This window comes from Mustelus asterias, chromosome 10 (genome assembly GCF_964213995.1).
Source record: "Mustelus asterias chromosome 10, sMusAst1.hap1.1, whole genome shotgun sequence".
Classification (NCBI taxonomy): Eukaryota; Metazoa; Chordata; class Chondrichthyes; order Carcharhiniformes; family Triakidae; genus Mustelus; species Mustelus asterias.
Window position 1 is genome coordinate 79,363,058 of NC_135810.1, and position 1,061,513 is coordinate 80,424,570.

The window sequence follows — 1,061,513 nt, forward strand, 5'->3', positions numbered from 1 at the left end:
AGTTCACTAGTTAAGCAAATATTAAATTGCACCAGTACACTATTTTTTTCAGTGCAGACAATTGCTTAAAGATCTCTTACAAGATGAAGTTACTTTTTTTAGGTCACAAGATTTCAGTTTTGTTGAAAAGTCATTGCCCTGAAACATTAGACCAGAACTTCCATAGGGTGGCGCTTGCAGTCGGATTATCTCTTCACTCTTTTTTACTAACACAGTTTAGGAGCAGCACATTTCTCACCCAACCTTCTGGCTTGGATCTGGTAAGAAATGTGCAGCACACCAACTCCTGGCACTCCTGGTGCAGGGTAGCAGCATTGAGGGAAGTGAAGTTGCACTCATTTTATGGCACTGGCTGCCATAAGCCAGGTAAGTGTAAAGGTCCCAACAACTTTGAGAAGGTGAGTGTGTCAGGTAAAAATGGAATGGGTCAGGGGAAGGTTTGGGAGTCGAAGGGGTAGTCAGGAGGTCAGAAGGGTTGTTGGGGTGGGGATAATCTGGGGCTTGGGAGGGTAAAAACCACTTCTAACTTTTCCTGGGGAAATATTCCGTTAAGAGAATTGGAACCTCCTTACAACTTAACAACTTCTGGGGTACTGTTAGAGTATGACCCCTTGGAGTTCATAAGTTCTGACAACTCTTGTTTCTCCACAGATGCCCGTTGAGTATTTCTACCATCATCATCCCTGGGTATGTCCTATCCCACCAATACAGCAGACCCACCAGAGGTGGTGGCACTGTGGTTTACAATCTGGGAAGGAGTTGCCCTGCTAATGCATCTGTCCACGACAGTATTGGTAGGAGTGATCACTACACAGTCCTTGTGGAGACAAAGTCCCATATTCTCACTGAGGATACCCTCTACCGTGTTGTGTGGGGCAACACCACTGTGCTAACTGGTATAGAATTCAAACAGTGCTAGCAACTCAAAACTGGACATTCATGAGGCACAGTGGGCCATCAGCAGCAGTAGAATTGTATACAACCACAATCTGTAACCTCATGGCAAGACATATCCCCCACTCTTGCCATTACCATCAAGCAGAGGGATCAGTCCAGGCATATCTAAGAATGACATGTTAACCTGGTGAAACTGCAACACAGGACTACTTGTATGCCAAATAGCGGAACATGCAATAGACAGAGCTAAGCAATTGTTCAAACCAATGGATTAGATGTAAACTTTGTCTCATCTAATCATGAATGATATTGGACAATTAAACAACCGATATCTCTGTCCTTAATGATGGGGAAGCTCAGTACATCAGCGCAAAAGACAAGGCTGAAGCATTTGCAACAATCGTCAACCAGAAAAGCCAAGTGGATATTCCATCTCGCCTCCAACTGAGGTCTCCAGCATCACAGTTGCCAGTCTTCAGCCAATTCAATCTATGTATGTGACATCAAGAAACAGCAAACACACTGGATACTGCAAAAGCTATGGGCCCTTGCAATATTTTGGCAATAGTACTGAAGACTTGTGCTCCAGAATTAGCCATGCCCCGAGCCAAGCTGTTAAAGTACAACAACACTCAAATCTATCTGGCAATGCGGAAAATTGCCCAGTTATGTCCTGCCCACCAAAATCAGGACAAATCCAATCTGGCCAATTATTGTCCAATCAGTCTACTCCTCGATTATCAACAGTGTCATGGAAAGTGCTGTCAACAGTGCTATCTTGCTCAGTAATAATCTTCTCACTGACATTCAGTTTGAGTTCTGCCAGGGCACTCAACTGCTAACTTGCTTACAGCTTTAGCTCAAGCATGGACAAAAGAGCTGAACTCAAGAAGTGGAGTGAGTGACTGCCCTTAACATCCATGCAGCACTTAACCAAGTGTGGCAGCAAAGAACCCTTGCAAAACTTACAGTCAATAATAATCAGGGGTAATACTGGTTGGAGTCATAGCACAAAGGAAAGTGATTGAGATTGTTGGAGGTCAATCATCTCAGTTCTGGATGATCACTGCAGGAGTTCCACAGCGTAGCGTCCTCAGTCCAACCATCTTCAGCTGCTTCACCAATTGCCTTCCCTCCTTCAGAAGTGAGGATATTGGTGATAATATCAGAATTTCAGCATCATTTGTGACTCCTCAGATACTGAATCAGTCTGTCACCATATGCAGCAAGACCTGGACAATAGTCAAGCCTGGGCTAATAATTGGCAAGTAACATTCACACCATGAAAGTGCCAGTCAATTACCATTTCTAGCAAGAGACAATATTACCATCTCCCCTTGACATCCATCGCTGAATGCACCACTATCAACATCCTGACAGATTCCATTGACCAGAAGCTGAACTGGACGAGACATAGAAATACTGTGGATACAAGAGCAGGTCAGAGACAGGAAATTCTACAGTGAATAACTCACCTAACTCCCCAAAGGCTGTCCACCATCTCAAAGGCACAAGTCTGGAGTGTGATGGAATACTCTTCACTGTTCCAGGTCAAAACTCTGGAACACCCTTCCTAACAGCGCTGTGGATGTACCTACACCACATGGACTGTAGGTTCAAGAAGCCAGCTCACACCTTCTCAAGGGCAATTAGAGATGGCCATTACACGCTGGCCTAGCCAGTGACATTCACATCCCATGAATGAATAAAAAAAATTTACTTACCTGATTTGCAGGGAGCAGGTTGGTCAGAAGGTTTTGGGGAAAACTACCATTTGGGATTTTGTGTTTTTAATGACCTGCTCTCCCTGGTTGACAGGCTGTGGCCATTTAGTATACTGTGTTCATAAAAGTTTAAAGGATGTGCAAATTTAAGATGATTATGGAGTTGGAAGGAAATAGAAGCAATTTCCCCGGTAGGGAAATTCAGAACCAAGGGTTATTTTGAGAAGTGATTGGACACAATAGGAATCGATAAATCTCTCCATCAAAAAGCGATTGAGGCGATATCAATTCGTCGATTTTTGACTGGCAAAGGCGGGTAGATAGAAAGTACAGACCAGCCAGGATCTAATTGAACGTTGGGATAGGTTCAATGGTCTGAACGGTCTACTTCTCTTTAGGATTGTCAATCGTCCGGTTTATACCGGACAGTCTGGTGGTTCAACGGTTCTGTCTCCTGTCCTTTTGTCCAATATTTTTATTCTGAAACATCCAGTTTCTAAACAAAACAACTGAATGTTATTCCGAAGGGCAAAATTAAACGGGGGGGGGGGGGGGTAATAGAAATCCAACCTGATCAATGGGGTGCATTTGCAGTTCGTGCGAGAGAGACACCGAGAAAGAAAAGATTCATTCAAATACCACTCGCTCCCTTCACATTGAATTCATCTGCTCGCTGTTTTGACCTGTCTTCCTTGAAAGGGGGAAATGTACCGTACTGAATTGGAAAGTATTAAGGAGGGGGTATAATTAAAACTCTTGATGGAGGGGCGGGGGAGGGGCTGAGCAAATCCTCTTTCTGTCCAGAAATGCAAAACAGGGCGAGATGAATTCTAATGAACCAGCGATGCCTTCCAGATTCCTTCTAATGAACGCAGTTTGGAACATGTGAGAAGAGGAGGTAGATGGATGGCGGGGGGAATGCAAGCTGGCAACGTGAAATATGTAACACGCTATAGATCAATGATAATACCCGTCATTTCTGCATGACAGATAGATCCAGCTCACTGTATGCTGCATGTGCGGGAGTGTTTGGCAATGGGATGTTCTTGAGCTCCGTCAGCGACCAGTGTCACCCTCCGTCTGAAAATACAGGCAGCCATAGGAGAGTTCTGTCCAGGCCTGGGCTCATTCAACATCTCAAAATCGGTGAAGTTTTGAATTGTTTGCAAAGTAAGGCAAAAGTAGGGTTTAACAAACATTTGATGTACTATTCTCCTATTTTTAAACCCAACTCGAATCAATTTGAATTACAAAGGGAACACTGGCTTGCAAACCAAAAAGGATGAACACGAAATTGAACGATAGAGTTTTCATTATCTAGCAATGGATATAGATAATACAATACTGATTGTTGACATTCACTGTCAACCAGCGTGTATTATGGCTGACACAAAAGAATTAAATGGGTCACGAAAGTAGTGCCCCCCCCAGCTATCTGAATTTATTCAAACAGAAAATAATAAATTTCTATTCATGTTGCACCCCCCCCCCCCTTCCCCCACTACCACCAAGAGCAGCTGCAAAACTATGACCTATATTTAAATATAAATGTAGGACACAGAATTTTCAATAAAGAACAAATAAAGTCTACAGTCTGAATCATGACACCACTTTTGAGTTTTCATGATGCATTGAATTAAGATATAATGTTTGAGAATGATTATTCAAATTAATATAATGTTCACATGAATATACAAATTAAATAGGTTTCCTGCAGTCTAATCTTTTATGGATGAGGTGATACTATTAATTTTCATTTTTTCCCCAGTGAAAGGCCAATTGACTACAAATTATTCCCATTTTTATTTCCTTTAGTTCAATAATTGAGTTGTAATTTGAGTCTATAATGTCACATACATGAGAAAAGCAAAGTATAAATTGTCACCTTTTATTACAATTATATACAAGACCTATTTATCCAGTCCTCCAGGCAACTTCTAATATTTGCCACAAGGACAATTTGTCTGCACATAAACTGCTGCCATCGGAATCATTGCTACCCAGGGAGTCATCATGTTGACTTAGTACAAAGAGTTCCAGCAGACAATATAAGCAGCAAAGAAAGTAATTTAAAGACTCTCTATCATGTTACCTTGGCAGCTAATATAATTTTTGAATTTTGTGTACCAATGCAGAAAATTATCTCTACTATAATATATAGTTTGTACCTGTTCCTGAACAACATTGCTAATTATTGTTCCATTTCACAAATGCACAATACGGGACACAATCTTCAAAGCTGGGAAATTTCAGTTGATACCACTGAAATATTGAGTAACCTTTCTGCCTTTGGTGATGAGCTTGAAGGTTAAATTATATTAAACAAAATGATTTTGTTTTCAAAAGTGGCTTTTTAAAGATTACAATCTGCCATTGTCTTCTTAACTTTTCAATGAGGAACCTTTTAATTTGTTCAAATGGTAGTGGTTTAAAACCATTCATTAAAAAAAAAGATTGAGCAACTAATATTTTATTAAACCATAATGTTTTCAATCCTAAATTGTACTTTTTTGGTCTAATTTATGTTGCTACTTTACTTTCAGTTGGAACCGCTCGTTTAGAGGACAATACTGTTTGCATTGCTGATAGTGGGCGGGGGCGGGGAGGGGGGGGGGGACGGGATTAAGCAGCCCCATTTGCTGCTGGCAGGAATCCTGATGTCCTGCTGTATGGGACATCACGGCTAAAATGGGATTCCTGACTGGCAGCGAGGCAAACTCGTCGCCATTCACCCGGCCAGCGCTGAGCAGGTTCCTGCCTAGAACAAGTGGGGACCTAATAATCATGCAAACCTGGTGATTTGCATTGCATTAGTGAGCTTGTCAGCTGATTCAGTGGGCACCTCTGATGCATCCACCTCCCCAGCAGGAAATGCACCAGGCAGGCTTTGGCAATTATCCAGACACTCGTGGACCAGGTGGCACATTTCCTCATCACTCGGACTCTGAAATGTGCATGGTATAGTGGTTAGCACTGCTGCCTCACAGCACCAGGGATCTCCATTCAATTCCAGCCTTGGGTCACTGCACGGAACTTTCACGGTCTCTACATGTCTGTATGGGTTTTCCCCCCCCGGTTTTCCTCCAGTTTCTTCCTACAGTCCAAAGATGTGTATGGTAGGTGGATTGGCCATGATAAACACACAGGGTTATGGGCATAGGGCAAATTGCTGCACACTCAATGGGCCAAATGGCCTCTGTTTGCACTGTCGGGATTCTGTGGTTCTATGGTGAGAAGTTATGGATAGCTTAGGAGTAAAAATTCAAAGCAACTGCATACCATCCAGAATGATGTGGAGATGCCGGCGTCGGACTGGGGTAAACACAGTAAGAAGTCTAACACCACCAGGTTAACGTCCAACAGATTTATTTGGTAGCAAAAGCCACTAGCTTTCGGAACCTGCCTGGATGTGCAAAATCTCACTAGCTGTCCTGTCTGGAGACAATACACATCTCTTTAACCTGTGCTTAATGCTCCCTCCACTCACATTGTTTGTACCTTTAAGACTTGATTAGCTGTAAAGACTCACATTCCAATCATTATTCATGTAAATTGAGTTTGTGTCTTTGTGCCCTGTTTGTGATCAGAACTCCCACCCACCTGACGAAGGGACAGCCTGTTCCGAAAGCTAGTGGCTTTTGCTACCAAATAAACCTGTTGGACTTTAACCTGGTGTTGTTAGACTTCTTACTGTGTGTACCATCCAGAATCACAGGGTGCATTAGAACAATGGCAATAAACTTCAAAAATCATGTTGAGGGCATATAGTCAAGATTATCCAAAGGATTGGGATAAAGAAATTCCATTTGTACTTTGTGCAATTAGGGACGCACATAATGAATCAACTAAATTCAGTCCATTTGAATTGATTTTTGGTCATGGGGTAAGAGGGCAACTTAAATTGATCAAAGAGAAATTAGTAAGTCAGCATGCAGAGACTACATTAATTGGACGACGTTTCAAACATTAGTGAGAGATTAACTAGAGCTGGTAAGTTGGCTAGACAGCATTTAAAAGTGGCACAGCATGTGAAGAAATAAGAAACGGATAAGAAATCAAAACTTTGTAGTTTTGCCAGTGGGGATAAAGTGTTTGTATTACTACCAGTGGTAGATGAACCTTTAAAAGCAAGGTTTAGTGGGCTTTATGAAAACAAAAGGAAATTAAGTGAAATGAATTATTTGATAGATAGAAGGAAAACTGTGTGTCATGTGAATGTGCTCAAACAGTATTTTGATAGGGAAGGGAAACAGAAAGGTGTGTTTGTTGTTACAACTCAGAATGAAAACATAAATCCAGATTATTTTGAATTTGACATTCCGCTCAGATTCAGAAGATGATGATATATGCTCAGTTTGAGATGCAGCAGCTGAAAGTTTTGATTAAACAAATAAAACTGGTCAAGGCAGAGAAGGAGAATTAGTTATTGGACAATGAAGTGAATAAGGAAAGTCAGCAGGTGGAGAGACAGATGCAAGAAAAGTTGACTGATTTGGACCCTGTACCTGAGTTGTTGAAATTACCTTAACATAAATTGCAGGATTGTCAAAAACAGCTCATCTATCCAAAGGAAAATATAGATGAACCAACAATCATGTGTGATCTCAAAATGGAAATTGAGAAACAGATGTACTTTACCACTGCAGACAAAAGAAAAAGGACAACAAAGTGAAGTGAGACTGTTTATTGAAACTGTACCATAATTTCAAATGAACTGCTGGAATAATGAATCTATACAGCCTGCACCCACATAGATATCATGATGTGGAAATGCCAGCATTGGACTGGGATAAACACAGTAAGAAGTCTCACAACACCAGGTTAAACCTGGTGTTGAGACTTCCCACATGGATACCCAGAGAAACAGTGCTGCTCATAGCTGGCGTTTGAGTAAATTATGATGGTTTTCGCAGCAGTATAACTAGATCTCTGGAACTATGGTTGCAACGTGTTCGGACACCAAAGGAAGTCAAGCTGCTGTGTGTCTTTGCCAAAGAGTGTGTAGTAATGGTGAAGATCCAGAGCAAACAAAGGAGTTGGACTGCCTGACGGAGGAACTAAGGCTGTTAAGAAGAAAGGGGACAGAGATAAGGTGACCTTTTTAAAATGGGCCTGACCACACACGTGAAGTTAAGAAAGTATACAAAGGGAGAGGCTCTCTTTGACTGAGTATGTGAGCAGTTCAATCTTCTGGGGGGGGGGGGGGGGGGGGGAAACTTTGTTTTGACATTTTGGGACTTTGCAATCAATGTAAAGTTTTATCCTTCTGATCTTACCGAGCTTGCTGAGGACATAACCAGAACTAAGTTATATTTGTAACAATGGAATTGAGCTTGGACCTGGGATCAAAGCAGGATCAAAAACTGAAGGAGTTTTTGAACAGGAAAGAAAAAGCAGCTGAACAAAAGCAGTGTGTTGAGAAAAGAAGGAAGAGAGAACGTGATTGCCAATGCTTTTTCATGACGTTGATGAAAAGGAGGAATGTCCAATGGTGAAAGAAAAGGACTGAAATGGACTATCCTACTGTTATGTTTGCATGCTTAAATTTAATAAAGTGTGTGTATATATATATATATATATATAGTAGAGTTCTAATAGTGTGAAACTAGAGGTTTTGAAAATGACACCAACTTTGCATTTTAATGGTTCATTTTTATAGGGGGAGGTAAGGTGTCACAATACTGTGCCTTTAAGAAATGTAGTGTATTGTGAAGGATTTTGTTTAGAAGGCAGTTCTACTACCCAGTGATGCTTTGTGTACACCTGCTGAGCATGCAGAAGCAAAATTGATCCTACTTGGAGTGTTTGTTTTAATCTGGGCTAATGCAGTTTTATTTTACTGTTTTCCCTGGGGTATTCAGGGTGGATTTGATTAGGTTAACAAGAAAATCACGTGACTGGGTGGAGCTAGGCTTACAGAGAGAAACAAGCAGCTAACTGCCATTTTGGATCTTTGCAGTGCAGTGGTCCTGTCTCTCTCCCTCGCTGGAGATTGACATGTGGGGCTTGCCAGGGAAAAAAGGTCTCTTTCTCTGAAGTTCTGCTGTTAAAGATAGATCTTTCTCTAGAAGCTGCTGTCTGGAAGTCAGAAGACAGGTGTACTTCTGAATCTCTGTCCAGAGGTTTTAAAAGGCTGGAAGACTAGCACCCCACACAAACCCATTCTGAAGAGTGGTTTATGTCTGGGGAGATCCAGTGGGTTACTAGTCAGATTACGGAAGTCGCAACCCCGACTCCCTCACCTCAATTCTTGCTACTGTCACAGTCTGGCTAATGACCTGGAACACAAAATGACCTGGACACATCACTCAAAGAAACAGGCTCTCTTGTGCTGCTTGGCATAAAAGAGACGACAACAAAAAGAACCCAAAATCTCACCTGCTACTTATCCACCAAGTCTGCTATGAATGCAAAAGATCTGACTATAGCAAGTTTTAAAATATCACAATGTGAAACATTTTGGAAAATGAGGTCAAAGTTGTTGAAGTACAAGCTTTCTCTTCAATGCAAAACTCCCAACACAGATTCCTGTGGCATAACACTCACCTTCTGTGGCCGAGAAGCTTCTTTTTAAACTGTGTTTTCTGCCCTCCCAATCATCTCGCAATCTATGTCATCAACTTCTAGCTAGCTTTACTTGTGATCTTTACCATCTGTCTTATATGACATCTTCTCAAATAAACAAGTAGCACTAAAATTGAGGCTGTAACTGATGCAGTTTTAAAAAGGAGTATGTGAAGCTTGCGTATGTGAAACATCATTTAACGATAGAGGGTTGGTAGGAGGAGAGGTACTCAATACAATTAATGTTACCAGGGAGGCAGTGCTTGGTAGACTAACGGGACTGAAGGTGGACAAGTCCCCGGGCCCGGATGGAATGCATCCCAGGGTACTGAAAGAAATGTCAGAGGTAAGAGCGGATGCGTTAGTGGTTATTTATCAAAATTCGTTGGATTCTGGGGTAGTGCCAGCGGATTGGAAAACGGCTAATGTTACGCCGCTGTTTAAAAAAGGAAATAGACAAAAGGCGGGTAACTACAGGCCGGTTAGCTTAACGTCTGTAGTTGGGAAAATGCTGGAATCCATCATTAAAGAAGAAATAACAGGCCCTCTGGATAAGAATGGTTCGATTAAGCAGACGCAGCATGGATTCATGAGGGGAAAGTCGTGCTTGACGAACTTGTTGGATTTTTATGAAGATGTGACTAGTGCGGTTGACGGAGGGGAATCGGTGGATGCGGTGTTTTTGGATTTCCAAAAGGCGTTTGATAAGGTGCCTCACAAAAGGTTGCTGAAGAAGATTGGGTCACACGGAGTTGGGGGTAGGGTGTTAGCGTGGATTGGGGATTGGCTATCCGATTGGGGATTGGCTATCCGACAGGAAGCAGAGAGTCAGAATAAATGGGTGCTTTTCTGGTTGGCGGATGGTCACTAGTGGCGTGCCGCAGGGATCAGTACTGGGGCCTCAACTATTTACCATTTATATAGACGATCTGGAGGAAGGGACTGAGTGTAGGGTAACAAAGTTTGCAGACGACACAAAGATAAGTGGAAAAGTGAATAGTGTGGAGGGCGTAGAAGGTCTGCAGAGAGATTTGGACAGGCTGAGTGAGTGGGCGAGGATCTGGCAGATGGAGTATAACGTTAACAACTGCGAGGTTATTCACTTTGGAAGAAATAATAGCAAATTGGATTATCTAAATGGAAAGAAATTACAACATGCTGCTGTGCAGAGGGACCTGGAGGTCCTTGTGCATGAGACGCAAAAACCCAGTCTGCAGGTGCAACAGGTGATCAAGAAGGCAAATGGGATGTTGGCCTATATCGCAAGGGGGATAGAATATAAAAGCAGAGTTGACTTGCTGCATCTGTACAGGGCATTGGTGAGGCTGCAGCTGGAATACTGTGTGCAGTATTGGTCCCCTTATTTGCGGAAGGATATATTGGCCTTGGAGGGAGTGCAGAGAAGGTTCACCAGGTTGATACCAGAGATGAGGGGTGTTGATTATGAGGAGAGACTGAGCAGATTGGGTTTGTACTCATTGGAATTTAGAAGGCTGAGGGGGGATCTTATAGAGACCTATAAGATAATGAAGGGGCTGGATAGGGTAGAGGTGGAGAGATTCTTTCCACTTAGAAAGGAAACTAGAACTAGAGGGCACAGCCTCAAAATAAAGGGGGGTCAGTTTAGGACAGAGTTGAGGAGGAACTTCTTCTCTCAGAGGGTGGTGAATCTCTGGAATTCTCTGCCCACTGAAGTGGTGGAGGCTACCTCGTTGAATATGTTTAAATCACGGATAGATGGATTCCTGATCGGTAAGGGAATTAGAGGTTATAGGGATCAGGCGGGTAAATGGAACTGATCCACTTCAGATCAGCCATGATCTTATTGAATGGTGGGGCAGGCTCGAGGGGCTAGATGGCCTGCTCCATGTTCTTATGTTCTTATGTACAAATTTACCAGTGGGAAATTTGCACAATTCATAAAAACTCACTAGCAGTCAGCTGGCAAAATTAATACCATGTTATTTTCCATAAAAATGATTAAAATAAAAGCATCACCTTTTAACAAGGAAAATACCATTCACCATACACCCCATGAAATATGCCACCATCACCCTGCCACATCAGCCCCCTCCCCAAAGATGGCTTTGATACTACAGCATCCTCTAATGCAAAAACTTTGCATAACCTCAAGGAAATAAAAAAAAAGTCCATTATATCACTAAACATTATAAAATTGGAATTAAAAAAACCCATCTGGCTGCATCTCCGCACCAACCTAAAATGTTAATCGTTTCTCTCTCCACAAAGACTGGAAGTGTGAACTCATTCCTTCCCTACAGACAGTGCCGGCTTTAGGCATAAGCTAAACAAGCTACAGCTTAGGGCTTCACAAAATTTCAGGTGGTTTACAATGAAGAGAACATTTAAGAACAGATACCAGAAAAGAAAAAGCACCAGCTTGAAGAGCAACTCAAAAAATTACCAAAAAGTTGACAGTTACTTTACTCCAGAAACAGATAAGGATCCACAAACCCAAGGTGATCAGCAAAGTCCAAAACAACCACAGCCTAGTGCCTCTGCTACTGAGACAACAGAGTCTGGAATCTCAGCTGAGGAAAACACTGGAAGTGATGCAAATGTGAGCGTTGCAGAGCCGACATCCACAGTTGAAACAACAAAATTCATGAAACTCAATGATGTAGGTCAATGGGGTGTCTTAACCGAGGATGAACTCTCATACTGGATCCTTAAGGGTCCTTCAGAGTGTCAACACTGGAATGGCCCATTTGAAAACTCAAAGCGGTCATTCAAAAATCAAGATGGATATTGTTCAAAAGGTTCTTTTCAGTCCCGAAAAATTAATGGTGAAATATACGATCGGGAATGGCTAGTTTACTCTCCAACAACTGCTTTGTCTGCAAGCTCTTTTCAACATCAACTGCAGCACTAGCTTCTGGTGGGTTTTCTGACTGGCGAAATCCCATTGCAATGTGAGAGAGATCAAGCCAGCCAAATGATAAATAAGTAATCAGTAAATGCATTTATTTGAAAATAATTTGTATTTTACACTTTAAATACCTTGCTATTAAATAATTAAAAGGCATAATTATGTTTTCAATTTTTTTGTGGCAACCCAAGGTCCTGTTTTGGTACGCAACTTTGAGAGACCTTTTGGTGTAACTTTTTAACAAGGGGCCTCCAAACTTTATATAGCTTAGGGCCTCACCAAGTCTAAATCCGGCACTGCCTACAGATGCTATCAAACGAGCTGCACATTTCTGTTTTTACTTCAGGTTTCCAGCATTCTCAGTATTTTGCTTTTTTAATCATATAATTGGAGCTGTTTATGTTCACAATTTGCACAGTACCGTGGGTAGCTTTCAACTCTTTATTATGCAACTTGATATTTTTAAAAATCCCTACTCTGATAAGCCATCTCAGAGGAAACTTACAACTATTAGACTACCATACCGGTTAACATTATTATAGTACAACGAAGGTTGCAAACAGATATCATGGGTAAACATCTGGACAACCATGAAATTCTTGTTCACAATATTTGCTTGACTGCCAATATTAACAAAATTGCCTAGTGAATGGTAAAGATGATCTGGTATGTTGATTTCTTCCTTCACAGGACATTTGTGCCACTGGCAAGGCCAGCATTTATTGCCCATCGCTATTTGGCTTGAGAATATTGTGGTGAACCACTCTTGAACCACTGCAGTCCATGTGGTGATGCTACTCCCAGTGTTGTTGAGGGGACTTCTCAGATTTTTGATCCAGCATTGAAGGAACAATAGCACACCTACTTCAGTACATTATTTGGGGTCTGACTGATCTTGCTATGACTGGACAGATAATAAAATAATCCGAGTGCAGTCCCATTCATCAAGAGGATTGTGGAAAAGCATTGGATGCGGATTATGTGGTCAACTGTTGTCAAAGACCACAAATTGAAGACCGAGTGAAATTTACCATCATCACAGCCTCAAAGGATGTCATTCTGACTTTGATAAAAAGGCATTTTGATACTATGCCAATGGCAGAAATCTGATGAAAGAATTCAAAAGGATTCTGGGAGAGGTGACCATGAAAATGAGATTTTCAAATATTTCTAATGATCTTGACACATATCATTTCATGTATTTTTTGAATAGATTCAGTATGTTCTGCCTCCACTTGTAAATCAAATTTGTTATCATGTCCCCTCACCAATGTTAGCCTCAGTTATGAAGAGCTACGTTTTGGTAGACTTTCTTTTTCCTGAATTCATTTTGCAGCATATATAATTATGCCATGATAATTAAGCAGAACATTGCAGAGTTAACTTGGTTGGTGGTTTATGTCTAGTCAGAGTTCATGACCTTGAACACCAATTAATCTGCGAATCTGCTGCTTCAGAGACTAATCATTTTGTTTGCATGTTCCACCATGATGCAAGTATGAGAATTTAGAAATGAATAAAATATATATTTTTTTAAATCAAAATACTGGAGGTCACTTATGAACCCTGCTGATATTCAATGTGAGGGCATCCCAAATCCCAAAAGGGAAATTTGGAACACCATTTTCTTAACTTTATTTTTGCAATTTTGAAATATGAGAAGAGATGAATCCAAGTGAGGAAAGGAGCAGTCTTGTTATAAATTGTTCAGGTAACAAAATGTTTAATAAACTTTAAAGCATACAAGGAAGGCAACAGTAAAGAACATTTACAATTAACTACAATAATGATTACTCAGATCGTAGTCCACTTTCCTAAACTCAAGAGAACACAACTTCCCCAAAACAACATCCCATAGGTTTTAACATTATGAGCCAAATCCAGCAAATAACCACCACAGGACTTTTTTTTTTGCGGGAATCCTTCTTCTAGTTTAGAGTAGCATTTATGGGGTCTAACAGACAGCTTCTTCCAGTTTCAGCATAACAGCTTGACCCAGGAGAAAGAAAAACGGTTTGCAAACTAAGTGTGGCCATAATCTAGGCCTTGAGACTGTTAGACGTCACTTTGCTGAACTCTCCTACTAGCCTAATCTGCATCACATAAGCCCTCAGTGCAACTACTTGCCTATCTTTAAAATTCTTGACTTTTCATTTAATTCCAACTTACATAGTATTTTAGAATTTTATTTTCTACGCAGCAATTAGCCCAAACTCCATTTAATGCAGAATTTTCTCATTTGCAAATTAACAGTTGCACCACTTGTTTTTATTTCCTTTGACCCCCTTCCTTTGCCCATGTTAACTTTAATAGGATAGGTGGTGGAAGAAGAATGGATACTAGTATGGATTTACAGGATTTGGGCCAGTGTACCTGTGGAAGATCAGCACCAAATGGATTCGCTGGGCTGAATGGTCTATCTCTACACTGATTTTTAAGTTTACCTCAAGTACATGGCTGTAAAAGCACTGCATTGACTTGAAATCACTCCTCCAATTTTTCCTACTCTTCCCAAAAAAAGTAACCAATGTTGGGTTCTTAACCAGTGGCTCACAAGTATCAGTGATTAGTAATCAGGAACAGGAAATCTGTTATTATTTCTCCCAGTCAATGCACCAACACGATTTCATCAAATATTCGGGGTATAGATGAGTTCTTCAGCATTTGTATTTTTCCTACAATGTACATTTTAGGAACTCTGCACAAGGTTGGACCTCTCCCTCCAGATCTGTTATAGTCGTTACATTTTAGATGCCTCAGCATCAGGTGCTTCTGATGATATTCCTATTCTACAAACACCACCACCACTAGTTCCTAATTAGTAACTGCACTCTTTGGTCACAGTGATATAAATAACACCGCTTGAATGGCGAACCCAGCATAAACAATGGTTGGACACTGGGGTATTTTGAATAGAACCATAGAAAACTAATGGCACAGAATCCATCCAGCCCACTGGATGGAATTTTATGAGTTTTTTTTTAAAAAAGTGTCCAGCTAGCATGAAAACGGGAGAGTTCCTGATCTCTTTTTTTGGGCGAGTTTTCACTCCCAATTTTATGGACTTAGACATTGAAACTATGAGCTAGACCATTTCTAGTTGCTGTAGACAGTGGGCTGGACTTAATTTGCCAGCCAGTCTGCAGAGGGAGCTATTGCGTGTGTAACATGTGTAATTCCAACAACAGAGTTCGGACAGAGAAAGAGAACTGTTCAGGCTCCTGCTGCTGCGGGCAGCCTCAATAAATAACTCCCATCTCCTTCCCACAGACATAATCACTGGGGCTGGCACCCGATCGCAACCCCCACACTGCCCACAACAATCACGATCCAAAGGGGCAGCGGGCCCTGCTCCCCTTACCAATTGCATCTGCAGAGCAGCAGCATCCCCCCTCCTCTCCTGATTAGGCCACCCTTCAGACCCTGCCCTCACGCACTGCCCAGTGGGGAATGCCAAGTTGCCCAGTGGGCATTACAGAGGTGACAGGCTGGCACAGCCGAAGTGGACATCCTTCTTTCCCTCACCTCCCCAGGGGGCCTCAATGGCTTCCGGTTCTACCAGCGAGGCCAACACAACTGTTCCCCATTCATGGAGAATTTTCCCTAGCCAGAGAGAACATCTCCCGGAGAGGCCATAACAAGCCAGCCTGCACAATTCAGCACCGGGCTTGCTAATGTCATTTAAATCAGCATTGTAATAAATTACCATAATTTATTCAGCCTCTCACCTAGTTCCGGCGAGAGACTGACCACGCTGGATATCCCACGTGATCCTGATTTTTGGGCTCTCAAATTTTTCCAGCTCACTTCTGCCCATTGATGGCGGGGTGAGCCGGTAAAATCCCGGCCTGTGTGTCAGCACCAGCCAAAAAGAGAGAAAAAAATTTAAGTACTCATTTTAATCCCACTTTTCAGCACTTGGTCCATAGCCTTGCAGGCTACAGCACTTCAGATGCAAAGCCAAGTACCTTTTAAATCAGTTGGGTGTTTCAGCCTCAACCACCAATTCAGGCAGTGAATTCCAGGTGTACATCACCGTCTGTGCAAGAACATTTTTCCTCATATCCCCTGTAATCCTTCTACCAATCATCCTAAATGTATGCCCCCAGTAATTGACCTGTCAGCTTGGGGAGATGGGTATTTCCTGTCTACCCTATCTAGGTCCCTGAATTTTGTATACCTCATTAGGTCACCTATTAGGCTCCCAAGCTGCTAGGAAAACAATTCTAGCCTGTCCAGTCTTTCCTCATAGCTGCAATTTTCAAGCCTTGGCAGGATTCTTGCAAATCTCTTTACTCTCTCTCTATAGCAATAATGTCTTTCCTGTAATCTGGTGACTAGAACTGTCCACAAAACTCCAGCATTACATCCCCGCTTTTGCTCTCAATATCTCACCTAATAAAGGAAAGCATTCCATGTGCATTTTTGCCACCTTTTCCACCCTTCCTGTTACTTTCAGGAACTTTGGGCATGCACTTCCAATATCTCTCATTTCCTCCAACCCTCTCAATATCTTCCCATTTATTGAGCATTCCCTTACTTTGTTTAATCTCCTCAAATGCATTAAATCGCATTTTTCCAGATTGATCATGCTTGCGTCTTTCTACAAAACGCACTAGCTTCATTTCAGGGAAGGAGTGGTGTTTTCATCCCTGGACAGAAACCACCTAACGGCATCTAATGTAAAGTTCATATGGATTGCTACAAAAGCATACATGGAAAACTTAATTGATTAACTAGTGAACACTTAATAAAAGGAGGAGTGACTCAAATTTCAGCGATTTATTACATAGCACTCTAAAGCAATTTGTCTTCTGGTCCACAAATAGTTTAGTTCAACATGTAATGTTCTTCAATTTAGGAACGTCTTTTCAAGCAAAAACAGTGACAAACATAATTAGTGTAGAAGAAATCCTTCACTTCTGGACAAAATATATTCTCAAAGGTACACAGAATCTCTACAGTGCAGAAAGAGGCCATTTGGCCCTTTGAGTCTGCACCAACTCTCCGAAAGAACATCCTACCTTGGCCCTCCCTCTGCCTCATCCCCATAACCCCACGCATTTACCATGGCTAACCCACACATCTTTGGACAGCAAGGGGCAATGTGGCATAGCCAATCCATCTAACATCTTTGGATGGAGGGGAAAATACAGAAACAGATCCAAAAGAATGTTTTAGATGTTAACCTCAGCTCAGAGACAGCACTCTTGGATCCGAGTTAATAGTAATGGGTACAAGCCTCACTTCAGAACCTTGAGAATACAAATCCAGAGAAATGCTGAATAGAGATCCCTTTTACCTTCTCAGGTGGCAGAAAATAAATGTTTCCATTACATTAATTGAAGAGAAGCACAATAGTTCTCCCAGTATCCTGGCCAATATTGATCCCTCAAACAAATTAACTAAAAAAAAGTGACCTGGTCATTTACTGTCCGCAAATTTGCTGCCATTTCCCTACAAGTGGTGAGGATTCAGAATACTAATTGCTGTTAAGCATTCTGAGCTATGCTGAAGTTATGAAAGCAGATGTGTAAAAAAGCAAATTCTTTCAACTAAAGGTTGGTAGCGGGTACTGGACGCGATCAAAAGATGATGCCTTCAAATCTTAATATGGGAAGTTGTGAAATTGAATACAATAAATCTGATAATTATTTTTGATGCCAGCCACAAATTAACAAACTGGGTCATGAGTAGCCTTCAGGGAAAGGAGGTCATACTTATCCAGGCTGGCCTCCAGTAAACCTATAAAATGGGCCATACTTTATTGTAGCAGGGCATCTGTTTGCCATTTAAGATTTGCTTTTGCATGGCTTTTTAATGTTTTGTCTGCTGCAATTGTGCACTGGTATCATCGCAGCAAAAGAATCAAAGTATCTCGGATAGGAATGTACAGGGCAAACAACTGGATCTCCTCAACTGATTAAGGGTTGTGAATTTAACATGGAAGAACTGGGAAGGAAGTGTAAATTAGTCTGGGTGAATTGAAAGTCAAACCAGGTACAGGAAGAGAAATAAAGGGGAAGAAAGATTTAATTGAGAGAAGAAAGGCAAAGGGAAAAGTAAAACTTTTAATTATGTTTTTAAAATCTACAATTAAAACCTGAAGGAATGAGATACCACACTTAGTTAATTTTCAGTAACAAGAGAACTTGATTGGCATAAATTAATATTTGATGCTGTTAAAAAGGTTACGTCCTGTAGAACTAATTTGTAACGCATTTCAATTGTGAACCAGACTGCAAGATGCATTGCTGCAAAGCCACTGGCAGTGTCATGCAATTCTTCTGGATTTTTGAGTTTAATCACATATCTATCCCACACTTAAAGTTACTATACTATTTACACAAATAACAATGAGCGCCATTAGTTTGACCAGAAAATCTGGGTGAATGCGGCTGAATCTTAATATGCACAGTAATGATTATTTATTCGTAAAAATATTTCATCTCAGGATAATAAAAGTTTGCCAACAACATTGAGACCAAGGTTAAAAAAATCTTTGTACTGTAAAAAAAAGTTGAGAATTTTGAAAAGCTGGATTTCCCTCAAACTTCAAAACACGAGTTATTATTTACAGATGCCACATTTACTTGGTCTTTAAAGACATAAATTGTCATTTTGCAGTTCAATACAGTATAATAAAGTCACATTAATCAAAACAAATAGAAAGATCAACACATTTGCAGAATTGACCCTTTGAAAAGTGAATCACATAAGCTTCATTCAAATTTGCCAGAAACAAAATATATACCATTTGATTTCCAGATATTACAATTATGCACGTTTGAAACTTTATTTCAGAAGTGCATAATTTTCACATACGAAAAAGGTTCTCACCTCTTCTACTGTTGGGTGCTTCCAGCATCTCCAGATACTTGCTGGGGTACAGTTGCCATCTGATTTTTACACATGACCCTAGACAGCCAGTGTCAAGTGTCACTCCTCCCGCAGCAACAAAACTGACCTAACCAGTCAGAAACAACATTTTTCAATGCCAATCATGCTGCGTTATCTCTCCTAATCGAGTAATTGACATAGTTGGTGACAATATTATTTCCTCCAACACTGCTCGTCGAACCAGTTCCCCTCTTAGCAACCTAACTGCAACCTGTGCATTTTCAGTGAAAACTTTTCTTTCTGTCTCCACGGTATTATTTCTAGAGTCCTGAAAGACCACGTGTTTCTCATTTATTTACTGCCACTCGGCAAATTGTTTTAGACATGCAACCAAAATCTTTAGGCTGAATATTACACTGCGCGGGCGGGGGGGGGGGGGGTATATTGTACCCCTTGTATCAGGAGCAAGCCACCCCACCTGCCTCCCCCATGCAGTCAGCTCACTCTTAATTAGCTTGAGGGGGAACTTGTCTCCATCAGGAAGCCGCACTTCCAAGCAGCCCATCAGCTCACCAGCTGCTCTCTGGCCCCAGTCATGTCACCATAAGCAGTGACCACTGCTGGGAGAGTCTCAGAGGGAAGAGTCTTGCAATGGAATCAGACTTGTGAAGTCTTGTCAGGGCTATGCTGGCAACACCTGGTGGGGGTGTTGGTTGGCAGGCAGTGGGGAATAAAACAAGAGGGTATCGTATGATTTGGCATCTCCAATGTGTATTGTGTCTGGAGACAATACACATCTTTTTAGCTTGTCTTGATGCTCTCTCCATTCACATTGTTTTGTTTCTTAAAGACTTGATTAGTTGTAAGTATTCGCATTCCAACCATTATTCATGTAAATTGAGTCTGTGTCTTTATAAGCTGTGTTTGTGAACAGAATTCCCACTCACCTGAAGAAGGGGCTTAGAGCTCCGAAAGCTTGTGTGGCTTTTGCTACCAAATAAACCTGTTGGACTTTAACCTGGTGTTGTTAAACTTCTTACTGTGATCTCCAATGTGCACAGGGGACCAAAAAGGAGGTTCTCCACGCACCCTCCTCCCCTTGCTTGCTCAGTGTGCTAGGTTTTACCTGACAGGCTGGACATTTGGAGCTGGCCTCATCTGCAGTCAGTAAAATTCCAGTGGTGACGGGAGGGGACCTTTAGATGGCCCACAGGCAAGCAGACAGCCTGATAATTACTCTGTCACTGGTAAAATTGCAGTAGTGGTAGGCTGGTGAAGGTAGACAGTGGAGATGGTATCACAGCAGTGGCATCGAGTTTTCGGCCCTCCCCTCATCCTGCCTCCCATCCCGCCTTCAAGGGATGGGGTGCTGTAAAATTTCAGCCCACAAATAACACCAAGCTCTTCTTTTGCACAACATCTCTTGATAACTACCCCACCCTAAGATTCATTTAAAGATTTGACATTAACACAAATAAAAACAAGCGTCCAGATATCTTTTCAATGACAAGTTTAATTGTTAAAGCATTTTATTATTGAGGAAACACAGGCTGAAACCAAAGAGTGTTTTGTGCAAGACTCTCTAAAGTCAGTGAAGCATAACCAACAGCAATACAATAGAATATAGCTCCATCAAGATAGGTGTTGGGGAAAGGAGGCAATGGCAGATCAAAATGCCACCTGGGCCCAAAAACCAATGTGTTTTGTAATAGCAATGCTAAATGCCACATGGTGTGTCAATTTTTGGGAGCTGTGCATATGTTAAGTTGGATAGTTAGAGGTAACAGCTACTAATAATGGAGTGTTATTTGGAAAAAAGTGCCTGTATTCAACAATCAATAATGCATCAATATCTTGTCACAACAACTACAGGTTGTAGCCTGCTATTACTGCAAGCTCTGAATCAGAAATGCAAAGACCTCTACAATACAAGAAAGGTTATATCGTTGCAATGTATATGTATTTCTTATATATCTACCAAAAGTTAAGAAGTCTTAAGTTTTAAACATTATTGCTCAAAATTTCATCTCAACTATCAAGGATAACTAGATATTGTGATATTAATACAAACCTATGTTAAAATTGAGTCTAATTCAAATTGGGTTATCATAATATTATTTAAACTTGTGACATATGCACTAGCGCTGAGCACATGTACTCTTTCCTATTCATTGATTTTGCCAATGGGCATCTTCTGGCTGTATTTGAAAATATAAATTCACTTCACACAAATAGCTTCCATAGTTGACTCCATGAATAGTAGCACATTAAGTTCCACCACTGGCAAAATAACTGTGCTGCTGGTAAGATCAGTTTGAGAATTTTTGAGAAGTACATGCGGCAATTTAATCTTATGAGATAACCACACTCTAGTATTTGGTAGATCGTTGTCTTTTTACACCATCACCTGGTAACAATAAATTGGTCCTGCAGAAACCTAGTAAAATTGAAAGCTTTCTCAAACCTACTGAAGTGAAACATGTGCACACATATACTTTGGCGTAGAAAGAACATTACCCGATTGTGCATGCTCAAGTACATTTAAATGTCAAAATGTCCCTTCCTTCTTGGGGATAAGAAACATGGCATAGTACCAGCTTAATTCAATAACAAGATTTAGAGAAAATCTCCAAATAAAAAATGCAGAATATAAAAAGTTTTAATGTATGCATTAATAAAAAAAACTTGGTATTTCATAATTTTCAGGCACATTAACAAAAACTGATGTGATTTATAACTGAAATCAAGTGATAAATACAAACATTTCCCTGAAAGAGACACTTAATAATTATGCAAAGTCTTGTGTAACCAGGATTAGCACCCTTGTTTAAATATATGGCTTATTATACAGCTATAGAGGCAGTGCATTCGGCACCAACTGGATGATTCATATAGTTTAATACACAGGTTTCATCCATCCAAGCAACCCAGAGGGAAAATGGCAGCAAGTAGTAGGATAGCAGTGATCTAGTTGATAATCAGAATACCACTGATATGTGATGTTCTTGAAAAAAGTTCGAAAACATGAAGGTTGAACTGAAATTGAAGAACAGTTAGTTTCTCAGAACAAGTATATAACAGTATCATCACAATTTAACTATTCAGCTCACTGTAAAAATTTATATTTGGAGTGTGTGGCGATGAACACCATTTAGACAATAAAAATGTCCAACATCAGCAAAGAACAACTGCTACATTACTTTCATAACATAAAACAAATAAAGGCAGATGTTAAATGTAAGTTGGTAGAAATATTAATATGACTGATGGATTCTACAACAACTGGTAATAAAATCTGAGTTTCAATAACAGGATCAATAGTCCTTAATAATCTGCCAGATTGTTCGGGATACTGTGCAAGCAAATGTCCATTTTGTTTAGCAACATACATTTGCATCTTTCTAATTCTGCTATTTGAGTTCAGGTAACTTTCTGTTGCGCTTTACAAGAGCATACTTTGCATAAAGTGGTCTTGAGAGTTCATATCAACTTAACACAACAGGAAGAGAAGGAATTTTAAAGAATAGTTTGAGAAAGTAAACTCTTACACAGAACACATCTCTCAATACGTTACATTTATAGGATTGTAAACATTGCATAGTAAGTTTGCAAAAATGCGATGGTGTTCATGGGAAGCTTGAAAAATAATGCAAGGAAACAATTTAAACATTTGCAACTAACGGCTTATTACCCTATAAAGTAGATGCTTACTTCCTGAAAAGCTGTAAGAAGATTGTTGTGAGTGGTTAGAGGAAATTGAAAGAGAAGGGGGACCACACACATCAAAAAAAGGTCATGTAAAAAAAAAGTTGAGCTTCTTTCCTCCCTAAGGGAAGATTGAAATTGCAATGAGGGGTATCAGGGCAGGTTGAGAAAAAAAATCTTTAGATAAACTGCATTAGATTGGGAAAACAATTTGCTACGATTTTACATGCTACAAGAAAGGATAATTCCTTTGGTACTTAAGAAAATCATTCCTCTCATTTTTTAAATTCAGTTTGTCAACTGGAATTAATCAAATCACACATCAAAAGATGATTGATTTCACTATCACAGTATTGTGAAATCTTGCAGTATGCATTGCTGCTGCCATATTTGTCTATATAATAGTTATAATAATGTGATTAATTCAATGAGGCTTTCCTTATCTGCAAAACCTTTCCTATTCAGCGACTTTTCAATAATCAATTGTGATCAGCAATAAATTAGGAGCAGCTTTTCTTGTGGTACAGTTAATTGAAACATTAAGTGTGGCTGATCTTTCAACACCATAGCTATGGAATTTTAGTATGTATTTAGACATTAGCATGAGATATTAACTTACTATTGGATTGTGTATTACTTGGAGCTATGGAAGCAAGATGGATTTCATTTACAGATTTTAAAACTTAAAGATGTTAGCCAGTCTATGTAGAATGCTGAAAGGGAGGTTATGAGACAAGAGAAAACATACCACCACCATTCTACATAAATTAAAAAAGTATCTTTATTTCTCAAAAAAATAAATATTTAGCTCATCATTTAAATATGTATCTGCCATACAACATATTCTTGGTTTATTCTTTGATGGGATGTGGGAGTCACTGGCAAGGCCAGCATTCGTTGCCCATCTCTGTTTGTCCTTGAACTAAGTGACTTGCTTGGCCCTTTCAGAGGCAATTAAGAGTCAAGCACGCCATTGTGGGGCTGGAGTCACATGTAGGCCAGACCAAATAAGGATGATATGTGCCCCTCCTTAAAAAGACATTAATGAACCAGATAAGTTTCTGCGAATATCAATACTAGCTTCATGGTCACGGAGATTAGCTTTAAATTATGATTTTATGAATAGAGTTTAAATTCCACCAGTTGCTATGGTGCGATTTGAAACCATGTCCCCAAGAGGATTAGTCTGGGTTTCAGGATTACTAGTCCAGTGATGTTACCACATGATCTTCCCAACAATAGCATTAGCCAATTGAACTTGCAAAATTTAGAAGAAATAGAATTAAATAACTGGTGTCTTTGTAGCCACCAAAGCAGCTATTCTAACATGCTTACCTTATAAAGTGAGATGCAGCAAATTAATAGCTGGAAGACAAAGCAAAGAAACAAAAATAATTAGCAATGTGTATTTTGGCAAATTGATTTGCAATGCCTTGTTAAAATAAATTTACAGTTTTATAGATGCTATGCTTTTTGATTCCAGGTTTCCAAAATAATGCAATAAAAAAATAAACAGCTCACCTGAAGTTTACAAGACTAAATTTTTTTTAGACTGTAGTACACAAAGTTTTAAACGTAGCTGCTCTCACCAATCATTAACTTCAACAGTAAGTTCCTCAGTCACAAAGACCTACAGGAACCTAGGTTCAAACTCTAGTTTGTTCTGTCTTTGCCCTCAGCCAGGGTGGGCAAAGCAAGCTAAGCTCCTGTGCTGTATTTCAATCCAGTAGCTTTGGTGAAGCAATTGTTTGCAGAAGCAGAATGAGGTCTTCATCCAATAGTACAAATCATAATTCGCAAGTTTTGAAGATTTAGTTATACATTGAGCTCCAGAGTTAACTGACTGTATATAGCCTCTCCCCCCACCCCTGCCTGATAATTTGGTTCTAACCTGTATAATCAGAAATATTTTCACTTAATGCTGTCTTAAAAGAAGAAACATTTCATTCTTAGTTGGCCTGCAGTGCGGAATTGGAACCGATGGGTAACATTTTTCCATCATTGAACAGAAATGCTCCTCCCGTTCCATTTAAATAAATTGATAATTTATGCATGCATTTGAATGTGGTGAAATATCAGGGAGATATTGTCCTGTGTAAACTCATGCGTCATTGTATTTCGGATGAGAAAATTTAAATTACATATTAAAAAGTTGATCATAATTCTCATCTGGTGATGAGCTAAAACAAAAACATCAATCTTAAACCAATACAAAATAAATCTATACACGTTAAACACAGTGGAATAGCAACGGTCATGGTGCATTTTACCATACAAAACATAACTCACATTTAACAAAGACAGAACAGGTAAAATTCCAAAAACAAAATTCCCAGAAACTTTTATGATTACAGAATAGGAGGACAATCATTCAACTCATCATAAACAGCACTAGAAATAGCTAGACTAATCTGGTTTTCCTGCTCTGAAGTTTTATATTCAATTGTTTAAATCAAATTCCTTCTTAAATTACATGATTAGTGCTGCTTCAGTAGTTACTTGTGGCATTTCATTTTTTTTTTAAACTTTATACACAAAGAAAACTTGTAAACTAACTTTATTTTGCTTCTCATACTAATCACAAACTTGCGCTCTTTGCCACTGATTCACAAACTAATTGAAATAGTTTTTCCAATTAACACTCAAAACCATAAATTTAAATTATTTCATCTTCATAGCTCTAGTGAATATAATACTAGTTTTCTTCCATATCTCACATTATTCAAGTCACCATCATCCAACTGAATCAACATTTAATTAGGACTCCAACATCCCATGGTGGCCAAAGTAAAAATAACCAAATTAACCTCTGCCTTGCATAAATTTGAGATTCACCTTCATGTCTTTGCATTCATTATATCCAAAATGTAATTTGCCATTTATTTTAAAATGGTTTTTCGCACCAGCAATTTTGATTCGTTGACTTTATTTTTTAGGATATACTTCCATTCTTTGTTCTCCTCCCTTAAAATATACTGCTTCATATTAATGTTATTTTGCATTATTCTGTGACTGCTGCAAACAATGGCACTCACTTTCTTTTATATACATTGCATCAACAGGAAATCAATTAGTAAATGTCCTCAGATAGAAAGCAAATTTTGCAGACATTGCAGAATATGTGGAAACTCATCTTGCTTATAAACAATTAGCTTTCCTTCCCCTAACATTTTGTCAAGCGCACCTTCATTTTTTTCATCCCTCAATTACCAAAAATTAAAAATTCAAGTTTCTTCTTTATTTTCATTCACTTCCTTTAAATCCCAAACAGTATGCCCCATCAGCTGCCAAAAAGACCCAGTAGCAAACTTTGTTCCTAGGTATTAGACCATTTTGCTTGCTAATCTAGATCTCAATTTTCCTTTGCTGTTGGCAATATCCCTCATTAAAATGGCTAAGTGTGATTGCACTTAAGGGAATCTTTTACTATTTTTGCTATAAATATTATAGGGAAAATTACAACTTTTCTTAAAAAGCACAGTTTACATCAAGATTGTGCCTACTTTTTGCGATCCTTATCTTTCTTGAGATTCATTTGTGGCGCAGTCTGGAATGCCTGGCCTTGAAGCAATTCAGTTGCAGCCTTCTTCTTATTGAATATACTCATCTCTTCATCCAAGACACTTTTTTTTTCATCCAACTTCTTTCTTTCTTCCTGGTGCATTTTCTTTAAATGTTCAAATTTGTCTTGCAACTGTCGAAAGGTTTTTTAAAAAAATGGTCAATAAACTCAGGTTCCACAAGATGGCAGTAAATCCCAAACATTTTCTCAGTACAGGGCCTGCTTATAAAATAAAGTAAGAAGTTTCACAACACCAGGTTAAACCATGCATAATTCATGTATGCAATCTTAGCCTTATGTAGATCCTTTCCTTCTCTCTTTCTCTCCACTCCTAATCTTCATTTTTGTTTTCATTCCTCAATTATGTGAAATTAAAAATTTAAATTATTAACCTCCTATAAACCCCAAGTAGTATGCACCTTCTCTTGCAAAAAAAAAAGAGTTGGTAGAAAAGTTGCTCCCAGGTGTTAAAGTCATAGGGGTCCACAACACAGCAAAAGCCTGTTGGCCCATTACATCTGCGCCAGTCAAAAACAATCTAATTCGACTACATTGCTTGCTACTCTAGATCTTAATTTTCCTTCTCTATTGCGAACAAACAATTTTGTTTAAATTAAGTCAAACATTAAAGATGAATTTTCAAAGGTAAACACATTTTAGAATGGCCAAAATTCAGGCCATTTAAGTTGACAATAAAGGATCAATTGCAATGATTCAACTGACAAAGCTTCATGAACGAGAAATGTCACTTTCTATTGCCAAATCAAAAAGCTGAACAGAATCATACTACAACTGACAGTGAAAGTTATAAGATCTTTACAGAAATTAGATAATCACTGGACAGATCAGCCTAGTTCGTCAATTTAACACCACACCTGAGAAAAAGGTTAATAGCAATTTTATAACCCTGCGTTTTAATAGGATAGAATCCCTACAGTGCAGGGAGAAGCCTGCACCGACAACAATCCCACCCAAGACCCATCCCCGTGTCCCCCTGACACTAAGGGGCCAATCAACTTGACACACACATCTTTACTTTTTTTTGAAAAGATGCTAACACTCGATTTAATCCTTGCAAGTACAATCATCCAACTATTTATTTACTATACCCAGTATTCTTACTTCACAAATGCAAGCACTTTACTAAGTATGAATATGCCAAACTTGTCCCAAGTGCAATCCACCCAGCAAGTTACAGCAGCTAATATATTCAATGAGACATCACACAATGTCCTAATTGCTTAGGACATCACACAATTTCATACTGTTCCCTTTTCTCATGCTGTAATGCTGCTGGACTATTTCACTTAGTACTATTTTGATAATTTGTTGAACAATTGGTCCACCGTTTATCATGTGGAATTATACTCGCTCACTGCACCAAATGAATCTGCAGAAGGAGGCCATTCAGCTCATCAACTCTGCATCAACCCCCTAAAAGAGCATTCTACCTCGTCCCACAATCTTGCACAGTCCCTCTTTTCAAGGAACAATCCAATCCCCTTTTGAATACCCTGACTGAACCTGCCTCCACTACCCTCTGAGATTAAGACTACATGGGTGCAAATGTTCCAGCTTTACACACAATCAAAGATGCAATTTTAATCACTGATTTATTTTTTAAAAATCAAAAGTTTTCGGATAAAATGTTTTATGAGACAGTTTTCATTTTGTGAAGTTTGATTGCATTGAATTTCTACAGCTCTGAACTGAAAACTACATTAGCAAATTGACAATACATTATAGTTAGGAAATAAAAGTATCTTGTTATACATCTTTCATGGTACTTATTTTCTTTTAACTGAACAGCTGTGGCAATAAGCTGAAATTTCTCCAGTTATTTTGGTGAGAACTCGATTGGGGTGTTCTCCCAATTGGCTGCTAACTTACAGTCATAGAGATTTACAGCATGGAAACAGGCCCTAGTTTTAGAGTCCCCTATCTTTGGGAAAAGATATTGACTATCTAGCTGATCAATGCCTCTCATTATTTTATAGAGCTCTATAAATTCACCCCTCAGCCTCCTATGCTCCAGAGAAAAAAGTCCCAGTCTATCCAGCCTCTCATAACTCAATCCATCAAGTCCTGGTAGCATCCTAGTAAATCTTTTCTGCACACTTTCTAGTTTAATAATATCCTTTCTATAATAGGGTGACCAGAATGGCACACAGTATTCCAAGTGTGGCCGTACCAATGTCTTGTACAACTTCAACAAGACGTCCCAACTCCTGTATTCAATGTTCTGACCGATGAAACCAAGCATGCCGAATGCAGAACTTCAGCAGAACATTGGTGGAAATTCCTTTACAGGTGAATCCAGAGTTCTGACTGAAGATCTGCCGAAATCATAGCAACTTAAAGAGTGAACACCCAAGGAAGTTCCATTAAATTTGTCTTGTAATTAATTAATTAATTAGGGGAGTGATGCACAATGAAATAAGCCTCCGAGCAGTCCATTCCACAAAATGGATAATGACAGAAGGAAGATTTTTCAGAAATTGAACCAATTGTAAAACTGCACACAATGTCTGTCAAGACCTTTTCAACTGTTTTGCTAACCCGTCACTGCAAGTAACTTGCTCTACTAACTTTGGTACTTGGGTATTGTACTACATTTGTGTATAACATAGGATTAGAGTTTGTGCAAGTTCACATATTATGGAAAGCAAATCTTTCAGTACCTCCCTCTCTGCCTCTTTTAACTGAGACTCTTTTTCTTTGACTCGCATCACAAACATTTGTCTCATTTCTTCTTCCTTTCTCTGAAGTTCACCAAGAAATTCATTCCTCTTTGCTTCATATGTTTCTTGAAGGCTGGAAGAAAGTATTAACTAATTATTTAAAAAGATTCTGGGCAATGATGTCAAAGTTACAAATGTGCTGATTTGAAAATTTCAGAACTCAAGGTGATTCCACGAATTGAAGACTTTTCATGAATCACATCCATTCAATTGTTGCAAAATTAACTATTAGGATTGGCAAAATTATTTCTACAGTTAGTATACCAAGAAAAAACATTTTCTGCAATAAAAATTGATTTTCATTTGGTAATTGACTGACTTTAAAGTTAGGATCATCAGTGAATCAATAATTTTGAGAGTCTGCCACACACAAACCAGTTTTAAAAATCTGAAAGATGGCAATAACAGAATCAGAAACAAATAATAGTATGAACTCTAGTTACAAGCAAAATCATAGTTTAAAAACATGCACACATCCTAAACTAGCTAAACCATCAGCTAGTAAAATATATTATATTCTACATGACAGCATTATCATCTATTACCATTTCATGCAGGAGTATGTCATTTAAACATGGAAGTCAATCATTATACAGAAATACAGTTTGCTAAATATTAAATTTAACTGGATTAAAAAAATGTTCAGTAGTCAAAAGTTTGTGAAAATTGACTACTGTAGCTTGAAATTGCATAGGTTGAAACTTGCAATTTTCATTAAGTGAGTTAGATGAACAATGAATGAATTTAAATTTGATGATTAGGAAAACTTTCCAACGTATGACATGCTCCAAAATATTCATCTCTTATGGAGTTGTTATATGCTGAGGCAAGCAAGAAAAAAAAAAATTGGTCACATGATATTAGCACCGTCATGCGGAATATAATAAACTTGACCAGCTGATGGTTAAGGTGTGTGCATGTTTTAAGTCATAATTTTGCTTGTAACTAGTTTACATTATTAGTTGTCTCAAATTTTGTTAACTGCCATCCTTATGACGATGATTTTTAAACTTGTATATGCAGCAGACTCTCAAGATTGACTGACTGTTGACCCTAACTTCTTATGGTCTGTAATTTAATAAATGATAATCAATCCCATTGTAGAAAATGCTTTTTCTTAGAATGCTAATTACAGAAATAATGTTGCCAAAGGGGGTACAGACAGAAACACAACATTTTTCATTCATTTGGTGACGATAAAGGATCCTTGGGATAACTAGATTCAATGTAGTCAACTTGATGCTTGTAATTGAGAGAGGTTGTAACTGAAGGAAAATGAGCAAGCTAGATGAAATTATTTGCGTGCCTTGATGCCAACATTGACATTACCAGATTTCTCTTACATACAGCACAGAAGTTTATAGCATGGAAACAGGCCCTTCGGCCCGACTTGTCCATGTCGCCCTTTTTTTTAAACCCCTAAGCTAATCCCAATTGCCCACATTTGGCCCATATCCCTCTATACCCATCATACCCATGTAACTATTTAAGTGCTTTTTAAAAGACAAAATTGTACCCGCCTCTACTACTACCTCTGGCAGCTTGTTCCAGACACTCACCACCCTGTGTGTGAAAAAATTGCTCCTCTGGACACTTTTGTATCTCTCACCTCAAACCTTTGCCCTCTAGTTTTAGACTCCCCTACCTTTGGGAAAAGATATTGACTATCTAGCTGATCTGTGCCCCTCGTTATTTTATAGACCTCTATAAGATCACCCCTCCTATGCTCCAGAGAAAAAAGTCCCAGTCTATCCAGCCTCTCCTTATAACTCAATCCATCAGGTCCTGGTAAAGCAGAGGAACATAAAATTCATACTGAAGCCGCTATTCCCCACGAGAGACCAAATAACCCACGATACATTCTTCAAGTAAAAGAAATGGTTATTAAACCAATATTGTCCAATAAAAATTGCCAACCAGCTACAAATGCCACCATAGGTCCTTTTTGCTACATGCACTAATTTCAGTAGCAGACACCTTGCATACATTCACTCGTTGATAAAATGTACTACTTGTGTGTATTTATTTAAAACTTCTATTACCCATCACTTATCAAGACAGAACGAACTAGAAAAAAAAAAGCTTGTGCATACTGTTCTTTGTCATACTATTTGAGCAACAAATATGCAAAGATATTAAAGCACTCATGCATACACCATGTCAATCACAATATGACCTATCACTTCCTATGATATCAAGTTGCACAGGTCTCGCCTCAATCACAGCTCGTGGGTTCAAGCCCTATTCCATGACTTGAGTAAATAATCTTGGTTGATGATGCAGCAGTACTGTACCTGCAGTGTCAGAAGTGCCATCTTTCAGGTGAGAAAAAAATTAACAGATCATTTATCTCAGCCTCTGTTGCAGTTTGCTGTACATTAATCGGCTGCCATGTTCCCTTACATTGCAATAACAAATACGCTTTAAAATTACTTAATTGCATATAAAGCACTTAGGGATGCCCTGAGGTCATGAAAGCCCAAAAGTCTTTTCCTTCAAGAATAGAAGTTTTTGCCCCTTAATGTCCTGGCCAGTATTTATTGCATAGTCAGCATAAATGACAAATTAAGCACTTTTAATTATCATATTGCTGTTTGTGAGATATTACTGTGCGCACTTTGACTTCCAAATTTCCCTGCATCATAATAGCAATTTTCAAAAGTAACTAATTTGCTGACAAGTACTTTGTGGTCTCCTTCAGCACTATAAAAACATAAACTCTCCCTTCACTTACACCAGATCAAAGAAAAGTAAAAAGAATTAATGGAAGTTTTAGCAGTTAGACGAGTGTGGAGAGAATAAATAGAGCTAGACTTCCATCTTGACCCCTTTTTATTTTTTGTCGTCTTGGTTTATCCCAGTGCAAACAATCCTCCCTCCCCTACAGGGCCATCTGTCTTGTGTTTGCTTTCACTGTGTACTGTTTTGTTCTCCCATTAACATATTCTGCTCTTACCTTTATGCCACTATCAGCACTTCTTTAATCTTCATCTCGTGTCCATGACAGCTTTGTTGGTCTCACCCTAGCTCCAACCTATCACTGTCCTTCTATAATGCCCCACCTCCTCCAATCAAATAATCCATTACATTTCTACCCTCTTTAGTTCTGATGAAGAGTTATATGGACTCAAAATGTTAACTCTGCTTCTCTTTCCACAGATGCTGCTGGACCTGCTGAGTTTATCCAGCATTTTATGTTTTTATTTAAGACTTCCATCTGGCTCAGCAGTGATGAGGGATCATCAACACAAAATTGACAAAGGAGGAGGCTGGAGAGATATCTTTACACAGCAAATAAGGCGGCAGGGACCAGAGCATCTTTTCAAGCAAAAGCTGCATTTTCAAAGCAGAGGAAAATACAAGGTTATTTTGTACCTGACTGGCTTGTTATTTGGATCTGTGTCTTTGAATCCCATTTCTTCTAACTTGCAGCGACGATACAGCTCATAATGCCGTGTGTGGGTCTGTTCTCTCAAGTCTTCCATATTCACACAAACAAGCATCTCTCGCAGCTTCACAAAGTCACTGTGGTTTTCATTTTCAACTGAGATAAATTTGAACAAGTCATTTTATTTATACATCTTGAAAATAAGCTGTACACTAGTGGGCATAAAATTTAAAACTTACATATCCCTTAAATTTCAAAAAACTTCACTACCATGCCAAAGATTAGACTTTAGTGCACAAAGGCGGCGGGTGGTAGCATTATTGAACCTGCCAGGCATTAGAAGCTTTCTGAAGAGCCATTAATGACTCTTTAATGACAGGCCACGCTGATCAATTAATAGGTGATTATTCCTAACCCAAGCAAATTTAGCTCAAATGCACTTGTATTCAACATTATTTTTTGAGGCAAGGAGGCACTCTTACTGTACCAAAATACCTGGACTCGCATCATCCAACATAGATTCCTTTTGATCACCTTGGATCTGCAACATCTCAGGAACCAGACCTTAAATCCTTCCATGTCAAGGATAGAGTTGACAAGTTTGGTACCATGTGTACAATCAAGGTTAAATTACTTCCAAGGAAAATCACACCACTTGCTGACTTGTCTAAGGGTTTGAACTCAATCTTGCCAATGCTAACATCACAGGTAAAGAAAGGAGGTTTATCGTACAGAACATGTCATGCGCAATCTCTTAACTCTGCAAAAGTGACAGAGGAAGAAAATTCTTCCTTAAAGTTCAGAGATTTGGGGAAAAGAATCAGACTTAATCACCCATGTTTTTGACAAGTTGTTGAGAAAGAGCACAGTTCACAAATAACTGAGAAAATGACGACAGATTACACATAACATTCAAGAAACATCATCACTCATTATTAACCAGTCGGAAGGATTAGCTTGAAGTGTCTGGCAGTCTGATGCAGCTGCCTCAACTTGCCTTCTAATTCTTGTTGGACAGTCCAAAGCAATTTCAGAAAACAGAGGAATGTTTCATATTGCAAGGAAGCAACAGTTCAACAGCAACTCATTGATGCTATTGACAATTCCACACCCCCAGTTACACACAATTCCCTAATCCCCCCCAGGCAGGAAATCATTAACTATGCATTGGTACATGTGCAGAAAATGCTTCCCCCTAATATTGTGGTGTCGACAGTTGCAGTCTAAATTACAAGATAACATCAGTCCAGATGCTAACTTTAGTACAATGAAGGGTTTAAAATGGTATCCTCACAATTGCCAAAATTGTGAATCAAGATAGATTTACAAAGCATAAAGACTGTCTCAGAATTCTGGCTCAAGCAATTCACACATGTAGGCCAAAGCAAAACTGAGAGATCCTTGTTCACAAAGCCCACTTTGAAATCCTTTTTGTAAGAAGAGTTCACAAATGTAAGTCTTTTCAACAAACACAATCTATTCAAGATTATTTCAATTTAGAACTATTGGCTAGGCATAGACAAATGGGAGTCGTGTCGTAAATACTGATTATTTCTGCCATCAGTATCCAAGGGTAGGTAGTCCTTACATCTAACATTTAAGCAATCAAGGTTAAATTACTTCCAAGGAAAATCACACCACTTGCTGACTTGTCTAAGGGTTTGAACTCAATCTTGCCAATGCTAACATCACAGGTAAAGAAAGGAGGTTTATCGTACAGAACATGTCATGCGCAATCTCTTAACTCTGCAATTTTTTTTCGTAATTAAAAAAAATACTGTACATCTTGGGTTTCTGAAATATAAACAGAAAATGCTGGAAATAATCAGCAGGCCAAGAAACGTCTGTGGAGACAGGTAGAACATAATTTTATAAAAGCAAACTGCTGATGCTAGAATCTGAAACCAAGAGAAAATGCTGGAAAATCTCAAGAGATTGGCAGCATCTGTAAGGAGAAAAAAAAAAGTTGACGTCGAGTCCAGATGACCCTTTGTCAAAGCTAAAAGGCATAGAAAGTGGGAGATAGTTATACTGTAAGGTGAGGGAATGAAAGATGAGCCATAGCCGCATAAACAAGGGGAAAGACTGCTAATGGCAGTCCATAGAGAGAATAGAAGATGTGAATGGCCAAACGGCAGAGAAGCTGAAATCAGTGGGTAAGCTGTGACAGATGAAGATGTGGGGGGAGGTGGGAGATGGGTGGGAGAGAGGTAAAATTGAGAAAAAGGGAGAAAGGGGAAGCAAAAGGGGAGAAAAGGTAAGGAAAGGGGGGATAAAATAGACTGGGTGATTGCTTTGTTGAGCACATTCACTCACTCCAAGACTGATGCACAGTGGTAGCAGTGTGTACCATCTACAAGATACATTGCAGGAACTCACCAAGGTTCCTTAGATAATACCTTCCAAATCTATGACCACTACTATCTAGAAAGACAAGGGCAGCAGGTGCATGTGAACACCACCACTTGGAATTTCCCTTCCAGGTAACACTCCTAACTTGGAAATATATTACTATTATTTCACCGTTGCTGGATCAAAATCCCTAATAGCACCTGTGAAAAGTGTGCCTACACCATCTGAACTCAACAACTCCAAAAGACAGCTCAGCACCATGTTTTCCTGGCAATTAGTGATGGCAATAAATGCTGGCCGAGCTAGCGATACCCACATCCCCCTTGAAAGGACAAAAAAATACAAACAGGCAACCAATCACTCCACAAATACATTCAAGAGGCAATTTCATCCTGCTGCAATAGCCAAATAAAAACTACACAAAAATTGCTCCGAAACCAAATAGATCTTTCTGCCATCATAGCCATATCGTCAGCACCTTCCAAGGAAACTGGAATCCAACTGATTGCAGAGAACTTAGAAAACAAAACTTTTAAAAGGGGCAAAATTCAGTTCATTTTGACACAACTTTCCATCTTCTTACAACTCTTAAAGATTTGATGAATGGGTGATTTGATTCAATATTGTCAGATTCCATATTACAGCCTGTACCCAGATGACAGATGTGTTAATGGGATAAATGGTTAAACCATTACAGACTGATGTCTTTTTCCCTTTTGGGCTAAGTAAAAAGGTGGTTAGAAATAGGAGTGATGCTAATAAGGGGCCAAAAAGAGGTTTACAGATGGAGGTAAAGGGGCTTGGCAGAATTACCAAATAACTACTTTGCATCTGTCTTTACCAAGGAAGAAGATACTGCCCAAGTAATAGGGAAAGTTGAAGTAGTTGAGACAATGGATGGTTAAAATTAACAGAAAATGAGTTATTAGAAAAGTTGGCTGTACTTGAAGTTGATAAAGTTTCGAGAACTGGGTCAGATGCATCTAACGATATGGACAGAAGTAAGTGTGGAAACTATGGAAGTACTGGCATAATCTTCCAACCTTTGTCAGGTACAGGGTGGTGCCAGAGGACTGGAGAATTGCAAATGTTACAGCTGTGTTCAAAAAAAATGCAAGAGAAAGCCCAACAACTGCAGGCCAGTCAGTTTAACTTAGTGGGAAAAGTTTTAGAAACAATAATCCGGGACAAAACTAACAGTTGCTTGAACATGTGCAGATTAATTAAGGAAAGTCAGCATGGATTTACAAGGAAATCGTGCTTAACAAAATAATGGACTGTTTTGATAAGTCAACAGAACTAATGAGGGTAATGTGACTGATGTGATTAAATAGATTTCCAAACGTGCCATGGTAGATTTGTCAGCAAAATTGAAGCCTATGGGATATGACTCTGCTGCACATTTTGAACAGTTCCTTTAAATATTTTCCATTATTTACCACCATTGCTTTTAGTCCATTTATTCCCTTAATCATCTCTCCCCTAATAATTATGTAATTGGTTTTGTTTTTAAGTTTAAGATGCCAATTTGGGACTGGTGCATCTGCTCACTTCACTTAACAAGGAATGCAATTGTATTATGATCACTTATTTTCCCTGTGGAGGATATTTTCACTTGAGATAACTAATTAAACCCATCTCATCACATGATACTAGATATAAAAAAGCCTATCCCTAGTTAGTTCCACAACACACATTTGCAAGAAACTAGAAGGAAATAATTCTACAAACTCATTGGTCAAACTATCTATGCCAATTTGATTTGTTCAGTCTACAAGATTATTAAAAATGCATGATTATTACATTGGAACTTATAACAAAGGCAATTATTTCCCGTTTAACTCTGTCCAATGATTAGTCAAGGTGGCGCTGCAGCGTGGCGACCTTTTGCGCGCTGTGCCCATCATGTCCTCTAATTCTATCTTTCACTCTCATTCTATGCTTTTAAACTGTACTCTAACTCTTATGAATTTTCTAATACTCTAATTCAATCTCTTACAGATTTGGCGATCTTCAGGACTGTGAAGCTTCCCTGCTGCAATCAGACTTTTGAATGGAGCTACTTTAAATTAAGTTGATCTTTCTCTACATCCTAGCTAAGACTGCAACACTACATTCTGCACCATCGCCTTTCCTTTCCTACAAATGGTATGCTTTCTCTGTATAGTGCACAAGAAACAACACTTTTCATTACGTGACAATATAAATCAAAACAAATAACTACTGTTAGCAGGCTTACAAACTACTCCCACCAAAGTTTTGTCTCTTATTTTTCTAATATCAACACATATGGATTCTACTTCATGATTTTTTGTGCCAACATTTTTTCTTACTGATATCCTTATGTCATTATTTACTATCAAGGCAACTTCTTTTTTATTCTGCCAGTCTTCTCAAAACATTTACCCTGGATGTTTATTTCTCAACCCTGGTCACCTTGTAACTATGGGGGCGGTTCTCCCAAAAGTGCTGAATTGGCAGGAAAACTGTTCTAGATCATGACTGGTTTTTCAGTGCAGCTTCAGACCTGAATCCCTCCCATTCTGTGCATTGTGGAGGTCACAATCGTGAATCTCATTAAAAACCCAGGGGGTGGAGCCTATTCGCGCCAGAGTCTGACAGCTCTGGAATTCGGCGCATGCGCAGTGGCCCCCCGATCTGGCAGTCTTCCCATTTGCTAGCCAGCTCAATTGCTGGCCAGCCTGGGACCACCACAGTACTGCCCCTCCAGCACGCCTCACGGCCCGATCACAGCCCCCACAACAATTCCCGGGCCAGCCCTAATTCCCCCGTCCAGCACCCACCCCCCCCACCCCCAACACTTCCTGGGGTCAGATCGCTCCCCTCCCCGCTCCCCCCAACCGATCGCTGGCGTCCCTCCAGCCCAGACCGATCCCAATGCAGAGTGGCAGCGGGACCCCCCACACCCACCAATCACCCCTAGGTCCTGCCCACAATAGGACCCACGCCTTGGCACAGCTCGATGCCTGGTGGGCAGTGCCAAGGTGCCTCTGGGCATGTGTACTTTGCCACTTGGGCAGTGCCAGGGGGCACAGGCTAGCATTGCCAGGGTGCCCATGCCCAGGGGGCATCCCCCCCACTGCCCAAGCCCCTGGGGGGCCCCGATTGCTCCCCTCACTCCAGCAGGTCTCCCGCTACTTCCCCGAACGTGAGGAGCTACTCTAAACCCCGCCGGAATGAAGTATTCCTGGTGGAGTGGGAGATGCTATTGGGCCCAGCAAGTTCCGTGCCAGGCCCAATAATTGCATTTAAAATACATTCAAATTATATTTAAAACATATTCAAATGACTTACCTCACATCCCGCTGGTTTTCTGCGCTTTCCCGATGGTGCCATTTTCTTCTGGTGAGATGCACGCATGTCGCAAAAGCTCATAGGGGACCCACGAAATGGCCGACACGCGCATCTCCTGACCCGACAGAAAAGTTGCGGGTCGCAATGGGAGAATCGGGCCCTATATCTCGTCTCATTTATGGCAATTAGATGCAATCATGTCATTAGCTCAGGTATCTCATTACATATACTCTGCTCTCTAATTTGCATTCACTTGCTCTTCTACTCCCATCCAAAATAAAAAAACAGAAATCATAAAGTAGTTCAATGAAGTTAAATAGCTGGTGAAGCAATTAGCTTCTCCTTCCAACATTTTTTTTATTATTGTAATTTTTTTCTGTTCTAGAAACATAGAATTGAAACATAGACGATAGGAGGAGGAGGAGGCCATTTGGTCCCTGCTCCGCCATTCATCACGATCATGGCTGATGATGATCATGATTATCCAACTCAATAGCCTAAGCCTGCTTTCTCACCTTGTACAACTCCCCATGGATACTGCCGAGCTTTAACCATTTTGTTCCCAACTTTCACTTCCTCTGTACTTCCAATTACAGCGAATGGCAGATGACCCTAAATTTCAAGGCACAAAACAATAAAATCCATTCTAGTTAGCTGCATAGAAAAATCTGATATTCTGTGTAGATTCAGTATGATAGACACTTAAAACCATTTAATTTTAAAAGGAATTAACTTGTTCCAACATTCATTATTGCAGAACAATGCAACATATTGCTAAAGTTTAATAGAAATATTAAAATATAAATTACTTTCAACTATTTAAACGATAATTTGACAAATGCTGCTCTTCAAGCAGTCAAGTTAATCAATCCCAGAAGTGGCTAGATGTACCTGTGCCATCTAGTCAAATTATTAAGACTTCTCTCACAACTTCAGTTCAAATACTCAAAATGATTAGGGGTTTTATTCAATGATTGATTCACTTTAATTCAATGCGGCTTTATACACTAATACAATTTGCATCAACATACTTACATTCATGGTTGAATTAATTTTTGCAACTGTTTCATCATCTATCGGAAACTGATAGATCTGTACCCCATTGCTAACCAGTTCACTCATTATTTTGATTTTAAATTTATGAAGTTCATTTTTGGCGATAGTGTCTGCCTTTGCAATAACTGGAATGATGTTCACCTGTGCAAAAAAAAATGAAGAATACAGAATTCATCTCCTTAAGATACTATCTGAAGTTAGAATTCATAAAATTCTATAGTGCAGAAGGAAGCCATTAAGCCCATCGAGTTTGCAACAACCCTGCAATAGAGCATCTTACCTAGACCCTCCCCTCTAATTTATCCCCGTAACCTCATGCATTTATCCTGCTAATCCCTACACATCTTGGGACGTTAAGGGGCAATTTTGAAATGGCCAATCCACCTAACCTACACATCTTTGGACAATTCAGCAAGCTTATTGGCAAATTAAACAACATAACAAAAGGCATCTCTCAGCTGTGCAAAATCTCAAGTAGATACTGTTGCTTATATATTAGTCTCATGTTTTACTTGACTTCATAGCATTCAAAGCTCCACTCCCATGAAATCTTACTAACCAATGCTAGTGTTAATGTGAAAAAATACAATACGGAACCTAGCTATGGTTTTAAAATGTGTTGTTTCTATTTTCATTTTAGGTTTATACCCATTAGTTTTATTGGAAGTAGATCAATAGCAAATGCATCACTAACTAGACATGTAACACTAAATTTTCTTCAGTATCAACTACAACTAACAGCTTGTAAGTGCATGATTTATATTATTTTTTTAAAAATCCAATTGGAAAGTTAGACCATCTGCTTCTCAGCTCAGTGTTCTTTGAATAAATCTTGCAACTAATATTTTCATTTAAAATTTATTTTAATGTAGGAATGCAACTCCAGTTTATGGATAGTTAGTGTAACAGATGTTTCTTGATCACTGAGCGGCTAGATATACCCAAGGGTCCACAATGGTAGTCTATCACAGGGCTTCTTAACCAGAGTGCCTGTGAAAGGGTTTTAAGAATTCTGCTATAAATAACCTACAGAATTCAAAAGCGTCAGATTTTTGAAAGTGGGGGAAAAAAACACTATTGTGTAAAGCTGAACAAATTGGTAGCTTCAGCCTCGAGTCAGACTGTGTTAAATGAAGAAGGGGCAAAGAAATAGGCATCAGTGGAGGTTGCAAGGAGTTGTTGGAATCAAAGGGTTGTGGAGGAAGATAACGGAATGTGAACGTTATTAACTTTTAGGGTTAACACTTACCACTGTAAAATTCAAACGGTTTACAAACTAATTTAAATATTTTGTGCTGTCTAATTCCACTCCCACCCCTATTCTCTCAGGCTGCCTTCAATGTTGAGTTACATTGCAGTAGTTCCAAGGGTGTTGGTTGTCCATTGATCCCTGCCCTCATTAAGTCTTCACTTGTAAGCCTATACCTTAAATGTTAGTAGTCTTGCTCTACAAAGGAGGACATCATAAGCAAACCTTATTGTTCACACCCAATGTGATATTTATAAATTAACTGTTTGAGAAGGCAAAGAAGTTGCTCAAAATATTGGACTCCCAACATTTATCCTGATACAAGAATCAGTGTTCTGTACTTCCCAACATGTCAGCACTCAAAATGTTTAAAAAAAAGTAAAGATTTTGGATAAAATAATATTAAGCAAATTAAAAACCATCTGTGGATTGAAAAAAGCCAATATCTTTCCTTCATTATTAACTCTGAATAAATCAGTGCCAATGGAAAAATCAGAATATTGTTATTACCTGCTTTATTGCACTATGGACTGTTTTGGTGGTATAATTAATTTTCTAATAATTCCTTTGTCATTTTCACCCCCCACCCCCACCGAAGACTAATTATTTTTGCCATGATCACCAGAACAATTCAGGCAGGCAGCATTCTTCCAGGACTTGCCTACAGTACTCTTCAATTCACTGATTGGAGGTGGAAATGGACACTTTCATTTGTCCTTTTTTGGGAGACAACAAGGCTCTGTTCGTTACTACTTCAATGCAGAAACTGCCACATTTATTGAATACAGTAACTCATTAGCAAAATCCTACATATTTCAGCCATGGTACAACTTGGAATTTGAACATGCAATTCTAGCTCAAGTAGGCTATGAGGTCAGGTCAAGCTACAATTAAAAAGGGAATTTATATGGGTGGTGATTTTGAAGTATTATAAAATTATACATTCAATATTGTTGCAAGAATTCCATGGGTCCATTTAAGACTTTTTTTGAGAAGCATATTTTATGCAGAAAGTGTTGTTTCAAAAATAGTGGGCACATTGTTAAAAGTAATTTTGCACATCTTGAATCAAAGCTTTCAATTAAAATCAATTTGTACCAGCAACTCAACATACATACACACACATGCGAAAAGTAAAAACTGATCCAATAATTTTGATACTCAAATTTGTTCTGAAGTCAATGGATCACAGCATTCTCAGATTTACAAAGAGGCAAAATGGAAACTCACTACTTGGTTCAACTGGTCTATGCTGGTGTTTAGGTCCACACAAGCCTCCTGCCACTCTAATTATCTTTTCCTACCCTGCTCTCACATCCCTTTATTTTGTAGTCATATACATACTTCGAACCACACCTTAACTGCATCAACCCCCTCTGCTTCAACTACTCTAGGTGACAGCACGTTCTATATTATCACACTATCTAAAGCAATCTCTTCAGTTCTTTATTTGATCTGCTAGTGACCAGCTTATATTTATACTCTCTTCACCCTCAAGTGTAAATGGTTGCTCCACCTCTACCCTTTGTAATTCTAAAGGCTTATATTAAGTCTTAGTCTTTTTTTTCCCCAGAAAAATAGTCCTAGATTTCTCAACCTTCCCTGATAGTTGCAATCTCTCAATTATGTACATCTTTTTTGCACTTTCTCCACTTTGCTTCTATGTAAATCTGAGAATGCTGTGATCCATTGACTTCAGAACAAGTTTGAATATCTGAATTATTGGATCAGTTTCTACTTGCTGCACGTGTGTGTGTGTGCATATGCTGAGGAGTTGAGAGTATAAATTTCTCCAATGCTTTGATATCCTTTTTGGAGTAATGTCTGCTCTCCATTAAGTTGCAGTCTAATAAAGTTAATTAAACACATCCTTATTTTTGTATTCAACCATTGAGAAACTTAATTTGCACAACTTTCAGCTGTTTTATCATGTACTGCTACATTTAGTAATTTCTGTACTTTAATTACTTTACAAGGGCCTCCTTAACCTTCCCACCAAAGTCATCATCCCACACTTTACTATATTTAGAACATAATACACTTATTTGCCCACTCAGCCAGCTTGTTTGTCTTGTATAGTGAGCAAATAAATAGTAAACGTAATGTGATTGGTTAGTCAGAAATTACCTATTGAATCTACTTGAAATTTTTCAGGAAATTACTGGCATGGTGGATTGTGGGGAATCTACAAAGTCGTTCATTCGGACTTCCACAAAGCATTTGACAACATTCCGTACAAGAGATAATTAGCAAAAGCTGAAATGCACAGAATTGGAGGCAATTTTGTGAAAAAGGCAACAAATGGTTGGGAGGTTGGAGACAATAGGGATACCCCAAATATTCTTTGATTGACAGGTTGTAGCAAGTGGCATTCCCCAGGGTCTGTACTGAGGCCTCAGTTTTTCATATATAAAAATGATTTGGATGAAGGAACATAGAATTGTGTGCCCACATTTGTGAATAACAGCACATTAGAAGGCTCAGCAAGTTGCGTAAATGGAAGTATTTACTTACAAAAGAGACATAGGATCAGAAAAATATTTGAGGTTTTATGGAAATGATTTAGGTGTCCATGAATCACTGAAAACTAAGGGCAGGATTTTTCAGATAGGGTGTTTCCTGACCAGGCCACCCAAAGAGTTGGCCTTGCTGATAACAGCAGCCCCACCAGCCTTTAGCACCCCAGTAGTGTTAAATGGCTGGAATCAAAGCTTTTATCCTCACTTGGATACAGAGACACTGCCTCAAAGCTGCCAGCCAGTTAGACTGACAAATAACTCTGTAGTTCCAGCAGCCCCAATGGTAGCAGTGGCCAGTACTGGGACTACAAGCAGTGTCCAGATTATGTGGCCTTCACCACACACGACAGCGCAGAGTCGCTGAGCAGAAACTGATAGCCAAGTTCCGCACACATGAGGACGGCCTAAACCGGGATGTTGGATTTATGTCACATTATCAGTAACCCCCACAGCTTGCCCCCTGGACTTGCAGAATCTCACTAGCTGTTCTGTCTGGAGACAATACACATCTCTTTAACCTGTGTTTAATGCTCCCTCCACCCACATTGTCTGTACCTTTAAGACCTGGCTGGCTGTAGGGATTCGCATTCTAATTAGTATTCGGTAACTTGATTTCTGTGCCTCTGTGCACTGTTTGAGAGCACATTTCCACTCCATCTGACGAAGGAGCAGTGCTCCGAAAGCTTATGGTATTTGCTACCAAATAAACCTGTTGGACTTTAACCTGGTGTTGTGAGACTTCTTACTATGTTCACCCCAGTCCAACGCCGGCATCTCCACATCAGATTATAAATCCCAGAGTCCAAGACCAGCTAAGTGTATGGGGGCAGGAAATGGAGCTGAAGCCTTGTGGGTGTAGGATTAGGGATACTCAATGTAGAAAATGGAACCTTGAAGGAGATGCCCCCCTTTCTGTCCAAGGTCCAAGTAGGGTGACCTGCCAGGCTTTTCTTCTGCCCTGAACTCCTCCTGCCAGTCTCAAAAGTGAGACAGGGCAGGAAGCAGCTCTTAATGGCCACAAGAGCAAGGCCCTTGGCCTTTCCTACCCCACAAAAAAATTGCAGACAGGTCAGGAGTGGCCAGAAGGGTAGCGGAAGACCAACTCGGGAATTTTACTGACTTCCTTGCCTGCAAACCTGCTGGTAGGAACGCATAAAATTTTGCCCTAATATACTGGTATTAAAAAATTTAAAAGGCTAATAAAACTTTGGCCCTACTCATTCTCGAATGTTAACCCCTTGAGACGAAGTGGTGCTTAAATTTGTTTAGAACCTTAGTTGGACCCTACTTGAAGTACTCCTTTCAGTTTTGGGCAACAAATGAAATACTGATCATGGAAGGAGTATAGTGAAGGTTCACCAGAATACCAGCATTTAAAAGCTTAGACAAATTGCATGAATTGTTTATCATCTGAATTTAGCTGTTTGAGAGGTATCTAACTCAGGTATTTAACCTGAAAAAAAGAGATTCAATAGAATTAACTACAGAGAAACTATTTCCTTTGGTGAGGATATCCAGAACAAGAGGACATAATCCTAAAATTGGAGCCAGGCCATTTAGAAATTAAATCAGGATGTACTTTTTCAACATGGTGTAACAGAAATATGTAACTCTACCGAAATGATCGCAGGCTAACTAAAAATGTTAACTTTACCAGGTTTTTACTGTCTTAAACTAATTTGTTGCCATTGCAGTAATTTACTATTTCATTTTAGCCAAAAATGATCACTCTTTTACAAAAAGTTAGATTTGATAGAAATTTTAGTGACCTTTACTAAGTTTAAAGTACTGGATTTCTCCCCGCTACCCTTGAGCAAATTTCAAAACTCCACAAAAATTATACAAAATAAACTTATTTAAATACCAATTACAATTCTTAGCAGTAATTTACATTCAGTTTTCTTCTAACACAATTCTGAAATCTAAGATGAAGCTTAAAACAAATTAAGTGAAATGCACATATGAAATCTGAATCCTAGTGACAGCTAGAATAAAAGTATTCCATTACAGCTCCTGTCCTCATCACACATCAGGCAACATTAGCCTTTTATTAATGTATCTGGGTGGCACTATCACATTTAGGAAACTTTCAAATCTGAAATATAGGTAGCTGAGCCACGAATTAGCTTTGAGGTTATTAAATCTAGCTTTGAGGTTATTAAATCTAACTAAATGTTAAACTTGCTTTGATAATTAAACAGTTCAAACCCAGTAGGGAATGGGGTTAGAAAACTCTAATGGGAGCTGGGTCTCCGCCCATTCCATTTTCTCCCTTCCAACCTTCCATTTTCTTCCCCCCTCTCCCCAAGGCACTTGAAAGTCTGGTGGGAAAAGCCAGCAAGGCAGCTGGCAGGTTGCTCTTCACTTGTCCCGCACAAGACAACACTGACAAAAACAGAAATCATAAAATTCTACTCAATATCTTGGGAGGTCCAACAGAACTTCACTTTCTAGCTGCCTTAAGCAAGAGAGGCAAGGCAGACAGGAGTTTTGCCAATATAATTCTGCAAAGCAGCAAGGCCCAGCAATACATTACATTAAACATAATATGCAGGAAAAGGTAGAAAGTCATTTGTTAATATTAAACATGACAACCCATGGTTAGTGGGAAATGTATCAATTTCATTATTTTTACATTACACCAAGGCAATTATCAATGTAATTAAATTTACTGATCACAACTGTTGCTCTGTATATCCATACACTGTGAAATGAACCATTGAGCTGCCTTTGAAGATTGTAGTGCGTTCACAAATGATACGTATATCCAGAGAAGAGCACAAGGAAACTAATTTTAAACACATCATACAAATAGAAATGGATCTAGTATGCAGGCACATCAAGTAATCAGGAAAGCTGCCATTGTTTATTGAGGGGGAAATTGATTACTAAAGTAGGATTCAGTTGCATGGGGTACTGGTGAAACTTCATCTGGAATACTGTGTACAATATTGGTCTCATTTAAGGAAAGGTGTAAATGTATTTGAAGCAGCTCAGAGAAGGTTTAATAGACCAATATCTGGAATGAGTAGGTTGTCTTATGAGGAAAGGTCGAACAGGTTAGTCTTGCATTCACGTGAGTTTAGAAGGGTAAGAAGCAACTTGATTGAAACCTTTAAGATCCAAAGGGTTCTTGTCAGGCTAGATGCGGAGAGAATGTTTCCTCTTGGAGAATAATCTAGAATTAATGGTTACTCATTTAAGGCAAGAGATGAAGAGAATTTTTTCTCAGGAGGGCCATGAGTTTTAGGAACTCGCTCCTCAAAAGGCAGTGGAAATGGAGTATTTGAATATTTTTAAGGCAGCGCTTGACAAGATACATGATTAACAAGGGAGTGAAAGGTTATGGGGGGTACGCAGGAATGTGGAGTTGGGGTTGCAATTTAGATCAGCCGTGATCTTATTGAATGGTGGAGTAGGCTTGAGGTCGAGTAGCCTACTTCTGCTCCTAATTTGTATTTTTGTATGATCAATTTGAGTCTCAGACACCTAGAACACTTGTGGTTGATTGATACCAATGAACCATACCCAGATTTGTAATAGGTACGATAAAACCAAAATGGTACACTACAGTTTTATCATTAAGTCAAAACATGAGTTTTTAACAGTTCTTTAGATTGTTTTAATTTTCGATCATCCTTTATTAAAATGTAGTAATCCCAGCACACAAAATAAATATACACTTTCCTTACTTAACAAGGATCCTACCTAACAACAAAATACCAATGTTTTAGGCCTTACATCATTACTTAAAGACACAATGATAAAATGGCCATTCCAAATGAAGCCAGTTTCCATGATTGTAAAATTGATTTGTCGGTCACTTTATCAGATGGAAGTATTTCAATTATAGAGCAAGCAACTATTAATGGATACATTCTTAAACCCTAAATGGCTTCAAGGACCCAGTTCAATGTATCATACAAAAGACAGCACCTCCAACAGGGCAGTACTCCCCGAGCTGGAGTGACAGCTTTCATTTTTATGCTCAAGTGGGACATGAACCAACAACCAGAGGCAAGTGTGCTACCAGCTGGATTCTGTAATCAATTTTCCAATTCTTTGTACTGTAAAGGAAATACGCTCACAAGAATGAAGAAGTGTGAAAAATAAATGAGTAACAAGAGCTTTAATTTCAAATGGTGATCAACAAGAATTTCATCCTAACAGAACCTTATTCTTGAAAGCTAAATTTGACCTACCTTGCTATCCAGCTTTTTCATGGTCACTAAATCTAGTGACTTAAGAGAATGGCCAGTGGGAGAAATGAAGTACAGACAGACATGGATACGGGAATCATGATAATTGTGCAATGAACGTTTAATCTTCAACTCTTCTTGCAGATAGGCCTCAAACTGTGCATCAATGTAGTCAATGATAGGCTTATAGCTATGAAAACCCAAAAGTAAACAAGTGAAATACAGGACACTGAATACCAATGAAAATCTGAATATATAGATTATAAATTGTTCATCACTATAGCTTGCCACTTGGGCATTTTTGGATTAGATGGCACAACTGATAAAATATTGTCATTTGATCACTGGGACTTTAACTTAGTACATAATAAATCAGTGGTATAGCCAACTGCTCACACTGACAGTGGGTGCCAACGGTGTCTCATTTTCTAGTAGTCACACTTCTAATTTCTGATTAGTACAAATTTTTTTTTTTAAATGGATTACAGATTGAGTTAAGTGTCAAATTATCCTTGGTTGTGACCAACAGTTAATATATCTAAAAGTCTCATTTTCATGTATGGTTAAAACTTTGATTTAAATCAAGGATTTCAGTGAAAACAAAAGATGCATAATTACAAATCTCTTGTGCTTAATTAAATAGGGTATCTAACATAAATGTATTACATACTGATTTACCAGGCCAGGAGGTGGAGAAGAATGAGGAGAGATGGTTGACCAACAAAGGAAGAAGGAAAACGAGTATGGTGCTGGAAAAAAAAGGTTATTTTGACTTGGAAGAATACTGACTGCAGGGTTGGGATTGGAATGAAAAAGACCATTTTTCAACATTTAATTTCTTTAATCACTTATTTTAAATGCACATCTGGGGTGGAGTTCGGATACATATCATTCAACAAAGCAGATATAGTCTAAGGAGTAGGAAGGGAACACTTCCTATACAAATGTAAAATGTACATGTTTAGTGATCCTTGAGATGCAATGACAGATACTGGCTAGGATACAAATAGGTAAAAAAGGAAGTGCTAAATAGATGTTAGCAAGTCCAGATAGGATGTATCCTGTGTTGCTGAGGGAAGCTAGAATGGGTGCAAGAGAAGTTCAGACTATAATCTTTCACTACTCCTTTGATGTGGAATTGGTGCCCGAAGACTAGAAGATTGCAAATGTTACAACCCTGTTCAAAACATGGGAGAAGCATAAACATAGTAACTATAGTTCAAGCAGTCAAATATCAACGGTAGGAAAACTACTAGAGACCCATTGTCGTGGCTAAAACTAATTCTCACTTTGAGCAGCATGGAATAAAAAATTTACAACCTTTTACCACCTGGAATGACAAGGGTAGCAGACGCATGGTCACACCACCACCTACAAGCCACAGCATCCTGACCTGAAACTATTTCGCCATAAACCCACCTGGTTTACTAATGTCTTTGAGGGAAGGAAATCTGTCATCCTTAGACGGTCTGGCCTACATGTGACTCCAGAGCCACAGCAATGTGGTTGACTCATAAATGTCCTGAAATGGAGGGCAGTTAGGGATGGGCAACAAATGCTGGCCTAGCCAGCGATGCTCACATCTCAAATGAATTTTTAAAATTTAAATTCCTTTAGTGCCACAAGGAATACAAACACTGTAGGCACCCTTCACTAGGTGGACTGCAACAGTTCAAGAAGGCAGCTCACCTCCACCTTCAAGAGTATTTAGAGATGAGCAATAATGCTGGCCTTCCCCATGCAAAAGTGAAAAACGAGCAGCCAGTATGAATTTGTTAAAGACAAAGCTTGTCTGATTCGGCTGGTTGAGTTTTTTGAAGGAACAGAGGGTATTGATGAAGGTTGTGCAGTGGATGTCATATATAAAGCCCTTCAAACAACTTAGACCTATTCAGAAAAAATAGAAGCATTAGAGGGATAGTGATGTTTTGCTTACACAATTAGCCAAGAATTGAGGGGGTGTGGGGTTCCCCCAAGGGCCAAGTATTGCATTTTCTATACATATATGACTTGGACTTGGGTATAGAACTATTTAAAAGTTTACAGATGATACAAATAAGACAACATAGTGAATTGCTCTGAAAATATCTAATTTCATAATTCAGAGAATCATAGAATCCCTACAGTGCAGGAGACCATTCCGCCTATTGAGCCTGCACCGAGGTTATGTTGCAGCTGTGAGGTGCTGGTGAGGCCACACCTAGAGTACTGTGTACAATTTTGGTTTCCTTACTTGAGAAAGGATATACTGGCACTGGAGGGGGTGCAGAGGAGATTCAATAGGTTGATTCCGGAGTTGAGGGGGTTGGCTTATGAGGAGAGACCGAGTAGACTGGGGCTATACTCATTGGAATTCAGAAGAATGAGGGGAGATCTTATAGAAACACACAAGATTATGAAGGGAATAGATAAAATAGCAGGGAAGTTGTTTTCACTGGCAGGTGAAACTAGAACTAAGGGGCATAGCCTCAAAATAAGGGGAAGCAGATTTAGGACTGAGTTGAGGAGGAACTTCTTCACACAAAGGGTTGTGAATCTGTGGAATTCCCTGCCCAGTGAAGCAGTTGAGGCTACCTCATTGAATGTTTTTAAGGCAAGGATAAATAAACTTTTGAACAGTAAAGGAATTAAGGGTTATGGTGAGCGGGCGGGTAAGTGGAGCTGAGTCCACAAAAACATCAGCCATGAGCTTATTGAATGGCGGAGCAGGCTCGAGGGGCCAGATGGCCTACTCCTGCTCCTAGTTCTTATGACAACAATCCTACACAGGCCCTTTCCCCGTAACCTCACATATTTAGCCTGCTAGTCCCGACACTAAAGGAGCAATTTAACATGGCTAATCAACCTAGTCTGGAGTTTTGGGAATATATTTTTCATGATTAAATTTTTTACATATAAAATAATGGAAGCATCTGGTTTTAGAAGCTAAACAAACCCAAAGTAATTGCAAGAGTGGTCTATGTTGGAGTCAGAATTGAAAGGGGAAAACAATGGTCCTCTCAATATTAACAGAATCAGTGAGTCTGATGAGATAAAAATTAATCATGTAATTTCCCCAGATCAAAGAAAGGTTAGAAAGCAACTGGGAAACAAGGGAAGGACTTAAAATATATACACATACTTTTCAGATCAGGACAGCTTTTGGAATGGGAGATAATTAGTTAAAGATCTGGGACAATGCATTGTGCCATGGGGATAGATTGTAGGGAAGATATTTTTTGAAGAATGGGAAGTAGCGTGTTGAGTTTTTTGGTTTTAAAATATAAGTGTTTACAAAATATATGCTGTTAAGTTAGTAGTACTTGCTTTGTTTAAACCTTGAATTGTAAAATGTTTTGTTTAAACTTGAAATCTTGTAGTGTAATTCACCGAGTGTTTGAATTTAGTTTTAAAATGTTACTGGTCTCCCTTGAGATCATGACTGAATACGAGGATAGTAGTAGACTTCAAGATAAGACTAGTGAAATCCAGGCAATTTAACATGGGCAAGTACAAAATGATGCCCTTTGGGGGTTAAAACACAGATGCAGCGTAATCAAATAGTACAATTTTGAGGTGGGGGATACAAGACCAGAGTGACCTAGGATGCGTATTTACAAATCTATGCAAGTGGGAGGGCAATAGGTAGTTAAGAAAGCATATTAGGTGCTTGGTATTGTAGATAGCCTGCTCAATTTGGGGTGCACCAAGACCACAGAACTTCTGGCCTCATTGCAGCCTTGGCATAAACATGGACAAAGCTGAACTCAAACAGCGAGGTGAGAATGACTGCCCTTAACATCAAAGCAGCATTTGAACAAGTGTGGCATCAAGGAGCCCCAGCAAAATTGTACTCAATGAGAATCAGGAACAAAACTCTCCATGACTGGAGTCATACCTAGCACAAAAGAAGACGGCTATAGTTGTTGGAGATCTATCGTCTCAGTCCCAAGATATTGGTGCATTAGTTGCTCAGGGAAGTTGCTTAAACCCAACTGTCTTCAGTTGCTTCATCAATAACTTTCCCTCCATCACAAGGTCAGAAATGGGGATGTTTGCTAATTACACAATGCTCAGCAGCATTAGAGACTCATCAGTTACTGATGCAATCTGTGTCCGTATGCAGCATGACCTAGATAAAATTCAGGTTTGGGCTGATAAGTGGCAAGTAACATTCGTGCCACACAAGTGCCAGGCAATGACAAGAGAGAATCTAAACATCTCCCCTTGACATTCAATGGTATTACCGTTGCTGAATCCCTTACCATCAAAATCCTGGCAGTTAACATTAACCAGAAACTGAATTGGACCAACCATATAAATAATATGGCTACAAGAGCAGGTCAAAGACTGGGAATTGTGTGAAGATAACTCATTTTATGACTTCCCAAAGCCTATTCACCATCTACAAGGCACAAGTAAGTATGATGGATTACTCTATACATGCTTGGATGAGTGCAGCCCCAACACCACCATCCAGACAAAGCAGTCTGCTTGATTGGTAGCTCATCCACAATCTTAAACATTTACACCCTCCACCACTAACACACAAAGGCAGCTGTGCGCACCACCCACAAGATGCAGTGCAGCAAGTCACCAAGGCTCCTTTCACATCATCTTCTAAACCTGTGATCTCTGCTATCCAGAAGGACAGGGTTAGCAGATATGTGGGAACATCACCACCTGCAAGTTCCCCTCCAAGTCACAAACAATTCTGGCATGGAACTATATCGCTGGTCTTTCACTGTTGCCAGACAAAATCCTGGAACTCCCAGCATTGTGGGCATACCGACATCATATGGACTGCAGTGTTTCAAGAAGACGGCTCACCACCATCTTCTCACAGTCAATTAGGGATGGGAAATAAATGCTGGCCTAGCCAGCAACGACCACATTCTGTGAAAGGACAAAAACATTCTGCACACCATTCTGGATATGGGGCAGAGATACAAAAACTTTAGCAGGTTCATACTAGAGATGAGGGATTTTGGTTTGATGGGGGAAAAAAAATAAAAGACAATGGCATTGCTTTCCTTGGGGCTGTTTTAAAATTCAAAAATTTAGCCACTTTGATGGTTCCTCCCTACCATTTTCTCTGGCAAATGGCTCAGTAACCAGAGGTCATATATTTAAAATAATCTAGACAGAAAATATGTTTAAAATGAGAAAAATTACATAGACTTACATTAAATTGTTTAAAATGAGTTTTCAGTTGATAAGCAGAGATTAATAATCTTGTGGCAGACATTGGCAGTGCAATAATTACATTTGCCGAGGACACCAAATTATGCGGCAGGTTGAATTAAATTCAATTGATTTATTGTTACATATGTTGGGATAGAGTGAAGAGTATTGTTTCTTGTGAGCTACACAGACAAACGTACCATTCATAGAATACATTGGGGAAGAGGAAAGAATAGCGTGCAGAATGTAGTACCGCAGTTACCAATAGGGTGAAGAGAAAGATCAGCTTAATGCGATAGAACCAAAAGTCTGATGGCAGCCGGGAAGAAACCGTTCTTGAGTCATGTTCTGAGGTTCGTAAACTGCAGGATTAATCTACTTAACAGGATTTTGGGTCTCGGGGATACATTTGAAGAACTGCATCCAGATTTTGGGATCCCCTACTTCACAAATACATTTTGATTCTGAAGAAGATGCAGCCAAGAGAAACAGAAATAATTCACAACCCAAGATCACTATGCTATTAAAATAGGCTAGATGTCTTGGGTTTGCACTCTCAGGAGAGAAGATCTGATCCAGGAGTTTTTAAAGGCAAGATCATCATATTATGGAAGGGGAGGTGATGGCATAGTGTTGTCACTGGACTAATAATCCAGAGACCCATGGGAGTGCATTGTGGATCTGGGTTTGAATCCCACCATGGCAATTGTGGAATTTGAATTGTCAATAAAAATCTGGAATTAGAAGTCTAATTATGACCTTGAAACCATTGTTAATTGTCCTAAAAATCCAGCTGGTTCACTAATGTCCTTTAGTGAAGGAAATCTGCTGTCCTATATGTGACCCCAAAACCACAGCTACGTGGTTTACTCTGAAATGGCTCAGTTGTACCAAAACCACTAGTGAGTCACTAAGGAATGAAATCAGATGGGCCAACCAGTATCAACCCAGGCACCGGAAACAACAACGCGAAACTCAGCCTTGTCAGCCCTGCAAAGTCTCCCTTACTAACATCGGAGCGCTTGTGCCAAAATTGGTAGAGCTCTCAGATTTGTCAAGCAACAGCCTAACATAGTCATTATGCTGATAGAATCATGCTTTACAGATAATGTCCCAGACACCACCATCAACACTCCCACATATGTCTTGCCCACCAGCAAAACAGGCCCAAAGTGGCAGCACAGTGATACACAGTCAGGAGGGTGCTGCCCTGGCCCCCCCCGAAGAATCAGTACTCCTCCATGTCAACACCACTTGGAAGAAGCACTGAGGGTGGCATGCGGCAGAGAATGTACTCTGCGGTGAGACGTTCAATGTCACATCACCAATGGCTCGGTAGCACTACAGACCAAAGTGGCTGAGTCCTAAAGGACATAACTGCCAGACTGGGTTTATGGCAGGTGGTAAGGGAACCAAGAGGAAGAAAAAAAAATCTCTGAACTCATCCTCACCAACTACAGATGCATCTCCATAACAGCATCGGTAGGATGACCACAGCACAGTAATTGTGGAGACAAAGACTGGTCTTCACATTGATGATACACTCCATTGTGTTGGGTGACACTACTACCATGTTAAATGGGATAGATTTCAAACTGATCGAGCAACTATAGGCCCCCAAATAGTCAGCAGGAAATTGAGGAACAAATATGCAAGGAGATTACAGATGACTCAAGAAAAATAGGATGGCAATAGCAGGGGAATTCAACTTTCCCAATATTGACTGGGACAACCAGAGCATTAGGGGCTTGGCTGGAGAGAAATTTGCTGAGTGTGTTCAGGAAGAATTTCTCATTCAGTATGTGGATGGCCTGACTAGAGAGAGGGCAAAATGTGACCTCTTCTTGGGAAATAAGGAAGGGCAGGTGACAGAAGTGTTAGTGAGGGATCACTTTGGGACCAGTGACCATAATTCCATTAGTTTTAAGATAGCTTTGGGGATAGCTGGTCTAAAAGTAAAAATTCTAAATTGGGGGAAGGCCAATTTTGATGGTATCAGACTGGAACTTTCAAAAGTTGATTGGGGGTAGTCTGTTGGCAGGCAAAGGGACATCTGGTAAGTGGGAGGCTTTCAGAATTGTGTTAACCAGGGTTCAGAGTAAGCAAATTCCTTTTAGAGTGAAGGGCAAGGCTGGGAGAAGCAGGGAACCCTGGATGACTCGGGATAGAGGCCCTGGTCGAAATGGAAGAGGCATATGACATGCATAGGCAGCTAGGATCAAGTGGATCCTTTGAAGAGTATAGAGTGTGCCAGAGTAGAGTTGAGAGAGAAATCAGGAGGGCAAAGAGGGGACACAATAAGGCAAAAGAATCCAAAGAGCTTCTACAAATATATAAAGGGCAAAAGAGTAACTAGGGAAAGAATAGGGCCGCTTATGGATCAACAAGGTCATCTGTGAGTGGATCCACAAGAGATGAGCGAGATCCTAAATGAATATTTCTCATCAGAATTTACTGTTGAGAAAGGCATGGATGTTAGGGAACTTGGGGAAATATAGTGATGTCTTGAGGAGTATACATATTACAGAGAAGCTGGAAGTCTTAAAACGCATCAGTGTTGATAAATCCCCAGGATCTGATGAAGTGTATCCCAGGATGTTGTGGGACACTAGGGAGGAAATTGCAGGTCCCCTAGCAGAAGTATTTGAATCACTGACAGCCACAGTTGAGGTGCATGAAGATTGGAGCATGGCAAATGTTGTGCCTTTGTTTAAGAAGAACTACAGGGAAAAGCCTGGGAACTACAGGCCGTTGAGCCTCACATCTGTAGTGGGTAAGTTGTTAGAAGGTATTCTGAGAGACAGGATCTACAGGCATTTAGAGAGACAGACTGATTAGGGACAATCAGCCTGATTTTGAGAGTGGAAGATCATGTCTCACGATTTGGATTAAGTTTTTTGAATGGGTAACCAAGAAGATAGAGTGCAGTCAACATTGTCTACATGGACTTGAGCAAGGCCTTTGACAAGGTACCACATGGTAGGTTGTTGCCCAAAGTTAAATCTCATGGGATCCATGGTGAGGTAGCCAATTGTATACAAAACTGGCTTGATGACAGAGGGTGGTTGTAGAGGGCTGTTTTTCAAACTGGAGGCCTGTGACCAGCGGTGTGCCTCAGGGATCGGTGCTGGGTCCACTGTTATTTGTCATTTATATTAATTTGGATGGGAATTTGGAAGACATTGTTAGCAAGTCTGGTGGCATAGTGGACAGTGAAGAAGGTTATCTAGGATTGCAACGGGATCAATTAGGCCAGTGAGCTGATGAATGACAGATGGAGTTTAATTTAGATAAATGTGAGGTCATGCATTTTGATAGATCGAACCTACTCAGTCAACGGCAGGGCGTTGGGGAGAGTTATAGAACAAAGAAATTTAGAGGTACAGGTTCACTGCTCTTTAAAACTGGAGTCACAGGTGGACAGGGTGGTGAAGAAGGCATTCGGAATGCTTGGTTTCATTGGTCAGAACATTGAACACAGGAGTTGGGACATCTTGTTGAAGTTGTACGGTAAGGCCGTACATTGGTAAGGCCACACTTGGAATACTGTGTACAGTTCTTGTCACCCTGTAATAGTTGGGATATTATTGAAAGAGTGCAAAAAAGATTTAGGAGGATGCTACCAGGACTTGATGGTTTGAGTTATAAGGAGAGGCTGGATAGACTGGGACTTTTTTCCCTGGAGCTCGAGAGACTTAGGCATGATGGTGTCTATAAAATAACGAGGGGCATAGATAAGGTAAATAGTCAACATCTTTTCCCAACTGTAAGGAAGGGGGGGGGGGGTCTAAAACTAGAAGGCATAGGTTTAAGGTGAGAGGGGAAATATACAAGAGGGTCCAGAGGGGCATTTTTTTCACACAGAGGGTTGTGTGTGTCTGGAACAAGCTGCCAGGGACAGTAGTAGAGGCAGATACAATTTTGTCTTTTAAAAAGCATTTAGACAATTACATGGGTAAAATTGGTACAGAGGGATATGGGCCAAATGCGGCAATTGGGACTAGCCCAATGGTAAAAACTGGACAACACGGACAAGTTAAGCCGAAGGGCCTGTTTCTATGCTGTAAACCTCTGATTCTATGAAGTGTTGCAGGCCACCAGGAGCAACAGAACTGAACTCAACCATGATCTTCAACCTCATGGCCTGGCATATTCCCCCCACCTTGCTATTTTACATTAATCAGCAGTTTACACCAATCAGGGATCAACCCCAGTTCAATGAAGACTACAGGAGGACATGCAGGAGCAACACCAGGTATACCCAAAAATTAGATGTCAACTTAGTGAAGCTACAAGACAATACTACATGCGTGCCAACAGCACAAGCAGCGATAGACAAAACAAAGTGACTCCACAACCAACTGAACAGATCTAAGCAGTCCTGCCACATTGAGTCATGAATGTTGGTGGATAATTAAACAATTCACTGGAGATAGTGGCTCCACAAATATCCTCATCCTCAATGATGAGGGATGCCAGCACATCAGTGCAAAAGATAAAGCTGAAGTATTTGCAACAATCTTCAGCCAGAAAGTGGATGATCCATCTCAGCCTCCTCCAGAAGTGCCAGTATCACACATGCCAGTCTACTCTCAATCCTCAGTTAAGTGATGGAAGGGGACATCAACCGTGCTATCAAGCCGTATTTGCTCAGCAATAACCTTTTCACCGACACTCAGCTCAGATTGCGGCAAGGTCATTCAGTTCCTGCCCTAATTACAGCTTTTTTTCAAACATGAACTCCAGAGATGAGGTGCGAGCAATTGCCTTGACATCATGGCAACAAGTGACAGAGTGTGGCATCAAGGAGCCCTAGCAAAACTGAAGTCAATGGGAATCAGAGGGAAAAAGACTCTGCTGCTTGGAATCATATTTAGCACAAAGGAAGATGGTTGTGGTTGTTGGAGGTCAATCATCTCGGTTCTAGGCATCAATGCAGGAGCTCGTCAGGATAGTGTCCTAGGCCCAACAATCATCAACTGCTTCATCAATGACCTTCCTTCCACCGCAAGGTCAGAAGTGGATGTTCATTGATGGCTGCACAATGTTCAGCAGCATTTGCAATTCCTCAGATACTGAAGCAGTCAATGTTCAAATGCATCAAGACCTAGGCAATAACTAGGCCTGGGCTGACAAGCATCAACTAACATGCCATGCAAGTGGCAGGGAATGATGTCTTGAAGAAAACAGAACCTAATCATCATCCCTTGACATTACCATTGCTGAATCCCCCACTATCAACATCTGGAGGTTTCCATTGACCAGGAACCGTACTGGGTAAGCCATATAAATACTGTGGCTGCGACAGCAGGTCAGAGGCTAGGAATCCTGTGGTGAGTAACTCACATCCTGACTCCCCAAAGCACGAGTCAGGAGTTTGATGAAATACCTTCCACTTGCCTGATGAGTGCAGCTCCAACAACATTCAAGAGCTTGAAACCATCCAAGACAAAGTAGCCCACTTGATTGGCACCCCCTCCACCACCGACACACAGTGGCAATAGCGTACAGCATCTACAAGATGCACTGCAGGCAATCACCAAGCTCCCTAGACTGCAGCTTCCAAACTTATAACTGCTACTATCTAGAAGGACAAGGGCAGCAGACACATGGGAACACTCCCACTTGTAAGTTCCACTCCACGCCACACACCATCCTGATCTGGAACTAGATCACCATTCCTTCACTGTCACTGGGTCAATTTCCTGCAGCTCCCTCTCTAATAACACTATGGGTATACCTACGTACACCACATGGAGTGCAGTAGTTCAAGAAGGCAACTCACTACCACCTCCCCAAGGACAATTAGGATAGGCAGTAAATGCTGGCCTAGTCAGCAAAGCCCACATCCCTGGATGAATTTTGAAAATGGATTGTACATGATCATCCTTAGAAACTGGATATGTAACTGCTCTCCTGACCCAAGCAGGAAAAGATCATTAGGAATTTTTAAAGCTGAACTAATTGATATTTCACTCTCTTTTTATGTTCATCCTGAGAGACTGGAGGAAGGGGCAGCTAGCACAAGTGCCTTGAATCAGACAACAGATGGCAGTGAGCTGGATAGCCTTGGTGCGATTTTCCTCAATCTGGATATAGCAAAACAAAATTAAGAAATAGATGGCAAACAGTGTTGGAAAATTTAGGAAAGATGACTGAGTACATGCTGAAAAAATATGTTTTGAATAAGTTTTAAACATGGAGAAATAAAAAGAAGCTGAGGGCTTCACGGAGAGTATAAGTGTACAGCCAGGGCCATTGAAGAATCTACCAATTTGTGTGCTTCAATTGTTAAGTAATGGAATGACACAATGAGCTGAAGGCCAGAATCAGCAGACCAATGGGTATGAGTGAGAATACAAAGCCAGAGTTGACAAAAATACGTTGGAATCATTTGAGGTTAAGAATTTTAAAATTTAATATGATGAGTAAACAGGACAGAGTATAGGTGGCAGCTATTTGGACGAGTTGGCAGTTTATAGAGAAGATGGGAAAGCAGCAAACAGGACAGTAGAAAAACTGAACCTATAGCAATACAAGATTATGGATAAGGTATTCCTCAGTGCTGGAACGGACACCAGCAAGTTATAGAGCATGAAGCAAACAGGTTAGATGGACAGGATGTGTGGTTTTAATCTCCTTTCTGGGTTGAGCCAGGTGCCAAACATTTATTTTTCAGCCCTAGTGTATGGTTTGAAAGGGGATGGAATCAGTGAAAGGAGAATAAAGTTTACGCTAAAAAGCAGAAAATTACCTCCTTGATTTACTATGATAATCCTAATTCTGTATTCATGTGTCTCTTGCCCCAAGACTTGTACAGTTTTCCTGTAGCACAGTTGAAAGAAATGGTGTTCTTGTCCACAATGATGCAACACAGACAAATTACTTAGTGATTGAAGTTGAAGAAGGGGAGTGCTGGGCGTGAGTATGCAAAAGTTAATCCTGTGTTATCAAATGATTACTAAGAGGCACTAAATGAAGAAATGGAGAAAACCAAAAAATTTACCGTTGGATCTCCAAAGCTCACAGAGAACAAGAAAAGCCATTGTTGAGAACTACTGGGTGCCTTTGGACAGGTCTAAATGGAACATGGAGCCGAACAATGATGGATAAAGGTGATAAAGATGGGATGGTTTAAATTACCATGTTCCCAAAAGTATGGGATTCTGCAATATTTCATATTTCTAGCAGTACCACCTCCGAAAAATCCTAACTCAGGAAAATTATTGTAGTCAAATACTATCCCAAAGTTTCCAACAATTTTTTAAAATGCAAATCACTTACCTGTCTTCTTTATTTATCTGGTCTCCAAAGCCTACTGAATTTACAACGGTTAACTTTAAGCGAGTAGTACTCTCTTGTAGTTCATATGTCTGAGCCTTCAATTTTACTCGGCTTTCATAATGTGTTGATTGGCTATTCTCAAAACTGGTGTTAAACAAGGTATCCATAAGGGTAGACTTTCCAATGCCAGTTTCTCCTGCAATTGCAGAACAGAAGAAAAATATAGTATTAACAGCAATAATATAAACAGATACTTTAGAATACATGTGCAGCATGTGACATATAGTTCATTAAATTCTGAAAAAAAATTAAAATTTGTACAACCATTGGCCAAAAGCAGACTTAAAAAAATGGAAACTGCTTTCACTTCCGAATAAAAGCTTTAAAATACCTTTATGCAACTTGAAATACCATTCAAACCTCAATTGAAATCTGTGTGCTAAATATAATTCATAAGGCAAGGAGCTTCAGGCAAATTAATTCAAATACCAAGACTGACCACTACTTCAGACACAGAAAATGCAAAGAGTCATTAAATTCAATCCCCAAAACACCACAAGAAAAATTATAGTCTCATGTGGAATGATCCTTGTGAAGTCAACAAACCAAAAGAACAAAATTTACTGAACTACTTCAATGAGAAAACCAATGGACAAAATTTCACTTTTTATAACTTTTATCAAGTCAAAATCAACATAAATTGAACATGAATTAACAAGCAAATCAATATATGAGTGATAAATTACAAATCAAGTAGCAGACTCAGCAAAGATGGATCTCATGGATTTACAAACCAGTTCACACTTTCCGGCACCAATTTCAGGTATAAGGACTCTCAAAGTTCAATTCATCAAGTAGAATTCCTGCTCCTTGACTTCAAAAGATTTAAAAAACGGTTCTCATAATGACAACAGTCTTAACTACCTCAATTTCCATGGGCATGGCTTTCATCAAAATGGCACATTTCAACAGTACCTCCTTAGCTCCACTCAGTCTTGATGGCACGTATACGCCAGTTCTTCAAATATAACTGGATTATTTTTCCCTCGTCTTCACTTCCAGATCCAGCTTGTGTGTTCTTTTTAGACTGGGTCACAACTTCTCTCAAACCTTGTCAGGTGAGTCAGATTTCAGGCCATCCACAGGTTATGTGGGCCCATTTTCAGGCTGCACCCAAAGTCACAAATTGCTTCTGGCTCAGTGTCCCACCATCAGACTCTCATTGCCCAATCCTCCAAACACAATGCCCCTGACAGGAAATCAATGCATACTGCTGCTTAGCAAGTGTCTTCGAGACCAGACTGACTCTGCCACCACTGTTGACTCTGGCTGATCACCTCACAGTGGCACATGCGTCTCCACATGCCGCCTCCAGCCAATTGGCTTGCACCAACTCCACCAATGTCACTCAACACCATGATGTGGAGATGTCGGCATTGGACTGGGGTAAACACAGTAAGAAGTCTTACAACACCAGGTTAAAGTCCAACAGGTTTATTTGGTAGCAAAAGCCACTAGCTTTCGGAGCGCTTGCTGCTCCTTCATCAGGTGAGTGGGAGTTCTATTCACAAACAGGGCATGTAAAGACACAAACTCAATTTACAAAATAATGGTTTGAATGCGAGTCTTTACAGGTAATCAAGTCTCAAAAAGGTACAGACAATGTGAGTGGAGAGAGCGTTAAGCACAGGTTAAAGAGATGTGTATTGCCTCCAGCCAGGACAGTTAGTGAGATTTTGCAAGCCCAGGCAAGTCATGGGGGTTACAGATAGTGTGACATGTCACACTATCTGTAACCCCCATGACATAGTGTGACGAAGGAGCAGCAAGCGCTCCAAAGGCTAGTGGCTTTTGCTACCAAATAAACCTGTTGGACTTTAACCTGGTGTTGTGAGACTTCTTACTCAACACCATCACAGTGGTAGAACAAAGTTGGACTCGTGCAATCCCCATAAAATAACTCTTCTAATTGTAAACTGATGAAAGTTGTAGAATTCGATCCCTCAACCGCCGAGTAAAAACCCCAAAATCCCATGGAATTAAACTTAGTCACATATACTAAGCATTTTCAAACCTATGCAGATCTTTGAAAATGCTTAAACGTTTATGAAACCATCAGAGAATAATGACCTACCCCGGCCTTCCCACTTTAACTTCTAAAAGTGTCAGAATACAGTAACATTTGATGCTGCAAACACTTTCTACTCATATTCATGTCATCCTCCTCCAACTTGCCACCTTTCCTTGGTCTCTCATTAATGGGACCATTGCCAATCATCTTGTATCCTTCACCATTGTTAGGTTTGATTATGGGGCACAGATTGCACAATAAGGTCACAAGCAGTTTTATTGGGGAGCAACAATTGAAATACAACACTATCAGGATTGACACAGTAGACATTCGAACCACAACTGGTGAGAACAGTTTACTAGCCCCAAACCAGACAGACATGGCAGAACAGTTTGATCTATGTAGCCTACTGTGATCATGTCCTTCAGTTAACTTCTAAACCAGTTGAGAGACAAGCTATTTGGCAAGCTTTTCTGTGTCTGTCTTCCTCCCCTTCTTCACAGTCTGTTTATAGGTCTTATTTTAAAGATAGGTTGATATCATAGGTCAAATCATTCATTTAATTATTTACCCATTCAATTGTCCAATAATGGGGAGAGTAGACACTCAAGATAGACCCCTCCGAACCAAGGTTCCGGTCCCTTGTGGCCATTCTTCATTTATCTCGTATAGGCATATCGATACATTCTCCCAGACAATTTGTTTAAATACTCAGATCATGAGACAACCTCCGCAATCTCTTAACAGGCCTAGTTATGCCTACAGAAAGATCTGTTATGTTATGTGCTTGGTCATCCAACAAACGCTAATGAAAAACCTAATGTAACGTAATTCATATTTTTCTGTATTAGCTTAGGCAAACTGCCCTAAACTAGAGAAATTTATCTCATATAAATTTTGTAATATTGTTATTTCCTATCCATACCTCCCGACCCTCTTTCAACACCACTCCTTCTGCATTCTTCTGAGAAAATAACCCACTCCATGCCACTTCCACACTACCTACCTTTTAGCCTCCTATTTACCATGGTACTGCAAGTGCTGATTTGTTCAACAACTTTCGCACTTCCACTTTAGGTATCCCTGCCATCAGCAAGACTTTTACTCTCTTCCATTCTGGTTGATCACCCAAAATTGTCCCCATCTTTGCTCCCTCAAAGCAAAGTCCTCAAGTCCAAGAAGCACAGACTTAAACTTATCTGCCATGTAGGTGATTCCACCATCAAGGGATGAAGTGGGAGATCATACAAAACGAAGACAGCCTTGGAAAGACATTGTCCATGTTATTACATTTGTATGGCAAATAATGTGAGCACTTACAATTGAGGCGTACCTTAATAGTGTTGACTATTTTTACTTTTTATCATATAATACATCTTTCACCTGTTAATGTTTCAATTATGTTGATTTTAATTGGTTTGTCACAGTAAAAGTTTTAAACAGTGAAACGTTGTCCATTGGTTTTCTTTCCATTGGCTTTATGGGGTTTTTTTCCCTGATAAGGAAATTCATGTAGTTACTGTATGTACTTTGATTACTAGAAAATACTAACAGAATTCTAGAATACTGTTAATAGCCGAAAGAACTTGGTTTCAAACTACAGTTTGCCTGGTCAACTGACCCATTAAACCTCTGTATTTAAAGACTTATGTTTTTGAAATTATAGCCGTTTTTCTTTCAGTAATCAGAGTCTACTGGAAGTTATGTATATCAATATTTAAGGTGCGCATGCGAGTTAAGCCAACAGCTGTCCATCTCAACCCAACCCAGTAAATTGAGCTTTATTTTGGTGTATTGTCCTTTGTCTTGGGAGATTTTTACAAAACTTCAACAAATGTAGGATGCTTACATCAAGATTGACATGTCTCGATCAATTTTTCATGGTACAGCTACACAAGTTACAAAATAAACCAACACTAAACTAGTATTTATTATTCACCACTATTACATATTTCAACAAATAAATCAATACCAATCTATTTTGGGCAAGGCAGTATTTATTGCCCATTTTGATAAAATCCTGAGGATGAGGAGAGTCACACCAAATCATTTGGAACTGGAATCATATGTAGGTCAGACTTGCCAAAAGTGGTAGGTTTCCTTCCCTGAAGACCTGAAGAACGAGAATAAACCAGATTGCTGGCACCATCTAAGTTATTTTCTGGTTCCAACCCACAAAATGAACACATCCATTGAATTGAATTCCACAATTTTCCATGGTCAATTAATCTGCATTGCTAACCCTGTATCATAACTACCAATCTCGTATCATAATTACTAAGTTACAAAGGGCAAATACATGCATATTAGACACTCTGGATCAACATATAACAATTAGAATTTTTCCTTTAAAATGTGTCTCCAACTCAAAAACAGTTTTTTGTTTTTTTAACTGGTCGGTGCAACATCGTGGGCCGAAGGGCCTGTTCTGCGCTGTAATGTTCTATGTTCTATGTTCTATGTTCTAGATTCCAGATTTTACACTGCAAAGTGTTGCACACCAGAAAAAGCTCCAGCATCAGCCACAAATACAACTAAAGATTCACTGCTGTCATCATTTCTATGTTCATTGTCAAATGTGCCTATGTTTGCAAAGGCTTTGGGCGAAGGCACCATATTCACAATTTGATCAAGTGTCATTGACTTGAAAAAAAAAAGAGGTAATAGCATAGCACAAATAACACCAGTTGCCCAAATGTACATATTACACTGTTATGGAGTCTGCTATTGGATAATGCAAAAATCAGCCAGAATAACCTTTCTTTCAATCTATATAGTGAGAAAAGTCTATTTTAAACTCAACTTAGGTGGGCAACTTTTTCCTTTGCATACCAGATTTAGCTTCTATTGTTGATCAAGGCACAGCACCTTGGTGAAATTGCAATGAGCCAAACTTGGATGACACAAAATCCCAGTTATGTCAAGTCCCACAGAACAATATCAGTGATGAGCCAAAATTCCTTACAACTCTGGATTGGATGAATATCTTTATGCTTGCCATATGACTGCACTGACCAGAGCAGATTTAGACTACTCAAGAGCATAAAATCATGGCACGCTGGGCAAGCCATCATTTGACACAGAGATCTCCTTGTGAAAGGTCGTGCAAAGGCTTCAAGTATGATTAAACCTGTGACATAGTTAAAAGAAAAGGTGACATTGATACTATCATGTTTTTCCACTTGCTGTAAGTGGAAAGCAGATATCGCAAATCTGTCAATCAGTGATTCTACCATTATGAAACACAAGGCAAACATCTTGGAACAGTTTGACAAGCAGGAATTCTCCCCAGCAAGGATGAGGATGAAAACAGCTGCCTATCCAAATGTTGAAGCACCTCTGCTAACGTGGCTCAAGGCAGCCCAAGCAGAAAACGTTTCCAATTTCAGTCCAATTCTTTTACAAGGTCAGGCCATTGTACGGTGTGAAAAAAATGTATAAAGACTTTTACACACATTTATTGCTTTATTCGGTTTTCATTCGGCATTTAAATCTATTGTCTTTGACACAGACTGCATTTGTAGGCATAATGAAGACATACAGGATTACAGAGATATATTCATGTGGGAATGGAGCCTCCTTAGCTATCTCATGGCTTCATTAAACAAAAGTTTGTAGGTGGACCCCCCCTAGGATTCAATTTATCAGGATGACACCATAAACAATCCCAAAGTCCAGAGGCTGGACATAAAATGTAATATTGGGTTGAGAGAGCCGGTGGATACAAGTGCGCTGTTCACAGAAATAATTATTGCCCAAAAACAATTGTCACATTTGAGTTAAAAAGCTCAGACTTTTTGCTGACAAGTCATGAGACATTTTGTTTGGGACAAAAGATTTTCACAAACAATGGAGGAGTGAGCATATTTCCAAATTACCAAAGGTTTAACTTCCTCCATCACATTTTAACTGGCACATGACTTAACTAACCACTTTGTCATTGTATTTTTCTTTTTTCAAATTGCTAATGTGACACTAAATTTACAATTTAGAATCACAGTTCAGATTTTGTTGATGCCATTGACATCTGCAAGAAAGTGCAAAATTTCTGAGCACTGAGGTAAACATTTCTGGAAGTGTGGATATTACCAGAGTGGGTTGTGGGTGAAGGGGTAGTGGACACTGAGATCTTGACTGATCTGTACATTAACTTAATTTATCCACTCTTCATTATACCCTTACCATTCGATCAGTCTTGAAAATTTCACTGACTCGGCAACAATAGCCTTTCAGCAAAAAAAAAAGAGTTCCATGGTACCATTACCCTTGTGAGCAAAACGTTCTCCAGGCTTATGCTCAATCTTAAAATTTCAACAAAACAATTTATACCCTTGATCTGGATTCCGCTACCAAAGTAAATACCATCTTTGTATCTGCCTAATTTAATCACTATCATTTATGCACTTTATTCAATCACCATTCAACCAGAGTGAGAATAAAATAATCAAGTACTTACCAACACAAAGAATATTAAAGCAAAATCCCTGGGAGGTAGATTTGTTAACGAGTTGATCTGGTAAACTGTCAAATCCAACATGGCCTGACAAGGAAAGTGGGCGGACACTTTCACCCTGCAAGAGAAAACAATAGTATGTTCAATAGCTAATGGACAATTAAAATATTCTTATAACTTGCAACTGTTATCCGAACTAACATAATGGAATCACATTAAAATATCTACCATCATAACTAATCCTGTCACAGATTAAGCTTCCCTGAATATTGCCTATGATATTATAAAGAACACTATAGCGAGACATAAAGCAAAAAAAGTCATGCAACCAAACAACGCATGCCCTTGTAAGAGTTTCTTTCATGGAGTTTCCCCACCAAGTTCTTAATATCCAATACCTTCAACCTTTCTTCACCAAAGAATTCAATAACTTCAATTAAAGGACCAATTAATTCCAAATCATATTCATTTATTCATCAATATGGTGTGTGCGCACGAGCAAGTGAGGGGTGGGGGGGGCGGGACTTTGTCAGTTTCAAACTTTGCAACCTCAGAATGTGTTTTGTCCTATAGCCATTGCAGAAAGTGTATTCTAAAGTCAACACCACAGAAGGAAGCCATTCAAGCCATCACATCTGCAAATTTTTCACTACCATTTTGCATGCACCAAATCCTCCAGAATATATGCAGCCATCAGCTGAGAAGATGACACCAACACAACTGGAAGTGTGTTTTAAGATGTGGAGATGCCAGTGTTGGACTGGAGTAAACGCAGTAAGAAGTCTCACAACACCAGGTTAAAGTGCAACAGGTTTATTTGGTAGCAAAAGCCACTAGCTTTCGGAGCTAGTGGTTTATATGTGTCTTTATATGCCCTGTTTGTGAACAGAACTCCCACTAACCTGACGAAGGAGCAGTGCTCCGAAAGCTAGTGGCTTTTGCTACCAAATAAACCTGTTGGACTTTAATCTGGTGTTGTGAAACTTCTTACTGTGTTTTTAAGCCAGTCTCCAAGATTCAATCTGCAATTAAGGGCCTCCACAGCAGCTTCTGCAATGGCGTGTCTGCCTCCTGCCTTCAGCCGGTTGAGCTAACCTGCATGTTATATTGGTACTTGCACTGTTTTTGATTATAACATCTACGTTTGCGATTATGATACAATGTTTCACCTTTCAAATGCTTATTGCCATATATAACGTAGAGCAATAATACAGTAACATGAGCATACAGAAATGTGCAATTAGGAAAATAATCAGGAAACTATGATCAACTGCAAATCGGATTCTAAGTTCACTTGAATGATTTTAAAAGGAAATTGGATGGGGGTTACAGTGAAATAAACTCACAGGGCTTTGGGGCAGAGCAGAGGAAACTGGATTTTTCTACACGGAGCTGACATGGCCTTGATGGGCCAAATGGTCCCCTTTTGTGCCATAATGACTGATTTGCAAAGAAAAATAAAGTTAACTAATACTCTCTTGGGCACCAAAGTACCGATTGGTCAATTCGGAACATAAGTGTACAGTTTTCTTGATAGCTCCGTTGGTATACAGCGAATAGCTAATCCACAGAGTACATCAGCTTAGTTCAATGGGCAATATTCTTGCCCGAGTTTGTGAGCTGAACCTGAGTATGTAATCTAGCCTGGCGCAACAACGCAGTGCTAGGGGAGTTTTGCTTTGTTGCACCTTTTGGATGACATTTTGAACCAAAGTCTTTGACTGTCTGCCTGAATATAAAGGATTCTATGACACCATCAGTCCCTGCAACAGAAATCATTCAACACAGTGGATTGATTTGGATGCAAGTTATATTATATGCAATTCAGCCAAAACAATTAGCAGTGCTCTGAAAGCTTGTGATTCCAAATAAACCTGTTGGACTTTAACCTGGTGTAGCGAGACATCTTACAGAATCAGAGTGATGGATTGGTTGAGATTAGGCTTTTTAAAAGAACCAGGGTATGTACAGTTATGATAAGAGGAAAGGTAAAAGGTAATTAGTGCCTGATGAGAGTCTCAGAAAACTGGGCCAAGAGTATAGGTGAGTGGCCAAGAAGTTGAAACAGCTGTCAGGAACACTGAACTTTACAAGACAGTACTGTTTTGAACGTCCCCTTTAAATGACGGTGAAATAGAATGTTCTTAAAAGGAAGATGGTGAAGTCATAAGAAACATCTGTTATTTTAGTTTGTTATAATCAAAAGAGTTAAAGTAAAATCTTAATCTCCAGTTTATCTCCATTGCATTTACAAAATTCTTAAAACGTTATTATTCTCTACAGGGATCATAATTCAGGGAGGAAGTAGAGCAAATGGGTTACGGGTCTCAGAAAGAACATAGCCTTTGAGGGAGAGAGCAACCTATAGTTATCTGGGACTATGGGAATTTATCTTTATACTCATTGGCTAAGACTCCACAACCCTGTGGCGCCGAGAATTTATGATTCACAACTAAGTGAATAAACTTTTCATTCAGTACTCAATGCTCAACCCTTTATCAGGAGACAATGGCCACTGGTTCTAGACTCTCCACTTGGGGAAACAAATATCTCACTACAACTACCCGGTGAAGCCAATAATTTTATATTCCAATGACATCAGTTCTCATTCAACTAAACTCCAAAAAAAAGTCCATTCCACTCAATATCTCTTCAGAAGAATAGCCTTTTCATTCCTGTAATCAATCTAGCAAACCTTTGTAACACTCCCAGGCAAATCAAGGAAGCCAAAACTGTATAAAGTATAAGTGCAATCTCACCAAGTCCCTATATATTTGCAGCAAAAGTTGATTACACTTGTATTCAATCCTTTGAACTAAAGGCCAACATACTATTTGCCTTCCTAACTGGTTGTTGGGCCTGCATGTTAACTTTGTTCACATACAAGGGTAACTAAATCTCTGAGAACCAACATTTACTAGTCAACATCCTTTAAAAAGCACTTGCTTTATAATTCTTTCTACCCAAGTGGATAATTTCACACTTTAATAATAGAATGGTTATAGCGGGCTCTCAGCAAGAACAACATAGCTAGCAGTTTTCCCCCATAGCACTGCAAATTCTCTCTTCAGGTGCATACCCAAGTCCCTTTTGAAGCCATGGTTAAATCTGCCTCTACCACATTCTCAGGCAGTGCATTCCAGACCCTAACCACTCATCGTGTAAAAAATGTTTTCCTTACGTCACCAATGTTCTTTTGCCAAACATCTTAAATTGGTGCCCTCTGGTTTCCAACCCTTCCACCTTGAAAATTTGCTCCTCCACATCTTTCCTACTAGTTGTGTAATAGTACCTCTATGCTTCTTGGTGCTAACCAAACTGACTCTGTCCTCGGCCCTTCAAAGACATTCCATCTTTCTCTCCAACATTAACACTCTCCAAAATCATTACCTCTACCATCATTCCATCCCAACCACCTTCTGTCTGGAAGTATTCTGTACCCAGTCCTCCTTTCACCACCGTACACTTCCATCCATCTTCCACCTACTTGCCTAATCAGTTAAATCCCTTTTCAGCCTCTTTGTGCCCTCCTCACAGCTCAATTTCCAAAGAGAACTTGGTGACACCAGAGGTGGGTATCGGTGGAAATCTTAAGAGTGTTAAGGTCAAAGCAGAAATGTTAGAGGGGCTGGAGGCTGCCGAGTGTACACTACATTCTATCATACTACTTCCTGAAGGAAAAGGTTTCTGTGGGTACAGAGAAAATAGTCATTTCTGTCTGCACTCTTTAATATATCACACCATCTTTTCATTACTCAAACTTAGCAATTAATTTCATCTTTTAATTGCTTAAACTTGGCAATTAATTTACCTTACTTTTTCTGGCATCCTCCTGGGGTTTGTGAGATTATCAGCGTAACAATATTGAATGAGGGTTATGGGCTTCAGGAGTCGTGGCATAGAATCCCAAGCTTAAAGCAATGTGCAGGGTGGAAGAGGGATTCTGGATACTTGATGCTTGTGATGCTGCAGTATCAATTTCAGATCTGGAAACACCACTGTAACAATTCTGAAATGTGTCAATGCCACAGAGTTTTTCGAATCAGATATGGTAGCCGAAAGTGAAGATTTTGCTTTCCCTTTGTCCCCAGAATGAAACATTTATAGGAATTTTAAATGAAATAGAACTATATATCAATCAAACTGCAGTGTTGTATGTTCAAACAGGGCTTTCCAAGGTGGGAAAAAAGCTTTATAGGCTGTGCCTATCCCTCACAAGCAAACACCAATACTCCTATGATTCGGAACCCAATTCTTTTTTTGTTTTGAGTGCAGACGTAAGGGCCATGTCCGAGCTGGGGTGGGTTAAAGGATCGGGATAATTAGAAGAGGATGGTAAGCCCCTATTAGGAAATCCAGAGTAAGAAATGCCAAATTTGGTTTTAAGCAGGAAGAGTCTTTAAGATAGAAAGAAAGCTTGCAGGGAACTATGCAAAGAACATGGGAGTTATTCAGTGTACTGACCAGCATTCTTCCCCCAGATGCCACACATTACCTGGTCATTCAGTTGCTGTTGGTGAGACTTGCTTTATACAAATTGGCCAATACAGTTGTCTACAAACATCATGACCTGCAAGTTCCCCTCCAAGCCACACACCATCCTGACTTCAAACTACATCACTGTCACTAGATCAAGATCCTGGAACTCTCTTCCTAACAGCATTGTGAACATACCTACACCATATGGTCTGCAGTGGTTCCAGAAGGTGGCTCACCACCACAGACCATATGGTCCACAGTGGTCCCAGAAGGTGGCCCACCACCACAGACCCATATGGTCCACAGTGGTCCCAGAAGGTGGCCCACCACCACAGACCCATATGGTCCACAGTGGTCCCAGAAGGTGGCTCACCGCCACCTTCTCAGAGGCACAGTAAGAAGTCTCACAACACGGGTTAAAATCCAACAGGTTTATTTGGAATCACGCGCTTTCGGGGCGCTGCTCCTTCATCAGGTGAGTGCTTTTCAGAGGCAATTAGGGTTTGATACACGTTAGTCTTGCTAATGACCCTCATATCTATGAATGAATTAAAAAGTCAACATCAATAGCATTTTATATAAAAGCACGCTGGAAATTAAAAATGTCTTCCATGTGTTCCTTTGAGGCGAAGATGACCACGTTCATCATCTGCAGTGCTTGGTAGGATTCAAACGGGTATGTTGGTGACTTCTAATACCAGTTGCACCTGGTAGGTTCCGTTGCAAATAGGACAATTGAATTTGGATGAGTTGCTGGCTCAGGATTTCCTCTGCTTGAGTTTCCCGGTTGTTACTGATATGCCCTTGCATTCAAATGAAACCACACCAATTTTTATTTGGTTGCGGCAGATCCTGGAATCAAAATCGATACAAACTTCCAAAAGCTGCCGAGATAAGTGAACTTATCCACTGTTGATGGGTTCTGGTCGTGGACTGAAACCTCGAGCTCAAGATGGGGTTTTCCTGGAGTAGGCTGGTACTCAAGTTTCCTTCATGGCGATCGCAGGGCCAAAGATTGTAGAACAAGCTCACGCTACATTGCATCTCCAGCTCCGAACAGACAGCTAATACACAACTTGCGAATTAAAAATATGCTGAAATAAAAATTAAAACTTTGCCCTGCGCACGGGCAACTCTTCCTACAATCTTTCTTCCCGAGTAATGGCCGATACACAAGACCAGAGCGCGATGTCAAAACGGTGGATAACTACAGCTGATGGAATAAGCCACATTGACTGAAAAGAAAGGCATCTGCAAAATTGCTTTACTTTCACAGGATGTGTTGCGTGTCAGAAAGGGTGGGGTGGGGAAGAGGTGCTTAAAGGTAAACGTCAACATTTTGCTAAAAGACCCATCAAGAACTGAGACGGAATGTCTGACTTTACAACCGTATCTCGACCGAAAGCCCGATCCCGTTCCCCCAGAGCCACATTCCACAGGAATATCAGCACCGCCTCAACCAGGAATTGTCGGAGACATTCCGATCATTTGTCAGGAAGCGTGTCTACTGCTTGTTAATGGCCTACTCATATCTGCCCCCACCCCCAAGAAAAAAAACTTTTCTTAATACTCGCATGGAATCATGTCTCAAATTGCCTACCAAATGTGAGCAAGAGCGGAAATTCAAAGCTTCAAAAACGTGTTTCCCCACCCCACGCCCCATTAGTCGTAGCTTTGCATCGAATTGCTCTCCCTCCCTCCTTCACTCTGGAATGCGCTGTTAGGGCGCCGTTCACTAAAACTCTTGCACAACTCGGCCTATGGTTTCTCAAACAGGCGCCCAAACAGAGAGCCGCGCCGCCAACAGCAATTCTCAATCGTTATCACCGCCGGGGGGGGGGGGGGGGGAGAGAAAGTTCACCAAATCCAATCCCACCACTATTTGACCCCACCCGGGATAGTGACAACACCCAGTCAGTGACCCGGGTAAATCTAAATGGTTTCGTTGACTCCGCACGAAAATTAACGAATGAAGAGTTAAGAGCATGGGAGAAAAGATGCTCACCATCTGGCGGACGATGTCTGCTGAAGCCATTGGCGGCGCCGGTTGGAGCGGTATGAATGGGGTCGGTGGGATCCGAGCCGGGAGCTCGAGCTGGGGGTTGGTGGCGGTTGGAGTCTGGAGCTCGAGCTGGAGGTTGGTGGCGGTTGGAGCCGGAGCTCGAGCTGGGACTAGTGGCAGTTGGAGCCGGAGCTGGAGCTGCTGGCGGTTGGAATTGGAACGCGGATGCTCCGCTTCAATCAAGGCACAATGCGGGGCTCGACCAAACACTGAATGCGGGGATGGAGAAGTATGAGTTCAATAAATTAGTGGTACAATAAATCAGAAACACGCACAACTACACTCAACCTTGCCTATGCTACGTGTAGCCAATAAGAGAAAAATGCACCAGCGACTGCCAACACATCTAATATTTTGCCGTTGTACTTGTTCTCTGCCTTGTGGCCCCTATTGTTCTGTGGCCCGATGGTTGCTGCTTGATTGACAGGTGGCCGGGGTCGGACCGGAAGTGATTGGTTGCCTAGGAGGGAGCGGGGAGAGTGGTTTCAGCCACTGGCCACGGGATAAACTCGGTAGCAGCTTGGAAAGGGCTAGTTAGTGAGACAGAGATATAAAAAAAGAGAGGAGGGTACAGTGATGTCTCAGAGAGGTCGTTACCGTCAAGCCCGTCTGTTGAAAAAAAGCCGCTAAAAAAAATAATAAAAGCGCAATGGCAACGGAGTTTAGCTTGAACGCCGTGTGGCAGTTTCTTTCGGAGAGAGGAGGGAAAGTGCCGAGTGCGGAGCTGCTGGAACATTTCGCAGCTTTTCTGAACAACCCCAAGACGAGGACAAACGTTCGAGGATTGTTCAAGGAGTTCGTAAATAAAGTGGGGCTGGTGGTCCAAGAAGACGGCGTGAAGTACATCTGTCTGAAGAAGAAATACCGGGGTCAGGTGAACTGGTCCGAAGCGCCTGCTGATGGCAGGGGGCATGGCAGCAAAGACAGTGATGGTGCTGCCGGCGAGGTGGAAAATGGTGAGAGGCAATGTGGAGCAAACAGCATCGGGCCATCTGCAGGAGCGCGAAAACAAAGCGCAGGTGAAGGAGCTTTGACAGATGCGCGCAAATCGGCACTTTCACTGCCAGCTGTCGACAATGGATGTTTGGACAACTCGTGTCGTGAAGAATGCGATGAAAGTAGTCAGGCTGTAGCCGTGGACCAGCACAACGCGCAAGAAGATGGGCGAATTGAGAGGCACTCCCATACAAATGGCACGAATGGACACGTTACTTCATCAAATAAGAATCCGACCGTGTCAAACATAAACATAGAAAGGGGGAATCCAGTCCAAATCAAGCATGACCAGGCGACCGAAACCTTTCAACTAATCACTGATTTGGGCGAAATATTGCCAAAGCACGACTCCAGTCAGGGTGTTCAGAATGCGAAAGATGGTGGAGATCTGCTTGCCACTTTCTCGAATTCTGGCGATGACAGAAGTAATATTGTAACCTGGAATCTGTCTGAAAGCACTGCAGAGCAGACAGCAGAATCCAAGAAAATAGAAAATGGGGGCTCCACAGAACACGATATTAAGTCAAAGAATGAAAGTAAAACGTTATTTGCATCTCAATGCAACTTTGCACCTACTCAAGCCAAGACAAGCCCAGATATTAATGTCAGAAGATCATCTCGAAAGCGTTTGCAGCGCAGCCTGGCGGTTAATCGGTCAAGCAGTCTTTGTGATGATGGAAACACAATTGAGAACTCGACCGATGCATCGATTCCAGCTAGTGAAAGCTTATTATGTACACCCAGATCAAGTAGGAAAAACTTTAGAGAACTGATGATTAGCAGTTCACCCCAGCTAAGACACAGTGTTGTTTACAGTAACCCTGTCGGCTTCCTAAATGTTAAGCAGGGAGATTCGGGATCTAGTAGAAACGATAGCGATTCCTCCTCTCTAACTTCTTCAAAACTGGACTATGAAGATACTGGATCAGTAGCACTCGATCCTTTGGAACATGAGTGGATGATACATGCTTCGGAAGGAAGGTGGGATGGCCTCAAAGCATTACTGACAACTGATCCCAGCCTGATTACTTGGAAAGATTTTGTCACTGGATTTACATGCCTTCATTGGGCAGCAAAACATGGTAAACCAGAATTATTAGCAATGCTAGTCAATTATGCAGCAAAACATGACATTCCAATCAATATTAATATTCGATCTACTGGAGGTTACACCCCTCTACATTTGGCTGCAATGCATGGGCACACGGAAGTAGTGAAACTGTTGTCTGGTGCCTATGACGCTGATGTTGATATTAGGGACTACAGTGGTAAAAAGGCGTGGCAATACCTAGGCCAAGAGACTTCAGAAGAATTGAGGAACCTTATTGGTGAATGTAGAAACCCTGAGTCTGAAAACGCATTACAGAATGGAAGTGGCCGTTGGAGACTATCGAAAGTTCTTCCCACCAACCTGACACACAAATTGTCCAATGCTCCTGAAGCAGAAGCTTGTTCTGATAGCCCGCCTGTAAAAGCACTCAGCCGGAAAACCTCGACTAACAAAATGAAACTAAATCGAATGAGATTTAAAACACAGATTATTCACACTGCACCCTCGCTTCGAGGAACAGCTGATCCGAGAGATGCAAAAAGCGCATTGAAACTCAGACCAAAGTCAACTATTTTTGGATAAGAGATTACAGGAATCTAGAGATGGAGTTAAATATGGCAACATTAAACTGGACTATTTTCCTTTAACTGCACTATAGTTAAATAATTTGGTTATTAATCAATGGTGCCAACTTGAATATTTTCACCCTGGGCAAAGAAAATATTTGGTGTATGTTTGTTAGGTGCCTTTCAATGAATGATGCTGACCATCTGATCATAAATATCTTCTCCTGTGAGTATCATCTTAGTACTAAATTACACTTTTTCAGTGGAGTTGAGACTTGCATTGACATAGGCTGTTTTCTACTTTAAATCATTGCTATAGTTTTTGAAAATACAATAAATTCACCATATAAGAACTGGAGAAAATTAAGGAAGAACAGAAACATGGATTTTTTTCTAGAACATTGCAGAACGAATTTCTGGAGCACGTGTAGTAGTGATGGAGTACTGTGAGTTATATATCTATGTTGTAAATATTGTGACACTTGATGCATTCAGTTTCAGGCCCATGGTGACATTACAGTGCTTCCAAGGTATTAATCTGATAGTTTAATTGAAAGTAATTTAGAATCACATTCAAAATAATTGGAATGACTTTAAAAATAATGTCGAAGAGTTTAATTTTTGAAATGCTGCCTTGATTTAGTCAAAAGGTACTTTCTTGGTTGCTGCAATCTAAAAATTCAGCTGCTGCTAACGCAAGTTATGACCGGACATGCTGCTTTGAATGTGGTAATGGTGATTAGTTATGGTTGATAAGATAGCTGGTGATATAACTCTAATACCTAGAGGGGTTTTTTCTATAAGTAATATGAGACATAAATGTTGCAACATAGAATATATAAATTAAAGACTATTTGACTGAGTAGTTTATGTAACAGGAAATTTCAGCCACTGTTTCAGATGGGAATGTGCAGTAACCAAGTTTTTTGCAGGAGGACAGTATAAGTGTAGGTTTTATATCATTATAGTTACAGTAATGAATTGGAATCTTTTGAGGGGACAAATAGGAAATTTGTATTTCGGGGAATACCGAGAAACTGTAATCAGGCTGGTCCTTTTAAATTGATGCTGCTGGATTCCAGAGAAGTCCTTTTGTTTAGTTTTACTTACAATGTATGCTGCCAATAAATGGCTGAACTCTTAGTTACCCTTAGTGCAGCTGCTAGAAAATCATGAGATAAAGCTCTTCATGTTGTTGAATCTAATGTTGACTCAGTTAGTCATGTTTATATTGCCCTGAAAATTCGAGCAATTTATTTTCAAGCTGAAATGCGATTTAAGGTGGGCATTACTTTAAATAATTAAATAAAAGTTACATGTTCAGGTTGTATTACTAAATGAATTAACTGTGAATATTTTCAAATATAATTAAATTTGATTTGTGAACCACTTACGATGGAAACATATAAACTGCCTATCTCTAATTGTTAATGTGTAATTTAGTTTCCTCAAGCCTGTGACAAGTCCTAACTTGTTGTTCAGATTAAGTAAATTGACTTGTTTTAAGATCCACTCTGCATTAAAAATTGGTACCCCACTTCTTTTCCAATAGAAACTGTGGCTTAGAACATTGAATGTTGTGGTTTATGAATGTTTCCACAGGTTCAGACCGTGTCAGATAGGAAGTGTTGCATTTGAATTATTGTTTTATTAGGTTCCTAAAAGATGTAACAGTTTTAATGTTAGTATCAAATTGTTAATACTATTTAAAATGGTGTGAATTTATAGTCTCGAATAGCACAAATAACTAAATTGAATGACACAAAACACTTCAACTGGATTGCTAGTAACACTGAGCAAAGCTATTTTTTTAATGTAAAATAATTATTTTGTATTTTTAAATGTCTTGTAACTTAGGTATGTGTTTTCTAGTTTAAGTCATTCAGCTTTAGTGGCCCTGTTAAATGTTTTTCAGATCACATTCTTTTCAGAAAATGTTTCATTTTTTGCATAATCCAGACTTGTGTCCTAAAACATGGTCTGGAATACTTTGTTACATTTAACCTATATTACACATTTTGATTACATTAAAAAAATCCCACAATAAGGGGTGATGAGTCTGAGAATATCTCACCTGAATTACTATCAGGTATGTTCATGGTACAGATCTAAATACAGTTTGGCATAGATTGGCAGTATTATTTAGGGAAGAATGACTGATGTGAAAGACTTGCAAATTCACACTTTTGTTCTATGAGATGGCTTGTAATGTTGGAGATATGTTTTGGGAAGAGGAGATTATGTTCTACATCTGGAATTTACTATAACTAATGCAAGTTTTCAGTGCTGCCAAGTGGTAAACATGGAAAAAGATGTCCAATTTCTATCCCTGATTTCCCTGAATATAATGAGTACAAATTGCTTGTGGGTTGGAAAGGTGAAACTGTTGTAGTAAATAAGTGTGGAGTGACAGCCAGACTATGAGCAGTCAGCAAAAGATACTTGGTGTAGCAGGAGAGGAAAGGGAGAAGGCTGACAACGGACTCAGGCTGTGACTAAGCAGAAGGAGGCTGGTTTCCAGAATAAGCAAGTTGGCATAAGATCAGCTTTGTTTTTTTGGTTGTCAGCCTGATTGGCACCATGTCACTAGCATGGATCAAATTACAAGTTACAAGGACCAGATTAGAGTACTACATCACACAAAGCAGCATTCACAAAACTATTAATAACATACATTTCTGAAAACTGGATATTTTTGAATATAGGGGTATATTGATTTTTCAGTCATTTATGCCTCATAATTAGTGATAAAGAAAACCTTGGTGGGGTGAGACTGCATGATAAAAGAACTGAAAGCATATTTTTTATTTTCGCTTCAGTGGATGCTGTGTAAATTTTGTTTGGAAAGGGACAAAGGGTTTCAATGCCTTTTGTATGTTTTTGCATTGAAAACACATAGCACTTTATACTTGTAAATATGACTGCACAAAAAATGATTAATCTCTTTGTTGACGTGAAATATGCTTTGTTAACTAACATGTTACCATTTATGTGATTAAACACTTAAAAAAAAACAAGTTCTGTAAATCATGATTGATATGAAATAATCTTCATTTTGATTATTGCTGATTTAAAAAGAGACATTTTGTTGAAGTTATTCATTTTGCACTCATCAGGACAATTCACAAGAATACCACGCAAAGGGAAATATTGCATTGTAACCCAGTCTACCTTGCGTTACCCTGGAAGGGTGAGGTATCTCAAAACATTGAGAAACAGCAACAGTGTGAAACAGCTAGTTTCACCCATGCAATGGTACTCCCTACTAACAGGATTGCTACCTTGAAGCTAAAAAATGTTCTTCCTATGAGTAATGTGGAATATGAATTTCAGTGCCAGTGTGATGCTAGATATGTAGACCGTACATCTCAATGACAGTTGGATCATTTCAAGCAGCATGTCACTTCTGCTGTTTGCAATGGACAAGGTACAGACTGTACCCAATCAGCCCATGCTTGTAAAACTCAAAACTATTATTAGATGTGATTCTGTGATTGCACAGTGTTTGCCAAATATTCCTCATTGTGCTAAGAATTACGCTGACAACCAATTTAAGATTGTTGGTCCGGCTCGCTATGTGGCACCATTTATGTACTGGAAGCTACATATATTAATACACAGGGTCCTGTTCTTTGCAGACAGAAAACGAGCATGTACACAAAGAACAAAGAACAATACAGCACAGGAACAGGCCCTTCGGCCCTCCAAGCCCGCGCCGCTCCCCGGTCCAGGATTGAATCCTGAATCCAGGATCCCCACCCAATTTTCCAGCCTATCTACATACCAATATCCTATCCACCGAGCTGTCCCTCACAGCTACGATGCTTTGTTCATTACAACCTATTAACTTACCCCCACCCCCCCATTCCAGACCATGTGATCTCCAGGGAGAGGCGAAAACCCAGAGTGAAAAACCCCAGGGCCAATATGGGGAAAAAAAAATCTGGGAAATTCCTCTCCGACCCCCTGAGGCGATCGAAACGAGTCCAGGAGATCACAATGGCCCCGATCGGAAAATGCTTCCCAACCCTAGTCATTTCCACTTCCACGAACACCATATGAATCCCCTGCCCCCGAGACAGGTTCCCAACTATCCGCAGTCTCACTCTGTACTGGCACCAGCAAGATGATCGTAGAATGAAGCCTTGAAACGAGAAACCAGGAACAATTAGCCCGCGCCGCTCCCTGGTCCAAACTAGATCACTCTTTTGTATCCCTCCATTCCCACTCCGTTCATATAGCTGTCTAGATAAGTCTTAAACGTTCCCAGTGTGTCCGCCTCCACCACCTTGCCCGGCAACACATTCCAGGCCCCCACGACCCTCTGTGTGAAATATGTCCTTCTGATATCTGTGTTAAACCTCCCCCCCTTCACCTTGAACCTATGACCCCTCGTGAACGTCACCACCGACCCGGGGAAAAGCTTCCCACCGTTCACCCTATCTATGCCTTTCATAATTTTATACACCTCTATTAAGTCTCCCCTCATCCTCCGTCTTTCCAAGGAGAACAACCCCAGTTTCCCCAATCTCTCCTCATAACCAAGCCCCTCCATACCAGGCAACATCCTGGTAAACCTCCTCTGTACTCTCTCCAAAGCCTCCACGTCCTTCTGGTAGTGTGGCGACCAGAACTGGACGCAGTATTCCAAATGCGGCCGAACCAACGTTCTATACATCTGCAACATCAGACCCCAACTTTTATACTCTATGCCCCGTCCTATAAAGGCAAGCATGCCATATGCCTTCTTCACCACCTTCTCCACCTGTGACGTCACCTTCAAAGATCTGTGGACTTGCACACCCAGGTCCCTCTGCGTCTCTACACCCTTTATGGTTCTTCCATTTATCGTGTAGCTCCTCCCTACATTATTCCCACCAAAATGCATCACTTCGCATTTATCAGGATTGAACTCCATCTGCCATTTCCTTGCCCAAATTTCCAGCCTATCTATATCCTTCTGTAGCCTCTGACAATGTTCCTCACTATCTGCAAGTCCTGCCAGTTTTGTGTCGTCCGCAAACTTACTGATCACCCCAGTTACTCCTTCTTCCAGATCATTTATATAAATCACAAACAGCAGAGGTCCCAATACAGAGCCCTGCGGTACACCACTAGTCACAGGCCTCCAGCCGGAAAAAGACCCTTCCACTACCACCCTCTGTCTTCTGTGACCAAGCCAGTTCTCCACCCATCTAGCCACCTCCCCCTTTATCCCATGGGATCCAACCTTTTTCACTAGCCTACCATGAGGGACTTTGTCAAACGCTTTACTAAAGTCCATATAGACAACATCCACGGCCCTTCCTTCGTCAACCATTTTGGTCACTTCTTCAAAAAACACCACCAGGTTCGTGAGGCATGACCTCCCTCTCACAAAACCATGTTGACTATCGTTAATGAGTTTATTCCTTTGCTTAGCTGAAACACATTGCGCGTGTTTCAGCTAAACAAAATAAGTGGCAGCCATTCATTGACTCACTCCTCAGGGAAATGCTTCGAGCAATCAGAGTCAAGCTGCTTGGTTAAATTTCAGACAATGCTTGGCAGTTAACTGTTGTTCACCATCAACTACTGATGCATTCTCCATGACAGTGCCTCTGTCGATCAGAGTCCACTTGCCAACCAATCAGCATTCTCTTTTCATTCAATATAAATTTGTTGATTTCCCTTGCATTGGCATTCTTGCGAATTGTCCTGATGTCCTTTTCATCTGGTAAAGCTTTGACAAAATGTCTCATTTTTCAGGAAAACTCAAGTTCTGTACTGCCAAACAAATCTTCATTTTGAGAGATCAGATATTGCACTCGATAGGTACAGAAATCAGCCTTATTTAAAGGGTCAAAAGTTTCCTTTCTTTGTCTTTTGTATGGAAATGTGAAATGAGAGTAGCCTCATCAAATTTCCACTGGGACAACAAAACAAAGTGACATTACTAATTTGATGCTCTCATTCGAAAAAGACATATGGGCAGCTGGTGTGAGAAATGGAAACCTGCACATTACTCCAGTAAGTGATAATATGATGCTCAAATTTACAACACTGGAGGAAACCACTAAGATTATTGTACATGTACCAATTGCTCCTCTGAAATCATGATTGAAAGGTAAGTAAGTCTGGTGAATCTACTTTTGCTCAAAATAAGCATTGTTTAATGCAAGAAAGTAACATTCTTTACATTTACTTTGTCTTAGTTTCCTTGCTGACATGGAGCCCTTCAAGTCAGCTCATCTTTCTTGCTATCCTGTTCTAGTTCTTGGGGAGTTTTCCTGGAAATTGATCACAGCAAGTGGCATGACTTAGAATTGTCTTCACTACTGTCCCAGAGCCATATAACCATGAAAACCATGTTTTAGGCTGAACATTGCTCAGCTTGTGTTCCAGAATCTGATGAACCACTGATTAGTTTGAAGTTATGTTCTTTTTAACAGCACAGCTGGATGTGCAGGCATGTTATCTCTAATACCAGTGAAGCAACTAGCATGGGAGGAGATCCATCTTCACATTTTCAATATTAGTATTGCTATTGACTTTTCCAGGAGAAAATAACATAGAAATTTAGGGAAGGTGTTTGTTGTAGCTACAGTATTTACATGGCTGGTCCAGTTCCATTTCTGATTAATGCTAATCGCCAGGATGTTGATAGTGAGAAATTCAGCAATTGTAATGCAATTGAATATAAAGGAGAGATGGTTGGATTCTCTCTTCTTTGAGTTGGTCATTATGTGACCCGAATGTCACTTGTCACTTATCAACCCAAACTAGAATGTTATGTTAGGAAAACAAAGGTAATTTTAAGGGATTTATATTTACATTGGTAAACACTAGAAATAAGTATAGTTTTAAGTGTGCTTAATTTAATGTTTCTGCACCTGGAAGAGTAAAACCTATAGTTAGATTCATGCTGGACAAAGGGGGTTTGTATGTGCCAAGGTTGGTTTCAATTCCATCTGTGATTCTATTGTGCTTAGGGAGGGTTACGGCGTGAAGAATAAATAGTAACAGCAGTGGTTGCTTAGCAATTGGAGGCCCTTGCAAGATAGGAAAGCTTTTAAGTTTAGTTTTAACTGGATATATTGCAGCTGGGGACAGAACATCGGGGTATGAATCTTTCCCAACTCTGCCAGGAGAAGCTGGACAGGACAAGGGAGTTGCAAAGATGCAGGCTTCCTAAGGAACAAGTTATAATCCAGCTAACCAGGGAGTTGAGACAGAAAGAATGTCTTAAGACAACTGGAGTTAAGAGAAGAGACCAAGGTATTTTTTAGAGGAAATCGAGGAAGAGTAAATAAAGGGTTCTGAGTTAAAAGAGACAATTCCGGTAACCAGATTTAAAGTGCAAAAGCAGACTTCAGAGGTAAATCAAAAGTTTGATGCCATTTCAATAGAGTCTGGGAATCGATAGTTAAAGCAATTGTGAACAGTTCGTCCAACAGCCAAGACAAATTAATCCAGAAGGGGGAATTGAAAATCCTGAACTGGATTTGTTGTTGAAAGTGGAGCCGAAGCTTTGTTTAAAAGCATCATTTGGAATACCTGGACTGGATTTTGGAGTGCAAACCACTAAGGGAGTGCATTACTGTGAGAGAAGATTTTAAAAGTTAAAGTTTATTTATTAGTCACAAGTAAGGCTTACATTAACACTGCAATGAAGTTACTGTTTTAAAGTCTGCTTTTGGGAGTGGAGTTTGGAAACTCTCGTGACAATTCTCTGGGTGGATTCTGAGGAGAAATCTACAAACATTAACTTGGATTCAGAGCTGAGTGTGTGTATTTGTCCACAGGCATCTTGTTTGCTTAAAAGGGACTTTGTATGTTAATTAGACCATTGTAGCTTAAGATGTACTTTGTGTTCTCTGTTCATCTTAAAACTTGTGTGTAATTGTTAAATTAAGGGGGAGTAAAGGAATATTCTATCATCCAATTTTTTCATGTTTAATAAATGTTTTCTTTCTTAAAACTAATTAGCAGTCCTGACTTTGTTCCTCCTACGTTTGCTTTTTTAAAAAAAAGTTAGTCTTTTGAATTAGGGTTCAATTCTGGAATCTTCCCGTCCAGATGTAACATCAATTGGGATCCTAACAGTTGTCCAGGTCTTGCTGCATGTGGACAGGGACTGCTTCAGTATTTGGTGAGCTGCAAATGGTACTGAATATTGTGCAAACGTCCATTCTTCTGAACTTTTAGCAGAGGAAAGGTCATTGAAGCAGCTGAAGATGGTTGGGCCCAAGACACTATTCTGAGGAACTCCTGTAGTAATGTCCTGGAATAAGATGATTGATCTCCAACAGCTACAAACATCTTCCTTGGTGCTAGGTATGATTTCAACCAGTAGAGAGTTTCCTCCCTGATTCCCATTGACTTTAGTTTTGCTACGGCTCCTTAATGTTGAACCCAGTAAAATGCTGCATTGATGTCAAGGGCAGCCACTCTCAACTCGCCTCTTGAGTCTGAGATTATGATCTGCCATTTGGAATTGTGCTTTCAAAGAGGCAGACTTCAAAGCCGTGTGTTGGTTCCCCTCTTCCACAAAATAAAATAGATTTATTTGTTTCCATTTCCCCTGTTTACATAAAATTATGGGTTAACAATATTTGTTATTCCTGCAATAGGTGTTCTCATTTTGATCGTTCACAAGTAATCTATTTTATTTGTGTGCATTGGAGAGCAAGAAAATCCCATATTTGAGCTTTGTTGAGTTGATCTCAACCTGGTGCTGCTCAGTAAGGAGACTGGACAGTGGCCAAGCTTCTCATTCCTTATTGTTATCAATAGCCTCTGCTATTTGTGGACAGTGGGAGCAGATAGGGTGGTCTTGTCTGCAATTGCATAGCCTACCAGCACTTATTGCCATTATGTGTGTGAATAAAGGCTATTTGATTCGAATACAGTGGGTGATTGGTGCTTCTATATGTAGAACAATGTTTCAGATAAAGAATCAATGTTTTCAGCAGAGGAGGTAAAGATAATAAGACAAAAATAGAAAATTGTAGTTGGTGAAGTTAACAGTTGACTAAAGATGCAATAAGATTTATTACTGATGTTCTTCAAGGGGCGGCAGGGTGACGCAATGGTTAGCAATGCTGCCTCACAGCGACAAATCAATCTCCCACGTGGGATTTCAGTTGCTTTTAAAGTAACTTTTCTGGGTTCGATTCTGGCCTTGGGTGACTGTGAAGTTTTCACATTCTCCCTGTGTCTGTGAGGGTTTCCTCCCACAGTCCAAAGATGTGCAGTTTTGGTGGATTGGCCATGCTAAATTGCCCCTTAGTGTCCAAAGCTGTGTAGGTTAGATGGATTAGCCATGGTAAATGCTTCGGGTTATGGGGTTAGGACAAGGGTTAGTGGTTAATTGAGCCTGAGTAAGATGATCTTTCCGAAAGTCGGTGCAGATCCTACTGTAGGGATTATATGGTAGTTTTTTGATGTTTCCAAATCAATCTCCCACATGGAATTTCAGTTGCTTTTAAAGTAACTTTTCTGTTAGGTTGGGATGTTGACATGCAACTATTGCACATTTACATTACTTGTTATGAATATGTAGGGATGTAAATTAAACTTTAAAGAAAATCATTCATAGGATGGAGGCATCACAGGCACGGCCAGCAATTAGTGCCTTTCCTAATTTCTCTTGAAATGGTGATGACAACCTTGAACCTCTACACAGAAATGTTGGGGAGTCCCTGAATTTTGACACAGTGACAATGAAGGAATGACAATATAGTTCAATGTTAAGATGGTGTGTGACTTGGAGGGGCACTCATCGGTAGTAATGTTTCTTTGCGCCTGCTGCCCTTGTTCTTGGAGGCAAAAACATTTGTATCAGTATGACACCCACAATTTATTTGCTGGATATCAGCAGTAGATATTATAATAATCAGATTCTAAAAGAATTGTTGCATAAAGAGACAGCACGGTGGCACAGGGGTTGGCACGGGTTAGCGCTGCTGCCCCACAGCACCAGGGACCCGGGTTCAATTCCTGGCTTGAGTCACTGTCTGTGTGGAGTTTGCACATTCTCCCCGTGTCTATGTGGGTTTCCTCCGAGTGCTCCGATTTCCCCTCTCAGTCCACAGATGTGCAGGTTAGGTGCTAAATTCTCCCTCAGTGTACTCGAACAGGCGCCGGAGTGTGGCGACTAAGGGATTTTCACGGTAACTTCATTGCAGTGTGAATGTAAGCCTACTTGTGACTAATAAATAAACTTTACTTTTGTTCTTCTAGGTGGTAGAGATGGGTTTGGAAAGGAGCCTTGGCAAGGTGCTGCAGTACATCTTATTGATGATGTGCACTGCTGCCCGTGGTGTGCTGATGGTGAAGGGAGTGAATGTGATGGATAGGATGCTGATTAAACAGGCTACTTTGATCTGGATGATGTCCAGCATCTTGACTTTTGTTGGAGCTGCACTCATTATTCTGGGGGTGGGTTTTATATTTCAGTTTCATCTGCTCGTATGGAACTTGTAAAAAAAAAGCAGTTTCAACTGTTAGAAAAACAAAGACACAGGCTTAAAATGGCTGCCACAGGCCACCTGACAGATCTGCAACTGCGAGTTGATCAAGTTTCTAATGTGGATTACCATTAGGCAAAACTCACATGGATAAGGATTATTTTGAAGATAAACTGAAACCTAAAATGCTGTTACCATTTGCATCACTATCAAAGCCACATTCCATTCCATCAGGCAGAGAATGAAAGTCTACAGAGACTGGTTATGTTGAAGGTGTTGATATGTTCTTCTTAGGTTATCACATGGATGAATGGGCCATTTTGAAGTGATGGCTTGGACATTAAAAAAATAATCACCTAGGCCATAACATGATCCACATGAACTAATCAATTACCTTTTGTGGAATACTTATCATTGTGGAGAGAGAGTCCATTTGATCAAGATCACCATTTTTGAAAGTCTTTTATTATAACACCCTGCTTGCTTTTTGAGCAGCTTGAAAAATGAACATCTGAAAGCTGCAAGATGGCTACCTTTCTCTTTCAACCAAAGTGAAATGTGCCTGCTTGTATCATATTATGGAAGATAAATACTAAAGAAAACTTCAAATTCCAAAGCAGCTTTTTCAGGGAAAACACTTGGATTGCTGCTTAAAGAGCTGCCTCAGCCATGAACAACAGGGAAGAACTCAAACTGTGAAACTGAATGTATTTGCCTTTTATTGTTGGAACCTTGATTCGGCCAAAAGTTAACCTCCTCTGCTTTGTAACTTGTAATTTTGCTTTTGTGTAGGGTGTGTGCAAATGTCTGTGTGTATGCGGGCGCGTGTTCATCCTGTTAGAATCAGCCGAGGAGTGGGGGAAAGTGCGTGTCCTATTTGGTCTAATACTCATACAGGCAACTGGGAAGTATTTCATTAAACCCCTTAATAGTACCTGGTAAATAGTGGGCACAGAATTTAGGGACGCAGGAGGTGAGATAGTTGTTGCAGAATTTCCAGCCTGCATTTATAACCACGGTATTTATGTGGCTGGTCTCGTTATGTCTCTGATCAGTGGTAACCCTAGGATGTTGATGGTGTGGGATTCTGCGACAATAATGCCATTGAACATCATTAAACAAATCAAAAGATTGTCAACAAGGATACATGCAAATTATACAGATAGTTAAGATATCTTGGAAACAATTACAAAGTTTATATTTTTAAAAATTGAATATATTAACATAAACATGGTCTCATTTTAATTATGGATTTTATGGTGATGCAAAATTAAGCTTGCATTGATTATGGATAAGCTGATTGAAGAGAGAAAATATTTTGATGTGAAAGGTGACCTTTTATGACATTAACTCATCTATTAGCTTTAACAGTTCTGCTCAGAATTTCTCTAGTTTCTGAGATATGGGATAAACTGGCATAGCCAAATTTGTTACCTACCCAATTTGTCCAGAAAAAGTTCTCGCAAGGGCAAATTTCAGACTGACCCTAAAAAATGTCAACAGAATGATTCAAACTTTGTATTTATTAAAGTAAATACTTCTCTCACCACTGTTCTGCCGTATTTTTATCCAGAGATGTCACTTTATTTAATAAAATTTGCAGAACATGTCTGTGGTTTTATTTATTATTATTCTGCTGTTGTTAAGATTCTAAACAAGCTTGACAGAATACATTTGCTATCTTTAACTTTCTGACCAGCTGTTTCACAACACAATCTGTGACATTAGATTAAAATTTCCATAGTTATTCCATTTGCTGCCAAACTAACCAGAAAGACAAGACTAACCTGCTCCCTTAAAAGGTTTGTGTTGTAGTAGTCAGATACCATCCTCAGTTGATTTTAAGAAGGCCTTTAAATAAGAAACTTAGAAATCCTATAATTCTCAAAAACTTAAAAATCATAGTTTATTTGATCCACATCAAAATAGTATAATTTCCTTAGTTTATAAAGGAGACATATGTCAATGCCATAAGGGTTGTTTCTAAATCTATCCCTTTCTTTTCTGAAGGCGACAAGCTGTTAAGATTCATGCTAAGAAATGGAAATAGATGCCAAGACAAATGAATTAATTTTAATAGAATCACAAGGAACATGTGACCAGCTTGAAGTTAAAACTTTATTTATTAGTGTTGCAAGTAAGCTTACTTTAACACTTTTTGGCGCCAGCTTGGGTACACAGAGAGAATTTAGCATAGCCAATACACCTAACCAGCACATCTTTGGACTGTGGGAGGAAACCGGAGGAAACCCACGCAGACACGGGGAGAATTTGTAAACTCCACACAGACAGTGACCCAAGCAGGGAATCGAATCCGGGTCCCTGGCGCTGTGAGGCAGCAGTGCTAACCACTGCGCCACCATGCCACAATGTGGACTACATTTGGAAGGCATAACATTTTTGCAAAGTAGATGCAAAATCTTTCATGTTAAAATATAATCTCTGTACAAGCATGGTGTCAAACTCTTTCCTGTTAGTATAAACACAATAATGAAAACTGATGTGATTCCGCCCTCAGTTCATTGGCAGTGCTGTTGGGACTCAGAAGGTGAGATAGTTGTTGCAGAATTTCCAGCCTGCATTTATAACCACGGTATTTATGTGGCTGGTCTAGTTATGTCTCTGATCAGTGGTAACCCTAGGATGTTGATGGTGCAGGATTCCACGACAATAATGCCATTGAACATCATTAAACAAATCAAAAGATTGTCAACAAGGATACATGCAAATTATACAGATAGTTAAGATATCTTGGAAACAATTACAATGTTTATATTCATTTTTAAAAATTGAATATATTAACATAAACATGGTCTCATTTTAATTATGGATTTTATGGTGATGCAAAATTAAGCTTGCATTGATTATGGATAAGCTGATTGAAGAGAGAAAATATTTTGATGTGAAAGGTGACCTTTTATGACATTTGCTCAGTGAGTTGGAAGATGAGTTAAACAATAGGAGTGATTCACAGAGAACGCAGCAATCCTGAACATCGGGAATATCTGTTCCAATTCCGTCCTGAACATCGGGAATATCTGCTCCAATTGAGTCCTGAACATCGGGAATATCTGCTCCAATTCAGTGCTGACAGATCTGAGGGAAGGATCAGTCCTTAGCTGAGTGTCGAGAAATGATTGTAAATTGGTCAGAAATGTCCTGAATCAGTTCCTAATGAGCTTTATTAAGTGGGAAGAGATTTTTATTCAGGAAGGGAATTGAGGGTTATGAGGATTCACTAAATGCATGTCTGGGTGTGTGAAGCTCTGCAACTGGAGAATTAAGGATAAAAATGTTTCCAATGGGCACCAACAGACTTCAGGGGCATCAACAAGTGGCCACTTCTTCTGTGCCTCTAGAGTGAGGGTATTTTCCCCTGTGAAGCCAAACCAAGTCCTGTATTCTTCCATTGATTCTGGAGCAAGATGTCTGGTTGATTTTCTTCTCTCTACCCTCGGGATGCTGAGGGCATTTTTCTGCCAACACTGTCCGGGTGAGATTGAGTAACTCATGACAATGCAGGGGTGCAAAATTGGGATGTTCCTGGTATGTGTGACTCAATGCCATTTGTGCATTTAGTAAAAAAAAAAGTTTTCAGGAGAATATTGAAATGTTGTTGTTGAATATTCATTAAAATATATTTTCCCCATTCTGTTTTGAAATACTATGCTACTTCAATTAAAATACTAATTGGATAGTGAAACACCCACAGCAAGCCAGAAGTAAACAGATTGTTTGCAGACAACAAAAAATGCTCAGGTGGCAACAGACAGTTGCCTACTGTACTAACGTATGAAAGTTAAAATTGAATTTTGAATGATTGGGCATTTTGAAAATATAAGAAGTATGACGATAGGTGGGATAGTTCATTTGGAAGAGATCTAGGATTAAGTTGAAATATTTATGAGTTTGAATACTGCTGAGGTCCACTCTCCCTTGCATTCTTGAGGTCAGTAAATGAATGTGGGAGACAAGCTTTTGCAGAGCACTGTCCATATTGCTGTCAGATTTGCTAAATAACAATCCTGGCTCAGCACAGAAATTGAGCTCGCATGACAGCAGGTCAAGTCATTAGGAAACAGATACTGAACCCTAAAGAGGCACTTTGTTATGATACAATACCTTAAGTCACCACCCACCAGATACATGGTACATATTCATGCGACTCGGCCAATGTTGTCTACCTCATATGCTGCAGGAAAGGACGTCCTGAGGCGAGGTACATCGGCGAGACAATGCAGACGCTATGACAACAGATGAACAGGCACCGCACAACAATCACCAGGCAGGAATGTTTCCTTCCAGTCGGGGAGCACTTCAGTCAAGGGCATTCAGCCTCCGATCTTTGGGTAAGCCTTCAAGAGACATGACAACGCAGAATCGCTGAGCAGAAACTGATAGCGAAGACGGCCTCAATCAGGATCTTAGGTTCATGTCACATTACTTGTAACCCCCACCATACTGCCTGGGTTTGCAGGATCTACTAACTGACCTGACCTGAGACAATTCACACCTCTCACCTGTGATTATTTCCACTCTCCACGTGCACTGTTTGTACCTGAAAAGACTTGATTACCTGTAAAGACTCACATTCCAATCTGTAATTAGCTTGCAATTGTGTCTTTGCCTATATATGCTGCGTTTGTGAACCTACCTCCACTCACCTGAAGAAGGAGCTGTGCTCCAAAAGCTTGTGATTTCCAAATAAACCTGTTGGACTTTAACTTGGTGTTGTGAGACTTCTTACTGTGCCCACCCCAGTCCAACACCAGCATCTCCACCTTAAGTCATTTGAATCACTTTGTTTAAAAAGTAGACAATTGTTTTAAAAATATGAAACATTTAATTTACTGAAACTTTCCAAAACAAATCTTAGCTGTACTGTTTTGTCAAAACTGAATGAATTTATTGGTTTTGTGACCCTTGTCTAAAGCCAAGTGAAATCATTGGTCAAAAACAATTTTCAAAAATTTACCCGTGAGCTATCAAAGTGTATAGAGAGCAGCAAGGTGCCAGTTGGTAGATCTGGCATGGAAGAGCTGCGTCAGGACAATAGGAGAATCCCAGTCAGCCCAGATGTTGCAATTTTCAAACCAAGTTAATCACAAAATTACAGTCTTAGTTACCTTTAATTAGATTGAATCTATCACCTCGTTCTACTCATGCTATTTAAATTGAGGTAATATTCTGGATTTACCTTTTGCATTCCCTTAATTATGATATACATCTCTATGATCACCTCTCAGTTACCTCCTTTCCGAGTTTTCTAGTTCTCCCATTTCCCTCAACTCAGAAGTTTAATATTGGTATCACCCTCTTCAGTTTTGTCTGCACTTCCACCAGCAGTTAAGTGTAATAACTTCAATTAGGCCATTGAGGTTGACCTATTGGAATGTGAACATCCTGATTAAGGAATCCAATTAATGGGCCAATCAGGGAGTTTTTGCCTTGTACTTAACCAGGACTGTCAGTTCCTCTGATACCCCCAGAGGTAGACTGCTACCTGAAGGCACTCTGTTTTTTTATTCATTTGTAGGACATGAGAATCGCTGGCTGGCCAGTATTTATTGCCCATCCCTAGTTGTCCTTGAACTGAGTGGCTTGCTAGGCCATTTCAGAGGGCAGTTGAAAGACAACCACATCGCTGAGGCTCTGGAGTCACATGTAGGCCAGACCAGGTAAGAACAACAGATTTCCTTTCCTAAAGGACATTAGTGAACCAGATGGGTTTTTCTAACAATCAACAATGGTTTCATAGTCATCAGTAGATTCTTAATTCCAGATATTTTTTATTGAATTCAAATTCCACCATCAGCCGTGGCGGGATTCAAACCCAGGCTCCTAGAAGATTAGCTGAGTTTCTGGATTAATAGTCTAGTGATAATACCACTAGGCCATCACCTCCCCTGTGTACTGCTGTTAGAGTTTGTAAATAAAGGGATGTTGGTGAAGGGACTTCTGCCTCCGAAGACTTATTATGCCTTGCATTTCTGCAACCAAAACCAGATGCAGTGCATAAGTGAGGTCTGACTCGGACACTGCAGTTTCACAACTTTGACTTTTATTCTACTGATTTGGCCAAGTAACTTAGCATTCTATTTGTTGCATAAATATTAATGTACTTTGGTTAAACATGTTGAACATTGACTCACTAAGACTCCAGTTTCTTTTAGCATTGTCTTAGCTAGTTCAAGACTGTTCATGCTATCTATATCTTTGTTTTTTTCTTCCTGTGTGTAGTATTTTACAGTTATCTGTATCATCCATTTATTATGACCCTTTGTATTGAGCCTTACTCAATCACCATAGAGCCACATTGTTAATCAGTTTTTTAATGCACTAAAGTTGTATCAACTTGTCTTTCTTAAAGCTCAATTCTTTTCTTTTCCTTCAGTGTTGCCAAGATAAAGAATCTGGTGGGAATGACAGTTGACAATTGCACAGCATGTTGCAACAAGAACTCCATTTGCCTTTAACGTCACCATAGATACTAGCAGCCCATAGATAGTTTGAAGAAGGAACACTGAGTGAAACAACAGAGGAAGAGTAAAAACAGAGGTAGTGTGTGAATTCACAGTGTTTACAGCTACAGTGGACAAATATTCAGCTCTGTTGAAAGATCACCCTGATTTGAAACATTGGTTCTATTCTGTCTCCACGGATGCTGTCAGATCTGCTGATAATTTCCAGCATTTTCTGTTTTTGTTGAATATTCCATTGGACCTGCCTTCAATGTTAATGCCCCATTCTTTCTGCCATCTTTCCTTGTCTACATCTACCTTTGTAACCATCTAACCCAGTGGTTCCCACAGGGTGCGGCGCACCACACTGGTGCGGCGAGAGAGGATGGCAAGTGTGGCGGGAAGATTCAAGGACAATCAAATAAACATTCAAACATGGTTTAAACAAGCATTGTTTTATACTTTCTGGATGTTCCATGATTATATTATAAAGTAGTTGTGTTCTATGTTATGAATCAAGCACTGCTAGGAGTTGTTTGCTTTTGTTTTTGAATGTATTTCTTATCAATAAAAAATTCGGTGTGGCGTGAGCAAATTTTTATTCCGAAAGTGCGGCCCAGTGAAAAAAGTTTGGGAACCACTGATCCAACCTTTTCTCTCTCATATGCTCTCAAATGCATCTATATTATTTGCTTCACTTGGGTACTGAGTTCCACATTTTCGCCACTCTGGGTAATGATGTTGCTTTCGAATTCTGAGGCAATATAATCCAGAGACTCAGGCCAATGGCAGCTGGTGGAACTTAACTTCAAATAATAAATCTGGAATTAAAAGTTAGTCTTGGTAATGGTAACCATGAAACAATTGTTGATTATCTTAAAAACCCATTTGGTTCACTAATGTCTTTTAGAGAAAAAAAATTGCCATCCTTCCCTGGAGCATGCCAAGAGCAGCACCTGATGAAGCTACAACACAGGACTACTTGCTAGCCAAACAGCAGAAGTGACATTAGAACATAAGAATTAGGAGCAGGAGTAGACAACATGGCCAATCAAGCTTACTCCACCATTCAACATAATCATGGCTGATCTTTGGCTTCAATTCCACTTTACCACTCACTCCCCATATCCCTTAATTGCCTGGGAGATCAAAATCTGTCCATCCCAGCCTTAAATGTATTCAACAATGGAGCATCCACAACACTCTGTAGCAGAGAATTCCAAAAATGTACAACTCTTTGAATAAAGTAATTTTCTGCAATAGACAGAGCCAAGCAATCCCACAACCATTGGATGGGATCAAAGCTCAACTGACTGACTAAGGAACAATTGCTGAGAAATAGGTTTGTCTGTACAATAACAAGTTTATTGGATGAACATAACTGCATACAGATATACAAGACTAGAAATCATAGAAACCCTACAGTACAGAAAGAGGCCATTTGGCCCATCGAGTCTGCACCGACCACAATCCCACCCAGGCCCTACCCCCATATCCCTACATATTTTACCCGCTAATCCACGCATCCCAGGACACTAAGGGGCAATTTTAGCATGGCCAATCAACCTAACCCGCACATCTTTGGACTGTGGGAGGAAACCGGAGCACCCGGAGGAAACCCACACAGACACGAGGAGAATGTGCAAACTCCACACAGACAGTGACCCAAGCTGGGAATCGAACCCAGGTCCCTGGAGCTGTGAAGCAGCAGTGCTAACCACTGTGCTACCATGCCGCCCTAGGTGTTACTTAGTCTAAGCCATGAACATTCTTCTTTCAACTCATGGTCATGGGCGGGATTACAGCCTCTCTCAAGCAAGATCAGAAAATCCCACCTGAGGACAACAGACATTTCCATTGTCCGCCCCTCGCCCACTCCAATTCCGTGGCTGGTGGGGTGATAGAATTCTGGCACGTGTCTCTTGTATCATCACATGGTTGGTACTGTTTCTCCACTCGCACACATTAACCCTTAACACTCTAATACTACATCTCCCAACCCCCCCCCCCCCGCCGGACAAGATTTTGTCCAAATATATTTTAGATTTATATTATCATCATGCCCCATCTCCCCCAAAGTCTCTCATTTCATAGATTCAATTATCTGGAGGTTTCAAGACTCTCCCTGATCGTGTTGTTGTCAGATTTGGAAGATCGCTAGTCTCCCTTTGGACTTCTTTACTTTGACTTGGTTGGTCTTTGCTTAGAGTTGTAGTATCTGGTGCATTCTCAATTTGAGCATCCACATCTGGCTCTTCCAAATGTATAATGGATGTTTCTCTTAGCTGGATCTGAACTTGATTCTCTTTTCCTCTCCTTGTTAGTATATCTTTATGAATCCAATGCTTCTCTGTCATGGTTGGAGTTTGTGGGTTTATCCCGTTCTTTGCATTTCCTATATTTCCATTTCCTATCCTTGTCTGATGAGTTGACCCTGATTCGGGTAATCCTGGACTACAGCCTCTGGAAATAATCTGTTAGGTAATGTCAGTAGTTGTGAGAAAGGTACTTGGTCAACATTTAATTTCTCTCAAATTCCAGTAACCCTGGTGTAACTGTAAGGTCAGTGGCTTCAAACGTGGAAGAGATGTTCATTGCCTGGTTCAGTTCTGTCTCTAGTTCTGGACTTGTTTGACTGCTTGCATTCTTGTTTAACTCTTCTGGTGGATGGATAGATATTGATGCACTTGCAAATGGGTTACCACTGTCAGATCACTTGAATTTCATTATCCACCTTCTTAGGTGACACAGAGTGTGTAGGATCATGATGGCATTCAGGTACTTGTTGATCCAATTGGTTCATCAGTCCTTCAGTGTGAACAACTTTACTCTCTCCTCCTGGATATCTTTTGGCCACTGTTTGCTTGTTAATTCAGATGTACCTCATATTATCCTGGACTGTTGAGATAAATATTGAAAATTGCTTTTTCTTTCTAACCCTGTAAAGTTTATTTTTGTTTGTTCAAAACCTGTGGAATTTTGTGATCTTATCCACTGAGCAAGTGTCTTGAATCTCAAACTTTGTCCACTTTAAACAAAATGTTATTGACTCCTAACTGAATCTTACCAAAAACTTGAGGGTCTGGTTCTGAATCATGACAATGTATTTAATGCGTGCTGCTTTCCTGACCCTCAGTTGGAATCCCACGAATGTTTAGCTTGTCTTTTAGCAGAATATATTTTTATTATTTTATTTTATATTGATATTTGCCATGGAGGCTATTTGGGGAATGAAGCTTCTCAGGGATTTAACACAAACCTCTTGAAAATATTAAAATATAACTTTTAAAATTAAAGGAACATACTTTCCCCCTGGAATTGTTACAGAAACAATTTATCATGCCATTTCAGCAAATTTATTGAGTTAATTCCTTGATATAGAAACCATAGGTCGCATTCAAGCTGGTCTATTAAATTGTGTGTGCATTTCCCACGCCCTTTGCTCCAACCAGACATTAAAGTAAACTTGCTGAACATTCCAGATAATTTTCTGCTTCACATCAAGTTTGCCTTTGTCAGAAAGACCCATACTCAAAATGCTTATCTGAACATATTTCCTTCTTACGTTTCAGCTAGAGACTGTGGCTTTTAAACATTTTTTAAAACAAAAGTCCATCTTCTAACACATAACTCTTTATTTCTTACCCTGCTGGTGTTCTACATGTTTATGGAGTACTGAAGGGGGAGGAAATGCCTGAATTTCAATTTCAACTCTCACTTAGCAATTGACTGTGAATGTATTAAACCAGTTGTATAATCAACTGAAGTAAGCCTGATTCTGATGTCGGTGCAAACATTACTGCAGTATTGCTGACTCCACGCAAGACACAAAATGAGGTCACCATTGAGACAGTGCAAATAACAAAACGCTCTTTGTACCGCATGAGTACAGCTTTCTGGTTGTGCACATAACAACCCTGTTTAATGGTGTGTTTACTATATAAACTTTGGTTATCATGCAGTTTAGTAAAACTGTAAACGATGGTGGACAGCTGGTCTCAGTTATGATTAATATCCAAATACTTGGAGGAGTTTTAAATGTATTTATTCAGTGTAATAATGATTTCATTTGTTAACCATTTCAAAATATAGCTTGTAACTATAATCTGAAAAGGCTGCAGATGTTCCTACATCCCTTTTGTTTCTATTTGCTTATAATCAATCACAGATGTTGCAGTTTAGCAGGATACTTTTCTCACTTTCTGCTGAGATATTTTATAGTCATTCATGTTATTAAAAAATACACAATTGTTTGGAGGTTTATGGAATTTCTCTTCCCTTAGGATGCTTAATTTAAACACGGGGTCTTAAGTAATGTGGATAGGGATTTTAATGTGCCAGTTTCCAATGTAGAAATCATTCCACCCGCATGAATCACTTACGTAGATGTGGGTGGGTGGCCTCCCTTTTGCCAAGGGCTTATCCCTAGATGTTCAATTGAAATGCTTTAAGAATCACTGTGCGCTTCTAGAGAAAGCCAAACCCATCATGACTCAATAAATTAAATATGTTGCTGTTGGTCTGTTCAAGACTTGCCAACAAAATAGGTACTTTTTCAAAGAACCAGCACAGACATGCAGGGTCAAATGTTCTCTCTCTATGATTTTACATACATAGTGTTCATATTAATGAAGAAAATTGTATTCAAGAAGGATTAATGCTGCTGGGTATGTATAATAAATTATTAATGTGACACCCAGCTGCTTTTGCTGACGATGGTTCTCAATATACTCTGGCTCCCATGAACATACGTCAGTTTACTGTTATTAGGTATTATGTTTACAAACTTTAGTTTTTATTTGTTTTCCCCTTGTGTTTCTCTCTATGAAATGTTTTAGGATATAAGGTGCTAAATAAATATTCATAGCAGTTGACACTTAGGTTATTTATTTTATAAATGTTTTACTTTACGACAGGAGGTTAAATCTATTTCCATTTCTTTCTCATTGGTTTGCAATTCACTCATTATTTTAATCAATTGTAGTAACTTTAAGTTGAACAACATTCAAAGTCAGTAAAAATGGCACGATTCCTTTTTTGGTAATATGTGATTTTTTTCTTTTAACCCGGCAACAAAAATGTTGGTGTTTTTAATCTAAATATATTTCTCCATGATGGAAAAAACATTTCCTTGAGACATTACCATGACAAGTTCCAAATACTGAAATGAGAAACAGATTGTGGGAGTGAAAAGAACTATCTGCTTGACAAGACTAATTAAGTTAAACAATAAATGACCTTGAGGTTTCAAAAATTCAACACACACTACATTGCCCCAATTTCTAATCTGGCACCGAAAAACTCTTTACATATCAGCCAGTAAATGATAACAGATGTCAGTTATTCGCTTTGTCCATACAAGCCACTATATTTTAACTTGTATCAAGTTTTTTTTTAATACTTTTCCAATTCAATCAAATCAAATCCAATTCAGAGTCTCAACTAGTTGAGACATTTCAGATCCAGGCTGACAAGACAGGACGGGAGACCAAAACCACCCTGTCCTGGGCCTGATCTACATGAGTCAAGCTGATTGGAGAAGGGGGAGGATCCTCCTCCAAGACTTGAGCTCATTTGCATCTTAGCCAAAAGGCCGAGATGCCGCTTTTAAAAATTGCTTCATATGAAACACATGAAGCCTCAGTGTAACCTAATGACCTCAACCAAGAGCAGGCGATCCATACTACACTTGATCTTAGCCAAAAGGTTTTAACTTGTATCAAGTGAATCTTGTTCTCGGCATGTCGCAGAGTGAGCATTTTTGTGCTCTCTTCTAGCACTGCAGTTTACAGAAATTACAACCCCCTTATGGTGAACTGACCCCTGAGAACTCCAACCCACTTATTGGTAATCATCACACCAGGATTACTGCATATGTTACTAATCACTTTGAGAACATTCCAACCACTGATTGCATTGATGCAAAGTGGTTTAGAGTATCACTATTGGCATTGATACAAAAGTGCACCATAGCTCTGAATCAGGTTCTTATCTGATCCCATAATGCACAAACATCAACTTATTTAAAACTTCACAGGAATGACATCTTGTGCTTTTTGGATTCGGCACAAATGCAAGAATCTCCAAGTGAACAAGTTTCAGAAGTACTCAGGCAATTGATTGGATCCTCTGAATACTTTAAAAGTTTGCTACAGAGTTAATTTAAACTTGTGAAAAAGTGGTTCACCTGAACCTCTCACTTATGCGTTGATTAACCGATGCCAGAAAGACTGCTATCTGCTTCTTCTAAACAAATATCATGGATAAAATTCTGAAAGTGGTTCTAGATGTGATCAATGCTATAAACATGTACATTAACCTTTAAAACCTTGTAAAATCTCTCCATAAATGGGAGCCCACTCACAGAATCACACAATTGTTACAGCACAAAAGGAGGCCATTTGGCCCATTGTGTCCACATCGGCTCTCCAAACAAGCCTCATGACTTAGTGCCATTCCCCCTGCATATTGTTTCTATTCAGGTAATCACCCAATGTCCTCTTGAATGCCTCAATTGAACCAGTCTCGACCAAAGTTCCAGACCCAAACCACTCATGTGAAAAAGTTTTTTCTCACATCACATTTCTTCTTTTGCAAATCACTTTAAATCTGTGCCCTCTTATTCATGGTTCTTTTATGAGCAAGAACAGTTTCTCCCTATCTACTCTGTCCAGCCTCCTCATAGTTTTGAACATTTCTATCAAATCTCCTCTAAGCCTTCGTGTCTCCAAGGAGAATCATCACAGCCTCTCTGATTTATCCTCATAACTGAAGTTTCTCATCCCTGGAACAATTCTTGTAAATCTTTTCTCCAATGTGTTCCCATCCTTCCTATAGTGTGGCGTCCAGTATTGAACAAAATATTCCAGCTGAGGTCGAACTAGTATCTTGTATAAGTTCAGCATAACCTCCTTGTTCTTGTACTCTATGCCCCTATTAATGAAGCCCAGAATACTATATGCTTTATTAACTGCTGTCTCCAATTGTCTGGCCATTTCAATAATCTATGCACATATATACCCAGGTTCCTCTGCTCCTGAAACCCTTTACGAACTTTACTCCTTATTTTATATCGTCTCTCCATATTCTTCCTACCAAAGTGCATCACTCCGCACTTCTCTGCATTGAACTTCATCTGCCACCTATCTGGTCACTCCACCAATTTGTCTATGTCCTTTTGAAGGTCTGCACTGTCCTCTTCACAGTTTATAATACTTGCAGATTTTGTGTCATCCACAGATTTTGAAATCTGCATTACCTCACATTTGTCCGGATTAAACTCCATTTGCCATCCCTCCACCCAAATCTCCAAGTACCTCCCCTGAGGCTAGGGAAGATTATGGTCAGTGCCTCTGCAATTTCCATTCTCACTTCTTTCAATATTCTTTGTTGCAGAGGCACTTTCAGTACTGACAATCTATTCAACACTTCCTCCTTATCCATTTTGAACCTTTCTGGGGTCAGAGTTTCCTTGTCTGTCACCACGTCCTGGATAGCTTCTACCTCCTTGGGAAAGATGGATGCAAAGTATTTATTTAATATCTCAGCCATGCCCGAGCCTCCGTGTGTAAGTTCCCTAATCACCCCCATTCCTCTTTTTACTGCCCTTTTACTATTGATATAGAACATAGAACATAGAACAGTACAGCACAGAACAGGCCCTACAGCCCACGGTGTTGTGCTGAGCTTTATCTGAAACTAAGATCAAGCTATCCCACTCCCTATCATCCTGGTGTGCTCCATGTGCCTATCCCATAACCGCTTAAATGTTCCTAAAGTGTCTGACTCCACTATCACTACAGGCAGTCCATTCCACACCCCAACCACTCTCTGCGTAAAGAACCTACCTCTGATATCCTTCCTGTATCTCCCACCACGAACCCTATAGTTATGCCACCTTGTAATAGCTCCATCCACCCGAGGAAATAGTCTTTGAACATTCACTCTATCTATCCCCTTCATCATTTTATAAACCTCTATTAAGTCTCCCATCAGCCTCCTCTGCTCCAGAGAGAACAGCCCTAGCTCCCTCAACCTTTCCTCATAAGACCTACCCTCCAAACCAGGCAGCATCCTGGTAAATCTCCTCTGCACTCTTTCCAGCGCTTCCACATCCTTCTTATAGTGAGGTGACCAGAACTGCACACAATATTCCAAATGTGGTCTCACCAAGGTCCTGTACAGTTGCAGCATAACCCCACGGCTCTTAAACTCCAACCCCCTGTTAATAAAAGCTAACACACTATAGGCCTTCTTCACAGCTCTATCCACTTGAGTGGCAACCTTTAGAGATCTGTGGATATGGACCCCAAGATCTCTCTGTTCCTCCACAGTCTTCAGAACCCTACCTTTGACCCTGTAATCCACATTTAAATTTGTCCTACCAAAATGAATCACCTCACATTTATCAGGGTTAAACTCCATTTGCCATTTTTCAGCCCAGCTTTGCATCCTACCTATGTCTCTTTGCAGCCTACAACAGCCTGCCACCTCATCCACTACTCCACCAATCTTGGTGTCATCAGCAAATTTACTGATCCACCCTTCAGCCCCCTCTAAGTCATTAATAAAAATCACAAAGAGCAGAGGACCAAGCACTGATCCCTGTGGCACTCCGCTCGCAACCTGCCTCCAATCTGAAAATTTTCCATCCACCACCACCCTCTGTCTTCGATCAGACAGCCAGTTACCTATCCAATCGGCCAACTTTACCTCTATCCCACACCTCCTCATGTTCATCATAAGCCGACCATGGGGGACCTTATCAAACACCTTACTAAAATCTATGTATATGACATCAACTGCCCTACCTTCATCAACACACTTAGTTACCTCCTCAAAAAATTCTATCAAATTATGCCTGTAGAAGACTTTGGGATTCCCTTTTATGTTAACTGCCAGTCTTTTCTCATAATCCATCTTCATTTCTCTGTGCTTTTTCACCTTCCCTTTGAACTTTCTGTATTCCTCTTGGTTCTCAACTGTATTTTTTACCTGACTCTTGATAAAAGCACACCTTTTCTTTCTTATTTAATTGCTATCTCCTTTTTCATTTAGGGAACTCTGGATTTGTTTGCCCTACCTTTCCCTTTTAAGGACCATTTCAGTTTTGAAGGTAGCCCGTTGTTCAGCTACAGTTTTTCCTGCCAACCTCTCATTCCAGGCTAACCAGCCCAGCTCTGTTCTTGCCCCATTGAAGTTGGCTCTACCCAGTGAATTATTTTAACTCAGGATTACCAATTATTTTCTATCATCATCCTAAACCTTACATTACAATGATCACTGTTTCCTAAATGTTCCCCCACTGACACTTGATCTACTTGGCCCACCTCATTTTCAAGAACCAGGTCCAACAGTGCATCCTTTCTTGTTGGACTGGACACAAACTGATGTAGAAAATTGTCCTGAACACAATCTAGGAATTTTTGCCCCTCTCCACCCTTTGCCACTGTCCCAGTCTACATTGGGTTATTAAAATTCCCATTATAACTACTCTATAATTTCTCTGTAATTTCCCTGCAGATTTGTTCTTCTATGTCCTCCCACTAATTTATGGTTTATAGACCACACCGAGCTATGCAATTGCGCCCTTCTTTTTCCTTAGCTCTAGCCAAATTGATTCTGTCCTTGAACCCTCTGGGACATCCTCTTGCTCCAGCATTGCAATCCTCTCCTTAACCAATACTGTCACTCATTCCCCTTTCCTTTCTTTTCTATCTTTTCTGAACACCTTGCACCCAGGAATATTTAATACCCAGTCTTGCCCTTCCTTGATCCAAGTCTCTGTTATCTCCGCAACATTATATTTCCACGATGCAGTGTGCACTTGTAACTCCCCAATCTTATTTACTATTTTGATTTTGACGTCATTACTTTTTCCCTTACTCCGACTTCACGTACTAACTTACTATTCTCTACAGTTGTTTTCTGTCCCTCCCAGTATTTTGTGCATCCTGGTATTCCTCTCTAATATTTCCTCATGGTTCGCAAACCCCTGCCAAGTTAGTTTAAAGCCCTCCTGTCAGGTCTGGCAATAGGAACTCAGTTCCAGCTCCATTCCATGCCATCTCCCCCAGAGTCAGTCCCAGTGTCACAGGAAACTAAAGCCTTCCCTCTTGTCCAGTCTTTCCAGCCACGCATTCATCTGTCTTCACCTCCTATTTCTGTACTCACTTGCACATGGCAGTTGGAATATTCCAGAGATTACTACATCTGAGGTGCTGCTTGCTAATTTTCATTCTGCCATCCAGTGCGATCATGGCTGATCTGTAACCTAATTCCATAGACCATAGACCTTTGCACCATATTCCTTAATACCTTTGGCCAACAAAACATCTATCAATCTCAGTATTAAACGTATAAACTGTTCTAGTATTAATTGTTAATTGCAGAGGAGAGTTCCAAATTTCTACCCTTTGTATGAAGAAGTTTTCTAATTTCACTCCTGAAAGGATTAGATCTAATTTTTACACTCTGTCCCGTAGTCCTCACCTCCCTAACTTATGGAAATAGTTTCTCCCAAAATACCTGTCTCTTAATATCTCAAAAACATAAATCAAATCACCCCTTAACCTTTCAAATTTCAGGGAATTAGTTTGCAGAAACTGATAATCAAGTTCCGCACGCATGAGGAAGGCCTCAACCGGGATCTTGGGTTTATGTCACACGACTTGTAACCCCCACCATACTGCTTGGGTTTGCAAAATCCTACGAACTGTCCTGGCTTGAGACAATTCACACCTCTTTAACCTGTGATTATCCCTCTCTCCACTCACACTGCTCGTACCTGTAAAGACTCAATTACCTGTAAAGACTTGCATTGCAACCACTCTTCACATTCCAATCTGTAATTATCTTGCAATTGTGTCTTTGTCTATATATGCTATGTTTGTGAACCTATCTCCACTCGCCTGATGAAGAAGCAGTGCTCCGAAAGCTCATGATTCCAAATAAACCTTTTGGACTTTAACCTGGTGTTGTGAGACTTCTTACTGTGCCCACCCCAGTCCAACGTCGGCATCTCCACCTCATGTATTCCAACAATAGTACTAAAGACTTGTGCACATAGCCAAGCATTTCCAGTACAACTACAACACTGGCATCTACCTGACAATGTGAAAAGTTGTCCTGGTATGTCCTGTACACAAAAAGCAAGGCAAATCCACCTGGCCAATTACTGTCCTATCACTCTCAATCATCTGTAAAGTGATGGAAGGTGTGACCAACAGTGCAATCAAACAGCACTTGCTTAGCAATAACCTACTCATTGAAACTCAGTTTGGATTCCATCAGGGCCACTCAGCTCCTGACCTCATTACAGCCTTTGTTCAAACATTAACAAAAGAGTTGAACTCCAGAGGTGAGAGTGACTGCCCTTGATTTCAAGGCCACAATTTATCAAGTGCGGCTTCAAAGAGTTCTATCAAAACTGGAGTCAATGGGAATCAGAGGTAACACTCTCCATTATTCATACCTAGCTCAAAAGGAAGATGATTGTGGTTGTTGGAAGTCAGTCATCTCTGCTGACATCGCAGAGAAGTGTCCAGGCCCAACCATCTTCAGCTGCTTTATCAATTACCTTCCTTCCATCATAAGATCAAAAGTGGGGATATTCACTGATGATTGCACATTCACGACTCCTCAGATTCTAAAGCTGTCCATATCCAAATGCAATAAAACCTGCACAATAACTAGCTTGGGTTGACAAGGGGCAAATAACATTCATGCCACACAAGTGCCAAGCAATGACTATCTCCAATAAGAGAGAAACCAACCATTGCCCTTGACATTCAATGGCATTATCATCACTGAATCCCCCACTAGCAACATCCTGGGGGTTATATTGACCAAAAACTCAACTGGACTAGCCATATGTATACTGTAGCTACAAGAGCTGAGGCTAGGAATCCTGCACTGAGTAACTTGCCTCCTGACTCCCCAAAGCATGCCAAGCATCTACAAGTCACACGTCAGGAGTATGAGGGATTGCTCTCCACTTGCCTGGTTGAGTGCAGCTCCAACAACATTCAAGAAGCTTGACACCACCCAGGACAAATCAGCCCACTTGATTGGCATTCCTTCCACCAACATTCACTCCCCTCACCATCAAGCACAATAGCAGCAGTGTGTGCCACCTACAAGATGAAGGAGGTAAATGCGTGGCTCAAAGAATGGGTGTGGGAGGAATGGATTTGAATTCATGGGACATTGGCACCAGCATTGGGGGAGAGGGGACCTGTTCCGATGGGATGGTATTCATCTGAATTGTGCTGGGACCAGAGTCCTGGCAAATCGTATAACTAGGGCGGTAGATAGGGCTTTAAACTAAATAGTGGGGGGGAGGGTTCAGTTGTATGGAGAATTACAAAATCAAAGGTAAAGGAGAGGGTAGGAATGCAGGTTAATGATGGGGATTTTCAACTAGTTAAAGGAGCCAAGGGCTCAGGAGAGGTTACTAAAGTTTCCAGACCACGTAATAGAACAGAGAGTATAGAAGGTGGCAGGAACCATTAGGTGATTCATTTTGGTAGGACAAATTTAAATGTGGATTACAGGGTCAAAGGTAGGGTTCTGAAGAATGTGGAGGAACAGAGAGATCTTGGGGTTCATATCCATAGATCTCTGAAGGTTGCCACTCAAGTGGATAGAGCTGTGAAGAAGGCCTATAGTGTGTTGGCATTCATTAATAGGGGGTTTGAGTTTAAGAGCCGTGGGGTTATGCTGCAACTGTACAGGACCTTGGTGAGACCACATTTGGAATATTGTGTGCAGTTCTGGTCACCTCACTACAAGAAGGATGTGGAGACACTGGAAAGAGTGCAAAGGAGATTTACCAGGATGCTGCCTGGTTTGGAGGGTAGGTCTTATGAGGAGAGGTTGAGGGAACTTGGGCTTTTCTCTTTGGAGCGGAGGAGGTTGAGAGGAGACTTGTTAGAGGTTTATAAGATGATGAGGGGGATAGATAGAGTGAACGTTCAAAGACTATTTCCTCGGGTGAATGGAGCGGTAACTAGGGGGCATAACTATAGGGTTCATGGTGGGAGATATAGGAAGGATGTCCGAGGTAGGTTCTTTACGCAGAGAGTGGTTGGGGTGTGGAATGGACTGCCTGCAGCGATAGTGGAGTCAGAAACTTTAGGAACATTTAAGAAGCTATTGGATAGGCACATGGAGTACTTCGGGATGATAGGGAGGAAATAGCTTGATCTGGGTTTCAGACAAAGCTCGGCACAACATCGTGGGCCAAAGGGCCTGTTCTGTGCTGTACTGTTCTATGTTCTATGAATCTAACCTCAGGCAGAGTAAAAAAGGTGATAAGCATGAGAAGGGAGGTGGTCAACACAGTGCAAGGAGATGGTCTGGGGAAGAATAACCAGTCTGTGACAAGAAGGGACAGAGCATGCAAACAAAGGAATGCACTAACAAATCGGGTCCAGGTAAGAAAGACTAACATAAAGACACTTTACCTGAATGCACGTAGCATTCGAAACAAAGTGATTGAGTTGACGGCACAAATCAGTACAAATGGGTATGATCTAGTGGCCATTACAGAAAGGTGGTTGCAGGGTGACCAGGACTGGGAACTAAATATCCAGGGGTATCAGACAATTCGGAAGGATAGACAGGAAGGAAAAGGAGGTGGGGTAGCTCTGTTAATTAAGGATAACATCAGGGCGGTAGTGAGAGACGATATAGGCTCTAAGGAGCAAAATGTGGAATCAATGTGGGTGGAGATAAGGAATAGTAAGGGGAAAAAGTCACTGGTGGGCGTAGTCTATAGGCCCCCAAATAATAACTTCAAGGTGGGGCGGGCCATAAACAAACAAATAACAGATGCATGTAAAAATGGAACAGTAATAATCATGGGGGATTTTAACCTCCATATTGATTGGTCAACTCAAGTCGGACGCGGTGGACTTGAGGAAGAGTTCTTAGAATGCTGTCGCGATAGTTTCCTCGAACAGTATGTTACAGAACCTACGAGGGAGCAAGCAATCTTGAATCTGGTCCTGTGTAATGAGACAGGTAAAATTAATGATCTCCTTGTTAGGGATCCTCTTGGAATGAGTGATCACAATATGGTTGAATTTCTAATACAGATAAGAGGGTGAGAAAGTAGGGTCCCAAACCAGTGTCCTCTGCTTGAACAAGGGGGATTACAATAGGATGAGGGCGGAGTTGGCTAATGTAGACTGGGGTCACAGACTAATTGGTGGGACAGTTGAGGAACAGTGGAGGATTTTTAAGTAGATTTTTCTCAGTACTCAGCAAAAATATATTCCAGTGAAAAAGAAGGAATGTAAGAAAAGGGATAAACAGCCATGGATAACTAAGGAAATAAAGGAGAGTATCAAATTAAAAACCAATGCATACAGAGTGGCCAAAATTAGTGGGGAACTAGAAGATTGGGAAGGCTTTAAAAAACAACAAAGAACTACTAAGAAAGCAATAAAGAAAGGAAAGATAGATTATGAAAGTAAACTAGCACAAAATATAAAAACTGATAGTAAAAGTTTTAACAAATATACAAAACGGAAAAGAGTGGCTAAAGTACATACAACATAGAACATAGAACAGTACAGCACAGAACAGGCCCTTCGGCCCACGATGTTGTGCCGAGCTTTATCTGAAACCAAGATCAAGCTATCCCACTCCCTATCACCCTGGTGTGCTCCATGTGCCTATCCCATAACCGCTTAAATGTTCCTAAAGTGTCTGACTCCACTATCACTGCAGGCAGTCCATTCCACACCCCAACCACTCTCTGCGTAAAGAACCTACCTCTGATATCCTTCCTGTATCTGCCACCACGAACCCTATAGTTATGCCCCCTTGTAATAGCTCCATCCTCCTGAGGAAATAGTCTTTGAACGTTCACTCTATCTATCCCCTTCATCATTTTATAAACCTCTATTAAGTCTCCCCTCAGCCTCCTCCGCTCCAGAGAGAACAGCCCTAGCTCCCTCAACCTTTCCTCATAAGACCTACCCTCCAAACCAGGCAGCATCCTGGTAAATCTCCTCTGCACTCTTTCCAGCGCTTCCACATCCTTCTTATAGTGAGATGACCAGAACTGCACACAATATTCCAAATGTGGTCTCACCAAGGTCCTGTACAGTTGCAGCATAACCCCACGGCTCTTAAACTCCAACCCCCTGTTAATAAAAGCTAACACACTATAGGCCTTCTTCACAGCTCTATCCACTTGAGTGGCAACCTTCAGAGATCTGTGGATATGAACCCCAAGATCTCTCTGTTCCTCCACAGTCTTCAGAACCCTACCTTTGACCCTGTAATCCACATTTAAATTTGTCCTACCAAAATGAATCACCTCACATTTATCAGGGTTAAACTCCATTTGCCATTTTTCAGCCCAGCTTTGCATCCTATCTATGTCTCTTTGCAGTCTACAACAGCCCTCCACCTCATCCACTACTCCACCAATCTTGGTGTCATCAGCAAATTTACTGATCCACCCTTCAGCCCCCTCCTCTAAGTCATTAATAAAAATCACAAAGAGCAGAGGACCAACCACTGATCCCTGCGGCACTCCGCTAGCAACCTGCCTCCAATCTGAAAATTTTCCATCCACCACCACCCTCTGTCTTCGATCAGACAGTCAGTTACCTATCCAATCGGCCAACTTTCCCTCTATCCCACACCTCCTCACTTTCATCATAAGCCGACCATGGGGGACCTTATCAAACGCCTTACTAAAATCCATGTATATGACATCAACTGCCCTACCTTCATCAACACACTTAGTTACCTCCTCAAAAAATTCTATCAAATTTGTGAGGCACGACTTGCCCTTCACGAATCCGTGCTGACTATCTCGGATGAATCCGCATCTTTCTAAATGGTCGTAAATCCCATCTCTAAGGACCTTTTCCATCAATTTACCAACCACCGAAGTAAGACTAACCGGTCTATAATTACCAGGGTCATTTCTATTCCCTTTCTTAAACAGAGGAACAACATTCGCCATTCTCCAGTCTTCTGGCACCATCCCTGTGGACAGCGAGGACCCAAAGATCAAAGCCAAAGGCTCTGCAATCTCATCCCTTGCCTCCCAAAGAATCGTAGGATACATTTCATCAGGCCCAGGGGACTTATCGACCTTCAGTTTATTCAAAACTGCCAGGACATCCTCCCTCCGAACATCTATTTCCTCCAGCCTATTAGCCTGTAACACCTTCTCTTCCTCAAAAACATGGCCCCTCTCCTTGGTGAACACTGAAGAAAAGTATTCATTCATCACCTCGCCTATCTCTACTGACTCCATACACAAGTTCCCACTACTGTCCTTGACCGGCCCTAACCTCACCCTGGTCATTCTTTTATTCCTCACATAAGAGTAAAAAGCCTTGGGGTTTTCCTTGATCCGACCCGCCAAGGACTTCTCGTGTCCCCTCCTAGCTCTCCTAAGCCCCTTTTTCAGCTCATTCCTTGCTAACTTGTAACCCTCAATCGAGCCATCTGAACCTTGTTTCCTCATCCCTACATAAGCTTCCCTCTTCCTTTTCACAAGACATTCCACCTCTTTTGTGAACCATGGTTCCCTCACTCGGCCATTTCCTCCCTGCCTGACAGGGACATACCTATCAAGGACATCCAGTATTTGTTCCTTGAAAAAGTTCCACTTTTCATTAGTTCCTTTCTCTGACAGTTTCTGTTCCCAACTTATGCCCCCTCATTCTTGCCTAATCGCATCATAATTACCTTTCCCCCAATTGTAAACATTGCCCTGCTGTACGGCCCTATCCCTCTCCATTGCAATAACAAAAGACACCGAATTGTGGTCACTATCTCCAAAGTGCTCTCCCACAACCAAATCTAACACTTGGCCCAGTTCATTTACCAGTACCAAATCCAATGTGGCCTCACCTCTTGTCGGCCTATCCACATATTGTGTCAGGAAACCCTCCTGCACACACTGCACAAAAACTGCCCCATCTGAACTATTTGACCTACAAAGGCTCCAATCAATATTTGGAAAGTTAAAGTCCCCCATGACAACTCCCCTGTGACCCCCACACATATCCATAATCTGCTTAGCAATTTCTTCCTCCACATCTCTATTACTATTTGGGGGCCTATAGTAAACTCCTAACAACGTGACCGCTCCTTTCCTATTTCTAACCTCAGCCCATGTTGGTCCCTTAGAAGATGAGAAGGGGGATTTAATAATAGGAAACAAGGAAAAGGCCGAGGCCTTAAACAAGTTTTTTGTGTCAGTCTTCACAGTGGAGGACACAAATAGCATACCAATAATTGACGGTCATGGGACTGTAGGGGGTGAGGACCTTAAAACGATCACTATTACTAAAGAGGTAGTGCTGGGTAGGCTAATGGGACTAAAGGTAGACAAGTCCCCTGGTCCGGATGGAATGCTTCCCAGGGTACTGAAAGAAACGGCAGAAGTAATAGCAAATGCATTAGTTGTAATTTATCAAAATTCACTGGACTCTGGGGAGGTGCCAGCTGATTGGAAAACAGCTAATGTAACGCCACTGTTTAAAAAAGGAGGTAGACAAAAGGCAGGTAACTACAGGCCGGTTAGCTTAACATCCGTAGTTGGGAAAATGCTGGAATCTATCATTAAGGAAGAAATAGCAGGACACCTGGAAAAGAATGGTTCAATCAAGCAGATGCAGCATGGATTCATGAAGGGAAAGTCACGTTTGACTAATTTACTGGAATTTTTTGAGGATATAATGAGTGCGGTTGACAGAGGGGAACCGGTGGATGTGGTGTATTTAGATTTCCAGAAGGCATTCGATAAGGTGCCTCACAAAAGGTTGCTGCATAAGATAAAGGTACATGGAGTTGGGGATAAAGTGTTAGCGTGGATTGAGGATTGGCTATCTAACAGAAAGCAGAGAGTCGGAATAAATGGGTGCTTTTCCGGTTGGCAATCAGTGACTAGTGGCGTGCCGCAAGGATCGGTGCTGGGGCCTCAACTATTTACCACACACATAGACGATCTGGAGGAGGGGACCAAGTGTAGGGTAACAAAGTTTGCGGATGACACAAAGATGAGTGGGAAAGCAAATTGCGTGGAGGACACAAAGAGTCTACAGAGAGATTTGGATAGGCTAAGTGAGTGGGCAAGGATCTGGCAGATGGAGTATAACGTTGGTAAGTGTGAGGTTATCCACTTTGGAAGGAATAATAGTAAAATGGACTATTATTTAAACCGTGAAAAATTACAACATGCTACTGTGCAGAGGGACCTGGGGGTCCTTGTGCATGAATCACAAAAACTCAGTTTGCAGGTGCAGCAGGTAATCAAGAAGGCAAATGGAATGTTGGCCTTTATCGCGAGAGGGTTGGAGTATAAAAGCAGGGAGGTCATGCTGCAACTGTACAGGGTACTGGTGAGGCCGCACCTAGAGTACTGTGTACAATTTTGGTCCCCTTATTTAAGAAAGGATATATTAGCTTTGGAGGGGGTACAGAGAAGGTTGATTCCGGAGATGAGGGGGTTAGCTTATGAGGAGAGATTGAGTAGACTGGGCCTGTACTCATTGGAGTTTAGAAGGTTGAGGGGCGATCTTATAGAGACATATAAGATAATGAAGGGGCTAGACAGGGGAGAAGCAGCGAGGTTATTTCCACTTACAATGGAAACAAGAACTAGGGGGCATAGCCTCAAAATACGGGGGAGTCAATTTAGAACAGAGTTGAGGGGGAACTTCTTCTCCCAGAGGGTAGTGAATCTTTGGAATTCTCTGCCCAATGAAGCAGTAGAGGCTACCTCGTTAAATGTGTTTAAGTCACAGATAGATTTTTAACCACTACGGGAATTAAGGGTTATGGGGAGCGGGCGGGTAAGTGGAACTGAACCCACTATCAGATCAGCCATGATCTTATTGAATGGCGGAGCAGGCTTGAGGGGGTAGATGGCCTACTCCTGCTCCTATTTCTTATGTTCTTATATGTTCTTATGTTCCTTAGACAGCACCTTCCAAACCCACAACCACTTCCCCTACTGGAAATTCCCCTTCATTCCACACACTATTGAAAATATATCGCTTCATTGTCGCTGGATCAAAATCTTGGAACCCCCCCCCCAACAACACTGTAGGTGTACCTACACCACATGGACTGCAACAGTTCAAGAATGCAGCTCAGCACCATCTTCTCACCTTCTCTCGGGAAAGTAAGGATGGGCAATGAATGGTGACCTAGCCAATGACATCCCATTCCGTGAATGCATTAAAAAATTGCATCCAATGGCAGCTCAGCTGGGCTCTTTTTCATCCTAGAATGTGGAATTGCTTTATACATGGATATATATGACAGCACTGCCTTCTTTCAACCTTTGCCCTTAGCCTAAGCAATCCTCATCTTTTCTCTAAGGATTGATTTTATTGTTCCACTTCCCAATTTTCCCATGGCCACATAGGGGTCACTCTGTGATGGTGAATGCCTGTGACTTGTAAGTAATCTGTAATCTGTGAAATGATTGGAGCCCATTATCTGAATACAGAATGACTGGTAGACCATGCTTTTCAAATATTCCAGTGATTGCAGACATCATTTCTCTGCTATTGTAGACTCTGTCACAACATATTCATAGTAGCGATTGTAATAGTCAGTCACCAGTAGTATGAACTCTTCCAATGAAAATGGGCCTAAACGTCAACTACTACACCCTCCCATGGTCTAGCTGCGTGCTGGTTCAGGTGGATTGGTTCTGCTGACAATTGACATCCATGACATGTTTTTGCAAACTGCTCCACATCTTTCTCTGTTCCTGACTATCATACTTAGGTGTGTATGTTTTGCTTAGTACCAACCAGCTCCAATTGACACTCATGAGTTAATGTACCATCTGAACCTTGGCTTTTATGACACTGCAAGTCTGCTGTCTCTGAGAACATATTTCCTCATTGTGCACAGTTTATCTCCTGTAGCAATGTACACCTTGAATGGGCAAGTCTCCCAGTTTCCAGCTTGGGTTCTCTGTGTTATGTCATCCAATTCTGGATTTTTGTCTGACTTTCTTTCAATCTGTCTAGTTGTCATTGCTCTGGGTGTAGCATGAACTGCCACAAACTGCACAAATGATTCAACTTCCTCCTTTAGTGAGGATCTGTATGTATGATCCTCCCTTGGTAGTTGTGACAGCGAGTTAGCGATGTTCTTCTTTCCAGCAATGTGAATCACCTTGAATTTATATTACTGGAGTCTCAAAACTCAACTTTCAATTCTAGAGCATGGTTTGTATCTGGGAAAATAAATCATCTCTAATAACTTGTGATCCAGCACTAATTCAAATACAATGCTGAACAAGTATATATAGAATCTTTCACATGTCCACAACAATTCTCCGGCCTCTTTCGTCATCTGAGAAAATCTCCTCTCTAAACTTGTCAGACATCTGCTCACATTGGCAATGATTCTTGAGCCTTCAGCCTGCATTTGCACCAGCACTGCACCTAATCCTACTGCTTGGTGGTATGGTGGTTAGTACTGCTGCCTCACAGCGCCAGAGATCCGGCTTCAATTCCACCCTTGGGTAACTGTCTATGTGGAGTTTGCACATTCTCCCCGTGTCTGCGTGGGTTTCCTCCAGGTGCTCCAGTTTCCTCCCATAGTCCAAAGATGTGCAAGTTAGGTTGATTGGCCATGGTAAATTCCCCATTAGTGCTGAGGTATTAGCAGCTTAAATACATGAGATTACGGGGATAGGGCTTGGGTGGGATTATTGTTGGTGCAGCCTCGATCGGCTGAATGGCCCCCTTCTGCACTGTCGGCATTCTATGATTCTATGATTTATTCTATGACTAGCATCTGCTTTGACTTTCATTGGTGAATTTGGATCATAGTATTCCAGGGTTCAAGTACTTGTCAAGCTGTCTTTCTTTCTGGTTAACTTCCTCAGTGGATCAGCCAGGGTAGTGAAGTTTGGGATATGCCTTGCACAATAGTTCACAAGTCACTGAAAAACTCTCACTTTGCTGGCATTTTGTAGTTCATGTGCCTCTGTTACTGCTTCTATCTTGTCTTTAGCTGGATTGATACCACCACTCATGAATTTATGCACCGTTAACATTAGCGCTGTCAAATCCAGCAAGCTCTTGTCTACATTTATCACAAATCCTGCTGACTGCAATCTAACCAATCTCAGCCTCTCAGTATATTCTTCTCTACTGGCTCCATGAATAATGATGTAATTTGAGATATTGTGAGATCTCTTGTATCACCTTATGGGTTTTGCGTTCATAAATCTCTGTTGCCACATTCAAGCCAAAAAGCAATCTCCTATATCAGTAAAGACCACAACGAATGACGAAAATTGTCACCTTCCTTGAATCGGGATGCAGCACCAGTTGGTTGTATCTCCACTTTAAGCCTAATTTGGAAAGTACCTTGCTTGTTGAAAATCTTGAAAGACTTTGTCTGCAGTGGGAGTTGGATGACGTTCCGTCACTACCACTTCATTCACCTGTCGCATATCAACATAGTCACCATTTGCTTTAGGTTTGACCACAACAGGACTCACTCACAGTGATAGTCCTTCAGATGGCTCTATGATGTCTTAGTTGATCAGTTCCTTGATATTTGCCTCAACTTTTCCTCTCAGACCAGAAGGCTTTTCTGTATATAGGCTGAGCTCTAGGCTTCTTGTCAATTGTTAATCTCACTCAGTCGTTGTGTAATTCCCCAGTTCCTTGAAACTCTAGTCCAAACACCTCTCGTAGCTTTGCAAAGGATTTTACAAAATTCACTTTCAATCCAATCTAGCAATAATTTATTTGGCAGCTTTATCAAAGAGTAATTTGGTTTTCTGTTGTTTCACTTTGATCTTGTCACTCACTGCTGCTACCAATTCTGGCTTCAGTAGTTTTTTAGCTATTGGAAGCATAGTCTGCAGTGTTAGTCGCTGGACTGGACTATTTTTCATGCCTTCAATAGGTATGTTTCTCCACTCTAAGATTTTCTTGTATACATCCATGTTGAATCTAGTTGATTTTTTGAGGATCCATTTGCCAATTTTGACCATTGCCTCAGCCTTTCCGTTTGACTGGGAATACCAGGGAGATGATGTGTAGTGTTAAATTTCCCAATCATTCATAAAGTATCTGAATTCTTCACATGTGAAATGAGGACCATTGTCACTCATCGTAATGTCAGGAATTCCACAATGACTGAAATCTACTTTCATGTCTACTTTACTCTGTTCAGAATCTAGACTTACATTATCATTGAATGTGGTGCAGTGGTAGCACCCTGTAAGGGGAATTTAGCCTTCTTGTGTTTACTTCCCTCAAGAGACCAGACAAAACTTTCAGAGTTTAAAATTGGCCTGTATTCAAGCTATAGCAGGGGAAACCAGTTTCCACACACATGGCATATAGACTCTCAGAACAAAGGAACACAATGGCAGTTATACCTTAGTTTCAGTTACAAGTGATTTACATACACCAATTGAAATTGTACACTTACAAAGAGAACAAAGAAAATTACAGCACAGGAACAGGCCCTTCGGCCCTCCAAGCCTGTACCGACCATGCTGCCCGACTGAACTAAAACCACTTACCCTTCCAGGGACCATATCCCTCCATTCCCATCCTATTCATGTATTTGCCCAGACGCCCCTTAAAAGTCACTATCGTATCTAAAGAACTTATTCAAAGGTAATTAATATCTGGACCCAATTAATGTTTCTGATCACTTTATTTGTTTCCCGTAGTATTGTTTAACCAATTACAACAACTCTACGCTTGCCTGATTACAGTATCCAACCATCAACAATGCATGTACACATAGTTATGCTATCAGAAAAACATACCTCTGTGGTCCTTGAATGTCAGGATATTTGGCCCCCTTGTGGTATCAGAGTTCTTCTCTGTTCATTGTTTTCACAACTGTAACTTGCAGTCCAAACAGCTTCCGAAGAACTTTGCTGCACTCAATGATTTCAACCCCTTCATACCCCTACCGCTGGACCAGAAGCTCTGGGTTCGAGTCGAATGCCAGGACGTGTTGACTATGGAAGGAGCGTTCAATGTGGTTCAACAGGCTGATAATCAGCTCAGAGGTCCTTTCACCACTTTCCACCTCTATTCCCCAAAGGATTAATAAACAGTGTGGGTGTGAAGATATGATAACAACATCAAGTGGTGACCTGGAACTACAATTCCCAGCATGCCTCAAGAGTTTCTGCACACACACACGGACAGGGAGCAGACAGTGCATGTGCAGAGTGGTGTTTTGGAGCTCTCTGGCCTGAGAACAATGGCTCAATGTGCCTGCATAAAAAAGAAAGTGGTGCAAAATCCCTAATCATGGGACCAAGGAGGGGGGCAACATAATCAGAGAAGATTCCCAGGTAGGGGACAGGGAGAGAGAACTAGGAGAGAGAACTAGGAGAGATCACAGTTACAAAGAAAAAGAGAGGAGCAGAGAAAGAGGCTCCAAGCAAAAACAAACTGCAGTTTATAGAATTTAAGTAGTGAGGGTTTGGGAGAAGCCCTGGGGATTGAAGAAGGCACAGTAAGAAGTCTCACAACACCAGGTTAAAGTCCAACAGGTTTATTTGGCAGCACTAGCTTTCGGAGTCTCAATTAGTGCTGCCAAATAAACCTGTTGGACTTTAACCTGGTGTTGTGAGACTTCTTACTGTGCCCACCCCAGTCCAACACCGGCATCTCCACATCATTGAAGAAGGCTGCAGAAGAATGGTGATTCCATGCTGTGGGCCACTGGGGCGAAGATAACCATTTGGAGCAATAATGTTTTACTCAGCATGACCAAAGAGCTGGAGTTATGATTTTATTGGTGCTGACACGCAGGCTTGGGAATTGAGTGGAATGGAGTCTCAGGAGATGAGATTGAGGCCCTGTGAGGCAAGCAGTCATTGAGGCAATCCAAATCAAAGGAAAGTTTGGAGAGAATTCCAGAGCAAGATCTTTAAGGGTAAAGACTGAAATCCCTTGTGAAAAAGAAAGAACTTCAACGAGGTTGGTTTGTTTGCTGATGTCCGGATGCTGAGAACTCAGTGGGATCTATATTAGTCGCATTAACATGTAGTGTGGGTGTTAGACCACAGTTTGTCTGTTAATTCACATTTATCTCATTTTAACCCTGAATGTTAGAGTGTAAGATAGATATTGTAAATTGTTTTATCTTTTTGACCTTGTATGATAAAACTTATTTTGTTTGTTCAAAAATTGTGGAATCTTGTGGCTTTAATCTCTTAACAGGTGTCTTGGATTTCAAACTTTGTCTGCTTTAAACAAAAAGTCCCTAATCTGATTGCATAAAAAACCTGGAGGTCAAGTCCAGGATCATAACAGATCTCACTGGTGGTCATTGGTATCAGCTGGTATAACTTCCAGTATTCTGAATAGTTGTTGACTGTGACAAGATAACCAATTCCAGTGAGAGTGAAGAGGTCTACTCCATTCAAGCTTCATCCATGGTCTATCTGGGATGTCATGAGTCTAGGGTGACTCCTTAGCTTGTTTAGCTTAATGTTCATTACAAGCACTGCACTGGCTGATGGGGTCCCTAATCTCATTGCTCATTTCTCTTGCCTTCCACAGACTAACCTCAATGGCTTGTGTTGATGCATTTGGCATCTCTTTTCTCATCTCTTTAGGGATAATGATCCTCATCCCTTTGTACAAGATGTCATTTTGTGCCATCCATGAGATCAAGCCCACATTCAGCCTCTCATTCATATCTTGTCTTGTGGAGAGAAGTGGGTCCAGAGGACAGCATGAAATCATACAATCTTGAAATAAAACCTGCATGAGTTTGAGGCAGTGACCAAATCTCTTCCAATAATGTGTTTAGAGGTAATTGAGGAAAGGATGAGCAAATAAAGTGAACAAAGCTACAGGCTTGAAAAAAAAACAGTAAAAGACTAGATTGAGGCAAGTTAAATTTGGTTGCAAGCTCGCTGAAACAGGCAAAAGTCCCATCAACAAACCATTTGAACCCCCTTTCCCTCCACAAGGCAAATGCAGAGTCAAGCTTGGAAGGCAAGAATAAGTGGTTATTACAAGTAGGGCCGAGTAGTGAAGGAGAGGTAAATTTAAAATGTTTTAAAAGTAGAAATCACAATGGGGCCTGATGTGTATTTAGAAGAGACTAAGGATAGTGGGGCAGATTAAGGCAGAAAGAAAGGATGAGCAGCAGGAATGTGCTTCCATAAAACAACATTTAATACTTGGATTGTGACACCATATTAAAACCGTTTGAATATTGACTGCCCAATAATAGTATGTTAGGTAGTGCTAGTCCACCATCCTGCTTCCCGCTCTGAAGTATCGACCTAGGGTTCCAGGAGTCCTATCTGCCCAAACAAATGTTAATATCAGCTTAATACCATAACTAAAAGTGATTTTGGTAAACAGATAGGGAGACATTGAAAAATAAACAATCTGTTTTAGGATGTAGAGTGAATCTTCAGAATCATCATCCAACTTCTCACCAGCAACCATCTTTCTAGATTTACTTTTCTGTGGCACAGTGGTTAGCACTGCTGCCTCACAGCACCAGGGACCCATGTTCAATTCCAGCCTTGGGTGACTGTCTGTATGGAGTTTGCACAATCTCCCTGTATGGGTTTCCTTTGGGTGCTCCGGTTTCCTCCCACAGTCCAAAGATGTGCGGGTTAGGTTGATTGGCTCTGCTAAATTGCCCCTTACCGTCAGGGAGATTAGCAGGGTAAATGCGTGGGGTTACAGGGATAGAGTCTGGGTGGGATTGTTGTTGGTGCAGGCTCGATGGGCTGAATGGCTTTCTTCTGCACTGTGGGGATTCTCTGATATGATTCTTTCCAGCCAAACACTTGCTGCAATATAATTCAACTTTATGAAGTTAGATCACTGCTTTCCCCATGTTGGACATGCTTCCCTTTCCTTCTTGTGTCATCCCCCACAGTATGTATATCCAGTACTCTGGCCTTGATCTTTCTACCACCCCTTCTGTAAATTGTCCTTCCTTTTCTTCATTGACATGTGCCTGGAGGGCTTGGACTACCTCTCAAAATAGTACAAAATCTCATCAGTTCCCCCATCAATACTCTTCAGCTGATGATTAGCCACCTCAGAGCTGCTGCACATATCAGTAGCTTTCTTGAGTGTATGTCTCTCTCCTCTCATGCTTTCCTGGTGGGATCTGTTGTCTCTGAGACAATCCTATCTCTGATGAGATCATCCTTTAGTTGCCCAAACTCAAAGGATGCATCAAAACAGTCACAAACTGACCAATATTTTCCTCTCTTCCCGAACTCTAAAACACAGCAATCACAACTGACATTAAGGGAACATTCAACATTCATCTTCAAAACATCCAAAATTTCACACATCTTATTCACACATCTTGACAGTGAGGTCTAAGGTAATGCTTGTAGCATTCTCCCCCCACACCAATAAGAGTTACTACTCTTATTTGTTTAGGTTTTTTTGTTTAACTCTTTTGCAATCTCATAACTCCACCATTGAAATTAGAAAGATTGGCAATTCCCTCTCAAATCTCTTTTGAGCCCCATTGGAGCAGGTACTGAAACATTCAAAGCCATAATGACTCACCCAGCTGTCAATGCCCTATACAAAGTTGCAGACCAACATTTTAATTATTCTCTGCTATTGTTTACATTTGCTCTTACAACAACTGGAATCCATACAATCCTAGCTGCACACTTCTGACATCATGTTTCATGTGGTGGGTCAAATGGCTACTGCCCTAAAACCTTTATTATATCTTGACAGCAGAGGTCATATGAGACAGGCAAGTCATATACAAAGATATACGTGATATACAAAGATGTTTATCCAAACAGTCTGTTGCATATCTGTCTCCAGCCTGTATCATGGACTATCTTCAGTCTATATCATGGACTGTCACCTGTCTGTCTTTAGTTTTTCTCCAGTCTGCCTCTTGGATTGTCACAGGTCTGTCCCATGGGCTGTGGCCTCCTTTCAGTTTGAATACCTGATCTTATACCATGCTCTCTGGCGAAAATAATCTTCTGATACATTATCCTCTCTCACCTTGCCATGGTTCAATGCAAACTGATACTACAGCATCTAATGTTTGTTACAGCTTTTCACAGACTTTCAACACTTCTCAGCTGCCTTACCTTTAACCTTGCCTCTTATCTGTGAAAACACATCGGCCCTGTTAGCATTCTAAGTAGGATAATTATACATTTCAGACTTGTTCAATCTTCCTACAGCATGCCTTCCAAATAGTTAGATTGACAATCATTGTTTTATCCTTTTTTGTTAAACTTTTAACCAAATACTTATCTTTAAACAATCCAGTGTTTCTTCTTTCTTCTAAACTGGTGCTGAAATCTGTCACCTTTAAAATGGTGGTTTCTGGAGCATAAGGAGTAATGAATGACGTGTTAAGTTTATAAACTTCAGTTGGAGGTTATTGCAATCTATAAAGCATGATTCAGACAGGAGAAATCCAGCCCCAATATTTCTCTAGTTTAGCCAATGTCTTGTATAGATTCATAATGACCAACTTGTTTTTATTATTCAAATCTAATATGTCATTTACATGTTTTCCATCTGCAATACCATTTTAATGACTTGTCTAAATTTGTCTGTCCCTCTATTAAAATTGTCTTTCACCTGTTTTCTCCTGTGGCCTCCGAAGTTGCTCAGTTCTCTGGTCCGACATTATTGGCAACTTACATATTATTCCCCCAGGGCCATCTCCAGATCACTCAGGCAAGGAAGTTCTAACATTAATCCTTGGCCTTATCACCGTGTCTTAATAATCAAAAAAAAATCTCTATAGTCCCTCTGCCTGCTTTTTATCTTTTAGCCACAACCTCTCTCTTTCATCAGTTCGACTTCATGTTTGCGTGGAACATTATTAACCTGCTGGAAGACTGTATACATCAAATAATAAGGAATTCACAGTCAGTTTGGTATTTCTCCAAAAATGTCAGAGGTTTATCCAGCAGGATCTATGGATAAAAATTGCTATTAATTTTTTTGTTTGGTGTTTGTTAGATCATTGTCATGCATGTAATCTTCAAGATTGCTTCTGCTAACCAACTTCATTGTTTTACCTACAATTTGAGTAAAACAATTGGATATGGAGCTGCCCAAGTCTTTTTTGTCACATTTTGGAATATTGACATTTTAAGCTATTCCATATTATTCCAGGGGATGTCCAGCATTCATCAACTATATTATGATTGTTAGTACCGTACAAATCTCAGCTCCCTCTACCCTGTTATATTTCGAGCTATTGCACTGTATTTTATGGGGCACTGCCATCACCAGGCCCACCAGGTTACAAAGTCAATGGCGGGGAGCACATCCATGATCCCAATGGCTGCCCCCTCCCCAGCATTTAGCATTTTGATGCTGGGAGCAGCTTTAATTGCTTGAAGGTGAGACTTGTGTCCATTTATTGCGAGTATGTTCTGCCTCAGAGAGCTGGCGGACAATTGGATGCCCAAAAGTCCTGTAGCCCCAGCAGCGCCAGCCAAGAGCAGTGGCTAATGCGGAGACCACACACAATCCCATAACGGTGAGGTATACAAGTAACTCTGGGGGTTGGGAGTTTGGGATTCAGCCATGGGAAGTGGGGGCCAGGTTCAAGAGGCTGGAAGCGTTGGAATGGGAGATATGATCTCTGGGGGAAGATGCCTCTGCTGAGCCCAGGGGGTCCACAAAGGAAGTTTGCCATTTTTCCACAGACCAATCCATGCAGCTAAAGCTGTTCAGTTTCGTGCATGGCGTGCGTCTCCCCCATCAGAGATAAAATGCTGACAGTGGTGCAATGTGGCCCTTATAGCCACTCATTAGCCACTCAAGATCCTCAAGAGGCCCAGGAGCAGGCAGGGTACCCGACACCTCCCCCATAAAATTTGAAATAGCTTGGGACAGGCAGCTAGATTGTTGGAAGACCACCAACTGGGTTTTATATGCCACCCTCTCTCTCATTGTGTGCCCAGCAGTCGCTCTTTCCAGAATTGCCAATCTGCGTCCGGGCTTCCAAGTTAGGGAAGGCAGCAGGAATGACCTGCTGAATTCTGTCAAAGAGGAAAGATTTCTAATTAAAGTGTGGGCTACAATAGTTGACTAACACCAGAATCTTTGAGGCTGCTGGCAACTACAGGGATGGAGAGGAGACCTGGGAAGGCTGCTCCTCAAATTTCTCCCTCTTACTTGAGATCCCACTGTGGGACCCGAGGGACTTCAGTAAGGTAAACACTCCCAAAGAGAGGAGGAGGAGAACAATCTCTCCATTCCAGCAAGCGTGGATGGAAGTAGCTGAAGAAACCAGCAGTGTAAGTATGGTCCCTCCAACCCTGGCTGTTACATTTTATGTCTTAACATAGAAACTAGAAGTAGGAGCAGTCCATTCGGCCCTTCGAGCCTGCTCTGCCATTCATCTTGATCATTGAATTCAATCTCCTAATCCCCCCTTCCTCCCATATCTCTTGATCTTTTTAGCCCCAAGAGTTATATCTAATTTCTTCTTGAAATCCGACAACGTTTTAGTCTCAACTACATTCTGTGGTAGTGAATTCCACACATTCACCACCCTCTGGCTGAAGAAATTTCTCCTCACCTCAGTTCTAAAAGGCTTACCCCTTATCCTCAAACTATGACTCTTAGTTCTGGATTCCCCCACCTTTGGGAACATTCTTTCTGAATCTACCCTGTCTAACCCTGTTAGAATTTTATAAGTTTCGGTAAGATCTCCTCTCACTCTTCTAAACTCCAGTGAATATAATCCTAACAGACTTATTCTCTCCTCATATGACTGACCTGCCATACCAGGAATCAGCCCGGTAAACCTTCACTGTACTCCCTCTATAGCAAGGACAACCTTCCTCAGATAAGGACACCAATACTCCAGGTGTGACCTCACCAACACCCTATACAATTGCAGCAAAACATCCCTACCCCTATACTCAATTCCTCTTGTTATGAAGGTCAACATACCATTTGCCTTCTTTACTGCCTGCTGTACCTGTGCGCTTACTTTCAGCAACTGATGCACAAGCCCTCCAAGGTCTCGTTGAGTATTGACCTCTCTCAATTTACACCCATTCAAGTAATAATCTGCCTTCCTATTATTGCTACCAAAGTGGATAACCTCACACTTATCCACATTATACTGCATCTGCCATGCAGATGCCCACACACACAGCCTGTCCAAATCATGCTGAAACATCACTAGCATCCTCCTCACAGCTCACTCTCCCACCCAACTTTATATCATCTGCAAATTTGGACATAATACACTCAGTTCCCTCCTCCAAATCATTAATATATAATGTGAACAGTTGGGGGTCCTAGTACAGATCTCTGCGGAATCCCCTAGTCACTGACTGCCAACCAGAAAAAGATCCATTTATGCCAACATTTTGCTTCGTATCTGTTAACCAGCTTTCCATCCATATCAAGACATTACCTGCAATCCCATATGCTTGAACTTTACAAAAAGGTCTTGTCAAAAGCCTTCTGAAAGTCTATATAAACCACATCCACTGGTTCTCCTTGGTCAACTCTACTATTTCCTCAAAAAATTCCAATAGATTCATCAAGCATGATTTTCCTTCTGTAAATCCATGCTGACTTTGATTATACCACTATCTTCCAAATGCCGAGTTATGAAATCCTTGATAATTGACACTAGCAACTTCCTCAGTACCGACATTAGACTCACTGGTCTATATATAGTTCCCTGTTTTCTCTCTACCTCCCTTTTTGAATAGCGGGCTTACATTAGCTACCCTCCAATCCGTAAGAACTATTCCAGAGTCCAAAGAAATTTGGAAAATAACCACCAATGGATCTACTATTTCCAGGACCACTTCCTTAAGTACTCTGGGATGAAGGTTATCAGGACCTGGGGATTTATCCACCTTCAATCCCATCAATTTCCCCAAAACCATTTCTCTACTAATGCTGATTTCCGTCAGCTCCTCACTAAAACATGTTTCTCTCCGCACTTCTGGTACTTTGCTTCAGTCTTCACAAAGGAAGACATGAATAAAGTACAAATTTAATTCCTCAGCCATTTCTTTATTCCCCGTTAAGAATGCTCCCATTTTTGACTCTAAGTGGCCTACATTTGTTTTTGTCAATCTTTTACTCTTTACATATCTATGGAAACTTTTACAGTCAGTTTTAAGTTCCCCACTAGCTTACTTTCATACTCTATTTTTCCCTTCTTAATCAATCCCTTGGTCCTCCTTTGCTGAATTTTAAACTGCTCCCAATCCTCAGGCCTATTGGTTTTTTTTGCCAATTTGTATGCTTCTTCCTTGATATTGTTGTGCCTGCCACACAGTCTATTTTAACCCTTAATACGATGGACAAATAACTGCGAGTAGACTTCTTGTTAGTACAACCAATATTTATTTAAAACACACAATCAATAATCACCCACCCAACCAAAAATAAGTTATCTTACAGAAAATACTAGAGTTCAAGTCCAATACAAGACCTTGACTTAACTTTGCGTGACTGGCACGTACCCAAGCAGATATTGGCCTTTATCTGTGCGCTGGTCTCGGTCGTCCTCTGCGTAGTCTGGTCCTTTGGTCTGGTCTGGCACTCTGACTCTGGTCTTCCTTCCTTCTCGGGTATGGTGGCTCTCCTCGTGCTGGTCGTCGCTGGCGATGGTCACCGTTGTTGTAGTTCGTTCGTGGGGTCAGAGAGAGACAGAGAGAGAGAGAGCGAGCTTCTGTTGTGCTGCACCTTTTATCCCTCCTTGGTTTCGTATCCTTTTTGGGCAGTCTCCTGATTTTTGTCAATCAATCGATCCAGGCTTGATCACCCTGATCGATTAGAGTCTAATCAGATGCTGCCAGACCGATCTCTGGGTGTGTACCCAACGGCCATGCCTGTAGGTGCTGAAGGCACATAGGTCACAGACTTCCCTCCCAAATAAGGGGTTAAAGCGCCCCTTTGTCTGGTAAACAAGTCTGTTTGACCAGTGTCCATTGACTTTGGGATGGCCTATTTCCTGAGCGCAGCCTGTTTATCTCTGTCTTTTAAGCTGCAGTCTGCTGTTTCAGTGCTTGTCCAATTATCCCAGCGTGCTCTGTAAATCACCATTTTAGGTGGCCCGTTTGGCCACAATACTATCTCTAATTTCCCTTGTAAGCCATGGTTTGGCCACAATTCCCTTACCATTCTTGCGCCAAACAGGAATAAACAATTTCTAGAGTTCACCTATTTGTTCTTTAAATACCTGCCATTGCCTGTCCACTCTCTTTCCTTTCAGCAATGTTTCCCAGTCCATCATGGCCAACTCATACTTCATACCATCATAGTTACCTACATTGAGTTTCAGGATCTTGGTCTCAGAATCAACTACATCATTATCTACCTTCACAAAAGAATTCTACCATATTATGATCACTCGTCCGCAAGTGTTCTGTCACAACTAGATTGCCAACTAATCTTTTCTCATTGCACAACACCCAGTCCAAGATGGCCTGCTCCCTTGTCGGTTCCTCAACGTATTGTTCCAGAAAACCATCCCATATACACTCCAGAAATTCCTCCTCTATTGTACTGTGACTAATTTGACTCTCCCAATCTATGAGCAGATTAAAGTCACCCATTATCACAGATGTTCCTTTAATACATGCAACTCAGATTTCCTGTCGATGCTTTTCCCAACATTACCACTACAATTTGGTGGTCTGTATATGTAATAACTCCATGGAGGCGAAGGTCCATCACCAAAGTTTCTTTATTTACAAGAGAATACTATACAACAGAGCTCGCTCTCTCGGTTGTTTCCTGCTTCAGCAGGCAGAGAGACTGACACACCTGCTTTAAATAGGGAACATGAGGCTCCCTGATTGGACCATCAATTAGGACTCAGCAGGGACATCTTTTAGTGTTCAAATTTCACCATCTGCCGTGGTGGGATTTGAACCCACATTCGCTGAATTTCTGGATTAATAGTTCAGCGATAATACCACTAGGCCATCACCTCCCCAGGACTCAGCAGGCCAACCTCATTAGCCTGACTGGAGCCATCACACTCCTCCACCCCCCCCCCCCCCAAAGTCCGAGGAATCCCCTTGGTTTGTTTTTCTCAGGGGTCTTTTCCTCTGCTTGAGCACCAGGTCTGGATCCTCCAACTCAGCCTCTGATGTCGGTGAGGTGTAACAATCAGATGTCCGTCTCATCCACAGCGAACGCCAGAGGACTAGTTCCTCTTCCACTTCTGGCAGTAGGGGAACCGCTGCAATTTCGTCCATCTCGGACTCTGAGGTGCCCACAGGAGTATTGGAGAGATGGTACTGGCCCGTCGAGGGGGACTCTGCTCAGGAACAGGTAGAGAGTTTGAGGCACAGACCTGTCCAGGTGTTTCCTTACAACTGCCTCGCCCACGTGTACGCAGTAGGATACTGGTCCCATCCTGGACTCGACTGTTCCTGTTATCCATGCGGGTCCATTCACGTAATTTCTTACCCAGACTTTCTCATCGACATCAAAGGCTCTCTCTCGGCGAGTGTTGTTATGGCCCCTGCATTGGGCTTCTTGGGGTCTTTCCACCTTCCCTCTCAGGTTTGGAAATAACAGGCCGAGTCTGGTGCGGGGTCGTCTGCCCATCAGTAATTCTGCTGGAGCAATTCCCGTGGTGGCGAGTGGAGTTGTCCTATTGTCGATTAGCCAGCATGAGAGTTTAGTTTCTAATGATGCCACTGGCTGTTTTTTCAACCTGGCCTTTAAGGTTTGGACTGCTCTCTCCACGAGCCCATTTGACGCGGAGTGGTATGGTGCCGTCTTGATGTGCCGAGTCCCATTTGAATTCATGAACTTTGTGAACCCTAGGCTGGTGAAAACTGATCCATTGTCAGAAACTAACACCTCTGGGATCCCGCGCATTGCAAACGAGATGCGCAGTTTCTCAAGAGTTGCCGTTGTGTTTGCTGAGTTCAGTTCAGTCCAACCATTTGGAATGGGCATCATCTATTATTACCGAAAACATGGACCCCATAAACGGGCCTGCAAAATTGACATGGAGTCACAACCATGGTCAACCTGGCCATTCCCACGGGTGCAGTGGGACTGCCGGTGGTGCCTTCTGCCCTTGTTGGCACTTCTGGCACTGTCCTACCAATTCCACTATGTCTGCATCCAGACCTGGCCACCAGACATAGCTCTTGGCCAGCATCTTCATTTTTGACACTCCGGGGTGCCCATGGTGTAATTCGGCCAGTATGGTCCGATAGCCTTGTCTTGGGACTATGACCCGTGCTCCCATAGCAGTATCCCGTCTTCCACAGTGATCTGCTCTCTTCTGCTCCAATATGGGTGGAACTGTGGTTGGACCGGTCTTTCCAACTCCCCTGTTAGCACCAGGTGCTTTACCTTCGTTGATACAGGGTCTTTTTGCGTCCACTGGCGTATATTGTGTGCGTCTACCAGAACGTATCCAAGAAGTTTAGTGCCATCACAGTCTCCTCTATTCTGGGTACCAATGGTGGGTGTCCGGTAATGGTAGCTGACTTAGGGCATCGGCGTTTGCCACTCAAGTCCTCGGCCGATGCTCCAACCGATACTGATATGCTGCCAGTAATAATGCCCAGTGCTGGATCTGGGCTGAAGCTATTGGTGGCACTGCTTTGTCCTTCTTCAGTAGGCTCAGCAAGGGTTTGTGATCTGTGACGATCGTGAATTTCCGCCCATATAAGTACTGGCGAAATTTTTTAACTACAAAGATTACAGCCAGACCTTCCTCGTCAATTTGGGCATATCTTCATTCTGCTATTGCTAGGGTCCTGAAAGTACACGCTATTGGCCGTTCCCGTCTGTTCTGCCATCTGTGTGCCAGGACTGCGCCAACCCCATATGGGGATGCGTCACAGGTGAGCACCAATTCCTTCTCGAGGTCATAATGTGCCAATACATTTTTGGATGACAGGTTGCTGTTTAATTTTCTTGGTGGGCCGACCATTCCCAGGCTTGCCCTTTTTTAGCAACTGGTGGAGGGGATCCAGAACGGAGGCCCTGTTCTGTATGTATTTCCCATAGTATGTTATCATTCCTAAAATGACGGTAACTCCTGGATGGTGGTGGGGGCCGAGGCGTCTTTTCGTGCTCGCACCTGATCCTCCAGAGGGTATAGGCCCAACTTATCTACTTTGTACCCGAGGTAGGTCACTTGCGGTGCTAAAAAGACGCATTTCTCTTTTTTCAAACGCACCTCGCTGCTGCAAATCTCCTAAGGACTTCTTTCAGGTTCTACAGATGTTCTGCCCTTGTTTTTCCCATAATGAGGACATCGTCCAGGTAAATGGCAACCTGTGGTAATCCCTGTAGGATGTTCATGGTTCTCTGGAATATGGCACAAGCTAACGATACCCCGAAAGGTAATCTTTTATACTGGAAGAGGCCTTTCAGCGTATTTATTGGAGCAGATGTTTGCGAATCTCCGTCCATAGTTGCAGGTATGTGTGGCTCATGTCCAGTTTTGTGAAAAGACGTCCTCCTGCCAGCTTTGTATAAAGATCCTCGATCCAGGAGATTGGGTATTTGTCCAGCTGAGAGTAACAATTTATTGTCTGTTTGAAATCACCACAAAGGCGGACCGAGGCGTCCGGCTTTAAGGTAGGTACCACGGGTACCGCCCATTCCGAAAAATGGACTGGTTTTATTATTTCTTCGTACTGCAATCTTTTAATTTCCGTATCGACCTTTTCCCTTAATGCAAATGGTACCGGCCGGGCTCTGCAAAACTTTGGGACGATGTGTAATTTCACTTCAACTCCTTTGATTGTTCCAAGGCCTGCCCGAAAAACCTCCGGGTATTTGCTCAGAACTTCACCTAGGCGACCATTTTCCAGCTGAAAAATATTTACCCAATCGAGCCGGATCTCTTTCAACCAATTTCACCCTGATAGGCTCGATCCCGAACCTTCCACTACCATCAATGGGAGCCTAACTAATTGTTTCCTGTAAGCAACTGGCACATGGGTTATACCCATCACTTTCAGTGGTTCCAACATACAGGTCCTCAGCCTTGCTGAAGTCTTGGTCAGGGCTAAGGGTTGGAGTCCAGTGCGTGTCTTGTTAAACCCTGTCTCCCCTGTGACCAATATGGCTGCGCCTGTGTCGACCTCCATTAAAATTGGACGTCCGTTCAGTCTCGCTGACAATTTGATGGGTTCTGATTTTGTCATTGCTATGCAAAGTAGCTGTTCCTCGTCAGAAGTAGGTGGAGCTTCCAGGTTGTGCATTCTCCTGTCCCTCAGCCTAAGTGTTCTTTTCGGAAATGTTGGTTTTGGAACCTTGCTTTTCTTCTGCGCCTCCGGACACTGGCAACCGTTGCAACGTCATGTCAGGTGGCGCTCTGCAGGCACTGCTGTCACTCCAGACTTAATCCAGCCTTGTCCAGGGGCGATTCTGTGGGCGGACCTGGGCTTCCTCGTATCTGAATCCTTCTGAAGGGCCACTACGTAGTAGCCTGCTCCGTAGTGGTAGTCCCCTAACCCAGTTGCACTGGTGTTGGCTTCTACCTCCATCGGGATACCCTAAAGCTCACACTCTCCGCTTGCCACTTTTTCTAAAGACAAAGTCAGCTGTTATACCTGTTCACAGTCTAGCTGGGCCTCTGCCAACAGGCATTTTTGTATTGCCATATCGTTGATTCCACACACCAATCGATCTCGGATCATTTCATTTAATGGCACCCCGAATTCGCAAGCCTCTGCCAAACGTCTTTGCCTCGTCAAGAAACTGGTGATTAACTCCCCCGCTTTTCGAAATGTGGAGTAAAACCGGTACCTTCACAGGATCAGAGGTGGCTTAATGTCGTACTATTCTTGTACTAAGTCTGACAACCCCTGGAAGAACTTTGCGTCCGGTGCCTCCAGGAAAGTTAAACTGCGCATAATAGCAAAAACTGCTGGTCCACAAGCAGTCAGCAGGATAACCCTTTGCTTCTCATCTGAGGCTATGTCATTCACCCTGAAGAAGTGCTTCATCCTTTCCACATATTGGGCCCAGTCCTCCACTGCGGGATCAAAAGAGTCCAACTACTTTCCCCCATCGCCACTGTAATACCTCCACAGAGGCAAACGTCCCGTCGCCAAGATTTCCTTATTTGCAAGAGATACTATACAACAGAGCTCGCTCACTCGCTCTATCTCTCTCTCGGTTGCTTCCTGCTTCAGCAGGCAGAGAGACTGACACACCTGCTTTAAATAGGGAACATGAGGCTCCGATTGGACCATGAACTAGGACTCATCAGGGAGTTCATACTCTAGCAGGCCAACCTCATTAGCCTGACTGAAGTCATCACAGTATACCACCCCCAACAATGTTTCTTGCCCCTGGGTGTTTCTTAACTCAACCCATACAGATTCCACATCATCTATGCTAATATCTTTCCTCAAAATCAAATCAATATCATCTTTAATCAACAATGCAACTCCATCACCTTTTCTTTTCCGTCCGTCCTTCCTAAACACTGAATAACCCTCAACGTTTAGTTCTTATCCTTGCTCACCTTGGAGCCACGTCTCTGTAATGCCAACTATATCATACCCCTTTACATCTATCCGTGCAACTAATTTATCCATTTTGTTCAAATGCTCCAAGCATTCAGGTACAAAACCTTAAGGTGGGCACGTTTAACGTTTCTTTTCCCCTTCGTACTTTTTTTTTTTACTCGTCCTCATCTGACTCTGGCCCTTGATTTCTCTGCCTATCACTTTCCTTATTCTCCTTATTGTCTTTTCCTCTTGTTCTTAATTCCCCCTGCTCTGAATCTTTGCAAAGATTCCCATTCCCCAGCCATGTTACTTTAAATCCTCCCCAACCACTCCAGTCTTCCACTATGTCTATATATTTGTGTTGCACTTTAGAAGTAAGAAACATACAAGATTAAGTTTAATTTTTATGCACTCTACTATTGTACCGTACTTTATTCATAGTACAATTTTAATGAACAAAATTATATATAAAATATTTGACTCATACCTTTAAGATGTCTTAATTTTGCTTGTCACAAACTCTTGTTTCTAATTTGTGAAATGATGGTTATAGATATTAGCTGTTCACATAAAATACCGAAAGGTTAGTACAGGAGATAAATGGCACACTTCCCCGTGTAAGAGATAAGCACAAAATGATAAGTAATGTAATTCTGCCCTCTGCTGGACAGTTGTTGTATGAACAATCAGGTTGCTTGCAACTTCTGTAGTTCTTTCTACTGGATGCTTAAATATTATATGTATATCAAAGTTTATCACATGACTACATTGCTCATATTCTGATTCTGTGCCAAAATGGTCATATCTTTCATTAAAAACACAAGGAGAAAAAGTATTGACTTGACATTGGCAAAATGATGGCATTTCTATTTATTGTATAACAGAATTATCTTTAAAGTGAAATGATCCAGAAAGGAAAATATAATAAAATAGAAATGATGATTGTTTTTCTCTGGGTTGCTTGTAGCAGTGTTTTGGAGATCAATACATTAACATCCTTTCAGTTATTATAGTATATTAGCAAGCAAAATAGCTTATTAGTGACAATAAAGCTGACATAGCGTTGATAACATTGCAGATTTTAGTTGCTAGTAAATTAAAATCAATTGTAAAATAGCCTTAACCCGACCATAGTAACCCTTTCTCTGCACACAAGTAAACCTCACTTACATCTTACTTCCCTGAATTATTTTCTACACTTATTGGTTAAAAGAATGTTACAGAATATCTTTCCAAATTTCTTTCAAGTGTACATTAATTGCAAATTTGAGTTTGTCAATATGCTTCTTTTTCAACGATGTAAGTAACTTTGCAAGAAAACCTCCGTCTATGTTGTCAGTAGTTGCATCTCCAGTTATTCTGCTCCACCCGAGTCACCTTCCTCAAAATGGTGCCTGTATGATATGACATTAACTTAAGATGCTTTTTCTTAGTCTCAAGTAGTGAATTAGTTGTGACACGTTTGAAAGAGAGTTAGAGCTATCATATTTTCAACAACAAGCTGAAGTATTAAATTGGATCATTTTTTTCTAATTACAATTGTTGGTTACTTGTGATTATTTAAAATCAATTTCCCAAGGCACCTTCTGATAGCATAGTGGTTACTGGAATTCCTGCAATTGGCATCTTAAAACAATTTACTATTTTATAAATTTGGTGCGACTTCCCTTAACAACCTCCATATCTCTATATAATTTATAAGTTGACTTTCACATTTTAACTTCTAATGACAAACAATATTCTGCATCAGTTCTCTTTTAATTATTGCCAAATCTGTAGATCCGTTAACAGCAAATCTCAATTAAAAGTGGTCTTTCAATCCAGTAAATAAGAACTGATGCCTATTTTTTTTAAAACACTCCTGCCTCTATTTTTTTAACTCTGGACAGAAGTACATGCTGGGTTTTGTGGACTCCAAGCAATCTGCATTACCTCATTGAGAAGACAATTCTATATCTTCACCTGGATATCAACTATTTCCAAGTTATTTGGTGGAGAGCATCACTGCTATCTGTACATTCATGAGCCAATCATCAAGTAGTAGTTACCTTACTCAACTGTCAAAATCTCATTTTTTAAACTGAATGCAATCAGAAAAAAGGCAAATAACCTTTACTGCGATAGATCATGACTATTTAATGCAAATGTTGATTGGCAGCATCAAAATATCTCTTCCTTTCAAAACTAGGAATATTGGATACTACCCCCTTCAAACCCAGCCCTACTGCACCACTCCTTTTGCAGTGACTCTCACAACTGCACTAGCCCACAATTTTCTGGCACTGAAGCATTAGGTGTGTGTCATAATGCTTCTTTCCTTATAAAACATTGTGTGAGAGCAATGCCTGCGAAGAATCACTTGCAAATTAAATAACTGGCAATATGTATGCTAAATTATTTTAACACAAATAGTTGGTTAGTGCAAACAAGCTGCCCCTTGTGGAGTGTCTAACTGAATACGTTTTCAGAACACAGTTCAGTGTTTCATGTTAGCATTGTGTGATTTATCACTATTTTGTGTGTGGAAATGTGATTGCCCAAGCTCAATTGGATACAGGGAAGACTACAGCATTTGCCATCTCTATCCTTTCATTTTCCTTGTAGACTTGCAGATCTAATAAACTTCAGAAACCTTAAACATTTGGTGAATGGGGAGTTGAGATATTTAATGAATGTTGGTCAGTAAAAGTGTTGATTCAGGAGTTGAAGTCAATTGTAGGCAAGAGTGGGGGGGGGGGGGGGGTGTTTTAATCTGTATTTGGGGAAACTGTACCTTTATACTTATCTGATTACCACAATTTGAGATGATTTTATCTCCAGCACCAATCTTACGGAGTATAAATATTCACTTTAAAAAGTTCAGCACACAGTATTGAAAGTTTAGTATGTTCAGTTATAAGCCTGAGGCAGATTAGCCCCTCTGTTAACAATTTGGAAGGAACTGTTGCTAAGTTTGCAGATGATACAAAGATATGTAGAGGGACAGGTAGTATTGAGGAAGCAGGGGGGGTTGCAGAAGGACTTGGACAAGTTAGGAGAGTGGGCAAAGAAGTGGCAGATGGAATATAATGTGGTACGGTTATACACTTTGGAAGGAGGAATGGAGGCATAGACTATTTTCTAAATGAGGAAATGCTTAGGAAATCAGAAGCACAAAGGGAATTGGGAGTCCTTGTTCAAGATTCTCTTAAGGTTAACGTGCAGATTCAGTCGGCAGTTAGGAAGGCAAATGCAATGTTAGCATTCATGTCGAGGGGGCTAAAATACAAGAGTAGGGATGTACTTCTGAGGCTGTACAAGGCTCTAGTCAGATATCATTTGAAGTATTGAGAGCAGTTTTGGGCCCTGTATCTAAGATGAGCTGGCCTTGGAAAGGGTCCAGAGGAGGTTCACAAGAATGATCCCTGGAATGAAGAGCTTGTCGTATAAGGAACGATTGAGGACTCTGGGTCTGTACTCATTTGGAGTTTAGAAGGATGAGGGGGGATCTTATTGAAACTTACAGGATACTGCAAGGCCTGGATAGTGTGGACGTGGAGAGGATGTTTCCACTAGTAGGAAAAACTAGCACCAGAGGGCACAACCTCAGGCTAAAGGGACGATCCTTTAAAACAGAGTTGAGGAGGAATTTCTTCAGCCGGAGAGTGGTGAATCTATGGAACTCTTTGCCACAGAAGGCTGTGGAGGCCAGGTCATTGAGTGTCTTAAAGACAGAGATAGATAGGTTTTTGATTAATAAAGGGGATCAGGGGTTATGGGGAAAAGGCAGGAGAATGGGGATGAGAAAAATATCAGCCATGATTGAAAGGCAGAGCACACTCCTTGGGCCAAGTGGGCTAATTCTGCTCCTGTGTCTTATAGTCTTATGTTAGAAAAGTTAAGAAGTTTTTTACCATTAGGTATTGAGATGGAGTTTTATCTAGCAGGGTCAAGATCTGTATATGGGTTTCCAATTAAAGGGGTGTTTATGCTGCTTAAATTGATACTTAAATCAACAGTTCAAATGATTGGAGGAAAAGGCAAGAAAGTGATCTTTTATGAAGATTAAGATAATAGACACAAGAGACAAAGAAGAACAAGTGAAGAAAAAACATGACAATGTGGCAAATGGAATTGAAAGAGAGGAAATCTTGGAGAAAGGGCTGAATCCAGAAATCAAAAAATGAAATATTGCATTGGTCTCAACTCTGGGCCCTGTCTTGGAAAATACCAGAGAATCCATTGCTGCACAATATCAACATTTTATTCTTTCCCTTTCTTCTTTATACAACCATGTATCTATCCTCTTATATAAAATGTGACAGTCTAGTACAAAATCGTGGTTAAAGTCTAGTTTGGACAGAAAAGAAGTTGCTTATCCTTGAATGTGTTGTCACTTTCTAAATCTGTTCTTATCCTTCCTGAAACTCCATGGCCTGAATTTCATGCCTGGGTGAGCCCAGATAACATTTGTTAGCGACACAATTTCATGCTGGTCAATTAAGACCCACCTGCCTTGGGGCTGTGGGACTTTGGCCCAGTTAAAATTTTTAAAAAGGCCAGACACATTCCCCATGTCCCATTCATGCCACCTCTGCCAAGCTTTCGCACTCCATCCCCTCAAGGCTTCTAAGCCAAGCTATGGTACTGCTGTGCCCATTGACGTTTACACTTTATCGAACCAATGAACCCGATAGCAATACTAGGGTAAAAAAGCATTTCAAAAGTCATTCATTCTTAACTTTTTTTTTTAAACATTGTGGAATTTAATTTCAGTGTAGGGCAATCATGGAAACATCAATAACAGAACAGCAAGCCCATGAAACCTCCTAATCGCGTGTAAATTAACATTGTGAAATTGACAGCAGATAGCAGAGAGCCAGAACTGCCAATCAAGCTGTTCAAGGAAACTAAGATAACCTGGTACTAAATCAGGATAGACTAATTTAGAAATGAATATAGTACAGAAAAGTATAAAGTATCTGGGATTATAAAAGTAGTTGCATAGAAACACATATAACCACTGTTAGAGATTTTAAATATGTATTTTTGAAAAATATTCTGTACACCTTGGCCAAATACAGACTGCCCCAAGGCATAATGGAATGAAAGCTAAGTGAGATGAACCACATTCTTTAAGATCAATACAGCCACAGAGCAGTTTTTATCAGCATAGCTTACAAGTTCCCAGACACTAAATGGGACAATTCAATTCCATTGATAAGAAATGCTCATGAATGCTCTATGACCTACATAATTGAGAGGCAGTAGGAAAGGTACCTTTGAACTCTATTACCTACATAATTGAAGTTGCTAAGAGATAAGTTGGTGGGAGCTTCTAGATTCTACGGACCAATGAATCCTCATGCTGTCAGAGTAGGATGTAATTGGCCAAAGTAAATAATCCATATTAACACGATTGGTCCATCCTATTAAAATGGACAGATTAGGCAGGCAGGTGATTTCTGAAGTATAATTATAGAACATCTTGATAATTTAAGAGTAATTCGAACTGTCTCAGAATGCTCTCCATCCATGGTATAAACCAAGCCTGGGCAATAAAGTATGTCTTCACACCAGAATTACTGACTCCATGAATTCTTTGTATTTGCTGAGCTGGATTAATAAAGAGAAATCTCCTGCATGAAGTCAGCAAAATACATAGGTCTCTGAAAAACTCCTACACAAGCCATGTTTTCTCTTGGCCTCAGGTTTTCAACAAGAGTAATTGATTCCTGGACTTAGCTGGGGGGCGGGTTCGAGGGTTATTTCTTGGCATAAGGGAAGGTAGGGACCTTAAGTGGATGACCTTTTAAACTTACCCTCTGAAAAGTTCCCTCATGCAGACTAGGGTTCATGACACATTTGAAGGGCTATGAACCACAACTCTTAAAAAACCCAGCCCGACTCCATGAAAATTACTGAGTAGCACACGCCCATTTCTGCAAAAGGAGCCAGACAGGTCAGGAGTGGCAGGAGCAAGGTACCCGAATCAGCCTGCACCCTTTAAAGGCATTGCAGAAAATCAGACAGTCTAGCAATGGGGTTGGGAATCCAAGGATTGGAACCTACCCACCATTTTTAAAGAGCTCCCAAATATTTCTGACTCAATGAAAATCCACCCCATAGCCATTGTTATAACATAGAAAATGTGGTAGCCAATTTGCAAAGAGGAAGGTTCCACAAATTGCAATAAGGTAGTGGTGACCAGATCATCTGTTTAATGCTTTCGGCTGAGGAGGCTTCAAATCACTTCTTTCTCTAGTTTTTCTCCCATCTCCACTGATACTGTCTCCAAGTTTATCAACTAAGAGACACACCTTATGATTCTTTAGCCCTATTCCCAAACAGCTGACCAGTCAACTTCCCTTCCTAGATGTTAAGGATTTCCTCTCTTCTCAACTACTGTTGTCCTCTCTTTCAAATCTGCTGTCATCAATCCCTCTCAAAAGACACCGACCCGTGACACACTTTGCACTGGCAACACTGAGATGTATCTTGCCACCTCTCTCGACCCTATGCCTACTACCAATTTGTCACACAGCTCGTCTGGCAAATACAGTATTGGGGATGCCATGTTCATTGTCTTCAGTCCCTGTCAAAGACTATTCCCTAGCCACTGACTCTGAAGCAACTGAGTCTTTCATAACTGTGACATATTTTACCCAGTGCTGAACTTCCAACCCTGTAGTTGCTCCAACATCAAAACCAACTAATTTCACTTCAACTTCACCCAATTCAGATCATTAGCTGCTGAAATCCTCTTCCATCCCTTTAGACTCCACTTTCCTGCATAGCAATTAATCTTTGATCAGATATAAACTTCAATTCATTCAAAACTCTGCTGCCCATCTCATAACTCACACCAAGCCCCATATCACCCATCTCACCTGTGTTCTGGCTCCCAGTCAAATGATCTCTCAATTTTAAAATTCTCATCCTGGTTTTCAAATACCCCCATTGCTTAGTTCCACCCCTTCTTGGTAATCTCCTTCAGCCCTTCAATATTCCTAGGTCTCTGAACTCTGCCATTTCTGACCACTTGAATATCCCGGATTTCAATCACCCCATCATTAATAACTGTGCCTTCAGCTTCCCAAGTTCCAAAATTCCCCATCTCTCCTTCCACCTTCAAAAAGGTGCTGCCCAAAACTTACCTCTTGAACCAAGCTTTTGCTCAGCGGGCTGAATATCCTTGTATGACTCCTGTAAAGTGCCTTGGAATATTTTATTACATAAAAAGTCCTACTTAAACACAAGTTGTCGTGTCACTATTAAATGTCCCTTTTCTCTGCCCAAATATTAGATCCTTTTGCTCTCTTAAAAAACCTAAATTTATTTGGTTAAAAAATTTAGACTCTGAACCAAACAAATTTGGATTGTAATGTTCATTTAACTGCTAAATGCCAGTAAATCTTGCAACAGATGGTTATGCTCTAGATGGCAAGCTCCTAATAAGTGTTCATAATATTGGAAGATTGCCATGAATATTACCACCAGGTTAGCACTGCAAACGATGTTAAAAACACCCTGTAATGAACAACTAAGTTCTTGTCACATGGGCACCAGTTTTTCTCTGCAATTCTATTCAGATTCATTGCTTAGGAAAACGTCTATTTCTTGCTACTTTGAGATGATCCATGGTGAATGAATTAGGGATATGATTTTATTTCTTCCCTCGTTTAACAGAGTACTGCAAATTAAAATCCACAATTTGCAATATGCAACTTATTTTGTATGAAGATTTAAAGCATCAAAAACTGGTGTGATCCTGTCCACATTATCCACCCAAGACTGTGGGCAAGTCATCAGCTTCTACTCTGGTCAATATGTAACCACTAGGAAGATGCATCCATTTCATCCTTTCCAGTAGGTACTTTGTGCCTTTCCCTGACATCCAACAATATCAGAAATTTGCCATCTGGGGAAAAAAGCATTATGCTGGGGTAGCCAGGGAACAAATCTCATCCTTATTACAAATTAAACACTATAAATTAAAGAAAAATAATGGCACAATATAATGTTTTATTTGTTTTATTTAGTTAACAAAACATTATCTATGTTTTTGCTTTTAAAGATCACCTATAGTTACGTAGAGAAATGTATTGCAAAACGTATTTATAGTTGGAAAGACAAATCACAGCTAAAAAAGAACAGATATTGAAATTATCTCTGCAAGATGCAGCACCAAATCTTAATATGTGGCTAATACTGTTAGTGCACACAAAAAATAAACTAATTGTTTCAAAAGTAAACCTGCAACCTTCAATAAAAAGACACTAAACTAGCAGAGGACTACAACACAAAATTAACAGCCTGTACAAGAAGCAAACACCTGTACTGTTACTGGAAACATAAAATCCCTTGGCAACCTCAGATAGAAGTCCCAGAGGTTTACGAATAACTTGTTAAACCCATTGTGAATTGTTAAGCGTTTTGCTGAATTTCACACACACACACACACATACATATACAAGATATATATATATATATAGTAATACCTAGAATTTGTTTTCACACAGATTGTGTAACAAGTTAGGCAATTCAGCATATTCCATGGTAACTTTTCTTAATATGAAAACAGAGAATTAAAAGTGTTTGCTAAATACAGCTGTTTCTATATAAAAAAAACTTAGATTGGAAGATCAAATATCTAACACAATAAAGCAGGGTATGCTAATCAACTAGGTACAAAACATTAAAGTACAGGAAATTCACTAATTTGCCACTTAGCATAATCAGGCACCGAAATGATGTTGCCAATTAACTGAAAACTCATCCATTTATAACTGCTCATGAGTTGAAAGAAAACAAAAGTAGACAATCAAGATATTTAGGATGCACTGGGCCAAACGCCTCATCAGTTCAGCATGCAGAACTTTATGAACAACCATGGAGTGCATGTTCCTCCAGTTGCTAATATGCATGAAAGTCACTGCTGCTCAGAGTTGGAGAATGCTATTTCATACTTATAGCAAATCACTTGCTCAAATTAGCAACCAAGGAAAATAGCTCCCCATGTTTTCAACTATTTCAGGTGCTGCAAAAGAAACACAAGTTTCCTCGTGTACAAAGTGAACAAAGGGCATATTTTTAAACGTTTCCAAAGTTTATTTGCATCGTGATTCTGTAAGACTTCAGAGAAGAATGGCATTCCAGATTTGGACACTGCTCTCTACACCATTTGTACCTTGCCCAGATTGCAATTTTAAGCAGAAGAATTTTAGTAGAGACTGTTTATGCATTTGAAGATGAGGAATTGAATGCTGGGAACTGGAACACTTTCCATTTTAAAATTGTTATTCTACTCATCACCTTGATTGGATAGGACTTTGCCACCTTGAGTCTGCTGACATGTATGTTTTTTTAACTCAGCTGGGAGCTGAAATCCATCTCCACAAAATGAGCAATGAATAGGAAAGTTTTTTGTGTGAGCTATTCTAACATGTCCAATGTAATTTACAAACAGGTACGTGCTGTAAGGGCAGTAAATACATTTGTAAAGCATTTTGTTATCAGTCATATTAGACTGATTAGTCTTTGAAATATTTTGTTTGTGAGCTTTGAGGTGATCACGCAGATCAATTTGTTTCTCAAACTTGTTGCTGCAGATCTCACAGTTAAAAGTTTTGCCTTCAACATTTGGTTTATGAATATTCAGATGATGCTGTAAATCGTCTTTGCTCTGATACTTTGCATTGCAGCTATCACAGTCGAAGGTTTTTTGCTCTGCATGATTTTTTTCCATGTCAGCATTCAGGGCTGCTACATCATCAAGGGGAGGCTCACAGGTTAGTGGCTTTTCGACAGAATGGAGAAGTTTGTGCTTCTGGTACAGGTCTTGCTCTTCAAATGTCTTTCCACATTCATGACAAGATAAAATGTTATCCTTTGAAGATGCAGAATCTTGTTGATGAGCCACCACATGCTCTGCTGGTTCCAGAAGCTGAAACTTTGAAGCCTGAACCGTACCAACATTTAGCTCCAAATATTTTTTTCCTGCTTCTGATGATTCCATTTTTGGAAAAGAATTCTCATGCACCTGTACTTCATCGTTACGTGAACTCTGGGGCTGGACTGAAGGCAATTCCGAACTAATTAACTTTTTCTGTTGATCAGCGTTCTGCTGCTTATCAGCATCGATACTGATTTTCTGAATTTCAGAACAATTATCTTCTCTCTGTTGAGAAGAACACTGCTTTTCATGATTCTTATAAGCTCTGGCATAATCAGATTCAAAGTCACATCTGGAACATTTGTAATAAGCTTCTCCAGTATGAACTGACATGTGCCTTTTAAGCTCCTTGTCCATAACAAAACATCTTCCACATTCACCACACTGATAAGGATAAGGTTTGTCATGTACCCTTACAATGTGATATAAAGCACTACTTTTACTTTTACAATGGAATCTACAGAAAATACAGTAAAAGGTTCCTCTGACATATTTAACATTTTCTTGTAAACGTTTTGCATAATCCTTTTCTTCAGAAGATTCTGCAGGATCATTTGAATTGGTCACTTTTTTGGGATTGCTTGAATCCATCAATTCTGTGGGATTATTTGAAACTGTCTGTTCTGTAGAATTATTTGGAGTTGTCAGTTTTTCAAGACTATTTGAAACTGCTGCGTCTTTGGGGTTATTTGAAACAGTTGATTTACAAGTGGATTCATGTTGAACTGAGTAATGGCTACTATAATTACTATGCTCAAAAGGTGCAGCCTTGGCACCCTTCTTCTTTTTCTTCTGACATTTATGGATATTTAGCTCATCGACAGTATTGAATCGAGTACCACATTTTTCACAGTTAAAATCAACACTTTGACTTTTGGGTTCTTCTACTTTACGCTTTGGTCTTCCAGGTCGTCTTTTAACAGGCTGTACTTCAACTGTGCTTGAATTTGTTTCTGCAGGTTTTATAGGCTGTATTTCAATTGTGCTTGCAGCTATTTCTGAACGTTTTTTACGCCCCCTTCGCTTTTTAATAGGTTTTTCTTCTTTAATCACTTTGGGTTCTTTTAACTTTCTCTTGGTAGCTCGCAGTGGTTTACTAGTTTCACTGGTGACTACTTCAAGGTGTTCTTTTGTTTGGAAAGTTTCCTCACTCCTGTCCAACTTTGGATGCTGCATTTTAACATGATTGTAAACATTACTGTATACCTTGTTTGTGAAGAAACACAATTGACAGTGAAATAATTTGGCACTTTTCTGATAAATCACAATATTTGTTAAATCAGAGAATTCGGGATGAACGGAATCAAGATGTGTTTCCAAGGTTTCATGATCAGTATACTTGAAATCACAATGAACACAAATTAAACATCCAGAAGTGTTATTTAGCTGACTTTTCATATCCGATTTTTCCTTGGTATTAAATCCAGTAGCACATTCTTCATTCTGTCCTGTAAATTCCTTTTTATGTATTACTGTTATTTGCAGAGCCATGGTATTTCAATTTCTGAAATGGTTTATCACACTGATAGCACCTGGAATTCTTCAAGACCACTTTTGTGTACTCTTCCTGTTCCTTAAATTTTGCAAATTCTTTCCTACATAGTTCCTAGGTCTAGGTCCTCTTCTGGAATGGTTCTGAGCTTCAGCAAATTCTCTCAACTCCCAAACCACGAGCTACACACGGCAAGCAATATTATGGAGGAGGATGTCCCTATTCCAATTTTCAGTGGAGCTTTGCTCACCTACAAGGAAGGAGCAAAAAACAATTACAGCAAGACATTTAATGCAACCATTGTCATCATTCTATGGCCAATGGCTGTGCATTTTTTTAAAAAACGCACCCAAAAATCGTGGGGAAAATTCAGAAAATTTATCAACTATTAAGGGGGGGGGGGGTGTGGCCGGAGAGAGGGAGAGCGGAGAGGGTGGGGGCCGGAGAGGTGGAGGGGGGAGAGAGGGGGAGTGGGGGGGGGGGGGAAAGGAGAGAGAGGGGGAGGGAGAGAGAGGGGGAGGGGGGGGAGGGAGAGAGAGGGGGAGGGGTGGTAAGAGAGAGGGGGAGGGGGGGAGGGAGAGGGAGAGAGAGGGGGTGGGGTGGTGAGAGAGAGGGGGAGGGAGAGAGGGAGAGAGAGGGGGAGGGAGAGGGAGAGGGGGAGGGAGGGGGGAGAGGGGGAGGGAGTGGGGGGGGAGGGAGTGGGGGGGGGGGAGGGAGGGAGTGGGGGGGGGAGGGAGTGGGGGGGGGGAGGGAGTGGGGGGGGGAGGGAGTGGGGGGGGAGGGAGTGGGGGGGAGGGAGTGGGGGGGGGAGGGAGTGGGAGTGGGGGGGGGGAGGGAGTGGGGGGGGGAGGGAGTGGGGGGGGGAGGGAGTGGGGGGGGGGGAGGGAGTGGGGGGGGAGGGAGTGGGGGGGGGGAGGGAGTGGGGGGGGGGGGGAGTGGGGGGGGGAGGGAGTGGGGGGGGGAGGGAGTGGGGGGGGGAGGGAGTGGGGGGGGGAGGGAGTGGGGGGGGAGGGAGTGGGGGGGGAGGGAGTGGGGGGGGAGGGAGTGGGGGGGGAGGGAGTGGGGGGGGAGGGAGTGGGGGGGGAGGGGGTGGGGGGGGGAGGGAGTGGGGGGGGGAGGGAGTGGGGGGGGGAGGGAGTGGGGGGGGGAGGGAGTGGGGGGGGGAGGGAGTGGGGGGGGAGGGAGTGGGGGGGGGGAGGGAGTGGGGGGGGGGAGGGAGTGGGGGGGGAGGGAGTGGGGGGGGAGGGAGTGGGGGGGGGAGGGAGTGGGGGGGGAGGGAGTGGGGGGGGAGGGAGTGGGGGGGGGAGGGAGTGGGGGGGGGAGGGAGTGGGGGGGGGGAGGGAGTGGGGGGGGGAGGGAGTGGGGGGGAGTGGGGGGGGAGGGAGTGGGGGGGGAGGGAGTGGGGGGGGGAGGGAGTGGGGGGGGGAGGGAGTGGGGGGGGGAGGGAGTGGGGGGGGGGGAGGGAGTGGGGGGCCGGAGGGAGTGGGGGGGGGAGGGAGTGGGGGGGGGAGGGAGTGGGGGGGGGAGGGAGTGGGGGGGGGGAGGGAGTGGGGGGGGGAGGGAGTGGGGGGGGAGGGAGTGGGGGGGGGAGGGAGTGGGGGGGGGAGGGAGTGGGGGGGGGAGGGAGTGGGGGGGGGAGGGAGTGGGGGCGGGGGGGAGGGAGTGGGGGGGGGAGGGAGTGGGGGGGGAGGGAGTGGGGGGGGGAGGGAGTGGGGGGGGAGGGAGTGTGGGGGGAGGGAGTGGGGGGGGAGGGAGTGGGGGGGGAGGGAGTGGGGGGGGAGGGAGTGGGGGGGGGGGGAGTGGGGGGGGGAGGGAGTGGGGGGGGGGGAGTGGGGGGGGGGAGTGGGGGGGGGAGGGAGTGGGGGGGGGAGGGAGTGGGGGGGGAGGGAGTGGGGGGGAGGGAGTGGGGGGGGAGGGAGTGGGGGGGGGAGGGAGTGGGGGGGGGAGGGAGTGGGGGGGGAGGGAGTGGGGGGGGAGGGAGTGGGGGGGGGGGGGAGGGAGTGGGGGGGGGAGGGAGTGGGGGGGGAGGGAGTGGGGGGGGAGAGGGGGGGGGAGAGGGGGGGGAGAGGGGAGGGGGAGAGGGGGGAAGAGGGGGGGGAGGGGGGGGGGAGAGGGGGGGGAGAGAGAGGTGGGGGAGAGGGGGGGGAGAGGGGGGTGGGAGAGGGGGGGGGAGGGGGGGGGAGGGGGGGGGAGGGGGGGGGGGAGAGGGGGCGAGAGGGGGGGGGAGAGGGGGGGGGGGGGAGAGGGGGTGGGGAGAGGGGGTGGGGAGAGGGGGGGGGAGAGGGGGGGAGAGGGGGGGGAGAGGGGGGGGGAGAGGGGGGGGGAGAGGGGGGGGAGAGGGGGGGGGGAGAGGGGGGGAGAGGGGGGGGAGAGGGTGGAAGAGAGGGAGGGGGGAGAGGGGGGGGGAGAGGGGGGGAGGAGAGGGGGGGGAGAGGGGGGGGAGAGGGGGGGGAGAGGGGGGGGGAGGAGAGGGGGGGGAGAGGGGGGGGAGGGGGGGGGAGAGGGTGGAAGAGAGGGAGGGGGGAGGGAGGGAGGGGCTTCTCGACCTTTTGGCTAAGATCAAGTGTAGTATCGACATGCTGTGCTTGGTTGAAGTTATTAGGTTACATTTTAGCTTCATTTGAAGCCTACTCCAATCAGCTTGGATCATGTAGATCAAGCCCAAGACAGGCGGTGAGAGCCCTGTCTTGTCAGCTTGGATCGGGAATGTCTCAACTTGTTGAGACTCTGAATTGGACCTGATTTGATTGAATTGGAAAACAAATACAAAAAAAAACTACTGTAAAATAAAAAATGTTCATTTATAAAATCATGCCATATCATCTACTACTTTTTAACTGTTAGCTATATAAAATTGCTATCAAAAGGATGTTTTAAATAACAGAAGTTGCCAGATGGGGAAAAGACATTGACACATTAATTACCAGATCAAGTTTAATCGTTTTGCTGCAAAAAGAACTGAAGTCAAGAAAATACATTGAAGTGAGTATATGTGAAGTCAATCTTCCTTTCTTAAATTTTAATGGATCTTTCCCAGCATTTCTTAATAACAATTTTGTAATTCAGAGCAGTAGCAAACTTCAAGGCCTAGGCTATTTTTGAAATCATAATTCCAACCACTTCCCCAAGTCTTCTGGGACTTTGAGGATTCTCAGTATCAGTACTGTCATCAGAGCCACTCAGTCGGAAAGAACACAGAGGCTGTCCATGTCAGGAAAACAAATACATTTCTAATACTGCCCTCTGTACAAGGACTACTTTAACAGTGTAACTTTAGATTTTAAGTCCCTATAAATAACCTAAACATTGTAAGACATGTTATTTTATATGCATACAAACTTTCATCAGTAGAAATTCATTGCTTTAATTTGGCAAAACTGAAAAATAAAGTAACCAATATTTTAATCTGAGAGCAGTGATGAAAATTCTGGCAAGAAACAATAAGATCAAAGAAACGAGTACTTGCAGCAATTTTATGTATTCAAAAATCTGCAATTTTTGGCATATGTATCTCCAGTATGCAAGGCACCATCAGAACATTTCATTGATTAGTCCAACCCACACCCCATCAACTTTGTGCTACTCGTGGCAAATGTCAGGATGACTAGGTTTCCTATTAGTTCAGTTGTGGTTTGTTGTTATATCGGAATCAATATTTATGGTTGTTTCAGACATGATTAGCAACTAAATGCAAGCTGAATTTTGTTTATTAGCAAATCTGCTGTGACATTGCTTACAAACAGGAACATTGTAACATGCTGTTTTAAATACTTGCACTGGGATGGCGTTGCAGGCAGAATTGCATTTATTGCCATTCCAGTTACCAAGAAGGTGGTTGTGGGCCTTCAGTTTGAACTGCTGCAGTCCTTGTAGTAATGAGAAAAACAGATTGCTTAGATTTGAAACAAACTAACTTCTGTAATCTGCCAAGTCCAAAATGGTCTGTTCTCTCTTGCTCTGCCTCTCACACATATTTCATTATTCTGTAAATTCAGTTTGTGTCTCTGTATGCCCCGTTTGTGAGCAGATCTCCACTCCATCTGACGAAGGAGCAGCACTCCGAAAGCTAGTGGCATTTGCTACCAAATAAACCTGTTGGACTTTAACCTGGTGTTGTTAAACTTCTTACTGTGTCTCACACATATGTACAGATAGTCACTTCAAAAAACACAAACATTAAAACAATTCTTCTTCAAATAAAAATTTGTCCTCCAGCTTTCTGAAGAACAATCAAGTAAAACAATTGTGTGTTGAAGATAAATAGTTAACAGTTGTCATCAGTTACTTAGGCATCTGGAGAAATTTTAAGCACTACACATGCTCAGACTGCAGGATCTACTTTCAGTTCATCAGAATCAAGGCTTTGGAGAAAGAAACATCAGGAACAGTTTTTTTGCGATGCCCAACATTTGCCCATTTCCCCAGCAAAGTAGAAGCAAAGGGTTGCCATGATGCACTGGGTCACCACCCATTTTGCACTTCAATATACTTCCAGAGTATTTTCAGGACCGATGTCTGAAAGCAAATGAACTGATGCTGGAGTAACAGTATACGTACCGCTGTAACCTCTTTTTCTGATTCACTTATGACTGTTTTGGTGCCATTTCTTGCTTTCAACCAGAACTGGGAAGTTTAATCAACTTGTTTCCAATTTCTAACCTTCCCCTCACCGATCATCTATCTCTAATTCTTCCCTTCCTTGACTTCACTTCTAGGTCATTGATCAATATCTACAAGCCCACTGGTTCCCATAGGTTCTTTGACTATACTTCCTCCCACCCAGTTTCCTGAAAGGATTGTATTCTATTCTCTCAGTTCCTCCATCTCATCTGTTCTGACAATGTCACCTTCCATACCAGTACTTCCATTACATCCTCCTTTTCATCAACCAATGATTTCCCTCCACGGTGGTTGCTAGGGTCCTTAACTTTATCCATTCCATTTCTCACACCTCTGCTCTCACCTCCTTCCCCCAACAGAATCAAGACAGGATTTTCATCGTCCTCACCATCTACCCAATCAACCTTCACATTCAACAGATCCACTATTTCCTTCAACTCCAGATGTCATGCCACCCAGAAGCTTCTCCCCCATTTTTCTCAGTATGCCAAATAAAACGCCCTTTCCACTCCTCAATCACTCCCTTCCCATAGCATCGCCCAATGCAAGCACAGGAGATGCAACACCTGCCCTTTTACCTCCTCCCTTCCCACCATCCAATGCCCAAAAGATTCACTTCAGGTGAAATAGTAATTTGCACATACTTCTTTCAATTTAGTATACTGTAATCACTATTTCCAATGTAGTCTATTTATATTGGCGAGACCACAGGCAGATAGGGTGACTGTTTTGCAAAACATCTTTATTCTGTTATTATTAATTTCCCAGTCTCATCCTCCAGGAACCAACATTTACTTTAGTAACTCTCTTCCTTTTTAAATTCTTGAAGAAGCTGTGTGTTTTTATATTTCTTGCTAGTTTACTTTCATATTCTAATTTCTTCCTTTTTTAAAAAAAAAGTCATCTCCACTGCTTCCTGAAACATTCCCACTCTTCTGGCCTGGTACTATTTTTCTCAGCACTTTATGTCTTTTCTACCATGCAACTTCCTTAGTTAGCCAGATACTACATACTCCTTGTAGAGTCTTTCTTTCTCAATGGTATAGTCCTTTGTTGAGAGTTATAAAGTATTTCCTTAACATTTGCCACTGCTAATCTACCACCTGACTTTTTAACCTATTTTCCCAGTCCACTGTAGCCCACTCTGTCTTCATACTCTTGTAATTGCGTTTATTTAAGTCATCAATTTTGGGCCCAAGTTTCTCAACCTCAAACGGAACATGAAATTCTATTGTGTTATGATCACTCTTGTCTCGAGGGTCCTGCACGACAAGATCACTAATTTATGCTATCTCATTTTGTAAGTCTAAAATAGCCCGGTTGGCTCCAGAACATTATTGTTCTAAGAAACTGACCTGCAAACACTGCAAGCTCACTCTTTGCCAACTTGATTCAGCCAATCTACATGAGGATTAAAATTGCCCAAAATTATTATGGAGCCAGGAGTAGGAAGAATGGTGTATAATGCCATATTGGACTGGAGGTAGTTATTGTTAGGGTGGGGGAAGCTAGGAACGTTGGGTAAATGGAGCTCATGACTTTAAATTTACTGTGCTGTGGGATGAGGGATTAGTAGATTATCAGCTCAAGGCTGTGTGGAGTGGGGAATTACTCTGGGGCAAGCTGCAGACAATTTTTCTTCAAGCTGCAGTATGAAAGATGAAATTTGAAGATGAGTGAGAGAATATGTATCTGGAGGTGACAATGTGTGATAAGGTTTCCAACATTGGGAGATTCAAGGCAGACTAGGTGACTTGCAAAATTTGAAATTAGCGAACAAAGTCTTATTCAACGAGAAACACTAACTCTGTTTCTCTCTCCACCGTGGCTGCCAGACTTGCTGAATTTTTCCAAAACAATTTTCGCATGAAATTGGTGATCTTGATTGTGCGAATTGAAGTTCAGCTCAGGATGGATAATATTAAGCTCAACCTGAAAGCACAGCCTGGGAAGAGGTGAAATCAGGTTGTAGATTCCTGAAGCAAGTTGAACCGGAAGAATTCAGTCCTAATAATCTTAATCATAGGTAAGATAGATTTATCACCTGAGAAAATTGTAGTCACGGTGTCACAGCAGTGATGAATAATTAAGGGTGTCATTAGCAGATGTGAAAACTGACCCATGTTTATACAATTCAATATTGGCATGTATTCTCCACACAAGCAAATGAATTAAATAAATTACCCACCCATTCCCATATACATTTTCTTTCCATCTATTACAAACTCCGAGACCATTTTCATTTAAAGAGAAATTGGAACACCGTGATTAACCGAAAAAACTACATCACAAGATTTCACTTTTAAACAAAAACAGGCTTGACTGTATATATGAAAATATTTAAACAAAGCAAGCACTATTGACTTAACACTATAGCTTGTCAAAACTTAACATATAAATCCAGTCCCCTTTGACTTGCTAATCCCATGCAAATGTTCCCTTATACATTACTTGAGAGTTCACTTATTTCTCCTTCTGGACTTAAACCAAGTATGCCACAGCCCCCCCAGAATTCACTTTAATTTCTCCTCAGTGTTCCAGCTATTCTGCAAGGGCATCAGATTTCACCATTAGATCCGACCATTAGCTTTTGGCTAAGCAACTCTCCAATCTTTCTTTAAAACCTCACAACTGCAAACTTCTCAGCTCAAGCTTAGGTTTCATTGTATCAGTGCTTGGCGATTTTAAAAGGCAGAATTACCCATCGTTCCTAATGACCTCTAAATTCCTTGACTTAGTTTTGGACAATCACAGACTGCGTTCTCCCATTCTGCCCCCACAGCTGATTCCCAGCTCCTACAAAATGTCTCTCTTTCTACCTATTCCCAAACTGAACTGCTGGTTTTCTTTGAGGAAACACAGAAAAGGTACCTTCCCTGAATAGTCTATTTCCATTGCAACGTAGCATACTTGGAATACTCCCAAACAGAAATGTAAAAATTATCTTTTACCTTCAAAACAAACCTTTGATTCTATGATCAACATGAATAATTTATATCTCCAATGCAGTTAATGGCCTTCTCTCCACACTTGCTGGTTCTACCAAGAAATTCCCTTGTTTACAAGTGTGTAACTAGCTTCTTTGATCTGGGAACCATATGAACAATCAAAATCCTTTACTGAGATAATTGAAGACTTTCTATCCCTACTAAAAACTCCAAAATGCAATATCAATTGATTTATTGTCACATGTATTAGCATACAGTGAAAAGTATTGTTTCTTGTGCGCTATACAGACAGAACATTAGAGAAGGAAACGAGAGAGTGCAGAAAGTAATGTTACAGTCATAGCTAGGGTGTAGAGAAAGATCAAGTTAATGCAAGGGAAGTCCATTCAAACATCTGACGGCAGCAGGGAAGAAGCTGTTCTTGGGTGGGTTGGTACATGATCTCAGACTTTTGTATCTTTTTCCCGACGGAAGGTGGTGGAAGAGAGAATGTCCGGGGTGCGTGGGGTCCTTAATTATGCTGGCTGCTTTGCCAAGACAGCGGGAAGTGTAGGCAGAGCCAATGGATGGGAGGCTGGTTTGCGTGATGGATTGGGCTGCATTCACAACATTTTGTAGTTTCTTGTGGTCTTGGGCAGAGCAGGAGCCATACCAAACTGTGATACAACCAGAAAGAATGCTTTCTATGATGCACCTATAAAAGTTGGTGAGAGTTGCAGCTAACATGCCAAATCTCCATAGTCTTCTGAGAAAGTAGAGGCATTGGTGAGCTTTCTTAAATATAGTCTTGGCATGGGGGGACCAGGATAGGTTGTTGGTGAGCTGGACACCTAAAAACTTGAAGTTCTCGACTCTTTCTACTTCGTCCCTGTTGATGTAGACAGGAGCACGTTCTCCACTACGTTTCCAGAATTCAGTAACAATCTCCTTCATTTTGTTGACATTGAGGGAGAGATTTTTGTCGCCGCACTAGCTTCCCAGATTCTCTACCTCATTCCTGTACTCTGTCTCGTCATTGTTTGAGATCTGACCCACTACGGTGGTGTTGTCAGCAAAATCGAATTGGAGGGGAATTTGACCACATAGTCATAGGTGTACAAGGAGTATAGCAGGGGGCTGAGAACATAGCCTTGTGGGGTGCCGGTGTTGAAGATGATCGTGGAGGAAGTGTTGTTGCCTATCCTTACTGATTGTGGTCTGTAGGTTAGGAAGTTCAGGATCCAGTCACAGGAGGAGCCGAGGCCTAGGCCAGAGTGTGGAGATGAGTTTCATTTATTGTTTATGTTTTCTCACTTCTCTCACTTTATGGAATAAACTCAAACTACCCTTTGAACTGCGTTTACCTCATGTCTTTTTTTTACCAGTTTCTCAATAAGTGTTTAAATTCATCTTCATTTAAATTCAACTCCCAAACTAAAACTTATTTTGCAAAACATACAAATTATGACATCAGATAGATATTAGGAACACTATCCAATCTAATACATCTCAAACACACTGTGGCGAAATATGTAACAAATTTCTGGTTGTCACATTTATTAGATTCTGTTGCACTGATCTCACCCCTGCAATGTGGAGTTCATCTTTGATATTCAATATCTAATCATAGCGGGCTGCAACAAAAAAAAACTTTGTACCTTAAATTGTACATTATTGTCTTACATATTTGTGCCACGTAGGCTTCTCCGATTCTCTGGATGCCAGACTATAAACCATTTACGAAAATAAATGAACCATTTACAGTGAATAAAGCACTGGAACAGGATTAAGCCATTTAGGCAATCAAGTCTGTTCTGCAAATGCTAATACTCCTCTCACATTTTTGTAATGCTGCATAGAAACCTTGTCCGCAAATTGGCTACCATAGTACAGTAATTACACTTCAAAATACTTGACTGGCTTGGATGCAATTTATTGAATCATAAATAGTTACAGCACAGGAGTCCATTCAGTTCATCCTATTGGTGCCAGCTCTCTGCAGCAAGAGCAACTCAGCTAGACCCACTTACCTGCCTTCCCCTTGAAGCCCTGCAAATCTTTTCTATTCAGATAATTTTCAAATTATTTTTTGAAAGTCATAATTGAATCTGCCTCCACCGCACTTCTGATCTTAACTACTTGCTGCTTTAAAAAAAATCATGCCTTTTTTGTTTGCCGTTTGCCTCAAGTGTCCTCTGGTTCTCAGGTTTACGATTTTAAAAAAATTAGTGTCCTCTGGTTCTCGGCCATTTTGCCAATGGGAACAGTGTCTTTCCCTTTCTGTTCTGTCCAGAACCATCTATCAAATCTCCTCTCAATTTTTTCTTCTCCAAAGAGAACCACCCCAGCTTCTTCAATCTTTCGAACTAAAATCCTTCATCCATATACCATTTTCCTAAATCTTTAAAACTTAAGCATCTTCAGTTTATGAATAACACTATAGCAGGGCAAGTTCTTTCTTTCTCACAATATCCGACTTCCTTACCAAATCTCTGCAGACTGTGTCCTGTTTTAGCAGGGCAGAAAGCCAAAGGTTTGAAGTTTTTGACCTCTCCAGCTCTCTCTATCTAGGGATTGGCCAGTTAACTGCCAAATTAGAGTTCCGAGCAGCCAACCTCACCAAGTTTACACAAACAAAATATTTCCAAAGTATGATTATGAAAGTTCACCAGAATGTCTATGTGAACCCCCCACTACCTAAAGCTGATGTTATATGTGGGAAGCAACATTCTGGGTAGACATTTTCTCCGAATTTGCATTTTCAGAAACAGTATGCTATATATTTAGATTTTTGAGTTAAAATCAGCTTAATAGCAGCCCTTTTTATAGAAGTTTTCCCCCTAGCTTATTTATACAAAAAATCATATGGGGATGAGAGCTGACACACTTTAGGGGCAGATGCACATGATACTCTGAAAAAATGTATTCTAATAGATTCAGTATTCCCCCCACTTCCATTTCTTTACCACATAAGAATGGGTTACCTCTTCATCAATAAATGCCAGTACTAGTCTGGATTTATTCTCATGTTCATCCCAGGTTGTAAATACACTGTTCCACCAACTCAAATGCTAAATATTGATTTTTTTAAAAACTGCATCATCTCCTACACCAACTCACTTTTTTCCTGGGCCTCAAATATGAGAGAATTAAATTCCTAGAGTCCTCCATCTTACAATTTACAGTTTTTTGAAATTCCTGTTTATGACTTCTGCCCGCTGCAGTCAAAGTAATTAATGACACGGACGGCCTCAAACACGTGTCCAGACGTTATATTAGCACAAATCTTTAAACAAGATTATTTCTGCGGGTAAAGAAAAATCAAAGAATCAAACGCTTTCAGGTGAATCTGCTCCTTGCCTCCAGAATTGGGACGACCATTTTGTTGGGGCTACAGGTAGAGCTGGGCTGATGATATTTACAGCTCAACTCGGCACAATTCCGTCTGGATCCCCCTCCTACACTCTTCTGCTGTACGGGGGGGGGGGGGGCTTTTCTATTTTAAATAAATAAAATGGAGCCGACCACAACATTTAAAAATGAACCCGAGTGCCGACCGTTAGAAAAGCCGCGCGCCTCGCCTTTTAAATTGCCTCAGGAGCAAACGGTCCGGACACCAGGCCGGGGGGGGGGGGAAGAGAGATGGCAGACCGCCATGTTGCTGCCGGGAGGGAGTCAGCGGCCTCTGCCCACACCGAGCCAACACTCTCCGGCCTTCCGACCACACTCACCTCAAACCTCTCACTCACTCACTCGCGTGGCCGGCTGCCGGCCCCGGATCCCGGGCGGCTGGCACTGGAGAAACCGAAGGGAAGGCCGATAGGCGCAGGCCGGCCTCGGAGCCCCGCACGCTGGTGGTAGCAGCAGCAGCGGCGAAGCCTGGCGGGGCCGGGCACCGTGATGGGGACGCTCCCAATTTCCCCGCCCTCCTCACCTCACCTCGATCTGTCTGTCCGCCCTTTTCCCCCCTCGCCGAGATCACCGAATGAACCCGAAAACAACAAAGCGGTACAACCTTCACTGACAATGTAGAAACGCTTTCCGCAAGCGACAAAAACAACCAGCAGGGCTGGCCAAACATTAACATCTGATTAACAATGTAAATCCAACCACCCAATGAAGTGCCCTCCACCGGCTGGCTGGCGGGCTGCTGGAAGAAAGGATTTAGACTCCAAATAGCAGTCAGTTGGCAGAGGGCATCCCATTGCAAGGTTTGGATATATGTCCAGGCGAAAGTGGATAAGAAAGGAACCCAGCGAGTATCGTAGTTTGGGGCAAATTGATTTATTATTGTCACGTACTAAGATACAGTGAAAAGTATTTCTTGCACACTATACATCCAAAACGTACTGTTAATAAAGTATGAAGTCTCACAACACCAGGTTAAAGCCCAACAGGTTTATTTGGAATCATGAGCTTTTGGAGTGCTGCTCCTTCATCACTTCTTATTGTGCCCACCCCAGTCCAACACCGGCATCTCCAAGTCATGTTCATAAAGTATGTAGGGTAGAAGGTGCAGAATATAGTGTTGCTGTTACAGATAAAGTGTAGAGAAAGATCAGCTTAATATACGGTAGTTCCATTCAAAAGTCTGAGGGGTCACACGACGCGGACTGGAAGTCTGATGACAGCAGGGAAGAAGTTGTTCTTGAGTCTGTTGGTACATGTTTTCAGACATCTGTATCTTTTTCCCGGTGGAAGAGAGTATATTCAGGATGCATGGCGTCCTTGATTATGCTGGCTGCTTTTCCGAGGCAGCGGGAAGTGTAGATGGAGTCAATGGATGGGAGGCTGGTTTGTGTGATGGACTGGGCTACGTTCACAACCCTTTGTAGTTTCTTGTGGTCTTGGTCAGAACAGGAGCTATACCAAGCTGTGATACATCTGGATAGGATGCTTTCTGTGGTGCATCTGCAAAAATTGGTCAGAGTTGTAGCGGGCATGCCTAATTTCCTGCCCACTTCTGGATTCTGGAGTATCTGATTAAAGTTACGGGTTTTTGATGGCACCACTTTGGCAGAAATGTGCAAAGGGATACCTCAGGTTAATTATATGCCACCTGCACAAAGCCTTTCCTGTGCCCCTTGCACAAAAGATTGACAGATCTGGCTACGTATGCACAACTATACCACTATGTGAATGGTTCTCTTGGAGAGACAATTTGAACTATCAAATTTCTATTTGTCAACCTGTGAGCAGGGTCAGGGAGAGAAATCATGGCCCTTTATTCCAACCCTCTGCCTGGCCGCTGCCCTTTAACCCTCCCCTTCGATCATGCATGATGTTTCCCCCCTTTCCAAATTCACCAATCAATGCACCAAACAATCACAGTGTGATAACCCCCACAGCTTTTTTCTGATGCTGGCGTCCGAGTAAAAAGGGAAAAATGTATGTCCTAGGTCAACAACCTCAGGTACAGGGTTAACAAGGATGGATTACACCCTGTCAAAGAGAAGGTGAAGGACATAAAAGGGGCTCCGACTCCAGGGAACACAATGGGGTTGAAGTCTTTCCCATGTCTCATAACTTACTATGGAAAATTCATACCGAACTTGGAGACTTTACGTGAACCCCGTTAGAAAAGCCATGTGCCTGACCCCCACACTCCAGCCTACCTAGAGGCACGCCAGGACATAGCAGCTTGCCCTCCAACCAAAGAGAGAGAGTGAAATAGCCCATGAAGAGAGAGAAAAAAAAAGACCAAAGAATTTGATGAACCGGAGAAAGTTATGAATATCTGGGAAGTATTTAAGTTTCTAAAATAATTGGCTAGTTAGAAATAGAGTTGTTAAAGTTAAAATTGTGAGTTTAATTCTTACTTTTGTTATCTTCAAATAAAGTTACAACTGTTTCACTGACTTCTGGCTCGTGTGTGTACTCCTTTTTGCCTGGTACACGCAGAAGTACTTAGATAAAATCATTTCACATGTGTCAGTCAGGTGAGTCCATAGGGTCCTAGAGATACCCTGAATCGGACAACATGATCCACATGAGGAAATTAGGCGACGGCTCTCCATGAATTCTGGGAGATAGTCTCAAGAAAACAGGACTGGGGTGGTATAAGGTAAAAACCTGGGAGAAGACTTTAAAGTAGCATCTAGATCGCCTCTGTCACAGGGAATCTTCCGCAGTGGCAACTGTTTCTACAGACATACCACCGCCACCGTTGCCATCCTTCACAACAGCCTGTGAACGGAAAACTCAGCTCTCAAAACTCGAGAGCCAGTCATTTGGACGATGAAGATTTTAGCTCAGACATAGAAACGGAGGTGGCAGACACCCAGTCTTTCATAAGGCAGATCCAGGACTGGGCTGCTAAACTGTAGTCCCAGACAGGACTAGTTTTTTTAGTTTATTTATTACTGTCACAAGTGGGCTTACATTAACACGGCAATTAAGATACTGTGGAAATCTCCTATTTATACCGTTGTGTACACCACGGTAGTGGCTTTACTTTGGATTTTGTAATAAACACATTCTTTTCCAGTCAGGCTTCCTGAGTCATTACACATAGAAAGATCCCAGTAAAATTATACCACATCGTCTGATATATATGCAGCATGGGTCATTAATATCAAGAGCAGCAAAATACAATGCATTATTTGTGTGCACCCTATAGGTGATCTCACCAGGATTGTTAAACAAGCAGAGAGCACAAATTTTATTCTAACAGCTTTGTGCAATTTTAATTTGACAGGAAAATATCCCAGTTGGGTTATATCTAACATTCTGCCAATGATAACATTGATTTTAGTGATTGCCTCAGCCCTCATTAACAAGTTCTGCACATTGCATCATATGGATATTGCTTCATTAGTCTTAGATGGAACAGAGGGAAAATCTCCCATGTCTCTGATAATATCACTACGTAATCATATGACACCATACACGGAGATGCATTGGTTTACAATACATAAGATCCTTCTCCCATTACTCCATAGTACAACAACTAACATTAACTTTAACTCTTACAATGAACAATAATTATTTTACCAAGTATCATTACATAGAATTTTCTATATATATGAGAATCTTTTGGGTAGATGCTGGTTCCACTTAGACAAAATCAGTTGTTCAGGAGTCTTTGCTTTCGTATTCTTGGTGATCTGTTCACCACTTGGCTCAGGCACACCATCTGATAAAGTTGGTTCTTCTTCAGTTTCTGCAGATGCAGAAAACCAGGGAGAAGACTTTAAAGTAGCACCTAGATCGCCTCTGTCACAGGGAATCTTCCACAGTGGCAACTGTTTCTACAGACATGCCACCGCCATCGTTGCCATCCTTCACAACAGCCATTTATTTGCCATTTATACAAAGAACAAAGAAAAAAGAACAAAGAAAATTACACCAATTACAGCCCTTTGGCCCTCCAATCCTGCATCGACCATGCTGCCCAACTGAATTAAAACCCCCTACCCTTCCAGGGCCATATCCTGCTATTCCCATCCTATTCATGTATTTGGTAAGACGCCCCTTAAAAGTCACTATCGTATCTGTTTCCACTACCTCCCCCGGCAGCGAGTTCCAGGCACCCACCACCCTCTGTGTAAAAAACTTGCCTCATACATCTGCTTTAAACCTTGCCCCTTGCACCTTAAACCTATGCCCTCAAGTAATTGACTCTTCCACCCTAGGAAAAAGCTTCTGACTATCCATTTTATCAATGCCCCTCATAATCTTGTAGACTTCTATCAGGTCGCCCCTCAACCTCCGTTATTCCAGTGAGAACAAACCAAGTTTCTCCAATCTCTCCTCATAGCTAATACCCTCCATACCAGGCAACATCCTGATGAATCTTTTCTGTACCCTCTCCAAAGCCTCCACATCCTTCTGGTAGTGTAGTGACCAGAATTGAACACTATATTCCAGGCGCAGCCTAACTAAAGTTCTATAAATCTGCAACATGACTTGCCAATTTTTAAACCCAATGCGCCGTCCGATGAAGGCAAGCATGCCGTATGCCTTCTTGAACACCTTCTCCACCTGTGTTGCCACTTTCAGCGACCTATGTACCTGTACACCCAAATCCCTCTGCCTATCAATATTCTTAAGGGTTCTGCCATTTACTGTACATTTCCCATCTGTAATAGACCTTCCAAAATGCTTTATCTCACATTTGTCTGGATTAAATTCCATCTGCCATCTCTCGCCCAAGTCTCCAACCGATCTATATCCTGCTGTATCCTCTGACGGTCCTCATCGCTATCCGCAATTCCACCAACCTTTGTGTCGACCGCAAATTTACTAAACAAACCAGTTACATTTTCCTCCAAATCATTTATATATATTACAAACAGCAAAGGTCCCAGCACTTATCTCTGAGGAACGCCACTTGTCACAGCCCTCCATTCAGAAACGCACCCTTCCACTGCTACCCTCTGTCTTCTATGACCGAGCCAGTTCTGTATCCATTTTGCCAGCTCACCTCTGATCCCGTGCGACTTCACTTTCTGTACCAGTCTGCCATGAGAGACCTTGTCAAAGGCCTTACTGAAGTCCATGTAGACAACATCCACTGCCCTACTCTCATCAATCCTCTTTGTCACTTCCTCGAAAAGCTTGATCAAGTCAGTGAGACACGACCTCCCCTTCACAAAACCATGTTGCCTCTCGCTAATACATGCACTTATTTCCAAGTGGGAATAAATCCTGTCTCAAAGAATCCTCTCCAATAATTTCCTTACCACTGATGTAAGGCTCACTAACCTGTAATTACCTGGATTGTCGTTGCTACCCTTCTTAAACAAAGGAACAACATTGGCTAATCTCCAACCCTCTGGACCTCCCCTGTAGCTAGTGAGGATACAAAGATTTCTCTCAAGGCCCCAGCAACTTCCTCCCTTGCCTCTCTCAGTATTCTGGAGTATATCCCATCAGGCCCTGGGGACTTGTCTACCTTAATGTTTCTCAAGAACCCCAATACCTCTCTCTTTTTGATCTCAGCATGACCCAAACTATCTACACTCCCTTCCCCACACTCATCCACCAAGTCCTTCTCTTTGGTGAATACTGACGCAAAATACTCATTTAATACCTCGCCCATTTCCTCTGGCTCCACGCATAGATCCCCTCCCCTGTCCTTGAGTGGGCAACCCTCTCCCTGGCTACTGTCTTGCTCTTTATAGATGTATAACAAGCCTTGGGATTTTCCTTAATCCTGCTGGCCAATGACTTTTTGTGACCCCTTTTCGCCCTCCTTACTCCTTGCTTAAGTTTCTTTCTATTTTCTTTGTATTCCACACTTGCTGCGTGTGTTCCCAGCATCCTAGCCTTGACAAATGCTTCTTTTTTCTCTTTGACTAGGCTCACAATATCTCTTGTTATCCAAGATGCCCGAAACTTGCCATGCTTATCCTTTATCCTTACAGGAATGTGCCGGATCTGAATTCCTATCAACTTACACTTGAAAGCTTTCCACATACCTTACAATTGTTTACAATTTGCTGTTAATTCATGTTTAACTTATGATAATTCTGGATTTTAGATTATAGGTGGATATCTAAGGTCGTATTTAGTGTTTGCTTTGTTTGACTGTTGTATATTAAGAATTCTTTTGTTTAAACCATAGAATATTGTGGCTTTATTCTTTCAGGGAATAACTAGAATACTGGATTTCTTTCTATTTTTGAAAAAGGTTACTGGTCTTTACTGAGATCATAACTTTAGTTCCCATCCTTAGATGATCTAAATAACATGAAATTGGTCATTTTTAGCAAAGCTTCACATGTTAATCTTCCTGATGGATATTCAAGTGCAACTGTTTCATAATATTTTTGATGGATAAAAATGGAAAATGTCCCTTAGCTTGATAAGCTAACAAAATAAAATGGTTGTGAAAAGTACTTTAGCTGCTGAACTACTGGTGGTTGTAGAGACAGCGGATATGGGATTATATTTTTAAATATGCACATACGGAAGATAGTACACCCAATGTACACAATAATTCCTTGTGATAAAATTACACTCTATGAGAAGTGTGAGGGAGAAATGGTTACAGATTAACCTTGCTGGCTGGAAATAAATGCTGACAAGACAATTTCAAAGGCTCTTTTGCAAGTCATCACTTCTGAATGTTTTATAAAATCAAATTGTTCGGGATCCTGAAGAGATATCTCACAGTGCTCTGTACAGAATATGGAGGCTTTGATTTAATTCATTTTTCAAATTAGCTTGTGCATCACCTAAGTATTACAACTTGCCTCTTTTATGGGTGTCTGTATGGGGGATGTGGGGGACAGGATTGTAGAATCCTGCAGTGCAGAAGGAGGCCATTCGGCCCATTGAGTCTGCAGCAACCACAATCACACCCAGGTCCTATCCCCATAATCCCATAAATTTAACCTAGCTAGTTCCCCTGACACGAAGGGGCAATTTAGCATAGCCAATCCACCTAACCCACACATCTTTGGACTGTGGGAGGAAACCCACACATTTTCTATCCTTTCCCTCCTCTCCTCATCCATCTCTAGAACACATTTTGTTTTCAAATTTCCTCTCATTTTCTTCTTTCATCGTTTTCTTTTAACTGCTTCTTTCCTATCTTGGCCTTTATGGCTAAAGGGATAGATATAGAAGGTTCAAAGAATCCCTACAGTGCAGAAGAAGACCATTCAGCCCGAGGAGGTTATATTATTGTGATACCCTTCCATCGTATTAGTGAACCCATGGTCCCAACTTCATAAAACTTTACAAAGTGGTCTATTTTAAATATGCTGATTTCTTGTTGAACTATTAATTGTATAAAGTAAATTGGCCATTTCATTTTTTACTGCTTCCATTCCCAAGTCATTGGCAATTCTATGTACCAGATACACCCCTTGTACCCAGAGTTGCTTGTGAAGTAAATTGTAATTACAGTTCATAGAAGGCCATTCAGCCTGTCGTGTCTGTGAGCAACCAATCACCCAGTACCATTTCCCCAACCCCTCCCCATAACCCTGCACATTCTTCCTTTTCAGATATTAATCCAGTTCTCCTTGAATGCCTAAATTGAACCTGCCTCCACTACATTCTCAGGCAGCACATTCCAAATCTTAACCACTCACTGCATGACAAAGTTTCCCATGTCTCCATTGCTTCTTTTGCAAGTTCCCTTAAATCTGTGCCCTCTTGTTCTTGATCCTCCCAACTGTGGGAATCTTTTCCCTATCTACTCCCTATCCAGACCCCTCATGATTTTAAATATTTCATCAAATCTCCTCTCAACCTTTTATTCTCCAAGGAAAAGAGTCCCAGCATCTCCAATCTATCCATGTAACTGAAGTTGCTCATCTCTGGAACCATTCCCACAAATCTATTCTACACTCATTCTAATGCCTTCACATGTTTCCTAATCAATTAACCAATTTTTCATTTAAGGAGAGAGGGAAGTGAATCTATTAATTGTGTGTAATTATTTGTAAATGGCGGCCCTTAACTGGGGATTGAGTTTCTAAAATTGACATAGACTAAAATTATGGTTGTGAAGAGGTGTCTGCTTGTAATGTGTAAATCTGTAAATAAATATAAAATGCATAAACACCACTTCTTTCCTTCACCAACTGGTTTTCTACAATTGGGTTGTCAGAAGTCCTCTTGGCCGAGTGGTAGCCCATGGAGTTTGCAAGTCTGATTAGCTTGGTATTTGCAGAAAGAGAGGTTGTATTAATTTCTGTAATTTAGTGCAATTCTCTTTAACAATTGCATCAACAAAATAGTATTAATTAATGCATATTGAACCTGTTATTTAAAACCACTCACGCCTGAATGACAGACGTGACTGTTGCAGAACTATCAACCCTTGTGACGAGAACCACAGGAAATCCACCAACACATCATAAAAAAATTTAAATAATTGCTTGGAAAATAGTTTATTTATAGATATAGTTTTCTAGGCTTACATTCTCCTCTGTTGTTGTTCATTTTAAAAATGGATCTTCGCAGGATTTCTGCTCAACAAATACGAACCATCATATTTTGCTTCTTTGGAAAAATTATCATATTTGTGTGGTAGATTCTTGTTTGTACTTGTTACTGGGAGCTGACTTCTAAAGAATCTCATCTGAACTAATATCTGTTGGGTATATGATATTTTTCTGAAATACGGACAGAAATATTATGAGAACCAAATTACAGAAATACATCAGACTGGGCACAAGGGTGTATCTGATACATTGTATTGCCAATGACTGGGGAATGGAGGTGGTAAAAACTGGCAAATTTACTTAATAGTTTTGCCATAAAATTAGCATGCTTAAAATAGGTCACTTTACATAGTTTTATGAAGCTTGGACCTTTGGTTCACCAATGCTATGGCAAGATATCAAAATACTATCACCTCCCCAACCATGTCCTCCCCAATGCCCCATACAAACATCCACATAAGCGGCAAGTGACCAGCAGTGCCATAAATGCTCTTGTCTTCCCAATATCTTTTAATTGCCATTAAACCAAGAAGTGGGTCAAGAACAAGGCTGGGAAAGGCAATGGCAGAGTGGAAGATTTGCCCAGGCAAAGATATACAATTATTGAGGCAGACAGGAATTTCAGCTCTTTTGGGTTCTGCTGTTAGCTTCAATAAGTAAAAACAACAACTGCTCATGTTCTACATTTCTCTACTTTGTTGATTTTACTGGGCAAAATGGGAGTTTTCAGCACATTATTTCTACTCTTAATTTATGCATAGTCCATACATATTGATGGAAGAAGGGTTGTATTTCATTAAATGTTATTTGTTATTAAAATAGCTTCTAGGTAAGACACATTGGTGTAGAATTTTCACTTATGGTACAACTGGAAATTCCAATGCAAATTGCGCTCATTTGTAAAGCTGTTTTCTACCCCTATACACCCTTACCTACCCTGGGTTTTCGCTTAGCAAGAGTTTTAACAACACCAGGTTAAAGCCCAACAGGTTTATTTGGTAGCAAATACCATTAGCTTTCGGAGTGCTGCTCCTTTGTCAGATGGACGCTTCTCCATCTGACGAAGGAGCAGCACTCCGAAAGCTAATGGTATTTGCTACCAAATAAACCTGTTGGACTTTAACCTGGTGTTGTTAAAACTCTTACTGTGTTTACCCCAGTCCAACACCGGCATCTCCATATCATTTTTGCTTAGCCTCATCTTCCTGTCGCAGAATTCAAAATCAGCCATGAATCAGTACAGTCAATGCTAAATTTTCCATCATATATTTAGGAGTGATAACTTTTGGGTTTCGCTGTTGGGTTTATCACAAAGGACATTATTTAATAGCGAAGATCTGGGGGTCTTGCCCACTGGTTCGAGAGTGGGCAGGAGCCCTGCGGTGATTCTCTTCAGGAATGTCTGTCGCAGAATCAAGGTCACTCACCAAAAGCTGCCAATCAATCAGTGGCCGGCAGTTCTTCATTGCTGGGCAGCACCACCAAGGAGGCAGTGGCTGCTGCTGGTACAACATTCACCAGAGGCCCAGGTTTGCCAATAGACCAAGCAACAAGTCAGCGATAGCGTGAGATGTTCATGGGGGAAGGAGTGGGTTGGCAGCCAGGGCAGGGAAATGGCTTTCAGCAAGCTATCCCTTCCCGATGCACTGAGTGCTTTTGAATGAGGGACCCTGGTCTCCCAGCCCACAAGTAACCTCGACAGACTTTATTTTTCTGGCTTCTTACATAGCCAGTCCTTTGCTGGTCACTGGGTGTATAAATGATTTGGAGGAGAATGTAGGTGGTCTGATTTGTAAGTTTGCAGATGACAAAGATTGGAGGAGCTGTGGATAGTGAAGAGAATTATCAGAGGACACAGCAGAATGTAAATAGGCTGGAGACTTGGGTGAAGAAATGGAACGTGGAATCTGGACAAATATGAGGTATGCATCGTGGAAGGTGTAATGCAGGAGGGAAGTATACAGCAAATAGCAGAACCCTTCGAAGCATTAACATTCGGAAGGATCTAGGTGTACAGGTCCACAGTTCCCTGTAAGTGGCAACACAAGTGGATAAGGTGGTCAAGAAGGCATATGGCACGCTTGCCTTTATCAGTTGGGGCACAGAGTATAAAAATTGGCAAGTCAGGTTGCAACTGTATAGAACTTTGGTTAGGCCACATTTGGAATATTGCGTACATTTCTGGTCGTCACACTACCAGAATGATGTGGAAGCTTTGTAGAGGGTACAGAAAATGTTTACCAGGATATTGTCTGGTTTGGAGGGTATTAGCTATGAAGAGAAATTGGACAAACTTGTGTTTGTTTTCACTTGAATGTCGGAAGCTGAGAGACAACCTGATATAGGTTTACAAAATTATGAAAAGCATGGATAGAATGGATAGTCAGAGTATTTTTCTCAGGATAGAAATTTCAATTACTTGGAGACGTTGGTTTAGGGTAAAAGGGGGAAAATTTAAAGGAGATGTGCAGCGCAAGCTTTTTACACAGAAGGTGGTAAGTGCATGGAAACGTTGCTAGAGGAGGTGGGAGAAGCAGATACAATAGCAATGTTTAAGAGGCATCGTGACAGATACATGAATAGGCAGGAAATAAGGGTGGATCGCGTATAGGCAAAAGCTCTTTAGTTTAGGAAGGCATCATGTGTCAACGCAAGCTTGGTGGGCTGAAGGGCCTGTTCCTGTGCTGTACTGTTCTTTATACACTGGCACCAACAGAATAAGGCCCTTAAGTGGGCCTCAATTGGTAGTGGGGAAGGAAATCAGTCCAGAGGCTTTCCTGCCATGGACATGACCAGGGAAGAAGCTGTTCTTGGCAGGCAGGATTAAGGAGAATCCTAAGGCATTTTATTCATACGTTAGGAACAAAAGAGTTGTCAGGGAGAAAATCGGACCTCTCAGGGACAAAGGAGGGGAATTATGCTTAGAACCCAAGGGAATAGGGGAGATCCTAAATGAATACTTTGCATCGGTATTCACGAAGGAGAGGGGCGTGTTAACCGGGAGTGTCTCGGAGGGAGGTGTTGACCCGTTAGAGAAAATCTCCATTACAAGAGAGGAAGTGTTAGGTTTTTTAGGGAACATTAAAACTGACAAAGCCCCAAGGCCTGATGGCATCTATCCTCGACTGCTCAGGGAGACGAGAGATGAAATTGCTGGGCCTCTGACGGAAATCTTTGTCACTTCTTTGGACACGGGTGAGATCCCTGAGGATTGGAGGATAGCGAATGTGGTCCCGTTGTTTAAGAAGGGTAGCAGGGATAACCCAGGAAATTATAGGCCGGTGAGCTTGACGTCCGTGGTAGAGAAGTTGTTGGAGAGGATTCTTAGAGACAGGATGTATGTGCATTTAGAACGGAACAATCTCATTAGTGACAGACAGCATGGTTTTGTAAGAGGGAGGTCGTGCCTTACAAATTTGGTGGAGTTTTTTGAGGAAGTGACAAAAACGGTTGATGAAGGAAGGGCCGTGGATGTCGTCTATATGGATTTCAGTAAGGCATCTGACAAAGTCCCACATAGCAGGTTGGTTAAGAAGGTTAAGGCTCATGGGATACAAGGAGAAGTGGCTAGATGGGTGGAGAACTGGCTTGGCCATAGGAGACAGAGGGTAGTGGTTGAAGGGTCTTTTTCCGGCTGGAGGTCTGTGACCAGTGGTGTTCCGCAGGGCTCTGTACTGGGACCTCTGCTATTTGTGATATATATAAATGATTTGGAAGAAGGTGTAACTGGTGTAATCAGCAAGTTTGCGGATGACACGAAGATGGCTGGAATTGCGGAGAGCGAAGAGCATTGTCGGGCAATACAGCAGGATATAGATAGGCTGGAAAATTGGGCGGAGAGGTGGCAGATGGAGTTTAATCCGGATAAATGCGAAGTGATGCATTTTGGAAGAAATAATGTAGGGAGGAGTTATACAATAAATGGCGGAGTCATCAGGAGTATAGAAACACAGAGGGACCTAGGTGTGCAAGTCCACAAATCCTTGAAGGTGGCAACACAGGTGGAGAAGGTGGTGAAGAAGGCATATGGTATGCTTGTCTTTATAGGACGGGGTATAGAGTATAAAAGCTGGAGTCTGATGATGCAGCTGTATAGAACGCTGGTTAGGCCACATTTGGAGTACTGCGTCCAGTTCTGGTCGCCGCACTACCAGAAGGACGTGGAGGCATTAGAGAGAGTGCAGAGAAGGTTTACCAGGATGTTGCCTGGTATGGAGGGTCTTAGCTATGAGGAGAGATTGGGTAGACTGGGGTTGTTCTCCTTGGAAAGACGGAGAATGAGGGGAGATCTAATAGAGGTGTACAAGATTATGAAGGGTATAGATAGGGTGAACAGTGGGAAGCTTTTTCCCAGGTCGGAGGTGACGATCACGAGGGGTCACGGGCTCAAGCTGAGAGGGGCGAAGTATAACTCAGACATCAGAGGGACGTTTTTTACACAGAGGGTGGTGGGGGCCTGGAATGCGCTGCCAAGTAGGGTGGTGGAGGCAGGCACGCTGACATCGTTTAAGACTTACCTGGATAGTCACATGAGCAGCCTGGGAATGGAGGGATACAAACGATTGGTCTAGTTGGACCAAGGAGCGGCACAGGCTTGGAGGGCCGAAGGGCCTGTTTCCTGTGCTGTACTGTTCTTTGTAGGATCCGCACCCTTCGGCCCAAGTAAATGCGCCCCCACATTCAAACTTGCCATGGGGAATGGAAGTAAATTCTGCCCAAAGAATAAACATTTTTTAATCAAAGTGCCAATTAAACAACTTTGACTAGCCCTATACTAAGTTACTGAAATTCACTTTGAAAAAATAAAGGAAACTATTTTCTAGTTATAATATTGGGGTATCTTAGTGAAGTGAGAAAACTGAAATAATTTCATATGAAGACATGCATTAATGTCTTTAGATTAGACAAATTAACAACCTTAGAACAGGTGTAGTGAGAGCCTTTTTTAAGCATGATGGGAAATTCGGTCGACATTTTAGACATGATGGGTAGGTAGTCAATACTATGGGAACCTAGTGTGGAAACCTAGCTAAGTTACAAGTCATAAAACTTGATGGCCTTCACCAGAAGGGTAAACAAATTTAAGGGTGATAAGGGTATGTTATATACAAGAGCATAAGACATCTAACAGCCTCCCAGTGAGATAACAGGAAATGTGATCTATGTATTAACAATAACAAAAGGTTGTAACCAAAAAGCTATAAATATGCAAAGCAGTCTGTATATCAAGGAGAGAGATCCTGTAGAATCAAATTGTCTCTCCCAGCTTTAGCTGTAATAAAGTCCTTACTTGCTTGAATCTCACAGATGAAGTAGTGGTCATTTTTATCGCATTTGCTTTAGTAAATTCTAATAAAACCACGTTTAAAAAGCTTTTAACTCACCTTTCGGTTTTCTTGTATGCAAAGGAAGCAGCTCCATTTTGAAAGCCTCTCCAAAGGCCTGCAAACAATGTAAGAAACGGCAAACGCAATTAATTCAGTCTGAGGCCATGGCCAATTGTGCCTGCTTCTGTACAATGTGTTAAAACTATTACAAAAGATGGTGGAAACTTGAGTTGTACTGAATGCAAGCAGTGCTTAAAATTTTACAAACTCTTACACTGGCTATGAAGATTTTGACCAAATTACACAAGAAAAACTAATGCAATCTGAGGAAAGTCCAGTCTAGGCAAATACTTCATTGTACGTGGTTGCAATAGTACTGACTAACCAACTACATATTTCCTTCAGCAGGTAACATCTTCTAACATTCTGCAAAAAAGAAAAGGAGTAAAATATTTAATAGATTATTTTAAAGTGGTACATCTCACTAATAAACCTACATATTATATAAACTTTTGTGTGCCCTAGATACAAAATATTAGTAATGCATTAACAGTGGTACTGAGAAGGACAACATTGCAGATTCATTGGTATTCTTTGTCCTGATGAGGGCAAGGTGAAAAGTTTTGGCATCATGTCTTTCCTTTCAGCTATGTTAATGAGCTAACTACTAAATCACGCTTAGCTCATTAACATAACTCCACCTTTGTGTAAAGGATGAGTGAACACACATTTCCTGTATTTATGCTGATTTGGAAAAGGATTACATTTGAATATTGCTGTAAACAATTGCTGGGAACAAAAGGCACATGTTCAAACTTTGTGCCTTTTTTGAATTACCCAGAAGCACAGGGTAATGACAGGGCATGTCCTTTTGCTCTCCAATTGTTTCTCATAATAAATAGCATAGTAAATTTATGTCTAGAATCCCGGAGGAGGAGGACGCATAATCATTATTTCTGGTGTTTTAGTTGCTTCGCCTCACTGAGACCAACTTTGTATTTTCTGTACATCTTCTAACAATACGTCTCAAAATGTCATAATTAAAACCACAAAGTTTCAATAATTACATTGTCTTTATCCAAACGTTATTATTTAAAATACCTGTAATATACAGAGGGACTTAAAGATGAAAGGTGGCCTCAATCGTTTACCTGGATTTTAGTTCATTTTACACATTTTTGCTATCTAGTGTACCCTAATAAGAACATCATGAAATTTCAATCAGGTTGACTTTGGCAAGATTGATGTAGAGACCAGTATAAATTGGATCAAGGGAATTTCAGATCATCATGTTGTCCAAAGTATTTGCACAAACTAGAGTATTGGCATAACAACCATTGTACATCAAGGCTATACATTGATCAACTAATTTCTAGTAAAATGAAGTATTATTTAAAGTATGTTATGTTTCTTCTGTTGGATCTTGATACTACTGAGTTTTCCAGTTTAGTTACATAGTAATGGTCAAAGTGAAGATACTGTGTATGATGAAAAAAATCCTTGCCATTGGCAATCTTTGGGTCTGTTTTTGTATTATTCTTCTGGTTCTTGGTCACAATCCAAATGGGAAACAATTGGGCTCCCTATGCTTCTAAGTCATTCAAAAAAAGTGCAAGGTTTGAACATGTTCCTTTTGTTCCCCAAAATTGTTTTTAGCAATATTCAAATTTAAACCTTTTCCAAATCAGCATAAATGCAGGAAATGTGAGTTCTCCCAGCCTTTAAACAAAGGCCGAGCAATGTTCATAAGCTAAGTCAGCTCATAAATATAGCTCTGCATTTGTGCTGAAAGTAGGGTTTGGTTGTTTGGTCGTCCTGAATCATAGAATCCTACAGTCTCGAAAAGGCCATTCAGCTCAACGATTCTACACTGACTTTCTGAAAGAGCATTCCATCCAGGCCCTCCCCTCCACCTATCCCAATAGCCCCACACATTTACCATGGCTAATCCACCTAATCTGCACATCTTTGGACACTAAGGGCAATTTAGTATGGCAATTTTTATGACTTTTTGAGGCCGTATTGTTTAAGATATATAGAAAATACAGAGTCTGCCTCAGCGAGGAGAAATAAAGAGAACATCTGAAGTAATGGGTCTCTGTGCCACCGCCTGCAGAACGTTGAATATCACTGAAAAAAGGACATTTTGCACCCATCATAAAATTCACAAGAATAGCAAATGTAAAGGAAACAACTGTTTATACTTTGCGAGAAGAGAATGCTGACCGGTTGGCATGCGGACTCTGAATGATAGAGGCATTGCCATGGAGAATGCACCAGTTAACTAATGACTGACAGTTAACCACCAAGCTTTGTTTAAATTTAAACCAGATAGGTTGACTTTGATTGGTCAAGGCACTGTCCTGAGGAATGAACCAAAGTATAGCTGTTACCTATTTTGTTATTTGAAATGTGTGTAGTTTTTCTGTCTGAAAAGAACAGGGTTCTGTGAATCAATACATGTAACCTCTAGCATGTGTACGTGTGCCACTGTGAGCTCAACTGCTAATCTGGTTGCCAGCGTAATTCTTTGAAAACTCAGGATTGTTTAGCAAATGTTGCTCTGTTGCTGAATCACACCTAAAGTTGTACATTGGGGGCCCGATTTTCCCATCAAGTTGCGCCCGTTTTCATGTGCGAAAACTTGGTAAAGCCAGGCATGAGGCGAGTAGTGCATTCTGTGCCTGCCTCCGTGCCAGTTCCCCCTTTACCAAGGCCCGAAAATGGCCGTGATCAGGACTGTGCCCGAAACGGGCGCAACAGCCATTCAAATGTATTTGCAAACATTTAAATTGTTTTAATGGGCTGCAGTCCCAACCTTACTGGCACTTCCCCCTTTACGACCGCGTTCGCCAATCCAGAATTGACACAAAACAGACATGCTCCACAAAAGTCCGATTCGGATGCTCCACTTAGTGAGGAGGAAAATGCCGAGCGTCCGACTGCTCTCTGCTTGTGATCAGTGAGGGGGAAGGGATGTCTGCTGCCACTCTGCCTGTGATCGGTGAGGGGGAAGAGGGGCCTGCTGCCACTCTGCCTGAGATCAGTGGGGGGAAGGGGTCCGCGATCGGTCTGGGTAGTGGGGAATAAGGGGGTCAGGAATGTTGAGAGGGGGTGGGGCAATGTCTGTGGGGGCCTTAAGAGGCATTATCCAGCCCGGGAATGATGTGGTAGGGGAGCCACATTTTATCACTTTTTTTTCTGTACACGCCGATCGGAGCTGCAGGGTTTTGGGTGCATTTAGCCCCTCCCACAGGCTGGTGCAACACAAAACGGAATTGCTGATTTTTTTTTTAGGCAGAGTGGCAGCGGACCCCTCCTTTCGGGGGCGCCTGAGAATGGGTCTTAAAGTCGGATCTGAAACACTCCCAGTTTCAAGTCCGCCCAGCACTTAGAATCAAAATGGTAAAATAGAGCCCTGCGTGTTGAGTTTTGCAAGTATGGGCTGGTTGTGTACAATCAGTAGCTTGCCTATTGCAAACAGCTGAAGGAACATGCTGTTTGATATGACCTGCCTGTCTTTGAAAAATACAGCCCACAGACCTAACATCACACAACACTGAAATTCATAAATCAATTACTCATTTGTGTGATTGGCAGAATGTCTTTCTGGCTTGATGGCAGCATCCTGTGCTACTACTAACAGTAGCTTCACCTGTTACTCAAATTTTTCTGATTGCTTATCCTTCCAGAGTCAAACGAAGGTAGACTGAGCACTTTACAAGACCAAAAGTGGCAGCCTTAAGCCCATTCAGGAGTTTGCACAATATACAGTGAGCAATTGTAAGATGAGAAGCTTTGTTATGTCTCTTTTTTTCAGCAATACTTCAGTGGGATTTGGCGATTGTAATTCTGCAGCAGAGCAAATTAGAGGAAATTCATTTTGATCTTATTGTCTAAAACTGGTGTAAGTTGTAACTGGTGCATTATTGTTCTTGGATAAAAACATTACAAATCCATTCTTACACCATAGTTACATCAGGATGTTCTGGGAAATTCTGGATCATCAATTCTTGTGCTGCTGGATCCAGTGAGCTGTGAAATACAATCAGTAAAGTGATTACTCATTTCATCTGTAATATCAGAGTGGATCCTGGGGGCTACCTTTGGAAATATGGATAAACTGATGGAATTTCACCTTTTTAGATGTTTTGCTTGTGGCCAGTTACTTCCTCAGAAGATTAAATAAGTGTAAAGAATCCAATATGGAGCAAATTCGCCACGTTGGACTCTGCACTTGTGGAAGGAACAAACTTGATGCAATCAATGGACTATTCTCATTTTGTACTTTAACTAATAGTTTCAGAATGGTGAAACAGAATCCTTATTCTTGGAGACATTAAAGGCTTAGAAGTAGGAATTTGAAATCACGTCAAAGTACTCTAATCAGGTTATTTAAATAATTTATATTTAGTTCCGATTTGTAGCATGCATTTTCCTAGTTTGATTTCAAAAATATATTTGCAGTTTTATTGTTTTTTAAATATCATTTCATTCAACTAGCTCCTAGTGGACTTGAACCCATAATCATAAAATTCCTTACAGACAATAATGGAAATATTTATACTGTTAGTGTAGGTGCTTATTTGCGATATTGAATTGAAGTAAATTAAATAGGCATGTGCTTCAAAAATTATCTGCAGTTTTTGTTAATCACAAATAATTCAGAATTTTGTATCTATACATCTTTTAATTTTTTTCTCCATGTGACATTCACTAAGGCTGCTGATCTATGATTTTCATGGAAAGTAAATGGAATCTCAGGATCACAAAACACAAGTATAATCATAATTCCAAGTAATTAAAATAGGATTGTGTCCATTTACAATTTAAGCTTACAATTTCATAATGATTGAATTAATGCAGTTAGGAAAACATCAGCATAAATTTCAGAATCCTACGCAGTAGAAATTCGGCACAGAATTCGGCAGTCACTGTCCATGAATCACTGTCCTGTCCATTACCCATCTTTCAGTAGGAAACACTTGAGGATTAAATGGAATTTGCTGGCAGCAGAACTCCCCTTTCTCAATTGTATTTTTTCAAAATTAGTTACTTAAAAAAAACTTAACAAGAACAGGTATATAAGGGAGAGACATTACCACAAAAATATAGCAAAGCCAGAAGAGTGGCAGGTGTAGTTCTAATGTTTAAAATTAGGTGCAAAGTTAAAAATAATTTCCACTAAAAACTTCCCCAGCTTTACAAAATATATATTTTTAATACATTTTTCAGAGCATAATATACCCACAAGTACTCTAAACTGGAAATGAATGTACAGTAGCAATTGACATTCCTAAAATTATGCCTAAAAGTGAGATTTTTCACAACAGTTTTTATTTAATTTATTTCTCCATAAACAAATATTTCATGGAAGCAGATTCATCATCATATCATTTAATTCTTTCACAGATACACCTATTCTCATTTGTCGAACAATTATAAATTAAGTGTCCATTATGGATCAAATATTTTCATATCACATATTTACACATTAAAACAGCTATACAATTTAGCTGTTTAATTACAAATTTACTGATAAACAATACCATGTATAGACTGTATTGCCAACAAGAGTAGGAGATGGTTGATATTAAAAAAAGAACACTAACAAACTTTCAAACAGAATACCTTACTATTTCTAATTTGATAATATAAACTCCATACTGCCAAATGAAATCTAAGCATTACATAGCATAAAAGCAGCAACCAAGATGCACTATGATGGTACAAAAATTTCTGTAATACTAAAGGTAATTGTGGAGCAATACAGTACAAGATTATCCAACTGAAGTTCAAAAATGACCTTTTTTGATGTTTCACAGTCACATTGAATAAGATATTTTAAAATATTAACATGCTTTTACTAAAAATGGAGTTTGTGCTTTTTACGTCTTTTTCCAAATTTGCACAAGGGAATCATGAAAATGGAACTAATGGAACTATCAGCCAGCTCAAATGCTATTCCTTCTCCCCTAATCTTTTTCCAAAGACTTAAAGTTGATTGTGAATCTCAAGCTTAAGTTATATTGCAGCTATTGGGCTCAGGCTGACAGTTGTGAAGTGAATGTGCAGGCAGTAGGGTACTTATATTGCCAAATGCTCATCCCTGTGGTCAATGATAAGGTCAGTCACAAAGAAGCCCCAGGTATTTGTGCATTTGGAATGTCCATGTATTTTTAAGATGCTACTTTACACTAGGTTGAAGTTGTAATGCAGAAAATGTGATTAAACCAGTACAAATTGGCAGTGCTTCAGTATGTTTCGAAGCCAGTTCAGGATCTGACTCCAGAGTTGTACTATCACATCTGCATCAATGAATTTTCATATCAACACAAAAGCAACACCTTTTGTGTTCTCATATGTCTGTGACATATATCACAGGCCTGTTCAAGTGGACTCACCATTCCACACTAAATTGGAAACAAGGGGCACTCCAATCACATGCATTCAACTTGAGTCAAATCCCACTGTTACCAGTATATTCTAAAAATTACTAATACTCTTTTAGTATCCAAATCTTACCATACATCCTCTACCCGGCCTAATGAAGCTTTCTAAAATAATTGGTGCTACTATTAGCCACTTCTACTATCAGCAAATCAGTTTGCTACTTCAACTAAGTGGTGCAAAAATAAATTTAATTTACTTTACGGTATTTCACTTTAAATAAAGCTGACTTTTTATCTACTTTACTAAACTGGGTGAACTATAATTGACAAATTGTTAACATTAAATTATAGTGCTTTTATTAATAATATCAGATAACTCAGAAAATTAGCCTTTGTACATCATGTTGCTTTGTGCATATATCTATCTTCATGCTCTTCCACGTGATCACTATGATTGGTGCACTTTCATTCTTCACAACTCTTCTCAGATCCAGCTCCAACCGAGCTATCATCTTCATACTTTCTCTCTATGCTGTCTTCAGAAGATTTACTGCAACAATCATATGCTTTTCCACCAGATCCTAGACGAGTTCGGCAGCGTGCTCCAGGTTGGTACAACTGCATAGCTGGACGGTCCTGTACAACCAAAACCAGAAAAAGTGGTACAGTGCAAAACCCATGTGGCTGTATTAAGATGCATGTTTATAAGCACTGCATATTACAATTCTTTACAGTGTAATAATGTAATCTCAAGGATAGGCACATGAGAAACTCCATAAGATGTTTTTTTTCATGCACATTATTATTTTGTAAATAAACTGAACTACTATCAGGGCCATCAAGACCATATTTTGTTGAAGTTACCTGTTGATCTGAAGACTAAATTACCAGTTACTCAATGAAAAGAACAGGAAACAGTTTTTTTTAAGATTTAATTTTTTAAAATTTCATTTACGAGATGTGGGTGTCATGGTGGGCCAGTATTTATTGCTCATCCCTAACTGCCCTACACTTCAGAGGGCATTTCAGAGTCAACCACAGTGCTGTGGATCTGGAGTAACATGTAGACCAGACCATGTAAGGCAGATTTCTTTTCCTAAAGAACATTAGTAAACCAGATGTGTTTTAATGACGATTGACAATGGTTTCATGGTCATCATTAGCCTTTTAATTACAATTTTTTTATTGAATTCAAATTTCACCATCTGCCATGGTGGGATTTGAACATTTCTGCAGCTGTGAAACCCTATATGCACTACCTTTCCATTCCATGGGTTTCAAGTGTACTGTATGGGATCACTAATTATGGTAACACTTCACTTTATAGCAAAATCAGGCAAATGAAGAAATAATTGCCTAATTATGTGTTCATTAACATTGCCAACAGCAGTACACTTGGAATTTTTACTAGCCAAAAATTCCTAATCTCACTCACTCACTCATCTTAAGTTTAGTTGTACAGAGAAGTCTCTTTTTACAGGACATAATTTTATAAGCTGTGAATTAATTTTAGACAAATATTGAAGATGCCGTTCAAAGTTCAAAACATGCAAGTAGCATGACTTCAAAGCATCACAATCTGTAAAGCAAACTATTTTTAATATGCTGTCAATGACAATGACATTGTTGAAATCTTTGAATTGACCAGATTTGTAAGGAAAAAGCATTATTAAATTAATACATAGATTTAATTTTATTTGACTTTGATGCCAAATGATAAAACTTGTACAAGCAATTCTAATGTTTGGTGACCTATATGTTTTTAAATCAGACTAGTAGTAAAGATTTGAAGGGGTCGGGAAGTTTCCTTAAAAGAAAGACTGTCACTAGAAATGGGTTGGGGTAGGAGTTCATCTGCTGATCTGACATCAGGGTGATCCTGGAGTGCGAGCTGAACCTATTTTCCTGGATCATGTTCAACTATATATTAAACAATAGACCATCAGTAGTATTGCTACTCTTTGGTGCAAGTTATGGGAAGGAAAATGACACTATGCAATAGTGAAAAAAATCACTGCAGTACCTAAAAATGGATTTAAAAAGGGAAACTGTCCCTGATGATACTGAATGTGCCCAATACCCAGAAGGAGGGTTTCAGAGAGACACATTTGCAAAGCTCTTCTTTCTAACAGTCAAAGAAAATTATTCTTTCAGTTTCCTGCCTCCACAGCTCTCCTAAAGAGGAGACATATTTATATAACACCTTTCATGACCACAGACTGTCTCAAAGTGCTTTACACTCAATAAAGTACTTTTTGAAGTGCAGTCACTGTTACCATGTCGGAAATGTGGCAGCCAATTTATACACAGCAGGGTCCCATAGACAGCTATATGATAACAGCCTGATAATCTCATTTTTTGTGATGTTAAGGGATAGATATTGGCTGAGACACTGGGACAACACTTCTGTTCTTCAAAATAGTGCCATGGGACCTTTAATGTCTATCTGAACAGGGCAGTCTAATGTCAAGTCTAATGTCTCATCCGAAAGATGGTTTCCTTCTTGCTTGTATTCTATATTGGTGGTACCAAAGTATGAACAGAGGAAATTGGCTTGTGTCAGAACAGGCAATAGGTAGACAAGCAGCCAGCAGCTGTAGCAATGCAGGAAGGAAGATCTTTGTGGTTAATCTTATGCATCTGAATTCAGCGGGAAGCCTCCTTGTTATAATTTCTTTAACTCTCCTTGCCAGGACAACTTACTTTCATATGTTTAATTCAGAGAAAATCTTCCAACAAATCTAATGTCACTGCTCCAAGCTGCATCCCTAATTCGGGAATATTTTGCATAATGACTTAAAATATTGTGAATACATGCATCGAATCACTGCTTTCTGACTGCCTTAACAATATCCTATGATAAACTCGAAAAGTGCTTTTTGGAAGACTCTTTTCCCCACATCGAGAATTTTTCAATCAGTTCTTGGCATCAATGCAAAATGCCTCAATCATCGTGGCAATCACTGCACCTTGTGCAAACTACTGCCCATTATGTCACTGGAGTTTGGTTGCACCAGAGCCATGGCGTTTGGAGTGGAGAATTTCCTATAGGTACAGGGCGGATGGAACGCTCTGCAACTCGAGGGTCTGCCTGCCTTTCCCTACCATCTTCTCGGGCCACGGGACCAGTCTCAACTTTTTACAGATTTTCCATACTTCTCTCCTCCACTTGCTAATTTGGTGTAACTACTGACTCTTCCACTTTAACAACCTTTTGTTTCTTGTCTCATTACGTTCCTCTTTTGCTTTGTGCCATCCACCCATCTGTAATTTTATCACTTCTGCTCTCCACACTATCAAATACTTTTGCTGCACCTCCCTTCTTTTTCTCTAGCTTTGCACTTAGTTTAAACTATTCATCTCCAGTATTGATGGAAAGGCATTGACCTAAAAAGTTAACTGTTTTTCTCTCCAAATGCTGCTTGACCTGCTGGGTGTTTTGTATTTTTATCTTTGACCTTGCCTTCAGTACTCAATCTAATTTTCTCCCTCCTAGATCAATGTTCATCTTAACTTCTCCTGAAGTGCCTTGTGACATTTTTATATATTAAAAGTGTTATCTGTTGAAAAGGGAGGAGGAAAGTAACTAAAGTGGGTGGCATCTTGACACAATGGTTAGCACTGCTGCCTCACAGTGCCAGGGACCCAGGCTCAATTCCAGCCTCGACTGTCTGTGTGAAGTTTGCACGTTTTCCCCGTCTGCATGGGTTTCCTCCAGGTGTTCCAGTTTCCTCCCACAGTCCAAAGATGTGCAGGTTTGGTGGATTGGCCATGTTAATTGTCCCTTGGTGTCAGGGAGACTAGGAGGGTAAATAGGTGAGGTTACGGTGATAGGGCCTGGGTGGGATTGTTGTTGGCGCAGGTTCAATGGGCCAAATGGCCTCTTTCTACACTGTAGGATTTCTATGATTCTATGAAAATGATTAATAGATTTATTCTTGACCTCTGCTGTTTATACTGCTCATAGAAGATGTGAGGGGGAATTTCTGATCAAATTATAACACTTTTTGATCTTGGGTGACTGTTCGTGTGGAGTTAGCATGTTCTCCATGTCTGTATGGATTTCCTCCGGGTGCTCCGGTTTCCTCCCACAGACCAAAGATGTGCAGGTTAGGTAGATTGGCCTCGCTAAATTGCCCCTTAGTGTCACAAGGTCTGTAGGTTAGGGGGATTAGTGGAATAAATGTGTGGGATTACAGGGATAGGACCGGGGGTGGGCCTGGGTAAGTTGCTCTGTCCAATAGTCGGTGCAGATTCAATGGGTCGAATGGCCTCCCTCTGCACTTTAGGGATTCAATGATTCTATGGACATTGTCCAATTAATTGTTGAGAGATGAAATAAACGAAGTCAAATGGACTTGAACATGGATAAATGTAAGATAATGCACAATGGGAGTCAGTTTAGCTCAATTGTTTGGACAGCTGGTTAGTGATGCAGAGTGATTGCTGACAGCATGAGTTCAATTCCTGTACCATTCATGAAAGCCTGCCTGAGGTGTGGTGACCCTTAGGTTAAATCGCCACCAGTCGGGTGGGCTATGGTGATCAGGGACTATGGCGACTTTACCTTTTAATGTACAATGAGACAGGAAACACTGGTGCGCAATGAATAGATGACCCTGAACAAAAGAAAGTTATTTGGGTGTGATTATTAACCACTTACAGAAAATAACGAATTATTATGAAACTGTTATTAGCATTTTAATCCTTTATTAGAATGTATTTTTGATACTGCTAATGCTATTTTAAATATTTCAGTAATATCTCTTTTTAGTCACCTTTTTGCAAAGCTGACTAGCCCATGCTTTACTGTTTCTCATCAGAATTCATTCCTCTGACATCAGGGGTATTAGCCTTGTGGGTCTTCTCTGCACTGCCCCAGGGCTCAAACATCAACTATGATCAAATCTGATCACAGTACTCAAAGTTCAACTTTACCAGAACATTGTACAATTTTAGCATGCACCCTCTGAATCCCTTTGTAATTACTGATCCAGTTATTCAACAAATTAAGAGACAAGTCTATTATTTCTTGGTGCTATTAACTTCACCATTCGTTAATACTAAATAATATATCGATTGCCCACGTGTACTATTTTTCACACTTAAATCCATATTGAATTTCATCTGTTAATGATTTTGCATTTTAAAATATTTTATTTTGTTTTTTAGGTCTTTTGTTGCTTCCTCAAGGTGATGTAAACACCACAATGGATTGACAGGGAAGTACTAATCAGCATTCATCAGACGGACATAAGTGAACTGGAATAATTGGTACACCATTATAGTTCTTGCCTTGCAACACTAACAGCAGCTGAGTGCCTATTTAAGAAGAGGGAAAGCCAGTCGAAAAAAAAAATTGGCAGCCACGATACCTATCCATTTGTTGGAGCGCACAAAATCAGGAGAGGGAAGTACCCACAAGGGGAAAAAAATGAAAAGGAGAAGCATTAAAGACTTGAAAAGACAGAAAGAAAACACAATAAAAGTATATGGAGAAAAAACAAACTTGAATACAATCTGTGGGAACAAGAAATGAGTGAAAGAAAGCGAGAGGCTGAGTGGCAGAACTGGGGTAGGGATACAATAAGAAAGACCCGAGTTTGCAAGGAAAGAATGAGGCAGGTACTCATGAATGCCAGAGATACTGAGTTGAGTTTGGCCAAATCATATTGACGTCTGCAGAAGAAAGTAATTACTTATAGAAAGTGAGCAGCAGTGTTGAGAGAGAAGGGTATTCTTCAGTGAGACCAAAGAAGCCAGCAGCTGAAAGCACTTCAGTCCCAGAAATTTAGCACAGAAGCAAAATGACATATGAATGCTGAGAAAAATGGTAAGCAAAATATAAAAGGAAAACAAGATGAAATTGCAGGCGGCAGGAAACAACTATGATAACCATGCAATCAATTTGGGATGATTGCCTCACCAGTAGTTGGGGGGCTGGAGAGGGGGAGAGCAGGAGGGACAAGTGTTTACTGGTGGTGGCTTGCAGCAGCGCTGTGGAATTGCACTCTGCATAAGAGCGTGAAAAATAAATTAATTTTGTTGGGGCAGCCAGCCGTCCTTTTAAGGATAGGAATTGATCATCTTGAACAGAACAGGCCCTTCCATTGTTCGGCTCCAGGTAGATAAATTACTAGTAGGGAACCTCAATTTAGGCCCCTGATTTGCATTTGAATGAGTTTAGCATCTGTTTTAGGCAGATGGTAGAGATAACAACAAAGCTGCCTTAAACAATATGGTGACACTCTTAAATCAGGCATACACTGTGTGCAGGCTGGTGCATCTTGAAAATGGTCACCCATTTTCGACTAAAGAAACAGGTACAAAGATTATTTTTCCACCTATGGGTCTCAATTACAATATGTTGGGGCACTCCACTCAGCAAATCCTTTACTCCAACATAAATCCCCTTTTAAGTACCTCCTTTTTCTACACTTTGCACAATTAATTTACCCTTAGACATTACCTCAAATTCCCATTACATTAAGCTTACACAGCAGCAAAATTTAGATAGGCCATGTTGTTAAGGCTTTAAACAGTCTACTTCCGATATCACTTCCTCAAAAATATCACGGGTTTGTCAGGCAGTATTCCCATCCTTCATAGACCATTCTGGCTGTTAATTAAAATCTCATGAACATAATCTTTAAGTCTCCCAAAATAATCAATTCCACCATTTTGTCCGGTATTGATGCAAAGCTTAATGTGCTTGGCTCCATATTGATGCCTCTTTTTCATAAAGTGATCTCACAACAGCTTGTTTCAAACCTAGCAGAACCTCATCAGTAATCAATTTCCTTATAGTAGCTATCATGCATCTCTTACGATCTTAACCCTTGCCTGTCTTTGTCAACTAGGATGAATATAAATCAATAGTAAGGATTTGTTTGTTTTGAACCCATTTTGTCTAGGACTTCTGATTGCTGTTGAGATAGTTAATAATCGGTAGGCATGTTATTGGAGACTTTGCCACTGAATAACAGGAAGTAACTTTTGAGTATATTTTATCAAACACAGGAATTTTATATGTGAGCACCTTTGTAACTGCTCATTGAGTTTTGAGACAATCTTACAAATGGATCTTCCTAAATGGCTGGTGTCCATCAGTGCTAGAACCACAACTCTTCCACCCACTTCCATAGCCTTTATAATGTCTCCTGTATGCATGGTACTCTAGCTCTGGGTAAACAACTCATCATATTATACACATCGCTATTTATTTTCTTGAATAACAAAATTCTTTTGGCTGCAATCTGTGTTGCCTATATCTTTGCTGCGACTATTTTTTTTCTTCCATGTCCTTATTTGTTATTGCAATATGGCCACAGTATGTTTTCATTAATTTAACTTCCTGATTAAGTTTAGTGGCCTCCTTTCCTCAATAATAAGTATCCCATTATCCTCAGTTGCCTTCAGCATTTACCTGCTTAAATTGGTGATTCTTTATCTGCTTGTATTGATCCTCACCCCTCAATTCCGATGAATTATCAAGGTCTGGTACTAGCACATCCACTTCATTGACCTGTGGTGACTCGCAAAAAAAGCCACAGATTACCTACTAGCCTTGCATAATCCCTTCCAAAAACTGCAATCCTTTTATCATCAGTCTCCATAACTTTTTCCCATCTATAATATCTGGTATTCTTATATGCAAACAATAAACTTACATCTCACAGCCATCTGTTTCCCACAGAATTTGTCCCACTATTAATTTAAAGGCTCTGAATTGTAAAAGAAAAGTGATTTCCATTCTGATTTCACCAAGAAATCCAATAAGGAACTCAGAAGAAACTTCTTCACCTATAGGGTGGTAAGAATGTGGAACTCATTACCACAGGAAGTTGTTGAAGCAAGTAGCATAGAGACATTTAAGGAGAAACCAGACAAACATGTGAAGGAGAAGAGAACCGATAGTTGATAGTAGATTAAGTGAGAAAAGATGGGAGGAGGCTCAAGTGGAACATAAACACTACCATGGACTGGTGAGACTGGATGGCCTGTTTCTGTCCATATATCCTAGTAATTGTAAATATTTATCCAAGAGGGAATGGTTTCTCTCGTATCTTTTGGGCTGCAGGGCATTGGAGGGAGTCAATTTCACTGTCATCTTGACAAAGCTTTATTAGGCCTGCCTTGGAGCCATAACTTATTGAGATGCCTTCAGCATTAACCATAATGCCCAAGGGGGACAGCATTCAACCATTTTGAGAAGGGAAGAGGTAAATGGAAGAACAAAAATATTAAATAAATATTAGATACACATAGAACATCTAACCACTCTCCTATCTCACACCTTTGCATTACACCAGAAATGCTTAGGGTTCCAGTGGAACCAGGGTCAGCCCAAAATTCCTCCCACTCCGAGATAATGCAATGCTAGTAAAAGAGAGGAATTACTAGCCAAATCATTTGATTTGTACTTAAGTATCATTTGTTGTTTTAATGTGCTGTTGATTTCATGGATTTAATCATCTTCAGGTGAAAATTCTGCCTTCACTAATATTTGGAAAATAACTTTAGGTAGAAAATGGCAATTACTTTATATTCCAATCTACATTTTTTGCTAACATGAGGACAGAAATTTCAGTTGCTCATTCTTTTCCTGATCAGCAATGCACCATTGATCAAGTTAATAGAGGTGATCTTCCCAAAAAGATTTTAAGTGCTGAATGCGCATGAAAATGGGAATCGCGCCCATTTTTTGGGCAGGCTCCCAGATGCAATTATACGCCACTTAGAAAAAAAGAGGCAAAATGTGATTCTTGCCAGTAGGGGGAGTGGATGGAGCCTATTCGTGCCAGGAAGCAAGCTGCTGAGCTTTTAGGGGCCCCACTGCACAGGCACCCCGGTCTCCAAGTGTACTGTGTACAATATGTACACCGTGCATGGGGAGATCTGTCATGCCCCCCACATCCTCCCAGACATTGGCTCGAGTCCGATTTTTCACTTCTTGACCAATCAACTGGCATAGCGAGCTGGTAAGATTGTCCCCAAATGACTATGCCCTTTCTAATTCATTGCTACCTTACTAATTATTCTATTCGTATCCAAATATTACATGGGAAAATTCCGCCCAAGGCATCAAGAGCAGTTGGTATCCCTGCTGACGCACTAAAATATGGCAAAGAAGCACTGCTGACATGAATGTATTATCTAATTTCCCTTACCTGGAAGGAGGAGAGCATGCCAGGATATCTCAGAGGTACTGTAATTGTGACCTTCTTCAAGAAAGGTGATAAATCAAACTGCAATAACAGCAGAGAAAATTCCGTGCTGTCGGTCACAGGGAAGGTAATTGCAAGGTCCTCCTCATTCAGCTTTTCCCTTTGGCTGAAGGGCTGTTCCCAAAATCTCTATACAGGATCTGCACACTAAGGAGCACAGCAGCCATGATCTTCATCAAGTAGCAAATACAAGAGAAATGTAGAGAACAGCACCAACCCTTGTACATGGTCTTCGCTGACCTCACAAAGATCTTCAATGATGCAAAGGATTATAGAGCATCCTCCATTTCAGCTCCCCTCAAAAGTTTGCCACCATCCTCTGCCTGCTCAACGATGTCATGAAAGCTGTAATCCTGACCAACGGATTTACCACTGACCCAATACCAGCCTCCCATCTATTGACACTTCTCGCTGCCTCGGAAAAGCAGCCAGCATAATCAAGGACCCCATGCACTCTGGACATACTCGCTTCCACCTTCTTCCATCAGGAAAAAGATACAAAAGTCTGAGATCACGTAACAACCAACTCAAAACAGCTTCTTCCCTGCTGCCATCAGACTTTTGAATGGACCTAGCTCGCATAAAGTTCATCATTCTCTGCACCCTAGCTATGACTGTAACACTCCATTCTCCACTCTCCCCTTTCCTTCTCTATGTATGATATGCTTTGTCTGTATAGTGCGCAAGAAACAATACTTTTGACTGTATACTAATACATGTGACAATAATAAATAAATCAAATCAAATCAATTCACATTTGTACTGGGGTCAAACAAAGCTGTGTCATCACACCAATGCCCTTCTCGATCTTTCTTGCTGCAATGCTCCATCTCACTCTCAGGAAATTCCCCGCTTGTATAGAGTTAAACAAACAGGAATCTGTTCAACCTCCGCCACATCAGGCCAGAGCCAAGGTCATCCCATCCTCTGTCATTGAACTACAGTATGCAGACGATGCTTGTGCCTGTGCAAACTTGGAGGCTGAGCTCCAAGCCATTGTCAACACTTTTGCCATGGCGTACGATAGCATGGGCCCTAAGGTCCTCTAACAACCTGCCCCCACCATACAGCACTGCCCTGGCTATCAAAATCCACGACGATGCCTTGGACAACAGGCCACTTTCCATACCTTGGCAGCCTACTGTCAAGAAGGGTAGACATCAATAATGAGGTTCAACTCTGCCCCCAGTGTGTCAGCGCAGCCTTTGGTCAACTAAGAAAGAGAGTGATTGAAGACCAGGACCTCAGACGGACCAGACTCATGGTCTACAGAGCAGTAGTGATATCCACCCTGCAAATGGCTCATAGGCACATCAGCATCAGTGTTTTCGCTCATCCCCAGCATTGAGGCATTGACCATGCTTGATCAGATCTGCTAGGTGGACCAGATCATCCTCATGCCTGACACAAGACTCCTGAAACAAGCACTCTATGCAGAGCTTCGACAGAGCAAACAAACCCCAGGAGAGCAGAGGAAACATTTCAAGGACACCTTCAAAGCCTTCTTGAAAAAGTGCAACATCCCCACCGACACCTGGGAATCCCTGGCACAAGATCACCCGAAGTGAAAGAAAAGTATCCAGGAAGGAGCTGAACACCTCGAGTTCCATCTCCGAGAGCAAGCTAACGCCAATCGTCGGCAGTGAAAGAGCGTGTGACAACCTGGGCATCCCACCCACCCGCTCATCCAACTACCGTCTGCCCCAACTGTGACAGACTGTAGATCGTGCATTGGTCTCTCAGTCATCTGAGAACTCATTTTTAGTGTGGAAGCAAGTCATCCTTGATCCTAAGGAACTGCCTAAGAACAAGAATGGCATCAAATCACCATGACGTCAGAATCTACCTACTCTGCATAGTTCCAGTGGACATTCCCTGCTCACAGCTATACCCTCCACAAAATGACATTTGGTGTGGTCAGCGATACAGATATACATTCATGCTTCAGATGCCATTTCGGAGGCAAAACAACATTAGTAGTACAATAGATCCAGGTACTATGGAGCTGTATTTTGCAGCCACGATGGATTTTTCAGAAATGGGAAAACAGTACTAAATGTTACCCATTTCTCTTCAAAGTCACTGCAATTACCTGGAAGCGAACAGGGTGCCTTGTGCTGTTGAGCCCAATGAAAGTAAGTAATATGAAAACGCAGAAATGTAACACCACTGAATTGTACTTTTACCAGCATGCAAAAAAATGTCAAAACATTCTACGTTGTCAGTTTTTAGCTTTTTATGCTAGATATTTCTTCTGTTTAGACATCAATGTTCATTTTTTTAAGTGCACTTTGTGTCTTTACAATCAAGACATATTGTTTTCTGTCTAGAATCTAGTTAAATTGTACCATGATCACAACAGAAAACCCTTATTCTTTACTCTGATTATCAGAAGGTATCACATTCTTCTTTTGAATTCTCCTGTATGGTTGATGAACTGGATTAATACTTTTACCAATTTGAAACACTAGGCTTTATGCCAATAAATAATAGTGAGCTATATTGTTCAACATACTCCTTGATATATAAGACCATAAAAACAGAACTTGCTTCCTCTCTAAATGAGGGTCCTTAAGTTAATTGCTTAACTTTGTCTGGTTAAAGACACAGGCAGGCGAAAAGAAAACACAGACAGTTCATGGCTACAAAGTTCACAGACATTCTGACTAAGTACTCCTAAATAAGAATTGCTACCATAAACTCACATTCCTATCCACCAAACTATCAATCACAGAGGGTTTCAGTTGATCAAGAGGCCTACCTTCTTTTCAAACGATTCAGAAATGGCTGTCAAAATCAGTTACCAATCCCAGAATAAGAGGCTATCCTTTGATGCATTTAACTGGGAAACTTCCCGTGTTTTGCCTATTTGCAATTCTTATTGTGAGGATTGACTAGAATGACAACGTTATTGCTAAATTATTGCAAAGAGAGTCACTTCTGGCAATCGCATTAAATATCTGAGATTTGGTGAAACTCAAAGGAAAAATCTACAAGTTGTGAAACTGGCCTTGTTATGCAGAAACTTTGGTAATATCAAAAAGAGAGCAACAATGACTGGATACTAATAAGATGCAGCTGCTGAGATGGATGTATGGGCTGCCATTTTACGACCTCGCTCACGTGAGGCTCGTAAAATCTCGTCCGAGGCCAACGGAGAATTCCATTCTGCGAGCCTCGCCTGCCCCCGAGGCAGTAAAATTCCAGCCATGGAGTGACAAGCTTAGGAAACCAGTACATTAGGGGCATCAGTGAAAATTATGGAAGCACCAAAGAAAGTAGCCAAGAAGAGTTTGAAATGGTATGGTCACATGTTGTGGAGAGAGAAAAAGGGAAATGTGGTGAAGCGAGTGACGAACATAGGATTGCCAGGAAGAAGAAGAGGAAGGTCTAAGACCAGATGGAAAGATCTGTTGGCAAGAGACTTAAATGCTGCAGAATTGGAAGGGGAATGGAGTAGATGGAGAAGGGTAATCAACCAGCTCCACGCAAAAAAAGCCGAAAAAAAAATAACAGATGAAAGTGCTGTTTACTGCACCCCCTCCCCAATAATTCTCATTTGTTTGGTTTTGAAATGCTTAAATGTGGGTTTCGACAGCATCAGACATGTCTGACCAAAAATAATAGTTACCCTGTGTTTCCTACATCTAAACCAATATTTTATCCTGGAACATCATTTGCCTTTTGTTCCACGATTCTACCACAGCCACTATTCAAAATGTTCATGCATATACAAATATGTGATGCGTGCAGTGTTTTTGTTTAATGCGATATGTTAGGAGCATCTTCAAATGAAATGTTTCTTTCATGAATCCATGAACTGTGCTAAACAAGTTTTGGGCTTTCAAACATTTTCAGTCAATTAATTTATAACTTTTACACATTATGGCACACTAATCAAGTACAAGAGAGATTTCCACAAAGTTACAGAAGGGTCTGGTGCCTCTTTTGACCACTTTCCTCCCGTAAATGTTTTTTTTTCTGATTACGATGGACCAGGTTTTATGATGATAACAATGCCCCACTCTGGAATTACAGTAGTGATTGGTGTATGGCAGCCAATTTCTCTATGCTGAAAATCACACTTTCTAAGTTTCTAGCAGAAAAAAGCAAAATTGAATTTAAATTATGACAAATTTAGTTGAAAAATGAAATCATGTGTAAATTAAGGCCCTCAGAAAACCTAAAGCAATTAATTGTTATTTTACAAAGTATAAACCTATTCATATTTAGACTTAAGTGTTAATATGAACATGGTTAGCTCTATAAAAGCAAAATGCCTTGAAGAGTACAAATGAATGCATGCTATAGTCCCACACACACTTCCTTACTGCTGTATTAACTAGTTTTTTTCTGAGACTGTTCATTTTAATTAGTTTCTGATTGATTTTTTGTTTTAACTTCTTGTAATATACCAGCTTCCTCATTTTCTTCAAATACTAATTTAGTTTGGTTTATAGTTCTTTTGAGTTTTAGAAATATATGCTAAATAGCACAGTTTATTAAAAGCTTTGTATGTATTTCTTCTAGATTAATTCTTCAAAAAGCACCTCTTAAAAGTGTAAGATAAAAATAGCTTGGGATGCCATGGATATAAATATGGGACTGTCTTTCCAAACCACCTGTGATTTCAAATACATGGTTGAGAGATGATTGAAGAGACCTTTATGCAATTACAAAAACCTTTAGTATGACACCTCCTTAATCAGTTCTCTAAATCCATGTACCAAAAACAATCTGAAGCATTCTTAGTTAAACCTAGTTAAACTGCAATTGTTTCGTTTTTTAAAAAGATGTTATATTTTGAACACCTGCTACTGTCCATCATTTTTCAGAGGCTGATTATTTTAATAAATATTGAACTGAAAGTGCTAACACCACAAAGCTTGATATAGAAACTTGACATCGGGACAATAGGTCTCCACTCTGCTCCTTTTTGTCTATTTCCCTAAATCTTTCAAGTGGCATGAACCTTCACAAACTACTACTTGTAAAATTATTTCAGTTTTTTTATTAACTTTTGAAATGCCAACTCCATTTCTGGAAGACTATCAATTTTTAGGTCAATGTTTTAAAATAAATTGAACAGAGTAAAATAAAAATAAATATTTGAATAACTTTTTTTTAAACCCTCTCTTAAATAATAGTTTTAATGTAGTACTTTATAAAGATACAGTGTATTGAAAAAACACAACACAATACCTCTTAATGCTAGATTTTGTCCATACTTCAAAAAAACATTTGACATCTAATTTTATATGCATAGTTAATTTTCTGTATTTTAAAACATGGGGCTTGAATATCCACTCCAATTAATGTTGCCAACACCATAGTAGCTTGAAAAAATGGTGACAGGTACCTTATTTCTTATCCGCTCCCTTTTAGATCCCATGTCATCATTTTTGTCTTCTTTACCCAGTTTGTCTATTTTCTCAGTACTGAACATGTAGCTCAGGCTGTCTCCCTTCTTCTCTCTTTCCTGTCCATGTTCTTTCCCTCTTTTTGTTTCTTCTTCTTTTGTTCTCATAGCCCTCTCTACTTCATAACGCTCTTTTTGCTTTCTGCGCTCATCCTCACGTCGCCTCTGCCGCTCTCGTTCTCGTTCTTTTTCCCTTAATCTTCTTTCCCGTTCCCTTTCCTTACGTTCTCTATCACTATCGTTTGGTTGTCTATGTGAAAAAAATTACAAAGTTACTTTGGTTTCTTTTTCAATGGCTGCGTACAATGGCATGTATTTTTAATAAATCTATTAAGATAGTTAGTAACTCTATATGGAGCTCAATCTATACAAAGTAGCTATAAAATCATATTAAAATCCTGAAGATTATTTTATGCAGTACTTATTTCTAAAACTATGTGAAGCTTTAGCATTGTGAGCAATTTACAGCTGAGAGTAAATTAAAGGATGCTTCTATAAATTTTAATGCAACAGTATATTGTAACCATAACAATAATAGACTGAATGACTGATTAATTAATTGACTTCAATGGAAAGAAAAACTTAGGTGGATTGTTTAATGGTTGGCCACTCCCATTTTACACCAGCTGTTAAAATCAAAATATCCCCTTGAACTCAATAAAAAGTACTTCAAAGAGCTATATATTTTTTATACTTCATTTCAGGTCAATAACTTTCAATTTTAATTTGAAAGAAGATAGATTATGATTAATGTTGATGACTAATTGTTAACTCTTTCTGAAACCGTCCTAATGCGCTAATTTTATTGTCTACAGATCACTCTGTTGACATTAACAGAGAGAGAAAGTCATTTCCAGATTAGTTGTAAGTAAAAAGAAAGTTTCAGTTATTTTGTAAGCGTAGCAATTTTTTGATATTTAGAAAACATCTATCATCTGTTCGTCTCCTTTAGAGAGCTAAATTGCATCTGTGTTTTTCATTAGTGAAAATGCCTACTGCTTTGTTCGAATCAAATCATGGCTTTGAGAGTAAAATGTTTTAATCTATGTAAATAAACATGTGTAACATTTATATTGCTACACTGCAAAACAAACATTGAAAAATAATATGCTATTGAGAAGGTGGTAGAGAAAATACAATAATCGAAATAAATTCTGACCAAATAAAAGTGTGGCTGTTGGTATTAAAGAAAACTTCTCATCAGCAATTTTTAAAAATGCCATTTTCTAGCTTGCTTTAAAAGTGAAATAACCATTGAAATCATAGTCACATATGTAATCATGCCTGTACTAATAAAATGATTATAACAACAGTACAACTGTAAAAGAGTTACTCCCAAAAATAACTGAAGCTATTTTCAGGTTATTTTTCTAGATGAAATGTTAAAAATACATTTGGCATAAATGTTCAATTGTTATGACAAGATAAACATCGTTGTGTTCACTTTCGCTAGGGAAGTATTAGATCAGCAGGCAATGAAAACTTTAACAAGTACATAATAAAAACTGCTGTTGTAACTCACTTATCTTTGACATCCTTCTGCGTAATCTCTGGCCGTTTTCCTTGCATGTTTCCTGGACAACATAATTTTTCCCACTTTCCCTTTTCATTGTCACCATCCTCTGCTTTCTCCTTCCATTTGTCTGAATCCTTTTCCTCCTCTTTATCAGCCTTTTTCAACAACTAAAGATTACAATACAACTCAATGATATAAAAGGTAGATCATAAAACTGTTACATTTTGGGGCCATTTCAAACCTTCTTATCCGCAATTAATTTTGTAGGGAGTGTCAACTCCCCAAACCTTCAATGAAGTGTCTATCTTTACCTTGTGCTCTAGATAACATTTTAGTGATGATATACCTGAGAAACAAACGTCAAACGTTGTCTGGCAACTGCTCTTAGCTACTGGACAATTTTATACTTCCATAACATTTGATTTCAACAGAACATGGCAATAGGTCTCATATTTAAAGTTTGAAATCTAAATTTAGACAAAAAAATGAACAAGTGGGTAATCTCTTCACTACTCTCCATTTTTCACCCGTTTTTCTGATAAAATCCTTTGCTCCAATTTTTTTTTAATTAAAGGGGAAGTACATTCTACCAATTTCTATCAGAAGTTATCTTCCAGGAAGTGGCTCTAAGTGCCTAAAATAGCTTAATCTTCATTTCAGGTCAATTACTTTCTTTTTTTTTAGTTGAAAGAAGCAGGCTAAACTGTGCAGCACTAATAACTTTACAATTAATCGTTTTAGTTATTTAAATGGTGCCATATGAGGAAACCAACCGCTGTTTGTAACACTATAAATGGAGAACACTATGGAAATCCATGGGAGATGTGAAGGGCTTCATTGTCGAGGCAGAGATCAAAACCATTCTTATTCTAAAAGGAAATATCAAACAGGCTTGATAGCAGCTTTCAATGTGATCACTTCAATCACCTCACCCAACTCATCATCCATCTAGTGAATCAATAATTTCTACTGCCAAATTTTTTCCAACATCATGGCCAGAATTTTACCGCCCTGCCCGCCACAGGAATCAGAGTTTGCAAGTGGCAGAACAAGGTAAGGTCCGTTGACCTTAGGCGGGATTTTATGGTTTCGGGACGAGTGAGGCTGTAAAATCCCACCCCACCTGACAGAAGATCTAAAAAAAGGGATAAATATTTGTACACTTATCACTGACTCTTGGTTACATTCAGTTTTCTGCTTCAAAACTGCAGGTTAGATGTAGCTTTAAAGGAGACAAATGATATGGAACCCCTGTGTCAGTGTGAAGGTCCATTCATTGGTATAAATGGTAAATCTATTCAAACTCTACTGTCCTCAGTGCCCAGTCCAAAGTTTTTCTAACTTTCAGTTCGAACGCATAAAAAGAACTGAAAAGACACCAATAAGTGTACAGGTATCACTCTTCGGCACCAATTGAGCAGAATATACTTTTGTTTTGAATCACAGACTTTGAGAAGCCTCTTTTCATCTCTAGAATTTGAGCTTGATTGCAAAAAAGGATGAGATCAGACTACTCCAGAAAGGAGTGATAGGAAAAGCCTCCTTCCCTGATGACAAGGAAAGTAACTGAAATGAGCTTGCAGTTCTTGGCAAGTATGAAGCAACAAAGCAAAAATGCTAATTCAAAAGCAGATCCTGAGTTTTGCAACAAGAATGCTTGATAAAACGTCACATTAGGGTTGTTTATCTGTTTTCCCAATTCAGCTTTTTCTATTAATCTCGCATTTAACATTTTAATCTCCAACCTAAAAGTTAGAATCCTAAAACTAAAAAAAATTCTAAAACATCTGAATTATGAATGAGATTTTTACAATGGACTAAAGTTAAAAAATTAGTAATCACTCCTAGTGTTTTTTTTTCCATTAATTAAATTTCAGCATTAAAACACTGTTACCTGTTACTGTGTTGCCTCTGTTACATATATTAAGGTGCTGTAACAATATATTATTTTGAACCATGAGATTTTAGATATTTTGTAAGGCGTATAAAATTAACCTGTAAGTTAGATGCAGATAATGTTTCCTCCACTAGAGTATTACAACAAAGTGTCTTCGCCCTAACCTGAAACCTAACTGGAGAAAATTTCCTTACATTTATTCCAGTTTGTACAGCTGTTGTGGGAAATATGTAACACAGAGGAATTTCCTACTCTGCTACAGGCATTTTTATTTCCCTTATTAAACAAGCAGTTCAGTTTGGGGAACAGACAGAGGCAGTTGGTGCTTTCTTTGATGTGGACTGTATCTACTGGATTGAGAGTGCCAACAGAAGATAATAGTCAGTTAAACCTGCCCATCAATCAGAAAAAACATTAACTCCATTATTCACTATGTGGAATGTGGTGGGGCCAATCTCAGTTTGAATTTTGTGAGGGAAAAGCAGTTGGAAGATTTGCCCTAGCTTGCAGCTAATGGAAGAAATCTACAGTGGTCCTCACGGAGCCTTGTTGCACAAAGTAGTCATCAGAGTTAACGTGGAAAGCTGTTGAAATGCAGTTGGGTACCTGTCAGTAAACCAAACAAGGTCCTGAGACATCCACAGTCATGAGGGCTGTAAAGAAAAGGAGGAGGGTCACGTGGCCAAAAGGCTAATGGAAAAACCCCCTCAGAGACTTACCTCGAAGGATACCTGGAGTACTGAGAGAAGGGAATTGAAGTGAATTTCATAAGGCTGCGATACACCTTTGGGATTTTGTAAGATAAGAGAAATCTGAGGTGGGGGAGGGGTATTGAAGGTGCAGGGAGAATAAAAAGTAAAACTGAGTTTATACCATAAGTCTTTATAAGCTATAGTGTTAAGTCATCTATGTGCGGATCCACAAGAGATGGGTGAGATCCTCAATGAATGTTTCTCATCAGTATTTACTGTTGAGAAAAGCATGGATGTTAGGGAACTTGGGGAAATAAATAGTGATGACTTGAGGAGTGTACATATTACAGAGAAGGAGGTGCTGGAAGTCTTAAAGCGCATCAAGGTAGATAAATCCCCGGGACCTGATGAAGTGTATCCCAGGACATTGTGGGAGGCTAGGGAGGAAATTGCGGGTCCCCTCGCTGAGATATTTGAATCATCGATTGTCACGGGTGAGGTGTCAGAAGATTGGAGAGTGGCAAATGTTGTGCCTTTGTTTAAAAAGGGCTGCAGGGAAAAGCCTGGGAACTACAGGCCATTGAGCCTCACATCTGTGGTGGGTAAATCGTTAGAAGGTATTTTGAGAGACAGGATCTGCAGGCATTTAGAGACACAAGTACTGATTAGGGACAGTCAGCATGGCTTTGTGAGTGGAAAATCATGTCTCACAAATTTGATTGAGTTTTTTGAAGGGGTAACCAAGAAGGTAGATGAGGGCAGTGCAGTTGATGTTGTCTACATGGACTTTAGCAAGGCCTTTGACAAGTTACCGCATAGTAGGTTGTTGCATAAAGTTAAATCTCCCGGGATCCAGGGTGAGGTATCTAAATGGATACAAAATTGGCTTCTGTCGGGGTGGTTATGGAGAATTGTTTTTCAAACTGGAAGCCTGTGCTAGTGTGCCTCAGGGATCAGTGCTGGGTCCACTGTTATTTGTCATTTATATTAATGATTTGGATGAGAATATAGGAGGATCTTGATCAATTGGGCCAGTGGGCTGACGAATGGCAGATGGAGTTTAATTTAGACAAATGCGAGGTGATGCATTTTGGTAGATTGAACCAGGGCAGGACTTACTCAGTTAATGGTAGGGCGTTGGGGAGAGTTACAGAACAAAGAGATCTCGGGGTACATGTTCATAGCTCCTTGAAAGTGGAGTCACAGGTGGACAGAGTGGTGAAGAAGGCATTCGATATGCTTGGTTTCATTGGTCAGAACATTGAATACAGGAGTTGGAATGTCTTGTTGAAGTTGAACAAGACATTGGTACGGCCACACTTGGAATACTGTGTGCAATTCTGGTCACCCTATTATAGAAAGGATATTATTAAACTAGAAAGAGTGCAGAAAAGATTTACTAGGATGCTACCGGGACTTGATGGATTGAGTTATAAGGAGAGGCTGAATAGACTGGGACTTTTCTCTCTGGAGTGTAGGAGGCTGAGGGGTGACTTTATAGAGGTCTATAAAATAATGAGGGGCATAGACAAGGTAGATAGTCAATATCTTTTCCCAAAGGTAAGGGAGTCTAAAACTAGAGGGCATAGATTTAAGGTGAGAGGGGAGAGATACAAAAGTGTCCAGAGGGACAATTTTTTCACACAGAGGGTGGTGAGTGTCTGGAACAAGCTGCCAGAGGTAGTAGTAGAGGCGGGTACAATTTTGTCTTTTAAAAAGCATTTAGATATTTACATGGGTACGATGGATATAGAGGGATATGGGCTAAATGCGGGCAATTGGGATTAGCTTAGGGGTTTTTAAAAAAAGGGTGGCATGGACAAGTTGGGCCGAAGGGCCTGTTTCCATGCTGTAAACCTCTATGACTCTAAGTTAGTGATGTTTGAATTGTTTAAATTCTCTTTATATACAATAAAGTTGGGTGTTGTTTAAAAAATTCTTGTAGTATAGTTCTTCCAATTAATTGCTAGGTGTTTAGATTTCTTTTTTAAAACTTTAACGGTCCTAACACTATTTGATTTTATGCCATTATATTCTTCACCGTCATTTTTCCCTTTTGAGTGATAACCTTGCTCATTTAGTCATCCTCTGACCCGTATCTCAAGTACAATGAAACAAGCTGCTCCCATATGTGCCAAATTTTTACATGAAACAAGGTACTGCACAAAATACAATTAAAATCTTTGAAGAATTTATTTTTAAAGGAATAATCCCCAAAATAATCTTGATCACTGCAGGATTTTTAAAACATGAATGCTCTATTTTTAATATGGCTTCTGCTTTTTCAGGTTAAATCCTGAAACAGTAAAATGAGAAGTGAAAGATGAAATTCAATATATTTAATTTTCTTGAAATGCTCAGTGATGAACGAGCAAATGAAGGCAAGAAGGGCCAAGGATTAAGCTCTGCCTGTGCTTATTTAGTTAATCATAGCCATGGTGACAATAGGAACATAACAACTGATCTCAGTGGCTACGTGTTCCTGAGTTGAAATCAGAGTTTATCAATAACTAATAGCCTGAAATGCCTATATACACCTATCAGTTAGGGTTAGGCTTAGCTGTAGTGTCCTGGGAGTCAAATAGCTTTCTGCCACTCTCATGAAAGCCTTAAACCGGCATAGCTACATGAGTGAAGAATCAGAGGAGGGCACCTAGTGAACTCTACATGAAAGGAGAAGTTCTGCTTTCATATGGAAAGTTATCAAACTAAAAAGAAAACAAGAACTTTGTAACAGTGCAATGATCTGTTTCAGTTCAACATTTAACCTTAAGATTAAAACACATTGTTGTCTCTTTGTACAAGTTTGTGTTGTATTAAAATGATTTTTTCAAATAATTACATAATTGTCAGACCAATGTAGCCTTGCAATATAAAAGCGAGGGGGTAGTGAGAAGCAGTTCGTTTAACCACTTCAATAGATGATTTCCCTTGCTACTGGGGCATTTGCAGCATAAATGACTGACCACAAAACATGACATATTTTGGTCAATCCGTAATCGTTCACGTCAAAACAGGAAAAATAATATTTTTGAAAGATGTTGGTGCATTGAATAATCTATTATTGCAAAGATATGAACCTTAATTTTTATTTCTTCTTTTCTTTCCTTCTCTGCTAATTTTTTCTGTTTTTCTGCTTCTTTCCTTTTACGCCTTTCTTCCTCTCTACGTTTTCTTTTTTCTTCTTCTCTCAAACGTTTTTTTTCCAGCTCCCTCCTCCTCCTTTCTTCTCTTTTCTCTTCTCTGATTCGCTGCAATGTAATAAGGTTAACGGAATAAAATACCAATTTTAGGACCAAATGCTAAAATTAATAATAAAAACAGGTTAAAAAGTAAAGGTCCACCTGTTTTTCAAGCTTCTTGTTTTTAATATACTCCAGAAGTGGTGTGGTTCTCCTGGCTAGGGATAAGACAGGAATCAAATTTAGTTTTCCAAACCAATCAATGTTACATCACTCCTCTAAAATGAAATATGTTGGCACAGCTTAAAAGTATTCCAAGCTATTCATGCAAAACTGTACTGTTATTACATGTCTTAAAGGAATCTCAGCATTAGCACTTCTTTCAAAAAACATCAATTCTCATTAACTTCAACATCAGTAGGTTTTGTTAATTTCTGTTCATGTTTTAAAGAGTAAGTACATCATTAAGGAAGCCGTTCTGTTAATTATTGACTGCTGATGCTTTGAATTCACCCAGTTAACATTGTGGAACAGATCTCAAACTGACAATACTGAAGCAAGTGCGATTATGCAGTGGTTCAGTAGTCACAATCGTGACTTTAAAGCAACTGCGCACCTGTGTTCTTGTAGACACGCAGCTGCTTCCAAGTTCTGCTTACACCTTTAAGTTCCTGGCTATAGACATTCTCCAGTGTTAGGAATTGGTCTGTACCCACTAGCAATGCAAAAAACAAAATTTCAGGCTGTACATATAAACCAAGATGTGGAATAGTTACTGAGCCCAATACTGCAAGGAATCACAGAATTCACAGAATGGAAGGATGCCATCCAGCACACTGCCTGTGCCAAGTCTACCTCCTTAACTAGAACTATCCACTGTCATTCCATTTCTCTGCCCTTTTTTCTGTATAATTAAAAATAAGAATCATAAATTAACACAGATAATTCAAATAATCCGACTGTTAAATTGTTGAGAGTGGCATGCGAGCACAGTGGTTAGCACTGCTGCCTCACAGCAGCTGGGACCTGGGTTAAATTCTGGCTTCGGGTCACTGTCTGTGTGCAGTTTGCACATTCTCCCTGTGTTTGCCTGGGTTTCCTCCGGGTGCTCCGGTTTCCCCCCTCATTCCAAAGATGTGCAGGTTAGGTTGATTGGCCATGCAAAATTGCCCCTTAGTTTCAGGGGGACTAGCAGAGTAAATACTTGGGGATATAAGGATAGGGCCTGAGTGGAATTGTTGTTGGTGCAGGCTTGATGGGCCGAATGGCTCCCTTCTGCACTGTAGGGGTTCTATTTTAAAGAAACTAGCGAATCACGGTGAACAAAATTGTGTTCACAGGTTAAATTGTAACATTTTTAATGATTAGTTTATAACAGACAAATTTATGCTTTCAATTAGCAGAATGATCCTGCCAAAGGTCACAGTCGATATCCAAACTGCCAAACTATTCACAAAAGACAGCTATTCTTTTCAGCATACACAGAGTTGGTTGTCTGGTTTAATGATGATGATTACATCTTAATCAGGTCATAGTGGGACATTTGGGTCACAGCTTAATTCATGAGTTCTGGGCCTGGTTCATTAGTCCAATATGTGAGGCAGATACAACTACATTTAGGAAGAACTTGCATTTATATAGCACTTTTCATGACCTTCAGGCAGTGTGTAGTTCCTGTTGTAAAACAAGGAAAGGCAACAGTCATTTTGTGCACAGCAATCTCCCACAAAAAGACCAGAAAGCCTGGCTAAGTGATGTAGGTTGAGAGTGATGATACTGGTAACTTTCTCTTATTCAAATAGTACCATAGGATCTTATACATTGACCCAAGAGCAGACGGAGCCTTATTTTAATATCTCATCTGAATGACAGCACCTCTGATGGTGGGGCACTCTTTCAGTAATCCACTTAAGTGTCAGCCAAAATTAATTGCTCCAGCCTCTGGAGTGGAACTTGAACTCATGATTTTCCAGCTCAGAGGTGAGTGCTCTGCAGAGCTGATCCCAATAATATTAAGTTATTTTTAATTCCAATCTGATTGCCAGTTTATTTTACTCTTTTTTCCACCCTTCCATCCTCTTCAAAATAAAATACATTGCATCTCAAAGCAGTATCTAGTTTGGTGAATTGCAATCAGCCACCTATTTTTTACAAGCTGCTCCCCAGATTCAACATTGATCTTAAAATGTTTTACATTTTCTTTCAGTATGGCCTTATGCTGCTTGAACTCTCTCCCTAAGGAACATTTGAACTCTTTCTGATATTCAGGTAATGCTAGGCAGCCTGTTGTTAATGATATTCTCCAGATGAGTGCAAAGCATCTCAACTGACTTTTGATTTGCATGGTTTCAATCTTGAAAAGGCAGAATATGCAAAGATCTCAATGTTTGAAAACTTGTCTTGCCATTAGATGTTGCCAGTGGTGTAAATGCTGAGGATTAGGAATCATCAAGGTGTATGATATTGTCTCTTAAACTCAGTTGTAAACTGCCTGACAAACTAAGCCTGTCTCTGACTTTTCAGTTCACGTTCATCCTGTATGGGCTTTCCCAGAAAAGGAATATTTGAATAGATCTTGCTCTGTCTTTCCTAGGTAGGTTAATTGTTGGACTGAACTCAACCGTATTTCCTTAATCAACTCAGATCCAAGTACTGTGAAAGTAATACTTGCTGGAAAATACCTTAAAATCGATGCCTATAGATCATAACTCTAGATGAACAATTCTTGATAAGGATCTTGTTTAAAAGGTGAGCTAACAGCAACAACACTCATTTTTTCTGATTTTAACAAATTGAACAGCTTTCTATCATTAACAGCATGTGACCTATGTCAGAGGTCTGATCTAGTGGCTGATGGAGAAAACACCAAATTCTGTCCCATGAGCTATTACTTATTTGTCCACTCCATCCTTTAACTATAAACTGACATTGGTAAATGCCAGGATTGGCAAATTTAGTCAGGAGCTTCCACAGTACATGGCAACTTACAGATAATAAAGAGCAACTGTGTTTTGTTTGGCTTGAAATCCACTCAGGAGGAATATTGTCTGTGACAGTCTTGTTCATAGTGTTCAGGAGCATCCCAGAAAGGATCTTTCCAACAACAGGTAGGATTGAGGTATTTCCACAGTCAGAACAATAAACTTTAAGTTTCTACAATCGTGAATGTCATAGTCAAACCTAAGATAACCAGACAGATTTTCTATAACTGAGTCACAATCTGAGACAGGTGCTTTGCCAACCTTAGTTTGACTGATTATTTTCTTGTTTTGCCGAAAAACTATATAACTGCATATAACATTATATTTAGAGTAGTTATGGAAAGGAACAAGAAATAAAGGTGAAATATTCAAAAGGAAGAGGGAAATTTCAGTCATTTGAAAGGGGATCCGGACCAAGTGGGTTGGAAACAAAGATTGTCAGCTAAAATAATTTATGAGTATTGAAAAGCATTCAAGGAGGAAATTGCTTGGGTGTAGAATAAACACATTCATAGGATGGGGTTAGGAAGGGTATCCAATGTTAGACTGCTTGGATGACGACATATTTGAGATTAAAATGAAACAGAAAAAGTAGCCACATAATAAACGCAAGCTGAAGACAAGTACAGAGTCGAAGTGAGAAAGGAAATAACAGGAACAAAGTCAATGAGAAAAGATGAACGTTTACCATAAAAGGGAATACCAAAGTCTTTTATAAACATATAAAGAGTAAAAGGATAGTCAAATAAAATATGGAGATGATGAGAGATCAAAAAGATAATTAATTTTGAAGGCAGAGGGCATGGCTAAGTTGTGAAATGTGTACTTTGCATCTATCTTTGCAAAAAAAAATCATCCTATGTCACAGTGAAAGAGGATGGGGTAAGAGAAACTGGGTAGAATTCAAACACATAAGAGGAGGTAATTGGAGATTGACAGGGCTCCAAGTTGACAAAATCTTCACACATGATGGGATGCATCCTAGGGTGTTGAGAGAAGTAAGAATGGAAATAAGGGAGACTGTCCTGTATCCTCCTTGGATATGGGAGTCCTGCCATAGGACTGAAATGTTGTAAATGTTACACACCTGTTCAAAAAAAGACTACATCAGTCAGCCTAATATCGATTGTGGGGTAACTTTGAAACCATAATCTGGGACAAAATTCATTGTTACTTGGAAATACATCACTTAACGAATAACAGCTAGCATCGATTTGCTAAATCCAATCACATCTGACAAACTCGACTGACTTCTTTGATGAAAGGAAAGGGTTGGGGTATTGGTAAAAGGTATTGTGGCTGCCTTAGACTCTGAAGGGGAGGGGGAGCTAGGAGGTATGTGCTGTGCCAATGTGCCCCTCTGCCACCACTGAGGCACCTCTGGGTTGGGTGGAAGTGATTGACCTCGGGACTCCCCTCGCCACCCCCAAGAGAGACTCGGAGTCGGGATCCCCTCAGGCCTCCATTTCTGGCCCCGCCCCTTGGCAGTGCCAAGCTTACACTGCCACGGCACCCTGGCAGTGACACCCTGACCTTGCATCTTGGACTCCAAGGTGGGGCAGGGAGGTGAGTGCTGTGCCCATGTGCACCTCTGCTGCTGCCAAGGGGCCTGGGGGTTGGGTGGGTTCGATCTGAGAGACCTCAGGACTCTCCTGTGGGATGGTAGTCTAGTGGCTGCACTTGTCCTTATTTCCCTGGAAAAAGTAGTGTTCACTCTCAGGTTGGTGATTTCCGACACCATTCTGATAAAGATATTCATTACTGTCTCTGTCTTTTAAAAGTTGGTCACTTTAATATCCATGCCCCATGGAAATAGGAGCCTTCAAAATCACCACAGCTTCATTCCACAGTAGGGATTGGCCCTGGTTAATGTCATAATGTCATAACCAAATAAACCTGTTGGACTTTAACCTGGTGTTGTTAAACTTCTTATAATGTCATAAGCTCCAGGCTTTAAAGTGCTCTTATAGAAATGACCTTCAGTTTTATCAGGGAGATTGTCTTGCTTTCTCATAAGGCCCAGCTGCTCTGAAACTCATTTGAAGTGCTCTGATGGACAACAAAGATTGAGTTTCACCAGGGACTTCCCCGTTTACCATTGAAAAAGTAGCACCTGATGTCTGGCTCCATGCTTTGATTGACAGGACATAAGAACTAGGAGCAGGAGTAGGCCATCTGGCCCCTCGAGCCTGCTCCGCCATTCAATAAGCTCATGGCTGATCTTTTCATGGACTCAGCTCCACTTATCCACCCACTCACCATAGCCCTTAATTCCATTACTGTTCAAAAATCTATCTATCTTTGCCTTCAATACATACAACAATTGAGTCTCAATTGCTTCACTGGGCAGGGAATTCCACAGATTCACAACTCTTTGGGTGAAGAAGTTCCTCCTCAACTCAGCCCTAAATCTGCTCTCCCTTATTTTAAAGCTATACCTCCTAGTTTTAATTTCACCCACCAGTGAAAACAACCTCCCTGCTTCTATCTTATCTATTCCCTTCATAATTTTATGTATTTCCATAAGATCCCCCCTCATTCTTCTAAATTCCAAAGAGTATAGTCCTAGTCTACTTAGTCTCCCCTCATAAACCAATTCTCTCAACTCTGGAATCAACCTAGTGAATCTCCTCTGCACCTCCTCCAATGCAAATACATCCTTTCTCAAGTAAGGAGACCAAAACTGTACACAGTACTCGCGGTGTGGCCTCACCAACACCTTATACAGCTGCAATATAACCTTGCTGTTTTTAAACTCCATCCATCTGACAATGAAGGACAATATTCCATTTGCCTTCTTAATTACCTGCTGCACCTGCAAACCAATTTTTTGTGATTCATGCACAAAGACACCCAGGTCCCTCTGCACAGCAGCATGCTGCAAATTTTTACCATTTAAATAATAGTCCATTTTGCTATTATTTCTACCAAAATGGATGACCTCACATTTAACAACATTGTACTCCATCTGCCAGACCCTCGCTCACTCAGTTAAACTATCTATAATCCCTCTGCAGACTTTCAGTGTCCTCTGCACTTTGCTCTATCATTCATCTTAGTGTCATCTGCAAACTTTGTCACACTACTTGGTCCCCAACTCCAAATCATCTATTCAAATTGTACACAATTGTGGTCCCAACACTGATCCCTGAGGCACACCATGAACCATTGATCGCCAACCAGAAAAACACCCATTTATCCCCAGTCTTTACTTTCTGTTAGTTAACCAATCCTCTATCCATGCTAATACGTTACCCGTAACGCTGTGCATCTTTATCTAATGCAGCAGCTTTTTGTGCGGCACCTTGTCGAACTGGAGATCCATAAACACCACATCCACCGGTTCCCCGTTGTCCATTGCGCTTGTAATGTCCTCAAAGAATTCCAGTAAGTTAATTAAACATGACCTTCCTTTCATGAATCCATGCTGCGCCTGCCCAATGGGACAATTTCTATCCAGATATCTTGCTATTTCTTCCTTGGTGATAGATTCAAGTATTTTCCCTACTACCAAAGTTAAGCTAACCGGCCCATAGTTACCCGCCTTTTGTCTACCTCCTTTTTTAAACAGTGGCATCACATTTGCTATTTTCCAATCTGCTGGAATCGCCCCAGAGTCCAGCAAGTTTTGGTTAATTACCACGAGCGCATTTGCTATTTCCTCCGCCATCTCTTTTAGTACCCTGGGATGCATTTCATCAGGGCCAGGAGACTTGTCTACCTCTAGCCCCATTAGCTTGCCAAACACTACCTCTTTCGTGATAATGAAAGTTTCTCAGTCCTCACCTGCCATCGCCTCCTTGTCATCAATTTTTGGCATATTATTTGTGTCTTCCACTGTGAAGACCGATATAAAATACCCGTTGAATGCCTCGGCCATTTCCTCATTTCCCATTATTAAATCTCCCTTCTCATCCTCTAAAGGACCTTAGCCACTCTTTTTTGTTTTATATATTTGTAGAAACTGTTGCTATCGGTTTTTATATTCTGAGCTAGTTTACTCTCATAACCTATCTTACTTTTCCTTATAGCTTTTTCGTGGCTTTCTGTTGACCTTTAAATATTTCCCAATCCTCTAGTTTCCCACTAATCTTTGCCACTTTGTATGCATTTTCTTTCAATTTGATACCGTCCTTTATTTCCTTAGATATCCATGGCTGATTATCTCTTTCCCTACAATCCTTCCTTTTCACTGGTATATACTTTTGCTGAGCACTGTGAAAAATCGCTTTGAAAGTCCTCCACTGTTGCTAAATTGTCCAACCATAAAGTCTTTGCTCCCAGTCCACCTTAGCCAACTCCTCCCTTAACCCATTATAATCTCCTTTGTTTAAGCACAAGACACTGGTATTAGATTTTACCATCTCATCCTCCATCTGCATTTTGAATTCAACCATACTGCGATCGCTCCTTCCGAGAGGATCCCTAACCATGAGATCATTAATTATTCCTGTCTCATTACACAGGACCACATTTAGGATAGCTTGCTCCTTTGTAGGTTCCATTACATACTGTTCGAGGAAACTATTGCGGATACGTTCTATGAACTCCTCCTCAAGGCTGCCTTCACCGACCTAGTTTGACAAATCGACATGTAGATTAAAATCCCCCATAATAATTGGCATACTATTTTTACATGCATCAGTTATTTCTTTGTTTATTGCCCGTTCCACCATGATATTATTTGGTGGCCTATATACTACGCCTATCAGTGACTTCTTCTCCTTAGTATTTCTAATTTCCACCCAAATGGATTCAACCTTTTTCTCCACAGAACCTGTATCATCTCTAACTACCACCTTATGTCATGCTTAAATATCAGAGCTACGCCACCTCTCTTACCTTCCTGTCTGTCCTTCCGAATAGTCTGATACCCCTGGATATTTAACTCCCAGTCATGATCACCCTGCAACCATGTCTTTGTAATGGCCACTAAATCATACTCATTCGCGATGATTTATGCTGCCAACTCACTTAACTTGTTTTAAATGCTACAAGCATTTAGGTAAAATGCCCTTAAGTTAGTTTTTGTAACTTCTTTTTGAAACCTAACACCTCCATTAATAACATCTCCCGAGTTCCCCTTCCTTTTAACTTTTTTCATAATTTTCCATGTAGTTGAACCCTCCTACCCACATGCTGCATTGCTTCCCATTAACCATTATACTTCCTGTGGTTTTACCCTTCCCTTCCACCCTCACTTTAAAGTCCTTGAGACCACCCTGTTTATCCTTTTCACTGGAACACTGGTCCCAGATCAGTTCAGGTGAAGACCATCCCAATGATACAGATCCCTCCTGTTCCAGTATGATGCCAATGCCCCATGAAATGGAACTCCTCTTTCCCGCACCACTCCTTTAACCACATGTTTACTTCCCTAATTTTCTCATCCTTATGCCAATTCGCACGTGGCTTGGGTAGTAATCCAGAGATTATAACCCTTGAGGATCTGTTCTTTAATGTAGTTCCTAGTGCTTGATAATCCCTAAACTGGTCCTCTTTCCTAGTCTTATCTATGCTGTTTGTCCCAATGTGGACCACAACAACTGGATCCTCCCCCTCCCACTCCTGTATCTTTTCAAGCTAGTCAGAAATGTCCCTCACCCTGGCACCGGGCAGGCACCATACCATGCGGGACTCTCGATCCTGCTCACAAAGGATGCTATCAATCCCCCTAATTATAGAATCCCCTTCAACTTACCCACTAACCAGGAGCTATGTTTGTTTTTTTTACCCTTTACCGTTGAATGCAGGTGGGGTCAGAAGTGGAGGCCTGAGAAAACCCCATCTCGGAATATCTTTCTTGTGGTGGTGGTAGTAGTGGGGGGCAGGGGGTGGGGTGGCTGCATGGTGTGCGGTTGGGAATTACCTGTTCTTTCAATGGCGGGGAATGGGAATGTCCCTCTGTGCAGAGGGGTTAGGGATTCACTCCTCATCAGCAGGCGTCGCCATGTCTGTTGTGAGTAGAGGGGGACCTGTGTCTCAGCGCTGAGATTGGGGCGCCCTTTAAAAATTGCGCTCTAGTCTCTGTAAAGCTAGGCTGGCTAGCGTGTCTCACGTTATGAATATTTTTAAATGCCAGATGTGGGTGAGTCCCACCTAACAGGCACTGCTAGAACCAAAGGGAAACACTCTGGTTTTCCAGTTGGTGGGAGCACTTATAGAGTGCAGTCAGGTGAATCGCACCCATGGACTTTCAAGACATGTTTGATAAAATGCCATGACATAGGAATTGTTCGTCATCTCTCTCATAGAAAGCCACCAGTGACAAAGAGATCCAACACTCCTGCATTGCACCAGTTCAACCTTCTGCAAACTATGGCAGCAAATGTTTGACAACAAAGACTTCCACAAAGGTAACAAAGATCTGAGTGTACAGGGTGGTTAACATCACCACACTCCTGTACTGCAGTGGGACCTGGACTATATATCAACAATACGTAAGAAGGCTGGTGAAATTCCATCGCATCCTGCAGAGTCAATGGGATGACCATCAAGCAAATGATAGTGTCCTTCTTGAAGTCAGGTCCACAATCATTCCGGCACAACTCCTGCAAAATCACCTTTCTTGGGCTGGATATTGTGTCCAGATGGCTGGAAACTGTCTTCTCTACTCTCAATCAGTCAACATTCCAGGGAGGCAAAAGAAAACATTTCACAAAACATTTTGAAGCTCTCCTCGAAATGCAGCAGCATTGATCTTAATGACTGAAAGGAGTTTGCTATCAGTCATTCAGAATGGTGGCTTGCCATCAAGCTGCATCACTTTTTGCATCTCGAAGTCTTAATGATGAGGCAGAATATTAGTAGACAAGGAAAGAACAGGAAACAAATCCTGCACTCCAGATCCCCTTCCCTTGTAGGCATCCTGCCTGATGGTCCAAAGATCTGCAGGTCGAGTACAAAATCTAGGTTGACATTCCAGTGCAGAACTGAGGGAGCACAGCACTATCAGAAGTGCCATCTTTTGATTAAGATGTCAATCCTAAGCCCCACCTGTCCTGTTCTCTCTTGTGCATCAGCCAACATTAATACAGACTCTGGTCATCACCACATTGCTGTTTATGGGACCTTGCTGGGGGTAATGCAGCTGCCATGTTTTCTACATTACAAAGGTGACCAGACGTTTAAAGTACTTAATTGGATGTAAAACACTTTGACATGACTTGTGGTCATGAAAGGTATTATATAACTGCAAGCTCTTTCTTTCTAAAAAACTTGTTAGTTTTCAAGCTAGAGTCTTATGTCAACTCTGGAGCCACATTTGTAGGAAGGATGCCAAGACCACAGAGAGGATACAGAGGAGTTTAACTAGAATAGCACCAGGAATGAGGGATTTGGTTATGTTGAGAGACTTGAGAAGCTGGATTGTTTTCCTTAAAAGTAGAGAAGGTTATGGAGAGATTTAATAGTGGTGTTCAAAATTACAAAGGGTTTTGATAGAGCAAGTAGGAGAAACTATTTCCACTGGCTAGAAGGCAAGTAATCAGAGATAAGATTGGAGATTAGAACAGGTTTTTACACCACGAGTTGCGGTGATCTGGAATACACTGCCTGAAAGTCTGGTGGAAGCAGATTCAATCGAAAAACTTGAAAAAGGGTACTGGAAATATACTTGAAAAGGAAAATAATGTAGTCATATGGGGAAAGAGTAATGGAGTAAGACAAATTGGATAGCTCTTTCAAAAACCTAGCACAGGTACAATGGGACACATGTGGCATATGATTTTAAGAATAAACAAAAAAAACTAAAACGATTGAGCAGTATAGTAGCTCAGTATGTTGGGGCCCAAATGTACTGGGATGCAAAGTTGTAAAACGTGATTGTCCAGTTGGTAAATTACAGATATTACTTTTGTCACTAGAGGAAGATGGCGCAATGTTGTTTACAGTATTAAAAATTTGCTAAATATTATAAGATCACCATTCATTATGCTTACCAGTGGATTAGCAAATGTGCTGTAAAGGAACATTAATGAACCCCAATAATGTTTCTTCAAATATTTTAAGTGACATAGGCTGTCTACTTGCCAGAAATCAACAAAACTGTGGCTCTCCGCCATCAGTACTGGATTTCAAGCAGACATACACATCAAGATGTTATATGAATAGAGAAACAACTTTAAAGAAAAAAATCTGAATATCCGTCAAAAAGACAAAGTAAAATATGTTAGCAAAGTAAAAGCGGAGATATCTGGCTTAACTTAGATGGAGATTACTTAACAGAGCAGAAGGACCAAGGGCCCTTTGCATTCTTTTGGGTTTTAAATTTGATCTAAAATCTCTCATTTTCAAAAACGTTTTTGGAAAAAATAAATTCAATGGAAAGGGGCCATCTCAACCAAATTTGTTTCAAGTCTGACCAGCTTTTGCTGTTGAGCTAATTATAAACATATGAAACAACTTTGCTAGTGACACAAAATAAGTTACAAAAAATGCTATAAGTATAACCTGAAAATCATCATCAGACTAACCAATCAGTTCTCTGGTCTTTGCCTCTATCTCTCCCAGAAGCGTCTCTGGGTTGGCTGCAATTTTTTCTTCATCTGCACAGTAACTTTCCAGAAACTTCTTGTACTCAGGATCTATAGTTTAAAAAAAAAACTACATTCAATTACTTGTCGAACTTAACACAGATTTTTAAAAATGCAAAATTCCTCTTTTAGTGAGAAGTGAGACCTTTTAACCTTCTCTGTAATTACTAATGTAACAAAATTACAAAGGGATTTTGAATTGTGTGAATGTTACCGAGTTGTTTTGCAGAGAAATTTAGGCAGTTCTCTAATCACCATTAAAAGGAGCTACTTGGATCAGATTCTAAAATTCTTACAGTCTAGCTCCTGCAAACATTTTAAGTATATTTTTTTTAATACTTTTCCAATTCAATCAAATCAAATCCAATTCAGAGTCTCAACAAGTTGAGACATTTCAAATCCAGGCTGACAAGACAGGGCGAGCGACCAAATCACCCTGTCCTGGGCCTGATCTACATGAGCCAAGCTGATTGGAGAAGGGGGAGGTTCCTCCTCCAAGACTTGGGCTCATTTGCATCTTAGCCAAAAGGCCGAGATGCCGCTTTTAAAAATTGCTTCATATGAAACATATGAAGCTTCAATGTAACCTAATGACCTCAACCAAGTGCAGCATCCTCTCCATACTACACTTGATCTTAGCCAAAAGGCCCAAACATTTTAAGTATATATTTAAAGGATATTGCAATTCCTTTTAGGTAGCACTAAATATTAACATTTCACTGACAAATTCAAGCTTCTGTCATGTGCCTATTTTGGACATTATGGCAATCAAGAAATATGGGAATTTGCAAGAAAGTATAGATGAGGTAGAAAATCTTATTGAACGACAGACGAGGCTTGAGGGGCCATATGACCTACTCTTGCTCCTTTGTCTTAAGTTCTGATATTTGAAACAATGTGTTTTTTGCAACTTTTCTCTGTCAGCCTGTAATGTTCATGACAAAATTATGTAATTAGCAAGTCTGATGAATTTCTATTTAATCCCTGCATTCTAAAGTTGTTACCAATCAGAGGTGACATGGAGGTGGAGGGGATTTTCTGCTCCCCTTTTTCAGGGGGTGGAATCAGTGGTGGGAGTGGGAAATCCTGTGGGAGTCCCAAAACATGGTTTACATCAGCAGGATTTACATACATTTATCAAGCCTTTACACTTGATAGCCCCCACAAAGATAGATTGTCCATTCATTTCGGTGTACAGGCACATGATGTCAATTATGGGTGATACGGTGGCACAGTGGTTAACACTGCTGCCTTACAGCGCCAGGGACCGGGTTCGATTCCCGGCTTGGGTCACTGTCTGTGTGGAGTTTGCACATTCTCCCCGTGTCTGCGTGGGATTCCACCGGGTGCTCCGGTTTCCTCCTACAGTCCAAAGATGTGCAGGTTAGGTGGATTGGCAATGCTAAATTGTCCCTTAGTGTCAGGGCGACTAACTAGGGTAAATGCATGGGGTTATGGAGATAAGGCCTGGGTGGGATTGCGGTCAGTGCAGACTCGATGGGCTGAATGGTCTCCTTCTGCACTGTAGGATTCTATGACAGGTCCCCAACAATGGCCATACGCTGAGCAGAACCCACTGGAAGCACGCAAGTGAGTACATCCCCCAGTAGGGCGAGGGTCATGTCCAGGCAGTACCTAGCAGTTGCAGAGGGTATTCCGTGTAGGCGGATGGTGTTGCTTGGTGGGTGTTTGGGGATTCTGTGGGAGAATTATGATGGGGGGGGGGGGTGGGGGGAGTTAATTTTTTAAAAATCGGGACACCCTTTAAAAGAAACACTTCGATCTTTTACAAATTCAGTTGCTGGTGGAGTGTTGTAGGACCCTCTGCTTAACTTTGTTTTGCCCAAGTTCCTAAAAATGCAGCGGAGGATGGGGCTGGTGGCTTTCACACCATTTTTCCTACCCGCTGCACCACTTTGCTAAAATACCATCCACTGTGTTTTTGTGCACTGACACATGAATGAATAATATATCGGATATGTTCATTTCTTCCACTTTGCAAAGTTTCAGATGTGAGGTCTCAGGACCACCTCAGAAGCCTTCAAGTGAATCCAACTAAATGAAACAATCTCCAATCAGGCTACTTTTACATGATTCCCAGCAGACTGCTAACAGAAATGCATTAGTTTATTTCATTTATTGTTGGCGATAGTGCAACACGTTTGTGTTATGATCCACATAAAGACCAAAACAGAAATTCAAATTTCCAATTAATAGCTGAACAGATGACACAAGATTTCATGTTTTCAAATGTTTAATGTAACAAACTAAAAGCACTCATGACTATACACTAGTATTGTAGAAAACCCCCAAAACTACAGAACTTTTAACACCACCGAAAAAACCCACCATCGGGGATATGTTACACTGTCCTTTAAGTAAACATTCAATTCTCCAGGATCATTCCTAAGTAATGCTTAGTTCCTGATGGAACATTTAACAGTCTGGCAACATTTAACTCCAAAACTGTCTTTCATGATACAAGTTTTCCTGGAGAACCTCTCCCTCTAGCTAAGCATGGCAAGCTGTCCAATCTCACTTTCTCTTCCCATGAATTTGGACTTTCCAATCTGAAAACGAGCTCCTACTTACATTAATGCACGGTGAACCACAATGTTCTGCCTATATCTGCTATTCTTCTCCTGGATCCTACTGTATATGATATTCAGCAAAACTTTAGGAAAGCCTGTAACCAAATTTTTACAATGGCTTCCTCTGCACCCTTCCCCATAGCAATGTGATTCACATGGGCCTTGTATCCAGGTAGAGATACTGATTAACTACTTTTTAGAATCCAACTCTATCCTTTCTTGGACAGTTCAAAGTTTACCATTTTACCACCTGACATTTTTAATGGGGCTTGGAAACTTGCAGTCTGTTCAATGGCATCACAGATGCCTTTACCATTGTCTACAATTGTGACTATCTTGCACCTTTTTTGTTTACGGCAAACTCCACAAGTTTATGTGGTGACAGGTCTGGTGGGAGGATTAGCAAAGGCTCCGACTGAGCCATTTCTGAGGTATCAGAAGGTCCATGACCCAGTATAAATCGGCTTCCTGGAACATCTAATGTCATGGCGACCATTAATAGCAGCAAACATTTCAGTATTCACTGCTACTGTAAGATCCCAGTATCTCCTTATGTGGCTTGGTGTCATTTTTTTATGATTGTGTTGTGAAGTGACTTGGGATCTTTGAGCACAAAAAACCGAGGGGAGCTTTAATCAAAGTGTATAAGATTGACAGGAATAGCTAAAGTAGGGAGAAAAAAAACTGTTCCCCTTAGCTAATGGACAAAAGAACACAGACTAAAGGTTTTGGGCAAGAGATGCAGGGGTGATGAGAGGAAGAACCTTCTTATACAGTGAGTGGTAATGAACTGGAATTTGCTGCATCCAACAGTGGTGGAAGCACAGACGATTTCAAAAGGAAATTGGATAGATACTTGAGTGAAATAAATTAGCAGGCGATGGGGATAAAGTAGTAGAATGGACTGACTGAAATACTCTGCAAAATGCCAGCGTGGACTCGATGGGGAACGGTCTCCTGTGCCATACTGGCTCTCTAAGGGAAAACATTTTAGCAATTAGTTTTGCAAGTTTGGTATTTTGCAATTTCTTTTCCCCCATGCTGCTCAACAATTCAAAGCAGACATTTTGGGCTAACTTTTATCTAATCAAACCAACTAACAGGACAAAAACTGATTTGACATTGATACTGGTTTTGCCACAGCATTTAAACTCATCCACCATATTAACATTCTCTTTTTAGGTTTCCAGACCAAATGGCAGAGGTGGGGATAACAGAAGCCATCAAAGGAAGGATTTCAAATTAAAAGGACCCCAGTAGGGTTCAGAATGGTTTTGATTCCTGTGGCTTCAGCAACTACAGGAATGGAAAGGAGAGCTGGGCAGGCTGCTCACCACCTCTACCCAGCCCACACCACTCAGTCTCTGACTCTTACCTGGAGGTCCTGCTGTAGGATTTGAGGGACTAGAATGGTGATACCAAAGACAGAAGAGAGAAGACAGCTTCTCCAACCTCCCTGCGATCTCTGACAGAGCTCACTCACCCCACACACCACCCACCCCAGACAGAGCTCAAACTCTCCTCCCAGGACAGCCGAATCCTCACCACACCAACAAAAGCTCTCAACTCTGTTCCAACAGCAATCGGATTAAGTAGCCAGGGATTGCAGAAGGTGAGCCTGGAGAGGGATGGGGTGGATGGATGAATATGGCTGATAAGTAAGGTGTATTCCCTCATGCCAGAAATGAGTTCCTGAAGAGATTCAAGGAACTCAGGTGGGCATAAATATGAGTGGCATAACACTTGACATTCCCAGCATTCTCCTACAACACACTTCTTAGAACAGCACCACTGTATCTCCACCTCCACTTTTTCCACTCTCTCCAGACACCTCCTTACATCCTCATTTGAAAATCCAACATTCAGTCACCCTTATCTTTGTGCCGGCTCACACCTAGGCCTCAAAATTTTCTCCATAAATGCAGTCCTTCTCTCCACAGAATCCATTTCTCACACTCGAGAATCTCCTTTCAGATGACAGCATAGAAGTCTATGCCAAGTTCTCGATTGGGAAGAAGGTCTTGGTCCAAGAGACTGCAGATGTCAGCAACAACCTGCTGTGAAAGTCCACAACTCCTGTGGCACTGATGTTCACACATGTTGAGAGAGAGTTGACCCTCTTCCTGTACACCACGTCAGGGACATTACCTCAGTCGTGCTGCATCTCTATGTTCATCTATCTTGCGGAGTGCCATGTGGATAAGGAGGAGGCAGCTGGTGCTGTTGGCATTTTTGCTGCTGCTCCAGGTGCTATTTCTCCTCTTGTTCTTACCCCAAAGTGCAAGGTAGAGCTGCAGCTGCTCCGATGCTGTGCTGAAGGCTGACATCAGGGATATGCAGATCAAAGTGAGCGAACTGACTTTCAAGATGGAGATCAGCTATCAAACAGCAAGAGCACTCTCAGAAGGATGCTCTGAGCAGCAATCTCTCATCGAATCATTGCAGAAGTGATTCACAAGTTTCCTTGTTTGAAGCCTTTCCAGCCTGTCAAGTTCATTTAAGAATCACTCACCTACACCCTTGCCTTGTTGACTCCAATAGGCTCTACAAAGCTAGCAAAACTCTTGCATTGACTTTTAAAGCTAGAATGTGGTGTTAAAACCCGAGTTAATTGCCTCTTTGCATGTTTTAATTACATATCCAACAGCTGCAAACCCACAATGTTAAACCAAGGAGTGGATAGAAGCATTTGGATTCCCATCACCATTCCTTGCCTGCCCTTGCCAGTTAAAATTTTTCACTTCAATTTTATTCACCTTACTCGGTCAATTTGTTTAGTCCAAATGTGCACTGATTGATGGTCATTAATTATAATAGAAATAATGATCCCATGCAGAAATTTTCTTTTCCTACTATTTTGCAAGCGGCTCAAACACAATTTGATTGTTTTAAATTATTTATTCAATGAATGCGAACTTTGCTGGCTAGGTTAGCATTTATTGCTTATCCCCAATTGCCCTTGAGCAGGGTGGTGGTGAGCCGCCTTCTTGAACTGACGCAGTCCATGTGGTGTAGATATTCCCACAGTGCTGTTAGGGTGGGAGTTCCAGGATTTTGACCGAGTGACAGTGAAGGAATGGCAATATACTTCCAAGTCAGGATGGTGAGTGGCTTGGAGAGGAACCTCCAGGTGATGGTGTTTCCATATATCTGCTGCCCTTGTCTTTCTAGATGATAGTCATGGGGTGGAGATGCCGGTGTTGGACTGGGGTGGGCACAGTAAGAAGTCCACAACACCAGGTTAAAGTCCAACAGGTTTATTTGGAATCACGAGTTTTCGGAGTGCTGCTCCTTCATCAGGTGAGTGGAGGTAGGTTCACAAACATGACATATATAGACAAAAACACAATTGCATAATTACAGATTGGAATTCCAATCACTCTTCACATTCCACTCTGAATGGTGGAACAAAACTGAGTGCTTGGGAGCAGGTTATTGCGAAGTAAGTGCCGCTTGATAGTGTTGTTGATTATACCTTCTATCACTTTACTGATGATCAAGAGTAGATTGATGGGACAGTAATTGGTTGGGTTGGGTTTGTCCTGCTTTTTGTGTACAGGACGTACCTGGGCAATTTTCCACATTACATAGAAACATAGAAACTAGAAGGAGTAGGCCATTCGGCTCTTCGAGCCTGCTCCGCCATTCATCTTAATCATGGCTGATCATCAAATTCAATATCTTGTTCAACCAATCCTCCCATATGCCTTGATCCCTTTAGCCCCAAGAGCTTTATCTAATTTCTTCTTGAAATCAGACAATGTTTTGGGCTAAACTATATTCTGTGGTAGTGAATTCCACACATTCACCACTCTCTGGGTGAAGAAATTTTTCCTCACGTCAGTTCTAAAAGGTTTACCCCTTATCCTCAAACTATGAACCCTAGTTCTGGACCCCCCACCATTGGGAGCATTCTTTCTGAATCTACCCTGTCTAACCCTGTTAGAATTTTATAAGTTTCTATGAGATCCCCCTCACTCTTCTAAACTCCGGTGAATATAATTGTAACCGACTTAGTCTCTCCTCACATGACATAACTGCCATTCCAGGAATCAGCCCGGTAAACCTTCGCTGTATTCCCTCTATAGCAAGGGGCAGATAAGAGCACTAGAACTGCACACAATACTCCAGGTGTGGCCTCACCAATGCCACATACAATTGCAGCAAAACATCTCTATCCTCAAATCCTCTCACTATGAAGGCCATCATACCATTTGCCATCTTTATTGCCTGCTGCAGCTGCATGCTTACTTTCAGCGACCGATGCACGAGCCCTCCAAGGTCTCGTTGAGTATTGACCCCTCTAGACAGCTATATGAACGGAGTGGGAATGGAGGGATACAAAAGAGTGGTCTAGTTTGGACCAGGGAGCGGCGCGGGCTAATTGTTCTTTGTTTCTCGTTTCAAGGCTTCATTCTATGATCATCTTGCTGGTGCCAGTACAGAGCGAGACTGCGGATAGTTGGGAACCTGTCTCGGGGGCTGGGAATTCATATGGTGTTCGTGGAAGTGGAAATGAATAGGGTTGGGAAGCATTTTCCGATCAGGGCCAGTGTGATCTCCTGGACTCGTTTCGATCGCCTCAGGGGGTCGGAGAGGAATTTCCCAGATTTTTTTTTCCCCATATTGGCCCTGGGGTTTTCACTCTGGGTTTTCGCCTCTCCCTGGAGATCACATGGTCTGGAATGGCGGGGTGGGGGTGAGTTAATAGGTTGTGATGAACAAAGCATCGTAGCTGTGAGGGACAGCTCGGTGGATAGGATATTAGTATGTAGATAGGCTGGAAAATTGGGCGGGGATCCTGGATTCAGGATTCAATCCTGGACCGGGGAGCGGCGCGGGCTTGGAGGGCCGAAGGGCCTGTTCCTGTGCTGTATTGTTCTTTGTTCTCTCAATTTACACCCATTCAAGTAATAATCTATTATTGCTACCAAAGTGAATAACCTCACATTTATCCACATTATACTGCATCCGCCATGCAGATGTCCATACACTCAGCCTGTTGTAAGTTTTTCGGGCAACTCAGGCCTTTTTTTTTATGAGCTGGGAAAAGGACTTGAACCCTAAAGAACTGTGAAAGTGGCCACACTTGACTGCAGGACTTGACCTGGTCAGTGAGCCCAGCCAGCCCGTGTGTGTGTGTGTGTGTGAAGGGGCCCAGTCCAAAAATTGCAAGCAGCCAGAAACCAGACAGACTGCTGATTAGGTTATCAGCAGAACAAAAGGACCTGACGACATCACCAGACTAGGCCGGCAGCAAGACAATGCACCTGGTCTGGACTCAATACTGGTGATAATGGCCTTGTCCCAGAGCGAGGAGAAGCCCATTTCCCTAATGGGAAAACAATTAAATGATCTCCGATGGAACAATACAGGACAGCAAGGGACCTATCACCTGGGATGGGACCATCTGGTCTCTATGGACTGTAAGATCGCAGCTGCAGATAACCCTAGCAAGCCTTTGTCTGTGGAAACTGCCGGTTGGAAGGGGGGGCGGAGTTGGCTGGAAAAAGAATTCAAGTTTACAATATAAAAGGATGGCCAGGCCGGCCATGTTCCTTCTTTTCTCTTCGGACCAGCATGACAGCACTCTCCACTCGGTCGTCTCCAGTACGCAGCCTGAAGCCCACTGAGCAATTTAAACTAGGATTGTGAGTATCCCCTGGTAATTCGCGAAGTTCCTGAGATCATCATAGTGGATGAGGCTTTGGGGAAAGTGGGGGGGGGGGGGGGGCTTTTGCATGCACCTTTCATAGTTTAAGACACTGGTAAACTTGTATAAAGTAAGAATTCCGAGGTGTCCGTTTTAGTATTCCTTCCATAGCTTATAGTCTTATAGAGCATAAGGCATGGTGTGTTGTTTTCCTGGTGTTTGGTGACCTTTGACCTTGATGTTTTAATAAATATATATATATATATATATATCTTTGACTTCCGTTGGAGCCCGTTTTGATCTTTTCAATTTCTCACCAATGATCTCTGACTAAGTCACAATATAAATATTCCTTACCATAATTCCGGAGTCTAGAACTGAGGGTACCCTGGGCGCTTCGAAACCGCCCACTCAGGAAAGGCTGCCAGGTAGTGGATAGGCAGCAGTTTCCTTTTCTCTCTCTTGGGAGCGCTACTCTAGTGAAGTAGACGCAAGGTGGCCATTGTTTCATCGGCAAGAGAAAGAATCACTCGGGCATTGGTGGGGTTTGGGTGACGGAGAACCCAACCTAAAATAAGCCCAGTGGAGTTAAAAAGAGGGATCCCGCTACACTGTCCAAATCAAGCTGAAGCATCTCTGCATCCTCCTCACAGCTCACCCTCCCACCCAACTGTATATCATCTGCATCGGATAGATTTTGAATAGACCTAACAACTTAAGGCTAGGCAACCATGAGGTACTTTGGGCCATCAGCAGCAACATTGTGCTCAACCACAATTTGTAACCTCATGGGCCAGCATATCCATATGTGTAGATACAGTGTTGTAGCTATACTGGAACAGCTTGGCTAAGTGCAATACAGGTCCTGGCGCACAAGTTTCTGCGATATTGTTGGAGCCCATAGCCTTTGCAATATCCAGTTTCTGCAGCCGTGTCTTGATATCACGTGGAACGATCAAATTGGCTGAAGACTGACATCTGTGATTCTGGGGACCTCTGGAGGCCGAGATACATCATCCATTCAGCATCTATGGCTGGTGATTGTTAAAGTACATTAGTCTTTTTTGCACAGATGTGCTGGGCCCCTCCATCATTAAGATGGGGATATTTGTGGAGCCTTCTCCTCCAGTGAATTGTTTAATTGTTCACCACCATTGGTGACTGGATGTGGCAGGACTGCAGAGCTTAGATTTGATACGTTGGTTATGGAATTGCTGAGCTGTCTATCACTTGCTGCTTATACTGTTTGGCAACCAAGTAGTCCTTTGTTGTAGCTGCACCAGGTTGACATCTCAATTTTAGGTATACTTGGTGCTGCTTGTGGAGCGCCCTCATATATTCTTTGTTGAACCAGGGAATCAACCCTGGTTCAATGTTGCTGCTGATGGCCCAAAGTGCCTCATAGTTGCCCAGTTTTGAGTTGCTAGGTCTATTCAAAATCTATCCCATTTAGTATGGTGGTGCAACACAGCATGATAGATGGTCCTTCTTATACAGGCAGACCCTCGGAATTAAGTATGACTAGCTTCCACACTAAAAATAAGTTCTCCGGTGACTGAGGAGTACAATGCGTGACCTACAGTCACCGTCACAGATGGCACACAGTGATTGGAGGGTGCTTGGGTTACCATGCCTTTCTTTCGCTGTTGAAGCTTGGCTTCAACTTGCTATTGGTGATGAGCTCCTTCCCGGGTGCTTTTCCTCCACTTCAGGCAGTCTTGAGCCAAGGATTCCCAAGCTCTCATTGAGATGTTGCACTCTCTCAAGGAGGCTTTGAGGCACGGCTTGCTCGCCGTGTTGAAGCTCCAAGTAGAGCACTTGTTTCAGGAGTCTAGTGTTAAGCACGCGGACAATGTGGCCCGTGCAGCGTGGTCAATTCTTCAATGCTGCCTGAGCGACAACATTGATGTTGTTGCGCCTATCCTGCCAATGGATTTGTAGGATCTTGCAGAGGCAGCGCTGGTACTTCTCCAGGGTTTTGAGGTGTCTGCTGTACATAGTCCATGTCTCTGAACCATACAGGAGAGCAGCTATCACTACTTCTCAGTAGACCACGAGCTTGGTGCCGGGTCTGAGATGCTGGTCTTCCTCAGATGACCAAAGGCTGCGCTGGCACACCAAAGGTGGTACTGAACCTCATTGTCAACTTCTGCCCTTGTTGACAGTAGGCTGCCAAGGTATGGAAAGTGGTCCAAGTTTTCCTTGGGGATTTTGATAACCGGGGGGCAGTGCTTTATGGTGGGCACAAGTTAGAAGAGGGCCTTTGTCTTATGGATGTTTAGCGCAAGGCCCAAAGCTCTTGTATGCCTCAGTGAAGGTATTGATAATGGCCTGGAGCTCGGCCTCCAAGTGTGTGCAGGCGCAAGTATTGTCTGCATACTGTAGTTCAATGACAGAGGATGGGACAATCTTTGATTTGGCCTGCAGGTGGCAGAGGTTGAACAGATTCCCATTAGTCCTGTAGTTTAGCTCCACTCAGCAGGGGTGCTTGCTAAGGGTGAAACGAAGCAATTTAGCAAGGAAGATAAGATTGTTGGTGCGATGACACAGCCTTGCTTGTCCCCAGTCCAAACATGAATTGGGTCTCCACTGGATCAGTTGATCAGGATCACAGCTTGCATGTTATCATGGAGCAGTTAGAAGATGGTGACAAAGTTTTTGGGGCAGCTGAAACAGAGGAAGACTGTTCTATAATCCCTTGAGGTCGACAGTGTTGAAAGCCTGTGAGGTCAAAGAATGCCATGTACACAAGTTGATGTTGTTCCCTGCATTTCTCTTGGGAGTTACCACATGGTGAAGATCACTTCCATTATGCCCGTTAATGTGCGGAAGCTGCACTGCAACTCTGGAAGGAACTCTTCAGCCACAGGGAGAAGGTGATTAAGAGAGACCCTTGCAATGACTTTCCCTGTGGCAGACAACAGGAAAATGCCTCTGGAGATATTGCATTTGGACTTGTCATCTTTCTTGAAGATGGTCACAATTACAGCATCTCTGAGATCTCCTGGTAGGTTCTCCTCCTTCCAGAGAAGGGAAATGAGTTCATGCCTTTATAACAGTGGTGATTCTCCACCATGTTTTAGTACTTTGTTGTAGGGTATGATTCTTTGCTGTAGAGTATGACTACGCCAGGCTGTTGCCTGACTAGTCTATGAGACAGCTCTCCCAATTTTGGCACAAGCCACCAGAAGTTAGTAAGGAATTCCTTGCCTGAGTGGCTTGCTGGAGCATTTAAGAGTTAAGCTCATTGCTGTGGGTCTGGAGTCACATGTAGGCCAAACCTGGTAAGGATGACAGATTTCCTTCCCTAAAGGAAGATGAATTTGCACAACGATCAACAATGGTTTCATGGGGATCATCATTAGGCTTTGATTCCAGATTTTTATTGAATTCAAATTCTACCACCTGCCATGGTGGGATTCGAACCCAGGTTCCCAGAGCATTACCCTGGTTCTCTAGATTGCTCATCCATGGGCAATACAACAGCACCGCCACCTCTGTAATTATACAAATGATTATGGAGCAATAAAATGTAAAGAATGCACTTTAAGAGTTTACTTTGTTGGTGTTATGTCACACTGACATCAGTATTTTTTGATGGTTGATGGTGGAGGAAGTTCAATCAATTTAACGCAAAAACCAGAAAGGTTGAAGAGTTTTGAGGCAGGGTGGTACATCTGTGAAGCTTGGAGATCTGTGTCAAATTGTTGCTCAACCTTAAACACACAGCAATACAGTAAGAAAAGGATGCCCTCAGAGGCCCAAAGCAATGTTAGAGCAATGAAGTGAATACATTTACAAAGGAAACCTCTAATGTTCTATAATCTTTGAGGATATTTTGATGGCATATTGTGAATACAGTGCAGAATCCTATTCTGTCACCAGGCCCAGAATTGTTGCCGCAAGGATAATGGAGTCGCCCTGCTCTTGAAGAAGTGCATTGGTAAACAATTTCCCTTTCACAACAAAGGATTATTACAGGTAGAGAACTTCTTTGATGCAATTTGTAAAATATTTCGTGAACATCTATGGTATTTTTAAAAAATTAATGTTAATTTTTTTAACTGACCAACACTTCATCAGATGTTATATAGCACAAGCAAGATAGCACATTTTCTTCTGTTTCTGCTACATAATTTCGTTACAAAAATGGATATTTGCCTTATTTGACTTTTTTAAAATTTGTAAATAGTTTTGCTAGAAGTAGCAAGGGATTAAAATCCAAAATCATACAATTTATTTCCCAACAGAAAAGTTACTAAGTCAGCCATCATCTTGGGCTGCTCCTGAAATCACAATCGAATTATTATGTTGTTAATTGATTAATTAGCCAGAGTCATTAGGGTCAATCACAAGCAGCTTTTTCATCATTGGTGTTGTAAATCTATTTAATATTGGTAACAAAAGTATAATATTCTACGAATGCTTTTTGATCTAATGTATTTAAGGGAAAAGCAGTCTTTGCTTTTGTTCCCGTATTGTGTCAAAGGAACTGAAACTATGGAGGCGATTCTCCCAAAAGTGCTGAATTGGTGGAAAACTGTTCGAGATCACGACTGTTTTTTCAGTGCAGCTTCTCACTCGAATCTCCCCACACTGCATTGCAGAGGTCACAATCATGAATATCATTTAAAAACCTGGGGGGGTGGAGCCTATTCGCGTCGGAGTCTGACAGCTCCGGAACTCTGCACATGCGCAGTGGTCCCAATCTGTCAGTCTCCCCGTTTGCTGGCCAGTTTGATTGCTGGCCAGCCTGGGACTGCCCCTCCAGATGTCCCCCCCCCCCCCATGACACGATCGCGGCCCCCACAACAATTCCCGGGCCAGCCCTGACACTGCCCCCACCGGCCAGCCCCGGAGCACCCCAAAGTTCAGCCACTCCCCCCCCCCCCCAAGCAGTGGCGACCTCCCCACCCCCCTCCCCCAGCCCGCCCAATCGCTGGCCTCCCACCAGCCCAGCCTGATCCCCATGCAGAGTGGCAGTGGGACCCCCCACTCCCACCCATCACAATAGGCCCCACCCCCTTGGCACTGCCCGATGCCTGGTGAGTAGTACCAAGGTGCCCCCTGGGCATGGGCACTTTGCCCCTTGGGCAGTGCCGGGGCACAGGCTGGCACTGCTAGGGTGCTCATGCCCAGGGAGCACCATTCCCCGCCGCCCAACCCCTTAGGGGGCCCCAATTGTCCCCCCCTTTACTCTGGCAGGGTCTCTCGCAAGTTCCCCGAACGTGGGGAGCTACTCTAAACCCCGCCGGAATGAAGTACTCCTGGTGGGGTGGGAGATGCTAGCAGGGCTGGCATGGAACAGATAATCACATTGAAATGACATTTAAATTACATTTAAAACATACTCAAATTACTTACCTCACTTCCCGCCGGACTTCTGTGCGTTCCTGGTGGCGCCATTTTCTTCCGGTTGGGAGATGCGCGCAGGTCGTAAATACTCGTGTGGAACACACAAAATGGCCGAACGCACATCTCCCAACCCAACCCACCAGAAAAGCTGCGGGTCGCAATGGGAGAATTGGGCCCTGAATTTTTATCAGAAACCTCTCTTATTAGAGAGTCAATATCAGCCTTTCAGGCAACAGCAGCGACCTATATGTTAAGAACATGGCAACCGGAGAAACTAGGCAAGTCTGTAAATTGCCATATGCTCCACAATGTAAGAAGTGTACTTATATTTTAGTGAGAGTGGTGCTTCTATTATTTTATGTATCAAGATTGATAGTAAGATGTATAATCCATTGTTTTTTTACTGTTTATCATTTATTTACATTTTCTAATTATATACCATTTATTGATTCATACTCTGCATTTCAATCTAAAAACAATGAATATGGAGAGCCTTTCAGACAAAGAACCATATGGTGTCATCTGATACATCCCAAGATCTGGTGTAAAGAGTAGAAGTTCTCTGTTTATGGCCCCTCCGTCTTGCTATAGCTTACCTAGACATTGGGCAGATAAAGTTACACTCTGGATCGTAGGGGACATGGAGGCCACTCACAGAATGGCCGGAGATGCTGAACCCAAGGAAATATCTAGCGTAAAAACCCAAAAACACGACAAGTATTTAAAAATTTATAGGCAAGATGTTTTAGACAAATTACTTTTTAAAGTTTAAATAAGTCTGACAAAAAGTCAGAAGCAAGTCTTACAATTTTACGTCTTATTAAATATAGTCATTAACAAAATCGGTACAGATGAGGAGTGTTATACAATCCCTCATCATGGCATAATTTGAGGGATTTTGCCTCCATGACTCCACCTGAAAGTCTATTGCATTTATTGACCATTATTTATTCATTAATTTTGGCTATGTGGTCACAATTCCATTAGTTTTGTCACGATTGCTGTACTGGTGATTGAATTTGAAAGTCTTAAAAACAGTTTTGACAGTGCTCTGCTACTCTGTGGACTTTCAGCTTATGAAGGTCGTAACTAATTACCTTCTTCGATGCTCCCAGATTTTGCATCTTTCTTTTTCAGTTTCCTTTTAGAAATTTTCTGAAATGGAGCAAATTCAACCACAGCAGGGTATTCCTGGCCTGGAGGTGTTACAATCACAAAAAGAAAATAGTTCATTGTTTATATAAGTTATAGCTAAACCAGAACTATGCTGTAATAATGACAGCATTTCATTTCTGAGCAATAGTCAATCGAAATAATCAAAACGTGACTGGCTTACAAATAAAGACTAAATTGTCATTAGTTATATGACTACACATAGATTTGGTCTCTATGGTCCAACCAGTGTGATGTATTTTAGCTATTGAACATTTTAAACTTCTAGACTGAAATACACTTACCAGATTGAAATGTGATGTAGCTTGATCTAAAGCTCAGCATTAAGCTTTCTTCATTACTTCTGTGACATCAATAAATGTAATAAGTCGCACTGATCTAAACAATCGTGAAATTATGAATACCTGATGGCATGATTAAAAATCCTGGATTCAAATAGGGAAATATTTTGTGGCAATAATAATCCAGCCTAATGCTGTATGGCGCAAACATTATTGTGCAAGTTGCTGTCTGATCGACTTTGAGGAAAATGTAGCACTAATGAGAATTTCCTGTGGAAAAATAGGAAATCTGGGATGTTTGATGTCTTATTGCCTCCTTACCTTTATTATCAATGAAGATATATCCATCAAATCGGTCTCTGAAGAGAATTATGTCATCAGGATTTTTAAAATTAATGTAAGCTCTAGAGAACAGGTGGGGGTAAAGGCTGCGTGGAAAATAAAAAATACACAGTTGATATCATACTGATCACACGAATGCATGCAATAAACAGTTTCAATAAAAGTGATTGACAAGTAAAAGAACCCAAACATGTCTGAACATCTGCAAGAATCATTAGTAATAAATAATAAAAATCCATTCATCTATTTCTAACTTATCTGCACTATCACCCAGTTTATCCAACTTACTTAAATCTACAGAGGGGAATTAATGAAAATAGATAACATTTCCAAAGTAAATCCTCTCAGTACTCTCCCTGATCTGCAAAAAAGCTAATCAAAAACTCCATGATATTACTCTAACATTACAATCTAAATATTGAGTGATGACCAAATCATCTATTGTAATAGATGATGTTGTGAAAATATTAAATTTCATGTTTCTTATGTTTTAAGAGTATAGATTTTAGTGTGGGGATTGAAATTTTTAAAATGCAGGTTAAATGAAAACCCCTGGTGGCGGACTGGTAAACATACCTAAAGTGACTGCAACCCAAACAGTGGTGTGTTTATTAATAAGGTTAGAGTTGGAAGTGGGAAAACACTCAATAATAGGTTAGCCATTTCTGACTTACTTGGAGGAGACGAGATAGAGTCATAGAGGTTTACAGCATGGAAACAGGCCCTTCGGCCCAACTTGTCCATGCCGTCCTTTTTTTTAAACCCCTAAATTAATCCCAATTGCCTGCATTTGGCCCATATCCCCCTATACTCATCGTACCCATGTAACTATCTAAATGCTTTTTAAAAGATAAAATTGTACCTGCCTCTACTACTACCTCTGGCAGCTTGTTCCAGACACTCATCACCCTCTGTGTGAAAAGATTGCCCCTCTGGACACTTTTGTATCTCTCCCCTCTCACCTCAAACCTATGCCCTCTAGTTTTAGACTCCCCTACCTTTGGGAAAAGATATTGACTATCTACCTTGTCTATGCCCCTCATTATTTTATAGACCTCTATAAAGTCACCCCTCTTTAAAATGCAGGTTAAATGAAAACCCCTGGTGGCAGACTGGTAAACATACCTAAAGTGACTGCAGAGAAAAAGGTCCCAGTCTATTCAGCCTCTCCTTATAACTCAATCCATCAAGTCCCGGTAGCATCCTAGTAAATCTTTTCTGCACTCTTTCTAGTTTAATAATATCCTTTCTATAATAGGGTGACCAGAATTGCACACAGTATTCCAAGTGTGGCCTTACCAATGTCTTGTACAACTTCAACAAGACGTCCCAACTCCTGTATTCAATGTTCTGACCGATGAAACCAAGCATGCCGAATGCCTTCTTCACCACTCTGTCCACCTGTGACTCCACTTTCAAGGAGCTATGAACATGTACGCCTAGATCTCTTTGTTCTGTAACTCTCCCCAACGCCCTACCATTAACTGAGTAAGTCCTGCCCTGGTTCAATCTACCAAAATGCATCACCTCGCATTTGTCTAAATTAAACTCCATCTGCCATTCATCAGCCCACTGGCCCAATTGATCAATATCCCGCTGCAATTGGAGATAACCTTCCTCACTGTCCACCATGCCACCAATCTTGGCGTCATCTGCAACCTTACTAACCATGCCCCCTATATTCTCATCCAAATCATTAATATAAATGACAAATAACAGTGGGCCCAACACTGATCCCTGAGGCACACCGCTGGTCACTGGCCTCCAGTTTGAAAAACAACTCTCTACAACCACTCTCTGGCTCCTGTCAAGAAGCCAATTTTGTATCCATTTAGATACCTCACCCTGGATCCCGTGAGATGTCTACAGTTGTCTTCATAAGGGGTTAGATTATTCGAATGGCTCCCCAGATGAAAGGGAATATTTTGGAATGGGAGTTGATAATGTGCCAAAGTCCAAAGATGTCCAGGTTAGGTGGATTAGCCGTGCGAAATGCGCAGGGTTATGGGGATAGAGCAGGGGATATGTGCCTGGGTAAGATGCTCTTTCAGAGAGTCGGCGCAGACTTCTTGCATCAAATGGCCTCCTTCTGCACTGTAGGGATTCTACGGTTCTATGGTTTAATCTCTAGCTGGGACATCGTGATCGATTGCAGGAAGGAAGTTTTCTTGGTTTTGGGTTTTATCTGTGCATTTTCTCACAGAAGCAGTTAGTTGGACCCTGGAAGGAGCTGTGAAAAACAGAGCCTATTCCCATGGCGGGTGGGACGGAAATTTCTGTCCAAAAAGTCCAAACATTATGGCCGGAGACAAAAAGGTCAGAATTTTATTTTTGACAAGGAATTAGTAATTATAGCTCTGAAGGTCAGAACATATTTTAAAATGATGGATTTCCAAAACACCAAAGTCAGAAATCTGCCAAATGCCAGAAATTTCTCTACCTGGCTGCAATTCACTGAGTGGGAAGAGCCAAAGAAAATGAATGTTAGTCAGGGCTGCATTTAAGCAGAGAAATGACTAATTTTTAACTTTCACCATATGGAATATGTGAGTGTTCAAGTTAAGTTTGGAATTCATGGGGAAGCAGCTGGAAGATTTGCCTAATTTGAAGCTAGAGGAAGAAATCTACAGTGATCCTCAAAGAGTTTTGTGGCAGAAAGCAGTCAGTATGAATAAATAGCTTGGAAAGGGCTGTACAAAAGCTATGGGAGCATATTCATAAAAAGCTCTCTATGAACACCCAAACCCAGGACAAGGAGCTTAAGAGTCCACAGTAGCAAGGTCTATAAACGAAATTGGAGAGACACTTAGCCACAAGCTAATTGAAGGATTCCATAAATCCTGTACTTGGAAAAAGCTGTTTCCAGCCATAATGTTTGGACTTTTTGGACAGAAATTTTTCATCCCGCCCGCCATGGGAACAGGCTCTGTTTTTCACAGCTCCTTCCAGGGTCCAACTAACTGCTTCTGTGAGAAAATGCACAGATAAAACCCAAAACCAAGAAAACTTCCTTCCTGCAATCTATCACGATGTCCCAGCAAGAGATTAAGCCATAGAACCATAGAATCCCTACAGTGCAGAAGGAGGCCATTTGGCGCAAGAAATTTGCACTGATTCTCTGAAAGAGCGTCTTACCCAGACCCATATCCCCTGCTCTATCCCCATAACCCTGCACATTTCACATGGCTAATCCACCTAACCTGGACATCTTTGGACTTTGGCACATTATCAACTCCCATTCCAAAATATTCCCTTTCATCTGGGCAGCCATTCGAATAATCTAACCCCTTATGAAGACAACTGTAGACGTCTCGTCTCCTCCAACTAAGTCAGAAATGGCTACTTAAGCTGTAATTAAGTGAATTCTGGAAAACTGTGGCATAACTTTGGCTTGGTCCCAGGAAAAGTGAATGAACCTTCAAGGTTTCGTAAGATGAGAGAAATCTTGGAGAGAAGTAAAAAGTAGGACTGTGTTTATAGCACAAGTCTTTATAAGCTATAATGTTAACTTACTGGTTTTGCTTTGTTTAATTTCTCTTCATATACAATAACATTTCTGTTTGTTTAAAAATATGAAATGTGGCGTAGTTCTGTCTGTTAATTGCTAGGTGTTCAGATTTCTTCTTTAAACCTTAATGGATCATAACAGTAAACAGCAATGTGGATTTTTCAATGTTAATCACTATGTGATTTGTTTCCATGCACTGGTTAACATGCTTGTTGATGCACTATCAATCAAGCAAAGACTAGTTTATATGCAAGAACAAATAGGCTTTTATTCGCAAAAGACTTGGAGCACACCCATGCTGATGAACTGGTCCAGCGACTGAGGCAGGGGGGTTGGGAGCAGTCACCTTTATTCCTGGACCAGTGGTGGGGAGGAGTCTCAGGCAGGGCCGGCAGGGGCATGCCCAGGCATGTCACACACACACACAGGCAATAAGCTTAACAGTGATTTACCACATTCACCCCCTGCTTTTAAAAAAGAGTCCGGCGGGGATGAGGTGGGTGGAACGATATTTACAGAATTACAAATTTACAAATTCAGTCTCTCTGGGGGCTTGATCTGCCGCTGCAACCGCCGTAGTGCCGGTTGTGGTGTCGGTTCCGGTGGCCGGGGTGTTGGTTCAGGCGCCAGGCCGTAGTCGCTCGAGTCGTCTGTAGTCCCTTCCGATTGTCGGGTGCGTGGTGGCGGCTCCTGGGATGCAGGCGTGCTGTATACAGGGGTTGGGGGTGTGGGTTGTGGGTCGTCATGGTCCCTGGGGCACCTGCGGGTGCCAGGTCTCGAATGGAGACAGTGTCCTCCTGCCCGTCGTGGTACGCCACATGGGCGTATTGGGGGTTGGCGTGGAGGAGCTGGACCCTTTCGACCAGGAGGTCCGACTTATGGGTCCTCACGTGCTTCCGGAGCAGGACAGGGCCTGGGGACGTCAGCCACGACGGTAGTGAGGTCCCCGAGGAGGACTTCCTGGGGAAAACAAACATTCTTTCGTGAGGGGTAGCATTGGTAGCTGTGCAAAGGAGTGATCTAATCGAGTGTAATGCATCAGGGAGGACCTCTTGCCAGCGGGTGACTGGAAGACCTTTAGACCTCAGAGCTAGTAAAACGGCCTTCCAGACTGTCGCATTCTCCCTCTCTACCTGTCTGTTCCCCCTGGAGTTGTAGCTGGTGGTCCTACTCGAGGCTATGCATTTGGAGAGCAGGTACTGTCGCAGCTCATCACTCATAAAGGAGGATCCCCGGTCACTATGGATATAGCTAGAGAAACTGAACAGGGTGAAGAGGCTGTGCAGGGCCCTGACGACCGTGGCCGAGGTCATATCCGGGCAGGGAATAGCGAAGGGGAAACGTGAATATTCGTCAATGACGTTGAGGAAGTATATGTTGCGGTCAGAAGAGGGGAGGGGCCTTTGAAGTTGACGCTTAGGCGTTCGAAAGGGCGGGTGGCCTGTCTGGCCGATAGAAGTGTAGCTTGCACTCTGCGCAGACCTGGCAGACCTGGCAGTGTCTGGTTATAGACCCGACTTCCTCAATGGAGTAGGGCAGGTTATGGGCTTTAATGAAGTGAAAAAACCTGGTGACCCCGGGGTGGCAGAGGTTGTTGTGGAGAGTCTGCAATTGGTCTATTTGTGCGCTGGCACATATTCCCTGGGACAGGGCGTCTGGGGGCTGATTGAGCTTCCCGGGCCGGTATAAGATGTCATAATTGTAGGTGGAAAGCTCGATTCTCCACCTCAATATTTTATCATTTTTGATCTTGCCCCGCTGCGTGTTGTTAAACATGAATGCAACTGACCATTGGTCCGTGAGTAGGGTGAATCGTTTACCAGCTAAGTAGTGGCGCCAGTGCCGTACAGCTTCCACTATGGCTTGGGCCTCCTTCTCAACAGAGGAGTGTCGAATTTCAGGGCCTTGGAGGGTTCGTGAGAAGAAGGCCATGGGTCTGCCCGCCTAGCTAAGGGTGGCGGTTAGGGAGAAGTCAGGCGCATCGCTCTCCACCTGGAACGGGATGGATTCGTCTATAGCTTGCATCGTGGCCTTCACGATGTCTGCTTTGATGCGCCAGGCGGGCCTCTGCCGTCAGGGGAAAAGAGGTGGATTTGATGAGCGGACGGGCTTTATCCGCATAATTGGGGACCCACTGGGCGTAATACGAGAAGAAGCCCAGGCATCTCCTCAGTGCTTTGAGGCTGGTGGGGAGGGGAAGTTCCAGGAGGGGACGCATGCGGTTGGGATCAGGACCGATGACCCCGTTTTCCACAACACAACCAAGGATGGCGAGGCGGCGTGTGCGGAATATGCACTTCTCCTTATTATAGGTCAGATTTAGGAGTGTGGCGGTGTGGAGGAATTTGTGGAGGTTGGCGTCGTGGTCCTGCTGATCATGGCCACAGATTGTGACGTTATCCAGGTACGGGAAGGTGGCCCGCAGCCCGTTCTGGTCTACCATTCGGTCCATCTTACGCTGGAAAACCGAGACCCCGTTGGTGACGCCGAAGGGGACCCTGAGGAAGTGATAGAGGCGGCCATCCACCTCGATGGCAGTATATTGGCGGTCTTCCGGGCGGATAGGGAGCTGGTGGTATGCAGATTTTAAGTCGATGGTGGAGAACACCTGATATTGCGCAATCTGATTAACCATGTCAGATATGCGGGGAAGGGGGTACGCGTCCAGCTGCGTGTAGCGGTTAATGGTCTGACTGTAGTCAATGACCATGCGATGTTTCTCCCCAGTCTTAACAATTACTACTTGGGCTCTCCAGGGGCTGGTACTGGCCTCGACGATCCCCTCCCCTAGGAGCCGTTGTTCTTCGGACCTGATAAAAGCCCTGTCTCTAGCACTGTACCGTCTGCTCTTGGTGGCGATGGGCTTGCAGTCAGGGGTGAGATTTTCGAACAGTGAGGGAGGGGCGACTTTAAGGGTCGAAAGGCTGCAGGTGGTGCGCGGTGGGCATTCTAAGAACTGGTGATTGCAAACAGAGAGCAGGGGAAAAGGCCCATTATACTCCATGGTGACACTCTTAAGGTGACACAGGAAATCTAGCCCCAGGAGTACGGCAGCGCAGAGTTGTGGCAGCACGAGGAGCCTGAAGTTTTTGTACACTGTGCCCCGTACAGTCAGGGTCGCCACGCAGTACCCGAGGACATCCACCGAGTGGGACTTTGAAGCCATGGAGATCGTTTGCTTCATTGGCAGTACTGAAAGGGCGTAGCGACTCACTGTGTTAGGGTGAATAAAACTCTCCGTACTCCCACAGTCAAATAAACAATTTGTAGTGCGACCGTTTACCTCGATATCCATCATGGACCTGGCGAGTTGGTGAGGCCTGGATTGGTCCAACGTAACCGAAGCCACCGTTGGATTTTGCCGCGCGGCTGAAGGCGTCCAAGATGGCGGCCCGCACGGCTCACACGCAGCTGAAGGCGTCCAAGATGGCAGCCCGCACGGCTCACACGCGGCTGAAGGCGTCCAAGATGGAGGGTTGCATGTGGTGCTACTGGGCTTGGAGGTCGACTTCGCCCTGCATGCCTTCGCGTAATTGCCCTTCTTTCCACACCCGGAGCAGATCGCATCCTTCGCCGGGCAACGTTGTTGGGGGTGCTTCCTCAGCCGCAGAAGTAGCACTTCGGGCCTCCAGAGACTGCCGCAGCGGTCGGGTCACTGGTGGGACGTGGTGTGGCGTAGGCCTGCAGCCCTCCCGAGTACAGAGGTGGCGGCGACTGCGACGTCCACGATGCGCCCCCGTAGTCGGGGGTGAAGGTCTCGAGATTACGGAAGGCCACCTCTAACGAGTCGGCAAGCGCTATAGTCTTTTGTAGATCCAGCCCACCCTGTTCCAGCAGTTGTTGTCGTTGACCTGATACCCGTGACATAGGCATCTCTGATTAAGTCCTCAGTGTTTTGGGCGGCTGTTACGGCCTTGCAGTTGCAGGCCTTGCCAAGTGCTCGCAACGCATGCAGGAATTGGTCGCCCGATTCTCCTGGCTGTTGTCTGCGAGTAGCCAGAAGATGTCTGGCATAGATTACATTAGTCTGTTTGTTGTACTGGCCTTTTTAAAGTTCGATCGCATCCTCGTAAGTTTCAGCGTCTCTAATCATCGAGAATACTTGATCGCTTACCCGGGCGTGGAGCACGTGTAGCTTGTCGGTTTCGGTCCGGACGACGGAGGCGGTGAGGAAAGTTTCGAAACATCGCAACCAGTGATCGAAGCTGTTAGAGGCTCCTACGGCTTGAGGATCCAATTCTAATCGATCGGGTTTTAGCATCTGCTCCATCCCAAAACTTTTTGCGAATAAAATTGATGCACTATCAATCAAGCAAAGACTAGTTTGTATGCAAGAACAAACAAGCTTTTATTCGCAAAAGAGTTGGAGCACACCCATGCTGATGAACTGGTCCAGCGACTGAGGCAGGGGGGTTGGGAGCAGTCACCTTTATACCTGGACCAGGCGGGGGGAGGAGTCTCAGGCAGGGCCGGCAAGGACATGCCCAGGCATGTCACACACACACACACACACACACACAGGCAATAAGCTTAACAGTGATTTACCACACTTGTAAAAACTTGCTACATGCACTCGTTTAACAAAAGTCACCAACAGATTTAAAACAAGAAATGCATTCAGTAGAATTTCAATTCTAATTTTTTTGGACAAAGATCTAGGATGAAAAAGTTCCAATAATATGGTAATCCCATTTCCATGGCTTTTTAAAAACATGATGATCTTGCATGAAATATAATTTTTTTAATGATGTGACAATTCTAAAAGTAAATATTTAAAATGATACTTCTGATTTTTGAAAATTGAAACACATCCTATAAAATAAATTACATATTGGAGACTAATGAACTCCAATTAGATTGGACTTGAGAGAATGAATATCAAGTATTAAATCAGTTTTACTCAAAAAGTATATTCCTATACCATTTAATGTGCATTGCTGAATCCTTCTTTATAAATGCAAGTTGCATGTTGTATTATATTCCTTTTAAAAACAATAAAATCAATGTATGAGGGGGATCCAATTCTTGTTCATACCTTATATCTGCAGCACAAAATTCAAAATAATCATGCGTTGGTAGTGGGTGCAGCTGTTCCTCTAGCTGTGCTTTGGTTAGGTTAGGAGGTAATCGCCGAATCACCACCTACAAACATGTGAAAGAAAGGATTAGGGAGATTTTTCAGGAAGTACAACATTCATGAGATAATGATGGATGAGAAAAACTAATCCTCCCATCTTACTTCATTCCTCCAGAGATATTATAAATGCCCTCTCACAAACACATCCAGCTTTTTAAAAAAAATGATTCTCGCATTTTCCCTCCACTAGTGTGGTACATCCAAGAGGTCAAAGTGATGCATCCAGTATGTGGGTAAAGGGTTAACGTGCTTCTCGCTCTTTGTGCAATAACCTGCTTCTCATTTTCGGTCCACAAAACCAGCTATAGCAATTCAAAAAGGAGGGCCAAATGCACCATCTTTCCCTGTCACAGTACACAGCCTCTCCATCAACAAGTCTTCTGCTGTGCCTCATGGTGACACGCAGAAACTAGGCCCCTTGGGGTCCCAAGCTTAAGCTTCAGAGTTTGCCCGCCAGACATGTAGCTCACAGGCCCACTGACATGTGGACACACATTGCCATTAATTTACCAAACTCCCAGCAATACACAAGTAGCTCCAATGCCCTGTGGACATCTTAGGAGAGATTAAAGCTTAGGGAGTTCATTCCTTTAGGGTTCTGCCTTAAGGTAGATCCCTGACTCATTGTTTGCTGATGCTTCATCCTGAGCCATTTTCCTTGGCAGTTTTTGTCAGTGGTGGTTTGCCATTGCCTTCCACTCTCAAGGGTAGAGTGAGGATCCAGGTCCCACATTTATCTTAGCCAAAATGGGAACTGATCCTGCACTGTTGGCATTATTCTGAACCACACACGGGCCATCGAGCCAATTAAGCTCACCAGCCTCCACCAAGGGAGTAAAACCTGACACAGCATCTGGAGTAGAACCCAAAAGATGTGCAGGTCAAGTGGACTGACCATACTAAATTGCCCCTTAGTGTCCAAAGATGTGTAGGCTAGGTGGATTAGTCATGGTAAATGTACAGGGTTTTGGGGATAGGGCAGAGGGGAAGGCCTGGGTGGGATGGTCTTTTGGAGAATCAGTGCAGATTGGATAGGCCAAATGGCCTCTTTCTGCACTGTAGGGATTCTTGAATTCTAAAGGCAGAGTTTAATTCTGTCATCAACAGAATTCACCAACTCCAGCAACCAAGCTAATGCCAAACATAGTGCTCTGCATATCTTTGGATCCAACTGGGGAGCTTCAGGTGGGAGATTCTGATGTTTGGGCAGCCTAGAAACTCCATAAAATAATGGATAACAACGCAAGTGGGCCCAAGTATGGTAAAGCTGCTTTGACAAAATAGAAGCACAATGAAAGGAATGTGATATTGATGGGAAGCTTATTAAAGGACAGAAAATATGTAACAGTGGTACCCATTATGGATCAATGATAGGATCATTGACATTCTTGATAAAATGTTCCAAACATGAGTACAGAAGCCACAATATCAAAACTTACAAAATCTAAGCGACTACAAGGGGCTGGGAATCTGCCTTTGTGAAATTTAATGTGAAAAAAATGTGGTGATCGATTTTGGCACAAAAATTAGAACAATTTTGCACTGTGGTGAAATAAAAATAAGTGACACAGGGGTTCAGCTACCTCGATCCACAAAAGTAGGGATATAGAAATGCAAAAAAAGAGATCCTGGGTTTGTAAACAGGATATTGAAGTCCAAAAGCAGAGAGGCATTACTCAGCTATACAAGTCAAAGTTATGATAGTGTCCAGTTTTCTGATCTCTCTCTTAATGATTACACTGGCATCATACCGGGCCAACAGCGTGTGATTGCTTTTTTGTCATGTTTGATAAGAATTTCAAAATTAATCTCCTGCCCACGCAGGAGAAAATATAGTTCTTTCGAAGGTTCAGTAGTGAATAGATTTAGGCTTTCAAAACGAATAGGTTTGACAAGGTAAATAAAAAAAAATGCTGTGTATCAATGAACTGGTAACAAGAGGATATAACATTAAAAACATCACCAAATCAACAAAGGAAGATCTACACAGAATATCCTACCAGAAGAATATCAATAGAGAGAGAAAATAATCAAAATACTCATAGATTTACAGTACTTTCCAGCTAAAAGGGAATTTCAATCTTCAGTAAAAATACAAAATTCTCCTGTTTTCTATAGTTTGTTTTTACAATTAAAGTAAATTATTTACCAGGTTCAGTATTGAATCCTGAATCCCTATTTATTGCAATGCAGTACTGCAACATTGAGAACTGAAGATTTAATCTCCTATGGGATCTTTAAAGATCATCCCTTGCTATATTGTTCTTTTTCTACTCTTTGTCGAAACCAGAAGTAAGGCTGCCAATGGTAGCGGGGGGAGACGGGGACATAAGCCCAAGAACAGTGCATAACAAGATTACAAAAAAAATAATCCCACTGTTCAAAGTACTGTTAAAATAAAAATTATGAACTGCTGATATAAGATTAAGTATCCATTATTCCTTTAATCGCGCCTACATTAAGCTTGCTCTTTCAAAAGCCATTGCTCCAGTTCAATTTTCTCCAATGCCTTTTTCTGACGAGACATGCTAGATACATCTCTAATAAGAAGCAGATATCAACCCCAAGGTAAACTTGGATTTGGCAAGTTTGGCTGACAAGAAGACATGTTTTTAAATTGGGTATACTTGTTGCTTGCTGACTTAGTAAACCAGGCAAATATTAGATTTGCTACTAATTGCGCTGCATTCATGCTTTACAACTCTGCAGTGGTAGTCTCTCTCAAACAGTGGCATAGAAACCTATTCAGTTTCCACTAAAATGCTTGGAGATAATTTTTGAAGAAAAAGTACCAACACTCTCTAAACAATAAATATGCATGTACGTAATATACATGGGTAACATTAGGAGGAAAATGAAAAACACAATAAATGCTGGAAATGTGAACAATATAAAATACAAATGCAGTATCAAAAGTGGACGTCGCAATGATGTTGGATGGGATAGAAAAAGATAAAAATGAGGAACTTAAAAGGTTGGCAGCACTCAAAAGTAGAAACGTAATGGACCAGGCAGGCTCTATCCTAGATTGCTGAGGAAAGTAAGGGAGGAAATGGTGGCAGCTCTGTCCACAATTTTCCACTTCCCCTTCGGTATGTGACTGGCACAAGAGAACTGCAAATGTTTAAAGAAAAAGAGGAGTAAATCTGGCCACTACAGGTCAGGCAGCCTAAAGTCAGTGGTGGGGAAACTTTGAGACACATTCATATGGGGCAAAGTTAGTCTGCACTTGTAAAAATAGAGATCACTAAGCACAGATTCGTTAAAGGCGGAGCGCATTTAACTTAATTGATTCATGACTGGGAGTAGTGCAGTTGACGTTGTGTACTAACAAAGTACCACATAATAGACCCGTTAACAAATTTAAAGCTCATGGATTAAAGTGATAATGGGAGTATGGATACAAAATTCTTTAAAGGACAAAAAGCAGAGAATAAAGGTGCATGGTTTCTTTCAGACCGTGAAGTTTACAACAGTATACCCAGAATTTATTATTTGGACCACAGTTCCTCTTGGCATATATTAATGATCTGCTCTTGGTATACTGAACATCATTTCAAAGTTTGCAGATGACACAAAATTCAAATGTAGCAATGCGGAGAACAGTAACAACTTTCAGGAAGAGATAGAATAGTGAAATGTGCAGGCATATGTTGGATGAAAATAAATGCAGCGAAACATGTAGTGATACATGTTAGTAGGAACAATGAGAGGTAATGTAAACTAAATGGCATAATTCCAAAAAGGGTGCAACAAGAGAGACACCTGCAGGCGTATATGCACAAATCTTTTAAACTGGGAGGAGAAGTTAAGAAGGCTGGTTTAAAAAAAGCACATGGGATTTTTAGTTTTATTTCGAAGCACAGAGTACAAAAACAAGACAGTAATGGTAAACTGTATGTAACCAGTTAGGTCTAAGTTGAAGTATTATATTCAATTCTGGGCACCAGCCTTTAGGAAGTCACAAACTTTAGAAAGGATTTTATTAGAATGGTACTGGGTGACGGACTTCAATTATGTGAAGAAACTGAAGAAGCTGGGATTGTTTTCCTTAGAACCAAGGTGGTTAAGAACAGATTTGGTAGAGGTGTTTAAAATTATGAACCTTTTTAATGAGAGTAATTAAGGAGAAACTGCTTCCAGAGGACATAGATTTATGGTGATTAGCAGAAGAATTAGAACCAACAAAGGGAACTTTTCCAATGCAGTAAGTTGCTGTGATCTGCAGTGGACTCTCTGAAAGGGTGATGGAAACAGATTCAATGGTAACTTTCTGAAGAGAATTACCTAAACACTTGAAGGGAAAGAAATTCTGTGGCCTGGAGAAAGAGCCAGTGAGTGGAACTAACTGGGTAGCTCTACCAAAGAGCTGGTCAGGCACGATATGCTGAATGGCATCCTATCATTGTGATTCTATGAAAATGCTAGAAACAGTCAACAAGTATGGGAGCATCTGTGGGCAGAGAAATCTATGTTGCAATTGGCAATATCATGCACATATGTTATCCAGCTATGGTGCAAAGGCATTAATTAGCTGCAAGAACACTCAAGTTTTAAATAAATTAAGAAATTAATGAAAAGGTGTCCACATTTCCGTGACACTGAAACAGCAAAAATATTGAACAAAAAAAGCAAAACACTGTAGACACTGAAAATTTGAAAAACCAGGAAACACTTGTAGGTCAGGGACCATTCACTGAAAGTTCACAATTCAGTATTTTGGACATTGAAACCATCCTCAGAATTGGCTGATCTAAGAGATAAACAGCATTTAGAATGGAATAAAACAAAGCGTGGGAAAAGAGGGAGCACATGATGACCATACCCGGAGGAAAAGGATCACCATGACCTGTAACATGCTTACGTGGAGGACAGAAGATGATAAATGATACGAGACAAAAGCAGCTACAATTAGAAAAAAATAGAGAAATAAGATTTATATACATGACATTCCTGACTTCATTAGTAAGTGTGTAGAAGACTGTGTGTCAAAGAAGAAAATCCGCGTGTTTCCCAGCCGGAAACCATGGATTAACAGGGATATCCACTGCCTGCTGAAATCCAGTCAGGTGATCCTAACCTATACAAGAAAGCCAGATATGGCAAGGTCTGTAAGACATAACAGGTTACAAGATGAAGGCAGGTAAAATCGCCAGCTCCAATGCTCCCCTTACGGATGAGCTCAACGCATTCTATGTGTTTTGAGCAAGAGGTCAACGAGAGCACGCCCTCCATCCCGGAAGCCTCGGACCGAGATCACCATTGCCGACGTCAAAGCAGCCTTTTCAAAAGTCAACCCACGGAAAGCAACTGGCCCAGATGGTGTACCCGGACGAGCACTCAGGTCCTGCGCGGACCAGCTGGCAGGGGTATTCGCAGGCATCTTCAACCTCTCTTTACACCAATCTGAGGTCCCTACCTGCTTCAAGAAGATGACCATCATCCCGGTACCAAAGAAAAGCCAGGCAGTGTGCCTTAATGACTATCGTCCGGTGGCTCTGACATCCATCATTATGAAGTGCTTCGAAAGGTTAGTCATGGCACAAATCAATTCCTGCCTAGCAGACTGCCTGGATCCACTACAGTTTGTTTATCACCGCAACAGGTCCACAGCAGACGCCATCTCCCTGGCCCTACACTCAATCCTGGAACACCGAGATAACAAGGACATCTATGTCAGACTCCTATTCATAGACTATAGCTCAGCCATCAACACCATTATTCCTCCGAGACTCATCTCCAAACTTAATGGCCTGGGGCTCGGCTCCTCCCTCTGCAACTGGATCCTAGACGTCCTAACCCACATACTGCAGTCAGTAAGGATAGGCAACAACACCTCCTCCATGATCATCCTCAACACTGATGCTCCGCAAGGCTGTGTCCTCAGCCCCTTACTATACTCCTTATGCACCTTTGACTATGTGGCCAAATTCCCCTCCAACTCGATTTTCAGGTTTGCTGATGACACCACCGTTGTGGGTCAGATCTCAAACAATGACGATACAAAAGACAGGAAAGATATAGAGAATCTGGTGAACTGGTGCGACGACAATAATCTCTCCCTCAATGTCAACAAAATGAAGGAGATAGTCATCAACTTCAGGAAGCGTAGTGGAGGGCATGCCCCTGTCTACATCAATGGGGCTGAAGTAGAAATGGTCGAGAGCTTCAGGTCTTTAGGTGTCCAAATCACCAACAACCTGTCCTGGGCCCTCCATGCAAACACTGTAGTTAAGAAAGCCCAACAACGCCTCTACTATCTCAGGAGATTAAGGAAATTTGGCATGTCTGCTACAACTCTCACCAACTTCTACAGATTGACACTGTTTACATTTCCCACTGCCCTGGAAAAGCAGCCAACATAATCAAGGACCCCACACACCCCGCACATACTCTCTTCCACCTTCTTCTACCAGGAAAAAGATACAAAAGTCTGAGATCACGTACCAACCGATTCAAAAACAGCTTCTTCCCTGCTGCCATCAGACTTTTGAATGGACCTACCTCGCATTAAGTTGATCTTTCTCTACACCCCAGCTATGACTGAAACACTACATTGTGCACCCTCTCCTTTCTTTCCCTATGTACGGTATGCTTTGTTTGTGTAGAGTGCAAGAAACAATACTTTTCACTGTATACTAATACATGTTGTGGAGATGCCGGCGTTGGACTGGGGTAAACACAGTAAGGAGTCTAACAACACCAGGTTAAAATCCAACAGGTTTATTTGGTAGCAAACGCCACTGGCTTTCGGAGCGCTGCTCCTTCGTCAGGTGAGTCTCACCTGGCGAAGGAGCAGCGCTCCGAAAGCTAGTGGCGTTTGCTACCAAATAAACCTGTTGGACTTTAACCTGGTGTTGTTAGACTCCTTACTGTACTAATACATGTGACAATAAATAAATCAAATCAAATCAAATCAAATCATTGTGTGTGAATAGCTAAAGAGCAGAATGGCCAGGAGAAATAAAGAAAAAAAACAGGTTGATACCAAGAGTAAAGAGTATCCCCTGATGGGATGTACGACAAACCAACCCTATCCATCCCCATCCCAAAATCCCAGCCCATTCATTGCCAGAAATAAAATCAGAGCTACAGCTAAAATCTGAATTGTGAATTGTTAACATTAAGGCCAGGGTTTGTAAGACGCCAAGTTGAAAGAGGAGGTGAAATACATATTGTCTTATGCCATCTTGTTTACGTTTGTTTGGCACACAATAACCTTGGATCTAGAATTGGGAGAAATATGAAATGCATTGTCGAAGATTCTCAAGAAGATCATGAAAATGTTATCTTTACAATGATTCACCCAAGCTACATTTAAAAAAAATGAACATTTGGAAAAGATTAGCCTCATTTCAATGTTTCTTCCATCAAAGATCCATGCTGTTTGTTTAACAGCTTTCGTGAACATAGTTCCATCCAGCCTGTCCCACACAATTACGTATAGTTATGCGCCCCCCACTACCCCAAGACATGACCTCCTTGGAGAGCAGAAAAGTGGACATCCCAAATTTTACAAAGTTCAAAATTATTATTTGCATGGAACATCCAATTTAGACAGAAGACTTCATAAAGTGATAAAACATTTTTATTCAAGTATTCTTCAAGTATCTTCACTATTAAAATTTTCCAAATCATGATAAATGAACTTTTTCTACATATCTATTTGAGCCAATTTCTGAAAGCAATAATCTGGCAATTAGGAACATAAGAATAGGTATAGTCCATACAGCCCCTCACTCTTACACCATCATTTAATTAGATCATGGTTAATCTGAATCTCATCTCCAAATCCCTTGATGTCTTTAACCAACAAATTTTTATCTATGTATCTTGGTCTTGAAAGCTCCAATTGTCCTGGTTCCCCAGCCTTTTCCGGGGAGACAATCCCAAAGTTTTCCTAGCCCTTGTATGAAAAAGAGGTTGCTGATTTTGCTCATGACTGAGCTGGTTCTAATTTTATGATTCCCTTGTTCCACCACAAGAGGAAATAGTTTCTTTATATTTATCACAACAAACATTTTAAACACCTCAAATTAATTAACTTAATATAGTGGCAGCATTTAGCTTCCATAAAGTAAGGACAAATCAATGTTACTATTTTGTACCAAAAATATCCAATATTTTTTGAACAGAAGCATTTATCTTGTTAGTTACCTATTTTTTCAGAAAATCCAGCAAGTGGAAAAAAAAAGCAAAATGTCTGAATGTTTCAAAAAACGTACTTACAAAGAAGGATCAATGTTTGTTTTAACATTTTTACACAAAGCCTCCAACTTTAACTATTCTGACAGCCATACTTCCCTTTATCTTAAGAGTCCCATGGGGCCTGCAGATCATTAACCAGTCCTCTTTCCATGTTAACATATTATCCCCAGCTCCATTAGCCCTAATCTCTTGTATAAACTGTTCATGTGGCACCTTGGCAAATGCTTTTAGGAATTGCAAGAAGACATGTACTGGTTCCCCTTTATTTACCCTACAAGTTACATCCTGAAAAAAATTTAAAATTGCCAAACATAATTTGCCTTTTGATAAACTATGTGAACTCTGTATGGTCATACTATGATTTTCCAAGTATTCTTTTAAGATAATAGATTCAGGCATTTTCCTGATATTCGCGGGATTCGTGCATGTGTTCCTGGCGCATGCGTGTCTCCCACAGCCAGAGAGCAGGCACGGTCAAGACCACGCTGGAAACCGACGGGACGACCAGGTAAGTGATTTTAATCTATTTTAAATGTGATTATCAGGCCCGGGACTGAATTCTCCGGGCCCAATAGCATCTCCCACGCGCCAGAAGTATTTTACTCCAACAGGGTTTAGAGTAGCTCCCCACTTTTGGGGAACTAGCGGGAGACCCCGCTGAAGTGAAGGGGGCAATCGGGGCCCTCCCAGGGGTCGGGCGGCAGGGGGGTGGTGCCCCCTGACATGGGCACCCTGGCAGTGCCAACCTGTGCCCCTGGCAGTGCCCAAAGGGCAAAGTGCCCATGCCCAAGGGGCACCTTGGCAGTGTCCACCGGGCATCGGCAGTGCCAAGGGGGAGGCTGGGCCTGATTGTGGGCAGGGCCTAGGGGGCGATCAGTGGGGATGGGGGGCTCCCGCTGTCACTCTGCATTGGGATTGGTCGGGGCTGGAGTGAGGCCAATAATCGGGCGGACTGTGGGTGGGGGGGGGAGGATGTGGGGTCTTCCTCCTGGGGAGGGGGGGGATCTGCGTCCTATGGGGTGGGGGTGGGCTGGAGATTGCAGTGCTTTGGGATGTGGGGGTTCGGGGCTGGCCCGGGAATGCTTGTGTGGGCTGCGATCGGGGCGTGGGGGTGTTGCGAGGCGCAGCACTGCGGGGGTCCCGGGCTGGCCAGTGATCGGGAGACTGACAATTCAGGGCCACTGCACATGCGCAGAGTTCTGGAACTGTCACGTCTGGCGTGAACTAGTCCTGCCCCCTTAGCTTTTAATGATATTCACAATTATGACCTCTGCAGTGCACAGATTCGAGTCTGAACTTCCACTGAAAAAACAATTGTGAATCACACCATTTTTCCCACCAATTCAGCACTTAGAATTTTTTTGGGAGAAATGCCCCCACTGGTTAAACAGTGTGGCGACAATAATTTCTTCCTCAATGTCAGTAAAATGAAGGAGATAGTTATCGACTTCAGGAAGCGCAGTGGAGGATATGCCCCTGTCTACATCAACGAGGTGGAAATGGTCGAGAGCTTCAGGTTTCTAGGTATCCAGGTCACCAACAACCTGTCCTGGTCCCTCCATGCCAACACTATAGTTAAGAAAGCCCACCAACGCCTTTACTTTCTCAGGAGGCTAAGGAAATTCCACATGTCCACTATAACTCTCACTTATTTTTACAGATACACCATAGAAATAATCCTTTCTGGATGTATCACAGCTTGGTATGGCTCCTGCTCTGACCAAGGCCGCAAAAAACTACAATGGGTTGTGAACATAGCCCAGTCCATTACGCAAACCAGCCTCCCATCCATTGACTCTACACTTCTACAGATCACTTACCAACTGACTCAAGAACAGCTTCTTCCCTGCTGCCATCAGACATTTGAATGGATCTACCTCGTATTAAGTTGATCTTTCTCTACACCCCAGCTATGACTGTAACACTACATTCTGCACCCTCTGCTATCCTTTTCCCCTATGTACTCTATGAATGGTATGCGTTGTCTGTATAGTGCACAAGAAACAATACTTTCACTGTATATCAATACAGGTGACAATAATAAATCAAATCAAATGATAATTGATATCAGGCTAAATGGTCTGTAAGTCCCTGCTTTCTCTCTGGTTCTTCAATATGGTATATTTTGCTAACCTCCAGTCTGCTGGAACCGTCCTAGAATCTAGGGAATTTTAGAAAAGACACGAGTACATCTATTGTCTCTACATCTGCCTCTTTTAGAACACTATCATGCGGACAATCAGGTCCTGGAAATCTGTTCGCATTCAGTTCCTTACGTTTCTCTAATCCTTGTTCTCGACTGATAATTACCTTTTGTTCCACACACCGTTTAGCCCCCTCAGTTACCCTCTATTTCTGGTATGCAATTTGTGTCTTCCACTGTGATGATAGAAGGGACCGTGATCTTACCGGCACCAGGGGAGACCAGACATGATGGCCACACCGGTGAGGGGGGGGAATCAGAAGCCACTGAAGCCCCTGGGTGTTCAGGGGCATGGCCTGACAGTGCCCAGCTGGCAATGTCCATCTGGCATCCTGACAGTGCCCATTTGAGCACAAGTGTACCAGGGGTGTGGCCTGAGTATGGGTGGGGCTTTGATCGGAGGGGGGGTGGTATGCACAATTACAGGGTCTTATGCAGGGTGGGGCTCTACAAGGAGGGGGGCAACATGCAGGGGGGGCTATGTGGCAGGGGGGGGGGGTGCATAGGGGGTCCACTAGGGAACTCATCAGGAGGGTTCTTATGCCCCGGTGCTGGTGCCCATGTTGGTGTCGGGGGAGAACATGCTGCCGATGATGCGGGGTGGGAGAGGTCTCCCAGTTCACTGAGAGATCAGGACACCTGCGCAATGACACCTGAACGCTCTGTAGCCAATTTCCATGGCAGCTTGGGCTCCACCCCCCCCTCCCCCCCACCCCCAATCCCAGTGCAAATGTTGCTGCTGTCACAAAAACTGAGTATGTGGTAAGATTGCAGTGCCAACCTCACCCAAAAAACAGGTATGAACACATCTGTTTTCAAACTTTTTTGACAGTTAGGCCGGGATTCTCTGGCCATTCACATCCCGCCACTGCTGCAAGTGAGGACGGAGAATTTGGTGCTCAGCCAAATCTCTCTCCAATCACTGCAGGGGACCAGAAAATCCCATTGGTATGAATGGCTGGAAAATTCCAATCATTAGAATTTTTTTGGTAAGATTACGCCCAAAATATCTCTTCAAAGTCTCTGCCATTTCATCATTTCCCATGATAATTTCTCCTGTGTCTGATGTTTACTTTAGCTATTCTCCTTTCTAATATGTTGTAAAAGTTTCTTTTTTTGAAATCGTCAGTTTACTTGTGTTCTATTTACCCCCTATTTATCAACGTTTTGGCATTTGTTCGTTTCTAAATCACTCCCAATCATCAGACTTTTATTTACTGTATTATAAGCCTCTTTCTTCCTTTAATCTAACACTATCCTTAGTATGCCAAGGGTGGATTTTCCTTGTTGAGTTTTTGTTTTTCAATGTAATGTATCTTTGTGGAATATTTTGAATAGTTTCTTTGAATGTTTCCCACTGTTCATTTAACACTATCATAAGACCGTAAGACATAGGACCAGAATTAGGCCACTCGGCCCATCGAGTCTGCTCCGCCATTCAATCATGGTTGGTTTTTTTCTCATCCCCATTCTCCTGCCTTTTCCCCATAACCCCTGATCTCCTTATCAGTCAAGAACCTATCTATCTCTGTCTTAAGGATACTCAATGACCTGGCCTCCACAGCCTTATGTGGCAAAGAGTTCCACAGATTCACCACTCTCTGAAGAAATTCTTCCTCATCTCTGTCCTAAAGGATTGTCCCTTTAGCCTGAGGTTGTGCCCTCTGGTTCCAGTTTTTCCTACTAGTGGAAACATCCTCTCCACGTCTACTCTATCCAGGCCTCGCAGTATCCTGTAGATTTCAATAAGATCCCCCCTCATCCTTCTAAACTCCAACGACTACAGCCCCAGAGTCCTCAACCGTTTCTCATACAACAAGCTTTTCATTCCAGAGATCATACTTGTGAATCTCCTCTGGACCTTTTCCAAGGCCAGCGCATCCTTCCTGAGATATGGGACCCAAAACTGCTCACAATACTCCAAATGGGATCTGATCAGAGCCTTATACAGCCTCAGAAATACATCCCTGCTCTTGTATTCTAGCCCTCTCGACATGAATGCTATCATTGCATTTGCTTTTCTGAACCTGCACGCGAACCTTAAGAGAATCTTGAACAATGACTCCCACGTCCCTTTGTGTTTCTGATTTCCTAAGCATTTTCCCATTTAGAAAATAGTCTATGTCTCCATTCCTCCTTCCAAATTGTATAACCTCACACTTTTCCACATTGTATTCCATCTGCCACTTCTTTGCCCACTTTCCTAATCTGTCCAAGTCCTTCTGCAGCCCCCCTGCTTCCTCAATACTACCTGTCCCTCTACATATATTTGTATCATCTACAAACTTAGCAACAGTGCCTTCAGTTCCTTCCTCCAAATTGTTAATGTATATTATGAAAAGTTGTGGTCCCAGCATTGACCCCTGAAGCACACCACTAGTCACTGGCTGCCATCCTGAGAAAGACCCCTTTATCCCCACTCTCTGACTTTTGCCAGTCAGCCAATGCTCTATCCATGCCAGGATCTTACCCTTAATCCCATGGGCACTTAACTTATTTAACAGTCTCCTATGCGGCACCTTGTCAAAGGCCTTCTGGAAATCTAAATAAATCATGTCTGCTGGCTCTCTTTTATCTAACTTCCTTGTTACTTCCTCAAAGAACTCTAACAGATTTGTCAGTCATGACCTCCCCTTGACAAAGCCGTGCTGACTCAGTCCTACTTTATCATGCACTTCCAAGTACTCTGTGATCTCATCTTTAATAATGGACTCTAAAATCTTGCCAATGATCGAAGTCAGGCTAACCAGCCTATAATTTCCCATCTGCTGTCTCCCTCCCTCCTTAAACAGCGGTGTTACATTCGCTACTTTCTAGTCTTCAGGGACCCTCCCTGCCTCCAGCGATTCCTGAAAGATCACCACCAATGCCTCCACAATTTCTTCAGCTATCTCTTTTAGAACCCTGGGGTGTAGTCCATCCGGTTCAGGTGACTTACCCACCTTCAGACCTTTCAGCTTCCCAGAACCCTTCTCCTTAGTGATGGCCACTACACTCACCTGTGCCCCCTGACTCTCCTGGTATCTTCCACTGTGAAGACTGATGCAAAGTAACTATTCAGTTCCTCTGCCATTGCTTTGTTTCCTATTATTACTTCCCCAGCCTCATTTTCCAGTGGTGCAATGGCTATTTTTGCCTCTCTCTTACCTTTTATATATTGAAAAAAACTCTTCCTATCTTCTTTTATATTACTAGTTAGCTTACACTCGTATTTCATCTTCTCCCCCCTTGTTGCTTTTTTAGTTGTCCTCTGCTCGCTTTTAAAGGCTTCCCAATCCTCTGGCTTCCCACTAATCCTTGCCACTTTGTATGCTTTTTCTTTTGCTTTTATGCTGTCCTTGACTTCCCTCGTCAGCCAGGGATGCCTCATCCTCTCCTTAGCATGTTTCCTCCTCCTTGGGATGAATTTCTGTTAGGCCTGCTGAATAATTCTCAAAAACTTCTGCCATTGCTATTCCACTGTCTTCCCTGCTAGGCTCCCTTTCCAATCAACTCTGGCCAGCTCCTCTCTCATGTCTTTGTAGTTACCTTTATTTAATTTATCATTTTAGTCTATCTATCCAATCAACCTTATACTGCTATTCCTTCATATCAATGTAATTGGCTTTAAGTTTAACGTTCTTGTCTGAAACTGGAGTATGTTGCTTTCAAACGTGATATGGAATTCGACTGTATAATGATTACTTTTTACCCCAGCAGATTTGTTACTATCAGATTACGAATTAACTTTGTCTCACTGCACAATACTAGATCTAAAACAGCTTTATCCTTAGTTGGCTCATGACACATTGCTCCAGGAAACTGTCACAAAAGCATTCCACAAACTCATCTTTCATACCACCTTTGTCGCTCTGATCGGTTCAGTCTCTATGCAGATTCAAATTCCTGGTAACCATTACAATGCCTTTGTTACAAGCTCCATTTATTTCTTGCTCAATGCTCACTTGTCCATCTGCAACAATTAGCCTGCCATTCTATAAATTTACAAATCACGCAATATTAATAAGCAACATACGTTTGTCTACATATGATTAGTAAAATTTAACGTTACGCACAAAACGGTGACATCTTCAGCAAATAAGCGTACCTTTAGAAACATTTTAATATTTATAGCTTAGGAGGCCCATCCAGTCCGTGTCAGTCTTAAAAGATCGGTTAAAAAAAAACCCAGGATATATATGCAATAAAGAAATGGGATGTTCTTATCTGCACAATGAATGGACTGCTAACAAAATGACAGCGGCATGCGGCTTTAAAACATGCGATGTGAGACTACGGGATCGTGGTTGCAGAAAAAGCTGTTTTTCTCTTGAGGGGGAGGGGGGAATTTCACCGCGCTGAATTTAAAAAAAAATAGCCTGAACCCGTGTCCCCCATGTCATCCGATTTACGGTCACAGAAATATAAGCCCAAAAATTGCACATTATGTTGCTCAAGATTATGATGATGGTGGTGGTGGTGAAGTGAAGCCAGTTTAGCCATGAAAAAGGACAATGCCCGTTTCTGCCTGGGATTCGTTGGAAGATTTCTGCCCCAGCAGAGTGGAATATGGATGTGGATCACGCACGGTGATGATAATGGTTGATGATGAAGTGGTTGTCAATGAGCACACGGAGCGGGCGGCGGCGGCAGCAGCATTGAGGAGGGACAGCAGTGCAGCAGCGCGTGCGGTCCCGGCGCTCGAGGCTGCCCCGCCAGCTTTATCATTTTAACTCTCCCGTCACCATGGAAACCCCGCAACGCTCTTCGTACCCGCCCCCGCCCTCCCCTCCCCCCTCAAAATAAAACGGTTTTTCGAGCTTGAGGGCAGAAAGCCGGCAACCCGCGGCCCACACCTTAGTGAGCACCTCCTTTTTCTCATCTTTCTCTTTCCGTTTCTCCCCTTCCTCTCTGTCTCTGAACTGGATCTCCACTCGCCGCTCTCGCCCCTTGTTCTCTTTCTCCTCTTTCATCCCGCACTCTCTCTCTCTCTTTCTCTCCGCTCCCTCGCTCGCTCAACCTCTCCGCGCACGCGCCGCGCCTCGCGAGATCCCTCTCGCCCCCCCCCCCCCCTCCCCCGCAGATCTCTGATTGGCTGCCTCCTCCCAGCATCGCAGGTGCTTCTCAGAAGCCGGGTGCGTCCCTGTGGGGAGGCTGCAGAAGGGAAAGGGTCCATCCAGCTCGGCACAGCTCACTGACAGAGCACAGCCCACCCACACATCACAGCTCACCCACACATCACAGCTCACCCACAGGTTACACAGCTCACCCACACATCACAGCTCACCCACACATCACAGCTCACCCACAGGTTACACAGCCCACCTACAGATTACACAGCCCACCCACACATCACAGCTCACTCACAGAGCACACAGCTCACCCACAGGTTACACAGCCCACCCACAGGTTACACAGCTCACCCACAGGTTACACAGCTCACCCACAGGTTACACAGCTCACCTACAGGTTACACAGCCCACCCACACATCACAGCTCACCCACAGATCACAGCTCACTGACAGAGCACAGCCCACCCACACACCACAGCTCACCCACACATCACAGCTCACCCACAGGTTACACAGCCCACCTACAGATTACACAGCCCACCCACACATCACAGCTCACTCACAGAGCACACAGCTCACCCACAGGTTACACAGCCCACCTACAGATTACACAGCCCACTCACACATCACAACTCACTCACAGAGCACACAGCTCACTGACATAACATAGCCCACACACACATCACAGCTCACCCACAGGTTACACAGCTCACCCACACATCACAGCTCACTGACAGAGCACAGCCCACCCACAGATCACACTGCTCACCCACACATCACAGCTCACCCACAGATCACACAGCTCACCCACAGATAACAGCTCACCCACAGATCACACAGTTCACCCACAGATCACAGCTCGCCCACAGATCACACAGTTCACCCACAGGTTACACAGCTCACCCACACATCACAGCTCACCCACAGATCACACAGCTCACCCACAGATCACACAGCTCACCCACAGGTTATAGCTCACTCACAGATCACACAGCTCACCCACACATCACAGCTCACCCACACATCACAGCTCACCCACAGGTCACATCTCACTGACAGATCATCAACAGATCACAGCTCACGCCACAGATCACAGCTCACCCACAGGTTACAGCTCACTACAGATCACCAACAGATCACAGCTCACTTACAGATCTCATCTCACTGACGGATCACCGACAGACCACAACTCACCCACAGATAGAGCTCATGCCCGTCCTAACCCTACTTCATGTTCATAGGGAAAATACATATCTGTCCATCCGTCTGTCCGTCCGTCTGTCCACTCACCCACCCATCCGTCTGTCCATCCATCCATCCATCTGTTCGTCCCTCCATCTGTCCATCTCTCCATTCCTTCAGTCCGTTCATCCCTTCCATCCATCCATCCATCCATCCATCTATCCATCCATCCATCTATCTTTTGCTGTGCAGCTGTTTTGACATCTGCCTTTACTGTTCAAAGACTACTCATGGCGTTTTAAAAAAAGGAACACCCAGACATCAGTCACAAGTATAGGCTGAGAGGCAGTAGATGTAAAACTGAGATGAGGAAGAACTACTTCTCACAGAGAGCAATGAATTTGTGGAACTTGCTGTCCCATAGCGCGGTGGAGTCTGAATCATTAAATGGTTTCAAGAAGGAGATAGATATATTTCTGATTTTAAAAACAGGTTAAAGGGATATGGGGAACACCTGAGCAGCAGAGCACAGGAAATTGGGTTACTGTAAGGAGTGGAAATGGCAATGTGAAAGGACAGGCAGAGCCATACCCCTCCACAACAGGTATACTGAATTGGATACTGTTGTGGGAGATGCTTTACCTGGGACAAGCTGCGACAGCCGGAACTCTGATACTGAGTTTGGTTCTACAGCGCAAAAGGGTGGGATGAAGAAGAGGAGAGCAGTAGTGATAGGGGACTCAATGGTCAGAGGTATGGACAGGAGGTTCTGTGGTCGGGACAGAGACTCCCTCATGGTTTGTTGCCTCCCAGGTGCCAAGGTCAGTGATGTCTCTGATCGCGTGCACAGCATTCTAAAGTGGGAAGGTGATCAGCCAGATGTCGTGGTACACATCGGTACAAATGACGTAGGAAGGAAGAGTGAGGAGGTCCTAAAGAGTGAGTACAAAGAGCCTGGAAGGAAGTTAAAAAGCAGGACCCCGAGGGTAGTAATCTCAGGATTGCTACCTGAGCCACATGCCAGTGAGGGCAGGAGTAGGATGCTTGGGCGGATGAACACGTGGCTGAGGAACTGGTGCAGGGGGCAGGGTTTCCAATTCTTGGATCATTGGGACCTCTTCTGGGGCAGGTGGGACCTGTACAAGAGAGACGGGTTACACCTAAACTGCAAGGGGACCAATATACTTGCAGGGAGATTTGCTAGTGTTATTGGGGAGTGTTTAAACTAGATTTGCAGGGGGATGGGAACCAGAGTGCCAGAGCAGATAGTGGAGCAGGGGTAAAAAGACAGGTTAGTTCAAGCAAAATCACAAATGGAAGGGTTGAGTGTGGTGGAAATAATCTTTTGAGGTGAGTCTATTTCAATGCCAGGAGTATTGTGGGGAAGGCAGATGAGCTGAAGGCGTGGATAGACACATGGAAATATGACATTATAGCCATTAGTGAAACTTGGCTACAGGAGGGGCAGGACTGGCAGCTCAATGTTCCAGGGTTCCAATGTTTCAGGCGGGATAGAGGCAGAGGGATAAAAGGTGGGGGGGGGGGTGGCATTGTTGGTCAGGGAAAATGTTACAGCGGTACTCAGGCAGGATAGATTGGGGAGCTTGTCTACAGAGGCCCTATGGGTGGAGCTGAGAAACAGGAAAGGTCTGACCACATTAATGGGGTTGTATTATAGACCACCCAATAGTCAGCGAGAATTGGAGGAGCGAATCAGCGGAGAGATAGCTGACAACTGCAAGAAACACAAAGTTGTGATAGTAGGGGATTTTAATTTTCCACATATAGATTGGGACTCGCATACTGTTAAAGGTTTAGACGGGGTAGAGTTTGTAAAATGTGTTCAGGAGAATTTTCTACATCAGTATATAGAGGTGCCAACTAGAGAGGATGCGATATTGGATCTCCTATTGGGAAATGAGTTAGGGCAGGTGATGGATGTGAGTGTGAGGGAACACTTTGGATCCAGTGATCATAATGCCATTAGTTTCAACCTGATCATGGATAAGGATAGATCTGGTCCTCGGGTTGAAGTTCTGAAATGGAAAAAGGCCAAATTTGATGAAATGAGAAGGGATCAGGGAAGTATGGATTGGCACAGGCTGTTCTCTGGTAAGGATGTAAATGGAAAGTGGGAAGCCTTCAAAGGAGAAATTTTGAGAGTGCAGAGTTTGTATGTTCCTGTCAGGATTAAAGGCAAAGTAAATAGGAATAAGGAACCTTGGTTCTCAAGGGAGATTGTAACACTGATTAAGAGGAAGAGAGCGTTGTATGAAATGTACAGGCAGCAAGGAACAGATCAGATGCTCAAGGAGTATAAAAAGTGCAAGAAGCTACTTAAGAGGGAAATCAGGAGGGCTAAAAGAAGACATGAGGTTGCTTTGGCAGACAGAGTGAAGGAAAATCCAAAGAGCTTCTATAGGTATGTTAGGAGCAAAAGGATAGTGAGGGATAAAATTGGTCCTCTTGAGGACCAGAGTGGTAGACTGTGTATGGAACCAAAAGAGATGGGGGAGATACTAAATGATTTTTTTGCATCCGTATTTACTGAGGAAATGGGCATGGAGTCTACGGAAATAGGGCAAACAGGTAGGGAGGTCATGGAACCTTTACAGATTAAAGGGGAGGAGGTGCTCGCTGTCTTGAGGCAAATCAGAGTGGATAAATCCCAGGACCGGAAAGGGTATTCCCACGGACCTTGAGGGAAGCTAGTGTTGAACTTGCAGGGGCCCTGGCAGACATATTTAAAATGTCAGTATTCACGGGGGAGGTGCCGGATGATTGGAGGGTGGCTCATGTTGTTCCGTTGTTTAAAAAAGGTTCCAAAAGAAATCCGGGAAATTATAGGCCAGTAAGTTTGACGTCGGTGGTGGGCAAGTTATTGGAAGGTGTGATAAGGGATAGGATCTACAAATATTTGGATAGACAGGGACTTATTAGGGAGAGTCAACATGGCTTTGTGCGTGGTAGGTCATGTTTGACCAATCTATTAGTGTTTTTCGAGGAGGTTACCAGGAAAGTGGATGAAGGGAAGGCGGTGGATGTTGTCTACCTGGATTTCAGCAAGGCCTTTGACAAGGTCCCTCATGGGAGGTTAGTTAGGAAGGTTCAGTCGCTAGGTATACATGGGGAGGTAGTAAATTGGATTAGACACTGGCTCAATGGAAGAAGCCAGAGAATGGTTGTGGAGGATTGCTTCTCTGAGTGGAGGCCTGTGACTAGTGGTGTACCGCAGGGATCGGTGTTGGGTCCATTGTTGTTTGTCATCTATATCAATGATCTGGATGATAATGTGGTAAATTGGATCAGCAAATTTGCTGATGATACAAAGATTGGAGGTGTAGTGGACAGTGAGGAAGGTTTTCAAAGCTTGCAGAGGGATTTGGACCAACTAGAAAAATGGGCTGAAAAATGGCAAATGGAATTTAACGCAGACAAGTGTGAGATATTGCACATTGGAAGGACAAACCAAAGTAGAACGTACAGGGTAAATGGTAGGACTCTGAAGAGTGCAGTTAAACAGAGGGATCTGGGAATACAGGTACAGAATTCCCTAAAAGTGACGTCACAGGTGGATAGGGTCGTAAAGAGTGCCTTTGGTACATTGGCCTTTATAAATCGGAGTATCGAGTATAAAAGTTGGAGTGTTATGGTAAGGTTATATAAGGCATTGGTGAGGCCGAATTTGGAGTATTGTGTACAGTTTTGGTCACCTAGTTACAGGAAGGATGTTACATGAAAGAGTGCAGAGAAGGTTCACAAGGATGTTGCCAGGACTTGAGAAGCTGAGTTACAGAGAGAGATTGAATAGGTTGGGACTTTATTCCCTGGAGTGTAGAAGATTGAGGGGAGATTTGATAGAGGTGTATAAGATTTTGATGGGTATAGATAGAGTGAATGCAAGCAGGCTTTTTCCGCTGAGGCTAGGGGAGAAAAAAACCAGAGGGCATGGGTTAAGGGTGAAAGGAGAAAAGTTTAAAGGGAATATTAGGGGGGGCTTCTTCACGCAGAGAGTGGTGGGAGTGTGGAATGAGCTGCCGGATAAAGTGGTAAATGCGGTGTCACTTTTAACATTTAAGAAAAACTTGGACGGGCTCATGGATGAGAGGGGTGTGGAGGGATATGGTCCAAGTGCAGGTCAGTGGGATTTGGCAATAAATGGTTCGGCACAGACAAGAAGGGCCAAAAGGCCTGTTTCTGAGCTGTAATTTTCTATGGTTCTATGGTTCTATGGAACAGGGAGAGAGGTGGATTTGAGACCAGAGAGAGATCAACCATGATCTGATTGAATGGCGGAGCAGGCTCAAAGGACTGAATTGCCTACTTCTGCTCCTAATTCCTATGTTCCAATCAGAACTGAGAATGTTAAAAATTTTGCAGGTGTAACCAGTGTTGTGGTGAGGTGTTGCAGTGAGTAGTTGGTAGAAAAACAGAAAATGGTGGAAAATCTCAGCAGGTCTGACAGTAAATGGAGAGAGAGAATAGAGCCAATATTTCAAGTCTGAATGACCCTTCGTCAGAGCTCCAGCATCTGCAGTATTTTGCCTTTATCTGAGTAGTTGGTACACTTGTACCAAACTGGGATGGAGGAATTTATGATGCAACTCATCAATAATAAAGCATGAAGTAAAGAAAATGGAAGAATAAAAATAAGTTTTCACATTTTTGAAAACCTTATCTTAAGCTTCTAAATTCGTAATGTTTTAGGAATTCTTGGGAGAACTTAGGAGAAGTTCAGCCCCTGAAGCTTGTTCCACCATTGTGTTAGTTCGTAGCTGATTTGTATCTTACCTATTGTATATTTGTGATTCTGCAATTCTTAATGTCCTTGCCGAAAAGAAATCTGTCAATCTTAATTTTGAAATTTTCAACTGACATAGTTTTAAAACGTTTTGAAAGATTGAGTTTCAGATCAGCAAGTGAATCAATGTTATTGAGATCCTATTAGATCAGTTTCATTGGCAAGGGTTGCTAAGCTATTAAATCTTGTTAATTCTTGACTGACCCATATTACCCAATGGTACTTCTTCACATGTTCAACAACAACTTAGATTTATATAATGCCTTTAATATAATTAATCATTCCAAGGCTCTTCAAAGGAATGTTATAAGACCAAGTATGACACCAAGCCTTATAAAGAGCTATTAGGTCAGATGGTCAAAAGCTTGGTCAAAGAGGTATGTTTTGAAGAGTGTCTCAAAGGAGGCAAATAAAGTAGAGAGGTGACGAGATGTAGGGATGGTATAGAGCTGGAGGTTAGGCAATTGAATGTACAGTCACCAATGGTGGAGCAAATAAAATTGGGGATGAAAAAGATACCAGAATTAGAGAAGCACATTAGATATCTTAAAAGGTTGTGGGACTAGAGGATAATACAGAGATAGGGAGCAGCAAGGCCATGACAAAACAAGGAACACAGTAAATGATCTTTCTGTCCTGAACCAAGATGCTGCCAAACAGTTAAATATGCACAGTTCATTAAACAGGTTAGAGAAAAGGTTCTGAACAGAAACTTCATGCAAATTATTTACAAAATGAAGTGGCAATAATTTTATTTATTGTTTTCTTCATTTGATGGACATACCTTTTCGGCGGCGGCAGCAGGGTAAATTGGCAGTAGTACGGGGACGTACACAGTTCAGAAAGTCACGTGGGACCAATGGGAGCAGGTGATTGGTGAGTAATTCCTGGTGGGTATTTTCAAACTATATTAAATTGTCAGTCAATTTGATTTTTTTTTAAAAAATCAAAGTTTTGTATTTAAAGAGTTTAGCCGGCAGGAGAGCTCAAGCTGTGGTTTGCTCCTCCTGCTCTATGTGGGGAGCCAGGCACATTTCCAGTGCTCAGGACCAGCATGTGTGCAGGAAGTGTGTCCGGCTACAGCTCCTGGAAACTTGGGTTTCAGAACTGGAATGGTAGCTGGGGACACTCTGGAACATACGCGAGTCTGAGAACATTGTGGGTAGCACATTAAGAGTGGTGGCCACACTGCAGCTAAAGGAACTTGAGTAAAGAAGGGAATGGATGACCACTAGGCAGTCCAAGAGAAACAGGCAGGTGGTTCGGCAGTCCCTCTCAAATCGGTATTCCATTTTGGAGGCCGATAAGGGCATTGGTACCCTCAGGGAGTGCCAATAGAGCCAAGCTTCTGGCACCACAAGCAGCCTTGTCTGTACAGGAAGGGAGAAAGAGAGGAAGAATAAAATTAATAGGGGACTCTAAGTCAGGGGAACAGATAGGCACTACTGTGGCCGTAAACGTGACTCCAGGATGGTGTGTTGGCTCCCTGGTGCCAAGGTCTGGGATGTCACTGAACTGTAGCGCACACTGAGGAGGAAAGGTGATGGCAGAGGTTCTGGTATATGATGGTACCAATGACATAGGTAGAAATAGAGATGAGGTCTTGCATCAAGAATTCAGGGAGTTAGGCAGTAGACTAAAAAGCAGGACCACTCAGTTGTAATCTCTGGATTACCCCTGCTACATGCTAGCGAACACAGAAATAGGAGAATAGCACAGATGAATGTGTGGTATAAGAATTCGTGCAGGAGGGAGGGTTTTAGATTCCTGGATCACTGGGACCGTTTCTGGGAAAGGTGGGACCTGTATGAGCGGGACAGTCTGCATCTGAATCAAAGCGGGACTAACATCCTTGCGGGTAGGTTTGCTAGTTCTGTTGGGAGGAGTTTAAACTAATTTAGCAGGAGGAGGGGACACAGACTGTTAACAGAATAGGAACACAGCATAATATGGTAAAACAATTAAAACAGAGGGAGTAAAGCTTGAATTAAGTTGTCAGCAATTAGTTGGTGGTAGGACAGGAAGTATGATCAGACTCGAGCAACAAATGGTATTTTACATCAAGTAAAACAAACAGCAAAGCAAACAAAATCTATTCTCAGAGTCTTCTTAAAAAGAAAATTAAAACTCAGGCATGATGGAAACTAACAAATTCTCCTGACAAATGCACCATATTTTCTTTAATAAAATGCACTGGGTTCAGGAGAATCCTGTTCTGCCCAAGACCGCAAGGAACTACAAAAGGTCGTGAATGTAGCCCAATTCATCAAGCAAACCAGCCTCCCATCCATTGACTCTGTCTACACTTCCCGCTGCCTTGATAAAACAGCCAGCATAATTAAGGACCCCACACACCCCAGACATTCTCTCTTCCACCTTCTTCCGTTGGGAAAAAGATACAAAAGTCTGAAATCATGTACCAACCGACTCAAGAACAGCTTCTTCCTGCTGCTGTCAGACTTTTGAATGGACTTACCTTGCATTAACCAGATCTTTCTCTACACTCTAGCTATGACTGTAACACTACATTCTGCATTCTCTCGTTCCCTTCTCTATGAACGGTATGCTTTGTATAGCGTGCAAGAAACAATACTTTTCACTGTATGTTAATACATGTGAAAGCTATGGCACAGTCATACATATGATAGTCATACATGTGACAATAATAAATCAAATCAAATCAAATCAGAATTATACAAAATAGGTGCAATTAATGCTAATCACTAAAAATAGTGGCGTCTCCAGGTCTGATAGACAGACCCGATCATTTACATTCTAGCTGGGAGTACTGTGTCACTATTTGCAACCAAGAAAATATTTTTCAGAACTGATCCTTCACAGCCTTGTCTTGATAATCTGTGCTTGCATTATCACCTTCTCTGTAATAGGGTGTCAATGATCTTCAAGGTATGCTCTACAAATGGAATAAAAGGTGACCGTGGATTCTGTCTAAAAGAAGCGCTGCCGGAGTTTAGATTTTCCTGCTACTTTGGTTCAATTATCATTAGCCTTCCTATGGAAAAATTTGAAATCTATTCAGCTGTGGTCTTTTGAATCATCTCAGCTAATTCCTTCTGAGTCTTCTTGGTAAAGTCCCTGAAGCATAAAAATATCCACAAATCACAAAGTATCCTGTCATTACTTGATGAATATATCTGATCTGTAATGCTATCTGTTCCTTGAGTGCACTGCCTGGTGTTATATTGCAAATTATTGAAGAGCACTTGGCCCCTTTAATCTCATCCAGGATTGTTTTCACCACGTGCTTAGTGCATTATTAAATAAATTCATTTCGTACCTCAGATGACAAGTAATGTACTTGAAAGATTTATTTTTGTGTGCCTTTCGTTTCCTCATCAATCTGGTTACCCAAAATATGATTATACTTGGCTAACAATTCCATAAAATGAAATAAATTTCCATTGGACTTCTCACCCAGCTTGGAGCATATGCCATAGAAAATTAATCTTTGGTCTCTTTGAAAAATTACATTTAGTATATGTTTGAGAATTTCTTTCCGTTTTTCCTAATCATTTGCAATGACTTCATCAAGTGATTACCTTGATTTATGACCTATCAGTCTCCATCTGCTGAAGAGTCATATTTGACTCAAAACATTAACTCTGTTTTTCCCTTTCCACAGATGCCGCCAGACATACTTAGTATTTTTAGTACTTTCTGTTTTATGCATTTCAGATTTTCAACATCCACAGTATTTTGCTTTTATTCATCACACCTCTATCCATCTCATATAACATTGCTTTTGACTGTACCATAGCTTTTAGTAGCCAGGAATTTGCTTAAACAGATTCGAACAGCTACAATGTGTAGTCCACCTTATAGGCATGGCTACAGTTAGAAGAACTGCTGGAAAATTAGCTTTGTATTGCAATCAACAGCATGATGCATCACCTTCAATTTTTTCTCCATTAGGAAGAATGGAGGGCTGAAATGCAAGTACATTGCTTTCCTTAAGGATGGAATAATATTTCCCCATTATGAAACACAAGTCTACCTATATCATCTTATTTTAGGAGTCCTAGAGAATCTTCTTAGCAACAATGTGGAGTGGGTAAATTCATACTTTCCTTCTTTGCAGTCATTCTCCCCCTCCTGCACTAGTTGGCCATTCTAATTGTGGAAGGATTAGTATCTTCTTCACTTTTTTCAACTTCAGACTGGTGTGTCTCCATTTTGGCACCAGAATGAGTCAAGTTGGATACTTCATCTCTCTCTGCTTCTGACTCTGCCATCTCTGGTATCTCTGATGGTATCTCATTGCACTGAATTGATTTCCATCCAAAATATTGTAAAGTACTTTTTTTCTTGCTCTTTGCTCTGCAGTTCTTTTTTCTTTTTCCTTTTTTTGCTTCTGACTTTTATACCTGATTCCTTCTTGATTGTTTCATACACTCACTAGTAATTCTAAGATTATTCAGAGTTCTGTCTTTCTGATTTTACAAGTATATGTTCACGAGAACATTCCATAAATCCTGGTTGGTTACCCGCACATCTTTGGACTGTGGGAGGAGACCCGGAGCACCCGGAGGAAACCCACACAGACACGGGGAGAATGTGCAAACTCCACACAGGCAGTGACCTAAGCTGGGAATCGAACCCGGGTCCCTGGTGCTGTGAGGCAACAGTGCTAATCACTGTGCCACCGTATTGCCCCAATCTTAGATTGACCACATGCGGGGGAGGGTTAACTGTATGATTTAATTGTATTAATTCTCAATAAAGGTGTTGGATTTAGTGTGACATTGTGTAATTCTCATTTTCTGACTTTGGTGGAAAAGACTGGCAAATGGACAGAAGGTCCTTTTGCCAGGCCATCAGTTTGAGGCCCAAATTTGGAAATTGACGCAACAGTTGAATACAGTGTAGCATAAAGGGTTAACATCAGAAATGCACAATACTGATATAATGATGATGTAACATTATATGATTGAGTAACAGAGATCTGGAGAGAGGAGAAGTTTCAACCTTGTGCAGAGTTCCCAATTTGTACATAGTTGCTGTAAATAAAGAGATTAAGGTTTTAATAAACTGCAGTTCAAGTAGCTTACTTTGGGAGAATAAACGAACCCCAAAGAACCCAGTCTAGACCATGAATGCACAACAACATACAGCCCAGAGACTTCTGTGACTAATGAGTCCAGAGATAGGGAGCCTCATAGGCATGGTTGTGGGAGAATGACCATAACAGAGGCGGAGGTCAAAGGTGACCCCTGTCGACCCTGTAAAGTCCTCCTTACTAACAATTGGAGGCTTGTGACAAAATTGGGAGAGCTGTCTCACAGACTAGTCAAGCAACAGCCTGACATAGTCATATTCAAGGAATCATACCTTAAAGATAATGGGAGCGATCTTACCGGATCGCCTTGCTGGTCAATCGGTGCAGTGAGCCAGTAAGATTATGTGAGAGGCACAAAATCGGGTTTGCGCCTGGTTTCTTGTGCCACACAATCATTCTGGCCTTGTTTTGCCAGCAAAATCGGCTTTGTACCTCGGAATCATCAGTAAAGTGATGGAATGGATCATAAACAGCGCTATCAAGCAGCACTTGAGTGGAGGCAGCTGCTGATTTATATGAACAGATGTGTGCATTATAACCCACCCCTACTCTTGCTCCCCCTGTGAAAATGGCAGAGACTAGGTTCTGGCGTAGACCTTCTGGATTCTTCCAGCATTTATAGAGAGCCTCTATGACTGCTTGAAAATTCAGGCCAGAAAGTCATTGGCTCAAGCTCCATTCCAAACACTTGTACACATAATCTAACCTAGTTCTTCAGTGCAGTATAGAGGAAATACTGCACTATCAGAGGTGGCATCTTTCAAATGAAACATTGCCTTCTTAGCTGAAAATAAAATGATTCCATTGCACCATTGGAAGAAAAGCAAGGTATCTTATCTGATATTCTGGCAAGTATTTATTTTCCTACCAAGACGTAAATGAAAATGATCAGATCATTTATTTCTTTTTGTTTGTCAGAACTTGCCATGCATAAATTGGCTGTTACACAAAGTCAATATTTCCCCAATAGTATTTTCTATTTGATCTCTGGACTGACTAAAAGTTATCTAGAAATTGGAAAGGGCATGATTTGTGGCATGATCCACAAATAGTGTATCTGGGAAAATTAAATGGAGTAAGAATCTGAAAGTGTAACACACAAAGACATCTGTCATTCTTTCCTCTCTGATGTTTATATGGATTGGCTGAAGAGGTGAGGATAATTGGGAAAGCTTTCATATCAATTGTGTTACAATTTCCATAAAGCAGGAATAACTATGATTAGATGTATTGAATGCATAAGAGCTTTAATTTTCTTAAATTGTTACAGCAATCATTGGATAATAGCAAACATAGAACCACAAAAGTGAAAAGTAGTCCTTGAAGTTACTCCAAAATTTAAATGAATATAGATTGTTACAGATAAAAATCAAATGATAAGGCAAGGCCAGAAGCTAGAACAATATTATCATGGCAAAATTCAATGACAAGAATAATAATTCTTGAATCTGCAGCATAATTTTACATTTTTCAAGAAATGGCACAAATGTATTCATTATTAGCAAATTACTGAATTTGCATACATAATATCAATGACTCGCTTGTACCTGGAGGAATAGAGAGACACTGTGAATCCACGGAAGAAATAAATGTATTCTGAAAAAGTAAAGATAATCATTTTAAAAGTCAGCTCAGAAATATAACCAAAGGTTTGCTGAAAAAAATCATACATGGTACACTAGGTGTTCTCAGTAATAATGTTTTCAACAGCCATACATAAAAAAATTGAGTGAAATAACTGCCATATATGAGATGCAGTCATGTCAGATGTGATATACTGCCAATGAACTTGACTACAAGGAATTGTGGATTCATGAATTGGTTATGCTGTCCAGGTTTACAATCAACGTTCTCCTGGAGCTTCTTGGATGCTTGGCAATGCAACAATATGAAGTGTATCAAAGAGCAAAGAGGATGCAGACAGGATACATACAGGCTTGTCCATGCATCATTCTTAAAGAGACTGCACAGTACAACATACACAACAAGTGGAATGGGGGAACACTGTTTAAAAGTGACATGGAAACTGGGACAATAACGTGTCCCGCTTATTGTTCCTTTTAAGTCTTTGGAACAGTTCAAAAGGTGACAAATTATTTGGATATTATGATTCCACAAATGTGGTGTAACATATTGCCCAGTTATAGAAGTGGCATTGCAGATCAACTCCCATTTAGAAAATCTGTCCAATTTACTTTTTCAATAGAAATGAAATTGTGTGCTTTCTACAATGATCTGCTGATCTGCAAACATTAATTTCATGACCAGGTGGCAAGTTGAATAACTATCACATAGAATCCTATACTGTTTGAAGGATTATATTAACTGAGGCTAATTAATACTATTAATATGTGCCAAGATTGGTCTTAATAGCAATAAAAGTAGTAAAAAATAATCTCCTAAAATGTATCTTTTATTACACTATACATTCATGAGTCTTTGAAATTAAACCTGGCAGAAAGCAAGTCTAAAGTATTTTTATCCCACAAAAAAAACAGAAAATATAGACTCAAAGCGTTACCTCTAGCCCTGTTCGCCACTGGCAGGAATCCTAACATCCTGCTGAATTAGGATTCGGGGCTAAAACGGGATTCCAGCTGAGTGACCACAGCGGGCAGGAACCCAATAATTATGGAAATCTCCTCTTTTACATTTAATTAACAAGTTGAAGCCCAATTCAAAGCCCTCCCGCAATGGAGTTAAGTGCTCTGCCTAAGTGCCCCTCTGACACTGTCAGGCTGCAGAGGGAAGGTCCCCCAAGGAACCTGGGGATTGGGAGGGGGGGGGGGTGGTCAGGCTGGAGGCAAGAGGATAGACCATGGGATTCTCCCCTGGGATGGGGGTCTCATGGCTGGAGTGCCCCTTCCTGCCCTAGGAAACCTGAAGATTACTCTTGGCATGGTGATTTCAGGTAGCTCTCTGATCAAAATCTTCATCCTTGACTGTGTACTGTGAAAACTTTGAAGGGGCCTGGTCAATTTAATCCTGGACACCTGGAAGGCATCCAAATCACAACAACATTCCATTCTACAGAAGGAATTCCCCTTTCTCTCTTTAAGAAGTTGCAGGTGTGGGAAGACCCTTTGATGTCCTCTGACTCACAGGAGAAGTCACTTTCACTGGGGGGTGGGGGGGCGCAGGGAGGGGACAGGTTGGAATCCGTTCCCACAGTTGCTCACTCAACCCCATTCTTTTAATGTTGCATTTTTTCCAGTCTCTGAGTCTTTCTAGAAAGCTCAAAAACTTTAGAAACCTTTGAAGTTCTTTGAAATCCTTTGCAAACCTTCGAAGTTCTTTGAAATCCCTTGCAAACTTTTGAAGTCCTTTGAAATCCCTTGCAAACCTTCGGAGACCTTTGTCTTCATTCAATTTCATGGTCCAGTACCTTTAATTAGCCTTTGATTGACAGCCTAATGGTTTTCACACAGCATGCCAGTTGTCTATTTATCTTCCCCTTCATGGTTAAATGCATCTGAAGTATCCCCATTGTTCCTAAGTTTGATCTTTATGTTCTGCTTGACAGCTGCAGGCAACCTCAAAGAAGCAAAGTGCTTTACTTAGGGGTGGGGTGGGGTGCTGAGGGGACCCTATATCAGAATCCTGTAGGGATTCTAAGATTCTATATCAAAATCTTTGTCTGGTGGTGAGGGCGACGGGGGGGAGGTGGGGCAGTGGGGGCAGATGCAGTCATCCTCATGCCTGTGTGGTGTGAGGGGAGGTGTTTACCATTCTTTCAGTGATGGTCCCCCTCTCTGCTGAGAGGTTGGGGCTGCTCCCCTGATCAGCAGGGGGGGTGGGTGGTGGGAGTTAGCCTTTTCTGTTGTGAGCGGGAAGGAGGCCAGTGTCTGAAAGCCGTGTTGGCTGTTGTGTTTCCTGCGATGCATAAATTTACATTGATCAAGTGGATGAATCTTGTTTCCCCACTGGCTTCAGCACTTTGAGCCGATTTGGGTGAAATGCGCCCACTATTTCCCTTCCCCGCAGATGCTGCCAGGCCTGCTGAATTTTACCAGCATTTTCTGTTTTTGGTTCAGATTCCAGCATCCGTAGTTTTTTGCTTTTATTAAATTATTTTTATGCCTAAGTTTTTAGGTAAAATTGAACACTGAATCTATTATAATTATACATTGACACATACAGAAGGTGCTACTCAAAAATAACTCTGTGACTTGAATGAAAACATACCATTGTGCTGAATAACAGCATCCACATTGTCACTAATACCAGGCCAGTCATCTTCTATCCATTTTGGATATCCTTGATCCATTTCTTTTGCTCGCTCATTGTAACTAATAGACAAAAGGACATTGCACAATTATTTTTAGAAAGAGTGCTTATTCAAAATCTCAGTGGAACATTTACAAGAAGTTCTGTCTCCTACCTCCAGCATTTGTTCCCCACAAAGAAAAATGTCTTTCCAGTCCCAGCAATTTGTAGAGCTGCATCGATTTTCTTCACAGTTTTGGGGAAACCAAAATCATAGATAGACCTAGGGTATCCCGGTAAAATGTCATATCCATTGACAGCCCAATATTTGTCCCCTAAGTAATTGAAATATCTTATATGAATACATCATGAAAATGAATTACAAATCTCAATCAAAATTTAGCCTACACAGTTCTAAAGCACATTTAAACCAATAAGGGTCATGCAAATTATGTGGCCCAGAACTTCCGTGGAATGGCAATCACCATCGGATTCCTATACTGCTCCTTGTTACTCACCCGTGCCTAGAACTGCACATTTTTTGTCCAATTTTCTGACCTGGGCCTGGTGAGAAATATGCAGCTTCCTGGTTTTGGAGACCTTCCAGAGCAGGATTGCAGCATCAGGGGAAGTGAAGCTTTGCCCCCATTTTACGGCATTGCTACCATAAAATGGTAAGTGTAAAGGTCATAGCCGCTGAGGAGAGAAGGTGAGTGTGCAAGTGGGTGAAGGGGTAGGGTAATTGGTGTGGAGAGGAGTGGGTGCTCGAGTGGGTGGGGGGTTGTTCAGAGAGGTGGGGAGGTCGAGGGTGGAAGGGTAGTCAGGGGTGGCTATTATGGTCAGGAATTTGCCGGGTGGTCAGGGGGTTGGGAGTGTTTGGAATGTGTTTTGGAGGGGTTGGAAGAGTAGTTGGGAGATGGGGTTTAGTCAGTGGGCTGGGGGGTGTGGGTGGGTGGGAGTTCGGGGGGGGGGGTTCAGGAGACGTCAGGACCAGAGATACATAGGCATTAGCAGGGGCTTTGAGCCATCTAACTTTTCCTGGCTATCTATTCTGCTAAATAGTCTGAACTATCTGAAGTTTCCCATTTAAATTAGAGTATCGGAGTTGCAGCGTAGCTGACAATTAACTGCCAAGTCACCATCAACCGGTACATTCTCCATGGTAACACTTCTACCAATCAGCGTCCACCTGCCAATTAATCAGCATTCTCTTCTCAAACAGTATGAATTGTTATTTTCCCCTGGGATTGGTATTCATGTGAAGTATCCTGGTGAGTGCGAGATGGAAAGTTTTGATGTCTCTTTTCTCAACAATACTCAAATTCTGTATTATCAAACAACTATAACATCAGCTCTGTTGGTGTTCCTTGGCCTTGTTTACAGCTTGTGTAGTGACTTTGTTAATTGTTGGGGGACTGCATTGGAAGTATAATCTACATCTGGCCCAAAAAGATCTTATAGTGCTTCATAGTTTGTGTTCCAGTCCCTGGTATCAACGTTCATTACATTGAGTCAAAAAATGGACAAAGACGTGAATACATATTTCTCAATATTACAAAAGCAAAACACTGATGATGAATTTCAGAAAAGATTTCTAACCTTTGAAAAATAGAATAATGTCCTTAAGGGCATTTTCATATGAAGCATCAATATTTGCTGGGAGATTCGGCCATTGAGATTGGATTGTCATAAACAGTGCATTTCTCATTTGTGAGTGTACACGCCACATGAACCTAAATAGAAATTCCAAAGGTTAGTGCCAATCAATTGAATCATAGAATCCCTACAGTGCAGAAGGAGGCCATTCAGCCCATCGAGTCTGCCCCAACTCTCCAAACAGCACCTTACCCAAACCCATCCTTGCACTATCCCCGCAACCCCATGTAATTACCCTGTCAATCCACCTAGCCTATACATCCCTGGATACTAAGGGGCAATTTAATATGACCAATCCACCTAACCTGCACATCTTTGGACTGTAGGAGGAAACCGGAGCACCTGAAAGAAACCCTCGCAGACACGGGGAGAACATGCAAACTCCATACAGTCACCCAAGGCCAGAATTGAACCCGAATCCCTGGCGCTGTAAGGCAACAGTGCTAACCACTCTGCCACCGTGGACAATGGTATAATTTATATTTAGTTATTATTTTCATGTTAGTACTGAATACCGAACAGCTCACCAGACTAGGGATATTTCCTGTAGTATTAGAGTGATTGGCTGCAGTGTTTTAATTGTTGTGCATTGGCATTGATCTCTTCTCTTTAAAACCAACACCATTTTCCGTGAACACCGTTTTAGCAATGGTACATTTTCATTATTCATGTAAATGTAAACATTGCCTAGTTAAACATTTGTTAACACTGTATCAAAATAAAAACAAAATATTAGGAAATACACAACAGTTTCTAATTAATAAACCTAAGAGGTAACATGCTGAGAAGAGAGTATATTTTCTTCATTGCTGTTCCTGGGAAACCTGAAAACTGAGTATATGGAGGAGGAAAGCCATTATTTCATGTTTTCTGTACTGGTGCTGGTCTAGAAAAAGCAGACAAATGACGTGGAATACAGGAATCCTGGATCTTCTACCTCACTTTTCTCTTCACACAGATGTTCCCCACAAAGCTAGCAATAGAACTATAGAAGGTTGTAAGATTGGTGAACAAAAATAAGACCATATGAAATTAGAGTCAGCCTGGGTGGGGAATTGGTTAGGAAGTAGAAGAAAGAGTAGAAATAAAGGGAATTTATCCAAATTAATAGGATTATTAGGATCTCAGGGATATGAACTGGAATCTTAGCTTTTCACTAAATTTACAAATGACTTAAATGAAGGAATAGAAAACAGAATTTCCACAAATTTGCAGAGAAAATTATTACATACCTGTCTTTAAAGAATATAATTTCTCCACGTAATTTACTGGCTGCATCGAAGGACAGAGAAGGATCGCATTTTTCTGGAGTCTTTGGGTGAGGTCCTGGGTCAGGTTTATTTGATGAACCTGTGTTATCATATTTAAAACATATCCAAATGAATATTCACTTAAAAATAAATAATGTTAGTTTGTACTTATCTTAGGCATCATTATGCTGAACAGAATACTATTAGTGTGACCATTAGATAACTTTAGTCTATTTTTGTTATGCGAGATTGATTTTGACTCTTATTTTTAAGCGATGAGGTTAATTTACTGCGAACATACCAGAATAATGGTTTACCAAATCTTAAAATAACAGATTGAAATTCTTACCTTGAAATACCAAGGAATATTTTTGATACATGGCAATATGAACTGTAACGGTTTCTAGTAAATAAAGTTATCTAAGCACTTATTTGTAAAAGTGATTTGAACTTACCATACAGAGCCTGAATTCCCTGAACATCATCATATGGTAGATTGAAGTCTTGAATACTAAAATATGAATACTGGGGGAACATCAAAGCTCCCACATCTTTAGAATGAGCCATTCCCAGAGCATGGCCAATTTCATGAGCAGCCACCATGAAAACATTGTATCCTGCAAATCCATACATAACATTCTATCATAACAGCCCATTTCCAAAATCCTATTACAACACAGAGAATGTCAAAACCTCCGTTTTGAGTAACAGATTCATGGAGAATTGATTAGCATAAAGTCACAACATTACATAGAATAAATAAATATAGAATTAAAAATCAAAAAAAATAACAAACTATACATGTCCAGTATGCTTTGTTATGCAAGTCATGTTCATATACATGATATAATCATACAGCTGTTATCACAGCTTCAACACAATTCTTCTGGTAATGTGTTTAGGGTGAAGAATGGTATTACAGCAAGTGTTTTAACATGCACTTTTCTGTCCACACAATGATTCACATGGCTGGTATAGAAAATACATAAGTTTCAGCATTTTATATCTTAAAATTTTAAATAACTAATTTTAAAATAGAAGCTGAGTTCCTGATGACCTTTCAAAATTGAACTTTAAAAATCCTGCATCGTGCAAGTACGGTCACACACTGTAAAAGTCAAGGGCAAACCTTCCCCCACTTGGTCAGCTTGCTCCACAGTCATTTAACAGCCATTGGACTGCTAATTTTCTCAAGGCAAGACCTGCACATTCCAGCCAGGGGCGGAAGTCCTGCCTTAAAGAGCTGCCAGCCAATCGAATGGAGTCAGATTTCCAGTTCAGAGTCTCGCTGTAGCCAGACTGGCAGCTTGGGGTTGAGGGGTTGGGGGTAAAGATGGACAGGACTGCATTGAGGAGAATAATGGAGGGGGGAGATATATTTTCTTGGGGGGGGGGGGGGGGCGGGGGGCACTAAATGGCATAGGGGCACACGAAAAGGAGTTTCCCTTTATTGCCCAGCCACTAGTCTGCCACATTTCACCAGGTGGGCTGGATACCTCGCGCCGGCCTTCCCCCGTCGCAGCTAAAATCCTAGTGGCTGCTGGAAGAAGCCCTAATTGGCTGCTTAAGGGCCTCAATGAGTGAGTGAATGCGTCTCTTGGCAATTCCTCTGCCGCTGGTAAAATTGCAACAGGAGTGAGTGTGGACGAGTAAGTGCCAGGAACTGCTAGCATAACACCCAAATTTATACACCCCTCACCCTCCCCACCCACCAACCTGCCTCCCCAATGGACCATAAAATTCAGCCCAAAGCCTCTGTTCTTTGATATATACATCTGTAGAACCTGTAGAGATCAGTGCATGTGCAGTGGCCCCGCACTGCCGGCCTCCTGATCATTGGCCAGCCCTGTAACCCCACATCGCTGCCCCTCCGACCCCCACCCCCCATGGCCCGATCGCTGGACCCTGAACGTGTCCGGGTCAGTCTTGACCCCCCTGCCCCTGGCCCGCCTCGATCTCCCCCTTCGCCCTCACCAGCAGCCCCGATCACCCAATTCCCCCCCCCCCCAACAGCAGTTCTGACCCCCCTCCCCACAGCCCCCACCCGTCCCCAACAGGCCGACCCCCCTCACCACCCCAGCCCAGCCCTGATCAACGGCCTCCCTCCTGTCACTGCTGAGTACAGAGTGCTAGCGGGACACCTCACCCCCCCCGATTGCCCCTGAGACCTTGCCCCCATTAGGCCATGACCCAATTAGGCCCAACCACCTTGGCACTCTCCAATGCCCAGTGGGCAGCGCCAAAGTGCCCCCTTGGCAGTGCCAGGGGTCCAACCAGGCACTGACAAGCTGGCAATGCCCAGGCCTCCTCCCGTTAGCCCCAACCTCCTGGGGCAGCCTCAATGGCCCCACTTCACTTCAGTGGGGTTGGGCCGCCAGCTCCCTGTTAGCGGGGAACTGTTGTAAACCCCGCTGGAGTGAAACACTCCTGACGGGGGTGGGGAGGGAGAGGCTAGCAGGCCCGGAGACTTCAGTCCCAGGTCCGCTAATAATATGTTATTTATTTTTACGTTTATATTTAAATTATGATTTACTGATTTCTGGCGCAGAGCTGACGGTGCCGAAATCCAGCTCCTGGAGCCTCCCACAAGGCCGGGGAGCCCCGAAGCAGGTGGCCAGGAGAATCGCGCTCCCCCACCCCCCCCAATAATTTTGTGGGCAACCAATGTTGTCTCCTTGTACAATGTTCAGTAAAAAGATAACAAGAATTTTGTCCCTGTCGTCTCAAACGCAGCATACATAACAGTGCAATTTTTGATTGTGAGAGACTCAATCAGCTAATGGAAATTATATTTTTCGACAAAAACAGGATCAAACTTAGATGAAAATGTTCAAATTACAATTGCAAGTTTATCATCTAGTTCTGCAGTACTGGTGGTGTGGAGAGGGAAGAGGTTAAAGTGGCAGCATCAAGTACAAACAAAACAGTAGCCCAAGTGGGGAGAGGGGAAATAGGACTACAGGTAACTATGGACCACTCCCTTGCACTTCTGAGCAGTCAGTTAACGCTAATAGAGGGCTTGAATAATATTCTCGCTCGTTCACCTGGCTTAGGAATGGTAAGTCGTGCATGGAGACTAAGGCCACGATTTTCCTAAAAAAATGAAGTGTCATAATGACGAGCAAACCGGGGCAGACAGGTATGGACCAGACCGCAATCATCCCACACTTAGTTATTTTTGGGAGAGTGGTGAGTTGTGCACCAGCTCTGGGAGGGGTGGGGCCTAAACGCGTTGGTGAACCCAGCTGCAAAGCGATTGGGCGCTGTTTTGAAAGGGCACCCTAATCTCACAGTGGACTGGGAGACCCGCTCCCTTCCCCCATAGACATTTGGACATCCCCCTGCATAGGTGGCATGTTTCCCCACCTCCCTCCCCAGCACGGATCACTGGCATCAGGGGTTGGGGCCCTCCCAAAGGGTTTCTCTTCATGAACCCCGACATGCCACCCTACATGACCTCGACATGCCCCCCCCCTTCATAACCCCTGACATGCCCCCTTAATGCCCCACTCTTTCATACCCCATTCATAGCCGACCGGCATAGATCCCCGTCCTAGCTCCCGCTCAGTCCCCACCCCCGCCCTGGCCCCACCCCCATAAGCCCCACCCCTTTGCACCGCCAACATGCAAGATGGATACTGCCTAGACATGGCCCTGACCACCCAGAGGCTTCAATGGCCTCCGAGTCCCCCCGGCATGGCCATCACACCTGGTCTCAGCTAGTGGAGATCAGCAGTGATTCTCGCTGGGCTTGCATTGCATCCGAGGGTTGGAAGGGTAGGAACTGGGAGAATCCAATGTCGAACAGGCTAAGTATATTTAAATGTGCTAATTTTAAATGTGCTAATTGGTCTTGCGCTTTTTCTGGGCGAGATCCAGTTGTGCCATTAGAAAGGGACCGGGACGATTCCAAACCATTTGATGCTGGGCATGAAACCTGTTTTTAGGCCCACACATAATTTTTGAGGATTGGTGCAGCGAGAATGGAAAATTGCCCCTTAAATATACTACAAACATAGCTGCTTAAAATTAGAAGAGGTCAACTAATTTTTAAAAATACATTTGGAAGTGGTTTTGATACAGCAATGCTTTGCTATAACAGTAATTTAGTTTTGACATGGTAGGTAAAGTGCATAATTTGCAGAACTTTTTTCCGATGACGATGGACTATATTCTGCAATGACCAAATTTGATTCCAGTATTTAAACTCAATACCTTTTGAGCCCATCGTCCAGGTTTCTGCTTCATCAAAATGGACATCACCGCCAAGTCCTCTTCCGGGTGGAAAGGCATGGGCTAGAAATCCATCCGGTCCATCAAATGGATACCCATCACCATGTACTAGTAACAGGAAAAAAAGTTGAAAAGTTAAACCTTTGCAGTACTTAATTGTGCTTCCCTCATTCATCTCAATATTAAAATGCTTATAAATTACCTCTCGGTGAAAAGGACATCATAATATCTGCTTCACCATTCAGAATCTTGGTGAAAGTTAATGGTGTGACATCACTCCACAATTTGAAAGCTAACCGGATAGCTCTATCAACTTTTATATTTTCAAGATCTGGTGTGTATTGGGTGATCCTTTTGGAAAATAATTGGGAAAATAAGTTAGAATCATCTATTGTCAAAAATACCTTCAAAAATACCAGGGAAACATAAAATCTACCTGTAGGTCAGGTTTGTGTGTTGCCATTTGACCTTGCCTGGGAAGTGATTGTATTGAAGACCATCGTGAACTCCACATCGAGGTCTCTTCATTACTTCCAAAGTTACAGAATCCAGCTCACCAGTTGTGGGGAGGCCAAAAAAGATTTGCATTTTCATAACATTTGCTCTTAGACTGTCGTCATTGCTTGTTCTCAGACCGTTGAAAGAATCATCTTCAAAGTCATAAATCTGTTTGAGGTATTGCTGGAAAAGCAGAACCACACAATGCACATTAACATCTCTCAAGCATCGGACATTTCAAATTACTTAAAATATAACAATAGTTATTGTGTTCACTTTAGAATCTTTAGATACCTTAGCAAAATTGTAATCATTTTGAGTTATCTCAGAAATCAAGGGAAACGCAAACGTAAACGTAGAACTCAGCAGTATCAGGAGAATTGGAACCTGAAAGCATTTCATTTTCTTCTTTCTTGGAGATATAGGTGGGATGTATGCTATTTTTCTCAGCCCCATTTATATACTTGACTGATCTCGCAGCATTGCATAATTCATTTCACACTGTCATGAACGGACGTAAACTAAAAGATTGCAAATAGGGCCAGGATATGATTTTAATTTTTAAAAAGATGGACATCATTGACAGGAAACCACATTGCCACTATGTTGGGTGTTGCATCATCATTAGCTCCTGGACAATAAATCGATAATGTTTCCTTTCCTTTAGTATTCTGCTTGCCTTCTCAATAAACTGTTTCCTTAAATCCCTCTTCACTGACCTTACTATGCTAACCTTCAACAATAGGCACAAGGAGCTAATAGACTTTATTGTAAGCATTAAGCATTATTTCATCGCATAGGTATTTTCATACCTAAACCATAAGATACTAAAACACCAGTCTTCATCTCCGAGATTGTCCAAGACTGGATGTACATCCAAGGTGCATGTGGAGACCATGTAGAAGTCCTGACACGCTGACCTACATGGGATTTCACTCCTTCAGTATTCAGCTGGTATATGAACCGCATCATACAAGTCAATGTCCAGTATCTTGGCAGTAGTCATGATGCCTTCATTCAACGTCACTCTTTTGACTTCCTTTATGCCACAATAGATGGAAAACTGTGATTTAGTGCAAATAACTCCAGCTCCCACTGGAAACCATGTACATTTGAACCATCGTAGTAAACAGAAGGATAGCTATGGGTGACAAGGGCAATCTGCTGACCTCATGGCTGATGACTCTGCTGTGTCACCCATACACATTAGTGCAGTATGGATACAATGAAAGTCATGCTTGCACATGAAATGTGATAGAGCACACCATTAGTGTGCTGAAATAACAGTTTGGCTACCTGAACAGCCCTAAAGGATTCCTCCTTACTCAGTGGACTATTTGTGCTAGTTGTTGTATGCTGAATAGTCTTGTCATCGTGAGAAGGCAGCCTTTGCCAGCAGCTACACAGCAAGCAGCTAAAGAGCAACACTATAAGAACTAGAAGGAATATATGAACATAGGAGCAGGCTGCCAGAGTAGTCCATTTGTCCCTAGGAGCCTTGTCTGTCATTCAATAATTCCACCATATCGGGTTGATCTGATTGTGATTTCAACTCCACTATCCTAGCTGTCCCCTAATTAACCTTGACTCCATTGTCTATCAAAAATCCATCCAAGTCAACCTTGAATGAATTCAATGACCCAGCCTCCACTGTTTTCTGAAGAGGATTCCACAGATTAACAACCCTCTGAGAGAAAAGAAAAAGAGGAGAAAAGCATGATAAAGAGAAAGAGGAGAAGGAAAAGGATGTTTCGTAGTCCATTCATGACTGGATGTGGCAGGACTACAGATCTGATCTGCTGGTTGTAAGATCACTGTTTAGCATTTATGTAGTCGCGTTATAAATTCACTCGATTGATACCTCATTTTCATGCACAATTTGTGCTGCTCATGGCTTGCTCTTCTACACTCTTATTGAATCAAGGTTGATCTCCTAGCTTGATGGTGATGTTATTGTGAGGGATATGGCTGGGCCGTGAGGTTAGAGATTGTACTGGATCACAATTCTGTTGCTGCTCATAGTCCGTAGTGCCTCATGGATGTCCAGTTTTGAGTTGTTCTGCATCTATCCCAGTTAGCATGGTGCTACTGCCCCACAATGCGATGGAGGGTTTTATCAGTGTGAGGAATTTGCCTCCAGCGACAAAGCGACTAAGAGGCAGTCACTTCCATCAATGCTGTTATAGTTAGATGCATTATGACAGCTAGATTGGTGAGCACAACATCAGGAAGGTTTTCCCCTCATGTTGGTTCTCTCACTACTTATCATCGGCACAGCCTGGTGGCTATGTCCTTAAGAATTTGGCCAGTTTGGTCAGTAAAAGTGCTACCAAACCATTTTTCCCAATCTTAGTTTTTCTTTCAGGTGGAGTACTGATTCATCAGGTGTAGGAGGGTGGTAGGTGGTAATCAGTAGGAAATTTTCTTGTCTATGTTTGACCTGGTGGTATGAGGTGTGCTGGGATCTGCAGTCAATGTTGAGGACTCCATTCCTTCCTGAGGTTGCCACCATTTCTGGTGGATCTGTCCTACGGGTGGGAGTGGACATCACAAATGCTGGTCATAGCTGAGGCTGGGACATTGACCTAAAAGTATGATGACGTGAGTATGAATTTATCAGGATGTTGCTTGAAACTTCTATGACATTTTGCTCCCAAATTTGACACAAGTTCCCAGATGCTAATGAGGAAGATTGTACACAGTTAATTGATCTGCGTGTGCCTTTTTTGTGTCCCATGCTTAGGATAAAGTTGATGATTTCTACACTTTTGTTTTTATTGGACATTTTAGTAGCAATGTACTTAACTGATGTTAAAAATAAAGCTATTAAAGCAAATGTTAAGGACAGAGGGTTGTAAAGGGCAAATTGTACAAATGTGTTCAAGTAAACAGTCAACAGTTGAAGCAATCAATTTTGAAAGACATCAACTTATTAAAGTGCAATCTAAAGGTGTAATCTGCAAGGAATTCTGTTAGTGGCCAGGGAGATAATCAGACCAAAGACAGTGAGAAGTGAAGGGCACAGTGACCAGGAACTCTTAATTCCCTCTCACTTATCATCTCTGTTGCTGATCTACATTGGTTCCATGATCCTCAACACATCAAATTTAAAACTCTCATCATCATGTTCTAACTCATTCATGACCTCTCCCTTCCCTATTTCTGCAGCTTACTATCGATCTCTGCAAGATTTGCTGGCAAACTATGCATCCCTCATTTCCTTTGCACTACTTTTGGTAGCTATCTAGCTCTGAGCCCTAAATTCTGGAATTTCTTCCTTAAATCTCTCTGCATATCTATCTCCAATTCTTCTTTAAGAATTTCCTGAAAAACCACCTTTGTCCAAGCTTTTAGTCACCACTCCAAATGTTTCCTTCTGAGATTACAATTAGAGAGAGGAATGTATTATGCCTGATTGGTGCACCTTTTTACCTTTTTACACCAAAAATTGCAACACATACAATTAAGAGAGCCTAATTTTTAATGGTATAAGAACATAAGAACATAAGAAATAGGAGCAGGAGTAGGCCATCTAGCCCCTCGAGCCTGCCCCGCCATTCAATAAGATCATGGCTGATCTGACGTGGATCAGTACCACTTACCCGCCTGATCCCCATAACCCTTAATTCCCTTACCGATCAGGAATCCATCCATCCGCGCTTTAAACATATTCAGCGAGGTAGCCTCCACCACCTCAGTGGGCAGAGAATTCCAGAGATTCACCACCCTCTGGGAGAAGAAGTTCCTCCTCAACTCTGTCTTAAACCGACCCCCCTTTATTTTGAGGCTGTGTCCTCTAGTTTTAACTTCCTTACTAAGTGGAAAGAATCTCTCCGCCTCCACCCTATCCAGCCCCCGCATTATCTTATAAGTCTCCATAAGATCCCCCCTCATCCTTCTAAACTCCAACGAGTACAAACCCAATCTCCTCAGCCTCTCCTCATAATCCAAAGCCCTCATCTCCGGTATCAACCTGGTGAACCTTCTCTGCACTCCCTCCAATGCCAATATATCCTTCCTCATATAAGGGGACCAATACTGCACACAGTATTCCAGCTGCGGCCTCACCAATGCCCTGTACAGGTGCATCAAGACATCCCTGCTTTTATATTCTATCCCCCTCGCAATATGGGCCAGGGGTCTCCAAACTACGGCCCGCGGGCCACATCCGGCCCACAACGGGCTACATCTGGCCCGCAGCCAGTGGGGCGGGACGGGATTCCCGCTGCTGAAAACACTCCCGTGTCCGAAACCCCGCTGCTGACTCAGAATCCAGGACGCGGGGACAGAAGCCACAGGCTGGACATTTGCTGCCACTCCGCGCTGTGTCTGATGGACCCATGGGCACCCCCGCCCTCTTTACCAGCCTATTTCCCAATCAGAGCTGCCGTCCTGTGACTGACAGTTCATTAAATGAATCACCAATTGAGACATCTGTTATCCAATTGCCGCTCTGCATTGACTGAGTGACAGCTGCTTTATCCAATCCGTAAGCTCCATCTGTCTGAAATGAGCGAGAACAATGACAATGATGGCAGCAATTCAGACCAATTCAGTTATGGAAGGAAAAAAGGAAAGAAAAGTGGACAGTGAGTGCCGCCTGTTTAATGAAGAATGGGGTGTAAAGTACTTCTTTGTACAAGCAGGTGACAAAGCCTTGTGTGTCATATGCAACAGAACTGTTGCAGTTTTGAAGGAGTACAATGTACGTCGGCACTATGAGACCAAACATGAACCAAGTTATTCCCAATTCACAGGAACACAGCGTTCGGAAAAATTTGAATCAATGCAACGCAGGTTGCTTTCCCAACAAGCTTTTGTTACGCAGAAGATAACTGAAAATGAAGCTTTAACCAGGGCCAGTTACAAACTAGCTTATGTGTTGGCTAAAAGAGGAAAGCCATTCACCGATGGAGATCCAATCAAAGAGTGTATGATGGAAGCAGTGGAAGAGTTATGCCCAGAAAAAGCAAATCTGTTCAAAATCATCAGTCTTGCGCCAAATACTGTTGCTCGTAGAATTGAGGATATAGGAAGCAATATATTTAATCAAATTGCAGACAAAGCAAGAAATTTTCAGTTGTATTCTCTCGCACTTGATGAATCGATTGATGTGTGTGACACATCTCAACTCCTAGTATTCATCCGTGGCGTCGACAGTGAATTTAATGTGACACAAGAATTAGCATCAGTGCATAGCATGCACAGCACAGTAACTGGAGAAGACATAGAACATAGAACATACAACATAGAACATAGAACAGTCCAGCACAGAACAGGCCCTTCGGCCCACGATGTTGTGCCGAGCTTTATCTGAAACCAAGATCAAGCTATCCCACTCCCTATCATCCTGGTGTGCTCCATGTGCCTATCCAATAACTGCTTAAATGTTCCTAAAGTGTCTGACTCCACTATCACAGCAGGCAGTCCATTCCACACCCCAACCACTCTCTGAGTAAAGAACCTACCTCGGACATCCTTCCTATATCTCCCACCATGAACCCTATAGTTATGCCTCCTTGTAATAGCTCCATCCACCCGAGGAAATAGTCTTTGAACGCTCAACCTATCTATCCCCTTCATCATTTTATAAACCTCTATTAAGTCTCCCCTCAATCTCCTCCGCTCCAGAGAGAACAGCCCTAGCTCCCTCAACCTTTCCTCATAAGACCTACCCTCCAAACCAGGCAGCATCCTGGTAAATCTCCTTTGCACTCTTTCCAGCGCTACCACATCCTTCTTATAGTGAGGTGACCACAACTGCACACAATATTCCAAATGTGGTCTCACCAAGGTCCTGTACAGTTGCAGCATAACCCCACGGCTCTTAAACTCCAACCCCCTGTTATTAAAAGCTAACACACTATAGGCCTTCTTCACAGCTCTATCCGCTTGAGTGGCAACCTTCAGAGATCTGTGGATATGGACCCCAAGATCTCTCTGTTCCTCCACAGTCTTCAGAACCCTACCTTTGACCCTGTAATCCACATTTAAATTTGTCCTACCAAAATGAATCACCTCACATTTATCAGGGTTAAACTCCATCTGCCATTTTTCAGCCCAGCTTTGCATCCTATCTATGTCTCTTTGCAGTCTACAACAGCCCTCCACCTCATCCACTACTCCACCAATCTTGGTTTCATCAGCAACTTTACTGATCCACCCTTCAGCCCCCTCCTCTAAGTCATTAATAAAAATCACAAAGAGCAGAGGACCAACCACTGATCCCTGTGGCACTCCGCTAGCAACCTGCCTCCAGTCCGAAAATTTTCCATCCACCACCACCCTCTGTCTTCGATCAGACAGCCAGTTACCTATCCAATCGGCCAACTTTCCCTCTGTCCCACACCTCCTTATTTTCATCATAAGCCGACCATGGGGGACCTTACCAAACGCCTTACTAAAATCCATGTATATGACATCAACTGCCCTACCTTCATCAACACACTTAGTTTCCTCCTCAAAAAATTCTATCAAATTTGTGAGGCACGACTTGCCCCTCACGAATCCGTGCTGACTATCCCGGATTAATCCGCATCTTTCTAAATGGTCGTAAATCCCATCTCTAAGGACCTTTTCCATCAATTTACCAACCGCCGAAGTAAGACTAACCGGTCTATAATTACCAGGGTCATTTCTATTCCCTTTCTTAAACAGAGGAACAACATTCGCCACTCTTCAGTCCTCTGGCACCATCCCAGTGGACAGTGATGACCCAAAGATCAAAGCCAAAGGCTCTGCAATCTCATCCCTTGCCTCCCAAAGAATCTTAGGATATATTTCATCAGGCCCAGGGGACTTATCAACCTTCAGTTTACTCAAAACTGCTAGTACATCCTCCCTCCAAACATCTACTTCCTCCAGCCTATTAGCCTGTAACACCTTCTCTTCCTCAAAAACATGGCCCCTCTCCTTGGTGAACACTGAAGAAAAGTATTCATTCATCACTTCTCCTATCTCTTCTGACTCCATACACAAGTTCCCACAACTGTCCTTGACCGGCCCTAACCTTACCCTGGTCATTCTTTTATTTCTCACATAAGAGTAAAAAGCCTTGGGGTTTTCCTTGATCCGACCCACCAAGGACTTCTCATGCCCCCTCCTAGCTCTCCTAAGCCCCTTTTTCAGCTCATTCCTTGCTAACTTGTAACCCTCAATCGAGCCATCTGAACCTTGTTTCCTCATCCTTACATAAGCTTCCCTCTTCCTTTTTACAAGACATTCCACCTCTTTTGTGAAACATGGTTCCTTCACTCAGCCATTTCCTCCCTGCCTGACAGGGACATACCTATCAAGGACACCCAGTATTTGTTCCTTGAAAAAGTTCCACTTTTCATTAGTGCCTTTCCCTGACAGTTTCTATTCCCATCTTATGCCCCCTAATTCTTGCCTAATCGCATCATAATTACCTCTCGCCCAATTATAAACCTTGCCCTGCCATACAGCCCTATCTCTCTCCATTGCAATAACAAACGACACCGAATTGTGGTCACTATCTCCAAAGTGCTCTCCCACAACCAAATCTAACACTTGGCCCGGTTCATTTCCCAGTACCAAATCCAATGTGGCCCCACCTCTTGTCAGCCTATCCACATATTGTGTCAGGAAACCCTCCTGCACACTGCACAAAAACTGCCCCATTCGAACTATTCGACCTACAAAGGTTCCAATCAATATTTGGAAGGTTAAAGTCCCCCATGACAACTACCCTGTGACCCCCACACCTATCCATAATCTGCTTAGCAATTTCTTCCTCCACATCTCTATTACTATTTGGGGCCTATAGTAAACTCCTAACAACGTGACCGCTCCTTTCCTATTTCTAACTTCAGCCCATATTACCTCAGTATGCAGATCCCCCTCGAAGTGCCTTTCCGCAGCCGTTAAACTATCCTTGATTAACAATGCTACTCCTCCACCTCTTTTACCAGCTTCCCTACACTTACTGAAACATCTATACCCCGGTACGTCCAACAACCATTCGTGTCCTTGTTCTACCCATGTCTCCGTAATGGCCACAACATCGTAGTCCCAAGTACCAATCCACGCCCCAAGTTCATCTACCTTGTTCCGGATGCTCTTTGCATTGAAGTAGACACACTTCAACCCACCTTCCTGTCTACTGGTACCCACCCTTGACCTTGATACCTTCCCCAATACCTCACTACCCTCAACACTGACTTCAAAGAATCTTCAAAGAATTGCAAAAACTATGTTAGAATATAACCTGGAGTGGAATAAACTGCAATGCGTGACAATTGATGGAGGAAAGAACATGTCTGGGGTGAAGAAAGGTTTGGTTGGACAAATCACAAAAGCTTGTGAGGTTGGTGGATTTTCAAAGCCCATGTTTCTGCATTGCATTATCCATCAACAAGCATTGTGCGGAAAATATGTGGATATGTCTTGCGTGCTGAAACCTGTTGTTTCAACAGTGAATTTCATTCAATCTCACGGGCTTAATCATCGCCAGTTTTGTGATTTTCTGAAAGAAACTGATTCTGAGTTTGGTGACTTGTCTTATTATACAGCAGTTCGATGGCTTAGTTGTGGAAAGGTTCTATCACAGTTCTTTCAGCTCAGAGAGGAAATTTATTCCTTTCTCACAGAGAAGAATCGACCCAAACCACTTTTATCAAACACTGACTGGCTTTGGAAATTGGCATTTTTTGCAGATGTGACAGGCCATATGAATCAATTGAATCTGAAGTTGCAAGGTGAAACAAATTTGATTTGTGATCTATTCGCGCATGTCAAGGCATTCAGGGCAAAACTGATGCTATTTCAAGGACAGCTGAAAGTTCATAACTTGGTTCATTTTCCACGTTGTGAAAAATTCCATGAAGAAAGTGAAGCAGAATTTCCTTCTTCATTTGCAACAGAAATCATTAAGGCCTTGCAAAAACAATTTCAGGAACGATTTTCTGATCTTGATGGAAACACAGATGAAATAAAGCTGTTTCAAAATCCATTTGGCTGCAATGTTGAAACACTCCCAAGTCAGTTTCAAATGGAAATTATTGATCTCCAATCAGATGACATGCTGAAAGACAAGTATAAAGAAGGAAATCTGATCTAATTTTATAAATCTTTGCAGCCTGAGCAGTTTCCAAATTTGAAGCGATTTGCTTGTGGATTTGTATCAGTTTTTGGTACAACGTACCTGTGTGAATAAACATTTTCAAAAATGAAGTATGTCACGTCCAAATATCGAGCAAATTTATCTGATGAGCATTTGAAGTCCATTCTAATAATTGGCTCCTCAAGCTTGAAAGCTCAGTTCAGCAATATTTTGAAATTAAAAAAGCAGTTCCATCATTCCCATTAATCTTGTGCAAAACTTCATGATTTGTTGGTTACGATTGAAAACTCCAATTGCTAGAATTGTGTAGAAAGGTGCAGACTCATTTTATTTTTGTTCGACCTTTATTAATGGTTCAAGTTTATTTTGAATTTCTTTGCTTTGTTTTACTGAAGTTCTTTCTTGGGGCGTGTTTATTTTTCTTATTGTGTGCCACAAAATTGGGCAAATTCTCATTTCAAGTAAACATTTGTAAAATTTCAGTAAATAAAATTAATTAAAAAATGAATAGCCTGCTTTTCTCATCTGCAGTTAAGTAATTGATTATTTTGTCAGAGCATTTGCTAATGTTTGACATTTTTACTCATTATATATCATTTCTCAGTGTAAGCACGGCATTGTTTCTTTGTAATTGTCACATTTCTCTTTTGTTCTGAATCATATCATGCTGATTAGAAAGATGATCCAAATAAAACTTAATCATTCATTTAAATTTTATTCATTCATTTATAAAACTAATTTTTTTTCTTTGGCCCCCGAAAATGTGTAAAATATACAATGTGGCCCTTGTACTGAAAAGTTTGGAAACCCCTGGTATAGACACTTGAGGAGGGTCTCATTAGCTAATTAGTCATAGAAAAAACAATGATTTATAAATACTAAGTGCACATTGCAATCCATGATTGGTAATGTAAAAATAAATTGGAACTATTTCATAGTCAATAGTATAAAGCAAATTTAATGTTGAAAACTCACACCACACAGTAATTTTCCATGTATGTTAAGTAATATAACTCAATCGGAATTGTTCAGTGCAACAGGAACATTGATGCAATCAAACATATTGCAAAACAAATGTTGAAATGTACAGATATCTTACAAATATATGCTGAACCAAATGACTGCAATATAATTCATAAAAGTATCTAGCAAACTTTTTATGTGAAAATCTAGTTAGAGTGTTCATTCATTGAACAAATATTTAGTTTAAATGCATTGGGAATGAATTATGTTATGTGTAGTGATTATGTTACTGGATTGGTAATTCAGAGAATTTGAATTCAAATCCCATTATGACAGTTCAAGAATTTGAATTCTGTTTACAAAATCTGGAAGTTAAAAAAAAGTCACTATTTATAAAACTGATTGTTGTAAAACCCAACGAGTTTATTAATGTCCACTAGGGAAGGAAATCTGCTACCCCTACCGCACTCCAGTCCCACTGTAACACTCTTGCACGGTCTTCTGTAGCTGCTTAGCAAGTCATGTAGTTGTAACAAACTGTTTGTAATTCAAGACATAGGCCACCATCTCAGGACAACTGAGAATGGGCTCTGCCAGTGACATTCATTTCCTGAGAATTAACTATTTTTTAAAGTTTACACGATATGGGCAAAACCCATTGTTCTGTTGCAATTCCAGCAGGCATGCTGGAATAGAGGAAAATCTGGTTTAAACTTGGATATACACAGAACACATGCACCACAAACAAACCAAACTACAAAGTGTGCATGCATTACAATGTGACATGGCTGCTGAGTCAAATGCTTTATGCGTCCAATGTTCACTTTATACTCTGGGCATTCATACCTGCAATTGGATTTTACATCCAGTGTAAAAACAAAACACTTTTTCCAGCTACTCTTTAATAAAGCACCACACAGTTAATAGACAGACTCAGGAAAATAATTAGTTCAGGTGAAATCAGCATGGCTGTTTGCTTTTTGCGAATTACCATTATTCCCTCCACAGTGCACACAAAAATTGGAACTGTCCACTCATAGGAATACTTATAGGACCAAGTTTAGAAGGCCCTGTCAGCTAGGGGTGCAGGGTCACTCTTGTGTGACCGAAGGCTATAAAATCAGCTGCACACCTAATTTACGGTTACTGGCTTGTGAAGACATCATTTAAAACCAGCCCAGTGACAAACAATTTGACTTCGGGCAGGAGTGCGTTTCTGATTTTTTTGGACATGCATTCGCCATTTTTGCTAAGTAGTCGGCCAATTTTTTATTGAAATTCCATCATGGCATGGCAAGATTAGTGCCATAGGGTGTTCAAAGCACTGCATGATTTCAATGAGGAAGGGAAGTTTCTGAGGGAATAAAAACAGAAAATGTTGGAAATGTTCAGCATATCTGGCAGCATCTGAGGGGAGAGAAACAGAGTCAATATTTTGATATCTACTTTTCAAGTCCTCAATTTGCATTATATCTGATCAATGAACATTATGTACAATATGGTACTCGACCATTAGTGTGTCTGCGTGTCAGTCCCCGTGTATGTGCACAGTACAAAGAGATTAAATTCACTCTGACCCGCTACATATGTACCAACCTTCACACTGTATGGTTGTCATAATCAATATTTTTTTTATCATAGGCAAGGTCTTTGGTTTTCATTTTCACAGAACATAGGGCTAAATTGTGATACTAAACACTCCTAAACCTTGCAATCCCGTGTAATGCAATGGCCTTAATCAATGGCCTATACTCAGGGCTGTTTTCGAGTTGTTAGTTTTTACTGTGTTATGACCTTCTGGGGGCTATATGTTCTTCTTTAGAAGTTGTTCAATAAGCTTTATAAGTTTTCTAGGTTGGCTAGATGAACAATTAAGTTGAAACTTAATGCAGTTGGTGTGATTCACTTTCAACCTTCATTTATGACAAATTATCTACCAAAATATTAAATGAATGTTTCCCTCTGTTCCCATGTGGTTATTGTTTTAAAACTTCTTTAAGTCCATCAATGTTTTCATAGAAACCCTACAGTGCAGAAAGAGGCCATTTGGCCCATCGAGTCTGCGCCGACCATAATCCCACCCAGGCCCGACCCCCATATCCCGACATATTTACCTGCTAACCCCTCTAACCTACGTATCTCAGGACACTAAGGGGCAATTTTAGCATGGCCAATCAACCTAACCCGCACATCTTTGGACTGTGGGAGGAAACCGGAGCACCCGGAGAAAACCCACGCAGACACGGGGAGAACGTGCAAACTCCACACAGACACTGAGCCAAGCCGGGAATCGAACCCAGGTCCCTGGAGCTGTGAAGCAGCAGTGCTAACCACTGTGCTACCGTGCCGACCCTTTTGTCTTCAGTATTTTGTTTTAACAATTCTGATGTAATAAAATTTTGAATTTATTTTTCTAAAGCAGTCTTAAAAAGAAGATAGATTGGAAATATAACAATTATAAGACACCACAAAATATTCAAAAACTTTGGGGTGAATTTCCTTCAATCCATCCTTCAAATTGAGGGACGCAGGTTGAGGTGGAACTTACACACGTAAACCTGCCTTACCTGGCCCAGTTTCCTTTCTGGGTTCTGTTAAACTATGCAGGCTGGTCTCTGGTAAAATCCCAAATGGAAATTTGCCTCCATATAGAAGGATATGTAGGTTGGGGTGCAGGTGCAGCAATAGAAATGGGAGTCACTGTTAAAGCAACAGAACAGCCTTGAAGATATTATAAGATTGGAATAGTGCTCCTTAGGAGCTGCAAGATGGCTCAGAAGAGGGAAGGAGGGCGGCACAGTGGCGCAGTGGTTAGCACTGCTGTCTCACAGCACCAGGGACCTGGGTTCGATTGCTGGCTTGGGTCACTGAGTGTGTGGAGTTTGCACATTCTCCCCGTGTCTGTGTGGGTTTCCTCCGGGTGCTCTGTTTCCTCCCACAGTCCAAAGATGTCCAGGTTAGGTGGACATGCTAAATTACCCTTAGTGTCAGGGGGATTGGTGGGGTGAATGCATGGGGTTGCGGGGATAGAGTCTGAGTGGGATTGTTGTCGGTGTAGACTTGATGGGCCAAATGGCCTCCTTCTGCACTGTAGGGATTCTATGATTCTAAGATTCTATGGTTCTGTGAAATCCTTAGGTGGTAGAGGTCTGCTAATGGCCTGACTTCCTCTAAGATTCTGTTGATATAATTTCCAGCACTGTATAGAGGCTTGACACTATATGCATTCTGGTGGCATTCAGTTTGAAGTTTAACAACACCAGGTTAAAGTCCAACAGGTTTATTTGGTAGCAAAAGCCACACAAGCTTTCGGAGCTGCAAGCCCCTTCTTCAGGTGAGTGGGAATTCACCTGAAGAAGGGGCTTGCAGCTCCGAAAGCTTGTGTGGCTTTTGCTACCAAATAAACCTGTTGGACTTTAACCTGGTGTTGTTAAACTTCTTACTGTGTTTACCCCAGTCCAACGCCGGCATCTCCACATCATGGCATTCAGTTTGCCATGGCATGGACATAAGACAAAAAAATTGGGTATGTTGCTGGGCCCCATCTCCCACTGCCACTACATATGATGGAGCAGTGATGGAACAGCCAGTGACTTTCTGAGCTGGAGTAAGGGGGAGCAGAAACAGAGTTAACCTTTCAGATGTGGAATTACCTCCCTTGTGAAGCAGTTGAGGCTACCTCGCTGAATGTTTTTAAGGCAAAAATAGATCGACTTTTGAACAGTAAAGGAATTAAGGGTTATGGTGAGCAGGTAGGTAAGTGGAGCTGAGTCCATGAAAACATCAGCCATGATCTTATTGAATGGTGGAGCAGGCTTGAGGGGCCAAATAGCCTATTCTTGTTCCTCGTTCTTATGTCCTTATGTGATGACACTTCATCCGAACCTTCTTTTTTTGTGTGTTGCTATTTCAGATTTCCAGAATCCACAGTATTTTGCTTCTGTATTAGTGGTCTACAGATCACACTTTGAGAAACACTGTAATAAGTAATCATTCAGTGTTCAGAACCAGGCACCACATGGTAAATAATTGGTAAACAATGAGAACGTTGAGTAGAGAACAAGGCTGCAAGCGGTAAGTGAAAGTCTGAACAATTATCCTCGAGACAACACACCACAAATAATATGATCTGCTAATGGCTAATGCTTCATAAGTATTGTTTTAGAATATTATATGTGATATGTATTTATTAGAACAAGTGGTTTGTGGTTATTATAATAAAACCCTATGCTTGCTAGGCTGACATGACTACTTTCCTCCCCACATCGTTGTGAAATCAGAATGACTAATCTGATAAAATGTTCCAGGTATTTCACCATATAGTGCAATAATATTACCAGCACCAGATGCGAATCAGTACATACACATTCTGCATGGCCATTTCCTCAAGTACCACTTTCACAGACCTATAACCCAACATTGTTCGCTTATTATTTTAACACTTATCTTTTTAATCTTTTTGTTGAATAATGTGCATCCTTCTGTCCTGACTCCTAAGTTCTGGATGCACTTCAATTGGTTGGTAAATTGAAGCAGAGGCATCCGTGACTGTTGATTGCCTTTGCTGTCACAAGTAGGACAAGTTGGTCCTTATTTCAATCTTCATTTGCAGGATAATTGATTAATTATTGTCACAAGTATTGGGATACAATGAAAAGTATTGTTCCTTGTGCACTATACAGACAAAACATACCATTCATAGAGTACATAGGGAGAAGGAAAAGATAGGGTGCAGAATATAGTGTTGCAATTTCAGATAGAATGAAGAGAAAGATCAGCTTAATATGTGATAGAACAAAGAACAGTACAGCACAGGAACAGGCCCTTCAGCCCTCCAAGCCTGTGTCGATCATGATGCTTGACTAAATTAAAACCATATGCACTTAGGGAGTCCATATCTTTCCATTCCCATCCTATTCATGTATTCGTCTAGTTGCCTCTTAAATGCCACTATCGTACCTGCTCCCACCACCTCCCCGGGCAGTGCGTTCCAGACATTCACCATCCTCTGTGTAAAAAACATGCCTTGCACATCTCCTTTGTTAGCGGACAACAAATTTATGAAGTTATGTATACAATATGAAACAGGCCAAACTGCACTCAGAACCCCTCCATTAAAGATTAAAAGGGACAGATCCAGACAAACAGGCAAAAGGCATGCTTTTAAAATACAAACAAGGTCTAACACACAAAAGGGAGCCAGACAGGGTGGCACCAAAGGAAACTAAATTAAAGGTACATCCTCATCTAATCAAATCAGCACCACTGACCTAATCAAGTGATATCAGGAAGCCTCCATAGAAACACCTAAGGAGAGGATTAACATAACTAAGGAAGCCATCTTGGCCTCAAAAGACTTCCTGAGATCAGCCAAACACCCATTGTTCAAGAAACCCCGGAGATTCTAGACCATTGATAAACCCATCGGACAGAAACGATTACCATACTTAAACATCGATACTGTACTTAAAACATCAAAACAGAATGGTCAGAGTCAAATACATTTGAATCATACAACGTGTCAAAGTTCGAGTATAACTGTAGCCCATTGCGGCGGGCTTTTAAAGTGCTTTTGGGACAGTGCTGTTTGTATGTCCTGATTGCACCTCCGTCGACGTTAATAAAGCTGTACCGCTGTCGAACCTGACTCTGAGTCCAAAGTGGTCGTGTTCGCCCACTCGCGCTAACACCTTTAAACTTTTTCCCATGCACCTTAAACCTATGTCCCCTAGTACTTGACTTTTCTACTCTAGGAAAGAGCACCTGACTATCCACTCTGCCACTCATTATCTTGTAAACCTCTATCAGGTCACCCCTCAACCTCCGTCATTCCAGTGAGAACAAATTGAGTTTATCCAATCTCTCCTCGTAGCTAAACCCCTCCAGACCTGGCAACATCCTGGTAAATCTCTTCTGTACCCTCTCCAAAGCATCCACATTCTTCTGGTAGTGTGGCGACCGGAATTGTACACAATATTCTAAATGAGGCCTAACTAAGGTTCTCTGCAGCATGACGTGCCAATTTTAATACTCGATGCCCCGACCGATGAAGGCAAGCATGATGCATGCCTTATTGACTACCTTATCCACCTGTGTTTCCACTTTCAGTGATCAGTGGACATGTATGCCCAGATCCCTCTGCCTGTCAATACTACTAAGGGTTCTGCCATTTACTGTATAACTCCTACATGCATTGGACCTTCCAAAATGCATTACCTCATACTTGTCTGGATTAAACTCCATCTGCCATTTCTCTGCCCAAGTCTCCAACCACTCTATATCTTGCTGTATCCTCTGACAATCCTCTTCACTACCCGCAACTCCACCAATTTTTGTGTCATCTGCGAACTTACTAATCTGACCAGCTACATTTTCCTCCAAATCATTTATATATACTGCAAACAACAAAAGTCCCAGAACTGATCCCTGTGGACCACCACTACTCACAGCCTTCCATTCCAAAAAGCACCTCTCTACTGCTACCCTCTGTCTCCTATGGCCAAGCCAGTTCTGTATCCATCTTGCCAGCTCTCCTCTGATCCCATGTGACTTCACCTTTCCCCTTTCACCAATAGGACAATTCAAAAGTCTGATGGCAGCAGGGAATTAGTTGTTCTTGAGTGGGTTGGTACTTGTTTTCAGATTTTTGTATCTTTTTCCTGACGGAAGAAGGTGGAAGAGGATATGCCTGGAGTATGTGGGTCCCTGATTACATTGGTTTCTTTCCTGAGGCAGCGGGAAGTGTAGATGGAGTCAATGGATGGGAGGCTGGTTTGCATGATGGACTGGGCTGCATTCACAACCCTTTGTATGCATATGGGCTTTGGTGGCCACATCCTAGGTCAGCACTTATTGCCTATCCTAATTGCCCTTGAAAACTTGGTGATGAGCTGCTTCTTTGAACTGATGCGGTCCATGTGGCGTAGCTGCATCCACAGTGCTGTTAGGGAGGGTGTTCTAGGATTTTGAATGAGTGACAGTGAAGGAACTGTAATTTTTTCAAGTCAGGATGGTGAATGGCTTGGAGGGGAAGTTGTAGGTGATGCTGTTCCCATGTATCGGCTGTGGAACAGATTGGTAATTGTTTGTGACATATATTATACTGCAGAGTGGTCTTATTGTACCAGATTCCTTAAAATGTGAGATGGTAAGCGAGAGTACCACAAGGCAAAAATGTCAGGGAAAAGAAGAAATGAACTGACATATCTGTGGCCGTCAACAGTTCACCAATACTATAGTTTTTCTCTGGGGAAGAGGAATCCAAGCCCACTCCTTGTACAAAGCCCTATAAAGAACAGGATTGCACCTGGACTGGCCTTATGTCAAATCCAGGCGATCTCAGAATGGATCATTGCTCATATTTAATGCTCTGGTACAGGGCTCAGGTTGTGATTATGTTCCCAAAGAGACAAAGAAGTGCATAACCTACATGCTAACCTGATAAATAATGCATAATGCCGCTCCATTTGTGTTATAACAATTGGATGTATGATGCTCTTGGGTGTGTACAATACTTCTTAAACGTTTGTCCTGCTGTGTTCGAGCATATAGAAAGAGTTCCCTGCCCTGTGTACCTGGCAGTGTGCTAACCACACTGTGCTGTGTGTACAAGAACAAAGAACAAAGAACAGTACAACACAGGAAACAGACCCTTTGGCCCTCCAAGCCTGTGCTGCTCATTGGTCCAACTAGACCATTCGTTTGTATCCCTCCATTCCCAGACTGCTCATGTGACTATCCAGGTAAGTCTTAAAGAAAGAGTTTTAAGTTTGCGTGTTCATTTGACATGGTTGAGTAGTAATGCGGAACAAATTGGTAATGGTTTGTGACATATATGTTACTGTAGAGTAGACTTATCCACCCAGGTTCCTTAAAATGTGCCAGCTTCTGTATCTGTGCTTAGTTCCTGCAGGTAATGTTGCAAAACTTGATGCACCCCCTAGACATGTGTTTGAAGGTGGGTGGGGAGTGGGATGGGGGATGGGTGGGGGGGGGGGGGGGAGCAGGTAATCAGGCACAAAGGTGCGGGATAGAGATCCCACTGCTTATCCACCTTCCTCTGTTTTAGTTTAGCGAGAGAAAAGCTTTCCTCCCTGGAGGCCAAATTAGACCCTTAAGTGACCATGTCAGGGCCTCATCCTACAGTTTGTGGTTAACCAGCGACAGGCAGGGGCCACAGCAAGTGGGCCAACTGCCAGGAAACTCAGGCAGGGTAGGCCTGAGACCCAGTTGGTGGCTCCTTCCTTGTTGGATTCTGTGCCCAACAGAAGCACCCACCACAGGAATGGAGGGCTTCAGAATTAAAAACATTTCCTGGCCTTCAAATCGACCCTCCACCCTTGTCCCTTTCTGCGGCTTCCTGTCGCCTGTCTCCAGATGCTTTAACATCGATCCCTGGTGTAGGTTGCTTTGTAGTACCAGTAGTGGTCACTGCTCCTGGTGGCACTGCCAGTTTCTAATTGGCTGGCAGCATGCTGAGGCAGGCCATCTGCCCTGCACCAGAGGTGCCCCTCTAAGGAGCCCAGAAGCACAACAGAAGACAGGTAAGTGTCTGATTGGGATTAAATTCCATTGAGCATCCTGGGAAAGGCCACAGTGATTACCACCAGTTTTCGAGTCAGTGGATGGTTCCCACATTGCTATTAACTTCAATCCATTGAGTCTAACCTTCACCTGTTGCCTGGAATGGTGAACAATTGTTCTTAAATATCAAATAGAGCAACTGCTTTTGCAATCACCTCATGCATTAACTTGTTTATTTGCCAGCCATCAATTATTTCCTGGGAGAACATTGCATTGCTTCATCACGTGCTGACAAAATCTGTTACTTTGTCCTAATCTCTGATTGGTATTTCCTCCCTAACCCCTAACCTTTTCAAAGGTGCAGAAATGTGCAATACACAACCATTCACCTCAAAACATGTAAACCCAGATTTTGTGAATCCTATGCTAGTTGAGCTGCACGGATAATGTCAAGACTATGAGTGATGTTGTGTACAATTAAACAAATAAGTTGACTGTAACTTGCCAAGGCCCCTTTGACAGCATTTCCCAAACCTGCGACCCGACCGTCTCGAAGGACAAGTGCAGCACATGCATGGCAACACCATCACCTGCAAGCTCCTGAAGCCACACACTATCCTGACTTGACATTCCTCCACTGTCTCTGGGTCAAAATCCTGGATCTACTTCCATGTCAGCACTGGATGTACCTACAGCAATGATTCAAAAAGGCTCACATTCTGAACGAAAAAACAAAATTGTTGGCAGCAAGATGACTGTATTGCAGGAGAAAGGAGCCTGGATTTCAAAATTTGTTTATTTTTTATCTGAGCATTGAGAATTAGGTTGCATAATAACTTCAGTTTATTGAGTAATATTGTTATGACATCTATTGCATAAGCCATGCATGATAGTTGTGAAACTAATGTTTGGGCATTACATTCCAATATAATCTATAAGCATCCTTGGAACATTAGATTTTAAATCCTTCCTTTTCTCTTTAAAACCCATTGTGATGATAGGTGCCTGTACGCATCATAATGTAAAGGTGCTTGGCCGAGCAAAGGTTAAGATGGGACTGGAGAGTGGCACCACGTAGAGTGTGATGTATGCAGTCACATGGTAAGAGATGCTCAGAAAAGTCCAGAGAACACTCTGGAAGCAGCTAACCTGCATGGTGGAGCACCATCATGCATGAACATACCTTGGAATTGTAAATAGTTAAAGCCGCCCGTTAAAGGTGTTTATGCTAAACCTATAAGACTCAAGATCCCATTAATGAGACACCACCACAGAAATAGCCTATATCATGAAACCCATTATGCTTTCTCCTTCCCTTTCCTTTACAATCTCCTCCAGCTGTATTGCCTTTCCAGCATCCTTAAATACTCTGACCTTGTACACATTCCTCACTTCCTTCGCTCCAATACTGGTGACGATTTTCTGCAATTTTGATTCCATATTCTGATATGTCTGATTTCAAACAGGGAGAGTAGTGGGTGACATGCCGACACCAATAGTAGGTTTTTCTGCCTTATGGTGTGGCATTTAGTTCAAAAAATGAACAACTATGGGTTTTATGTCAGATCGCAGATGGAGAGGCCCCTGATTTCACCCCCCGCCCCCCACCCCAGCCACTGCCGTGACCTCAGAGCTTCAGTAAATTGTTAAGGCAAACACCTGTGGGGTTTTTTGCAGCAATTTACCCTCCTTCCCTAGTTCAAGTAATGTTTTGTTAAACTGATAGTTCCACTAAGTGTGTGTGTGTGTGTCATAGAGGTTTACAGCATGGAAACAGGCCCTTTGGTCCAACTTGTCCATGCCACTCTTTTTTTTAAATCACTAAGCTAGTCCCAATTGCCCGTGTTTGGCCCATATCCCTCTATACCCATCCTACCCATGTAACTAAATGCTTTTAAAAGACAAAAGTTTGCACCCTAAATTGTGTGTTTTGTGTGTGTGTGTGTTGTAGGGGTGGGGGGGGGGGGGGGGAAGTGCTGTTAGCAATGTATTACGTAATGTATATCTTGTCTGGTTTGCCGTACTTTGCAAGTCAGTGCATTATGGGATCGCAGGATTTCTGTTTTCTTGATTCTTAATTGTCCAGTGAAGGACACTTACAATGTTAATCACCTCCTGTTTCTACATGTGTACTGAATAATCCTTGTAATCTTTGAAGGGTAACAGTATTAAAAAAAGTGCTCAAGCAAGTGATGCTTCTGCATTGCCAACATCCATCAGACATCCATATTGTGAGCAATGTCTCCTGCTTCACAGGCCCCTGCCATGCACTAATGAGCTGTCATTTCTTTTGCAGGCACATCTGGAAAGCAGCTGTGGGGGTCCACCAGCCTTTCAAAGAGCACAGAAGAGGAATCCACAGACTGCAACATTGTTGACCCATCACAGTGCTCACCCATACCCTCCAGCAGCACAGAGACACATCTTGGTGGGATCTAGTTGTAGAGTAGCCTTAGGGTCACAATCTGGAGAGCACTTTGCATTGTCTGATCCACAGCAGGTGGAGGCAGGGACATCCCAGGGTGCTGGCACTTGCTGGATTGCTGGAGGCCAGGAATCTACTGAGTCCCAGTTAGATGATGTGTCTCTGAATTCGGTCATGTCTCAGTTGTTGGAGCTGCAAAGACAAGCTCGGGAACATCAGGCAGGAATGTCTGCTGCATTCCTCAGATTGCAAGACACAACTGAGGGGTCCGAGGTGATAGTGCTGACATGGCCAACACACCAAGGTCAACAGTGGTAGGTTGGTGGCCACTGTGGAGACATTGGTCCAGGATATCTGTCTTGCACTGCTGTGGGAGCTACACTCCATTGCTGAGGCACTTGCTGGCATCCATCAATGTTAACGCCAGAGGGGTTGGGGCATCTCAAACTCACTCCTGCTGCCCCTCCCTCTCCAGGGGAAACCAGGGGTCCTCAAATACCCAGAGAGCGGAGGGAGGATCAGCAGGTGTACACCCTGGGACAATCCACCCAGGTGACTCTGGGAGTGTCCAGCCCATCTGAATTCCCTCTTCCTGTGACCCCTTCAGGTCCACCTCCACAGGCTGAGGAGCATGGCACTGCCATACAGCTCGACCCCAAAAGCAGGCCAGGGCTCTCCAGGTCTTGTTCCTCCAGAGGACGCCCCCAAAGACACGTTAGTCATGTCTGCATCTCAATAGGAATTATCATTGCTGCCAGAATGTTCTGTGCTGGTGTCACAAGTCCCGCTAATCTCTCTGTGTGTCTCAGCACCTTTGAGGTGTGTCAGGTCCTCCATCTCATCAGCACCTGTGTCCCGTAACACAATGGTTCTGAAGCATTCAGCTCATGAGGAATGCCATATGATTAGGAGAAGTTAAAGTTTTCCTGCTGCATCTCCATGAAATGACCCTGTTCACTGAGCACAAGTGAGCTGCCATCAGTGAGACAGGATCAGACATTCACATAAGCTCATCATCCTCTAGGACTGTAGGGACTATGGGAATCTGCTATCTCTCATGTCAGGGGCCTTATCACAGAGGGTATGTGCACTGCCACCAGCTAGATGTGAGTCAAATGCTCGCAGGTGCAGTGTGAGAATATATGGAGTGTCCTCACCACATATTGTCATCATCCTTCATGAATTTAGCTGCTACAAGCATGTCCTGAGCGTTTGGACATCATAATGTCTTCATAACTGGCATCCTCGCCTTCAAGGACCTCCTCACCCTCATCGCTGTCAACGTCCTCCTCACTGGAGGAGATACAGGCCATTCAACTCAAAATGTTAACTATGTTTCTCTCTTCTCAAATGCTGCCCGACCTGCTGAGTATTTCCAGTTTTATTACGTTACTTGGTCTGACATCTCAGTAAATCATGACAGCCTTGCAAACGTTTACATTTTCTGTTTTGGTTCAACTTTAGAATCTGCATTTCTTTTGCTTTTTGCTTTGGGGAAAGAACACAAATATGACAATAACTCTGCATTAAAGGGTTTTCTGTTTTGAGTGATTTTGAAGTAAATATGTCTCTTCTGCTGTTTCAGTGCATGGTGAAAGCGCATTGTGCAACTGCACTTTTTGTATTTTTTGTGGTTTATTTGACTTCTCTTTATCAAATTTTGCAGGCTCCTTAAGAAATGCTGAATGGAAATGATGCTCAAAAATCAAAATCTTGGAGATCTGAATCTCCAGATTTGATAGTTATAGAGCAGGTCAAAATGCATCTCCACAACAACTTTACACTTCTTAAATCTTGTGATTTATCAAGCAGTTTTCCTCTAAATAAACCTCCCCAGTCCATATATTTCCTTCCGTATTTGTCACTATGGATATGAATGACAGTGTGCTCGGTTAGGGCAGGTGTTTGTTTCCTTTGACACAGGATGAAACATTATTTTAAAATTCTGCCACATCACATAGTTTAAATGACAAGATATGAAAACCACCATGAAAAATAATAAAAATGAGTCTGTTCAGACCATCTTACATCGACCCAGGGACCAAACGTGACAAAAATACACCTTGCCCAGTTAACTCTGCAAAGACCTAGGGATTTCAGTCAAAATTGAGAGTTCACCTATAGTTTCACATAGTCATACTCAAAAGATTCTTTTACCGCATAGCCATCATCCCAGACTTCTCCATTAGCATCTGTTTGTGTCCTCTCCCACTGACACAACAGAGCCACCGGGGTGGTAGCACTGTGGTATACTCAGGCCCTGAGTGGCCCTGGGGATCATCAACATTCATTCTAGACCCCATGAAGTCTCATGGCATCAGGTCAAAATGGACAAGGAAATACCCTGCTGATCATCATCTACTGCTGGCCCTCAGCAGATGAATCTGTGCCCCTCCATTTCTTCCCTCCCGAACAACACTGTGGGAGTACCTACACCACATGGGTTGCAGCAGTTTTAAAGGTGAACTCATCACCACCACCTTCTCAAGGGTAATTAGGAATGGACAATCAATGCTGACCTTGCAAACAACGCTCACATGCCACAAAGGAATTTTAAAAGACACCACTTGGAAAGAGTACTGCGGGTAGGACGGAAGCAGAATGTACACTGGATGCAGGGGCCCCAATGTCCATCACCTTGAGTAGCACGGTAGCACCTCTATTAACTCCCTCTAGTTGAGTCCTAAAAGGCACAACTATCAGACTGGGCCTGCAGCCAGTGATGAGAGAACCAACAAAGGCTAAAACTCACTTAACCTGATCCTCACAGCATGTCCATTGTAGATTCCTGTGTCCATGACAGTATTGTTAGGAGTTACCAGTGACCACTGTACAATTCTTGTGAAGATGAATTCCAGTCTTCACATTAAGGACACCCTTTATCATGGTATGTGACACCATCACTATGCTAAATGAAATAAATTGAGAACAAATGTAGCAGCTCAAAACTGGGCGTCAATAAGGCGGTGTGGGCCATCAACAGCAGCAGAATTGTATTTCCCATGATCTACTATCTCATGGCCCAGAATACTCTTCAGTATAACCATCATCATCAATCCAGCAACTGTCCTTGGTTCAATGAAGTGTGTAGAAGAGCACCAATAGCACCTCTATTAACTGTGCTAGCTGAGTCCTGAAAGGCATAACTGTACCAAAACTGAACCAAGTATATCTAAAGGTTAGGTATCTGATAATTGAATAAATCAAGGTTAAGTGTCTATGGATGAGGGTACCCATTGGATAATGACTTCTGCACATATAAAGAGACATGACCTCTCATTTATGTATTTTTGAAAATTGTTTTTAAACAGAGTATAAAGAGACATTGCTGGTGACATGTAGAGTTAGGAATTACAATTGGAATGTTTCACTTAATAAATAAATCTAAAACTGAGTGAAGATTGATTTCTGGTTTCCTCCTCCATCAACTGGCTATGAGAAGTTAACAGTATCAACCTTCTGAAGCTACAACACAAAACTACATGAATGATAAACAGTGGAAGCAGCCTGCCTACAGATCAGATCAAAGCTCTGCTGTCATGGCACATCCAGGCATGAATGATAATGGATAGCTAAACAGCTGACGGGAAGGGAAAGGACAACCCTATCTTTACTGATGGCAGAGCCCAGCACTGAGTTCAAAAGGCAAAGCTGACATATATGCAACCATTTTCAGATAGCAATGCTGAGTGGATGATCCATTGTGGCCTCCTCCTGAAGTCACCTAAGCCAATTCAATTCATTCCATGTGATATCAAATACCCCAGTGCCAAATTTTGAGGTGGCAGAACTCTAAGTAAATGTGTTGGCCATGTCATTTCCAAATCTACTATTGTGTTATTTTCCCATTTATTAATCAATTGATTCACCAAACATCAGTAAAACTGCTCTTTTAACTAAAAAATATTAGTGGTGGTAGGCATTTTATTTCAAACCATGTGGTATTTTGAATCATTACTATTTAGCATATCTAGAATTTTATTATGCAACAGTTTAATTATTTATTTCAAGTCTATTAAAAATGACTTACTGAAATTCTTACTTACTTATGATTGGGAATGGTTTATAGAGGGATTACAGCTCTTCTTGATGAATAGTAATAACCTAAACCTAAGTGTACAGAGCACAATTTCAAAACTTAAAATTGATGCAAGACTTGGAAGTATTGTGAACAATGAGGAAGATAGTGATAGAGTTTAAGAGAATATAGAGAGGCTGATGGTAGACATGGCAGATGAAATTTAGTGTGGAGAAGTGTGACATGATACACTTTTGTCAGAAGAACAGGGAGAGGTGACAAAGTAAAGGGGAAATTCTAAAGGAAAGTCAAGAGCAGAGGGACTTGGGTGTATAGGTGTATAAGCCATTGAAGGAGGCAGGGCAGGTTGCGAAAGCAGTTAATAAATTATACTGAATCATGAGTTTTACGAATAGGAGAACAGTATGCAGAAGTTGTGAAACTTCATAGAACATGAGTTCAGCCTCAACATGAAGGTTTTAGGAAGGGTGCAGAAAAGATTGAGGGGGGATTTTTTTCAAACATGATCAAAATCATGAGGGATCTGGATAGCATAAATGGGGAGAAACTGTTCCCATTGGCAGAAGGTCCTAGAACCCCACGGTGATTAGCAAAAGAACCAGAGGAGACATGAGGAATAATTTCTTTATGATTCAAGTGGTTTGGACCTGGAATGCACTGCCTGAGTCTGTGGTGGAGACAAATTCAATTGCGATTTTCAAAAGGGAATTTGATAATTATTTAAAGAGACAAGATTTTGCAGGACTACTGGGAAAAGGTGTAGTAGGACTAGCTGAGTTGCTGTTGCAAGAACTGAAAGTTTTACCTTCAGTGGTGAAGAAGGTAGTGAGGGAATTTCCGATCAAGAACTATGTTCAGAGAATTTGGACGTTCTCCCCGATCTGCTTGTTTCCTCTGGGTGATCTGGTTTTCTCTCACAGTCCAAAGATGTGTTGGTTAGGTGGATTAGCCATGGAAATGTGCGTTTATGGGGATAAGACAGAGGGGAGAGCCTGGGTGGGATTCTGGAGAATCGGTGCAGGATCCATGAGTCAGATGGCCTCTTTCAGCACTGTAGGGAATCTATGGTCAATAAACGTGGATCGTGAAGTTTACAGGGTATGCTGTTAGAGGGAACTTGAGATGGTTAGGGTTAGCTGGGATCATAGGGAATAGAGACTATCAGAATAGAATACTGCCAGTGGTTCTGTAGTTGCTCCACTTAGATGAATACTCTGAATGGGAGGATTTTAAGGGGAAATCAAATGGAGTTTTATAATAGGATATTATTGTATTCTATACATTTTTGTCAAGCATTCTTATCAACCAAAACTGCACGTAAGACAGAAAATGTTGAGTGCATGTAACTGTACCAGTCCAATTAAAACTAGCACAAATTATGTCTGGATGTGAGAATCTTCTTAACAATGGATTTGGAGCTAAGAACAGATGCTCAGCACCAAGTAAAAATCAATTACATGCCCTGGCAACTACCCAATTGGGTAGTAAAAGGGTGTAAAGGACCAAGTTAACTAGTTAACAATGAGTGGTGGGGAAATGTTGAAGGATATTAATACATAAAATTAACATTTGAAAAAAATAGGATAATAAATGAAAGCCAGCATTGGTGTGCTACAGGCAAATTCTATAAGACTAACTTGAGTTTTTTGACCAAGTGTGGATGATGTGTCTAAAGACTTAAAAAGGATGTTTGATAAAGTATAATTATAAAAGCTTGGTTCGCAAAATTAAATGAAAAAGACATAAAATTAGCTAAGGGATAGATAGCATTAGTGAATGGGTGCATTTCAGACTGAGGGAAGTGTACATTGGTCTCCTCTAGGGTTTGGTGTTTGAATGACTTTTTAAAAATATACATTCATGAACTGTATATTCATACATAGGACAATATTTCAAAGCTTGCAGATATCACAAAATTCAAAATGGATTAAACGAGGAGGAGGAGAGTATCAGGCTTCAGGACGAGAGACAGAATGGTGAGACTGACGTAGAAAATAAATTTAACATGAAAGTGTGAAGTGATACATTTCAGTCAGAAAAAAAGTGAGACTTAACATGGTACAATTTTAAAAGGGATACAGGGACAGAACAACCAGGGAATGTATATACACAAATTGAAGATGGTAAAACAAGTTGGCACGGTAGCAGTGGTTAGCTCTGCTGCTTCACAGTGCCAGGGGCCTGGGTTCGATTCCCGGCTCGGGGTCACTGTCTATGTGGAGTTTGCACGTTCTCCGTGGGTTTCCTCCAGGTGCTCCAGTTTCCTCTCATTCTGAAAGACGTGCTGGTTAGGTACCGGACAGGCACCAGACTGCGGTGACTTCATTGCAGTGTTAATGTAAGCCTTACTTGTGGCTAATAAATAAACTTTAAAGTTGAGAAGCTATTGAAAAGGCAACAGGAATCTGGATTTCAGAAAGAGACACTACTGACGTTATTTTGAGTGCATGTTTACTGAGGTTGCCGGTGGCAGCTCAAGATCTGGAAGTCGCAGTTCTTGCCGGAGAGAATAAAGCTTCAGATCTTCCCCGTCTCTCACCAGCAACATTAGGTTCACACCCTTCAATATAATTAACACACCCCCTTGCTATATCTTTTAATCATGCCAATGTGACACGGTTTGTTGGCAGTGTGAGATGGAACCTGGATAGAAAACTGACCAGTTTCGCTGGGGAGAAACGCCATTTTTCTCACCAGAAACACACTACCACTTTTGGGTAAGATTTAACCTCAAGTTCAAAGGGAAGGATGTTATGCTAAACCTTTATAAAACGCGAGTTAGACCTCAACCCCAGTATTGCCCAATTCTGAGCACCGCACTTCAACAAGGATATTAAGAACTCAAGATAGGGTGGAGAGAAGATTCACTAGAATTATACCAGAAATTAAAGACTTCAGGTATGCGGTGAGATGAGAGAAACTAGGGATGTTGTTGTTACAGCGGAGATGGCCAAGAGAAAATTTGATAGGTATTCAAAATCTTGAATGGTTCTCTGATAAATAGGGAGAAGCTGTTTCAAGTGGCAGAAGGGTCAATAACCAGGAGACAGATCTTTTGCGTAAGAAGCTATTATGCATTGCCTGAAAATATGATAGCAGAGTCAATAACATTCAAAAGTTAATTGGATAAATGCTTGAAGATTTGCAGGGCTAGAGAAAAAGAGCAGAGACATGAGTTGAATTGGATAACTTTCTGAACCCGACAAGCATGATGAGCTGAACAGGCCGCTGTACTGCATTGTTTAGCGATTTCACCTTGCAGTCTCACTCAGGCATGTAGAATGAACTTTTGAATAAAATATATATTTGTGATTATATAGCACTTAAAAAAAATGGATGGATGGATACATAGAGAAGTGAGATGAAGGTTTTAATACTGCAAAGTTGGGGCAATAAAATGTCTTCCTCTAAATAGAGGATCGATATATGGTATGGGGTGGGGGAAAATAATCAATTCTGGACTGACTGAATCAGGCTCGAACTTTTATTTCTCTGCATTTTTTGTCTTTTATGATTGAAGCTTTTCTTGAGATGAGACCAAGAGCATGGCATTCCAAACTCATAACTGTCCAGTTCAAAAGTATAGCTTGTGCTTTCATAATCTAATTTTTAAGGTATGTAAAGTACTATAATTCAGACAATTAGAGATTCAATTCACATTCAGGTTTCTAGAAAATTTTAATCTGGTATTTCTCCACTTTAATTTGGTGTTGAAAACTACCAATAAATGATTTCCTGTGGTGGGGGAAAGGAGTGCAAAACCCTGCATCTGAAAAAGATGGCACTCTGTTGTGCTTTGGACTTGAATCTTGAAATGTTAAAAATACACACTTGTTTTATACACCAAGAACGAACATATAGAAGTTATTTTAGTAATCGGGGAAACTAATTTTTAGTGTAGCTGCCAATCATGAATTAAGACACTTCAATCTTCACCGTTCCTTTTTCTTTATTATACAACTAAAATGCCAAAGTTCACAGTTCTTGGCATGCCAGTAGTTCTGCTTCTGCATTGCATTGGGTTGCCTCTTTTCACCAATATCTTTAAATATGAAAACATGCAAAGTCATTGATTTATTCCATTATGAACTTATCTTTATAAAGTTTATCATTCAATTTAAATAGGTTTGCAATTAGGCAAAGCACAAACAAACATAATTCTAATCCAAGATCCAAAGGAAACATTGAGTGGATACCACTTTCAGTAGAAACAGTCAAATTAAAGAAAGTTGTACTCCTTTTGTAGGATCCTTCCAACGATGCAAAGTTGTAGCAAGCTAAAATAGTATTTTCAAAAGCCATAAACTGGTACTGGGGATCAATTGTTGTGAACAATACCGGGACGCCTTTAAATACAACTTGTATGCACAGTAACCCCCTCCTTGCAACATCACAATATTCTTTTGCATCAGATCAAGGGAGAACTGAGAGATTACCAATACATATCAAAATTTGGAAAAATGACAAACTAAAAGTTGCGATTATATATTCAGCAGCACATTTCAGAATTAAAGTACACAAAAATATTCAGAGGTTTTACCACAGTACTCCCCTTTAAAAATGCTATCAAGTACATTTAACTTAAAAACAGCTATTAAGTTTTGTCAGTCTATTTCTGTTTTCCTTTCAAATACTGCACTGTAAGACTCTCAAAGATGAGCACATTATTTATGTACAAGATGGAAGAAACATTTCCCTGCAGACATTTTGCCCTTCTATTAAGTCTTTAAACACAAATGAGGCATGCTTTAGAAAATCTGGATTTAAGCTTAAACCATTGGTTCCTCCAGTTTAGGAAACGTCTTACAGCTTTGACTATATCGGAATTGCGAAAGAAAAGAAAAAAATAAACTTACATTCAGACACACCATATTAAGTTTCTAGGACATCCCAAAGTACTTCACAAACAATGAATAACTTTTTCCAAGTTTAGTCACTTATGCAGACAACCAGAACCTGGCATTTGTCATTAGGAGATTTGAGCTTTTAAAAGGCAACTATGTGAACTTAAAGATGGCAAACTTTAAAGGGAATCATGTTCGTCCAAATACTTATATGGTTCCTGCCTTGCTCATTTCTGAAGCTAACCCAGTTATCCACTAATTAAAATACTTAATTTAACTAAGCTGAAAGTTGATGTCAGAGAATCTTGAAGCTCGTGGACAAATTTAAATATAGTAAGGGAGTTTTACCCCAATTAAGAAAAAGGGAAGTTTTGAGTAATGATTATCAAATTACTATCAAAGCAAAGTGTGAACATTAAATCTTAAACACAAAGCATCAAACTGTATTGTTAAAACTTGTGCTCAGCTTTTCAAGGATTGGCAATAGTTGGACCCCATGCAATTATAGATGTTGGTTTACCTTTTCAAAAAAAACTGGATGGGCAAAGTTAAGTAATTTGCACAATAAAAGCCGACCAGTGTATTTATAAATATATAAATGCCTCACTAATGTACATTTTCCAGTGCAAGGTCTAACAACTGTGGTCGCTCTCTCAAAAGGAATCTTTTCATTTGACAATGAAGAGGTTCCATATGGAGTTGCTCAAAGTTTTTTTCTGACTTTGGGCTCAAGTAATTGGCATTGAAGCAAGAATTCATTACTGCAAGAATATTGGCAGCAATGATATCTTATCAGCTTGATAGCTAATTATGAACGGACAGCTTTATGACACTCAAGCTGATATTGGTGCAGTCACTTCCCGGTGAAATTGAAAACATTTTCAAAGAACTAGAAATATATGGCAACATTAGGATATCCACTTCTAAAAATATTTTTAAATGACTTTCAATAAAGAGGGGAAGGGAATAAACTTTAATTCATTGCATTCTTCTCCTTAAAGAAAAAGTAGCCAAACAAATTTATTGAAGTACTGGCATCAGGTTTTTAATACCTTTGAATAATTACCCCATTAGCTTTGTGGGTTTAAAAGTAAACATTGTTTGCTTGATGATCCATTGTTTTCTAGGAACTGAACTTCAGTGAACTTCCTTCACTGTCACTTTATTACTGGGACAGTCCCTAGGATGAGTACATCATTTCAGAGAAATAGGCAAGATAAATAATTTAGCAGCTTAAAAAGCACACTTTTTAAGTAGCCCATTTTACTATTCTGTAAGAACTTTAGTCTCATTTAAATTAAACAGATTTGTATATGATGGTGCTGATGTAAACAGTAAGAGATAATCCTCCCTCCAGCAATAGGCATGACAGCATATCTGGTGCAAGGTGGACAATACCAGTATACACATTTACCAGCATAGTGGTTACTGTGTTAATCAATTGGTATTCACAGTCAAGCAATGCATTGCTAAGTTGGAGAAACATCAAATTTTTAAAAATCCATAAGACTATACGAGTCAATTTTGAAATGTTGAATTGTGAAAAAACAAAAAAATGCACTACTTCTGAATATTAACTGGCACTAGGATGTACAGGTCTGTGAAAAGTACATCCCAAAACACTACTCTACATTTTATTTCCAAGATAACAGTAAATCAGTAGCTTTTAGTGTTTCTAGACCAGTCATACTGTTCCAGTCATTAGACATCCCCAGGTACCACCCCTAGAGGAGATTATTTTGGGGGAATTTGGAAGAATCTGTTGAAAACCGAAGCAAAGGAAAATAAAGAACCACTACACTCATGCTTCAATGTTAAATTCTGGGTATTTAGGTCACAACTTTCTTTACACGAGATCCATTGACAAAATTTCAATTTGTCTTTTAGACACTAAAGAACATAAAAGAATTTTGTTTATTCAAGGTCCCACAGTATCACCTCCTTACAAAAGCTTCAATTAATCTATAGCATAAGAGTGCTTAGTTCAGGCTAATTTACAACTTTATACTCTAGAGAGTCAAATATATAAAGATAATACCACAAAATAATCTAATACTGTACTGTTAGTACAGTAGACCAATTACTCAGTGATGTGGTTACTTACCTGTGTTGACTAAAAATTAATAGTCAAAACCACATACTTGCTAATCCAGTGCTGATTAGTTGTCCCATATGCAATTCTGATTATACATTTTCTCCACCTGAATCAGGTGTGTACGACTATATCTCACTTTGTTCTTAATGGGTGTAAAATAAAACAAATAAAAGCTTTTGGAAACAGGCAAATCATTCTGTGGATACCTCGGCAACATTAACTGAACAATTTTGAACATACATTTGTACCACTTGTAATGCTCTATTACATGGGCCTTGTAGTGGTGCTACTGTTATTACCATAAACCCTGAGCATACAGGTCTAGACTAGCACCAGTACCTATTGATATACTATATCACAGAAAAGGTGCTACATAGTTACAATAACATGACGAGGTTCAGTAAGTTTTTGGTATGGTACCAGAGCAACAAGTGTCTGATACAATAGCATACACTTTCTAACAATTGAAAAACGCATCCATACACTTCAAGGCCTTTTACCTACAGTCACCCATGAAACTGATGACGATTTCTGTTTCTAATGAAAATCTATAATTTTTTTAATGTGCTTCATCAAAGTACTTTATGAAGTTATAAACAGATATCGCCAAAAGCATTAAGACTCAAGACTGGACAAAATCCCAACATTAGGTGCCGTAGTCAATGAATACATAATAAAATGCTTAATACAGATGCAACTTGAAAACCTTCTCCCCACTTGTAACACTGAAAAGTCTGTAGCTAGCATAAAAGATGGCTTCTGACAAATACTTTACACTTCATAATTAAAGGTGTAGTTTGGTCGGGTAGCAAAACATTATTGCTCTCCCTTTAGTTCTCTTTCACTCCAACTTGTTATGATGACTGCCTTGCCTTCTGCCACTCAACAAATTCATCAAGAAGCACTGGCCCTAAAGAGAAAACAAGTTAAATTACAATTTTGTTGTGGCTATATTAGAATAAATGCAAAATCCTATTTACGGGAAAGAAACTTACATGCACCATCTTCATCATAGTTGCTTAGGTCTGCAAGTACAGTTCTGCTGAACTCCAATACATTGAACCACTGATCCTTATTCATAACTCTGTATTTTGATTGCTGCAAAGAATTCATATGCTATTATGAAAAACATTTACTTAGTAAACCTCAGTTATTTAATTATTACATTTCAAGTAGTTGGGATTTTTTTGCCGTGATTTGAGTTTTTAAAGAAATAACAATTTACCTCCAAAAATTGGTAAAATGCAGAGAACAGAGCCCACGTTCTTCCCAGGAGCAGAGCTAACATAGACTTAGCAGTATCAATATCAAGGCTACGTTGGTCTTTATCCTAAAAGTGAAAACAGATGTTTTGAATTTATGACATCTTTCAAAAATATTAAGGAACAGTCCAAAGATCCACGCAAGGGAAGAATATTTGTGTGCGTCTTACCCTAGCAAAATCGAAGGCATATCTGTAAATTTGTTTGAAAGCTGACAGATCATTCAGTTGTGAGCGCAAATAGTCAAATTTGCTCTGCAACCTTTCTGTGCAGTCACATCTAGGTTAAAAGAGATACAGAATTAGAAATTTTCTAAGAACAGATGCAAAAGATAACCTGGAAGCTAACATACAGGCTTAATGGTATTAAGAACAAGCTCAAGCTTATAGTTAGGGAAAATGTATGTAGGGCATCACAGTTGAACACAGGAATGGACTGTTACTCATTCAATTTATTCTAGAACAGGCACAATCACAGATTTCTTACTGTAATGAGGTCATTCCTTTTAGCCATTCTTCTTTAGTGAAAAATCCCATGTTCTGAGCCTCTAGCTTCCACGCTAATACTAACATGATAATCTGCAGACCAAAAAAGGTTAGGATAATTTTTGAACAGAGGTTTTAGCAACAATTTTCAGCAGCCATCACAATCAGATCCAGAGTTTTTTCTCTCCCCCTCAAAGTTCTACCGCTTCAGTATAAAGTAACTAGACTTGATTCTTAAATTAATGTTTCCATGAATAAAACTACATTTAGGTTTGGTCTATATTTGTATAAAGCTTATAAATTGACACTTGCAAATTCAGGTCACAGCAAGCCAGTATGACAGAATCTAAATTAGTTTACTTTACACTGTTTTTTTTTAAAACCACAAATAGGTCAAAGCCAAGAGAAAAAGGAAATTGCTAAATTATATGTCTCCACCCAACCTTCAGCTACATACATTAAAATCTCTCCATATGCAGTTTTAAATTATGCTTAGAAAATATCAGAAAACAAATTATTTGGTAATTATCTGCGCAAGTTGGCTGTTGCATTTCCCTCTGTTACAACTGTGATTACACCGAAAAAAGTACTTTAATGACTGTAAAGTATTTTGGACATCCTGAGGTTATGAAAAGTGCTCATATGCAAGTTCTTTCTTTTTTAACAGAGGGAGATACTATTGTGGGGAATATGTTAGCCAAATTCAGACAAGTAGCCAATGTTGTGGAGCTGGTCCGTGAAGCAGTGGTATTTATAAAAATGAAATTCTTGGACTGTAGGTGTTTCTTCCTTAACATTTCCCCATCTTTCAGTCCCTGTATTCCAAATCTTGTTCATTCAAGATGATAACATGAATATCTCATTCCACAAAATTGTGCCTTGGCTATAAACTACCAGAAACAGTTAACTCAATAGCTTCCCAAGCTGCCTGGCCGTATCTTTGGTCCTGGATCCTAATCAGAAAAATCAGTGCTCAAACGTTGCTGAAAAATGTAATTTCACACTCCCGACTGGGATGGAAGAGTGAAAATGTCACTGAGCATCATAGGCAGCCTGAAGCTGCTGCGATGCTTGAGCTGAGCCAAGTCTGTGGAGTCCTCTTGACACCAGAGATGGTACCAGGTCAAAGAGATTTACAATATCTGATCCACGACTGAACTAGTACTGCTAATAATCTAGTTCACAAAAGTAGATAATTACGCTTAGTGTACTACATTCATTGCCAAATTAAACCAGTTCATGGATTTTTGTGCCATCAGATTTTATTTTAAAACCTATATAGTTGGCATGTTTGCTATTAAAATAGGCACAAACTGCCTTACTGCAAGTCTCTAAAGCATTTGAATGAGTCATTGCATACATTGCGATTGTGGAATAAAAGTTTGATTGTTGATACAGTAACTGCAAAGGACTTCTATTTCCTCGAGCAAGTATGTTTTTTAGCATCACCATGATCAACAATACTGATAAGGATGCTCTACAAAATCAAAAATTAGAGCACCATCTAAAGGATTGCATGTTTCCTGCAAGTTCAAGCACCAGTATTGTATTAAGACATTGCGGTAAACATAATTTAGTGGGAGATGATAAACCATGCAGACAGCTGCCTAAAACTTTAATAATAGATAAGGTTATAAGTATATTTTATATTAAGCAGCACAGAAAAGAAAGTGATCAAAAAGTAAATATGATAAAAGTAATAGCACAGAATTCAGGGCCAAGCCATTTCAACACCTGCCTGAAACTTTAATAACAATTAACCAGTGTAAGTATAGATTACATTAAGCTGCAGCAATGAAAAGTGATCAAAAGTAAATACAAGGAAATAGCACAGAATGTAAATCTTGAATTCAGGTTAGAAGATGGTGATCTGGCTCTCCATTACATGATGTGGAGATGCCAGCGTTGGACTGGGGTAAACACAGTAAGAAGTCTAACAACACCAGGTTAAAGTCCAACAGGTTTATTTGGTAGCAAAAGCCACTAAGCTTTCGGAACAGGCTGTTCCTTTGTCAGGTGAGTGAGTCTTTACAGCTAATCAAGTCTTCAAGTCTTTAAGACTTGATTAGCTGTGAAGACTCGCATTCCAATCATTATTCATGTAAATTGAGTTTGTGTCTTTGTGCCCTGTTTGTGATCTGAACTCCCACCCACCTGACGAAGGAACAGCCTGTTCCGAAAGCTAGTGGCTTTTGCTACCAAATAAACCTGTTGGACTTTAACCTGGTGTTGTTGGACTTCTTACTGTGTTCTCCATTACATGCCAATGGCTACAGGGTCACATTATGTGCACACAAAAAGATGAATTGTTAGTGTTACTGTGTGTATCTATCATGTCACGATAACAACTGGCATTTATACAATGCCTTTAATGTAGCAAAACATACCAATGCGTTTCAGAAGGGAGTTTTTACATGAAGCCACATTAAGCAATATTAGGACAGGTAACCAAAGGTTTGGGTCAGAGTTAGATTTTAAGCAACATCTTAAGTACAGGGGTTTGGGGAGGAAATTGTAGAACATTGGGCCTCAGCATCTGAAGATGTGGCTGCTAATTGCAAATGATGTTCATATGTTAAATTATTGGACAAGGAAAGACAAGAAAAAATCAGCAGAATATAGCAAATTAACTTGTTTTAACAATTTTTTGAGGTGCTGTTCAAAACATTTTTCTCCAAATGTTTCCAAAAAGTGTATAAAATACTATTCCTGTGTGCTGTGCACTTAATTCAAGCCTCAGAAACCTGGACAATAAGTAAATGTGGATGTCAAGACATAGGCTGAAAATTTCTTAGACAGACCACAAGTCAAATGAAGTGCTCAAAATTGCAAAAGTAAAAATAACTGATAAATGTGACATTGGGAAAGAAAAAGGCCAGAATTTTGGCAATTTGATAAGAGCTGAAAACCTACAGGGCAGAGTGGGGGGCAGTAAAAAGAGGGGTCAACAGACAGACTAGCATGATGCTTCCTGACAGCAGATCCCTTGGTCGGAGCAGCTACGAGCAGCAGCAGTTCGTTACAAAAGCGAGAATTAGAGATGTCTTGAAATTTTGAGGAATAGGATGCTTATCAGAATTGCCGATATTGAACTAAAATTATGTGCTGTAACATGCTCATTTCAGCTATTCATCCAGGCAATCTGATAAGATGCATGTCTGCATAATAATGCATCTTAGGGAAATTACAAAATAAAAATAAAGTAGGCTATAGTACATGAAATGCATTTTCTAGGACATTATTTTCTTACAACATGGGTCCACAAAATTTATGAATGCATGGCTTGGATAAATCCTCAAACAGCTTTTCTTTGACAAATAGCCAGTAGATAAACGCATACCAACATATTTTGTTTAACATTTTTGGATTAAGGCAACAGTCAGGGTAGCCAGCAACATGCCACACTCTTCTGGTCTATTTCTTTTGCAAAAGTTAAGAAAATCTTTACGTTTTCAGAACACTATTAGCTTTTACCTTTTTAGGGCAAGATATTTGGACTTGCGTAGTACTAGGTAAGTGAAATGCAATTTATAAAGATAGAAATTCATCTAAAAAAATGGCAGCACATCTACAAGCATCACAAAAGGCTCAACACGAAATTAAAAATCTAACTACTGACTCCCAAACTAAAAAGGAAAACTCCTTTACTGTAATTAAAAGGAAAATCACGTACTATAACTAGAACCTACATTTCGTACAAGTAACTTTATTTAGCAATTATTTTAATTAACTGTCATTTCAGTAATTGTTGACTTCCAAAAAGGAATTTAAACTTACATTTTCAGGCTCCACGCCTATATCTTCACAAAATTTTTCCATTCCCTCAGGGCCAACAACTTCATCTGTTCCTTGAAGAGAGAATGGGAATAAATTGTGTATTCTATCCAAATCTCACTTCTAAAATGATTGGTAGTCATGCATGAAGTTCAACTAATCTTTTAACCCGCATACAGGGCAGGTTTCATTCTTCTTCCAATGTGATTACTAGAATCCTGTAAAGAAGCAACTGATGCATATGGATAAAAATCAAATCAGCATCAAGTGTGCATGTGACTCTCTCAGAAAGGGAAGCCAGCTCAGTGCAGCAATTAATTAACCTGACCTAAATGTAGCAGTTTCAGAAGTAACAAGCGCAAAAACTTCAATAGATCAACATTTTGAAGAAATTGACAAACATTTTAGCCAAACTAAACTAATCCGACAGGTTTGAGTTACCCTCTGCCTTTTCCTGATTTACAAATGTCAATCTACTCAAGTTTTCAATGTTTCTTGAAACGAGCTTTACGTCAGTCTAAATACTGTTACTACAAGAACAGGTCAGAGGCTGGGAATCCTGCGGAGGGTAATGCACCTCTTCGCATCCCAAAGCCTGTCCATCATCCACAAGTCACAAGTTAGGAGTGTGGTGGAATACTCTCCACTTGCCTGGATGAGTGCAGCCCCATTAAAATTCTAGAATCTCAACACCATTCAGCCCATTCATTACCTTAAACATTGACTCCCTTCACCACCAATGCATGATGACAGCAGTGTGCGCCATTGACAAGGTTACTGCAGCAATTCACTATGGCTCCTATGAGAGCACCTTCCAAACTTGCAGTTTCTACCACCTCTAAGGGCAGGTGCAGCAGATGCATGGGAACACCCCCACCTACAAGTTCCCCTCCAAGCCACACACCATCCTGACATAGAACAAAATTGCCTTTCCTTCACTGTCGCGGGGTCAAAATCCTGGAACTCCCTCCCTAACAGCACTGTGGGTGTACCTACACCATATGGGACTGCAGTGGGGTTCAAGAAGGCAGTTCACCACCATCTTCTCAAGGGAAATTAGGGTTATCCAATAAATACCAGCGGCCTATTCAATGATGCCCACATCCTGCAAATGAATAAATAAAAATGGATAAAACATGGAATTTTCTTGAAATTGGATAATGAACTAGAACGTTCTAGCCTGTTGCCAGCAAAAATTACACAAGATCGCTTGAAGAAAACCCAGACCGAAAAAATAAAACTCACATTGAAAACTAAAATTCCTAAGACTCCTTGTGAAACAACATTTGTGGCATATAGTTTACACTCTGTCAATCTTTACAAAGCTCGAGGTTCCAGGAGGTTCCACATGGCATTAACTTAGTTTTCACAATGTGTACAAAATAACCAATTCCTATGGGCTTCAGTTACCTTGTGAGATTGTACTGCTAAAGCAGATTTGAGACAATTTAATACTGCAACAATGTAGCTTATTCTAGACATTTTAAAACAAATTTAAAAATACACCAATTGCCTCAAACCAGACCTATCTTTTCGATTGGATAAGTTCTCGGTCTGCCCATTCCAAATTAGCATATACAACGACGGGTTCGGACAGAAACGTTATTCCCAATCTATCCCTGAGGGGACTAGTGGAAACAAGTTGTTCAAGAGCATATGATCTATTTTATTCCCTTCTCAAATCGCCGTGAGGTCACAGAATTGTAGCAATCAGTGCAATAAACTCATACAGACAAAAGCAAAATACAATAGATGCTGGAAATCTGCAACAAAATCAAGAATTGTTGCAAATATTCAACAGATCAGCTAGCATCTGTGAAGACAGAAACAGAATTACTCTTTCAGGTCATTCATCTTTCATTAGAACAAGGAAAAATTAGGAATCTAACAGGTTTAGAGCAAGTGAAAGACGGTGGGTTGGAATGACTGGGAGAAGGGAAAAAAACAAGAGGTAAGGTCAGAGATAGGGTAGAAGGTAGGTGAGATCAGATGAAAATAGGGATGATACAGAGTACAGGAATGAGATAGAGAATCTGGTGAACTGGTATGGCAATAATAATCTCTCCCTCAATGTCAACAAAATGAAGGAGATTGTCATCGACTTCAGGAAGCGTAAAGGAGAACATGCCCCTGTCTACATCAATGGGAACGAAGTAGAATGGGTCGAGAGCTTCAAGTTTTTAGGTGCCCAGATCACCAACAACTTGTCCTGGTCCCCCCATGCCGACACTATAGTTAAGAAAGTCCACCAACACCTCTACTTTCTCAGAAGACTAAGGAAATTTGGCATGTTAGCTATGACTCTCACCAACCTTTACAGGTGCACCATAGAAAGCATTCTTTCAGGTTGTACCACAGCTTGGTATGGCTCCTGCTCTGCCCAAGACTGCAAGAAACTACAAAAGGTCGTGAACGTAGCCCAATCCATCACGCAAACCAGCCTCCCACCTATTGAGTCTGTCTACACTTTCCACTGCCTCGGCAAAGCAGCCAGCATAATTAATGACCCCCACGCACCCCGGACATTCTCTCTTCCACCTTCCTCCTTCAGGAAAAAGATACAAAAGTCGGAGGTCACGTACCAACCAACTCAAGAACAGCTTCTTCCCTGCTTCTGTCAGACTTTTGAATGGACTTACCTTGCATTAAGCTGATGTTTCTCTACACCCTAGCTATGACTGTAACACTACATTCTGCACTCTCTCGTTTCCTTCTCTATGAATGGTATGTTTTGTCTGTATAGCGCGCAAGAAACAATACTTTTCACTGTATGTTAATACATGTGACAATAATAAATCAAATCAAAGATATGCAAGGCCAAAGGGAGTGATAATGGGACAAGTAAAGAAACAAAAAGATGTTTACCAAGGAGTGAATAGCAGGATAACTGCTGTCCAAAAGGTAAAGGAATGAGAGAGAAAAGAAAACAAACATTAAAAATAGAGGCAGAAATTATGATCTAAAATTGTTGAACTCAACGTCAAGTCCAGAGGCTGTATAGTTGAAAGATGAGATGCAGTCCCTTGAGCTTGCGTTGACATCATTGGAGCACTGTAGCAGGCCAAGGACAGAAAGGGCAGAGTGGAACAAATGGAAAATTAAAATGACAGGCAGCAGGAAGCTAGGGTAATGCTTGCATTACCCTGAACAGAGGTGTCCAACAAAGCGGTCATGCCGTCTGAACAAAGAACAAAAAAAAGTGCAGTGCAGGATCAGGCCCTTTGGCCCTTCAAACCGATGTTGAATTTTGTCTCACCAGTGTAGAGACCACATCTAGTGCAGTAAATGCAGCATACTAAATTGAAAGTAAATTGCGATTTCACTCGGAAGGAATCATTGGGGTCTCAGAAGTTGAAACGGGAGGAGATAATAGGGTGATGCTTCGTCTGTGCTTGCGGGGAATAGTGCTGCATGAAAGAGGTGTGGGGGCTGACTAATGAGTTGACCAGGTTATCACAGAAGGAATGGTTCATTTGGAATTCTGGGAGGAAGGGGAAGATGTATGTGGTGCTGGCATCACATTGGAGATGACGGAAATGACAGAGAATGACCCATTGAATATTGAGATCGTGGAGTGGAAGGTGAGGAAAAGCAGAACCTTAAAGTGAGGTGGGGGAATGGTCGAAAGCATAAATGTGTGGAAGAGAATGGACAGATCCAGGCCTGTCAACCACATTGGGAAGAATCCTTGGCTGGTGTAAAAGGTTAGCACGGCCAATGTACCTAACCAGCACATGTTTCGGACTGTGGGAAGAAACTGGAGCTCCCGGAGGAAACCAACACAGACACAAGGAGAATGTGCAGACTCTGCACAGACAGTGATCCAAACCGGGAATCGAACTCAGGTCCCTGGCGCTGAGGCAGCAGTGCTAACTATTGTGGCACTGTGCCATCCCCTAAACATGTTGGAAGCGCTGGTATGAAAGGCTGCTTCATCAGAATAGTTGAGGTAGAGATTAAGAATTTTTATTTGATTTGTCACATGTATTGGTATACAGTGAAAAGTATTCTTTCTTGCACACTATACAGATAAAGCATACCATTCATAGAGCACACAAGAGAGGGAAAGGAGAGGATGCCGATTATAGTGTTACAGTCATAGCTATGGTGTAGAGAAAGATCAGCTTAATATGAGATAGTTCCATTCAAAGGTCTGATGGCAGCAAGGATGAAGCTATTCTTGATTTGGTTGGTACGTGACCTCAGACTTTTTCCTGGCGGATGAAGGCGGAAGGGAATATGTCCGGGATGCGTGGGGCCCTTGATTATGCTAGCTGCCTTTCCGAGGCAGCGGGAAGTGTAGACAGAGTCAATGGATGGGAGGCTGGTTTGCATGATGGACTGGGCTACGTTCACAACCATTTGCAGTGTCTTGTGGTCTTGATCAGAGCAGGAGCCATACCAAGTTGTGATACAACCAGAATGGATGCTTTCTATGGTGCATCTGTAAAAGTTGGAGAGTTGTAACAGAAATGCTGAGCTTCCTTAGCCTCCTGGGAAAGTAGAGGCGTTGGTGGGCTCTCTTAACTATAGGTGTGGAGGGACCAGGACAGGTTGTTGGTGATCCAGACACCTAGAAACCTGAACTGGGAAAATAGAATGGAGTCCCTAAAGGAAACAGGATGTGAGGAGGTGTAGTCAAGTTAGCTGTTGCAGTCCATGAGCTTAGAGTGATTATTGGTTGATGGCCTATCCCAAGAAATGGAGATGTAAGTCAAGGAATGGAAAGGAAGAGAAGGCAAGCAGTTAGGATGGACTTTGTGAGGGTGTAAGAGGGGAAAAACTGGAAACAAAATTGATGCAATTTTCCAGCTCAGACCAAGAGTAGGAAATGTCACTGATACAGTTATCTATGTTATGGAAATAGAGGTGAGGTAAACACAAGTAGGAATGGAACAAAGAATACACCACATATCTCACAATGAAGCAGGCATAGGTCGGACCCATTTGTGCACCCATAGCAACACCTTTTATTTGGAAGAGGTGTGTGCAACTGACAGTGAAGTTGTTAACCATAAAAACAAGTTCAGCCAGGTGGGGACTCCATTCAAAGGTTCAGATCACCCTGAGCTTACATATGATGCATCACGCAATAAATCTGAGCTGAAAACATATTTCTATTCATTCAAATCCATTTAAATGTCTCCACCCCTCATCAAGCCCACTTCTTCTATGAGACACCATCTACACTCTTGATTCCCCTTTCCAATCCAACTCAAATAACTAACCTTTCATCCTAAAACATTCAAACGTGGCCCATTCTCTTAATTCACGTTGTTTACATCAACCTTCCAAAAGTGCTACCCTGCTTTCTACTCCCAGAAAGACAGTGATACATTGCTTGAAAGGTTTGCTGCTGCTCATTAAGGCCTTTCAGACAAAAAGCTTGTAAGCATAAATAGGGGGGCATTAATTACTTGACTAGCAACCAAACCACAGACTGTTTAGCAAAGTAAACAGTCCACCATGGATTTTACTTGGGGTTTGAGGGATGGTCAATCTGAAATGTTAAATCCATTCCTCCTTCCACAGATGCTGCCCAACCTGCTGAGCATTTCCAGCAATTTTCTGTTTTTGATATGGAGTTTACTCCATTACTTTATTAGGTGGTTAAGTGTTGGCTGCCCAAGATCAGAGATTAAGCACCCATCCCACTAACTACCATCAGACAAAAAATAACAGCCCAGAACTGTGCCAACCATGGCCTTAATTAGCTGACAGCGCTACCTTCATGAAAACAAAAATGATGATGAGCAATGATTTAAAGAGCCCTGATATAATGCTTAGTAATATTTATCTTTTACCCAGTGGAGAATTGAAAGTTTCATAAGAAATTAAAATCAAAAAATCACTATAATGACAAAAAGAAACAAATACTAACCAAGCAATTAATTCAAATATAATTTTCAACAGAAGCTGCACAGCACATGATGCACACTTTTATAAAATATTCAATTAGATCTTTCACTAATTTTAGTTCCTGATTTCAAAGCTCAGGAGATGATTATAAGAGCAAGTGTTTTGGTTCTAATGCCAGTGATTTGCATTGGACTGCAGCGATTCAAGAAGGCAGCTCACCGTCACCTTCCCAAGGGCAAATGGGGATGGGCAATGAATGCCGGCATAGCCAGCAGAGCCCACATCCCTTGAATTGATAAAAACAAAAATCTACGATTCATTCAGTATCCAGAAATGGTCATGTCATGGAATCACACTATACAAGTTTGCTACTTACTATTACCAATTTCTAGTAGTATTCAGCTTTCCTGGGCTGTATTAATGGACCTTTTTTTTATTCCTTAAGCTGAACCAGTTGAGGCAGGAAGGAAGCATTTCAAAAGACAAGTCCAGGTTTCTGCTGGGAAGGCTAATGAATTCCGATAGACAACCCAGCCAACAGAATAAAATTGAAATACTGAAGTACTGTCATTTCTATTTGTTATAAACAAAATAGAGGAAAGCAGAACGATTAACACGCTTTTCATACAGAAAATCTAATCTTAAATGTTCGTACAAAAGAAACTCAAATAATTTGACAAATAATCTAAATGCGATGGAAATAAAAATGCGCTCACGTAGCCAATGTACCAAGGTTGCCCTTTTTACAGAAAGGCATTTAACATCAAATATAGGAATACATTTCCCCTCTCACCTGCCAAACCCAATGTATTAACAACTAGGAAAAGGTCCAGCTGAAATTAACACATCTCAACAAAGTAGCAGAGATAGGAATCCGGATCATTCAATTTCACAATGCTGCATTAAGTCAACAACAGACACAAATAGCTGATTTATAAGGCAAAGGAGGAAATGAGGATTGAAATGTCAATTTTTTGAAGTTGTATTCGATTTGAAATGCTTAATGTTGACACTTAGTACAAGAAACATGAACGTCTCAACTTTGAGAATAAATTCTGAAGAGAATGTGCTGCAAAAGGAGGTAAAATACAAGAAATAATTTCAAGCTCCCATGTTAGATTGGCAATATATTCTGAGTCCAATGCCAATCTAGCTAATTTATCATGTTAACACAGAAGTTAGCAACAGGTGGGACAAGACACAGTTGCACTTCAATGGAATGTCATATGTACATATATCAATTAGTCAATCTAAACAGTCAATGCTACAGCATTAACTTATAACTGTATTTGGAGTTGGTAAATTGCTAACCACCATCCTCCCACCTACCCAAAGTTGGGATTTTCAACATATTAGAATAGAGGTATTGTACAGAAGTCTATTTCCCAAAAGGGAGAGGAAGAATTTATCTGAGGAAGAGCCATTTGCAGAATGCACCAGCACATTTCCTAACATTTGTTTAGAATGCCGCCAGTAGAAACCTGGTATCAGGTTGCTTGCTCACCCTTGGTTGCTGCCCATACATAGTCCAGGGACGGGAAAATACTCTCAAACTAAGTTAAAACATAAAACATGTATTATCTCCAGAATGCCGTTAGACATCTTTTGAGTATTCACTGAAGTGTTAAATAAAGATAGAATTTGTGGTGCCATGTTCAATATTTTCTTAAGGAAAGTGTAATGTGGTTTTGTCTAAAACCTGTCACATATGATAAGCTATAAATAACCATATCATGGAATAGAACAGAATAGAGTAATTTACAAAGTTCTCAAATCCTTTACATATGGGAAACATATGCATAATTTGTTCATTTTCTTTTACATTGTTAGGGCAACTTGTTTCTTTTGGCTAAAAGCCACTTAGCATTCATGCACTTCAATAATGATGTTCTGGTTGGTTCCTGAGCTTAGTGGGGAGATAGGAGGGGCGGGGGCTTAATTTTTTGTGGAAATACAGGATAAAAACTTGAGAGAGTAAAAATGTTCAGGTTACAAAGAATAAATGTGCTTTTCTTATCAAGGTCTGCAATGATATGAAATGCAGCAGACCTTTGGCAGAAATGCTGCATTGCACTAATACAATTTATTCATTTCCCATTGCTTCAACAGACTTTAGAACAATATGTTTTCTTTGATTCATAAGCAAATCCTGTGGGGATAAAGGACTGCTGTTTAAACTGCTGCCTGCCCATATATTAAAAATGTTTTCAAAATATATTGCATAATTACATATTTAAGACCTTATCATAAGTTCTTACCTGCATATTCATAAAACCAAGCTAGGCACTTTTTGCTTGAAAAACTGTCATCATTTATTAATCTAGATGCCGTCTGTACTCTACAGAAACTTAAAAGACAAAAACCGATCAGGGAACCATTTTCAATAAAACATAAGCTTAACTTTAGTCCTTGCCTTCCAAGCATTCTGGTAATAAAATTCTGCAGCTTTTAGCACGATGGTAATTGTTTTTCCAAACACTTGCTATTCAAAACATCTCATTCTTACATAATTAAAAGGAGAAGAATTAATATCAGAAAGATTAAAACTAAAATTTGCCAGCAGCAGCGTGATCAAGTTGTTTCTCAAGCTCAGATACATTTTTTGCATACATAGTTAAATATACATTAGGCACTTTCAGATATAGACAACCCTTATAAAAAAAATTTGCCCAACCAAAATACAGCACAATTCCATGCCAGCCTATTATGTGAATTAGTTTGAGCTTCCCAATGAGAACAAGAAAGTGCTAACAATGTACTCAAATATTTTTTTACAAAGTAATCAACCGAAAACATTGTTCGACCTCAAATTACCAATGTCAGCATTTTTACACTCAAAACAACCAACTTCTTCCTAGGCTTACAACATGCTTATATTGAACACATCAAATGGAGAGATTGAAAATTCTCCATACTTTTTTTTCATATCCGTTCATGGGATGTGGGCGCTGGCTAGGCCTGCTTTTATTGCTCATCCCTAATCGCTCTCAAGGTGGTGGTGGTGTGCTGCCTTCATAAACCGCTGGAGTCCATGTGTTGTAGGAACACCCACAGTGCTGTTAGGGAGTTCTAGGATTTTGACCAAGTGACAGTGAAAGAATATCGATATAGTTTCAAGTCAGGATGGTGTGTGATATGAAGGGGAACTTGCAGGTGTTGGTTTTCCTATGCATCTGCTGCCCTTGTCCTTCTAGGTGATAGAGGTGACAGGTTTGGAAGATGCTGCCAAAGGAGCCTTGATGAGATCCTGCAGTGCATCTTGTAAACGGTGCACACTGCTGCCAATGTGCATCAGTGGTGGAGGGAGTGAACGTTTATTGTGGTGGATAGGGATCTATTACAAACTGAAATGTCTTTGAATTTAGTCTTGGGTCTTTAATTGCATTAAAGTCACTACATAAATGCAAGTTGTCACAGTTTTAAAAACCTTAAATAAGACACATATCTGTAGAGGCATTCAATCTATAATAATGCAATGAAAAGTCTAAATTTTAAACCCATTTGAGTAAACAAAATATTGGAAAATATTAGTGCAGAAATCCAACCAAACAAAAAGTCTTAATCCAAAAGGTACCCACCTGCTTATTCGACATTTTTTCATGCTGGCGTCTTCTGACCCTGAAGATTTTCTCTTTTTCTTAACAGGCATCTTGTGGGCACACCAAAAGACAGAACAGGTGCACTGAGAGGAGCTATCTGCAACAGTTTACAGCTTAGTCAGTTACAAACTTAACACAGCCTCTTACTCCATAAACTATTGAGGAACATAGGAACAGAAGTTGGCCATTTAGCTTCTTGAGCCTTCAAGATGATCATGACTGAACTCAAGATACCCAACTTGGTTCCCATATCTCTTAGCGCCACTGATAGATTTTTGTTAAACAACCTTAGATTTGAAATTAACTATTGATCTAACATCAATTGAGATTTGTGGAAGAAGTGTTTCAAACTTTTATCCCCCAGTGTGTAGAGTATTTCCTAATTTCACTCTTGAAAGATGTGGCTCTTAATTTAAGACTGGGGGTACAGTCCTAGACTCCCCAACCAATAAATTTAGCTCATAGAAACTTTGATCAAACCAATCCTTTATTTTAGCTCGAGTATTCTCTCCTTATAATGCTAAACATTGAAATCCAAGTATCATTCTGGTCAACCTACGTGGTGTTTCCTCCAACATCAATTTACCCTTGTTTTTGCGCAATGCCCAGAGCTACTCAGTACTCTAGATATGGCCTAACCAGAGCTTTGCATAGCTGAAGCATGCCTTTTACCCCTTGTGCTCTATTCCTCTAGATATAAATGACAGTATTACATTAGCCTGTTTTATTATTTCATACTTGCTCATGATATTTTAATGACCATGTCACTGGATCCCACCCCATTTGGGCTGTTTCCAGCATGTTATCTGTTAAAAAGTATCCTGTTCTATCCTTTTTTGGGTCCAAAGTGGGTGATGCCACATTTGCTTCAGTTTTGCCCATTTATTTTCTGCAAATTTCTCACCACCCTTGGTAAATCTCAACCTCTATCTCAACTCACCATGCCCTTCTTTTCCTCAAGTTCATTGGCCCGTAACAACTTCATGTCACTCCATAGTAAATTACCTTCGCTTAAAATGGAAAGTGACCATCCTGACTCAGGCTGAGTGAGACTGGAAAAGTGAAGCATGGCCATGACTTTAGTAGTGAAGTATAAAAGGAGTGGATGAAGAACGTGCCCCCTTTTTACAGCATTAGCAAGTCAGTTGGAAGGTCCCATTGAAAGAGAGAAGGTAAGCTTCTATGGTAATTGACTATGATGTGAGGGTTTGGGCATGGGTGTTGTCAAACATCAGGGGTGTGTGGGCAGAGACATGGGGCTGGGCTGGGTCAAGGGGCTTTGGTTGGTCTTGGTCAAGTGGGGGGAATACTATGGGGGGCACCTGGGGTGGTTGGCCTGGATCAGGCGGGGTGGTTGGCCTGGATCAGGCGGGGTGGATCGGGATGTGGGGGATGTCCCTTGCAGGACTCAGTCTTTAAAATAGTTACTCTGAAGTGAGAAGTGTTTTTATCCTTCTAATTCTTTCAGAATAACTGACTGCAAAACTGGCAGAACCACCCAAAATTAGTGATTTACAACACTTTGTCAGATGGCTCCCAGCATAGTGCATTGGTTAGAGGAAACTTTTGGACAATTGCTTGGTAAACCCTTACATAGAAACTTCAAAGAGGGATTCTCCAGTACATCTTTGAGGTAGCCCCCAGTTCCGATGCTGGGGAACCAGGAAGCTATGGCATTGTCTTCCAAGCTTCCCCAAGTCAATCCCAGAGTAAACTCGCCAACCCATTTTCACAGCCACTTCCTTGACCTTGCCATTGCATGTAGTCTTGCTAGTCCCATTTTATCTGTACAAGACTATCACTGATCACTTCCTTGTACCATTCACCACACACATCCCAATCTTATCCTGCTTCTGTCTCATCCTTGGGAAAAAATTATCCTGTAATTCACTTATAACTGCACTCTCAAAATCCCAACTATCCAGCCTTCAGCCCTCTGTCAACCACTTTTCCGCAGCTACTGATTTTCTCAACTGCATCCTGATCTCCACCTTTGATGTCCTAGTCTCCAATAAAACTTTACTTGCTCCACAGAGGCTATTTGCCAATACTGCCCTCATCTCAGCTTCCTTATGTCCAAGGGACACAGACTTGAAAAGACACGATGGACATCATGGGTGGCATGGTGGCACAGTAGTTAGCATTGCTACCTCACAGCACCAGGGACCCGGGTTCAATTCCTGTGTGGAGGTTGCACATTCTCCTCGTGTCTGCGTGGGTTTTCTCTGGGTGCGCCAGTTTCCTCCCACAGTCCAAAGATGTGTGGGTTAGGATGATTGGCCATGCTAAATTGACCCCAATGTCAGGAGGTGAGCAGCCTAAATATTTGGGTTATGGGAATAGGGCCTGGGTGGGATTGTGGTCAGTGCAGACCTGATGGGCCAAATGGCCTCCTTCTGCACTGTAGGGATTCTATGAACTGATTTAGCCATTCACTGTCAGATCTGGCTGGACCACTTGAACATCAGTCGGGTCCAGCTCTTGTCTGCTGAAACTGTTCACTGTTCTAGGATAATTCTGGAATACAAAAATAATCCCTAGTTTATTTTTTTCCTCTGACAAACTGCAACTCCTCTTCCCACCACACTCACCTCCAATAATGGAACTCACGGACTTCTTTGTCCGAAGATTGAGACATTCTGTTCAGCTACCTCTGCCACATCCCTCCCTTCCACTAACCAACCTGCTCAAGCTTCCTTTAAAACTCACCCCACCCTAGCCCTGAACTTGCACCTTTCTCTTCTACCTCTGCCAGGCCCTCTCCAACTCATCTTGTCCTTGAGACTTACCTCCTATTGCCTTGATCGTATTCCCACTAAACTGATCAGCCAACTTCTCTTGGCCATGTTAGCCGATATTGTAAATGATTCTCTCACTTTAGGTGTCGACGTACTCTCCTTTAAATCTGCTGTCATCACCTCCTCCTCAAAACAATCAACCCGTGACCCATTGGCCTTGCAAACTACAGTGTCATTTCCAACTTCCCTCAAGTCCTTGAATGTGTTGTCACCTCTCTAATCTGTTCCCATCATTCGTGGAACTCTAAGTTTGAATCCCTCCAATCAGGTTTCCGCTCCTGCCACAGTACTGAAACAGCTCTTATGAAGTCACAAATGACATCCTGTGTGACTGTGACAAAGGTAAACTTTCCCTCCTTATCCTTCTCAACTTGTCTGCTGCTTTTCACATGGTTGTCACACCATCCCCTGCCAACACCTCTCCACCGTCATTCAGCTGGGTGGGATTACTCTCAATTGGTTCCATTCTTATTTATCTAATCATAGCCAAAGAATCACCAGCATTGCTTAGTTTCAGTGACAATATAATCATTACGAACTGAAGGGGCCCAGGACCACTTCTGCTTTGTCACCCCCTGTTGTTCCATCATTTCCATTTGCCAGGATGCTCGATTCCCCCCCCCCCCCCCCCCCCCCCCCCCGAGTTTCTGTATGCATTTTATGTTGTTTCTTCCCTTTAGTTGTCCATTTTTTGGAAAGCGTAGCTCTTGCCCATTAGGAATATAAACAGGTTCTGCATCACAAATTCTGTTTTGATACCTCCAATACACACCTTCTATTGTTTTGCCCATTAACAAATGTTTGGCACGGTGGCTAATAATGCTGTCTCACAGCACCAGGGACCCAGTTCAATTTTGGCCGTGTGTGGAGTTTGCACATTTTCCCCACGTTTGTGTGGATTTCCTCCGGGTGCTCAGGTTTCCTCCCAGTCAAAAGATGTGCAGGTTAGGTGGATTGGCTATGCTAAACTGACAGAGATGTCCAGCATTGGGTGGATTAGCTTCAAGAAATGCGCGGGGTTACAGGGATAGGACGGATGGGGGTTGGGCCTGGGTAAGTTGCCCTTTCGGAGAATCAGTGCAGACTTGATGGGCTGATTGGCCTCCTTCTGCATTGTGGGGATTCTATGAAAACAGACTTACCCAGTTTATCCAGTGGGAAATCTGTCTCATCTGCCTGAAATCAGCTTACTTAAAAATAGAATCTTAATAATTGCTTCTTGTTTCTCCCTTTAACCATGTTAAATTTGATCACACTATGAATGCTATTTGATGAATGTCCATGCATCATTAGATTGTTAATAGAATCTGGGTAATTACTCATTCAGAAATCTAACAGGGCAGGTCCCCTTGTTGGCTCTTGGACATCCTGCTATTCCAGACATAAGAAACTCACTACTTTTCAGAGATCTACTTAGCCTAATTGATATGAAAGTTAAAGTCCCCAATCAAAACCACTTTGCCGTTGCCATGTGCTTATCTAATCATTTAGAGAAGCTATCATTCGCAACTACTAGATATCCTGTACGCTACTCTTGCTTCAGTCTCAAGCCCTTTCCTATTTCTCAGTTCTACCCAGAAAGTCTCTCCTGCTTTCTTACCACTTATTATATCCTCTCATCATAGAAGTGATTTCATCCTCAGTCACTAAGGTTACTCCCAACCACTCTGCCACTTTCCCCATCTTTCCTGTCGTGCTAAAAGGCTAGTCCTGCGTCACGCAACCCTGCCTCAGAGGGTATGACATGGTAGCCATTATTAAACTGAATTTTCACCTGCAATTTGTTAAAACGCTTAATTTAGGCCACAGACCCCAATCTATCATTCTCCTGTAATGTTTTATTGATATTTCTTACTTACCTTGCTCTCCTGGTTTAATAATTTTAGATTTTTACCTTTATCTGTGGTGCCACAGCCCAGCTTCTGTTAACTCTTCTCTTTGTTATCATAGAATTATCAGCTATCTTACCACGTGAGCTCTCTCCATTCATTCACCTATCCTCACTCCCAATCCATTTACTAATTTTAAAAAGACACTAATTTTCTTGTGCTCTCCAAACAGTGCCTTTTGCCTACACTTCCTTATGTTGTTAGCTCCAGCAGGGATCATATGATTGGATCCACCCCCTCCAATATCCTTTCAAGCAGATTTAAGATGCCGCTCACACTGGCATCAGGTAGGTAGCAGATTTGACCTTGTTTACAAAGAATGCTATCTGACCCTATAATTATCGTATGTCCTGCAAACTACCACTTTAGCTTCCCCTCTTGTCCCTCCTCTTCTGACAGCTGGAATGTTTTTACTGCACTTACCTATATTTTGATCACCGTGGCCATTCAGATCTTCTGTCAAATTCTAAGGCAAAGACAACAGGAAAAACTAGTGATAATAAACACTTCCCAATGGCATTATAATTACACACATATACATATTTTTTTAATTTAGTGCCACAAGTAGGCTTACATTAACACTGCAATGAAGTTACTGTGAAAATCCCCGAGTGGCCACATGCCGGCACCTGGGCGGCACAGTGATGAGCACTGCTACCTCACAGCGCCAGAGACCTGGGTTCAATTCCCGGCTTGGGTCACTGTCTGTGTGGAGTTTGCACATTCTCCCCATGTCTGCATGGGCTTCCTCCCACAGTCCAAATATGTGCAGGTTAGGTGGATTGGCCATGCTAAATTGCCCCTTAGTGTCAGGGGAACTAGCTAGGGTAAATGCATGGGGTTATGTGGATAGGGCCTGAGTGGGATTATGGCTAGCGCAGACTCAATGGCTGAATGGCCTCCTTCTGCACTGTGATTCTATGTACACTGAGGGAGAATTGATAATGGAAGGAGTATTAACTGTTCAAATCAACTTGTAGGAGGATGAAAAAAATCGTCCCAATTTATCGCTAGATCCATCAGTTGAGCATTCCCATCACTCTTACTGTGCTTCCCTGGCAAAACGTTATTGCTGTATATAGTCACTTCAAATGAAATGAGGGCTGCCTGTGTAAAATATGAATGTATTAGAACTATTTAAAAAGGCAGAAAATTGAAATCAGAAAGTTTGCAATTTTTAATCTTTTGACATTGATTGGAACACTAGAAAATGTCTAGATAACATATATAGAAATGCATAACAACTTGCAAATATTTGTATTAAAGATTACATTTCATTACTCTTCACTAATGAATTAAATAGAGACAAACTGTTCTCATTGGCAGCAGAGTTGAGAACCAGAGGACAGTGATTGGCAAAAGAACCAAAGGCAACACAAGAAGAATCATTTTTCTTTGCAGTGAGCAGTTAAGGTCTGAAATGCACTGCCAGAAAAGGATGGTGGAAGTAAATTCAGTCATGACTGACAAAAAGGAAGTGGATAAGCAACTGAAGGGAAAAACAATTGCAGGGCTAGAGGTGGGGAAATTCAGGAGAGTGAAATCAGTTAAATAGCTCTTGCCAAGAGGGGCAACACAGGCTGAAGTTTGTGCTGCAACTATTCTGTGATTCTATTTTATGACAGTTTTCAAGGTAACGTAACTGGACATCAATCTTTCCAATGAGCCTGATCCTGTCCTCAGCAAAACTTTTAATTATATAGTGCCTTTGATATAATAAAACACTTCCAGGTGCTTCACAGGAGCATTATAAAGCAAAATTCGACACAAAGCCACACAGGACAATATTAGGGCAGATGGGCAAGAGCTTGGTCACTAAGAGGTATGTTTAAAGGCATCTCAAAGGAGAGAGAGAGATAGAGAAAGAGGGAAATGCAAGGAAGTAGTTCCAGAGCTAGAAACCTAGACAGCTGAAGAAATGGCCACCAATAATAAAGCAATTGAAATCAAGACACTCATGAGACCAGAATTAGTTAAACTCATATCTCAGAAAGTTGTAGTGCAAAAGGAAATGAGTGGAGGCCATGGAGGGATTTGAAAATGAGGATGGGAATTTTAAAAAACAAGGTGTTGTTTGACCAGGAGTCAATGAGGGTCAGGAACCACAGGGGTAATAGGAGAACAAGAATTTGTGCAAGTAGGGACACAGGCAGCAGGATTTTGGATGAGTTGGGTTACAGAAGAGGACATAGGAAGCTGGTAGGAGTTTGTTGGAATAGTCACATCTAGAAGTAACAAAGATATGGATGAGGGTTTCATCATCAAGAGTGAGATGATTCAAAAGTGGGATTTCAAGCTAATCATGCACCCCTAATTGTTTGTAGTACAGTTAAACTGAATTTAAAATTTTCTGAAATTAACTGATTCAGTAGAAGCCAGGGAATTAAGCTTGGACCTTCCAGGTCTTTATGGACAACAACATATGAAGTGATGCATTTACAGTGTTCTCAAAATATCGGATACATCAAAAATCTAATCAAACAGGAGCTTGAGATGACTTTTTAAGGCTATAGTTATTTGCTAACTGCAACTCACTGGCCAGAGAATTCTGTTATTATTCACATTGAGGAAATCTCCCAACTCCCTCCCCCTCTCCCTCAATCCTAAAGAAAATAAGTTTGGATGCTAGAACAAAACAGAACTACATGCTGTGCAATCAAAGACTGGAAAGTATATCATATCCCATTTTAGCCCCAACCGATTTAAAAAGATCTCTTGGAAAAAAAACACCGAGAACGTTATACAATCGTTGACCTATTTAGGTTAAAAGAGGAACAAAACTATTTAAATGGGCAGCCTAACACTCACCAGTCGATTGAATGTCCGAGATATCTGATGAAAGTCTGCCAGTATGAGCTAGTCTCCAACTAGAAAATATAAGTATTAAAACACAATGACAACATTTCTGCTGAAATATCCTTCATCTAGAAGAGGCAACAACTCTGGGCTGCATCGGGCATTTGTTTTTCACACTACGAGAAACGTTTACAGAAACTTCACAAGAACGGCTTCGTTTTTTAATGCTGTAAATTACTTCATCGGAAAACAACCCCAGTATGTGACAAAATATAGGCGAGGAGGTTAATCAAAACAACACAGAATCATGGAATCCCTACAGTGCAGAAGGAGGCCACAATGATTCAAAAAAAGTCTACGAAAAGGGTTCTGGGCAATTTGGCTACATTTTCTGTTTAACCTTTTCACAAATTTGATTCCCAACCTCTAGGCCAGACATTTATACCTGGGCCTATGCGACCAAAAAAAATAAAAAAAGAGTTTTCAACTCGAAACGAATTCCCTCACAAAAACATGGGGCATCTTCTTGAAACATTAAAGAAAGACGGAGTGAAATCTGGCGATGAACTCTCCCCGCAGTTGGGCTGACGGTGACACACTACGCAGTTTGCAGCCACCGAACCTCCCCGGGACCAGGAGGAGCTGCAGGCGGCGGAGAGGGAGGGAGGCTCCGTCCGTCCCCTTCAAATACTCCACCCCAATATCCAGACTGCGGCCAAGATCCAGATCGTTTAAAAAGGGAAATGCGAATAAATAGCAAATCAATGCTAACCACCCTGGGCAGGGGTGGGAGAGAAGAGGGTGCAGAGATTGGGATTCAGATCCAAGTAAAAAATAAATAAAATCCCCAAAGTTACTGAGATTCCGCCCCGAGTCGCCGCCAGGATGTTTAATTTAAGGATTTGAGGGAGGAGATAATTTTTTTAAAAAATCGATTTTCACTTTTACCAAATGCCCGAATCACCCGGCGCTGGGTTTCGCTGTGGAGTTAACAACCCGCCGACTCTCACCAACATCTGATCAGACACCCGGGTCAGTGCTGGGGGGGTGGGACTGTCCCTCAGCTCCTGACAAAGAAACGGCCTCAACACCACCACCACCACCCTCTTCTCCTCCTCCACCACCACCACCCCCGGCGCCAGCTGATCCTCCTCCGCCTCCCTCAGGAACCAGCTCCTGGAGAGGGCGATGTACACCCTCCCCGCCACCCCCGGACACTCGCAGACAACCTCTCCCGGGGGGGGGGGGGGGTGCAGTAACCGGGGCGGCGGGGAGACACAATCTGGGGATAGACGCATCAATGGTGCGGCCCTGAGGGCGGGGGGGATACGCGCCGGGAGGGACCCTGGGGTTCCCGGGCGGTGGAAATCCCAGCCTCCTCACCCACCCCGTTCACGGCTCGAGATTTATGAGGAGCTGCGGACACCCGGCACCGAGCAATGAAAGCGCTGTTGCTGCTGCCGCCGCCGCCGCACCTTCCACTCCTGCACACACACACACCCCAGCTCCCGGGCTGCTGAGTACGAAGCGACTCCAGTCCCGCGGTCCTGGATCGCCGCCCCCCAGCTCCTCCCTCAGCCCCACGCCGTCTCCTCCGCCGCCGCCTCAGCAGCTCCAACTCCGGAACCGGCTCGACCAACTACTTCCGGGGGCCAAATGGCACCCCGGGGGTCGGCTCACCCACCGCGAGATACCACGCACTGAGTGGTGGGGTGGGGGAGGGGGGGAAGCGGGGAAAGGGTGAACAGTGTTGGGAATAAACTGCGGCGGATCTAGCACTGTAAGACTTGTAACTGAATAAATTATCTCATAATCTACAGAACGGAATGCATTTTAGCAAAAGTTGTTGTTTTACAAACAAATAAAGGCTCCAAATAAAGTGCACCCCCCCCATTCATCAATGTGAGATGCCGAGTTCGGATAATCCACATGTCAGTCATGTGGAGGTAGAGCCTAAAGATGTAAAATGAGATTAAAGTGTAAATTCGCCGCAAACTCTGACAACGCATGTATCCTATAGCTACTATTACTTAGTTATCAGTATCATCACATTCTCATTGGTGATGTTAGTCCCACAAATAAAAATGACTTGTTGCTATTCACAGCTCTCCCCCCCCCCCCGGCTCCCATTCATATTCTTTTATCTGTTCCCGAATGGACTGCTCCGCCGGCATTTGCGCGAGGCTGTCACTGCCGCTTGCCCTTTAAAGGGATAGTCCCCCGCTTCAATCGGCAGGCAGCTTTCTCACTCCCGGGGTGGAGCGAGCCCTTTAAGCAGCCGCAGGGTTATATGCCCCTGCTCCTGCGCTGAACGTCATTTCCGGAGCACTGACGGTTGCCGGGCTGGGTAACCGGGGACGCTCGGCGTTGCCAACAACGCGGAGAGAGGGAGAGAGAGAGAGGGAGGGAGCGGGGGAGCTGAGGAGAGGGGCTGGCTTTGGGGGCTGAAGCCAGGCCCGGCCGGATCGGAGCAGATCGGAGATCTGATTCGGTGAGCTGTACTTTTATTGATAGCCGTGAAGCGGGATCTGCCCGGCTTTACTCAGCCTGTTTGATGGAGGGGGAGGGCCGGGCTTCGCAGAAAGGCGAAAGGTGTGTGTTCGGCTCCTCTGCAGTCACAACGCGACTTGTACTCAATTGAAACGCTTCAATGAGCGAACTTCAATGTGCAAACTTCTCTGGGGTCTGAATGTGAGGGGCGGAGTGCACAACACTCAGCGGCCCTTTGGTGTAACTTGTATGCAGAATCATTCAGCAGATGGTGAGGAACATACATCAAGGACCATCCACTGCACCCAGCAGTTTGAAAGACAAAGAGCTGAGATTGAAGGGAGGTGTGGCGACTAGGGGATTTTCACAGTAACTTCATTGCAGTGTTAATGTAAGCTTACTTGTAATAAATAAACTTTAAAAAAACTTTAATTTGAAGTTCACAGGGCTGTTACAGATCTCCTTCCTCCCCCACCCTGTTATCATTAATAATAAAACAGAAAATGCTTGAAAAAAATCTGCAGATCTGGCAGCATATGGGGAGAGAGCAATAGGGTTAAAGTTTTGAGGCCGTAAGACTCTTTTTCACAACTGGGGCTTAATGTGGGAAACTGTAAGCAAGGACATGTCGTGAGTAAGTGCTTAAACGGATGCCGTTGGAAATTTTTGGAGGATCAGAGAGACCAAGTTGATCAGATGCATAAAGGCCCAAGAAAATAGAGATACATAGCATTATATGATAACAAGGTTAATAGAATCCTGACTATCATAAAGATGCATATGGTATAAGAATAAAAAAACTTGTTATATATTGGGACGCATGGTGGCACAGTGGTTAGCACTGCTTCCTCAGGGACAGGGGTTCAATTCCAGCCTAGGGTCACTGCCTGTGTGTTTGCACATTCTCCCCGTATCTATGTGGGTTTCCTCTGGGTGCTCTGGTTTCCTCCCACAGTCCAAAGATATGCAGGTCAGGTTGATTGGCCATGCTAAATTGACCCTAATGTCAGGGGGATTAGCAGAGTAAATATGTGGAGTTGTGGGAATGGGGCCTAGGTGGGATTGTGATCGGTGCAGACTCAATGGCCGAATGGCTGCCTTCTGCACTGTAAGGATGCTACGATTCTATGAATTTTGGGTTGATTGTTATAGAAAGTATATTAAAGACATTTTATTTGATTTATTATTGTCACATGTATTAACATACAGTGAAAAGTATTGTTTCTTGCGCTCTATACAGACAAAACATACCGTTCATAGAGAAGGAAACAAGAGTGCAGAATGTAGTGTTACAGTCATAGCTAGGGTGTAGAGAAAGATCAACTTAATGCAAGGTAAGTCCATTCAAAACTCTGACAGAAGCAGGGAAGAAGCTGTTCTTGAGTTGGTTGGTACGTGACCTCAGACTTTTGTACCTTTGACGGAAAAAGGTGAAAGAGAGAATGTCCAGGGTGCATGGCGTTCTTAATTATGCTGGCTGCTTTGCCGAGCAGCGGGAAGTATAGACAAAGTCATGGATGGGATGCTGGTTTTCATGATGGATTGGGCTACATTCACAACCTTTTGTAGTTTCTTGCGGTCTTGGGCAGAGCAGGAGCCATACCAAGCTGTGATACAACCAGAAATAATGTTTTCATCTGTAAAAGTTGGTGAGAGTCGTAGCTGACATGCCAAATTTCCTTAATCTTCTGAGAAAGTAGAGGCATTGGTGAGCTTTCTTAACTATAGTGTCGGCATGGGGGGACTAGGAGAGGTTGTTGGTGATCTGGACACCTAAAAACATGAAGCTCTCGACTCTTTCTACTTCGTCCCCGTTGATGTAGACAGAGGCATGTTCTCCTTTACGCTCCCTGAAGTTGATGACAATCTTCTTTGTTTTGTTGACATTGAGGGAGAGATTATTGTTGCCCCACCAGTTCACCAGATTCTCTATCTCATTCTTGTACTCTGTCTCATCATTGTTTGAGATCCGACCCACTATGTGGTGTCTTCAGCAAGCTTGAAACTCGAATTGGAGGGGAGTTTGCCCACACAGTCATAGGTGTATAAGGAGTATAGTAGGGGGCTGAGAACATAGCCTTGTGGGGCACCGATGTTGAGGATGATTGTGGAGGAGATTCTGTTGCCTACCCTTACTGATTGTGGTCTGTGAGTTAGGAAGTTCAGGATCCAGTCGCAGAGAGAGGTGCCGAGGCCCAGGCCACGGAGTTTGGACATGAGTTTTGTGGGAATAATAGTGTTGAAGTTGCACAGTGGTTAGCACTGCTGCCTCACAGAGCTAGGGATCCGGGTTCAATTCTGGCCTTGGGTGACTGTGTGGAGTTTACACATTTTCCTCAGATGTTCCGGTTTCCTCCCACATTCCAAAGATGCGCTGGTTAGGTGGATGAGGTTAAATGCATGAGGTTATGGGGATAGGGTGGGGTAGAATGCTTTTTCGGAGAGCTGGTGCACACTTGATGGGCTAAATGGCTCCCCTCTGCACTGTAGGGATTCTATGGATACCATAGATTTACTGGAATGATGCTGGGGATGATAAACTGCTTTTGAGGATAAAGATGAGGTTTAGAGACTATCTCCAGTGGAGTAGAATTGGTTAAGAGGAGATTTAATAAAAGTTGCTTAAATCATGATTGTTTTGATAAGTTGAATTTCTTCTGAGGACTCCAATAACAAGTCACTATCAATTTAAAATTCTTAGTGAGGAGAGATTAAGAAAAAATCTCTCTGCAGAGCTATTTAAATATGAAATATTTTGCTGGAGGAATTAGTTGAGAAAGAGACCATTGCATCTTTTAAGACAAACAGTGGTAAATATTTTAAGCAGTGGAAAACCTCAGGAAATTAAATCAATCTTGCTCTAGCAAAGAACAGATGGAAACAATATGGTACAAGCTAAAAACAGAAAATGTCATAAATACTCAGCAGGCCTGGCAGCATTTGTGGAGAGAGAATTAGTTAATGTTTAACTTATGATAGTCAGACTGCTGATGAGTGATCATCAATATGAAATGTTAATTATTTCTTTCTCCACAGCTGCTGCCAAATGTACTGATTTTTTTGCAGCATTTTCTGTTTTTCTTCTAGCTTCCCTGCACTTAGTGTTTTGTTCTCGTATAATGGGCTCATTTGGTTCTATTTAATTAAATGTGGTCTTTGTTTTCAACTTCTGCCATGCATTTTTGATTTTGATTTGATTTATTATTGTCACATGTATTAGTATACAGTGAAAAGTATTGTTTCTTGTGTGCTATGCAGACAAAGCATACTGTACATAGGGAAGGAAAGGAGGATGTAGTGTTACAGTCATAGCTAGGGTGTAGAGAAAGATCAACTTAATGCGAGGTAGGTTCATTCAAAAGTCTGATAGCAGCAGGGAAGAAGTCTTTCTTGACTCGGTTGGTATATGTCCTCAGACTTTTGTATCTTTTTCCCGATGGAAGAAGGTGGAAGAGAGAATGTCTGGGGTGTGTGGGGTCCGTAATTATGCTGGCTGATTTTCCAAGGCAGCAAGAGGTGTAGACAGCGTCAATGGATGGGAGGTTTGAGTGATGCATTGGGCTTTGTTCATGGCCCTTCGTAGTTTATTGAGGTCTTGGGCAGAACAGGAGCTATACTAAGCTGTGATACAACAGGAAATAATGCTTTTTGTGGCGTATCTGTAGAAGACGGTGAGAGTTGTAGCGGACATGCCAAATTTCCTTAGTCTCTGGAGAAAGTAAAGGCATTCATTGGTGGGCTTTCTTAACTATAGCATCAGCATGGAGGGACCAGTACAGGTTGTTGGTGATCTGGACACCTAAAAATGTGAAGCTCTGGACCATTTTTACTTCGTCCCCATTGATGTAGGCAGGGGCATGCCCTACACTACACTTCCTGAAGTCGATGACTATCTCCTTTGTTTTGTTGACATTGAGGGAGAGATTATTGTCGTTGCACCAGTTCGCTGGTGAATTTTAGTTTTCAGTAACTTTTATCAGTTAAAGAATGAATACTGTGAGTAATTATTTAACTTCCTCAAAATATTTAAGGAAAATATTTACTTCTTCAAAACATTTGAGGAAAATATTTACTTACTTCTTCAAAACATTTGAGGAAACTATTTACCTATTAAATTAAAGCTTTGTTGAATTCCATCAATACATATTTTGAGTTTTTGGATCAGGAATTGGTTGAATAACACTTGTCTGTGTTGATGAGTCACGTTTTGTCATCACCCAGTGTTCAAATCTAAATGCTTGATTTAAGACTTGAGTAGTCAGGTTAATAATGATCAAGCAAAACAGGAATAAGTTTGCATAGTATCATTTTTAAGTTTCTATGTTCAAAACTAATTTGAACTTTTCATAAAATCATCATTGAATCCCTATAGTGCACCTACTCTCTGACAGAGCACCCAATCAGGTCCTATCCCCGTAAGTCCACGTATTTACCCAGCTAATCCCTCTAACCTACACATCTTCAGATACTAAGGGACAATTTAGCATGGCCAACCAACCTAACCTGTATATCTTTGGACTGTGGGGAGAAACAAGAGCACCCGGAGGAAATCCATGCAGACACGGGGAGAACATGCAAGTTCCACATAGACAGTCACCCAAGGCCAAAATCGAACCCAGGTCCCTGGCACTGTGAGGCAGCGTTAACCTTTGTGCCATCATGCGGTCGCTTTATGCAACAATTCTTTGAGAATCTGATTATTATAGTATCTACTTCTGATATCCAGCAAACAAATTGTGGGTGTCATACTGATCCAAATGTTTTTGTCTCCAATTTTGTTACACTCTCTCTTTTAGTTTCTCAGTTTTACTGTAACAATCCTGTCCTAAAAATCTAAAGCTAGCTGTTAGACAGTACATGGTAATGACTTTGGTCGACTTGCCTGTTGAGTTTTCTTTCCTGATCTTTGTGAGTTACTTCATCTGTACTCTATGGATAACTGAGATTATAGTACACAATCATGCCAAATATACACCTTATCACAACTATAGTTTTAAAAAAAATAATTGGAACAATGTAAATTAGTTTAATAAATCACATGTTGTAAAAACATTGGTGAATGGTAAAGCTGTAGTAAAGTCACATTATTCTGAGTTAAGGATTATCTTTAGTCAAATTAGTTTTTTCTTGTATACAGAAGATTCCTGTTCATTTGCAAAAAAAAACCCTACAGTACAGAAGCCATCTTGCTGTGCTGGCTCTCTGGACTAGAGAATTTGAGAACTAATCTCTCTATCCTGTTGTCTCCTTAAAATCTTGCATTTTTCTCTTCCTTCAAATTTTTATCAACTTTTTTTTAAAGGATGACAGGACCACTCACTATAAGAAGTTATGTGCAAATAATTTTCCCTTATCACTACCTTCATTCCCTTGACAATCATTTTAAATTGAAGTTCCCTTGTGACTAACATCCCTATCGGAAGAAATAGTCTTTCTCTAATCACTTAATTGAAACGCTTCATAATTTTGAAAACCTCCATTAATTCTCTGTTTCGCCTTCTTTACAACAAAGAACAGTACGGCACAGGAACAGGCTCTTCAGCCCACCAAGCCTGGGCTGACACATGACGCCTTTCTAAACTAAAGACCTTTCGCCTCTACGTGGTCCGTATCCCTCTATTCCTGGTGTATTCATATATCTGTCAAGATGTCTCTTAAAAGTTTCCATTGTATCTGTTTCTACCACCTCCTTTGACAGCACATTCCAGGCACTTACCACCCTCTGTGGGGGGAAAAAAGCTCTCCACCTTTTACCTTAAACCTATGTCTAGTAATTGACATTTCTACCCTTGGAAAAAGACTGACTATCCATTCTATTCATGCCTCTCATAATTTTGTAAACAGCTATCAGATTGCCCCTTAGCCTCCGAAGTCCAAGTGAAAACAAACCAAGTTTGTCCAATCTTTCCGCATAGCTAATATCCTCTAAACCAGGCAACATCCTGGTAAACTTTTTCTGTACCCTCTCCAAAGTCTCCACATCCTTCTGGTAGTGTGGCGACCAGAACTGTATGCAATATTCCAAATGTAGCCTAACTAAAGTTCCATACAGCTGCAACATAACTTGCCAATTTTGATACTCTATGCCCCAACCAAAGAAGGGAAGCATGCTATATACCTTCCGACCACCTTATCCACTTGTGTTGCCATTTTCTGGAAACTGTGGACCTGTATGCCTAGATCCCAATGTATGTTAATGCTTTTAAGGGTTCTGCCATTTACTATATTCTTCCCTCCTGCATTCGATCTTCCAAAATGCATCACCTCACATTTGTCTGGATTAAATTTCATCTGCCATTTCTCCGCCCAAGTCTCCAGCCTATCTATATTCTCTGACAATCCTCCTCATTATCGCAGTTCCCCCAAACTTTGTGTCATCCAGAAATTTACTAATCAGACCACCTACATTTGCCTCCAGGAACCTCAGCACTGTTCACTGCGGAACACCAATGGTTACAGATCTTCAGTCAGAAAAATATCCTTCCACTGTTACCCTCTGTCTTCTATGACCAAAGCCAGTTCTGTATCCATCTTACCAGCTCACCGCGGATCCCATCTGACTTTTGAATCAGCCTACCATGAGGGACCTTATCAAAGGCCTTGCTAAATCCATGTAGACAACATCCACTGCCCTGCCCTCATCAATCATCTTTGTCACTTCCTCAAAAAACTCAATCAAGTTTCTGAGACATGCCCCCCACCACCACCACCACCACCACCACAACCACACACAAAGCCATGCTGCCTATCGCTAATTAGTCCATATTTTTCCAAATGTGAGTAAATTCTGTCCCTAAGATTCTTCTCCAATAATTTTCCTACCACTGACACAAGGCTCACCAGCCTGTAATTTCCTGGATTATCCCTGTTGCCCTTCTTAAACAAAGGGACAACATTGGCTGTTCTCCAGTCCTCTAGGACCTCTCCTGCGACTAAAGAGGATACAAATATTTCATACAAGGCCCCAGCAATTTCCTCCCTCAATATCCTGGCATCCATCTCATCAGGTCCTGGGGACTTGTCTATCTTGATGCTTTTCAAAACACCCAACACATCGACATTCCCTCGGATATCAACATACCCCTCTCTAGACTCACCATCCACCACGTCCTTCTCCTTTGTAAATACCAATGCAAATTATTCGTTAAGGACTTCACTTACTTCCTCTGACTCCGTGCATAAATTCTCTCCTTTGTTCTTGAATGGACCTACCCTTTCCTTGGTTACCCTCTTGCTCCTTTTATATGTATAAAATGCCTTGGGCTTTTCCTTTTCCTTTTTTGCTAAGGATGTTTCATGGCCCTTTCTAGCCCTCCTAATTCCTTGTTTAAGTTATTTCCAGCTTTATATTCTTTGAGGGCTCTGTCTGTCTTCAAATGTGAGTAAATTCTTTTGTTTATGGTCTTCGGTTTCCTAAACCTTATGTATGCTTCCTTTTTCTTTTTGAATCCATTTCAGTGGAAATAATGCTCCCAGTCTCTCCTTATAGCTGTAGTTTCCTGCCTCTGTCATCAGCCTTGTAAGTCTACTCTGTATGCTCGCTATGGCTTTAACTGTTGTTTCTCCATAATGTGATGCCCAACACTGCAAAATAACTGCAGCCTAACTAATGTTTTGTATAATGTATCTGATAAAATTCTGTACTCTGTTCCTTCAATTCTAATTCATTCTGTTGGCCTTCTTGTGTCTTTCTCCCTGCTGTCACATGTTTCAGGGAATTATGTATTAGAACCTCTGGTTTGCTGTTTCTGCACATTCTTAAGTGAATTTACATTGAGCTTGTCTCTCCATCTCACAATTATGCACATTAAATTGCACCTTCCACTTCTCTGTCTGGATCTGTGGCAATTTTTGTAAAGTTGTACATAATACTGCTTATTGTTTGCTAAGTTTCCTACATTAGCGTTGACAGCAAGTTTTGATTTTGTCCATTCACCAAAGTCCAAAACATATATAAGCAAAAGTGAATCCAGGACTGCTCTTTGCATGACTGGGAGAAGGTACATCATTTCAATTCCTTCTGCAGGCAGAACAACAGCAGGGATTCTCCCAGAGAAATTCTAAGTCCCCAACATGCAAGAAAATGGGAGTAAATCCTGCTGGATTTTTCAGCGTGATTTCCGGAATGAATCTCTGACTCTCTGTGATGCACAGAGTGACTAAGCGTGATTCACTCTGGAAATCTGTGGGCTAGGCCTATTTCCACCTGGGAGGCCGACAGCACAGTGCTGAGCGGGCCGCTGCGCATGCGCTGATCTGTCAGCCGCCAGCCCCAACCCCCCCACCTGGATGGCCAGCCCCGATCACCACCTCCCTCCCTCCCTCCCTCCCTCACCCTCCCAGTCATCCCAATGCAGAGTGGCAGCGGGTCCCCCCACACCCATTGATCACTCCCCCAATAGGCCCCGCCCCCCTCAAGCCCCACCCACTTGGCACTGGCCAATGCCCGATGGACAGCGCCAAGGTGCTCAGTGAGCAGTGTCAGTTTGCCCCTTGGGCAGTTCCAAGGGCCAGGCTGGCACTAGCAGGCTGGCACTGTCCAAGGGACACCCCTCCTTACCCCTAATCTCCTGGGATGGGGGGGTGCTCAATGGCCTCTCTTCCCTCCAGCGGGGTCAGGGGGCCTGTTCCCTATGAATGGGGAGCAGGAATAAATCCCGCTGGAGTGAACCACTGCCGGCGGAGAGAGGGGAGATGCTAGTGGGCCCGGAGAATTCAGTTCAGGGCCTGCTTATCAAATGCAAATAGCAATTTCCATATTGCAATCAACTCCGCATCGATTTCCACGCGGAGCTGAGGATGCTGCAAATCTTAGATTCGGAGACTTGTGGAGGCAGAAACATCCAGCGGGAAGCCCATGAAACAGCCCCCGCTGAAACAGCCCGCTGCGCTACTCGAGCAGCAGAGCAGGCTGGGAGAATCGCCCTCAACATCTATTCAAAATCAGTCAAGCAGCCTTTTATCCTTGCAGCTTCATTTCATTTCAATTCATATCATGGGCTGGGTTTAATGAAACATGGCTCACTTAATCATAGGAGTGAGGCCTTTTTCATTTGTTTGAGAGTGGGAAACCTACCAGGTTAAGTCGAGGGTAGAAAAAGCTGATGTGGGATTCCCGGCTGCTGGCAATGGGATGTCAATTAGCCTCAATAATGAGCCAGTTGACACCCATTATCCCTGACGCCACTGCAATTTACTTGCAGCCCAGGAATTAAGTGATGGTCTTCCAGGGGCTTGATTGAGGGACACAGCATCAGGTAGCAGGATGGCCACTGAACACACCCCCTTTCTTCTCTTGCCTCCAATTTCCATCTTTGCCCGTGTGTCTGAATTTTTCTAATGAGCCCTAATGATACCAAATTCTTTCTAAGAATTGATATAAACTAAATCTGCAATCTCTTCATCCTGTAAATATTCAAAAAAATGTCTAAATATGTCAAACACATTTAACAAATTTATGCTGTCTGGCCATGATTAACCTGATGTGGAGATGCCGGCGTTGGACTGGGGTAAATACAGTAAGAGTTTTCACAACACTAGGTTAAAGTCTTAACCTTTAACCTGATGTTGTTTAAAACTCTTACCATGATTAACCTGTGCATTTCTAAATTCCACTATTTACCCACAGATTATGTTAGATTCTATGACTACCTGTTTTATCCCTCTCTTCCTTTTGAAAAAGATGGGCTACTGTCCCCAGTTATCATTGTCTGATTCCAATAGTTTATCTGTCTCTCACCGCTTTGGGTAGTCCCTTGTTGGTAATGTTGCTGCAATTTTGACCAACTAAATATCTGTTTAACAATTCCAGTTGCTCAAGTTCCCAGCTCCTGTGAGTTCTGACTCCCTCTGCTGACCAGTGAATAGTCAACCATTTTTCTTTCGACAATATCCTTATGTCCTGAACTAGTTGAGTGTCTTATGTTCTGAACAATGCAATCCAGAAACCAATTATGCTCTCTGCTCTGCAGTGTGGTCAGTTGCTACTTGAAGGATTCAAATTTCCTTGAGTTTTAGCACACATACGTTGCTTCAAATCGATTGAGGAAAGTTTCTTGTGTATAACCTATATGTTGCATGGGATATACAGGACAGAAACAGAACTTTTACTGTTGATCTAATATCTGTATTTCATAGTGGTAAGGTACATTACTGGAGCGGTGAAGTGATTTTAAAATATCTGTTGTTCAAACTGAAACCCAGGAGCTGGGCCATATAGGCTCGTGATCTTTTATTTTCTGACTCGACCTATTGCCTGATGCAATAATGTTCTGACTTTGTCACTTCATATTTTAAAAATTGTTTTTCTGTTTAAGGGAAGACAACATGCCTACCAGTCGAGAAGATCCAAGGAAAAATTTCATCCTCAAAACAGCAGGAAATTATTTTGGCATTTCACCTTCAGATTCTCTCATCTCGTCACTGGAAAACAGAAAGGAATTGAATAATTTTCTGGATGATGGCAGTGTATTTGTTATCTCGTTACAGAAATCTGGTGACCAGCTGGCTGTATGTAATAAGGTATAATTTTTAAAAACTAAATCATTGATTGGATTAGCTTGTGTACCACATAGTAAAAATATCACAATTATAATGCCTATAAAGGTAGTAAGCGGAGTTTCACTCCATAAGTACACAACATAAAGTTTTCATATAGTTTAATGCAGAGACCAAAGTATATTTTCTGTGGGAAATCATGTCTAGTGTTCCCCTGAACTTGTGTAAGACTCGTGTAGGGCAGAAGGAAAGGAGCTTTAGTGTCGAGGAACTTGTATTTCACTTGCAAATGATGGTCATGCAGGATAAAAGGTGAAGGGTGTCCCATTCCTCAGCACTGATATTGTCAAGCACAAATATTATCAGAAATCCAAGTTTTAAAAAAAAAAGTTGGACTTTTTTTAGTCAAAGCCTATTCTATATTTTATTTGCTTATTATTTTCAGGGGATAGTGAGTTTTTGTGTTTCAGACCTATTTTATTTTACAGGTTGTGGGTGTCGCTGGCTAGGCTAGCATTTATTGTCCAATTTCCTTTGAGCAGGTGGAGGTGAGCTGCCTTCTTGAGCCACAGCAGGCCATGTAGTGTAAGTGTACCCACAATATGTGGATGGGCCGACTAGAGGTGAGGCCACATTGGATTTGGTACTGGGAAATGAACCGGGCCAAGTGTTAGATTTGGTTGTGGGAGAGCAATTTGGAGATAGTGACCACAATTCGGTGTCTTTTGTTATTGCAATGGAGAGGGATAGGGCCGTACGGCAGGGCAAGGTTTACAATTGGGGGAGGGGTAATTATGATGCGATTAGGCAAGAATTAGGGGGCATAAGTTGGGAACAGAAACTGTCAGAGAAAGGAACTAATGAAAAGTGGAACTTTTTCAAGGAACAAATACTGGATGTCCTTGATAGGTATGTTCCTGTCAGGCAGGGAGGAAATGGCCGAGTGAGGGAACCATGGTTCACAAAAGAGGTGGAATGTCTTGTGAAAAGGAAGAGGGAAGCTTATGTAGGGATGAGGAAACAAGGTTCAGATGGCTCGATTGAGGGTTACAAGTTAGCAAGGAATGAGCTGAAAAAGGGGCTTAGGAGAGCTAGGAGGGGACATGAGAAGTCCTTGGTGGGTCGGATCAAGGAAAACCCCAAGGCTTTTTACTCTTATGTGAGGAATAAAAGAATGACCAGGGTGAGGTTAGGGCCGGTCAAGGACAGTAGTGGGAACTTGTGTATGGAGTCAGTAGAGATAGGCGAGGTGATGAATGAATATTTTTCTTCAGTGTTCACCAAGGAGAGGGGCCATGTTTTTGAGGAAGAGAAGGTGTTACAGGCTAATAGGCTGGAGGAAATAGATGTTCGGAGGGAGGATGTCTTGGCAGTTTTGAATAAACTGAAGGTCGATAAGTCCCCTGGGCCTGATGAAATGTATCCTAGGATTCTGTGGGAGGCAAGGGATGAGATTGCAGAGCCTTTGGCGTTGATCTTTGGGTCCTCGCTGTCCACGGGGATGGTGCCAGAGGACTGGAGAATGGCGAATGTTGTTCCTCTGTTTAAGAAAGGGAATAGAAATGACCCTGGTAATTATAGACCGGTTAGTCTTACTTCGGTGGTTGGTAAATTGATGGAAAGGGTCCTTAGGGATGGGATTTACGACCATTTAGAAAGATGCGGATTAATCCGAGATAGTCAGCACGGATTCGTGAAGGGCAAGTCGTGCCTCACAAATTTGATAGAATTTTTTGAGGAGGTAACTAAGTGTGTTGATGAAGGTAGGGCAGTTGATGTCATATACATGGATTTTAGTAAGGCGTTTGATAAGGTCCCCCATGGTCGGCTTATGATGAAAGTGAGGAGGTGTGGGATAGAGGGAAAGTTGGCCGATTGGATAGGTAACTGGCTGTCTGACCGAAGACAGAGGGTGGTGGTCGATGGAAAATTTTCGGATTGGAGGCAGGTTGCTAGCGGTGTGCCGCAGGGATCAGTGCTTGGTCCTCTGCTCTTTGTGATTTTTATTAATGACTTAGAGGAGGGGGCTGAAGGGTGGATCAGTAAAGTTGCTGATGACACCAAGATTGGTGGAGTAGTGGATGAGGTGGAGGGCTGTTGTAGGCTGCAAAGAGACATAGATAGGATGCAAAGCTGGGCTGAAAAATGGCAAATGGAGTTTAACCCTGATAAATGTGAGGTGATTCATTTTGGTAGGACAAATTTAAATGTGGATTACAGGGTCAAAGGTAGGGTTCTGAAGACTGTGGAGGAACAGAGAGATCTTGGGGTCCATATCCACGGATCTCTAAAGGTTGCCAGTCAAGTGGATAGAGCTGTGAAGAAGGCCTATAGTGTGTTAGCTTTTATTAACAGGGGGTTGGAGTTTAAGAGCCGTGGGGTTATGCTGCAACTGTACAGGACCTTGGTGAGACCACATTTGGAATATTGTGTGCAGTTCTGGTCACCTCACTATAAGAAGGATGTGGAAGCGCTGGAAAGAGTGCAGAGGAGATTTACCAGGATGCTGCCTGGTTTGGAGGGTAGGTCATATGAGGAAAGGTTGAGGGAGCTAGGGCTGTTCTCTCTGGAGCGGAGGAGGCTGAGGGGAGACTTAATAGAGGTGTATAAAATGATGAAGGGGATAGATAGAGTGAACGTTCAAAGACTATTTCCTCGGGTGGATGGAGCTATTACAAGGGGGCATAACTATAGGGTTCGTGGTGGGAGATACAGGACGGATATCAGAGGTAGGTTCTTTACGCAGAGAGTGGTTGGGGTGTGGAATGGACTGCCTGCAGTGATAGTGGAGTCAGACACTTTAGGAACATTTAAGCGGTTATTGGATAGGCACACGGAGCACACCAGGATGATAGGGAGTGGGATAGCTTGATCTTGGTTTCAGATAAAGCTCGGCACAACATCGTGGGCCGAAGGGCCTGTTCTGTGCTGTACTGTTCTATGTTCTATGTTCTAATGCTGTTAAAAAGGGAGTTCCAGAACTTGGTCCCCGTGACACTGAAGGACAGATGATTATAGTTCCAAGTCAAGATGGTGTGTGGCTTGGTGGGGAACTTGCAGTGGTGATGTTCCTATGCAACTGCTGCCCTTATCCTTTGTGGTGGTGGAGGCTTAGAAGGTGCTTTTGAAGGAGCCTTGGCGAGTTGTTTTAGTGCACCTTGTGGATAGTACACACTGCTGCTACTGTGGAAGAGGGAGTGAATGTTGAAGACAGTGGATGGGGTGTCAGTCAAGCAGGCTGTTTCATCCTAGATAGTGTTGAGCTTCTGGTGTGTTGTTGGAGCTGCACTGCAGCAGGTTGGTCATGAACCAAAGGTCTATTAAATGTCCAGGTACTGTGTTTGGAAATGAGGAACATCAGAGTGTAAACAAGGAAACTATCAGCGCAGAAGCCAATATGTAGAGATTTGTTGATCCTTTTCCCTCTCAATTCTCCTAACATATCGATTCTGATAAAATAAAGATACTGTTGAAGCTATTTGTTGTTTTGAAATAAACTGGAGCACGCTGACAGAAATAGAACACTTTATTGTCACCACTGTTTGAAAGTGTATATAGCAGGCTTGCTATATGGAATTGATGGATTGCAACACCCTTTTGAGTGAGTGCATTGGTGCTGATTGATGTTTTAAAGCCTCAAATCTCTTTCGAAAGATTGTGCATTTGTTTTATTAATGTTGCATATGTTTTGTATCATGTGGTGAATATGGTCATCTGATTGCTTATCAAAGTAGTGGCATCAAAATCCTAAATCACTCCAGATTCTCGATGGGGTTGAGCCACTTGGAGACTGGGGGTGCTGCACACAAGCAAGTGGAGAGTATTCCAACATACCCCCTGACTTATAGAATTCCCACAGTGTAGAAGGAGGCCATTGGGCCCATTGAGTCTGCACCGACTCTCTGACAGAGCATCTTATCCAGACCCTATGTGTAACTCCACATATTTGCACTGCTAATTCCCCTAACCTACACATCTTGGGACACTAAGGGACAATTTAGTGTGGCTAATCCACCTAACCTGCACATCTTTGGAATGTGGGAGGAAACTGGAGCACCCGGAGGAAACCCACACAGACATGGGGAGAACGTGCAAACTCCATACAGACAGACAGTCACCCAAGGCCAGATTTGAACCCGGGTCCTTAGCGCTGTGAGGCAGCAGTGCTAGCCACTGTGCCACCATGCTGCCCAGTGTACCTTGTAAATGGTGGAAAGACTTTGGGGATGCAGGAGGTGAATCAGTTATCACAGAATCCCCAGCCTCTTGTTAATACTCTCCAACTTTGCTGTTGATTGAGAGTAGGCTGATGGGGAGGTAATTGCCTGAATTGCATTTGAACTGCTTTTTGTGGATAGAACATACTAGGGAAATGTTCCACTTTGTCAGGGAGATGTCATCATTGATGAAGAGGGAGGCACTGTTGATATAGCCTAAGTCAATTGCTGTGGTATATCCTGTTGATTTTGCACCCGCAGCCAAAGAACTAGCGATGGGTATTGAATCCACTGGCTCGGCTCTGATTTAAAAAAAACCAAGCAGTATTCAATCTTGGAATTGCTGATATCAAGTTATTTGGCTTTGAAGGCCGAAGAAAGGGTAGATACCAGGCAGACTTGGGTGCACAGTATTATTCTACCTTGTGTCAAGATTCTTGTAAAGATCTATTACTTTTAAAAAGAGGCATGAATTTTCCGACCGAAATAATTGCACAAGATTTCACGTTTTGCAACTTTAATAACTTCTCATTAACTAATTAAAACAACCGAAAACCCCAAGCCACATTTATATGTTACACCACATTCTCAGCAGATACGTAGTTTTTTGGACAAGGTCCTATGTTTTTCCTGGCATTCCAACAGGATCCATTCTCCCTGCCACACCAGGTTGATTTTTTCCAGTGTCCTTTTAAAAGTCCCTTCATCCAGACTCCTGAGTACCATTTCCAGTGGCAAGGCATCCTCTGGTGACTTCTTGGTCTTTAAATTTCTACAAATGTTACTGGAACGACAGAGGTTGAGGGGTGACCTGGTAGAAGTCTACAAGATTATGAGAGGCATGGACAGAGTGGATAGTCAGAAGCTTTTTCCCAGAGTGGAAGAGTCAATTACTAGGGGGCACAGGTTTAAGGTGCGAGGGGCAAGGTTAAAAGGAGATGTACGAGGCAGATGTTTTACACAGGTGCCTGGAACTCGTTGCCGGGAGAGTACCTATTTGACAGCAAGCTGTGGCAAGACAGAACAGCCTGGAGTTTAATACAAGAAGGTCAAAAAACAGCCCTTTTTGCACTCAGTCAGAAAAGTCTCCATCCTAACCAACAGTCAGATCTCCTGGATGTCCACTTCAGGTCAATCCAACACAATGCCCATTTTGGACTTGTGCTAAACTTGAAGCCACATTATTACAAACAGGTCAGAAGAGGAAAACGGACTCCTCTTTATCCCACGAAGTTGAGTTGGTTATGACAGTATTTGAATTTCAAATGAGGGGGGTGACATTTCCAATCTGATATATATTTAACTGTGTATAATTCAGGGCAGCCAAGTTTCTCAAGTTGACCAATAAAAAGTCAAGTTTATTGCTAACTCCCATTCAGGCAAAGAAATAGAAATTAACAAAAATTTTTAAATGTACAAATATATATCTTAACAAAGAGGTCAGCGCGTGCATTTGAAAGGCAGCCATCAATTTTGGCTGACTTACCAAACAAGCATGGAAAAACAACAAACTGGCCTGCAGGACCAAAATGCTCATCTACAAGGCCAATATCTTCAGCACAATGCTGTATGCCAGTGAGCCCTGGATAACTTACATTTACCAAAAACAAAGGTGCAATAACTTCCATCTCCAGTATCGACAATATATCCTTCACATCATGTTATGGACAAGAGGGAGCTTAATTTACACTATTTTTTCCTCTCACCATGCATCCATAAACAGAAAGATGCTTTGATTTGCTTCCCCCTTTATAAGCAGTGACATATTTCCTATCCTTCAGTTTTGGTGTGATCTATTTTTTATCAACAACCTCACAGCAAATTCAGGTATGATGAGATTAGTTTATTTGCACACACACAAACTCAGGGGGTGGATAATGACATTGCCTCCTTTGCACTCAAAGTGAAAGAGGGATAGAAAGAAGAAAGATTTACAGGAAAAATAACAGAAAAAAAAAATCATTTCAAGTGGGTCCAGAAATAAAATAAAATGAGGTATTCCTTCACGGAGGTCACGGGTTGAAAACCAATGCTGGATAATTTACTTTTCTGGTGGATTTGATTTCACACAATGAGATAGGTATGTATAGGTGAATCAGTCGTGTTGGCAATGGTACAGAAATTCCAGTAGAAATGGTGTAAATGGGGCCAGGTATTCAATATGGGCAGAGCCTCTTTTCTGTGAAGCTGTTTGTTGATGGTAACATGGCAGACTGAGCTTTGCAGTTCAACAAGGCAATATTACTATTTCCGCAAGCTAGGTCCATGTCAAATGATACCAACCTCTTCACAGTGTCTTTGACAAAGGTTGTGTATCTCTTGTCTGAGTCCCAGAGGTGGTTAATTGTTTCACCCATTAAAGAATTGAAAGGAAGCTTGCTGGGTCCTTTGTCCTAGCAAATGGATAAATTCTGGTTAGCCAGCCTGGCTCATGAAATGCAGATAGCCTTTGTATATCTTTGAATTAGGTCATGTAGCCCACAATGGGCCCGATTTTACCATTTTCATTCTAAATGCTGAATCTGGGCGCAATTCAGATCTGACTTGGAAATCTGCTTTCAGGCGCCCCTGTACGCACTTAGCCTGAAAAAAAAATCACGAGTCTGAATCGCGCTGTGGGCGGGGCTTAGCACGCCTGAAATGATCGGAGCTCTGAACTGCACATGCGCAGTTAGAAAAAAAGTGAAAATTGCGCCGCTGTCACATTGCTCCCGGGCCGCAAAAAGTGGATAAAGATGCCCGGGAGTGATAGGCCCCACAGACATCACCCCCACAACATAACTTTTCCCTTTATCCACCCACACCCCGCTACCCAGACCGATCGCAACCCTCTGCCCCCTTTCCCCCCACCGATTGCCTGCAAAGTGGCAGCGGATCCCCCCTGACCCTGCCCCCCTCACCAGAGATACATCTGACCCGCCTCCTCCTCCCTCTCCCCAGAGAATGATCGGGCCCGCCCCGCCTCCCCCCTCCCACCAGATAACAATCTGCCCTCCTCCCTCCCCCCCACCAGAGAAAGATCGGACCTCGCTCCCCCACCCCTCCACCCCCCAGAGAACGTTCGGTCCTCCCTCCCCCTCCCACCAGACAACGATCTGGCCTCCCTCCTCCCTCCCCCACCAGACAACAATCTGCACCCCCCCCCCCACCACCAGACAACAATCCGCCCTCCTCCACTCCACTCCCGCCCCCCCCCCCCCACCAGACCAAGATCAGGCCTCCCTCCTCCCTCCCCCCCCCCCCTTACCAGAAAATGATCGGGCCTCCCTTCTCCCCTCTCCCCCCCTGCCAGAGAACGATCGGGACGGGCCACCACAGTGAGCCGCTGGAAGCTCTGAACTTGCCTCTTCAGCAGCTGGAGCGCCTGAAACAGACCTTTTCCCGAGCCTGTCTGTTTCACGCCGAATCTGGGCGCGCAAATGCGATGGTAAAGAGGGAAATGCTGATAAAGTTGGGCGGGCAGTTCATTAATTCAATTTAAATGCATGTAAAGTGGGCATCTGCACAGACCCGGGTGCGGATCGCGTTAATGGCCTCACACCCGACTTTACCACGTTTTCGTGCCCGAAAACGGGCACGACGCAATGGTAAAATCAGGCCCAATGTGTCATTAGTATCTCTTCAGAGATAATGAGGTGTACATTTCCTCAAAATTGTCGAAAAGTTGCTTTTGTTCGAGGGTCACAGGCATAGCTTCAGCCATTTTAAAAAGGTCTTTGATCAATTTAAAAAAAATTTTAGAAATAGCCCCAAACATATCTACATTTATTTCACAGAAATACAAGTGTGAAGTCTTAGTCCCTCACAGAAGGAAAGACAAAGTCATCCATGAAGCAGTCCTATCTAGGGAGAACATGCCAAACACGCTACTGCTAATCAAGAAAGGGTTTCATTGTTTTAGGTATGAGCGCAAGTGGAAGATGGCCAAATCCTCAAAGATATGCTATACAGGAAGGTAACCCAAACCAAGAGCCCAACAGGGTGCCCAAAGCTACAATTCCAAGATGCTGTCAAAACAGGGATGGAAGCCCATAACATCAATCACAACAAGGGGAATCTCTAGCTGACAGCTGATGCAAATGGCAACACCAACTGAGGTAGGAGTTTGCCACATGATTTCAGAAGTTCCAAAGTTGACATAAGCCCTGCAAATAAAGTATCTGCAGAGATCATTCCACACCACCAACAAGAACAACTTCACGTGTGGCACTTGTGGTGGACTTTGCCCCTCCAGAATCAGCTTCTTCAACCATCAAAAGCCAACTATCAAAAGAAGTGCAATAGATGATCTCATCTGATCTCACCAAAATTCTGAAGTCCTATTCCCCAGAATTTCTCACAGAATAAAGGATACCAACAATTCATTTATAGGATATGGGCATTATCGGTAAGACCAACATTTATTGTCCCACTCTGTCTCCTGCCAACATATGCACACTGGTCCATGCTGATGTCACTCTGTTGTGCCAAACCCGCCAGAAAACTTCTTTAAAAGGCCAAAGTTAAAGCAGCAAAGGCTAAAAACCAGTCTAAGAAAAAGTGAGAAGCGAAATAGCCTGAGCAAGTTGCAAACATCTAAACTCAAAGGCTCTTCTCAGAGCCAAACACATCTCTTGGGAAATTGCCGATCTCTGTCCTGGCGTTGGGAGTAAATCTCAGTAGTGTATACTTGAGATTCATGATTAACAGATACTGCTTGATTTCCTTATTCAAACTATTTGGATGCGGATAGGATGTGTGTTAGATCATGATTTGAATGCGACTAAAATTGATAGCACAAGTAGGAATTCCATTCAGTTTGCTGGAGGCCACTATAATGATAAAACCATAAATATTTCCCCATAGCTGTCAGAGAGCGATAGCTGTAAAACTATGGGATGTTCCAAACACCAGAACTGCACAAGTGCGGCATAAACCACTGCAGTCCATGTGATGCAGTTGCTCCCACAATGCTGTTGGGTCACGCAATCCAGGATTTTGAACCAGCAATAAGGAATGAAAGTCAAGATCGAACACATTTTAATTTAAGTGGAGCAACTGATCTTCCTGTAACATAAAATGAGGAACAGAACACATTTTCCTGCATCAGTGGATCACCTCACCTGACTTAAATGAAATATCTTACTATTCACTTCTGCATTTCAATCTTCTTGTAAGCTGTGCTGCCTGAATACCAAGCAGTATTCAGTTCCAAAACACCTCCATCACTGCCTGTGTTTTATCTCTTGCTGTTCACAGCCAAGAGAAGATGCAAGACTTCCCACAAAAATAAATATGAAAAGGTATATATTTTGCAAAATAAAACAACAAGTTGATTATTCAGTCTTGGGAAACAATATCAATATTAGCTCATTAGCTTCTTAACTCTCCGGGTCTTAAGAGTTTCTAATTTTAAAATTTTAGTAGTGACTGTGAACATTGCCAATGAGATGCGTCTGGATCTGTGTGCATTGCTATTGTTGTGTATGTGAGATTGTAAACTGTGATAAAGCAGAATGTTCAGGAATGGGGGATGGTGATCACACTGAACTCTGCCCAAACACAGGCCTATGTGATGTGGTTGTCATGAGGACAGAGGCACAGGTCAAAACTCACAGAAACTCAGTGCCTGTTTTCACACCTTAGACACAAAAGAGGGACACAACTAATCTAGCTGGACACAGACCCTCAGTTTCAGACAGAGAGACTTGGAGAACAAGAAAACATATAGCTATGCCAATATATGTTTTGTGTTAACCACCAAGCAGACTTGCTCCAAGGAAATGGATTCCCTGTTCGAAGAGATAAGATTTACAAAGAACAAAGAAAATTACAGCACAGAACAGGCCGTTCGGCCCTCCAAGCCTGCACCGACCATGCTGCCCAACTTAACTAAAACCCCCTACCCTTCCAGGAACCATATCCCTCTATTCCCATCCTATTCATGTATTTGTCAAGACACCCCTTAAGAGTCACTACTGTATCCGCTTCCACTACGAGAAGCAACAATTTTGGAATCAAGTGTGGTAGTAAAGAGTGAGAGAAAACTGTATATTGCTGGCGTTAGTATAAAACTGTAGTCTACATATAAAAGTCAGGGTGCAATATTAATGAAATCTTTAGGAACACTTTAAGATGACCAGAGTACAGGCAGAGAAGCCATTGTGTCATATTTGATAAATTTATGAGGATGGATCGGATTAATCCTATTAATGAGCAATGCTACAGAAATAGACCACTGAAGAGGATGCTGTATGTCTGTTAACGAGGGCCACGAGGGGAGATGCATCATTGTTGCAGTTGCACTGAGTGTTACTGGTAACTCTCTGATCAGGAGAGGGCAGAAGACAGGCTGAAACGGGAACTGATGGGAGAAGTGAGCAAGGAATTGGATAGTAACATCATACTCAGAATTTTAAAATTGAAATCTGCCGTCTTTGCGCTCCATTTGCACTCACTAACTGCACCAGAAATGTGAAAATGTGCATGGACTATGTTTGTGGGAAGAAAATATGTATTGTGTATTTAATATTACTTTTTCCTGACCTCCTGATGCCGTTTAGCACTTTAAAGCCAATTAAGTACTTTTGAAGTAGTATTGTCACCGTAATAATATAGCCAGCACAGTAGCCAATTTGGTCAGGATACTAGGAGGAACTCCCATGCTGTGATTCAAAATAGTGCCTTGGGACCGTTTACATCTTTGTTAGTGGGCAGAAAGAGTCTCTGCTTAACGTCTCATCCAAAAAATGGCATCTCCGACAATCTCCACTGGACTGTAGCCAGGATTAGGTGCTCAAGTCTTTGAAGTGGGACTTAAAGCCCCTCTGACTCGGGGGGTGTTGTCACAGATGACAAGTGATTAGAATTTGTCAACACCACAAGTATCAGTGATCAACATATTAATGAACTTGAAAGGATGGAAAAGAAAATTGACTCAATGTTTGTGGAAAACTATGCTAATCTATTAAATGTCTTCTTTGAAAGATGAAATTGAATCCAAGGAATTATGTGGTAAATCTTTATTCCTTCTTCGCCATCTCAAAGCAAAAGTGTTTTTAAAGCTCTATTTAATATTTACTTGAATCAGCATGCTAATTTGGCATGCTGGTTCTGATGAAAGATCATCTTGAACTGAAATGTTAACTCTGTTTCTCTGCACAGGTGCTGCCTGACCCGCTGAGTACTTCCAGCATTTTTGTTTTTATTGCTAATGTAGGGTTTATTAAATCTCCAGTACAGATGCAACATGTCCTTTAAAATACTCTATGCTGAATTTGGATTGTACATATAATGTGATGTCTGGAGTAATCTTTTCCATTTCTATTGTGTGTGCGCGTGCGTGCATTCTTAATAAATCTCACAATATAAATGACCTTTTATAGAGGAGTTGTCTGTTTTGAGTTCTGTTATTTCATATACAAATTCCATTTAATTAAAGATGTTGATTATATAAGTGAAGCACCCTGAGGCCCATCACATAGGAGAACACCCACTTGAACAAGAGGAGAAAAGTTAGTTTACTGAGTCTTGGATAACTGAAGGCAATCAAAAAGATAGCTTTAGCAAGATGAAGAAGTTTAGGAAAGGAGTTCGAGAAAGTAGAGCAAGACAATTGGAAAGTTTCTCACTGTAACAGGATGTGATAGATATGGGGAGGGCACATGGACGTTGATTTTGAACTGGTGGTAGTAGTAGATGGCTGATGAGGATGAAGTTTGTGGGCATACAAGTCAGTGCAAGACAGAATGTAGTTTTTTGAGTGTTGGATTAATTGCCTTTGCATATGCCAGGTGGTCAGCAAGGAGAAGGTTAGTCTTGAACTAATAAAATTCCGTTGCAAGGCCATTGAAGAATCCACGTGAGAGAGAGGAATTGTTTACAGCTACAGAACACCTGCCCAATGAAACAAGTGTAAAGTGTGCGGCTGACTGGCAAAAAGATTTATCACCTGTTACTGCATCTGTTGCAGGACTTCTGAAATTATATAAATGTTGCAATGTTTCACAGTCAGTTCATCGCAGTGTTAATGTAAGTCTACTTGTGACACGAATAAATGAACTTTAAACCTTTAATGTGAGAGATGCATCAGCCAAACATGAGGCACTTCCGCCACCAAGATCCAATGGGTGATGGTAGTCCAAGCCAAGTGACAAACATGACATTCATTATGTCATGTTGAATAATATTATTCTATTGGGCTGCAAATAGATCGGATCTGCACTAAATTTGCTCAGTACGATGGCGCTAAATGACATGTTTCCCCAATGAATGATCTGAACATCTCTCTCTGTGGCTGATGTGACCTTGTTTCAAGGTATAATTTTGCCTCATTAGCCATATTATTCTAAAACTAAGAACCACTTTCTAAAACTCAAAGAAATGGGAGAATAAGTTGATTTTAGTAATAAAATGATGATAACCTGTCACAGATGCTGACATGGTGATATTGTTACTTTTCCGCCCTATTCATTTTGTGCGGGTATTATTGAAATGAACTAATGTGACATTGTATAGGAAACTTGTACTTTTAAAGATTAAAGCATTGTACAATAATAGTTTGCACTTGTATATCATCTTTAATGTAACAAAATCTCCGAAAACACTTTGCATGAGTTTTATAGCTTTGAATTAACACCAAACCACATGAGGAGATACTGGTCAGATGATCAAAAGCTTGGTCAAAGAGGTGGATTTTAAGGACCGACTTAAAGGACGAAAGAGGAAACGAGGCGGAGAGATAAAGGGACGGAATTCCAAAGCTTGTGGCTTTGGAAGCCAAAGGCCCAGTCATCAATAGTGAAGTGACTAAAATTGGGAATGCTGAACATGTAGTAATGGTGCAATAATTTTAGCAGACGATATTGATCCATCTAGCCAATCTTTTTAACCACCCACCATTCTTTACTGTGATTCTAAAAATATCAATTCTATATTCCCTTTGTGCTTTTCAAAATACTACTTCTGTTATGGAAATAAGTACAATGAAACATATGTTTGAGAATCAAAATATGCTTTTCTGGTTGTTGAATTAAAAGTTTGATCTCATTCTGAGGCTTTCCTCACCACCTTTTCTATCCCATATTATACTTTGAGCCAGTACCCTGGCCAATATTCTTTCCTGATGCAACACTACTAAAAATGATTACCTATTTATTTCTGTTGTGGGACCTTGTGTGCCAATGTGATTACTGTGTTTTCCACTATTATAACACTGACTACACTTCAAGATACTTCATTGGCATTTTAATAAATTAAATCTTCCTGAGACCAGTCTTCCATCACCAATCACCCTTTTGTTCAGTGATACTGAATGCCTTTCAATGAGTGCAGATCAGTCCTGAGTCTATAGACTGCCAGCCTGAGTGGAGCCAGTTGGTTTTAAACCCCCTGCTGCTCCTTCCCTCTTGGGTAAGCCTCCATCCTCATAATAGGGGAGCACATATTTAGCAAGGCCCATGGGGCGATCTATTGATGATCCACTGTGGCCACCATAACATCCCTCCTCCCTTAAGTCCATTTCTTCCCCCATACTCCCTCCAGGGCGATTGGCCTGGGGTCAATGGGAAGCAGGACTGAATTGGGGGTGTGAAACGGATTGGAGACCTTCGCTTCTGAAAGGAGCGCTGTAAAGCCACGATCTTTGGCTCTTCTTGAGGTTTCACTTCGGTAGAGGTGCCGGTCTCTTCTGGTTTTATTTCAGAATTTGTGTCCTCATCCCCCAGAGGGGCAGGCATGTGGTCAACTTTGATTCGAGACTCGGTGCTGGCAGTGGTCATCCTAAAAGCTGGTAATGAGGTTTGTACAGACTCGCACTCAGGCTCCTTACTTCTGAGAAGGCTCAGCTCTTTCTTGACAATTTTGCCCTGCACTTGGACCTTATAATGCACAGGACCTGTTTTCTCTGTTATGATTCTGGAGACCCAACTTACGCCATCCCTGAAGTTCCTCACATGGACTGGGTCACTGGTTTTGAATGTATGTCTGTCCTTATAGAATCATGGTTCTTCTGGGTCTCTTGTTGGGATTCCACCCACCTCACCGTGTTTGAGAAAAGTGAGCTTAATCTTGTCTGAAGCCTCTGCCTCGTTAATTCCACTGGGGTGATACCTGTCGTTGTGTGAGGGATAGTCCTGTAGTCAAATAAAAATTGCACCAGTTTGGTCTCTATGGGACGCTGCAGGTTGCTTCTTCATGGCAAGCCTAAACGTCTGCACTGCTTGTTCAGCCAAACCATTTGATGACAGGTAATAGGCTGCTGTCCTAATGTGTTTGATTCCATTGGAAAGTGTTGTGCCTGCCGCACAGTCTGTTCTAACCCTTATACGGTGGACAAATAACTGCGAGTAGACATCTTGTTAGTACAACCAATATTTATTTAAGACACACAATCAATTATCACCCACCCAACCACCAATAAGTTATCTTACAGAAAATACTAGCGTTCAAGTCCAATACAAGACCTTGACTTAACTTTGCGTGACTTACAAGTACCCAGGCAGATATTGGCCTTTATCTTTGCGCTGGTCTCGGTCGTCCTCTGCGTAGTCTGGTCCTTTGGTCTGGTCTGGCACTCTGGCTCTGGTCTTCCTTCCTTCTCGGGTGTGGTGGCTCTCCTTGTGCTAGTCGCCGCTGGCGATGGTCACCGTTGTAGCCCGTCCGTGGGGTCAGAGAGAGAGAGCTTCTTCTGTTGTACAGCACCTTTCATCCCTCCTTGGTTTTGTGTCCTTTTTGGGCAGTCTCCTGATTCTTGTCAATGAATCGATCAGGGCTTGATCACCCTGATTGATAAGAATCCAATCAGGTGCTGCCACACCGATCTCTGGGTGTGTACCCAGTGGCTATGCCTGTAGGTGCTGGAGGCACATAGGTCACATACCTCCCTCCCAAATAAGGGGTTAAGGTAAACAGGTATGTTTGACCGGAAAGTGTCCATTGTCTTTGGGATGACTTTTTTCCTATTTATTCAGTCGTCTGAGTTGCAGCCTGTTTATCTCTGTCTTTTGAGCTGCAGTCTGCTGTTTCAGTGCTTGTCCAATTATCCCAGCGTGCTCTGTAAATCACCATTTTAGGTGGCCCGTCTGGCCACAGTCCTCCCTTTGATCCTGAACGCGAAGCGTGATGGATCACACTCAGGACCAGCGTCTGTCAGGAATTCCCCAGTCATTCAACAGTCAAGCAAGGCCCAGGTATTGGCATGCACAGTAATGATACATCCCTACAACATATTTACATTCCAGAAGCTACAGACAGCAACACTCTACAAATACAAACAACCACATATTCTAAACACCATTATTACAATAAGCTAATTACAAACCAACATTCAAACAACAAAGTATTACAATAAGTATTCGCGAGTCCAGGATACATTCCGATATTAAGATTTTCAACTGTCCATTATTGTCCATTAGTGCAAATAGCAATCCGGCGGGTTCTCTGTAAACATTCTGCTAATGAATTAGAGGGGACCGTGATTCGAGGGCGGACCCCACGTCTTGTCGTTGTGTCAAACCACAAATAGCCGGGATATGAAAAGTTCATCTTGCTTGGAGTGTCCTGCGTGCTTATCCTGATGAGGAGTCCGATGAGGTCGATCCTAGGTTGCATCTTTGTCATCGTCCATCGTTGCCCTGAGGCCTGTTTTTTTTTCTGAAGCTGCATTATATTCAGATAATCCACTGGCAAAAGATTTGACTCCCAAGTGGCAACGTTCTGTTCAAAGGACCATGCCAGCTGATGAAAGTACAACAAATGACATTTGATTTTTAAAAATCAGTATACAGTTTTCAAGAAATGAGTTGTAAAACAAAAGACCATCAGTTTGCTTTCAAAGAGTCTTGCAATAAGTTACATGAAAAGGCTGCTGTGTAGGGAGATCTTTCATTACTTTTAGGTGGCAAGGAAAATGACTCAAACGTAACTGGGTACATTGCTGGCAATATTCAACTTGCGGTTTCAATCCCGCGACAGACGTTCCATGCCAATTTTCCAAGTGAAGACATTTAAATTCATTAAAAGCCACACGGCTTATTTTTTAAAATGAAATGTCCAATCCTCATAACGAGTTAACCGAGTCAACAACTGTATAACAAGAATAATCATGATAAAAATGGTTTACTCGCATTTTAACATGACAGGCAAACCAAATTTCATCAGATCGTGCTTTCTGCGGTTCCAGGAGCCATTTTAGGGACAAGGTGGGAGATTGATCCTGAATCTGGCAGAAATGCTTCTCTTTCTTTGATCAGTCATAGTCCCTGTACGAGCAGCCTCCGTAACCACCACCACCACCACCGTAGTAGTATCCACCTTGGCCCTTGTACCCACCCGAATAGCTATCCCGGTCTACCGTATTGTATGGCCCGCCGCGATAGCTGCCTTTCCCGTCACTATCCCAATAGCCCACCTCCTACTCCTCTCCTGCGGCCACTGTTACTGTAGCCGCCGCTATAGCTGCCTTGACCATACCCGCGGCCGCCTCCAGACCTTTTCTTGCCATGATCCACCCGGATCTGGCGCCCATCGAGGGATTTTCCGTTCATCGCCTGCAGCGCGTCCCTTGCATCCTCTGGGTTTTTGAAAGTGATGAAGCTGAAACCGCGGGACGCCATGGTGTCTTTGTCTTTAATCACTTTCACCTCAGAGATCTGCCCGTACTTGGAGAAAACCTCTTCCAGGGACTGCTCGTCTGTGTAGAAGTTCAGGCTGCTGACAAACAACTTTCCTGCTTCAGTCATGGTGGCGGGATTGCTGCGCACTTGAGTGTGTGAAGCTCTAGGAGTTGGCCTAACTGGTGGAGCCGGTGGTCCTGGTGGTCTCGGGGAGCATATATGTGGTGGTGGGGGTCTCCTACAATCTCGGGCTAAGTGTCCTGGCTGCCCGCAATTAAAACATGTCCCTCCATCTCTCCCCGGGGCTGCTGTGTAAGGTGGAGCTGTACCTCTCTGGTGTTGGTGATCCCCTCTACCCTCGTTCTTCCATACTGGACCCTGGCTAGCCCTCATCGGAAGCATTCTTGCCTCCCTTTCTGACCGTGACATTGAGGTTCCCTGAACTTCCTGTTCCCAGACTCGAGCTAAGCGTCTGAGAACCCATGCTTCATTGTGTGTGGTCTCTGCGGGGTCAAAATTAGTGCAGGCTTTCTTGCCTTCCTCTGTGGTGTGCGAGACTAATGTCCTAGCCCATTTGGATGAGTCAGCATCATTTAATCTAGCCCGATCTAATTCCCCATATACTCTCGTGAAGTGGATCCATAAACGACCGGCAAAGGCAGTCGGATGTTCCCCTTTCCTCTGTCTACATTTATTTAACCTGTCTACAGGATCCCCTTTATTAAACCCTACCGCGGTCAATATCACTTCCTTAATTTCGTTTAAGGTTCCTTCCCCAACATTTTGTGGGGCTGGCAGGGCAGACCGTACAGACTTGCTGAAGCACATGACTATCAGCTTCACCTCTTCCCTTTCATCTAGCCCGTGCATTATCTTCTGCTGCCTAACGTCCTCAAAGAAACTGTGTGGATCAGCCAAAGGCTCAAAAGTTGTGATTTTATTTGTGATTTCAGCCAATTGTGCCACCGTAAACGGGGTCGTGTATGTAACAGCTGGGCCCTGAGACTCTCCTACCCGACGTTCAGTCGTCATTGGGTGCATTGGTACTGGAGGTGAATCTGGGGGCGCAGTGGGTATGACTTCCCCTGGGAAAGATGGTGGTGGACCCCAGTCCTCGGTTTGCGTAATGTAAAGTCTAGCATTCTCCTTTAACTCTCCCCAATCCGCATTCTCTATCTCCTCTTCCTCTCCTGTCCCGAAGGTTCACATAAATCCGTTCTGAACCGATAATAGGGATTCCAGCCATGAAATTTCTCGTTGGCATTTGGAGTAGTCAGCAGTTGCCTGTCTCTGTTCTTTACTGGCTTGATGTAGCGCCTTTATTGCCACCTGCAGATCAGTGCACTTAGCTTCCAATCGTGCTACTTCCCGCTGGGCTTCACCTTTGGCCAAGACAGCGCGCTGGGTGTCTTGGTAGGCTCTCTCATACTGGGTTTGAAAATTGCCCAGAGGTAATATATTTGTCTGGTTGGTTCTCCTTAATTCATCTACCTCTCTGTCCTTTTTGGCTCTTATCTGTTCTATCCTCTCCTGCCGCTGTTCCTTTAGTTTCTTAATCTTCTCCTCCTTTTCCTCCTGTGCGTGCTTTGATTCCTCCAGTTCCTAACGAACTGTGTTTAGTTCTTTTTCTGTTCCTAGCAGCTGTCCTAAGCAGCTCACAATGGCAATTTCTTTCTCATATTTGTCTGCCCGTTTTCCCTGAACTTTCCTTAGATCATCCCAATACTTCTGCCCTAGGGATCCCGGTCCCATCTCAGTATTGGCACAAGATTCTGCCCATAAGGGCCACCCTTTCTTTTTAATAAATTCCCTGATTTTTGTTTCCCATATGGGACACTTCTCTGTCTCTGTGCTGTTTTCTGCCATTCTATACTCAATGACAAGGGGTAGGGAGTTGCTTGGACTGCAGGTACGGCTTTGGGCTATGTTCCGGTCTTAATCCCTCCGGATTCTAATGCAAACCTACGGAGTTTACCCTATCCTCCTTGTTAGTAACAATGTATGCACAATAAACAATTTCCTGAAAGCAGTTATTTGTCCAATAAGGAGTTTATACCTGTTGGCTCTGAGTTTTAAATAATCGTTCAATATAGATTCTGCGGGATTCGATATCGGAGCAACAAAGTTACTTCTTGTCGATGTCCCGGTGGAGTCGCCAATTGTTGTGCCTGCCGCACAGTCTGTTCTAACCCTTATACGGTGGACAAATAATTGCGAGTAGACGTCTTGTTAGTACAACCAATATTTATTTAAGACACACAATCAATTATCACCCACCCAACCACCAATAAGTTATCTAACAGAAAATACTAGAGATCAAGTCCAATACAAGACCTTGACTTAACTTTGCGTGACTGGCACGTACCCAAGCAGATATTGGCCTTTATCTGTGCGCTGGTCTCGGTCGTCCTCTGCGTAGTCTGGTCCTTTGGTCTGGTCTGGCACACTGGCTCTGGTCTTCCTTCCTTCTCGGGTATGGTGGCTCTCCTCGTGCTGGTCGTCGCTGGCGATGGTCACCGTTGTTGTAGCTCATTCGTGGGGTCAGAGAGAGAGAGAGAGAACGTCTTCTGTTGTACAGCACCTTTTATCCCTCCTTGGTTTTGTTTCCTTTTAGGGCGGTCTCCTGATTCTTGTCAATCAATCGATCAGGGCTTGATCACCCGATCGATAAGAGTCCAATCAGGTGCTGCCACACCGATCTCTGGGTGTGTACCCAGTGGCCATGCCTGTAGGTGCTGGGGGCACATAGGTCACATACCTCCCTCCCAAATAAGGGGTTAAGGTAAACAGGTATGTTTGACCAGAAAGTGTCCATTGTCTTTGGGATGACTTATTTCCTATTTATTCAGTCGTCTGAGTTGCAGCCTGTTTATCTCTGTCTTTTGAGCTGCAGTCTGCTGTTTCAGTGCTTGTCCAATTATCCCAGCGTGCTCTGTAAATCACCATTTTAGGTGGTCCGTTTTGCCACAAAAGTATGAAGGTCTGAAACCCGGTGCTAGTAAAGACAGTGGTATTGTCCGAGACCAGGACTTCAGGTATCCCGTGCGTGCAGAAACTTTGTCGTAGTTTGTCAATGGTAGCAGAGGAAGTGGTGGAGCTCATATGATGTATCTCTAACCATTTAGAATGAGAGCCAACTATAATCAGGAACATGGAGCCCAAACAAGGGCCGGTGAAGTTCACATGCACTCGTGCACTCGCACTCAGGGCCTACAGGCCACTCACATGAATGTAGGGAGGCTGAGGGTGGTGGTTTTGATTCTCTTGGCATGACACTGTCTAACCAAGTCAGTAATGGTTGCGTCAAGGCCAGGCGACCATATGTAGCCCCTGGCTAACATTTTCATCTTTGAAATCTTAGGGTGGCTATAGTAATTCCATAAGTATCCGATGTTACCACTGGCGAGGGAAAACTGTGGAAACCCCAGAGGTGATAGGGGGTACTTGCTAGAGTGGCTGGGGAGGATTTAAACTAATATGGCAGAAATGGGGAGCTATGTAAGGATTCAGAGTAGGGGGAATCAAGAACAAGATAAAAGACAGCAAGGAGAATGGGCAAAGTGATAGGCAGAGAAATCAAGTGCCAGAATCAGATAAGCACACAGTAAGTAGTAGTAGGAACGGGACAAGTAATGTTAAAAGGACTAACGTTAAGGTTTTGTACCTGAACACTCAGAGCATTCAAAACAAAATGGACGAATAAGTTGCGCAGATAGATATGAAGGGGTATGATATTGTTGGGATAATGGAGACATGGCTCCAAGGTAACCAAGGATGGGAACTAAACATTGTTTTAATATTATATATTTATTAGTCACAAGTAGGCTTACATTAACACTGCAATGCAGTTACTGTGAAAATCCCTTAATCGCCACAAACCGATGCCCGGTATACTGAGGGAGAATTTAGCATGGCCAATGCACCTAACCAGCATGTCTTTCAAATTGTGGGAGGAAACTGGAGCACCCGGAGGAAACCCACGCAGACACGGAGAGAATGTGCAAACTCCACACGGACAGTGACCCAATCCGTGAATCGACTCGGGTGCCTGGTGCTGTGAGGCAGCAGTGCTAACCACTGTGCCACCATGCCGCCCAATACAATAGAGGAGCAATTTCTGGGGTGTATATGGGATGGTTTTCTGGACCAATATGTTGAGGAACCAGCAAGGCAACAGGCCACCTTGGACTGGGTGTTGTGCAATGAGAAAGGATTAGTTGGCAATCTAGTTGTGAGAGAACCCTTGGGGACGAGTGACCACAATATGATAGAATTCTTTATCAAGGTGAATAGTGAAGTAGTTGATTCTGAGACCTGGGTCCTGAATCTCAATAAAGGTAACTGTGATGGTATGAGGCATGAATTGGCCATGACGGACTGGATAACATTACTGAAAGGAAAGACAGTGGACAGGCAATGGCAGGCATTTAAAGAACGAATAGGAGGTGAACTCTAGAAGTTGTTTATTCCTGTTTGGCGCAAGAATGGTAAGGGAATTGTGGCCAAACCATGGCTTACAAGGGAAATTAGAGATAGTATCAAGGAAGAAGCATGCAAATTGGCAAGAAAAAGTAATAGGCCTGAGGATTGGGAGCAGTTTAAAATTCAGCAAAGGAGGACCAAGGGATTGATAAAGAAGGGAAAAATGGAGTATGAAAGTAAGCTAGCAGGGAACATAACTGACTGTAAATGTTTCTATAGATATGTAAAGAGAAAAAGATTGACAAAAACAAATGTAGGCCCCTTACAGTCAGAAACAGGAGAATTCATAACGGGGAATAAAGAAATAGTTGAGGAATTAAATTTGCACTTTATTCATGTCTTCCTTTGTGAAAACTGAAGCAATGTGCCAGAAGTGCTTTGAGAAACATGTTTTAGTGAGAAGCTGAAGGAAATCAGCATCTGTAGAGAAATGGTTTTGGGAAAATTGATGGGATTGAAGGTGGATAAATCTCCAGGTCTTGATAATCTTCAGGCCAGAGTACTTAAGTAAGAGGCCCTGGAAATAGTAGATCCATTGTTGGTTATTTTCCAAAATTCTTTGGACTCTGGAATAGTTTCTACAGATTGGAGGGTAGCTACTGTAAACCCGCTATTCAAAAAAGAAAGTAGAGAAAAAACAGGAAACTATAGACCAGCGAGCTTAATGTCGGTACGGGGGAATTTGCTAGAGTCTATTATCGAGGATTTCATAACTCGGCATTTGGAAGGTAGTGGTATAATCAGACAAGGTCAGCATGGATTTACAAAAGGGAAATCATACTTGACGAATCTATTGGAATTTTCTGAGGATGTAACTGATAGAGTTGACTCAGGAGAACCAGTGGATGTGGTTTATTTAGACTTTCAGAAGGCTTTCGACAAAGTCTCACGTAACAGACTACGATATAAGGTTAAAGCATATGGGATTACAGGTAATGTCTTGAGATGGATAGAAATCTGGTTAGCAGATAGGAAGCAAAGAGTTGGCGTAAATGAGTCTTTTTCTGATTGGCAGTCAGTGACTAGTGGGGTTCTGCAGGGATCTGTGCCAGGACCCCAACTGTTAGCATTATATGGTAATGATTTGGAAGAAGGAACTGAATGTATTTCCTCCAAATTTGCAGATGATACAAAATTGGGTGGGAGAGAGAGCTGTGAGGAGGATGCAGGGATGCTTCAGCATGATTTGGACAGGCTGAGTGTGTGGGCATCTGCATGGCAGATGCAGTATAATGTGGATAAATGTGAGGTTATCCACTTTGGTAGCAATAATAGGAAAACAGATTATTACTTGAATGGGTGTACATTGAGAGAGGTGGATACTCAACGAGACCTCGGAGTCCCTGTGCATCAGTCGCTGAAAGTAAGTGTGCAGGTACAGCAGGCAGTAAAGAAGGCAAATGGTATGTTGGCCTTCATAAGTGAGAGGATTTGAGTATAGGGATAGGAATGTTTTGCTGCAATTGTGTAGGGCATTGATGAGGCCGCACCTGGAGTACTTTGTCCAGTTCTGGTGTCCTTATCTGAGGAAGGATATCCTTATTATAGAGAGAGTACAGCAAAGGTTTACTAGGCTGATTCCTCGTATGGCAGATATGTCATATGAGGAGAGACGAAGTTGGTTAGGATTATATTCACTGGAGTTTAGAAGAGTGAGAGGGGATCTCACACAAACTTATAAAATTCTAACAGGGTTAGACAGATTAGATTCAGAAAAAATGTTCCCAGTGGTGGAGGAATCCAGAACTAGGGGTCATAGTTTGAGAATAAGGCGTAAGTAAATCTTTTAGAACTGAGGTGAGGAGAAATTCCTCCAGCCAGAGGGTTGCGAATGTGTGGAATTCACTACCACAAAATGTAGTTGAGGTTAAAACATTGTCTGATTTTAAGAAGAAATCAGATACAGCTCTTGGGGCTAAAGGGATCAAGGGATTAGGGAGGGAAGGGGATCAGGATATTGAATTCAGTGATCAGTCATGACCAAGATGAATGGCAGAGTGGGCTTGAAGGTCCGAATGGCTTAGTCCTGCTTCTATGTTTCAATGAAATAGCCACAGAGATAGTGGATGCGCTGGTAGTAATCTTCCATGAATCCTTAAATTCTGGAGAAGTCCCAGGAAAACTGCCAATGTAACATCCTTATTCAAAAAGAGAGGGAAACAAACAATAGGTAACTACAGGCCAATCTATCATTGGGAAAGTGGTAGAGTCCATTGTAGAGAATGTAGTAGCAGAGCATTTGGAATTACATAATATAATCAACAATGGCTTCATGAAGGAGAAATCATGCCCGACAAGTTTATTAGAATTCTGTGAGGTGGTAACAAGCAGGAAAGATAAAGGGGAACCAGTAGGTATTAATGTATCTGAATTTCCAAAAGGTGTTCGATAAGGTACCATACAAATGGCTACTTCATGAGATAAAAGCCCATGATGTTGGGATAGTATATTATCATGGGTAGAGGTTTAGCTAACTAATGGAAGACAGAGAATTGGCATAAGAGAGGCATTTTCAGGACGGCATTACTAATGAAGTTCTGCAGGGATCATGATGGCGGGGAGATGTTGGATTCTCCTTCATATGCCTCCCTTCACCCTTTTGCCAACCCATCCTCCTCCTAGTTCGTCACCAATGGATTGAGAAAATTCAGCCCAGCTTGTCTAAAATTCTTGTTAATGTTAGAGCTGTAGAGAAAAACATTCTGAGTTATATATGTTGTTCATGTGGAAATGGAAAGAAGAAAGGGTCATAATTTTAAGAACAATGTTTCGTAGTTCTGGTATCTGTTTAGAAACCTTACATTGCTGCATATGGCATTTAATGATTCTGGAATGTAACTTCTTTCAATTGTAGGTTGAACCAGGTGACAAAAAGGACAAAATACTGGTCTTCTTTAAGATGCGCCCAGATGTCATTACGGAGGATAATTTACACACCAACATACTTGTGTCATCTATGCTGGATTCACCTATAATTGCTCTTTACCAAGCAATACGTCAAATATTTGCGCCAGTACTTTTGAAGGTGAGTATTCAAAGCTCTATCAAACGGTCACTTTTATTATCTGATGCCTGTTGACTAAAATAATTGAACTATGCTTTTTACATTTTATTTATATGCACATCTGTTAATTTATGCTGTACAGTTCCTTTGTCATAAATATAATTTGTAGGAAACAAAATGCATTTGTATCAGTTAATATTTTGAGAATGGTTGGGCCAGCATTTATTACCCGTCCCTAACTGCCCTCCATTGCAATGTGGTTGATTCTCAATTGCCCTTTGAAATGGAGGGCAGTTAGGGAGAGTAATAAATGCTGGCCCTACCATTGACACCCACATCCTGTAAATGAATTTTAAAAAAGTCATATGACTGGGCGGGGCTAAACTCACAGAGAGACAAAATCTCAGTTGCTGCTTGGAATCTTTAGAGAGAAGAAATAGCTTTCTGTCTCTCTTTCCCTCTCTGGAGATTGGAGACTGGGACCTGCTAGAAAATAGGTCTCTTTAATTGAAGTTCTGCTGTTTGAAGATGTATCTTTCTCTGGAAGCTGCTGTGTGGGAGTCAGAAGACATGTGTCTCTGTTCAGAGGGGTTAAAAGGCTGGAAATCTAGCATCCACATGAGCCTATTTTTTGTGCTAACTGATTCTGAAGATGGATGTATATCTGTGGGGATACTGCTTAAAGTGGAATTAGAGAGATAGCTAGCTGTTAAGAATTATACCTTGTCATGTTTAAGTATTTGAATTATGCTAATTCATTTTGTTATCTTTTAACTATTGTTAACTGAAGTTTGTTTTAATAAAAGCTTCCTCGTGGATCAATAGAATCATACCTGGAGCGAAGCACCTTATGCTTGCACTAAAGCCAAAATCCAAAACATTTGGGGTCTAGGCTAACTTCATAATACATCTTGGAATTTCTGAACTGGTCCCGAACACAACTAAGATGGAGATAATGAGGAATTTCTTCTCTCCAGAAGGTTGTTAGTCTTTGGAATTCTCTTCTACAGAGTGTAGTGGAGGCTGGGTCACTGAGTATATTCAAGGCTGAGCTAGCCAGATTTTGACTTAGAAGGGAATCGAGGATTATTGGGGCAGGCATGAAAGTGGAATTAAGTCACTTTCATATCAGCCATGATCTTATTGAATAGTGGAGCGGGCTCAATGGGCCAAATGGTCTATTCATGCTCTTATTTCTTATGGTTTTTTATTATGATCTTGTGACCACATTGTTCTACAGAGATTTGGCATGACCTGAATGGCCTCCTTTTCTGCATAAAGACCATGGTACCCCCATAATGCAATGTATCAGAAAAAATCCACCTTGTGTGGGCAAGAGGATCTGGGCTCCTGACGTTTTGCCCATTGTTCCACAAGTTTAATGGGCAATTGACATCTACAACTTGAATTACTCTCATTAAACATATCCTTGACTAACTGATATGGTCAAAGATATAAAACTGTTAGGTGTTATACATTTTAAATCGAATATACACTTGAAATGGAAAAATTTGCAGAAGAAGGAGATGTAGGATGGGATTCATTGGATAGCTCTTTCAAAGAGTGAGCAGAATACAATTGTAGGATTCTCTGATTAATATACTTTTTGATTTTAATTTTAGGATGAAAAATGGAGTAAAAGTTTTGATCCTAAACTGCAGAATTTGCTGACTCAACTTGAAGCAGGTCTAGGATCTATTGTAAGACACTCAGATCACAGTTACAGTGGGACCAAATTTGGTGGAGAACAGGACTCTTCAGGTTTGAAATTTAATGACTGGAATAAAATCACATTTAAAGAGTTTATTGTTTGCTTTTCCGTTTCAGTGGTTTCACTACTTTCTCTTCTTGAATTAGATCACAGAGCCCTGTCCATGATGGTTGGCAGCACTGTCTAATAATTTCAAAATTTGATTTAAACAGAATGCAATAGAGGATATCTCTCTATCTCTTTCCTTCTGTCCAAGTAAAATGGACAAACTCAAGGCAACTTAAGTATGTGTGCATACTTGTTCCATGACTTAGGTAAATGCCCCACTGTCACCCACCACCCCCGTTAGGTTTTAACGTGTTTGTCATTCAACTTTTTCTGCCCTTCTCCACATTCGTTGGAAGTCTCAAATCAAATTTTGCCTTGTTTGGAGAGGGTAGACAAACATCAGCAGACATGTAATGCTTTCTTTTGCTGATTTTGATCTGGGGAAAGGGATTTATGCAATTGGATGTATGGGAGATACTAGTTTATACTACAAATGAGAGTTGTTGTGCTGCACTCAGACTGGGTAAAAATCATCAAGGTTGGAAGTAGAAAAGTCTGTTGACAAGGCAGGCCCCAGTGGGGAATGAACACTTCCACTGGTGGTAATATTTATGTGTAATGCAAAATTACATCACATGGGGATTTGCTGACCAGAAAATCCTAGCTATGTGTTTGAGATTTACCAGTAGTCCACTGGGCAAAGCTGTCAATGCTCACACATGAAGGAATTTTGATTTTCTTTGTGCAATAGGTTGAAAAGATTTTGAAGCTTTTTAATGAAGCCATTTTATGTTCCTCAGTGGTAACCAATACCAACAAGCATTTGCAGTATTCTGCTTCAGGCAAAATGGGGTTTGTTTTGGAAACCCTTTAGCATATACAATATATTTCAAATGTAAATGCTTAAGTTTAGGTAAGATGTCCATCTTACCTAATTTCCTGATCAACACCCTTGACCACTTCCCATGAAAGTGCAGGTGTGCTACTGACAAGAGGTCTAATTGAGGTGTTTAAAATTATGAGATTCGATAGGGAAGATACAGAGAAATAGTGCTGGAAAGATTTTAAAGCTGTCAGAGAGCTGACCAAGGCCACACGCTGCCTCATTTTCATGCTGTGTCATGGTCATCGCTGTCCCTTGATTTGAGTATGATGTCTATTCGGGATCATGAGTTTCTGGTGTGGTTTTCAAGTGACTGAACAGGCCAATTCTTGACCCACAGATCCTTGGACACATGGGGCAGGACCTCTCATGGGGTAATGGAATCCGTAGTGCAGGGTTTGCTTCCTGTTCTTTCTTTCGCTATGCTTTTCTACCTCATCATTAAGACATTGAGAGTCAAAGTGTAATGTAGCTTGATGAAAAAGTTTTCTCCATTCTGAGCAATTGTTGGCGAGCTCCTCCCAGTCATTGACATCAATGTTGCCTTGCTTCGAGGAGAGCTTTAGTGTGCGTTTGAAGTTTAAGAGCTGAGAAAGCAGGATCTGGCAGGGGAGATGTTTTTGGCATTCGAACACAGTGTCCTGTCCATCAAAGTTGCTTTCACAGGATTTTTGCCTCAATGCTTGTGGCGCTGGCTTCAAGGACACAAGTGTTTGTTGATGATCCTCCCATTGAGTCCAGAGGATGCAGTGGAGTTGTTGCTGATGGAATTTCTTTAGCACTCTTACATGTCACTGTTACATTTTCTAGGTCTCACTCCAGGACAGGAGTGTGGTGACAACAACAATATTGTACACTGAGGCTTTTGTAGGTCTTTGTTGTCAAACACTCGCTGCTGTAGTTTGTAGAAAGCTGAGTTGGTGTTGGATCTCCTCGTCAACGGTGGCCTTTGAAAGGGGCAGCTGCTAAGATATTGGAAATGTTCAACATATTCCATAGTTTTGCCTTCTACCATGTAGAGCAGAAGAAAACAAGGGGCAGAATTTTCTCCTCCAGCCAGCGGTGGAAATCCTAGTGAGTGAGGGCACTATATTTGGCGTGATGGGAAAAGTCAGTTTCAGATCTGCAGGAAATTAGTTCGGAATTTTGTTCTCCTGACTTTGACAGGTTGAGTTGTCCACTGATCTATGTTGGAAATACATTTGCATCTTATGAATGCTCAATAAAGGGCCAACTCTCTGGAATTACTGTCTCCCTCCAAATTAAGTGCCGCGACCGTGTATAATTAGAACAGTGTGTTTCTTGGCTGTATTTAAGAGGCATGCACCTGGCGAGCTTAGTTAATCAATATCTTCAAGGTCAATAAATGCTGCTTTCACTTGCCTTTTAAGAATATTGCTGTGCGATATCAGATGCCTGTAGCACAAACTGCGCCAAAGCTAGGCACAGGAGGCTAGATAAATGAAGAGAGGGGGAAGATGGGAGGAGGGTGGTGGCTTTGGACTGTGGAACACGAGGAGAGAGGAGAGGCAGGCAGGACTGGGAAGTGTGGAACACAAGAGGAGAGGGAGGCGACGGCGGCAGGACTGGGGGTGGGGGGGTGCAGGATCAGGGGAGGGGATGAGGGGAGATGGAGACAGGACTGGGGACGCGGTAAAGGACAGAACGGAGTAGTGAAAGACTGTCCTGAGGCAAGAGTTATAAGCCTGTCCAGGGAAGAGTCAGAGGCTCTGCTGGGGCTCAAGCTACACTGCCAGGGGCAAATTGAAGAGTGCTGGGGCTGAGGCCATACTAACAGTGGCATATTGAAGAGACTGTTCTGGATTGTACAGGCTATGTTAGAGGGCTCTGCAAGATGGTGTGTTGGTCCTGGACTTAGGTGAGGTAAGGCACCTCTGGGTAGTGATGGGTCCTTGGGGGTTTGAGTCTTGGTATTGTGAGGCAGAGGGCTCAATTATGGGCAGGGGAGGCATCTGGATCCTGTAAGGGGGGAGGGAGGGTGTGTGAAAAGGAAGGGTGCATGTGACCTTGAGAAGGGGAGGGGTCAGGTTGACAAAAGGCATGGGGACATCAACATTAAATGGTTTGGGGTGTGAATAATAATATCCAAATGAACAACGATGGGGTCAAGGGTAACGGGAGGTGGAAGGAAAATTGTGGTTCAGTGAGTATGGAAGAAGATGGGAGGAACATGGTGGATGATAGCGGGAGCTTTGAAGCTGGCATATTGGATAAAAGTCAGCAGCATCGTTTTTGATTTCACCTGGGAATGCAGTTTGAAAAACAAGCTAGAAAAGAATCGATCAGAGAGGGGTCTCAGAGCTCAGGGGAAGAGTTCAGTACAGCAATTTCTGGCCGATTGAAGGGGCACTCTCTAAATTTCCTGCTCAATCCATGGAGAGCATCGCTCAACTGAGTGCTGGACTGAAGGGCCAAATGCACAATGAACGAGCTTATCTCCTTTACTAATAATGCACATTCAGGCGAGAATCCATTAAGTGTGGGTGCTGTAGTGCATGTGGTTTTAATTGGCATTTGAAACTCACAGAGGCATGTCAGAATAGATGTAGGGTCAAAAATCAAGGTCCATGCCTGCGCAGAGACAACACGGGCCCTACAAACCTCCATATTCCCAGTGCACTGGTCATGGCGTCCAAGGCACCAGGCTGGCAGTCATGACTTAGGAGCAAGGAATGGGTGTCACTAGCTATTGTCAAAGCTATAACCAACTCAAGGCTAACTGTAGATCCTAGGACTTGGTTCTTTTGATGCTAGTTAAGACCCTCATTCTGAATGCACAGTCACATCTGAAGGGAAAGTTCACTCATGTTGTTCTCCAGGATGATATCATCGTGCAAGTGGTGATCTTGGGTATGTGATGTGCAGACTGAGGGAAAGTCAAGGAATATATGGAGTATATGGAGGGAGACCATTCAATGGGAACTAACATTAATAATTTGATTGTATGCCAATTGGCATAGTTCTGGGAAGCCCGTCACCCTGTGGAACAAGAGCCAACAGGACCCCAGGACCTCCCAGAGGAACAGCCAAATCCACAAAAATGGTTGCTGTGACTAAAGGTCTACAGAAGATATTGTTAATTCATGGAAATGAGTGACCGACAGGTCTACATGTGCCTTCGCTTGTCTAGTGATATAGTAGCTCATATTTGCCATATGCTGCATGAGGAACTCACACTGCACGGATTTGGAGGGCATTTATTGTTGGCTGCATTGAAGGTTACTGCAATGCTAATCTTTTTTGCCTTTGGATTCTTTCAGGCTTCCTCTGGGGATCTTTATGACATCTTGTAATCAGAGACACAAAAATGCATTAGGGAGGTGACAGATGCCCTTTTCAATAAAGCAAACTATAATGTGCAGCTTCCCATGGATGAAGCAAGCCAAGCTGCCTGAGCTGTGGGACTCACTGTGATCTCGGGCTTCCCATGAATTAGGCTGCTGTTGACAGCACATAAGTGGCCTTGAGCAGTCCCTGGCAGCATCATGTGAGATTCATTAACAGAAAAGGATTTCACTCTCTGAAAGTTCAGCTAATTTGTGATCACAGAAAGTAGCTCCAGCATGTTTGTGCTAAGTACCCTGGGAGCTCACATGACTTGTACATTTTGAGTCACTTCCACATGCCAGGGATATTTGAAGGCACACGGTGCTCAGGGAGTTGGCTCCTCAGTGATAAGGGCTACCCTCGCAAGACATAGTTAATGACAGCCATTTGTCGGCCACAGAGTGCACCTGAGGAGAGATACAATGCTGCATATTCAGCCACAAGGTCCCATAATAGAGCAGACTATTGGTCTCTTAAAGATGCATTTCAGATGTTTGGACTGTATTAGGTGGGTTTTCCAATACTCGTCACTGAGAGTGCCCTGTATCATCATTGTTTTCAGTGCCCTGCACAACCTAGTGCTGAAAAGGGGGAAATGTGTTGATATAGGGGACATGGAGGAGCTCGATATCACCTCGGATGAGGAGGATTTAGAAAGGGATCAATCTGAAGAGGGCGAGGATTCAGATGAGCCACATGAGGATACCAATGCACAGGCATGACGTGGCAGACACGCCTGTGACGATCTCACATGCCTGTGACAATCTCTTATCAGTCAGACAACCAATAGGTGTCCCAGGTGAGGACAAAGACAAGGGACAGCAACAGGTCCCAGTTAGATTAAGAAAAATGAAAGGAGCAGAGAAACAGGCTTTCAACTTAGGCTTTCGAGAAAGGAGCAGAGAAACCTTGCTACAGCTTTCTGGTCTGCCTTAGATATTCTCGCAATGCAGGAAGGAGTGTGCCCAGTGAGAATTGGGCAAATTTAACACGCTGCAGCATAATCTCACTCTACTCCCTCTTCAAGAAGAGAAATAAGAAACTATGCTGTCTTATTTCAGCCAACAGACTACATAGGAGCGTACTGCGTTAGCATTAGCACAGTCTTGGCTTCTCTACCATTGCCTCCGTATGCTGCCACTTTCAATATTCACACTTAGGGATTGTTAGCGCACTGCTTTGTCTAGTGTTGTCTGTGTGTTGTCTGAAGTTGGAGATGTTATTTTTGGGTATTACCTGAAGGCTGGAGTGTTGGTGCTGTGCACTGTATAAATATAAAAATATTAGCTTTGTGCGCTGACTGTACAGGGAAGTGTTACATAAAGCGTGAAGGATACAGGGCCTGCTTCCAGAATGACTGCTATTGATGGGATCAAATTATACATTTCAGGCACAATGTTGGGCATAGGTATTAGATTACATCTCTCACTTCCCTGCGTTGTCTGCACAGTAGGTGACATGACATTGCTCATAAATAGGGCCAGATGTATTTCAGTTCTCTTTAGCATGCCATGAGCATTTTTTATTTACTGTGCCTTTGTTAAGTTTTTGACAGAATATACTTAAAAGTGGTTAAACTGTATCAGAAAAGTGATTTTTCAGTTGTAATTAGGCTTTGTAAAGGATTCAATTTCTAAAGACTTCAAACAAGAAAAGCAAATATCTGGCCAATTTGGCCAAACAGACTACTAACAAAAGACTGAAAGTGGCAATTTTTGAGAAGGGTATATTAACACCCTGGGTGGAATTTTCCCGTCCTGCCGTCACGGGCAGGGGCGGACCATGCAAAGGTCTGTTGACCTCAGGCGGGAATTTCCGGTCTTGGAGTGAGCGCGGTTGGAAAATACTGCCCCTTAAGCCAGCTCATATGACCTATCCAAGTTAACTGATATTTTGACTAGGGCTAGAACAGCATAAAGTAGCAGAAAACAGGCTGATTATTCTACATATTTGGCAAGGAAACAATTTACTGTGATTGAAGTCAACGTAGACCTGGGTTATGCTAACCCAAACATGGTACAAAATGAAGATGTATGGTCAGAATTTTCCAGCCTCACCCCTGCAGCAAGTTTTCCCATGGTGGAGTTGGCTCACTATTAGCCTTCAGCAGGATCTTCCTGTTCTGCCGATGTTAATGGCAATTTGCGTGACTCGCCTGCCTCGCCACCATGGCGGGGGTCGACTTCAGCGGGACTGGAAGATCCCACTCGCGGTAAGGGCCAGCAAATCCTGCATGTAGACTTTACCTTATTGAACTCTTAAGAGATTGTGGCAAAGGTGGACAAGAAATATGTGTTGAAAGCAAGCTTCAATCAAACAAGAAAGAGGATGTGAAAGTAGGTCCAACATTCATCTTCTTCACCTAAACACAATATTGCGGGATTATGAAAGTAAATTATTTCAGCTGAAAGGTGATGTGCCAACAGGTTATCTTTGAAACCTTGAGAATTGTTCAGCATTAGTTGTGGAAACAATGACGTCAGTAAAGTTGTAGAAGTCTGTTTTCCACATTAGAATTTCTGTTCTCTTACTCCATTATCGTTCTCTGATTTTAAATGCTTGAGTTTTATTACATTTTTTTTTTGGATTTTTTTTGTGTAGCCTGGCCCTTTTGAGAGAAATTGAGTATTGGTGTGGGTCTGTGACTCTCATGCAGTGCAGGATAGGCAGGGAGGGAGTTTTATGTGGCTTCCAGTCATAATGCCACTGTGAGCCAAGCTCTTATAAAGACATTTGCAGTCTTTTATCCTCCTCTGATAGCGGATGATGGACCAGTTCTGATGTATATAGAGTTCAAGATTAAATCAGAGAAACAAATATTGTAGCAATGGTACGCTGTTTTGAAAAATTGGTAACTACATGTGTTATAGAATCTGCTTCACTGATCAGTTTTCTTGTCAGCCAAATATTTTATTTCTTTTTTTAAAAGGAATTTTGGAACCTGGTGATGAATTTCAGTTCTGGGCAGAAGTTGCTGCAGCTGATGATAAACTGGACAGAAAAGAAAGAGCCCAGCATTTTGAAGAACTGTTTCAAACAATTGCACAGGTTTGTTTTTCTTTGCAGTCTAAGGCGTTAGTTAATTTGTTTAGCATATTATATACCTTTTTGAGGAAAGATTTGAGTCTAGTGCAATATCAGATACTGAAGGTTTATTCAGCAAACGAAGCTAACAGTAATATAAAAGTAAAATACTGTGGATGCTGGAAATCGGAAATACAAAAAGAAAAAGCTGGAAAAACTGAGCAATTCCAGCAACATCTGTGGAGAGAAACAGAGTTAACATTTGACTCTTCTTCAGACCTGTTGAGTTTCTCCAGCAATTTCTGTTTTTATTTAGGCTCAGTAAGAAGTCTCACAACACCAGGTTAAAGTCCAACAGGTTTATTTGGTAGCAAATACCATAAGCTTTCGGAGCTCAGCTCCTTCGTCAGATGGAGTGGATATCTGTTCTCCAACAGTGCACAGACACAAATCAAGTTACAGAATACTAATTAGAATGCAAATCTCTACAGCCAGCCAGGTCTTAAAGGTACAGACAATGTGGGTGGAGAGAGCATTAAACACAGGTTAAAGAGATGTGTATTGTCTTCAGAGAGAACAGCTAGTGAGATTCTGCAAGATCAGGGGGAAAGCTGTGGGGGTTACTGGTAATGTGACATAAATCCATATTTAGGCTAACAGCCAAGCTCTTCCAGTGTAGTTACAACACTGGCATCTACCTGACAATGTGGAAAATTGGCCAGGTATGTCCTGTACACAAAGCAGGACAAATCCAACCCAGCCAATTACCGCCTCATCAGCCTACTCTTCATTATCAGTAAAGTGATGGAAGGGATCATCAACAGTGCTATCAAGCAGCACCTGCTCAGCAATAATCTGCTCAGTGACACCCAGTGTGGGTTTCGCCAGAACAAAGAACAAAGAACAATACAGCACAGGAACAGGCCCTTCGGCCCTCCAAGCCCACGCCGCTCCCTGGTCCAAACTAGACCATTCTTTTGTATCCCTCCATTCCCACTCTGTTCATATGGCTGTCTAGATAAGTCTTAAACGTTCCCAGTGTGTCCGCCTCCACTGGCAGCGCATTCCAGGCCCCCACCACCCTCTGTGTAAAATATGTCCGTCTGATATCTGTGTTAAACCTCCCCCCCTTCACCTTGAACCTATGACCCCTCGTGAACGTCACCACCGACCTGCGGAAAAGCTTCCCACCGTTCACCCTATCTATGCCTTTCACAATTTTATACACCTCTATCAAGTCTCCCCTCATCCTCTGTCTTTCCAGGGAGAACAACCCCAGTTTACCCAATCTCTCCTCATAACCAAGCCCCTCCATACCAGGCAACATCCTGGTAAACCTCCTCTGTACTCTCTCCAAAGCCTCCACGTCCTTCTGGTAGTGTGGCGACCAGAACTGGACGCAGTATTCCAGATGTGGCCGAACCAACGTTCTATACATCTGCAACATCAGACCCAACTTTTATACTCTATGCCCCGTCCTATAAAGGCAAGCATGCCATATGCCTTCTTCACCACCTTCTCCACCTGTGACGTCACTTTCAAGGATCTGTGGACTTGCACACCCAGGTCCCTCTGCGTATCTACACCCTTTATGGTTCTGCCATTTATCATATAGCTCCTCCCTACATTATTTCTACCAAAATGCATCACTTTGCATTTATCAGGATTGAACTCCATCTGCCATTTCTTTGCCCAAATTTCCAGCCTATCTATATCCTTCCGTAGCTTCTGACAATGCTCCTCACTATCTGCAAGTCCTGCCAATTTTGTGTCGTCCGCAAACTTACTGATCACCCCAGTTACACCTTCTTCCAGATCATTTATATAAATCACAAACAGCAGAGGTCCCAATACAGAGCCCTGCGCAACACCACTAGTCACAGGCCTCCAGCTGAAAAAAGACCCTTCCACTACCACCCAGCCAGCTTCACTCAGCTCCTGACCTCATTACAGCTTTGGTTCAAACATGGACAAAAGAGCTGAATTCCAGTGGTGAGCTGAGAGTGACTGCTCTTGACATCAAGGCTGCATTTGATCGAGTGTGGCATCAAGGAGCCCCAGCAAAATTGGAATCAATGGGTATTAAGGGACAAACTCTCCACTGGTTGGAGTTATACCTAGTATATAGGAAGGTGGTTGTGGTTGTGGGGGGTGGTCAGTCATCTCAGCTCCAGGGCAACTGTGCAGGATTCCTTTGGGAATGTCCTAGGCCCAACTATCTTCAGCTGCTTCATCAATGACCTTCCCTCCGTCATAAGGTCAGAAGTGGGGATGTTTGCCAATGATTGCACAATGTTCAGCACTATTCACGACTCCTCAGATACTAAAGCAGTCAATGTTCAAATGCAACAAGATCCGGACAATATCCAAGCTTGGGGTGATGAGTGGTAAGTAACATTCATGTCACACAAGTGCCAGGCAATGACCATCACCAATAAGAGACAATCTAACCACTGCCCCATGACATTCAATGGTGTTACCATCACTGAATACCCCACCGTTAACATTCATGGGATTACCATTGATCAGAAACCCAACTGGACTCACCACATAAACACAGTGGCTACTAGAGCAGGTCAGAAGTTAGGAATATTGCAGCAAGTGACTCACCTCCTAACTCCCCAAAGCCTGTCCATCATCTACAAGGCACAAGTCAGGAGTGTGTTGGAATATTTCCCATTTGTCTGTATTGGTGCAGCTCCAACAACACTCAAGAAGCTTGACACCATCCAGAACAAAGCAGCCCGCTTAATTGGCACCACATCCACAAAAATCCACTACCTCCACCATCGATGCTCAGTAGCAATAGTGTGTACCGTCTATAAGATGCACTGCAAAAATTCACCAAAGATCCTTAGACAGCACCTTCCAAACCCCCGTCCACTTCCATCTTAAAGGACAAGGGCAGCAGATACATGGGAACACCACCACCTGCAAGTTCCCTTCCAAGCCACTCACCGTCGTGACTTGGAAATATATCGCCATTCCTTCGCAGTCGCTGAGTCAAAATCCTGGAATTCCCTCCCTAACGGCATTGTGGGTCAACCCAACTGTAGCGTTTCAAGAAGGCAGCTCACCACCACCTTCTCAAGGGCAACTAGGGATGGGCAATAAATGCTGGCCAGCCAGTGACTCTCATGTTCCACGAATGAATTTAAAAAAGTAATTTTTTTTTTAGTATTGGTCTTTGGCAGAGCGCTGAGCAAGTTTTGTGTTGGAATTCCTTTTCCTCTGACTAAATAAATAACTAGTTCTCAAATGAAATTTTTGCACCTGGCTTAGTGTTTTCACTGGCTTCACACAAACATTTCTTCCCTCATGTTGTTCACTTCTCTGGCCTCTGATTTGTGCGTGTTTATACTGTGGAGACAACATTTAAAACTGAAAAATTCTTTAGCATAGTACAAGTTAATAATTTCCTTAACTGAATTTCTCTTTTTTTTTCAGCAGTACAACAATTTGGACACTCTTTCTTTGGCTGACGTTGCGGACTTGGTTGAGACTACTCGTGATACAGTGGATGATGTATGGAGACAAACTGAGCATGATTTTTACCCAGAGTCACGAATGCGCCATCTGCTGGATGTCATAGGTACAGTCTTTGAAAGAATAAATTGCTGCTTGCACAGGCACACAATCAAGAGACCTGATCCAAATTTGAACTGTTCTTTTAATTTTTGTAATGTGGCGCATCTGAAAGCTCATTAGTGTCTCAGAGATAGAAAGAAATACTTGCATTTATATAATGCCTTTCAAGACCACTGGACCCCTCAAAGTGCATCGCAACCAATGAAGTATTTTTATGGTAAAGTCACTGTTGTAACATAGGAATTGCAGCAGTCAATTTGCGCCTGGCAAGTTCCTACAAACAATAATGTGATAACATCCAGATAACTTAAAAAGAATATTGATTAAGGAAAAATATTGCCCAGGATATTGGGGGTACATCCACTGCTCTTCTCTAAAATAGTGCTGTGGGATCTTTTATATCCACTGAGAAGGCAGATGGAGATTGGTTTAATGTTTCATTTGAAAAACAGGGCCTCCGACAGTGCAGCATCCCCTCAGTACTGTATTGGAATCTCAGCCTTGATTTTTGTGCTCCAGCCCTGGTATGCAATTTAAACCTGGAAACTTGTGCCTCAGAGATGAGAGTTCTACAAACTGACAAAAATTACTTTAATTTAGTATTAATTTGTTTAACGAGGTAATTCACACATTGGTCCTAATATGTATTTCCATTGCCATATTGAAAATTGTGTTCTATTTAAGGGGCACATTAATGCAAAGTGGCAGAAGGTGTAGAGGGGACATGAAGAAGAGCTTTTTACGCAGAGGCTAGTGGGTGTCTGGAATGCGCTGCCCGAGTTGGCAGTGAAGGCAGAAGCCTTAAACTCTTTCAAGAAGTACCTGGATCAGCACCTGAGTGTTGTAAGCTACAGGGCAATGGGCCAGATGCAGAAAGGTGTGATTAGAAAGGGCATCTGGGTATCCTTGGGCTTGTATGAATAAGATGAGTCGAAAAGCTTCCTTCTGTGCTGTAACTTTTCTATGGTTCTATGTTGATGAAATGCTGTTCAGCTGTGGAATGGTTATGAACCTTAGGATTTTGATACCACAAGAATATCATTGTGCAAAAATATTGAAGATATTTTTCTATGAAATTGAATAGATTCCTAAATTATCATTTTATCCTGACACTTTCTTAAATATACTTTTCCAATTCAATCAAATCAAGTCTAATTCAGAGTCTCAACAAGTTGAGACAGTTCTGATCCAGGCTGACAAGACAGGGCAAGCGACCATTTACCCTGTCCTGGGCCAGTGACCATTTACCCTGTCCTGGGCCTGATCTACATGAGCCAAGCTGATTGGAGTAGGCGGAGAATTCCTCCTCCAAGGTTTGATCTCATTTGCACCTTAGCCAAAAAGCCGAGGCACCGCTTTAAAAAATTGCTTCATATGAAACATATGAAGCTTAAATGCAACCCAATGACCTCAACCAAGTGTAGCATCCGCATAACTACACTTGATCTTAGCCAAAAGGCCGAGAAGTATCCTGACACTTACTGATATTATTTGTCAATGTAACAAATTCCCAGCCATGGCTGTGAGTGCCTATACAGAGCTAGGTTGATATGCATTACTGTTAGGTGAATATGTATTTCCTATTCCATAAATGAATACATCTTCTAATGCTCTGATGGTTGCCTGGTTACAAAGGATGTAACACTTCAGAATATAATTGTAATTAATGTTTCAGAGCTGACTACAGTGTTTTAGGCATTTAGTTGTTTGTCTCTTCCTGTGGGAAAGTTCCCAGGTTCTCCATCCATACCTCCATTAAGTGAATTGCTGAGGTGGTAAAACTTGCTTATTTATAAGTGTAAACCTATATCCTGTTGCTCCATTGCATTGCATATTGGAACTTGGTCAGTATGAGATTTGGTTTCCAAGGCTAGAGCTAAAGTGCTAAAAAAATTAATTATGTAATGCTGCTGTGATTGATGCTCCCATGTGCTGTTGTGTGATAGCCCGAGGATACGCCACACCATCTTTCCAAGCTATCCTGCTATGAAAATTATATATAAAGTAGTTTGATGTTAAGCACTTGCAAAGGGTTATAACATTTGTTTGTTACGGAAGTTTAAAAATAGTAACATTTGTATTTTCATACTGTCTGTGATCAGTGTTTTTTATATGTGCATGAGTAGGGAGTGTATTTTCTTGCCCTCAGAGTGATTGTCCAATTTAAAATTATTCCAGCAGCAAACCTTTTGTGAATTTAAAAATGAAGCAGGTTATTTATTTATCACACACTTACCTTGGAGGTTTAACAATGCAACGCAATGTCATCACTTGCTCAACTTACCCACACAATCGCTCACACAAGATTAGATAGATGAGGAAAAAACAATTGCAATTTATGATGGTCTCAGTCACTTTCCCAACAGACATGTAGGCCGGAATTTTAATACCCTGCCCGCCATGGGAATCGGAGCGGGCAAGGGGTGGACAGTGGAAAGATCCATTGACCTCGGGCAGGGTTTTACGGTTTTGGGATGAGCGAGGCCGTAACATCCCACCCGCAGCTTCTTAGATGAGTTGATGCTTTGGTTGAAGCAAAAGTCTTGTAAAACAGGATTTTCGGTAAGCTGCAAAGCTTATTGTAGTCAGATTTCCAGCCTCCTATTTATTGACTCTGTCTACACTTCCCACTGCCTTGGAAAAGCAACCAGCAGAATCAAGCACCCACGTACTTTGGACATACTCTCTTCCACCTTCTTCTGTCCGGAAAAAGATACAAAAGTCTAAGGTCATGAACCAACCGACTAAAGAACAGCTTCTTCCCTACTGCCATCAGACCTCTGAATGGACCTACCTTATATTAAGTTGATATTTCTCGACACCCTAGCTATGACTGTAACGCTAATTCTGCACCCTCTCATTTCCTTCTCTATGAATGATATGCTTTGTCTGTGTAGCATGCAAGGAAAAATACTTTTCACTGTATACTAATACATGAGACAATAATAAATGAAATCAATTCATGAGGTTGGTTCTCAGATAAATTTGACGTTGGAACAGGTTGGGGAGAGTCCATCTCCCACTTTCAAGGTATGTTTGTTATTACCTTGGCTGCTCAGTTGACTTGTACCTGATTTGAGGCTGTCTGATCGATCTCTGTCTCGAAGCAGCTTCTTGCTGAATTTTTGAAGTAGGTTACAAAATGGCTTTCTCACCTTGTGACTTGTACATATTCAAAGTTGTTTTTTCAAAAAGGAGGGGATATGTTGATTTACTTCAAAATTCACCCAGTCTGGTTTGGATGAGAGACCATCATGACGCAGAGGGAGGTCAATGGGAATCTATTCATATTCGTCGAACACACAGTGAGTTTCGATGTTTCTTTTGCCAGTGGTGAAACAGAAAGATGATCCGGCTGGAATACTATAGTTCATTTGTTGGTAGCCTATCCTTAAACAAAGGAATGTGTGAATTCTCCAGATTGCTGTTACTAGGTCAAAAGCAGAAAATGCTGGAAAATGTCAGCATGTTTGACAGCATTTGTGGAGAGAGAGTAGAGTAAGAAGTTTAACAACACCAGGTTAAAGTCCAGCAGGTTTATTTGGTAGCAAATGCAAAAGTGGCTTTTGCTACCAAATAAACCTGTTGGACTTTAACCTGGTGTTGTTAAACTTCTTACTGTGTTTACCCCAGTCCATCTCCACCGGCATCTCCACATCGAGAGAGAATAGAGCCAACATTCCAAGTCAGGAAGATGCTTCACCTAAAGGTAACATGATTTGCCTTGGCCATTTTAATAGACAGTTCAGGTGGGATTTTCCAGCCGCGTTCCTCCCGAAATCGGAAAATTCTGCCCGAGGTTAGCGGACCTTTCCGTGGTCTGTCCCTCGCCCAATCCGATTCCCGTGGTGGGCGGGACAGAAATTTGCCCCTTTTTGTTCAAACTTTTTAAAGTATTGACTGAAAGTTCATAACATATTGGAAATTGATAATTAGTACAACATTTTAATTTTTTTTCTAGGAAATGCCTTGGGTAGATTTGTACAGAAAACTCTCATGCAGTTAAATTTATGGGGAGATGCTTTTCACATTGTGAAGGAAAGCCTTAGATCTGGCATCACCATCTGTGAACAGTGGGTGGCAGCATGTGATCATCTGACAGGACAGCTGTGGCGACGATATTCTCCTCATCAGTGGAAAAGTGAGAAATATTATCCAGAGTCATTGGCTAAACTTGCCAAACGCCTTGAAGAGGTACAGTACAATAAGTATTTTCTCTTGAAAGCAAAATAATGTGGATGCTGGAAATCTGAAATACAGTAAAAAGTCTCACAACACCAGGTTAAACAATCTGAAATAAAAGCAGGATGTGTTGGAAAAACTCAACAGGTCTGGCGGCATCTGTGGAGAAGGAAACAAGAGTTAATGTTTCGGGTCCATATGACACGACTTCAGAGTCTTTTTTCTTTAATCTTTTAAAATCCCCTTTAAAAATCTTTTTTTCTTTACTGTTTTTGAAAATGCTATGATTTTACTTTTAACCTTGCAAATTGTGAAAAGACACATGCAATTTTTAAATTAGCAATCAGAATGCACCATTGAGATCAATGGTGAAATGTTCTTTTCAGGCTGTCACTGGTCTTGTGTTTTGAACTGCTCTGTATTGAAGTTACGATTGCTTAAAGTTGAGCATTGGTAGCAATATTTTGGAACATTTACTTTGAGCATATATTTTCATATCCACTTTTATAAATGTACCTTTGCCCAGTGTCTCTTCATTCCTTTGGTTCACAAAAATATATAATTTCAAGTTTAAAGTTAACAATTGATGTCGCAACAATTCCTGTTTGTGGAAGAGTTCCAAAATTCTGGTAGAAATGTTTCCTAATTTCACGCTTGAAATGTCTGACTCTAATTTTTAGATTCTGCCTCCTAGTCTCAGATGACCCAACCAGCAGAAATAGTTTCTCTCTGTCTGTTCCCCAAGTGCATGAATCACAAAAGGCTAGTATATGAGTACAGCAAGTAATCAGGAAAACTAATAGAATGTATTGTTTATTGCGAGGGGAATTGATTACAAAAGTAGGGAGGTTATGCTTCAGTTGTACAGGACATTGGTGAGACCACATCTGGAGTATTATGTACAGTTTGGTCTCCTTATTTAAGGAAAGGTGTAAAGTAGTTCAGGGAAAGCTTACTAGTCTAATACCAGGAATGGGCAGGTGTCTAATGAGGAAAGGCTGGAGAGGTTAGGTTTGCATCCGGAATTTAGAGGAGTAAAGGCGACTTAATCAAAATCTTTAAGATCCTGTGGGGTATCGACAGGGTTGATGTGGAGAGGGTGTTTCATTTTGTTGGAGAATCTAGAACTAGGGATCTCTGTTTAAAAATAAAGGCAGTAAGAAGTTTAACAACACCAGGCATTTCGGCCTTCCAAGCCTGCACCAACCATGTTGCCCGACTGAACTAAAACCCCCTACCCTTCTGGGGACCATATCCCTCTATTCCCATCCTAAACTTCTTGCTGTGTTTACCCCAGTCCAACGCCGGCATCTCCACATCATAAAAATAAAGGGTCACTCATTGAAGATGGAGATGAGGAGAATTTTTGTCTGTCAGAGGATCTTGAGTCCCTGGAACTCTTCCTAAAAAGGCAGTTAAAACAGGATCTTTGAATATTTTTAAGGCAGAGCTCGATATATTCTTGATTGACAAGGGGATGAAAGGTTATTGGGGGTCGGGAGGAATGTGGATTGAAATTACAAATAGATCTGCTGTGATCTTATTGAATGGCAGAACAGACTCGAGGGGCTGAGTGGCCTGCTCCTGCTCCTAATACTCATGTTTGAATGTTAGGGCCATACTGGCTCTCTCTGATCAACGGGATTAAAGAACAAAAAACAAAGAAAATTACAGCACAGGACAGGCATTTCGGCCTTCCAAGCCTGCACCAACCATGTTGCACGACTGAACTAAAACCCCCTACCCTTCTGGGGACCATATCCCTCTATTCCCATCCTATTCATGTATTTGTCCAGACGCCCCTTAAAACTCACTATCGTATCTGCTTCCACTACCTCCCCGGCAGCGAGTTCCAGGCACCCACCACCTGTGTAAACAAAACTTGCCTCGTACATCTCCTTTAAACCTTGCCCCTCGCACCTTGAACCTATGCCCTCCAGTAATTGACTCTCCCACCTTGGGAAAAAGCTTCTGACTATCCACTCTGTCCATGCTCCTCATAATCTTGTAGACTTCTATCAGGTCGCCCCTCAACCTCCGTCATTCCAGTAAGAACAAACCAAGTTTCTCCAACCTCTCATCATGGCTAATGCCCTCCATACCAGGCAACATCCTGGTAAATCTTTTCTGTACCCTCTCCAAAGCCTCCACATCTTTCTGGTAGTGTTGCGACCAGAATTGAACACTATGTTCCAAGTGCGGCCGAACTAAGGTTCTATAAAGCTGCAACATGACTTGCCAATTTTTAAACTCAATGCCCCGGCCGATGAAGGCAAGCATGCCGTGTGCCTTCTTGACTACCTTCTCCACCTGCGTTGCCACTTTCAGTGACCTGTGTACCTGTACATCCAGATCCCTCTGCCTATCAATACTATTAAAGGTTCTGCCATTTACTGTATATTTCCTATCTGTATTAGACCTTCCAAAACGCATTACCTCACTTTGGCCAGAAAATCCTACTGGCGTGAACAGCCAGAAAGTTCCAGCCCCTAACTTCAGTGATAGGCTGGAACTTTCCGGCTGTTCATGCCAGTGAGACGTTCTGATCCTGCCGATGGCGCACTCGCACCGTGGGTTCCCTGCATGGATTTTCCGGTAGCATGGCGTGGAGTGCAGTCAATGGCAAATCCCACTGACAACAGCGAGACCAGAAGATCCCGCCACTGGCCAATGACGTGCCATCTCCTGCCACAAGTAAGACGTCGTAGGGTGACCAGAGGATCTGCCCATAGGCTTGAATAATTTTCTAACAACAGATGTTAGGCTAACTGATTTAACATTCCCTGGTTTCCCTCTGTCACCTTTCTTAAATATTGGAGTGACATAGGCAATTTGCCAGTCTAGAAAAATGGTTTATAAATTCGTAGAGCTGTCAGAGATTATATTTAGGCTCTCACCTGCTTTATTTAAAATTCTGGGATGAAAACCATCTGGCTTTGGAATTTGTTACTTTTTGGTGTAATTATTTTCTTCATTACTGTTAGTTTGCTTACATTAATTTTGAGTCCCATCCCTGATTCAACATTAATTTCCTCGGCCAACAACTCTTCCTCTCTGTTAATAAATAGCACAAAGTAATTATTTAACATGTTCTCCATTTCCTTATTTTCGTTGGCCGTATCACCTTTCTCAGTTTTCAAAGTTCCTGTAATGTTCCTGGCCACAATCTTTTCTCTTATTTAACTGTAAACATTTGTTGAGTTGATTTTGAAATCCTTTGGAAGATTCATCTCACAGTTCTACTTTGTGACTCTTATCATCTGTTTTTCCACCCCTTGCTATTCTTGCATCTCTCTCATTTGCCAGGATCATTTTTTTTTGGATTTTATGTGCCTTTTAGCTTTAAGTTATCTCTTACCTATTTAGGCATCATTGGCTATTTTTGGGGGCAGTAGTCTTTCCCCTTAGGTTTAGAGATAAAGGGTCTGTATCACAAATTATTTTAAAACATGCCTCATTGACCTGTTGTGACCAATTAACATGAATCCAATTTTCCATGGACAGTCTCTGTCTCAACACATTGATGTGGAGATGCCGGCGTTGGACTGGGGTAAGCACAGTAAGAAGTCTCACAACACCAGGTTAAAGTCCAACAGGTTTATTTGGTAGCAAATACCATAAGCTTTCGGAGCTTGCTGCTCCTTCGTCAGATGGAGTGGTCTCTGTTCTCCAACAGTGCACAGACACAGAAATCAAGTTACAGAATACTAATTAGAATGCAAATCTCTACAGCCAGCCAGGTCTTAAAAGGTACAGATAATGTGGTTGGAGGGAACATTAAACACAGGTTAAAGAGATGTGTATTGTCTCCAGACAGAACAGCTGGTGAGATTATGCAAGACCAGGGGCAAGCTGTGGGGGTTACTGATAATGTGACATAAATCCAACATCCCGGTTTAGGCCGTCCTCATGTGTGCGGAACTTGGCTATCAGTTTCTGCTCAGCGACTCTGCGCTGTCGTGTGTCGTGAAGGCCGCCTTGGAGAATGCTTACCTGAAGATCCAAGGCTGAATGCCCGTGACTGCTGAAGTGCTCCCCCACAGGAAGAGAACAGTCTTGCCTGGTGATTGTCGAGCGGTGTTCATTCATCCGTTGTCGTAGCGTCTGCATGGTTTCCCCAATGTACCATGCCTCGGGACATCCTTTCCTGCAGCGTATCAGGTAGACAACGTTGGCCGAGTTGCAAGAGTAGGTACCGTGTACCTGGTAGATGGTGTTCTCACGTGAGATGATGGCATCCGTGTCGATGATCCGGCACGTCTTGCAGAGGTTGCCACAGAGGTTGACAACCCTGCCACAGCAACCTCTGCAAGACGTGCCGGATCATCGACACAGATGCCATCATCTCACGTGAGAACACCATCCACCAGGTACACGGTACATACTCTTGCAACTCGGCCAACGTTGTCTACCTGATACGCTGCAAGAAAGGATGTCCCGAGGCATGGTACATTGGGGAAACTATGCAGACGCTGCGACAACGGATGAATGAACACCGCTCGACAATCACCAGGCAAGACTGTTCTCTTCCTGTTGGGGAGCACTTCAGCGGTCACGGGCATTCGGCCTCTGATATTCGGGTAAGCGTTCTCCAAGGCGGCCTTCGCGACACACGACAGCGCAGAGTCGCTGAGCAGAAACTGATAGCCAAGTTCCGCACACACAAGGACGGCCTCAACCGGGATATTGGGTTTATGTCACACTATTTGTAACTCCCACAGTTGCGTGGACCTGCAGAGTTTCACTGGCTGTCTTGTCTGGAGACAATACACATCTTTTTAGCCTGTCTTGATGCTCTCTCCACTCCCATTGTTTTGTTTCTTAAAGACTGGATTAGTTGTAAGTATTCGCATTCCAACCATTATTCATGTAAATTGAGTCTGTGTCTTTATAAGTTCTGTTTGTGAACAGAATTCCCACTCACCTGAAGAAGGGGCTCAGAGCCTCGAAAGCTTGTGTGGCTTTTGCTACCAAATAAACCTGTTGGACTTTAACCTGGTGTTGTGAGACTTCTTACTGTGCTCAACACATTGAATCAGCCTTACCTAAATCTACAATCTCAGTAGCTGTTTCTTGCTTCTCCCTTTCAAACATTCAGATGAATTTGATCATATTATGATTGCGATTAGATAAATTTGCACACACCATTAGGCTGATAATTAAATCTGGCTCATTACTCATTACTATATCCAATCTGGTATGCCTCTTTGTTTGTTCCAGGACATAGGTTTGCAGAAAACTATGCTGAACATATTTGAGAAATTCAGTACCGGTTATTCTGCTTCTCCCAATCCAGTTAAAATCCCCCATTAAAATTACTCTGCCTTTGGTGCATGCTTGTCTAATTTCTGCATTTATATAATTTTTCACTTTACAGGTTTTGCCAAAGGCCCTACACACAACTCCCACTCCAGTCTTAAATCCTTTTGTTTTATTACTTCCATCCATAAGGTCTCTATGACCTGCTTAGCTCTCATTATAATTAATCTCTTACTCTGTGAGTGATTTGATCCATTATAACCAAAGTTAATCCAGTCCCCTCTATCATTTCTCCAATATATCCTGTAGAATTTGTAACCTGCTTATTTAATTTCCAGTCATAACTTGCAGGTATTATGGCTACCATGCGATTCCCTCTAAACTGAATTCTGAAATTCACACAATTTGTTCCTTATAGTCCACGGGTGGAATTGTCTCAAAATTGCACAGAGTGCTGGGGCAGGCAAGAAAAGCTGCGTGAAACTTGTTGGCTTTCACAGACACCTTTTCTCACCTGATTTAACAGCAGGCTGTGCAATTTCAAGTGCTAGTGAGGATTACACTGTCTTGTAGCAGGGGACGAAACAAGCCAGCAAAAGCCAGGATTCTGAGTTGGGGCACCATTTTTAAAGTGAAAAGATTGGGGCACTCCCACTCCCAACCACAATACAATGTTGGTGCATCCGCCCCCCCCTCCCCACCACGCGCAGTCATCAGTGTTCTCCCCTCACCACCATCCCCCATGCAGTCAACAAGGCTCCCTGCCTCCCCGCACCACACATAAGGGGGAAACCCCCCCTCCCAATGGAGGAGGGTTATCACCCTCTCTCACCACCATCAGAGCTCCCTTGGCACTTCCCACCTGGCAATGCTCCCGACACTGCCCACTTGGCAGTGTGTCCTGGCCATGGAGCATTTCCAGGGGCATTGCAAGAGTGCTGGGGGCAATGCCCAGCCTTGTCCCTCAAATCCTGGGGCCTCTAGGCACCTCAGCACCCCCGGTGTGGTCATCATGACTGGTTTTCGTTTCTGAAAATTAGTAGTAATTTGAACTGGCATGATGTCATGCTGCCAGCTAGGAGGATACATCATGGTCAGATGTTATGGCAAATTATATTAAATTTTAAATCATGGAAATCAGGTTCATGCCCTCGGTGACCGTGAACTTGATCACGTCACTGGTGAGGAAGATCTCAAACCGAGATCCTGTTTTGGCCCCTTTGTGAGATTTAGGGGCCATAATGGGATTTAAATCTGCGGCAAATGGGGCCACTAGATAACACCCCACGTATTCATATAAAGAACAGGATAAACTATAAATTAGGGGAAAACTAGTGTGTGAAATGGAGGGACAGTATTTAAAAGAGGTATCCATTAGTTCTGTGTCTGGTAGCCAGGAGGCAAAACATTAATAATAACTCACTCATTGTTTTTGTTTTTGTAATTATGTACTTTACTTTTCATTTCAATACCAAATGTTTTGATCCAGTCTTTTAGAGTACTGTTATTACATATATTCATCCTAATTTTTCAGTAGATTAACAGAAAATTACATAAAGATTACAATTTAGAAACTGGACATTCGGCCCAACTTATTCTTTTCAGGTTTCACACTCCCTGTAAGCTAATAGGTCTGATTACATTTATCTGCCCTATTCGTGGAGCTCTTTTACACTGCAGGCCAAAGTCCTATTCCTCTGCATTGTAATATAGTTATTTTTTTTCAGTTCAGTGACTGATATTTTCCCCTTTTGTGGTGTCATTGAATTTATTTCTGGGGTTGGTGGTTGAGGAAAAAGATTGGATAGGTGGATGAAAGAAAAGAGGTTAAAAAGGTCTTTGAAACAGAATGCATAAATGTGATTAGAAACATTTGTTCATGCAGAAGATAACTGTCAACTAGAGGCGGGATCTTCCAGCTCTTCCCACCAGTGGCATCTTTTGGCGACACCTTGCCGCGAGGGTGTGAACAATGGGAAACCCCGTTGACAGTGGCATAACCAGTGGTGGACCATCTCCACCGCTGCAGCACACATTGCACATGGTTTAATTGGGCCAGTCCATGTATTTTTACATACTCTGGGCTGGATTCAAGTTCAAACAAAGCTTATAAAAATCAAATCAATAAATTAATTTCACGGTAAACAATTTTCATTCATTCATTGTTTTTCAGATCCAAACTAGTAGAACTGTTCATGAGAAGCTTATGCGGCTCTTACCAGCTGGAGAACAGCAATTACTTCACAATGCACAGGTTTTTGAGCCCTTTGCTGGACTGAATCCAGTTCAGTATAATCCTTACACTGAGGTTTGTTGCACTTTATCTCTTATTTTGAATAAGTCAATATTATGTATGTTATCTGTACAACATGGAATTATTGCATTTTCTAGCCACTGTGGAAAGCAGCTGTTGCCCAATATGAACGTTCAATAGCTCCTTCCGAGCAGAAGGTCGCAAGCAAACTGAAAGTCTCTATCATGGAGGTACAAGATAATCCCCAACAGGTAATATAGTTAGTATTGCATATTCTGTTACAAACTTCCTAATCAAATTACTGTGAATCAGAAACCTTTCAAAGCCATATTTTTAAACATTATTTGTATGGAAGCTTACAACTCGAAAACAGGCCATTCAGCCTTGTCGGTCAGTGCGAGTGTTTGTCCTCCACAAGCAAATGGTCCTAATATCCTTCTCTGTTCTTGTATCCCTTAAATCCCCTTTACTTTATTTACCTATCTAATCTAACCTTGATTTTGTACATAGTTTCTGCCTTAATCACTAACCTTCACATTCACAATTATCTAAGGGAACATGAAAGGATTTTGGAGTACATATACATCAGTCACAGAAAGTTGCACTGCGGTTAAGCAAGGCCATAAAGAAGGCAAATCAAACACTAGTTTTTATTTTTAGAGGGATAGAATAGAAAAGTAGTGAATTTATGACCACACAGTGATGTGTGTAGTTCTGCTCCCATATTATGAAAAGAATGTTATGATTTCTGTAGAGACTACGAAGCTTTTAAAAAGATACTTGAATTTTCAGTGACTGACGTGAAAGATCATGTGACAAAAAATTCAATTTTTACGACTTTTACTTTGACAAACAAACTAAAAGCAATATTGACTAAACACGATTTTTGTAGGCAACTTAAACTCTAAACTACAGAAAGGTTTCCCCATTTAACTTCTAAAAGGACTGAAAATCCTTCACTGCGGTTAAATGTGTCATTGCTCTTTAAGTGGACACTTCATTCTCCACCAGCCCAAAGCTATTCTCAACTCCTGTAGACTTTCTTTTCCTTGCCCAGCTGAGTAATTCTTAATTCCAGAACTGATTTTAACTGACAAAGAACAAAGAACAGTACAGCACAGGAAACAGGCCCTTTGGCCCTCCAAGCCTGTGCCGCTCATTGGTCCAACTAGACTATTCGTTTGTATCCCTCCATTCCCAGACTGCTCATGTGACTATCCAGGTAAGTCTTAAACGATGCCAGCGTGTCTGCCTCCACCACCCTACTTGGCAGCGCATTCCAGGCCCCCACCACTCTCTGTGTAAAAAACGTCTGAGGGTTCCACTGGATATTTCTTCCCTTTAACCCCGGCTAGGCCAAGATTCTAGCCTCCTGCATATTGCCACAAACTCAGCCTCATTAATCTGAGCACGAACTCCCACCACTGTTCTTCATAGTGTCCAATTGCATCTACATTTCCTCTACATTCGGACTGGCTGTCTCTATCCTTTGCCATTATGAGATTGTTTTTTCTTGTAACTTTTTACCAAAGTAATATTTTTCTTTCAAGCTCCTGCAGGCATTTCAGAAGTACAAGGAATTAGTCAAACGACCCAGCATCAGTAAGGAGCTGCTTTCGGAACGTGAAATGTTGTTAGCAAAACTTGCAGAATACATTAAAGGTAATGTTCGCACAAGCATTTCTGAAAATGCATCATATTTAGGAACTATTGGTAACATAAATTTTTAACCAAATAGTAATTGAGTAGAAAGTGCTGCTCTTCAAAGAATTTTGATGTTTATTGATGATGCTTTTTGAATGAATTAGGCATTCATGCTGATTTTGAAAGTCGACGGCATGGTGTTCCAGGAGAACCATCAGGCCCACTTTCAGGCAAGAATCTTCCGGAGGTTGTCAATAATATTGTTTGGGTTAGACAACTGGAACTAAAGGTTAGTATTTAAGTAATACATTGTTTCCTCTTGCTACAACATTTAAGACTTTGGAAAAAATTTTTTTATTACTGTCACATGTTGGCTGACATTAACACTGCAGTGAAGTTACTGTGAAAATCCCTGGGATTCTCCGATCCCAGGTGGGATTCTTCGATCTTGTACACTCCGCCACTGCTGCCAGAGAATTTGGCGCTCAGCCAAAGCTCCATTCACTGTCACGGGATTGAAGAATCCCAGTCGTGGTCAAGATCAGACAATTCTGGCCAAAAGTAATGATTTATGCAATATGAAGGAGAGTGGAATTTGCCGTTCATTTTCAACCTTTACAACCATGTACCATGCCAATTCAACTCTTTGGGAAAGGCAGCAGCATTTTTGCATCAAAATCATAGAAATCATAGAAACCCTACAGTACAGAAAGAGGCCATTCGGCCCATCAAGTCTGCACTGACCACAATCCCACCCAGGCCCTACCCCCATATCCCTACACATTTACCCGCTAATCCCTCTAGCCTACGCATCTCAGGACACTAAGGGCAATTTTTTTTTAGCATTGCCAATCAACCTAACACGCACATCTTTGGACTCGGATATGAAACGGATATATGAAACGAATAATTGGATATGAAACTTATGTGCATTCCTCTACATCTCCAGTAGTCATAAGCTGCAAATAGTGCGTTTTGGCAGAAACATGCATATTAGTATAACCACGAAGAGTATTTATAACAGTCAATGTTAACTTGATTTTTTTAACATTGCTACTACTCACTGCAGATCTGTTGACCTAAAGTTGCTCATGGTTGTGGCAGTGGAGGTTTTTGGCCTGATGTTGATCTCTCGTTTTTTCCCCTATCTGTTAGTGGCTAATTAAAAAATAACCAGAGGACAAGCTTGGTGGCCTATTTCCTGTAGCTATGGGCAGTTAACTACTCCATCATAATTTGATTCCCTTGTCCTTCTCTCAATTCTTGAATCTCACTTCCTGAGTAGTCATTTTCATCTCCCCTAATACTCCCCTTTACTTTTCTAGTCAAGGACAAAATCAATCATTTAAATTAGACAGGTAGGATGCTTTGAATTCCACATAATGCTCTTCAGTAGGTTGATTTTGTTTGTTATTTTTGTCGAATAGACAAGTTTTGTGGTTTACCTTGGACTTTACTATAATGTTGTATTATTGCAATTTAGGAACTGGAAGTTCACCACAAATGTGTTTCAGCTAATCCAGGGTATAAACGACATAATCTATTTATTGTTTGAATGTTGAAGAATGGAAACCAACTGATAGTACCTTATATTTGGAATCAATAGTATTAAATTGGAGATATTTGAATGAAGGAAACTAATTGTGAAATGCTAGGTCACTCAGCTCATTGCTTGAACTTCAGCAGTTCCTTCATCCTATTTGTATTTTGTGACATTGTTTCTTAACATGAATCACCACTTGCTGGCAATGAGGGGAAAATAGGTTCCAAAATTTTGGTGGGACAACATGAAATTACATTGATGAAGTCAACATTGTTTGAATCTATATATGTTGTAGAGATAACATAATGGCAGACTAGATTGGTGCTCCGTGGTGCTATGAAACAGAAGGTTATAAGTTGCTTCAGGCTTGCGATCTTCTTGTTATTGAATTCCTGATTTTTGCTTGAGAGAGAAAACTTTGTAAGTGAGTCATTGAGAACAGCTTTCAGATACCACCTGATAGCACCTTCATAATAGCATTGAAAAAGGCCTTAAGATCAAGTTATCTACTTATTCTTCTGGCATTGAGTGGGTCTGGTGCAGAGAAGTATAATGATGAGAAGGAATTTTAAATAGGGGAAGAAGATGGATAAGCTGTATTGAATACATTAATTCTGCATCTTTATTTTAGGCTGAAGATACTGTAAAGATTGCTGAGGCATTGCTGAGTGACCTGTCAGGATTCAAGTCATTTTGGCGAAATTGCAACGAACTTCTGGACCAGTTGAGAACCTACGAGCAAGAGCAATTTGATGACTGGTCTAGGGACATACAATCATCTGTATCAGATCCCACAGCTGGCATCAGGTATAATTGTCTTGTGCACAGAAAATTAGGGTGCACAGAAGAGAATGAAAACAAAATGTCTTCCTTTTTACCAGCAATAACTAAATTTCCGCGATCAAATTTTGTTTTCGCCAGTACAGCGTAATGTTGGTTTCAGCTATTGTAGCACAATCCAAATGTACAAACTATTGTTTCTCAAAGGTCTGACAGGAAATACAGAAAGAAATCATAGAAATCATAGAAACCCTACAGTGCAGAAGGAGGCCATTCGGCCCATCGAGTCTGCACCGACCACAATCCCACCCAGGCCCTACCCCCACATATTTTACCCGCTAATCCCTCTAACCTACGCATCCCAGGACTCTAAGGGGCAATTATTTTTAACCTGGCCAATCAACCTAACCCGCACATCTTTGGACTGTGGGAGGAAACCGGAGCACCCGGAGGAAACCCACGCAGACACGAGGAGAATGTGCAAACTCCACACAGACAGTGACCTGAGCCGGGAATCGAACCCGGGACCCTGGAGCTGTGAAGCAGCAGTGCTAACCACTGTGCTACCGTGCCGCCCAGGAATACAGGAATACAGGAATTCCAAGCAGAATAAACACAGACATGGATTGTTTGGGCCAAATGATCTGCTTCCATCTTGTAACTTCCATGTAATTCTGTGCAAGTGTACAAGTTCTAGGGAACCTGGTACACCCAGGTGTTATACTACCAGTGAGTTGATGCTGTTAAAAGTATTAATGTAACAGCAACCTGTAAGTATAATAATAGTATTGGAATGTATATTTTTTTGCAAAGTGAAGATAAATTCCACAAATGGCAGGTTCACCATTACTAAGCATGTTGCAATAGTTTAGTAATAAAGTTATTCACTCTCCTTTTGCTTTGAAGATACTGGTGTACATCACTGTTAAATTTCAACAAATCATAAGTTGGCTCCAGTTTACTAGATAGTGCAGAACTCCTTTATTAGAACATAAAGGTTTGCATAAATTTGTATACCCATTAACACGTTGATGTAATTTGCGGTAGTTTGCAGGCCAATGGTCGAGTTATAGAATTGGATCACTCAGATGGGAAGTTGAAAATACATTACTCAGACCGCCTGGTTTCATTGTTGAGAGAAGTACGCCAGCTTTCTGCTCTGGGGTTTGCTATTCCTGCACGAATCCAACAAACAGCAATTACAGCTCAAAACTTCTACAGGCAGGCAGTTATTCTCAAACAGGTTAGTATTATTCTAACAAAAGCAAAATACTGCGGCTGCTGGAAATGAAGGAAAAACAGGAAACGCTGGACATATTCAGCAGGGCTGGCAGCTTCTGTGGAGAGAGAAACAGAATTGGTGTTTCAGGTCAAGATTCTGAAGAATAATCCTTGACTTGAAAAGTTAACCCTGTTTCTCCCTCCACAGATGCAGTCAGATTTGCTCAGTATTTCCAGTGTTTTCTGATTGTATTATTTAGTTTGTTTGACTCCGCTTCCTGCATCGTCCTCAAATCATTTTTTTTCCCTTTCCCTTCTATTTTCTTGACATTTGAATGACACAAATCCATTAAAGCATGAAAGTTCAAGCCTCAATATTAAATATGTTTTCACTTTCATTGCCAGGTTGCCCACTTTTACAATACTATTGATCAGCAGATGATTCCTAGTCAGAGACCTATGATGTTAAGCTCTGCTTTATCGTTCGAACAGCTAATAAAGGTAAGGCAATTTGAGTACAAAAAATTTGGGATTTCCTTTATTCTTTCCATATCTGATTAGAGGATTCATGAACCATCTGTTATGACTTTGCAAAAACCTCTTATAGGTAGCTTGACATCTAAAGCCATAAATATTAAGGACTCTATTTTTAAGTCTTGCTAGGGGCAGGAACAGATGGGGCAGGAACAGATGTGGCCAGATGACAAAAATAGCAGCATTAGCCAGTTTCCAGTCAGTTGCTGGCGAGCTTCTTCAGGGTTGGGGGATGTTGGCTCCAAGAACCTGCCTGGATCCCAAATGAGCCCAATTAAGGTAGATAAAGAACTCATTAAAACCAGCGTACTGGGGTGGGAAAATCGCACCCTACGGCCGGAATTTTACCGCCTTGCCTGCCCCGGAATCAGGGCGGGCGAGGCACCGCAGAACAGAATTGTCTGTTGGCCTCGGGCAGGATTTTATGAGCCTCACCCGAGTGAGGTCATGAAATCACGGCCTATGTCTGTTGACCGAATGCATGTTGATTTGTCTCAAATTTCAGATTCAGCCTGGGTAATAATTGGGTGAAATCCTAACATAGTAGCTGGAGAATTTAAATTCAGACAATTGTTAACATTATTGGGGTTACCAGTGAGCAGAAACTGAACTGGACCAGCCATATAAATATTGGGGGTGATTCTCCCCAAAAAATTCCAAGTGTTGAATTTGCGTAAAAACCGGAGTAAATCATGTTTTTTTCTGCGGGAGTTTAAAAATGAATCTTCCACTGCAGAGTGCACCAGCGTGAACTCCAGAAATCTGTGGGTGGGGCCTATTCCTGCTGGAGAGGCCGGCAGCATAGCGCTGAGCAGGCCACTGCATATGCGCCGATCTGTCAACGGTGAGATCGGGGCATGCGCAGTGGCCCCTGTCTGCCAGTCTTCCGGTTGCTGGCTAGCTCAATCGCTGGCCAGCGCCATGACCCTGCAATGCTGCCCCCCACCCCGGCCAGATCGCTGGCCCCCCAAACATGTCTGGGCCAGCCTCAACCCCCCCCACCCAACCACCCAGCCCGCCCTGACCCCCACAGCAGGCTGCACCCACCTGATGCCCAGCCCCAATCACTGGCCTCCCTTCCCCACTGGTCCCGATTGCAGAGTGGCAGCGGGACCCCCACCAGTCACCTCCCCTCCCCTCCAGAGGCCCCGTCCCCTTGGCACTGCCTGATGCCTGGTGGGCAGTGCCAAGATGCCCCCGGGCATTGGCACTTTGCCCCTTGGGCAGGGCAGGGGGCCCAGGCTGGCCCTGCCAAGGTGGCAATGCCCAGGGGGCACCCTCCAGTGCCCAACCCTATCGGGGCCTCGATTGCCCTCTCTTCACTCCAGAAGTGATGGACCGCCAGCTCCCCGCTAGTGGGGAGCTATAGTAAACCCTGCTGAAGTGAAATACTCCTTGTGGGAGGGGAGAGGTTAGCGGATCCGGAGATTTCAGTGCCGGGCCTGCTAATAGCATTGAAATGATAGTTAAATGAGCTGCTGAATATATTAGGCTGCTGACGTCGCTGCAAATCTGATGCTGGGAGAGACGCAGAGCGGGGAAGGCACCCAGCGGGGAGCCTGTGAAATGGCCTCTGCTCGAGTCTCCCGGCCGACTGCGTTACAAAAGTAGGGATGAGAGAATCGCCTCCATTGTAGTTATAAGAGCAGATCAGAGGTTGGAAATTGCTTGCCTGAGTGAGTGCAGCTCCACCAACACTCAAGAAACTTGACATCATCCAGGACAAAGCAGTTTGTTTGATTGGAACCCATCCAACATTCACTCCCTTTACCTTAGTGACAGCAATATGTACCATCCACAAGGTGCACAGCAACAGCTCACCAAAGCTCCTTCGACAATATTTTCCAACCCCGCGACCTCTACTGCCTAGAAGGTCAAGGGCTGTAGATGCTTTACTACCTGCAAGTTCCCCCCCAAACCCCACCCCATCCTGATTTGAAACTATATCGCCATTCCTTTACAGTTGCCAAACCAAAACCTTGAAATTGCCTTCCTAACAGCACTGTGGGTGTATCTACACCATATCGTTTGCAATGGTTTAGGAAGGTGGCTTATCACCACTTCTTCAAGGCAATTAGGGATGGGAAATAAATGTGGGCCAAGCCACCCACATTCCATGAATGAACTCATTAAAAAATTGAAATAAGCTTGTAATAAAACGCTAGGATCAACAATGGGGACCATAGAATGACTGGATTGTCATAAAATAACATCAAAGAAATCTGTCATCCTGACCTGTTCTGGCTTACTTGTGGCTGCAGACCTACAGTAATGTAATTGACATTTAACTACCCTCTGATATGGCTTAGTAAGCCACTTAATTGTGATCAAGAAGGGCAATTTGAGGTGGGTAATAAATGCTGCCCTTGCCAATGATACCCACACCTGTGTTTGAATTTAAAAAACTGTGTTTGCATCACTCTGTGTTGGCACACTGCATTGACCAAAGACTAATCTTAGCTTGGTGGTTGCCCCTGCTTTCTGTTCCTGTCCAGCAGCTTTGGCCACTCTCTGCTTACACAGTGGTTGATCAGTGATGATTTCTAAACTATTTTCATCATCTTTAATTAGAACCCAAAAGCTGGTTCCAAGGAATCTGGCGGTAAAGTACAGATCACTTGGGATAACCCTAAGGAGCTAGAGGCCTATATTCAGAAACTTCACACTGCAGCGGAACGGCTTACAACAGAGAACAGAAAGCTGAGGAAGTGTCACACTGACTTCCGTGATAAGGTAAGAATATGAAGCATGGAACAGAAAAGGTTATCTGGCCCATCGGACTCATTCTTTTCATATTTTACTTAATTTACAGGGTGAAAATTGCAAATACCTTGTATTAAAAAAATGTTATTTGATCACTAATATGCCTGGGAGGTCTACAGTCTGCAAACATTGGACAGTTAATCATATCAGTGGGTAGCTAGCTCTCTGACCCTAGATCTGCCTCTCTGAAAATAGCTTGGGGTCGGGTTCAGGAGGAACCCAGTTGATGGCACCTCCGATCCAGACCTCAAATGAAAATTCAGCACCCTCTGGCACCTTTGTGTGTAGTTTTGAAGTTAAAATGTTGTAACATAAATAGTTAAGAAATAATTTATTAATTACAAATTAAATTGTTAGGGTGGCTATTGATGAGAGAGATCTTGTCCTTTGCAGGTCGTAGCTCTTATGAACATTGATCTACTTCGCCAACAACAACGATGGAAAGATGGACTGCAAGAGCTGAGATTTGTTTTCTCCACCCTGGAGTCGCAGGTATTTTAACAGGAATGTTTATGACATTATAACTAGAAATTACATCTTCCACACAAATAGATTTAATGGGTTTGCATTATTTTTCAATCATATTTGATTTAATGAGATGTAGGATTTTAAAAATATATTAATCATGTAATTAAATTTTTACTCTTCTATATATAAAGCAACTAATGGGAAATCATTCTTTTCAAGTGAACTTTTATGAATTTTAAAATGTGTAGTCAATAACATGTTGCTAATATGGTATTATTATATTCAACCCCAAGCTTTACTACTGGTCTAATATCTTCTCCATTACAAAGGCTGCCTAATTCTGCCTGTAAATACAGCCTGCCTTTTCACCCATAGTTTAGCCCTTCAGCCACAAAGTCTCATCTATGCCATTTGTCATCTTCAGGCTAGAACATCCCATGACTATTTCTCTTCACTAACTCTCTCCTCTCTCTATTTCCACTCTCCTCCCTCTCTCTTATCTATCTCCTCATCTCTCATGCACTCTCTCTCGTCTGCACCCTCATGCACTCTCTCCCTCTCATGAGCACCCTCTCTCGTGAACACCCACTCGTGCAGTCTCTCTCACGTGTACTCTCTCTCATGCATTCTCTCCCATGCACTCTCCCTCTCGTTCACACTCTGAAACACTCTCGCTTTCATGCACAGTCTCATGCACATTCTCTCATGCACTCTCCCTCTTGTGCACTCCCTCTCTCTCTTCTCATGCATTCTCTCTCTCTTGTGCACGCTCTCTCACATGCACCCTCTCTCATGCACTTTTACTCTTGTGCACTCTTTCTCTCATATACTCTCTTTCCCATGCACGCTCTTGTGCACCATCTCTCTCATGCACTCTCTCTCGTACACTCTCTTGTGCATTCGCTGTCAAACGCCCTCTCTCATTCTCTCTCCTGCACTCTCTCTTGAATTCTCCTTCTTCTCGAGCTCTAGTGCCCTCAAACTCTTTTGCACTTGCATTTTTTTCTTGCTCTCTTTCACTCCCTCTCACTTCCTCTCTCCATTTCTCTTCACCTCTCTGCTCTCTGTTGCTTGCTCTCTCCTGCTGTCTCAGGTCCTCTCCATCTCTCTCCCGCCCTGTCTCACACACTCTGCCTCACATTCTGTCCTGTGTTTTCTCTTGTGCATTCTTGACATGTAGCACTCTTGAGCTCTCTCACAGCTGTTCTGTGACACTCCCTCTCACTGACATTCTCTCTCACTCACTCTCACTGACATTCTGTCTCACTCGCTATCACACACTTCCTCACACTCTCTCTCACACACGGTCTCACACGCTCTCTCACTCTCTTATCCCCACCTCTCACTTTTTCTCTCATTCCTTCTCTCAATCCCTCACTTAAACCCTCTCTCTCACTCCCTGTCTCTAATGGACTTTTAGGGTTTCCTGAGGTTGCTATATAAATGCAAGCCACTTTGTTTGATTGGGTGGGTGGAATGAGCTCGATTGGGTGAGGGGGTGTTAGAATGGGAGTTGATTAGGCACCGGAAGAAGTATTCCCTGTAAACACAACTGAAAAATCCCCATGTAGGCAATATACAAGTCAGCCTTGTTAAATTGCTGTGCATTCCTGACTGCACAAAACAATTTAAATTGGCTAAACACGTAAAGAAATCAGCATTATTGGATGATTGCTGCCAGTGATGCATCCACTAGCAGCCTAGGATGAACAAAGGACTCAGGCAGCAAGTGAGTGAGGGCAGTATGGGGAGGCTGACTGGGGATGGGGTGGAGTAGAGGATTGTAAGAAAGAGCAAAGGGGTGTTTCTCAGCAGTCCCTGCCTTTCTGATGCTGACAGATACTGAGTGCCTTTGAACAAGGGAGCCCACCCCGGGAGTCTGCAAGCAAATTCAGCAGGCTTTTACTTTTCGGGCTTCCCACATGACGTTTGCCCAGCACACTGCTGGTGAGATACCAGTGGCGGCTGAATTGTGGTCCTTAAGTTTGCATTAATTGACCACTTAACGGCCTCAATTGGTGTTGGTGTGGGAAAGCTGTCCACAAACCTTCATTCCCTGGATTTAATAGGGACAGAAGTGAAAATGTGGTGGGTCCCCACTCAGCACCGCCCAGAATGATTAAAGCATTCCCCTATCGCCTCCAAACTTGCCTCATGGCAAGGCACTGAATTCTCCCAAAAGGCTGTGGGTGCTGGGACTATTGGAATTTTCAAGATTGATATTGATGGATTTTTTTTTTTGTTGGGTAAGATATTCAGAATTATGGAGCAAAGATAGGTAAATAGAGTTTAGTCCAGGTCTGAAATTATGTACTTGGATGGCAGGAAAGGTGCAGGGGGCTGAATTTCCTGCTTCTGTTCCTATCATAGCTTGGGTGAGGGTGGGGCGAGTGTAAGTTCGTGCTGATCTTACATTTGAATTTTTTTTAAAGGGCTTTCGTTCTGGAGATATGAAAGCATGGCGACAACATTGGAATCATCAGTTGTACAAAGCACTGGAACATCAGTATCAGATGGGCCTGGAGGCCTTGAATGAAAATCTTCCTGAAATTGTTGTGGAGCTCACATTCAAGTAGGTTCTTGAAAACACATCTCGCAGTATATTGTTTAAAGCAATTTATTTTGGATTTAACCTAGTTTATTGAATGTTGATGCTGTTATGATTGCAATTAATAATTAATGTGATAGTTCTGAATAATATGAAAATAAATTTGAACAATCTTTATGGCTCTATGACCAAAAACTTCGCTAATATCTTTGGATCAGTGACCTTAACAAGTATTTCAAATTGCAATTTTTAAATTTGTTGAGATGTTTCTGTGAGTGATAGATTAACAGAAGAAAAAATACTCTCTGAGCCATAGGTACCAGGTCAATCTGTGTTACTGCTGTGGAAAATAGTATGAAAAGCTGTGACAGGCTTCAGATTACCAGATAATTACGTGTTATTCAATGCATTTTGATACATTTTCTTTTGACTGCAACTGAAGGTGAATCTGTGACTTTGCTGCTTGCAGATCGCACTGCTATTAATCTGAGGTTGCAGTGGCAAGAAAGCAAGTGTAACCTGGTATTAAGTTTTGAATAACTAACATTGAGAAAGTTGCTGTAGGTGATTTCTTTTTAAAGCAAAGGATTGTTACAGATTCTGATTAAGATTTTTATAGTCAGTCTTGGGTAGTCTGTTTTACCCAGGAGCAGTTTTGGAACCAGACATGAGGCTCTGAACCAGTCAGGGACTCTGCGTGATCCAGTCCCTGTCGCTGGGTACCACTGGTAGCTTTGGTTAGTCCAGACAGGCTAAGTGCTCAGTTTCTGCACATTGGTCATTGGCAAGGTCATGGATAACAGTCTGTGCAATCCATGCAGCTGCAGAATCGGGCCCTGACTGGATCCAAACTCTAAACCAAAATTTGCAAAAAGTATCACTCTATGCCTCCGCACCCCTTCCCAACCAAATTCCTGTTCATAAAACTGTCTCCATATGTGATAAAGTTTTCTACATATAACAGGGACTACAATTCAAAAACGCTTAATTGCTTGAAAGCATTTGGGACATCTTGAGGTTGTGCAAGGTGTGATGTAAAGGCTTCTTTTGCTTTCTCACTAATTTAGTGGAAGTCATCTGCAAAATGCTGCTTAAACATTTTAGAACTTTAACATTTTTAGCATAGTTAGCAAGAGAATTGTTTAATTTGTTGAGCTGGCTCTGTGAACATCTGCCTGTACTTTTTGACTAGTGCTAAATAAGGGAGTGGATGCATGTGACTTTGAGGTTTTGTTGGTTCTTGTGAGCTACATTGTGTGGAATAACCATTTCTATCTCTCTATATGGTGCAGACAAGGAAGGCTGCAGTTTAAGCCTCCATTTGAAGAACTAAGAGCAAAATACTACAGAGAAATGAAGAGATTTATTTCTATTCCAAACCAGTTCAAGGGTGCAAGTGAACCAGGGGAAGATCCTATCTTTGTTGTCATGATAGAGAGAAATTCAAAAGGTTTTGTCACTGTTTTCAGTAAAGCAGAAGATCTGTTCAAACGCCTGGCAGCAGCTTTGGACAAGTTTCAGGTAAAGCAGTTTGCAAAGTCTTCTTCACCAACCCGATTTTGATCTCTAATTTCAGAAATACTGTTGTATGTTGTAGAATCACAGAATTATATAGCAGAGAAGGAAACCATTTCGTCCATCATGCTTCTGCCAGCTCTTTAAAATAGCTATCCAATTGGTCCTACTCCCCTGCTCTCACCCCATAACTCTGCAAATGTTTGCTTTCCTTGATGTCGAGGCAACCGGAGCTGTAATTGCCAGTACAAAGAACAATACAGCACAGGAACAGGCCCTTTGGCCCTCCAAGCCTGCACCGATCATGTGTTCCTAACTAGACCATCCGCTTGCATCCCTCTATTCCCAGTATGTTCATGTGGCTATCTAGATAAGTCTTAAATGATCCTAGCGTGTCTGCCTCAACCACCTTGCTTGGTAGTGCATTCCAGGCCCCCACCACCCTCTGTGTAAAATACGTCCCCTGCATATCTGTATTGAACCTTGCCCCCCTTACCTTGAACTTGTGACCCCTTGTGTTTGTCATTTCTGACCTGGGAAAAAGCTTCCAACTGTTCACCCTATCTATGCCCTTCATAATTTTATAAACTTCTATTAGGTCGCCCCCCAACCTCCGTCTTTCCAGGGAGAACAACCCTAGTTTACTCAATCTCTCCTCATAGCTAATACCCTCCATACCAGGCAACATCCTGGTAAACCTTTTCTGCACTCTCTCCAAAGCCTCCATGTGCTGGTAGTGTGGTGACCAGAACTGGACGCAGTATTCCAAATGTGGCCTAACTAACGCTCTATATAACTGCAACATCATAGGCCAACTTTTATACTCTATGTCCCGTCCAATAAAGGCAAGCATGCCATATGCCTTCTTCACCACCTTTTCCATCTGTGCTGCCACCTTTAAAGATCTGTGGACTTGCACACCCAGATCCCTCTGTGTGTCTATACTCCTGATGGTTCTGCCATTTATTGTATAGCTCCCCCCTGCATTAGATCTACCAAAATGCATCACATCGCATTTATCTGGATTAAATTTCATCTGCCATTTCCCCGCCCAATTTTCCAGCCTATCTATATCCTGCTGTTCATCTGACAATGTTCATCACTATCCGCAACTCCAGCAATCTTTGTATCGTCCGCAAACTTACTAATCAGACCAGCTACATCTTCTTCCAAATCATTTATATATATCACAAATAGCAGAGGTCCCACTACAGAGCCCTGCAGAACACCACTAGTCACAGACCTCCAATCAGAAAAAGACCCCTTCACTGCTACCCTCTGTCTTCTATGGCCAAGCCAGTTCTGTACCCACCTAGCTAGTTCACCTTTGATCCCGTGAGATTTAACCTTTTGCACCAGCCTGCCATGAGGGACCTTGTCAAATGCTTTACTAAAATCCATGTAGACGACATCCACGGCCCTTCCCTCGTCAATCATTTTTGTCACCTCCTTAAAAAACTCAACCAAATTTGTGGGCCAAAGGAAGTGGGAGATGCTTTGAAGGCCAGATTTGGAAGAATGCAGAATTTTCCTGGGACATTGCACACATAGGAAGGGACTAGGGATTTGAGCATGCAAATACGACTTTTAAAATGGAATTGAACCATGCAAGCAAAAACATGCGACTCAAGTTTATAGAGGGTGGAAGATTGGAATCCAGAAGAGAATTAGAATACTTAAGTCTAGGCTTAAGAAATAAATGTGTGAGGGTTTTAACAGCAGATGGGCTGGAGATGTTCAGTATTACTGAGGTGGAAGTAGGCGGTCTTTGTGATGGAATGAATATGGGATTTAAAGCTCATGAGGTTACAATTAATCTGGTTCAGCCTGAGAATGTGGCCAGGGAAATTGAATCGATATGTAAAAAACATAGTTTGTGACAGGAGCTTCGAACATTGGCTTGGGTCTTCCCAATATTTAATTGGAGGAAATTTTGTATCCAAGACTGGATGCAGGTTAAGCAATGTGACAACCCAGAGGCAGTGGAGAGGTTGAGCAAGGCAGTGGTGAGATAGAACTAGGTATTGCAAGCATAAACATCTTGAGATAATGTTACTGGAAGTAGCATACATGAGATGTAGTGGAAATAAAGGAAGATTCTTGGGGTTTCCAGAAGTTAGAATGTGGGGGCAGGAAGAGAATTCTTGAATGGGAAGATGGAATGGCAGTTTGCATGGACAGAGAGGTCAAAGAAGGAATTTTGAGGATGGGACTGTTGACATCTGATTTAAAGAGGAGACAAGAGAGCAAGGGTGGATCTCATAGTCAAGATAAGTTTGAAGAGGGAATGAGGAGAGATATGAGAGAAATCAGTGAGAGTCTGTGGCAGCAGAGAACCTTCATAGTAGCTTGGTTAGATTTTTAAGAGGGTAAAAGAAGGAAGTGGCAGAGACAGCTGACCGGATGGTCTCAATATTATTGACAGAGTATATGAGCTCCTGGCACTTGGAATACAAGAGAATGACTCATAGGAAAGGGTTTGAATATTATTTACTTTTAATATCAAAAGTAATTGTTTCAAATCTATTCTGTTGAAAAATAGTAAACAATCTCAAAATATGAAATTGAAGTACTTATTTTTGTATCATAGCCAGTTTATGATGATATTAGAATCCACCAGTCAGAGGATCTAATTCAAAGTAATCAAGTTTGTACATAAAAATATTGATTGTTCTGTGTACTTTCTAGTTATTTCAGTTTGTCACAATTTTAATTGCTGTCCCCATTGAGAACAAATTAGTAGTTCACAATTAGTTCATTATCTATTAACAACTATTTAACAATGGTGTTTTTTTTCTCTATAAAGGAATGGGTTGTGCTTGGACAAGTGGATGTTGAGGCATTAATTGAGGAACATCTTCATACTGTACAAGACTGGGAGAAGAATTTCAAGGCTCTCAAAGGCAAAGGAAAAGATTCTGAAAGGCTTCCAAGGTTGAATTTAAATAGTTTAAAAATATATATATTTATAATAATACACAGCATGACAAGGAAAAGACAAACTAAAGAAGCCGTAAATAATTCTTTGAAGTGTTCTTTGGAACCTTTATTTGAATGCTTGCTTAGGGACATGTTTGCTATTGAGAGAGTGATCAATCTCATGGAGAGCCATATGTACCATGTTGAGTGGATGCAGTATTGGCACGCACAGATTGTATGCGTTGCTGATGTCACAGAGATGTATGTATTAGATGCCAAGTAGCCCCCAGCTGGTGGACCCTGCTGATTCTCACATGACCCATGAAAGGACTGATACAGTCAGCAATGATATTGAAGGATGCAGCCCTCATGGGGCAGCATCAACATCAGCTGCTCCTTTGGCCCCTCTGACTGAAGCAATGGAAAGTCTCTGCATCATGTGCATTTTGGATGTGCACCTTCCTTCTTAAGGAAGGTGAGTTTCTGAGCTGTGCTTTAAGCACCCGCTGGAGAAATGTGCCTGAATTAATGTGGCTCCCTTCCATCTGAGTCAATGCTTTGAGGCCTCAGCTGGACCTTTGGTAGGCCTTGAAAGGCCTGTCTTACCCTGCCTCACTAGAACTGCTTTCTGCATATTTCTCCTTTTTCTCTCCCTCTTCAAGGTCCACAACTCTCTGGAGAGCCATGTTATGAAGAGTGCAGTGGACCACCACAATCTGAGAAACTTGATAAAGTGTACTGGAGTATGCCCCCTCAAACAGGCAAGGCACCTGAACTGCATCTTCAGGAGTCCATTGGCCTGCTGTAGGTGACCTTTCTGCTGAGATGACATGATTGTTGTTCTTCTATGCCTCTGTAGAAGTGTTGTCTACAGATATCAGAAGCCATTTCTTTAATGGATACCCTTGTCCTAGCAGTTATCGTGTAGCTGAGGACCTTTGCCGATTGCCTAAGAATGAAGGCAGGATACTCTGCACACAATGGCAGAAGGTTCTTGTGGTTGCACGCCAGCTAAAAGTTCACAGAGTGGAATCCCTTCCTATTTATAAAAGCCTCCAGCCACTCAACCAGTTCCTTGATGACCACGTGAATGCATTTGATGACCCCCTGCATCTGAGGGAGTCGAGCAATAGAGGCAAATACTCTATTGTATGTGTGATTCTTTGTATGTGTGATCCCATTAGTGGTGAACTCAATGTAACGCCTTTCAAGAAGAACATTCATGATTTGTCTCATGCTGCTTTGTCTGCCAATAATGAGAGCCTGTTAGGTCCATTGCTGCCCAGTGAAAGGGCCCAGAAGCAAAGATATTTAGCCCATGTCACTTTAAAGGCTGTTGACAGGGCCTACTCACTCGATTGGAGAGGAATTAAGCGCTCCCACACGAGGGTAAACATTCCTGTTTAGCCTTGACTGATGCATCTTGTAGCTGCACTCATACGCTGTCATTTGCAGGAAGCTCATTCTTTGCCTGTATACCCTATGGTGAGCATAATGCCATTATATCCTCTTTGCCCCTCATATTTCTCCCATGCCTCACAACCAATTGGTTGTTGGAGTGGCTGCTCATCATTGCTACTCAGTCCCATGAGATGGTCTTCCTTGCCATTGGATGCACCATAATGGCTGCCTGGATCCTCCTGATATATCCCAATAAGCCCTGGAGATTTGCTTCCTTCCTAATTTGTCCAGTGTCTACAGATCAAAAAGTCTGGATCCTCTGCACACTCAGTGGCCATGTGTTCTACTGTATGACAAGCTCTCTGATCCTTCTCCATTTTATAGACCATTATTAAATGCATCTGCCTCCAATCCTGTCTCCCTGCTGCAATGCTATTGCCTCTTCATGTAGCTAATTGTGATCCAGTATGTTCCCAGTGATTCTCCTCCAAATAATTTTCTGCCCTTTGATGAGCTCTCAATTGTTGATCCATTTCTTTTGGATGGGTTTCCACTTCACAGCATCTAATGCCTCCACCAAGATTGCTTTGGGATGGAACTACGTGAGGAAGCCAACATATCATTCGCGGTTGCAACAGTGCTGGCACGCCTGCCTCCAGTAGCATCTCTTCAGCCCACAGTTGCTGTCTTCATGGCTACCTACAGTCATGATGTGGAGATGCCGGCGTTGGACTGGGGTGAACACAGTAAGAAGTCTCACAACACCAGGTTAAAGTCCAACAGGTTTATTTGGTAGCAAATACCATAAGCTTTCGCAGCGCTGCTCCTTCGTCAGATGGAGTGGAAATGTCCATCTGACGAAGGAGCAGCGCTCCGAAAGCTTATGGTATTTGCTACCAAATAAACCTGTTGGACTTTAACCTGGTGTTGTGAGACTTCTTACTGTACCTACAGTCATCCAGCCCTGGCTCTTAGAAAAACATTAATGAATCCTATCTCATTCCCATTTGACATGGTGAGAGTCACAGGGTTAAGAGTTTGTATAAATTGGATGACAGAAAGATTATAATTTTTCTTATGGCTTTTTCCCATTTGACGAAAATTGAAATTACAAAAGATTTTCAAATCTTGCAGTGTCATCAAAGTGGATTGTATTACAATTAATTGTAATCCAGTGAAGGCTATGATTGATGACCTTATTCAGATGCTATTTGATGCCTTGCTTCAATCATTAAGAAAGTCCATACAAGGTAAGCCCTTCTCATCATGTGTGACGCAGACAGTTTAGTTTTAATGTGCTGAGATCTGCCAATTATTTATTCATTCACGGGACGTGAGTGTCAATAGTAAGATCAGCATTAAATATCCTTCAGAAGGTGGTGTTGAGCTGCTTTGTGGGGTGAGACATAATTGTTTGGAGCATTGTGAGTTGGACTCATTTTTCAACTATTATATATATCTATTTTCTGAAGTAATAGATGTAAATCTGTATGCACCTAAATGGTAGCAAAATGGTGCAGTGTAAAATTGAAAATATATCACTAGGGCCACAAGTTTGAAGGACCATTTTCTTTTGGAATTTAATTTGTCTAAAACAATTAGTGACTGAGGCAAGTTGTGTTCATTGTGTAATGTAAAAATTCTTGGCTAATTAAAGTACTAACTTTGTAACTATCTATATTAATGTAGAATGAATGGTGCAGTCAATGTAGTAAACACATAGTAAAACCAAATGTAATCAGTTCTGTCAAGATTTTTTATAACTGGTGCTCATTGATTTTGTTTCTCTTGTAACAATTTTATGCAGCAAATATCCACGAGATTGATAGTTTTGTGAGTGATGCAATGGAGATATTATCAACTAGACCTGAGACGGTGGAAGAAATTGGGGAGGCAAATTTAAAACACACAGAGATTGCTTCAAAGAAACCACATGTAAGAATAGTTAGCTGGATGCAAAGCATCCAATGATTAAACTTTTTAAACTTTATATACATTATATTTATTATTGACCATTGTTTTATTTGGATATCAATAGGATCTTTATTCAGAATGATGTATTAAAGAATATCTTGGAAAAATTAGTGTATGATATTACAGATTGAGAATAAACTAATTTCATGTGAGAACTTCCAATTCCCAACTTTTTCCACAAACTGTATTTTTAGTTGGGGGTGTTTTTTGTTTAGCAATTGTACAACATTTTAAAAAATTGTTTCTCAGCTTAATTGTTTCAGCCTAGAAATGAAATTAGGTCGAACTGTGTGACAGGTTAAGACGAGCATGATTGAGCCAAAATTTTCTGTCAAAGTAACAGTGAATCATAGATATCATAGAAACCCTACAGCACAGAAAGAGGCCATTCGGCCCATCGAGTCTGCACCGACCACAATCCCACCCAGGCCCTACCCCCATATATTTTACCCACTAATCCCTTTAACCTACGCATCTCAGGACACTAAGGGGCAATTTTAACATGGCCAATCAACCTAACCCGCACATCTTTGGACTGTGGGAGGAAACCGGAGCACCCGGAGGAAACCTACGCAGACACGAGGAGAATGTGCAAACTCCACACAGACAGTGACCCAAGCCAGGAATCGAACCCAGGTCCCTGGAGCTGTGAAGCAGCAGTGCTAACCACTGTGCTACCATGCCGCCCAAGCTAATGAAGCTAATGATATACATTATTCATACATAACTATTGCAGCAACTTCAGGAAAGGGGCAGCTGTGTGGTTAAACTGAAATCTATAAAAGTTGTTTTGTGGATTTCACCATTCTATCGGTAGCTTCATGAAAATGACACCTCATTGTCTGGTTTACTAGTGGAACGCTTTGAAATGTAGTCTTGTGTTTAGAGTCTTCATGGCTTTAAAAGGACCTCTTCTCCCGGCACTACCAGGGTGAATCTTCCAGTATCATTTTAAATAAAGTCCCTTCAACTAACATCTGAGCATAATTGAATGGAATTCCAGTAACAGGACACCCTGTGCTGATTCCTTGCTCTTTAACTCACCACAATAATCATTTCTTCGAAACAGGAAACTGTCCTCACCAGGAGTCAGCTTGGTAGTTTACTCAAAAACAGTTCTTTCCTTCTGCCTGGTATAACAGTGCCTGTTATGGGTCTCCTTCCCAAATCTCCCTGCCTGACTGTTTCTGAGAGTTTGTGAACGTGTACATAACCAGACCTCTACTTTTTTGTTAAGGTATTTAAGCTTGCACCTTACTTTCTATAAGTTTTGAGTTGAATTTCTGTCTCCATAACAAGCACATCACATGGGGTTGTCTCTGGGCAAATTTAGGAAGAAGCCACATGGACTTGTCTATAAGCAGATTTCATAAGAGGTCACATCCCTTCTCCAAGTTATTCAATTTCACCTTCAGTTAAAGGAAACAGTTTAAAACATAACCATCTTATTAAGTCCAATGTTTGTAGCAGTAGGTATAACTATACTTGCCCACAGATAGTCAAATCTTATATTGTGTAAATGTATTTCTTAAACTGTTAGCAAGCTCCTCGTGTCAACCTGACAAGCTGGGAAGGCTTTGAACAATGAATCTAAAGAGCTCCAGCCAAGGACGGGTGAGAGGCTGCTGCTCACAACACTGGTTCTGAGTGTGTTTTCACTATTTGACAGATAATTGGCATCTTCTTGGAAATTACTTCACCTGTCTTACTCTTCACTCATCTTCACCTGCACTTTCCTGCTGTCAGTCATTATCATGGCATGGTTGCAGCTTATGCACACTACCTTGCACCACTTATGAGGAACAAGGGGTGCAGCAACAGCTACCTTCTCATTTAGAATCCACACTGCTCAGCAGATCTCTGCCTCTCCTGCAGGAAGAGAAAGTAGAGAGTTGTGAGTATTAGAAGTGGCTTGCATGGAAAGGATGGAAGTGTTATGATCCCAGTTGATGTTATTACTGGACAGGATGATCCCTGAATGGAACCCTGGCTCAAAAGGCTATAACACATAAATTTTGTTTAGAAAACGTGGTGGAAAGGAATCACGGGACTGCTAATTAACAAAAGAAGAAAAATTATTGAACATGCAAAATTTGATTATCATTCAATACTCATTTATCCCTCCCCCCCCATAGCTTCTATATTTAGATGGCACCTGACTTTTGATTTACCCCTGAAGTCTGCTTTCCCATTTTAAATCTGGTTATTGCATTTGTCTTTTTAACTCAGAATGCTTTATCTGCTTTTCCCTTGAATTTCCCTGACCAGTACCTCTTTAGCTTCTTGGTCTCTGTTCTCTTAATGTCTTCCTAAGACATTCTTTCTGTCCTCACTCCCACATTGTCTGGACAGTATTGGTTCCTTGGGAAGTCTGCTCCTTTGCAGTCCCCTTGTCCTGTCCAGCTTTCTTCATGATGTGGAGATGCCGGCGTTGGACTGGGGTAAACACATTAAGAGTTTTAACAACACCAGGTTAAAGTCCAACAGGTTTATTTGGTAGCAAATGCCATTAGCTTTTGGAGCGCTGCTCTTTCGTCAGATGGAGTGGAAATCTGCTCTCAAACAGGAAATCTGCTCTCAAGCCCTGTTTGAGAGCAGATTTCCACTCCATCTGACGAAGGAGCAGCACTCCGAAAGCTAATGGCATTTGCTACCAAATAAACCTGTTGGACTTTAACCTGGTGTTGTTAAAACTCTTACCAGCTTTCTTCAGGCAGAGTTGAGAGATGTTCACTCCCTGGAGTCTTCAACTGCCAATGAATTAAGCAAAAAAACCTCAAAAACCTTCCTACCTTAAAAGGTCCTCTGGTTGCTAGGCAACAACTTCATGCTTCCACTAGCTTTTATTCACACTTTATACTGTAACATCTCTATTAGTCAACTCCTCCCCCCACCCCCCGAACCACTCTGCTGATTTCTATGTTACTTGCATATGGCTCAGAGATTTTAACCTGTTCTTTAATTTATCTCTGAGCTTCTGGTACTCTCTAATAGGACTCTTCCTGATCCTAATTCACTCTTGAACTTGAATTCATCCATTCTAAATTGCACTGCCTTCTCCCTTTTTATTTCTCAATTCTTCAATCTGATTGTGAACAGGCAATTGTATATCTCTTTAATCACAGATGCCAGAGGCCTTGTTTTCTTTGCTGGGTTATCAACTCTCAGACCCAGCAACTTGCTAAAAAATTAAAAATCTAAACACATAAGGACAATTCTAATGAATGGCATACACTGTTGGATGCCTTGACACAGCGAATTATAGCCCAGTGTTTCTATCCAGGTTTCTGTTAATAACCAACAATTACTGCTGAATTGGTTAAAAGCAAATTACTGTGGATGCTGGAATCTGAAACCAGAAGAGAAAACGCTGGAAAATCTTAGCAGGTCTGGCAGCATCTGCAAGGACAGAAAAGAGCTGACGTTTCGAGTCCTGATGACCCTTTGTCAAAGCTTTGACAAAGGGTCATCTGGACTCAAAACGTCAGCTCTTTCCTCTCCTTACAGATGCTGCCAGAACTGCTGAATTGGTGCTCCTCTAATGCTTTTGTGATTCACTTTTCTCATATCTTAACTTTAAGTGTGAAGCTTGTGGGGAAAATAGAATACTGATTACTGTCCTGTACATGTCTGGTACAAATTTTTTAGTTACTTTGAATTCTATAATTTCTTTAAGGTTTTACCCTTGTTTCAAGATGCTGAAGATAAAAACAAGCTGCTGCGCTCTGTAGCAGGTGGTGGTCTTGAAACTCTTAGCAGCTTAAGAGCAAAATGGGACAAGTTTCAGTTAATGATGGAGAGCCATCAGCTTATGGTGAAAGAACAGGTAAAAGTACTGCATTTTCTTTATGTTCTATCCTTGCATTTAAGTTGCATACAGAAGCCAGCATGAATTTTCCTTTGTTCAGTACCTTTCTTGCATCACTGCAGCCAAGAGCAATATTAGAATTGGTGTGTAATTCCTGCAGCCATTTACTGGTTTTATTGTGTGTTACCTCTTTAGGTTGAAATTATGAAAGCAAATGTTGAGTCTCGTATAAATATGTACGTCCAAAAGCTGGAGAAGTTTGAAGCTCGTTGGAATCAGCTGAAGCCCAGTGATGATATTGTTGACAGTGGAAATGGGGAAATCCTCAACAAATGTGTGGAATGTATAAAGGAGAAGAGAACTGAGTTTGATGAACTGGAGGCAATCAGAAAGAAGTTGATGTATGTTTCTGTTAATGGGGAAATACAAAATACAATCCGTGCCGCATGATGCTAAAATTTTTAATACTTTGTGAAATACTCCTGAAAGCTGTAACAGGCATATCTGAGGAGTTATCATGAACAGCCTACAATCTATAAGAAGTCTCACAACTCCAGGTTAAAGTCCAACAGGTTTATTTGGTATCACGAGCTTTTGGAGCGCTGCTCCTTCATCAGGTGAGTGACTCACCCAATGAACTTTTGGACTTTAACCTGGTGTTGTGAGACTTCTTACTGTGCCCATCCCAGTCCAATGCTGGCATCTCCACATCATGGCTACAATCTATACATATATATATGCGGTCACTATGTGCCAAGAAATTCACTTTTCAATTGGATTTATAATTCTTACTCCACTGATTTTTTTGTGATTGTTTTTTCAGGGCTGGACATTTAGAAATGCATATTCTCAGCATTTCATTGATGGACAAATGATTAATCTGAACACGCAAGATTGTTCACACTGAAAGGCTTGAGATATAAGCATAGTGTGGGAACTTTTTTGAAGTTTGGAGGTCTCCAATGTTTGGGTACTCCTGGGGCAGAATTTTATTTTGCCCCCAAGGTGGATTCTGAGGCAGTGGGGAATTGTAAAATTGCAAGGATAGGATTCCCCAGGATCCTGCCCACCTGCTCTGCCAAAGATGCAATTTCACAGTTGGGCAGGTGGGGCCTCAGTCGGGAAACCCACCTTTTCACCTACCTAATAAGGTCCTTAAGTGGCCACTTAATCTTCTCGGTCTGCATGGCTTAGTAGTGTACCAATTGGTAGCATTGATCCAATTTATTTACTGGGATAGCTGGCTAATAAAATATTCTAAAACAGCTTGTTATATGTAATTATTTCAGTGAAGACTGTCACCATTTCAAAGTAGAGGAACCTCAATTTGAGTTGGCCGAGCATCTTCGTGAGAACCTTGAACAGTATGAAAGTATGTGGTCATTATATGAAGACTTTACAAAAGGTTTACAAAATATGATAAATGAGGACTGGATCTCCTTTAGGTAGGTGAATGTAGTTGTTTTAAATTACAAAAATTTGTTTGCTGCATTTTCAAATACCCAATTTTTCTACAAATTCTCAATGGATATTGTACCGATTTGTTTTTTTTCATGATCTTTAACTTTGCTTCACTACAAAAAGCCTCTCACCATTTTTGGCAGGTAGGTCAGGCAGATCAGGTCATGAGGTTTTTCAAGCTATTACGAAGACTGATGCGCAGATGGCAATGTTGGAAATAGATTAAGATGCAAAATTCAATTTTCTCCCTCTGGATGAAATGCCCAGTTTTGATTGCACTATTTAGTCGTGCCTGCCAGAAACTAATGGAACTTATTCTAGCCATTGCAGGTGAACTTGACTGAACAATAATTCTGCAACTTTGACTTATGAATAACTCTGCAGCGTCTTAGTTGTGATATTGAGGAAAGATATTAGCACAGACGGCGTGGAATCTGTATGGGTTGAGTTAAGAAAACGCCAAGGGGCAAAAAACATTTGTGGGGGTTTTACACAGACCACCAAACTATAGAGGTAATGTTGGGTATAACATTAGACAGGAAATTAGAGATACCTGTGTTAAAGGAACATCTGTGATTATGGGTGACTTTAATCTGCATATAGATTGGGAGAGTCAAATTAGTCACAATACAATAGAGGAAGAATTTCTGAAGTGTTTACGGGATGGTCAGTACGTTGAGGAACCAACAAGGGAACAGGCCATCTTGGACTGAGTATTGCGCAGAGGTTCAGCAGGCAACTAAGAAGGCAAATGGTATGTTGGCCTTCATAGCGAGAGGGTTTGAGTTTTATTGCAATTGTATAGAGCTCTTTGTGAGGCCAAGCATGGAGTATTGTGAGCAGTTTTGGTGTCCTTATCTGAGGAAGGATGTCCTTGCTATGGAGGGACTGCAGCAAATGTTTACCAGGCTGATTCCTGGGATGGCAGGTCTAAGTCGGTTAGGATTATATTCATTGGAGTTTAGAAGAGTGAGAGGGGATCTCATAGAAACTTATAAAATTTTAAGAGGATTAGATAGGATAGATTTAGAAAGAATGTTCCTGCTGGTGGGGGAGTCTAGAACTAGGGGTCATAGTTTGAGGATAAGGGGTAAACCTTTTCGGACTGAGATGAGGAAAAATTTCTTCACCTAGAGGGTGATGAATTTGTGGAATTCCCAACCACAGAATGTAGTTGAGACCAAAACATTGGGCCCGATTTTACCAAATCGCGGTAAAGTTGGGCGTCGGGCCTTTAACACGATCTGCACCCGAATCCGAGCAGATCGCGGCTTTACCGACACCCGATTCGGGCGCGGGTCCGGTCCGCGCCCGAATCGGGTGGCCCGACAATTTAAATGCATTAACATGCATTTCAATCGACTTAATGAACCGCGTGCTCAACTCTACCGCCAAATCCCACTTTACCGCCTTCTGGCCCGTTCTGGATCCGCTCTGTAAGCAACCTGCAGAATAAAAATCCGAAGCGGATTTCTATTCTGCAGGGGAACCTCCGAAGCCCATCCTCCTCGACCATCCTTCGCAGACCCCCCCCCCCCCCCCCCCCCCCCCCCCCAGAATCAGACCCCCCCCCCCTGGGAGGCAGCCCCCCCCCCCTCCCCCCCCGACCCGGGATCAGACCCCCTGGGAGGCAGGCCCCTCTTGGCAGAGCACACCCCCAACCTACCTTGATCGCTGGTCTTCCTCCACCATCCTTCCGACCTGCAGTCCTTCCTGGCCTTCCGCTGGCATCCGCCGGAGGAGGAGGGCGGGCTCAGATGGATCTCTGGTTGGGCTGGGGGGGGGGGGGGGGGGATGGACTTGGGAGAATCTTGCAAAATGAAAATAATGTAGCATCTTCTTTGTGCTGCCCAATTATCAATGGGAAAGGTAATTAAACTACAGTGTGGATGGGGGGATATATATTTTGAAATACTTTCCCAAATTTTTGACTGTCAGGTTTTTAGTTCCTGCGTTTATAATTTTGACATTATCTTCCAAAGGGAATTCCTCTAATTCTGTGCAATGTCCAGATGAAAACAAGATGAAAGAAAGGAACCAAGGCTGCTCCAGAGGTAGATTAGCTGCACCCAACGTTGCCCATGCAAATCACATTCATAAGTAGGGGCATATCTGCCATGGAATGTGAGAGAAGAGTTGCCAATACAAACTTCTTTACACTATGGTTGATTTCCCAGATTTAGTAATCTCCTTGAATCTTATTCCCAACCAAGTTCCACTACGGGGCCAATTCTTCCAAGTTCACCACATGACTCTGAACATTTGAGCACCTGGCTCAGTTTGCAAGATTCTCCCAAGTCCCCCCCCCCCCCCCCCCCCCCCCCCCCCCACACACTCTCTGCTCTCTCTCTGCTGTTTATTTTCTTTCGTGCCTGGGCACGCTGCTTCAGATTTTCTTTCGAACTGCGCATGCGTAGTTCAGAGCTCCGATCGTTCCGGCAGTGCTAAGCCCCACCCACTGCGTGGATCGGACTGGAGCCGGCAAAAAGCGTATGGGCACGCTGCAAAGAGGATTCCGGGCTCGGATCTGCATTACGCCCGGATCCGGCCCCTAGACTCCAAATGGTAAAATCGGGCCCATTGTCTCATTTCAAGAAGAAATTAGATATAGCTGTTGGGGCTAAAGGGATCAAGGGATATGGGGGGGGAAGGTGGGATCAGGATATTGAATTTGATGAGCAACCATGATCTTAATGAATAGTCGAGCAGGCTTGAAGGGCCGAATGGCCTATTGCTTTTATTTTCAATGTTTCTATGTTTATATCGTATTGATACACAAATGCATTTTTTATGGGAAAATGGATACAGTTATGAAATGTGGTTTTAATAATTGGTGAAAATCCTGGAATCCCATTTAAGAAAAATGGATATCGACTCGCTTTGTAATAAACTTTAATGATAAACAGGTGGTATTACAGAATGTGGTTCCTAGATCATGGGAAAAAAGCCAGGAAAAACATTGGTAAGGATGGGGGAGAGGGACTAGCTGAGACACTCTTACAAAGAACTAGCATGGATACAATAGGCCAAATGGGATCCTGCAGAGCTGTAACCATTCTGTGATTCTGATTTTGTATAATGAAAAGGAAATTTGATTTATTCACACTGTAAATAAGCAGCCTTAACCATTACTAATTTTAAACATTGCATTACCATGGAGCTTCCTCATAATGAAATTCAATATAGAAAGAACCATAGAAAATTACAGCTCAGAAACAGGCCTTTTGGCCTTTCCTGTCTGTGCCGAACCATTTTTTGCCTAGTCACACTGACCTGCACTTGGACCATATCCCTCCACACCCCCCTCATCCATGAACCCGTCCAAGTTTTTCTTAAATGTTAAAAGTGACCCCGCATTTACCACTTTATCCGGTAGCTCATTCCACACTCCCACCACTCTCTGCGTGAAGAAGTCCCCCCCTAATAGTCCCTTTAAACTTTTCTCGTTTCACCCTTAACCCGTGCCCTCTGGTTTTTTTCTCCCCTAGCCTCAGTGGAAAAAGCCTGCTTGCATTCACTCTATCTATACCCATCAAAATCTTGTACACCTCTATCAAATCTCCCCTCATTCTTCTACGCTCCAGGGAATAAAGTCCCAACCTATTCAATCTCTCTCTGTAACTCATCTTCTCAAGTCCTGGCAAAATCCTTGTGAACCTTCTCTGCACTCTTTCAACCTTATTTACATCCTTCCTGTAACTAGGTGACCAAAACTGTACACAATAGTCTAAATTCGGCCTCATCAATGCCTTATATAACCTTACCATAACACTCCAACTTTTATACTCGATACTCCGATTTATAAAGGCCCATGTACCAAAGGCACTCTTTACAACCCTATCCACCTATGACGTCACTTCTAGGGAATTCTGTACCTGTATTCCCAGATCCCTCTGTTCAACTGCACTCTTCAGAGTCCTACCATTTACCTTGTATGTTCTACTTTGGTTTGTCCTTCCAAAGTGCAATATCTCACACTTGTCTGTGTTAAATTCCATTTGCCATTTTTCAGCCCATTTTTCTAGTTGGTCCAAATCCCTCTGCAAGCTTTGAAAACCTTCCTCACTGTCCACTACACCTCCAATCTTTGTATCATCAGCAAATTTGCTGATCCAGTTTACCACATCATCATCCAGATCATTGATATAGATGACAAACAACAATGGACCCAACACCGATCCCTGCGGCACACCACTAGTCACAGGCCTCCACTCAGAGAAGCAATCCTCCACAACCACTCTCTGGCTTCTTCCATTGAGCCAGTGTCTAATCCAATTTACTACCTCCCCATGTATACCCAGCGACTGAACCTTCCTAACTACCCTCCCATGAGGGACCTTGTCAAAGGCCTTGCTGAAATCCAGGTAGACAACATCCACCGCCTTCCCTTCATCCACTTTCCTGGTAACCTCCTCGAAAAACTCTAATAGATTGGTCAAACATGACCTACCACGCACAAAGCCATGTTGACTCTCCCTAATAAGTCCCTGTCTATCCAAATATTTGTAGATCCTATCCCTTATCACACCTTCCAATAACTTGCCCACCACCGACGTCAAACTTACTGGCCTATAATTTCCAGGATTTCTTTTGGAAACTTTTTAAAACAACGGAACAACATGTGCCACCCTCCAATCATCTGGCACCTCCCCCGTGAATACTGACATTTTAAATATGTCTGCCAGGGCCCCTGCAAGTTCAACACTATCTTCCCTCAAGGTCCGTGGGAATACCCTGTCCGGTCCTGGGGATTTATCCACTCTGATTTGCCTCAAGGCAGCAAGCACCTCCTCCCCTTTAATCTGTAAAGGTTCCATGACCTCCCTCCAGTTTGCCCTATTTCCGTAGACTCCATGCCTGTTTCCTCAGTAAATACGGATGCAAAAAAACCATTTAGTATCTCCCCTATCTCTTTTGGTTCCATACACAGTCTACCACTCTGGTCTTCAAGAGGACCAATTTTATCCCTCGCTATCCTTTTGCTCCTAACATACCTATAGAAGCTCTTTGGATTTTCCTTCACTCTGTCTGCCAAAGCAACCTCATGTCTTCTTTTAGCCCTCCTGATTTCCCTCTTAAGTAGCTTCTTGCACTTTTTATACTCCTCGAGCATCTGATCTGCTCCTTGCTGCCTGTACATTTCATACAACTCTCTCTTCCTCTTAATCAGTGTTACAATCTCCCTCGAGAACCAAGGTTCCTTATTCCTATTTACTTTGCCTTTAATCCTGACAGGAACATACAAACTCTGCACTCTCAAAATTTCTCCTTTGAAGGTCTCCCACTTTCCATTTACATCCTTACCAGAGAACAGCCTGTGCCAATCCACACTTCCCAGATCCCTTCTCATTTCATCAAATTTGGCCTTTTTCCATTTCAGAACTTCAACCCGAGGACCAGATCTATCCTTATCCATGATCAGGTTGAAACTAATGGCATTATGAACACTGGATCCAAAGTGTTCCCTCACACTCACATCCATCACCTGCCCTAACTCATTTCCCAATAGGAGATCCAATATCGCATCCTCTCTAGTTGGCACCTCTATATACTGATGTAGAATATTCTCCTGACCACATTTTACAAACTCTACCCCGTCTAAACCTTTAACAGTATGCGAGTCCCAATCTATATGTGGAAAATTAAAATCCCCTACTATCACAATGATGAAGCTTTTGTCCAGTGTTTTAATTAAGTTGTCATAATTGAATGAAAGACCAATTGTTCTAATTGACATATTCTGTTGTTTACAGTGCAACTCAATTTGATGCATCTAGTCACACATTGCTTATATTTCTTTATAACAGTTTCCTTCTGAATTTTCCTTTTTTTGAAGCTAATGTTGACAATTCATAGGTTCTGAGTATTTTCTAATATATTGTCCAAACAGTCAATACCAATATTGGTTGGTAGGCTACTTGACTGTACTGTGTTGCTGAATTCAGAGATATACCCATATATAATTCCCGATAAGGACTCCCTGTTTTCATCTCCAAAAGGCCCTTCTTTTCAATTGTGTTTTCATGTTTCAGCCCTTTCTATCTCTTAGAACAATGTAATTTAACTGTTCAAAGGGATGCCATTTGACCCAGAGCAATGGTGTCAACTCTCTTAAAGAAGTACCTACTGAATATCCACATTTATTTCTTGTTTGCTTCTCTATTTACCCAGCACAATACAATATAAAGCATTCTGAAAAATCTCTCAAAATGGGAGATACGTTGTTGGGGCTATGATATCCTCACTGGACAATGACCCAGATACTTTGTTTTGGGCATTATTGGATCATTATTAGGAGTAAGATTGTTGGTGAGTTTTGCTGCTGAGGGATCGTGGGATTGCACACTTCCGTGAATTTGTACAATGTGATCAGTTTCCATGTACAGACTTGCTACAGGATTTTCCACTATGCTCGCCCAAGGCTGGAATTTCCCACCTGAGGACAATGGACCTTTGCATGGTCTGTGTCACACCCGCTACAATTCCTGTGGTGGGCGGGACGGGAAAATTCCACCTGCCGTGTTTGTGGTTTTGTGTGCATCAGTGATGTGACATTAACTGTACCTAATCTAACATGATTTTGTTGCAAATAGGTTTCAATGTGATGTAAACAAAGGGAAGGTAAATTTGATCCAATATTATTATCTTACTGAATTCAGGGTTTCCTTCTTGAAGTCATTAGACACAACATATGTTGTGTTAAATATACTTCTTATTTGATTGGTAAAATAAATATTAAACTGATGTATGTTGAAAGTGACAGCAGTATTTGTTGATCACAATTTTATACTTTTTTTAGAGAACTCAAAACTAATTCCATAAATTGTATTTTAACAAATTAATAAGTAAGTTCAATGTAAGTCAGCTGTCCTAATGTGAATTTTATTTTGTTTAATTTACTTTAAGATCTTTTACTGCCACTTCAACAATCATATTATGTATGTGTTTGTTTTTGTTACTGAAGATTTATTTTAATCTAAATCGAATGTTGATTTTCACAGGAGTAAGACCTACATTTTTGAAGATTTTTTATTGATGTGGTTTGATAAGCTGAGAAAGAGAAATGAACAAACAACAATAACTGTCAAACTGCAGAAAGATGTGGATAGATACAAGGTGAATCGCTTTACAAGTATGATTGGATCTGGAAGGACTGATTTAGAGTTTAGAAGGTATCATAGGTTAGACTATTGGCCTTTCATCACTGGGACCTGATTTCAAATAGGACAGATAAGATAACTGTCTTTCATTGTATGTTTTCCTTGCCTGAAAATAATTAGGCTCATTGTAAAAATCTACTTCTAACATGGTGATCATACTTTGAAGGCCAGAGGATGACTGGTATGGGAAATGGAAAAATGTCATGTTGGTGTACTGGCAAACATATCAAAGTAGTGTCTAAAATACATTGTTGGGACTAAACTTTGTTCTGCACCCAACCATGTTCACCAAAAACCTCCAACCTCATCCCTGGCTGGGATTTTCTCTTTAATACTTACTGCACTCTCCACAGAATTACAGTCCTTGTAGCAAACAGTCCAGAGTTGCTCCTAACTTCTAATGGGTTCACAGTTCCCTGTTTTGTTGAGCTTCCCTTAGTTTTTGGAGAGTTTCCTAAATCCACTATCAGCAATAAAGCCTGTTCCAATGATTCTAGCTCTCTGGCCACGCCAGGACGAATCTCTCTGAATTCTTCAATGGATGCTGGATATGTCTCGTTGATGAGAGACCTTTCTCCCTCCCGCACCAGCTTGTGATAGTTTACAAAATCAAGTAATCACTTCCCTTTGCTGCCCACACAAAAATTACTGTCTCTATGTGATATTAATTTAGGCAAACCTTAACCTGATTTCACAAATGGGTTCCTCTGCATTCTTCCCCATGGCATCATGAGATACATTAGCTTTGCATCCAGATTAAATGCTGATTCGTCATTCTTGACATCAACTCTCTCATTTTGGAAATAAATGGACCGATTACAGCACAACTGATTCCAACCTGAGACTTTAATACCTTTCTGGGACTTTGGGAGATCCCGAATGTATCAAAGGTGAACTTGGAGATTGCTGCCAATGTCTGTTGCAGAGCAAACTTCAGACCAGGTCACAAGACCCCCCCATCCCCTCCCCATCTGTTTACTTTTAATTGAAAGGGCGGTTCCAAAACAACTTATAAACCTCATAATTGTAAAATTCTGTAATCAGTACTTAATCAGTATAGTAATTAATTACTGTAATCAGTATTTTTTAAAAACATTTTTATAGCTTCACACAATAAAAATACTGGGATGTTTTGGGTTGGAAGGTCAGTTTTTATTTTAGCTATTTTTCTGTTTCCACAGACATTAGTACCTGTTCTGAAGTATGTCCGTGGAGATCATCTCTCCCAGGATCACTGGCTGGACCTGTTTCGTCTGCTGGGCATGCCAAGAGGCACCACAATAGAGAAATTGCAGTTTGGGGACTTGTTAAAAGTGGCAGATGTCATAGTAGCAAAATCTTCAGATCTAAAGGTATGACCTGATGGTTACTACTGTTAACTATAAAGTAATTTAACTGCAAATTAAACTACATAAACAACTTTTAAACAGTTAATGGTATTTTTCATATCATCTATACTTTACACAACAGCGTTGGCTATCAGGAAAAACTGATGGTTTAGCTGCATCACCACATAATGTTAATGCTTTTTTTGTATACAATGAAGGGCAAGCATACCCCCTAAAAATCAAACCAATTAAATGATTTTTACACTTTTTTCTTTGTTTTTTTTGCTGCCAAATTTATTATTTTGTTCTGCTTTCAGCTTATGATTTTGATTAGTGCTGTGTGTTTACTCCTGCCTGTTTATTGGTTTTGATTTTCCTTTTATTTTGCCTGTTTTTTCTTACACCAACTGTCCTATTTCTCCCTCATTTCAGCCTTCCAAAATTTCTGAATACGTAAAGCAATAGATATTGGTCTTGACCAGTTTTTAAGCCCAGAATTGGGGCTGTGTGATTGACATTGCCTGAACTAAAAGTCTTGAGGATCAATGAAATTTGATGCTCAGGTTTCATCAGGATGCTTGACTTGAGCCGCCACATCTTAGGTCATATCTTAGTTAGCAACTTGCCTTAACAAGCAGTTCGATTTCTTTTGGGTACATAATGAGATGAGATGAGAGGTTGGAGCTGGAAACATGGGGTGTGGAGAGGGGTGTAGGATTCTGAATCCTGTGGTGTTGGGGGAAGCACTCGTGCTCCTCAGACTCCACAGACAGTTTTTAAAAATAATGGCTGGAATTCTCAGATGTCTTACACCACCGCTGTCAGCAAGAAAGGAGAATTTGGTGCTTAGCCAAATCTTCATTCACAGCAGCGAGACTGGAGAATCTCAGCCACAGACGAGGTCAGAAATCCTGGCCAATGTTTTTGAAAACTTACCTGGGCACGCATGGAGGCCACTAACATGTCCTTAAAGACCAGATATGGCACTTGCGAATTAATTTCTGGATTGGATTCCTCAATAGGTATTAATTCCTAATTTATATAGTTAACGGGACTAATGCTTGTTTCAGAAATTCACCTGGGATGCCTTAAAGTAGGCATCTAGTAGTGGGGTCAACAACAGCAAAGATTGCCAATCGGTGTCCCACTGCTAAATCTGTTTGCTTTGTGTCAGTTTTATTCTTGAGAAACAGGTGCATCCCATGCTAATTTCTTGCCTGAAGTCTCAGGTTGCAATCTCTCTGTGCAATATAGCAAAATGCCCACTGAGAAACAGGAACAAAATGCAGCTGAGTGAAACATTTTTTAATGGAATCTTGCTATTGGGCATAGGAAACAAATTCAGAGCTCATCAATCTGCACTTTTCCTATTTTTTATGTTCGTCTTTTTAAAAAATCTTTCTCTTCATTGACTTGGTCCACTGATTACAATGCTTCAGTCCTTAGCATAATGGCTGTGCACATGCAGAGTCCATTTCTCAGCTCACAGACTACTCACTGTGTGCTTGCCCTCCAATTTGAGACACCAAATTCTTCATTCAGTTAACCATGCTATCTGGTCTATCCTGCTTCCTGCTCCACCCCCATTTCCAATGCTGGTTACACTTTCTATTTTTCTGTTTTTGTTGTTTTTAATTTTTGATGATTTCTTTGCTGTGCCCTTAACTTCAACAGGAACTGTGGTGAAATTTTTTTTTACAGATATCCTTGATAACTACTTGCTGCTGTTTCTGAAACACACTGTCTTCAATGTGAAGTAAATTGTTCAAACACAGCTTACTTTGTACCTCAGTGCCTGGAGCAAAAATCGTTTTTACCATTGCAAGTTTGAGGCTTGTTCAGTCTAAAATTTTAATCACAGTAATTATTAGCAAGTCACTTATATAATAATACATTCTCTGTATATTATAGTGCTCTGATTATTATAAAGCATCATATTCTCTGACTAAGCTAGCATAATTCTATGGGGGTTGCATTAGGCTAGAACATATGTCATCTTTATCCTCGTCTTTTGATTAATTGTTTTAATTAAGATGTTAATTCTACAAATGGAATGCCAATGAGTTATTTCCTTTGTCAATTATTAGCAAAATTTATATTTTAGGAGTCTATGTCAGTACTTTGAACTCTACAGAATTTGGTTAGGGTATTTTTTTATGATTATTCTAAATTAGCGTTAGACTATAAGATATTTAATATGGATTTTCTTTATTCACTTCTTCAGTTTCTAAATAGTGTGCAATATTCTCAGCATTGACTTCAAAGTAGACGCCAGTGGTTGTTTATTTATTTAGGTTATTTTAAAGTTTTATAATGCTATGATTGAACATGGCATCTTATTGCAAGCTTTTTTTTATTTGTCGGTTTTGTGAAATAATGTGTAATTGATTGCAGTTTGAATTAATTGATTGGTTGTGTTTGTAACTTTCCTTTCAGGAACTCAACAGTCGGGCACAAGGGGAAATCTCCATTAGAGAAGCATTGCGGGAACTTGACATGTGGGGGGCTGCATCAGTCTTTATGATGACTGATTATCAGGATAGCCAGAAAATAACGATCAAGCTGATCAAAGATTGGAAAGACATTGTCAACCAGGTTGGAGATAACCAGTGCCTACTTCAGACCCTGAAGGACTCCCCCTACTATAAAGGCTTTGAAGATAAGGTGTCCATTTGGGAAACTAGATTGGCGGATCTTGATGAATATTTACACAATTTAAATCAAATCCAAAGGAAATGGGTCTATCTGGAGCCAATATTTGGTCGTGGTGCCCTCCCTAAAGAACAGGGACGCTTTAAGAGAGTTGATGATGATTTCAGGTCAGTTTTATATCAAACTAAAAGAAAAATATTAGAGTTTTAATGAATAAATTTTGTCTTATTTATGTGGAATACTTGGGGATAAAGTTTCAGTTTTGGGTGCAGTCAGGGAGTTTTAAATAAAATTTGCTCAAAATTGCACTGGCTAAGTTACAGCTCATGATTCAGCTAAATCATTTGTCACAAACATCAAATCTTCCCTGAACCAGTGCAATCGGCCAGTGTATTAGAACATAATTTTTCATATTTTTTCTTTACAGTAAAATGTATTAATTAGTGCATTTAGAAGTGATAATCTGGTCTATATGGTTAAGTTAAACATGGAATTTATCTCTAAAAAAATAAGCATTTTTAACAAGTGTTCCAGCCACCTTAGAGTAACCTGTTTAAAGTAATTGAAAAATATGGGGGGGCGATTCTCCCATTCTGACCCGCTAATTTTTTGGCGGGTCAGACCGGGAGGTTCGCATGTGTGCCGATTCGTGGGATCACACATGCGTTCCCGATGTGCGCGCATCTCCCAGCGACGGATATCCGGCGCGGTCGGGACCACACTGGAAACCAGTGGGAACAGCAGGTAAGTAAGTTTAATCTATTTTTAATGCAATTTGAATGTGATTATCGGGCCCGGGACTGAGTTCTCCGGGCCCGATCGCATCTCCCACCCCGCCAGTCTGCCTCCCTTGGGGGGGATCTGCTGGGATGGGGGGATCATCACTGAGGGGGGCTGGAGATCGGGGTGCTCCTGGATGGGGGGTGGTTTGGGGCTGGCCCAGGAATGCTTGTGGGGGCTGCGATCAGGCCGTGGGGGGGCAGCACTGTGGGGGTCCCGGGCTGGCTAGCGATTGAGCTGGCCAGCAAACTTCAGGCTGACAGTTCGGGGCCACTGCGCATGCGCAGAAGTCCGGAACTGTCAGACTCTGGTGTGAATAGGCCCCGCCCCCGAGCTTTTAATGATTTTTACGATTGTGACCTTTGCATTGCACAGAATCTGGGAGACTCAAGTCTGAACTCCCACTGAAAAAGTCAATCGTGATTTACACAATTTTTCCCGCAAATTCAACATTTAGAACTTTTTTGGGAGAATTGCCCCCAGTTTTCAAAAAAACTACATTGAACCATTTGCTACTTTCTGTTTCTGTGCACTGGTAGATTTCTTAGTAAATTTGGTATTTTTTCAGAGGAGCAGTTTAAAAATTGTGCCTAATGGTGCCTGTGCTTGTAAGAAAGCTAACACAATTGGATCTCATTTTGGTTAAAAATCCCATGATCTTTTGTGCTGTTTTAACTAATTCTGCCTGTTCTAAGCTGATGTTACTAACATAATGAGTGGAAGCTCTACCTTTAGTTAACTTTAATAGAAGAAAATTTTAAAATAGCTAATTAGAATGCAATGAACAGGTGTCATATTGTCTGTTCATAATAGAAACCTATGTCTCTAATTTTAGTAAAAGTAGTTAACTTGCTGTGAGGCAGTTTTCAACAAATTTCATCTATATGTTAATTATGTCAAACCGAAAATCTCTTGAGCAGTATTCTTTCAAAGTGCCAAACCTTTGTTAAGATTCCAAATTGACCGGAATTTATCTTTGACCTGTGTGTAACACTTAGATTAATTAATATTTGGTTATCATACCTCACTTCTGATTGCTATGCATACAGGAAAAACTACCTCTGCTTCCTTTGGCCCTTTACAACCTCCGCTGCAGTAGTTTCACATCACTTAACCTTGGATTGGAGAAGAAATCTGGCTTGGATTTTTTTAAAATTACAGAATACATGGGCATTTTTCCCCCAGAGATCTTTGCTGCCTTTATGGATGCGGTCTGTAGGGCAACATGTTGCAACAAGATAATAAATTTATGTACAAATTCTATAAAATCTGTTGTTCAATTAGCTGAAATACTACATTGTTTAATGTGCTACCTATTCTCAACAGTGTCAGGAAGGAAATTTATCTTCAGTTAAGTGAACACTGGCTTCTCCAGGTGGTAAAATGAGCCTACAAACTGGATCTTATAAGAAGTAGTCATGTAGCTTCAATGTATTGCTTCTTTAAAAATAGAAAAGTATTTCTGTTTTAGCATATAATTTGTGCTGTTTAAATTAGGGGAATAATTGAAAAGAAAAATAAAGTAATTAAATCACCATTTTAAAAAAATCAAAGAGCACCAGCACAAGATAAAACTAATGCAAGTGTACTTAATAAATTGACATTAGGAAGAGTGCGTTGTGGAAGTTTACAATTGCTGCTTATGCAGAAACTAGCAGCAGAAATCAGCAAAATATTATTCTTGAATTTGTAACAGATAGTCGGTTTGACAGTGCAGATACATATCTAGTAACTTGTAATCAATAATGGATGATAGAAATATGGTCAGACAATTAAAAGCATGCCAATAATGATTAGGGAGGCAGGCTATGTATAGCAAGCTTGGAATTGCCCTATTGTTGAAGGCAATGCAGGATGATAGAGCAGATTTACAGAAACTATTTGGTAGGGTCCTTAATGGGAGATGCAGGATCAAATTTAAAGCCTTTGGAATAAACAGTTGGATAATTAATTTCATAAAAAATCATTATAGTTGTTCTATCTGAGCAGTTGCAAATGGTTGTAGCCAACAATAGCGGATCATGTAAGCTTTTGCTGCTCTGACATTGCTGATAGATCTGTGGATTAAATTCAGTTTGTGGATGATTGCATAGTGTGCATGTGGACAGAAACCAAAGAATTTAGTATCGATGGATGTTGCTCAGATTGGAAAAGGTTGGAGGTGATGTACCCTGGGGTCAGTATAGGGTTCATTTTTGTTCTTTGTATGAATAAATATTTTGAACTTTGACATAATGAAGACAATATTAGAAGTTGCTGATGAGGCAAAAGTGGGATTTGCCAAGTAGCAGAGAAGGATTATAAAAGACTAAAGGAAGGCATAGATAAGTTAGTGTAGTGGCTGAGACAGACACCATTGAATCACTTAAGGGAAATAGACTAAATATTGGCGATAGTATAAAACATAGTGCCATGAATATTTGCAACAGTATAAAACATAGTGCCATGAATAGAGTACAGAACAGTAGAAAAGAATGAACGCAGTATTGTGTTCATTTTTCTCATTTTCGTATAATCTTGAAAATATGTTCCAACAGTGGCTTATGAATTAGAAGGTAATAAATATTTCATAGAATCCGTTGAATCCCTACAGTACAGAAGAAGGCCAATTGACCCATCGTGTCTGCACCAACATCTCTGAAAGAGCATCCCATCCAGGCCCAGTCCCCGCATCCTATCCCTGCAACCCCACCTTGGCTAATCCACCCAACCTACACACACCCTGTGGACACCAAGGGGCAATTCGCCCATGGACGAAATTGAACCCAGATCCCTGGCACTTTGAGACAGCAGTGCTGACCACTGTATTGCCCAAATTAATGTAGAAGTGTTTATCTTAGTAATGAATGGGTTTAATATAAGGCAAGGTTGGCTAAACATGCATGGTTAATACAATACTGGATCAATATATTTTACCTTCACCAGATCAATCATGGCAGATGTTCAAAGAGACAACAGAGTAACTTCACTCTGTATGCGAGCTGGCATCAGACATTCACTCATTACCATATTAGATCAGCTGCAAAGATGCCAGAAATCACTCAATGAATTTCTGGAGGTAAGTAATAACTTGATCAGCATGGATTAACATTGGGGAATAAAACAATGAGTTGAAATCTAATATTCCTAGATTTTTAAAACACTGGTTTTTAATTATTTGGGTGTTTGACCTGCAGAAACCCAATATCATGTTTTAGAGTTACTAAAAGTTCTGCATCCATCTATAGCACTTCTGTTTGCCTAATACGTAGTACTTATTGACATCTCCATGACAGATGGATTGCCAATCTGATCTTGCTAGTTAGCTAATGTTACCGACTTTGAGTCCTGACTTCCTCTCTCACTGCTCGTTGCACTGGAGAATAAAATAGTATATGCTAACAATTATTAGCTATGTCCCTCAAGGGCATTTGTTAATAATTCTGATAAAGGCAGCATTACAGAAAGAGTCTGTATATTTAAGCATACTATTCCAGTGATTTGGGAATTCCCATGAAGGCTGTGATGCATATAAATGATTAACTATATAGTTTACTCAAATGTCACAAGATGAATTAATGTCTTAAAAGCAAACTCAATTCATCCACATACTATGGCTACAAGAACAGATCAGAGGTTGGGAATTCTGTGCTGAGCAACTTACTCCTTGAGTCCCCAAAGCTTGTGCACTTTCTACCTGTCCCAAGTCAAGAGTGTGATTAAATACTGCACTTGCCTGATTAAGGCTAACAACCCCTGAGGAGTTAAATAGTATCTCGGACAAAATTGCCCACTTGATCGTCACACCAGTCACCATCTTAATAACTTTGTCCACCACCCATGCACAGTGGCACCAGCGTGCACCATCTACAAGATGCACTGCAGTAGCACCCCAAGTGCCTTTGACAGCGCCTTCCAAATCCATGACTTCTACGACCTGGAAGGACAAGGGCAGCAGGCACGTGGGAACAACACTACCTGCAAGTTCTTCACCACTTCACATATCATTCTGACTTAGAACTATATCTCCACTTCTTCATTGTTACTGGGTTGAAATGCTGGAACTCTCTTCCTACCTCATGAATTGCAGCAGTTCAAGAAGCTGGTTCACCTTCTCGAGGGAGTGGGTGATATATGCTGACAGTGCCTGTGACGCTCAAATCCAGTGATTTAAGGTGCACATTGTAAGATTTGGTCTGGCAGCCGCTGATTACCCAAAAGGGGGGTCGAGCTCATAGGTGATTTTAATGCAGGTTTATTAAGTAGCAACAGTTTAATTATGATATGTAAGCAGAATAGCAGAGAAGCCATATGACCGTGACAGGTGAGAATGGCTTACCAGTCCGGGAAATGACACAGAACAAGTGTTGATTTACGTATCTGGTGGTGGCACTCCCTTCTGAGCCTCGTCTTCTTTGGTTGATCAAAGTGTTATGCAGCTCTCCTCTGGTCTCCTTCAATCCAGGGAAGAGTGAAAAACTTCCCTCCCGGGCACCTGTTTATATCCCTTCTTTCTAGAGGCAGATGGGTATTCCATGTCAATCACTTGTTCAATTCCATTTATCTAATCACCGAGGGACAGGTACTCAAATTAAACTCCTGCTCTGCCCAATGTTTTCCTAACTCCTGTTAGGACCTCTTGTTGAATCTTTACTCAGATAGTTGGTTTAAATAACAGTCATGGAATCCAACTTTATCATGTTTAGGAATGTCTTGTTTCAGAGTGATTTGAGTCATGTCCTTGTCTGAGGTAACAAACCTATGCTGTCTTCTGTTTGTAAGCCTCTTCTATATCTTCCATAAGACTTTCCTTAAGAATAGAGAGAACTATTTCTGTAATATTCAATATTTAAAAAAAAGTATTTTACAAGGTTGTTAGAAAGCCCTTCTTTACAACATATACCTAATTATATATTTGTCACCTGACATATGCAAATTGGTATTCCTTTGTTGCAAATAGGATAATAGTTCCTTTGATGTAAATAGGATAATGGGTTGCTTTTTTGGGAAGAAATTACTGTACCATTCTTTGCCAGGTAGATGGATTAATATCTTCAAAACTTATCTATCCAGGAAAAACGATCGGCATTCCCACGGTTTTATTTCATTGGCGATGATGATTTGCTGGAAATCCTGGGACAGTCCACCAATCCTTCTATCATTCAGACTCATCTCCGAAAGCTTTTTGCTGGTACGGCTTCATATCTAATTATGTTGACTCCTGAAACCTAATCATGTTACCTGGACACAGCCTCTCTTACAGTTCATTTGTTCGTTTGGGATCTTGTTTTGATCATCCTTTAATCAGTGATTTGCAAATGTCTAATTGATGATGAATATCTAGTTCATATTTCATGTTAATATTTTAGAGGCAATGTTATATCTGGGAAGATTAAAGTCTAGCCATAGAAAATGGGATAAATGCAACTAAAGCAGCTTGGAGTTTATTATGTTAAAGGTTGGGCTATGTTGCCTTAAGGGACCAACAGCTGGAAAGATAACAGCTGGAAAAATAACAGGTGGACTTAATTAGTTGGAGATGTGGGCCGGGATTCTCCCAGCCCGCTGTGCTGCTCGAGAGTAGCGAATGGGCCAGGAGACATCAGGGCGGGAGGGGTCTGTAATGGGACTCGTGACCGGAAATTACCATATGAAAAGCATCACTTCCATTTGATGAGCGAACCGGGACGGTAGTCTCCAGGCCCGCTAGTTGGGAAGACCTGGAGGGTGCCTCTAATGAACAGAGGAAGCCTGTAAAAGAGGCAACCCCCTCTCCACTAGCCCAACCAATGATGCACCTTGTGGTATCATGATTGTGTAAAATAATACAGACATTTGGTGGGATTTTGAAAAATATTAAATGAAGAGCTTATTTGTAAATGTAAGCCAAGAGAGTCTTAGAATAAGTTGTAATCGTTTGGCATGTGGTTTGAAGTAAGATTTGCTTAATCACAAAATGATGTTGACATTGAGAGGAAGAGTAAAATACTGCAGATGCTGGAAATCTGAAATAAAAACAGAAAATGTTAGATAAACTCAGCAGGTCTGGCAGCATCTGTGGGGAGAAACAGAATTAACATTTAGGATCTAAATGATCCTTCTTCAGAACTGAAGAAAGGTAGAAATGTACAGAATTATATGGTTGCAAAGGGTTCGAAGGATGTAGGCAGAATAGAATTGTCGGGGCAAAGAAGATGTGTACAAATTTGTCATGGACACCAGATATAAAGGAAGTGTTAGTGGTGCCATTGAGGGATGAAGGGTGCTTATAGTGGCAAAAGGTGAGATAAAATAATGTGTTAATGGAAGCAACTTGGGGAGGGGTCGGGTTGTGTTGGGGCTGGCCAATGAGCTTGAAAACAACTGATGCCAAACTATAAAAGGGGAGAGGGGAAGTTTAACGTCTAAAGCTGTTGAAGTCGATGTTGAGTTCAGAAGGCTGTAACTTGCCTAATTGGAGGATGAGAAGGGCGACCTTACCATTGCGCCCCGCAGGCCAATAGGCGGGGAGAGCCAGTGAGGTTGTGCCAAAACCGAGAAATCAGGTTCGCGCCCGATTTCTTGCCTCTTGTGGGGATGTGATGGCCTTGTCGGGAGAACTGGAGGCCATTGAGGCCCCTCCGGGAGGTCGGGGGCAAGGGGGAGTGCCCCTTGGGCAGTGTTAGCATGGCAGTGCCAGCCTGACACTGGCACTGTCCACCGGCACCCTGGCACTGCCCACCAGCCATTGGGCAGAGCCAAGGAGGTGGGATCTGAGGAGGTGGTGCCTGGTGAGGGGCAGGATCAGACCGGGGTGGGCCAATTAGCGGTGGGGGGACTGCTGTGCACTCTGTAGATCTGCGATCAGTGGTGGGGGGAGGGGGTGCCTACTGACACTCTGTAGATCTGTCATTGGAGGGAGGGGGGTAGGGAAGTCAATCGGTCCGGGGGTGCTATTCTCGCGGGTCGATCGGTCCAGGCGGGGGATAGGCCATGGGGGGCAATTGGTCCGGCTGGGGGACGGGGTCATGACAGGCCGAGGCCCCCGCATTAGCTGGGGGGAGGCCTGCTTTAGGCCATGGAGACTGGCTGAGAACAGCAGGGGGTGAGTGACAGGTCACTCTGTTCTCAGAGCAGAGGGACCTGTGCATATGCAATTGTGCCTTTTGCTGCTCTCAGCCTGCGTTTGGGTGATTTAAGTCTTGCCCCCTCTCCTACAGGCGAGCAATGGTTTTTGCTGGCTTTTCATGCATTAAGGAGAGGTTGGAGAAACTTGGTTTGTTCTCACTGGAGCGACGGAGGTTGAGGGGAGACGTGATAGAAGTCTACAAGATTATGAGAGACATGGACAGAGTGGATAGTCAGAAGCTTTTTCCCAGGGTGGAAGAGTCAATTACCAGGGGGCATAGGTTTAAGGGGCAAGGTTTAAAGGAGATGTACGAGGCAGATTTTTTACATAGAGAGTAGTGGGTGCCTGGAATTCGTTGCCGGGGGAGGTAGTGGAAGCGGATATGGTAGTGACTTTTAAGGGGCGTCCTGACAAGTACATGAATAGGATAGGAATAGAGAGATATAGTCCCCGGAAGGGTAGGGGGTTTTAGTTAAGTCGGGCAGCATGGTCGGTGCAGGCTTGGAGGGCCGAAGGGCCTGTTCCTGTGCTGTAATTTTCTTTGTTCTTTGTTTTTTGAGTGCATAAGATTGCAGATTTGCACTCACCCAAAAAAAGGATCAGAAACTCTTCTGTTTTTGCGCTCATCCTAGACTTAGGATATTTTTCATAAGATTGCACCTGTGTTGTTTTTCTTCCAGTTTGTGTTGGGCATCACTGGAGTATTGCTGCAGGCCTAGGATGGACATGTGGGCATGCGAGCATGGTACTGAGTTGAAAAGGCAGGCAACTGGAAGGTTGGGGTTATGCTTGCAGACGGAGCAAAGATGTTCCACAAAATGGTCACCTAGCCTGCGGTTAGTCATCCCGGTGCAGAGGAGACCACAGTAGACTAAGTTGAAAGAGGTTCAGGGGGAATGCTTCTTCATCTGGGTCCTTCGACAGTGAGGAGGGAGGAGGTAAAGGTGCAGGTGTTGCACCTTCTGTGATTGCAGGGGAAGATGCTGTGGGATGGGGATGAGGGTTCGGGGCAATGGAGGAGTGAACCAGGGTTGAATGGTGGAAGTGATCCCTGTGGAATATTGATAGGAGGGTGAGTGGAAGATGTGTTTAATGGTGGTATCATGCTGGAATTGGCAGAAAAGGCAGACGGTGATCCTTTGAATCTGGAGGTTGGAAAAGTGAAAAGTGAGGATTAGAAGCTCCCTGCCTTGGTTCTGGAAAGGAAGGGAATGGGTAAGGGCAGAGGTGCGGGAGATGGGTTGGACATGATTGAGTGCCCCGTCAACTACAGTGTGGGGGAGAATCCTCAGTTGAGGAAAAAGGCAGACATGTCAGAAGTGCTATGGAAGGGAAATGTCGAAGATAGACCATGTTAAGGTGAGCGAGGGGTGGAAATTGGAAACAATATTGATAAATTTTTCTACGTCCAGATGGGATTATGAATTGGTACCAGTCATTGATTTAATGAATGAAGAGTTTTGTGGATGAGCCTGACTAAGATTGGAACAAGGAATGTTCCGCATATGCCACAAAATGGCAGGCATAACTGGGGCCCATGTGGGTACCCATAGCCATTGAGAGTGTTGTTTTATTGCAAGTTTAAAAAAAATAGTTAACTGAAGATCTCAGAAAGGCTTTATCGTAATTACTATACATAAAAAGTATTGTGTGGGCAACAATTGGGAGAACTTGTGTTTCCCAACACTTGTTTACTGCACTATACTTGTGACCACAATTTCTTCAAATGTGCAGACAATATTGCCAATTTTATTTTGCAAATTAACATTTTCTTCTTTTAATAAATTTTGAGAAATTACTGTATTGATTTATGGTTTTTCCAGGGATTAACAGTGTGGACTTTGATGAAAATTTCCAACACATCATTGCAATGAAGTCTCTCGATGGTGAAGTTGTGCCTTTGAAAAGCAAGATTTGTGTCACGGATGATGTTGAGGTGATAACATTTTACTATATGAAGAATAATGTAAAATATAATCAAGTATTATGTTTGTGAATTCAGCGGTATTCTGTTGTGTTGACCAGGTTTGGCTGAATAATTTGGCTGAAGTAATGAAAGAAACTCTGAAACATTTGTTAGTCGAATGCATTGCTGCTTGGAAGCAATCGCAAGGTGCCATTGATCCGTTACGTTTTCCATCACAGGTACTGCACATGTTTACTTATTAATGTTCTGGTCTGCCTATATCTTGAAATCTTTCTACAGTCAGAAAAGTATCATAAACTGATAACAATTATAAAAAATGATGTTTCAACAATTTCAGAAAAAAAGTACTATTTTGCAATTTTATATAAAACTTGTTGTATTGAAAATTTGTGATATAAGTTGAAGAGTTTTGCCTATACTCTAGCAGATAATTTCTCAATAAATAAAATATCCATTATCAGTTACTTAATAGCAACATCTATATACATAAATGACACTAAGCTTAACATCAGTTGGCTTCAGCACTGCCAATTGCCGTTAGCACAATAAACAAATCTAAAACTAATTTTGGGACTCAACATCATTTATAAACAATGAGAGTTTTGTTGTCATGATCTGATATAGTCCAAGCATATTAATTAGATTACAACTTCATAATTTTCCTCTTGATATCATTTGGGCTTTTAACCAAAAATTTTAACATATGATAATTGTTTCCAGAAACGGAGTGAGGCCCGGATGAATTGAGTGTTGAGAATGGAATAGCATACCACAAGTTCAACAATTATTCATTATTTTACAACTGAATGACTAGAAATTACATGATGGGGCAATTCTCTGACCTTGCCGCACCTGGCGCAGATTGCGCTGATTGTGGAGGATAGCGTGCAGGCCTAAAAATCAGTTTTGTGCCCGATATCAAACAGCTCGTGATCCTCACGGCCCCGTTCTAATGGCGTGAACTGGATTATGCCCAGAAAGGCATAATGCTGATTAGCATATTTAAAGTAGCATTCACTGTGCATAACCTGTTCGACTCCCAGTGAATGGGATTCTCTGGCCTGCAGGCATAGCATGAGAATGTCGAGAATCACCACTGGTCTGCACCGGTGGAGACCTGGTGCATTGGCCATATGGGGCGGTGTCGGAGGCCATTGAAGCCCCTGGTGGTTGGGGGCATGGCTGGGCAGTGTGCAACTGAGTGGGAATTATGACGGGGGAGGTGGGGGGAGAGCTATGCAGGAGGGGCTCATACAGGGTGGATCCTGTTTGAGGTCATGATGGGGGGTATGTCAGGGGTCATGATGGGAGGGCTGGGGGTCATGATGGGGTGGACCCATCAGGAGGGCCCAAATGCACCGATGCCAGTGATCTGTTTTGGGGAGGAAATGAGGGGGTGGGTCCCAATGTCCGTGGGTGGAGGGAGGGGTCTACCAGTACACTGAGATCGACGCCCTTGCGAAACATTGCCCAAAAACTCTGAAGCTGGGCTCACTGGCATGTTTAAGCCCATCCCCCCACTACCAGCACGATTGTAACAGGAATAAACCTCTTCCTACAGCTAATGTGCTCACCAATGACAATGGCATTAAAATGAACTTCCTGGGGTCCAGCAGCATGTTTCACGTTGCTCTGCCGGCGAGGGGGCTGGCAGATTGGAACTCGGAAACACACCAGCGTGAATTGCGCTTTCCAAGTCTCTCTGGATTTTGAGTGCACACTCTGCCATTCCCGTGGGCAGAGAGCGCAGGCTCAAAATCATTCCCCAGATTTCACACACAGGTTACCTACAAGAGTTTTACAGGAAAAGCAAAATTTCAGTCTCGCTAATGTACTATCTGCATATGGGTGGGATGATTATTCCTGTCTATCACTTTTAAATGTCTATTTGGACTCTGCTGGGGCCAGACTCATATTGAATATTAAAGATACTGCAAAAAATCTGTTTTATATTATAATAATAAATATGACTCAAAAGATCTCTAAATAAAGAGATGTTGGTTGGCTAAATTCAAGGACACAAAGTTGGATCCTATGCTTTGAGCCACAGGTATTGATTTACACTTCATGGAGACCATGTATGTATTAATGCTTTTGCCAAAAAGAATTACATTAGCACCAAAGTGACGCATTTGCTTCCTGGCTGACCAACAGTTGGGTGGCATGGTAGCACAGTGATTAACATTGCTGCCTCACGGTGCCAGGGTCCTGGGTTTGATTCCTGGCTTGGGTCACTGTGTAGAGTTTGCACGTTCTCCTTGTGTCTATGTGAGTTTTCCAAGGGTGCTCCTGTTTCCTCCCACAGTCCAGGTTAGGTGAATTGGCCATGCTAAATTCTCCCTCAGTGTACCCGAATAGGCGCTGGAGTGTGGCGACTAGGGGATTTTTATAGGAACTTCATTGCAGTGTAAATGTAAGACTATTTGTGACTGATAAATAAACTTAACTTTAACTTTAGATTAAAGAACCTAACTTTGTTCTTGCTGAGAGCTGGGTTTTAAATTTCATCTTGTAGCTTTGTAAAGAAAGACTACTTCCATCATCTCAAATTGGTCTTAAAACAGTTTTAATTGGTAATTTAAATTAATGCCTTTTAGAAGAAAAAAAATCAGAATTCTTGCTGGAGTAACACTTCTTTTATCACACTCTATTTGAAGCTTAAATCTGAGTAATTGTACTTTCAAATTATAAGCCTAATTATATTTTCTGGTCAGGAATATATCAATTCTGGATGTTTTGTAGGTGCCTTATTTTTCTAACTTTTTGTACTTACAAATGTTTCATTATTTCTCTATTCTCAGATCCTTTGTTTAGCTGAACAGATTCAATTTACTCAAGAAGTTGAAAATGCCATAAGAAAACACAGTTTGCAACAGCTAGATGTAGAACTGATGGCAAAATTGGAAAACTACACAAGTATAGACTCTTATTTGGAGGAAACAGGGAATGCTGGTAAGAAGCTACTGAATGCTTGGACATAAGTTGCACCAACAGTTAGTGACCATTTTTCTTTACAAGTGCAAATATAACAACTTATTCAGGTTTTTGACCATTACTTTATCATTGTCAGTAATTCTAATTTCATAGAAACATAGAAAACTACAGCACAAAACAAAACCCATTACAGTTCACAATATTCTGTTTTATGTAACAAAAATTTACGCTTACTTCTTTGTAATTTGTTCCTCATTTGCAATCAATAAAGGCCCTCAGGGAAGGGCGGGGGGGGGGGAGGGGTGGGGGGTGGGGGTTGGAGCTACTGGTCATCACGCCTCCTAGTAAAATCTTGTTGTGTTGAGGGCCTCACTCACTGTCCTGCCTTGTCGGATCCTTGCCGCTGCCTGTCCTCCATCCTCCAGTTCCTCCTCGGCCTAGTCCTCCACTTCCTCGTGGGCCTTTTCCTCCTTTCCAGGGGCATCCGCCTGGTTGCCCTTGTCCTCCTCCAGTATGTCTCCCCACTGCTGCGCCAGGCTGTGGAGCGCACAGCTGACCGCGATGATGCAGGAGACCTTCAGGAAATTGTACTGCAGGATGCTGCCAGAGTGGTCCAGGCAGCGGAACCTCATCTTCAGCAGCCCGATACACGAAGTAGCAGCGTGGGTTTCATCGTAGCGGGTCTCTGCCTCAGTCCCAGGCCTCCGCACTGATGCCATCAGCCATGGCTGCAGCATGTCACTCACGAGCCATCCCGGCAGCTTAGGGTGGTCCTAAAGGGGATGTCTGCGTTGCGCCACCCTGGGTGCCGTGCACACACCTGCATGATATTCAGCTGGTGGTCACAAACTATCTGCGTGTTATGGGAGTGGAGCATCTTCCTGATAATGAAGGGCACTCCTTGATTGTACGGGGTCCGTAGGGCAATGTGCGTGCCATCTATAACCCCCTGCACATGGGGCATCCCGGTGATGGCAAAAAAGCATGCAGTCCAGGCCTCCTGTTGTGCCTGGCCCATGTCAACGTGGATGTAGCTGTCTACCTGGGCGTACAGAGTATCTGTGACCTCACGGATGCACTTGTGTGTAGAGGACTATGAGATAGAATAATAGAATCATAGAATCCCTACAGTGCAGAAGGAGGCCATTTGGCCCATTGAGTCAGCACTGACAATCCCACCTAGGCCCTATCCCTGTAACCCCACACATTTACCTCACTAATCCCTCCAACCTACGCATCCCAGGACACTAAGGGGCAATTTAGCATGACCAGTGCACCTAATCTGCACATCTTTGCACTGTGGGAGGAAACCAGAATACCCGGAGGAAACCCATGCAGACATGGGGAGAACGTGCAAACTCCACACAGACAGTGACCGAGAATTGAACCCAGGTCCTTGGAGCTGTGAGGCAGCAGTGCTAACCACTGTGCCACCATGCCGACCTATGCTGCAGAGGTTTCCGCTTGAGGCCAGGAAGGACCCAGTGGCATTGAAATTGAGGACCACTGTGACCTTCATTGCCAAAGGGAGCAGGTGTCCTCCTGCCCCACGAGGTGGCAGGTCCATGAGCACCTGGCACAGGTGCCGCACTGTCTCCTTGCTAAGACACAGTCTGCAGTGGCATACGGCATCTGGCAGCCCATCAAAGGACATGTGGGTCTTGTAAACCCTGGGTCTCCATCTCCAACGTCCTCTGGCCTCCTCCTCGGGCCCATGGGCAGCCGGGTACTGCTCAGGCATGACCCTCCATTATTGCTTGGGGGTCGGGGGCGGAGACAGAGAGAGTCCATAAGGTTCTGAATCCTGGAACCCTTACTCCCTCCCAGCAACCCATGTCCCCATGAGTCTGGATGCTGGCAACCCGACACCATCCCCGATGCCATGCACCACCTGAATGGGCTGCCGATAAGGGTGGCTGTGAGGAGGGCCCCATTGGGAATCTTTGAAGCATGGACTTGAGTGCACCCACCTGATGCCTGGTGAGTGGCTTCCAGGAATGGGCTGCAGTTCACACCGACCATGGTGAAGCACACTCATGACTTTCTCATGACAGGTGGCCTTCGCAGGCAGCACTGCAGAATCCATCCAGTGTGAGGAGTCGTGTTAATACTGCCAAGCTCCCTTGATTGGGGCAACAGCTGCCAGACCAGCCAACAGATGGCAGGGTAACCAGACCAACTTTAGTGGGGTTGGGACCCGACTGCGTATTGAACCCCTCCGGGATTGTCCAACTGGTGGGGGGAATGCGTGCAACACAAGCCCTAAGCCAGTGGTGATTGCTGACCTAAGGGCCCCAGACTGGCACTAGCAAGTCCCCACACCATGGCAGCAGCTGAGACCTCTGCCCCCACACACCCTGGAGATTGGTGCACAGTGGTCCTCACCTCCTCGCTCTCCTTTGCTATTGCTGTGCCTGTGCCACACTTTTATAGAGCAATAGTGATTTGTGCTGATGGGATGTCACCCCAGAGAGGTGGGAAGCATTTAGGAGTGGGGACAATTGCGTGCTGAACTCGCTAATGATATTGAAATCCAGTCAAATTCACACCATTAAGAAGGAGCCAGGAAGATGGCAAACCATTTCGCGCTGGGCACAAATCGGATTTTTAGCATTGGACGCTACTTTCCCAGTTCGCCACACTGATCGCTGGGCGTGGCGGGATGGTAAAACCCTGACCCATAAGTTTATAGAAGTGGGGGAATGCAGTAGTCAAGTCTAGCAATAAGAAATGCCTGGATTAAGCTTTCAATAGCAGATGAACTGAGATGAGTTGAGGTGGGGCGGAGTTCGGTGATGATATGGAGGTGGAAGTGGGCAATGGAGTGGAAAGATTCACCTGATGAAGGAGTAGCACTCTGAAAGCTTGTGATTTCAAATAAACCTGTTGGACTATAACCTGGTGTCGTGTGACCTCTCATCTTGTCCACTCCAGTCCAACACTGGCATCTCCACATCATTAAATTTTAGAGTAACCGTAAATTAAGATGGAGAGATTGTGTGTGCTGTGGTTTAACTTAACATACTCATCACAAATGGAACTCTGGAAGTTTACAATGCAAAAAACGTTTTGGCCCATTGCTGCCATTTTACCTCTTTGCCTGGCACTTGAAAACAAATCCTCTGCTTGTTTGGTCAGATTTTTAAATTTTAATGCCAGGTGAATATTTGTATCTGAGGCTCTTTTTTTTGCGTGTTTTTTCAGAAACTACTGTTCTGGAGTTGAAACTCAAAGCCCTAATTCTTGACATCATTCACAACATAGAAGTGGTTAAGCAATTGAACCAAGTGCAAATTAACAACACTTCAGACTGGGCTTGGAAGAAACAACTTCGGTTCTACATGAAATCAGATAATAACTGTTACATTCAGATGGTGGATGCAGAGTTCCAGTATACATATGAATACCAGGTGCTGCCTTATCATGCTACAACTAACAATGTTCATAGTGGATCTATTCAAGACACTCTCATTAGGGCTTTTTAAAAAATAGACATTTTATCTATAAGGAAAACATAAACAATATAGAATATATTTTGCAAACTTCCACACAATAATAAGGTTGTTGTATGCAGCTAACACATATAAGATAGTCACAGGCACACACACTACTTACATTTTTAGTGCATATCAGAAAATTGTACGAGACCATGTTGAAAGTGTGGCTCTCAGAAAATGTACTCTCATGTGCCAAGGCTACTGGGGAGATTTTTCAGGTTTTTTTGACGGTCTGGTCAGGTGGGGAAAGCGGTGTGCAGCCCTTAAGCTCAAAGCTGGTTTTTCTTGCCATATCTTTTGACACTTGGTCCAAAATAAATCCTGGATGCGGGTTCCACGATGTCATGCTGGTGGAGCGGGCTCACCCTGCCTGTAACGTTGCTCTTTTAGAGATCATGTACCAGTTTTAAAGGCCACCCTGGTCTAAGCATAATAAAAATAAGGAAGAGTTTGTCCGATATGGACTTAGGAAAGCACCCCTACGCAAATGCCCCTGCCCCCCTCCCCTCCTGGAATCTTCCCCCACACCACGGACACGGGGAACCCCCCACCCCAATCCTGATGAACAAGGAGGAACCACACCCCAAGCCCCTCACTCCCACGCATATGGGGGAAACTCCGCCCCCCCCCCCCCCCCCCCCCCCCATGGATCATCCCAATGGAAACCCTACCCTGGCGCTGCCCCAGATGCCAGGTTATTGCTCAGGATTCCCCCTCAATTCTCCATCCCAGCCGCTATTCCCGGCTGCCATAAACGGGGGTGGAAAATCCCAGCCACAGTCTCGTTACCCTATAAAGAAACTAGGTTGTAATATGATTGCATGAGGAAAAAATGAAACTGTGCCCCAACTGTGTTCAGACTGGGATTACATAACCATCTCCGTGTTCATTGCTGATGAGTCGGTAATCCATTATCTTCTTCAAAAACCAATCATCATTGGTTCTTGTAGTTAATAAATACATTCAGTAAACCTAGTTAAGACTACAAAGACCTCATTAAGACCTATCAGATATGTCCAACATCCTACAACAGATCCCTTCCCCCTTACGCGTTTAAACCCTTTGCCAAATCTATATTTACCCTTTTTGCCAGGAAACCCCTATCTGAGTCCAGGTGGAGGCCATCCCATTGGAGGAACACCTTTTTGTCCCAGAACTTGTGCCAGTATCCCATGAAAAGGAACCTTCCTGCTCATTCCAACACCAGCCCTTTAGCCACATGCTAATTATCCTGAACTGTCTACTCCTATGCTAATTTGCATGTAGTTCAGGCAATAATCCTTAATAATAGTAACATGCAAAAAGGATTATCCTATAGTAAAAAAGGAATCTATTATGAATAAACTGTGATGAGAGTATTTGTAATATGTTTGTTAATAATATGGCTTTTTGAATTTCTGTACTAGGGTAACGCTCCAAAATTGGTTCACACTCCTCTAACAGACAAGTGCTACCTGACTCTCACTCAAGCCATGAAAATGGGGCTTGGAGGAAACCCATACGGACCAGCTGGTACTGGCAAGACAGAGTCTGTGAAAGCACTGGGTGGTTTATTTGGTAGACAGGTCCTTGTTTTTAACTGCGATGAGGTAATTATTGAGAAGCTTTTTAAAATTTTGTTCAGTTTGTACAATGCATTAGGTACAAGTATTGTCAAATGTTGACAGCAGGTATAATGCATTGCTGGTTTGAAGATGACCATAGCAGCTTGTGTAATTAAATATTTTAACCAGAATGTGAAAATAATTCAAAATAACAGCATCATGCTATATGGGCTGGGATTTTTCCCAGCATAGAATGTGACTTGGCATCAGGACAGCATGCGGATGGCCAGGGAACTGTGACAGCAATTTTTCTTGCGACGGGCAGTTAATTGGCTGTCACTGGATTCACTGTCCAATTAAGGATGGCCAGCTGGCACTCTGTTGTCAGCCCAATCAGAGCAATTCTCCAGCCTCAGCAGCATCATCGAGAGAGATGGATACTAGGAGGTAAAAAAACTGTTCTTGTGCCAGGGCCAGGAAGGCTGGCTATAGCAGTTGGATGGGTAACCCCTCTCCAATAGCCATGTCAGGGTTGTGGGACAGCCTTTGCAACTAGGAGATCCCCCCCTTGGACATTGGAGCCTCAGGTTTTGATGGTCACCCCCTGCTCTTCTGGGAAGCCGTTGGGAGACACCCCAAGTGTTCGGGAGCTTCATCACTGCCAGAAAAGTACCAGTGGCTTGGGAAGATGGCCTTCAATTGGGTCTATTAAGTACCTTAATTGGTTTCCCCTCTTCAAACAGTAGGTGGTGCCAGCCATTGCCTTTCCAACTGCTGGTAAAATGGCCTCATGGCAGAACTTCATCTAGGAGCCATCCTAATACAGCTCCCTAACATTTTACTGGCCCTCTGCATCCTAACCCATCATCCAATAGCAGGTGAAATCCTCCCATGATCTTTATTACTTGATCACTTTTTAATAAATAATTAATTCAAATGAATGAGAAAAAAATTGTCATAAATAGGAAATGCATATTTCTGACACTCCTATGATGTGTATACTTCTAAAGAAACATGATAAATATAGCAGTGCCTCAATGGGAAAACTCCAGTTAACTTTCATGTCCTCGATAATAAACGGAAACATGAGCCAAGGTCCATGCTTCTGGATTCTATTTGGATACCTCTGGAGGAAACTTCACATATGTTGATAGAAACAAGGAAAGTATTATGTTTGAATGTAATACTGATACAGGCTTACGAGAGTCACAACAATACGCACTTGGGACTGCAGCCATCTGTTGGAAGCATACTTGCATGTGAGTTTAAACAATATTGATTGTGATGATGAATGTGGCCATATTGATATGACTTGTCCTTCAAGAGTTGTTTGATTGATACAATTTCCTCTGGGGGCTAAAAATATGAGGAAGGTCCTTTCCGTTCTCAAGACTTTGATTAGATTTGGTGAGGCTGCATGCCTGACCCAAGAAGAGGAGGATTAGTGTACACTCCAGTGCTCCTGAGCTAATGGGAACATAGAAATTAGGAAAATATATTTGTTCATGACTAATGGGTTTCTTGAAAATAGATTTTGATGGACAATTAGCATATGTTGTTTTAAGGATCACTACTCCCCTGCAACGGATAGGTCAAACATACAGATTTTGTGGACTCAAGCTGTATGTGGAAGATGCTTGGGTGGTCTTTAAGATTTTTGTGGCTAACAATCATTACTAGTATCCTGGGAAAGAAGTCTGAAGGAATTGTTCTTGCCTCAGTCTGTGTTTCCCCAGAGCATTTTATTTCAAAACATTCTTGATATCAACACTACCTGGTGTAAATGACTGGTGGTTGATACAGTAATGGCTACTTATTTGAATCGTATAGTAATCATGGGGATTTCCCATAAGAGATCAACAGGGATCCTTGTAATAGGATCTTTGATTAAAGTTGAATGTAGCTTTACCCTTGTGCTCTGTGATGGCCAGGCTTCCATCAACTTCAGAATGTCAAAAGGGATATTGTGTTAAACTTGCAAAATTATACCTTGGTAAGTGCTAGCATAAGTCCAGTCCCAAAATGTGACATTTAGCAATTTGACATTACACCTTCTTTTACAACAGTTTCCTATTATAACTGCTATATAATTGAATTCAATTTGCTTTTTAATATCTGAAATTTCCCATGTTTCAAAATTGTGGCTGAAGTGATCTTTGTTCTCTTTCTATTCTTGAAGGGCATAGACGTGAAGTCCATGGGTCGGATTTTCATTGGTTTGGTGAAATGTGGTGCGTGGGGCTGTTTTGATGAGTTTAATCGTTTAGAGGAAGCTGTACTATCTGCTGTTTCTATGCAAATTCAAGCTATCCAGGATGCTTTGAAAAATCACAGACGATTTTGTGAACTGCTAGGGAAACAGGTATATTGTTTCTGTCATGTCAGTTTTTAAGTTCACACATTAGAAAATGTAAAAAAAAATACTAAGTTCGTTAACAACTGCCAAACAGCAGAAGATAAATGGGTTCTTTATTATATATAGTGAACTACACAAGCAACTACTCTGAAGTAGTCAGTAAGAAATATATGTTGCAAAGAAAATGTGCACATCAAATGTGAAACTCCAAATGGATCTTGCATGGAATAAATCCATATTTGCTGCTGTTAACATACTGTGATATAGTTATTTTTAGAATATATATAGCAAATGGAATGTGTTGAACCTTCGATTGACTTTTAAAATTTCAAATGTTGCCCTAAATATGAGGGAAACCTTTCCCTTTATGACTATTTACTTTTATCATTACCACATGGAAGATTTTACTTCAGTATGTTCCATCCTTCCTTTCGTGAAGGATGGTATTAGGTGGAAATAAAAATGTAACTTGTGTTTTCCACCCAGTATTTTGTATAGAGTTTGATCTAGGTTATCCCATAATTATTTTTCTCTCATCATTGCTTGTAATTCTAATGTTTTTGGAATAACAAGGATTCAAAGTAAAACCTGGGAATGCATAAGAAATAGGCTGAAGCATAAGAAGCAGCAGCATGTATTTGTTTGGGACTTATATCTGTGCGCTGAATGCTGTGCTCCAAGGATTGGCATTGAGACACCTCCTGCTTCTGATTTGCATTGCTAACTGGCCAATTTTGCAAATAACCCCAAACTCTGGAAACAATTGAATCTGAGGCGGTAGCATGGGAACCACAAAATTGGTTTTACAAAATACATAAAAATATATTTTAACTGTTGGTGTAAATTTTCAACACAACAGAGTAGATAACTGATCCATGAATGTTGCCTGAAATAATTAAGAAACCGAGAAGTAAACTCAAAGGTCTTTAAGTGGTTCGCATGCCTATCAATTCAGAAGACAACTCTTTCCATTCTGACTCTCAGGGTTTCAATGATGACATTCTGAGTCTGGAGAAAGTTAGGAACTGGTGTAGATCATCCAGCCCATGAACCTGACCAGCTATTCAATTAGATCATGGTTAACTCCATTTATCTGCTGTGAATCCTTTAACTATTTACCCAAAAAGCACTTACTAATCTTGGTCTTGAAAGTTTCAATTTACCTTGCATCTTACAGTCTTCTGCGAGAGGTTGCAGATTTCCACTGATGTTGTGTGAAAATGTGCATCCTGCTTTCACTCCTAAATAGTCATAAGATCATGTCCCCTTGTTTGGATTCCATACCAGAGGGAAGAATTTCTCTATATTTACACTTTCAAATCCCTATATCCTTTTATCCCTTTAGGACGACAAATTAGAAATCACCTCAAGCTCAATTCAAGGGAACACAAACCAAGTTTATGAAACCCATCATACTAATTTAATCCTTGAAATCCTGATATTCTGGTAAACTTGCTCTGTATCCCCTTTCAAAATATCCTTCTTGTGTTTTAGTGCCCCAACTAACAATGAACTCTGGGCACCTTTTTCCCACCCCAACTAATTAATTACCCAGTCACGTCACATTGCTACATCCGTTTTCACATGCTTTCATTTTTGCTAATAATCTCTTATGCCATTGAGCATTGGAGCACTTTTGGAAAGCACTATAGAGTGAAGTAAAGCAAATTTGTTGAAGAGTGTGGTAATGCAGATTTTCTGTAGAGACATAACACAAATGAGCTAACCCCATTCTGTTTTATTTCTGATGCAAAATAGCCAGGAAGATGCTGGTCAAAGTTGATTTAATTCTCTGTAAGGGAAAGTAATTTATGAAAACAAAATTATTTTATCCATTCAGCCAACATCTTGGGGCACTGAAAATTTCATTGCATATTTTTAAAACTATAATTTGTTTTTGCCTATTGTCATAAAATGATATCACATAGCTAATACTGTGTGCAACTGTCAACCTTGAGAACAAGTTATTAATTCTCCGATTTCTATATTGACTATGAATTACTGAATTGGACATTACATTTTGTTTATTTTCCCTCCACCATCCACTATGCAATCCCTTACTTTCCTAAATAAACTTGTACAGCACAATGAAAGCGCATAGTAATATGTTGTTCCATTGTAGTTTGTAACTGTTCCAAGGTTTGCAATTCAACAAGAGTGGCATCACAATATATGTGAAATTATTTTTCCTTAAACTAATATCTCACTCTTTTGGTGCATGATTTTATAAATCAGCTTATTTGTAATTTTAGGTTGATCTTGATCCAAACTCTGGAATATTTATCACCATGAATCCAGCTGGAAAAGGTTATGGAGGCCGACAAAAACTCCCCGATAATCTGAAACAACTTTTTCGACCTGTTGCCATGTCTCGACCAGATAATGAACTTATTGCTGAAGTGATTCTTTACGCAGAAGGATTTAAAGATGGCAACATATTGGGCAGGAAATTAGTGGCCCTCTTTAATCTGTCCAAGTATGTATTAAAATATTGCCATTTTCTTTGTAAGTGAAATGAACTGTTGTTGTCAAAACTTGAACCAAAAGTCAAACCATATCCATCCAGTCGGACTATTGTTGACATAACAGCAGAGTAGGGTAGCAAAATGATCAGTTCAATACATAATTTGAAATACTTTTCTTAATTGTGCACTAAGTTTGTGTTGTATATGAAGTTTACTGAAGATAATTATTGATGTGTCATAAAACAACACATAAGAGATCTTATATTCACCTAAGCATTTTTTTTCATGCAGTGTTAAAAATTTTGGGTTGCAGGTATTATAAATCTGCACATAATAAATTGCATTATTGTAAGGCACTGCAGAAGAGTAAGCAGAACAGGCAGAGTGAAAAATTAAACATTAGGAGCAGTGTCCAAAAGCTTGGTCGGAAAGTTTGATTTTAAAAAGATAAAAGGGGTTTAGGGAGGGATTCCACAACGTATAGCTAAGTCGCTGATGATTGTGTGAAGGAACAAACAATTAGAAGAGGCTGGAATCAGAGAAGGTTGAGGTTGCTATACAGAGAAGTCTGAGGGAGTTTGTAGAGCTAGAGTACGTTATAGAGAAGTAGAATTGAAGCCATTGAGGAATTTAAACACAAAGATTAAGTTTATAATTTCAGGCACTGGGAAACCAGGAACCAATCTCGGTTGGGTAAGAACCAGTGTGATGGACAAGCAGCGGCTTGGTCTGGTATGGGATGTGTGTGCAGAATTGTGAATGAGTTCAAGATTATGAAGGGTAGGAGATGAGAATGAAGAAGAACTGAAGTAGGGTTGGAGTTGGGTAATGTTATAGAGGTGTAAGTATGTAGCAATTATGATAGCGTATATAGGGTTTGAAGGAATCTCTCCAGGCCAAGCAGGATTGCAAACAGTCTTATTCAGCTGAGAGAATGGCTAAAGAGGGGATTGAAGCTGGTAGCGAGGGGCCAAGGGCAATCACTTCGGTCTTTGCAGTGTTTAGCTGGAGGAAGATATGACTCACTGAAGATTAGATGTCAGACTAACACCCTTTGTACTGACATAATGGAGAGGTGAAATTGTAGAGCTGGATGTCATACTATGATTCTATGAAATGGATGTTGGGCATAGTTATGTGAGGTTACAACATATTCAGAGATCTTGGAGAGGAAGGGAAAATTGGAGAGTAATTGTGACTAATGAGGGCAAAGAGGTTGAGGGTGGATTTTTGAGGTTGGTCATTGACACTTTGAAAGCTCGGAGGATTAACACTTGAGAGAGGGAAGCATTTATGGAATCTGTTGAAATAGGCATCAGGAAGAGCACCCGTGGATGAGAAATTAAATGGGAATTTGATTAAGGGAGTAGAAAGTAGGTTGTATAATTAAGATAAATGTGGAGATTGTGGAAGCAGGTGACGGAGAAGAAGCAAGGCAGAGGTGATGATTCAGGAATAGGTTAGGAGCGGGCTGGCTTATTGGGAAAGGAGTAAGGGGAGAACAACTGAATGGTGCCCTTCTCATTGAAAGTAAAGAAATCTGTCAGCTATTCATATTTATTCGAGGTAAAGGGGAAGGATGTAAGGGAAAGTTCTCAATGGAGAGTTTTTTAATTGATTCGTGGGACATGGGTGTCGCTATCTGGACAGCATTTATTGCCCATCCCTAGTTGCCCGAGGGCAGTTGAGAGTCAACCACGTTGCTGTGGCTCTGGGGTCATATATCGGCCAGACCAGGTAAGGATGGCAGATTCCCTTCCCTGAAGGACATTAGTGAACCAGATGGGTTTTACTGACAATCGACAATGATTTCATGGTCTCATTGGAGGAACTGTTCCTTTAGATTTGAAAATTTCACATGTTACTTCACTATTTTATGAAGGTGAGAGAAACAAACCAGAGAATTATAGACCAATTTCCCTAACATCTGTTGTTAGGAAATTGCTGGAATCCGCAATTCATGAAAGAGTGGCCAAATACTTTCAAGAGACAAGATATAGTACAAAGAGATAATGAACAGGTGCTGATATTGGCAGGTTGTGATGACTGGTATCACAGAGCTCTTTTTTATTTACCATATCTTTGCACGTACCTTTCCCTTTTGCGGAATAGTGGGGAAGTGGTGAAAGGATTCCTGAGCTGTTTATCAGCCTGTTGAACGTGTTATGAATGCTCCTTCCGTGGTCAACAAGTCCTGATGTTAGACTTGAACCTGGAGCTGATGGTTTTGGTCCAGAGGTAGAGACATTTACAACTGTGCCATAAGACTTTCCTGGCTCTGTGTTAGAGCCTGAACTATTCGTTATCTCTACAGATGATTTGGATGACAGAATAGAGAGAAACATGTCCAAGTTAGCCAATTTAAGAGCAGGACTATAGAGTCATAGAGTCATAGAGGTTTACAGCATGGAAACAGGCCCTTCGGCCCAACTTGTCCATGCCAACCTTTTTTTTTAAAACCCCTAAACTAATCCCAATTGCCCGCATTTGGCCCATATCCCTCCATACCCATCATACCCATGTAACTATCCAAATCCTTTTCAAAAGATAAAATTGTACCCGCCTCTACTACTACCTCTGGCAACTTGTTCCAGACACTCACCACCCTCTGTGTGAAATAATTGCCCCTCTGGACACTTTTGTATCTCTCCCCTCTCACCTTAAACCTATGCCCTCTGGTTTTAGACTCCCCTACCTTTGGGAAAAGATATTGACTATCTACCTTGTCTATGCCCCTCATTATTTTATAGACCTCTATAAGGTCACCCCTCAGCCTCCTACGCTCCAGAGAAAAAAGTCCCAGTCTATTCAGCCTCTCCTTATAAGGAGTCCCGGTAGCATCCTAGTAAATCTTTTCTGCACTCTTTCTAGTTTAATAATATCCTTTCTATAATAGGGTGACCAGAATTGCACACGGTATTCCAAGTGTGGCCTTGCCAATGTCTTGTACAACTTCAACAAGACGTCCCAACTCCTGTATTCAATGTTCTGACCAATGAAACCAAGCATGCCGAATGCCTTCTTCACCACTCTGTCCACCTGTGACTCCACTTTCAAGGAGCTATGAACATGTACCCCTAGATCTCTTTGTTCTGTAACTCTCCCCAACACCCTACCATTAACTGAGTAAGTCCTGCCCTGGTCCAATCTACCAAAATGCATTACCTTGCATTTGTCTAAATTAAACTCCATCTGCCACTCGTCAGCCCACTGGCCCAATTGATCAAGATCCCATTGCAATTGGAGATAACCTTCCTCACTGTCCACCATGCCACCAATCTTGGTGTCATCTGCAAACTTACTAACCATGCCCCCTATATTCTCATCCAAATCATTAATATAAATGACAAATAACAGTGAGCCCAGCACTGATCCCTGAGGCACAGCGCTGGTCACAGGCCTCCAGTTTGAAAAACAATTCTCTACAACCACCCTCTGGCTTCTGTCAAGAAGCCAATTTTGTATCCATTTAGATACCTCACCCTGGATCCCGTGAAATTTAACTTTATGCAACAACCTACCATGCAGTACCTTGTCAAAGGCCTTGCTAAAGTCCATGTAGACAACATCAACTGCACTGCTCTCATCTACCTTCTTGGTTACCCCTTCAAAAAGCTCAATTAAATTTGTGAGACATGATTTTACACTCACAAAGCCATGCTGACTGTCCCTAATCAGTCCTTGCATCTCTAAATGCCTGTAGATCCTGTCTCTCAAAATACCTTCCAACAATTTACCCACCACAGATGTGAGGCTCACTGGCCTGTAGTTCCCAGGCTTTTCCCTGCAGCCCTTTTTAAAGGCACAACATTTGCCACTCCAACTCCAACTTTTCATGGAGTTGCAGAGACTCAGCACAGAGTAAGGGTGCAGGCTCGTTTCGTTCAAGTCCACAACCTGTACTTCTGAGTTGGCTATTTCTACAGCATGGATAGGTATCTCCTAGCCCTTCCAATACTTTGTATTATAAAATTGCAGCACATATGATCAGACTTAAGGGGTGGAATCTTGTGCTCTTGCTGGTGGCGAGCTTTAACATGGGTAGGGCATGTAATTAGGCAGGATGGTGGTGTACTGAAACCCCACTACCTTCCTACCTCTGCCCAGAATTGAGTTCTGGGCAGGAAAGACCATGGGTGACCTTCTCGCCCCAATGTCTATTGAGGCCCTCAAGTGGCCAATTAATAATCACTTAAGTGCCTCATCTTGCCAGTGCTGGTATTAACCCAGTAGCTGGCAGACCAGTCGACATGTGGCGTGCATAACAGATAAAACTGTACGCCCAGCTTGTTACTTCTGGAGATGGTGGAGGGGGTTCCAAATACACTCAGTATCTCATCGAGGGACTTGATATCGGTTGCGGGGAGGGAAGTGGTTATCACTTCTCCCCACCCTGGCCTGGTTGTTCTATGATTCTGGGAAATAGGTGGTTTTTCTGCTGCAGCCACCACCTGCCCTGTGGCACTGCTGCGCACCAGACCTGCTGGCCTCTGGTGAGACTGCCTCCTCTGGAGTCTGATTCCCAATTCCTGATTGGTTTGTGGTTCAGTGGACCTTCCCAAAAATTGCCACATAGGTCTCTTACCATCTTCCCAATTAAAGTAAAGTTTATTTATGAGTCACAAGTAAGGCTTACATTAACACAGCAACAAAGTTATTGTGAAATTCCCCTAGTCGCCACAGTCCGGCACCTGTTCGGGTCAATGCACCTAACCAGCACGTCTTTCAGAATGTGGGAGGAAACCGGAGCACCCGGAAGAAACACACGCAAACACGGGTAGAATGTGCAAACTCCACACAGACAGTGATCCAAACCAGGAATCGAACCCTGGTCCCTGGCACTGTGAAGCAGCAGTGCTAACCACTGTGCTACCATGTTAGTGGTCAAAATTCTGAAAAGTTCTACAAGATTCCACCCAAGGTCTCATTACTGAATTGGTCTGTGGAACTGAATGTCTCAAAATCAATGACTGAAAGCCCCCAAATATAATGCCATGATAAATAGTCTATTCTCCTAAATTCAATTCTTTATTTAAATTTTGTTTATGATGAAATTTCAGAGAGCTTCTGACGCCACAGCAGCACTATGACTGGGGTTTGAGAGCACTGAAGACAGTCCTCAAGGGATGTGGGAATCTGCTTCAACAACTAAAGAAAAGTAAAAGAAAAAGTAAGTACTCAGTAGTTTTCAACAAAGCCTACCTAGCATCTGTATAAGTGCAGGAAAATGTGTTATGATTGACAGCTAGGTTTTCATGTATTAATTGTTGTGTTTGAAGAAAAATGATCAATAAAAATGTGGAAATGCTTGAGCTGCAAAAATAATGGTAATGCATAGCAAGTTCTTTAGTATTTGTATGTAGACGAGGTTCTATTGGCAGTATTCATACAAACATGACTTAAAGTACTTAAAGTTTATTTATTGGTCGTAAGTAAGGCTTACATTAACACTGCAGTGAAGTTACTGTGAAATTCCCCTAGTCGCCACAGTTCGGCACCTGTTTGGATCAATGCACCTAACCTAATGAGAAATAGGAGCCGGAGTAAACCATATGGCCCCTTGAGCCTATTCTGCTGAACTTCTGCCTGAACTCCAGCTTCTTGCTGCTCTCCATGTTAATTGTATATTAATTATATTTAATTGTAGCAATGGGGATTCACTTGTTCTGCAAATAGAAACAAACTGAAACTGTGGTTGTTGAGTTAGGAGATGCCTGCTTATAATCTGTACCACTATAAATAAATGCAAATAATTGTTTGTATAGTCTTCAATTTTATCCTTCACCACTTGACATTCTGGAATATACCATCCCAAATATCTTGATTCCCTCCCCATCTATACAGCCTAGCATATACTCAGTGATGAAGCCTACATAACCCTCGAGGGTAGAGAATTCTAAAGATTCACATCCCTCTGAATGGAGAGTGTCTTCCTCAATTCAGTGCTCGAAGATCAACTCTTTATCCTGAGGCCAAGTCCCTTAGTTTCAGATTTCCTAATTAGGGGAACATCTCAGTGTCTACCCTATCAAATCTTGGAGAGGAAGACCCCGTTGGATCAGCTGTCTGCTGCCTTGAAAAAATTCTTGGAGAAACAGTAATTTCCTTCTGAGTTTGTGGAACACATGGGACATTCCACAGTGACACAAAGAATAGAGGATTGAATGATTGCCAGATTTCAAAAGGGTGATGCCCAGGTGTCAATACAATGGAGGGGTTAAAGATTGATGAATTTGGATGAAAAAGTCTGCAGCATATCTGGCTATTACAGCAGAAACAAAATTGGAGCAGTAATAATAAGCAAATTAATCCCAGGAATGCCCAAGGAACAGTTAATAAGATCTTCAGGTGAAACTCGAAGTATCATTATGCAGTGAACTGTCCAAAGTGGAGAAGCAGGTTCCTTAAAACATCACATGACACAGAATTTGGAGGAAGGAGATAATAATGAATCTCAGCAAATTATACTGGTTACAAGGAGTTTTATTTCTGTGAAGAATGTGTTAGCCACTGACTCATTTAACAATGCAATACTATATAATCCCTCACCTTGACAGTTTGTGGAACAGTTTCATTAAAATGCTATCTATATTTAATAATTAGCAAGGACTGACAAAATGTTTTTAAAAATTAATTCATGGGATGCAGGTATTACTGGCTGGACCAGCATTAATAGCCCATCCCCATTGCCCTTCAGAAGGTGGTGGTGAGCTGCCTTCTACATCCACAATGCTGTTACAGAGGGTGTAAGTGACATTGAAGGAAAAGTGATATGTTTCCAAGGCAGACGGTGAGTGACTTGGAGGGGAACCTCCAGGTGGTGATTGTCCTTCGAGATGGTAGTGGTCATTGATTTGGAAGCTGAAGGAAACTTGGTGAGCTCTTGCAGTGCATCTTGTGGAAGGGACACACGGCTGCTACTGTTCATCAGCTGTGGAGGGAGTGAATGTTTGTGGAAGGGGTAGCAATCAAACGGGCTGCATTGTCCTGGATGATGTTGAGCTTTTTGATTGTTGATGGAACTGCACTCATCCAGGCAAGTGGTGAGTATTCCATTACAGTACTGATTTGTCCCTTGTGGATGGTGAACAGGAGGTGAGTTACTTGCCACAAGATTCCTAGCCTTTGAAGAATATAAAAGCATGAATTGTTTTAGATTTGGTGATGACAATACATTAGGTCATTAAAGAGAGTTGTAATTCCATGTGAAATAGCTGGAGTAAGTATCATAGAATCCCTACAGTACAGAAGGAGGTCATTCAGTCCATCGACCACAATTCCACCCAGCCCCTATCCCTGTAGTCCCAGATATTTACCCTGCTAGTCCCCTGACATTAAGTGGCAATCTAGCATAGCCAATCCATCTAACCCGCATGTCTTTGGACTGTGGGAGGAAATCGGAGCACCCGGAGGAAATCCATACAGACATGGGAAGAATGTGCAAACTCCGCACAGACAGTGACCTGAACTGGGAATCGAAGCCAGGTCCCAGGCGCTGTGAGGCAGCAATGCTAACCACTGTGCCATCGTGCCGTACTGATGTAGTCTCCAGTGAAATCCTATGCTACTAAGTAAGCCTTCAATGAAAAATGGAACTTGACATACAGCATGATAAGTTAATTATTTTTGGAAAGTAATTTGCTTGCACTTTACCCAGATGGCCAGGGTGATGCAAAGTGGTATGACATTGGATGCCTTTGGTGTCACCAACACACCGAGCAAGGCTGTGTATAAGCTCCAGCTGTATTTGCTCTATATATCTTGGCACTGCTCCAACACACACTCAAAGATCTTGACACAGGAGTACACATTCACTTCAGGACTGATGGCAACCTCTTCAACTTAAAAACGTTCAAGGCTTGCACAAAGGTTATTAAACAGCCACGGGCAAGTTCTGTTTGCATATGACAGCGCTTTTATGGCATATACTCTGGAGGACTTTCAGCTGTTTATTGTTTGTTTTTAAGTCCTCGCTCATCCTGAAACTGTAAAATTCTGCCTGACGTCAACAGACCTCTCCATGGGGGGGACCTTTCCACTAGGGGGCATGGCGTCAAAATAAGGGGGAGCGGATTTAGGACTGAGTTGAGGAGGAACTTCTTCACCCAAAGGGTTGTGAATCTGGAATTCCCTGGCCAGTGAAGCAGTTGAGGCTACCTCATTGGATGTTTTTAAGGCAAGGATAATTAAATTTTTGAACAGTAAAGGAGTTAAGGGTTATGGTGAGCAGGCAGGTTAAGTGGAGTTGAGGCCACAAAAAGATCAGCCATGATCTTATTGAATGGCGGAGCAGGCTTGAGGGGCCAGATGGCCTACTCCTGCTCCTATTCTTATATTCTTATGGTCTGCCTCTTGCCCACCACGATTCCCACCACTTCTTCTTCAGACCTGGCCGAGGTCTGAAGAAGACAGAAGTATTGTATCGACCTGTCCCTGGTCAGGTACTCCAAGACCGCACAGTCACTATTAAAAACACACCTCCATTCAGTAGAGAGGCTTTGCAATCTTGGGCATTTGGCAGGCTTATTCACAGACTTTGGAAAGAGCATTTTGTCTCAGAACAGAAATCAATGTCTACCAGATAGTGGTTCTTATGTCGCTTCTTTATGGCTGTGAGATTCGGGCAACCTACCACATAAAACAAATAGAAGCATCATCGCTGTCCGAGATCCATTTGCTGCATCAAGTGGCAGGACCAAATCCCTAAAAAGGGCTGCATACCTGGCATTGAGAGCATGAGAGCTAAGTTTCTCTGAGTCAATCATGTGGTTTGCAAGGAGGATTCTCAAACTTAGATATAAAAATAATCTTGAAGACACCCTTGGGACTTGCAGGCTGGATCACAATACATGGGGAAAAAACAACCTTGGACAGACCTAAGTGGAGAAGTCTATGTTGTTACGAAGATGTGTTATATAAAAAATATATTAATTTTTGATGTAATGGCTAGACATATTTTATATTGTCATCAGCTGGACATATATATAAAACTTTTCGGATAGAACATTTCTCCTAATCAAAGGGCACTGGCCCCTACAGCAGCTACTATATTGCACTTGTGAAGGACACAAACATCTTTATGGAGACAGAGTCTATGGAGATCTCAGAGACAGTGACTAAGATAGGCTCAGATTGTCATGTGACCCAGCCCTTGGGTGTAAAATAAACTGGATTTGAACTAACAGTCAGAAAGACTACCATTGGGGTAACAGCCTTACTCCCTCTCTCTCCTTCTCTGAAACCATTCTTATCAAAGCTGAGCTGTTTGTGATTTGAAAACCCACCAGAAGACTTCATTGCTGCCAACTGAGAAGTCTCAAAGGAGAATTCCAAATCAACACATTGTCTCTAAGAGAAATGAGAATCAACCAGCCATGACTGCTCCATTGAGAAACCCAAGCACCAATAGCTACTGTGAAACATGACCCTTCAGCTGTAAACAAGCATCTGGACAATCCATGAATCTTTTTTACCTGACTACTTTTTACTGGGCCAAGTTTTAAAACTTGATTCTGTGTAAAGTTTTATTTATTTTTTGCATGCTTGATGTGTTGTTCTTGCATTGGTAGGTAGTTGGACATGTTTGTTCATTTTAATCCTTTGTTAATTTCTGCATTTTTACCTGAGTGAGTTTTAGAAAGATTTAACTGAAGAAACATGGCTAGCTTATTTCTCACACCGAGCTACACAGAGTTACATATATATATTGAATTGGTAAAATCACCTTTTTACATTCAGACTCTGTTATAACCAATGCAGGAGTGGGACAAAGTGGGGATTTACTTCACCCCTCCTTACTTGGTCATAACACTATCACCAAGCGATTTCAACTTTTGAGGAGAGCAAAGTCAAGTTCTTCAGGACAGGCGAGCATGATGCAAAACTAATGCCTCCATCTATCCCTCCAATATTGACGTTATATGCAGTCTTTGCAATCAGTTATGCAAATCAAGACTTACTCTAATGTTACATATGAAATGACATCTGTAAATCATTTTTCTAACTTGCTGAACACTCATCCATTTGTGGAGGACCCATTAAAGACTTAATTTTAATCTCTTAATATCAGATGTTACTCATCAGAGCATTAAACATAAAATAATGGCATCAAGTGATAAAAATCAGAGATAAGAAAAGCAAATGCTCTTAAAATTACATAGACAATTTGTTCATCCTATTTATCAAAATTTACAAAACCTGCTGAAAGGTACAAATCTAATTGATGAAAACTATATGAGACTAAAATGTGATTAGTGAGAAATGTGAAAACTGTAACATCAATTGTCCTATTGTAAGTCTTTCATTGGCATGTAACTTTAACAAGGTAGTTGCCTTGGATCCAAAGGTATGTTACAAGGACAGAAATATTTTCATTCTACTTTTTTGTAGATAAGGTGAACAGATTTAATCTTTCTACAACATTACTCAATGACAGGAGTTATTATAGAATATGGAGGGTACCAGAGGACTGAAAATTAGCTAATGTAACACTGCTGTTTAAGAAGAGAGGGGGGAGCAGAAGGGAAATTATAGGCCGATTAGCCTGACTTCGGTCACTGGCAAGATTTTAGAATCCATTATTAAAGATGAGATCGCAGAGTACTTGGAAGTGCATGATAAAGTAGGACTGAGTCAGCATGGCTTTGCAAGGGGAGGTCATGTCTCACAAATTTGTTAGAGTTCTTTGAGGAGATAACAAGGAAGTTAGATAAAGGAGAACTAGTGGACGTGATTTATTTAGATTTCCAGAAGGCCTTTGACAAGGTGCTGCATAGGAGACTGTTAAGAGCCCATGGTGTTACGGGTAAGATCCTGGCATGGATAGAGGATTGGCTGACTGGCAGAAGACAAAGAATGGGGATAAAGGGGTCTTTTTCAGGATGGCAGCTGGTGACTAGTGGTGTGCCTCAGGGGTCAGTGCTGGGACCACAACTTTTCACAATATACATTAACGATTTGGAGGAAGGAACTGAAGGCACTGTTGCTAAGTTTGCAGATGATACAAAGATATGTAGAGGGACAGGTAGTATTGAGGAAGCATGGGGGCTGCAGAAGGACTTGGACAGGTTAGGAGAGTGGGCAAAGAAGTGGCAGATGGAATACAATGTGGAAAAGTATGAGGTTATGCACTTTGGAAGGAGGAATGGAGGCATAGACTATTTTCTAAATGGGAAAATGCTTAGGAAATCAGAAACACAAAGGGACTTGGGAGTCCTTGTTCAAGATTCTCTTAAGGTTAATGTGCAGGTTCAGTCGGCAGTTAGGAATACAAATGCAATATTAGCATTCATGTCGAGAGGGATGTATTTCTGGGGCTGTATAAGGCTCTGGTCAGACCCTATTTGGAGTATTGTGAGCAGTTTTGGGCCCCATATCTAAGGAAGGATGTGCTGGCCTTGGAAAGGGTCCAGAGGAGGTTCACATGATTCCTGGAACCATAGAAACCATAGAAACCCTACAGTACAGAAAGAGGCCATTCGGCCCATCGAATCTGCACCGACCACAATCCCACCCAGGCCCTACCCTCATATCCCACCCACTAATCCCTCTAACCTACGCATTTCAGGACACTAAGAGGCAATATTAGCATGGCCAATCAACCTAACCCGCACATCTTTGGACTGTGGGAGGAAACCGGAGCACCCGGAGGAAACCCACGCAGACACGAGGAGAGTGTGCAAGCTCCACACAGACAGTGACCCAAGCCGGGAATCGAACCCAGGCCCCTGGAGCTGTGAAACAGCAGTGCTAACCACTGTGCTACCGTGCCGGAATGAAGAGCTTGTCCTATGAGGAACGGTTGAGGACTCTGGGTCTGTACTCATTGGAGTTTAGAAGGATGAGGGGGGACCTTATTGAAACTTACAGGATACTGCGAGACCTGAATAGAGTGGACATGGAGAGGCTGTTTCCACTCGTAGGAAAAACTAGCACCAGAGGGCACAACCTCAGGCTAAAGGGACGATCCTTTAAAACAGAGGTGAGGAGGAATTTCTTCAGCCAGAGAGTAGTGAATCTGTGGAACTCTTTGCCACAGAAGGTTGTGGAGGCCGGGTCGTTGAGTGTCTTTAAGACAGAGATAGATAGGTTCTTGATTAATAAAGGGATCAGGGGTTTATGGGGAAAAGGCAGGAGAATGGGGATGAGAGAAAAATTAGCCATGATTGAATGGAGGAGCAGACTTGATGTGTCGAGTGGCCTAATTCTGCTCCTATTCTTATGGTTTTATGGACAAATGGATAGGGACTGGACTGGACAATGATGAGTTCAGAGACATGTGAAAACATTAACACAATGGTCATGAATACCACAGCGGAAAGTTCTTTCGGTGATGATTTATGTGAAAGGAATCACCTGGTGACTAATGAAATGCTGCATAAAATTTAAATTATCAACCAGCTTGCAAGTTGGCAACTGTCTTATGCAGGATGATTTATGCAAAAAAATCACTCCAGGTGGTGCTTGTAGTCCCTATTAATTAGTCTATGGGTGAAATTGCAATCTGCTCTGTTCACTGTACAATTCTTCCCTTGCTTCAGAAGGTATTCGAATTAGTTCTATTTTTTCTGGACGTTGGAATGCTTGTCATGCAGGTTATCAAAGAGTGGTGGTATGAAAAATATCAGGGAAATACACTAAATTCAAATTTTTCTGCTGGTCATATGTTCTTAAAAACGATTGGGAAATATAGGCAGGGACAGTTTGGTTGTATGAATAGAATTAGTTCTTTTAAAATTTTGATTTGATTTATTATTGTCACATGTATTAACATACAGTGAAAAGTATTGTTTCTTGCACGCTATACAGACAAAGCATACCGTTCATAGAGAAGGAAAGGAGAGAGTGCAGAATGTAGTGTTACAGTCATAGCTAGGGTGTAGAGAAAGATCAATTTAATGCAAGGTAAGTCCATTCAAAAGTCTGACAGCACCAGGGAAGAAGCTGTTCTTAAGTCGGTTGGTATGTGACCTCAGAATTTTGTATCTTTTTTCCCGATGGAAGAAGGTGGAAGAGAGAATGTCCGGGATGCGTGGGGTCCTTAATTATTCTGGCTGCTTTGTCGAGGCAGCGGGAAGTGTAGACAGAGTCAATGGATGGGAGGGTGGTTGGCGTGATGGATTGGGCTACATTCACGACCTTTTGTAGTTCCTTGCGGTCTTAGGCAGAGCAAGAGCCATACCAAGCTGTGATATAACCAGAAAGAATGCTTTCTATGGTGCATCTGTAAAAGTTGGTGAGAATCGTAGCTGACATGCCAAATTTCCTTAGCCTTCTGAGAAAGTAGAGACGTTGGTGGGCTTTCTTAACTATGGTGTCGGCATGGGGGAACCAGGACAGGTTGTTGATGAACCTAACAAAGTTGCAAACAGATGTTTACCTAAGGCAAGCTGGTAACAATATATGTCAATATATCAAAGGAGGAAGTGTTGGGTATCCTATATTGCATTAAGGTGGACAAGTCCCTGGGCCAAATGGGATCTAGCCCAGGTTTTTGTGGGAGGCAAGGAGGAAATAGCTGGAGCATTAACAGATATCTTCACATCTTCTTTGACCACAGGCGAGATTCCAGAGAATAGCCAATGTTGTTTCCTTGTTTAAGATAAGAAGCAGGGATAATCCAGGAAATTATAGGCCGGTGAGCCTGACGTCAGTGATGGGGAGGCTTTTAGCGAAGATACTGAGGGACAGGATCTATGTACATTTGAAAGAAAATGGACTAGTTAGTGATAGGCAGCATGGTTTTGTAGGGGGAAGGTCATGTCTCACCAACTTGATTGAGTTTTTTGAGGAGGCGACAAAGATAATTGATGAGAGAAGGGCTGTGGATGTGGTTTATATGAACTTTAGTAAAGCATTTGACAAGGTTCCACATGGCAGACTGGTACAAAAACTAAAATCACATGAGATTCGGGGTGGGCTAGCTAGCTAGATACAGAACTGGCTTGGTCATAGAAGTAACTTGATTTTTGTGTCTCTGTGCCCTGTTTGAGAGCACATTTCCACTCCATCTGATGAAGGAGCAGCGCTCCGAAAGCTAATGGTGTTTGCTACCAAATAAACCTGTTGGACTTTAACCTGGTGTTGTTAAAACTCTTACGTTGGTCATAGAAGACAGAGCGTAGCGGTGGAAGGGTGTTTTTCAGAATGGAGATCTGTAGCTAGTGGTGTTCATGATGTGAAGATGCCGGCGTTGGACTGGGGTGAACACAGTAAGGAGCAGCGCTCCGAAAGCTTATGGTATTTGCTACCAAATAAACTTGTTGGACTTTAACCTGGTGTTGTGAGACTTCTTGCTAGTGGTGTTCCGCAGGGATCAATGATTGGACTTCTGTTGTTTGTAATATATAAATGGATCTGGAGGAAAATGTGGGGCGTCTGATTAGTAAGTTTACAGATGACACAAAGATTGGTGGAGTTGCTGATAGTTCCAGGGATTGTCAGATGATACAACAGGATATAGATAGATTGGAGACTTGAGCACAAAAATGACAGATGAAGTTTAATCTGGACAAATGCAAGGTGATGCATTTTGGAGGATCAAATTTAGGTGTCAATTATATTGTAAATGGCAGAACCCTTGGGAACATTAACATACAATAGGTGTGCAGGTCCACAGTTCCCTAAAAATGACAACACAGGTAGCCAAGGTGATTAAGAAGGCATAAGGCATGCTTGCCTTCATCAGCTGGGGCATTAAGTACAAGAGTTGGGAAATCATGTTGTAGCTATATAAAACCTTGGTTAGGTTGCATTTTGTGTAGGTTCATCAGGGTGTTGCCTGGTCTTGAGGGTGTTGGCTATAAGGAGAGGTTGAATAAACTAGGATTGTTTTCACTGGAAAGACGGAGGCTGAGGGAAGACCTGATAGAGTGGATGGATAGTCAGAGGCTTTTTCCTAGGGTGGAAATGTCAATTACAAGGGGGCACAGGTTCATGGTGAGAGGGGGAAAAGTTTAAGGGAAATGTCCGGGGGAGTGGTGGGTGCCTGGAATGTACTGCCAGAGGAGGTGGTGGAAGCAGGCACATTAGCAACATTTAAGAGGCATCTGGATAGGTACATGAATAGGGAGGGATCAGAGGGATGCAGACTGAGAGGGCAGAAGGTTTGTTTAGTTTAGTTAGGGAATCAGCACAGGCTTGGAGGGCTGTAGGGCCTGTTGCTGTGCCAAACTTTTCTTTGTTCTTTGTTCAATGGGGAATAAAACATAAAGGGTGGGATTTTACGGCCTCACTCATCCCAAAATCGTAAAATCCTGCCCGAGGTCAATGGACATTTCCATGTTCCGCCCCTCACCCGCTCCGATTCCCATGGCGGATGAGGCTGTAAAATTCTGACTCTGGGGTCTGAATAAGGTGTTAGAGTTTCAAAGGTGCAGAGCAGGTGTGAACTTTGTATTTACATTTTAAAAGGTGGACTCACAAAATGAAGGTAATTAAGTTTGACTTCTGAAGAGGTAAGTTCAAATAAGGGAAGATCAATTGGGAAAAACTATAGCCAAAGAGTCACACAGCACAGAAAAAGGCCCTTTGGCCCATAATGTCTGCAACAGCCATCAAGCACCTATCTATCCTAATCCCATTTTCTAGCACTTTGTCCATAGCCTTGTATGCTATGGCATTTCAAGTGCTCATCTAAATGCTTCTTAAATGTTGTGAGGGTTCCCACCTCTACTACTCTTTAAGACAATGAGTTCCAGATTTGAACTATCCTGTGGGTGAAAACATTTTTCCTCAAATCCCCTCTAAATCTCCTGCCCATTACCTTAAATCTATGCCGCTGGTTATGCCCCCCTCTACTGAGGAGAAAGGTTTCTTCCTATTTATTCTATCTATGTCCCGGCCTTTTGGCTAAGATCAAGTGTCAGATCAAGATGGGATGCAGTGCCTCATCTTGTCAGCTTGGATCTTGTATGTCTCCCTTTTATGGGGATCTTGAATGGAATTCAATTGGACTTTGAATTTGATTTTTGAAGAAGCAAGGAATAGATTTTGGTTTGCCTGGACCATTCTGAACATTGGCTTTGTAACTTTAAGAATGGAGTAAAAAAAAAAATCAGGTCACCCCTCATCCTTCTCTGCTCCAAGGAGAACAACCCCGGCCGACCCAGCCTCTCTTCATAGCTAAAATGCTCCAACCCAGGCAATAACCTGGTGAATCTTCTCTGCCCTTTTTCTAGTGTAATCACATCCTCCTTATGGTGTGGTGACCAGAACTGCGCACAGTGCTCCAGCTGTGGTCACTTCATAATAACCACCCTTTATGCTGTTCCTTGGCTAATAAAGGCCAACTATCTCATATGCCTTTCCAATCACATTCACTGTCCTTCTGCCTTCAGGGACCTATAGACATGCACCCTAAGGTCCTTCCGGCCCTCTTTACTTCCGTGCTTTGTACCATTATTGTGTGTTCCCTTGTCTTGTTAGTCCTTTCAAAATGCATCACTTTACACTTTTCGGGGTTAGATTCCATTTGCAACTGTTCTGCTGTCTGACCAGGCCATCTGTATCACCATGTAATCTAAGGCTTTCCTCCTCGCTATTTTTTACAACATCAATTTTTGTGCCACCTGAGAACTTACTGATCTTACTGATCATACCCCCCACATTCTTGTCCAGATCATTAATGTACGCTATATCAGAAGCATTCAACGTATGCAAGATTGAATGTTTAAGACCTATTTAAAGCTGTTTAAGACCTCAGACAACAGTAGGAATAGCTGTTTTAACCCCTAGTCTGTGAAGAAAGCCTGCCTTGAAAAACTAATTGTTTTGTTCTGCCTCAAAAGCAACCCCAAAGTGATATAACTACCTGGTGTGGTAACTGTTACTGTGAGATGCTGTGGAAGTTTGAGGAGAATTAGCTCTGAAGGTAGTAAAGTGAGGTGAGAGTGACAGTCCTTGACATCAAGGCAGCATTTGACCAAGTGTGGCATCAAGGAGCTCTAGCAAAACTGGAATCAATGGGTATCAGGGGGAAAGATTTCTGCTGGTCGGGGTCATGTCTGGCACAGAGAAAGATGGTTGTGGTTGTGAAGGATTAGTCACTCAGCTACAGGACATTTCTGCAGGAGTCCCTCAGGGTAGTGCCCTAGGCCCAACCATCTTCAGCTGCTTCATCAATGACCTTCCCGCCATCATAAGGTCAGAAGTGGGGATGTTCGCCAATGATTGTATAATGTTCAGCACTATTTGCCACTCCTCAGATACTGAAGTTGTCCATGTTCAAATGCAACAAGATCTGGACAATATCCAGATTTGGGCTGACAAGTGGCAAGTAACATTCGTGCTATTAAATGCCAGGCAATGACTATCACCAATAAGAGACACACTAACCACTGCCTCTTGACATTCAATGGCGTTACCAACACTGAATCCCCCACTGTCAACATCCTTGGGGTTACCATTGACCAGAAACTCAACTGGACTCACCACATAAACATAGTGGTTACAAGAGCAGTTCAGAGGCTAGGACTACTGTGGCGAGAAGCTCATCTTCTGACTCCTCAAAGTCTGTACACCATCTACAAGGCACAAGTCAGGAGTGTGATGGAATACTCCCCACTTGCCTGGATGAGTGCAACTTCAACAACGTTCAAGAAGCTTGACACCATCCAGGACAAAGCAGCCCACTTGATTGGAACTACACCCATTCCCTCCAGTACCGACGCTCAGTAGCAGCAGTAGTTTCTATCTCCAAGATGCACTGCAGAAATTAACCAAAGATCCTTAGACAGCACCTTCCAAACCCATGACCACTTCCATCTAGGACAAGGGCAGCAGATACATGGGAACACCACCACCTGCAAGCTCCTTTTCAAGCCACTCACCGTCCTGACTTGGAAATATATCACTGTTCTTTCGCAGTCGCTGGGTCAAAATCCTGGAATTCCCTCCCTGATGGCATTGTGGGTCAACCCACAGCATGTGGATGGCAGTGGTTCAAGAAGGCAGCTCAGCACCACCTTCTCAAGGGCAACTAGGGATGGGCAATAAATGCTGGCTAGCCAGCGATGCCCATGTCCCACAAATGTATATGAGAAAAAAAGGTGTTTGGAACTGGCTAAAATTAATGATACTGTGTATGACCATTGTTTCAATTTAGTGTACTTCCGGTTGACTTTATTGATGTTTATTTTATTGTTTAATCATTTATTTTACTTAAAATCATCACAAAATGTCTGGGACATCATTCTCTAATTTTCAAATCTTTCCTCACATTCTATCAAATTGCAACATACAGTTGAGGGCAGTTGTTTCAACTTCCCATTCTCGGATTTGGAATAACCCGGTGTTTACCGTCAGCTGTGTTCCTAACAAGTTAGGCAGGGTTTCATCAAGGCTGAGGTCTCAGAAAATTCTGAGTTTTAGACATTGTACAAAACCATCTGAGGCAGAATTTAATTCATGAGATTTGATGTATTATAAAACAGGGGGTCATAGTGAATGGAATGGACCTGATAAGATAAAAGGTTGTGATAGTATGACAGTACTTACCAAATATGGAAATCAAACTGTTAACATTCATTCTTTATAATCAATTAGAATTGCTTATACAATTTTAAAGTTTATTTATTAGTCACAAGTAGGCTTACATTAACACTGCAATGAAGTTACTGTGAAAATCCCCTAGTCGCCACACTCCAACGCCTGTTTGGGTACACTGAGAGAGAATTTAGCCTGGCCAATGCACCTAACCAGCACATCTTTTGGACTGAGGGAGGAAATCGGAGCATCTGGAGGAAACCCACGCAGACATGGGGCGAATGTGCAAACATCACACAGACAGTCACTCAAGCTGGGAATCGAACCTGGGTCCATGGCGCTGTGAGGCAGCAGTGCTAACCACTGTGCCACCATGCCACCCAATTTTGGACCTTGAGCAGCTGATAGAAGTAGATGAGGCACCTTGTACTTCAAGTGTTCATGTTTTTTAAAATGGTCATGAGGCACATACAATATGGTCAGTCAAGGATTGGGCAGAGCTAATGTGAGTGATAACGAGATACAGTACAGAGCTATCACATCGAAAGACCAATTTGTATCCTTACTTGTTTTGAGTTCCTGCATGCTAACTTTCTGAGCTAAAGGTAACGGGAAAGTTGCCATAGTCCCAGATGGCCATAGGCTCCTCTCCCCTTTGAGAGAAAGAGCTGACTGGTGGTGATTTAACTTGAGGATCACCACACCGCAGGCCTTCATGAATAATCTCAGCTGGTACGGGAATAAGAACATAAGAACATAAGAAATAGGAGCAGGAGTCGGCCATCTAGCCCCTCAAGCCTGCTCCGCCATTCAATAAGATCATGGCTGATCTGATAGTGGGTTCAGTTCCACTTACCCGCCCGCTCCCCATAACCCTTAATTCCCTTAATGGTTAAAAATCTATCTTTCTGTGACTTAAACACATTTAACGAGGTAGCCTCTACTGCTTCATTGGGCAGAGAATTCCAAAGACTCACTACCCTCTGGGAGAAGAAGTTCCTCCTCAACTCTGTTCTAAATTGACTCCCCTGTATTTTGAGGCTATGCCCCCTAGTTCTTGTTTCCATTGAAAGTGGAAATAACCTCGCTGCTTCTACCCCGTCTAGCCCCTTCATTATCTTATATGTCTCTATAAGATCTCCCCTCAACCGTCTAAACTCCAATGAGTACAGGCCCAGTCTACTCGATCTCTCCTCATAAACTAACCCCCTCATCTCTGGAATCAACCTGGTGAACCTTCTCTGTACCCCCTCCAAAGCTAATATATCCTTTCTTAAATAAGGGGCCAAAATTGTACACAGCACTCTAGGTGCGACCTCACCAGTACCCTGTACAGTTTAAGCATGACCTCCCTGCTTTTATACTCCATCCCTCTCGCGATAAAGGCCAAGAATTGACTAGTACACTGAAGTATCTCTGAATGTTAGCTCTTTTGGTTTTACGTACAGTGATATATGAAAATCCTTTAATCTACCTATATGTGTGCACTTGAATGTTTAAGTACAAAATTCTCTTATCAGTGCCTGTCTTCAATAATGCTATAATTCTGAATTATATATAGCAATTACAGGATACTTGAGATGTTTCTTTTAGTATTAGTTTCCTCCTGTGAATGCAATTTTAACAGGGAAAGTGTTTTGTTCTAGCAGTTCATGTACTTAGTCCTGGAATCTTACAAAGCACCACCTTTGTAAAAATGCATTGTTGCAATATGTACAATGTATTTTTCCTTTTTTTTGTTTTACAGTTGATGAGAGTCACATTGTTGTTCAGGCTCTGCGTCTGAACACTATGTCAAAACTGACATTTGCCGACTGTTCAAGATTTGATGCTTTGGTGAGAGATATTTTCCCTGGTGTTAACTTTAAAGATGTTGAATATGTGGACCTGGCTGCTGCTCTCCATGAGGCATTTGAGGAAGCAAACTTAGAAATTATACCCAACCAGGTAAATATGAGACCGATAAAAAGACTGAAACAGTTATTCATGATTATTTGAACATTCTGACCCAAATTATTTTGTTATAATTGTTATAGTGGAGTATAAATTAATGTGCAAAGTTATGGAATACGTTGAGCAGATTTGCATAGAAAATGACAGAGCGGTTTTGCATTATGAATATACGTGATCAAATCAGTTAACAGGATTACCTTGTATTATAATCCTAATGCATTTTATTCATGGCAGTATTTTGCTTAATACATAATTCAGATAACTTTTTATTTGCCTTTGAATTATACATTTGTTATACTTTTTTGAAATTCTCAAAGCTGCTTGCTTAATTTAATGCTGATTAATTTATTAGGCAGAAAAACAGTCATTGCTTAAAAGTGCATGATTTTATGTCCATATTTCAACAGAATGATATCAGTACCACTGCTGAATAAATTAATGCCAAGCAGCCTTTTCTCTGTGCTGACCATGCAAAACTGTTGTCTGTCTATGATATTCATTGTTTTGTAGAGAAGTCTGTAACCTGAGCTCAAAAATGACATCCTCTGCCGCCTTTTCCATGACAACATGAAACACATTAACCATGCACCCAGGGTAAATGTTAATTATCACAAATTCCTTTCAGCACAACTGTTTTTTGACCCAATACCAACAATACCTTTCTGGGACTTTGGGAGACTTTGAGTATACTTGTGGTCAACTTAGACTGCTGCCATTGTCTCCCAGCATCAATACCTTGCACCTTCTTCTCAGTAAAACAATCAATAAAACAACAAAACTGATGATATTCTCTAATATCTTGCAGTGTTTAAAAGCCGTTGATAATCTCATCTCTTGGTCATTAAGTGAAAATATGTTTTCTTTGCACAAACTTGTATAACTGCTGCAATTTTTCTAGATAAAGAAAGCCTTGGAACTTTTTGAACAACTGCGCCAGAGAATGGGAGTGGTTATTGTGGGTCCAAGTGGTGCAGGAAAGTCAATACTATGGCGAATGTTACGAACAGCTCTTGGTAAAATAAACAAAGTGGTGAAGCAGTACACAATGAATCCCAAAGCCATGCCACGCCAGCAGCTCCTGGGTCACATTGACATGGATACCCGTGAATGGTTTGATGGCGTGTTAACTAATAGTGCTCGTCAGGTTGTTCGAGAGCCACAGGGTAAGAAGCCATGATTCAACTAATATAAAACTATTAATTGGCCGAGGGAAGAAGCAATGCTTACAAATTTAAACTAAAGCCAAAGTAAACTATTAAGCCCACATAAAAATATAAAACACCAACAGTTAAAGTTGCAATCTTAGTATTGAATGATACGCTGCAATATAAGTTAAAATCAGAATGGAAATGTTTTTGGTTATTATATTTAGATAAAATTTTAATGTTGCAAAAACTGTAGCTTGTGAGTGACTATTACATATTAAAGGGAGGTTGGGGTTTGTGGGAATGATCTGTCCCTAGAGTTCAGTTTGCAAGCAATCAGATTTCTATAAAAAAAGATTATTTCAAAATAACTTTCTTTTCATTGTTCCTCTTTAAGTCATTGTTTCAGTTGGGAACATTTCATTATGTTAAAGGTATTAATTAAGTACAGGTTGTTGTTGTTTTGGTCAAGTGTCTTTTATAATGTTGGTCCCCAAATTTAACAACAAAGTTGTTTGTTCATAAACACAAAAAAATCCTTATTATCTTTGTTGCAAACATCTGTAAATATCTTTCATTAATAAATACCCCCTTCCCCTCACCACAACAATTCAATTTTAAATATGGTCATAATGTGTGCAAACCAAGAAGGCTTTAAGTTTGATCCATTATCTGTGCAAGGTCGATCACAATTGTACAGTAATAGGATCGTACAATAGTCTTGGTACCTCTGGGCTGGGAAAAGGTAGCTGGGATACTTGCTCCTGATTGTGTGGATCATATGAGAGTAATATTGAGTTCTGCAGTGAAATTTGCTACAGTGCAGTAGCTGGCTGACATTCAATGACCAGAGCTAGACAAGAAAAATGCTCACTTGTGCAACATACTTAATGATATTGCCCATGAATCCATCCACTGCCTGCAGAAGAGGAGAAAGGAAACACACATTGACAACAAAAGCAATGTACATTTATATAGCATCTTTAATCTAGTAAAAATAGAATTAAAACATTGGCACTGAGACACAAAGATATCAAGACAAGTGACCAAATTTTGGTAAAAGACAATGGTTTAAGAAACAGTCTAAAGGTAAACAGAGAGGATTAGGGAGGGAATTCCAGGGGCTGGACAGCTGAAGGCATGGTTGGCAGCATTAGAATAATGAAAGTTGGAGAGCTACCCAATCTTACTAGCTCTTCATTACATGCTCTTGAAAACCAAACCCATTCTTGAAGGTTATATTTATTCTGTGCACCTTTTTAGAGGTCCATTCCTGGATTATCTGCGATGGGGACATTGATCCTGAGTGGATTGAGTCCTTAAACTCAGTATTAGATGATAATCGGCTACTCACCATGCCAAGTGGAGAAAGGATCCAATTTGGACCAAATGTTAACTTTGTATTTGAAACTCATGATCTCAGCTGTGCATCTCCTGCTACAATATCCAGGATGGGAATGATCTTCCTGAGGTGAGTGTGTTTATATTTCAGTTAATTCTGTGATATTGAATATAAGATATTGCAAATGCTTTCACCTGCATCCAGATAAAATTACCAGCAATATTTCTGTAATATTTTGTGCATTAAAGTCATTTCAGTTGATATCTCTACAACAGGCAATTCAAAGGTGAGAAAACAACTTGCATTTATATGACATATTTTATGACTTCAGGATATTCCAAAGCTCACAACAGCTAATGAAGTACTTTTGAAGTCTTGTCACTGTGATAATATAGAATTGCTACAGTCACAGTGCAAGATACCAGTAACAACAATAAGATTATCTGTGTTAGTGATGTTTATTTATTTATTTTTATTTTACTTATTTATTAGTGCTACAAGTAGGCTTACATTAACACTGCAATGAAGTTACTGTGAAAATCCCCTTGTCACCACATTCCAGTGCCTGTTCGGGTACACTGAGGGAGAATCTAGCATGGCCAATACACCTAACCAGCACGTCTTTTGGACTGTGGGAGGAAACCGGAGCAGCCAGAGGATACCCATGCAGACACAGGGAGAACGTGCAGACTCCGCACAAACAGTGACCCAAGCTGGGAGTCTAACGCAGGTCCCTGGCACGGTGAGGCAGCAATGCTAACCACTGTGCCACCGTGCCGCGGTTGAGAAATAATAATTGGCCAGGACACTAGGGAGGATTCTCCGAGCTCTTCTTCCAATAATGTCATGGGATCTTGCACACCGACCTGAGAAGGCAGACAGGGACTGTGATATTACATTTTCAATCAGAATTGTTGCTGTCCCACACATCCATAAAATGACTGAGGAGGCAATGGCCTAGTGAAATTATCGCCAGACTATTAATCCAGAAACTCAGCTAATGTTCTGGGACCCAGGTTTGAATCCCATCACAGCAGCTGGTGGAATTAGAATTCAATTAAAAAAGTCTGAAATTAAGAATCCACTGATGACCATGAAACCATTGTCAATTGTCGGAAATACCCATCTGGTTCACTAATTTTTGGGCGGGACGGTGGCACAGTGGTTAGCGCTGCTGCCTCACAGCGCCAGGGTCCCAGGTTCAATTCCGGCCTCGGGTCACTGTCTGTGTGGAGTTTGCACGTTCTCCCCATGTCTGCGTGTGTTTCCTCCGGGTGTTCCAGTTTCCTCCCACAGTCCAAAGAAGTATGGGTTAGGTGGATTGGACACGCTAAATTGACCCTAGTTTTGTGGGATTAGCAGGGTAAATGCATGGGGTTGCAGGAATAGGGCCTGAGTGGGATTCTGGTTGGTACAGATTTGATGGGCTGAGTGGCCTCCTTCTGTACTGTAGGGATTCTATGGACTGGGGGAGTACTCCAACCTGGTGGCAGTGTCACTGGATTAGCAATAATCCTGAGGCCCAGGCAAATGCTGTGGGGATATAAATTCAAATCTCATCATGACAGCTGTATTAGGGAACACATTCCCTAATCCCACCAAGTAGTATGTTTCTGACATTGCTTTCACTGACTGCATCTATGCATGTGCGGGAATTGCTCCTCCTGCTGTTCTGACAAAAACTGCAGCGTAAAAGAAAAATAAATAAATGTAGCCTTAGTTAATTAAAATATTGTTCATTTACAACCATTTTCTGTCCTTTACCACCAGAATGCTATAAGCATGGTTGACTGGTTAACTTTCATTGAATAGTATGATAATTTTGAATAAAGTTAAGGGGCGTAATTCTCCCAAAAACATTCTGTGTCGTATTTGGGTGAAAATTGAGTAATTCACGCTGTTTTTTTCAGTGGGAGTTCAGAGAAGGATCTCCCACACTCTGTGCACTGCAGAGGCCACCAGTTTGAATATCATTAAATTTCAGGGGGTGGGGCCTGTCCCCGCTGGAGAGGCTGAAATCAGCGCGTTGAGCGGGCCACTGCTGATCTGTCAGAGCCGAGATTGGTACATGCACAGTAGCCCTGCATTGACGGCCTCCCGATTGCTGGCCAGCTTGATCGCTGGCCAGCTCTGCGACCCCTGCAATGCAAGCTCTCCACAGCCCAATCACTGGCCCCCCCGACCATTCCCGGACCCAGCCCTGACCCTCCCCACACCCCCCCGACTCCCGACCCGCCATGATCTTGAGCCCCCCCCCCACCGATTATTTCCCCCCCCCCCCCGCAGTGACAGTAACTGACCCCTCCCCACCGTGCAGTGCTGACCCCCCCTAAGCAGGCTGACCGCCGCCCCCACTAATGCCCAGTGGGCAGTGCCAAGGTGCCCCTTGGGCATTGGCACTTTGCCCTCTTGGGTAGTGCCAGGGGCCAAGCTGGCATTGCCAAGGTGCTAATGCCTTGGGGGCACCCCCCAAAACCCGACCCTTTGGAGGTCCTCGATTGCCCCCCCTTCACTCCAGCGGAGTCAGGATGCCAGCTCCCCGAAAGTGGGGAGCTATAGTAATCCCACTCCAGTATTAAGCTGGAGAGAACCACTCTGGCGGAGGGGGAGATACTAGTGGGCCCGGAGGCTTCAGTCCCGCTAATTCTAATTAAATTCTTCCACAATGACCATGTAAATGTTCTTTGCACTTCCCTGCCGATTTCCGGCGCAGGGTCTTTTAACACAGCGGGATGGGAGAATCACAGCCAAGGACTTTAGGATGCGTTGCATTTAAACATGGGATGGAAGGATGGAAATATTACAGCACAGAAGGAGGCCTTTCAACCCATCAAGTATATGCTGGCATATCCAGTATAATTTGCATCTCTGCAGCCCTGTAGGTTATAGAACCTCACGTGCATATCATAGTACTTTTTTAAATGCAATGAGGGTCTCTACCTTTATCAATGTTTCAGACAGTGAGTTCCAGACTCTCTAGGTGAAGAAGATGTTCTTTACTCCCCTCTAATTATCCCATTGGTTACTTTAAATCTATGCCCCCTGGTTATTGACCTTCCTACTAATGCAATTATATCTTTCCTACCCAATCCAACTAGGCTCTTCATAATTATGTACATCATAATTAAATCTCCCCTTATCTTTCTCTGTTGAAAAGAAAGTAAACCCACCCAATCGCCAATCTTCTCCCTCAGCTCAAATTCTTCACTTCTGGCAACATCGATATAAAGTTGTTCTATAAAACCTAGTATGATCATATTCTTCCTGTAATACAGTGACCATATTGTATGCAATATCCTAGCTGATTTATAACTCATGTTTTAGCATTACTTCACTGCTACCCTCATTTTGGCTTGCTGGATATTGTTCTAAAGTGCAACACCTTGAATCTATGTTTCCGACTCATTCCAAGAATTAGGAGGGGTTTTCTATGCAAAAAAAAGTCTATGAATAAGCCCAGCAATGATAGTCAGTTTAACTTTGGTGCTAGGGAGACATTAAAAACAATTCGGAACAAAATTAAAAGTCACAAATGTGGTTTAACTAAGGAAGGCCAGCATGGGTTTGTTAAGGGCAAATCATGTTGAACTAATTTTCTGGAGTTTTTTTGAAGAGGTAGCAGAGAGGGTTGATGAGGGCAATACTATTGATATAGTGTACATGGACTTCCATTTGATAAAGTACTGCACAGCAGACTTATGAGCAAAGTTATAGCTCCTGAAACAAAAGAGGTTTCTCATGAATGTGAAATTGGCCGAGCTTTTTTTTGATTTGTTTATGCAACTTGGTGTCACTGGCTAAGTTAGCATTATTGTCTATCCCTAATTGGTCTTGAGAAGGTGGTAGTCAACTCCGCATTCATGTGTTGTAGGAATATCCACAGTTCTATTAGAATGGGAGTTCCAGGATTTTGACCCAGTGGCAGTGAAGGAATGTGACTTGATGTGTGCGACTTGAAGGTCGTGTGTTCCCTTGCATCTGCTGCCCTTGTCCTTCTAGTTGGTGGAGGTTGCAGGTTAGGAAGGTGCTGTCGAAAGAAAACAGAGTAGAAGTGAATGGATGTTTTTTGGACTGGAGGAAGGTTTGTCATGGACTTCCACAGGGGCCCTTGTGAGGATCCTTGTTCTTCCAGATATATATTAATGACCTAAAACCTTGGTGGCATAGGACACAATTTCAAAATTTGCAGGTGATATAAAACTGGGAAGCATTGAGAACTATGAAGAGGATAGTGTAGAACTTCAAAAGGACATGGATAGGTTGGTAGAATGGTTAGACATGTGGCAGATGAAATTCAAAGTGTGAAGTGATTTTGGTAGGAAGAACGCAGAGAGACAACATAAAATAACCTGGGTGTTTATGTGCGATAGTCATTGAAGGTGACAGTACAGTTTGAGAGTGGTTAATGATGCATAAATCATCTTCTGCTTTGGGGAAATAAAGTACAAAAAAAAAGTTATGTTCAACTTGTATAAAACACTGGTTCAGTCTCAAGTGGCCTATTGTGTCCAGTTGTACCCTTGTAGGTGCCACATTTTGGGAAAGACTTGAAGGCATTGGAGAGAGAGAGAGAGTGCAGAAAAGAGTCATGAGAATAATTCCAGGGATGAGAATCTGCAATTGCATAGATAGATTAGAGAAGTCGGGACTCTTTTCCTTGGAGAAGAGGAGGTTGAGAGAAGATTTGATGGACGTATTCAAAATCATGAGGGGTCTGGATGGGCCCGAATGGCATTCTTTTTTGCCGTAACAATTCTGTGATGCTGTGAGAAGAAATATTATAGAATTCAACTTGAAACATAATGGAAATCTTCCCTGCAGCCATGAAACCATTTAATAAACAACATTTCTATGATTAGAATTTGAATATTTTCTAGAGTTGAAATGAAGCGTGCCACCAGCTCAATTAACCGATGACAGTATCAAAAGGCAGTTTGTTTTCCCTTGCTCCACAAACCAAAGGAGAAACAAGCTGTTAGTGCACCATTTTTAGTATTCCACACTTGCCTGTTTAAAAACCTGCTGCCTATTTTTGTTCAATGTAACTGAACATATAATTGGCCATGTCACAGAGAGATGCAAAAATTGTTAACGTTATTTTCTGGATTTCATCAAAATTTAGATGACAAATGTTAACATGATGAAAAAATAAAATAATAATAAAGGATTTTTAAAAAAAATCACAAAACCTGCATTTGTTTCTGATTCTTTGCATTATAGTGATGAAGATACAGATGTAAATTCTCTGGTGAAATCTTGGCTACGAAACCAGGTAGATGAATGCAGGAGCAATCTAGAAAGCTGGATTGGAGATTACTTTGAGAAGTGTTTGAACTGGGTTTTGAAGCAGGTGAGTGACCTTTATAAATTCTCTTGTACAAAACAGCTAAACCACAAAATATGTATTTTTAATTATTTATTTTGTGAAGTGCAACTCCTAAATCTTTTACAACATTGCATTCCTATCCTTGAGTGCAATTGGAGTGAATTGCTGAGCAGGTACTGTAAAGCTTCCCTATCATGTAAGGAAATTTTGGAGTCTTAAATATTTTAGGGTTAGCCTTGTCAGTTGAATGGATTAGCAAAAGCTAGTGGCTGTACAATTTAAGATGAGCTGAAGCTTACTGAGGGTCTGAGGTGGGAGAATCAGTGGAATTGTTGTCTGGAAGTGATAAGGTTATTGTGATGGAATCTGGTTTCAAAGCTTGTGTTTTTTGAGTTAGACGGTAATTGAAAAGGGAAACCGAGAAAGGAAAGTTTAGACTGAAACTGAGATTGGAAACCACAACTTCTGGGGTGATTGAAACTGGTTGAAACTAAATAAAGCACCACAATCTTTGGGTCATCATTGTCTACTGGAACAGTGCCAGAAGACTGGAGGAGAGCAAATGTTGTCTCCTTGTTCAAAAAGGGGAGTAGGGACAACTCTGGTAATTATAGACCGGTGAGCCTTACTTCTGTTGTGGGCAAAGTATTGGAAAGGATTATAAGAGATAGGATTTATAATCACCTGGAAAGGAATAATTTGATTAGGGATAGTCAGCACGGTTTCGTGAAGGGTAGGTCGTGCCTCACAAACCTTATTGAGTTCTTTGAGAAGGTGACCAAAGAGGTGGATGAGGGTAAAGCGGTTGATGTGGTGTATATGGATTTCAGCAAAGCGTTTGATAAGGTTCCCCATGGTAAGCTTTTGCAGAAAATACGGACACATGGGATTGAGGGTGATTTAGTGGTTTGGATCAGGAATTGGCTAGCTGTAAGAAAACAAAGGGTGGTGGTTGATGGGAAATATTCATCCTGGAGTTCAGTTACTAGTGGTGTACTGCAAAGATCTGTTTTCGGGCCACTGCTGTTTGTCATTTTTATTAATGACTTGGATGAGGGCGTAGAAGGATGGGTTAGTAAATTTGCGGATGACACTAAAGTCGGTGGAGTTGTAGACAGTGCGGAGGGAAGTGGCAGGTTAGAGAGGGACATAGATAAGCTGCAGAGCTGGGCTGAGAGGTGGCAAATGGAGTTTAATGCGGAAAAGTGTGAGGTGATTCACTTTGGAAGGAGTAACAGGAATACAGAGTACTGGGCTAATGGTAAGATACTTGGTAGTGTGGATGAACAGAGGGATCTGGGTGTCCATGTGCATAGATCCCTGAAAGTTGGCACCCAGGTTGATAGGGTTGTTAAGAAGGCGTACGGTGTGTTAGCTTTTATTGGTAGAGGGATTGAGTTTCGGAGCCAGGAGGTCATGTTGCAACTGTACAAAGCTCTGGTGCGGCCGCACTTGGAGTATTGCGTACAGTTCTGGTCGCCGCATTATAGGAAGGATGTGGAAGTGTTGGAAAGGGTGCAGAGGAGATTTACCAGGATGTTGCCTGGTATGGTGGGAAAATCGTATGAGGAAAGGCTGAGGGGCTTGAGGTTGTTTTCGTTAGAGAGAAGAAGGTTAAGAGGGGACTTAGTAGAGGCATACAAGATGATCAGAGGATTAGATAGGGTGGATAGTGAGAGCCTTTTTCCTTGGATGGTGATGGCTAACACTAGGGGACATAGCTTTAAATTGAGGGGTGATAGATATAGGACAGATGTTAGAGGTAGGTTCTTTACTCAGAGAGTAGTAAGGGCGTGGAATGCCCTGCCTGCAGCAGTAGTAGACTCGTCAACATTAAGAGCATTCAAATGGTTATTGGATAAACATATGGATGATATTGGAATAGTGTAGGTTAGATGGGCTTTAGATTGGTTCCACTGGTCGGCGCAACGTCGAGGGCCGAAGGGCCTGTACTGCGCTGTAATGTTCTATGTTCTATAAGAGCTCCGATAATGATTCCACTGGTGCAGTAGAGGCAGACTGAAGAATACTGAGCTGAGAAAAGACATATATACGGTTGTGGAAGCTGTTTCTCTTGCTTGAAGAATTTACAGCATTTGGAATGTCATAAGCAGATTTGAGAAGGATTTGCAGATGTGTGCCATTTTTGGTTCAAACTGTGTCCATGGAACTCGCAGTGGTTGTGCACTGCTTTTGCTTGGGGATCAGGCTAAATTCGAGAAAAATAACTGAAATTCTTCACGAGGAAGAAAGAGTTTTGAAGGATTTTCTGACTGAGATCGAAGACATATATGCTGAGTGGACTGCCAAGCCAATTCATAAGATCTGTCTTTGCTGTATCTCCCATTTAATCTATAATTTATAATTGACCACCATATACCTGTTAATACATGTTTAACTTGTGTTGACTCTGGGTTTCAGAGTATAAGATACTCACCCAAGATAGTATTTAGTGTTTGCTTTGTCTGACTCTTGTACAGTAACAATTATTTTGTTTTAAACCTTGGGACCTTGTGGCTTCATTCTTTCAACAAATAACTGGGATTTTGGATTTCTTCTTTTCTTAAACCCAGTTACTGATCTTGATTGAGACCATAACGTTACAGGAGTTTGAACATCAGACAGGCAGAAAAGCTAACATCATCATTACCTGGGACGAATTGTCATTTTAATGGGAAATTTACAACCTTTTATTTGTGAATTGTGCAGGGCAGGGATTGTTCATTCTTCATTTGTAGTTGGTTCTTATGTATCAGCTGCCTTTTCCTGGATTGAGGGTGCAAGTAGTTGTTGTTGAATCACCCATGAGCAGCAAATGTGAGTGCGTTTTGAGCTTTGACATGGTATGTGCCTGGGATTTCAAATGCACAAACTCGTGACCAAAACTTATTATCTGATTTTTAACAAATCTATACTTTTCAGTGTTCGACACATTAGTTGACAATTTAGTTGAAATGTAAGAAATTGTATGAATTTCATTTAACTCTTCTAAGATATCTGACATTTTCAAATAATATTTTCCTATCTTACACTTGGGGAGGAAAGAATATAAAGTTACATTTGCTGGGCAGCGTACTGAGTCATGTTTTCTCATGACAAGCAACTTTATGCTGTGGCATGAACACACAGATGAACAGAATCAATTTTGTGCCTTCAGATGGTTTTGCTGGTAGGAAGAAAGACACTGAAAGTTGTAAGATTACATTGCTGTTGGGTCTTGAAATATGTCACCTCTATCTTCAGACTTTTACCAATTGTTGTAGATTCACATATTGAAAGTTAATGACACTCGTGATGTAAATATGCCTACGGTCTAGGCCAGTTTAGTTTTGCTAATTCTTTTAGGAACCTTGAGATGTATAGGACTGGAAAAGATCATTATGGTGGCCCCAATTGTTTCTAGAGTTCAAAAACTGAACATATTGCTCGTTATTTACTTACCTTAATATGCATTACATGAACTTGCACTAATCTTGAACTTGCATGTGGATGGCCTGACTAGAGAAGGGGCAAAACTTGACCTCCTCTTGGGAAATAAGGAAGGGCATGTGACAGAAGTGTTAGTGAGGGATCACTTTGGGACCAGTGACCATATTTCCATTAGTTTTACCATAACTATGGAGAATGATAGGTCGGGCCCAGAAGTTAAAATTCTAAATGGGGCAAGGCCAATTTTGATGGTATCAGATCGGAACTTTCAAAAGTTGATTGGGGGAAGTATGTTGGTAGGCAAAGGGACGGCTGGTAAGTGGGAGGCTTTCAAAAGTGTGTTAACCAGGGTTCAGGGTAAGCAAATTCCTTGTAGAGTTAAGGGCAAGGCTGGGAGAAGTCGAGAACCCTGGATGACTCGGGATATTGAGGGTCTGGTCAAAAAGAAGAAGGCGGCATATGACATGCATAGGCAGCTGGGATCAAGTGGATCCCTTGAAGAGTTTAGAGGGTGTCAGAGTAGAGTTAAGAGAGAAATCAGGAGGACAAAAGGGGACTCGAGATAGCTTTGGCAGATAAGACAAAAGAGAACTCAAAGAGCCTCTACAAATACATAAAGAGCAAAAGAGTAGCTGGGGAGAGAACAAGGCCTCTTAAGGATAAAGATCATCTATGTGCGAAGCCAAAAGGGATGGGTGAGATCCTAAATGAATATTTCTCACGTTGAGAAAGGCATGGATGGTAGGAAACTTGGGGAAATAAATGGTGATGTCTTGAGGAGTGTACATTTACCAGACAAGGAGGTGCTGGAAGTCTTAAAGTGCATCAAGATAGATAAATCCCCAGGACTTTATGAAGTGTATCCCAGAACGTTGTGGGAGGCTAGAGTGGAAATTGCAGTCCCCTAACAGAGATATTTGAATCATCAACAATCACAGGTGAGGTGCCAGATGATTGGAGGGTGACAAATGTCTTTATTTAAGAAGGGCTGCAGAGAGACAGGATCTATTTAGAGAGGCAAGGACTGATTAGGGACCGTCAGCATGGGCTTGAGTGGAAAATCATGCCTCACAAATTTGATTGAGTTTTTTGAAAGGGTAACCAAGAAGGTAGATGAGGGAAATGCAGTCAATGTTGTCTATATGGACTTTGGCAAGGCCTTTGACAAGGTACCGTGTGGGTAGGTCGTTGCATAAGGTTAAATCTCATAGGATCTAGGGTGAGGTAGCCAATTGGATACAAAATTGGCTTGATGACAGAAGACCGAGGGATGTTGTGGAGGGTTGTTTTTCAAACTGGAGACATGTGACCAACGGTATGCCTCAGGGACCGGTGCTGGGTCCATTTTATTTGTCATTTATATTAATGATCTGGATGAGAATTTAGGAGATGGTTAGTAAGTTTGTAAATGACACCAAGATCGGTGGCATAATGCACAGTGAAGAAGGTTATTTAGGATTGCAACGGGATCTTGATCAATTGGGCCAGTGGGCGGATGAATGGCAGACGGAGTTTAATTTAGATAAATGTGAGGTGATGCATTTTGGTAGATTGAACCAGGGCAGGACTTACTCAGTTAATGGTAGGGAGTTGGGGAGAGTTATAGAACAAAGAGATCTAGGGGTACAGGTTCATAGCTCCTTGAAAGTGGAGTCACAGTTGGACAGGGTGGTGAAGAAGGCATTTGGCATGCTTGGTTTCATTGGTCAGAACATTGAATACAGGAGTTGGGACGTCTTATTGAAATTATACAAGACATTGGTGAGGGCACACTTGAAATACTGTGTAAAGTTCTGGTCACCCTATTATAGAAAGGATATTATTAAACTAGAAAGAGTGCAGAAAAGATTTACTAGGATGCCAATGGGACTTGGTGGTTTGAGTTATAAGGAGGGACTGACTGGATTGGGACTTTTTCCCCTGGAACGTAGAAGGCTTAGGGCTGGTCTTATAGATTTGTATAGGTCTGTAAAATGATGACGGGCATAGATAAGGTAGATAGTCAATATCTTTTCCCAAAGGTAGGGGAATCTAAAACTAGAAGGCATAGGTTTAAGGTGAGAGGGGAGAGATACAAAAGTGTCCAGAGGGACAATTTGTTCACACTCAGGGTGGTGAGTGTCTGGAACAAGCTGCCAGAGATAGTAGTAGAGGTGGGTACAATTTTGTCTTTTAAAGAGCATATAGACAGTTACATGAGTAAGATTGGTATGGAGGGATATGGGCCAAAAGTGGGCAATTGGGACTAGCTTAATGGTAAAAACTGGGCGGCATGGACAAGTTAGGCCGAAGGGCCTGTTTCCATGTGGTAAACCTCTATGACTCTATGGGTTTAATCAATATTAAAGGTTAACCACCAGTAAAAATATACACAATTTCAAAATTGTTTTGAACAATTACTTAATGGGTATTCTGTTACCCAGAGTTCAGCTTTATTTCTGCATTTTGGGAGCTAAATTATTATTTTTATTCATTTATGGGATGTGGGCATCACTGGCTGGGCTAGTATTTATTGCCATACCTAATTGCCTTTGAGAAGGTGGTGGTAAGCTGCCTTTTTGAACCGCTGCTGTCCATGTGGTGTTGGTACATCACAGAGCTTTTAGGGTGGGAGTTCTAGGATTTTGGCTTAGCGACACTGAAGGGATGGTGGTATGCTTAGTATTAGTTATAAAGATGAGAAATAATTTTCACCTTAGAACTAAACTTGAATTAACATCCCTGTTCTCTAGCTGTAATGATGTTCATTTGTGACAGCTTTCTGCTCTCATGCTTGCACTTTTTAACATGTCTTAATTTTGTGTAAGAACACAAGAAATAGAACGAATGAACCAATAACTGCTGTTCAATTAAATAAAACCAGATCAAAGACCATCCAAAATTTTTTCTCATGCCTTTTATTTCTACCTTATCTGGTATGTTTGTAAAATAGCACCAAGATCAATGGAAACATGGAAAATTTGGTAAATTCTGTAGACTTTTGAACAAAGTATTCAGGTGTTATTTATTATTATTGAAGCTGTTCAAATATATAATTGGCCTGAATTCATAAATTCAACACCAGCCTAATAAATAGAGAGCAAACATTAGAATTTAAGCTGAGAATCATTGACTTTTCAAAAGAAATAAAAACTCACTTTTTGTCTTTTCAGAATGATTTTGTAGTAGAAACTAGTCTTGTTGGAACGGTTTTGAATGGTTTGTCTCATCTTCATGGTTGTATGGATCGTGGACAGTTCATAATTAGTCTAATTAGAGGTCTTGGTGGTAATCTTAACATGAAATCACGACAAGAATTTTCTAAAGAGGTATGTAACATCATTATCTTCTAAATTATGCTATGTATGAGATTTATTTGGACTAATTGGGTTGTGGGTTTCACTGGGTAAACCAGCATTTATTGTACCTCCCTAATTGCCCTTGAGGAGGTGGTGAAATACGTCACACAATAACTTACAGCAAGATTTGCTTCCACATTTTTGTAATTTGTGAAGTAAAGCTTGGTTATACCTTGAGTACAGTCTCTTAATCAGCTTAGTGCTTCCTAGTACCTTCTTTATTGATACCTAATAGCCTCCTTGGTAATCTACTGATTTCTCTCTCCTTCACAAATTAGCATCAACTAGCAAACATTATGATTAAATGAATATAGCCACATAGATAGAGAAATGGTTGGATCAAAACTTACAAGGGTTAGGGTAAGAAGGAAACAAGAAATGTAAATATAGTGAGTGGTTTTTCACGTGTTAGTTTTATTTATTTGGGCTTATTTATTTTGTACATTAGCTATAAAGATGGACAGAACAACATCAAAATTTGATACCAAATGGGGGAATCTGGCAAAATGTGACTTAAGATTTTGAAGGACTGCAGGTGGCTGTCAGCTAGCAGGAAGTGCAGATAGGTGGAAGACACTGTTTAACGTAGGAAAACATGAAATACATTATGGGGTTAAGAATAGTGCAAATAAATACTCCTTAAATGGTAAGATTTTAAATGTAATAAAGGAACAAGGGACTTTGGTCTGCATGTATATGGGTAATTAAAAGTGGCAAAGGAAGTAGCTCAGAAAGAAAGTGGATATGGTGAAACTTCCCACTTGTAGTTGGGTTCAGAGCAAATGGGTATAAATATAGAATAGCCATTAACAGATCAAATGGGGAGGGTGGGGAAGATGGGAAGAGGTAATTAGAGTAGGAACATATTAAATATGCGGTTAAATTCAAGAAATTCAGCTGGTGAAGGATAGTACTGGAGCCAACCTTTACTCAATCTAACATTTATATAGAGTGAAACATTACAAGCAAACACCTCATAACTCAATCAGCCCCGTGTTTCTGATTGTCTCTTCATTTCTGCTCAAGGAAAATCCCAATTAACGTGCTCCAGCTGCATATAATTAAAACAAATTGATATAAAATGAACAGATTCCTTTCCTTCTCTTTAAATAAAATTAGAGTTAATATGCTCAACAAGAATTTCACGACAAATCAAATAAACACCATTCCGTATTCTGTACAAAACATTACATTGTGGGTCATCCCTCATCTAGGACTGCTGACAATTTCTTCATGGAAATATCCTTTTTTGTAAGATAATAAGACAGTTGATGACTTGCATCCACCTGATTAATTTTAGAGAATTCCTTTCACTTAAGCATTTGTTTCAAACCAGCAAGGCAATCCTTAACCTTTTCTCACTGACATATTTTGCAGAGTGTACATTATTGAAAAATGAACAATTATCTGCCTAACATTCAATGGAAATACTACCTTCAGTACACCCTTTGTACAGAATCTCATTCATAATTTTTGACAAAATAGAATTCCACATCCATTACTTTCAGAAGAACTGATGATTCAGCAGCTAAAGTACTTTTAACATTTTATTTTGTTTGGTGTATCCAATATTTTATTCTAGGAATTTGTATTCATCTTCAGTACTGAATGTTGAACAAGCAGTCTGACAATTTAGAGACAGTGGATAAGTCGAGAGAAATTGTGGCATGATAGAAATTTGTGTTGTACATATAGAAACTAACATTATATTTTTGCAATATTGTCAGCAAGAAATAGCATTTGGATGGGAAATGGGAGGGACCAAGAATAGATCAATGGGAGACATTAGAGATCACAGTGCGGGAGCAAGAAGAAAAGCCATTACAAATGATTCTTTGCCTATAATTAGGTAGATAAGAATGGAACTAGGGGAGCACAGTCCTACCCAATTGGATGACAGTGGAGGTACATTGGAGGAAGATGGTGTGATCAACCGTGCCACAGGCTGCAAACAGTTTGAGATGATAAGGAGGGATAGTTTACCTTTGTCACAGTCATGTCGGATATTGTTTGTGATTTTAATAAGAGCTGTTTTGGTACTGTGGCAGGGTAGAAACCTGACTACAAGAATTCAGTCATGGTTTTATGGGTAAGATGGGTATGAATTTGTGTAGTAATAGCATGTTCAAGGTCTTTGGAGAGGAAAGGGATGTTGGAGGTGGCGTGGTAGTTTACAAGTAGTTACGTGCTGGGTGCCAGTTGCTGTGAAGATTTCCATGGCTTTAAATTTCTACTGCAGTGGGCCCTTCCAGTCCAGAGCAGGATGACATTCACAACATTTCACAGTTCATCGTCCATTGCTGCATTAGGGAAATTACAGATGTTGTACTCAAAGTCAGTTAGTTAAGGATAGAACTGGAGCCAATCTTTATGAACTTCTATTAAACATTTATTTATGGAGTTACATTTTACAGGCATATACCCTAAATCAACAGCAGTTCAAGAAGACACTTCCTATTCCGTATCTATGATTCTGTGGTATTCTCAGTTATGATATTGCCCTTTTGACAAAGACACTACAAAGTGGCAGGAAAAAGAAGTACATTTAATGTTAAGAAATCTCACTTAAATATCTTTGGATCAGCTGCTAATCTAATAAATTCCTAATTCTTTTTTTTTAAATAGACGATCAAGTGATTCACTGTTCATTCATACAATCCATCAATGCTATAATATTCATATCTCAAATAAAAGCTGAAATGTTGAAAAGATGTTCATTTGTGAAACAGGTTTTCTCTCATGCTTTCAAAAATATTAATTTAATTTTAACTCAGGTTTTAAACTGGGCAAGAGAATCACCGCCAGATCCACGGCAGACTCTGGACACATATTATGACCAACAGAGTGGGCGACTCATGACATACCAGATGGAGAAACCAGAGAATCTGACTGCTGATGATTTCAGTAATCCTCAGAAACTTCCTGTCATACGAACTCCTGACATGCAAAGAGGGTTAGATTATTTTAAACCCTGGTTAAGTTCTAACAGCAAGCAGCCATTTGTACTAGTAGGACCCGAAGGATGTGGAAAAGGGTAAGATTTTGCTTTGAGAAATTATGCATCTTAACTGTATGATAAACTTTTGATGGTTTGAAGATAACCGTAGTGTTGCGTTGTGAATTGTTCTGTGAATCGTTTAAAGCATATTGATAATGTGGGGCAGGATTTTGTTGGTCGAGTGGGGATGGGAACTGAGGCAGATGGGCATGTAATTTCCTGACTGTTGCCATTGTGCCAGCTTCCCAATGCCTTTTTGGACAGTCAACGACTTTTGTGATCAGAGGGAAGGGAAGACAAGACCTGGCAAACTGCCCAATTCTGAACAATCACCAATTGAACCGGTTAATGAATTTGTTAACTTGTTAAGGGCTAGTCTGTAATTTTTGTGGAAACACATGCAATTCACTGAATCTGGAATAGGACAAATAGAAGGAAGTCGCCATGCAGCACAGTGCCAGTTATGGCCATAGCTTTCGATGAGTTGGGCTTGTCAAATGTCAGGGAATCAGCACTGCAGGAGACTGCCAATTTAAGCAGATGGTAACTGAGTTTTGTGCCCGTGTTGAGGAAGACCTCATATCTCTCAATACTGCTCGCTATATCTTCCACTGGCTGTGAAAGTCAATTCAGCCTTGAATTTCATCATTTCTAGTTTGTTCCAAGGACCAGCCATGGGCCTTGATTGGGCCTCTCAAGCAGTAGCACACTACTGCATTTTGTAGACCACTGATGTCCTACTTGTGAAATTAGTGTTGCGCATAAAAGCATAAAGGCCTTCACAGGCACGAATGGCAGTGGGATTTAGCTTCATCATTGACTCCCACAGGTTCAGGGCATTATTAATTGTATTCACATGGCCAGAAAGGGACTGAATAACTGATTAGTGAGATTCATCAGCAATAAGGGTTTCCATTCCCTTAATGTTGAGCTGGTCTGCAACCACAACAATTGCTTTATGTATATTTGTGTTCCCAATTTTGGCAGCTCCCACAATGCCTACATCCTACATGCCACCACCAAAATTCTATGTATGGTGTTGAGGGAGCAAGGGGTGCACCTTGAAGAGTTGGCCACTCACCCCTTTATATGATTCAGATAGAGGCATAGAAGATTACAACTGAAGCAATCTGCTCACAGAGACCACTATTGACCAGGCCATCATCCTTCTGGGGATTCAGTTTCTAGTGCCTTGACCAGTCGATTGGCAACTTGCAGTACCCTCCTGCAAAGGCCTCGGCATTATAGTGATCTGTTACATTCTCCATTGCATGACCCTCCACCTTATCACATCTCTGGGCACTTATAATTATGTCCTAAATGTGGGATACGTTGTTCACCTTGTGGGTGCTTAAAGATTGAAATCAGGTTACATCAGAAGATTAACTAAAATATTTTGCAACCAAGTCTAGTGCTTTGAAGTTCTCAAACCACAATATGAATCCAGCTTTGCTAATTGGTAATATCTGGCTCATGGAACAGTTAAACTTATTCTGTGGAGTTGCGACATGGGACTCTCATTACCAAAATGCAGACTGCTCTGTGTTTTTTTTCTTTCTGCCACTAAATCACCTTCCCATCCAACTATTTTCTTCTTGTATTAATCCTTGTCAAAACTTCTATTATGTATTTATTGCTCCCATGCAATTAAAAGGAAAATAATGCATAAATAGTTTTATTTTTAAGTGTCCATGCTGTACGTTGATACATTTTCACTGGCCTAACTGGCATTTTGGAATTCCCACCGGCTAGCTGGTTGGCAATTTGAATTCACTGACCCCACAGTCTCAGTGAAAGTTGTGCCCAAAGGAAGCACTAGCCAGAGAATCAGGTGCTATGTTTTGCTGACCAATTTCCAAGCCAACCTCTAAACATTGCTTCTTTTGGAAGCATCTAATTTAAAAAGCAATTGCAACCTGAGGCCCTCCCAATTTTACTTTTGTTGCAATATATGTAGTTTTAAAAAATGTATCTGTTAAATGAACAGAATTGGTATGTGGGGGATAAAAGTTAGACATTGATGGGACAGGAGTCTCAGGAACTCACAAATCTGAGCTTGCTAGTCACCACTAATGCTGACTGTTTTTCTTCTCCATATTTTAGTTGTTTGTAACTGACTTAGATTCCAATTGTAATTTTAAAAAAAATTTCAGGAGATTTACTTGGAAAATTAGCAACCTAATTTATCTTGGTGCTGTGTTAATCTTCTGTAGTTCAGTAGCAATAAGTTGTGGACTGTTATCCTGAAACCATTTGACATGTGTAAATATTCTTCTTTGTAGCTGTTAATTTTCTCATGAAATACATCCTGCCAGTGTCATTTGCACTAGCAAACAACATGCTGAAGATAATATTGTTTCACCTTGATAATTGCTTTATCCAAATCTTTAAGCAACACTTTGTCTTCTGTTGATGCTGGTTATTTTTTGATATGAAAGGTTTCCTTTCAAATGCCTTTTATTCCTGCATATTTGTTTCATTGGACGTGTTGATATGTGATATTTATATCCACAAAAAGAATGGGCGGCTTTAAGCTGTCTAAACATTAAGTTATCCAGTATCTGTAAGTGCAGCTGAATATAGTTTGTTCTTGCTCTATTGGCATATTTATAATTGCTCTAAATTAAGCTCCAAATTTGAATCCTCTGTGATCCATTGTTTAATCGAGCCATCTTGAGTATCATGCAGAGCAATTTTGTTGCTGCAAGTTTGCTTAATTACAGCAGAGAAGTCAGCTAATGAGACGTTAAGCAACCCATTTGTTGACATTACATGGACAGGCTCTAAGATAATGCAGCTATTTGGCATATGGAGTTCAGCATAAATAAGTGAAGTTATGTATGTTGGGTAGAAGGGAACCCTGTATCTTTTGGAGAAGATTTATATTGCACTCTGGGCACATTCTGTCGTTTTGTTTTGACAGAGTCTTCATTCTGGCATTGTAAAGAGAAAATACGATTTAAAGTCTGACTTCTGTGCCATCAAATTATGTTTTAGGAATCTAATGTATGAATGATAAACAGGCCTGTTTTTGTTGTGGCGTGTTAACTTGATTTTTAGTTTTGGTGACCTCGAAATGACTTCCTAAAGCCATGAGCCGGAACTTTCTGGTCTTGTCATGGCAGCCCCTGCTGCAGGAGATTCAGCGGCCCAGACAAAGGTCCAGTGACTTTCAGCGGGACTGGACAATTCCGACAGCGGGCGTAGCTGGAAAATCCCACACAAGGGCATTTACCGTGGGCGCAAATGGCGACATGGGCTCAAAATCCTGCGAGAGGCCAAAGAGAGATTCTTGCTGGCTGAATCCTGTGGCATGATCATCCTCAGCTTCCATCATTGATGTAACGAGGTTCCTATCCCATACTGGGATTTGTAGAAAGTACTTGCTAATGCTGTACTTTGTACAAAATGCTTTTTGTTGTGCTTAATATTAATTTTCTGTTGTTAATCTGCATAGCCTTTCTAAACTCCCTTTTGGAAGCCTTTCTATACTCTTTTTATATTTGCCCAGACTATCTTTTTATTATCCCCCCAAAAAGCATTGTATTTGTTTCTTGAAAGATTCAGTTTGGGTTGAACCCAACCTAACCTTTCCTTTTGCCTCCTGGAATATTCTTGATTGCATATTTTCCATTTCTTTAAATATTTCCTGTTGCTTATCTGTAATTTGGTTTTCTTTTAAGAGAAAGTTGATCCTCATTGCAATACAATTTACCTTTTTTTCCCAGTAAAATATATTTTCACTTATAAGCATTTTAATTCCAAACCTTATTGAGTGAAAACTGTATTTGTGTGCTTCTGCTTTTTGTATTATTTGATAATGAATAATATAACATCTTTATTTCTATATATATCCCCATAATATATGTGAGGGTGATGTGGTGGACATGGATTTTCAAAAAAAATTCAGTAAAGTGCCCCATAACAGACTTACTAGCAAAATTGATGCCCCTGGGTCAAGAGGGGAAGTGACAGAAGGAGGCAAAGCCATCTGAGTGACAGGAAACAAAGAGCAGTGGTGAGCAGTAGTTCTTCAAACTGGAGAAAGCTGCGCAATGGGGTTCCTTGCTGGATGGTACTCGGCCCACTGCTTTTCTTGATTTATATTAATAAATTAGACTTGGATGTACAAGTTAAAATTTACAGATAATACAAAACTTGGAAGTATTATGAACTGTAAGGAGGACAGTGATAAATCTCAAGAGGACATAGGCTGGTGGAATGGGCAGATGCAAGGCAGATAAAATTTAATGCAGATAAATGCGAAGTGATTCATCTTATTTGAAGCACACAGATAGGTATTATAAACTAAAGGGTAGAATTCTAAAGGGGTTCAGGAACAGAGAGGCCGAGGGGTATGTGTACACAAATTGTTGAAGGTAGCAGGGCAGTTTGAGAATGTGATTAGAAAGGCAACCTGGACTTTATAAATAAAAATATGGAGAACAGAAGGAAGGAAATTATCATCCACCTTTCTAATGCTCTAGTTTAGCCTCAGCTGGAATATTTAGTCCAATTTGGGCACCACACCTGAGGAAGGGTGTGATGGCTTTACAGAAAAAAAATTATATGATAGTTCCAGAAGAAGCAATTTCCGTAATGTGGATAGTTTGGAAAAATTGGGGTTCTTCTACTTATAGAAGCTTGAGAGATTTGATAGAGGCGTTGAAAATCACAAGTCGGATGAAAAAAGTTCTTCTCATTGATAGAAAGCTGGAGAACAAGAGAATAAAGACCTAAAGTGATTAGCAAATGAATCAAAGGCGACATGAGGAACAACTGTTTTATGCAGTGAATGGCTATGATCTAGAATTCACAGTCTGAAAGGAGGATAGAGGCAAATTCAGTTCTAATTTTCAAGACGGAATTTAAGGGGAAACACTTGTAGAGGAGGGTTGAGAAAGGGGAACAGGCTAAAATGGTCTTGGAGATAGTCAACCTAGACTAGATGGGCTGAATTGTTTCCTGTGCTACAACCATTCTATGATTCTATAACTTCGTATTTGGAACTTGAAAGTTGAAATCAACCCCCCCCCCCCCCGCCCCGCCCCGCCCCACACACCCCAGCCTCTTATCTATTCGTTGACTTCATTACTAGATTTATAGTTTGATTGTTTTGTCGAGGGAATCTTATAAGTTAAAGTTGTTCCTTTGTTCCCGTAAAAGGAAAATTCAATCAGAGAATATAATCTATGTAGAATACCTTCTATTTCAATGGTTCATTTTTATTTTCAGGATGCTTCTTCGTTATGCTTTCTCTCAGTTGAGATCCACTCAGATTGCAACAGTTCACTGCAGTGCACAGACCTCGCCTCGGCATATTCTGCAGAAGTTGAGCCAGACATGCATGGTTATAAGTTCTAACACTGGTCGTGTATACAGGCCAAAGGACTGTGAACATCTGGTGTTATATTTGAAAGATATTAACCTACCTAGACCAGACAAATGGGGAACCAGCAGCGTTATTGCATTTCTACAGCAGGTTAGGACATTATTAAATTAATTTCTCATATGTATTTGCTTTAGTTGTTTTATATTTAATTTTGCCCAGCATTATAGTATATTGTTTAAGTATGCTGCCATGTTAGCTTTCATTCCATTTTTGGGCTTAAATAAACTTATTGCAGGTTCCTTTGAATCTGTAGATTACCACAAATGTGTATGAAGTGCATGAAATCAGACTGATCAACCGTGGTATTTTAATTGGTAGAAATATTTCAAGTCGTCTTACTGGCACGGTCACATTTACTCAGTTATTTTGTCCCCTCTCTTTAAGCATCTTCTACATCCCAGGCTTGTTTGTTGCAGGAGAGCAAACTGACATTCTGTTTATTTCAATGTTTTAATGAGTGGATAGGTAATGTTTTCAGGACTTCATAGAACCATAGAAAAGTTATGGCACAGGAACAGGCCATTCAGCCCACTGTGACTGCGTCAGTTGAAAAAACTAGCCACCCATTCTAATCTCATCTTCCAGCACCTGGTCCGTAGACTTGCAGGTTCCAGCACTTCAGGTGCAGATACTTCAGGTATCTTTTAATGAGTTGAGGGGTTATGCCTCAACCACCAATCAGGGTATTGAATTCCAGACACCTACCACCCTCTGGGTGAAAATGTTTTGCCCCTCTAATCCTTCTACCAATCACCTTAAATCTGTGCTCCCTTGGAATTGACCTCTCTGCTGGGGGAAACAAGTCTTTCCTCTTTACTTTGTCTAGGCCCCTCATAATTTTGTACACCTCCGTTCTGAGGAAAGCAACCCCAGCTTACCCAAATTTTACTCATAGATGCAGTTTTCAAGCCCTGGCAACATTCTTGTAAATCTTCTCTGTACTCTGTTATGAGCAATGATATCTTTCCTGTAATGTAGTGACTAGAATTGCATGTAAAATTCCAGCCTGACCAGCATTTTATCTATTTCCCGTATTACATCTATGCTTTAGTAAACTGTACCTTGTCCAATAAAGGAAAACATTTTATTTGCCCTTTTTAACCACCTTACCTACCTGTCCTGCCACCTTCAGGTACCTGTGAACATGTGCTCCAAGGTCTCTCACTTCCTCAACCCCTCTCAAAATCCTGCTGTTTATTGTGTATTCCCTTGCTTTGTTTGCCCTCCTAAAATGCATAACATCACATTTCTCTGGATTGAATTCCATTTGCCAATTTTCTGCCCACTTAACCAAACTATTGATATCATTTGGGGGTCCATAGCTATCCCCTTCACTATTGACTACATGACCAATTTCTGCGTCGTCTGCAAATTTCCCAATCATATCTCTCATGTTTAAGTCCAAGTTGTTAATATATACCACAAACAGCAAGGGACCCAACAGTGAGCCCTGTGGAACACTACTGGAAACTGGTTACCATTGCAAAAACTTCTTTCAATCATTACTTCTATCAATCATTACTCTTTGGTCCTGTCACTGAGTCAATTTACGATCCAACTTGCCACATTCTCTGGTATCCCTGGGCTTTTACTTTTCTGACCAATCTGCCATATGGGACCTTGTGGGCTCAGCACTGACATGGTATAATCAGCTGTTATGAGACATAGAAATGCAGCCAGGTTACACTTAACTTATGATTTTCACCTCTCCCTGGATGGGAAAACAAGTTACCCAATCACTTATCATGACTTAATTTGGAAATTTGTCATTTGGAAAATGCTGGATGTGGGACTGTATCCTATCATATTATGCTATGAGACCGCTGCTTTTATTTGGAAACATTAAGACTATTGGAGTCTTCAATAATTGAAAATTGAAATTCAGTATTTATGCTGAAGTGGTATTTATTATTTAATCAGCATATATATCTATGTCACTAGTTGGGTGTGATCGTACTAAATTATCTTGTTTGTAGCTGAAATTCTGGTACAAATACTGCATATATTTCTAACTCATTTGTGTTTTTAAAAAAATCCAAAGGCATTGACATACCATGGCTTTTATGATGAAAATTTGGAGTGGGTTGGACTAGAAAATATTCAAATCGTGGCTTCAATGTCAGTAGGCGGTGCTATGGGACGACACACCCTAACAACAAGATTTACATCTATTGTGAGGATCTGTACAATAAAGTAAGTAGCATAAATGGCCATTTATTCTTCCATAAATATGTATAACCTATTTTTCAATAAATTACAGTTATGCATTAATATTAAAGGAATAGAGTTCCTGTAAAGCAATTAAATTAAAAGTAAAATTTTGCAATCTTGAGCATGTTACTTTCAGAAGAATACAAGGATTTGTGTGATGTTTTTCAACATTGAGATTGCTATTTCATTGTTTCTTTCTATGCAATTTATTATTTGCAACTTTTTTTCTCAGACTATTGCATTCTACAGTGATACTGTTTGATTTAACTTGTTAGTCACGTCACTAACTTCAACTTTACTATCAATTCAAACATGATGCTGAATCAGGGTACTTTGAATTCCACATCTGTCCTTGACCAATTTTCTTTAATTTCCTTCTGCACTACAGTTAGGTCAGCAATAAAATTAGCAACAGGTTGCATTTGTCTAGTGCTTTTAGGATGTCCAAGACCTCTACAAACATTTGAGATCTCTACACTCACATCCCCAATTTTAATTGCCCCATTATTGACGGCCACACTTTGAGTTATCTAGGCCCTAAGCTCTGGAATTCTCTTCTTAAACTGTCATGTCTCTTTATTTCTCTCATCTTCTAAGATACTCCTTAAAATCTTTCTCTTTGACCATGCTTTTGATCATCAGTCCTGATAACGCTTTCTGATGCTCAGTATCAAATTTTTTTCCATAACACTTCAGTGAAGAGCCTTGGAACATTTTGCTATGTTAAAGGCACTATATAAATGCAACAAAACAGAAAATGCTGGAAAATCTCTGCAGGTCTGTCAGCATCGGTGGAGAGAGAACAGATCTAATGTTTCAAGTCTGGATGACGCTGCTGAGATTTTCCAGCATTTTCTGTTTTTGTTTCAGATTCCAGCACCTGATGTATTTTGCAAGGCCCGGATGGTGGCTGGTGAAGTGCTGCTGATCTTCCAAGTCTTGCTCCATTTCAAAGAAAGACACAAAAATAGCTCCCTTATGAAGTAGAGAAACTAGACTAAAGCCTCATAAGACAGCAGAACTTTAGATCTGGAAGCTGGTAGCACCGCTGCAATCTAAAGAAGAAAGGATCATCTGATTCAGTGAGTTGTAGCTGAGTTCCCCTTTTAAACTGCTTCGCGAGCTCCCCTACAGCAATCCTGCTGGGCTGATCCGAGGCAAAGTGAAAAAAAAATCAATGGGAACAGGAATGATTTTGGTTTGGTAGGACATAGACCTTTTAATTATGATTCCATTTGCCTTGTTTGGGTGCCTGATATGCAGCCACAAACAAGTATGTTAAAATGGTGGGGGCTTGGGAAGATTGCAAGCAGCCAGAGATACAAATAAATTCTGCCTTCATTGTTCCTAATTGATGACATGAGGACGAGGAAGGTGGGTCATTAAGATAGGCCCTACAGTTTTTATAGAAAATGAGACAAAGTGTTGTAGCCACCACGTCTCTTGTCACTGAGTTCAGGAAATGCAAGTATTTCTTTAATTTCAGCTATCCTGATAGAGAACAATTGCAGGCGATCTACAGTGCATATCTACAGCCTGTGCTGCATAGGAATCTAAAGAGTCACCCGACCTGGACTAGTCCCGCAAGAATACACCAGCTGGCTGGTTCCCTGGTACAAGTCTATGAGCAAGTATGTTCCACTGAAATTGACTTTCTTAATGCTAAATTTCATGTGGTGTTTTTATAATATTACAGAGGATCTTTTTTGGAATTGTGCTGGTTTTCCAATATGACTTTTGGGGCAGATGGGAGATGGTCGATGATGGTGGTGTTATATAGAAGGCTGGATGGTGACCTATTCCACCAGGTCGTGTTCCAGTTTTGTTCCTGCAGCAAACATCTGAAATCATTTCTTTTAAACAATGGTATGATTTGCCCAAAAAAGGGATCACCTATAACCAAGAAAGCAGGGTTTTGGGTTAGGATTCCAACATGGAATGCAGCCCCCACACTATGTTGGTAGCATACATCCAGAGTGATCCTCCCTCCACTTGTGTGGCCAGAGGACACGCTCACTGTCCAATTAAGGATGATTGGTAGGCTCTTGAAGCTGGAGGGCCACCAGAAGGCCAACCTGCCAGTGCAGGTAAGAGAGAGAGAGGGTGTGTCTGTCTTGAGGTGCCCGCTCAGCAACTTTTAAAGCTCCTGAATTTAAAAATGGGCCACCTTTATGGAGGGAAAACTCCAGCTATGGCCATGTAGGTGGGGAGGGCCTCAAAACCTGCCTGGAGCACTGACTGCCTGGTCTGTCACTGGGAGAGCACCTTCATTTGCCAGTCACTGTTGCTGTGGGGATCTTTCGAGCTTTTACTTACCTTAATTGGCGATCTGCTGCTTGCAGGCTGGTAACCCTTCTATTCTCGATCCAACTCCCGGAAATTGCGATGGGACGGTACTGACAAACTGGCATGTGGCATAGCGGTGCAAAATTACATGCCACCTGCTTCTGTTCTCATCGCTACACACCGGGTGAAAATTTTGCCTTAGGTCTTTGCTTTCAGGGTCTTGATCATCATGCACAATATTGGATTTTAAATTCTGCTCATTTTCATAATTCCTGATGTAAATAAGCATTTTACTTGACAGCTTATAAGTTATTGCTGTTTGGAACTTGTTGACAATGAAGACACGGTGGCACAGTGGTTAGCACTGCTGCCTTACAGCGCCAGGGACCCGGGTTCGATTCTCAGCTTGGGTCACTGTCTGTGTGGCATTTGCACGTTCTCCTCGTGTCTGCGTGGGTTTCCTCCGAGTGCTCCGGTTTACCCCCACTGTCTGGTTAGGTGCATTGACCCGAACTGTGGCAACTAGAGCAATTTCACAGTAACTTCATTACAGTGTTAATGTAAGCCTTGCTTGTGAATAATAAACTTTATATTTGAAAAGTTTTTATAATGTTATTTCTCTGTGTAATATTTTAAAGAACATTTTGAAAATAATACAGTAGTTCTGCGGTTGACCATTGCATTAGCGACTATTTAATGACTTTGTTCTGATAAAGATTGTTAGAAACAATTAACACAGACAATCTCCTCGAGTTGTTCAGCATTTTGGCAAAAACTTTTAACAAACTTACCTTCCAATAGTTTTTTTTAACTTTTTAACATTTGTTAATAAACTGTTCATGTTCTTTGTAGGTGCGAACAAAATTTACAGTGGATGACAATAGTCATTACCTATTTACTCCTTGTATTCTTACACAGTGGGTACTTGGATTGTTCCGATATGATCTTGAGGAAGGTAAGATTCTCATTAACTAAAATTCATCCCTTTCTCTCCTCCTCTTTTCATCTGTACCTCACAGTGTAATTAGTATATTTCTACTTTCTAACACCCATAAAACACTGAACAATCAAGGATAACCAGAGACATTTCTGTTTGCTTCTTAATTTAAATACATTTTCAAAATAATTCAAGTGAGATGAAGGAACCCACTCAATCCCATAAACCTTTGTCTTAGCCAAGAAACAGATACAGAGGCAATATTCCTTTTTTTCTCTCAGTTCTCCTCTGTCTGCCTCAGATTTAAAATGCATTTGTAACATTTTATAACAACCAACAAAATGCATGATAAACAAATAATAATTAGATAATTTTGCGAGAAAAAATTCTACTAGAAATTGAGCTAAGTATTTTATTATTAGGCTGGCTTAAATATCACTGATGCAGCTTCGGAAACTGTACAAGTTCAAACTTCACTTAACAGTATCATTGCCAAGTTCAGACTTTTGGGGAAGCCTGAGGCATTCAAGTACTAACTTGGACATTAGAAATTTAGCTTACAAAAGAAAGTAGTGAAAGAGAAACATTTTACTATAAAAGCATTTTAAGAAATTTTCTTGCTTCATAACAAGCTGTGATGATGAAAATCGATGGCAAAATAAATTTGGAATTATTCTTGTGCCGGTTTACAGTGGGAAAAGTAGATGTAAAATTCTGACCGAAAGTCGTGACAACACTGTGTAAGATTTGTTGAGAAAATATGTGCAAGAGATTTAATCACAATTAAATAAAAAAACTATTTCAATGAACATAATGCTTTTAACATAGTAAAATATCCTAAGGCATTTCATTGGAGCATCATAAAACACAATTTGATGCTAAAAGCATGGTCGAAGAGGTTGGTTTTAAGGAAAACAAGACTGAGAGGAAAAGGGAGAGATTCAAGGAAGAAATTCCAGAGTTTGGGGCTCGGCACCTGAAAGCATGGAGCGATTAAAATGAGGGATATCCAAGGCTAGGATTGGAGGAGCACAATATTGTTGTGGGTTGTAGGGCTGGAGGAGATTATAGAGCCATAGAATCCCTACAGTGCAAAAGAAGTGCTTTCGGCCCACCGAGTTTCTACTGACTTTCCGAAAGAGCATTTTACCCTCGCTCCCCACCTCCATTTACCAACTTAATCCACCTAACCTACACATCTTTGGACACTAAGGGGCAATCTAGCATGGCCAGTCTACCTAACCTGTACATCTTTGGACTTTGGTAGTAAACTAGAGCACCCAGAGGAAACCCACAAAGACATGGGAAGAACGTACAAACTCCACACAGTCACCCAAAGCAGGAATCGAACCCGGGTCCCTGGAACTGTGAGACAGCAGTGCTAACCACTGTTCCATTGGGGAAAAGATTTGAAAACAAAGATAGGACTTTAAAATTAAGGTGTTCCTTAACAGGAAGACAGTAGAGATCAGCAAGCACAGAAATGATGGGTGAATGGGACTTTGTTCAAATTAGACGATGGATAGCAGAGTTTTGGAGGATTTTAAGTTTACAGAAGGGAGAATGTGGGAGGCCGACCAGGAGACCATTTAAAGAGTAACAATGGAATGGATGAGGGTCTTGACAGCAGTTGAACTAAGGCAGCAGTGGAATCTGGCAATGTTGCGGATGTGAAAATGGATGGTCATGATAATGGCTCAGTCATGTGGTCAGAATCTCATCTTGGGCCTGATATGACACTAAGGTTGCTAATAGTCTGGTTCAGCCTCAGATATTTGCCAGGAGAGTTTGGGTTTAGTGTGGTTCTTCATGTTTACCCTTCCCTTGGTCAGTTGTCCTGTTCAGCAGCTGGTGTCTTGAAAAGAAGAGGAAGTTGAGAGGGAGGAATGATGATCAAATTGATGTTCCCAACCCAAACTAACTTCGTTTTATTTCCAAATTACAATTTAAGTTACTAATACGTAGTTTTTAAAGAGACCATATGTTATTTTTATGGTGCCCTTATTTTGAGGGACTGGGGTTGTTTGCACTTTCTCTGATGCTACTCTATTCAACTGGAACTAAACACGATGTGAAGTAAATCCTCAAAATATCAATCCAATATGACCATGACTGCTCAAATTCTAGGTTTGTTACTGGTACAGATCTTGGTCTTGCAATGCAAGTAATTTTATGCTTCCTCCAGTGTTTGCTGGGCTTTCATCTTCTAAACCCAGGACAGAATTTTCCCATTGCCCCACCACCAGGCCCAATGGCGGGTGAGGGGGTAGAATGTGGAGGGAGTTCAAAAATTGATTTCACGCCAGGCTGAGTTTCCTGCGGAATCTTTCGCTGATGCCCACTATGACAGATTGGGAAACCCACTGGACATCAGCATGAAACTGATTTGCATCCTGGGACTGGGATGCAGATGAAGGCCTGACCAGAATTTTCCAACCACACCCGATTCTCTGCGACGTCAAAGGGAAAACATACTGGCGCAGAACATGTCTGAAGCAACGTGGCGTGCAGATGTCGGGACTCACCTGGACAATGCCTGGGGCTGCCTCCAGAGCTCAGGATGGAGGCTTCCAACAACCTTGGACTCCAGAACATCACAAGAGTTGGTGGAGGGAGCCCACCATCTGCAAGTGGATGTTCCAGATTCAGTCTATTTGAGGAGATCTACCTTCTTTTTCAGGAGGTCCATCTCCCTCTTGAATAGTGGGTCAGTGATGATGGGCACCTTTTCAATATGGTGCCTGGATACGACGACACACTACACTACATTGTCCCGCCATGGAATACAGTGCAAAACACCTGGTTGCTTAACTAATGAGGTTGGAGTCGGAATATATGGCGTGGTTTCTCACTTTTTCCACAGCGGAAACGCTGTATGTTCCCGTCCCCTCCACTGGATTCCAGATGGGAGAATTCTGCCCTAGGCCATAAGTGTTGGCTTGGAAGTTTCAAATACCTCACTGTAAACTAACATTACAATTCAGAGAGCACTTTCTTCTTTATTTTGAAATGCTGAGGGATAGTACATAACTGCAACCAAGTGGCTTTGTAATGCAACTGCATGGTTACACATGCTGACTCTCAGGAAGAAAATTACATTACCATGACAAATCTTTTAACATTTAAAGGGCAATCACAATGCCATTTACAGACATAATGCTATACATAAATGTTAACATTTTAAAAAATTGATTTTGGTATAGACATATGACTTTCAATGCATTTTGAAATGGAATGTTTTGACTAATATATATTGCATGTCTGTATCTGTATTTGAATCTATATATCTTCCTCGCATATTTTTGTTGCACATGAAAAACTGCTCAACTTTTCTGGAACCAATCTAAGAAGTATGTGCTTCTCGGTCTCTTAGCATCTTATACAGACTTCTTTTCAACTCCTTTTAGTAACTATATACACCATTCCTTCGTAGTGTAACTTCTTGAGCACTGTGAGCAACATCATGAGAGATTTGCCAATGCGTTAGTAAATATCTCTTGAAATTTTTAGCTTGCCATCATGCTATTATTCTGAATTTAATAAGTGGATTGCTATTTTTGAGATTTGATAAAATGTAATAGTTCCATGGAAAGGCTATCTTTATTAGGTATGTATTTGACATTGAAATTCCATAAATTGTGGAATTCCTTGTAAATTTGGGAGCATAGAGTCATAAAGGTTTACAGTATGGAAACAGGCCCTTTGGCCCATGCCGCCTTTTTTTTAACTACTAAGCTAGTCCCAATTGCCCGTGTTTGGCCCATATCCCTCTATACTCATCTTACCCATGTAACTGTCTAAATGCTTTTTAAAAGACAAAATTGTACCCGCCTCTACTACTACCTCTGGCAGCTTGTTCCAGACATTCGCCACCCTCTGTGTGAAAAAATTGCCCCTCTGGACACTTTTGTATCTCTCCCCTCTCACCTTAAACCTATGCCCTCTAGTTTTAGACTTCCCGACCTTTGGGAAAAGATGTTGACTATCTACCTGCAGAATAGTAGTTGGAAAGAAATTGTATATCCATTTTATTCCACTGAGAACATTGTTCTTTTTATAAGACCACCTTCACCTGCCATGATTTTTCTATTTTTGTCACTTATATGGGTCTGAGGATACGTGTTTATGGCCATGAATCACATGTTGTATTTCTTTGCCTATGTTTGAATTTCAGTAATTATTATATTTTTCGAGATTCATTGGGCCTGATTTTACCATCACGTCGCACCCGTTTTCGGGTATGAAAACTTGGTAAAGTCGGGCGTGAGGCTAGTAGTGCGATCTATGCCCGCCTCCGCGCCGGTTCCCCCTTTACCAAGGCTCGAAAATGGCCGCGAGTGGGACCACGCCCATGCATGCATTTAAATTGACTTAATGGGCTGCACGCCCAACCTTACTGGCATTTCCCCCTTTGCCACCGCGATTGCCCATCCAGAATCAGCACGAAACAGACATGCTCCACAAAAGTCCAAAATGGGCCCTCCAGTTAGTGAGGAGTATGTACCGAGCATCCAACAGCTCTCTGCTTGAGATCGGTGGCGGGGGGAGGTGGGTCCAACGGCTGTCTGCCTGAGATCGGTGGGGGGAGGGGACGGGGACGGGGGTCCGCTGCCACTCTGCTTGTGATCAGTGAGGGGGAAGGGGGGTGTCTGCTGCCACTCTGCCTGAGATCGGTGGGGGGGGGGGGGGGCACGGACGGTCTGGGTGGCGGAGGGGGTGGGTGAATAAGGGAGTCAGTAATGTTGTGGGGGTGGGGCAATGTCTGTGGGGGCCAGGGGGAGGCATTATCCGGCCCAGGAGCGATGTGGCAGGGGTGCCGCATTCTATCCATCTTATTTTTGTGCATGCGCAGTTGGAGGTGCCGATTGGAGCTGCAGAATTCCAGACGCGTTAAGCCCTGCCACAGGCTTCTGTAGCATGATTCGGAATTGCTGATATTTTTTCAGGCAGAGTGCGTATGGGGTCGCCTGAGAATGGGTCTAAAAGTCGGATCTGAAACACTCCCAGTTTCAAGCCCACCGAGAATCAAAATGGTAAAGTATTGTCTCTGTGGTCCAGATCTTCTAGTCTCTGGAAAGTCAAGACTGGATGTATCCCTGATGATGTGCTACAGGACATCTCGGGAGTCCCAATGCCCCTCTTCCTTTCCAACTTTTACCCTCAATTGGGAAAATAGTGGGTTGGTTATTTTCCTTCCGACTTCCCCTGTCCACCATATTATAGTGGTGGAGGTGGCCTTAAGTGGCCTTTAATTTGCAATTTAAGAGCCTCAATAGGCCTAAGGGTGTCTGCTAGCTTAAGCCTTATCCGTTCATTGAAGCTGGGGGTTGTGCAGGGAGGCAGTGTGCTGGCCACCCATTTTATTTCACATGCCCACTGTTTTCAAATATGCCGACAAAGGACCATAAAATTCCCCCCTCAGTGCCTACTTTTAAAAAATCTCAAATGCAGCGTATGGTTTGTACCTTGTTATATTTCTGTTAACAATTGTATTGAACATCGAATGCCAATGTTTGACAAATGTGTTATATTAATACTTCAAACTTAAGGTTCAGTAATGTTTCTAGGTATGTCACAACAATCGGTGGATCATGTTCTTGAAGTTGTTGCTTATGAGGCCCATCGCTTATTCCGTGACCGTATAGTGGGATCCAAAAACCTAATTGCATTTGACAACATTTTAATATCAGTCTTCCGAGGCGATTGGGGCTCAGATTTACTGGACAATATGACAGGTAATTATATTTTGCAGATTCTTTAAGTTTCCAGCTGAATTAGATGTGATAAAATAGTAAAAAGAAGAATTTGAGACAGATGCACTGTTTGTCTATTACTAGGGAGGCGATGACTTAGTGGTATTATCGCTAGACTACTAACCCAGAAACTCAGCTAATGTTCTGGGGATCTGGGTTCGAATCCTGCCATGTCAGATGGTGGATTTTGAATTCAATAAAAAATAATCTGGAATTAAGAATTTACTGATGAGCATGAAACCATTGTTGATTGTCGGTAAAATCCATCTGGTTCAGTAATGTCCTTTAGGGAAGGAAATCTGCTGTCCTTACATGGTCTGGCCTACATGTGACTCATGATGTGGAGATACCAGCGTTGGACTTTCGGCGTTGTCCGAAAGCTATTGGCTTTTGCTACCAAATAAACCTGTTGGACTTTAACCTGGTGTTGTAAGGCTTCTTACTACATGTGACTCGACAGCCACAGTAATGTGGTTGACTCTCAAGTACCCTCCAAGGGCAACTAGGGATGGGCAATAAATGCTGGCCATCCAGCGACGCCCATGTTCCACGAAAGAATAAAAAAACCCAACAGTGTAATTTCAGAACCAAGGATTTTTCATAATAGTAGTTAGATAGTTGCAACTCTACTGAACAATGTTTATCCTTTATATTGTATAGTATTCTGTAAGGTTGTATTTTTAATTCATTTTCCTCATTCAGTTAAACTGAATAAATGAGGACTACTCCATTTGTTGCGTTCCCTTCTTTATTTTGTTTTGTTGTGAATCAAAATAATATATGCCAAGAACTCAAATCTTCCTGTTGACGCTTCAATTTTGGACTATAGCATTTTAAGTTTTTACTAACTGGATTAATATAAAAATGTAATATATATTTGAAATATTTGTACATAATAATAATTACATCAGGATGTTTGATTATAAAATAGTAACCTCACCTTGGACCATATAAACCGACGATAGATATTGAATAGTTTTTAGCTGTCATCTTAACCTTCAGATCAATTCTTTCTTCAACAGCAACAAATAGTTGTATATGTTGTATAATAAAGATAACTTTTTTTTGTATGATAGTAGAAAGGCTTTATTTAAGTTTGTGGACCTCCAAATGTGATTGTTTTCCCAAAAAGGCTGGGAAAAAAACAGTAATTTTTCAGGTCATGTGCTTAGTGTCTGATCTGTAGCCAAAAATGAAAACTCCAATCTATTTCTTCTTGCAGATTTTTTTTATGTAACTTGGGGAGCTAGACATGAAGCTGGTTCTGTGACTGCTCCTGACCAACCTTTACCTCCATATGGGAAGATGCTGGGAAAGTTAGGTTCTTCTGATTTGAAAGACGTTATCCAAAAGGTACTATTTTCTTTAAGTGCACCCATCACCAAAAATCTATTTGCACTGTAAGTTTTATTATTGAATAGTCCCTTCGTGCAGTCAACTTCAGAGTAAATTTTATGATTGTTGCTGCACTGCATAATTACTGTATTCCATGGTGGGGCAGGTCTGATAGTGGGTCTTGCTTGCTCTCATGGCAACCCCTCCCCACCGAACACTTTGCTAGGGTTTGCCTGACTTCCTGGCGACCTTGGTTCCACTTCCCTAGGTTCCATCATCTGCAATGATGTTACACCTTCCTGCAACATGAACAAATTCTATGACAAATGTATATAATTAGAATGAATAACTGCAGCTCCAAAATAAACCTCTGAGGAACACCACCCAACACCTCTTTGTATTCCTGGCAAATTCCTCCATATCATTTATCTTATCCATAAGACCCTGTTTCCCTTAAATGTATGTGGCATTATTTTCACTATTTGGCATGTAGATTAAAGGAAAAGCAATTGAACCCCTAACTCCTTAACCACAGCCTTGTTATTGATGTGCTTTTATATAGTAGTAATCTTTATAATATTTACCGTAAATTATCTTATTCGCTTATTGTATGTTGTACAATGCGTAGACTTCCATTGCGCCCAAGTTTATTTTAGTTTTACCCTAATTGTTTCTGCTAGGGAATTGTTCAGTATGGGAGAGACAATAGAGAACTGGACATTTTATTATTCCATGAAGTTTTGGATTACACGGCAAGAATAGACCGAGTGCTGAGCTGTCCTGGAGGTTCGCTGCTATTAGCAGGACAAAGTGGTGTAGGCCGTAGGACGGCCACCTGTGTGGTCAGTCACATGCATGGAGCAACGCTATTCACGCCAAAAATTTCCAGGAGTTATGAGATCAAACAGTTCAAAAATGATTTAAAACATGTAAGTAAAAATATGGTACTTATTTGTAACTTTTCTTCACTAAAACACATTATATTGCTATAAAACATGTATGAATTTTGATAATTTGTGTAGTATTCACCGATGTATACAGATACATGTAAGCAGTGGTGCACATTTGTTGCGAAATGATTTTAAGTGACTTTGGAAATTGAAAATCTGACTTAAGCATATTAAATCAATGCCATTGTCCCTGTGGAATGTTGCACTCAGAATTGAACAACTATTCTTTATTGTATAAAGTAAAAGTTAAACTTTTAATAACAAATTTTGGATTTGCTTTCAATTCAGTCTCCCTTGAATAGCCCAAAAACCAATCCAATGTCATCTTCTAATTATGTCTAATTATTAATCTTCAAGTGACCAAAATGAATGCTATGGAATTCCTCTTCTCCTTTATTTCTTGATTTTAGCAACAGTTCTAGTATTATTTCACACAATCAAAAACTCTTTCAGTTTGCTGGTTATTTAATTACTTCACATTTCTTTGTGCTTTTGTTAATTTAGTTTGAATATGATCCCTGTGGGGAAACCGTAAACCAAAATAACTGAATGACCCCAAAGTGAAAAAATTACCAACAAGATTCCACCATTTGTATCTTTTACTTTAACAAGAATCAGAGCCAAGGCAGATTATGGATGAATTAAAAAGCAAATCATACTTTAAATAACAAAGATACATTTCATTTTTAATTAATGATATAGCAAAGATACATTTTGCACAATCACGACTATTTGCACCACTCCCCACAGACATTTGGCAGCACATAGTAACATAGTTCTATAAAATGCTGTTCTTTACCCATGCAGGGTAGGTCAGTAGTCCTATTGATGACAGTTTTCACCTTTGAGTTTTGCAGCTATGATTATCAATTGTTAAAACGTCGACCGGAAACTCCAAGGTGTTTTGTGAAGTTAACCTGAGGTACACTGTCTTTATTATCCCCCACGAGATCTCCTTCGCCTTTACGACCTAAGGATTTCGTTTTTCTCCAGTTTCTATCCCTCAGAGGCTGAAACTGATGTCGGAAACCTAACTTTGATTTATGAACTAATTCATAATCATCTGCCATTTCTGCTGGTAACCTCTCAGTTTTAACCCTTTGCTCTTCCACATGAGTTCTCACTACTTCGGGAAGTGAATTTTTAAACTCCTCCAAAATAACCGTTTCTCTAAGAGCTTCATATGTCTGGTCTATTTTCAAGGCACTTATCCACGTGCCAAAATTACTTTGTTTGATCCTTTCAAATTCTATGTATGTTTGACCAGGTTCTTTCCATAGATTTCTAAACTGTTGTCTGTAGGCTTCTGGCACTAGTTCATCTGCACTCAAGTTGGCTTTTGTCACCTCATCATAATCCCTAGATACCTCCTTTTGTTAGTGACAGACCACCTCACTAGCTCTACCTATCAATTTTGTTTGAATTAACAATACCCACATGGCCTGTGGCCATTTCATTTGTTTAACTACTTTCTCAAATGAAATGAAAAAGGCTTCCATGTCCTTCTTATCAAACCTTGGCAATGCATGCACATATTTAAACAGATCCCCACCAGGCCTTTGACTACGATGCGTTCACTCTTCCTCACAGTCCTCATCACCACTCCCAACATTTTCCTTTACCTCTGCCATTTTAAGTTGACGTTCACTTTTCAGTGCCAGTTTCTGAAGTTCAAATTTTCTTTCTTTTTCCCTTTCCTCTCTTTTTCTTTTTGTTCTGCCAGGTCTATTCTTTCCCTTTCTTTTTACATTGCCTGTAATTCAAGCAGTTCCAATTCTTTTGCTCTTTGTTCTGCTGCAATTGCCTCCCTCTCTTTTACTATTCTTTCTTCTTATCCTCTGCTTTTAATCGCAATTCAAACTGTTTCATTTCTATTTCATGTTCAAGCTGTTTCATTTGTAATTGAATTCTAGCCATTTGCACTGATTCTGACTGTGTTTCTGACAATTTTAAATGCTGAGCTATCACCTCAATTATCTCTGTCCTCCTCACCCCTTCAAGTAATGTCAACTGCAGCTTATTTGCCAATTCCAAAAGCTTTGCTTTAACCACCTTTTGTAAATCACCCCGAGTGACTTCTTCCACACCCAGGAAACTTTTAACCACTGAAAGAGTCATTATTCCACAAGGCGTTCCCTATTTAAACCGAATGCAACACCAGAAAAGAAAACACAAACATACTCACCAGTCACTGCAAAGATTAAACAGTGCTGAATTTCAAGCTACTAAGTTTTATTTGTCACATGTGTAAGGGAATCTGTGGGTTCTTGGGATGGAGGTTGAGCACTATAAATCCCAGCATGCCCAGAACCTTGGCACAAATGCAGAGAATGAAGTGGGACTGAGTGTCTTCTGTTGCTGGTGCTTACACAGCATCTTACCCTCAATATGAAGACTGACATTGATACAAGCATAGAGAGAGACATGGGACAGGCCATGCATACATGAAGGATGGTGCAAGAACAATGACCATGGGACCGGGATATGGTGCAAAAACAAGCAGATGTGACGGAGCTGGTAGCAGACAGGGAAGATGGTCAGTTCCATGCAACTAAAGTGCTGCTATTAGCTCTGCGCTGCTAAGGGCACTGGGGCTCATAGAAGCCCTGGGACTCATTTGTAGTTCCATGGGAACTCCAGGAGCAGCATTAGCTCAGGGCAACTGAAAATTGGGACCCAGCAAAACCCAGGAACAGTATTTTATTCATTTAACCTTTATTTAGTGAAATAAATCAATTGAAAGCCAATTCGTATTTACAATAACGACCTGACCATGTGGCTAGTGCCGCAGCAACAGAAATTAAGACCATAAGACCATAAGACATAGGAGCGGAAGTAAGGCCATTCGGCCCATCGAGTCCACTCCACCATTCAATCATGGTTGATTTCAACTCCATTTACCCGCTCTCTCCCCATAGCCCTTAATTCCTCGAGAAATCAAGAATTTATCAATTTCTGTCTTGAAGACGCTCAATGTCTCGGCCTCCACAGCCCTCTGTGGCAATGAATTCCACAGACCTACCACTCTCTGGCTGAAGAAATTTCTCCTCATCTCTGTTCTAAAGTGACTCCCTTTTATTCTAAGGCTGTGCCCCCGCGTCCTAGTCTCCCCTGCTAATGGAAACAACTTCCCTACGTCCATCCTATCTAAGCCGTTCATTATCTTGTAAGTTTCTATTAGATCTCCCCTCAACCTCCTAAACTCCAATGAATATAATCCCACGATCCTCAGACGTTCATCGTATGTCAGGCCTACCATTCCTGGGATCATCCGTGTGAATCTCCGCTGGACCCGCTCCAGTGCCAGTATGTCCTTCCTGAGGTGTGGGGCCCAAAATTGCTCACAGTACTCCAAATGGGGCCTAACCAGTGCTTTATAAAGCCTCAGAAGTACATCCCTGCTTTTGTATTCCAAGCCTCTTGAGATAAATGACAACATTACATTTGCTTTCTTAATTACGGACTCAACCTGCAAGTTTACCTTACACAATACAATTCACTTAAACACTGAAAACAATAAAATACAAATTAGCAGTGAAAGGGAATTGACAGGTTAACAAATATACGTATCAGTCAACAGAGCATAACCCCTTCAGCAAAAGGCATCCATGCTAATAAAATTAGTTAGCTTCAGCTTTAGTTGTACCTCATTCCACTCACTGGGAGCCGCAAACTGAAATGAATTATCACCAAAGACTTTGCTCACTCTCAGAGCAACCAATCTGATTAAGTCACATGACCTCTCATTTTAAGAAGAGATGGTAAAATGTAGCAAACCTTTCAAACAGGCAGGTGTTTTCCCTAGCAAGGTGCGATAAATTAACAGAAGCCAGTGCAGTTGGCACCTTGTGTACAATAAGAGCCAGTTAATCAGAGAGTACAGGTTTCAGTGATTGATGGATGTGAAATGGGGCCCCAGTCACAAATCTAACTGTAAAGTGAAAGAGGACATTTAACTTATCAAGAGAGTTAGGAAAGCCCAGAGGCAGTGCTGTTTAGCTTAGAGCAGCTATGGAGCTGGGATCGTAGCACTAAGGGAAGGTGAAAAGCATATTTAATAATTTCCCAAGAATCAATTTGAAAACTTCTCTTGTGATATTTCTTAAATCACCCTTTCACCACGAATAATTAGACAACTAGAACTGACAAATGTCGGAGATAAACTAGTTATTTGGATGTATGAGCTTTCTTTATTTTTGCATTTGTGGGGATACTGTTGGAGCTGACAAAATAGGCAAATCCAATTTTGACATTAAACTGGTTCTTGTCTTGTGTCATTGATGAAGAAACCAATAAACTTTCATCAAACAATCAGATTGAAGACCCCTCAGAGACTTGCAGTGTCAAAACCAAGGAATATAAATTAGAATATTTGATTTAAAGTAAAATCATGTACAGAAAAGGATAAAAGAGACACAAATTAAAAAGTACTTTTCATGCGTTGATGTTGAACTGTTTTTAAAATGCCCAACAGTAAGTAAAACCTGAAGGAATGAGACTCCATACTTGTACATTTTCAGTGCAATGAGATTGTTTTGCAGTAATTGGATTTATCATACATATAAAGTTCACTTACACCTGAGTGCACAAGGCCAAACCTTTTCTGGTGAGTTCAGTGGGTGACTGATAAGTAAGTACAGCAACTTCATTCCAACTCTGTCAGTGAGGTACCATTGTAGCAAAGCTTTTGGAGAAGAAAGGCAAATTGTACAGAAGCTTCCTGGTTTCCATGATTAACTGCATATGTGCAAACCCCATGGTTGATTTGCTGCACAATAGTAATGAGTACTGTTAATTAAAGATTTCTGAATCAATGAAATTCTGAATTAGCTGCACTGTCTTAAAACAAATAAATTGTCAAGCCATTGATGATTTTATGATTTTTGTGCATATTTTGACAGGCCCGAGTGTTGTTGCCTACCTTACTTGTTAGCTGAGGTGCAATGCCATTAGATATAAAGGAGTGTAGCTACCTGAGTGTAGCTACTTAGCTCTTTTGTGAGTCTTTGTTGGTTAGAAGAAATTATGAGGCACACCTCAAGCATTATCATTATAAAAGGTTGGAATTTCTTCATGAATTAAGAAAAATATGAATAATTTAGTTTTGTATGGTTTGCAGGAGTTGAGTTTTCTCCTTTGTAATTGTTAACCACACAGTCTGCGCAATTCTCACTTGGCAAAATGTAGTCATTTCTTTATAGCTTCAGTAATTATGCAGTTATTATTCTCAGCAATATATTCATGGTTTTCTTGAACTTGGCCTGTTGGAATTTGTACTGTGCATTATCAGGTAAGAATTTCCCTGTTGCATTGTTCATTATTTAACTTTCTTTCTAGGTGATGCAGCTTGCAGGTCTTGATGGACATCAGGTTGTGTTGCTTCTGGAAGACTATCAGTTTGTGCATGCACAGTTCCTTGAGATGGTGAACAGTGTCCTGTCATCAGGTCTGTATCTAAGCTGCAATTATATGAAACAATAATTATAGGTTAACAACCTTTTGAGCTAATGTCTGCTGAAACACAAGTATAAATATATTGTAGTGAATAAATTGTATTCCGTTTGTTTGTAATGTAATGTGCCTGTGTGTATCTATTTTGTAGTTTCTGTTACAGGTTCATAACCAAATTTGGCCTGTCTTCAGCCGCCTCAGTTTTTTTTAACACCCCCCCCCCCCCCGATCGGCCAGCCCCTCAGGCTCTGCCCCCTCCCTTCCCCATAGGCCCTGCCCCTCAGGCCCCACCCCTTGGCACTGCCCAGTGGACACTGCCAGTGTACCAGACTGGCACTGTCAGGGTGCCCATTGGGCACTGCCAATGTGCCAGGCTGGCACTGCCAGGTCCCACTGGCGAGGTCATCACATCTGGTCCCCATTGATGAGGACCATATGTAATCCTCGCTGGAGGGAGCCTTTACCAGCGAGACCGCAGAGGCAAGTGAGCCAGGGCGATTGCATCCTGGGCTCACTTGTAACATTTAAATTCTACTTACTATAGAATTTAAATATTGAGATCAGCCTGGCGCCTTTTTCGGGTGCGAGGCTGATCTCGCCAGATATCTGGTGCCAATAAGATCTGCCGGCAGGGCAAAATGGTAAGATCGTGGCCTATATATTTAGACATCAGTATACCTTTGGGCTCCAGTCAGGTTTTGTCAGAGTTTACTTCTTTGCCTCTCCTGAGGTATTCGGTAGAAGGAAAGCGAGGAAGGGAAGGAAGCAAGCTTTTGCAACTAAATATTCAAATATTGGTCAACTTATATTGCTGACCATACACTTTAAGGAGACATGCGACACTTAATAGTACAGCACGTCACAAACTTTGTTGATATCTAGTACAGATAATGTACAGAGAACAGTGTCTAGCCCCCTTACTATCCTGTCTTCTATCACTATCAAATTTCTTTTCTCTCTCTTCAGTTGAATAGTGTCCCACATCATGGTGCCACAGTCAGTTTGTTCACTCAGCCTGCAGCCCTTACCTTATTCACGCAAGTAACAAGCACCTTCTAACCATTAGCCAAAGTCCAGGGTTACCTGTTGGATCCTCTGACCAGTGAACAAACATAAAATTCTACATAACTTAAGAGGTCTGACTGCCTCCTGGAACAAAGTATCTGGATAACTCTCCTCCCTCCCCACTGATGCTCTGCCACATCTGCAACTCAGACTCCAACTCAGCAGCTCTGAGCAGAAGTCGCTCGAGCTGCAAACATTTACTGCAAATATGGTTGTTCGGAACTGCAATGCGTTCCACCAATTCCCACATGTTGCTGGCACAGCTTCATTCCTGCCATGTCTGTACAACCTCATTTGTTTAATTAGTCAATTAGTTATTAATTTGCTCAGCTAATTTATTAGCAAGTCTCCTAGCTTGGAAACACTTGAAGAACACATACCAGCTACTTGAGGCTGAGAAAGGTTCAGAAAAGCAGCACCTCTTTCCACCGACATCTCACCTATGCCCAATTCCCAATTTATCATTCTTCATTGCACTCTGTGCTTCCTTTGCTTTGTGCTCCCACTCTGAGGTTACAAAACCTGTCTGCTTTTATAGATGGCTGATGACTCTCACTTAAGTTGAAACTGTTAAGTCAGCTTCCTGCTATAGTAATTAATACTCATTCATGCAACCAGTTTCAGTTGATTGACAGATAACGACTGGGCAGTTTCTGTTAAAATAGGTATTTTTTAACAAGTTTACAGTTTTATAGTTTAAATCAGAATTTGACAGTTAATCTAAATTATAGTTGAGAAAATTTTACTAGAGATTTCCTGCCTGCACTGAATTCCCAATTTAGCACTTGTTCCTCATTGCACTCAGACTCCATCTCACTTTTTGCTCTCACTTCATGCACCTTATTTTACCTCTATCAAAGGTACACATCACAGATAAAACCTCATATTGTATCTGTTCCTTGAAGACATTATATTCAATTTTAATTGTTTACTCAAAATTCCCAATCTACTTCACAGAGAAAGAAATCTGTCATTCTTACTAATCTAGCCGAAATGTGAGTCCAGACCAACGGCAACGTGGTTGATTCTTAACTGCCCTCTGAAATGGCCTAGTCAGTTGTACCAAACGGTTACAAAAAATAGAATACGAATAAAACTGGATCGACCATTCTCCATAGACCAAGGCACCAAAAAGACAAAGGCACACCCTGTTCAGTCGATCCTGAAAATTCCTCCTCACTATCATCTGGAACTGCACCAAGGTGGGAAGAGCTCTCCCACAAACAAGTCAAGATCAGACATAGTCATTCTCACTGGATCATATCTTACAACCAATGTCCCAGAGAAAGAAATCTGTCATTCTTACTAATCTAGCCGAAATGTGAGTCCAGGAAATTATCCCTGGGTGCATCCTGCCTCAAGAGCAGGACAGAATGACCAGAAGTATAAAGTCGGGAGGGAGTAGTCCTGGTAGTCCACAACATTGACTCTGGATTCCATGCAGTCTGATGGCATCAGGTCAAATATTGGTAAAGATACCTGCTGCTGATTATTATCAACCACCCTTCTTTAACTGATGAATCAGTGTTCCCCAATTCCTTCTTCCATTTGGAAGAAGAACTGCGGGTATCAAGGGCATAGAATATATTCAAGGTGAGGACCTAAATCTGCAATACTAAGAGTGGTTCATTAACACCACTACTGCTTGAACTGATCAGCCCTGAAAGACATTATGTTAGCCTGGGCCTGCAGTAGGTGCTGGGAGAACCAACAGGAGGGAAATACCTAATTGACTTCATCCTCATCAATCTACTCACCAAGGTTCTTTCAACAGCACTTCATAAACTTGTGATCTCTTTCATCTATAAGGGCAAGGATGATAGATGCATGGGAACACCACCAGGAATGTTCACCTCGAGGTCACACATCATCTTTCAGTGTCACTGATTCAAAATCCTGGAATTCCTTCCCTAACAGCACAATTGATATACCTACACCACATGAACTGCAGCAGTTCCCAAAGGAGGCTAACCATTAATTTCTCAAAGCAATTTGAGTTGCCTTATCAGCACCACTTACTTCACATAAACAAATACTCATGGCTGAAGTTATTGTTCTTACTTACTCACTTGCTAAGTATTCTTCATTTGTAACAATGAGGCAGTGAAAGCAGAAGATGTTCTTCTAATGACACTTCAAAGCCATCTTATTTATCTGGGAAAGCCTGTTGTTCCAAATGCACAGAAGTTTAATTATTAACTTTTACTCCCCAGGATGTTCAACACACAGCTCCCAACAAGTCTATGAACATCCACCTAAGAGGCCAGATAGGTCTTGGTGTACAGTCTCATCGAAGAGGCAGCCTCTTTGACATTGTAGCACTTCCTTACTATTGATATCAGTCTAGGTAATGTTTCTAGAATCAGGCTTGAAGACACAACCTGACCCAATGTTAGCTCTCAAATATAAATTCTTCTTTTCCCTTTGATATATTTATGGAGTTCAGGAGAACATAGGAACACAAGAAATCTGAGCAGAAGTAGGCCATTTGGCCCATCAAGCCTGCTCCACCATTCAAAAAGATCATGGCTGATCATTTACCTCATTATTCCCTACTTTCCCCATCTCCCTTAAGGTCATTAGTATCAGAAATCTATCGATGTCTGCCTTGAACATGTTCAATGATTGAGCTTCCACAGTCCTCTGGGATAGAGAATTCCAACGAATCACCAACCTCTGAGTGAAGAAATTTCTCCTCATCTCAATCTTAAATGGCCTACCCCTTACCTGAAAAAGAATAAAATTAATTGCTGTTATAGTATTAATTATCTTGATCCCACTTCACGAATTTTAGCTGGCCAGAAAACTTTTTTTTTCATGTTTAAAACATAACATGATTGAAGTTCTTAAACAGAGGATTGGATTCAGCATCCATGTACTCTTTCTGGTGCTTAGCAGTCTGGCTCTTTTTCCTCTCTCTTTTTAAAACAGAAGTTATTTTAAGACATTTAATTTGGGAGAACATGAAGAATATGTGAACATAATTTATTCAATTAGTAAGATTATTTAGCACTGTAACCTGTGTTATCCAAGAAGGATCCTGTATTTTCTTGATTCAACACTTGTTGCATGCCTTCTGTTTATTTTTGTCTTTAACTATCCACAATAGGCCAGTTGCTTAAATGTAAAAACTTTTTTTTACATGTTAGGTGAAGTGCCTGGGCTCTATACACCAGAGGAACTGGAACCAATTCTATCACCTTTAAAAGATCAGGCCTCACAAGATGGATTCACTGGACCGATCTTTAATTACTTCTCAAATAGTGAGTAAAATTAAAGTCTATTTTTCTTCTTTTCTATGATGCAACAGGGCACAGTTGTGCAGTTATTATGGTGCTGGACTAGCAACCATTGTTTTCAAATTCCACCATGGAAAGGTATGAAATTGAACTTGATGAATGTAGTAATTTATGGGCATACATGCACAAAATGCCACAAAAGGCCAACAAAAGCCAATGTCCTACAGGGAGAGGATTCTGATAACTGTTCCTGGTCTAGTCTAATTCCACATGATGGGTGTAAACTTATGAGACCCATGGAGAGAAATCCAAAATGAGACTGTTGGGTTGGCAAACAGGCTTGTTCTCATTATGAGGCAATCTTGCAGGAGGTGAGTGGGTAATGCAAATGTCTTTCCTCCTGGCAATGACTAGAAGGCAAGTCATGATAATTAATGGGACCAGATTGAGGGCACTACCAGGATCTGCCTGGTGGTGGATGGGCCCCAATTGCAGGAAAGGTCTGGCAGGTACTTGGAGGTGCTGACCTGGTTGCAAACTGGGGGTCAGCGATACCTCCTTTATTTATTTCCAATTCCACTGCCTTCCCGCTTCATCAACTCAGAGCTCATCTTAAGGGATTCTCACGTTCTTCTGCTGCCTCACAAGCCAGGGACCCAGGTTCAATTCCCGGCTTGGGTCGCTGTCTGTGTGGAGTCTGCACGTTCTCCCCGTGTCTGCATGGGTTTCCTCCGGGTGCTCAGACTTTCTCCCACAGTCCAAAAGACATGCTAGTTAGGTACACTGGCCATGATAAATTCTCTCTCAGTGTACCCAACAGGTGCTGGAGTGTGGCGACTGGGGGATTTTCACAGTAACTTCATTGGAGTGTTAATGTAAGCTTACTTGTGACACGAATAAATAAACTTGAAACATGGGGGGATTTAAAAGCTAAATGAGAATTTGAAATTAAAGCATTCTTAGTAGGGTAGTCAGTGAAGGTAAGCAAACACAGGCGAGGTGAATGCTTGAAATTTGGAGCAAGTTAAGAAATGGAGAGTAGAGTTTTGGATGAGCATAGCTTTATTTTTCAATTTTTAAAATATACTTTCACAGGGTGTGGGTGTCATTGACTGGGCTGGCATATATTCCATTTTATTCCCACACCTGGTGGTGCACTAGTCAGCGTTTCATCTGTTTGCATTGCTAGTAATTCCTAGAACAGGTCGTTAGTCTGTGGCCAGAAGCTTATAGCTTCAGTGACGCCACGTTGCCTCAAGCGTGGCAGACCGTGAGTCTCTCCCACTCTTACCGCCAGCCACTGGTGTGTTGGAAGGATTTGCAGGTTGACATACTCAATCAGTTTGACCATGTTATGAATGGTCTTTCTTGGCCATCAGGTTCTGGGGTGGGCTTGAACCTGGAGCATCTTGCTCAGAGGCAGGGACACTACCCATTGTGCCACAAGACCTCTTCTCAGCATAAATTGTCCATCTCTGATTACCCTTGAGAAAGTGGTGGTGATCCACCTTCTCGAACTGCTTCAGACCATTTGGTATAGGTACACCCTTAGTGCTTTAAGAAGGGAGTTCCAGATTTTGAACTGGCGATGGAACGATGATATAGTTCCAAGTCAGGATGGTATGTGGCTTGCAGGTGGTGGTGTTTCCGTGGATCTGCTGCCTTTGCCCTTCTTGGTGGCAGAGGTTGTGGGATTGGAAGGTGATGTTGATGGAGTCTTGGTGAGTTGCCGCAGTGCATCTTGTACACACAAGGTGGTACACATTGCTGCTACCATATGTCTGTGGTGGAGGGAGTGAATATTTAAGGGAGTGGATGGGGTTGCAATCAAGAGGGTTGTTTTGTCCTGGATGATCTCAAGTGTCTGTTCATTAATCCTGCAGAATTCACAGCCTCGGACCTGCTCTTGTAGCCACAGTATTTATATGGCTATTCATGTCGTGTGGGAAATAGGAGGCTGGCCAGGAGCGTATTGGAATTATCAAGTCTGGAGATAACAAAGGCATGAAAGTTTCAGCAGCAGATAAGCTGAGGATGGGTGGGAAGGTGTAACAGTATTACAGAGGTAGAAGTAGCTTCTATTGATGATGGTGTGGAGATGTGATTGGGAAATCAGCAGATAAACACACCCTTTTGGAGGGAGATGCTATGAAGAGCTGTGATGGCCAATTTATTGGCAGAGTCATCAGGAACAAAGTTGTGAGTGATGAGAGGAACGGGAATGAGGTTGGTAGGATTAGCCCCCAGGACACGTAAACATTAGGGGAGAATAGGATGTGGCAATTGTGAATGCTGCTTATTTGCAGGTGCATAGTTTAAATATGTATCTCAAAATAACAAGAATTTCCCCAGAAACCTATAGTAAATTCTGATAACCACACTGAGTGAGCCTTTGTCTTTGGGGTAGAATGTGCACATCTGAGTTGGAAGATACATTTTCAAAACCCACTCCAGGCAGTACCGACACGCAGAGATTATATTTGCAATGCTAAAATACTGAAACTTGTTCAAGATTAGATTTCATGCAAAATTAATATTGATTTGAAATGCAATCTTTTACAAGAAGAGATTTTTAAATTCTGTGCTTATTTGCATTGAACATCTGGATCAAAAATGCAGCATTAACACCGGTGGAAAGGTATAATTACCATGTAACATGTTTACTTAAGCAATTTCCATTAGAAATGTAGACATAGGAATTGAGTATGTAAAATTGAGGGCCGAAAGTACTATTTTTGGGATTGACTTGCACTGAAGCAACTTGATACAATAGCTTCTTTCCTTTAAACTTCACTTTACCTGAAGACTGTGGGCCTGATTTTACCATTTTGGGGGGGGGTGGGGTGGGGTGGGGTGGGGTGGGGTGGGGGGGGGGTGGGGGGGTGGGTGGGGGGGGGTGGGGGGGTGGGGGGGGGGTGGGGGGGTGGGGGGGTGGGGGGGTGGGGGGGGGTGGGGGGGGGGGTGGGGGGGGGGGGTGGGGGGGGGGGGGGGGGGGTGGGGGGGGGGGGGGGTGGGGGTGGGGGGGTGGGGGGGGGTGGGGGGGGGGGGGGGGGGGGGGTGGGGGGGGGGGGGGGGGGGGGGGGTGGGGGGGGGTGGGGGGTGGGGGGGGGGGGGGTGGGTGGGGGTGGTGGGAGGAGGAGAGGGGAGGTGACGGGTCCATCTGGCTCACCAAGTCAGTTACAATACTGCATTCAGCATCTACTGAACCATCTTGGATACAAAGGATAATGGCATTAGGGTTCTGTATGTAAGCCTTGCTTATGATAAAAATTATATCCTTGGTGTCGGCAGCCATTCCTGGTGTTACAGTACTGATAACACCAGGAAGATCGACCAGTACCATTTATTATCCTTTGTATCCAAGATGGTTCAGTACGCAGTATTGTAACTGACTTGGTGAGCCAGATGGACCCACAAGGCAGAAGGACCATCTTTGTGTTGACCAAAGTGGATCTAGCTGAGGAACATACAGCTTATCTTGCTAATGGAAGGATGGTGGAGGGAGACCAGCGATCGAGATAGGTCGGGGGTGTGCTCTGCCGAAGGGGGCCTGCCTCCCAGGGGGGTCCAATCCCGGGGTGGGGGGGTCTTCCGGGGTGGTTAGTGGGGGGGTCCGCGAAGGATGGTCGAGGAGGATGGTGACTTCACAAGGGCAGAGAGGGCTTCGGAGGTTCCTCTGCAGAATAGAAATCCGCTTCGGACTTTTATTCTGCAGGTCGCTAAAAGCGCGGATCCGGAACGGGCCAGAAGACGGTAAAGTGGGATTTGGCGGTAGGGTTGAGTGCGCAGTTCATTTAAGTCGATTTAAATGCATGCTAATGCGCCCGAATCGGGAGTCGGTAAAGCCGCAATCTGCTCTGAATCGGGTGCAGATCGCGGCATAGGCCCGACGCGTTAGCACGAAGTTTTGGTAAAATCGGGCCCTGTATGTAGTCTTGACTCCCTATTGGAACTAGTCCAAGTATAAAATACTGTATAGGGGTAGAAATTTGTCACAAGAGTTGGTGCAAAGCAGATAGTATCAGATTGTCCACTCATCAAACACTGCGACCGAGATTCTCCCAAAACACAACCAAGTGCCCAAAGGATGGGAAGATGGGAGAATTTCCTGCCCCATTTTTGGACACACTTAACTGAATGAATCTCCCACACTCCATGCAACGCAGAGTACCTTAGAGTGATTCACGCTGAAAAGTAGGGGATGGGGCCCCATCCTATCCGAGAGGAAGGCAGCATAATGCTGAGCGGGTCACTGCGCATGTGCCGATCTTTCAGTGCAGAGATTGGCACATTGCCCCCCCCCCCCCTCCCCCCAGTTGCCAGTCTTCCCGACACCCCCTTGATCGCTGGGCTACCAGACCAGCCCCGCCCCCAAGTATGCCGTGCCTCCTCTTGCCCTGTCCCTTCTTGCCCTGTCTCCTCTTGCCTGCGCCCTGGTGGGCAGGGCCAGGGTGCCAGGCTGGCATTGCCCAAGGGGTAACCCCCCTTTCCCCCAACCTCTCGGAGGGGGGCCTCAATGGCCTGTGTCCCCACGAGCGGGATGAGAACACATATTCCCCGTTAGTGGGGAGCAGTTGTAAACCTCGTTGGTGGGAACCACTCCTGGAAGGGGGGTGGGTGGGGGGGGGGGGGGGGGGGGGTGGAAATGTTACTTTCCATATGATAACGATTGCACAAAAAAAAATTCTTCTTGGAGACTCGCGACTAGCTGAATCTCCTGAAAGGCTGTTGTCTCCTGGCCCACTGCGCTGCTTGAGCAGTGCAGTCGGCTGGGAGAATCCTGACCTGCGTTTGATAATCAGTTTCATTACAATCAAGGGAATTAGATATCCAGGTCAGCGTATGAAAGGGATTGTCCGAAACCACCCATTAGCATCATCGCTGGAGACAAATTTCTACCCTATGACTGTGGGGGACTGAATGACATCTGCATAGCCCAGCATCTAATCTATGTCGCCTAAAAACTACAGTTAGAGTCACACTTATGCCATGATGGAGAACCTCTCTGTCATGGCAAAAATGGTGGAAATGTTTGAAAATTGGAAGTCCCACCCAGAAACATATCATTTCCCACTTTTGCTGCATTGGAAATGGGGCTGGGCACATTTTCACATGCACAGTTTTGGGAGGCAGCTGGTCACATAGATCATCAGCTGCCTCCACTGAAGTGGTACTGTGGTAGGCCAGAATTGTGAAACCCATGTGTGAAAATTAGATCAGGTAAGAACAAGTCTAAACTTGATGGAATCGTTTGAATAGCCAGGAACAGCTTTAGAGAGGTGTACCCATTTGGATCTGGTCCCACGACACCTTTGGGGGAATGTAAGATGCCCATTGGTGGAGGTCAGATGCACTTTGGAACTATTGAAAGTAAGCAAATATGTGTAAAAAGTGCATAAATGCATTACTGAAAAGTTAATTGGAACTGTCAACAGGCCTGTTAGGAGCACCTGTCAAGGGGAACCAGTCAAATGGAGCTGTCAAGGCATTAAAGGTTCAGCCCATTAAATCTTTGAAAACATTGTCTGGACTGGTAAAAATAATTGATTACTTGCTATTTAGAGTGTCTTCTATTTCACATCTTGATTGACAGCTACAAGTCGTTATGGATTCTTTGGTGTGGGATTATGAATTCCAATGCTTGTTGTTATTAGGGATTGTGCATTTGAGGTTAAAAAAGGTTTTATTTTGTTGCAGAAATGCAAATGTACAATATGGGTTTTTAAGAATTATAGCAAAGTCTGCAATAGACACTTCGAAGTTTATTTTATAGAACATTATCTTATCTCACCTCTGTGAACTTTATTTTATCTATTCCCTGCATGGGTCCTGAGGTCTGCCCATGATGGGTAATAGGTCAGTTGGTATTGTAATTGTTGGGACAAAATGTGGAGGTTGGGGGCATAGTTGGCATGAGCTATATATATACAGGGGCTATATAAGGCCATGGGATGTCATGGGCATAACTTGGGATGGAAAGTGTGAGGAGCCAGGGGCTGAAAGTCTAGGGGAATGGTTTGGCATGTAGGCTCTGAGGGGCCATGTGGGGTGGGTACAGGGCATGAGATGGCATAGGTTGGCGTGAATGAGGTATAGGGGGCCTGAAGAGCGTGGGTCAAAGTGAGGGCTGGAGGGATATTTTATGATTGAATCATTGTTTTTTCATTTTTCTACACAACGTTTGTGCCCCAGGGCAGGTCTTCCATTCAGCCCACCTCTGCACCTGTCAGCCTCTTTCCTTTTTCTCAAGTTTCCTGCCCCAACTCCTGTTGTAGCCAGGTCCCACAAACCAAAAATCCAAAATCTGGCCAGCATTTTTAAAGTTTGGGTTTGCAAACCCCTGAATTCTCCCAACTCTGTGCACCTGACCTAGGAGCGAAAGTCTGGCCTTAGTTTTGACTACCAGCGGGCAGTGCCAGGGAAGATCGTTTACCATTCTACCTAGTCTTGCAATTTTTATTAATATTATTTGAAAGGAGACTAAAATTCTTGCTTCTTTTTATAGGAATTCAGCAGAACTTGCATGTTGTCCTGATAATGGATTGTACCAACTCCAATTTTACAATTAACTGTGAAAGTAATCCAGCTTTTTACAAGAAGTGTTCAGTACAGTGGATGGAAAGCTGGTCTAATAATAGCATGAAGAAAGTAAGTAGAGAACTTTGGAGCACTACCCATTATCCTTGTAAATATTTACTTGTAGATATATCTCTTTCTGAAAATATGATTAAGCCTTAAAATAGGTTACGTGTTCAGAGGAAAAATGTTTTTTTACGCTCCCAACTAGAAACCCATCAGTGGGAGAGGGTGTGTTATATATTTAAAAGGGTTGCAGGTTGCTTTAAGAGCTGATCACGTGAATTGATGATAATGTCATTCAGGTGTTGCCACAGGCTGCCGATTTACTTTCAGTTTTTCTCTGTACAGGTAAAAGTTCCCAGAATAAATTTGTTGTTGTTACTTTGAATCCATGTGTGCAAACAACATCTTTTCTTTCTGTTAACACCCACAACATCTAACTTAGGACATTATAGGGTGAAATTCTGCTGATAGATTCTTAATTGAACTTGGATCTCCAAGCATCTTAATGCACAACTATTTTTACAGTTTTATTTTCACAGCTGATTGCACACTGTATCAATTGTACTATTTGCAGTATTTTTCATGAGATCTAAGAAGAATGAATGATGGTAATTTATCTAAATTTCATCAGGCTCCAGTTTTGTTTTATCCAATAATCCCAAATGGACAAAAGATAGATTGGAGAATGGAAAAGTGAGAATGAGACATTTATAATATCTCCTTTGAGGAAAAATTTGGTTTTGTGAGTTATTTTAAGTTCCATTCAAGAATTTATACAACAAATATACGCTAGCTTTACCATATTATAAAGAAACATTTGAGGGTTCAGCATAGCACTATGAAGATTTGCACAATGAGTAACTAATTTGTAATGCAAGTGGCGGTCAAGGGCTCTGATCAGAGATTCGTGAATTTACCAACGAAAAACAGAGTAGCAGCACCATGACAATGTTCAGGACAGTCAGTGTGTTTGTGGAAGAGAACAGGGACTGGTCTGAATATGTGGAAAGGTAGGAATACTTTCTCTTGGCAAATGGAATTGCAGATGAGGGTAAAAAGCACTGAATTCTCCTGAATGTGGGTGGCGAAGACTTACAAGCTAGTGAGGAATTTAGCAACATCACAGAGACCAGGGGACATTTAATTTGTGGATTTAGTTGCACTCATTCAGAATCACCACAATCCTAAGCCCTCAGTGGTTGTTCAGCTTTTCAAGTTCCATAATCATTTTTGGAAGATGTACTGAACTATTGCTGACTTTGTTGCTGAATTATGCCAGCTCTCTAAAAATTTGGAGCAGTATTGGAGGACATGCTTTGCGACAGTCTAGTCTGTGGCATTAATGAAGACAGTGTTCAGCGCGTTTGTTGGAAGAAGCCACAAGAAGGATCTAGAAATTTTTCAGGACATGGAAATGACTGCCAGCAATGCAAAAGTTACTCAAAAGACCAATGATGGTGCACAGGCGATTGCAGTGCATCAAGTAAAGAAAGAGGCTGCAAGCAAAAAAGTGAAAGCAGTGGAATGTTTCCGATGTGGAGAGCCACACTATGTGAATCATTGCAAAGTTCTAGATGCTGTTTGTTGCAACAAAAAGGGTAATTTAGCTAAGAAATGCAGGGGTGCTAAGAGCTAATCAAAGGCTGAGCAAGGAAATTCAACTTTGAAAATACCTCAGCCGGTTATGCATCACCTGGAAAGCTCAGAGCAGGCAGAGAAGCACTCTTACAGTATTTGTTCCTATTCTTGAAAGTGATGGTACTGTACAAATGGTACTAATGTGGGGATTACAAATTTATCAGTAATCAGGCCTCCAAGCGGGATGCAAGATGTTCTCAAAACTTGACATAAGCCACGCATACCAGCAGCTTTTGGTATAGGAGGACTCAAAACAGTATGTCGCAATCAACACTCACAAGGGTTTGTTCAAATACCTGGTTTTTGGGGTATCTTCCAGCCCTGTGATTTTTCAGAGGACAATGGACAATCTGTTGCAGGAGATTCCTCATGTAGCTGGATGACATTCTGATTACAGGGCATACTAAGATCTAGATCATTTAATATTTATCAGGAAAAGCAAGGGTCCCAATACCGACCTCCAGAGAACTCCACAATAAATCAAACTGGTTGAATATCGACTTGTGAATGCTTCCAATGCATACTAATGACAGGCAATGAGAGCGGGAGAGACTTCTTGTCAGCCATGTGATTTTTTTAATATGATAGATAATAAATATGTCCCCATAGAACCATAGATCTCTACTGTGCGGAAAGAGGCCGGCCGTCCAGCCCATTGAGTCTGCACCAATTCTTCAAAAGAGCACCCCTCCCAGGTCCTTCCTTCCGCCATATCCCCGTAACCTCATGCATTTACCATGTCTAATCCAATACCTACACATCTTTTGACACCAAGGGGCAATTTAGCATGGCCAATCCACCTAATCTGTACATCTTTGGATTGTGGGAGAAAACCAGAAAACCTGGAGGAAACCCGTGCAGATGCAGGGCGAATGTGCAAACTCCACACAATCACCCAAGGCTGGAATTGAACTTGGATCCCTGGTGTTGTGAGGCAATAGTGCTAACCACTGTGCCACCATGCCACCCACAGCTTGAAATTTCTGTTCATTGGAGCATTTTTCTCAGTCCTCTCCCCTCAATATCTGAGTGTCATGGAATTTTAAACAAAATTTACCTACAGCACAGCTCAAGTTTTGGTGAGCTTTTGTAGTCGTTTTGAAAACAATAGGCCAGAAGCAGGCCCTGACAAGAAAACTAACCATGCCTGCAGACTAAATTAATCACCTTTCGAAGTTTCCACTAGTTTGCAGGCCTTTAAGGCTGCAAACATTGAGCTGGAACTTTTGAGCATGACACAAATAGGTATTGTGTTGAAAGATTTTGAATTATTTCCTTTTTAAAGTTCGCAGTCGAACTCACTAATGTATCCCAATTTAATTAGTAAACCATTTTGCATATTTTTAAAAGTCAAATTCAGTAATTTAAAGTCAGATTGTTCACAGGAGGCGCATTGACACTGGGATTCCATTTTTTTTTGTGTGGACCCATTTTTCACTGCATTACTTTTCCAGTTTCCATACTTCAATTTACCAAGGGATAATTTTAAAGCCAAATTTAAAAACAAAAACATTATAAATCTCTGTCCAATTATGCTGGTTTGTGGCTGATTTTATTTTCATTATGTAAATGAGTTTGAGCAGAGGCACAATGTTGTGGGGAGTGGGGGGAGAACAGAACTTTACAGAGCAGATGTAAATGGCGCTGCAATAACCAATGGCTCCTAAATCAGAACTCTTTCCCAGTGAGTATAACCCAACAAATGCTATTGATAATAATGTAAGCATAGTCTATGAACAGCAGCAAATAGCACTTTTAACATAAAAATCCTAAGATGTTTTGCAAAGTGTCAGACCCAGGCAGCTGTAGGCTGCTCCTCCAGTGTTTGGGGTGAAGGTAGAATTTGGAATGTGCAACCAAAAATTGGGAATGGCATAAAGCAGAGTGAGCAGATATTGGCCGAAGTTTACTGCCCTGTCCGCTACGGAAATCAGAGCCGGCGAGGGGCGGACAATGGGTAGGTCCGTTGATTTCGGGCAGGATTTTACGGTTTCAGGACGAGCAAGGCCATAAAATCCCCCCCATTGTGTGGCTTAGGCTATTGCTCAAAGCCAAAATTATCTCCATAAGTTACTCCATGTAAACCATATTTAAATGTCAGTTGTCTGTTTCAATAGTATGATTAATTGTTTTGTTGGGAAGGAAAGCCAGAAGCCTTGATTATTCCTTGAGGTGCACATGTTCCTTAGATTTAAAGATTATGGATTCCAGTAACAGCCACCCTGCTTTCCCTGGTCTCTGAATATGTTTCATTAGTTCATTATGGCATCATAGCTATCATACCTCTACCACATCTATTATTTCTATACAGCTTTGTTCATTGTTTTTACTTGCATCTGTTTGGGGCTACAGATGTGTATTGTGAAAAATTATTGAAAGTATTATTAACTTGCAAAAATCTTAATTGTTTTCAGATCCCAGAAATGTTGCTTTCATTCAACGGCCAAGAGAAGAAAGAAAAAGGACGTAGAAGTTCAATTTCTGGTCTGTTCATTATTAACCTGATATATGATCAGTGGAAATTAAATTTAAGTTCATAGAAATTCATCTATCTCCTGTTGCACCTTAATTGGAGCTAGAATTGAAATTTAACAATTCATCTGTTCCATGTTATAATTATCTACATTGGTGTGAGAATTGAGATTTTTGTAAGTGCATATTCTGTGACCGCATCAGCAATAATCCAGTTAAATATTGGAATCAGTGGCAGATGAATGCCAAAAACAGAACTGGTTCAACTTCAATAGGCATGCATCCTAAATCAGGTTCCATAATGATGCATGTAATGGATTTTAATTGTTTCACTTCAAAAATCTATGGGTGGGATTCTCCCAAAAAAATTCTAAGTGTCGAACTCACATAAAAACTGGAGTAAATCCCGCTGTTTTTTTCAGCAAGATTTTCAAAATGAATCTTACACACTTTGTGCATCACAGAGTGCCCTTGCGTGAATCTTGTTAAAAATCTGTAAGCGGGGCCTATTTCTGCTGGAGAGGCTGGCAGCATAGTGCTGAATGGGCCACTGCACATGCGCCGAGATTGGCGCATGCGCAGTAGCCCCGCACTGCCAGTCTCTTGATCGCTGGCCAGCTCAATTGCTTGCCAGCCCCGCGACTCCACATCGCTGTCCATGCAATCTCTTCCCACGCCCTCCCCAGATGGATAGCCCCAATCACTGGCCTCCCTCCCTCTGTCACTGCTGGATGCAGAGTGGCAGCAGGATCCCCCAATCTGCCCCCCCCCCCCCCCGAGGCAGAGGCCATGCCCCTCTAGCTTCACCCACTTGGCACTGCCCAATGTCTGATGGGCAGTGCCAAGGTGCCCCTGGACATTGTGACTTTGCCCCTTGGGCAGTGCCAGGAGGCCAAGTTGGCACTGCCAGACTGGAAATGCCCACAGGGCATCCCCCTTACCCCTGACCTCCTGGGGGGGCCTCCCTGGCCCCCCTTTGCTCCAAAGGGATCGGGCCACCAGCTTCCTGCTAGTTCGTAGCTGTTGTAAACCCTGCTGGAGTGAAACACCCCTGGCGGAGGTGGAGAGGCTAGCAGGCCTGGAGAATTCAATCCAGGGCCCACTAATTATATTTAAATCACCATTTGAATAATTTATGCAGCTCCGTGCCGATTTCTGGTGCGGAGCTGACGACACCAGAAATCTGGCGGTTGGAGATGCGCGGAGAGCGTGGCGCCCAGTGTGAAGCCCGCTACACGGCCCTCGCTTGAGTCCCCCGGCCCGCTGCGCTACTGGGAGAATCGTCCCCTATATCTTTACACCAAGAAATATGCTGCTCAACCTTTACCGCAATTTCTTTCTTAACTGATAGAAAATTATAAGCTTTCATGCTGAAATGGTTGCTTGCTTTTACATTCTAGTTTATTATTTTACTTAAGTTATTTTCTTATGTACACTTTCTGTGCCCTGTAGCTGGAGGGAGACCATGATTCTATTATAAAGGATGGAGTAGAATTATTTCTGAGTCAAACCATAACATTTTAGCTTGGCACTTTGGCACAACTAAATATTTTATGATATTCATTGGTATTGAGTTCTATTTGTTAGCAGTCAATATTATGGAACAATTAATGTTGTTACTTAATTAAATTAATTGATACTGCCCAACCAAAAGTTAAATGCATCAATCGAGGGATTGATTAATTTCTATTTCAAAATATCTTATTCAGTCGTGGTTGAATAAATCGGTGGTTCCTGGGCTATAGTGTAATTATTAGCGGGGAGTTTTCATTTGTAATTACATAGAAGTTGCACTCCATGATATACTATCATATGAAAAAAGCTTCAATTAATAGAAACAGAATCATTTCTAATTGTTAGGGATTTTCAAAAAAAATACTAAAGGTTCCAATCAAACTGAAGTTGACATCTGGCTGGTCTGAGGACAGACTAATAGTATTAACCTAAGTCATGTAGGATAATTTAGTTTTAAATGAAATGGGCATGTTTCACTTTGACGATTCATGGATACTAATGGCATTGTGAAAGGATGGCATTGTATTTGAGGAAGAAATTGTTCCTTTATCTAAAAATGTTGGCAGAGGTTTTTCAGCCACTTGGTTGGAGATTAAGACCTTCCTTTAAACCCTCCTGTTTGAGACATTTGGTCCCATTACCTCCCTTTTTCGGCTTTGAGTCTTGTGGTGAACCATAGATGGTTACCACTATGGGTACTGAACCATAGATGGTTATCACTATGGGTACTTGTACATATGTTACTCTTGTTACTGTTGGGGTTAAGGTTGGGGTGTTCCGCCTGTCAGCATTGTTCTGTGGTACACTCCGTTTGGCTCCGCCTTCTTATAGGAGTATAAAGGTCACTGCCACTTCCTAGTGACCCTTAGTCTGGGATAGTATTGTTAAGCAGTATGCTCTATTCTTGTTGCGAATAAAAGCCTTTATTCCCGGGTACGATCTAGCCTCCCGAGTGGATTAATCGCGCATCAATTTTATTCGCAACAAATTTTGTTCAGAGAAAAAAAAATGGAGCAGATGCTGAAACCCGATCGGCTAACCTTGGATCAGTGTGCCGCGGGAGCGTCGAACACTTTCGACCATTGGTTGAAGTGTTTCCAGGATTACATCGACGCCTCGACAGCAGTCCAGACCGACGCCGACAGATTGCGGGTCCTCCATGCAAGGGTGAGCGACAATGTGTATGCAACAATCCGTGATTCCCAAGATTACAAAGAGGCCACTGAATTACTCAAGAAGCTGTACCATAAACCGCCAAACGAAATTCATGCTCGTCACCTATTAGCCACTCGACGGCGGCAGCCCGGCGAAATGGCGGGACAGTACCTGCGCGAACTTCAACAGCTAGCCAGAGCCTGCAATTGCAAGCTGGTGTCGGCTACTCAATACACCAACGATCTGATCCGAGATGCGTTCATGGCGGGAATCGGCTCATCCTATATTCCCCTGCGGCTGCTAGAGCAAGGTAACTTGGACCTGGCTAAGACGGTAGAATTGGCCGATGCGATGGAAACGGCCTCCAGAAGTCTTGAAACCTACCCCACCGACCACGTGGGAACATCGTGGCAAGTACAGCCACCGCCTCAACTGTACCCGGCGGCTCCTCGGAATGGCGTGATAATGCTCTCAACTTCAGACCTGACGGCTGCGGCAGCTCCAGGAGGCCCACGGTGCTATTTCTGTGGATTGGTGAAGCACCCTCGTCAGAGATGTCCGGCCAGGACGGTATTTTGCTCCGCCTGTGGGAAGAAGGGGCACTATGCAAAAGTGTGCCGAGCAAAGCCCCCTTCCAAGCCAAGCAGTGCTGCGTGTGACTCCCCAGGATCCGTCTCCTCGTCTCCGGCTTCGTCGATGTCTTCAACCACGTGCGATTCACGGGCGCCGCCATTTCTGATGATGACGACGCAAGACACGTGCGACCTGCGAGTGCCGCTGCTTTCAACGCCATCGACCACGTGCGATCCGTGGGCGCAGCCATTTTGGTCGACACCGGCCGCAGAAGACCAGCAGGGGTCCTCGTCGTCGACTATCTCGGCTGCCTGCAGTTACACTCGGGATCCAACAGTGGCGTCAATCATCCTGGACCAGGCCAAGCCTCACAGACTCGACAAGTCCATGATGGACATAGAGGTAAACGGGCGCCTGACACATTGCCTGTTTGACAGCGGGAGCACGGAGAGTTTCATCCATCCGGATACAGTGAAACGGTGCGCTCTCCGCGTGCAAACTGTCAGGCAGACAATCTCTATGGCGTCGAGGTCCCGATCTATTATTGTTCTTGGGAGCTGTGTGGTAACCTTAACGGTGCGGGGCGCAGTTTACGAGAACTTCAGGCTCCTCGTGTTACCGCACCTTTGCGCTCCAGTACTCCTGGGGCTAGACTTTATGGTCCACCTGAAGAGTGTGACCCTGCAGTACGATGGGCCACTCCTTCCACTTTCAGTGGGAGAACAGCAGCCTCCAAATTGTCCAGCGCGCTCCACATGCAGTCTCTCGACACTCAAAATTACGCCGCCTTCCTTATTTGAAAATCTCGTGCCAGGCTGCAAGCCCATCGCGACTAAGAGCAGGCATTACAGCGCTGAGGATCGGATCTTTATTCGATCTGAGGTTCAGCGGCTCCTCAGGGAAGGGGTCATTCAACCTAGCACTAGCCCATGGAGAGCACAAGTCGTGGTGGTCAAGACTGGAGACAAGCCCCGGATGGTCATAGACTATAGTCAGACCATTAATAGGTACACGCAGCTGGACGCGTATCCTCTCCCGCGCATATCTGACATGGTCAACCAGATTGCGCAGTACTGGGTGTTCTCCACCATCGACTTGAAGTCAGCCTACCACCAGCTCCCCATTCGCCCAGAGGACCGAAAATACATGGCCTTTGAGGTGGATGGCCGTCTCTACCACTTCTTAAGAGTCCCTTTCGGCGTCACTAATGGGGTCTCGGTCTTCCAGCGTGAGATGGACCGAATGGTGGACCACAACGGGCTACGGGCTACCTTCCCGTACCTGGGCAACATCACTATCTGTGGCCATGACCAGCAGGACCACGCGCCAACCTCCAGAAGTTTTTACGCACTGCGTCTCTCCTGAACCTGACCTATAACAGGGAGAAGTGCGTATTTAACAAGCACCGCCTAGCAATCCTCGGACACGTGGTGGAAAACGGGGTCATTGGCCCCGATCCAGACCGTATGCGTCCCCTCCTTGAACTTCCCCTACCCACCAGCATCAAAGCACTGAGAAGATGCTTAGGCTTCTTCTCATATTATGCACAGTGGGTTCCCAATTACGCGGACAAAGCCCGTCTGCTCATAAAGTCTACCTCTTTTCCCCTGACAGCAGAGGCTCGCCTAGCCTTTGAAGGGATAAAAGCCGACATCGCGAAAGCCACGATGCACGCTGTCGATGAGTCCATCCCCTTTCAGGTGGAGAGTGATGCATCTGATTTCGCCCTGGCTGCCACACTTAACCAAGCGGGCAGGCCCGTCGCCTTTTTCTCTCGCACCCTCCAAGGCCCTGAAATTCGGCACTCCTTGGTGGAAAAAGAGGCTCAGGCCATTGTGGAGGCTGTATGGCATTGGCGCCATTATTTGGCTGGCAAACGATTTACCCTGCTCACGGACCAGCGGTCCGTGGCCTTCATGTTCAACAACACTTTAAGGGGAAAAATTAAGAATGATAAAATCTTGAGGTGGAGAATCGAACTCTCCACCTACAACTATGATATCATGTACCGTCCGGGGAAGCTCAATGAGCCCTCAGATGCCCTGTCGCATGGAACATGTGCCAGTGTGCAGGAGGACCGGCTACAGGCCCTCCACAATGATCTCTGCCATCCGGGGATCACTCGGCTCTTCCATTTTGTAAAGGCCCGGAATCTGCCCTACTCCATAGAAGATGTCAGGTCGATAACTCGAAGCTGCCAGGTACGTGCAGAGTGCAAGCCACACTTCTACCGGCCTGACAGGGCACACCTCATTAAGGCCACTCGCCCTTTTGAACGACTGAGTGTCGATTTCAAGGGCCCCCTTCCTTCGACAGATCGGAATGTGTATTTCCTCAACGTGGTTGATGAGTACTCCCGATTCCCCTTTGCCATCCCCTGTTCTGACATGTCCGCTGCCACGGTCATCAAAGCCCTGTGGAGTCTTTTTACCCTGTTCGGCTACCCCAGTTATATCCACAGTGATAGGGGTTCGTCGTTTATGAGCGACGACTTGAGGCAATACCTGCTCTCTAAAGGAATTGCCTCAAGTAGGACTACGAGTTACAACCCCAGGGGTAACGGGCAGGTCGAAAGAGAAAACGCTACAGTCTGGAAGGCTGTCTTACTGGCGTTAAGGTCTAGGGGTCTTCCAGTCTCCCGTTGGCAAGAGGTACTTTCTGATGCGCTCCATTCAATCCGGTCCCTCCTGTGTACGGCAACCAACGCTACCCCACATGAGCGGATGTTTACCTTCCCTCGGAAGTCTTCCTCTGGGACCTCACTGCCGTCTTGGTTGACATACTCAGGACCTGTCCTCCTGCGGCGGCATGTTAGGGCCCGCAAGTCCGACCCTTTGGTTGAACAGGTCCATCTCCTCCACGCCAACCCTCAATATGCCTATGTGGCATATCCTGACGGGCGAGAGGACACGGTCTCTATCAGAGATATGGCACCTGCAGGGGACCTGGAAACCCCCGTCACTCCCGCACCCCTGGTTAGGATTCCTTTGCCCATTCTCTCCCCTCCTGACACGGCGCAGGCAGCATCAGGACCTCCACTTAATCCTCTTACTCCCGTGTACAGCTTGCCTGAGTCCAGGAGATTGTCGCCATCTCGAGGTCCACAGGTGCGTGAGGAACTGGAGAGGTCACTGGACACCACCTTGGAGAGAGGGACACCACGGTCACCAGAACCGGCACTGGAGCCAGTGCTGCGGAGGTCGCAGAGACGGTGCGGACCTCCGATACAACTGAACTTGTGAACATATGGACAGTTCGTATTTTTTTTTACCCCACCGGCCTTTGTTTTTAAAGGAGGGGTGAATGTGGTGAACCATAGATGGTTACCACTATGGGTACTGAACCATAGATGGTTATCACTATGGGTACTTGTACATATGTTACTCTTGTTACTGTTGGGGTTAGGGTTGGGGTGTTCCACCTGTTAGCATTGTTCTGTGGTACACTCCGTTTGGCTCCGCCTTCTTATAGGAGTATAAAGGTCACTGCCACTTCCTAGTGACCCTTAGTCTGGGATAGTATTGTTAAGCAGTATGCTCTATTCTTGTTGCGAATAAAAGCCTTTATTCCCGGGTACGATCTAGCCTCCCGAGTGGATTAATCGCGCATCAAGTCTATTATTATCTTACACCATTTTAAGTCACTTGGAATGCTTTCTGTGCTTAATAACAGTATAGAAATACAAGCTGTTACAGGACAGATTTTTAGCAAGAAAAGCCTTGAAGTTTTAACAAATGTTATTATTCAAAGAGAGAGAGAGAGCACCAAAGAAGTTATTCAAATTTGAAGTAGAAAACAGTAAATTTCACCAGGGCTCGAGTGATGCACTAGTCTGCTTTAGAGTAGGGCCTTTGACCTGATCCATCAGTTTATCGCCTAAAAAATGAATGTGAAAAGAATCATGGGATCTGATCGTTCACAACTGAGGATTCTGGGAGAACATATAGGGTAAACTCTGACAAAATCTTCCAAAATTCTGTTGAAATTAAAATTGTACCGTAGGAATGGAGAACGGTTATTGTGACCATCCAGTTCAAAAATGGAGGCCGGGGTTCTCCGATTTTGTTTGCCCCGTCACTGCTGCCAGCAAGACTGGAGAATTTGGCACTCAGCCCAAACTCCATTCACTGCAGTGGGACCGGAGAATCCCAGCTGCGATGGGGTTGGATAATTTGAACCGGAGATGATTATAATCAGCAAATTTTCGGCCAGTTAGATTTATTTTGTGATTGTTTAATTCACCAGAGTTGATATAATGGCTTGGAAATGCTTGCCAAACTTACCAAACAAAGACAATCAGCACAGATTTCTAAAAGGCAAGTCTTGTTTCAACAGCAACAAAAACTTGTATTTTTGAGCACCTTAATGTAATAAAATGTCGCAATGCGCTTCACAGGAGCGTCATGATGCAAATTTTGATACCAAGTCACATAATATGATATTGTAAAGATGGCCAAACATTTTATCAAAGATATAGAGGGGAATCTTACCAAAAAATGGCAGAGTGTTGTCTCCAGAGATAAAACTGGCATGCTTTCTCTAGAAAAACTTATTTTTTTTCTTTCCAGATTTTATGATACTCTGCCAAAAAAAATCAAGGGGACTTGTTTCATGTTTTCATACAGGGGGACACGGGGCCTAAATACGCTGGTAAAACTCGGCTGCACAGAGATCAGGGTGCCATCTTTAAAGGATGCCCCAATAAGGACCTGAATAACCCTACACGCCAGCCCACCACGGAGGTCTCAGGGGCCCCACCCCTGAGCACCTTCCCCATCCTCCTCTCCTCCCCAGTCGGAATCGGTACCCGCCCCTCCCACTCCCAAATGGCCATCACCGGCATCCCCCACTTTTCTGTCCGCTCCTGGTCCACAACCAAATCTGACTGAATCCCCCCCTCCCACATGTGGCTCCCAGTGGGGCCAGCACCCTGCCGCTGGTTGGCCCTGCTATGTTGGCACTGACATGGTGCCAACCTGTGCCAAGGGGTAGTGCCAGGAACATTGTCACGCCACCACCCAGCTATACCCCTCTCCCCAGGGGCTATACTCACCTTGACGCCCCTGGAGAGAGTGCTTGCTAATGATATGCTAATATATTAAACTGAGCTTTCTGTGGTCCTGTGGCGTGTTTCACACCACTCCGCCCAAGGTAAGATCAGAGCTCAGAAACTTGCTGGCACGAATTGCGCTCTCCTGATTTTGAGCACGCGCTGCTATTCCTGCAGACAGAAAATCCGGGTTCAAAATCACCCCCATAGATGTTAAGGATTGTTTTAAAGGAGGAAAGGGAAGTAGAGAGGTGGGCAGGTTTAGGAAAATAATTCCAGAGCTTAGGGTGGAGGCAGCTGAATGCAAAGCCTCCAATGGTGCAGCACTTAAAACAGAGAATATTAAAGAGGCCAAAATTAGATGAGCTCAGATATCTTTATAGTTTGTGTTATTGGCGCCTCAGTGAATTAAAATTTCCGCACTACTAAGAGCCCGTGTAACTTTTTACATCTCAATTAAATCTCCATTCAGTCTTCTCTTTGGCAATCTTTTCTCATAGTTACAATTGAACATTCCTGGCAATATCGTTGAAGGCTCCTCTGCACAGTATCTGGTACAATCCCATTCTTCTTGTGATGCAATGGCTAGAACTGTCGGCAGTATATCTAGCTGTGGCGTAACCAGTGTTTTATACAGTTCAAGCATAACCTCATTTTCTTATATTCTTTGCCATGGCTAATAAAGGAAAGTATGTGTTCCTTAACCACCTTGCCTATCGCTTGCCAACTGCAGGGCTCTCTGGACATTTGGTCCTAGGTCCTTTTTGTTTCTCTATCTTTCTCATTATGCTTTCATTTATTGTGTATCCTCTTACCTTGTTTGTCCTCCCCAAACCTTGCACATCTCCAGATTGAATTTCATTTTCCACCTTTTGCCCACCTGACCTGATCTATTGTTTTAATATTCAAGTCTTGTTTTCCTCTGTCATTACACCTTCCTCAAGTGAAACTAATACATTGTAATAATGATAAATACACAGCAATATTTAAATGGAATTGAGTTTTTCAGTAGCAGTTTGGTATGCCACCTAAATCATTACACAGTTAAACCAAAATCATGAGTTTTATTGGAGCTCACACTTTTTTCAGAACAGCATATAATTTTCACTGAGCTTTCAAAATTATAAAATAACAACTATTGTAATTTTGCTACAAGTATAAAGTTTTAAAATTGTTAACTTTTGGAACTATGGGCAGGATTTTACAGCCTTGCTCAGGTGAAACTGGAAATTCCTGCCCTAGGTTGTCAGACCCTTGCCCACGCCGATTCCGTGGCAGGTAAAGTGGCAGAGTTCCGGCCCATTTCTTTGATTTAAGGTGAAATGGAGGAATGATCATTGACCTGCTCTTAATTCTGTCTGGCAACAACCCTGGGTGGCTTGACTGCTATGGGGACAGGAGGTGCTCAATTCCAGTGACACTGAGAATGTATAAGATAGTCACACATGTGGCCAATGGTAAGAGCATCCATGCCCACTGAGGGTAGATTGTTGGTCTCCAAGTCTCTCAGGAAGGTTTTAGGAATGTCAGGTTTTATAAATTGCTGTACTTTAATTGTCTACTTAATTTCATGATAGAATGGAGTTGGAAGTCTAGAGTATAGCAAGAATAAAATGTCTACCTGGATATAAGACCCATGTGATTCAGGTTGCAATGGAGATAGGCTTTGGGAAGCAAAAGTCCATTGAAAGCCATTGTGATATTGGATTGCGGGTTTTCCTAAGTTATCGCTGAACCTTAAAGACACAGGTCAATGTGCAAGAATCTGAGAAGTGAAAACAGGAGATAGAGAAAGATGGTCCTTTACCTGAAGTAGAGAAAAGGTGATCCTTTTGTTCACCACACAGAATGCAACTGAGAGCTCACATTCAGATTGCAGAGACCAAGTCTGTGAGGATTTAAAGGAGGCAGTAAGATTTGCCTCACTTGGGATGGAGAATTGGAATCTCCTGTGTAACCTTCACAGCAAAAAATAATTATCTGATTATAAATTACCAGGTTGGAAAATAAAAAAAAGAAGTAAGCTATTGGAAGTAGAGAATAGCTTTAGACTGGTTCCTGAAGAATAAAATGTCTACTTAGGGGAAAGTGTAAAGTGTCACTATAGCGGGGGATTTTTGTTCATTTTAAAAGTTAAATGGGGAATTTTTCTATAGTTTAGAGTGTGTTACCTACAAAAATAGTTCTTAATCAATGTTGCTTTTAGTTTATTCATTACAGTAAAATACTTGGAATTTTGTGTGATCATTTAGAAACATAGAAACCAGAAGCAGAAGTAGGTCATTCGGCTCTTCAAGCCTGCTCTGCTATTCATTTTGATCATCAAATTCAATATCCTGATCACTCCTTCCTCCCATATCCCTTGCTCCTTTTGGCCCTTAGGGCTATATCTAATTTCTTCTTGGAATCGGACAACATTTTGGCCTCAACTACATTCTGTGGTAGTGAATTCCACACATTCACCACCCTTTGGGTGAAGAAATTTCTCTTCACCTCAGTTCTAAAAGGTTTACCCCTTATCCTTAAACTATGGCTCCTAGTTCTGGAACTCCCCCACCATTGGAAACATTCTTTCTGAATCTACCCTGTCTAACCCTGTTAGAATTTTATAAGTTTCTATGAGAACCCCTCTTACTCTTCTAAACTCCAGTGAATATAATCCTAACTGACTTAGTTTCTCCTCATATGACAGACCTGCCATCCCAGGAATCAGCCTGGTTAACCTTTGTTGTACTCCCTCTATAGGAAGGACATCCTTCCTCAGATAAGGACACCAAAACTGCACACAATACTCCAGATGTGGCCTCACCAATGCCCTATACAATTGCAGCAAAACATCCCTATCCCTATACTCAAATCCTCTCGCTATGAAGGCCAACAAACCATTAGCCTTCTTTACTGCCTGCTGTACCTGCGTGCTTACATTCAGCGACTGATGCACGTGGACTCCAAGGTCTCGTTGAGTATCCACCTCTCTCAATTTACATCCATTCAAGTAATAATCTGTCTTCCTTTTATTGCTATCAAAGTGGATAATCTTGCATCTATCCACATTATACTGCATCTGCCATGCAGATGCCCACACACTCAGCCTGTCCAAATCATGTTGAAGCATCTCTGCATCCTCCACACGGTTCACCCGCCCACCCAACTTTGTATCATCTGCAAATTTGGAGATAATACATTCAGTTCCTTCTTCCAAATCATTAATATATAATGTGAACAGTTGGGGTCCTTGCACAGATCCTGCGGAACCCCACTAGTCACTGCCTGCCAATCAGAAAAAACCCCATTTATGCCAACTTTTTGCTTCCTATCTGCTAACCAGCTTTCTATCCATCTCAAGACATTACCTGCAATCCCATGTGCTTTAACTTTACACAGTAGTTTCTTATCTGAGACCTTGTCGAAAGCCTTCTGAAAGTCTAAATAAACCACATCCACTGGTTCTCCTCGATCAACTCTACTAGTTACATCCTCAGAAAATTCCAATAGATTCGTCAAGCATGATTTCCCTTTTGCAAATCCATGCTGACTTTGATTATACCACTGCCTTCTAAATTCCGAGTTACAAAGTCCTTGGTAATAGACTCTAGCAACTACCCACGTTAGACTCACTGGTCTATAGTTCCCTGTTTTCTCTCTACCTCCCTTTTTGAGTAGCCGGCTAACATTAGCTACTCTCCAATCTGTAGGAAGTATTCCAATGTCCAAAGGATTTTGGAAAATAATTAACAATGTATCTACTATTTCCGGGGCCACTTCCTTAAGTACTCTGGGATGAAGATTATCAGGACCTGGAGATTTATCCACCTTTAATCCCATCAGTTTCCCCAAAACCATTTCTCTTCTAATGCTGATTTCCTTCAGCTCCTCACTAAAACATGTTTCTCTCAGCACTTCTGGTACATTATTCATGTCTTCCTTTGTGAAGACTGAAGCAAAGTACAAATTTAATTTCTAAGCCACTTCTTTATCCCCCATTATGAAATCTCCCGTTTCTGACTGTAAAGGGCCTACATTCGTTTTTGTCAATCTTTTTCTCTTTTATGTTCCCTGCTCGCTTACTTTCATACTCCATTTTTCCCTTCTTAATCAATCCCTTGGTCGTCCTTTGCTGAATTTTAAACTGCTCCCTATCCTCAGGGCTATTGCTTGTCAACCTATATGCTTCTTCCTTGAATCTGATACTATCTCTAATTTCCCTAATTTCAGTCATACACTGGAATTCAGATACCTTTTTAAAAGTTATTGGTCTCAGTGGAGATGATAATTTAAATTTATTTGGAATAGCAACAGCAACATTAACTTTGCACTGATAATTTGTAATACTCAGTTTATTTAGAATATTTAGCCATTGTGCGTCTCAGCTTATTGAAGCAGGAAATACCCTGGCCTCTTTACAGTTCAGTAGCTTTAATTAGCTTAAGATGTGTTCACGTACCCAGTAATGTGGCAAAACAGACATTATAGTATGTTGTTATCATTATCGCAAATAGAGTTGCTCATGAAAATCAAGTCTCACTGTTACATTTTCTGTTCTGCTGATTTCTGTGATGGCATCATCATCGTCGGCTGTCCCTGGTTTCAAGGATCTTATCTACTCAAGGTTGTGAATTTCTGGCATGGATCATAATGTCATCGAATAGGCTGATTTTGAACCCACAGATCATTGGGCACATGTAATAGGATGTCCATTGGGATAATGGGATCCAGTGTGTAGGATTTGCTTCCTCTTCATTCCTTTTCTGCAGCTGCACTGCTCACCCTAAAGGTGTTTGGATGCAAAGCATGATACTGTAGCTTGATGCCATTTTGACTGATGGTGGCAAGCTCCTCCCAGTCATTAGTGTCAATGCTGCCGCGATTCAAGAGGAGTTTCAGTTTATCTTTGCAACATTTTCTTTGTTCTCCCCGGAACATTGGCCATTTGAGAGCTGAGAAACCAGGACCTGGTGGGGGAGTCACTTTTCGGCCATTAAGACACAGTGTCCTGTCCACTTTAATTGATTTTGCAGGAATTTTGCCTGAATGTTTGTAGAGCTGGCTTCAAGATGGGCACTAGCTTTTGTTCGACAGTCCTTCCATTGAATCTGAAGGATACTGGTGAGGCATTCATGGCAGAATTACTCCAGTGCTTTTATGTGTTTCTGATAGATAGCCCAGGTCTCACTGCAGTACACGAGTTGGTGATGAAACTGCTCCATTGAACAGGACTTTTGTTGACTTGCGGTGAACTTTGTTAAACACTGGCTGCCATAGTTTGTAGAAAGCTGACCTGGCGCTGTCAATTCTAAGTTGGATCTCCTGATAAATGGTGGTCTTTTGAGGGAGGTGGCTGCCAAGTTCTGAGAAGTGCTCAATATATTCCAGAATCTCCCCTTAAATACATATGCTAGGTGGAATATTCGACTAGGTCATATGAGTTGATATATGAGTTTTGTTTTGGCAACTTTTTCAGGGGCAGACCAAGATCTGCATCAGATTTTTGTGATAGCATTAACAATACAAAATACTTTTGCAGTCATTGATGGACTGTGAGCCATAATAGAATTCTTGCCAAATTTCTGACTGGGCCAGAGTCATTGAGGCTGTTATCTTGTTATCGATATTACTAGCTTTCTTGTGTGACCTGCTGACCAGAATCTGGTGTCTGATATAGCCTGAGCAATGCATGGAGTGAACTAAGACTGGGAAGTGGCATCTGGATCTATGCAAGTCTGGAATTTGCATTAGGACATTTTTGGAAACAACACTCCCAGATATATTCCAGTTGAAAAGTTTGTGAAACTTCAGAGTTGTGAAACTTCGGAGTGGTCTAACTTTCTGAGTTCACCTCTGTGGGTCAACTTTGGGTGTGATGATCAGGGCCCCGATCGCTGTGGGCGTAATTCCTGCTATGGCGGCTAACTCTTGAGGGATTTGCAGCGATGGGATCTCAGTTTGAGATCTTCCCTATCCTCTGCTGGAAATGTAATCAGGTTCACACTCAAAAAAACCTGGTTTCCATGAATTTGAATTAATTTAAATATCATTATATGGCCTAATGCTGTAGCTTCCAGGATCGTTAGATGATCCCCTCCTGCCAGTGTGATGTCATGCTGGTGGGAATCATTTTTGGTTTTTGAAAACTTAAACCAGTCGTGATGACCATGCCAGGGGTGCAGAGATGATTATAGGTCCTGGTGGTAAGGCAATGGCACCCTGGTACTTGGAGTGGCGCAATGAATGATGGGGGAGTTATGCCTGCATCGGCGGTGCGGGGGGGAGGCTGTGGGGGAGGGGTGCCCTGATGAACGTGAGGGTGGGGTGGAGGCCTTTAACTTTAATTTGGATCCTACTTTACTTTGTTCTGAATTCTAGGTTTGCTAGGTTTAGTACCTCCTCCTGCCCACCCCGCCAAGCTGATTGTGTAATCCTCGCCAGCACTTTGAAGTTGTAGACTGCTGTTTGATCAGGCTGGAAAAAACTGTGAAACAGTGGGTTCCACCCTTCAACTATTACCACCGTACCAAGGTTTAGGTTTGAAAGCTTGAACAAATCAGAGCTGTTCATAGAAAAGCTCAGTAAATGAGTTTGAGTAGTGAATGCAGTTTTTTTTTCAGATTGCAGCTTAGTTGGGTGCTGTAGTAAAATGAAGTGAGTATTTTATGTACAAAGCTATCCAACAAATCAAATCAAGTACGGATTTAAACTCATGTGAATCACATTATACTTCTTAAACACAAATGCATTATCAAAAAGTGGTATATATTATTCTGGAGATGGTGAAAATGTATTTCCAATGTGCTATTTCCTGTAGACTACTCAATTAAACAAGGTTACAGTGCGTTTCACTGTCACTGTTTTAAAAAGATCTATGATCTGGTGTATATCATCTAAATGCAAATTTTACTTCTTGCTGAGAGTGTGCTTTTGTCTGCAGGTGATGCTGATCTAACAAAGTCTTTCCTGATGATTCATGAGTCTTGCAAAGCATATGGAGCTACTCCACACAGATACATGATTTTTTTGACTGTATACAGCTCAATCTACAATACTAAGAAAACTGACTTAATGAAACGGCAGAGTCATTTACAGGTACTTTAGAAGGATCAATAACAATCATAAAATGTGATTGGCTGGAGCAACAGCAAATCTCAAATTTTCAATTCATCTGTGACTAATAAATGGCTGGACTATTCTCAACTTTAAAAATTAATTAGTGATTTGGTGAAAGCCTATCTCCTCACCCTGCCTATTGTAAAATCTCGACTGAAGCTGTGGTTCTACGATCCTCGAATAACCAGGCTTCTCTCTCTAGAGATGCTACCTATCTTGCTGGAAACTTTCCGCATTTTCTGTTTTTATTAAAGTACATGCTATAGAAAATGCAGAAACCTTTGTTCAAATTGCTCTGACGATTTCAGTCTGCTAAATGCATTAAAAAAGTACTTTGCATCAACAGAATTTGAGTGAGGATTAGTCATTTTAGGGGAAATAAACTACATGCTTTGTAACCAAATTAATTCAGACAGGTGTGATGTATGTAAAGTAACACATCTGCAGCATTGTGATGGTTGACTATCCACAAACTGCTTATGCTCTGCATATATTTTGTACTTTTCATACAAAACTGCAGTATCACTGAATATAATTTTGTTGTATAATGTTTCAAAATCAAAACTATGTCATTTGCAGAGCTGTAACATGTGACTACACAAAGTTTATATGAATGACTATGAGTGACTCTTAATATTTTGGGATGTGATAGTTGTTGAATTCAGTGTCATGCAATAGCCTATTTACTGGTGCAAATCATGCACGATATCACTGATAGTGTGCTGATACAGGCTTCTACACTTTGGAAAAATTCAGTGGGCATCTGCTGCTACAACTGGATAATGCTCCATAAAGAAAGAAGAACTTGTTCTTAAGTTAACGGTGATGGTCCACGTCTCTGAGAAAATTGTGAATCAACCTTTCTTTTCCCTAATACCTACTAACTGCAGAGAAAAAAATGAAATTCATTAAGTTTTAACCTGTAGCTAACATCTCTTATCGAACAGACTCTTGAACTTCCCCAGGGATTGACCAGATCATGATTTTCAACTGAGTTAAAGTGTAATCTAGCACTTGAATTTCTAAATATTTGCTGTTAGTCAAGCTTAGCTAAATTGTCAGTAATAACGTCTAAATTATTTCAAATCATTTAAATTATAGTTTTCAGTATAGCTGTATTTTTTTCATTTTGTGGAATATGATTCTCAGACATGTTGGTCTCAAATGGCCTCATGATTAATATTACATGATTAGTGTAACAAACTGAAGTAGTTTGAACCATTGCATTCATATAGATACAAAATACATTATTGTAGTTAAATATTGGGCAGCTTGGGGAACTGTTTAGCTCGGTTGGCTGGTGCTAGCGTGTGATTCAGAATAATTCCAACAGTTTAGAGTTCAATCCCTGTTCCACCTGAGATTGATTTGGAGCCTATCTCCTCACCCTGCCGATTGTAAAATCTCGACTGAAGCTGTGGTTCTACGATCCTCGAATAACCAAGGATGCTACCTGGAGAAGGTTGATCAATTTATTACCTAATAATCAATTGATGATAATCACAAATGGAAATTTTAGTGACTCGATTAATGGCATGATTATTATTTCTTTAATATGCATATCATCAATCCTAGTGCTAGGTAGCCTGATAGAAATATCCCACAATCATAAAATCTACAGTGCAGAAGGAGGCCATTTGGCCCATTGAGCCTGCACCGACACCAATCCCATCCAGGTCCTATCCCCTTAACCCCACATATTTACCCTCCTAGTCCCCCTGACACTAAGGGGCAATTTATCATGGCCAATCAACCCAACCCGCACATCTTTGGAGTGTGGGAGGAAACCCACGCAGACACGGGAAGAACGCACAAACTCCACACAGTGACCCAAGGCTAGAATTGAACCAGGATCCCTGGCGCTGTGAGGCAGCAGTGCTAACCACTGTGCCACCGTGCTGTCCCGCACAATGAGTTACTGTACAATGACAGAAGGCCATTCTACCAGAGTTGCATTAAGCAAACTCATGACTGAAAATTCAAGTATGACTTGGTGTTATTTATATTGAATAATTTGGTGACTTTTTTTTTACAAGTTCTGGGGTTAAATATTTTTACTGATGGAAAAGATGATTTAGAATTTGAATTTCACATTAATAGCCTATTTTGTCCCATTTAACTATGTTGGTCTGCAGAAAAAATACTTGCGTTGTATGACAATAAAGAAAGCCAAAATTCTAATGTTATTGGATATGTGTTGGTATAGGCTGGAGTTTCTAAACTAAATGAAGCCAAAGCACTTGTTGATGAACTGAAGAGAAAGGCAGCAGAGCAGAGCATACTACTGAAAACCAAACAAGCAGAAGCTGATGCTGCCCTGCAAGAGATCACAGTATCAATGCAGGTAAAATACTTTGTGTGAACTGTACTCTGAGTCAGCAGTGATCAACCACACCAAAGTTTTTGAACAATTTTAGATTTCTCTAATAAAATTTTTAATGCAACGTTGGAATATTTCACATTCATTTGTGGGACATGGGCATTGCTGGCTGGCCAGCATTTATTGCCCATCTCTAGTTGCCCTTGAGAAGGTGGTGGTGAGCTGCCTTCTTGAATCGCTGCAGTCCATGTGCTGTGGGTTGACACACAATGCCGTTAGGCATTCCACGATTTTGACCCAGTGACTGGGAAGGAATGGAAATATATTTCCAAGTCAGGATGGTGAGTGGCTTGGGGGGGAGTTTGCAGGTGGTGGTGTTCCCATGTATCTCCTGCCCTTGCCCTTCTAGATGGAATGGTTGTGGGTTTGGAAGGTGCTGCCTAGGGATCTTTGGTGAATTTCTGCAGTGCATCTTGTAGATGGTACACATTGCTATTCTTGAAAATGACATTTATTTATTTATTCATGGTACATGGACACTGCTGGCAAGGCCAGCATTTATTGCCCATCCCTAATTGCCCTTGAGAAGGTGGTGGTGAGCTGCCTTCTTGAACCGCTGTAGTCCTTGTGGTGCAGGTACACCCACAGTGCTGTTAGGGAGGGGGTTCCAGGATTTCGACCCAACGACAGTAAAGAAACGTCGATATGTTATGGAACCTATTCCTCTTATGGCCACAGGCTTCAGGAGCTCTAGTTTCAAAAGTGGTTAGATCCTTGAGGCCAATACAAAATTACATAATTTCAAAGACTCACCCTGCAGACAGATGTTATTTTTGCTGTGCTGTAAAATGGGTGTTAGTAAACTGGCAGCCTACTGACTTCAACAGGAAAATGTTGTTTGGGATGTATTACGGGCTGCTGATTTGCTATTGCCCATACTGCACTACGACCAAGTTTAATTTCATCCATCAAGTTCGAGAACACTTTATTCAATCAGGAGAACTCATGTTAAATCTGCATAAATGCTGTTTTTAGTCTCATGGGAATGGGGTTTTCTCCATTGTATATTTGGACCTTTTTTAGACCACTCCAAGTATCATTTCTCCATCATCAACTGAATCTTTCACTGTTATCTCTGCACACTGGAACAAATTGGAGTCAATCAACTTAGAGAGCCTGAAAATGGATATGTGGATCAGCATGGAGGGATTTTTAAACTAAAATAGGTCAGTATGCAGAGGTCATAGATTTAAAATATTTGGCAAAACAACTAGAGGGCAAGTGGGAAATGTCTTCACACTGTAGGTTTGTAAGATCTAGCATACACTCCTGGAAAGGGTGGTAGAATCAGGTTCCATAGTAACTTTCAAAACATTATTGGACATGTGTTTGTAGAGGATTAATTTTCAGGGTTATAGAAAATAAATTGGGGTGCGCAACTAAATTGAACAGCTTTTTCAATGAACTGGCACAGGTGTGATGCGCCAAATGGCTTCCTTCTCGCTTGTAAGATTCTGTGATTATAAACCGTTAGCGCTAATTGTGATCAAGATGTAATTTCCTGTTTTCACATGCTGTATGGGCCAGTCCTGCCTGCACCACTTTAAATCATTCAGTCAGCTTATTTTCTGTTTCAGTGAGTTGACTCTTGCAAAACATTTGTTGATCTTTGCTAGCAATAGTCAGTCATTACCACTCTTTCATCATTGTCTGTCTGCAAACTGCAGCACCTTTGCATGGATGACATATTTTAACTTGTGTTGCACTGACCAGAATACTGATCATGATGTGGAGATGCCGGCGTTGGACTGGGGTGAACACGGTAAGAGGTCTCACAACACCAGGTTAAAGTCCAACAGGTTTATTTGGTAGCAAATACCATAAGCTTTCGGAGCACTGCTCCTTCGTCAGATGCGGTGGAAATGTGATGTGTGGATCAGCATGGAGGGATTTTTCATTTGACGACATTCAATGACATTTCCATCCCATCTAACGAAGGAGCAGTGCTCCGAAAGCTTATGGTATTTGCTCCCAAATAAACCTGTTGGACTTTAACCTGGTGTTGTGAGACTTCTTACAGAATACTGATGACATGGGTGGTGGCTGAGTAGAGATGACATCTTCCCAAGAAATGAGGACTGCAGATGCCAAGTAATACATTTTTCATTCCCACTGCTCTGCACTAGAATAGAACGTAGGAATGATATGATGCTCTGGAAATGCCTGTAAACACTTGCCTTAGAGTCAAAATGTCAACTGTGGTTCCAACTTAGTGGACCTCACTGCATTTCTCATGGAGTTGACCATTCACTCAATGGTTAACAAAATGCTTTTCATGAAGCCTTGACATAAATTGGAGTTGGATTCCAACATGCTCTCACCCACTAAATGCAAGCTTGCTGGCAGGCAGGCCATCACACTTAGCATTTCGTTGATAGTCTGGGCTCTTGAAATCAACATATCTCATACCTACAGCAGAGCCAGCATCTAATTTTTACTCTCCATTTAGCTGTTTCCAGTGCCATCCTATCCCTCTGCATTAGGTCTATGCACATGCTTAGAGATTTACAGTCTGAAGATCCTTCCTTTAGCCTATATTCTGCAGTATGTATGCTGCCAGCCTCTGAGCTGATGTTTCCTCGGAATATATTAAGTGATGATGTGTCTTCAGGAACGCTGAACTCCTTCCTCGTGTCATAAGGGCAATATTTTACACATCTGAGATCAAAGAGTGAGAGATGAGGAAAATATTAAAAATAAAGAACAAAATGGAAGTTTTGAAATGACTATATTTTGGAAAATTTCTGGAAGTTTGGAACTTCAAATATGACTTATTTAAAGAAGCACCACATTTCTGTTTTTCTCTCCACAGATGCTGTCAGATTTCCTAATCTTCTCCAACTATTTCTGTTTTTATTTCCAGTTTTTCAGCATCTGCAGTAGTTTGCATTACTTAATTATGACTTATTTGAGTTGGGTAGGAATTTAGTACTATTGTGGCTATTGTGTACTGTACTGGGCATTGCTTGTCCCTTTGGTAACTTTTTTCTTTTGTGTATCTTTTAGTTCTACATTATTTTAGGAATGATGACTGATGCTAATGCAAAAATTGAAAGTTGTATTTCTTGGCAGAATGCGAGTGAACAGAAAACTGAAATGGAACAGATCAAACAGAAGATAGCCGAGGAGGTGGTGAAGATTGAAAAGCGTAAAAGTGTAATTGATAATGAGCTTAAGCAAGTCCAGGTAATGCTATTTGCTGTCTCACTATTTCCAGACAATTAAAAGGGTTTGCTATCGAAGAGCCTAAAAATGATTATAAAGCTAGAAATAACAAAACATAACACAGTTATGTAACTGAAAAACGTAACTCAACCAGTTTTGATATACTTGTCAACTTCAGAGCTTTGACAAAGGGTCATTTGGACTCGAATCATCAGCTCTTTTCTCTCCTTACACCTGCTGCCAGACCTGCTGAGATTTTCCAGCAATTTGTCTTTTGGTTTCAGAGCTCCATTTTCCCAGAGTTAGTTTTGATAGAAATGTAGAATTGATATCCCTTGCAAAAATGTTGAAATGGTTCAGAATTTTGAACTTAAGCTCTATTCAATACCTGCTATTTTCACAGAATTTTCGTGCTGCTGTCCATTCAACCTGTAGACCCCAAATCTACACATGAACATTTGCAACAATGCTTTATTTTACAGGAAACTGAGGTCAATTTTATCCTCCATTGCCTTTCTCATTTAGGTTAGCTAATTCCTTAGCTCAGCCTACTTGTGACACTGATAAATAAACTTTAAATGAGATAGTGATACGAAAAGGTGCCCCAAAAAGAGACCACACCACACCAACACTAGATGTTAGGATCAAACAGATGCCCTGGTTCTTAATGCTGCAATGGCATAAATAACAGAGAATATGCGAGAATGGTGCAACTTTGTCACTTAAATATCATTACGACACACATGTATGTGTATTGTATGTCTCCTTAAAAATAGGCTGGCACCTTGTGGAAAGGGATCTTGACCCATTTCTCATCCCGGCCTGTTGAGTTTCACCAAAAAGAAGTGGAGAGCTGATGAAAAATCCTTGCCAATTTAACCCCAGAAGTTATTGTTTTAAATATTTATTGAATAGAATAGGCTTCTGTGACATCAATCAAAGGACAGTCTGGGTCATATCGACAGCATGTAATTAATTCAGTCTCTTTGCTCTTTTTTTGCACTGATTACAGCTTGTGTAAGTATTTTGTGTCTTTTTAAATCAAGTTGCATCTGGGAACTTCTTGTGGAGGAGGAACGACCAGTAGAATCAAGTAAAGTAGACATTTGCTGTATGGAGTATATCTAAGAGGGGGTAGTTTATGTTTAAAATTATTACCCATAGTTTCTGTTTACTTTGCCTTTAGCCTTTATTAGGAGATCAGTTTTGAATGGAAGATTATGATCGTCATGATTTTGAAGGATACAAGTGGTATTTTCAAACTAAATGGTTACTAAACTATCCATTATATTTACGCATAGAGTAAAATAATTTAAGTGCAGGTTGTCATTACCTATTCTGAAAATGCAATTCAAGCAACTAAAGGGTTCATAATTATATGAATGATACAGGGTATTTTTTCTCCTGGAAGGAAATGCACTCGACAAATTACACATCTGAAAGACTCCACTCTTTAGTCTAAAGGTGGATCTCTCCATCACTCAGTTTGCAGATGAGTTGGAGGGAGTGAGAAGGATGCTGAGCAGGAGGGCCAGTGAGTGGGAGAGGGTCAGAAAAACCAATGAACAGGAGAGCCAGTGAACAGGAAGGGTTTGGAAGGGCTGTAGAAAGGGAAATTCAACAAGCAGGAGGGAGTTAGAGAGGCCGGTGTGGGGAAGGGGGTTTGCCGGACTGGTGAGCAGGAGGGCTGGCTGCTGAGGGATGTTCAGGAGGGCCAGCAAGTGGGAATGGATGAAGGTGGCTTGGGTAGCAGTTGCGCCAAAGAGGTAGTAACTGCTTAAAGAATATACTGAGAATGCAGAATTACAGTGGGTTCTCGGTGCATATGCAGGAATAATGCTAAGATAAAAATCGAGGCAGTGCTATCCAGGTATGCTCCCTAATTGGGGAATATCTGTATAAGGGCAACATTTCTCTCGATGTTTTGAATTGTGTCCCCATCTTTGATTTTTCGCAGGCTATTTTGGGGCTTTTGAAGGTGAATTTTCCTACCGCCACCTGTATTTTCACCTTTCCGTCTGTGATAAGGCATTGAACTTCTTGTGGTGCTGTTTGCAGTTGTGAGGCTCCTCACTTCTTCTTCTACTACGACTGGCTATGCTTGCTTGGTTTTGAGGTTGGCTTTTTTCTCATCTTCTAGGAATAGAATCACCCTGCAGGCCCTGACAACTCACAGCATGATGTCCAGGGATGCATCCAAGCACTGTAATGCAGCTTTCTCTCATTGATGCTCTCTCGGTCAAGTACAAAGCTATCTCCTGACAATTTTAGAATGCTTCCATTTTGACGTCATTGGGTATCCTCAAATAGTGAGTCTTCAGTATAGTATAGGTGAGATCCAGACTGAATATAGGAAGTCTGGAGCAGAAACGAAAAAGAAAAAAGAAGAACAAAGGGAGACTATGAGAAGAGACCGGCAGCTAATAGAAAAGGAAATCTTAAAGTCATCCGTAGGCATGTAAATAGTAAAAAGGTATCAAAATGAAGGGTGGGGCCAGAAAGGAGATCTACGTGGAGGCAATGGGCATGGTTGAGGTACTAAATGAGTACTTTGTATCTGTCTTTACCAAGGAAGATGATGCTGTCAAAGTCATAGTGGAAGAGGAGACAATTGAGGTACTGGATAGGCTTAAAATCAATAAAGAGGATTACTGGAAGGGCTGCCTGTACTTAAAATTGATAGGTCCCCAGTACAGGATGGGATACATTGAAGGATATTGAGGGAAGTAAAGGAAAGATTGTGGAGAGACTGGCCATTGCTTTCCAAACTCTTTAGATATGGGGCTCGTGGCAGAGGTTGAAAGAATTATAAATGTTACACCCTTATCCAACAAAGTGGATGGGGATAAGCTCAGCAACTGAAGGCCAGTCCATTGAACCTCAGTGCTGGGATTGCTGCTAGAAACAATAACCCTGAATAGAATTAACAGCCATATGGATTCATTAAGGAAAGTCAGCATGGATTTGTTAAAAGCAAATTATGTTCAACGAATTTGATTGAGTTTTTGATGAATACCAGAGATTATTGTGGGCAATGCAATTAATATTATACATGAACCTATCCAAAAAGTGCTTGATGGCCTGTGGCATAATAGGCTTGGCAGGCAAGTTAAAACCTATGAAATAAAAAGGCTAGTGGTAGCATAGATACAAAGTTGGTTGAGCCACAGTTTAAAAAAAAGTTTATTTAGTAGCGTCGCAAGTAGGCTTACATTAACAGTGCAATGAAGTTACTGTGAAAATCTCCTAGTCGCCACACTGCGACACCTGTTCGGATACACTGAGGGAGAATATAGCATGGCCAATGCACCGAACCAGCACGTCTTTCAGACTATGGGAGGAAACCAGAGCATCCGGAGGGAACCCACGCAGACACGAGGAGAACGTGTGGATTCCACACGGACAAGCTGGGAATCGAACCCAGGTCCCTGGCGCTGTGTGGCAGTGGTGCTAACCCACTGTGCCATCAAGCTGCCAAAGAAGTATGAAGTGATACAGGCTATAAAGAATAGTGAACAGTTATTTTTCAGACCAGACGAAATATACAGTGGATTACTAATTTTCTTGATATACATTAATGATCTAGACTTATGTGTCCCAGGCAAAATTTCAAAATTTGCAGATGACACAAAGATTGCAACCATGTGGATGATGGTGACAGGCTTCAAAGGAACTTAAATAGGCTGTTGCATTGGGCAAATTACTGCAGAGAAAAATAAAGTGATACATTTTGATAGGCCATGAGGAGAGCCAATATAGAACAAAGAACAATACAGCACAGGAACAGGCCCTTCGGCCCTCCAAGCCCGTGCCGCTCCCTGGTCCAACTAGACCATTCTTTTGTATCCCTCCATTCCCACTCCGTTCATATGGCTATCTAGATAAGTCTTAAACGTTCCCAGTGTGTCCGCCTCCACCACCTTGCCTGGCAGCGCATTCCAGGCCCCCACCACCCTCTGTGTAAAATATGTCCTTCTGATATCTGTGTTAAACCTCCCCCCCTTCACCTTGAACCTATGACCCCTCGTGAACGTCACCACCGACCTGGGGAAAAGCTTCCCACCGTTCACCCTATCTATGCCTTTCATAATTTTATACACCTCTATTAAGTCTCCCCTCATCCTCCGTCTTTCCAGGGAGAACAACCCCAGTTTACCCAATCTCTCCTCATAACTAAGCCCCTCCATACCAGGCAACATCCTGGTAAACCTCCTCTGTACTCTCTCCAAAGCCTCCACGTCCTTCTGGTAGTGTGGCGACCAGAACTGGACGCAGGATTCCAAATGCGGCCGAACCAACGTTCTATACATCTGCAACATCAGACCCCAACTTTTATACTCTATGCCCCGTCCTATAAAGGCAAGCATGTCATATGCCTTCTTCACCACCTTCTCCACCTGTGACGTCACCTTCAAGGATCTGTGGACTTGCACACCCAGGTCCCTCTGCGTATCTACACCCTTTATGGTTCTGCCATTTATCGTATAGCTCCTCCCTACATTATTTCTACCAAAATGCATCACTTCGCATTTATCAGGATTGAACTCCATCTGCCATTTCTTTGCCCAAATTTCCAGCCTATCTATATCCTTCCGTAGCTTCTGACAATGCTCCTCACTATCTGCAAGTCCTGCCAATTTTGTGTCGTCCGCAAACTTACTGATCACCCCAGTTACACCTTCTTCCAGATCGTTTATATAAATCACAAACAGCAGAGGTCCCAATACAGAGCCCTGCGGAACACCACTAGTCACAGGCCTCCAGCCGGAAAAAGACCCTTCCACTACCATCCTCTATCTTCTGTGACCAAGCCAGTTCTCCACCGATCTAGCCACCTCCCCCTTTATCCCATGAGATCCAACCTTTTTCACCAGCCTACCATGAGGGACTTTGTCAAACGCTTTACTAAAGCTAGACTAAAGAGTACAATTCTAAAGTCGCACAGGAACAGGGATACTTGGGGCTATATGTGCACATATCATTGAATGTGGCAGGGCAGGTTTAGAAAGTGGTTTAAAAAAAGGCATACATGATCCTGGGTTTTTTAAGTTTCAAAGGAAGGAAGTTATGATGAATCGTTATAAAATACTAGTTCAGTTTCAACTGGAGTATTGTGTTCAATACTGGAAGCCATTCTTTAAGCAAGATGTGAAACCTTTAGAGAGGGTGCAGCAAAGATTCATGAGAATGGTTTCAGGGATGATTGACTTCAGTTACATGGATAGATGGAGCAGGCTGAGGTTGTTCTCCTTAGAGGAGACAATGTTGAGAGAAGATTTGATAGAGATGGGTCCGGATGGGATGTACCCCAGGTTACTGTGGGAGGCGAGGGAATAGATTGCTGAGCCTCTGGCGATGATCTTTGCGTCGTCGACGGAGACGGGAGAGGTGTCGGAGGATTGGAGGATTGCGGATGTGGTTCCTATTAAGAAGGGGAACAGGGATAGCCCAGGAAATTACCGACCGGTGAGTCTAACCTCAGTGGTTGGTAAGCTGATGGAGAAGATCCTGAGGGACAAGATTTATGAGAGGTTTAGTATGCTCAAGAATACTCAGCATGGCTTTGTCAAAGGCAGATCGTGCCTTACGAGCCTGGTGGAGTTCTTCGAAAAAGTGACTAAACACATTGACGAAGGGAAAGCGGTAGATGTGGTTTATATGGATTTTAGCAAGGCGTTCGATAAGGTCCCCCATGCAAGGCTTCTAGAAAAAGTGAGAAGGCATGGGATCCAAGGGGCTGCTGCCCGGTGGATCCAGAACTGGCTTGCCCAAAGGAGGCAGAGAGTGGGTATAGATGGGTCTTTTTCTAAATGGAGGTCGGTCACCAGTGGTGCGCCCCAGGGATCTGTTCTGGAACCCTTGCTGTTTGTCATTTTCATAAATGACCTGGATGAGGAATTGGAGGGATGGGTTGGTAAGTTTGCCGACGACACGAAGGTTGGTGGGGTTGTGGATAGTCTGGAGGGATGTCAGAAGTTACAGAGGGACATAGATAGGATGCAAGACTGGGCAGAGAAGTGGCAGATGGACTTCAACCCAGATAAATGTGTAGTGGTCCATTTTTGCAGGTCAAATGGGACGAAGGAGTACAATATAAAGGGAAAGACTCTCAGTACGGTAGAGGATCAGAAGGACCTTGGGGTCCGGGTCCATAGGACTCTAAAATCGGCCCTGCAGTTGGAGGAGGTGGTTAAGAAGGCGTATGGTGTGCTGGCCTTTATCAATCGAGGGATTGAGTTTAGGAGTCCGGGGATAATGATGCAGCTATATAAGACCCTCGTCAGACCCCACTTGGAGTACTGTGCTCAGTTCTGGTCTCCTCACTATAGGAAGGATGTGGAAAAGATTGAAAGGGTGCAGAGGAGATTTACAAGGATGTTGCCTGAATTGAGTGGCATGCCTTATGAGGATAGGCTGAGGGAGCTCGGTCTTTTCTCCTTGGAGAGACGTAGGATGAGAGGAGACCTAATAGAGGTATACAAGATGTTGAGAGGCATAGATCGGGTGGACTGTCAGAGGCTTTTCCCCAGGGTGGAAATGGCTGCTACGAGAGGACACAGGTTTAAGATACTGGGGGTTAGGGACAGGGGAAATGTGAGGGGGAAGTTTTTCACAGAGAGGGTGGTGGGCGAGTGGAATCGGCTGCCGTCAGTGGTGGTGGAAGCAAACTCAATAGTGTCTTTTAAGAGACTCCTAGATGAGTACATGGGACTTAATAGGATGGAGGGTTATAGGTAGGCCTAAAAGGTAGGGATATGTTTGGCACAACTTGTGGGGCCGAAGGGCCTGTTTTGTGCTGTCGTTTTTCTATGTTTCTATGTTGGAAAGCCCTCTAGAATCGAGACAGTGTAGATAAAAGGAAGCTGTTCCTTTAGGCAGAGGGGTTAAAAACCAGAGGATGCAGATTTAAAATGATGGACAAAAGAAGCAATGGTGACATGAAAGTAAAGCTGTTTTAAGCAGTGAGTTTTTACAATGTGACATGCACTACTGAGAGTGTGATAGAGGCAGATTGAATCATAGAATCATAGAAACCCTACAGTGCAGAAGGAGGCCATTCGGCCCATCGAGTCTGCACCGACCACAATCCCACCCAGGCCCTACCCCCACATATTTACCCGCTAATCCCTCTAACCTACGCATTTCAGGATTCTAAGGGGCAATTTTTAACCTGGCCAATCAACCTAAACCGCACATCTTTGGACTGTGGGAGGAAACCGGAGCACCCGGAGGAAACCCACGCAGACACGAGGAGAATGTGCAAACTCCACACAGACAGTGACCCGAGCCGGGAATCGAACCCAGGACCCTGGAGCTGTGAAGCAGCAGTGCTAACCACTGCGCTACCGTGCCGCCCTTGATTGAATCATGGCTTTCAAAAGGAAATCAGTTAACATCTGACTGGGGGAAAAATACAGGGCCACAGGGAAAGGACAGGGGAATGTGACTAGTTCCATTGCTCTTATAGACAGCTTGCATGGGCTTTTCAGTCTGAATGGGGTCCTTTTATACTAGAACCAGTCAATGATTCTGTGATGCTATTGTATGCAACAGGCAGGTATGGGAAGCCTGAAAGTGGCGTGCTAATTCCCTGCCTCAGTTACAAAAAACCATCAACAAACTTGCTGTTGAGTTCCTGACAGGTTGCAGCCTCTGAAAGGAAAAAGTTCAAATTTAACCAAATGCCTCAGTATTGCACTACTGTTCTCACTGAGCTATGGGCAAAAGGCAGTGGCAATATTTCAATTTTTTCTCTTTCAGCCTCATGTCGATGAAGCCAAACGAGCAGTAGGAAATATAAAGCCAGAATCCCTTTCAGAAATTCGGTCACTGCGAATGCCACCTGATGTCATCAGAGATATTTTGGAAGGAGTGTTACGGTTGATGGGCATTTTTGACACCTCATGGGTCAGCATGAAAAGGTGATAATTTATGAGATTGTGGTTGGGATTCTCTGGGTCTGTTCTCCCAACTAATGGCCCGTTGAATTGGGCAAGAGGGGCAAATTGGGATTCCCTTTGAGCATTGATCAGTCTGGATTCTGCCCCCCTCCCCCGCAACTGCTGCCATGAAAATCAGTTTCTGGAACATAGCTGCTCTTTCAATGTTAAAAGGGGAACTCCCCAGCAAAACTCAATCCCTGCTGACCCTCAAAGCACTTCAAAGAGGTTTCAGAGCAGCTGGGTCTTACGAGAGAAAGCAAGGGGATTTTCCTGATAAATTTGACAGGTCCTTTGTATAAGGGCACTTTATAGAGCTTATGACATTAACCAGAGCCAATTCCTATTGTGGGACATGGGGCACTTGGGCACAGCACTCGTCTCCCTGCCTCCCTTGAAGTCCAAGGTCAAAGGTGTCACCACTGGCAGGAACGACCGCAGAATCCTGCCCATAGTTTCATTCTCAGATAAATTCTCCTGGCTAAAAAAAAAGGTTATTCTCAATTCCAGCAACTATTCTCCATTGAAAAAGAAATGAAAAGAAACTACTGTTTGTTTGATGTTATGTATACTTCTGATTGTTTGCCCTTTCCTCCACTTTTTCCTCCATCTGAGACCTTTCCTGCCAAGGATGGTCCCCAGAGGGGCAACGAGCTAGCATTTGGGGACTCCTTGTTGATGATCCTAGTAACCTGGGATAGTAAAACCAAATGTAACTTCCCCAATTTGGAAGTAATAGAAACATAGAAACATAGAAAACTACAGCACAAAACAGGCCCTGTTGTGCCGAACATATCCCTACCTTTTAGGCCTACCTATAACCCTCCATCCTATTAAGTCCCATGTACTCATCCAGGAGTCTCTTAAAAGACCCTATTGAGTTTGCCTCCACCACCACTGACGGCAGCCGATTCCACTCGCCCACCACCCTCTGTGTGAAAACTTTCCCCCTAACATTTCCCCTGTACCTACCCCCCAGCACCTTAAACCTGTGTCCTCTCGTAGCAGCCATTTCCACCCTGGGAAAAAGCCTCTGAGAGTCCACCCAATCTATCCTTTCACCAAAATTATATCTGACTTTCTAGTGAAATATCACATTAAGTCCACCAAGTCATTATGACTATTATTCACAGGCATCTTCATTTACATATTAGTTCTAACTGAAGATGTTTCTCATCTTGAATTTAAAGCATAATAGTAAATAGCACAGAATCTGTTTTTTATGCCTTATGTTTGAGTAATTTTGCAACAAGTTGATTCTTATGCCGTTATGTGTATTTAAAGCTGATACCAATGTGGAAATATCATGACAATATATTCTAATTTAGGTTTTGTTTATATTTTTATGTGAGTCCCTGAACCATGAAGAATCATGCAGTCATCCGATTTCTGTATTTGACGTATTTGTTGACGCATGAACTGCAGTTTTAAACATTAATTGGTTTATTTTCCTTATGCTATCTAAAAATACCTTTTCTAAAACAGGACAAGGGACCATTTAGGGTCCCAATACTTCCAAGGGGTCCTAAGCATATTTCTCAGTATTTACAGGGTCATCAGGAGTGTGTAAATATTTGTAAGCAATTCTTCACTCAGAAAGGTTTCAAAATCACCAGTATAAATAAGTAGTCAGTTCAATAGCTGATAGAATGAGCTGCACTTAGCAAATGGCTAAATGTACATTTGCAGTGTTCTTTAAAAAAGAACACGATATAAATTGTTTCTTCAGCAAAAAAATATAAATTAAAATATAATTTGTGAAGTACATTCCTATATTATCTGATATGTTGTAAATGACTGATTTGAAAGGACATTAATTTTTAATGATTTTGATTATTATTATCACAGTTTCTTGGCAAAACGGGGAGTGAGAGAAGAGATTGCAACCTTTGATGCTTGGAATATCAGCAGGGAAATACGTGAGAGTGTAGAAGGACTCTTACAGAAAAACAGTGCTTCATTTGACCCAAAGGTATAATTGATAGGAGATTGCTTTATGACAGTTTATTAGCAATAATTAAATGAATGGCAGTTCAGAAATAAAAATGCAATCAAAGTTGTTTGCTTATTAAGTTTGCTTGGTGACAGAATGAACCATGAAGGTCTTGGGTATTTGTTGGAATCTCCTGCAGTTGTATTAATCTGAGACTCAAATTATCTTTTATTTATATAAGACATAGGAGCGGAAGTAAGGCCATTCGGCCCATCGAGTCCACTCCACCATTCAATCATGGTTGATTTCAACTCCATTTACCCGCTCTCTCCCCATAGCCCTTAATTCCTCGAGAAATCAAGAATTTATCAATTTCTGTCTTGAAGACGCTCAACGTCTCGGCCTCCACAGCCCTCTGTGGCAATGAATTCCACAGACCCACCACTCTCTGGCTGAAGAAATTTCTCCTCATCTCTGTTCTAAAGTGACTCCCTTTTATTCTAAGGCTGTGCCCCCGCGTCCTAGTCTCCCCTGTTAATGGAAACAACTTCCCTACGTCCATCCTATCTAAGCCGTTCATTATCTTGTAAGTTTCTATCAGATCTCCCCTCAACCTCCTAAACTCCAATGAATATAATCCCACGATCCTCAGACGTTCATCGTATGTCAGGCCTACCATTCCTGGGTATGTGTGTGAAATATGATAAACGTGTTATCAATTTGATAATGAATTTACAGAATGCCAAGCGTGCCAGTGCTGCAGCTGCTCCATTAGCTGCATGGGTCCGAGCTAATGTGAAATATTCATATGTACTGGAGAAGATTCAACCCCTGGAAAAAGAACAGGCTGCATTAGTTGAGTGAGTAATTCAAGAGCATATCCATATTTTGTTGATCATGTTGCTTTATTCTCATCTTTTGAAAGTATTTTCTGTTGCATGTCTGTTGGTGTCTTGAATGTATCACTTGAGATCAGTATAGTGTGTATATCATCTGCTTACTATTAATTGTATATAGAATATTTGATGTCTGGGATTGAATTACCAAGGAGGAGCTGAGTAGTGTTGGGGCGGAGGAGCCCAAAGGATTTTATAAATAAAAATAAACTTGAAGATCAACATCAGATTTCAGAATGTAACTCACTGTCTGACATTTGTTATTAAATAGTATGTACTGTGAATAACATTTTAAGACACTTGATAGTACAGAACTTGAACGTTGCTGAAAAGAGAGCCGTGCTGCCGAGCTTTTTCATTTTGCATTCGTCAGGACAAATGCAAGAATTCCAAATTTCAAACAATCACAACAATTTATGTCACATGAGGAAAATGGATGTTGATTGATTAGCAATTTGACTCTGGCTGAGGCAAATATTCTTATGCACCTGTTCTCTGCAAACAAAAACAGTATATTCAAGCTTGGCATCTTTTTGAATTACTCAGGAACATAGGAAGCCTGTAATTCCTTCTTGTTTTCTCGATGGCAACAGCTCTTGAAAAAGTTACACCTTGTTGGATGAGGTGTAACTGGGTTTTTAATATTATACTAACTTCACATTTACCATTAAGCAACCTCACTAGCCCTGAAAAGCAAATTTTATGCTTGTGAAATTTCACATTTTCTCATTATGACATAAGTAACCACATTTTTAAATTGAAAAAAAGTTGTAAATCTTGATTTTGGCTTCTGTCTTAATAAAATCGTCGTTTGTTCTGCGATCTGAAATTTTAAGTTTAAAGTAAAGGAATTTCGATGCTTTTAACTTCCTGGTTTGGAGTCTGTGTGAATGCCTCAATGTGTTTGTCCTTGCTGACTTTACTTTTGCTACATGCCTGGAGATCTCATTGACTTGGCACCAAATTTAAATTGTCACTGTGGAAAAGGAGAGTCCGTACCACTGTGATTGCCAGATCTTTGTGGGAAACTTTCTTTGACATCAGTGAACACTTGCTTTCTCTCCAACAACAAATTCCAAGCCAATTTTCATGAAACATAATTTCCTTCTCATTTTGCTGCAGGGTTTCAAAATAAACACCAAGAAATAATTTTAGTATACCACTGGACAATTCCATATGGTGCAGACACAATGCTTTCTTCAACTGTAAATGGTTATGCTGATAACTTTAAAAATGCTAGGCACAGCAACTCGCATAATTTCATTAACCTGAGGATTTTTTAACTAATACATTTCTTTTTAAATTTGAATAAAAGAAAGATAGAGTAATGGAGTGACTCCAGATATTATTCTGCACACTCATATAGCTTAGAAACAAAATGGAGTCCTCAAAAAAAGAACTATGAGCCCAACAACTCAGCTTTGAATGGCCCGTTTTGGCTCTCTCATGAGATTTAGCGGCCATAACGGGATATGTGCCTGTGGCAAACAAGGCCGTTAGATCGCACCCAATTATTCTAATTACATACAGTTGCAAGTTCTGGCAGGACTGTACCTTTATTTAAATTTTATTGAGGTTTTCCTTTAAATTGATATTAGGATGTGGATAAAGTTGACAAAAGTGGCATTTATTTTTCATCCCTGATTACTTAATCCTAGTGACTTTGAGAAATTGAAAGAAGGCATTTCTCATGAACCATTGCAGTCCTTCTAATGATGGTTAGGTAGAATATTTCAGAATATTGACCCTGTGACAATGAGCAAACAATCTCCCTTCCCATGATGGAAATCAGAGGTAATGATAATACTGCAGTGCATCCTGTAGATCATACACACCACAGCTAAGTGCAGAGGTGATGTAATGGGTACATATTGAATCCTCTGTGCAAGGTGTCCTCGATAATGTTGAGCTTTGAGTATTGTTGTGGCTTTATTCCTCCATTTTGATTATGATGCATTCTCGGAATACTATAATGTTACTGAGACAAAGCCAGGCCAAGGTCTGAGCATGTGGAAAGAGGTTAATGCGGAAAGAGCACAGAGAGGGGGTGTAATTATATTTAAACTACTCAGGAATTACGCTGTGTTTCAATTATACTAGTGTTGTAACTAAGTTCTTTATGATGCTTCATTTTGAAACCTTTCTCTTGTCTCTCTGATAACACGGTGATAGATTGATGTAGTTTTCTGTTTAATAATATTTGACATGTGTTTCTTATTCCAAAGTAATTTTCAGCACATATGATTTCAGCTTTTTTTCTTCTTCTTGACCAGAAACTTAAGTAAAACTGAAGAAAGAAAACAGAACCTGGAAGTTAAGCTCTGCAGTGTGGGACGGAAAGTGGCAGAACTTAAAGAAAAGTACAAGTTTACTTGAACACATTTTTCAGAATGAAAAATGCAAAATTATAAATCATAATATTAACTCAAATCATATAGAATGCAGGGAGGAGACCATATTTGCCATCATGCCTATGCATCTCTTTGTTGGATCAACCCAAAACTAACACCACAGCCGCACTCTTACCCCATAAACTTGTATGTTCTCCTACTTCAAATATTTATCTCATGTTATCTTAAAAGAAGCAATGATCTCTGCTTCAACCAGTCCCAATAGCAAAACATTCCACACTCATAGAATCACAGAATCCCTAACAGTGCAGAAGGAGGCCATTTGGCCCATCGGGCCTGCACCGACAACAATCCCACTCAGGCCCCATCCCCGCAACCCCATGCACCTACCCTGCTAATCCCTCTGACCCTAAGGGGCAATTTAGCATAGCCAATCCACCTAACCTGCAAATCTTTGGAGTGTGGGAGGAAACTGGAGCACCTGGAGGAAACCCATGCAAACATGGAGAGAAATTCCACACAATCACCCGAAGCTGGAATTGAACCTGGGTCTCCTGGCGCTGTGAGGCATAGTGCTAAACACCCAAAACAACTCCACTTCAAACACCTTCCATGAAAAGAAACTTCTAATCTGTCCCCTGACTCTTTCAGCAATCATTTTAAATTGATTTTTTTTTTGTCACTTGATTATTCGATGCCTTTTTAAATGTTTAAAATTTAGTAATTTAGTCTGAAGCTGTTTCACCATTTGTTTAAATAGATTCCAGATCAGAACAACTGAAGCTGCTAAACTGGAAGCAGAGGTAAATAAAGCTCAGGAGACCATCGAGGCTGCTGAGAAACTGATAGGCCAGCTTGATGGGGAACACAGAAGGTGGAATGCACAAGTAAGTTTCATCTTTGAAATTAGGGTAAAATCTTAGAATAATATATTCTGGTAGTCTTCCAATTGCTGTAAATTTAATGACCATATGACTTTATATTTTGAGACAGATGCTTGTAAAGTAATTAGAAATTTCAGCTTAAGATTGAAAGTAAGATTTATTGCAAGCAGCTGGCACAGATCACTAGTGAAATCACTCCTCAAGTTTAATTTTGTCTTCAGTTTATATGGTTAGACCAAGGGATTTGTTTTTTGTTGAATATTACAATTTCAAATAGTGACTTGCTCCAGAACCATTGATTGTTATTAGGATGTTGAAAAAGAAATAAGCTTAGCCCAACTTGTCTGTGTTAGTGTTCCGCGTGGATACTTGCTGTTTCAGGCCACTCAAAAAGGAAGATTTGGAAAGGCGATATCAGAACCAGCACCAAATCTCAAATTATATTTCTTTGTATATTTTTTCAAATTCGTCCTAACTTAAGAATAATTGAATTAAACAAGGCCATGGTTGGGAAAGAGGAAATATTACAAACTATGACCCGCAAATTAAATTGACCAAATGTGTTGCATTCAAAAATAAGAGAGAGAAAACAATTTTGATATATCTGGAAATTGATCCGAACTGTTCAGTTAAAATTTTAATTTTTTTTTTAAATTGCCAAAATCCACGCTGGTCATAGAGGGGGAGCAAATAGCAAATAATTTCCAGCAAACTTGCTCACTACAAGTTAAATATAATCTGTCATCAAAATTTGGAGGAAGACTATCCTTTCAGCTAAAACATTATAATATTGAAATTTCATTTATTAGTTGCAAATAGTGGCCTGTTTAAATCTAAGAATAAATGAAAATATCTCCAATCCTGTACACCACTTCTTTTTCTTTCTCTCATTCACTCGGAACCAGCGTGCCAGAAGCGCTACGAGATATCCTTGCAATCAGCATTTACACACCCAGGATGCCAGTGGCTCTCCAGTTATATCCCCCAAGCATGGTTCATTGTCAAGGAGTTTTATAATAAAATGAATTTTATATATGACTTTAACTTTCTTTAACTTTAAGTATTTATGTAAATCCATGAAACACTGATCGGTGGATATAAATTACATGCATCCATAAATTAGGAATTCACAAGAATAACACCAGTTAACGCAAATTCAACATGAGTCCAACTAATGTAAATTGTGGGGTTGGGGGTGGTGATGTTAACTGAGCGAGGATGCATTGGGAAGGGTGCAGAAGAAATTTACCAGGATGTTGCCTGGTTTGGAGGATATGGACTATGAAGAAAGGTTGAACAAACTTGGGTTGTTTTCATTGGAGCGTCAGAGGATGAGGGGGGACCTGATAGAGGTTTACAAGATTATGACGGGCTTGGATAGAGTGGATAGTCAGAGTCTTTTTCCCAGGGTTGAAGGGTCAATTACTCGGGGGCACAGGTTGAAAGTGAGGGGGAAAGTTTAAAAGAGATGTAAGGGGCAAGTTTTTCACACAAAGTGTGATGAATGCCTGGAACGTGCTGCTGAAGGTGATGGAAGCAAATTCTATAACAATGTTCAAGAGGCATCTGGATAGATACATGAATAGGCAGGAAATAGAGGGACATTAACCACATAGAGGCAAGAAAATATTAGATTAGAGAGGCATCTGTGTTGGCACAGACTTGGTGGGTCGGGGGGCCTGTTCCTGCGAAGTACTGTTCTTTATTATTTGAAGATCTGAACAGGTTGACACACCTGTGACTTAATCTCCATGAACCTCCAACCTCTATTTCTCCATTTCTTCAGAAGACCAAAGAAGACCCAAGTATTCTCCTCCTTTTCAAATGTGTTTAATACATTTTTGCATGCTTGTTTCTGAATATTTATCCTTTTTGAAAACTTACAAGAAAACCTGTCATTTGTCTGTTATTGAGAGCTACACAGATTGGGGTGGGGGTGTTAAACTACTTTTCCTTTAAAACACATCTATCTTTGGTCAGTTGAGAGGGTGACAGTGCTGTATACAAGGGTCGATCAGCATTGTAGCATTGGGTTCTAATAAATGAACATCTTAAAATGCTAATGAAAGTATTAGCAAACAATTGAGCAAGGTGATAAATTATTAGTCTGCCAGGTTTTTATTTGATTTGCAAGTTTATGCAATTAGGTAACGGGGATAGGTTTGTTAAAACAGAACATATCTGTAACTAAATTAGAATCATAGAATCATACAGTGCAAAAGAGGCCCTTCGGTCCATCGAGTCCACACCAACACATTAGAAACACTTAAACTCCCACCTAATCCCATCTGCCAGCACTTTGTCCATAGCACTGAATGTTACGACATGCCAAGTGCTCATTCAGGTACTTTTTAAAGGATGTGAGGTACCACCTCTACCACCCTCCCAGGCAGTGCATTCCAGACTGTCACCGCCCTCTCGGTAAAGTTTTTCCTCACATCCTCCCTCAACCTCCTGCCTTTCACCTTGAACCTATGTACCCTCTTGATTGACCCTTCAACGAAGGGAAACAGCTGCTCTTTATCCACCCTGTCCATTAACTCTTATAATCTTGTACACCTCGATCAGGTCACCCCTCACTTTTCTCTGCTCCAACGAAAACAAACCAAGCCTACGCAATCTGCCTTCATAACTTAAATGTTCCATCCCAGGCAGCATTCTGGTGAATCTCCTCTGCACCCCCTCCAGCGCAATCACATCCTTCCGATAATGTGGCGACCAGAACTGCACACAGTACTCTAGCTGTGGCCTCACCAAAGTTCTGTACTATTCCAACATGACTTCCCTGGTTTTGTAATCTATGCCTTGACTGATAAAGGCAAGTGTCCCATATGCCTTTTTTACCACCTTACTAACATGCCCTTCTGCTTTCAGAGATCTGTGGACAAACACGTCAAGGTCCCTTTGTTCTACAGAACTTCCTAGTGTCCGAACATTCATTGAATCCTTCCTTGTCAAATTACTCCTTCTAAAGTGTATCACCTCACACATTTCAGGGTTAAATTCCATCTGCCACTTATCTGCCCATTTAACCATTCCATCTATATCTTCTTGTAGCCCAAGACACTCAGCCTCACTGTTAACCACCTGGCCAATCTTTGTGTCATCTGCAAATTACTAATCCTACCCTCCACATAGTCATCAATGTCATTTATATAAATAACGAATAACAGGGGGCCCAACACAGATCCCTGTGGTACGCCACTGGACACTGGCTTCCAGTCACTAAAGCAGCCTTCTGTCATACAACTGAGCCAATTTTTAATCCACTTTAGCAAATTACCCTGTATCCTATGTGAATTTACCTTTTTTACAAGTCTCCCATTTGGGACCTTGTCAAAGGCTTTGCTAAAATCCATATAAACTACATCGACTGCACTACCCTCATCTACACACCTAGTCACTTCCTCAAAACATTCAATCAAATTTGTTAGGCATGACCTCCCTCTGATGAAGCCATGCTGACTATAATAGTTTCCCTACCACTGACATGAGACTCACTGGTCTGTAGTTCCCTGGTTTATCTCTACAACTCTTCTTAAACAGCGGAACCAAATTAGCTGTTCTCCAGTTGTCTGGCACCTCCCCCATGGCCAGAGAGAAATTGAAAATTTGGGTCAGAGCTCCTGCAATCTCCTCTCTTCCACAGCAGCCTAGGGCACAATTCATCTGGATCTGGATATTTATCCACTTTTCAGGCTGCCAACACCTTCAATGTCCTTTCCTATGTCGATTTGCTCAAGAACTTTAGTGTTTCTCCCTGAATTCCATACCATCGACCTCATTATCTTGGATGAAGACAGAAGTATTTATTCAACACTCTATGAATGTCCTCTGGCTCCACCCACAGATTGCCCCCTTGGTCCCTAATGGGCCCTATTCTTTCCTTGGTTATTCTCTTCCCATTGATATGCTGATAGAATATCTTGGGATTTTCCCAACTTTTACCAGCCATAGCTTTCTCATATCCCCTCTTTTCATTCCTGATTGCTTTCTTAAGCTTCACCCTGCACTTTCTGTACCTCACTGATGTCTCTACTGATTTGCTCCCCTTGTAGTTCTTAAAAGCCTTTCTTTTCCTCCTCCTTGGATCCTGAATATCTCTGGTTATCCATGGTTCTCTGGGCTTGTTATTCCTACCTATCACCCGAGAGCGAACATGCAGGGCTTGTACTCTCCCCATTTCCTTTTTGAATACCCTCCACTGCTCTTCTGTAGATTTTCCCATTCGTACTAGTATATAGTAAAATACTATATACGAGTATATTACAGACTATACTAGTATATTAAAGATAGTCTCAATAGAAATTTACTCAGGGGTCTTAGAGTACAGAGAATTTAATGTTTTGGGGTTTTATTTTGTAAGGGGAGCGGGTAGAGGAGAGAGGAAATGTTTACAATATCACTCATTTCACCATTAAAATCTCCACACACACAAAAATACACCGGGAATTTCTGTTGAACCAGCAGAGGGACTATATGGATTTCCCGAGAGGGGTGGAGGGAGGTCTTAATCTTAATAACAATTTGTTATTAATCGCCACCAGAGAACTGCTGTTCCTAACTGGCTTTGATCCATGACTTGAAATTGCGAATGGGAGCGCATGTTATTTCCCACATTTTATATTTTGGCTGTGAAGAACTCAAGAAATTAAATTGAGGCAATGGTGGCACAATCATCCTTTCCCCACTGATCCTGCTACAAGTAGTTGCCAAGTTGCTTTGAGCATCTCCGTAGCAGGTCATGCTCTGCGATGGGGAGATGCAGGTAAACCTCAAGTGTGAGCTGAATGTTAACAGGATTTCCGGCAGATTGGCACACAGCGGGGAAGCATAAAACTGTTTGGTTTACAAATTGAATTGGTTCCCATTTCACTTAAGCAATTAACAAGATGTATCCTAATTGAAGTTCAAACTTCTTCTTTCCCCCCCACACAAAAAAGTAAAGTCGGGGCTCGGAGTCTGCCCACAGCCATGGCCGCAGCACCCTTGCATGCTGGAGTGCCACGGCACACTGGTTGAAAATTACTGCTCTACACAAACCTCCTCATCACACCCTCTTAACATAACCTATTCTTTTCTCATTCATGAACTTACCTAGCTTCCCTTTTAATGCATCAATGTTATTTGCCTCACCTAGTTCACATGGTAGCAAATTCAACATTCTGACCACTTGTGTTGGATTTATTAGATGCTATCGTTAATTTATGAATTCTAGGTTAGAATGTTCCACAAATGGGAACAATGTACTCCCTGTCTACGTCATTAAATCCCTCTTGTAATTTTAAGGACCTCTCTTAGGTCACCTTCAGCCTTTTCTTTTCCAGGGAAAAGAACCCCAATTTGTTAGTCTGGTATGGTTTGGTACCGTTCGCAAAGCCAGTAAGTTATAACTATCATATTTGTAAACCTCGTTTGGACCTTCCTCAATGCCTTTATATCCTTTTTGAGTATCAAACATTTCTGATTACCCTTGTTGCACGTGCAGGTTGAGATTCTGAAGGTCAATTTTAACCGTTGCTGCCTGGCAAAAGCTGCAGTCGGTCCGTTAAGATCAGCTAGTTACTTAACCACTCAGATCTCAAACAAGTTTGTTTTTCAGGCGCATCCTAAAGTTGATGAGGGGCTCATAAGTTATTGTGTCAATAGGATCCCAATGCCAGAACGGGGAAACTGTGGCAGCCTTCTTACTATGCAGAAAACTGAAATTGAACATGTCAATTTAAAAAGATCAGAATTTTTGTAAATACAATTGAATCCTACGTGATGGATAATTAATTTGTTAAAATTATGTTTGCACCCTGAGTGTTGTGCCAGATAAAAATTTGACAAGCACACTCTAATTTCATGATTTGATTAAAGTTATGCTCAAATTAGGCTAATCATTTAGGGGAATGAATATAACAGGTATATTATAATTTTATAACAAACTGAGTTTACATCCACTCGCAACTATATTACAGATATTTAATTAAATTAGCTGAACGTTAGGTGTTCCCTTCACTTCACCCTGTGCCTTATGGCATACTTTCTGTTTCAAAATCCCTTCGGGAAAATAGCTGGGTGGAATTGATTCTTACTTTGAAAATGCATTTCATGAGGGCTTTCCAAGAGCTGATAGAAGAGCCGCTGATGGTTGTTTGCTTTGCGAAAGTGGCTTAGACCTTCTGATGGAATTAATGACAAACGTTCAGAGGTTTGTCGCTGTTGTGTGTCAAGACTTGGAAGTCCTGACCTACACACGGCAAGGTACTTAGCCTGGAATTTCAAACTACCAATGGGCAAAAAGCTTAAAAGTCTGCAAAATTGCCTGTGACACTGACCCTGCTGTTGAGGGCATGGGCTAGATACCCTGAACTTTACTCCAGTCTTAATCATAGGTGCAGTATCTGGATTGAAAGCAGTTAACAGCAGAAGTTGTATCAGGTCATCACAGGTCGTGAAAACCCACTTGTATAAAATAAACCTTGGTTACTGATGGTAGAAAGGAGCATTTCAATTTATTTCATTGTGGCATTCATTAAAATTCGCATTACATGCGGAGGTGACATAAGAACATAAGAACATAAGAAATAGGAGCAGGAGTAGGCCATCTAGCCCCTCGAGCCTGCCCCGCCATTCAATAAGATCATGGCTGATCTGAAGTGGATCAGTTCCATTTACCCGCCTGATCCCTATAACCCCTAATTCCCTTACCGATCAGGAATCCATCTATCCGTGATTTAAACATATTCAACGAGGTAGCCTCCACCACTTCAGTGGGCAGAGAATTCCAGAGATTCACCACCCTCTGAGAGAAGAAGTTCCTCCTCAACTCTGTCCTAAACTGACCCCCCTTTATTTTGAGGCCGTGCCCTCTAGTTCTAGTTTCCTTTCTAAGTGGAAAGAATCTCTCCACCTCTACCCTATCCAGCCCCTTCATTATCTTATAGGTTTCTATAAGATTCCCCCCTCAGCCTTCTAAATTCCAACGAATACAAACCCAATCTGCTCAGTCTCTCCTCATAATCAACACCCCTCATCTCTGGTATCAACCTGGTGAACCTTCTCTGCACTCCCTCCAAGGCCAATATATCCTTCCGCAAATAAGGGGACCAATACTGCACACAGTATTCCAGCTGCGGCCTCACCAATGCGCTGTACAGATGCAGCAAGACATCTCTGCTTTTATATTCTATCCCCCTTGCGATATAGGCCAACATCCCATTTGCCTTCTTGATCACCTGTTGCACCTGCAGACTGGGTTTTTGAGCCTCATGCACAAGGACCCCCAGGTCCCTCTGCACAGCAGCATGTTGTAATTTTTTTCCATTTAGATGATCCAATTTGCCATTATTTCTTCCAAAGTGAATAACCTCACATTTGTTAACGTTATACTCCATCTGCCCGATCCTCGCCCACTCACTCAGCCTGTCCAAATCTCTCTGCAGACCTCTACGCCCTCCACACGATTCACTTTTCCACTTATCTTTGTGTCGTCTGCAAACTTTGTTACCCTACACTCAGTCCCCTCCTCCAGATCGTCTATATAAATGGTAAATAGTTGAGGCCCCAGTACCGATCCCTGCGGCACGCCACTAGTTACCGTCTGCCAACCAGAAAAGCACCCATTTATTCCGACTCTCTGCTTCCTGTCGGATAGCCAATCCCCAATCCACGCTAACACCCTACCCCCAACTCCATGTGACCCAATCTTCTTCAGCAACCTTTTGTCAGGCACCTTATCAAAGGCCTTTTGGAAATCCAAAAACACCGCATCCACCGGTTCCCCTCCGTCAACCGCACTAGTCACATTATTTTCTCTTGTCAACTCAGGTGAATGTAGTAATTTAAAGTATCACCATGAGCTTCAAAGACAGTGAGACTCTCAAAAGAGTAAATGAATAAGAAATGAATGGTATCTTTTGTGTAATTGCAGTCAAATTTTTTTATGTGTGTTTTAGAATTTACATGTGTAGGTGTGAGAGAGTGCTCATGTGAGAGCGAGTGTCCATGTGTGAGTATGTGTGTGTGTTGTGTGTAGGGAATTTTCCCAAAATCTGTCAGTGTGTCAGTTTAAAACTTTCCTAAAATGCTACCTCTGACCAAACATTTTGTTATCTTCCCTAATATCTCTATTTGACTTGGTGTCATACTTTTTATAATGCCTCAGTTAAGTGACTTGAGACATTTTGTTAAAATTACTATCGATTCAAATTGTTGTTGTTATCATCAGTAAATCCCCCACAATCACTATGCTGGGGTCATCATTGACAAGAAATACTGTACCAACCACATAAATACCGTCGCTATAAAATCATGTCAAGAAGCTGGATATCCTGCAGAGAGTGACTTATCTTCTGACTCCACAAAAATATTCCCCAACCTGCAAGTCAAGGACCAGTAGGGGGCTAGAATACTCTCTCCTTGCCTGCATGAGTGCAGCTTCAACAACATTTACAAAATCTTGACACCATCCAGAACAAAACAAGCCATTTGATTGGCATCTTCCCCACCATCTTAAACATTCGCTCCTCCACTTTAATAACGTGGCTGCAGTATGTACCATCTACATTCTGCAAGATGCACTGCAGCAACTCACCAAAGCTTCTTCAACAGTTCTTCCCAAACTTGCAATCTGTACCACCTAGCAGGACAAGGGCTACAGGCACAAGGGAAATCTCCATCTCCAAATTTGTCTGCAAGCAACATACAACCCTGACTTGGAAATATTTCGCTGCTCCTTTATTGTTATTGGATCAAAATCATAGAACTTCCTGTCTAGCAACACTGCGGAATCTTTACCACAAGGATTGGAGGAGTTCAAAAGGGCACCTTTCCAAAGGCAATTAGGGACATCATCAATGAGGTGTCTTGTGACTCAGTAACATAAAAAACACATTAATGGCACTAAACAATTTTTTAGGTGCCATTGATTTATGAGACAAGCTGGAACTGTTTGTTAGCTAAAACATTAGAACCCTGTGTAGTTGTGAAAATGATTAATTAGGATTGGTGTAAGCATGGATTTTTGTTTCAATAAATTAAATTATTTTGATAACTTTAATAGATTTTAAATGTACCGTTTAAAGTTTACGTGAAGACAAAAGAAGTTACATTGACCTGCATAGTAGGTTGGAAGCACACACACACTTCTGACTGGAAGGCACAGTGACATCTTTTGATATCTGTAGTGTCTTTCTCAAAATCTGCTTCTTGAACCATTCCTTTGATCATTTCCCCAGTGAAGTGCTTTGGGACATTTCACTACCTAAAAGGATCTCAAAAGTGCAAGTTGCTGCATTAAAAGTGATATTCATATAGTGCATTTGTAAACTTCCCAAAGGTCTGCAATTTCAGACTATCAAAATAGATACCACATATTTCATTACAAGTTGCAAATAAGGGTCAAGTGTGATTTTCTATAAAATTCTTGTGATATCTTCAGTCATGCTATTGACTAGGGTGTTAACTTGATGTAGACAATATAAAATGGCTCATCGAAAAGAGTTTTAAAAAGCTAACTACGTTTAAAAATATGTATTATTTCAAGAAAAGTTTCATAAATGTTTTTTTGTACTTCCCCCAATAATTCACAGGTAGATCCACAACTTGATCTGACACTAAATTGTACAAACTACTAAGGCCCTGGATTCAATAACTAACTGGCTTAAATGTAAGCTCAGCTGATCTCGATCAGGGCAGCAATAGAGTTGCTTGAATTAGCTTCAGAAAAAAAATCAGATTGATTTCCAGTGATCCGTGACTTGCTATTATTTCTGTATGAATGACTTATGATAATGGTATGGGCTGATCTGTGATTTCACACTCTACCAACCCCTCCACCATTCCTCGATTGCATATCAAATATTCTGTCAATACTCAATGGGCACGATTTAGCAGGCCTGTTAGCCATGAGCGCAAATCCTGTCATGGTCGCTCAATATCATGAGGCCAAAACTGGAGTTGTGCCGACGAAATTTCAAAACGTGGTCCCCCGGGTCCTCCTCGATGATGTGATTGGGTTCACGTCCAGTGTAATGTCCTGACTATGTTAGCGGTGGTGGGTTTTAAACAAAAAGAAAAAATGTGTGGTTTGCACACAGATTGAAAATAACAACAATAGGTTTATTGCGGGAGCTGTTGCCTGTACAGATTAGAAAATTAAACTAAACAGGAGCATGTGCAACCATGTAAATATATAACATCCTTCCCCCTTCTGTGGTCATGACATGATGTTATACATAGGATCAATAATATTCTAGACACAGTACTATGCATCATTAATCATTATACGCAGTCAATAAGGAAGTCGATCTTGGGGACATCTATTCTTCTTTGGTTGTATACAATGTTCTGGAATTTGGCTGTCTTCGACACTAGAAGTATGATTTTGAACTTCAATAGACACTTCTCTTGGAACTAATTCTGCATCACTCTCATGTAGAAGTCTAACAACACCAGGTTAAAGTCCAACAGGTTTATTTCGACAGGTTTATCACTAGCTTTCGGAACAGGCTGTTCCTTCGTCAGGTGGGTGGGAGTTCTGATCACAAACAGGGCACAAAGACACAAACTCAATTTACATGAATAATGATTGGAATGTGAGTCTTTACAGCTAATCAAGTCTTAAAGGTACAGACAATGTGAGTGGAGGGAGCATTAAGCACAGGTTAAAGAGATGTGTATTGTCACCAGACAGGACAGCTAGTGAGATTTTGCACATCCAGGCAAGTTGTGGTGGTTACAGATAGTGTGACGTAAACCCAATATCCCGGTTGAGGCCGTTCTCATGTGTGGGAACCTGGCTATCAGTCTCTGCTCAGTGACTCTGCGCTGTCGTGTGTCGTGAAGGCCGCCTTGGAGAATGCTTACCCGGAGATCAGAGGCTGAATGCCCGTGACCGCTGAAGTGCTCCCCCAACAGGAAGAGAACAGTCTTGCCTGGTGATTGTCGAGCGGTGTTCATTCATCCGCTGTCGTAACGTCTGCATGGTTTCCCCAATGTATCATGCCTCGGGACATCCTTTCCTGCAGCGTAACAGGTAGACAACGTTGGCCGAGTTGCAAGAGTATGTACTGTGTACCTGGTGGATGGTGTTCTCACGTGAGATGATGGCATCCGTGTCGATCCGGCACGTCTTGCAGAGGTTGCTGTGGCAGGGTTGTGTGGTGCCGTGGTCACTGTTCTCCTGAAGGCTGGGAGGTTGCTGCGGACAATGGTCTGTTTGAGGTTGTGCGGTTGTTTGAAGGCAAGAAGTGGGGGTGCGGGGATGGCCTTGGCGAGATGTTCGTCTTCATCAATGACATGTTGAAGGCTCCGGAAGAGATGTCGTAGCTTCTCCGCTCCGGGGAAGTACTGGACGACGAAGGGTACTCTGTCCACCGTGTCCCGTGTTTGTCTTCTGAGGAGGTCGGTGCGGTTTTTCACTGTGGCGCATCGGAACTGTCGATCGATGAGTCGAGCGCCATATCCTGTTCTTATGAGGGCATCTTTCAGCGTCTGGAGGTGTCTGTTGCGATCCTCCTCATCCGAGCAGATCCTGTGTATACGGAGGGCTTGTCTGTAGGGGATGGCTTCTTTAACATGTTTAGGGTGGAAGCTGGAGAAGTGGAGCATCGTGAGGTTATCCGTGGGCTTGCGGTACAGTGAAGTGCTGAGGTGACCGTCCTTAATGGAGATGCATGTGTCCAAGAATGCAACCGACTCACATGGTGTTGTTAGACTTCTTACTGTGTTTACCCCAGTCCAACGCTGGCATCTCCACATCATCACTCTCATGTGGCATAGTAGCACAGACACAATAATCAGGCAACTCAAATTCAACAAAGTCTTCCGTAGTAGTATTCACAACAATGGAGACTAAAGAAGTTGGTACATCTGAAGCGATTCGGGGAAATCATTTTGAGATGAGAACAATTGGTCAGCATGGCATTGCCAAACTGGTTCATCTTCGCTTTGAACATTGTAAAATATTGGATCTGTTTTTGCTAAAACTATGTCTGATGCCCATTTCTCACTTGTGGCATAATTATACACTAACACTCAATCTGCTTGTTTTCATCTAACAACTTGTGATTGTTTTTGAGGTTCCTGGAGGTAATAACAAATAAAACATAGTTCTCAACTTTCTCTTTACGAGTAGTTGTGCAGGTGAACCTTGGGTAATCACAACATGAGTAGGGTTTCTATAAGATGCCAAAAAGCTATTCAGATGGCATGGTAACGAACCTTGCTCTTATGATGCTTTTGAAGAATGTTTCAAGGATTGTACAAATTTTTCAGCTAATCCATTGGTTGATGGATGATAAGATATGAATTTTACATTCTGAATATCATTTGAGATAATCCTCAAACTCTTATGAAGTAAACTGTGAACCATTATCAGTAACAATCTGTTCCAGTTTACCAAATCTTTCAAAAATGTCATTAAGTTTTTCAGTGGCTTGTTCAGACATAGTCGGTCTCATGATAACAACATTTGGCCACTTTGATTGTGCATCAATTATGACTAAGAACATGTAACCCTCAAACAGACTAGCAAAATCTACATGCGATCATTGCCATGGAATTTTAGACCACTTCCAGAGGTGTAAAAGAGACAACAGTTGTGTGTTTCTTATTCATACGCAGGATTTACACTGTTTACCACTTTTTCTTCAATTTGAGCATCCAAACCTGGCCACCAAAAATAACTGTGTGCTAATTCCTTCAACAGACTATACCGGGATGTCCTTCATGTAGTTGTTCAAGAACTCTTCCTTCACTAGGAGGAATGATCGCTGTGATTCCCCACAATAGACACCCACTTTCTTAACTCATGATTTCAAATCAGTATGCGTACGATGCATTCCAGCTATCATTCCTTTCAATACCATATCCATCACCTTCCCCATCGTGGAATAATTTCTGGTGTGTCTCTAATCTTGAGAAGCTATCACAGGCAAATGACCTATGAGCGAAAAATAAAGAATATTAGCAAAACTAGTTGGTGACATCTGCTCAATAGGTAAAGATAAGCATGATAATGCATCAGCATTATCATGGCACTCTGATGATACTTTATATTGTATGAGTGTGCAGATAAGGTCAGTGACCATCTCTTTAATCGGTAGCAGCTAATGAAGGTATGCCTTTATACGTCCCAAAAATTGTAGGTAAGGGTCAATGATCAGTCAGTAATGTGAAATGACGACCATATAAATAATGATGAAACCTTTGTATGCCAAAAATTATACTCAATGCTTTTTTTTCTATCTGGGTATAGTTAGATTCCATACTAGTCAGAATACACAAAGCAAATGTTCTTCTCCCAAAGGCATAACATGTGAAACAACTGCCCTTCCTCCATAAGGTGAAGCATCGCAAACAAGCAGTAAATGTAGCTTCAGATTAAAATGAACCAATACTTCAGATTTCTGCAAAGCATTAGTGAGATCCTTCTTTGCTTTCTCACATTCTGCTGTCCAGTCCCTTGACTGTTCCACATATAGTAAATTATAGAATGGCTTTAATAATGTAGGAACAAATTTGCCATAATAACTTACTAATCCTAGAACAGTGCTTAGTGCGTCATATTCATCGGATGTGGGGCTCCTAAAACAGCTTCCATCTTTTTAGATACTTTATGTAGGCCTTTGCTGTGAATAACAAATACTGGATTGACATCTGGGAAAAGTCACACTTTTCTTTCTGGATACGCAAACCATGTGCTTGAAGACATTCCAGTGTTGTTTCTCAATTACTCAACTGTTGGCTGGACCCTGTAATTAGAATATCATCAAGGGTAACATTGTACACCAGAGAGACCACTTAAAATCTGATCCATCGATCTTTGCAATAGGACTGGTGTAGTTATTATTCCAAAAGGCAATCTTTTTTAACGAAAAAAACCTTTATGAGTGATGATGATTGAGATTTAGCAGCTACATCTATAAAAATGCTTATGAAAGATCAATCTTGCTGAATTTCTGCCCACCTGATAAGACAGCAAGCAAATTTTCAATTAAAGGAAACAGATATTGATCAACACACACTGGATTTATGGTTGTTTTAAAATCATCACAATACGAACTGAACCATCTGGTGATGGGAGTTGCCCAGTCACACATTGTAACCGGCTCCAACACACCATTGTTAACATGCTGTACTAATTCTTCTTCAACCTTGGGACAACTTGGATATGGCACTGCTCTTGCTTTGAGACTTTTTGGTTGAGTATTAGGCTTTATTTTGAGTTTCACTTGAACTCTCTCCATTGAGCCAAGTGTCTCTTCGAATACACTCTTGTATTTATCCAGAAGGTGCTGCAAATCAGTTTTGACATCGACCAACCAGTTGAAAGCACTCCAGTTAAGCTTTATCTTCCCCAACCATGATCTCCAAAATAGAGCTGGAAAATTACCATGGACCACGTGCAGAAGAAACTCCACTCTTTGTTACTCAACTCTACATTGACCATGATGTAACCTTTTAATGGCATGATCTCTTCCATGTATTTCCTTAAAATCACATCAGCTGGTTTTAAAAGAAGATACTTCAGCTTTTGTTGGTATGTCGTCTCAGCAGCAAATGACGTTGAGGCTCCTGGAGCTCACTCCAGTTTCCCCTCCATCCCATGAGGTAACCCAGGAGCCCACAAGCACCTGGAGGGGAGAGGATCTGCTGGAACACAGGCCAGACCTTTCCATCCAGGACACCTGGGGAGTGTCTAATCAATCTGAATTTCCGCCTTCCTGAGACTGGCACAGCTTTGGCACAGCAGACAGAACCGGATGATTCTAAAACACCAGTGGCACCTAAAAGTAGGCCGGGGCCCCTTAGGAGTCAGCCCTCCAGAGGCTGTCCACCAAGAGCATCTCAGGCAACAGGGTGTGGAAGGCAGCAGGCCGCCTCCACCTCTGATGTGCATCGTGGGAACACACTTAGACATAGTAGGAGGGATCGCTAAGGAGTTGCAGGGCACAGCATTTGCACAGATGAAGTTAGGCACTAATAGTTGGGGACATTGTCACTTGTCACATTTTGATATGTCACTACATTAAATATTATTGTTCACCACTTTAATGCCTCAGAATCTATAATCCACCTGCGGTTGTAGGTAAGCCTATCCTGCAGGAACACAAATGGGTATGATGTGAACTGGCCGCCTAGTGCATCAGCTGTTGATGATATCTGGCATCTGTGGACACTGTGTGTATCAGGGCAGGGTTCTGAAGAGGAGTGCCAAGGATATGAAGAAGCACGTAGGAGGTTGGGTGCTGGGTCCTACCTTGTCCCCACATGTGGGAACGAGGTATCATTCCGAGGAGCGACGGACGGCAAGGTTGAGTGCAGAGATGATACAGGCAGAACGGAGTAGGTCATTCATCTTCTTGCAGTGTTGCAGCCTGTCCTCTTGTGCAGGCTGCTGGATTTGACCAGTGCTGTTACCATCTCCCAGGCAGGGTTTGTTGTCTTGCTGAAGAGTCTCCTGCCAGCCCAAGGGCATATTGTTGGCCATCCCTCCTCCACGGTGTGCAGCATATGGGTGAGGGCTCCCTCCATGAAGGGTGGAGCTGGCTTCCTCACTGTCACCCTCCTGGCCTGAATGAGAGCAAGTGTTGTGCAGCTGTTTAAATGCAGTGCCCCCCTGATTAAAGTGCTCAGATGAAATCTGGTGCAGTGTTTTTCACGTGGGGAAAAGTATTTTTATCGAAGTGCTGAAAAATTATGGTCTGGTTCGTGCCATCAGAGCTGGCAGGAATTGCACCGGTTTTTGCGCCGAGTTTGCCATTTTTGGCAATATCTTGGATTAACCTTGAAGAATGAGCATTTGGACCATGTGCCAAAGAGTTTTCAGTACCTTTAGAATGGTGCCTTCAAGAGGATAAGATGAAGGAAGAAAATAGGAAACTATATAATGTCTTTTTTCTTTAATTTTTCTAGGTAGCAGAGATCACAGAAGAGTTAAATACTTTGCCGAAGAGAGCACAATTAGCTGCTGCTTTTATCACCTATCTGTCTGCCGCTCCTGAAGATCAGAGAAAGGCCAGTTTGGAGGAATGGATGAAATCATCAGGCCTTCAAAGTGAATATGATATATACTTTTATTAAATTTGCCTGGTGGCTGTACAATCTGCTGAAGTACATTCTGGTATCCCTCTGAAATCTAGTGATACGATTGCTATTCATATTCCATTCAACATTATTTTAGAAATGAGAGGAAATAGAATATATTGTCTATGGTATTTTCTTTTTGTTTTGTAAACTAGCTTCCCACATTTTCAACAGGTGACATTAGAACTCAGGGTTTGCATAGTGTGGAACTCAAGCATTAATTGTTAAGAATTAGAACAGAATTACACATAGTTATGAAATTATGCAAATGTGTATTTAATTAGCTTGGAGAATGTGCCAAAGATTTTATTAATTAGAAAGTAAATTTACCAGCTAAGCAATGATAACTGGTATGAAAATTGCTGATTCTCAAAATGATAGTTTCTTTCAGCTATAGGTAGATTAGACATCAGGCATATGGCCTGAGTATTATATTAGAACACGAAAATAAGATTATTTTACTGTTAATATGATCCTGGCTGCATAGCACCCAAGACTCTTCATGACCATAAATAACTATTTTCCAGTGGAGAGAATCTGTGCCTGAATACCTGCACCCCTGCTCTGGTGTAGTAACAGTGCAGGTCACATTCTGCTTTTAATCTTGGCTAACATCCAGTGTAGCATCTGCTTCAGCAACACTATTTGTCCAGCTTTCAAATATCGGCTCTTTCTTGATATTTATATTAATGATCTAGATTTGGATGTAAGAGCACAATTTAAAATGTGCAGATGACAGAAATCTTGGAAATATTGTGAACAGTAAGGAAGGTAGTGATGCACTTCAAGATGACTTGGGCAGAGTTTTACATTCCTCCTGCAGCAGGGGTGGGGAATGTAAAACTGCATTGACGCCCGCCCCAATCCAGATGCAATTTTACAGTAGGGCAGACAGAGCCTTGTCAGGAAGCCGACTCAGGAGCCTGTTAAGCCCTCTATGTGGCCATTTAAGGGCATTTTCCTGCCCAGCCTCAATTTTCAGGATGTCAAATAGAAAATGTCTTGGGGGGTGGGCGGTTGTCTCAATCTGAAGGTCCGTTTAGGTTTAGGACACCCTCCCCTCGGGAACCTGGGAGCTCTGTCCCCCCCCCCCCCCCCAGGCCTACTTCCTGACATTGAGGGGGCATGATGCCCTGATGGGCCCCTGTTATTCATAAGGGCACCCCCAATCTCCCAGGTTTTCCATATCATAGAATCCCTTTAGTGCAGAAGGAGGCCATTCGACCCATCAAGTCTGCACCGACCAAATCCCACCCAGACCCTATTCCTATAACCTCACCTATTTACCCTGCTAATCCCCTGACACTAGGATCAAATTAGCATGGCCAATCAACCTAACCAGCACATCTTTGGACTGTAGGAGGAAACCGGAGTACCCGGAGGAAACCCAGGCAGACACGGGGAGAATGTGCAAATTCCATACAGACAGTGACCCGAGCCTGGAATTAAACCCGGTCCCCTGGCGCTGTGAGGCAGCAATGCTAGGTGCTGTGAGGCAGCCGTTCTAACCACTGTGCCAACGTGCTGCCCCAAATCCACCTGGCCTTTCAAAATTGACCTCCTCCATGTCTGTCCTGGGCTCCATCATCCAGTTCCTGTTTAATGTCCCCTGCAGATACCTAGTCCTGGTTTCCTGGCACTTATGACTTGTGGGATTACCTGTGGTTTCACCAGTGGCTAGTTCTCTCATTTGCGTTGCTGGAACTGCAGAGCTGCCAGCTAATCTGATTGGCCGACATATCTCTGAGGCAGGACTTCCTCCTATGTGAGGGCAGAACTCCGGCCTTCAGCCAATCCATGGAGTGTTAAATGGGTGTGGGGCTGCAGACATTGATGGGGTTGTGTTAACTCGCCCTGCCATCCGAGAAATGTTGCCCAGCAATTATGTACTGCAAATTATGCAAAGAAAATGGTCCCTGGTAAACCAAGGCAGCAACAGTGAACAATTACTTTTGAGTATATTTTTGGCTAAGAGTACTAAATTATATGTAGCTAGAAGAAAATAGTGCATTTGTTTGTAGTATTATGCTTTAAATGGGTAAAATGGTAGAGAACGATCCCTTGAATGTGAAGGATGGTGAATTGAAGCTGTGGAAACATTGGGCTTTGAAATGATTCTGGGGGAGAAAGCAGAAATGTAGGAAATGAAGTGAGTTGCTGTCTACATGTTTATAATTTCCTTGGCATTCTATTGAGCAGAATTTGATCTACGTCATTTTCTCTACACTGAAAGTGAACAATTGATTTGGAAGAGTGAAGGACTACCTTCTGATGACCTGTCTATGGAAAATGCTCTTGTCATCTTGCAGGTAATTTAACTCACTTATCTTTCCTTACTGCAAACAATATTCATATGTTCGAAACAGAATGGAATCTTGTCTGTTTTGAATATTTGGTGCACTGATTCAGAATTTTTGAAAAGGCTATTATTACGAAGATGTGATTTAAAAAAAAATACAATTCCTAATTCTTTTTCTGGCTGGGTTTTAAAAACAATAAACTGTAATCTTATAAAGACAATAGAGGATGACCAGATGCATTGACCTGAACAGGATGGCAATATACAAACTGGCTTTCCAGTAAGTGGTATGAAAAAGAATAGACACACCAGCCCCCTGGGGAGTGTGAAAGACCCCCCAGGCCGGAATTTTACCTTCCCGCCTGCCACGGGAATCGGAGTGGGTGAGGGATGGAGCATGGGAATGTCCGTTGACCTTAGGCGGGATTTTATGGTTTCGGGACAAGCAAGGCTGTAAAATCCCGCCCCCCCTCCCCATGTCTTATTTTTTACACTATGCTGGAATGTTTCAAAAATTCATAAGATGAGATATCAAAATGCAATTACCTATTCTAAAGACAATTATGGCAGCAGACATGGATTAGTCCAATGCCTTGGGAATGAACAGCCAACAGGATTTTAAGAACTGTTTACCGAGTCAGAGAGATCAGAATGCCGTACTGAAATTTTTTTTGACTAACTCTTTGTTCTTTGAAAGCATGAGCAGTGTGACTCCTGCAGTACAGGCAAAACACTTCCTCTCCAAAGCCACAAAAAAAAACCCTGTTATGGTCAGATCTGGAGTAATAGAATAGAGGAGTCATTTTTAACCCCTCTTCACATGATCATAACATTATATTTTTAAAAGTTAGGAATGCCTATAATTTACACACAATCCCTCAGGTAATTTCAGTCCCTGGTATTTTGTTTAAATTGTTTTTGTCGTGTTTTTTGACTGTTGTAAATGGTAATAAAAGTTAACATCCATGTATGGCACCATGCCTTCTGAGCCCATTCATTCAGTTCTAATAAGCTTATTAAAGGTAGAAATTATATGAAATGTATTGCAATATTTAATCTGTACCTTCATATACTAAACTGGTTTTCTTAATCATTCATAGAGAACCAAATGAAAAAGTATTTCAGAAATGCAAATAAAAACATTGGAAGCTGCTTTATAATTTTTTTATTAGCTTTTGTTCTTAAATAAGAAATACAATGGGTAAATTTTAACCTATTACATTCAGCAGAAACAGGATGGTTGGCTGGGCAGAGCCACATTTTAACTGCTCACTGAAGTTAAGTAGCCAATGCGCTGGCCAGAAACTGGTAGATGCCTCACAAATCAACGCAAGGTTTCTTGACCCCATTACGTCAATAGGACCCCAATTCTATTTTAACTTGTGCCAGTCTGTCCACTCCTGCCCACTGGCCAGATACTAATTTATAAATGTTTCAAGCAACAAACTGATCAGAGGCCTGGAGTAAAATAACCTGGGCCTCAAACCTAGATCTGCTAGTCCAGTTTTCACTCACGGTGATCCTTAAATTGGCACAGCTACCACACTGTGGGTTAAAATTGATGTTAATTTCTTGAAAGTTAAGTATTCAAAGTGGTGCAAAACCCAGATATTTGTGCCATTATTCAAAACAAGGCACATTTCATGCATTTATACATATAAGTGCCATAATAAAATCAACTTTTACTATCAGTTTTAGTGTTTTTGAATAAAATATAGTCATATGTTTGCTGATTTAGCATTTGTTTATCAATTATTATTGAATGTGGCCTTGTGCCATTTATAATTATGTAAGTTTATTGAGTTATATATATGCAAAATACTAAAAAATCCAGTAGTCAGTGGTAAATTTGAATTCATTTATTGCTTCATTCATTGTTCTACTTTATATTTTGGAATGCACTATTTCTGCATTGCTTTATGTTTTTATTTGGTTAATATTAACCCCAATCATATCTTTATTTTTCCATCATTCACTGCTTCGCAAATAGATCAATGGGTTGAAAATCAGGGTAGGAATCCTTTTGCGATGTTTTCTCAATTCTTCTATTTCCCTTGTAAGGTCTATTCCCTGCATGATCTTGCTTATTTTACACCACTATGTTCATGTGAAATAGTCTGAATATTGTCATTCCATTTGTGAATGTCATACTTTCTGTGTAACAAATCCAATTTGTACATGATATGAAAGCTGACACTACCTTTTATTGGTAATAGCCATAGAATTACTTGACCCAGTAAATCCAGCAAGTGGAATTGATATTCATTTTGTGCTGTAGTATGGGACTGCATCAGCTGCAGAATGCTAATGTCTGCTGACAGATATTTGCAGCTTTACACCATTTTAATATATTATGGTAGTTTCATTTGTTTAAAAAATAAAGATGTAACTTTAGCGTATCATTTCTTTTGGTTGCAGTTTCAAATCAGCCTAATTAAAGTAAGCTCAGTTCAACAATTTAAAATAAAAAATATTGGTTAAGGCATCAGCTTTGTCTTAAGTTAAAGCTCATGTCAGATTATGTAAAATTATGAAGTATGAAGGCCCTTCATACTTTCTGAGCTATGAGCAAACAATCTATTTTCAGATATCTTATTTTATGCTTCATGACGTTAATTATATCTTGTGGAAGGCTATGATGCTGATAAATCTTAATTAGAAGACATTATAGCTTGCTAGGATTAATGGCTAATTTTAGTTTCTTGTGGGTTTTCCATCATTTTCTTTTTAGAGAAAATATAGCTCAGAAATATAGAAGACGTGGTATTTACCGGCGAAACATTCAAACAAATTATTATCAATTTTCATGCATCAGTTGATGAAATATTTTGAAGAGAGCTTTTAAATGCCTTTTTTATTCTACATTTCTAATAGATGAATGGTCAATTTTATCGCAGACAGAGAGGAAAATGCAGGACTAATTTCTTTGGTGATTTTTAGCATATGGACCTGCAGTTTGTGTGTGCATATATGTGAATATGTGTGCAAAAATGCATGTGTATTTTGCTTTCCTTTGCTGAACACATCTCTGACCACGTGATTGTTTTTCCTTTTAGAGTCGTATATGCCCGTTCTTAATAGACCCTTCTTCACGTGCCACAGAATGGTTGAAGAGTCACTTGAAGGAGGCACGCCTAGAAGTCATCAACCAACAGGTATTAATTCCTGCAACAGCTACAGTTCTTATGTAGTGAATAAGAAGTAAACTAACACTATGGTGTAGATTTTACGCTCTGCTGCCAGCAGGCTTGAAGGCAGGAAGGGCACATAAAATCCAGCAGGTGGCTTTCATGCCATCTACCTGCTAACTGTCATGTGTTTGGGTGGGGATGTGACTGGCAGCCTGCCTGTTTTGGGCTTAATGAGGCCATTAAGTGGCCATTTAATGGCAACATAAGGGTTTCTTCCAGCTGTCGCTGCTACTTTACCTGTGCGATGCAAACAAATGCAAATGGCATTCATGCCACCAGCCAGCAGGAAGACTGACCTGCCATTAACCAGCCATTGGGAAAATTTCTAAGGTGATTTTATGCCGACAGGTTTCTGATTTTTACAGTCCTGCTCGTTTCCCTTCTCTTGTCTACCAACATAATCGCTGCTGGCAGGATGGGGCAATTCTGTTCATAGTTCCAAATCAGGATAGGGTGTGGGTTGAAGGGCAACTAACAGGTGATGGTACTCCTACATGAATCTACTGCCCTTGCCCTTCTAAGGCTGAATGTTACGCTATAGTGAAGGGAGATTTGGCTGGGGCCAAATTCTCTGACCTTACTGCAACGGAAGTGTGACACGAACGGCCGGTAAGATTGCACCTCGGGTGTTAGAGATCATGAGTCTGGAAGGTTTTGTCAAAGGAGCCCTGGTGAGTTGCTGCAGTACATCTCATACACACTGCTGCCATTGTGTGTTGGTCGTGGAGAGAATGAATGTTGATGGTGGTGACTGTGTACTGGAATGGAGAGGCCTAAGGCAAACTCACCCTTGTACAAATATAAAATACTGCAGATGCAGGAAATCTGGAATAAAAATAGAAAATTCTGGAAATACGCCGCACGTCTCGCAACATCTTTGGAGAGCAAAACAGAGTTAATGAAAGACCATCCATCTGAAATGCTAACTCTTTTTCTCTCCGACTATTGTAAATGAGTTTACTTCTCCCATTCAGCAGTGAGTGCACGAACCTTGGGAGGAATCTTCTGCTCTCGCTAGTGATGAGCTTTGATGTGGGAAGGGGGTGTGATGTACCTAAATTCTGCAACCTTTCCACCACCACCATAATAAAGGCCTGGGTGGGAAGGTCAACTGCCCTGCCCCTCGCCAATTGAGGCCCTTAATTGGCTAGTTAATGACCAACTAAAGGACCTCATGCCATCACTGCTGGGCTTAACCAAACTGCAAGTGGCCCTGTCACCATGTGACATGTCACCTTAATTGGGTGGAGGAGGAGTTGGGGTAGAGGGGCATCCCTTGACCAGTGGTATTCAGTACCTGATGAAGGCTGGACATCAGGAAGTGGGCTCCGGGGGTGTCCTTTCAACAGTAGCCACTGTCTCCTCAATGGAGTGCTGAGTGCAAGGTGGGACTTCTATACTTCCCTCCCCGGGGTCTTGAATCGAGGGGAAGCCTCACCATTGCCTGATTGTCTTGTGGTTCAGTGGGCTTTCCTGAAAAGAGGCACTGTGTGTCTCTCACCAGCTTTCCAGCCAGCAGGCGAGACCTCTGACACCTCAACAAAATTCTTCCCCTCATTTCAATATTGAAATATCATCAAAAGCTGGTAATCAAAATACCTGAACATGTGTTTGGCATAGCTTCCCCAGTATAATTGCACTGTGGGTATTATTTCTTCATAGTCTCCCCTTGATCTCGTTCATTATATGGGGTCTGAACATGTTCCATGCTAATAAGCTGCTTTTTATGTGTGGGTAACTAGGACACCTACTCAATACATCAATCCACAACTTCACTACATTCTGATCTATTCAACTGATGTAATGGAGCTCTACAAAAGCTCTTTCAGGGAACCTGCTGTTCAGCAAATGTTGAGCCTTTCCTTTGGACAGTTTGGTTGCTGGGCATATCAAAATTCATGGGTGTTAAATCCATGTTGCTAATATGACACAATGGGTGGAATTTTCCCATCCCACCCTCTACGGGAATCGTAGTGCGTGGGGGGGGGGCGGACCATGCAAATGTCCGTTAACCTTGGGCTAGATTTTCTGGTTTTGGGGCGAATGCGACTGGAAAATCCCACTCAGTGAGTACTTGGCCCTGATCTAGCGGCCACGTTGGCTGTGAGCACAAATCCTGCAATGACTGCTAAATCCTGCGAGCGGCTAAAAATTATTTTTGTGCTGGTGAGATGCGCCCCCTCCCCCTGTCCCCTTGCTGGTGACATGATGAAGTTCACAAAAGGGCAAGAACCTGATTTAAATATATTAACATAATTTTACATATTATTAAGGGGCTTGACACTGTAGCGTCCGACCATGGTGCATCCTCCACAGTTATGCTGTGGCTCTGAATCTTTGCTGCCCTCAGTTTGATTTTCTTCATTCTCGTACCGGCTTTTCCACTAACACTGAATTCGCTGCTGTAGCACAGTTATTTGATGAGCGAGCAGATGTTACAACTTTTAACTTGAAACCAGCTTCATACCTCATTCTTTTAGCTGGAGGATATTTTTCTGTTCATTGTTCGCCATGCACGATCTGCTCTTTGTGGGTGTTTCTTAAACTGCTCTACGTCTTGGGTATTGCCTCCTTAATCCCACGTGTCAATTTATATGGTGAGGAAGACATGTATTTCTGAGGTGAAGAATTGAGACTGACTCTTAATGCAAATAAAAGATTCATTAGCAGAACAGTGGGGTTGAATTATATGCCGAGTGTAGGCCTAAATATAATGGCCGCAATTCTCCCAAAAAGCTCTAAGTGTCGAATTTGCGTGAAAACTGGAGTAATTCACGCTATTTTTTTCAGTGGGAGTTCAGAGAAGAATCTCCCACATTCTGTGCACTGCAGAGGCCACCAGCGTGAATATCATTAAATTTGAGAGGGCGGAGCCTATTCCCACTGGAGAGGCTGAAAGCAGCGCGCTGAGCGGGCCACTACGCATGCAGCGATCTGTCAGTGCCGAGATCGGCGCAGCCCTGAGATCCCGCAATGTTGGCTCTCCCCATCCTCCCACAGTCCTGACCCCTCCAGCAGGCTGACTGACACCTCCCCCACCCTGTCTGACCCACCCCCATGTTAGCCTACTCTGATCGCTGGCCTCCTTCCTTTCTCTACCGATCCTTTTGCAGAGTGGCAGCGGGACCCCCTACCCCCACCAATTGCCCCCTAGGACCCACCCCACTAGGCCCTCCTATATGCCCTGTCACCTCTGGCCTGCCCTCTTGGCATTGCCCTATGCCTAGTGGGCAGTGCCAAGGTGCCCCTTGGGCACCTTGTGGGCAGTGCCAACAGGCCAACACCTAAGGGGCACCCCCCCCCCCCGTTCCCGACCCTCTCGGGGGCCCCGATTGCCCCCACCTTCACCCCAGCAGGGTCAGGCCGCTAGCTCCCCCAAAGTGGAGCTATTGTAATCCCCACTGGAGTGAAACACACTGGCGGAGGAGAGGGGGATTGCTAGCGGGCCTGGAGACTTCAGTCCCCGGCTGGCTAATCACATTGAATTTACATTGAAATCCCCCTGGATACCTAATGCAGCTCCGCGCCTATTTCCAGCACGGAGCTGACGGCGCCAGAAATCTGGCGCCGGGAGAGGTGCTTGGGGCGGGAAATCTGTCACTGATCGCGCTAATCTGGCCCGCTGAAATCTCCCGGCCCATTGCGCTAATTTATTCATGCAGCGGGATAGGAGAATCACCCGCAATATTTGGTGCAAAGAAAATGAGGCTGTCTTATAGATTCAGTCAACTTATATGTTATTGTCTACAGTATGTACTGGCATGAATCATCTATTGTTCAATAGTTTGCATAAAACATATTTTTGAGAATTATACCTCGCTTCACGTAATAAACTTCTTAGGGACATCTATGTAAAGTGATCGTTATTTTATATTTAAATACAAATTGAACATTTCTCTTTCGCTGGGCCACTCGTTATTATATTCCTGATTCCTGAATATTAAGTAGCTAACCAATTGTCTTTATTATTGTCTTGGCAGGATTCTAACTTCATTACAGCTGTAGAGCTGGCCGTACGCTTTGGGAAGACACTAATTATCCAAGAGATGGATGGAGTTGAGCCTGTATTATACCCACTTCTGAGAAGGGATCTTATTGCTCAAGGTAAGTGTTTCTATTCAGTGCATTTGGTTTAATGAACGAAATAATTAACAGGATGCTGTTAGTAGGAGTATCAGAATGTTGATTTGGGGGTTGGTGGTGGAAACCAGGCCTGGTGTTGGTAAAGAACAGGAGGCTTGTTCCTCTGGTAGCAAGGAATGTGAAGAGCAAGTGAACATTAAGTATGAAACTTATGCATTAGTCCATGAGGAGGCTTTTTCTTTTGCTAATGTTCTGTGCCAGTGTAATGACACCAATGATATCATGGATCCTATTCACTTAGTTCAAATATTTTTATTTCAACTATGACTACAATGCATTCAATATTATTTGGTGCTCTACATAAGCTATTCTTAATTTCCCTTAATGTTTTATGTAATTTATATAGATTCCATACTTAATATTAGTGCTCATAGATTGAAAAAAATTAATACACAGAGCTGAAGCACCTTCACTTTTCTTGTAATTCTCTGTTTTTGGTCAGAATATGCACATGAAATGCATCTTTATGTCCTGGAACCTCTCACCTAGTTGGTGTTGTGGCTGACTCTCTGTTTATTCATGTGACATCCCACATATGACCTTGGTTCTATATTTAGCTACAGACCAAGGACCTGCTTTTTTCATAGTCACTGTGATAGGAAAATATTAAAGTATGTGTGTCATTGTGTATCTATCTGTGTAGATATATCTACCTACATATATGTCTACATATATAATAATTAAGGTTACTCAAAATTTCATCAAAACGGTAATAATAATACTAATTGTAGTTAATTTTCTAGTTTCGCCATTTGCATAGTTATTTGCACCAAACACAGAATTTGTATGTATGCGGGGGACTGGAAAATGTGTTGATGAAATTTAGAGAGATGCTGAAATTAAGAGGGGGAAATGCAAAAGAAATGGATGAATGCAGCTCCTTCTAATTCTTCTCAATCTATTGGCTGCCTTCAACATGTCTAAAGGGGAAGAGGCCAGAGGAGTGAAATGTGCATGTTGGAACATTTGGAACTTCCCTCTGTGTTAAAATCATGTTACCCTATTGTAATTAAACTATTACTGTGAAGATCCCACATGTTTCAGGCAGAAGCTTGCTGCCTCTGATGTTTCTTTTTAAATCAGTATGAGATGAAAACATGGCAATAATCTGTTGTAGTTACTCTTTCCCTAAATATCCAACTCCTTTACTCTACATAATTTGCCACACATATGATGTAATGGAGAGATAAAATTGACATCATGTATTTAATAAAAAGCCCCAAAAGAATCAATTAGAAACTATGGCCAGGATTCTCCCAACTCGCTGCGCTGCTTGAGTAGTGCAGCGGGCCTGGAGACATTAGTGGGGGTGCCTATAGCGGGACTTGCGATCGGCATCTGGCCGATCGTAAGTCTCCCGGGCCGTTTTTTTCCACGTAATCAGCCTCACGGCAGAAATCAGTGCAGGGCTGATTACCATATGAAAATCATCATTTCTATATGATTAGCGAGCCGGGGATGGCAGGCCCACTGCCCCCCCCCCCCCCCCCCCCCCCTCCACACAGCCGGGAGAGGTTCCCACCAGTGGGGTTTACAACTACTCCTCACCAAAGCGTGCTCACCCTGCTGGTGGGGACAGAGGCCATTAAGGCCCCCCCCCCCCGCAGGGGGTGCCCCTTGGGCAGTACCAGCCAGGCAATGCCAGCCTGGCACCCTGTCACTGCCTGCTGGGAACTCTGCCACTTCATATGGGGCACTCTGGAGCTGCCTGCCGGGCACTCTGGCACTGTCCGCCTGGCACCGAACAGTCCAACGCCGGCATCTCCACATCACCGAACAGTACCACAGGGCAGGGCCAGAGGGGCAGGGCCCACTGTGAGCAGGGCTTTCTGGGGGGCCAATCGTTGGTGGTGGAGGACCCGCTGTGCCCTCTACAATGGGATTGGTGGGGTTGGGAGGGAGGAGGTGATTGGGGCTGGCCATGAGGGGCTGGCAATTGGGGATGGCTCGGTGGGGGCGGGGGGGGGGGGGGGGGGGGTGGTTGCGAGGCCGCAGCAATTGGAAGGGGAGGTTCAGCGAATGGATGGAGGCAGGGCGGGGGGTGTGGTTCGGGTAGGCCAGCGATTGGGAGGCTGGCACAGTGTGGAGCACAGAGTCTGGAGATTCATGAAACGGTAAGTACACCCAAAAAATGAGCAGGAAATTCTCCCGTTTTCCCGCCCATTGGGCACTTAGTTTTTTTGGGAGAATCGTGGTCTATAAAATAAATTATAACTGATGTAACATCTTATCTTGCCATTGCAACATCTAGCTGTGTCTTTAGTATTCTGGTCTCAACCATTTTTCCTCATACTGCTGAAGCTGCCCAATAAAGATTTCCTGGTGTCTGGCCAATTCTTCCCTTCATAGTGCTGAACCAGGCTCTCCCTTCCAGCTATCTGATGTATCTGAAAATATTGTGCTGGGGTTAGCTTTTCCCAAGCCATCAAGCACCATATAACTCAAAGGTTCCCCTGAGATGCCTATTTTCAAACCGAAGGATAAGTTAATAACTGATATCAAAAGCACTGCTGTTCTCTGCAAAATCTCTGATCCTCTCATGTCACTCTTATGAACGCTTTGCTTGAATAGGCTCTGGATGGAAATTGGATGGAATTGTGTCGCAGAGGATTAGAAAATGGGGCAGAAGCAGAACCCTGCTCCATATTTTTACTTAGTCATTTTCCAGGAAGGGGGCTTAGAGTGGTATTATGAGCAAATCTTTTATCTTAACACCGGTGGGCAACTCTTGATTTCCAAGACTAGAATTTTAGTCTAGTGTGCATGTTGCAGCCGTTAGAAAGGCTCACAATATTGATGCAAAGGGTAATTGATCCCAGCTTGAAAGGTGGTTGTTTTGTTACTTGTGATTGCTGATGGATACTCATGATGCACCCATTTCATCCTCTGTTCAGTGATTTTAAATATCCTTCTGATTTGGGTGAATTTGGCCCTGTTCCACTGGTGGAGCAAAGTCTATTTTATTTCAGCCCTTTATCTTTTTACACGGTGGATAGCCACAGTAATGGATAATGGACAGCTGATGATGCATTATATAATTAGCATGTTTTAAAACAAGAAATGCTTGAAAATCGGCACCAACTTCTAAGATTGATGTATGAAAGGAGAATGGATTTGATTTCCAAGGACACCTTTCTGAGGTAGCTCATTTTAACATTCCTGGAACAGTTATGCATTCCTTTTGAATTGAACTTGCTGATACCAAAGACTATCTGGACAATATATAATATCTTCTGGAAGATAGTAGATACTTTCCCACCAGCTTGCCTTGGTGAAAAGTCACCAGCTACTGAAATGCCTGTGCATGTTGCAAATATTCTGACAACTTAGTGCCCAATAATTGATTTGCATCTCCCATTAATTAGATAGATGTCCCATCATGCACTGATGCTGTGGTGAATCCGTTACCTCTCTTTTTGCTCCCGTAGACCTGGGCCCAGATGAGAAACAAGAAATGGTGCTATAACTGCCGTAGATATGCCAAATTTGTAGCATGGTGCTGCTCTTCACATTAAAGTACTTAACAAGTTCAGCCATGGAACATTTTATATCACTAAAGTAGTTTTAATGCATGTTAACCATAACAGGAAGGATAATTCAAACAGTATTATTTTATTCGTTTCTTGTAAATGTCGTTAGATTGTCTTAATTTTAAATTGGTCAAAAAGGTGAAAACGTTTGTTTGACACATATTTAAAACATAAACTAAACATATATACTAAACTAAACATACATATTGGGTGGCATGGTGGCACAGTGGTTAGCACGGCAGCCTCACAGCACCAGGGACCCCGGTTCAATTCCCATCTTGGGTCACTGTCTGTGTGGAATTTGCACATTCTCCCTGTGTCTGCGTGGGTTTCTTCCGGGTGCTCCAGTTTTCTCCCACAGTCCAAAAATGTGCGGGTTTGGTGGATTGGCCATGCTAAATTGCCTCTTAGTGTCAGGAGACTAGCTAGGGTAAATGCATGGGGTTATGGGGATAGGGCCTGGGTGGGATTGTAGTTGGTGCAGACTCGATGGGCTGAATGGCCTCCTTCTGCACTGTAGGATTCTATGATATAAGGCCTTTTTGTCATAATGGAGAAATTTAAGATCTCACAGATAAAATTAGTTTTTCAGAAATAATGTTAAGCAGGAATAATGGCTTAGTATACTGTTTAAAAATCAAGTTACACATCATTGTGTGATGCATAGTTTTTTTCGAGATTTTTTTATAGCGTGAATAATAGTATCAAATCAAATGATTTATAAGATTTCCACGTGATGATTTCAACAGCAGACCCAGTGGAGAAGCAAACTCTTTGACAGTAATTTATGGCTTTCCGCGTTTAACTGTGGCAGAGGTTACTGTTGATTGCACAGTTGTAATGATGGTAAATGCTGACTGTTTCATTGCAAAATCCGGAGACTAGGGCAACAAAGTATTTCCTTATCCAAGCAGATTGAAGGATTGAGAAATAAACAGCAAAACTGAGAAGGAAGTGTAGAGTGGGTGAATTCAATATAAAATCAGGTACTGAAAGCAAGATACAGAGAGAACAAAAGATTGTGTGAAAAAAAAGGATAGTAAAAATAAAAAAGCATATTATCTCAATGGTGAGAGTTTGAAAAGTTCTGAGATGCAGAAGGATCTGGATGTCCAGGTGTATGGATCGCAAAAGGTCTGTATACAAGTACAGCAAGTAATTAGGAAAGCTAATAGAATGTTATCGATTATTGTGAGAAGAATTAAATACAAAAACGGACGTTATTCTTCAGTTATACAGGGCATTTGCGAGACCACATCTTGAGTACTGTGTACAGTATTGGAATACTTATTTAAGGAGATATGTAAGTGCTGTGGAAGCAGTTCAGAAAGATTTACTAGCCTGGAATGGTCAGGTTGACTTAAGAGGAAAAGCTAGTCAGGCTAGGCTTGTATCTGCTGGAGTTCAGAAGAGTAATAGGTGACTTAATTGAAACATATAAGATCCTGAGGAGTCTTGACAGGGTGAATGTGGAAATTATGTTTCCTCTTGTGGGAGAGTCTAGAACTATTGGTCACTGTTTAAAAAGAAGGGGTCATCCATTTAAGACCAAAGTGATGAGAAATCTTTTCTCTGAGGGTAATGAGCCTTTGGAACCCTCTTACATAAAAGATGGTGGAAGCAGAGTCTTTGAACTAGATAGGTTCTTGATAAACAGAGAGATACAGGTTTTTGGAAGTTGAAGTTACAATCAGATCAGCCAAGACCTTATTGAATGGTGGAGCATGCTAGAGGGGCCGATTGGCCTACTCCTGCTAATTCCTTTGTCTGTATTTTCATATGTATGTTCATATGAACAAAGAACAATACAGCACAGGAACAGGCCCTTCGGCCCTCCAAGCCTGCGCCGCTCATGTGCCCAACTAGACCATTCGTTTGTATCCCTCTATTCCCAGTCTGTTCATGTGGCTATCTGGATAAGTCTTAAACTTATGAGATGGAAAGGACAAATACAAAAGTAATTTTAAATTTGATACTTCTAAAATCATCAGCAACAATCTAAAACTGAAGGAATGAGACTCCACACACTGATGGTTAAGCTTCAATACCAGAGAGGTTGATTTGACAGTAATGAACAATTCTTTAGCATTAATTTTAAAAATAAATGTAGTAGTATACAACTCACTATGCTGTATCTCACTTCCACTGACTCTAAAACCCATGATGTGGAGATGCCGGCATTGGACTGGGGTAAACACAGTAAAACGTCTCACAACACCAGGTTAAAGCCCAACAGGTTTATTTGGTAGCAAAAGCCACTAGCTTTCGGAGCGCTGCCCCTTAGTCAGGTAAGTGGGAGTTCTATTCACAAACAGGGCATATAAAGACACAAACTCAATTTACAAAATAATGGTTGGAATGCGAGTCTTTACAGGTAATCAAGTCTTAAAGGTACAGACAATGTGAGTGGAGAGAGGCTTAAGCACAGGTTAAAGAGATGTGTATTGTCTGCAGCCAGGACAGTTAGTGCAAAATCTCACTAACTGTCCTGGCTGCAGACAATACACATCTCTTTAACCTGTGCTTAAGCATCTCTCCACTCACATTGTCTGTACCTTTAAGACTTGATTACCTCTAAAGACTCGCATTCCAACCATTATTTTGTAAATTGAGTTTGTGTCTTTATATACCCTGTTTGTGAATAGAACTCCCACTTACCTGATGAAGAAGCAACGTTCCGAAAGCTAGTGGCTTTTGCTACCAAATAAACCTGTTGGACTTTAACCTGGTGTTGTGAGACCTCTTACTGTCTAAAACCCATAGGCATGTTATTACCCTTTCCAAACTCCATTCCTTAAACTCCATTCCTTAAACACCTTTCCAACCTGCACCCTTCAGTTCTCTGTATTTCTGTCTGATTCTTATGCTCCATCACTGACATAACATTCAATTTCTTGTCCCTTTTCTCTGGTTTTCGTTCTACCTTAACTTCTCATCAAGATTTTCAAAATCTCTTTACCTGTTTTTTTCACCATAACTTTGGCATATTTCCAAACTTTTTCACTGACATATGTTTTCTCTTATTTAAAGCATCTTTGGATGTTTACTAGATTAAGGACATTTCATAAGAGCAAGTTGTTTCGATAGGACCCTGATACAAATTTAACTTTTTAAATTAGTGTGTAATTTAGTGCGATTAATTAAAGATTACGCTATGCATACTTTTTTTAATAGGACCTCGGTATGTTGTACAAATTGGGGATAAAATAATTGACTACAATGAAGAATTCCGCTTGTTCCTGGCAACCCGCAACCCCAACCCTTCCATTCCACCAGATGCCGCTTCTATTGTCAATGAGGTTAATTTTACAACGACAAGGGAAGGTCTCAGGGGTCAGGTAAAGAAATAACAATGTTTTTTACTAACTTTATATTATACTATCAATATGCAGTATGGTTCCTTGTGATGAGTCAAGAGTGTGGCATTTTATGTTGTGTATAATATATTATCCCACTATTTAACATCGAAAAATGTGTTTTATTGCAAATAAATCTTATGGGTGTGTTAATTGTATTCTGATTTGAGTTATATGCTTCTGGTCACAGGTTTATTTTTATGTATTTGTTTTGTTATGTATCGTGCATTTTAGAAAGCACAGAATCTAAAGAACAATGTTTGGGAATTGCTGTAGGTTGCAGGCAGGAAGCTAGGCAAGTGGAAGTACAAAGAAGGTTGTGAGATGGTTGCGAGGGAGGATGGATGATTGCTGTTAGAAAAAAATGATTCATAAGCATTTTTAAAGAACATAAAGCTTGTACGCAACAGATGCTTTGACCCACTTGGAGCAAGTTTTAGGTCAGAATGGATTGTCATAGAGAAGGAGGGAATGGATAGCAGGAAGAAAAAAACGTACCATGATATTTGTTGGAAATAGCCTGGAACAGACAACTGGAGGATACTGGATGAGGTGTATGGCTAAAGAAGGTTGCAAAGATAGGCAAATGCAAAACTGTTAACAAGCTTTAAATAAGGCATATTGGGAGATGAGAATCGTTGTAGGTCGACAAAGCTCGCATAATGGATGTGTGATGTGTAAGACATGAGGTGGGCTCATACATTTTACAAATGCTGCCAATTGGAATTGTGTGAAGGATAAATATACAGCAATGCTTGAGATCTGAAGAAGCTGAATGAAATTTAAGATTTTTCTCTTTAGTGTAACCTTTTTAACTCAAATCAAGTAAAGCTGTTAATCTTTGTAAATGATATTAATATGCATCTTCAAATAGTGCAATGTCTTTATTCCTTTGAAGCTGTTAGCTGTCACCCTACAACATGAGAAACCAGAACTTGAGGAACGTAAAACAGCACTTCTACAACAGGAAGAAGAGAAAAAGATTCAACTAGCAAAGCTTGAAGATTCTCTTCTGGAGGTATCACATATAGAAACTTGTATATTTGTATCAGCATATTTAACAATAACCCTGCATTTGAAGTAATGCTATTATTGTAGCATTTCAATATGATGCCATTAAGTTTATATTTTCTCTTTGTAAGATGGCAAACTTTTCATTGTCTGAAGATGGTGACAAGCAACATTTTTTTGTATGATGATTTTTCATGATTGAACTCATGATTTCTCATAATTTGCGAGCAATTCACTTACCACCTTTTGTCATTGGTAAGTTTGCCAGTTAAATTATGATAAGCACAGTTCATTGAAGCGATTCTTGGAATTAGGATTTGGGGAGAAAATAAATCCAGTCTGGTCAGCTTTATCCTGTTCACATGGATACCCCTTGCTGGGTACCGTATTTGTCCAACAAGGTTTTGGTTGAATACAGGGAAAGTGTTGTTCACAAAACACCTCTGGTACATATTAAAATCAGGTTTTTTTACAGAAAAAGTCAAAAATGGTAGCACAAATATATATTCCTTGGAATCCAGATTTATTTTAAAAATTTATTATTTTTGATAATTCAATTGTAAAAGTTAAAATTTTAAAAGGTTGACCACTCTTGAGTTCAAACTGCACAGGGATGTGTAAGAAGTTTTGTTAATAACACCACAACACTTGCATACTGCCTTTTTAACTCAAATTCAGCAAAACCAAGGGGGCACTTCTCCCAACCTGCTGTGCTGCTCTAGCAGTGCAATGGGCCAAGACATATCAGCAGAGGTCATTTAGCGGGCTCCCCACTGGGTGTCACGTCCTCTGCGTGTTTCTGGCTCCAAGCTTTTTGGAGACAAATCTACATTTAAATGCCATTAGCAGATCTGGGACTGAAATTTCCGGGCCAGTTAGCATCACTACCTTGCCACCACACCCCCCCCCCCCCCCCCCCCCCCTGCCACCCCAGTGAGGTTTACAACAGCTCACCACTAACGAGCAACAGGTGGCCAATCCTGCTTGAGGTAAGAGAAGCCATGGAGGCCACCCCAGGAGGTTGGGGGTAAGGGGGGGGGGGGGGTGTGCCCCTTGGGCATTGCCAGCCTGGCAGTCTCTGCTCTGCCAGATCGGCGTATGTGCAGTGGCCCGCTCAGTGCTATACTGCCGACCTCTCCAATGGGACTAGCCCCGCCCACTGATTTTCAATGTGAATCTCACTGGGACACTCTGCAGTGCTCAGAGTGTGAGAAATTCATTTTGAAATCCTGCTAAAAACCAGCGGGAGTTACTCCAGTTTTTACGCGAATTCGGCACTTTGAATTTTTTTGGGAGAATTATACCAAATTTTAAATTCATATCCAACTTGGAAAACTATTGTTAGTATTTTTAGTTTTGCAGATATACTGGCTGCAAAATTGGACTCCATAGTGGTCATAGTTTCAGTGTGGCAGGTGCTGTTTTGGCACCAAAATGAGATCCATCCCACAGGTACACAATTACAGTGCAACTCGAACCAAATGACATCTCAATGAAGACGTTAGTAGAGGAATTAGGAACATGTACTGAAAGTTGGCAGAAAGGAGGCAGATCAAATCAGATAATATTTTAATTTAATTATTTAGTTAATTTAGATAAATGCTAGGTGATGCGTTTTGGTAGATCAAACCAGTGCAGGACTTACTCAGTTAATGGTAGGATGTTGGGGGGAGTTATAGAACAAAGAGATCTAGGGGTACAGGTTCATAGCTCCTTGAAAGTGGAGTCACAGGCAGTAGTAGAGGCGGGTACAACTTTGTCTTTTAAAAAGCATTTGGACAGTTACATGGCTAAGATGGATATAGTGGGCCAAATGCGGGCAATTGGGACTAGCTTAGTGGTTAAACCCGCACCCCCCCGACTCCTGGGGTGGCCTCCATGGCTTTTCTTACTTCAAGCAGGATTGGCCATCTGTTGCTCGTTAGTGGTGAGCTGTTGTAAACCCCACTGGGGGGAGGAGGGAGTGGGGCAAGGTAGTGATGCTACCAGGCACGGAAATTTCAGTCCTAGGCCTGCTAATAGCATTTAAATGTAGATTTTAAAAGGGTGGCATGGACAAGTTGGGCCAAAGGGCCTGTTTCCATTTTTTAAACCTCTATGACTCTGAAAGTCACCATGTACTGCTGATTTGATGCCAGCATTGCCATTTTCAACCTCTCACTCTCTTAAACACGTACAACTAAAAATGTGTTCAGCAGTCGGAAGAACTGCACCCCACAGTGCTACTTAAAAGGATCATCAAACTCTCTCAAGTAAGTTGCAAATTAACTTCCACTGGCTTTTGTTGAGTTTGGCTAGTGCTTGGTTGTTTCCAGAGTTTCTTACAGCTGGTGAGATCTACAGGCAGTGATGCTTCCTGTGGAGAACTTTGCGCTCGTCTGTCACAAGGAGGCAGATGATGCATAGAGTCATAGAGGTTTACAACATGGAAACAGGCCCTTTGGCCAAACTTGTCCATGCCGCCCTTTTTTTTTAAACCCCTAAGCTAATCCCAATTGCCCGCATTTGGCCCATATCCCTCTATACCCATCGTACCCATGTAACTATCTAACTGCTTTTTAAAAGATAAAATTGTATCCACCTCTACTACTATCTCTGGCAGCTTGTTCCAGACACTCACCACTCTCTGTGTGAAAAAATTGCCCGTCTGGACACTTTTGGATCTCTCCCCTCTCACCTTAAACCTTTGCCCTCTAGTTTTTGACTCCCTTACCTTTGGGAAAAGATATTGACTATCTACCTTGTCTATGCCCCTCATTATTTTATAGACCTCTATAAGGTCACCCCTCAGCCTCCTACGCTCCAGAGAAAAAAGTCCCAGTCTATTCAGCCTCTCCTTATAACTCAATCCATCAAGTCGTGGTAGCATCCCAATAAATCTTTTCTGCACTCTTTCTAGTTTAATAATATCCTTTCTATTATAGGGTGACCAGAATTGCACACAGTATTCCAAGTGTGGCCTTACCAATGTCTTGTACAACTTTAACAAGACGTCCCAACTCCTGTATTCAATGTTCTGACCGATTAAACCAAGCATGCCGAATGCCTTCTTCACCACTCTGTCCACCTGTGACTCCACTTTCAAGGAGCTATGAACATGTACCCCTAGATCTCTTTGTTCTGGAACTCTCCCCAACGCCCTACCATTAACTGAGTAAGGCCTGCTCTGGTTCAATCTACCAAAATGCATCACCTCGCATTTGTCTAAATTAAACTCCATCTGCCATTTGTCAGCCCACTGGCCCAATTGATCAAGATCCCATTGCAATTGGAGATAACTTCACGGTCCACCATGCCACCAATCTTGGTGTCATCTGCAAACTTATTAACCATGCCCCCTATGTTCTCATCCAAATCATTAATATAAATGACAAATAACAGTGAGCCCAGCACTGATCCCTGAGGCACACCACTGGTCACAGGCCTCCAATTTGAAAAACAACTCTCTACAACCACCCTCTGGCTTCTGGTCAAGAAGCCAATTTTGTATTCATTTAGATACCTCACCCTGGATCCCGTGAGATTTAACTTTATGCAACAACCTACCATGCGGTACCTTGTCAAAGGCCTTGCTAAAGTTCATGTAGACAACATCAACTGCACTGCCCTCATCTACCTTCTTGGTTACCTCTTCAAAAAACTCAATTAAATATGCAGGCCGTGGCAACAGACAAGGAAACTCTGTCCCTCAAAATTCAAAATTGATAAGGAGGAAATGATGAATAGACTGGCGGTACTTAAAGTTGACAAGGAGCAGAAGGAAATGAGAATGGAAATTGCAGGGGCACTGGCCATAATCTCCCAGCCTTCTCTAGACTCAGGGGAAGTGCCAGAGAATTGGGGAATGCAAATGTTACACTCTTGTTCAAAAAAGTTGTGAGGATAATCCCAGCAATTACAGACCAGTCAGTTTAGCATCAGTGGTGGGCAAGCTTCCAGAAATAATTATCCGGGATGGAATTAGTAGTCACTAGGATGGAAAAATGTGGGTTGAGCCAGCATGGATTTCTAAAAGGGAAATTCTGTTTAACTAACTTGCTGATGTTTGTTGAGGAGGTAACAGAAATGCTATAATTGATGAGGTCAGATGAGGTCCAAACTACAACTAAAAATTCCTGAGCGCTGCAGAATGGAGTGCTACAATGATTTAAAAGCTGACCAGGTGATCGGTGGGTATGGAGATTGAAGTGACATGGCCACTTCAGAATTTTCACAGGCAGAAATTTCACAGGCAGAATTTTCACAGGCAGGAATGCAGATGTTGATCACAGAGCTGCCTGAAATCACCATTCCAGGGGTGATCTTCAGGTCTGCAGGGCTGGAAGGGGCAGTCCAACCATGACACCCCCATCCCAGTGGAGAGTGGCAGGGTCAACCCCTTGCCCAAGCCCACCCAACTCCCAGGACCTCTGAGGAACCTTCCTCTGCAGCCTGGCAGCAGCAGAGGGGCAAATGGCCACTGGACCGACCTCCTTGAGCCCCCTCAGGGCCCTAGGCACCGTAAGAAGTCTCACAACACCAGGTTAAAGTCCAACAGGTTTATTTGGTAGCAAAAGCCACTAGCTTTCGGAGCGCTGCTCCTTCGTCAGGTGAGTGGGAGTTCTGTTCACAAACAGGGCATATAAAGAAACAAACTCAATTTACAAAATAATGGTTGGAATGCGAGTCTTTACAGGTAATCAAGTCTTAAAGGTACAGATAATGTGAGTGGAGAGAGCATTAAGCACAGGTTAAAGAGATGTGTATTGTCTCCAGACAGGACAGTTAGTGACATTTTGCAAGTCCAGGCCATTTCCTGGAACAGTTCAGCTTTTTTTCTCTCTTTCTTGCCTCCCTGAGCAATGCAAACAGTTGTCCATTATTTAGGACATGCATTGATTGATCACCTTTTATAATTAAAAATCTTGTGTATTGCATATTTCTCGATGGCTTATTATTGAATCTAGTCTGCATTAGAGTGAAAGAGTGCTGTGATAAATTCCTTTAATTCAGACCTTTTCACTGCACTTTAAAACTGAAATCTTTAAAAGCAATTTCAGTGGAGGAGAAACTTTGTTCCAAATCTGCTGTGCAGTTTGTTGTAATTGAAAATGTCCTTGATGTAAATTTAATGCTTCTAAATTTGGTTATCAGTGACTTCATGTGTGGTTGACCAGGTTTACGTGATCAGCATTATATTAAAGCTTTGGAAGTAATTAGTGTGGTAAATTGTGAGCACGGAATTGCAGAAAAGACTGTTGTTAAACTCAATTTGAGGTCCCATCCACAAGTGATAAAAATGTGTGATAAGGTAAACCAAGGACTCCAATTAATCTTCAGAGTGCTCCCAATAAGTATTAGATTAGCAAGACAATTTTTAAACCTTATTTTAAAAAGAGATAAATCTTCTATAGCCGATTGTGTTAATTGTAATTTCGCATGTCTGTGAAAGTGGCATTGATCTAATTGGCTGAAAATGGGGAATTAAACTTTAAAAGTCTATGCAAAAATAAAATGACGCATTCAACGATGAGGGTTTTTTTCTTCCTTCTTTAAATTTGTGATAAACTGCAGACAAGTAAACTGGCCACATGCCCAGAATCACTGAACATCCTGTTTTTGATATGCAAATTTGGTTGTGGATACATTGGAGCCTGTGACCATGGGTCATCTTCAACAACTACATGAGACAAAAAAAATCATGATGTGTCTGCAAATTAAAAGTCCTTTTATCACGTCATTGATGATGGCTCTAGCTTTTCGCACTGCTTTAACACATCTCTGGTTGCTGGATTGCTATGGAGGTAAAGAAAGACTTGCATTTATGTAGCATCTTTTATGGCCATTGAAGACTTTACAACCAATTAACCACTTTATGAAAAGTGGCAAATTTTGTATCCATGTCTGGGCCTATTGAATAAATGCTCCCAACAGGGTAAAATTCAGGCTGTGGCTTTTTTGTGAACTTTGGAAATGTCAAAAAAAGAAACAGAATATTGCGACATCACAAGGGGCTGGAGATTGTGATCGGCGGGGAAGGTCTGGGTGGGATGCTCTTTCAGAGAGTCAGCGCTGACTTAATTGACAGGATGGCCTCTTTCTGTACTGTAGGCATTCTATGGATTGAGTCCACTGCTGTTGCGTCAACCTCAGCATGAGCTCCATCCAACCCACTGTGGCCACCTTGACCTGGTCACCTCTTCCAGCTGTTGCAGCTATGTCCCTAGATGCTCTCCAATTCTAACACTGGCACCAGAATTTTTCCATCCCACCGACTACGGGAATCGTAGTGGGCAGGGGGTGGGTGGGGGACCATGCAATGGTCTGCTGACTTCGGGCAGGATTTTCCAGGTTTTGGGCCGGGCTTGGCCAGAAAGCCCCACCCAGAAACTGTAAACCATCATCTAGCATCTTCCCTCAGTCATCCTTGACCAATCCTTCATCAGCTTTGCTCCTCCCTCCATCACCCTAGCCCTGCCCTGTGACCCTCAAACTACCCACAATCACCTGATCAACTGTCTGTCACTAATACCACCCCCCACCACCGTTGAACTGTCCCTGGCATCCTGAACCTGCCCCTCCTTTACGATTAACTTGCCAGCCATCATCCTTGTCTCTCTCTCTATCATCTTTGATCTGCCGAGCTACTCTCGACTCTCCCAAACTCACCATTGACCTGTCTTCAATCACCCTTGAAATCTCTCCGCTCTCATGCTTGAACTGTCATCCTATGACCCTTCTAAAGTCCTTCACGACTCACTCACCCATCCACGGACAACCATGTCCTGACTTCTCTGGATAGCTGTCACTCAAACTCAATTCAGCAGCTCCCCTGGTCCAACAAAATTCCAATACAAGTAAAGCAGCTCGTATCCTTTCCAAATCTACTAGGAAGACTACCCCGCTTGCAGTGCGCCACCTTCACCCAGTGCTGAATCTGAAGGCACATTTTTCTGATTTGTTGCAACTTAATTGTAAAGGGACAATTTAACCTGATGGCCCTAATGAGAATGCATGCCATCTAATGCATTAAAAAATAGGTTCCCATTGCTTGCCGTATGAACCACGACCTGCCACAAACATAATTTCCAACTTTCATTCCACTGCCAAGAGGTTGACATTCCCCCCCAAAATTCAAAACCCCTCCCGCCTTGTTTCCCATTCCCAGGAGCTTCATAAGCTTCTGCCCTTGGTGTTTTTTCTAAACTCAAGTTAGAAATGTACAGGAACCTGACAATCTGCAAACGTCCTTCATCAAGAGGGAATTGAACTCTAATTGACCTTGATATTGGAGCAATAATTTTAAAGGGAAAGGCTGGACATTCACTCACAATGTGGAGATGCCGGCGTTGGACTGGGGTGAACACAGTAAGAAGTCTTCTTACTGCATTCACTCACACACAGACTAGAAATGTGAGATCACCCAGGGTAATTCAAACATGTTACCAACAAATATTTGTTAATGCCCTGTGTTTTTACAATACTGTACTGAAATTGCATCGTGAAATGTTGTCTATGATCATGAACTTACGTTTGTTGCAACTCAAATAATGGGCTTTTTTGTTACATTTTCCCCACTCTTGATCTCTTTATATCACATGTGATACCCTGATCTAACGCTTGGTGACTGGAACTGATCTGTGCCTTTGCAAACATTGATGTGGAGATGCCGATGTTGGACTGGGGTGGGCACAGTAAGAAGTCTCACAACGCCAGATTAAAGTCCAACAGGTTTATTTGGTATCACGAGCTTTTGGGAGCGCTGCTCCTTCATCAGGTGAGTGGCGAAGGAGCAGCGCTCCGAAAGCTCGTGATACCAGATAAACCTGTTGGACTTGTGTTGTGAGACTACTTATTCTGCAAACATTAGTAGGTAACGAGTTAATTGGAATTCCACATGTATGCTAAGGTGATTCCTGCTCTGATTTTTCTTTATGTCTAAGTTCCTGAGCCTCTTCTTGGTGCACCCATTTGACAGCGTGATTGAGATTAAGCGCGCAGGATATGAAGAATTTCAGATGTACATTTGTATTCAGTTATTCTGTACTATCAGCAATGGAGCTCCAACATTCTGTGCTGTTACACTGCCATGAACGTTAATCGTTAATGTTATTTACATTGCCAATTTGGTTGAAAATCATAGTGTATTGGAGTATTGTCATCGGCACCAGGAAAGTGAAATAAGCCTGTTAAATGTCATTTCCAATCTTGGCCATGGCTGTGGGAAGTTTCAGATGAAGGCCAAGATTAATAAAAGAAATCCAAGTAAAATTTAAACTGCTCATGTGTACCTGCTAATTGCTACCATCAATGGAGGCCGGGGCTGAATTTTACAGCCCTGTGGCAGCGGCGAGCCATTCTGAAGTTCATTTTCTTCGGTGAGAGCGAAAAATCCTCCTGGTGTAAAATCCCACCCCAGGAAATGTGCAGGCTAGTGTCTCAGCTTCTGAAAGTACTGAAAAGAGGAAAAGACTGGTATAAGAATCCATGGGATCTGTACGTGCATATTATTTAGATTGCAAATTGTTCAAATTTAAATCTGTTTTTTATGCCAGTAAAATGGGTGAGTGAAACTCACAGAAATGAATTAAAATATGGAAATATTATTTTTCACAGACACTGGCCACTTCCCAAGGAAATATATTGGAAAACAAAGGGCTCATAGAGTCACTCAATCAGACCAAGGCCAGCAGTGCACTCATCCAGGAATCCCTCAATGAATCATTCAAATTACAAGTCTCTTTAGATCAGGTATTGTGGTTGTATAGTTTTATGTAAGAATTTATACAATTGAATTTAATAAAAAGAATGCAACCTGCAAGTGGTATACATTTTATCCATTTCAATTAATTTTAAAATGTTAAAAGAAACTTTTTGTATGCGTTAATATACTTTAGAAGTTTAATCATTTACAAGCATAATTATTGATCAATTATAGTTGCAATTAAGTTCTTTTATTAATTATCAATTATTATTAATGTCCAAAGGTCCAAGAGTCATTTTCAGGCATTATTTCAGGTGTTCTGCCTGTGGCTCATTTTCATTGTAGGTCTTGTCACAATCCTCTCAAATTCAGAGACTGATGTCACATGGCCAGCCATGGCATTTCGATCAGGAATCAATCACTAAGTATATCTGAATGGATATGTGGTGTTGTAGTCCTGGAGAGACCTAGGGGTGAAGTTTTGCTTCCAGTCATGAGCACAGAGGCAGGACTTTGACAGCTCTGCAAACATGACCTGGAAGAAAGTGCTCCGGAAGTTAGGCTTTTCATTCCAAGATATCGGGCTTCTCTGGCTTGGCAACCTAGAACTGCAGAGGCTGAAGGCTGCAGAGCTGGACTGCGCAGAGGTCCTGCCTCTGTGCTCCAGCACTGTGTCCAAGATTTTTAAAAGAGCAAAAGAACAGCCCTCACCCCCAGGAAGTGCCCCACCCATGCCAGCTGATGCCATCTCATGTTCTCTAACCAACCCCTCATCTGCACACATTGGCTGGAATTTTACCGCCCCATCCACCACGGGAATTGGAGCAGGCGAAGGGCTGACCATGGGAAAGTCCGTTGATCTCAGGCGGGATTTTATGGCCTCACTTGTCCCGAAACTGTAAAATCCCGCCCATCATGTTTCCCACTCCTAGCCAATGTAAATCAGACAGGACTGGAGGCAGCTGTCTCTGCAAAATGCACATGCACAGATCTGGATCCATTACCACACCTACGAGAAAGGTAGATGCCGTGTTTGGGACACGACTTCTGTTTTTCAACTTCTCCCTCAATTATCGTAATGACAGTGAGGCTCTCCATTGTTACGAAAATCCAGGCCTCAGACTTCAAATAATGGCATTATTTCTCCCTTTTTAATAAAATTAAGTTTTTATGATTAGCAGCCTATCTTAGATTGGTGTTATTCACTGCTGTCTGTGGAGGGCAGCAAAATATCATTGTTAATCATGATTTTCCTTTCTTGCAGGAGAGGGATGCATTTCTTCCACTTGCTGAAACTGCCAGCAAGATGTTCTTTATTATCACTGATCTATCCAAAATTAATAATATGTATCGCTTTAGTCTATCAGCCTTTCTTAGGCTCTTTCAACGATCCTTACAGAGCAGGAAGGTATGTCTTTATTTTATCAGAATGCTTTAAAGCAGAACTTTTATCTATTACAATAAAATAGCAAAAATGAGCAAATTGTTTGCTAACTACCCAAACACGGACCTTAAAAAAATCTTGCCATTGAATTGATATTCCCATTTGGTTATTAGATTATTGATTACATCAGCAATACAAAGTGACCCTTGTATTGTTACAAATGACCAATATGCAATAAAATAGAGTAATATTTTATCAATCTATAACCACCTATTCATCATTTCTTTAATGTTCAATGTGAGATTTTGGTTTAAGTCTAGTTCATTAATTGTTCTTCACATGTCAATTAAAATGGATTGCAAATGAAAAGGTAGTCACTGTGCTTCCTGCCTTACTTCCTGACATTTTTTTCTTGGTGGAGGTTGAAAAGAAGCACTGCCTACAAGAAGTGGGACAAGATGCTTGCACTCAACCACTTCAGATTAGAAGGTATGAGAAGGGAGTTTAAATAAGGCCAGCAGGAAGAGCATCTGGTTGAAGGTTTTCTGTTTTGGACAGCTAACTGAATGCTCCAGAACCTGTGAAGCAATTCCACTGATGCAAGTCTCCAATGGTATATGTGAGCATTTCCAAGATGTGCTTTACTGACAGTGATTAATGAAGAATGTTTGAATTTCAGTCCATCTGTGTGTGTGAAGGAGATAGAGAGAATGAGGCATACACATAAATAAGCATCAGGAAGTCATCACAAAATGCTAATTTAATTGCTTAAAGATGTCTCTTTATCAAATCACCAGACCTGCCTGAAGTAGGATCTCCCCTATCATTGCTATCAAATCCTTTCCTTGCCTTTTCAACCTCTGCTGAAAGGTGTGAGGAATCCATACTTCACCTTCAGCCCCAGTTGTGCTGAGCCTCAGTTCATTCTTTCCAATTTTTTCCAAAATCCAGATTCAAACGATATCAAACTCCAGAACCTCTACTTGCGTTCTTAAAAATGCCAGATCCATTCTTCAGTGATACCCCAACCCTGTACCACCATTCAGTGCTGTTAAAGGCCAGGGTCATCCCCCTTCCTACTGCAGTGCAGGAATTCTCCCAAGTGCCGCTGCACCCTGTGCCTTAACATCCCAGCACTACTAACTACCAGATATCCAGCATCAATTGACAAAATTTGCTTTTTGTTTTCTCTGGTTTCTCAGCTTTCTAAACAGAAACTAAAAATGAAATGCAATGATGAAGAAATAGATATAAAATAATTCACACTATAATATAGAGAGCTGTGAAATTAAATCCTCAAAGCAACAAGGAAAATTCCAGTATGCCATTTAATAAAAAAGAGAATTTGACATTTTCAGTCACTGTAATTCAGTACTTTGTGAAATGCAATAAATGGCAGAAACAGGTCTAATCTAATATAACAGGAAATACCTTTGTTCGTGCTGCGCAGAGCAATGGGAGACCTAATAACATTAGAATAAATGTTAAGTATGTGTCTTTATACTAATATGATATGAAGTGAGGCCAGCTAATTATAAATTAAAATGTATCTGCGTATCATTATTCAACAGGATTCTGAAAACACAGAAATCCGAATCACAACTTTGATTAGTTCCCTGAAAACTTCAGTATATGAATATATTTGCCGTTCATTATTTAAGGTAAGAGTAACCTTGGTGTGTGTATTGTTTGATTAGAAAGAACAGTTTTGCAATTTTGGGCATCTCGTCTTAACATACTTGTTTTCTACCCATTTTGGTAATATCCTTATCATTTTAGTTGCCTGAATGCTATAAAACTTGTTAACTGGCTAGAAAGCAAGCATTGACTTATTAATGAGAATGATCAAAATGTCTATTTTCTGTTGATATTTTTGACCTTGATAACTTGGCTTGTTCTGGGTAAGTGCAGACTTATGAGAGGTGTGAATCTACAGAAACCCCCCATAACAATTACTATTCCATTGATTTAGGGTTGTGCTCATTAAGACCATTTCCCCAGGGAATACCGCAACAGCGGTTGTGTCAAGCAGAGCACAATATTCACAACTAAATATTATGAATATGTTCCAGCTCCCAAATTGAAAATGGACTGCGCAACCAGGAGGTTGTTTAATTTTAAATTAAAATGTATTTCTGCATCATTGTAGTGTCTTCAGTACTTGTGGCTGGCGCCAGACTCTATTTGCTTCAGACATAAATGCAATTGTATAGGGCGTTGGTGAGGCCATACCTGGAGTATTGTGTGCAGTTTTGGTGCCCTTATCTGAGGAAAGATGTCATTGCTATCGAGGGAGTACAGCGAAGGCTTACTAGTCTGATTCCTGAGATAGCAGGTCTGTCACATGAGGAGAGACGAAGTCGGTTAGGATTATATTCACTGGAGTTTAGAAGGATGAGAGGGGATCCCATAGAAACGTATAAAATTCTAACAGGGTTCATAGAATAGAATCCCTGCAGTGCAGGAGGAGGGCATTCGGCCCATCGAGCCTGCACTGACAACAATCCCAACCTATCCCCGTAACCCCACATATTTACTCCGCTAATCCCCTGACACTAAAGGGTAATTTAGTATGGCCATTTCACCTAATCTGCACATCTTTGGACACCAAGGGGCAATTTGGCATGGCCAATCCACCTAACCCACACATCTTTGAACACTAAGGGGCAATTTAGCCCCTTAGGGTTAGAGGGTTAGACAGGGTAGATTCAGAAGAAATGTTCCCAATGGGGGGGGGGGGGGGGTCCAGAACTAGGGGTCATAGTTTGAAGATAAGGGGTAAACCTTTTGGAACTGAGGTGAGGAGAAATTTCTTCACCCAGAGGGTGGTGAATGTGTGGAATTCACTACCACAGAATGTAGTTGAGACCAAAATATTGTCTGATTTCAAGAAGAAATTAGATAAAGCTCTCGGGCCTAAAAGGGATCAAGGGATATGGGGGAAAGGGGAATCAGGATATTGAATTTGATGATCAGCCATGATCAAAATGAATGGTGAAGCAGGCTCATCGGGCCAAATAGCCTACTCCTGCTTCTAGTTTCTATGTTCCTATGTTTAAATCTGTTCATCCTAACCAGCCTTTATTTCACTGACATACTCAAATAAAAAGTGAGCCTTCAGCACATTCAATTAATTGAATATTTCTCTGCTTACATCATATATCTTTATTCCTTACATAAAGGAAGAATCCTTGATTTAAATCCAGGAAGGAAGATTGGCCATCTTATTTCTTGATTAATGGTGAACTTGAAATCCTCTGGTGAACAGGTTAGCTTTGGGCATGCTGTAAATCATGTATCTGGCAACAGGATAGCTGGTTTAAAGTTAGCTCCTCTCATTGCATAATGGAAAGTACTACAGAATCCACATATTCTTTATTATACTGTTAAAAACTGATGCTTCTTAGAAACTTGTTTATCTAAGAATCTATCCAGTAAGCACAGAATTATTTGATTAATTGAATGTGCTAAAGGTTCACCTTTTGTAAGAGTGTTGTAAATAAAATCAAGCTCCACCAGTTTCCGTGAAGTTGACTTGTTTTCTGCCTTATTTCTGCTTTCTGTTTTTGACTTGACTTCTACTTTATTACAGGTTTTGTTGGTAGGATTTAGTCAGGCAATCTAGTTTATTTTCTTCTGACAGTTTGGGAGCTCATTATTTAAATTAATTATCATTGGCAATTTATTGTTGACTACTCCGTTAGCTTTCAATAAGTACTTTGCAAAGGCCACTTCTTCAAGGTGGACGTGACCAGGTACCATTTACATACATTAGTAGTGGTCCACTTCCATCCTGAAATCAGCTTTTGAAGGAGAAAAAAAATACTAAATACACCCAATGAATTGCAGAGGTAATAACATGACAACAGAAATAAAATATATTTATTCATTATGGTTTATCACACTTCAACAGTTACCCTAGATGTTGTATTTGAATAATTTTGACCTGAGTACTTGCTGTGTTTGTGAAGGTCATTGTGGCAACATAAAGCTTGCTATTGTTTTACATTGTTTTGTACATTTGTATTGTTTTACATAAAGCAATATGCATATGGTAGCAGAGTGGTTATGTGATATGTTATGATCCCCATAGAAATGATCACTTTTAAAATGAATTTCAAACTTTCAATTGATAGATGAAAGAATGACACCTCAACATTTCATGTTTAAAACTTTTACTATAACAAATGACTGAAACAAAACTATTGACTAAACACTTTTTTTTGTAAGCAGCTTATACTTTAAACTACAGAAAGGAACATTCCCATTTTATACTTATCACATTTTGTACTCTTCACGGAATTACAGTCCTTATAGCAACCAGTCCACAGTGGCTCCCAGCTTCCAATGAGTTCCCCTATCCCACCGCTGCCGGAATTAATTTGAGTTTAGGGGTGGCATGGTGGCACAGTGGTTAGCACTGCTGCCTCACAGTGCCAGGGACCCAGGTTTGATTCCTGGGTTGGGTCACTGTTTGTGTGGAGTCTGCACGTTCTCCCCGTGTCTGCGTGGGTTACCTCCGGGTGCTCTGGTTTCCTCCCACATTTTGAAACTGGGCTGGTTAAGTGCATTGGCCATGCTAAATTGTCCCTTAGTGTACCCGAACAGGCGCCAGAGTGTGATGACTAGGGGATTGTCACAGTAACTTCATTGCAGTGTTAACGTAAACCTACTTGTGACACTAATAAATAAACTTAAAAACTTTAACTATTCCATTTTGCTGAGTAGTAACTGAGTGACTGTCTCCAGGTGTTTTCTCAGTTTTTGTAGAGTTTTTTAAATCCACCACCAGCAATAAAGCCTGTTCTAATGATTCTTGCCCCTTTCTACACCAGGATGAATTTCCTGGAATTCTTACATGACTGTAGGATGCATCTCTTTGACTAGAAACCATCTCCCTCCCGCATTCGGCTGTGGTAGCTCGTAAAGGCATAACAACGTCTTCTGTCTGCTGACCACACAGAATTGCTGCCCAGCTGTGGGATTCGTTGATTTGTAGGGAAGCCTGTAACCAGATATCAAAAGTGGCTTCCTCGTCTCTCTTCTCCCTGGCAACATGTAACAGCCTTGCATCCAGATATAAATGCTTATTAACGATTCTTCACCTCAATTCTCGTCTTAGAAGTAAATGGACAGTATACAGCACAATTGTTTACAAGCCGATACATTTGACATCACTCTGTGACTTTGGGAGACTCTAGTCATCAGATAAATGTTTGGACAACCTGGCATTGATGGAGGCATCAGACACAATGAACACACAACCAGTCCAGTTGATCCAGCCTCACGAGCATCTGAGGATCTGTGCCAAGATTGGGAGACTAATTGCAGACTAATTAAGCATTAGCCTTACATAGTTATACACCCTTCAGGCAACATCCCAGACTCCTCCAATGCCATCCCTGGGTACACCCTTTCTCACAGGCAGGACAGACCCACTAGTGGGTTGAAAATTTCCGGCTGTTCCTGCTGGCAAGATGTTTCAGTCCCACAGACATCAAATCCCTACAGTAGGTTTTCCAGCGGCAAGGATGTATACAATGGAAAACCCCATTGGTCCCACTGCCAGCCAATAGCAAGCTGTCTCTGATGCCAGGATACACACTATTGGGAATGAGGAAATTCCTGCCCACGGTGGCAATATGGTGTTATATAGTTGGGAGAGAGTAGCCTTGGAAATCCTCAGCTTTGATTCTAGAACTCATGTCTCAATGAAATAGGTTAAATATAGGCAAATAACTCTTCTGATTATCACTTACTCCATCAGCTGCTGAAGCGGTCCTTCTTTGTGTAGAATAACACCTTTACTTTATCATGGACATGTGCATCACTGAACTGGGAATACTCTGCCCCCAGGTCCTGCTGCTGACCTAAATGAGGTTGCCTCCCATTTTTGAATTGGGGATAGGACTTCCACTGTCAAGGCAAAATTCTGTCTAATGTTGAATGATATTGCAAAGTAGGGTGCAGTTGGTTCCTGATCACTTTAGGTTTGTTTTGACACCCAAATCTGGTTAGGTGCATTGACCCGAACAGACACTGGAGTGTGGCGACGAGGGGAATTTCACTGTAACTTCATTGCAATGTTAATGTAAGCCTTCCTTCAAGTTTCAATAAACTTAAAAACTTAAACTTAAATAGTTTCAGTTTGGAACTAGCAACGATTGATAAAAATGAAACAAAAGTTAGAACTGCGTTGTTCTTGCCTGCTACACCATTATCATTCAATACAAACAAGGAACTGAATTTTACATGGAGGCTATGACTCCACCCATTGGCTTTAAAGTCAGAGGAAAGCCTGCCACTACTAGATCAAGAGACCAGAACTAGATTTTTTGGTCGTCAGGTAGTCAATTGCTTGTCTCATGAATGCTTTGATCACAGAAAAGGTAATTAAGCAGTTTTAAAGAAGGTAGAAACCTCTTGACCCTGGTGATGTCTTTACAGAAGGTCACATGGTGGTTTATGGCTTTGAAAAAAGCTGTGCCTGGAAAACTGTGTTTAAAAGGTCGTAGGTTGGTTTTGCTTTGGGGAGAAAACAAAAAGGATCAACTGCCTGGGTAAAGAAGGCAACAGTTTCTGAAGTTCCAGACCGATCTGAAAGCAAAAAGTAAATGAAAGTTGCTCCGAAATTGCTTCGCGTTCTGAAATCAATTGACTACATGTTTTTTTCTGCAAAGTCTGCCTGAAAAGTAGTGTCAGAGTCATTAATTGTCTCATTGACCTGCATTGAGAGCTCAGCCTTATAACCTGCACACTATTTCAAGCACTCCATCATCTATCCTTTTCCCTTGAACCATTGACTTTTAACCTTTTGGCAGAATTCCTTGATTTCATTTTATTTGTGCGAGAGAGAGTTAGGCTATTTAGAGCAGTTATTAAATTGAATATTTATACTGTATGTTAAGCTTTACCTTCTATTTGACAAGTCTAGTTTTATGATAAAACTAATAATTTTGTTACTTATTGAAGAAACCTGGGCATTGAGTGGCCATTATGTGATTCACAGGTGTAGCACATATTTAGAATCTTAGAATCTTAGAATTCCTACAGCACAGAAAGAGGCCATTCGGCCCATCGAGTCTGCACCGACCACGATCCCACCCAGGCCCTACCCCCATATCCATAGATATTTACCCACTAATCCCTCTAACCTACGCATCCCAGGACACTAAGGGCAATTTTTTAGCATGGCCAATCAACCTAACCCGCACATCTTTGGACTGTGGGAGGAAACCGGAGCACCCGGAGGAAACCCACGCAGACACGAGGAGAATGTGCAAACTCCACACAGACAGTGACCCAAGCCGGGAATCGAACCCAGGTCCCTGGAGCTGTGAAGCAGCAGTGCTAACCACTGTGCTACCGTGCCACCATTTAGTTATATAGCCAGCTGGAAAAATAATTTAAATATATGCTGTGACCTGTGGAGTGATGGAATTTGAGACAGATGGTGTACTCCTCCCATCTTAGTCATGACACTTGAGGTTGTGACTTTTGCCCCCATGAGCGAGCATGTCCCACATCCAAGAGCTTTTGATTTCATTTGGTTTATTATTGTTACATGTATTAACATACAGTGAAAAGTATTGTTTCTTGCACGCTATACAGACAAAGCATACCGTTCATAGAGAAGGAAACAAGAGAGTGCAGAATGTAGCGTTACAGTCATAGCAAGGGTGTAGAGAAAGATCAACTTAATGCAAGGTAGGTCAGGTAGCTACAGGCCAATCAGATGGCTGATAACTCTCTAATCCCAGCAATGGCACTGGGAACAGTGCCCACTGTTGGGATTACAGTTAGTACCTGAGCAGGAGTGTCATTGGATGCCAGAGTTGGAGGTCAGTGGAGTGGCCTCACTGGGACCAGTCAGGCAGGCCCTGGCAAGGTGTGAGGGAGGGGTGATTCAAAATGAGAGCAGCTCTGTCTGCCTGGTGGAGGAGGCCCTCCATTATGTTCCAAATGCCTTAACAGGTGGTCTCAACACCACCACCACTCTCTCTAGGCCAGCAGCATCAGATTTTGCATTAATTGGCCACTTGAGGGCTTTAGTTGGCCTGAGGATAGGGTAAAATACCAGCAGAGGTGGGTAGGTGATGGGCTTGGTACCCCTACCGTCCCACTTGATTTTATGCTTTCTGCACCTGTCAGCCCTGCCTGCCAACCCACTCTTGGGTTTGGGGGGAGTGGGACGTAAAGTTCCAACCAAGATTCTGAAGTTTGAGGATCCATCGCTTTTTCCTGGTTCTTCCAATCATGTGCATAGGCATCCTGCCTCTTTTGCAATTCATTATTAATTGCTGCAGTATAAGTTATATTTGTGTTCAGTAAGGTGAATTATGAGTGCTGTGAAGGGAAGATGTAAGTACCCCTTAAACTATGTGTTTGCTACTTTGTTACTTCTGTCAACTGGGACACTGTCAAATAAAAGATCAACATTGTAAATGTGGGAAAGTCTTTAGCTGAGTTAAACTGTTAATCTAATGGGTGAAAAGATAGAGTACATTTCACACTATTGAAAGGGTAGCCTTGCCTAACCTAAGCGTAAATATTTCATCTTTTCCCATTCCTTGTATGCATTCAATTTAAACATCTGTTGAAATAGCTGTTCTGAAGTCTTATTTGTTTACTCAGGGGCTTTATGGGCTGTTGGTTGTAATCCAACTGCCTATTTCTTTCGCAACTGCTTGACATTGTATACATAATTGGTTTAAAGAGCCTGTTTGTGTACTCAGAAAATTCTATGGGCTATTCAACGGTTTCCAAATGCAATAATAGGGTTTGTGAGCTCTGTTCACAAAGTGTATAATGGGTGATGGTGGTGAGAAGGTAGGATGAGAGGGAGTTATAGTAGTTAGAACGTTCACCTGTATATAGATGAGCCGCTGATTGCCTCAGAAGCACACTGGACTAATGCTTTTTTTAAAATGGAGGCGGGCCTTTTAATCTGCCTATTCTTATTTGCCCTGTGTCCACACTTGCTACAGGCCAGCCACCTTTGGTGGCAGGTCTGCCTCCAGGTTACTAAGGTCCTGAACCCCTGGAAGATCTCGCCTGCTAGCAGTCCCAAAACAGTGGGGGAGGGTTTGTGACAGCTTGAGTAGTTCCTCCCCACTCCTTGATTCGTGTCTCTGACATAGAAATATGGTAAGAAGTCTCACAACACCAGGTTAAAGTCCAACAGGTTTATTTGGCAGCAACTGCTGGTGTTGTGAGACTTCTTACTGCGCTTACCCCAGTCCAACGTCGGCATCTCCACATCATAAAAATATGGCCCTTGGGATTCTGACAATAAGAGCAGTGATCTTATAGAGGCATATCAGATAGATAATGGGTGGAAAAGGTAAATTCTAAATATTACTTTTAAATTGAATTGAGCTAAGGACAAAGGAACATAAATTCAAATAGAATTGTTTTAAAATGATTAGATGCTGCAAAGAGAAGACTATAGCATGAGTTAAGATTTGCTAATTGGCTTTCCTTGTGTAAAGCGATGCACAGTCAGGGGAATGAAACATACTCATTCTAACTGATACTGTTCTTTTTCAATTTTCTCGCTTCCTCTCTCCTGAAGGTCTTGATGTGTGCTAAGTTATTGTTTCAAATAACCCACCACTCTATGGCACAATGACATTCTTCATATGTGAGCTTCGACTGTACATTTCGGCCGGGTACTTTACTGTAAAGGGCAATATAACTGCCTGATTAGAATCTCCATCTTATAATTTCCAAGACTAGCTGCTGAAACATTTCAATGGAGCAGCAAAGAATTCTGGAAGATACAGCTATGTAGCAAAATAACATGCTTCAGCTCTCTAGCTTCAGAAGCAATAAAAAGGTAATAAAGATTCTCACGTATGTTGCACTTTTCATGGTTACCGGACATCTTAAAGTACTTTACAGCCAATGAAGAACTAATAGTCCCAGTGAGGATTAAAAAAAAATAAGATGAGACTTTTATTTTTATTACATAGAAATAGAGTGTATTAGTAGGGTGATAGAGAGGACCAGAGAGCAATAAGGGAATTGATAATCTGAGTGGAGCAAGAAGGAAAAGAGTGTACAAACTCTGCACCAGCAGATAGGGCTAGATATTGTGAAAACAATAAAAAGACAGAATTAAAGGCTCTCTATCTGAATGTACACAGCATTCACAATAAGGTAGTTGAATTGACAGCACAAATGGAAGTAAACAGATATGACCTAATTGCCATTCCCAAGATATTGCTAGTGGGTGACTAAGGCTGGGAGCTGAATATTCAAAGGTATTTGACAGTCAGGAAGGACAGGCAAAACAGGAAAAGGAGGTAGGGTAGAACTGTTAATAAATGATAAAGTCAGTACAGGAGTGAGAGGGGATCTTGGATCAGAAGATCAAGAGATGGAATCAGTTTGGGTGGAGCTAAGAAGCAGAAGGGGCAGCAAACATTGGTAGGATAAAAGCAAAATACAATCTGAAACAAAAACAGAAAATGCTGGAAAATCTCAGCAAGTCTGACAGCATCTGTGGAGAGAGAATAGAGCCAGCATTTCAAGTCTGGATGACGCTTCGTCAGAGCAAACATTGGTAGGAGCTGTTTATAGGCCACCAAATAGTAGTGAAAATGTAAGGCAAGTTATAAATCAGGAAATTAGAGGTGCATGTGACCAGGGTCATACAGCAATCATGGGGGACTTCAATCCACATATGGGGTAAACCTAATTAGCTCACATGTTGTGGAGGATGAATTTCTGGAATATATACAAATCAGTTTTCTTAAATCTAAACAAAATAACCTACAAAGGTACAAGGGGCAAATTATGAAATATCATAAAATGTAATGTAATTATAAATTCTATAAAATGCATGATGGTAGACAGACAATGCTAGCATTTAAAAAATTAATACAGGGTGGACAAAAATTTACATTCCTTTCAGGCACAAAAGGTGATTCAACCATGACTAACAAGAGAAGTTAGAGATTGTGTTAGATCAAACAAAGAGACTTATAATGTTGCCAAAACATAGTAATCCTGAGGCTTGGGAGCATTTTAAAATTCAGCAAAGGAGGACCAAGAGAAGGATAAAGAAAGAGAAAATAGAATATGAAAATAAATTCATGAAGAACATAAAAATGGACTGTAAAATCTTTTATAAGATTTATAAGAAAGGAAAAAATTATGAAAGATAAATGTGTGCCCACTACAGGCCGCACACCACTGTACACTGATGCTATGTTCAGAAGATCAGGGAATTATATCACTTTCACAGTTTACAGCCAGAGTCAACTGGAAAGAGCCAGAGGGTTTGCGGTGATTGCATGTTTCCCCAGGGTCCATTGACTGCATGCACACCGCCATGAAGGCGCCTCCTGGATAATGCCACACTTTTATTAACAGGAAGGGATTCCAATTATTGAATGTCCAGCTGGTGTGTGGTCATCATCGACAGACAATGTAGGTATCGCCACAACTCCATCATTCTGCACAACTCATAGGTGCCAGGGTTATTCAGTGGCCCTGATGTCCGAGATGAATGGCTTCTGGGTGATGGGGGTTACCCATTGAGGAGATAGCTCATGATTCCAATGAGGGCACTATAAACAGTGGAGCTACAATGACAGCCACAGAAGCTCCAGGGCCATCATTGAATATACCATTGGACTAGCGAAAATAACGTTCAGGTATCTTGACAGATCAGGAAGGTCATTGTAGCACCTTTCATCATGTGTGTCCCACATGGTGTGCTGCACTCTCCATAACCTCATTATTCAGAGCGGATGCCCTTGAGGAAGAGGGGATACCAGATAGGAGCCACTCATCTGCCAGTGAGGGTGAGGACAAGGTGAGGGAAGACGATGATGTTCAGGTGGAAGGCCCTGGACATGATTGCATAGATGGCTGAGACACAAGGGATTGATTCCTTGATGAGGCAGAGTTTAAAGGTTTATGAGATCTTTACACAGTATGTGTCCAAATATTATTTCATGTGGAATGTGAGACTCATGTCACCATTGTGTAAACACACTTACCCTGTCAGTTCTTGACACTTGATGCATCCTGCCCTGCCTCAGACTGTTAAAACTAATCTATCTTCATAAATGAGTTCAACAGCAATTAAAAATATTTTAAAAAGAGGAACAATGAGGTCAGGGTTTATTGACGTAATAATGATGAGACATTACATTAATTACCATGAGAAACACGTCCATGTATGCCCATTTGGTGACTACTTTGAAGCTTTCTTGAAGCGTTTTCTTGTGCTTCAGTGAGGTGCTGCCCAACTTGCTTGCAGCTGCACTGGAGAGAGGCTGCTGATCTGCTATCTCCCTTGCCTTGGTTGACTTTGGCGGGCTTCCTCTGTGCAGTGAAGCCTTCAGAACCATCCCCATCAGAAGTGCCGTGGGAGGTGCTTTCAGATGGTGACAGCTGATGCTCATCCTCCAGCAGTAGATCTGTTTGGTCCTCCCATGAGTTCCCAGATGCTGGCTCCAGGCTCCCAGTCCGCCTGTCACTGTGGCATTCAGTCCCCAAGCACAGACACCTCAGTGTGCAGGTCGGTGCACACATCCATGATTGCTTCTGCAATACGTAAGGGTTGCCCTTTAACGACAGTTGCCAATCTGTCCTTGGAGGTTTGGTATGCCAAAGAGTAGGTGACTGCAGTGCACATGGCCTGGATGGATACCTCCACAGTGGACCAAAGCTCCTAACCCCTCTGGTATATCTGCTAAGTCGAGACAGCTATTTCAGGATGCTTTCTTGCTCCCTCCCACTTATCTTGAAAAGCCTACGTCTGCTTCTTCAGTGCTGGAGGCTCTCCTCTTAGCCTTCCGGCTTCTAGAGCCTGGCCACCTTCCTTAATTGGACAGCAAACCCACCCTCTTAACATTAATGGGCCAATTCAAGGAAAACCACAATGAGTGAGTGTTCACTGCACAGTGCTGCTTTCTGACCCCCAATTGAATTTGGTAGCAGGGTCCTGAAGCCCATGGCGGAAATCCTGTATCTGGATGAACTTTCTATTTATGTAGTCAGGTGTTTTTGGCCATCTTCAATCAATATTAAATTAAATTGCAAAAGAAATCGTAATTGCCTCTGGTTGAGGATACAGACAGTGTACTTCTTTAGAGAGATTCCTGTGGGGCTAACTTGAATGCAAAGGAACAAATTGAATGGTGAAAGGCTTTCATCCACCGAAATAACAGCACTCATGGGACCTGAGGGCAATTAGGGATTGGTAGCAAATGCTGGCCTTGCCAGCAAAGCCCACATCCCATGAAGGAATATTAAAAAGGTACAATAAAACATCACAGTATGCACCCTTGGTATACTATGCCTCTTCAAATTCTAGTAATTCTAAAAATAATTGATTTTAAATCCCAATTTCCCGATTAAATTAGAAGCTAACATCAGCAGGTTTAACAGGGGTGTTCCTGATGGCCTGCGTTTGCTCAATAACATAAATAAATAGAGTTCCAGCATGATGGCATAATCTTTCTTCATGGTACTGTATCTTACTAGAATCTGAAGCAAGTATCTGACATTTAACAAGATCTTCTGTTAAGAATTTTTTGGTGCATTGTGGACTTAAGAACCTATTAAATATATGTAAAGTTACTTCTGAAACTTTCTGAGCTCAGTAATTATTGGAGATATTCTTATAACAATTACAATGTAGGCATAGCATTTACATTTTAATATTTTATTTATATGTGCATAAATTATATTAAACACTGACTGTCATGGTATTAAAATAATAGGAACTACTGCTTTAGATGTTAATTCAATCGTTAGATTTTTGAAACATATGTTTGCCTGCAGCCCAGTAAACTTAACATAATCCCTTCATTTGCTATGGGAATTGGAATGTTTAAGTAAAATATGGATATTGCAATAATTTTAAATAACCAAGTTCAACTCTAAAATATTTAAACATTTTAATTTAATACATGCATGAAATATGTGCCAAATCTTGGAAAAAATCTTGTTATCTGAATGTTACGAATACCATTTGTAGTGACATTTTTTTACATTTGGTTTGATGTGCTTTACTCTGACATGTATGAAAGCCCATATGTTTTTGGGGAAAGCAAAGCCTAAATTTTATGTGGAGTGTTTTTTTTTAAGAACTTGGTTCTGGTTTAAAATAATAGCTGGTTTCCAGTAAATAATCATGTTACCAGCATGTCTGGGAGATAAACAATAGAATGGGTCAAATGTAAGTTAATTTAGAGGTGAGTAGATGCCTTGGTGTCATTCTGTGTTCAAGCAGTTAACTTTAGGTTTAGCAGAGGCTGGAGTGTAGGAAGCATCTGAAAACTGATTCAGTTGAAATCTGGTATATTGGTTAAAAGAGTTTAAAAATCTTGTTAGCTAACTGAGGGATTCCTAATAGTGAATGGGACTTCTGGTATCGCCAAGCTGAGAGATTTAGATGGAAGACTCCAGAGTTAAAGAAATACTAGGACCAGGAGAATTCAGAACTGAGGTGCCTACACTTACGGTGCTCGAGGCATTTAACATTGAAAGGGGAGTCTGCAAAGATAGGATGGTTGGAGGAAATTTGATGAGACAACATTGCTGGGAATAAATTGAAGGCCCAAGAACTCTCAACCTGTATACAAATCTTTGTAACAGTATTCAGACTAAGCAAATACTGGAGATCTGAAAGAAAAGCAAAAAGTGCTGGAAAAACTCAGCAGGTCCGGCAGCATCTGTGGAGGAGCAACAGAGTTAATGGCCAGAATTTTCCAGCCCCTTTCCCACCCCCCACTGCGAGTTTCCCTGGGGTAGGGCCAGTGAGCCATTGAAATCGCCGTTCACATAAGCAGAACTGGAAGATCCTGCTGATGTGAAGGGCTGGAAAATTCCAGCCTACATCTCAAGTCCAATAAGACAAGAATAGGAAGCAGCAGTTCCCCTTAGTTGAAGGATCAATAACGAGGTAGTGTAATTTTAAGGTTTAGAGGGGATTTGAGGAGAAATGTTTTCACCCAGAGGGTAGTGGGAATCTGGAATGCACTGCCTGGGTGGGTGGTGGAGGTGGGAAACCTCAAAACCTTTAAAAAGTACATGGATGAACACTTGAAATATCATAATATTCAAGGCTATGGGCCAAGTGTTGGAAAGTAGGGTTAGTGTAGATTTAGTGTAGTTTTATCAGTGCAGACTTGATGGGCTGAAAGGCCTTTTCTGTAATGTATAAGTCTATGATTCTATGACTATGACTTGATGACTATAACTTCTTCAGAACTGAGGTGTTTTAAGGAGTTTGTTTCGGATTCTAAAGTAACTAACTTCATTGCACTTTTAATATCTTTAACTGACTATTTAGGATAGAGTGAATTTATTAGTACTCATGTTATTTGATTCTTGTATAGTAAAGTTATTTTGTTTTGAACTGTGAACCTTGAGGTTTAATTCTTTTTGTAACTTCTTGGGTTTTTGGATTCCAAAACACAATTACAGGTCTCTGCTGAGACCATGGACATGTTTATAGTGGTATTGTGACTTTTAATTTGTGTACACTGAATTCAGAATAAATATACAAATGTAACAATAGCATGTAGCAAATATTGATTATAGATTGGCCGGTGCAGTGACAAAAGCTTGCTTTTTAATGGCTAGGGAATTGTGGTGAATTTGCCTGCGATTTCCTGGTAAGTTTCCAGAGGGGCAAAACTCCTTACTTGGAATGCAATTAGGCCTTTTATACTACATTTGTTTTTGGGCCTTAGCTTTGACTTGGATGTCTATTTGCAAAGAAGTAGTACTTTTGGGTAACTTAATATATTTGATGCGAGAAGACAAATTGTATTAAGTTGCAGAATACCATGTTGGTCTAAGCCATACAGCTTAAAAATTTCTTAGCTTCAATTCCCACTGTGCACTGAGTTAGTTGTTCATAAACATGAAGAAAATCAGGTCCTGTTATTATGTAGTGTTATTTCCTGGAAAGTGCACAGGTGTGAATGTAATGTGAGGATAGAATTTGGCTTAGACAAATAGAGCAGGATTTTCCGGCTGCGATCGCCCCGAAACCAGAAAATCCTACCCGAGGTTAGTGGACCTTTCCATGATCCGCCCCTCGCTCGTTATAATTCCCGTGGCGGGCGGAACAGGAAAATTCATCCCATAGTCAACAGAAACTCGCCGTTGAATCTCATGTCTATTTGGATGAGGTACAGAAAGCTCATTGCCTCTTGCTGAAACAGTGCTGGGGTGAGTGAACGAGCAGAACTGGGACCTGTGTGAGACACACATGGAGTTATTTGGGTACAGCCCTTTTCAGTGAAGGTACACTGATGCACGCCATTGCCTTAACCATTCTTGTGCTTCCAGAATTCATCATTGCATGCCCTTTCATGTCAACATCACATTGTACTCAGTGAAATGTCATTATGACCTCCACCATTACCAGCATGTTGCCAAGGTGATTTTAACACTACCTTATCTCCTGCTAATATTAGACAGCTGTTCAGGTACCCTGGCAACATCCATGGCCATCTGTTCCATAGGATAGATGTGTCTCACCCACCCCCAATACGGGCCATTTCTGTGGCATTCTTCAGCCTTTTGGAGTGCACAGAGGGATATTGCTCTTCACTACATCAGTGCATCAAAGTGCTGATTCACATCTGTTCTGTGCACACCTACATGAGCTGCTTACACATACAAGCCTCAATGCTGAAGCAGACGTATGCACTATATCTCGTACCAGAGCTGCGGCATGCAGATGTGACATTTCCCATAGACTCTGGGTGGATGAGCCAAGTTACTGTCGGAATGCAGCAGGTCATTGAAGTTTTTTCCTGCACTGAATCACTGCAGCTACAGTTTAAATCCAAGCTTTTTAGGTTGCTGCAATTGCATAACACCAGTCAGGAGAATAGAGGACTTGTCTGCTCTTCTGGAATCTTCCACCAAAATGTGAAGGTCCTGGTCAGAAAAGCATGGGGCAGCTGCACCCTCCAAGTCTCCTCTGTGTGACATTCTATCAATAAAAATGTCAGGCAAAAAAGGTGATGAGTCATTCAGATTACAAAGCTGTCATTCATTTTTGTTTATTTACATGCGCTAACCATTTTCATCACATCATCGATAACTAACTTGTAAGGTTTTGAAGAAAAAATGTCTCTGTACAAGTATTTGGCGCGATGTCTGTTGCAACTGTGACTCCAAGGTAGTATACTGTGTTCTGGGATCACTGATAGTCTACTTGTTTTCTTCCTCTTAGTCACATTATTGTGCCATGACAGTGTGCAGATGTGGTTAAGGCTTAATTGTGTGAGCGCATCCTGGTCGATAGCTGGCAAGAGGGCAAGTGGATGGGATAATGAATATGGCACTGTTCATCATTCATCCACTGACTGAGTCTTGGCAGCTAATTACATGCCTGCATGATATCTATATTAGTTGTGGTAAAAAGATGCCTCCCCCCACCCATTGCTGTGTCTTGAGAATCCATTCAATGCTTTCAATGGGTCAGTAGAGTACAGTTTGATTAGGCAGCAACAATGATAATTCTCCCATAGAGGATGCCTATGATGGGTCATCCATACCAGGGCCAGCTAACAGTTGGGTGACATTTATAGCTTTAGCACTCACCTGACAAGGCAATGACTTCTCCATAGCACCGGGACTTCACCATTGATGAACAGCCACTCAAATGGGCCTTTTTGAAGCCTGGTCTTTATCTGTTGTTGTCCAACCTATGACAGGCTCATCTCTGATCAGTAGTTGCCTGACCTGACTCTTAATTTAGCCCACCCCTTCTCACCACCGTCCCACCCGAAAATGGGAAGCTCAGGCATCATTTTTAAAAGTTGGGTTTGCGGAACCAGGAAATCTCCTGTCTGCCCACCTGCCTCGAGAGCAAAAATCTAGGCTTTTGTTTAACAAGGGGATACTAGATAATCTGTGTGGCACAATAAGTGACTGGTTAATATCAGGTACAAAGCAATTATGCTCTAAATGTCATACTTAGCATCTATACCACTGGCAAGTCTAGCAACTGCCCAAGCAATTCCTCAGTGTAACACTGCTCAAGATAACATCTCATCACATAGCTTCCTAGTTTTTACTGTGGTGCAACAGCTGGGAACTTTAAAAAAATGCCTTTACTGAACTTTTTTTGTCCTACAGAAAATTGATTACACTCACATACTTACCGATGCACCTTTTCATGAATCTACATTTTTACAATGGATGAAAAAGCTTCCTTTCTATTAATGTACAGATAGTAATTGATGCTCGGAATGTCATCATGATGGGTGTGTATCAGTTTCCCTTGCAGTATTCATAACTAATTGACCTGCCACCGATGCAGGACTAAGTTGCAATTTTTACAAAATTTGTTAGTTGGTGATATTGTGTGACAAACTGTATAATTCTTTTTGGCAATCACTCAATGACAAATGCAAAGAACTAAAAGTCCTGGCTCATTATCCAATACCAAATCCTCAACATCTATTAAAGCATGCATATATTATATTTTAAAAATTAGGGTTGTGTTTTCTTACTTCATGGAGAAAGAATATACTATGGTTTTAAGAAAACTGTTTGACGAATCTTTTGTCCAGCCACAATAAGGCAATCTGTGCACAATACAGCTACCGGAGCACACATATTGGGGGCGATTTTGAACTTGCATTAGCGCAAACAGCAACATGGCCGCAAAACCTCGTGAGAATCATAAAACAAGATTCTCGCTGGTGAGAACTCATTTTCAGATTTTGCCCACCCTTTGACCTTTTTTAATATGTTTTAATAAATTTAAATATAATTATCCAGCTTCCCCGCCATGTGTTCCTCACACATTTACAATTCCTGTCACATCAACAAAGTTTACGATTTGCTTTTTAAAAACAAGAAGCAATCGAGGGGAACCCACTCGGAGCGAACAGGTAAGCATGGCACCCAGGGAGAGGGGGATATGCCTGCACCCTGGCATTGCCTCCTGGCAGTGCCCCAGCTGTGCCGTCCTGGCAGTGCCACCCTGGCAATTTTACTATGGCAGTGCCACTATGGCACTGCCGGGGCAGTCTGTCTGGGGAGCTCCAGGGTTGGGGGGGGTTCCCTTATGTTTGGTGGGGAATTGCCTTGGTGCATGTGGAGGGAGGGGTTGTTCTTATCTATGTGGGGGTTGCCCCAGTGCGTGTGTGGGGGCGTGTGGTTCCTCTTATCCACGATGAGGGGGGGGGGGAGGGAAGTTCTTTTTAGCACAGATTGGTTTGTCCTTTAAAAACAGTGCTTTGATCTCTGTGGAGCCAGTGTTGCTGGATCTTTCAGGCACTGCACTGCCATCATGTGGGCGAAGACCACGCCTCCATGCCTCCAGATTTTTTGTGCAGAGTGCCATCATATTTGGAGAGAAAATTCACCTCCTCGTTTTCTCACCTCAGCTTGTACTCTCTGCACAGAGTGAAAAATTCCACCCATTGTGAATGTTATGTTTCCACATTTTCTTACTCATGGAGGAGTCAGACTGTAATTATGGACCATTGGAAAAGTAGGTTTCCCATTGCTTATGAAATACTCTTTGATGTGCAAGGAAACTGCCTCCTGTTAATGGTGCAGAGCATTGCTGGGACGTGCTCTCCGTCACTAAACTTGCCGCAATTCAAAGATCATCCATGTCCATTCACGTCCAAAAATCCCTGAAAGTAACTGGACAGGTTGATAAGACGGTTAAAGGCATACAATACTTTCTTCTAATAGAATATAAAAGCTGGAAGGTTATATTTGGTCTGTATGGAATAGTAATTAGGTCACAGCTGGAGTACTTTGTATAGTTCTGGTTACCACCTTACAGGAAAAATGTGATTGCGTTAGAGTGGGCATGGAGGAGATTTGCAAGTATGTCGCTAGACTGGAAAATTTTAATTATGTGGAAGAAGTGGAGAGGCTGGGGTTATTTTCTTTGGAACAGAGAAGGTTGAGGGGAGATTTAATTAACACTCAAAATTATGAGGGGGACAGAGACAGACAGTCAGACACTATTATCCTTAGCACAGAGTAAATACTCATGATGCATAGATTCCAAGCAAGTTGAGGGCAAATTAGAGAGGAGAAGAGTCATTGCCTGGAAAGATGAAAGAAGCTGAAATCCTCATCGCATTTAAAAGGGACTTTGATGTGCAATATTTGAGATGTTGTGACCTACTAGCTATGGACCAAGAGCTGAAAAGTGGGGAAATGAGATTTTGGCTCCCACCGATTTAAGTTCCTCTGCCTACCATGTTTCCAGCTGTTATAGACCTAGTAAATTGTATCCTCAGTTTCTTTCCATAGCTGCTGTCTGACCAGCTGAGTATTTCCAGGATTTTCTGTTTTCATTTAGCTCATGGACTTCTTTGTTCCAAAATCAAAACTATTTATCCAATTGTGTCTGCTGCTTCCCTCCCTTCCCAGGCCTAAGTTCCTTAACGTCTCTCAAACCTCTATGACCCTGTGTTTGCATCTTTCTTTGATTTTTGTCCTGACTCCCCTCATTGGCCTTCCAAGCTCATTTTGTCAATGAGATCCACTTCTTGCTGTCTAGACCTGTTGACCACTCAACTTTCCTTCTTAGCTCCCACGTTAGCTGTTATCACTAACATTCGCTCTTCTTGGGTGCTGTCCATTTCGTCCTCAAATTTGCCAGCATCATCCCACTCCTCAAAAAAAAAATCAACCCTTGACTCTCCCTCGGAAACTATGCCCCATCTCGAACTTCTCTTTCTTGTCCAATGTCATCAAACATTCTTTTGACTCAAAATCCGTGCCCATTTTTGTGGGAACTTCATGTTTGAATCAGGTGTGCTCCCAAATTAGTAACAAAACTCCTCTTTCTGAAGTCACAAGTGACATGCTAGTTGATTATGACGAAGGTAACCCAGCCCTCCTGTTCCCCTTGATCTATCAGAAGCTTTTGACATTCTTCTCCAATGCCTCTCTACAGTTGTCTGGCTGGATAGAGCTGTACTTGCCTGATTTAATTCTACAGCTGATAAAGAGTCACTTGGAGTGGCTTCTCCTCCTATTTCTGCACCATTACCTCTGAATCCCCAAGCATCTATCCTCAGCCACTTACCATTACTGCCCTTTGGTGACACCATCCAAAACCACAGCAGTACTTTCCACATTGTCAATTATTGTAAAAACCCATCTGGTTCACTAATGTCCTTTCGGGAAGGAAATCTGCCATCCTTACCTGGTCTGGCCTACCTGTGCCTCCAAACCCACAGCAATGTGGTTGACTCTCATATGCCCTCTGAAATGGAGGGCAGGGATGGGCAATAAATGCTGGCCCAGCCAGTGACACATACCTCCCCTAAGTAAATTTTAAAAATTCATATAAGCTGATGGCACCCAGCACTACCTCATCGCCACCTTTCTTGATCCCTCCACCACTCTAAATTGTCAAACTGCTTGCCAATATCCAGCACTGGATGAGGAAGTTTTCTCTAACTAAGATAGATGCCATTGTCTTCAGTTCCTGTCACAATCTCCATCCCCTTGACACCAGTTTCATCTCCCTCCCTGGCAATTTTCTGAGGCTAAACCAGACTCTTTGCAACCTATCTATAATCATATCTGACTCTGAGACGAGCTCCCAGTCGCACATTAGCACCATCACTAAGACCACCTGTTTTCTCATCCATAACATCACCCTTGCCCATGCCTCAGCTTGTGTACTGCTAAAACCTTACTCCACAGCTTGATTCCCTACAGACTTGGTTATTCTAATCCATTCCTGGCTGGCCTTCAATGTTCTATCATCTGAAAACTTGAGCTGATAGAACTCTTTACCCTTGACCCTACTTGCACCAAGTCAGGCTCACCTGTTTCCCCTGTTTTCACTCATCCACATTGGCTCTTGGTCATGCAGCATCTCAATTTTAAAATTCTTATCCTTGTTGTTAAATCCCTCCATAAGCTCAACACCTCCTTATCTCTATGATCTCCTCCAGAACCCTTGATCTCTGAATGCTGTCAATTGGTGAGTTAACCATTCCCAATTTTAATTGCTTTATCATTAGCAGCTGTGCCTTAGGCTCTGTACCTAAACTCTGGAATTCCTTCCCTAAGTATCTTCTTTCCTCCCTCAAGACCTTCCATAAATCCTGGTTTGACAGATCTTTTGGCTATTTGACCTATATGTCCTCACATGACTCAGTGTCAGATTTTGTTTGATAATATTTCTGTAAAGTCCCCTGGAAAGATTTATTGAATTAAAACATGATGTAAATGTAAGTTGTTGTTCTGTGGTGGAGACTGAGCCCCCTCCCACTTCTCCGTAGCAGATTTTCATATTTCTATTCTGTACCTTCTCCAATACTCCCACATGTAGCTTCCTTCTCTCCTTTCAAATGGGTTTCTGAGTGAAAGCAATTCCTTGTCATGTCCCTAAGAAGTAACTAGTTTATGGTGCTGTGTTGAAGTTTAGCATTGGATCACATCAACCACCAGAAATTTCAGACCTTGCTCACTGTAGTGAAGTTTCCACATGCTGAGAACTTGTTGAAGTACAATCGTGCTTTTTTTCTGCTTTGTAGTTTTTATATTTCTAGCAGCGTTCTTTTACATTTCCACAGGGCAAATGTGTTTGCATTGAAATGGCAACATAATTCAATTTGTGTTTGTGGAATTCAAAATAACATCTTGTGGTAAAATGAAACAGGCTAGAAATGCCTTCAGGCATAAAAGAACAAAATGCCAAAATAAAATCATGCCTCAGAAGCATAGATGTGAATTGTGCCCCAAATAAGCCTTAAGGCAACAAAGCAATATAAAATTTATCCTTATGTTTTGGTAGAACGTAACCTGCAGATGCCGTTTGATGCACATTCTACAATAATGGAAAGAAACTGGCTGGCTTGGCTGCTGGGCATCATTTAATTTACACAATTGGTGGAATTAGCTTTCAAGATATATTCTCATATTTCACACTGTTGGCATGCTGTGATTCAATAGAGTCATACAGTCATAGAGGTTTACAGCATGAAAACAGGCCTTTTGACCCAACTTGTCCATGTTGCCCAGTTTTTACCATTAAGCTAGTCCCAATTGCCTGCATTTGGCTTATATCTCTCGATACCAATCTTACCCATGTAACTGTCTAGATATTTTTTAAAAGACAAAATTGTACCCGCCTCTACTACTACCTCTGGCAGCTCGTTTCAGACGCTCACCCTCTGTGTGAAAAAATTGCCCCTTTGGACCCTTTTGTATCTCTTCCCTCTCACCTTAAACCTATGCCCTCTACTTTTAGACTCCCCTATCTTTGGAAAAAGATGTTGACTATCTAGCTGATTCATGCTCCTCATTATTTTATAGACCTCTATAAGATCACCCCTCAGTCTTCAACGCTCCAGGGAAAAAAATCCCAGTCTATCCAACCTCTCCTTATAAGTCAAACCATCAAGTCCCGGTAGCATCCTAGTAAATCTTTTCTGCACTCTTTCTAGTTTAATAATATCCTTTCTATCTTAGGTTGACCAGAACTGTACACAGTATTCCAAGTATGGCCTTACAAATGTCTTGTACAACTTCAGCAAGACGTTCCAATTCCTGTATCCAACGTTATGACCAATGAAACCAAGTATGCCGAATGTCTTCTTCACCACCCTGTCCACCTATGATTCAATTTTCAAGGAGCTATGACCTGTACCCCTAGATCTCTTTGTTCTATAACTCTCCCCAATGGCCAACCATTAACTGAGTAAGTCCTGCCCTGGTTCGATCTACCAAAATGCATCATCTCGCACTTATCTAAATTAAACTTACATTTCTCCCTTCCCCTAGAATCAAATTCGAAAATGTCTATAAAACCGTTGTTTTGGAAATCGTTCATTTTCCTCTCCAGTCGAAAATAATGTATTTAACAGGACCAAAGATATTTAAAATGTCACGTCATTTTACTCTGCTTTTCACCAAGGAATTATAATTTTACCCTGAGTAAAATCATAGTACAATCTGCTGGAGCTCAAAAAGAAATTTAAAGCGATCCAGAGTCAGTTTATACTTCTAATGGACAAGAGCCAAAAAAAAGGGACAAGATAAAACTGAAAGAAAATACATATAAAAATGCTTAAGGAATACAGATTCTGGCATTTGGGAGAGATACAATGAACAACAAAAGGTGACAAAGTAGTAAGAACTGTAAAAAAGGGATTATTGCTTGCAAAATCAACACAAAAAGGCTTAACATCTATGTTCGGAAAAAAAAGGTTGGTAGGTGTAGTATGGGTCCTTAAGTTAGGGAAAATGGAAACATATTGGAGACATAGGTCCCGCTTTTACCATCAAGTTGCGCCCCTTTTCGGGAGCGAAAACCTGGTAAAGTTGGGCGTGAGGCGAGTAGCGCGATCCGCGCCTGCCTCTGTGCTGATTTTCCCCCTTTACCAAAGCTCAAAAATGGCCGCCGTCGAGACTGTGCCGGAAACTGGCACAACGTTAATTTAAATGCATTTGCATGCATTTAAATTTGGTGGCAGGGGAAGGGGGGTCCGCTGCCACTCTGTGTGAGATCAGTGGGAGGGAAAGGGGGGAGGGGCCTTTGATCGGTCTGAGTGGTGGGGGATGGGGGATAAGGGGTCAGTAATGTTGTGGGGGTGGGGCAATGTCCGTGAGAGCCAGGAGGGAGGCATTATTTGGCCCGGGAGCGATGTGGCAGGGGATCGTTTCTCGAACTTTTTTGTCTGCGCATGCGCAGTTGGAGGTGCTGATCGTAGCTACAGGACTTTGACACGTTTAGCCCCGCCTATAGGCTTGTGCAGCGTGATTCAGAATTGCTGCTATTTTTCGGGCAGAGTGCGTATGTGGGGGCCTGAGAACGGATCTAAAAGTCGGATCTGAAACACTCCCAGTTTCAAGTCCGCCCAGCACTTAGAATAAAAATGGTAAAATAGGGCCCATAATTACTTTGTGTCAGTATTTATGTAGCAGAAGAGGATAGCATGCCGGACATCCCAAAGAACTTAACATTGAATCAGGACTAGACTCTCCAAAATTTACAGAAACAAAGCAATAGTATTGAAGAAAATGATGGCACTAAAGAGTGAAAAGTTCCCAACAGCAGTTGGCTTCCAAGTCGGAGTTTTAAAGGAACTACGTTAGAATATTGCAAATGGTCTTACCATAAACTTCCAAAGTTCTACCAATTTGTGAAGTATTCCTTTAGATTGCATATGTCACTCAGCTATTTAAAAAGGTGAGAGTGGGAATCCAGGGCATTGTAGACCAATTAATCTTATATTGGGAAAATAATAGAGCTAAAATTCAGTGACTGAGTGGATACCGTGCAAATTTTCAGTTGATCTGAGAGAGCCAACCTGGATTTATAAAAGATTGATCATGCCCCAATGTACCTGATTGAATTCTTCGGAGAAGCGATTAAAGTATTGGACAGGAGAATGTCCATGAATGTTATTTTTATGGACTTGCAGAAGGCATTTGAAATCCCTCATACGTGACTCTTAGTGACAGTTAAAGCTCATGGAATTTAGAGGAAAATTATTGACCTGGTTAGGAAATTGTCTGAGCAACAGGAAACCAAGAATAGGCATGATGGACAGGTACACTAATCGCTAGGACTCAGGTGCTCCTGTTTCCTCCCACACTCCAAACATGTGCGGGTTAGGTGCATTGGCCAGGCTAAATTGCCCCTTTGTGTTAGGGGGTCTCGCTAGGGTAAATAGATGGGGTTGAGGGAGTGTGGTCTGGATGGGATTGTGGTTGGTGCAGACTCGATAGGCCAAATGGCCTCCTTCTACACTAGGGATTCTATGATTCTAATAGTGTCGTGTCAGGATCTGTGCTGGAGTCTCAACTTTCGCTGTATTTAATGATGACTTGGATGATGGGATAGAAAGCCACAAATCCATGTTTGCCGATGAAACAAAGATAAACAATGTAGATAAAAGTACTGAATTACAACGGTCTTAATAGAATGGACAAAACTATGGCAGATGTATTTGAAGTGTGAGATGATTCACTTTGGACCTAAATAGGATAAAACAGAGTATGTTCTAACTGGTGAAAACCTGGAAGCATTTGAAGGTCCAAGTACATAGATCATTTACATGTCATGGAGAGACACAGAAAATAGTCAAAAAGGCTAATGGAACGTGGTCTTTTTGTCTAGACGACTAGAACATGTTGAATAGAAGTTATGCTACAACTATACAAAACCCTGGTTAGAACAAACCTGCAGTACTATCAGCATTCCTGGGCACAAAACCATTGGAAATATATATTGGCCCAGGAGAGAATGGAGTACAGATTTACAAGAATGATACCTGGACTCCAAGGATCGAATTACAAGGAGAGATTACACAAAACTAAAGCTCCTAGAATTTAGAAAATTAAGGGGTGATTTCATTGAAATTTTCAAGCTATAAAGGGGAATAGTCGAATAGAATAGAATAGAAACCCTACAGTGCAGAAGGAGGCCATTCGGCCCATCGAGTCTGCACCGACCACAATCCCACCCAGGCCCTACCCCCACATATTTTACCCGCTAATCCCTCTAACCTACGCATCCCAGGACTCTAAGGGACAATTTTTAACCTGGCCAATCAACCTAACCCGCACATCTTTGGACTGTGGGAGGAAACCAGAGCACCCGGAGGAAACCCACGCAGACACGAGGAGAATGTGCAAACTCCACACAGACAGTGACCCGAGCCGGGAATCGAACCCGGGACCCTGGAGCTGTGAAGCAGCAGTGCTAACCACTGTGCTACCGTGCCGCCCTTATAGGTAGAGTAGATGGGGGAGAAACTGTTTCCACTGGTTGCAGATTCTAGGAAGAAGCGATATAGTCCATACGCAAGACCCAGGCCTTTGAGGAGTCAAGTTAAAAAAACAGTTTTGCCCACAAAGGATGACAAAAGTTTGGAATGTCCTCTGTTAATGGTAATCATGTTCGTTCAATTGCTAATTTTAAACCTGAGATTGATAGATTTTTGTGAACCAAAGATATTGAGAGATATGAGGCAAAGGTAGATTTATGGATTAGATCATAGATCAATCATGATGTTATTGAATGGCAAAACAGGTTTAAAAGACTAAATGGCCTGCTTCTCTTATATTCCAATGCTTTATTGTACTTTGATGTGACTTTTTAAGCAATATTGCTAGCTGAAATTATATTGCAGGTAGCAATGATTTATTTTTCAGTGAATCGCATTAAATATTCTAACTCAAGCATATAATTACCCCTAAAGGACTACTTTATGTTCTAACCTATATTGCACAGATTCTAACCTTGACCGCACTGAACATTCTACGAATTCTAATTTATTTTCTTTGCTTTCTCTTTTGCATATATTTCAATAATCTGCTATTTTATATTACCTTGTATGAGAATAATTTTTGATACGGCGACTTGTAATGCTGAGTTATAACCCTGAAAGCAACAGAATAATAGAGGGTTAAATTCAATAGGCTTCAAAACAAGGCACTGGTTTAACTTAATACAGGCAGCGCTGTTTCAAATAATTTCAGCTGACAACCAGTGGTAATGGTGCTGTTGATTAGCTGGATGCTGAACAGGTGCCTGACATTGCGAGTGGTTGCCACCAGTTAAAAATAGCCTGCAGTGCTAAAAGCTTACCTGCACCTCTCAATGGTGAGGCACATTGTGGTTGGAACAGCTGCTCGCAATCCTGTGGGGGCTGCATCTGATCTGACAAAGACAGAAAGATGGCACAACATGAGCGGTGTGAGTTCCAAGGTATTCAGACACTGCACTGGAGGTATTAATGCAGAAGGAGCAAAGATGGAGAGATGTCCTATATCCACAAGGGGCTAGGAGGCCCTCCAGACAATACTTAGAAATTGTTGGAGCAGATAACCGTGAAAGTTAATGTCAGGAGTCAAGCCTGGTGAAGTACTGCAAGAAGTTCAGTCAACTGACATGCGTGATCAAAATTAGTGAATACATTCTTCAAATCATATCTGAACAACTGCACAACAAACACAGCCTCATCACTCACCTACCTAAAATCGTTATTAATAAGGACTCACACTGACATTCATATGCTGCAAACCACCCTCGCACAATTTATTCTGCTGTAGGCTTCATACTTTGATCCTTAGCTTGCACACACCATCAGCTATTCACTGATGACAGTTCGCCAGCATATCCTGAATCATGGGAAGAGATGGTGATGGCCATCATTGGGATGCCCACTGCTGAGCCATTGCCAGTGCCAGGCTGATACTTTAGAAGATAATGGTATCCTCCCGCCTAATCCTCCTTCTCGCAATCAATCTCTCACCTTAACCTTAATTTTCTTTTGATTTACAAGCTGCAGTTGATGTAAGCTCGCACCTCTTACTTTTCAGATATCCAATAAGTGCAATATGACCAGATAGTGCAGAAATATCAAGTTGACAGTGAAGATGAAGACAAAGCACCATCACTTGACTTCACACATGCAGGCACCAGCTCAAATACTCACACTCCATGTAATTTAGAGGATACTCTAGAGGTTGGAATTGCATGTGGTGAAATATTAGGCAGGAGAGGCCTAAAACCAGGATAGGAGGCAAGGATACCACAGGTGCCAGCTCACCAGAGGGCAAGGTTGCTCACCAGTTCTATTGCAGATTACTAATTATATATTAATTACATTTAAATGTATGCAAGTGATGGACTCTTACCTGGGATTTACTTTTACCCCTATAGATAGACATAAGCTGAAACTATGGCAGTTGAGTTAGGAAGTGTTTGCTTGTAATGAATGCTCTGTAAATAAATGTTTATAAAGGTTTAAAGATTGGCTACTGCTCTGTCCTTCACCAGTTGGAATATAACATGGCAGCAGAGAATGGTTGACCAAAGGTGAAGGTTGGAAGCTAAGTAAAATAATTTTTCAATCATAAACTACAATTCTTGACAGTATTGTGGAAAAATGGCAGTAAACAGCTGTAACTTGTTGTGGTGGGATAACCCTCTGATATTCTTGGAATCTGAACCATATGACTAGTGGAAGAATAAAGTAGACCTGAGTAATGTCCTTACTCAAAGGGTTGTACATCTGTGGAATTCTGTACCCCAGAAGGTTGTGGCTGCACCATCATTGAATAAATTTAAGGGTGAGATCTTTAGTTTCTCAGGGAATCCAGAGATATGGGGAGCTGGCAGGAAAGTGGAGTTGAAGCCCAAGATAATATTGTATGCTGGTGTAGGCTTGGCAGGCTATGTGGTCTTCTTCTACCTCCATTTCTGATGTTCTTATGTTCAAAAGGTAAAGGCATTAACTTAACATTGTTGGTGCAAAAGATAAAGTCAGAAGTACTTTGTGAGCTGGATGCCTATCATTTGGGTGGTGGTGAAGGTTTGAATCTTCTATTAGAGTTCTTGGATGAAATTTGTGGGAAAGATTAACCGTCAAATGCCTATGAAGCATGGTTGGGCTCTGATTGATTTCAGAAAACAGATGGTCATTCTATGAAGAACATACCTGAAACTTTAACATGTTGTATAAAGGCTGATAAAATTCAATTTGTTGATCCCTGGATCAGTACCAGCATTTAAATTGCTGGATTGTGCTAATGTGTTTCATATAGACAGGCTCCTGTTTTTTTACTAGTATTTGCTCCACTGATAAGGATGCTGCTACTATGCAGTGGCTACGTTAGTGGTATTTTCCACTAACAGGATGCTACTACTACCATCAGTCCAAAAAGATATTCTGCTTATCATACAGCAACATTATGGTTAAATATCAATGCTGGGAGGTTGCTAGGTACATAGGTCCCAGCAATTGGCTGAACGAATCAAACAGTTCCATCTACAAAATGCACTGCAGCAACTCGCCAAGGCTCCTTCAACAGCAACTTCTAAACAGGCAACGTCTACCACCAAGAAGGACAAGAACAGCAGATTCATGGGAACACTACCACCAGAAAGTTTCCCTCTAAGCCACACATCATCCTGACTTGGAACTGTATTCCCATTCTTTCATTGTCGTTGGGTCAAAGTCCTGGAACACCCTCTCTAACAGCACTGTGGATGTACCTATACCACATAGACTGTAGTGTTCAAGAAGGCAGCTCACCATTGCCTTCTGAAGTACAATTAGGGATGGGCAATTAATGCAGGCCAAGCCAGCAATGCTCAAATCTAGTGAAAGAATGAAAAAAGATTCCTTTTATTGTTTGGAATAGGCAGAGTACAGATCAAAATTCAGCAGCATGCACTTATAAAGCCCAAAACAAAGCATCATCTATTAGATGTGATTCCACAATGGGGAAGCACTTGCTGAAGAATCCTGAGTGCGCAAAAAGCCACACTAACAACCAATTTAAGCTTAACCAATCGAGCTTGTAACATGGCCCATATACACTTGCGAGGAGCTGCGCACTCAGTGACGTATTCTCTGCAAACAAAAGGAATGTGTGCAAGCCTTGCACATTTTTGAAATACCCAGGAGCTTGTGGAGCCTGTAGTTCCCTGTGGCTTTCTTCATGGAAATGCTTCAACTCATCAGAATCAACTTGCTAAACAATTAGCACCCTTTTCTCCTGTAGTATTACCGTTTCTACTGTTTGAAATTTGGTACTCTTGCATTTGTCTTGATAAGTGCAAGATGGAAAGCTTCAGCAACATGTCTGCCTTCTTAACAAAGCATTTATCCTTCTCATACCTAATGTTGGTGGCTGAGATTTCAATAACACGCAACAGTGTGCTCAGACACATGTTTTATAGACTCTATCTTGAAGTCCAATTGTTAATTTCTTGTCACCACATACTTAATCAATTGGTTGAATACGCTTGCTGCCTTTTGATGCACGAATTTAGCTCAGCATAAGATAGCCAATATAATCGATACTAGGTTCCAAAACCTATGTCGAACTTCTGGCTTGAAGTTAAAATGTTGAAACTGTGTTGCAATTAGCATACGATGAGTGGCTGCTTTAGATTGATAGGTAGTCCAAATTCATCGGGAACTCGCGAAAAGTTACTGAAAAATTGATTTAGTTCCATTTCACTCTGATGAGCACTTCATTGTCACCGAAAATTAAGTTTCAATAATAGGTAACAAATTCTCCATTTTACATATTGCTCTTAGGCATACAATATTACAGATTGAAATAATATGTCTTCAGCACCAGATGAGAAAGCACAACTAAGTAGCAGAGAGAAGTGAATGCTAAAGGATATTGATGCCAAAATACATCCCTGCTCAACACCACTGCAGATTTCAAAGCTGTCAGTCTGACTATCATTGTACTAGATTGTGGTCTTCATATCAGAATGGAAGAATGTCAAACTGAGGATGACTGATTTTCTCCAGCAATTGAAAAAGGCCCTTTGTGCTGACCAGACAAAAGCTTTAGTAAAATCCCTGCACTGATGCTTTCCTTGCAGCTGCCTTCGTAAAATATTCATTTTGATCATTGACTGATATGAAAGCCACATTGACTCTCTGGATAAATACAGTCATCGCTGCCTTTTAAAAATAATCTTGTCAGTAATGCTAAGGGAAGAAATTACCTGCAGGTTGGAGTATCTTCCTTCTGCTTTGTTTTCTTGCAACAGAACAACGTTGGCATCCTTCATGACTCATGAAGTCCCTCATTGCTCTCACAGGCAATCAAAATATTTTGCCTTTTTAAATTAAATTGTTGATGCTCTCATTAAATTTGATATTTGGAAGCCTGAGGATCACACTTAATAATGCTTCAGAAACACTGCTCTAGGTTTTAACTTAGCTGACCCTCCAGGGATGGTGGAATTGATAAGGCACGGGAACCTGGAAGTTATATCTCGGTGATACAGAGGATCTGGTATTTTAAACTCTTTTGAGAAGTTGAGCAGAATGCTGAAGTTGCACATGGTCTATTCAGCCTGTGAGTCCAAGCATGGAGTAAAGATACTGAGATTTCTGGAGCGAGCTAAATAATATGGTGTTGGTTTTCATGATGTTCAACTGGAGGAAGTTCTAGCTCATGCATGATGATATCAGGTAGGCAGTTTGACAATGCAGAGATGATTTTAGAATTGAGAGTGGTGATTCTGTCAGAGTACTAATGGAAGCTGAATTACTATTTATGGATAATGTTCCTAAGGGCAACACATACATGAAAAAAGCAGAGAGTTGAAGATGAAACCTTGGGGTTTCTCAAAATGGACTTTATGGGAGTTGCTGGAGAATTCATCAGTGGATGTATATTAGTTCTGTTAGCGCAAGCAGCAGTAAAATGATAGAAACCCAAAGATGATCCACAGATGAGAAATAGTGGAGGAGAATGGAGCATTACAAAGAGGCCGGGGCAAAGAGGTTTAGTGCCCTGAGCTTATAGCCCAAGAGAAAATCATTTGTGTCTTTTAAATATGACTGCCTTGGTAGGTTGAAGAGAGTGGAAGGTAAGTTGTTGGATTTAATAAAGGAAGCTTGGAGGGCTAGGCATGGAATTTGTTAAGAACATAACATTCAAAAGACCTCGGAGAGGAAAATTAGGTTAGAAAGGGGAAGCCATGGTGAGTGGGTGACCTGCCTTGATGTGGCGGCAGTGGGACGGCCAGCAGACTTTAGCAACTGGACCTCAGTAACATCCTTCTGGCCAGCTGCATACTAGCAACAGGTAGAAAGAGGCAGCTGGCGAGGCAGGGGAAGGGGAGAGCCAATTGTCAGCAGAAATGGCCAGAAAGAAGCAACTGTCTAGTGGAATGTGAAATGCTGGAAAGAGCCCCAAAGCTTCCTGCTCCTCTTAGCCTGACAAAAGCAAGCTTAACATAGAAGCATATAAACTTGGAGCATGAGTAGGCCATTTTACATGCTTTCTGCTGATCTGATTTCACTGAGCAGGGGAGCCACAACTTGTCAGTCAGTGGTTAAACTAGAATCCTATGTACATCAGAGACCTGATTTGCATGAATGTCTGATCCAGGCCAGTGGCTTGACTGTCTGAATAAATAGCCATATTGAAATCACCATGGAAATGAAATGATGCAGGAAATTAACTTGCCTGGCAAGGAGAATTGAAAATTTCCCCCTCGTTTATGGCACTGAATAGCTTTAACACTTTTTTTTAAAACACTGACACATTTGAAAGTACTCATATACTTCATTCAAACCATGGAAGAGGTGCTTCACAGACTTGGCAAGTGATTTCCTTATTATCTTTTCAATTTTCTTTTAAAATTTGAGTCCGGAGAAGCATTGATTTTAAGTCAAGTATTAGTTAAGGTGTTCTGGAAGGTTGATTAAAAGATTGTAAAATGGCTGATTTGGGTGTGCATTTGTCATCCTGGTGTGGTAAGCGCAAGGCAGTAGGAAAAGTGCAAATTTTTGTAATATGGTTAAAAATAATCACAGTATATAGAATTTTCTGTGGAATTCATGACCTGCTAAGAAAATCATTAAAATTATAGTGTTGAAAGTTAAATTTCTGACAATATGATTTTGATAGTGATTCATTAATTATTCTCAAACAAAGGCATTCTCTTTCATATTATGGGAATCTCTTTAAATGCTTAAGAAATTTCCTGACCCACTGGATCAACCTTGGTAAAATACCCTAAATTGTGTGATTTTTGCTTGGGGGTTAGGGGAGATGGGGTGGTTGGGAGATGGCACAGGATGGAGTTGAGCCAACCGAACCAGGAAGCAGAGCATAGGCATTCATGTGGGCAGGTGAGTGCTGAGACAGCCTGGTTAGAAGGCCCACCTTGGTTCTCTAAGACTTTGTCCTAGCTGGTTCAGAAGCTGTTACACTATCTTGATCTCACCCTGCACTCACTCCCTTGGCTCCTCATACACATCTGTCAGTTCAATGCCAACTTATGTCCCCCACCCTAAACCCCTTTAGGTCCTTCATGCAAACTCATGCTCCCTCATGCTCTCCATATCAATTCATGCCCCTGTGTCAGTTTATGTGCCCCTGCCAACTCTATGCTAACTCATTCCCCTCATGCCACCTCCATAACTACTCACTCGGTGTCCCAAACCTCGGGAGCCATATGGAGATGAAGCAAATAAGCTTCCAACAATCTAATACAGCTCACACCCTTTCAGACTTGATAGTGAAAAAAGCTCCCATTTATAAAATGCAGTCAAAGCTCTTAATTCTCCTCAAATGGTTAATCTCTTATACAATCAAACACACTTTATTGGATCCCATATCAGAGGTAGCTAATTCTTTAATACACATTTTAAACTGCCAATTAAACATGAACGCAGAAACCCCTACTGAGATAATTGTAGCTTTTGAAACTCAACAAAACATTCTTTGTGACATAATAATAGCTCTTGGAGAAATGTCAACAAAGAACTCTATTGAAGCTGATGACCAAATGTTATTTCCAACAGAGGATGTTGTTTAACTCAGTGAAAGTTACAGCCTGTTTTTCTTTAAATAAATTAAAGAGCAGGGCAATCATAGAACTTCAGATCCAGATCATCACAATTGCACAGACCTTATCCACATTTCAAAGCATAAATGTCTACTTTATCAATTTATGACTCCCACTCTGCGGATTAAGAACCTTGGACCAGTCCAAATGCGGTCTGTTTGAACTCAGCACCAAGATCAAATGGTCCTGCTGAGTTTGGGTTTCCTTTTTGGGTGAATCATGCCCTTATTGGCAAAAATTGAGTCAATTGAAAATTGAACCTATCAGGACTACTGTATCGCCTGCTATTTGGTTCACGGAATTGGGAAAATCTGGCCCTTGGTCTTTAGAATTGATAATGACTGGAAGTGATTTGCATAGAGCAAAGTATAAAGTGCAGGATTGTGACCTTGACTGTGACCTTGTGAAGTTAATACTGAATCAATCTTCTAATTGAGATGACAAGTAATTTGTCAAGAAAACAGCATTGTGGTACAGAAATGGTGAGAGGAGTCATCCATATGCATTGGAAAAACCTGATTTTGTAGTAAAAGAGTCAATACACTAATGAAACATTAATATACTGTATCAATATTGCATAAGATAACTAACCCATTGGTAATTAATTCTTGAAATCAATTGTTCTGTTAAGGGCATTAAAAAAGCAAACCAAGCACTCGGGTTTATTTTTAGAGGAACAGAATTGAAAATGAGAAAAGTATGTTAAACCTGGATTCAATATTGGTCAGACCACACTTTGAATACTACATACAGTAAGATACCCTTAAAGTTGCCTTGCTTAATGTTGTGCTTTTGCATGATCAGTAAAATAGTGTTAGGATATCCATCTAACATTGTTTGCCTCAGACAACTTCTTCGGCATGGGGCGGCACAGTGGCTTGCACTGCTGCCTCACAGCGCCAGAGACCTGTATTCAATTCCCGGCTTGGGTCACTGTCTGTGTGGAGTTTGCACGTTCTCCCCGTGTCTGCATGGGTTTCCTCCGGGTGCTCCGGTTTCCTCCCACAACCTGAAAGATGTGCTGGTTAGGTACATTGACCTGAACAGGCGCCGGAGTGTGGTGACTAGGGGAATTTCACAGTAACTTCACTGCAGTTTTAATGTAAGCCTTACTTGTGACTAATAAATAAACTTTACTTTTAATTTTCTGTGGACTGTCAGCTCACAAAGCCTTTCCCCCAGCACTTCCACTTTTGCCCTCAGTGCCCCTTCCCTCACTGCTGCCCATGCTTACAGGCTTCACCTCCCACACTTGTTCACAGGCCTTCTCTCACACCTGCCTCACCTTGGCCTCACCGCAGCTCCTGACCCCCACCCTGCATCTTGCCCCTCCTAGCAACACCTCTTGAGCCTACTCTTCTCAACCCTGACCCACCCTTCCTCTTGACCCCACCCAACCTCTTGAACCCACCCTGTCCCATCTCTCCCTGCCCTATCCCACCTCTTGCTCCTACCCCACTCCACCCTGCCCCCTGCCCCACCTTTTGTCCCTGCCTGCCATGCCTCTCCTCTCGTCCCTGCCCATACACAACTTCTTAGGCTCTTGGTCTGTTGTTCTCCTTCTGCTTGCTGCTTGCTCCACTGCTGCCTTCGCTGCTGGCTTTTGCCATTGCTGAACGCCCACAGAAGCTCTTTGCTGCATCTAGTGGCAGAAGGTAGTCAGTACCGGTAGTTCTGAGACATCTGCTGATAACCACACCGACAAACTTCTCTAATTAGATGGAACCTGGTAAATCCTAAAGTACTGTATAGGCACCTGCATGTTGAGTGTACTTTTTGTTGGATACTGTATTGTATTTCTTCCATACTTAGTGAATATTGAAAGCAATGCACAGTGCTGCACCTGTATGGTACAGTATTTCAACTTGTACATCTATTTTTCTCGATGAGAAATGTCTGATGGAACCTAAGTCTGGCTTTAATATTGATTCCTGTGGGAACTATGATTTACTTAAAGTCGTTTCACTTAAAGTTCAAATTTCAGGAACACATCCACAACTTTAAGTGAAGAATTGCTGTACAGTTCTGGTTGTCATATTATCAAGGGTATATAGAGGCATTAGAAAAGGTGCAAAAAAAATAGGAATTGTCCCAGAACTGCAAGGGAATGATGAATGGACTTAATCTCTTTTTTCTGGAGGAAGGAAGGTTGAGGAGTGGCCTTTGATGTTATGAAATGTTTTGGTAGAGTTTGACAGGGAGTTCCAGTTGCAACAAAGAACAAAACTAGAGGTGTTCATTAAAATATAGTTACCAAGAACTCAAATGGGGAATTTAGAAGAAACTTCTTCACCTAGAATGTAGAGAAATGGAACTCACTAGACAGCAGCTGAGGTGAATAGTATAGAGGTAATAAACTGAAGAGTTATGCTAATGGAAAAGGATGGGAAGAGACTTGAGTGGTACAGAGCATGCATGGACTGGTTGGACTAAATGGCCTCGTTTTGTGTCGTCTCTTCTGTAGAGTAGTCAGATTTGTTGGTTTATTACAGCATAATGGTTCTGCTCTATTCATTTGGGTTGAATGATTTTTTTACCTTAGAATATTATCAGGTAACAATAATCATCATTGATCTTCAAGCTTCAGATTTAACATTCCCTGAGAATAACTGTGGGCAGCACTTCAGCACCAATAAGATTTAATTGATCACAGAGATTGTGTGCAACCAGCTGAGTGAGGCGTGTTGAGCAGCAATTAAATGCTGGCATTCACAAGAGTGATTGTGTGCAGTGGGTCATCCTGACAGGCTAAAGCTGTTAATTGTCTTTCCAGATTAAATAGGCAAAAGTGGAAATCTTCTGTTTAGTATTCATTTTAGGCTATTTGGATTCCGAAGTAGTACTACCAATTGTTAACTATACAAATATGACGGTTTAGGTGGTTGATGAAAAATAACATTATGTATCTTTTGGCATATGTACTAATGAAGCTAAGGTTAAGTGGGCCTGATACAAGCACATTTACACAAGTACATTTTCCAATTCTGTCATATTTTCATGACAATACTACGGTTGATTATTTAAAAAAATGAGTTTGAGCATAATGACCTTGAATAACCCTTTGTAGACTAAATTGGCTTTTTATTGAAAATTATGTTGTACTCTTGAATGTGAAGACATGGACAGACTTTTCACTCCCATATGGGGTGAAAATGGAGGCTGGTGGATATGCAATCTCCATCCCGTCCCTGAGGTGGGATCGGGGCTGGAAGGGCTCCTTACCTGCATGCGGTGCAGTTAGCCAATTAAGATAAGTGAAAGATAAATTAAGGCCAATAGTCAGTCTGGTGGGAATTTTCCAAATGGCTTGCGAGCATCTTTAAACCTGTTGAACACAAATTTCTCAATATGTTGATTTGTGTTGTGGGGTACCGAGGTGACCTGTACTGTGAAGAAAACTTAGACAATCCAGGACTCACAAAGTCAGCATTTTCTGTATAAAGATGTAACTTTATTAAACCAGTGGCTGCCAGAAGATCATCAAAGGGTTAAATGGCTCTGACATAGAGCGACAGAACCTCTCCGATGATTCCAATAATACATTCAAAAAAACAGATCAATTGTAGATTTTTCTTATCAATCATTCCTGGCGTGTAATAACTTTAAATCATCTTCAAGATACACAAATCAACAATAATACCTGTCAAATACTTTGGCCAATCGCATTCTACTCCTTAAGATAATAGTATTTTATTAGTCTGTGAAATCCAGAAGCTAACTCCTGTTTTGACTGACCTCCACACCCTGGTTGCCTAGAAACCTAAGATGCTTAGCCCATAGTTCAAATGACATTCTCACGGGTTCCCTTAAAATTCATTATCTAACCAGACACCAAATTTGGGCACCAGTCCATCTCGTCTAAACAGTGAATTAGCCCTATTCCTCAATTACGATTAAGTGTTCTAACTGTTCTTCCATTCAAAATTTTTAGTTGATAAATCTTGCATATTTCCGAGGTTCAAATATTCTCTTGAAATATGACTTTGCCCTAATGGTCTTTAACACGATTTTTTGTAGTAAAATGCTTTTATAACCGAAGTGTACAGTATTCTTTAAAATCAATTATAATACATTTAAATGATCAGCATTTATGTTTCACAGTCATAATCACTTATTTGAATCAATTACTGCATCTCATATGTGTAAATTGCCTCTTGTTAGCTTATTTTAAAGTCATTTAACTGAATGCTGCTCATTCTGTCAGTGCCTTAATGTGTACTGATTTTAAAAATCTCACTAATCCTTTACCCCACTTCAATTTGTAAAAACAATATCCCTTTCTGCATAGTAATAAACTATAAAGTATACTTGAAAGGAAATTGACTTGTTTTTCACCAAGATTGAGATCATGATTATCTGCCTCTGCTGCTTCCCTCCCTTTCACCAGCCCATCAGAATAAACCTCCTCTCATACTTCTTCATCCCATACCCTTGAACCAGCTTCTTTCTCAAATTTCTCTATTTTCCCTAAATTCCCTTTCAAGCTCCTCTTATCCATACGACCTAGCCCCCTGTTTCCTCGACCTTAATCCCATTAAACTGCTGCATGACCAACTTCCCCTCCTGGTCTGCATGTTAGTTGCTATTATTAATATTTCTCACTCTTCAGGCACTATCCTTCTCTCTTTTTTAAATGTACCATAATTACCCTCTCTCCAAAAAAAACCCCTTGATCCCACTGTACTTGCAAATTGCCAAATCTTCTCCAATCTCCCTTTCTGCTCCAAAGACCTTGAAAACGTTGTTGCCTCTTAAATCCGTGCCTATCCTTCCTGGAACTCCTAGATTGGATTTAACCAATCAGGGGTCCACCTCCATTTCAGTATCAAAATGGCTCTTATCAAAGTCACAAATGACATTCTATATGACTCTGATAAAGATGAACTATCCCTCCTTGAACCTCTCGACTTGTCTGCAGCTTTTAACATGGCTAACTGCACCATTTTGCTCCAATGCCCCTCAACTCTTTGATGTGGAGATGCCGGTGTTGGACTGGGGTAAACACAGTAAGAGTTTTAACAACAACAGGTTAAAGTCCAACAGGTTCATTTGGTAGCAAATGCCATTAGCTTTCGGAGCGCTGCTCCTTCGTCAGATGGAGTGGATATCTGCTCTCAAACAGGGCATACAGAGACACAAAATTAAGTTACTGTGTAACTTGTACTGTGTAACTTGATTTTGTGTCTCTGTATGCCCTGTTTGAGAGCAGATTTCCACTCCATCTGACGAAGGAGCAGCGCTCCGAAAGCTAATGGCATTTGCTACCAAATAAACCTGTTGGACTTTAACCTGGTGTTGTTAAAACTCTTACTGTCTCTACTCTTTACCAGCTGGGTGGGACTGCACTCATCTGGTTTAAGTCTTATCTGTCTAGTCATGTGCAATGGCCTTTCTTGCTGCTCCTACATCATTACTTTCATTGTCTCTCAAAGATTTGGTCTTGGCCTGCAACTATTTCTCATTGACATCGTGGCATCATCTAAAAGCGCAGTGTCATTTTGTACGCTGCGAACACTCAACTCTGCCACATCACAACCTCTCTTGACTCCTCTGTTTTTGCTACATTATGGGCTGGATTTGCATGCCTCAATCCATTCTACAAAGGAGGTGGAGGGCTTTAAAAATGATTGAGAGAACCTAATTCCCGGATTCCTATGGCAATTCCAGTTTCCTTCAATTTTTGCCAGCATAAAATAAAGGTGCGGAGAGCAAGCCCGCTTACAGCACTCTATCACAGGTGTGGGCATTTCAGAGCCCCAGAATTGTGATGGAGTCAGGCTGCAATAGATACAGTTCATGGTTCCTTGGAATCATGTACCATGGGGAATCCCTTGTCTGAAGCGGGAAATCTTTTGACAGGTAAGTTTAAAAAATAAATGGTTTATGATTGTATGTTTTTTAAAGTAACGTTTAAGGCCTTTTGTACAGTTTTAATTTTGGTTTCAATGCAGTGATTGGTCATAGGATTCAGTCTTTAAAAGATAAGAGACCATTAAATTTACTAGCACTGTGTAGGGGTTCAGATGCATTAAAATATTTTCTCCAGTGGATAAAGCCATCTTCTGCATTCTACAGTATGGAGATATTAATGTATGGAGGGAACTCTGTGGTTTGATTTTCACATTGATTTAATGTCCTGATACCTGTTGTACCTTTGAAACACTCTTCTAGTATCCATAGATACAAGACTAAAGAGCTGTATAATAAAACAGAGAAGTCTTTGAAATGCTCATGAAATAAAAGAAATTGGGCATTCAACATTCCTTTTACATTCTCATTAGCGATCATTCAGACATTACCAATGCAAGTCCTATTGAAGAAACCTTTAATCCGCTGAACAGCTCTTATGCAAGTCCTGTTAAAGAAACCTTTAAACTGCTTAACCACTTTTAATCCTTTCAAAATGAACACATTGGATTTTGCCAACTGTATCAAAAGCAAGCTGAATAGATGGTGGGACATCAGTTTTGCCAGATAGCCTCGTTATGAATGCTTGATGGAGTTCTAAGAATGACTAATGGATGCAGTTCAGTAGGGACTGATTTACACAGCTGCAAAGAGGACTGCTGGCTTTAGTTTGGCAGTTTTATGAGATTGTAATAACTTTATCTTTCCTTGAAGTTGTTTTTCAAAAGCCTCATGTTTATTTGGACAAGTTTAACAGATATTCAGTGGATTAATGGTTTCTTCAGTGGGATTTTCACTGGCTGCGTTTGTTTGAAAATTTCATGAAAATGTAGGAGGTGTCATTTTTTTTTCAAAGATAATGTCAAATGCCTGATTTTTAAACATATTTTAAGAGCTTTTCAAGTGAGTGGGCATGGGAGGGAGAGGAGGGACATCATTGGGCATGAGGGGTCATGGGAGACATGAGCGGGCTTGGAAGAGGCATGGGGTGGGTGGGGGGATGAGGCAGATCAGGAGTAAAGGGCCTAATAACCATGACTAGAACTAGGCCAATGTACCAATTAATGGAGGCGGGTCTTCTAACCTGCTGCTCTCAACATCCATCTGCATTTGTTGCTTTCTTAGGCTTGCCTCAGGAGGCAGTGACCCTAACTCCAACCCATGCCCACTTACCTGACACCTTGTGGGCTGTCACTTGCCAGGTGGGATTGTGGAGTCAGGAAAATGACTGACTCCTGCCTCAAGGACATAAATCCAGCCCTAACACAATACTTATCTGATATTGAGTACTGGATGAGCCTTCAAATACATACTAGGAAGATTGAAGCCATTGTTTTCTGTTCCCTAGCCATTGTCTGCATCCCTCTCCCTGGCAACAGTTTGGGATTTAACTGGATCTTTTGCAACCTTTGTGGAATATTGACCTCAGTGAACTTCTGACTACATATTTGCACCATCACTAAGTTTGCCTATTTCCATCTCTGTAACATCACCTGACTAAGCACTGCCTCAGCTAACTGCTGCTAAAACCCTCGTTCCATTGTTAACTCTAGGCTTAACAATGGTTAGTCTTCCAAATTTTACTCTCTGCAAACATTGTCATCCAAAACTCTGCTGCTCATTTCCTTGCTTGTGCCGAATCCCAATCATCTGTCACTCCTGTATCTGCTGACTTATATTGGCTCCTGGTCAAGCAAAATATTAATTTAAAAATTCTCATCTTTGTTTCAAATCCCTTCATGGATTAGTCCCTCCCTATCTCTATAATCCCTTCCTGCCCCACACTCTCTGAGATACCCACAGTCCTCCAATTCTGGCCTCTTGTGCATCCCGAATTTTAATCGCTCCATCATCGGTAACCATGCCTTCAGCTGCCTAGGGCCTTAATCTCTGGAATTCCCCCGCTAAACCTCTCCGACTCTCTACCTCTTTTACTTCCTTTAAGACACTCCTTAAGACCTACTTCATTCTCCAACTGTCTTAATATTATCTTATGTGACTTTATAATGCTGTGAAATATTTTATTAAGTTAAAGGTGCTACATAAATGCAAATTGTTGTGGTGAGGAGTAAAAATGTTCTTCAGTTTAATTGCCAAATCTTTTATAGTTGGTTCCTTTTTTTACAGGCTGATCAACTTATGTTTGCTTTGCATTTTGTACGTGGAATGCACCCAGACCTCTTTCAAGAAAATGTAAGCAATAAAAATGGATCTTGTTTACTACAGATATTTGATTAGGTGTCATTCTTATTGGTTAAGCAATTCTGGCAGTGACCATCATGTTTTCTGATATCATAGAGATTTTAGCACAGAACAATGATAGTTGACCCATTGTGCTTCTACTTTATCTATTTCACTGATCTTCCACCAGACCCTTTAATATATCTAATTTCTTCTTAATAGTTATTTTGGCCAGGCTTCAGTAACCACTTATGATGATGCATTCCATATTTTAAGAACCTGTTATATGATAGAAGAGTTCAAATTTCTCCCTCCAGTACTATTCAATTTATGTCCTTCTGGGAAATATCCTTTCACCCCACTGACCCGTTTCAACTCCTTCAAAATTTTGAACAAATTAATCAGGTGGCTCCTTCACCTTCTCTGCTTCATTTTTTGAGCTTTATTTTTCAAGTCCCGCATCATGCCTACAGTGTGTGATCGAGCATCTCAATGAATCTCTGTTGAATGTTTCCAGAATGAGTCACCCAAAGCATACTTAAATGATCCCTCTGTTTATTGTAGGCAATCAGCAGTCACCTGAAGTGATAGTCTGTTTTGGATACTGAAGATGTGTAACAAAATCTTAGAAATTTCTTCCACCAAAAACTTTTATGTATAAATTAAATAAGATTTGCTACGGGACACCCATCACCACACTTTTTCCTTCCCGAAACCGCTTTTTAAAGCTATCCTGTGGTATCTACCCTCCAACCATTTTGTTAGCTCTGTTTACAATTTATCCTTAATTCCAGAGGCCTATGCTGGTAATTTATTCTCAATAATTTGTATGTTTTCTATTATAGTCCGGCAAACAGCAGCTAATATGCTTAGTTCTTTCTTTGCCATTTAGATGAGCACTTGAAATGCCAAAGCATACAAGGCTATGGACCAAGTGCTGGAAAATGGGATTAGAATATTATGAAGGAAAATGGGATTAAAATGCTTGATGGCTGGCACAGACACGATGGGCCAAAGGGCCTCCTTCTGTGCTGTAAGACTCTATGGGCGGAATTTTATCAGCACGTCCGCCCGAGGTTCGTACGATCCTGCCCGAGGCCAACAGAGAATGCCGTTCTCTGAGCCTCGCCTGCCCCCGGAATCGAGGCGGGTGTGCCGGTAAAATTCCGGCCTATGATTCGATGGCTGATTATCAACCTTGCTGCTGTCATGTAATATTTCATTGTGTTTTTTCTTTTCTGGCAACCCCTCTTCAGTTTCAGGCATAGTTTGTATTCGATATTAATAACTTTTTTTCATATTTATACTTATTGTTATATAAAGACACCAGAAATCATTCTGCAACAAAGAATAATACCACCAAAGCACACCGGAGAAAGGAATGTTTCTAATTCTGCCAAAACCATAGTTCAGTACTTTTTAAAAAATGTTTTTAAAAAAGTAAACATGTAGACTGTATAGTTGTATATTTAAACACTACTCTTTTTTTTAAGGAATGGGATGCATTTACTGGTTTGATTGTTGGAGATATGCTTCGAAAAACCGTAAGTCTTGATTATACCATTGGTGCCTTTGATCTTATGTTTGAATTTTTTAGAATGAGGTAGGCTTTTTTTTCCTCAGTTAGATTCTCAGAGAGTCTACCAATGGAGAGCAGCAGTCAGCCACTCCAAAGTGCCAATGGGAAGTCCATGTCTGTTTTGAAGGTCTGATCTCATTAACATAGGGTTGGTGGCTTATGAGTAGAAAACCAGAAACCAGAGCAGCTAGTTGAATGTGAACTGCTACAATATCAAGCTAAATGGCATTGGGGCCCATTGGTATTAGAGATTTTAAATTAGTTGTGTGCCACCTAGGCTACTTATCCCAAAACCATGACAAATTGGCGATGGCAGAATGAAACGGTAAGGTTTTCCCTGTGATTTTCCAGGTGTTGAGTGGGAAGCCTTAAAATGTTCCCCAGTACACTTCAATCAAAATTAATTCCTATTTCCTCACATTCTAACAACTACATCGAGGAAGCTTTTGCGTAGTCTGTACTTTCATGGGATATATGTAATATTTTTTGAAAGCTGGACTCAGATAGCTACATGGAAGATTCATAAAATGTAATTATCCTTGAGTTCAAGCAACATTACTGTTGCATCAACTGACATGTCCATTGTACAAAGCCAATTGTAACTGATGAATCCCTTCAACATTAAATGGGACTTCATGTTGGCACCAGTAAAATGCTGGTGTGTGAAAAATTCATGTACATTTGCTTGTACAATTTGAAATAAAAACAACCATTGCTCATTCATGTACAAATTCTATGCAGTGTGAGATCTATCTTCCATGGTGTAGCACATGATGGAAGCAGCATATTTGTGAAGTGAACTAAGGTGAGGAGGAAGGGGATAATTGGATCAGTGGGTGCGGATGGATTACAGTTCTTACTTTAGAGTCATAAATTGTTTTCTTAATTTTTTATATTTCACATAATGTTCTTGTAGCTAAAATGGAAAATGTTTTGGAAATATGGAAAACAGAGGAATTGATTGAAGCAAATTAATGTTTCCGCTTTGTAGGCTAACAAGTTGGGAAATGAAAAACAGGCATTATAATGCCACCATTGACCCCCAATCTTGCCTCCAGCCTCCCAAATTCTTGAGACCCCTGATCACTTCAGGAAGCTGTTTTATCAATGATTTTAAAGAGATATTACATTAAAAATTACATGATTATGAAAAGCACAGATGAACAGAGAGACCTTGCACAAATCCTTAAAGGTGACAGGATAGCGTGATAAGGTGATTTAAAAAGCATATTGATTACATGGATCTATAAATAGAGGCAGAGAATGTAAAAATGCAAAATCATGCCAGAATTTTACAATTAACTGCTTAGGCTGGTGAATGAGCCAATAACTAGATGTAATACATTTAAAATCATTGGAAAAAGATGCATAGAGGGGAGACAAGGAGATATATTTTTCACTCGGGTTTGTTGGATCTGCAACTCTTTCCTTAGAAAAGTAGTAGAATTTGATTCCATATATAATTTCAAAAGGAAATTAAATCACAAGGTAATGGACAAAAAGGCATGCCTCATTTTTCAAGGAGCCAGCACAGACAAACAGGGCCAAATGGCCTCTTTCTGTGCAGTCTGCTTTTATGATTATTCATTTGGTTTTGATTCTTGTATACATAACCAAGAATAGATTTTCAATATATGCTTATTTTGACACTTGACACTTCCTGTTTTTAGGATAATCAAAAATCCATACGGGAATCAATTCCATCTTGGATTGACCAAGAGAGGGCTGGAGCAGTGGCACTCTTAAAGGTACATTTTAAAATTATTTACTGAAAAATCAAATTGCACTTGTGTAATATCTTCCAGATTTCCTCGAATCTCCTCTAATCTTCCTATCTCTTACGTAAATCCACCCCTCTTGGTTATGAACCCATCACCCATGGGGAATAGGGCCTTTCTTTTCACTCTATCTGGACACTCATCATTTTATGTACTTTAACTTCTCCCCATAGCCTCTTCTGTTCCAAAGAAAGCAACCCGAGCCTATCTAATCTTTCCTCATTAGTAAAATTCTCCAGTTTAGGCACATCCTTGTAAACCTCTTCTTTGCTCTCTAGTGCCTCTCTATATTTCCTATAGTACAGTGACTGGTACTGCACATAATACTTCAGCTGTGACCTAACTAGTGTTTTATACAGTTTCAACAGAACCGCCTCCCCAGCACTTAAATTCTATGGTATGGTTAATAAAGGCAAGTATCCCTTTAGCTTCTTGACTGCTTTACCTATCTCCCTCTGTAGTCTGCCACTTTGATGTGATGGAGAAGTTTATGCGCTCTGACAATCCCTTGAGTAATGCCATCAAGAATGTCTTGTTCCTGGTAGGACAACCCTTGGCATCAAGGTCAGGGGGAGGTCCCAGACAAAGTGCAGTCCAAAGTGTCTACAACGTTGGAACAGGTGAAGGGAGTCTCAGTGACTGTGAAGGTGGAAGAAGGCTGCAGTGGCAAGCTGGTCCCAGTCATCATGTTCAACCTACCACCAAAATCTGCCTCTAAACAGAAGTTTACAGGATTGAAACGGGCCCTTCGGCTCAATTTGTCCACACTGCCCAGTTTGTTTTACCACTAAGCTAGTCCCAATTGCCCGCATTTGGCCCATATCCCTCTATACCCATCTTACCCATATAACTGTCTAAATGCAACCATTTTGAATATTATTATCAAGAAAATTATTCAATGTTCCTCTGAATTTTTTAAACATTTGATGTTTTCTCTGTGAAGGTTAAGAACTGTAACTTGGTCCAGAAATGTGTAAAGTGCTTTTATGTGAAGTTAAAGTGTCCTCCCCTTTTACTTTTTTTGTTCTTCTTCTGATGAGTGGTCGATTCAACCCAGTAAACTTATTTAACACCATTCTGTGATTCAAAATGAAAAGGTTAGATTGGCCGCAATGTTAAAAATGCTCAATAAATTATTGTTCTAAGGCATTCCAAATTAGTTGGATCTTAGTGCAGCAAATTTATTTATATTTCTGACAAGTAAGCACATCCCTTTAAAGCTTCCTGATGATTAAGTAAGTTCGAGAAGAGCTGAGCTATGCAAACCAAAACTCCCAAATTTAACCTCACATCTGTGCTGAGTTAGCTGATCTTAGACAAGCGAGCAATAGTGCTACAATTGGTCTTCAAGTTCCTGGTTAGAAAAGGAAAATTTATCCATGATTCCTGCTCCTGATCAATATCCAAACAGCCTTTGCTTGAGATGTATGTATTGATTGGATAAGGCTATTATGACTCCTGTGGCTGAATGGCCTGTTGATGTTCATTATTGTGGTTCATGTATAAGGAAAGAGAAGAAAAAATTGCATTTATATAGGGCTGGATTTAATGTAGCACATTATGGTGGAAAACATGGTGGCCAGGTCCACTTAATCACAGGAGAGGCCACACACCAGTCTCCTGGAGTGAAACTCCTACGATAATGTTGGAGGCAGGAACAGGTCCATGGGGGAAACTTATCCACTCACTCTGGGTTGTCAATTAGGCTCATTATTGAATCAGTTGACACCTATCATCCCTGAGTCCATGGGATTTAGTAGCCTTCCCTGTGGCTTTTGGGGAGGGCTGACTCATTCAAAGACACTGCCCAATTGTGGGACCTGGCATCGAACAGGGGGGTTGCCACTGAAAATCACCCCCCTCCCCTCCCGGTCCTTGCCTATGACCGCCCTGCCCACTCTCTCTCAAGAGCACCTGCCATGGTCCCCATCCAGCTCTCACCTGGTTTCTTGTGGCCTGGATCCCTCGGTGATCCTAGGCCTTCCCCTGTGTGCATTATCAGCAACGGCTACTGCTTTTAGCCTCTAATTTGCTGGCAGCTCTCAGCAGGCAAGACTTCCACTGGGGAAGGCCCAATACTGGCCAGTTAAGACAGGCACTGAATATGGTCCAGTCTCCCCCTCAGAAACCACACCGGTTTCCCACCCGTTTTTCAACTGGTGAGCTGAATGCATTCTGCGGTTCTCATGCATCTGCTGCCTTTGTCCTTCTAGGTGGTAGAGTTTGTGGATTTGGGCTGGAGAAAGAATCTTGGTGTGTTGCTATCACCTTGTGGTGGTACAAGGTGGTACATACTGCCAGCACTGTGTGTTAGTGGTGAGGGAATGAATGTTTAAGGTGGTCGATGGGTGCCAATTAAGCAGACTGTTTTGTTGTGGATCATGTCAGGTTTCTTGTTGTTGGAACTGCATTCATCAAGGCAAGAGAAGAATATTCCATCATATTCCTGACTTGTACCTTGTAGATGGTGGACAACTTTGGGGAGCCAGGAGGGTGGATGCTAAGAGGATGTTTTCCCTTATGAGAGAGGGAACTTGGAGGTCGTTAGTCTGTAGAATTCTGTTCCCTAGAGACTAGAGGAAACAAGGTTATTCAATATTTTGAAGGCTGAGTTAGATAGATTCTTAATTGACAAAGCTTAAAAGGGCATAAGGATAGGCAGTAAAGCATAGTTGAGTCCTTGTCAGATCAGCCATGATCTTGCCAAATGGTGGAGTAGGCTTGAGGAGTCAGCTGATCAGCATCTGCTCAAATTTTTTACCTTCATTTGTATGTCCTGTTGATCTTCCCTTTGCTCACCAAGCCTAACTTCCCACAAAGATTCCCCTGCCTTAACCAAGAATTTTTATACTATCTCCCATTGTGCCCTATCCATGTACTAACCAATCAACTTCTGTTGCTTTCCACTTCCCTTTAATCTTTTTATTCTTCTGATACCCACTATTTTCCCTTTTCAAACAGCCACCCCAACTACAACCTGACTTTTCTTTCCAAAGTCATTTTGTAAATCCATGCCAATTTTCCTTGCAATTCCCTGCTTGAATCTCTCCGATCCGTTTCTGATCCCTGTCAAAGTACTAAAACTAATCAAATTCACAGCTGACATCCTTTGTGATTGTGACCATAGTGCAAGACCTCTTCTTCTTCTTGATCTCTCTGCAACCTTTGGCATGGTAACCAACACATATCCAATCAAAGCCAGAACATCTTTACAAATGACTTTCCTTCCTGCCCTGCCCTGTTAGCTCTGAGATTCCCCCAAGATCTATCCTTAGTATCCTTGTCTTCCTCATCTATGTGCTGTCTCTTGGCAACATTTTCTAAAGGGATATAATCAGGTACTACATGTCAGCTGATGACAACAGGCTCTACCTTTCCACCACTGTTCTTGAATCCTTCACTGCCTCTGTGTTGTCAAACCTGTTTGTCAGAAATCCATTCTTGGAATACCCTTAATTTCCTCCAATTAAACATTTGAAAGACCAAAGACATCGTCGTTGGGGCCCCATCACAAACTCTGTAATTGTAGGATCACCAATATTGTCCTTTATAATTTCTTTACACACCACAGCCTAAGGTAAATTGCCACAAAAGCTTTTTTTCTACATGCTGTTTTATGCATTTAACCATTTAACCAAAATTTTCGTTTTACTCAAAATAACTTATGTTTCTGGAATGATTTATTAAATGCAAAAAGCTGTTTTATCACACTTAATTATGAATTGTGCCTTCCATGTGATAATTACATTGATTATTACCATATAATGATACAGGCTTTATTGAAATAATATAGCTGTTACACTAAGCTTATGGTTGGCAGAAGGAAAAATGCAACAAAAAGCTCTTAGTGGATGTCAATGCCAGCATATGTGAAATTCCTTCATTGGACACATCAATGCTGTTCACTTTTTTCAGCTTTATTTTAATTTTTTAAGAAGTATTAAAGCAGCCAACTCAAATGCCATTTAGTTTTTATCAAAAGGAACAAGCTGACAGTAATTGTAGTTTATCTGAATTGGCATAAAAATGCATTCCTCAGCAGCAGTCAGATGCTGCAGAGGTTGTACTCCAGGGGCCAAGTTTTCTTTTTGGAGGCAGGAACTCGGAGAGGGGACAAACTTTGCCCTCGCCATCTTGCCTCTGTCTCGAGACTGCTGACAGGTGGGAACTTCTGGGGGCCCAGGCTTAAGTCGGGAGTGTAGGTGAGTTGACCCAGAGGAGGCATGTTAAAAGTCCATGTCATCTCCTAAAATGTCTTGATCCTTTGCTTCCCAGGCAGTCAGCAGCTCATCTGTTGTACAGTTGAGCCTTCTGACCATTTAAAGTGTCCTTCGACCCCTCACTCCCCTCACTCCTTTATCCCCTTATCATCCTCACTCACCCTCACCTCCCCTCACCCTCACTCCCTTCATTGTCAAGACTCACACCTCCCACCTCAGCCACTTTATGAAAATAACTCAAGTATTTTTATAACAGTAGGAACCTATTTAAATGGCCCATAAAACTCACTGTGTAAACAAACAGACTTTTCAAAGCATCTGTACAAATAATGTGAGCCACTTGTAAAAGGATTAGGCAGTTGGATTGCAACCAAGAGCCCATAAAACATGTTGAATCAACAAGCAGATTTCCAAAGCAATAGTGCAAAAAAAGTGAAGCACTTATTGGTAGCTGGATTGCAGCCAAGAATATATAAACCTTCCTGAGGAAATGAACAGATTTCAGACTCCATCTCAGTTATCTAGACTGAGTACATAAAAGCAGTGGGAAAGATTAAACATGTACACATCAGTATTATTTATATTTGGCTATCCTTTCAACAGTGTGAAACGTACTCTTCCTTTTTATCCTTTTGATTTCTAACTCATCTAAATTTTTCACACATATACAATTTTTCTACATATACAATTTGATCTTTTACTTGACAACTGACCAATCTAGCAAATACATTGTTTAAGGGGTGGTTACACCTTCCAATTATAGCATTGTCATAATTCACCTTACGAAATATGGACACAACTCATGCTACGGCAATTAATGATGAATATAAAGGTGAAAGAAGACATTTCACTTAGGTTTTAAACTGTTCCCACCTCTCGTCCATAATTCACACCTTTATGCAGCTGGTTTTAAACCCAAGAGCTGATAAAATCTGGTCACCTGTCAGCGGAATTTGTAGCATATTGAGGATTATTTAGCAAAAGTTGTCCAACCACAGAATCACATCTAATGTTGGACAATGTGTTTTGCATTTTTCAAACACGGACTGTTGGGTACACCTTATCTGTTGCGAACAGTGTAAGGGAAAGGCTGCTTGATGCGATCCGCCAATGTTTGGGACCTATAGCCTACATACTTAGCATCACACTGACATTGAAATTCATATACCACATTATTTATTTGATGGGCTGAATGTCTTTTTGGCTTCACAGCAGCATCCTGTTAGTGGCGAATACCACGTGTGTTCCACTGAAAACCAATTTAAGATTGTCAGTTGGGCTCAAAGTGGGGAACGTTTGTTGTAGTGGAAGGTACAGGCCCTGGTTTTTGCAGACAGAAAGAATATGTACACACATTGCCCCTGTTTCTGCTAAACAAAATAAGTGATAGCCATTCACTGGTTCATTCCTCAGGAAAATGCCTTGAACAATCAGAGTCAAATTGCCTGGTCTAAACTTTCAAACTGTGCCTGGCAGTTAACTTTAAGTCACTACCAATTAGAGACCAATTGCCACCAATTTTCACTCTATTTTCATATAGTATACAGTTGTTTTTCCCCCCTGACATTGGTATTCTTGTGATTGTCCTGGTGAATGCAAGATGAAAAGTTGTGACAGAATGAATTTTTTTCATCTATACTCACATATACCTGTTCTTTGAGTTTTGTCTAGTAAAGTACTTTTTATTTAAACCTTGAAACTCGTGGCTTCATTCTCTTTGTAAATTACAGGGTTTTCAAATTCTGAAAATAAAATACAAGATTCTACCTAGATTATAACAGAGCACAAAATCTAAGGATACATTAGCAAACAAAGTGACCTGTTTTGGAAAACTTCAAGGAGCACCTGCCAAAACTTGAAGTGCATCTTGGATTTGCACATTAATTTATCCATGTCAAAACAAAGTCTATGTCAATAGTTTTAATATTAAGCTTTTTTTTCATTAACAGAAAAGATGTTGCAACTATATTCAGGGATTTGGACACATTGGACAAGAGATTAGCAAAATAAAAATATCCATATTTACCCCCCATTTCTAGGAATGACTGGTCATTTCTCCCACTTCATTGAAACCTCCAACAGTTTTTGAGCCAGTGAAATGTATTTCTTTGGACATTTGAGCAAGGCAGTTGTCAAGATAAGCTTCATTATGCTGTTCTAAAGATTATATGAATTATTGTTAAACCACTTTGGAATTGTGCAAATCAGAGAACAGGCCAGTTAGGTCAGCATTTATTGTCCACCCCTTGTTTCCCTTCAGAAAGTGGTGGTGAGCTGCCTTCTCGAACTGCTGTAATCCCTGTGGTGTAGGCACACCCGCAGTGCTGTTTGGGAGGGAATTCCAGTCTGTTGCAAGTTATAGCGAGTCACCTGCAGTCTTGGAAAACCAAAAATTCTGATCCTATACTGGATGTGTGTGTCAGAAACTCTTTCATATTTAGGGTAAAGTTGAAGATGATAGAACCGTGTTATTCCCAATTCTGAATACTGATAGCCATGAATTGCAAACATATGTATTTTAATATAGAAATTCTTAGTGGAAAGAATCTACTAACAATCTTTGGCATCACAGTGGCATCCACACTCTGTTTAATTTTTTTCTTGAAGCAAATGTTTCTATTTCATGTCAAATGTTCTATAAACCAACAAATACTCCCTGCAGAATGATTTGAAAAGTATTTGCCTCGGGGATTTTTAATTCTGAAAAAAAAAATGATTTGATTCAATTCAGACTTCAATATAAACAACCTTTATCTCGGTATAGTTTTGTTGAGCCAATTTTTGTAGTTACTTAAAGCAGATAAAAGATCTATTCATTTTCCACCAGACCACCTTTCCATCGGTATATCAGACACTCTGTTTGGAAGATGTCGACCTTTGGCTCACTTTCTGTCAGAGTTCAACCTGCGAACAAGACATCCCGACATCTATTGCAAGAAGAATTACTCTTTTTCAACAGGTAAGCTGCCACAGTATTTTAAAAGTAATGACAGAACCCAAGAAGCATAGGTTTTGAACAAAGGTTTGAAGAATCTAGAGCTGCAAATAGTACTTTTCCTATTTACTTGCATAACCATAAGAACATAATTAAAACAGCTAACTAGTTACTTCAGTTAACTCCTTCGACTTCACTTTATTATACTTCTATTGTATCTTTTCAAAAATGTAGTTATGTTTAAAAAAAATCCATGTGATGTTAATAACTTGGACCAGCACTTGTCATGCTAGAAGTGGTTAAATAGTTACCTGTGTTTTGAGCTTAAAGACAGAGCTGAAAAAGTATGGGTAAATACAATGAGTTATGCTGAAAGGCATTTCAGGAGGAAAGTAACAGGGATAATATTACTAAACTAGTGATCCAGAGACAGGGATAAATGCCCTGGAAGCATGTGTTCAAACCACAACATGACATGGGGGTATTTAATCAATACTTCTGAAATAAAAAGCTGGTTCCCATAATGATGATCATGAAACTGCCAGATTGTTACAAAAATAATCTGGTTTACTCATATCCTTCAGGGAAGAAAAGCCACTGAGCTAGCCTGGTCTGTATTCTTGACCCTCAGCAATAAGGTTGACTCATAATGGGCCTCTGACGTGGGCCAACAAGCCACACAGTTATATCAAACTGCTACATAAAAAATAAATAAGGATATAACCAGACAGACCACATGTCATTGATCCATGCATTGCAAATGACAAAAGCATAGCCTGTCCAGTTGACCCTGCAATATTCTTCTCACTAACATCTAGGAGTTTGTACCGAAATCGGGAGTCTAGTCAAGCAACAGCCTGACATAGTTATTTTATGATGTGGACATGCCGGCGTTGGACTGGGGTAAACACAGTAAGAAGTCTCACAACACCTGGTTAAAGTCCAACAGGTTTATTTGGTAGCAAAAGCCACACAAGCTTTCGGAGTGCTCGCTGCTCCTTCGTCAGGTAAGTGAGAGTTCTGTTCACAGGCAGGGCATATAAAGACACAAACTCAATTTACAAAATAATGGTTAGAACCATAGAAAATTACAGCTCAGAAACAGGCCTTTTGGCCCTTCTTGTCTGTGCTGAACCATTTTTTGCCTTGTCCCACTGACCTGCACTTGGACCATATCCCTCCACACCCCTCTCATCCATGAACCCGTCCAAGTTTTTCTTAAATGTTAAAAGCGACCCCGCATTTACCACTTTATCTGGCAGCGCATTCCACACTCCCACCACTCTCTGCATGAAGAAGCCCCCCCTAATATTCCCTTTAAACTTTTCTCCTTTCACCCTTAACCCATGCCCTCTGGTTTTTTTCTCCCCTAGCCTCAGCGGAAAAAGCCTGCTTGCATTCACTCTATCTATACCCATCAAAATCTTATACACCTCTATCAAATCTCCCCTCAATCTTCTACGCTCCAGGGAATAAAGTCCCAACCTATTCAATCTCTCTCTGTAACTCAGCTTCTCAAGTCCCGGCAACGTCCTTGTGAACCTTCTCTGCACTCTTTCAACCTTATTTACATCCTTCCTGTAACTAGGTGACCAAAACTGTACACAATACTCCAAATTCGGCCTCACCAATGCCTTATATAACCTTACCATAACACTCCAACTTTTATACTCGATACTCCGACCCTATCCACCTGTGACGTCACTTTTAGGGAATTCTGTACCTGTATTCCCAGATCCCTCTGTTCAACTGCACTCTTCAGAGTCCTACCATTTACCCTGTACGTTCTACTTTGGTTTGTCCTTCCAATGTGCAATATCTCACACTTGTCTGCGTTAAATTCCATTTGCCATTTTGTAGCCCATTATTCTAGTTGGTCCAAATCCCTCTGCGAGCTTTGAAAACCTTCCTCACTGTCCACTACACCTCCAATCTTTGTATCATTAGCAAACTTGCTGATCCAATTTACCACATTATCATCCAGATCATTGATATAGATGACAAACAACAATGGACCCAACACCGATCCCTGCGGCACACCACTAGTCACAGGCCTCCACTCAGAGAAGCAATCCTCCACAACCACTCTCTGGCATCTTCCATTGAGCCAGTGTCTAATCCAATTTACTACCTCCCCATGTATACCTAGCGACTGAACCTTCCTAACTAACCCCCCATGAGGGACCTTGTCAAAGGCCTTGCTGAAATCCAGGTAGACAACATCCACCGCCTTCCCTTCATCCACTTTCCTGGTAACCTCCTCGAAAAACTCTAATAGATTGGTCAAACATGACCTACCACGCACAAAGCCATGTTGACTCTCCCTAATAAGTCCCTGTCTATCCAAATATTTGTAGATCCTATCCCTTATCACACCTTCCAATAACTTGCCCACCACCGACGTCAAACTTACTGGCCTATAATTTCCCGGATTTCTTTTGGAACCTTTTTTAAACAACGGAACAACATGAGCCACCCTCCAATCATCCGGCACCTCCCCCGTGAATACTGACATTTTAAATATGTTTGCCAGGGCCCCTGCAAGTTCAACACTAGCTCCCCTCAAGGTCCGTGGGAATACCCTGTCCGGTCCTGGGGATTTATCCACTCTGATTTGCCTCAAGACAGCGAGCACCTCCTCCCCTTTAATCTGTAAAGGTTCCATGACCTCCCTACCTGTTTGCCCTATTTCCGTAGACTCCATGCCTATTTCCTCAGTAAATACGGATGCAAAAAAACCATTTAGTATCTCCCCCATCTCTTTTGGTTCCATACACAGTCTACCACTCTGGTCTTCAAGAGGACCAATTTTATCCCTCACTATCCTTTTGCTCCTAACATACCTATAGAAGCTCTTTGGATTTTCCTTCACTCTGTCTGCCAAAGCAACCTCATGTCTTCTTTTAGCCCTCCTGATTTCCCTCTTAAGTAGCTTCTTGCACTTTTTATACTCCTCGAGCATCTGATCTGTTCCTTGCTGCCTGTACATTACATACAACCCGCTCTTCCTCTTAATCAGTGTTACAATGTCCCTTGAGAACCAAGGTTCCTTATTCCTATTTACTTTGCCTTTAATCCTGACAGGAACATACGAACTCTGCACTCTCAAAATTTCTCCTTTGAAGGCCTCCCACTCTTCATTTACATCCTTACCAGAGAACAGCCTGTGCCAATCCACACTTCCCAGATCCCTTCTCATTTCATCAAATTTGGCCTTTTTCCAGTTCAGAACTTCAACCCGAGGACCAGATCTATCCTTATCCATGATCAGGTTGAAACTAATGGCATTATGATCACTGGAATCAAAGTGTTCCCTCACACTCACATCCATCACCTGCCCTAACTAATTTCCCAATAGGAGATCCAATATCGCATCCTCTCTAGTTGGCACCTCTACATACTGATGTAGAAAATTCTCCTGAACACATTTTACAAACTCTACCCCGTCTAAACCTTTAACAGTATGCGAGTCCCAATCTATATGTGGAAAATTAAAATCCCCTACTATCACAACTTTGTGTTTCTTGCAGTTGTCAGCTATCTCTCCATTGATTTGCTCCTCCAATTCTCGCTGACTATTGGGTGGGCTATAATACAACCCCATTAATGTGGTCATACCTTTCCTGTTTCTCAGCTCCACCCATAGGGCCTCTGTAGACAAGCTCCCTAATCTATCCTGCCTGAGTACCGCTGTAACATTTTCCCTGACCAACAATGCCACCCCCCCACCTTTTATCCCTCTGCCTCTATCCCGCCTGAAACATTGGAACCCTGGAACATTGAGCTGCCAGTCCTGCCCCTCCTGTAGCCAAGTTTCACTAATGGCTATAATGTCATATTTCCATGTGTCTATCCACGCCTTCAGCTCATCTGCCTTCCCCACAATACTCCTGGCATTGAAATAGACTCACCTCAAAAGATTATTTCCACCACACTCAACCCTTCCATTTGTGATTTTGCTTGAACTAACCTGTCTTTTTACCCCTGCTCCACTATCTGCTCTGGCACTCTGGTTCCCATCCCCCTGCAAATCTAGTTGAAACGCTCCCCAATAACACTAGCAAATCTCCCTGCAAGTATATTGGTCCCCTTGCAGTTTAGGTGTAACCCGTCTCTCTTGTACAGGTCCCACCTGCCCCAGAAGAGGTCCCAATAATCCAAGAATTGGAAACCCTGCCCCCTGCACCAGTTCCTCAGCCATGTGTTCATCCGCCCAAACATCCTACTTCCGCCCTCACTGGCATGTGGCTCAGGTAGCAATCCTGAGATTACTACCCTCGGGGTCCTGCTTTTTAACTTCCTTCCAAGCTCTTTGTACTCACTCTTTAGGACCTCCTCACTCTTCCTTCCTATGTCATTTGTACCGATGTGTACCACGACATCTGGCTGATCACCTTCCCACTTTAGAATGCTGTGCACGCGATCAGAGACAACGCTGACCTTGGCACCTGGGAGGCAACAAACCATGCGGGAGTCTCTGTCCCGACCACAGAACCTCCTGTCCGTACCTCTGACCATTGAGTCCCCTATCACTACTGCTCTCCTCTTCTTCATCCCACCCTTTTGCGCTGTAGAACCAGACTCAGTATCAGAGTTCCGGCTGTCGCAGCTTGTCCCAGGTAAAGCATCTCCCACAATAGTATCCAATTTAGTATACCTGTTGTGGAGGGGTATGGCCACAGGGGAACCCTGCTCTGCCTGTCCTTTCACATTTCCATTTCCTCTCCTTACAGTAACCCAATTTCATGTTGGAATGCGAGTCTTTACAGGTAATCAAGTCTTAAAGATACAGACAATGTGAGTGGAGAGAGCGTTAAGCACAGGTTAAAGAGATGTGTATTGTCTCCAGACAGGACAGTTAGTGAGGCAAGAGATTACAGATAGTGTGACATGAACCCAAGATCCCGGTTGAGGCCGTCCTCATGTTTGCGGAACTTGGCTATCAGTCTCTGCTCAGCGACTCTGCGCTGTCGTGTGTCGTGAAGGCCGCCTTGGAGAACGCTTACCCGAAGATCAGAGGCCGAATGCCCGTGACTGCTGAAGTGTTCCCCAACAGGAAGAGAACACTCTTGCCTAGTGATTGTCGAGGGGTGTACATTCATCCGTTGTCGTAGCGTCTGCATGGTCTGCCCAATGTACCATGCCTCGGGACATCCTTTCCTGCAGCATATCAAATAGACAATGTTCGCTGAGTTGCAAGAGTATGTACCGTGTACCTGGTGGATGGTGTTCTCACGTGAGATGATGGCATCTGTGTCGATGATCCGGCACGTCTTGCAGAGGTTGCTGTGGCAGGGTTGTGTGGTGTCATGGTCCCTGTTCTCCTGAAGGCTGGGTAGTTTGCTGCGGACAATGGTCTGTTTGAGGTTGTGCGGTTGTTTGAAGGCAAGAAGTGGGGGTGTGGGGATGGCCTTGGCGAGATGTTCGTCTTCATCAATTACATGTTGAAGGCTCCGGAGAAGATGTCGTAACTTCTCCGCTCCGGGGAAGTACTGGACGACAAAAGGTATTCTGTCCGCCGTGTCCCATGTTTGTCTTCTGAGGAGGTCAGTGCGGTTTTTCGCTGTGGCACGTCGGAACTGTCGATCGATGAGTCGAGCGCCATATCCTGTTCTTATGAGGGCCTCTTTCAGTGTCTGTACGTGTCTGTTGCGATCCTCCCCATCTGAGCAGATCCTGTGTATACGGAGGGCTTGTCCATAGGGGATGGCTTCTCTAACATGTTTAGGGTGGAAGCTGGAGACATGGACACGGTGGACAGAGTACCCTTCGTCGACCAGTACTTCCCCGGAGCGGAGAAGCTACGACATCTTCTCCGGAGCCTTCAACATGTCATTGATGAAGACGAACATCTCGCCAAGGCCACCCCCTCACCCCCACTTCTTGCCTTCAAACAACCGCACAACCTCAAACAGACCATTGTCCGCAGCAAACTACCCAGCCTTCAGGAGAACAGTGACCACGACATCACACAACCCTGCCACAGCAACCTCTGCAAGACGTGCCGGATCATTGACACGGATGCCATCATCTCATGTGAGAACACCATCTACCAGGTACACGGTACATACTCTTGCAACTCGGCCAACATTGTCTCCTTGATATGCTGCAGGAAAGGATGTCCCGAGGCGTGGTACATTGGGGAAACCATGCAGATGCTACAACAACGGATGAATGAACACCGCTCGACAATCACCAGGAAAGATGTTCTCTTCCTGTTGGGGAACACTTCAGCGGTCACGGGCATTCGGCCTCTGATCTTCGGGTAAGCATTCTCCAAGGTGGCCTTCACGACACACGAGAACGGAGAGTCGCTGAGCAGAGACTGATAGCCAAGTTCCGCACCCATGAGCCCCTTTCCTGGGCTTGCAAAATCTCACTAACTGTCCTGTCTGGAGACAATACACATCTCTTTAACCTGTGCTTAACACTCTCTCCACTCACATTGTCTGTATCTTTAAGACTTGATTACCTGTAATGACTCGCATTCCAACCATTATTTTGTAAATTGAGTTTGTGTCTTTATATGCCCTGTTTGTGAACAGAACTCCCACTTACCTGACGAAGGAGCAGCGAGCGCTCCGATAGCTAGTGGCTTTTGCTACCAAATAAACCTGTTGGAATTTAACCTGGTGTTGTGAGACTTCTTACTGTAGTTATTTTACCCAAGTCAAACTTTCCAGCCACCATCATCCCTGGATATGCCCTCTCCCACCATCAGGACAGATTAGTCAGACATGGCAGCACGGTGGTACAGATAGTCAGGAAGAAGAGGACCTGCAAGTCCTCAACATTGACCTCAGACCCCATGAAACTCAGGACAACAGGTCAAATGTGGACTAGGAAACCTTCAGCTGATTATAAAGGCAAGTATTGAATAGAATTCACGGAGCCCAATGCATGCTAAGATTTTGATAATACTGATTACCACTTATTGCACTGCTGCAAAGAGGACTGGTAGTTCTGTTTGGCAATTGTATGAGATTTTAAGAACTATCTTTCCTTGAAGTGGTTTTTTAATGTCTGTGTGTTTGGACAAGATTAAGAAGTGTTAAGTGAATGAAGGGTTTCTTAAATGAGACTTCCATTAGCTGCATTTGATTGATAGTTTCATGAGAATATAAGATGGAATTTTTTTTAAAGGAATGTTGAATTCCTGATTTTTAAAACAATTCATGAACTTACCAGAACTATGATATGACTCATTGTTTCTGGATCTTGTGGATACCGTAATAATGCTTCAAAGGCACTACAGATGTCCTGATATTCAATCAATGTGAAAATCAAAGCACAGAATCCCTTATACATATTAATATTTGATTCTTTACACCATAGGATGCAGGAGAGGACTTTGTCCTTTGGAGAATGCATCTGAACCCACACGCAGTGCTTGTCAATTTAATTATCTCTTATCGTTAAGGACAGAACCCTATGATCACTGCATTAAAACTATACTTGAGGCCATACAAAAGCCTTCAACACACACTTAAATACTTATAAATGTAATATTGGAGTGTTGTGAGCAGTTATTTGGAGTATTGTGAGCAGTCTTGGGTCCTATATCTAAGGAAGGATGTGCTGGCCTTGGAAAGGGTCCAGAGGAGGTTCACAAGAATGATCCCTGGAATGAAGAGCTTGTCGTATGAGGAATGGTTGAGGGCTCTGGGTCTGTACTCGTTGGAGTTTAGAAGGATGAGGGGGGATCTTATTGAAACTTACAGGATATTGCGAGGCCTGGATAGAGTGGAAATGGAGAGGATGTTTCCATTAGTAGGAAAAACCAAAACCTGAGGGCACAACCTCAGGCTAAAGGGACAATCCTTTAAAACAGAGATGAGGAGACATTTCTTCAGCCAGAGAGTGGTGAATCTGTGGAACTCTTTGCCGCAAATGGATGTTTTGGCCAGATCATTGAGAGTCTTTAAGACAGTGATAGATAAGTTCTTGATTAATAAGGGGATCAGGGGTTAGGGGAAAAGACAGGAGAATGGGGATGAGAAAAATATCAGCCATGATTGAATGGCAGAGCAGACTCGATGGGCCAAGTGGCCTAATTCTGCTCCTATGTCTTATGGTCTTATCATACACCATCTAAATACCTTTTAACCTCAGTTGTCAAAAGGTTCCCTACACCAGACTAGGGTTCCTCCATGGTTCACGATCCTTCTGAGGAGCTGAATAAAGTGCCCTTCGTAAGATTGGGTTAGACTGAAGACTAAATTATACTTGAGGGGCCTTTTTATTTTTTTCAGCAGACAGCAAGTTTTGGTGGTTCAGAACAGTTAAAACAATGCCGTAGCATTAAACATAGCTCACAATGTAGTTCAATGTCCTTACAAGTTGCTACGAGATTTGTTAATACAGATAGCTTTCTCTCAAGACTTTGGTTCATAGCATCAACTATTTATTTTCTTTCCTTCAAAGGTTCTGGTGGTTCAGGCAATAAGACCAGACAGACTTCAAAGTGCAATGGCTCTTTTTGCATCCAAAGCCCTTGGTAAGTGTAATGTTGATTTGAAAACTTTTGGCAGCAGTATCATTTACTCTTGGTTTAGATAGGTTCTGTTTCGAGCTCAAGTTTTAGATACTCTTTTGATCCGAGTACCTCGTGTATGGAATTTTCTTGTTATCTCTGTGGGCAAAGATCTAAATTTTGAGAACCCGATGATGAGTTGTTTTCCCATTGCTTCTCAACATGGTACTCTGGGTTTTACTGTTGCCAAGGTGTATGTCATTTATATTTTAAGTATTATTTTCTGTGCTCAGAATATTTCCGAGGACAATGCATTTCAATGTCTGGTATTTTATTGACTCTGCTGAGACTTTTATAGACAATAAAAATAAATACTTGAATGTGTCTAGGTAATATATATAAAATGGAAATCAAAGTACATTTTTAAAATTAACCATGGCATTAATAAGATACATCTGGATTATTCCACGTTTGATAGCCTATGTCAAAAGGGCTATGTTGTTGGAGAGGGCTCAGATGTCAAGATTAATGAATACCTTTGAGGATTAATCTTTGAAGAATAATTGTGTAAACTTGAACTTTTCTCCTTTGAGATGAGAAAACTATGTTTGTTCCTAAGACTATGTAGGTGTTAAGTTGAAAACAGATACTTTAGGGCAGATTTTAACTGGGTAGGCAAGTTCTGTCTGGGAGCTCCTCGCATGCTTCTTGAAACATTCATTTCCCCTCCACTAAATTACTTAAATGTGTATTAGGCACCCACACTGGTCAAGTACTTCCTAATTGACAGTTACACTCTGATGACACCATTCTCACCCTGCTAAATATTAACTTGCAAATGCAGATGCCCCACTCGGTTTCGAAACCACCGACAGAACAGTGGCATTGGTATCATGAGAGCTCTAGAAGAGAGGATCTCTTGCTGTCTGATCTGCTGTCCTTACCTGGTCTGGCCAACATGTAACTCCAGACCCACAGCAATGTGGTTGACTCTTAACTGTCCTCTGAACTGTTCAGTTCAAGGACAATTAGGGATGGCTTTGCTAACGATGCCCACATTTCATGAAAGAATAAAGAAAATACAATCGGAGCCAAACAATAGTGAGGTTCCTTCTAGTGCAGACCATTGCTCTATTCAAATAGTTGTTTGGTACTACCTAATTTGAGTATTGCTGAAAAAAGAAACACGTTGCTGAAGCTTTTCATCTTGCACTCATCAGGACAAATGTAAAAATGCCAAATTTCAAAGATCACAACAATTTATACCACAGGAGAAAAGGTTGCTAATTGGGTGACAAGTCAACTTGATCAGCCGAGGCATTACCAAGGAGAAAGCAACAGTAAATTTTAGGCTCCCAAGCTCCTGGGAAATTCAAAAAAGGTTCAAAGCTTGAACATACTCCTTTTGTTTGCAGAGAATGGGTCTTGTGTATGAATGTATATCATTTCTAGCAAGGCCACACACACCAAGAGACTTCGCTGGGAGGCAGAGGCAAAATCAAGGCATCGGGGATAGAAAACAAACCTTCAACTAACTCATCTATCCAAACCTCCAAGCACCATCTGCCTCATGTGGCAGAGTATGTACAGTAAGCATTGGATTTGTAAGTCATTTCAGAACCCATTGACCCTAAAAGGAAGCAATGACCCTCTATCCCTAGGGTCTGCCTAAGAAGGTGGAACCTCAATCCATAAATAATTTTAAGAAGGAATTGACGAGTTAGTTGAGAATGAGGAACTTACAGAGTTATGGATAAAAAGCAGGGTTACATACGTACATACTAATAGAAACAGAGGTAGGCCATTTGGCCTGCCCTGCCATTTGGTAAGTTCATGGCTGTTCTGTTTGTGTTTCAAGTTCTACATTCTCAATAATCTTTGCTTCCCTTGCTTAACAAGAATATATCTAACTCCGCCTTAAAAATATTCAATGACCCCGCCTTCACCACCTTCAGAGGCAAAGAGATCCAATGTCATATAACCCTCTGAGGGAAAAAACATTTCCTCACCTCTGTCCTAAAAGGGTGATCCCTAATTTTAAATCAGCGGCTGCAGTTCACTCACAAGAGGAAACATCCTGTCCATGTCTCCCTGTTCAAGACCGTTCAGGAACTTATATAATTCAACCAAGTCTCCCTTCATGCTTCTAAACTCCAGTGAAACCAAGCCCAGTCAGTCTAACCTTCCCCCATAAGTCATCCCACTCATTCCATGTACCAACCTAGTAAACCCACTCTAAACTGCCTCCAATGCATTTACATCCTTCTTTAAATAAGGAGACCAGAATTGCACACAGTATTTGAGATGTGGTCTCACCAATGCCCTGTATAACTGAAGCATAGCGTCCTTACTTTTATGTTCAATTCCTCTCATAATAAAGGATAGCATTCTATTAGGCTTCTTAACTACTTGCTGTACCGCATCCTAGCTTTTTGTGACTCATGCACTAGAATACGTAGATCACTGCACCTCAAACTTCTGCAGCCATTCTCCATTTAAGTAATACTCTTTTTAAAAATTCTACCAAAATGAACAACTTCACATTTTCGCACACTATACTCCATTTGCCAAATTATCAATTAACCTATCCATATCTGTCTGCAACCTCCTTATGTCCTCTCAACAACATACTTTCCTACCCATCTTTGTTTCATCTGCAAATTTAGCTCTTTAGCCTTCACTCCTCTCATCTAGGTCATTGATATAAATTGTAAAAAGTAGGAGGCCCTAACACAGACCCCTGCAGGGCTCCACTTGTCTTATCCTGCCAATGAGAATAAGACCCATTTACACTCTCTGTTTTAGGCCAGCCAGCCAATCTTCTATCCTTGCTAATATGTTGCCCTCTACACCATGAACTTTCATTTTCTGCAATAACCTTTGATGTGGCATCTTTTCAAATGCCCTCTGGAAATCCAAGTCCAGCATGTCTCTTGGCTACCCTTCATCCACAGCACATGTTACTCCTTAAAAGAACACCAATAAATTGGCTAAACGCAATCGCCCTGTCAAAAAATCACACTGATTTTTCCTGATTAGCTTGAGTTTCCCTAAGTGTCCAGCGATAACCTCTTGAATGATTGATTCAAACACCTTCTCCACTATAGATGCCAAGCTAACTGGCCTATAGTTTCCTTGTTTTCTGCCTCACTTCCTTCTTGAACAGAAGGGTTATACTTGCTAATTTTCAATCTGATGGAACCTTTCCAGAATCCAGTGAATTTTGGAAAATTAATACCAATGTATCTACTGCCTCATGAGTTGAATCTTTTAAGATCCTAGGATGGTGTCCATCAGGACCTGGAAACTTGTCAGCTTGCAGTTCCATCAGTTTGCTCAGTATAGCTTCCCCAGTGATTGTAATTTTACCAAGTTCCCCTCTCCCTTCCACCTCTTGATTTACAACTAGTACTGGAATGTTGTGGGCCTAAGCACAACTATTCCTAATAAGACCCAGCAGAAGCACAATGGGCCAAGTGACGACCTCCTGTGCTGTAAGTTTCAGTTATTCTGTGATTCTAACTTGTTGCAGCTTATGAGCTCTTGCTCTATGCATAATGCCTACCTAACTACGATCATTTTATACAAATATTTTGTGACTGATAAACTATAATAATGCAAGTCTTTGTTCACTTTTTAATATTTTATTAAGTCAGTGTGTATACTCCCCTGATACTATTAGGCCGATGATCCGCACCTGCAGTTTAACAATGAAAGAACATCTGGAGATAAAGGATTGCTGCATTGCTTTGCGAAGTATCTAGGAGACAACTTTTTGAATTAACTTAAATGGGTTAGTTATATGAGAATCCCAATGGCTGAAGCTTCTGAGAAGGTTTATGCTTTACACTGGTAAGCATCTGTTGATTTTTGCCACGGAAGGACAGCATTTTGTAATGCAAATTGCGCCATTCATATGCTTCCCAATGGAACCAGAAAAACTGAGGGCGGATTTTCCAATTCTACAGACTGGTGTGGTTCCCACAGGTGCAAGGATCAATTAACACAATGCATGTGGCATTCAGTGTCTGGTGGCACAGTGGCACAATGGTTAGCACTGCTTCCTCACAATACCAGGGACCTGGATCTGGGTTCAATTCCAGCCTTGGGTGACTGTCTGTGTGGAGTTTGCACATTCTGCTCCTGTCTGTGTGGGTTTCCCCAGGGTGCTCTGGTTTCCTTCTGCGGTCCAAAGATGCGAGGGTTAGGTTGATTGGCCACGCTAAGTTGATCCTTCATGTCAGGGGGATTAGCAGGGTAAATACATGGGGTTACGGGGATAGGGCCTGGGTGGGATTGTGGTCAGTGCAGACTCAATGGGCCGAATGTCCTCCTTCTGCACTGTAGGGATTCTATGATTCAATGAACATGTCACCTTCCTTATTTTCATGACAGGGTGGCACGGTAGCACAGTGGTTAGCACTGCTGCTTCACAGTGCCAGGGACCCGGGTTCGATTCCCAGCTTGGGTCACTGTCTGTGTGAAGTTTAGAACGTTCTCTCCGTGTCTGCGTGGGTTTCCTCCGGGTGCTCCGGTTTCCTCCCACATTCTGAAAGACTGTGCTGGTTAGGTGCATTGACCTGAACAGGCTCTGGACTGTGGCGACTAGGGGAATTTCACAGTAACCTCATTGCAGTGTTAATGTAAGCCTTACTTGTGACTAATAAATAAAACTTTAAACTTTAAGGAAAGGCTTCTATTTGATTAATATGTAGCTAGTGTTCAATTCTGGTCACCATATCCAATAAATGCAAGCCAGATATCAGCACACTTTCATCTTGTGACTATCCATGAAACCAATTTTGAAAACTCAGATGCCATGTCTCAGATGCTTGAGTGATCAGTTCTATCACCAGCAGCCTGAGTTTATTTTGCAATAAGGCCTCTGTAGATAGGAAGGCAGCAGATACAGTGAGACTCATGTCAGGAGACAGAGCATTAACAGTAAACTGGAGCCAGGCTGATGTCTTATATCGACTGCCTAGATCCCAAGTCTGCAGAAGTGTTATAGCTTGCTGTGCACTACGTAACCTAGTGAGGAAAAAGATTCTCGTGAAAGCTGATGATGAGGATGAAATAGAACAACCTCCATCCCCAGAGCAAGAGGAGGGTGCACAGGAATGGGAAAATGTGGGTCACAACCTCCAGCCGTTATAGAAACAAGGAAACAATTGATAGTCTGACTCTTTCACTGAATAAGGGATATTTCACACCTCCCTGTTCTCTCCCCCCCCCCCCCCCCCCCAACATCCTTATCAAATTCTTCACGATCAGATGCTTTCCTTCATAAGACAGAGGCTTTTGACAGTGAAGACCATGAAGATTACATTAGCAATTTATTGAAAATGATTGCATAAGTTATTACTGTAATTAAAATACCAATCCATGGAGATTTTGTTTGGCAGTGGCTTATTGTTGTATATCGTACGGCCGAACCCGCGTATAGCGAATTCACGTGTGGTTGAGCTCACAGTGGAATAAATTCTGGTGTCAAGTACTTTCCAACGTGAAATTCAATGTGCTAATTGTGAAAATATGCGTAATAGTATTCCTTTATTTTGTTTAATAAAACTAATGGAAAGCGCCTCCTTGTAAGTTAACTTTATGAACTTGCTCAGATAGCACCGATATTGTGTTATAAAAGTGCATTTGCAAAATTCAGGCATATAAGTAAAATTATCCAGCACTTTCATCCAAAGCAGATAGAAAATACTGTATGAGGTGCACTGAACTCTGAATCTTGATATGCACAAGCATCATGCAAAGCTCTGCACCTGAAAAGACATGCTTTAGTCTTTGAGGCATTAATTCCAGTTCAGCAGCATAAAAATGTTACCGATTTACATTTTCATGATGGATGTATTTAATTTTAGATCAGCTCATTATCTGAAGAATCAAAGTTTATAGTTCCTTCTTTAATCAGTTTAGAGTGTCTTTGAATTATTATGAAGAATGTAATTTGAACTATTTATTTAATATAGCTGAAACCATTTATGCAATGTGAAAAATAAATGACCAGGTGAAGAAATTGTTAAAATGTATTTCCAGCAACCTAGCTGAGAAGCTTAAGCAAGTAATACATTGATATCCCTATAACACATTAGTTACACTTCATTTAGAATAGTGCATTCAGTTCCAGTCACACAGGCTGTGATTTTTCTCCCCTAGGCAAATTGGAAATGAATTTGCTGCTGACTCTGTTAGAAATTCAAAATTGTCCTTTCGCTTTCAAAGGACACACATCGAAAAAATTAACATATACATGTATCTGGGAACTATTTTAACAGTATTTCATGCACCTGTACGGAGAATACAGGCTGCAGCTGCTGTTAACCACTAAAACTGAAAATGTGGAGCAAAAACAGAAAATGCGGGAAATACTCAGCAGGCCTGACAGTGTCCTTGGACAGAGAAGTGGGACTGGTTTTTGGTCCCCACTGGTTCCATTCCACCTCCCAGCCAAGACAGGATCCTGGCTTGCAGGGCGATACATCCACATATAGCTGATTATGCTTATTAATTATGGCCAGGGAAAGGAAGGATCAGTTTAAGTGCCCCAACTCAGGCAACAGCAGCAAGCCAACTGGCCAGGGTTCCAGGTAGGCCTAGAGGGTCTCCCTGCGTGCCTGGGCACTGGAACCGCTGCAGATTAAGCTGTAGGAGGACTCCCCCCAGACTCCAACATTGGCTGCTGAATCTGTTTTTTAGTTAAAGGGTTAGAGTGGTTGGAGAGAGGGTGCCTCTGCAACTTGCTGCTCCTCTCAAACTGGAAGGTCTCTGGCTCTTGACCTGTCCGAATCCTCAATTGGTTGGAGAACCTGGCTCCATGCTAATTATGGGGACATCCAGAATCGCAGTGAGTAACTGCTACCCCTGGAGGGAATCTCCAGTCAATAAAAGTTACATTTCAGGTTATTAACCTTTTCTGTCAGAACCAGTAAGAATCGAAGATGCAAGAGACCTTGCTCAAATCTGTTACATCTCTAACTTTGTCTAGTTTTGATGAAAGGTCATTAACCTGAAATTTTAACTTTGTTTCTCTTTCTGCAGATGTTGTCTGATCTAAATATTTCCAGCATTTCTGTTTTTATTACTGTTAAACATATATCTTAAACATATATGTTAAACATACCAAGTATTTTTATTTTAAAAAAATGAAATGGTTAAAACCTGTATTGCTGCAGACTGAACTCAAGTCCTAGTCATGACTTCAACAGAGAATTATGAAAAAATGAATAAGACTTTCATTAATATTGCATCTTAAACTACCTTAAAGACATCCCAAAGTGCTGCACAGCTAGTGAAGTAGTTTTTGTGCAGTGTTATGTCAATAAGATGTGAAAATAAATCAAAACTGTTTGTATTAAAACTTTATTCCCTTTTGCTCGTTTAAAATGGTCTTTTGCTAAATCTTGAGATGACTGCTACAGGTCAAATGATTCACCAGATTGGCCATCAGCTCTGGAAGCGACCGACAAAAATTATAAGAACAAAACAGTTCCACAGTCATCCTTGTGGAATCTCGTACCCCAGTGTAAGGCCACAGAATAACTATGAAACCAGACAAGTAACAGCTGAACTGACTCCCTCCATCCCTGCTGAGATAATAACAAAGACAAGGCCTTATACCTGAAGAAGTGTTGATAGCTACCATTTCACTCCTAAGGGAAACAGTGGATTTTTGCTAGAAGCATAGAAACTGCTTGTGAGGCTGAAATTAATTAATTAATGGACCAGGTCACACGACCCCATGCTTCTAGCCTTTTCGACTATTTTACTATTACATTTTTAGCCTCATAGCTCAATCTGCTGTTACAACACCAATTGGAAAGAACTTCAGCCGACCTCCTTGCTGACCATGTAGCTGGCCACTATCTCTCAATTCCTTGAAGTTTGTTTGCTTATAAAAGTCTCTGATCATCACCAGCCAATGGTCCAAGCAGAGAAAGTCCATTGTGCTTCATTGTCATTCATTTCAAGGACTTTTGTGTTGCTGTCTCCAACCAGAAACTCATCTGGACTCAACTCTCCCATGACGGAAATACCCTCTGAATTTTGACTTTTCAGACTCCAGAAATCATGAAAACTGATATTCATTTCTGTGGTTGTTTTACTTTTTAAAAATTTATTTATAAGTTGGCGTCACTGGCTAGGCCAGCATTTATTGCCCTTGAGAAGGTGGTGGTGGTGAACTGCCTTCTTGAACTGCTGCAGTCCCTGGGGTGTAGGTACACCCCCAGAACTGTTAGGGAGACGTTCTAGGATTTTGATCCACTGACGGTGAAGGAATGGTGATATTTCCAAGTCAGGGTCATGAGTGACTTAGAGGGAATGTCCAGGGTAGGGTAAATGTTAGATATTGCAATGTGTCTGCTGACCGTGTCCTTCTAGATGGCAGTGGTCATGGGTTTGGAAGAGCTTTGATGAGTTCCTACGGTGTATCTTGTAGATGGTACAGACTAATGCTACTGTTTGTCGATGTTGGAGAGAGTGAATGTTTGTGGATGGGGTGCCAATCAAGTGAGCTGCTTTGATCTGGATGGTGATGGAGATGGTTATTGCCTGGAACTTGTGTAGAGCAAATGATATGTGCTACTTGTTGGCCCAAGCCTGGATATTGTCCTTGTCTTGAAGCATGTGGACATGGATTGCTTCAGTGTCTGAAGAGTCACTGAACATTATGTATTATTAGCAAACATATTTTCTATTGTTATCCATAGCTGTGAATCTTCCCCTTTTCTGTCCCCCTTTGTGTGTACATCTGTATGTGTTTGTGTATGTGTGGTTAGAATGTGAAATAAAGTAATCTTCTGAGGTAATCGTAAAGACAGTTTGCCATGTATTATCAATAAAATTAGACCACTCAAACTCAGAGTTTGGAGAAACACACCACAGCCTACTTTAAAAATTATTCAAAACACCTCTGCTTACGGACAGATAGTATGATGATAGTATGCTATTGCCATATGTATATATTTATGTTTAAGGGGACTGCTTAAAGATTCAGCTCTATTCTGCAGGTAGACAGTGTGTCTGGAAAACACACCGCTCAGATGCTGGAAGAGCAGGATAATTACACCTTTTGGTCATGTAGTGTTTACTAAGCAAGAGCTAATGGGCTTTTGTTTACAAAAAGAAAAGGTTCCTTGGGGGTTTTTAATTGAAGGAATGGAATGTGGATTTAGCTAGGCAGGTTCATGTGATGAGAAGGTTCTGGGGAAACTGAAAGGTCTGAAGGTGGATAAATCACCTGGACCGGACGGATTACACCCCAGGATTCTAAAAGAGATAGCTGAGGAAATTGTGGAGGCGTTGGTGGTGATCTTTCAGGAATCACTGGAGGTAGGGAGGGTACCAGAGGACTAGAAAGTAGCGAATGTAACACCACTGTTTAAGAAGGGAGGGAGGCAGCAGACAGGAAACTATAGGCCAGTTAGCCTGACTTCGGTCATTGGCAAGATTTTAGAGTCCATTATTAAAGATGAGATTGCAGAGTACTTGGAAGTGCATGATAAAGTCAGCACAGCTTTGTCAAGAGGAGGTCATGTATGACAAATCTGTTAGAGTTCTTTGAGGAGGTAACAAGGAAGTTGGATAAAGGAGAGCCAGTGGACGTGATTTATTTAGATTTCCAAAAGGCCTTTGACAAGGTGCCGCATAGGAGACTGTTAAATAAGTTAAGAGCCCATGGTGTTAAGAGTAAGATCCTGGCATGGATAGAGGATTGGCTGACTGGCAGAAGACAGAGAATGGGGATAAAGGGGTCTTTTTCAGGATGGCAGCCGGTAATTAGTGGTGTGTGCCTCAGGGGTCAGTGTTGGGACCACAACTTTTCACAATATACATTAACGATTTGGAGGAAGGAACTGAAGGCACTGTTGCTAAGTTTGCAGATGATACAAAAATATGTAGTGGGACAGGTAATATTGAGGAAGCAGGGGGGCTGCAGAAGGACTTGGACAGGTTAGGAGAGTGGGCAAAGAAGTGATAGATGGAATACAATGTGGAAAAGTGTGAGGTTATGCATTTTGGAAGGCGGAATGGAGGCATAGACTATTTTCTAAATGGGAAAATGCTTAGGAAATCTGAAACACAAAGGGACTTGGGAGTCCTTGTTCAAGATTCTCTTAAGGTTAATGTGCAGGTTCAGTCGGCAGTTAGGAATGCAAATACAATGTTAGCATTCATGTCGAGAGGGCTAGAATACAAGAGCAGGGCTAGAATACAAGAGCAGGGATGTACTTCTGAGGCTGTATAAGGCTCTGGTCAGACCCCATTCGGAGTATTGTGAGCAATTTTGGGGCCCATATCTAAGGAAGGATGTGCTGGCCTTGGAAAGGGTCAAGAGGAGGTTCACAAGAATGATCCCTGGAATGAAGACCTTGTCGTATGAGCAACAGTTGAGGACTCTGGGTTTGTACTCGTTGGAGTTTAGAAGGATGAGGGGGGATCTTATTGAAACTTACAGGACACTGCGAGGCATGGATAGAGTGGATGTGGAGGGGATGTTTCCACTTGCAGGAAAAACTGGAACCAGAGGGCACAACCTCAGGCTGAAGGGATGATCCTTTAGGACAGAGATGAGGAGGAATTTCTTCAGCCAGAGAGTGGTGAATCTGTGGAAGTCTTTGCTGTGGAGGCCAGGTCATTGAGTGTCTTTAAGGCAGAGATAGATAGGTTCTTAATTCATAAGGGGATCAGGGGTTATAGGGAAAAGGCAGGAGAATGGGGATGAGAAAAGTATCAGCCATGATTGAATGGCGGAGCAGACTCGATGGGCTGAGTGACCTAATTCTGCTCCAATATCTTATGATCTTCTGGTCTTCTAGGACCCTAACAATGGAGAAAGGATAATGAAGCTCAGTTTCTTTCTCTCCTGTCTGTAACAGTAGTCACTGGTGTAATATAGAAAAAGCAGCAACTAATTTGCACATTGTAATCTTCCACATATAGCTATGTGATAATAAAATAATTTGTGAAAGAAATTAATTTGCATGGTGCTGAGTGTGACCTGTTTGCCATTCTTCAATGGTATCAATGAAGGATGTTATACAGTAGTGGCCCACAATGCTACCTGTTCCATGCAATTAATGTAAGTTTGCACAGTGTGTACAAATTTCTCCCTCTCTGTTTTTGTGATTAAGTGCCATGATGGGAACAGGAATGAAAAGTATTTCCTACTACAGAGGCTGGCGAACAAACATGCCAAATCTTCTAGCCCTGACCTCATTAATTATGCACCCAGGTGCTTTATGCCATATTCAGTGGTGGGGCAGCCCTAGATAGTGTGTGGTCAGCCGTTGTGTCTGGGTGCCATGTTAAAAGTCGCCCAATGTCACTGACCCACTATTGAAGGAAGAAAGTGGACCTCCTGAAAACGAAGGTAGATCACCGGGAACACCCTGAAACCGGAAGGTGGACCTCCTGAGAACAAAAATGTATCTTCAGGAGCATTCTGAGGCTGGAAGATGGACCCCCCCAGGCACCAAATCTAGAAGCTCCACCTGCAGATGCTCCCCCGATTCACTGCTTTGGTGTTCCACACTCCAGGATTGCAGTATGCCTTCATCCTGAACTTCAGAGGCAGAACCAGACATTGTTCAGTTAAGTCCCGATATATGCATGCCACATTGTTCCAAACATGTTTCATGCCAGCATGTTGTCTCACTGGGATTGTAGAGAATCTGAAGTGGGGTGAGGGGGCAATGGGGGGGGTCAGGCCTTCAGCTATATCCCATTAACAGGATGTAAATGAGGTTCATGCCTCTGGTGGGTTTTTAACCTCCCATGATTAGCACAAGCAGAAGATCTTGCTGTAAATTCACGCCAGCATGACACCAGTTTCTTGACCTCCTGCCATATTCTCCCCCTCGCCCACCATCGAACCCACCAGCTGGGGCTTGGGAGAATTCTGCCCAGCGACTCAAATTCTGGAGATAACTCCCTTTGTATGATGCATGTATAGATTTAGTCTCAAGCTTCCTAAACCTACGATACTTATTTTAAAGAAAAAAAAAACAAAACGTAACCTCAAAAGCATAAACTTACAGCATGTGTTGAGTCACTGTGCTATCTGAATAACAAGGATCTTTCCAAGCATCATCTTTTCCACAATGTTACAATCCGCCTGAAAATGTGTTTTCAGTTATTCTGGAGTTTAGCTCATAATGCACATTTATACTCTGTGGAATGCTGAATTCTTTGGATATCTTCCAGAATGTTACTCAATGTTTTATACTGCTGTAATTCTAAGTTTGCACAGTCGGCAGTTTCAAATAAGCACCTCATATCCTTGACTCATTAATTTCTGTGTGTTGTTTATTGTTTTCTAACAATTTCATGGCTTTGCCATTTGCCAGATTGTGTTTTCAGTAAACACCGTTTGACATTCCTGTGTGGTTAAAAGAAAGAATAAATCAGGGAGACGAGGTAGTACCCTATGGTACAAAAAGTCCAAATGATGTGCATGTTCATCAGAACCGCAAGAATGTGTTACAACTTTGAATACATCTCCAGACTTAGACAATATACAATCTTCCTATCGTTGTTGACTTTTTCCATTTGAATTTTTTGGCGAAGGTCAAATCCTTAGTTTCCATTGCTATCCTGGCCAACAGAATCTTACTATGTAAATGACTCAAAAATGCATGGTATTATAATATTAGATTTGACCTGCTTCATAGAAAGAACAGATTTAACTGAAAAGCAAAATACTAGCCCACAATTGCTCTGGTAGACACATGAGCCGGTATTTTACGACCTCGCTCGGGCGAGGCTCATAAAATCCTGCCCAAGGCCAATGGAGGATTCCGTTCTGCGAGCCGCGTCCGGGCATGGCGGTAAAATTCCGGCCTAGACTTACCCTTGCCTGATGAATGCAAATGTTATTTTGCCCTACAAGTTGTTGACTGTGTTTACAGGGTATCTTGGCCCAGAGTGAACAAGGTAAGCAACTGAGCATCTCCTAATCAACCAGATTGAAGGGTTGTGAAATGAATAATGCAAGGTCTGAAAAAGGAACTGTAAAGTTACTGAATTCAATATTAAATGAGATACAGAAAGAAAGATCAAGAGAGGGAAATAACAATTCGTGTATATGGATAACAAGTTATTCAGTTCAGTTAAAGCTAATAAATTATTAATAAGTTATACGGTTGCTTTGTTGCCAAACACTCAATCTGCACATAACAAAGTTTTAAACGAGATAGCAGGTGATACTCAAAAATTGCTTCTAAACTCAAAGATAGAGGATACAGTATTTTGTTCCCTGAGATAGTCCTGGTGCTTCAGTAAAGAAGGAAATTCACTAAGCAAATTGATAGCGAGGAAGAAAGTTGTAAAATGCATGAAGATATCAATGGACCGGTCAGGTTGGGAGCAAATTGACAAATGCAATTCAGTCTGGGGAAATATGAGCTAATGAATTTGAGGAAGGCAAACCTGGCAGGGCAATGAACAATAAATGGTCGAAAACTGAGAAGTGTAAAGGAACAGAGTGACCTTGGAGTGTTTGTCCACATACCATGAAAGGTAAGAGGAATATACTATAATCCATACTCCTGTATCTGATTATTCCCAGTGTATAGTTTACGTGTACCACTCTGGATTTTTATGTTCCTACCCAGTTTACTTCTCTCCCATCTGTTTCATTGTGATTCCTGTTTTCTCCCTGTTCTCATCCCAATATCTGTAGTTTAAATTGATTCTCAACAGCTGCCCTATTGTTGCAAGCCCTTATTTCTACTTGACTGAACTGTAGCCCATCCATGTAACAATCTCTGATTTATCTAAGAAGTTAGCATTACTGCATTCCATCATGTTACCAGTCACTCATTCAACGTCCTCAATTTGCTTAGTGAATTTCCTTCTTTACTGGAAGCACCAGGACTATCTCAGGGAACAAGATACTGTATCCTCTATCTTTGAGTTTAGAGGCAATTTTTGTGTATCACCTGCTATCTCATTTAAAACTTTGTTATGTGCAGATTGAGTGTTTGGCAACAAAGCAACCGTATAACTTGTTAATAATTTATTAGCTTTAACTGAACTGAATAACTTGTTAGCTTTAAAACACTTTTTTGAAGTTTGAAGAATTTGAAAAGTAGTAGTCAGCAGCTGGTAAAATGTTTTCCTGCACAATTGTATTATCTGAATACAAAAAGTAGAATGCCATGTAGTTGTGCCAATAGTTAACTCATTTTACTTTCTTCATTGAGATTGTATTCTTTTTTAATTAAAACGTAAATTGTTTCTGATATTTTTTCTTAATTTATAACACAAGTTGCTAACTGAAAGCTCAATGATAGGAGAAAAAACATGTGCTTTTTATTTCACAATGAGAATTATTGCTTTGCTAGATCTCTTTTCCAAAGGCCCCTTAAAAGTACGATAAAATTATATAAAGATTGGCTGGTTGGTTGATAGCGAGGAAGAAAGTTGTAAAATGCAGGAAGATATCAATGGACCGGTCAGGTTGGGAGCAAATTGACAAATGCAATTCAGTCTGGGGAAATATGAGCTAATGAATTTGAGGAAGGCAAACCTGGCAGGGCAATGAACAATAAATGGTCGAAAACTGAGAAGTGTAAAGGAACAGAGTGACCTTGGAATGTTTGTCCACATACCTTTGAAGGTAGGAGGAGGTTGACAAAGTGGTTAAGAAGACATACATGATACTTTCCCTTATTGACTCTGAAAAAAATCCTTTGAAATGACTGAGCCAGCCACTCAGGTCAAGGGCAATTAATGATGGGCAATAAATGCTGGCCTATCCCATGAATGAATAAAAATAAACCCAAAGCATAGAATACAACAGCAGGGAGGTTATGCTAGAGCTATATAAAATACTATTTAAGTGTACAGTTCTGGTTACCACAATGCAGGAAGAGAAGGCACAGAGGATATTTCCAAGCATGTTGCTGGACTGGAGAATATGAGCTATGAGCAAATATTGAGTAGCTGAGTTTTTTTTCAGAAGTGAGGAGGCTGAGAGGTGATTTAATTGAGGCTTATAAACCTTGAAGGGCTAGATAGAATGTTTACAAAGGAGCAATTTCCATTAGCTGAGAGGTCAATAATTAGCAGGCATAGTTTTAATGCAATTGGCAGAAGATGAAAAGGAAGTTGAGGAGCAATTTTTGACCCAGAGGGTGGTGGGTGCTTGAAACTCAATACGTGAAAGGGTGTTCAAGGCAGAAACCTTAAACTTTTAAAAAGAACATGACATACCATTGAAATTCCATAATCAAACCAAAAGCTGGAAAGTGGGAGTAACACAGAAAATGTTGCAAATACCTAGCAGGTCAGGCAGCAATTGTGCAGAGAGAAAGAGTTAAGGTTTCAGGTCGATGACCTTTTATCAGAACAGGGTTCACCCACATGACAAGCTTCCTCAAGGCATTAGATTTCATCTTGTCCCGCAAACTCCCTAGCACCAGCCGCATGTTTATTAATCATGAGGAATTTAACTTTCCTAATGTGCAATTAGTTTTCACCCACAGGGACTAACATTCTAGCAGCAGTCATGACTTTCAGCCTGCACCTGGTATCTATGCCATCTTTATTCCAACCACATTGTTAGGTTACAAGCTATATATTTGATGACATGCATGTGGCTCATGACCTGGGCACGGCTGTGGAGCTGGCCTACAGTGAGACCAACGCTGCCATGAGAAATATTATCGAACTGTTGGCATGCTCAAACCATGCTCCTGCTGAGTGAATCTTTTTGTAGGGGCTTTGCAATATCTTCCTGAGAGATATCCAGATTTGAGCTTACCTGCTGCGTGTTCCAACACCACGAATCCTAACTACCACTGTCTTTACTACACCATACAATTGATTTCCTTTAGCCTAGCTTTCAGTGTCATGCTGTCATTTCATTCCAACATCAGTCACAAAGTTTCTGAAACAACCCAACTTCACCTCTACATAATAGTCAGAAGAACTAATCATGAATTGCAGTCCCAAGTCCTGAGTGCTTGTCTTATTCTTTCATCTGTCCAACACTATTTCTCCAGTGCTACAGCTTGGGAGGTGGAAGGCAGCTCATTATAAACAAAGTGAGCTCCAGTTCATGATATGTCATAAAGTGAACATTCTTGGCACTCTACCAATATGCTACAATGCTCTCCTCATTTAGCAACTTGCCAAGTGCCCACCAAAAGAATTGTAGGTCGAAAACTTACGAAGTTCAAGTTGCTACAGTAAAACATATTAGAACTTTATGAAGTTAGAGAGCCCAGGAAACATTGAAAAAAATGAACACAATGCACTTTTCACAAGTAGAGGGTGTAATTGACTTTACTCATGTGGCCATTAGAACTGTTTGAGAACCGCCAACTGCATTTGTGAATTGGAAGGGTTTCATTTCCTTAAGGTTCAATTAATCTGTGATCACCTGAAAAAAAATACACAGGTGTGTGCTTGTTTCCCAGGGAGCTCTCGGGTCTCAGACATTTTATAAAGCTCCACACTACCAAAGCTGTTTTGAGGCCCTTGTCCAAGTGCAAGATTGGACCTTGGGGTGACAAGGGCTATATCCTCAGGATGTGGCTCATGATAGCAGTGTATCATCTCTTCAGCCCAACAGTGGTGTTATAATTCCAAACTCCAAAGTGTTATATGAAGTCCGCCTGAGTCATAAGTTTTGCACTTTGAATTTGGCTAGGGTGAGCAAGACATATTTCACTTCAGGTATGATTCGAATGACCCACAGGGAGTTTTTATCTATCAAAGTTTATTTATCAATACAGCTAAGTATGGAAAGAAAGTTAGCAATGCCTTTTTACCAATTACAACAAGAAAAAAACAATCATGATATAGTATCAACCTTAACAGCTAAACACCGTTCCAATGAAACGAATCCCATATACAAAACCTTTGCCATAGGTTTAACACAGCAAAGACTAAAGCTCACGTAATACTGCAATTTAGCCTTTTGGTTGAATGCTGCAATTCTCTTGAGGCACACACAGACAAGCTTGGGGTCCGAACAGCTTCAGTCCTTTGATTGGAGAATTGAAACCCCGACTTCTCAGCCTTGTAACTTCTAGCAGCCCTCTGGATACACGCAGAACAGTTTAAAGTCAGAACAGCTGCCCAGAACACCAGGGAGAGAGAGAGACTCTAGGCAAGCCAACCACCAACAGCAGATTGTCCACTCCAGGAAGGCAAGCAGCCTTGCTTTCAGCTAACCAGCAGAATTCCCAATACCAGGGAGAGGGAGAGAAACACTGCTTTTAGTCTGATGCCCACTCCCTTCTAAACTAAAACTGAAAATGAATCCTTAGATTTTTCCTGGGGAGGAACTACCTGGCTTTGACTTATCACTCAATCTTCCCTCTCACAATGCAAGGTCTTAAAGATCCCAGAGTAAAAATAAACAAAACCCCATTTAAGCCTTTGAAGCAGCAATAAAAGGACTTCCAGCAGATGGCCCGGCAGCAATGAGAAAAACAAACTGGAAAGGTCTGCTTACAACTGCTGAAAACATGATTTAAAAAAAAATTCTTAAAGGTACACTAAAGTCACAGAGGAGCATTACAATGCTGCACAATGCTCAACGGCAAGCATAGATCATACCAAAGGATAATTCAAAATACACTTGCAATGCCTTGAACCTCTGCTGGAGCATTGCATTGTGTGCCACAGAGGGAGTCCAGGACTATCAGAGTTGGCTGTGCATTGCATAACGTTGCATTGCAAAGGGCAGAGGAATATGAGGAAGATGATAGAGATAGTGCAGCATCTCTGTAAGATGCAAGGGCCATGGAGAGACATGCTAGGGCTGTCAGAGACAACCTCATCTTCAATCATTTTACCCAGGAATGAAACACCAACCTGACCATTAGTACACTGGCTATTATATTATTATATTCACAGAAGGTTTTAACATGTTCCCTGTGTATATTTATATTTGTGTTGATTTCAGTAACTAGTTTATATTCAATCACTTGAAACGTTAAGCAGGATTTGCTTTCTTTTAGGAATGAAAGAGTTGTCTCCACCACCTTTGAACCTGAAGCGTCTTTTAACTGAGACACTGGCAGCTGAACCAGTTCTCATTATTATTTCGCCTGGTGCTGATCCTTCCCAAGAACTTCAAGAGCTGGCCAGTGAAACTATTGGCAGAGAAAACTTCCATGAGGTACAGAAGCAAGAGAAATATTCTAATGGTCTCAAATATTGTTGACATATAACAGTAACTGGCCTAGAAAATGCTTTTAGCTATGTTAACATTTAAAGCCTTCATAGAATCATAGAATCCCTACAGCGCAGAAGGAGGCCATTCGGCCTATCGAGTCTGCACCGACCACAATCTCACCCAGGCCCTATCTCCAACACCCCATGCATTTACCCTGCTAATCCCCCTGACACTAAGGGACAATTTAGCATGGCCAATTAACCTAACCCACACATCTTTGATATGATGATCCTTTGTCCACTGTTTAACACGGATATTAATCTATTTATTGTGAATTGGTTAAAGATTCTGCTATCAGATAGAGTAATATCAAAGAAGTACAGCGAGTGTTTATTTGTGAATTAATAATTCCTAGGTTATAAATATGGAATGCAATGACTGTGTGTTATGCTAGTTATTTGTTACACTAATTCATATTGGAGCCATATTAGGAGCTGGGTTTACAATCGAAACAGCGTGAGATAGATCATATGCATATTTTAACACATGAAGCTGTGTTTAATTTTAAGAGTGAAATGCATTTAGACAAGTTGCATTTTAGAGCTAAAATTATCACGTCTTACTCTAAATGTGCAGAATGGGTGTGTCCTCTCAAGAAGAGAGCATTCATCCCCCACCCTGCAACTTCAGTGCTATCCTTGCTGTTGCCTCTTAACAAGCCAGCCCAGATTATTGCAGCCCATCCCAAGATCATACCTTGTAGCCCCAGAGCTGCTAAAGATCATCCTTCATGGCCACCTGCAGTCTCCTTCACTGAAAATCAGCAACCTTCCACCAGCCATGCTGCAGCCATTGGGATAACAATGGGCCGGAGCACTTGAACAGGCAAAGGCACATATACCACAACTTCTCTTCCTGGTTTACAGGTTAGCTGATGTTGTTAATGGTTCTCTCTCCTCATGTACTGTCTCGTTCTCCTTCCAATCTATCATGAACACCCCTCATTCGAAAAAACAACAAACCGTTGACCCTCTCTGATCTTGTAAACTTCCATCTGATCTTCAACCTCCCTTTCCACTCTAGAGTCCTTGAATGTGCTGTAGCCTCCAATTCTATGCCCAACTTTCCAGCAGCTCCATATTTGAATCCTTCCCCGCCATAGTGTTGAAATGTCTCTTAGCAAAGTCACAAATGACAAAGATCAACCAATCCTCCTCATGATTCTTGACCTGTCTTCAACCTTCGACAAGGTTGACTGTATTGTCCTTCTCCAATGCCTCGCCAGTGCTGTTCAGCTGGGTGGGACTGTAATTACCTGGGCTCATTCTCTTCTCTCCAGTTTAAGCCAGAAAATTGCCTGCAATGTTTTCTTTTCCCCAAATTAATTGTGATTCTTCCCAATAGTACACCATTACCTCTCATACCCCTCAAGGGATCTATTCTTGGCCCTCCTATTTCTTATCTGTGTACTGCTCCTCAGTTACATCATCCAAAAACACATCATTAATTTCCATGTCAATACTAAAGACACCAAGTCCTATCTCACCAGCAACTCTTTCAAACTTTCCATTTCTTTTATATTGTCAGACAGCATGTTTGTCTGACATTTGGCACTGGGTGAGTTGAAATTTTATTCCACTAAATGTTATGAAAACTAGAATGGTTGGGTGGAATTTTTAACAGGTGAATTAATCGATAGACACTTAGAACTTTACATTGTTTTACCTCAGTTTGGATCCTGAGGTCTGTCCATGGTAGATGCTGTGTGAGTTGGCATGGGGGATGTAAAGGCAAAGGGTAGTGGATGTGGGGAACATGAGTTGGCACATGGATTATAAAGGGCCAAGCAGGATTGGTAGAGGGACATAGATTGTCATGGAGGTTATGAAAAGCCATGGAGGGGCATAGGTTGACATAGGGGCTATAAATGGCCTTAGGGAATGGGTTGGGGGAGGGGGGGCTGAGGCAACATGGGTTTGGCATGTATGTGTCATGGGGAGTATGTGGAAGGTAAGGGGATGTGAGGTGTTGAGGGCTAGAGGGCAGTTTATTGTTTTTCTGTACTTCTGTGTCCAACTGCCAGATTACCAAGGTTGGTCTTTTGCCCAGCCCACGTTCACATCGAAGAGCGAAAATCTGACTATCCGGGGCACTTTCTCCCACGTCCGGTTTGCAGAACAGGCAATTTTCCTGACTCCGTGCTCATGACTCAGAAGCAAAAATTCAGGCCTTAGTTTTTTGACTTTTTCTTGAATATCAGCCTATGGAGAGAGGGAACAGTTTATAGATAGATGAAATGTAAAAAATCAGACTGCAAAGGTCTTATTTAAATTATGTCTTAAATGCATGATAATGCAATTTAAGTAATCTGTGCTTTTTGGAAATCTAGGTAAAATACTATAGCTAGCTATAATACCTTTAGCTGAGATTAGTGTAGTTTAAGTGTGCAATATCACAGCTGTTCAATTTATGTTTATCAAATGACATGATTATTAAATAGTTAACATTTCAAAGACATTAGCAGAGGCAAAAATTGTATTCCTTTTTACCATCTGCAGGTGGCTATGGGCCAGGGTCAAGCTGATATAGCCATCCAAACACTAAAGGAATGTGCACGCAATGGAGAATGGTTGTGTTTAAAGAACCTGCATCTGGTTACAGTCTGGCTTCCATTTTTGGAAAAGGTAAGCATTGTTATTGCTTCAAGCTTGTTTAGAGTTCCAATCAACACTTTTATGTCTCTAAGACACTGCCAGCCAGTAATCATTTTGTTTCTATAAAGTTCAAATGTTCACTATATAAGCCTCTTGTCAAAGTTATTTTATTTGCCTTCAACTCTACATAGCCATTTTTCAACCTGGTATGAAAAAACTGGTAATCATAACCTTGACCACTGGAATGTTTCTGATGTTCCTACATTTAACAAAGTCTTTTTAATTGCAGCTTTCTAATCAATTAGCTTTTCATCACGATGAAGTAATTCCTGTTAAAGATTTTGCAGTATTAGGAATAGAAATATTATGTAATTAACATCTGAAGAATCAAAATATCAGTTATATTGCACAACATGAAGGACAATATATAATGATGGACAAACACAGTTGATTCCAAGCCTCTTTCGTAACCCACATTGTAAGTTCCAACTCCTGCACTCTTGTAGAATAATGAATGATGAGACCGGCACAAAAACTCTTCCATGTGAACCCTACTTGACTGATATCCTAAATATGAGGAACAAGGTGTGATTAAATAACATAGAATATTCTATTGAGTTCAGTCGTAGCTGACTCCAAAATGAAATCCCATTTTCATTATATACTTATACAGTGGTGGCATATCTATCCACAGAAGCACTTCATAGCTTTAATGGATTTCTAAACAAAAATCATTGAAAAGGTGTCACATAATTGAACGTTAAATTAATCCTCAAGGATAATGGGAGTTTTCTGCAGATTAATATCTAGTGTATTGGCAATAGTCATGTAAATAAAATAAACCCTTTCAAGAATATGTTTTAAGCATTTGTGTGGATTTTAGCTGAAGCTATAGAACTAACAAGATTTGTAAAAGATTAAGGGGGAGAAATTGGATATTGCTGCAATTCTGGGTGCAAGCTCTCCTGCCATATCACCCTGGAAATGCGAAGCTTGCCAAGTTGGAAGTCAGTGAATTCTAAGTTAACAATATGTCTTCCTGAAACAGGCATTTGGTGCATTGAATCTGCAAATAGGGGTACTAATTCCAGTTTTAGGACCTCCATACAAAATTAGACATGAACATGTGCCGTGCATGCTGTTTTTGGCAGGGGTTTTGTGTTTTCAGCAATCTAACCAGTGGTCCTTAAATGGAGGCCACAGACAAGTTGTAAGTATATTTTGCCCTAATATATGTTATTGTTTCTTTTTCATTCAGGCTTTCATAGCCGCAAGATTAGCTTAATTATTATGCAACTACTTGTCAAAGATTTTTTTCATGGAATTCCATCCATAATGTCACAACATCGAACTTTATGAACTAGCTGACCATGATAGGAAATCTGAACTGACTGCATGGTTGAGTGTATGACAAAGGAATGTAGGCCAATCAAACCAACAAGTTTTTCGGCTTGGGGAATGTTTTTTAGATTTGCTGGACGAACATGACCCAGACATGTGCGGAACTATGTGGGGTTTTTTTTTTAGTTGGTGTTGGTGGGGTACCCAATGTGACCAGTTCTGCCTAAACTTCAGACAATACAAGACTCAAGAAGCCAGTGTCTCTATATTAAAGACGTAACTTTATTTAACCAGTAACTGCCAGGGGACCATCAAAGGGTCTGAGATAGAGCTGCCAGACCGCTCTGATGAAATCTCACATTTACAATTCAAAACAGATCAATTATAGGTTTTCTTATCAATAACCCCCGTCTTTCATTAGCTTAAAATCAATCATCTTCAATATACACAAATCAGCAATAATACCTGTCATGTATCTTAGCCAACCATATCTTACTCTCTGGCATAATGTATTTTATTAGTCTGTAGAATTTGAAAGCTAATTCCTGTCTTGGCTGACCCCCCTTCCCGTGTTGCCTAGTGACCTCAGACGCCAGCCCAAAGTTCAAATGAACGTTCCAATGGGTTCCCTTACAGGTCACTGCCAAACCAGATTAACACATGACTCCATGTCTGGGCATGCATCCACCTTGTCTGGGTAGTGAATGTTTCTTCAGAAGGAACTCTTCAAATGCAATCAATAAAAATATAACAAAACTTACTCCAACTTGTAAATCAAAGAAAGGGTTTCATAGGGAAACTTCATTACTCTAAACTTGGGGCCTTGCGCTGGGCCATTCTAAGCTCCCCACAATTCCCAACGGGTTCTTATTTATAGTGAGTCAGCTGGTCAGCCGACCATCACATCACTCTGTAATTGGTTCCATGGTTTATTGGGTCAGCTGACCCTTACAGCTTGTTACCATTGGTCACATTACATTCAATACAAAACTGTCACCGGTTACATTCTAACAGTGAATAATCTTTATTCATGAAATGTGATTAAGTGTCCTAGGTGTTTTTTCTGCCCAAAATGTTACTGATAAATCTTGCATAAACCCATGGTCTAAACATTCTCTTGGAATATGACTTCATCCTAATGCCTTTTTACCACGATGCCTTGTAGCAAATTGCTGTTGGCTAAAATGAACAATATGTCTTAAAAAATACATTAATACATTCAAAATATCAGCATATGTGTTTTAAAATCATGATCATTTGTTTAAATCTCTTACTGCATTCACGTGTGTAAACTATTCTCTTGTTAGCTTATAAGCTTGTTTTAAAAGTAATTTAACCTAATGCTGGTAGTTCTGTCAGTGCTTTAATGTCTAATGATTTAAAAATCTTACTAACCTATTAGGGTTCCCACTTACAGTTAGTACAACATTGTTTCTGTATATTGGAGACTGGTGATCTTAGTATCTTCAGATAGATCTCACATGAAAAGGAATATCAATTTGCGCAAGTTAACTTAGTGTGAGAGTGACAGAATTGCTACAGTGCAGAGGGAGGTCATTTGGTCCATTATGTCTGCACCGGCTCTCTAAATGAGCAATTCACCTACTGCCTTTTCCCCGGAACCCTTCTCAATCCCTTTATAAGTGGGAACAATTTCTCCCTATCTGTTCAAATACCTCTATCCACGGGAAACAGTCCCAATTCCTCTAATCTATCTTCATAATAGATGTTTCTCATCTCTGAAACCATTCTTGTGAACCTTTTGTGCACTCAATCCAATGCCTTCGCATTTTTTGTAAAGTGTGCCCAAAGTTGGATACAATTTATTTTGTTTTCGAAGAACACAACAAAATTGATCATTTTTAGGACTATTTTGATCAGTTTGAATTAGCCAAACATCCGCAAATAATGATGTGTGACACTCTTAAAATTATACAGCAGTCTAATATTGTCCTTATGGCATGTCTAAGCAAGCCTATCAAAACTAAAACCTTCCACTTAATTTAATGGAAGGTCAAAAAACAGTTTCCCAACAGCGATGAACTTTTACAATGAATTTCTCTGAACTTTAAAGGCGGGTTGAGCTTCCTGATAAATAGTGTCGGGAAGCTCTTTTGCGTGCATTTGCATGTCAAACATGTTCATTAAAAGGCCAGCTCATCGAAATCATAGAATCATAGAATTCCTACAGTGCAGAAGGAGGCCATTCAGCTTGTCAAGCCTGCACCGACAATAATCCCACCCAGGCCCTATCCCCGTAACCCCATGTATTTACCCTGCTAATCCCCCGACACTAAGGGGCAATTTAGCATGCCCAAACAACCTAACATGCACATCTTTGGACTGTGGGATGAAACTGGAGTATCCGGAGGAAACCTATGCAGGCACGGAGAGAACGTGCAAACTCCACAAAGTGACCCAAGGCCGCAATTGAACCCAGGTCCTTGGTGCTGTGAGGCTGCAGTGCTAACCACTCTGCCACCATGCTGCGACATGTTGTCACAAGTTGTCAGCGGGAAATTTGTGCTTTCACATTTACAACTGCATATTAGTGGCATGCATGGTAGCCTTCTTCCTGGACTTTGGAGTGAGCAGCCATTGCTTTGGCCTTCTTGGGGACCACTGATAAACGTCAGCTTCAGGAAAATTCCACCCCAGGTTTCCATAGTCCAAGCCAAGAAGGGAGGCAGAGTCAGCGAGGTAGGGTGGAGCGAAGGCTGGGCAAGAGAAGCAGGTTCAATGGAGAAGGATGGAGTAAAGACTGGGCAAGGAAGGCAGGGTCTATGGGCAATGCAGGGAGGGTTTTTGGGGAAGAAGTCCACATGGTTTGGGGTTTGTTCAGAGGGTCAGCATGTCACGTGTGCTTTGATCCAATTGTAAGATGGTGGATTTCATGTAGAATCCTCTGCTAGCTAGAATCCTTATAGGCAAGAAGGAGGCCATTCGTCCCATTGGGCCTGCACCGACAACAATTCCCATCCATGTATTCCCATAACCCCATGTATTTACCCTGCTAATCCCCCTGAAACTAAGGGTCAGTTTAGGATGGATAATCTCCCTAACCCGCAGGCCACAGCTACTTATTTGTAACACACATTATATTTTACTAAATATATTTATTTTGATTTGATTTATTATTGTCACATGTATTAACATACAGTGAAAAGTATTATTTCTTGCGTGCTATACAAAGCATACCGTTCATAGAGAAGGAAAGGAAAGAGTGCAGAATGTAGTGTTACAGTCATAGCTATGGTGTAGAGAAAGGAGGCCATTCAGCTTGTCGAGCTGGGGTAGGTCCATTCAGAAGTCCGATGGCAACAGGGAAGAAGCTGTTCTTGAGTTGGTATGTGGCCTTTGACTTTTGTATTATTTTCCCAATGGAACAAGGTGGAAGAGAGTATGTCCAGGATGCATGGGGTCCTTAATTATGCTGTCTGCTTTGCCGAGGCAGCGGGAAGTGTAGACAATGGATGGGAGGCTTGTTTGCGTGATCGATTCGGCTACATTCATGACCTTTTGTAGTTTCTTGCGGTTTATGATAGCTGAATTAAAGTGCACTACTTAACAACAACCTTGCTGTTTTTGGGACCCTTTGCTTGTGCCAAACTGAGCTGATATTCAGACTCCTTGCACCAAATGCACACTTCAGAACTTGCACAGCACTCCATTCTCCCACGAACTGGGAAATGAAACTTTTTCCATTCCCTCACAAAGTCTGTATGCATGGAATCTTGAAAACAATATCATTTCTTACCTTGGCCAGGATGCACTCAAGTCATCCTCAGACCTGCTCCCAATGGATAGTAGACCTGGCTGAGAGCTCTTTCGATGTAACCAGAAATATGGATGCACAGGGAAGAACATCATGAGTAGATTATTTGGTCCCTCAACAGTGCCCCTCCATATGTTCTTGTGACCGGTCACTGATTTCCAATTGCCCTCAGCAACCCCATATCCCTGACATCTTATCATTCCAAAAAGGATTGAAGTAACTTTGGAGTCCACTCAATGTCAGTGCCTCCCTCAACTGCACTACAGGGTGTGGAGATCCAACCAGTCATTACCCTTCAGTTGCAGAGAGCCCTACACATCTCAGTCCGAGATGGCCTTGGTCAGTGCAAGACTGTGTTTTGTCATTCTGGACACCCCCACCTAGTTGAACATCTTCCCTGCATGGAGAGCCTGCAAAGCCCTGTAAAGGCTCTTGAGGCTTTGCAACGATAGCCTCTGAATCCTCATCACAGTCTATCACAAAGGCACATTCTACTCACTCTTGCTTCATGGGATAATATCCTGGTCCTTTAATGATGTTCTGCACTTTGGTCGCACTCCCTGTAGGTGAGATCTGTTCGAACCCTTGACAAGGAGACATGCAAATCAAACATTCCTCCATTTGAGGTCTCACAAAGGCTGCAATCAACTGCGCACACCTCTTCAATTCTACACTCAATTCCTCTTGCAGTCAAGACCAACTTGCCTGCAGCCTCCTTACTTGCAGCAATGACCCGTATGTCAGCTCAATGTTACATTTGAACAAGGACGGCCAGGAATGATTGGACATGCACACCTCATCAATGTCCTAAAATCTAGGGAAGCCTTTGGTTTTCTATTCAGACCACAATGGAGATCTTCACTCTTTCTATACTGTATCTACAGTGTTCCTGGCCCCTCACATTGCTTATTGAACTCTCCTTGAGGATTCTTTGCATCTGCCTCATATCTTATATCAGGACAAGAGCAGCAGGGGATGCAATGACTGTGCTGCATACTCTGCTCATTACTGTCTTGGTTCAAACATGGAAGAAAGAGCTGAATTCCAGGGGTGGGGTGAGAGTGACAGCCCTTGACATCAAGGCCGCATTCAGGATCTCTAGCGAAACTGGAATCAATGGGTAGCAGAGGACAAACTCTCCGCTGGTTGGAGTCATTCCTGGTACATAGGAAGATGGTTGTGGAGGGTCAGTCATCTCAGCTCAAAGCCATCTCTGCAGGAGTCCCTCAGGATTGTGTCTTAGACCCAACTATCTTCAACTGCTTCATCAATGACCTTCCCTCTGTCATAAGGTCAGAAATGAGGATGTTCGCTGATGGTTGCACAATGTTCAGTACCATTCACGACCACTCATATACTGAAGCAGTCCACGTTCAAATGCAGCAAGACCTGGACAATATCCAGGCTTGGGCTGACAAGTGGCAAGTAACATTCGCGCTACACAAATGCCAGGCAATGACCATCACCAATAAGAGACACGAGAACCACTGCCCCATGACATTCAATGGTGTCACTATCACTGAATCCCCCACTGTCAACATTCTTTTGGTTACCATTGACCAGAAACTCAAATGAACTCGCCACATAAACACAGTGGCTACAAGAGCAGGTCAGAGGCTAGCAGTACTGCAGCGAGTAACTCACCTCCTGACTCCCCAAAGCCTATCCACTATCTACAAGGCACAAGTCAGGAATGTGATGGAATACTCTCCATTTGCCTGGATGGGTACAGCTCCAACAACACTCAAGAAGCTTGACACCATCCAGGACAAAGCAGCCTGCTTGATTGGCACCACATCTACAAATATTCACTCCCTCTGATACTGACGCTCAGTAGTAGCAGTGTGTACTATCTACAAAATGCATTGCAGCAATTCACCAAAGATCCTTAGACAGCACCTTCCAAACGACCACTTCCATCTAAAAGGACAAGGGCAGCAGATACATGGGAACACCATCACCTACAAATTCCCCTCCAAGCCACTCACCATCCTGACTTGGAAATATATAACCATTTCTTCACAGTTCCTCCCTAAGAGCATTGTGAGTCAGCATATGGACTGCAGCGATTCAAGAAGGCAGCTCACCATCACCTTCTGAAGGGCAATTAGGGATGGGCAATAACTGCTAGCCAGTCAGCAATGCCCATGTGCCACGAATGAATAAAAAAAATGTTTGCTTCATAAAAGTGCTTTCTGCACCCTTAAGCTTAGCATGGTGCCAATTTTCTTGATCGTTTAATTTTAATGTCCCACAGATTCTACATAAAGCCGTAGCTATTGATTTATTGTGCTAGTTTTAGCACTAAGGAATGCATTGCTAATATTCACAGCAGGAGTTTAGGTAATTTTTCCTCCCTGACTCATCAATCTAATTGAATGTAACAAGCAAACGTCTGTGCAAGACCTGCTGCAATTAGATATTAAAGACTATTTGTGGTGGTTAATTTAATCTTCTATATCATTGCACATCGGGATTCAAGACCCAATACATTATTCAGGTTAAGCAAGTTCAAGGATGGGCACAAGTGAATCTAGGCAAACTAAGGGTACAGGTAGAGGAAGATTAACGAGGAGAAGAAGGAGGAGAATGGGAAATTTTAGCGACATAGAAGGGCAGGAAGACCCTAAATCCCTGCTTTAATTGCTGCTAATAACTAAACCCATAAAGCCTGTTAAAATTACAATTTGAATTTCTCTTTAAGTACACAGCAACGGGAGCAAATCATTTAACCTGTTTAGTCTGCTCTGCAATTTAATTAGATCATGACAGATCTGTACCTTAAATTTAAGTCCATATAACTTGATACCTTAAGCTACTAAAAATCTGTCTCTTGAAGACTCCAATTGCCTTTCAGTCTTCCCACTACTACTGTTTTTTCTCCAGAGAAAGTAGCCTCTGATTGGTAAAACACCTCAATTCTGCATTTTCATAAAATTGTTTTACACTTTCATAGAAGAATCATAGAACCCCTATAGTGCTGAAGGAGGCCATTCAGCCCATCGAGCCTGCACCGACAACAATCCCACCACCCAGGCTCTATCTCTGTAACCCCACACATTTACCCTACTTACCCCTGACATATCCCTAACGAGCAATTTAGCATGGCCAATCAACTTAACCCACACATTTTTGGACTATGGGAGGAAACCGGAGTACCCGGCGGAAACCCATGCAGACACAGAGAGAATGTTTAAACTCCACACAGACAGTCACCCAAACCGGGAATTGAACCCGGGTCCCTGGCGCTGTGAGACAGCAGTGCTAACCACTGTGCCACCATGCGGCCTTTTTCTTTCTCTGTATTTCTCCGTATGCTTTTTAAAATATAGAAACTAGAGCTGTTCACCTTCTCCCAGTGTGTTCCATCTAGTTTAACATCATTTATTTGTTTTTCTTCAATAACTGTGGTAAACCACTGTTAGTTTATTACCTGTATATGTGACATGCCTGGACACATCCCTGCCGGCCCTACCCAAGACTCCTCCCACAGGTATAAAGGCGACTGCTCCCCACCCCCCTGCCTCAGTCTGGACCAGTTCATCGGCATGGGTGTGCTCCAAGTCTTTTGCTAATAAAAGCAAATTTGTTCTTGCATACAAACTAGTCTTTGCTCGATTGATGGTGCATCAATAACGAATCCCCAAAATCTAGTACAGCATAGAGTGATCATTATTCCACATATAGATATAGAAAAGACCAGCAGGTGGGGCTGGATTGACTGGTCCCACCTGCAGTGGGAATTGTTGCAGGTGGGAAGGAAAATTTGACGAACCAGCAAAAGGTCCATTAACTTCGGGTGGGAATTTCTGGTACCAAGGTGAACGGGACTGGAATACCCCACCCCAAATAACAACTGCTTCATATTTGTGGGATGTCGCAAAGATACAAAATAGTCCATCATGCATTAGGAGTTTTGAAAATAACATAAAGGGTACAATTAAAGGAACATTTACCTTTGTCAACTCCTGAGCATAAAGTACCCCCTGAGTGGAATGCATGCCAAAATGTTGCACAGAAAAGTTTGCCCCTTTGTAATGGAGCCTGCCTGATTTTCTTCCATTTAAATAAATGGATGGACAAAGAATTGGGTGCATTCCATTAGTGGTGTGATCATCACTCTGCCTGATTTCCTCTTGTACACTCGTTAAGTGATACTATGCACTGAACAGGAAATTCTGAGCCCTCTTGTTTTTCAACTTCAGAGACGGTGATTGCAAAGATAACAATTGAATGAGATACTCACATAATAAATCCAATTTGCTACCTCACAATCCATTATGGAGTGAAACAGCTTCCCCATTGTAGTTGTCGGGGAGCTCTTCAAATATCAAGAAAAGTAAATTCGTTTTTAAAGGGATTTTGCTTTTCCATAATCATCACAAAGATGACTTTCAGCAAAAGATAGCTGCAGTAAAAAGAAAACTTATGCTGGTTTCTCCCCCTTGAGAGCATGCAGGCCTTCTGGGGAATACTGAAAGTAAGAGATTATATCCATTAAGAAATATGGACTCCTTTCTCTGGAAAATAATTAGCTGAGTGGTGACCTGACAGAGGTATTTAAGATTATGCATCTCTGGCTGGGGAATCTAGAACATGGGTCACAGTCTCATAATTCGGATTTGATTGTTTAGGACTGAGTTGTGGAGATATTTCTTTACAAGAGGATTGTGAATCTTTAGAATTTTCTACCCCGGGAGGTTGTCAATTCTCCATCATTGACTATATTTAAGGCTGGAATAGACAATCTTTTCGGTTTGTCAAGGAACTAAGAGATATGGGGAGAGGGTGAGAGAGTGGCATCAAAGCCCAAGAACAGCCAGGATCGTAATGAATGAGAGAAGTCTCGAAGAGTCACATGCTCTACTCTGGTTCCCATCTCTTGTGTTCTCTAATTTTACTATTAATGTTTAATACTTTTGTTTCACTTAATAATATGCCAGGCTGTTTTTAAAATCTGCGAATTTAAATGGTTCTGTAGGAATCTGTATTAATATTTAAGTGTGCGCATAGAGCAGGAAAATATTGCTGGACTATATTATTAACTTTTTTGAAATTAGGATTGCACTATTCTTATTCTGCTGAATAGTATTCATGGCAATCATTGATTACAGTCTGGAAAACAGCTTAAATTGGATCTCCTTCCCTCTCTGTTTCCTTCCTGAATCAATCTTCGAAGCTTCAACTTTGCATTTACCAGGTCCCTCTTTTCAGATTGACTTTGTCTTCTCTTTTATCCTTCTTCATTCTAGCTCCTATTTTTTGTGTTATGTTAATATTGGTGGTGCCTTCCACCATGGACCTCAACATTTCACCTTGTTTCCTCGTAAAACAAGAAAAAGCTTCTTTTCAGAACTGTATACAAGTTATAAATTTACCCCAACAAAATACATTATTTTAATTCCAATTTAAAATATTGCACAGATACAATCTAGGGAAGTAAATGGATTTGTTTATCATCTTAGTGCATGAAATTCCAATAGACGGAATAAGCATCAGTACATGACATGCAATGAATATTAAAGGAGTCTTGATGTACCACAGAAGTGTGCTATGAGGGGAATTTTACTTCACAGTCTCTTGGTTTTTAAAAACTAATTTGGGTTCTCTAGGATTAAGTAGGTTTGTATTGTCCTCCCTCCATTCATCTGGATGAAAATCAGGTGGAGCACACCAAGGCTGTGGAAATCCAAATATGAGCCAAACTTTTCTAGCCCTTCCCAACGGCAAAATCTTCTGGTTCCTCTGGTGTGAATGGAGATTTGTTGCTGATCTGAACTTTCATGGCTGCTGGCTTCAGAACCTTCCCAAATCCCTGCTGACCTGACAAAAAGATCACATCAAGTGCTCAAAGTGCTGCTTACCATTTCAGTTTCTTTGATGAATCAGCTGCCAGTGGCAAGACCTAAGGTGCAATTTCTTTTGCTCTCCTTCTTAATGAGTTCTCACTGAAATACCTTCAGAAAATTAAGATAAGGAACCCCACCTGCCTCATTCAGCTGGTTGAACCTTAATGGAGTGTAAATGCTCACTGCCCCACACCCCCGATTCCATAGTGCCCAAGAAATCTCCAGCCAATCTAAAAAAGGTGGATACCCTGTATTGCTTCAGTAGAAAGGAATGTAACAACACCTCTAAGATAACTTATAAGAAACTAATCAATAATACTTTTAGGCGAAAAAGCCCTGCATTGTATTGGATTTATAAGGAGTCCATCACTCAAGACTTTTTTGTATCAATACGCTAATAGTAGCAGAGAACTTTAACCTAAACACACCAGTTGCTGGAATAAAAATATCAAAACATACCGGTGCAGAATTTCAGCAACTAATAGACCTTCATACATAAGACCTGGAATTTCCCACTAATTTATGCCTAAAGAAATGTGTAGTTGCAGTGTTAAACAATATTTTAATGCTGAATTGCTTGTTCCTAAATCCAATTCATTAATGTAAATAATAAATAACAATTGTTGCTACGCTGATTCTGCTGGAACAGCTTCCTCTAATTTGAATCAGGGCTTTCTATATTCTTAGCCGATTTGCTATCCATGGAGCGATTGTGGTGTACTGGTAACGGAGCAATTCTACCAGCCCGCTGTGCTGCTCGAGTAACGCAGTGGGCCGGGAGACATCAGTGGGGGCCGTTTCGTGGGCTTCCCGCTGGGCGCCACAGCCTCCACATGTCTCCGAAATTAAACCTTTTGATGTAATCAGCTCTGTGCCGGAAATTGGCGCAGAGCTGCTTATCATATGGAAATCTCCATTTCCATATGATTGGCGGGTCCAGGACAGAATTCACTGGGTTCTGGGCCCAATAGCGTCTCTCCACCTCCACTCCACGCCCCCCCCACCCCCAGCGGGAGTGGTTCCATCCAGCGTGGTTTACTTCTGCTCCCCACTAATGGGGAAAAGGTGGCCCGACCTTGCTAGAGGGAAGAGAGGCCATTGAGGCCCTTTGGGGAGGTTAGGGGTAAAGGGGGGGGGGTGCCCCTTGGGCAGTGCCAGCCTGGCTACCTCCTAATCGCTTGATGTTCACTCACTCACCCTCACCCACTGTGAATGGGTATGATTGTGTGTTGATATGTGGGGGAAGGAGGTGAGTTGGCATCTTGAAACTATGTGTGAGCATGAGACATAAACTCACTCGCTTTCTCTCTCACCACCCTCACCACCCGCACACAATCACAACCAGCCTCTTCCAACCCTGCAGAAACTCCCTCTGCCCACCCAGCCCAGCAGTCAGCCTCTCCCTCCCCCTGTTTGGCCCGACAGTCAGCCGCTCCCTCGCCCTGCTCAGCACGGCAACTAGTCTCACTTTTGCATTCTCTTGCTCTTTCTCGCCTGCTCTCTCTCTCTCTCATCTGCTGCTGATAGCTCATTCATGAGCCTATCAGCAGCAAACATGGCAGAGGAATAACCTGTAATTGGAGAAGAAGTTGCTTTCAGAATCTTCCACTCCACTCATCGCCATTTTGAAAACTGCTTCTGGGGGCATCAGGGGCCGCATCCAGCTGTGTGTTGGACCAGCCTGAATTATTCTGCCATTTCTTTGTCATTACCTGGGATTTTATCGTGCTCAAGCCTTAATAGTTCGATTTACATTTTCTTTATGTTATTTATATGCCAAAAGAACACATTCATTTTTATTTGCTTTTTAATTTGATTCCAAAATTTTATTTTGCCTTCCAAATGATTATTTTTCAATTTCTCTCCTAAAGTTTTTGTATTCCATTTTTCCTTCCCATACTTTAGTATCTCAGTATGTGTTTGTATTTTCTTTAGATTCAATTTTCCTTTTGTTCTTTATTCATCCACATTAGTCTCACATTAATTTGGTCGTTTTTGGTGTTTAATGGGACATCATTCCTTTAAACTCTATTGCTTACTCTTTTAAAGATGTCTGAATTTTTTTGCCTGTCTCTGTTTTTCAGCATTTTCTCACCATGCTACTCTTATTCTTTTTTTTGTTTTATTACCTTAATCTTTGTTCTACTTATGTCATTCTTCATCCTTAGTGTGAACCTTTCTATGTTATAATTGTAACCACTATGATGCTCTCCTACTCTTCTCTTACCTGTGATAGTGTATTAGCCATTACAAAACTGAGCAATAATTCTTTTCTTCTTGGAATTCTTACATACTGAGTGAGAAAGGGGTACTGTAAAAACTCTATGAAAGCTTGATTTCTTTTATCCTTTTGCTACTCCTTCCTGCTAGTTTAATTAAGGTTGTTGACATCTTTTGTGATGGATATTTATGCCCTCTGCTCACCTGCATATTTGCCTGCACATTTGCTCTTCCAATTCTCTTCCAATACTTTTTGGTCTGTAGTATATACCTATTAGGGTGATGGATCTCTCCTTATCGTTTAACTCAATCCATAAAACAGAGGAGGAATTTCTTCAGCCAGAGAGTGGTGAATCGGTGGGACTCTTTGCCGCAGAAGGCGGTGGAGGCCAGGTCATTGAGTGTCTTTAAGACAGAGATAGATCGGTTCTTGATTAATAAGGGGATCAGGGGTTATGGGAAAAAGGCAGGAGAATGGGGATGAAAAAAAAAGCAGCCATGATTGAATGGCGGAGCAGACTCAATGGGCCGATTGGCCTAATTCTGCTCCTATGTCTTATGGTCTTATGGTCTTATGTGGATTCTGTATCGATCTTATTGATGATTACAGCTTTTTTTCTAGAGCTGTTATGTTATTTGTGACCTATACAGCTACAGCACCTTCCTTTCCTAAATATGTTATATCCTGCAAATTTAATGAAAATCCTTTTCTATAGGTAGCTATGTTTCAGTAATCCTACTATATTAGGATTCACCCTACTAATTATTGCCTCCAGTTCATCCATTCTGTCCTGAATATCAGGTACAATACTGTGGCAGTACTTTTATTTATTCTTAATAATCATTTTACCCTTATGCTCCATGACTTAATCCAATCTCCGGCCATTCATGCATTTTCATTAGTCCTTCATTTAGTTGCTCTCTCTTGCTAATTCTTTTATTATTAGGTTTCATAGAAACCCTACAGTGCAGAAGGAGGCCATTCGGCCCATCGAGTCTGCACCGACCACAATCCCACCCAGGCCCTACCCCCACATATTTTACCCACTAATCCCTCTAACCTACACATCCCAGGACTCTAAGGGGCAATTTTTTAACCTGGCCAATCAACCTAACCCGCACATCTTTGGACTGTGGGAGGAAACCGGAGCACCCGGAGGAAACCCACGCAGACACGAGGAGAATGTGCAAACTCCACACAGACAGTGACCCGAGCCGGGAATCGAACCCGGGACCCTGGAGCTGTGAAGCAGCAGTGCTAACCACTGTGCTACCGTGCCGCCCGGTAATTTTTTCTGTAATTTCCAGCAGTTTCCTGCAGCATATTATTAGTTAAAAATTTTAATTATAGTCTTGCTCATTCTTTCTGCTAGGACCTTTGCTTCAGCCCGATTCAAGTGCAGCCCGTTCCAGTGGTACATTTTCCGCCCATCCCAATACTGGCACCAGTGTCCCATGAAATGGAACCCCCTCCTTCCCACACCATCTCTTTACCCAGGTTTTCACTTTAATCTGTTTGTCCCTTCATTAATTTGCACCTGCGTGCACTGTTTTTGCAAGATTGCTTCTTAAATAGGAGAGCACCATATCAGATATTTTTAAAGAGATAATATTTCTTCTTTGTGGGTTTTTACCTACCTACACCTGTGTGCAGTTTTCTTTTAAAAAGGTCAAAAAATTGTTTGGATTGCCAGAACTTCGAATAAGTTCTACCGGCTGTCAAGACTGAGCCTGAATAGCCTGATTAGGAATCAAACTGTTTTCTAGAACTCTTGACTTGATGCACAGAATATAAAAAAGCACAAATTACAACATTATAGGATCAGCTGTACGTAAACATTTTAAGCCTTTAAGAACTAACAAACTTCCTGAATAGACCAGTGAGCACAACTAGTAGATTGGTGGCTGGTAGCAACACTTGTTGGGGGTGCTATAATTGACCTCAGTCACTTGGGTCAACAATGAGAGAATTGGTTCATCATGATATCTAGATATTCTTGAAGGAAGTATACGGATGATGTGGTAAAGCTGAGGCAAAAAGGTTGGGTTCAGCTGTGATTTCTCCCACAATTCAACTGCTTGCTTATGTCTCCTATCAAAATTCACACATGCATAAAGGCTACTTGTATCAAGACGGTTATACTGATATACATTACATGAGCAAGAAAATGATGCTTAAATTTTAAAAAATTTTAAATTTAAAAAAAAGATTTCAGTTTAATGGGTTAACTAATTTTCTGTTGTCTTTTTTAACAGGAACTGAATAGACTTGAGCCACATACAAATTTCCGTCTTTGGCTTACATCTGAAAACCATCCTAAGTTTTCCCCAATATTACTTCAGTCCAGTCTTAAAATAACGTATGAAGTAAGTTTGTTTTACAGGAAAGTCAAATTTTTAAGACAGTGATTATTGATTAATGTTTTTAATTAGGAATAACGTTGCATTAAAATGACATATTAATGTTAAATTCAGTGGAAGAGAGTACCATCTTGGTGTGCCTACACACAGATAATTACCAGTTCATAGACTTCATTGGCAAATATCATATACCCACTTCTCCTTCTTCCTTAGGTGATAAAGGATGCTATCCAATGACCTATAAAGGAAGTTTGGAATGGCTAAGAACAGTAGTTTGTATTTATTTAATACCATTGATGTCAAAATACCAGCCAACATTATTCATAGAGGCAGAAAGTGAAAATAGAGTCTGAGTCAAAGAAGGAGAAGTTAAAAAGGGTAATTAAACGAATTGGAGAGTTGAGCTCAGGAAGCAAAAGTGGAACTTAGGAAGCTGAAAGCACTGCAAAAAGAGGAGGGATGTGCAAGAGGGAAGTGTTATTGGGGTGGGGATTGAACTGGATGAGGATGAACAATAGTGAGGGGTTAGACCATGGAGTGTTCATAACATAAGTAAAAAGGAATGGGAATAGACCAAACGGTCCCTTGAACTTGTTCTGCCATTCAATATGATCATGGCTGATGATCTACCTCAACTCTACTTTCTCGCCCACTCCTCAGTATCCTTCTTTATATTTAATACACAGAGAATCCACAGAAGATGAGGAAGAATAATACACACACAACAGCTGTTGGTGGAATAGGAAAGTGATTAGAGGGATTCAAACAGGACAGTTGAACACGAGTCTGAAAAAGACTTGCATTTATACAGTGCCTTTCATGGTCACCTGATGTCCCAAAGTGCTTTACAACCAAAAAAATATTTTTAAAATCTCGATCCTGTTGGAGTGAAGGAAAAATGGTGCCAATTGCACACACTAAACTGTATTAATGACCAGACAACTTGCTTTGGTGATGTTGATTAATAGATCAATATTGGTCAGGATACCAGATTAACTCTGCTACTCATTGAACTTATGTCTTGGAATCTTTTATGCCCACCTGAGAGCATAAATGGAGCCTTGGTTTAACATCTCATTGGAAAGATAGTACAGCATTCCCACGGTACTGCAGTGGACTGTCAGCTTAATTGCTGTGCTCAAGTTCCGGAATGGGACTTGAACCCACACTTTCTGATTTAGGGCAAGAGACAACTGACCCATGTCTAAAACATGGCTGGAATGTGTTGTAATATTCCTTTTAAGGGATATCAACATGACATCACTAGAAGGGAAATGTGTCATGTGATTATATCTTAGTTTCACTTTTGCTTTGAGCAGAGCACACATATAGCTCTCAAACAAAAACAAAAAATACTGGAGAAACTCAGCAGGTCTGACAGCATCTGTGGAGAAAGAATAGAGCCAAAGTTTCGAGCCCTGATGCCTTCAAGCTTTATCCCTATTTACAACTGTTCTCATGTGTTTGGTCTTAATAAATGAATCCATAACATATTTATCAATCCCTTATGAGTGATTGATGTATTGTACAGTAAGTAAGCCCAAGGTATTTATCATTTTAATAACATGACATGGTGGCAGTGGTGGGATGACAGATGGTACCATGATTTTTATTGTGTCACAGTATTAATTCATTAATACTAAAGAGGCTGGCCTGAGCAGTATCTTAAGGGCTGAGTGACCTCTAACAACCATAACCATGTTTTTTGTGCCTGTAGCCACTGGAGAGTTTTCTCCTGACCCCCATTAGCTTCAGTTTTACTCGGGTTCACATTTGGTCAAATGCTGCCTGATGCCGCAAGCAGTCGTTGTAATCTCCAGAACATTCGATTATTCGCAACTTTGAATAGAACTTTAGCTCAGTTCAATGCTGATTAATTAATAGCAATTGAAAAACATAAATGAAGATATTCATGTACAACTTATGTTATAAGATATCAAATTTCTTAAGCATCCATAGTCATAGAATCATAGAATAGTAATGAGGCTGCCTAAAATTCCTAGAAGCAATAAATATGTCACCAGCATTTACATATCTGTAAAAGCTGCTAAAAACTCTATTGCAACTTTATCTTTAATAAAAAAACATAATTTCTTTTCTAAAGTATATTAAATTACCTGTTTACAACTTCAGCATCCCAATTAGATCATAACACACCAAAAGCATATAATTCTAATATATCTTTAGTTAGATATCTGAAAGACTGCTATTTTTTCACTGTTGTTTTGTTCATCTAACAGGCACCGCCAGGTTTAAAGAAGAACTTGATGAGGACCTATGAATCCTGGACATCAGAGCAAATTGCTAGGAAAGGTGTATTAGAACGAGCACAATCCCTCTTCAGCTTGGCCTGGTTTCATGCTGTTTGTCAGGAGAGGAGGAAGTATATCCCTCAAGTATGTACGCTAGTATCAAGCAAACATTTATACCAGAGCGAAAACTTGAACTTGATTCATAGTTAAACTTTCAAGTAGTTTCCATGTGGAGGTAAAGAGTATTGAACAACTTTTAAGACTGCAAATGGCTTAAACTATATCTGGCAATTTTACTATACATCAACATTCACTTTTTAAAGGTTTTAATTTCTTTTGGTGTCATAAGTTGGAGTGAATTCACTACTTTTTTCAATGACCTTGTATTGCTTTTCTCATTATGTTTGACATATAAAGAACCTCAGAGCAATCAAACAACTACTTTAGTTCTGTTTTCATGGAGAAAGATACAAATGCCATCTTCCAAAATTCTGTATATTCTTGTTCTATAGAGTGGAAGGTGGCAAATGTAACTCTGCTATTTAAAGAAGGAGGGAGGGTGAAAACAGGGAATAACAGACCCAGTTAGCCTAACATCAGTACCAGGGAAAATGCTAGAGTCTAATATAAAGGATGTGATAACAGGACACTTCGAAAATATCAACAGGATTACACAAAGTCACCATGGATTTATGAAAGGGAAATCATGTTTGACAACCCACTGAGGATGACTTTTGAGGATGTAACTAGTCGAATAGATAATTATAGAGGGAGTGTAGCGAAGGTTCACCAGACTGATTCCTGGGATGGCACAATTCTTGTATGAGGAGAGATTGGGTCAAGTGGGCCTGTATTCACTGGACTTTAGAAGAATGAGAGAGGATCTGATTGAAATGTATAAAATTCTGACAGGCTGGACAGACTGGATGCAGAGATGTTGGCATAAAACCAACCACCTCGCCAGAATCGGGGCGGGCAAAGTTCCCAGAACGGAAATCTCCGTTGACCTCAGGCGGGATTTTACAATCTTGCCAGAGCGAGGTTGTAAAATCCCTCCTGTTGTTTCCTCTGGCTGGGGAGGTCTAGAACAAGGGGTCATAGTCTCAGGATATGAGATAGGACATTTAGGACTGAGGTGAGGAGAAACTGCCTCAGTCAAAGGGTGTTGAACCTGTGGAATTCTCTACCACAAAAGGCTGTTGAGGCCAAACCACTGAACATATTTAGTAAGGAAATAGATAGATTTCTAGATTCTAAAAGGTTCAATGGGTATGGAGAGAAAGTGGGAGTTGTTGAGATAGAGGATCAGCCATGACCATATAGAATGACAGACCAGTCTCCAAGAGTTGAATGGTCATCACCCGCTCCTATTTCCTATGTACCATTCATTGCCAATTTTTCAACAATACAAGACTCAAATCAGTAGTTTGTTTTTTCTAGCATACAGATAGATGTCATATAACTTTCAGAAAAAAATATTCATTTGTCCCTGTATATCGTTTAATTTCAGGGTTGGACCAAATTTTATGAATTTTCTTTGTCTGATCTCCGAGCTGGATTTGAAATCATTGACAGGCTTTTCGAAGGTGAGCCATATTTTGATGAAATACTGTGCTTAATTTACTTTGATTTATACTGTGGAATAATTAAAATCTTTCTTAGTACTGTTGGCTACATCTTTATTGTTAATAAACAAAAATGTTGATGATTCTCAAGAAAGATATGTTAAAATGCATGAAACATGGTAACATCTACAGAAATAAAGATGCATTGCACGTAAAGGCATTTTATGCAACTGCGGAGAGCAGGCAAACTCGAAAAGCTGAATGGTCTCTTTCTGTGCTGTAACCATTCTGTAATTCTATGGTAAGTGCAGATCAAGGACTAGTAAGTGGAAATTAAAGTCACTGCCTGCATTCCTCCTCAAGCTTCATGTTAATATTGTAATCAGCTCTCAATTACACTATCGGAACCCAATCTACATATTTGAAGAAAGAACCTACCATGCAGTCCCTCTGCAAGAGTGACTTAGCTAATCCCTGCCCTTTCAATGTCACCCTACAAATGTTTTCTCTTTAGGTGCTTATCACGCAGGCAGTGGATTCCAGATCTTAACCACTCCTAGTGTATAAAAACTTTTCATCATTCCATCTTTGGTTCTTTTGCCATTCACCTAACATCTGTGCCTTATGATTCTTGAGCATTCCACCAACAGGGACTATTTCTATTTACTCTGTCCAGAGATATCCCTCATGATTTGAACACCTTGATCAAATCACTTCTCAACTTGCTCTTCTTTAAGGAGAATCACTCCAGCTCCTCCAGTGTAGCCATATCAAGGCTGTTCCTGCTGCCTGCAATTTAAAATTGTTTTGGCCAGATTGTATTGGGAAGAGAGTGGGTGAGTCATTTACTTCAGTTTGATTGTGCCCCCCACTGTTTTTGCAGAGTCCTAGAGATATGTTTGCATTGTTAGATTACATGCTAATCCAAGCTCAATAACAGACTTTGTTCTTTTATGATGGTGACTTTTAAGGGGCGTCTTGACAAGTATATGAATAGAGGGGATATGGTCCCCGTAAGGGTGGGGGGCTTTAGTTCAGTCGGGCAGCATGGTCGGTGCGGGCTTGGAGGGCCGAAGTTCCTATGCTGTAATTTGTTTTGTTCTTTTAGATGCCTGAAAGGAGGCCTCAGCTGTTACCACTTTTGCACTGATGGCCAACTCATTGTAGCTCATGGAATAGGAGGGTCAGTGTCAACATTAACTTAAGTACAGAAAACAGTGTGTCTTGTTAATTGGTTATATTTTAGACTGAAAGGTGGTTTCCCAATAGTCAGTGCCAGGACCCCACTGTCTTTATACATATATAAAAGAGTTGAATATTAGCTTACAGAGTACAACTGCAAAATCTGCTGATGATACCAAACGAGTGGCAAACAGCGAGGATGATTATTATTAATGCAAAGGGATAGATAGGTTAGCAGAATGGGCAAACAAGCAGCAAATGGAATTTAATACAAGTAATTGTGAGGTGATGCATTTTGGCAGAAGGGATTGAGGAGGCAATAGACATTTAATGAGACAATTGTAAATGTCTGCAGGGACAGAAGGACCTGGGGGATGCATGCGCATATAAGCCCTTGAAGGTGGCAGGACATATTGATAGTGTGGTTAACAAAGCATATGTGATCTTGGGATTCATAAACAGAGGCATTGAATATAAAAATAGTGAAGTTATGCTGAACCTTTATAAAGCTCTGTTTAGACCCAAACTAGAGTTTTATGTCCTGTTTCAGTCACTTTGCTTTAAGTTGGATGTGAGGGCCCTTGAGATGTTGCAGAGGAGATTTACTGAAATGGTTCCTGGATAGGGGATTTTAGCTACAAGGTTAGGTTGTACTAGCTGGAGCTGTTGCCCTTGGAGCAAAGGAGGTTATGAGAAGATTTGCTATAAGTGTATAAGATTATGACAGATTTGGATAAGTTAAGTTATGGTACAAGAACAATGGGACACAAATTTAATGATTTTGTCAAGAGATGCAGGGGGGAATGCAAGGATTAAATTGTTTACAAAGTGAGTGATAATGACCTGGAACATTGCTGCCGAAAGCAGAGCCGATCAATAATTTTGAAAGGAAATTGGATGGCCACTTGAAGGAACTTGTAGGGCTAAGAATGGGGGAATGCAACTGACTGGATTGCTATATGGAGAGCCAGCATAGACTCGATGGGCTGAATGATCTTTTTCTGTGCCCTTTGACTATGGCTTTATGTGTTTATTAACATGCAATTATTGTCAAAACAAAAAATGCCTTATTTTAGATAGCCATTGTATAGTGCCAAAGAGCTCTCGATCTGGAATTAAGTGGCAAACACGACCAGTATAGGGTGTCGGCCTGGTCACATTTTTTCCTATCTGCCAACATTACTCAAATATGGTGAATCTCCTTCAAAATCTGCAGCTTGGGGGTTATGACAGGAAGCATTAAATAAATGTGTTACTGCCCGATTTCTGCTTACTAGAATGGATTTTTATGTGATTTTATAAATGTGGCTCTTACTCAGTCCAGTATATTTTTCTTTATAGTGCTGCTGACAGTTCACTTTGGTGCTGCCTGATGGGCACCATTTTCTTTGCCTATCTTTCTTTATTTCTTCTGACATTTGGTTATGAACTTGGGTTTCGCGAATGACTGCCAGAAGAAAATTGTGCAATTATCACTGAAGACAATCCAGGTGCACCACCCATATAAAAACCCATGGTCAATTATAAAATACTTTGGCAGAAGATTGGAAGCAATTATTTTTTCATTTATAATAATTTTAATCTGAAAAATGGTAACTATACCACCCAAAGCTGAATAAACTAATACTGTAAGAAGTCGAACAACACCTGGACTTTAACCTGGCGTTGTAAGACTTCTTACTGTGTTTACCCCAGTCCAACGCTGACATCTCCACATCATAAACTAATATTGGCAGTGAATCTCTGAGAGATTTTGGTAATGTATTTTTAAAAAAACTTCCTGATTGCAGTTGTTTTGTGTGTTCATATGTTTGTATGACTCTACCAAAATTGGGGCTGTACACACCCATGGTACTGGTGCACCTGGACCTATAGGATAGGGATGAGACAATGCCAGTGACAAAAGACTCATCTCTTATTTTGATAAGGCTAAGAACACAGGAAAAGCTTTCCCAGAGAACTTGGCCTGATAGCTGGCTAAAAAAATGTAGTCATGAATATCTGAGTACCATTCGTTAAATGGAGAAGAATGGACTTGCAACATATTATCATTAAGATGCAATGTCCTTTGTACCAGGACCAATCAAACTGACTACCAAAAGTGAATTGTGAGAGTTCGCCAATTATTTCAAATAGATCATAACTCACATTTGGAATGCTGACTTGTGAAACGACTGCTGTAAAAAAAACACTGCTAATAAAGCACTGATGATGGAGATGCCGGGGTTGGACTGGGGTAAACACAGTAAGGAGTCTAACAACACCAGGTTAATGTCCAACAGGTTTATTTGGTAGCAAACGCCACTAGCTTTCGGAGCGCTGCTCCTTCATCAGGTGAGTGGGAGATCTGCGGCATATCCCTCTATTCCCATCTCGTTCATGTACTTGTCAAGACGCCCCATAAAAGTCACTACCGTGTCCGCTTCCACTACCTCCCCCGGCAACGAGTTCCAGGCACCCACCACTCTGTGTAAAAAAATCTGCCTCGTACATCTCTTAAAACTTTCCCCTCGCACCTTAAGCCTATGCCCCCTAGTAATTGACTCTTCCACCCTGGGAAAAAGCTTCTGACTATCCACTCTGTCCATGCCTCTCATAATCTTGTGGATTTCTATCAGGACTCCCCTCAACCTCCATCGCTCCAGTGATAACAAACCAAGTTTCGCCAACCTCTCCTCATAGCTAATGCCCTCCATACCAGGCAACATCCTGGTAAATCTTTTCTGTACCCTCTCCAAAGCCTCCACACCCTTCTGGTAGTGTGGCGACCAGAATTGAACACTATATTCCAAGTGCGGCCTCACTAAGGTTCTATAAAGCGGCAGCATGACTTGCCAATATATAAACTCAATACCACGGCCGATGAAGGCAAGCATGCCGTATGCCTTCTTGACTACCTCCTCCACCTGCTTTGCCACTTTCAGTGATCTGTGTACCGTACACCCAGATCCCTTTGCCTATCAATACTCCTAAGGGTTCTGCCATTTACTGTATATTTCCTATCTGTATTAGACCTTCCAAAATGCATTATCTCACATTTGTCCGGATTAAACTGCATCTGCCATCTCTCCGCCCAAGTCTCCAACTGATCTATATCCTGCTGTATCCTCTGATGGTCCTCATCGCTATCCGCTAATCCACCAACCTTTGTGTTGTCCGCAAACTTACTAATCAATCCAGTTACATTTTCCTCCAAATCATTTTTATATATATTACAAACAGCAAAGGTCCCAGCACTGATCCCTGAGGAACATCACTTGTCACAGCCCTCCATTCAGAAACGCACCCTTCCACTGCTACCCTCTGTCTTCTTTGACCGAGCCAGTTTTGTATCCACCTTGCCAGCTCACCTCTGATCCCATGCGACTTCACCTTCTGCACCAGTCTGCCATGAGGGATCTTGTCAAAGGCCTTACTGAAGTCCATGTAGACAACATCCACTGCCCTACCCTCATCAATCATCTTCGTCACTTCCTCGAAAAACACGATCAAGTTTGTGAGACACGACCTCCCCTTCACAAAACCATGTTGCCTCTCACTAATACGTCCACTTATTTCCAAGTGGGAATAAATCCTGTCTCGAAGAATCCTCTCCAATTATTTCCCTAGCACTGATTTAAGGCTCACCGGCCTGTAATTACCTGGATTATTCTTGCTTCCCTTCTTAAACAAAGGAACAACATTGGCTATTCTTCAATCCTCTGGGACCTCCCCTGTAAGAAGTCTCACAGCATAACCTGGTGTTGTGAGACTTCTTACTGTATTCACCCCAGTCCAACGTCGGCATCTCCACATCATGACCTCCCCTGTAGCCAGTGAGGATACAAAGATTTCTCTCAAGGCCCCAGCAATTTCCTCTCTTGCCTTTCTCAGTATTCAGGGGTATATCCCATCAGGCCCTGGAGACTTGTCTACCTTGATGTTTCTCAAGAACCCCAATACCTCCTCCTTTTTGATCTCAACATGACTCAAACTATCTCCACATCCTTTCCCAGACTCATCATCCACCAAGTCCTTCTCTTTGGTGAATACTGACGCAAAGTACTCATTTAATACCTCGCCCATTTCCTCTGGCTCCACACATAGATTTCCTCCCTTGTCCTTGAGTGGGCCAACCCTCTCCCTGGCTACCCTCTTGCTCTTTATATATGTGATTTTCCTTAATCCTGCTGGCCAATGCTTTTTCATGACCCCTTTTAGCTCTTCTTACTCCTTGCTTAAGTTTCTTTCTACTTTCCTTGTATTCCACACTTGCTTCGTGTGTTCCCAGCCTCCTAGCTTTGACAAATGCTTCCTTTTTCTCTTTGACTAGGCTCACAATATCTCTTGTTATCCAAGCTTCTAGTTTGGGCTATAATTTGTACATATACATCGTTGTGTGCTATCAATAAACAATACTGTTCAACTTTGCAAATGTCTGAACCTCTTTGTGAGACTTTCTGAACAACTTTTACAACATGATGGCAGCTAACTAATGAACCCAGAAGCTGCTGAAGGATCTGGAATTTGAAAAACGAAAGGAGCAGCACCCTGACCTGAACCAAAGACACAGCTGGAGATTGCCAAAAAAGAAATTCCATTGCACATGGCAACCGAGATCCATCAAGAAAAGAGAAGTTTTAAAACTCAGCCAAAGCTGGGAATCACCCTTTATTCGCCCTAATGTACTCCAAAAATGTTCCAAAGGGGCCAAATCTTTGATTTAAAAATTCACTGCAATAAATCAATCCCTTTGAAAGTCGGGTCCGCAATTGCTGCCAAAACCTGATGGGCACAGGAAGAAGCATTGAAAAAATGGTCACTGCAGCATCATCTTTAAAAGAGAAACAAGATTCAAAGCTGTACCCCCCCCCCCCCCCCCCCCCCCACCCGCCTCCCAAGTTGAAAAGAAACCATGGATAATAAATCCACCGTACCACATCAATTTGGGATGATGCAAGAGCTAATCTAGATGCAAAATTGGGAATTACGGAGAAGATTTTCTTTTTAAGTTACCAGAGTATATCAGCGTTATGTAAGAAATCAGAGGAAGTCGAAGTTAATATGTTTCTATACTTACTTGGTGAAATTGCCAATGAAATAATCCAAATGCAAGACATTGATGAATCCTCAGCCAAGTTGATGATGAGGTTTACAATTCTTTGCAAAGTATTTTCATCTTCAAGTATTGGCGAGAACTTCAAAAGAGGGATAGAATACCCCCAATAAAGCAATGAAAGGGCAAATGACAGTACCCATACTGAGCACACGAGGGCGGGAGGACATGTCAGCACTATGGAGCCAAAATTTCTCCGAGGCGAGAGCAATGTCCAGCAATCTCTGTGCAGTGTTTCAGCTGCAACCAGCTGGGACACTTTGGAAACTGTGCAAATCTACAACATTGAGACATGCGGAAGATCCCAAAAAAGCCCTCGAAATTGAGGTACCACACCAGGAAGGAGTCCAACCATGCTTCTTGGGTGAGATCACAAATCTTGGATTATCCTTTTGGAATGCTGACATCTCTGTGAATGGTCAGCCCATCGATTTCAAATTGGACGCGGGAGCCAATGTTACGTTCCTCTCAGATAAAGAGCATGGCTGGTGGAGCAAAGCCTGCTGCCACCCACAATACCGCTGTACAGAGCAGGTTGCAGTTAAAGGTTCATTGTATGTCACACACCAATACAAAATCAAACAGATTTTGGGACATTATTTGCATTCTATAATCAAGACTTTTTGCTCTTGAGCAGGAAAACCTGTGTGGATCTCAACTTCTTTCAGAAACTTGATGAGGTTCGCCGACAAGGGTCTGGTTACAATTTTAAGAAAAAGTTTCTGAAACCTTTCACTGGATTAAGGTGACAGAAGATTGTATACAGTATTACATTGAGAGAGGATGCCAAGCCTGTGTGCCTGTTCACAGCTTGAAGAATAGCACACACATTTATGAAGCAAACGCAGCAACAACTGGATGACCAAAATGGGGGTCATCTCCCTGTACTCAGCTGACTGAATGGTGTTCGAGGACGAGTCCATTCGCGCCTGTGTTCACCTGACACAACTGAACAAGGCAGTGGTGAGAAAAGTTCATCCGATGTCCTCAGTGGACGACAACCTGACCAAGCTCTCAAAAAGCAGTGGTTTCAAAGCTCAATGATAACAGTGGCTTCTGACTACTTCCATTAGATGCAAAGTTCAGATTGCTGACTTAATTTATCACCCATTTCGCAGATTCTGCCCTTCAGCATTACCTCAGCACCCAAGATTTGTCAGTGCACAATGTTGTCCATCTTAGAAGGCCTGGAGGATGTCATTTGCCATATGGATGATATTTTGGTCCATGGTACAATCATTGAGGAACACAACAGGGGGGTCGGTCCATGGCTACCCTAGAATGCTTGCAGGAAGTAGGGCTGACATTGAATGAGAAATATGGGCCACGATTCTCCCATTGCGACCCGCAACTTTTCTGGCGGGTAATGGTGGGAGATGCGTGTCACCGGCCTTGTTCCGGGATTTGCACATACACATCTCCCAGAGCTGGCAAACAGTCGTCGGTCAGACCATGTTGGAAACCAGCGGGAAGGCAGGTAAGTCATTTGAACCTGTTCCAAATGTATTTTAAATATGTTTAGCAGTTCATTATCAGGACCCTTCAGATCCCGATTGAATCTCCCACCCCTCCAGGAGTACTTCATTGCGGCGAGGTTTAGAGTATCTCCCCTCTTCGGGAACTAGCGGTCGACCCCACCGGAATGAAGGGGGGCAATCGGGGCCCCCCCAGGAGGTCGGGCGGTGGGGGGGTGCCCCCTGGGGATGGGCACCTTGGCAGTGCCAGCCTGTGCCCCCAGCACTGCCCAATTGGCAAAGTGCCCATGCCCAGAGGACACCTTGGCACTGCCCACCGGGCATCGGGCAGTGCCGGGGGTGGGGTCTATTGTGGGCAAGGCCTACAGGCAATCGGTGGAGTTGGGGGATCCCGCTGCCACTCTGCAGACAGGATCGGTCTGGGATGGAGGGAGGGCAGCGATTGGGCGGGCCTCCCGGAGAGGGGAGGGGAGGGATACGGGGTAGGGGTGGGGGGGGGGAGAATCACCACTGCTGGGGGGGTGGTGGGCTGGACATCGGGGTGCTCCGGGGTGGGAGGGTCAGGGCTGGCCTGGGCGGGCCGAGGTGGGGGGGGTTGCTGGTGGGGCAGCACTGCAGGGGTCCCGGGCTGGCCAGCGATCGAGCTGGCCAGCAAACGGGGAGTCTGACGGATCGGGGCCACTGTGCATGCGCAGAGTTCCAGAACTGTCAGACTCTGGCGTGAATAGGCCCCGCTCCCCTGGATTTTTAACGAGATTCACGACTGGGACCTTTGCAGTGCACAGAGTGCGGAGACTCAGGTGAGAAGCTCTTGGGATTGAGAACAGTTTTCCCACCAATTCAGCACTTTTGGGAGAATCGTGGCTGTGAGTTCTCTGAGACCTCTTTTCTGTTCTAAGGACATATGTGAGCAGCAAAAGCATCATGGCAAACAAAACACAGGCAATCAGTGAGTTTGCAACCCCCAACATCTATTCCAGACCTCAAAAGACCTGGACATGGTGAACCAGTTGGCAAAATTTCTGCCCAACTTGCGCAGATCACAGGACCCCTGAAACACCTACTCAAAAATGGCCAGATGTGGTGCTGGGAGACATGCCAAGCTAGGCATTCGGTCTCACCAAAGACCCGATATCCTGACTCACTGCAATCCATCCCTGCCCACGACAATAGCAATGTATGCTGCCTCCACAGGCTTAGCGGCAATTTTAGAACCAGGAGCAACTGGATGGATGTCGCTGACCGGTGTTTTACGCATCTAGAGGACTGTGAGACACAGGTAAGTTATGCTGTTATCAAAAAGGAAGCTCTTGCAGTTACGTGTGCTTGCAAGAAGTTCACTGACTACATTATTGGTCTGAAAGTCACCATTGAAGTGAATCATAAACCATTGTTCTCACTGTTAGACAAGAAGAAACTTGCAAAGCTGTCATAGAACATAGAACATAGAACATTACAGCGCAGAACAGGCCCTTCGGCCCACGATGTTGCACCGACCAGTTAAAAAAAAAAACTGTGACCCTCCAACCTAAACCAATTTCTTTTCGTCCATGAACCTATCTACGGATCTCTTAAACGCCCCCAAACTAGGCGCATTTACTACTGATGCTGGCAGGGCATTCCAATCCCTCACCACCCTCTGGGTAAAGAACCTACCCCTGACATCGGTTCTATAACTACCCCCCCTCAATTTAAAGCCATGCCCCCTCGTGCTGGATTTCTCCATCAGAGGAAAAAGGCTATCACTATCCACCCTATCTAAACCTCTAATCATCTTATATGTTTCAATAAGATCCCCTCTTAGCCGCCGCCTTTCCAGCGAAAACAATCTCAAATCCCTCAGCCTCTCCTCATAGGATCTCCCCTCCATACCAGGCAACATCCTGGTAAACCTCCTCTGCACCCTCTCCAAAGCCTCCACATCCTTCCTGTAATGTGGGGACCAGAACTGCACACAGTACTCCAAGTGCGGCCGCACCAGAGTTGTGTACAGTTGCAACATAACGCTACGACTCCTAAATTCAATCCCCCCACCAATAAACGCCAAGACACCATATGCCTTCTTAACAACCTTATCTACTTGATTCCCAACTTTCAGGGATCTATGCACACATACACCTAGATCCCTCTGCTCCTCCACACTATTCAAAGTCCTCCCGTTAGCCCTATACTCAACACATCTGTTATTCCTACCAAAGTGAATTACCTCACACTTCTCCGCATTAAACTCCATCCGCCACCTCTCGGCCCAACTTTGCAACCTGTCTAAGTCTTCCTGCAGACTACGACACCCTTCCTCACTGTCTACCACACCACCGACTTTGGTGTCATCAGCAAATTTGCTAATCCACCCAACTATACCCTCATCCAGATCATTAATAAATATTACAAACAGCAGTGGCCCCAAAACAGATCCCTGAGGTACACCACTTGTAACCGCACTCCATGATGAATATTTACTATCAACCACCACCCTCTGTTTCCTATCCGCTAGCCAATTCCTGATCCAATTTCCTAGATCACCCCCAATCCCATACATCTGCATTTTCTGCAGAAGCCTACCATGGTGAACCTTATCAAACGCCTTACTAAAATCCATATATACCACGTCCACTGCCTTGCCCCCATCCACCTCCTTGGTCACTTTCTCAAAAAACTCAATAAGGTTAGTAAGGCACGACCTACCTGCCACAAAACCATGCTGACTATCACCTATCAATTCATTACTCTCCAAATAACTATAAATCCTATCCCTTATAATTTTTTCCAACATCTTGCCGACAACAGAAGTGAGACTCACCGGTCTATAATTCCCGGGGAAGTCTCTGTTCCCCTTCTTAAACAATGGGACAACATTCGCTAACCTCCAATCTTCTGGTACTATACCAGAGGCCAACGACGACCTGAAGATCAGAGCCAGAGGCTCTGCAATCACTTCTCTTGCCTCCCAGAGAATCCTTGGATAAATCCCATCCGGACCAGGGGATTTATCTATTTTCAGACCCTCCAGAATATCCTGCACATCCTCCTTATCAACTGTAATACTGTCTATTCTACTCCCTTGCAACCCAGTGTCCTCCTCAGCTATATTCATGTCCCCTTGCGTGAACACCGAAGAGAAATATTGGTTCAATGCTTCACCAATCTCCTCCGGTTCCACACATAACTTCCCTCTGCCATCTATAACTGGCCCTAAACTTGCCCTAACCAACCTTCTGTTCTTGACATACCTATAGAACGCCTTAGGATTCTCTTTAACCCTATCCGCCAAAGTCTTCTCATGTCCCCTTTTAGCCCTTCTAAGCTCGCTCTTCAACTCCCTCTTAGCCAATCTAAAGCTTTCTAGTGCACTACCCGAGTGCTCACGTCTCATCCGAACATAAGCCTCCTTTTTCTTTTTAACCAACAAAGAAACTTTTTTGGTGCACCACGGTTCCCTAGCCCTACCAATTCCTCCTTGCCTGACAGGGACATACCTATCACAGACTCGCAGTAGCTGCTCCTTGAAAAAACTCCACATGTCGGACGTTCCCAGTCCCTGTAATCTCCTAGTCCAACCTATGTTTCCTAATTCTCTCCTAATAGCCTCATAATTACCCTTCCCCCAGCTAAAACCACTGGCCCGAGGTTCATGCCTATCCCTTTCCATCACTAAGGTGAACGTAACCGAATTGTGGTCACTATCACCAAAATGCACACCAACTTCCAAGTCTAGCACCTGGTCTGGCTCATTTCCCAGCACCAGATCCAATATAGCCTCACCTCTAGTTGGCCTGTCTACATACTGAGTCAAAAAACCTTCCTGCACGCTTTGAACAAAAACTGACCCCTCTAACGAGCTAGAGCTATAACAATTCCAGTCAATATTAGTCAAGTTAAAATCCCCCATAACAATTGCCCTATTACTTTCACTCCTAAGCAGGATTGACTCCGCAATCCTTTCCTCAACCTCTCTAGAACTTTTAGGAGGTCTATAAAAGACTCCCAACAGGGTGACCTCTCCTCTCCTATTTCTAATCTCCGCCCATACTACCTCAACAGATAAGTCCTCATCAAACCTCCTCTCTGACACTGTGATACAATCTCTGACCAATAATGCTACCCCTCCCCCTCTTCTACCTCCTTCCCTACTTCGACTAAAACATTTGAACCCCGGGACCTGCAGGATCCATTCCTGCCCCTGCTCTATCCATGTCTCTGAAATAGCCACAACATCGAAGTCCCAGGTACTGATCCACGCTGCAAGTTCACCCACTTTATTGCAAATACTCCTGGCATTGAAGTATACACATTTCAAACCCTGCTCCACCCCACCTCTGCAATGCCGTGCATTGCAGTCCCCATCCATGCATCCCTCACTTTCAGCCCCACTACTCAGGATCCCTCCCCCCCCCCGAATCAGTTTAAACCTCCCTGCATGGCCTTAGCAAATTTACCCCCCAGGATATTGGTCCCCTTCTGATTAAGGTGTAGACCATCCTTCTCATAGAGGTCACACCTTCCCCAGTACGAGCCCCAATTGCTTAAGTACCTGAACCCCTCCCTCCTGCACCATCCCCTCAGCCATGAATTCAAACCTTCCCTCTCCCTATTCCTCTCTAAACTATCCCGTGGTACAGGCAAGAGTCCAGAGATAACCACTCTGTCAGTCTTGGCCTTTAGTTTCCACCCCAACTCCATAAATCCCTGCCTAATATCCCCTTCCCCTATCCTCCCTATGTCGTGTGTCCCCACATGTACAATAACTTGTGGTTTATCTCCCTCCCCCCTAAGAGTCCTGAATACCCTGTCAGACACATCCCGGACCCCAGCCCCTGGTAGGCAACACACCAACCCTGAGTCCCTACCTTTAGTTCCGACCCTCCTATCTGTCCCCTTAATTGTGGAGTCCCCAATCACAAGGCCCAGTCTTTTACAGCCCCTAACCACCTGAGCTTTCTCACTCGGCTCACCCCCAGAGATCTGCTCTCTATGCTCAGTTGATTCCTCCTCAACTGTAGCCTCCAGCACCGAAAACCTATTATGGAGGGGAACCGCCCCAGGGGATTGTCTTCCCGATTGCTTCTTACCCCTCCTCCTGGCATTGACCCAAGCCTCATTTCTAGGAGTTACTATTTCTCTATAACTCCTATCAACTTCCACCTCCGCCTCCCGAATTATGCGGAGTTCCTCTACCTCCCCCTCCAGCTCCTTTACACGCTCCTCCAGAAGCTGCAATCTAATGCACTTCTTACAACTAAAATCTCCTGAAACACTACTGGATTTCCTCACCACATACATCCCACAGGAGATGCAGCATACTGCCTGAACTGCCATCCCTGAAGCCATTACCAGCAAGAAAAAAAGAAAACAAAAAACTTCCCCACACTTCCCCAACTGTCACTCTCCACTGCAGCCCGAGCAGCACTCCCTCACTGAGACACCAACTGTCACACTCCGGAATTCAGAAATTCCGCTTCTGTTTCATGTGCTTCGCATATGATACAAGTGTATATTCAAGACAAACATCAAACGACTGCAGATACACCATCCAGGGCCACAGTTGACCTTCCTGCGATACATGGTGTCTACCTGATCGATGAACTCAAGTTATATTCCCAATTGATGAGGTAGCATTTTCCAGTTACCTCAGGGAAGCTTCAGCAAATTTGCCAGGAGCAGTTGCAAGATAAAGAGTGTGTCTGCATCCATCATTACTTTCAACAAGGCCACACCAGAGGCCAGGTGGTAAGGTCATGAAAATTTGTTTTGAACAGCAGAACACGTCACAATGATAGATAATCTGCCGGTATATAATGAGCAGTTGGCCATTCCATTTTCCCTTCAGCTGAAGATTCTCCAACAAATCCACCAAGGCTGCCTGGGCATTATAAAGTACAGAGCATGGGCCCAGTCTAGTGGCCAGGAATATCAAGGAAAATTGAAGAAGTGATCTCAAACTGCCAGATGAGTACATTGCACGAACCTGTCCAGAGGAAGTCTCTTCCCCCACGCAGTTAGTTCCCTATAAAACCACGAGAATGGTTAGGAATAGATTGATTCCAGTCCAATGGCAGGTCCTTCCCCATCGTGGTTGATTACTTTTCCCAATGGGTTGAAGTGAAGCAACAACACACGATGGCCATAGAAGTGGTCAAGAGGTCCTTGAAGGCAGTGTTTGCGAGTCAAGGCATCCTGGATCAGGTGGGGTCTGATAATGGCCCGCAATTCACAAATGAATACTTCACTTAATTTGCCATTAGTTATTACTTTCAACACCTTACCAGTTCCCCAAGGTAGAAACAATCTAACAGTGGTATAGAAAGAGGAGTCCTCCCCAACAGTGCTTTTTATATAGAGATCCACCGTGCTGCAATGTGGATTGGCCCCATCAGAGCTCCTAATGGGCAGAAAACTTTGCACTCAACTCCATATGCTGCCAAAGAAATGAATCCAGGGTTGGCAGTCAAGAACTACCAAAAAGTTCAAGACTGGGAAAAAACAGAGACAGGCTTCTGCGCACAATAAAAAGTACTGAACTAGAAGCTTACCCCAGCTACACAAAGGTGGCAAGGTTCGGATCAGGGAACTTGAAAGAGATGGTGTCATTATCTGGAGAGATGAATATCAACTAAGGTCATACATGGTGCATACACTAGAAAATATGATCAGGCGGAACAGGAGGAATCTCCTCCTCATCCCTTGAGGCAAATCTCCTACTGTACATTGAAAAGAATCAGATGAAGACAACCAAGTGCCAGAAACACAGAATACTATGATTTCAACACGAAGCCAACAAAGCTTTCCCAAATAACAGAGTCTACCACTCCTCCAAGAGTTATAACGAGATCTGGAAGAATTGTCATGTTTCCAGTACATCTGAATTTATAAAGTCAGAGACTTGAGCAGGGGAACGGGTGAACGAGTAGCAAATAAAGAAAGATGATATAAGTATGATGGATAAAGACTTGGGAGGAGGTCTGGTATTAGGGTGTTAACGGCAAGGGTTAATGTGGGACAGGAGAACAGTACTACCCACAGTATGATGTAGAGAGACACATGACAGTAGCCAGGAGAGTTATATGGAGAGACTTGAGTAGAAGTCAGCATGAAGCTAGCTCATAGTTTGTGGTATACATTGTACATATTATATATATATCGTTTTGTGTTGCCATTAAACACTACTGTTAAACTTTATAAACTTCTGAACCTATTCATAAGATATACTGAACAAACCCTTACAAAAAATTTGAATTTCACAACCCAAGAGTGATGATTAGCACTAGTGAAAAATATGTATTGCTATTTGTAACACATTTGCATTCTATTCTGTAATGCATTTCAGTGATTCCTACAATTACAGAAGTCACAATTTTCCAGTATTATCTCATTAAATATTCCACAGTTCACTTGAAAAACTTTCACAGCTGGATACTAGCTGATCAGGGTGGGCAGAAAATCATCAACTCCTCATTAAGTGAGGTTGAGGCAATATCTTCTGTGAGCTTGCAGTCACTCTCACATGAACATTGCAGGAAGCCCAACCTGGCCGGCAAACAGGAACAGGATTGTGGGCAGTAGGAGGCTCCAACCAAGGAGCAGATCAGTGCCGGGCAATCTGGCAGGTGGTTGTGAAGAGAATCAGGAGTGCACTGTGGTCAGGGAAGGAAAAGAGAAAGCCATGGTTGTGGGTGGGGCTGGAATAGGGTATTCTTGTGGGGCCTGAAGGTGCACTTCCTGATCCTCAAGGAACTGAAAAAAATTATAAACTTGCCTTTCTGGGTTTCTTCTGACCCCTGGTCCACTTACCACCCAGTTGGCCTGGAAATCACAATCTCTCCCCAGTGCAGGCATTGAATTTAAAATTGCAGTAGAACCCTGATAACTCCATTGGAGCCCAATCTGCATGTTTCTAGCAGCACCTTGTAGCCCTCTGGTGGGAGCTCTACATATTTGTTAAAAACAGTAGTTTACACTTACGTTTCATATGAAGGGTAGTGGGACAAGGTGGGAAGATGTGTTGAAGTTGCATCTCATTTGCCCACCTGGGCAGGGCTAAGTCAGGGCTTCAGTATTATCTATAATCTCTGTTGTACGATCTTGGAACTCAACAATGATTAATTTGGTATCCACAGAAACAAAGGATGTTCAGTGGGAGTTTGTTCGTGGTCTGTTGGAAAATGCTATCTATGGTGGACGTATCGACAACATATTTGATTTACGAGTCCTGAACTCATACCTGGAGCAATTTTTCAGCCCTAAAGCAATTGCTGGATCACAGTCCAGGAGCAAAAATGTAGCTTCATTTCCATCATCCATCACTGTGCCCAGATCCTGCAGCATTATGGTAGGTGATGTTAATCATGTATGTAGTTGCAAACACTGGAAATTCTCCATCTGGCAGGAAATTACATTTTAATTTAATTTTGAAAGCTTCATTGAAGATGAGGATACATTTATGTCATTTGCTGTTGAAGAATTTCTTTAATTACAAACTTTAAACAGCTGGCATAATTAAACAGTTTTCATTTTAAAAAGCACTTTCTATGTGCATGAACTTTCATGTTTTGATTAAATGAACTTGCAAGTCACAGTGGGAGATCATTGTAATAACTGTAATATGTTTAAATAAAGTAGACCTTTATTCTCATTAGCACAGTTATTGTAATCGGTATTATAATTTTGTTTGAAATGTATTTGTTCCAGAACATTTTAATCTAGGTCCTGATTCCTTCTCTATTGATCCATTTTACACACACTAAAATTAACACCACTCAATTTGCTGCATAACTGCCCCCCTCCTACCCATATGCAATCATTCTCACCAGTTCCTAGAAGACTTTCTGCTCCCAGTATTTAAAGTAAGTAAAATGTATTTATTAGTCACAAGTAGGCTTACATTAATACTGCAATGAAGTTACTGTGAAAATCCCCTAGTGGCCAATGCACCTAACCAGCACCTCTTTCGGACTGTGGGAGGAAACTGGAGGACCTCGAGGAAAGCCCGCACACACAGAGAGAACATACAGAATCTGCACAGACAGTGACCCAAGCTGGGAACTGGACCCAGGTCCCTGGCGCTGTGAGGCAGTAGTGCTAACCACTGTGCCGCCCCATTTGCCCAGTTCTATCTCCTTATCACTTATATCAATTACTTATGTGTTGTCAGATTGCTTCTTCAACATCAAGGTTCTCATAGTTGCAAATTCCACCTGCTTGGTTTCTGGAACAATGAAACACCATCAAAACAGAAAATGCTGGAAAATTTCTGCAGGTCTGGTAGCATCTGTGGAGAGAGAATAGAGCCAATGTTTTGAGTCTGGATGACCCTTCATCAGAGCTACAATCACCATCAAAACCTTGCTACTAATTACAGTCTTCTTGGTCGCTCTGTCAGGCTTAATCATTCTGAGTGGCTTGGACTTCCATCTTGAGGTGAATGGTGGGTGTCAGTAAAACTCCCGGCTTTGCCTGCCCACCTTGGGTGAAAGTTCCTGCAAGGATGGAAATTTCATTGTCGAGGGTGAGTGTGGCTGGAGTCAGGCCACCCAACTCAAAACAAAAGTTTGGAGACAGCCATAGGCACTGCCTGCAAAGGTGGGATCTTTAAAGGCCCCCTCAGTGCTGTGTCCCAATTAAAATAAAAGCAGAAAGGCCCTTAAGCACTCACCGCTCACACCCTCACTTCCCACACATTCCAGGTGGCTTTTGACAAGGTCTTGCATGGGAGAAGATAAGAGCCCATGGGATCCAGGGCAGTTTGGAAACTTGGATCCAAAATTGGCCTTGTGGCAGAAGGCAGAAAGTGTTGGTCTAACATTGTTTTTTTGTGACAGGAAGCCTCTGTCGAGTTGGTGTACTGCAGAGCTTAGTGCTGGGTCCCTTGCTGTTTGTAATGTGCATTAATAACCTATACGTGAACGTGGGGGGCATAATCAGTCAGTTTGCAGCTGATATGAAAATTGGTGGGATATTAAGGAGCGAGGAGGAAAGCCTTAGATGACAGCATGATATAGATTGGCTGGTCAGATGAGCGGAACAGTGACAAATGGAATTTAGCCCTGAATAGTGTGATGTGATGCATTTTGGGAGGCCTAACAAGGCAAGGGAATATGGAATGTATGGTAGGGCACTGGGGAAGTACAGAAGGGACCTTGGGGTGCATGTCCAAAGATTCCTGAAGGCAGAAAGACCGGTAGATAAGCTGGTTAAGAAGGCACATGGATACTTGCCTTTATTAGCTGAGGCATGGAATATAAGAGTAGAGGTGGGCTGTTTAAAGGCCCACCTCAGTGCTGCATCCCAGTTAAAATTAAAACAGAAAGACCCTCCAGCCCTCACCACCCACCGCCCCCCCCCCACACACACACACACACACATTCCACTTCATTAAGTGCTCCTGCATGGTTCTGGAAGGTGGTACTCCACCAACAACACTTACGTCCATAAATAAAGAAAATGAAATTTCAGATATGTTAGTCTTAATTTTTCAACCCTTTGGGTTTATGAATTGCATCTTATGATTGGAAGAACAGTGAGGAATGAGTCAAACCAGGTAATTGCACTCCATTAGTTTAACTCAGATGTAGGAAAGCTACTGGAATATTTCAGCAGAGACAGATTTAACGATTACTTAATTGTAAACTGATCCAAGAGTGACAGCAGAGATTTGTGAAGGATAAGTCATGCCTGACTAACCGAGTAAAATTTTTTGAAAGGGTCACTAGAATGGTGACTGGGGGAATGTTTATGCATGCTGTCTGTATGGACTTACAGAAAATAAATCATACAATTTTGCAAAAGAGGTTATCAGAAAGTTCACCGAATTGGAAGTGAACTTAATAATGTAGGTTGGTAACTGTAAGATAGATATGCAGATAGACATAAGAACAGAAGTAAAAGAACATATGAAATTCAAGACAGAGTTCAATAGGTTTTTAGGTTATTTAGGATTAAGGGATATGGTATAGTGCTGGAAAGTGGAGTTGATGGAAAAAATCAGACATGATTGTATTGAATGACAGAAAGGGCCAAATGGCCTACTTCTGTTCCTCTTTTATATGTTCTTATGCAGCTCATTAAATGCAGCTATGCTTAAAGCAGAAAGATCTATTCTTGGATAACCATTCTCCATTTTTATCTGTTGTAGGATTACCGTGCCATTATTACCCATTTACCAGAAGATGACAAACCTGCTTATTTTGGTTTACCTGCCAATATAGAACGATCATCACAACGCATTTTCAGCAACCAGGTAAACAGTTCAAATTTTTATATTATTTTTAGCAATGACAGTTGTGAGTATAATCTCTGTTCTATGCTCTCCATTAGGCAATGCTTAATTTCCAGGAAATAGGCACACCAGAGAGACAAATACAGAAATACACATTTAGGAATCAGCCACTGTGTAAGCACTAACTTTAATGTTTACAGAGATGTATTGGAAAGTTACGAATAAGTGTTCCAAATCCAAAATGTCCCCATCCCTCTTTCTCCCCCAGTGGTATTATAATCAAACTTTCCCTCAAGCCTCAGTGGAAAGACTTGAGGGATCCATCTGTGAACCCACCTCCCCCACATCATCTCCTAGCTTTGGCAATAGTCAGGTTCCACCTCCACAGATTCCCCAGACCAGATCTCCTTCACCACCAAACCAAGCAATTTCACCACAATGCTACTAAAATTCAGAACCATCTCTCAGTTATACCAGAGCCCAGGATTCTTCCAGAACAGCCAAATTATAGCACTACCAAATGCAGCTAAATCATAAATATCTAACACCAACTAAAGCATTTTGCATACGATCTTGCTGTATTCTCAGTTTTAAACCTGGAAAGGGATAAAATAAATAAATTGATGGATAAAGAAATGGACATACAATATGAAGGGTTTTCAATTATGGATTAGAGACAGAATACTAAAATTCAAAAACCCCATTAAAAATACCAGAATTCTTTTTAGTGAAATTTGACTCAGTGTTTAAGTCATCCCAGCCGCCATATAATATAACCACCTCTATTGTTATGCAACAGCACATTCTCTAACTCACCCTGAACAATACCACAGGATACCTTGTAGTATCTATGAAATAATTGAGTGGTAAAACTGTAATAGAACCATAGAATCCCTACTGTGCAAAAAGAGGCCATTTGGCCCAGTCAGTCTGCACAGACTCTCCGAAAGAGCATCCCACTCGTCTAGAGCCTCCCCTCTACCCTATCCCTATGACCCCGTGCATTTACCATGGCTAATCCACCAAACCTACACATCTTTGGACACTAAGGAGCAATTTAGCATGGACAATCCACCTAACCCTCACATCTTTAGATTGTGGGAGGAAACTGGAGCACCTGGAGGAAACCCACACAGACACGGGAAGAACATGCAAACTCTACACAGACTGTCACCTAAGCCGGAATTGAACCTGGGTCCCTGGAGCTATGAGGCAGCAGTGTGCACCGTGTCTCCCCAATGCTCCAAGCTTTTGGAAATCAATGGGTAATGTTCTAATGGCAAATGTAACAGTAATGATAATGCCAACTTTTCTTCGTCATTTCACGTCTTAAAATGATGAAGTGAATTTTCCTCTTTGTTGCAATTGGAAAATGCTGTTTTCTCGCTGTTAGTGACCCCAAGCTTAGGCATCCAAAGAAAGGTTGGTGTCTGTACTAAGTCCTCCTGTAAACCAGAGGACATCTGGCAGACTTGAGGGAAATTTGAGATGGATCCTGATGGATCCTACTTACAAATATTTTGAAATTTCTGTCCAGTAGCAACCGAAAGGCCTTAATTTTGGTAATAGTTTCATGTTTAATAATAAATTAACAACAGTTTCATGTTTCCAGTCCTGCTTTTGGGCTTTAATTCCAACCTTCTTTATACAAGATATGTAACTCTACATAGGTTCAAGTGCATGTCAGGCAGCCAGTGAAGAAGCCCAGGCAAAAACCCATCCTAAAATTCTAAAAGCTTCTGTTATTCTCCCTTGCACCAGAGTTATTGGCTGGTATTTTATGACCTCGCTTGGGCGAGGCTCATAAAATCCTGCCCGGGGCCAACCGTTGTGCAAACCATGCCCACCCCAATTCTGGTAAAATATCCAGCAATTACAACAAACACAACAAAATGATGTACTATTCCATCCAACTAACCTTGAACAGTGCCAGGTGAAACTCAGTGGTATGGAAGAAAACATTCTGCATTTTTAATAGAACATAATTTTGCCTTGAAAATCCGCATTAACTGTTTTCCTGACTAGTCTTACTGAATCTTAATCAGAAGTGTTCATTATTGATCTCCCATATAAATGTAACTGCTTTTACGATCAAGAAACAAGTGTAGAACATCCCAAATAAAAGGTATTTGAATTTTTTTTTCAAAAACAAATGGTAGTTTTGATATTTTAACTTTCATTGCAATATCTTCACTTGCATTAACGCTTCATGGGAGCAAACATTCTTATCCACCACAAAAACAGAAAATGCTGGAAAATCTCAGCAGGTCTGACAGCATCTGTAGAGAGAGAATAGAGCTAAAGTCTATGAAGGGTCATCATGACTTAAATCATTGGCTCTATTCTCCACAGATGCTGCCAGACCTGCTGAGATTTTCCTGCATTTTCTGTTTTTATTTCAGAATCCAGCATCCACAGTACTTTGCCCGTATTCTTGTCCACCGTTCCCTCTTTATGCCTTGGTGCCTCTCATGTCAATGGTCCTGGGTGGCCTTAGGGAGGCTGCTTCCATTAAGCTGGTCATCTCCCTACATGGTAGGGAGCAAAATGTCAACTTTGTTAGGTTTTTAATTATGTTCATTGACTGCCTGGAGCAGGCAGCCAGCTGCTTCCAGTTCCGCCAGTGTGGAAATGCCCCAACGGCAAGAGTGCATTGGGAGCTGGAACAATGCAACTCTGTGTTATTTTACCGATTCCCTTGCCTCCCCATACACCACTTGGAGGTGAGTAAAATTAAGCTTTCATAAATAAGGATTCGGATTACCAGATGAGCACATGTAAAAAGATGGTGAATTTTTTGAGTCTTGTAAGTTTTTGGGAATTTCGGGATCATTTACTGCAACGGTACTCCCTAGAATTAGTAAAGGGGCATGCCATACTAGATTTGATAATGAGCCAAATTCAATTAACAGTCGAACGGTGCCTGGGCATTTATCTAATAATGATCATAATATAACTGAATCCAACATAGGCTTGAAATTTTGCACAGATGGAGAAGCTCTCCATCACTATAAAGATGTAGCCAGAGGATCAAATGTGGAAGCCCATTCCCAAGCACAACTCACAGCATTTCCGCAAGGGTGGGAATGGGGACTGGTGAGAATTTGGATATGCACATTTCACGAAGGCCACTGCTCATATTAAATTGTAGCTGCCTCCAGTCAGGTCTGATTTTCATCAGTTACATGACTTGTGGAGATTAAATCTAGCAGGAGCTGGTCTGAACTTTGCAGAGTTGCTTGGATAGGTAGGCTTTCCTTATGGAGAGGTGCAGGGATCCCATTTGAAAACATAGAAAAGTGGTAACAACTGCCACAGAAGTCGCAAAAAATCATTCCCAAGTGTCTGGCTTTAACTCAAGGGAGTGAGAAGGTGGGGCAACTACACTTGGCAGGGCAAAATTGTTTGCATCTACAGTTGAGAGGTGGGGAAGGAAATGGCTCCGCACAGCTGCATGGTGCCATGGATGTGGCAGTTGTCACTCCCAGGTAGCCTGCAGTACTCCTAACAGCTAAATAGCCAACTTTACACCTTTTTAGCACACTTTTGTGCCATGCCAATATGAGGCAAAGGAACTGGTAAAAAGTCAACGGTGTGGTTGCTTCCTGGGTGACAAGAGAATGGGCTAAGGACTATGTCACTTATACAGCCAATGAGGCATAATACTAAACTACATTACCCGATGTTTTAAGTGGTTCAGTGTACTCCATGACATTGTGACATGCTCTGTCCTGAAAGAAGATATAAATTACTTAACTTTTATCTTCAAAACAACCCTTTGATTTGGGGATGCACAAGAGTGAACTTATGTTTCTTATGGAGATAATGGCCCTTTACTACATTTACTGGTTCCAGGAAGAAACTCCTGTTTGTAAATAGTTCTTAACTTTTTTGATTCAGGGAACCTACATGAGTAATTGAAACATCCCTGGGCTACACTTCAACATCAAAACATTTTCCGAGATGTCTTGAGACAAATTGGCCCATCCAAGTAGACCTAAAGTGGTCATAATAATCATAGGTGTGAATATCTTTTACCACCATCGCAGCAACACAATAAAACTTTTCCTTCAACATGTCATTGCCCCGGGTCTGTTGAATTGCACTTCATTTTGTGTTGCTTACCAGTTTCTCAATCACATGTTTTTATTTATCTGCATTTTAAAATTCATTTCCTAAAACTAAAAGGTTAATCTCTGAAATGCATGGGCCAGATTTTCCGGCCATTCTGACCTTTGGGATCTTCTGGTCCCACCAGCAGTGAGTGCATAGAACAAGAAAATCCATTGACAGTGGCAAGACTAGAAGGTACCGCCACCAGCCAATGACGAGAAGATCCTGCCTAAGAAACACGCTGAAGAATTATGAAACCAAACATTTTCACAACGATGTTATTTATGTGGACTTGCAGAAGGCAGAGGTCTTACAGTGGCTGTTAGCCAACGTTGAATTGAAAGCAAAATATCGATCTGGTTAGGAAATTGGCAGAGTGGCAGATAGTCTAATTGGCATGATGTGACTAGGGGATGTCCTGCAGAGATTTTTGGGGCCACAACAATTCACTGCATGCACTACTGACTTAGATGTTGGGATAGGAAGCCACATAATCGAAATTTGCCAGTGACATAAAATAGGTGGCATTGTAAGCAGCGTAAATGGAAGCAGAAAATAGGCATCATTGTAGGCAACATAGATGAAAGCATATTTATGAAAAATATTTCTAGATTAATCGCATAGGCAAAACTGTGGCAAATGGATTTCAAAGTAGGCAAATGTGAGGTCATCCACTTCGAACCAAAAAAAGTTCAGAGTATTTTCTAAATAATCAATAGCTTGAACAGCGGAAGTCCGAAGAAGCTTATGGGTCAATATACTTTGATCGTTAAAGTACCATGAGCAGGTACAGAAAATAATTGAAAATGTTAACAGAACATTGGGCCTTATATTTAGAGAGCTATACAAAACCCTGTTTAGGTCACCGTGGAACAAGGGGAGTGGTTCCGGACACCACAACTTTGAAGGATATATTTATCTTGGAAGGAGTATAGCATGGTTGACCAGATTGATACCTGGATTTAAGGGTCTAAATTCCGAGGACAGATTGCACAAATTTTGGTTGCATTCAATAACTCATGTAATTTTTTTCACGTGGGATTTCTTTAGGTGCACAACCCATATCATTTTTTTTTGTGCGGTGCTACACATGGGGTAATTTAAAAGGGACTAACTTGTGGGCGGCATGTATGAAAATCTTTGGGTTGCCAAGTAGCTATGCAGTTTAGTGGGAATATTGGTTGTATTCCCTGGCATTTAGAAGGTTAATGATGATTTACTCTAAATTTTCAAGGCATCAAGGAGAACCAAAGGGGGAGACAGAGAAACTATTTCTGCTGGTTGGGAAGTCCAAGCCAAGAGGTATAGACTAAAAATTGAAGCCAGACCTTTCAAGGGTGAAATTAGGAAATGCTGTACACACAAAAGGTATTAGAAGTTTGGAACTCACTTCTGCAAAAAGTCAGTTGAAGCCAAATCAATTTTAAAATTTTACCTGAGATTGATAGATTTTTGTTTTCTAAAGGTATTAAGGGATATGGGACAAAGCTGAGGATAAGGAGTTAGGTCACTACAATCTCTTGAATGGCAGAATAGTCTCAAGGGTCTAAATCCTACTCTTGCTCCTATGTTCTGGTTGAATAGACACGAGTTTATTAGATCAAGTCAGTATGGATTTAGAAAGAGCAGACGATACTTGCCAACCTTGTAGAATTCTTTGAATAATTGACTATAAGGTTAGAGAAATGAAATCTAGTAGTTATGGTTTATATGGATGACCCAGCAACTTTTAACAAAGATCCACATAAGAAATTTCAAACAAAAATAGTGACATGGGTAATAATGTGGCCCATGGATTGAGAAATAGCTGGAGAATGGAAAAGATATGGATATGGGAAATTCCTCAGACTGGAAGATATGGTGAACAATGTTCCACAAGTTTTTTGTTAGGCTCATTCTTATTTATTACACATGTATAAACACCGGGTGGTTAAAATGTGGTATTCCGTGCAACAAACCACTGTTGAAGCAGAATCCGTAAGTACAAGTTATTGAAAAGAAGAAAGCGAAAGCTTTGTGGAACATAAGAACTAAGAGCAGGAGTAGGCCATCTGGTGTCTTGAGCCTGCTCCACCATTCAATAAGATCATGGCTGATCTTTTCGTGGATTCAGCTCCACTTGCCCTCCCGCTCACCATAACCCTCAATTCCTTTACTGTTCAAAAATCTATCTATCATTGCCTTAAAAACAATCAATGAGGTAGCCTCTACTGCTTCACTGGGCAGGGAATTCCACAGATTCACAACCCTTTAGGTGACGAAGTTCCTCCTCACTCAGTCCCCAATCTGCTCCCCCTTATTTTGAGGCTAAGCCCCCTTGTTCTAGTTTCACCCGCCAGTGGAAACAACCTTCCTGCTTCTATCTTATCTATTCCCTTCATAATTTTATATGTTTCTATAAGATCCCCCCTCATTCTTCTAAATTCCATTGAGTATAGTCCGGGTCTACTCAGTCTCTCCTCATAAGCCAACCCTCTCAATTCTGGAATCAACCCAGTGAATCTCCTCTGCACCCCCTCCAGTGCCAGTATATCCATCTTCAACCTCTCTTTACAACAATCTGAAGTCCCTATCTGCGCCAAGAAGATGACCATCATCCCAGTGCCAAAGAAAAGCCAAGCAGCGTGCCTTAATGACTAGTCCGGTGGCTCTGACATCCATCATTACGGAGTGCTTCGAAAGGCTAGTCATGACACGATCACTTCCAGCCTCCCAGACTGCCTGGATCCACTACAGTTTGCCTACCGCTGCAATAGGACCACAGCAGATGCCATCTCCCTGGCCCTGCACTCAACCCTGGAACAATTAGATAACAAAGAAACCTATGTCAGACTCCTATTCAGAGACTACAGCTCAGCCTTCAACACCATTATTCCTATGAAACTCATCTCCAAACTCCGTGGCCTTGGACTCGGCTCCTCCCTCTGCGACTAGATTCTGAACTTCCTAACCCACAGACCACTATCAGTAAGGATAGACAACAACACCTTTTCCACTATCATCCTCAACACCGATGCCCCGCAAGGTTGTGTTCTCAGCCCCCTACTATACTCCTTATACACCCATAACTGTGTGGCCAAATTCCCTTCCGACTCGATTTTCAAGTTTGCTGACGACGCCACTGTAGTGGGTTGGATAACAAACAATGACGAGACAGAGTACAGGAATGAGATAGAGAATCTGGTGAATTGGTGCAGTGACAATAATCTCTCCCTCAATGTCAACAAAACAAAGGAGGTTGTCATCGACTTCAGGAAGCTGGAGGAGAGAACATGCCCCTGTCTACACCAACAAGGACGAAGTAGAAAGGGTCGAGAGCTTCAAGTTTTTAGGTGTCCAGATCACCTGTCCTGGGTCCCCCCATGCCGACACTATAATTAAGAAAGCCCATCAATGCCTCTATTTTCTCAGAAGACTAAGAAAATTTGGCATGTCAGCTACGACTCTCACCAACTTTTACAGATGCACCATAGAAAGCATTCTTTCACGTTGTACCACAGCTTGGAATGGCTCCTGCTCTGCCCAAGACCGCAAGAAACTACAAAAGTTCATGACTGGAACCCAATCCATCACGCAAACCAGCCTCCCATCCATTGACTCTGTCTACACTTGCCGCTGCCTCGGCAAAGCTGCCAGCATAATTAAGGACCCCATGCACCCCGGACATTCTCTCTTCCACCTTCTTCCATGGGGAAAAAGATACAAAAGTCTGAGGTCATGTACCAACCAACACAATAACAGCTTCTTCCCTGCTGCCATCAACTTTTGAATGGACCTACCCTGCATTAAGTTGACCTTTCTCTACACCCCAGCTATGACTGTAACACTACATTCTACACTCTCTCGTTTCCTTCTCTATGAACGGTATGCTTTGTCTGTATAACTCACAAGAAACAATACTTTTCACTGTACTCTAATACATGTGACAATAATAAATCAAATCAAAAATCAAAATCCTTTCTCAAATAAAGAGACCAAACCTGTATACAGTACTCCAAGTGTGGCCTCACCAGCACCTTATACAGCTGCAGCATAACCTCCCTATTTTAAACTCCACTCCTCTAGCAATGAAGGATACATTTCCATTTGCCTTCTTAATTACCTGCTGCATCTGCAAACCAACTTTTTGTGATTCATGCACAAGGACACCCAGGTCCCTCTGCACAGCAGCATGCTGCATTTTTTTACCATCTAAATAATAGTCCAATAATGGTGCAAGCAACAGAGTGCGATCTGACTCAATAACTCATGGGAGGAAAATGTCAATGTAGGCCAAGGGCCCACAGCACCTCACGGATACCCAGTTTTGAGTTACTGGATCTGGAATAGGTTAATTCATCCCAGCTTCAAGAAATGCCAAGTTATTAGAACAAGGGGCTTAGGTTAAAACTTGTTAGTATTTAATATCGATGTCCAATAGAATAACTCCAGGCAAAGAGTGATCAATATTTGGAATGTTCTTTGGTAACGTAGTCAAGATGAAGATTTTGTGCATAAATAGCTAAATGGCTTCCTTCATTTGTATCTATTTCATGATCTTGCAAATGAAGCATTTCATATATGCAGTCCATTATTTAGATAAAAAGTTTCCTTAAATTTGTAAATGCCTTCAAATCATGAATTGTTCCATACTTACAGTTCATCAGCTGAATAATTACTCATGTCTCTTTTATGTGCAAGATGGGCTGCTGTTACAGTCTTACAAAGAAAAAAATGAAACATTTGCACTTCACAACCCCTTATATCACAAAGTACTTTACAGCCAGTGAGTTACTTCTCTAATGAAGGAAACATGATAATCAATGTGTAAATAGTAAATTCCCACAAATTGCAATGTGATATAAGCCAGAGCCAGAATTCACTGGCTGTTCACGCTGGTGAGATCTTCTGGTCCTGCTGATGGCGCACCCCTGTCACAGGAAATCCCATTGACAGCAGTGGGATCAGACAATTCCACCGCTGGCAAATTGCGTGCCACCTCCTGTTGTGAGAAAAGTCTGATGGAAGCAGGGAAGAAGCTGTTCTTCAGTCGGTTGGTACGTGATCTCAGACTTTTCTATCTTTTTCCCAACGGAAGAGAGTATGTCCAGGGCGGAAGGGGTCCTTGATTATGTTGGCTGCTTTTCCGAGGCAGTGGCAAGTGTAGACAGAGTCAATGGATATTGATTGAAAGGTAATATTGGATGTTGATTGAAAGATAAATATTGGGCAGGACACCAGGGATAGCTCACCTGATCTTCAAAATAACTGCCATGGGGTCTTATACATCCACCCAAGCAGGCAGATGTGGTCTCAGTTAAATATTTCAATTGAAGGTCAGTGCCCTCGATGGTGCTGCACTCCCTCAGCACTGCACTGGAATGTCAGCTTTAATTATTTGTGTAGAAGCCCTGGGGAGGGACTTGAACTGGAACTTTGTGCCTCAGAAGTAAGAGTGCTAGCATCTGGGCTAAGGCTGATAATGAAAATACAATGTGCAAATAAACACTAAGAATGAGTCCCAGTAACTGCACTAACTGCAGAGTCCAGGTCCAGACCTACCCGACTTCAGTAGTTAAAAGACATATACTTATTATAAAAGGCAGCACAAGTAATGCAAGAACTGGCTGATTGATAACATATTGACGGTGATAGCTTATTCATGGTCACATGATTATAAGGGACCAATGAGACATCAAATGGAGAGATAGGATATTCAGCACAGTTAGTTCATTCCTATGTTTTGGGCTGTAACCACTGCCTCCCCCTACCCCTCTGCCCTGTCAGTGCTCCAAAACATTAAATCATCAGTCACGATCTGCTCCCAGGCTTTTGGTGATACTTCTTTGTAACTGAATATAAAATGTAACTGTATGAACAGTATTGTATTCCAAGGAAACCCCATCTTTCTTTCCCTAAAATCACATTTCTTTTAACTTATTGATAAAGAATGTAACTATAATGGTGAAAATGCTTGTCATGTTTATCTAAACTGATGTCTGTGCAAATATGCCTAGTTAAAAACAATAATTTAAATATGAGAAATTCTTTTGATGCTTATTACGACATGGCTGAAGGTTAAGCAGAAGATATGTTTAAAGGTGACATTGGATATTGTACAGCTGTGCATTAACACAACCTATTCTACAAATCATAAACTTAAGTTATCTATAAATCCTTTAAACTCTCTTTTTTCAGTAATGTCTGTAATTTAGGTTGATAAATTGTACTTTTCTGACTATTGACCTGCAGTGGAGTAGATTCAGGTATATACTGCAGTGCTGTTGAGCGGACAGCCTTCAGTAATCTTGGCTTCTCTAGTCCACCAATAAATAAGTCCTCTGGGTTCCCTGTCTGCTGTATTTCAACTAGCCACAGAATACATTAACTGTATAGATTGTACCTTTCGGAGTACGTGGCTGAAATTAAGAATACTGCAGCAGAGCGAAAGCTGCAGAATCCAAGACAAAATAACTCATGCTCTGTGAGACACTAACATTTGCCAAATGTAGATGCCTGGTACTGTTATTTTTGGAAGTACTAGTCTGAAAATAAGGTGCAGGCTGTAAGGGTAGGTAATTGAGTTTATTAATAAAATTGTGACTTTTTAAAATCTTCCAGTTTGTCATGCAGCCTGAGAGAATTAGCATGAAAATATTGATTACTGTTTCACTCATAAAATTTGTTTTGCTTTCATGTGTGAAGGTCTGGGAATGAAAAGAGCACAAGTGTTCAATTTCTTCACATTAGCAGCAACTCTGTGCTTCCTTGATTGTCCCAATTTGGAAATTAACCACAGGAAATTCAGTGTAATCTTTGAATAACACCTACTCGTCCTTTAAATCATATGTTCTGCATCTTTCTGTCACTGTAGAACTTAAGGCGATAAAGCATTTAGGTAAGAGTTGTGGAAGTATTTACTTCATCAATTATACTTGCTGGAGCCATAACTAATGATAGAGATTGTGTTGGAAGTATTTTCTTTGATTTTTCTTTAATTTTTAAAAAATTAATTTTTTGATGTCTACCCTTCATTAAGGACAGCGTCACTGAAATCTGCCACCTGCGACAGCCACAACTGCAACCTCAGAACAGGATAAGGGCAGCATTGTCAATGGCTGTGAAGGTGACCTTGGCAATGAATTTTTGTGCATCTGACTCCTTCCAGGCTAGAGTTGGAAATTTTTCCAACATCTTGTAGTTTATCATCCATAGTTGCATTTGGGAGGTCACTGCCTTGCACTCCAAGAGAACTGGCTACATGTTGTCCCATCTCTCTGGAGAATGGCTACTGGAGCGAACATGTGACTTTGCTAGGATTGCACGCTTCTCCATGGTACACGTTGCCATTGGCTGCACACAGTTTGCTTTGCTAGCGCCTCATGTCAAATAGGTCCTGTAGCGAAACCAAAATGGATTTCACTCCCTCAATGTAATTTAGTGCCCGGCCATTTATAGCATATCATTCAAGTCATGACCCCATTTACTGGCAGCAGTCATGACACCCTCATTCTGTGGCAGTCTGCTGTGCCAGCTGGATTTGAGCTATCATAGCAGACCAAAGTTTTGGTGATAAGGGAAATCTACTGGCCACATTGTTGATGCTTCTAGTGTACAACCCATGCAGAATGCATGTAATGAGAGTCATTCTAGTATAAAGATATGTGAAAGAGCAGATTACTGGTGTGCTAAAACAATGCTTCCAATGCCGGGACCACACCGGAGGAGTCTGCAGCACCTGGCAGAGTGGGTACCAAAAATTCACAGTGGCCATTCAGCCGAGGAACAGGAGAATAAAGAGAGGAAAAAGGAAGGTAGGAGACTGTCCCTTACTGCTGAACTGTCCCTGAACAATTCATTAAGTGCAATACCAGTAACTGCAACCCCAACTCCTCAGTAACTAAGAATCCCATATCTTACCTCCCCTCTGTCATTTATATAAAAAATCACCATCATAAAACAAACATCCCAATCCAAATTTATAAATGAAATCATGGCAATATACAACAAATCATCCTGTGCAATCTCTTAGTGCCTGTTTTCTTTTACCTTTGTCTGTCCTCCTGTTCCTATGCAGGACTACCCAATGGCTGCAACATGGCTGATCAAAAGCTTCTGATATTTAGTGTAGGAGAATGTAAGATGAACTCCAGCAAGTAAAAAGCCACGCTGTAGTCTGGCTGAACGGTAGCAGTCTCGACTGGCTGGCTGATGGGCAACTGCAATGATACTGGCCGAATAGCAGGGGTTTGAGTTGTTGGAAAAAAGGCAGCAGGTTTGTGCCCCATGTATTAATGTCATTTAATACCATTCCGACTGAGGCAATGATTTAGCAATCATAATAATCTATTGGAGGACAGATTGCTGGACTGCTGCCACTCTGCAAGCCCCTTGGCATAATATAATCCACAGGCACGATGACAGCAGTCTGAGATTGCATTGCAGCACTCCGACATTGGGTGGCTCCTGCTTGAATTGACATGGAGGCTGCATTAAACCAGAGGTGGAGCAAACTCATCTGTCTTTGGAACTCTCTTCCTGAAAGTGTTGGAAACAAAAATTCTAAGTGCCAAGCATGAAAACGAGAAAACTTCAGATTTGTTTTTTCGACAAGGCTATAAATGAAATCTTATGGCACTTGGTGCAAAAACTGATGCACAATCCGATTCTCACCAGTAGGGGGAGGGGTGGGGCCTAAGCTCACCAGAAAACTGGATATTGAAACCAGAGGGCGCAATTGTGCATGTGCAGATCTCTCTTCAGTGCAACGGAGTCATCCCCCCCCCCGGCCTGGTCGATTGGCACCCCCGCTTCCTGGGACATCGTTCCCTATCCACCCGATCGCGCTGTCCCAATCCCCCCCCCCTTCAGCCCGGTGAATCGCCACTCATCAATCGCCTGTTGTAGATTGCACAGCTCCCCCCACTCCAGCTGATCCTTGGTTTCAGAGTGCGCAGCTCCCCCCAACCCTGCCCCTTGGGCCCCGCCCCTTGGCACTGCCCGGTGCCTGGTCAGCAGTGCCAGGGTGCCCTGTGGACACAGTACCCAAGGGGCACTGCCCCCTGGCCACTGATATCCTGGGGGTCTTAGTGGCCTCTGGTCCTACTGGCGACGCCACCACGTCACGTCCTCATTGATGTGGACCATACACGATCCTTGCCGGTGAGGACCTTCTAAGGCAAGTTAGCCCAGACAATTGCGCCGCGGGCTCACGAATAATATTTAAATCAGTATTAAAATTGAAAGGAATATTACAATCCGACTCGTATCCTTCCTGGATGTGAGGCTGGTCATGCTGGAATTCTGGGGCTGGTAAGATCGCGAGAGGTGAGAAACCAGGTGCGAATCCAAGTTTTCACCTCATTCATGATCTTACCGGCTTGCCCCGCCCATCGACCGGCGTGATGAGCCAGTAAGATCACCCCCAGAATAATTTTCAGGCAGAGGTGGATAACTTCTTGGTAAGCAAAGGGGTGATAGGTTATCCGGGGTAGGCGGGATGCAGATTTGAGGTTACTATCAGATCAGCCATGATCTTATTAAACGGCGAAGCAGGCGCGAGCAGCTGAAAGACCTGTCCCTTGTTGGTACGTCCGTAAGTAAAATTAATTTCACTGTAAACGCTGCAAAGAAAAAGAACAAGATCAGGTAGAATCTGTAAACATGCTTTAATTACATTCAGATAGTTAAAACTGTTGTCCTATAAATATACACTGAGAATGTGTAAATATCTATAAATAATTAACCTGAATAGAAAAGTTTGAACTAACATTTGAAACAAATCACAGCTAATGGCCTTTGAATTTAAATGTTGTCAATACGAAAGGAAGCAACTTGAAAATTCTGTGAATGTTTTCAAAATGCTGATTCTTTCTGCTTTACCTCATGCTAATTTTGAGCAGCTCCATCAAAAATGTCACTTCCATAAGTAAACTAGTGAGATCATGATTGGATAAATGTTATTACTTATAGGGATGTTTTCATTCTTTTTCTTTGATCTCTCTGACAATAATGATTTCTTGGATCTTTACTATCCTTTGATTAAATATGAGAGCATATCATTGGAGCATCAGCACACTGCAGCCTAGGATAGGAAGCATTTATTCGACAGTTTTTGATGGGTAACTTACTGAGCTTTGATATTGGAGAGATAGTGAGAGAGCGATTAGAATTTGGGATGGAAAACCAAGGCAGAGTCAATTTGGTTAGTCTCATCCAAGCAATCCATTTTCAAAATCCATTGCTAGAGACCTTAAAATATTTGTTAACTATAAGTGTTCTTAGCTAGTTGAAATAAAACTCTTTGTTAATCTCATCCTTGAACGGACTACTTTTCTATCAGCATTGATAAGTTCAGGCCTTGCACATTGTGCATTCCTGTTAACAAGCTGTTCACCAATATCATGGTTCAGTAAACCAGCTTCTTTCCGAAAAATAAGTTGTTATCATGCCAAAATGAACAGACTATATAAACAAGAAGTTGGAGGTGGCAAATTACAGTAAAGGCACAACTTCAACAGACTAAAATAGAGAAAATCCTTTCTAGACTGATGCGATGAAAGTTTCCTTTTTTTCCCTGCTTGGGATAACCCTAATTAAAAAATAAGTTTGAGTTGCTTCAAACTAATTTTTGATAGGCGGAGGCCCTGAGTGTATTCTCAATCAGAAAATAAAATGCTGTTTTGAGATCAGCATTCAAGCTATATGTAGAGTTTCATTTATGCATTAAATGTTGCTTCGTAATATAGAAGGCCAGAAGTTGAAAAGCATACCATTCCTCTATGATCAGTTCCAAAAAGCTATAATTTTATGTCTAAAATTTTAGTTGCTAGTGTGTTTCACGGCAATTATTATAGTGATTTTTACTTTTTACTTCTCCTCACTGAGACGCGTACTGTGTTTTCTACATGTTTGTTTTTTTTGTGGCATTGGAATTAATGAAAGAAAGGTTTCTACAGTTGCATTCTCATAAGCATACCATGTCTAATGGACATAAATGGTGGTTTGGTGGTTTCAGGCTTTAATTTTAATTAAAATCAGTAAGACAGCGAGACTTAAAAAGGATTGATGGTGTATATTCCTTACTTTCCTTAGACCCCAGTTATTAGTGTCGATTCCCACTTTTACTACTTACGTTTGGGAATACGCGGTTTAGATTTTTGAAACATTTTGGCCTAAGCTGATTGGCAAATAAAATAGTGTAATTTCATTCTTTCTAATACAAGCTTAAAATATTGGTCACATTTTCACACAAAATAATTAATCAGAAGAAAGATTTGTCACTACAACTGTGAGTTTTTATTTAAGTCTGGCATTATGTGGAGAAAATCAAATGGCTTCGCATATGAAAATAATTTTCTGACTTTGTGATCCAGGTACGGCATTTCCTCCACAGAGAATTTGTGGCAGAAATTTGGATGCCCACTACCCGTGTCTCTCTAACTATTACATTCCATACATTCTGTTGCTGCACAATTTGAAATATGCTCTCTCGGAAGGCAACAACACTTTTCAGAATAAAGTTGAGAAATTACCCTTTGCATATAAGCAAATTGTGTGATGCTTTGTGCTTGCCATTAATAACATTTCTTTGCAGAAACTGCGCTTGAGTTGTAATAAATCACTGAGGCTATTTTTCAGATTAAATCTGCATGTAATTTCTTTGGTCCCCTTTAGGAGATTAAGGCTGATATATTTATCTTTGTAAATGCCAGATATATTCATGGAAGATAATGATCAAACACAGATATGGCAGGAACAGATCTTGTCTAAAAAAACTTCTCCTTTATTTAGCACTTTTCATGCCCTCAGGACCTCCAAAAGTACATTAGTTGACAAGGTACTTTCAGGTATCACACAAACAAATATAGCAGCCAGTTTGCATGTAATGAGGTCCCATATATAGCAACGTGATAGATAACTAAAAACCTTTTTTAATGCTATTGGTTTGGTGATAAATGTTGGCAAGTGGTATTGGTTCAATGATAAATGTTGGTTAGGAAGGCATGAGGACTCTTGAATGCCGACCTGGGATCTTTTACATCCATTTGAATGGGAAGAAAGGGCCTCAGTTTAACATCTCATCTGAAAGAAGGCACATTTCACGCTAAAACATTTCATGTCTCACTCATTATGTGCTCAGGCTTCTGGAGTGGAACTTGAACCCAAAACTTTCTGATTCAGAGGCAAGTGTTGCTATACCATTGAACCAAGACTCGCAAAAAAATGGTGACTGGGCATTAAGAAGGTGGAAGAGCCTTAAGGATTAATATGCTTAATTAATCTTGTATGTCTCTGTAAACAACGGATTGGCAGTCCGGGCCAAGTCTTTCAATTGGCATTTGAATGAAGCAGAGCAACGAGGAGCAGTCCTATCAGAAATTATGTCATTACCAATGGATGTGAGTGTTTGAATGTTTAAACTCTAATTCTGAGAGTCTTCACTCTCTTAATGTTAATTTGTCCCATTGAGACTTTGACTGTTTAGGCAACCTGAGATAATCTGGTGACAAAGGCTGTGATTTAACGGCCATACTAGCAGCGGGTGCAAATCCCATAATGGCCGCTAAATATCGCGAGAGACCAAAAAGAGGATTTGTGATGGTGAGATTTCTGAACACAATCTTCCCAACTCTCTCTGATGATGCAATCAGATTAATGCCTAGAAAGGGCGCAGGCCTGATTAGCATAGACAAGAATATATTTCAATATCATTAGTGGGCCCAACTCCGCTACTTCTCATTGTATCGTCCTACCCTACTGGTGTGACTTCATGCTGGCTTTGTCTTTTCTACTGGTTTTCCAAATAAACGGGTAAATATAGCTTCCAGGTGGTAAGGGACGTACCCGGACAGCACCTTGGCACTTCATCTTGCATCCTGGCACTGCCAGGGAGGCAATGCTGGGGTGGGCCCTCTGAGGAGCCCTTTGAGGAAGGGGGTGGAGTTGGTGGGGGCACATTGCTGTTGACAATGTGGGGGGGGGGGTGGCATGATGCTTGGGGGGAGCACACCTCGATGCTTGTGAGGTGGGGGGGGGAAGGGGGATGGTCACCTCGATGCTTGGGGGTGGAGGGGTTCCTCCTGATGCTTGCGGGAGAGTCCCGCTGATGCTTGTGGGAGAGTCCTCTGTGTAGGGGGAAATTTATTTTAAACTCCGATCTTTTAAAGATGGCCCCCTGATTTCTGCGGAGCCAGCCTTGCCATCTATTGGGCCCTGCCTGCCAGAGTGACAGTGCAAACTATGCCACCACATTCTCTGTGACAGAAAATATAGAATGAAAACTCAGCTTTGTATCTGGTGAGATACATGCTGGTTTTCAGTCTGAGCCTGGTGTTCTGACAAATTCTGGGGAAACTCCACCCATAATTTAGGAAATCTGTTTTAACAAAAAGTAACACTTATCAAAGTTAGACAGTGGCTTAATACAGTTCTTATTTCCCTGCTTGGCCTTTGACACATTTGTCAGTTCATATCACTGTCTTTTTTCTTCTGTTCATGCTTCTCTTCAACGTCTTCAATTCTTTATCTCCCCACTCTGAGTGCCTTGCTGTTGGAAGCTGGTGCTTACAACTCTTTCTGACAAACAGCCTATCCTCATGATAAATGATGTTCCTGGACTCTAATTGGTTCAGGCTGTGCATTATCAGTCTCTGATTAGTTTAGGTAGTGAGTGCTCAGCCTCTGATTGGTCTCTTAAGGGTAATGATCATCTACAGATGTCACTTTCTATTATTTCCTGACTGGTTCCCTAAGGTGTCAATTGCCTGTAGAACAATCCCTCTCATGGTGTTTTTCTGTCTTTTCATTAACCTCTATCAATTTTTAATAAGATAATGGGGTACCTTAAGGTAGTTTCTTTGTCCATTTATTTGAGTTAAGCAAGCATGTGGTGTTGTAAGGGTGGGAATGAATGGATTTAGTAAAATGGAACTTAGATTTAATACCCCTGCATTAGAGTAAAGAGCAGGTGCTAATTAAACTTATATCCCAGTTAACTTTACAAATGTTCAAGGACTTAAGATCAGGAGAACTGGCCAGCAAGGTTGTTTACTTGTTAACTAGGAGCAGATAGCAGACCTGCTTTTGTGTTTAACAGTAAACAAATCTCGTAGACAGGATTTGAATTTAAAACTATGTTCTGTGTACTGATTAAACACTGTGTATCTCTGAATTAGAAAAGAGAGAGCATTATAAGAGTGCTCTCTCTCAACTGTATTAGAGGAGAGTGCTGCTTTGGAGATTCATCTGGGGTAGTGTTATGTCCTAACTATATTAAAGATTATGGGTTTTAACAGAAAAAGAAAAGACTTGGTTTGCACACATTGATTCAAACAAACACACAACAGGTTTATTGCTCTGCACAGAATAAAAAACAAAGTAAAACAGCAGCCTGAACACACACCCTAATAACAGCAACATCAAATTATGTGATCCGCGCTTAAACTAACCTTGCAACCCTATTAACTATATAACATCCCTCCCTCTTCTGTGGTCATGAAAACAAATTACTACGATGTTATACATAGGATCAATAACACTTTAGACACAGTAATCTGCATCATTAATTATTATACACAATAAGTAAGAAAGTCGATCAGGAGGATGTCTCTTCCTCTTTGGGTATATACGACATTCTGGAATTTGGTTGTCCTTGACCCTAGAAGTATGATCTGGAACTTCAGTAAACACGTCTTCCCTTGGAACTAATTTTGTATCATTCTCACTCGATAGAGTAACAGAGGCACAACTATCAGGCAACGCAGCTACAACTAAGTCTTTCATAGTAATATTCACAATACTTGGAACTAAATATTTCTGGAGATGATTCTGAGAGATGATTTTGAGATGATAATTGCTCAGCATAGCGTCACCAAACTTGTTCATCTTCAGTTTGAACCGTGTAAGAAATTGAACCTTTTTTTGCTAAAACTATGGCTGGTACCCATTTCTCACTCATGGCATAATTACGTGCGAACACTCAATCTCCCTGTTGAAATGAAACTGTTTTGCTCTCACTTCTCACCTAGCAACTTGAGATTCTTATTGACGCTCTGCTATCTCTGAAGTTTCTGAAGATAATAAATAACAAATCAAATGTAGTTCTCAGTTTTCTCTTTAGGAGTAGCAATGCAAGTGAACTTTGGGTAGTTGCTGTGGTGAACCACAGTTGGTTACCACTATGAGTACTGAACCATAGATGGTCAGCACTATGGGTATTTGTAGATATGTTGCTGTTGTCACTGTTGGGGTTAGGGTTGGGCTGTTCTACCTGTTGATATTGTTCTGTGTTACACTCCAGTTGGCTCAGCCTACCTGGAGGAGAATAAAGGTCACTGCACTGCCTAGTGACCCTTTAGTCTGGGATTGTATTGTATATAGTGTGCTCCATTCTTGTTAGTAATAAAAGCCTTTATTTCCCGGGTACAATCCAGCCTCCCGAGTGATTTAATCGCGCATCAATTTTATTACTAACAAAATTTTGGTAAAAAAAACCATGGAGCAAATGTTGAAACCCGATCGGCTTACTTTAGATCCACGTGCGGCAGGAGCGTCGAACACTTTCGACCATTGGTTAAAGTGTTTTCAAGACTACATCGATGCCTCAACAGCCATTCAAAACGACACCAATAGACTGTGGGTCCTCCACGCGAGGGTAAGCGACACCGTATACTCATCAATCTGCGATGCCCAAGACTACAAAGGGGCCATCGAACTACTTAAGAAACTGTACAACAAACCGCCAAACGAGATTCATGCTCGACACCTTCTAGCCACTCGACGGCGGCAGCCCGGCGAAACGACAGGACAGTACCTGCGCGAACCTCAGCAGCTAGCCAGAGCCTGCAACTGCAAGCCAGTGTCGGCGGCCCAGTATACGAACGATTTGATCCGAGATGCGTTCGTGGCGGGAATCGGCTCATCGTATATTCGCCTTCGGCTGCTAGAGCAAGGTAACCTAGACCTCGCTAAGATGGTAGAATTGGCTGACACGATGGAAACGGCCTCCAGAAGTCTAGAAATGTACCCCACCGACCACGTGGGAACATCGTGGCAAGTACAGCCACCGACTCAACTTTACCCAGCGGCTCTGAAAAACTGCGCGATTGTGCTTTCAACCTCGGACCTGACGACGGCGGCAGCTCCAGGAGGCCCGCGGTGCTATTTCTGTGGATTGGCGAAACACCCTCGGCAGCGATGTCCAGCTAGAACGGTATTTTGCTCCGCGTGTGGGAAGAAAGGGCATTATGCCAAAGTCTGCAGGACCAAGCCACCCTCCAAGCATAGCAGCGCGGCATGTGATTCTCCAGAGCCTGTCTCCTTGTCTCCAGCTTCTTCGAGGTCTTCCACCACGTGCGATTCCAGAGCGCCACCATTCCTGACGACGAAGACGCAAGACACGTGCGACCTGCAGGGGCCGCCACTTTTAGCGCCACTGACCACGTGCGATCCATGGGCGCAACTATTTTGGTCGGCACCGACCGCAGACAACCAGCAGGGGTCATCATCATCAACCATCTCAGCTGCCTGCAGTTGCACTCAAGACCCAACGGTGGCGTCAATCATCCTGGACCAGGCCAAGCCTCACAGACTCGACAAGTCCATGATGGGCATAGAGGTAAATGGACGCCAAATTCATTGTTTGTTTGACAGCGGGAGCACGGAGAGTTTCATTCACCCTGACCCCGTGAAACGGTGCGGTCTCCGAGTACGGACTGTCAGACAGACAATTTCGATGGCGTCGAGGTCCCGGTCTGTTACCGTGCTAGGGAGCTGCGTGGTCAACCTAACGGTGCGGGGCACAGTTTACGAGAACTTCAGGCTCCTCGTGTTACCGCACCTTTGCGCTCCAATACTCCTGGGACTAGACTTTATGGTCCACCTGAGGAGTGTAACCCTGCAGTACGATGGGCCACTCCCTCCACTTTCAGTGGGAGCACAGCAGCCTCCAAATTGCCCAGCGCGCTCCACGTGTAGCCTCTCGACACTCAGAATCACCCCACCATCCTTATTCGAGAATCTCGTGCCAGGCTGCAAGCCCATCGCAACCAAGAGCAGGCGTTACAGCGCTGAGGATCGGATCTTTATTCGATCTGAAGTTCAGCGGCTCCTCAAGGAAGGGATCATTCAACCTAGCACTAGTCCATGGAGAGCGCAAGTCGTGGTGGTTAAAACTGGAGACAAACCCCGGATGGTCATAGACTATAGTCAGACCATTAATAGATACACGCAGCTGGATGCGTATCCTCTCCCGCGCATATCTGACATGGTCAACCAGATTGCGCAGTACCGGGTGTTCTCCACCATTGACTTGAAGTCAGCTTACCACCAGCTCCCCATTCGCCCAGAGGACCGAAAATATACGGCCTTTGAGGCGGATGGTCGTCTTTACCATTTTTTAAGGGTTCCCTTTGGCGTCACGAATGGGGTCTCGGTCTTCCAGCGTGCAATGGACTGAATGGTGGACCAGAACGGGCTGCGGGCTACCTTCCCGTACCTGGATAACGTCACTATCTGCGGCCATGACCAGCAGGACCACGATGCCAACCTCCTTAGATTTTTACGCACTGCGTCTTGCCTGAATCTGACTTACAACAGGGAGAAGTGCGTATTTAGCAAGCGCCGCCTAGCAATTCTCAGATACGTGGTGGAAAACGGGGTCCTTGGCCCTAATCCAGACCGTATGCGTCCCCTCCTTGAACTTCCCCTGCCCACTAGTATCAAAGCACTGAGAAGATGCTTAGGTTTCTTTTCATACTATGCACAGTGGGTTCCCAATTATGCGGACAAAGCCCGTCCGCTCATCAAGTCTACCTCTTTTCCCCTAGCAGCAGAGGCTCACTTAGCCTTTGAAGGGATAAAAGCCGACATCGCGAAAGCCACGATGCACGCTGTTGATGAGTCCATCCCCTTTCAGGTGGAGAGTGATGCATCTGATTTCGTCCTGGCCGCCACACTTAACCAGGCGGGCAGGCCCGTCACCTTTTTCTCTCGCACCCTCCAAGGCCCTGAAATTCGGCACTCCGCGGTGGAAAAAGAGGCTCAGGCCATTGTGGAGGCTGTCCGGCATTGGCGCCATTACTTGGCGGGAAAACGATTCACCCTGCTCACGGACCAGCGGTCCGTGGCGTTCATGTTCAACAACACGTTACGGGGTAAGATCAAGAATGATAAAATCTTGAGGTGGAGAATCGAACTCTCCACCTACAACTATGATACCATGTACCGTCCGGGGAAGCTCAATGAGCCCCCAGACGCCCTGTCGCGTGGAACATGTGCAAGTGTGCAGGAGGATCGATTACAGGCCCTCCACAATGATCTCTGCCATCCGGGGATCACTCGGCTCTTCCATTTCGTAAAGGCCCGTAATCTACCCTACTCAGTGGATGATGTCAGGTCCATAACCCGAAGCTGCCAGGTATGTGCTGAATGCAAACCGCACTTCTACCGACCTGACAGGGCACACCTCATTAAGGCCACTCGCCCTTTTGAAAGACTGAGTGTGGACTTCAAGGGTGCCCTTCCTTCGACAGATCGGAACGTTTACTTCCTCAATGTGATTGACGAGTACTCCCGATTCCCTTTTGCCATTCCCTGTTCAGACATGACCGCTGCCACGGTTATCAAAGCATTACGGGATCTTTTCACCCTGTTCGGTTACCCCAGCTATATCCACAGTGATAGGGGCTCGTCATTCATGAGTGACGACTTGAGGCAATACCTGCTCTCAAAAGGGATTGCCTCAAGTAGAACTACGAGTTACAACCCCAGGGGTAACGGACAGGTTGAACGAGAAAATGCTACAGTCTGAAAGGCTGTCTTACTGGCGTTGAGGTCTAAAGGTCTTCCAGTCTCCCGTTGGCAAGAGGTACTCTCTGATGCGCTCCATTCCATCCGCTCCCTCCTGTGTACGGCAACCAACGCTACTCCACATGAGAGGATGTTTTCCTTCCCTAGGAAGTCTTCCTCTGGGACCTCATTACCGTCTTGGTTGCTGTACTCAGGACCTGTCCTCCTGCGGCGGCATGTTAGGACCCGCAAGTCCGACCCTTTGGTTGAACAGGTCCATCTCCTCCACGCCAACCCTCAATATGCCTATGTGGCATATCCTGACGGGCGAGAGGACACGGTCTCCATTAGAGATCTGGCGGCTGCAGGGGACTTGGAAACCCCAGTCGCTCCCACACCCCTAGTTAGGGACCCCTTGACCTTTATCTCCCCTCCTGACACGGCGTGGGCAGTATCGGGACCACCACTTAATCCTCTTACTCCCGTGTACAGCTTGCCTGAGTCCAGGAGATTGTCGCCACCTCGAAGCGTGCTTGAGTCCAGCAGATTGTTGCCACCTCGTGGTCCACCCGTCCGTGAGGAACTGGAGGAGTCACTGGACACCGCCTTGGAGAGAGGGTCACCATGGTCACCAGAACCAGCGTTACCGCCAGTGTTGAGGAGGTCGCAGAGACGGTGCGGTCCTCCAATACGACTGAACTTGTGAATATATGAACAGTTGTTCTGTTTTTTTTTGCCCCGCCGGCCTTTGTTTTAAAGGAGGGGTGAATGTGGTGAACCATAGTTGGTTACCACTATGAGTACTGAACCATAGATGGTCAGCACTATGGGTATTTGTAGATATGTTGCTGTTGTCACTGTTGGGGTTAGGGTTGGGCTGTTCTACCTGTTGATATTGTTCTGTGGTACACTCCAGTTGGCTCTGCCTACCTGGAGGAGTATAAAGGTCACTGCACTGCCTGGTGACCCTTTAGTCTGGGATTGTATTGTATATAGTGTGCTCCATTCTTGTTAGTAATGAAAGCCTTTATTTCCCGGGTACAATCCAGCCTCCCGAGTGATTTAATCGCGCATCAGTCGCATGAGTAGTGTTTCTCTAAGGTGCCAAAAAGCTATCCACAGGACATGAAAATGAACCTTGCTCTTTTGAAGCTATTAAAGAATGTTTCAATGCCCAGTGAGATTGGGAAATCACCCCCAATACTTTACGACCTCTGAATAAATGCCGAAATTCTATCGCGCTCCACACCACCCCCCCCCCCCCCGCCATGGAAATGGAGCAGGTGAGGGGCGGACAATGGAAATGTCTGTTGACCTCAGGCGGGATTTTCCAGTCTCAGTCATGTGAGACTGTAAAATCCCACCCAAAGTCTCACCTTTTTCACCTCATGATGTCCTGAAGTGATTTGCAGCCAGTGAGCTGAAGTACAGTCAGTGTTGCAAAGTAGGGAATGCAGGAGCCAATTTGCGCATAAACTCCCAGACAGCAATGTGATGCTGACTTTTTTTTACAGCAATGATTAAGGGGTAGATATCAGCCAGGATTTCATACTAAATGCCCAAGTGGTCACTAATCACATGTAAAACCTTGACAAGATAACACAACCTTTGAGGATTGGAGGTGGGTCACGGGTAGAGTGCACAATTCAGACTAATCTAATCCTCACCTACCATTCACATAGTGTACTTGCCTAGCAAGCAACACCCATGTCCCTTGGAAAGGAATGAAAAAAACTTAGCAAGGTGGTATCAATATTGCATGTCCTGTAGAATTTTCATTGAAGCAGATGCTTATCAGTGTTTTGGTTGAGAGAATTGTCTGCTGATGTGGATTTCAATAGTGACTACTGGTGCTTGACACAAGTTAATTGGAAAATGGAAAGGATACAATCTGGCACACAGGCTTAAAATTGATACAGGAATTACAAATTCACTTCGTAAATAATATCTATACAGCAGCATAAAATCAGAGCATGAAGACAATCAGTGTTTAAAGATTAAGGTAGCAAAATACACTTACAAAATACAGCAGGATACATTTATTTGAAACATGTTCAAAGTAACAAAAGATAATACTATTTACAAAAATAATCACAGTTTAATCCTTCAGTTTACAGAACCAAAGCAATACATATGTTTGTAATATAATTTTAAGAGTTAGCGACTGTTTTTGAAGGCACTACAAATTAAAAGACAAACTAATTTAGGACGTAGGGCTGAAGGCTTGAAACTTCACAGCTGTTCTCCGCACAGAATAGGGCTTTTTAACTCTCCTTTGAGTCCATAGGTATCGAGTACAAACTGATAAGTGTTAATTGCTAGGGAGTGTAAAGGTTTAACCTTAATGGGCTTTGCAGCATTAGCCTGCAATTAAACTAATCGAATGTAGCTTTGCGCAGGTCTCGGGCCGTGTGGAATGCTTCGCTTGTCCTTGTCAATGTAAAGATGCAGTTGCTTTTTCACAGAAAGAGAACACGTGGAAAGAGTGATATTGATTCTAATTAAATAGGTTGTAATATTAGGTTAATTGATTAATATGCTTTACTTGATCATTGCACATTACTAAACGACAAACTAATGGTTAAACATAAATTTTCCACTTTACTGCCTTATTTTGCCTCTTTGGCTGAGATAAAGTAAAGTTTATTTATTAGTCACAAGTAAGGCTTATATTGTCACTGCAATGAAGTTACTGTGAAATTCCCCTATTCGCCACATTCCGGCACCTGTTTGGGTCAATGCACCTAACCAGCACACCTTTCAGACTGTGGGAGGAAATCGGAACACCCGGAAGAAACCCATGCAAACATGGGGCGAACTTGCAAACTCCACACAGACAGTGACCCAAGCTGAGAATCGAACCCGGGTCTCTGGCGCTGTGAGGCAGCATTGCTTGCCACTGAACTTCAGATCACAGAAGAGAATGCTGCCTAAGGACTTAGTACTGGAAATATTGGGCGGGATTCTCTGATCTTGCCTGCCACAAGTGAGAACAGGTAATTTGGCGTTCCAGTCAAAAATCCATTCACTTCTGGCAGCACCGGAGAAGTCATGATGTGGAGATGCCGGCGTTGGACTGGGGTAAGCACAGTAAGAAGTCTCACAACACCAGGTTAATTCATAACCTGTTGGACTTTAACCTGGTGTTGTGAGACTTCTTACAGCACCGGATCCCAGCCATGAACGATGTCAGAGATTTTCGGCGATTATTTTAAAAAAAGTCTGATTCCATTAAGTAGAGTGGATAGATTTCTGCCACCAGGATTAGTGAAATCAGTGGTTTAAAAATGAGAACTATTTGGCTCTGAAATTTCTCAGGGATCCCATTTGTCTCCCTTCAGAACTCCAGTGGAACCCCCAGGAAAATGATGGGAACCCATCTATATCAGATCTCTGCTGTTCCTAAGAATTTCCCCAAGTAAGGGATGGGACATCTATTTTTCCCTTACCAGGCAGACGGGGAGGGGGGGCGGTGGGGGGGAGAGGGGTTGCTGGGTTGGGCTGAGAACTTCCTCAGAGGCTGCATTCCTGGCCTTTACAAAGGATCTAGCCAGAAGTGACCTCTAACCTGAAGGACGACTGCTGTTGATCCAAAAATTGGATGTGTCAGTCTCTTTAAATTAGGACTCAAAGTTCCTTGTCTTGGAAAGAAGTTCTGCTGAATAGGGCTTCCTCACAAATATGGCAAATATGAACTGGCATGATGGCCATTATTTGCATCTGTGATGAATTAGTAATAAGACTAAATTGATGAAACAGAAGAGACTGCAGTCATTTTGGCTGTGCTAACATGCAAGCATTTTTCGATTACTGAGGTGCAGCCAACTGGCGATGCACAGTGATCCAAATTTGCCATAACACATTTTTCTCACATATGGAGAGGCAAGGAACTTTCTTGATTATCCTGATATTACCCTTTCTAAGGATGATCTTGTGTTCCTGTAAACAATCACTTTAAAAGAGGATGTATTTTTGTAGTCATATCTCTGTCATCTGCTTTTGTTGCGGTGCTCTATCCTAATTGGCAAAGTACAAAAACATTTTTTTTGTCATAACAAAAGTCAGAACAGGAAATGTTTTGAACAGTAAATCTTTTTTGATCTTTGATTGTTTTGTGTGACAAGTGTAGGGCATGACACCTCTACCCTTTGAGTGTTTTATGTATTTTTATTTCCATAGAGACTAGCACTACATTTTAGCTCTTGCTGCCAAATTAAAATTCAAATACCTTTGAATGAGCCCAGTGAGAGTGTATCTTATCCATTTCACATGTTATCCCGCTGAATTTTCAGAGGAAGAACATTGGGGAATGACACTTTAATTTGGTTTCTGACTGTTAGTATTCAAGCAGTTATTATTTAGAAGTATCTTTTTATAAAACTGTACCCCATCTGCTTTTAGTATATTTCATGGTTAAAATATACTTCATGTAATTTATTAATTGTACAAATACTTTCCAAGTTACTGCTGAATGTTAACTTGAGCTTGATAAAACAGCACAAGTTAGACAGACTGAGATTGAGTATTTAGTTTTAATTTATTATTGTGGTGAATAAGGACACAATGGGGGCGATTCTCCTATCCCGCTGTGCTGCTTTTCTAGTGCAGTGGGCCGAGAGACTCTAGCAGCGGCCGATTCGAGCTGGGCATCTGGGCCTCCAAGTGTCTCCCAGCCGGGCCTGCGAGCCACCACCCCCACCCTCGCCGCCGCAGTACTATAGCTCCCTACTTGTGGGGAGCTGATGGCCCGACCCCCCTGGAGTGAAGAGGGGGCAATCGAGGCCCCCCACAGAGGGTTGGCCACCGAGGGGGGGTGCCCCCTGAGCATTGTCACCTTAGCATACCTGGGCCTCCTGGCCTGTCGGGGCTGCAGGGGGATGGGCCGGGGCTGCTGGTGTGTTTGGGGGGGGGGGGGGGGGCATGGGGAGGCAGCAATAGGGGATCGTGGGACTGGCCAACGATTGAGCTGGCAAGCAATTGGGAGGCCGGCAGAGGGGGGCCACTGCACATGTGCTGATCTTAGCGCTGACAGATCGGCACGTGCACCGTTGCCAGCCTAGCACTATGCTGCCCGTCGCCCACCTAGCACTATGCTGCCCGTCGCCCGCCTAGCACTATGCTGCCCGTCGCCCGCCTAGCACTATGCTGCCCGTCGCCCGCCTAGCACTATGCTGCCTGTCTCTCCAGTGGGAATAAGCCCCGCCCCCAACATTTTAATGTGATTCACGCTCGTGCACTCTGCAGTGCACAAAGTGGGGGAGATTCATTTTGAAACTCTCTCTGAAAAAACAAGTGGGATTTACTCCAGTTTTTACGCAAATTTGATGCTTAGAATTTTTTTGGGAGAATCGCCCCCAGTATGCTGATACACTAAAGTAAGCAGTTGCATTTGAGTAAATCCTGCTGAATTATGGAGTAGGCAGTACTTCCCTGGAGCAGAGAAGCTATGGCATCTCCTCCGGAGCCTTCAACATGTCATTGATGAAGACGAACATCTCGCCAAGGCCATCCCCACACCCCCACTTCTTGCCTTCAACTGCACAACCTCAAAAAGACCAGTCCGCAGCAAACTACCCAGTCTTCAGGAGTACAGTGACCACAACACCACACAACCCTGCCACAGCAACCTCTGCAAGACGTGCCGGATCATCGACACAGATGCCATCATCTCACGTGAGAACACCATCCACCAGGTACACGGTACCTACTCTTGCAATTCGGCCAACATTGTCTCCCTGATACGCTGCAGGAAAGGATGTCCCGAGGCATGGTACATTGGGGAAACCATGCAGACGCTACGACAATGGATGAATGAACACCACTCGACAATCACCAGGCAAGAGTGTTCTCTTCTTGTTGGGGAGCACTCCAGTGGTCACGGGCATTCGGCCTCTGATCTTCGGGTAAGCGTTCTCCAAGGCGGCCTTCACGACACACGACAGCGCAGAGTCGCTGAGCAGAAACTGATAGCCAGGTTCCGCACACATGAGGACGGCCTCAACTGGAATTTTGGGTTCATGTCACACTATCTGTAACCCCCACAGCTTGTCTGGACTTGCAGAATCTCACTGGCTGTCCTGTCAGGAGACAATACACATCTCTTTAACCTGTGCTTAAGCTCCCTCCATTCACATTGTTTGTACCTTTAAGACTTGATTATCTGTAAAGACTGCATTCCAATCATTATTCTGTAAATTGAGTTTGTGTCTCTGTGTGCTCTGTGAGCATTTCTCCACTCCACCTGACGAAGGGGCAGCGCTCCAAAAGCTAAATGGCATTTGCTACCAAATAAACCTGTTGGACTTTAACCTGGTGTTGTTAAACTTCTTACTGAATTATGGAGTAATCAGAGGTCAATTTAAAAATGATTCATTTAGCAAATAATTACCTTCTGATAGAAACATTTGCATTCATTTGGCACCATTTACAACCACCAGAGCTCCCAAAGTGCTTCACAGTTGATGACGTACCTTTGAAGTTTAGTTACTGTTGTCATGTAGGAAATGTGGCAGCTGGGTTGCACACATCAAGCTCCCACGAGTAGCAACGTAATAATAACCAGAGTTCTGCCAATAGAGCAGGTACACTGGTACACTGACAAAGGAATAGGTGCCCCCCCCCCCCCCCCCCCCCCCAGCTCCACAGCTGTCCTGAAAACTGTTACAAGCCCTGCATGGTCCTTCCCCCAATCATCTTCCCTAAGTGCTTCTGATCATCTTCCTCCCATCCACATCTCCCAATCACCTTGCTCTCCGTTCTCGAGATCTATCTGAGAGACACACTGGGAAGGCAGTCAGCTCAAAGTCATTCTCCTGGAACCAAGGAACTACCTCTGACTTCCTGATTTGCACCCACAACTCACCAATCCTATGCTAATGAGACTTGGGACTCAATTTAGGGTGAGCCTTCAACTTCTGCGGCACACTCCCAGTATATCACCTATTTGAGACCCAAAATTGGGACAATATAGCCATTTAAAACATTTTCACACCAAAATTATTTACATAAAAACTGCACACAAACTGGACAATGTATTTGTAAAGCTGGCTATCTTATAATTGCAGTATTTTTACTGCATAACTTTAATTTATCTTTAAGTACAGCATGCCACACAACTGCAAGCACAAAAGCCCTTATTACAAACAGCCACTGTGTTGCAAAGTAAACGTTTCAGATCAGACAACAGCATTTTCTATTCAAGAATGTGCTCACCTCTCCAAGTTTTTCCTGTATCCTCATAAGTCTTCTAACACTAGGCCTAAGCCTCATCACCCTTTCCAGCGCTGCTTTCAGAGTTTGGAGATATTTCCTTTTTGTTTCCGTGGCCAGTATTGGTTGATATTGATGTACAATGCAGCTTCAATATACGGCCTCAGTCCTAGCTCTAGATAGCTGAAAAAATAGCAATGTAGCTCAGTTATATTTTATAAGCAGCATGCCATAAAAAGGGTAGTTTGGCAAAAGGTAAAGCCTTGACTAAGAATCTGAATAATGTATTTTTGTCTGTATTGTCTTCGTGAAAGTAAGGTAGTTCTGGCAAGCAAATTGCTCACTGGGACTGCAGCAGAGTGTTCAACAAATGCATATATTTAGAGGGAAGTTAGGAAGAAACACTGGATACCACTAAAGCATTGTCACATTGCTATTTATGGGAGTTGTGCACAAATTGGCTGCCACGTTTTCTACATTACAACAGTAACTACACTTCAGAAGTACTTCATTGGCTATAAGGCATTTGAGAGACCTAGTGGTTGTGGATAGCGTGGGATAAATGCAAGTCCTTCCTTCTTTTCCAAAGGGCACAGGTGAGGAAATGCCTATTGAACTATTGGAAATGTGGAACTTGTCATTGCATTGTACAAAAGGATAGACACTGCAATATGATAATTTCAGCCGATCAATCCATCTCCACATAAAGCTTGATTGTTAAAGATCATTTCTTTATGTATTCAGACTGAACACAAAGGATGGAATTTTATCTGCCAGGGTGTGGACACAAGCTGTGTGGTGGGTTAGAGTCTCATCGAATAATGATGTGTGGGGAATTTGACAAATTCCTGTTCTCTCCTGCATTTAACAGAGGTGCATTTGGAAGCAAGCGAGAAAGCCCTTTGAAGATGTTGGATCATGTATTTAAATATGTTAAATAGAAATGTCAGTGGCAATTTACGAACACACATGAATTATGAGCAGGTGTAAACCACAAAGCTCCTCAAGACTGCTCTGCCATTCAATAAGATCATAGTTGATCTGATTGTAATCTCAAATCCACATGCCTACCCCGATAACCTTTCATCCCCTTGCTTATCTAGAATCTAGCTACCTCTGCCTTAACAATTATGAAACTCTGCTTCCACTGCCTTTTGGGAAAGAGAGTTCTAAAAGTTCACCACCCTCAGAAAAAAAAAAATCTCCTTGCTTCTGTTTTAAATGGGTGACCCTTATTTTTAAACAGTGACCCCTAGTTCTAGATTCTTTCACAAGAGCAACATCCTTTCCATATCCGTCCTGTCAAGATCCCTCAAAATCTTATGTTTCAATCAAGTCGCCTAGTACACAGTACACCAAATGTGGTCTCTCCAATGCTCTGTATAATTGAGGCATAACCTCCCTACTTTTTTATTCAATTCCTTTTGCTATAAATGATAACTAATTGCTAAATGATCCTAATTGCTGGCTGTACCTGCATACTAACCTTTTCATAGAATCTGACAGTGCAGAAGGAGGCCATTTGGCCTATCGAGTCTGCACCAACCACAATCCCAACCAGGCCTTATCCCCATAATCCCATGCATTTACCCTAGCTAGTCACCCTGACACTAAGGGGCAATTTAACATGGCCAATCCACCTAACCCGCACATCTTTGGACTGTGGGAGGAAACCGGAGCACCTAGAGGGAACCCACGCAGACACGGGGAGAATGTGCAAACTCCACACAGACAGTGACCCAAGCTGGAAATTGGTCCCTGGTGCTGTGAGGCAGCAGTGCTAACTACTGTGCCACCGTACTGCCTCATGTGTGATTCATGTGTAGGACACTCAGATCCTTCTGCACTTCAGAGCTTGGCAATCTCTCGCCATTCAGATAATATGCTTCTCTTTTATTCTTCCTGCCAAAATGGGCAATTTCACATTTTTCCACATTATACTTTATTTGCCAGATCTTTGGCCATTCACTTAACCTATCGATATCCCTTTGTAGTCTCCTTATGCTCGCTTCACAACTAACTTTCCTATCTAACATGGTCATCAACAAATTTGGCAACCATACCATCAGTCACTTCACGCAAGTCATTTACATAAATCCGCAAAACGTTGAGGTGCTAGCATTGATCTCTCTGACACACCACTTGTTATGTCTTGCCAACCGGAAAATGACCCATTCAGGTCTACTCTGTTTCCTGTTGGCCAGTCAATCTTCTATCCATGCCAACATGTGTAACGCCCTACACCATAAGCTTTTATTTTCTATCATCACCTTTGATGTAGTACATTATCAAATGCTTTCTGGAAATCTAAGTACACTACATCCACCGATTGGTTCACCTTTATCCGCAGCACATGTTACTTCTTCAAAGAACTCCAATAAATTGGTTAAACATGGCTTTCCTTTCACAAAACCATGTTGACTTTGCCTGATTACTTTAAACCTATCTAAGTGCCCTGCTTTAATAATAGTTTCTAACATTTTCCCTGTGACAGATGTTAAGCTAACTAGCCTGTAGTTTCCTGCTTTCTTTCTCTCTCTCTCTGTTTGAATAAAGGGATACGTTTGCTATTTTCCAATCTAATGGAAGTGTTTAAATAGAGGCCAGGGTTTTCTGCACCTGACTGGGATGAGTGTGTTCCATGGTGAGATTGGAAAACGTGTGGAAGGCGCGGGACTCATTTCCTGATAACATACATCCAGGAAGTGATCCTCTCCTCCCCTGTCAATTGTGGGCTGTGTTTCCCATCGTCAAATGTTGCAAACTTAATTTGAATACATTTGTAGCTCATTATTGTGGCCACACATTGGAATCACCTCACCGCCATGTCAAATCTAAATCCCACATCAGCGAAAATTTAGCATGATTTACAATTTATGACCCCAAAACTCGGGGTCATAGTTTGAGGATAAGGGGTAAACCTTTTAGAACTGAGGTGAGGAGAAATTTCTTCACCCAGAGGGGGGTGAATGTGTAGAATTCACTACCACAGAATGTAGTTGAGGCCAAAACGTTGCCTGATTTCAAGAAATTAGATATAACTCTTGGGGCTAAAGGGATCAAAGGATATGGAAGTAAGGGGGGGAACAGGATATTGAATTTGATGATCTGCCATGATCAAGATGAATGGCAGAGCAGGCTCGAAGAGCCAGATGGCCCAGTCCTGCTTCTAGTTTCAATGTTTCTATGTAACTGCCTTCTAAAGGCAAGGTATACCTGGTGATCTGAACTTCAGGAGGAACTTGGACATGAGTGTGCACAACTTAGTGCTGTGCTTGTGAGGACCCCATACAAGAAGCGACTCCATGGATTCAGGAAGGGTGGAGTCACAGGCAAGTCTCCACAGCAGCTTCTTTGTGGCTGGCTTGTGGTGCCACGGCAAGATCAACAATGCCTCGGGAGAAGGGCAATAGTGTCAGAGGGAAGGGTGAGAAGGCAACCTCAGGGCTTGAGCAACACTGTTGGAGAGAAGGCAACCTTGGGACAAGAGATAAAGTGTAAGGGGGAGTCATGGCAGCACAGACTGAAGATGGCACACAAACACATGCTGGGAGGAGGGGGCAAAGATAATGGCCAGGCAAATGGAAAAACATGTCAAAGATGAGCACGCTTCCGCAGCTGAGACAGTTTAGCTTGTACTCAATTGACATCAGGCTAGTCAAGGAATTGTGCCCACTCAAGCAGCAATAATTCCTGAGAGTGTCAATGATCACTCCTCTACTTATAAACCCTCGTGTGCAGACTTTAAAATCAAATGAGTGCTATAATACTGCAGTGCCATTGGTTGACTGGACAAACTTCAGGATCCCTTGGTAAAGGTGGCCATGGAACACTGACAGAGGGGTGCACTCCTAATCCCTTGTATTATGTTTACATGAACTTGCACTTTGTGGGGTCCCACGCTCATGTTCATTTTTGGGGCCCTTCCATGATGTCACCCCCACCGCCAATGATGTGATGCCCCACCCCAATGACATAACTCCCCACCCCAATAACATCATACCCCATCCCTAAAGAAGTCATGGCCTTCCCAACCCCACCCACCTTCATCCAACAGAACGCAAAGGCGCAAGCCACAAAAATACACAAATTGATCACTGCTTACTTGCTTTTTAACTTGTAAAAACACACCTGTAATTGCTGAATTGAAATTCAAGCTTACCTGTTGTCAGAATCATGGTAAGGTGATCAATTTGCATTCAGTGTATCTTGAGGCGAGCAAACATGGAACTTGACGACGAGTAACAAGATGGGAAAATCAGCCGATGACATGACTGCAGCACAGGGCAAAACAGGACAGAATGAGCCAGTCCAGTGCAGGAGCAAATTCTCCAATCAACAAGACGCAATACTGCCATTCTGTGTATTTCAAAGTCTCTGTTTCAATTAAGTTAACTTACTTGTGTTCTCTCACAAAATCAAATAAGTTATTGACATAATTTCACATGAGTGGAGTGTCCAGTGAGTCCAAGTCCAATACCAGTGGCTTTGTTTGTCCGTTCTTTGTCCTACAAGAGACTTTTCGAAGGCCAATCTTGAGAGTGATGTGGGATGGCAGTTAGAACTATCTGCATGTGACCAGCAGCCATTATATTAAATGGTCTCTTTTGAAAAACAGAATATGGAAGAGGGACAGATTGTTTTGCTTCATCCCTTGTTGGCATGGCACTTTTATTGTACACTTTTTTTTTCATAGTCTTGCTGCTGGCTCAGACTGCCTGGTTATGGTATGGCCAAGCCCTCGCCTGCCTAACCCTCCTCAGGCCTTACCTAGGGGTCAAGTTGTCTCTGCTGCTGCTCCCCTTGATGCCTTCGGTTCACCTCATTGCTGACTCAGGCTGTCTGCCTGGCTACTTGGCCTCACCTCACCCTTGGTTGCCCAGCCCTCCTCAGCCGTGGGGTTCGAGTCGCCCCACCGCTCCCCTCGATGACTGCCGATGCCTGCTCCTCAGCCCTCCCACCCCTCAATCTTGACGAACTCACTGTGCTGGCTCAAGCTGCCTGCCTGGCTTTCTGGCCTCTTGCCTCACCCTCGGTCATTCAGCCCTCCTCAGCCTTGGCCTGGGGGCTGATTTGCCCTGCTGCTCCCCTTGACGACCGGCATAATTATTATTATTGACAATTATTATCGAGGAGGTGCCTCTTCTTGGCTCTCGCAACCCCCAAGCTCGACACCTTTGATGTGCTGGATGTCTGCCTGGCTGTCTGCCTGGCTATCTGACCTCCTTGGCACTGAGCCAGAAACCTGGCTGTGCCTTTTTAAAAACACTTTCAAGGACATCTTTGCAACTGCACTCTCTCTTCCTCCAAGTCACCTCTGCCTCTCAACAACTTTGGTCAATGTTTTGCCACTCTAAGGGGATTCGACCAGTCAGAGCTCAATGTTGCTTTGCACTGCCTGCTGATAGACTCATTGGGCGGGTTTTTACGACCAGGCTCGGGTGAGACCGGAAATTTCCGCTCGAGGTCAATGGAGATTTCCGTTGTCGGACTGTCACCCGCGTCAGTTCCATGTTGGGCGAGGTGTTAAAGTTCCGGCCATTGGATTTCTTGAGCTTATCTGCAAATTCAGAGCTATCCGGCTCTGGTGCCCCATCAGCCCCCAGCTAACACACCCCTATACCCTCCCCACCCCCCAACCCCAACCTCTGCCTAGGCACGGTGTGCTTCATTGTAAGTCCACATCTGCTTGCAGGAGGGATGTCCAAGCCCTGAGGCTGCCTTCTCTCCCTTTAGTCTGTGCTGCCATGACTCCTCCTTGCACTATTGCTTTTGTCCCAAGATTGCCTTCTCTCGAACAGTATTGCCCAAGCCCTGAGGTTGCCTTCCTTCCTTTCTCTCACTTGTTTTGCTACTTCCAGCAACATTTCAGCAAGGACTAAGTTGATAAAATTCCTCCCATAGCGTTTTGCTGATATATACTGTTGTAGTGTCAACTCCCATTCAGACCTTGTACAGCTGGTGGTTAACATGAATTGATCTCATTATTTCTTTCAAACAAAATAATATGGTCTTGGTTTGTGCCGAGATTAGGGAATTTGTCATATCGTATTAATTATTTAATCTTTAATATTTTACCACAAGCAGTTCATTAACTTCCTAAAATAAACACCAGAACAACCTACTTAGCCATATTTTTGATAAGATTAGACTATTCTCAGTGATTTCACATAAACCATTGCATTAAAAAAAATCATAGTTGGTTTTCAAGGACACTGAACAAATGGAGAAATTCATACCAATATTACAAATGAGTCACAGGCTCACTATCATTCATTTTCCATTACTGAGTGCAATTAAAAATGATTGAATCCTAAATGATACAGGGATGTGATAATAAAGGGAGATATAGATGATATTGGGAAAATGTTTAATGTGTTCATAACATTTTGTTGTACTGAATTCATCATTTTTAATGCAGACATTAATCTTTTATTTTAATTGACATAAAGGCTTGGATTTTGCAGTTCCAAGACCAGAAAACACTGAGATGTTTGCCAATATTGAGGGCCCCAACAGAACTGCAATTTACATGGAACTGCCTTTTGCTCAAATTCAGAAGTTGTTATTCACGTGAACGGTTCCAGGGAAACCCACACTGATGGTCCCACTGGGCTAACTGCCTGTTTTTAAAAAATTCTTTCACAGTATGTGGGCATTGCTGACTAGGCCAGTATTTGTGGCTCATTGCTAATTGTCCTTGGGAATGTGATAGTGAGCCGCCTTTATGAATCACTGTAGTCATGTGTTGTAGATACACCCACAGTGCTGTTAGGAAGGGAGTTCCAGGATTTTGACCCAGTGATGGAACGGCAATATAGGGGACGATTCTCCCAAAAGCGCTGAATTGGCGGGAAAACTGTTCTAGATCACAACTGTTTTGTCAGTTCAACTTCTCACTCGAGTCTCCCCACTCTGTGCACTGCAGTGGTCACAATCATGAATATCATTATAAACCAGGGGTGTGGGGCCTATTCGCGCCAGAGTCTGACAGTTCCAGAACTCTGTGCAAGCGCAGGGGCCCCAATCTGTCAGTCTCCCCATTTGCTGCCAGCTCAATTACTGGCCAGCCCAGGATCCCTGCAATGCTGCCCCCCCAGCCCCTCTCCCCCCCCCCCCCTCCCCAATGACCCAATCGCGGCCCCCACAACAATTTCTGGGCCAGCCCTGATCCCACCACCCGTTCCGGAGCACCCGGATGTCCAGCCTATCCCCCCAGCAGTGGCGATCCCCCCAACCTCCTCACCCTGGCAGGGCCCCTCCCCCAGCAGACCAGCCCCCCCTCCCACAGCCCGCCCCAATCGTTCCATCCCAGACGATCCCCATGCAGAGTGGCAGCAGGAACCCCATCCCCACCGATCACCCCCAGGCCATGCCCGATGAGCAGTGCCAAGGTCACCCCTGGGCATGGGCACTTTGCCCTTTGGGACATGCTGGGGGCACAGGCTGGCACTGCCTGGATGCCCATGCCCAGGGAGCACCACCACCCGACCCCCTGGGCGGCCCCCATTGCCCCCCTTCATTCCGGCAGGGTCTCCCGCAAGTTCCCCAAACGTGGGAACTAGTCTGAACCCCGCTAGAATGAAGTACTCCTGGTGGGTGGGAGATTCAATCGGGACCGGCAAGTTCTCGATAACGACATTTAAAATACATTAAAAATACATTAAAAAGAGATTCAAATGACTCACCTGTCTTGCCACCAGTTTCCAACGTGGTCTGGTCTCTGACTGTTCTCTGGCTCTGGGAGATATGCATGCATTCCCGCATTTCCCGCATCTCCCACCCCGACCCGCCAGAAAAGTTGCGGGTCGGGATGGGAAAATTGTCCCCATAGTTCTAAGTCAGGATGGTGTGTGGCATGGAGGAGAACTTGCAAATGGTATCTTCCAGTGCTTCTGCTGCCTTTGTCCTTTCTAAGTGGTAGAGGTTGAGGGTTAGGAAGGAGCTGTCGAAGAAACCTTGGTGAATTGCTATAGTGCATCTTGTCGGTGGCACACACTGCTGCGGTTGTGTGTTAGTGGTGGAGGGAGTGAATGGTTAAGGTGGTGGATGGGATGCCAATCAAACAGGCTGCTTTGTCCTGGCTGGTGTCCAGCTTCTTGAGTGTTGTTGGAGCTGTCCTCATCCAAGCAAGTGGAGAATATCGCATCACCTTCTTGACTTGTGTGTTTTAGATTTTGGTGAGTCAGAAGGTGAGTTACTTGTGACACAATTCACAGCCCCTTACCTGTTCTTGCAGCCACAGTATGTACATGGCTGGTCCCGTTCACTTTATGGTCAATGGTAACTCCCTGGATATTGTTATGTGGGGTTCAGCAATGGTAATGCCATTGAATGTCAAGGGAAGATGGTTAATTCTTTCTTGTTGGAGATGGCCATTGCCTGGCACTTGTGTGGCCCAAATGTTATTTGCCACTTGTCAGCCAAAGCCTGAGAGTTGTCCAGGTCTTGCTGAATATAGAGATGGACTGCTGCAATATCTCAGGAGTCGTGAATGGTACTAAACATTGTGCACTCATCCACGATGGAGTGAAGATCAATGATTAATCAACTGATGATGGTTAGGCCTAGGGCAGTACTCTGAGGAACTCCTGCAATGATGGCCTTGGACTGATTGACTTCCAACAACCACAACTAACTTCCATTGTTCTAGGTATGAATCCAACCAGCGAAGAGCTTTCCCCCGATTCCTATTTACTCCAGTTTTATTAAGGCTCCTCGAGACCACACTCGGTGAAATGCTGCCTTAATGTCAAGGACAATCACTCTCACCTTACCTCAGGAGTTAAGCTCTTTTGCCTGTGTTTGAACCAAGGCTGTAATGAGGTCAGGAGGTGAGTAGTCCTGGCAATGTATGCCTCCATCTCACCACTGGTGACCAGGTTCAGACCATTCAATATCTCTGCTAAATAGTAGACAGAAGAATATTATAAAAACGTGTTAGTCATTCATTGAATAATATTGTCAGCTGCAATCTCTCGGCACAAAAACCAAACTGCTTTATTCCCCTTTTATTAAAATTACTTTTTGTTGCACTTTAAATTTATAAATGACAGATTCTTGTGGATATTTAAACAATGGCATTTTGTTTCATTCAACCGCATACAATTAATATATTACTTAGGAATAATAATCCTTATAATTATAACGTATGTGCTCAGTTGGTTGAATCAAACGTTGCCACTTCCACATGCTTTCTTTATGAAATCAAATATAGTTAGTAAATATGCAAGATGTGCAGGTTGGGTTGATTGGCCATGCTAAAATTGCCCCTTGGTGTCCTGGGATGCGTAGGTTAGAGGGATTAGTGGGTAAATATCTGGGGGTAGGGCCTGGGTGGGATTGTGGTCGGTGCAGACTCGATGGGCCGAATGGCCTCCTTCTGCACTGTAGGGTTTCTATGTTTCTATGTTAAGTCTTTGACTCATCATTCTGATCTGAGCTGAACGCATTTCCTTCTAAAATCAATCTCATAGACTTCAGGTTTAATTTCTTACAGAAACTGTGTACCGTTGGAGGTCTTGGTGATGGATTTTACATTTTCCAATGTTATTAGCTGTTAGCTTGTTGTTACAATAATACAGAAAAATCATTTTTTATACTTTGTCAAATTGTCCTCTCATAAATATGAATATTTATGCACCTTATGTTTGCTCTTTTACTATTTAGTGGCTCAGCAGATTTTGTTGAGCCCCTGCCCTGAAAGCGCACCTTTTTTCAGAGTGCAAAATCTAGAACATTCGTTGAGTGTTTGCAAATGGGGGCAAAACTTGTTATCCCCAAAATTCTGCACTTTAAGGCAGAAATGCACATAACTAGTATCTTTGGAATGGGTAAATTACCTGCAGGGTTTGTCAAACTAGATGTGGTTGAGTTCACTGATTTTGAATGCCCACAAATGTCTAAAACATTGGGCTGTATTTTGCAGTGAACAGCAAAGCAACAGCACTTGTTGCTGACCTCAAAGAAAGCTGTCCACACGATCATAATAAAAATTCCCATTTTCCCAAAGGAAGTTTAAATCTGGTGTCAAATCAAGTGGATCTCCACTGCATGCAGCAGCTGATGGAAGCAAGCAGCCAATCGCATTAAATGTTCACCACACGTTTTCTTTGCTTCATGTACTATGCCCCTGAAGAGTCAAAAATAATCTACTCAGTTTGGAACCATTACTTACTGAGAGTAACTTAATATTGTAAAAGTAAAATAATTATCTACACAGCTTGAAAAGAGTCTGAGGACTCCTTTCTCAGAATAACTCCTCATTGAAATATATTCAAGGTTGCCAGAGAGTGTGCAGAGCAAGCTGCTCTAGTAGTAATGTACTGCAATAGTGTAACATTAAGTAAATAGGTGTCAAGGTCTCTTGTGGCTGTGTCAGTGCCACTACTCATGGTTATTTCTGTTTTCCTGTTTATCCTTTCAACCATTTTGTCATGAGCAGGCAGACCATAGAGAAGGCTATACGGGATTAAATGTTTTTATTCATGTTCTTCAAAGAACATTCATTGATATAAAATTTAAAAATTATCATGTTAATTCACTCGATAAAGCACAGTATACTTATAATCGTAAAACACCAACCCCAGTTTCTGCCATTTTCCATAGATTTGTTAAGCCAATATGTGATAAGCGGGAGTCACATAAAACATTTCTTAATGGAGCCTCAGTAAGCAAATCAAACATCAGTTATGATGTGTGTCATTGGGAAAATGCTGGAATTCATTATAAGAACGTAGTAGCAAGACATTTAGAAAATCATGTTACAATCAAGCAAAATCAACATGGTTCGTGAATGGGAAATTATGTTTATTAGAGTTCTTTGATGACTTAACAAGCAGGATGGATAAAGGGGGACCAGTAGATGTAGTGTATTTGGATTTCCAAAAGACATTTAATATGGTATCATACAAAAGGGTACTGCACAAGGTAAGAACTCATGGTGTTGGGTGATTGATTAACAGGAAACAGAAAGTCAGGATATATGGGTCATTTTCAGGTTAGTAAACTGCAACTATTAGGGTGCCACAAGGATCAGTGTTGCAGCCTCAACTATTTAGAATGTATAGAAGTGATTTGGATGAAGACATCAAGTGTAACGTAGTTAAATTTAGTTGAACTAAAATTAGTTTAAATTATTTTGACAGGGAGAGCATCCCTATTCTGTTAGCACAATAGGGATGCAATATAATGCAGTAAAACAATCGAGTCAGAGGAAGTATAACTGTATTAAGTTTCAAGGGAATAAGGCAAGGCTGAATGACCTCTACTTTAATGCCAGTAGTATTACAGGTAAAACAGATGAGTTAAGGACAAGGATTGACATGTGGAATTATGATATAGTAGCCATCACAGAGAAGTGGTTGAGGGAGGGGCAGGATTGATAGCTCAACATTCTGGCATATAGAATCTTCAGGGGAGACGGGAGGGGGTAAAAGAGGAGGAGGCATTGCATGATTAGTTAAGGAGTTAGTTACTGCAGTAAGGAGAGGTGCTATCTTGGAGGGGCATCAAATTAAGCTTGTGGGTAGAGCTTAGGAATTAAAAAAGGGTAGCCCTGTTGCTAGATGTTTATTATTGACCTCCAGATAGCGGGAAATTGAAGAGCTAATATGTGCAAAATTTGGAGAAGTGTGCACAAACAATAACAAGAGAGTAATTATATCAGGTGATTTCAACGTTCCTAACATTAATTGGGATAGACATGACGTTATGGGCTGGATAGTGTGGATTTCTTGAAACGTGAACAGGAGAACATTTTAGATCAACTTGTAGAGAGTCCAACAAAGGGACGGCGTGGTGCTGGACCTAATTCTGGAGAATGAAACCTTACAGCTGGTTGAGGTGGCGGTGGAGGAGCATTTTAGTGATAGCGACCACAACACGGTACAATTTAAGCTTGTTATGGACAATGATGTATACAAGTTGCAAAAAAACAGTTTTGGATTGGGGAGAGCGGATTTTAGTAAAATAAGCCAGTATCTGGCCAAGGTAGACTGGGAACAGCTGCTTGTGGGGAGATCTGCAGAAGAGCAATAGGGGCGTTCAAAAAGAAATGGGGAGTGTACAAGCCCAGCATGTTCCCTCTAGAGTGATAGGAAGGAGCAACAAGCCCAATGAATCATGGATGACCAGCGATATTCACGATGTGATGAAAAGGAAAAGAGAGACTTTTAGCAGGTACAGGGGAACAAATCAGCACAGGCATTAGTGGAGTACAGAAAGTGCAAGGTGGGGCTTAAGAAAGCAATTAGGAAACCAAAGTGGGGGGGGGGGATACGCGAAGGTTCTGGCTGGTAAAAAGTAGGAAAATCCTAAGATATTCTATAAATATATCAATAGGAAGAGGATAACCAGGGAAAGAGTAGGGTCCATTAGGGACCGGGGGAAATCTGTGGGTGGAGTCAGAGGACATTGGTAGAGTATTGAACAAATACTCCGCATCCGTCTTCACCAAGAGAATGCAGATGAAGGTATGGAATTCAGGGAGAGAATTCTCCCTGAAGAGAGACTGCGAGGTTGTTGAGAAAATTGACATAGGAAGTGACATGGTATTGGAGGTGTTGGCAGGCTTATAAATGGACAAATCTTGAGGTCTGGATGAATTGTGTCCCAGGCTACTGAGGGAGGCAAGGGAGGAGACTGCAGGGGCTTTGAACCAAATTTTTAATTCCTCTCTGGCCATGGGGGAGGCCACAGTAAGAAGTCTCACAACACCAGGTTAAAGTCCAACAGGTTTATTTGGTAGCAAATACCATAAGCTTTCGGAGCACTGCTCCTTCGTCAGATGGAGTGGAAATTTCCACTCCATCTGACAAAGGAGCAGTGCTCCGAAAGCTTATGGTATTTGCTACCAAATAAACCTGTTGGACTTTAACCTGGTGTTGTGAGACTTCTTACTGTGTTCACCCCAGTCCAACGCCAGCATCTCCACATCATGGGGGAGGTACCAGAGGATTGGAGAGCAGCTAATGTGGTTCCGCTATTTAAGAAGTGTTGTCGAGATAAACCAGGGCACTACATTCAAGTGAGTCTCACGTCTATAGTAGGGAAACTATTGGAGAAAGTTCTGAAGGAGAGCATCTATCTTCACTTGGAGAGGCAAGGTTTGATCAGAGATAGTCAGCATGGCATTGTCAGAGTGAGGTGATGCCTAACAAATTTGATTGAATGTTTTGAGGAGGTGACCAGATGAGGATAGTGCAGTTGATGTAGTTTATATGGATTTCAGTAAAGCCTTTGAAAGGTCCCACAGGGGAGACTTATAAAGAAGGCTAATGCACATGGGATAAGGGTAATTTGAGAAGGTGGATTCACAATTGGCTTTTGGGAAGGAGACAGGATGCTGGCAGAAGGCTACTTTAGTCCAAAGATGTGCGGGTTAGGTTGATTGGCCAGGTTAAAAATTGCCCCTTAGAGTCCTGGGATGCGTAGGTTAGAGGGATTAGTGGGTAAAATATGTGGGGATAGGGGAATAGGGCCTGGGTGGGATTGTGGTCGGTGCAGACTCGATGGGCCGAATGGCCTCCTTCTGCACTGTAGGGTTTCTATGATTCTTCTATGATTCTAGTGACTGGAAGCCAGTGTCCAGTGGCATACCACAGGGATCTGTACTGGGTTCCCTATTATTTGTAATTTATATAAATGACATAGATGACTATATAGGAGTAGAATTAGTAAGTTTGTGGATGGCACAAAGATTAGCCATGTGGTTAATGGTGAGGTTGAACATCTTGGGCTACAGGAAGATGTAGACAGGATGGTGTAATGGGCAGATAAGTGGCAGATGGAATTTAACCTTGAAAAGTGTGGGGTGATATACTTTGCAAGGAGTAATTTGATAAAGTATTCAATGAACGTCATGACACTGGGAAGTTCTGAGGAACAAGAGGACCTTCGTGTGTTTGTCCTTAGATCTCTGAAAGTGGAAGGCGATGTTAGTAGGATGGTGAAGAAAGCACATAGGACACTTGCCTTTATCAATCGAGGCATAGAATACAAAAGCTGTGAGGTCATGTTGGAGTTGTATAGAACTTTAGTGAGGCCATAGCTAGAGTACTGTGTGTGGTTTGATCGCTGCATTGTAGGAAGGATGTGATTGCACTGATGGCCGACCTGATTGAGGGGTACAAAATTATGAGGGGAATGCACATGGTGGATAGAGAGCAGTTGTTCCCCTTAGTTGAAAGGTGAGTCACGAGGGGACACAAGTTCAGGGTGAAGAACAGAAGGTTTGGGAGGGATGTGAGGAAAAATGTTTTTTACCCAGAGGGTGGTGATGGTCTGGAATATGCTGTCTGGGAGGGTGCTTTAGGCAGGTTTCCTCACATCCTTTAAAAAGTACATGCATGAGCAGTTGGCATGGCATAACATTCAAGGCTGTGAGCCAAGTGCTGGTAAATGGAATTAGGTAGGTAGGACAGGTGTTTTTCACGTGTTGGTGCAGACTTGATGGGCCAAAGGGCCTCTTCTGCACTATGTGATTCTGTGATTCGATAAATTTGCTGATTATGAGGAGAGCACAGGCAAGAATTTTATTTTTATTGGAGAAGGCACATGCCTGAAAAGATGTTGGGCCGGCATCCTGATGCCATCACACACTCGCGCAATATTTTGGTCAGTGGAAATGAACGGGAATCAGTTACATGCCAATTGACAATTAAGCAGTCAATTAAGGGGATTAAAAGTCCAATTGACTGGAATTTTACGTTGCCTGTGCGATTTATAGATTGGTGCACAGGAAACAAGGACATTTTTTCACTTTGCTCATCCAAGGGCAAGATAAAAGGGGGCAGGAGCATTGGCTGTGTGAGTTGTGAGGAGTCCAGTTTTGCTGTATTGTTACTGTTGAGATTTCAGATTTCTTCTCCTATTTGCTGGAAAAAAAAGCAGGGGATCTGTAAGCAACTCTTTGAGCTGCTGGCTGACGACAGATCCCTGGTCTCAGATCCAGAGTATATCTGTGACCAGGCCGAGCCTATTGAGATGTCCTCTTCTCTTTGGATCTCACATGGGATCTGTATTGTCTGCCTGAGAGACAAATGGGGCATCGGTTTTTAAAATTGAAATATCTGTTGGCAATATGTCTTTCATATTGGCCATTTTAATTTAGATGCCAGTAGCAATGTGAAATAGATCTATAAATCTATTTTCAGATTTAGCAGACTGCACTGTAAATAGACTTCACTACCTGATCCGGCCGTTTTTGTCATGTACTCTTGCTTTTTATCAATAGCAATATGACATTTCACCTTAGATCTAATCCCATATGCTCCCGCTGAATCCATGTGGTCACCTTCCTATAATCCTACACCACAGCCATGAGGACCTGCTCTTTCAAAAAAATGCCCTGTAAATGGGGAGCAGCAATTGAAAGAGGCATTGTCTTTCAACCTACTGATTTTAAAGAAGAGCCAGGGAGTTTCCCCTATTGTCCTGGTCAAATTTATCCCTCAACCAACAACACAAAAAATTAATATCTGGTTATTGTTAGGGTTAGGCTGTTTCCTTCCTGTGTGTAAAGATGGCAGCTGTATTTCCTACAGTGACTACGCTTAATTAGTTTAAAGTGCTTTCGGAAATCTTGAGGTTGTGAAAGGTGCTATGTAAATGCAAGTCTTTTCTAGTCCAAGGCAATCTGTAGAATCTAGTGTAGGTGATGAAGTGACAATTTATCTGCTTTGGTATGTTACTTAGGTGCAAGCATGTTACAAGTTTTGAGACTATACATGAATCGGTGGCTGATAATTACCTGGCATATTGATGCAACCAGACATTTTTAACTGTCATTGAAACATTATAAAATAGCAAAAACAGTAATTTATATCAAATCCAAAAGTTGTTGATGCCTAATAACAAAACTAATCATCATGCTTTGTATTTTCTGTTGTATGTTTCACATATTATAATCTTTGCAATTTGGATTCCGGTAGCTAGATCTATACATTTGCCCCCAGATTTAACAGCACAAACACTGGAGCTGGTACATGAATGCTAGACCTTGGAATCAAAATTTAAAAATTGGCTGCTTATTTGGTTAGTGATCTTTTCATCTCTGACTTAGAAATATTTGGGTTCAAGCCTCTCTCCAGAATTTGAGCACATGATTTAAGTTCACACTTCAGTGCAGCATTTTCTGGGTGCCATCTTGCAGGTGAGATGTTAAACTGAAGTCTGCCTTTGCCAAATATATGACACTTTTTGAAGAAGAACAGGAACAGTTTCCTGACTAACATATATCATGCAACTAACATTGCCAAAATATTATTTACTTCATTTTCATTTGGATGAATTTACTGAGAGTAAATTGACTCGTGTGTTTCCCTATAAAATTCATTGGTGTGAAGCACTTTGTGAAATCCTGAGGACTTGAAAGGGACTCTATCAATGTGGAGTTTTTTTCGTTCTTTCTTAAAAACTGGGTGCTTGCAATTGGTTAAAACATTATCCTTGCATCTCTGAAATCTGCATTTACATCTAACAAAGAAGAATGGAATGAAAATTTATTCTCTCTGCCAATCCTAATTAAATGCATTCGAGCTGGCCCAACCCTGTTCCTGGTGCACGTTAGTGCGCTGCGCAAAATTGTCCTTTACTCTACATGTATTGGCGCTGAATGTTCTCATTCAGGATGGACATTGTGGGAAGTGGAAAATTCATGCTGCTCTTGATGGTGGATGCATTACTCAGATTGGGATTGAGTAGACAGGTTTACTTTGCATCTGCAATAAAAATAGAAAATATTCGAAATACTCATCAGATCAGACAGTATCTATGGAGAGAAACACAGGTTATCGGGCAGGATTCTCCAGCTGTTTGCTGGCAGTGGGATTCTTTGGTCCCGCTGGCAGTGTACCCCCGCCCACAGGTTTCCCAGCGGTGTGGGGTGGGCTCAATGGGAAATTCTCTTGGCAGTGGTGGGACCAGAGATGCCCACCGCCAGTGAACGGCGTGAACATGTGACTGGGAGACCGGAGAATCCCACCCATCATTTCAGGTCGATGACCTTTGCATCTGAATGTTTCTGTGGCTGTTTGAAAGTGCTAGGATTTCTCAAGCTACAATACAATAAACATGGTCAAAATGCTTCTTCTGTGAATCCTTAATTTAAGAATATTTTCGAATGAAGCTTTTAAAAAAAATGCCACCAGTCTGGTACAAATTTGCAAATAGATTAATAGCAGTGTTGCAGGTCCAATTAGGTCAAGACATTTTGCTTACATGCTTGTGACTGCTGGATAAAATCAGGAACTGAAAGTTACTCTCAGTGATAACGACCATGAACCAATCATTGATTGTTGTAAAAACCCGATATCCTTTAAGGAAGGAAATCTGCTGTCCTTACCTGGTCTGGCCTACATGTGACTCCAAATTTCCAGCAATGTGGTTGACTCTCAAGTGCCACTCTGTTCAACAAATGCTGGCCTTTATAGAAATGCCCACAGCCAGTCAGAGAATAAATTTTTAAAATATTTAATTTATCAGATAGGCCTGCTATTTTTTTACCCTGCTGTACAATGTTCTATTGTATGTGGATGAAAACAAACAATTTGATATTCAGCATGCTTAGGAACCCTATCCAAGGAATAAAAATGGTTTTGTGAAAATCCTTTATGACAGCTGCTATCTCTTGAACTTAATGGTACGGCTCATTTCTAAACATATTTTACCGACAATTGAAATAGGATTTGCATCAAATGTATTCTTTAGAATTCTTTGACTGTATTGGAAAACATCAATAACTGGAATGTATTCATTTCAATAATAATAAAAATACAGCAGATGAACTTTTGTATTCTTATAAAGACGACAGACATTGATTCACTTTTTTTCTGTGCTTTGTCAGAACCTGTTCCGATACCTCTGGTCCCAGCAAGAATGGGTGGAAACCTGATAAATATTCAAATTTCCCAGTTTACATCTGATTAGCGGGCTTGAAGTCCGATTCAATTCCCTCCCGTTATTCACCTGTGTCCCCAGTGGGACCCCACTCACTCAACACCACTCCCCCTCAAACCCTCACTCAGCTCTCCCCACTCAGATCCCTTCCGCCTCAGATTCCCCAATCAGAGCCCCACCTAGCTGCCCTCCCTTTATAGCCCCAATCAGGCCATGCCCCTTGGCAGTACCAATGGTGCAACGCCCCCTGACATTGACACTCCGACCTGGCAGCTAGAGCCCTGAGGGGGGTCAAGGAGGTAGGTTCAATGACTATTTGTCTTATTGCCACTGCCAGGCTGCAGAGGAAGGGTCCCTCAAGGGTCCTGGGGATTGTGGGATGGGGCTGGGGGCAAGGGGTTGACCTTGGCACTCTCCTCTGGAATGGGGGTCTCATGGCTGCCCTTTCTAGCACTGGTGGACCTGAAGATCACCTCTTGGGTGGTCAGGTCAGTGATTGTGGGTGTAGGGGGGGTGGGGTCAGGCTGGCGATCAAGGGCAGTCGGGCCAGTGATAGTGGCGGTGTTAGACTGATGATCGTGTGGGGTATGGCGGAGAGGATCGACCGGGTGGGGGGGCATGGGGGGGATCATGGATGCAGATTAGTCCATGCAGATGGGGGTTTCGCAATAGACCACGGGCCCCCATGGTCACTGGGGGAGGGGGAGGTGGGTGCTTTGTTTGAGGCTGGCTGAGAACAGCAAAGCCTGAGTGACAGGCCTCTGCTGCTAGAGACCTGCACATGCGCAATTTAAGCAAGAGACCGTTCCTGAGGTTTTTTTTAGTCTAAGTTGATAAGATAGCAGATTTGAACTCGCCCAAAAAATGGTTCAGAAAATATCTCGTTTTCTCACCTGATTTAGAATTTGTTTGGTAAGATCATCCCCAAAGTGTTTACATCTAAAACACTAAATGCTTATTACTGAGTCTTGATTATCTTTTTCTGTTCCATGCAAGGTTTATTTTAATATAGTATTTACTGTTTGGCATTCATTGTCTCCCTTCGTTCAAAATTTATGGGCCCTGCCCTCATGTCACTGCATGTATTAACATCAACACCAAATCCAGAACAAAGAAGGAGTTATCCAACAACTCTATTCAATCTGTGTCTAATATTTAGCAGGAATTATTCGGAGTCACCCTTGTGCAACCCTTGAATGTATGTCTTGGTTGCTTGTTTAACATTCACAGTGCCCAATGAAGTATATCCTCAGTGGTTGTGTTTTGGGAGATGAAAGGCTTCCACTGAGAATTTTCAAATAGTCGGAACGAGTGAGCTCAGTCAGCTGTGGGCCTTAAGGACCTGGCCACAGACTGCAGTACTTTGATGTCAGTGAGGCAATCAGTCCAGTCCAGCTGGCTGTGCGGCACTGCCTGACCTGATGGCAGGGTAATAGGCATGTTGGCATTCTGGGTGAAGATGGCAGCTGCCTCACCCATGGGGCCAAGGGCACTCTCCTGGGACTATGAGCCTGCACTCCTGCGGCTTTGTGCAACAGCAAAATGAGAGCAATGTGACCCTGTGGAAGCTCTTGTCAATACTGACTGCTAGAACCAAGATGGCAGCCATTTCAACTTCCACAAGTGAAATGTGAGCTTCATCGTGGTATATGCCACTGTTTTGTTTATGGAGCTGACTACTCGCTCCATTTTGGATAGTAGAGTCATCCCCATGCTCTACCCAATATTAAAGTTAGGCTCTTCTCCTGATGATGGGCTTCTCAGTGCACTTGAAGTCTGCATCTGACCTCTGTACAGCAGAGCTACTAAATAATCACACTTCCCTGTGAGTTGACTCCTGTGGTGTTCTATCTCTCTGCCATAGTTTCTGCACACTTGTGGCTGGCTACTCTCTTCATAAAGGCCCCTTCTCTAACATTCCTTTTTAAGTATATTGTTCTCTGAGTCAGTGATTGTCAGGGTCAGATCAAGAGAAGCTTAATCTGTGTGAAATGAAGGAGAGTGACCATGAGTCAGATTTTAATGTGACAGAAAAACAGAAAGACAAGTGGCTGCTAAAAGAATCTTCCAGCATTGCCATTTTCCAAAGCCATGATTCTTCTTCCTGTGATGGCCATCACCATTTCTTCCACAGAGTGGAGGATGTCCAGCTGGGGGCTGAGCCTCTTCCAGTTGCAGCCTCTGTCACATGCAACATTCTGCAAGAAAGGAAGTCTGAAAGGAAGTGTGTTAGTGACTTTCTTGTGATGTGTTTACAGAATATGAGTCCAATTGAATTTTTAGGCCAATCAACTTTAGTGATATTTGTTGAGGAATAAACGTTGGCCAGAGCTCCACTTATCACCTCTGAAAAGTGCCATGGACTTTTATAACCACCCTGAGAGTGCAGACATCAAAAAGATGATACCCAGCACTGTGTGGGAGTGTCAGCCAAAGTTATTTGCTCAACCCTGTGCACTGAGGTTGGAACCTTCTGACTTAGAGGCAAGAGTGCTACCATTGAGCCATAACAGGCAGCCAATAGAAAGCCCACATTTCTCTGTAATTTATTTGCATATTGTTCATATTTTCTGTTCCTATCTACAACAACATCAGCTTGCACGTATATAATGCTTTCAGTGTTTTAAACCGTCTCACAGGCCTTTATCAAATAGAATTTGACACTGAACCACATAAGGCGATATTAAGGCAGGTGACCAAAGCCTTGATCAAAGAGAGAGGTTTTAAAAAGTGTTTTACTAGAGAGCAAGGTGGAAAGATTTAGGGAGGGAATTACAGAGCTTGTGGCCTAAAGACCTGAAGGCAATACCACCAACGAAGAGCAAAGTAAATTGAGGATGTAAAAAAAGGCCAGAATTAGAAGAGCACAGAGAGTGCAGGGCTGGCAGAGATTTCAAATATTGGATGGGATGATGCCATGGAGGAATTTTAAGACAAAGATGAGTATTTTAGTTAGTACAGACACGATGGCAGGATTTTCCGGCTGCACTCGCCCTGAAACGGGAAAATCCCGCCCGAGGTTAATGGACCTTTCCACGGTCCGCCCCTCACCCGCTACGATTCCTGTGGTGGACGGAACAGGAAAATTTGCCCCGATGGTCAATATGGCCTCCTTCTGCACCATAACAATTTTGTGATTCTGTGATTTTAAAATAATGGAATTGTTGGACTAGCAGCCAACGTAGGACTGTGGGAATAAGGTGATGGGTGAACGGGACTTCCAAGCTTGGATCTTACTATTGCGCTCATTGTGGCTAGGTCAAAATCAAATAATCAGAAATGTCCAAACCTTATAGCTTTCTTCAGATGCTAGTTCTCTCAATGATTAAATTCACCAATTTATTTATGAAATGCGTCAGCGAGGTCCAGAAAAATAATCAATTTTCCTTTGCTGGAAACCACATTTTCTCAATGAAGTACCATTTTCAGAGAAGGCCTGTAAACAATCAACCAAAACGCTGCATGCCTGCCGTTTTGATAGCAAGGCAACAGATACATAAATATATTTTAGGAAAATAACCTTTTTCCTATTCAAACAGCTATATAAAAGAAATAAGCAGATGTGATTGTCATCATTTGTAATGTTGAGTTAGGTGCTATCTATTTAAACTCTCCTACTGGCTATCTGTTTCCTAAATTTATCTCATTGTGTTCTAGAATACTTATAATAACATCATATTCAGACAAATCAAAACAACAATCATTTATTTGGAGCAAAATAAAACAGGTATCATTAGTTATCACCTAGAAATTCAAGAAGTCAATGAAGACAAAACTTAATTCTTACTTGATAATCAGTCCTGTAAGAAAGCAATAATAGAAATTTATGTGTGGCTGATAAATTCTAAATTGTCCTTTTAAATTGAAGTTATAAAAGCTCTTTGGTCCATCAGCTGCACAGTTTTGCTTCTGAAAAGAGTTTAAAATGTATGTGTATGTAGGGGAGTGTGTTTACCACCTTATGCATTCACTCTCACCACAACCAGGTCCACAATGGCATCAGTGTTTACCATGTACAAGATGCATTGCAGATGTGCGCCAAAGCTACTTCAAAAGCGCCTTCCAAGCACATCACCTCTACCACCTAGAAAGACAAACATTGCAGAGCGCTAGGGAGGGTCACCTGCAAGCTTTCCTCCAAGTTACATGCTACCCTGACTTGGAATCTTGGAATGTACTCACAGTCTTTCAGTGTTGTTGGATCTAAACCCTGGAACTCCCTCCTTAAAATCACTATGGGCGTACCTATACCTTATAGACTGCAGCAGTTTACAAACGTGGCTCACAAAAGGGGCAACACAGTGGTTAGCACTACTGCCTCATAGTGCCAGGGACTTGGGTGTGATTCCCTGCTTGGGTCAATGTCTGTGCGGAGTCTGCACATTCTCTCCGTGTCTGCGTGGGTTTCCTCCAGGTGCTCCGGTTTCCTCCCACAGTTTGTGCAGAATGCTAAATTCTCCCTCAGTGTACCCGAACAGGCGCCGAAGTGTGGTGACTAGGGGATTTTTACAGTAACTTCATTGCAGTGTTAATGTAAGCTTACTTGTGACACAGATAAATAAACTCACTAGAACCTTCTCATGTGCTTTTAGGGCAATAGGTAATAAATCCAAGCCCTGCCAATGATGCTCATACCCCATGGCTAAATTAAACAAGATACTGTCGATGTGATGTAATGTCAGTGAATCTAGCTACACACAGTGGATTACTTTTTTTCTCTAATTTCTCCTCCCCAGGTAATTTCCCAACTCCGGATTCTAAGCAGGTCAATGACAGCTGGCTGCAAGTTTGACAGAGACATCTGGTCTAATGAATTGTCTCCAATTCTCAACCTCTGGAAGAAACTTAATCAGGTAAGGTGCTGTCCAAATGAAAATCATTACCTGGGATTTCCTCAGGAGGTTTCCAGCCAGAGTTGGCAAAACCCCAGAAAAACAGCGAAAAAGAACATGTTATTTTTTCAGCAGCATGGTGGCACAGTGGTTAGCACTGCTGCTTCACAGCACCAGGGACCCGGTTTCAATTTCGGCCTCGGGTGACTGTATGTGTGGAGTTTGCACAGCTTCAGGGACCTGGGTTTGATTCGCGCCTCAGGTGCCTGTCTGTGTGGAGTTTGCATGTTCTTCCCGTGTCTGCGTGGGCTTTCACCGAGTGCTCCAGTTTCCTCCTACAGTCCAAAGATGTGTAAGTTAGGTGAATTGGCCACAGTAAATTGCCCCTTAGTTTGTGTGAGAGTGTGCCCTGCGATGGATTGGTGTCCTGTCTTGGGTGTACCCTGCCCTAATGCCCAATGTTTGCCAGGATGGTCTCCAACTCCTAGTAAGCAGTTAAGTGAAGTGAAGTGTTGAGCTACTTGGTGTTGTCGATCTGCATTCATCCAGACGAATGAAGAGTATTGCTTTCCTGATTTATGCCTTGTGGACAGAACCATAGATAACTTGGAAGCAAGTATCAGAGTCCAACCCAACAGAGTACCATTTCACCACCTCACTCAGGGAATTTGAACAAGGGAATTTTAAGGGTTGATTTCTTTCAAAGAGAGGCTTTTTTGCATTTAGCATTCAAATTTACTTTAATTAGAAGTTTATTTCACATTCTGAGTTAGGGATAACCAAGCTGCCTGCTCATGGCAACTGCACAATTAATTAGTGGCTAGTCCAAATTGGTCACCAGGGCCTGACTTGGGTTTTTAGAATGTATGCCAGTAATAATACAGAAGGCTTTCGATTACACATGAAGTAAGTAGCATTGAGCCCAGCTCAATAGAGTACTGTTTTAACAGCATACTTAATTTGGGGAAATAGGTGAGAGAAGGAGTGATGGTATTGTCAACAGAGAATAGGTACCATGAACACAATAGAAATTGACAAATTGCTTGAATGTGTAATTGTTTGATGTCACAGGGAGAATACAAGTGATAGCCAGGCACATTGCCAAATGTAGCCCTAGCCTTGCCTTCGCTGATGCCATTCACTCCTGGTGGCCTGACAACATCCACAGTTGCCAGCTTCATCTTGGTGAGCGCCTGGATCTAGATCTTCACCTGTTTTCTGCTTCTCAATTTTATACTCACTCATTTTTGTTCTGTGCACAGAGAGGGAAAGAATTGGTGCAAGAAAATGGATGAGCATACGTGTGGGGCTTCTTCATACAATTTGCATCCTAAGAATAAGAAGCATTGATTTATGAGCAAGATGTGAAAGTGAAATGGAAAGGAAGGGGCTGAACTTTGAATTGAGAAAGCATGCATCTGAATAACACAATACTTAACATTTGCTATCAGGTGAAGGCAGAATGCTGTTACAGCATGTTGTGAAGGCAGCCGTCAATAAGTAAAAGTATGTGACTCGTTCCGACACTGAATTCAAAGTTCTGGGAATGTTATTCTGTGAGTTTGTCATCCACATCATCTCCTCAGTTAACTTGCTGCATTACTGTCAGTAAGGTAGAAAAAATGCCTTCCCCCAGGCCCTCAATGTTTGAACAAACTCCCTCACATTTGAACCTGGGTTCTCAAATATGACTAATTTTGCAGTCATCTGATCTTTGCACAGAGCCAACCAAAAGTTGATGTGGAACGCAAGCTGCTGCAGATATTGGAAATTTAAAATAGAAGTATAAAATTCAGGTAGCTCCTTCATCAGGTGAGTCACTCACCTGATGAAGGAGCAGCGCTCCGAAAACTCGTGATTCCAAATAAACCTGTTGGACTTTAACTTGGTGTTGTGAGACTTCTGACTGTGCCCACCCCAGTCCAACACCGGCATCTCCACATCATTGATACAATCAGATGGGCAGTCTACCAATCATATACAAATGAAGCCTGGTAGTTATAGTCAGGGCCACACTGTTGTTTATAAATAAAAGCTGATACACTACAAAGATTATCTGGTCTAATTTTCTTTATTTCTCACATGGTTGCATGTCATCAAAACTAGTTTTCAGAAATTCCCTATTAAACTTAAAACCTGTTCTTAAAATTTGCAAGATTTCTACATAATTAATTGCATTTTGGTATTGAATGCTGTTGAATAAGTATTCACTTCATATCAGACTTTAAATATAAAACAATTTCCAGATGTGATTTTTCATAGGTATAATGAGGTTGTCTCTGATGCAGTTTCACCACTAATATTAATTTTGACCTTTATAACAGACACTGTTCCTTGCACAGGTAGCAGTTAAATTCCAACTGTAGAGAAATTAAATTTTGCTTTTAGTATTTGAACAGCAGGAGTTGTGGTTAATAGTTTTTTTGTTACCTGTCTTTCATTTTCTGGTAATGTTCCAACAAAATATTAAACAAGAATATAAATACTACAATTCTTTGTGAAAGTCCCCTGAGAAACAAATGACAAACTGCAATAATTGGTGATTATGTAAGACTGTAGAGGGTCTTAACTCAGACTCTTCACTCATCTAGCTGAAAGATTTGCACCATATTTTACTGACCATTGTGTGAAATGATAGCAAAATAGATTTGCCTTTTCTTATTGAGTCAATTTATTGTAAGGGCCTGTAATGGGCAGCAGATCCTGCTTTCATGGAGCGCTGTCGCCTGCTGGACATTTAGGACCCTATCTATTATAAATCATGAAATGATCAGTTAGCATTATTATGCATTGTGGTTAATAAGCATTTACTTTAAAACAATCCTAATCAAATTGCACTGGATTGATGAACTACCAACTCTTCTTTTCAACTGCTGATCCTAGCACTTGCACAGTCTTCGGAAATGTCAAATTGGTAGCTTTCGCAAAAAGCTTTTTTAGAAAGTTATGATTATTCAGTGACATTAGGGGCATATTGAAGAGTCTCAGGCCACAATCATCCAATCCCCTTTAAACATAGGGGTAGTCCCAGAGGACTGTAGGATTGCAAATGTTATACCCTTGTTTAAAAAAGTAAAATGCAATAAATTTTGCAATTGCAGGCCAGTCAGCCTGACAACCGTGGTGGGAAATTTTTGAGACAAACAACAATGCCTTTCTACAGTGTTATATAATATTACACAACAAAACATCAAGGAACTTTGCAGGAATTTTGGAACAGACATTTACACTGAATCACCGAAGGAGATATTAAGCTTTCTGGCCTAAAACCTGGTCAGAGATTTAGGTTTTCAGGAGCTTTTTATTGGAGAAAAGAGAGAAGGATAAAGTGATATGAGGAGAGAATTCCAGAGTTCAGATTATATTATGAGACAATAATTCAGATCAAAGTTTATTGGCATTTGAAATCATTTCAAAATTTGCAGATGACATGAAACGCAGCAATGTAAAAATGATCAGCAGGATAGTAGCAGACTTTAGGAAAGCATAGATGGAGTGATGAAATAGGCAGACATTTGACAGATGAAATTTAACACCGAGAAGTGATACCGTGATATGTTTTAGTAGCAATAATAAAGAGAAGCAATATAAATTAATGGTACCATTTTAAAATATAACCAGGAACAGAGAGGCACAGAGTACAAAAGAAAGGAAGTTATGTTAAACCTTTAGAGAAGGTTTAACATAAAATCAAAGAGCTCAGAATGATTGCAGCACAGAAGGAGACCAATCAACCCTTTGGGTGGAATTCTCCCATCCCGCCAATGGCAGGTTTAATGGTGGATGGATGCAGTGAATCTAGTAGGAGCCAAAAGGTTGGAAACCCACCGGTGTAAAATAACATAGCAATGCTCCCAATGGCAGGTTAATGGCAGGTTGGTCATCCCGCTGGTAGATGGCATGAATGCCATTTGTAATCATTTGCATCTCATGAATCCTTATTAAAACATGCATCCCACCAGGCCTTCCAATCTTCCACCATGCCAGCGGGAAATCATGTTGACCTCAAACCCAACTGATAAAGAGTGGCCTGCAAAATGTGGCCTTCAGTTCGTCAGAAACTTGGGGGTGAGTGCAACAAGCTTTCTGTCATAGTGCAGTGCTGCTCCTGATGCGCTCTCCAACACTCTGCTGGAACAGACCTGTTCCTGCCCTTCATTTCCATGCCAAGCTGGTCTTCGATGGAAAGAGTCGTTCTGCTGGACCCATGGACCCTCTTGTGTCACCATCTCAGATCAGTACTGTGCCTAGAGGTGGAGGGAACAGGGTTCTCCATCAATGGTAAAGCCCACCCAAGATTTGAGATAATAAACAAACTTGCATTCAAATGTTACATTGTCAGAGATGCCATCTTTTAGTTGAAGTGTTGCAGGGACAAATGGTGTGAGAAATTAAAATGTGACACTGTTGTTTGGGGGACCTGATTCAAAGTGGGGATTATACTGCATTTTGGGACAGTAGAGATTTAACATGTGCCCACCTGATTGTGCTGTTTATTTACTGGATTTAAACTCTGACCAATATTTTGTTCTACATTTACTTCAATATCTTAAAATTACTCCCTCTGTGTTCAATATCTAGGCATCAAATTGAGCATGAAAAAAAATACTAAACATCTTTTACAAAATAGGACTGATGTTTTTCCATAAGCATTTTAAAAATGTTTGATTTTTTTCCTTTATTAATAGCTCCCTTATTTTCTTTCCAGGGCTCTCAACTGATTCATCAAAAGATATCCCCTCCAAATGAGAAGCAAGGCTCCCCAATCCAGTCATTCATAATTTTGGAACAATACAATGCCATCCGCCTGGTGCAAATTATCCATCAGTCTCTGGCAGCAATGAGCAAAGTGATAAGAGGAGCATCTTTACTGACATCTTCTGTACAGAAGCTGGCCACTGCGTTAATGAATCAAGAGGTACAGATTGATCTTCTGAAAACTATCATTATTTAATTCTGAGTTTTGTGTTCATTGAATTTTAGACAATCGTACGTTGGCTGTTTAATCCCAGACTTCTTTTATGTTTGGTTATGCCTTTTTTTGAATGATTTAATAGATGTGAAATTAACAAAATAATCCTGATCCAAGTAGCTACAGATAGCTACAGTTAATCTTATGGAAACAGTTGACGTTCAAAAAACAGTCAAATAAAAATAAAACACCTCCTGGCTCATGCTAAACATTTGGCTACTAATAAGTACAGATGATTTCATAAGCATAAAAATGAAGTTAAATGTTTTATCTAGTTAACTGAAGTGTTTTAAAATATTTACACTATTTTCAGCGAATCTGCTGTGATAAATTGAGTAAGTAGCTTTTGTGGGCAGATAATTGAGGTAGAAACCAAATTATTTTTCCCCAAAGTCAATCCCCTCAAATTTCCTAGTGTGACTTGACCCTTCCTGTGATTTGTCTACAGAATTCTAATGTATCTAATTACCATAATATTGTAATGAGGGCCAATGCTACTATGGCCTTCTAATTTTCTGGATTTATGTTGATAATGCATTAGGATTACATTGAAATGAGAGATATAGGCTCCAGCTGCTCCTAGGATTAAATGAGACAGGCAGAAGTGAGAGTTTTTGAGCCAGAAGAAAGCTAAAAGTTTGAGTAATGATAATTGCAGCAGAAACAAATTTTTGAAGTGATTTTGTTTTGGCAATCAACTGACAAAATGATGCAAGAAATAGGAGCAGGAGTGGGTTATCTGACCCCCTTGAGCTTATTCTTCCATTCAATAAAATCCCAGTGTGCTTTGATATTATAGAATTGCTTCTAATTCCCTGTGGGAGTGTGAGAACACTGGGATATGTTAACCTTCCCTTTTAGTCTACAGTGAGGGTTTCTCAGGAGCAGGCACATCTTTCCTTATTAGCATAACTTTGCATATTATTATCGCAGAAGCGGAATCGGAGAGGATGTAGCAAAGAGATCTGAGGAAATATTTAAGCTGCATCCACCAAATATTAATATCGCTTCCCCTCCCGAACCCCACCCCACACACAACACAGTCAAGGTGTGAAGATCTTAGAGAACATGTATACTAGTTTGGTAAACTCCACCATAAAGGCACGAGGGGAGCTGTGTTGCTTATTGCATGAAAACAAATAACCACAGTCGCCTGCCAGTACTGCTCTGGTTGAGCGTATAAAAATGTTCGGGGTGATTCTCCCAAAAAAATTCTAAATGTTGAATTTGCATGAAAACTGGAGTAAATCATGCTGATTTTTTCAGCGGGAGTTTAAGAAAGAATCTCCCACACTCTGAACTGTATAGTGCACTAGTGAGAATTATGTTAAAATTCAGGGGCGGGGCCTATTCCCGCTGGAGAGGCCAGCAGCATAGCGCTGAGTGGGCCACTGTGCATGCGCCGAGACCCCTGTCTGCTGGCCTGCCAATTGCTGGCTAGCTCGATCACTGACCAACCACGCAGCCCCCGCAACGCCGGCCCTCTCAACCCTCTACGGCCCGATCACTGCTCCCTGACATGTCCGGGCCAGGGGGCCCAGGCTGGCACTACAAAGGTGTCAATGCCAAGGGGACATCCTTTGCACCTGACCCTCTGGGGGGGCCTCAATTGCCCCTCCTTCATTCCAGCGGGATTGGGCTGCCAGCTCCCCGCAAGTGGGGAGCTATAGTAAACCCCGCTGCAGTGAACCACTCCTGGCGGGCTGGGTAGATGCTAGCGGGCCTGGAGACTTCAGTCGTGGGCCCGCTAATGATATTCAAAATAGATGATAATGGGAGGCTGTATACATTAGAGATCTGACGGCGCCGGAAATCCGGCATTGGGAGACACGCTGAGGCCTGGACGCCCAGCGTGGACCATGCAAATTGGCCTAAAAAGCAGCGCAGCAGGATGGGAGAACTGCCCCAAACCTTAGTGCACCAAGTCCCTTTGGGCTGTCAACTTCTGTATTTCTGTATTATCACGCAGTGCAATTTGGGCAATTGACATACTTTATAAGGATGCAGGAGATGTCTGACTGGCATCACAACAGCATATGAGTTAGTTGAGACCATACAGTTTTATAGACTTTTGGCATTCCAGTATCCAAGATGCAATAGATGCCAACCAATTTGTTCGGTTTGTTGCTAACCCGATTGACTTGGTCAGTGGAACAGCTTTGACACCCTGAATGTACGAATAGTGTGACATGCGGAGAGTCATGCTAATGATGTATTACACTCTCCTTGAGCTCAGGAAGGAAGAAAATCATACCATGGATAGCTTCTGGATAAGAAAGCATGCCCCCACTCCTGTAGATAATGACCCCACCTATAGTTGTGCTATTTGTGCTGCTACCATAGTTTTTTTTTAATGCTTTCACAGGATGTGAACACCGCTGGCTAGGGCAGCTTTTATTGCCCATTCCTACTTGCCCTTAGGTTGATAGTGGTGAACCATCTTCTTGAACCACTATAATCTACACTGTGTAGGTAAACCTACCTTGCTGTTAGGAAGAGAGTTCCAGGATTTTGACCCAACTATGGTGAAAGAACAATGATATGATTCCAAGTCAGAATGGTGCATGCCTTGGAGGGAAACTTGCAGGTGATGGTGTTCCCGTGCATCTGCTGCCCTAGTCCTTCTAGGTGGTAGATGTCACGAGTTTGGAAGGTGCTGTCAAAGGAGCCTTGTTGAGTTGCTGCAGTGAATCTTGTAGATGTACTCACTACCGCCACAGTGCATTGGCGGTGGAGGGAGTGAACGTCTAAGGTGATGGATAGACTGCCAAACAAACAGGCTGCTTTTTCCTGGATGGAGTCAAACTCCTTGAGTGTTGTTGGAGCTGTCCTCAGCCAGGTAAGTGGTGAGTATTCCATTACACTCCTGACTTCTGCCTTGTAGATGGTGGACAGGCTTTAAGGAGTCAGGAGGCCTGTTCTTATGCACAGTATTTATGTGGCTGGTCCAGTTGGCAAACATCCCCATTTCTCACATTATGATGGAAGGAAGGTGGGTGATGAAGCAGCTGGGGATGGTTGGGTCCAGGGCACAACTGAGATGTTTGACCTTCAATCACCGCAACTATCTTCCTTTGTGTCAAGTATGACTCCGACCAGTGGAGAGTTTCCCCCAATTCTCATTCACTGCAGTTTTGTTTGGGCTCTTTGAAGCCATACTCAGTCAACTGCTGCCTTGATATCAAGGGCAGCCACTATTACCTCACCTCTTTAGTTCAGTTATTTTGTTCTTATTTGAACCAAGGCTGTAATAAGGTCTGGAGCTATGTGACCCTGGCAAAACCCAAACTGAATGTCAGTGAGCAGGTTTTTGCTGAATAAGTGCCACTTGATAGCACTGTCGATGACACTTTCCATTAATTTGTTGATGGTCAAGAGTAGACTGAGGGGGCTGTAATTGGTCGGGTTGGATTTGTCCTGCTTTTTGCGTGTCAGGATATACTTAGGCAATTTTCCATGTTGCCAGGTAGATGCCAGTGTTGTAGCTGTACTGGAACAGCTTGGTTAGGGGCACGGCTAGTTCTGCAGCATAAGTTTAGAACTATTGCCAGACTATTATCAGAGCCCATAGTCATTGCAACATTCAGTGCCTTTAACCATTTATTGATACCATGTTGATTGAATCAAATTGGCTGAAGACTGGTATTTGTGATGCTGGGGTCCTCATGAGGAGGGCAGGATGGATCATGCGCTCACCGCTTCTGGCTGAAGATTGTTGCAAATTTTTCAGCCTTGTCTTTTGCACTGATGTGCTGGGGTCTCCCATTAGGTGACAAGGTGGCACAGTGGTTAGAACTGCTGCACAATCGTTAGCACTGCTGCCTCACAGCCAGGGACCCGGGTTTGATTCCTCGCTTGGGTCACTGTCTGTGCAGAGTTTGCATGTTCTCCCCATGTCTGCATGGGTTTCCTCTGGGTGCCCTGGTTTCTTCCCACAGTCTGAAAGATGTGCTGGTTAGGTGCATTGGCCATGCTAAATTCTCCCTCAGTGTACCCAAACAGGTGCCGTGTACCCAAACAGGTGTGGCAAAACTGGGGGATTTTCACAGTAACTTCATTGCAGTGTTAATGTAAGCCTACTTGTGACACGAATAAATAAACTTTGAACTTTAAAACCTTTATTGAGAATGATATAATTTTGAGCCTACTCCGCAACATTATTGTTTAACTGTCCACTACCACACATGATGTGGCAGGACTGCTGAGGTCATATCTGATCTGCGGGCTGTGGGATCACTTAACTCTGTCGGTTGTATGCTGCTTCTGTTGTTTGACATGCATGTATTCCTGTGTTGTTGCTTCACCAGGTTGACACCTCATTTTTAGCTACGACTGGTCCTACTCCTGGCATGCCCTCCTGCACCCTTCATTGAATCAGAGTTGATTCCCTGGCTTGATGATAATAGTAGAGTGGGAAATATGTGGTTACCGTGAGGTTACAGTTTGTCATTGTTTACAGTTCTGCTGCTGCCCCACAGCACTTCATGGATGCCCAGTTTTGAGTTGCTGGATCTGTTCAAAATCTATCCAATTTAGCACATTGTGCCATACAACACAATGAAGGTTATCCTCAATGTAAAGATGGGACTTTGTCTCCACAAGCATGCTGCGGTGGTCACTCCTACAATATTATCATGGACAGATGTATCTGCAACAGGTAGATTGGTGAGGATGAGGTAAGGTAGGTTTTTCCCTATTATTGGTTCCCTCACCAACTGCCACAGACCCAGGTTAGTAGCTATGTCATTTTGGACTTGGCCAGCTTGGTCAGTACTTGTGCTTCTAAGCCACACTTGGTGATGGACTTTGAAGTCTCCCACCTAGACATTTCTGTGTCCTTGCTACCTTCACTGCATCTTCCAAATGATGTTCAATATGGTGGAGCACTGGTTCATCAACTGAGAAGGGGCAGTAGGTGATAACTATTGTATGTTTTGTCTGTTCAGAAGATCTCAAACTGTAACCTCATGCCTTGACTCACCCAACAAGCATGGTTGAGTCTCTTCCGGGTATGGCACCTCAATCACATGGATCGTCTTGGCATCCTCCACCCATCTAAGTGTCTTAGCCTTGCATAGTTTTCCAACCCAGGTGGTTGCAGATGAAATATTGCACTAAGATTACTGGACATTGCTCTCGCCTGTGCGGACATTTGGCTCTACAGCCACAGTAGACATGGTTGCCTACCCTGTTGTGGTCAGTTTGGGTATGGCTTCCTCGGTCCTTTTGTTGCTTTCCTAGCCAGACATTTGTGGTTGCTCTGTGGCATGGCTTGCTTTTGCCATGTAAAATTGATCTGTGTCGTTGGCTGATTTCAGACGATCTGACTACTTGGACAGCCTCTATAGCATCAGATCTTCTTTAGTAGCCTGTAATATGTCTAAGGGCATGTGCCTTATGCGTTCTGAATTAAGATTACCGTAGTCATAGCCTTCAGTCAATCTGTATAGTTAATTTATAAAAGAGTCAACAGTTTCTCCAGATTGTTGGACAAATTGTTGAATTTTGTCCTCTAAATGTTTTTAGATTAAAATTTTAAAACTATATCAAATTTAGCGGAGGAGTTGGCTATTGGGAAAGACTCTTAGTACTGTAGAGGATCAGAAGGACCTTGGGGTCCGGGTCCACAGGACTCTAAAATCGGCCCCGCAGGTGGGGGAGGTGGTTAAGAAGGCATATGGTGTGCTGGCCTTTATCATTCGAGGGATTGAGTTTAGGAGTCCGGGGATAATGATGCAGCTATATAAGACCCTCGTCAGACCCCACTTGGAGTACTGTGCTCAGTTCTGATCGCCTCATTACTGGAAGGATGTGGAAAAGATTGAAAGGGTGCAGAGGAGATTTACAAGGATGTTGCCTGGATTGAGTGGCATGCCTTATGAGGATAGGCTGAGGGAGCTTGGTCTTTTCTCCTTGGAGAGACGTAGGATGAGAGGAGACCTAATAGAGGTATATAAGATGTTGAGAGGCATAGATCGGGTGGACTCTCAGAGGCTTTTTCCCAGGGTTGAAATGGCTGCTACGAGAGGACACAGGTTTAAGGTGCTGGGGGGTAGGTACAGGGGAAATGTGAGGGGGAAGTTTTTCACAGAGAGGGTGGTGGGTGAGTGGAATCGGCTGCCGTCAGTGGTGGTGGAGGCAAACTCAATATGGTATTTTAAGAGACTGCTGGATGAGTACATGGGACTAAATAGGATGGAGGGTTATAGGTAGGCCTAAAAGGCAGGGATATGTTCGGCACAACTTGTGGGGCCGAAGGGCCTGTTTTGGTGCTGTAGTTTTTCTATGTTTCTTTCTATGTTTCTAAACTGAATTCTGATAAATTAACCTTCTTGTTCACGCCTGTAACATTTCAGCTTCACAGGCCTTGAATGAAATATTTTCAATTAAAGCATAGAGTTATTTAGGGTTTCCATTTTCTTTGAGGCATACTCTCCTCTCACCAGGTTTGCTTCCTTCCAATCCTCATCCATCAAAACCCTCCATCCCCTGCCTGAACCATAAAATTTGATCAATTTTATTTCAAATTTCCATCCTTCCCTCCACATCACGCGATTTAGCTCCGAATCTCCCCACTTTCGACTTTTCTATCTCAATTTTTGGTGATAGGCTGTCAACAGATTCCTGCTATAAACCCAACAACTCCTTCACCTAACTTGACTACACCTGCTCCCACTCTGCTTCCTGCCAGCTCTCTACTCTATTCTACCAGGTCCTCTGGCTCTGCCACTTCCAATACATTGCTTCTGATATTTGAGGCTTTTTTCTCAAATGAGGATTCCCCTCTGTGTGGTTGACAGGGGCCCTCAACCATGTCCTTCCCATTTTTTGTACTTCAAGCTGCAAATACTCTACAGGTTAGTCAGCTTAGGTGTGTATGTGTGTGTGCATTTGTATTTTTGGTTTGTGGATCACAAAGGATTAGCAATAGATCTACCCATGGGCTTAGAACATAAGAACATAAAAACTAGGAGGAGGAGTAGGCCATCTGACCTCTCGAGCCTGCTCCGCCATTCAATAAGATCTTGGCTGATCTTTTTGTGGACTCAGCTCCACTTACCCGCCCGCTCACCATAATCCTTAATTCCTTTACTGTTCAAAAATTTATCTATCCTTGATAAATATGAACTGCCTTGTTAAATGAACAGAGGCTCACCCAATGGGAAGCAGCCAGTGGGGGGGTTTTAAACCTGTGACTTTACCTGGACTAGCATTGTAGGCCCCAAGAGGAAGACTGTTTGACTGTAAAGCCACTGGGGTGGCCTTTTCCTTTGGTGTACAATAAAGGGTGTTGGTGACGGGAAACTAACACTTGGCCGAATTACTGCAGTTTGCTATTTCCCTTTTTTAATGCTGTTCATCAATATTATCTTTCAGCTCAGGTCAAGATTCCAGGAATCCATTAACTCACAAGACATTAGTTCAGCACATTATTAGTTGAATGACCATGTGAACTTATTAACATTTTACACAATTCAAGCAGTCACAATATCAATAGACCATTGACAGGAGCCTAACAGAACATTTCTATTACAAGCTGTACTTAAGCAGGTGACTGCATACTTACAAATTGGGATACTCAGCTGGGTCAGGAACAATCTCCTGTCCTTCCAAAGTGCTAGTTAGATGATATTACTCCCCTCTCTTTTGTATTTCCATTTTGTTTCTCACATAAGATCTTGTCTTTATCTTTTCTGCCATTTATTACCATAGTGTTTGTTTTGTGCAATTCCTGACACTGGGATCATTTCGAAAATCTCAACATTTAAGATTCAACTCACATATTTCTATTTCTGACCTATCTTCCTGTCCTGCCTGGTTTTGTTCAAGAGTGTGGCTTCTGTTACCAGAACTGAGTGGGTATAGATGGGTCTTTTTCTAAATGGAGGTCGGTCACCAGTGGTGTGCCCCAGGGATCTGTTCTGGGACCCTTGCTGTTTGTCATTTTCATAAATGACCTGGATGAGGAAATGGAGGGATGGGTTGGTAAGTTTGCCGACGACACGAAGGCTGGTGAGGTTGTGGATAGTCTGGAGGGATGTCAGAAGTTACAGAGGGACATAGATAGGATGCAAGACTGGGCGGAGAAGTGGCAGATGGACTTCAACCCAGATAAATGTGTAGTGGTCCATTTTGGCAGGTCAAATGGGATGAAGGAGTACAATATAAAGGGAAAGACTCTTAGTACTGTAGAGGATCAGAAGGACCTTGGGGTCCGGGTCCATAGGACTCTAAAATCGGCCTCGCAGTTGGAGGAGGTGGTTAAGAAGGCGTATGGTGTGCTGGCCTTTATCAATCGAGGGATTGAGTTTAGGAGTCCGGGGATATTGATGCAGCTATATAAGACCCTCGTCAGACCCCACTTGGAGTACTGTGCTCAGTTCTGGTCGCCTCATTACAGGAGGGATGTGGAAAAGTTTGAAAGGGTGCAGAGGAGATTCACAAGGATGTTGCCTGGATTGAGTGGCATGCCTTATGAGGATAGGCTGAGGGAGCTTGGTCTTTTCTCCTTGGAGAGACGTAGGATGAGAGGAGACCTAATAGAGGTATATAAGATGTTGAGAGGCATAGATCGGGTGGACTCTCAGAGGCTTTTTCCCAGGGTTGAAATGGCTGCTACGAGAGGGCACAGGTTTAAGGTGCTGGGGGGTAGGTACAGGGGAAATGTTAGGGGGAAGTTTTTCACAGAGAGGGTGGTGGGCAAGTGGAATCGGCTGCCGTCAGTGGTGGTGCAGGCAAACCAATAGGGTCTTTTAAGAGATGAGTACATGGGACTTAATAGGATGGAGGGTTATAGGTAGGCCTAAAAGGTAGGGATATGTTCGGCACAACTTGTGGGGCCGAAGGACCTGTTTTGTGCTGTAGTTTTTCTATGTTTCTACGTCACTTACCTAACAGCATCAGAATTTTGTCTAACCCATAATACTCTTTGGTACCTCAAACTTGCAATAGTTTTTCTGCGTTTGTCCCGAATTAAGAGTAAAGGCATAAAGAAAGATGTTTATTCTTTTCTTCAACAGGTCCGCACCTGAAGTTGTTTTTGCTCTCCATATAGATGCTGACTGACCTGCTAAGTGTTTCCAGCATCTTCTGTTTTTAGAATCATAAAATGACTCCAGCACAGAAGGAGGCCATTCAGCCCTTTATTTCTGTGCCAGCCCTCTGAGCAATTTGCCTCCTGTTAATTCCCTTGCTTTTCCCATTGGCCCTGCAAACTTTCCCCTTCAGATAATAATCTAATTCTTTTTTGAAAGTCATGATTTCTATCACACCACACTCTCAGGCAGCAAATTCCAGATCCTAAAAACTTCTTGCATGTTTCGTTAGTGTAATATGGGATGTAAGCACTTGGAATTCAAGGTTGAAAAAACAAGGTTCCTTTCTTCCATCAGCATCAAAACTGTATAAACTCTCAAGGGAAAGCATAACTTCAAGAAACAAACTAACTCAGAGATTATTCACAGCCAATGCTCCAGATCTCTCTGCTATTCAGGGCCGCAACTCCTCAATTCAGGAACTCATGAAGCTTGATCTGCTTCTTCAGCTCCTGGCTGCACCCCTGCTCTGTCTCTCTCCAGGAGGTTTCTCTGACTCAGGGTGTTGTCTGTCAGTCTGACCAGGACTCCTATTGCTCTTCCTGGTTCTAGCCACCCTCGGGGGCTTCAAGCTGCCCCATTCATGGCCTTGGTTCCTGCCACACTATTACTCATGAGTCTTAGACTTGCTGCTTTCTTCTTCGCCTCATAGCATCTGGCTCTGCCCCCGAGTTGTCAATGCTCTGTCTTGAGTTTGGGTCATGGGTGGGTTTCATGAGGGTTTCTCTGTAACCCTAAGAATACTACTGTTGGCTGTTAGTCATAAAAACCATTCCTGTTTATTTATAGATACTGGGCATCTCAGTGCTGTATATGAGATTCTACCTCTTGCTTCTCACCAGTTCTCAATCTATTAACTGAGTAATGTTACATTATAGTTATATCAGCATCAGGTGCTCCTGATGTCAACCCTTTACTCAATAGTCAAAGACACTGCTCCTTGCAGGGAGGGGTCTACAGGGGCCAACCAGTTTGCCTACTCACTGCTGTCCTCCACTATCGCCACTTGCTGCCAGAGGTCACGCTACATTTTCAAGAAAAAGAATGCTCCAAGAGCTAATGAGTTAAAATAGTTAATTTAAGCCTATATTAACAGTGCTGTTCACTAGAAGAACAAACTAAACTACAGGTCTTTCCACATCTACTCCAGTCAGCAGATGAATTCTAAGGATTTGTTTCTGGAACATGGTAAACGTCAGTTGATTATTTGTTAAATATTTGTAAGGAGATAAGGTCCCTAGTTAGCTATGATATTCTTTTACACATTTTATTTCTATTACATTGTCAAGGGTTTCATATTCACTGCATTTATCCCAATTTCAAAATGTTGACAGATTTAATTAAGTACAAGCTAGTAGTAAGAGGAACTACAAGTCAAATTTTGGTTAAATATGCAAAACATTTCCTGTGGGTAGAATTTTAATGAATAGTATTAGTAGGCTGCAAGCTATTATGTAACACTGTTAAATGTAAAATGTTACGTTTTATTAAATTTATTCTTATGAGCTTTAAAATGTTAATGCCCTTGAGATCCAACAGAGAAAATAACCTGGAGTCACAGTCAGAAATAATTTGTTTATTTAGAAGCGAAATAATCACAGCTGATGATTTTTCTTTAATTGGGACCCCTGGTGGTACTAGCATCGCTCTATTTATTAAAGTATATCTATTAATCAATACTAATTATAATATGTTTGAAATTAATAGCTGCCCAGAAGTGTTTCTCCAGCTAGTGGGATGTTCCCATCAACCATGTCCCATTTATTGTCATAAGCTGTAAACCAGTTGAATGAACAATGCCTTATTTCCCTCCTGCTCAGAAAGTCACTTTTAGTTCCGACTGCTTAACACATGTCGACCTATATTACTTGGGTGAATTTTATCAATCCCTGGCTGGATCCCTGGTGGCACAGTGGTTAGCACTGCTGCCTCACAGCACCAGGAACCCAGGTTCGATTGCTGGCTTGGGTCACTGTCTGTGTGGAATCTACATGTTCTTCCCATGTCTGCGTGGGTTTCCTCAGGGTGCTTCAGTTTCCTCCTACAGTCCGAATGACATGCTGATTAGGTACATTGGCCATGCTAAATTCTCCCTCAGTGTACCCGAACAGGCACCGGAATGTGGCAACTAGGGGATTTTCACAGTAACTTAGTTACACTGTTAATGTAAGCCTACTTGCGACACTAATAAATAAACATAAATAAATTTAAACACTAGTCACATACTGTGATTGAAGTTCATAAAATCAGTATATAAGAGGTATTATTTAACTGAGGATGCATCAACAGCTTACACTGTCTCACTTAACTGTGAAAATTCAAAGAAGTTGTTTTGGATTCTGAGCTTTACCAGTTCAGGTGAGGCTGAACACTAGCCTCAATTAGAAGCTGGGTGCAAGTGGAGTCCTGCGGGTTCACTTAATGAAACAAACCTTTCAAAGAGATATTTATTTCTCATGGTTTCTGGTTCTTTTTGCTGCAGTTTGCTCTATAACTTTGGTGATTTTACTGGGTGAGTCGTCTGTTTTTGCAGTTTTGGATTCATTTCCCTACTTCTATTTCTCTTCATTGTTCTTGGTTACTGCTTTGGAATTGCACCTTAAAGAGATGAAGATGGGATGAATGTTCCTTTACGGGTTTCAAATGTGTTGCATAATTGAGGTGAAGAAAAAGATCTTATGAAATGCAGGTACAATCATCTTTATGGTGTTTTAGATGTACCCATCAACATGCAAGCATCTTCATCTATGTGTCAAAGGAGTCCTTCCCTTAGTACCTTTACTGAACAATACAGGCTGCTAGAGCGTTATGCCATCATTTGTACAGTGATCTGAATTTGGATTGCCTCTTCTCACAGAAATAAGACTATCACAAAGTATAGCTTTTATAATTCCATTTTCTTTCAAGTCAACTTGACAAGTGTTTGCGATTTGGCTGCTCATCCTCTAGCCACATCCCGCCATACCTTGGTGAGAGGTTTTTTTCTTCCCATTGATGATAAAAAGAATGTGGTTCCTGATCCTCGGTGCACCTTCAAGGGAAGCAACATTGAACATGGATGCTGTCCTTGCTTTTAGTGGATTCATCATAAGCAACTTCTGCTTGTTTCAAGTTTCATTTCTGTATTGGCCCTTCCACTATCTGATTCAAGAAGATGACCATCATCACGGTATCAAAGAAAAGCCAGGCAGCGTGCCTTAATGACTGTTGTCCAGTGGCTCTGACATCCATCATTATGATTATGATCACCATTATGATCACCATTATTCCTACGAAACTCACCTCCAAACTCCGTGGCCTGGGCCTCGGCTCCTCCCTCTGCGACTGGATCCCGAACTTCCTAACTCACAGACCACAATCAGTAAGGATAGGCAACAACACCTCCTCCACAATCATCCTCAACACCAGTGCCCCACATGACTGTGTTCTCAGCCCCCTACTATACTCCTTATACACCTATGACTGTGTGGCCAAATTCCCCTCCAAATCGATTTTCAAGTTTGTTGCTGGCGACACCACCGTAGTGGGTTGAATCTCAAACAATGACGAGACAGAGTACAGGAATGAGATAGAGAATCTGGTGAACTGGTGCGACGGCAATAATCTCTCCCTAAATGTCAACAAACCAAAGGAAATTGTCATTGATTTCAGGAAGCGTAGAGGAGAACATGCCCCCTGCATTAACGGGGACAAAGTGGAAAGGGTCGCGAGCTTCAGGTTTTTAGGTGTCCAGATCACCAACAACCTGTCCTGGGTCCCCCCCATGCTGACACTATAGTTAAGAAAGCCCACCAGCGCCTCTACCTTCTCAGAAGACTAAGGAAATTTGGCATGTCAGCTACGACTCTCACCAACTTTTCCAGATGCACCACAGAAAGCATTTTCTCTGGTTCTCTCACAGCTTGTTATGTCTCCTGCTCTGCCCAAGACCACAAGAAATTACAAAAGGTCATGAATGTAGCCCAATCCATCACACAAACCAACCTCCCATCCATTGACTCTGTCTACACTTCCCGCTGCCTCGACAAAGCAGCCAGCATAATTAAGGACCCCACGCACCCCGGACATTCTCTCTTCCATCTTCTTCCGTCGGGAAAAAGATACAAAAGTCTGAGGTCACATACCAACTGACTCAAAAACAGCTTCTTCCCTGCTGCCATCGGACTTTTGAATGGACCTACCTCGCATTAAGTTGATCTTTCTCTACACCCTAGCTATGACTGTAACACTACATTCTGCACTCTCTCGTTTCCTTCTCTTTGAATGGTATGCATTGTCTGTTAAACGTGTAAGAAACAATACTTTTCACTGTATACTAATACATGTGACAATAATAAATCAAATCAAATCAAATCCACTAGCAGATTTCAGATCTCATCTTTCATCACACTCACTGCCCAGCTTGGAGACCTAAAACCCAGAAAAACAAATTAGAATGCAAGAAGTTGACCCATTAATTTTACTTTGGGTTTCACACACAAAATTCCACGCCTAAATCCCCACCCATCCCACCCCACTCCTAGTTCAGAACCAACCTTTTCATTGATATCTAGGCCCTGATGTCAATTTAGAAAACAGTTTAATTTGTATTTAGTTCAAGAGCTCTGCAAATCCTCTGGGCTCTGGGGAACCTAGTTTTAAAATATATGAATTGAGTGGATATGTTTGTCCGCGAATAATGATATCTTATCCTCATCGGCCTAAGTGGAATATATTATATTTCATACTACCAAACTTTGTATGCACAAGTAAGGGACAATATTTATTATGTTATCTTGAATGGGGAAGAATAATTTCCAGTATTTATTTCTATGATACATAGATGGCATTAACATCCATGCAATCATAAATATTAGGAGCAGTTACAATCTTGCATTTAACTTAGGCTGGCAGTTGAATGGCTTTCATTTTTAGTGATGGATGGAACAAATTTCACTGTTTTAATTGAAAATGCATATATAAAAAACCACTGGAGCATAATGTCAGTTATATCTAGATTCTATTATAAAAGGCGTGTGTTTGACTTGCGTTCTTTTTGCTCGATGCAGCCAGTGATTAATTAGTTTACTTAAATGTCAGTAAATGTCTACAGGAATTGTCATTCGTAACTGAACCTGTATAATTGGGTTTCATTACCAGTAATTAATGGCTAGACTTCGATGTCAAGAACAATTTTCATCTAAAGTTGTTGCCATTCGGCTAATGAATTACCCAAAATATCTTTGCTTGGAATGTGTTTTGACAGGTTTTTAATTTGAATATAAATGACAAAATAACGTGACCTCCTTTGCTAAATTCAAAGTAGTGTGGTGAACTCTTCCGAAATATTAATTATCTTTAAGTATTTTTAACATGACATGTGCTGAGTAGGAAAGTGAATATTTTCACATGATATAAGTTCATTAAGTATATGTGAAAGTCATTCCAGTTATCAGGAAATTAAATTATGAGGAAAGATTTTTTTCAGGCTACTGTAAGCCTAGAAATAAATTGTAATACCCACTTTGTTCTTACTGGTCTAAGAACTTCTGTAAGGAATCAGTAATCCAGAATTGCTGCAGTCCTTGTGACATATTAACTGTAGAATATCTTAAATGTTGTATCAGTGTTTTGAAAAACATATTGCAGCAGTGTGTCAAATGCTAACAGTGCCATAGAAGTACAACAAGGATAGATAGTTTCAAATTTCTTCTCACGTCTTCAAAACATTGATTTCATGCATTGAGTTGATGAATAATTCATATTAACTTGATAGTTGGAAGGTGAACAAATCCCTGTGGCCAACAAAAATCAACTAGAGATGTTACTAAACACTGAAAGAAATAAAATGAAATGTACCACAGGGGTTAAGAGACAAGTTTAATGCTCATAGTTGGCCAAGACCAGAGAAATGTTGCAATTTACTTGGTTACGAGCTCAGACACATTTGTAGTCAAATGTGTACCTCTAAGCCAATTCCATCACCTCATTCAACCCTTCCATCTCATTCCATCCCATCCCATGCCACCTCCTTCCTCTCATGTCAGCATCATCTAATGCCATTCCATCTTTCCATTCTTGCCACCCCTGTAATGTCACCCAATTCTTCTAGTCCTCCCATGCCACTCTATTCCTTTCATAACACCCCTCTGATGCCATTTCTTCTTTCCCATTCCTCCAGACTATTCGCATCATACCATTCCATCCTCTCCATGCCATCACCACTCTACATCCAGGGCAGCTTTGCTGTTGGATTCCCCTTAGCTTCTGCTGTTCTTTTTGTGTCCAACCACGTTCCTGTCACCAACTGTTGGCAAGCACATGCATTACATGCTTCAGTCTACCATGCACCCCATTTGCCTCTGCATGTGCCAGGCTCCACCCATCAAATCAACCTACTTACCAATCAGAAAAATATAGACAGTGAAAAACTGCTCATTATTGCCATAGATATTTGGGATGAAATTGGTATTTGGTGTAGATGTGTAATGGGCATTAGTGGATCAACAGCCTGCTTTACACCATTACAATTTTTTTTTCATTATCAGCAGAGGAAAAGAAAATTGTTGTGATCTAAAGAGGACGACCAATTTTCTCTTGCACATGTTACACCAAAAATACAAATATCTAATTACTGCAGATTAGCATCTTTATTTGGTTGACAATTAATTTGCTTTTGAAAACTGCAATTGTGAAAGTTGAGACATACTGGAATCAATATTTCAGCTTCAGATAAAAAGTTGTCATTTTTCATTCCACCTGTAGTGTCCTTTGAGCTGGCAGAACAAATGGGAAGGACCTGAAGACCCAATGCAGTACCTTAGAGGACTGGTAGCTCGTGCACTTGCAATTCAGGTAAATTTGGATATTACTAAGAGCCAGAAAATAGCATGAAGGCTTTAGTGGAATCAGATGTGGGTTTTGTTTTAAATATTGATAGCTGTGGCAAGTGCTTTTTTTTAGCCGATTCAAGCACATCACGTGAACAGAATGTGCTGCCTCTATGGATTAAGCACACTGTATGTTTTTCTTTCCTTCAATTTTGCTTTGTATCCTTTGTACTAATCATTAATAAATCATTACTTGTAAATTAGTTCATAGGCTTATTGAAGAGTTGGCATAAATTTTCTTCACCTCATTATACTGTGGTTTACATAGTTACATGATACATGGTCAAATCTTCAAAAGATGAGGTTTGATAGTTTCTCAAAACAATGTTTTTTTAATACATTTGAAGAAATATATGGCTTAAAGAATATTACTATATTGTGCATCAGTTTTACATTACTAGATATTAATAAACACAGGAGGTGCAGACAATGCCACAATGCATGAGGCTAAAATTGAACAGTTTTATTTTGTCAGTGTCAGGGGTTCTTAAATTTACATTTTATTTCTTGCCACATTTGTTTCTGGGCTGGAATCTTACCACTGTTCACGCTGGCAGGATTGTCCCATCCCAGCACAGTGAACGGAGATTTGGCTCACTGTCAAATTCTCCGACTTCGCTGCAGTGGGAGCGTGGCGTGAACATCAGGTAAGATCGAGCCCAGGGAAATTGTCAAACATTAAGTGTAGAGGATCAGAAGGACCTTGGGGTCCGGGTCCATAGGACTCTTAAATCGACCTCGCAGGTAGAGGAGGTGGTTAAGAAGGGGTATGGTGTGCTGGCCTTCATCAATTGAGGGATTGAGTTTAGGAGTCGGGAGATAATGATGCAGCTTTATAAGACCCTCGTCAGACCCTACTTGGAGTACTGTGCTCAGTTCTGGTCGCCTCATTACAGGAGGGATGTGGAAATAATTGAAATAATGCAGAGAAGATTTCCAAGGATGTTGCCTGGATTGGTTGGCATGCCTTATGAGGACAGGCTGAGGGAGCTCGGTGTTTTCTCCTTGGAGAGACGAAGGATGAGAGGTGACCTGATAGAGGTGTACAAGATGTTGAGAGGTATAGATCGGGTGGATTCTCGGAGGCTTTTTCCCAGGGCTGAAATGGCTGCTATGAGATGACACAGATTTAAGGTGTTAGAACATAGAACATAGAAAGCCACAGCACAAACAGGCCCTTCGGCCCACAAGTTGCGCCGATCACATCCCCACCTCTAGGCCTATCTATAGCCCTCAATCCCATTAAATCCCATGTACTCATCCAGAAGTCTCTTAAAAGACCCCAACGAGTTTGCCTCCACCACCACCGACGTCAGCCGATTCCACTCACCCACCACCCTCTGAGTGAAAAACGTACCCCTGACATCCCCCCTGTACCTACCCCCCAGCACCTTAAACCTGTGTCCTCTCGTAGCAACCATTTCAGCCCTTGGAAATAGCCTCTGAGAGTCCACCCTATCCAGACCCCTCAACATCTTGTAAACCTCTATCAGGTCACCTCTCATCCTTCGTCTCTCCAGGGAGAAGAGACCAAGCTCCCTCAACCTATCCTCATAAGGCATGCCCCCCAATCCAGGCAACATCCTTGTAAATCCCCTCTGCACCCTTTCAATGGCTTCAACATCTTTCCTGTAATGAGGTGACCAGAACTGCGCGCAGTACTCCAAGTGAGGTCTAACCAGGGTCCTATAAAGCTGCAGCATTATCTCCCGACTCCTAAACTCAATCCCTCGATTAATGAAGGCTAGTACGCCATACGCCTTCTTGACCGCATCCTCCACCTGCGAGGCCGATTTAAGAGTCCTATGGACCCGGACCCCAAGGTCCTTCTGATCCTCTACACTGCTAAGAATGGTACCCTTCATTTTATACTGCTGCTCCATCCCATTGGATCTGCCAAAATGGATCACTACACACTTATCCGGGTTGAAGTCCATCTGCCACTTCTCCGCCCAGTCTTGCATTCTATCTATGTCTCTCTGCAACTTCTGACATCCCTCCAAACTATCCACAACACCACCTACCTTGGTGTCGTCAGCAAACTTACCAACCCATCCCTCCACTTCCTCATCCAGGTCATTTATGAAAATGACAAACAGCAAGGGTCCCAGAACAGATCCCTGGGGCACTCCACTGGTCACTGACCTCCATGCAGAGAAAGACCCCTCCACAGCCACTCTCTGCCTTCTGCAGGCAAGCCAGTTCTGGATCCACAAGGCAACAGCCCCTTGGATCCCATGCCCTCTCACTTTCTCAAGAAGTCTTGCATGGGGGACCTTATCGAACGCTTTGCTGAAGTCCATATAGACCACATCCACCGCTCTTCCTTCGTCAATGTGCTTGGTCACATTTTCAAAGAACTCAACCAGGCTCGTAAGGCACGACCTGCCCCTGACAAAGCCGTGCTGACTACTTTTGATCATACTAAACTTCTCTAGATGATCATAAATCCTGTCTCTCAGGATCCTCTCCATCAACTTACCAACCACTGAGGTTAGACTCACCGGTCGGTAATTTCCCGGGCTGTCCCTGTTCCCTTTCTTGAATATAGGGACCACATCCGCAATCCTCCAATCCTCCGGAACCTCTCCCGTCTCCATCGACGATGCAAAGATCATCGCCAAAGGCTCCGCAATCTCCTCCCTCGCCTCCCACAGTAACCTGGGGTACATCCCATCCGGTCCCGGCGACTTACCAACCTTGATGCCATTCAATAGTTCCAACACATCCTCTTTCTTTATGTCCACATGCTCGATCCTTTCTGTCCTCCGCAATCCAGCAGTACAACCACCCAGATCCCTTTCCACCGTGAATACCGAGGTAAAGTATTCATTAAGCAGCTCCGCCATTTCTAACGGTTCCGCACAAACTTTTCCCCCTTCACCTTTTAAGGGTCCTATGCCTTCACATCTCATCCTTTTACTCTTGACATATTTGTAGAAAGCCTTGGGATTCTCCTTAATCTTACCCGCCAAGGTCTTCTCATGACCCCTTCTCGCTCTCCTAATTTCCTTCTTAAGCTCCTTCCTACATCGCGTATACTCCTCTAAATCCTTAACACCTCCTAGCTCTCTGAACCTTCTGTACGCCTCTCTTTTCTTATTTACCAGGTTCATCACAACCTTCGTGCACCACGGTTCCCGTACCCTACCAACACCCCCCTGTCTCATCGGAACGTTGTCATGCAGAGCTCCAGACAAACATTCCTTGAAAATCCTCCACTTTCCTTCGGTACTTTTCCCCAAGAATGCCTCCTTCCAATTTACCCGTCTAATTTCCTCCCTGATGACACTGTATTTCCCTTTACTCCAGAGAAACACTTTCCTAGCCTGCCTGACCCTATCTCTTTCCAATGCTATCGTGAAGGAGATAGAATTATGATCGCTATCCCCAAGATGCTCACCCACCGAGAGATCCTCCACCTGTCCAGGTTCATTAGCCAGCACCAGATCAAGTACAGCCTCTCCTCTAGTAGGCTTATCCACATACTGTGTCAGGAAACTCTCCTGGACACACCTAACAAACTCCTCTCCATCCAAACCCCTAGCCCTAGGGATATTCCAATCTATGTTTGGGAAATTAAAATCTCCCATCACGACAACTCTGTTATTCCTACATCTCTCCAGGATCTGTTTCCCCATCTGCTCCTCAACATCTCTGTTACTATTGGGCGGCCTATAGAAAACACCCAGCAAAGTTACCGACCCCTTCCTGTTCCTAACCTCCACCCACAGAGATTCCGTAGTCAGTCCCTCCACGGCGTCCACCTTCTCTACAGCCGTGACACTATCCCTGATCAACAGTGCCACTCCCCCCCCTCTCTTGCCTCCCTCCCTGTCCTTCCTGAAACATCTAAAACCCGGCACCTGAAGCACCCAGTCCTGTCCCTGAGACATCCAAGTCTCCGTAATGGCCACCACATCACAATTCGAAGCAGCAATCCACGCTCCAAGCTCATCCACTTTATTCACTACACTCCTGGCATTAAAATAGACACATCTCAGACCTTCAGCCTGAGCACTTCCCTTCTCCCTCACTCGTCTAACCTCCCTCTTACCCTGTCTACATTCCTTATCTATTTGCGAGCTAACCTCCTCGCTCTCAGTCCCCTCATTTCGATTCCCTCCCCCCAACCTTTCTAGTTTAAAGTCTCACCAGTAGCCTTAGCCAACCTTCCCGCCAGGATATTGGTCCCCCTGGGATTCAAGTGCCACCCGTCTTTTTTAAACAGGTCACACCTGCCCCTAAAGAGGTCCCAATGATCCAAGTACCCAAATCCTTGTCCCTTGCTCCAGTCCCTCAGCCACGCATTAATTCTCCACCGATTCCTGTTCTCACTCTCCCGCGGCACAGGCAGCAATCCCGAGATTACTACCTTTGCATTCCTCTTTCTCAGCTGTCTACCCAACTCCCTATATTCTCTTTTCATGACCCCTTCCCTCTTCCTACCTATGTCAGCAGTACCTATATGCATCACGACCTTGGGCTCCTCTCCCTCCCCCTTCAGGATTTCTGGGACTCGACCAGAGACATCCTGGACCCCTGCACCAGGGAGGCAAACCACCATCCGAGAGTCCCGTCTGTGTCCGCAAAAACGCCTATCTGACCCTCTCACCGTAGAGTCCCCAATTAGCACTACCCTCCTTTCCTTACCCCTTTGCACTACTGGGCCAGGCTCAGCTCCAGAGACACTGCCACCGCTGCTTCCCCCAGGTGGGCTGTCCACCCCAGTAGTACTCAGACAGGAGTACTTATTATTAAGGGGCACATCCACCGGGGTGCTCACCATCACCCGAGCTTTCTCCTTCCTCACTGTTACCCAGTTACCCTCCTCCCGTGGTCCCGGTGTGACCACCTGCCGATAGCTCCTGTCAATGACCTCCTCACTGGGGAGTAGGTACAGAGGAGATGTCAGGGGTAAGTTTTTCACTCAGAGGGTGGTGGGTGCGTGGAATGGGCTGCCGTCAGTGGTGGTGGAGGCAAACTCGATAGGGTCTTTTAAGAGACTTCTGGATGAGTACATGGAACTTAATAGGATTGAGGGTTATAGGTAAGCCTATATATAAGCCTAGGTAGGTAGGGACATGACCGGCGCAACTTGTGGGCCGAAGGGCCTGTTTGTGCTGTATTTTTTCTATGTTCTATTAATTATCTCTGACCTCTGCCAGTCCTGCAAATCCTCAACCCCGCACCATTCCTCCATCGCTGGCCTCTTGTGTACGTCTCTGCCCTTGTCCCACTGGTGGCTGCACCTTTAGCTGTTTAGACCCATTCTCTGGAAATTCCTCCCTAAACCTCTGCCCCAGCTCCCTTTTCTCTTGTAAGAGTCTTCTTAAAACTCACCTCTTGACCCAACTTTTGTTCCTGCTCCTTTGACTCAGTATCCATTTGGTCTGATTACGCCCCTGTAAAGCACCTTGCATTAGAAGTACTATATTAAAGATTGTATTGGAACTGCTTTTTTGCAGTTACTTCAAGGAAGGTGCACCACTTTCAACCTACTCTGAGGAATATTCAGAGCTTTGCTTCAAGTCAGCAAACAAACTTAATATCCATATTGCTATATTTCTTTGAGAAAAGGAAAGGAAAGCCAGACATTTTACCTCTATTTCTTTTGACACTAGCTTGAAATTTACAAGCAATAACAGACCAACTTCAAGAATGTACAAACAGTTTCAATTAGCTGGATTCCCCGGAGGTAATAAGTAATGACTTTTTGGAATAGACAAAATTAACAGCTACACTGTGTGTGAGCTACAAAGGAGCAATGTATTATAATATGAATATAAAAGTCGTGCATTTAATACTCGTTCATCACACTATAGGCATCGCAGTTTAAAAAATAGTAATTTCCTGCCAGTTTTCTAACCTTGGTAACTTAGACTTTCATCACAGATAGAATCAAGGGTTTATGAGTAGCTAACAATCTATAAAAACTTTGCTCAATGATTTAGCCTCAGATTAAACTCAGAATGTGCTTATATGAATGACTTCTCCAAAGGCTGTGGTATGAAATGAACAGCAAAATTGGTATTGAAAAGCGGAATATTACAGTTATAGATTTTATCCATCTACGATATCAAATTATTTTATTATTTTAAGCACCTTAATCTTCCACATTCAAGGGAATTCAAGCCCAATATATGCATTTGGTCCTCAAAATTTATCCCTTTTCATGCAGGTAGCATTTTGATGAATTGTGCTGCAGGCTGTTCAAGGTCAGTATATCCATCTTGAGGTGCAGTGCCCAGAACTGAATGTAGTACTCCACCAGAACCCTTGCAGTTATAGCACAACTTACACCACTTCATATTCCAGGCCTCTTGAAATGATAGCAACATTCCATTAGCCTATGCATTTAATTTTGTATCTGTATGCTAGCTTTTAGTGACTTCTGTAAATGAAACCCTAAATCTCTTTGCTTACCCAAATTCTACCTGTTTGCCATTTAGAAAGGCTCAGATGGATTAGCTATGGGTGGGATTTTCTGCAGGCCCCTGCGGCATGTTTCGCGGTGGCGGAAGCAGTTCACCACTGACCGACAGTTTAGGTTAGAATTGTTCCCTTTAATTTCCAGCTACTAAATAACTTAAATATGACTGGCAGAATTCAGTTTGGTGGGAAACGTTAATGATCTTTCTAAGTTGAGTTTGAACAATTCATCATTGCTGTTATAGATAAAGTTAAGTTTTATTTAATAGAACATGATTCTATTTTCCTAATTTTCATCTGGAATTTTGCCATGATGGAGAGCTTTTCCTCCATGGTGAAAATTGTGGAAGAGTCTGAAAATCCGAAGACCCACCCTGAACATGGCATTTCCCATTTTTGTGGGAGCAGGAATGGTGGCAGTTTGTGTTTTGCACATGTGCATTTCATGGCCATTCATATCATCAGCTGCCTCCATTCAAGTTGGACTTTGGTAGCTTAAGAGTGTGAAACCTGGTTAGAGCAGGCCTCAACTTTGCGCATTTCTTCAGATAGCCAGTTTGCTTCCCTTTGGAGAGGTAAGGCATCCCTTTGGATATTGCCCCAGGATATCTTTTGGAGAGGTAAGGTGCCCCAAATGGAGGCAAGGTACCTTTGGAATTGTTAAAATTAGGCAGAAATGTGAGTAAACAGTGCATAAACTCATTAACTGTCAAATTCATTAGAACTATTAACAGACCTGTCAAGTATACTTGTCAAAAGTGCCAAGAGAACTGTCAAAGGGAGTTGTCAAGACATTTAAAAGTCCTGTCCATTAAGTATTTGAAAATAAATTCTGGAGTGTTTTTTAAAAAAAGTATTGCTTGCTATTTCACTCTGCCTACTAGCATAAGCCTGACACTTTCCATTACTAGATGACTACTTTATGACTGTTCTACAAGCATCTATTATCACTGTAGAATGTCTGCCATTTCGCAATTAGATTAATGGCTACAAGTGGCCATAAGCTCTTTGAAGTGGGATTATGAATTCCAAAGCTTGTTACCTATAAGGGGACTGTGCACTTAAATGGTGGGGGTGACGGGAGTGATTCTCCCAGTCCACTGTGCTGCTCCAACAGGATGGACATTGGGGCTGGCCCAGAGAGGTCTGGGAGGCCAGCGATTGGGAAGTGGAGGGGTCAGAGGAGCAGCGATGCAGAGTCGCAGGGCGGGCCAGTGATCGAGAGGCTGGCAGTGCGGGACCAGTGCGTATGCACCGATCTCGGTGCTGACAGATCGGAGTATGCAGAGTGGCCCACTCAGCCCCATGCTGCTGACCTCTCCAGCGGGAATAGGCCCTGCCCACTGATTTTCAGTGTGAATCCCGCTAAGGCACTCTGCAGTGCTCAGAGTATGGGAGAAAATGCTGCTAAAAAAACCAGTGGGAGTTGCACCCATTTTCACATGAATTTGGCACTTAGAATGTTTTTGGGAGAATCGCCCCTGAAATGTTTATTGTTATCAGACTTTTTGTAGTTGAAGGAATGTAAATGTAGTAAATGGGTTCTTATGAATGAGAGGGTTTTTTTCAATACAATGAAGTCTGCAGTAGGCACTTGGAACTTTATTTCATAGAACTTTCTGTCATCTTTACATCGGTCCTGCAGTCTGCCCATGGTGGATATTTGGTGAGTCGGTATGGTAAAGGCAAAGGGTGGTGTGTGGGGACCATGGGTTAGCATGAGTTGGCAGTAAGTTGACATAGGAGCTATAAAGGACCATTGGGGTGATTACAGGGGCAAAGGTTGGTTTGGAAGGTATGACGGGTCATGGGGGTAGATACAGTGGCATAACCTGGCATAAAGAGTTTTCAGGGTTATGGTGTGGGTACGAGGCATGAGGTGGGATGTGTTGGCATAGGTGGGACATAAGGAGCATGTAAGTGATGATACTGGAGGGATGTTTCATGTGTTTTTTTAAGTTTGGACAAAGTGCGAGAGCCCCGAGGCAGACCTACTAGTCTGCTTCTGCCCAACCTCCTTATTACTTCTTGGATCAGTTGTCCCAACTTCTAATATAGCCTGCCTCTGCCTCCACCCCTATCTCAGACTGAAAATCTGTCTGAATGGCCATTGTTAAAAATCGGATTTGCGGAGCTGGCGATTGTCCCAATCTTTGCACCCGGCTGCTGGACAAAAATCCAGGCCTTTCAGTACAAAGTTGTTTCCTGTTTTATATTCATGTGTGTGCTTTCATTAAAATTACTGTTTGGGGAAAAGTAGATCTTATTGTTAATGCTTTTTTTGCCCTCTGGTATTTGATCATATTTAAAAATGATTGTTTTTATATGGCACACAAAGAGCAGAAAATGCCATAAGGTGTGACATATATTTCATAACAGACATAGCTGCAGAGAAATGCCCTTAGATTAAAACATTACCATTAAATTACGTAGCAGCTATGCCTCACATGAGGTACTTATATGTCTAATGGCCTTCCACAGCCACCAGCTGGGGAGTCTTGCCCCGTGTTTTTTGAAGAAAATTGCAGATTGCAATCTCAGAAACGGAAAAGTCTGGGTTTATTTCAATTACTGCCAAGTCTTTCATATTCTTATTTAATTTATCACAAATATTTCCTTTGTATTCTTTAATATTTTGATGTTATATTCTTTATAGTGATGAAACATTGATTCCATGGGGGAATTTTTCACCCTCAAACCTTGTTGAGTTGGGGCAGATGGGAAGGTAAACAATTCAAGATTCTCAAACATGACCCCAGTCCACCTTCAATATACTCAGTTTTGGAAATAATGGAGGCACATTTGAATTCACATGAGTAACCTGCTCACTGGTGACTGGTGACTCATTATCATCTGCTAATAAGGCTCGTCTAAAGAGATTTTACCAAAGATTTAAAATTAACACCATAGAGTGAAATGGAGGTGAACATGGGTAGGACATTGCGGGGATGTTTAAACATCTAATTTCTGATGTGAATAAAGGCTCAGTGCTTACAGCTGCCTTGTCTTCTCTACTTTTGGGTTATCATCTGAGGAAAGGTTGGACAGGTTGGGGCTATGTCCATTGGAGTTTAGAAGAATGAGAGGTGACTTTATTAAAACATGCAAGATCCTGAGAGGAATTGACAGGCTGGATGCTGAGAGGATGTTTGCCCTGCGGGAGAGACTAGAACCCAGGGACACAGATAAAAATAAGGGGCCTGATACCCCCATTTTGGGATAAGTGTCAATGCCGGTGGGAAAACAGGAGTTTTTCCTGCTGCCGCTGGCAGTGTTGGTCAGGTGGGATTCATCAACCTGAAAGATCCACCTGACCCGCCGTTCCGAGACCAGACCGCCATTTTTAAAGGGCGGCTTGAACTCAGTGCACAGAGGCAGGCCCCCACCCCTCTCCCTCCCCTCCCCACATAAAATCAAATGGCGCACCCCACACTGACCAGGGGAGCATCACCAACCCCTCACCAAAGAGGGCCATCCTCCCCCCCCCACCCATAAATAATGAGTTACCCCCCTCACACGCACACCACGCAGACATGATGGTGACCTGACCCCTCCCTACTCAGCCCCCCTTTCTCTTCAGACCTTCTACTCAGTCCACATGCCCCCCCTCTTCCATCAGAACATCCACAGACCCTTCCCCTTCAGACCCCCACTCAAGTCCCCTTCTCCCTCAGATCCCCCATTCAGCCCCACTCCTCCGTCAGACATCCTACTCACCCCCTCCCACACCCCACCCAAGGCAGTTCCCACAATTCACTGTCCCTTGGCACTGACACCCTAGCCTAGTGCCTTGGGCACCAAGAGGACACAAGGAGTAGGTCCAGTGGCCATTTGCCTCTCTGCTGCTGCCAGGCTGAAGAGGAAGCATCACTCAGGAAACCTGGGGGCTGGGTAGGCTCGGGCTGTGGGCAAGAAGTTGCCCTCACCACTCTCCCCCTGGGATGGGGATGTCATGGCTGCACTGCCCCTTCCAGCCCTGGCAGACCTGAAGATCACCTTTGGGATGGTGATTTCAGGAAGCCCTGTGATCAGCATCATCATTCCTGCCTGTCAGCTGTGAAGATTCTGAAGTGACCAGGTCACTTTAATCTCCATGCCCCCCCCCCCCCGGTCACCTGGCAGGATCTTAAATTATTGCAGCGCTCCATTCTGCAGCAGAGATTTTCCTTTCTCCCTGTCAGAAACTGCAGGTGTGAGCAGACCCCTTAGAAGTCCTCTGACAGAGAGGTGATGTCAATTTCACCTGGGGTCGGGGTTCCATACTGCACAGCTATGGACTCAGCCCCAATGTATGCATATAGTTTTGGTTTGAAATTGCTGAGACTTCCTAGCAAGTTGAATTCTTTGAAACCCTCTCCATTCCAATGGAATCCTTTGATCTCTGACAAATTCAACTTGCAGCACCTTGAAAAAGATTTCTATTGACAGCTCAATAGATTTCTATCATCCTCTTGTCACCTGTGTTTATTTTCATTTCCCATTTCCCTTCATGCTTGAATGTACCTCAAGTACCCCATTGATCCTGACTGCAATGTTGACAGAGTCTAAGTCTAGTTGACAGCCTGATTCCTTCAAAGCAATTGTGATTTGCAAAAAAGGAAGCTTCAAGTGCAAGAGAGAGAGTTTCCACAATTTTAACTTGCTGGGAAGCCTCAGCAACTTCAAATCAAAGCTGTGTGCATACATTGGGGCTGAGTGCACAGTTGTGCAGAATGGAACCCCCCCCCCCCCCCCCCCCAACCCTCCCAATCTCCTCTCTGTCAGAGCACTTCAAAGGTGTCTGCTCACACATCAAGGCACACATCAATCATCTTCTGATGGTGAAACGATTGAAAACAAGGAGCAAATTGAAGAATATCACTCGACTAGTTATGTACATTGCTGTTCAGGGTGCCCACATAGTGCAAAGGTTCAATTAGTTAGTTAAACTGGGAATAAGTGAAATTGTCTGCCTCCCCCCCCCCCACTCCTTGGACATCACTCGGAATAGTCCTTGAACCAAATATATACCATTTGCACAATCCCTAATGTGTTCCTTAATGTGAGGTAATGCCTTTTGGAAGGTCCAATGCATGTAGGAATTGTACATAAATGGTAGAATCCTTAGGAGTATTGACGGGCAGAGAGATCTGGGCGCACATGTCCACCGGTCATTAAAAGTGGCAACGCAGGTGGATAAGGTGGTCAAGAAGGCATACAGCATGCTTGCCTTCATCGGTCAGGACATTGAATATAAAAATTGGCAGGTCATGTTGCAGCTGTACAGAACGTTAGTTAGGCCTCATTTGGAATATTATGTACAATTCTGGTTGCCACACTACCAGAAAGATGTGGATGCTTTGGAGAGGGTACAGAAGAGGTTTACCAGGATGTTGCCTGGTCTGGAGGGTATTAGCTATGAGGAGAGGTTGGATGAACTCGGTTTGTTCTCACTGGAACGACGGAGGTTGAGGGGTGACCTGATAGAGATTTACATGATTATGAGTGGCAAGGACAAAGTGGATAGTCAGATGCTCTTTCCTAGGGTAGAAAAGTCAAGTACTAGGGGACATAGGTTAAGTTGCATGGGAAAAAGTTTAGAGGAGGTGTGCGAGGCAAGTATTTTACACAGAGGGTGGTGAATGTTTGGAACGCGCTGCCCGGGGAGGTGGTGGGAGCAAGTATGATAGCGGCATTTGAGGGGCATCTAGATGAATACATGAATAGGATGGGAATGGAAGGATATGGACTCTGTAAGTGCAGACGGTTTTAGTTTAGGCAGGCATCATGATCAGCGCAGGCTTGGAGGGCTGAAGGGCCTGTTCCTGTGCTGTTTTGTTCTTTGTGTTCACATTCTTCATGGAGCAACCGAAAGGGTGAGCTGACATTGTGCATGCAATAATAGCACGATGAGCAAGCGTTGCAAATAATTTAATTTTATGGGCCATTATAAATAAAGGAAACTTCACAGCGTAACATTTTGTCAAACATCCATGTGCATACTCTTGGTGAATTACATTTGCTTTCTCTCTCAATTCTTATTGCTTCTATGTAGTTCATTCCCTATAGCTTCAACAGAGCTACAGGCAGCTAGCTAAGATCCCTGCTCTGACTGCTGAGCACAATGAATTCATTGTAACAAAGTAGTAATCTTGCCAATCAGTGTTTTTGGACTCTTTATAGTTCAGTGATTTATTAAATACGCTCAACATGTGTGCCAGAGATATTTTTAATCACGTTACCAGGCATCTACAAGTTCTGCTCCCACTGAGGTCAGGTTCCCAATTTAATAGGGGGAGGTTGAAAATTGGATTTCCTCTTGCACACCATTTTGATCTAGTGGTGAGTGGTTTTGGAAACCCATTAAAAGCATTCTAGGTTTGACAGTTGGTGAAAAATATGCAAATGCGGAGCTTAATATCTGTTCAATTCCGCATTTATCTAATAAGATCTACAGGCAGCCTGAACAGCAATTCTTAAAGGTACCAATGCAGGCTGCCACCACAAAGGTAAGTTTAAAAAAAACGTCATTGACTGTGGAACCAGGAGAGGCAGGACACGTTCCACGTTAAAACCACAGGCTATTGCCAACCTTTCACTTTCTCCCTCCCCTTCCCATTCACTGTGTCCCACTTTGCTTTACTAATGTCTCCCCTTCAAAGACTTGACTGCTGGCAATGCCATGTTTCAAAATTCAAATTGTCTTTGCTGGCCAGCTGCCTAGGGTGCCCAGTCAGCGTCTACAGCTCATCTGTCAGATATAAATGAGACTCGAGATCCAATGTCAATGGGCTCTTGGAAGCACAAGCAGGCTGCTGCAAGAAAATTTCTAAGTCAAAATTATGATTTTGTGGTTTTCTTCAGTTCTGTTCTTTTTTAAATGGGAACGATATTTACTTTGGGATCTGACCTGAGTCTAAAGAGCTCTGGTAAATATTGGTGAGAAGGTTTACATGGTGATTTTCAACTGCTGGCCTCCTGTTTATTGCCTGTAGATGATTGTGGGCATTTTTTTGGTGGACCTAGGGGAGCAAGAATAAATTCAGCATCTGCTCATTCAGCTTTTCCAATGTGTCACACGTGGCAACTTGCGTAAGGTGCTTGTTTGAGTCTCTCTTAGGCAGCATGTTAATGACGCCCAGGGACAAATCGAAGATTACCCTCAAAACTTTCCGAACCAATTCTTTCAGACCTTGGTTGCAATCTGTCATAGTTTAGTGTCTTATCCATCTCGTGCTTCCCCATCTTCCTCAATAAATCCCCCCTCGAGCATTTAAAAGTTTCCAGCCTATACTCAACAAAATTGAGGAAACAATTTCATGGTATTTCTCCCTCTATTTCATTAATGCACACTGTTACAAAGTATTAGCTTAGTATTTCAGAAACTATCCTCAGGCACTATGTCATTTTTAATGGCTCAATCTGTCTCTGTAGCCTTTGCTTGCTTCTGAAATATTTGAAGAAGGCTTTACCATTTTCATTTCATTTTGCCTGCGTTCTCTCTTAGTGCCTCATTAATATCTTTGTAATTCTCTACTTGTCTTTGTAGATGTTCTTAACCTGTTCCTTTCGTGAGTGTTTTAAAATTTTACCGGCTTTCTCCTTTTCCCCCTTGCCTTCCATCATACCTTTCTTAATTATGCACACTCAGCATTTAAATCATGAATATATTCCACTGCATCTTAAAACAATGTATTTTGAAATGGTTAAGTTTTTCTTCCACATCCTTTCCTCTAATTAGGCCCTCCAAAGTTGACGTCTTCATTCATCTCGCAAACCCTAAAAGTTTGCTTGTTGAAATCAAACTTGTTAAGCCTTTCTTTTATGTTCTGGCCTCATCTCAAACGTTATGCTTACTAAATTCCAAATGATTCTTTGCTATTACTAGATTTGCCAACCTCTCCTCAGCAATTGATACCAAATTGCATTGCATTCTTCCTTGTCGGTTCCATCACATGCTATTCTAGAAATGAGTCCCCCATATTTTCAGTAAAGTCCAGTTCATATGCAGATTGTGCACGTTGAACATCCTAATTAGTATTGCTGCCACCTCTAATCTATCCTCTAAGATATGTGCAGTGTCAATGTCTGAACTGGTGACTCTTGTCTGAAATCAGATGACTATGTCTTCGTCATTACTGATGGGATGTGAGAAAGCCAGTTATGTATGATGATGCCATCACCTTCAGTGGATTCAAACCCACTGCTGGACTCAGCCCCAACAATGGCTGTTCCAGTATGACCAGCACCACCTCTCCATGGGGGTTGGAGCATGCAGATGCCCCCACCTTTCCCCCTCCAGTTAGACCCTGCTGCCTCCACTTGAGTGCAATGTTCAAGTTTCATTAAAGTGTGAACAAAGGAACCTGTGTTGGAGAAAAACCAGAGAAGCTTTAAAGCTGCGAGTTCACTCCTTTAAGGAGCTCCAGTTGGGATAATTCCCTGAAGGTAGTTTTCTGTTCAGAAGCCTGTCAGTATGAATCGTTTCTGAGACTAGTTTGCTGAGAGAGAAGGAAAAGGAAGTGGCAGCTGATCATTCCCTGAAGTTGGCCTGGATGCATTTTGTTTGCGCAGCAGTTTTCAATCAAACAGCTTCAACTGCTCAGAGCCAGGACTGAATTAGAAACCAGGGGCAGGATTTCATCGTAGAATACTGGAGGCATGGTTCTCCAATGGGCTGTCTCCCATACTGTATGGAAGGTTGGATAGTTACTGTGTCTGTGAACCACCTCCATGCTGTGGGTGAGAAGGGAGGCTGAACAGCTTTATTCAGTCAGTGTAATTCATAATGACAGTTGTCATGGTCCATATCTGTACCAATGACATAAGTAGAAAAAGAGATGAGGCCCTGCAGGCAGATTTTAGGATGGCACAGCGGCAGAGCGGTTAGCACAGCTGCCTCACAGCACCAGGGACCCGGGTTCGATTCTGGCCTCGGGGGTCAGTCTGTGTGTTCTCCCCGTGACTGCGTGGGTTTCCTCCTGGTTCTCCGGTTTCCTCCCACACTCTAAAGATGTGCGGGTTAGGTTCATTGGCCATGCTCAATTGCCCCTTAGTGTCAGGGAGATATGTGGGGTTATGGGGATAGGGCCTGGTTGGGATTGTTGTTGGTGCAGGCTTAATGGGCTGTATGGCCCCCTTCTGCACTGCAGTGATTCTATTCTATGATTCTATAATCTAGGGAGCTAGGAATAAAACTAACAAGCAGGATCACACAGGTAATAATCTTCAGTTACTCCCAATGCCATGTGCTGGTCAGTTTAAAAATAGGAGGATTGAGCAGATGAATGCGTGGTTAGAGAAACGATGCAGGATGGAGGGCTTTAGATTCCTAGACATTGGGACTGGTTTAGGGGGAGATGAAACCTGTACAGGTTAAACAGTGCACCTGTTCAGAGCCAGCACCACTGTTCTTACAGGATGATTTGCTTCTGCTATTGAGGAGAAAAAACAAGGAGGAAAAACAAGGTACATAAATGGAGATAGCCTTACCGTAAGAAATATGAGGTGTTAGGTGGAATCAGCATAAGAGAGAATGTAATAAGGTCTAAATTAGGTTAACAATGCAACAAACAAAGTGAGATAGATAAAGTTCAAAATACAAGTAAACACAAGGGGGAATGATGATGTGAGAATAACAGATATGGCTAAAGAAGGGCAAGGCTGGGTACTATATATTCCTGGATGCAAGACATTTAAGAAAGATAGGGAATGAAAGAAAGGAGGAAGTGTCGCAATATTGATTACAATGTTGAAGAGAGAGAGGATGTCCTAGATGGGTCAAGGACAGAATATATTTGGTTACAGCTGAAAAAAACAATGATATCATTAGGCCACCATCTATTGGAAAAATACAATGGAACATATTTGCAAGGAAGTTACAGGATGGTGCAAAAACTGTAGAGTAGAATTAATGGTTATCCTAATATAGACTGAGAGAGTAATCGTGTGAAGGACAGAGAGGAGGAACAGTTTCCAAAGTGAGTTGAGGAGAATTTTCTATTTCAGTATGTTTTCAGTCCATTGAGGAAGGAGGCATTGATAAATCTTGTTCTCGGGTTTGAGATAGGACAAGTGGATCAAGTGTCAGTAGAGAAACATTTAGGGAACAGTGATCATAGTATCATATGGTTAAGGTTCGCTATGGAAAGGACAAAGAGCAATTCAACATGCCCCTCTGCCCTCAACCCTGTTGACGAGGGAGCCTAAAGTCTAATCTTCTGATTCTCCTGCAAGGACCAGGCAAATGTGTCATTGAGTGCGAGCAATATGTTTGGATGATGTGGTAGCCACGGTTGAATAGCTGGTCGTTTCTGCATGCTGTGAGATGTGGGCGTGAGGTTTACAACAGTGCTTTGTGTGTGAGGGTAAGATGAAGCATATGCATGTTAGGTATAAGTCTTGATAGAGATTACTGGTAGATGAGTGGTGGGTGTTTGATGATTTGAGTAGTGGTTGAGGCTGGTGCAGCAGTTGGTAAGGTATGGTACTTGAAGATGCATTTAATGGTCTTGACCTTCATGTAAGGCCATTGAACACCTTGGGGCATTGCATTAAGGTCCTCAGGGTTTGACTTTGGCAGTGACCTCTGGCTATCTGCACCCACTAACTTTTGACCATGTGCCTGGATGGTCCGTGCTCCCCCTGTGGAATTAGGACAGTACCCCTACTTTTCAGCTTGCCCACCAAAGCATCCAGTGCAGCATCAGAAATCCTTGGAACCTGCTCTCGACCATGTTATGCTATTCTTCATTATTTCCAAGGTCAGATTTCACTTATTTACATGACAGCCAGCATCTGCTTCAGCCACAATGGACATCCAATTGCCTTGCAGGCAAACATTAATTGGTATTAGCAAGTTACAATTCTGGGTCTCCTGTTAATGTATGCAGGCAATGAATAGTGTTGATAGTGGTGACTACATGCTGCAGTCATTCAAATTAAAAGGGTGCACAAAGTTACCATGCTGCCTGCAGTGCATTGAACAGGCACAGATCAATCATGCATCATGGTCCTGGGCTGCTTTGAGTGGCTATCCAGTTTAGCCCTACTTGCATCTTACCATCCCACCTAGCTATCCTTTCCACTATGTATCCTGTCAAAGACCCACAATGGTAATGTGCCACATCAACAAGTAACACCTAGGTTGCTCGCCCTAACCCTCTTGCACTTTTATTCCCCTTGAAACACCTCACGTTATCTTACCTCCCACTTTAAACTCCTCCCACCACACACACGCATACACACAAATCCATCCTCAGTTTTTCTGCAATATATCCTTCATCCTTTCCTGTCTTAACCTCTTGATATGACCCTGTTAGAGACCATTAATGTTTGAAAAAGAAATACAAACACTCAGCAAATAATCAACAGAAATCTGTCACGAGATTTCACATTTTACTTAATATTGTAACTTATAAAGACTTGTCAAATAAAATCTTCTAGTTTTTACTTTTCCCCAAGAGTTTCCTTAACTTATGAAATATTGAACTTCCACTCATTTTCCTGGGACCAGTTCAAATGTATGCCACAGCCATCAAGAATTTACTTTAATTCCCCTCAGTGTTCCAACTATCCTCCAAGCTAAGATTCTATGGGAGTCTTTCCATTAGCTTTTAGGCTGTGCGACCCTCCACCTTTTCTTTACAGACCTTATGACTGTGGATGCCAGCAGGTACCCATCTCTCTTGTCATAACTTTCTGACCTAACTCTGACAACTGCTTACTGCCTAAGACTCTGAGGACCACAGCAGATTTCTTCCACTAGCTGCAACTAGATCAAATTTTCTCATTGCTTTTCCTTCACAAAATCCAATCTGAGATATAACCCCACCCACATTCCACATTGTTAACAATGAAATGAGTATTTCCTTTGCTGGAAGTGCAGACCTAATTGACTAACATCTGTCGTGGGCTCTTTCAGTCTGGTGAGATGCAGTCAACACCATAGGAAAACTTCAACTGCCTGGGGTTCCCAAACTGAGCTGCTTACTTCAGTCAGCAAACACACATGTATAAATTAAGCAAGTAATAACCTTCAACCCATACATCCCATCTCCATGATGCCATGACATGCTCCTGGATGCTCTCATAAACAGAAGTGTAAACAAATCATTTTGCCTTCCATGCACCCTTTGATTCTGCAACCCAGATGAATAATTTATATTGCTAATAGAATTTTATGACCTTTTCTCCAGACTCTTTCTCCAGGCTCCATGGCTCCACTACAAACTTAAAGATAGATCAGGTTTTTTTATTACTGTCAACTTTGACCTTGGCAGGTAAATATAGGTTTGTTTTTAAATGTAATTAATTCCCAAGCTTGTTTGAATTATATTTACTTTAGGATTGGATGTCAGTTTCTTACTCAGGTATCCTCATTTGTCTACAGTTAAAACTTTAATTCCTAAAACTAAAAGTTATGTTCTAAAACATATGAATCATGAACAAGATTTTTGTAAAATTCTGAGCTGAGTGACAACTTAATAATTTCAATCTCGATCTCAGTTTCCCTTGCCTTGCTTCTTCTGAACTTGCTGCTCTTCTGTCCTACCTAATGTCTCCCTCCATATAAACTCTCCAATCCATCTTTAGAGCCACCTTCTCTACCTTGTCTCTCCTGTAGGCCCTCTACTTCCTCAGGGAATAATGCTGAAATTGCTACTTTGGAGGTCAATCTCATCCCCATTTCATCTACCATCTGAGACTTTGCTTTCAGAACTGGTGTGATACTGATCTCTACGGACCAAGAGTTCCAGGTTTAGCCAATTGACCAGAGTGTCCATAGGTTGCGGAAGAAAAATAATTAGAATCTAGGTTTTGATCACTGACCAGTGACATCTTGGTAGAAAGCACATATCAAATGAAATAAGATCAGGCTTGGATGTAGTACCCTCCAAACTGAAAACAGCCTGTTAACTCTTATTGTGGGGCCAATTTTCAGGCTGGTCTTAATAAATAGACAGAAAATCTACCCCTCACTGTATCTTCCTGCTTGAGAAAAATAATGGTGAGTTGCATATGTCTAGAGAGCAGTGTTGCAGCGTGAATCACTGTCTTCAAGTGAAGAAGTGGTGAGAAGGGCAATTGGGGAAGATCTATTACAATTAGAAAGTCACACAGCTTCATTATGAAACAATGGACAGAATTTTATGCTCCCCCCGGCAGGTTCGTAGGCAGAAGATGAGCGGAAAGTTCCTTGGATGGGCTTCCCACTGGGTTCCTGCCCTTTCCGATCTCTCTGCAGTTTTACACTGGGATGGATGAGGCCTTGGCTGGCTCGCCCCAGTTGAGGCCTTTAAGTGGCTAATTACTGACCACTTAAAGGCTGTTTCCCATCCAGCCTCAATGTTCAGGTTGACAGGTAGTGTTCTGGGATATGGGGGAAGCCCAAATATAAATTGGGTTCAGGACGCAGCAGCCCTCCTTTAACATTGGGCACACCCCCTTAGGTCCAGTAACTCCAGGACTGCCCATCCCCCCAGCCTCTGCCGACACTCCAATCCTCATGTTCGTTGGAGCGTGAAATGGCTGTGGGGCAGGCATTGTCACCCCACCAACTCTTCGGATGGCATGAAGTGAAACCCCACCATCTCCTAAAAATCCTGGTCAGTTTTTGACATTTGGGGAAAAAAAGAGAACAAATGATACTATCCTTGAACAATCAATGTCACAAGCTGTTCTGATGAAATGCTGCTTAAGGCAATTGAAGTGATTTACAAGCCAACTGAAGCATAACGACAGTTCACCTGTATTATTAAATAGTTGTACCACAATTTCAAAATTAAACTTCTTAACAGCGACTGTACTGTTAGATTAAATTCTAGTCCTTAGATTTTGCCAGCAGCAATATCAGATTACATAATACTTTTAAAATAAAATGCCAAGGACTCTATTATGTTATGGATAGACTTCAAATTACAGATATTTTAGATGAGATTAAATGAAAAATTCAGCTCATAGATTCATTCAAAATAGTAGTCGACAGAACAGATAAGAACACTGTTCCCACATTTGAAATACACAGATGTCCATGTACAGATATGTAACCTGTAATGCAAGAATGACATTCAGATTTGTACTTCTGTTTGTCCTAGCCCCACAAAAACAAAAGAAAAAGAGTTTGAGAGTCATCCTCTGGGACAGCCTCTAGCAGCTCTTTAACAACTGCTGGTTAGGTTGCTCACCACCTGGCACAGTGCATGCTCTGTCTATTTATAGTTCAAAAATTGTAATCAGTGCCCTACAGTGACATAGGAGCCCAAGATGTATATTTAAACAGCCTTGTGCTGTGTGTTCATTGACAGGCTTGTCTCAAAATTGCATCAGAACAGAAGAGACCTTTTAGTGTCCGTCTGTTCATGTTCTCAGGCAAGAAATGGGTGGGCAACAATTGAAAATCACTCCCACTTCTCTGTAGGTCCAAATCCTATCCCCCAGGCCATATCCAGACTGCACATTTGAAGACCACACTCTACTGCTCACTTTTGTCAGTGCCTCGGTGATAAATAAACATTGTCCATTATTCATTTGATAAATATCAGATCTGATCCCACACTTCTGTACCTGCATGTTTCTTATATTCCCCACCACTAAATAATTTTCATGTGGTTGTCCTTTATTGACTATATTGACTCTTTTAATAAGCAAAAGCTGTTTTTTAATCATTTCCCTGAAACTATTTTGAATAAGAGTAAACATCATACCACTGCTAAACATAAACAAATAATCCCATTACTGATTTCTTCTGGTGTTATATCATTGTTTACTAATGCTTAGTTATTTACCAAGATTAGCAAATGGGGAAATAAGATCCTTAAAGGTAGGTTGCCAGTCTTCACCAATAGAATTACAGAAATGAAAGTTCGAAGCTTTAAGGCAAGTTCTGCTTTCTTATTTCAAAAGTAGATGAATGAACAAAAATAAAAGCAGTCATTCAGTGAATAGCAAACTAGCAGACAGCAAAAGTCTGAAACTGCTGTATAGAGATGTGGACAGAGATGGAGGTGACAAGGGTCTCGCCCACCAGCTGGAGATCCGATGAAAACCCGCGTCACCTCCTTTCAGAAGACCTGCTGAATCAAGCATCTCTCAGGCAATTAACTGAACAGACCATGCACCAACACACTTCCCCACCCCCGAGTGCTGCCGGCCAAACAAAGGCCAGAAGGTGTTCATTGCTCAGCAGCGCCACCAAGGGAGTGGTTGCAACTACTTTTAATGAACCTACCTGAGGCCCAGGATCACCCAAGGATTCAGGCCAAAGGTGGGTGATGATGGGATGTGGGGAGGGTCACAAAGGGGATGGGATTAGGCAGCAGAGCACGGGGATGGCTCTTAGTGGGCCCTCATTCCCAATGCTGGGTACTATGATCTGGCACTGAGTGTCTTTAACAAGGGATCTTCCCGGAAACCCAGAAGCAATCCCAAGAGGGTTTGCTTTTTGGGCTTCCCACATGGTGAGTCCCTTGATGAAAACCAGCAGTGGCAGGATGAGGCCTTTATGTGGGTGTTAATTGCCCACTTAAGGGCCTCAGTTGGCAGCGGGGCAGAAAGTTTGTCCACGAGCCTTCTCGCCTCAAACCTAATCAGATCAGAGGAGGGAAGGCAGCAGGGTCCCCACCTACCACCATCCCACCCAATGAAATGCCCTCAGCCTCCAAATCCACTTTGGAAAGGGCATTAAATTCTGCCCATGGTTCTCTTCTCTGACTGAGAATATAGACAGCATGTAAATATAAATGACAAAATGTAAATCAATCCCAATGCAGCTGTTGATCTGAAACTTTGCTTGATATGTTTTAGCACTTGATAATGTTCAAGTTGAGAAGCACTGCTTTTCATTCCTTGCATTTTACCTAGTGGCATATTCTATCCATTTGCTTTAATCTGTGTTATACTTTTATGCAGCTGAGCTTCAAATTTCATTCTGAAGTTGCAGTTCTTTTGAACCTCATGTTATTTATGACTTAAGGAATATTTTACCACAGAATATAAATAAAGAGCTGCTGGCTGAGTGGTGCATACTGTTGGATCACTTTGTTCCAGAGAATTAGGACAGATTTCCACATTGTTCTCAAGACGAGATAATGAGGCAAGGTCAATTATATTTCAAAAGAGAAAAGAGAAATCAGGAGGTCAGTCACCTTGTGTGGCTCTTAGTTATCCAGCTATAAAGTATTAATGGTTAAGATCTTGGAATAAGTATCAAGCTATCTTCTCAGCTAGAAATGCTGCACAGCTCAAAGATACTGCAAAATGTAAAGGAGTAACTTATTTCAGAGGATAAAACAGAGGCCACTAAATGGAGAATTGCAGAATGCAGAATTTATTCCACCTGTGAAGAAGATAAAATAGCTCCAAATGATTATACTTGTGATGTTAAAATGTATTTTTTAAACATTTTTTTGAAATAAGTGCAGCTCAAAGTGCAGAAGGTGCAATTGTTCTTCAATGGGTCTTGTAGGCCACCTGCCACCTCTCTCCAGTAGTAAGTGCATGGTATTTTAACATTCCCTTGAGCAGTGGAATTCAATTTACAGGGTTATGTCAGACCATTATAGAAAGCAGTGAGTCGCAGAAGGTACATTGAGGTATTAGCTCACTCACTGTCTTAGGTAGAAAGGTCAAATAGTTAGTTTAAAATTATGGTCCAGCCATTGCACAAGAGGGGATTTGAATACATGACTTCTGCTTGGCTGACATATTACTGCAAAATTATAATTATTTTGCAAGACTCTGACCTAAAATCCTTTAACAGCTGTATGAATCTGGTGGATTATTTGCTGGATTTTACTGCTAAGCAGGTTTGTATTTAGTGACCATTGTTTTCCTTTCTCTCTTGAAGACATTGATTAAGACATATGTTAAACATATATAGAACTTGGTTAGACCATACTTGGCCAGCACTCTGCACATTTCTCCATCATGTTATTATTAAGGCACTGGAAAAATTACAGAAAAAATTCATACAGAAGGTACCACAATTGAGAGATTATAACTATCCAGAAAGAGTGAACTGGTTGGGCTGTTTCCTCCAGAAATAAGGAGGCTGAGACTTGACCTAATAGAGGTCTTGAATGTTTTAAAGAGTGGTTAGAACTTGGAACTTGCGACCACATTGAATAAGTGAGGTGACCTGGATAGAAATTGTCCCATTGAGAAGACATAGCATGGGTTCATAAAAGGCAGGTCATATTTAACTAGTTTACTGGAAGCGCGGTTGACAACAGGGAGCCAGTGGATGTGGAATATCTGGATTTCCAAAAGGTATTCGACAAGGTGCCAAACAAAAGGCTGCTGCATTAGATGAAGGTGCACAGCATTACAGATAATATATTAGCATGGCTAGAGGATTGGTTAACTAACAGAAAGCAAAGAGTTGGGGATAAATGGGTGCATTTCTGGTTGGTGATCAGTGCCTCAGGGACCTTAATTGTTTACAATTTACACAGATGATTTGGAGTTGGGGACCAAGTGTAGTGTGTCAAAGTTCGCAGATGACACTAAGATGAGTGGTAGAGCAAAGTGTGCAGAGGACACAAAGTCTGCAAAGGGATATAAATAGTTTGAGTGGGTAAGGATCTGGCAGATGGAGTACAATGTTGGTAAATGTGAGGTCATCCATTTTGGTAGGAATGACAGCAAAATGGACTTTTATTTAAATGGTAAAAATTTGCCGCATGCTGCTGTGCAGAGGACCTGGGTGTCTTGGTCCATGAATCGCAAAAAGTTGGTTTTGCAGGTGCAGCAGGTAATTAAGAAGGCAAATGGAATCTTGTCCTTCATTGCAAGAGGGATGGAGTTTAAAAACAGAGAGGTTATGTTGCAGCTGGATAAGATGCTGGTGAGGCCACACCTGGAGTACTGTGTAGAGTTTTGGTCTCCTTACTTGAGAAAGGATATATTGGCACTGGAGGGGGTGCAGAGGAGAATCACTAGATTGATTCTGGAATTGAGAGGGTTGGCTTATGAGGAGAGACTGAGTAGACTGGGACCATATTCATTGGAATTTAGAAGAATGAGGGGAGATCTTATGGAAACAGATAAAATTATGAAGGGAATAGATAAGTTAAAAGCAGGGAAGTTGTTTCCACTGGCGGGTGAAACTAGAACTAAGGGGCATAGCCTCAAAATAAGGGGAAGCAGATTTAGGACTGAGTTGAGGAGGAACTTCTTCACCCAAAGGGTTCTGAATCTGTGGAGTTCCCTGCCCAGTGAAGCAGTTGAGGCTACCTCATTGAATGTTTTTAAGGCAAAGATAGATTGATTTTTGAACAGTAAAGGAATTGAGGGTTATGGTGAGTGGGTGGGTAAGTGAGCTGAGTCCACGAAAAGATCAGCCATGGTCTTATGGAATGGCGGAGCAGGCTTGAGGGGCCAGATGGTCTACTCTTGCTCCTAGTTCTTGTGTTCTTATGACCAACCTGTGTACTTTTAAGGGAAGATAAAAGAGGGGGAAAGAAATAGAAGGAAACGCTAATAGAGTTCAATGAGGTAGAGTGGAAAAAGGCTCAACGGGGACAAAGTAGAAATGGTTGAGAACTTCGAGTTTTTAGGTCTCCAGATCACCAACAACTTGTCCTGGTCCCCCCATGCCGACACTATAGTTAAGAAAGCCCACCAATGCCTCTGCTTTCTCAGAAGACTGAGGAAATTTGGCATGTCAGCTATGACTCTCATCAACTTTTACAGATGAGCCATAGAAAGCATTCTTTCTGGTTGTATCACAGCTTGGTATGTCTCCTGCTCTGCCCAAGACCGCAAGAAATTACAAAAGGTCGTGAATGTAGGCCAATCCATCACGCAAAGCAGCCACCCACCCATTGATTCTGTCTACACTTCCCGTTGCCTCGGCAAAGAAGCCAGCATAATTAAGGACCCGACATTCTCTCTTCCACCTTCTTCCGTTGGGAAAAAGATACAAAAGTCTAAGGTAACGCACCAGCCGACTCAAGAACAGCTTCTTCCCTGCTGCCGTCAAACTTTTGAATGGACCTTCCTTGGATTAAGTTGATCTCTGCACCCTAGCTATGACTGTAACACTACATTCTGCACTCTCTCGTTTCCTTCTCTATGAACAGTGTACTTTGTATAGCGTGCAAAAAACAATACTTTTCACTTTATGCTAATACATGTGACAATAATAAATTAAATCAAAATGTGGTGCTGATGGTCTCAATGGGTGGAATTCTCCCATCTGGAGACTAAGTCTTGTGGGGGAGCGGGAATATGGAATATTTGCACTGCAGAGGCCAGCGGAAAAACACGTCAAATCTTCTGGCCCCGACCTCGTTAATTATGCAACTGAGGGTTTTGCTCTGTATTCTGTGGCAGGGCAGGCCTGGTGTTGTGTAATCTGCCATCCTATCCAGGTGCCATATTGAAAAGACACCAAATATCACTGACTCATGAATGAAGATAGAAGGTGGACCATCTCAAAATGAAAATGGATTTCCAGGGACACTCTGAGGAAGGAAGGTGGACCTCCTGTGAAAGAGGATGGATCTCCAGCAACATCCTGAGGCTAGAAGGTGGACCCCCTCCTGGACATGGAATCTGAAAGTTCTACCTGTAGATGCTTCCTCAGCACATTGCTGTGGTGTTCCAGGGTCAGCCTCAATCTTGAACTCCAGAGCAGCTCCAGGCATTGTTCAGGTGAGTCCCAACATCTGCACGCTACGTTTTTCCAACCATGTTTCATACCGGCATGTTTTCCTGCTGGTGCCGTGGAGAATCGGAATTAGCGGGATGCAAATGAGTTTCACACTGGCCTCCAGCGGGCTTCCCGATCCGCCATAGATGGCACTAGCAGAAGATTCCGTTGTAAATTCACGCTGGTGTAAGAATGATTTTTGAATTTTACCAACATTGAACCCACAGGCGGGGGTAGAATTCCACCCAAATATGCAACCCAAGTAACCATTCTTCATGTAGTAGTAGTCCAAACTGTGAGTGTTGATAGGCTATTTAATCACACAGGGCAACATCATAGTCAAAGCTCACCCAACATTCCACAGAGGCTCACTTCAGAATTGCTCGATAGCAATCAGGATTCAAACTTTGACAGTTTTTTCACTCCCTATCTCAGGAGTACTAAGGTTGAATACATTCTACTTAGTTCAGCCTTTTGTTGAAGTCAGAATGCTTCACACAGAGAAAGGGGTCAAAGCTGCAATATTTTTATTCCATAGGGTTCGTACTCTGCTGATTAGAGTATCTGACTTTTAAACCATTGGGGGGAGCTCTCACTACAAGAATGAACAGATGGCAACAAAAGTGATGCTGAGAAATTGGCCAGAAACAGTCATTAATATTCTACAACAGTCATAGGATTAACAAATAAATATATTCAATTAAAAATCACATGTATGGAAAGAAATCTCTGGGTTTTTAAGGGAATCAGTTAAAGTAAAGTTTATTTATTAGTCGCAAGTAGGCTTACATTCACATTGCAATGAAGTTACTGTGACAACCCCCTAATCGCCTTATTCCGGTGCCTGTTCGGGTACATTGAGGGAGAATTTAGTATGGCCAATGCACCTAACCAGCACATCTTTTGGACTGTGGGAGGAAACCGGAGCACGCAGAACAAACCCACGTAGACACAGGGAGAACGTGCAAACTCCACATGGTGACCCAAGCTGGGAATCGAACCCGGGTCCCTGGCTCTGTGAGGCAGCAGTGCTAACCACTGTGCTACCGTGCTGAAAATAGGGAGCAATAATTAGACAAGAATAAGCGTGTCGTTGCATCTGGTGATTTTAATGGAGTATTAGTGAAACCTGGTGAGCAAGCAGTGAAGCCCTGATTCAGTGTAAAACTTCAGGCTCAACGAAGTAAGATTGTCAGAAAGATAGGGGGAAGGGCATCAGAGGTGGTTTAATTGAGATTTTTAAAATAGGAAGTAATCAACTCAAGTTGGTTTTTTAAAAATGTTTTCACTAAACCAGACATTTCTGGTTGTAATAATCAGTTTGTGCTGGAAGTTGATGTCAGAAGTTAACAATTCTAGGAAAGGCAAAAGCAAAATACTGTGGAAGCCCAAAATCTGAGATAAAACCCCAAAATTCTGGAAATACTCAGCAGCACTGCAACGTCAGTCAAGAGAGAAACACAATTAATATTTGTAAACTGGAGCTGCACATTTCTCATCCAGAACGTCTGACCCAGACCTGCTGAGAAATGTGCAGCATAGCTGTTGCTGGAGTCCCATCTGTGCAGTGCAGCAGGGTCTGGGGAAGTGAAATCATGCCCCTTTTTATGGCTCTAACCAGTGAGGGAAAGTGTAGTCAGGGGGTGAATGAGTGATCAATGGGGTGGGGCTTCAGGTGATCATGGGTGGTGGAGGATAATTGGGGTGGGGGTAGGTGGGTTTGGTTACTTAGGGAGTAGGGGAGATAGTCGGGGGTGGGGGGTTAATCAGGATGGGGGGGCCAGGTGTTTGAGGGGAAAGTCAGAGTGGTGTGAGGCTGGGTGATCCGGAGGGTTGGATGGTAGTCGGGATGGGGTGTAGTCGGAGTTCGGGGGGCAGGGAGGGGGAGGGGAGTGGTCAGAAGAGTGGGAGGTAGTCTAAAGTTTAAAATTGAAGTTTATTTGTTAGTGTCACAAGTAGGTTTACATTAACACTGCAATGAAGTTAATGTGAAAATCCCCTAGTTGTCGCACTCCGGCACCTGTTCAGGTACACTGAGGATGAATTTAGCATGGCCATTGGACTTAACCAGCACATCTTTGGACTGTGGGAGGAAACCAGAGCACTCAGAGGAAACCCACGCAGACATGGGGAGAACGTGCAGACTCCGCACAGACAGTGACCCAAACTGGGGAATTGAACCAGGGTCCCTGGCGCTGTGAGGCAGCAGGGCTAACCATTGTGCCACTGTGCCTGGTCTGGAAGTCATCAGGTGATTCCAGGGAGTAGTTGGGAGGGTCAGGGCAGGTCAATACCCTAGTTACCAAGGGGTTAGAAGTGAACTATTCTGCTGTGAAAGTTGGAACGATCTGAAGTATTGGCTGGTTCCAGGCACAAGGTAACTACCTAGCGGAAGTTGAAACTTCTCAGGCAATTCCTTTGCAATCCTTGTGTGGATTGACTGACTGACGCTGGCTGCATTCAGAACTCACTTTTGCACAAGTACCCTCAAGCAAGCATGCATCTTATACACAATGAATGAACAGCTCATTCAAGAATGGAGTCTAGACCACTTACACCAATACAGAAGGCAACTTGTAATGAACACTCTACCTGCCTTTCAAACTGGTGGCTCAGGCACTCAATTAGCTTTAGAAAATTGAGTAGGGTGACAGTATGCAACAGAGTTAAGGTTAATTCTTCTATTTCTGGGTATGGTATATAGTGGTTATGCTCCAGGACGAGTAATCCAGAGACCTGGACAAATGATCTGGAGAAATATAAATAGAAGATGTTGAAATTCCTCAGCATCTGTGGAAAGAGAAACAGAACAAATAGGTTAAAATTTCCCAGCTCCGTAGAAGTGGGAGGGCTGAGAAAAGGGGGGAGCTGTGTCAGAGCAGCTTCCTGATGTATTCCCCTCCAGACAATTTCCCAGCTGTGAGCAATGAAGAAAGTTGGCAACCTGCTTAAATGAAGCAAGCAGCCAATTATGCCACTTAATGGCCCAACCATAGGGACCATTTCCTATGGAGGTGGGATCTACCCACCTTTGGAGCAGCCCCAGGGCGAGTGGAGAGACCACCGGCTTTCCAGAGGCAGCCTACCAGCAGGAGGCCATTGATATCTTCTTTAAATCAGCCCCCTCCTGGAGCTGCAGGTTACCACTTCACAACTTACCACCTCCAGGAAGAGCTCCATATGGTTCCAATGGCAGCTGGAAAATTCAGTCCAAAAATTCAGGTGGGAACCTTTCATCAGAATGATCTGGAGACATGTGGTAAACTCCCACCAAAAAAGCTGGGAAATTTAAATTCAATTAATTAAATAAATCTGGAGTGAAAAGCTAATATTAGTAATGGTGACCATGAAACTACTGAAATATAGAACTCATCTTGTTCACTAATGTCCTTTAGGGATGGGCAATAAATACTGGCCTCGGCAGTGATGCCTACATCCTATGAATGAATGACAAAAGAACTTGCTGTTATGTTTGTACAAATTGAATTAAATGTAAAAATAGTCTTATTTTTTACCGCTGCTCAACCTTTCCCTTTTCCACTAGACCTGAAACATCTTAGAATTTTAGCACAGGAGTGCTCACGACTTAATGTTCAATTTATTTTGTTTGCTATCAGCATCGCTCAGCTGCTCAAAAACACTACTGACTGTTCTATCAGCTGATATGGCTGTAGAGTCACTTTCGGGCACTGTTTGATGTTGTCACACCTGTCATCTCCAGAGGTTATAAAAATTCCCACAATACAGTGGAATTTATAATGCGGATGGAAGCTGAGGTGTGCACAGGAAGGAAAACCAGACAGATGTTACTCTCTGTGTAAATGGGTATAGTATCCGGACAGAAACATTGCCTTAATCAGCTGGACACTAATCGTCAAACCGGGATTTCTGAATGCTGGAGAGTACACAAAAAGGTCACGGAAGACCCAAGATAACCAGTTTTCTCCGTTTCTCTTTAATTGTTATTACCGAGTTGAGAGTTAGCAAAATAAAGATCTAAAGATTACAGCAAAAAGGCAGAGAACCAATCCCAGACTAATTCTTTGGACAAAATGTCAGATCAACACCTTAGTTGTAGCATGAACCAGCACCTTAATTGTAGCATGGATAAGGTACAGGATAAATATGTTCTGAGTAGAAGTAAATGGGCCACATCATGGGCAGGTTCCATTGAAAAATAGGAATTTCGAGCAAATTTGTTCCACAAATTATTTAAAAGAACCAATATAGTATGAATAGTATAGAAGCAAGCTATGACAGATATAAAGGATATCGAAGCATGCAAAAAGGCAGATTGGAAAGACACACAAAAATGAAATGGAAATAACATGGGGTTTTATAAGAACTCAAGAAGTAAAAGGATAGACAAAGAAGATATGGGACCACTGACCACTTAAAAAGAAAGGAACCATTTTATGCTTGAGCATGAAGGAATGGCAGACATGTTTATTAAGTCTTTACCTCAGGAAGGTTAAAGGAGTAATATAGAAGTATCTGAAGTAAATGTAGAAGAGCCGTAGAAAATAATAAGAAACTGCATGACAAAATGTTAATGATCTGAACGTAGAGGTCACTAAGCCCAAATACTATGTACCCAGAAGGAGGTTGCCAAAGGCACTGACAATTTTTAATATACACAGTTTGTAGATAATCCTTAGCAACAGGAATATACAGTTGGAAACTTTGCTCTCTAGTATCCAACACAGGATGTAGTTTGTGAACATTTAGAATGATATGGTCCAATCAGACAATCTTTAATTGGAATTAAAGAGAATGTGGATGTATGTACAGCTGTGCAAAGAGTGAATAAATGTTTCCTGAATTGGCAGAAAATAGGATCAGTGCTGTGACTTCTTATGATTGCTATTTATATAAATAACTTGGATGAGGCAGAAAAGGAATTTTTTCAAAATGTAAGAAGAATAACATTAGAAATAGAAGCAGGAGTAAGGCATAAGGGCTCCTCAAGCTTGTTCCGCCATTGAGTGAGATCGTGACTGACCTGATCTAGGCCTCAGCTCCACTTTCTTGCTTGTTTCATAATCCTTGACTTCCCAGTATTTCAAGAATTTGTTGATCCAGTCATGAATATTTTCCATGACAGCCTCCACAGCTCTCTGGTGTAGAGAATGCAAAAGATTCTCAACCTTTTGAGAGAAGAATTTTTTCCTCATCTTCATTTTAAATTGGCTACCCCCTATTCTCAAACTGTGGGGGTGATTCTCTCATTCTGACATGTTAATTTTTTGGCGGGTCAGGCCGGGAGAATCACGTATGGGCCGATTTGCGGGATTCGCACCTGCGTTCCCGCCATGCGCGCACCTCCGAGCGCCAGATATGCTGCGTGGTCGGGACCACGCTGGAAACTGATGGTAATAGCAGGTAAGTGACTTAAATCTATTTTTAATCTTATTTTAATGTGATTAGCGGGCCCGGGACTGAAGTCTCTGGGCCCGATAGCATCTCCCACCTCGCCAGTACAATTTCACTCTGGCGGGGTTCAGACTAGCTCCTCATTTTGAGGAAGTAGCGGGAGACCCCGCTGGAGTGAAGGGGGGAAACCGGGCCTCCCCCCCCCAGGGGTTCGAGGGGTGTGGTGCCCCCTGGGCATGGGCACCCTGGCAGTACCAGCTTGTGCCCTGGCACTACCTGAGGGGCAAAGTGCCCATGCCCAGGGGTCACCTTGGCACTGCCCACCAGGCATGGGACAGTGCCAAGGGGGCGGGGCCTAGGGGTTGGGGGATCCTGCTGCCACTCATGGGGATCCGGTTGGGACAGGAGGGAGGCCTGCAATTGGGGCAGGCTGCGGGAGGTGGTCTGCCGGAGAGGGTCTGCCTCCTGTGGAGGGGGATCTGCCGGGGTGGGGGGCGCTGAGACCGGGATGCTCTGGGGTGGGGGGGGGGTGTCGGGGCTGGCCTGGGAATGCTCATGGGGGCCACGATCAGACCGTGAGGGGTTGGGGGGTCAGCACTGTGGGGTCCGGGCTGGCCAGCGATCGAGAGGATGACAAATAGGGGCCACTGTGCACGCACAGAGGCCCGGAATTGTCAGCCTCTGGCGTAAATAGACCCCGCCCCCTCCCCCGAGCTTTTAATTATATTCGCGATTGTGACTTCTGCATTGCACAGAGTGTGAGAGATTCGAGTGTGAAGTTGCATTGTAAAAACAATTATGATTTACACCAGTTTTCCCGCAAATTCAGCACTGGGAACGTTTTTGGGAGAATTGCCCCCTATGCCTCTAGCCCCTGCAAGGGTAATTATCCTGCCAGCATTTACCTTGTCAAGCCTTCTCAAAATCTTATTTTTCAATATAATCACTTATATTTTTCAAAACTCAATGAGTATGGGCCCAATCTACTCAACCTTTCCTCATAAGACACCCCTTTGCCATTATTGTGACATGGTTACAAGGTGACCAAGGTTGGCAAATAAATATTCCAGGGTACACGACATTTTGAAAAGATTGGTATAATGGAGAAGGAGGAGAGATAGCCCTGATAAAGGATAACATAAAGACAAATGTTAGAAATGATTTTGTCTCAGAAAATCAGGAAATAGAATAAATATTGGTGGGGATTAGGTGTAGAAAGGGGCAGTAAACATTAAGACATTACTTTTTTAGGGAACAGACATAAATATGCCAAAGTCTTCCTGAGACTACTTTAATTCCTCTCAGCTCCACCTATTCTCAGAGGTATAACTTTCATTTGCTTTCTCTTGACTGTGGATGTCCCATCCCTTGTTCTGGTGACTTTTCCAATACTTCTAATTTGCTGGTTGCTTTCTTTGCCACAAGACTCTTTGAGGACCAATGTAGATTAGTTTACTAGTTTCAGACTAGCCAACCTTCTACCTTCTGTTCCCTCACAAAATTCAACCCGAGATTAAGACTTACCTGCATTCCACACAGTGAATGATGAAGCTAGTTTTTTTCGTCTGCTCACAGCACAGTCCTAGCTAACTCTCATTTACTTTGGCTATCTGCTAGTATGCTGCAAACCAGACCATGTCCAAACTGCAACTCTTTCTGTGATATTCCTGGGTTTATAGCAAAGTCTCTAACTTGATCCCAAAATGGCTATCCAAACCCTTTCCCCATGTTAATGCCATACTCTGGAATGTCTCCTAGCAGACTTTTAGGTTAATTATCCTTTATTTACTATATTGGGCAGAGTTTTCTCAAAATAATTCCAGGTGTCGAACGGGTGGGAAAATGGCAGGTTTCTTTCGCCGTTTTTTTCAGCAAGGTAAATAATGGTCATTTACAACACTGTGCAATATAGAAGCTGTAATGTGATTCTCGCCAGTAGTGGGGGTGGAGTCTCAGCTCGCCTGTGAAGTCAACTGCTGAGCTCTAGGGGCGCCATTGCACAGGCATCCAATCTCCCAATATACTGCGTGTACAGTGTACATAGTTTACTGGGAGATCTGTCACTCACCCCCCATCTCAACTCACCCCTCCCTCCAGATCGCCGCCCCAGACATTCCTCGCCCCCCCAACCAATTGCCGCCCTGACCGATTGCCTCCTCCCCCCAATTGCCACACTGGTGAATCGCTGCCTAATACCGATCGTCACCCTGGCCGATCAGATCTCCTCCTGCAGAGTTCCCCCTTCCCTCCCCTCCTATGGACCTGCCTCCCTGCCTCCCCCATCAGGCTCTGCCTCTATCCGGTCCCCTCAGGTCCCGACCCTTCAGGTACCCACTCTGGCCCTGCCCTATGGGACCCCACCTCTTGGTACTGCCAGGGCGCCAGGTTGGCAGGGCCAGCGTGCCAAGCTGGCACTACCCTATGCGACTGCCCGGCACTGCCCCCGACCATCCGTTGGGCTTCAATGACCTCCGGCTCCACCGGCGAGGCCATCACTCCTGGTCCCATCACAGATGGTGGGGACCATCTGTGATCCTTGATGGTGAGGACCTTGAGCGGTGAGGGGACTAAGGTAAGTGAGCCCGGATAATTGTGTCAGAGGCTCGTTAATGACATGTAAAACATGTTATCAATATTTAAATCAGCCGTGTGCCCTTCCTGATTTTGCCAGCAAGATCATAAGAGGCAAGAAATGGGGCACGAATCCGATTTTCCGCCTCTCGCCCTATCTTAGCGGCTCACCACGCCGGTAAGAGCATGCCTGTTGTCTTTGATCTGAAGAAATAAATGGATTTTACAACCCGAGAGAGTTTACTGAATGCTTTTATCCTAATTTAGTTCCAACTCCCAAAACACAAACCTCTCTGGACTGCCCTTACTGAAGTGATTGCAGACAACACTCTCCAGCTCTTAGCTAAGTCAGCCCACTTTATGATCTCATTTTCTAGCTGTTAACCCCTTAATTCAACATGACCTTAACCTTTTGAGTATAATGGACTCCAAGCCTGTTTCAATTGCATTTACCTTGTTTTCTACCGTTAAAAACTTTAATGCCTGAAACTAAGAAGTATATTCTGAAATTAGATATTCACAACTCAACTCATACCGAAGATTCGTAGCTTCACCTCTTCCTCACACACTTAGCACTGTTGCAATTCTCACACTAACGTATCAACCTTGCAAACACTGCCAATTATTCAACTATGACAACCACATTACCCAAGCAGATCTCACCACATTTATTGACGCATCTTCTTCCCTCTTACAAGACAAGGCGGCGCATAACCTAAGGTTGCAACAGTTAACCAGCAGGACAGGCATGTCCTGATGAAGCAGATATAGCTTGCCATCTTGCTGAGGTCTGAAAACAGGCTTCAAAGGCCAGAGCTGCTCCAGATCATCCTGCAAGGTAATTTGCAGACTCCTCCACTGAAAGTCAGCAGCTTCCACCAACTGTGCTGCAGCCACTGGGATAGCACCGTGAAGTCAGGCAAAGGTACACAGAATACAGGGACTAAGACAGTGTGTGCAGTCGATTAGTTGACTTTTGTATGGAATATTGGATGGTTTATTTAATGAAGTTGGTTTGGAATATTTTGTGGTAGTTTGTATTTTAGCATTGTAACCAAGGGGATGCTGTGATGGTAAGTAATAGAAAGGTTGTGAGACTGTTAGTGAATGGGGAACTGGGATTGTGTTCACTGGTACTACAAAATATATCAGCCGATCGTAGACAGCCCTGCAAAGGGGATGTGTTGGTTCTCTCCTCCCTGCCTCCCCATCTTCTTCCTCCTTAGCTGCTCATTGCAAACCTGTTGACCAGAGCTGTGTCCTCATGACGGTGAGGTTGTGCAGGATGCAGCAGTCCATAACAAATCATGAAACTCACTCTTATCAAGTACAGCGGGGCTCCTCCAGTGCAGTCCATGCAGTGGAATTGTTGACCAGCACTCCAATAGTCTGCTCTCTGATGCTCATGTGGCGGCATAGCAGTTGTTTTATACATGCTGCTCACATGTGGATGGATTGCTCATTGGATCTTTAAGCAAGATAGTGGGCAGATAGCCTTTGTTACCCAATAGCCACTCTGGTTTGATGTGGTGGCTCAAATACTAATGGAACAGCAGAATAAAGGCATTCTGACTAATGTCAGGATATCAGGCCTTCACCTGCACAACATTTGAGCATGGTCACAAATCAACTGTATGTTCAGCAGGTTGGACCTTTGCAGTTCGGATGCGATGTCTGTAAAGTAACATGTTTGTGGTCAAAGGCACCCTGAATCACAGAGAGATCTCCAATCCTGGCGAAGCCACGTGCATGCTCTGACTTTCTCTTTGACATGAAGGAATGCAACATTTTCCCCTGCCTTAGCAAGTAGTGTGTCAGTCAACTCCTTTATAAAGCAGTGGTAACCTAGTGGCCTGCTCCAGCCTGGAAAAGGCCACATGCAGCATTTCCCAGCGGCAAGGAGTGCATTCATCAGGAAACTCTATTGACAGCAGCAGGACCAGAAGATCTCGTCACTGGCCAATGAAGGGCTACCTCCGTGCAGCAGGTTGTGTGGAGAATCCCACTCATTGTCTTACTTAATTGGCTTTAATGCCTACACATGTGTTTTTAAAGCTCGTGAAGGAACTCATTAAAAGCCAATGGTTTGGAAGACACAAATAATATAAAGTTATTAAGTGTACAATTGGAATACTGATACAACGGCTTTTGACAGACTAAACATCTTGTCACAGTGCAATCTTCTAAATTGTATCCACAATTAATGTGTAGAATTAGATAAAGCATGTTTCACTCCAGTGTAAATGGGACATGTAAACTTGAGCTAGAGAAGACTAAACAACATTGGGTGTGTTATTTTTGTTAGAATAGCTTATTTTTTAACTGTTAGATCTCTTAAACTTTCTTTTCACATTTGGATTTTACCAAATGTGCATTTTGCTCAATTTTGTATGCCACTTGCATTAACATTTTTTGGAGGCCAAAACCATGGCTTCCAGGACATGGTTCTATTTTGGATCATTCACATTGGTTAATGGATGGAAGATATGCTGTTGTTTTGAACAAACCAGAGAATCATTTTGGAAGCTGCGTATCTGTTTAACTGCACCCATTGTTCATAGTTAATCTTGTCTTTAATGCCGGATTCAAATTTCTTTTCCATACATCAATCTGTAATTTTTTTGTATCTAAAATACAAAATATGGGCGGCACGGTAGCACAGTGGTTAGCACTGCTGCCTCACAGCTCCAGGGACCTGGGTTCGATTCCCAGCTTGGGTCACTGTCTGGAGTTTGCACATTCTCCCCATGTCTGGGTTTCCTCCGGGTGCTCCGGTTTCATCCCACAGTGCAAAGATGTGCGGGTTAGGTTGATTGGCCATGCTAAATTGTCCCTTAGTGTCCCGGGATGCGTAGGCTAGCGGGATTAGCGGGCTAAATGTGTGGGGTTACGGGGATAGGGCCTGGGTGGGATTGTTGTCAGTGCAGACTCGATGGGCCGAATGGCCTCTTTCTGCACTGTAGGGATTCTATGATACATTCTATGAAAATAACTGTAATTCAAAACATACTTAAAAATAATTTTAAAGAACTAAACCATGAAAGAATTTGAAACACAATTCCAGTTGATCTAATGAGTGGAAAGTTTGAAATGAGTTCTTGCTGCATTTCATGTTTGCTTCTTGTTACAGCACTGGGTTGAAAAAGCTGAAAATCAGACACTTCTCTCAGATACTCTAGACCTGTCTGAACTGTTCCATCCAGATACCTTTCTTAATGCTCTGCGTCAAGAAACTGCAAGGTAAGCCTTGAAAAACTAATGATATTTATTTTCTTAATGATCTATAGACTCGGAGCTGTGAAGGAACAAAGATATTTAGTTTTCCATACATAGTTCAGTCAAATTTAAGTTAGTAAGAAATTTTAGATATAAACCTTCAGTCTCTTTAAATAATTTTTATTTTTGTTGCAGAGTTATGGGTTGCTCAATAGACAACCTGAAATTTGTTGCTACATGGAAGGGACAGATACGGGACACAAAACTTCAAGTCAGGGTAGGAAACCTGCTTTAACAAAAAGCATCATCAATTATCTGATATTAAAAATATCATAAAGTTTAGTGAGAGGATCACCACTAAATGGCAATCACCTTGGAGTTAAAGATTTGATGACGTAGAATGTATTGAAAGAAATCAGGCAGGTTTCCGCGCAGCCTGCCACATGTTTCACAGCTGTGGAGGGGGCCGCCATTAGCCGACGGCAGGATCTTATGGTCCTGTCATTGCCAAAAAGGTTTCTCGTTGAATGCAACCCTTGCTGCCGTGAAATCCGCGGCAGGTGTGTGCCATCGGCAGGACCAGAAGACCCTGCCGGCTTGAACAGCCAGCACATTCTGGCCATCATGTTAGCCTAAAGGGATGTCAAAAGCATTCTTCAGGAGACTGAACACTATTAAGGAAACTTAGACAAATGGTCACTTGGTAGGACAGAACTTGAGTATTGCTGAAGTGTACACTTGCCAATCAATCAGCACCCTCTTTGTGCTGCATGAATTGTTATTCCCTTTGCAATTTGATATTCTTGCCATTCTGTCCATATGAATGTAAGATAGAAAATAACAAGTCTCTTCGCTGGAATTCTCCAGCCCCACCCCAGACAGCAGGGCTGGCGAGCCATTGAAATCTCTGTTCACACTGGCAGGACCAGAAAATCCTGCTGGCATGAAGGACTGGGAAGTTCTGTACCTAGATACCATATTGAGCACTTCCAAATGAAAAACCGACAAGGTGGTATGAAACAGTTCGGGATGATTTTCCGACCCTGATCATGGCAGATGCAAATCCCGTTATTGCTGCTAACTCTCGTGAAAGGGCCATAACCAGGTTTGCACTGTGGGTTCTCCAGAATGAGATCTTCCCCGCAGTCCCCTGCCGAGGGCGTGAACCTGATTATCATGAGTTTAAATGGATTTAAATATGTCTAAACAGCGAAATACTTTACCTTCTGGATTCGTCACGCCAACGGGAATCACTACTGGTTTTCCAAAAATGTAAATCAGTCGTGATGACCACATCAATGGATCGGCAGTGAGTATAGCCCCCAGATGTGGTCAGGGACATGGCTGGGCAGTGCCCTGACACTTTCCTCTGGCACCTTTGCACTGCCAGGGCCAGAGCATTGGTTTAGGAAACCCCATAGGGGGCTTCCCATTACGTGGGGTGGGGCGCGACAAAGCTGCGGAGGAGTTTGCGCCTTCTTTGCAATAGTGAGATCAAGGCACCCTTTTTAAATGTGCTAGGCCCCTACTGTGCAATTCTCTGACCCCGTGCAGCACCAACGCGATCTGCGCAGGAGCACACGGGGTTGGAAAATCATCCCCATAATTTCTAGAAACTTTGGCCGCGATTCTCCCATCCCAACGCGCTAACCTTTTGGCAGGTCGGGCCGGGAGAATTGCGCGCGCACCAATTCATGGGATTCGCCCATGCGTTCCCGACGCACGCGCATCTCCCAGCGACAGATATCTGGCGCAGTCGGGATCACACTGGAAACCGGTAGGAACAGCAGGTAATTTATTTTGATCTTATTTGAATGTCATTTAAATGTGATTGAAGTCTCCGGGCCTGATCGCATCTCCCACCCCGCCAGTACAATTTCTAGCGGGGTTAGAGTAGCTCCCCACTTTCGGGGAACTAGTGGGAGACCCTGCTGGAGTGAAGGGGGCAATCGGGGGCCCCCCCCAGAGGTTCGGGTGGTAGAGTCGTGCCCTCTGGGCATGGGCACCCTGGCAGTGCCAACCTATGCCCCTGGCACAGCCCAAGGGACAAAGTGCCCATGCTCAGGGGGCATCTTGGCACTGTCCATCAGGTATGGGGCCGTGTCAAGGCAGAAGGGGCCTATTGGGGGCAGGGCATAGGAGGTGGGGCCAGCTGGGGGAGGCCAAGGGGGCGATCGGTGCGGGCTCTGCTGCCACTCTGTCATTTGGATCAATTGGGGGTGGAGGGAGGCCAGTGATTGGGGCAGGCTGATGGGGGGGGGGGGGGTGGTCTTCCCCACCCCCTCCACCCCCCTCCCCCAGCCCACCCCAATCGCTGGCCTCCCTCCACCCATGGGGGGAGTCTGTGGGGTTGGGGAGTCTGCCGGGGGGAGGAAGATTGTCACTGCTGGGGGGTGGGGAAGGCTGGAGATTAGGGCGCTCCGAGACAGTGGGGGGGGGGGGGGAATGTTGGATCTGGCCTGGGAATGAATGTGGGGTCTGCGATTGGGCCATGGGGGAGTGGAGGGGCAGCACTGTGAGGGTCCCAGGGTGGCGAGCGATCGAGCTGGCCAGTGAACTGCAGGCTGACAGTTTGGTGCCACTGCACATGTGCAGATGCCCGGAAATGTCAGACTCCGGCGTGAATAGCCCCTCCCCCACCCAGCTTTTAATGATATTCACAATTGTGACCTCTGCATTGCACAGAGTGTGGGAGATTCGTGTCTGAAGTTGCATTGAAAAAACGATTGTGATTTATACCAGTTTTCCTGTGAATTCAGCACTTCGAACTTGTTTGGGAGAATCGCCCCTTTTATCTTTTGTCCAAGCTTCAGTCACTTTTTTTGTCTCTCCCTTGATTGCACAGCATTTCCTCCCCACTTTGTCAAGCATCTTGAACATTTCACATTAGAAGCACTAATTGTTGTTAATGTTATTGATATTAGTTGTAAACTTGGTTTCTACCAGTTTGCTCCTTTGCCTCCCTTTTCAACCATCATGGTTTAGTAGTGTCCCAGATCTACCGTTCTGATACCATTCACTATCAAATACAATTATAAGATTACCTGCAGGTCATCTCCGTTGATAGCTGAACATCCCAAGTTCTCCAGTCTGTACTCATAATGAAGGCATTACTCTTGTGGCTCTTCCATGAACTACCTCCATGGCTTCTATTACAGTGACCAGAAATGGATGCAGTGCTCATTAAGATTTGGTTGAATCACTGCATTCTATAACTTTAATATGACTTCTTCTAAATTGTGCTCTGTTTTGTTGATTGCTATTCTGAAGTGATGGACATGTTGAGTGTCAAGCCTGCTAAAATCTTTCGATCTTTTTCAACTTCACGCTGAAATTATTTTGACATTGAAAATTTTAAACAGAGAAAAATCCAATTGACACATTGAAATCACCGGTGAAGTAGACTCAGCCAGAAAGATTAACTGATAATTCTGATACACTACTATTTTAAAAATGTGTAGGGCTGAATTCTACCGTTTTGAGATTAAGTGCAGTGACGGGTGGTTTCAGTGGGGTTTGTGCCGCAAGCCAGAATAACAGGATCCTGCACCAGATTCTCATGTGGAAGCTTACTAATTATGTACAAACAAGTTCCCCTCCTACTCTCCTGGCAGGCCAGCAGCTGATTTGTCTGCCCACCTCAGCTGAAATGTTCTAAACTTCTGGCGCCACATTTAAACACCCAGCCCGGCACACTCATGTAACTCTCCATCCCACCTGTCTTCACCAGATGATGCAGGATGTCAGCAACCCAGAGGTAAAAGGCTAGCAGCCTCAAGAAGAAGTCTGTTCCTCAATTCAACCACCTTCCCCCCAAGCCTATCACCTGTGAGGTGCCCATGTCCCACTTGGACCTCTACCCACCACCTCTGGTGTCTTCATCCATCCCCTTCCAGTACACAATGAGGTATCTCTTTGATCCCCTGTTAGCGAGCTTTTCATGCAGCCTTGTCGGGTCCTGCTTCCCTCCCCTTATCTTCCCTCTGCCACTGTTCACCTTCATCCACCTCCTTGACCCTCTGCCTGCCATTGTGAGCCTTTGCCTTTCCCCCACCCCAAGCCTTGCATAGCCCTCCTCCCACATTGTGCCCCTTGTCTTCATTAGACCTTACAACCACCCCAGCCTCACGCCGCATTCCACCTGTGGTCGAACTTCAGACCTTTGTTGTAGTGGTAACATGTGTCCCATAGCACAGTCCTGTCCAGATAAACAGTGTTCTGTGGCACCAGGAGATCCTGATATTCCCCAACCCCAGGGGCAGTCCTGATCTGACTCGGTGACACAGGTGGGTCCATGGGCCTAGCAGCATGCTGCTGACCATGAAGAGCAGCTCAGCACGCAGATGGAGGCAGGAACCAGTCTGCCCCTGCATCAGGAGCAGTCCACCACTCTGGCAGAAGTCTCTGGTGAACTGAGGACTGCCTTGTGCATGCCACTCATTAACAATCGGGTTTGGTGCTGATGTAAATTCCTGCTGGTGTAATGCATGATTGAAAGGTCTGATGGGATGGCATGAGCAGTTATTTTAATCAGTATTCATGAGATGCAAATGAATGAATACAAATGGCGTTTGTGCCACCGGCCAGCGGGGAGAGAAACTCACCTATGGGAGAATTGCAAAGGGGTCTTTGTCAGATTCCGTCAGATTCACCGCACCCACCCGCTGCAGAGAATTCCACCCCTAGGGGGTGATTCTCCCAAAAGTGCTGAATTGGCAGGAAAACTGTTCTAGATCACGACTGTTTTGTCAGTTCAACTTCACACCCAAATTTCCCCACTCAGTGCACTGCAGAGGTCCCATTCGGGAATCTCATTAAAAACCCAGGGGAACGGGATCTATTCACGCCGGAGTCTGACAGTTATGGAACTCTGCGCATGCGCAGTGGTCCCGATCTATCAGTCTCTCCATTTGCTGGCCAGCTCAATCGCTGGCCAGCCCGGGACCCCGACAGTGCTGCCCCTCCAGTCCCCCCCGTCCCCCCCGTCCCCTCCACAGCCCGATTGTGGACCCCACAACAATTCCCAGGCCAGCCCTGACCCCCCCCCACCCCAGAGCACCCTAATGTCCAGCCCACTCCCCCAGCAGTGGCGAACCCCCCACCCCCTTCACCTGGCAAACCCCCCATACCTCCACCCCTGCAGGGTTCTAACCCCCCCCCAGGAGGCAGGCCACCCCCCCCCCCCCCCCCACCCCCCAGCCCTCCCCAATCGCTGCCCTCTCTCCAGCCCAGACCGATCCCCAGGCAGAGTGGCAGTGGACCCCCCACCCCTTTGGTACTGCCAGTGCCCGGTGAGTAGTGCCAAGGTGCCCCCTGGGCATGGGCACTTTGCCCCTAGGGCAGTGCCAGGGGGCACAGGCTGGCACTGCCAGGGTAAGAAGTTTAACAACACCAGGTTAAAGTCCAACAGGTTTATTTGGTAGCAAAAGCCACTCGCTTTCGGAGCCTTAAGCCCCTTCTTCAGGTGAGTGGGAATTCCAGGTGCCCATGCCCAGGGGTCACCACCCCCCTGGGGGGGCCCTGATTGCCCCCCCCCCCCCCCGTTTCATTCTGGTAGGGTCTCCCGCTAGTTCCCCATGGAGAGCTACTCTAAATCCCACCAGAATGAAGTACTCCTGGTGGGGTGGGAGATTCAATCAGGACCGGCAAGTTCCCGATAATTACATTTTAAATACATTTAAATTACATTAAAAAAAGATTCAAATTACTTGCCTGTCTTCCCGTCGGGTTCCGGCGTGGTCTGGTCTCCGACTGTTCTCCGGCTCTGGGAGATGCGCATGTGTTCCTGGCAGGGACCATATCCCTCTATTCCCATCCTATTCAAATCCCGGAACAAGGCCGGCGACGTGCATCTCCCACCCCGACCCGACAGATGACCCGGGATGGGAGAATCACTCCCATAGTTTCTGAATGACACACTTTCGGATTTGATTATTTCCCTATTTCTCAGATTATTTTACTCAGTTGCCTCCCAAGCACTAATTTATTTTTGTACTTCAACCAGAGTTGCAACTATAATAATTTATGATCTTACAGTGCTCTTGAGATGCAGAAAGACCTGTTAAAGTGGAGTAATAAGGGAGAAAGAGCAACAAAAGATTAAGGAGGAAGAGAAATCATGAGCAAAGAGAAAAATGTTTGTAAAGGGGATCAGGGCGGGGGATGGATGTTAATCTCAATGGTAAGGGCCATTATGGTTAAACGATCGTGCAATCAGTGAAAAGGAACTTGGGCAATTGGAGTCAGTGAACAAGGAGTGTATGCAGGGATAAATGACTGGAGAAGATTTCTGCACAAGGGTATGGTGTGACCATGGGGCTATTTAAAGATGAAGTTGACAGGTCTTGAAATGAATAACAACTTGCATTGATATAGAATAGAACAAAGAAAATTACAGCACAGGAACAGGCCCTTCGGCCCTTCAAGCCTGCACTGACCATGCTGCCTGACTTAACTAAAACCCCCTACCCTTCCAGGGACCATATCCCTCTATTCCCATCCTATTCGTGTATTTATCAAGACGCCCCTTAAAAGTCACTATCGTATCTGCTTCCACTACCTCCTCTGGCAGCGAGTTCCAGGCACCCACCATCCTCTGTGTAAAAAGAAATCTGCCTCGTACATCTCCTTTAAACCTTGCCTCTCGCACCTTAAACCTATGCCCTCTAGTAATTGATTCTTTCGCCCAGGGAAAAAGCTTCTGACTATCCACTTTGTCCATGCCTCTCATAATCTTGTAGACTTCGATCAGGTCGCCTCTCAACCTCTGTCATTCCAGTGAGAACAAACCAAGTTTCTCCAACCTCTCCTCATAGCTAATGCCCTCCATACCAGGCAACATCCTGGAAATCTTTTCTGTACCCTCTCTAAAGCCTCCACATCTTTCTGGCAGTGTGGTGACCAGAATTGGACACTATATTCCAAGTGCGGCCTAACTAAGGTTCTATAAAGCTGCAACATGACTTCCCAATTTTTAAACTCAATGCCCCGGCCGATGACGGCAACTATGCTGTATGACTTCTTGACTACCTTCTCTGCCTGCCACTTTCAGTGAACGGTATACCTGTATACCCAGATCCCTCTGCCTATCAATACTCTTAAGGGTTCTGCCATTTACTGTATATTTCCCATCTGTATTAGACCTTCCAAAATGCATTACCTCACATTTGTCTGGACTAAACTCCATCTACCATCTCTCCGCCCAAGTGTCCAACCGATCTATATCCTGCTGTGTCCTCTGATGGTCTTTATCACTGTCTGCAATTCCACCAACTTTTGTGTCGTCCGCAAACTTGCTAATCAATCCAGTTACATTTTCCTCCAAATCATTTATATATATATTACAAACAGATTTATATATATTACAAACATACTTGAATGGTTACAGTTCAGAAAGAGGCCACTTGGCCCATTGTGTCTGCTCTGGCTCTCTGTAAGAGGAACCCTTGTTTTTCCCCATAGCCATTCAAATCAGGTAATTATCCAATCCTTTTTTTGAAATCCACAATAGAATCTGTGCCCACCACACGCTCAGGCAGCACAGATTCCAGATCCTAACCACCTCATGCATAAAACATTTTTTCCTCATTTTTCCTTAGATTCCAAAAGGCATTTCATACAGTGCCATGCAACAAACTTGTGAGTGAGTTATAACTCATGGAATAGAATGGATAGTAGCAACATGAATATGGAATTGGTTGAGTGACAGAAGACAGAGATTAGTGGTTAATGGATGTTTTTCGAGTCGGAAGAAGTGTAATGGAGTTCCCCAGGGGTCAGTGATGAGACACTTGTTTTTCCTGATCTATACATTGGTGACCTAAACCTTGGTGTACAGCACACAATTTCAAAGTCTGTGGATGATATGAACTTGGAAGCATTGTGAATTGTGAGGAGGATAATATAGAACAAATTTGTGGAATGGACGGACAAGTGGCAGATAAGGTTCAATGCGGAGAAATGTGAAGTGATTCATTTTGATGGAAAGAACATGGAGAGAAAATTTAAGATAAGGGCACAAGTCTAATGGGGATGGAGGAGCAGAGGGATGTAGTTGCATATGTGCATAATTCGCTGAAGGTGGCAGGACAGCTTGAGACAGTAGTTAATAAAGCTAAGAGTGTCCTAAGTTTCATTGATAGGGGCATAGAGTACAAGTACAAGGTGATTACGTTGAATTAGTGTAAGACACTAGTTAGACCTAATCTAGAGTACTGCATCCAGCTCTGGACATTGCACTTTAGGAAGGATGTGGCGACATTGGAGAATGTGCAGAAGAGATTGATGAGAATGGTTCCAGGGATGAGAAACTTCATCTATGAAGATAGGCTGGAGAAGTTAAATCTGTTTTCCTTGAAGAAAAGAATGATGAGTGGAAATTTGATGGTGGTATTCAAAACATGAGGGGTCTGGGCAGAGTAGATAGGGAGAAACTGTTCCCACTCAAGAAATGATTAAGGGAGCGGGTTTGAAGTAATTGTTAAAGACGTAAAAGTGACATGAGGAAAAATGTTTTCACGCGTGGTTAAGGTTAGAAATACTCTGCCTGAGTGTAGTGGAGATCGGTTCGATTGAAGCATTCAAAAGGGAATTAGATTGTTTTCTAAAAAGGAAGAATGTGCAGGGTTATAGGTAAAAGCAGAATGGCACTAAGTTCATTTGGAAAACCAGAAACGATGGTCCGAGTGACCTCTTTCTGCGCCGTAACAATTCTGCAGGAGGGAGAGGAGGCCAGGTGACAGGGAGAAGCGTTCCAGGGAGTGACCTTTGAGAGGAGAAGCACAGGCCAGCAGGGTGATCAAGGTGGTAGCATCCACTAAGGATGCCATTACCCAGCGGCTAGAGTGTACAGGCAGTGCATCAACTACCTCCACATATCTGAGGTCCAGTGCTGCAAGAGGCTCTGCCTCTGAAGGGACACCATGACAGCAACATGCCACATGATTTGGCCAGAAATCAGCTCTAACTGTGTAGGCATAGACTGCAGGAGAATTCGCTACCACAGAAAACAGCTGAGGCCAAAACATTGAATGTTTTCAAGAAGCAGTTTGATATATCACTTGAGATGAAGGGGGTCAAAGGATATGGGGTCAGGCTATTGAGTTGGATGATCAGCTATGATCATAATGAATGATGGAGCAGGTTTGAAGGGCCGAATGGCCTTCTCCTGCTATTTTCTATGTTTCTATGGTATCAATGGACTGGTCAGATAGGCAGTGCAGTGGAAAAGGGAATTCATGCTGGAAAAGTGTGAGTTAATACACTTGCGGAGGGCTAGCAAGGCAAAGGATTACACTGTGAAAGGTAGAACCCTAGAAAATACTGAAGATCAGAGGGACCTTAGAGTGCATATCCACAGATCCCTGAAGCTAGATAAGGTAGTTAAAAAGGCACATGGGATACTGTTACTTGATTAACAGGATATTTGCCTTTATTAGCCGAGGCATAGAATACAAATAGCCAGGAGGTCATGCTGGAACTGTATAAAATGCTAGTTAGACCACAATTGGAATACTGCGAGCAGTTCTGGTCACCAGTTTATAGAAGGATGTCAGTGATGATGAATATACTGGGGCTGTTTACCTTGGAGCAGAGAAGGTTGAGAGGGAATCTAATAGGGGTGTGTCAGATTATGAGGGACATAGATATGGTGGATAGGAGGGTACTTTTTCCATTAGTAGAAGATCAAAAAACAGGGGCAAAGATATAAGTGAGGTAAGAGGTAAAAGACTAAGAGGGGAATGGAGGAGAAACTTTTTCACTCAATGGTCGGAGTCTGGAACTCACTGCCTAAAACGGTGGTTGAATCAGAAACTCTTGTTACATTTAAGAAGCATTTAGATATTTACTTGCTTTGCCATAACCTCCAGTTCTATGGGACAAGTGCTGGAAAATTGGATTATTGCAGTAGATCTTTGTTGACAATGGATACGATAGACTGAATGGCCTGCTCCTGTGCTGTAAATGACTTTGAGTCAGACAGACGAGGGCAGCCAGGCTGAGAGAACCAGAGGCTTCACAGCGATGGCTGGGTTCCCCGATTCAGAGTGTAATAAATGGCACTCATTGCCATCAAGGTGCCAGCAGGCGAGTGAGAACCTTCGTAAACTGCAAGGATGTACACTCAATGAATATGCAGATCGCCTGCGACCATGAGACACAGATTCTCCAAGTTTGTGCCCATTACCCTGGAAGTTCACATAATGCTTACATCTAGCGACACTCATAGATACCAAGGCTGCGCGTGGCTCTGCAAGATGGGTGACAAGGGCTATCCCTTGAAATGGTGCTGATGACCCCACTCTGTCACCCAAGAATAGAGGTGGAGCAAGGTACAACAGGGATCATGCCTCCACAAGGGCGGTGATGGAGAGGACCATCGAGCTGCTCAAGGTGCACTTCAAGATGGCTGGACTGAACAGGGGGAGCATTGTAGCATCCTCCAGAGCATGTCTCCCTCATAGTTATCACATGCTGCGGCCTGCACAACCTGGCTCTGGCAAGGAGGGACCCAGTGGAGGCTGAGGAAGGCAGCTCCACGGGCCTGGGAGGATGCTTCCAGTGACGGGCCTGAGGGAGAAATTGGGGAGGCACAGAGTGAAGACGTGGAGGCAGTTGACAGGAACCGTGAGGAAGGCTAGGACACCAGGGATGATGCTTTGACCCTGCAAACCTTCAGCTGGCATCCAAGGAATCGATGCTTTCTCATGCCAATGGCACAGTCTCTAATCGTTAAATGTTAAACCAACCAAACTCCAGCACCACACAACACCATCTGGCTACAAGTCTATGCTGCATCTAGCACCTATCACAGCCACCAAGTCACCTCAGCCCATTAAAGCAAAATAATGTTGTTATTCTAAATGAACAAAGAAAGAACATACAAAGCTGCCAAACAGAACACAAATTTCAAAATAATGAACGCAAATAATGACAGCCTTGATGAACTCCTTTTGTACTCAAGATACCTTCAACTTACATCTGGGGGTGCTGTGTCCCCATTGGACCCGGCACCTGACAGGTTCCCACCCCACCCACACTGGAATGTCTACGAGCAGTTTAATACCACATTGGGTGGGCCTTAATTGGCCACCTAGCATAATATCATGTGAACAATGTGATCTTTGCCGGGAACAGGTTTAACATTCACTTCCAGTCCTGCCAACTTCACACGCACTCCAAACGTAAAATTCAGGCCTTGGATTTCCTTTTATAACATGTAGCTGTGCTGTTCTAACTTTGTGTTTGTGTACCTGGTTAGAAATCATGCAGATAACTCTCTAAGGGATTCCATGCACTCTAATCCCCATTGTTATGTAATTCCTGTTATTTTAATGTCTGTTACATGAGATTGTAAAATATTGTTCTGTCTACAGAGAGCACAGTTCTGTTGGTGTTTTAAGCTTAATTATATCTGCAGGTAGATGGTGTAATTGGTGCCAAAATAATCTTATCCTTCCATCTTTGGGCGAGAAGGGAAGTTTTCAGAGTTTGCCCTCATGGAGAGGTTATTTGTTAGAATCAGATTTCCTATTCTCACATATCAGGTTGAGGCTTTAGTTTCCTGTTATTTATTAGCAGCAATGACTTTTATTTTTCAGAGTCTTATCTATCCTTATTACAGTAGAGTTAATTGAGTTTTGGCATTCAATGGTTCCTGACACACAACTAAATATTTAATATGTCTTTCTGACAGATTGGAGGCCTCTATCTAGAGGGATGCAGCTTTGATGGGAATCGACTTTCAGAAAACCAGCATGATTCTCCCAGCGTGTCAGCTGTGCCCCCCTGTTATATGGCCTGGATTCCTCAGGTACTAATTTGTTTCAGGTCTAAATCTTTAAGCTCTTTATCCACCTTAATCAGTAATGATGAAGACTATTTTAATGCTGGGTCCCACATGAAGCATAACCTACCTTTCTTTTTTGGATGCCAATCAACCTACTGTGCATTTCCAGTAGTTTTTGTTTTTTGTAGATCAGTAATACGGCATTGGCAGTAATTTTCTACACATCCATGTTTGAAATATGACTTAATGGGGTTTAATATTTGCAAGGCGGTGTGCATTGCAACTTAACTAACTGAAAAGCCGATGAGAAGGTACCTACAAAAAAGGTACAGAACCATCTAGTAAATGATCAACCAAATATTTTGTGAGTCCGAACTTGCCAGTGTTGTTGTTTAATTATCCTGTATATTCTTGTTTCCAGTGCTTTTTCAACTGAGTAACTTGGGTAAAAATATGAAGTCCCGTTCTTGGTCCTGTTCTAGACCAAGACTAATGAATCTAAGTTTGATGATGATGCAAAGCCAGGTGGGAATGTAAGCTGTGAAAAGAACACAAAGAGGATGAAAAAAGATATGGTTAAGTGAATGGGCATTAAACTGACAGAGAGAGCATAGTGGAGAAGCACAAATTTATTCATGTTCGTATTAATAGGAAAGCAGATTATTCTTAAATGATGTGAAACTTGTAAATGATGTTCAGAAAAACTTGGGTGTACTTTTACAAGGAACACAAAGTTACCATGTAGGTGCAGCAAAAAAATAGGGAAGCAAATGGAATATCATAGAAACATAGAATCCCTACAGTGCATTCGGCCCATCGAGTCTATACTGACCACAATCCCACCCAGGTCCTATTCCCATAACCCCACATATTTACTCTGCTAATCCCCTGACACTAGGCATGGCCAATCAACCTAATCTGCACATCTTTGGACTGTGGGAGGAAACTGGAACACCCGGAGGAAACCCATGGAGACACGGGAAGAATGTGCAAACTCCACACAGACAGTGACCCGAGGTCAGAATTGAACCTCGGGTTAAATGGCGCTCTGAGGCAGCAGTGCTAACCACTGTGCCACCGTGCATTTTGGCCTTTATGACAAAGGGATTGAAAGTCTTGCTAGAATTGTACAGGTGTTTGGTGAGGTCACATCTGGAATACTGCACACAGTACTGGTCTCCATATTTAAAGAGGATATGCTTCCCTTGGAAGTAGTACAGTGAAAATTCATTAGATTAGTTCCTGGAAGGTTGTTTTATGATAGGAGGCTGTGTAAATTGGGTCCATACTGTCCAGAGTTTAGAAGAATGAGAGGTGATCTCATTGAGACATTCAAGATTTTGAAAGATCTTGACAGGGTAGACACTAGGAGGTTATTTCTCCTGGATGGGGATCCAGAACACAGGGCCCAGACTCAGGACAAAGGGCTGATTATTTAGGACTGAGATGAAGAGAAATTTCTTCAGTCCAAGGATTGTGTATCTTTGGAATTGTCAAGCCAAAGTTTGTGGATGCTCCATCATTGAACATATTTAGGGCTGAGAAAGACAGATTTCTGGTCCCTCGGGAAATCAAGGGTTATGGAGCAGGCAGGAAAATGGAGTTGAGGCAGAAGATCAGCTATGATTTTATTGAATGTTGGAGCAGGCTCAGAGAGCCACATGGTCTACTCCTGCTCCTGTTCCTTATGTTTGCTCATAATAGCAACCATTATTCATTTTAATTCTAAAATATTCGAGGTCTATTTTGAAAAATAGTAATGGAAGTGCTAGCTTATCACCAGCTAAAAATGCATAGGCAGAGACTCATGCAACAAGTAATTTTGCAAAATTACAAAGATGTAATCATATTGCATGTTCAAAAGTAGATAAGTGTTAGAACGGAATAGTTCTGTCACCTCGTACTCAGGAAGTGTAATTGAGCATTTAAGTGTAAAAGGATGGAAATCTGAAATAATAGTAGAAAATGACAGTGCGCAGAAAATTAACAAGCATCTGAATGTGGAAAGCATAGGTTAATTTTATCACTTCCGATAAGTGATTTAACTCAAAATTGTCACTTTTCTGTTTTGCAGATTCATGGATCTATTGCACAAATCCAGTATTTCCTGTGTTTATTTCTATTGTTATTAAATAATGTCAATTATATGGATGATGTCAAAATGGAGTACATATTCATGATATTTGTAAATTTTTACTATTGAGCACTGTATTAATTGAAAAGTGACAAAGCATGCAAGTAGTTTTAAAGTAGTACTAGAGGTAGAAAGCCTAGGGAGATTAGCCCCAATATTCCTCTTCAGTTTCCCCTTCACCAACAACCACAGCAGTAATAGTGCAGATAAGGACCGCTGTGCCTTCAGCATTCAGATTTTGTGCATCCAACCCATGCAGGACGTTGCATCAGGGAATAGGAGCAGGAGGAGCCCACTTGGCCCTTTGAGCCTGCTCCGCCATTCATTATGATCATGGCTAACCATCCAACTCAGTCGCCTGATCCTGTCTCCACCCCCCTCCCCACTTCACCCCGAACTATATCTAACTGCTTCTTGAAAGCATACAAAGTTTTGGTCGCGACTGCTTTCAGTGGTTGCAAATTCCACAGGCTGACCACTCTCTGGGTGAAGAAATCTCTCCTCATCTCTATCCTAAACGGTCTACTCTGTATCCTCAGACTGTGACTCCTGGTTCTGGACACCCCCACTGTCAGAAACATACTTCTTGCATCTACCCCAAGTAGCCTTGTTTGAATTTTATAGGTTTCTCTGAGATTCCCCTCCTCATTCTTCTGAGCTCCTGCAAATACAAGCCTAACCGGCTCAATCTCTCCTCATATGTCAGTCCTGCCATCCCAGAATCAGCCTGGTAAACCTTCGCTGCATTCCATAGAACCATAGAAAATTACAGCTCAGAAACAAGCCTTTAGGCCCTTCTTGGCTGTGCCGAACCATTTTTTTCCTAGTCCCACTGACCTGCACTTGGACCATATCCCTCCATACCCCTCTCATCCATGAACCCGTCCAAGTTTTTCTTAAATGTTAAAAGTGACCCTGTATTTACCACTTTATCCGGCAGCTCATTCCACACTCCCACCACTCTCTGCGTGAAGAAGCTCCCCCTAATATTCCCTTTAAACTTTTCTCCTTTCACCTTAACACATGCCCTCTAGTGCAAGAATATCGTTCCTCAGAAAAGGAGACCAAAACTGCACACAATATTGCAGGAGTGGCCTCATCAAGGCCCTGTATAATTACAAAAAGACATCCCTGCTTCTGTACTCGAATCCTCTCACTATGAATGCCAACGTATCATCTGCCTTTTTTAGTGCCTGCTGAAAATGCATGCTTACCTTCAGTGACTGGTGTACGAGGACACCCAGGTCTCATTGCACAGAAACTTAAGATCACTGAAAAGTTTAGCAATGACTGTCTGCCTAAAAGCCTTCTGGCTCCTGTTGAAGAAGACCCTTGGGCTTCATACCTTGCAGCCTGGCTTCTTCAGACTCATAAATCTGAGGAGGACCAGCCAGAAGACCTAATGTCAACTTCTTCTAAAGTGCTGCAAAATTGGCAGCCCTCCATAGCTCCAACTGGAAGCCAAGGTTGGGGAACCAGGAAATCCCCTTCCATCTCAATTCCACAATTGTCTTAGTCCACTACCTGCAGTTTGTATAGGCCTGGGACCTCCTCTGTAATCTGATATAAAGGGCATGGAATTTGTATTAATAATTCTCGTCCCTCTTCATAGAGCCTGGGAGCTGGGAGTTTTCCAGATGTTATAAAAAAGGAATTTCTACACTATACTTACAGTACAAAACAGTTTGTCATATAAATTATCTAAAAGAAGTTCAAACAGTATTACCTGACTACTTAAGTTGCATATTCAGAATTTCAGTCCTTGCTAAGAGCTCAAGAACTTAGTGGAGGTGATGGCCTAGTGGTACCAGCGCTAGTCTATTGATCCAGAAACTCAACTAATGTTTGGGGATCCATGTTCGAATCCCACCAAGGCAGTTGGTGGAATTTGAATTCAATAAAAAAGATCTGGAATTAAGAATCTATTGATGACCAAGAAATCATTGCCGATTGTTGGAAAAACCCATCTGGTTCACTAATGTCCTTTAGGAAAGGAAATCTGCTGTCTTTACTCGGTCTGGCCTACATGTGACTCCAGAGCCACAGCAATGTGGTTTATTCTCAACTGCCCTCAGGCAACTAGGGATGGCAATAAATGCTGGCCAGCCAGTGACACCCAAGTCCCATGAATGAATTTTTAAAAATGTGATTGATCTGCATATATCCTGGAGAGTCTGCTTTCATTTGTAATGGGGCTGCTGCATTAGGGTACTAAAAACATGTATTTCATGCAAAATTGCAGACAAATATATCACTGGGATGCCCACACCTATCTGTGTGTTTGTTTAAGCAATTCCTAAGTTTTAACAATCCTAGCTGGCCTCAGACAAGTAATAGAAGCCAAAATATTGCAGATTCTGGAAATATGAAATAAAAACAGAAAGTGCTAGAAAAACTCAGCAGGTCTTGCAGCATCTGTGGAGAGAGAAACCAATTTAACCTTTCGAGTCCAATATGACTCTTCTTCAGAGGTATTTGAAGAATTCCTGAACTATCTGCCAGCAGCATGTCCCATTCCAGCAATTTCTCCTCTCAGCCTTTCTGGGGCAAATCTGGTGTCTTTGGAATTCCACAGGATTCTTCTCTTCGACCTGAGACTGCCCTCCATCCTGCATTCTGTCTAGTAGTTCAGGGAAAAGCAGCACACTCCTCTCTGCTGACCACACACACTACAGCCTTTTGTCTTTTCTGAGCGACTGCTCTCTCTCTCTGAAACCTTAGAGACAGAAAGTCTGTCCACTGTCAGCCCAGTTACTCATGGTTTTGTTTTCAGCTGTGAAATATGGCCTATGCCTTTCTGTAGCCTACTGTCACCATGGTAACCAAGTCACACGGGCTTGTTGTCAGGCAGAAATCAGAGCAGATCATTTGACTCTGTTAATCCCCCATTTCATCTTGAATTAAAGAAACAGTCCAAAACATTAATCATCTCATAAAATGGGCGGCACGGTAGCACAGTGGTTAGCACTGCTGCTTCACAGCTCCAGGGTCCCGGGTTCGATTCCCAGCTCGGGTCACTGTCTGTGTGGAGTTTGCACATTCTCCTCGTGTCTGCGTGGGTTTCCTCCGGGTGCTCCGGTTTCCTCCCACAGTCCAAAGATGTGCGGGTTAGGTTGATTGGCCAGGTTAAAAATTGCCCCTTAGAGTCCTGGGATGTGTAGGTTAGAGAGATTAGCGGGTAAATATGTGGGGGTAGGGCCTGGGTGGGATTGTGGTCAGTGCAGACTCGATGGGCCGAATGGCCTCCTTCTGCACTGTAGGGTTTCTATGATTTCTATGATTTTTATGATTCTATGAAAATCTTGCATTCATTATCATGAAATAAACCAGCTGAATATTCAGTACGGTCCCATCCAGGTCACTGACAGAAAAGTGAGGCTGGAGGGCTGGGAATTACATTTCTTTGACAACAGTGCCCAAACCGTTGACCTCTACTCCTTAGAAGGTCAAGGGCAGCAGATGCATGGACACAATACCAGAGCAAGTTCCCCTTAAAGCCACACACCGACTTGGAACGATATCGCTGTTCTTTCACTGTCGCTGCATCAAAGTTCTGAAACTTCCTCCCCAACAACACTTGGCCATACCTACATGGACGGCAGTGATTCAAGATTGTGGCTCACAAGGACTTGCTCAAGGGAAACTGGAGATGGACAATAAATCCTGGGCAAGCTAACAATGCTCACATCCCAGGAATGAATGTTACATGGTCCAGCCAGATGTGGCAATGAATATCTAACTAGTCATCCATCATATCTATTTAAATCTTAACTTGAAGGAGCAAAGACGAGAGCCTTACCAGGGGCAATGGTCAGGGTGAGAAAAATGGTTTTAATGAGTTCTAGGATAAGATGGAGGTGAGAGTGTGGTTGGGCAAATCAGGAGCTGCAAAGTCTTGGTGAATGGAGGTCCAAAGGCTAGACATTTGGGATTTTGAAATCCCAAAGTGTAAATGATTTGGGAAAGTTTTTTCATGGGCAAACACAGAAGAATGTAAGATCTGGGAGAACAAAGGCGTTTGGATCGAGAGCAATACAACAAGGTGATCAGAGTTGGCCCTGTAGTTGAGACTACGGTCGTTTTTTTTGCTGAAATGGTCTCCTTACTTTAATTTGTGGATGTAGCAAGTTGCAGAATCTTTACCGTAATTCATTGTGCGGCCTATCTTCTGACTTCTCTGCTTCCGGTTGTGAATAATGTAAAAGTTTCCCTCCCACCTCTTCGTAAGCCAGACAAAATATTTTTTAAATGTCCCTGAATCTTCCAAATCGCAATCCAGGCCATTGACTGCATCAACATGTACATCCATGTATACACAGTATATCCATCACAAACAATCCACTCAGCATTTTGTAGTTTTGGTGTAGTGATTGAGTGTCCCCTTTCTCAAACTCACCCTCTCCTTATTTCTGGCTGGTGGAGGTTTTGGACCTTACAAGACCATCAGTAAACCCTATTAATGTTTGGAGAAATTTTGGAAGTGATGCAAGGTCCATCTGTTAAGTCAGTCTTCACAGAAACAATGGAATAGCTATACTCCAAGAAACCAATCCAGGGGGAAACAAACACCGTTTAGCAAATTGCTCTGCTCTATGTGAAATACATGTGATATTTGAGTGACAAAAATTTTAAAATGTCTAATATAGACAGGGACCCACCACGGGGATGGGGGGGTGGGCCAGCCAAGGGCCCATTGACTTTTGGCAGGTCCGGAAGATCCCAGTGGCAGGCGGGGCTAACAACCCCAACCATCATTTGTGCTTCTGCAAAAAAGGGGCTGAGTGAAAATAAGACCCCTTTGATATCTTTTCCAGAACATCAAAGAAGAACATAAGTGAACTCTAAGCACATTTCTTAGGCTTCCCCTCACTCCCCGCTTTACTGAATAACCTGTCATACCTACTTCCCATTAATGTACATTTGCTTACATTTTAGAAATGTTTATCTGTAAAAATGTGGAAGTTACTTTTCAACCAAGGTCTTTTATGCTCTGACAGTTTACCAGAAAGCTGTGACACAAAAGGACATGTTGTCCAGGACTGTTCATTGTTTGCTTGCCTTCGTTTTTCCTGTTTTGATCAAATTGTTAGTTCCTGTTGATTTATCTGGCTCAGACACCCAAAAAGCTGCGTGCTGACGATTTCACAAAACTCTTTTAGTTCTTTTATTCTCTCAGTTGTTTTTGGCTTTAGTAACTTTAAACTTAATTTTTTTTTTGCAGGGTGCTAATGGGCCGTACTCTCCTGAAGAGTGCATTTCATTGCCAGTATATACCAGCGCTGAACGGGATCAGGTAGTAATAAACATTGATGTCCCGTGTGGAGTCAGCCAGGACCAATGGATTCAGTCTGGGGCAGCTTTATTCCTGAAGAATCAGTAATTTATTCTTTGTGTTTTTCTTTGAAACATGAAATATCAAATTTTAAAAATACAAAAGGTTGTTTGCTTATGTATTGAATGTCCTGTTGATGTCTACTTACTGCCTAGCACATTTGGTACATTATAGTACAAATTACACCTGAATAACACTATTTCTGTTCAACGGAATTATTTGTGCTACAGAACTTTAATTAGAAATAATTGGAACAGTTCAGATTTCTGCAATTAATTACTACTTTGTTTCAGTTTGTTCTATACTTTATGACTATTGATTGTTGATATGAAAATGTTGCTGAATGTTTCTCATCTTACATACTCTCAGGAATGCATTTCTCATTCTTTGTGATCGCTCAGATATTGCTTGTTCACACTCTTATCGTTAATTTTAAAGCTTAATGTTGCACAAGTTATTCTAGTCATTTTGTGCTTTTATGAATGGCTACCAAAGATGCACATTCCATTGTGTTTTGTTTTTATCAGTGAAATTTAGATATCAGAATAAATAAATATATAGATGTGCCTTCTTTCATTCATTTATTAATGTCACAGATTATAGGACAAGTCGCCTGCATGCCTGTTCAGGCAATATCACATTCTATAAAGCCCAGTTAATTTATGTTTCATTTATGTCCCAAGACTGATGCCTTGCTTTAGAAATGATTGTATGAAGATAAATGCAAATACCAAGGTCCAGCTCAAGACATGGTTCATCTTAGAAATAGAAATGCTCAATTTATATTATGAGGCACCTGCATATACTGAGCCAGCACCTCGCCTGTGTGTGTCAAGGCAGCACCTTACCTGGCTGTGTCCGGCTGGAACCTCATCCATTCTCGTCAATGCGGCACTTCATCTGTCTGCGTCTGGGCAGCACCTCACCTCTCTGTGTCTGACTGGAACCTCACCTGTCTGTGTCCAGCCAGCACCTCATTAGCTAGAATCTCCCTATGTCCCACTCCTTATCTTGAATTTTTAATTTGCCATTGCGGGCTTTGTTTGGATTCTATCAATTTCAGCCTTTAAAATCAGACTTTGGGCTGGATTGTACATGGAGGTGGTGCACTGGTTGCACAATGTGTAAAAGTTGCGACCAGCCCGCCCCTGCCAACCCAGGAAGCCATAACCATAATTTACGGTCTTCTGGCAGCTAATGGCCTGAGGTTCCGGTTTCCACCTCCATGTGGAAGGATGTCCTGCCTCCAAGAGCTGTCAGTCCATCAGATGGATCAGCTGTCCAGTACCAGCAGCACCACGAGTAATGATGGCCACTGTTGTGACTGCAATCAGCCCCAACAAGGAGCCACGGAGGAAGCCAAGCTGAAAGGTAAGTGGGGTGGCCTTGCTAGGGCCAGTCAGGCAGGTCTTGGTGATGGGGGAAGATTTCTTTATCAGGAGACCATGGAGGAGGTGGTTTTCTTTCTGCTTTTGTTGGGCATAGGGTTATCTGGTGGCCTCGCCACATGGCAAAGGCACCACCACCACTGGTAAAATAGCAATGGCGGTGAGAGAAGGCCCTTAAGTGACCTTTAATTGGCCAGTTGGCCCAAGAGCAGGTGGGCATCCAACACCTTCCCTGTCACTAGGCAAATAGGGATTGATCCCTTGTATCCCACCCAATTTAACAGGCCCCCTGTATAACCTTACCCTCCACCCACCGGCCAGCCTGCTCCTGAGTGATTGTGTCTGTGAAATAATTCTTAAAGCAAATAAGTATGATGAGATATTTCTTTTTACCCTCTTTGGAGGTGAGTACTGAGTAGAATTGGTAAGTCAAAACATTGAAAGTAAATGTTCACACAAAGGATCCTGTCAATTCTCAACATTTTTTTTCTCTGTTGAATAATATTACATTTGGAAATGTTCAGTCTTGCTCCGCAATTAGTGTTGAATAAAATAATGTAACTATTTCCTCTAGTGGGGGAATTAAGAACAAGGGGCCATAATCTTAAAATTAGAGCTGGTTGGAGTAATGTTTAGGCAGCATTTCTTCACATAAAGGATATTGGAAATCAGAAATACTCTTCCCAAAAAAGAATGCTGGGTTCATTTAGATTTTCCCAGCTGAGACTGATAGATTTCCATTAAACACAGATATCAGGGGATAAATCCTGGAACACCCTCCTAACAGCACTGTCGATGTAGCTATACCACAGGGACTGCAGCGGTTCAAGAAGGCAGCTCACCATCACCTTCTCAAGGACAATTTGGGATGGCTCATAAGTTAATAATTTTAAAAAGACTGATGGGACTGTAATTAACCGGGTTGCATTCGTCCTGCTTTTTGTGTACAAGATATACTTCGGAATTTTCCGCATTACCAGGGGATGCCTGCTTTGTAGCTGTACTGGAACAGCTTGGCTCAGGACATAGCTAGTTCTGGAGCACAAGTCTTTAGTACTACTGCTGGAATATTGTCTGGACCCATAGCCTTTGCAGTATCCAGTGCCTTTGGCTATTTCTTGATATCTCATGGAGTGATTTGGAATGATTGTAAATTGACATCTGTGATGCTGGGGACCTCTGAAGGAGGCTGAGATAGATCATTCATTTGGCACTTCTGGCTGAAGATGATTGCAAAAGCCTTACCTTTTGCATTGATGTGCTGGGCGCTCCCATCATTAAGGATGGGGATATATGTGAAGACTTCTCCTCCAGTTAGTTGTTTAACTGTCCTTCACCATCAGGACTGGATGTGCAGCACTGCAGAGCTTAAATCTGGTCCGTTGGTTGTGGGATCACTTAGCTCTGTCGCTTGCCGGTTACACTGTTTCACACTCAGTTCAAGGACAACTAGGGATGGGCAATAAATGCTGGCCAGCCATGTCCCACAAATGAATAAAGAAAGATACAAGCAGTCCTGTGTTGTAGTTTCACCAGGTTAACATTTCATTTTTAGGTATGTCTGTTGCTGCACCTGGCATGCCCTCCTGCACTCTTCATCAAACAAGGGCTTGATGGTAATGATAGAATCGGGGGACATGCCAGGCCATGAGGTTACAGATTAGGGTTTTTTTAAATTCATTCATAGGACATGGGCGTTGCTGGTTGGCCAGCATGTACTGACCATCCGAAGTTGCCATTGAGCAGGTGGTGGTGAGCTGCCTTCTTGAAACGCTGATACAACTGAGTGGCTTGCTAGGTCATTTCAGAGGGCAGTTGAGAGTCAACCACATTGCTGTGGTTCTGGAGTCACATTTAGGCCAGTCTAGGTGAGGGTGGCAGATTTCCTTCCCAAAAGGACATTAGTGAACCAAATGGGTTTTTCCGACAATCAACAATGGCTTTGTGGTCATCAGTAGATTCTTAATTCCAGATATTGAATTCAAATTTCCACCATCTGCCATGGCGGGATTCGAACCCAAGTCCCCAGAACATTAGCTGAGTTTCTGGATTATTAGTCTAGCGATAATGCCACTAGGTCATCACCTCCCCTGTGCTGCTGCTGATGTCCCACAGTATCTTATGGATGCACAGTTTTGTGTTGTTAATTCTGTTCTAAATCTGGCCCATTTAGCACGGTGGCAGTGCCACACAACATAATGGAGGGTATATGAAAATGGAACCTGCTCTCCTTAAGGACTATGTGATGGTCACTCTACCAGTACTGTCATGGACAGATGCATCTGCGACAGGTAATTGGTGAGGTTGAGGTCAAGTAGGTTTATCTTTCTTGTTTGTTCCCTAATCACCTGTTGCAGATCAGTCTACAGCATGTCCTTTAGGATCCAGCCAGATCGGTCAATGGTTGTGTTTCTGAGCCACTCTTGACCCCCACCTAGAGTAGATTATGTGCCCTTGCCACCCTCAGTGGTTCCTCCAAGTTGTGTTCAACATAAAAGAATACTTGGGGGAGCGTGGGGAAGCGGGTATTTGGTAACCAGCAGGAGATTTTCTTACCCATATTTAACCTGATGCCATGAGACTTCATGGGGTCTAGAATCAGTGTTGAGAACTCCCAGACCAATAGCAGATTTAAGGTACCAGCTATTTTTTACAGCTAAATGCTGCTTGCACTCCTTGTAACTATGTAACTTTTCTAACATGTGAAAGTATTTTTTTCAAAAATTGTTTATTCTTCAACTATCTAAGAACTAGCAAAAAATCCTAAACACTGAGCACTTTACTCGACTGTTTACACAACAAATATTAACAAAGATTATAAGTACTGTTAGCAGACATCAACAACATCTGGATCAGATGTCAGAAACATGCAAGGCACTTAGCTCAGGATCCTACAAGACAGAATTCAGATGTGAATCAGACATAAAGTGCTGGATTCTTTCTCAATTTTGGACATTCCTGGAACAGGTAGTAGAAGGAACTGGAATGGATGGACTTATCGTAGAAGCCCATCCCAAGGAATTGCTGGGAAAATGTTGCCCTTTGTAAAAGCTTGCGGCCGAGCAGGTGGCAGTTTGTGGTGGCAGCGGTGCAGCACCTTCTGTTGCTGCAGCTGTTGATGCTGTGGTCTCTGCTCTTGACCTTCATGAGCAGAGAATGAGCTGTATAAGCTGCTCCCATACTGTAGTCAGGATTGGCAGCAGAGAAATACAGCTCCAGTTTGAACTGCTGGACAGGTGGAATTCCTTCCGAGAAGTTGACTACCACCTGTCAAGCAGCAGTGAGAGCACTTTCTGAGAGAAGAAATGCTTTGAACAGCAGCTGGCCCATGGCAGGAGCTTATCAGTATAACTGATCAAAACCTTCCCAGCCTGTCAGTTTCACTAAAGTAGCTCTCCCTCCACTTCACTTTGCCTCGGTGACCCGGTGAGTTGCTGACAGGTCAGGAAACAGGTTCCACGGTTGAGAAATCCAGGTTTTAGGCTAAAGCAATTCAAAATTTGCTTCTTAATAACCTCAACAACTTAATTACTTACCAGATAGATGCAAGCAATTCCCCCTGTTTGCCTTCAATGCCCTACAAGGAAAGCCACAAGAAGGTGGGATTGACATCAGTTGGGACAATACTCAAACTAAAATAAACCAATTACCCTTGTGCAACTTGCTCAATCTTGATCTTTCATATGTATTTTCCTCTCTTTGTTGTCCTACAAGATGCTTCTCCAATAGGTGCAGCAGAGTGGCGGAAGGCTGCTGACCTCCAGTTATGAAACCAAGGCAGGTGACCTTGGAGGACAAAATAAAACTGCTCTGAGCCCAGAAGGCCCAGCTTTAGACCACGCCTTTGGCCTGGGCTGTGGCACACTGGGTTGGCCGGTTGATAAGTTCTAACAAGACGGAGTGTCAGGGGTGGGAGCACGAATGTTACCATCCTAAGTGAGGACAGCAGGTTTCTACTCCATGGAACCACTACGGCGCCTCAGCAATCCGAGTAAACTGTTGGATAACATATATGGACTACTGTGATGTTCTAGAGGGCCCTAGTGCTACCCAAAGCCATGATGGCAACAATCTGAGCCTGCGAGGCAGAGCTCTGAGTTTGCACTGGAGCACTCAGACCTTTGATCAAAGCTGTTTGTGCTACAATCAGTTGAGAAATGTTGCATCATTGTGCGTTCCATATCGAAAAAGATGGACTCCAAGCTCTGCACAATCATCTGAGCTAATTTGGTGCTAGATTCCTCCATGTTTCCTGACACAAGCTTTTTGGCAGGCTCTGCATTGCAGCATCAGCCTTCTTCTGTAGCCTGGCCAATTAAAGCTATGATTCCCGTGGCGGGCGGAACGGGAAAATACACCCCTTTGTGTCTGTTTTCACAGGAGGAGACATGAAGAACATACCAGAAATTGTTAGGAATGAATAAAAGTGAAGAACTTAAAGTAGTTCATATTAATAAACAAAAAAGGAGTGGAAAAATGAATGGGACTAAAAGCCAACAAATCTCTGAATCTGACAGCCCTACGCACTCAGGGGTTTTTAAAGGCAGTGATTCCAGAGACACCTGATGCATTGATCTTCCAGAATTCACTAGATTCTAGCATGGTGCCAGAGGATTGGAAAGTTGTAAATGTAACCCTGCTTTTCACAAGGAGGGAGAGAGAACAAGAGAACTATAGATCCTTCAACCTGACATCAGGTGCAGGGAAAATGTTAGAATCTATGATTAAGAACGTGGAAATAAGGACAATATGTTTAAACAGAGTTACACGGTTTAATGAAAGAGAAACTGTGACAAACCATTAGAGTTTATTGAGGCCAAGAAGCAGGATAGATAAGGGGGAACCAGTGGCTGTCATATATTTGGATTCCAGAAGGCATTTAATAAGGTAGCACATAAGAAGGTGTAGCACACAATATTAGGGCTCAAGAGATTGGGGCTGAGTTAACAGACGAAAAACAGAGCGGGAATAAATGGGTCATTTCTGGGATTGCATGTTTGCACTAGTGAAGTCCCAAAAGGGTCAGTGCTTGGGCCTCTGCTATTTACAATGTAAATCAATAACAGATGGAGGGACTGAGTGCAACATATCCAAGTTTGCTGATGTTAAGTAAATTTTAAGGAGGAGGTATCAGACTCCAAAGGAATATAGTCCAATTAAGTGATTGGACAGATGAAATGTGGGCAAGCGTGAAATTACCCACTTGAATAGGAAAAATGGAAAAACAAAATTTTTTTAAAAGGAGAGAGACTGAGAAATGTTGTTATACAGAGGAACCTGGTGGTGGTGGGGAGTTGGGGGGGGGGGGGGTGTGGGGGGGACACCTGTACATAAATCACAAGTTAAAATGCAGGTTCAAGAAGCAATTAGGAAGGCAGATGGTATGTTCATTTTTATTGTAAGGGAGCTGGAGTAGAAGAGTAAGAAAAGAAAATATTAATGTAATTATATGTAGGGTTTTGGTGAAACCAGAACTAGAATATAGTTTTAGTTTTCTTACCTGAGGAAAAATAGACTTGTCTTCGAGGGAATGTGATGAAGTTTGGTCAGATTCATTCTTACGATGAAAGATATGAAAAGATATTAGAACATAGAAAAAATACAGCACAAACAGGCCCTTCAGCCCACAAGTTGCACCGGCCATGTCCCTACCTACTTAGGCTTATATATAGGCTTAACTATAACCCTCAATCCTATTAAGTCCCATGTACTCATCCAGAAGTCTCTTAAAAGACCCTATCGAGTTTGCCTCCACCACCACTGACGGCAGCCGATTCCACTCACCCTCCACCCTCTGAGTGAAAAACTTACCCCTGACATCTGCTCTGTACCTACTCCCCAGCACCTTAAACCTGTGTCCTCTCGTAGCAGCCATTTCAGCCCTGGGAAAAAGCCTCCGAGAATCCACCCGATCTATACCTCTCAACATCTTGTACACCTCTATCAGGTCACCTCTCATCCTTCGTCTCTCCAAGGAGAAAAGACTGAGCTCCCTCAACCTATCCTCATAAGGCATGCCAACCAATCCAGGCAACATCCTTGTAAATCTTCTCTGCACCCTTTCAATCATTTCCACATCCCTCCTGTAATGAGGCGACCAGAACTGAGCACTGTACTCCAAGTGGGGTCTGACGAGGGTCTTATAAAGCTGCATCATTATTTCCCGACTCCTAGACTCAATCCCTCGATTGATGAAGGCCAGCACACCATACGCCTTCTTAACCACCTCCTCTACCTGCGAGGCCGATTTAAGAGTCCTATGGACCCGGACCCCAAGGTCCTTCTGATCTTCTACACTGCTAAGAGTCTTACCCTTGATATTATACTCCTTCATCCCATTTGACCTGCCAAAATAGACCACTACACATTTATCCGGGTTGAAGTCCATCTGCCACTTCTCCGCCCAGTCTTGCATCCTATCTATGTCACACTGCAGCTTCTGACATCCCTCCAACCTATCCACAACACCACAAACCTTTGTGTTATCGGCAAACTTACCAACACATCCCTCCACTTTCTCATCCAGGTCATTTATGAAAATGACAAACAGCAAGGGTCCCAGAACAGATCCGTGGGGCACTCCACTGGCGACCGACCTCCATTCGGAAAAAGACTCGTCTACAACCACACTCTGCCTTCTGCAGGCAAGCCAGTTCTGAATGCACAAGGCAACAGCTCCATGGATCCCATGCCCTCTCACTTTCTTGAGAAGTCTTGCATGGGGGACCTTATCGAACGCCTTGCTGAAGTCCATGTAAACCACATCTACCGCTTTTCCTTCGTTAATGTGTTTAGTCACATTTTCAAAGAACTCCACCAGGCTCGTAAGGCACGATTTGCCTTTGACAAAGCCGTGCTGACTACTTTTAAGCATACTAAACTTCTCTAAATGTTCATAAATCCTGTCCCTCAGGATCTTCTCCATCAACTTACCAACCACTGAGGTTAGACTCACCGGTCGGTAATTTCCTGGGCTATCCCTATTCCCTTTCTTGAATATAGGAACCACATCCGCAATCCTCCAATCCTCCGGAACCTCTCCCGTCTCCATCAACGACGCAAAGATCATCGCCAGAGGCTCAGCAATCTCTTCCCTCGCCTCCCACAGTAACTTGAGGTACATCCCATCTGGTCCCGGCGACTTATCTATCTTGATGCTATTCAAAATTTCCATCACATCCTCTTTCTTAATGTCCACATACTCAATCTTTTCAGTCCGCCTCAATCCTGTAGTACAACCACCCAGGCCTTTTTCCACTGTGAATACCGAGATAAAATATTCATTTAGCACTTCTGCTATTTCTTCTGGTTCTGTAGAGACTTTCTCACCTTCACCTTTTATAGGTCCTATTCCTTCACATCTCATCCTTTTACTCATCATATATTTATAGAACGCCTTAGGGTTCTCCTTAATCTTACCTGCCAAAACCTTCTCGTGACCCCTTCTGGCTCTCCTAATTTCTTTCTTAAGTCCCTTCCTACAAGCCGTATACTCATCTAGATCCCTATCATCGCCTAGCTCTCTGAACCTTTTGTACACTTTCCTTTTCTTTCTCACTAGGTTCAGCGCAGCTTTCGTGCACCACGGTTCCCGTAACTTACCAACACCGCCCTGTCTCATCGGAACGTTGTCATGCAGAACTCCAGACAAACATTCCTTGAAAATCTGCCACCTTACTTCAGTACTTTTCCTCGAGAATGCCTCCTTCCAATTTACGCCTCTAATCTCCTGCCTGATGGCTTCATATTTCCCCTTACTCCATATAAAGGCTTTCCTAGCTTGCCTGATCCTATCTCTTTCCAATGTTAGCGTAAAGGAGATAGAGTTATGATCACTATCCCCAAGATGCTCCCCCACTGAGAGATCCGACACCTGTCCAGGCTCATTAGCCAGTACCAGATTGGGTACAGTCTCTCCTCTTGTAGGCTTATCCACATGCTGTGTCAGGAAACCCTCCTGAACACACCTAACAAACTCCTCCCCATCCAAACCCCTTACCCTAGGGATATTCCAATCGATGTTTGGGAAATTAAAGTCTCCCATCACGACAACCCTGTTATTCCTACATCTCTCCAGGATCTGTTTCCCTATCTGCTCCTCAACATCCCTGTTACTATTGGGCGGCCTGTAGAAAACACCCAGCAAAGTTATCGACCCCTTCCTGCTCCGAACTTCCACCCACAGAGACTCCGTAGGCAATCCCTCCGCGGCTTCCATCTTCTCTACAGCTATGACACTATCCCTGATCAGCAGTGCCACTTCCCCCCCCTGTCTTTTGCTTCCCTCTCTGTCCTTTCTGAAACATCTGAAACCCGGCACCTGAAGTATCCAGTCCTGTCCCTGTCCCCAAGTCTCAGTGATGGCCACCACATCACACTTCCAAGCATCGATCCACACTCTAAGCTCATCCACTTTATTCACTGCACTCCTGGCGTTAAAATAGACACATCTCAAACCTTTGGTCTGAGCTCTCCCCTTCTCCATCACCCGTCTATTCTCCCTCTTACACTGTGTACAATCCTTCTCTATTTGCAGGCTAACCTCCTCGCTCTCAGTCACCTCATCACGATTCGGGACAAAGTTAAAAAGCAGAACCAAGAAAAGTAATAATCTCTGGATTACTACCTGAGCCACAAGTAAATTGGCATAGGGTAAATAGGATTAGAGTGTTGGATGCGGGGTGGGGTGGGAGAAAAAAGTTTCAATTTGTGAGGAACTGGCATTGTACTGGATAAAGAGAGAGCTGTACAACTGAAATTGTCTTTATCTGAACCGACCTGGGAATAGTGACTAAATAGTGGGAGCAGGAGGGTTCGCATGAGGGGGGGTTTGGAAAATTAAAGAGAAAGTAGAAGGCAATTATGCAGGGCAACAATACAGATAATGATAAACCAGAGTATGACAGGAAGGGACAGAGTGTACAAACATAAGAGTACAACTGTAAGTAAGGTTAGAGTAGGCAAAAAATGGTTAAAAAAACAATTACTCTTTATTTGAATGCACACAGCATTCATAACAAGTTGAATGAATTGATAGCACAATTAGAAATAAATAAGTGTTATATGATAGCCATTAAAGAGATATGGTGGCAAAATGACCAAGGCTAGGAACTGAATATTTAAGCTTGTTTGACAGGACGGGAAGAAAAGGTGGTTCAATTAATATAGGATGAGATCAGTGAAGTAGTGAGAAATGATCCAGGCTGGGAAGATCAAACTATAGAAATAGTTTGGATAGAGATAAGAAATAGCAAAGGAAATAAGTCACTTGGTGGAGCAGATTATAGGCCTCCTAAAGCAGCTACGTTGTAGGACAGAGTATAACTCAAAAAGTAGAAGGGGGGTTTCAGAAAAATACTTTAAAAAATTATTTCATGGAATGTGGGCATTGCTGGTAAGGTCAGCATTTGTTACCCATCCTTAAATCCTCTTAAATGGAAGAGGGCTAGGCCATTTCAGAGGGTAGTTAGGAGTGAACTGTGGGTTAAGGTGTGGAGTCCCATGTAGGCCTGATTAGGTAAGGATGCCAGACTGTTACTTACCTAAAGGGCACAGTGAACCAGATGGGTTTTTACAATTGATGATAGCTGTCATGGTCACCATTGCTGAGTCTGAGGGTGGAACTTACCGGAATTTGGCAAAGGCTGACGGCGAGCAAGAAAACCGGCATTCTAACCGCTGTATTGTCCTGGACCTAGTGTGAAAAATGTAAAAGGGCAAGTCCCACAATGTAATGCTGGCAGGGCAGGTTCTGATTAAGCCCATCTCACTTGCAACTTCATTCCTTGAAGATCAGGACACCATTTTTAAAGGCCACCCCAGCGCAAAACAGTTCACTTGGAACCACTCTGACACTGCCCGGGGACGTCCTAAGGCAGTGCCTGGACAATGCCAGAGTGTGATGCCTGGGCATGATCCTATCCTCACTGAGTGATACACTTACCTGAGCTCCTCTGGGAGGTCTGCTTGCCAGATGAATGCCTTGGGAGACCAGTCAGGTTTTACACCAGTTTGCCCTCATGCTGACATGAATGGACTCTCTGCTGGGGATGGGGATGATTCAGGCACGGAGGCCTGTATTCAAATGATGATTTATTAACTGAATTCAAATTTCACCAGTTACCATAGTGGGTTTTGAACCCAGGTCCCCAAGCATGAACCTGGGTCTCTGAATTGTAAGTCCAGTGACATTACCACTCTGCCACCTTCTCCCCCTACTACAATAATCAAGAACATTTTTAATCTTAATATAGATTGGATGAATCAAATTGACTAGGTAGTCTGGAGAATGAGTTGCTGGAGTGTATTTGGGATTTCTTGCTGCAATATATTTTGGAACCGACTAAGGAGCAAGCTATTTCAGATCTGGTATTGTGTAATAAGACAGGATTAATTAATTAATAACCCCATAGTAAAAGATCCTCTAGGCAAGATTGATCATAACATAATAAATTTCACTTTCTGTTTGAGGGTAAGAAATTTGGGAAAGCCACTTGTGTCTTAAGCTTAAATAAACGCAATTACAAGGCAATGAAGACAGAGTTGACTAAAGTGAACTTGCAAAATGGGCAGGATATTTGGGTGGTGGGGTTCCTTGCCCTGCTGCTTGAACAGTGGATGCATCCCTGCCATTGACAGCAGCCCGACAGCCATTCCAGGAAGAGTTAATTGGCTGGAGAGACGACTTGCATCCCTCACTTGGTGGACGTCCCGCCTCAGAGAGCTGCCAGCAAACGTGTAGTCCCAGCAGCCAGTAACAGCAATGGCTAGAATTGGGTCCCCAGATTCTAAGTCTTAGATTCCAGGACTAGAAAAGTGTGGGAGTTTCACTGGGCTGGGGAGGTAAAGCCTGGTGGCGTTGGAGTCTTGCTGGAGATGCTGGAGGAATCATGAGGGCACTTCTGGAAAGGGGGGGGGGGGGGGGCAGTGGTGGGTGTGTACCTGATGTGCAAATGGGATACTTCAGGGAGACACTCCCCACTTTCCACCTGAGGCCCAAACCAGGTGACCTGTCAGGCTTCCCCTACCCCTGAATGCCTGCTGCCAGACTTAGGAAATGGAGCTTTCCTCATCGAAAACAGGCCACTTAAGGGCTTCAGTTGGGGTGAGAGCAAGGAGGTCACCCTCAGCCTTGTTCTTCCTATGTAAAATTTGTGGACAGCTCGGAGGCAGGTGGGAGGGTCGGAGTTTTAAAAGACCCCCACCACCACCATTCTGAAAATTCTCAGTAAGCTAAAAGATTGAGAAGCATTGGCAGATGTTTAAGGAAATGTTTTATAACTATCAACACATCTGTATTCCATTGAGAAAGGCAGACTGTATGAGGGGGATGCAACAGCAATGGCTAACTAAGGAATTAAAGATGGTATCAAATTGAAAGTGAAAACATGCAATGCTGTGAAGATTAATGTTCGGCTAGACGATTAGGGACATTTTAGAAACCAGCAAAGGATGACTAAAAATATTAAAGAGGGAGAAAATATAGGACAAGAGTAAACCAGCAAGAAATATAAAAACTGACAATAAAAGCTTCACAAACATATAAAAAGTAAAGAATAGCTATAACAGGTGTTGGTCCCTCAGAGGATGAAACAAGGGAATTAATAATGTGAAATAAGGCAACGGCAGAGACTTTGAACAAGTATTTTATATCTTTCTTCACCGTAGAAGATACAAAAAACTTCCAAGAATAGGAAGGCATCAAGAGGCAAAAGGAAGGGAAAAAGGAACTTAAAAGAAGCCGTGTCACTGGCGAAAAAGTGCTCAGAAAACTGATGGGACTAAAGGCTGATAAGTCCCCTGAACCTGATGAGCTGCATCCTTGGGTTTTAAAAGAAGTTGCTGAAGAGATAGTGGATACATTTGGGGCGGCACAGTGGCACAGTGGTTAGCACTGCTGCCTCACAGCACCAGTGACCCAGGTTCAATTCTGGCCTCGGGTCACTGTCTATGTGGAGTTTGCACTTTCTCCCCGTGTCTGCGGGGGTTTCCTCCGGGTACTCCAGTTTGCTCCCATAGTACAAAGTTGTGCAGGTTAGATTGATTGGCCATGCTATTGTCAGGGGGATTAGCAGGGTAAATATGTGGGATTACGGGAATAGGACCTGGGTGGGATTGTGGTTGGTGAAGACTCGATGGGCTGAATGGCCTCCTTCTGCACGTAGTGATTCTATGATGATTCTATAATTGTAATATTCCAAAATTCCCTAGATTTTTAAATGGTCCCAGTGGATTTTAAAATCACAAATGTAACACCTCCATTCAGGAAAGGAGATAGACAGAGAGCAGAAAACTAACCAATTAACACCTGTCATTGGGAAAATGCTAGAATCCATCAAGAAGGAAGTTATAGTAGGACAGTTAGACAATCATAATACAGTCAGGCAGAGTCAACGTGTTTTAATGAAAGGAAAATTGTATTTGACAAATTTATTATGGTTCTTTGTGGACATAACAAGCAAGGGAACCAATAAATATAGTGTATTTAAATTTCTAAAGAGCATTCAATAAGGTGACACCTAAAAGGTTACTGCAAATATTCATGGGATTGGAGCATGAATCGAGGTACAGCTAACTAACAGCAAATAAAGAGTCAGGATAAATGGTCATTTTCAGGATGGCAGACTCTATCTAGTGGAGTGCCACAGGGAATAGTGCAGAGGTCTCAATGATTTATATTAACCACTTGGATGAAGGGACTGAGTGTACGTAGCCAAATTTGCTGATGGTACCAAGATAGGTCAAGCAATTTGTAAAGACATAAATTGGGGGTGACTTTACCATCGTGTTGCGCCCGTTTTCGGGAGCAGAAATATGGTATAAAGTCAGGCGTGAGGCGAGTAGCGCGATCTGTGCCGGTTTGCACTTTACCCCCCCCCATCTTCAGAATGACGAGATGGCTTTTGCGATGCAACCGATCGATCTTGCTGTTCTTTTGGTTGCTGCTGGAGCTGAGGAGGAGGAGCAAGAGAATGAACTGCGGGCAGAGGACGCCTAGACCTTACCAATTGCAGGGGTAGAGGGAGATGGCCACCAAAGGCAGGAAGTAACCGCCATTCGCCCAGAGGGCAGGAGAAGGAGGGAGCGGAGACCCCGGCAGTTCCGCACACGAGTGTCGTTTGAACAAATGTTGGACACCGTGTGCCAGCGACGGCTCAGTCTCCGAATGGAGACAATGCAACACCTGTGCCACTTCAGGACCCCACTACAGAATCCACGAAGATTTGTCAATAGAAAGGGTTTCCATTCCCTAAATGTCCAATTGGATTGTGACCACAAGATGAACATCATGCACATCTGTCCCAGACACCCTGGCAGCGTGCATGACAGTTTTATTCTGAGGTGCTCAGACACCCCAAAGGCCTTTGAGAAGGAGCCCATACTGCAGGGTCATGGGTGACATGGATACCCGCTTCGGACTTGGCTGATGATGCCTGTGCGAAGGCCTGTGACTGAGGCGGAGACCCGCTATGATGAGGCCCACCTTGCCGTCCTATAGTAGAGAGGTGCACAGGGCTCCTGAAAATGCAGTTCCACTGCCTGGACCGCTCTGGCGGGGTCCTATAATACAGCCCCATGATTTCTTCCTGCATTGTGGTGGTGTGCTGTGCCCTGCACAATCTGGCGCAGCAGAGAGGAGACCTTTTGGAGGAGGAGCAAGATGTGGAGGCCGATAAGCCAGACGTCACTGGGGAGGAGGCCGCCCAGCAGACAAGGAGGAAGAGGAGGAGGCGGATCACACTGAGCAACACCGCCCAGGCGCTGGAGGGCTGGCAGCAAGACAGAGGCATGCGTGGGCAGCTAGGGAGGCCCTGATCACCAGGCGCTTCGCTAACTAGGGGCCTGTGTTTGTGCATGTGGGTTCCATTCCCCCCCTCCCCAAAGTCCTACTATCTCTTGCAACATTGTCACACCAGAGTGTTGGGTACGCTGTGTTAGCGAGTTTCTTTGGCAGGCAAGAGGACGACAATGACTCGATAAGCACCATTATGATGATGCCCTGGTGCAAACTAGTCTGACTCCTACCCGAGCTCCACATGCACGCTGGCACCTGTGCCCACATCTGTGTAATGGGTGAGGGATCAGTGAACCCCGACACAGGGCCCCAGGGTGGGTGGGGTGGGGGAGGGGAGGGAATCGCTCGTGGGTTCTGGGAAACCAATGGCTTCATTTTCTCAGTGGCACAGCATTGAGGGGCCTCCCCAACTGACGTCAACATGAAGGACCCTCCAGGGACCGTTAATGGAAAAGGATTCCTGTTCAAAGCAAATCTGAGACAAATTAGTTACAGGTGGGTGGTGAAAAAACATCTATTGATTACAATAAATGTTTCTAAATAATAAGTTCTAACATAAAAACATGTGAACGGAAAACATTTAGATGCTTAAAAATCTAACTCGTGCAGCCCTTCACCCGTGCCACCTCAGTGCAACTACAACTTCCTAACCTTACGTGGCCTACCACTACGTCTCCGTGTCTCCCCAGAATGTACATTGGAGGTGGAGGGGGCCAGCTGCCTACCTCACCCCATAGCCTGTGATGTGCTTGGTCGGCGTCCTCTGGAGGCCCTGGACCTTGAGGGCCCTGGCTGGCTTTCTGGTGTCTGGGATGTTTCCATGACACCCTCTTCATCCCACTGCCCCTGAAATGCCCCGGTGTCAGGAAGGGGGGGGGGGGGGGGTGGTGGTGGTGGGGGTGGTCAGAAAGTGTAGTCACAGTCACAATCTCCTGACTGGAAGGCCCCGACATCGGCTCGAGCCCTTCCTCCTCCCTTGGGGTTCTGAGAGCCCCTGGGTCACTCCATGGGATGGGAGTTCTTCTGCAGTGAGTTCCAGAAGCTCCAGCATCACCTGGCCCTGGAGGACAATCTGCATCCTACCAATGGTGGTCGAGCCTTCTGTGATGGCCACCTGAGTCGGTGGTCAATGGCCGCAGCAAGTGCCCTCTGAGACAGGGCCATGCTCTGCAGCCCCTCAGCCATGACCCTCTGTGATTGGTATACTTTCTCAAGGGCTGCTGCTATAGCCTGCTGTGTCTCAGCGCTGTCCCGCTGGGTCTCGTGTCAGCTCTCAAGCCTCTCAGCCAAGGGCCGCAGAACCTCGAGATTCCTGTTGGGTCCCTCAGCTGTGGCCCTCTGGTACTTAACTGTGATCTGCTGTGACTCGGCCATCGCTTGGAGCCTGCCACTCAAGGTGAGGAATCCCTGCCCCAGCCATTCCACCGCGAACGCCTTGCAGTGTTGGCCTGGGAATCACGCAAGACAGACAATAGTTGGTCTGCCTGAAAGCTTTGGGACTCCTCCCAACAGCCTCGCAGTTGGTCTAGTGTAGCCATCAGCCCCTTTTGCATTCCCTGGCTCTGTTGCTGCATCTCCAGCAGCTGTGGGAGAAGTGATCTCAGAGTCCTCGCCCCCAGCAGGCCCCCGCGTGCCAGAGGCCTCGGAATTTCCCTCCTCCATCCGAATTACATTATCAGATGTGTCGTGCTCACCAGAGAGTGACCCAGAAGCCTCACCACGAACTGGACCCACCGATGTGATAGTATCTGGGATGGTGAGTTGTGAGGTGGAAGCTGATGCCAAAATGGTGCTACCCTTGGAAGTCCCTTCACCCGCTTCATCCGAGGATTCGTCCGAGATGTCTGGGGCAGGATGGGCCGGAGCCTCAGTGGGGGCCGTGATGCCAAATGGCCCTGGGGCATCCTTATCTGTTCCTGCAACACAGGACGCAAGGTTAAGTGCAAGGGAGGGAGAGGAATCCAGGATGCAAAAAACTTGATTCATTTTTCTCCATTGAACATAGAACAAAGCACAAGGAAGATTACAGCACAGGAACAGGCCTTTTGGTCCTCCAAGCCTGCAGAGAATAGGCTGTCTATCTGAATTATATAAACGATCTGGAAGAAGGTGTAACTGGGGTGATCAGTAAGTTTGCGGACGACACGAAAATGGCTGGACTTGCAGATAATGAGGAACATTGTCAGAGGCTACAGAAGGATATAGATAGGCTGGAAATTTGGGCAAAGAAATGGCAGATGGAGTTCAATCCAGATAAATGCGAAGTGATGCATTTTGGTTGAACTAACGTAGGGGGGAGCTATACAATAAATGGCAGAGCTATAAAGGGTGTAGATACGCAGAGGGACCTGGGTGTGCAAGTCCACAGATCCTTGAAGGTGACGTCTCAGGTGGAGAAGGTAGTGAAGAAGGCATATACACCTTTATAGGACGGGGCATAGAGTATAAAAGTTGGGGTCTGATGTTGCGGTTGTATAGAACGTTGGTTCGGCTGCATTTGGAATACTGCGCCCAGTTCTGGTTGCCACACTACCAGAAGGACGTGGAGGCTTTAGAGAGAGTGCAGAGGAGGTTTACCAGGATGTTGCCTGGTATGGAAGGGCTTAGTTATGAGGAGAGATTGGGGTTGTTCTCAGTGGAAAGACAGAGGATGAGGGGTGACCTAATAGAGGTGTATAAAATTATGAAAGGCATAGATAGGGTGAACGGTGGGAAGCTTTTTCCCAGGTCGGTGATGACGTTCACGAGGGGTCATAGTTCAAGGTGAGGGGGGGGAGGTTCAAAACGGATATCAGAAGGACGTATTTTACACCGGGTGGTGGGGGTCTGGAATGCGCTGCCGGGCAAGGTGGTGGAGGCGGACACACTGGGAACGTTTAAGACTTATCTAGATAGCCACATGAATGGAGTGCGAATAGAGGGATACAAAAGAATGGTCTAGTTTGGACCAGGGAGCGGCGCGGGCTTGGAGGGCCGAAGGGCCTGTTCCTGTGCTGTATTGTTCTTTGTTCTTTGTTCTTTGAATTGTAACCCCCTACCTTTCCGGGGACCATATGCCTCTATTCCTATCCCATTCATGTATCTATCAAGACGCCCCTTAAAAGTCACTATTCTATCTGCTTCCGCGATCTCCCCCAGCAGCAAGTTCCAGGCACCCACCACCCTCTGTGTAAATAAACATGCCTCGTACATCTCCTTTAAACCTTGCCCCTCGCACCTTAAATCTATGCCCCCTAGTAATTGCCTCAAATTGAGTGGAGGATTGATTCCAGCCCAACCATCCTGTCACTGACAGCCCGTATCTCCCCTTCCCTGGACAGCTCCAGCGCCCGCTCCTCAAAGGGGGTGAGGACGCAGAGGTCAGGCTCAACACTCCCTGTCTTCACCCTCTCACGAGTGTTACGGTCAGTCTTTTCCTGTGGGGATAGAAGGAACCATGAAAGAAATGATGGCATGACTCCTGCAGAGTATCAGGAGAGGCCCTCGGTGGGCAAGCATAGTGCTACTCTTGGGAGGGGGAGGAAGGAGGTGCTTGGGGGTCAGGGGCTGGAAGCATGCAGGGTTTTGGGGGTGGGGTGATCTGGGGGTGATTTGGGGGAAGATGCTGGATGGGGTTAAGCACTCACCCTTGCTGCCCGGATGAGGCCATTGACCTTCTTGCGGCACTACTTCCCCTTTCTGGGGGCCTGTGCCATGGCACTGGTGGAAGCAGCAATTGCCCCCCAGGCTGCATTGCCATCAGTGCCCCCCTGGTTCTGCATCCTGCTGGAGGGAAGAAGGTGTTCGCCTCTGCAGCATCCAGCAGCCTGCTGAGATCGCCATCTGTGAATCTGGTGCTGGCCTCTTGGACATTTTTTCCTGCATGTCCTGCCTGCCTGTCCATCCTTGGGATTTTTATGGAGCTGCCCCTTGTTACGGCAGATCAGCTGCAGGCAGTTTGGGAGAATGTTCCAGCAAGTTAAATGCAGTTTTCTTGTTGGCATTGAGGGAAAGGCAAGTGAGCACTTGTACGTGTGCTGATGGTGTGGGGTGGGGGGAGGGGGGGTGGATCAGTGCTTCAATGATTGGGGACAGGGGAGTGAGGGGGAGGTGTCATACAGCCATCAGAGTCGGGGAGAGGGGGGCCTTGTGCAGGTGGGTCCAGGGAGGGAGGGGTGTTGCCACTCTGCCTGCGATGGGGGGGTGGGGGGGGGGGGCGGTGGAGGGGAGGAATGGGATAACTCTGCCTGCGATCGGCGGGCAGGAGGGGGGGGAGGGTGCCGTGATCGGTCTGGGTGGCAGGAGGGGTGGGTGGATAAGGGGACCAGATGAGGGGGTACAATGTCCGTGGGGGTCAGGAGGGGGCATTATCTGGCCCGGTAGGGATGTGGGGAGCAGCATTATTTTATTTTCTGCGCATGTGCAGTTGGAGGCTCCGATCGGAGCTGCAGGGTTAAGCCCCGCCCACATGCTTCTGCAGCAAGAGTCAGACTCGCTGATAATTTTGCAGTCAGAGTGCGTATGGGTGGGGCCTAATAATAGGCCCAGAAGATGGATCTGATACTCTCCCAACTTCAAGTCCTCCCAGCACTTAGACAACAAATGGTAAAATAGCGCCCAAAGAGTCTACAAAGGGAGTTAAATGAGTGGGCAAAAATCTGGCATATGGACTAAAATATAGGAAATGTGAGTTGCCTACTCTGATGCATAGAGTATAAAAGTGGAATATTATTTAAATGGAGAGAGAAATAACAGAATGTTGCGTACAGAGAGATCTGGATATCTTACACATGAATCACAAAAATAGCATGCTGAAACAACAAGTAATTAGGAAAGCAAATGTAATTTTGGATTTTGTTGCAAGGGTTAATGGAGAATAAAAGTATTGAAGTCTTGCTTTAACTTTCAAGACATTAGTGAGACCCCAGAGTACTATTTACAGTTTTGGTCTCATTTCTTAAGGAGGGATATAGTTGTATTACAAGCAGTTCAGAGAAGGTTAACAGGGCAGATTCCTGGGATGAATGGATTGCCTTATGAGGAAAGGTTAAGCAGGTTGGGCTTATACTCAGTGGAGTTGAGAAGAATGAGAAGTGATCGCATTGAGCTTGACAGTGTAGCTACTGAGAGGAGGTTTTCCCTCAAGGGGGAATCTACAACAAGATGTATAGTTTCAAAGTAGAGTCTCCTATTAAAGATGGAGATGAAGAGGACTTTTTTCTGTCAGAGGATTGTTAATATTTGGAATTTTCTTCCCCAGAGAGCAGTGGAGGGTGGAATCATTGAGTATATTCACACTGTGTTAGACAGATGTTTGATTGACAAGGGAGAAGCAATCAGGAAAGTGGAGTTAATGCTACAATCACATCTGCCATGATCTGATTAAAGGGAGCTGGATAGTTTTTGAACTACAAAGGAGTCAAGCGTCATGGGGTTGGAGGGAGTGGTGATAGGAATGTGGAGTTAAGGCCACAGTCAGATCAGCATTTATCTGACTGAATGGTGGAGTAGGCTTGATTGGGCCAAATGGCCTACTGCTGCTCCTATTTATTTCTTATGGTTTTTGATAAGTGAATATATACTGGAGCTAAAAACAAAAACCATTGCAAGCTGTTCTATCTTCGTCAGTCTCTGCCAATACAAGTACTGGAATAAAGTTGATTATGGATTAAGGATTGGATTGTGTAGTTACACTATTAAGAACATAAGAACATAAGAAATAGGAGCAGGAGTAGGCCATCTAGCCCCTCGAGCCTGCCCCGCCATTCAATAAGATCATGGCTGATCTGACGTGGATCAGTACCACTTACCCGCCTGATCCCCATTACCCTTAATTCCCTTACCGATCAGGAATCCATCCATCCGTGCTTTAAACATATTCAGCGAGGTAGCCTCCACCACCTCAGTGGGCAGAGAATTTCAGAGATTCACCACCCTCTGGGAGAAGAAGTTCCTCCTCAACTCTGTCTTAAACCGACCCCCCTTTATTTTGAGGCTGTGTCCTCTAGTTTTAACTTCCTTACTAAGTGGAAATCTTTTCTGATAGCCTGTCCTTTTCACTGGAATGGGTAAGGAAGACACCCGTAGAGTTGCACTAAAGTTATAGGGGCCAATTTTCCTCCATGACCTTTGCCTAGTTACGCAGCAATCAGAATTCACTGAATTGTGCTCAGCTGGGATGCAGGCCAGCCCACCCATGTTTCCTGGGATTGTCCTTTGCTAGGAGTGGATATGTGTTGAGTTTCATTGCCACAAGATGTCAGAATTCTATGCCCGTTCACGAAAGACTGGTCTCATGCAGCAGTACGCCTTAATGGTCTACAGTAGTTTTAAGGGGCAGTGGTTTGGTGCTGGGCTAACTCTGTTGTAGGGCTGCTTTACCAGCAGTGCTACTTTAACACATTATTACTTTGGCTGCATTTGGAGTTTTTGGTCTCTCAGTATTTATTCCTGTACATAATTGGTTAAAGAAACTTGTTATGTCTGTTAGCACAACAGGTAAATGTCAGATGTCCTATGCCCTAATTTGAAAATGATATATGACAATGCTGCTTCACTAAAGGAGGACATTCATGACCCGACTGTCAAAGGCTGTGGCCTGGAAATGATGGTAGAAAGTGGCCAAGATGCACAGTGCAAGGATTTTTGCTGTGGCACAAAAAACTGTCAATCATCTCACTGGAAGGTCCAGCAATCAGGCACTTGGGTCATTATTATCAACTTCACCGAATAGCACAAAGCCTTTTGGGGAGGGAGTTCCAACTGGATTCTACCCCTTGTGTGGAAAAGTACTTATTGATTTCCCTCCAAAATGACTTCGCTCTAATTTTAAGATTATATCCCCTCCAGGAAATAGTTTATCTCTATCTACCTTTTTGAATCCTTTAAACATTTTAAACACCTTGAGCAGATGATCCCTCAATCTTCTATACTCAGGGGAATAGCAGGGAGGCAACAGTTGTTATTTGGTTCAAGCACAGGTTTTTTCAATCAAGGCATATGCCAAATGTATTTGACAGTTACAGTTGGTTCTGTGAGGTGATCTCCACTGTTTCATAGTTCTGATTTGCTCACTAAAGAATCTCTTCATTGACCTACTGATCTGCGGTCTCAAGATTCTCTTCATTGTCCCTCTGATCTGCACTCCAAAGAATCCCCTCATTCTTCTCTTGATGCGCGGTCTTAAGAATCTCTTGATTGTCCTCCTGAGCTTCAGTTTCAAGAATCTCATTGTCCTCCTGATCTGCAATCTCAAGCATCTTATTTTCCTTTTGATTTGCTTTTTGAAGAAGCTCTTCAATGTCCTTCTGATCTGCAGTCTCAAGTGTCTCTTCTTGGTTCTCCTGCCCTTTAGTCTCTGGAACCCCCTCTTCATCTTCCTGGTCTGCAGTCTGAAGAACTTATTCTTCATCCTCCTGACCAGCAGCTCTTTCATGTTGATCCTATTTTCCAGTGCAATAATGAGCAGGATACAATAAATCTTCAAGTTCCAGGAGACTTTGACCAACTGGCACTGCAGGACATCCATGACATGTCCAAGAGCTGGAAGTGCTGTTTGAGAATGCCTGTTGTGTTCTCAGTTACGGCTTTGGTAGTGCCATCACGTGAGGCAATGATGGTAGTATTGATCCCCAAACAATGGCTGGATACTTGACAGCTGCTTGCATAATACCATGATGATGATCACACATCAGATGTACATTTATGAAGTAATAATCCTTCCGGTTCATGTATGGGACACCCCTGCCAGGGCAATACAATGGGTTACATGTGTCCTATTTGTTATCTCATGTACTTTGGATAATCCCGACATTCAGAAAAAATAACTGCCTGCCTGGACGGCTATGTTGCATGGGATAAAATATGGGTGTTTGATTTTATGAACAAAGCATCTGTTTCTTGCTTTAGACCCTTAAATACAACAGAGAGACTGATGTATATATCTTCTGTGCCACTTTGATATGAGACCAAGGTAAAACCATCCAATGTAGTACTCACTTTGGCAAAAGGATTTGAATGTCAAGGCATATACATCACAAAACCTATGAGAAAAAGCACAAAGAGTAATCAAAGGAGTTAGTGGAATGTTACCTTTATATCAATTAGAGGTGGTTTAACAATCTGCCCTGATCTCGTAATGGCATGACCTCTTTGAGATCTACACTCATCACTCGGGTGCTCTTGACTTGTATGTTTGTTAGTTACTTGTGTATTACTGGAGTGCTGATTGTTTTCATGGTGTCACCCACAATTTCACTCTCTGAGTCCATCTTTGGACATGTTCGAGACACAGTTGGCCTGCTAGGTTTTATACACTTAGCTGGCTTTGGTTCCTTCTTCACTCTATTTGCTTTTGTGACTTCATAGGATCTAGACTTATTGTACACTTTGGATAATTCTGTAGGTAACCAAGTCCCCGGTGTAGGATGTATGACTCATACTCTTTGTCCTATGTGTAGACTAGGCAGTCCCACATCTGTACACTCCGATCTTGTTGTATTTTCCTGAACTTTATGATTAATGACTTAACAGTGCAAATCATTTGTTTGGTGAGACCGTTGGATCTGGGTTATTGTAGCAGGGCTGTCACATGGTTTATGCCCCATTTGGCACATGTTTCTAAGAGGTTTGCCAGTATATCGCAGCCCAAAGCTTGATATGTTCTATTCAGGCATACCAAACAAGCTGAAAATTAAACTCATTTGCCAGAGTTCTATCACCCCACCTGCCACGGAATCGGAGGGGGCGAGGAATGGACAATGGAAATGTCCATTGACCTCGGGTGGGATTTTCCAGTCTCACTCAAGCAAGGCTGTAAAATCCCACCCATTGTGTCTGTCACAGGCACACGTGAGGTGTTTTTCAATTCTCTGGTGATGGGAAGATTGGAGAACTCGTGAGTAAATTGAAGTAGGAGAAAATTGTTGCCATGAATCGTGAATAAACCTATTGAGATTTTAGACCAAGGGTATGATGGAACTTTGTGAGGGTGTAAAGATTTTTTGCATTGATGTGGTTGGTGACTCTGGTATGCTTCATACATCATCATGTCCTTTCTATAGCATTGTTGATCCCTGGGCAATACACAGTATTCCTTGCCAGGCGCCTTGTTCACTCTATGTCCCTTATGTAAATGTGACAATATGTCCCAGCAAAGAGCTTTGTGTTCTTTGAAATTCCTACCTCTTGAAATACCTGGTTCAATTCTGTACACTCAGCCAAAACCATCTGACAGTGCCTGGTACCGTGTATCATATCAAGCCAATCTTCTACAATGATTCTCCATAATGCCTTCAGTTATGGATCATTTGCTGTTTCCTCATGAAATTAGTCGCACTCGTGTTGATCAAATTTCATCAGATCGACATTGAGTAAGTCTTCTGTCAATGTCTGCACTGTCTACTTGCAGGCCTCGTGGGACATCTGTGGTTTTTATGGAATTGGGTAACCTGTTCAGTGTGCCTGAAGTAATCATTTTGCGACCAAGTTTGTAACAAACTTCAAAGTTGTAGTCCTGTATTTTTATCAGAAGTAATTATAGTCTGGGTGGTGCATTTGTCAGTGACTGGCACCAAATCATTCCCAATGATTTGTAGTCAGTTTCCACAATGAATCATTTACCAAATGGGGGCGGCACAGTGGCGCAGTGGTTAGCACTGCTGCCTCACAGCACTAGGGACCCGGGTTCAATTCCCGGCTTGGGTTGCTGTCTGTGTGGAGTTTGCACGTTCTCCCCGTATCTGCGTGGGTTTCCTCTGGGTACCCCGGTTTCCTCCCATAGTCCAGAAGACATGCTGGTTAGGTGCATTGGCTATGCTAAATTCTCTCTCAGTGTACCCGAATAGGCGCTGGAGCGTAGCGATTTTCACAGTAACTTCATTGCATTGTTAAGTGTAAGCCTACTTGTGCAGTGTAAGCCTACTTGTGACACTAATAAACTTTAAATGTTTAAATAGATGTGTATGGAACCGTGTGGTACTGAATACTAGAATGGGTGTCTCATACTCTGTTTAAATAATAGGATTGAGCTTGTGATAAACTTTTGGAACCAAACGCAATTGATCTGCCCTCTTGCATCACGTATGTTCTGAGATGCGCAACCTTTTCTCTTTTCTTTGATCACTCTCTTTTAGAACACGTGTCTCTCTTCACAGTATCTGCTTAAGTGACTTGAACACATGTTGATAGTCTTCCTGCCAGACGTGTGGAGCATCCTTCCTTAGCAACTCTCTAAGTGATGATACCCTATTGGCAAAGTTGAGCATTTATGGTGCTAAAAAGTTGAAAAATCCGAGGCAGCTCTGCAAGTCATATATGTCCTAGGGAGTAGGCATGTCTCGTACATCTTCTAGTTTGCCTGTGCCAGCAGAGAACTGAGAAAGTTAATCTGACCCCATTCACCTGGCTGTTGAAGTCAAGTGCTTTTCAATGAGCTGCTGCCACCAGTGAGTGTAGATTCCAGTTATGCTCTTCTTTGCTTTCACCCATCACTGCAATATCATCGGCAATGCACACACATCCAGGGATATTTTCTGTATTTCTGTTCAGATGCTGCTGAAACAGATCTTGACTGATGCATAAACCAAAAGGTAATTTCCAAATGCTGTACTGAAAGTAGTGATTTCTTGAGATCCCTCTGCCAAGTGAACTGACCAATATCCAACTTTGAGAAAAGCCTTGCTCCTGTGAATTTGGGATTCAATTCCTTGAATGTTGGACTCTTGTGTGGTTGCCTCTTTAATGTGAGATTTCCACATTCCACATGCCCAGATTTGGCCATCTTTTCTCAGTTTTTATGTGATGGAACTGCTTCTGTCGGTGTGCTGATGCACATGATGGATAATGCCGTTATGCTCCATGTAATCCAACTCTCTCTTTCACTTCTCCTGTATGTGCACACTGCACTTTCCAAAAGGATCGATTGATGGAATTGCATCTTTTCTGAGCTCTGAAGTTCTTTATGTCATTGAGTCTGTCTGGGTACATCCGCTATAGGTCATGGACTAACTCAATGTGATTATTCTTAGCCTCTTCTGATGTGATTGGCATTTTAGTAATTTTGTATATGATCACAAATCACAACGTTGAGTTCTGTACATGCCCTGTGACTGCTGGTCTGCCCATGCCCACCTGACAGAATACTTGGAGTTTCCATGCAGACTTGCCAGAGCTGCATTTCAATGTCAATGTACCTTAGCAATGGATGGGTGACAGACCAATTATAAGTAGTTAGTTTGTCTGTTGTAGATTATGTCATATCATATCCAGGGCAGTACGGTGGCACAATGGTTAGCACTGCTGCCTCACAGCGCCAGGGACCCGGGTTCAATTCTGAGCTCGGGTCACTGTCTGTGTGGAGTTTGCACGTTCTCCCTGTGTCTGCGTGGGTTTCCTCCGGGCGCTCTGGTTTCCTCCCACAGTCCAAAGATATGCAGATTAGGTTGATTGGCCATGGTAAATTAACCCTAGTGTCAGGGGGATTAGCAGGATAAATATGAGGGGTTACGGGTGAGATTGTGGTTGGTGCAGACTCGATGGGCCGAATTGCCTCCTTCCGCACTGTAGATTCTATGATTCTCCAGGATTCTGACTGGTAAGAAATTCGCTGTCATTCCTGTGTTGAATATGGCTGTGAGCTTGTGTTTGCCGCTTTTCTTTGGGAACATGTGTCGATAGGAACAAAACCTTCTTGCCATTTGACTTCATCCATACGTTGTGTCAGATTAACAATATGGAAACCTGTCCATCTTCTAGTTGAAGAACTTTCCACTCTGGATCTTCATCCTGGTCTGTCTCGCCAGAAATCGCGTACACGTGCCTGTACTTATGTCTCTGTTCCCTGTTTTTGCTACAAGTATGCTTCACTTACTTTTTGTTTGGTTGCATCTTATTTCTGGTCATGCTGCAGAACTGGATTTCCTGCTTGGGTGAGCCCTCTGTCCTTTTACACTAAATAGCTTCCAAAGATCTTGGAATGCATGGCAGTTTTGTGGTGGTTGCAGCCGACTGAACTTCCAACACAATTTGCTTATTTTCAGCGTTTTGGCCACCGCGCCAATATTGTTGTTGCACCTAATGCATGTGAGTGTTGTTACCCAGCAACAACCGTTCCATTTTTTCTGTCATCTTTACCAAGGTGTCAATAATCTGACCTTTTTCTCCAAAATACTTTTTTGGTAAGCTTCAGTTGGTGTTGAAGTTATAACCAGCTCCATTATTCGTTTGGACAGCTTAGCTTCTGAAAAATCACAGTTCTTGGCCCTTATAGCTGCACCTGCAGGCAAGCTGATCTAGTGGTTATTGATGTGGAGATGCCAGCATTGGACTGGAGTGGGCACAGTAAGAAGTCTCACAACACCAAGTTAAAGTCCAACAGGTTTATTAGGTAGCACAAGCTTTCGGAATGTCACTCCTTCTTCAGGTGAGTGAGGAGTTGTGTTCACAAACAGGGCATATATAGACACAAACTCAACTTGCAAGATAATGGTTGGAATGCAAGTCTTTACAGGGGCATGGTACATTGGGGAGACTATGCAGGCGCTGCAGTGGCGGATGGGTAGGCACTGCTCGACAATCGCCAGGCGGGGTGTTCTCTTCCTGTCAGGAGCACTTGGGCGGTCGCAGGCCTCTGATCTTCGGGTAAGCGTTCTCCAGGGCGGCCTTCACGACACACAACAACGCAGAATTGCTGAGCAGAAACTGGTAGCCAAGTTCCGCACACATGAGGACGGCCTCAACCGGGATCTTGGGTTCATGTCACACTATCTGTAACCCCCACGACTTGTCTGGGCTTGCAAAATCTCATTAACTGTCCTGGCTGGAGACAATACACATCTCTTTAACCTGTACTTAAACCTCTCTCCACTCACATTGTCTGTACCTTGAAGACTTGATTACCTGTAAAGACTTGCATTCCAAACATTATCTTGTAAATTGAGTTTGTGTCTATATATGCCCTGTTGTGAATACAACTCGTCACTCACCTGAAGAAGGAGTGATACTCCAAAAGCTTGTGCTACCAAATAAACCTGTTGGACTTTAACCTGGTGTTGTGAGACTTCTTACTCGTGATTATTGCCAGTAAACCATCAGCTCCAGATGATGTATTCTAAAGTTCACCTTTATAAGAAGCTGATCCTCCAGGACATTTCACAGCGTGGCACGATCCTTCGGATCTCCCTCAAACAGGTCTGAAGTGTCGCCTCTGCGCAAGCCCTCCTTTCCAATGGCTAGCTTTATTTTCATTGCTTGTTTCTATGATTGATAAATCAAAGTAGAAAAGCTCCACCCTTTGTCTAAAAAGCCTCAGGTCAAATCATGCATCTGTGGCCTTCCAATTCATGCTGGGGAATTGGTGGTCATCTCCTGATATTTCCTGTCTTTTACCAATTCTGTTGACGTATAAGAGATTTGCACCTCCTCTACCATGTGCGGAGATCCAGCAATGCAGCTGCTTTGTGTTTTTCATTTACTCTCCCGCTGGTTTCCTTTTGGGTGGAACTTGAATTCTTTTTCTGTTTCAAGTATTTTCTGTTTTTTGCACAGGAATGGTATGCGAAGGTAAAGTAAAGTTTATTTACTTATTAGTCACAAGTAGGCTTATATTCACATGGCGATGAAGTTATTGAGAAAATCCCGTGGTCATCACACTCCGACGCCTGTTTGGGTACACTGAGGAGAATTTAGCATGGCCAGTCCACCTAACCTACACATCTTTGGACTGTGGGAGGAAACCGGAGCACCCAGAGGAAACTCATGCAGACACGGGGAGAATGTGCAAACTCCAAACAGACAGTTACCCAAGCCGGGAATCGAACCCAGGTCACTGGCGCTGTGAGGCAGCAGTGCTAACCACTGTGCCATCGTGCCGTGTCGCATGGCCTTGTTGCAGCGTGCACAGTCCAATTCCCCATCGTTCCTGCTACCTCCAAATCAGATACTCACTGTTCTGTGAAATATTGTCTGTAAAGGGCTCCGCCTTCTGGGGTCTTCAATGCATGTACAGTCTTTGTGAAGCACAGCATCTTGTCTGTGGCTTTTCCTGTGATCTTTAAATCTTCATTATTTTCCTTAAGAGATACCGCAGTTCACCATTTCTATGTTTAATACAAATTCACAAATCTCAAACAGGGCTGGTCAACTAACCATAGGTTTAAATTATTTGAAGGATTGTTCAACAGACAGATCTGCTATAAAGATTCAACAGCTACTGTTAACAAGCAACTACAGCTGCAATTCCTTCACACGGCATGCTGCTTGCTAAACTGGAAGTTTCTCTGAACAGGGTCTTCTGGTCACAGGATTTACATAGAATCCCTCCAGTACAGAAGGAGGCCATTCAGCCCATCGAGCCTGCACCGACAACAATCCCACCCTATCCCCGTAACCTCACATATTAACCCTGCTAATTCCCCCAAAATTAGGGTCAATTTAGCACGGCCAAGCAATCTAACCCGCACATCTTTGGACTGTGGGAGAAAACTGGAGCACCCGGAGGAAACCCACGCAGACACGGGGGGAACGTGTAGACTCCACACAGACACAGTGACCCAAGCGGGAATCGAATCAGGGTTCCTGGTGCTGTGAGGCAGCAGTGCTAACCACTAAATCCTGACGACATCCTGACTACTTGCTCATTAACATATTCTGTCTTAAATCAATATCACAACAATAGGGTGATAGGTGGGTCGGATGGCAAGTGTGTGAGTTGAAGAGGTGGGTGAGGTGTCAGAGGGTACAAACCTAAGAGGGCATCAGCAAATAAGGCTAGAAGTTGAAAAATTTGTGAAAATACAGACTGAAGGTTCTGTATCTGAAAGTGCACAGCATGCATAACATAATGGATGTCAGCTCAAATAGAAATAAATGTGTACAATCTGATAGCCATCACTGAGAGGCTACTGCAAGATGACAAAGCCTGATACCTAAATATTCAAGGGCAGAAGGCATCTCAGAAGGACTGAAAGCTAGGAAAAGGTAGAAGCGTGTCTCTGTTAATTAAGGATGACATTATTACAATAGAGAGAGACAACCTTAGCTCTAAAGATCAAGATGAAGAATCAGTTTGGGTAAAGATAAGAAATTTCAAAGCCAAGAAAGAAGTCACTTGTGGGAGTAATTAATAGGCTCCTAACGGTAACCGCGCTGTAGGACGGGGTGTGCAGGGAGAAATGATAGGAGCTTGTGAGAAAGGTATGACAATAATCAGGGTGATTGTAATCTGCATATAGATTGGACAAATCGGATTGACAAAGGTAACTCGGAAGGTGAGTTCATAGACAGTTTCTTAAAGCAGTATTTGCGAGAGCCAACCAGAAAACAGGCTTTTGTAGATCTTGTAATATGCAATGAGACAGGACTGGTTAATGACCTCATAGTAAAGACGTCTCTAGTTAGCAGTGATCATAACATCATTGAATTTCACATTCCATTTGAGAGAATCATAGAATCATAGATTCAATAGAGAGAGAGAAGTTGGTCTAAGACTAGGGTTTAAAATTTAAATAAGGGCAATTAAGTGGGTATAAAACAGAGCAGGTTAAAGTGAGCTGGAAAATTAGTTTAAGAGATATGTCAGTAGAGATGCAGTGGCAAACATCTAAAGATTTACTAACACTCAGCAAAGGTACATTCCAATGAGAAAGCAAGATTCTAGGGAAAGGAAGCACCATCCGTACTTAAATAAGGAAGTTAAGGATAGCAACAAATTGAAAGAAGAAGTGTACAATTTTACCAGGATTCGTGACAAGTCAGAAGATTGGACAGAATATAAAGAACAGCAAAGAATGACTAAACAAAATTAAGGAGGGAGAAACTGAGTACTGAGTATAAAAACAGATAGGAAGAGTTTCTAATGATACTTAAAAAGAAAAACAGTAACTAAAGTGGGTGTTGGTCCTCTAAAAAGTGAACCTGCGAAATTAAAATGGAGGGTAAGGATTAATTGAATTAGTATTTTGCATCTGTCTTCACTGTAGAGGATATAAATAACATCCTAGAAGTAATTGTAAAACAAGAGATGAAGGGGAGTGAGGAACTTAAACAAATATCACCAGGGAAAGGGTACTGAGAAAATTATCAAAACCAAAAGCTGACAAGTCCACAGGTCCTGATGGACTTAATCCTAGGGTCTTAAAAGAAGTGGCTGCTGAGACAGTAGATGCATTGGTTTTAATTCACGGAAGTTCCCGAGATTCTGGAAAGGTCCCATTGACTTGGAAAATAGGGAATGTGACTCCTCTGATTAAGAAAGGAGGGAGGCAGAAAGCTGGAGCCTATAGGTCAGTGAGCTTAACATCTGTCATAGGGAAACGTTAGAATCTATGAAGGAAGTAAAAGCAGGATATTTAGAAAATCTCAATGAGATCTGACAGAATCAACAAGGTTTAGTGAAAGGGAAATCATGTTTGACTAATGTATTAGAGTTTTTAAAATTAATTTATGGGATTTGGTCATCATTAGCTCGGCCAGCAATTATTGCCCATCCCTAGTTGCCCTTGAGAAGAAAGATGATGGCGATCTGCTTTCTTGAACCACTGCAGCCTTGAGGTGTAGGTACACCCACAGTGCTGTTAGGGAAAGAGTGCCAGAATTTTGACCCCAGTGACAGTGAAGGAACGGCAATATATTTCCAAGTCAGGATGGTGACTTGGGGGGAAACTTCCAGATACATGTTCCCATGTATCTGCTGCCCTTGTCCTTCTAGATGTAATGGTCATTGGCTTGGAAGGTGCTGCCTAAGAAGCCTTGGTGAGTTCTTGCTGTGCATCTTGTAGTGGGTAAACACTGCTGCCACTGTCTGTCAGTGGTGGAGGGAGTGAATGTTTGTGGAAGGGGTAGTAATCAGGCAGGCTGCTTTGTCCTGGATGGTGTGGCACTTCTTGAGTGTTGTTGGAATTGTTGAGCCCATCCAGGCAAATGGAAAGTATTTTATCACACTCCTGACTTGGGCTTTTGCATATGGTGGACAGGATTTAAGGAGTCAGGCGGTGAATTTCTTGCCGTAGGATTCCTAGCCTCTGACCTGCTCTTGTAGCCACCATATTTATATGGCTAGTCCAGTTCAGTTTCTGGTCAATGATAACCCCAAGGATGGTGTTAGTGAAGAATTCAGCAATGATAATGCCATTGAATGTCAAGGTGCAATGGTTAGATCCTTTCTTGTTGGAGATGGTCATTGCCAGGCATTAGTGTGGCATGAATGTTACTGGCCACTTGTCAGCCCAAGCCTGGATATTGTCCAGGTCTTGCTGCATTTAGGCATACACTGTTTCAGTATCTGAGGAGTTGTGAATGATGCTGAACATTGTGCAGTCATCAGTGAACATCCCCACTTCTGACTTTATGATGGAAAGAAGATCATTGATGAGGTACTGAAGGTGGTTGGTCCTAAGACACTACCTTGAGGAACTCATGCAGCGATTTACTGGAACTGAGATTTTTGACCTCCAACCACCACAACTATCTTCCTTTGTGCTAGGTATGACTCCAACCAGTGGAGGGTTTTCCTCCTGATTCCCATTGAGTCAAGTTTTCCTAGGACTCCTTGATGCCAGGTTCGATCATATGCTGCCTTGATGTCAAGGACAGTCACTCTCACTTCATCACTGGAGTTCAGCTTTTTTGTCCATGTTGCAGTGGATGAATTCTCCCATTTCCTGAAATATGTGTCAGTCGCTTGAATACGTGCCTGGGTGGCCACGATTACTGATACAGAAAACCCATGGCAATTTCAGATGATCTTATGCTATAAAGGCTGAGGTGGTCTTCACTTACCCAGTCATATGTTGAGCTGTCTGGGCAAATGGCTTTGGCCATAGGTGTGTAATAGAACATAGAACATAGAACATTACAGCGCAGAACAGGCCCTTCGGCCCACGATGTTGCACCGACCAGTTAAAAAAAAACTGTGACCCTCCAACCTAAACCAATTTCTTTTCGTCCATGAATAGGCTGCATAGCTCTCCCATTACCTTTGATGAAGTACAAGGTTCCTCATAAAAGCCTGCAATGAACCTGCTTGTCCTATAAATTCATTGGAGAGAGAGGTAATATCTTGGAGGGCAGATCATCCTCAGTACCTGATTCACTCTCCTTTCCTTCATCCTTTCCTCTTCCTCTCATTCTACATTAAAATGGAAAAGAAATGACTATTCTCTGGATATCTGATACATGGTCTCTCAGGGGAGCAAGAACACTCCAGCAGTCTCCCACTCCTTCTGGCAGTCAAAGCTTAGTCCATGCAGTTTTGGCTAAAAGAAACCTCCCCAAAAAAATGTTGCACAAAGTTTTTTCTGGCTCAGTAATGCATATTCAGAGTTTATACACTCTTCACGCTCAGATGTTCCTCCTTTCCGTCATTATCAGCTGTTACGAGCAACAGGTATGTGATGGAAACCCTGTGCTAATTTATCCCTGAAACATTGTGAGATTATTATGGCATTTATGGCAAGTCGGTTCTACTGGCCCTCACTTAAATTAACTATATGGGGACCCGAGGGTAGATTGATTTTGGGAAAGAAACGTTGTAATATGATTCCTCTGCAATTTGAGGGCCTAAAGGGTGGCACGGTGGCACAGTGGTTAGCAATGCTGCCTCACAGCACCAGGTCTCAGGTTCAATTCTGGCTTTGGGTCACTGTCTGCGTGGAGTTTGCACGTTCTCCCCATGTCTGCGTGAGTTTCCTCTGGGTGCTCCGGTTTCCTCCCGCAGTCTAAAGATGTGCGTGTTACGTAGATTGGTCATGCTAAATTGACCCTAGTGTTAGGGGGATTAGCAGGGGAAAGCGTGGGGTTATGGGAATAGTGCCTGGGTGAGATTGTGGTCGATGCAGACTCAATGGGCTAAATGGCCTCCTTATGCACTGTAGGATTCTATGATTTTATGATAAAGGTGGCAATGCGCCATTCCACCACCAAGGACGCACCAGGAACAGGGAATGAATTTGTGTTTTCTATATACAGGGGCCACTCATTGAATTCTTTTTTTTCTCGATTGCTTCCATTGTTATTTAGCAGATATACCAACAGTTTTAATAATGGCAGAATTCCCAACACCCTTATTCGTTAAATAATGAACCTTTATTAGTGGAACTAAAGGGCTAATCTGTCAACTGAAGCTGGGCTCTGCAAAAGTCTTCCGTAACAAGCACCCACCTTGGAAGAAACCCTTTTGACACTCAAAGGAAAGAACTGAGTATGATTAAAAAGTAATATTTTTCTGATAGAAACTGTCATTTTATCTTGTCAGTTTGTTCTTGACATTTATTGAAAGTTTATTTTTGTCTGTGAGAAAACATTGGAATTAAAAAATTTAAGTTCCAGCTGTCACCCTTAATACATATGAGATGCTGGAGGAAGTGAGCCATTCATCTTAATATTATTCCTTACATGGGAAATGGAAATACATATGTCATACCCAAAGAACATTGAATGAATCATTCATTGCCAATTTCTATAGCATTTGGTATAGCAGAGGGTGCACAAAAGGCAAAATGTAAGAGACAATTGTCCACCCCAGCAAAATCTGCAAAGCAGGAAACAGCAGTCTACTTTCTCCATTCACAACCCCTCTGGATAGAAACAATAAAAAACATTCAGGGGAAATCTGCAATTGTGGTTCTCGTGTCCAATGCCTTGCATATTTGCAGGAGGGAGGAGTTTCCTCAATATACAGTGGATCACATAAACCCATTAATAAGGAATGATTTAGCAATGAGTAATGCGAAGAGGAAACGTACAACTGCCCTACAATTTGTAGTGGCTCAGTTGTTCTTCCGTTGTAGCTCTATTGGTAGCCCTAAGGCACGCACTAGAAAATGGGAAAAAGTCAGTTCTGTCTGAACTGTTTGATGCCTATGATTTGACCACAGCGGCAAACTGTCACATGCACATTGGTAGGCAAAAGTCAAAGTGGAAGAGTAAAGCCTATTTATTCTGTGAGCTTCAATTCTCTGGATCATTTAAGACCTGGTTAGTATTGGAGACCAGCACATCAGCTAAGATGAGGTCAACCTTTACCACTTATGGCTTTATATACCACCTTTAACTTAATAAATCATCCCCAAGGCACTTCACTCAGTGTTGTAAAGCAAAATGTGACACTGAGCCAGTTAAGGAGATGTCAGGACAGTTCTTGATCAGAGGTTGGTTTTAAGGAGTGTCTTAAACGAGGCGGAGTGATTTAGGGAAGGAATTCCCGAGCTTATGCCTTTGGCAGCTGAATACAGAATTGCCAATGGTGGAACAATTAAAATTGGAGATGCTTGAGAGGCCAGAATTAGATGGGTGCAGATATCTCAGAGGATATTACGGACACTATAAAGATAGGGAGGGGCAAGGGGGTTGAAAACATGGATGAGAATTTTAAATTCAGTCTTTGTCAGACTGGGGCCAGTATAGGTCAGTGAGTATGCAGTGTGGGTGAGCGGGACTTGGTGCAAGTTAGTTAGGATATGGGCAGCAGATATTAAGATGATCTCAAGGCTAGAATGTGAGACCGGCCAAGAATGCAATGGAAATGTCATGTTTAGAGACAACATAGAGATAGATAAGGGTCTCGATTATGTGCACGCATTCATCGCGAGTACAAATGGCAATGGGGATGCAAAATATCGCGGGACTCAGTAAACCAGAATCTCACCATTGCAATCTCATTTTCTGATTTTCGCATCGCCAGTGATGTAACAAGGTTTCTGTCCTGAAAGGTCGGGAACCTCATTTCAATAAATTAATATATAATTAAAGGGCTTCCTCACCATATGCTCCCCCATCATTGACATGACATCATGCTGGCGAGATTGACAACTGCTTTTGCAAAATGTGAACCAGACGAAGGAAACTTGCCAGGGGTGCTCAGGTAAGTATAATCCCAGGGGAGAGGAACATGCCCAGGCATTAATTACCCTTGCACTGCCTCCTGGCACCTTGACACAGCCACTGACTCCCTGCCCCCTAGCACTGCTCCCTGGCAATGCCCCAGGTACTGCCACCTGGGGTGGGGGTTCAACATATCCGTGGGGTGGGGGGAATAGTTGCCCCTGTGTGTATTGGAGGGTTCCTCTTATCACAGATCAGGGCATTCTTTAAAGTGACCTTAATAAAGCTGCCCTGATTACTGTCTGGCTCTGTTAGGCTCAGCATGATGGCATAGGCCATGCCCAGAGATTTCTTCTGAACAGAATGCTGCCAAATGTGTTGAGAGGAGCCCACTATGGAAGCTGTGAGCCTGCGAGCCAGCACTCTGTGCAGGGAATGGAAAATTCTACCCAAGGGTTTCAGCAGCAGATGAATAGAGGGTGGGTGGAATTGGACAATGTTATTGAGGTGAAAATAGTCACAGTGATGACATGGACATGTGGTGGGACGCTCATCTTGTGATCAAGCATGATACCAAGATTCTGAGTAGCATAGTTCAGCCTCAGACAGTTGTCACGGAGAAGGATGGAGTTGGTGTAGTTTGCGGTGAGAACCAAAGCCATTAACAGTTGAACAACATTCAACAATGAAAAGGACGCAACTTGACTTTTGAACTTACTACCGTTCACGCCTGCAGAATTTTCCCATCCTCCCGCAGTAAATGGAGATTTGGCTGGCTGGCCGCCAAGTTCATTAACTTCTCTGCAGTGGGAGTGTGGCATGAATGGCAGGTAAGATATCACCCATTGTCTTTGACCTTCCCAATACTTAATCGGAGGAAATTCATCCAGCTCTGGATGTCGAACAAGCAGTCTGATAATTTAGAGACAGTGGTGGGGTCAAGGGAGGTTGTGATGTAGAGCTTCTGTTGTCAATATTGTTAGGGTGCTGGAGCAAAACCCCAAGTTACGTTAGGACACCAGAGCAGACCCAATAATTTTTCTATTTTGGCATAAATGTGAAGATAGGATATTTCGCTCCTGGAGTAACTCCACTGAGAAAATAGAGATCTTTTATATTAAAACAAGCTTTATTTAATAATACAGTTTAAATATAACTCTAACAAATGAAACAGCTTAACCATTAACAATTGAACAATATTCAACAATGAAAAGGACACAACTTTAATTTCTAACTTATCACTGTTTCAGTTCCAAATAAGTAACCTTCCTCTTGCAGACTTAAATGCCACTTTAAATACAGTTAGCAACCATTACAGTGCTTTCTGTGATGAGTGCAGACAGTCTTGAAGCTTTCAGAGAGAAATGAAGTTCCAGAAGCCAGCAAAATTCTTCTGACTTCAATCAGACTGCAGCTGCAAACTAAACTGCATTCTGCAAAAGCCTTTTCTCTCTGCTACAGACCCAGGATAGTTTAGAAACCACATAATCACATGACCCAGTCAATCACTCTAATCAGAAATCCCAGGGGAGCTTAAGTAACCAAAAAACCCATTAACACTACTTAACATAGCTACTTGCGAGGTTAAAATGAGTAATTAACTTGCTTTCCCAGCATCTAAGTTGCATTAATTCCAGACATACCAACTGCCTGCAGAGTAAAGCTTTTAAGCATTCCCCTTAAAAATAAAACATACATATTATGTATATATTGTATCAATTGCAGTATTATCATCACAGTATACATGTGAAAACTAGTTCTGTGTTTTTGGATAATACCACCGAGAGGCAGCATGTAGGTGAGAAATAGGAGGATGTGAATAATAGATCCTTCAGGGACACCAGTGGTAATGATGCAGAAGCAGTAAGAAAAGGCATTTCAGTTGATTCTCTGGCTATGATTAGATAAATAAGAACAAAGTCAGATAAGTGCAGTCCTACCCACCTAGACGACTGGAGCAAGATCTCAGATGGTGTCATCAAGCATGGCCAAAGGCTGCCTTTGTCATTTTGTGATTTTGATAAGAGTAATGTTGGTACTGTGCATGCAGGAACCTGGCTGGAGGGATTCAAACATGGAGTTTCGAGAAAGGTGGTCACAGATTGACAGGTGACTGCACTGTCAAGAACGTTGGAGAGGAAAGGGAGGTTAGAGATGAGGCGATGGCCTAGTGGTATTATCACTAGACTATCAATCCAGAAACTCAGCTAATGTTCTGGGAACCTGGGTTCGAATCCTGCCACTGCTGGTGGTGGAATTTGAATTCAATAAAATATAACTGCAATTAAGAATCTGCTAATGACCATGAAACCATTGTGGATTGTTGGAAAACTCCACCTGATTCACTAATACTCTTTAGGGAAGGAAATCTGCTGTCCTTTCCCAGTCTGGCCTACATGTGGCTCCAGAACCACAGCAATGTGGTTGACTCTCAACTGCCCAAGGACAACTAGGGTTGGATAATAAATGCTGGCCAGCGCAGCAATGCTCATGTCCCATGAATGAATTTTTTAAAAGGCAGTAATTTGCAAGGATGTGGGGCTCCAAGGTTTTATTTATCAGAGGAGGTGATGTAGTGATTTGAACGAGGGTAACCGAACCCAAACCAGATAAAGAGTAACAGTTCTTGCTATGGGAGTGTCAGGCCAGGGGAGTGGCTGGATATCTGGAGAAAGCAATCTTATGAAAACTTGATTGACCCCTTTCCATACGGAAATGGAAAGAATGTGCACGAGCAAAATGAAGAAGCACTGATGCACCAGTTCTTTCTAGTTTAATGTCTGGCTGTATTTTGTTTGCTATTCTGACCACACTGGCTGTTTCCGATTCACCACTGACCGGCACTATTTGTCACTGGGACTGATCTCCGAGGAGCCTGTCCTTCACCCGCTGATAATCTTCAAATAGGGATGGACTAGGGAACTGGCACAAATTTAAGCCATCAGAATTAGAGCCTAGATATTTGGCATTCACTTACCTTGTATAGTGATGCTGGTTGCAGACCAACTGCCCAGTAATTAAATTTAAGTCCTTTTATTCACATTATTCACATTCAGGATGAGTGCAAAGAATTACGAGTCCTTTTGCTCACATCATGCATTTTAGGAAATCCAACCATGCAGATAAAGTCAGTTTATTAACTGAACTTTCCAGGGCTCCATGGGAAAATTAAATTTAGTTCAAATGTCACATTTACGAGACATCAATGAATTTCTATATTGCATCTATGATAGTGTCATGGACAAGGACGGGGTCCCTTCAAACTGCACTAATCCTTCCTCTCATCACATGTCTGTAAGCGGAAAGGTTTTCTGATTTTGTTTTTTTATCGTAAGCGGTGGTCCCTCAGTGTTCGTGTGATCCAGTCTAATAATAACTCCACTGCAAACTTGTGGTAGGGTGGATTCAGAAGGCTAGTTGACTGCACACATTTTGTCACATGGGCAGGAATTTCCTTCCTCCCTGTGGCATTCATTGCGGCAGCAGAGGTGACCCGCAATTGGCCGATGGCTGTCAATGGAGTTCCCCGTTGTGCGCATCCTCTGCTGCAGGGGAACCCGCAGTGGGGGTAGGTGGCCGTCGGCAGGACCAGGTGATCTCACCTGCGGGAAGGACCAGAAAACCCCACCCTATTTTTTGTTGTTTTACCATACTTAGCTTATTCTATGAGAGGTTTGAGATAGTCGGCGGCGGGGCGGCACGGTGGCACAGAGGTTAGCACTGCTGCCTCACAGCGCCAGGGACCCGAGTTCGATTCCCAGCTTGGGTGACTGTCTGTGTGGAGTTTGTATATTCTCCCCGTGTCTGTGTGGGTTTTCTCCGGGTGCTCTGGTTTCTTCCCACAGTCCAAAGATGTGTAGGTTAGGTGGATTGGCCATGCTAAATTGCCCCTTAGTGTCAGGGCGATTTGGAGGGTAAATGCATGGGGTTGTGGGGACAGGGCCTGGGTGGGATTGTGGTTAGTACAGACTCGATGGGCTGAATGGTCTCCTTCTGCACTGTAGGATTCTATGATAGTGGTTGGTTAGTTTTACTTGAAACTATTTGATAAGAACATTTTACAAAGATATCAGGGTAATCCTATGGTTTCCAGGACACAGATTGTTCTGCATCTTATCCCTTGCAACCTTTTGATCATCTCTCTTGATGTCATACTCACATCACCATCAACCTCATTGTCTCATTAACATTACCATAAGCTCATTACTCTGCAAACATGACTGGCAAGGCTTGAGGTCCTGCTCCATGAAGGCACACGAGTTAATGACTAAGTTCCTCAGTACTCAGAGCATCCAGCTGCCCTGCTTCTTTAACTTTTCCAAGAAGCTTAGTCTTTGCTAGTACACCTTATGGTGAGCCCAGCACCTATCTGCCCTCTCCGCCCTTCAGGCATCACTTCTACATCCCTCTGCACCAAGGGGCTTCATCTGTTCTTGGTGCTATTGTCCCTCATTAGAATTCATCACCAACTCAGGGTAGCTGAGTCCCATGCCCAGGGATGGTGTCTCTTATAGGTGCATATGACCAGCTTCCTGGGCTCTCTTGCTGTGCCCCTCTGACCCTCTGCAGGTGTACGCTGCCACAAATGACCCAGTGCCTCCACCTCCGACACTCTAAATTACACTGTGTGTGGGTTCTGCTCACACAGTAGTCATTGTATGCCAATACATGAGCTCCTCTCTGCTCCTGTCACCATTTATGCAGCATTGGGAATTGCTTTCACTTCTTTGACTTGCTTCCCAGTTCACAACCATCTCCTCCACCTGGACACGCTGCTGAACCAAATTATTTCCAGTGCATCACCTTGAAAATCTCAAACAACCTGACAGTGAGCTCTGAAATTGCTTGCTCGTTGCCTCATCTGATGATCTGCTACTTCTGGCAGCCTGCCACAACCCCCAGTACGATGACTCCACCAAAATTGCTGGGACACGGGACCGCATTGGGAAACTGGCATGCTATTGAGTGATGCCATTCTGCTGGCACACCCGCCTCTGCACCCACCTCTGCCACAGGATTCAAATCCAGCCCAAGGACCTGCTTATCATGCAAATGGGGTTTCCATTACACTTCCATTGTTGTAATGCTGGAGAAACAGGAGTAGCTCCTAAGAATTTCTCAGCACATATCTAATGTTTGCCTGAGATGTCTCTCAATGCTGGTACATTCCATTACCATAACCTCAACATGCCATTCACGTCAACAGAATTATGTGCTAGCATGAAATTAATATCAGACTGGAATTTCCAATGTACAGGTAAAATTTAATTTCATAACTAATCACTGTAAAACTATGTTACAATCTTCCTCTAGAGTAGATTAGTGGCCTTTTAATTAAGTAATTCTATCATTCCATTGAAGCATGTAAAATAAATACTGTTACTCCTATCACTTTGCACATAATGCACTCAATGACAGACTTGTCGAGTTCATTAAGTAGAAATGAATTTTGCTTTGGCAGTGCCTACTCAACATTTACAGCCCAAAATTCCAGCTTTGATTTCCAATTAGAACGGTCTTCCTGAAATGACGCTGTTGGTAAAATATACTTCGCAATCTTTATAAATGAGCTTTTTTATTGTGCAGTTAATACAATACTTAAAATACAAATTAGGCCATGGTTGAAATACAAGCAAAAATGATACAATTATTTTACACCCATTCCAGCATTAAACTTATTTTATTGCAACTTACTGGTTGTAATGCTGGATATTTCACCTTGCTTAAGATCTTGCCATTGCACAAGTTGACTGGTGTTCTGGATGCTGGTGGAAAATAATCTTTCACTTGCAAAGGTGATAATTTATTGTTTTATTTGTCACCATGAGAAGCAATTTGTTTGGTTGTCTAATGTGTTACCTGATGTTGGTTGTATAACCACTATGATGGAGGTGAGAGTTTGATGTGTTGTCGTGCTGTTGTAACTGTGATCTAAATTTTCCTTACAGTGGGAAAATAACACGTTGAAAAATCATTTCTAAGGTGTAAGATATGGGATAGATTTTTCTTGCTAATTTTGAGGGGAAAAAAAGAGTATAAAGTCATAAATGAAAATGTCAAATATTCTACATTAATGGATTAATTAATGGATTAGGGCACGAGAAAACTGAACACAAAGACCCAGATCCAAGACCAGGGTCGAAAGTGGTCATGTCATCAGCCTGCAGCTGGAATTTAACATGTAACCCATTTCCACCAATATTCTGCCCAATCTCCATTCTGCAGCTTTTTTCTGGTGGGGTGTGGGCTGAGGAGGGATCTTCCACAGACATCCTACATCGGGTATGTCCTGAGGATACTCCAGGAATTCCACCCAGCTTGTCCTTTCTAGGACCTCAGAGAACAATGCGACAGCCAAGCTCTCAGTGTGAGTCCTGCTTCGGCCATTTTAAAGGGCCCAAACCTTAGGCAAAGAGATTCGATGCCCTTAAAAATGTTTCTGCTGCCGCCCTTGGAGACAAATGAAAAAAACACCTACCTGTTAGTTGGGGCTTTCCCAGGCCTCTGATTCTGTCCTCAGTGTGGGCAGGACATCATTCTGATCTCCTGTTTGGTAGAGTATCACAGGTGCAATCTTTTAGACATTGTTACTCTGCCCTTTCAGACAAATAGACCCTGCCTCTATGAATTTGGAAAGGACCGAGGAAGTCTGCTCAGTCGCTTACTGTTGGTGAAGTGCTTGATGATAATTTGAGAACACGAGTTTGGAGGAACAGGAAAATTGGCTTTGCTCATTGGACATGTTTCATTTTCTGTTACCACAATTCCAGTTATCTGCTTTCTCAAAGCTCTTTCACTCCCTAGGAGAACATACAATTCACTTTTGAGTCCTGATGCAGCGTTTTTTCCCCAATGGTCTTTAACTTACCAATGATGCCATGTTAATAAGTATCCTCTCTGGTGTGCTTTTGGAAGAACAGCATCAATGGACAGATTTTGCTGTGTCAGGGCACCTAACAGTCTTTGTTTGCCCCTGCACCCTTCAGCTTGTAGCATTTTTTCTCACAAAGTTGCTGAACATATAAACTGACAACTGTGAGAAAAATAGGGCAAATGAGACCTCAATGAACACGGCCTGCATCTGTTTATGCCCTTAACCAAAAAGATTTAAGGACTGAGAAATAAACAGCTGTAGGACTGAGGTGGAGTGTGAATAAAAGAGCGAATTCTCTCAAATCAAGAGATATCATGGGAATTAAAGAAAGACTGGATTGAGCGAGAGAGGAAAAGAGACAGGAAGAACAAAATATAACATATAAAATTTTACATTTTAAAATTTTGTAAAATAATTCAGAAGGAGTGAAACTAAATTCAGATAAAAGTTAATTTTTGGTGTTAGAAAAGTTGATTGACATTCATTAATACTTATCAATTTGCTAAAAGGATTAATGTCCAATTAATTAGTTGCCTAAATATTTGTGGGCTTAGTTTGTATCGGTTGTTCAAATAGAATGACTTCATGGTGTAATGACTTCAACGAGACCCATGAGGTGGGGCTCTTGGAGTATAAGCTCCCTGATTGAGGTAATGATTACCTGCCTAACCCGGGAGCCTCACCTGTATATAAATATGGGACTGTCAAGTCTCCTGGCACTCTGGATTCTGACGTTGTACCTGAGGCACTTTGCGAGTGGAATAGAGTTTGTAAATAAAGGGAATCTAGTGAAGGGACACTGGCCTCTGAGGAGTTATTTCATATGTCATTCAATGAATGTCAATAGTGAGACAATCAGCAGACAAATGGCACAGCAGCACAAGTTAGACAACAACTGTTGGCTACAAACATTTAACTGGGTGTCTTCCACTCACCTGATGTTGCTGTACCAATAATGCACAATTGACAATGAGTGCCATTAGCCTCACCATTATTTTGATAGCAAAATGCATTCCAATGTTGTTTAAATGGATTGCTATGTTCTGCTGAGAAGACAAATGTAATATTATTATTTCTTTGTCATTGCCTAATTCAATAGATCCAAGATATTCTTATCTTCATTCCAATGGAATTGTGATCAGGAAATGCTGAATGGAATGCATTTAAAGATGATTCCGGTATATAGTGTAAACTGAAAACAAGCAACAAGTTTTTACAGCTCCTACAGCTGTGTTTTGAAAGTGAATTGTTGGAGTTTTCAACAAATTATCTCGGGTCCTAAAGTAAATTTCTAGGAATGTTGCACAACAATAGAACAAAGGAGAAATCGGATACAACAATAAAACCAGTGAGAGATTCATTAAAAAAGTCAACATTTTGACTTGAAAACAGGAAACATATGCTTGCACTGTCAAGAGTGTTTGCTCGAATGGAATGCAGTCTCTCACTTCATCATATGTACTCTCGTCTGTCACCTTGAACCCAAGTCCTAGTAATAATCACTTCTGCAGCACAGCAATGTGATGAGTAGGGCACAGCGGTCGTAAATGTTTCAACTTTTTGATTGAAACAAAAAAAAACACAGTAATTTGCACCGAGCCGGCTTCCGATTTACATGGTGCCTAATTTTTTGTCCATTAAAACAGGTGCCTGATCTGATTGCAATAGCTTTCCAATTGGCTGATTGGGTTAAAATGACCCCTAACAGGGTATTAAATTGTAATAGGTACAAAGTATTGTGCCTCTTTGTAATATTTTAATATTTGTTTTGCCTTGGGCAATATTTCTCTCCCAACCTAAATGCATATTAGCTGGTCATTCTCACATTATCACAAATTTTAAGTTTGACTGCCGCATTGTTGATTGAGGTCCCATAAGAGCAAATTGTGGATATGCACTCCAAGGTCCCTCTAATCTTCAGTACTTTCCAGGGTCCTACCATTCATGATGTAATTCTTTGTCTCCTTAGCCCACCGCAAATGCATTACCTCACACTTTTCTAGGTTGAATTCCATTTGCCACTGTTCTGCCTTCTTGATCAGACCCCCTACATTTAAGTCCAAATCATTAATGTACACCATTATTAACTCGAGGCCCAGCACCGAGCCCCGTGGAATCCCACTGGAAACAGATTTTTGGAAGGGAGAACAAAAGAGTATTATTTAAAAGGAGAAAAGCTGCAGAAAGCTACAACACAAAGGGACTTGGGGATACTTGTGCATGAAACACAGAAAGCTAGCGCACAGATGCAGCGGGTAATCAGGATGGCTAATGGAATGTTGGCCCTTATTTTAAGGAGCTTAGAGTATAAGAGTAGGAAAGTCTTGCTGCAATTGTAAAAGGTAGTGGTGAGACCAGATCTGGAATACTGTAGCTTTTGCTTTGACAAAGGGTCATCTGTATTCGAAACATCAGCTCTTTTCTCTCCTTACAGGTGCAGCCAGGCCTGCTGAGATTTTCCCGCATTTTCTCTTCTGGTTTCTGGAGTACTGTGAGAAGTTTTGGCACACTTGTTTAAGGAAAGATATTGGCCAGAATGTTACCACCCCGCCCGCCATGGAAATCGGAGTGGGCGAGAGGCAGACAATGGGAAGGTCCGTTGACCTCGGACGGGATTTTACAGTTTCGGGACGAAGGAGGCTGTAAAGTCCCACCCATTATTTCATTGGAGGCAGTTCAAAGACGGTTTACCAGAATAATCCTGGCATGGAGGGATTGTTTTATGAGGAGACGTTAAACAGGTTGGGACTCTACCCATTGGGATTTAGAAGAATGAGGGGCGATCTCATTGAAACATACAGGAATCTCAAGGAGGCTGACCGAGTAAATACTGAGAGGATGTTTACCCTCATGGGAGAGTCTAAGACCAGAAAATATTTTTTTATTCATTCATGGGACATGGGTGTCGCTGGCTGGCCGGCATTTATTGCCCATCCCTGGTTGCCCGAGGGCAATTGAGAGTCAATCACATTGGTGTGGCTCTGGAGTCACTTGTAGGCCAGTCCGGGTAAGGACGGCAGATTTCCTTCCCTTAAGGATATTAGTGAACCAAATGGGTTTTTCCAACAATCAACAATGGTCCTCATGGTCATCAGTAGACTCTTAATTCCAGATATTTCCAGACATGATCTCAGAATAAAGGGACAACAATTTAAGACTGAGATAAGGAGGAATTTCTTCTCTCAGAGGATTGAGTGTCTTTGAAACTCCTTGGCACAGAGAGCTGTGGGGTCAGCATTCCTGTGTATATTTAAGGCTAAGATAGATAGATTTTTGATCAGGTTAGACAATCAAGGATTAATTATGAGAAAGGGGCAGGAAAGTGGACGTGAGGAATATTGGATCAGCTATGATCCTATTAAATGGCAGAGCAGGCTTTAGGGACCGAACGGCCTATTCCTGTTCCTATTTCTTATGATATTATGGTCTTACGGTCAGTCACACAGAAACATCCTTCTACCATCATCATGATCTGTTTTCTGCCTCTCAGCTAATTTTGCATCCAATTGCCACTTTGCCTTGGATCCCATGGACCTTTACTTTTTTGACCAGTCTGCCATGAGGGACCTTATCAAAAGTCTTGCCAAAGTCCATATAGACTACACCAAATGCATTACCCTCATCAACATTCCTGATTACCTCCTCAAAAAAATTGATTACATTTGTCAAACATGACCTTTCCTTAATTTATCCATGCTGACTATCCCAAATTAATGTGCGGCTATCCAAGTGCGCACACATTCTGTCCCTCAGAATTCTCTCTAGTAACTTCCCCACCACCGAAGATAGACTGGCCTATAATTTCCTGGTCTATCCCTACATTCCCTTTTCAATAGCAGAACAATGTTAGCAGTCCTCCAGTTCTCTGGCATCTCACCTGTGGACAAAGAGGATTTGCTCATCTGTTTATATGCATTTACACTATTGGTCTGCTCAGTAAAATGGTCAAGTTCATACCCTGACTGGAACTGGTAGACATTCTGGAGGAAATAATGGATGTTAAATGTGACTTAGTGCATTTAGTTACATGAGGTACTGCAACACTGAGTGACTAATAAACATTTGAATGTTTATATTATGTTAGGCTTGATATTTGTTAAAGATCTCCAGGCCTAGGGGGAATGAATGAGTATGAGAGTGAGTGCGTGTGTGAGAGAGCAAATGAGTTTGTCTGAAAGCGCATGAGAGTGAGATTGAGACAGAGAGGGAGAACCCTGAGACTGGCTGCATGATCATACCGGCCGTCCACGCCATGTTCCCACTGCAGCAAGGTCAGAGGATTTGACGCCCAGCCAAATCTCCGTTCACTGCAGCGGAATGGGAAACTCCCGCCAGTGTGAACGGTCGTAAGACTCTGACCTGGGAGTGTGCTGGACATGCATAGACACATACATATCCCCTGCTCCTTCTCTCTCTCCAAAAACCTACCCACATCTGGGGCTGGGAGAGGAGGGAATTCCATTCGCGCTTTCCAAATCCCACTTTCATTATCAAATTCCACTGAGGCCAACTTGGAGTCGGTCCCACCAGAGGTGAATTCAAAGTTGGTGTTAATTAAAACCAACTCCTTGGCTGTGATTCTCTGATCTCGTTTGCCTCACCACTACTGCCAATGAGAATTCTCCATTTGGTGCTCAGCCAGAGGCCGAGCTGGAGAATTTCAGTCCTGATCTTGACCCCGGTCCTCTCCCTCTTCCCTGGTGCCCAGTGTTGGGGTCTCTCTTGCCCCTCTCTCTATCTCTGCTTCTTCAAAAAAAGGGAGATAATGGTTTTATCAATTCTGCTGCTGGGCACTATTTATGGTCATTTTTAATAATTACTTATTTTTTAAATTATCAATTTATTGCATTAACATTTGTTTTTGCTCAGCAAGAAGTTTATGTTTTCTACAGAGATACACAAAATCTCTACAGTGCAGAAGAAGACTATTCAGCTTATTAAATCTGCACCGACTCTCTGACAAAGCATCCTACCCAGGGCCAACCCGTCCCTGTAACGCTGCTAATCCCCCTAATCTACACATCCTTGGACACCAGGTCTGGAATTTTACCAGCACATCCACCCCGATTCCGGGGGCGGGCGTGGCTCGGAGAACAGCATTCTCTGTTGGCCTCAGGTGGGATCATACGAACCTTGGGTGGACGTGCCGGTAAAATTCCGGCCTAAGGGTCAATTTACCATGGCCAATCCACTTAACCTGCACATTTTTGGATTGTGGGAGGAAACTGGAGCACCCGGAGGAAACCCACGCAGACAGGGGCAGAATGTGTAAACTCCACACGGACAATCACCCAAGGCTGGAATCTTGGCAGCAGTGCTAACCACTGTGCCACCTATGCCTTAATTTTTTCTTTGAAATTCATGTTTAATGTTGTGCCACCCAGATCTTAGGCAGCTGTGGCTGGGTTTCTAGCTTAAGGTGAATGAAAGGCTCCTATAATCAGATTGCTTTTTGGAGCGCTGACAACAGGGATCAATTTAGCTCTAATTAAAACAGGACATGTTGAAAATACTGAGCAGATCCAGCAGTATCTGTGGAGAGCAAAACACAGTCCGTCATTCTTCATCAGCATTACTGCAGATTGTGGATCTGAAATGTTGACTCTCTCCACAGATACTCTCTGGCTTGCTGAGTATTTCCAACATTTTCTGCTTATGTTTCAGATTTCCAGGATCTGCAGCACTTTATTGAGAATGTGCTCAATGCTGGGCATTTGTAAATGTGGTTAGTTTCAATTTAAAATGAGAAAATAGTTATGACTCCATGTAGAGTGTAATTTTTCAGTTTACAAAGACCATTTTTGTGGATAGAAGGAGCACATAATTTTTTAAAAATTATTCATCTATGGGACATGGGCGTTGCTGGCTGGCCAGCATTGATCGCCCACCTCTAGTTGCCTGAGGAGAGTTGAGAGTCACATTGCTGTGGCTCTGGAGTCACATGTAGGCCAGACCAGGTAAGGACGGCAGATTTCCTTCCTTAAAGGGCATTAGTGAACCAGATAGGTTTTTTCCAACAATCAACAATGGTTTCATGGTCATCAGTAGATCCTTAATTCCAGATTTTTTTATTGAATTCAAATTCCACTATCTGCCATGGCGGGATTCGAACCTGGGTTCCCAGAACATTAGCTGAATTTCTGGATTAATAGTCTAGTGATAATGCCACTAGCCCATCCCATTATATTATATGTGTATTGGTTGTTGTTAATTTACTGGAAGGTTTTAGCCATTTTTAAATTTGGAAGTGAAATGACGGAACATGTGTCAATATGTCACAGTCCATTCAAGATATTCTCATTTGTACATGGGATGTTGTTTGCAGTGGTTATAAGGTTAAGATCTTTTGAATATTGATATAGCATTGGGCCAGTGTCTAAGAGGTGGAGCTTGTTGCATAATATGAATGACCAAGTTGTATGTAATTGTCTGGCAAAGCTGTGGTTGTAACGTGTTTCATTTTGAAACCTGAACTTTTGTTGGGCTTTATAAATAGAGCTATTGAAAAAAAAAGTATTGCTAAACCTATACAAAACAGTTCCATCACACTGTAACAATAGTTCCTAACCCTGGGCATCTGAAGGATGTTAGGGGAAGGGGCAAGAGGGAGCAGGGTAGAATAAAAGACACAGAATCAGGAGAAATACCAAGGCCCCTGATCTCCCTCCCTGGCCTTGCATGGACGTGAAATATTAACTGTTTCTCTCTCTTTTTATGTGACCAAACTGCCTGAGTATTTTCAGCAGTTGTATAGCTGATAAATTCCTTGGTTGTTGCTGCTTTCAACTAATCCCTCAAGCATTTAATGTATGGATGTTTCCAATGCTTGGTATCATCTGTTTGTGAATGTGGACTAATTTATCTTTGCATCAATTTCACATTATTTCAGGGCTTCAAAAGCCATGTCCGTCACACTTGACAAGAGTTGAATTGATTTTTTTTTTGCTTGCAATTTGCTGTCACATAGTTGAGAGAAATCTTGGGCTGTACTGTCACTTTCAGATGCTGAAAAGTTTAACTTTGAAATTTAGTTCTAAACAATAAGCTGACTTTTTCACACAGATATCCAGCCTCAAAGAGTTATCTGTTTTATGGAAACTAGACCAGTTGTAAAGCATCAAGCAAATGATACCTGGAAACGTGGTGAAGGCAGGTTCAATTGGGGCATTCCAGAGGGTATTTTGATGGTTATTTGAACAGAAACAATGGCAAAGTTATGGGGAAAAGGCAGAAAAATGGCATCCAGTCATGATCCTCATTTGAAGGGCCGGTGCAGACATAATGGGCTGAATGGCCTCCTGCACGGCAACAATTCTGTGAAATGAGGAAACTACCTCAGATCCGGGATTAATACTTCTGAATTTTTCATAGAAACAATATGCTTTCAATATCCATTTGTGTTCTCTTGCCAAAACTTCGGCAGAAGTTTGGTGCAACCTCAACAGAAATGGATGAAGAAACAGGCGGGGGTTTAGTTGAATCCTGCCAAGGTTCCAGGTTATAATTTAGGACTGGAGGATAGTGAATAGTAATCAAGAACAAAATGATATGGGAATTGGGAAAGCGTTAGCACTGCTAGAGGGAAGATGATATATTTTCCAAGAAACCATTAATGTTCCTTTAGAGATCATAGCATTCAGCAGAGAAGTGATAGATTGGCCCTTTCAAATCTATCAAAATTCTTTGAGGGATGCAACTAAACTAGTGAATGATGGCTTTGTAATGAATATCAGTTATATCGATTTTCAGGAGACAAATGATAAAGGTTCTTACGTAAGACTTTTCAGGTAGATTAAGGTTTTTTAACTGTGTAGACTAAATCATATATTAGCTGCTGGGATTAAAGATTGTCTCAACAACAAAAACAAGGAATGATGGTAGCTGGTTTGTCTGAAGGTAAATGACTAAAGGGATTCTGCACAGTTCTGTTCTAAATCATCTGGTGTTTACATGTTCAAAAACAACATGAACGGCAATATTCCTCATAACCTACAATTTGCTAATGGCATCATGTTTATGTGGTTCTGTATCCAGTGTAGGGGCGATAGTTACAGACAGTTTTTAAAAGGATATGAACAAACTTAATGTATATTAGAGGTTCTGTTTTAACTTAAGCATTGGAATTTTGGAACTGGGATAAGCCAAACCCAGCAGGAAACATAAAGTGCTGCTTCTTAAAAGGACGGCTAAATAGAGCAATGGGGCGGCATGGTAGCACAGTGGTTAGCAGTGCTACTTCACAGTGCCAGTGAGCTGGGTTCAATTCCATCCTCGGGTGACTCACTGCCTGTGTGGAGTTTTCACCTTCTCCCCTGTCTGCGATGGGGTTTTTTAAAAGTTTATTTAGTAGTGTCACAAGTAGGCTTACATTAACACTGCAATGAGGTTAGTGTGAAAATCCCCTAGTCACCACACTCCGGCGCCTGTTCGGTTACACTGGGGAAGAATTTAGCATGGCCAATGCACCTAACCAGCATGTCTTTTGGACTATGGGAGGAAACCTTTCTGGGTAAGATGCTCTTTTGGAAAGTCAGTGAAGATTCGATGGGCTGAATGGTCACCTTCAGCACTGTAGGGATTTTATGGTTCTATGGCCTATTCAAACTGATTATAAACAAGGTAAACAAAATAACAAAGTTAAATCAAAATAGGAATATCAGCTGTCAGTGCACAATGTCTTCCACACTCTGTTCATTATCACAGACGTCATTCAAAGAGCTGTCAGACACTGCATGCTGTGTGTAATGAAAAAGAAAGTGTGATAATTGACGATATGTCAAAAGGTATTTAGTCAGTGTGTAACTATTATTAACAAGGCTGATCAATACTGGAATGAAATGCAAGGGCTGCTGAGTTGAATGCAGACTGTTTGAATTTTGTATAACTCAGCAGTGATGTTATGTTTAGAACACTAGTGCCACTACTTTCAAGATCGTGTTACAGAGGATATTGTTCATCTTCAATTTTTTCAGTTATTTGTCCATTCAATAGTTGATCCACACAATCCATACAGACCAGAAAGCTTCCAAGTCCATACTGAGTTAATGAATCTTAGCCAAGATTGTGAAAGGGATGTCACAATTGGCACCAAAACACATAGTTAGAGAGGTTAAATTCACCTCTGGTTGCTAAACAACAATGCCTCTTGGAGGTTTTTATGATCCTCAAAGAGATCGTAAATTATAAAAACAATTACAACCCTCCATTTAACAGCTTAAAAAAATGACATCACAATTTCATGTTTAAGTTGTTTACTGTAATAAATGACTAAAAATACTATCAACTAAAGATAATCTATGTAGGCAATGTATAAGTTTAAACCATAGAACAGAGTACTTTTCTTTAGACCCTCTGAACAAAATACACACGAAAGGTATACTTTACACTATCCTTTATGTGGAAATTCAATTTTCCACAATCAATCCAAAGTGATTCTTCGCTCATGAGTGTTTATTCCTGATCTTTTCTTTTCATAGCTTGGCAACTTGCAGTCTTAGGATTAACTTTCAAAGTGAGACTTTTTGTTTCCAGGGACTTTCCATCTAGCCAAAGCTATGTGACTCTCCCAGCCTTGTTTTAACTCCCCACAAATTTGGTCTTTTAATCTGAGCACAAGCTTCTACCTATTTTCCAGTGAACCACATAGAGAATTTTTTGGAATCCAACTGCTCCCTCTCTCATGGATCCAGGCAGTTAGAAAAAATGTGTCTGTGATATTCATTGACATTCTAGGAAATCCTGTAACATGATCTTTACAAAGGTTTCATCTGCATCCTTCCCACTGCAACGTGAATCACATGGGTCTTGTATCTAGGAAGAAATGCTAATTAGCTGTCCTTGAGTGGCCAACTGTCTTTCATCTTGGAACTAACAGCACAGCTAATATAGGATGTTGCCATTGTCTCCAAATATAAATACCTCACACTGTCTTCCCTGTAAAAGAATCTAAGCCTTTCTTTGATCACTAAGAATCAAATCACCCAAGTCTACTGACAGGTCACATGACCCATTTACCTTACTTTAAAACATAAGAACTTTATAAACCTCATAATTGTCACAAGGTGTGAACATTTGGTCTCAGCAGAGGACAGCATTGGTTTTGTTGGGATACCTCACTTGTTAAATAGTCTGCCTGTCCACATGTTGAAAATTGATAAATCTCCGGGCCCAGATGGGCTACATCCTAGAGTTCTAAAGGAGATAGCTGAAGAAATAGTGGAGGCGTTAGTTATGATCTTTCAAAAGTCACTGGAGTCAGGGAAAGTCCCAGAGGATTGGAAAATCGCTGTTGTAACCCCACTGTTCAAGAAGGGAACAAGAAAAAAGATGGAAAATTATAGGCCAATTAGCCTAACCTCAGTTGTTGGCAAAATTCTAGAATCCATCGTTAAGGATGAGATTTCTAAATTCTTGGAAGTGCAGGGTCGGATTAAGACAAGTCAGCATGGATTTAGTAAGGGGAGGTCGTGCCTGACAAACCTGTTAGAGTTCTTTGAAGAGATAACAAATAGGTTAGACCAAGGAGAGCCAATGGATGTTATCTATCTTGACTTCCAAAAGGCCTTTGACAAGGTGCCTCACGGGAGACTGCTGAGTAAAATAAGGGCCCATGGTATTCGAGGCAAGGTACTAACATGGATTGACGATTGGCTGTCAGACAGAAGGCAGAGAGTTGGGATAAAAGGTTCTTTCTCAGAATGGCAACCGGTGACAAGTGGTGTCCCGCAGGGTTCAGTGTTGGGGCCACAGCTGTTCTCTTTATATATTAACGATCTAGATGACGGGACTGGGAGCATTCTGGCCAAGTTTGCCGATGATACAAAGATAGGTGGAGGGGCAGGTAGTATTGAGGAGGTGGGGAGGCTGCAGAAAGATTTAGACAGTTTAGGAGAGTGGTCCAAGAAGTGGCTGATGAAATTCAACGTGGGCAAGTGCGAGGTCGTACACTTTGGAAAAAAGAATAGAGGCATGGACTATTTTCTAAACGGTGACAAAATTCATAATGCTAAAGTGCAAAGGGACTTGGGAGTCCTAGTCCAGGATTCTCTAAAGGTAAACTTGCAGGTTGAGTCCGTAATTAAGAAAGCAAATGTAATGTTGTCATTTATCTCAAGAGGCTTGGAATACAAAAGCAGGGATGTACTTCTGAGGCTTTATAAAGCACTGGTTAGGCCCCATTTGGAGTACTGTGAGCAATTTTGGGCCCCACACCTCAGGAAGGACATACTGGCACTGGAGCGGGTCCAGCGGAGATTCACACGGATGATCCCAGGAATGGTAGGCCTGACATACGATGAACGTCTGAGGATCGTGGGATTATATTCATTGGAGTTTAGGAGGTTGAGGGGAGATCTGATAGAAACTTACAAGATAATGAACGGCTTAGATAGGATGGACATAGGGAAGTTGTTTCCATTAACAGGGGAGACTAGGACGCGGGGGCACAGCCTTAGAATAAAAGGGAGTCACTTTAGAACAGAGATGAGGAGAAATTTCTTCAGCCAGAGAGTGGTGGGTCTGTGGAATTCATTGCCACAGAGGGCTGTGGAGGCCGAGACGTTGAGCGTCTTCAAGACAGAAATTGATAAATTCTTGATTTCTCGAGGAATTAAGGGCTATGGGGAGAGAGCGGGTAAATGGAGTTGAAATCAACCATGATTGAATGGTGGAGTGGACTCGATGGGCCGAATGGCCTTACTTCCGCTCCTATGTCTTATGGTCTTATGGTCTTATGTTAAGCCACACACATTGAAAATGGTCACTTAAGAAATCAACCAAAGAGCCTTTAATGTTATTGGAAAGGGAGGGTGGAAACATTGGTGCCAAAAACATAAGATTGTGTATATGCTTTATGAAGACTGTATTCAGAAAACAAAAAAGAAAATGTTGCAAATTTGTCTTTTCTCTGTGTGTCCAACATTTTTTGTTTTTAAAATGTTACAGATGCATCCAAATATTTGTAGAAAATGCAGCTTGGTTGGAGATGTAGATAGCATGAGGTAGAGTCCAACAAGAGCTCATGCAGCTATGGCCACGGACTATACAGGAGTACAAATTCCCAAGCTTGGGCTGAGAAGTATACAATTGTGAGATTTTGAAAAAGGTTTGTAGTGTTGCTTAGCCAAAAGCTAATGGAAGGATCCCCATGAAATCTCGTACCTTGAAGAATTGCTGGAACATTATGGACTAATCAAAGTGAATTCTGGAGAGCTGTGGCATACTTTATTTGGTCCCAGAATGAAAATTATACAATTAAGGGGGGGGGGGGGGGGGAAGAGGGGGGGGGGGGGGGGTTGCTGGTGGCATATGAAAGCATTATTGGTTGTCATTAAAAACCCATATAATGTCCTTTAGGGAAGGAAATCTGCCATCCTTACCTGGTTTGGCCTACAGTAATATGGTTAACTCTGAATTGACCTAGTAAGCCACTCAGTTCAAGAGCAATAAAGGATGGGCAACATTCATAGAATCATAGAAACCCTACAGTGCCGAAAGAGGCCATTTGGCCCATCGAGTCTGCATCGACCACAATCCCACCCAGGCCCTACCCCCATATCCCTACACATTTACCCGCTAATCCCTCTAACCTACGCATCTCAGGATACTAAGGGGCAATTTTAGCATAGCCAATCAACCTAACTGGCACATCTTTGGACTGTGGGATGAAACCGGAGCACCTGGAGGAAACCCACACAGACACGAGGAGAATGTGCAAACTCCACACAGACAGTGACCCAAGCCGGGAATCGAACCCAGGTCCCTGGAGCTGTGAAGCAGCTGTGCTAACCACTGTGCTACTGTGCCGCCCATTGCTGGCCTTACCAGCAATGCCCACATTCCATGAATGAATAAAGGAAATTAATGTTCGGACATACCAATGATTAGCTTCACTCACAAAATGCAATGAAGGTTGAATGTTTAATCATGTGCTATCATGTATTACTTATCAAACTCAGGACGTTTTCACTTCCCGAGATGGATAAAAATATTTTTGCTTCTCCCAGGACAGACAAGCATGAGTATGCATATGTGTTTGCATTTTCATATCTAATGCAGTGTTGTTAAACAGAATATTCAGCAGCAATTCACTATTGCTGATATTTGATCAATTCCTATTTAGAAATATTTCTTTGTTGTGAGTCATATAATTAGACCCACATTCTGCATGAAATGTTTTCTAAAAGGATTGTAATCTACCAGTTTAAATGAGCATATTTTAAAAATTAAGCACTGAATTAGCATGGCCACAAATGAAAACACAGAATTTCTATATTTAGTTGCAAATGCCAAAAATAACACAATATAAATTGGAAAAGACAAAAAGCTATACAATTCTAAACAATGCTGATTGGCAACATGTGTGTCAACTTTTATGGGGACATTCAGCAGTGGCACTCTTCCCTCTGAATCAAAAGGATTCTTTTTTAATATTCATTTATGGAACATAGTCATTATTGGCAAGGCCAGCGTTTGCTGCACATCCCCAACTACACTTGGTGTTGTGACCTGTTTCCTCAAAGTGCCGCATTCCATGTGATGAAGGTACTTTCACAGTGCTTTTAGGAAGGGAGTTCTAGGATTTTGATCCAGTAACAGAGAAGGAACAACAATATAAAGTAAAGTTTATTTATCAGTCACAGGTAAGGTTTACAATAACATTGCAATGAAGTTACTGTGAAATTCCCCTAGTCGCCACAGTCCGGTGCCTGTTCAGGTCAATGCACCTAACTAACATGTCTTTCAGAATGTGGGAGGAAACCGGAGCACCCAGAGGAAACCCACGCAGACACGGGCAGAACATGCAAACTCCACACAGACAGTGACCCAAGCCAGGAATCGAACCCGGGTCCCTGGCGCTGTGAAGCAGCAGCGCTAACCACTGTGCCACCCCCGCAATAGAGGGTGGAATTCTCCCATTTTACACTAAGGACAGAATTCTGCCAACGAGTCCATGGAGCATTTGGTAATTGGGTGAATTTATTGGGAGACATAAATCCGGAAACCCGCCGACATTAAATCACTTTGCAGATTTTCCAATGGTGGGTCAATGGTGGGTCGCTCTGGTAGGTGACGTGAATTCCATTTGCATTCATTTGCATTTCATGAATGCTCATTAAAACAGCTGCACACCAGCATCTTGTCTGGCCATTCTGGTCAGTGGCACTGGACTGGGCTGCTGGAACTACCCACCACCGCACTTAGTCTCAAAATGGGACAATTCTGCCTTAGTTGCAGTGGCAGGCAACTCCAGAGATGCCTATCATGTGGACTAGAATGGTGGGTTCCTGCACCAGATGCAGAAGTTGCAACCTCATTAATTATGCATAGGCGAGATCCCCTCTGACTAGCCTGGCATTTAAGATGGGATGAAGAGGAATTCCTTCTCTCGGGGGTCATTAGTCTTTGGATTTTTCTTCCCCAGAGAGCAGTGGAGGCTGGGTGATTGAATATATTCAAGGCTGAATTAGACAGATTTTTGATCAACAAAGAAGATAATGACTATGGGGGACAGACAATAAAGTGGAGTTAAGATCACAATCAGACCAACCATAATCCTAACAAATGACAGAGCAGGCTCGAGGGGTGGAATGACCCTACTCCTGCTCTTATTTCTTATGATCTTGTGCTACTTATCAGCCAAAACTTGAATATTGTCTTGGTGCCCGCAGGCACAGACTGTGCAATCATCTTCATCTCTGACATTATGATAGAGGGAAGATCATTGAGGAAGCAACTGTGGATGGTTGGGTCTAGGAAACTGCCCTGAGGCACCCATGCAGCAATGAGATTGAGATGGTTGGCCTCCAAAAACCACAACCATCTTCCTTTGAGCTAAGTATGATTGCAGCCATGTGGGAAAATTTTCCTCCTATTTCCCATTGATTTTAATTTTACTGGAACTTCCTGATGCTGCTTGGATGTCAAAGGGAGGCGCTTTCACCTCACATCTGGAATTCTGTTCTCTCATTCCTAGATCTGTTCTGAATCTATCCCATTTAGCAGTGATTCTGTCACACCACACAATTACAATTGATATCAGTGTGAAAACAGGCCCACATTGCCACAAGGACTGTGCAGTGGCCACTCCTGCCAATACTGTCATGAACAAATGACCCTTCAAAAGGTAGATTGTTGTGGAAGAGTTCAAGTAGGTTTCTCCCTCATGTTGATTCTCTCACCACATGTCCAGACTGGCTGATATGTCCTTCTGGGCTCAGTCACTTTGATCAATGGTGATGCTATGGAGCCACCCTTGGTGATTGACATTGATGTCCCTCATCCAGTGTACACTCTGTACCTCCTCCAGTACTTCTTGCAAGTTATGTTCAACATGGAAGATGACTGATTAATCAGCCGAGGGAGGGTGGTAGGTGGTAATCAGCAAGAGGTTTCATTGCCCGGTGTTAAATCTGATGGCTAGGGTCCAGAGTAATTGTTGAACACTCTCTCGGTGACTCCCTCCCGACTGTTGGTAGTTCGCAGCACATGCAGGGATGGTGATGGAGGAATCTGGGATGTTGTTATCTGTAAAGTGTGATTCGATGAATATGTGTTCGCCTTTTGCTTGACTAGTCTGTAGCTCTCCCAGTTTTGGCACAATACCTTATGTTAGTGAGGCAGAATTGGTAGGGTTAACTGGACCTGGCTGTCTTTGTTGTGTTCAAACTTTGGGTCATTGCTGGGTAGTTTGTCCAGTTTGATTCCCATTATTGTTTTTTGTAGGAGTTGGATACAACTGAGTGGTTTGCTAGGCCTCCTCAGAGGCAGCTAAGTATCAGCCACATTGCTATGCATCTGGAATTGCTCAAATAGACCAGATCGGGTAATTGATGATAGATTTCCTTCCATAAAGGAAATTAGTAAACCAAATGGACTTTTACCTCAATTTACCAGGTTCACAGTCACTACTCATGGTAGTAGCTTTTTGTTCCAGATTTATTTAGTTAACTGAATTTAACTTTCCCAGCTGCCATAGTTAGATTTGAACTCCTGTCTCTGGATTATAATTCCAGGTCTCTGGATTACTGCTGCAATAGTTTAACCACTCTGTTATCATACTGAGGTAAGTGGTCATCTCCAGACATTTGAGCACATAATGTGGTTCATGTTTTGGTGCAGTAGTGAGGGAAGGTTTCGTTAATGGAGAAAGAAACACAGAATCCCTATAGTGCAGAAAGTGGCTTTTGCTCCATCAAGTCTACACTGACTCTCTGAAAGAGCATCACTAGACAGGCTTTCCCCTCTACCCTATCCCGTAACCCCATAATCCCATTCATTTACCATGGCTAATTGACCTAACCACACATCTTGGGACACTAAGGGACAATTTAGCACATCCAATCCACCTAACCTGCACATCTTTGGACTGTAGGAGGAAACTGCAGCACCTGGAGGAAACCCACATAGACACGGGCAGAACGTGCAAACTCCACACAGTGACCCAAGGCCGGAATCGACCCTGGGTCTCTGCCGCTGTGAGGCAGCAGTGCTAACTACTGTGCCACCCATCTTCTGGATGAGACTTGAGCATTCCTAAGGGGGTGTTAATGATCCACTGGCAGTATTTGTTCCAGAAGGAAAAGAACAGGACAATCCTTCCGGTGTTTTGGTCAACATTTATCCTTCAGCCAACACCTAAAAGAGAGGAACTGGCCACTTAGTTCATTGCTGTTTGTGGGAGCTTGCTGTATGCAATTAGATGGCTGAATATCCTACACTACAACCATTATTACAGTTCCGAAGTTTTAAATCGGCTGCAAAGAGCTTGGGCCTGAGGTTATGAAAGGCATTATATAAACACAGGACTTTTCTTCCTTCTATTAACACCACATGATTTCAGTTTTAGTCTTAGTTGTTAGGCTTTGGGACTGGGGTATTGATAAAGATAGGATCAGTTGTCAGGGTTAGTTCAGTTTTAAGATTAAATCATCATCATTATGGATAGCAGTCAACATCATTGTTACTAGAACACTCTCATCTATTTACTATAATAAACACTGAAGATAGAAGAATACTCTTTGACTCGCCAGGGTGTTTAGAAGCGGAAGGTGGTGCATTTTCAGGAACATGTACAACTAGAATTAGAACGGTTAGTTTCCATGATTTAACTGAACAACCAATATTTCAAGCAAGTATATTTCAGAGCTTACCATTGTGAAACCCGAGATGGGAGCTTTGCTGTTTGCACTAACTTTGCTGCATCAGGCTCAAAGGGAGCATAGGCACCAACTTCTAAAGTTCATTTTCCTTGGACAATCTTTATAATAACTGGAATTGATTTTACCCTTTTTATAAGGGTACAGAATTGGGTTGATTCCCACCTCAAAGGCCGCCAAATACAATTTTTCCATGTGTCTGTGAGTTTCTCCAGAGTTCAAACTCACTTTTATTCCTATTACCTGATGTCATAGAAACCTAGAAATTAGAAGCAGGAATAGGCCATTTGGCCCTTCGAGCCTGCTCCGCCATTCATTTTGATCATGGCTGATCATCAAATTCAATATCCTGTTCCCCCCCATCCTCCCATATCTCTTGATCCCTTTAGCCCCAAGAGCTATATCTAATTTCTTCTTGAAATCAGACAACTTTTAGGCCTCAACTACATTCTGTGGGAGTGAATTCCACACATTCTCCACGTTCTGGGTGAAGAAATTTCTCCTCACCTCAGTTCTAAAAGGTTTACCCCTTATCCTCAAACTATGACCCCGAGTCCTGGACTCCCCCACCTTTGGGAATATTCTTTCTGAATCTACTTGTCTAACCCTGTTAGAATTTTACAAGTTTCTATGAGATCCCCTCTCACTCTTTTAAATTCCAGTGAATATAATCACTTGAGACTGTCCCTTTTTTGTCTCCATTACAATCTGTCTTTCAAAATGCAGTGTTATTCCACCACAGGTATCAATAAGCATGTGGAGGTGACCCGGAAAATTGTATTTTAGGCTTTTACATCAAATGGGGTGATTTTGTTTTGAAAACTATCAAAATTAGACCTAACTGTGAGACATCTGGCTCATAAATATGCAACCTAGCCAAAAAATAAACAAGTTAACAACAAAATCAATTTTAAATTAACAGCTAACACTGTATAATGAATCACTGTATAATCATTTGCGTTGTCATCCCAGTTAATTGAACTGTGCCATGCTTTTTACGAATTGATTCCACTGACAGCAGTGGGTACGTGTCTGTAAATATCCATTTCCACAGGGTGTCGTGTCTATTTCCATGTATTTCTCTCCTTATAGAATCTGGCTTTCAACTGACCTTTGATGAACTAATATTAATTAGTCAGATTGATATAATTGTTTGGCTTAGGTTCTTAGTGTTTTGGCTGCCATTTTGTCACAAGGAACTGAGAATTTGTTTTCCTTGTAAATTAATTAGACGCTAAAGGTGTTGACTAATTGTCCATGTTTAGTCAAGGGCCTCTGACTTATTAGATAGATACCAGTTGGACATAATTCTGACAAGTGCCTCACAAAAGTGTCAATGTTTTGTTGGTAATATAAAAACAAAATACTCCAGCTGGAAATCTGAAAAATTAAGAAAAGCAGAAAATGCTGGAAAAAGCTCAGCAGATCTGGCAGAACTTTTAAAAATTCATTTATGGGATATGGGTGTTGCTGATTAGATGTTTCGTTAACTCTGCTTCTCACTCCACAGATGCTGCCATTTTCTGTTAGCCAGTTAAATCAGACTATAAAAAAAACATATCCAGTTAAAATAATGACAACTTAATGTTGGATCCCTCCAAAGGAATTATAGATCATAGATTCATAGAATTCTACAGTGCAGAAGGAGGCCATTCAGCCCATCAAGTCTGCACCGACTCTCTGACAGAGCGTCTTACCCAGGCCCTATCCCCATAACCCTACGCATTTACTCCATTAATCCCTCTACACAACTTGGGACACTGAGGGGCAATTTAGCATGGCCAATCCACCATCCCGCACATCTTTGGAGTGTGGGACGAAACCGGAGCACCCGGAAGAAACCCACGCAGACGTGGGAGAACATGCAAACTCCACTCAGACAGTAAAACTGATCCTATAAGCAGAACATTTGAGGATTCAGTAAGTTGGATTTTAAACTGAAGCCTCTTTTTGGGTATCTGTTACCCAATGAGATAATAAGAGGAACCTGACTATGAATCTTCCAAAGCTGCCTTTATTTCTAGATTCATTCTAGTTTGTGTAGCATGGCAAGCTTCAGGTGCCAGTGAAACCCCTTAATGGGAACTTTACTATCTGAGTGAGGAACATCTCTGCGGGTCAGCATTTTGCAGGTCTGGGGTATTTCTGGTTATAAATGAAAATGATCAACATTTCAATTGTATCTACAAATAATCCGTAAGACCATAAGACATAGGAGCAGAATTAGGCCACTCGGCCTATCGAGTCTGCTCCACCATTCAATCATAGCTGATTTTTTTCTCATCCCCATTCTCCTGCCTTTTCCCCATAACTGCCCTTATTAATCAAGAACCTATCTATCTCTGTCTTAAAGACACTCAATGACCTGGCCTCCACAGCCTTCTGCGGCAAAGAGTTCCACAGATTCACCATTCTCTGCCTGAAGAAATTCCTCCTCATCTCTATTTTAAAGGATCATCCCTTTAGCCTAAGGTTGTGCCCTCTGGTTCTAATTTTTCCTACTAGTGGAAACATCCTCTCCACGTCCACTCTATCCAGACCTCGCAGTATCCTGTAAGTTTCAATAAGATCCCCTCCCTCTTCCTTCTAAACTCCAATGAATACAGATCCAGAGTCCTCCACCGTTCCTCATACGACAAGCTCTTCATTCCAGGGATCATTCTTGTGAACCTCCTCTGGACCCTTTCCAAGGCCAGTACATCCTTCCTTAGATACGGGGCCCAAAACTGCTCACAATACTTCCAATGGTGTCTGACCAGAGCCTTATACAGTCTCAGAAGTACATCCCTGCTCTTGTATTCTAGCTCTCTCGACATGAATGCTAACATTGCATTTGCCTTCCTAACTGCTAACTGAACCTGCACGTTAACCTTAAGAGAATCTTGAACAATGACTCCCAAGTCCCTTTGTGTTTCTGATTTCCTAAGCATTTTCCCATTTAGAAAATAGTCTATGCCTCCATTCCTCCTTCCGAAGTGCATAACCTCACACTTTTCCACATTGTATTCCATCTGCCACTTCTTTGCCCACTCTCCTAACCTGCCCAAGTCCTTCTGCAGCCCCCCTGCTTCCTCAATACTACCTGTCCCTCTACATATCTTTGTAATGCTGCCAGCATTGTGCTGCTGTTTCCAGATAGGATTTCTGGGATTATACCTGAGCACGTGCACCAGGGGATACAGGGCCATTTCCTATTGATGGTGGCTGCAGGTGCCATGAAGAAGCAACACGCATCAATCCTGATGGCATCACTAAGAAATAGTTGCAGTGCTGAAAGATTAATGACCTCCAGCTCCATCAAGACAGGTGACCTCACCATACTTGATATGTATTAAACATACATGGCATGCACCTTTTACCTCCCACAAAATCATTGATAGAATGCTTTGACTGTTTTCAATGAACACTCACTCAGCAATTCTTTCTTTTCTTATTGCTTTTTCCCTTGATACATCCTCCCACTTGCTGCCACTGAATGACCATGCTCATGCACTCCCATTCACACGAGGCCTTTCACTAGGTATTGGTCTATCCATTTATATTCAATCACTCCCTGCCACTGAGGCAAATACGGAACAACCATCTGATTGATTTGGTAGAACATAAGAACATAAGAAATAGGAGCAGGAGTAGGCCATCTGGCCCTTCGAGCCTGTCCCGCCATTCAACAAGATCATGGCTGATCTGAAGCGAATCAGTTCCACTTACCCGCCTGCTCCCCATATCCCCTAATTCCCTTATCGATCAGAAAACTATCTACCCGTGATTTAAACATATTCAACGAGGAAGCCTCCACCACTTCAATGGGCAGAGAATTCCAGAGATTCACTACCCTCTGAGAGAAGAAGTTCCCCCTCAACTCTGTTCTGAACCGGCCCCCCCTTACTTTGAGGCTGTGCCCTCTAGTTCTGGTTTCCCTTCTAAGTGGAAAGAATCTCTCCACCTCTACCCTATCCAGCCCCTTCATTATCTTATATGTCTCTATAAGATCACCCCTCATCCTTCTAAACTCCAACGAGTACAGACCCAATCTGTTTAATCTCTCCTCATAAGCTACACCCCTCATCTCCGGTATCAACCTGGTGAACCTTCTCTGCACTCCCTCCTAGGCCAATATATCCTTTCGCAAATAAGGGGACCAAAACTGCACACAGTACTCCAGTTGCGGCCTCACCAGTGCCTTGTACAGTTGCAGCAAGACCTCCCTGCTTTTATATTCTATCCCCCTCGCGATAAAGGCCAACATTCCATTTGCCTTCTTGATCACCTGCTGCACCTGCAGACTGAGGTTTTGCGATTCGTGCACAAGGACCCCCAGGTCCCTCTGCACAGTCGCACGATGTAATTTTTCTCCATTTAAATAATATTCCAATTTACTATTATTTCTTCCAAAGTGGATAACCTCACATTTGCTAACGTTATATTCCATCTGCCAGATCCTCGCCCACTCGCTCAGCCTATCCAAATCTCTCTGCAGACTTTCCGCGTCCTCCACGCAATTCGCTTTCCCACTCACCTTCGTGTCATCAGCAAACTTGAATACCCTACATTCAGTCCCCTCCTCCAGATCATCTATATAAATGGTAAACAATTGAGGCCCCAGCACCGATCCCTGCGGCACGCCACTGGTCACCAACTGCCAACCAGAAAAGCACCCATTTATGCCAACTCTCTGCTTCCTGTTAGATATCCAATCCCCAATCCACGCCAACACCTTACCCCTAACTCCGTGTACCCCAATCTTCTGCAGCAACCTTTTGTGAGGCACCTTATCGAACGCCTTCTGGAAATCTAAAAACACCACATCCACCGGTTCCCCTCTGTCAACCGCACTAGTGACATCTTCATAAAAGTCCAGTAGATTCGTCAAACACGACTTTCCCTTCATGAATCCATGCTGCGTCTGCTTGATCGAACCATTCTTATTCAGGTGCTCTGTTATTTCCTCTTTAATAATGGACTCTAGCATCTTCCCAACTACGGACGTTAAGCTAACCGGCCTGTAGTTACCCGCCTTTTGTCTACTTCCTTTGTTAAACAGCGGCGTAACAGTAGCTGTTTTCCAGTCAGCCGGCACTACCCCAGAGTCCAGCGAATTTTGATAAATTACTACTAACGCATCTGCTATTACCTCAGCCATTTCTTTCAGTACCCTGGGATGCATTCCATCCGGGCCCGGGGACTTGCCTACCTTCAGTCCTATTAGTCTACCAAGCACCACCTCCTTAGTAACAGTAATTGTATTAAGGACCTCCCCTCCCACCAACTCTCGATCTCTAATATTCAGCAAACGATGGCCTAGTGGTATTATCGATGGCCTAGTGGTATTATCGCTAGACTTTTAATCCAGAAACTCAGCTAATGTTCTGGGGACCCGAGTTCAAATCCCACCACAGCAGGTGGTGTGGAATTTGATTTCAATAAAAATTATCTGGAATTAAGAATCTACTGATGACACTGAAACCATTGTCGATTGTTGAAAAAACCCATCTGGTTCATTAATGTCCTTTAGGGAAGGAAATCTGCCCTCCTTACCTGGCCTGGCCTACATGTGACTCCAGAGCCACAGCAACGTGGTTGACTTTCCGAGTTGCCCAAAGAGCAATAAATGCAGGTCAGCCAGCGACGCCCATGTCCCACAAATAAAAAAAAGGAAGCCATTTTGAAGAGTTGTCATCAAGAGATATATCTTCCTACTCTTTTTCTTTAGGTGTTCCATATGAAACAGAGTTGGCAGCCAGGAATTCCAAGGCATCTTCCAAACTCACTGAACATGTCATTCTAATCAAGCATTAACTTAGGCACATCTGACCTGGATGTTTTGAAGGTAAGTTTGAGGAGAGTCCACTTGGCAATGTTAGTGAGCAAGAACAGCTAGTATTGGCACAGGAAGAGGAAGAATCTATTATTCAAATGATCAATTTGCATCCTTCCTCAGCTAGGACCAGAGGGTTTCTGACTTCAAGAGGACCTGCTTTTCAAACAAGGATAATTTCTGAGCATCAAAGCTTACTGCAATCATTTAATGATGCCAAGTAACTCCCAGTAGGTAACAGTTACAAAGTGTAAAGCCCACAAATCACATGCACACTGCGCTAATATGATTGTAATATATTATGCAACAGGCTCTCTCCTACATCCTGGATACTCTTAAATAAAGAGGGTTATTCCTTGAAGCTTCAGCAGCGCTCTCATTTGGTCTGCTGTGGGTAGATCAATTGCCATGGTGATACTGTGTCAAGTAACAGGGATATGTGCAGAATGACAATAGAAGTTGCTGCTGTTTCTCAGAATTACACCATCTTGCGAGCTTCTAGTCACATCCTCTGATGTCTGCATATGTGTAAGAAACTAGCAGGATCAAACAGTCGCTGCTGTTGCAGAGCCACCTCAATCCACTACCAGACACCTCGACCTGGTGGCAGGCCACCTCAAACCGCCACCGCACCACTTCAACCTACCACCAGGCCACCTCAACCCACCACTGGGCCACCTCAACCCACCACCACTGGGCCACCTCAACCCATCACCACTGGGCCACCTCAACCCACCACCACTGGGCCACCTCAACCCACCACCATGCCACCTCAACCTCCCACCATGCCACCTCAGCCTACAGAGGGCCATCTAATCCTGGTGCCAGGCCACTTCAACCGAGCACATTGTCATCTCAACCTACCACTGCATTGCCTCCAACTGCCACAAGGCCATGGCTCTACTAAGCTGATAGGTGCACAGCTATGCAGCAACTCAGTTTAAAGTTTATTTATTAGTGTCACAAATAGACTTACATTAACACAGCAATGACGTTAGTGTGAAAATCCCCTAATCGCCACACTTTGGTGCCTGTTTGGGTACACTGAGAGAGAATTTAGCATGGCCAATGTACCTAACCTGCATATCTTTTGGACTATGGGAGGAAACCTACACAGATGTGGGGAGAATGTGCAGACTCCGCACAGACAGTGACCCAAGCCAGGAATTGAACCCAGCTCCGTGGCGATGTGAGGCAGCAGTGCTAACCACTGTGTCACTGTGCCACCCTCAGAAGGTGCCCCTTACAAGTTGACCCTTCTAAGATGCATGAGCAAACATGCAAAACTAATTTCAAATCACCATGCATTCAAATGAACAGGCACATACTATCATAAAAAATGAGAGGGCATATTGCCAGGGCCCAGGCGGTAGGTTAAATGACCCATTGGCAATACACCCACCAGTTTTCCCTGTAAACTGCACGCGTAGTTGTACAGTTACACAGAAGGAACTATACAAGTTGTTCATGAGTTATTCCTTTAAAGATACCAGGGGCTGAATTTAATGGCCACAATGGTGGCTCTGTCCACCAGCTGAAAAGTTGGTGGCAACTTCACCACAGCCATTCCCGGGAGCCACAATGGGATTATATTACCATCAGGTACTTACTTACCAGTCTGCCATCCGGGTTTCTGAGCCTTCAGGATGAGGAAGACGCTTCCAAGAGCAGCTGGTCAGTCAGAGAGTTTCCATTTTTTAGTAACAGCAGCATCACTGGCAGCAGTGGCCATTACTGGGGCTGCAGGGTGCATCTAACTGGGGATGCCTTGCCATGGCCAGTCAACTAGGGCCCAGAGATCGGGAGGAGAGAGGTCAGTTTTGAGGGCAGAAGAGTTTTTTCCACAGATCATCCCTTGCCATCAGTCGAGCCCTCTGTTGGGAACAGTTCGGGTCCCTCAGTCTGACTGCTGGGTGTACTTGGCAGCGTGCCTACATGGCATGGGTACCTGTGCAGCAGGATGAGGTTCTTAATTGGCCACTTAAGTGTCTAAATTGCCCTACCTAGGGATAGGTTGCCCATCCTGCACTGCCTGCAGGATGATGGCTAGGTGGATTGGCCATGCTGAATTGGCCCTAGTATCAGGGGGATTAGCGGGGTAAATATGTGGGGTTGTGGAAGTAGGGTCTGGGTGGGATTGTGGCCAGTACAGATTCGATGGGTCGAGTGGCCTCCTTCTGCACTTTAGGGATTCTATGATTCTGCCTGATTGTGTGGCCTCCTTCCCTCCCAGTCTGCTCCTGGAGCTGGGAGGAGAGCATTAAATTCTGCCTCACGTGCGAGCAACTGTGCAAAAAACGTTAAAGGTACTTACCATTCAAATGAGAAGAATTTAGCTGGAATATCGGTTACCCCAGTTTGCAAGTGGATCACCTCAATCTGCAGCACAATGCATTGTCATGAAGAGGAAGCATTAAAGATGCAAACAATTGCAATGCAAGGTCACACGTGTCAAAATATGATTACCGTTTGTGAGATAGTTCTACTGTGTCCTCAAAATATTTCTGTTTTTGATTGTGATTTTGATCTCAGCACTTTATCAGCAAGTGACAGGAATGGTGTCTTTCAATCCAAATTGAAGGGAATGGAGATGAATATGTATTTCTTAAGGGCAGTGCCGGATTTAGACTTGGTGAGGCCCTAAGCTATATAAAGCTTGGAGTCCCCTTGTTAAAAAGTTACACCAAAAGGTCTCACAAAGGTGCGTACCAAAACAGGACCTTGGGTCGCCACAAAAAAATTGAAAACATAATTATGCCTTTTAATTATTCAATAGCAAGGTATTTAAAGTGAAAAATACAAATTATTTTCAAATGAATGCTTTTACTGATTACATATTTATCATTTGGCTGGCTTTATCTCTCGCATAGATTATAATATAGTATACCCTGGAAACAATACTTAAATGTAATTTTAAAAATAATTTTAAGATACATTATATCTTAAATGTACTGCTGCTTTCTTTTTCTTTTCTGGTATCCGCTCTTAAATGTTCTCTTCTCTGTAAACCTTCTGAAATTTTGTGAGGCCCCTGCGGATTGTGAGGCCCTAAGCTGTAGCTTGTTTAGCTTATGCCTAAATCCGGCACTGCTTAAGGGCTTGGTAAATGCGTTTATGCAATGCAGAAGTAATTCGGAGGAGCTATTCTCTCAGGCAGCTTTTCAAACGGCAGGGATGGCCAGAAAATGTACTTCAGCCACCACAGATCCAGCCTGTTCCATCTCCTCAACGTTGTCTCCATGTTGCTGTCTATTGCCTTCCTCTGCTTTGTCTTGATGCCTCTTTATGTGGTGCACAATGATGATACTGGAGATTTTGAAAATGTTGTACTGCAGTTCTCCTTTTCTACCTTGTTCTCAGCACTCTGGACATATCTCATGCTTACCAGGTGTACAGGACTACCATTGAGCCATTATGAACTAGGCCTGCAGAGCTCTCTTGGATAGGTCAAATAATTAAAGGATTATTTTAAAATAAAGTGATCAGGGCTGTTTCCTGCAAAGTAGGCTTTGACTGCATGATCCTCTTTGTTGATCAGAGGCTAACTGTGCACTGACTGGGTGAAAATCACTGTAGTTCATGAATGCACAGTTATTGTCTGCAAGAGTATATAAAATTGATTGAATTTAAGGAATTCTAAAGTTTGGAAAAACAGTTTTGTGTTTATAATGATACGTATCTATACGAATGTGAGATCAAGTCCCATTATGATGGTTGGAGAGTTTTAGTTCAGTTCAAATATGTGTAAACAAAGCCAGTTTTGGTAAAAGTCATCATGAAGCTGTCAGACCATCATGAAAACCCAGCTGGCTCACAAATATCCTTTGGGGAAAGGTCTGGCATTTATGTAGCAATGTAGCTGACTCTTAACTGTCCTCTGAAGTGGCCTAGCAAGCCACTCAGCTGTATCAAACTGCTACAAAGGAGAAGGCCATTTCCTTTTTAAGGGCAATTAGGGATGAACAAGAAATGCTGGCCTAGCAGCGACATCCTCACATCCCGTGAAATAATAAAACCACATGCCTGACTTACCAATGAAGCCCATGTTCTGAGAAAGAAAATGCTGTTGTTAGTTGTTCATGGGAAAAGTGATGAAATTGCTCAATCTGGCAAGCAAAGCAATAGTCATCTGCTTGAGCATTTTAGGTTGTTGATGTTCTGTGTGGTTGGTTGTAATGAGCTTGACACATGGAAACTCAGAACAACAGTGACCTGCACAATCATTGGGAATGTGACGCATGTTCAGTATATTGGTCGGAGAACACTGCAACATGATGCTGCCTCCCTGACATTTCTTAGCTGACCACTCCTTTTGATGAGGTAACTTCACCTTTGCAATTGTTTGTGGCTAACCATGAGTGGTTGCAATTCCCACCTATTCTAATCTGATGCATCTGGTGTCCTTCCGTTCTTCTTCTTGATTGTATGAATGAAGACGGATTGCCACAGGAATACCCAATGTTCTGGCTGATTTTAAGAAATGGTGGGGACAAAATATGTGCTCCCCAAAGCCTCCCCTCCCCCCCAACCCCCCGTTGGCAGGTTTGTAAGCAGGAGGATGGCAGTAAAATTCTTTAGATGGTCTTTCCACTGGACTTTCACCCACCCCAAACTCTCTGTGTTTTTATGGTGTGGAGATGCTGGCGTTGGACTGGGGTGGGCACTGTAAGAAATCTCACAACACCAGGTTAAAGTCCAACAGGTTTATTTGGAATCATGAGCTTTCGGAGCGCTGCTCGTTCAGGTGAGTCAATATTTTTATCGTGGGATAGGAAAGGCCTAGGCTGCCATGTAACCCCCCCTCACCCCACACTGCCCTCCCTTTGCCCCAAATGAGGCCCTGCAGTGGTGAAGTAATGCTGACTTAAGGGTCATTTCTGGCTCAGTCTCGATTTTCAGGCTGGTGAGAGGGGTTCAGTGGCGGGGCAAATGTGAAAAGTGACCCTGCTCAGACCTCAGGCAGAAGCGAGGTTATTCACTTTGGAAGAAATAATAGCAAATTGGATTATTATCTAAATGGAAAGAAATTACAACATGCTGCTGTGCAGAGGGACCTGGGGGTCCTTGTGCATGAGACGCAAAAACCCAGTCTGCAGGTGCAACAGGTGATCAAGAAGGCAAATGGGATGTTGGCTTATATCGCAAGGGGGATAGAATATAAAAGCAGAGATGTCTTGCTGCATCTGTACAGGGCATTGGTGAGGCCGCAGCTGGAATACTGTGTGCAGTATTGGTCCCCTTATTTGCGGAAGGATATATTGGCCTTGGAGGGAGTGCAGAGAAGGTTCATCAGGTTGATACCAGAGATGAGGGGTGTTGATTATGAGGAGAGACTGAGCAGGTTGGGTTTGTACTCGTTGGAATTTAGAAGGCTGAGGGGGGATCTTATAGAGACCTATAAGATAATGAAGGGGCTGGATAGGGTAGAGGTGGAGAGATTCTTTCCACTTAAAAAGGAAACTAGAACTAGAGGGCACAGCCTCAAAATAAAGGGGGGTCAGTTTAGGACAGAGTTGAGGAGGAACTTCTTCTCTCAGAGGGTGGTGAATCTCTGGAATTCTCTGCCCACTGAAGTGGTGGAGGCTACCTCGTTGAATATGTTTAAATCACGGATGGATGGATTCCTGATCGGTAAGGGAATTAGAGGTTATAGGGATCAGGCGGGTAAGTGGAACTGATCCACTTCAGATCAGCCATGATCTTATTGAATGGCGGGGCAGGCTCGAGGGGCTAGATGGCCTACTCCTGCTTCTATTTCTTATGTTCTTATGCTCTTATGAACAGCCTCTTTTCAACACTTTGTGCCCTCCCTCCCACCCTGACCTCTCCAAACAATACCAGTACTCCCCTTTGCCCATCCCTCTGGGCCTCACTTCTCCACTCCACCCTGAGATCCCTTTACTTACTTGCTGCTGGACTTCCAGGACTTAGACTCAAGGGACTGCCTGTGGAGCCAGCCCTGTCCACTCAGATTGTCTGGCTGCTCCTTGAGGCAGAGCTTCTTCCCGAGTTCGGGGCAGAAGTCTCATCTCCAGTCAATAAAACTTGTTAGATCATTAATGGCTGCGGGTCACTGACTCTACAAAAAAACTACAAAGGATCGTGAATGTAGTCCAGTGTATCACGTAAACCAGCCTCCCACCCATTAACTGTCTACACTTCCCCCTGCCTCGGAAAAGCAGCCAGCATTATCAAGAACCCCACGCATCCCAGACATACTCTGTTTCACTTTCTTCCATCGGGAAAAAGATACAAAAGTCTGAGGTCACAAGATCACATACCAACCGACTCAAGAATCGCTTCCTCCCTGCTGCTGTCAGAATTTTGAATGGACCTACCTCATCTTAAGTTGACCTTTCTCTACACCCTAGCTATGACTGGAACACTGCATTCTGCACTCTGTCCTTTCCTTCTCTATGTACGGTGTGCTTTGTCTGTATAGTGTGCAAGAAACAATACTTTTCATTGTACACTAATACATGTGACAATAATAAATCAAATCAAAACTCCTCAGTTGGTGGGAAGGGAAACTCTGCCATCCAAAGAATCCTGACCATGGTCAAAATTCTGCACCAAGCATACTATTCAGTCATAGAGAGGGCCTGGAAAAAATGAGCAATAAAATCAGAATAATCAGAATAAAAAGTCGAAAATAACAGAGTACATTTTGCAATCATGCTCTTTAAATGAGGTTTTATTCAAAAACACAGCCTTGAAAGGGTGGACAAACACCTCTTGTGGGTGGTGAAATTTGTACTACATTAACATATTGAATCCAGCACCTGCCTATTTCTGGTGATATGTTTCTGCACATGTGTGTAAAAGGGTGTCATGTTCATTGTGGGGAAGATGTATTTTAACTGACCTCTGTCCAAATTTCTAATCTGTTCCACTCTGATTCTGCTCTCTGACTACATTTGTCACGAATTTTGGGAGATTTATTATTTATTTAAATATCCACCTTGATGTCACTAAGCAGAAAGCAGGGGAATCGTATCAAACAAACAGCTAGACTCGCACTGAACTAGCTTAGATCCCCAGACATATTTTCACGTACAGGTCATAATATGTACAGTGAAACCCATACTTCCAGAAGGGCCAATGTCACCTCACTGCGTAAAGATGTTTTTCCTCATGTCGACGTTGCTTCTTTTGCCAATTACCTTAAATCAGTGTCCTCTCAATTCTTCCGAAAGTAGGAACAGTTTTTCCCTTACTCTGACAAGAGACCTCATGATTTTAAAAACCACTATCCAATCTCCTTTTAACCTTCTCTTCTCTAAGAACAATCCCAGTCTCTCCAATCTATTTCGTAACTGCTCGCCCTTATCCCTGGAAGCATTCTCTTGAATCTTTTCTGCACCCTCTCTAATACCTTCACATCCTTCATAAAGTATGGTGCCCAGAACTGAAAGCATATGCGGTTGATTCTCAACTGTCCTCTGAACAAGGGCAACTAGGAATGGGCAATAAATGCTGGCCAGCCAGTGACGCCCATGTCCCACGAATGGATAAAAAAAACTGCAAGCAAAACTCCAGCTGAGGCTGAACCGGTGTTTTATGCAGGTCCATCATGACTTCCTTGTTCTTGTACTCAATGTACCTATTTGTAAAGCCCTGGATCCCAATGCCTTTTTAGCCACTCTCTCCAATTGCCCTGCCACCTTCAATGATTTGTGCACCAATACCTCCAACTCTCTTTGTTCCTGCACCCTCTTTAGAATTTTATCCTTTGTTTTATGTTTCCTCTCCCCATTCTTCCCTTCAAAATGAAACACTTCACATTTCTCTACATTAAATTTTCATCTGGCCCGCCCACTCTACCAGCCTGCCTATATTCTCTTGAAACTGTCACAATCCTCCTCACAGTTCACAATGCTTCCAAGTTTCTTGGCATCTGCGAATTTTGAAATTGTGTCCTGTACACCAAGGTCTAGGCCATTAATATGGAATCATAGAATCCCTACAGTGCAGAAGGAGGCCATTTGGCCCATCGAGTCTGAATTGACAACAATCCCACCCAGCCCCTATCCCCATAACAACCATGTATTTACCCTACTAATCCCCCTAAGACTAAGGGGCAATTTAGCATGGCCAATCAACCTAACCCGCACATCTTTGGACTGTGTGAGGAAACCGGAGCACTCGGAGGAAACCCACACAGACATGGGGAGAATGTGCAAACTCCACACAGACAGTGACCCGAGGCCGGAATTGAGCCCAGGTCCCTGGCGCTGTGAGGCAGCAGTGCTGACCACTGTGCCACCGTGCCAGTGAAGAGAAGAGCATGGGTACTAGCATTGATCCCAAGAGAACCCCACCATGAACCTTCCTCCTGTCTGATAAGCAACTGTTCATGACGACTCTCCTGTCACTCAACTAGATGCATGTCCTTGTTGAAAGAGGCTGAAGTGTCCCTGAATCTACTCTCCATCCCCATGGCTTTTCTTGGTTTCAACTCAGTAGGAACACTCATGCCTCTGATTCTGTTCAAGTTCCACTCTAGGAACTTTTTGTCTTTCTTCTCCTTTCAGTAGATGCCTGTTTGCTCTCCCACCTCATCTGGAGCTTCTTCTCCTCAAAAATCCCTGTGAAGTAGCTTGGTGTTGAGTGTCATCGAGATGTTTCATAGATTTCACTGGTGTGGTGTTAGCCTGACCCTGGCCACCATCAGGTTACAGTGAAGTCATTGTAATAAGGGATCAGACTGATGTCAATGTGTTGACATCTGGAGAAACAGCAGACTCATCCATTACCAGCTCCAGCCTACCCCTTCTCCTGGTCTCTCTGTGTCAATGTTCCTGCTGATCTGGAGGGTCAACAGATCCCAGTGCAGAACGACGGTGCAGAAACATTTACTTGTCTTTTACCTCATTTGGTTATGTTCATTGTGGCCTGTCAGGTTGCAGCCTAATACCTGGCAGACATCTGAACAGTCATCTCTGCTGTAATGAGATATGTTGCAGAACTGCTAATCCTTTCAATGCCAACTGTATGCTTTCAATCCTCTACATCAAGTGTTGAGAGCTATTTGGCAGCTTCCACAATGACTTCACTGTGACATGAAAGAATTTACTTTTTAAAAATGGGACAATAAAACTCAGAGCCCCTGACCTCACCACCTGAGTGCCTACCTTGGCCTTCTGAGTAGACCCTCGGAACTTCCTGAAGCCTCACAGCAAGCAATGCTGAACTGTGCCAATGGCACTGAGTCTGATGTCTACTTCATGAATCATGGACCCTGCTTTTCGTCTAGTGTTATCTGCCAGACTAGTGGAGGAGTTCACAATGGTTCCTTCCAGACCAGCGATAATTCCAAGTCCCTAAAGCATTCCAGATAGAACAAATTCCAAGGGAATGAGCATAAATTCAACCATCAGCAAAGTACGGTGTAAATCATCATTTGCTGTGAAAGCTCTCTCCCTATAAATTAGTGGGTGCTCAATGGGGGCTCTGCACATGTCCAGCTCAAGCTCACAATATGTACTGTATAGAAATATGTGCTAGCTCAGCTGTTTGTACACGGGCAGCACCTTTCTGGTATGTGTTGCAGCAGGGCAGCCTCGTGCTCAGGGGCGAGAGGAAGATCAGGTCAGTCCTCCTTTAATGCTGTTCAATCACGTTGTTGTTCTTTTAACCTATTTTGAAGGTCATTTTTCACACTTCCATTATGGTTTCCTCACCTTGTCTGTGAAACTGGATTTTTGGACTGAAAGTAAACAGGCAGGCGACCCATCCAGAGAGCAGAGACCCCTCCGATGAATCGACTGCTTTGTGGTGCTCGAAAACATTCAGATGACTCACTGACCTCTTTTCTAATTCCAGCCCCACTTCCCCATCAGGAATTACCTAGTGTCCGCTTGGCGCTTCTCCCAGATGTTTATAATCATACATGATGTCTGAGGAATCAAAGACTTAATTATAGCACTTAGACTTACATTTTATAAATTATGTAATTGTTGTTAAAAATAACTGCAAAAAAAAACCCCTTTGGTATCCTAACCAATGCAGCCAAGGAAAGCTGTTGGAGATGTCAAAATTGCTCGCAGCACTCACGACCTGGGGAAGAATCAAAAATCATCCAAGATTTCTGCTCTTGATTTCAAATCCAAAGTCAAATGCTCTTCACTTGGCTGTGATGCATTCCAAAGTTAAATAGCTAACTCAAACTCTGTGCTGAGTCTTTGCCCTGCTTGGATATTTGCCTGCTCATGTGATCCCACTGCTAACCTGCTGCTTTTCCCTGGCGTTCCTCTTATTAGTGTGTGAAACATGTCCACAACTGCAAAACAGCTTCTCTTGCGCTACTGAAACCTGGTGGAAGGGGAATTAAGGTATGTTGCTTAAAGGGATAAATGGGAATTCAAGAGGTCCAAACCCTAGTTAAATCCCACTTAGAATACTGTGAGTATGTATGGGCACCACACCTTAGGAAGGATGTTTTGGCCCTGGAAGGAGCTCAACACAGGTTTACAAGAAAGATACCTGGACTTCAGGGGTTAGGTTACATGGGGAGATTAGACAAATTAGGCCTTTGTTCTCTCAAAATCAGAAACATGAGGGGTGATCTGATGATAGTCGGCAAAATATTTACAGGGAAGGACAGGGTGGATAAGGGTAAACTGTTTCCTCTAGTTGAAGGCTCTAGAATCAGGGGCCATTACCTAAAAATTAAGGCCAAGCTATTCAGGGGAGTTGTTAGAAAACACTTCTATGCACAGAGAGTGGCGGAGGTTTCGAACTCTCTTCCTCAAACGGCAGTGGATGCTGGTTGAATTGTTAGGTTTAAGTCTGAGATAGACAATTTTTTAGTGGGCAGGGGTATCAAGGGATAGGAGGCTGGGACAGGTACATGGAGTTAGGCCACAGATCAGCCATGATCTTATTGAATGGCGGAGTGGGTTCATAGAGCTGAATGGCCTACTCCTGTTCCTAAGTTCCTATGGAGGTATACACGGAAAGGAGAAAGTCAGCCAGAATATCTGAAAAAGGAACAACTTCTGGGTGTCAGGGATCAGAACTGCCCCCAGGTTGTGTGATACATTCGTGGATGTTTTGCTCACTGAAGTGAAGACTGGAAAGAAGTAACTGCTGAGAACTGAGAATAGGAAACATCATAAGAAGAGGCAGAACACCATGGAGAGTGGGGCCGTACAGGAAATATCTGTGTTAACAGGGTGAAAGGAGGAGATGCTAAAGATATCGGCAGCTTCTGAATTGAATCAGATGATTTGAGAGTCAACTTGAATGCTATACTTGAATAGGATTTGCAAAAGACTGGGAACACTTGGGGTACTGCCTGCAAGGATCAGTGCTGTTCGCAATCCATATCAATGATTTGGATGTGGGAACCAATTGTGATATTTTCAAGTTTGCTGATGACACAAAACTAATTGGGAAGGTGAGTTGTGAGGACGATGGCTTCAAGGAAATTTAGACAGGGTAACTGAGTGGAATATTACATGGAAAAATGTGAAGTTATCTACTTTGGTAGAAGAAACTGAAATGCAGAGTTTTTCTTAAATGGAGAGAGGTTGGGAAGTGTTTCTGTCCAGGGGTATCTGGGAATCATTTAAAGCTTACATGCAGGTGCAGCAAGCAATTAGGACAGCAACTGGAATGAATTGCAAGAGGATTTGCTGCAATTGTACAGGGCCTTGGTGGGACTATACCTGGAGTATGCGTAAGGCTTTCTCCTTACCTAAGGAAGGATGTATTTGCCATTGAGGGAGTGCAACAAAGGTTCACCAGATTGATTGCTGAGGTGGTGGGATTGTCCTATGAGGAGAGATTGAGGAGACTGGGCCTGTATTCTCCAGAGCTTTGATGAATGGGGGTGATCTCATTGTAACAGTCAAAATTCTCACAGGGCTCGACAGGGTGGATGTTTCCCCCAGCTGGAGGTGTCTCGAACCGGGGACACAGTCTCAGAATATGCGGTAGGCCATTTAAAACTGAGATGAGGATGAGTCTCTTCACTCAGAGGGTGGTAGATCTTTGGAAATCTGTATCCCATCCCTGACAAGAGTGCGACCACTTTAAGATCTGAGTTGAATGTTGTGTCTTTCACATGTGCTGTCACAGGGCTTCTCCAATCATTCAGTAAATGGACTGAGAGACGTTTTAATAAGATGAAGCTTGATATAAATCATTAAAATAGTTTATCTTATACGCAGAAAATAAAAACACAGAATACCAGGTGAAGGGAATCCCACTTTCTTCATCAGTATCATTTCTCACAAATAATAATAAGAAAAAATAAGAAACCATGCACAATAACTGTTTTGTGAGTTAACTTGATTTTGCAATCCGCTTTCTTCCCAGAGAACTTCTAACGACAAAATATGACCCCTGAATTTTAGCCCTGGAACCCTTTGGTTTGTTCTGAGGAAGCAATCAGATATGTGTATATGTTCTCCAAAGGAATGCTGCTACCAACTTCACAAATCCTTAATAAATAATCCTGTGCTAAAATCTTTGATACATCGTTGGTCTCTTGGGTCCATAACATCTGAGCTCCAGAGCATCATAGCAGGGGTGGGGAGGAGGAATAACCCAAAAGATGCACTGGGGACCCTTGGAAGCCCCACATGAGGATTGTACAGCGTTTGCCCTGGAAGTTCAGGTGTTCGTTGGGCAATTGCCCTGCGCTGGGAAACATCAGGAACTCCGACTTAAATTGCAAACTTTGGATTGTTCCAACTGTCTGACAGCAATTGTTACCCCAAAAAAGTTAAAAGAATTAAAACCAACTCTAACTCCTGGGCAACTATAGTACGGACCCAACTCACCCCCAACGTGACACCCTCCATGGAAGGCCTGGACTACCTCACATCTCCCAATGACTACCCCCGACCTCCCCATGGGGCATACTGACCATCCCCCACCCAGCCCTACAACTGTCTCCAATCCCGACTACACCCCCATGTTTCTGACTACCCTTCACCCCCCCCGACTATATCCCATACTCTCAACTACACCCCATCCTCCCAACTACACTCCCCAACCCCAAATACCCTGTGGCCTCCTAAGGGACCCCCGCCGCACCCCAACACCCCACTGAACCTCAGACTATACCCCCACCCCCTGGCTGCCCTCCCCACCCCCTCCGTCTACACACCATTCCTGACTGCCCTCCCTGCCCCCTAATTGACTACCCAACCACCCCCACGAACCACCTGAACCCCCTTCTCACACCTCCCCACTGACCACCCACCACACAACCTCTCCTCACTGGCCACCACCCCCGCCAACAACCGTTCATTCCGCCCCACTGACCATCTCCCTCATGAGTACCTGGTCCCTCCACCGCTGACCCATCCTTCGGGCCCCACCCCCTCCCCTCATAACCTCACATTCACACTAACAGGCTTAATGTGCAAAACTACCTCCTCCCTGGCTTCTCAAAGTGACCGGACCTTTAAATATTTCTGCTTTACAGCAGCTAGTGCCATAAAAAGGAAGCGTGTCTTCCTTACCTTTGACTTGGCTGCACTCAGCTGAAGGCCTCGGGAAGCTGCTGCACCTTTTTCACCCGGCCTGAGTCGGAAAGGTGTGGTTGCATTTCAGGGTAAATAGGGGCACAGTGACAATGTGATTGTGATTACCACTCCGTGGAATTTATGATGCCAGATGTCGACTGAGTAAGCACAGGGAGAAGAAAAACACAACACACCTCAGCATGTCCTGTTTGAAAGGCCTGACTGAATACCCAAGAAAGCCTCTTTTCTCTGAGTATTACCAGGAAGAGGAAGGGCATGGCTCCACTCTTTCCCTTTTCAGGGGTTTGCCAATAGTTCTGCCATCATACTGACAACCTCCTCTTCCACCAGTATTGTTGTGTATTGGAGACATGATACACAGGACAGAATTTGGTTGAAAATAAACGGAGTTTTTTGAATGGTGTTTGATTTCTTCCATGGCTGCTTCTTCTCTCGCTGTCTATTACATTATTTGCAGTTCTTACATTAATGCAGCATAGCTCCAGTGAGCCAACAGGAATAAATACAAATGCATAACAAGTAGGGGTGGCACAGTGGCACAAAGTGCCAGGGACCCGGGTTTGATTCCCAGCTTTGGTCACTTTGGGAATCAAACCCGGGTGCCTGGCACTTTGTGCCACTGTGCCACCCCTACTTGTTATGTATTTGTATTTATTCCTGTTGGCTCACTGGAGCTATGCTGCATTAATGTATGAACTGCAAATAATGTAATAGACAGCGAGAGAAGAAGCAGCCATGGAAGAAATCAAACACAATTCAAAAAGCTCTGTGTGGAGTTTGCACATTCTCTCCGTGTCTGCATGGGTTTCCTTTGGGTCTTCCAGTTTCCTCCCACAGTCCGAAAGTCATGCTGGTTAGGTGTATTGGCCATGCTAAATTCCCCCTCTGTGTACCTGAACAGGTACACTGGAGTGTGGCGACTAAGGGATTTTCACGGTAACTTAATTGCGGTGTTAGTGTAAGCCTATTTGTGACTAATAAATAAACTTTTACTTTACTTTAAGTATGTTCTCATCGGACATCACATGCCAGGGATAAATAAATAGAAGCATCCCCAGCTCAAATGATGTTAGTGTTCAATGGAGTCTCTAAACTAACATTTATTGTCTCAAGTACTTTAGTTTAAACACCTCAGCTGAATCATAGGCCGGGATTTTCTGGCCCCGTGGTGGCGGCACCCACGTTGGAAGATTTAGCTGGATGATCCTGGTGGCACACATGGCCGTAAAATTCCAACCCCAGTCTATGTTTCCCATTTCTACTGGTGAAATGAGCACTTTGCGAGCTCTATTCACCTTTAGTAGTACCTTTTCTTTACCATAAGTAACACAAGAATTAGGAGCAGGACTGGGCCATTTGGCCCCTCGAGGCTGCTCCATCATTTTGGCCTCAGCATCAGTTCCTGTTATGGGTGTGAACCTGATTACATCACCGGTGAGGGGCGAAGAAAATCGGGAATTATGATCTTGTCAGCGGAGTTCACGGTTTCTGTGTTTCGCCGGATTTTGAGCTCCCACCGTCATTCCTGCAGACGGAGAGCGCAGGCTCAAGGTTGCTCCCATTATGTCCACTTACTTATTTTCCTATGCAGCTTTGTGCTATCAGCAAATTTAGCTACCCTTTGTCCCTTCATCCAAGTCATTAATATAGATTGTAAATTGTTGAAGGCCCAGCACTGATCCCTGTAGCACTCCACTAGTTACAGCTCACTAACCCCTTTATCCTAACTCTCACCTCCTGTTAGCTAACTCTGCTTTGTGCGTTTACCTCGGGATTTGTGGACATCTTACTTGAGAAGAGATGCTGCTGGAGGCAATGGTCTTGTTCAAAACCTTTTATTCACATGTTGACTATTTACAAAGGTTAGATAAGATCAAGACCAAACTGGAGCTACTGTCTGAGATGCTTCACTCTCAACCTCTCTCAGTGAGTAACATCACTGGGTCATGGCTCCCTATGCACATTCTTGGACCTATAATTAGAGTGAACCCTTTACACTAACCCATCCCCTATGCAGGCTAAAACGTTATCATGTACACTAAAATCATTCCATGCTATCATATGGCAAAAGGAAGGAACCCCAAAACCTAACGAGGAGCCAGGCGCAATGTGTAAATATGGTGATAAGAAATAGTTGTAGTTAGTGTTTGTGTTCAAATTATTTGGAAAGTATCATACTGTAAAGTTAAAAAATAACCCATAGATTTTAGAATTAATTTTTATGGATAGCTGCAGTGTAGTTGATGGAGTTATTGAGCTAAGTCAGTTCTTAAAGTGAAAATAAGAACTTGGGGTAGCCAGTTACAGGCAAGGATTTTTATTTACCTTTGCAGACTTTACTTATTAAACGTCATGGCAATGAGTTGCTACCTTCTTTCTCCAGAAGAACTTAAGGAGGAGCAGGAGTAAGCCGTGTGACCCTTTGAGCCTACTCAATCATTCAATAAGATCACCGCTGACCTTCTTCAGCTCCACCTTCCTGCTTTATCCCCACATCCCTTGATACCCTTAGTATCCAAACAATGATCGATCTTGAATGTTCTCAAAGACTGAACATCCACAGCTCTCCAAGGCAACTGGTTAACTCCCCCGTCCCTCCTTTCTTGAAAAAGCAGTTACAATTGCTACCTGCCAACCGAAAGGGACCTTCCTAGAATCTAGATAATTCTAGAAGACCAGAATTAAGGCACTCACTATCTCTGCAGCCACCATTTTTAAAACCTAAAATATATATGTTGTCAGTTCCAGGGGATTTAAAAAAAAAACTTTTAGTTCTATTCATTTCGCCAGTACTGTATGTTGTACGTCTGTAGATTTTGTCAATCAACAACAAAGGACATAAGGTGGGTGCAAGATTAAATGTAAGAGATTGAGAACAGAGAACAAGGAAACCTCTTTTCACAGAGAGTGACAAGTATGGAATTAATTTCCAGTGGTTAGTAGATGTGACAAAAATTACATCGAGATTCACGAATAGATTGAATAGGAAGATGAATTAAATCGAGTTGAAAGGATATAGGAACAGTGTTGGTAAATGTGTTGAGGACTATTTTGCTTGTGAGACGCATAAAAACAGTCTGGTTAGCCTTGAATGATCTGTTTCCATGCTGTAACTTATATATATTCCTGTTTAAACAGGAAACACCATACAAAGAAGCTCTTTCTATTTTACTAATCCGTTCTATTGCAGAAGGAAAAATGTGGGTAATACGTGCCTGAACTGTTAAACTGCACTTCCACTGGGCCAGACTTTTTTATTTCACAGTGATTCCATCTCTTGGAGTTCAATGACAAATTGCATTTTTGCTTTATTATATAGAGTGTCCATTAAGAGACCACTATCTTTATTAATCATACAAGAAGCAGTCACATTAGAAGCTTGTTCAGTGTGAAATCTTAGCTGCTCAGAAGGAAATTAAAGTATTTTCTCAACAACCATATTTGTTGAATAATAGTGTTGTTCATAATATCTTCACCAACATCTGATTTAATTCTGGAGTTGGGCAAAAGGTTTGCACTGAAAACATTCTGCTACTGCGCTAAACATCACATGCCACATCTAATTGCCTTTCTTTCTGATACTGGGACCGGGACTTACTGCTCAGGTGAATTCTGAAGCATGACAGTGAGTGGCATTGTGTGGAGGCAAAGGAGTTTTTGCCCCATGTCGTCTCTTTTCGAGAAGGCCCCCCCTGCATCTTGTCAGGCACTTCACAGACCAGTGGCGGGTGGGCCTTTCCCCCGGATCAAGGACTATGGGAGCAGCGGTTCAGCCAACTGAGAGCTGCCAGCCAACGTCTGAGCTCAGGAGTGCCACCAAGGAGGCAGTGGCTGCTGCCAGTACTACACCCATCTGAGGCCTTGAATCAAAAAGGGACCCAGGCACAGGTGGGGGTGGGGTTCACGGGATGGGGTCTCAGGAAAGGGGGGGACAAAGGGGGTGGCGGGGTAGAGAAGGGGTGGTGAAGGGGGTCAGCAACAAGGGTAAGTGGCTGGTCCCTCAATCAGGAATCGAGTGCCTTGGAATGATTAACAATCCCTGGGAGCCCACAATATGCTCCCTGCGTGGCAAGGCACCAGCCCTCCCTCCCACCAGCCCACTGCTAGCTTAATAATAGAGCAGTTTGATGAGACCCTTAAATGGGCATTAATTCCCTACTGAGGAGAATTTGTGCAGGGCATTCGCCCTCAATCAGGGTGGAGGCAAGAAGTTGGGGTGGATGGAGAGGGGGGAGGTTCTTCACCTCCCTTCTAATTAAATGCCCCCACCATTAAACCCACCATAGGCAGGGCCATAACATTCCACCCAGACTGTGGTTTACCTCTGGTTAGAGACTCCTGATCTTGGGTTTTCACACATATTAAACACCCAAATTAACCAAAACGAGAGCATGTGGTGTGGTCTGCAGTGCTGAAAGACCATTCAATATTTTACTGCAATCAACAAGCTCCTCCATCCAACCTGCCATTTGCAGCACCCCATTTGCAGCACATTCCCCAAGGGTGTAGGTATGTCAGATACTCTGCAAACATCCTTTTTCTTAAAACCTGCCCAATGAGGTCTTGATCTCCAGGCACTTCAGTCAGGGGATTTTTTAAAATTCATTTGTGGGACATGGGCATTGCTGGCTGGCCAGCATTTATTGCCCATCCCTAGTTGCCCGAGGGCACTTGAGAGTCAACCACATTGCTGTGGCTGTGGAGTCACATGTAGGCCAGACCAGGTAAGGATGGCAAATTTCCTTCCCGAGTGAACTAGACAGGTTTTTCCAACAATCGACAATGGTTTCATGGCCATCAGTAGATCCTTAATTCCAGATATTTCTTATTGAATTCAAATTCCACCATCTGCCGTGGCAGGATTCGAACCTGGGTCCCCAGAACATTAGCTGAGTCCCTGGATTAATAGTCTAGCGATAATACCACTAGGCCATTGCCTCCCTTACATAAGTGGATCCTCCAACAGCAAAACTTTGCTTCTGACAATCCACATGCAACTGCTCCTGCTCAGTCACGCCCTGCACATTATTCAGTGCATCCCTCTCCGCTTCACTGTCTAATTATGCCGGGTAGCTGTCCTTGGTTGATGGTATCTGATGCCAAGTGCTTGCAGAGTAGTAGAAATAAAAATAGAAAGTGTTGGAAATATTCAGCAGGTTTGGCAGCAGCCATGGAGAGACAGATCAATGGCATTTCATCAGAAGTGCAGTGGAATCTGTTTTTTCTTCACCAGATAGGCCCAAAGGAAAATAAAAGAGGAAGAGATATGAGGGGGGATTGCTAAGGACCAGATACCGCTTTCAGTATATGTAGTTTGTCGACAGATGATGCCCAGTGCAATATTATAAGAAGATAAAGAGAATGCCATGACCTTCTGCAGCTAGCAACTGCCCTCAGGAAAAGAACTCCCATATCCTCGATGGCCATCCTCCGCCTTAGATTTGGGGAGCTTTCTCTTTATTGAATTTGAGAGGACACAGTTTCAGTGTTCACCATCTATCACAATTTACTGTCTCTCGCTACTGCTTTGGGCTATTTTCTTCTTTAAAAAATGTCAGAAAATGAGAAGCCCCTTTCATTGTCCCGAGTACAGTAAAACCTGGGTGTCACCCTGAGAAGGTCATGAGAGGCACATGCATGCATGCATGATTCAATTAGATTCCGTGGGCTGGATTTTACACTCCCCCCCACTGATGGGTGTTAAGGTGAAGGGGTTGGTCAAATCCTGTGGGTGGCCCACCAACTACCCACCTGTCCCTGCCCTCACCGCAGTTATACCAGCAGTGGGGAGTGGCAGTGAGCAGCCTGCATGCCTATGGACCAATTGAGGCCCTTAAGTGGGCAATTCAGGCCAGCCTCCAGCACCCAGGTGGGGTAGATTATGTATGCGTTCAAAAGCCAGTTACGAGAATGACTACATCATTATTCCTCCTTTCCACTTTTAAAATATCTTGCCAGACAGTTGATCACAGAGTGAAAATTTCCTTGCCATTTTTAGCCCGTTGGTGGCTTACAAATGCTAAGGAATTTTATTAGGCAAGGAAGGCAGGCCAAAATATTTTCTACCCATTCTGTGCTCTTCAAATTCTTCACCTAAGTCGCATCCTTTTTGAGCCTTCCCACAATCTGGCCCCTTCTGGCTGTTCCTTCTGATCTAATTGTGTATGTTAGGATGAGGAGCAGTATTGCAGCAGCTGTGAATTTCCTGCATTTAAATGTCTAATATGCTCTGGGAAAACTGGACAGCGATACGTTGGACCCAAATGAAAAGCGAGAGGTTTTTAAGCTAGGTTTTGGGAGGTCAATCATCACAGTCCCAAAACATTGGGTGGGGTTTGCTGGCCCACTGCATTTCCCAAGGCAATTCTGCCATTGCAGAGCTGGAAGATCCCAGCCATTGGTGCAGGAGTCCTTCAACCCACTATCCTGAGCCCAACTATCTGCAACAATGACATTCCCTCATCTGAAGTCAGAACAGAGGCTGTTTGTTAATGATTACAATATTCAGCTCCATTCAAAATTTCTCCTATGGTAAAGCAGTCCATATCTATATACAGAAAACATTGAACATTATTTAGCGACGGGCCGATAACTGTTAAGTAACATGTGGATCATGCCAGCCTATTACTATCTCCAACAATAGAGACCTTAAGCATCTCCCTTGACATTCATGACTTTAGTATCATTCAGCCCCCAACTGTCAACATTCTGGGGTCATCATTGACCAGGAACCCCATAGACCAGCCATTTAAACACTTTGATAACAGGTCAGAGAGGTCACTGGCTCACTTCCTGACCTCCTGAAGTCTCTCTGCCATCTAAAAGGTACAAGTCAGGGTAGTGATGGAATTGGCTCCACTTGCCCAGAACAACACTCATGAAAGTTGACACTATCCAAGACAAAGCAGTCTGTTTGATCTTAAACATGCACTTCCTCCATTATTGCCGCAGGATTCTTAGCAGTAACTCACCAATGTTTTTTTCAGCAGTACCTGCCAAAGTCATGACTCTGCCAGCAGGGTCCATGTGCTGAGAATAAATAATAAAAGAAGATGTCAGAGCCCACTCTGCAAGACATGCTTCTCTGGGACAGTTATGACATTCCCTGTGGGTATCCCATTGTCAGCGATAATCATGGAGGAAGAGGAAAAACCTCAGAAATGATTGAAGAGTAAATGTGTTGATTTGGTAAATTGGCTTGCAATCCAATCTTGTCCATTTCCTGGGGGTGGGCAGGGCTGAGATGCTACAGCAACCTTCAGTCAGCCTTGACTACACTGGGGGGATTGAGTGCTAAAGTATGTCAGTGGGTGCAACATCAGACACATTGCCATGAATCCATAGAATCCCGACAGTGCAGAAAGAGGCCAATCGGCCCATCAAGTCTACACCAACCATAATCTCACCCAGTCCCTATCTCCGTAGCTCCAGGTATTTAACCTAGCTCATCTCCCTGACAAACTAAATGGCAATTTAGCATGGCCAATCAACCTGACCTGCACATCTTTGGAAGGAAACCGGAGCACCTGGAGGAAACCCACACAGACACGGGCAGAACTTGCAAACACAGACAGTGACCCAAGCCGGGAATCGAACCTGGGTCCCTGGTGCTGTGAGGCAGCAGTGCTAACCACTGTGCTACCATGCCTCCCAGTGCAACAATCTAGTGCAGCTCACCACATGGAATGTGTTGGTCTCAGTGAAGATACTCCTTGAAATAATTCACCGTTCCCTTGGTGTGACTGAAAAGGCCCAGTGGGCGTTTACTGTCTTAACCGTTCCACAGGAAATGCTTCTAAAAGTGCAAAACCCACTGCTCAGTGATTTATGTCAATTTACATTTCAAATCCGCCATCATACTTTGCAAATCAAACAAATAATGATTTCCCTCTACTTAGCCTCGTACATAAATAAATCATTATGTACATCGCTTTGATGGCAGTAAAATAAGTTTTCAATGCAGATTTCTGGAGATAGAGACGTTTGGCTGTTGAAGCAAGAGGCAAGGCGATTGTGCAGAGTATAGCTGCCTTTGAAAATGGATGGGTTGACTTTAAAATGCAAAACAAAGAGAAAAAAAGAAATGGTATTTTGAGCAGTCACTTGAAAAAAGTAAGTTCAGATAGAATGGTTGAGAACGGTGCTACATCTGTGCTGGGATGATCTGGAAACAAGCCTATTCCTCCATGATTATCGCTTTAGCACTCAATCCCCCCAATGTAGTCAAGGCTGACTGAAGGTTGCTGTAGCATCTCAGCCCTGCCCACCCCCAGGAAATGGACAAGATTGGATTGCAAGCCAATTTACAAAATCAACATATGTACTCTTCAGTCATTTCTGAGGCTTTCCCTCTTCCTCCATGATTATCGCTGACTTTTACCATTCCAACCCAGTTACCAGCACCTCTCAATCTATCATGCAGAAATTTCACGCATTTACAATGTGAGCACACCTCTCATTTCTGATCATTTCCTATTTGTGATATGATTTAAACATGAAAATTGCAATGATATTGGGTGCGGTTTTCCCCCCAAAAATTCAAAGTGTTGAATTTGCGTAAAAACTGAACCCCCCCCCAGCCCCCGGTCCACCTCAATTCCCCCCACCCTGGCAGCCCTGACCGCCCCCCCCCTCTCCCACTGTCCTGACCACCCCCCACGCAACCCCAACCCCCCTGGCAGGCCAAACCCCCAACCCAGCCCGATGCCCTACCTCTGCTCGCAACCTCTATGCAGAGTGGCTGCGGGACCCCCCCATCCGTACCGATCTCCCCCCAAAGACCCCGCTCCATTTGATACCGCTCCCTTGGCAGGCCCCTTGGGCAGTGCCAAGGGGCCATGCTGGCCATGCCAGGCTGGCAATGCTCAGGGGGCACCCCTCTCACTCCCGACCTCCTCGGGGGGCCTCGATGGCCCCCCTTCACTCCAGTGGGGTTGGCCCGCTTTTGTAAACCCTGCTGGAGTGAAACAGTCCTGGCGGGGGTGAGGGGAGAGGCTAGTGGGCCCAGAGACTTCAGTTCCAGGCTGCTAATGATATGATAAATGTATTTAAATTTTCAATTGCGTACATTATACAGCTCCGCGCCGATTTCTGATGCAAAGCTGACAGCATTGGAAATCTGGTTGCCGGAGACTCATGGAGGTCGTGGCGGGAAGCCCACTAAACGGTCTCCACTTGAGTCTCCCGGCAAGCATAGCCCCCATTACGTTTCAGACAAATGCATGTAATTAAACGAAGCATCAGTTGAATTTCACAAAATGTACAAAATATATATTGAATGATTGAGAGAGTTATTTTCAGACAAAAATATAACGCGCAACGTAATAGAAGATAAACACTTGACGGCCCTTCACCTAAAATTGCACTGGCACAAAGCTTCCTACTTAAGAAAATGGCAGTGTTTTCAACTCTGGAGACGAGGTGCGTTGGTGCGCAGGTTAAGTGACGCATTTCCCGCTGGGTGGTGGTGTGGATTATTGTGCCCGCTTTTGTACTTGAAAGCTCATTCATTATGCATCAGTGAGAAACACTCCGAATCACACAGGTAGGCAGGCACCTCATGTACCTTGCCGTCACCTACTGGGTCACAGCTCCAGCTGGTCAATTTAAAGGCCACCTGAACACAGACATGTGGACCAGCGACATTGAAATAGCCCCAAGGAATAAAAAGAGCATTGTGCGAAGGTTTCGCTCTCTAAAAGCTTTGACCATGGAATGCAAGAGCCCGTGTCTGAGGCACACGGAGGACAGCTGGAAGTCAGGCAGGTGTTGAGTCCGAGTCAGATGCTGAGCTTCTGGAAAGGGCTGTTGAAAGCATGCTGGCAATACAACAGGCAGTGGTACATCAGGCAAAATTGCAGGAGGCAGCGATCAGACCTGAGCGAAGGATGAAGGAGTCTGTCCATGTTCTGGCTGATATCAAGGTTCCAACACTGAGCTTCTTGAAGTCTCCAAGGGAAACATGGTGGCCACCTTGGAGTCCTTGGTCCAGCAGATTCTGCCAGATTTGCACACGGGCCTGCATTCCACCACTCCAGGCATAGGTATTATCCGTTAGTGGCCAGGAGAAAGAGGAGTGGGACACCTCAACCCCCCTTCAGATGCTTCTTCTCCTCAAGGGGCAGGCAGGGGCCCATGGGTACCCAAAGTTTAAGTTTTTTAAGTTTATTTATTAATGTCACAAGTAGGCTTACATTAGCACTGCAATGAATTTATTGTGAAAATTCCCAAGTCGCCACACTCCGGCGCCTGTTCGAGTACACTGAGGGAGAATTTAGCATGGCCAATCCACCTAATCAGCACATCTTTCGGACTGTGGGAGAAAACCAGAGCATCCGGAGGAAACCCACGCAGACACGGGGAGAATGTGCAGACTCCGCACAGACAGTGACCGAAGCCGGGAATTGAACCCACGTCCCTGGCGCTGTGAGGCAGCAGTGCTAACCACTGTGCCGCCGTGCTGCTCAGGCCATCCACCCAGGTGACTCCACCGAGAGTGTTCAGCTGATCCTATTCTCTTCTGTCTGTGATCCCCATTACCTCCAGCTCCACAGACCGAGGAGGTTGCACCTGCCTCACAGCAGGAGACCCAAAGCAGGCCAGGGCCCTCCGAGCCTTGACCCTCCAGATATTATCCACCAATGTTGTCACTGACAACAGTGCGTCATAGTCAGCAGGCTGCTTCTACCTCTGCGTGGATGTTGGTGTGCACCAAGACATAATGGTAAGGTCCGCAAAATGAAGAAACGTTGCAATCACAATGGGAGCATGGGTGTTCATTCACACATATATATATATATGGGTGGCACGGTGGCACAGTGGTTAGAACTGTTGCCTCACAGACTCAGGGACTTGGGTTCGATTCCGACCTTGGGTAGCTGTCTTGAGTTTGCCATGTGAACCATGTTCTCCCGTGTCTGCGTCGATTTCCTTCAGGTGCTCCTGTTTTCTCCCACAGTCTAAAGATGTGCAGGTTAGGTGGATTGGCCATGCTAAATTGCCCCTTAGTGTCCTAAGATGGGCAGGTTAAGGGGATCAGCGGGGTAAATATATGGAGCTATGGGGATAGGGCTTGGGTGGGATGGTCTGTTGGACAGGCAGCAGAGACTCGATGGGCTGAATGGCCTCCTTCTGCACTGTAGGGATTCTATGATTCGTATATATAACCTTTGTAAATACTCCTGTTCATGACAATGATCTCATTATTATAACACATGCATCGATGTGACCTTTATTGTGAGGGTGACCCAAGCTCCCACCCTGTGATTGCCTCCCTTTGTGAGCATCAGATACATTTGAAATTTCACACACTCATGTTAGTTACTTGCCCCTTGTGTAATGTCAGGGAGCTCTGTCCAGCTCTAACCTTAAAGTGTCTGCACATAGAGCTTGGAACTGTTATTCCTTACAAGACACCATAAGGTTATGTGTGCTCATGTGCCTTGGAGGGTTACAAATAATGTTGTTTTATCAACAACGGGCTGTCTTCATAGTTTGTTGTAAAGCAGCAGACCTGCAGCCATGATGCTCTCTCCGGCCATGTGTGCATCTCTGTGGCCACAAGAAGTATCTCCTGCGCAATGTACGGTTACGGGGTTTGGCTGATGTGCTGCTTCTCATTTGCCACAGCTGCTTCAGCTGCTGAACTTTCTAAAGGTAAAGGCCTCCTGATCCCAGAGACTTGCAGGTCCAAGGCCCAATCCAGACCTTGCTTGTGATATCACCGGATATAAAGGCCTTGGTATGGCACTAAGGGACAGAGGGAATATGCTCGGTTCCCCTTGCCTGGACCTTACTCCTCCTGAAACCTTGTGACCTACAGTGTGTACAGACACATTTTTTACTCTGTGATACTTCAAGGGCATCAACATGTGGATGCTGATCCACGTCGCTCTCTTAATGTTCCTGCCAGTTCAGCTCTTCATCATCCAAGGAATTCTCAGCCTCCTCCATCTCTCCTTTTGGCAAATGATCTCCCTTTGTCTCCATCTCTCCCTTTAGCAAATGATCTCCCCTTTGAAGTGCCAGGTTGTACAGGGAGCAGCAGACCATGATTATATGGGAGACCCTCTGTGGAGAGTACGGTTATAGCACCACCTGAAAAATTCAAACATCGGAGGCACATTTGCAGGATTCCAATGGTTCTGTTCAATTATGGATCTCGTCACACAGTGAGCTATATTGTAGCTTTGTCCAAGGCACTTTGGGACGATGTATGGATGTTGTGAGCCATCATTCCAGCAGGTACCCCTTATCATCCAGCAGCCAATCCTGTAAGCACCATGGCCCTTTGAATATCTCAGGCACCTGGGAGTGACTCAGGAAGTAGGAGTCATGGCAACTCCCAGGGTGCCATGCACAAATGTACATGATGTGCTTCTGATGATTGCATTCAAGCTGAACATTGAGGGAATGAAACCCTTTCCTGTTATTGAAGACCAGGGGCTGCTGCCATGGAGCTTTCAAAGCCGCATGGGTGCAGTTGATCACATCCTGTACTCTAGGAAAGCCTGAGATCACCTTATCGCAGAAATCCAGCAGCTTGGCTAGCTCCATCCATTGTGAACTTTACATAGCAATGAGTCTTACTATAGAGGACATCCATCATCTCCTTTATACGTTTATGTCTTAAGGACTGAGAGATGTCACAAAGGTCCCTATGGATCACTGGAACAAGCTACTTGCAAAGAGATTGAGTGCAGCAGTGACCTTCAGGGGCACCGGTAGAGGATGGCCTCCCAGTCCAAGTAGCATCAGGTCCTCCTGCAGAATGTGGTGGATATGACACACATCTTGACAAACATCGACGGCGCAGCATTATCTCTCACTCAGCTCCAAATAGGAAAGGCAGCTCCAGGATGCACTTGGTCAGGACAGTCACCTCTATTGGATGGGTCTGACCTCCTCAACCTTTGATTCTTCTTGGGGCTCTCCTCAACCACATGCCTCAGGCCAGGTCTCCCCCTGAAGCTGTACTAGATGGAGCCAGGCCCTTTTTCCCTTCTGCAACCTGAGCACTGCCATCAAGAAGACTGGATTGAGCACAATCTCCATTCTGCAATCTTCTTTCTTCCTGTGGACAGATAGAGTCAAGAGGTTAATGTCGAATGATCAACTATGGTAGACCTCACACTCACAGCCAGAAAGCCACTGTCATGCCCTCGTGCTGTGTCTGCGCCACTTGCCCTTCTTTGTTCCCACTTTATAGCTGAGGCACCCCCTCTCAGATTATAGATCCCTCAAAAAACACACCAATAACTTGACACCGAATTCCATTGAGGATGGAAGAGGCTTGAGCACAGACATGTTCACCTTCACTTAAAGCACCCATGCGATGCCTGATTTGGTTTCAAGGTGAAGCCAACCTTGTACTTTTGGAATGACTGGATGCCCTATGGCCCATGTCAATTGGACAATGCACTGTACGTGGTTTAATTGATCATCTTGCAGAGAAGTAGCTGCTGTGCTCTCTTACTGGCTGACTGCATCTTCCCTTCTCACATTCCTCTCCTTTTTAAACACTCAAATTTAATGCCACCCCAATGACTGCTGCAGTCTCGTGTAAAAGTGTACCATTCGTTAGTGGTTTCAATTTTAACTTCTCAATAAAGTGTTCATGAGTTCGCTCAACCAAGCCCTGATCTCCATGTTGGGAATAGAATAAGTCCAAATGTGCCCCCGAGAGGACCCTTGAGTCCATCCATAGGCTTCTCACACATTGCCTTGGGCCACACCCCTCCCCTGTGAAATTGTTTTTCCCATTTTTAGTTTTAAACTGCGTCACTGCTTTGGGGTTTCAAGATGGTAGTTCGACATTTCTTCTTCCAGACCAGCTTCGATCCTCTCCCTATTACCGTTCACATCCCTCTGATCATCCTGGAACTCCACAATGTGCAGATAGACTTCCCTCTGATAATTCTCCAACCTCCCCATTAACTCTGGAGCCCACTTTAAGTGTTGTGAACATTCTTACCCTCCCCCCCTCAAGCCCGCCACTGTGGATGTCCCCATACCCTGTGTGGACCTCTCCTCCTCCTCTTGAAGTTGTGTGCATGGTGACATACAGAGGGGATTACTTCATCCCCAATCCCCACCCATGAGAGCTTCAAGTGTTGCCCCTTTATTCCATGTTCACCATTTACAGGCCCCTAACCATGGCCATCCAATCTGCAGCCCAGTCAGATACCCCCAGCGCACATCATTTATATCTGGTTTATTGTTATGATCCCAGCTGATCATGGACATCTGTACAAGTCAGATTCTCAAGGGTGAACCTGATTTGGAGGACACCAGAGGGGACCATGAAGAGCTTGGAGGCCATCCTTTCCAGTGTACAAGTACCTGACTGCACTGTAATGGGATGTATCAGATGAATGCAGTGGTGGTGAATATTGAATCCATGGTGGTCGAGGGAAGTATTTTGATTGCAAACAGAGTCTGAGAATGTGCTCTCTGATGGCTTGTCCAGTCTAAAGACTCCCAAATGTATCTTCCCTCCTTTCTTCACTTTCTCCTGCTCCTCCCGTGGTGAATTCCAGATCCTAGGAGATAATGGCTGGGTCCTCATCATTTTAAGGTTGTGGAGGTCTCAGCAGATTACTTGAACTTTGAAGCCACCTCCAATAGGTAATGCAGGGCTTGCCCTGTGTGGTCAAGGCAGCTTACGCAGATCAATTATCTGCTCCACACTGTTTCTAGTGGCTCTGTGCCTCTCATCATACACTAGATGGTCAGGTGCCAGAAGCTTGTACCACGTTTCCGGGGGTAACCACTATCACTGAGTAGCCAGCCTCTGGAAGCCCTATGATGGTGGGTGTGGCTGACTGGCACAGGATGAATGCATCAAGGCTTCTGCCAAACATTCACCAACATGATGTTGGTGGAATGGTTGCACATCAACTAAAGGATGATAGGATGGTAGCTCTTGCAGTTCCTCTATCCATTCCTGTTGTCATGCAGAATTGACATACATGCAGTTAATGCCTCCCTGTACCATCCAGAATTTCTATTCTGGTTAAGGTATGTGCCCTCCCATGCTTCTTGTGCCTAATAAGGGAGAAAACAATGAACTTTCTGCTTCTGGTGTAGATGTCTTGATAGCTCAAACCAATGATATTTTAGGATATACTTGAGATGTTGCCTGCTTCCACCTGGAAAGAGCTGGTGAGAGAAAGAGAATAGAAGTTTAGTGCCAGTGTGATCTTAAAGGCCACTGGTATGAGGCTCCTGGTCAGGTTGCAGGAGGTGGCACCGTTCAGGGAGTACCTCTTTGTTGAACTTGAGTTATATCAGGCCCTGTTCCTCGGTGAGCTGAGGTAGCAGACAAACACTTTACGTCTATTAGATAGGCCCTTCTTTGGAGAACCCTCATTCTCCTTCCCCTCAACAGAATGCTCCTCCTTTGCAGCCTTCTCTCCATTTGCTGGTCATGTTGCATTGCAACCACAGCCTCCATACCTGGGTCATCAAACCTTATGTCATCTGGGATTTTAAATAGCAAGCCAAAACATCTCCAAAAATACAACATAATACTTCCACAAACTCAGCCTAAATAGAAATATATCTAAACCTGGTGCTTCAACCTTTATGGAACATTATTGGTGGTGATAGGGATTGGGAAGAGGGAATCCTCATCTGGCTGAATGAATATTCCGCTGGGAGTGTTTATCAGAAATCCCTCTGACAAAGTCTTGGAAGTCACGGTCAAAGCGGTTGGAATGACACCAGCGGTGTAATGGAACCTGATTTCATATGCTTAGTATGGGAAATATTATGCAGAGGCTAAAAGCACATTGCAATTAGTAGCAAGTCCATTAATCTTGCTCTTGTTTCCTTCTCAAAGCATTACAGTTGCAAAAGGAAAAAAAGATTAAAGAACTGCAAAATAAAATGATGACGATATGAGTTTCAATTGATTAAAAACATTCCAAAAGCAAAATGAAAAAATTAAACATTTGTAGCAAGCTTTGGGATTTGATATACTGCAGAGATACGTTTTATTCCAATATACTGACATCTCTTTAAATACTGAGTACAAAAATCCATGATGATTGTATTAATCATGGACTAATGATATGTAATTTAACTACAGACTTTGAAATAAGATACAACCTTATTTTGTTGGCGCATTTCTCTGTTTTGGTTCAGAGAAAAAGGGAATTGTATCTATTTCTTAGGCCGGAATGTTGCCGCCGTTCATGCCAGCAGGATTTTCCCATCCCGCCGCAGTGAACGGAGATTTGGCTGGGTGTGAAATTCTCCGACCTCGCTGCAGTGGGAGCGTGGCGTGAATGGTGGGTAAGATCATGCCCTCCTGTGTTTCTTGGTGGATTTTCTTCATTCTGTTACTAAGCTAGTCTAAGCTAGTCCTAAGATCTTCATCCAAAACCCTGTGGAATTCAATTATGCCCGTGTATAATTTTTGGTTTTCTTCTTTTTTTTCTCCTGAAGCACTTGCTGATAATGTTAATTATCATTTCACTAAGAATTGGAGACAACGAGAGCTATTCAGCTATGCTGGTTGGGGATAGAATTGCCAAGTATGATCTTGCCTTTGCCATAAGTCAAGAGAAACAGACCTTTCTGAGCAGGGATCACTGGTCAGAAATCCTGGCCGCGATTGTCCCATTGCGACCCGCAACTTCTCTGGCGGGTCGGGGTGAGTGATGCGCATTGCTGACTTTGTTCCGGGATTTGCACATGCGCCTGGAATGCATGCGAATCTCCCAGATCTGGCGAACAGTCGCCGGTCAGACCACACTGGAAACCGACGGGAAGGCAAGTGGGTACTTTGAATCTTTTTTTAATATGTTTTAAATATCGTTTAAATCTAATTATCAGGAACTTACCAGTCCCAATTGTATCTCCCAACCCGCCAGGATTGCCCATTGGGCATCGGGCAGTGCCAAGGGGATGGGGCCTATTGTGGGTGGGGCCTTGTAGCAATTGATGGGGGTGGGGGATCCCACTGCCACTCTGCAGATAGGATCGGTCTGGGTTGGAGGGAGGACAGTGATTGAGGTGGGCTGGAGTGGGGGTGGTCTCCGGGGGGGGGGGGGGGGGGGGGGGGGAATGGTGGGGGGTGGGGGCATGCCCCTCTGACCCCAGGGGGTCAGCGGGAGGGGGATCTGCCGGGATGAGGGTGCTTCAAATATACACAGTCCTGCTTAAACCACACTGAGATTATTGTGAACAATTCGCAACACTACACCTTATGTGTATCCAACCTTGGAGGGATTGCAGCATAAATTTACCAGGATAATATCAGAATTCCAAGGGATAAATTATGAGGAAAGATTACACAAACTGGGGTTGTATTCCCTGCAATTTACAAGGCTAAAGAGTATGGTTTTCAAGAGGGGAAACATAAAGGGTAGATAGAGAGAAAATATTTCTGCTGATTGGGGAGCCTATAACTAGGGGGCATAGTTTAAAAATTAAAGCCTGCCAGGAAAGACATTTGGAAAGACTTCTACACACAAAGGATGGTAGAAGTTTGGAACTCTATTCCACTAATGGCAATTGATGCTAGATCAATTATTTAGTTTAAATCTGAGATTGTTGTTGGCCAAAGCTACTCAGACATACGGGGAAAAGGTGGGTGTACGGTATTAGGTCACAGATCAACCAGAACAGCCTTGAAAGATTGAATAGTCTATTCCTGTTCCGATGTTCTGATGTCCCAATGTTTATAATCAACAGCAGGAATTCTACTCCATTTTCCCCTTACTAACCCAAACACACGAAGATTCATTGTAATATCCTGTCACTGTTAACCCTGCAATCAATGAACCCAGCTACGGCCAGGGATTGTGGTGTCACTTTGGTTTTGTTAGCTTTCGCTTCTGAGTGAGAAGGTCAAATACCTTTTGAACTAGGCACTGACTATGTTGTTCAACTGTTTAGGACATAAGTTATAAGATTAATGAGGTAGCAATGCACATTTCAAAGCATTTCTGTTATAACTAACTTGTGACGACATACAAGAGTTCATCTATAATGTATTACCAGCACATGTGAACTTTAGCATTTCTAGTTAGGGTTTGATGTTTCTCATGGAGTTCCTGAAGTTCTTTGTGATTGAGGAACAGAAGGGAGACCCAGTGATTTGCACACGTCTCTAAAAATCATGGCCACACCCAGGCAAATGGTTAGTTTTTCACAAGGTTCCATGGAGGAATTTCTAGCTTGTGTGATGTACAATGAGGATGATTGATAGGATTGTCTATCAATAATGTACTCGCCCTGATTTTCCTTTCCACTGACTCAAATGAACAGAAAGATTGGACAGAATTTGTAACGGGTACTGGGAGCTAATTTGGCCTCAGTGTTTTATCTCCCAACTGTAAAAGATCTGACCACAGAACCACAGAAATAGAGAAATTATGCTAAATCTATATTGAACCGTGTTCAGACCACACATAGATTCTTCTGTACTGTCTGGTCGTCATGTTGTGAAAAGTACAGAGAGGCACTGGAGACGCAGAAAAGATTTACAACGATGATGCCAGGATTGCATGAATATGTCCACAGAATCTCTGAAAATGTTCAATATGTAGGAGCCAAAATTTCTTCCAATTGAACTTAAGCCAACATTTTTGTTCAGAATGAGCAAATTTTGGCATTCCGTTCTCTATTAAGCTAACCTTTATAATCTAGTCCGTATACTTTTATCATTAAGATCCATTGTAATTAGCCCAACTACCAAAATTACGTACCTGTTGAAGAGAAAGCTAACTGCAACTTTATTTTCTACTAGAAATATTTTGCTGCATACTTATTCAAAATGATCATAATTTGATCTCCTTTGGCCTTCTTGCACTGTGTCCTATCCCTAGCCAAGAACATAAGGGGGCATTACCTGCTGATGTTACTTCTAAATAAATCAGTAAAAATTACGCAAGTGCAGGGTGACTGGATAATCTTTTCGGTAGCTTCCATTCATTCCCATGGGGAAACACTAACTTGTCTTTCCGCAGAATGATTCATAACAAATTGTGGCTTCAAAAATGCCACTGCGTCAACTCTTGGATGTCATTTTGGTTGGAGATCTAGTTCGATGGGGAAGTTTCACTGATGTTATCAGATGTAACGGCAGCTGTAGCTCCATGTTGTGAGTCATCTACTCACAATTATGTTCAGATGTTGAAATTAATTCTGGCTGTCACTGATGAGGAAGTGCATTGACTGCCCAAGTTAATTTCATTTGAGAGGATCATGGTTCTTGGAGATAAAAGACTTTCATTCGATCAGTCATATTGAAACAGGTACCCTGGGATGAAAATGCAGCGCATTTACCTACAAAAAACGATTCAATTAAGTATACATTTACTGTTCAATTATTCTGCTGATTTTCCAGAAATGTAAAGTATTTCATTTTGTACAGTGGGGAATAATACATATGGGAATATAACGTCTTGGGATTCAGATAATACTAATGTACAGAATTACATTGAATTGAATGGAATATGCAGAACAAGAACATGCCATTTGGTCCATATGTTGGCATTTATGCTCCACTTAAGTCTCCTCCCATTCTCCCTTTAACTTTATTAGCATAAGCCTCAATTTCACTTCATTGTCCATACAGAAATTCATGTTGGGTACATTACTCTTCCATATATTTCTTCCACATATACTTGTTTAACTTCCTTTGAAATGCATCTATACTATGTACCTCAAAGACTTCCTACTGTTGCAAGTTCCACATTTTCACCACTGTCTAGTGAAGAAGTTTATTTTCCTGTTCAATTTTAGTTGAATTCCCTGCTCAATTTCATGGTGATTGTTTTATATTGATGTCCTCTAAGTTTGTTCTTTGCCACCAAGCGGAAATACTTGTGTCTAGTGTCTAATCTTCAATTGGCTATCTCTCAAGCCTTCCTTCTCTTTTCAAAAGGAATCAGACCTACTCTGCTTATCTTTTCCTTGATAGACATAATCATGCAATCCTGGCATCATCGTCGTAAATCTTTTCTGCGCCTCCAGTGCCTCTGTATACTTTTCACAACATGATGACCAGTCAGTACAGAAGAATCTATGTGTGGTCTAAACACGGTTCAATATAGGTTTAGCATAATTTCTCTACTTTTTAGTTCTAACCCTTCAGAAATAAACTCGAGAGCTTGTTTTGCCTTTTTTTCTGCATTCTGAAGTTTAGTAATGTTTTGTAATTTATTGCATTCCTCCTCACTCACTTTTCACCTTCCGCTACTCTGATGATGTATTTATAATATATATATTTTCTGTTTTACATGCAGCTGCCAAAAGATTCTGTTCCTTGCCACGGCTCTGTACGCTCCACCTTTATTCATTAGCCTTATTTGGTGGCTTACTGAAGGCCTTTAAGAATTCTCAGTGAATTACTTCTACTGCATTACCCATGTCCATCCTCTTTGTTACCCTTTAAATAATTCAGCCTTGGAAAATATCAGTCAATGTTTTGGGCTCATGACCTTTTGAAATGGGATTAATTAAAGATTTAACAGGTTTTAAGCATGTACAGAGGCAGGGGAAGTGGGCAGGAGAAGAGAGAAGAAAAGAATGAAAGGGAATATCTGTGATAAGGTCAATCATTTGGCCTTCAAATGTGCCTGACGCTTGTGCCAGCAGCAAATAACTGTGTGTTTTCGTTGTCGATAAAGGCCCAAGTCTACCTGTCATTTTAGATGTTACAGCAAATACACAAACTTTGGTTTGACATTATGACATTTGACAAAGAGAATGATGATCTTACAAGGAAGAATGATGTGGCAACATGATAAACCAAAAAACAAATAATGCGTCGAGAGCAACTGTAAATGATAACAGCAGAACCATTGTAACTATTGTCCAAAGAGGTTAGAACAATGGTTACAATCTGAAGTTGTTAAAATCAATGTTGAATGCTGAAGATGGCAAAGTGCCGAATGGAATGATGTGTGCTGTTCCTTGAGTTTCCATTGAGCTTCAATGGAGCAATGTAAGAGGTTGAGGACAGAGAGGTCAGAGTGGGTGGAACAGCAAATGATCAAAAGCTGAGAGTTATGCTTACTGACTGAATGGAAATCACAGAATAGTTACAGCACAGAAGGAAGACATTCGGCCCATTGTGTTTGTGCTGGCTCCCTAAAGGAGGAATTCACCTCGTGTTACTTTGCTTGCCTGTTTCGGGCAGCCCTGCACAATCTCCATTTTCTGATAATAATCCAATTCCCTCTTGAATGCCTCCATTGAAGCTGCCTCCACCACACTCTCTGGCAATGCATTCCAGTCCCTAACGACTTGCCTTTGAAAATATCTTTCCTCATGAGACTATTGCTTCTTTTGCAAATACCCTAAATCTGTGTTTGTTCAGGAGGTGTTCAAGATAACAAACACAAGATACGCCGTAGGTGGATGCTACAGCATCAAGCTCTTTAATTATATTGAAATTAATTAAAATTCGTGGAAATCAGGTTCATGCCTCTGATTTGTGCTGGCGAGATCTCAGTTATCTCAAATCAAAATCTCACCGACCCACATCCCCGTTATGACACTCCTGCGAGGCTTAGCTCCTCTAAAGGGATTTGCACCCCCAGCTAATGGGGCTGCTAGATTTTGCCCGTTAATTCTGTTTCTCTCCACAGGTGCTGCCTGATCTGCTGAGTTTATCCAGCACTCTCTGTTTATTTCCGATTTCCAGCGTCTGCAGTATTTTGTTTTTATTTGAGTGATGGAGCAGCTTGCTGTGAATAAGGTGTGATGCCTGGTTCTATGTTCTTTATTTGACCAGAGCAAAATTCCGTACCAGCATAATTCTGTTAAAATGAAGTTGTAAGTTATGGGCGGGATTCTCTGACCTTCGCGCGGCGTCTTCCTTGTGGCGGGAGGCAGCGTGCCGTTGGCCTGTGGTGGGATCTTCTGGTCGCGCTAGTGTCAATGGGATTTCCCATTGACTCCACCCCACACCTCTGGGAAACCCGTGGTGAGGGTGCACCATCGGTGGGACCAGAAGATCCCGCCGGTGTGAAGGGTCAGAAAATTCTGGCCCGTGTTGTTGCATTTAAATAGTTCAATTTTCCAAAGAGATTGACTTTCTGATGATCTCTTTTCAAACTCAGGGTGTAACCATTCCATCTGCTCAGTTCCATTGGCTATTCAGATAGACAGAATTCACATTCTGCACACGGGAACTGCAAATACACAGACAGCAACGATTCAAACTAGATTTTCCCTTAACCAGGATATATATATTTTGTTAAAGCAGTGAGAGCATGGATTACATTCAGAGTAAAGCTGAGCAGGTTGAGTTATACTCACTGGAGTTTAGAGGAATGAGAGTGATCTGATTGAAACATTCAAGCTTCTGAGGGGACTTGACAGAGTACATGCCAAGAAGCGGGCGGCACAGTGGTGCAGTGGTTAGCACTACTGCCTCACAGCGCCAGGGACCCGGATTCAATTCCGGCCTCAGGTCACTGTCTGTGCGGAGTTTGCACTTTCTCCCTGTGTCTGTGTGAGTTTCCTCTGGGTGCTCTTGTTTTCTCCCACACTCCAAAGATATACAGATTAGGTGGATTGGCCATGCTAAATTGACCCCTAGCTTCAGTGAGATTAACAGGGTAAATACGTGGAGTTACAGGGATAGGGCCTGGGTGGGATTGTTGTTGGTGCAGGCTTGATGGGCCAAATGGCCTCCTTCTGCACTGTAGGGATTCTATTATTCTAAGATGCTTTCCCTCATGGGGAAATATAGAACCGGGAGCAGAGTTTTAGAATATCTCATTTAGGATAGAGATGAGGACTCTATTAATCTATGGAATTCTGTTCCCCAGAGAACAGTGGAGGCCATTGTGTATATTCGAGACAGATTTCTGATCTACAAGCGTGTCAAGGGTTATGGGGGGAGGTAGGAAAGATCAACTGTGATCTTATTGAATGTTGGAACAGGTTCAGGAATTACCTCTATCTGTTCCTATTTTTTATGTTCTTACATCCCTAACGTGGTATGCTGCCTTTTTCCGTGCTGACAACATTGAGATTGTGTTCACCAAATTTACTCTACCAAATGGCCCGTCATGCGATGAATTAAATTTTTTGGAATCTTCAGCAATATCATGCGCAAATGTTGTGTTTTGGTCTTCTTAAAGCTGTTCTTGTCTGTCAGTAGGAACAAATTGTCCTTGAAAGACCAGTGAAAAAGCACTTAAGCTAACATTTTGTTGGCAGGAAGTCAGACTTTAATTTGTTTTGCCCCATATTGAAAGCTTCAGACTGCACTGAATACATGAAATAACAGGAAACCAAATTTGCTGTATTAATGTCGCTGTGATCAGTTCCATTCATTATTATGACAAAAAGGTAAGCGTTTTTAATAATAGAACACAAACTGCAGTCAGGAATCTACAGATAATAGCTGTTGTTGAATACTATTGTACCAAATGTCTTGTTTATCCAACACAACACCTCATCATCCTTTTTCTTGGTTTAACACGATGGGTTGGAATTTGATCAGCCCTGGGGCTTTTTTTGGGCATCAAGTTGTCACAGTTCATAGACCTGTCTGCACCCATTGAAATCAGGGTGGGCAGGATGACATTTTTTCTACTCACTTCATTCGATCGACAACAGCATTGGGAAAGCAACACCAGCCGTGCTCCCCAACTGCTCCTTTGCTCTCCAAAGTGCGCACAGCAGGAGGAACCTGCTGCGCCGCTCTCCGGTCACCTGCTACAGCCAGCCTACTCTTCTTGAAGGCAGACTGGATCTTAAAGAGAAGCCACACTAAATTACGGAGCAATATAAATGAGGTGGCAGAGCAAAGATGTGGTGCAAGAGAAGGAGCACCTTGTTTCCTCAGAGGACAAGGAGGCCATCAAGGACCACCCTCAGAGGGAGTGGGAGCAGGTGGACAAGGATGTCAACTCCTACAGTCTGGACCTGATGACCTGGCAGCATAAGTGTAACCTAATGGTTCACAGTTTAGATTAGGCCATAAAATAACCCAGAAAACAGTCAGAGAGCTGAAGACCCCAAGCGAGTAGTCATCTTCACATACTATCTTCTATCACCACAATACCAACCTCTCACATTGTTTAATGCATCACAACCTTATTACTCACCTACCAGACCCACCAGCACTCCATGGCACTGACGCCTAATATCCCGATATTCCCTTGCACCCTCACACACCTACCAATGCTGCCAGTCTCACTCACCTCTTGCTGCTTCCACACAGCTCCAGTTATTCTATGCCAGACATATTACTCAAAAACATTGCAACATAACCACCAACATCCTTCCCTGGTAGGACAAAGTGACACACCATCAAATGAACAGGGCACAGCCCAGGGCAGGACTAGGACACCTACAATCCTGAGCCCTGCTGAAGAGATGACTGTCTACAGCATGGAACAGGCTGCAATGGAATCTGTACCATTGGGCCTCACTGAGAACATTGAGGATGTCAGCATGTTCCTGACTTATTCCCATTCACAACTCTCTCAACCTGCTATTAGACATGATGCAAAAGCTGGTAATGTGTGACCACCATCCCCTTACCCTCACCTTCCCATCCTTTTTTGTTTATTCATTCATGGGATGTGGACATCACTGGCTGAGCCAACATCTATTGCCCATCCCTAATTGCCCTTGAACTGAGTGGCCATTTCAGAGGGCATGTGGATCTGGCATCACATGCAGGGCAGACCAGGTAAGGATGGCAGATGTCTTTCCCTGAGGGAAATTAGTGAAACAATGTGTTTTCACAACAATCAACAATGGTTTCATTAGACTTTTAATTCCAGATTTTATTGGATTTGTATTTCACCGCCTGCTGTGGTGGGATTTGAACTCAGATTCCCAAAACATTAGCCCGGGTCTCTGGATTAATAGTCCAGTGACAATACCAGTAGGTTACTGCCTCCCTCAGGTTCCTGCCTTCACACGCACACATGGAGCCTCAGGAGGAAGAAAAAGAACAATAACACAGCATTAATGAAGAGGCCCTGTCCCCTCTCCTGACACTTGCAATCACCAGCTCAGATAATGGCACTGCATGTATCTTTGAGGTTAGTATTGAATTAGGAGCAGCACACAGTGAGTAATACAAGAATGAGTGGGTTGCATCTGATCTATTGGCTCACAAATCAGAGCCTGAAGGTAAAGGAGATCAAATGCCAAGGGGGAGAGGTAAAACACGTAAAGTGATAGCAACACGTAAGAAGAAGCTGATTGGCGATAGCTGGTAATTTTTTTTGGATGTGGAGATGCCGGTGTTGGACTGGGGTAAACACAGTAAGAGGTGTAACAACACCAGGTTAAAGTCCAACAGGTTTATTTGGTAGCAAATGCCACTAGCTTTCGGAGCGCTGCCCCTTCGTCAGGTGGAGTGGAGAAATGCTCACAAACAGGGCATACAGAGACACAAACTCAATTTACAGAATAATTTACAGAATAAAGGAGAGGGAGTTGCACTTTTGATTAAGGAAAACATCACGGCAGTACTGAGAGGGGATATATCCCATGGTTCATCCACTGAGTCTATATGGGTTGAACTGAGAAATAAGAAGTGGGAAATCACTTTGATAGGGTGGTACTATAGGCCCCCAAATAGTTGGTGGGAAATTGAGGAACAAATATGTAAGGAGATTACAGATAGCTCCAAGAAAAAAAGGGCAGAAATAATAGGGGATTTTAACTTTCCCAACATTGACTGGCGCAGCCATAGTATTAGAGGCTTGGATGGAGAGAAACTTGTTGAGTGTATTCAGGAGGAATTTCTCATTCAGTATGTGGATGGCCCGACTAGAGAGGGGGCAAAACTTGACCTCCTCTTGGGAAGTAAGGAAGGGCAAGCGACAGAAGTGTTAGTGAGGGATCACTTTGGGACCAGTGGCCATAATCCTATTAGTTTTAAGATAGCTATGGAGAATGATAGGTCTAGTCCAAAAGTTAAAATTCTGAATTGGGGCAAGGCCAACTTTCAACAGTTAATTGTGGGAGTCTGTGGGAAGGCAAAGGGACGTCTGGTAAGTGGGAGGCTTTCAAAAGTGTTGTTAACCAGGGTTCAGGGTAAACATATTCCTCTTAGAGTGAAGGGCAAGGCTGGTAGAAGTATGGAACCCTGGATGACTCAGGATATTGAGGCCCTGGTCAAGAAGAAGAAGGAGGCACATGACATGGCAGCTGGGATCAAGTGGATCCCTTGAAGAGTATAGAGGGTGTAGGAGTAGAGTTAAGAGAGAAATCAGGAGGCAAAAAGGGAACACGAGATTGTCTTGGCAGATATGGCAAAGGAGAATCGAAAGAACTTCTACAAATACATAAAGTGCAAAATAGTAACTAGGGAGAGAGTCGGACCTCTTAAGAATCAACAAGGTCATCTATGTGCGGATCCACAAGAAATGGGTGAGATCCTAAATGAATACTTCTCATCAGTATTCACTGTTGAGAAAAGCATGGATGTTAGAGAACTTAGGGAAATAAATAGTGATGCCTTGAGGAGTGCACATATAACAGAGAAGGAGGTGCTGGAAGTCTTAAAGCGCATCAAGGTAGATAAATCCCTGGGACCTGATGAAGTGCATCCCAGGACACTGTGGGAGGCTAGGGAGGAAATTGTGGGTCCCCTAGCAGAGATATTTGAATCATCGATAATCACAGGTGAGGTGCCTGAAGATTGGAGGGTGGTTGATGTTGTGCCTTTGTTTAAGGGGGGCTGCAAGGAAAGCCCTGGGAACTACAGGCTGGTGAACCTCACATCTGTAGTGGGTAAGTTGTTAGAAGGTATTTTGAGAGATAGGATCTACAGGCGTTTAGAGATGCAAGGACTGATTAGGGACAGTCAGCATGGCTTTGTGAATGGAAAATCATGTCTCACAAATTTGATTGAGTTTTTTGAAGGGGTAACCAAGAAGGTAGATGAGGGCAATGCAGTTGATGTTGTCTACATGGACTTTAGCAAGGCCTTTGACAAGGTACCAGATGGTAGATTGTTGCATAAGGTTAAATTTCACAGGATCCAAGGTGAGGTAGTCAAATGGATACAAAATTGGCTTGAAGACAGAAGACAGAGGGTGGTTGTAGAGGGTTGTTTTTCAAACTGGAGGCCTGTGACCAGTGGTGTGCCTCAGGGGATTGGCGTTGGGTCCACTGTTATTTGTTATTTATATTAATGATTTGGATGAGAATTTAGTAGGCATGGTTAATAAGTTTGCAGATTACACCAAGATTGGTGGCATGGTGGACAGTGAAGAAGGTTATCTAAGATTGCAACAGGATCTTGATCAATTGGGCTAGTGGGCTGACGAATGGCAGATGGAGTTTAATTTGGATAAAAGCGAAGTGATGCATTTTGATTGATCGAACCAGGGCAGGACTTACTCAGTTAATGGTAGGGCCTTGGGGAGAGTTATAGAACAAAGTGATCTAGGGGTACAGGTTCCTTGAAAGTGGAGTCACAGGTGGACAGAGTGGTGAAGAAGGCATTTGGCATGCTTGGTTTCATTGGTCAGAACATTGAATACAGGAGTTGGGACGTCTTGTTGAATTTGTACAAGACATTGGTAAGGTCACAATTGGAAAACTGTGTACAGTTCTGGTCACTCTTTTATAGAAAGGATATTATTAAACTAGAAAGAGTGCAGAAACAATTTACTAGGATGTTACCGGGACTTGATGATTTGAGTTATAAGGAGAGGTTGGATAGACTGGGACTTTTTCTCTGGAGCGTAGGAGGCTGAGGGGGGATCTTATAGAGGTCTATAAAATAATGAGGGGCACAAATCAGCTAGATAGTCAATATCTTTTCCCAAATGTATGGGAGTCTAAAACTAGAGGGCATAGGTTTAAGGTGAGAGGGGAGAGATACAGAAGTGTTCAGAGGGGCACTTTTTTCACACAGAGGGGTGTGAGTGTCTGGAACAAGCTGCCAGAGGTAGTAGTAGAGGTGAGTACAATTTTGTCTTTTAAAAAGCGTTTAGACAGTTATATGGGTAAGATGGGTATAGAGGGATATGGGCCAAACACAGGCAATTGGACTGGCTTAGGGGTAAAAAATGGGTGGCATGGACGAATTGGGCCGAAGGGCCTGTTTCCATGCTGTAAACCTCTATGGCTCTATGACCATCCCAACACTCCCATGCCCACCTGACCTCTCCAGGCCCCCTAATATTTTTCATGTCTCCTCCATTCTCTCCTGGCCCTTTCCATATCCCATGTCTCCTCATATCCACCATTTCTCTTCCAAGATCCATATGTATCCTTCATGCCTCCTCACATCCTCATGCCTGCTCCATTCCCCCATGCATCCTCCACACTCACACTCTGACCTTCTAGTAAAGACCAATGAGCCTTTGGCAAGCATATCAGATCTTTGAAACGTTCAAAAACTGACAGGGTAAGCAAAACGACTTTGAAAACTAATATGAAAAAATACTATGCTTACAAATTCAAAGTGTCAATCAACCAATCATTCATAGTATCAATGCCAAAAATCTTTAATCCACTTCAGACATCTCAATCTGGAGTAAATAAACACAAAGGCATTGAAAAACTGTTCAAAGATACAGCACATTATTTCAAGGTGAAGATATAAATCAAACAAACTCATCACTCCCTTCAAGCCTGCTGAGCCATCCTTGGCACTCAGCCAGGCATTCTTAATGAGGCCATCTGGCCCACAGGTTTTTGACCATCTATTCTGACCGCTTCATAGATAAATGCTTCCGCTGATCTCCAAAAATATCTCATGAACTTATCCCCACAGACAATATTGACACAGCTTATAGGGGTGTATTTGTGTTGGTTGACATCTTTATTACCTTTTAATAAACTGGTCTTCCTTTGAAAAATATTTTCAATGTCGGGTATTTATTTATATAACATTAGGAGGTGTAAAGTGGATAAAGACATTTTGTCATTAATACTGTGAATGGCTATGTATAAGTGACAGCTTTATGAGAAGGTAAGAGGGACATTGTATTTCAAAGGGAATGTTAAATGGTTTTGCTCCTGATTCCCAGCTCAAGACTAGGTTTCTCTCATGGTTCATGACTCCTCTGACCACCATAATAATTGTGGTTGGGGTGGGGGGAGAAGTCGCGGGGGGGGGGGGGGGGGGGGTGGCAGGGGGGGCGGCTGGAGGGAGTTGAAATGCACACCCAGGAAATGGAACCAACACATGTGCAAGTTAGCTACCCACACCCTTATCCAGCACCAGCAAACATTGCCAGAAGTTGGCATGAGGGAGGGAATCCCAGAGTAGGGTCCCAGGATGACCAGTCAAACAGTCTAGGGTCACCTGAGTGCATCTCACTCTCCAACTGTGATTTTGTTCTGAATGGCTAATTAAATGCCACTCCAGGGTCTCATAATGTCCCACCCTCATCACTGGCCTCATCTGTTTGACTGGCCTTAGCGATCCCACCTCACTAATCTTTTTCCAGGCCTTCATGGCTGCTTCTTGTCTGGGATCTACTGAACATGTATGATGTCAGACTGTTGATCCTCTGAATTGCTTGTTCTCTTTCTGTTGGATCATGAGATGTCCCCATCACTATGACTACAATCTCAGCATCTACATGTGTTTCATACTCTTGACCCTATCTGTCTCCTAGTCCTCTAAAGGAACAGGGTCGCCTAGAGAGGATGGTTCCTCACCCTGCGAGGTGAAAACCTTGTGAAAACCTGACACACTACGCTGCTAGCAATCCCTTGATGAGGATATGCAGCCATACGGCATATTAATATAGAATTCACTGAGCTCTCCTAGCAACAATGGAAAGTATTCCCAATCCCTTGCGCATGACTGAGGATCTGAGTGGGTGATGGTTTTTAGGTTGTCACGTTACAAGGGATATATCAACACTGAGTAAGAACACGTGCTGGAGACATGGAGAGCAGCAGGGAGCCCCCATCGCAGGGCACAGGACACTCGGCTCAACTGGATGCAGATGCTGAGCTTAGGGGATCACCCACAACATGGCCAGTTCTGGAGCAGCAGCAGAAAATGAATGAAAGGTTACAAGTGAATCGAGAGTAATGGGGGGAGCAAGCAGGAAAGTGGAGTTCTGGTCACAATCAGGTCAGCCAGATCATATTGAATGGCGGAGCAGGTTTGAGTGCAGAATGGCCTACTCCAGCACCTATTCCTTATGTTATGTCAGGATTTCCAGAGGCATCGCATGTGATTAACGATTGATGGAGTCCAGTTTAAATGCAAGTACCACCATGTCTCAGTCATTTGCTCTGATGTCCATTTCCGTGGAAAGAGTGAACCCCCTGTGAGAAGCATCAGACACAACAGGGAACCACGTGTATGGTGGCCCTCACCAACGGTGTGCACATTCTGGTTGCTGCTTGAAACATGTTGGAGGAAACACTCACCTTGGTGAGTGTTCATGGTGCTCCTACCTGTTGCACACCTTCCCCCGACCCCCCATAGTCAAAGTCTGACATGATGGTGACTCCTGCTGCAATGGCTGTGTCTTCCGCTGCAGATGTACAGATGGGGCAGTCTTTGGTGGGGCCCTTATGGGCTCCAAAACCCAAACAATGTCAGCTTCAAGCATTTCATCTAACAGAGCAGAGGAACGAGTGACCTGTTTAAATGCAGGGTGGGGGGGGGGGAATACAACAGTGATGTTAAAAAAAAGGAAGAGAAAGCATCACAAGGAAGAGGCCTGGGTGTCAATTCTGTCATATATTAGTTTAATTGTCAATGTTTATGCATCATATATCAACTCTCCAGTGTCCGTCCATCTCCAATATTGTCTTACACCCACCCAGTGGCCACCAGCCTTGAGGAAATGGCATGACAAGATTGGAATACAGTCAGTGAGTGAAACTTAAATGAAATGATTAATGATTGTGGGAATACTATCCGTTGTGGCTGGGAGAGCTCAGTGAGTTCTGCATTAATGTGCTATATGGCTGCATTTCCTCATCTTAACTGAATTGCTTGAAGTCTGTCACAATTATCTCTAGCAGCGAGGTGAGTGGCTTCAGGGTCCCTGGTCATATTAGGTTCTTCCTCCGCCATCTTCCTTCCTCTCCTAAAGATGCAGAGTGCTCATCACTTTCTTCCTCTTACAGTTCCTGTCTGCTCTGCAGTGCTACATTATACAAGGCCAAACAGGCCAACCAATTCTGGACAATATTGTTCACACATGCAGAAGAGCTACAGGTCTGTCCATGCAGCTGAATCACATTTTCAGCCATCCAATGGATTGCTTTACGATAGCTGCTGTAATCAAGTGACTCCAGTTCCTCAGTTATAGGGCTCTTCGCGGTCCTTAGAGGGTAACACTTGTCTCCATGCAGCCATCCATTGACCTGCTTTTCTGATGTAAATATCAGTGGGAGAATTGACTGCCATATAATGATGGAAACATGGCAGTTTCCTGGATATTGTGTGCAGGTGTGCATGAAAAGCTTCCAATGGTTATAAAGCATAATGGAATGGAATAACTTTAAATTGATGAATCCTCCTGGTTGATCTGGGAATGCTTTGACTCCTCACGTGTGTGCAGTCTATGACTTCCTATACCTGTGGGAATCCAACTAGAGCAACAAATCTGAAGCTCTTTTCCTTCTGTCTGGATTCCTTAGTTGCAACGTGGCAATAAATGGTGGCCCTAATAAGTGTAGCATCGGTCATCTGGGAGCTGAAATTGCGCACAGCAGGTTGTGAAATCTGTCCCTGGAATGAGCCGGAGGTGAAGAGATTCAGGACGATGTTGACCTTGACGGCAATGTGTGTCTGCATGGTTCACCTGGAGGGAGGTCTTCTCCCAGGAAGATGCAGCAATGAGCTGCTGAGAATCCTGAGTTTCTCAAGGCACTGTCGCTCAGGCATGTTTAGAAAACTGATCCTCTGTCTGTATACTACTACCACTAGCTCACCGTCACCTTCTCAAGGGCAACTAGGGTCTAGCCAGCGATGCCCACATCCCATAAATGAATAATCGAAACTCTGGGAGTATTGCCATCAGCTCACTGGAATTGAGTGTTCATCCCTCCTGTCCCGTGGGATGGCAGGTGGCAGAGTAGAGGACAGCTGCTGTTCCTGGTGCTGGTACTGCTGCCTCAAAATCCAGGGTAGCACTGTAAAAACTGCTTCCAGGCTAACAGCTGGAAAGGGCAAACCATAGCAACAAAACTCTGCAGTCGCAGAAATGACCTCCAAAGTCATGGAAATCACCTCCAAAGCAGTGAACAAGCCCTGTGAGCTAAAGCCTTTCACTTCGGTAAAGAAACCACTGCTATCGTTCAGTATTTTTGATTTGATTTGATTTATTATTGTCACATGTATTGGTATACAGTGAAAAGTATTATTTCTTGCGCGCTATACAGACAAAGCATACCGTACATAGAGAAGGAAAGGAGAGGGTGCAAAATGTAGTGTTACAGTCATAGCTAGGGTATTGAGAGAGATCAACTTACTGCGAGGTAGGTCCATTCAAAAGTCTGATGGCAGCAGGAAAGAGCTGTTTTTGAGTCGGTTGGTACGTGTCCTCACGTATCTTTTCCCCAATGGGAGAAAGTGGAAACGAGTATGTCTGGGGTGCGTGAGGTCCTTAATTATGGGTCATTAATTATTTAATGTTTCTTCAGTTGACCAATTTCAGAGCTCCATAAACCGTGCTGTTTGCTCACCTTGTTAAACCTGGCAATACTCAGGCAGTGCAAGAAACCTGTGTACTGGTAATTAAAGCCAGAATTCAAGATTAAATTCACATTTAATTACATATTTAAATTGCTGATGTTTGACCAGCTCAGAAACGTGTAACAGTTAAATGTTGGTGTTGGCAGATTCCAATATGCTGACCTTTTTTGATGTTTCAATGTTTGTATACACTGACACTCACCACACTCCCTCTCCATCAGCCCTCCTCCCATTTCTATCAATGTTGCTTTGGTACAGTATCGAGGGAAATCAATGGGATCCCTGTGCGCACCTGTCCTCCATCCTTCATTTCACCCCCCCCCCCACAACCCCCCCACCCCACCATCACCACCTGCGCCCCCCCCCCCCCCCCCCACCCCGACCCTTACCCTTTTCACTGGGTTGGGATGGGTCAAACTTTTCCCTCAGAACTTTTGCTTCAATTTACAATACTTTATAAAGAGATTCATGGTAGGTTAGAACTTTAAAATTCAGGGCTTTGCAAAATGTTCTGGTTGGATGAACATCAATTTGTAAGGTGGTGTAAAACTGTCAGTTCGCGCAATCCAATGTGTTTGCATTTAGATGCATGCAGGCAGCTCTGGGATGGAGGACAATTTTTTTTTTAATGACATACTCTTATGTTCCAGTCACTGATAATGTGATTCAGAGCCAGGTTGTGAAGGTAAATGTTTCAAAATTGTCTTTTATTATGGCTTAGTTTCTAAAACTGGCAACAAATACAAGAAAATATATTTTCCAATTTAAGAATTTGTAAATGGACATCAGAATGTTTTCCTGATTTGTTAACCATCGATGATTTTTAGTCAGTGAATATGCACATGAGGTTAGCAGCTTTGAATAAAACACTCCATTTCACTTGTTATAGTCACTCAATCCATTCTGGAAGTAAACAGAACAATCTGAAATGCAAAACAGTGGTTAGCACATTGATTTTGAATAGGCTATCAATGAAAGCTCGCCATGTGATTTATATTTGTGAGATAATTAATTCATTTTCTTCCACTATGGTGCAGAAGAATAATCAAGTTTTCAAAGTCCATAGGCCAGGAAATTGATGAAGCCACAGGGATCACAATGCCAGATCACCTCACACACGGTTAAGCAGATGCAGGCAGCACTAAAGTGCCATGCACCACCACGATTGTGCCAATCAGCCCAGAGCAAAATAAACTGCTAACTGGCTGCACGCTTAGCAGGAGGCCCAGATGTGTTCACAGCTAGCATGTCTTACATCTTAATAGCAACCTGTCCCTCTTTAAAATGGAATTACATTACCCAGTCCAGGACAGCCTGCTCTCTAGTTGGTTCCTCAACGTATTGGTCGAGAAAACAAACCCTTATACATTCCAGGAAATCCTCCTCCATTGCATTGCTATCAGTTTGGTGAGTCCAATCAATATGCAGATTGAAGTCACCCATAATAACTGTTGTACCCTTACTGCAAGCATATCTAATTTCCTGTTTGATGCCATCCCCAACCTCACTACCACTGTTTGGTGGTCTGTACACAACTCCCACTAACGTTTTTTGTCCTTTGGTGTTCTGCAGCTCCATCCAGACAGATTCCACATTGTCCAGGCTAATGTCCTTCCTTACTATTGTGTTAATCTCCTCTTGAACCAGCAATGCTACCCCACCCTCCTTTCCTTTCCATCTATCTTTCCTGAATATTGAATACCCCTGGGTGTTGAGTTCCCATCCTTGGTCACCCTGGGGCCAGGTCTCCATGATCCCAATTACATCATATCCATTAATGACTGCCTGTGCAGTTAACTCATCCACCTTATTACAAATGCTCTTCGCATTGAGACACAGAGACTTCAGGCTTGCTTTTTTAGGCATTTATTGCCCTCTTTAAAATTATGATGTAATGTGGCCCTTTTTGATTTTTGTTTTTGGTTTCTCTGCCTTCCACTTTTCCCCTCACTGCCATTTGTTTCTTTTCCCACTTTACTTCCCTCTGATTTCCTGCATCGACTCCCATCCCCCTGTCACATTAATTTAAATCCTCCCCAACAGCAAACACTGTCCCAGGACATTGGGTCCGGACCTGCCCAGGTGCAGACCGTCCGATTTATACTGATCCCACCTCCCCCAGAACCAGTTCCAATTTCCTAGGAATTTGAATCCCTCCCTCTTGCACCATTCTTCAAGCCACATATTCATCTTTGTTATCCTGACATTCATACTCTGACTAGCACGTGTCACTGGTTGCAATCCTGAGATTACTACCTTTGAGGTCCTACTTTTTAGTTTAACTTCTAACTCCCTAAATTCAGCTTATAGGTCCTCATTGCATTTTTTACCTATATTATTGGTGCCTATATGGACCACGACAGCAGGCTGTTCACCCTCCCCCTCCAGATTGCCCTCCAGCTGCTCTGAGACATCCTTGACCCTTGCACCAGGGAGGCAACATACCATCCTGGAGTCTCGTTTGCATCCATAGAAACGCCTATCTATTCCGTTTACAATTGAATCCCCTATCATGAGAGCTCTGTCATTTTTCCTGCCCTCCTGTGCAGCAGAGCCAGCCACAGTGCCATGAACCTGGCTGCTGCTGCCTTCTCCTGGTGAACCATCTCCCCTAACAGTAACCAAAACGATATATCTGTTTTGGAGGGAGATGATCACAGGGGACCCCAGCACTGCCTTCCTACTCTTCCTCTGTCTGGTGGCCACCCTTTCCCTACTTCCCTCAGTAATTTTTATCTGCGGTGTGACAGGCTCACTGAGTATGCTGTCCAAGAATTCCTCAGCATCGCGGATGCTCCAAAGTGAATCCATTAAGCGGCCTGACAGGAGCTGCAGTTGGACACACATCCTGCATGTGAAGGAGCCAGGGACAACGGAAGTGTCCCTGAATCCCCACATCGCACAGGAGGAACATGGCATGGGTCTGGGATCTCCTGCCATGACTTAACCCTTAAGTTAATTTAACAACAACAACTACAATGACAAGAGAAAAAAATGAGAAGAAAGAAAAGAAAAATTACTTCCCAGTCACCAGCCAATCACTTATCTGGTTGCTGGCTGTGACGTCACGGTTCGATTTCTTTCTACTTCTATCTTGCCCTCGAGTCTCCCTTGCAAGTCCACCTTTCCGAAGGTGAGTGATGCTCCCTGGGCTGTACTTGTCCTCTTCCCACTCCTCAAGTCTCCTTCGCAAGTCCGCTTTTCTGTTCTTCCCAAAGGCTTGGAGACCTGAAAAAATGCAGTGTTAACAGAATGGGGCTGAGCGAGCAGCTTTGGTGGAACAATGAGGGCCATGAGGCTTCCTGGATTGTGTCTGATCTGCTGTGGAGCTGTCAATCTGAGCCGGTCAAAGTGGCCAGACTGCACCTGCTGCTCATTCAGACCATGAAAGGGAACCCCCGACTGACATCTGTCAGTCTGAGGACTTCAAAGGGACCTTCCCACTCCTGGGGCTTTTGAGTGCCAGCATATAGGGAGGCCAGAGCACCTGGCGTAAAGCCTGGTAATGGTATATAAATGTCTATTTTTGAATGGGTGGGAACCTGATTGGGGCTGGCGGGGAGGGCTGGGAGAATCGCGAGGGGTTTGCTGCCCGGTTGGAATCTTGTTTTAGCCCTGATGGCTGATTCAACGAGCCATCAAGATCCCCACCCGAGGCTAGCAGGCCCGGTGAATCCCTTCAGTACTTTTGTAAAATAATCATTTTAATATGGGTTTGGAAAGCAGCTGTTTCTTTTATATATGGTTTCATAAAATCTAGCTGTTTCTTTCACATTTATTCTTATTCCTGGATGGAGCCACCATCAGAATGGTTGTTCTCCAGCAGCACGTTACATGAAACAGCAGCTTTATAAATAATACAGTTAATACACAATGTCTGAGACTTATTAGTGAACACAACAAGACTGTAAAAAGAAGGATATCTGCTTACTTGCAGCCTGCTGTGGGAACAGCAGAATCTGGCTGATTTTGTGCTATTATTTGTCTGAACAACAGGCTATGGCATGATTTAAGCTTTCCGCTCAATGTTGTGTCTTTGTCAGCTTAGTGTCTTCTGAAGAGGAATCTGATTTAAAGTGTGGTATTTTGTTCATAAACAGTGTAAGACAATCCTAATGTTGTATATTAAAACGTGAAAGTGTCATAGAAATCATAGAAACCCTACAGTGCAGAAGGAGGCCATTCGGCCCATCGAGTCTGCACCGACCACAATCCCACCCAGGCCCTACCCCCACATATTTTACCCACTAATCCCTCTAACCTACGCATCCCAGGACTCTAAGGGGCAATTTTTAACCTAGCCAATCAACCTAACCTGCACATCTTTGGACTGTGGGAGGAAACCGGAGCACCCGGAGGAAACCCACGCAGACACGAGGAGAATGTGCAAACTCCACACAGACAGTGACCCGAGCCGGGAATCGAACCCGGGACCCTGGAGCTGTGAAGCAGCAGTGCTAACCACTGTGCTACCGTGCCGCCCAAGATAATGCCGATCTTTTGAAGGTTCTTTTGTTACTAAATATCTGGCCGTTCTGTATAATGTCAAAGCTATTTTTTCCAGTTGGGAATAGAGGAGAAATGGTCATAATTCTCCTCAAATATGGAGTAATGAAATGTTTTAAAAGAATTCCTTTATTACCAGCACAAACACAATTGTTTTTTTAATTTAAGAATCTTGCAACTTTAAATTGAACGTGGATATCTGGAAGATTCAACACCTGAGACATTGAGCCAACACCTTACATATTCATGTGGTTAACCCACATGTTTTCTTCAAACTGTATTTAAAGCCAATATCAGTAAAACAAACTGTATCTGCATTTCAGAACTTCAACTTATAACACTATAATTTGTAAGAATAAAAACATTGATTGAGGTCAGTGTTTTTGCAGGAGTGTAGGTGGAGAAGTTAGGATTATGGGGAATTAAGAATATTTTTATAATTAATTTACCTTTCGTTGTCAATTTGTGAATCCCATTAATAGTTCAAATTGATAAGAGTTTGCAAAGTTTCCTACCAGTAAAAATAAGCCTCGTCTCCTCAAACACTTATTATCCTCTGTATTTTGTTTCCCGTGAAAAGGTGACATCCATTTGTTTTCACTTCTGGTGTTCTAGGTTTAAATTCAGTCAGATATAAATAACCGTGATTTTCTCATTGATGATTGGTGTTAGTCTTGTGAAATTTGGCCTCCGCCACAATTTTGTCAGATTCGTACTTGGCTTTTGATTTATATTATGATGCTGCTATGAAGTTAAATTTGGTTCATGAGGCGTTACCTTCTGGGAACACACACTGTCCAGAGGGTAAGTTAGGCCTATTACCTAGATTATCAGATGAAGCCATTAACAGAACAGAACAATGACTACTCAGTGCTATTTTTACTTGAGACAGTTAGGCCCATGGGAAGATTTAGAGAAAAGTTCAAATTTACAATGTTGGAATGATTTCAATGCAATGGATTTACTTAAACGGGCAATATGGTGGCTATAGTTCTCTCATCGAAGGCAGGAGATTTTAATTCATCATGGTAGCTGGGCTCTTCCAATTCATGACACAAAGAGCAGTGAGATGGGTTGGAGGTTAAGCTTTTAGTTTCCTACACCTCTGAATAAATATTGGTGTGAAGCATGCTTGAGCTTTATATGAGTGACCAGTGAGACTGAACACAAAAAAACCTCTAGTGCAATTTGTAACAACTATCTCAACTGAATATGTTTCACCAAATAAATTTGGTTGCTCTGTCCAAAAATGCATGGTAATTCAATTCCTTTGCAACATACAGCAAGCAGTAATTTTAGTAGTGGATTTGCCAAGTAGTAGGAGAGGAATCTGGGGTGATGTTAATGGAGTAATAAGGAATCTCTCTCTCTCCCTTGAGTTAAATAAAGCCCTATCTCTACAGTCTAAAAATCCAGCACTGGAGATAGAGGCACGATCAGAGAGACTTTGGAAAAAGACATCAGCAGAAAAATATACTTGAGATTTTTTCACTCTTTCTCGCTTCCTGGAAATAAGCGCAAACCCCCCAGTTCAAGAGATCAAGTCCTACCAATGAACTGAGATCTTGTAAGAATTGCAACATCTTCTACCTGCTCCAAGGAGCCAGATAACTTCAATCAGCCACAATATTTAATAATCTACGCTCCAAAGACAGGCAAAGAATTATTAACCTTATTTGGACTCTTTCCATACTTCTGATACACGTGTATGTGTGTGCATGTGTGTGCGCGTGTGTGCACACATGTGTGTGTGCACGTGTATGTGTGCATGCCTGAATGTGTGTGTGTGTATGTCCGTGGTGTGTGTGTGCCTGCGTGTGTGTGTGTGTGTGTGTGCGCATGCCTGAGTGTGTGTGTTTGTGCGTGCGTGCATGCGTATGTGTGTGCGTGCGTGTGTTTGTGTGTGCCTTTGTGTGTGCGTGTGTGTGTTTGCGTGTGTATGTGTGTGTGTGTGCGTGCATGTGTAAGTGTGTGCGTGCGTGTGTGTGCCTTTGTGCATTGTGCGCCTGTATGTGTATGTGTCCATGCGTGTGTGTGTGCCTGTATGTGTATGTATGCGTGCGTGCGGAAAGGGAAGAGAGGGGTTAGGAGAGCGATAGTGGTGGGGGATGCGTCAGTTAGAGGCACAGACAGGCGATTCTGTGGGGGCGAACGGGACTCCAGGATGGTAGTCTGCCTACCTGGTGCTGGGGTCACAGATGTCTCCGAGCGGATAGGAGGCATATTAAAAGGGGAAGATAAAGAAACGGATGTCATTATACACATTGGTGGAAATGACGTAGATAGAAAGAGTAGGGGGGTCCTAAGAGAGCAATTCAGGGAGTTGGGAAATAGGTTAAAAAGTAGGGTCACTAGGGTGGCCATCTCTGGGCTGCTCCCAATGCCTCGTGCCAGTGAGGCTAAGAATAGGGAGTTGGTTCAAATGAATGCATGGCTAAAGGACTGGTCCAGGAGGGAGGGCTTTATTTTCATAGACCAAGGTTTGGTTTTCAGGAGAGGATGGCACCTGTACAAGAGGGAGGGGTCACAACTAAGTTGGAAGGGCACAAATATCCTGGCTGGGAGCTTTGCTAATGCAGTTCGGGGGGGTTTAAACTAGTATGGCAGGGGGGTGGGGATCAAACTATTAGGTCTATAAGTGTGGTGGCTGGGGACGAGCTTGGGGCTGGGACAAGGTTGGCAAAGAAGGAGAGCACTCTGGGGGAGGACGACCTCACTGAGCCTGGAGGTCTGGAGTGCTTATACTTCAATGCAAGGAGCGTAGCAGGTAAAACAGACGAACTTGGGGCCTTAATGCGCACGAGGAATTTGGATGTGGTTGCGGTGACAGAGACTTGGTTGAAAGAGGGACAGGACTGGCAGCTGAATATTCCAGGGTACAAGTGTTTTAGGCGAGACAGAGGAGGGACCAAAAGAGGTGGGGGAGTAGCGGTATTGGTTGGAGAGCATATTACAGCGGTGCAGAGGGAGGACAATTCGGAGGAGTCGTGTAGCGAGTCACTCTGGGTGGAGCTTAGAAACAGGAAAGGCGCAGTCACTATGTTGGGGGTGTACTACAGGCCCCCCAACAGCCCAAGGGAAGTGGAAGAATGGATATGTCAGAAGATACTGGATAGGTGCAGGAAATATAGGGTTGTTGTAGTGGGAGACTTCAATTTCCCTGGTATAGACTGGAAATCGCTGAGGGCAGGGACTCTGGATGGGGAGGAATTTGTAAAATGTGTACAGGAGGGTTCGTTGGAACAATATGTGGACAGCCCAACTAGAGAGGGGGCTATACTGGACCTGGTACTGGGGAATGAGCCCGGTCAGGTCTTCAAAGTTTTGGTTGGGGAACATGTGGCAAATAGTGACCACAATTCTGTTAGCTTTAGGATAGTGATGGAAAAGGATGAGTGGTGTCCCAAGGGTAAGGTGTTGGATTGGGGGAAGGCTAACTTTATTGGGATCAGGCAGAAATTGGCAGCTCTTGATTGGGAGAGGCTGTTTGAGGGTAAATCCACATCTGGTATGTGGCAGTCTTTTAAGGAACGGTTGTTAGGGCTATAGGACAAGCATGTGCCTGTAAAAAAGAAGGATAGGAAGGGTAGGATTAGAGAACCGTGGATAACCAGGGAAATTGAGGGACTGGTCAAAAGGAAAAGAGAGGCACATGTTAGGTCCAATCAGCTAAAAACGGAGGGAGCTCTGGAGGAGTACAATGAAAGTAGGAAAATACTCAAACGGGGAATTAGAAGAGCAAAAAGGGGTCACGAAATGTTCTTGGCAGACAGGATTAAGGAGAATCCCAAGGCATTTTATTCATACATTAGGAACAAAAGGGTTGTTAGGGAAAAAATCGGACCTCTCAGGGACAAAAGTGGGGACTTATGCTTGGAGCCCAAAGAGGTAGGGGAGATCCTAAATGAATACTTTGCGTCGGTATTCACAAAGGAGAGGGATGTGTTGACTGGGAGTGTCTCGGAGGGGAGTGTTGAACCGTTGGAGAAAATCTCCATTACAAAGGAGGAAGTGTTAGGTTTGTTAGAGAATATAAAGACTGACAAATCCCCAGGGCCTGATGGAATCTATCCAAGGCTGCTCAGGGAGACGAGAGGTGAAATCGTTGGGCCTCTGACGCAAATCTTTGTCTCGTCACTGGACGCAGGTGAAGTCCCAGAGGATTGGAGGATAGCCAATGTGGTCCCGTTATTTAAGAAGGGTAGGAAGGATAACCCGGGTAATTATAGGCCGGTGAGCTTGACGTCCGTGGTGGGGAAGTTGTTGGAGAAGATTCTTAAAGATAGGATGTATGCGCATTTAGAAAGAAATAAACTCATTAACGATAGTCAACATGGTTTTGTGAGAGGGAGGTCATGCCTCACTAACCTGGTGGTGTTTTTTGAAGAAGTGACCAAAATGGTTGACGAAGGAAGGGCCGTGGATGTTGTCTATATGGACTTTAGTAAAGCGTTTGACAAAGTCCCTCATGGTAGGCTAGTGAAAAAGGTTGGATCCCATGGGATAAAGGGGGAGGTGGCTAGATGGGTGGAGAACTGGCTTGGTCATAGAAGACAGAGGGTGGTAGTGGAAGGGTCTTTTTCCGGCTGGAGGCCTGTGACTAGTGGTGTACCGCAGGGCTCTGTATTGGGACCTCTGCTGTTTGTGATTTATATAAATGATCTGGAAGAAGGAGTAACTGGGGTGATCAGTAAGTTTGCGGACGACACAAAACTGGCAGGACTTGCAGATAGTGAGGAACATTGTCAGAGGCTACAGAAGGATATAGATAGGCTGGAAATTTGGGCAAGGAAATGGCAGATGGAGTTCAATCCTGATAAATGCGAAGTGATGCATTTTGGTGGGAATAATGTAGGGAGGAGCTACACGATAAATGGAAGAACCATAAAGGGTGTAGAGACGCAGAGGGACCTGGGTGTGCAAGTCCACAGATCTTTGAAGGTGACGTCACAGGTGGAGAAGGTGGTGAAGAAGGCATATGGCATGCTTGCCTTTATAGGACGGGGCATAGAGTATAAAAGTTGGGGTCTGATGTTACAGATGTATAGAACGTTGGTTCGGCCGCATTTGGAATACTGCGTCCAGTTCTGGTCGCCACACTACCAGAAGGACGTGGAGGCTTTGGAGAGAGTACAGAGGAGGTTTACCAGGATGTTGCCTGGTATGGAGGGGCTTGGTTATGAGGAGAGATTGGGGAAACTGGGGTTGTTCTCCCTGGAAAGACGGAGGATGAGGGGAGACTTAATAGAGGTGTATAAAATTATGAAAGGCATAGATAGGGTGAACGGTGGGAAGCTTTTCCCCGGGTCGGTGGAGACGTTCACGAGGGGTCATAGGTTCAAGGTGAAGGGGGGGAGGTTTAACACAGATATCAGAAGGACATATTTCACACAGAGGGTCGTGGGGGCCTGGAATGTGTTGCCGGGCAAGGTGGTGGAGGCGGACACACTGGGAACATTTAAGACTTATCTAGACAGCTATATGAACGGAGTGGGAATGGAGGGATACAAAAGAGTGGTCTAGTTTGGACCAGGGAGCGGCGCGGGCTAATTGTTCCTTGTTTCTCGTTTCAAGGCTTCATTCTATGATCATCTTGCTGGTGCCAGTACAGAGCGAGACTGCGGATAGTTGGGAACCTGTCTCGGGGGCAGGGAATTCATATGGTGTTCGTGGAAGTGGAAATGACTAGGGTTGGGAAGCATTTTCCGATCAGGGCCATTGTGATCTCCTGGACTCGTTTCGATCGCCTCAGGGGGTCGGAGAGGAATTTCCCAGATTTTTTTTCCCCATATTGGCCCTGGGGTTTTTCACTCTGGGTTTTCGCCTCTCCCTGGAGATCACATGGTCTGGAATGGGGGGGTGGGGGTGAGTTAATAGGTTGTAATGAACAAAGCATCGTAGCTGTGAGGGACAGCTCGGTGGATAGGATATTGGTATGTAGATAGGCTGGAAAATTGGGCGGGGATCCTGGATTCAGGATTCAATTCTGGACCGGGGAGCGGCGCGGGCTTGGAGGGCCGAAGGGCCTGTTCCTGTGCTGTATTGTTCTTTGTTCTTTGTTCTTTGTGTGCGTGAGGTGCCACATTTCTTATTATTTTGTTCTTGGGTTTAGTGGCTAATAAACTTGCTCTTTCTTTGACTCAAGAAAGCCTCGTTGATTGGCTCCTTATTGTTCACTGCATAGATAGTAAAACAAAAATGGATTTACAAATACATCTATGTGGAAAATAAATTTAAAAACCTTTGTTACGACTAACCCAGGAGGCCGGATACAGGAGGGAGAGTACACTCCTCCTCATCTAGTTGTGACAATGTCAAGGAACTGATACTGAGGCAGGATTCCATCTAATAACATCATAATCTTTTCTCTCTTGGTTTATGAATGGTCTGACCTTTGAAATATGAATACAGACTTTAATCCATTCTTGTGTTATTTGACTTGGTCCCAGTCATCGTTATTGAGCACATAACACACATGAAAGATTCAGATATGTTAAAACCAGAGAAAAGTTGATGTAGTTTTCACCATCATAACCCAGCAACTAATTTTGAAATACCTTTGCAGTTTGTATCCTCAATTTATATGTTCTATTATTTCCATTGAAAAAATTCCATTCACTTTTTTCTATTTTTGCAGGAGAAGTGGAAGTCTTATTGTCAGTGTTCCAGATAATAACAATCGTTTGTGCCGAGAGAGACCATCATTCCTTTGGGCTGTATGCTCTTCACTGAGCTATTTTATAGGTGAATAATTGAAAATCATATTTCTCCATTCCGTGGAAAGCCACTCAGTAAGGAACCACTCAAATAATACAGCTGTTGAACCCAGCAGAATGTGGTTTCGTAAATAGTAGGGGTGGTGGAAGTCCTAATCTCTTAAGTCTGAAACAACAATCAGGAACAGTCTGGGCTAGAGAACATAGCTCTGACTGAGTATCCAACGAGAATCAGTTAATTTGGAAGTGTTCTCATTTGGATGATTCTGATTAGCATTCTTTCAGAGCCCAACAGAGATGAAGGAATTTCAGGAATTGGAAGAGGTTATTTCACCAACTAATTATTTTTTTCCAAAGATTAAAATCAGTTAAACTTCTGCATTCCAGAATTGCATGTCTCGCTTGCATGAGCGGCAATGGTATTTTCAATTGTGGAAATTCTTAGGGAAATTCCCTTCATAGTCAATTATACCTTCTAGATAATGCCTCTTACAGGCATCAAAGCAGTTTCCTGAAGCTTTCTCCTAACCTAAATTCCTGATACCTGAAATCATCTTTGTTGCTTACCCCCTTCTATCTTGGGTAATAATATCCTTTCTATAGGTAGGGAGCTAGATCTAAATGCAATACTGTTGATGGTCTCAATTTTCCCACATGTTAATTTATTACAAATAAAAAGGGAGGGTATTGGAGGGTAAATCCATTTAATTCCCACTTTATTATCTGTAAATTAAGCCATTAGTTAAAGTGCTCGGACAGCAAAGGGACAGATAAGGGAGAGTCACCTGCAACTTTCACGGGAAAATTATATTTCCACAAGCAAGAGCTATTAGTTTGTGATTATATTGAAATATACAGCTGAAGGTTTTTTAAATACTGCAAGGAAGAATTTAAAAGATTTAACCTGAAATAAGAGTGCACATCTACAGAACATGACTCCAATGTAATTTTAACAAACCTCAAGCAAGAGAGAGTCACAGATTCTCACATGGAGGTGTGCACATGGGGGATAGCTTCCCAGATAAACCAGCTTATGTTCGAGAAGATTTTGGGGCGATTCTCCTAGCTCGGGAGACATAGGTGAAGCTGTGTACTGGGCGCCACAGCCTCTGCGTCTCCGGCCATGTGATTTCCAGCACCGTCAGCTCTGTGCCAGAAATTGGTGCGGAGCTGATTAAAATATTTAAATCAGCATTTAAATATCATTAGTAGACCCAGGACTGAAGTCTCCAGGCCTGCTAGCCTCTACCCCCTGACAGAGGTGTTTCACTCCAGCGGGGTTTACAGTAGCTCCCCACTAACGGGGAGCTGGTGGCCCAACCCCGCTGGAGTGAAGGGAGGCCATGGAGGCCCCCCAAGGAGGTTGGGGGGTAAGGGGGGTGCCCACTGGGCATTTCCATCCTGGAAGTGCCAGCTTGGCCCCCTGGCACTGCTCAAAGGGCACCTTGGCACTGCCCACTGGGCATCGGGCAGTGCCAAGTGAATGTGGCCTATTGGGGGCTGAGCCTATTGGGGCAGGGCCTCTGGGGCAATCGGTGCAGCTGGGGGGGTCCCGCTGCCACTCTGCACTTGGGATCCGTGACAGAGGGAGGGTGAACAGCGATCGGGGCTGCCCATTGGGGTGGGGGTCAGCTTTCTGAGGGGGGAGGGTTAGGGCTGGGGGTGGGGGGAGGGGTTGGGGCAATCAGGACTGCCGGGCGGGGGTGGGGGTGGTCAGGGCTGGTCAGTGATCAGGGAATGGAGGGGTCGCATGGCCAGCAATGCGGGGTCTCAGGGTTGACCAGCGATCAGGAGGCCTGCAGTGTGGGCTACTGCGCATGCGCCGATCTCGGTGCTGACAGATCGGTGCATGAGCAGTGGCCTTCTCAGTGCTGTGCTGCCAGCCTCTTCAGCGGGAATAGGCCCCGCCCTTAGCTTTTCATCGTGATTCGTGTTAGGGCTCTCTGTGATGCACAGAATGTGGGAGATTCATTTTGAAAGTCCCGCTGAAACAGCAAACAGATTTCATAGAGTCATAGAGGTTTACAGCATGGAAACAGGCCCTTCGGCCCAACTTGTCCATGCCATCCTTTTTTTTAAACCCCTAAGCTAATCCCAATTGCCCGCATTTGGCTCATATCCCTCATTACCCATCTCACCCATGTAACTGTCTAAACGCTTTTTAAAAGACAAAATTGTACCTGCCTCTACTACTACCTGTGTCAGCTTGTTCCAGACACTCACCACCCTCTGCGTGAAAACATTGCCCCTCTGGACCCTTTTGTACCTCTCCCCTCTCACCTTAAGCCTATGCCCTCTAGTTTGAGACTCCCCTACCTTACCCCAGTTTTTACGTGAATTCGGCACTTAGAAGTTTTTTGGGAGAATCCCACCCGTATTTACTGCCGCGGCAGCATTCTGGTCAGGCAGATCAAGCATTTTCTTTAGATGATGCCACAAGCCAAGTTCTCCAGCCACCAATTCCATCCAACTCCCTGGCCACTTCCTGAGATTGAGTCAGGCTGTTTGCAACCTTGGATGTGTGAACTATCTTATGGGATGAATTCTAAAGAAGGAAATGCTGAGACTTGTGCAGCGGTTTTGAAATGGTTATCCAAATAAATCTGATAGTGACAAGAACAGGTCAGAGGTTGGGAATTCTGTGGCGAATAACTCTCCACCTGACTCCCCAAAGCCTGTCCACTTGCCTGGATGAAAGCAACTCCAACAACACTCAGGAAATGTGACACCATCCAGGACAAAGCAGCCCACTTGACTAGCATTCTATCCAACACCTTAAAAATGTATTCCTTCTGCCACTAGCATTGAGTGACTGAAGTGTGTACTATCTACAAGATACAGTGCAGCAACTCACCAAGGCTCCTTCAACAGTACCTTTCAAACCTTTCTACCACCCAGTAGGATAGGGCAGCAAACACATGGGAACATCCCCACCTACAGGTTCCCCTCCAAGCTATTCACAAACCTGACTTGGAACTATATCGCTATTGTTTCGCTGTCACTGAGTCAAAATTCTCTCAACTTAACAGCACTGTGGGTGTACCTACACTATGTGGACCGCAGTAGTTAAGAAGGTTCACCATCGCTTTCTCAAGGGCAATAGGAATGGGTAACAAATGCTGGCCTAGCCAGCAACACTCAAATCCTGTGAGAAAATAAATAAATAAAGCGTATTTGTAAAACAGTACTTATATATTCTTCCAGTGCAAATATTTCATGTTGCAAAGCATACCTCTCAAGCGTCTCCGATTCATTAGAATATCTCATTTCCATTCTCAAAAAGTCTCTTTTCCAATTGCACAGCCATTATGTAAATTCTCGATTTCACGGTCTGAAATAATTATTTTTCTTTCTTCCTCCAAGTGAATGCCAGGAGATGTGGATATCCCAGTATCCAAAAATATAAAGTCATATTATTGAAACAGTGGACTTGTTAAAGAATTCTTTATACATCTCTGCCAATGTGACGACAATTGGCTGCAAGTGAGTGAACTGGAGACAGATCTGTCATCTTCCCTTGTCCTTTCTGTTCTGGATTTTATCGAATTGTTTCTTCTCTGCTTATCTGTCCCCAAGAAGTACGGCCGTCACCGTGAATGGCGTATTTCTGCACTTTGCTGCAGTGCATTATTACGACAATGCCTCATGGCATTGACATGCATACTTTAAATCACATTGTGTAAATTAGCCACACACGGTGGCACAGTGGTTAGCACTGCTGCCTCACAGCGCCAGGGACCTGGGTTCGATTCCCAGCTTGGGTCACTGTCTGTGTGGAGTTTGCATTTCTCCCTGTGTCTGCGTGGGTTTTCTCCGAGTGCTCTGGTTTTCTCTCACAGCCTGAAAGACATGCTGGTTAGGTGCATTGACCCGAACAGGCACCGGAGTGTGGCGACTCGGGGAATTTCACAGTAACGTCATTGCAGTGTTAATGTAAGCCTTGTGACTAATAAATAAACTTTACTTTAAAAACAAACTCTTTCTGTAATCATTATCATGCTTACCAAGACAACAAGTGGTGAATAAACAATGGCTTTTACTTTTGCATAACCAAAGTTTACTTTGGCACAATTCCATTTCATGGCTGCAGTTTAGATCTGGTATAAGACATAATTCTTTCTATTTGATCTTAGTGCAAGAGTTCAGACATGTACAAGGGGTGAAATCCTACTGTTTAGCAATCTTTTATCATACACAATGAAGGGGAAGAATCTGCATTTGAAAGATAATTACATTTTAAATGGATATTTCTTAGTAGTTTTACAAAGGAAAATGCAAATCCTGCAGCAATGAAAGATCAGTTGGAAACAATAGAATAAATGCCTCATGGAAATGAAAATGATCTCAGTTTGCATAATTGGCAAAGTGTTTCCACATATCGATTTTCTGTTATGGTAACCAGGTTGTGTGCATTGGTCTGGTTACTATTTATTCTAATATGATGGAAATCATACAATTGGGAACATTTCTGGTGCTGTGTCTTTTGAAGAATTATCGAGAAAAAATGTTATTACTCCCTGTTTTGATTGTGGGGTGGTGATTCATGATAACCCTGAGGCTGCTGCTTCTGAGCCAGGTAGCATGTAAACTTTGTGCTGCCTCTGCATTTCAATGGTTTCAGCTTACAGCCCAGTGCCAGATACTCACCAGGGTGGGGCGGGAGGGCGGGGGGGGGGGGGGGGGGGGGGCGCGGCAAGCACCATACGTGGCTAACACATGTTTAGCTAGCTTGCACTTCTTAAAGGCAACCTGCTTCTCTTAAAGGGGAGCTTCGCTCTCTGAACAGAAGCTGCTGCTGTCTGTTGAAGAATTGCCTACAAGGAGAAACACCAGGCAACAGAGAGAGCTTCCAGAGTTTCTGATGGCCAAGCCGGAGGCATTAGTACAGGAGGAAGAAAGAGCAGGAAACACAATGGGGTGCATTTTTCACACCCACTGCCAACACCAGAACCCTCCCAACCCCCATTGCATCCGCCACTGGTGTATTTGAAGGTATGGGAAAAGGTAAAGAGAAGCTGATAACCAGTCCACCCTCAAGCTGTCCACACATTGCTCCTGTGGGAGATGGAGGTCAAAGCAGTGTCACTGAAGACCCTTGGTGGATAGGGTCTTCTGTTAGTAGCCCCTCCACTTCCTGCATTCTCTCTTAATTGCCGGTACTCCATGTCCCTTATATGTTATGCAACAATGCTTGGACTTCAATAGTGGCTCCAAAACTTGAGCAGACTTTCTGTCGAGAGGGTAGAAAACTCTTTGGAACTCCCTGTCAAGATGCAGCAACAACCCCTTCAAAATCCAATTAGTCACCAAATCTCCTGCAAGAACGCACTGCAGTACTTCCACAAAGATTACAACGGCAAAGGTAAGTCCAAAACACTTTGCTCGAAAATTGGCTGCTGACCCTTTTAGTTACACCATGCAGCTAACATGTTCAGCTTTAAGTGAATTGGAGAACATATTAACTAGGTGTATGTGGTGAAAATGGGCAAAATGTGTGTCGGGGCGGCACGGTAGCACAGTGGCTAGGGGCCCTGCTGTCTCACAGCACCAGGGACCCGGGTTCGATTCCCGGCTGGGGTCACTATCTTTATGGAGTCTGTACATTCTCCCCGTGTCTGCATAGATTTCCTCCAGGTGCTCCGGTTTCCTCCCACAGTCCAAAGATGCGCGGGTTAGGTGGATTGGCCATGCTAAATTGCCCCTTAGTGTCAAGGGAACTAGCTAGGGTAAATGCTTGGGGTTATGGGGATAGGGCCTGGGTGGGATTGTGGTTGGTGCAGGCTCGATGAGCCGAATGGCCTCCCTCAGCACTGTAGGATTCTATGATTGGCCATTGAGGCTGATTGACATCACGATTCACCTCCTCTGCCTGCTTCCATTGTACGCAGAACATAAGAACATAAGAAATAGGAGCAGGAGTAGGCCATCTAGCCCCTCGAGCCTGCCCGCCATTCAATAAGATCATGGCTGATCTGACGTGGATCAGTACCACTTACCCGCCTGATCCCCATAACCCTTAATTCCCTTACCGATCAGGAATCCATCCATCCGCGCTTTAAACATATTCAGCGAGGTAGCCTCCACCACCTCAGTGGGCAGAGAATTCCAGAGATTCACCACCCTCTGGGAGAAGAAGTTCCTCCTCAACTCTGTCTTAAACCGACCCCCCTTTATTTTGAGGCTGTGTCCTCTAGTTTTAACTTCCTTACTAAGTGGAAAGAATCTCTCCGCCTCCACCCTATCCAGCCCCCGCATTATCTTATAAGTCTCCATAAGATCCCCCCTCATCCTTCTAAACTCCAACGAGTACAAACCCAATCTCCTCAGCCTCTCCTCATAATCCAAACCCCTCATCTCCGGTATCAACCTGGTTGATGCCCATGCTAGCTCTCAACCAGTTAGGCATGCTATGGGGGACACAATGGAGGTGGCCAGACATATTTGAGCCACCATTATTCCTCTTTAGGGTTTCTGTAGTGTTCGCACCAGTGGCATTGTGGAGTTAAATTTCCTGGTCAAGTATCTCATTATCAATGGCCAGTTTTTATATATTGTGGGCACAACTAGTACCAAAGACTTGCCCTCGAGAACTTGCAGAGCAAAGAAGTAAAGAATACTGGCCATCTTGTATTAACAAAGTATTTTAATTACAGTATGTATATTGAAAATATAATTTACGACTTAAAAATTAGCTCTGTAAGCCTTTATATTTGCCGTACAGATAAAATTAATGAGATTTGTATGTTTGACACGGTTCATAATGTACCACACACAAACCATGAATACAAGCCTTGAGTCCTTGCTGTTGATTCTGGTTTGGCTTCTTGTGTTTGAGCCTCAACCTCCTTACTCGGTTTCTTTTAGACACATACCCCAATTATACTGACAAGCTGGAGCCAGAATGAATCCTGCTCTGGCAGCGATCTGGCATTTCCACATAAACAAAAGTGCAAACTCTGCTGAGTTAGACAGGCAGTGACAATAAATCTGTTCTTCATTTTCACAAGTGAACCCTTTTCCTTTAAACTTGAAAATCAACCAGTCAAAATAAATACAAACAGCATTTTCTGTGCCCCAACTTCTCTGCTGAGTGAAATCGAAACAATACTGGTGACGGACAGCATCTGGATCAGGAAGAATGATTAATCTTTTGTGCCTGACCTTTCATAGTTAGCCTACTTAAGGAAGGACAAAACAGATAAAGAGTAAGTGGTACTTAACATTTGATTAATTTGTGGATTATTTTCCTTCAATTTCTAAGATGCCATATTTCTAAAAGCATAACGTACCTTCTTACAAAAATTTCAGCTGTACCTCTTCAGTTATGTATCCCACCAATTGACGTTTAAAAATAATTGGTCATGCTCAGATACGTTGAGGACAATCTTACCAGAATTCGGTAGAGTGCTGGTCCCAGTGAGGAAAACAGCATGCTTCTCTCGAGAGAAACAGGTCAGTTTTCTCTCCAGGTCTAACAGTGGTTTTTTCCTGACCTGCTCTCACAGCTCTAGTGTCTTCCTTAGCTCACCTGCCGTTGCAGCCCTCATACATGCCTTTGTTGCCTTCAGACTCAGCTACTGCCAGCTGGCCTTCCGCTAACTTGAAGCCATCCAATATTCTGCTCCCAATGTCCTAACTTGCACCAACTCTTATCCACCCTTTATCCCTGTGCTCACTGACTTACATTGGCCTCCAGTCAAGCTAAGCCTTACATTCTCATCCCTGTTTTCAAATCCCTCCATGGCCTCATCCCTTCCTAAGGTTGTAATCACCCCCAGTTTTCCCAGCTCCTTCTTATCTGTGCTCATCCAATTCTGGCCTCTTGAGCAGCCCAAAATTCTAACTGTTGCACCATTGGTGACCATTCTTCCAGCTCTCTGTTATGCCTTTGGGGCTGTTGTTGTGTCATTGCGCTATCACTTTAAGAGTCTAGTCACATGGATAGTTTGTGACATCATGGGCTGCTTCGTGGACCTTTGCCTGAGTCTGGATCAAGCCTTATGAGAGTCAACAGCTAATCAATTAACCCGCATTATTGTCTTCACCCAACCTCCCCAGGCACCAACTTCACGTTCTTTTATCCAACAAATGCAATATATAACAAGGCCTTGGCTCTGAAATACCTTCACCACACTTCTCTGCCTTGCTTTCCTCCTGTCGGATACCCCTTAAAGAGTTTACCTCTTTGATGAAGCTTTAGATCCAGTCTATCTCCTTCTGTGGCTTGGTGTCACACTTTATTTCATAATATGTTAAAGGTGATGTATAAATGTAAGTTGTTGTTGTGGAAGAAGGTTGTGTAAGGAGGATTTCAGGATTGAAAATCAAGTGGGCTCTATTATGGTGATGTGAACCTCCCCAGATAATTTGTGTCTTAATGGATGGGACATCAGGCCAGTTCGATTGTTAGTAGTAATTACCCTAGCCTGATTTTCCATAATGCACTGCACCTTGACCATCCCTTAACTAAACACAAAAAGCAGCAAATCTTCCCTCTAGGTCATGGGTTGGCAATCCATGGCAAGTGGAACATGTGGTGATATTCAGTGGCAAGCGTGATGATTTTGAATGGCACGTGAGCTGATTGTCCAGCCTGAGTAGCCAAAGTTGCAGACCTGACAGACCAGCTTACTATACACCTTATATACTCCTACTATACTCTTACTATACACCTTATATACTCCTACTATACTCTTACTATACACCTTATGCACCTTTGACTGTGTGGCCAAATTACCCTCCAATTCGATTTTCAAGTTTGCTGATGACATCACCATAGTGGGTCGGGTCTCAAACAATGATGAGACGGAGTACAGGAAAGAGATAGAGAATCCGGTGAACTGGTGCGATGACAATAATCTCTCCCTCAATGTCAACAAAATAAAGGAGATGCTCATCGACTTCAGGAAGTGTAGTAGAGAACATGCCCCTGTCTACATCAATGGGGGCAAAATAGAAATGGTCGAGAGCTTCATGTTTTTAGATGTCCAAATCACCAACATCCTGTCCTGGTCCCCCCATGCCGACACTATAGTTAAGAATGCCCACCAATGCCTCTACTTTCTCAGAAGCCAAAGGAAATTTGGCATGTCAGCTAAGACTCTCATCAACTTTTACAGATGCACCATAGAAAGCATCTTTCTGGTTGTATCACAGCTTGGTATGGCTCCTGCTTTGCTCAAGACCGCAAGAAACTACAAAAGATCGTGAATGTAGTCCAAAACATCACGCAAACCAGCCTCCCATCCATTGATTCTGTCTATACTTCCCACTGCCTCGGCAAAGCAGCCAGCATAATTAAGGACCCCATGCACTCCGGACATTCTCTCTTCCACCTTCTTCCGTTGGGCGAAAGACACAAACGTCTGAGGTCACGTACCAACCGACTCAAGAACAACTTCTTCCCTGCTGCCATCAGGCTTTTGAATGGACCAGCCTCGCATTAAATTGACCTTTCTCTACACCCTAGCTATGACTGTAACACTACATTCTGCACTCTCTCATTTCCTTCTCTATCAACGGTATGCTTTGTCTGTATAGTGCTCAAGAAACAATACTTGTCACTGTCTGCTAATACATGTGACAATAATAAATTAAATCAAATCAAAATAAATAAATTGGAAACAAAGAGTTGCGATGGTTTTAAAGCCGGTCTGTCATTGTCAATTTCACTGTGGCTGCACTGCTGCTTCCCACCTTCGGGCAGCAGCCTGGACCCGGTTTTCGTTTTGAAAAGCCAGCCAGATAGCTGAAGATGCAACTGGCAAGAGAGAAAACTTGGTCAACAAGTGGTCAGTGAAATCCTTACAATTTTAGAACTGCCTGGATGGTGTGTGTCGAGGGGGAGGAAGGTTGGAGGCGGGGCAGGGGTGTTGAGGGGGAGGTGAGAGAAGTTGGGAAGGGGCAGTGGCTTGGGGAGGTGGAGACGGGGTAGGGGTTAGGTTGGGGGAAAGATTAAGGAGAGACTGGGGAAGTTAGGGGGTAAGTAAAGACTTTATAAATGTTAAAATGTATCAGTAGAACACAAAACTCTAGAGTAAGTGGGACTCAGCACTCCAATTGTGAAAGTTTGCAGACCGCTGCTCTGGGTGGTGGAATGTGGAGAGGTAAACCCTGATTTTATTTCCAAATTAAGATCAATTTCTATTTTTTTCTTAGGAACAAATTGCTTTATGAGAAAGTAAATGGAATGAGTTCGAAAAATAGAAATTACTGCCAACAATATTCATAAACAGCTAATGAAATTATACTCATGTCTTTTCCAAACTTTAATATAACAATTATTTTATTCATTTTAAACTGGTGAATACCTTTTGCTAAAATAGTGGATTGAGGAATTGAATAAAAGCACATATAATAACTTTAAAACATTCAGAGGGAGATCTTACTGGCTCGTCACACCGGTCAATCAGCATGGCGAACCGGTAAGATCGCAAGAGAGGCTAAAAGTCGGGTTTGCACCTGGTTTCTCACCTCTTGCGATCTTACCAGCTCTGGACTGCCGACGTGATCTGCCTTGTGCCCAGGAACAGCACCAGGTTGATTTGAATATTTAAATTTGAATTCCAACATGATTAGTGAGCCTGGGATGTAACCGTCTCACTTGCCTTTACAGGCTCGCCGGTGAAGGTCCTCATCAACGAGGATCGTGCATGGTCCTCACCAACAGGGACTTGCTGTGATGGTCTTGCCAGTGGAATCAAAGCCCATTGAGGCCTCCTTGATGGTTGAAGTGGAGGCAGCAGTAACCCTTGGGCAGTGCCAGTCTGGCACTGCCAACCTGGGACCCTGGCAGTGCTGACCTGGCACCCTGGCACTGCCCACTGGGCACTTTGACACTGTCTGATAGGGGTGGCATCTTATCAAATGCCTTCTGGAAGTCCAGATATACTACATCTACAGGATCCCCATTATCCACTCTGCTTGTTACATCTTCGAAGAACCCTAGCAAATTAGTCAAACATGGTTTGCCTTTCATAAAACCATGCTGACTCTGATGGACAGCATTTTGACTTTCCAAATGTCCTGATATTGCTTCCTTGATAATTGATTCTAACAATTTCCCAACATCAGATGTTAAACTAAGTGGTCTGTAATTTACCACATTTTGCCACCTTCCCTTTTTGAAAAAGGGCATTACATTAGCATTTTTCCAATGCACTGGAACCATTCCCTGTTCATGACAGGGGCAGGCCCTAAGGGGTGGGGTGGGGCCATGATTGGAGTGGGGCCCAAGGGGAGGCAGAGGGGGAGCTGTGCTCAAGCAGTAGTTCCACAGTGGACAACAGTATACACCAGGAAATACTGGAAGTTTGCAAGAAAGGTATGGCAATAATCACGGGTGATTTTAATATGCACATCGACTGGAAAAATCAAATTGGCAAGGGTAGTCTGGAGGCAGAGCTCATTGAATGTATTAGAGATTGTTCCTTGGAACAGTATGTTGTGGAACCAACCAGGAAGCAGGCTACTCTGAATTTGGTATTGTGTAATGAGGAGAGATTAATTGATGACCTCACAGTTAAGGATCCTCTCGGGAGTAGTGGCCATAATATAATAGAACTCAAAATTCAGTTTGGGGGTGAGAAAGTGGAGTTGCACACTGGCTCTCTGGACTTAAACAAAGGAAATTACCTAGGCATGAGGACAGATTTGGCCCAAGTGGAGTGGGCAGGAAGGCTAAAAGGTAGGACAGTGGATGAGCAGTGCCATTTTTTCCTCACAACTAAAATATATCCCAGTGAGTAAGAAAGATGGTAAGGGGGGGGGAGTAAAAAAATATCCATGGCTAAATAAGGAGGTCAGGGACAATATAAAGACAAAAACTAAGGTACATCATTTGGAAAGGCCAGTGGCAGGCTGGAAGATTGGGAAACTTTGAAACATAAACAAAGGGATACTGAAAAAGCAATAAAAAGAGCTGAGGTAAATTACGAAAGAAAACTAGTGCCAAATATCAAAAAGGATAGCAAAAGCTTCTATAAGTATATAAATGGGAAGAGAGTCGCTAAGGTGAATGTTGGTCCCTTGGAAGATGAAACCGGAGAGTTAATAGTGGGGAACACTGAAATGGCAGAGATGCTAAATCAATACTTTGCCTCAGTTTTCATGGTGGAGGACACTAGTACCATTCCGATAGGAACAGGCAAGTCAGAGTTAATAGAGAGGGTAGAATTTAGAACAATCAACATCGATAGGGAAAAGGTACTCAGCAAACTATTGGGATTGAGGGTAGACAAGTCCCCCTGATGGCCTACATCCTAGGGTATTAAAGGAAGTAGCGGCAGAGATAGTGGATCCAATGGTTATAATATTCCAAAATTCCTTGGACACAGGAAAGATTCCAATGGATTGGAAAAATGCTAATGTAATGCCCGTTTTCAAAAAGGGAGGGAGGCAAAATGTGGTAAATTGCAGAGCAGTTAGTTTAACATCTGTTGTTGGGAAAGTGTTAGAATCAATTATCAAGGAAGCAATATCAGGACATTTGGAAAGTTAAAATGCTATCCATCAGAGTCAGCATGGTTTTATGAAAGGCAAACCATGTTTGATTAACTTGCTAGAGTTCTTCGAAGATGTAACAAGCAAAGTGGATAATGGGGATCCTGTAGATGTAGTATATCTGGACTTCCAGAAGGCATTTGATAAGGTTAATTCACAAGGTTAGATCACATGAGATTAGGGGTAATTTATTAGCTTAGAAAGGTGGCTGGCTGATGGGCAGAAGGCAGAGAGTCGGGTAAATGGATTTTTTTCTGATGACAAAAAGCAACTAGTGGGATGCCACAGGGTTTGGTCCTTGGGCCCAAGCTATTTACAATCTATATTAACTAATTGGATACCGGAATAGAAGGCTCTGTAGCCAAATTTGCAGATGACACAAAAATAGGCGGGGCAGTAAATTGCAATGAGGAAATAAGAACGATACAAATGGATATAGATCGGAGAGTGGGCCAAAAGATGGCAGATGGAGTTTAACATGGATAAGTATGTGGTCATGCATTTTGGTCAGAAAATGGGAAGGCGACTTATTAACTAAATGGGAAGAGACTTTGGGGTGCTCCGGTGCAGAGGGATTTGGGTGTCCTCGTTCATGAATCACAGAAAACTAGCATGCATGTACTGCAGATAATAAAGGGAATGAGTAGAATGTTGACATTTATAGCTAAAGGAATAGAATATAAAGGTAAGGAAGTATTGTTGCAATTATACAAGGCATTGGTGAGGCCGTACCTTGAGTATTGTGCATAGTTTTAGTCCCCTTATTTGAGGAAAAGTGTAGTGAGATTGGAGGCAGTTCAGAGGAGGTTCACTAGATTGACTCCAGAGATGAGGGGTTTGTCGTATCAAGAGAGATCAAATGGTTTAGGCCTATGCTCGCTGGAATTTAGAATGATGAGGAGAGATCAAATTGAGGTATATAAGATGATAAAAAGTATGGCTAAAGTAGACGTGGAGCGATGCTTCCTCTTGTGGGGCATTCTAGGATGAGAGGTCATAGTCTTAGGATAAGGGGTAGCAAATGTGAGGAGAAACAACTTCTCCCAAAGATTTGTGAATCTGTGGAATTCGCTACCCCAAAGTGCGGTGGACGCTGGGACAGTGAGTAAATTTAAGGAAGAGTTAGATAGATTTTTAATTGGTAATGGGTTGACAGGTTATGGGGAGAAGGCAGGAAAATGGGGATGAGGAGCATATCAGCCATGATCGAATGGCGGAGTGGACTTGAGGGGCCGAATGGCCTAATTCTGCTCCTATATCTTATGAACTTATGAACTCTGCAATCAGGGATTGGCCGGGGCAATGGTCGACTAGGGCAGCGATTGACCAGGCTGGGGGGAGTGGGGTGGTGATCAGTCAGGGGTGGGAGGAGTGGGGGTCGGAGGATTGGGGGTGGGGGAGTGGAGCGGCGTGGCTGAGTATCGGGGCAGCGATTGACCATGGGTATCATGGTGGATATCCAGGGAGGTGGGGGACTGCCAGATCACTCTGGATAAAGGCAAAATACTGTGGATGCTTGAGAGATCTGCGTGCGTGCGATAGCGCCCTCTAATGTGAGTAGCCGGCTTTCCGGCAAGATTTAACTCCATCCACTCCCTTTACTGGCGTGAATCACACTTTGCCTTTTTTGCACTAAGTGCCACAAGATCTTTTCTGAAAGCATGCTGAAAAATGGATGTAATTCTCTCCCGTTTTCATGCTCATTTGGCACTTAGAATCTTTTTGCTAAGATTGCCCCCTAAGTGTCAGTAATTTCAGCCTTCTTGTTGTTGTGAGAAAATATGAAAAAATTTAGTGTCTTTCCCCTGGGGAAAGGGTGAAGATGATATGGAGATACTGGTGTTGGACTGGGGTAAACACAGTAAGAAGTCTCACAACACCAGGTTAAAGTAAAGGGTGAAGAGGCTGGGGAGTCCATTGCTTTGCTGACTTCCCCACAGTCCTCCTCCCACCCCCTGATTAAATCAGGGCTGGCAGAGGTCAAGGTTGACCTTCCCACACCTAGGCCAATTAAGGCCATAAGAGGCCAATTAAGGGCTTCATCCCAACACTGTGAGATTCAGGTGGGGTCCCTTCTGTTTGGGTAGGGTTTACCCCATGAAGGACCCTGCTGGATGTCAGGGCCAACCCCTAGGGAAGACTCCTCATGCTTTCCACAGTGACACCTAGTCTCCGGCCATCTCCAGCACCTGCTTGACCTGCCCTGTCCCATTTACCTCTCCTCTGGGACATCCATGATTACTCCTCATCCTGGGCCTCCTGCAGTTACTACAGTGGCCACCACTCCCAGGGGCCGCTGGTTCTGAAGATCCTCTGATTGGGCAATGATTCCCAAAGGCAGGATCCGAGTTCTGTAGGCCCGGGGAACCCTGCTAGCAGGTAAGTGAGTGTCAGATTGATTAAATTCTGGTTCTCAGAAGTGGCACTGGCTGTGTTGCCACCAGCTCTTTGGCAGGTGGATAAGGCCAATGGCATGGCCACCAAAGTCAGCCCAGAGTACAATGGGTTTTAACTGGGCTCTCCAAATGGAAGAAGCCTTTCCATCATCAATGGAAAGTTTCATTTCATGTGACTAACAACAGAACGATTTATGAATCTGACTGGAAGACTATCGCTAATCAGTGTGGAGCTCTTCCCTAAAGCTCCACAGCTTCATTTGCACTGACAAATTGATGTATAATTTATGCATGATTCAACTAATTAGCATGAGGTTACAATTGTGGGCCCAACTCCATGTATGTATGCTTCAGCACTGTGTAAACAATACATTTTGAATAACAAAGGCTGCTTGAAATGAATGAATCTTTTATGCAGAGAATTATATTCACTCCAAGTGATTAGAGCCTAAACTCTTTTATGGGAATGCAGTATTTGTAAAAATTTTCTCGCCATGAAACTAATCATTCATTAGGTGGAATAGTAAATCAGAATGACCTCATTATCGATTCAAAGGCTGCAGTAATGATTGTGTCTCACGTTGGCTTGAATTAAGAAAAAATCAAACAAAACAATGCTAGACACTGAGGGAGCTGCAAGAGTGTGTGTCCTGAAAGAACATAAGAACATAAGAACTAGGAGCAGGAGTAGGCCATCTGGCTTCTTGAGCCTGCTCCGCCATTCACTAAGATCATGGTTAATCTTTTCGTGGACTCAACTGCACTCACCATAACCCTTAATTCCTTTACTGTTCAAAAATTTATCTATCCTTGCCTTAAAAACATTCAATGAGGTAGCCTCAACTGCTTCACTGGGCAGGGAATTCCACAGATTCACAACCCTTTGTGTGAAGAAGTTCCTCCTCAACTCAGTCCTAAATCTGCTTCCCCTTATTTTGAGGCCATGTCCCCTAGTTCTAGTTTCACCTGCCAGTGGAAACAACTTCCCTGCTTCTATCTTATCTACTCCCTTCATAATCTTATATGTTTCGATAAGATCTCCCCCCATTCTTCTGAATTCCAATGAGTATAGTCCCAGTCTACTCAGCCTCTCCTCATAAGCCAACTCTCTCAACTCCGGAATCAACCTAGTGAATCTCCTCTGCACCCCCTCCAGTGCCAGTATATCTTTTCTCAAGTAAGGAGACCAAAATTGTACACAGTACTCCAGGTGTGGCCTCGCCTGCACCTTACACAGCTGCAACATAATCTCGTTGTTTTTAAACTTCATCCCTCTCGCAATGAAGGACAAAATTCCATTTGCCTTCTTAATTACCTGCTGCACCTGCAAACCAACTCCTTGTGATTCTTGCACAAGGACACCCAGGTCCCTCTGCACAGCAGCATGCTGCAATTTTTTACCATTTAAATAATAGTCCGTTTTGCTGTTATTCCTACCAAAATGGATGACCTCACATTTACCAACGTTGTACTCCATCTGCCAGACCCTCGCCCACTCACTTAGACTATCTATATCCCTTTGCAGACTTTCAGCATCCTCTACACATTTTGCTCTGCCACTCATCTTCATGTCATCTGCGAATTTTGACACACTACACTTGGTCCCCAACTCCAAATCATCTATATAAATTGTAAACAATTGTGGTCCCAACACTGATCCCTGAGGCACACCACTAGTCACTGATCGCCAACCAGAAAAACACCCATTTACCCCCACACTTTGCTTTCTGTTAGTTAACCAATCCTCTATCCATGCTAATACATTACCTGTAACACCGTGCACATTTATCTTATGTAGCAGTCTTTGTTGCGGCACCTTGTCAAATGCCTTCTGGAAATCCAGATACACCACATCCACAGATTCCCCATTGTCCACTGCACATGTAATGTTCTCAAAGAATTCCACCAAATTAGTCAAACATGACCTTCCCTTCATGAACCCACGCTGCGTCTTACCAATGGGACAATTTATATCCAGATGTCTCGCTATTTCTTCCTTGATGATAGATTCAAACATTATCCCTACTACAGAAGTTAAGCTAACCGGCCTATAGTTACCCGCCTTTTGTCTACCTCCTTTTTTGAACAGTTGCGTCACATTTGCTGTTTTCCAATCTGCGGGAACCACCCCAGAGTCCAGCGAATTTTGGTAAATTACCACTAGTGCATTTGCTATTTCTCCTGCCATCTCTTTTAGTACCCAGGGATGCATTCCATCAGGACCAGCTAACTTGTCCACCTTTAGCCCCATTAACTTACCCAACACTACCTCTTTCGTGATAATGAAAGGTAGCGGTCTTATAGCACTGCGGGTAATGCCCCTGATTCTGAGCCAGGACTTGATGACCAAGTGAGCTGCATGCATAATGCGGCCAACCAGGTTGAGTATCAACTTGTAAACCCTGCCAAAGAGAGATTCCTGAAAATAAAACAGAAAATGCTGGAAAATCTCAGCAGGTCTCATAGCATCTGTGGAGAGAGAATAGAACCAACGTTCCGAGTCTGGATGAAAAAATAGGAGGTCTGAAGAAGGGTCACTCAGTCTTGAAACTTGGCTCTATTCTCTCTCCATAGATGCTGTCGGATCTGCTTAGACTTTCCAGCATTTTCTGTTTTTGTTTCAGGCTCCAGCATCCGCAGTATCTTGCTTTTATTATAGGAGAGATTCCTAGTCAGCCATGTGATGGAAAGAACATTGAAGCACTGTAACCTGCACAAGTCATGGCAAACCATTGCAGTGCCTTGCCAAGCATAACCATAGTTACTAATGCCCTCTCGGGGCATGGAACCCAAAGAGAGAGAGATCCTGACAGTTACCGATCAAGGGTATGGAAATGCATGCACAATCTAGACCATGACATACAAAGGGACTTCTTATTTAAGTTCTGAAAGTTTCTAGTTAGGGTATAAGAAATAGAAGCATCAGGTAGGAATAACAGTTCTAAAGCTGGAAAAGTAGAACTAAAGCAATAGCAATGCCCAGGATTCTTTAAGAGAGACATTCTGAGCTGTGAGCTACAGCTACAAATGAGAGAACTACAAAAAGAATCTGCAGCTGTAGACTGAACATCACTGTTTAGGTTAACTGTAGTCAGAGATTCTTTTGAGGCTTTCTTTCTAGAGGCGAAGTGCATGCCAAAGGGATGATCAAACAAGTATATAGTCTTTGTGCCTTTGTCCTTAGTAAAATGCTTATCCTTTCCCAGCCTGCTTGTTCCTCAGTAAAGCCCCACCTTCACATCCTTAAGTTCAAAGGCGACAGACTTGAATGTATATAGCACTTACAGCTGAAGGTATATGATACACAACAGGTTTAGCCATTCATTGCCAAATCTGGCTAGAGTATATAAAGCACTATTCAGCACTACTCTCTTATATATAGACACTATTCCAGGATTATGTGTTGGAATGCAAGAATAACCTCGATTTTTTTCCTCTATTATCAATAGCCTGTTTAAACATCTCTCCCTTGCTTACTTCAGCCATAAATTCAACAAGTGCAAGGAACTCATCGACTTTTTTGTCACCAAGATCAGAACGACCTTATCATCATCTAACTCTGCTGCATACCTTCCTTGCCTTGCTCACCAAGATTTCCCCATTTTAGTTCTGAACCCGCAACTTTGAAGTTTCTCTTCCATCATCCCCGTTGCCCACACCAAACATGACATCACAGCCATGTCCTGCTCTCTCAGTCCTGTTCCCAATAAACTGCCAGCCACCTATCTTCACTTCCTGCCCTCTTACTAATTGATGAATGGTTCCCTCTCTTCACTTACTATTCCTCCCCATTTCAAATCTGACATTAACACTCCCATCCTCAAACAACCCAATTTTGTCTCCTTTGTCAGTGTAAATTATGATTCTGCCTTAAGCCTGCCCTCACCCCCAAATCTCTCCAAAATCTATGAATGTCACCTCCTAAATCCGTAAAACTCCATGCTTGACCCTTTCCAATCAAGCTTTATTCCCTGCCACAGCGTTGAAATGGTCTTAATCAAAGTCACAATATTACCCTCTGTGACCATGGTCCATAGACTGCAATCTAAACATATCAAGAAGGACCCAGCCTGTTTCAAACCTGTGCTTTAGCCACTTAATTGGAAGAGAAGGTTGGAATTGAAAATGGTGGGGTCCAAGTAGCACATGATTGAGGAAGTCATCTGGCCAATTTTACTACTTATTCACCTGGTTTCTGCTGAGCCATTAAGGTTGATATCAACAGTGGCATAGGCCACAGGACAGTGATCAGCAGCCAGAACCCTGGTAACTTTCCCCTCCCCAATCCATATCTACTTGAGGGAAATTATTACATTACCTGACTGAAATCAAAATAAATTAGGAATTGAACTTAAGGTTCTCCTGCTCTATTTTGCTCTGATACAGTCATAGAATAGCTACAGCGAAGGAGGAGGCCATTCAGCCCGTCGAGTCAGCACCGATGACAATCCCACCCAGGCCCTATCCCCGCAACACCGCATATTTACTCCGCTAATCCATCTAACCTATGCATCCCAGGACACTAAGGTGCAATTTAGCATGGCCAATCAACCTAATTTGCACATCTTTGGACTGTGGGAGGAAACCAGAGCACCCGGAGGAAACCCAGGCAGACACAGAGAGAATGTGAAAACTCCACACAGATAGTGGCCCGAGCCTGGAAACGAACCCAGGTCCCTGTAGTTGTGAGGCAGCACTGCTAACCATTAAGTGGATAATCTCACTGAAACTTGATCATGAGCTTTTATCCAAAATTTAGATGATTGTGTTTAAGATGATGAAACAATCCTGCATTTCATGAAAATATGTCATAAATGGTGATGGGAAATAATTAACTAATTCTCAGGATAGCATCAGACTGAGGGAAAACGTTTAGTAAAATAGGATATCACTTGTTTTCATGAAGGATCTGTTGGACAGATTCAAAGCAGCTGTGCACCCATCAGCATTGTAACGTGGAGTACTTACACTTTACCAGGTTAATATGACAGGTCTTGAAAATTTGACTTAATTCCAGTGGTAAATTTACGAGACAAAAGTCAAAGTGGCAGGAGCATAGAAGTTAAATGCTATATGCATTCTGGACGTGACATAATGCGCACGATTTTACCACCTCACTGCGCCCGGCGAAAAACGCGGCGAGACGGAAACTAACTCATCTGCAGATTGGCTGCTTTGTTTCCTACATTAGAGTCATAGAGTCATAGAGGTTTACAGCATGGAAACAGGCCCTTTGGCCCAACTTGTCCATACCGCCCTTTTTTTTTAAACCCCTAAACTAATCCCAATTGCCCGCATTTGGCCCATTTCCCTCTATACCCATCATACCCATGTAACTATCTAAATGCTTTTTAAAAGATAAAATTGTACCTGCCTCTACTACTACCTCTGGCAGCTTGTTCCAGATACTCACCACCCTCTGTGTGAAAAAATTGCCCCTCTGGACACTTTTGTATCTCTCCCCTCTCACCTTAAACCTGTGCCCTCTAGTTTTAGACTCCCCTACCTTTGGGAAAAGACATTGACTATCTACCTTGTCTATGCCCCTCATTATTTTATAGACATCTATAAGATCACCCCTCAGCCTCCTACGCTCCAGAGAAAAAAGTCCCAGTCTATTCAGTCTCTCCTTATAACTCAATCCAACAAGTCCTGGTAACATCCTAGTAAATCTTTTCTGCACTCTTTCTAGTTTAATAATATCCTTTCTATAATAGGGTGACCAGAATTGTACACAGTATTCCAAGTGTGGCCTTACCAATGTCTTGTACAACTTCAACAAGACGTCCCAACTCCTGTATTCAATGTTCTGACCAATGAAACCAAGCATGCCGAATGCCTTCTTCACCACTCTGTCCACCTGTGACTCCACTTTCAAGGAGCTATGAACATGTACCCCTAGATCTCTTTGTTCTGTAACTCTCCCCAATGCCCTACCATTAACTGAATAAGTCCTGCCCTGGTTCAATCTACCAAAATGCATCACCTCACATTTGTCTAAATTAAACTCCACCTGCCATTTGTCAGCCCACTGGCCCAATTGATCAAGATCCCGCTACAATTGGAGATAACCTTCCTCATTGTCCACCATGCCACCAATCTTGGTGTCATCTGCAAACTTACTAACCATGCCCCCTATATTCTCATCCAAATCATTAATATAAATGCAGCTGTGATTACACCACAAAGATAATTCATTGACTGTGAAGTACTTTGAGATGTCCAGTTGTGAAAAGTGCTATGTAAATACAAGTCTTTATTTCTTTCATTACTATTGCTCTGATGTTCACGCATGGGAAAAGATGAGATATAATTTCCTTATTGGTACTGTATAAGCCAATAGGTTGTCCTCTATGATACTTGTCCTATCATGCCTCTTATCAGCAGCATGTCTCCCTGCCCACCAACACAGGTTGCCCTCATCAGCCCCCCTCCCCCCACCCCGCAACGGGTGCTCTATTGTGACCCCTGACATGGCCCTCCAACATGGCCCCCATCACGATCCACCCCTGCACAAGCCCCTCACATAGTCCCCCCACCCAGGCCCCACCCTCTTGGCACTGCTCCTGGCACACTGGTGATGTCCAACCAATACTGCCAGGGTGTCCGGTGGGCACTGCCAGGTGGACACTGCCAGATGGGCACTGCTTGACCATGCCCCCAACCATCCAAGGAGGTTCGATGGCCTCCAAACCCCCAGACGAAACCATCGTGCCAGGTCCACGTTAATGGAGACCAGTACTATTTCCCACTGTTCTGGCGCTGTGTCCAAAGACTGGAGGGTTCTGTGCGCTGGGTTCCAAATGGACTCTACATATTTAAATGCTGCAATCGGCTTTGCACACTTTCTTGGTGTGAAGCAGTTCGTGCCATTGGAGGGCAGTTGGGAACATAGAAAATCACTTGGTGCTGGGCACCAATCGGATTGTTAGCATCATACGCTAATTTCCTAACTCCGTGCAGTGAGGTGGTAAAATCACGCCCATTTTGTCATGTCCAGAACACATTTAACTTTATGCTCTTGCCAGTTTGACTTTGGCCTAGTTAAATTTTTGGCAATTACTAGAATCATACAGGTCATAGACTCCTACAGTGCAGAAGGAAGCCATTCAGCCCATTGAGTCGGCACCAACCACAATCCCACCCAGGCCCTATCCCCAGAACCCCATGCATTTACCCTAGCTAATCCCCCGACACTAAGAGGCAATTTGGCATGACCAATCCACCTAACCCGCACATCTTTGGACTGTGGGGAAAAACTGGAGCACCCGGAGGAAACCCAGGTAGAAAGTGCAAACTTCACACAGATTGTGACCCAGGGAATTGAACCTGGGTCCCTGGCACTGTGAGGTAGCAGTGCTAACCACTGTGTCACCGTACTGCCCCTACTACTACGATGCTAAAACTCCATGATCCTACTGAAAGATGGAGCAGGCTCAAAAGACCGAATAGTCGACTCCTGTTTCTAATTCTGTTTGTATGTTTGTATATACATCTCAAACTTTTCTATAGAGCTGAAACTTAAAACTGTTCCTCTCTGCACAGATGCTGCCAGACTGCAGAGTGTTGTCAGCATTTTATGTATTACTGCAGGTGTATAGAACACACAGAAATCCATTGACCCTGTACTCATCGTTGTGAAGCATAAGTTATAGTTTTGTCTGGATAAAATGATTTAAAACAGCTACATGTGGAAATGACCTGCATCATCACAGACCGAGGACTGCAGGTGCAAACATCTGGCAAATGTAACAACATTAATCTCATTAAAATGTATGATTGCATTATTGGCATTGTGATGGCAGAAATGTTAAAAAGCTCTTTCTTTCCTGGTGTTTGGGGTAAGACTTAGTAAACACTCTTTCCTTTTGGTGAGGCTCTTCTGAGTTTGGAACTTTGAAAGAAAGCAAGAACTTTCATTTATGTAGTGCCTTTAACGATTTCTCAAAGTGCTCTACCACCAATTGATTACTTTTGAAAGTGTGTCTGTCTGGGAACGTGAGAAACGCAGCAGCCATCCACAGCAACTTCTCGCAAACATCAATGAGATAAATAGCTCATTAAATTGTTTTTGTGATGTTGACTGAAGCTTAAATTTAAAATTTACACCTTGTAAAATTACACTTAGCACATCAGATGTACAAGTTTCAAGTATCATTTCAAACATTATACAAGTTCAAAGGTATCCCAATGCAGTCTCATTTTTTATACAGTGTATTTACAAGCACTCATCACAGTGGACGACTTACTCCTCTGTTTATTACTTGGATACAAATGTCTATCAAATACTTATTTTCAGGTGTCCATTTCTAAAGAAACACAAATGCTGATAATGGAGTATCGGGCTATATCTGTGCATTTATTCTCAGATATTTAGTACAATAAATTCTTCGACTGGGATCTTTTATTTCCACTTGAAGACTGGACAGACCTGTTTAACGTCTCAAATCAAAGGTTGGGATTGGCTTTATTCATCCTGGACTAAAGGCACAAAAAATGATTTTTTCTGGGATCTATTTCTTGAAAATTACCAGACAGCTACTCAGACTTGTCATTTATCTAATTGGTTGGATTATAGAAATAGAGGGTCGTCGGACCATAATTAAATTTTTTATTTGATTTATTATTGTCACATGTATTAACATACAGTGAAAAGTATTGTTTCTTGCACGCTGTACAGACAAAGCATAATGTTCATAGGGAAGGAAAGGAGAGAGTGCAGAATGTAATGTTACAGTCATAGCTGGGGTGTAGAGAAAGATCAACTTAACTTCAATCTTCTGCAAAGCGACAATCATTGTTGGATTGCTAATTGGCACTGTGCTGTGCCAACCTGGCTCTGCCAACCTGGCTCTGCCAACCTGGCTCTGCCAGTACCAGAGCCTGTGGCCAACCCCATGGGAGGGGTTCCCTTGATGTGTGTTGGGGATGGCTGATACTGATGGGGGGGCCGGGAGGTAGAATTCTCCCGAGACTGCGATGGTGGTGGGGGTGGGGGGTGACAGGCGAGGGATGTTGGGGGAGGGTTTAGAACACAGAACATAGAACATTACAGCGCAGTACAGGCCCTTCGGCCCTCGATGTTGCGCCGACCAGTGAAACCAATCTAAAGCCCATCTAACCTACACTATTCCAATATCATCCATATGTACTGGGGAAGATGCTGGAGTCCATTATCAAGGATTTCATAACTCGGCATTTGGAAGGCAGTGGTATAATCAGACAAAGTCAGCATGGATCCACAAATTAGTCGCTCTGATGCCTGCAATGAGTGGGGTGGGGGTGAGAGGGGGTTGCCTAATGCCTGTAAAGGGTGAAAGGAGAAAGAGGCAAAGTAAATCAAGAAGTAATGGCTAGGTTTTTGGTTTTAAAATCTTATAGATTGCAAGATGATGAGGCCTGAAAGAAAGAAAGAATTCTATAACTTGGAGATGAAAACATATTAAGTTAGAGTAAGAGATGCAATGTTGAGTTTTGATTTCAACAAACTATGATTCAAGGGTGAGGCTTATCTGTTACAAATCTGGATCTGCTGCTGAAGGCTTCTCAGGTTCAGTGGTGTCAGTCAGCAGTCTGAGTGTCTTACTTTCATTCCAATTGACTCACCGTGCCCTCTAACACCTCATGCGAAAACATAACACAAGACAACAACTGTAGCATATCCTGGTGATGTGAATCGGATGAATGTACGTTTCGCCCCAGTGATTTTTGAATCTCTTCAAAATGGACCAGGGAAACACTCGGTGAGACAAGAAGGTTTAATCTGAATTTAAAACCTGCTCGGTTTTACTGTGAAATAAATATATGAAACAGACTTTATAGTCGGGCTTGCTTTAATTCAATGTTATTTATCTTTCTGTGATAATGTAACACAAAGTATACACCAATATCTCTCCATATTAATGACTCAACCTAATTTACCTAAACAAAATGGGCAAAACATTTTATTTGCCACGTTTGCAGGTACAGGGATTGCAATGCATGAATACTTGTCGCCTGGTTGAGTTTTAGCAGGCAGTACACAAATTGAGGGCTGTCTGTCGATCTCAATGATTATGGTGCACAAGCCGGAATGAAGTAAGCTGCTGGCTTTCTACACTGTCAACAGTGGCGCAGGTGTGTGCGCGGCTAGCATGACATTTCACTAACCTGCATCTCTTAAAGGTAGCCTGCTCCACTTAAAGGGGAGGTGCGCTTATGCTTTGGCAACTGCAGGAATTCTATAAAAGGTCTTCGTGGTAAGGGAAGAAACTGCAAATAGAGCAACAGGCCAGAGAGAGGGTGGCCTTTTGGCTGAGATCAAGTTTGCTGTTCTGCACTTGATAGAAGTCAATGAGGTTGCACGGAGGCTTCATTTGAAGCAATTTTTAAAAATGCCATCTAGTCCTTTTGGCTAAGATGGAACTCAGATCAAGTACTGGAGGGGGTGTATGTAATGCTTGCTCCTATCAGCTTGGATCTTGTTGATCGAGTCCAAGTCAGGAAATAGGGAACCTGTCTTGTCAGCTTGGATCTGTAATGTCTCTCTTGTAGGGACTTTGATTGGATTTTGATTGGATAGAACTAAAGAAAACAAGCCAGAGAGAGGGCCCTCAGTTTCCACAAGGTCCTGGAGGACTTAGCTCAGGAGGTTGAGAGGTGGAGGGAAGACACTTCTTCAAGAGGCCAGGAGATGGCTCTGTCACATTCTTCTTCTCTACAATGCAAACATATGAATCATGTACAGTTTTGATCCCCTTATTTGAAGATATGATTATGTGAGAAGCAGTTCAGAGAAGGTTCACCTGACTCATTCCTGAGATGAAGGGCTTATCTTCTGAAGAAAGATGCAACAGGTTGAGCTTATAGCCATGAGACTTTAGAGAAGAGGTGATCTTCCTGAAACATACAAGATCCTGTGGGGACTTGATTGAGTAGATACTGAGAGCATGTTTCCTCTTGTGGGAGAAACTCGGGTACATGGTTTAAGAATAAGGACTGGCGAAACAATCATGTGGGCTCTTTATTTGAAGACAAGAGTATATACAGATAGCATTCACTGGGAGACTAAGTGTAGCACATCTAGTCACTACCACTGCTACTTGCAGACTGAATACAAGTCATGGGACTAATGCATCATATCCTATCAAGGTAGTAATGATTGACACTAGTTCAAGATACACCTCCTTAAAGATACGTGTCATCATATCACAAAGCCTCAGAGCATATGCTGTGAGAAAAATGGGAGCAGATGGCGACAGAGGTGATCTTGTGGAGTCTGAACCCAAGGACCTGAACACTGTGCTGCACAAAGTTCAATCACCTCTCACAGATAAACAAGGTCAGTGAAAGTACCTTCAAATAACATTTCCTTCTGATTGCACCACCTCTCAAACTGTTCAGCGCCATATCATCTAACTCACCAACAATTAGGACCTTTGCCTAACATTCAGAGACTCCAACTCACCTGTACAAACTTATCAATGCTGCCTGCCTCACACTCACTTCTTGCAGCTTTCACATTCTTCCAGCTATTGAGCTATGACAGGCATATCACCCAGCACGCTCACTCACATTCTTCCCACTCAGTTTCAGGACAAGGCTGAACTTAACTTCAGGGAGCAGCCGGCGTCTCATCTGCTTCTCAACTGCCCCTTAGAGGACCATAAGACCATAAGACATAGGAGCAGAATTAGGCCACTCGACTCATCGAGTCTGCTCCGCCATTCAATCATGGCTGATATTTTTCTCATCCCCATTCGCCTGCCTTTTCCCCATAACCCCGATACCCTTATTAATCAAAAACCTATCTATCTTTTGTCTTAAAGACACTCAATGACCTGGCCTTCACAGCTTTCTGCGGCAAAGAATTACACAGATTCACCACTCTCAGGCTGAAGAAATTCCTCCTCATCTCTGTTTTAAAGGATCGTCCCTTTAGCCTGAGGTTCTAGTTTTTCCTACTAGTGGAAACATCCTCTCCACGTCCACTCTATCCAGGCCTTGCAGTATCCTGTAAGTTTCAATAAGATCCCCCCTCATCCTTCCAAACTCCAATGAGTACAGACCAAGAGTCCTCAACCGTTCCTCACACGACAAGCTCTTCATTCCAGGGATCATTCTTGTGAGTCTCCTCTGGAACCTTCGCAAGGCCTGCACATTCTTCCTTAGATATGGGGCCCAAAACTGCTCACAGTACTCAGAATGGGGTCTGACCAGAGCCTTATACAGCCTCAGAAGTACATCCCTGCTCTTGGATTCTAGCCCTCTTGACATGAATGGTAACATTGCATTTGCCTTCCTAACTGCCGACTGAACCTGCACGTTTACCTTGAGAGAATCTTTTATAATGACTTCCAAGTCCCTTTGTGTTTCCGATTTCCTGAGCATTTTCCTATTTAGAAAATAGTCAATGCCTCCATTCCTCCTTCCAAAGTGCATAACATTACACTTTTCCATATTGTATTCCATCTGCCACTTCTTTGCTCACTCTCCTAGTCTGTCTAAGTTCTTTTACAGCCACCCTGCTTCCTCAATACTACCTGTCCCTCTACATATCTTTGCATCATCTGCAAACTTGGCAACAGTGCCTTCAGTTCCTTCACGCTCGTTACCTCTTAGCCACTTGACGACGGCAGTCCGGCGAAACGATGGAGGAATACGCGAACGAGCTCCTACAGCTAGCCAGGGGCTGTAACTGCAAAGCAGTGTCGGCAGAGCAGAATATGAACGACCTCGCCCGAGATGCGTTTGTGGCGGGAGTCGGATCATCGTACATCCGACTCAAACTACTGGAGAAAGGTAACCTTGACCTCACCCAGGCAATAGAACTAGTGGAGATGCTGGAGACGGCCTCCAAAAGCCTAGTATTGTATCCTGAAGACCATGTGGAGACAACGTGGCAAGAGCAGTCGCCAATCCCTGCTCGTCCCTCGGGTTTGAAATGCTGCCTAATGGCGTGCTCACACTCGGGCCAGACGACGGCAGCAGCTCCGGGCGGCCCGCGGTGTTACTTCTGTGGGGGAGCGAAGCATACTCGGCAACGGTGTCCCGCTAAAGCTGTGTTGTGCTCCGCCTGCAGTAAGAAGGGGCACTATTCGAAAGTGTGCCGATCTAAATCTGCTTCTCGGAACAGCAGTGCGGCCTGCAATTCCTCAGAGCCCGGTTCTTCGTCGTCGACATCGTCGAGGGTTTCGTCCACGTGCGAGGCCAGGACGACGCCATTACGGTCGACGGAGTCGGAGATGTGTGACCACCAGGGGTCGCTGAGTTTGGCGCCATCACCCACGTGCGACCTATGGGAGCGGCCATGTTGGTCGGCACCGACCGCGAACGACCAGCAGGGGTCATCCTCGTCGATTTCAGCTGCCTGCAGTGGCGCTCATGAACCAACGGTGGCGTCGATCATCCTGGACCAGGTCAAGCCTCATAGACTTGACAAGTCTATGATGGACATTCAGGTAAACGACCACTTGATTTATTGTCCGTTTGACAGTGGGAGCACTGAGATTTTATCCACCCAGACACTGTGAAGCGGTGTGGACTCCGGATTCAACCTGTCAAACAGACAATTTCTATGGCATCAAGGTCCCGGTCTGTCACCGTGCTAGGGAGTTGCGTGGTAACTTTAACGGTGCAAGGCACAGTTTACGAGCGTTTCAAGCTCCTGGTGTTGCCGCACCTTTGCGCGCCAATATTTCTCGGACTAAACTTCATGGTCCACTTGAGGAGTGTAACCCTACAGTATGGTGGGCCACTCCCTTCGCTTTCAGTGGGAGAACAGCAGCCTCCAAATTGCCCAACGCGCCCTGTAGCCTCTCGACGCTGAAGATCACCACACCCTCCCTGTTCCAGGATCTTGTGCCAGGCTGCAAGCCCATTGCGACTAAGAGTAGGCGTTACAGCGCTGAGGATCGGATCTTCATTCGATCTAAAGTTCAGCGGCTCCTCAAGGAAAGGATCATACAACCTAGCGCTAGTCCGTGGAGAGCGCAGGTCGTGGTGGTCAAGAGTGGGAACAAACCCCGGATGGTCATTGACTATAGTCAGACCATTAATAGATACACGCAGCTGGATGCGTATCCCCTCCTGTGCATATCTGACATGGTCAATCAGATTGCGCAGTACCGGGTGTTCTCCACCATAGACCTCAAGTCTGCCTACCACCAACTCCCCATTCGCCCAGAGGACCGACAATACACGGCTTTTGAGGCGGATGGTCGCTTGTATCACTTTCTCAGGGTTCCCTTTGGTGTCACCAATGGGGTCTCGGTCTTCCAGCGTGCTATGGACCGAATGGTGGACCAGAACGGGCTGCGGGCTACCTTCCCATACCTGGATAATGTCACCATCTGCGGCCATGACCAGCAGGACCACGACACAAATCTCCTGAATTTCCTACGCACTGCATCTCGCCTGAACCTGACCTACCACAGGGAGAAGTGTGTGTTTCGTACGCACCGTTTAGCCATCCTTGGATTCGTGGTGGAAAACGGGGTCATTGGCCCTGATCCAGACCATATGCGCCCCCTCTCTGAACTTCCCCTGCCCACTAGTGCAAAAGCACTGAGAAGATGCTTAGGCTTCTTCTCTTATTATGCACAGTGGGTTCCCAATTACGCGGACAAAGCCCGTCCGCTCATTAAGTCCACTTTTTTTCCCCTAACACCAGAGGCCCGATTGGCCTTTGATAAATTAAAAGCCGACATCGCGAAAGCTACGATGCACGCTGTTGATGAGTCCATCCCCTTTCAGGTGGAGAGCGATGCATCTGATTTTGCCCTGGCCGCCACACTTAACCAGGCGGGCAGGCCCGTCGCCTTTTTTTCCCGCACCCTCCAAGGCCCTGAAATTCGGCATTCAGCGGTGGAAAAGGAGGCCCAGGCCATTGTGGAGGCCGTCAGGCACTGGCGCCATTACTTGGCGGGAAAACGGTTCACCCTGATCACGGACCAGCGGTCCGCGGCGTTCATGTTTAATAACACGCTGAGGGGCAAGATCAAGAACGACAAGATCTTGCGGTGGAGAATTGAACTCTCCACCTATAACTATGACATCATGTATCGTCCAGGGAAACTCAATGAGCCCTCGGATGCCCTCTCGCGTGGAACATGCGCCAGTATACAGGAGGACCGTTTGCAGGCTCTCCATAATGACCTATGCCATCCTGGGATCACTCGGCTCTACCACTTTATAAAAGCCCGCAATCTGCCCTACTCGGTGGAGGATGTCAGGTCCATAACAAGAAGCTGTCGGGTATGCGCGGAATGCAAACCGCACTTTTACCGACCTGACCGGGCACAATTAGTCAAGGCCACTCGTCCCTTCGAGAGACTGAGTGTCGATTTTAAGGGCCCCCTTCCCTCAACAGATCGGAATGTGTACTTCCTCAACATCATTGACGAGTACTCTAGATTGCCTTTTGTTATTCCCTGCTCTGATACATCCGCTGCCACGGTTATCAAGGCATTCCGTGATCTTTTTACCCTGTTCGGGTACCCCAGCTACATTCACAGCGACAGGGGCTCGTCGTTCATGAGCGATGACTTGAGGCAATACCTGCTCTCATACGGGATTGCCTCTAGTAGAACCACGTGCTACAACCCTAGGGGTAACGGACAGGTGAAACGTGAGAATGCTACAGTCTGGAAGACTGTCTTACTGGCGTTGAAGTCAAAAAGCCTTCCAGTCTCCCGTTGGCAAGAGGTGCTCCCTGATGCGCTCCATTCCATATGCTCACTCCTGTGTATGGCAACCAACACTACTCCCCATGAGAGGATGTTTTCATTCCCTCGGAAGTCTTCCTCTGGGACCTCATTACCGTCTTGGTTGACGTACTCAGGACCTGTCCTCCTGCGGCGACATGTAAGGGCCCGCAAGTCCGACCCGTTGGTTGAACAGGTCCATCTCCTCCACGCCAACCCTCAGTATGCCTATGTGGCATACCCTGACGGGCGAGAGGACACGGTCTCGATCCGAGACCTGGCGCCAGCAGGGGACGTGGAAACCCCTGTCGCTCCCATACCTCCTGTTACAAACCCATAACTCTTGTTTCCCCTCCGGACACTGCGCGGGCAGCATCGGGACCATTACTTAAACCTTTTACTCCCGTGTACAGCTTGCCTGAGTCCAGAGGATGGTCGCCACTTCAGGGCGTGTCGGAACTCCATGGATTACCATCACCTCAGGGTCTACCGGCCCGTGAGTCTGTGGAGGAACAGTTGGACATCGCCTTGGGGAGAACGCCACTGCAAGTGCCTACTCCGGTGTCATCGTCGGTATTGAGGAGGTCACAACGACGGTGCGGTCCCCCTGACCGTCTGAACTTATAGACTGATGACAAATTATTCTGTTTTTTTTGTACCCCGCCGGCCTTTGTCTTCAAAGGAGGGGTGAATGTGGTGAACCATCGTTGGTTCCCACTAGATAGTACTGAGCCAGGGTCTGGCCAGTACCACAAGTATGTATATATGTTGCTGTTGGGGTTAAGGATGGGTTGTTCTACTTGTTGCTGTTGGGGTTAGGGTTGGGCTGTTACACCTTGTATTATAGTTATTGTGGTACATCCCAGTTGGGCTCCGCCTCCTGGGAGAGGTATAAAGGTCTCTGCTCTGTCTGGGACCCCTCAGTCTGGGATCGTGTATATAATTAGTAGCTGCCTTGTTACAGCAAATAAAAGCCTTTATTTCCCGAGCATCAAGCCTCGTGTGTGATAACACGCATCAGCTACCAAATAAACCTGTTGGACTTTAACCTGGTGTTGTGAGACTTCTTACTGTGCTTATCCCAGCCCAATGCCGGCATCTCCACATCATAGCAGCACCAGGCCAGACAAAGGCACCAACGCAAAAACAGGTATCAAAGAAATGCACGGTTGTGGATTGCTCAGTTTTGATGCATCATTTGAAGATATTGGATAAAGTAGTTATTGAATATTTCTTTGGTAATGTCAGGATTTCGGTGACGAGGATGATAGACCATACCAGATGATGGATAGGTGGAGAAGTGTGCTGGAGAGCTGATGAGATCCTCGGGGAACCATGGCCTGAATAGCTGATTGTGAGCAGGCCATCTGGACCAAAGGGGCCTGGATGCCTCCTCTTCTTCCTCCTCCACTTTATCATCTTGAGGTGCCCACTGAAGGCCTTCTGGCAAGGATTGAGCCATCAAGGATGCAACAGATAACCATAAATTTGGAGAGACTCTTTGGCAAGTACTGAAGGGTTCCACCTGCATGGTCCAGGTAGAACTGTTGTTTCAGAACACTGATAGTTTTCTGCACAGTGTTCCAACTGGCAGCCTGCCTCCTTTTGTAGTTGAACTGCCCATGTGTGGTCCAGTACTGGAAGGGAGACATCAGCCAGGTGTAAAGTGGGTAGCCCCTATCACTAAGCAGCCAGCCTCTGCTTCAGCATGGTAACTCAAAAATAGTGGGCACAGCTGACTGGTGCAGGATCAAGGCATTGCAAAAGAGGTACAATTCAACAACCTGCCCTATCGTACATGATCACACATAAACTGCATATTCAGGAAGTGATAGTCCTAACAGTTGTGGTCCATCTGCCTCTTAATACAGAGTGCCCAAAGAGCTAAGTGTGTATAATTGATGGCTCCCTGAACCAATGTAAAGCCCATTAGCCACGTGCCCACTCCTTTCTTCTTAAGAAAAAAGACTATGATGACTCCTCTCCAGCTTTACACAACATTTGTCACTGTAATGCATGGCACCCTGTTATATGTTGGCAAAGTTGCCTTCCTGTCTGGAAGGATCCATTGGTATAGTAGTTAAGGGCAACAGCAATCTTCCCTGTCATTGGCACTTGCCCAGCTGTACATCTGTATGTCCAGTTGGGACAGTTCAGTGGCGGCCTCCTTGGTGAAATGGGAGCCACCTCAGACACTGCTCCTGGATGAGGTGAAAGTTGGAGAAATGCTTCCTCCAGAGCATTGAATGTCCCCCTCCTCCCACCTCTTGGTGCAGCTTCCCTCTCTGCTGTTTGTCTTTGGTATCCCCAGTGTACTGAAGCACAAGAGGGACTGTAATTATAGCCCAGTCCCCATGAGTGAAAGCAAGGTTTTCCTGACAGTCTTTCAAAATCCTCTGACACCCTCCCCTTGTCAAAGTCAAGCACCTCTACCTTCTGAACCCAAAACTTTCTCCAAAGTCCTTCAACAAGACTGAACCTCCATTCACTCTGTAATAATAAAAGAAAGTCAAGAGCACTTTACTTGGAGGTCCCGTGGTGACCCCTTTGCTGCTGTTTTGAATATTCTGTCCCATCTTTTGACCTACCACCTAATGTTGAGCAGTTATATGTGCTTTTTCTTAAGTTTGATACTATCTTTAACTTTTCTAGTCAACCACAGTTGGTGGGTCCTCCTTTTGGAATTTTTCTTTCTCATTGGAATGCATCTATTCTGTGTATGTATTTCTGAGACACATATTACGTTTGTGCCAGACTAAAATAACCACCTTGTGACTTCAAAATAAATTGAAAATTCTGTGAAGCCTAGATGAAGAAAAGAATATTCAGAGTTTGATCAGAGCATCAGTTGTTGTTAAATGGAATCAACAATTTGATGTGAACAATAACAGCAGTTAGATTTCAAATTTTCTGAAGCTTTACATTCCTCAAATCCTTGTCCATTTCTTCAGTGACAGTTTTGTAATGCACTGTGATTACAATGTTAACAGCTGCCCTTTATTCCAATGTATTATCAAATATGAGAGTATTTCTGCTCAACACTTTGGTTCCATAGAGTTTGTCAAATCTCATTTGAATTCATACCCTGCGAAATAAGTTGCTGAAAAATGAATGGTTTGAAATCATTATCTTCAGAGTCTTTAATGCATGAATTAATTTCCCATCTGATACATCACAATAAATAATGTCTGCAGTTGGTGGCTGTAGCAATGAGCTACAAACTCGTGATTGTGAAAGTGATGAAGAACCTGCTGCATTGATAGAAAGGAATACATGATTACACTCTTGAGCTCACTCCCGTTATTGAAGGGACAATATTTACTCTTAAACATTTGCTTCATTAATGGTGTATTTTTGGAGCATGTTTACATTAAAGGCAGGAAACATTTTCATTCCATGTAATATTGTGACATCTATAACATCACTGGGCATCAGTATAAGTTCCTTTGCCTCTTAACATCTCCGTCTCCCAGAACTGCTGGCAGCTGCATTAAAAGCATAAAAAAACAGTAACGAGCAAATATTCTTCATCCTATTTGCATCATTCATTTTTTTGGTTCATTTTCAGAATTCACCAGTATAATTTTTATTTGTCTTTGATTTGTCTGCAAACGTTTATCTGTCTATTTTCTGGTGAATCAGGATTCCGTACACTGCTGTTTTGAATGCCTCATAGTAATGGTCACTGCCTGCAGTTACATGTCTTAAAAATTAACTGTCACTTGTTACTTAAGACCTGGATGTTAGCGCAGGCTCTGTTGTAGGCTGACATGTGCTGCTTCATTATAGGAGGATTGAAGCAGTCCATATCAGTCTTCAGCAGAACCTGATTCATCCTGTATTTCTGGGTTGTCATAGATCATATACTCTCCTGGCGCCACCAGGAACATGGAAAAAACGTGAGTTCAATTTTATACTTGGGGCCAATTTTTGACACCTATTTTGATGCTGCATTAACAGAATGGTTCTGACAGAAGGTCATTGACTTAAAACTTTAACTCTGTTTCTCTCCACGGACGCTAGCAGACCTGCTGAATATTTCTAGCACTTCTGTGGAACTTGGAAGGTGTGGAACAGGGGTAGGTTGGAACACTGTAGTCAAGTCTATCAGTAACAAAGGCACGGATAAGGCTTTCATCAGGACACGAGCTGAGGCAGGGAGGGAGTCTGGAAATGTAACTAAGATTTTTAAAATTCATTATTTGGGATGTGGGCATTGCTGGCTAGGCCAGCATTTTATTGCCCATCCCTAATTGCCCTTGAGAAAGTGGTGGCGAGCTGCCTTCTTGAACCACTGCTAGTATAGAGAGGGGGTTGCAGGTTATTGATCTGAAGGAATGACGAAGTTAGGTTGGTGAGTGACTTGGAGGGGAACTTCCAGGTGGTGGTGTTCCCAGGTATCTGCTGCCCTTGTAATGGTTGTTGTTTTGGAAGGTGCTGCCTAAGGAGCCTGGGTGAGTTCCTGCAGTGCATCTTGTAGATGGTACACACTGCTGGCACCGTTCATCGGTGGTGGAGGGAATGCATGTTTATGGAAAGGATGCCAATCAAGTGGGTTGTTTTGTCCTGGATGGTGTTGAGCTTCTTGAGTGTTGTTGTAGCTGCACTCATCCAAGCAAGTGGAGAGCATTCCATCACAATCCTGACTTGTGCCTTGTGGATGGTGGACAAGCTTTGGGAAGTCAGGAGGTGAGTTACTGGCCAAAGGACTTATAGTCTCTGACCAGCTTTTGTAGTCATGATGAGGAGATGCCGGCGTTGGACTGGGGTAAGCACAGTAAGAAGTCTCACAACACCAGGTTAAAGTCCAACAGGTTTATTTGGTAGCAAATACCATAAGCTTTCGGAGCGCTGCCCCTTCGTCAGATGGAGTGGATATCTGTTCTCCAACAGTGCACAGACACAGAAATCAAGTTACAGAATACTGATTAGAATGCAAATCTCTCCAGCCAGCCAGGTCTTAAAGGTACAGACAATGTGGGTGGAGGGAGCATTCAACACAGGTTAAAGAGATGTGTATTGTCTCCAGACAGAACAGCTAGTGAGATTCTACAAGATCAGGGGGAAAGCTGTGGGGGTTACTGATAATGTGACAGCGCAGAGTCGCTGAGCAGAAACTGATAGCCAAGTTCCGCACACATGAGGACGGCCGAAACCGGGATGTTGGATTTATGTCACATTATCAGTAACCCCCACAGCTTTCCCCCTGATCTTGTAGAATCTCACTAGCTGTTCTGTCTGGAGACAATACACATCTCTTTAACCTGTGTTGAATGCTCCCTCCACCCACATTGTCTGTACCTTTAAGACCTGGCTGGCTGTAGAGATTTGCATTCTAATTAGTATTCTGTAACTTGATTTCTGTGTCTGTGCACTGTTGGAGAACAGATATCCACTCCATCTGACGAAGTGGCAGCGCTCCGAAAGCTTATGGTATTTGCTACCAAATAAACCTGTTGGACTTTAACCTGGTGTTGTAAGACTTCTTACTGAGCTTTTGTAGCCACAGTATTTATATAGCTAGTCCAATTCAGTTTCTGGTCTATGGTAACCCCAGGAAGTTGATATTAAGGAATCAACGATGGCAATGCCATTGAACGTCATGGTATTTTATTTATTTGTTATTGTCACAAGTAAGCTTACATTGACACTGCAATGAAGTTTCTGTGAAAATCCCCTAATCGCCACACTCTGGTACAGTTCGGGTACACTGAGGGAGAATTTAGCATGGCTAATGACCTAACCAGCACACCTTTGGAATGTGGGAGGAAACCGGAGCAACCACAGGAAATCCACGCAGACATGGGGAGAACGTGCAGACTCCGCACAGTGACCCAAGCCGGAATTGAACCCGGGTCTCTGGCGCTGAGGCAGCAATGCAATTAGATTCTCTCTTGTTGGGATGGTCATTGCCTGCTACTTGTGTGGTACAAATTTTACTTACCACTTGTCAGCACAAATTTGGACATGGACTGCTTCATTCTGGATGGAAATATATGGTCTTAATAATGGTGCAGATATGTGGTCAGGAGCTCATCTCAGGGTCAATTATAACACCAAGATTACAAAAAGTCTGGTTCAGCCTCAGGGAAGTGTTGAGGAGAGGGACGGAAGCAGAGAGGGATGGAGGAAGAAGGCAGCTCACCACCACCTACTCAAAGGCAATTAGGGATGGACATTGAAGACAATGGTTTCAGACTTCTCGATATTTAATGATAGGTAATTTCTTCTTATCCAGTGCTGTTGGACAAGGAGTTGGACTAGAGATGGTGAAGGAGTTGAGAGAGGTGGTGGTGCCTAGGCCACTCAACCTTTACTTGCAAATCATTAAAAAATTGCCTTCAGCGATGAAACAGTTGTTGCTTGGATGATGTTTTCCTAAAATTCTTAAGCTTTCTTTATATACCATTACATTGGCAAAAGAATGTGGCTAATAACAGTACTTAATTTTTTTTCTGAATTTTCTGATCCCTTTATGAAGGATCTTACTGGACAACATTGACTGAGAAATAATAATGTATTTGTTTATCATTCACGAGTCCAGACATCAAATTGAGCAAGAGATGCAGAATTGACATTACAGCAGCAGAGGTTCCACTCTTAATGGCAACGAAGTAACTATACTGCTCTCTGTTCATTATGCCTGAACACTACCAGAATGAGGAATGTTGTTTCACCTTGCTGTCTAGACATGATCAAATACATATTGAACAGTTTACGCTCTTCAACATCAGTGTGACCATGCTTTTTATAAGTATATAAGGTTAAATGTCAATTTATGCCTTGCTAGACAGAACATTCGTTTTCAATGATTTAATCAGTGTATGGTTGTAAAGTGGGCTTTGAACAGCTCTTTATCCAAGTAATTCACAAGTACTGCTAACCTTCTCTGTCAGGAAACAAAAGTCATGCTTTCTTTTTTATTCATTCATGAGACATGGGCATCGCTGGCTGGGCTAGCATTTATTGCCCATTTATAGTTGTCCGAGGCCAGATTTCCTTCTCTAGTGAGCCAGATGAGTTTTTTCCAACAATCCATAATGGTTTCATGACCATCATTAGATTCTTAATTCCAGATATTTTGTATTGAATTCAAATTCCACTATCTGCTGTGGCAGGATTCTAACCCGGGTCCCCAGAACATTAGCTGAGTTTCTGGATTAATAGTCTAGCGATAACACCACTCGATCACTGACTCCCCCTGTTGGGATGGTTAAGATTGGAAAGGTTAAGATTGAGCACAAAGAGAGAAGAAATAAGGGGTGGCACGGTAGCACAGTGGTTAGCACTGCTACCTCACAGCGTCAGGGTTTGATTCCCGGCTTGGGTCACTGGCTATGTGGAGTATGAACATTCTCCCTGTGTCTGCGAGGGTTTCCTCTGGATGCCTCCCACAGTCCAAAATGTGTGGGTTAGGTTGATTGGCCATGCTAAGTTGACCCTAGTTTCGGGGGATCAGCAGGGTAAATATGTGGGGCTACAGGGATAGGGTAGGATTGTTGTCGGTGCAGGCTTGATGGGCCGAATGGCCCCTCTCTGCACTGTAGGGATTCTATGAAAAAAATTCTATGAAATAAGCACAGAATGAGAAAATATACCGGACCATAACAAAGGTGGTAAAATGAGATAAATGGAAAAATTGTGCATATATAATGAAGAATATGTTTCCCAAGGCATCAGATCAAACCCAAGATCAGGTGAAATGCCTTTTCTTGTCAGCTTGGATCTTGTATGTCTTTTAATTGTTTTTTGGAGTAAGCAAGGAGATGGATTAAAGGGGCTTGTCCCATCCACTCTGCGCATTGGCTTTGTACTTTTAAGAATGGAGTAAAAATTAATTAAAAAATAGTTTGAACTTACCAACTTTGAAGTTGGTAAAATCAATAAAATCTAGCTGTAAAAATACATGAGGCTATCGCACTCATCATTATTAAACAGTAAATCAGTCAGCAAGTTTTGGTGTCTGCACAGAGATGGTTAAATATAGAAATCAGGAAGGTGCGATCCAAATTTCCCTGCTTCTTCAGGAGCTTCACTCTAACAATATTTTGCTAAGAGACTCTGCATTGAAACGGATGGAATGGCATTAAGTTGTAGTACTTGCATGATATATATCCACTTAAAGTACCAGAAAACATTTGGATTTGTCTATTCCAGTGTAAGTAGATTTTTAAACTGTGCGGCATCATAAGGTTTAGATTAAAAATGGAGAGAAGCAAGGCACAGCATATAATAGAAGATCTAGATTGGTAGAAGGTTAATTTCAATGTGAGGAGATGGGATCTGGCTGCAGTGAAATGGAACCAAGGACTGACAGGAAAGTTTGATGTGGAGATGCCGGCGTTGGACTGGGGTAAGCACAGTAAGAAGTCTCACAACACCAGGTTAAAGTCCAACAGGTTTATTTGGTAGCAAATACGATAAGCTTTCGGAGCTTGCTGCTCCTTCGTCAGATACCATGCAGACGCTACGACAACGGATGAATGAACACCGCTCGACAATCACCAGGCAAGACTATTCTCTTCCTGTGGGGGAGCACTTCAGCGGTCACGGGCATTCAGCCTTGGATCTTCAGGTAAGCGTTCTCCAAGGCGGCCTTCACGACACACGACAGCGCAGAGTCGCTGAGCAGAAACTGATAGCCAGGTTCCGCACACATGAGGACGGCCTAGACCGGGATGTTGGATTTATGTCACATTATCAGTAACCCCCACAGCTTGCCCCTGGTCTTGCATAATCTCACCAGCTGTTCTGTCTGGAGACAATACACATCTCTTTAACCTGTGTTTAATGTTCCCTCCAACCACATTATCTGTAGCTTTTAAGACCTGGCTGGCTGTAGAGATTTGCATTCTAATTAGTATTCTGTAACTTGATTTCTGTGTCTGTGCACTGTTGGAGAACAGAGACCACTCCATCTGATGAAGGAGCAGCAAGCTCCGAAAGCTTATCGTATTTGCTACCAAATAAACCTGTTGGACTTTAACCTGGTGTTGTGAGACTTCTTACGGAAAGTATGTACCCAAACAATAGGTAACCTTTAAGGAAGAGATGCTTCAGGTACAGGCTAGGTACATTCCAACAAGGGTGAAAGATAGCAGAACAAAAGATGGTCCTCCTTGGATGATAAGAAAGGTAGAGATTATGATGGAGCAAAAAAAAAAGGTTTATGATGGGTCAGGTGAATTCTTCAAGTGTGTAACAGGTTGGGAGGGGAGTTGTAGAGGAAAATTAGACAGACAAGAAGAGGATATGGGAATAGAATGGTGGTCAACAAAAAAGGGAACCCAAAAATCTTCTACTGGCATGTAAATAATAAGTGGATAGTTAAGAGGTGGGGTGGCCCAATTAGAGATAAAGAAGGTGATGTATGCTTATAAGTGCAGGACAAGACTAGAATACTTGAAGAGTAATTTGTACCGGTGTTTACTCAGGAGAAGGAATTTGACAGAATATCTCGCGAATGGTAGAGTTAATGGATGGGGTAAAAATTGATAAATGGATATATGAAAAAGGCAGTCTATATTTCGGATGGATAAGTGATTGGATTCCACACTGCTGACGGAAGTGGGGGTGCAGGTAGCAGAAAGACTTGCCATGATCTTTCAATCTATCCCAGAGGCAAGGGAGGTGCCAGCGTTAGAGAGTGATAAATGAGAAACCTTTATTGTAAGACAATCCTAGTTGGGTAAGGTCTCAGAATGGACTAAATTAGATGAGGTGCCATGGTGCCCGCAGCCCGGCTAAAATGTCAGGGGACAGAAGGGAGGAGGACACACCCAGGGGAAGGATGGCTGGTCCCCAGTCACTTACCAGCCAATTGACCCTCAGTAGGCTGCAGATGGGAGTTTGGGTGGGTGAGTCGGTGGGTGAGAGTGTGATTTGAAAGGGCATGGGAAGAAGCGAACCAGGGGCGGGTATCACACTTTTGGGGTCCCTCTGACAGGCTCAGGGGACCATCTCATTTCTCACCACCAGTCCAAACAATGTAATTTGGCAGGGAGGCAATGGCCTAATGTTATTATCACTAGACTATTAATCCAGAAACTCAGCTAATGTTCTGGGACTGGGTTCAAATCCCGCCACAGCAAATGGTGGAATTTGAATTCAATAAAAAAAATCTGGAATTAAGAATCTACTGATGACCATTAATCCATTGTCGATTGTCGGAAAATCCAGGTTCTCTAGTGTCCTTGAGGGAAGGAAATCTGCCGTCCTTACCTGGTCTGGCCTACATGTGACTCCAGAGCCACAGAAATGTGGTTGACTCTCAACTGCCCTCAAGGGCAACGAGGGATGGGCAATAAATGCTGGCCAACCAGCGACGCCCGCGACCCACGAATGAATAAAAAAATGTGCAGGGCTGGGCTGGGCCTTTAGAGTAGGCCTCTTCTGGCACTGGTTTAATCTTGACGGTGGCCAAGGATCTCAATTGGCCCACTGGTGTGCAGGCTGCCTGAAGCCATAGCCCTGTCGCTGGTAAAATTGCAGTTTAAATATCAGTTTAAAAGGCCTGCTTCTTATTCTGAGACTGAGTCCCCTGGTTCTAGACTCACCAGCCAGTGGGGTGACTTTGCCAGCTCACTGCATTGCTCTAGCAGCGCAATGGGCTGCGCGACATCAGCGGAGGCCGTTTAGCAGGCATCCTGCTGGGAGCCACGGCTTCCACGCATCTCCGGGGCCCGGGTATCCGGCATCGTCAGCTCCATGCCGGAAATCGGCACAGGGCTGATTTAAATATTAAGATCAGAATTTCAATGCCATTAGTGGGCCTGGGTCTGAAGTCTTCAGGCCCGCTAGCCTCTCCCTGCCGAGCCAGGAGTGGTTGAGTCCAGGCTCGCTAATGGGATTGAAGTGCTGACCTTAATATTTAAATCACCTTCGCGCCGATTTCCCCACTAACGGGGAGCTAGTGGGCGCACCCTGCTGGAGTGAAGGGAGGTCATGGAGGCCCCCCAAGAGGTTGGGATAAAGGGGATGTGATCCCGGGCATTGCCAGTCTGGCAGTGCCAGCCTGGCCCCTGGCACTGCCCTCGGGACAGTGTGGCAATGCCCAAGGGGCAGATTGGCACTGCCAACTAGGCAACAGGCAGTGCCAAGGGGGCAGGGTTAGGGGGCAGGGCCTATGGGCGGAGATCGGTAGTGTGGGGGTCCCGCTGACACTCTGCATAGGGATATGTGGCAGAGGGAGGGAAGGGACTGATCGGGGCTGCCCGTCAGGGTGTGGCGCTGCTGGGGGCGGGGTCGAGGTCAGGACTGCGGGGGTGGGGGGTAGAGGAGGTCGAGGCGGGCCGGCAGGGATTGGAGCTTGTCTGGAAACAAACAATGATTTCAAAAGGAAATTGGATGGGCACTTTGAAGGGCTGCAGGGCTATGGAGTTTGAGCAGAGGAATTGGATTTACTTATTGCTGTGTAACAAGGTGGCATGGACTTGATGGGCTGAATGACCTCCCTGTGTGCCATAATTGCCTCTATAACAAGTCTTAGGGCCTGATTTTACCATTTTGAGTCTAAGTGCTGAATCCGGGCATCAAATAGATCCGAGCCTGGAATCCTCTTTCCAACGCGCCCATACGTGTTTTGCTGGCTCCAGTCCCATCTGCGCTGTGGGTGGGGCTTAGCGCTGGTGGACCGATCGGAGCTCTGAACTGCGCATGTGCAGTTCGAAAAAAATCTGACAGAGCGCCTCTGGGCTTGAAAGAAAAAAAAAGCAGAAAGCGGAGAGAGCGGCTCTCTGACGGTCATCCTCTGGTCGGGGAGGGGTGGGAGGAGGAGGGGGCGGGATCCAGATCATCCTCTGGTCGGGGGAGGTGTCCGCTGCCAGTCTGCGGCCGATCGGTGGGGAGGGAGGGGGCAGGGGGATCTGCCGCCACTCTGCGGGCGATCCCTTTTCCCCACCGGAGGAACGAATCCCTCCCGCCGGAGTGGACGTGCGGCCATGCCATCCCACAAAACCTTCAGGATGAAGCGATTCCTCACTAAGAAGATGAAGCAGAACCGGCCGATTCCACAGTGGATCCGCATGAAAACCGGCAACAAAGTCAGTACAAGTCCAAGAGGAGACACTGGAGAAGGACCAAGCTGGGCCTGTAAAGGGATACACCATCACTGGTACACTACCAGCCACAGATTACTCTTCCCTGCAGGGGCAAGAGAGCGGGAGAGATGGCTGTGGCTGGTAGTGTACCAGTGATGGTGTATCCATTTACAGGCCCAGCTTGGTCCTTCTCCAGTGTCTCCTCTTGGACTTGTACTGATCTTGTAGCCAGTTTTCATGTGGATCCACCTGCTGGCACTGCTTCATCTTCTTAGCGAGGAATCGCTTCATCCTGAAGGTTTTGTGGGATGGCATGGCCGCACGTCCACTCCGGCAGGAGGGATTCGTTCCTCCGATGGGGAGGAGGGATCACCCGCAGTGGCGGCAGACCCTCCTGCCCCCTCCTGCCCCCTCCCTCCCCACCGATCGGCCGCAGACTGGCAGCGGACACCCCCCCGACGAGAGGATGATCTGGTCCCACCCCCCTTCGTCCCCCCCCCCCACCCCCCCTCCTCCCACCCACCTCCCCCCCAACCAGAGGATGACCTGGGTCAGAGTTGCAGGCTCTGAGCCCACTCTTCGGAAGCTGCAGCGACGACTTCAGACTTTTATTTACCAGGTCATTAAAAGCGCGGATCCGGATTGGGCCAGAAGACGGTAAAGTGGGATTTGGTGGTAGAGTTGGGCGCGCGGTTCATTAAGTCGATTTAAATGCATGCTAATGCATTTAAGTCGTCGGGCCGCCCGATTTGGGCACGGGCCGGACCCGCGCCCGAATCGGGTGTCGGTAAAGCACGATCTGCTCGGAATCGGGTGCAGATCGCGGTATAGGCCCGACGCCCAACCTTACCGTGATTTTGCGCCCGAAAACGGGTGCGAAGTTTTGGTAAAATCAGGCCCTTAGTCTGGGAGTTTCCAATCCCGCCTGTTGCAGGAAATGTCACAAGCAGGATTGAAAATTTGTCTGAACAGGCAAAGGTTTGTTGATCTTGGGCAGGTGAGACCAGAAAATCCCAGTATTAATTACTGTCAAGCACTCCTCAGGAACTGAAAGTTAACTCTTACAAGTGTGGAGTTCATTCCTCCAGATTTTAGTTATTGTTGGAGATTATTTTTTTTCTTCTGTTGCTTTGCATGTCATCTTTCTTTATTTCACTTTTAGTTTATTGTGTTATGATCGCTGTGGAGACCAATAACATATAAAGACAAATTTGAACTTCTGGGTATTAGCTAAAAGAATGAGACATCAAGATTTCATATTTTTTAAAAACCTTTTACAGTTTCAAATAACTTAAAAAAACTATTGACTGTTGTTTCTATAGGCAACCTATATTTTAAATTAGAGGAATGAATAATGTATTGTTACTTATCACTTTTCCCAGAATTACTTGTCTCATGGCAAACAGTTCACAATTGCCCCCAGCTTCTGTGGGCTGCTTTCTTTCTACTTTCCTAGCTGGGTGACATCAAACCCTAAAACTATCTTTTACTGTGGAGGTTACACTGTAGTTTTTTTCCCCCTCTAGCTCCAAGATATGCAAATCTTCTGCCTCTTTTAACTACTCAGTCTTCAAATTGAGCATGAGCTCCCACCCATGTTTTGTGTGAATGATAGAGTCAGCACTTTTTCTGCTTAAGATGCAAGCCTGGCTAACTCTATTTTCTTGCTCTCTCCCTCTCAGTTGCTGTAGACCACAAGAGACAAAAACTGCAACCCAACCTATCTGTAATAGTCATGGATTTATAGGGAAGCCTGTAACCTGGTCATAAAATGGCTTCCTCTATCCTCTTCCCCATGACAATAGGAAGCACATAGACTTTGGGGGGAATTTTCCCATCCCACCCACCACGGGGGGGGGGAGGGGGGGCGGGGGGGGGGGGGGGGGCGGGGGCGGGGGGGGGGGGGGGCGGGGGGGGGGGGGGGGTGCGGACCATGCAAAGGTCCATTGATCTCGTGGCCAGAAAATCCCACCCTTTGTATCTAAGTAGACATCCTAATGAGTTATCCCAACTCTTCTTTCATTTTATAAGTAAAGGGATTGTTTACAATACCACGGTTTACAGCTTAATAACTGTAGTGGGTGGGATTGTGGTCGGTGCAGACTCGATGGGCCGAATGGCCTCCTTCTGCACTGTAGGGTTTCTATGATTCTATGAATACCTCTCTGGAACTTAGGGCAGGATTTCCAGCCTCACTTGTTCCAAGATCGGAAAATCCCACTGAGGTCAACGGACCTTTGCACAGTCCTGTCCCGCTACGATTCACATGGCGGGCGGGATGGGAAATATCCACCCTTGGTGTCTATTAATGGTATTCCCCACACCTTCCAAGTGTGAATAACTTGCACCTCCCTCTCAATTAATTAATCTGAGTTTCTATTTATCTGTGACAATTAGAGAATTCAGGCTTTCTGTCAGGCAGACACCAGCACAGGTCACATGACCATTTTTATCTACCCTTGCCCTAAAGTTGCAGTCCCAAAATTTAGTAATCTTATAACTGAAAATATATAAACATGATTATCTGAGAAACCTCGCAATTGTATCATGATTATATTAACTATTCCAACCTACAATTCGGGCGGCACGGTAGCACAGTGGTTAGCACTGCTGCTTCACAGCTCCATGGTCCCGGGTTCGATTCCCGGCTCGGGTCGCTGTCTGTGTGGAGTTTGCACATTCTCCTCGTGTCTGCGTGGGTTTCCTCCGGGTGCTCCGGTTTCCTCCCACTGTCCAAAGATGTGTGGGTTAGGTTGATTGGCCAGGTTAAAAATTGCTCCTTAGAGTCCTGAGATGCGTAGGTTAGAGGGATTAGCGGGTAAATATGTGAGGGTAGGGCCTGGGTGGGATTGTGGTCGGTGCAGACTCGATGGGCCGAATGGCCTCCTTCTGCACTGTAGGGTTTCTATGTTTCTTAATTCCTGATTTACACTCTGTGTGCCACACTAAGGATTTTTCAGTCTGATTGTTCAAGAGAATACATTGTTGCTTGCCCAATTTGTACGGTACCCAGATGCCCTATAGAGGCACCATGCTATTTTAGATTTCTAATCACTGCAATTTGTAGTGTGAATGCCCAGTGAAACTCTGGGTAAGTATAAGTGGATGATTAGCGGCATTTGTTCACCATTGAGTGCAAACCCTGTGTCAATGTTATACACGTGCAATTACTTTGAATGTTCCCAATCCTTCCAATGAGGGGAAAAAACTCCTCCCGCTGGATAAAATTGTCTGTTATTCTTAACATATCCTGTTTATTTTCTCTTCAAGACATGAAAACATTCTACTCTGTATCTAAAAAAATAAACAGGATGTGTTATAAATGTCCTGCAATTCATGAGACTTCAAAGAGACTTCTGAATGAACTCTGGAAAGCCCCTCATTGCCCCTGCAATATTTCAGACGTGTGAAGTATCATTTTTAATTTCCAAACATGGCAGGTGATGAAATTAAAAGATTGGCTGTAAAATAATTAACTTGTCAAACTCTTAAATCTGGAATGGAATTCCTTTTAAAAGACATTCGAAAGTGGTACTTTTTAAAGCTAACACCTTTGAAAGAGAGTTTATAATAGATACGCTCTTCTGAACAGTTAATCCATTTTATATAATCAACTCTTGGTTCTTTGGAGAATTTTTCAATCAATTTCTATTCATTTTCCTCAAAGTCAACTTTAAATAATATTAAAGAAAACTTTGAGTGAATCATGGGAAATTAAGATCACCGTCAAACTTCCGAAATGTGACTCAAAGTTGATATCAACCCTGCCTTGTTTGAAGTAAGAGGAAGCTGATTCACATTCAGGTGGACTGCAAACACATCTGTACAAGTTTATTAAATTTCAATATGTTCACTTTGCACTTTCTTATGATATTCATGCATATTTTCTGCTAAGTTGCCATTTTTGTAATTGGTCTGATCATTTCAATGCACCTTAGTCAAGATGCTGTGCAGGAAAGAAAATGAATAATCATCTTTTACACCCCTCTCATTAACTCTTTTTTCATCACAATGTGAACCATCAGTGTGCCCGATAAGTTGTGGATGGTGATGCTCAAGTTTAAACCTTATTGTATCCTAATCTGCAGTAATGGAAATAGCTTTCAAACGTAGTGCTTTTCAGGTGTTATCATGTATGGAACTGACAGGAGATCACAGAATCATAGGATTGCTGAGGCACAGGAGACTGTTTGGCCCATCGTGTCTGCACTGGCTCTCCAAGTGAACATTTCACTTGTCATTCTCCCTATACCCCTGCACATTGTTTCTTTTCAAATAACCTAATTCTCTCTTGAATGCCTCCATTGAACCTGCCTCCACCACAATTCCAGGCAGACCATTCCAGACCCGAATCATTCTCTGTGTGAAAATGTTATTTCTCACATTGCTTTTGCTTCTTTTTACCAATTATGTTAAATTTGTGCCCTCTGGTTCTTGATCCATCCACCAATGGGAACAATTCTATCTATTCTGTCCAGACCCCTCATCATTTTGAATATCTTTATCAAATCTCCCCTTAGCTTTCTTTTCTCCAATGAAAGGAGTTCCCGCTTCCTCAATCTATCCTCATAACTAAAGTATTTCATCCCTGGAACTATTCGCGTAAACCTCTTCTAAACTTTCTCTAATTAGACCATAAAACCATAAGACATAGGGAGCAGAATTAGGCCACTCGGTCCATCAAGTCTGCTCCGCCATTCAATCATGGCTGGTTTTTGTTTTCATCCCCATTCTCCTGCCTTTTCCCCATAACCCCTGATCCCCTTATTAATCAAGAACCTATCTATCTTTGTCTTAAAAACACTCAATGACCTGGCCTCCACAGCTTTCTGCAGCAAAGAGTTCCACAGATTCACCACTCCCTGGCTGAAGAAATTCCTCCTCATCTCTGTTTTAAAGAATGGTCCCTTTAGCCTGAGGTTGTGCCCTCTGGTTCTAATTTTTCCGACTAGTGGAACATCCTCTCCACATCCACTCTATCTAGGCCTTGCAGTATCCTGTAAGTTTCAATAAAATGCCCCCTCATCCTTCCAAACTCCAAAGATTACAGACCAAGAGTCCTCAACCATTCCTCACATGACAAGCTCTTCATTCCAGGGATCATCTTTGTGAACCTCCTCTGGACCCTTCCCAAGGCTTGCAAATCCTTCCTCAGATACGGGGCCCAAAACTGTTCACAATACTCCAAATGGAGTCTGACTAGAGCCTTATACAGCCTCAGAAGTACATCCCTGCTCTTGTATTCTAGCCCTCTTGACATGAATGCTAACATTGCATCCTAACTGCCGACTGAACCTGCACGTTAACCTTAAGAGAATCTTGAACAATGACTCCCAAGTCCCTTTGTGTTTCTGATTTCCTAAGCATTTTCCCATTTAGAAAATAGTCCATGCCTCCATTCCTCTTTCTAAAGTGCATAACCTCATACGTTTCCGCATTGTATTCCATCTGCCACTTCTTTCCCCACTCTCCTAACCTGTCCAAGTCCTTCTGCAGCCCCCCTGCTTCCTCAATACTACCTGTCCTTCTACATATCTTTATATCATCTGCAAACTTAGCAACAGTGCCTTCAGTTCCTTCCTCTAAATCGTTAATGCATATTGTGAAATGTTGTGGTCCCAGCACTGACCCCTGAGGCACACCACTAATTCCTTCATATCTTTCCTAAATGCACCACCCAGAACTGTATGCAGTACACCAGCTGAGGCCTAACTAATGTCTTATACAAGCACAATGTTTCCTTGCTCTTATACTCTGTGCTCCTATTAATAAAGCCTAGGATACTGTATGCTTTATTAATTCCTCCCTCAACCTGTCCTGCCACCTTTAATGACGTACATACCTACACCCAGGTCCCTCTGCATCTGCACCCCTTTTAGAGTAGGACCCTTTATTTTATACTATCTCTCCATGTCCTTCCTTCCAAAATGTATCACCTCATATTTCTTCATGTTGAACTTCATCTGCCACCTATTGGTCCATTTCATCAACAGGTCTATGCCCTTGAGGTTCTATGCTGCCCTCCCCGCGATCCCAAGGCCCCCTTCCCCAGCTTACTCCTTGCAAATGTCCAATCTCTGGAAAACAAGCTAGACGAACTTAGAGCCAGATTCACTTTCCAAAGAGAACTGAGGGACTGCTGTGTACTCTGTTTCACAGAGACATGGCTCACTCCTGCTTCACCGGACAGTGCCCTACAACTAGAGGGCATCTCAATCTATCGAATGGAGTGTACAACGGCCTCAGTAAGAAGTCTCACAACACCAGGTTAAAGTCCAACAGGTTTATTTGGTAGCAAATACCATAAGCTTTCGGAGCACTACTCCTTCGTCAGATGGAGTGGATATCTGCTCTCAAACAGTGCACAGACCTGGCTGGCTGTAGAGATTTGCATTCTAATTAGTATTCTATAACTTGATTTCTGTGTCTGTGCACTATTTGAGAGCAGATATCCACTCCATCTGACGAAGGAGCAGTGCTCTGAAAGCTTATGGTATTTGCTACCAAATAAACCTGTTGGACTTTAACCTGGTGTTGTGAGACTTCTTACTGTGCTTACCCCAGTCCAACGCCGGCATCTCCACATCATAACGGCCTCAGGCCAGGCTAGGAGAGGTGGGGTCTGCTTCCTAATCAACACCTCATGATGCCTAGACATAGCAACACTGGCAACGTTCTGCTCAGTAAAGAGTCTAACAACACCAGGTTAAAGTCCAACAGGTTTATTTGGTAGCAAACGCCACTAGCTTTCGGAGCGCTGCTCCTTAGTCAGGTGAGTGGGAGATCTGGTGTTAACCTGGTGTTGTTAGACTCCTTACTGTGTTTACCCCAGTCCAACGCTGGCATCTCCACATCAGAACTTTTTGCTCCCCAGACCTAGAATACCTGTCGCTAAAATGCCGCCCCTACTACCTTCCGCGGGAGTTCACCTCCGTTTTCCTAATGGCAGTTTACATCCTAACCCATGTGGACGTGAAGATCGCGCTGGACGAAATACACACCACTACGAATAGCCTTGAGATGAAACATCTCGAAGCCTTGTTCTTCGTGGCTGGGGACTTCAATCAGGCCAAGCTCAAGTACGTACTACCAAGTTACCACAAACATGTCTCCTGCTCCACCAGAGGCCCAAACACTTAGACCACTTCTACACAAATATCAAACATGCCTACTGCTCTATCGCCCGCCCACACTTTGGCAAATCAGACCACAAGGCTGTGCTCCTGCTCCCGGCTTACAAGCAAAAACCGAAGCGGGAGAATCCATCAAAGAAAGTCGTGCAACGTTGGTCTGAGGAATCGGATGATCTCCTACGGGATTGCTTGGAGTCAGTGGACTGGTCAGTTTTTAAAAACTCTGCAACCAGCCTGAACAAGTACGCCACTACAGTAACTGACTTCATTAGTAAGTGTGTAGAAGACTGTGTGCCAAAGAAGCAAATCTGTGTGTTCCCCAACCGGAAACCATGGATGAACAGTGATATCCACTGCTTGCTGAAGTCCAGGTCTGAGGCGTTCAAGTCAGGCGACACTGATCTATACAAGGAAGCCAGATACGATCTAAGAAGATCCATCAAAGATGACAAAAGATAGTACTGGACCAAGCTAGAGTCCCAGGCTAGCCACACAAACCCCCGACGGGCAAGTTCTGCAAAGACTGCAAGACGTAACAGGCTACAAGGTGAAGGCATGTAAAATCGTTGGCTCCAACGCACCCCTCCCTGATGAGCTCAATGCACTCTACACCTCGTTTGAGCAAGTGGTCAGCGACAGCATGCCTCCACCCTGGAAACTCTGGATGAACCTGTATCTGGGGTCACCGTTGCAGATGTCAGAGCAGCTTTCTCGAAGGTCCACCCACGGAAAGTGACTGGCCCGGTTGGGGTCCCCAGATGAACACTCAGATCATGCATGGATCAGCTGGTGGGCGTATTCACAGACACCTTCAACCTCTCTTTACGACAATCTGAGGTCCCTATCTACTTCAAGAAGACGACCATCATCCCTGTACCTAAGAAAAACCAAGCAGTGTGTCTTAATGACTATCGGCCGGTGGCTCTGACATCCATCATTATGAAGTGCTTCGAAAGGCTAGTCATGGCACGAATCAATTCCAGCCTCCCAGACTACCTGGATCACTACAGTTTGCCTACCGCTGCAACAGGTCCACAGCAGACGCCATCTCCCTGGCCCTGCACTCAACCCTGGAACACCTTGATAACAAGGATACCTATGTCAGACTCCTATTTATTGACTATAGCTCAGCCTTCAACACTACTATTCCCACGAAACTCATCTCCAAACTCCGTGGCTTGGGCCTCAGCACCTCCCTCTGATACTAGTTCCTGAACTTCCTAACTCACAGACCACAATCAGTAAGGATAGGCAACAGCATCTCCTCCACGATCATCCTCAACATCGGTGCCCCACAAGGCTATGTTCTCAGCCCCCTACTATACTCCTTATACACCTATGACTGTGCGGCCAAATTCCCCTCCAATTCGATTTTCAAATGTGCTGACGACACGACCGTAGTAGGTCGGATCTCAAACAATGACGAGATAGAGAATCTGGTGAACTGGTGCGGCAACAATAATCTCTCCCTTAATGTCAACAAAACAAAGAAGATTGTCATCGACTTCAGGAAACGTAAAGGAGAATATGCCCTTGTCTACATCAACGGGGACGAAGTAGAAAGGGTCGAGAGCTTCAAGTTTTTAGATGTCCAGACCATCAACCTGTCCTGGTCCCCCCATGCTGACACTATAGTTAAGAAAGCCCACCAACACCTCTACTTTCTCAGAAGACTAAGGAAATTTGGCATGTCAGCTACGACTCTCACCAACTTTTACAGATGCACCAGAGAAAGCATTCTTTCTGGTTGTATCACAGCTTGGTATGGCTCCTGCTCTGCCCAAGACTGCAAGAAACTACAAAAGGTCGTGAATGTATCCCAGTCCATCACGCAAACCAGCCTCCCATCCATTGACTCTGTCTACACTTCCTGCTGCCTCGGCAAAGCAACCAGCATAATTAAGGACCCCACGCACCCTGGACATTCTCTCTTCCACCTTCTTCCGTCGGGAAAAAGATACAAAAGTCAGAGGTCATGTACCAACCGACTCAAGAACAGCTTCTTCCCTGCTGCTGTCAGACTTTTGAATGGACTTACCTTAGAAACATAGAAACATAGAAAAACTACAGCACAAACAGGCCCTTCGGCCCCACAAGTTGTGCCGAACATATCCCTACCTTCTAGGCCTACCTATAACCCTCCATCCTATTAAGTCCCATGTACTCATCCAGGAGTCTCTTAAAAGTCCCTATTAAGTTTGCCTTCACCATCACTGACGGCAGCCGATTCCACTCGCCCACCACCCTCTGTGTGAAAAACTTCCCCCTAACATTTCCCCTATACCTACCCCCCAGTACCTTAAACCTGTGTCCTCTTGTAGCAGCCATTTCCACCCTGGGAAAAAGCCTCTGAGAGTCCACCTGATCTATGCCTCTCAACATCTGATATACCTCTATTAGGTCTCCTCTCATCCTACGTATCTCCAAGGAGAAAAGACCGAGCTCCCGCAGCCTTTCCTCATAAGGCATGCCACTCAATCCAAACAACATCCTTGTAAATCTCCTCTGTACCCTTTCAATCATTTCCACATCCTTCCTGTAATGAGGTGACCAGAACTGAGCACAATACTCCAAGTGGGGTCTGACGAGGGTCTTATATAGCTGCATCATTATCCCCGGACTCCTAAACTCAATCCCTTGATTGATAAAGGCCAGCACACCATACACCTTCTTAACCACCTCCTCCAACTGCAGGGCCGATTTTAGAGTCCTATGGACCCGGACCCCAAGGTCCTTCTGATCCTCTACAGTACTAAGAGTCTTTCCCTTAATATTGTACTCCTTCATCCCATTTGACCTGCCAAAATGGACCACTACACATTTATCTGGGTTGAAGTCCATCTGCCACTTCTCCGCCCAGTCTTGCATCCTATCTATGTCCCTCTGTAACTTCTGACATTCCTCCAGACTATCCACAACCCCACCAACCTTCGTGTCGTCGGCAAACTTACCAACCCATCCCTCCACTTCCTCATCCAGGTCATTTATGAAAATGACAAACAGCAAGGGTCCCAGAACAGATCCCTGGGGCACACCACTGGTGACCGACTTCCATTTAGAAAAAGACCCATCTATACACACTCTCTGCCTCCTTTGGGCAAGCCAGTTCTGGATCCACAAGGCAGCAGCACCTTGGATCCCATGCCCTCTCACTTTTTCTAGAAGCCTTGCATGGGGGACCTTATCGAACGCCTTGCTAAAATCCATATAAACCACATCTACCGCTTTCCCTTCGTCAATGTGTTTAGTCACATTTTCGAAGAACTCCACCAGGCTCGTAAGGCACGATCTGCCTTTGACAAAGCCGTGCTGAGTATTCTTGAGCATACTAAACCTCTCTAAATGCTCATAGATCCTGTCCCTCAGGATCTTCTCCATCAGCTTACCAACCACTGAGGTTAGACCCACCTTGAATTAAGTTGATCTTTGTCTACACCCTAACTATGGCTGTAACACTACATTCTGCACTCTCTCGTTTCCTTCTCTATGAATGGTATGTTTTCTGTGTAGCGCGCAAAAAACAATACTTTTCACTGTATGTTAATGCATGTGACAATAATAAATCAAATCAAATCACAGTTTACAATGCATTCAAGTTTTGTACATCTACAAATGCTGAAATTGTTCCCTGTACACCAAGGTCTAGATCATTAATATCTATCAGGAAAGCAAGGGTCCCAATACCAACCCCTTTGAAACTCCACTCCAAACTTCCACCAGCCCAAAAAAACATCAATTAACCATTACTCTCTGTTTCCTATCACTCAGCCAATTTTGTATCTATGTTGTTACTGTCCTTTTTACTCCATCAGTATAACTTTTCTCACAAGTCTGTTGTGCGGTACTGTATAAAACGTCTTTTGGAAATCCACGTACACCTTATCAACAGCATTACCCTCATCAACCCTCCCCATTACCTCTTTGAAAAACTCCAACAAATTATTTAAATATGATTTTATCTTAAGAAATCCATGCTGTCTCTATTTAATTAACACGCATTTGTGCACGTGACTATTAATTCTGTCCCAAATTATAGTTTCTAGAAGTTTCCCCAACACTGAAGGTAAACTGACTGGCCTGGAGTTGCTGGACTTATCCTTACCCCCCTTTTGAACAAGGGTGCAATATTTGTAATTTTCCAGTCCTCTGGCACCACCCCTGAGTCTAAGGAAGACTGAAAAATGATACCCAGTGAGTGCCTCTGCAAATTTCACTCTCGCTTCCCTCAGTATCCTTGGAAGCATCTCATCCAGTCCCAGTGCCTTGTCAACTTTAAGTACAGACAACCTTTCTAATATCTCCTCCTTATCAATTTTCAACCCTTCTAGTGACAGAGTTTCGTCCTCCTTCAACATGGTCTGGGCAGCATCTTCTTGCAAAGTATTCACTTAATACCTCAGCCATCCCCCTGCCTCCATATGTAAATTCCCTTTTTGGTCCTTTTACCGCCCTTTTACTATTTTTATGCCTGTAGAAGAGTTTGAGATTCCATTTTACATTAGTTGCCAGTTTCTTTTCATGCTCTTTTTAATTTGCATTTTCACCTCCCCTCTGAGTCTTCTTCATTCAGCCTGGTTCTAAACTGTATTTTCTACCTGACACCCTGTCACAAGCACACTTTATCTTCTTTATCTTAATTTATATTTCCTTTATCATCTAGGATGCTCTGGATTTGTTTGTCCTGAATTTTGCTTCTTTGAACTATTTAATAAGGCAGTAACAAGTAGAAATTGTGGCCTGTGTCTTTCATTGCTTCATCTTGTATCGCTGTTTTTAAATTCATGTTAGTCCTAATCAGGTCCCCATCAAAGTTAACTCCTAGTCCCATGCAAGTGTCACCTGACAATGCAAGCCAGTGATTTCATGCACCAAGTGATTGGCACAGACAATGGAGCTGACTTAATCCTTTCCCATTCTTCAACGTGGGAAGCACTCATTACTGGGTGAGAAAATCATTTCCCAGAGGAAGCGAGCGCAGCTGAAATACATTCTCGATTCTGCTGAGGTAATATTCATCATTCTATAGAGGAAGCAATTTAGCACAGGAAAGAGAACAGAGCAGAATCAGTGCACAGAAAATAAGTTGTTAACAGTCAGATGCTGCTGGATTTATTCAGTTTGTTCAGCATTATTTTTTTTAAAGTGTCACATTCTCATAATCTGAGTTAGAAAGATATGTGGTGAGCTCCCACTCTGGGGTTTGAGCACTTAATCTTAGCAGATACTTTAGCAGTGCACAGTCAGAAACAGGTATCTTTCAAATTACATGTTAATCAAACCCCTCTCCAGTTATTTAGGCAGAGAAATGATCCACTTCTCTTCATTCAGAATATTTGAGCTGGTACATGGAAAAGACAAAGCAAGTGATACAGGTTATGATACCAAAAAGCATTGAGTCACAGAAACACATGGCTGTTTTGTATTGCAGAATTTTCTTTCAGTGGACTGGTTCTCATTATCTTCATCATCATTGTCACTGTTGCTATTGTCTGCCTTTATTCTAATTTTTCTCATAATTTTTCTTTGTTTTACCATTCACTGGCTTCCATTGGGTGGCACGGTAGCATAGTGGTTAGCACTGCTGCCTCACAGTGCCGGTAACCCGGGTTCACTTCCAGCCTCGGGTGACTGTGTGGAATTTACACGCTCCCCTATGCCTGCATGGGTTTCTTACAGGTACTCCAGTTCCCTCCCACAGTCCAAAGATGTGCAGGTTGGGTGGATTGGCCACGCTAAATTGGCCCTTATGTGTCCCGAGTTGTGTAGGTTAGGTGAATTAGCGGGATTATAGGGATGGGAGCGGGTGTGGGCCGGGGTAAGATACTCTGTCGGGGTGGGGGGGGCACAGTCAGTACAGGCTCGATATGTGAATGGCTTCCTTCTGCACTGTCGGGATTCTATGATTCCTATGTTGCAAGAGGTGACCGCGAGATGTTTTAGGTAGAGAAACATGGAGCCGAATTTGTTCCAGGGACACCTACATTGCCCTTTCTCCAACATCTTGTTCTTCCTCATCGTTGCGGTCACTATTTTCATCTGCCAGGTCTCATTACTCCTCCTCATCTTCCTTCTCCTTTCACCCTCCATTGTCTGTTCCTGTTGATCAGCAGCTCAGGCCAACAGAAGTTAAGAATGGATGTGTATATAACTCCTTTTGGATAAGGGAGACTGGAACTTTCTGGCTATAATTTAACATAGCAAAATAAGAACTACGGTAGGCCATTCAGCCCCTTGAGCCCCTTCTGTTATTCAGTGAATCAAGCTGTTATATCACAGCTGATGGTAAATGCTGAGTGGGCAGTTTCCAAAAAGAAACTTGAACCAGCTGCCAACACAGTTTTTGAAATTTGTATTGTATGAACAGACGTTATGTTTAAAACTCGGGAAATTATGTTCCCGACTACTTGTGATGATTTTATAGTGAAGTAAATATGTATTAAGAAATAAATGGAAAAAGAAAATAGATTTTCACTTCCAAACAAAGATGGCTTTACACAGTCAACAGTACTTTAAAACAGTTCCAAAGGATCTTAACTTAATTACCCTCAGAGCTATCCTCCCTTTTCTGTTCAGCAACTATCCTTATATTTTTTTTAATCTATAGAATTTGGGTAATTCTTACCACACAGTGCCTTGGTTTTCCTTTGGGGTGTTCTCTGAGGCTGCAGCAGCTGATTCTTCAGGTCTGGCTTTGTTCGAACTGCTTTCTGGGAGTTCTGACCATCAATGCTGCTGACTTCTGGGAAATCTAAGCAGCTCCTCACCTCACCTCACGTAGACTTCCGTATTCCCTTAAATGCATTCCTTCCATTTGATCTCTCCATTGTCTCACTCTGTCTCTTTAGAAATGTTTTCTTCCCAGAATTGACTCAATTTATTTTGCTACTTTAGTAATCTTACCTGTTCTTTATTTTGGTTATTAACGCCTTTTTAAAAACTTGCATTTATCCCATTTTGAACTAAAACAACACATTGATAGCTATTCCTGGAGTTGCCTTATGTAAAACCTTGACTGAATTTCCTCTTGGTTCATTAACATCTCTAAATCACTTCTTGTTAGTTTGGATTGTTGCAGTCACCGTGTCTCTTACTCAATTACCATCATCACAAATCCCAACAGCCTGATTCCTTGTACATAAGAAATATGACAGTGATGTTACCAAGAGAAAAATTAGAGTGATTCTCGAGCCCAGTTAATTCCAGGCGCAAATCCCGCTGAGCCTGTGACTTTGGCGAGAGACCTGAAACAGGATTTGCGCCAGGCGTTAAACAGTTTCTGATGCTCCCAGCCCTTTCCACTTGGCGTGACAGGATCTCAGCCAGAAATTCATTTGCATTGATTTCAGTCTCATTCGCAAGAGTAAAGTCGAATGCAGCATCTTCCCGGTATGCTCCCCCTGTTCCAGTAACCCAAGTGCCAATCACTGCAGGTCCCTTAAAGCATAGACCAGGCACCATGAACTCCAAGGGGTAGCAAGGAGGTGAGTATTGCTCAGCACTCCTATACAGGGTGCCCATGGGCAAAGCATCTGCGGCCAGGGTGTAGAATGCGGTGCTTTAAGGGAGCTGGGGATTAGCGGGGGCTTTGTCTACTTTGGAGGGATACATGTCAGACCCCCGGGAGTGGGGGGTCACATGGTTGTCTTCTCTCTGTAGCTTTTAAAAGCTTAGAACTATCTCACAGCGTGTCAATTTTAAAGCTCTGTGAGGCTGCAGGGGCTAGTCTTCTCTCTGTAGCTTTCAGAAGCTTTGAAGTGCTTTGTTCACATTGCATTTCATGCCCATTAATTTTTACAACCCTGATGAGTGGCAGCTGTTGGCTCTTTCAAAGGAAGGATTATCCTTGTTTATTTAGGCAGCTTTTCACAGTACATTAACTCTGAAGGGCTTCCTCAGAAGCACAGCTCTTCAGTCTGAGCTCATTTATACAAGAGTTTTTTTTCAGCTTTAAAGTGCATCCTAGAAAGTGCAGGTGTACAGTCTCAGTTCATTTTTTAAGGGGGTTTTGTCTAACTCTTATGCCTGAACAACATGCCTTTATTGGAGACCGCTGTTATCCAATACAAACAGCTGGCACAACTCAGACATTAGTGCAAGGGTTCCTCAATGAGGACCTTCTTGCAGCCACTGTTGAATTCTCTGGATAGGTGTGATGAACATACTGGCAGGTTCAGAGCCATTGCAGCCCTCGGGTGGTCAGGTACATGACTGGACCGTGCCCTGGCACTGCCACCTGACACACGGGCAGTGCCAACCTGGCAGTATTTCACTTCCAGGTTGGAACTGTCAGGCTGCCAGGGGGCAATGGCAGTTTGGCATTGCCAAGGGGTGTGCTGGAAAGGGATGGGAGTTGGTCACAGGGAACAGTGGTCACTGTTGGGACTGCATGCATGCAGACCCCAGCAATGTTTATTGCTCAAACCAGATAGAAGGGGGAAAGGTTTTACCAACGTCAGATTGTCAGGTCCACGCAAGGAAGGGAGGGAGATTTGGGCCGGGGGGTGGGGGTGGTGGGGGGAGGGGGGGGGGTGGATAGGCGGGGGGGGGGGGGGGGGCGATGCGTACAAGGCTGCAAGGGACAGGAAAAGCCAAGATGTTGCAACTTGGAGGGTGTGGGGTCCATAAAAATGGCACCCCTCTTCCTGTACCAGGCCTTGGCAGGAATTCCTGCCATATTCCTGACTCGCCTTTGGCCTCAGTCTGCATTAACTGGCAACTTAAGGGCCTCAATTGGCGTAAGGGTGGGCAGATCGCTAGACACTCGCCCTCTTAAAATCATAGTGGGGGAAGGGGTGGGTGAGTCGACACCAGAAAAGGTGCTCATGGCATTTTCCAGCATAACAGACCGCCATCACTTTCCCAGCACTGACTGGCAGGGTAAGCATTGGATAGACTGGCAGTCAGGAGCTTTGGCTTTGGTGTGCAGTGTCTGGACAAAGAGCCCTGTGGAACTTTGGAGCCAATGTCTGTCTCAACTAGTGTTTTTGTAGAATTCAGATGGTTAGAGAGGGTATTGTGTTGGGGAACATGCTCTGCCACATACCCACTCACACTCACATCCACATTTCCCACAGGCAGGAATACAATGCGCCCATCAAAAAAAACCTGGCTGCATATTTAATGAGCCCAAAATTGTGCGATTCGGCGGGTTTAGTAAGAACATAAGAACATAAGAACTAGGAGCAGGAGTAGGCCATCTGGCTCCTCGAGCCTGCTCCGCCATTCAATAAGCTCATGGCTGATCTTTTTGTGGACTCAGCTCCACTTACCCGCTCGCTCACCATAACCCTTAATTCCTTTACTGTTCAAAAATATATCTATCCTTGCCTTAAAAACATTCAATGAGGTAGCCTCAACTGCTTCACTGGGCAGGGAATTCCACAGATTCACAACCCTTTGCGTGAAGAAGTTCCTCCTCAACTCAGTCCTAAATTTGCTTCTCCTTATTTTGAGGCTATGCCCCCTAGTTTTAGTTTCATCCGCCAGTGGAAACAACTTCCCTGCTTCTATCTTATCTATTCCCTTCATAATCTTATATGTTTCTATAAGATTTCCCCTCATTCTTCTGAATTCCAATGAGTATAGCCCCAGTCTACTCAGTCTCTCCTCATAAGCCAACCCTCTCAACTCCGGAATCAACCTAGTGAATCTCCTCTGCACCCCCTCCAGTAAGAAGTCTCACAACACCAGGTTAAAGTCCAACAGGTTTATTTGGGAGCACAAGCCACTAGCTTTCAGAGCGCGGCCCCTTCATCCCCTACAAGAGATGTGTATTATCTCCAGCCAGTTAGTGAGATTTTGCAAGCCCAGTCAAGTTGTGCGGGTTATAGAACCAGGAGCACTCCTCGTCACAATGGATGTCTCGGCACTCTACACCAGCATCCCCCACGACGATGGCATTGCTGCAACTGCCTCAGTACTCAACGCCGACAACTGCCAATCTCCAGATGCAATTTTACAACTCAGCCACTTCATCCTGGACCACAGCATCTTCACCTTCAACAACCAGTTCTTCATCCAGACACACGGAACAGCCATGGGGACCAAATTCGCACCTCAATATGCCAACATCTTCATGCACAAGTTCAAACAAGACCTCTTCACCCCACAGGACCTTCAACCGATGCTATACACCAGATACATCGATGACATTTTCTTCCTTTGGACTCATGGTGAACAATCATTGAAACAATTATATAATGACATCAACAAGTTCCATCCCACCATCAGACTCACCATGGACTACTCTCTGGAATTGGTTGCATTATTGGACACACGCATCTCCATCAAGGACTGTCACCTCAGCACTTCAATTTACCGCAAGCCCACAGATAACCTCACGATGCTCCACTTCTCCAGCTTCCACCCTAAACACGTTAAAGAAGCCATCCTCTACGGACAAGCCCTCCGTATACACAGGATCTGCTCAGATGAGGAGGATCACAACAGACACCTCCAGACGCTGAAAGATGCCCTGAAAAGAACAGGATATGGTGCTCGACTCATCGATTGAAAGTTCTGACGCGCCGCAGTGAAAAACCGCACCGACCTCCTCAGAAGACAAACACGCGACACGACGGACAGAGTACCCTTCGTCGTCCAGTACTTACCCGGAGCGGAAAGCTACGACATCTTCCCCGAAGCCTTCAACATGTCATTGATGAAGACGAACATCTCACCAAGGCCATCCCCACACCCCCACTTCTTGCCTTCAAACAACCGCACAACATCAAACAGACCATTGTCCGCAGTAAACCACCCAGCCTTCAGGAGAACTGTGACCACAACACCACACAACCCTGTCTCTGCAAGACGTGCTGGATCATCGACATGGATGCCATCATCTCACGTGAGAACACCATCCACTAGGTACATGGTACATACACTTGCAGCTCGGCCAAGGTTGTCTACCTGATACGCTGCAGGAAAGGATGTCCTGAGAGTTCTTTGAAGAGATAACAAATAGGTTAGACCAAGGAGAGCCAATGGATGTTATCTATCTTGACTTCCAAAAGGCCTTTGACAAGGTGCCTCACGGGAGACTGCTGAGTAAAATAAGGGCCCATGGTATTCGAGGCAAGGTACTAACATGGATTGACGATTGGCTGTCAGACAGAAGGCAGAGAGTTGGGATAAAAGGTTCTTTCTCAGAATGGCAACCGGTGACAAGTGGTGTCCCGCAGGGTTCAGTGTTGGGGCCACAGCTGTTCTCTTTATATATTAACGATCTAGATGACGGGACTGGGAGCATTCTGGCCAAGTTTGCCGATGATACAAAGATAGGTGGAGGGGCAGGTAGTATTGAGGAGGTGGGGAGGCTGCAGAAAGATTTAGACAGTTTAGGAGAGTGGTCCAAGAAGTGGCTGATGAAATTCAACGTGGGCAAGTGCGAGGTCGTACACTTTGGAAAAAAGAATAGAGGCATGGACTATTTTCTAAACGGTGACAAAATTCATAATGCTAAAGTGCAAAGGGACTTGGGAGTCCTAGTCCAGGATTCTCTAAAGGTAAACTTGCAGGTTGAGTCCGTAATTAAGAAAGCAAATGTAATGTTGTCATTTATCTCAAGAGGCTTGGAATACAAAAGCAGGGATGTACTTCTGAGGCTTTATAAAGCACTGGTTAGGCCCCATTTGGAGTACTGTGAGCAATTTTGGGCCCCACACCTCAGGAAGGACATACTGGCACTGGAGCGGGTCCAGCGGAGATTCACACGGATGATCCCAGGAATGGTAGGCCTGACATACGATGAACGTCTGAGGATCGTGGGATTATATTCATTGGAGTTTAGGAGGTTGAGGGGAGATCTGATAGAAACTTACAAGATAATGAACGGCTTAGATAGGATGGACGTAGGGAAGTTGTTTCCATTAACAGGGGAGACTAGGACGCGGGGGCACAGCCTTAGAATAAAAGGGAGTCACTTTAGAACAGAGATGAGGAGAAATTTCTTCAGCCAGAGAGTGGTGGGTCTGTGGAATTCATTGCCACAGAGGGCTGTGGAGGCCGAGACGTTGAGAGTCTTCAAGACAGAAATTGATAAATTCTTGATTTCTCGAGGAATTAAGGGCTATGGGGAGAGAGCGGGTAAATGGAGTTGAAATCAACCATGATTGAATGGTGGAGTGGACTCGATGGGCCGAATGGCCTTACTTCCGCTCCTATGTCTTATGGTCTTATGGTCTTATGGTATGTTGGGGAGACCATGCAGACGCTACGGCAACGGATGAATGAACATCGCTCGGCCATCACCAGGCAAGAGTGTTCTCTTTCTGTTGGGGAGCACTTCAACGGTCACGGGCATTTGGCCTCTGATCTTCGGGTAAGCGTTCTCCAAGGCGGCCTTCACGACATACAACAATGCAGAGTCGCTGAGCAGAGACTGATAACCAAGTTCCGCACACGAGGACGGCCTCAACCGGGATCTTGGGTTCATGTCACACTATCTGTAACCCCCACAACTTGACTGGGCTTGCAAAATCTCACTAACTGTCCTGGCTGGAGACAATACACATCTCTTTAACCTGTGCTTAACGCTCTCTCCACTCACATTGTCTGTACCTTTCAGACTTGATTACCTGTAAAGACTCGCATTCCAACCATTATTTTGTAAATTGAGTTTGTGTCTTTATGTGCCCTGTTTGTGAACAGAACTCCCACTTACCTGATGAAGCGGCAGCGCTCCAAAAGCTAGTGGCTTGTGCTACCAAATAAACCTGCTGGACTTTAACCTGGTGTTGTGAGATTTCTTACTGTGTTTACCCCAGTCCAACGCCGGCATCTCCACACCATGGCCTCCTCCAGTGCCAGTATATCCTTTCTCAAGTAAGGAGACCAAAACTGTACACAGTACTCCAGGTGTGGCCTCACCAGCACCTTATACAGCTGCAACATAACCTCGCTGTTTTTAAATTCCATTCCTCTCGCAATAAAGGACAAAATTCCATTTGCCTTCTTAATTACCTGCTGCACCTGCAAAACCAACTCCTTGCGATTCCTGCACAAGGACACCCAGGTCCCTCTGCACAGCAGCATGCTGCAATTTTTTACCATTTAAATAATAGTCCATTTTGCTGTTATTACTACCAAAATGGATGACCTCACATTTACCAACATTGTATTCCATCTGCCAGACCCTCGCCCAGTCACTTAGGCCATCTATATCCCTTTGCAGACTTTCAGCATCCTCTACACATTTTGCTCTGCCACTCATCTTAGTGTCATCTGCGAATTTTGACACACTACACTTGGTCCCCAACTCCAAATCATCCATGTAAATCGTAAACAATTGCGGTCCCAACACTGATCCCTGAGGCACACCACTAGTCACTGATCGCCAACCAGAAAAACACCCATTTACCCCCACTATTTGCATGGGTTTATCCATGAAACTCTGCTACGGGGGTCCCTCCAACTTCCCACCCCCACCACAGGGCTTAGGCCAGGCGCAGCAAAGCCCAGCCACAGTTTCCAGCCCCTTGATTTAATTTGGCTGAGAAGGTTCAGGCAGTGGTCTTTCCTCATTGTGCCCCTGCAGCAACTGCTCCAAGCTTTATCGCTTCCCTCTGCACACAGTCCTGGGCCTTGGAATGTCAGACTTTATGAGTAAGTGTCACAGTAACCAGCTATAAATTTGCTTCAGTTTTAGGCAGATTGACTTACTGACTTGCACTTTAAAACAGATTGCTGAAATTAAAATTTCATGATATAATGTTCCTTTCAATATAAAAGAGCAAAACCCTTAACTTATTGTGAGCAATGTCACAGAATATAGTCCAGTGCACATTTTATTCATCAGACATCGTGCCATTTATATGCAAATTTCATAGAATCCCTACAACACAGAAGCAGGCCATTCAGCCCATCGAGTCTACACCGACTGTCTGATGAAGCATCCCACCCAGACCCTATCCCTGTAACCCTGCTGCCAACCTACACATCTTGGTACACTAAGGGAAAATTTAACATGGCCAATCCACCTAACCTGAACATCTTTGGAGTGCAGGAGGAAACCAGAGCACCCAAACGAAACCCACGCAGACATGGGGAGAATGCGTAAACTCCACACAGACAGTGACCCGAGGTTGGAATCGAACCCGGGTCTCTGGAGCTGTGAGGCAGCAGTGCTAACCACTGTGCCACCGTGCTGCCCATTTAAATTAAATGAAAATTTATTTGCTTCAAACTTCCAATTGATTGGTTCTAATTTCATGTTCATAAAATAAAAAACAAGTCACCAGGTTCCATTCAGAGAATTGAAACCATCATTCGCGTAGCTTTAAAAGATCTTTAAGTGGAGAGCAGGCGGTCAGAATCAGTTACCACTGGGGAAAGGTAAACCGAGCAAATTGCTCAATTGTTTCTTTTTAGAAAATCCCTTCAAGTCTTTATCTTGAACTCACCACTGAAACTAAGATCTAAGATTTTGAGTGAGGTTGGGGTGACTATATCATTGTTGAGCCTGGCCAGTTTTCTAGCTTCACTGACAGCTCAGTGGAACTCTATCTTGAGCTGAGGTCAAACTTGCCATGGAGGTGTAAATGAAGTGCTGCTTTACCTGAATGGAATGGCAGCACAGTGGCGCAGTGGTTAGCACTGCGACCTCACAGCGCCAGGGACCCGGGTTCAATTCCAACCTCGTCTCACTGTCTGTGTGGAGTTTGCACATTCCCCCCAAGTTTGCATGGGTTTCCTTCATGTGCTCCGGTTTCCTCCCACATTCTAAAGATGTGTGGGTTAGGTTGATTGATTATTTAGGTTGATTGGCCATGCTAAATTGCCCCTCAGTGTCAGGGAGGTTATGAGGGTAAATACATTGGGTTACAGGGATAGGACCTGGAGGATTGTTGTCAGGGCAGGCTCGATGGGATGAATGGCCTATTTCTGCACTGTATGGATTCTATGATTCTATGGAGCTTGAAAGGTGAGGAGGATAAGGTGTTACATCTTTAACAGTACCATGGGAAGAGGATGAAGAATTGGTGGTGATGGTGGAGTGGACCAGGATGTCACAGAGGGAACAGGCCCTGCAGAGTGTTGACGAAGGGTGAGGGGAAGATATGTTTCATGGTTGCATCATGCTGGAGTTGGCGGAGGATGAATCTTTAACTGCGAAGGGGGTGCTGTCAAAAGTGAGGACAAGGGGGAAATCATCATGGTTCTGGAGGGGAGGAGTGAGGGCAGAGGTGCGGGTGCTGGATCAGATACAGCTGAGGACCATGTCAACCATGTGGGGAGGTAAGCCTCAGCTCTGGAAATTCAAAGAGGTGTCAGAAGTGTTTTGAAGGTGGCGTCATTACAACAGATGCTGCAGAGACAGAGAAGCTGGAGGAATGGGATGGAGTCCTGACAGGAAGCAGGGTGTAAGGAACTGTAGTTGAGGTAGGTCGGAGTCAGGGGGCTTGGAATGAATATTGATAGACAGTCTACCAGCAGAATGGAGACAGAGTGGTCAAGGAAGGGAAGGGAAGTGTCATCGATAGACCAGTGAAGATGAGAGAGGAGTGGACATTGGAAGCAAAAATCAATAAACTTTTCGAGATCCAGATGAGAGCATGAAGCGGCACAAATAAAGTCACTGACATAACACGGAAAGTGTTGTGGGAGGGGACCTTAGTAGGAATGGAACGAGGAATATTCCACATACCCCATAAAGAGACAGGCGTAACTGGAACCAATGTGGGTTCTCATAGCCGTACCTTTTATTTGGATGAAGCGAGACAAGTTAAAGGATAAATTGCCAATGAGGGAACAGGTTCAGATGGGCAGAGGACAGTAAAATGGTGGTTGGGGATTTTTCAACGTCTGCTCGAGGGAGAAGTAGAGTTTCTGGCGGGTTGATGGAGGTGTCGAGAGACTGGATGTCTATCGTGAAGAGGAGGTGGTTAGAGTGGGAAACTGGAAATCATTGATATGACATAGGGCATCAGAGAAATTGCAAATGTAGGTGAGAAGGCACTGGACATAGGGAGTGAGAGTGGAGTTGGAAGAAATGAGTTCAGTGAGGCAGGAACAGGCTGATGCTATGGGTCTGCCAGCACAGTCCTGTTTGCAGATTTTGGGAAGGAGGTAGAAGTGGGCTGTGTGATGTTGGGAGACTATGAGATTAGAGACTGTGATGGGAAGATCTCCAGAGGAGGTGAGGTAGTTGACAGTCCTGTAAACAATGGGTTGATGTTTGGTGGTGGGATTGTGGTCCAGGGGGAGGTAGAAAGAAGTGCCTAAGAGTTGGCACTCATCCTCTGGAAGGTAGAGGTCAGTACACAAGACAAAAGCAGCACCACCCTTGTCATTAGGTTCGATAACAAAGTCAGAGTTGGACTTGAGAGAATGGAGTGCAGCAAGTTCAGGAAGAGATAGGCTGGAGTGGGTAAGAGAAGTGAATAAATTGGGATGGCCAATGTCATGTTGACTGTTCTCAATGAAAAGATCAAGAGCAGGTAAGAGGCCAGAGGTCCGGGTAGAGGGAGAATACTGGATAGGGCGGTGAAAGGATCTGTTGAATACAGAGAGGGCTTCTGCCCAAAGAAGTGAGCATGGAGACAGAGGTGATGGATGGAACATTCAGCTTCATGCTGAACCTGAAATTCCCAACCCACTCCCTCTAGAGGGCCAGTCTGTAACTTGTTCTTAAATTTTGCTTTCACATAGCACTAACACTTATTCTGCTATTGACCCAGTCTGCTATCTGACCTTTATGCCCAATTAGCACTTTCTTTCATCTTTAAAACTACCATTAACATTCCATTTGTCTTGTGCCCACGACATCTTTTGTCAAAACTCTCTTGAGCTGCCATCTATCCCTGATCTTCTATTTTGCTCCACTTTTTCCACTCCCTCTTCAGCAGTATCAAATCCATCACATTTCTACCTCTTTTCTGCTCTGAAGAAGGGTCATACAGACCTGAAACATTAACTCTGTTTCTCTCTCCACAGATGCTGCCGGACCTGCTGAGTTTTTTCAGCATTTTCTCTCTTTGTGAAAAATCTAAAGGCCTGATTGATGGGACAAACAGTGCTTCGGTAACATGTAGCCTGGGCTTTGGGACAGTGGATTTAGATACAGTTGGTCACCCTAATCCTATCCCCAATTTGCAACAGAATATAATCTCGGACTAACCAGGAGCAATGCCACTTCAGATCTGCTGGTGTTTGTATGGATTTCATTGATATTTTTCTAACTAACAAGCATAGGTAAATGTTCCTTTTATGATTCTATAATTACAGATTTGAAATACAGCTCAGGTTTATGACAGTGCGAGATGTTGAGAATGTGTTCTGTGACTTTGCTTCCAAGCTGCGTGTTTGAGGAGTTCGTGTAAATCTGACAGGACTTTGGCTCATCCACAAACACTTACTTATGTAGAGACGTCTATTCAGATGAATAATTCATACCACAACAGACATCAGGAGTCACTTACAGAAAACAAAAATTAAGAGTCAAAGAAAAATACTTATGTTAATGATTGCTGCAGCTACTTGGAAAAGCAAGTTACTGTTGAAAAATAATAAACTGTACTCCCAAAGGAGTTTATTAACGTATTTGAAAAAAGAAATCTGTCTTAAACAGCAAGTGACAGAACCAACAAGGTAAAAGGCATTTACTGTGAACTACTCAGATGGCAGGAATAGGGGAAAGCGAAGGAGAGGAATGATTTGGGTCCAGTGATCATCATGACCTTCAACTTTAGGGTTCAACAGAGGGCAGTGTAGGAACAGTACCTTGTAAACTGTTAATTGGTCAAATTCCCTAATGTCGTAAAATGTTCGCTGGAAAGCTGACCAAACAAAAATCAAATTCAGCTGTTGAAACAAAGGTTGGGAAAAGCCTCTTAGTGACCATATGTTTTCAGTTCGTTCAAGCCATCGCAACCAGCCTTTTGATCATAGCATTGAGCAGATTGCTTAATTAATTGCCCATAAATCTTCAAATCTAAAGGCCTAAACTAATTAAAGGCATCAAAGCTTCTGGGTTAATTACAGCAGGAATATGTACGTTTATATTAAAGGCATCTGACCTGAGGCCAGAATTGAACCCGGGTCCCTGGCATTGCAAGGCAGCAATGCTAACCACTGTACCACCTTGCCACCCCTAATCAGAGCGGGCGAGGGGCAGACCTGGGAAGGACCGTTGACCTTGGGTGGGATTTTATGGCTTCAGAGTGACTGTGGCTGTAAAGTCTCACCCGTAATGTTAAAACTGTCCAAAACGTCAAGAAGTCTGGGTCATGTGCCACGTCGTATTAATAGTTAATTAGCATCAGAGCCATTGTCCCTAATCAAAAGCACTTTGGCAACAGCTAATGGAACATAAAGATGTTATTTTATAGAAATCATAGAAACCCTACAGTACAGAAAGAGGCCATTTGGCCCATCGAGTCTGCACCGACCACAATCCCAACCAGGCCCTACCCCCATATCCCTACGTATTTTACCCGCTAATCCACGCATCCCAGGAAATTAAGGGGCAATATTTTAGCATGGCTAATCAACCTAACCCGCACATCTTTGGACTGCAGGAAGAAACCGGAGCACCCGGAGGAAACCCACGTAGACACGAGGAGAATGTGCAAACTCCACACAGACAGTGACCCAAACTGGGAATTGAACCCAGGTCCCTGGAGCTGTGAAGCAGCAGTGCTAACCACTGTGCTACCATGCCGCCCATATTTCTTCTCGGTGTGTGGGGAGAAAGGTCTTTACTAAATGCAAGATCGGGAAAGGGATTCCTTCAGCCTGGGCCAGCTGTGCCCATTCCTGAGTTCTATTGCTGCTGACACTGCACGATCTTTTGGCCAATCAGCCTGGCTGGCAGCTCCCAAAGGTGGGACTTCCTTCCAGTGAGGGGTGGAAGCCCCAAACTTTCCTTGTTGTTGCCACTCATAGCGTGTTATTGCTCCGGGACGAATATTTCTTTTGGTTAGACAGATTTTTTGGTTGGGGGTAAGCAGTACCCTTCCTCACCAGCCACTGCCCACCCACCACCCCTGGTAAATTCCAGCCCATTGTGGTTGGTTTTTTTTGTACTTTTCCAATTCAATCAAATCAAATCCAATTCAGAGTCTCAACAAGTTGAGACGTTTCCGATGCAGGCTGACAAGACAGGGCATGCAACCCTCTACCCTGCCTTGGGCCTGATCTACATGAGCCAAGCTGATTGGAGTACGCAGATGTCTCCGCGCCCCCCAGGCTTGATCTCATTTGCATCTTAGCCAAAAGGCCCAGACACTGCTTTTAAAAATTGCTTCATATGAAGCATATGAAGCCCAAATGCAACCCAATGGCCACTACCAAGTGCAGCATCACCAGACCACACTTGATCTTAGCCAAAAGGCCGAGGGTTGTGGCTTAAGTGAATGTAGGAATCTACCTTCAAAATTAAAATATTGGAGTAGGCTTTCTGCATCCCCCTCTCCTCTCAAGTTGGAGGAATAGTTAACACTCTGCACTAATCATTTTCTGGAGAGAGTAAGCTATCTCTCTGGGTATTCCTGCATGCAACAGGGGCACTGGTAGTAGGTCAGGGACCGACTTATCACCAAAGCTTTGCCACCAAAGCACCAAGACCATTCAACTCTGTCCCAGTATCAGCATCCCGGATTTCCAACCAATTATAGAGGGTGGGTGGGATGACGCATTACATCCATCAGTGAAAGGATTCCAGTGCAAGTGGCCCTGGCAGGAGTCAGAATGCCTGAACTGTACATTGCTTCTTGAGGCTTCATTAACCACCTAAGTAAGATGGTAGCCATGATGTGGAGATGCCGACGTTGGACTGGGGTGGGCACAGTAAGAAATCTCACAACACCAGGGTAAAGTCCAACAGGTTTATCTGGTATCACGAGCTTTCGGAGCGCTGCTCCTTCATCAGGTGAGTGGAGTGTAAGTAAGATGATGTTTCAGAAGGATAGGAAGAAGAGGCTGGCCTTGGGATCAACTGAATGTGTCAGAGGAGAATTGGAGTTTCCGATGGGAGGGAAAGATGGTGACTTTGACCTTCCTAATTTTTAATATTTTTAATAAAAAATTCTATTTCCTTGCATTTCCATATATTCCACGTCTTACCACCATCCTCTCCATCATTAACATCAGTCCCAAATGAATGCTTTGTTTACACAGAAGATAAATGACTCATGTATTGTGCTATGGACAGGAGAGAGACAGACAAACTGTGCTTCATTCCTCTCACCACTTGTCTGTATGCAGAAGGTGTTTTTAAAGTATTCAGTGGTGTGTTTCCCAAACTCTTGGTTGGTGTGATCCAATTTACTCAAAACCTGTGATTTATGATTAACTCAGAAGGTTCATTTATTTCACATTCAAAACCCAGGGAGGACTGTTTGTAACTTTCCGCTCTGCTATACACACACACACATATATACAGTAAAGAAGGTGATAGAGTTTTACAACTGTGGATAGTAGTAGTACTAGAACCATAGAAATGAATATTAGCTCACGTGACTCAGTCCAGAGTCAGAGTCCAATGAGCAATTCCTTCAGGTACGAGTTTAAGTTCAGCTGGCTAAAGACGGAGTTGTAGAGTTGGTGAGGATACTGAAAAATGAAGTCGGTACACAGTGATTGGGTCGGTTCTGCAGCTGGTGGTAGGAGATTTTCCAGCAGAAACAGGTTTTGAGGAGAAGGCTGTTGTTCTGCCTGAAGGTCTGCTTCTTGGTGGTTCCACAGTAAGAGTTTTAACAACACCAGGTTAAAGTTACAAGGTACCGAAATACTTTAACCTGGTGTTGTTAAAACTCTTACTGTGTTTACCCCAATCCAACGCCGCCATCTCCACATCTTGGTGGTTCACCAGTTGGATGTTAAACAGCAGAGTGGTTGTGAGGCTAAAGATGTAGGGGTGAATTTTTCCGTGCCACCTGCCACAGAATCATAGAATCCCTACAGTGCAGAAGGAGGCCATTCAGCCCATCAAGTCTACACCAACCACAATCCCACCCAGGCCCTATTCCTGTAACCTCACACATTTACCCTGCTAATCCCCTGAAACTAAGGCTCAATTTAGCATGGTCAATCAAGTCTTTGGACTGTGGGAGGAAACTGGAGCACCCGGTGGAAACCCATACAGACACGGGAAGAATGTGCAAACTCTGCACAGACAGTGACCCGAGGCCGGAATTGAACCTGGGTCCCTGGCGATGTGAGGCAGCAGTGCTAACCACTATGCCACTGTGCCGCCCCTAATTGAAGCTGGCGAGGGGCAGACCTTGGAAGGTCCGTTGACCTTGAGTGGAATTTTATGGTTTTGGGATGAGTGCAGCTGTAAAATCACACCCGTAATGTTAAAACTGTCCAAAAAGTTCAGAAGTCTGGGCCACGTGCCACGTCATATTATTAGTTAATTGCAGCTTAACATTCAGTTTCTGTGCTTCTGGCCAGAATTCCATTGTTCCTCATTAGGAGAGAACCAAAATGGTTTTTAACACGTTTTCCAGTACAATGAGTTTAGATTTCTCTCTTTTGTGATAGTTCTGGTTGAGGGAACTAGTTCATCTGTACTCCCTCTGCTTTCATTGATTTCAAGGGGTCTGCACAATGAGGTGTGAGATTCCACAGGTTGAGTGAAGGATTATTTTGTTTTTGTAACTCCTGGTGGTAGCTCCCAGAACAAAGAGCCAACTCTGGTCATGTGACATAGAGCTGCCAGCCCTTTTGGTTCAACAGAAAATCCATTAAAAAATAGCAATAGCAAATCTTGAACATACAGTGTTGGATTTCTTTTAATAAAAGCAAATTATTGCGGATGCTGAAATCTGAAACCAAAAGAGAAAATGCTGGAAAATCTCAGCAGGTCTGGCAGCATCTGTAAGGAGAGAAAAGAGCTAACGTTTCAAGTCCAGATGACCCTTTGTCAAAGCTAAAAGGCATAGAAAGTGAGAGATATTTATACTGCAGAGTGAGGGAATGAAAGGTGAATCATAGCCATGGAAACCAGGGGAAAAGACTCCTAATAGCTGTCCACAGAGAGAATAAAGGGTGTGAATGGCCAAATGGCAGAGAAGCTGTAAGCTGTGAGAGATGAAGATGTTGCCGGGGGGGGGGGGGGGGGGGGGGGGGGCGGGGTCTGGGTGGTGGTGGGGGGAATCGGATAGAGGTAGAATGTAGAAAAAGGGAAGTGGGGGGAGAAAGGATAAGGGAAGGGGGAATGAAATAGGGGGAAAGAGTGGAGGGGGGAATAAAAATGAAGAAAGACAATAAAGAAATAAAAGGTAGAGAACAGTAAAAAAAATAAAATAGAATGAAAACAAAGGGGTCGAGGTGAGATTGAGCAAATGATCTGAAATTGTTGAAGTTGATGTTGAGACCTGAAGGCTGTAAAGTGCCTAGCCGGATGATGGGACACTGTTCCTCCAGTTTGCACTGAGCTTCACTGAAACAATGCAGCAAGCCAAGGACAGACATGGGCATGGGAGCAGGATTATGTGTTAAAATAGCAAGCAACCCGAAGGTCAGGGTTCTGATTGCGCACAGGCCGAAGGTGCTCAGCAAAGCGATCACCCAGTCTACGCTTGGTCTCTCCGATATAGAGGAGACCATATTGGGAGCAGCGAATGTGCGGGTTAGGTTGATTGGCCATGCCAAATTGCCCCTTAATGTCCTGAGATGCATAGATTAGAGGGATTAGCGGGTAAAATATGTAGGGAAATGGGGGTAGGGATTGCGGTCGGTGCAGACTCGATAGGCCAAATGGCCTCTTTCTGCACTGGAGGGTTTCTATGATTCTATGGGCCTGACTTTACCAAAACTTTGGGCGCAAAATGGCGATAAAATTGGGCATAGGGCCTATGCCGCGATCCGCACCCGATTCCGAGCAGATCGCGCCTTTACCAACGGCCGATTCCGGTGCGCGCCCAAATCGGCTGGCGCGACGATTTAAATGCATTTGCATGCATTTAAATCGACTTAATGAAGCGCGCGCCCAACTTTACCATCAATTCCCCCTTTACCAGCGTTCGGCCCAATTGGCGTCCGCGCCTTTACCGACCTGATAAATAAACGTCCAACTTGTACTTATATTCGGCAGGGGAATAGCCAAGGCCCACTCTTCGCAGACACCCCCTCTAACCACCCTGGCAGACCCCCCTCCTGGGATCGGACCCCTCTGGGAGGCAGACCCCCCCCCCCCCCCTGCCAGGATCGGACCCCTCTGGGAGGCAGGCCCCCCCGGCAGAGCACACCCCTAACCTACCTCGATCGTGGTCTCCCTCCACCATCCTTCCCGCTCACCTTCAGTCCTTCGACAGCCTGCAGCACGTTCCTGGACACTGACTTCGAGCCACGGCTGAAGTGACCGGGCTTCACACAGGTCTGCTGGCGTCTGCCGGAGGAGGGGGGGGGGCGGGCCCAGTTGGAACTCTGGTGGGGGAGGGTGGGATGAGGAGAGGGGGCGTGACTCTCATCCTCTGGGTGGTGGGGGTGGAGGAGAGGGGGTGTGACGTCTCATTCCCTGGGGGGGGCAGGGAGAGGGGGTGTGATGTCCCATTCCCTGGGGGGGAGGGAGAGGGGGTGTGACTCTCATCCTCTGGGTGGTGGGGCGGAGGAGAGGGGGTGTGACGTCTCATTCCCTGGGGGGCAGGGAGAGGGGGTGTGAAGTCTCATTCCCTGGTGGGGGGGGGGGGGGGGAGAGGGGGTGTGACGTCTCATCCTCTGATCGGGGGGTGAGGTTCCGCTGCCAGTCTGTGGCCGATCCCTCCTGGCACCATCACTGGTACACTACCAGCCACAGCCATCTCTCCCGCTCTCTCGTACCTGCAGGGAAGAGTAATCTGTGGCTGGTAGTGTACCAGTGATGGTGCCAGGAGAGATCGGCCACAGACACGCAGCGGAACCCCCCCCCGACCAGAGGATGATCCATCACACACCCTCTCCCCTGCCACCCGCCTAGCGGATGAGAGTCACACCCCCTCCCTCCCACCCCCCCCCCAGAGGATGAGAGTCACACCCCCTCCCTCCCACCCCCCCCCCCAGAGGATGAGAGTCACACCCCCTCCCTCCCACCCCCCCAGGGATGATAAATCACACACCGTTCCTCCCACCCCCCCAGGGGATGATAAGTCACACCCCCTCCCCTCCCACCCCCCTAGAGGATGAGAGTCACACCCCCTCCCCTCTCACCCCCCCCCCCCCCAGAGGATGAGAGTCACACCCCCTCCCCTCTCACACCCCCCCAGAGGATGAGAGTCACACCCCCTCCCCTCTCACCTCCCCCCCAGAGGATGAGAGTCACACCCCCCCCCCCCCCCCCACCCACCCCACCCCCCCCTCCCCCCACGACCAGAAGATGAACAGCAGAGAGGATCTCTCCGCTCTCTGCTTTTTTTTTCGCGCCCAGGCACGTTCTGCCAGATTTTCGTTCCAGCGGCGCTAAGCCCCGCCCACTGGACCGGCGCCAGAAAAAAGTGTATGGGCGCGCTGGAGTGTGACCTCCGTCGGATCTATTTGATGCCCGCACCCGGCACTTAGTCTCTAAATGGTAAAATCGGGCCCTATGAATGCAATAGACCAAATTGAAAGAGGTGCCAGTGAAACGCTGCTTAACCTGGAATGAATGTTTTGGACCTTGGATGGTCAGCATAGAAGGCCATTCACACCCTTTATTCTCTCTATGGACTGCCATTAGCAGTCTTTTCCCCTAGTTTCTGTGGCTATGACTCGTCTTTCATTCCCTCCCCCTGCAGTATAAATATCTCCCACTTTCTACGCCTTTTAGCTTTGACAAAGGGTCATCTGGACTCGAAATGTCAGCTCTTTTCTCTCTTTACAGATGCTGCCAGATCCGCTGAGATTTTCCAGCGTTTTCTCTTATGGTTGGATTTCTTTTAATGTCCTAGAACCCAACAATTATCTTCTCTGCATTTCACTTCAGGAAGCAAGTGAATCATATTCACTCCGCAAAGCTTGGTTAAAAGCCCAGTTAATTTTGTAATTTTAAGTACTCATGGTAGAATTCTTTCTTAATAAAACATTTGCTGTTTGAATGTCTGAAGGTGATAAAAAGCCATTAAAGGTGGCAACATAAACCTAACATTAGTGAAGTGATTAAGGTCTTAAATCAACACGTTTCACTGCTTTCTCTCCCTTGTTTCACTTTTCCACATCTGTTATTAATATGGTAAAAGCCATTGCATTTTTTACTGCAGCAATCTATTTGCTGGTGAACAGAGTATTAGAAGAATTCTTCCAACTCGGTGAGTGTGCTATCCTTGTGCTCAGATCAACTAGTCCAGAGCAGAGAATACCATCTGGAATAACTGTATGGATTCATGCACGTTGGGACGCAGCTATAACTGTCAACAGCCCATCATTATTTCTACACTTTTACTATTTTCAGTCAGCTTGTTGTGTGGTTTGTTCTGGGTCTGAGCCTGGGCTGCGTACACTGACTAATAGAATGTAACTAACTCAGAGTAATGTTCACATTTGTGATATTATTCCAGGTTAGCAATGCTGCCTCACACAGCCAGGGATCCGAGTTGGATTCCCGGTCACTGTGTGGAGTTTGCACGTTCTTCCTGTGTCTGTGTGGGTTTGCTCGGGTTTCCTCTCACAGTCCGAAAGACATGCTGGTTAGGTGCATAGGCCGTGCTAAATTCTCCCTCAATGTGCCCGAACAGGCACTGGAGTGTGGCGACTGGGGGATTTTCACAGCAACTTCATTGCACTGTTAATGCAAGTCGACTTGCGACGCTAATAAATAAACTTTAAACAAATATGGGTACCAGGTAACCTGGGTTACTGAGAGATAGGTTTATGTTGGAACGACCCGAGAGCTAACAATGGAAAAGTGAAGACTTTCACAATCTCAGAAGCTCCCAAAGCTCTTTACAGGCAATTAAATATATTCAAAGCATAAGGAATGTGGTAGCCAATGTGAGCATAGCAAAGTTCCAAAAATAACAATGGATTTATAATGATCTGTTTTAGTGATATCAGCTGAGGGAGAAGCATTGGCTCGAAACTAGGCTGAACTCCCCAGCTATTGAATGAAGTAATGTCATGGGATCTCTTGTTTCCTGCTGAGAAGGTAGATAGTTTAACACTGCATCTGAAAGACAGCACCTTTAAAACTATAACACTTACCCAGTACCGTGTTTTGATGTTAACTGTGGGTGGCACGTGGCACAGTGGCACAGTGTTAGCACTGCTATTTCACATCGCCAGGAACCTGGGTTCAATTCTGGCCTTGAGTCACTATCTGTGTGGAGTTTGCATATTCTCCCCATGGTAGTCTCCCCATGCATGGGTTTCCTCTGGGTGCTCTGGTTTCCTCCCAAGCTCCAAAGATGTGCAGGTTAGGTTGATTGGCCATGATAAATTGCCCCTTAGTGTTAGGGGGACTGGCAGGTTAAATAGATGGGGTTACGGGAATAGGGCCTGGGTGGGACTTTGGTCGGTGCAGGCTTGATGGGCCAATTGGCCTCCTTCTGCACTGGAGGGATTCTATTCTATGATTTTGAGCTCAAGTATTTGAAGTGGGATGTGATTTTTGATGCTGAACCGTGTCCTGGCTGACACCTGTTTGGTGTCTTTTTTCCTCCAAAGCATGAAACACCAGATAAAATATTAAAGTGCACATTGTGCTCAATATATTTGCACTGATATTTCCATACATGAGTGCACCAGAGTACAAAAATTGTGAAATGGATAATTCATGGGCTGAAGAAGTGTTATTATAAATAAAGACAATGATTCCTCAGCATCACCTCAACTCTTTGTCCCCTTGAGTTCAAGTGGAAGGGGTTCTGTAATATTTTGGGCCTGTTGGTGCTCTGTAATCTGCCTCATTTACCTTACACATGAAGAGGAGGCAATGGCCTAGTGGTATTATTGCCAGACTATCAACCCAGGAAGCTCAGCTAATCTTCTAGGGACCTGGGTTCTAATCCCACCATGGCAAGATGGTGGAATTTGAATTCAATAAAAAAATATCTGGAATTAAGAATCTACTAATGACCACGAAACCATTGTCGAGTGTCGGAAAACCCCATCAGATTCACTAATGTCCTTTAGGGAAAGAAATCTAGAGATTCAGATTGAATGAGAGAAGACAGAGTGTCATACCAGAGTTTTTTAGCATTGGGCAGAGGTAATTATATAGGCCGGAGGAAAGAGTTGGCCCAAGTAAACTAGGCACAAATAATTGAGGGCAGGACAGTTGAGGAACAATGGTGGGTGTTCAGGGAGATATTGAATACCTCTCAATTAAAGTATATTCCTGAGGGGAAGAGGAATTGTGAAAGGAAGAAAAACATTCCATGACTAGATGAGGAAGTCAAAGAGGACATAAAGGCAAAAACTAGGGCATACCAAACTGCAAAAGCTAGTGGCAAGCTGGAGGATTGGGAGAACTTTAATGTTCAGGAACAGGCTACCAAAAATCAGAAGAGCAAAGAGGGACTATGAAAGGAAACTAGCAGAAAACATAAACACAGATACCAAAAGTTTCTACAAGTATATAAAGAGGAAGAGAATAACTAAGGTAAATGTTGGCCCTTTAGAGGACAATACTGGTGAGGTATTAATGGGGAACACAGATATGGCAGTATTTTGCCTCTGTCTTCACGGTAGACAATAATGAAGATTTTCAAAAAATTATAATTAATGCAGAGCAAATTGCTGCAAAAACCATCATTAGGAAGAGGGTATTGAATAAACTAATGGGATTAAAGGCAAATAAGCCCTCTGCAACTTGGTGGCCCACACCCCAGGATATTAAAGGAGATGTCAGCAGAGATACTGGATGCAATAGTTATGATATTTCAAAATTCCTTGAATTCTGGTAAGGTCCTGGTGGATTGGAAACATGCTAATATGATGCCCCTATTCAAAAAGGTAGAGAGGCAAAAATGTAGGAAACTATAGGCCAGTTAGCTTGATCTCTGTGATGGGGAAGTTGCTGGATTCTATCATTAAGGAGGAGATGACTGAGCATTTGGAAAGACAAAACTCAATCCACCATTGTCAGCATGGTTTTATGAAGGATAAGTCATGCCTGACAAACTTGCTTGAGTTCTTTGAGGACATAACCAGCAAGATGCTTAGTGGGGAGCCTGCGGATGATGTATATCTAGACTTCCAGAAGGCGTTTGACAAGATGCTGCATTAAAGACTGACCCAGAAGCTGACATCACAGAGGATTGGGGATAGACTACTAGATTGGGTTGAGGATTGGCTGACTTTTTTGATTTTTTTAATATTCATTCGTGGGACATGGGGGTTGTTGGCTGTCCAGCATTTATTGCCCATCCCCAGTTGCCCTTGAGAAGGTGACGGTGAGCTGACTTCTTGAATTGCTGCAGTCTATGTGCTGTGGGTTGACCCACAATGCCATTAGGGAGGGAATTCCAGGATTTTGACCCGTTGACTGTGAAGGAATGGCGATATATTTCCAAATCAGGACAGTGAGTGACTTGGAGGGGAACTTGCAGGTGGTGGTATTCCCATTTATCTGCTGCTCTTGTCCTTCTAGATGGAAGTGGTTGTGTGTTTAGAAGGTGCTGTTTAAGGATCTTTGGTGAATTGCTGCAGTGCATCTTGTAGATAGTACACACTGCTGCTACTGAGCGTTGATGGTGGAGAGAGTGGATGTTTGTAGATGTGGTGCCAATCAAGTGGGCTGCTTTGTCCTGGATGGTGTCAAACGTCTTGAGTGTTGTTGGAACTGCACCCATCCAGGCAACTGGAGAGCATTCCACCACACTCCTGACTTTTGCCTTGTAGATGATGGATAGGCTTTGGGGGGTCAGGAGGTGAGTTAGTCACCACAGTATTCCTAGCCTCTGACCTGCTCTTCATAGAATCATAGAATCACTATAGTGCAGATAAAGGCCATTTGGCCATTGTGTCTGCACTGACAACAATCCCTCCCTGGCCCTATTCCCGTAACCTCACGTATTTACCCTGACACTAAGGAGCAATTTAGCATGACCAATTAACCTAACCTGCACATCTTTGGACTGTGGGAGGAAACCGGAGCACCTGGAGGAAACCCACGCAGACACCGGGAGAATGTGCAAACTCCACACAGATAGTGGCCCGAGGCCAGAATTGAACCCGGGTTCCTGGCGCTGTGAGGCAGCAGTGCTAACCACTGTGAGACCAGTTGAATTTCTGGTTAATGGTAACCCCAAGGATGTTGACGATGGGGGATTCGGTGATGGTAACTACATTGAATGTTGAGGGGCAGTGGTTAGAGTGTCTCTTATTGGTGATGGTCATTGTCTGGCATTTGTGTAGTGCAAGTGTTACTTGCCACTTGTCAGCCCAAACTTGGATATTGTCAAGATCTTGTTGCATTTGAACATGGACTGCTTCAGTATCTGAGGAGTTGTGAATGGTGCTGAACATTGTGCAATCATCGGAGAACATCCCCACTTCTGACCTTATGATGGAGGGAAGGTCATTGATGAAGCAGCTGAAGATTGTTGGGCGAGCACACTACCCTGAGGGACTCCTGCAGAGATGTCCTGGAGCTGAGGTGACTGACCCTCCACAACCACAACCATCTTCCTATGTACCAGGTATGACTCTAACCAGCGGAGAGTTTGCCCCTTGATACCCATTGATTCCAGTTTCACTAAGGCTCCTTGATGCCACACTCGGTCGAATGCAGCCTTGATGTCAAGGGCTGTCACTCTCACCTCTCCCCTGAAATTCAGCTCTTTTGTCCATTTTTGAACCAAAGCTGTAATGAGGCCAGGAGCTGAGTGATCCTGGCGAAACCCAAACTGGGCGTCACTGAGCAGGTTATTGCTGAGCAGGTGCTGCTTGATAGCACTGTCGATGACCCCTTCCATCACTTTACTGATGATCGAGAGTAGACTGGGCAGCAATTGGCTGGGTTGGATACGTCCTGCTTTTTTTAATGTACAGGACGTACCTGGGCAACTTTTCACATTGTTGGGTAGATGCCAGTGTTGTAACTGTACTGGAAGAGCTTGGCTAGGGGAGTGGCAAGTTCTGGAGCACAAGTCTTCAGTACTATTGCCGGAATGTTATCAGGGCCCATTGCCTTTGCAGTATCCAGTGCCTCCAACCGTTTCTTGATATCATGGGGAGTGAATCGAATTGGTTGGAGACTGGCATCTGCGATGCTGGGGACCATTGGAGGAGGCCGAGATGGATCATCCACTCAGCACTTCTGGCTGAAGATTGCTGCGAATACTTCAGCCTTATCTTTTGCACTGATGTGCTGGGATCCTCCATCCTTAAGGATGGGGATATTTGTGGAGCTGCCTCCTCCAGTGAGTTGTTTAATTGTCCACCACCATTCACGACTGGATGTGGAAGGACTGCAGAGCTTAGATCTGATCCGTTGGTTGTAGGATTGCTTAGCTCTGTCTATCACTTGCTGTTTTTGCCATCAGGTTGACACCTCATTTTTAGGTATGCCTGGTGCTGCTCCTGGCATGCCCTCCTGCACTCTCCATTGAACCAGGGTTGATCCCCTGGCTTGATGGTAATGGTTGAGTGGGGGATATGCCAGGCCATGAGGTTACAGATTGTGCTGGAGTACAATTCCGCTGCTGTTGACGGCCCACAGCGCCTCATGGATGCCCAGTCTTGAGTTGCTAGATCGGTTCGAAGTCTGTCCCGTTTAGCACGGTGATAGTGCCACACAATGCCCCCCTCTCCCTCCCCCCCCCCCCCTCCTCCTATTGGAGGTTATTCTCAATGTGAAGGCGGGACTTTGTCTCCGCAAGGACTATGCGGTGGTCACTCTTACCGATACTGTCATGAACTGATGCATCTGCAACCGGCAGATTGGTAAGGATGAGATCAAGTATGTTATTTCCTCTCGTTGGTTCCTCCACCACCTGCTGCAAACCCAGTCTAGCAGTTATATCCTTGACTGACAGAAAGCAGAGGGTCGGGATAAATGGGTCCTTTTCTGTCTGACAAAATGTAAGTGGCGGGATGTCGCAGGGGTCAGTCCTCAGACCTCAACTGTTTACAATCTGTATAAATGATCTTCAAGCGGGGACAGAGTGTAACAGAGCAAAATTTACGGTGGTACTAAAATAGACGGGAAAGCAGGCAGTGAAGAGGATATAAAGATTCTACAGATGGATGTAAATAGTCTAGGAGAATGGACCAAAATTTGGCAGATGGAGTTAACGTGGATAAGTGTGAGGTTATCCATTTGGCAGAAAAAATAGAAAGGCAAATTATTATCTAAATGGAAAGCAGATTCAAAATGCATCCGGGCAGAGGGATCTGGATGTCTATGTTCATAAATCGCAGAAAGTCGGAATGCAGGTGCAGCATGGAATAAAAAAGGCAAATGGAATGTTGGCATTTATGGAGTATAAAAGTAGAGAAGTGTTGTTGCAATTCTATAGGGTGTTGGTGAGACCATAGGGCCGATTCTTCCAGCCCACCAGAGCAGTGCAGTGGGCCGGGAGATTCTAGCGTAGGCTGTGTAGTGGGCTTCCCGCTGGACGCCATGTCTTCTGCGCATCTCTGCCCGCCAATTTCCGGCGTCGTCAGCTCCACGCCAGAAATCGACACGGAGCTGAATAAATTATGTTAATGCGCATTTAAATATCATTGGCGGGCCTGGGACTGAATTCTCTGGGCCAACTAGCCTCTCCTCCCCTCACCAGGAGTGTTTCACTGCAATGGGGTTTACAACAACTCCCAGGGAGGCCCCCCCAGAAGGTTGGGGGTAAGGGGGGATGCCCTCTAGGCATTGCCAACTTGGCAGTGCCAGCGATCAAGTGGTGGGGGGGGGGGCGATCACACGACCAGCGATGCGGGGTTGCGGGGATGGCCAGTGATCAAGCTGGCCAGTGATCAGGAGGCTGGCAGTGCGGGCTATTACGCATGCGCCAATCTTGGCTATGACAGATTGGCACATGCACAGTGGCCCACTCAGTGCTATGCAGCCGGCCTCTTCAGCACGAATTGGTCCCACCCACTGATTTTTAATGAGATTCATGCTACGGCTCTCTGTGATGCACAGAGTGTGGGAGATTCATTTTGAAAATCGCGCTGAGAAAGCCAATGGGATTTACTCCAGTTTTTATGTGAATTCAACACCTAGAATTTTTTTGGGAGAATCCCACCCCAGATCTGGAGTCCTGTTTTGGTCTCCTTACTTGAGGAAGGATGTGGTGGTATTGGAGGCAGTTCTGAGGACGTTCACTGGAGTGATTCCGGGGATGAAGTGGTTGATGTTTGAGGAGAGATTAAACAGTTTGGGCTTATACTCACTGGAGTTTAGAAGGATGAGAGGGGATCTGATCGAGGTTTATAAAATTTTAAAAGGGGTTAATAAAGTAAATGTCGACCAAATGTTCCCTCTTATGGGGCAATCTAGAACAAGAGGTCACAGGTATAGGTTGCGAGGCAGTAGATTTAAAACTGAGATGAGGAGGAAATACTTCTTGCAGAGGGTGGTGAATTTGTGGAACTTGCTGCCCTATAGCGCGGTGGAAGCTGAATCGTTGAATGGTTTCAAGAGAGAGATAAATATATTGCCAATAAAAAAGGGAAAGAGGGTGTGGGGAACAGGCAGGAAGGTGGATGTGAGACCAGGGAGAGATCAGCCGTGATTTGATTGAATGGCAGAGCAGGCTCAAAGGGCTGAACTTGCTGACTTCTGCTTCCAATTCCTATGCTCCAATGTTCCTATTTGCTATACTTACCTGGTCTGGTTTACGTGTAACTTCAGAGCTACAACAATGTGGTTGACTCTCAACTGCCCTCTGAAATGCAGGCCACTCAGTTCAAGGGCAATTAAGGATAGGCAATAATTGCTTTCCAGCGACACCCAGGTCCCACAAATGAACTAAAAGAAAACACTAATCCAGAGGATGGAAAGCAACACAAAAACAAATGCACACATTTACTATTTTCCTTTGTATTATCAACACTGTTCACCTCCAGCTCTCTTTTGCAAATGTTCAGCATTTCTATTTCTTTTCTTCTTGATCAATGGGATTTTAGTAGTTTTATTTCAGACTTGAGTCATTACCTTCAGGAAAGCGTAGATCGCAACCATTTCTCGCTGAACCTCCACAACAAAGATCCAACGTGCTGATGTTCTAAGATGGCCACTTATCATTGTGCAAGTTTAAAAAGCAGCTCCAGTCAGGGCCTGCCTGCTCTCTTTTCCTATGATCCTGATTTAGTCTGACACCTTGAAACAGTTTGATACAGTTTGGCTCAACTAGATTCTCTTTGGATCGAAGCATAAATCGGAAGATAAACACAATGGCCTGAATCTTCCATTTAGAGTTAGAACTTCTATTTCCGACCCCAATCAGACAAGTTGTTGTTATCAATCACATTATATTCATTTTACTCTGTGTATATGATCAATGTTATAAGTAATTATAGGTATCCGAAACACTTGTGCATTTAATGAGTTAAATCATTGGTGCACCTGCTGGAACCTTTTCAATGATGGTAGCGTGGTTATATAAATGCATTAAGTAATAATATTATCTTTTTATAGAAAGTCTACTAAGGAATGATTTGCTGTCATTTCAAACCAGATAGACAGGTAACAGGTGTATGGAGATCTATAAAAGATCTGATTTTTTGCTAGCAGACTGAACAGGAAATCAGGTTTGCTGGCAGCAGTAGTACGGTATAATATGCAGTCTTCAAAACCTTCAGTGAAGATTTACATAGTTTGCAGCTAGTATTTATTAAAACACCTTCTACTTGCGTGTGTAGAATCATAAAATCCCTACAGTGCAAAAGGAGGTCATTCGGCCTATCGAGTCTGCACCAACCGCAATCCCACCCAGACCCTATCCGCATAACCCCATGCATTTACCCTAGCTAGTCCCCCTGACATTAAGGGGCAATTTAGCATGGCCAATCCACCTAACCCGCACATCTTTGGACTGTGGGAAGAAATCAGAACGCCCGAAGGAAACCCACGCAGACACTGCGAGAATGTGCAAACTCCACACAGACAGTGACTCAAGCCAGGATTCAAACGTAGGCCCCTGGCGTGTGAGGCAGCAGTGCCAACCACTGTGTCATTGTATCAAATCTATATGAAGTATTGAGGTACCATTTTCTACCTCCTACTTAGACGTGGGCAAAATCCTTGTGAAAGGAGTGCAGCTGAGGAACTGAGTGCATATCTGAGAGTTTGGCAAGTTGGGGAGTTAGGAGAAATGGATGGTAAGGAGGTGTTTTTTTTTTTTGCCTCCTCTACTTTTCTCACCCCGTAAGGAATTGGTTCTACACAGGAAAGGAACTAGTTGTTTGGTGAGGATCTGATGAGTGGTTAAGGTCTGTTCCAGTCCTAAGGTTTTAGATAGTATACAAATTGTTGGTAAATCTAATAAAATATATTAAAAAGGAACATAAATAAGCAAATGGTATAATTAAGTCATTAATTAAAACAGATTAAAATTGGCAGGCCAGGTGCTACATCAAGGCTGCAGCATGTGGGAGTTGCTGGATACTAGTGTGAACTCGGGCAAACATATCTGAGGGCAAACACATCTGCAGTTAGTGGTAGAGACTCAAGGAATTTTGCTCAGAATCATCAAGTTGGAGGCTGAACTGCAGACAGTGCAAGACATTAGGGAGCGGGAAAGTTATCTGAATGCTTTGTACCAGGAGGCAGTCACGCCTCCTAGGATGGGATCTTCTGATTTGGTCAGTAGTCAAGGACAGGCGGGTGTGACTGTGAGTGAGGCAGGTAAGCGGACCCAAAGGGCAGGAATGTAGAAATGTCAGCTTCTGCCTGGACCTGCTGTAGCCTATCAGAGAGAGAAGATAGATTTACTTAGTCAACTGGTTGAATACAACATTGCCTTTCACCCTGTGAATGTCAGGATGTGATCAACTCATGGAGGGCTTATCCATATTGGCTTGCTGGGAGAGGTTAATCTCACCTTCACCACAGGAGCGATCCCTGTCCGCCCCTGCTAACTCAGTGGCATCCTCCTCAAATTTGGAGAGTTCCAGGCTGTTGGCCATCCATCCTCGAGTCTGGGGCCTCTCCCTCTTGTTGTGGATGAGCTTGGCCTGTATGAAGACAAATAGATGGAATGTGATGAGAAGCGATGGAGCAGATTGGGAAGCATGCACGTCTATTGTGTGTGCTGAGCCCTCCCCAATAAGGGATGAAGACACTGTCTGTGCCGGATGATAGATGATGATTGGTCTGTCAATTGTGAATCCTCCATGAATATTGTGTGAGATTCCTGAGCAGTGTGACAATTTGAGTAGATGATGCCATGATGAAAGTGTAAAGTTTGAAGTGAGTTGAAGGTGACTTACTCTCGCTGATATCCTTCACAACCACCTCCTAGGCTGGTGAGGTGAGGTAGTGGACCTCCTGGATCCATCCCTGAGAAAAAGAACCTCCCAGTTCTGGTAGTCCCCTCGAATTAAAACCTCCAGGGAGCTGTGGCTAAACCTCGCTGCATGCACTCTTCTTGTTCCTTGAGGCCATCTCTGGAACTTCCAACCACACAGCTGAGCTGCAGAGATTAATGTGCGAGTTCAGGTGGTGTTCAAATATGGCCGCCAGGAGTGTCGGCCCCATGAGGTGATGGCCGGCGGAATATTCAGTGCCCGATCCACCATGTGATTCAGCGAGCAGCTCAAATATGCATAATTAATGAGGCTTTAAGCAGAAGATCCCAACCAGCAGGAAACTCATCGTTAATCCTGCCCGCCACTGCATTTAGTCTCTGGAGCAAAAAATTCTGCCCAAGGTTCTGAACATATGTTCATAGCGAGTTAAATATGCAATTCTTAGGTTACATACCTGAAACATTAGCTGTGTTTCTCTCACTAAAGATGCTGCTTGACCTGCTGAGTATTTCAACATTTCTTTCTTTCAGATTTCCAGCATCTGCAGTATTTTCTCTGGCACTTCTTCCAGGGACTGGTCCAATCACTGGATATTCTGACCATTATTACAATGAGTCAGAATTTTCTGGGATAGATGGGGCACACCATTATTTGAACTGGTCAGCCCTCATTCATACTGCTGTATATTTAATATAACTTGCTGGAATGTCAATCTATGCTTATGGCGTGGCAAGGGCTGTGGTGAGTCCTTGATTGATCTGGTGCATGGTGGGTGCAGCCAGTGGTTGGCCCCACAGATCAACCATGTAGCATTATAAAAAGCTAAGAACAGTTGCCATAGTCGGATAATGTGGAGGTATTCAAGCTGCAACCATTGAAATCAACCTGAATCGCCTTTAATAAGTTAATTATGATTTTAAATAAAGCTTTTGAAGTAGACTGTAAAATGTCATCTCCATGTTGAGCACATTCCTCTCAGTTTACATGCAGAATCCTCAGTTGGGCATGGCAGACAAGTCGTACATTTAACAAGTGCTAATTCTTCCAACAATGACAGGTTTAGCAGTGTCCTGCCTGATTGGCATGTACAATGTAGCCACTGCTAAATCGGTTTTTAAATTGCTTTGGGGTCAATTAAAGAATGCAGCATTGATTTCACTATTAAAATGAGGTTCCTGCATCTGAATAAGGCACCATTAACCAAATTTGTGCATGAAACTGCCCGATCTGCTGAGATTTAGTCTCAACAAGTGGGCGAAGTCACTGCATTAACAGCTGGGAAACATGCTGTAGAAATGCAGTTTAAAGGGATATTAATCTGCATTAAGATAAGTCCCCGTTAGGACTTAATAGATTCTTAGGGAGGGTTTTTTTGCTTATTTCTGGTGGTCTGTTTTGTTACTGTTCTACTGAGCTGAACCTGGATGGTGATTTGGGAAAGTCTGTCGCAGTATTACCTTCCTAACACTTTTGGAACACATATTTTCTGTGACAGTTCCCTCACACGAGAATACTTGAAAAAATGTGATGCTGAGCATGATTTTAATCTGTGGCTTTTCGAGTAATTCCAATTATGTGAATACAAAACTTGTTTGCATGATGCCTGAATATTCAGACTCCAGGTGTCGTTTTGGGCCCAGAATGACTCTTGTGGCACATGAGCTACTCCCATTGCGAGCCACAGCTGATGTAATGAACATATGCTGGATGTATGCAGAGTAGGCAGATGTGATGTCAACCTTTGATGCCAATGCTGCAATGTTAACTCTCTGCAGTCCGGCTAATACTGTCTCTTAACCGTGCACTACACAACACGTACTCAGCAGTATGAGGGTCCACCCCACCCACCAATGTTATTTAAAGGGATCATCAACTAGAATCACAGATTCCCTACAGTGCAGAATAAGACCATTCGGCCCATCGAGCCTGCACCGATAACAGTCCCACTCAGACTCTATCTCAATAACCCCACGTATTTACTCTGCTAATCCCCGTGACACGAAGGGGCAATTTAGATTGGCCAATCCACCTAACCCCCACATCTTTGGAGCATGGGAGGAAACAGAGCACCCGGAGGAAACACTCAGACACAGGGAGAACGTGTAAACTCCGCACAGACAGGCCAGGCCAGAAAATGGACCCAGAAAGATTTTAGGCTGTGATGACACCTTTAAGCTGCTGCACGCCTTCAAATACTGCTGCCGCACATTGGCCCCTCTTCAAATGTTAAACCCCCAATCAGAGTCAACCAGATTATAAGCCACCGAAACAAAGTTACACATGAAGTATTAGGTCTGTGACTCATGGCCTGATCTTGACCTCGTGTGAAATGGCAGTGTTCAGCATGATTGATCATTCAACTACTAACAGATGAAAAGTTATATTATCCAAACTAATTAGAAGAGATTAAAACCCAACCCTTGTCTTTTGAGCTATTTTGAGATGATCGTGGTATTATCATGAAAAATATGTCTTCATAACTAATGAGTCTGATAATGGAGTGAAGATCTTTAAGACAGTGTGGTTTTAAAAATGCTTTCACTAATGAGAACTGGAATGAAATAAAGCATATATTCTTCATCTGCTGCTGCCACAAAGGAAACTTTAACCAATGCAGTTTAACTGGTTCAAGGAAGGTTATATTCACAATTACTGGAAATGGAAAGGACAATGGTCGCTCTTTTCCTTGAATGTTTTGGGACTCTGTATAGAAAATATTAAGATCTATTGTCCATTTGTAGGAATCTATACACTAATGATTTTCCCATTCTTTGTTACTACCTCAGTTACTGGCAGAGTCTAATCTGCAAACTCACTAACAACAGGCTGGAATGCTGATAGGCAAAGAGAAAGACTGAGAAGTTCAGCAGGGGAGTGGAATCATAGAATCCTACAGTGCAGAAGGAGGCCATTCGGCCCATTGAGTCTGCACCGACCATAATCCCACCCAGGCCCTATTCCCGTAACCACACATATTTACCCAGCCAATCCCCCTGACACTAGGGTCAATTTAGCATGGCCAATCAACCTAACCCACACATCCTTGTGGGAGGAAACCGGAGCACCTGGAGGAAACCCACACAGACACGGAGAAGAATGTGCAAACTCCACACAGTGACCTGAGACTGGAATTGAACACAGTAAGAGTTTTAACAACACCAGGTTAAAGTCCAACAGGTTTATTTGGTAGCAAATACCATTAGCTTTCGGAGCGCTGCTCCTTCATCAGATGGAGTGGAAATGTGCTCTCAAACAGGGCACAGAGACACAAAATCAAGTTACAGAATACTGATTAGAATGCGAATCCCTACAGCCAACCAGATCTTAAAGATACAGACAATGTGGGTGGAGGGAGCATTAAGCACAGGTTGAGGACGGCCTAAACCGGGATGTTGGATTTATGTCACATTATCAGTAACCCCCACAGCTTGCCTCCTGGACTTGCGGGCTGTCCTGTCTGGAGACAATACACATCTCTTTAACCTGTGCTTAATGCTCCCTCCACCCACATTGTCTGTATCTTTAAGATCCGGTTGGTTGTAGGGATTTGCATTCTAATCAGTATTCTGTAACTTGATTTTGTGTCTTTGTGCCCTGTTTGAGAGCACATTTCCACTCCATCTGACGAAGGAGCAGCGTCTGAAAGCTAATGGTATTTGTGACCAAATAAACCTGTTGGACTTTGACCTGGTGTTGTTAAAACTCTTACTGTGTTCACCCCAGTCCAACGCCGGCATCTCCACATCATGACTGGAATTGAACCCAGGACCCTGGCGCTGTGAGGCAGCAGTAATTGCCACTGTGCTCCCCCACGGAAAATGATTATTTCAGCTGTGTGTGCCTTATCTGAGAAGATTCTGTCACTTTCCCATTATGGTTACCACATCCATCATAATAAACCCCGATTCATCCAAAATTCCAACGCTGGCAACCTGGTTTTCTCATCTCTCACCCCTCCATCAAAATCATTCATCTAGTTTTGGGTTGTAGGGTGGCATGGTGGCACAGCGCCAGGGACCCGGGTTCAATTCTGGCCTTAGTTGATTGTCTGTGAAAATTTGCACTTTTTCTCTGGGTCTGTGTGGGTTTCCTTCGGATGCTCTGATTTCCTCCCACAGTTCAAAGATGTGCAGGTTAGGTGCATTGGCCGCTTAGTGTCAGGGAGACTAGCAGGGTAAATATGTGGAGTTACAGGGTAGGGCCTGGGTGGGATTGTTGTCGGTGCAGACTCGATGGGCCAAATGGAGTCCTTCTGCACTGTGGGGATTCTATAATTTCTTAACACAC

The 1,061,513-nt window shown here is 42.6% G+C and overlaps 6 protein-coding genes across 28 annotated transcripts; 2 read left to right on the forward strand and 4 right to left on the reverse strand.

Annotated features, from left to right (window-relative positions):
* Positions 1-20,410: 20,410 nt before the first annotated feature.
* Positions 20,411-72,679, reverse strand: septin10 (septin 10). Its single transcript, XM_078222002.1, has 11 exons — positions 72,457-72,679; positions 65,976-66,090; positions 59,449-59,644; positions 47,005-47,191; positions 39,014-39,175; positions 38,494-38,590; positions 32,299-32,467; positions 28,864-28,996; positions 26,124-26,314; positions 23,956-23,985; positions 20,411-21,951 (listed from the first exon to the last, which is right to left on the reverse strand). The coding sequence occupies exons 1-10, from the start codon at positions 72,484-72,486 to the stop codon at positions 23,979-23,981; spliced, it is 1,287 nt and encodes a 428-aa protein (XP_078078128.1). The 5' UTR covers positions 72,487-72,679; the 3' UTR covers positions 20,411-21,951; positions 23,956-23,978.
* Positions 72,680-72,998: 319 nt separating this feature from the next.
* sowahca (sosondowah ankyrin repeat domain family Ca) lies at positions 72,999-78,125 on the forward strand. Its single transcript, XM_078222003.1, has one exon. The coding sequence runs from the start codon at positions 73,163-73,165 to the stop codon at positions 75,140-75,142; it is 1,980 nt and encodes a 659-aa protein (XP_078078129.1). The 5' UTR covers positions 72,999-73,162; the 3' UTR covers positions 75,143-78,125.
* Positions 78,126-132,963: 54,838 nt separating this feature from the next.
* Positions 132,964-152,622, reverse strand: LOC144499703 (uncharacterized). Of its 4 annotated transcripts, none has more exons than XM_078222006.1 (2): positions 152,417-152,622; positions 132,964-141,180 (listed from the first exon to the last, which is right to left on the reverse strand). In XM_078222006.1, the coding sequence occupies exon 2, from the start codon at positions 140,932-140,934 to the stop codon at positions 138,793-138,795; it is 2,142 nt and encodes a 713-aa protein (XP_078078132.1). In that variant the 5' UTR covers positions 140,935-141,180; positions 152,417-152,622; the 3' UTR covers positions 132,964-138,792. The 4 variants fall into 4 exon arrangements, 3 of the variants coding, with proteins under 3 accessions (XP_078078132.1, XP_078078131.1, XP_078078130.1); XM_078222005.1 differs by having other exon boundaries at positions 132,964-141,185; XM_078222004.1 differs by having other exon boundaries at positions 132,964-141,185; positions 152,214-152,622.
* Positions 152,623-221,022: 68,400 nt separating this feature from the next.
* Positions 221,023-268,383, reverse strand: LOC144500056 (collagenase 3-like). Of its 2 annotated transcripts, XM_078222820.1 has the most exons (12): positions 268,252-268,371; positions 267,896-268,140; positions 267,662-267,810; positions 267,442-267,567; positions 263,682-263,843; positions 263,209-263,326; positions 261,920-262,053; positions 260,496-260,655; positions 260,300-260,403; positions 257,662-257,710; positions 229,491-229,597; positions 221,023-221,033 (listed from the first exon to the last, which is right to left on the reverse strand). In XM_078222820.1, exons 1-11 carry the CDS (start codon positions 268,357-268,359, stop codon positions 229,591-229,593), a joined length of 1,362 nt encoding a protein of 453 aa, XP_078078946.1. In that variant the 5' UTR covers positions 268,360-268,371; the 3' UTR covers positions 221,023-221,033; positions 229,491-229,590. The 2 variants fall into 2 exon arrangements, with proteins under 2 accessions (XP_078078946.1, XP_078078945.1); XM_078222819.1 differs by lacking the exons at positions 221,023-221,033; positions 229,491-229,597 and having other exon boundaries at positions 257,341-257,710; positions 268,252-268,383.
* Positions 268,384-298,828: 30,445 nt separating this feature from the next.
* Positions 298,829-324,044, reverse strand: dcun1d5 (DCN1, defective in cullin neddylation 1, domain containing 5 (S. cerevisiae)). 17 transcript variants are annotated; one of them, XM_078222009.1, is made up of 11 exons: positions 323,891-324,044; positions 322,403-322,461; positions 320,018-320,060; positions 314,887-315,004; positions 313,567-313,655; positions 305,453-305,523; positions 301,677-301,768; positions 301,361-301,469; positions 301,154-301,258; positions 300,924-301,026; positions 298,829-300,838 (listed from the first exon to the last, which is right to left on the reverse strand). In XM_078222009.1, the coding sequence occupies exons 4-11, from the start codon at positions 314,955-314,957 to the stop codon at positions 300,783-300,785; spliced, it is 696 nt and encodes a 231-aa protein (XP_078078135.1). In that variant the 5' UTR covers positions 314,958-315,004; positions 320,018-320,060; positions 322,403-322,461; positions 323,891-324,044; the 3' UTR covers positions 298,829-300,782. The 17 variants fall into 17 exon arrangements, with proteins under 17 accessions (XP_078078135.1, XP_078078142.1, XP_078078148.1 ...); XM_078222016.1 differs by having other exon boundaries at positions 314,887-315,000; positions 323,891-324,031; XM_078222022.1 differs by having other exon boundaries at positions 313,567-313,646; positions 323,891-324,031.
* Positions 324,045-324,771: 727 nt separating this feature from the next.
* Positions 324,772-849,558, forward strand: dync2h1 (dynein cytoplasmic 2 heavy chain 1). Of its 3 annotated transcripts, XM_078222026.1 has the most exons (91): positions 324,772-324,881; positions 335,197-335,401; positions 359,524-359,694; positions 361,296-361,434; positions 368,593-368,711; positions 372,135-372,279; positions 376,237-376,469; positions 383,890-384,024; positions 384,108-384,221; positions 385,521-385,632; positions 385,779-385,903; positions 387,789-387,964; positions 388,985-389,180; positions 389,564-389,659; positions 392,264-392,425; positions 392,849-392,947; positions 395,356-395,495; positions 396,764-396,992; positions 399,793-399,920; positions 402,441-402,556; positions 403,114-403,241; positions 406,957-407,106; positions 407,284-407,489; positions 408,378-408,533; positions 415,551-415,665; positions 416,891-417,061; positions 419,474-419,856; positions 423,395-423,527; positions 425,522-425,639; positions 429,380-429,492; positions 429,582-429,701; positions 432,285-432,435; positions 435,622-435,827; positions 437,321-437,503; positions 439,638-439,820; positions 442,067-442,290; positions 447,340-447,449; positions 462,510-462,709; positions 463,614-463,878; positions 465,124-465,331; positions 470,423-470,552; positions 477,110-477,265; positions 480,070-480,329; positions 485,529-485,775; positions 487,727-487,878; positions 489,383-489,527; positions 491,035-491,137; positions 496,687-496,854; positions 498,095-498,225; positions 498,888-499,136; positions 504,495-504,603; positions 508,823-508,936; positions 515,418-515,560; positions 519,547-519,616; positions 534,823-534,977; positions 537,205-537,342; positions 540,451-540,564; positions 548,305-548,465; positions 550,332-550,455; positions 551,155-551,276; positions 553,586-553,672; positions 554,424-554,550; positions 570,454-570,595; positions 572,824-572,933; positions 574,914-574,934; positions 575,980-576,078; positions 580,095-580,218; positions 586,962-587,125; positions 588,042-588,161; positions 596,750-596,884; positions 598,102-598,245; positions 599,793-599,882; positions 640,592-640,657; positions 642,139-642,189; positions 643,895-643,972; positions 651,050-651,181; positions 659,582-659,654; positions 677,618-677,778; positions 680,334-680,459; positions 695,871-695,981; positions 698,216-698,371; positions 699,738-699,813; positions 715,659-715,870; positions 718,673-718,777; positions 771,481-771,597; positions 776,285-776,494; positions 792,388-792,477; positions 829,652-829,761; positions 829,933-830,014; positions 841,433-841,549; positions 848,881-849,558. In XM_078222026.1, the coding sequence occupies exons 2-91, from the start codon at positions 335,207-335,209 to the stop codon at positions 849,037-849,039; spliced, it is 12,939 nt and encodes a 4,312-aa protein (XP_078078152.1). In that variant the 5' UTR covers positions 324,772-324,881; positions 335,197-335,206; the 3' UTR covers positions 849,040-849,558. The 3 variants fall into 3 exon arrangements, with proteins under 3 accessions (XP_078078152.1, XP_078078153.1, XP_078078154.1); XM_078222027.1 differs by lacking the exon at positions 574,914-574,934; XM_078222028.1 differs by lacking the exons at positions 677,618-677,778; positions 680,334-680,459; positions 695,871-695,981; ... (9 more) ...; positions 841,433-841,549; positions 848,881-849,558 and adding an exon at positions 663,313-663,397.
* The last annotated feature ends 211,955 nt before the right edge of the window (positions 849,559-1,061,513 follow it).

Excerpts from the sequence above, each read along its gene's own strand:
- septin10 (XM_078222002.1), bottom strand. The coding sequence starts at position 72,486 with ATGGCTTCAGCAGACATCGTCCGCCAGATG. Across the intron at positions 59,645-65,975 it reads CTTTAATATTCTTTGTGTTG|GAGAAACTGGCATTGGAAAG; the intron begins GTAAGTACTTGA and ends CTGCAATTGCAG. Across the intron at positions 47,192-59,448 it reads CAGATAAATAAAGAAGACAG|CTATAAGCCTATCATTGACT; the intron begins GTAAGTGATTTG and ends GGGTTTTCATAG.
- sowahca (XM_078222003.1), top strand. The coding sequence starts at position 73,163 with ATGGCAACGGAGTTTAGCTTGAACGCCGTGTGGCAGTTTCTTTCGGAG.
- LOC144499703 (XM_078222006.1), bottom strand. The coding sequence starts at position 140,934 with ATGGCTCTGCAAATAACAGTAATACATAAAAAGGAATTTACAGGACAG.
- LOC144500056 (XM_078222819.1), bottom strand. The coding sequence starts at position 268,359 with ATGAAATGCTTTCAGGTTCCAATTCTCCTGATACTGCTGAGTTCTACG. Across the intron at positions 260,656-261,919 it reads CATTATTCTATTTTTCAAAG|GGGACAAATATTGGGCTGTC; the intron begins GTTAGAAATCTT and ends TCAATTACTTAG. Across the intron at positions 260,404-260,495 it reads GTGGGGAACAAATGCTGGAG|TTACAATGAGCGAGCAAAAG; the intron begins GTAGGAGACAGA and ends TTTGTCTATTAG.
- dcun1d5 (XM_078222009.1), bottom strand. The coding sequence starts at position 314,957 with ATGCCTGTTAAGAAAAAGAGAAAATCTTCAGGGTCAGAAGACGCCAGC. Across the intron at positions 301,259-301,360 it reads ATGCCTTCGATTTTGCTAGG|GATAAAGACCAACGTAGCCT; the intron begins GTAAGACGCACA and ends TTTCACTTTTAG. Across the intron at positions 301,027-301,153 it reads CATTTTACCAATTTTTGGAG|CAATCAAAATACAGAGTTAT; the intron begins GTAAATTGTTAT and ends AATTCTTTGCAG.
- dync2h1 (XM_078222026.1), top strand. The coding sequence starts at position 335,207 with ATGCCTACCAGTCGAGAAGATCCAAGGAAAAATTTCATCCTCAAAACA. Across the intron at positions 395,496-396,763 it reads GTTGTGGAGCTCACATTCAA|ACAAGGAAGGCTGCAGTTTA; the intron begins GTAGGTTCTTGA and ends TATATGGTGCAG. Across the intron at positions 415,666-416,890 it reads AAGATGTGGATAGATACAAG|ACATTAGTACCTGTTCTGAA; the intron begins GTGAATCGCTTT and ends CTGTTTCCACAG.